Source organism: Canis aureus, chromosome 22 (genome assembly GCF_053574225.1).
Source record: "Canis aureus isolate CA01 chromosome 22, VMU_Caureus_v.1.0, whole genome shotgun sequence".
NCBI classification, from domain to species: domain Eukaryota; kingdom Metazoa; phylum Chordata; class Mammalia; order Carnivora; family Canidae; genus Canis; species Canis aureus.
In genome coordinates, this window is record NC_135632.1 from 30,623,356 (window position 1) to 31,776,788 (window position 1,153,433).

At 35.9% G+C, this 1,153,433-nt stretch overlaps 2 protein-coding genes, 1 long non-coding RNA gene, 1 other non-coding gene and 2 pseudogenes across 47 annotated transcripts; 2 read left to right on the forward strand and 4 right to left on the reverse strand.

Annotated features, from left to right (window-relative positions):
- Positions 1–4,084: 4,084 nt before the first annotated feature.
- On the reverse strand, positions 4,085–896,583 carry ZNF385D (zinc finger protein 385D). Of its 5 annotated transcripts, none has more exons than XM_077865367.1 (9): positions 896,435–896,583; positions 668,662–668,880; positions 220,072–220,214; positions 118,401–118,511; positions 82,461–82,623; positions 17,160–17,390; positions 10,133–10,311; positions 8,980–9,081; positions 4,085–7,137 (listed from the first exon to the last, which is right to left on the reverse strand). In XM_077865367.1, the coding sequence occupies exons 1-9, from the start codon at positions 896,538–896,540 to the stop codon at positions 6,904–6,906; spliced, it is 1,488 nt and encodes a 495-aa protein (XP_077721493.1). In that variant the 5' UTR covers positions 896,541–896,583; the 3' UTR covers positions 4,085–6,903. The 5 variants fall into 5 exon arrangements, with proteins under 5 accessions (XP_077721493.1, XP_077721494.1, XP_077721495.1 ...); XM_077865368.1 differs by lacking the exon at positions 896,435–896,583 and adding an exon at positions 735,718–735,762; XM_077865369.1 differs by lacking the exons at positions 668,662–668,880; positions 896,435–896,583 and adding an exon at positions 296,187–296,500.
- On the forward strand, positions 167,433–167,713 carry LOC144293587 (large ribosomal subunit protein eL38 pseudogene; annotated as a pseudogene).
- On the forward strand, positions 242,848–327,171 carry LOC144293979 (uncharacterized). 40 transcript variants are annotated; one of them, XR_013361341.1, is made up of 9 exons: positions 242,848–242,988; positions 250,129–250,564; positions 260,404–260,483; positions 270,685–270,763; positions 271,225–271,356; positions 289,735–289,828; positions 300,611–300,666; positions 320,946–321,122; positions 326,811–327,171. XR_013361341.1 is itself a non-coding variant. In XM_077865373.1 (7 exons), the coding sequence occupies exons 5-7, from the start codon at positions 271,352–271,354 to the stop codon at positions 296,444–296,446; spliced, it is 330 nt and encodes a 109-aa protein (XP_077721499.1). In that variant the 5' UTR covers positions 242,848–242,988; positions 250,129–250,564; positions 260,404–260,483; positions 270,685–270,763; positions 271,225–271,351; the 3' UTR covers positions 296,447–297,496. The 40 variants fall into 40 exon arrangements, 3 of the variants coding, with proteins under 3 accessions (XP_077721499.1, XP_077721500.1, XP_077721501.1); XR_013361340.1 differs by having other exon boundaries at positions 320,946–321,106; XR_013361348.1 differs by lacking the exons at positions 300,611–300,666; positions 320,946–321,122; positions 326,811–327,171 and adding exons at positions 290,194–290,439; positions 290,564–290,653; positions 296,216–297,496.
- Positions 647,921–648,029, reverse strand: LOC144294441 (U6 spliceosomal RNA). The gene has a single exon (XR_013361821.1). It is a non-coding gene; the product is annotated as a U6 spliceosomal RNA (small nuclear RNA).
- Positions 896,584–982,324: 85,741 nt separating the features above from the next.
- On the reverse strand, positions 982,325–998,641 carry LOC144294348 (uncharacterized). Its single transcript, XR_013361756.1, has 3 exons — positions 998,498–998,641; positions 985,244–985,302; positions 982,325–982,462 (listed from the first exon to the last, which is right to left on the reverse strand). It is a non-coding gene; the product is annotated as an uncharacterized LOC144294348 (long non-coding RNA).
- A 150,933-nt stretch (positions 998,642–1,149,574) lies between these two features.
- On the reverse strand, positions 1,149,575–1,149,666 carry LOC144294415 (U2 spliceosomal RNA; annotated as a pseudogene).
- Positions 1,149,667–1,153,433: the final 3,767 nt, after the last annotated feature.

The window sequence follows — 1,153,433 nt, forward strand, 5'->3', positions numbered from 1 at the left end:
AAATACTGCCTTCAATTTGTGGTCACTAAATGCATGTGTATTTGCTATTTTTAGAACTTGAGACTAAGGCTCAAATTGGCTGTCAGTAAATAGGCAGAGTCATCACTCAATTTGACAGAATCTGTTTAACATTCTCTTATTAAGAATAACTACTTAAAAATCACCAAACCTCCAGTTTCCAAGAGAGTTGAATATCTCATCATATATTAGCTAAGTAAATTTTTTCTTTGACCATTTTTAGGAGGCAATTTCAAAGTCATCATAAAATTCCAGTAAATGAAGTATTACTAGCAGGAATGATGGACTACAAGTAAGTAAGGAAACCTTAGGTGAACTGACATAAGATTTCACTGATAAAAGGAAAAAAAACTAAGACCAATAAATATCCCAGGAAAAACAATGTTCTTAGCATAGAATTCCATGTGTATTTAAGACTAGATGTCTCAAATAAAATCTATCAAGTTTTTTTTCGGGACAAAAATTGAGGATCTAACATAGCTGTAAATGACATTGGTTTGGCATCAGATCAATTTCACTTAAAATATGTAGGAATATGGACATCGTAAGTATAAGATGCATTTTAAAACAACTTTATTGAGATTTCTAGGAAGTAAGCTTAGTTTTTGGGACCAGTTTTGAGAGGCAAATGACTTATGTTTACTAAATTCAGGTGCTTTTTGTTTGTTTTGTTGTTGTGTGGGTTGTTTTGTTTTGTACTTACATTGTTGCTCCTATTTTTTTTTTCCAGAAGAGGGGTAATCAAAATACCAAGTAAACTGGCCCAGTTTCCTCACAGAAAATTTGTGTTGAAGCCAGAAAACATGCCCATTGTTCTGTGATGATCCATCTTATGCCTAGATCCTTCCACATAAAGATTTCCTCAATATCTAACACTTCCACACATTTTTTTTCCATAATCACTTTAAAAACCAGATGTTATCCCAGGAAATTCTTGACTATTTCATGAAAGTTAAACTTTTCAGAATCTCAAGACATTTATTTCTTTTGTGTATCTAATAATATCAACTCACAGTCATAATAGACACAAAGCATTTAGTAGAGGGTCTTTATCCAATATTAGCCTTGCCTCATCCTTGTGTCCTATGTTGAGATTATTCAATATTTTAAATTGAGTTGACAAGTATCCAATAAAACCCACATTGTTATTTTCAGTTAATAAAAAAAATTCTGGACTCTATTACCATGGCTTAAAGATGCCATAACAACATTTCACAATGGATTTGTATCTTGCTAGATTTAGATAATCAAATAGCCAAATGCCTTTACAAATTTTGTTTCCTGAAGAAAAATGTAATGTAGGCCCTCAATAAAGGATTCTCTCCTTGATAATATTCTTTAGTCCTGTTTTACCATGCCTTATACACCCGGATTTAAAGAAGATTTGATAAAGGTTCTACTTCTATATGGAAAGTCAGTAGCTTATATGAAATGTTACATTATTCAACTCAAACTGCTAGCATAATAATGTTAGTAGAGAGCATAACACCTCTATGTCAACCTCTCTAATGCCCTAAATTTATTGATTCCCAAATGTGAAATTATAGTCTCTCTTAAAATAAAATCAACTTGATCACTGGGGAAAAATATATTGCGATGGCTTTGAAAAAGGATGTATTCTCTATCACTTCATATATATATATATTATATATATATATTAACCTTAGATTTGGTCACTGTTTAAGTACTTATTTTTAGTTAGACTCTTTTGTTTACAAACTATTTTAGCCCTACTCTTTGGAAGAGTTGACTTCTCAGTCATCAAAAGAACATGACCCCATTCTCTATAGTCTTAGTAAACTTGACCGAACTCTAAGATACTCCACTTAGATCGTACATATTATTCATCAGGTTTGACCTGAAATGCATTTTGGCCATTTGTAAAATCAACCTGACCATTTATGAAGGATGGCTTTCTGTCATTGAAAACAGGAAAAAGATGATCATATTGAATAGTTCTTAGTCCTTTCACACCTGTGCAAGCCAGGGAATTCTTCAAACTCTGATGTTTTGTAACCTGCGTGGACTACTAAAAAGAGCAGTACACAGGAGGTTTATACAGTGCAGAGCTGGCCTTCCATCCCCATTCATAATTCTGGTAAGCTATAAACCATTCCAGAGAGTAACAACTTTGTAGGCCACCTCAGGATGATATATCAACATAGCCATCTTTCATTGGAAGCCCTGATACCACTCTCAGAACTCATAAGTAGACAAGGAAGACTTGCCAGATAAATGATCCCTTTCACTTTCTGGTAGTAGCTTCTGTCATTATTAAAGCATGGCATAGAAAGACCAGAAGAGATGCTCTAGAAATAAATCTATCTGTTTTAGTGAAAACCAATAAAAATATGTAAAATATTCGCTGTCAGGATACAGTTCAAATATTTTATTTTATTTATTTATTTTTTTTTTTTTGCTGTAACAATGAGAGCATCACGAATATCCTTTGACTGTGGAGGAAGCAGTCTTAATAAGGTGTCCATTAGCTAAAACACATGTAAACCCAGATTAGTGATGGAGACCCTTTCTGCTGAAGGGAGAAGGCACAAAAAAAGAATAAGGATGAGGAATTTAAATAGCTATTGCTCCCTCCACATTCACACTGCCAACTTTCTATTGCTTTTATTGCAGTTTATTCTGTTCAAAATATATCCTAGATTGAGAAAAGAGATGCAGTCCATCCTTTATGACTTTATTGAAAGTCCTGTGTGAATTAGCAACTCCTTTGATGATTGTTGAAGTCTACATTCTGATTGATTAGATGAGTGACCTGCAGCGTGGTATATTCAGGATAGAGAGGAATATAGAACACATTTCTGGATACACACAAATATTTGAGTAGCTATATGGTTCACTATAAGAAAGCAATTTTATTTTTGACAGGATGGGAGAAGTGGTCTTTTAATGCAGAAATGGTAAACCAGCTCAGCCATATTACCGAGGAAGAAATTGAGGACAAAGTATTAGTTGACCATTTAATTATTATCCTGCTGGTCCGGTCTGAGACAAAGTCTACAATAGACTTTGTTTTCCTTCAGTTCATTGTTTTCCCCACCACTTTATGTTGCTTTCCTGTATACAAATAGTTATTAATATAGTCATCCATGCTAATGTACAGAAAGGTAGTTCTCTACATTAATTAATATTTGAAGGAAGGAGACATCTAGACCACTTGAATCATTTAGCTTTATGATCTGATTTCAAGAAAGTTGAACATTACATGGGTATGGGGGTAGAGTATTAATTTAAAATTTAATTTTAAGTGAAATTTAATGCCATGTCTGCTATGCATTGGTCCTATGCCTTAGAAACTTACATAGGCACATCCACAATAAATTTGAATAATCCTATTTTTAAAAATTTTCTTCTTTGAATTGTTTTATGATTTCCTGCTCTTTTAATTTGTGAGTATAAACACTCTCTTGGTTAAATAGTTCTTTGGCAGTAAAATATGTAGCACCTTCAAAAAAACCCAAATTATAGCTCTGATGATAATGGCAGTGAATTATTGTACTAGATGAAGGGAAGCCTAATAGTACCTAAAGATTGCAATCATTATGGATGAGGCAGTGATGATATAAAATGCCAAAAGCCAATTGTGTTTGCTTATGTGAATAGAACACCACTCTTCAAAGATTGGGACCAGTGAGAGGAGCAATTTGTCATATGTAATCTTTTCTCAAAAGAGAAATACAGTACCTTCCCAAGACTGTTTCCCATTTGTCTGGACGATCTGGATGAGGTGCAGCAATGCTTTTTCCAGAGACATTTGGCTCTTGCAATGCATTTATATTTGTTTCAAATGAAATCAGAGATGCTTTCTCTATGACTTCCTTGCCATGGGTGTGATGCATGGGAAGGGATACATAACCATAAAGTCAGACCACCCTTGGGGATTTTCAGAGCACCAATGGTGACCAATCTGAATTATTGATCTTTATTCATGAAAAAAGTTTCCTAAGGGAAAGGATATAGTTTTATAGCAGTCTAAACTGTAATAGATGTTGATCTGGTGTTGATAAATATGTGGAGTGAAGGGAAGCAATTCACAGAAAACCCACTGTAAGTTCTAGAGTTAGGCTTCATCCTTTATTAGGTAGTGAGTAAAAGACAACTGATGATTACAACTCCAATTTAAGAGACCATTTAAACAAAAATGGTTCCATAGCGAAGTGAGGCAGAAGGGATTTAGGTATTTCTGAGTTTTCTCATATGGCTGATGGAGAAAATATGGCTGATTTGTTTGTTCCCAGCAAATCATTAAAGTTAGTAACACCTTGTGATCCAGGACTCTTTGCATCCCACAGGCCCTGACTTCTAGTGGACTGGCTAATTCACTTTGGTGAAAATGGGGAAGAACAGCAAAGCACATAGTAGTGAGATTGCATCAATTAACATTAAGTTCTCCAACAGAAAGAGGTTTTATCAGGTGTAAAGGTTGTTGGATAAGGATTCAGGTTAATTTATAGTGAAAGATCAACATATTGACAAAGCAGAAAAAAGCAACTAAAGTTCAAATCCGTTAGAAGCTGGTCACACAGGATACAGACAGAGCCCCAAACAACACACTCATGAGCATCTTTCCATCTGGTTAAACCAGCACAGTCTGTGTGTGAAAAAAGGAAACACTTACTAAGACCAGAGAGTAGAGGTATTGGTAAGTGTAAAATCACCAGATACTCTCAAAAAACAAATTTTAATACTAACCAACATGTTTAACCAGAGATGTATGGTTTAAAATTCTTTTTTCCAAAGACTAATGAAATACGTTTTTTTTTCTATCTGCCTACCCTCTTCCCTTTCCCATGATTTGTTTTTTCATTCGTTCATTTCTTCCTCCTTAATTTAACAAAAGATATATAAAGCCAATTGCTTTACAGATATGTTTATATGACAAATGTCTATAGCTAGATGGTGGAGATGAACTCCAAAGACCATGTTCAATGTTGAGCACCAAGCACGCTATGGGTGTTTCTTAAATATAAAATGACAAATGCTAAATACCTATCTCTCAAATGGTTTCATCTTGAATCTTTATACCTCTCAAAGGTTACTACAATTTAGATAAGAGCAGTTTCAGGAAGGCCATACCAAGCCCTTCCCTATAGATTTAAATAATCTTTACAAAACCTTTTCAAAAATATTTGTTTTTCTCTAAACTTAAATCATGTAGGGTTGATTTGTACATGTTTTATCATTGTTCTAAGTTTGAGTGTCCTTGTTCTTATTAATGCAACAGATTGGCTGCATTGAATCCCATCATAGTGACAGGTATAGGATAGCTTTCTATGGGAAAAAGCAAGTAGCCTTTATCACAAATTAAAGGCACAGCTATTTTTTATGCCATTTGTTACCAACTTAATGATAACATGTAACATGGGATGATTATATAATTATTTTATATAGATTTTCTTTTTATAAGTTATTCTCTTAATCTTTCTAACATATATACAATATACATGTATTTATATATACCCCTGATAAATCTTGTTTTAAAGGTAAAACATCAACTCCTTTCAGCCTTATGGTGACTATCAAAGGCTGCCAGTATTTCATAACTCCACTAGAGAAATGATGGTCAAGTGCATCTTACCAGAATTTTTTTCAACACTATATCCTTGGTCTGCAATCACCTCGGATTCATTTTTTCTTGTTTTACTAACATTTAAATATATATATTAATTGTTTATATCATGTCAGTAGGAGATCTAAAACACAAGAAAAAGCCCACAACAATAGCTAACATCTATCATCATGTTCAAAGCAGAAACCTTTGCCTAAGAGACAATCTTACTGGTATGATATAAAAGGGATATTGCAGAGATGCAATATTCTCTGTTTTTATTTCTTGGATATGTACTAACATGAAAAACTTTACTTTGCATTCTCATATTAGGTTATGATCATTCCTCATCCATGAAATAGAACAATTGTACTAATTTCTTTCTGAACACCCATGATGCATGGGTTTACTTATTTTCAGATATAGTTTCATTACAAAGACTTCCCTCTTTCCAGAAATACTGCTTCAGGGTGGGGAAACAGTACTTTGTAGGAAATTACCTTTAATGATATCTTCCCCTACCTCTATGCTCAGCCCTGCTCTCTTGTCCTCAACTTAAAGTCATATACTGTATAGGAGGGGAAGAACGTGGACCAGAAAGACCTCCACTAAACCCTCCGGTGTTTGCGTATTCTTTGACTGCTTACTGGCATGAAATAGTTGTTCATTCTACCTTTTGCAATTCTTTAAAACCTAGTGGCATAGATTGAGACACAGCACTATTGTTTTACAAGACATCTACTGTATCTACTTTTGTTGGGATAAATACCCAGTGATTGCTGTCATAGCAAGAGGACCAGCACGGGTACTACTATTCACAGTGTTGCTTTTGTTTTTTTGTTTTTGTTTTTTGATTTTTGTTTTGTTTTTTGTTTTTCTTTTTTTTTTTCATATTATCTTAATCTACAGAGTAAATTCTTATATATATACATTGGAACCAGTTAATGCCCTTACAATGTATAGTTGTTTCATAAAGCAGGAAAGACAATGCAGAGGGAAATAGGTGCCCAAAAGCACAGTCACAAAGGCTTCAGAAGTTCTAGATACCACTACAAGTCAATGCTGGAGATCACTTCTAAAACAATCAATGTTCAAGAGGAATGCTTTAATTTGGAGAAAATACCACCCCTCCCTTCCCGCCCCCAAAACCTCCCTCCATTTTTTTTTTTTTAAATAATCTTTTCAATTCACTATCAAAAGTCCTGGCTCTTCAGATAGACTTTAAACTATAAATAAACACTGCATAGTTCTCTTTTGTTTTGTTTTTTGTTTTTTGTTTTTTGAAAAATTATTGCAGTACAAGTACTCCCATTTGGAATTCAGTAAGGAGCAAACAGCACAGGAGTGTGGGCGGTCCGGATAGGTCCAGGAGCTGGCCTCAGGAGTGCTGGAGGGAGCGCGGAGGTTTGGAACAGTGTGGCCGCTGGAGCAGTTCGGAGACTGAAGGGGGAGTTCACGGCCACTGCAGCAGCGGCGGCTGCAGCTGCCAGTGGATTTGGTAGAATTCGCGGAGCCAATGGCTTTGAAGGTTCTTTTGAAAATACTAATTTTACCTGCAAGGGAGAGAAAAAAGAAAAGAGCAGTAGGACAGGAGTTTGGGCATCACACTTAGATTCCAAAATGATGGGCAGCTTTCAAAATGCAGCAGGAAACAACCACAAAGATAAAATCACATTTGTGAAGGGTCAGTAAGAATAATGGAAAGTGTAGAATAACTTTCCTTTGGAAGAGCTAGAACATCCCTTGAAGACGACCAACCTAGGATATTGAAAAGTCCTCTAGAAAAGTACTCGGCAACCTTACTTTATTTTTCTTCATAAATATACCTCCTGAGGAAAGTATTCATGTTGAGAAAAAAAAAAGTATGGAATTTTTACTCTACACACACATGTTAGCTGTCATGGAATAGATACTTTAAAAGAGAGATTTATTAATGCTGTCAGCTACTATTAGACTATCCAAGTGTGTAAACTGGGGAGCACAGCAAGGTGTGAGGTATTGATGAAGAGAAATAAAAATAACAAATTCCACTTCAGGGAAGAAACTTATCTCTCCCCAAATCTGACATGGTCTACTTCCTCTTTATGCAAATGGTAACAACATTCTCTCAACTCAAGCCAGTTCATTCCTTGGCTAGTAGCATTAGTAAGATGGCTGGTCTCACAGAAAGAATGTTCCCATTTATGGAAACAGTAACATAGTGAGACCTGAGGAGGATTTGGATGGTAAAACTAACACAATTTGACTTCCCTGTTTATTTAAGAACCATTCACTTGATTGTTGAAAGCTGCATCTATGCTGGTCAGAAATAGCACTCAAAGTTATGACTAGTGGTGCTGAAACATCAGCTCTGTGCAGAATTCACAGTCTTTCAATGCAGCTAAAATTGCTTCTGTTCAAGAGTAGAGTGACTTCATTTGCATAAAAATGGGTGATGCTACTAAATTAATTGGGTCAACTCCTACTGAGGTCTCATAATAGATGATTGCAGTTTTCCTTTAACTATATTTTCATGTGCCAGCAGCACACAATAGCACCAATTATTAATAAGATCTATTTTGAAGAAAACAGAATTCAAAATGCACAACTCAGCATATACTGTAGATCAGTTGTTCTTAACTTTTCATTGAGCCCTGGGTCTCCCTGATGAAACTGATGGTCAATACAATCAGGAAACAAATAAACAAACAATAAAAAACACCACAGGATCATAAATATTAGTTTGAGATTATCAGGAGGTATCACAGGTTTCTGCTAAATTCCTAAAAAAAAAAAAAAAAAAAAAAAAAAAATCCAGGTCAGGACATTAGTACTAATATGTTCACTAATCTAAAAGGTATATTTGGGGTAATGGGAAGAACGCATCTCCCAGGAAGAATTTCACCAGGCCTTCGACATGATTCTTGGCTGAATAATTAAATAAAATAAGCCACGCCTTTGAGGGTGTGCTATTCAAAACCCAAAACTGTTGGGGGTATCAACAAAACCAATGCTTGGTCCCTTGAAGATATTAAAAAGGACATGTGAGAGCTTATTTTTCACTGACCTTTCCTAAAATTATCCACTAACATCAAGACCAGATTTCATGACTACTTACCTGACTCAAGAGTTTGGCTTTCCTCTCTTCACCATGCTCTGTCATTAACCAGAGGCCAACTCCAAAGGATAAAGGTACTGGACTGTGGCTAAAAGTGGTAAACCACCCAAAAAACTCATGAAACTAAAATTCTATTGGTGGAGTAGGGGTTGGACTTTCCGATCAATTGTTTGTCATGACTTAGGTACTTTCCATTGATTTCATTTAGTAATTGACAAAAAAATAAAAAAAATAAAAGGTCAGTGGACTGTGGGACATTCAAGATCATTATGGTTTGGGAATCAACGATGACACTCACCCCCAGTGGATGTGCTGCCTTCTGTAGTTTGTTGTAAGGACTGTATTTAGGTTTCGGGGGCTTCCCAGCAGCTCTGTCTTTGTGCCTTCTACTGCTAATGTGCTATTAAAAGCAATTAAAAATGACATCTTTTAAAAAAAATCATCCCCAAACCCTCCCTCGTAAATACTGTTTTAACCTGAGGAAGAATATTAATTATTTCATACAAGTTGCAGAAAGATAAAAACAGAAGAGCATGCACTTTTGTCCTTGGATTCTGATGGCTTGAGGATATATATTTTTATGCTACCCATTTTAGTATATTTTTAACAAATAGAAGGCTCTTCTTTTTCTGAGCCTTTCTCTTTATCGCTGCACAGATCTCCTTTTTAAAAGTGTACAAAGGAAAAGAATGTCTAAAGGAATTTCATGTGCAAATAAACAAAGATGCCCAGGCAGGTATGAATATATTTCCATACTAATATTTATCCTCACATTTGTACAGCCAAATGTCAACCCCTTAAAGTCTAAAGATAAATAACTAAGGTGCATAAAATGAGTACAATATTGCACATATGCACATAAAATACAACACAATATGAGGGCTGGGCCTTCAATTGGCAACATATAACTGATCTCTTTGGAAGGCTATTCACAGTAAAAGTGAATGCAACAGGATTAGTCATCCCTTTAGCAGGTGGCTGCAGGATTTAGAAATACAGTACAACACCATGTAATAAAGTACATAAAATAAAAGAATAGAACAGTATAAAATTAGTTGTAATGTGTAAATAGTCTAAATAAGTAAAAATGGAACATTGCAATTTGACCTTTAACAAAAATCAACACTTTTGAGTGGGAGATCTGGTAGAGAAAAGATCTAATACCCCTTTTCCTCCCACTCTTCAGATATAAGAATAGTACAAATTCACTTTAGGCATTTTTTGAAAGGACTTAGAAAATCTTACATTTTAGTATTTCCTTGGAAACTAAAATATGCATAAATAAGGGCAGTGGAGAGAAGGTAAGTGGATAGATGGATGGGTGGATGGGTGGATAGATGGATGGATGGGAGAGGAAAACAGCAAAGAAAGGGAACAAAGGAAGGACACATATGTGCTCATAAGGATGTCCCCTATCTGTTGTTTTTATTTCTAGAATATGTGCTGTCTACCTGTTTAAGCTGTGTTTCCGAGTTGACGTGCACATCACAGATTTCACAGTGAAACGTTTTGTTTTGCAGACCTGTGTTTCCCTTATTAACTGGTCCTTTGCCTTTCACACCTGCCCTAGGAAAGGCTTTGATGGTCCCACTTCCATTCCGGGCTTCTAGCATGGTTTTGTGCTTAGTACCTGCCAGGAATATTTAGAAAAAAAGAAAGAAAAAAAATATTAGCTGGTTTATGCCTTTAGGAAATGGTACAATTAATAAAATGTGATGTCTAGTTGTAGAGCATTTCTTCCGGGGATTATTACTGAAATATGCTTCACTCAGAAGACAATGTGCTCTGACCACCTTCCATTACACTACTCATGTTTTTACAACGTCCCGTATAACAAACCGACACCATTAATATAGCACCTACACCCCAGAGTCCTAAGGTGAAATTAAATGGGTGTGACTTAGTTTTATTTCCTCTTGATGCTAATAAGACAGAAATGATAGAAGATGAGGAAGAGTGATTTAGTTGCTAAAGGTATAGTTGGAGGTGATGTGTAACAAATGTCTTCAGTTTAAACATGGTGTGTTTATAGAAGTGGCACTAATTAAATACTCACTTTCTAAATAGAATACAAACAAGCTTTCCTGGCTATGTGTTTTAGGTCCCAAAAGGAAGAGCAAGAGTATAAAGATCTTACTGGAAAAAAAAAAAAAAAAAAAAAAAAAAGCCCTATTAGGGTAGTAAAGCCCACACTGATTGGTTATGTCCTTTCAAATGTAAAAACAAATGACCAAAAAGATGAGGGGTGAAAGGTTAAGCAAATACACTATAAATAAAAGCTTCTTTTTGAATAAACCAATAACATCTTCTGACTATTCTTACACATAACCAGTGTAACTTAAGCTATTAACATTGTTTTCTATTTTTTAATTTTTTTCTAATTATTAGAGTTCATGAATGGGGGTTTCCTCTCAAAAAATGGCTCACAACTTTCTTTTTGTTGGTGTTGATAACTATTCTTTATTTTTCTCACTTAGCTACATGGTTTTGCTATGAAATTTTCTCTTGTTACCATTTATGCCCTTTTTGCCATTCTAGTTGTTTAAATCCTTTTTTAGTGGTTTCCCTTTCCTAATTGACTTTATTAAATTCTTATCAGTTCTGGAAGCATTAAAAATAAGGTTCTCAACTTCAGATTCCTGGACTGGCCTCCTAAGACTATTGACTATTAATGAGGAAAACAGGTTGAGGGGCGCACTAGGTCAGCACCAATCACCATCTCCTTAAATAAGAGGTGATGAGTACACAAAACAGGTTTACAGTCACGATTCTGTCTTTCAGAATGATTGCAACTTTACTGAATCCAATGTTAAAAAAAAGGAAATTCTTACAATGTAGATTCTCTTACTCCAAGAATATGAAGGTCATATTCTTATGTACAGCTCTGAAAATGTTCATATCCCAACATATTAAGGAAAGAGAAAAAGGTCAACATCTTGTCAGTAGACTGGAGGACTTGAAATACGGAACCACAGCACTGCTCGGAGGTGCTGGTGGGGAGACCTCCCTGCAGTAGGTCTTTTTTTTCTCGCAGCTTGCAAGCCCATCCCCCTTGTAAAACAGACATTCTTCGTACTCTGCAGGTGGTGTAAGTCAATGTAAGGCAAGACAATGTTCTAGGGAGTAAGATATATACATTTATACATACATATACATACACACACACACACACTTTGTGTCACTGTGTGTGTGTGTGTGTGTGTGTGTGTCTGGATGGTTATCCAACCTTCTTTATCTAAACAGGTGATTTTATCAAAATATTTCTTTTCCAAGCAGATTCTTCAATCAAACTGAAAAGCATTCCTGGGCCAGTTTGGCTTATCAATGCCTAGGAAGTAGTCAGTAGGAGAATGACTCTTACTCTGACTTTCTGTAGGGACGCTTGATCCACTCTGGTTAATACCTTTTGTAACTGGGAGTCTTACCATTATCCTAGAAGATGCTGAATAGGAGTGGCAGATAATCTTTGGGCCTTAATAATAATAAGGCCATGAACACTGACCCCAGGGGATTGACTTCTACTTCTATTGACTTGAAATGTGAAACAGATGTCTTAAGCAAGTCTTTACCCAGTTCTCTTCCTGAGCAGAGAAGCACAGATTAGACATGGGCTTCCTGAAGGCAACTCCTGGGTTTTGCTTATACTGTATTCTCAGTGCCTGACACAGTGTAGATACAGCTCAAGCATTAGATATTAATAAAAAGCAATGAACAAATTTGTGAAGAGCACCGTGAGCTCAGACTCTGGAATGGTGTGAATCAAAGTTTGCCTCCATGAGCTGTGTAGTTTACATTTCTTTGCGCCTCAGTGTTTTCAGCTGTGAAAAAGGAAATTACCTGCTCTACTGAAGTGTTGCATTAAATGCATTTATTGTTTTAAGGATTACTTTTGGCACTTCCATGTGCTCAATAAAATTTAGTCAATCCTCTTCTCCTTCTTAACAGTGTTGGTTTTGTTTAAGCAAAAATTTAGAAACCTCTAAGCACTTTAAAAGTTAGTAAAGTCTATCCTTTGAGAACTGCCTTTTCTGTATATTAAAACTTAGTGAAGAATAGAATAAATTCTGTCTAGAGATAGCTCAAATGAGCTTAGTGAAAATTATCAAATGTTGCCACTTCAAGTTATTGCCAGAAAAATTTGCCCAAATTAGTAATAAGCATTGACTATAAAACATTTCAAAGTTTTTTTTTAATAATATAGAGAAAATCATCAAAATCAGCTAAGCAAAGCATTACCTAGTAGAATGTTTGGGGGGGATTTCTTTGAAGAAAAAGATGAAACTTTTTTTTGTGTTGTGTCTGTAACATACGACTAAAAGGGGATTTCCAGATATTTTGAAAAGAGTGTGTCCTCATAATTTGTTTAAAACATTCTTAGACTGTTTTGTGAATCATTCTAGTAAGCTTAGGAGAATTCCTTCTCTTTTCAAATTCTAAAAATAAATGCAAAGCAGGAATGCCCATATTTAAATCCTGCATTCTAATGTTATGGAATATAAATCTATTAACTGCATCTTTAGTGAAAAAATAGAAAGAGAAAACAAATGAAATAACACAATTTAACCCCAAATAATGCCAGCAGCAACTGTGATCATACTAAGCATCATGCCATAGTAATTCATCTTTACAAAGTGCCATATGGCCATTTATCTCCATTAGAGAGAGAGAGAAAGAGACAGCGTGAGAAGTCCAAAGAGGACAATTGACTTGCCCAGGTTCACACAGAATTGTTATGTGTGGATCCGAGGTAAAAATGGTCTGATCACTTCTAGCTCATTCTATTGTAACATACAAGAGGCAGTAGTTGATGGAAGCTATAATAGTCTCAAAATCTGTTTCTGATCAAATTGGCCTTCAAACCTGGTTCCCTGACAAATAGCCCAATCTTAACAGTGGTTTCCTAATACCTAGCTCTGAAAGAAAGCAGAGAACTCTTTTAAAGTGATACTAGAGAGGTGGGTGGGGGTGTGTGTGTGAAGGCAGTGGAGCACTAAGGCAGTGATTGTGGTCTGCTGTGGGTGCAGGTAATACGGAGGTACATTAAAGAGAATTAGAAAATAATCACATGGACTCAAGAAGACAGTCTGCTTTCCACCAGCTCCATGAACTGGCAAGTCTTGATGATGTCCATGATAACGGACTGCTTCGTAGAAAACAATTTGTCTATATTCTAAACCATTAGTGTTTTTACTGTTGAGATTTAGAATATATTCAATTAGCCCATTGTCTTACTTATCCTCTACTAAACATCATATGCTCCATGGAAATTAATTTGTAGACCTCTGTGTTATACAGTGGGCCACAGACACACAGGAATTCAGCTACATGCTCCCGTTCCCTTAACAAGTCCGTTTGGAATTATTCAAGCTCACAAAGGCTGCAGTTTGTGCATTCAACCCCCATGAAAGTCCGTATTTTTGATGCAAACAGTAGATCATAAGTGAACAATGAGATGACAGCACTGTGATTGTAAAGATTAAAGGGCAGAATTTGAGTTAATTCATTTCTGTTATTCTATGTGACCACTGGAAGTGTCTGTTTAAAACTGTAAAACCATGTAGTGTCACAGTTTGGTTTGGTGAGCTCCAGCTGCCTACCTTGGTAACTGCCTCATGATGGCTCACTGCACTGGCTGCTTCCCTTCCCTGTTCCCTCTTCCCACTTCCTAACTTGTGCCCTTGGCCTCCCCTAAAAATTATTTGCTCTTAAATCCTTGTACAGAGTCTGCTTCTAATGGAACCCAAACTAAAACACACCACACTGATCCTACGATGAATTCTACAAGGACTACTTTTTTTGTGACAAGAGGGTGATCCTCTCTCCTTTACCCTCCCCTTCCCTGGGTTTCCCCATATGGGATCCTAAGGGAAAGATGAAGAAACCAGTGGACAAGGACCAGTTGTTTGAATATGGGAATGAACTGCATTCACCATCCACATTTAGAGAATGTCCCAGATACAACGAGCCTCCCACCACCACTTCAGTTACAAATCAGAGAGCTGAATCTGGAGATTGGAAATGGTGTGCAAAGGGTGTTAAAGATAATATATTCATGCATCCTCTCTTCTTCCTTTGTCACTTCCAGTTCTGGCTCAACTGGCTGGTACATATCTAGTGTGAGGCCTAAAACAAGCACCATAACTGGACCATGGAAAATGATCTCTGATCTAAGAAGGGAAATGAAGGGATCAAGAAATCTAAGCTGAGGGGGTAGGTATATAGTCCTCTGATGAGGCTGAAGGTTTGGAGGGGACATTCCTATAAAGTGATTCATGTAAGGCTACACCACATTTACAGCCAGATAACTCCCAGATAACAGCAGTTCTCAGCGCTGCCTGCACAATGCTTGTGAGGTCTATTGTTTTGCTTCATTTCTTTTCCCAAACACTATAGCTTCGAGGCCTGAATATATAATAAATTAGAATCCTTGGATATAGGAAATATATATATACATATATATATATATTTATATGAACATCTATATATTAAAGTGACACAGGTAAATAGTCTTTTAAAGCTTCGTGGGCATTTCCAACACACAAAGCAGAGATGAGGATTGTAGAATTAGAATATGAAAAATGTTGACCTGATGTGATATGATGAAATAACTGATTATTCTTTGCTTCTTAATCAGATGTTTCTGTTAGGAATTCAGGAAGGACATCCACATCCTTGATAAATTAACTCCAGTCTCAAAGGGTATGGTTTGTTTATTTGTCAGAGTTGATCCCCCACCAAAATGAATGTATTTCTCTGTTATGATGCAGAATGCTCAAGAATTCTTGAGAAATAAATGGACTTTCAATGATGATTTTGCTCTCTCAATTATCTGGCATCCTTGAATAATGTATTTACATGAGTAAAACATGAGGCACATCTGCATGGTATAGATTCTGACTTGGGGCCAGGTCTTTTTCTGTATTCCTCAGCCTCTGAACTCATGAACTCCCAGATGACAACTAATGTTGCATGCAGGGGGGAGGATATGTGCTGAAGGAACTGCTTTCCATCTGTAATTATTCCCTTAGAAAATCGAAGTCGATATTTGAACATGACTGTGCAGCATAGTGACTGGCCAATGACAGCCAACATAAAGCTGCGATATTAACCCAGGGTATGATTTACAAATGATTCTGTTTCTGTTGTGATTGCTGACAGGGTCCTGGCAATGAATCCAGCCTTTTAGAGAAAATCTAATCTAGGGCCAAAGGGCCGGCTAACATCTCAAGTAGGCTATGTATAATTATCTATGTCAATATATCTTTATATCGATATACAAATATAATCTAGATTTTATTGATAGATATGTAGATACAGACTCTTTGTATATGCTTGTCTAGATAGATAGGCATAGGTATGGATATATAATATCTATATAATGCCTTCCTATAGATAGAGAGCAGATGGATAAAATTGAAATATATTAGGGAAGCATTTCATCCTGGTTTATCAGTATTTTCTGTTTTGATTATGTTCAAATTTAGTGTTTAAGTTAAAGAGACCTACGGACGCCTGGGTGGCTCAGTGGCTGAGCATCTGCCTTTGGCTCAGGGTGTGATCCTGGGTCTGGAGATTGAGTCCCACATCAGGCTCCCTGCAGAGCCTGCTTCTCCCTCTGCCTATGTCTCTGCCTCTCTCTCTGTGTCTTTCATGAATATATAAATAAAATCCTAAAAAAAAAAAAGTTAGACCTAAGTTTAAATCTTAGGCTAATCTTAGTGGCTGAGTGAGGCTCAGCCACTTAGTTGATCATATGCCTTGTCTGAGCCTCAAATAGCAAGAATAGTATCTTTAGGTTGTCACAAAGAGTAAATAAAATATTACCTGTAGAGAACATACCTCAGTTGTTGCTCATAATAAGCACTTAAGTTTAATTGTCAGTGTGATAAAGATTTAGCTCAAAGTCATTTGCCATAAAAACCAAAATGGAGAGGTTTTAGTTAAAAGCACATGGAGTTATGAAGCAAATTTTGCAACTGCATTATTGACAAACTTTTTTTTTTTCCTTTGGTCCAAAAAGACCATTTTATTAAAACATGGGGAAGGGACCTAAGGGCAGAAAGAGCTGCTGTTATTGACCAAACTTTAGAAGTTTGAAGTTCTAAACTTCATTTAGAAGCAAATGCATGGGAGTTCATAGCAGTGTGAAAATCAAATAAATGCAAAGCTTATACTTTAGAATTATATTTCACTTTATCTCCTAATATCTAATAACACACGTGCACACACACATACACAGACACACATCCATAGACAAAAACACATACACATCGAGGCACAGGAGCCCTGGAAGTCCTCTCTTGAGCCCATGTAAATGACACTTTGCATGTCATTTATGTTTTTTAATTGTTAATGAATTCCATGTAATAATTGCCAGTTTTCCACCACCCCTTTGTCCCCTGCTGCAAAAGATCTAATCCATTTAGAGGAAGATAATTACAGAGCTGTTGAGACAAAAGAGAAATCACTGCATCTCACCACTGTTGTGCGCTTCCAGCTGCGAGGCGGAGTTGACAGCAACCTTGCATAACGAACAGTAAAGAAGCCGTTTTGCTTTTTCTTCCTCAGTCTCCGTGGAAGGACATGAGCTATTGCCAGTGGCTGTCGTGGGGCTTTTTTCCACTTTGGAGGTGATCTCAGTTGTCATAACACTGCTTTTGCGAATTTCCACAGTTGTCGTTGATATTGCTGGTGTCCCTGTGGTACTGTCTGCATTCAAAATAGCATAGGAAAAAAGGGAAAAACAGTGGTATTATCTTCCCCTATTTGGAATTGTATCACCAATATTACATTCTGCTAATAATGATAAGAGCAGCCAGCAATTGCTGTTTGTCGACTATGAGTCATTCATCTCATGAAGAAATTCACATAGATGGCCACTTGTAGTTGCCTATATTGATATAAAACATGTGGACAATTCTTAAAAATACACCCAAATATACTTACTTTTTTTTTCCTTCTGTGGGACAAATAAACATACCCACAGATTTCTCTTGTTAACATATGGCTTTAGTAGAATAGTCTTTACAATGTATTGTACTTTGTATACATATATTTCTACACAGACAACTTTTTAAAAATAAACACTTTTGTTTTTTTATTTTTCTTTATTACTTATCAATTTTCCTTCTATATTTTTTCTTTAATTAAAATATAAGTACTGATCCTTTTGTATTTGCTTGTGCAAAAAAGGGGGAAAAATGGAGCCCTGATGACATATTGGTTTGTTCAGATCAACAATTTAGAAAATTGTTGTTCTATTTACAAAGAGTAGTATATTCAATGCCAGGTACAAAAATTCTGGTCTGGCATATTTGTTAAGTGCATGTTTTGTGCCAGGCTGTGTTCAGAGAGTTTGTTACACAGTATTCAGACATCAATGGCCACTCCACAAGAAACTCACAGACTGGTCACACCATGTTAATGTCACATCATCATTTTAAAAGTCTGATGACCAAGTGTTGATATACTGGAACCCTACAACCCTTCTGGCTTCAAAGTCTGATTCTAAATCTGGAGAGGTCAACCTATAAAGCAAAAGTACTTTATCCTGACTTCACTTGGGTACACAGAGCTCCCATTCCGAATATGATAATTACGAATTACAATTAGGATGTTTGCCATATCCAATAACAAATTGCAAAGGGAGCTCTATGCTCCTATCCTTTCTACTTTTATATTACTGACTTCTGCCTCCCAGCTGGATGGTTCTTAACCTCCTATTCAAAAATATTCTCAGGCTGTCTTTCTAGCCACAGCTGCTCTTGCAACTTTTTCTCATTCCAGATGTTGCTGTGGTCACTAATGCCACACTAAGTTCATAATAAATGAATTAGGCAGTTGTTATAAGGAAGAGTGTTCTGCCTGCAATGCAGTGTTGTCTTCATAAGTGCTTACTTCTTGTTAGATCACACTCTCAAGAGTTGATTGCAGTTACAGGATGCCTTTTAACTTGGATAACTCCTTTGATCCAGATATAGAGGTGGGAGTTTAGGTGAGATTGGTTATGGCTTCTTTCCCAAATATGGCATCAGAAGCACTAGTCAATAAGAAGAGAAATGGACTCTTATTGAGGGCTGCTATATAAAACAATTCATCTGGATCTTATTTCCTTTGCTCAACACTTCATACATGTTTAATCACTTATTTAGCTGCTAACATCATCAAGCAAGCCTCCTCTAGTGTTTTGAAGAATTTCCTCCAACCATGTAAAAAAAGTCATACTGCTCATCAGGTTTTCATGGCTAAAGAAAAAGCAATAAAATTATTCTAACACCAAGTTTTGCCACCAGAATATATTTATTGCCTTGAACATTGACAAGTCCATGTGCTGAATAGTTTTTACTTATCTGCTGAGGTACCAATGTTAAAATATCAGGTAATAAATAGAAAATATTTCTGAGAATCTAGATACAGCATGAAATGCAATGACTACTTTAAAACGGTCTAGTGGCTATTCATTGCTTCCAACAAACCAGAAATGATTGAAAGCATATGAATATGTGCCTATGAATAAATAACAAATGTCCAGTTAATTTGCTAAGTCTTTTGTATACATAATGTCATTTAACCTTTACACAAACTTCTACAAATGAGGAAATTCCAGAAGTTAAGGAAATCTCCCAAGGTCACACAAACAGAATATGGTGAGTCAGGGCAAAGTGTTTTATAGATTAAAAAAATCAGGGATTTAATTAATTAATTAAAAAATCTTAAAGATTTTATTCATTTATTTGAGAGAGAGAGGAGAGCAAGCAAGCATGCACACACGAGCAGGGTAGAGATGCAGAGGGAGAGGGAGAAGCAGATTTCTTGCTGAGCAGGGAGCCAGATGATGCAAAACTCCATCTCAGGACCCTGGGATCATGACCTGAGCTGAAGACAGAGGATTAACTGACTGAGCCACCCAGGTACCCAAATTCAGGGATTTCAAAAATATACGTTGCAGATAATACTCTTGGTCATGATTGTTGACACATGGTAAGTTCAAAAAGGTGACAGACAGCAGTAGGATAATAAATACTCAGGCCAAAACTACTAAGTTGTTTTTGTGATCAGCATTATGAGGAGTGACAACCGTAAATATAGATATAGCTAAACTTAGTGTGGCTACCTGCTGGAGCCAGTGTGTGCTATTCTTGGCTATTTATTTCATTTAAATCCAAGTAAGGATATCCCTAGTAATATCCTACTTCTAACGACTTTTCCTCTGGATTGACAATGTTTATTCTATGTCTTGATCTGAAAACTGTGCCTAGCATAGATCATATTAATCCTAAACCAACTTCCATATTTATAGTGAAATTCATAAGAAGAGTATAGAACAAACAAAACCATGGATCTTCTAATCCCTGTGACAGCTACATTAGTATTTTTTCTAACCTCAGAGGATAACGTACATTTAGACCAAGGATGCCACAAGATTAGAAACGCCAGATTCTCTATGCCTATGGCTTAGTGAAGTATTAACTTCTCTTAAGGCAAGTCCTTTGCATGAGACAGGTTTAGTGGAATTAGTATCAAAATGCTTGACTTCTGGCACTTCTACTTTAATGCTTTAGACCTCATAGCTGAGCACAAATCTGTTATTTTCTCAATTTTGCAGTTAATTTGAAGGAAATACAAGCAGTCATATTTTTCATGTTAAATTCAGTATGTAAATCTTGTGTCCATAAGTAGGATTACTATTAATTTATAACAAGACATGGATTATTCATTTACTTTTCATTTGTCACTGGTGAAGGAACTTTTTCATGAAAAGTAAGGTAAATATATTTTATGATTATGTCATATTTAAAGAGAATCAACTTGTTATATATTTGCCTAGAAAATTACATTGAGAAAGGAGATTTTCCTTAATATGGTACATTAAATGACCAATTATACATAATTCTTATCCAGCCATAAAGATAGAATCTTAAATGCGTATTCATGATAATAGCATATACTTTTGATAAGACGTGAGATGAATTACCTCTGTATTTCCTCCCCCAAAACTCACAACCCCTGTCTGACCATGGGAAAAGCATTCAACAAACCTGAATTTAAGGGAATTTTATGAAATTCCTGACCAATAGTCCTCAAAACTGTGAAAGTCATCAAAACAAAGAAAGTCTGAGAAACTGTCAAATATAGACAAATCCAAGGAGACATGATATGATGATCATATATAATATGGTAGCCTGGTTGGGATTCTGGAGCAAAAAATAAGGGGGGGGGACATTAAGTAAAAACTTAGGAAATCTGAATGAAACATGGACTTTGGTTAATAGTAATATATCACTATTGGTTCATTGGTTTTGACAATTGTGCTATAATAATGTGAGATGTTAACAGTAAGGGAAACTGGATGCAGGGTATATAGGAACTTCTATAATATTCTTGCACCTTTTCTGTAAATCTAATATTATTCTAAAATGAAAAGTTCATTAAATTTAAGAAAAACAGAATTATAATCAGTCAACAAAGAGTGCATCGTTTCAGTTACTTTATAGAATCATAATCAAAAGAGATCTTAGTGGTTTCATAGTATAGCTTTCTTAGTTTTCAGATTAAAATTTTTTGGTAAATTTCTCAAGGTCACATATAGTGCTCTAGGGTAGAAACTGGGACTTGACATTGCATCTCCCAATTTTAAATTAAGTGCTATTATCCTGTGTTGCAATGACTCACATATTCACACTTCATTCCATCAACATTTATTAAGCAGCTATTTTGTGCTAAGTTCTATATATACTAAAGCACTGAGGATGAAAAGGCTAACAGTGGGACGCCTGGTGGCTCAGAGGTTAAGCATCTGCCTTCAGCTCAGGGTGTGATCCTGGAGTCCCGAGATCAAGTCCCACATCAGGCTCCCGCATGGAGCCAGCTTCTCCCTCTACCTATGTCTCTGCCTTTCTCTGTATGTCTCTCATGAATAAATAAACAAAATCTTTAAACAAAAAGAAAGGCTAATAAATATCCTTCATATCTCATGATGACTTGAAATGATAAAAGTCACATTTTTAATCAGTTTTGTGCACTGCTATATTCTTACACTTAAACTTGGCATGAAAAAGATACTCAAATATTTATTAAAAGAAAACAATGAATGAATGAAAAACAATTACAGCTAATGATTATTGAATCACTTTTAAAGAATTTACAGGTATGAATTCATTCAATTCTTATAAATGCCAAAGAGGGGCATACCATTTTTATCTGTATCTTGAGAAGAAATTGAAGTATGGAAAGATTTGGGAACTTGCCCAAAGCCAGAGCCGCCAGGTGGAGCACAAAGATTTGAACTCAATCCAGCTCAGAAGCACATGCTCTTCATTTATTTTTTACTGCTAAAATTTTGATTTTTTTTTTCATAAAAGAGCTGACTACATTCTCTTCAGCTAATTCATTATTTTTCCTCTTCAGCTAATTCAAGTTGGTTGTGATTTATTATGCACATTTGAGGATAGCATCTTCAAAATTTGACTTTAAAAGAAACTAAACATAGCCTGAGTTAGAGACAGCCATGTATGTCCAATCATCCATTTTATGCTGAAGAATTAAGTTACTTTTGGGAGGAGGGGAGGAAAAAAAGCAACAGCTCTCAAATAACTTTCTGTGCAAAATAGTAAAGCTAAACTACAGGTCTTATCTTTCTTTCATTTCTTTTTTTCTTTTCTCCTTCCTTTCTTTCTTCTTTTTCTTCCTCTCCATCTTCCTCCCTCCTTTCCTCCTTTCTCCCTCCTTCCCCCATACCCTCCCTTTCTCCTTTTCTTTCTTCTTTCTTTCCTTTATTTTCTTTCCCTCCTTTCTTTTCTTCCTTTCTTCCTTCCTTCCTCCCTCCCTCCTTCCCTATCTCTCTGTAGTAAACTACAGGTCTTATATTTCTTTCATCTCTCTTTTTCTTTCTTCCTTTCTACCTTTCCCTTCCCTTCCCTTCCCTTCCCTTCCCTTCCCTTCCCTTCCCTTCCCTCCCCTCCCCTCCCCTCCCCTCCCTTCCCTTCCATTCCCTTTCCTTCCCTGTCCTTCCTTCTCGCTCTTTTTTCAAAATATGGGAAACTGGAATGGTGATTCACTTTTCCTATGTTCCCCAAAGGTGAACTCAGATTTCTTTTTACTCTTCAACCAATGACCCTCTAAGAACAATATTTATATATATATATAAATATATAAAATAATGGGTGCTATTCAGTGGGAAGAAAAAGGTTTGAGATGGTTTGGGTTTGTATATCTGTGCAGTTTTTCTGCCATCATCCTGTAGCAAATATTCTTTATTGCAACTGTCACTATTTGGCTTTGGCATCAAAACAGATTGCTAATACTTAGTGGAATGGGGCTTTAATTGAGAACAAAAGAAAACTTGTCAGTATTCAGAGTGGCCCACTTGTGGCCCTCATCCTTGTAAAACAACACTCCAAATACTTTTTAAAAATCCATAAAGCATACAAGATTCCAAAAAATATCAATGACTTGAATTCCAGATAACACAATAAAGCAGCTAAGTTACATGGTTTGGGTAAGCAATTTATTCACCTAGACACAGACCTCATAATCCAAGTAGTACAACCAGAGCTGAGTTACTTAAGTTTCTTTCAGGTGATAGGAATTAATATGATGACCTAAAGATGCTCATCATGTTTTCCAGTAGATTAGAGATTCAGAATTATATACAATTTATGTCCTTCCTCCATGTGTGAATTTAAGTCTCACCCAGGCTTGCTAGCAAGTGAGCAGAACAGCTGCTTCCTCTTAAATATGCTGACATTCTGAAGTATAAAAAGGTGCCTCGTGACAAAAAAAAATCATCACAAGTTTTTAAAAATTATTACTAGTGGTTTCTTTCCTATGGATTTAATTTAATTTAATGAAAATTCATTGAGCACAGTACCACCCCATTAGACCCAGGTGGGAATGGCCTCTGCACTGGGGACTGTATTTTTGAAGGCTCCACATATCACAAGCTACTGAAACAAAAGTCTATTTTTTAAATCTGTTGATCTTGTAAAAAAGTTTTTAGAGAGTTTAATAACCAGTTGAGCAAGTGGGAATTATAGGAAAGGGAAGTGAGAGCTAGAATGGGTGCCTTAAGGGCCAGCATACAAAGTCAGTGCTCACAAGCTTATGTGTGTATGTATGTGTCTGTATCTGTGTGTGCATGTGTCTATGTGTGGTGGGTAGGTGGCTCAGTCAGTTAAGTATCAACCTCTTGATTTCAGCTCAGGTCATGATCTTAGGATTGTAAGATCAAGCCCCACACTGGGCTCCAGGGTGGGTGTGGAGCCTGCTTAAGATTATCTTTCTCTCTTTCCTTCTATTCTCTCTCGCACGCACACGCGCACACTCTCTGTCTCTGTTTCTGTGTGTGTGTGTGTGTCTCTCTCTCTTAAACAAATAAATAAGCAGGGGGTGGGTAGGAAAAAGGGGTGAGAGGAGACCACAGCCTGTATCTGGAAACCAGAGGAAGAGGTTTGTTCATACCTGGCTACATCAAGTCACCTAAACACACAAAGTCCCTGCCCCCACAAAATCTCTCCCTCCCGTCTGCTGGAATAGAGTAGGAAGGGCTTCAAAGTGCCTACAATCCCGAGTTTACAAAATTAAGGTGAGGAGAAAGGGTACCCCCAAGATTGGCTACCTGATTTGGGTGGGTCCAATCACCATCCAAAAGTCCTGGCTTAGGGAGTAGCTTCTGCCCTGCCCCTGTAGATCTGTGTTACCACTCAGTAGGGCTCAGGTCTGACTCAGGGGAATAGATCCCTCATCCTTCAGGTCACAAGGGCCATCCCTGCGATGCAGGCTGTGGGGCTGGTAGGTAAAGCTGGAGGTAGGTCTTGTCTGTATTTACCTCTATGACAGATGGTCTTCCTGGTCCTGGAACTTTTGGGGTGGGCCTGAATGAACCCTCATATGTCAGATCTTGTGCTACTCACTGGAGGTGAAGAAATAAGCATGATATAACTTTTACACTAAAGAGTGATTTGGCACTAATACGATGAAGGAAGACAACGATGGAGTTTCTCTCTTTGAGGAGGATGAACATAAGGAAGTGTCACTAGAAAGTATTAGAAAAATAAGTTGTACTTCTTTTAATTTTTTAATTTAATTTTTTTAAGTTGTACTTCAAACTTTGATTTCATCATGCCTCCAATGGTACAAGTGCCATGTAAAAAGTGGTTCCTTGCACTTTCTAAGTCATGTGACATATTCTGTTGTAAGGTAGTGACCTCAGTGAAACTCTTAATATCCAATGAAGCTCTTACTGATTGGGTGAATGATTCATTCTGCCTTACAATATTTGAACTAGATTTCCCATGTCTTGCACGTATTAGAAATTATAGAAAGGCAAGGGGTTTCAAAAACTTACAAAACAAAAATATCAAACTGCAACTTTTGAAATGCTTCTCAAAGCTGCCCAATCTATGATCTCTTAGAGGCAATTACATTAGGAGTAGATTCATACACTAATAGTATTATCTGTTGAACTCACTTAAGCTCACTTTGTGCCATATATATCATATGCAGATTAGAATATAAATTATTTTGATGAAACGTATTTGAGACAGAGCCTATTTTATTTTAAGCAGGTGATTCAACTTTTGGATTTGCCTCTTGGAGCCGGAATCAATAAGTTTCATTGGGAATGGCCAGTTTTTAGGAACATCTATGATTTGAGAAAGTAATGTTAGATTAACTTTCCTGGGATAGTTTTTTCAGAAATTTAAATTATTCCTATCACTGATTAGAATTTTGGAGTAAGAAGCTAGGTAATCAGGCTGCCAGGTTAGCATATAGTTGCAGAAGCCCTCAGAAGGAAGCCCTAATTAGGACCAGAGCAAAGAAGGATTGATTTAGGTGGGGCACCTATAAGTGCAGCTAATGAGGAGGAGGAAGGGCTGGGGGATGAAGCCAAGAGGAGGGATACCAGAGTCCCCTGAAGCTCAGGAGAAATTGTCCAGCAATTTTCTGGGGAAGGAGGCAGGATGGAACAGTTGGCCAACCAAAGCTGAAATCTACCTATATCTCCAAACCACATGTCTCCAAAATGTCCTTGACCTCTCTAGTTTGACCTGGGGTCTCACCAAGTAGAAAGAGGCATAAAGCTAGGTGATAGTCACACACACACACACACACACACACACACACCAAGGAAGGCAGAAGATGTAAATGAGTGAAGCAGGGCAATAGACAATGATAGTATTAGCAGCTGTAAACTGGAGAGCCCGGAACTCCATAGAAAAGGCATAGTCCATGATACCACTTCAGTCAGTTCCTGTCATTTGAGAAACACGTGTCCAGTTTTACCAGATGCTCTGATTATTATTTTGATAAAAGCCAAAAAGTTTAATGTAAAATTTCCAAAATTTAAGCATTACTGTGGGGGGGGGGGGTTGGGGGGGGTGGATGTGTATAAAAATCCTGTGTGGGCCCAAAACTTCTGTGTTCTATCTGAGCTGTGGGCTGCCTTACAAGTTCTCTTGGGACACACTGCCTGTACTTCCAGCTGCTGCTCATTTCTACAGTGGTTCAGATATGCTGATCATATGGTTTGACTTAGGTTCTCCCTCAGAAGACAAGGTCTCTACTTGAAGTAAAGATAAGCTGATTAGAGTTGGTCCTTTTTTTTTTCCTCTTTACCAGACAATCTGCCTCCATTCCTTTCCCTCGAGTTCACAAGAAGCGGTTCATTCCAGAGCAGAAACCCTGACATGTCTTTCAGCTATGTGTAAGGGCTCATAACTTAATATCTTAGTGATATTTTTGGTTGGTAATAGTCACCTTGGCAATCTCTATCAATGTCTTATCATGTTGGAGCCTTAGATTCTAAAAGTCAGGGAGATATATTATACTCCTATAGTATATATCCGTACCCCGTAACACAACTCTTTCTACAGCTTGCTGGATATTTTATAATTGACAAAGAGGATGCCATCAAGAAATTTGTCATTAGGCACTTGCCTTTCTTTCAGAAGTTGAGGTCATATCCCTATAAGGCACCAGATTAAAAACTGGCATAAAATAAAATAGCAAATCTCTGACCTGCTAACCTAAGTTTGCATCCTTAATCATTTTCATCTTATAATTCTTAAAACACTGCTTCTTTCACTCTATTTTCTCTATAGTCTTATGGCTCCCACAGTATCCAACAATGATGAAGCCAAGATGCTAGAAACCTTTGTGAATCAAAAATAATCCTCTTCCTGGAAGCTTAGTGGTTGCAAAAATGTGTATCAGAATCACCCGGAAGTTTTGATAAAAGCAGATTGTGGATTCCTGCCCTCATAGTTTATGCTTTACTTAGGTCTGGGTTGGGGCCTGAATATTTGCATTTCTAACAAGTACCCAGGTGTTGTTGCCGCTGGTCTGAGGCCAGCAAGCCAAGAACCACAATTGGCAGATCTGTCAATTAGGTTAGCTCAGCTTTAGAGCTATATTATCACTTAAATAGAAAGTCACTGATGTGAAAAAGGGAAATGAGGGATCAAGTGACCATTGTCCTGTTTTGTCTGTGATGAAGGGAGTTCCTGAAATGGGACTTCCAGTACCAGAACAAGGAAAAATCCTGGCAAGTCAGGACAAGTTGATCATCCCATAAGGGAATTCAGGATAAATTAGAAAACAACTCAAAATATATATTTTAGACACTACCTAAAGCAAGCAATGAACACTTCTATTGAAAGATACATATTTTTAGCTATTTGTGACAATAAATGAGGGAGGATGGAGACATATTCAGATCATTGAAACAGAGAAAAATAACTATAGGGCTTAATTATCCTTCCATTTAGCAGTTAAACCAGGGGTTCTTTTGTAAGAATATAGTCTTCTCTCCCTAACTCACAGTCTGTACATTTCCAAGGGGATTCATTTCCTATATCGCTCATAGGATGTGTGTTTCATCCCTTCCAAACACAGATTAATCTAAAGTAAATCAATTGAAAACTAAATTAATAAGGTGGTAGGACTGCTAGGACTTGGCAGAGTCAACGGAGTGGGTCTGGCCACTGTACTTACAATTGTAAGCACCAAAAGAAGGGTGAATTTTGTCAAAATTTGTGAAGTCAAAAAGAAAATCAGTTTATTCAAAGCCATTTTAAGTGACTTGGATGTCACTCAATTAGGAAGCTGCCTTTTTAAGCTTCTAAAGGAATAGGAAAGAAAAAAAAATCTTTCCAAATCTATGAAATCTAGTATCCCTGTTCCAAGACTTCCAAAGGGAAAAGTGTTGCATGCCACCGTAGCAGTGCCCATTTCATCAATGAGAAGGTCTGTATATTCAAAAACTCGATCTGAAATCTGGCAAAAAGTCAAGGCATAATTTTTCAAGCAACTGCCTTTGGTAGTCTGTTTAATGTATATGGCAATAGTCTTCCTTCTGGCCATGTGCTTTAGGTAAAAAGTAAGGATTTGCCTTGTGTCCTTCCATAATAGCTAACTATTAAATGTTATGACATGATAAATCATGAATCCTGAAAGCTTTTACTAATTGAAAGTGAACACAAAGTGAGAGAGATCATGCCTTCTGATTAGTGAATTTAGAATGTGTAGAGAATTGGGGACATGGAGACATTTCCACAAAGCCACTTAGCATACAAATCTTTGCTGTAGAATTCTGTTAGGTAGCTCATATAATAAAAAGGAAGTAATAATTGTCAGCTTTTCAGTTTGCAGGGTTTGTTGTTGTTGTTGTTGTTGTTGTTGTTGTTTGTTTTTTGTACCATAGACCTGTCCTAAAGATAAGAAAACAAGCTCTTGGGGATCCTTGGGTGGCTTAGTGGTTTAGTGCCTGCCTTTGGCCCAGGGCGCGATCCTGGGGTCCCGGGATCGAGTCCCACATCGGGCTCCTGGCATGGAGCCTGCTTCTCCCTCCTCCTGTGTCTCTGCCTCTTTCTCTCTCTCATAAATAAATAAATAAATAAATAAATAAATAAATAAATAAATAAATAAATCTTAAAAAAAAAGAAAAGAAAACAAGCTCTTACAATGTTTGGCATACTGATAAAATATTTAGCATGGATATAATTTAGGACTTTATCCCATCTGGGCTTGGGTGGTTTACTGTATGTGTGAGAGTTGCTTAGCAGTTTTCATTACAATGTTAGTGCTTCATGGATTAACTATGCAGACAATGTTTTAATCATCAGAAAGATAACATGATGTAACATGCCACACTCAAACATCTGGATTAAAGGATTTTTTTTTTTCAAATTTCAAGAGACCAGGAAACATATTTTTAGGAAGTAAGTTCTATTGGACAAATTATGGAATAAGCTTGGCAAAGATAAGAGACACAGAAAAAGAAGACTTAAAAATGTCAAGAAAATCTATAACATATATTTTAAATAACTTTTCAACAACTGCTGAGCATTCCATTTAAACTATGTTGTCTCAAGATGCAAAAACTCCAGTCATTTCACTCAAGATAGCAATTTATTATTATTTTCCCCTGTGCTGGAAGTGGAAGAAGAGAGAGGTCTTCATATAATATAATCACTTTTTGATAGAATTTCTCTCCTCAAGTAATTGTTTCCTTGTAATGTTAATATACAAGTTTTTAAGAGTGGGGAGGCACATAAAAATTAGGGGAAGTGTGCACATCAAAATAGAACTAAAGAAATGAGAATTTACTCCTTTACTGAAAGGTTGGCTGCTGAAAAATTAATAGAACTGCTTGGAAAAATAATAAAATTCTGGAGCTAATGCTTCTCTTCTCCAGCAAAGCCAACAGACTTTTTTCAGACATGGTAAGAATCCTATTTATCTACAGAAGCTACATAAACCAGATTTTCATGAAATTCCAGTTATAAAATTAACTCTCCTATTATTCTCATAAACTATCATACTGTTTCAGAAATTCTAAGCTAGAGCAGATTGTATCTTACACAAAAATTTACCATATCGTATATTCTTCTTTTTTGTTTTTCAGAATACCTTCATTGTAACTGCATTGCCATTTCACCAAAACATTAACTGAAACATTAAAAAAAAAAAAAAAAAAGCCAGTCTCTTTTTTGTCTAAATGATGCACAATAACTATTTTGATTTTCCTTAGGGCTTACTTAAGAGAGCAGTTATTTTTTTTTTTTTTTTTTTAAGAGACCAGTTATTTTGGCATTACTTAAATAGCTTCAAATTCAATTATTTATTTTGAGTACATACTTGGGGAAAAAAGACTTTTAGGTTAGCTCTATCTACAAAGATTTCATTCAATACTTTAAGATAAATATATCTTTAAAGAACTGTGTTAATAAAGGATATGCTGTCTGAGAATTAATTTCAAAGTAAATTCGTATTATCTCTGACAGTCAGTACTGTCATTCTGATCCTGTAGAATGCTAAATATTTTTATAGCTACAAAAGGATAGAAATCTATCCCCTGTGACCTGACCTCTGAAAGGATGATGGCATTTCTATTCCATTTCACTTTGTGAGATCTCATTTCATGAGTCAAATTAGAACAACAGATTAGAAACCATTTGATATAAATAAAAGTTCTGAAATTTCATCAATTTAGATAAAATAATTTTTAAACATTTTATTTGTGTATTTATATATTTATGTATTTATTTAGAGAGTGAGGAGGAAGAGAGACAATCCTAAGCAGACTCTGCTGAGTTCAGAGCCCAATGCCGGGCTTAATCCCATGACTCTGAGATCATCACTCGAGCCAAAATCAAGAGTCAGACTCTTAACTGACAGCCACCCAGGCGTCCCTAGATAAAGTAATTTTAAAATATAATTTTTAATCAAGGCTTAGAAAAGACTCATGATTTTATTTAGGATACATATGTGTATAGCTGATTTTAACAAGCGCTATTTCTATTGCTTTCACCAAACCCAACTGTGACAATTAAAATTTAAAGCCAGCACTTAGAGTCAACCACTTCGCTTTATAGATCACTTTTTGAAAATTAATTTTCTTGTGACAGAAGATTTTTTCTATGTATCCTGTTTTCTATAAATCTGTTTTAAATCAACATTAGTTTCTTTTATGGTTGTTTCTCTAGAAATGGGGAAAAAGCCTTACTGTGGCATGTGACTAGTTTTGTCCATGTCCTTACTGGCATGTTCATGTCTTTTTGCTCAGAGAGGAAGCCAGGCGATGATGCCAGCAATCCAGGGCTGGATGTGTGAAGTCAAAAGTCTGAGTGCACGGGGAGTGTGCAAGGCAGAGAGACCTCATCCAAGCCTGGCACTTGGAAGGCTGTTGCCAACCGGTCAAGATCACAGCCAGGTCCACTTCATAAGGCTGGAGAGAGAAGTCAGAGCCAGAAGGCAAGCTGGGTGAGAAGAAACAGCTCTCGGGGATCTAAGGACATGGCTTAAGACTATGGCAGGCAGACAAGGTGGTGACCTTGTGAGGTTATTTTTAGCATGGAGGCTTTTACCTCTTGGACAGCACTGTAGTGGTTTATTGAGGAAAGAGTATTCATGGCCACAATTGGCACCTCCTAGAAATGGGGAGAAGAGGCAAAGGCAGAGATGGTAGCTGTGTGTCTAAAGACCTCTGGCTTTGTGCCCCTGGATGACACTGTAGGATACTGGATGAATAGACAGGCAAGCACCAGGCTAGGGCTCAAGCTCCTCTCTTGCCTCCTATTTTGCTCAATTTACCTATTTCCTACATTCTCCAAAATAAAATAACTAAATAAAATAACACATGTACGTACATACATATTTCTCCCTTTGAGATTTCAATTTGCTCCCTTGAGCTGCTTCTCTGGAATTGAGGACATAGCTAGAAAAGAAAGTAAAAAACTTTCCAGGTTGGCTGGGAAAAAGAAAAGAAAAAGTGACCAAGGATTGGGCAGGTTAGCTAAGAGTTGAGTTGTATGATTTAAGAGTTCAGTGAAATCATTTTTTTCTCATCAGCTCATCTAGAGAACATTGAAGCTTAGGCCTAGCTTTGTAAAAATACAATGCTTTTTACCAAAATCAAAGCACAAAATGAATTTCCCTAGATAATTTAAATGTAACAATAATTGTAAGTATCTGGAAATTCTTGAAAAATGCTTAGAGATTTTTTTTAAATCACGTATTTTATTTTCACACAACTTTATTTTCATTCCATATGTGATATATTCATTTTTAGCATTGCTAAGCCACGATTTCAGTAATCATTTGCTTTTACTTAACACTTCAGAAAAATTCCACTCTACCTAACCTTCAAAGCACAATTCCAAAGCCAATAAAAATTTCTTCTTTGCCTGACTTATCAATCTGGGTTAATAAATGTTTCCTCAAACTAGAAGTTTAATTAACTTAAGTTGAATAGATGTGAATGAGATAGAAATTGTTTGCCTATTAGCTCCTTTTTTTCTTTCTTTTTTTTTTTTTTTTTTTTTGCAAGGTAAGAGGGAAAGGGAGAGAAAAGAAGTAAGAGAGGAGGGCAAGAGAGACCTGTGTCCTATTTGCCCTTCTAAGATACAGATATAGGTAGAATACTTTTGTGAGTTTCTTCTCTTAAAGGATATTTTTATCAGTCAGTCCAGATGGATCAATATGATGGACCATCCATAGGATTTGGATAAAACTATTCTCTTTCAATCTTTGAGGCTCACATCACCACAAAAGCACCATTTCTATTTAAGGCTATATTCTGTTACAATTTCTGAGATGCTAATGGAAAAGGTGCCACCAAATATGATGATTTATGACTTCTGATGTGAATATCACTGAAACGCAAATGAATGGTAAATGCCAAAGAAGTCTACAGCTGATTTTTGCAAGATATATGTTACACAATATACCCAAGATGATAGATAATGCATCATTCAAAATGAGGTAGACTGCTTCTTCAACTACTTTAAGGCCTCGTTATTTTTTTGCTATTTTAAACTTTGCATGATATAGAGTGGTTCTCTCTAGTAAGTCCAACAACCTAGGTGTCTAGTTTTATAGGTTCATATTCTAAATGCCATTATTGTCACAAAAATAGGCCATCAGGTATAACAATGCACTCACTCAAAGGTAAACTAAATAATTATGAAATTAAACAAATGTGTGATAAAGAACATTTAAAAGATGCAAGATAATAGTGATGCTCAACACTTGTTTTAGTGCTTTTTAGTTTTCAAATAACTTTTCTAGACACTTCTTTTTATCCTTTTTATCCTATCTCGTGTGAGATAGACACGAGAGTTCTTATTTTATTAAAGAGAAAACTGCCTTATTGATATAAAGGCACTTGTTAGAACCATGTAGATATTAATTAGGAAAGCCATTATCAGTGCCAAGAGTTTTTTTTAGGGCTTGTTGCCAACTGGTAGAAAATACTATCTTTGATTATCAAGAGTGAAGTATAAAAAATTGCATATTATCAATAGGACATTACAGAATCACAATAATATAGATGGCTAGAGAGATATATAGTTAAGACCATGTGTATGACTTGAACACATTATATATTTAATTTTCAACTAATTTCATTGCACTTAGAAGAGATATATGTATATATTAAACGTTTTCATATAGTAGTATTACTATGTTATTTAAATTTAATGAACCATGTCAGATTTTTAATACCTACTTATTATATTTACTAAGGTTTCTAGCTTTAGTTTTAGGAATTATAATCACTTAAAACATCAAAAAAACCCCAAAGATATGCTTTTAAAATAGGGGTTAGATCACATCACTCTTCTCCTCAAACTACCAGAATGTTCCCTATTTCATCTCAAGTAAAGACCAATGTGTCACTGAAAGCTTTCTCCTTATCTCAGATCAGGAACAAGACAAAGATACCCATTTTGCCATTGCTATTCAACATTGTCCTGAAAGCTTTAGACAGGACTAGTAAGCAAGAAAAATAAATAAAAGAGATCTAGGCTGGAAAGGCAAAAGTAAAACTATCTCAGTTCATGAATAACATGATCTTATATATAGAACACCCTAGGGATCCAAAAAAAAAAAAAAAAATAGAGCTAATAAATGAGTTCAGCAAATCTACAGAATACAAGATCAATGTGCGAAGAACAATTGTATTTCTATACACTAGCAATAAACTATCTGAAAATCAAATTAAGAAAACAATTTCATTTACCATAGAATGAAAAAGAATAAAATACTTAGAAATAAATGTAAACTGAAGAGTAAGGCTTGTATGCTGAAAACTACAAAGTATTGCTAAAGTAAAACTTAAAATATCTAAATAAATGAAAAGACATTCCTTATTCATGAATTGGAAAGCTTAATATTCTAAGATGGTAATACTCCTTAAAGTGATCTACAGTGTAAATTCAAAAGCTATCAAATTCCCAATGACCTTTTTTGCAGAAATGGATGAGCTAAACTTAAGTTCATATAGAAATGGAGGGATCCCAATATTCAACAATATTGGAAAAGAAAAATAAGTTGGAGTTCTCATACTTCTTGATTTCAAAACTTACTAAAAAGCTACATTAATGAATAAAGAATAAGGATACCAGACATATAGATAAATGGGATTAAATTGAGAGTCCAAAAATAAAACTATACATTCCATGGTCAACTGATTTTTGATAAGGGTGACAAGACTGTTCAATGGGGAGAGAATAGTCTCTTCAAGGGACATATGGATACATGCAAAAGAATGACTATGAACCCCTGGCTCATATCCTATACACTCAAAATGGGTCAACAACTTAAATGTGACAGGCAATAGTGTAAAACTCTAATATGGAAACACAGTTGTACATATGTGTGACTTTGGATTAGGCAGTGGTTTCTTAAAAATGATACTAGGAGCATGAAGACAGAAAGAAAAAATAAATTGGACTTTATCAAAATTTAAAACTCTTGCATGTCAAAGACACTATAAAAAAGTAATAAAGACAAACCACAGACTCAACAAGAAAAAGACAAACAAATTAAGAAGTGGACAGATGATTTAAGTAGACATTGCACCAGATACAATATAAAATTGGCCAAAAACACATGAAAAGATGTTTGTCATCATCAGCCACTAGAGAAATGCAGATCAAAATAAAATGAGATGCCATCTCCCACCTACTAGGATGGCTATCATAATGATGAGAAATTAAATTAAAAAAAAACAGAAAATAGCAAGTTTTATCAAGGATGAGGGAAAATTAGAATCCTCATACATTGCTGGTAAGAATTAAAAATGGTGCAGTGGCTGTGGAAAAGTTTGGTAGTTTCTCAAAAAGTTAAATATAGAGTTAACCTATGACTCAGAAGTTCTACTTCTAAATATACACCCAAGATAAAGGAAAATATATTTTTACACACCAACTTCTAAATGAATGCTCATAGTAGCATTTCACAATTGCCAATTAATGAAAATAACCCAAAGTTCATCAACTAATGAGTGGACATATATATGGTATGTCTGTACAATGTAACACTAGTTACCCAACTGAAGGAATGAAGTGCTAATACAGGTCACAATGTGGATGACTCTTGAAAACATTATGCTAATTAAAATAAGTCAGTCACACAACACCCCATATTTACCAGAATAGCCAAATCCATACAGACAAAAGTATTAGTGGTTGCCAGAGAATGGGGAAAAGGGGGAAATTTAGGAGGTATAGGGCTTCTTTTTGTAGGGATGGAAATTTTGAAATGAGTGTGATAGTTGCAAAACACTGTGAATATACTAAAACCCTCTAGAGTGTACACTTTAAAATGGTTAAAACAGTGAATTTTGTTATGTGAATCTTATAATTGTTTGTTTTTTTAAAGCCAATGTTCTTGTGATGGCCAGAGGCCTCTGTGCCTGGTTCTCCATCAGCTATCTGACTTTATCTTTTTCTACACTTCCCTCTTGTTCCCTCTTTAACAACCGTACTGTACTGGTCTTCTTGCAGCCTCTCACCTCAGAACCTTTGAGCTTGCTATTCTGTATATCCAGGATATCAGAAAATCACATTACCCCTTCCCTCCCCAACTTGAGGAGGTCTATATCACCTTCTTAGTGAGGCTTTATCATACTACTCTGGGTAAAAATGTATCCCTGCATCCAGGCTTGTGATTCCTCTTTCTCTTCCCTGCTTTTTCTCCACAAAGCTTATCACATTCATATATGCTAGGAAATACATAAAAGCCCGAGGGCTGTTCATTATTATTCTCTACCAGTGGAATATAAACTCTCCAAGAGCAGTGGTTTTTTAGTTTTTGTTCTATGCTGATCCTTAGCATCTAGAATTGTACCTGAAACATAATAGATTCCCAACAACTATTTCTTGAACGAATGAATGAACAACAAAAAAAACGCACCCCAAGAAATAAAATGTTTCTTGAAAGAGAAAGAATGAATTGTAGGAGGAGGCAGAGGAAGATCCAACACCAGTATGTGACTGCATTTCTGTGGAAGTCATTGTTTATCTCTTTAAAATGTCTGCTTTTGGGACACCTAGATGGCTCAGCAGTTGAGTGTCTGCCTTCGGCTCAGAGCGTGATCTTGGGTTCCTGGGATCAAGTTCTGCATCAGGCTCCCTGTGAAGAACCTGTTTCTCCCTCTGCCTGTATCTCTGCCTCTGTGTGTCTCTCATGAATAAATAAATAAAATATAAATAAATAAATAAATAAATAAATAAATAAATAAATAAATGTGTACTTTCTTTTGTTCACAGGCATCTTAATTAGGTGATTTTTAAAAAAGTGTTATTTTTTTAAACAAGGAATTTTGCTACATGATTTCTGAAATCTCTTCCAGCTCTAAAATAATGATACCTTGAAAAACAGGGTGTTTATTAAAACTTAGCTATATGATCCACAGATTTTCTAAAGAAGTGATTAATAAGTTAATTTGAGAATTAAACACAACTAATTCTTCACTATTCCTTCTGTTACCAAAGGCCAACAGCTAAATTAAATGGAGTTTAGGTACGAAATTATTTTCTGTATTTGGGAAGTTATGCCAGGAATTATATCAAGGCAATACTGTTATGCCTCCCCCTATCGACCCTCCAATTGGCTAGATCAGGAAGAAGGGGATGATATAGTCAAGAAAAGTGAGTTTCTGAGACTCTGGGGGAAAAAACGAGCAAACACCAACTTTTTAAGAGGCTGAAAAAGGGATGTCTGGGTGGCTCAGCGGTCTAGTGCCACCTTCAGCCGGGGGCGTGATCCTGGAGTCCCAGGGTTGAGTCCCACATGGGGCTCCCTGCATGGAGCCTGCTTCTTCCTCTGCCTGTGTCTCTGCTTCTCTCTCTCTCTCTCTCAATCTCTCTCTCTCTCTCTCTCTCTGTGTCTTTCATTAATAAATAAATAAAATCTTAAAAAAATTAAGAGGCTGAAAAAGAGATCTAGATAAAAGCCAGGCATTTAGGGAAAAAAAGACTAGGAAAATTTGAACTCTCAAGCCTCAAATAGCATAAAACCTAGGAAATGTGATACTGTTAAGGAACAGATTGAGGATCTCTCTTTAAAACTATAGATAAAAATATGAAAAAGTTCACTCCTACTAAATATTATGGTTCTTTGAATCTTACTCTAAACCTAAATGACTTTTATGTGTATTATTAGGACTAGTTAGTATACTTTGTTCATTTTATGTGCTTTTTGTTTTTACAGAAACACTATCATTAAATAAAAACACAAACTGATTTTTTTTCCAGGTAGTTAGTCCCATGAAGAGCCTACTTCCTAAGAGTATGAATCCAGGGAAATTTTATAAGTAACTTTCGACCTTGTAGCTAAGAATAAGTGATCTCAAACCTAGTAAGTTGGTGCAACCCTGCTGGAAAACATTTTAACACAGTTCCTCGAAACATTAAAAACAGAGTTACTATATGACCCAGCAACACCCATCATACCCAATTCTACACATATCCATGAGAAAAGAAAACTTATGTCTATACAGAAACCCGTACACAAATGTTCACTGCAACATTATTCATAATACCCCAAAATAGAAAAATCCACACATGTATCACTTGATAAAAGGGAAAATAAAATGTATATCCATACAATGGATAATTGCTCTTAAGAGGAATGAAGGGAGGCTTGGGTGGCTCAGCAGTTGAGCATCTGCCTTTGGCTCAGGTGCTCAGGTCATGATCTCAGGGTCCTAGGATCAAGTCCCACACTGGGCTCCCTGAGAGGAGCCTACTTCCCCTCTGCCTATGTCGCTGCCTATGTCTCTGTGTCTCTCACGAATAAATAAAATCTTTAAAAAATAAAGAGGAATGAAGTCTTGATGCATATGACATCATGAATGGACTTTGAAAATATTACATTAAGTAAAAACACCAAGTGTTCTGTAATTTTATTTTTATGAAATATCCAGCATATCTACAGAGACAGAAAACATATTCTGGAGGGTGGGAGGAAATGAAGGGTGACTACTAATGGGTATGGGCTTTCTCTGAGGAGCTCTAAAATTGATTGTGGTGGTGAGTGCACAACTCTGTGAATACACTAAAGACCACTGAACTGTACACTTTAAATGAGTGAATTGTATGGTATGTGAATGATATGTCAATAAGGCAGTTATTAAGAAAACACAATAAGCTGTGAAAATGCCTTTTAAATTCTAGCACCTTCATTTTCGGTTTTCCTATGAGGAAGCATGACCAAATACTGACTCCTACTACCTGGAGGATGAGAGGGGAGAGTGGGTTATGTCAACACTCATGTGGGTGCAGTGGTGAACTTCAGAAGTATCAGGAGGCAGTAGGGCTCCCCTGCTATCGAAGCCCCAAGGATGCTATATTGGGAGGCTGAGATTTATAAATGAATACATGCACATGGGATGGTAGTTATAAATAAAATTATCATGTGATTCAGTAATTACACTACTGGATATTTACCCAAAGAATACAAAAACAATAATTTGAAAAGATACACGCACCCGTGTTTATTGCAGCATTATTTACAATAGCTAATATATGGAAGCAACCCAAATATCCATCGATAGAGGAACTGATAAAGAAGATGTGTACACATACACACACACACACACACACACACAGGGAATATTACTCAGTCATAAAAAAGAATGAAATCTTGTTATTTGCAACAACATGGATGGATCTGGTGGGGAAATGTTAAGCGAGATATGTCAGGCAGAGAAAGACAAACAACATATAGTTTCACTCATATGTTTAAAAGTTTAAGAAATGAAACAAATGGATACAGGAAAAAAGAGACAAACCAAGAAACAGACCTTTAAATACAGAGAACAAACTGAAGGTTACTAGAGGAGTGGTAGGTGAGGAGATGGGTGAAATAGGAGAAGGGGATTAAGAGTACACCTATCATGATGAGGCACTGAGCAATGTAGAGAATTGCTGAATCACTATATTATACATCTGAAACTAATATAATGCTCTGTTAAAAACTAAAATTGAAAAAGAGAAAGAGAACATTCCACCATGCTAAAGGTATTTTATTTTTAAACAAAACAACCCATAAATACAAGTCAACTACCTCAACTTGCCCAGTGTACCATAATCTATTTTATTGCTTGATAAAATGGAATAAGTTGGGCATTCAGGAAAGATGGAATCTTTACGCCAAATTGCCACCTTCCTAAGATATTTTCAAGGATAACTACGATAATATTCTATTTTCCCCTTTGATGGTGACTGTAGAACTCAGCTCCCACATAAGATGGGACTCCATTCTCTAAGTCTGGGTAGACACGATTCTGTTCCATGTCCTGGGCTAACCCCTTACGACCTCCCATAGTGTTGCTTCATGCCCTAGGCTTCAATAAGCCTTTGCATACATCACTAATATTATTGGTTGTTGCTAAATCACCTGTCAAATTTTCTGAATTCTCAATTTACTCTGAATGTTAAGCTTGCTTCTTTGTGTTCATGTTTTTGTTGATGCTGTTTATGTAAGGATTCCCAAGAGACTCAGGCCTGATCTCGGTTTCATGCTCAGATGCTCTTTCTACAATACCTGTTTTTCTTTCCAGTGCTAGACAAAATAAAATTCAAATATAGTTTATTTTGCCCTAACTTGCATGAACAACTAATGTAGATTTGGAGTGGAGTGCTTTTGGTTTCTGTATTTGCCTGAAATCCGTATGTCACAGCCTAATGCTCTGTGTATCTATTTCATAGATATCAGATCATGTGAGTTGGTGTCTACTATTTATCATTTAACTTTGTTTATACCAGATTATATTCAGTATAAAGCTTTAACAGCATGCTTTGAAAATGAGTACTTCAATGGGGATAAAAGGGACAAACCAATCGATTCTTCTTTAAAATATTATATTTCATTCAGCTTAGAAATTACATCTTTGGATATAATTTTGTGATGAAACTATAACAAACAGGTCCTTTAATAAACACACAAGTGGTTATGTGTGTGGTCTTTGTGCTGTAAGAAATAGTATTTTATATTATTTTCTATTCACCACAATAAAGGAAAAATATAACAAAGTTACTTATCAGAGCAGTTGTAATCTCTAAATTTGATGATTTTCTAATTTGATGTAGAGTCGTGACGTAGAACTTTTTTTTAAAGATTTTATTTATTGATTCATGAGAGACACAGAGAGAGAGGCAGAGACATAAGCAGAGAGAGAAGCAGGCTCCATGCTGGGAGCCCAATGTGAGAGTCGATCCGGGGACTCCAGGTTCACACCCTGGGCCGGAGGCAGGTGCTCAACTGCTGAGCCACCCAGGCGTCCCAATGATGTAGAACTTTTTAAAGAAAAGAGCAATTAATTAGGACAACTGGATTTGTAATCTAGTTCCAGAAAAACGCAAGACTTATCTGTTATGAAAAAAATATTAAGTTGATTGCCTTAATAACATCTAAGCTTTGTTTAGCACTGTGCAATTTGCTAAATGCTTTTATATCCATCCATTCTTACAAAATTCTTTAAAATCAGAACAAAAGCTATTTTTGCTTCCTTTAAAATGTGACTATCGTTGATAAGACTGTACTGTATAATTCAAATTTGCTAAAGGAATAGAACTTTGAATATTCTCACCAGAGAGAGAAAGAGAGAGAGATATGTGAGGTTATGGATGTGTTATGTTAATGAACTAGATGGGGGGAATCATCTCACAATGAATACATGTATTAATTCATCACAATGTATACTTTAAATATCTTAAAATTCCTTATGTCAATTATACCTTAATAAAACTCAAATTTTAAAAAACCCACAAAAATAAAAGTTGGGAGACTTGAATTTACTCATCTAAAGACCCAAGCTCTGCCCGGCTGGACCATGACTATGGTGTACCTTTCCCATCACCTATGATATTGTAGGGAACTGAGTTAAGGAAAGGATACAAAGTGAAAACCGACTCTCTGTCTGTCACCTTTTAAAATCATTCTCAAGGTTTCATTTTCCCTTTTTTTGTCTTTGCATTCTAAATGCTATGTGAATTTTTTAAATTTAAAACTACTCTTTGGAATTAACTTCTAATTTTGAAGAGGACAGGGTAAGAGCAATTCTGGTACAGATGTTATAGATTCACATTTATATCATTATTCATGTTGGGCCAAATGTTAAATAATACCTTAATTGTTTTCAAATTTGCACAGCACTAATTAGACTTCCAGCCAGTTGAAATCACACATTATCGAGTTATAGCTGTACATTTCAATTGTTTGCTGTAAAGAGGTGTGTTGAATGCTCTTCTGAGAGCATGCTCTCCACATAACTACAGATGTCCAGGAACGCTGCTTGCTGGTATAAACTGGGACAAAAACACATCTGCAGCCATAGTCAAGTATTTTCAACCTCTGAGCACTTCATATCTGGCTTAGATCTCCCTGTGACTTTCTAGGTTTTAGTATAATAGGTAAGAATAGGGTACTTGCTATATAGTAGTTGCTAAATAAATAATTTCTGAATAAGCTAATGTTTTTGGTTCCTCCATTTTCATAACTGAAATTTGATGGTCCGACACATCATCTGCATGACCAATGGCAGCAGTAACAACAACAATCAACAACAAATCTCTTAATCTCGAAACTCCAAGAGTACCCCATAATGGCTTGGCAGTCGGCATTGTTACGTTCAAATCCAAACAAACTTTGTGGCTGTTAATTTAATCTCTACCTCTTCCCCAACCCCAACATAGGATGCAAGAATTCTCTAGTATTTAAGATTTCTCAGACTATGAGATACTAAGAATTTAGTTTTCTTTAGAAAAGTTGTGTAACGAGTATCTAGAGCACTTGTCATAGAACCAAATAGTAAACAGAGAGACGTTTACATCAGAGTTGATCCTGACACCTAGAATGCTTGCTTGCAAATAAGTAAGTCAAGGGAAGACATAGGTAAAGAGAGATAAGTATATAGGTAAGTAGATAAGTAGCTAAATATTATTTTAAGGGTAAAAGGGGTTAAAACACGTACATGTAATATTATGCTAGAAGTAAACAGTAATTTTTAGGAGTCTAAGGGTACAAATGATAATGAAGGCAAAGACAAAATAAATTAGGTAAAGAGGGTCAGATAGGTATATAGGTAGATAGATAAGTAGTTAAATATTATTTTAAGACATTAAAATATGTACATTAAATAAAATTAAAGACCTTAAAATATGTACATGTAACATTATGCTAGAAGTAAATAGCAATTTTTAGGAGTCTAAGAATACAAATGATAATGAAGGCAAAGACAAAATAAATTAAAATGGATTTTAAATACTATAAAGTTTGAATTATATATGGCAACATTATAATTATACATTATAAATAATTACATAACGTATATATAACTACACATAATCATATATAATAATAATAATTATATAATGCTTTACATGCAAAACTCAAAAACTAAGCAGGCAGCACCAAGTGAAACAATTTTTAAAATACTGTTTTATGGAAAAAAAACATACAGATGTGAAAGATTAAATAAGTACACTAAGCTACAATGATATGAAAGGTAATATGTATAATTGTATCAGTCTAGCTAACTAAAATTGTAAACATAGAAAAATCAAAGAGGAAAAATTACGAGAACAGAAAATATTCAATCACATATTATAAAACATTATATGTAATATGTTCCCATTTTTATAAAAAAATGTATCCCGCATATATTTTTTTAATTTTTAAAGATTTTATTTATTCATTCATGAGACACACAGAGATAGAGGCAGAGACAGGCAGAGGGAGAAGCAGGCTCTCCACAGGGAGCCCAATGTGGGAACCTGTTATGAAATCTGATCCCAGAGCCCCAGGATTATGACCTGAGCCAAAGGCAGATGCTTAAACCACTGAGCCACCAAGGTACCCCTGTATCCTGTATATTTTTAAAGGAAGTCTAGAAGGATATATAAGTGATCGACACAATCCTTTTTTTTTCTGTATTAAAACAAATATATGATTTATTGCTTTCACAATTAAAAAAATACTAATTACTTAAAACAATGAAGAGAGAGCATTGCGCAGTGGGCCAGCATGTGAGTCCCGCAAAGAGTCTGAGAAGCACACAGAGGAATCTGAGAGTCTTGAGGGCATGCTCAGAGCTGAATGCCATGGTGGAGTGAAGAACAGCTAAGCCCCTTCAGATCTGGCCTTGAAGATACAGTTCTCCGTAACAGCTGCCTAGCTTTTTCTCACTCGTAACTCCAGACTCGCTAGTTTTCTCCACAGATGCCTGCAGGTACGCTAAGATGCCCATTTCCGAGTGGTTACACTAGAGACCAAATATCTGGGAATCAGGAAAAACCTCTTCAGATCTGAGGTCTTTTTCATTTTTCAGGGACAGACCTTACTGGAAAAAAATTCAAAATTAGAGAGTTAAATGTTTACGTTTTAGAGATAACATTTTTCTTTCAAAATTGGTACTCTTATATAGTGTACTCTTGGGAGAGACACTTAGCATCAGTGTCTTCATATGCAACAGGAATGAGTGTATGTCTCATCTGTCTTATTTATAGGAAGTACTGCACACATCCAAATGAAACAATTGGAAGAAAGCAATGAACTGAAGTGAGTTCAGCTGAAGTAAATGTTACATACAATTCTGGCTTAGCAAGGAACAAAGGTTAAATAATCCTTAATCTCATCTAAATCTGTACCTTAATCAAATATTTCAGATGCCTGGGTGCTCAGGGTATGATCCTATAGTCCCAGGTTCGAGTCCCACATTGGGCTCCCCACAGGGAGCCTGCTTCTCCCCCCTGCCTATGTCTCTGCCTCTCTCTCTGTTTCTCTCATGAATAAATAAATAAAATCTTTAAAAAATAAAGCAAATATTTATAATATTTGCAGAGTATTTGCTTCAAACACATAAAGAAGACTTTGATAAAGTGATTGTAGAGATTTCAAAATGACTTCATAATTACTGACTGGAAGATTAATGTAGAATAATACATTAGTCACATGTACTTTTTTGTTAACTATGTAATCTTAAATTTTCAAATGGAAAACTAAAAAACTTTTTTTTAAATGAGTCTACTGATTTGAAGCAGATAAGTCTTAATGCTAATAAAATGCAATCTTATATTAAAAGCACACAAAAATATATTCCCATGCTGTCTCTCTTTCTGTGTCTCTCCTTATAGGCATACATATGCGTGCACACACACACACACACACACACACACCTACCCAGAGAACCTCAAACTCAAATGCTGATTGCTTTTTTTCCTCTCTGGAGAAACTGTATTAGCTTCAGAAACAACAGCAGTCAACTCTTCTCCAAATAGAATAGGCTCTAGAATTGCACTTTTAAAATCACAGCTGTTAGAAGCTGCAGTCCAAAGTTAATATATTTATGCCATGTTTTCAACTCATAATTTCCAAAATAAAATCCCCCTTTGAAAAAAAAAAAAAACAACACAGACACACATGCTCAATTATTTACAGCCACCAGAAAATAAAATACACACCCATGTGTGTGTAACCACTTAAACACTCACATACACAACTCATGAACACCATTTCTGCAGTAATTTCCAGATTAAGAAAAACAAATAACAGCAAATGTGTAGCATCTTAAAATGTTCATAGAAATATCACCCATGTGAAAATGAGCTGGTACCCCTGCTTACCAAACATTACTCGGCTACTCTCTGCTTTTTCAGTGGGGTACAGGCAGAGAGATCCAAGCAAATTTATGAGGCTGTCATGTGATCCCAGTGTCAGCCAAAGACTCTGCTACAAAGTAAGAAGCTATAAATTTCTTTCTCATTAAATACTCAGTCATCTTCACAGGAAGATTTTACATCCAAGTACTCTCTGCCCTGTGTTTTAACAGATTTCCATCCATCTCTCTTTATATGGGATATGTTCTGTTAAATATTTCTTTGCACACATATGTTTTTACTGTCTTCTTGACCACCTGGAAAACCTAAATTTTATTTCCATGTAAGCAACTACATTTATATCTAGAGTCTTTCCAATTTTTTTTGTGGCTTTAGATTATATTTTTATGCAACCCATTAAGTGTTTAATGAAAAACCCATTAATTTTTAAACATTGTTCTCTTCACTGGATATTTTTTATTTGGAACCATGATTATGATTATGGAAGTACTAGAAATTTGTCTACAAATATCGTATATATAATCTCTGTTAGTTTGAAGTACTTTCTCTTTTCTCAGTGGGGAAAATCATGTATTGAAATATTTCATGCAGAGCTTAGATCTAATGGGCCTCTCTTTTCTTATTCATGTTTTTGCAAAGCACCCCTGACCCCAAGAGGGCCACAGCCTCTCATCACCTGGCAAGGATAGATAACACAAGACAAAATATCTTAAAGTCCAGGAAAAGCCATACAAGAATGAATGAATCAGAAGCCAAAACTGTCAATTATCACCAGAGCTTAAGCTCGCATTCTTAAATAATTCCTCCAAGAATGTATTACAGTTATTTAGTTTTCTTGGCACTCTTGTCTCACATCTGTGAGAGTCTCCATGTGTCTTGTTTCTCTCCTGACTCTGCTTCTTCCTTGACTGAAAATAAGCCTTTCAGAGTCCACCTGTGAGAATTTCATAACATCCCTGTAATATGTTTCTTTATTACCCATTTAATATTTGTGATTAATCGCACAGTAGACCTACACTAGGCACTGGAGATAGGATCTAGCACATAACCAGACTCATGGCCTGCAGGCTGACCTACTCTCTCAGGCTATAGAATATTCATTCTCCATCATACTTCAGGCTACAGAGACTACTGTGAACACTACTATTCTTCTTTGCATCCATGTATGCCAGGCAACTCTACTAGGATTTGCAAGGGTCTTGGAAAATTCTTGTCTCCATCTACTTCCACAGTAAAGTTCAGAATATTCTGCTAATATTGTTCACCTACATCAATGAAATAGCTCTGTAAATGATGCCTGTATACCTTCTACTACACCACCTCAATCCATTCTAATATGCAAATCTGTTGCCAGTATTTACCTTATAACATGTTCCTTTGCTCAGCAATCCAATGACCTTCATATGACTTATAAGTCTCTAGGGATTTGGTTTGACTTTTTAGACTCTTCTTTCACCTTGCCCACTCCTCCATATATCCACTTTGCTCTAGTCACATTGAATTTCTTTCATTTCCTTGGAAATCATTCTTACTTATCTCAAGGCTTCAAACAGTATGTCATCTTTGGCTTCAATATTACAGTTCATCATCTAGTAAAGCCTATTTGTACTCAGCTAAGAAAGTTCTTTTTTCCAGAAAGTCTTTCAGGATCTTCTAAAATGGGTTGTCAATCTCTCTTGCATGCTGTTGTTAACAATTCAATCATGGCTCTCAATATCTGTATCTCAATTTCTTGTCCTACTAGTTGCATGCCTCACTAATCTGAAAGCTCCATAAGAAATGGTAACATCCATCTTGTTCTCCTTTAGGTCTTGTGAGTCCTGCTCAAGCATTTATTAGGTACAAAAATCTGTTATATTAATGCTAATGTTCCATCTCCTTTAATTCCATCTTTTCTCCCAATTACACATGCCCTCTTTCTCTCCACTTTAGGTCCTCATGAATTATTGGCCTTGATAAGCAAATATAGAAAAGCTCAGAGGACTGGAAACTTAGGATAATTTCTAGTACTGTCCTATAAAACAACTTGCCCAGGACATTGAACTGGAAAGGAACAGGTTCTATTTTTTTTTAATTTTTTTTTATTTATGATAGTCACACAGAGAGAAAGAGAGAGGCAGAGACACAGGCAGAGGGAGAAGCAGGCTCCATGCACCGGGAGCCCGACGTGGGATTCGATCCCGGGTCTCCAGGATTGCGCCCCAGGCCAAAGGCAGGCGCCAAACCGCTGCACCATCCAGGGATCCCAGGAGCAGGTTCTAGATCAGAAAGCAAATCTTCTAAATCCCTGGTCTATATTCTCTTGACTATGCAAAGCTGCTTACAGATTATCAAGGCTTTCTCATCAACTCCTTCCCACAGGGTTCTTTGCCACTGGCCCTACCACTTACACTCTTATCCATACCAAATGTTGCTGGGGGTTGGGGTAGGCAGCTTATTTGATTAATGGATCTTCATCAATGTACTCATCAATGACATATGAAAGCAGAATTAAGAAGGAAACAATGATATTCTGTGTCAAAACTTGAACACATTACACTTACTTTTCTATTGAATGCACTTGACAGCTTTTATAAAATACAAAAACCAAGAACAATTTTGTTTTTGTTGGTGCTGTAGTTATTTTTAGAGGCTTAGAGCCAAAACAGCATTCTAAGTATGTATAAGTTGAAAGACCTAGTCAAATAGTTTCTTCAAGACATTATTACTGATGCATAAAGACTTCATAGTATTTGGGGGTACAAAAGTTTTCCAAAATTGTTTGCGAGGTTGTGTTATTGTTGCTGTTGTTGCCAATCTTACTTATTTCCCATTGAAGCTGGCCTAGGGAATAGGGAGAAAGTGAGGATGCTAGCAACAAACAAGTGCACCAATCTCAGTTCAGTTCATTTCCACTGTGGCTGCTTAGTCCAGTTGTAGATGTCTGGTGTCAGTAACATCTTTTTGTGGGATCTCCCTGGTCATTCACAATATTCTGGTCCTAAACTCATATTCCTCTTCAATGGCCATTTGAGGAATAATTTATATGAGTGCCATATTCTTCAGAATCCAGAAATTCTACTTGTGAGAATATGCATAGTAGTTATATATGGGCATATTGGAAATGTTGTTCTGCCTCTCATGGCTGGTGTGAATTTGAACAAGTTAACATTTCTAAACTGCAGCTTCTACATCCACAGAATGGGGATATTAACTACAACAAGATATGTTATCACACCTACTTAGAAAGGCTAAAATTTAAAGGGCTGACAATTCCACATTAGCAAGGATATGGAGTAAACGAGACTTAGGTATTGCCTGTGAGATGTAAAATAGTATGATCTCTTTGAAAAAAAGTTTAACAATTTCTTATAAAGTCAAGCATTCCTATTCTAGAACACAGCAATCTACTAGGTATTTACCAAGAAAAATAAAAATATATCCACAGGGATATAAGTATACACAAATGTTCAGAGCAGCTCTGTACAAAAAAGCACCACTGAGAAGCAACCCAAATAGCCATGACAAGGTAAATGGAGAATTTGTGGTATATTCATAAAACGGGATACTATTCAGCAATAAAAAGAAAAAAAATAACTGGTACAAAACAATACATATGTACCTGAGAAACCCTATGTTGTGCAAAAAACACTAGGCACTAAAGAGTATACAGTATGATTTCATTTATATCATACTTTAGAAAAGGCAAAAGTAGTCTACCACAACAGAAAGCCGATCAGTGGTTGTGTCTGCGTAGGGAAGGCATTGACCAGATTGCAGTATATGAGTGAAATTTCTGGGGTGATGGTAAGGTCCTGTATCTTTCCCAGGGTGATGTTTTCACTGGTGAACAGATTCATCTGTAAAGTATGCCTCAATAAAATAGTAAAGGGACTGAAATCTGTTCACTCATACTGATTCCTATATTGTAAATGGAATATGGGAGGAGGCCACAGACATTTCTGCCATGAACTTGGAAAATAATCATAGTTGCACTGTGATTTAACAGAGGCAAATGCCACCCTGAGCTCCCCCTGCAACCTGCCAAAATTTGAGTTCACCTCCAGCTGACCCCGTGCTTCATGGAACACATCTTAGTACATATTGTTTTTGCTTTGAGGAGAAAATATAAGCACATTATAGTAGCCCTTTTTAAACAGCTTTTTTTTTTCCCAAAAGGAATTTAAGAAATGTAGGGAAAAATAAGTGGAATTTTTTGAACTATAACAATTAGTATACGTTGGGTATATACCAGATAAAAGATAGATTTTGGTTCACATTGAGGGAAAAGTGTTCTAGTTGTTTTTATTATAAATTATTCCACTGATGTTCAGGTTCTATTCTCTCTTTTTAAAAATAACTATATAGACTGATGGAAGTGCAATTACTTGAGAAAGATTTTTAAGTTTTCCTTATTTCAGTGTAACAAATAATTTGACATAGGCAATGCCACTTAAAGCTCAAGAAAAAATTATTAAAGTGGAACTCAAGGTATTAAATAACTGTACAAAGAAAACTTAAAGAGGGAGGGGGGAAGTCAGTAATTGTTTTGTGGTCTAGACATTTAATACTGGAGATCCAAAGCAATCTCTCATTTCTTGCAAAGTACTCCATAAAGCAGGTGCATTAAGACAAAAACGATGGGTAAGGACTAAGAATATAGCTCCTAATGGAATGTGTTGATTTTAAAGTTGGATAAAATGGAAGTCAGATCAACCAAGGATAACTGCTTTTCTCTCAGCACTTTGCTTGCTGTGGGTCTTGTTAGGCACTCAGAGCACTCCACCCCACCCCCCTACCCCCGCCTTGAAAATATAGGCTCATCACATTATCATAAGGGAACATACCATGTACTTCTCTGTTTTCTTGTTTTGCCTCATGCAGTGCTACATGAACGAACTCTTTAACAAATGTGTGCTGATACAACTAAAGAATTAAGAGCACATTATAAAAGGGTTTATATTAAAATGTGCTTGATACAGAGTAATTGTCTAGGTAACTTGAGGAAAGTAGGCAGCTGTTGAGCTCTAAAATTCTTGACCCAGTCACTAGTGTTATTGCAAAATGTGATGGAGCTGGATGTATTCTTCCTATATTATTCTCAAATTTCTATAAAGCTGTCAGAGTATAAAATGACTAAGGAAGGACATTGGAAATTTCTATATAAACCTTTTTAACATTTAAAAATATTGTTTCAACCTAACTGTGGGAAACGAACAAGGGGGTAGTGGAAAGAGAGGTGGGCGGGGAATTGGGGTGACTGGGTGATGGGCACTGAGGGGCGGCACTTGGGATGAGCACTGGGTGTTTGCAAAATGTTGGCAAATTGAACTCCAATAAAAAATTAAAAAAATAAAAATAAAAATATTGTTTCATATCAGAAATTTTAAAAAATATTTTATTTATTTATTTGACACAGAGAGAGAGAGAGAAAGAAGGGGGGAGCACAAGCACAGGGGGAGCGGCAGGCGGAGGGAGAGGGAGAAGCAATCACTCCACTGAGCAGGGAGCCCAATTTGGGGTTTGATATCAAGACTCTGGCTTCATGACCTGAGGTGAAGGCAGATGCTTAACTGACTGAGCCACCCAGGTGTCCCTCTTATCAGAAATTTCTACATAAACCTTTTTAACATTTAAAAAAATTGTTTCATAGAATTAGTATCAAAGGCATTATTCAGGGCAGCGCAGGTGGCCCAGTGGTTTAGCGCCGCCTTCAGCCCAGGGTGTGATCCTGGAGACCCAGAATCGAGTCCCCTGTCCGGTTCCCTGCATGGAGCCTGCTTCTCCCTCTGCCTGTGTCTCTGCCTCTCTCTCTGTGTCTCTCATGAATAAATAAATAAAACCTTAAAAAAAAAAAAAAAAACAACGAAGGCATTATTCAAAAATAAATTAGTGACATGAAAATATATAAAGGGAGAGCAAAACTAGTGTGATATGTGCTTAATATGATTTCTATCTTTAATTTTTCTGAGAAAGCAAAAACAAATGGTTTTCTGAACATCTGATTAGAGAATGTTGGTTATCATATCACAGACCCTGACTGAGCGAGACCTACAGTTTGATAACCACTCCCACAGAGAGAAGACATGTCTTCTGGGACTGACGATGAAGATGAATAATATAGGACACAGCTAAGTTCTAAGGAAAGGGCCTGGAGTTGACTACCTTTTCGTGGTGAAATTGTCTTTGCATTGCTGTTACCAACCATCAGCCACCAATGGCCTGAGTGTCCCTTTATGTTTGTGGTAGACACTTTGGGAAGGTTTGCAATTACATGCAACACACCACAGTCACCAGAATCTGCCAGTAGATTAAAGCAAGTAATGGGACTCCTAATTAAAATTCTATAGCTAACTTTTCATTAAAGACCATATAGATTAGTGATTCACAGAGAAAATTATTGAATTTCAGAGTTAGATGGTGGGCCTCATGTTATATTTCTGTAAATTTAATATGAAAAATAGGTGTCCAGAAAGTATGAATGCCTTGCCCAAGATAACACACAACTCTAATGTTGTAGCCAGGGTCAATTCCAAATTCTCTCTAGTCCTGAGTTAGGGCTTCTTCCATGGCACCATTTTCTCTCTGCCACCCTCATTCCCTCGTTCACTTAAACTCTGGTTTGTTTTCTTAGCATTACTTGGCAGGATCTATTTATACAAGGCCATTATTTTTATGAACCAAGCTCAAAGCCATAGTCTGCTGATATTGCAGAGGTTCTGCTAATACATAGCCCCTAAAGCAGCTCTGATACTGTCTCTAAAGAACCCAGAGCAAGTATGCAAACTCATTTCGCTGCAATAAAATGTCAGCCCCTCATATTTATGGTGGAAATATTTCTCTGTTAATTAATCTATTATATGAAATCTTCTAATAATCAAAAATTCCCAGAGGATGGAGTACAGAGAACACTTTTCATCCCTCAAGTTAAAACATCAAAATATTTTTATTATAATCAGTTTTGTCTTATTTGAAATCGCCTGCAGTATGTAGGGTAACATTTCCCTTAAGGCTCTTTAGTTTTGACACAATTGGAAAAATGATTTCTTTCTGAATATATTTATAAGGTCTTTCTGAAAGTCTTTGTGCATGAAAATCTCAGAGAGACAAAAGAAGTCAATTACTGTTGGTTATGTTTTCTCCCTCCCTGTTGGAGGGAAACATATTAATTATTTCTTCCCATTTCATTACATACATAGGTTCAGAGAACAAAATGCCAAGTTTGCTAAATTACTTTGCTTAATTTAGAGAGAAATTTTGTGTTTATGTGAGAACTGGCTTGTACTATTGTCATCTTGAAATATGTTCAAGACAGCATCACCTAAGTATTTAAACTTTAGCTCGTGTTACACGCTGATGAAGCCTCAAGGTTAAACTTTTTCCATAAGCTTTTAAAGTAATAATTCCTCATGTTTATAATAAAGCCATGTTGTTAAGGGTTGGAGTGTGACCAAAGGATTATTTAATTCTATTTTTAACATTTGTTGACATAAGGAACTGTGCTAGGCACTTTAGGGGGATACAAAGTTTAATTTAAAAGTATGACAAGAAGTCTCTACTCCTGGAGAACTTAAAAACTAAGAAAAGGAAGCAGATAAGAACTTCACCCAATGGCACTACAAGAGGATGTAAGAAGTCTACAACATAGGAGCAAACAGTATATTATGGAACACTAAAGGGCAAATGATGACTCCCATTTAGAAAAGGTGATCCTCAGCCACAAATGGCAATACCATGCAGCCAAGTGCTTAAATCTGACCCTATGTTTTCCTTCTTCTCTTACCTCTCACCTCTGATCCATCAACAAGCCTGCTTGTTTCAAAACAAAATGTACTTTTTAAATCCCTCCACCACTTCTCTCCCCAAGTCAACACCACTTTTGCCTAGACTGGTGGAGCCACCTTTATTCATTCTCCCTGCATCTATTCCTAATTTCTGACCCACTCTCAGTACTAAAAAATTGTAAACACTTTTGAAACGTGAATAAGATGACTCCTACCTAAAACTCTGAAATGGCTTCTCATTGCTCCTCACCTGCTACTGGGGCACCTGGCTGTCTCAGTTGGTACAGCACATGACTCTTGATCTTGGCAGGTTGTGAATTCAAGCCCCAGTGTAGGGTTTACTTAAAAAAAAAAAAAAAGTCCAATTGCTGCCATAGCTTACAAAACTAGCATGATTTGGATCCTATCTTCCTCTCTTCTTTGGTAGAGGACAGGGTAGCTCAGCTCAACATCCATGCCATAGGCCAGAGAGCTATAAACTCTAGGTCCTGGATTCACCCAATATGTTCTGACTAAGGTTTGGTTTCAACCATTTAGATTGCATAAAACTGGAAGATGGGATTAAGAAAACATTACTGTCTCTTCTTCCCTCCTTTTTTTGGCAAGTAGTATGATGGAAGGGTCTGTTTGTCCTGGGAAGTTTCCCCGTGTGGGTGGTTTCCTGATTGCAGTGTCTCCCTGATACTGGACCAATTATACAGGTTGTTTCTTTCCTAATGAATCTGTAATCCATTTTATGTTTCCTACTAAAACTAGCTAAGATGAATTCTAAATTCAGCTGTTCAATTTTGAATGATGTATTTATTTTCAGTTCTTCTAATATGCCAAACTTTTTCTTTCTTAAAAAGTCTTTGCACATACTTTCTTCCATGACTGCATTGGCCTTCTTTGGGGGTCTTTCTCATATCTCACTTCTTGATGTAAATGTAAACTCCTCAGAGATACTTTTCTTGGTTAATCAACCCAACTTAGATACTCCCCAGTTTTCTCCCATTAAACACTCTGGTTTTTTTTAAATATAACAGTAGTTAACATAGGCTATAATATATAAACACATATAAAATATCAGATATTTTGTAGCATATAATGTATCTATATAACCTTGTTTATCATGTTTAGCCACAAAGTTGTAAGTTCGGACACTTGCTCAACAATATATACCTGGTATATACCTCGTACCTTGGAGAGTGCATGGCACAAATATACTTAAAATAAATCTATGTTGCTTCTAGGAGTTCTCCAACTTTTCAACCAGCCCATTCTTCTTCCATTGCTTTTCGTTGACCATGGTGTAGCTAGGGAAACCAAGAGGGAGTATCTATTCAGAGTAGCAAAGGAAGTTCCCCAGACCACTGCATCAAGGAGAATCATAGCAAAACTGTCAGAGATGGTGAGGATCACAAGTGTGGGATTGTGTCACAGTGCTGTACTATCTCCCAGGTATCTGCAAGGTTTCTGGAATTTGAATAGGTACTAGAAAAAGAAATATTTGGCAAATGAACTGATCTCATTGCATCCTTACTTTTGAGAGTCATATGAGGTATGAGAGGTTAAATCACTCTCTCAAGGTCAACAGAAATTATCCTTTTCCTTCCTTACAACATTCTCTTACAGTTTAAGCTGTCATGTCTTGAAGATTTCTCACATTTTACTTTTGACATTTGAAATATATTTATTTTAAATTCTGAGAAAGAAAATTAAAGAACAATTTTGGGCACTGAACTTTAAAACATACAGAATATTTTCTAATCAAAGCCCTCTCATGTCTTGCTGATCTCAAAAGCCAAAATGATTTTGTACTGCTTGAAGCCCATATGTAAGTCTTTGCTAACAAAATCATGCATAAATGATATATTCCTCATATTCATTATATTCCTAATTACATATTTCCTTGAATAGTTTTATATTTTAATTATGACTGAGATATATTTGGTGTAATAGATAAGAACACTTCTTTCTAGCTGTTGATACAGAAAATATAAAATAAATCAAGAAAAAAACTTTTGTTTTAGAATTAAATCCTTGATGTGCTATTTCTTTTCATAAGGTATATGGGGTGATAAAATGCTACTGAGATAGAAATTTAAAAGAAAAAAATACCTAAAAAATTGGTTGGGGGAGGTTTTATTTCATTTATCATTATTAGTAGCTGAATTGATATTTATATTAGGTAATATAATTAGACTAAATATTTTATATTAATATATATGTTCTTTAATATGTCTGAAGGCATCTATGTCAAATCTGGAGCAGTCAACTTCAGTTTTGATGTTTAGTGAATACTGTCATTTATAAAATAAGATTATATGTTCATTTAAAATATCTAATGGTTCTTTTGTTCAACTTTGTCTTCAGAAAATTAGGGCTTTGATACTCATTTTTAAATCTTTCATAGCTACTAAAACAAAAGATTTTTTTTTCTTAAAATCCAGAGACTTTATGTAGACCGATTTCACTACAATTGAAAAGATCCAAGAGGAAAGACCCTCCTGGATCTAACATTCTAAAATTGTATAAAATTTCAAAACATCTTTGTTTTTCTTATGCACCAAAGAAATGCCTCCATTATGCTCAAAGCTACAGACATACACATTTCAAATGTCAGGCCCATTATTAACTCTTTCAGTACCCCTAGGAAACAATCAATGTGGACTTCCACTAGTGCAAATAAAATTTAAGACCAGAAAAAAAAAAAGATTACTTATTATAGGCACTTAAATTTTTAGTTTAAAAGTAGACTCTACTGGGACACTTGGGAAAATCTATTTCTTTTCTCTTGGTTTTTATGGCTTGATACAAAATCATTTCCAGTGTATTATGTATGGAAAAAACCTCATCTTTTAGATACAGCTCATGTGTATATGCATTTTGCGTGTGCAATAAATTATCAACACATAAGCATGTTGCTTTCTTAGCAATTGTTGGTCATATGGATTAAAAGATAAGAGTATAGTTAAATATTCCTGATTATTAGAACATAGCTCTGTAAATATTCCTCAACTCCAACTACAGTGTTAGACATTTAAATAATTGATATATTTTTGGGCAGAGAAGCTGCAAACTATGAGAGTGTGTGAGGCAGCTTTACTCTATTGAAACACAGAACTAAACCACTTCAGTCATGGTCTCAGGCTGTATTTAAACACTGCCTCCATAAAGGAAGGCCACCCTGTTTACAAAGCCTCTAAAACAGACCCGATACAGTAGTCAGAAAAGGGGACTGCTCAAAGTAATAATTGCCAATTTTACTATTTATCTAATAATTCTAAAATTAGACCATCCACTTTTCTCACACACAAATTGAAACTTTTAAAATGTCACTGAGCTCAATCTTCTTTTTACAGTAGATCAGATCACATATATTTGTTTGAATTATGCCTGTAAGATGCTCAGGGTACATTGTGTGTGCATCTGCACATGTGGGTTGAAAGAAGACTTATACCCTTCTACTTTGTATTTGCAGCATATAAAATATACCTGGTTTTAGGTGAGGATGGCTATCTTTCTCAGATTACAAAACTCGAATTTAGGTCAGAATTAAAATAGAACACTTCTCTTCTAGCAAAGAAAAAATTCCTTATCCAAAATCTATTTCTTATCTCCTTTCATCTTTTACTTTGGCTAGAACCTAATTCTCCCCCCAAAAAAACCAGTTTTAGGGGGTGCTCATTCTTTCCCTTGTATGGAAGAGATTCTGGGATGACTGTCTTCCTAGATGCAGTCTCATCCATATTCACAGCCTTCTCTCCGTTCCTATCTCTTGAAGAGCCCCCAATCATCCCTGTAACTAACTGCCCCACAATTCTAAGACCTTCTAGACCACAGTCTTTAAGGCACTGTTACCTCTTCCTTTACTCTGATAGACGGAATCCACCACACTTTAAAGGCCTTTTCAGCCCACTCCTTCCATTCCTGTCCTTTTAATGGCACTGTTCTGGGAAGTGATTGCATTATATTTGCAATTTAGCAAAAATCTCCCTACGTTCTTTCTTCTTCAAGTCACTGCCGGCACCCAGATAAGCTACCAACTGTCAGATTAATCTCCCTAATGTCAAACCCTGAGTCCCTAATGTACTGTGTTTGTCTTTTCTTGCTGGAGGTCCCATCCTCACTACCCAGCCCTGGCATTTTAACTCCCCATCAACCAGCATCATGTTCCTTCTTGCAACCCCATTTTTATTCATTCTCACTTCCATCAATCTCGCTTTTTTTCTAACATCCCAAAAATCTGTATCCAAGCTAATTTTTCTTTTAAATTTTATATCACTCTTGGAGCCCCCAGAATCTAAAACCAGAAACATGTATGGCAACCAATTTTCTGCCCTATAAATTACCAACCCTGTTCCTAAAAGACACAAATGGGTGACAGTGACTTTCTCTATTATCACAATGAAGTCAGAGGGGGCATCTTCCAGAACTGATAATTCTCCAGGGATGTGTATGAAAATGTTTTTTGTCCATTTCTTGCTCCATAATCCCTAACGGAATTACTTTCAGAAAGTAGTATTTGCAGCCTCTATGAAAGTAATATAAAATTTCATTTGACACCGTATCAATGAAAGAAGAAAATACATCTATGTTATTTATTTTTCTAGCCTAAACCGTAGCACAAACCTTAGCAGAGATTAGATATCCCAGAATATGTATTATATAGACAAATATTTACTGTGGGTGATAGCATCATTGCTCAAAATACCCAAAACATTTCTCCACAGTGCTCTTCCCCTAGAGAACTGTATATGCCTCACAATGCAAGGACTACCATGTGACTGACTTTGTTCCCCCACCAAAAACAAAAAAAACAAAAAAACAAAACAAAACAAAACAAAAAACGCCAACAAAAAACAAACCATGAGTAAAAGTGACCCATGCTATCGCTTAGCAGATAATTTAACAGATAATGTATGACTTACCATTTCTTTCTTTTTCCCTGTAGCATAAGACAAGCAATATCCAGAAATACCTACTCTATCAGACCATGTCCAGAAACAAAGGCTTATTCAGTAAAGTCATAGCAAAGAAAATCTTAGCTTTTATAAGTCATTGAGATTTGGGGGTAATCTCTTACTATAATATAACTTGGCCTAAGATGTCTCAATAAGACAGAAATCAAATATTTGAAGTAGGACTATTCTCTCCTAGAACTGGCTATTGTCTTGGAATGAAAGAATGGACAATTCTTTTAATTCAAGTTTGTGAATATATTTAATACAAAAACACTATCCCCAGCAATTCAGTAAACAGATGACTGAAGGGACAGAAAAAGAGATGAGACCTTATTTATTTCTCTTTACTTTTGTTCAAATTTGATAGCAGGAGAAATTTGAGGAAGAGGGGATTATGGGAGGTTTTTTGTTTTTGATTTTTTAACCTTTTAAACTATATACATCTTATAAAATGTGTAAAATGAGCTTGTGTTATGTGTAATTAATATATTAATAATAAGTATATGAGAGGATAAGGTGACAACAATAAATTTCATGTAAACTTTGGATAGAAATATATATATATATATATATATATATATATATATATTCTTTAAAGATTTTATTTATTTATTCAAGAGAGACAGAGACAGAGAGAGAGAGAGAGAGAGAGGCAGAGACACAGGCAGAGGGAGAAGCAGGCTCCATGCAGGGAGCCGGACGTGGGACTCTATCCAGGGTCTCAAGGATCACGCCCTAGGCTGAAGGCCGCGCTAAACTGCTGAGCCACCTGGGCTGCCCAGATAGAAATATTTTTGTGAACATATTAACTACTTAAGATCAAAACATGTCAAGTTAATGTTTTTATACCTAAATGGGTAGCCTATAAGTATCAGTATTATTCCCTCTATAGGAAACTTTAGAAGATTCTAGAGCTGTAAATTCATTTAGTTCAATATTCATGCAGGAAATGCCTATTTCTCTGTATAATTTCATCTATACCACTTGAGAAATTTATCTTTGCTTTATGTAACTTTTGTGGAAATTTTCCTTCTCAGACATGATCCATAATTTAGCATGTGTAATTAACACATGTAATGATGTGTTAATGATCTCTTATTTATACAGCATCTAGCTTCAATGAACACAAAGTACTCTATTTACTTAATTTATTCTCTAAACATATGCATCTGGAACTAACTTTGGACTTAAAATAAATTAACTTTACCAAAGAATAGATTTCTATAAAATAAGATTTATATTTAAGGGCAAGAATAAAAAATTAACACATGCAAATATTCTTCTGCATTACAAATTTATTTAAGGCTTTTGATTTAGACTTAAGAGTACTAGAAAAACATTTCCAAACTATCAGCATTAAGCAGGCTCCAGATGACTCTAGAACCTTGTGTTTTTATTAACATCATAAGAACTTAATTTGCAATGAAAGGCTACTTTGCAGTTGCAGCTAATTCTACATTTACCTGCCTCTATAATTTGCTTTACTTACAGCTGTCTCTTACATTAATATTCATTACAAAAGCTCCTTTCTAATATTACTTGATTTGACAGAAATGCATTAGCTATGACAAATGCTTCATAATGTACTCAGACAGTATTAATGCAAGTAGAATCTATGCTAATTATTGCTATTTAAACATACAGATTACTCCTTCTGGTCTTCTTTTTTAAAATGGAAATAAAATTTACAGTCCCCAGAAATTAGAAATATCTACTTTTTAGATATGATTTGGATTAATATCATTTCCTCATATTAAAAGAGCCATATGCAGAGATAATGGCATATAATAAACATAGTGGGGACTCATTTATTTAAAAAAAAGAGAGAGGAAAAAGGGATAAAGTCCTCACTTGTATTGAAAAAAGGGGGATCCAAGGAGGATGGGCCACTTGATATCATAGTTAAGATTAAGGCCATTTGTCACTTGATAACAATTCATCCTCCAGAAGTCCCTTTCTTTAACTGCTCCCTTGTCCTCACCACATTCATGCAGATCAGCAGCAACTTTCAATAAGGAAAGACCCAGGAGGTGAAGAAGGATTTCCTGTTCACTTTGATGATCATTAAAAAGCATAGCACATATGGCTTGATTCCCTAGTAAGTTATTTGACTGATGATATTTGCTATTTGGCTTGTTCAAATTTGTAAGCTTAGTCCATGAATTGGATCCTTTATGGCACTCAGTGAGAGCCTTGGAGTCCATATGGCAGATTATGAACCACTGCCCCAATCACACCTCCAAATGAAATGCCTCAGGCCAAGCTTATTCTATCTGTGGGATTGTTTTTGCACAACTATAGAGACTGAGAATTCATCACCTCCCAAGCTCACCCAGTCCACTTGCAGATAGCTTTACATTTTGGAGGCTTTCTCATCAAATTGGAACCCATCTTTCTGAAACTTTCATTGTCTGGTTAGCTCTGGACCAGTTAGCTCTGTCTCTGAGGCTTAGAACAGCACATGAATGTAGTAAGTGTTTGATATTCAGTTGTAGGATGAATGGATGCATTAACAACCCTCATTTTTTTTAAGAAGTCATAAACTTCATATTTTTTTCCAAATAAAGTATTTGGATGCTGTTCTCAACATTTTCATCAGGTTCAGAGTTCTAGTTACTTCAGGTACTTCTCTCCTGGTGTAGTTTGTAGAACTTTTACCTTCTGAGGGGATCTGTTCTAGCCTCAAGCAATTCCACAGACTTTCTTTGAAGTGAGAAGATAAGAACTAAGTGCAATGCACTAAGCACAGTTTAAGTAGAACCACTGGTTCTTTAAGTCTGGGATGCATTTGTTCTGAGGAGGATTGCAAAAACTCATGGTCTAGGACCATGAGTAGGTTCACTTCTACTAAGTGTGTGGTTCACTCAATCCTCTAAATCAGTGGCCACTGAATTGTTGGCCAACTCTGGTCTACATCTGTTTTATATATAAAGTTCTATGGGAATACAGGGACAGTCATTCTTTTATGTATTACGTATAGCTGCTTTCACTTTACAAGGCAAAAGTGAGTAGCTGTGACCAGGACTGTATGGCGTGCAAAGGTGAAAATGTTTCCATCTGGTCCTTTTCAGAAAAGTTTGCTGATCCTTGTCCAGCGTCAATTAAAGTTCATACCATCATAGGAGCATTTGGGTGGCTCAGTTGGTTGGGCATCCAATTCTTGATTTTGGCTCAGGTTATGATCTCAGGGTCATGAGATTGAGCCCCACATCAGGCTCCCCAAGGAGCATAGAGCCTGCTTAAGACTCTCTCTCTCTCTCTCTGCCTCTCTCCCTCGCCACCCCCTTCATGTGTACATTCTCTCTTTTTAAAAGATTTTATTTATTATTTATTTGAGAGAGAGAGAGATAACAAGCCGAGTGGAGGGGCAGAGGGAGAGGGAGAAGCAGACTCCTCACTGAGCAGGGAGCCCAATGCAGGGCTTGATCTCAGGACCCTGAGATCATGACCTGAGCCAAAGGCAGATGCTTAACCCACTGAACCATCCAAGCACCCCACTCCTTCTTTAAAAAAAAATAAGTTCTGGCCAACATAAGCAGTGCCACTAAAGACCATAAACACCAGGGAACCAAGGAAACTACTCCCTCCTATGCAAAACTAACTCTTTGTCTTATAATTCTTTCAAGTGTTTCCCTAACCTCTGTAATATTTAGAATTATCTGTGAATTTTTTTTTAAATGCTAATTCTTGGGTTTCAAACTAGGTCAAGTAACTCAGAAACTCAAGGGTGTGGCTTTGAGTCATTCCTGACATCGGCACCCCTGCCTTAGCCCTATTCTAACATCCTTCATTTATTTCTGGTTTTATTATTGATGTGGTTGTTTGAATTTGTTTAATTTTTACTTTAACATAACTTTAGACCGAAAGAGAAATTGCAAAAATAGTATTGAGATAATTCTCATGTAGTCTTCATTTAGATTCCCCCGATGAGAATATTTTATATAACATTAACAAAATTATCAAAACCAGAAAAAAGACTGCGGACAATACTATTAACTAAATTATAGATCTTATTCAGATTTTGCAGTTTTAACACACAATTTGTTTTAGTGTATTATTTCTTTGAAATTTATCACAGGTGTATATTTTTGTAATCACTACCACAATCAGGAAACAGACTGTTATATTACTCCAAAGAAACTTCCTCATGCTACCCCTTTGTGTTTACAGCCTCCCTGCAACTCCAAGTCCTAAAAACTGTGACTGAGTATGATTTGGAGAATGCTACATAAATGGAACAATAAAGTAGGGAATTTTTGAGATTGGTTTTGTTCATTCACCATGATGCTCTGAGGTCCACATAAGTTGTTGCATGCATCAATAGTTTATTCTTTTTTATTGTTGAGTAGCACTCCATAGTATCAGTGTACCATTGTTTGTTAATCTGTCTGCCCAGTAAAAGACATTTGGGTTGTTTCCAATATCTGGTAAGCATTAATAGATCTGCTATAGAGATTTGTACCCAGATTTCTATGTGAACACAAGTTTTCAGATCTGCTGGGTAAATACCCAGGAGTAAGACTGCTGGGTCATATGGTAAGTACAGTTTACTTTTACAGAAACTGCCAACTGGTTTGCTCAGTGGCTATACCAGTTTGCTTTCCCACCATCAATGTGTTCCAGTTGCTTTGCATCCTCATCAGTATCAGTATTGCCAGTATTTGTTACTTATTTTATTATAGTCATTTAGTAGGTGTGTAGTGCTGTCTTATGGCTTTAATTTGCATTTCCCTACTAACTAAAAAAAGTTGAATATATTTTTGTGTGCTTATTTATTATTTGTGCATTCTTTGGTGAAATATCTATTTAAGCTTTTTATCCATTTTCTAATTGGAAAGTCTGTCTTTTTTTTTTAAGATGTTATTTTTTTTGTTTGAGAGAGAGAGGGAGGGAGGGGGAGCCAGTGGTTTGTTTGTTTGGGAGAGAGAGAGAGAGAGAGAGAGAGAGAGATTGCACATGAGCAGGAGGGAAGGGCTGAGGGAGAGGGAGAAGCAGACTCCCCACTGAGCCTATTGTGGGACTCAGTCCCAGGACCCTGATATCATGGCCTGAGAGGATGGCTTAACTGACTGGGCCACCCAGGTGCCCCTGGAATGTCTATCTCCTTACTGCTGAATTTAACATTTTCTTTATATGTTCTGGATACAGAATCTGCCAGATTTGTGAACTGAAAATATTTTCTCCTAGACTAACATTTTTCTGTCATAGAACAAAAATTTTAAATTTCATGAAGCTCAGTTTATCAATTTTTTCTTGTATGGATCATGCATTTGCTGTCATTATCAGTCAAGGTCCAATCTAGAAAGATAAAGTACACAGTAATGTGCACATAGAAAGTTCACTATTAACTCTTAACAGGAGATAGCTTTATGACAATTGGCTAGTTAAAAGTAAAGAGATCTCTAAATAATGTAAGACTAACAGATATACAAAGCAGCTAACACCCCTGAGGCTGAGGTCATGTGCCTAAGGAAGAGCCCATCCCTCACGGAGCTGAGCTCCAAGACCTTGTTGGATAGGGTGTGGCCATGGTTCACTGAATAGGTTGCTATATGGCCTCCCTGTACTTGCTGGAAATCTGGCTTCTAAAATGCCAGGAAAAGCTATTCATGGTTAAGTATCAAACTGGAGATACAAAGCTACAAACCTGCCATTTGGGGAGTTGGGAGAAGTTGCTGGCCTATGTATTATGCTTCTGGTCACCATGCATGGCAGGAGCTGGGTATCTTTGGCAGAAACTGACCATACTGCCAGAGTCTGGCCAGTGAGTACCCGACCAGGAAGAAAAACTCCTTCCTCCTTCAGTGTCTCTCCAGTGCTCTTTACTGACAAAGCTTAACATAATGCCAGCTGGTAAAAAGAAGGATAGTTTAGAAGGGCCCACCCAGATCCATTTTCACAGTGAGGCTGGTAATAGGGCTCTGCCCCACAGTTTCACACTGCCTGCTGGAGAAGGGTACTGCCTCTGCTTGCATCAGTGTTGAACATGGATGGTAAGCAGGACTCTACCCTATAGTCTCTGAAGGGTCCAGTGAGGAGAAGAAGCTTCTTTGTTCTGTTCACCTATAGGAGATTGTGTATAGCCAGAAAGGGCCCATCCTATAGGGCTACCATCTTGCAATTTACAAGGGGACTGGAAAGAGAAGGAATTTCCCACTGAGTCATCTCTCAAGTCTGACCCCCAGGCTATCCTACTTCTGATAGTGGTTCCATGAATTCTGCCCAGAGTTTAGAGCTGTAATTAGCAACAAGATAGGATGTTATGTGCTTACTCCATCTTCTCTGGAACCAGAAACTCTCCAAAGTCTTTGTTTAAATTGATGTATTTCCTTAGATAGTATGTCAAAGCTTGTTCCATATGTAGGTATTTCTGAGCCATGGCATTGTCGTGATCAGCTGGCTCAGGAAAATTCTTTCAAAAAAATTCTTATCCTGATCTGCAAGGTTTTCTTATTCACTAAAGCTGGAGATGGACTATAACGTGGGCATTAAAGAGACACCCGGGTCATTATAAAGGGCAAGCTTTACTAAATGTTGAAACTGATGAAGAAAGAATTTGAATTGTTCTAAACTATCAGCTGGTAGAGACAAATGTACATTTGGCATCATCAATTCTCACCTTTGCAGCACATCAAAGGTCCAGGAATGCCTTGGTATTCTTTTGGCTATACCATCATTTCCGATTTTGCTGGCTATCAGCTTCCTCCATGGCATTTCCTTTTTTTAAAATTATTTTATAATTAAAAAAAAGATTATTTATTTGAGAGATAGTGTGTGTGACTGGGGGAAGGGGCAGAGGGAGAAGGAAAGAAACAAAATCTCAAGCCGACTCCATGTTGGGCATGGAACCCTATGCAGGGCTCAATCTCACAATCCTGAGATCATGACCTGAGACAAAAATCAAGAGTTGGGACATTTAACCCAAGGTGCCCTGGGGTTTCCTTTTGATAGATGCTGTCTTTCTAATCCTCTCCTCCTCCATTTTTTCTATTTGTGAGGATCACAGAGGAGTGAGACACACAGAGGAGTGAGAAAATTCCACTCCTGTCTCAAAATTACAGTACATGATAACAATAATGATTACAATAATAAAGGGTAATAGTAACCTTTCTACCATTTCAGAATATCTACTCTGTGCCAGGCATTATGATACCTGTCTTAACTGCATTTTTTATCATCTTCACTACAATTTATTATTTGACAGATGAAGAAAATAAATGGTAGAGATGAGAAAACTAGTCTGATTCCAAATTTCTGCTACTTTTCTCAAACCAACCCCTCACTTCTAACCCCCTACTGCCACATCTATATCATTTTTTTTTTTTTTTTACCTGTGTCTGCAGGTAATACATTGTAATTTCCATTTTGGTTTTATCAACTAAACAAGACTGAATGTTCCTTGATGGAAGTGAATTAGGTCTTAAAACAATGAACTGACACAGAATCCTGTTAGATGTTGAGTGGCTGCTGATTTTCATAGCTGCCAATTTAGAAGCTGTCTCTCTCTAGCAACTGACTTAGCAGAGAGATTAAAAGAATTTATCTAGAGAGTCACAAATCCAGCCAATGACTAGCTGAGTGGAAGGGATGCTCAGTGAATAATGAGGCTAATCTGATTGATAATCAAAATTTGACCATGCATGCATATGTGCACCCAACTTGAAAAGAGGTGTCACCGTATGCATTAATTTATAGCTACATATGAAGAAATTGAGCCAAGTGTCATAAATGCAAGTACAGACCTTTCAAATACACACATTTCACAGACTCATATATGACGATGATACTTGATAAAGGCTCACATCAGTCATGCCATAGCCTCCTATCTTGATTACAAAGTACACACTGTCCATTTCTCTGAACATGATGACATGTTATCAAAGGATGATCAATGTCTTCACAAACAGGTAGGGCTAAGAGTAGTGCCTGCAATATTTCTTAGTGGTTTTGCCACAACAAACATCTTGTCTGCATTTTCTGTTTCCTGCAGAATGAAAAGCAAAAAGCTTTAATTATCAGGAAAGTTCAAATGTAAAGAAATAAAAATCAGAGGATCTGGGCACTGGAATAGACATTACATCACATCTAGTATAGCCATAATCCAGAGCTGGAACTTGCTCCAAAATGTTCCTAACAACTAGTTATATGGCCTCTATCAGAATCCCTCCAGAGTCAGGAAAATATCTGAAATGCTTTCTTTGATAGAAAGTTCTTCTGTTGATTTGTTCATGTTCATGCATTCATTCATTCATTTGATAATCATCATGTTTTGTTTTGCTTGCGCCAAGACTATGCAGGGAACTAGAAAAATAGATATGAGCAAAACAGACATATTCTTGTTCTTAAGGAATGTCTATTCTACTGGAGGTGGCAGACAATAAGCAAAACTGCACAAGAATAAACTCTTTTTTATTTTGTTTTTTGAATAAACTCTTTGTAATAGCATAAACCTATATTTTCAAATGTAATCACACACACACCATACAATATACAACATATAACAATATTAATATAGCAATAAAATGGAGAAGACTTTATTTAACAAAGGGAATTAAATAATATGCTTACTGAAAATATAACATATAGCTGGATCACAACCTTGCATTGCAGAGGTAACATGCTTAGTGTTCAGGATCAGGCCTCTGGGGCTAGATTTCCTGGATTCCAATTCTGGTTCTATCATTACCAGCTGTGTGACTTGGGACAAATACTTAACCTCTCTGAACCTTAGTATCTTCATCACAAAATGAGAATAAGATCAGAATTAGTGTCCATCCATAACATGTAGACTGCATGACTCATAGTAAGTGCTAGAGATATATGTTATTGTTGTTGTCATAATAAATTATGCAATGAAAACATAATTTCCTTATTTTCTAAGGCCAAGTCAGTCTTCCTAAATAGACTCCCCCATGTTAAACTGTAAGGGGGTAGAATAATCTACTAGAACACTGAACTTACGTATTTATGTTATCATATAATATAAATGATTTTTTTTACAGGTTGAATAACCTCTGTTGGACTTCTTTTAAGTCTATCTTCCAGAATTAATATTTTATGTCTCTTTCTCTTCCTGTGCTTGATCTACCTCTACCTCTTCTCTTCCATTAATTTCAGGAGGATTATAATTGTTCATAAAATTTGTTCTAATTTTCCTGACAGTCAAGGCAAGAAGGGAAACACAAGTCATTATGGAAAAGCAAGAAGTATGCCAGTTCCAAAGAGAGCTAATAATAATTCAGCTTCTTTGGCACCTGCATATATCTGCATATCTAGAACAGAATCTTCCAGCATACTACCAAAGCCAAACTCCTAATCTTATTCTAGTACATCTGACTGTCTGTAGAGGAATTCAGATGTATCCTTCTGATTATCCTGATTCCCAACCTTCTGTTAATCCAATGTCACAAGTGCTGTAGAAACAGGACAGAAATGACATTAAGGAGATAGCAAGTAGAATAGGCCTGGACCCAATGGGCAGTTTGCTATTTAAGCAAAGACTTGGCCATTTTGTTAGACCAGGGTTTTTAGAACATGAATAAATCCAGTCAGCTTCAGTTCTCTGGAAGGAAAGTTTCAGCATTTATTTGTTTAATCTCTCCAAAGCAGTCCAAAAGCATTACCTGAAGGCAGAACTTAGAATTGGATTTCTGGTCCCAGGGGACACCACTGTTGCTGCTACCGTCGGCCTAAAGCCCTAGCATGTAATAAGCACATTTGCAGTTAGAGTCTATTAATAAATTGATGAAAGCTTACCAGTTAAAAGCTGAAGAATGCTATTTAATGCTCTCTTTTGCTTTTAATGGACTGAAACCTGTTAAAATGCTGCTAAATAATAAGACAAATTTTTCTTGCAGTTGATAGAGGGACAAGAACACACACATACACACACACACACACACACACACACACACACAATTGAGAAATTCATTTCCAAAGACTTGACACCAAAAGTACCCAGAATGGAGCAAAACCTAGAGTCTAGAGGGTCTGAGGAGCCCTACAGGCAGTCGGGAGATGAAACTCGAGATGTTTCACTCAGACCAAACTATGATTACATTATTAACTTTTCCTGGGGCTATTAAATCAGTGGAGCAAAAAACAGGCACATTTGGTCCACAGACAGAGAGAGCTGAGTATAGCAGAGAGAGGATTAAAATGGCACAACAGATGTCTCGGGGCTCTCATATCAAGGTGCATGCTCAGAAGGGCTCTTCCGGGGGCTCTAATAGGGGAAATGGCTTATTGAGCGCAAAAATTGAGAGAAGTTAGGGGATGAGCATTTAAAGACTTTGCTCATTCTTTCACTTCCCAGATGGGCTGTTTCATCTATTTTGGATTTGTGATGTCAAACCAACCCAGTGATGCACTCATTTTGGTGAGATTTTCTGCTTTTGTGATGGCTGTCACAATGAAACTTCAGTCAACACTTGGTTTTCCCTTGTCTCCTAAGAACATTCATTTGCCTGTCTCCCCCCATATCCTTGACCTGCAAGAGTTTCCAGACCTTCAGAAGATGATGAAGTTCTTGGTTGGTCAGAATGTAGCCATGATGTTAAGAACATTTCACTCTTATGGTTATGGAGACCACTTTCTGATTTCCTTCCCTGTTTGTATTTAGATTCACCACCTTCCTTGGAAAACTTGAGGCTATCCACTCATTTTTTTATATGTATATCTTAAAATTCTTTTCCTTCAATACATGGCTCCAGTGTTTTGGATCTCATTTTAAGTTTGATTTAGCTCCTCCTTGCGCCAGTCACCATGATCAATATGTCCTTCCTTTTATTGCCCCAATTTCTCTCTTGCTTTCCAAATTTTGTCCTGCCTTTTCTACTGCAGCTGTTTTAATAGAGAATAGAATGGAATGGAATGGAATGGAATGGAATGGAATGCCACTGTGAAAGATTTTATTCACAAAATTGGTTCTCATCTCACAGGACCATCTCACACTGTGACTTTGCCATTCTGCCATCATTGAGTGGAATCTAGGCTCTCTTCCTTGTGTCTGTCTCAACCAACAGAGTACGGATAGGAACAGGAAGGATATTGTCTCTGTAGATTGTAGGTCATAAAAGGAAATTAAGCTTAAGTCTGGCTGTCATTTTTTTTTTTTTTTCTGGCTGTCATTTTGGTACCTCAGTGCCACGCTGTGAATAGCCCAGGACATATGGAAAGGCCATCAGTAGGTGCTCAGACAGATAGCCTCAGCTGAGGTTCCAGCCAATAGGCAGCATCACGATCACCTGGGTAGCTCAGTCAGTTAAGCATTTGATTCTTGATTTTGGCTCAAGTCATGATCTCAGGGTCATGAGATCAAGCCCTGCATTGCTCAGCATGGAGCCTGCTTAAGATTCTCTCTCCCTACCCCTCTCACCACCCACCACTTATGCTCTCTCTCTCTCTCTCTGTCTCAAATAAATAAATAAATCTTCAAAAGCATCAATAGCCTGACAGGTGAGTCAGGAAAATCTTGAAGTCACTTCAGCACAAGGTCCCATTTGACTGAATCATACAGAAGAAAGCATCCCCTCCTGAGCAAAAATCATGCACTTAATCTCAGAATCACGAGAGATATTAATAATATAATACTACTACTAAGATGCTAATAATCATGAAAGATACTAAATAAATGATAATAAATGACTCTTTTTTTTTTCACTACCAAGTTTGGAGTGGTTGGTTTTGTATACACAGATAACTGGGAAAAAACCACCAAAAACAACATTAAATAGCTGAATATGTGGAGGCATCTACACCAGGGATTTGCAAAGTATGGTCAGTAGGCCAAATCCAGCCTGCTGCATGTTTTAAAATAAAGTTTTACTGGGACATAGCTTATTTATTTATATATGGTCAATGGCTGCACTCATGTGACAGTGTCATTGTTGAGCAGCTGTGACAGAGAGTGCATGGCCCACAAAGGCTAAAATATTAATATATGGCTCCATTATAGGAAAAGTTTGCTGAACCCTGGATCTAGACACATGAGTTTTCTTTCCTATTTTTTTAAGGTTTTATTTATTTATTCATGAGAGACACAGAGAGAGAGGTGGAAACATAGGCAGAGGGAGAAGCAGGCTCCCTGAAGGGAGCCAGACATGGGACTCGATCCCAGGACCCCAGGATCATGACCTGAGCCAAAGACAGATGCTTAACCGCTGAGCCACCCAGGTGCCCCTTTTTCCTATTTTTTAGAAAACTTCTGACATTAGATTTTTACCATTTTGCTGCTTAATATACTTACTTCCTATCTGGCTATGTAAAAATTTTATATTAATTTGCACACTAAAAGTAGAGCTACACATACACACTCATGTATTTAGGTAAAACCTTCATTAAACTCAAATGTAACACAGATATTCTAAATAGTCATAGGTGTAGTTTTCATAATGGTAATGTTGAATTGGTTATGAATTGAGGAACCCAAAAGTAAATATGCTCATTGACCAAATCAGGGAGTGTGACACATTATGCTAAAATGTCTCATTTTTCTTTCTGGAATAAGAAAACAGCTAATAATACTGGCAATCCCTGACTGCAGAAGTTTATATTGGGTGGATTTTGATGAAAATAGAACAAGGCTTTCTCAGGTTTTTTACTAAAGGTAAATATTCTTAAAAACCAACATCTAAACTTAAATTACCTGATGACAAAATATCCACAAGCTAAATGAGCCTGTTTTATGGATTTTAAATGTGTTCTATGTGAAAAAATTATTTTGTCAATCAAGGCCAACTTGGCATGCTTCCTTCTTTACTCTTGCATTATAAAAATTAAATTTTGCAGCATACAACTAAAAATAAACCTATCTTACCCTCCTCTGTTAATTGCAAGTTTAATGGAAGATGTTACCTTTACCCTTTTGTTTTTGTTTTGTTTTTTTTTTTCCTTTACCCTTTTGAATAAAAGAAATAATAGTGGACAGAAATACTCAGTGAATTTGACAATAGTGGCAAGTAAATTATTCTATCAATGTTCCAACCACAGCTATTAGATTAATGGTTTTTAACACAAAGGCACATAATCCGGTTGGAATCTTGAATTACTCTAACATAGAAAACTATTTTTCACTTATTGTTCGAAAAACCTTTCCAAAATCCATTCATCTTTTAGGGTAATGAGTACTCCCCTACCTCACCTTCCTAGGAAATAAAGGTTAACACATACTAGTACCTGGAAAAAACAAAGACAGATACTATATCACTAACATATTTTTCCATAATATTTGGCAAAGAGAGATTTATGAAATGTTTCTACTAATAGGGAGATAAGTGTAATTCTGTCCCATTTCTGATGCATATAGTTTTCTTCAAAGCAAATTATTTATTTTTTTTAAATTTTTATTTATTTATGATAGTCACACAGAGAGAGAGAGAGAGAGAGAGAGAGAGGCAGAGACACAGGCAGAGGGAGAAGCAGGCTCCATGCACCGGGAGCCCAACGTGGGATTGGATCCGGGGTCTCCAGGATCACGCCCTGGGCCAAAGGCGGGTGCCAAACCGCTGCACCACCCAGGGATCCCCAAAGCAAATTATTTAAATAGGGGTACCAATACCTTAGAAATAGCTCTTTCCATTTTTAATTTTTCTGTATGAGCATAAAATGTTATAATTTATATGATGGCATATTAAAAACTTAAAAGCTATTTAATAAAAACTACCCTGTTTTTCCTTTTAGAAAGTTGCCAACTTTATAGGGGAAAGTATTTATGACTTTGAATTCTAGATTACATTACTTTATTTTTAAACATCCCTATATGCTTATCTAAAATGTCTTCATAACATAGTAGGAACTTTGTATTTATAGGCCCTAAACTAATCCTTTCTGGGCTACTGGATTTTCAATACCAAAATTACTGCCTTAAATATCACCTTAGTTGCCTGAAAGAAATAAGGCACCTTTTCAAGTACAAATTCCTAGGAGATGATAAATGTCCTATAAGACTCAAATTTCTCACAATGTGAGTAATCTCATATCTTTATTTGATTGTTATATTCATTTGAAAAAAATTAACATTTGACTGCAAAATTCCCCATTTTTGTTTCTTTTGTAGTTTTTTCTTACAGAGAATCCTGTCATTGTATAGACAGCACCGAAAAATCACACAGAAAAACTAAGGTTGCAATGGTTTCACACACAATTCCTAAATTATCTACTCTATATTTTACATAGAGAGATAAAAGATGTTACTTTCTAATGCACATGAAACTTTTCTGTCTGGAAAAATAATAAAAATAACAGTATGGTTTTCATTAACAAAATGTAGACCAACAAAAGCTTTGGCCTTTAATCTTATTTTATCTTACCAGCTTCCATACAGGTGAAAATCACACACACACACACACACACACACACACACACACACACACAAAAAGATGTGAAGAGATTAAATGTAGGCAGACACACATATTAGAATACTTTAACAGGTCCAAGGACTGATATGCATTGGCAAAGATTTATAGCAGCACTCTTAGGGGTATTAAGAGTGTTTTGCAAAATAAGTGGAACTACCCTGGATGATCTACAGCCACAGTGATATCAATTAGCAACCAAATTTGGGGTTAGTGCTAACAAGGATTATGGGAGGATTTCGTATTTTGCTGCCTAAGAGAAGACAGGCAAAAAGAGTCAGAACTTGGGTTCGAGCCCTAGCTCTACTTCTTACAAATTTGTTGACCTCAGTGAAGTTGTTCAGTTTAGAACACGGTTTCTTTATCTGCAAATTAAGAATGTTTAATTCTGAGTTAGGTACTCCCCATAACCTTCATAAACCTCTCTAGCACAGATGCTCTAAACCACTTGGGAGAACCTTTTGTTCTGTCTCCTTCACTAACATGAGTCACTAGAGTATGGGAGTTATATCTAAAGACAGCAAATACTGAGTACTTGCTAAATGTTGGCTAAATAAAACATTTCATCAAAGGAGTCATTTTAGAGATTACATACTCTTGACATTAAGTTTAGCATAATGCCAATTAATAGTTATCCTCTTCTACCTCCCTCAGATGAAAGGGTCATTCCAACTGCTCTTGATTTTCATGCTACCTGCCATTATCTGCTATTTCCTCCTGAAAAATCATATATTACCCTGGATTATATTTTGGGCTTATTTCTTGCTTTTCCAACTGATTTGAAGACACCTTAAGGTAGAACTCTGATTCTGCAACTTAGCTTTCATTCCTGCCTTATTTTGCCTACTGCAAAAATACTTGTAGATGAATGCGTAAGTATGACTGAATGGATGGAAAAAGAACAAATAAACAACCTAGTCAGACTCTTAAATATCTGACCATTTCAGAGAGGGGTGGGGGAGTTTTCCTTTTAAACAAGCTTTTCTACTTTGGCAGCATGAAAGAAATGCATTTTTTTTTCTTGTTTTACTTAATTCCATTAGAGAGTTGGCAGGAAAACAGAAGGCAGGACAATAAATAAAATAAGGTCCAAATGGGTCAGTATCATTACTGCTACACATTCTGCATCTTGACTTTCACCTTGTAGTTTGGCCAGGCACCAACTATTAGTTCGAGAGTGATTGATCTGAACAATCACCTAAGTGTAAAATGTAAGGCTACCCCTAAACTGAGTCATAATAAAAGCAAAAGAAACTAAAGCACTGGCTATGTGCTGGCCAAGTGGCACAGATTCTATCCCATGTAGTTAAATATGCTCTCTGCCCTCAAATTTAACCTGATACCAATGTCAGAACTTGAACTTAGTACATAGTCAATCTGATTCTCCAGAGCTTTTTAAAATGTTCTCAACTCTCATTAGAAACTGGAGTAGCACAGTAATTTCAGGATGAATCTGACTACAATTATGATCATTAAAATAGTAACTTAATTTTTTTTTAAATCTACGATAGTCACACAGAGAGAGAGAGAGAGAGAGAGAGAGAGAGAGGCAGAGACACAGGCAGAGGGAGAAGCAGGCTCCATGCACCGGAAGCCCGACGTGGGATTTGATCCCGGGTCTCCAGGATAGCGCCCTGGGCTAAAGGCAGGCGCCCAACTGCTGCGCCACCCAGGGATCTCAGTAACTTAATTTTATACTGTCTTTAGGAAACGTTCAACCCGAGGGTTGCACATTCAAAATCTGAGTTACACTAGTTAATATATTTGATTTGTACTATAAAGTAGTTAAATGTGATAGATTTCAATTAGTAAAACTTATTGACTACATGCATTCAAGATGTTGCTAAATATTTTGAAGTGTTAGTTTTTACTGTTATAAGAATTCTTAGGATGATCTTCCCGAAAATAAAATTAATACAGCACTATTTATTTATATACTTATACTATTTATATACTTCTTCTTTTCTTTTCTTTTTAAGTAGGCTCTACCTTGGGTGTGGAATAGGAATCAATCAGGCAAAGTGTGAATGCATTGGTATGCATCTGTATGCATCCATGCACGTATGCGTTGGTAAAATAACATGTATATCCTCTGTGCATCTGTATGTGATGCACTGGATAGGGTGAGGTAGAAGAAAGGGTTTTTCTAAGCAAAAGAACATATACATCTTGCTTGCAACACACAAATGATTTTGTTGGGCTGGAATTAAGGACAGATATGGAGGACTGATAGAATGGAAAGCAAGAGCAAAATCAAAAACAAGTTCTGATGCTATGTTTAAGAGTTTGGATTTCATAGAACATAACAGTGTAATTCTTAATTTAAGTATCTGTTTCAGTTTGGGTTTTACTAAGAATTCAGTAGAAGCTTTATGTGTCCTGACTGGAAAAAAAAAATGTGCTGTTGACATGCTTTGTTTCATAGTTCCTGTCTATCACTATTAGATAGCAAACTCTTCACTTTTCCAATTTGGAGACAAAGTTCTCTAATGGTCCACATGTTCTTACCGGTCCTCATTTCACATTCTGTCATATTTGATCACTGTTCAACTTTTTTTGTTACAGTAGATATTCTAATTTTAAGAATTATTATCTTGCCATTGAAATAGTTTATCATTGTATAAGCATGTGTCTACTCAATTATTAAGAAGGACATAAAAATAGGGGAAAAAATCCCTCCATGAATTTAAAAAAAAGAAGAATACATACAAACACACACAGAGACACAGATGGTTCTAGAAGTGTGGCATCTGTAGGCAAAGCCACCGGGAGTTTTAATTTAATTTTTAAAATTCTTCCAGATGTCTGCTATTTCACAGACACCAGTTAGGTATTTAGTTTATCATTTATTTTAAGATTTGATATTTCTGGTAAAAAAAGACAATCACATATACAGCATGTGTACATATACACACCACATGCATGCATACACACATGTATGCATGCAAGTTAGCAACTGAGTTGCTTTAGGCTTTAACATAAAATTACCCACTAGCTTTTCAAGTTTCTTAATTCACTTCTTATCTTGCACACCATACACCTGCATCCAAACAAAGCTGTTATGACAGGTCCTTTAGAAAGTTTAGGTCTCTAACTGCTTCACTCATTCATTATGTTGAGGAAGACAACATGTTTTTGTCCAGAAGAGTAATTCATTGTGAAATTCTTCTGTGATACAAGAAGCAGTTTTATGTAATGGATCTAAGACAAAACCTTTACCAGCCGAATAGGACCAGCAAAATACCATTCATCTGGATTTTCCCATGCAGAAGAACAAGATAGAATATTTTGTGTTATTTCCATGTCCTCTCTAATATACAATTTGCCATCACTGATCCACATGCAAAGATCCTAGAACCACAATATTCAAATAAGTGTTAGATTTTTTTTTCTTCTGAATTTCCTTTCTCTTTTTCAACCTCTCTAGAGATCTGCTACCATCATACTCTGCTGGCACTTATCACACATCTTGAGAAGGGAACACTTGATAAAAGTCTCTATCCTTGACCAATCTGAAGCATGTCATGAGCCAGCGCTAAGAAAAGAAAAAGCAATTTAGGTATAAATGTTCTCACAATGGTACTTCAACTCCTGCCCCAAGAGGCATGCAATGGGGTCCTTTATCATAGTACTGATTGTCCCAGGGAGGTTTTGTTTGGAAGGATGGGTCAGAAAAGAAAGACCTCAGGAGCTAGCACGATTTCCACTAAGCCAAGAGGGGCATTTGTACATCACTGCATCAGATCTTTAAGTGCTGATAGAAATGTGTCCCTTTTCAAACAACTTTATATTTCTTCTTAAGCTTCAACAGAGCTATAGATTTCTAAGCCACAAAAATGTTTGTTTCTCTTCTTAAAGAAAATGTGCAATGCTGATTATGAAGACCTGGCATAGTGGGATATTTCAGGGTATGAAAGATAGAATCTTGCATATAAATAAATGTATGCTTAATAGATATATTTATATATAATATATACTATACTATATCATATATACAAATATATAACACAGTATCAAAGATACATAGCTTTCTGATATCAACCCCAACTTGTATTTCGTTATTATTTTCAACATTTGGGACGTTTGTTTGAAGACTGTGTCAAGAAAAACAAACCTTCCCCATCTTCCTTATGAAAAAAGTACAAAGCTAATTCCCACTTGTCCTTCATTAAAAACTGTGTATCTATTTTCTAAATGACATTAGAATTAGTGTTTCCTTACAAACTATTCATCTACCACTTCTATTTCCAGTTTACCATTCTCATAATTTGGCTTCTACCTAAATAGAAGGGGAGAAAATGTTTTTGCTTAGCTTTGCCTGGCACCGGGCCTATTGTAAACAGCTGGCTCTAGAGAGTGATTCTCAGGAAAGAACCCAGAAAGTAAAGAATCCACATTCTTTGACCTTACAACTGATTGATTTTCCCAAAGAGGTTTTGTTTCCTGATGTATTTGCTTTCAGTCATTGGCTATTGTTTTACATTGAATATCTTTTTTATCATTAGAAAAGTTTCTTTATAAGTGCCTGACTAAATACTGTGAATTCCAATAAAGACTTAGAGTCAATTAATAACCCAGAGCAAGTAAATACTCCTTTGTGTTTCTAGAACTTCTCAACAGTAGATTCAAAAACATTTCACTCTCAGCACCTCTGAGTCAGATGAATACAATATCCCTGGATTATAATTTTAAATTTAAAAAAAGAGAGGAAAAATGGATACAAAGAATAAATCATAAGGATGAATAGTGCAAATTTAAATAACATAGTGCCTTTATCTAATGAATATATTTGCAATTCACTGAGACTTGATAAAGAGAATTATGTACTAGAATCCAAAGAAATGTTTTGAGATCTTACCAATTAGATGACTAAGGTATATCTATATATTCACTATATAGGCTAATTAACTCCTGATTGATAGTCATTGAGAGCCTATTAGAAATGTCAAGTGTTCCTTACTTGTGCAACTAGAGACTCTCTAAACAAATAAACAAACAAACTTTAGGGGTTAGATTTGAAAACCTTTATGAAAATTCTAAAATTTGGTGAGCAATATCTCAGAATTCCTTAGATTAACAAGAATCATTGTTCTTCTATGGAACCATCTATACACAAATATAAAAGTCTAAAGCTTTGCTATGCTCCCTCATTCAAGAACAAAAACAAAACTGATTGCTTCAAGTTTTAAAACTTCTTATTATCTTCATATAAATAGTACTCTGCAAAAAAAAATAAACAGACTAATCAAGTATATACTCTCAATAGGAGGTAAAGAAATAAAAATTGTATTTTAAGAGTAATATGAAAGAGTGGTTAGGAATGGATTCCTATGGGATTTGAGATGCAGAGATAAGAGATAGGTAATATATTTTTAAGAGAGAAATTTAGAAAAATAGTAAGAGAGAGAGAAAAACAAGGAGAGAAATTTAGAAAAATAGTAAGAAATAAAGAGAGAAAAACAAGGTGTGCTTCTAGTGGAGAATGTTGCAGATGAGCAACAGAAGAGACGTATGGAAAGGTAGGTTGTAGTCAAACTACAGAGGGCCATAAGGCTCAGTATGAAGGTACATTAAAGGTTTCTGAATGGGTAGGTGCTATGATCTGCCCTGTATAGTATAAATGGTCAGGAGAATGAAGTATCCTTCATTCTCAAACAAGAATGGAGACAGCTGGACCTGCACAGAGGCTAGGGCAAGGCACAGACATATGAGGCCAGGATGAGCATAGTAACCAAGAAGGAATGAGTAAAGGATGTTCTCTGGGGATGGGAGGGGAGTGGATTCCAACAACTAAATAGACATGTGGACTGAGATAGAAGAGGCAGAGACACCTAGAAAGTTTCAACTCTGTGAACTGTAGGACCAAAAACAAAACTAGGAAAGGCAGGATGGGGACAAAGTTGGGGATGGTGGTCAAGGTTAGGCCTATTTTTTGTGTGTGAACCTGTAAAACAGAGGTGCTGACTAGCTACCCGAGTGAGTGACCAATAAATCATGGAAAGTCAGATCAGATATTAGGCTATAAGTGTGGAATGCTGAGACATGTAGGCACAAGTCATAGTTGAAGCCATGGAGGAATGCTGTGTTACTGCTCACCAATTTCTGCTTCCCCTCCCTAGAGGAGATTATTCTTCCCTGTCCATGATAATCAAGCTTGACCATGGGACTAGACAAAGTAAAGTGAGAAGAATATTATATGTCACTTCCATTAAGAAGCTTTGAGTGCCTATTGATTCACTATCTTCCCCCTACCCGTCACAATGCTATAGACTTGGTAATGCCCAGCTAGTGACTCCTCCATTACCTAGCCTGCAGTATGGAAAAAAAAAATCACAGCTAGTACATAGTGTGCCTGAGAAATAGTTAGTTGTAAAAGCTACTAGGATTTGGAGGTTGTTTATGACTGCATTATAAACTAGCCTAACTTAACTGATAGACCATGGGAGTGAATAATATTACCCAAAAAGGAAAACTAAAGAAACATCAGAGGATGACCAACCCTGGGACATAATTCTACTATTGTGAATTTATCATTTCACAGGAAAAAGAATGAGCTCCATCTGCTAAGTTACTTTGGGAATTCTTAATTTTTCTCATTACTTTTTCTGTATAAAAACTCACATTTAAAAAAGCTTACTAGATCAGATAAAATGATTCTGTCCATATTTGGAAATGTTTGCTCTTTGAATTAGTCTCTAATGATTAGCAACCATTCTTACATACCATCAATTTTGAGTGCTCAATATATTTTCAAAAATATTATTTTTGTCTGGAAATTTTTCTTTGAGTAAATTCACTAACCTCACACTCTTCATTAGATTGTAAGAAATAAAATTATGCTTTAATGTTAGGGAGTCTCATCCTACCTAGAGATAGGGGAACTAGGCTTTCTGTGAGCAGTTGGTGGTTGATCACAGAATATTATCTTTTGCTCATCATGTCAGCAGGCAGACTGACATAAACAATGACAAAAAAAAAATCCCAAAATTATAGTTGGTGAATAAGAGCTTACCCTGCAGGTCATGTAGACATATTTGTTATCCCAAGGCAACAATTAAAATCCATAATATATGATTTAGGAATTTAAGAGAAATTGTCTGTCAAAATTATTTTCATCTGCAGTGAAACTTTGATTATGACTATTCTATTTCTTGTATTTTAGAGAATCCCAGGAAAACCTCCAAATCAATGTTCTAATTCAAGTCCACACTGCTTCTTGTCCTTTTCACTATTGTCTACCCTTAAGGTTCTCATCTACCAAACCATTGTATACTTAGCTTTTTGAAAAGCAATTAGTTTTTTATATAGCTAGATTATTAAGAATGACTTTGTAAAATTAGTAAAATGTGATTTAATGCATCTATATCTTTTATGTATGGGTAAGTCCACAAATCACAAAACAACCTTGCATACGAGGCAGTAGCGTTAAAATGTTTATTGTTAAAAACTACATGATCTTTGATTCTAGAGTCTTATCTCTCTCTCCTTTTGTTTCCAAATATTTAACAATTCTAGGGAACTAGCTCAGAGACCCATCTTGTTTTCAGGGTTGTATTTCTTCCTAATCAATATGAAGAAAAAGACAGTAATAAAAAGGACAAGTAATAGTTTCTTAAAAACTCCAATTTGTCAGCATAAGTGCATATGATTATATCTCAGTACAAATGGGTAAGGAGGCTATGAAATGATAGGAGCTCTCTTGGGCTGCTTCTCATGGATAGTCTTGTGGAAATCCCAATTTAAGGATAGAATTCTGCTTAAAATACCTGGTGAGTGTGCTGAAATTGTTAGTCTTTCAACCTATATGACTTTTTTTTCTGGGCATATGTCCCCATGGATTAAGAAGACAACATACTTCTGATGCTCATAACTTTGTTCCTTTGGCTTCAGGATATTTTTGCTAACTTTACAGATTTTCCTATCCTTTCTATCCTTCTGGAATATTCTTAGCTTCAGCTTGAAAGGTATACTTCAACACCATTCCAACCATTAGGTAAGTGCCGGCATCTCCACTGGGAATCTGTTTATTTTATGTAGGTTCTCTCCTACTACTTAATCCAAAACTTGTTTCCATTTACTTCTGAAAAGATAAAGCCTTGATGACTTCCACCCTTTCCATTTCAGTCTCTTAGGTTGAGGGATGGAGGTATGTATTCATAACTCATTTAGTATTCTAGTTTCCTAGAACTGTTAAATACTTGGAGGCATGAGATCCCTGGGTGGCTCAGTGGTTTGGCACCTGCCTTCAGCCCACGGTGTGGTCCTGGAGTCCTGGGATCGAGTCCCACATCAGGCTCCATGCATGGAGCCTGCTTCTCCCTCTGCCTGTGTCTCTGCTTCTCTCTCTCTCTTCCTCTGTGTCTCTCACAAATAAATAAATAAAATCTTTAAAATAAATAAATAAATACTTGGAGGCAGAAAGAGAGAGGGATAAGATTCTAGAATCAATGATCATGTGTTTTTTTTTTTTTTTTTTTTTATGATAGTCACAGAGAGAGAGAGAGAGGCAGAGACACAGGCAGAGGGAGAAGCAGGCCCCATGCACCGGGAGCCGGATGTGGGATTCGATCCTGGGTCTCCAGGATCACGCCCTGGGCCAAAGGCAGGCGCCAAACCGCTGCGCCACCCAGGGATCCAGATCATGTGTTTTTTAACAATAAAAAATTTAAACCCTCCTGCTTCATATGCAAGATTGTTTTGTTATTCATGGACTTATTCATACATAAAAGATATAGATCCACTAAATCACATTTTACTAACTTTACAAAATCATTCTTAGTAGAAATAATCCAGAGACTACACACATGGGAGCCTTTCCTAACTGAAGTTAGCAGTTTTACTCACCATGTACAAATATGTTTTTAAATGATGAGAATCCTCAATTTCACATGGATTTTTTGCATTTTAAAGAGGAATCATGGTAATCCAAATATTCATTATTAATAAAAATAGCTAATAATAGAAAAGACTCGGGACAAGCAAAAAACTTTACATCAATCTCCATCTTTTTATATCAAACTAATTTCTTTGTTTTTCCTACCTACCTTTTTGCAAAATATATATATTTCTTTATGCCAAGTATGGCTTTAGGAATCCCAATCTGTTCCCTGATATCTAGGAGTAGAAATTACACTCACCTGCTTCATTACTGCTCATTCCCCTACAGCCTCCAATATAAGGCAGTGAATTTTCAGTTAATAGAGAACAGATTAATGCTTTCTTGATAAGATTTTACATCTGAATTAATAAGATGGCACAATCCAGCTCTTGCTCTGGAAACCAAAGAATTGAACATGACAAGCACTTTTTTTCAGTATGTTGTGACAAAAACTTGGATCAATCAGAGAACCAAGAGTGAGAGAAGATACTGCCATTCTACAGTCATTTTACTAAATACCTACACCATGCTAGACCAGATTCCAAGGTACACAGATGACAGGTGCACTCACCCTCAGAGAGTAGTACACAGAGTTCTCAGGGAGTGGGAAGCATAATGCATCGACCAATAATACTTAGGTAAAGGACAGGACGTGTGTCATGGGAGCTCGGAGTGAACATCATTATCCCTTACCAATTCATATGGGAGCAAGCATTTCCCCAGATCCTTTGAAGAGCATATATGTGTCTAATTGATGCCAGCATATGTAATAAAGTTGCTTTAATCTGTTCTTTTTGTTTACTCTAGCATTTTATATTTTCATCAGAAAATATAATTATGGCTAGAATTTCTCTTCTAGTTAAGATATTACTACTGGGGCAGCCCGGGTGGCTCAGTGTTTAGCGCCAACTTCAGCCCAGGGCCTGATCCTGGAGACCCGGGATCGAGTCCCACGACAGGCTCCGTGCATGGAGCCTGCTTCTACCTCTGCCTGTGTCTCTGCCTCTCTCTCTCTCTCTCTCTCTCTGTGTGTGTGTCTCTCATGAATAAATAAATAAAATTAAAAAAAAAAGATACTACTATTGATGATGATGATATAAGTACTTCCTGACTACTGTCATTTGCAGGGATTAGAGAACAACTGACATGTACTACCCATTGTGTCCCAGAAAGTGATTTATTAACGATACACCTGTGAATCACACAGGACCTCTTTTTATGTAAACACTGAGGACCAGTGGTCTTATATTTAAAACCGCCAGCTTGGGAACCCCACTGGCTTCCTCTGCTTCCTCTGCCATGAATGAACTGGTTGTTTGCAGGAGCTACCCCAAGAGGCCATTCAGAGGCCATTATTTCACTGTGAAGACTCTGTTAAAAAGAATAATTGGTATCAATAACACTTACCTGTGTATGCAGAGGGAAGGTTACCCAGCCATAACAATCCCAGAATCACACAGCCACTACTTAGAACAATGCGGTGTTTGGGATTTATGAGAATAAGTCCTGTCAGTAATAGTGCCCTTATCAGGGCCTTCTCGATTCATTTGGCATACGTTGCAGTGTACTCACAGTTAAATCAAATCTGCCATGTGGTTACAGGTTAAGGTGGTGCATATAAGATGTAAATGTTACACACTGAAAAGGTTTACTTCTCAAAAACATGGCTTCAAGTGCCTTTATGCTTTCGTGTTCCTCTAAAACAGCCACAGGACCATTTCAAACATAAAATCTGCAATATAACTAGTGATTATCTTAATTAATTGCTGAAGGGTATTGGTAAAATGAGGAGAAACAATTACCATTACACAAAAAGATGGATCAAGCATGAATCAATGCGGCAGGCACGTAAAGAAACAGACACGGGGCTAGACAAGGGAAGGGACCCCCAAACAACGATGATGACAACAACAACAAAGATCATCGCTTAACCTGTTTTGTCAGAGCTGGTATTGATGGTATTGGTAGTGATGGAGGTGAAGGTAGTCTTTGCGCTGTCCTTGGCAGTTACAGATTTCTGCTTATTTTTCATGGCTTCCAGTGCTTTGAGCTTCTTGGCATGTTTCGTGCCTTTGTAGTGGGCCGCAGCCTGGCTCTACAAAGGAGAACAAAATGAACCATGCAATCAGGCTCATTTCTAAACTGGCATTCTCTGTATTACTGCAAATACAGACTCCCTTTCAATAATAGGTACCATTCAAGTTAATTCTGGCAGTGGCCAAACAGTAGGGTTCTATTTAGAATGATGCTAGAAAGCAATGGAAATCAAGTTCTAAAACCTCTGGATGGAAGGAAGAAATACTCTATCATTTCCCTAAAGAGAAATGTAGCTGGACACTAACATGTCAACATTTTTCTTGGTGGAGTGGGAAAAATTAAGAATCTATACCCATATTGCTTTTATTCTTCCACAGAAGATGCTGGGCTCCCAAAGAGTAACGAGGGTCCCAGAAAACAGTAGCTCTCACCTTGGCTCAGGAAATATGTTTTCTTTCTTACAATGGGTCTTATTAACGTGATCCCCAACAGGTGTCTGTCTACAAGGAAAAGTTCACATATAACATGGGAAGTGGGCACCCTGGGGACTAAGATTGAAGTTTGGGAGTTCAAAAGCAAAGGCACTGCCTAAGTCCAGACGAAGTATGCAGAAGCTGGGCAATTTCCTGATTCTTCCTTTCTCCTTGCTTCCTAAACAGGTAGTCTGAGAAATTCAAGGGAGTGGCATTCCATAAACACGCAGGTCTTTCATGCCCTGGTCCCTTTCCAGGGGACTCCAGTGTGTTTTAACTACTTAATGGGGCCCATACACAATTCTTTTACTCATGACTGATGAGAATTCTTTAATAGTAATATACATTTTCCCAAGTTTATGTTTTCTTAACATGATTTTCTTGTTGTTGTAGTTGTTGTTACTGGAAAGACACATTAATTGAGATAGAAAATCATTTCAAAGAATTCTATGTTTATTAATGTTTATTAGGGGGAGAAAAAGAAGGCTGTGTGGCTTTGGGTAGGATGGGAGTGGGCAGGGAGATTCTTAGATCTGAAGGTTTCCCAGCTCAACACCCTTAAAAAGTCACCTCACAAAGAAGAAATCTCAGTGGAGGACTCTATTGGTTAGACTACCCATTACTTCCCATGACTTATTTAAACTCTGTGTTCCACTCCATGTTCTGGCTCCATTTTGCCAGAAAAAAATAATAACCACACTGTTCTCTTTGTCACAGTAACTGTGGTAGGTAGGGCTGCAGTATAATATATTTTTATAAATAGATAAGTAAATAATCCACACCTTCATTTGCATCATTCTGACAAGTATTCTCAAAGGTCTAGGTACCCTTATTGAAAGAACACTGGACAAGGAAATTATATTAGAAACAGTTTGAACAGAGAGGACACTCATGCATCAGTTACAAGTTTTCCAACAACACATAACATCAAAAGACATAGTGTGAGCCAAAATGTGAAACTAAGACTTGTTATAGTTAATTGAAGAACCAGTGATAGATTGGATTGGGTTGATTCTACATAAAGAATGCCACTTTGATGGACCGAGTTGCATTCCTTCTTTTTTTCCCTGCCTAGTTCTCCTTTTTTAATAAATCAAGTCCTTTGGCCATATTTTTGAGGGCAATATGCTATATTCAATTAAATCTACAATATAAACAGTCATCTTCTCTAGACAGTCACCTTCTCTAGACAGCTGGCTACATACTTTCCCTTAAAGTGAATTTCCTCTCTTCTGTCACATTCCTATCCTTGACATAGAAGTGAATGTTTTATATATAATACATATTAAAAGACAAAGTTTAGATTAACAGTGTTATCTCCACTTACATCTCCAAAATATACATTTTAAGGTTCCCAGCAAATCTGCATTCTCAGTAGTATTTCAAATCAGACAAGACTTTGTTTTAAGACACCAAAGGTCCAGGTGAATGTAACTATTTTGGATAGTAAGAAACTTACTAAAAAAAACCCCACAAAAAGTCCTGCAAATGAAGACAGTACTTACACCTCCCAAAAACATTCTCTGCACACGTACAACTAAGCCAATGCTTCCAACCAGTGAAATGGCTCAAGGAGTCATGAGAAGGGGGTGAAAGAATGAGCAATAGTTGGTGGGCTCCAACCCAAGGGAGACATCTGATCCATTAAAACAGGATAAAACATGCATACTCACTTGTTAATTGAATAGTAGTTCCAAAGCATCTTGATAATAATTATTTTAATTAAAAATTATCTGACTTTTACAAAAAGCTAACTAAGCCTTCTCCAAATTTGAAAAAAAAAAATGAAGATCCAAAGTGCTATGGAGAGATTAGGACATGTAAAATTTAGGGGAAATGATAAAGTATAGAGGAGTTGACAGTACTGGAGGTGACACCAACGTGATTATGATGGTGCAGGACATAATGTGTTGAGGAGAAGGTGGGCATACAAGTTGGAAACTGAATTGAAACAGATAACTCTTTCTGGGTATTTCACATTTTCTTTGTCATAGACCTTTATTTAATGCTTGTAGAATTTACTGGACTGCCCTTGGGTTATACTGGTATAAATTTTTCTAGTCTATGCATATTGACCCCATAATTTTTGATCCATCTTGACACAGGTGTGTTATATAAAAGTGTGTTCTTTGTGTAAAGGAAGTATATCCAGTGAGCTCTCTTTAGCCCTTTTGGCCATTTCTTGGACTGAATAAATTATTCAGACCCATCTAATATTTCTATAACTGTAGACAAAGCTACAGTCCTACTGGGAGATGTTTTAAAAGCAGCAGTGGCCAGAGATGTTTCTTTGGACCTCAGCTGCTTTTCCTTTGGACAGAGAGCTGCTGGATGCATCATTCCACCCCATATTCCTTCTGGGATGGTTTCCTATTATTAGCCAGTCTCTGGCTAATAATCAGAATCAAGCCACTCCCAGAAATCTGGGAACCATAAGACAGAAGCAAACCATTATTTTTCACAGGAACGATTTTAAGGTTCAATAAGTGTACTGCTTCGTGATGGCACATTTCAGCATTCTGTATTTTATTTTATTTTATTTTATTTTATTTTATTTTATTTTATTTTATTTTAGCATTCTGTATTTTAAAAACTGAAACAGAATCAGAGGATCATAGCATACACGGAAGTGAGCAGAACAATAGAAACTGGACTTTGACAACTTCCTTTTAGATAATGAGTGTAATATGAAGGTACTGTATAATAAACATCACTACTACTGACCTTGAAATAGCACATGACAGCATGAAATCTAACAAGTGTCATCCCAGAGGCAAGTGCTGACATTAAAGATATGCACACACATTTCTGTAGAATAGAATGATGCCACTTTAAATGTCATCACCACATCTAGTCATCAGTAGCCAGTCAGATTTTCTCATCTTCAAATTTTATCTTTAGTATTTCAAAATGGCTTCAAGTTTAAATGCAACTGAAATTCCAAAGTAGACAAAAATAATTGTTAAATGGCCAAAATTGGGAGAGGAATCTTATTCTTTGGAAACACACGCATTTATTTTACTTTTCTAAGAGGCTAATTGATAAATCACTTTTATCTTATGAAACTCCCTGAATAATTTTGTTAATATTAATATTTACCTATCATTTTATCTTGTTAGCACCAATACATTGTACATTTCTACTCTCTCTTTAATATAAGGTGTCATAATATGATTTTTAAAAACTAAGTTTATTGTTAGCACACACATCTAGTTCCTTTAACCAATTAATTTTCAAGAAGACATGGGACTTCAAAAAGAACACGGTAGTCTTTGTTAGGATGCAATATCATGTAATTTTGCCACATATGAAATTGTATTAAATTAAGTGAACATTATCATATTAAAAGGCAACACTAGAAAGAGAAAGAATAGTTATTAGAGAAGTTGTAATTCTTTTCGGGGAGTAGAGAGATAATACTTGAGCCAGGGGAATTATTTCTTCCTTCCTTCCTTCCTTCCTTCCTTCCTTCCTTCCTTCCTTCCTTCTTTCTTTCTTAGAAATTATCTGATATTTTTAATTTTAGCTTAGATTGTAGTTTTGGAAATAAAAAAGAAAACAAAATGGTAAAGCATGATATAGTATCCTAAATTCTACATTTACTTTAGATTTACATTTAAGGATTATTAAAAAATTACTTCAGGAAAAAGTTTAACATTTTGATTTATCTATGTATAGTTGTTTTTATGTTGTATATATTCACTTAAGTTTAATACTGAAGCACAATGCACAGGTTCAGCCCTATCGGTTAGGGCCAGTGTGAATTTTAAATTGGTCAGCAGTTTATTAAATATTTCAAATATCACTTTTGTATATGCAAATAGAAGATTTCTATTCTATCTTATTCTATCTTTATTATTGTTATTCTATCCTTATTGTATTTATTATCAACTCTCAGCTTCATTTAATATTGATATAAATAATTCGTTCTCAAAATATGGTTCCCAGACTAGTAGCAGCAGCAGCAGCTGGGATTTTGATAGAAATGCAAATTCTCAACCTCCATCCCAGATTACTGAACTAGAAATAATGGAGCTGGGGGATTTACCAATCCGGGTTTTATAACCTCTCCAGGTGCTTATAAAGCATACTAAAGTTTCAGAACCACTCATCTTAAATGTATTAGAGCATTTTCTTCCAAGCCCTTCTTTAATAAATAGCCAAAAATCTGGATTTTTCAAAAAAATATTTATTTATTTATTTATTTATTTATTTATTTATTTATTTATTTATTTTTACAGAGGGGAGGGGCAGAGGGAAAGAGTCTCAGGTAGACTCCCGAGCATGTAGGCCACACTGACAATCCTGACATCAGACCTGAGCTGAAGTCAAAAGTCAGTCACTTAACCAACTGAGCCACCCAGGCACCCCTCAAAGTCTAGATATTTTATGATTAACATTTAATCATTTGAAGATTTAACATTTACTAAATGTGAACAATGAGTATGCCTTGAGAAAAAAAAGTTTTTTCCTTAAGAACAAGTCATAACAAGAAATAAAAAATAGCTGATACATAGGTAGTTGAGGAACTTCCATCAAAGAGGGATGATACAGAAGAGCAAATCAATCTTAGTAATCTCCAAACAATTCTAAAACCCCACAGAAGTGCTTACCCAGTCCTTGTAATTTTTTCTTTCCAGTTTTTTCCTTTCCTTTCAAGCTAATTATTGTTGCAGCATGACCCTCTGACCCCATTATTTTACCTTTATATTGAATTCTTTGCTATGACTTTTTTTAAGGGGCATGGGGACATCCCCAGCCTTATGAAAAAATAAATAAAAGTCAAGCCCTGTGCACAACACTAAAATGTTACTATAACAAGAATCTAAGCCACTATTTTATATGCATCAAACTGACTTAGTGTTAGTTAGGTCTAGCTTCTTTTATTATGTAGTTAGGGCTCTTTCACTAAGTGAAACTTCTAGCCAGCAGATAAATAAAGACCACTCTGGTAAGCTTGAAGAGTGCCTTCTCTGCTAGTCCATTTAACAAAATATTTGAAGAAGAAACTTAAAGATAGAATATTCATTGTTTTACACTTGCCTTACTGCTGTGGATACACGTACCGTTCAAATTCTCTTACATAATGAGGAAAATTACATGCTACAGATATTTTCATCCCTTAATTACATGTCCCATAAAGAATATTTAATAATTTATTTTAACATGTGATTGTGTAGTTAACACGTAAGTAGATGACTGCATTATGATAAAAATGAAAATTCACTTGCACTGAGTCCCAAAGTGAAAAACGCGATTCAATTAAGCGTGTTCTCTGAGCTCAAGTGATTGATGCCTTACTTTAAATGTGTTCCTGTCTTCTGTACTTTTCAATTCAGAAATGAACAGTATGACACAGAAATAGAAAAAAAAATAGAAGAAAAGAGATAATGCCATAAGAGTGGAATGATTTTTATACGGCACCAATACCCACTGGAAGAAAGAAATTCTAAATAAACATAAAGAAAAAGAGGCATGTCCCAGTGTCTCAGATACATTAGGCAATTCTTTGATTTTATATGCAAAGAAAATATCTTGTCACTAAGTACTTAGGTAGTAGTGAAAAAAGTAATCTAGATGGACTCACTTATCTTTCCAAAACATCTCAGTGCATCTACAAACTTCATGATTTTTATGCATTAAGTATTTGACGTTTTCAAGTATTTAATGTGAGTGATAAAGTGCAGTACTTATTAGAGGGAGAGAAGCTAATTGAGAGGTTCTTCTTGGTTTGTACCGTGAAATGGGCATCTGTTTGTGTTGTATTTGGAATCCCAACAGCCACCTCATTGACCTCCTGTGTGGGGTCCCAACTGGGGGACACTGGCTAACAGTGGGCTCTGGTATGTACGTGTTATGTATGTATGTATGCAACATATATGATGTGATGAAGCCAAAAGGAACATCTGGCTTTGCCTAAGTTTGGTCAATACTGATGGCAGCTTTGTAAGCCCGATACTTCAAATGAGTTTTAACTAGTGATATAATTGCAAAATTTTTTTGTATGGAACTAAGAAAAATCAGAAAAAACACTTTGTCTAACTATTCAACCAGTGCTGAATATCCTTTCACAATGCCTATAGCTTACCACAACACTTTGCTCAGTTTGCGACTGTCGCACACCACTTAAAATGGGTATGTGTGTGTGGGGGGGGGGGCATAGAAATGCTGAATCTAATTATATATGAGGGTCAAGCTGTCATAGGTATTGGTATCAGTAACAGAGAAAAATGGCTTTCTTTCTTGCCTGACATGCACGCATCCTCTAAATAACCCCCAGCTTCCTCCTCCAAGCAACCTACCTGCCCCCTGGCACAACTCTACAGTCATGACCCTCACAGTTACCATGTCTGCTCTCTATAGAGAACAACTGCTTGGAGTGTAGATCACTGAGGCATAGCCCTCCCTTTTATTCTCTTAAGGAAAATAAGAAGAAATGATTTTCAAACCTTTGTATGACTTAAGGGAGAATAAGAAGAAATGATTTTCAAACCTCTGTCTGGAGAACCATTACTTGTTTGGCAGACATCCACTCATCACATGTCACCTCCTCCATGGGGTCCTGGGTATGCCTACATTTTAACACCTATGTCACTGTCATAAGAAGGGTTAAATGTCTGTTTCTTCTCATAGAGAATGAATCTCTCAACAGAGAGAGAAAGACCTGGTGTTACTCATCATTCTGTCCCTAGAACCTAGTATGGAGCTCTAAATAGGTGCCTATTAAATGCACGCTGAATTAATTTCACATTTTGATTTTAAAATGGAAATATGCATATGGTGTCTCAATGGATTTTGTATGTGAACAGGGTTCAACTTAATTCTCTGCCGTTCTTTGGCACTTTACCTTATCTGTTGAACACACTTTAGGGAATTTTTATGGCACTTAATGCTGGAAAAGCATCTGGCACAAACACAAACTATTATTTTTTCTCAGGAAGAAGCTTATCATCAACTGCAAATTGTGCTATTTACAGAAGCTTGCTTTGCATGGAATGTAGCAAAGGTGTAATATGGAGGTTGTTTCATTTTTTAAAAATTTTGATGAATAACAAACACTTTTTTTTTTAAATCTGGGAAATGTAATGAATTATTCCAGTGATGACTATGCAATTTAAGATTCATCTGAAAGACTAAATTCTTTTTTTTTTAAAGACTAAATTCTTATATAAGAATTTTCAATACTTGGAGAATGCTGTTTCTCTGTTAACACGGCTTTTAAAGTTTCAAAATGGAATATTTTATGCTCTAAAACAATACAGAGAAATTAATTATGACATTGTTAACCCACTTTGCTCCCTGAAAACACACATAATAATATATACATTGTATTTGCTGAAAAAGAACACCTTCCATTGAGGAAAAACTATTAAATCTCCCGTTTTTCCATAAACCAAGGAAGGGCTTCCCTCTATAATTTTGTAGCATTTCTAATCTCTAACTCATAAATTTGAGAATTGTTCTGATTGCAACTCTAATGAACTTTTCCCAAAGATGACCTCTAAGATATGCAGCTGTTATAAAATTCATTGGGTTCACAAAATAATTGTTTATATTTGAGATAGATACTTTGTCAGTGTTAAGCACTATTACAGCTTTCTGAAGTAGTTTGGGTATAGTGGGAAAAGGTGAAGAGTGAGATCACAAATAACCTCAAGAACCTAGACCTTTATAGGCATAATCAACCTGTAATCCAGCTGCTGTCCATTCATTCACAAAGGACTCACAGAGCTGTAGCCAGACATTATTGTAGTAATGGGAATAGAGCAGAGACAAGTCAGACTGATAAATTATATTTATACATCTTTATAAAAAATTCCAAAGGCAAAGTAAAAGAGATTTGAAAAAAAAAATACTTGTAAATCCTATTGCAAAGAGGTTAGATTCCACATTACATAAAGAGTATCTAGAAAATCAGGAGAAAAAAACACACCAATGATTAAAAAAATGGCAAAGTCTTCATGCCATTCAATGAGTTAAATTATCTAAAAGTACCTAAAGGTTTCTTGAGATGGAATGAGGGCTCAATAATGAGAATAAATGGCCATTTGTTTGGTCAAAATAAAAGAAAACTAGTGTTCAGATGTATAAATCAATTTGGTGCCTATGTCAGAACTCTGGAAATTAAAAAAAATTATAAATAAACTGTTATTTTGTGGAAACTGTGGGTTTAGGAAAAAGATGAAAATACTTTTATATAAGACAAGTTATGCCAATGGGACCCCACCTCAAGGTACTCCTTTGACCAAAGAAGTCTGAGGTAAGACAGTTTGCGGGCAAAACTCCGCAAAATCACCCAACTTCTCAAATAATGGTCTCTTAGACTGAGGAAAATATTTTGTGGGCTGAAATAAAGTGTTTGTTGCTGTTGTTTATGATTTCATATAGCAAAAGTTGAAGAAAGAAATGGGTTTGGCCCTGGATTAAGTTTTGGAGGAAGGGTAATGACTTTAAAAGACAGTTATCTGGGCATGCATAAATGCCTGATTTCTTGTTATGCCAAAATTTCTTCTCCTTGCATTAAAAAGTATTTATTTTTGCTGATTGACCAGGGGGTACATGAGTTGTATTAGCAACTGGAATCCCATGAGTTTAGTGCTTAGAGAAAGCTTCCACAAATGATGAGGTGTTAATAGCATAGCATCCCCCTTGAGCAATCAGTAATCCTTAGTGGAATTCTGGCCAGAGGGTTGTTTTTGTTTTTGTTTTTGTTTTGTCTTGAATGACGCACTTGGAAGAAAAGCTCACTGTGTCATGAATGTACTAAGGAGATCCTGCTGTCCCTTTGCACAGTGGATGTTTCTATGAGTGGATGTTCCATAGATTTATGGAATCTATGCCAGGTAGTGTGTTAAAGGCTTTATATGAACATTCTCACCCATTCCCTGCAAAGATCTGAGGGAATTACATACTTACCATGAACATTTTATAAATGAGGAGACTGAGATTCTGAAAGCTAGAGCCATTCAACCACATAGCAAGGCCAGTGCAAGGTGTATACCTATCTGTCTAACACCAAGACCACACATGTAGCTCCCATTGCCAGTCCAAAAGAGAGTGAAACATGGAAAAAAACCCTATTTCAAAACTTCATAGTGGTTCACCTTGCAAAGACATAAGTAAGGCTAAATAGTGCATAGATACAAAGCTTATGAATAAGAAATTACTCTTGAGTTTTGTGGCCATTAAGTCATATAATTTTACTAATAATCTGTCTTAGGCTCATGCTTTAAATACTACTATTAGCATCATTTGAAGGTCTACCTTGTTCAATTCTTTCCATTCTGGCTCCAATAAAGCAATGCTAATGTTCTAAACAAAGTATGGAAAACTATGTGATGTTTATCTATATCCCAAAATGTGAAGCCTTCAGGCATCAAAAAGTATCATTGGGCATAAGTCAGCTCTTGCATAGAAAGTCTTGTAGGCCTGGTTAAGATTATATTTTTTACTTTTTGTTCAAAAGAAAGGCTGCTTGACATTTTTTTTTTTTTTTGACATTTTACATTTTTGTGAGATCACTCCTGCAGGAGGCAAAGAACACTGGATGGGAGGAGGAGGGCCAGAGTGGGAAAGGAGCAGGGGGGTAGACTCTTATTCTTATCGCAGTGGCCCAAGGAAGAGATGGCCACAGTGAAGATTTCAATGATGAAAGCAAAAACAGACTTGCTTAATATATGAGTTAAAAATGTCAGAACTTGATGGATGAACTTTGAGAGGTGGTCTCATGGATTTCTGCTTCTTCAAACACATGGTTGGAGGTAACCTAGAATTGTTGATAGCGAAAGAAGTCCAAATGTTTGGGGAAGAGCATGAGTCAGGTTGGGATACATTGAGTTCAGGAGTCTTTAAAACATCTAAGTAAAGTTTGGGCTCTGCAATTAGCTATGTGGTTTGGAGCCGAGAGATGAAGTCTAGGCTGGAGCTAAACTGGGGAGTTATCAGAAACAGATGGTAAACGAAGCCACTGGGAAATGCCATTTGAAAGGCAAATAAAAGATTTTTTTCTGTTTAACCACTGAAACACAATCCTTAATCAGCTGCAACATTTGAATGGGTGAATGAAGACTGCAACTGGTACTGTACGGGAGAACATATTTCCAAATCCTTCATTGAGCTAAAGTACACTTCATCACTTAGCTTCAAAAAAAAAGTCTTTCCTTAAAGTGTTTAAAATCTTCAAGTTTCAGCCACAGAGTGAATCATTTCTTTTTTTAATCTTCACACCAACATGAGTTAACTAGAAATAAATGACACGCTTCTCTCTGCTATAGAGCATATCTTATCTCAGCATTTGGTCTTTAGAGGCTTGATTCATAAAGATAAAAATTGTATCACTAGAGCAGCAAAATAAGGATTGGTAAAATCCAACTACTGAAGGTTACAATGAGATGGATTCCAGATATGGCTGTAAGTTGTTCTCGCCGTTAAAATTCTAGTGGATGGAATTAGCCATTTACAGAAACCTTAATAAAGGGGAGGTCAAAAGCAACAAGGCAGGAGAGAATTACTAATCAAAGGCTGACTAAATGTAAAAGAGAACTGTGCTTAATGAATATTATTAACATGTCTGAAGTAAGACCATCGTAGTTGAATAGGTCTCATCCTGGCATCTGGAAAAAGGAAATTTAAAGATTAACTTCATCTAGATTTCTTTCTTTCCTCTTGATAAATGTGGGTGAAAAACAAAACCAAAGCAAAAACCTAACATTATCTGTCTCTATCATGACCAAAGGAGAAAGGGTTTGTTCTGTAAATCATGTTTTAAATTTGTATATGCATAACATTTAAAAGTCAGTTATTATAAAATTTAAGTACTTTCCGGCTTGTATACGTGAAGAAGTAAAAAGCCACAACTTCGTGAGATTACTAAATCTAAGATCCTTGTCTCCAGTTTTTTAAAATATATTAAAATGTTAATTTTCAATTTTTGAACGGATCTTTAATTTTAATGCTTTGGGGGATGCAGAGGACTGCTTTTGACATTGTTTTTCAATAGCATTTGTGATTAGTACTAAGAAAAGTCAAAAAGAGTGTCCTCTAAATAAGATGTTAAAACTTTGACTTTGTAAATATTAAGAAATTTTTAACCATTGGGTTTTCCATAATATTATCTGAATCCCCATATTATTTGAATTTACCAGGGTCAAAGCAAAATTAATAAGCATCTATATTTTCATGACAAGTTAGAATATTTGGATTCAATCTTAAATACAGGAGTTGTTTTAAGTGATGCTTGTTAATATCACTGCTTCCAATGCTTAAACCAGCAAGTGATTCCCCTCTTGGGCATACGTTAACAATTTACTTTTTGCAGACAAGTGCACAAATATGATTAGCTTTTGCAAATTGCTCTTTATTCTGTTACTAGTAAGTAATTTTTATATTATTACAGTGTAAACAGATGCTATTTTCCACTACATATTCAGCTGTAATGAGCTAATTTAATGTATTAAAACAACAAAAGAACTTCAAGAATGAGTCAGTGATTCAAGCTGCATGGAAACCAAGAGAAAAATCAAGCATGAAGTTTGCAAAATTGTTCCAAAATTCAGCTTTTGATAAGGAATTGTGAGGCCCCTGTTCTTTGAGGTTATTTGGCCAAGGATGTGTTTTCACCTTTGTGTAGTGTGTCCTGCAGTCTTCCAAGTGGAAGGGTTCCACAGGCTCCTCTGCTTGCAGGGCTCTTATTTCCTGAAATGCTCTCAGTGTCGTTCCTTAAGGTTGAAGATTACATTTACTTATGTGTGTGTCTGTTCATTTAAATATTTATGTATTCAACAAGTGTTTATGCTGTGGGGCATTCCAAATATAGACAGATATTGTAGGAAGTGGACCAAGAAAAGGTTTTAACCCTGAAGAATCTGGTAGATGGAAACCAAGAGCAATAACAGCTTCTGGAAGGGAATGGTTATCAGTACTGAATTTGTCATGCCAGATTAAAGGAAAGCATGGAGGGGTAACTGGGTGGTTCAGCCACTTAAACACGTGATTCTTGATTTTGGCTCAGATTGTGATCTCAGAGTCCTGAGATCGAGCCTGGCAGCAGACAGGGAGTCTGCTAGAGATTCTCTCCCTCTGCCTCTCTCCCTCCCTCTCCCCTCCTCCTGCTTATTTTCTCTCTTTCCCTCTCAAATAAATATTTTTTTTAAAGGAGAGCATGTAAGTGTCCACTGGATTTTATATATATTATTGGTAACTGTAACCAGGAAAGGGTAATTCAATGCTTAATCAATTGATTGGAATAATGGATTTTGGAAAGATCTGGATTACATGAAGGATCTGAATGCTTGGTCATGGAGTTGCCAATGTAGGTTGTCTCCAGATGCAAACTTTATCATCTGATGCTATCATTCTGAACTAAGCACTATTATCTTATTGAATTCTACTAATGCATGTTTCCAAATTATAAGTAGATATCTGGAAACAAACCTGCATTTTAATTCTACCATTCATAAAAGCACAAAGAGGAGTTAATATTTTCAATAACATCAATGAATTATTTTAAAATACTTTCACTTTTTTTTAAAACAAAGCCCTTGGAGTAGATAATCTTGAAAGTTTAAATAAAAAGAAAGAATAATGTAAAATAACATATAAACAAACCACCTAGTATAAACCCTTTCAGATTTTCAAGAATTATTTTTTCTATCAGTAGATATATAGTAGATGTTCAATATCTATTTGTTGCATTATAATTACATATCATTATATAAAAAGTGAGATCACATTCTTCACTGTTATATAAAATATTTAGTTATTATCATATCTTCAACATTTCTGTATTTGATCAAGACTGTTTCATTCACACCCTCATGATGATTGCCACTCTTAGGGAGAGGTGATGTAGCTTGTTGTTGTAAGCAGCAAGTTAGAACAGTGAAAGCAGACCTCCCCACCAGTCCCCTAAGTTTATTCATATACCCAACTTGAACCATTTCACCTGAAGTTTTCCCTATCTCTATAGAGCAATGGTACAAAATGCTATAATCAAGTTACTGAGTAAAATGATTTATTTGTTGCTTTGAAAGCAAATTTTTAGATAAAGTCTAAATAAGGAACTAATCTTAATTATTCATAGAGATATTAAATTTAGGCTTTCTTCTATAGATTAATATTTTAAATTGGCTACTCTCTGGTGTTCAATATCCTTCAATGTTTGCAGTGGCCATGACTTGTTACATCACCAAAATCATATGGAACAGAGATGCCTAACAACCAGAAATGCTCAATACAAAAATATTGGTAAAAGAGAAATGAACATCTATGTTCTCAAGTCTTTCCTATTTAAGTTCTATTTGTTACAGCTGCTTGGTATGAACAGAATCAAATTCTTTCCACAGATTTTCAGGTGAGGAACAAAGAACATAAAAGTGCCCTGATAATGATAGTAATAGCTACCAAATATTTGCCAATGAATATATTCTATGTACTACTGAATATTTTACATAAGGTTCACAGTTTCTCTCAAAATTAGATTATATTCATTTCACAGATGAGGAAACTGAACTTCATAATGTCTAAGTGACCTGCCCAAGCATGCCAGAGAGGAAACATCTGAAGACAGGTTTTCCTATCTCTAAAACTCATGATCCTTCTATGACAACAAGAAGAATTCAAATAGTTCTATCTTTAATGCAGATATTTAGGAAAGTGAAAAAATATCTAACCAGAGGGGAGAAAAGATTACAATTTTTAAAAAGTCTTTTCTGATAGAAAAGATTTCCTACTTTCTCCTATGGCCCTTTACCTTTGCCATAAAAACAAAACAATGTTTCTTGTAATATATTGGCTACTTTCTAGGGCATAATGTCAGGGACTCATAGAAGAAATTTATTTCTTCTTTCTTGGCAAACAGACAGACTACACTTCTCTTACACCTAAGTGGTTATGTGGCTGAGTGATAGACAATGAGTGTGAAGGTAAGTGACCTGCAATATGTCCTGCCTCAGTTTACTAAAACTTCCCAAGCATAGTTTTCCAGATTCTTTCCTCTTCTGCCTGTTGAATGCAAACAAGCATAGCCTTGGAAGCCACACACTAAAGATGTTGAAATCACAAGATGAAAGGGCCTGGATTTCTGAATCACCACTTGGAAGAGATGTGCCAGTGGATGGAGTACACATATTTTGGATATTACACAGGAAAAATTAAAATGTCTATTATTAGAGCTATTGTACATCTTTAAGATTTTATCTATCTATCTATCTATCTATCTATCTATCTATCTATCTATCATCTATCTATCTATCTATTTGAGAGAGAGCAAGAAAACACATAGGGGTAGGAGATGACTGTGAGGGAGAGAATCTCAAGTTGACTGTGCACTGAGCTCAAATGCAGGGCTCTATCTCACAACCCTGAGATCATGACCTGAGCTGAAATCAAGAGTTGGATGCTTAACTGAGACACTCAGGCACTCCTGGAGCTATTACATATCTTTTGATTGATTTACACAACAACCAGACTTACATTAAACTAACCAATGAATCTACTTTCTCATTTTGACTTAAATCTGGATAAACATAGGGGTCCCAGTCAAGGAAAAGAAGGGCCAATGTGTGAGCAGATGGACACATTTAAGTTTGCAAATTTATTTTTTTTAGCTAATCTTTGACTAAATGAAGACCAAAGGACTCTGAAAATCTGCATGTTACATGATTTTTAAAAGAAGCAAGAATATGATGTATCTTTCTTTGGGCCTCTTTGGGTATTTCTTTGGGTAGCCCAGAGTAAGTAAAGACCTAGAGGTGGTGTTAAACCACAGATGTGGACAGACCCAAATCACCCTTTCCATATATTTCCTAATCAATTCTTACTAAGTCAATATTTTTCTGGTAGGATCAGCATACCCAGGTTCCCCAAATGCTGCTCTACCTGAAACCATAGGTGGAACCATGATTGAGGGTTTTCTCAGTCTTTTCAGTGAAGCCAGGTGCTATGCTCTAACCACAGCGCAATGGAATTTCAGTTTTTGCCATCCTATTTGGCTTTGACAGAATAAATCAAAAGATCCTGCTCCTTCTTAAAGACTCCTACAAGTGATTGATGAAACTCCCCCAAATTTTAACATCATGCACTTCAAAAATAAGTATTACTTTTATTTCAGGAATCCTCCAAATCCACAGCTTTTCATGTATCTTCATTTTTCCTGGCTGTCCTTTCTCATCACACTCTTAGAAAGCTTAAAAAAGTAAAATAATTTACTCATGCCTTTAAAAAAAAAAAATCTTTTCAGCAGACACCAAGATAGTCTTGTGATTTTTTTTTTCAATCCTAACATGAATTTCATCTATAGACCGACCTCAAGTTCCTTCCGGAAACATCCATTCATTTTCACCATCTTCAAGTGATAAACATAAGAAACATTGCTTTGCAATAGGTGTGTAAATGTAAAAAAAACAAACAAACAAACAAAAAAAAAGTACATAAATCTTTGTATAAATGTTACTATAAAACCCAAAAGATCACAGTCCCAGGTCTATATGCTAAGCAGTCAGCATAAGCCTTACTTTAAGTAAAATGGAATGAAACTAAGTTTGGATTTCATGGTTCTGAATTTAAAATGTGGCTTTCCACTCATGGCCTATGTGACTTTAAGCAAGTTACTATTCTCCAAACTTCAGTGTCTTCATTTGCAAAATTATTATAGGAAAGGCTATTCTTTACTTTGTGAGGGTCAGATTGGAAAAGCAAACCTTCAGTGCCTTGAATAAAAACTAAATTTGAATGAAAAATTCTGGAATCTTTATCCTGGTTTTGATTAACTTACTTTTCATCACACTAGAACCCTTTTGTGGAAGGCAGAGCTTTTTCCAACTCTCAGATTTAACCGCTTTCGGAAATCTCAACTAACTGCTCCCATCAGCTCCAAGCTTATTCAAATGGAAGGAGAGAATATGAGTAGTTTTAGTAAGATAGAAAAAGAAAGACGTTAAGAACGTTTTTATAATAACTTAGAAAAGTTATACAAAAAAACACCCTCAGCATGAGCAAAAAAAATGTTAGTTTGCTGGGTATTTCATCCGAAGGAACTTGAGAAATCTAAGTACCCCCTCCAGAGCCGAGAGAATGCAAGATCTAAAAAGGTGCCCTTCCCCTAAAGGAAAGCTGATGATGGAGAGTCAGCTGGTGGAAATGCAGAGAACTGGTCAGTGTGTTAGACCAGGAGAAGGGTAAAATAGGAAACAAAGATGAGGAGATGAGGGGGGAAGGAATCCTCAATTTCTATCCAAGGGGACTAATGGATCGTTTTAGGGACTGATAGATGACTAGACAGGAGAGGTAAATTAATTTGTGAACATGCTTAGTCACCTAATATAGGATTTCCTTACTGGTAAGGGGCTAGCTCTTCCCAACCTCATATTGTGGCTATATTATGGCTATAGCACAGTTATGTTCTTTTTAAAAATTATTTATTTATTTATTCATTAGAGACACAGTGAGAGAAGCAGAAACATAGGCAGAGGGAGAAGCAGGCTCCCTCTGGGGAGCCTGATGTGGGACTCGATTCCAGGACCCAGGATCATGACCTGAGCCAAAGGCAGATGCTCAACCACTGAACCACCCAGGTGCCCCCAGAGCTATGTGCTTAAAACTTGTTGTAAAGAAGTCATTCTTACTTGCATGTAACATAGAATACAGAGGATCTGCTTGTTCCTGGAAGGAAGTAGAAAACGATCCCTAACTTTTTGGTCTTCCTCCTTACAGATGCCAGTTCATTCCCTTTCTTATACTTACTGGGAACTTTCTTTGGGACCCTTAAGGCTCAAGAGGAAGGGGTGAGATGTTCTTAGAGGTACCTTTTAGTTAAGATAGTATATGTTGCCTTCATGGTACATTTTAAAGAAATAGGGAGCAAGCTATATAGTGTTTTGGGAACATTCCTTTTTCTTTCTCATATTAATTCTTGTTAAAATTACTTGAAAAGACACATTCTAGGTTTATTTTTTTCTTTTACCTTCTGGTGGGACAATAAACAGTATTTTTTGTTGTTCGTATTTATTTTTTATTTATTTTATTCTTATATTTTATTTTTTAATGTTTCTTCTCATAACTGTATTTTTTATTTTAAGCTTTTATTTTAATTCCAGTTAGTTATCATATCGTGTCATGTTAGTTTCAGGTACACAAAATAGTGATTCAACACTCCCACACATCACCTGGTGCTCATCACAAATCTACTCTTTAGTCCCCATTGTCTATTTCACCCACTCCCCTTAAACTGCCTCCACTTTGGTAATGGTCAGTTGTTTGTTTTTAATTAGATGTCCTTTTGATGACCATCATACTTAGTTTCAACTCCTCTCTCTCATCATTTGCTCTATAATTCAGATCCATGTCAAATTTTCCCCAAGACCTTTGAAGAGAACAGGGTAGCTTTTTGTGGTAGCTCCAGGAAAGCACAGTATTTAATGAAATGTGTAGACTCTGTGTTCAGACAACCTGGTTCCAACCCTAGCCCCACTGCATGCTGGTACAGGGAATTTAAGCATCCTCCTTAAAGCTTAAGTTTCTCATTGGCAAAGTAAGAGTAACAATCCATGATTATCTGTTCATCATGAATCTACTAAATGTTGCTATAATCCACACTATGTACTAAACTCTGTGATTAATACTAAGGCTGTGTTGGTGGAGAAAAAAAGAGAGACAGAGACAGAGACAGAGACAGAGAGGTAGAGAAGAGGGAAAGAGGGAGACTCAGTCCCTGTCCTTGATGAGCTTGACATTATCATAAGGATTAAAGGAGTCAGTGAATTTAAAAACATTAAATGCTCAATACATGATAGTTATATCTATTATTACTCAGGACACTGTTATTATTATGACACATAGACCAATCGTGGTGCAGGTTATGAGGCTTTTAGGGGATTTCCAGATTTCTATTAAAAAAAAAACAGCAAAAAGAGCAATTTGCTTTCAGATGAAGTGTGCTTCTCCCACACTAGACTGCTGTTAGAACAACCAAAATGTATTTGCATGTGCTATGTAGGAATCACATTAAAATGCCAACATGTGACTATTTTTGACCTATAATATCAGCAATCTCACATGCCCGTTCTAATGTCAGCAGGGGGGAAAGGAGTTGTGTGAAAAGATGTATGTGGGAAGGAGAACACGGTGATGAATAGTACATGCTGCAAAAGTTTCACACTCTTCAACATCATATTTAACTAAATATAGATTTCTGATAATTAGATTTTAAAATATTCTCAAAAATGGAACATTTTGGCTTCCTTCTGGCTATAGCTCCAATATGAATTACCAAGCCTAATGGAAAATACTTTTAAAATGAAATCATCTGTTCCCCGTATCTGAAACAAGTGCAGGCAGTATTTGTACAGAAGTCTGTATCTGTCAATTGTACACAGTATAATATTCTGAGTATTCCAAATTGAAACATATGCAGCAACTTCCAGGGTCACGTTCTTCTTCACATTTCTGTTTATCCTTCACCAATTCATTCCAGCACATATTGAGTTTATTCAACAGTTACTGAATGCTTATGACAGCCAGAAATTATTTAAGTGCTGTTATTCAAGAACACATGTAAGGTGGTAAATCAAAGCATTTTACAAAGGAAAACAGCCTGTAAAATTCATTGTGTGGCACTCCAAAATATCACTAACTTCTGATTTTGGAGTTTGTGCAACTGCCTCACACAGGGTCCCGCAATTCAAGGGTTACAGATGTTGTGATTCAAACCCTAAGTCTGTATTCCGTGAAGATGGATATAATCACTGCCATCAACTGACGAGTTATGCATGAAACGATGGTGACAAACAAGGCCACAAGCCATCACAGGTCCCTGAAATTACTGATGTAGTACCAAACCTTCAGTGAGTGAAAGAACAGGTGGCCCTCGCCCTGTAGGCTGCAGCTCTAAATCTTTACAATGGACTGGGAAATAAGCACTTCACCATTTAACATGAGCAGAGGAAGTCACTTCATCATTGGTCTGTCGCATGAATTGCTGACATAAGAAACTTTTCCCTACTTAGAAAACCACAAGTACCAAGCGATTACTTATCAGTTAGAAAATGCTTGGTCCCCCCACCCCCACCCCGCCCCTACTCCCACTAACAGTCTCATATCTGAAATAAAGGCCAGTTCTCTTTGAGAAACATTTTGGTGCACTAAGTATTTGAACTCCAGTCATCTTCCCCTAATCCTGCAGCAGCAAACCTTTCACGCATCTGTCAATGGCATATAAATTTATTTATAACTATAGCTGTACATCTATTATCCATCCATCTGACGCAAAATGCCAACTGTCTGATACCTGAACAGCAGTTCACTGGATATCATTTTTGAAAAATGTTAGGACCAACCTGCATCTATTATACAAGATCTTGTGGTTTAGGATTAGAAAGTGAGAAAGAGAAAACCCAGAATCAACCTGTCAGTTACTGAGTCAAGCTATAAATTGCTCCTAGAATTAATTTCTACCATCTACCCATACTTTAAAAGAATAACTTAGTGACTATGCATGCTCAAAGCTTTATTGGAAGGAAGAATTAGACAAAGGAGAGAAAATACTGGCAGAGCCCAATTAACATTAAATTATTTAATTGATGAAGAAAGATAAAGGAGGAATTGGACATCAATTGATCCTTGTCACAGATATGTAGTTTATGATTTTTGGAAAGACACCGAGTATGAAAAACATGACCATTTCTTATGCCAATACTGAATATAAGAAGGAAAGAAAATTAACTCTAAATACCTACTGTGAATCTGCTGCTTTGCTTACAATACTGCCTTTAACGTCTCGCATGATGGTGTTACCCCCCTTCATTGCACAAGTGAGAATCTGAGATTTGTAGAAGTTAAACAAACTTGCTCAAAATCACACAGGGAATATGTGCTGAGACAGGATTAGCCTGATCCCAGTCCCTAAGTCTTTCCATTTCATGAATCTGGAGCAAACAGTAACCTGGAAAATAACTCCTTTCTCACCTGAACTTGCATTGTGTGGACTAGGTGCAAAGCTGAAATGATGGTCGTGGTGATTTATCAAGGGATCATCCAAAGATTTGAACAGATTGCCGCATCAACACTCTAGAATGTTTACTATAGCAGGCTTAATATAATCCTCCCTCCTCCGCCCCTCTCCAAACTCCAACAAAAGGTAGTTCAGCAATCTGACACAAAGAAACTGGAACTAAACTCAACCTTCCTCAACAGCAAATCACTCACATGCTGACCAGAGAAGGAGAGAGCGGGAGCAGTGCTTTTACCCCCACCACTCACTGGGATAAGCACAGCTGGGCTGAGGAGACCTCTTTTCCTAAATTCTGTTGCCAAGCTGAATTTTATGATCTTCACTGGCAGATGATCAAATACAAACTCTTAACATACAGCCAAGTTATCTTACAGCAGCTGTTGGAAGAACTAATTTAGAATGCAAATCTAGTCCTTAATCTATGGGAAAACTGTTGCAGTGATGGATGGTTTTTGAAGCAATAGTTCATGAAAGACACCCCTGTGCCTTCTAGTATTATGGAAGGAGAAATATTTAGCTGCCATTTGTGTTTATTTGTTTTCTTTTGAGCAATTGCCTCTATAGGGGGAATTAGAGCCCCATGGAGGAGGGTCCAGGTGTTTAAATCTGCCTCAACTCTCTTTTCCACATAAATAAAATTGAGATCAGAAGACACATGTGTACACTAAGTTTCAGATAATGTCTTCTTAGTATCTAGGACTTCTGGATTTTAGGCTAAGTCATCTAAAGAACAAGGCAATGGGGATGTTATAATTTGCCTGGAATTTTGTATCATATCAAGAGAGGAGGAAGGTCAGCACTAATCACTGCCTCTGCCTCTGAACAATTCTGTTAATCTAGGTACGAATTATTAAATAAAGTTGATAGTCTTTTTTTTTTCTTTTTGTTCATTTAACTGCCAGTGAACAGTGCCCCTCTAGAATACCTAAACACCTAAGAACTCACTGAATAATTCCACAGCTTTGATCCCCATCTTTTCAGTTGAACAAAATCTTAGAAAATATTGACTCCTGGTTATTAGGTAGTTTCTTAGAATTCTATTGAGTTACTGAAGGAACCTGGGCTTGTGCCGTATCTATGAAGATCTCATCTGTGGCAACTGTCAGAGTTAATGCAACAGAAAAATGTATGTCTATCTGTTCCTGTTTTGTTAGGTGTGGAGAACGATTATTGTGGAACTGTGAATCAATTCAAAGAATTATTAGAATAAGAATAAAGGGAAATTGTTCTAAAAGGTAAAAAATTAGAAAAGGAAAGATACATCCACTTTGGGTTTTTTAATGTTATTCTTTGAGCTTAGCTTTGTATACTGTGGAGAAAAGTTGGTAGTCTGAGTCTAAGTTATTTGACTTTGAATATTAAACTAGAAACTCTCTAACCCATAATGTACCTCTTTTTTAAAGATTTCTATTTATTTATTTATGAGGGACACAGCAAGAGAGGCAAAAGACATAGGCAGAGGGAGTGGCAGGCCCCCTGCGGGGAGCCTGATATAAGACTGGATCCCGGGATCTTGTGATTACAACCTGAGCCAAAGGCAGATGCTCAACCACTGAGCCACCCAGGTGCCCCCCATGATGTACCTCTAACTAGTCACTTTGACTTATGCTCACTGTTCTACATGAGCTAATATCCACAAAGGAAACAAAATGAAATTGTGCCACTCATATCTATTTGTAATCTTGCTTTTCCCTGACCACAGGTCATTGCTTGTCAACCCTTAGTTTTCTTAGATACATAGCTATCTATATTATTGATAAACATGAGTCTGTGGTAGAGAAGATAGGGTTTCAGTTGGGATTAGGAAAATACCACGAATTCTCTGCAATCACAACAGGGAGCTGGAGCTATTAAAGTTCAATATTCACTATATTCTCTAAGATTAGGTGCTGCCAGAGCCCTTGATCATCCTAAATCTTTCTGGGGATAAAACACTGACAACTCATCTGGAAATACAGTGCCCTTCTTTTTCATTTACTATTGCCCTCAATGGACATATGGATATTTTACATTATTGGGCATTCATCTTAATTGTTGATGTGGTACATGATAGAAGAGCCTAACGATGTGTTTGGTATTAAGATACCAAGAAAAGTCGGGATCCACTGTGAAGCCATCTAATGTACATGGACAGACCAAATATTTTGATATCAGGAAATGAATCAAGCTCACAGGAGGAAGACCATATTCATTCACTAAGGGTGAATTAGGGCAGAGGGAGTTTCTTCCATCTCTCCTAAGAATGTCTCCATTCCTTGTCATGGGGTGTGGGCTTTTCTGGTTTGAGTATGAAAGAAGAGGAAGACAAACTGGGGGAGGACTGGCATATTATAAACCTTGGGTGAAATGAAGCTTCAAGACATATTTATATCTGAGGTAAGCATCATGATATTCACTTAGCCATCAACTTACGCACTCAATAAATATTTATTAAGCACTATATGTCAGGCACTGCTCTAAGTACTTGATAAAACACTGAACCAACACAAAAATGATCTTTGCCCCAACAGGGCTTATTTTTTTTTAAAGATTTTATTTCTTTATTCATGAGAGACAGAGAGAGAGGCAGAGACACGGGCAGAGGGAGAAGCAGGCTCCATGCAGGAAACCCCATGTGGGACTCAATCCTGGGACTCCAGGATCATACCCTAGCCCGAAGGCAGACACTCAGAAACTGAGCTACCCAGGTGTCCCAAGAGCTTCTATTCTAATTAGTAGTGGACAATAAATATAATAAATAAGTAAACTGTGAAGTATATTAGGATATAATTAATTCTTAGGGGAAAAACCATTGGTAAGGAGTAGGAATGATGGGGGTTGAAATCCTAAACATAGTGGCTGCATCATAAGGTGGTAACATTTGAATAAAGTTTGAAAAAATAAATGTGGAAATCTGAGAAAATAGAATTCCAGGCAGAGAGAAAGAGAGAGAGAGAGAGTCCATGCAAGAATCTAGAAGTAGGAACAAGCCTGGTGTATTCAGGATATAGTAAGGACAGGTTTGGAATTAGTTTGAGGTAAACGAAGTACTTGCTTTAGGAGAAAAATTTAAGGGGATACTAAAAACTCCATGATCAAAATGAACAATATTTTCATGCAATATATTTTTTAAATTAAAATCAATACCAAAAACTCCATGGTGGACAACATAGCAAAATTTTACAGAAGATAGAATCTGACCCTGTACTTAAACAACCCTGCCTCTTTCACCTGGTTCCAGTAAAATTTACCTACAAAAGCAGGTGGCCAGCCTGTGGGCCACAGTTTGCCAATTTTATCTTTTTACTATTGCATTTAATATTTGTTCTGATTGCTCAGTTTTTCAGCAACCCTTAAATTTTGCACCTAAGTGCCTCACTTGCCTTACCTAGTCCCAGCTCTGCAAAAGAGGCCAGTGAAGCTGTAAAGGAGGAAGTGAGGGGGTCTCTATGGGAGGGAATGAGGTCACAAAGACCTCTGAAGGCCACATTATATAGGGCTGTATAACCATTCTAAGGATTTTTCCTTTTAACCTAAGTGAAACATACCACATTGGAGGTTTTTAAATGAGAAGAACATCTGGTCTGAACTTACATTTTTAAAATGTTGAGTAAAAGGAGTAGAAGCAGTGAGAATAATTAAGAGGATGTTTATAGTAATCTAAATGAGAGATAATGGATGGTGGTTTGGACCAGTGTGGTAGTGTGAAAGTGGTGGAGAGCAATCAGATTCTAGATATATTTCGGAGGTAGAACTTACATAATCTGCGTAGTATTGAATATAGGGTGTGAGAGAAGAAGAAAAGATAATTCCAATATTTTTACCAGATGAACCAGAAACATGGAGCTGCTATGATCTGAGAAATGCTATCTATGAAACAGGTTTAGGGAACGAGCCACGGCCTATAGTTTTGAACATTTTAGATCTGAGGTATCTACTAGCTGACCAACTGAAGATACTATATAAACCATTGATATTCAAATATGAAGTTGAAGAAGAGATTTTAGCTGAAGAAATAAATATGGATTCCATCTTGAAATCTATATTGTTAACTTATTCGCCTCCTCCACTCCCAGATACTGAAGTCATCTTCTGTAAACTAGAATTGAGGAACTTTATAGAGAATACATGTCTTCATGAGATAGAACTATGTTAGTGTCTACTCTTCAAGACTCTTCAGTAGTCTAGGAGTTTGTTTAAAAACAACAACAACAAAAATCCCCTTGGTTTCTGTACCTTTGGTGGAATCTCTGTTTTCCACTGAGGTTTTAATTCTCAGCATTTTTTTAAATGTAAAGATTGAAAATGTGTTTTAAATTAGAGGGGATTACATGGTAAAATTTTAGTAATTAGATCCCACCACAAATGTCTCACTTTCCAGAATCTGCATTAAATTTTCTGCCAACATGAGATGTGCTAAAGAACTACAATGTAACTAAATATCTCCACAGGGGAAACAATGGAAAAAAAAGAAAGAAACCTCTCCTCGAATTATTCAAAATAAAGATCTGTCATTTCATATCAGTCTCCAATAAACTGTAATAAATTTTCAGCCAATCTGCATGTTTTATGAATATACAAACATGGCCACTTACATGGGGCTGATTTTCAAAGTTCGGCATTAGGTTATACACTGTGGCTACTGTTTAAAAGTATAAAAATCATATGGCAGCCTAAGATGACAAGTTCCTTGTGGTAAACTATTTGACTAGCAGCATCTCTGGGCCTTAGCCCTTTTTCATTCAAAAATAGAAATATATTGCCATCATAGGAAATCCAGCCATAGAAGAAATTTCAGGCTTTTCTGATTTTTTTTAATATTTTTTTAAATTTTTATTTATTTATGATAGTCACAGAGAGAGAGAGAGAGAGAGAGAGAGAGAGAGGCACAGACACAGGCAGAGGGAGAAGCAGGGTCCATGCACCGGGAGCCCGATGTGGGATTTGATCCCAGGTCTCCAGGATCTCACCCTGGGCCAAAGGCAGGCGCCAAACCGCTGCGCCACCCAGGGATCCCCCAGGCTTTTCTGATTAATCCTTTCTAAGGGAAAGGCAGGAATTCCAAGCAAATACACACTATTTTATAATTTCATATTCCATTCAGTTTTCTTTATGCATTGCACTCTAAATGTTAAAATATCTTTTATGCTTTCCTGAATTGTTCTGGATTTATAAAGTAATAAAATATGACAAAATGCAACAAAGAGAGAAAGTATCAAAGGACATATTAAATGTTTATTTAATCATATATTTATTCTAAATACTTTATGAAGTCAATAAATATTTTATTACGATAATGTTCTATCATTGCTCTAGTACTGCTCTGAAAATGCTCCTGTTTTAAGAAATATGAGTTGGGTTAGAGAGATAAGAAATAGTTTTACTATTTATAATACATATTACAGACACAGCTAAGAGTAAATGCTGGGATCCCTGGATAGCTCGGTGGTTTAGCATCTGCCTTCGGCTTGGGGTGTGATCCTGAAGTCCCAATATCAAGTCCCACATCAGGCTCCCTGCATGGAGCCTGCTTCTCCCTCTGCCTGTGTCTCTGCCTGTCTCTCTCTCTCTCTCTTTCTCTCTCTCTGTGTCTCTCATGAATAAATAACATCTTTTAAAAAAATAAATAAGAATAATGCTGACTTTGGGTAATTGATTTTAAAACATTTACTTCTCAATGTCTTTTAAACCATGAAGATAGCTACTTAGTGTTACTTAAAATAAGATGAAAATTAAAGATAAATGTTCCCTAGCCCAAGCCGAAACATAAAACAAACAAAAAAAAAACGAACTTAGGAAACCATTAAAAATCAACAAAATTAGACTTGCAAACATTCTACTAAAACATATGCTAAACTGTTTTTTTACAGAAATACTGAATATTCATTGAATTATAATTCACATGATTTTAATTTCTACAATAACTGCATTAAGAATGGGAAAAAGTTGATAGGAAAATAGATCATAAGCCACCTTTTTGAATTAAGAAGGCAAAAGCACAATAATAATAACAATACAGTGCAAATTACCAGCCAAACCTTGAGGGCTATTTCAGGAGAATATTTCATATGAGAGAGAAGAGTTAAAGATAGACATGACAACTCAATGAGACCCAAATGTAAATGATAAAACCATCGACAAAAGCCTTGAAGGGAAACGCTTTCCCCATCGAGGGATGATTTCTACTGGCCTCCAGGTGTAATATCATGTGCACTGATGAGCTGATCAACAGAACAGAACTTCTACCCAGCTGTAATCAAGAGTGATTGATGGTTGGGACAAAAAAGTTGATTATCATGACAAGTTCGCTGATGCAGAGAAAATAAGCTCTGCTTGGGAAATGGATAAAAAACCTGTTAAGAGACTACCTTCTGAAACCTTATTTATAAAGGCGTCTATGAGAAGGTGTAAGTTGTACAGAGGGATCGGATATTCCGATAAACCTGATAAGAATAAATTTGCCATACCTGGACCTCAACAGATTTCCTATGTAAGGAATTTAAAGGCTCATTTAGGCCCAGTAAAAAGTAAACCACATACACTCAGTGTTACCTGTGCAATTCTTAAAAGTTATCTCTCTGCTTCTCAAAGTATTACTGAAAATCACACATGGACACAGAAAATTAAACTTTCATAGCACACCATGCCTCCATTTGCCCTCCTCAGCTCCCTCCTCACAAGGAATAAACTCTCCAAATGACTGCAACCTTTACCACTATCACATTCAATTAACATCAAAACATAGATTTGGACTGAGACAACAGATCCCAGAGGCAGTATTTTGCATTTAAAATGAGGTTTGGCAGGCTTGAAAAAGGTGAATCTGGGCCAGAATGTTTGGTGTACTACGGTGTTCTAAAACAGACCATACAGAGATCTAGAGAGTATGAAGGAATACATCCATTTTCTCAACTTCTGGTTCTAATGTCTTCGAAGAAATTCTAGCACCACAATCCAACGCAGTGTGCAATTTATAGCATGCCTGGTACAATTTCAATCTCCTTAAACTTGCAATAAAACCAAATAGCCACTCTTAAACTAGTCATCACAAGAAACTTTTAGTGTGAAGGAGGTAAATTGAATGGGTATGTTCATTTCATCTATAATCTTTGGCCATGTGAATCCTTGGAAAAGGTAAAATGACTCTAGTTAATTATACAGATATTAGGACTCAACAAAAGAGACAACACATAGCAAGAGCTAGGAAAGCCAGGATACAAAGGGACACAAAATCCAAAATGACAAAAGAATAGATACTAACATGAATTATCTTTTTCTTAAATTCCTTTGTTCCTCTGCCCAGGAACGAATTCTTCTACTGTCCTAGTTTTCAGGGCCATGGCAAAACTTATGGTTTATTAAATGCTGAATAAACTATATGACATATAACAAAAAGGGCAAGTGAAGGGCACCTGGGTAGCACTGTCAGTTAAGCATCCAACTCTTGGTTTAGGCTCAAATTGTGATCTCAGGTGTCCTGAGATCCAGACCTACCTCAGACTCTATGCTCAGGTGGAGAGTCTACTTCTCTCTCTGGCCCTCCCCACCCTCCCCCACCCCATTCTCACCACTGCATGTGCTTTTTTCTCTCTCTCTCCAATAAATAAATCGTATTTATTTTTTAAAAAGATTTTACTTATTTATTCATGAGAGACACAGAGAGAGAAGCAGAGACACAAGCAGAGGGAGAAGCAAGCTCCCTGCAGGGAGCCCGATGTGGGACTCAATCCCAAGACCCCGGGATCATAACCTGAGCTGAAGGCAGATGCTCAACCCCTGAGCCACCTAGGCATCCCCAAATAAATAAATCTTAAACACACATACACACACACACACACACACACACACACACAGACTTCTTGCTTCACCACATTCTACCTTCCTTTCATTGTGTCCTTCCATGCTTTGCCTACTCTTCTGGAAACTCTGTTTTCAATAGGTGTTGGATAAAACACACTCTCAGCACAGATTCTCTCCTCCCCTCTTCAACACTTAGTATGATCATATTGTCCTTTAAGTGGCTCTCAATTTTGAAAAGTATTTCTACACTCCAGCAGTTTGTACTTCTAGAAGTTTAGTAATGAGCATATCCACCTTGATTAACCTCTGTATTGTGTGTAGAACTCAAGTGACCAATTGTCTTAGCTGAAAACTGTCAGCTGATGCCAATGCAAACCTCAAAATAAATTTCTCTTAGGGCATGTCACCTGATATGACAAATAAAAGCCTATGCTGGGACTTAAGAGCTCTGTTTCAGCTGTTTCAACAGCTTAGTGACCTTGAATAAGTCAGCTGAGATGCTCACCTTTGGTTTTTCCATCTCTACAATCTCTAAAATGGAGAGAATGACTTCTTAGATATAACTAAGTCCTAAAACACAACAGTTCTCTGAGGTAGTCCATAGAAATAACAAATATCATTCTGATTTCCAGAAGTTATATAACACATCTGCTCATGATATCCTACATCAACTTCTCTTTCTAGAGAAGATGGTAAAATTTTCTATGTCTAAGAGAATCTGATAGAAAAGTGAATTTTATTATTATGTTTCTCTTTGTTTATAGAGGAAAAAAAGCACAGAGAAAGATAGACTCTTTTACAAAGAGTTCTCTTTTCTCAGTCCCTTACCCTTCATTCCATCCACAGATGAAACTCTGGACTATCAAAGCCTGATTCAGAGAGTCCCAAAATATCCCAATGTTGAAGTTTTATTTTTAAAAGCCTGCCAAAGAAGCACGATGCTTAAATAGGTTCCTGTGCTCTTGACTGGCTCATTTCCTCCTGAAATCTCGAACAGCCAGACTCAATATTTCTTGCCTAGTCCTTCTGTTCCAAGTTTTGTTTCTGAGAATTCCTGACGGAGCTGTAGGCTCCATTAAGGAAGTAGATGGGTGTGAGGCTGAGCGATGAAATGGGGCCCAAATGCACACTCAGAGCATGAGCCCTCCAAAAGGGATGTGCCAGGCACTTGCTTCAAATACATCCAAACCTATAGTCCCATCACCACATGCCTCAAAGCTCGCTCCTCACACAAGGGTGACATGACTGCAACTAAACCCCATCAGGCCCCAGACATGCCTCTTTGTACACAAGCTGAATGGCCCTGTCATAGAAATACTTTTGATGAAGAAAAAGCACTAAGTGGGAAGGCCAGAGTGCGCAGGCCAAAGCTCTAAATAGCTCTGTGAATCTTGAAGACGAACAGGAGACACTCTCTTATGAAAGAGATGTTTCAAAGCTGCCTAAAATTTAATTTCTAACTGGGTCCCTCAGAAAATCCTTTGGGACTTAGCAGCAGTGGCAACAGGCTTAGAGAGGTGGAGAGTTTCTAAGAAATCCAGCTCTGCCAGGGACAAGTTGACCCTGCAGTTTTTAAAAGGTAAAAGGTAAAGATTTATGAGGAGTGAGAACCTCAAATCAACACAGAAATACACTAAACACAGGCACTTTCAGCAGTGTAGATTCCTTTAAGCACTTTTCTGAAAGATAGATATTTTCCAGCTTCAATATTTCTGAAGAAGTAATTTAGCATTCAGAGAATAAAACAATGATAACCCCATTATTTGTTCCATAACATAAAAATGACCTTTCCATTTCATTTGCTATACGGTTTACAATCCAATTGCCTATGTGTTCTATTTTATAATCCTTAGAACATGGCTATAAGGAATGGCTATTCATTTTATTTTTAAAATTTTTTAAAAAATATTTTATTTATTTATTCCTTTGAGGGAGAAAAAGAGAGAGAGCAAGAGAGAGCACGCATGAGCTGGGGGGAGAGGCAGAAGGAGAGGGATAGGGAGAAGTAGGCTTCCTGCTGAGCAGGGAGCTGGACTAAGACTAGATTCAGGATTGATCTCAGGACTCCGGGTTCACGACCTGAGCTTAAGGCAGATTCTCAACCATCTGAGCCGCCCAGGTATCCTTGGCTTTTCATTTTAAATAAGGTGATTATGGAAACTGTAAATTCAACAAAGAGCCCCAAGACATATGGCCAATCAAAAAAATTGGCAGATCTAGACAAGAGGTTGTCTAAATCCTGATCCAGTGATTTTCCTACCATTACACTCAGCTTCCTTGGATGCTGTTTTCAGATTTGGGGTTAGGTGCACATCCCCATGAACAGATTTTTATTAACCCTTACTGTAGGATATGCAATAAAATATTGAAATCTGAATAAGGCAACTGTATCTATGAACTCTCCTGGGCATGTTTTGAGGCTGCAGATACTGTCAGAAAGAGGCAGGAAATGTTTAGAAAACTGCAACTGAGGCCTTCAAAAAGCAATTTATAATTCAGGATAAAATATGTGTGGGTTTTTTTTTTTAAAGCCTCAGTAGGGTAGTAGATGCAACAATTCCTTTTTATTTTATAAAATTTAAGCATTATTAAACAGGAAATTTGGAAAATAAAATTGGGAAGAAATAAGAATAGTTCTTAACTTCAGTACAACCACGATTAGTTTTTTTCTCTCCCTCTGAGTAGTATTTCCTTTTAATATCAACACACACAAATAATGCAGATTTAGTATTTAAAAGAAATGTCTTAGGTTGTGATGATACAAAAGTATAATTATTTAATTTGGTTATTTGGTAGGAAAAAATGTTCCTTTTAGCAACTTCAACACTATCTTGCTTCATTTGGTTACAGAGGTTAACCCAGAGATATAAATTAAATTCAAACATATTGCTTAATTTTACTACATTCATGGGTTCTAAATTGTAGAAAAACAATAATGATTTCTATTTTATAATACCATTGGGAAATATATCAGTTATATTGATGATAGTCCCAAGATCCCCTTTGGAGGGGCCTAAGGGCTTCAAGCAATGGACCTTCTAATGAGGTGGTTTTCCCTTCTGTTTTACAAAAGAGCACCTTGAGGTAATTGATGCTTGATAGTTCTGAGTCATAAAGGACATGTTGCTTCTATATTATCACTTGGTAATTTGCATTTTTACTTAAATGTTCACCATGTTTATGATAAGTTGTGTGACTGAATATGGATGATGCCATTTGAAAGTACTCACAAGCACTGGTGGGCAAGGCCTCACCCAAGTTGTAGATGACTTTCCACAGCAGCTGACACATTCAGGCCCCCTCTCTGGGAACTCACAGATCTCTAGCCACACCATTACTGTAGGATTGGCTGGAGCCTTTGATGGACTTTCCACTTTGCCTGGGCCAGACAGAGCAGTAATACTGGATAAGAGTAGACACTGAACCTGCATGACCAGTGACTGGCCAGGTAGCCTTGTATGTCTCCCACATTCTCTGTATCACAGTTTCCACATGAGAAATTAGCAAAAATTTTCTTCTGTCTCTAACATGAAATACTATTGTATGTTAATCATAGTGATTCTTTGATGCAACAACTTAATAATTTTTAGTTTGGGGCCTAAGATCTTACTTTCCACTCTATAAACAGTCATCAAGAAATCATTTGATATCTCAATAATCTTATATCCATGCTGATCTAGAAATAAGCTGTCTTTCAAAGGCACGCTTAACTTGCCCAAGCCAATGGTAATTTATACTTATTTCAAGATGCTGATAAAATAACTGGACAAATTATAAACTTTTGGTAATTAATTGGGAACTTTTTACATAACCCCTATCTGTGTTTCATGTAAATGTCAAGAAAAGTTTTTTAAGTTTTTTTTTTTTTTCAAAGAAAAAGACTGTATCAGGAGAAAGCAATCTCATTTAAATAAAAATATAGTATAATATGCATTTAAAAAGATTTCTGTGGGGCCCAAAATAGAAAATGTACTATAAATGAAACAGGTATCACATAACACCAAACTACACAGATTATAATATGAAGGGTTAAAAAATAAATAAAAGCATAGAGGGAAAGAAAATTGAATTTTCGTGATGCAAAGATGAAAAGAACTACAAGCTATTATTTTCATTGGAAGGGGAAGAAGCTTTGAAATGTAAAAAGGTTCATAAGGCAAAAATACTTTCCTATGTGATTGAGGATGCAACTAAGGATACACATGAATTACAGTGTTACTTTTCCAGAATAATTTTAGGTTTAAGAATGGAAATAGGCAGATAAATTCCAGATTTACCTGGAGGGAGTAGATGCAGTTGTATTGGGATTGTAAAACTTTTTCTTGGCATTAAAATGGTCAAATATGAGATATATCTATATGCATCTATCTAGAAAATATTTGTATTTTCTCTTAGTGTGAATATTATTTTATTATATGTGGATGAAGGGGTGATAAATCCAATTGATCTTGGCACTTACTATTAAATATTTTATAAAAATAGTATTCATGGACATGACCAGTCAATAGTAAACAAATCTCATATTTCCAGCACATTAGTTCCCCTTATTGACATGATAATACTACAGAGACTTTTAAGTCTCTAAAGGAGTTTCTGCTCCTGTACTCCAACTTCACGATAATTATATTTTATTTGTAACTCATGGTAAAATGTTGCTATGTGATTTATAAACTCAATAACATTGGGTTTTCCTATTTTCTTTAAACCACAATTTAAAAAATTAGGACTGCATAGTGAATTTACATTCAAGTTTCAAGATAAAAATGTAAAAGCAATGAATTCACATATGTCCAATTTATATAGAAAGGAATGAAGCTATACTGGGTAATTATCTGATAAATTCAATTCATCATAGAATTCAGTTCAAATCTAAGCCAAACATCCAAATGACTACCTGTGGTAGGGAGAAAAAATGATATTTAAGAATTAATCCCTGGAAACTATGAATATGTTACATTATATGACAAAGGGGGATTAAATTAGCAGATGGAGTTAGGTTGCTAATCACCTGATTTAAAAGTAGAGAAATTTTCCTGGATCATCCAGATGAATTCACTGTGATCATAAGGGTTGTGAAAAGTGGAAGAAGGAGGCAGACCAGTGAGGGTCAGAATCATTCAATGTGAGAAGGATTCAACTAGCCATTGCTTGCTCTAAATATGGAAGGGAGTCATGAACAAAAGGGAAGCCTCAAGAAGCTGGACAAGAAAGGCAAGGAACTGAATTCCCCCCCTGGAGCTGCCAGAAGGAACCTTACCCCGCCAACACTGTGATTTTAGTCAGTGATACCCATTTTTGACTTCTCACCTCCAGAACTATAAGATAATACATTTATGTTGTTTTAAACCATTAAGTTTACATGATTTATTACAGCAGCAATAGAAGATTAAGGCAGTAAGCATCTAGTGAATGGTCAAGCGTGCAGTTGCATACTTATGATCCAGACCAATTAGTCTAAATTCTCCAAATACCTCAGCTATTTTCCATGTGCCACATGCCAGACACACCTGAAAGTGAAATTGTAAGAATGAGAAGCAACGGTCCTTGATGAATACATATTGATTTCTATATCAACTTGAAACTTCATTAGCAATATAAATTGCTATTCTCTTCTGTCAAGGAAATAAAACAAGAATACATTTTATAAAATATGTAAATGCTCTTTATGTTAATATATACCGGGTAATAATTCTAAATACTTTAAACATGACTTTGATACCAATCTACAGAATTAGAAACATTAAAAAAAAAAGGAACAACTGTCTTGAAGTGGTGACCCATAGCAGGAGATAACCAACCAAGGATTTAGCCTGGATGTGGCAGATGGTTTTCTTAAATTTAGTGGGAGATTGGGTTCAATGAGCTTGAAGTCTCTTTTTGATTCCCAGTTTACAGGAAGTGAACTTAACACAGAGGAAAATATTGACAGTGAAATTGCTGGCAGGAGGAAATATTGAAATAGCCCCCATTATTTGTAAGAAGCTCTCAACATGGCTCCTGGGAGACTTTTGCATCATTATCTGATCAGTTCCAAAGTGAAATATCAATACCATTTAAGAAGGAATGAAATCAAGAAAAAATCACTTTAAATAACAATTACAGAACTATATGATTATTCACTAAATGTTTAGAAATGACCAAATTGCAACTATTGAGTTCAGAACTCAAATTTACATGTTGGAGGACCGCCCCTTTTTTACAACAGCTGGAAGAGATTATTATATGATATTTTTCAGTTGAAAAGATTTTTTGTTAATAAATTAAACTATGACAAATTTCTTAAAATTCAAATCAATTCAAAGCACTCAGTATTTAAAAACAAACAACAAAATAAAACAAAAAACCAAAAACCTCTCTTTCAATAAAATGCCACATGTTTAGTGTATTCTTTTTTTATATCAACAAATACCATTTAGAGTCTATGCAGGCAAGCTATTCTTTTTTTAAGCCAACAAAAGAAATGGTATACAACTATCTGATGACAATACTAGTAGGTAGGAGTTCATAAGACAGTAGCAATCCTTATGCAAAATAAGATGTTCTGATAGAAGAAAAAAAGATACTTTATTTCTGTCACATCTGCTTTCTCTGCATGATTATCTCACATGCTCTTCTCATTATCAGAGAACCTAAAGGACTTACTTGCCTAGAAAGATTAAATACTGAAAGGCCTAACATTCTCCAAAATCCAGATCATTTTGGTCATCTCCACACTACACATCACCTTGTAAAATAATGGCACCGTGCAGGAGCCACTTTGACAGGCTGGGGTCCTCTGTTTTCCTAAAGTATCAACAGGTATTCTATTCCTAGTCCTTCCAACATCCCTTCTCTTTTCTGTATCTCCCAGGACCAACTCCACACCAAGGAGGTTGGGGAAGGCAGGCAGTAATTTTCAAATTGGCCATGAGCAAATTAGCTTCATTGTGATGAAACCAGAGATTTTCTGATCCCTAGAAAAGGTATGGAAGATATGAATAGCTCTCTATGAATACTTTGCAAAGCACTGGTCAGGTCCATAAATGTCTCATTTCTGTCATGTTCTCCACTTAAGTTTTATTCATCAAGGGCTCCAGTGCTTTGAGGCCTTTAGGACTCCCTATTAAAATGCTAATACTTCTAGGATAATAACTTGAGAGCTCTAACACAAATATCATTAAGAACACAAAGGGCTGATCTGGAATTGGGGACCACCAAGGCAGATAAAAAAATTTACAAAGCAAGATGTTGGCCTTGAAATATAATTTGGGAATTATCTTATATCAAAGGTATAATTTATTAAAAGGCTATTTGACTATTCCCCAAAGGGAAAGTGTATTAGCTAAATTTAGTATTCCTAAAGACTAAAAACATACCTTTAAACTGCAAGGATAAAATATTGTTAATGTATGATGTTTCCAGAGTAAACCCCCCAAAATAATATAATAAACTCTGAATTTAAAGGACATAAGGAGTTAAAATGTTATCTTTGAATTTTGACATGCTCAGTTATTGGAGAAAAATGTTGAAGAAATCTCTTCTGCAAGATTAGAACAGCATAATACATTTTTTTCAGTGAATACTAAATGGTAAACTTACATCGGAATTAAATCTCAACTGGCAAATGTTGCATGATATGATTTGCTTTCTTCGATGAGGAAGAGGAACCCCGAATGTATGATTTATTACAGCTTTCTGAATCGGGTCCATCTGTAATGAGAAAGAAAATACAACAAATAGAAATAAAGCTTGTCAGTTCCATTGGAATGTTGCCTATTTCATTAAAGAGCCAATCTGTACAGCTTGAATCTACTGCTCACATTATAAAAAAACATTTTTATTCTAAGAAACAGCATTTCTACTTTCTTGGAAAATAGACAATAAGCTCAAAGCTCAGTATGATAAGAAAATGATAAATGTACCCATTAGAGTTTGCATGCTAACTGTTTTTCTCATTTACGATCAACAATTGTCTCGGTTTGATAATCCTAAAATATAATTAAAGGTTTATCAAAACTCAAATTATTCCAAATGCCAGCAATCTCAAACAGAAGTATGTATGCCATTGCCCCCAAATGGACTTGTAAATAGACTTGGTCAGATGAGCAGTTCTGAAAATAAATTATGCACCATAATCCAACATTAACCTTATGCTATGTTTGGTATCTCTTCTATGTTAAAATATAGTGTACAAATCCTACTTTCTAAGAATTCGAATGTATGGAGTTATCTATTCATTCAAAAACCATCTCTTGACCATTTAATGTAGACTGCTATCCTATGGACTTAGTATTTGAGGTTCAGAGAGTCTGGATCAGAGCAGTTATCTCTCTCCATCCCATATTCCCAGGATAGGTCAAGCGACACCAAAGACATAATGTCAGCAATCTGGCTCTGATAGGCTTTGTCCTACCATCCACATCAGTGGTTTTCAACTGTTGGAGTCAGATAAAAATTTTGATCTGCTTCTTAATATTAGTGCAACCCCTTTGCTTATCTGTGTCTCCTAAGGTGGTGATAGGGTTCAAAAGTGATAATTTGTGTAATTAGCACAGTCAGTGCTAAGCACATTAAACAATCAATAAATGTTGGCTATTATATTTTCTCTATCACAGCACATATGAGGATCAGAGTTAACTTGAGTCTCATACTCCCATAATCATTGTTGTCACACTACTAATTTCTTACATGGCCAAGAAACATTTAAAAATAAATCAAATGTTACACATATGGCTATGACTTCCACTGAATACCTGCAAACTAGAACTCTCAACTCTCATCAGATAGAAAGTTATTCTGAAAGTCCTCACAATGGGTTCAGATAGCTCAGAAATGATTTGACACATACAAAAAAGCTAAGAATGTATCTGTGAAATGATGTTCTAATAGTCAGTTTCTCTGATACACTGTTGTTCTTAATTATCCTAAGCAAGTCGTTGATAAATTCCACCTCATTTTGTGTATTTCAAATTATCAGAATGAGTTAACTCATAGGTTGTCTTCATAGGTGGGTAGGAGGAAGCTTTTGTCTAGATAGCCACACTTCTATTAGGCTGTCTAGGCACTCCTAATGTACAATAAAAATAATAGCACTCAGCATTTATTGTCTTCTATGTGCTAAGCACCAGGCTAGGTGGTTTAAATATTAAATAGTTATGATGATCAAGAAGAACTCACAGGTGTAATCATTTTTATCTTCCATCATTACTTTACATTTTTTTATTTGATGTTAATCCTTTTCCAGATTCTGGAGGAAACTCAGCTATCCCATGATTTTTCCAGTCATTTCCAGGTATTAATAAATTCTAGGATCCCCTTTCTCCTTACTAGTGAATTCTATCATCCTTTTTTTTTTTAGCCATATCATACTTTCTTTTTAACCAGTTTTATTTAGGTATAATTTACATATAATAAAATTTAGTAATGTTAGGTGTAGAATTTGATGGGATCTGGCAAGTACATACAGTAGTATTATTACACAGAACATTTCCATTACCTGGGAAAGTTTCCTCTTACCCCTCTCAACACCTGACTCCCACTCCTAAGTCTGAAATCACTAGTCTGCTTTCTGTCCCTTTCTTGAAGTTCATATAAAAGGAATCATATAGCATGTAGGGTTTTTTGTGTGCTGACAGCCTTCAGTCAGAATAATTCTTTTAAGATTCATCCATGCTGTTGCATGTTATCAATAGCTTATTCCTTTTTATTGCTGAGTAGTATTTCTTTGTATGGATATAACAATGTGTTTATCTACTTGTGAGCTGATGAACATGTGAATTGCTTCCAGTAAACTTTATCTTTTCAAGTCTGAACACACAATCTAAAGCTCATTCCTAAATTCAGTTCAGCATCTTAATCCAAACATTAAAAACTAATTTAAAATTCCACTCTCTTTCTTAGCTTAGAACTACTGTCAATGTATGAATAACAGTATGAAAAGTCACAGAGCATAGAATAGGGCTCTTTTCTCTCTCTACATATTTTTCTTTCATGTCCCTTACCCTTACCCCAGCTAATCTTCCAAACCTTCTTCAAAGCCATCTCACCCCACTTACTTAGAGCCCAAAATGGAAAATGTATTTTTCCATTTGCATCTTCCAAATGGAGGCTCTTGAGAAAGCCAACAGCCACACAAATGTGTGAATCTGGGCTACTTCAATAGCCTTCATTCTGCTTCCTAAGATCACTTTTATACTAGTTTAAACGTGCTATCACAATGCTTCTCCAACAATAATCACAGAGAACACTCGGTGATAATTTAATTTGCCTTTTAGCCAACAGCTAAAGAAAAATTAAAAGCAGAAAGAGGTCTCTGACTTAGAGGTAGTTGCTTCATCATATGCTACTGCATCTGTTCAGTGCATAAATGGGGCCCATTTCTATTTGGGGATAAGGTGAATTATGCCTCTAACCTATTTAGAAATACTGAAGACTTCTTATAATGATATTATAAAATAAAAATAAATTGCACAATTATATTAAAGATGCTCTCTGAAAGTGAACAGTACTGAATTTTTATCATATATTAGTGAGCAGCATATTATTTTGGTTTTTCAGTAATACTGGGAAAGCAGTGACCACATTCAATCCAAATTTGTGTAGGAGGTGTTTTGGAACTAGACACTTAATGCAAATGTGGCATATTCTCCAGATTTAATTCTTTTGTTTGAATTGAATGATGTTCTGATCACTGTGACTATAAAATCAAATTTCAAAATGCAAAGTAGTGTATTCTTCTTCAGAGACAATTTTATTTCCCAGTATACTTAAAAAAACCCACTTAAGTATATTTCGAAGATGGATTTCACAAATTATAGTTACACCAACAGAATTATCTTTATCATTTTAGAAATCTAATACAACAAATGAGTTATTTTGAGTATGAGTTTGAGTAAATGAGTTATTAATGAGTATAAATCATATTCACCTCTCTCATATATACATCTATAAGTAAAGCCATTTACAGCAAAGAATCATGAAAGGTTAAAATCTAAATAATAACCAGTTCTATTGTTAAATAGTTGATTAAATGATACCACATGGTATGTAACTAAAAGTAGCATGCATCTGTTATCAACCATAGGGATACACACACAGCCACTTAGATCATTTTGTCTAAATACACTATTATTTACCATTATAATCAAATATTTTGTTTAAAAAGAAAGTCGCATGTGTTGACTTTTCCTACAATAGGTGTGATCTGTCAAAACAATGACATCTTATTGTGTGTATACATAGTATCATTAGGAGTTTTTCCATAAAATCAGTCTCAAGAGATGCCAATGTGTCGAGGCAAGAAAAGGGGTTTTTAGGTCAAATAAACTGTAGGAAACCCTGATACTACAGCCTAGACATTCATAGTGCACAATAAAATATTAAATTTTCTGGGGTGACCTGCAGCAAAAACAAGTTTTTAATAGGTAATTTCTAAAATAATATAACCAAACATTTGTTTTCTTTGTTTTTAAATTTAACATCCTTGTTCAATGCATAGAGGGTTTTTTATTTTTTTAAGATTTTATTTATTTATTTGACAGAGAGAAAGAGAGCACAAGTAGGTAGAGTGGCAGGCAGAGGCAGAGAAAGAAGCAGGCCTTCTGCTAAGTAGAGAGCCCGATGCCGGGCTTGATCCCAGGACTCTGAGATCATGACCTGAGCTGAAGGCAGATATTAACTAACTGAGCCACCCGGGTGCCCCCAATGCATACAGTTTAGAAAATAATGATCCGGGAATATAATCAACATAAAGATATGAATGAAATGTAAAGCTTTCAGTAGTAAATAAAGACACTAAAAATGTAACACAAAGAAATCAGATCCATAAGAGCTTTGACACGTTTCACTTAACTCATGCAGCATGAAATTAAAAACTAAATTAAATGGTAAAATCTACATGATATTTTAATACATATTTATCTAATTTCTAAAGCGGGATATTCTAAATACATTATCCAGCCCCCAAACAAACAAAAAGTGAAGGATGATACACGAACCTATTGATATGCTTACCCGAACTCTAGTCTAAAATTCAATTTCAAACTCAGCCTATGGCCTTATTTAAAGCCAAATGAATATGTTTTTCTTCATTTCAGGCTTAAGGATCTTTGCATTTCTATCTCAGGTCTTGCTTTTTCCCTCACCTCCCCTCTGGGCATTCTGTTAAATTGATTTGTAAATGAGTATACGAGGGACAGCCAGAGCTGAGATTCCCTTCTCTAGGATGAACTGGTTTTTTTTTTTTTTTTTTTTTTTTTTTGAGGATGCGGGGTTAGTCCTGAGTTTACATTTCCTGCTCTAAGAGACTTCCTCTCTTTCTGTTCCTATTATTATTGTGGCTTTCAGTTTTAAAATCAAAGAACAAAACTGAAATGCCAGGAAGCTTAGAAGTTCAGAAATATAAAGGTTGTCTCCTCCAGCTGGTATTTCCATGTAACAATGGCCAGTAACAATAATTCTAAAGGTTACTCAGAGGAATTTGCTGTGTGGTTTTTTTTGTTTTGTTTTGTTGATAAGCATCATTTCCATCCTGACAACTTACTGAGAAACTCTCCTTGCCCCTTGCCTACTATCACACTACTACGAAGCAGCAGAGCCAGTTAAGAGGCACAACCACCGCTCTGCTCCCATCTCTCTCAGGTACCACCATCAAGCTTTGTGATGTCCATTGTCCTGGATATTTGTGACTCTGTAGTATTAGGTGACACTGGGTGGATTTACTACATCAACTATGAATTAGCAAAGTTTGAGTTTATATGACTTATATTCACACATTAGAAAACATTAATAAAAAAACCTAATTCTCCCAATCCTGCAACAAATTTATTCACTTGAAACATATGCAATGTTGACCTTTTTCTTTAACTTTCTAAAAGGCTGCATAAATTACATTTAAAGAGTGTATACATCTTAAGTATATCATTAGTTGACTTTTTTAACCTGTGATACTTTAGGGCACCTGGGTGGCTCAGTGCTCAGTGGTTGAGTGTCTGCCTTTGGCTCAGGCTGTCACGCCAGGACCCCCCACATTGGGCTCCCTGCAGGTAGCCTGCTTCTCCCTCTGCCTTGGCTTCTGCCTCTCTCTCTGTCTCTCATGAATATATAAATAAAATCTTAAAAAAAAAAAAAAAAAAACTTGTGGGATGCCTGGGTGGCTCAGCGGTTGAGCGTCTGCTTTTGGCTCAGGGCATGATCCTGGAATCCTGGGATCAAGTGCCACATTAGGCTCTCTGCATGGAGCCTGCTTCTCCCTCTGCCTGTGTCTCTGCCTTGTGCATACTTCCATGTTATCACCATCCCGATAAACATATAGAACATTTTCAGCAATTTAGATGGCTCCCGGAACAGAGCCACAAATTTGGGAGTCCCCAAGCCACCTGCACTTCTGACAAACTGGCTACAAATTTGGGGCTTACCATGACTCCTGCAGGTTTGATATCTTGCTAGAATGATTAACAGGATTCAAAAAAACACTGAATCTGTGGTTACAGTTTTATCATAAAGGCTACAAATCAGGACCAACCAAATGGAGAGTTCCAGAGGGTGAGATCTGTTAGAATCGTGAACATGGAGCTTCCATGTCCCTTCCCCAAGAAATTAGGATGCATGGCCCCTGCAACACCCTCACATCTAAGAAACTTGCCCAAATCTTGCTCTCTGGAATTTTTATTGGGGTCATTACATATGCATGACTGACTGAATCATTGGCAAAGTGAACGAATTCAAACTCTAGCCCCTTTCCCCTTCCTGAAGGTCCCAACTGATATCACCTGCCCAAAGCCTAATCCTCTAATCACATGGTCAGTCCTTCTGGTGACTGGCCTCCATCCTGAGTCATTGCACTTGCATAAACTCAGGTGTGATCCAACATGGGAATGATTCACAAAGCTACTCATCACTCAGGAAATTCCAAGATTCCAGAGACTACCTAAAATCTAACATCTGAGGACAAAGATAGCCAAATTCTTTATGCACATCTTTGTATTTTTCATTGCATATTTTTACATAGTTGCAAGCATAATATAGAATATTTTCTCTTTTTTCATTTAAAATACATCTTAAGAATATTTTCATTTAACATCAGCTTTCATCTTTACCAATTAAATGGTGGCATACTAATATTAAATAATTATACCACAATTTACTTAGTTCTCTGTTTTTGGATATTTAGGCTGTCCCAGTTTTAAATACCACTGCAAAGATCATCTGTATGGGTGCAACTTTTATTAAGAACTACAGCCTCTTAGAGCTGGAAAGAATCTGAGTGATCATATCTTGCTTTCTCATTCTATTGACAAGCCCACTGAAGACCAGAAATGTTTCAATCAGTAGTAGAAAATGGACAACAAACCAATTATCCATATCCCAGTTCCAGGTTCTTGCAGCTATAACATATGACAGCAAGTATAATCCTTCCTTTTTCTCCCCACATAGGAAATAACAAATGGTTAAGATGTATGTAGTCTACACTGTTGCTGCTCCTAGTTGCTGGCTGTTTTATTTTACTCTTTCTAAATTCTATCTTTACCTTTACATGGAGTGATAATCATGTTGGGTTATTATGACTAATAAACTATGTAAAGTGTATACAGAGCCCAGCACTGTGTCTGTCACATAGAAAGCACTCAATAAAAGTAAATGCTTCCTCTATTATTATTTTATAGCAATGATAGTAAATATCACAATTCCTTTCCAGAAGCAGAAAACCAAAAAAAGAGTAGAAAGATGCCTTAAAAGGTCCTTGTGATCCACGATCATCCAAGAAAAAATAAATTTAACTATAATAAACTTTATATTTGAAAAAATATGAATTTAATTATTTATTTTTAAATTCTTTTTAAAGAGAGAAAGAGAGAGCAGGTGGGGAGGAACAGGAGATGGAGAGAATCTTAAGCAGGCTCCATGTTGAGCGCAGAGCCAATGTGTGGCTCATTATCACAACCCTGAAGTCATGAGCTGAGCTGAAATCAAGAGACAGATGCTTAACCAATTGAGCCACTCAGGTGTCCCCAAAATAGCTAATTTTAAATAAGCACTTTGACACATGAGGCACTGTTAATAACGCCTACATGTCTCATTAGGTCTTCATAGTATCCCTACAAGGGAGACACTTTTGTTTTTTTCCTTTTAATAAACTTTATTTTTAAAAAATTTTATTTAAATTCAATTGATTAATATGTATTATTGGTTTCAGAGGCAGACGTTAGTGATTCATTAGTCTTCTATAATACCTAGTACTCATTACATCATGTGCCATCCTTAATGTCCATCCCCTGGATATCCCATCTCCTCTCCCCTCCAGGAACCCTCAATTTGTCTAGTTTCCTATGATTAAGAATCTCTTATGGTTTGTCTCCTTCTCTGATTTGTCTTGTATTTTTTCCTCTCTTCCTCTATGATCCTGTTTTGCAGCCTAAAGCAACAGAATACACATTCTTTTCAAGTGTACATAGAACATTCTCCAGAATAGATGACATACTGGGTCACAAATCAGGTTTCAGTGGGTATCAAAAGATTGGGATCATTTCCTGCCTATTTTCAGACCACAAAGCCTTGAAACTCAGGAACATGAGTTCAGTCACATGAGGAAATTTGGAACGAACTCAAATACATGGAGGGTAAAGAGCATCCTACTAAAGAATGAATGGGTCAATGAGGAAACTAAAGAAGAATTTTAAAAATTCAAGGAAACAAATGAAAATGAAAACACAACTGTTCAAAACCTTTGGGATGCAGCAAAGGTGGCCCTAAGAGGCAAGTATATAGCAATACAAGCCTTTCACAAAAACATGAAAGGTCTCAAATATACAACCTAACTTTACACCTAAAGGAGCTAGAGCCTAAAGAAATAAAATGTAAAACCAGCAGAAGAAGATAAATAATAAAGATCAGAGCAGAAATCAATGAAATAGAAACCAAAAGAACAATAGAATTGATCAACTAAACTGATAGTTGGTTCTTTGAAAGAATTAGTAAGATAAACTCCTGGCCAGACTTACCAAAAAGAAAAAAGACCCAAATAAATAAAATCATGAATGAAAGAGGAGAGATCACAACCACACCGAAGAAATACAAACGATTATAAGAACATAGCATGAGCAACTAATTTGACAATCTGAAAGAAATGATTGCATTCCTAGAGATGTATAAACTAATAAAACTGAAATAGGAAGAAACAGAAAATCTGAACAGACCCATAATCAGCAAGGAAATTGAAGCAGTCATCAAAAATCTCCCAACAAACCAGAGTCCAGGGCCGGATGCCTTCCCAGGGTAATTCTACCAGCGATTTAAAAAAGAATTAGTATCTATTCTTCTGAAGCTGTTTCAAAAAACAGAAATGGGAGGAAAACTTCCATACTCTTTCTATGAGACCACCATTATGTTGATCCCAAAACCAGACAAAGATCCCACCAAAAAGGAGAATTACAGACCAAAATCCCTGATGAACATGGGTGCAAAATTCTCACCAAGATACTAGACAATAGGATCCAACAGTACATTAAAAGGATTAGTCACCATGACCAGGTGGGATGTATTCCTGGGCTACAAGGTGGTTCAACTTCAGGAAATCAATCAATGTGATATACCACATTAATAAAAGAAAGGACAAGAACCATCTGATCCTCTCAGTAGATAAAATAGAAAAAGCATTTGACAAAGTACAGCATCCTTTCTTGATTAAAACTCTTCAGAGTAGAAATCTGGGGAACATACCAATCATATCATATCATATCATATCATATCATATCATATTAATAAGCCATATACGAAAATCCCACAGCAAGTAACATTCTCAATGGGGAAAAACTGAGAGCTTTTCCCCTAAGGTCAGGAACATGATAGAGATGTCCACTATCACTACTGCTGTTCAACATAGTACTACTGGAAGTCCTAGCCTCACCAATAAGATAACAAAAAGAAATAAAAGGCATCTGAATTGGCAAAGAAGTCAAACTCTCACTCTTTGCAAATGACATGATACTCTATGTGGAAAAACCAAATGACTCCACCCTCAAATTGTTAGAACTCATACAGGAATTCAGCAAAGTGGCAGGATATAAAATCAATGCACAGAAATCAGATGCATTTCTATACACTAATAATGAGACACAAGAAAGAGGATTTAAGGGGTCAGTCCCACTTACAGTTGCACCCAAAACCATAAGCTACCTAGGAATTAACCTAACTAAACTTTATTTTTTAAAATATTTTATTTATTTGACAGAGAGAGAGAGAAAGAGAGAGAGTGAGAGAGAGAGCATAAGCAGGAGGAGCAGGAGAGAGAGAAGCAGGCTCCCCGCTGGGCATGGAGCTTGATGCAGGGATACATCCCAGGACCCTGGCATCATGACCTGAGCCAAAGGCAGATGCGTAATGGGTTGAACCACCCAGACACCTCTAAATTTAACATTTTTATAGCAGTTAGAAGTTTGCAGCAAAACTGAGTCTAAGATACAACAGTAGATTTTTTTTTATTCCCATTTTACATATGAAATGTTTAGGTACAAAGACATGAAGCTAATTGGGTTAGGTTTTCACATTAGGCAGTTCTAGAGCTCTAGTTTGAATTCAGGTAGTCTAACACTGTCATTTTCACAGCTTAAAAACACTGCCATTTTTTTCTTTCATCAGCAAAAGAAAAAAATAAATATCTTCATACACATACATACACAAAAGGGGGCAGGGAGAAGACAATGTCTGCAACATCTAATCAAAGATTATGTACTCTGGCAACATAGAGGAGCTCTAGAAATCACTATGATTTCTACAAGATAACGTATCAAAGCCAAAATGTTCAAGGCATAGTAAAAGGCAATTTGTAGAAGAAAATATCTTAATGGTCAATAAAAAATAAAATGTATTGGCTATTCTGAAAGTAAAGCTTAAAATAACAAGGAGACAGTTGGCAAAAATTGACATTTTGTATTGACAAGGATTTGGGAAAAGTGCAGAAAAAATTTGGCATCACCTAGGAAAACTGAAAATGAACTGAACATAAGATCTATACACTTGGGATGCCTGGGTGGCTCGGCAGTTGAGAGTCTGCTTTCGGCTCAGGGCATGATCCCAGGGTCCAGGATCAAGTCCTGCATCAGGCTCCTTGCAGGGAACCTGCTTCTCCCTCTGCCTGTGTCTCTGCCATTCTCTCTCTCTGTGTGTCTCTCATGAATAAATAAATAAAATCTTAGGAAAAAAAAAAGATCTAAACATTCACCCTCTAGAGAAGCTTATTGCCAAGATAAACTCACAATGAAGTTCCCTGAAGTTTTGTTTTTATCAGTAAAAACTAAAACAACCTAAAGAGCCAATGGTAAATAGTCAAAGAGCTATAAAATGGAATACTACACAGAGGTTAAAAGGAATTAATAAAATATTTCTTTATTGGCAATAGATAAAATGCATCAGAATATCTATAATATGATATCAGATACTAAGAAAAAAATCACACATTCATAGTCAATAGATAAAGTAAGAAGGAATTATTAGGAGATCACCATGTTATACCTTCTAAAAAAGTAATGTGTCTGCAAAATGGCCATCAATTACAGCTATTGAACAAAAAGAGACAACCAGACAGCAGGTGTCTCTTGAAGAAGTACCAAACCACCTGTGAGGAAGTCATACTCGAAATAACAAACTTGCATCTGGTCAAGCCTCTAGATGTAATTACCCATTCTTAGGAAATACAGGACAAAACAAAGTGGTAAAAGTCTTTACATGGATAGAGAAAGGGGAATCCTTGTGCACTGTTGGTGAGAATGTAAATTAGTGCAGCTACTATGGAAAACAGTATGGAGGTTCCTCAAAAAAATAAAAAAATAGAAATACCATAGATTCAATAATCCCACTATTGGCTATTTATCTAAAGAAAATGAAAACAATAATTTGAAAAGATATATGCACCCCTATGTTTATTGTAGCATTATTTATAATAGCCAATGTATGGAAGCAACTTAAGTGTTTATCAATAGACAAATGGATAAGGAGGATGTGGTATGTATATGCATACAGACATACACACACACACACACACACACATATATGCATATACACACATAATGGAATATTACTTGGCCATTAAAAAAGCAATGAAATTTTGCCATTTGCAACAATACTAATGGACTTAGAGGGTGTTATGTTAAGAAAAGTAATCCAGACAGAAAAGACAAATACCATATGGTTTCACTTATATATGAAATCTAAAAAACAAAACAAATGCACAAACAAACAGAAACAGATTAATAAATACAGAGAACAAAGTGGTGGTTGCCAGAGGGAGGGAAGTGGGGCCAGGCAATTAATAAGTGAAGGGTATTAAGAGGTACACACTTCCAGTTATAAAATAAATAAGTCATGAGGATGAAAAGTACAGCATAGGGAAGACTATAATAATGCTATACGATGACAGATGGTGACCACACCTCTGGTGCTCAGTGTGGTATAATGCACATAATTGTTGAATCACTGTATTGTGCACCTGAAACTGATGTAATAATATGTGTCAACTATACTTCAATTAAAAACAAGTCTCCAGGGGATCTCTGGGTGGCTCAGTGGCATAGCCTGCCTTTGGCCCAGGGCACGATCCTGGAGCCCCCAGATCAAGTCCCACGTCGGGCTCCCTGCATGGAGCCTACCTCTCCCTCTGCCTGTGTCTCTGCCTCTCTCTCTCTATGTCTATCATAAATAAATAAAATATTAAAAACAAAACAAAACAAAACAAAAACAAGTCTCCACATTAATAAAATCAATAAATTCCAATAGGAATTTATGTCAGGCTTTTTAAAACAAATCAGTAGCTAGAATATAATAGGAATAAGATCTATAACTTTAAAGATACTTAAGAGACATAGCAGTCAATTCCAAACAATGGGTCTTACATGGATCTTGATTCTAACAAACTGTATAATAAATATTAGAAGATAGTCAGGGGGAAGTAAAATCGGGTACTTATAATAAGGAATTATTTTTTATTTTCAGTTGTGATAATTGTAGTGTAGCTATGTGTTTAAAAAGTCATTATCATTTAGAAATATTCAGTAAAATATATACTGAGGAAATGATATTATGGGTCTGATTTACTTCAAAATAATTGAGAATATTTGAGGGATGAGTGGGGATATTAATGAAACTTGGTCCTTAGTTGAAAACTACTGAAGGTAAATGCTGACTATGTGAATTTTCATTATATTATTCTATTTTTATACATGCTTGAAATACTCCATAAGACAAAATTAACAATAATCATAGCACACGCATGTATACAATCTGTAACTGATTTATGGATGCATACATACGTATTTAAGTGTGAACCACAGATGAAGGAAGGGAGCATACCAAACTCACAACAGTTGTCTTTTGGGGATCTCAGAATGTGACTGGGACAGTGGCTACAGAGCACTAGAGCTACATTCAGAACATTTCTTCTTAGTATGGAACTAGCAGCAAAAGCAACAAAATATTAACAGATGTAAAATTATAGGTGACTATAGGTTTTCTTATAATATTTATCATAATTTTTATTTCTTGTAAAAGATCAAAAAGTAAAATATCACCTGTGAATCCCTCAGTAGACCATACCCAAGTGAAAATAAGTTGAGGGATAATGTCTTTACCCTTCTTTCTTTGAAATTTGGGCCAGTAGGGAATTTAACAGGAATAGCAATCACCCAAGATCAAGACACAGTTCTGAGCGGGGTATATGAGGGTGCTGAATGCAGATACACATTAAGTCTCATAGTTTCTTTCTTTTTCAAATAGCAAAGGACAAACATGAGTTCATTTAACAAACTCATTCAACTAGAAGTACACTTATTCCCATCAATCTCATTAATCAGGTCATGCCCAAATCTGTTTATTTAAATCAAGTAAGAAATATAACACATAGGGGCAGCATGGGTAGCTCAGTGGTTTAGCGCTGCCTTTGGCCCAGGGTGTGATCCTGAAGACCTGGGATCAAGTCCCACGTTGGGCTCCCTGCATGGAGCCTGCTTCTCCCTCTGCCTGTGTCTCTGCCTCTCTCTCTCTCTCTATCTCTATCTCTCTGTGTCTCTCATGAATAAATAAATAAAATCTTTAAAAAAAGAAATATAACACATATAAAGTCACATAGGCACATTAAAGGCATAGCCATTTTTCAAAGCATCAACCTTTAATTCTTTCGTACATTCTACTTTTTCTGCCTTGAAAACTCTTTCCCCACTTGTTCTAGTTTATTTTCTCTTGGCTAACACCTACTCAATTTTCAGAACTCTAATTTTCAGGACACTTAGCTGGTACCTCCTTCGAATGGGCTAAGTTCTCCCACTTATCCAGCATAACACTCCATGGCACTATCAACGATATCCCTTGACTTGTTTGTCTCTCCCAACAGATAACAAGTCAAGGTAGGGCTGGGTCCCCTTGTTCTTTGTCTCAGCAATTAGTAGAATGGCTCCCATTATCATAGGCTTAACACATGCCTTTTGAGTTGGTAAACTGAATGATATTGAACCCAATATAAAAACACAATACCGGTCTTGGAATGGTACTAACAAAAGGAGTGAGAAAACATGGATTCACAAAGAAACTTTAGGCATAGGAGGTGAAGTGAGCTTATTAGAGACAAAGTTACATGAGAAATGACTCCGTGATACAATTATAGGATGTAGGATATAGACTCTGGGAGTAAAATCTAGAACTCTAAGCTACCAAGCAGAATTCACATATAACCTATCACCATCTAAGCAATAGGGTCATTGTTGATAGTTTCTTTCAACTACCCGATAGGTGTTAACTTGAGATCATTTTTCCACCAGGCATTCTCCTAGACAAAGGCTAACAGCCATACTGGCCCCTTGATCAGTTAAGGAGAAGATTATTTTGTTCAGAAAACCAGTCCTTGACCGTAAGTGAGCGAAGACATGTCCAAATGTCCGAGATTTCATTGTCAGTAGTTCTCTGCCATGGTTACTTTTCATAATGTTCTGTAAGTAGGCTAATACAATGAAATGTAGAAAGCTAAAAGTAAAGAATGGATTAGCTTGAGGGGATCTTAAGACATTATTTTTCTTAGAATCATTGATATGAACATGCAAATTGCATTTAACCAATGTATCATGGCCCTGTCATGGAATGCCCACAGATGGACATGCATTTTGAGATTTGGAAGGGCAAATATGAAGTTGTTACCAACACAATTAATTAGTCATGGAAGTCAGTTCTGGTTACAATGTTTGAAATTATCTCTTTGGTATTTTCACTGGGTAGGGCCTAAGTTTCACACATGTTTATATGCCCTGTGGTTCTCATTCCTTTCTCTGGAACTCTGAATATATTTAAAACCTATCGAAACTTCTCAGTTTATAAATGAGAAAAGCTATACCCTGAAGTGGGGGAAGGAGTCTGAGAATAAAAGGAAGGGAAGGTGATTTCATTCCATTCATAGGCTTCCTTTTTTTGCAACATGATTTTTTTTTTTTTCTAACCAAAAGAGTATTAAATTTCTTTGAAAAGAATGAATGTTGGGCAGCCCGGGTGGCTCAGTGGTTTAGCGCCGCCTTCAGCCCAGGGCTTGATCCTGGAGACCCAGCATCGAGTCCCATGTCTGGCTCCCTGCATGGAGCCTGCTTTTTTCTCTGCCTGTATCTCTGCCTCTCTCTCTCTCTCTCTCTCTCTCTCTCTGTCTCTCATGAATAAATAAGTAGAATCTTAAAAAAAAAAAAAAGAATGATTGTTGCCTGCTCATACTAATAATTCCCCATTGAGAAGATTCCAGTGTTTAATTTGGATGCTTTAGAAATTTTGTTATCAGCATTACAGGGACTTAATTTAACTCAAATGTTTTGATCAGACTTCCTGCTTCTGCAAAATCTCCTCCAAAGACAATGAATGCCTAGGGTGCTTGCTGGTGCAAGAAGTCAGGTTTCTCAATACTCTTCAGGATTGGGTCTGAATAAGATCTAAAATAATTAAACCCAGGGACTCCAGAGTTGGTATTCCATTTACATGGAATGCCCCAGAGAGCCTAGCACTATTGATTGAACAAGAAAATAAATTCTAGAAATCCATTCTATTACCAGCTGTACCAGAAGTCCACAAACACAACTGGTTCCTGCGGTCATTCAAATATGGGCCAGGTGTTGAAATCTGCTGTACTCTGAGATGAAAAGGCAGGGACAAACACATTGTTGTACATAAATTACAAATGGCTAAATTGAAGGATTTCTCTTATTCTGAAAGTATGTCCTTCCTACTTTTCTGTTGAACTCCTTGCTTTTACAAAATCATGGTGCAATCAGATGAATTTAGTTAGTTCATTAGGTAGTTCTGGCTTGAAAAAATCAAAATGAGGAAGTCCTATGTTAACTGGTCTTTTAATATTTTCTTTTTAATATTTTAACAGTGTATTAGTTTCCTAGGGTTTCTATAACAAAATACTACAAACTTGGTGGATTAAAACAACAGAAATTCATGATATCATGCTTCTGGGAGCTAGAATCGCAAATTGAGGTCTTGGCAAAGCCATTCTTCCTCTGAAGTCCGTAAGGAGACTTTCCTGCCTATTCCTGGCTTCTGTTTTTTTCCTAGCCATGTCTGGCAACCTTTGGCTTATAGATGCCAAGGATTGCTATAATCCTCCTCCTTCATGTTGCATTCTTCCTTTGTGAGCCTGTGTCCAAATTTCTCTTTTATAAAGATACCAATTATATTGGATTTTGGACCACTCTACTGAATTCGCTGTCACCTGATTATCTCTGCAAAGAGCCTATTTTCAAAGAAGGTCACATTGTGATGTACTGGGGGTGCAGGCTTCAACATATTTTTCTGAGAGGACGCAATTCAACCCATAACAAATGTATTGGGCAACGTGAAAATCTGGAAATCACTGTAAAATTTTACTAAAGCACGAATTCTAGGATTTCTCGGTTAAAGGAAAAATAAACAATTATAATCAGTTTCTTTGTCTCAGTGGCTAAAAGGGAAAATCTGAACAAACTGTGGATCACTGAGACCATTACTGCCTAACAGCTTATTAACTTGATCACTTTAATCCTCAAAGAGTTTTGCAATCCACAATGATCTGGGAAGAAGAAATAAACTTAAAGTTTTGAAAGATACATAGAGATGAGGAGAACGGAATTGAAAGAGGTAGTGTTGATCTTTACTACCCAGCCGGCAAATAATTTAGATGAGGCATTTTTGAAATGTTCAAGATTAAAGTAATGAAGTATACAGAAAGATTAAACAGTGGTACATTGGTAATGATCTAGGTAAGTAAATATCCTGATTTTAATTATTTGGTTAAATTACAAATGATATATATTTGTGGCTACATGTTTTGCATTGTATTTTTTTCTTGCTCCTTTGTTTACTTCTTTGCTTAAATACCATTGAATGCTTTGAGAAAGTACAATAATGTTTGGGCTCTTTTTATATAAATTCCATCTCTGTAGGTAATCTATGTGGTCTGTCCTAGTATGAAAGTACCAAGATATTACCCACGTTAAAATTGAACATGTGAGAATATCCTTGCTTGGTTTTGTTTTGTTAAAACATAAATATACATATATGTCTGTGCACATGTATGCTTGTAGGTGTGTATACACATGCATGCATATTATTTATGTATTAATTTATGTACCAGTATTTATCTACCAACTCCCTATGCGAAGTCTCTCACTGCTTGGAATTTCTCATGACTCCATTTCCTTTGTTCTGTTTTTGGCTGGACTTGATCATTTCTTGAAATATTCTACTTCTCCCTGCACTGAAGTATTCATCCACTAATTTACATACACTTCCTTCCCTCTTCTCCATGGGTTGCCTATGTACCTGTTTATCTTAGCCAGTAATATGGAATTCAAGCCACAAAGGGCATTTTGTATTGTCAAACACTGCTTTCCACAAACTAGCACAGACCTGTCTCTGGATTCATTTCTATTTCTCCTTGCCTCTGATATTTTGTTCCACTAATGCAGATCTATTGGCAATATCTTGCATAATCCAACTGTGGTTTATTATCTCCTCATCTTTTGTAAGGCACTTTTCCTTTATTACTTATTTCTTACATGTATAATTCCTGTCTGTTGCTCTAAATGTCATCTTTCTGAAGAGGATCTCTTTTGGTCTCTTACAATGAAGGGCTCCTCCCAGTACTCACAATACCCTATACACTCTAGCATCATATCACCGACTACCACTCAAATATTCTGCTTTTAGTTTTCCCCTCCTCAAATTGCAAAAGATGTAGTGTTATTAATCCTTGGAAAAAGGTGTCTAAGCATAGAAATGCTCAAAAAAGGTTTACTGTCAAAGTAATTAGATATGTAAAAGTAGCCATTCTAGTCAACTGTCAATCACTTTAAATAGAAAAAAGTGTCCCAAGGTATTATTCTTGACTAAAGTCACACTATTCAATTTTACAGAAAAATTGCATTGTTCTCTGAGGCTAATTGTGTTTGGAGCTTTGATGTAAATATTCAAAAATAAGCTGCATGTTTAGAATGTAAAAATAACAATATGCCTCTTAAAATGCTTGCCATATATTTAAGGTATCCAACACAGGGTCCTAATACAAGCCAAATTCATTCTATGTTTAAAAGGATCCATATGGTGGGTGGCTAAGTACTAATCAAAACCTCAGTAATAGAATCAACTTCCGGTGATTAAAATGTTATCTTCACATGTATCCCAGGAAACCAATGTCCTTTGTCCACTAACAAATAATTTTTAGTGAAATAATGTGGTATTATCCTCATTTTACAGAAATGGAAACTGAGGAATAGTCAGAATAAATGATCTACCACAGTAACCTTTATATTATCAGGCAGCTCCAAGATTGAAATCCAGTTTTATTAAATTTAGTGTTCTTCCTATAAATTGCATGGACTCTCAAACGTGTAATAGTGCAACAAACTTCTGGACTCAATTTAAAAACTGGATCTAAATTTGGGGTTCTTGGGCATTGGCAAAGGACAGGAACAAATACACATTAAAGAAAAAGGAACTGAGGAAGAAAATGACACCAGAACAAAGGCTATCATAAAGCATTTCTAACAACTGATTTACTTTTATTATAAGCTGCTTTTAATCCCCAAAGTGTTGCTAAAGCACTGATTCACTTCTTTTTAGATCTTGCTCTATGTCTGTTTTTCACTTACAATCTTTTTAAGGATTTAAATTAAAGAAACTAAGGTAAAGGTGAACTAGTTAGAAGTTTGAATCAGATATTATGAAGGCCAAGTGGTGAGCAGAATGTTCTCAATTGTAAAGATTAAGGAAGGATGAAAATGAGGCTATCTTGTACCCCCAGAAATCCTCAAGATCAAACCCACCTGAACCTAGAGTAAAGGTAATCAATCCTAAGGATTTCTCTTAACCATGAAGGTACTGCTACATTTTGTTTGTTTTAAATAATTTTGGGGTCTACCATTTGGAAACGTGTATAAACTTTGGAAAACCCCAAATACAGTGCTGTTGGACTATTGGTAGCTTTCTGGATAAACCACAGCAAAAATGTATAAACTAAAATACAAATTGTAACCACTTAAACCACGGGTTTGCAAATCTCAGATGGATTCCCAGGAGCAAGCAAGTGGAGAACCATGGATTTAAGAGGTTATTTGTTAGTTGGAACACTACCTAGTGTATTTTGTATTTCCCATGCACTTCCAGGTTTCTTCATAGGGACTCACAATATTTTGTGCTATATGATTCTTTTCTATTTTTGTTTATTTTGACCAAATACTACATACATGGCAACAAACCAAATAGTACAAAAGAGCTTCAGAGGAAAAGTAAGTTGACATCATAGCTTTAATAACACACTAACATATTCATATTTCTAGATATTCATAAAGATGAGAATTTAACATTTATACACTATCATACTTTTTTTTAAAAGATTGATTGATTTTAGAGAGGGAGAGGGAAAGAGCAGGAGGGACAGAGGGAAAAGGAGATAAGACTCCCCACTAAACAGGGAGCCCCAAAATGTGGGGTTTGATTCCAGGACCTTGAGAACATGACCTGAGCCAAAATCAAGAATCAAATACTTAACCAACTGAGCCACCCAGGAGCTCCTCATACTTTTAAATTTTTCTTTCCATATTCCTTTACAGAAACTTTCAAAGTCCTATTAATTTGAATATTCTATTATTTTATAATTATACATAATATGTCTCCATATTTACATTTGGTTTTGTTAACTTGAGTCAGGATCTCAAATTCCCTGCTTGAAGTTACTTGTTTTCTTACATCTTTTCTACAATTGCCAATTTCCAGATTCTCTCAACTATAGTTACCCTTTAAAATGCTCAAAATTATTTCTATCTGAAATATTTTGTTCTCTAACTATAGCTCATTCTTCTAGGCTTTGTCCAAAGGTAACTCTAAAATTTAAAAGCTAATAAACAAATATTATCATTTTTTTTGCTTTATCAATATTTTTTTTTTCCTGCTGATGAGGTAATGTCATAGGACTAGATTTCTTTTCTATGTTCCAAAGCTATAAATTTTGGCCTGTTCAAAAGAGTGGATTTTAAGAAACAAAACAAACTGGCAAAGGGGGGTGGAATGAGAGAAGCAAACCAAGAAACACATTCTTAACCATAGAGAAGAAACTAATAAATTCCAGAGGAAGGTGAGGGGGGGGGGGGGCATGGGGAAATGGGGGATGGGGATGACAGAGGGCACCTGGGATGAGTTCTAGGCATTAAATCCAAGGGTTGAATCACTATCTTGTACACCTGAAACTAATATTATGCTGTGTTAACAGGAATTCAAGTAAAACTTTAAAATAACAATTGTTAGTATTGATGACACTGGTGCACACAAGAGATAAAAAGAGTAAATTGAAAATCCAAATAAAGTGTATTTAGAACCACAAAAAAAAAAAAAGAGAGTATCTTAGCTTAGAGCAAAGCAGCCATCAATTGTTTGAAATTTTGTCCTATTTTCAACTAATACATATATAAGCCATACTTTTTCATTGTTTCTTCTATGCCTTTTTCTATAAATGTGTTTTTATCATAATTTAAAATGAATTTTCTTCTTTTCAGTCAGAACCCATGTTTTTAGCCCTACCGTCTCATGCTGATTTGTTCACTTATCATTATACCTTATACAAACCCTAATTCCAGACCTTCTTCAAGGTCTGACTTTATACATTTCTCCACTTTATTTTTCTGTGTGCATCCATCTGCTTCCAGAAATATTTAAACCTTCATCTTTTGAGGTTTGGGGGAGGCCCAAACACTTTAGTTCTTTTGCAGCTATGTCTCCTTTTTGTATTTCTTCAGATTTACTTCAAAAATCTTAGGAGAAAAGGAAATCTATTTTATGATCTTTATCCCATTTTTTAAAATTTTTTTTCCATTTTAAAATAAAGGTAGAAGTTATTTCTAAATGTGTTTTATTTTTATTTTTTAAAAATATTTTTATTTATTTACTCATGAGAGACACAGAGAGAGAGGCAGAGACATAGAGAGACAAGCAGGCTCCCTTTGGGGAGCCTGATGTGGGACTCAATCCCAGCCCCCTGGGATCATGATCTGAGCCAAAGGTAGATGCTTAACCATTGAGCGACCCAGGCACCCTAAATGTATTTTAAATAAAAAATCTGTAGAGAGGTAACCTTGACTCCTAAAAATGTACATTAGTCCAATATACCTGATATCTGCTATTAATAAATTATAGTTGTAGGTAAGGGATTACCATTGCTCATATTTGATTAGAAAAAACTACTCCATCTAAATAATTCTTCTAAACAACATTTTAACATCAAGAACATGATTTAAGATCATGTCACTTCCTCTGAAATCTTCTGGGAACTCTTTGTGAAAGTTGCTTTCCTCCACTTCTTAGAATAAATAATTCCTTCAATCATGAAAATAATACATGACAGCTAAAAACTACATTTTCCTCCTTCCTTGGTTACTGAATATACTTTGTATTTTAAGTGAATTTCTAAACCAAGTCTCCAGATCTTTCTTGATAACGATTTACATTAAAAAAAAAATCTTGGCTAAAGAAAAGCAAACATAAAAAAAATCACAATGAAGAAAATGTTCTAGTACTAAAGACTTCTGCTAATTACAATCTGGCTGCCTGAGTACCTCTGGGATGGCGATGTTAAGTCTTAAGAAAAGCACATCACAGATCAAGTGTCAGGCTGCTAAGCTGAATTTCAAGCAATTCCAAAGCATTAAACAGGAAAAGCTCATGCACTGTAAGACACAGTTTGGCAAGAGTTTCTGTAACCATTTGCACTTTTTGATATAAATCTACACATGAATAAAATAAAGATGACATAGGGCTCAAAAATGTGGTGAAGGTTAACAGCTGAACGTTGGAACATGGCGAGATGAAATTGGTTTAACAAGGTATCCTAGAATACAACTTCTGTGACAGGTAGACTTGGGTTTACATTCAGAAATGAGTTCCTCTGAATTTTTTTGACAAGAAAGGAATACTGGAAGGATTAAATGAGATAATATATGGGAAGTACTCAAAACATAGCCAGGCAGGTCATAGATCCATAGTGGTATTGTGGTTTTCAGACATCATCCTCTTCCAGATATTGAGCGCCAAATGAATGGAAGAAATAGTAATTTCTATGCTGTTTTTTTAAGGGCTTAAATATAGAATCATTAAAAAATATTCTGTACTGATGGTTGATTGAGAAACTGGTTAATACAATAATAAAGGGAAAGCAACAAATTGAAGACCAACTGGGAGAGTTGATCAGTTTGATTAGGTTTTAGGAAGAAACTAAACACATTGAGCAAACATAGAGGCTTTACAAGAGGGATGGTAGCTGACCAGTGCTGGTGAGACAGAGGGATGTCTGCAAATAGATCAAGGTGTTTTCTAGATATCTGCAGACTTTTTATGCAAGAAAGGATATGTAATTTCACCATTGGGGCAGGTACAATAATGTAAAACAAATGGTTTTGGTCTCCAGAAAGAAATCTTAGAATAATAAAAGTGAGAAAAACATATAAATGCACTGTAGTTCAAATTAGCAAGTACTGAAATAAAGATATGAGGAAAATGCCATGGGAACAGAAAAGAGGAGGCAGTTACTCAGTTTGGGGGTGTCCTGGAAGATGCCAAATGAATGACCATATTTGGGCTGAATGATTAAGTATTATTTAGATAGCAAAGGAGAAATGGCAATTAGAAACCACCCATGTGAAGGCATAGAAGACTGTGATATTGTCAATAAACATTTAAAATGTAGGTATAAATGGAGCACAGTGTGAGTAGGAGAGATGAAACTACAAGGTCAGTTGGGGCCTGTACATAATTGGGTGCTACACTGATGAATTTGGTCTTCAAATCATTTGATCAATGTTAAGCTGTAAGAAAACATGCAGCTCAAAAGTTTACGTAATGTTATTTGTATTTTTAGAAAAATAATTTAGACAAGAACTTGAAGGGAGAAAATCAATCTGAAGTCAGGAAGACAAATCAGGAGGCTGTTGCACTAATCCAGCAGAAAACACAGGTCATAAATCAGCCAGTAGCAATTGGAAGATTGAGGAAGAGATTGGGTAGATTTTTAAGAGATGGGCTTTAAGTCAGCATTATCTATTTGAAGTAAGTCCTAAGAATGACTGATTCTTCTCATTTGAGTAGGAGAATAGATAGTGACATTAACCATCACATGAATAAAGGAAGAAGGGCAAATTTCAGAAAGGTGTATCCGTAGGTGTACGTGTGGGTACAAAACTTAGAGTTCATTATTGGGAACATATTAAATTTTATGCGTTAACAGCAGGTTTTATTGAGATATGTCATAAATATGTAGGAAATTAGAAATAAGTCTCAGGAGTTTAAGTGTACTTAGTGTTGAAGTTACAAATTTAATAATTCTTGGTATAACTGAAGAGTGGGAGTGGATGATATACTATAGACTTTGGAGTGAGACTACATGAGATGGGACTACAAAGAGACTTCTGGGGGAGTGCTGGAAGAGAAATAGGGAAGAATGGAACAATAGTGTCTAAGGGGCAGGGGTCTAGAAGGAAGGAATTACCATACAGGCCCATTTCTGTGTCATTTTCGAAGACTTCACTAAGAGTAGATTCTGTTATCTCCTTTGGATGCCCACATTTCATGTCCAAAAGTTTACAGATCCTGTAATCTACACAGCAGGCACTGGGACTGAACTCTGTGATACAAACACAAGATTAAGTTCCTGGTCTTGATAAATGTGTCATCCAGGGTGGGGGTGTAAGGGCAGGCAGGGGAAACTAACATATATGGAGATAATTGCAACACAAGATAATATTATGATAATTGCTGTAAAACAGGGTCATAGAAACACAGGGGGGACACTAATGAATTTTGTCAGGGATGGGTCACAGAAGGCTTCATAGTGGAAGAAAAGTTGCAAGTTAAGAGCAAAGTATTTTTTCCTTTAAGCTTTCTCAGTTTTAATTAGGTTTTTCTTTTTAGATTCTCATCTCTTAGCTAAATGGAAACTTTCTGATGAATTAGAATTACTAGCTTCTTTCAAAATTTTACTTCATTCAAAAATCCATGTTACTTTATGATTTAATTATTAGAATGTATAGTGTCAATGTTTAGTTAAAGATAAGGACATCATAATTGAAGAATATATGGATAAGTTAACTGTGTCTGCAAGAATAAAAAGAATTTATCAAACTATGTATAACCTTATAGAGATAATTTTTAAAATATATTGAAAGACATTAAAGAAGAACCTAATAAATGAGAGATACATCATATTTATGGACAGAAAAATAATTAAAATATCTCTTTGTTCTCTCCAAATCAAACTATAGTCAATGCACTGTGAATCAAATAGCTGTGAGGTTTTTCATGGGACTTGACAGAATAATTCTAAAACTGACCTTGGTGAAGAAATTATCCAGAATAAACAAACTGTCCTTAAAGAATGAGCGCATGGAGAGGCATGTCCTATCATACAAAAACTTTATTATAAAGGCATAGATTAAGACAATGACATTCAGCCATGAAAAAGAAATAATAGGCCAATGAATAGGCTTGAAGTCCATGAAGAGATAAATTTTTAAAATATAATATGTTGATTTATCCACTCATTTAATATGTATTACTGAATGCTGATTATGTGCGAGGCATTTCTAGGTGCTGTAAACAAAACAGTAAACAAAATGGACAAAAATCTTTCTCTTCATTGTATTTATGTTATGGTGGGGAGATACACAATAAAATAACAATAGCATAAATTCAAACAGTCATAAGAGTGATGGAGAAAAAGCAGACAGGAGAGACAGAATAAGTTTGGGGGAAGTGTTGAACGTTCAATATAAATGAATGTGATCTCATTGAAAAGTGACTTTAGAGGAAAAGCCTAAAGAAGGTGAGGGAGGAAATCTTTCAATGAGAGGGCAAAGTCAGTGCAAAGATCCTGAAATGAGATGCTACCTGAACCAGATATGTCATTGTCATGTGCTGGAAAAACAATCAACAAATCAGTGAGTTGGGACATTTGTTTATCCTTATGGAAAAAATAAAAATTGAATTCATATCGCTTATAATACATAAAAACTAATTCCCAGTAGATTATAGACTTAAGTGTGAAAGACAAATCTTTACCTTTTTAGAAGACAAGGGAAAAAGAAAAAATAAAGAAGATGAGAATATTTCAATGGTAGAATTTTTTTTTTACTTAAGATAAAAAATGTTGAAACAATTTTGAAACTAAGAACATTTGTTCATTAAAAGTCACTTGTAAATACAGCAAAATGACAAGTCATAAATCTTATAAAGGATTAATATCCTTGACATATAAAGAACTTAAGCAATTCAATAAAAAAATTCCTAATCTAATAGAACATGGACATTTCACAGAAAGGAAAACTAAGTAGCCAATAAACATGTGAAGAATTGGTCAACCCTGTTAGTAGACAGGGTAATTTTTGAATACACAAAAGTACTTTTGGATTGTATTTTTCATCCAAAAAATTGACATAATTTTTTTAATATGTACAACAGCACCAATCTTTAATACAGACATGGAATGAAAAGAGCTCCTACGCACTCTTATGGAAGTAAAAACTTTTTGGTAACTTCTACTAAAGTTAAGATCCTAGTATTATAAGACCCAGCAATTCCATTCCTAGACAATAGGCTCTAGAGAAACTATGCAGCTGTGCATGGAGGCATGTACAAGAGTGTTTATAGGAACATTCCTTTTAACACCAAAAACAGAGCCAGCTATCCATCTGTAGTAGACTAGGCTTATATCTTATGGTCTACTCATACAATGGACAGACCATGCAATATGGTAAGAAATGAAGTACAGCTAAATGTGTCCACATGGATGAATCTCAGATGCATGATACTGAGTAGAAAATAAATGACAGAGGACATATACCTCCCTATATATTATTTAAGAATATATTTTTAAAGACTAAAACAATAAAAATGGGAATAATGAATAAAACATTTTATATATTGGTTACCTCTGATAGGGAAGTAAGCAGATATGATCAGTGGGAGAAAGAACAAATTACCTTAAAAGCTAATGTTCAATTTCTTAAGCTGCATAGGAGGTACATGGTGTTCATACTGTATTATGCTTCATAATTTACATATATGGCCACATATACTTGTAGACAGAAATATTTCATCTAAAAAAGTTGAGAGTTCATAAAAAGAGAGTTGATGAAAGTTTATGAAACATTATCAAATAATGCTTATAATGAGTATTCAAAAATGCATGATGAGAAAATGAATTACATTGTTTTATCGAGTGAATTTTTGGGACATCTGAGTGGTACAGTCAGTTAAGAGTCTCACTCTTGGTTTCAGCTCAGGTCGTAATCTCAGGGTACTGAAATCTAGTCCCACATCAGACTCTGGCTCAGCACAGAGTCTGCTTAAGATTCTCTCTCCCTCTACCTCTGTCTCCCTGTCTCTAAAGTAAAAATAACAAATCTTTATCAATTGAATTTTTATCCTGAGCATCCTGAAAAATGCCTCATACTACCAGGAATTTAAGATAATTAAAATTAACTAAATGGAGGTAGTGAGTATTTCTTCTGTTTCTCCTACTTTTTTCTCCATTTGGTGGTAAGTGGTGGGAGAGGAGCAGGAAATTGAAGAATTATAGTAGCAATGTTGCACTGGAGCACCCCTCACACACCCCCAAAAAAACACTATAATGGCTAGCTATATATCTCTACCTAATTAAGAAAAAAAAAACAAGCAAAAATATTCGAAAGCATCTGAGTTCTATTGTATTTTATAAAAAGTAAATTAAAAATTTAAAAATGTATACAGATCTTTAAAAAAATTTTTTTTTAATTTATTTGTTTGTTTAGAGAGTGCACTTGAGGGCAGGAGGGGCAGAGGGAGAGGGAAAGAGAGAATCCCAAGCAAGCCCCATGCCCAACATGGAGCCCCATTGAGGGCTGGATCTCACAATCCTGAAATCATGACCTCAGCCACAATCAAGAGTGACTCACCCAACCAACTGAGCCATCTAGGCACCCCTAAATATGTATACAGAATCTTAAAATCACAGGTTAGATGTGGCAACTCAGAAAAATACATATGGATAAATATTTCTTAAGTTTCTTCCTGTTCTTTTTAAATTCAATTGTAATAAACTAATAAATTCCACATTATAATTTCTTTCTTCATAAGCAACTCTTGCCTCTTCAATAAACAAAACTACCTTATGATGTTCTCTTTTAACTAACCAAAAGGAAATGAAGAGTCTATTTGTTCTTATATAGTTTAAAACCTCTTAGGGAGAGGGATAAATCACTGAATAGATATGGAAACAGAACAAGGTGAAAGAAATTTAATAATTTCCAAAATCATTGTTCACCCAGATTTACCTTTAATGAGTTGATTATATGATTAAACATTGTAGTAACCAATGTCTACTTTTAAAAGCCAACAATATTAAGTCCAATATGAACATAGATTAACTTACTAGGTATTCATAAATATTTATTATGCTGTCCTTACATAGAGAAGACACACATATGCAATTAATTTAGCATGTATTTGCCTTGTGTTAGGGTCATACCCTGAACCTTGATTTACTAGGAACTTCCTTGCCTCTGAAATCTCAAATGCATCATTCACTCTGTCCACAGGCTTTCCTCCCCACCCCCCCTTATTTCCTGTCTTTAATTTCCTTCAGAACACTAGCTCTTTTTAGTTGTAATTCTGACTCCAGTATCAAGCCTTCCATATCAATGATATTCATGCCTGTTTTTCCACTATGCTTCCATAACATTTTTTTTCTTAAAAACTCCCATCACAAATTAATCAAACATCTGAATTCCTAGCCCTTTTGGTTTTACCAGTTGTCGAGTCTGATATCTTTTCAAGTAACAACTCCTAACTCTTACTGGTGGTGAGATGTTAAGACAAGTTAATTAACTTCTTTAAGCCCGAGTATTTATAATTAAAATAATAACATGTGACATACAATTATGTTGTATGAGATCAGGTGAGATTATATTTGCAAAGGACTTTAGTATATTTTCTGGCACATAAGATATTCTCATAATTATCACTTGTGATTATTAGTAGTTTTCCCGACTTATCTGTGATAAATGAAACCCTCGTGTAGATTTCCTACTTGGTTTCCACACTCTTGCAACTTCTCTGTAAATTCTATTACAAGATATTTCTCTGCCTACCCCTTAAATGATACCATTCCCCAGTATTCTGTTTGTATTCTAACCTGATGAATTATTTATCTATTACGATTTAGTGTCCTTATACAAGGATACTATCTTAAAAATTGTAAACAAACATCAAGAGAAACAAGTCAATGATCGCCACAGATGGCAATATTATTGATGTGCCCTGTAGTTCTCTTGTCTCACTGTGTCCTCTATAATACGATTTATGTTTCCTTATAAAGCCTTCCTCTTTCATAACTTTGTCTTCATGGCAAAACACAATTAATTATTGAATTATGTGCAATTTTCTGCTCTTTGAAAAAGAAGCAAAAACTTAAAAAAGATGCATGTGCAGTAAAGCTTTGGTTTGCTCACATTCTTGTTCTCAAATCAGATCTTTTTAGATGTGAAAGGAATGGCAACTTCTATTTTAAGATTTCGAATCCCATCAACAGGTACCTTTCAAGAATAAAACCTATTCCTTTTTCTTCTAAGTAGAAAGCAGTTAGAATCTGTCAATCAAAGTGCAAAACTTCCACAAGGGAAAAGCATTCTAGAACATAAAGCCATTCATTGATCTAAATCAAATGAAAAGGTAGATCTCTTAGGCAGGCGCTTTTCTTAATGTGCTCTGTTCCCTACACTGGCTAAGGGAAAACAAAGGCTAGAATGTGGCCTGCACAGGAAGCTGCTGTCAGGGAAATGTACATCCTCACATGATCTTTGAGTCTCTTGGCACATAGCCCCCCACCAGGACAGTCAACAACCCCAGTCACAGAACACCTTCTCTCCTGCTGCTGCGAAGCATGTGTCTGGTCACTCCCAACTAGTCCCATTTGGATCTCTCAACCCAATGTTACTTTGCATCTTGCAACGGGGACTCTGGTTATATATCTTTAAAAAAGGGCTGAGGGAGCAATAGTGGGGATATAGTGACCAAGGGTCAGCTGACTTTTCTCCCCTGACTCCAATGCCCATGATACTAGCTATATTTCTGGCTTCCCCTCTCTTTGTCTCATTTCCCAGATAAATCTTTTGTCTTCCTCTCTTCATCCTTACACTAGACCCAGCCCTGGACCAAAATATCCAAACAATTTCTGATCTGTAAAGGACTCTTAGGCCATCTTTTATGGACAAAGTTCCGTATTTTCTCCATGAGTTTAACTGAAAAAGAGAAGGGTGGGGAAGGGGCACCTAAGTAAGGCAGAGCTTTTTCTCCCCTACCATTTCTTGCTTTTGGCGTTTAGTAGCAAATCTTTCTTTCTAAACATAATCTGCACCCCACTCCAAAAATACGTGCACGTGCACACAACGTACACACAATGTATTTTTAAAAATGTAAACAGAGCTTATTTTTGCTTCTGGATTCCTAGTTGTATATTACAAACTTTGTCTCAAATTACAGTGGGCAATAGGAAAGAAAATGTGATCTGAAACTACTTACAGTGAAAACAGAGAAGCCAAAAGATAAGCTAGTCCCAGAAAACTGCAGGACAAAAAAGGAAAAGAGAGGTTTTAAGAGGAGAAAACAAAAGTGCCAGGGCAGTGACCAGAGAACCAAGAGGATCTCTGATGGGTTTATCATACCACTGAAGATCTAATCCCACTGCAGCTCACTGTCCAAATCTGGCTTCCCAATTTGGAGCTTAACCTTAGGAGAGTTGACAGGAAATAGCTAAAGTAGTATAACTCCAACCAGGCAGAAAATGGATAATTTTTCACTAGAGTTGCTGTCCCAGAAGAACATTGGTAATGGAAGAAAAGATGCAACTCTAGCAGCTAGGGCTTTTGCATGATGCCCTGAGTGCATTCAGGCAATGCTCAAAAGCTGTTCTTTATCAATGAAGACCAAGGGGGTTTCTATGTAATACGTCATGCCAGAACTGCCAAGATCATTTAGTTATTTTGAAGTGTGCATTTGTCTTCTGTATTTCCTGTGACTGTAACACATCTTCATGAAGGTGTGGGATGACAAACAGGAATGGAGCTAGCTAACAGATGAAGTCTGTGCATCTTTGTTTTTGAACAGACCTGTCTTAGGTCTGGATTCCCAGAAGCAGACTCTGAGATAAAGATCACACTGTACAGTGATTTTTAATGACATGATTCTAGGAGAGACCAGGAAACTTATGGGGAAGCAGGACAGAGAGAGGCAGAAGAATATGGATGCTGTGATTTTAGGCCCTGCCCGTGGAGAATGGCTTTAGCCTGATTTTGTAGGGGTGTCTGGAGTAGGTTATGCCATTGTTTGTTCTGACTCGATGTGAGGAAGTTAGGCTTACATATTCCCATATCTGTCAATCATTGTTAAGGACTTTTCTCGGGCATCTTAAATTTCAGAGACTTCTGGTTCTCTGCCCAGGTTGGCAATGTGGTCTAGTAGCCCAACAGCAAAGTGTTGGAAGCAAAAGCATATCAAAGCTGGGAAGGGCACACAGATACAGCCAGGAGGATCAAGGTGATCTGGGTGGATAATGGATAATAGCCATTACAGGCACTTTAAGCCACCATGACATAGTGACTAGAAATTTTAAGTTTAGCGATCAGTCTGACATGAATAAAAATTGGAGAAAATTTAAACCAATCCTAAACTGAGGGATTCCCCCATCTTGCCTTATGCTCAACAAAGTATTTTTAAGCTACTCAACCTGTTTAATCCTACATTCATTTATAATGAAATTTTGATCCTCTAGCCATGACCCCTAGAAAGAAAACACAAAATAAACTCATGACCTAGGATACAGCCGCTTTGACAATTAGCTGTTGAGCCATAATGCTAATTACTTACATATTTTTAAAATATGTATAAATCAATACAGTACAAAATAAAACTGCTCATTTGCTACCACAGGTAAAACAGACAGTTAATTAAATGTTCTGACATTTCATAACCAATATTAAATAATAAGTAGTTGTGACACTCTCTAGTTCAGGCTTAAAAATATACATTTGTCTTAACAGAACTTAGACTAGAAGGAATCCTGAAAAGCATGCATATCACACAGCTCACCTACACCAGGGCTACTGTGAGTTCCAACAGATAGTCATATACTTGCACCACACCCAATATTTCTCCCCCGGACAAGAATCAGCACATTGTAAGCTTGGTTCTTCATTGTTCCAGGCTCTATAAATGCCTGTAGTGGTCGATCTTTGCAGACCTCTTAAGAATGAGACTTCTCACCTTTGTTCAGTGCTTTGTTTCATCTTCCAAGCCCTATTATTTGTGTACAGGTCTTCACTTTAGCACTCTTCAAGACAGGAACCCATGTACATATAAAAGAGGAAAATAGGGCACCTATGACATGACCAATATTGAATACCAGACCAACTCTAGAAATTGGAATGAACTAAGCCTCAGCTTCTAATATCTATAGTTTTCTCTTCTATCCCAGAACTCATTGATCAGTGTGGGCCACCTAATGATATTCACTCACTATAGAGAAACATATTATTCTCAGTTGAATCTCATTTTATCAACCAAGATGATTTTTGAGTAGCAGAAATAATGACAAAGTTCCCTAAGTGAAGTAAACTAAAGTTGTCTGCAGACACAAAGCTTCCAGGCCAAGAAAGACAAAGTAAGGAAGATAAGCATGAAAATCTTATAGTGATCTTTTATAAATACCAATGAACATGGAACATCAGCCCCTAATCCTTCATTCTATGGTGGTTTTCTACCAAAAACATGCACAAGACCTAACTGAAGATCAAGTCTCTTCTAAAACATTAATCTAGAGGCATTGACATCAATGCGATTTCACAATGCAAAGGCTTTTTTATTTTTCAAAGAACCAGCAATTTGACAGCCTTGACTGAAACATAATGGCCATTTAACTGCAAAAGTTCCCAGAAACTCTTTCAAAATCATCTTCTAATTAAAAGAAAAGATGATATAGGAAAGAAAATTATCCAAAATGGTTCTGAATTTCAGTTTTAGCAGCTGCAAGAAGAGGGTAACTTGAGTTTGAGAGTGATTTACTCCCAAATGCTTCAATAATTTTGTAGCAAAATTAAGAGGATAAATAAAATAAAGCAAACACCAGATAGTTACAAACCACACGATTCAGTATACAGAGCCACAAAGCCTTAGAAGGGTGGGAATTTAGTATTCTTTGGAGACTTCTGGTCTCATCTTCAAATAATCTATAAGCAGTTTGACGCAGTCAGAAGACAAATTTTTCATCAGTCAGGCATCTTCTGATTTTTTGAGGTGATACTCTGAGGGAATGGGAGCTAACATAATCAGAGGTGCATCTGTGAATAGTTTTCATTACTCTCTGTGCTTGTGAGGAACTGAGTATTTGCTGCCCTCATCTTTGCTTTTCCTTCATAGCTAAAAAATACAGAGGAAGTTAATGATATAGGGGAAAAGGGAGTATCACTTTATGATATAACCCCCACTTCCAGACCTGAAACAATGAATTTAGCCCTAAGAATGCATCCCTCTGCTAATGTAGTCTAAGAAATTGAAAGTTTTACTTTCATGATAGCTATGCTGTTTTCCCCCATGTTTTTGTGAGTGTCAAATACTGCTAGGTATCTTGATGCTGGCTAATATACCTAACAATTGGCATATTTGTAGATTTGAAAAAAAAAAAAGTATTGACTACTGACCTAAAAACAAGGCATTTTAATTAAACAGGGTTTGCTTTAAAAATAAAGCTATGTTTCAGTTCAAGGTTTAATCAACTAGTTATAATAGATAACCTAATTAATTAGTGGTTTCATTTTCTTTTCTAGTGGGAGCACTCATAGAGATTATTTTTAAGTATTGTTATCAAGTGACTCACAAAGTCCTGCAATTCACACCACACTGATATTTATTAAATGAAACAAGCAAGATTCCTGAAGCTGTATTTAGCTTATGTAAGCTAGAAACTATGTTATTAAAGAAGAGGAGGGAAGGATCTAAAGAAAAATGAGATATTAACTGTAGTTCCATAAAACTTAAAATATAGGGGCACTTGGGTGGTTAAATGTAGGACTCTTGATTTCCGCTAAGGTCATGACCTTAGGGTCATGAGATTGAGCCCCACGTCAGGCTCTGTGCTGGGCAGGGAGCCTGCTTAAAATTTTCCCTCTCCCTCTGCCCCTCCCCACCCTTTGCTCACACACACACACACACACACACACACACACACACTGCCTCTCAAAAAAAAAAAAAAACCTTAGAATATACACAGAGTAACAAACAATATACAAATAAAATGCTAAAGAAGTTCAGGGGGTAGAAAGGGAGAATGAGAGCAATTTCTAACAGGAGTAAATTAGGAAGATTTGGTGGAAAATAGCTTTAAAGCTTAAGTTTCATAGTTGAGTAGGACCATAAAAATGGATGGGAGTTGTGAGAGGCACATCAAGACAAGCCAACTACATATCAGAATGGAAGGAATAGAAAAGGCCCATATGGAGATAACAAAGCAATGGGTACTTGGTAACGTATGGGGTAGGGATAGGTGATAAAGCATTGGGTAGAGATGGGTGATAAACTTAAGAAGGCTGTTGCAAGATGAGCTCACCAAAGACCTGGAATGTGTTTTTGCATAGATGGGAAATGGTATCACAAACAGTCCTTGAAAATTTTAATCCAACATATGGAGAGCTGGTTGAACAGGAAAGAGAGGAGAAGACACAGAAACCTGAGATGTCTGAACGATGATCCAGGCAACATTTAATGAGAGGCGAAAGACAAAGGGTGAACTGTACAGATGCCTGAAACTGCCAAAGAGAAGAATGAAATGTATTTAGTGAGATATCTACTGATTCGCATACCACCTTAAGGAAAACCCACTTTATGGAACACCTATTACCAAATACATCTGTAATAATTCATAAGGGGCTGAAATATTCATAAAAGAAGATAACCATGAGGTCTTAGAGCAGTCTTGGAAATAAGTGATTTTTTTCACCCTTTTCAAACAATATCTATTGGATATATTTAGCTTAATATTTATACGGGTAAATTTATAAATATATATCTCATTAAGTTATTTTTCAAAGAATTCTAGATTTAAAAGAATTTTTTAAAGAAGTAAGAATAGGCAGCAGTAGAGAACCATGTACACACAGCTTTTAGCTTAATGGGAAAAAAATCCATAATAAAAATTTTAGAAAACATTGAAACATTTTAAGCTTGATCATTAGGAGGGGGAAATTTAGGAGAAAGAATTGGCAAGCACTATATAACATATTCCCAACTGGATCATTTATGTGTGAATAAACAATATAACTGGACCAAATACTATAATTGGATTTAATGACACTGAAGCAATGTCATTGCTCAAAACTGAAGAAAGTGAGATTTCTGTCCAATAGGCAAGAGACGAGAGTCTCAAATAATTCCTGTTGACTTGGATCCTGAACGAAAAAAAAATCTCAAGCACCAATTTATGCCTTTTATTAATTTATGAATAGATGAATTTATGTGTGTTAGTTTAAAGCACAAATTAGGTACTATGACTTAGGTAAACTACATAAATATTTTCGGACTTGAAAAAGGAATGCAAATTTCTACTATAAAAAACCCAGTGTCACCAGAGTTTATCCTGGCCTCTCAGTCAAATATAGATCTATTTCATTTCAAAACTATATATTATTTATTCAACTTCTTTAATAATTCCAGACAAGTTCACTATGTTCTCTAACATTCAGAAAAATCTTAAATAGGGATTATCTACATGGCTGACCTGAATGGAACAAGGCGTCCTTGAGTCTACCAGTCATGCCTAAAACTATTTCTAATGTCATATTTATAAAAATGGCTAAAGAGAACTCCACTAAAAAAGGTAGTGATTTCCAAATGAACTTCAACTATTTTTTAATGTGAATCTGGGGTCACATATAAACTTTTCTACAAAGGTCACTGAAAAGTTAGTGCTGGTTCTCATTGTAGGCTAGCTCCATTTTTTTACAGACAAATATCTCGACAGTTCACAACAAACAGAGGGCAAGCCATTTTATGGATTTGGTTGAAATACTGTTATTCCATTTGTAAGAAAGAGAAAGTTGAGAAAAGATTCTGGAAAGGATTTTTTAAGGGTTAATTATAGTGCTTGCAAATACAAAATACTGAATACACATTTATCGAGTGGGTGAGTTTGTGTGGTATCAAAAGACAAAAACATTAAACATGAGGAATCTGCATTTTATAGTTTTAAAATCAAAATTGTTCCTAATTTGCCTAAGTATGTCCTCCAGGGTTTGCATAGGAGACAATTTCTACCGGTGAACTAGAATGGTTACTACTTATTGAGAATCTCCCATGTGCTAAGCCTTTTGATGACTCTAATGCTGATCCACTATACAAATCTGAAGTTTTGTGTTATTATTCTGGTTTTAGAGATGAGGAAAATAATGCTCAGAGAAGTTATTTACTTAAAATCATAGGGTATGTAGAACAAATGTTTAAGGCTGACCAAAAAGTAGTTGAAAGAAAATAATAGTTTGAGGGATTTTTAAAATTTCTAACAGTAGAACATTTTTATTTTATTTTATTTTTTTAACATTTTTATTTTAATATGTACTCATGCCTTTTGCCATTTTTAAATTTTTCCAAATAAGATCTCCTAACCTGATTTTGATTTTTTTTTCTTCTAGATAGTAACAACTGTATTGATTAGTATCAGCTGCACAAAATCAACTGATACAAGTCATGCCATTATGATATGCCATTTTTAAAAAGAGCAAATTATTGGTTCTAATATGCCTTATTTTAATTTTTAATGCAAAATTTTAAAATATTAATGTCATAATAACCTAGATTATATTTACTCATAAAACACATAAAGACATCAATCATTTATTTTAGTGCTTCTGTAAAGAAAAAAATAAAGACATGGTAATCAATCAAAATTTTCTAATGAAACATTTGAATTTTTGTTATGTACAGGTCTGGACTAACATCATGAATTCCTATGTAGCATATTGCTAAATGATCAAGTTTTTAAGATATTAAAAGATAATAGGGATATTAAATTCTTAAGAAACTTGAATTTCTAAGGTGGTTGGCACAATTTCTACATTGAATATTTGAAGAAAGTCAAATAACAATGCATTATTTTATGGAATCACAAATATTCAAATGGAAGGTAAAACAACTCTATAATAAGATGGAAAGTAAACAAGTTTCTGCCCCTTTCTCCTTCAATGTGGGACCTGAAAAAAGGTCAATGAACACAAGAACCAGAATCAAAATCCCTACATGGAATGACAACATAAATATGGATGGAACAAAGTGAAAAAGGTGAAGTCTAGAGACTTCAAGTGAGAGGACAACAACAAAATCTCACTTCCATCTCAGAGTAATAGTGAGCTACAGGGACTTGGGCCACGAGGCACCTTGGGGGTGACACCTAGGGCTATAAAAGCAGGGGATGCTTTAGAAGGAGTGGTTAGACTCCCAGGTCCTGCCATTTTATATTTCATGCTCACTTTTGATCCATCATTGATTGTAGCAAGAGGTATATTCTTGGAAATGTTCGAACCCAGTAGCTATTTGGGGGGAGTGACTGACTAAATGGGAATTTAGTAAAGGTCAATAAAATAACTGGTAAAATTTCCCAGTCCCCTTCTTCCCTCCAAAATCTAGAACTGTGCTGACAATATGTTAGCCAGTAGCAAGATGTGGCTATTGAAATGAAGCAAAATAAAGACCTAGTTCCTCAACTGTACCTTCCAAGTGCACAATGCTACATGTGGCTAATCGTAACTATATTAGATAGGTTGGTGCAGGATATGTCCATCATCATAGAACAGAGAGACTGGACAGCATTAAAGAAATGAGCAATCTCAGGTTGCCTGGGTGGCTCAGGGGTTGAGCATCTGCCTTCAGCTCAGGACGTGATCCCAAGTCCCAGGATTGAGTCCTGCATCAGGCTCCCTGCATGGAGCCTGCTTCTCCCTCTGCCTGTGTCTCTGCCTCTGTGTGTGTGTGCCTTTCATGAATACATAAATAAAATCTTAAAAAAAGAAAAGAAATGAGCAACTTTTACAGGCCACCAGAGATTAAATGGTGCCTCTCAAAATACTGAAAGCCCCAGAATAAGACCTAGATTCAGTAATGTTTAGAGTCTTCTAATGAAAAATAGCTCTATCTTTTCACCCTACATTGCTGATCCTACCACCATTCATGCAGGACATCAAATATGCCTTTTCTAAAACTGATGATCAATCATAAAACATTCAAGAAAACCTTTCATATTGGAAGACAAAGACCTAAACAAAACGCATACGCAGGTACACGGACACGTACAATATGCAGAGGAAACAGGAATGGTGCAAGTAATAGAAAAAAAAATTTCCATGACAGATAACAGAATATATTCATGCATGAAATTAGAAGATGATGCTGTTAAAAACAAATATTCATATGCAAAAAAGCTCTGAGAGTTATAAATATGAAAGTACATATGCAAAATGTAATTGAAAAGTTTAAAGAAAAACTTCAGAAAATATCTTCACAATTAAATACAAAAACTAAACCAAAAGTATGAACAATAGATGAAAAGATATGAAAATTAAATATTCAACCTAGAGAACCCGTATCTAACTAGTGGAATCCAAGAAAAAAAGAAAATCCTCAGAAAATCTGCATAGAAAGTTATAGAAGTCTCGGGAACACTTACTATTTTTACTGCTGTTATTTTTTTTAAGATTATTTATTTATTCATGACAGACACAGAGAGAGAGAGAGGCAGAGACACAGGCAGAGGGAGAAGCAGCCTCACTGCAGGGAACCCCACGTGGGACTCGCTGGGATCTCCAGGATCATACCCTGGGCTAAAGGTGGCACCAAACTGCTGGGCCATCGGGGCTGCCCTTACTGTTGTTATTCTTTAGGAGCATTTTATCATTATTACTTTTACCATGTAGGCAAATAATCTAGATAAAAATTAAAATAATTAGGGCAGCCCGGGTGGCTCAGTGGTTTAGTGCCGTCTTCAGCCCAGGATGTGGTCCTGGAGTCCTAGGATCAAGTCCCACATCAGGCTACCTGCATGGAGCCTCTGCCTGTGTCTCTGCCTCTCTCTCTGTCTCTCATGAATAAATAAAAAATCTTTTTAAAAAATTAAAATAATCATTACTATATGAAAACCCCAAAACAATTTTCCAAAACAGAGTAGAATCCATATACATCACTGGATGGGTGATCAAATTATTTACAAAGTACATATCTGAGATTAATTCTTGAGGGTGAACCCAAAAGATTTTTCACTTTAGAAAGCACAAGATAGACTACAGGCCAAGACAGATCTGAATTCTTCCTGCTGACTCATTTGCATGAATGAAGTGAAACATTCGAAACCTCAAGAAAGATAAATAAAATAAAAATGAAATAAAATTAAAAACCCTCCAGCTAATGAGGCCATTTGTGCAATTTCATTAGCATGAATACTTCCAATTGATTAGCACAAAGTGTTACAAAGAAACCTCAAGAGTAAAAAATAACCCATAAGATTAGAGTCTGTTCTCCCAAGATGGGGAAAACCCCTGGGGAGGAGGCACTGGGGAGTTCAGAAAAGCATCTGGCCTCCTTTGGAAATGAACGTCTCTTAAAAAGCAGTGTCTTCTAGTACTTCCAAGCCTAGATTAGAGCAAATGCTTTACTTTTATAAGGTTGCTAAGTGTGAAATCAGTTAAGGTAAACAAAATTTGATGCTAATTATTTCTAGAACGTTACCATTATTTTATAAACAAAAGATCACGTCACTTTTGCTCACAAGCATCCACAGATGCCCTGTGCCCTATCAGGCCAGATAACTGCATTTCATTAGTGATCTGGAAGGCACATTTCACCCCTCAGATGGTTGTAGCTGCCCCGAAGCTTCAGGAAGCTTTAGAAAATCAGCTCATGCTGTGGTGGTGAAGTGATCCAACTAATGGTACCCAGGCACCCGACACATCTCCATTTGGATCACTTAGCACAATATTGTAATGATGCCTTCATCTGGCCTCTGTTCTCCATGATACTTTATTTTCAGAGAGAATTGGGAACCAGGCAGTCTTATTCATTGTTATTTATACACAGAGCTACTAATCAACTGCCTTGCATACCTTGGCAGGTGCACAAATATTGAAGGAAAGAGGGAAACCTGGGTGGCTCAGTGGCTAAGCATCTGCCTTTGGCTCAAGGCATGATCCCGGGGTCCTGGAATCGAGTCCCGTATTGGGCTCCTTTCAGGGAGCCTACTTCTCTCACTGCCTATGTTTCTGCCTCTCTCTCTGTATCTCTCATGAATAAATAAGTAAAAATAGTAAAAATCTTAAAAATATATATATTGAAGGCAAGTGTGAAGAAATAAACAGAACTCTTCATTTTAGAAATGAGAAAATGCACTTGAGACCCAAATACTAGCCCAAAACAGGTTAGTAGCAAAGACAAGAGCAAAATTTAGATCTCCTGCTTCCCACTTATTACTTTTGCTAAACTATTAAAACCACTCATTAGCCCACATTCAAGAGCCACCAAAAATGATTATAACCATCTCCTCCATTACTTCTCCTTCACTACCCTTACACCTCTGCACAAAAAGGTCTAGGTTTAGATAATGCCTGTTTACCTCCTCCTGCTTCTGTTGTTGATGCCTCTGTTGATACCAGGAATTCTCTGCCTCTATCCCAAAACTACTATCATTCAAGGTCCAGCTTAAATACTCTCACTTTCAATTACAAAACTAAGAAAGAAATTAGATAAAACAATGAATACTTTCTATATGTCAACCAATACAGTAGAAAAAAAGATCTATAAAAAATGGCCTCTCTTAAAGAAGCATACCATTTAATTTGGTGAGGAAAAGACTGATAATATCTAGAGTTGGTAATAGGTTGAGGAAAACCATTGTTATACACTTTTGGTAGGAATATAAATCAGTGCCACAGTTTTGTTTTATTTTGAGGGGAGAGGATTTGGCAATGTTTCGCCAAGCTAAAAGTACCTGTCCCCTCAAATCCAACAATCTTGCTTCTAGTAATTTCTCCTAAAGATACTCTCCTATGTGCATTCAAATTCTTATATACATTAATGACTATAGCACTTTTTGTAAGATTCCAAAACCAGTAAAACTAGTGTTCACTTATAGGATGTGGTAACAGAAATTGTATTGTTATCTATACAGAAAATATGTGTGAACAAGAATGTGCTAGTTCGCTACAAGCTAATACAGAAAAAACTCAAACATAAGACATGAAAATAGCCAAGTACAGGACAATGTCTAATACAATTCCATTTGTCTAAAAATACCTACACAAATATGCCTTTATACACATTAAAATTATCAAAGTACAGTTGAAAAAGTACAAGTAATGATCAAATGTCTTAAGGAAGCAAGATTGGAGGTGTGGGTGGGGATCAGTCTTTCATTTTTTATTCTTTGGTATTTGAATTTTTAACAACACAGTTATCCTATTCATAATTACATATTTTTTAAACATCTGTGGATATTTATGTAGTTGATAGGTTAGTGGTATGAATATGGGGGAAAGACTAAATAAGAAACTGATATTTTATACAGGCCTTGAAAGGTAGGTAGTGTTTCAGGAGGCAGAGGTGGTGGAAGGATTCTTTCTATACAGAGTGGACAGCATGTGGCAGGTATGCATGGCCATATGATTTGTTCTAGCCAGTGACACGTTAGTGGAAGTGGCAGATCTTATATCTAGGCTGAGGAAGAGAAAGCCCTTGCGTACTCTGACTCAATCATAGAAAGGAATTTATGTTGAGATGGTGACAAGAACAGATGCTCAGTTGTCATGTGAATCCTCAAGAATGAAAAAGAAACTTTCACTGCAAACCCATTGAGAGTCAGAGATGTTTGTTACTAGAGCCAAACTCAGCCTGACTAATGTAGGTGACCTTAGATGTGGAAATAACAATATCTATATCTATATCCATATCTATATCTATATCCACACATATATATACATACACACTCAGAAAGTGACCTGGATTAGAAAAGGAAATGAAATTGCCTGCCAAAATGAAGAGTTAACATTTGATTTGTTTGGACTTACTAAATTGCCAAAAGTTTTTTGGTTGCTTGGCTTTTTGGTTTTAAGCTGCATAGTGCCATGCTCAAAGTCTAGGAATATCAATAATTATTTGGGATAATTAGCCTGACAGTGTTATGCTAAGAAGGATATCTAGTTTTGGAAATGGAAGAGAGGTATTCAGCAACCAAGAGAGAAAAAAGACTAAGAGAAAAGTGGGAATATTTTGTGCTCTAGAATCCAAGGACAAAGGAAGGAGAACTGGGTGGATCACAATGTAAAATCCAAGGAGGTAATATAAGGTAAGGCCTGAGAATTAAGTGATTCTGGTGATTAACAGATAAACTTAGAGAAAGTAATTTAGTAGAGTAAGGTAGAAAGAAACTGGGTTGTAAAAGTTTGAACAGTGAGTAGGTGGTAAGAAAATGGGGTCACTTAGTATAGGAAACTCTCTAAAGAAATATGCAAAGAGGAGAGAAATGAGAACAGCTTGCAGGAATGTTTTTAAGTGAAAAAAAAAGTTATTTTTTCCTCCCTAAAATGTAGCTTTTTTTTTTTTTTTTTTTTTTGATAGAGAAAGTAATGAGATATTTGTGGCCATAGAGGAGTCAGGTTAGGAAGGTAGAAAGGGAATTAGAGGGTTGTAACCAATGGTCCACATGTGGTAGCAAAGGGTGAAGTCACTTGTACAGGTACAGAGAACAACCCTGAGCATCCTTCTGACTCCAGCAGGAAGCATGAGAAAGTGGGCGAAACCCATACAAGCTTCTGAAATGAAGACGGAGCTCACAGGAAATTAACCTTAGTCCTAACACTTCTCGGTAGAGGAAGCAAAAGGTATGCCCTTTCCATAAGAGTGTGGAGGCTGCAAGCAGTTTAGAAGTGAGATCACTGGACCAGACTGTGGGGGTTGAGGACATTTCATTTCCAGGAATAGACAGGGAGTTGGGAAGGAAGAAGTGTAAGGACATGTGAGCCCCACTGGGGGTTCAGATACAAAGAGAAAGAATTTGTATTGGACACAATAGAGACATCTGGTAAATGTCTCCAGTCCTATAGGCACAGCAGCCTGGGCACAGCAGCCTGGGCACAGAGAAAATAGAATTGGGGTCTCCTTGGGCTTAAACTGAAGAGAAGAGTAAGTCAAAGGAGTGAATGTCTATCACTGAAAATTCTAAATGATGGCAAACCTATGAATCCTAGCATCTACCAATGAATTTACAAAATGCCCAGCAACGGATGTGAGCCAGGGTAGGAAATTACAAGTGTGTCAATCACAGGTGTGACACAGATGAGGTGTCAACCCCTCACCTTTACCAGATCACATAAAGAAAACAGATTATTCTCTCTTCAGATGTCTTTCAACACTTGCCTGACTCACTCCCGTGGCACTGATAACGTCCCCATGCCTCAGTTTCTTCATCTCTAAAATGGAAATAATAGCAGTATCCATAGGGTTAATTTGAAGACTGTCATTTTTTTTTCTAATTGTTTTTTTTTTAAGATTTTATTTATTTATTCATGAGAGACACACACAGAGAGAGGGAGAGAGGCAGAGACACAGGCAGCAGGAGAAGCAGGCTCCATGCTGGGAGCCTGACACAGGACTTGATCCCGGGACTCCAGGATCATGCCCTGGGCTGAAGGCAGGCACTAAACCGCTGAGCCACCAGGGGATCCCCACTAATTGTTATTTTTAATCTCATTTAATCATTACTACTATCTGGTGAGTTAGGGACTAATTGCAAGGTTACAGATGAAGAAATTAAAAGATTCCTACCTCGATCTTTAATGATTTTATTAAAATATTTGAACATAAACACTTCAAAGTAAAGGCTCAACCTACTCAACATTATCCAACATTTGATAAGTCAAATGCAAAATGATTCATGTATACTACTATAGGAAAGCCTCATAATGCACACCACACCAGTTACTGTCTGTGGACCACCTCCATCCACTCTCTTTCTCTAACCTCCTCTGTTCCCTAGGGGTCTCACTCCATCACCTGGATTTCTTCCATCCTGGTCTCACTCCATCACCTTGATTCCTTCCTCCTGAATTCTGGTTGTGTTTGGTCCCTAGAGGCACCAACAGGAGAACTGAGGGATGGAGATGAGAGAGCCTAGTGTACCTTTCCCAGCTCTCGCCAAAGGTCCACACTACTCTGACAGAAACTGCTTCTTTTTACTGTCAGCCTCGGGGGGTCAGTCCCGAGTCCCTCTGCCCAGCCCAGGTCTCCCAGGGCTCCAGCATTGTTATTCCCTTTCCCTTCCCTTTTGGGCCCAGGAGTGGCCATGATTCCTCCTCTGGGGGCCACCACACAACTTAGTTCCTCTAGCATTGCCTTCACCTCCAAGCACAGTCCTTTTATGAATTCCATTAAACCCTTTTGAGTAGGTATTTTTCCTACCAGTATCCTGACTGACTCACGGAGGGTATAGGAAATACCATATATTTTATGTACAAAATGGAACATCAATAATAACTTTTAGTTTCAGGTGACTTTAGAATGCATTTGAAATAGATGAAAAAAGTGAGGGCTGGAGAAATAAATTGGATCCCAGCTGCAAAGCAAGTAAGAGTGAAAATGGAGAAGGGCTGGTCTCCTGACTCCCAGAACAGACAATTTATGCTCCATCCTATGGTCTCCCTCACAGGGGGACCTGAACTGGAAAACAAAAGGTTTTGATTAAAGGAAGCAGCTGCAAGACAGTGACTGCGGCTTCTATTAAATAAATTCCACCGTCAAACCTTTCCACCCCATTGAAAGAAGAGTCCTACCATCTCTCTCCATGGAGATAATTAGGATTTAACCTCCGTGTCAGAGGCAGAAAGCTGCTAGCTTTCAAAAAGAGATGTTACTTAAGGGTCAAAACTATTTTCTTCTGATCAATTCTGCTGCAAATGGATGAAGTTCTTTTACCTGCTTCTTGTTCTGGGATGTGTGAGGGGTTATCTTCTTCTCTCTCCCTCTCCTGTATACTTATAGCATATCGTGTATTATCAGGCAACATTGAGGAATGCAGTCTTTAATTAAAACAGTTCCTTATTTCAAATGCATTTACAGAACAGAGAATTTATTCACATTAATCAAAATTAACTTCCTAGCTTTTTGTTCTCCCAAAAATTATTCTTAAAATTGATTGTGTACCATTGATAGTAACTAACTTACACACACACACACAAACACACAGATATATATAACAAGTACATACAAACATACATGCATGAAGTCTTTAAAAATGAATACAAAATTAAGTTTATAATAAAGAATGAATAGCATTTATTTATTGTTTAGTAGGGGAAACTTTTGCATTAATGACTTTATGGAATTATCCAGTAATTTAAGGTAGCATTTTTATTGTTGTTTAATAGGTGACAAAATCGAAGCATATTTAAATTAATAAAAATCAGCCTAAACTGGCCACAGGTCAGTAAGTAGAAAACTGCAAATTTGAACCGAGGCTCTCCTATATAAGCAGTGTACACTCTTTCCATTTTCTGGTGGTTTATAATCAATACCATCATCACACTGATCCACAGAGAACAACTGTATTGATGAGCCCAAATGATGTCCTCTGCCAATCATTTCTTTCCAGTACCCACATCTCCTCAGAATACCTTTCTGCCCTCTAGTTCATAAAGGGATAGCACCCCTCTGGTCACATCTCATTCTTTCTTCTGGAAGTTTAGCTTTGGGTCCTGCAGATACTGGTTTAGGTTCCGTTAATGGTTAAATGGAAACATCCTGTGGGAGCATGAGCTGGAAGCCACGTGCATGTGGGACCAGAGCGAGCTAGTTACATATGCAAGTTTGAATAGTGTTGCATTACTTGCAACCAAGTGACCCATAATGCAAAACTATAATCTTTTCTAATAATTATGTATGTCTTTTAGGAATGTGGCTATGAACATGAATTCTGAGTGTGGCTGGTTATCAAACCACAAGCATTAGTGGAATGTCAGATAACTAAGAATGTAGAATTATCAGCTAGTGTAAAAGTATGGGCTCTGGATTCAGAATGCCTAGGTTCAAATCTCTGCATAAGTATAACACAAAACAAGTTATTTTTACCTACTCTGCTTCTGCTTCCTCTGCTATAGAATATGGCAAATAAAAGAATTTACCTGAAAAGGTTGTTATGAAATTTAGTAGTATATGGAGAGAAATAACCACAGTAGCTGACCCAAAGAGGAGCTAAAAAAAAAAAGTCAGTTGTTGTTTTTGGTGTTATTTTTACTCTGATCATCTCCACAGCTATTTTCCCCTGTCCTACTTCTAGATAAAGCTTCATTTTGGGGTTTCATGGAGAAGCATCAAAATTCTATACAAATAAAAGTAGTGCCAAATCCAGTTGTGCAATAAAACCAAGATCTGTCATAGCCATTAGTATTAACATTTATGGTTCTTCCTTTATCTTTAAATTTCCTGTAAGTTTCATTCATTATCATAAGCAGGTGTTGGGGTGATGAGATCTCACTGAAAAAGGCAGGAAAAATCTTTTTAAACATCTTGGCAATGGTTAAGTCAGACAACTATGGCATATAATCAGGTACCTAATATGAAAATAATTGTGCCATCTTTTACAAATGTAAATGATTGCCAACCATGTTCTTCAGAAGCTGTTTTCCCAGCTAAATAGAATTGTGCTGAATAATTTCATTTGATCTGTCCCACATCCCAAAGCTGGTGTTTTCAGAAGAAGGTTAGGGGAAGAGGAGAGCCCATACTCCACAATGAGTAAAACCGACTGGTCCACACAGGGATTTACCCACCACATTAGCCTCATTAACACACAGCTCTAGCCAATTGAGCTAAATAATTAGGGTCAGCTATAGATAGAATTACCATTAATTGTTTTCAGATTTCAATCTCTGGGCCTTTCATTCCAGAATCACTAATTAAAACAGGGAAGAAAAAAAAGTGCTCAGAAGTATGGAGTGAACTTATGCTTCATAATCATCTATTAGCAAGCCAAATGGCTCATTTATGGAGAATGCTATCCAAATCAGGTTTTCCAGTAGTAAATATTTAAATTCCAGGCACTTGAGAAAAATGTTGCTAAATCAATTCTAGACACCACTGTTTTGTCTAGTTAACATGTCTTCCCACCCTTCTTATGGGAATAGTTCGACCCAGCCTCTAGAAATAGAGAGTAGACTCACAAACTACTTTGAGCCCCTTGGAGTAGCTTGCCCCATGGTGGTCATACTCATTGGTCTGAAGTGTCAGAAAAGAAGCTATGAGAGGATGTGTTCTTCACACTCTGGTCTTAGAACTGTTAATATATAAGCTTGATTAGCTTGTAGCCATTTCTGAAGCCACACAAAGACAATGAAACCCTCATGTGGAAGAAACAGATGTGATTTATGGAAAGATGAGTAGAGAGGCCTATCTTGTTTGAATCCCTTCTTCCATCTGTCCCTACCTTTACTCTTACCATTCCCAATTATACAGGCTTATAAATTTCCTATATTTCTTAAACTAATCTAACTTGGGTTTCTGTCGTTTGCAATCAAAATGTCTTAATTAGCAAGCCACTACTTTTTTTTATTTTTTAAAAAGATTTTATGTATTTACTTGAGAGAAAGTGCACAAGATAGCAAGACAGAGCACGAGCTGGGGGAGAAGCAGAGGCAGAAGAGGAAGAAGAGGCAGAGGCAGACTGGGGGGAGAAGCAGAGGCAGAAGAGGAAGAGGGAGAAGCAGAGGCAGACTCCCCACTGAGCAGTGAGCCTGATGGGAGACTTAATCCCCAGACCCCAGGATCATGACCCAAGCTGAAGGCAGATGCTTAACTGAATGAGCCACACAGGTACCCCATGGTTACTTTCTTTAAATATTGTTGAGTCTTGCTTTATTTCAAAGACCCTAGAAATATAGGGGCAATTCAGAAGTAGTCATATCTACAAAAAAATATAAGAATAAATAAGTAAATAAATAAAATAATAAATAATAAATAAATTAAAATGCAAAAATTATGCATCTTTAAAATGCATAAATAATACATAAAATGCAAAAAAATGGGCAGCCCCGGTGGTGCAGCAGTTTAGCGCCGCCTGCAGCCCGGGGCGTGATCCTGGAGACCCGGGATCGAGTCCCGCGTCAGGCTCCCTGCATGGAGCCTGCTTCTCCCTCTGCCTGTGTCTCTGCCTCTCTCTCTCTGTCTCTATGAATAAATAAAATAAAATCTTAAAAAAAATGCAAAAAAAAATGCATAAACATAGAAATATGTCTTTAGAAAGGCCTCATAGGAAGCTTTTTGGAGATTGTATTGTAACAAAGGACAGGAATATATATATAAGAACACAAATGTCCCTACGCTACTGGATTAAAAAAATAAGGCATGACAATGCTGCTTTTGAGTTAATATGTCTGCCATAGATACAAGCATTTCACATTATTACCAGATTTAATTCCACAATAGTTCTATTAGGGTGAATTAGTTATCTACCAATATACAACAACTTTATTGCAAATTTAGGGGCTTAAACCAACATTCCCTCATCTGAAAATTTCTGTGGGCTAGGAGTTCAGACACAGTTTTGATACATCCTTTGCAAAACTGAGAGCAAGGGCTCAGCCTGGGATGCAGTCTCATCTGAGGCTTAGATTGGGAAGTACTGCTTCTTTACTTAACTTGGCTATTGCCTGCATTCAGTTCTTTGTGGGCTGTTGAACTGAACCTCATTTTCTTGCTAGCTGTTGGCCTGAGGCTGCCCCAAGTTCTTTGTTATGGGGACCTCTGTATAAGCAACTCACTAATATGACAACCTGCTTTTTCAAAGCTTACAGTAAGAGAGAAAATCTCCTTGTAAGACTTGTGTTTCAATCATACACAACATAATTATATACATATAATTGTGTTTGTCCACCATGTTTGTCATATTCCATGGTTAAAAGTACATCATAAGTCCCCCCACACTTAAGTAGCGGAATTACATAAGAGTGTGAAGGTGCAGCTCATGGGAACTACCCTAGGGTCTATCTGCCACAGATGTATATTTTATTATTATTTCCCATATTACAGATGAGGATATTGAAGCATTCTTCACAGAGAAGATAAGATACACAGCTATGCTTCAAATCCAGGCAGCCTGTTTCTACTATGTTACTCTATGGAAAAAGAAAAGCAAACTACATATGGCAAGATCAGTATCAGTCTCAGATCCAATGTTTACTAGCTGTGTGAGCTGGGACAATGTCTTAACCTCTCTGTTCTTCACATTTTGCCTTCTGTAAAGCAGAAATGATAAAGGCATTTCTATTGTGTTAAAAATATTACCCTATATTCCTATGATATAGAATGAAGACATTATCAACTAAATTGCTCTAAATTTTTTTCCCCAAATAAATCGTTCTGTATACTCTAAGTTGGCTGCAATTCTATGCACCTACATACATGGTCAAAGGCCAATAAATCATCCATTGCTTTCTGCAGTGTTATACCAAGTTCAGTTGTATTAGGCAGAGGGACATAAAGAGAGAAGTATCTGAGGATGACATGGTGCTTCACCATCACCAAGACATCATACTTGAGAACATTAACAGACAGCAAGATAGATGATTTCCCACAAATTCACTCATATTCTTTTGCTTGTTACGCTTTATAATACTTCCATAAAGGCTGGACTTAAATGTCTTAGGTAATGATGGATGGAAAAATGAAGGAAATGCACATCTTGTGAGCAGCTACTAAAAGTTACCATTGTCCTAGGCAGTTCATTGATGTTATTTCATTTAACCTTCAGGAAGTTCTGTGAAACAGTCACTTTTAACTCTTTTTTCAGATTAAAAAACTAAGGATCAGGGAGGTCATATAACTTATACAGTGTAGGATTTAAACCTAAGACTTATTCAAGTTGGACACATAGGAGAAATACATATATATATATAAAACATCATGGTGGTGAGTGTCTCTGCCGGTAAAGGGGAGCCTGGGGGGCAATCCGGGGTAATCCGCCAGGGGGTGCTGGCCGCGCACTGACCCCCGCGCCCCCCGTTGCCATGCCTCGCAAAATCTGAGGAAATCAAGGACTTCTTGCTGACCGCCCAGCGAAAGGACGCCAAATCCTTCAAGATCAAGAAGAATAAGGATAATGTGAAGTTTAAAGTTCGATGCAGCCGATATCTTTATACTTTGGTCATTACAGACAAAGAGAAGGCAGAGAAACTCAAGCAGTCTCTGCCCCCAGGTTTGGCAGTGAAGGAGCTAAAATGAACCTGGCCCACTGATTTGAACTGTATTAAAATTTTAAAAATTCTTAAAAAAAAAAACATCATGGTGGAATTATATATATATATATAAAACATCATCATGGGAATTCACTCATTTATTCAGTTATCAAATTACCAAGGAGTAATGAGCTCTTATATCAGTCACAGATACATAAAGGCAATGGAAAGTCAGATTAAATGTCACAGTATTTTGAAAGAGAAATGACTCAGTTGAGACCCAAAAACATCTCTCCTTATCTAACAGTACTGCTAACTCACCATGTGTCCAAGTCAACTGATTTAGATTCTATAGTCCAACCCTCAGTACCTAACAGTACTCTGTATTCATAAGAACAACTTTGAAGTGTCTTGAATTTAATAGTAAATGTAAAATATGTACAAGAAAGAACTGAATTAAAAAACTGGCTTCTAATCATTATATACCCACAAGTAAACTAATTTCAGAAATGATGATACAATTTTACAAACTTAGTAAAGATAAAGGCATCCTATTTAAAGAGACGTATTTTTCCCTAAATCTTTCTATTTTTTTAAAGATTTTATTTATTTATGAAAGACACAGAGAGAGAGGCAGAGATACAGGCAGAAGGAGAAGCAGGCCCCCCCACAGGATGCCCAATGTGGGATTCGATCCCCAGACTCCAGTATCACGCCGGGAGCCAAAGGCAGACACCCAACCACTGAGCCATCCAGGCATCCCTTCCCTAAATCTTTCATGTTTCATTTAAAAACATTATAGTTTTTAATAGAAACAATCTAGAAAAAATGCTGAGCTTCACACCTACTTCTTATAACACCACTGTGTATCTGTGAATACATGGAACTGAAATGGAACATTGTCTCCATGTCCCAGGCAGAGCCAGGTCGCAACTGATTTCAGGAGTTAAGCCAAAACAAACAAACAGATAATAACAGCATTAACAGCATAATAAACACTGTCATGGGTAGGCTTCCCTGCACTGAAAGGAGGGCCCTAGGGTGGGGTGGGAGGCTCTTGTCACCAGAGAGTTCATGTCAAGGCTTATTAGTGGCACAAATTCAAGGTTTTGTGGGGCCTACAGATGAAATTTATACAATTTTAGTATCTTAAGAAAAAGAATACATACTATCAAGTACAAAAAGTAGATTAGAAAAATAATATTTTTATAATAAGGAGATTTATAACAAACTTCAAACCTAAAAAGAGAAAATCTGACAGACAACACAAATATAAAATTCAGGAAAAAAAATTTATATATGTTTAATTCACCCACTTGATAACAGCCCTCTACATCTCACATACTCTTTGATGACTTCTTCAATGGCAGTGATTTTATACTATAGTTTTCAATGAAGACAATGAAAGAAGCAAAATCAGTCTTCTGGTTTGGTTGACTAAGTTTATAAGATAATAGTTTATAAGGTAAACTTTTGGGATTCTTGTCAAATTTGGGACACTTCTATTAAGTTTCTTTTATACTTGAGCTAGAAGATTTAGAGGTATATTCCATAGACCAGTTTCTGTCTCCATAGATTTCAAATCTCATCCCTCCTCTCTTAGACACATACCTTTAGTGCTAGTCTTTTTAGAATTGGTTCATATTGAGATCTAAACCCAGACCTTACATTTCTGTTGTTACTCTGTGCATTACTGATAATAGAAAAGAAAACCTCACATCACATGAAGTTTTGTCAAGACCCTTAGTGAACTTTCCAATGTAATTACATAGACTCTGTTCTTTATTCATTAAATGGTCCTTTAAACTCTTGAAACAATAAATAGGCAGATTTGCATTATCAGATAGGGACAGAGTGATAATATTGAGGTTGGAAGTTGTAGCCAAGCATATGAATGAATCCTAGAAAAGCTGCTGTGGGAGGGAATGAACACACAATTCATTTCCATGCATGCCACATCCATGTTTATTTGAGCAATCAATCTCTGCCCTTATAATTTGTTGGACATGGAAACCACCTCTGCTAGTTTGGAGAGGCAAACTGCTCTAACAATTAGACTCCAAATATAACAATAATTTAAGTACACAGAAGTTTAGGGGTTTTGTTTTATTGTTTTTGTTTTTGTTTTTTTTTAAGACATCTCTATACCTAATGTGGGGCTGGAACTCACGACTCCCAAGATCAAAAGTCACATGTCCTTCCAAATGAGCCAGCTAGGTGACCCTAGGGAAGGTTTATTTATAGTGCACAAGATAATGTAGAGAGCAGGTCTGAAGTGAGACTCTCACCACTCTGTTCACTCAGGAATCCTAGATGACAAAGGTTATACCAGCTTTAACAGGTGGTTTCCAAGGTCCCTGTATGAGTTTGTGCTAGGGCTGCAAAAAAAAAAAAAAATTCACAGAATAAGTGGCTTAAACAACAGAAATTTGATTTCTCACAGTTCTGGAGGCTACAAGTCCAAGATCAAAGTGTTGACAGGTTTGGGTTCTCCTGAGTCCTCTCTCCATGACTTTCAGGCAGCCACCTTCCTGCTGTGTCTTCACATGGCCTCTCCTCTGTATGTGTGCAGTGCCTGTGTGTCCTACTGTTCTCTTCTTGTAAAGACACTAGTCAAATTGGATTAGGGCCCACCCTAATGGCCTCCTGTTAACTTAATTATCCCTTTAAAGGTCTCTCTCCTAATACAGAGGTAGTGGGGGTCAGGGCTTCAACATACATTTTGAGGTGTGAGGGGCACAGTTCAATCCAAAACTGTCATCCTGGAGGTTTTTTTGATTCCAGTCACACAGAAGTGGAAAGGATTATGGAGAAAAATAACATTGGGTGTGTTCCTTCAGCTATGCCTGAAGTATAAAATTATCATTTGTAGTCCCCCCTTTAGGTAAACTTGGACATATGGCTGTGCTCACAAGGAGAACTGGGAAATTTAGTATCCCAGAGTATCCCCCTCCCAGCAAAAGCTCACACAATGGAAGTTTGGAACACCTTTTTGGTGGACAGGTAGGCATCCTTGCCACAGCTCCGTATTTAAACTTGTAGGCTCCTTATTCAAATGAAACACGGAGTTTCACATAACAAGAACTCAACAAATATAATTTTATTTCACTTTGTTTCTTGCTCTCATCTCCTAATATTATTAATCTTGCCCTCTAGCCAAGTCCTTGACCTTTTTTTTTCAACTTTAAAACACTACATTTTGTTTTTTGCAGTCCTATGTGAGTACGTATGTGTTGGAGAGAGATTTAAAGAAACCAATCAAAAAAAAAAAAAAAAAAAAAAGAAACCAATCAATTTGAAAAAACCTCATTATTCAGTGAAAGAGAGGAAAAGGCATAACAAGCTAACTCAAATGAGTCTTCAGGAATCTGAATAGTTTTATTTACGTAGGACAGGAAAAGATAACTTTCTGAAAGGCTAATCAGAATTAATGAATAGAAGAATTAAGGAATAGAATTAATGCATAGAAAACAGGAAAAGAAAAACTGTAATCAAGCATCAAGTTTGTTCTCTTTAAACAAGCTGAAATCTCTTAGAATTTTAAAAATGAAATCACCTTAAGACTACCCTTCTCCATAATAATAAAAAAAACCAAATGAATATAATAAAAGACTTAAAAAAGAAAAGGATATCTAATTGTAATCATATAATATGCACAATGTGATAAAAATAATGGCAAAATGAAGAAGTGAGAGCATATATTATCAGGTTATTTGAGAATTCATGGTGGCCACAATTCATGCTTTTTCCTTGCAAAGGAATCTGGGTAATAGAAACAGGGTAAGGAATGGCTTAATTCTTGTTTACTGTTGGGAACATACAGACATCTGACTCACTGATAGTGCTAAATTAGTTGCTTCTCCACTGATGCTAAAGATACCCTTCAGTACCTTCCATCAGAAAATCAATTTCCTTGCAGGAGAGTTTTTGAAGGAGGCTGGGGAACTTCTATTATGCTAAATAAGTAGTCACAGCAAAACACACTTTCATTCCTAAAATGACCTCTACCAAATAGGGCATATTTACTCTTGCAAGTCACAAATATTTCTCTAGCCTTTAAATCCAACTAGTTTTACCATTTAAAAAAAATTAAAAACAACTCACATTCTCCTGCTTATTTCTTATTGCTTGTTACACTCAGTAAGTGGTTTGTTCAAATGTCTACAAACAATGGTGACCTGCTTTGGAACAACTTGTGTGTGTGTGTGTGTGTGTGCGCGCGTGCAAGGCTTGCTCATTGCAGTCTCTGGTGTCGAAATGTGTAGGACAAAATGCTTTTTGTGCTATTTGTATGCTTTTGACAAATAAGACAGAAATTACTAATACAGGTCACTTGGAAGCTGGAACTTCAATGTGTCATGAAAAGAATATACACATTTTCATCACCTCTGAATCTGCAATACAGTTCTTTATTGCAGCAAATAGCCAAATTATTAATTCGTGTTCACTGATTGTTTTTTGAAGGCCTCAACAAAGTCAGAAGGAACCATTTGACTAAATTACTAGAACACATTGATTTTTGCCCCTACCGCATATTTTAAAAATAAAACCTGATATTTTCCTTCTTTGCAAAAGCATGAATTTCAGCAATCTCCTCTCTGTCCTTGAGACCTGTTCCATCAATAACAATTTCTACATTTATAAACCTTAATGAGTTGAGTAATAGAGAACTCTGGCTTCCCTAGCCACCAAGGATACCAAACTTTCATCTCCATTTAATAAGAGCAAAGTGTCTCAACTCTCATGTGCTCAGAACAATAAGCTAAGTTCTTCATGAGAGCATTCTGGTAAGCACTTGGGGGCATAGTAATGCTGGGTACAGAGAACCGGACGAGGGTCCTGAGAGCTGGGTTTGAATCTAGCTCCGTTATTCAATAGCTGTGTGTCCCTGAACAAGTCACAACTCTTAAGACCTCCTGTGTGCAGCTATTTGGACAAGATTTTTTTTCTTTTTCTATTATTTTTTCAGAATTTTAAATATTTTTTTATTTTTCATTGAAACACATTATAGATCAAGGTATGTGCGTAATCTATTATGTCTCTGTATCTATTATCTGAATGGACAAGATACTTGCTAAATAGTTCATGTTACACTGTTTTTGTGACCCAGATACCTCCCTGTGCTTTATATGTATTAGTTCACTTCTTCCTCAGAGCAACCCCAAGGGAGGGTACTCTGAGAATCTTTGCTGAACGGATGTAGAAAGCTAAGGTTTGGTGAGGTTAAGAATCTTGCCCACGGTCAAAACAGCAAGTGAGTATGAAGCAAATTCAAACCAGGAATAAATGCTCTTAGCCACCCTGTTATCCTGCTAAGGTCCTTCCAAGCACTAATGTGCTCTGATTTACATCAAACTCTCCTTCAAGGAACTTAGATCTAGTATTCTTGACAAATTTTTTGAAACAAGTAACATGCCATAAGGAAAGAACCTGGACCAGGAACCAGCCAACTGGCTTTCTCTCCCTCCTGCACTCTTAAGAAGTTGTGTGCAGCCAGGAAAGTCCCTTCCGGTTCTCCATTTGTGGATTTAAATTCTGAACTAACAAATGGCATGTCTCTTATTGTGAATAGAAGCTCAGATTCCCAGGACAATGATTTCTTGCCACCTCTATAGTGGCAAGAATTTCTTGAATGGTGGTCTCCCAAATGATACAGCCATATCTAATCCCTGGAATCCGATAACTTGTGAATATTATTTTATATAACAAGAGAATACATGTTGCCTTTTTCCTGGGGGCTGGGGAAGGGTGTTTTGTAATGTAAGGAAGTTAAGGATTCTGAGATAAGATTTCCCAGGTGGGCCCTAAATGCTATGTAACTAGTCACAGCAAAACACATCTTCATTCCTAAAAAGACCTCTGTAAAACGGCACAGTTAAGCTTGCAAACTACAGTATTTCTCTGTACATCTAACCAATTCTACCAAAAAACAGACTAGAAACAGCTTATGTAAGTGTACGCATAAAGCAGAGTCAAAGGGAGCTTTCACACATGATACATAGAAGAGATTGCAATGATGCATCTCTAAACCAGGAAGGTCAAGGATTGCCAGGAGCCTGCAGAAACCAGGAAGGGTCCTTCTCTAGAGCCTTCAGATGGAAAACAACCCTGCTAATATCTGATTTTATAAGTCCAGCCTCTAGAAACAGGAGAAAATAACTTTCTGCTGTTTTAAGACACCATTAAGTGGTAATTTGTTGTAGTAGCCCCCAGACCCCCATTCAGGGTGAAGTAGGTAAGCCAAAGAATGGTGTCTGAGTCATCTTTATATCCCAGTGACTGCATAGTAAGTGAGCAATAAATATAAAATCCCATCATACAAATCAATATACCTTAGGGGTTTTTGTTTGTTTTTTAAGTCTAAATTGAGAATCACTACCAAGGACAATAATCTTAAACAAGGAAAGCATCCATCAATAAAGGAACATAGGTCCACCCACTACACAATAATGCGGTTGAGGAAACTTGAAACTCAAAGCTGTCTTCTTCTGGACTTAACCTTTACGTGTGTGTGATTAAAGATGCAAATACATACAAGAACACACATATTCAGATCCATCCTGGCATGCCTGTAGGTTTCCTCTCGAAATTCATACTTTACTATCTAGGCAAAACAACAGTGATAAAACAAACCTGGGGATCCCTGGGTGGCTCAGCAGTTTGGCACCTGCCTTTGGCCCAGGGCGGGATCCCGGAGACCCGGGATCGAGTCCCACATCGGGCTCCCTGCATGGAGCCTGCATCTCCCTCTGCCTGTGTCTCTGCCTCTCTCTTACTCTGTGTGTGTGTGTGTGTCTCATGAATAAATAAATAAATAAAATCTTTAAAAAACAAAAACAAAAAAACAAACTTGATGATCACATTGTTCTCCTGCTTAATACCAGCAATGCTGTAAAAGCCAGACTCTACTCCATTAAGAATTCCCCGAAGCCTCTATTTCTCTAGGGAATGGCAGTAAGGTTGCAAAACCTGTGGCTGCTTTAATGTTCTCAGCCTAGATTTACTGAGGAAGTCATGATGAGGAGGAGCCCACAATATTCTGAATCTGATAGGGAGATTCTGGGAACCCATTAATAAGGAGAAGATAGGAACTCTAGCAATTACAACCCTAAATTGTTCCTATAACTCCCACCCAAGTCCCTCATCAGCCTTTGCACCACTGTGTTGTTGTACTTGAGAAAGAAGGGGGTGGGGGGCGATCACTTCACGTGGATGGACACCACAGCCTGCTCTGGGTACCAACCAGGCTTTGCTCTTCAATGCTTTTTAACAAAGATAAAGCAAAGGTATGTATCACCTGACTGACAGCCCATCAGAATCATCATTGTAAGTATTCTAGAGCCTACTAACCAAACATTGGAACGTATTTCAGGGTAAGGGAAAGTTATTTCAGAAAGCAATGATCAGTGCACCAGAAATCCAGTAATGAGGAAGTTTACATTTGTCAGAGATGTCTGGCTACTTTACATTTAAAACTGAGGCCACAAAGGAGCAAAGCCCTGAGTCCCTTACCTCTTATGTTCAAAACAGAGGAAAAACAGCAAAACTGGAGCTGATCATTATTCAAATGAACATTAAGAACTCATTAGAGAAGATTCTTCTTTTTGCCAATTTAAAAAAATCTTCTCTCCTCCCTTCCCTCCTTCCTCAGCTCTTCATTCCTTTTTTTTTTTTTTTTAAGATTTTATTTATTTATTCATGAGAGACACGGAGAGAGAGTCTTCATTCCCTTCTTAGTGGCTCTTTTTGGTGGTGAATAAACACATGATTGGGGTGAGATGTTTTCTATCTTCCTTAGCAGCAAACTTTATGTTAATAAAGTGCCACTTTATACTAACAAGCCGATAATTAGTCTCCTCCAAAGCAGCCCTTGCCTACAGCCTTGATTCAGGCTACCTCTCTGCCAGGGCCTCTTTCCTTTAGCACCTAGGCCTGTCCTTTCAGCTTCAGGAGGCACAGAACGACAAAGTGTTTCAGTCTCAGGCCACTGGTTTCCTCATCTGAATGCCCTCAGCCTATCGGTGTCTGTGTTTTGGTTTTGCCCAATATGCTGAATCAGAGTCACATGTGCAACAGCAAACTAGGGTGGCTATGACACGAAGCCTGCCTCTTTACATGTCATCCCTGAAATGTCACAGTAGGAGGCAGTTTTCCGTAAAGGGCTCAAGAGGCATAGCTGACTCCTTTAAGTCCAAAACTGGAAAGCTACATATGCAAACTATTAATGGTGTGAGACTAGTTTGCAAATCCTTGTAAGGGAACTCATCACAAACCAGACACAGTAGGTAAGCAAGGCAGTGTGACAGTGTGCATGGGTCCTGTGCACATGCCTGCACGCGCGCGCACACACACACAGTACCACAAATACATTATTTATTTTTTGAAGTACTAAGTACCTGGCATAGGTTAATGTTAAGCAATGGAAAGCAATTGTTCCCTTATAAAAACCTGGGCTACCTACCATGATGTTAATAAGGAGGCTGCAAAAGCACAACTTTGAGAGCTGGACTCTTTGCTGCAAACACTGGGTGGCTTTTTCCCTTGATAATTATGCATTTGCTGTCTAAGATTAATCAGGGAAGTTAATGATGCAAAAAATTACATTTATAATCCAGTCTGAATACAGCTGTACTGCAAGCTAAGTTCTAAGTCCTATTAAACTAAATGGAATTAATGGGCTGTCGCTGGCAATCTTTATATCTATCAGTTACTAATTAACATTCTTCTGTAAAAAATAGTTTGTGGTGGGGGAAAAAATAAAACATACCTTAGTAGCAGCTGGGGTAAAGCTTAAGTAGAGCCATTAAAGGCAGACCAAAGCAGTGGCTGCTGGGGATGACAATGCAGACAGCGTTCACGATACAGTGAGCATGAAACTACCAATTCACTGTGCCATCCGTTTCAAACAATCTGTGTGCCTGTGTGTGCATGCTCGAGCGTGCGGGCGACCACGTGTGTGCCTGTGTAAAGTTGTTTGTTTTATGCAGCGGCAAATGATCACCACAAAGGACAACCTTTCAGCAGGAAACGTGGACTTCAGCTAATAATGCAGGAACAGAGGCACACCAGCTGTAAAACGGGGAGTCAAATTAGCTACCGAGGACAAATGAATGTAGTGTGTTATCTTAAGAGATACTGGAGCACATTTGCTGCTCTCATCACAAAAAGCTCCCAGTTTGATTACTAATTTTATGTCTTCTGTTCTTGAATTAACTTGAAGTATCCTTTCCAATCCTTTACCACTACGGGGGTGTGTGTGTGTGTGTGTGTTTTGTTTGGTCCTTAGCACATAAGGGGAAATTGATTGCTCCTCTGGATTTTAATCCTTTAGCATTTTTGTGTTGCTTTTATTTTCTTAGCAGGGACATGTGCTTTGTTACTTTACAGTCAAGAAGAAACTCAATTTGCATTTAAATAAAGGCTTCAGTTTCCGGGTGCCTGGGTGGCTCAGTCCATCAAGAGTCTGCCTTCAGGGATGCCTGGGTGCTCAGCAGTTGGGCGCCTGCCTTTGGCTCAGGTCGTGATCCGGGGATCTGGGATCAAGTCCCACATCGGGCTCCCTGCAAGGCGCCTGCTTCTCTCTCTGCCTATGTCTCTGCCTCTCTCTCAGTCTGTGCCTCTCATGAATAAATAAATAAATCTTAAAAAAAAAAAAAAAAAGAGTCTGCCTTCATCTCAGGTCATGATCCCAGAATCCTGGGATTGATCCCCCACATCGAGCTCCCTGCTCAGCCGGGAGCCTGCTTCTCCCTCTCTGGGTCTCCCTGCTTATGCTCATGCACACTCTCTCTGTGCCAAATAAATAAATACAATCTTTTTTTTTTTTTTTTTAAGATTGTATTTATTTATTCATGAGAGACACACAGAGAGAGAGGGACTTGATCCCTGGTCTCCAGAATCACACCCTGGGCTGAAGGCAGCACTAAACTGGTGAGCCACCTGGGCTGCCCAATCCTTTTTTTTTTTAAAGGGTAGTTTCTTTTACAAAGGCACCAAGAGTTTCCACTTTTTTTTTTTTTTTTTTTTTACAAATTCACAATTTGAGACTCTGAGGTAATAAACTCTCCCTTAGGTCTTGTCACAGATAAAAGATAAATCTGTTTCAATAGGAAAAATGTGATTGAGGAGGAAGAAATTTAAAAAAAAGAACAAAACAATGCTTTAGAAAATAACGTTAAGAGAATTTGCCCTCAAATTTTCATATCACAAATCTGCCTTGACACAACAGTTAACACTTAGTCTGAGGAGATCATTTGTTTGTAAACTTTCTAGATGTGCAAAACTTGTTTTTTTTTTCAATCAGATTCATATTGAACCTCACAAATCAGAGGGAAGGCAAATTTTTAAAAAGTCAAGAGATAGAATAAACTGAGTCCTAAATATTCAGGGAAAAGATCAAAGGTGACATTGTAGCTTTGTCACTTACTAGGAAAAAAATTCTAGAATTTAGATTTCTCATCCATCAAGAGAGTAATAGGACATGATCTTCCTTCCTACTAAGGGGGTATTAAGATGTTAAAGGCTTCACGTGATTTTACAGATAGGAAAATGTTCATAAATATAAATCAATTATCTGTGTTGAATTTAGCTCATCTTTGTAGCTCTCAATAAAGAAGCATCTTCAGGCCATGTAGATCAGATTCTCCTAGTCGGGGCCAGGAGTCAAAACATCCCTCAGACCTGGGAAACGTCCTTAGACCAGCCCTGGGCTGGTCTGTCACCTCAGGCAGGGCCTGATGAGGGTGGACACTTTTTGCCAGGATGGAACTGCTCTTGTCACTCTTCCCGCAGGCCATCACTTCCCAGGCTGGTGGCCTTGTGTGGCTGGCAAGGGGGTGGCCCCTATGACAGAGATCACATTCTAGAAAGCCAGTGATTACCTCCTGAATTGTCTGAAACATACTGTAAGATATTCTACATTTAGGCTAGAAAATTTCAAACAGTAAACTTGAAGTGACCAAAAAGAATTATCCTTCGCACTTTCTGGCATACCCATGAAGATTTGCATTTTCTGTTCATCATTAAGGGAAAACATAGTAACAAGCTTTGAGAGGGTCACTGGGAGCCAATCTTCCCCTGGAGCACAAGGGATAAGGCAGCTCACCAGATGTAATAATATAACAACCCTTAAATTAATGGTGTTAGGGAAAATCAGAAGCAACAAGATCTAGTCTGCTTCAATATAAACCCACTTTCAAGAACTCTGGCACTGTAATAATGCTGCTCCCTCCTCCTTACACAGTGTGGAGAGACTAAGTCCACAAGGAATGGTGCATTGGACAATAACAGGAAGAGATGGTGTCTGGGCCCTGCAGAGAATCTTAAAGTGCACTGACTAGACAATAAATAAATACATCGGTAGCTCTTCTCTACCCATTATTTTAATTTTTCTTCAATAAGTCACTATGCCTCATATAGGCCCATGGATATTATAATACATTTTGTAACCAAATTGTTTTATAGACAGGAGCCCCACACCAAACAGTATTTGGTCAGGCTCTATACATGCTAGAGATAATTCTGTTGCACATCCTGTTTTGTTTTTTTCTTTATTTTATAGGAAGAAAAAGGAGATAGATATACATATAGTCTATATATCTATACAGTGAAATTAATTGTCTTCAATTCAGTCCCATCTATATAGCTCAAGAGGGCTTATTTTTAATTTCTCTTGGCCATAATTATTATTTTGCTTTTTAGTGTAAAGTAAATGGTGCATTTTGCTTAATATTCACTTTATTTGATGACAGCCATAATACTTGTATAGCCGAGGCTCATTTTAACTAAGACTTGCATCTTTAAACTAATTCCTATGTTCTTTCAAAATGATTTATATAGATGTTCCAAGCAAAATGTAATGGTAAAGGGAAAAACAATTTAAAAATTTTGCCCCCAAATGAAAAAGAAAATGTTTATTAGCCTTTTTTTTTTAAGATTTTATTTATTTATTCATGAGAGACAGAGAGAGAGAGAGAGAGAGAGAGAGATAGGCAGAGACACAGGCAGAGGGAAAAGCAGGCTCCATGCAGAGAGTCCGAGGTGGGACTCAATCCAGAGTCTCCAGGGTCAGGCCCTGGGCTGAAGGCAGCACTAAACTGCTGAACCACCTGGGCTGCCCAGCCTTTTCTAATTTGTCACTGAAACAAAGTGATGATAAAATAATATTCTCAACCAGAGGAGCTATCATTTTTTTTTTTTAGAATAGAGGCAGTAAACCTCATGTTTGAAAACAGGTTCAGGGGATACCTGGATGGCTCAGCGGTTTAGCGCCACCTTTGGCCCAGGGCATAGTCCTGGAGTCCGGGGATGGAGTCCCACATCAGGCTCCCTGCATGGAGCCTGCTTCTCCCTCTGCCTGTGTCTCTGGTTCTCTCTCTCTGTGTGTCTCTCATAAATAAATAAATAAAATCTTTAAAAAAAAAAAAAAAAAGAAAACAGAGGTACAGATTTTATACTGCCCTCATTCACATTAGAGCTCTGGTCTGTCCTGCCTGTGTGATCTGGCTCTCAGTTTCTTCAACTGTATATGAAGACAACACAGTTCCCACTCTACTAGGTTGCTGTAAGGATCCCAATAAATGATGTTGGTCAAGAAATTATGTAATAGTACCTAGAACCTAGAATGTGTTTAATAAAAACAACTTCCTATTATTTTATCATAGACCATAAAATAATGTTTGCTTCAGTTAGCACTTTTATTGCACAATAACAAATTTCAGGAAAAATGTAACTTCCACATGATCCTTAAATCATTACCGTATATTGTATAATTGCAAGTACCATAGCAGTTTTACCTCTTTAATAAGGCATGGCCTGATAAGGCTGATTTTAAACTACTTTTCCCCATCATGTATGTCCTATTTGAGCTTCAGGTTCTTTTTCTTGCAAAAGTAAAGCAATAAAGTGTTGACAAAAATTAATCTTGAATTATGCATGTCACTGAGTTTGAATATATTAAAATCATTAGGATATATTGAGAAAGGAAGGAATGGCCCTAAGGTATTTTATGGTGGCCTGTTTGTTTCAGAGATGTAAATGCACTAAATCTTCTACCTGAGATGGAATGAGAGTGAGAAAAAATGTTAAAAGTATTCAGTTCCACTTCTTATTCCTACTTCACATACAACCAATCAACATTATTTATTTTATGAAAACCAAAAGCACTATTTCAGAAGGTACCTCTATTCATAAGAGTTCTTTTTATAGACATTATAATCCAGTTTAAAACTTAGTTTCTCCTTTGGAGCTCCTTAGATTGCCCTCAAACCTTAGAATGGAGCCCAGTCTTCCCCTACACAGAGGATGACCCTGTGATATATCAGCTTTCCTGGGTGACCTGCAAAATTAGCACGATGTTAAAAACTGGCATTAACGGAAGTAATTCTTTTTTTTTTCCTTTTCAAAAAGTGCTGCAATAAAAATAACAACCCTATTTCCAGTTAGACAGATACATATAAAAAATGAAAAAGATACATTACCTGAATTGGAACGGATTTATTTTAAAATAACAGAAATCTGGGAAATAATCATACTTTGAGACCTTATAATGACTACTAGCAAGAATTAGATTGGTAGAAATCCAGGCAGCTGGGAAAATGCTGGCTTGAGAAATGCACAGAGAAACCTTTAGTCCCTACTCAGAACTCAGGAAGGAAATCATCACTCCCCAGCCTCAGAAGACCCAACTCAGGCATCATGCAGTTTTAATGCTGAGTATTCCAGGAAAACCTTGGGCCAACTGCAATTTGAATCCTGTAAGGTGGGGAAGAACATTTTATTTCAACTCAAGTCACACCGTAGTGTCCAGACTGTTTTCCTATTTCCTAGTGCAAGCCAAATTTGACTCTTTGAAAGAGCAAAGGTAAAAATTTCCTTCTCCTTAGAGTGACCTGCCAAGCCTACTCAATGCCACCCTCAAACAGGCTGTGAAAGAAAGATTACAGTTCTGTAACAATTAGACTTTGTAAGCATCTGTTCACTCATGAATATTTTCTTAATCTATTCTTAATTAATAATTAATTAATACTTCTTAATTAATCTACCTCTTGCCTATCACTATGTACTTTCTTTGAACTAGTTTTAAGGATAAATGTGTTAAAGTTATAATGTAACAAGATAGAACAGAATTGATTTTCAGAACATACTTAAAATCTTTTGATGCTGGACCTCAACTGTCAAATGAAATAGTAAAGATAAAATCTAATTAGCTTTATAAATAAGAAGCAAATAAAACATTTCCTAATGATTCCAAATTCAGGGCAAAGGACCTTCTAAGTCCTTCTAAGGTTCATATTCTCATGGATGCAGGCATTTTACATGTTTTTGCTCTTCCTATTGACAGTTAGAATATGAAATGATCCAAATTAGGAATAACCAGGAAGGGCAGCCTACCTGAGAATTCTCTAGGACACATTCAAATGAAAAGTTTCTAAGCCATGGTGAAGCCTTTGGGACTTCACTTCAAAATTGTTCACTGAATCTTTTTCTGAATCTAGTCCTCTTATTAATATTTAGCAACATTTTTCTCTTACCTTTGCTGGTAGCTCTAGAAACACACATATCCACTAAATTCGAACAACTCAAGAGAACAATGTTCCTTGACTACATAAGAGAGTCTTAACTTTGGCCTCAAATTTAGCTCTTGGAAAACAGGAAGTGTTAAGTACTCAGTCTTGTCCATTTTTAAAATTGAGTGATTGAGACACAAAAAAGTCATATGGTTTCTCTTCCTGTGCTGTCCAATACCATGGACACTGGTTAAATGTGGTTAAATGTGACTACTTAAAACTAATATTTCAGTTCCTCAATTTCACTAGCCCCATTTTCTATGTTCAACAGTCACACATGGTAAGTGGCTACCACACTGAATGGAAACAGAACACATCCATCATCACGGGAAGTTCTAATGGACACTAAGCACTTCCATGGTAGTCAAAGAAATCTGAGGTTGTCACTCAAGCCCTCTCTCCTTTCAGATTTCTTAGTTAGCATTTCATTTAAATCATACTATTGATTGGGTACTTTCTACATTTCATCTCCATTGAATTTTCAGGGCTGCCCTGTGAGACAGATGATACATTCTCATTTTATAGATGAGGTAACTGGAGTTGAGGAAAGTTAAACAAATTGCCCAAGGTCAAATCCCTAGCACTCAGTCCAGATCTGCCTACCTCAGGGCTCCTGCTTTATGCACAATGCTTTATGGGTTCTGGAGTTCGTACTTACTGGTCAAGATAATTCAGAGACACAAGACAAGGAGGCAAACCCACCCAAATGCCCTTCACATTGTGACAGGGTGAGAAAGTAGAAAAGAAATTGACATGGTCTAAGAGTCACCTCTGTGCCAGGAACTATGCCAGGTATGTCGTCTCAATCTTCACAAAAAGCTCATACAATGTATATAAATAACAGACAGGGAAAGTGATGGTCATTGAACCAAAGTAATAAGTTGGCTTATTTATTGAAGAGGATGAAACGTCCTCTCCTGAGGTCATATCTGCTTCTGATCTGTGGCATTTCCTTTCTCTCCTGTGGGATGTTCCTATCTGATTTGAGGTAGAGATCCCGCGTGGCTACAGCAGGATAAAGCAGAGAGAAGCTTTATGGCTATCACCACCTTGTGGCAACGTTGGCCACTGCACATACTCCCTTCCCCTGAAAAGAAGTGTAGGTAGGTAATGAGAATACCTCTCACCTCTGGTTGAGATGCCTGAAAGTGATGGGAAGTATCAAGATGGAACCTGAAAAGTGAGTCCAGATAGTAACCAATATAAGAAAACCTAAGTCAAATAGTATTTGAAGGCAGAACAGGAGAGACAACCAGGGAGAAAGAGAGATAAACAAGTACATTAGAATTTGTAAATAGGCAGTGATCTAAATGGATCTCAGAATCAGGGGTCAAGGGTTGGTGGGCTCTTTATATGCTTCAGCGCACATAGATGTGGCCATGATTGGCCTGTTTAAAAGATCTGGTATTGAGGGGCTCAAGAAGAAAGAAGCACATGTCAATTAGGGATTTGGTGCCTAGCAAATGGGTTGGGTTTTTTTGTTGTTCAATGAAATTAAAAAATGAAATGAAATAAAATAAAATAAAATAATTAGGACATTTTAGGGAATTTTTTTCTTTATCTTTTTCCATAAATAACTACAATTACAGAATTATCTTTCTTCCCCTCAAGATTATCTTTTGATTTTAAAATACTTATTTTAAATGAAATACCATCAATAGTATGTGCTAGGTTGTTCATTTTAATGCCCTTACTAACTTATCAAAATTAAATACTGGCAACCTTGTGTTGGTTCAAAAATATGTGTGTGTGTGTGTGTGTGTGTGTGTGTGTGTGTGTGTATGAGAACTATTCCTGGTTTGTGAAGGCCAAGTCTAGGAACCACTCTGCTATGGGACAATTAATGAGAAAGCTAAACTCAGACTCCATCTGTTTAGGTCCTCCACATGTTGCAGTTTATACTGAATCCTGAACCTTTTAAAGAATTATCTTTTAATCAGTGTGTCACATTTTATGAGGGAAGCTGAAAGTTTTAAGACAAAAGATGCTGTGAGAGTCAGGTGATAGTTCAAGTGTCTTTTTCTCACCATCCAACCCAATTCCAATTACTGAAATTATACTCACCTCCTTTGTTTGTTGGGGCTTCTAAGCTGTGCATATCACAAACAACAGAATAGATACAGAAGAAAATAAACATACAAAACAGTTAAATGCAGCTGCCTTAGGTGATACACAGTACTAAGGGGCAGACATGGTTTTCCCATGAAACAACTCATCAAAATGTGTGGTGCTGGAGTAAGCATATCTCTGAAGTATTTACTGTTCTGGAGCAGAAGGAAATTTTCTATAAAAGTATCATTATGTGGAAAGAGGTCTGCTGGTCATCTAACTGCTTTTGAATCATACAACAATACTGGTAGATTTTGATTTATACCACAAATAGAATCTGATCTAAAGAGCTTATTTTAAATTTTGCTGTGCAGACAACAAGCAGAGCAAACTAAACTGTCAAGTGTTTTCTTTGCAAATATATTCTAAAACAAGGAAGGGGTATATTAATAATTTGCTTGCAATTTGCAAAACAATTTGCATGACAGATTGTAATTTGCACAAAAAAATTTAAGCAATGACCTGAAAGACTTTACTCTTCCCATCAACTCTTTTGTTCCCCACTCACCCCTGACACTGTGGACAAAGGCTTGTTGCATAGATGCTTACTACTTTCTGGAAGTCTGAAAAGCACATAAGGGGGCAATACATTTAGAAAAACTGAGGCTGGGGCTGAGTAAAGGCTGTTGCAAAAAGTCTTCATTCTGACATCATGGGCTTTAAGAAACACGCCGTTGTCAGATAGGATCCAGCTGAACAACTGATCCACAATCAACAACTCTGCTGTTAGAAGGGACATTAACTGAGGAAGGCTGTGGTTTCAACAGAGGAAACATTAACTGGCAGTGGAGAAAAAGGAAGATTTATTCCCGAATCTGCCAGCAACTGGTCACTTTAGGCAAGTCATTTTTATTCATTTCTTAAAGGGTACTCTTGGAGAAAAAGGATCTGAGGTAGATTATGTGGACAACCTAGCTGAGACATAAAGGTCAATTAAGTAAGAAGACACAGGGACATTGCTTAACTTCTCCAAGCTTCCATTTACTGTCTTCTAAAAAAGGCAGATGAGTTTATAAGTGGTTGTGGAATTCTATTCTGTGGCTTCGTGGCTGGCTGTAGCATCAGAATAACCTGGGATCTTCTTCATTATACAGATTCTTGGGGATCTAAACTTTTTAGATTTAGAAGAAGTTCTAAATTTCTTCTAAAATTCTGTCTTAGTAAGTCTGAGGAGGAGCTGTAGAACTCGAATTGTTACAAGCAATGATTCAGACACACAATCAAAAGTGGGAGTAGTTTTAGTAATAATAATAATGATAATAATAAAAATAATAACAATAACAATAGTTAGCTTTCTAGGGCATTGACCATGTGCCAGAGGCCCTAATAAAATAACATACATATATATCTCTTCAAATATGACCTTTCTAATTCCTTGTTTTTATGTCTCCATATACCTTCCCACTCATATTTTGCCTGGCAAATATTTATTAAGGGCAAGATTATATTTTTTTGAGAAAGTCTCCCAGCCAGCCCATACATTACAATTAACAAACACTTAATAAGTGTTGGTTAAAATTCAGAGAATCAGCCTAACATCTCTTTTTCTTGTGATCCAGTCCAAGTCAACTCTGGGGAGAATGAGTCTGTTATACTGGGAAGTTGCCCTTTATCTGTAGACTTGCTAAAAGTTGTGGTCTGTCAAAGCTATTTGTTACAAGAAGGAGAACAAAAAAGGTACAGAGTTCTTTATCAGGTCTCTGCTTAAGACTATCTTAAGCTAGGAGTGGACATTGGGGGCCCCTCAGAAGAGCATCCAGCTAGTAGCTCCTCCCCACACAACACCCTATGAAAATCTACTTCTGATTTCCATCTGTTTTTCTCCAGGGCTATTCCTCTCGTATCAGGTAAAAAGGCTCATTCTTAAAAGGGAATAAAAACTCAGAACAATTCATATAGTCCAGGTTCTACTGTTCACTTTGAAAATAAAAAGATTATATACATGAAAAATGACCACCTGCCTGGGTAATGGGAACTGCTGCTAATGACTACTTAATCAAGCACCCACTTCTTTCTACACATGTGGAGTCGTTTCTTCCTCTTCCTTTTCCTCTTCTTCCCCTTTTTCTTCTTCTTCATCTTCCTCCCTCTCTCTCCTTCTTCTTTTCCCCACCATCAGCATTTTCTCAAAGGAAAGGTGGCCTCCTCCCACATGGGCTACTATTTTAAGCTTTATAAGCAATTGGTTTCCAGTATTTATCAGAAAGGAGAATCTAAGATGCAATATATTATATAAGCTTTTGAAACTCTAGTCAAGGATTAAACAGAAAGATGTAAAACTAGAACACATTCATACTGGAACCCACACTGTACCCTAGAATTGCTTTGATGGAATGTATTCTGACATCATTTCATTGCTCTTTGCCAAAGACGGTTGAGGAAACCCATCACAATATCTGCTGCAAGGATGTGATTAAATATTCATCACAATGATGGTGTTTTCTCAGGGAGGATTCTTGGAGAAAGTGTCCCTCTGTGTATTTTTCCTCAATGCTGCTGTTTATGAGCTGATAGGCAATCGAGATCTTCCTAATAAAGCAGAAAATTCTCTTTGTGAAAAAAAATCATTCTGTAAAACAGGTTTTATTATCATCATTACCAGTTGACAGATGAGGAAGTGAAGATTATAAAAAAAAACTTCCTCATAATTATTAAGCTAGTAAATAGTGGAAATAGGGGCATCTAGATGGCTCAGTTGGTTAAGCGTCCAACTCTTGGTTTCTGCTCAGGTCATGATCTAATCTCATGGGTCATATGATCTAGCTCCCCAACCAGATCTATGCTCAGTCTGCTTGAAGATTCTCTCACTCTGCCCCTCACCTCCACTGGAGCACAAACATGCACACACGCACATGCTCTCTCTCAAATAAATAAATAAATAAACAAACAAATAAATAAATAAATCTTTTAGAAAGATAGGTAGAGGGACTAGCATTCAAAGTCAACATTTTCCAAATTCACAACCATTATTCTCAAAAGTTACACTGCACTTCTAAAATACAACCCGTATCTCAGTATCACTAATACTTCATCTTTGTAAACCTCACTTTGCTTATCTATAAAATAGGGAGACATGACTAAACGAACTCCAAAGTACACTCCTGTTTGGATATTATGATAAATTTTTAATAATTGTTCTCATCAGGAATGTGAACTTCAAGTTTCTCTGCATCATCATCACGATCTTCCTCATAACCTCCATCACTATTACTTACTGAGCACATAGTATGTGTTCATCATTGTGTAGAGTTTTACTTCTCTCACATACCTTGTGAGCTAGGTACTACTCATTTCACTATTGTAAAGATGAGGTAAGAGATTAAAGAGGTAAAACAATTGACCAAGTCCACATAATTAGTAAGTGATGAAGATAATGTAAAACACCAAAGAGTCCATTGAGTTTCTTAGCTAGATACCAGGGAAGTCCTAAGACTTACACAAATAAATATTCTCAAGATATTTTAGATAGGGAGGGGAGGCTTCTTAATGCCCAAACTTGAGCATCAGATAAGCAAATGTTCTGGTAAGTATCTAGGTAAAGTTTTAAAGGATATATTCCCATCATGTTACTGGAAATTAAAGCATTTCCTTTAAGGCTTCAGAGGTGGATCCTTATTAATTTGGAACTTACATAAAATCCAAATTTATATAACTCTTATTGGTACTATGTATATGTCTATTTATGGATGTCCAATAGAGGTTTCTTTCATTTAACCAATATTTATTGAATTCCTAATATATGCCAGGCACTATTCTAGGTATCAGTGACAAATTATAAACAAAAAACAAAAATCCCCATTGTCACAGAGATTACAATCTAGTGGTAGGAGAGATAGTCCATTAAAAATGGGCAGAAATTTGGGATGCCTGGGTGGCTCAGCAGTTGAGCATCTGCCTTTGCCTCAGAACGTGATTTCAGAGTCCCGGGATGGAGTCCCATATTGGGCTTCCTGCATGGAGCCTGCTTCTACCTCTGCCTATGTCTCTGCCTCTCTCTCTCTCTCTCTCTCTCTCTGTCTCTCATGAATAAATAAAGTCTTTTAAAAAATGGGCAGAAACTATAATATTCCTACCCTTAGAGAACTTACTTCTAGTGGTGAAGAAAAAGATACTAAAAAAATATATAAATAATGTCAGATTTCAGTAAGTATTATATAGAAAGCCAATACTGGAAAGGAGGCAGGGCATACTGGTGAGGAAATGGTAGCTGATAAATTTTAATTAAAAGCGACCAATCTGAGACTGGCTTTCTTAATTTGTTCATTTGCTGAGTTTATAACATTAGTTTAAACCCTTGGGAAATATATTAAATTTTACTCACTTCTCATGCTGATTTTTGTCAATTCAAAACAATTCTGCATGAAATGCATTAAGTTAATTTCCAAAAGAATGTAGTTAAGGGGAAAAAAGGCAATATAATAGCATTTTGCTCTGGGAGATTGAACAATAATGTGCGATATGAATTGGACCACAGAGTGTATTCTTTAATGAAAGACACCAGAAAAAGGAGACATAACAAATCTATTTTCAGATTCAGTTGACATGGACTGTTGCTTCTCCCTAATTTGTAGTAGAACACACATCATCTCTGTTGGATTGGCTATGACAAAATTTGGGGAAACAAAATAGAAATCATCATTTTGTGTGAAAATTGGAATCAAGTTACATTGTAATCAGGCAATATGAAGTCCTGAGAAATTATTTTTCATGTATCTTAGTCAAATATCATAATGTGAATAAGTGAGACATTTGCATTATAACTATTTTATTTCTTTATTTGATGAATTAATTCATAGGCAAGTTATTCTTACATGTTTACTTCAATACACTTATTTTGAAGAATATGATGCTCTTAGAATGAATTATGTTTACTTACCTGAAATTAAAATACACTGAAAAAATCTAAAATTCAGTATATTCTTGAGATTTAAGAGAAAAATCAATTTTCTAGCTGTCATAAGCTGATATTTAAAGGCAGAGAAAGAAAAGGAGTATAAAATCACTCATTTTGATTCCTTATCTTTTGAGAGTGAAATTAAAATGAAATCATTAGAGGTGCAACAATTTTTATTTTACTGTATGATTTTATCTTTACTTTACTCTACTATTCATGATTATTCAATTTCCTTGAATAAGAGTTTGCTGTAACACTTGAATTATACAAAGTCACATGAGTTGTATGTCAAAATGACATATCTTTAAATTGGAGTACACATGCAAATGCAGAAAAATGAAACAAACTAGCAACAAAACAAGAAATGGAAGGCAACGGGGTGTGGAGGGACAGGAAAAAAATCAACTTTAATATATTTACCTGTATGCAGCTATTGTGCTGTATGACTATTTTCAGACTGTTCTTTTTTTTTATTTTTTTTTTTTCAGACTGTTCTAAATATTAGTCTGGATGTCCTGACCTCACTGAGGAAACTTTGAATCATATCTTAAGCTATTTTGATAATCAATAAATTCATTAAGATTCTGAGAGATGGAGCTTTTAGCATTGTGTTCTTTTAATGATTCCAGTAAACAGAAAATTTGTAATCAAGTATAAACATTATATAAAATTGCATATTTCTTCCAACTGTAGCCTTTCATTAATGTACACATTGCATTATTCATAACATATGGATAAACCTAATAAATATATGATCTTACACTTGCATACTTAGTGTTTTAACCAGTGATACTGGTGGCTGCACAAAGCAAATAAAAGGAAAAGATGGCTTTCTTTTTCATAATAAAAATAAACCATAAAATCAGCCATAAAGGAAATTCATGATCTTCTAGCTCTAAACAGCATTGTATTCTACATATCTCTGTCATTTTTAAATATTTAATATTTTTGTAATATTAAATTTGAGAGGTACTTACCAAAATTTAATTCTCATTTGCCAGTCAATAAAAAGCTGAATATATGATATACTTAGCTTAGGAGGACATCAAGGCTAAGTAACATCCTTCTAGTTTTTCCAACTACAAAATAACATTTTAAATCAACTGCATGTATATTATGTTATTGTGATGGCTTCCTAAGCATACAAATATCTATCTAATCAAATTACACGTAAATAAATCAACATTCTCAAACCTGTTATTTTCCTTCAGTATATTCTAGGACTTAAGGCTTACAAATTTTTGGATTGCAGTTTTTTTTTTTTTTTTATCTCATTTCACACAGAGAAGAAAACTGTCACTTAGGAGAAATGTGATTAAAATATGAGTCAAGAAAATCTATTCATACACACCAGGGAAACTTGTGTCATTAGCTTACAATTTCAATGGGAACAAATCATGGTTTTGTTATCTAGCTCTAACTGTGCTATCAAAGAGGCACTTCCCTAAAAGTCAAAGCAGATCTTTATGCCCATAGAAACTCACAGACACATACTCATACATACAAAATAAATCACATTCGTTATATCCCTATAGATTGTTTTCAATTTTGATAAAAAGTATTTATTTTATTCTCCTATTTGATTAATTTTGATCAAGCACAAATGAGGCATGATAGTTGCCTAAAAATAAAACAGAGAGCAAGCTAGGCTTGGTTCCTACTCTTGTAGAATCAAATGGATGCAGAAAATGTCCTTGTTTCCTACGGGGAAAAAATCATAAACAATTAGATGATATCTAAAATACTAAAATGTATCTAGTGTCCAACACATGCCTATATATTAACTATTTTAACCATCACAGCAATTTCACAAGTTATGTTTCATTAGTATCTCCTGTATGTAGATGAGGAAATTAAGGCACAAGGAATTTTGATGACTTCTCCCAAACTAGTGACTAGAGTAGCTGGGATGGGAATCTACCTTAGGTGGTCTTGCTCCAGGCTCCATGCTCTCAAACACTGCATGAACTTTGGTAACAGACCATGTGAGCACAGTGCCACCAATCCACATTTGACAAGTAACCTTGGATGCAGAGTTCAAAAATGTAATGTCTGCAAGTGGTCCAATTTTCTCTTCCCGTTTGCATGCTTTCCCTCTCCAACCTCTCTCTCCCAAAAATCTAGATTCTTGATGTTAGACGACTTTAATGGGTCACTCTCAGAGGAAATTGCTTTTATTGTTTTGTTGTTGTTGAAGGAGAAAATAGAATTTTAAGATACTCCTGGTTATCTCCACAATTTCAAAACCTCAACTACTGACTCTGGATCTAAGCTGGATCTAAAATTAAGTCCTACTGTATACATCCCTCTACTTTCCTATTCTTCTCTGTTATTGAACACACATCATCCACAGAAATTCCAAAGAATAACCACAGGAAATTAAAAGAAATATAACTGTAAAAAATAAAGTAATACTAGTCATTACGTTACAGTGTGCACGCATTAACAGAAAAGTTTTAGCTTGCACTTTTCCTAAACATATTAAATATAAACAAACTCAAACACACAGATAAAATCTAGGAAATTGCAAATAACTCACCAGAAAATTTAATATTTAAAATAAAATTGGAAGGAAAATTTCAGGAGTCTTTCGTTTCTACACTTCTGATCAAAGTGACTTCACAGCTTTGTTCCAGACTACCTTTTCTAGGATGTTTGTTTAGCAAACAGCCTTGTAAGTTAGATATAGTCTCTCCCTCTGGGCAAAGGACAAATTTGTTTCCTGACCAGTGAAATAAAGATAATGTTTTTCTCTGCAGCAAAGGTTATGCAGGTTTGCTAGGAGTCCCCGTTAAAAGCCTGTGGTTTTGCCAAGCTCAAGGTTCCTCAGCTGTGATACAAAGCCACTATATGTGCAGTGTCCATCTGCGCCTGGAATGGCATCATCACCCTGTAGACTTGGGAGGCAAAGCAAACCAATGTGAACATGAAGCTCAATGATTCTAGTAATGAAGTCATTTATCTCTGACCTAGGAGTCTTATGTCTTTTGCTAACACGTATAAATTTGTGGTAGACTTACTTAGCTTGCAAGTAGTGTATATATCTCAGATATTCTACTGTTCTTAACACAATTCAATTATGTGTTAATTGTTATGTGTTAACATTCCAATTGAATAGGAGGTACATTGGTTTTCCGTATAGAAAGCTATTTTAGTTATCCTTTATTTAAATCTTCATCTACCTGTTGTAATCTTCAGATTACAGACATGTGAAATCTGAAATGTGAAATAAGCTTGTACTTGAACTTGACAAGAAATGACCCGATGGCAATCATATATGAAATTTTTATCTAGAGAAACTTCCTCAATAGCTGAAGCATACATACATACTCCTTGGTATGAAACCACGAAGACATGGCAGGTCTGATAGACACTACAAAAGACAGTTTCTCAAATTCACCAGAAAAAGATAAAGGCACACACACTCCAATTTCAGAAAAAGTTAACCTCATATTCCCATCTAATCTAACTACCATTCTGAGGCTAGAATCTCAGAATTTCAATTGGCTGGAGAGCAATTTTTCAAATTATTTAAGAATAAGTAAAATAATTATTACATACAATATTTTTATAGTTAAGTCCTACAACAACAGAGAAATACACACACCACTGTGTATTACCTATATCTCTCCTCCACTTTGTTTTCCAAAGTACTTAGTACTGCCTACCATCCTTTATATAGTATTTATTTATTTATTTACTTATTTATTTATTTACTATCTGTCTTTCTCCACTAAAGTCAAGCAGTGTGATCACTAGAGCAATAACAGAATATGATACATAGTAGGTACCTAATAAATATTGAATGAATTAATAAATACATTAAATAAATATGCTAATTGATTTTTTACAAAATTAGGAAACTACTGAAAAGTGTTTTATATTCTGCTTTATAAATTAAAATATTATGAGCCTTTCCCTATGTCATTAAAATATTCTTTCAAGCCATTATTTTTAATGACTATATAAAATTCCATTTTACTCATCTACCATAACTTAAATATTTCCTAATCGGTAGACACTTGGCTTTTGTCCAGTGTTTTGATATTATAAATGATCCTCCTTATACTTCCATGAATATTAATCTTTGGCTATCCTACTGCTAAGTGTGTACTCTCATTTCAGTGAATGCCTATACATACAATTTTGATGAAAACCAATTGTGCTTTAGACCTGCCTTACTTTAAAAACTTTGGATAAAGTGTAATTATTTCCCTTTTGCAACAGCTAAGTAATTAAACATTTAAATTTAAATTGTTAACTCAAAATTATCTTGGATTTTAAAATTGGAGTTATTTTTCCCCTTGTTTAAAGTTTTAACTTACTTCCTTTTTGCAAACCTTTGAGAAAGAAAAGAAACTTGAAATCCACTCTGTACTGTGAGTTTTGCACGTTATACACTGATCCTCCCAATACATCTGATTCACACATTATGCTGGAATTAACATGGTCGAAAGTGGGTCTTCCAGTTGAAATACACAAACACACACACACACACACACACACATAAGACAAGCCCAGTAATTTATCATTGCAGTTTTGTCTCTTTTTTTCCACTTTCTGACTAAGCCATGGTAGTGATGGAGTGGGGAGTATGAAAGATTGTGCCACTTCACAGGAACCCACGTTCCTGAAATCCATCTCCACATAACAGGCCATCTTGGATTCACCACTTTTGAAATTCAGATCCTGTTTTCCAAACCTATTATATATTTTTGAGGCATAGTTTAATGGCTATTGAAAGTGCCTCTTATGATTGGGAGCTACCAAGTATATACTTGTAACAGTGATCCAGAATTTTTTGTGAATGTATTCTTTGGTATGTATGATGGCACATGTGAGAACATACAGTTTGGCCTTCTAGGAAACATAAAGAGTGGAATGGTGTGATAACTCTAACAGTTATATAAGATTTCAATGCTTGCTTACAAGCTTTGAGAAAAGCCCTTACAAGAAGTTAGGGCTTCTTCATGACAAAGGCCATCATTGGTTGGTCCCTTCTGTTTCCTTGGCCATAGGGTCAAAGTCACTCCAACACACTAAATTTAAGTGTTTCATACTAGTGCTAACTAAATTAATTGGTCTATAAACTGGCTGTATGAAGAGCTGAGAACCATGGAAGTGACACTTGATATGTCCTATTTTAATGCAAGAGAACTGGAATAGGACTCAGTCTAGACCAGGGATTGACAACATTTTCTCTAAAGAGCCAGATAGTAAATATTTCAGGATTTGAGGGCCATGGGGTCTCTGTCTCAACTATTCAACTGTGTAGCAGCATGTAAACACCCATAAACAATATGTAAACTAACGAGTATGTCTGTGTTTCAATAAAACTTTATTTACAAAAATAGGTGACCCCCTGGATTTGGCCTACAGGCTGTAGCCTGATGACTCTCAGCTTGTATTGGCTTCTATTCTGACGTGGTCACTAAGCACAGGTAAATCACCTAATTACTCTAACCCTTAAATTCACCGTCTATAGAAACATTTATAGAATTCTAGATCTTAGGGCAGCCCGGGTGGCTCACGGGTTTAGTGCTGCCATCAGCCCAGGGCCTGATCCTGGAGGCCCGGGATCGAGTCCCATGTCAGGCTCCCTTGCATGGAGCCTGCTACTCCCTCTGCCTGTATCTTTGCCTCTCTCTCTCTCTCTCTCTCTCTCTCATGAATAAATAAATAAAATCCTAAAAAAAAAGAATTCTAGATCTTAACAGGCTAAAGGATATTGGCATCTATGTCCACACAAAAAAGACAACCATACATTGACTTCTAAATGGTTCTGCTATAAATACACATACACATGTGGATTTGATAAGATGCCTTATTTGATATCTCTGCTTCAGTTGCTCCAGAGGTACTTCTTGAGTATCCAATCAGAAAAATGTGGTCTGAAACATGTATCTATTAATTTCTAGCTTTATGAACACAGGCAAATTAATTTCTGCCTTTATGTCTAATATTCTTTTCTAAAATTAGGATAATTAAACCACACAAAATTGTTCTAACTGCATATGTAACTGAGAAATTCAAGTTGAGGTAGCCCCAAGTCACTTAATCTTTCAGTCCACTCATTCATAAGCAAGCATCTCGATGCCCATCTCAAGGTGGTGGAATGTTCCAGATTATCAGCAATATCTCCAAAAGTTGTAAATAGAATTAGAGTCTTCATGTATGTGCCCTCACTATAACTAAGTCCTTGCTAGCTCCTACAATGAATATCCTTTTTCATTGGTCCAGTTTTTGCTCACACTGTAGATTATCCCTTATCTTCAATTTCCCTACACCTCTTGTGTTTAGTAGAGTGTCATAAATGATCAAGAGGTACCTAGAGTACAATTTAGCATGAGGAATGATGTAAAGGACCAGAGAAGTTGGAGTAGAAGAAGGAGGAGGAGGGGGAAGAGAAGGAAAAGAAGGAGAAAATGGAAGGTGGGAAGAGAGAAATCAAGAGGGAGCAAAAGGAAATTATTATTATTATTATTATTATTATTATTATTACTATTATTATTTCCTGTTACAAGAATTTCATGGGTTACATCCCTCTATTGTCTAGTCCTCCTGCCATATTCTCAGACTCCTCTTTCTTGTTAAACCATTATTTCATCTCTCTATTTTCTCTATTCTCACATATTTTCCACTTTCTCCAACCAAAAATTCTCTCACTTTACTATGCAGAACAAATAAGCTCTTCTTTGAAGCAGTCTTCTTAAAATCTCCTTATAAGTCAAGATGCATTTTGTGGTATTTTCATTCTACCCTCACTTAGTCAGCAGCACTCACTAGTTGAGAAAAAAGAGACCTCTGGGTATATGCTTAAAAGATTTTAGAGCAGAGACTTGAATAGATATTTGTACATCTATATTCATAGCAGCATTACTCACAATAATCAAAAGGTGGAAATCACCCAAATACCCATCAATAAGTGAATGGATACATAAAATGTGGTATGCACATACAATGGAATATTATTCAACCTTTAAAAATAAGGGATACATGCTACGACATGAATGAACCTTGAAGACATCCTAAATGAAATAAACCAGATATAAAAGGACAAACACTGTACACAGAGTATTCAAACCCTTAGAGACAGAATGAAGAAAAGTGGTTGCCAAGGGCTGGGAGAGGATAGAGGGAATGGCAAATTGTTATTTACGGAGTACAGAGTTTCAGATTTGCAAGATAAAAAAGTTCTGGAGGTGGATGGGGGTGATGGTTGCATCACAATGTGAATATATTTAATGCCACTGAACTATACACTTAGAAATGGCTAAAATGTTAAATTTTATATTATGCATATTTGACACAAAAAAAGACAAAGGAGAGAAAATCCATTTGATTTTTAAAGCCAATGTTTTTGAATTCTAAGATTTGGGCTTTTGAGTATAAGTTCTAAAGACCACAGCATATAAAGTTCCCCACTAGACAGATTGAGAAAAATGCAAGCTCATGTAAGAGTCATTTTTCTCATGCCAAAGGATAATAGCACTCTCTGGGCAACACAGTCAGAGACGTGAAGGAACCTGCAGAGACCCTATGGTTTAGAACTGGTTGTCCAATGCAGTAACCATAAGCCATGTATCACTCTTTAAGTATATATTTTTTAAAGATTTTATTTATTTATTCATGAGAGACACACAGAGAGAGAGAGAGAGAGAGAGAGAGAGAGAAAGGCAGAGACCCAGGCAGAGGGAGAGAAGCAGGCTCCATGCAGGCAGCCTGATGTGGGACTCGATCCCAGGACTCCAGGATCATGCCCTGGGCCAAAGGCAGGCACTAAACCACTGAACCACCCAGGGACCCCCACTCTTTAGGTATAAATAAATTAAAATTAAATACAATTAGGGACTCCTGGCCTGGGTGGCTTAGCAGTTGGGTGTCTGCCTTTGGCTCAGGGCGTGCTCCTAGAGTCTGGAGATCGAGTCTCACATGGGGCTCCCTGCATAGAGCCTGCTTCCTCTCTGCCTATGTCTCTGCCTCTCTCTGTGTGTGTGTCTCTCATGAATAAATAAATAAAAATCTTTTTTAAAAAATTAAATACAATCAAATACTCAGGTACTCAGTTGCATTAGCCACATTTCAGGTGCTCAACAGCCACACATGGCTAGTGGCTATTCAATTAGAGCAGATACATTTCCAACATCACCAAAAGTTTAGTTGGATGATACTGGTTTAGAATGAAAGGCTATAAAAGCAATCTGTATGGCTGAACAGTCAAGAATCACATGGAATAGACCACAGTACATCTCACCTCTTGCCAGCATGAACAGGAAGGATAAAGAACCAGATGTCTCCTGACCCTTGGGATTTTTAAAGCACCCAGAATATAAATATAATCCAGGAAAGTAAAAAGACTCTGGATTAACTAAAATGGTATTTTTACCACACACAGAATTAAAGATCAAAATAGATACTAAATTCAGATTAAAAAAAAAAAAAGTAAAGTTTCCTACACACATAGTCTTATGAATCAAGATTTGTACCACATCACACATAAATCACACTTTCCTGAGAAAAGATAGGCTACACTCTTGTGTGAAAGTAACTGCAGAACCTTTTCAGGATAAGGTTGTGTTCTTATCACCACCTCTATCAAATGTGCAACGTGGTGCCTAGTTTGGTTTACAGGCCTGGTTTATAGATAGCACTCAAAAATGGTAAGTTTTCTAATTACTACTCCCTAAACACATCGTATTGTGGACACATAAAATTATGTATCTGAGAAGCAAAACTTCCATATCTAAAAGAAAAAAAAAACTATCTTTGAGAAAAAGCAGCCAATAAGAGCTGAGAGAACGTGAAGTCCTCTAAGTCAGAAAATTTGGCATGTTTTGATGCAATGGCCCTGAGAAAGTTTTGTGCATTCCAAATGGTGGAATATACCAGGTTCTTGCACCCACTGGCAGTACCAGAACTGGCAACAGCTGTGCTGTCAAACTCACACTAATCAGTTAACAGTTGTCCAAATCAAATTGCAGCCAAGGTTGTTAGAGTCGTTGATAAAATAAACAGTTGTTGAGAGGGAGATGGTGCAAGCTGGTGAGATCTCGCTAACAGCTGGGGCTTGGGGTGTGAATGAAAAGGGACAGGAAGCAGGGGTCAGTTGAGAGCCTTGCAACCTACACAGTTGCAGACTCAGTAGAACTAACTTCTTAACCCTTTTGTCTCTGACCCTTCTAATACAGGGGGATCTTAACTACAGTTGAAATTGACAGGATGAAGGAATAACTGGACCTCAGGGGTAATACTCCTGATGTATAGCTTCTGTTTTGAAGGTAGGAGAAGGGCTTAGAAAGAAGTAATAAACCTCTAAATCTACTGGCAGGCCAAAATTGGGGGATTTGAGAAAAATAAATAAATTAGTTGGTACAAATTCTACAGAAGTGTGTATGACTTAAGAATTTCTGGAAAAGCACAAGTTCCCTGCAATCCCCACCTACTTCCAAGGCAGCCAGCCACCAGCCCTCCCTGTCAGCCAAGTTTCACACCATCAGCCCCTGCATGGAGGAAGGAAAGTCAGAAAGAAAGGCAACTGGACAAAGATAAAGCGACTTCATTCCAACTATCCCATTTTTTTTTCTCCCTCATCACTAAGTCACAGTGGCTGGGTTTTGTTTTAAATTTAGTTTTCTTAGGTCTATGCTCAGCATCAGGCACAGAGAAAAACTACATTAATAAAACTTTTAAAATGTCTCTTTCAGGGATGCCTGGGTGGCTCAGTGGTTGAGCATCTGTCTTTGACTCAGGGCATGATCCTGGGGTCCTGGGATTAAATCCCACATCAGGCTCCCTATGAAGACCCTGCTTCTCCCTCTGCCTATGTCTCTGCCTCTCTCTCTGTGTCTCTCACGAATAAATAAATAAAATCTTTTTTTTTTTTAATTTCTCTTTCACTGGTAAGGTTTTTTTAGTTTTTGCATTTGATTAGTTCATAATTTAAGGGTGAATCGCAAATTTGTCTTCTATCTGGAAGGGTAGTGGACTCCAGCAACTCAGTTTAAACGAGCATCTTATAAAGCTCAGAGAAATGCAGTCCCAGTTTACAGGGACTGAGAAAAGATCTAAAAGATCTAACAGGGCCAAAGAATTTTTTAAGAAGGAAAAAAAAATCAAGAAAAGTTTTAAAAATTATTTTTCTTTTCAAACATGGATGAAGAAGGGTGTATATATATAATATAATTATAAATTATATTATATATATTATATATATTAATTATATTTATTATATATAATTATATTATATATATTTTTATAATTATATAATTATAAATTATATATATATATGTATAATTTTGGGGTGTAGAAGTAAGCCACAGAAGTAAATGCAGACATGGATTTGGTTAGGAAAATGAGGAAGGAAGGTACATGCCATTCACTGAATGCCTACTTATCTGGGACTGTGCTTAACGGCATAAAGTTTTACTTTGGAAGTGTTGCTTACTACTGTGTTACACATTATCAACCTTATTTTCTAGATGAGGAATTAGTTGCCCAGGAAGGTGAAGTAAATGGACCCAGAGCCACACTTACTGAGTGGCAATGCTTAGATTTGAACCCAGATCTCTATCTTCAAAGGTAAGCTACAAATTTAAAAGAGGACTTATCAGCCACAGACTATTTTCAGTGGTAACTGAGATTAACCCATTCAGCCAATATTTTTTTAAAGACTTTATTTATTTATTCATGAGAGACCCAGAGACATAGGCAGAGGGAGAAGCAGGCTCCCTGCAGGGAGCCAGATGCGGGACTTGATCCCAGGACCCCGGGATCACACCTCGAGCCAAAGGCAGATGCTCAACCACTGAGCCATCCAGGTGCTCTTGTCTTTGTCTGAATCTATGGCTTGTTGAAATTAAGGCTAGACAGTATGGAGAGCCAGTCCAAAGTGATCTTGTAATATGTCATTTATATCATGCTACCAATGATATTTTTAATTGGCAATCAATTTCTTAGTGACATTTGCAGTTTTTCATTTCTAAGCAAGACAGAAATACTCAAAGAAAACAGCAGGTATAGACAGAGCTGAGATTTTCAATATTAAATTTACAGATACTCCAAATATCCAGAATAATTCTTATTACCCAAATTCTGATATGACTGTTAAGTAAATTATAGTCATTTTCTAAGTACTGATCTTTTAAAGGGATTCCCTAAATAACATGTAATAAAAACAACACAAAATCTCAATATGAGAGTCTCCTTATTGTCCTACTATAAATCATTTCAGCCCTACATTTCTTTGGCAAAATATCCTGAAATGACAGTGATGAATCAATTCTTCTTTTCTTTCTTCCCCTGTCCCTTCCCCTTTTGCTCTTTCTTTTTGTTTCCCTTTCTTACTTCCTTTCTTTTCTCTTTTTCTCCTTCCTTCCGTTTACTTACTACACAGATACAGTAAACCCATGCTTATTTTTCAAGGGTGCTTTCAGTTCTGAAGAACATCCATTAATACAGCTAATTATATAATGCCCATTAACACAGCTGAATTCCTAAAATAATGATTTTGTTCCATTTTCATTATCTATAAGTCTGTTTATTTTACCCACAGAATTAATTGTAGTTGGTAAAATATACTTCTCCCTCTATATTCCTGACCAGCTTAATCAAATAATTTCTTAAAGTACATCACTTTTCATTTTAAATACCGCTTTAAAAAACAGGTTAACAACTGCCTACATTTAACTGTAGATTTTATGTGCTATATAATATTATATGTCATCCACTACCAATTTTATAGGTTTAGCAGAATAAAATAATCATTGATCTTTTTCATATGAATGCTATTAAGAAAAATGATGTAAACTTTAACTGATTAAAATGTTACTTAAGATGCTTTATTAAAACTTATTTTAAAGCAATTTTTCTCATTAAGACTTGACAAAATTGGAGAGTACTTTATTTAATCTCCATTATGAGGATGTTTTGCATGCAAAGAAGAGCCTGTGGGACTGTGAGACCCAGAAAGACGCAGGCGGTCTAGAGTTGCTGGTACCTGTGGGCGATTATTTCTTACAGATATGCTGAGCAAATTGCTTCTTACACAAGTCAAGGTGGGAAGAAGAGCAGGGAATCACATCTTGTTCATCGTTTTAGTTTTCTATCAATATCAAAAACAAATTGAAATGGGAGTAACTCCCAATGAAAACCTGCGTGATTCTTACACATCTCTTATGATTGCTTAATTAAAATATCCCACAACAGGAATTCAACAAATTTAGAGGATGCTAGTAGGTGACAAAAGAACTGTCAAAGATCTGTCAGGAAACAGCAAAGGAGCAATCATCCTTGCCACTTTCCCAACTGCTCAAAGTCAGTACCATATTCTTAAGGTTAGGTGTATTTCAGAAAATAAGAAACAGGTGATATTTCATTTAATCCACAAATTATCCATGAGGCAGTGAGTAGTATTACTTCCATTTTACAGATGAGGTAACTTAACAGAGGTAAAGGAGGGAAACCAAGTAACTTCTTCCACTCTATATATTTAGTAAGTAGTGAATCCAGAATATAAACCTTAGACTCTGGATTCCAAAACTCATTGTCTGCAGCTCCATGGTCTTGCTCCTCAATATGTGATCCATGCCAGGCAGGATCAGCTTTCCCTATAAATATGTTAGAAGTGCATTTTCTGATCTAGTTGTATACAGATATTCAGGAACTGCTCTACACTATAACAATAATATGAATAATAACATAAATTACATTATATAATTCTTTATATATTTAAGGTATGTGCACATACACTACTCAAACATGGGCAAGACAAGGTGAGAGGGCAAGTAAGAATTTCTATTTTCAAAGTAGGCCCAACATGGGGCTTGAACTCATGATTCTGTGGTGAAGACCTCAGCTGAAATCAAGAGTCTGATGCTTAACCGACTTAGCCACACTGGCACCCCAAGAAGAAAGAGAGAGAGGCTATTTAGATGTTACCAGAGGACGTTCTTCTCGCAGTTTGTAAGAAAACACAAACACACTGGATCCTTGGAAGATTATGAGGGGATTATGGATTCATGGATTATGGATTCATGTCCCCAGAAACCACTTAGTACTATGACGTCATGGAAATCTGCTGAACTCACCTAGGAAGGGTTGTCCAACCACATCAGAAATGACACTAAATGTCCTTTCTGAGAATATATGAAAGAAACCCATTTCCATTTATATAAGAAGCAATCTTGGCAAAACAACTGTTCAGAACCAGAAAATATTTAGAATTCCAGTCTCTTTCATTGAATGCTTTAAATAACTCAAAGACCAAATTTAATTAATTTGTATTGAATGCAAAACTGGATATAGCTCTTTTATAATAAATGTGAGTTAGCTAAAAAACAATGATAGGACAGAATTTATTTTTTTTTCAATTCTTTGACTTTGTTCAAACAAGAGCCAGCTCATTAAAGGGAATCAATCTGTCAAATTAGTAGTATTGAATTTACTACTTAAATTATTTAAAATATGTTGATTTCTTATGCCTGCCTCTTCAGTTAAATTATGAGCTTTATTATTCATTTATTCAACAACATTCTACAAACATTTATGAATTGTCTGTTTCTTGCACATCTGAGAGTACCTGGTATGGTACAGATCTGTATTAGTCACATAATAAATGTTTATTGATTCAAGAATTAAAATAAAATTTATTCAGGTTCTCTGAATTAAGACTAAGTTCCGGGATGCCTGGGTGACTCAGAGGTTGAGCATCTGCCTTCAGCTCAGGGCGTAGTCCTGGGGTACCAGGATGGAGTCACACATCAGGCTCCCTGCATAGAGCCTGCTTCTCCCTCTCCCTGTGTCTCTGCCTCTCTTAATGTGTGTCTTTCATGAATAAATAAATATTTTTTTAAAAAAGGTAAAAAAAAAGACTAAGTTCCTTGAAGGAAAGACCTGAGTCTTGGTCACTGTTGTATCTACCATACTAGAAACCTGACAGTAATATTTACTGAATTAATGAATGAGAAGTTGCAGAGAAGTAGGAAGTTTTCATGCTCTTGAAGGGTACCATGAAACATGTTAATTCCAACAAGTAAATAATGCCCATTTTTATGGCAATAATGTGAATATTTAATATCTTAAAATATAAACTAATAGAACCCCTATGTCCCAAATACCTATCAGTTCAATTAAATAAAACTAGCTATTGTCAGTTTTCAATTTCTATTCATTTCCTACTAGCTCATATATGTTGTGGTTCAGTATTGCCTGCTAGCAATCAAGTTAATAAATACATTTATGTATTTTATTTCCCAAAGTTAGCTCCTATTTAATATTCACATTATCAAGAGCCAAAGTTTATGAGAACAAAGTTCACAATTATAAAACATGCATTAATGATTTTAGTAGCAGAATTCCTTAAGGCAGGTCTTTAAACATCAATGCGCCATAGAAAGACAATTTTAAAAAAGGGTACAGATAAAATACAGGTTTTTAGTATAACAAGTATTTTTTAGAGCATCTCACATCTGTAAGATTTTTGTTTGTGTCATTCTCAAAAAATAATAAAAAGAAGAAACTAATATCCTCAGGACATGGGGAGAAATCTAGAGCCATTTATTCCTCCACTTTAGTTACTCAAAAACAGAAGTTGCCCATGTCAGTTAAAAATAATGGCCACCAAAAAAAATAATAATAATAATGGCCACTGACCAGCCATGTAAAGAAAGAAAGCAGCTTCTATTGAAGAAGGCCAGTGTACTAAATATGGAATTAGATAGTAATTGCAGAACTAATTACCATATTTACAGTCAAACATTAAAGTTGGCAAGAAGATCCAAAGATGTGATGAGAAGTCAAGCATCCTGGAGTCCTAGTATTTCAAAAACTGAGAATGTGGGAAAAGTGTCCAAAATAAATGTGGAATATGAGGAACTACATATGTAATCAACATTCTCAAAAACCTGTGGAACTGTTTATTAAATATAAACAAATTTCATCTTTTGTCAATGTTAAATCTTTGGAATGATTTCAGGAGCCAATATTCAACTTGGAACATTTTTTCTTCACTCCTGTGGTGATTTTTTTTTTTTTTTCTGGATGTACTTTTAGGCAGATGTGGCTCCATCGAGAGTAATGCTAACACCCTTCTCTTTGCCAACTATTGTAAGGGTCTTCTTAACCAGTTAAAAACAGAACAGGCACCACAATGCGCAGATAGTAAAGTGGCTATGGGTGCCTCAGTGGCTCAGATGGTTGAGTAACCAACTTTTGATTTTGGTTCAGGAAATGATCTCCAGGTCTTAGGATGGATGGAGCCATGCATCAGGCTCAGGAAGTCTGGTTGCAATACTTTCTCTTTCTCTGCCCCACCCCCCAACTTGAACACTTGCTCACATTCTTTCTCTAAAATAAATAAATCTTTAAGAAAAACAGAAAAAAGAGAAAAAAAAAGAAGTGGCTACATTTATTTCTTTTAGTTTATTAGGTATGAAAATCTTCAAAACATAATTTTTAAAAATCCTTCAAACAGCTTATAGATATCTGCAAATGATACACTATTTAACATAACACATACCATGTATTATGCTTTCAAAAGAATTCTGAGAGCAACATAGGCTCTGCAGTTCTTCATGTTCACCTCTCACAGATTCTCAAAACTTTTCAATGAAGTTAGAAATTAACTAGTGTAACACAAGGCAGGGAGTCTGTCCTTCTCATTGTGGCCTGCCTCACTGATTGTTTCTGAGAAGAGTGCATTGCCTTTGAATATAATAAAAGACATCATGCAAACTTAAAATTAAGTAGTCGACTGGTTCAAAGTTTGTTGATGTTGATGTGGCTTGTTTTCCTTTTTAAGGAGTATGCTAATATTTATATTTTTATTTTTGACAAAAATATATTTTTCAGGCTTTTATTATTACCTTGACAAATTAAATATTTTTATAAAGTAAAAAATCTAAAGGCCTATAAAATATTATCTCATTTACATTTTAGCTCATTTTCTTTTCTTTTTCTTTTTTTAAAAGATTTTATTTGTTTATTCATGAGAGACACAGAGAGAGAGAGGCAGAGGGAGAAGCAGAGGGAGAAGCAGGCTCCATGCAGGGAGCCTGATATGGGACTCGATCCCAGGACTCCAGGATCACGCCCTGGGCTGAAGGCGGTGCTAAACCACTGAGCCATCCGGACTGCCTGAGCTCATGTTATTTTCATTCATCTAAAATTGAGTATATTCATCTAGTATACCACACAGTATATCTGTGATCACTTAATTCAACTGTGTGGAAGAAATGGTTCTATGGTTCTACTTGAGTTAGTAAGTATAGCAGTCTGGATTTTTTTGGAGGTAGTGATAGGGAGTGGTGCATGTAAGTTATTACTAAAACTATTTAGAATAATGGGTGTTTATATAGTAAATTGAATGTAATGACAAGTCCAGTTAACCAACTTTAAATTTAAATTGGCCTTTTTAACCTCATTCAGGGGTTTTATGATAGATACGTTATAGTGGGTTCAATGATCCTTACCTCTAAAATGAAAATCTTTCTAATACTCAGAACCCACTGGTTATCAAAAAACTACAGCCATTCCTTGAAAAATACAGACCTTTCAACAGGAAATTAAGTATCAACTTGACATTTTAAATTTGCTAGGTGGACCAGATGTAAGGAATTGTGAATAAAGTTGACCACTTCTGAGAAATAATCAAAAGGCAGTGTTTGAATGGTGATATTAATTTGCCCAAGACTCTAACTTCCCTCCCATACTATGAAACCCAATATAAGCTAGAGCATGACCTCAATCAAATTCCATTACAATTGATATTATTAACAAGAGTCCAAAATTTTCCTAATCTTTTCAACCTCCAACGAATATGGAAGTGTTTACATGGTAACATCTTTTTTTTTAAGTTTTTTTTAATTTTTTATTTATTTATGATAGTCACAGAGAGAGAGAGAGAGAGAGGCAGAGACACAGGCAGAGGGAGAAGCAGGCTCCATGCACCGGGAGCCCGACGTGGGATTCGATCCCGCGTCTCCAGGATCGCGCCCTGGGCCAAAGGCAGGCGCTAAACCGCTGCGCCACCCAGGGATCCCTACATGGTAACATCTTTAACAAGTACATTTGAATTGGATTTTAGGAGTAAGTTGTCAAGCTTGGTCAACAAACTTTCTGATTATGCAATCTCATTAAATAATAGAAGGTTACAAGAAGCAATGTGCTAACCTTTCTACTTGGGTATTACTCTAAATAGTTCTAGTAGAAGACTTTAAGCAAGCCTAAGCATAAGCATGATATAGAGATCTCAGAGTTGGGAACATGTTGATCAGAAAACAGAGACTTGTGTCTGGAGCTGGCACATCTAAGTATTAATATCAGCTGAGCCATGAACTAATCATATATTATAGGTAGTATAAGTTGCAAGTAAGTATTTTGCCAAAGACATTTGCAACTTACAAAATTTGAAAGGTTTTTTAATACATAAAGTGTACAGAATATGATAACCATGTACTGATCACCTAGAATGAATAAATATTAACAACTCTTTGTTACAGATATATATTTTTTCAACCACAAAACTTGAACATTATAGACACATTGAAGGCTCCTTTGTTCCCCTCACCAGTCCTACTGTCTCTTTCTCACTCCTTAGAACTCTCTGCAAATAACAATTTGATGTGCATTCTTCCGATCCACATTGTTATCCACATTGTTATATACCATAAATCAACCTTTCTTTCTCTCTCTCTTTGCCATGTGATTTAAAAATATGCACAGGCACATATATTCTATAGTTCTGTATACACCGTACAAGTTGTGTTTCCTCCCCATCCCACCTTTTACTTTTATGGTATTTCCATGTAAAAACAATTCTTTTATTTCAAACATCTCTTAAGATACATTTATTAAATAGATCTCAATGTTCATTTATTTTCATATTGATAATCATATTGCTTGTCATGCAGTTGTTTTGTTTGTTTCATTTGGCTAATAGAAACATTGCTGCAATCAACATCATTGAATTAAGCCTCTTGACACACATATGCAAGAGTTTTTCTATATACTTAGATTCAATGTTTTAAACCATTATCCCCAGTAAGAAGCATGTATACATGCAGAACTATAGATATCCATATACATATATGTATATATATTTTTTCCTTATTCAAAATTCTAAATGTTTTACTATGATTTTAGATAAGTAGAATTAAAAACAAACTAATTCTAAGCTCAAAACCATTCTAGTTTATCTCTCTGCCCTCATTACAAACTAGATCTCAAAATCAGAGTATGCCAACAGGACCTGATAAATAGTCTAAGACCTAATTAAGTTGAGTCTCAAAACTAAATGAATATTTTCTTTCCTTTTTTTTTTAATTAAAAAAATAAGTAAGGTTATCGGGGCAGGGGAGGGTAGTCTCCCACAGACACCATCATACACAGGCACTATTTGATTACATACATTCTGTATTATAAAAAAAAAAAGTGCTGATTACCTCTCTTTTATATACTTCCTATCACAAGTTCCTAGGAAAGCAGGGACTGTTGCTTTTCAATGTAGCAGGTGACAAAAGTCACAGAAGTACTAAAACAGTAGGTATGCACAGATGTTCTAAAGAGCTCAAGGATGTTTTGGTAAATCTGGTTGTTTTTTGGCTGTGATTTCCTTTGAAAAATTACTTGGGAACAATTTTTTCTTAATGTCCCCAACCTAATATACTACCAGACAATCAATTATACTAGTTTCTAGTTAAAAAAAAAAAAATCTAAATCCAAGCAATAAAGTTAGCTTCTTATCCTCATCTCTATTCACTTAAAATTCTTTTTATTTTTTTAAAGATTTTATTTATTTATTCATGAGATACAGAGAGAGAGAAAGAGAGAGAGAAGCAGGTTCCACACAGGGAGCATGATGTGGGATTCGATCCCGGGACTCCAGGATCAAGCCCTGGCCTGAAGGCAGGTGCAAAACCACTGAGCCATCCAGGGATCCCCTAAAATTCTTTTTTCTTTCTTTTTTTTTTAAATTTTAGTTCTTTAAAATCTCTCAGGAAGTTCCTTGAAGTAAATTTTCCATTTTAAAGTATTCAAGAAAGTAAGCTCAAGAATTAACTACTAACTTTACCCCTTTCATATTCACCTAAACTCCAGATAAAATGTGCCATAAGGGGTAAAGCTTCAGAGAAAGGCAAAATGCATATTATCTTACTTTTGACTCTAGTATAGTCCTGATTTATGAGTTTCAGAGAGAGCCATTTACCATTGCCATACCTCACCAGGATAAGGGAAATTGGATAGCACTAAAGGAATTTGGGTGAAATTGTATTTGTGGCTTTCTCAACTATACATCATTCAAATTATCTAAATAATGACTTCAAAGTCCCCACCACTTTCTATGTATAGATGAAACTCAAATCTTTACAAGAAGAGTAGAGCAGGCTTCTCAATTCTCTTGGCTTAAAGACCAGCTATCCCCCACATCAATCACAGTGCAAAGTGCTTATAAAATATAATAAAATATATTACTAGAAAAAACAAAGTGAAAAAAATTATACCAAATTTTAAGTCACAATTCTTCATTGGCTTCAACAAATGTAAAATTGCTCTAAGGTGCTAAAAAAGCTTCCAAATGCTGTTCACTCTCAATCTCTGTACATATCATGAACCTGTCAACAGTTTTTGGACCAGGATAGGTCTAAGAACCACACTTTGAGAAGTACTGAGTCATGAAACAGACTGTCTTGCTGGCAAAAAATTCTCATTCCTTTGACTAAGAGTAATGAGAAATAGCATTTGCATTGTTCTTTATATTTGTGTTGAAGGGGACATATGAAGAGACAACCTTCCTCAAAAGATTGAGAAGGTTATTTTCACACATGTACTGAGCTGTAAAAACGGATTTTTCCAACCAATTTTGACCACAGTATAGAATACACTGACTTTCAATGCTTAAGTGCAAAGGAAACACTTTGGGGAGATTATAAATAATGCTTATTACGATCCCAACACCAGAACCTCTGATTCAATAGACTTCCTTAATATCTACTATTTCTATATTACTATCAATTTTTAACACCTTTAGGCACTTGTATGAGGTCAACATGATTATTCTAGTTCCACAAATGAGAAAATCTGGATTTGAGAGTTTCACAATAGGGCAAGTACTAAACACAGAAATCAAACCGTTTAGATTCTAATTTTAGTATTTTTTCCTCTATGCATGCACATGGGTCTTGAGTCTTAAGAAGCCTAAATTGTTGCTGGAGTAGGAGTGGATTTTCTTTTTAAATTTATTGCCATTTAGAGTAAGTTATCCCTCTAACAATGACTGCCCATCTACAACATAAATGCTTGTGAGGGTGACATAATATACAGCCCCTAGTTATGATCTAGTATTCTTTTCCATACTTGTCCAGTCATGGCCAGAATATTATTCAAGAAATAGCTTACTATCTTGGAGTTAAGTCTTCTAAGGAATCACAGATTACCTAATTAATTAATTAATATAGAACCAAGGCTCCGATAGCTAATTAAAGAAACTACAACTGTTTTCAGACAAGAGATCAGTTAGCTTATTATAGACGGAATTGCAATGAACCTGGGTAACAACCTAAATCTACCCATGATTTGGTGATCAGTATTTGTGTGATTTGGGGCAAATTATTTTCTCTCTTACCTACAGGTTTCCTTACCTATGTTATTCAGGTAAAAGCTTAACACACAAGACTCTTATGAAATTAGATTTCTTAAAAGGTGAGTGTAAAATTGCCTTTCTTAAGAGCCCTTGTCACTCAGTTTGTGATCAATATACATGTATTTATTAAAAAGCAATATATTGTATGATATATTTTTCCTTTGTTTATAGGAGTTCCAGGTTGCCTGAACTAGCTCCAAAAGGAAAACTTCCCTATAGTGTAGGTGACCTATGATGTTGGGTCTCTCTCCCCCAGGGGTAGACTTATCTGCAATCATTGTGGATGGTGAATTAAAAAACTGGATTACAAGTTGTCAGAAACGCTAATATGGAGTCTGGTGGGTGGTAGATCACATGGCTCTAAACAGCTTTTCTTGCTAGGGCTGCCATAACAAAGTAGTGCAAACTAGGTGGTTTAAACAACAGAAATCTATTGCCTCACAGTTCTGGAGGCTAGAAGTCCAAAATCAAAGTGTCAACAAGGTTAGTTACTTCTTTAAGCAATAAGGGAAGGATCTATTCTGTCTGAAGACACCTGTCTTCTTGGCTTGTCAATGGTGTTTTCCATGTGTCTCTTCACATTATCTTCCCTCCATGTGTGTCTCTGTGCCCAAATTTCCCCTCATAAGAATACCAGTCATAATGGGTTAGGGCTCACTCTAATTATCTTGTCTTAACTAATTGTATCTATCTTCAAGACCTTATTTCCAAATAAGATCACATTCAAAGGCACTATGGGTTATGAATTTGGGGGGGACACAATTCAATCCATGATATTATGATTTAATGATTAGCATCCTCAAGAAACAGAAGACATAAATTTTAGTTTTTTCTCATGTCTGCCACTCACTAGCCAAAAAACTGAAAGTGTCTCAAATTTCCTAGGCTTATCCGTAAAAAAAAAAAAAAAAAAAAAAAAAAAAAAAAAAAAAAAGGGGGGGGGGGAGTTGGAGTAGAAACAAATTAACTCTAAAAAGTGTATTTCATTTCTAGAACGTCTATACCTAAGTGTGAAGTAAGGATCTCCAAAAGAATTACTGGATCCCATAAACCCTGAGCTTAGACAAGCTCTCATGGGAACCCCCTCTTTTCCCTATATCAGTTAGTAAGAAATTCAGACTAGAAAACAGATCAAGGGATCCCTGGGTGGCGCAGCGGTTTGGCGCCTGCCTTTGGCCCAGGGCGTGATCCTGGAGACCCGGGATCGAGTCCCACATCGGGCTCCCGGTGCATGGAGCCTGCTTATCCCTCTGCCTGTGTCTCTGCCTCTCTCTCTCTGTGTGACTATCATAAATAATAAATAAAAATAAAAATATATATAAAAAAAAGGAAACAGATCAAATGTTTTCTTTGCAAGACCAAAATTTCAGCTCATTATGATTAGATTAACTGATGAGGGGAAATAAGCGCATGTGTATTATGCCACAATCTTCAACAAGAAACATATTCATACATACATCTATGGAAAGACAGCTAGAAGAGTCATTGACCACCTTGATTGTCACTTAGGAGAACTGAGTGGCAAGGGAAGAACAGTAAGAGAAACTTTTTTGCTGTTCTTTTTACATTTTGAATCACAGGAAAATGTGTACCTGTTCAAAGAGTAAGCATGTATTAAAACAGAAAAGTATTTGTGTGCTGTGCATTTGTTTATTAGCCTTTTACTTTCTTCCTTTTTTTTCCCCTAAGATTTTATTTATTTATTCATGAGAGACATACAGAGAGAGAGAGAGAAAGGCAGAGACACAGGCAGAGGGAGAAGCAGGCTCCATGCAGGGAGCCCGACGTGGGACTCGATCCCGAGTCTCCAGGATCACGCCCTGGGCTGAAGGCGGCGCTAAACCGCTGCGCCACTGGGGCTGCCCAAGCCCTTTACTTTCAAAGGTAGATATTATATATTTAAGTCATTTTGTGTCTTGGAGTCTTTACAAGTAGGCTTGACTTTTACAGCTTTTGGCTTCACAGGAAGCTACAGGGTTCGGCAAACAAGCTTACGCATTTGTTTCAGTGTGAAAACATATAATGAAAGAAGACTTTATAAGCAGATGTTTCTTAAGAGGCTTTTGCTATACAAATATGACATACTTAATGCACAGAACTAGCTAGCAATCTGCTACCTCTGTCTTCAAAGGACAAGGAACTTAGCAATCAATATTATATTTACTGTGGCATTTTTAACCTGAAAAATTTCCACCCTCTCTACCAGTTGTGACTAAGAAAGACAGTCTTACTTTTTTCTACTCATAATTTCCAGCTGGCTGCCTACCTATTTTAGTGACAGCAGCAATCGTAAACATTTAGTAAGAGCAGTTACTAAGGTATAAACTGGATTTAAAATAAATAAATAAACTGGATTTAATTAATATCTCTTAAAAAAATGCAAGTGTGTTTAACTATTGTTTCTCTAACTCCTACACTAGCTGAGGGATGGGAAGCATCTCTAAAGCTGGAGCAGTTAACGAAATACAGAACCTCAGAGGAAAGCAAGAGTTAAGAATAGTTTTTGAAAGGAAAGGAGACACAGTGTGCTGATAAACACGGTAGTATTGTTATTTTTTAAAGATGGAGAAAATGAAGATCTTGAAGGGCATATATCTGAAGATAACAAGAAGTTGAATCTGACATTTCCTAATCAGGGTTCTGTATTTCTGTCATTCATCTATTATGATATTATAAATGCATATTTAGACCAAAGCTGTAGGATATATGGTATACACACTTAATGTTGTCCTTTTCGGGTCATAAAGTGCTTCACCAATATCTTAAGGTAAAAGTCCTTTTGGATTCACATGAAATAATTGATGCATATTATAAAATACTGATTTTGGAGGACATTCTATAAATAACCACTGTGATTTTAACATCACTGTTCTTTTATATAACCAATGTAAATAAATGCATAAGCCAACATAAAATTATGAATGTAAATGAAGGGGATGGTTTGATACTATGCTTGCTTAGGTTTCCTAATAATTGCTTAAATTAAAAACCTTGCTGAGATGAAAATAACCTAATGTATGAAAACAGTGGGTACTTAGATTAAGTTATTGAGGCATTTCCATCAATTATGTTTCTTATGGCACAACTATAATGGCTATTTCTCCTCTATTATCTATCATTTTCCCCCTGTTTATCTATCTATCTATCTATCTATCCATCCATCCCTGCACCCATCTGTCCTCTACTCATTCATTCTAGAATTGTGTGTTAAGTCTTTGCAATGTTCCAGGCTCTGTGCTATGGTTACTTTACCAAACAAGATAAATATGGAACTGATCTCAGTTCCTAAATTAAACCTTAACTTTTACCATATAGCTTTCCTTGGCCATCTCCAAGTAACCTCACCTTCCCTTGAATTTAGGAAGCATTTACTTTCAAAGGTCTTTATTTAAGCATTACAGAGTCCTTTATAGAATGAGTTAACTACTCCACCCCATTTTTTCAACAAATGAACCAAACTATATAGATAGGGTTCCTGTCTACCTGAAACTTACTGTCTAATGCAGTATTTTAACATCTAGATGTTTACTAGTAGCTGATAGAAGAGTGTTTTAAGAAGTGACTAATCTACTTATTTCAATATTACAGATTCAAGGACAATTCCTCCTCTTCCATCTGCCCCTCACTTCCTTTGCTTCCTCTTATTCCTTTTTCTCCCCTTCTCTTCTTTTTCCTCTTCCTCATTCTTCTTTTGTATTTCTATTGTCTGCCAAAGTGTCAGACATATAGTCAGTGCTTAGGAAATGTCTAATAAGCAAATCAATGCATGAGACATTAATTACTTCTTTCTCGGAGTCTCCATTAATTTGGGTTATTTTTATATAAGATGCCTTTGATAGAGCTATTATTTTTAAGAGGCCCATGTTTGAATATATAGTATTATTTAGTGGGACTCAAAATTTTTTAGAATGTATACATTATTGAATGAATGCATGAATAAAAAACTCAGTCATCTGTTTTTCTCACCAACAATTTTGAGACAGTGGCTCACATAAAAGCTTTAAAGTTCCATAGAAAATTTCTGCTTTTAACCAGTTTGGTAGTAGATGATAGTGTCAGATGCCTGGCACATAATAAGCATTTAATAAGTGGCAGCTACAGCCAAAGTCCCGCACAGTGTCACCCTACAAGCAAGGCTCATAGTATGCCTGGGATATAAAACACAACCACAGAAGAATCATGCTTGACATGCAGCTGTAGCTTCCAATACTTCAAACTTCTCTAACAGTTCACCACACAAACACCAGAAAGTTTCAGAATGAGAGAAATTTAGCCTAATAGTTTTACTGCTGATTCTGAAGGGACTGGCCTATGGTCAGTTCTCAATAAACTTCTGTTGAATGAATGAAGAAATATGCTCTAGTAGTATAAGAATTGTCCAGTATATTTACTCATTCTCCTGGCTTCCTCTCCCAATACCCATATATGTTCAAAATTTGAGGTCCAGAACCTGAACTACTAAATTAGAACCATTTTAACATGATTCCCCCAGTGATTCACAGGCACCATAATTAGAAATCATTTTAACATGATTCCCCTAGTGATTCACATGCACCATAAAGTATGAGAGGCACTGCTATAAATCACCTAAATTTCACCTTCCTGTCCCACTCCTCGGAACGGATAACACTTCTGAACTCAAACTAACACCACTCTTAAGTGTCTAGGGTAGCTGTTTTTTTTTTGTTTTTGTTTTTGTTTTTTTAGAAATAGGAAGAATTAGAGTAGAGTTGGATGATAAGGTATGATCTCTCTTTCTCAGTATCTCTTTCCCCCTCCATCCCCCTTGGCTCCCTCTCCCCAAATGAAGTCATATTATACAAAGGAGTAACACAGAGTCAACATTTCTGTATTAGTTTACTTTTTTTGAATGTAAAAGAATATAGGGCGCCTGGCTGCCTCAGTCGGAAGAATATATGACTCTTGATCTCACAGTCATAAGTTCAAGCCCCATGTTGGTGTAGAGATTATGAAAAATAAATAAACTTAAAAAAAGAATATTAGCCCAAGCTAGCTGAAAACAAAATAGTTATTCTCCTTTATATGCCCATTTTTCTGCCTTTGGCCCTCTATGTGACCTTTTTCTTTTTTATGCATCTTCTGGAAGAAAGAAGACCTCAATATTTACTGAGAATCTGGCACATGCAAGTACATTAGGTCAGTTTATTCATTTAATCTTTTTTCTAATATTTTACTTACTTATTCATAGGAGACACACAAAGAGAAGCAGAGATATATAGGCAGAGGGAGAAGGAGGCTCCCTGCAAGGAGTCTGATATGGGACTTGATCCCAGGACCCAGGCCGGGATCATTCCCTGAGCCAAAGGTAGATGCTCAACTATTGAGCCACCCAGGCATCCCTACTCATTTAATCTTTATGCCAACAGGAAACACAGCCATGGAAGCCAGGCATAAGATCAGGCTTACTGTTAGTCCCCATGAACACATTCCCCCAAAGTTGCATATTTTTAACAAAATTCTGAAGGTTCATTATTGTCATAACTACTGATCAGTATCTAATCTGAAGAAAATATGTTAAAGAAATGAAAACAAAGAGAAAGCGTGACCCAAGAAGAAAGTTGTCAAGAAGTATATAGGCATTTTTTAATGATCAGCTCCCATTCTAAACAACATCCTAAGTGACCAAGCCACTTCTCAGCTGCGATCTTCAGCATTTAAAAGCTATCCCTAGTGGATGTCTGGGCGGCTAAGTGGTTGAGCATCTGTCTTCAGCTCAGGGCATGGTCCCAGGTTGCTGGGATCGAGTCTGGCATTGGACTCCCTGCACTGAGCCTGCTTCTCCCTCTTCCTGTCTCACTATCTCTTTCTCTGTGTCTCTCATGAATAAATAAATAAAATAAAATCTTTGAAACAAATACATACATACATACATACATACATACAATCTCTTGGATCACAAACCTAAGAGAAATTTATTCATTCTCACTTTGTAGAACAGGACACTGAGGCTCCAAAGGATTTAGCCTCTTGTCCATGGTTGCAGATATGCTCAGGTTTTCTGATTATTCATAAACCTTTCCATTCTGCCATCATGTCAAGTCTGCTGGCAACTCAATACCGCCTTCCCTCTTCTGTGCTCTCCCTTACATCACAAGGACTGGAAGCCCTAGGGTTACATTCCCACAGGTCTCTGCCAGCAGTATTCAGGCATGGATCTCATAAAGAAAAGCATTTCATGGGATTTGGATGAAAGTAACTGGGATTACCGGGCATCTTGTATTTCTGCAACTTCCTGATTCCATGAAAGCAAGCAGAAAAATTGAGAGCCAACAATAGCCTTCTCTGACCTTTGTTGCCTGCCCAGCACCTCCAAAGGCTTTGTAAGCACCTAAATCCTTATATTAAGTCCCTTCCTGTTTGCATGCCTAGAATAGTTTCTATTTTTCTCACCAAAACCTCCGTAAGAAAACCATACAGCCTTCTCCTCTTGTCCCCAACCTGCCATTCTACCTTATGCATCTTTCTCTATCAAAACACCCATATTTACGTATATTTATTTGTTCAGTTTCTTTTTAAATTGAATTATTTCATGGCAGAAGTCACAATATAATTTTTATTATCACTATTCTTGCCACATAGTAGATGCTTAATAAACAGCAGTTGATTGAATGGACCAAGCTCATACTACTTTGTAATATTTCTTTCCTAATCATCTTCTAGGATTGGTTCCTTTCAAGAAATACTGATGCAGAATGGGATCACTGGGATCAGAATGAAACTGATCAATGAAACAATGAAGCACTGAAACTCCAAGGTCTTAAGAGACTGAGAGGCAGGGTAGGGTGTTCATGAGGAAATCAAGGAAAGCTTTCTCTTGTCTGAAAGCTACTGAAACATACAAGATACAACATCCCTAAGTCAAGAGAACAGTTTCTGTTGCTATTCTTTAAAAAATGACTTTGAGTACAGCAAGGGATCCTAATGGTTTTATTGATTGTTCTCTTTTATATCCATATCCAAGCTTAGATTCTACACCCGTTTTCCTTTTCCTTCTAACTATGCATATTTTTACAGATGTTTCATTATTCTACTTAACTTACACCCAAACCCAGTGGCTTATACTCTTGTAGAAGGATAATAATCAGGGATATCCATTTATGTCTTCATGATTTTATTTCATGTATTTTTTTCCTTCACCATTCTGCCTTACCCCACCCCCAATAGACAGATGATTCCATACAGATATCCTCAGTGGAGGAATGTAACAGGCAAGTCAGTCTGTGATTGTCATGAACTTGCTTCAAAAAGGTCAGGTGCAGGACGGTTATTTGGTGGCAGATGGTTCAACATTTTCTTGGCAAAGAGATAATAGTGGTTTGGCACATCTAGGCAGAAGGGACCACCAATAGCCTTGCAAAGTTTGTGTGTCTAAAGTCGGGAGCTAGGGACTTCAATAACCATGGTAACCAGGTGCTATCTACAAATACCTTTGTAGATAAATAACCTAGTGAACAGAGGGAGTTTCCCCCCAAGAGCTGGATAGATAGGCCTGTTAGATGCCACAACTTTAGCACACCCTGAAACAGAATTAGATTGCATTTCCCTTCATCATAAAATGGACCTTTGAATCAGAAATAAAATAAATTTACAGCAATAAAAAACTATGCTTCAGACACTCTGAATTTGTAGATTGAGATTCACACCTGCTACAAAATCAAGAAGTCAGACCATTATTTAGAGAAATGCTAACTCTCTCTGAGTCCAAACCCACCTGATCACGGGCTCTGCAACCATCCCCCCGCACCCCCCCATCCCCCACAGTATGAAACAAGGAACAGCTTAATCCTTGGTTGCTGTAGCTTGACTAGCACTGAAAGGGAATAACTTAATATGTATAGCAATGAGGGTCTCCTAATTTAAATAGAACAATAGAACTTATGTGCAAACATAAGTCAGAATTCATCACAGAGGAAAAAGAATCAAGTCAAGCTCTTGCTATCAGTCAATGAATGGATGGCCACATTCAGAAAAAGAATTTACAGGCTATGCATGAACATAATAGCTACCACTTAAATAGTGTTTGTTATTTCTTAAGTGCTGTTTTTATATTTATATTATTTAACACACATAAGTATTACCACATGCCTAAGAAGTAGGTTAATATTGGACCCATTTTACAGATGAAGATATTGAGATACTTAAGGGTCATGTCACTTACCCCAACTTTGAGATTTGAACATGGTCAGTCTAGTAATAGGGTCCAGCTTGACCATCACACAATGCTGCCTTTTTTCCACAAAAATTCAAATATTTGAATTAAATAATCTCCACAGGAAGAGATTATTAGGTCCACTCCTGTGATTTTAAAGAGGGGTAAATAGTAGCAAGGAGGGTGAAGAGACTTTCTGAGTGTCAGACAGCTTCGCATATCACTCATCTTTGTTTTTTATGACAATAATACTTGTTGTCAATCAAATTAATCTTTTTACCTTTAATGTTTCTCAAATGATAAATTGAAAGTATAAAACCCAGCTTTTTACAGCCTTCCAGGAATTTCACCTCAACTGCTCTAAAACTAACATGAGATCTAACCGACAGGATGCCAAGTGGTCTTGAAGGCCAGGTAACACACCTTGATGGATCATCCCTGGATATCTGGGAAGTAAGACCGTGCCAGGAAGCCACTTAACAGAGAAGCAGATAAAGGGAACCCACTGGACTTTAGTGTGGTCATTTTAAAATCAGAGAATTTTATACTGAGCAATTTTTTCTCTACTCTTACTGAAACGCCTAGGATTAGAAACCTTTACTTTGGAAATATGATCTTTATGCTCTTCCACTTATGCTCCATAAATTTCAAAACAAGATTCCCATGGAAAATCCCTCACCCCTAAAAGAGCAAAGTGATCATTCTGATTCTCCCTTGCTCTTAAGCGAGGACTAGCATATAACTGTATCATCTCATTGGCATTACCAATGTAGCCATGATGAAATATTATTAAAGAAAATAAGACCCACTTCTGTCTCCTGAAAGAGAATGATCTAACTGTGGGAAGATTTTTAAAAATCCAACATGGGAGCAAGATGTTGCAATAAGAAATGTGTATTATGTAGATCACTAGGCATTCAGTGACCTCCCAAATTAATCCTCTTTGCTTTGGTTGTGTTGACACATCCTGTCATTGATAAGCTCAGACTTCCATTATGGCAAACTGCTGAAATCTGAATCAGATGATATTAGGAAAAAAAGTCACTGGTTTCTAACCTTTTCAACCCTTATTTCTGTTTTCATCATAAGAATACCTTCACTGCTTGTACAAGAAGAGATGATGATGAATATGAGGAATCTGTCTACTTACAAAGACATGCTAAAAGTGAAAATAGAAGCAAAGAAGTAATTGAACCTATGTTGAGAAGGCCATTAACAAAGCCCAAAAAACAAAGTAATTTAAGAAAGACAATCTGAGCAACTGTGACAGGGTAAGAAGGGAAAATGAAACAAAACAAAACAAAGTAAAATGAACAAAAAAAGCCTCCTACTACCAGAATGCTGAGTTGCTTTAAGTTAAGGAGGAAATACGTGCTTTCCCAAAGGAATTAATCACTATTGTGATTATCCGGGTTCTCTTTATTAAATTAGAAAAGAAGCAACAAATTTGAAAATTAAAGTATTAGACCCAGACAGAAGAAACATGGTTAAGTTTTTCAACATCTACTTGAATTCTAATGTTCTCTTTAAAAAAAAAAAAAAAATCATTAAGTTTTAATTCAGATATATTCCAACAAAATACAGGAATCATTAGCATTACCCAGAAAGACACTAAATGAGAGACATGAACCCAAGACCAACCCAGTTGGATTAAATCTCTTTTCATTTTCTCTTGAAGGAGCCTGGCTCTAGGGACCTCACATTTCCAGACAACCAGCTACCTTGTAGCTTTCTGACAATACAAGGGTAGTGACCAACTCACCCCTGGCACACCAGGACTACTCTTATTTCTTTTGGGTCAACTTCCCTTTCTATTCTGCACCAGGGTTACAATCTTGTGGGCAAATGAATTTATTGTTCATAACAAGTCCCAAAGGCTCAGCTATACAAAAGGAACCCTATGACCTCAAATACTGTATTGAAACAACCCTGCAGCAGACTCTCCTCTGAGAACCAACAAAACATTTTACATGAGCATTAAATTTGAAAAGCTAAAATAATCCTTTCAAAAAAGAAAAACAATAACAACAAAGTACTCCTGGCACTTACCACTCTGGCATATGCAAATATGACCTTGGGACTTACCGCATTAAAGTTGGGGAAGAGGTTGACTGCTGCTGCAGTGTCCAGAGGAAAGGGAAGAAAGGGTTTGATATCCAGCGAAGGTTGCAGAGGAGGGGCTGGTGGACGGACCAGGGCTGGGAGAGCAGGGCTCTGGCATGTACCACCTAAACAGAGGAGAGCAAAGGGAACAATCAGGGACATTGTGCATGTTAAAAACCAAAACAAAAAACCATCAAGGTGTCCCTTGAGCCCAAAAGGCCAGTTTTATGGGTCACTGGAAAAAACAAGACATGGAGTATAGTGGCTTCAGCTAGGAGCTGGCCAATGAGCAGATCTGCCATTAGGCAGAGGGAGCTAGTTAAACTAGCTCCCTTTCCCTCCTCAGATTATAACTGTATGGTTGTTTAAGTAACAGTTACCATTTCATACACTGCATAGTCCCCAATCTATCCTTCCTTTCTGGCCTAAAGCTCTGGATTACATCAGCAACAAATCTTTCACTAAGATCCATTGATTCAAAAAGAAAACCCCTCCGTTGCACTCCCATCCCTCTTTGAAAACGAACTTCTACTCAGACTATGCATCAAGTCTAAGCGATTATTTTACAGAATTGCTCTTTTTTACCACATCCAAAACTCTGGCAGCAAGATGACACAAACTTGGCATGGAAAAGAAACTTAACCACAAAGACAGGCAGCCATACCTTACCGCCTTGGCAACTGAAAGATTAAAACAAGTGAACCCAGCTACAAGCCAAGCAATCCCTGAACTGTTCACCACCCCAGTAGCTTTGAGCATTCGATGACTACCTGCCTCTTTCCCAGTCATGAGTAGGTGGAATTTAGAAGGCCACCAATGAGCAAGCAGTGGGAATATTATGCCAACAAAAACACCCTTTGCATACTAGAAGGCAACCAGCTGTTTGCAACAGAGCACCCCCATCCCTCTCCCCCACTCCCCATTATAGGACTCCATTGCACTCAGAAGCTGGAAGGAAAGAAGCCCATCTCAGTGTTCAGTCTCCCATATTTTGGTAACATTCCAAAACATCAATTTGCTGTTAATTAAAGGCTGTTTGAATCCTAGGAAACCGTTAAAATATGCCAGCATTCTTCTAATCTGAGAGGCAAGCAACAGACTGTAAAAACCTGCTGGTGAAAATCCAAGAAGCATTAGGAAAACAAAATACAGTGGGATTTTTCCTTTCTCACGGAGAAGAACTCTAAGAGACAGAAGAGAGAAGAGAGGCTTATGTCTGTGCCACTCACTGGCCTGCCATTTTGTTTTCAAAACAAAGTAGAGTGAGACTCATAAAAATAACTTAAAAATCTCACAACTGGTTCTCTGGAAACTGGACACAACCATCATCCTGCCCTCAATCAGTTACCTGAAAACAAGGTAAACATTCTAAAAGTGATTTCCCAAAGGCAAATCTAACACTACTAGACCAATAGATCTACTAACAAGGTGACTTAATGCCTACAACAGAAGCCATCAGCACAAGATGTAATTAACCATACAAAAAAACCATTAACTCTCCTGTTTCTAGGTATAAAATCAGCTGGAGCCAAATTAACAAAACCAGTATTTTTCCCACTCTTTTTACTTTCCTTTTAAAATATTCCTTAACAACAGCAAAGGCCAATGGCAGCAAGTTTGAATCAGCAAACCATTATTTGGTTTAAATAATTAGACCAAATTTAATTATTACCAATTAAAATAAAAAGTAGTATAAGTCAGAAAATGAGGGCAGGTATTAAAATAAACATAGATAAAAACAAAACACAAATAACAAAAAAACACAAGTCTACATTCATCAGAGCACATAGTAAACTTATTTTATTGCCCACCTGTTAGTATACTGAGTGTGGGTGTCTAAATTTTCTTAGCGAGAGCATTCATAAAACTTTGATGATATGTCTTGAGTTTAGTATTACTAAAAATTTCTTTTGATAAAAAGTTAAAGAACCAAAATAAATTGTGGTCAGTATGTCTTTAGAAAACTCAAAGTAAAATATATCTGGGTGAAAATTAATGACAAGGTTTAAACATGTCCACAAATAATAGTGAGCTTTAATAAATAGTTTTATATTATTTTTATCTGTCACACATCATGCTTTCCAAAAGGTGTACTTATATAGCCTTTACCTTGGTTGAGCCTAAAATATCAGAAATTAGGTAAGGGTTAACATAATATGATGGGAGAAAAAAATAAGTTGGAAAACTCTTGAGTTGTTAATGTAGTTTCCATTGAAACATTCCATTCTTATAATTAAAAGAATACAATTTAACAGGAACATATTCTGTAATTATTTTAGTTATAAGTCCCCCTTAGGTTCAGGATGACCAAAAAGGTTAAAGAGATAGCTCAAACTTATTTATTTTATCCAGTACAATGAGAAGCACAAAGTTGATTGCTTGATAAAGTTAATTCCCACCTCTCTTCTTCCGAGATAAGTATTTCATTTACACTTATACGCACAGTTCAAGACCTTCTCTCCATGTTGCCACTGGGTTTTCCTTACTAGGGGATACAAAATATGAAAGAAGAGTCATAAAATTTGGGGAACCTAAGCAAAACTATTTGAGTCCATCTCTTCTTACCTGTTTGAAGAGATAAACCAAAAAAGATGGTTGAAAAGCAAAGCACATGTGACTACATACTTTTTCACTACTGGCTATGCAAATACAGGGGTAGTGGATGCTGTAGTGTGCTTCCAGAGCCCCCTTCCCCAGCTCCCAAGAGTGCTGATATCCCTGGTAGCTAATGACTCACACCTGAGATTCTCCACATAAATTGCCTTGGGCCAAAGGGTGCTGCCTCACCTAAGGTCAAATTCCTCCTGAATGCAAAGACTAATTAATACCAGAGTGTCACAGCTCCTCACTTTTGCTTCAAGGCAGGACAACTCTGAAGCTCTATTTTTGCTCTGGACCTCCCCTTAAGATCTAGGATAGACTGAGCCCTCTGTTGTAACTGCATCACAGTTCAATATTTCTCTTTGCCCAATCCCACATGGTCTCACTCATAGAAGATGTTCTCCAATAAAGTCTAAGTCTGCTTCCAGTACTTGAAAGCAGGGTGTAACTAACTATTCATGACTCTATGTGAAATGTTGAGTTGCTTTATTCTAAAATAGATATTTGCCACTATATCCGTAGCACTGATATTGAGGTACAAAATTGAAGCTACCTCTTACAAATTATCTGTAACTAACATTTCTATTTTTAAAATTTGGTTAAGTCCTGAAATATTTCCTTGCACTAGTCTGTACATGCTCAGCAGCAAGAATAATATTTGCAAAATCAAAATCAGGAAATAAAACATATTTCATTTGTAAAGCAGATTAAAGTATTCTCCTTGAGAAAACAGCTATTTCATTTATTCATTTTTTAATAGAAACTATGGCATTTAGGATATAAATATATGTTTATTATTTTCTTTATTATAAAATTACCTTACCAATAATAAACATCAAAACACATAATTAATTTGTAGGCATTTCTATATGTTAAAAAGAGTAGCCATGTTGCTATTGTTTTCCAACAGTGTCACTTCACTCATTGGAATGTTACACTTCTGTAAGTATTGGTATTCTTAATTTGAAGAAAGCATTTTGAAGCCTCCATGACAGGAGACTGGAAAAAAAAAAATGTAAGTTTATACTTTTTATGTTTGAAACCCTGCCTACATATGCCTAGTACCACCCCTTCATAGACTATGTGATTTTAACAGGCACAGGTTTAACAAATTAAATTTAACAAATTATTCTGATTTCAGAGCAGTTACAAATTTCTAATATACCATGAAAGTCAACAAATAAAAAAAATCATTTAGTACAGAATGTTAGACACTAAGATATTAAATAATTTAATAGAGTAAATAAGATACTCATTAAAGCTTACAAAATTTCTCTGTCCCTTTTTATGTTTATTTCTGCTAGTCTATATTTAGAATTTAGAATGGAACTATAGAGCAAATATTAAATATTACTTTGGTCTATTCACAAGACAGCTGTACATTCACAAAAGTACAGGAGTAACTTATTTGTTAATAGAGTATTTGCTAATAAAGATTATGTAACAGAATAAGATACATTCACTCTAAAAGTTTGCGTTTTGAAAATCAAATTAAAATATAAATTTGGAAATATTTGTTTTAATAATTCATACAGAAAAATAGGAATTCTAAGCCAGTGGTTGCCACTTGAGACTTACCTTATTAGAGATACTGTATCTACAGTGCCTCACAAAATGCCTGGCCAATTCACGCTCAATAAGTGAGGCATGTATTTTTTAATGAACTTAATAAATTGCAAAGGAGCTGTTAAAGTTCCTGAAGACACAAATTGGGGTTCTCTGAAAGTAGTCAATCAAGGCAATTTTAAAAGCATGTTCATATTGTTCACTTTATTTTAACTCCTGCAGAAAGAGAGTCTTCACAAAGAAGACGCTTTGTAAATCAATATGTTGAAATATTCCTCGAGGGTAGAACAGTGTTCTTTCTGTAATATGACACTTTTAACCTTGAACTTCTGCACTGGATCCATTCAGGGTTTATCAAACAGTCACAGATGTCCTGTCTGACAGCCTGCCGGCTTAACCTACTACTTAATCCTTCATTTCTCCGAATAACAAAACCAAAGTTGGAAATAATCAAGGGTTGCAGCTGTTTAATATTCAAAAGAGTGTATGCTTTAGAACTGAGAATCATATGTATATGTATATATATCAAATATATCATAGTTATATATACATGTATAAATATGTACATATAAATATAACATATATAATAATAATACAGTATATATATTAAAAATATTTGTTAAGTCTACATTTATAAAAAGCAGCAGAAATTCCCAATTTCCTGATTGGATAAATAATTTCTATGGTATCTCTTTCCTTAACCATTAGGTTTTTTTAAAATATTTTATTTATTTATTCATGATAGACATAGAGAGGCAGAAAGGAGGGAGAAACAGGCTCCATTCAGGAAGCCCGACGTGGGGCTCGATCCCGGGACTCCAGTATCACGCCGTGGGCTAAAGGCAGGCGTATAGGCTAGGTGTATAGGCGTATAGGCGTTTAGCCCAGGGCGTGGGCTAAAGGCAGGCGCCAAACCGCTGAGCCACCCAGGGAACCCCAACCGTTAGTTTTTTTTGTTTGTTTGTTGTTTGTGTTTTTTTTTTTTTTTTTTTTTTTTTTTTTTTATGATAGTCACACACACAGAGAGAGAGAGAGAGAGGCAGAGACATAGGCAGAGGGAGAAGCAGGCTCCATGCACCGGGAGCCCGACGTGGGATTCGATCCCGGGTCTCCAGAATCGCGCCCTGGGCCAAAGGCAGGCGCCAAACCGCTGCGCCACCCAGGGATCCCAACCGTTAGTTTTATACACACACACACACACACACACACACACACATATACACACATATAAATTCAACTATATATTTTTATTAAATATATACATATTTATTTATGTATTAAATATGTATATAATTATATACCTGCTTATCGATATGTATAATATATATGTTTCAATAGTGAGCTATAATTAAACTAGTAAACCACTAGAATATTCATACCTAAGAAGAAAATATCCAGAGCATTTTAAGTAGTATCAAGTCCTAAGTAGTTATTTGTGAAGCAACTACTTTGATACACATGAAACATTATTCACATCCATTTCTAACTATTTCAGTTAGAATTTGGTCTATGCGATAGCAGACATAAAAAATTTAGATCTGATACCACTCACACGTAGTAGAGAACAAATGATAAATTGGGGGCAGAGAGGTCAAACTTGATTTGACACAAAATACTGGCCATAGAGTGCTGTAGTCAGTGAGATCAACCAGCCAGGGTGGGTGGGAGTGAGTGTAGAGAATATAGCTAAATTTTATAAATCTACTGAGTAACTGCACGGATTAAGTCGGCTATCCCTAAATTCCTTTATTTTATTTTATTTTATTTTATTTTATTTTATTTTATTTTATTTTATTTATTTTATTTTATTTTATTTTATTTTATTTTTTAAAAAGATTTATTTATTTTTTAAAGATTTTATTTATTTATTAGAGACAGAGAGAGAGAGAGGCAGAGACACAGGCAGAGGGAGAAGCAGGCTCCATGCAGGGAGCCCAATGTAGGACTGGATCCCAGGTCTCCAGGATCAGGCCCTGGGCTGAAGGTGGCGCTAAACCACTGAGGAGCCACCTGGGCTGCCCCCTAAAATCCTTTAGGATGCACAACAAACTGATGGTTACCAGGGGGAAGTTGGGTGGGGGATGGGTGAAATAGGTGAAGGGGATTAAGGAGGGAACTTGTGATGAGCACTGGATTTAAGTACTGAATCAATAAATTGCACACTTGAAACGAAAGTACACTGTTTGTTAACAAACTGGACTTTAAAGAAAAACTTGAAAAATATACATAAAATTAAAAAATACTAAAATGTACAATTCTGCCATATATCTACAATAATAATTTACAAACTCAAAAGCCAAAGCTCTAGGAAGCAAAATATCTTACCTAAAATCACGCAGGTAAGAAATGGCATTTGTTGTGAATCCAAGTGACCTTAAGAATTTTCAAAGCACTGATGCAAATAGCTTTTAAATTAAAACAACCACAAAAACCAACCAAACACCAATAAAAGGAACACTCGACAAAGTCAGTTTTGCCATATATAGCAAGCAGCTCCTTTGCAGTCAGACATAATGTACTAAAATGAGAAATCTAGAAATTTTTATTACTGCTCAAAAAGAAAAAAAAACAAACACACATTCCTTGTAAAGGCTATGATAAAGGAATATTCAGTATTTATCACAGATATTTATCTACCGTGGGAACATCCTGGCACTGCCCTATATTTAAGCAAGAATCCAGAAAGACATGCATATTGTATCAAACATGTTTCAAAAGCCCTCAAGTTTGCATTCGTTGACATCTACTTGCCAAATCAGAAAAACAAATATGTGTTTGTTGTATTCCCTTGCATGACTGCCTCTCACATGCTCAAGGTTGATGGCTGGGTACTTCAACGTTGTGATGATTTTTCAACTTTCTGGCTAGAAACCTTATTTACCATATTTCCTTAAGCCCAAGGATCCAAACTCCAATTCAGTTCTGATCTTTGTTTAAATATTGCTCCCAACTGAATGATAAAACTAGAAACTTATTTTGAAATAAAAATCTGAATTTACTGTGACTTGGTCACCATTTTTCTTTTATTACTTTCATGTCCTCCCTGTTTCAGATTGTTGGCTTACCTACTAGGTTTTGGAAAGGTGACCCAGGGCTTTCTCCCTCTGCATGAGGGTCCTTATTGGCCTAAAGTGACTTGCCCTTGGTAGGTCAATTCTAACATGAAAGCAAGATCTAATCCACAAGGCAAGGGGCAGCACTAAGCCACACAGGAGGGTGGCTGCTGTCTCACATTCTGTTCCTGACCACAGAGAGGGATGAGGTGAGAATAGGAGTATGAGTCAGGGCAACTGGAGCATCACTGTAGAAACACTGATTCAGAAACATTAGCCTAAGTCAATGGTCAGGCCTCCATCTTGAACCATGAAAGAAAACACATGTGAGCAAGCCATGTTTTCCCCTATCCAAATTCTGTATTTTTTCATCTTAAGTCATGGTATTTTAGCATTTCAGTAAATCACCTCAAAACTCATTTTGGAAGGAACCTAAGAAGAGCTAGCTAACATTGTTTTCTCTGTCACTGTCAGTGAATGCCATAACCAAAACTAAAAAAAAAAAAAAAAAAAAAAAGCTATTATTTATTATCTAGAACTTGCCAATATTCTGAGTCAAGTCTTCACTAGAAGAGAAATAGAATCTCTCATTTATTTAACTGTCATGACAATTTCTGGTGCTGGGAAACACTGGAGAACATTCTGTTAGCACTGCCAGAGTAAGGTTTTACACTTTTACCTCTGTACTTCAGCATTCTCTGTCAAAGGGTACAAAACTCAGGATAAGTACCCCCTCACAAGAAGTCAAAAGATTTTGCCTGAAAAATTTCTCTCAACTCAGTACCAGTGATATAAAACATAAAAATGTACAATTTTCCTCCAGATGAATTTCCCAAGATTTAATTTCACAAAATAAATTACAAGTAGTAATAAAAATGCTCTAATACCAAGCTGTCCAACATGATAGTCATTAGCCATGTGTGGCTCCTTTAAATTAAAAATTAGTAAAATTAAAAATTCCATTTCCTCAGTCACACTAGCCACATATAAATGCTCAATAGCTACATGTGGCTAGAGGCTATCATGTTGTATGCAGCAGTTAAAAAACATTTCTATTATCACAGAAGGTTCTATTGGCCATTACAACTCCAGTGCAAAGCCACCATTTTTGAGTGTTAAGTAATTTACAGATAAGGTGCCTGATATAGTCTGTTTCAGAATGCATTGCTAATAAGAGAGAAAGTCTTACTTTCTCCTGGTTTCTTCTCCTCCTGAGATTAAGGAAGAGAGTCTTCCAAGAGCCAAATGAGGCCAATGTCAGAAGGCAGACACTATTGGAATCATATGAGAAAGGATTACTTGTCCACTGCTGGAGAAGACAATGGCCAATATGAATCTTCATCTGTGTCATCAATGATGATAATACTCAATGTGAAACCTAATTTAAAAAATGTGTAATGCTGAAATCAATATTAATGAATAATGAGTGCTTTGAATAAAAATGATACCACATTTCAAACCAAGGATGCAAGAAGGGCCAGTCCTAGGGCAAATGAATGTTTATTAATATCGGATACTCTCTGAGAGTGCTATCACCAAGCTTTTATTTCATGAAACAAAGTGTGTCACAATGCAGTCTCACTAATAGTCAAGTGTTTAAATCGAGCTAATGTAGGCAGTTAAACCTGCCTAACTACATCTGTCTCTTAGGGTAATTTTACTCATAATATCTAGGCTTTAGTCACCTTGCTCTAAAGAGAAAAAAAAAAACAAAAAACAAAATACCACACTGAAGTCTTGTTACTTGGCATTGTTTTTCCATGACCTGTGCCTTTGAACTGGGACTTACCTGCATGAACTTTGCTATGCCAACAGAGCATGCAGTTCCTCCATAGCCTGATAAATACCTTATCCCATTTTTTTCCCCACATGATATCACTGTGGCGCATTCTTTGCTTCATCTCCAAGCCCTTGCCAATCTGTGTAGGTACTAAATGTGATCCAAGGTATTAATGAAACACCTCCTGAGTTTAAATGGTTTAGTGTAATTCTCCCAGTATCCTTCAAATGAGCTAAATCAAATCAGAATTACACAACACCTTCATTATCTTAAGTAGTATTTTTATTATGTAAATGGAAGCTATTAGTTGACAAGAAGAGCAAGTCTAAGAGAAGAAGACAAGTTTTAGACCTGATGAGTCAGAGGTATAAATGGAAAAGTAGCCATTGGATAAGAGAGTCCACTGCTTAGAAGCCAGTTCTGGGCAGATTCCACTCTGAGCAAACATTGGAGAGTCATCAGAGAAGAAATCTAGACATGAGAAAGATTTCCTTGGAAAAATGTAGAAAAGGCCTGGGCCTCCGCCTGAGCATTGATGATCCTTAGCCCAGTGAGAAAGACCCAGAAGGACTGGAAAGAGCAAGATGACCCAGAAGGACTGGAAAGAGCAAGATGGGAGGAAGGAGAATGTGCCTGCCCTGAGGCAAACTAACCAGCAACTTCCTAGAGGAAGAGAACAGAAACAGGGGTTAACCTATCAGAGTATATTAGTGTGTATTGCTAAAAGGCGAGGAACACTTTATCACATATTTTTAGTCCAATTTAGTCCAATAATGAGTCCAATTAAGATTCCATTGTTGATTTTTTTTCTTTAAAAAGAACTAACTACATGGTCCAAATATAAAATGCTCTAATCTGTTTATAACATAATTTTATTAGCATTTTTTTTTCTCAACGTAAGTTTCTTAACCATGGATTTCATTTTGAGGTGTGAATTTACTCTATCTTTTAAACAACTCCCCTTTCTTCTCCATCAGCCTAAAAGCAATTACATTTCAACTTCTGCACAAAGGGAAGTGTGCTGAGAACTCTACGTAGTGTATCTCCTTTGTACTTTCATAGCCTTTTGAATTTAAAAAATAAAATTAAAAAAGGAATGATGAGGTTAAAGACAATTGCTCAAGGTCACACCATTAGTAAAGTGTAGAGCCAAAATTCGACACCAAACATTCTGCTTCCGGAGTCTAAGCCATTATAGCTACATTTTATTCAAATATTGCCATTTTGTTGACGATGTGTAATAAAGAACAACAAATTCTATAAACAAAAGGCTGATTTCAAGTAAACTTTGCCAAAGCAAATCAAATGAATATATACTGAGCGGGACTCATTTTTTAAGGCAATGGAATATTCAGGAAGCAATTTCAGTTTCTTGCTCCACTGGTGCTTATAATCCAGTGTATTGCATATTATGCATATATTGAATCTACCAGATACCATTACACAATAGACTGAATGTTCATGCCCTCCTCCCCAAATTAGTATGTTGAAATCCAGCCCCCACTGTGATGGCATTTGGAAGTGGGGCCTTTGGAAGCTGTTTAGGTCATGAGGGTTGGAGCCCTCAAGAACGGGATTAGTGCCTTTATAGAAGTGGCCCCAGAAAGATTCCCCGACTTCCACAAGTGTGGCTAAAGTCTATGAACCAGAAGCTAGGACTTACCAGATACCAAATCTTCCTGTGCCTTGATCTTGGATTTACCAACCTCCTGAACTGTGAGAAATGAATGTCTGTTAATTATAAGCCACCCAGTCTATGGTATTCTATTAGAGTAGCCCAAATTAACTAAGCAGATACATTCATCCAAAGAGACAATTTTTTCTGTTTGAATTCAGTTCTGTTTATTTCTGTTATTGATTTAGTTTTCCCTTTCAATGAATCTACACAGTTCAGAAGAGCAAAGTAGAAGTTAAACTTACATCCATCAATATTAATTCTCTTGAACTTAAAACTAATATGTGCTACAGCATTCACTTGATTGTGAATGTTTTCATTCAATGTTTCACTGTGATTTTTTTCCCCACATTTCAATTGAATCTTCTTTCATAATAGTCATGACACAAAATTCCTAGGAAATGCAACTGGAGTTAGCAGTGGGTAACATTTAGAAATAACCATGGAAGAGACTATGTCACTATCACCATCGCCAAATTAAAATAAAATATATCAAAAAGAGTGGCAATCACATTTTTGCCATCTTAAGGGGCCTACACTTAGCACATTCCATTTGTAGCGTCTATTAGCTTCTGAGGTGTAGGAAATGTAAGTTCTGTTTTCCAGTACTTTGGTGAACATTCTTACAAATCCTATAATAGCAAAAAAAAAAAAAAAAAAAAAAATTCAGATTTCAGTTTCCTCAAGAACATTCCCTGTGGAGCTGACATGTGCTCTGTTTAGTCTCGGCCTCAATGTGATTGTTTCTTCTGGCAGGTTTTGCTTAAAACAAACCTAACTTTATATTTTCTTTTAATTCTGAAACATTTGGTCCTTGGAAGTGTTGTAAAATCAGTTACTAATGGAATTGTAGTAATTATGGTGTTCTGAAAATGACTGGCTTTAAAATGGAAGAGAAATAAAATGTCTATAAGTGATTGCAAGTGAGAAGATACACAAGCCATATTTTATTTTTCTAAGAAGTCCTGTCATTGTGAGCACTTATTATATTTTAAGTTCTGTGCTAGATGGCTTTTTATATACATTATTTATGTAAACAACGAAAATATCCTTGTTCTTATCATACAGGTGAAGAAACAGAGGCTTAGTGAGATCCATTTACTGAAGATAAACTGCCTTGTTAAGTGGTAGAGCCAAGAAGAATTAGAAATCAGAGATATCTGATTCAAAGCCCATATTCTTTGATCATATTACACCCTTCTTCCTCTCAAATACCTAATAAATTGTGGGAATCACATGAAAGAGGTTTTTGTTTTTAAAAGGACACAAAGAGAGGCAGAAGAGACATAGGCAGAGGAGAAGCTGCCTGTGGGGAGCCCGATGCAGGACTTGATCCCAGAACCACAGGATCACCACCTGAGTCAAAGGTAGACACTCAACCACTGAGCCACCCCGGTGCCCACAAAGAGGTATTGATGGAAACAGAAACTGCCTTGGAGTAAGGATCTAAGTTTTCATATTCACATAGCTAGGAGAGAGCAGAGACAGGATTTACAAATCCAGGAGAGAAAAAAAACAGAATTTGCTTATAGCCTCAGGGAAGAGAAAGTCATCATATCAAGGTTATGGAGCCATTACCAAACATAACATATAAATGAAAAGGGACATCTATATTATGATAAAATAAAAGACCTCATAAAATAATACAGTTAAATATGAGGATTAAAGTGAAACTAAAATAAAAGGGGAGCAAATAATCAGTGGGAGCTGTCACTGCTGGGAGCCACATTGGTAGAGAGTGCTGGCAGTACAGGGTCAGTCTGAGAGAGGCAGTCTGCAGTGGCCCTGAGCTCAGAGAACACCAGGCACTGACCGAAAGTCCAAGACCAGAGACTAAGGTAAATAAGAGAACAGAAGTTTTTTGTTTTTTTTTTCTTTGCTTGCCATAATCACTTTCTTGCCCTCCTGTGAATTGCAACCTCAATTATATAGTTCTTTGCTTGCTGTGAGGTACATATACATCCTGATTTGTGCTACTAAAACCCATTGATCTGACTCAACTCAGACCAAACCAGACCTAACTGACTAATGTAGGGCATCACAGAAATGGTCTCTGATTTTTCTTTGACTACAAATTTCCTAAAAGCTCATTTTCTTATTAGGAGTATTAGAATTTGAGTATCCAGATATCACTGGCCTAAATAAATTTTGAAGAGAAATATTTAATTTAGCAATGAGGATAAAATGTCCCAGTAACTAAATTGCACTCTGCTGGTGTGTGTGGTGGACTATCTGCACCGAATTATTCAATTTCAAATAATAATAATAAACATTAAAATAATAATAATAACCACTCACAATTTTTGAGCTCTTTATATATACATAGGATTTTAATTTTCACAGCCTGAATAATTTAATTTTTGTAGTAGTGAAATGGAGGCTGTATGAAATTAAGTACTTTGTAGCAGCCAATTCAAAGTAGGAAGGCAACCACTAATTCGCTGGGCTCAGTATTCCTGCTCTTGGTAAAAATCCTATTCTATCCATTGTCCCCATAAGCCAAGGATACAAATCCCTATCACTACTTCCCTTTCTAGTACTCAGGACATAGTTACCAATCAATCATATATCTAGTTGACCTCAGAATCCTTCCAACACAACATACTAGTATCTAATCCAGTTGACCAAAGTTTGCTATCCCCAATATAATACTCAAAATGACCTAAACCTGATGACATCAGGACATCTTAGACTCAACTCTCAGAGTTAAAGACCATGTTAGAAGACACATAGAAATGCTTTATAAACATAAGAAGATGCAAAGTAGAATCATCCCCATGATTGGTGTTCTTATATCAAGCTATTTGGCCAACTGTTCTGCCTTCCGCAGGTTAGAATCTGGTTAGAGGAATAAGAGTGGCATGTGACTTTTTTGCCAAAGCTTGCCCAGGTTATGAGGACAACAGTAAGTCTCCTCAGTAAGTAGGAGACTTCCACTCCTCAGCTTTCTGCAACAGTGACTGTAGACATAGTATGTTTAGTGATACCCCCTCCGGACTCAGATGTGATTGAACGGCTTGAAAATATACAGCTTCCTCATAGCTATTCTTCCTCATTGATCTGTCTCTGAGAGTGGAAGCCTGTGGATTGACCTGATCAATGTAAACTGAGAAAGGTCTGTGGAAAACAAAAGAACTACTAACCCTAAAAGGAAACTGGAGAAGGGGTTCTGATCACAGACACAGAGCTGTAGTTAGTCCTTTTAAATTCATGGGTCTGTTTGCCTTAAATTGTAAAGATTATTTTGTGCTTTTGAAAGGACATTAATCCCAAAGGAAGAACAAAACAGAATGAGTCAAATTGCTTTGAGCAGGAATGCCTGCTGAGAGAGGAGAGAAATTCTGCAAGAAGCGTCTCTTGTGAAATTGGCACTGCATTTTCCTGAATGATTCTGATCTGTCCCGCATATCATTTTCAAAAGTCATTATGCCTTCCAAGCGCTAACTATCCGTCTCCCATGTTATCAATGTCATTATGACCTTTTCTTGCCTATTCATACCACTGAGTGGCTTCATCATATAAGTAAGATAAGGAAAATACTTGTTTAATATTTTCACATTTATGTCATTTGTTTAACTCCTCCCTGCCCTTCAAGGTTTAGCTGAAATGCCATTTCTCCTCCCCCCTGTCCATTTAACGCCAAAATCAATTTTCTCCTTTGCAAACTTCCACAGAATATTTTAAGTGGTGATGAGAACAGGCTTTGTCATCAGAAACCTGAATCCAAATTCCAACATTTTCATGTCCTAAGGCAATTAGCAGCTATGTAGTTTCTTCTCCTATAGATTAAGAAAATAACACCTAAATCACAGGATTTAAGGATTACATGGAGAAATATTTAACAGTGTAAACACTAGATTATAGTAACTCTTCTTACTGATATTTTCATGATTTTATTTAAATGATAGGAAATAGGGGGATCCCTGGGTGGCGCAGCGGTTTGGCGCCTGCCTTTGGCCCAGGGCGCGATCCTGGAGACCTGGGATCGAATCCCACATCGGGCTCCCAGTGCATGGAGCCTGCTTCTCCCTCTGCCTGTGTCTCTGCCTCTCTCTCTCTCTCTGTGTGACTATCATAAAAAAATAAATAAATAAATAAATAAATAAATAAATAAATAAATAAATAATAGGAAATAAACCGATACAATATTTTATGAAATTTTATTTCATTAAAGTTATTGTTTAAATAATTAATCATTATGTTGGGTCTTACTTTTTTGTTTGCTAGTACAATTATCTGGCTATGGCTTAAAAAGCTTTGGAAGGGAAGTGTTCATGTCTGTTTTACCTTAATTTTTTCCCATGATGCCTAATGAAGTGCTTCAAAGTTTATGGGCACTTAAGTGTTCTTGAGTGAATGAATAAGTGAATGGATAAATAAGACATTGTTTCTCTGAAAACTAATCCAAAGAGAGTAAATGGAAATGGTGAACTATATTTAATTTCATTAATCTCTGTGGTTCATTCCTACTAAGAACATGAACTATTAAATAATGTTTGTTTTCAATGGATGAGCATTGTGGTGGTAGGCACAGGAAACAAGATTAAAAAAAGAGACAGAAATAAATTAAAAAGGAAGGAAGGGAGGAAGGAAGGAACGGGAGAGGGTATACAAAACAGTAATCTGGGGAATGATCATCATCAAATCAGATATGCAAATGACCCACCTGACCTAAATAGAGCTATTACTGAAACAACCTGGAAACAACATGGAAACTACCCAGAAAGATGTCCTATATGGAAACATCCACTCTTCCAAGATCTCATGGTGATCCACAGAAGTATTTCTATCTTTTAAACTGGAAAGTAATTAAGCATATGACATTATCTGACAAAGTATTACATGAGACAGAGACCAGCTCTGTGTCTAAAATAGTCAACTCAGAATCTAGCATGGAAATATTTACTATTATTTTTGGTCAGTGGAAAAATGGACACATGCTGATTCACAGTCATCCCTTCTTAGCTTCATTTTCAATTATTTGCCTGCTCTGTCACCTCTTCTCTCTTACCACCCCTCACTATCCTATCCTCTCAGATTTACTTCTTGGCACGTTCATTCTCTCTCACAAACATTCATCAAATATTTATTGGTTGCCCACTGTTGTGAATGTACTGGGTAAGTTTTAATAAAAGTAAATATGATCCCAAGCCCTTTAAATAAAGATAAAATGAAAGCAATAGCAAGGGAATGAGCACATTCTTTTTTCCATCCCTATTCTCTTCAGCAACCCCTTTGGAATAATAGTTTTCTCTTATTTAATAAAATATTTCTCTGAACCATCAAGTAAACAAGTAAAATTTGTTAATATTAGCATTTATTAACAAAAGCAAACCAGCTTCTCACTGGACATTGGTTGGCCTTACTTTGGTCTTTGCTCCATATTTTCCTATAGTTTGAAGCCCACTTTTTTTTTTTTCCAGCAAAGAGCCATGTGTGATGTTTAATTAACAGTATCAAATATGACCGGCACTTTTTTTTTTTTTTAAACAAAATGTCATATGTTTGGTATTTATATGGACTGGAATCAAGGCCACTTAATTTTATGAGTAGCTTTCTTGTCCATTTGCTACATTTTCACCAACTATTCCAGGCAAACAGTTTTAGATGGCATATTGGCACTGGGGAAATCTTGATAATAATTGTTTATGGCAGTCTTGCTTGTAGCTGAAGAATTCAATTAGTCTAGCCAAAATTTTAGTTGGCTCTTTTTGTCAAATACCCCTAGCCAAATCATGAGTGCTATATAATTCCTTTCTTTTCTATTCTTTTTTTTTTTTTCTTTTCTATTCTTATACACAAACACACAATCTTCTATTTCTTATTCCCCACAGACAGCCATGTTGTATGCTCACTCTGTCTTTAATGGCCACTACCACAAAGCCAGTAGATGTTTTGGAGAGTCTGTATTTTCATTTTTAATGTTGTCTTCCATTTTCAATTGTCCTTGGCTACATTTTCATTTAGCTAGCCTAGGTAGGATCTCAACTGACTGATAAATTCCAACTATTGATACAAGCATAGTAGACCTGTTTGCAAAAACTCAGACTTACCCATCACAGTTCAGAGTATTATATACTGTTACAAAAATATCTTAAGTCCTTCCCTGATAACATAAGAACATGGTGAGTTAAATCTTCTTTGAAACATGTTTATTTTTATTTTTAAAAATTCGTATGTTCAGAGATCCTATGTGAATATGGTCTCTGAATAAAACCCTACATTTTTGACACATGGGATGTAAATTTGATTGATTGGAGCAAATTATATTATTCATTATGTTTCTGGAAAGGCAAAGGCAGTACAATTGGTAAACTAAAAGTGATTATTTCAGTAATGAGATATTTCAAATGAGCAGGCTTTAATCTGCTAAAGGAAATAGCAGGGCGTACCTCGAGAGGCAAGCTTAGGAAAACCAGCTGTCCCTCAAAGATATCCATAATACCAAAAGCACAAATGTATATCACAGATAAAGTAGGGTAGAAGAGACACCAAAAGGGACAGAAAAACAGCTCTGTGTATATTTGCAATCCATACAAAAAAAAACAAAAAACAAAAACATGTATTCTGGAAGAAACCAGACAAAGAATGATAAAAGAAATACAAAAAGTTGTAACAAAACAACCAAAAAAAATTTTGCATATATTTTTAGTGTCACAAATCAGAAGATACCAATATGAAGGATCATACTTAATATGACTAAAGGAAAGAGAAAATAGAGATTTCATTGATTTACTGATTCACAGAATGGGCAGAAATGAAAAAAAAAAAACAGGTAAATTATTGTTGGGCACCTAGAGTATATTGAACGCATTGGCTGGCCAACTAAACACATCACATGCCAGTGAAAAGCATCCAGTACACCATATGTCTGACATCAATGAGTCAGACTTCAGAACATAAGAATTAATCATATTAAGCCTGATTGTTGGACTGATTTTGGAGAGAGAAGGGTGTAAAGTAAGCATACAGGCCACATTTAGTGAAGTTCAAACAAAGGTAAGTTCGGAAGAAACACGATTACATAGAAGTCTTCACAAAATAAAAAGCTAAAATCTAGACTATTGGAAGGTTCATTTGTTTGTTGTTCTATTTCATTTTAATGTTGAAACCAGAAGGATTGGGTAAGTATGCTCATGGTTAATAGCTTATGAGAGAGGTACACACCCTGGCAAATATCCAAAATACAGAAAAGATATGATTCAAGGGAAGGCAGATAGAGAAAGAAAAGGAATTGGGAGAAGCTAGTTATTGGCAATGTTTGCCTGCAGGTAAGAGACTCAGTGTGACTTAACAGCCTTTGACTATTTGAAAAGTAATATAGGAAGGATGGTGAACAGATGTTCTCCATTTTCACTTAAGACAGAAAAAGCAGACAGAGGACTGAAAGTGCAGAGGAAGGATAAAAAAAAAGTTATTTTAGTTGCAACCATGTCTGGAGGAAATGGCACACTTTCAGTCCTTCCAATAGGAATGACTGTCAAGGGTTAAAACTTTATAGGAAAATGAGCTTCTAAATCTCCTCTGCAATGTTGTAGGATTCATCTGGGAAGACATAAAAAATCAGAACAAGTTTGAATAGGATGGGACTTAACCAATCAAATAATCTACTCCCTGAGTAGGGGTAGGCAAACATTTCTTTTTTTGGAAATTGCCAAATAATAAATATTTTAAGCTTTGTGAGCCATATGATCTGTACTGTAATTCCATCATTGTAGTGTGATGGCAGCCACAGACAAGACTTAAACCAACGGACATGACTACGATCTAATAAAATTTTATTTACTAAAACAGTCATCAAGCCAGATTTAGTTCTCTGGCACTAGCTGTAAGTTTCCTGGTCTAAAATGTTGATTCTCAAACTTTGTGAGCATCAGAAGTACCTGGAGGATTTGTTAAAACACAAATGCTTGAGGTCAACCTCTACTTAGAGGTTCTGAGTCCTGAGCAAGGCCTGCTAATTTGCATGTTTTACTAATTGACAGACAATGCTGATCTTTTGATCTAGGGACCATACACTAAGAACCCTGCAGCCAGAAAATGGAACTGACAAGCCAAGGTCCAGGCGAGGGTGTGTGTGTGCATGTGTGTGTGTGTGTGTGTGTGTGTGTGTGTGTTGAGCAAAATACTAAGATGGATTTTCTGCTTCCCAGTGTACACACTGTGCACAATCCCCAAGAATGTGAATTTGCTGGGTATTACTCCTGTGATTATGTTATTCTAAGTGACATGACCTCAAAATCCGGAGATTATCAGAGTGGGCCTAAGCTAATCATATGTGACCTTTAAAAGCAAAGAACATCCTCCTGCTGGTCAAAGAAGCACCAAAAGCATTCAATGGTGCTGTTGCTGGCTTGCAGATGAAGGCCACATGGTTAAGGAGCTCAGAACAGCTGCAGACTCACAGGAGCAAGGAAACAAAGACCTCAGTCCTACAACCATAGGAACTGAATTCTGCCAACAAGAATGAACTTAGAAACAGATTTTTATTTTTTCCCCAAAGTCTCCAACCAAAATCTTGATTTTAGCCTTATGATGCTCTGAGCAGAGAACACAGCCACACCAGTGCTCAACTCCTGACCAAAAGAACTGAGAACTAATAAAGGAGTATGATTTTAAGCCTCCAAATTCCTGGTAAACTTATTCCACAGTATTAGGAAATCAAACACTGTGTAAAGTGTATACCCCAACTTAGACCTAAACCTCCCACATTGAACCAGTTATAAATCTACCTCTAGACATCATTATCAACCCCAACAAAAACCAGACATGCTCTGCTCCACCCTTTGCCCCTTTTACACACATACTCCCCAAAGCACTGTGTTTGGGAAGCATCTCTCTTTGAATTAAAACATTCTCCAATTGTTCAGTCCTCTCTTCTGGTCAGGGGCTAAAAGAAACTTAGGTAATAAATAGCTTATTTTTTTGGCAAGCTTAGCCATGCTAAACTTAAAAACAGTTAATTGTTTTTTATCTTTTCAAAGAGATTTATATTCTTTAGCATCTAATTTGAGCCAATCCTGACTATTTTAATGACAAAACCCCTTTAAGAATTTTTGATAAACCCAAATTCATAAGAAGTTCAAAAATACCCTCAACAGTTAAGTATTATAAAAATCATATTAATTTAAAAACATTACATTTTCTGACATTTAAAAAGTCTCTGACATGGCATATCCATAGTTTGATTTTTCTAATGTTCTTATAAAGGTCATGTTTATGGTATAATAAGCACACATTTGCAAGGGTTATTAATCAGAGCAAAGCTAGGTTGCAAACAGATTTCCAAAGAATTTCCCATTTTTATTCTGAACATATTAGCTACTTAAGAATGTCATATTTTTCAAGAGCCTACTTGGAAAAAAAAACTAATGATTAATTTTGTTCAAAGGGATGTCTTCATTTTAAATGAAGCAGGAGTGTAGCTTAGGAAAATAAATGACAGGGATGTATTCTGCTAGTTCAGCAAACTTGTATGGCAATTTGGAAAATTCTAATTTTTAAGCTAATGCTTTAGAGCTGGTACATTGCTAGTTAGCAAGGAAACCGATAAGGTCTATGAGCTTCATAAAGAATCCAGTGGGTATTGACAATAGTTTTTTCTAATGTGTACGTGAAGGAAGGAACATATCCTATTAATGCTAAGAAATACTGCAAAATTCTGGTCCATATAGGTATTAAACTTTATTTTCTCAATCAATTACCTTCCCATTTTGTCTTAGCAAGAGAGATATTGGATTCCTTCTTGCCAAATGTAAGAAAAGAATAGATTTCTTTGGTTTTAATATTTAAGAAATGTCAAGAAGAGTGTCCCTGAGGATTTTTTGGCTACTAGCTATTTGGAAACATCACTTGCCTTGGGGACAAGAATTCAACCTACCCTTGAAATACAAGTACACTTTCAAAATATTTAAGTATAACAAAAGAGGGGATCCCTGTGTGGCTCTGTGGTTGAGTGCCTACCTTTGGCTCAAGGTGTGATCCTGGGGTCCTGGGATGGAGTCCCACGTCAGGCTCCCTGCATGGAGCCCACTTCTCCCTCTGCCTATGTCTCTGCCTCTCTCTCTCTCTCTCTATCTCTATCTCTATCTCTATCTCTATCTCTCTGTTTGTGTGTGTGTGTCTCCCATGAATAAATAAAATCTTTTAGAAAAAAGTGTAACAAAAGAAAAAAACACACACAACCTGGCTCAGCCTAATGGTTCATAAAAGAAAGCACAAATGGTAGAATTTTAAGCATTTGATTTTCAAATTTCTGTACCTCTCTTCAATCTTTCCATATGAGTTTCTCTAACCTTGTGTGTAACGAACTTTATAAACCAGACATGCTGGCACATGCAATTTCGCTCCAACAAGAGGAAGTATCGGTCCAAAGAGCTGTTTCACCTGGTGGGTGTTTAAACCAAACACTCCAGTTAGATTTCAAGGGCTCTAAAGAGCACAGCTTATAAAAAGACCAAGTACAAACCCATTAGAAATTGATGAAATTAGTAATTGGCATTGCCAAACTACTAATAGCATGGGATTTCTAGAGAACCTTTCTTGTATGGAACAACACATCTGCCTATCTTAATTTAGAAAATGAAGTGCTAGAAGTACAAATGATCGGCCACCCTGAGGTTTTGGCCAAGGGACCAGCAAAGCAATAAACCAACTGTGATAGCAAGATAGGTGAATTCCCTAGGCAATAATTCCTCAACTGAGACAATCAGAGCAGGGAGGATGGGTCAACAAGAAAAAGAGAAAGAACAATGGTGAAAACTAGCAGGCAAGACCTTTGGCTGTCACAGATGTCCAGCTTGGGTTTCCCACACGAATAAGTGATAAAGGCAAATTGAAACATTCTAACCTTTCATGTGACCCACATTAGAATAAAGATAAATAATATAGACAAACATAAACAATATAGACAAATAATTAAAGATGAAGAATATAGACACTGTATTTCCACAGAAAGACAAAGAAAATTTTAAAATGAACTTTTTTTAAAGCATCAAGCAATTTAGTAGTTGCAAATACAATAGCGTGAAGAAACGTGTATTCAATTTATAACAGTTCTCTTCATTATTGTAACATAACACAAACTAAATTATTATTGTGTTTGGATTTTAAGGTTGCTATTATTATTATTGGCAAGTACAGATTATACATTGGAATACAGAGATTTAAATATTATGCTTTGAAATCATGTATGGTCTCCAACCACATAATTAAAAAAATAACAATGAGAAGCTGTAAAGCATCAGTGTATAGAGTAACATTAACCAATTGCAATATAATGTGAGTCACAGACATGAGTCACATACATAATTTTACATTTCCTAGTAGCCACATGAAAAAAGTAAAATGGAACAGGTGAAATGAATACAATAATGTTTTATTTAATTCAATTCACATAGAAAAGCATTTCAACATATAAGCAATGTAAAAAAATGGGTTATTTTATACTCCTTTTCTGTACTAAGTTTTCATTTAAAAAAGTATAGATCTTATACATCTAGCATACCTCAATTCAGACTAGCCAATTAAAGTCTGCAACAGCCACCTGTGGCTACTGACTACTGTATTTGGCAGCACAGGGAGAGAAGTTACAAAATCAGACTTTAGAGTCAGAATATAAATTTAAAACTTATCTCCCCAGCTAACTGATGTGACCCATCTATTAGTAGAACTAATATTTCTTAACTTAATTTCCTTTCTCTGTAAAATGGAAAAAAAACAATAGTCCCTACCATTAAATGTTGTTCTGTTGATTAAATGAGATAATCCACACTTACGAAACATTTAATACTTTTTAGTTTTAATAGACTATTTTAATATGACATTGGAACTACTTATAGTCCTAAGATGTGAGAGCCGCAAAAATACATTTTGTCAATTAAAGTGGGGTTCTGCCTTTAATGATTTGGTCACCTCTATGGCAAACTAAAAATAGATATTAATAGATACTTTCCTGATCCTTCCATCATGAAGAGGAACCTATTCTCACCCTGTGAGTTATCACTGATCTTGTAATCTGATTTTCCAATGGAATATGCAGAAGGAATGCCATGTGCATTCTAGAATCTAGGTCTCATGAGGTTTCAGAGTCTTGCCATTGTCATCCAGTAAGGCCTCCTGGAGAGCAGTAGGAAAGGAAGCCAGTCTAGCCTAATGGAGGATGGGAGGCCATAAAAAGGAGAACCAGATTTCATAGCCGACAGCTAGCATCAACCTCCAGAAAGGTAAATGAGGTCGTCTTGGATCTTAGAGCCCCAGAGACTCTTGAGATAAATGTTGCTATAGGAATAAGCTAGACTAAATAAGCAGAAGTACCCAAATCCAACATACCAGGAGAAATACTGTACTTTTGCTGTTTTAAGTCAGTTAGTTTGGGAGTTAGTAGCAAGTGGTAAGTACAAAACTATTAACCCAAAACCTATTATGTTTTCTGAGTAAAGCAAAAAGTACTTCTAAATTCACAGGGAATAAACAAAAAAGGAAACACAATGGTTCATCAATGATAATCATGTACTGTATTGATCTGTGCCATTTGGGAAATAGCTGAATGGCTTCATGAAGCTTTATGTTCATTATAGAAAAGTTAGACAACATAAATAAGCAAAGAATAGAAAAAAATTTAAATCATTATAAACTCACTACCAAAAGTCACCTCTGTTACTTTTGGTGCCTCAACTATTTTGCTGCCTTTTATTTTTTTAAGATTTATTTATTTATATGTGTGGAGGGGAGGGGGCAGAGGGAGAGCGAGCTTCAAGCAGACTCTCCTGAGCTGGAGCCCGACCTGGAGCTTCACCTAATGACCCTAAGATTATGACCTGAGCCAAAAATTAAGGGTCGGCCACATAACTGACTAAACTGCCTAGATGCCCCAATTTTGCTCCTTTTTAAAATATATATATATATATATATATATATATATATATATAGGCAAACACATTAGTTTACAAAAACAGAATCATTTGAAACTGCCTTTATTCTTTTGAAAATAATTGGACTTTTTAGTAAATATATTACTAAAACATCATTTTAAATTTTGAAAAGTACTTTACTTTAGGGTATACCATAACTTATTTAACCAATGCCCCATCACTGGGCAATTATGATATGTCCAGCTTTTCCTATTATAAATATAGCTGACAGAATAATTTTACAATCATAAATAAGTTATTTCAAATGAAACAAAATAAGAAGGCAATCAATAAATGAAGGGAGGATAAGGCATACCATGAAACACATCATTATATCATTATTCATTAGTTATGTCTATATTATAAAACTAAAAAAAACAAGTCTTTATCACAGCTAGATATTAACATTCTTTTCAAGTCTCAGCAGCTTTAAATGTGTTTATCAATGCTTCTATTTCCAAAGTATATGGATAAACTGTTTAAGCCGTTTTTAAATAATAAACTTTTTAAAATCTATGAATTATGCTATAACTATTGTCATCTGATGAAATTTGAATATTCAATTAGTATTCTAATATTGTTAATAACTCCAGAAATAAAACATGAAAACCAAATGCCAAGCCATATAATTTTTAAAATGACAAAGAGAAATTTCTCAGTTCCCACACAACAGCTTTTTACCATACCATATGTTTAAAAGATCAATTAAGAGCACACCAGGATATCTGAAAACAGCATGTGTATACTATGAAATTATTATAATGTGCTTGTGTTCCCAACAACATACTTCAATACATATATAGAGAGATGCCCTTTGCAAAGAAGACTATTATCTAGTTAAATAAGCTAAGAAAAATAATCTCTGTGACAATGAAAGGGAAGTTGGAGATAACAAACCTTACACACTGCCATGGCTAAGGCTGTATAATGTCAACATCCAGGGATTTTTGTGATGTCCAAATATTTAGAATCATCTGGCCTTCCCTACTTTCTTTTCCTGAAGCACAAAGATACTACCACAATTAAAAACTGAACAACTGAATCTCAGAACAGTTATACCACGCTGAATGTGTTCTAATATAATACTATATAAAAAGAAGATGCCAGAAAGAGAATTTTGCAGTTTATCCAGTGATGTCCAGAGGAGAGCAACACTAAATTTAATTAACCACTAGTATTCAATCACTGGAGATGTGTGTTCTATTGTAGGGTTGCATAAACCCTCTGACCTTGCAATGTCTAAATGAACTGTCACTCAAAATGATCAACTTTCCTTTACTCCCATGTTCACCGAGCAACCTGCAGATTGCTTGGGCCTTTTCAGCCACCTGGAAAGGGTAGATTTGAAAAGTGGCTTTAAATATATAGTCACTGGAAATTCAGCATATTCAACTGTATATTAGTAATTAGACATTTAGGTTTAGATTTCACACGCCTTTTGTTCATACATGTCAGTCTTTGAGAACTGGCTTGCTTCTTGTAATAGCATCAGATTATGGGGAGGATAGTCAGGTAGTAGCCTGGGCATCAATCTAATCAGAAGCCCTAAAACATTGAGTCTCAAGATTTATCAGAATCATCAAGATGGCTTAAAACAACACAGATTTCTGCGTCCCAACACCTGAGAATTCGCATTTCTAAGAACTTCACAGGTGATGCTGACTATAATGACTTGAGGGTCTTACACTGAGAGTCACTGCCCTAAAATACCCTTGGATTACATTGGGAATGTTATGGCAGTTTACACTGGTTTCTAAACATGACTCTTCACAGACCTAGTGAAATGTAAGTGCTTTTGTGCCTACCAAAGTGGATAGTGCCCTTGAGTGATATCTCAGACCTAGCTCCTTAGGAAACAGAGCCTGAAGCAAGAACTAAGTATTAATGCTATATTGAGGAGGTATGTGGCCCAGGCAGTGAGAGTAAGGGAATGGGATACGAGGCAGGGAAGACTGGCAAGAAACACAAGGTGAGGGCACCTGGGTGGCTCAATGGTTGAGCATCTCCCTTTGACTTGGGTTATGATCCTAGGGTCCTGGGATCAGGTCTCACATAGGGCTCCCTACAGGAAGCCCGTTTCTCTCTCTACCTATGTCTCTGCCTCTCTGTGTGTCTCTCATGAATAAATGAATAAAATCTTAAAAAAAAAAGAAAGAAAGAAACACAAGGCAATGCATGGCCACTGCTTCAGAAGAAGCTGTGAAGGGACCCAGCCAACTCTGCTGGACCATATCTGACGTCTCCAGACGGACTGTGCAGAGAAACTGTATTGTGGAGCAGCCAATGAGAGAGAGGGGAAGGAGAGGAAATTTGGCTACCTTCCTTCTTCTTTTCTCCAAATTTTCCTAAGTGTGCCCCATAGGAAGCCAACCCCCTGCTCTTCCAGGTTGCATCATCTGACCTCTTTGGAACAATGACACATTCCACTTTTCAAGAGGTGTGGCATTTCATTGAAGTCTGGAAGTATCAGGAGAAGCCAGAGATCCAGAGCTTAACTCTATCTAAAGTAGCCAGTTAGCCACATCCCAAAAGGAAGGCTTGACCCTCCTAGACTAGCTACTGGACAACGCTAGATGGCTTTGAGAGTCTGTTCCTTGACATTGGTAGTGGGTGACATAGCGCAAGAAGCTGAAAGTCTAGAGAATGGAGGTACTGAGACTTTCCAGGAAAGCTCATAAAATCTGTCTAATCCCATCAGAAATTAAAAGTCTTACCTCATTTTCACCCACTTATTTCCAACAAATAGGGATAGCATTCTCCCCATCCAACTTTGAAATGACAGATCTTGTCATTTCATACCAATTCTGAGATCAACAAGCTCATGATTGCCTGAAAATGCTACACAGTATCAGCTAAAATTTTAAGACTGAATAATGCATGCCTTGGTGCTGCTAAGGAAAAGGAGATTATCTTCATTATTTTAAAAATCTAAATGTGAAAGTCTTTAATATATCTACCAAAAAGTTGGCTGGGTCAAAATTGCAAAAAAAAATTAAAATAAAAATAAAAACAAAAAGGAAAAAAAAAAGCATTGTTGTTATTCTAAGTGGAAAACATTTGCCAACAAGAAAGAGAACTAAATCTATTTTCAATGAGACTTTACATCCGTCCTAATGAGTGTGATCCACTAAACATTATGAGTGATGAAAAGACTGAGAATTGGGATCCCTGGGTGGTGCAGCGGTTTAGCGCCTGCTTTTGGCCCAGGGCGTGATCCTGGAGACCCGGGATCGAATCCCACATCAGGCTCCTGGTGCATGGAGCCTGCTTCTCCCTCTGCCTATGTCTCTGCCTCTCTCTCTCTCTCTCTCTCTGTGTGACTATCATAAATAAATAAAATTAAAAAAAAAAAAGACTGAGAATTAAATATACTAATTATAAAGTACATGTAAAAAAATCCTTTATGCTAGACACAAAATTTGTATGTAATTTTTATATATATAAAATTTTTATTTCTTTAGGAAAAATATCTTTTTTTAATATCACTAAATATATATTTTTTTAATTTTTGTTTTTACTTTAAGTAATCTCTATACCCAATGCGAGGCTAGAACCCACAACCCTGAGATCAAGAGTCTCAAGTTCTACTGACTGAGTCAGCCAGGCACTCCTCATAATTTTAATACAAAATAAATATATATGGATAAACATTTACGTCCATGTAACACAAATCCAAAGAATATTGATTTGAAAGGGCACTAAGCCACTAAACCACCTAGGATGCATATATAACTCAGTTTAGCCTTGTTTAGGGGTTCTTAAGTGTACCTGAGCTTATAGACCCTGCCACACCAGGGTTGGAAACTATGTGAAGCCCTCATTGGATGGTAAACTGGACAACCTAGCAGAAATCTCATGCTTATCCCTCACCGTGCTTATGTTCTTAACTCTACACTCTCCTGATGATCATCTTCAGACCCCCAGGTCATTTTCTGATGTTCTTTGAAAACTTCAGCATATGGGACAGAGTACTCCTTCTTCATCTTCTTTCGTGCACAACATCTATATTGAAAATCCACCCTACCCCCTAATGTTAGATAGACTTTTTTCTGTGCCCTACTCCAATGGTTCTCAGTGTGGTTTTCAAGCCAGGCAGCAGCAGCATCAAATAAGTACTTGTTAGAAATCCAGACTCACTGGCTCCACCCCAGACCTACTGCATCAGAAATTCTGGGTGTTAGACCAAGCAAAGCATGTTTTGAAGAACCTCGGGTACTTCTAATACACCTGAAGCTCGAAACCACCTACTTGCCTCAGCCTAAGCATTTACTCGATCAGTATCTGGAACCACTCTACCAAAATCTCAAACTCAGGCTGACCTCTGATCACAATCCACGTTTACTAGATGTTCCCTTTCTTACAACCTCTTGGCTTTGCTTCCAGGTTTCCTCTCAGTCTCTCAACCCCTCCTGCTTCTTTTCTTTCCTCTCCAGCCTGGGCCACATGGTCAACCAATTAAATTGTATTCTCATGAGTACTCTCAATTTCCTCAACTCTTTAACTCTTGACCACAGCTGTCTTGCCAATGCCATACCCTAAATCAATCCAACTGACTGTTCTCTCTGGGTTGTTTCTGTATTGCCAAGTACTGCTAGAGAAAATGACATAGCCATGCTCACTTGGCTCCACTACAAATTTATTATATTCAACCTTGGTTGGTTCCTCTATGCTACTTGGCAATTATTTTTATTCTTCCCCAGTCTCTTTCCTTTCCCACCCACAACAGCTGTTCCACAACTTTGTAACTCCCCAAGTCCCCAACCTCACCTTCAACCTTCACACTCCTTCACCCAGAGAAGAGTCACCAGGCAGGAGCTCCTTATACATTCTTACCCTCTAACTAAAAATGGACTTAAATATTTATGCCCATCCTTTCCTCCCTTCCTTCCTCTAAGCTGTCTTGACCTCCTTTCCTAGATCACCTTCACCCATCTCCCTTTTCTCCTATCCTATATTGGCCAAGATCCTGATGCCTACCTATTGAACATGCTGATTATCACTGCTGTGAAACTGTGTTATCTGTATGCACTGCCTATCTAAATTCTCACAACACTTAACTTTATCATGGTAAAATATATATTATATAAACACTCACTATTTTAACTATCTTTAAAAATATGGTTCAGTGGCATTGAGTGCATTCATACTGCTGTGCAACCATCTCCACTATCCATCTCCAGAACTTTTTTATGATCCCAAACTGAAACTCTGTACTTATTAAAGAGTAACTCCCCATTGCCCTCCTCTCCTCATCCATAGCAACCGTTGTTCTACTTTCTGTCTCTATTAATTCAACTATACTAGGTATCTCACAGAAGTAAAATCATATAATATTTGAACTTTTATGTCCAGCTTATTTCACTTAGCATAAAGTTTTCAAGGTTCATCCATATTGTAGCAAGTATCAGAATTTCATTCCTTCTGAAGACTGAATAATAATCCATTGTATATGTAGACCACACTTTGTTTATCCATTCATCCATCAATGAATATTTGGGTTATTCTTACAAAACTTTTGTATGGTTTCTAATTTTAACCTCATTTTTTGATAAAGATCCTGAAGTTTACAGAGATTAACTAAATTGTTCATATCACAGCTGTTAAGCAGGTGGAGACATCAGATCAAGAAATCTTTATATCTCTGGGTTTTCCCACTATATCCCACAGGCTCTATCTCATATACTTTGGAAATTCTTTGGAGATTGTACTAGATCAGTTTTCAACTTCAGTCAGGTAGGCTTTCTTCCTCACTACCCACTCCTTTCTAAAATCATATTCAATTCTACTCAATACTAAAAATAATTGTTTGACTTCCCGCTCTCAATGTTACTTCCCACATTCTCCCAAATTTGGCCATCAAAGGTCACCAGTGATGTTCTAAGTGTCTTTTCTTCCTCTTCTCCCACTCAAAGCTGGTCATTTTATGCCTCCTAATCCAGCACCAATGCATTTTTACAGACTTATCTGTCAATGACACCCTTTCTGCACTCTACACAGGACATCTGTCCCTCCTGAGGAGCACAGGGGGGCTCCATTCTTCTCCCTACATACTCCTTACAATGTCCTTTTCTTCCCACTCCCACTAACAAACTCTTTTTTAGACCCAGGTCATAAGTCCCTTTTCTGGAGTCTCCTAGGCCATCCCAACTTCTACCTGTGTCAGACAAAGTAATCATGTTTTTCTCTGGGCTACCATTATTAATGCTACTGGCCACCATAATACTAACATTCTCCAAATATCTGTCATTCTCCAAGATACTGTGAACATCTTGGAGGTAATTACTACTTTTAAATAGAGTAGAAAATTTACATATTTGAATATTTCTTGTGACCTCCTCATAACTTCTTAGCCATTTCTTCTCCAGCTATATTTCTGGCAACTAGCTTCATATAGCTTTAATCATTCAGCTCCTGGCTTCAGTGATAATATGTATCTGTTGCTTTCTTCCCCAGATCTTCTCTGGTTCTTCAGTGAGGGCGATGCCTAGGGAAGATTGAGTTCACAAAATGCACAGAGTTAAATTTCTGGGGGATTTATCCCATGTTGCCATCTATACCCAAAGGGAAATAGCACTGGTGGAGTGCTTCATTCTTCAGTCTCCTGCGTAGAAATTTCTGGTACTACCGTATACAGCAACTCAGAGAGCTGCAGAAGGATTGAGCCTAGTTGTCCAGAGCAGTGATCAGTGTGATAACACACCTTTTGTCTCATTCTTCCCAATCATCCATTCTGATTCTCTGTGAACTCCTCTCAAAACAAACTACTTGCAATGCAGTACTGTCAAGTTTGTGTCAAGCTCTGCTTTCTGAGAGAATCTCAAACGTACAATCAGAATACTAAATCTTGCACATGATGTGTCTTCACCATTTATAAGCTGTGTAATCTTGGGTAAGTTACTGGACTCTCCTGTGATTCAGTTTTCCTTATCCATAAACAGAATATAATAAGAAGAATTATACCCATAGGCTGAAAAAACATATTTCCTTTCTAAAGTATACCAGGTATTAGAAATACTAGAAGTAATTCTCTCCATATTGATATTTCAAAAGTTTTTAAAAGTATTTCCACAGATTTATGCAAACGAACAAAGACAATAAACAGTTTACAAATTTAAGAAAATAAGAAAAATGAGGTATCATCTGGTCAGAAAGGAGTAGGAATTATAGTTAAAATTACTGATACTATAAAACTTTAGGAAATCATTTAGTAGAGTCTTCTAAGGAGCACCTTCTGATATAATGAGGGCTCATGGGAGAAACCTGCTACTTGGATATGTACTCATAACACAGTGGAAGCAGCTCAGATTAGGAGGTGTCAATACTCAGTGTCTGCTTAATCTGCTACTGACTGGTCTTACAGCCAGATTTGGGCACTAGGGAAGGATTCTTAGATCTTGGAACATCTCATACTTGACAGAGGAAGACAATTTGGAAAAAAAAGAGAGAGAAAGAGAAAGAGAGAGAGAAAACAAAACACTGATGAGCTCATTCTCTGGAAGGTGTTGAGTGCTCATTTGTGTACATAGAGACAAAAGATGGAATCCTGAATATTTGAACATATGACAATGACGAGGATAACTTAGAAAGCTTTTTGTGATGGATTTCAGTTAAGCAACCTTGCTGTTTCACTTGCGATCCACTTCTTACTAACTGTAGGGTCAAGCCAGTTATTCAGTTTCACTGAGTCCAATTAAAACAAACAAAGAAAAAAGAAAAAAAAATTAAAGGAAAAGGAATGAAAAGTAAGGGAAAGAGAATAGGGAGAAAGGAAAGAAGAGAAGAAGGGAGGACGGGAAGAGGGGCAGAAAGATAAGCTTGGCTTTTGAAGTAAGGCCAACCTGGGCTTGGATTCTTGCTCCACCACAGAATTGATTTTGTGTTTAATAAATCATTTAACTTTTCTATAAAATGAGTATGTTATCTTAAAGATCAGATATGGGGTATGTAAAGTACCTGAAACATAGGATTTATGCATAAATGGACATCATATACGTCATTGTCCTCCTTCTCATCATTACAAATATTGGCAGTAAATCACCTCCAGAATGGAAAAGAGGAATACAAGAAGCAGAGAGTCAGGCATCCAAAAGGACAAAAGAAGAGCAATGTAATGGAGTTATTTTTCTTTTCTAAAGTAGCTTTCAGAAATTACTTTTCTTTTCCCTTTTAAATTAATCTTCAAATGCCTCTGGAGACAGGTGATTTTCAAGAGCTGTGCGAAAGTGAAGCTGATCCGTAGTAGAGCATAATACCTAAGGGAAACAGTCTGGTTTGCAAAATGTGTGTCATCAGCAAGATACCACCCATTGCAGCACTTTTTAGTTCAAAGGTTACAGCCACATGTGATTTTAAGCAAGCATCGCTGCAGGATATAGTATGTATTATAGCTTAAGTAGAAGTGACCAATAGCCCATCCAGCTAACACCAGGCTCCTTCCTCACATAATGCCAGATGCTTCAATGGAAAGCACAAAATGCATCAAATACCCCCACCATGCTCTACAATACCATAGAGAGAATTTATTCTTGACATCAACCAGTCATCAAGTTCTGCCCAGAAGCATGAGATGTTACAGCCATCTTCATAATTTTATCCTTGTAGTCAAACTACAAATCTATTAGAGATATGTTATGCACAGAGTCCATGAAGATATTTCATTGTCTTTCTTTTAAATGCCCTCCCTTTTCATTCTAATTGCTGCTACCTCTTGTTAGAGGAAAAAGATGTAGTGTAAATAAGAACAGCATTTTATTCTCCTGAAGTACTTTGTAATTATAGAGATAATTGCCATTATGTGTCTTCTCAACACTAGACCCTGTGCTAAGCAGCTTAGATATATGACTGCTTATCCTAATAGTGCTATTGGTATTATAGCCCCATTTTACAAATAAAGGAAGTGAGGCTCTCAGCAGGTAAATCATTTTGCTCAATTTCCTACAGTTAGTAATCGTCAGAGTTGGATGAGGACCCAGTTATGTCTGGCTCCAAAGCCATCCAAAGTGCACTTCCTTTGAAGTGCCTTCAGAGAGTAGAAAGAGGCAGAGGCCTGGTGAGTTAGGATGCTTATAATGTAAGGGGGGCCACGGGAAAGTTGGACATGGAGCTTGGATTCAGATCATTCAAATCGGAGCACTGACACTTAGCAGATATTTGACCTTGGGGAATTAATCTCTCTCCCCTCAGTTACTTTATCTACAGAATGGAGACAGTAAACTCTCCTGCCTAAGCATGTTTGAGATTAATCCCAGGTTCTTCTATACCTGGCACAAAGAAAACACACAGCAAACATTGGTTGTTATTATGGTATCCACTGTGTTGTGACAGCACATAATCATTATATACAGTCACGTAGAAATTAGTCCATATGAGTGAAAGCAAAACAGTAAATTCAGCTATAACCCAGAGCATTTAAACATCTCTCTCTCAAACCACTTAATCAATCAATAAATAGGCTTTCTGATCTAATCAGAATAAGTATGTCCATATATCATACCCACATCCATCAAACTTCAGCTCTCTAAACATTTGATCAATGTCTATCAAACCCATATAATGCATTTCCAGAGAATTGTCCAACAAAATAATGAGAACTTAGCTTCTATCAAACAATGCTTTATTGTGGGGAAAAATCTACTCCTGAGTCAACCTCCTCGTAAATCAGCAGAGCACACAATTACTGGGGCCTGAAGGGAGCAAGGGCTTTACCACTAAACCTATCCTCTTTGGCTGGCTAGGAAGGACCTGAAATTATTACCTTATAAATCATTTTGTGTCTTGTTAATATTTGTTTGTTTTAATAGTATTTGAAAAAAGGAAAATTATGAGAAAGACATGAAAAAAGTGACAGTTTATCATTCTCATCAATGTGTTTGTGTATTTTTTAAGTTCAGCAAAATAGCTTAGATTAAGTATGTGCTCTTGAAGAACAGACTGCCTGGATGGAAACCCATTAACTAACTGTGTGGTCTGGGGAGAGGTACTTCTGGTGCTGCCTCCTCCTCTTGCAAATGGGGGTAGTCAAAGCTGAACCTACTTCATAAGATTATTATTCATCCAACAAAGATTTGAGTGTTTGCTTCGAGTGAGAGACCATTCTACACATTATAAACACAACAATGAATAAAATAGATTAATTTCTCTGCCCTTCAAAAGTTTATAATCACAAGAAGAAAGACAATAAATCAGTACATAATATGTCAAAAAGTGGTAAGTTGAGCTCCATCTTAGGTTTGATAATAGTAAATTTTGTGATCTGTTTTGAATAACTCATTTGGTCTTGCTAAACCTAATAATAATAATAATAATAGTAATAATAAAGTAAAGTGGAGTAAAAGGCATATAGCTGCACTGATCAATATGGTAGCCATATGGCTGTCCCATGTCGCTGTTGAACACTTAAAATGTGGCTGGTCCAAAACTGAGACATGTTCTAAGCATAAATAAAGTGTATTTACCAGATGTGTCCTAAATGTATCAGTTTTGAAGACTTAAATATGAGAAAAAGAATATAAAATATCTCAGGAATGGTTTATATTGATTGTGTGCTGAGTATATATACTCAGATATATTAAGTTAAATTAAAAATATTATTTAAATTAATTTGTCCTTGTATCCTTTTGTTTTTTTACAATGTGACTGGTAGGGGCATCTGGGTGGCTCAGTGTTTAAGTGGTTGCCTTTAGCTCAGGTCATGATCCTGGAGACCCAGGATCAAGTCCCACATAAGCCTCCCCACAGGAAGCCTTCTTGTCCCTCTGCCTATGTCTCTGCCTCTCTCTTTGTCTTTCATGAATAAATAAAATATTTTTTAAAATTCTCCTGGATAGTTTTTTTTTTAATTTATATATCTGCATTTATACTGTACAATTAATTTTAAAAATTAGTTTTGAGTTCTCTTTGAGGAGGAAGAGTCAGGATAAACTGTCATTAGGGATTAAGGAAAAACAGCTGGACAGGACAGAAGACCTGAGTGCCCTTTGGATGTGACAGGTTTTGTGACCTTGTGACATGTAGTAACTCACTTGGCCTTTCTGAGCTTCATTAATTGGTGTGTAAAATGGAGGAGAAAGATAAATAAGAATATCTTCTCTGCTTCTGCAGAGAATTGTTGTGAGGCTTTGAAAGTTATTTAAGTTATAGAAAATAAAAAAAAATCACATTGGAATACTCAAGTGATATGCATGTATTAGTTTCATAATAGAAAAATAGAGGGGAGACATCCAAAACAGTTCTAGTTCATCTCTGTTACAACTGCCTTTCATGCTTTATGTTGAAAAGGATTTCCTTCAGATTAATATCTGTCTATATATGTATATACATACCTATCTTCCACAGTTTTATGTTGAAAGAATTTCCTTTATATCATTCTTTCTGTCTCACTGTCTCGGTCCGTCCATCTCTCTCTATATATAAATAAATAATTCTCTCTTTGCCCCACCCCTCCCCCACCCTGTGTGTACATTCAAGCTTTCTCCATCCTATCTTGAAAGGCTGGCCTGAATGGATTACAGCAATGGGCTCTTAGCCTTCCAGCTTCTGATGACTTTGTTCATTGGAGACAATAAACTATCTGAAAGCAGAATGAGTATAAATTTGAGGTTTTAGGGATCCCTGGGTGGCGCAGTGGTTTAGCGCCTGCCTTTGGCCCAGGGTGCGATCCTGGAGACCCGGGATCAAGTCCCACGTCGGGCTCCCGGTGCATGGAGCCTGCTTCTCCCTCTGCCTGTGTCTCTGCTTCTCTCTCTCTCTCTGTGACTATCATAAATAATAAATAAAAAATAAAAATAAAAAAAATTGAGGTTTTACTTCCTGATGGACTTTCATTGGTTGTCCATGGCCCTCTACCAAACCTCTCATGAGACAGCATTCTCCATGCCATTCAAAGATGACTACCCTTCTCCTTGTCCAAGGTGCTGCACGATCCTTATTGGTTTCCTTAAATCCTACCCAACCTCTGTAAATAGGCCCTTGATTAATCCTTCACAATTATACAACTTTAGTAGGCATCTGTTTCTTGCTAGGTCCTGTCATTGGTAAGTATGTGTAAAATAAACCATTTAAATAAGAAAGAAACTATTGCAAATTTATAAAAATAACTTAAACTGGAGGCACCTGGGTGGCTCAGTGGTTGAGCATCTGCCTTTGGCTCCGGTCATGAACCCGGGGTCCTGGGATGGAGTCCCACATGAGGCTCCCCACAGGGAGACTGTGTCTCCCTCTGCCTATGGCTCTGCCTCTCTGTGTGTGTCTCTCATGAATAAATAAAAATAGAATCTTTTTAAAAAATAGCTCATACTGTATATTCTCTCATAAAAACAACAACTAGGACACACATCCTATTCTGTTCAGATATCACTGTAGAGAGTTGTTTCTCATGTTGGTCCACAAGGCTAACCATTAGATGGTGAGTTAGCCAAATTTGTTACTTGGAGGTCCTCCTCTGGGCTTATACTGAGCTCAGCCACTTATACAGCAATAAGTGCTCCTTCATGGCCACCATCCACCACTTCCTTCCTTAAGCCATACACTGTAGCACTGGGAAGGTATACCTTCCAGATCAGTAAGCATGCCAAACTCCCTTCACACTCTCTGCCTCGCACACTGAGCCATTTGTAAGTGGTGCCCATATCTGCTCTATTTATGGTTATACCTGCTCAGGTCCTTTAGCAACTAGAAACACTGAAAAGAAATTGTGTGCCAAAATAAAAACAATTCTCAACCATAAAAGGGAAAATGCACAAATTTGGAAATTAGAACAGAGTTTCCCAGGGATTCTGATCCCCCACAAGTTTTCTGGGACCAAACTTTTCTTATTTTTGATGTAACACTGCATTACTGCTTCAGCTTTGTGGTTGGTTTGTCAACTCAGTCACCCATCAATGTTTCCCTCAGTACTTTTTCTACTCAGGTACAACTTCTTGCTAAAAGCCACCACTAAATCCTAGACTTTAGATGAAGTCCTACTTCATGTGTATGTGCTTGCATCAGAGTCCTGAGCACACCTTACTGTCATTGTTGGGTTCCCTGCATTCCCCCCTAAGTGCCATTCTTCATTCTCTATCACCCTTCCTTACTTTATTTTATAATCTTTATCAACATCTGATATTATTTGCTTCTGAATTCATTATCCTTTTCTTTCACTGAAGTATAAGTTCCATGAAATCATGTTCTGTTTATCACAGTATCCCCAATATCAGGAACAGTACATGACACATAATGGGCCCTTAATTAGTAACTGTTAATGATATATTAATGAATATACAAATAATCTTATGTTTTTTACACAGTACTAGATAAAGGAGATGTGTAATAAATGCTTGTTTGAATGCTGAGGAGCTTCACTCTAGTACCACACTACAGCAACAGGCTATTTCATATATTTCTAAGAAAAGGTTTAATTTGGCGTGGAGGTAGCCATGGTGAACTGGAGAGGGTCTGAACCATCTAGAAGGAGCAGCTTAGATTCGATGCTAGACATTTATTATCATTTGAGAATGTAAGCTTGATGCTGCCATATCTTGACATATTGCAAGAAAAGCCAAGGTTCTTGATTTTTCTATGTTAAAGTTTCTTCATTTTTAGAAGTGGTAATTAATTTAGAATGTTATAATTATGTGACCCAAATAAAATGTGTTCAAGTGTAATACACCCAGTAGCCTATCAGTTTGAGAACTCTACCCTACATCTTTGCCCTATGAAATGCATCCATAAAAAAACACAAACTAACAAATATCAGCACCCTGGACTACTGCAATGCTTTAAAAATATCAAAAGTTATTTCTTACTATAGATTAAGAAGGAACAGCAAAAGCTTGTATGTTTATATATAAAAATGTTCTCTTGTAGAAGTCACAAAGACTATCAGATAAAACTACTAATTAGCACTTAATCTGAAACTTAATTAAAGTGAATTCTACTGTGCTAAAAACTCAATGATCTCAAGGATCCTATGACCTTCAATTTACTTGTAATAAGGTTCTTCTTTCTAAGCAGGCATGGTAGGGCACTCACATTATAGGTGAGGAAATTAAGGATTAGAAGGATAAGAGACCTGCCTGAGGTCTTATGATGGAAGAGATGGAAAAAGAACCCACTCTGTGTTCCATTGGTTTCTACCACCTCCTAAATCCACCTGCTGCATCATGCCCCTGCTGTGGTTTGGACCCTTTTTAGTGATGAACTTTACTGTACCACTCATGTTTGGATTCGACTCTCTGGACTATTCTCTGCTTCCTGACCCAGAAGTACTCAATGGTCCAATTCCTGCCACTCCCACACCAAGCCCTGCTTGCCAAAGACTCAGCCTGGGACATGTGCCCAGATGAGCTCAGTCACCAGGGAGAAAACATAACTTGACCAGTGATGGCAGAGGTGGGGGTGGAAAGTGGAAATTTACCATCTCTGTCCACTGTGGAACATCTGATGCACTGCTTCGTCTCCTCTGAGGGTCTAACTCACTTCCACATGCTGATTGTCTTTAAAATAGTTACTCATTTATGACAGGACTAGCAATGACTCAAAATCACTGTACTTTCCTCACAGGACAAAACCAGAAGAGACTTCAACATGGCCATACAAACTTACATGACTACACACTGACCTATCACAAAGCTCTTGTCCTTATAATTTCTCCTTGTCATACAATCAGCTTTTCTTTTCCTAACACTTTGAGATATCATTGACATACCATACAATTCATCTGTTTAAAAACTATCAACTTCTGATAGCTTACCTGAAATATCTTACACTGGGGTCAATGAAAGATAACATATTTCTACAAAAGGGTGTATGTATCACATATCTCTACAAAAAGGTGTATCTTTCAGTAGAAACTACAGCAAGACCAGGGTTTAATTCTACATGAGTCACAGCTTATTTATAATGTGAAAGTACAAAAGAGAAGATTTTAGGATTTTTTTTTTTTTTGGTAGCCTATATTTGGTCCTGTGAGTAGTGGCAGAAATTAGGGTCCAGGGACATGTTTTCAAATTCATGTCTATATTAGCTTTATAGTCTTGTCATTAGAAGTAATCATAGACCAGTAGGGTTTGTTTCAGTTTCAAATCTTTTTAGATATCAAAGAGTCAACTATAATTAAGATAAATACTCCAAAACCTATTGTTTTGCATGCAAACATGCATTACGAAAGCAGCTAAGTAATAGCAGCTTAAACAAAGCAGCTAGTTTTGTTTAAGGTAACAAAGGGCCATACCCCCCCCCCCCCGATACTCCACTTCGGAGGACAGGTATTTAAACAAGTAGAAAGATTCATCTATATCCATGATACATAGATAGGTAATAGATAGATAGATAGATAATATAGATGCTAGTACCAGAGACAAAATCCGGTTTGGAAAGCTGACAGTTTATTTTTCTTCCTCCTCCTCAAAGTGGCCACCTCCGCCTGAATTCTTCTGTACATGTAGACATATCCACAGAGACAATTTGAAAAGCATGATGAAGTTTAAGTTCAGAGGCTTTCAGTAGCTTACCTTTAATAAAACCCAGATGTGATTCAAACTTGAGTAGGCCTTACTTGCCAAGAGTATTTGTTATTATTATTTAAAGAAAAATCGAGTGAGTTGATGATCTGAATCATACTGCCGAGGGAGAGAGATGCTTAGTTAAATAGTTATTATTCTTTTTTAATAACTCCTATTTAGATTGGCTTCATTATGTGACTTACAAATCACATCATCTTTATTAAAGGAACTTAAAATATTCAACATGAAATGAAATTCCAAATGCTTGATTTACTATAAATTGTGCACAGGTGTGGGATTGTTTATAGTCCTTTGGTTCAGTAGGAAGTCAAGCTTTCATTTATGTTTCACGGTGCAGTAAATACCATTTAACTCTGAAATGTTAGGATCATTAGTAGGAAACTATATATGAAACAACTGTCAATGCAGATCAAGCTTAAGACTCTGGGACCCTCATGGTATCTTCTTAAATAAGGACATTGCAAGTGCTTCTTTGTTAGAACCTTGAAAAGGAAGATCTCTACATATAGAAAATATTTAAACCCCTAAACGCTTTGGAGAGAAAAAAAAACTGCAGATTAGGGAAGTATATGCTAATATGGGCAAAACCTGAAATGGGCTCCCCTGGGATGGCGGTATTTGGAAAGGGCACAGCCAATCTGAGCACAGCTATAAATTGCTTCTGAAGGTGAGATCATCTGAGAATCTACTGGTCTCTTTAACTGTGTTTTAGTCGATGTTTCCAATTAGTAATATCTAGTCTCTAATCAGCCCTAGAGACTGGAAAAAAAACACAAATTGTGGAAGATGACAAATCAGTTCTTTTGAAATTTTAGAAGATGAGAAGTAAGTGAGTAAAATTATGTATGTGTGTCTGTGCTTAGTGACCTAAAGCCATTTATTTTGTGGTGATGTGGAGGATCTCTGGGCTGGGAACAGACAGCTGGGTTTTTATGCTGCTTCTGGTGCAACATGAATGTGGGACCTTGGAAAGCAACAACTGCCCTGTGACTCAGTTTCCTTATCTATCAAGGGGACAGCTGGAAAACATATCTGGACTCCCTCTTAGCCTTCAACCTCTACAAGTGACTTGCCTTCTAATATAAGGCAAAAATTCCTAAGTATCAGCTTAAAATGGCTGGTGATTACAGGTAAAAAAATAACAAAAAGTTACTTTGGGTTAATTTTATTTACCATTACTAATATGGACAGCAGCAGTAACTACAGAAGACGTTCTATGTTCTAGGTACTGAGCTGAGCTGGGTGCAAGCTCCTGCAATGCTTACAACAAGCCTGTGAGGAAGCTGTTATTTCCTCCAGAATGAGGTAAAAGAGCTTATCCAAAGTGGCACAGCTCATAAGTGGCAGAAATAGGATTCAAACTTAGGTAAACTCATGTTATTCTGACTCAATGCCACTGCTCATAATCACTATCACCTCCCCATATAATTTGGGATTCCTGAATATTCTAACAATCTCATAACTTCCTCCCATCTATGGACATTTAAGCTACCTTCATATTTAATCAATCTTCTTTAAGAAATTATTCATCCCAAATCCCAGAGTATGGAAATAAATCTGATATTTTTGTTTTACATTACTTGGAATTAAAAAGATGCTTTTATTCCTTCCTTTTCATTTTATTTTTTATGTTCCTTCATTGATTATGGGGGGTATTAAATGTTAAAAATAATTTTAATAGAGTATGGTTTGAGTCCTTTCAATTAAAATACCATCTATTTGGGGTCCCCGGATAGCTCAGTCAGTTAAGTGTCTGCCTTTGCCTCAGGGTATGACCCTGGGTTCCTAGGATCAGGCCCCAGGTCGGGTCCCTGCTCAAGGAGTGTGTGCTTCTCCCTCTCCCCCTGTCCCTCATCTTGTTTGTGCTCTCTCTCTCTCTTCTCTCAAATAAATAAATAAATGAAATCTTAAATAAAAGCACACGATATATTTGTCTTAGAATTTCAACTACTTTGTCTCAATAGCTTTCATTGGTTCTTTTTTTTTTCATACCCAACCTGTTTAATTGGGCCAATAATTAAAACATACAGAGTGTGTTAACACACACACAGAGCAACACTTTGATCATAATGTCCTTAGTCATAAAGCAAGTTTTCTTTGAAGATGAAGTTTGTTTCCAAAAGTTCTATGATAGAAGATGAAGTTTGTTTCCAAAAGTTCTATGATAGTCAGAATCCTGAGACCACATCATTAGACTGGCATTAAAGTTGTGATGAACTCTCATAGGTTTATTGAGCTTTCCTTTCATATTTCTTAAACTAAAATGTGCACAAACTACAAATATAATGTCTGTTAGTGACACATTACACATTTTACATTAGTTGTAGTGCACACCAAATGTCTATTTCCATTTCCTATTTCCTTCAGGATCTCATATACATTTGGTAATGATGAAGCACATCATTTCATTTGCTTTGGTAGAGCAAGCAGATATACAAAAGGGCAGGTACAGTCTGTTTTCTGTATTATATTCTCTCTTCAAATGTCCAATGCCTTTCTGATTTTAGAACCCAGAGTTATCTACACCTACTTGTCACTAATACCTCGGTTTTCAGAAAGGCCCATGAGGTTCTAGAAAGCCCGTCTAGCCCTCAGCTCACTTACCAACTCCTTATCAGGAGCAGAGCTTTCTCAGATGACCCCTCCATAAGCTTGCGGAAAAAAAAAAAAAAAACTACACCTTTCTTTAGCCTCTTTCTCTATTTCCAAACCATCAGTTTCTTCCTTTCCTGATTATTTTCTGTAGAAGTTACTCTTGCATGATGTTGGAACTAAAAATCTCTGGGTTTTATTGGCTATAAGAGACTACTATCATATATTAGACTTAACAAAAGGAAAGGATGAGAAGGACTACTGTACACAGTTTTTCCAATATTTGGTTTAAAAGTGAACATTTCCCCCAGTTTCTTATGCAGTTAAGTAAACACTGACTACATGACCCAGCTCTCTCACTCCTAGGTAGTTCCAGCTTCTTCTGAATGTATACAGTGGAGTTATTTGTAATCACCAAAAACTGGAAATAAGGAGGGGCACCTGAGTGGCTCAGTGGGTTAAGTGTCTGCCTTCAACTCAGGTCATGATCTCGCTGTCCTGGGATCGAGCTCCACATCGGGTTCCCTGCTCAGTGGGGAGTCTGCTTCTCCCTTTCCCTCTCTCCCTATCCAACCACTGCCACTTGTGCTCTCTCTCTTCTCTCCAATGAATAAAACATAAAAAAAAAAAAAAACTAGAAATAAGGAAACTGCCTTTCAACAAGTGACTGGTTTGACAAACTGTAACACACCCATACATTAAATATCATATGAATGAATGAACTAATCAATCAATCCATCAGAGCAAAGTATTGATACATAAAACAATAAAGTTGAGTCTCAAAGGCTTTAAGCTGAGTGAAAGGAGCCTCTCAAGAGACTATTATATACTTTATAGTTTAATTTACATGGTATTCTGGAAAAGGCAAAAACTGCAGGGACAGAAATCCATGAATTCTTTTTTAGACAGAAAGAATGGGGTTGGAAGTAGACATTTACTGCTTGTGGGAGACAGAGGGGAATTGGGGAGGAAATGGAATAGTCCTGTATTTTTATTGTGACAGTAGTTACAAGGCTGTACATATCTGCCAAACTTACAGAACTATAGACTAAAGGGATAAATTATATCTTAATAAAAATAAGTAGATAGGGATGCCTGGTGGTCAGTGGTTGAGCATCTGCCTTTGGCTCAGGTGTGATCCCAGGTCCTGGGATCAAATCACACTTCAGGCTCCCTCTGAGAAGCCTGCTTCTCCCCCTGTCTATGTCTCTGCCTCTCTGTGTCTCTCATGAATAAGCAAATAAAATCTTTAAAAAAAATAAAAATAAGTAGATAATAAACATTTTTCAAAGTAAATTAGGTCTCCCAGACCCAATGGCCAGTGAAACAGATGAAGGCTGACATGGGTCATAAAATACTGAAAGAGGACTACAAGGAGAAAATTCTGTCCTATGAATGACAGCCTTCTTCTCAGGGAAAAAGGCTGAGGAATGAGTGGCATGTTCTGTATCTCATGATTAAGCCTTATTTCTCCCTGGCCACAGTGCAATGGACCTGGAGTGAAAAGTCAATGCCAGGACAGCTTTTTGAAGTTATTGTAATGTAGACAAAGAAAAAAAAGAATGAAAGAAAAGAAAAGAAAAGAAAAGAAAAGAAAAGAAAAGAAAAGAAAAGAAAAGAAAAGAAAAGAAAAGAGAAAAGGAAAGGAAGAGAAGAGAAGAGAAGAGAAGAGAAGAGAAGAGAAGAGAAGAGAAGAGAAGAAGAGAGAGAAGAGAAGAGAAGAGAAGAGAAGAGAAGAGAAGAGAAGAGAAGAGAAGAGAAGAGGAGAGAAGAAGAGAGAAAAGAGAAGAGAAGAGAAGAGAAGAGAAGAGAAGAGAAGAGAAGAGAAGAGAAGAGAAGAGAGAAAGAAAAGAGAAAAGAGAAAAGAGAAAAAAGAGAAAAGAGAAAAGAAAAGAAAATTTGTCCAAGGTTTTTAGCTTGGGTTGTCAGAATTCCTTTGGAGAAATTAAACTAGAAAATGACAAAACTGGGTAGTGGACAGTGAACACATGGTGTGGGAGAAGCAATAGCTGAGTCAATTCATTGGAGAAGTGCTAGAATGAGGGCCCCACAAACTGCTGCTGAGAAGACATCTACATTCTCACCCCATCCCCAAAACCCATTCTGTTCTTCACAAGGTCCAACTTCATGGCTTTTTCTGGGTTTCTGTGATGTGTTCTAATCTCTTTTTACCTCCTGAATCTCTCTTTCTTTTTTAAATTATTTGAGACAGAGAATGAGTGAGTACGAGTGGGGGGAACAGACAGAGGGAGAGGGAGAAAATCCTCAAGCAGATTCCCCCACTGAGCTCAGAGCCTGATTCAGGGCTTGATCCCTGGACCCTGTGGTCATGACCTGAGCCAAAAATCCAGAGTTGGAAGCTTAACTGACTGCTCCACCCAGGTGCCACTATCTCCTGAATCTTTATCATATTCCTCCATCATCTGAGGATTGGATGGTTCAACTCCAGAATGCACACTGGTGGGCAATGCCTAATCTGCACTGCATTTTTACATCAGTGTTTTACAGTCTTCACATCATTTTCCCAATTTTGCTCTTCAATCCTTTTTACCTTCACTCAGGCATGTTTGTGACAGGATTTGTTAAATTATAGCTAGAGTAAAGAAGGGATCTGTGCTAATTCTGCAGATTCACAGTACTGGAATTGACATTTAAGGCCTTTGCATCATGGATGCTGGAATATCTTCACTATAATATTTCCTCCAAGGAGTTACTTAGTCTTTCCTTGGATACCAGTAGGGCAGAGGAACTCATCACTACAGGAGCTAGGCTGATTAATTCTTCCACAGCCCTGACGTTAAGAGATTCTTTATAAAACTCAGCCATACATCATGAGCTAATACATTCAAAATTTTTTGCAGATCTGAAACCCCTCTGAAATTCTCTTATTCCTTCCTCTACAATTGCCATGTGATCATTGCCCTTGGGCAACTTAAATTCTCAGGACCTTACATTCCCTATCCCTCCAAAGGTTTTCTATAAATAGACTATATAATCCTCTTCCTCTATAATTATTTCAGAATTTCTCATATTCCATTAGTGATAAGTTCGTAAATATAAAAGAAATGGTTAGGGATTTTGGAAAAAGCTCACCTCTAACCCATTTTTTTTTTAATTTTAACAAGAGTAATTAAAGGACAATTCTGTTATAAGTAATCCAGTCTGACAGCCCCAGAGCCTATACATCATTGCCATGCAGTCTGGAGCTATCACATGGAGAAGATGAACAGAAATACTCCTCAAAGAACACTCATTCATTCTGCCTTTTCAAATTTTAAAACACACCCAAGTAATTTGGATGTTTCTATTGAGCTTTACTGACATATACATTACCAAGTATATTAAAAGGAAAATAAACAGCAACATCCAAGGCCAATCCCCATCTCCTCTGAGAGCTGAGAGAGAAAGTTTTGAGACTCAGGGGGATGGAGAATACCACTATGCCTGGAACTCCACCTGGAAAACCCATTTCTGCCTTCCCCATATCACTGCTCAGGACAATGAACAAACAGAATTATAGACCAAGTAACTGTCTTGAAAACACACAATCACACGAATGTCATTTTGTAATAGGATGCCTGGATAGCTCAGAGGGTGAGCATCTGCCTTCAGCTCAGGCCATGATCCCACAGTCCAGGGATGGAGTCCCGCATCCGGCTCCCTGCAGGGAGCCTGCTTCTCCCTGGGCCTGTGTCTCTGCCTCTCTTTCTGTGTCTCTCATGAATAAATAAATAAAATCTTAAAAAAAAAAAAAAACCTTCCACAATTCCCTGTAACATGTTGTAATACCTAAACCTTTATTTGATGGAGCATTTGAGGTCTTTTTTAAAGGCTCCTCTGCCATTTCTGGACCCTTCTACCACCACAGCCCTTACTCTCTAGAACAATGGACAAGTAATGACTCCTCAAACTTGCTGTGTCCTTTTACATCTTTGTACCTCTGTTCACTATAGTCACTTTGCCCTAAAATATTCTTTCCTCTTGAGAACCACATGGATGGCCATAATCCTCCCCTCTCATCCTTGGATATGTCTGTTTCTAAGACATCGCTGCAGGAATGCAATGCCCATGTTATGGAGCAGGATCTCTGCCCCCTAAGGCCAGGTGTCCTCCATTCCTTATGCTCCAGTAAGCATCTCACCTGCCTGCTCCAGCATAGCCCATTGGCAAATTGATATGTGGAATATCATTCTTATCCCCATATTTCAATTTATAATGTTTCCACAACCTGTTACATCTTCCTATTTGCTTAGTTTAAACCATCATGAAATAATATTATTTTAAACAGAAAAGCACAAATATAAGTAAAAGATTTCTCAATAATTTGTACTCCCTGTGAAATCCTATTAAATTTCACCCTATAAGTATTGGTATCGGTGTGAAAATTTCATGCAGAAAGAAATAAGAATAGTTCATATGGGGATCCCTGGGTGGCTCAGCGGTTTGGTGCCTGCCTTCGGCCCAGGGTGTGACCCTGGAGACCCAGGATCGAGTCCCACGTCGGGCTCCCTGAATGGGGCCTGCTTCTCCCTCTGCCTGTGTCTCTGCTTCTCTCTCTCTCTGTGTTTCTCATGAATAAATAAAATATTTTAAAAAATAGTTCATATGGAGATTATTCAGGTTTGCAAATATATAAATTCTTGAAAACATGGATTTTATTGTTGTCTAAACACATAAGACCCGTTAGCTGCCTTTATCTACTCTGAGCAAATACAGTTTTCTTTACTCAATCAAGAGTAATTTATTTCTTGAATCCATCATATCCTTTCAGCCTTACTGGCAGTGAATTAATTCATTCTCTATTTACTTCTTAAAATAGCACAATGGACTCCTAACTGGCTTTGATGTTTTCAGTTTCAACCCACTACATATGTGTTTGTGTGCACGTGCACACACAATCTCTCTCTCTCTCTCTCTCTCTCTCTCACTCCTTCCTATTTTCAACTTAGCAGTGGCACCAGATTTTTAAAAATATGAGTATCACTTTCCAATGTAAAAATAATTTTCTTTCACTTCGCTACCATGAAACTACACTAACCTTGGGACCTCCAGTGGAGACAATCAACAGAGTACCCACACACTTAAATTACTCCTCTAATTCCACTGTCAGAAGCCAGGGACAAAGCTGCACACCTGTACTAATAATCCCTTCTCAAAGACCTGGAAGACTCCACCTGAAGGATATAAAGGAAGTCCCATTCTAAAAAAGAGATGTGTTCTTTAAACCTCCACTTTTTAAGCGGCAGCCCCCAAACTCTGCGCACCTGCAAACCAATTTTGTGACGTTTCCTTCCATAGTCTGGGTACTTCTCCCAAAATCCTCTCATGTGGTGGCTATTTTCTCCTCCATTTTCCTTGGACTTTGAGCGTGGAGTTGGGGGGATAGTTTGTCCTTGCCTTTCACCACCATCTCCAGGCATTTGCCCTCCCATTCCTAGCTTCAAATTTTATACATTCAGGGTATCACTGCCATTCATTATAATGATAATGTCAATCTCCTTACTGTTATCCCTACCAATCCAAGGGTGTTCCTCTTCTTTTCTTGATGGTTTCAACACTTGTTTCTCTACCACTACCTTTGTACACATTTTTGGTATACTTCGTAGTGAGTTCAACATACCCATAGCCAATACTTCCAGTTCACTGGAGTTCCTGCTGTTTCGCCTCTTCTCCTCCAACAATTTTATCTTCCACTCTACTAGAACTTATCATTCACAGTAACTACAATTTCACCACAAACTCAATTTTAAACATTCTGCCCTCCAAACACCACCTTCTTTATTTATGTCACTCCTATTATATCAACTCAAAGGATCCTTTATCCCATGAGTACCTCTAATCTAATTATCTTACCATCTTTTCAGTTCTTCAACTTGTTCATGCTTTTCTATCTTTACTCAGTTTAAATCTTTGGTTAATCATAATACTCTTGCATGCATCCTCAACTCCCTATCCCTTTCTTGCTTCTTTATCCCCTTGACTAAATGAAACCGTGCTTAAATTTAATTTTTGCCTACTCATGCCTGCACTCATGCAGCTGAATTGGGCAGGAGAAGAAATTAAATGCTCCATAATGACTACTCTCAATTTAAACTCATGATAGTTAACATCAAGTGGGCCCTTCGTGCTGCCCAGTAAACAAATACCTTCTCTGAGTCTGTTCATTCACTCTTCTCCTTTCCTAGACAACTGTTCTATTTTTTTCTCTTTTCTCCTATAATTTCTAATACTTCCTCAACTCACCTCTGTGCCAATGGTCTTGCTTCATATATCACTGAGAAAACGGAAGCAATAAAAAGATGAATACCATAAAAACGAATACCACAAAATCTCAGCTGTGCCTATATCCTCACCTCTCCTGCTGCTTATGAATGAACTGCATTCCAAGCTAGGGCCAATTCTTCCTCTTGATCTCTGCCCTGAAGTCTGAACACAAACATCACTTCTTCACTCCTTCCTCTCTCTTCTTTGTCATCAACTTTCCCTCCCTACTGTAGCAGTCCTATTCATCTTCAAACATGTTGTTATTTCTCCCATCTTAAAAAAAAGAAAGAAAAGGAAAAAGAAAAAAAAAATGTCCTAATCCCACATCCTTTTCCAGCTAACACTTAATTTCTGTCTTTCCTTTATACCAAAAGTCCATGACAGGGTTGTCTATAATTGCTGTCTCCAAAGTCCCTGTTGCCATTCTCTTAATCCCACTCCAACCAAGCCTTTGCTCACACTATGCCACAGAAACTTCTCTCACTGAGATCACTAAAGACAATTTTCAGTCCTTGTATTACGTAACCAATTGTACCCTTCTCTTTGGATTATAGGGTATTGGTTTTACTCCTATCACTCTGGCTCTTCCTTCATCTTCTCCTTTGTTGGTTTAACCTCATCTCCCATGGCCACTAAATGTTGAAACATCTCAGGGTCTGGTCCTTAGAACTTCCTAAATTTCTAACTTATTTGCACTAATTTCTTTTTTTTTTTTTTTAAACTACTCCACTCATTATTATTAGTGTTTCATTATTACTTTTTTTTTTTAATTTTTATTTATTTATGATAGTCACACAGAGAGAAAGAGAGGCAGAGACACAGGCAGAGGGAGAAGCAGGCTCCATGCACCGGGAGCCCGACGTGGGATTCGATCCCGGGTCTCCAGGATCGCGCCCTGGGCCAAAGGCAGGCGCCAAACCGCTGCGCCACCCAGGGATCCCCACTTATTTGCACTAATTTCTTTGGCAATCTTTTCCAGTGTGTTTTAAATACATGTGTACACTAATGACTCCTGGGCTTACATGTCTAGCCCAGAGCTTTCCCCAGACTTCAGATTCATTACATTCAACTTCCTACTCAGTATTTTCCACATGGATATCTAACAGGAACTTCAAGTCTTTCATGTCCAAAACCAAATTCCTACCTTTCACCCTTCAAACCTGCTCCTTTCAGCATTATCTCCATCTCAGGAAAGAGAAGCTCCATCCTTCCAGTTACTCAAGCCCAAAAACTGAATCATTTATAATTTTCTATACCCAATCCCTCAGCAAATCTTGTCAACTCTACCTTTAAAATAGACATTTCCTTGGGGTGCCCTGGTAGTATAGTCAGTTAAGCATCCAACTATTAGTTTGGGCTCAGTGGGAAGTCTGGTTAAGACTCTCTCTCCTCCCTCTACCCCCGCTTTCTAAAATAAATAAATAAGTCTTTAAAAAAGTAGACATTTCCCTGCTATTAGACACCTCTGCTGTTACTATCACTCTCTAGTGCACTCTCATGCCTCAACTGAAATACTCTTGTAGCTTCCTAATGGGTTACTTTGCTTCCACCCTTGTCCATGTCCAAGCTATTCCCAAAACAGTCAGAATGATACTATTTACGCCTATGTTGGATTACTTTTGTCCTCTTCTTAGAAACAGCTGCTATCTTCCCATCTTATTCAGAACAAAATCAAAGGTCTTAAAGTATCCCAAGGTCCCTACATAATCACTATATTATCTCTCTTTATGATTCCTACTACTACCACCTTCCACCACTAGAAGTACACCTCCTCCAATTCAGCACCATTCTCATGCAACCCCTCTTGTGCCACACTGGTCTTTTTTTTTTTTTTTTTTTTTTTATTTACGATAGTCACACAGAGAGAGAGAGAGAGAGAGAGAGAGAGAGAGAGAGGCAGAGACACAGGCAGAGGGAGGAGCAGGCTCCATGCACCGGGAGCCCGATGTGGGATTCGATCCCGGGTCTCCAGGATCGCGCCCTGGGCCAAAGGCAGGCGCTAAACCGCTGCGCCACCCAGGGATCCCTCCACACTGGTCTTCATTTCATTCCTCTCACATGTCATAGACTGTTCTCTCTCGGGCCTTTGATTTTTGCTCTTCCTCGTGCCTGGGCTGGTTTTTGCCCATATATCTGTCTGGCTTGATTTCTTAGTTTCCTAAGTATATTGCTCAAGATTCACCTTTTCATTGAAAACTTCCCTGATCCCCCAATATTTGTCTTCATCCTTCCTTCCTTTACTCTAGTACTTAAAATAGATTCCTTTATAGCATGGGAAATATTTCATTCATTTGTCTTGTTATATCTCTATATCCCCACTAGAATTCAAGTTACATTAGAGTAAGGAATTTCATTTATTTTCATTGTTGTTCCTTGTTCTGCAGCAAGTCCCTAAAAAGTTTCTGGCAAATCCATACTAAATATTAAGTGAATAACTGCTGTACTTCCAGCTATCAGTTGACTGAGAAAATACATGGCAAATCATTTTTATACATATTATTATGCCCTCAAATAGATTTGCCTTTTTTGATCATAATATCATTTAGTACATTCAAGGAAAGACAGAATGGATAAGCAGTGGAGAATGTTCTGGGCCCCTCTGGAATTTTCAAACTTACAGATAATATTTGTACGTTTGTGAGATTTTTAGATCCCTCGTCGTAACTTCCTGGATCCCTCTGCTGTCATGATCCAGAGATTGAAACCAACACTCCATTTTTTCTACCAAGGTAATCTTTCTAAAATTTGAAATTCTATCATTTCACTCCTCTGGTTAAAGTCCTTTAGGGATTGCCTATACTTATAGCAGTGCTTCACAAATTTTCACCTGCAACTGAATCATCTGAGGACTTCTTAAGACATAGACTATTGGGTCCCACCCCAGAGTTTCAAATCCAGTCGGTCTGAGGTGGGGACAGAGAATATGCATGTCAGGTTCACAGGAGAGTCCACTGCTACTTGTGCTGAGATCTCACTTTGCAAACCACTGAGCTAAAAAAATGAACACATTTGCTTTCCTCCCAGTCCCTCCTCCAGATGAACCTACATAATATACTTCATAAATAGGCAGTCTGGGGCCCTCTAGGCCAACCTGCTGGGAGTGTTCTGTCCAAGTTTTCTCCTAACCAATCCTTCCAGGGCTCCTATTCAGATAACTACACTCTGCAATTTGATCCCCCGGGGTTGATAGGAAGAATAGTTCTGATTTGGTCTCCTGAGAAAGCCTTCCAAGGGACATTCCTGACAGCCAAGTCAGAAGACTGAGTCCTGGGAACCACTGGTGTGTACATCAGTCAGCCAGCTATAGCCAGCAGCCAATGAGGTAAGATAACAATGAGAGCTAATGTTTATCTACATGCTTACTAAGTGCCTGGATATTTGCTAAGAACTTTCTATCTATTGCTTTATTAAATCCTTTCAAAAACCCTACAAGGCAGGTGCCATCATTATCTCGATTTTATAGATGAGAAAACTGAACCTCATCAAGATTAAGTATTGTGCTAATAATTAAATAGCTTGTTAGTAGCAAAGCCTGGACTTAAGCCCAGATATTCTAATTCCAGAAGCCAAAATTATAACTAGGTGCAACACTACCTTGTCCTAACTATGAAATCAGGAAATAGAAAAACTAACACAATTAAACAATTTACTTCCTAACATGATTTGGGAATGTTCAGCCAGAACTGAAAAATAACTGGATCAATTTTAAAATCAAATACCATTGCAGAAGTCAGTTGACTCCAAATCAATTTTTGCTCTTTGCTTACCTTTAGACTATATTTTCAGCAGAGAGTTTAAAAAACCTTTGAATTATTAAAATTTTAACTTCAAAAATGAATAAAGGAAAATTATTTAAAAAGGCTACCAACTGGTCTAATACAGTTACTTAAGATATGCCAATTTGCCTTGTAGTAGCTATTACCTTCCATTTGGAGTCATGTTTTTAATTATATTTCCATTTAAAATAGTGATAAAGCCCATTTCAACCTCAATATTCAAAGTGTGGTCTATGAACCAGCTGTATGGACCAAACCTGAGGGCTTATTAGAAACATAGACTTTCAGACCGTGCCCTAGACCTGGTGAATCAGACTTCATATTTTAACAAGATCTCAAGCGAATCTTATGCAGAAGTCACATTATGCACTTGTTGCTAAATTTTCAACCCAGGCATACCAGTAAAGAAGTGTCATGTAGTAAACATGCCCTGGTCCAAACATCAGGAGAATTTCCTCTCATAGCTAGCTCTATGACCCTGACTGGTTTCACTTCTCTTGGCCTATATTTCTTCATTTAAAATAAAGAAGGATGGACCTAGAATAGTAGTATTTCAAATGCAGTGGTTAGCTGTACACTGGGATCATCTCGGATCTTGAAAAAACACTGATGCCCAGTTCTCACCTATAGAGATCTAATTTAAACTGGTCAGAGGTGTGGCCCAAGAATTGGGATTTTTTTTTAAACTTACCCCAGTGCTTTAAATGTGTAGCCATGGTTGAGAACCACTGACTTAGAACACTTAGTGTGCTCCCTAGACCCAGAGCATCATCGTCACCTAGAGACTCAAACAAATTCTCGGGTCCTACCTCAGACATACCAAATCAGAAGCTCTGGAGGTGGGACCCAGAAACCTGTGTTTAACAAGCCCTCTGGGTGATTCTGCTGTGTGCTCCACTTTGAGAGCACTGAGCTGGAGAAATCATCAAGGCCCCTTCTTCTGTGTAGCTATAATTTTAGCACATATTTCTTATTGGATACGTTAACAATATGTTTACCTCATGAGTCCCATGATATTTAACTTTAAGACATTCTATTTTGGGGCTAGGAAGGAAGAAGAGATTCTCAGGAAGATTTTCAAATGGTGACAAAAAAAAAAAATCCTTGACAAGAACTATGCAATTATTTGTACCTTTTTTCTCTAAGATGAACTTCACAATTGAGAAGGCATATTTAATCTATGCCCATCGGATAAATGACACGCTTTGCTTAGAATTTCTTTTTAAAAAACATAACTCCTATCATCATGAGAAAGTTGTAGTAGAATTTTTTTCTGATGAGCAGAGTTTAAATATAAATATAACCTATGGTCTATATTCCTGGAAAGAGGCATACACACCTTTTCTCCATTGCTAAATGGCTGCTTAGAAGTCCCCTACAAGACCTCAGCTCGCATTGCCACTCACTGCCTGTTCCAAGACCTAGAACCAGTAAAGAATTTAAGATTTCCACCTTAAGGCAGAGAGTTGAAGCAGACTGGGTAAGATCTGAACATGTTTGGACATTTCATCCTGTGGGAAGAAAGAGCAACTAAAATCCTTTGGACAGGCTCTGTCTCTCAGTGGTCTGAAACATCCTTCCCATGGTTATAAAAAGAAATAATCCAGAGGAGAGAGTACCAAAAGTTGTCATATCCTAAAAAAGACTTCACAAAAACAGGAAAATGCCCATCTTTAAATATAAAGAAATAATTTTCTTGTGCCCTGAGTTTCTTTGAGGTTTTATAATGAAAATGAGGACAAGAAAATCCTATTTTGGAGAGTACCTAATTTATTTTAAAATACTTTTGATCCTTAAATCCCTTAGCAATGATAGTAATATTAATTCAGACTATTTTAAGTTATGCAAGTGAAATGTTACACTTTATGGAAAAGATGAGTTTATAAATACACAAAGCCTCTCAACTGGATTGTATAAAGATCAGCATGGAATCTGGAGCCCAGCCTGGCATTTTATGTCTGAACTGTAATACTGTCCCAACTTCCAGAGATATTTGCAAACAAATAACAGGGCAGCAGGGGTGGTGCCTGGTCCCCAAAGGGGACTAGTAATCTAAGTCAATGGCCACCCCCAGCAAACTCGCTGTCTCTAACAGACAAGCTATACAATAGTAGTTCACTTCCCTGTGGCTGCGCAAATTGGCAAGCAACTCTGGATAAAAACTTCTCCTTAGATACCAAAGTGTGTGCACAACAGATATTTTGTATGATATGCATACATAGCCCTCTTCCTCTTTCTCTCCCCCCCTCTCCCCTTTATCCTTGGAAAAACAATGCTTTCAACCATCTGGTGCTTCGACCCTATCTATTTGCTTTGCTTTTCCTTGTAAGTTTCTCTGCAGCAGAAGATGCAATGGTACCCGTCAAACAGGCCCACGGTTACCTGACAGAGCCTGAATTCTCAGGCTCCTGGGCCCCTTCGACTTGAGTAGGTTAGAATTTTGTCTTGCTCCCAGATAAGTCGGGGAAGGCCTAAAGGCCACTGTGGCCCCTGAGAGGCAGCTTTGATTGTCTTCATCCCACCCCTCCTGGGGGCCATTAGGATTCTGTGCCTCACACTTCAAACTCCTTCCATCTCCTGTCCCCTGATATGACCTCAATTTTCTCACCAACCTCTGTACTCAGGAGACCAGATCCTTTCCTCCGGCTTTTGAACCACCTCTGAAGCCTGCTGGCACTGAACAAAGATCTTAAAACCTTCAAGTGATCCAAGTGCCTACAAATCTATAGTATAGCTGGCTCCATTCACCAAATTTCTTGTCTTCCCCTCCACCACTTAACACTTGTGAGCTTGCTGCACCTTTTGGACAGTGGCTCTCTGACTTGCTGTCCCTGGCTACTTTCCCAGGCCCAGGCTACTTTTCCAGGCTCACCCTGCTGCCTACCCAGCTATCGCTACCTTCTGCTCCTGTCAAGCCTGCTCAGGTTAGGACCTGAGGTTAGTATCCCCCAATACTATTATATAAGATGAAAGGAAGAAAAGATCAGATACCCGCCCAGCCAGTATGGTGGCATTTTCTTTCCCAGGCTCTGTTTACAGGAGGAAAAAAATCCGGAGTTTTACTAAGTCACAGAAGCTCAATGCATGTGTGACATCATCACAAGGAACATATCCACTCAAAAAACAAAAAACATTCAGTTAAAAACTACTTTACTTATCTTTTTAAAACAAAAGTTTAGACTATCTAAAAATATAGTAATAAAACAAGCAATAAAAACTCTATAGCTTTCTGAGGACCTGGTTATAGGTCAGTTTGAACATTTAATTTACTGGAGTTTGAAGATTTAATTCCCATCACAACACAGTAAGATATATTTTTGCCAGCTTCACAGGTGAGAAAATTGAGCCTCAGTGGGGTCAGGGATCCTGATCATCCTAATCAGTGGCAGAGGAGGGATTCAATTCATTCAAATTTGGATTCAGATGTGACCTTCACATAGAGGTCCTTTCCCATAAGCCAGCCCACCACTCTAGTGCTCCAGATCTCTCTTGACCTACATTTGCTCCCCATAGCACTTAATTTGTCCTAACATTCTGTATACTTAATTTATTAGTTATGTCTGTTGTTTAATATCTGTCTCTTCCCAAGAAAATGGAAATTCTTCAAGGGAAAAGATCTTTGTTCTGTCTGCTGATTCCCCTCTAGTATCTAGAACAGTGCCTGGGACATGGCTGAACTGTGTGCATGTGGGGATTCTAATAATGAAATGGCTGAATGCCTTCACGGCCTACGTTCCTAACTACTTCTCCATACTGCCTCTGAGTGCAGAAATAGAAATCCTATTTCATTCCATGCCATGTCACACCCCCTGCTAACGATTCAGGAGGGGTAAGCAAGAGACTTTCTATCATTCTGGTCTCACTGATGGCAAAAATCAAAGGTATGAGTATTCAAGTACGCCTTACACCTTGAGGTATAAAAATTTATAAACAATAAGAATTTAAAAGCAAGAAAACCCTAAAAGCTGATTGCTCATTAAGGTATATTTATTTAAATATTGGTTTGTTAGGTGTTGGCTAAAAGGCCTTCATTCAACCTATTTTAAAGTTAAGAACTGGCAACACTTATAACCAGAGTGAAAATGGATTATCTTCCCACTTCACTATATTTGAAGATAAAGCTGTCATTTCCACAAGCAGTGGAAGACAGTGTGACTCAAGGACTTTGGCAATCTTGTCAAGTCTGAGGAACTCCGGTGGGAAGGAAGCTTCTCTCTCCCCACAAAGTACTTTAAAAATAAGATCTTGGGCTCCCCCAGTGCCTTACCCAGCTGAGTTTCTATAATCTCTCAGATTGCAGTCCAGAATTGTCTAGGTGGGAAATCCTGGCACAAAATGAAAACAAAGGAGGTTTGATAGGACAGCAACAGCCCAGAAAGCCAGGATAATGCAGAGGAAATGCCTTAATAACGCAAGAGATGACACCACTCAGGAAAGCTGCGAGGAACCACACCCATCATGACTGGGCTGAGGTATAAGAAATGGAGACCAAGATCTCCTTGTAACTAGAAGAGGATGGACTGTATATCCAATCTGGGTAAATCACCAGAGGATTTTTCACTCAACTTCCTCCTGAGCTGCCCTTCAGAATGCATGAGCTGCTTCTTCATGCTTCTTCCATTCTCTCTCCTTTCATTCAGTAATCATTTACCCTCTGCATCATTCCATGCTAAATGACAAACTGCTACTCTGTACACTAACAAGATCCTGGAATGCACACTATGCACATTTAGAACAACCCTATGAAGAAACTAAGATGGAACACTATGGGGTCTGACCAGGGTCACTCAGCTAATAGGCCCAAGAGGTAGGGCTTAAAACCAGGCAACCTGACAACATAACCTGGGACCTAAACCATTTCTCAACACTGTGCAAAAGATGACTCTACCTTTTTACAGATATATATTTGTTATCCTTAATTAATATATTTATTATCCTTGTTAATGCAGAGAAATGTAAGAGAACAACAAAAGTCATTCATATTCCAATGACAGATCACCCTTGATGAGAGGGGAAAAAAAGAAGAGCACACCACTTATTCCATATAGTTCCATATATTCCATAGTTACTGAGCATGTCTGATGGCCAGGCAATGTCCTTATGCTGGGTGTAAAGAAGTGAATAAAACAGACATGAATCCTTGGCCCAGTGGAGCATTCTATTCAAACAAAGTGACTTTAAAAAGCATAAATCCTGCCTAAATCTAAGAATTGCTAACAATTTCTTATGGGGTTTTTTTGGAAATGCACATGAATAATCAGTATAGCTGTTCAAGAACCTTCCTAAATTTTCACTTCCAAAGGGATCTCTTTTGGGATTTCTCTCTACCCTTCTGAGCCTTCTTTTACTGGTGTTAAATTCTAGATTTTTTTCCGTATCACAACATAAAGATGTACTCATTTTTTTCACAGCTGCACATTCCAACACTTTGAATGTACCATAATTTTGTTTAATGTCTCCCCTACTGATGTTCACTTTTGTTGTTTCTAGTTTGTGCTTTAAAAACCAACATTACATTTAACATCCTTACTCATATGTGTGAGTGACCTTTTGGGAATATAAAACATATTTCTAGTAAAAAAAAAACTCAGCACACAGAGTATGTGCTATAAAAATATGCATCACTTATGCAGGGTTTGCAAAAATTTACTTCCCTACACATATGATTGTGTGTAAGAATGGCTTTTCCCACACCCAATTCTTAAATATTCACCCAATTTTTAAATATTTATCAATCTGCTAAGCGAAAAACTATACATATATCCCATTATTTTCATGTATGTTTTATTAATTATGAGTGAAATTGAATGTAGTTTTATATTTTCACTGGCAATATATATTTCTTATAATATGTTTGCTCATATTCATTCTTGTTCTGGATTGTTTGTCTTTTCTTATTGATTCTTATACAGGCTCTTTGTTAATTTAAAAAAATAACCATTTATCTGACATTGGTGTTTAATTAAATTTTGTCATTTCTTAACTTAGTTTTTGAATAATTTTTCCCAAACACAAGTTATTAACTTTATGCAATTAGATCTACCATTTCTCCATTTTATAGTTTCGGACTTGTATCCTGATTACAAAATCCTTTTCCACTATAAGAGTATAAATTTATTCACTCAGGCTTCCTTCTATAAATTTATGGCTTCAGTTTCTATGTTTGAATCTTTGTTCAATCTATAATTTATTTGGGTAGAAGAAGTAGAATAGGAATCCACTTTATTTATTTGTCTAAATGTTCATCCAGTTGTACCCAAACCATTTATTTAATAGCTACTGTTTTCAACAATGAATTGAAATGTCATTTTCATCATAGCCTGAGTCCTCATATACATAAATATCGAGGTTTACTTCTAGATATTCTAATCTGGTTCTTATTATCTATTATTCAGGACCAAATAATTTAATTATTATGGTTTTGTGATATAATTTAGGGTAAGTTTCCTCTGTCAGACCACTCTTTCTTCATAATTTCCTGGAGTGCTCCCTTATGTTTCTTCTATCAGATAAGCTGTAATGTCAATTTTTTCTAGTCACTTTTAAATCCTGTTAGTATTTTAAGTGCAATTGCATTGCCTTTATAGGTTTATTTACAGAGAGTCAACAATCTTGTGGTATTAAATTTGGAGGTAGTTTTCGAAAATCCTGATTCTTGGGCTCTATCCCTGGAGATTCTGATTCAGTAAATCTAGAGAGGGGTATAGGAAACAGAAGTTTCAAGCACTCCAGGCTATTGTTAAGATAGGTTTTGTCAATAGGAGACATGGAAATTCAGAGAGGGTATTTACTCCTTTTGTAAAGAATGAGATGGTCTTCCTAGAGGAGGTGCATTTGTGGTGGAACTTCTTGAAAAATTCAAAAGATTATGTTTTTTTACATAAAATGTTTAAAGGATAGAAAAGAGTAAGAATGAAAAAGATGATGAATGCATAGAATTTTAAAGACAAAGAGGCAAAAACAAACTATGTATCAGGTGAGAAAGGCAATGCAAGATAGTTTCAAAAGGGTTAAGATGCAGGGAGTGGTACTACAGGGTTTAGGATAAGGGTAGTTGTGTACAAATGAAATGGCAGTTTAAATTAGGGCCAAAACCTGGACCATATTGACTGCCTGGATAAGCAGTTTGGAAGCTCTGTATTAGGAAATAAGAATCACTGGAGGCATTTAAGTATGTGTGTGTGTGTGTTGGGAGGTATCATGTCTGTAGCTATGCCTTGGGATAGCAAAATGTTGGCTGAAATGGAAGCGTGAAAGAATCAAGTCAGCAAATCCATTAAGGATGATTATGGCAGTTCGCACAAAAGATAAATGATGTGCTCTGCAGACAGTGAGGAATAGAATGAGGGACACTTGCTCATGTGTTTGGGACTCATGTGAGCTACAGTGATTTATTGCTCCAATGAGTGCTACCCTTTTATCCCCAAAGCTATTGTAGAATCCAGGAATTTGAGAGCTGAGAGGAATCTCTGAATTCATTTAGACCCTGAAGAATGCAGGGATCCACACGCATTCAAACCTAATGCACATAATGGCAGACTGGAGTCTTGAGTCCAGGAGACAGAAAAAAGGAGTAGAAAGCATGTGAGCCTGGATTCAACTCTGTACTCCCACACTTTCTATATCACATTGGGGAAGTAACTTATTGTCAGTTTCCTCGTCAATAAAATGAGAAGAATAATACTTATGTCCTAGATTTGTTTTGAAGGAAAAACATGAGACAATGAGCATCCCCCTTCCATCCCAAGGAGAAAAAAATGATACTGGAAAGCAGTCAAAAGATATCAAATCTAGGTAGCCCCACTACTCACTACTGACTGGGCTAATTAATTAAATCCATATCTTCCTTATTCTCACCTGTAAGTAAAGGATGTCAGACCTAAGATGAGATCCCAAGCCTGCATCCAGATATCAGATTCTCCTACTGCATATTACACAGGTTTGTATGATCACCAGGATGGGAGAGAACTCGAACACCTCAGTGAACAGAGGGAATATAAATTAGGACACCAGACAATGAATTCTGCACAGCACTCACAAATAGCACGTCATTAAATGTAGTGATTTACTGGTTTCTTTCACTTAATTTTTTTTTTTTTTTTGGCTTTGAGAGCACTGGGGACTGCTGGAAGGGGATCCAAAGAAACAGCAGGTAACAAAGGAGACCATCTCTCCAATAGAAGAAAGAAAAGAGGATTGATTTCCCCTCCCTCCTCAGGTCTTCTACCGCAGAATAGGATTCCTTTTTTTTTTTTTTTTTTAAGATTTTATTTATTTATTCATGAGAGACACAGAATGAGAGGCAGAGACACAGGCAGAGGGAGAAGCAGGCTCCATGCAGGGAGCCTGATGTAGGACTCAATCCCAGGTCTTCAGGATCACATCCTGGGCTGAAGACAGGTGCTAAACTGCTGAGCCACCCAGGGATCCCTCAGGGTAGAACTCTTATTATTGTCTATATTTTAGCAGGGATTGCTGTGATTGTCCTTAAGACTCTTCAATAGCAAGGATCAGGAAAATGAAAACCTCCACTTAACATAAATGTCTCCTCCTAGCAAGATTCCACAAAAGTGCACCAAGAGCAATGTGTTGGACAGAAAATACCAAAGGATGTTAACGTTTTGACACACCAGATGTCCAGTTAGATGGTCTTGGGTTTGAATACTGCGCCTGCCATTTTCAATCCATTTTTGAGACAAGAAACTTAACCTTAAACACACCTTTCCACTTTTTGTAGAGATGATCTCAAGATCATTAAAACAGTATCATTACCAAAAGAAACAAACAATGTCATTTCTTTAGGGAGTGAGCTAAACTTTGAAAGAACTCAAGAACTCAATAAATGGTAGCAACCATCATCACTATTTAGAGTCTCTGTGCTTTCTTGGGGTTTTTTTGTTTGATTTTGATTTTGGAGTTTTTATGTTTTTTGAGTTTTTCAAAGATTTTTAAAATGTAGGGGTGCCACTGGCTTAGTAGGTGAAGTGTCTGCCTTTGGCTCAAGTCATGATTTTGGAGTTTTTATGTTTTTTGAGTTTTTCAAAGATTTTTAAAATGTAGGGGTGCCACTGGCTTAGTAGGTGAAGTGTCTGCCTTTGGCTCAAGTCATGATTCCAGGGTTCTGGGATCCAGCCCTGCCTCTAGCTCCCTGCTCCGTGGGGAGCCTGACTCTCCCTCTCCCTTTCCATTCCCTCTGTTTATGCATGTGCTCTCTCTCGCTCTCTCTCTCAAATAAATAACACCTTATTAAAAAAAAGAAAGATATTTAAAATTTATCTGAGACAGAGAGAGAGAAAGAGAGCATGAGCCCAGGACCCTGGGATCATGACCTGAGCTGAAAGCAAACGCTTAACCAACTGAGCCACTCAGCTGCTCCAAGCTTTTGTTTTTAATAAGTGTGGCATTTTTACCATAGAAACATGCTATAGACTTTCCAGATTATTTCTAAGCTTATTGTGTTCTAAACAGAGAGGCTACAAAAGTCAAAGGAGAACACAGAGTTAGGAATAGAAGAAAAAAAACCTGAAATACAAAATTATACAAATGTGTCTTTACCTTTTAATGCCCAGTGACTCGAAAGAAAAGGAAATCTCCATACATATTTGGCCTAAGATCTGATACAGAGATCTCTCAAAGACCAACCTTCTAGTTTTGAGGAGTAGGGTACAATTTTATTTACTAGGTGCATCCCCATTCCTAAAGCATAAGGCATCTTTCCTTTTATGGCACCATTGCTTTTTTTTTTTTGGAAATTATAACTAGTATCCATAAGGAATTAGCACAGTGGAAGTGAAATGAAGACATAGATTGTGGAGGGGGAAGCAAGAGCAAAAAAAGTGGAAAGTCATTTCATTTTGTTTCAGTCTGAAAACTCACATTTGAGAAGTCTGCAAGGCAATGTTCACATAAACAGTTTACCATTTTGAAAGAAGTTATTCTACTCTTTAATGGTATGAATATATGTGGAAATCAACCAGGAAAAAATTTCCAAGGGGCTCTTCGGCAATACGTATAAGAATTTAATATGCCTTCCCCCATAAATTCCACTTTTAAGAATTTACCCTATAGATATGTGTGTTCATGCACACAAAGAATTATGTATGCACAATGATATTCATTGCTTTTATCAGTAAAAGAATGGAAAGAAGTTATCTCTTTTTTAAAAGGGCCAGTAAAATAAATCATGGTATGTTCCTACATTAGAATACTGTGTAGCTATAAAATAAAGAGAATGAGAAACATCAGCTATGCTAAATAAAGCAATATGCAAAACAGAGTTCATGGTATGTTTCAATTCCATGTAAAAACAAGAGAGTGGGTATACACCCTTCCATAGAATTTTTTTTTCTAGCTTTATTGAGATGTAATTGATAAATAACATTATATACGTTTAAGGTTTACAACATAATGATCTAATACATGTATAGGGGCACCGGGGTAGCTAGTCAGTTAAGCTTCTGCCTTTGGCTCAGGTCATGATCCCAAGGCCCTAGGACAGAGCCCCTCATTGGGCTCCCTGCTCAGTGGAAAGTCGGTTTCTCCCTCTTCCTCCACCAGCTGCTCCCCCTGCTTGTGCGCACTCTCTCTCTAATAAATAAATAAAATCTTTTTAAAAAGTAATAAATGTATATATTCAGAAATAACCACAATAAGTTTAGTTAGTATCACTTCAAATAGTTTCAATATTCTTTTCTTTTGATGAGAACTTTTACAATCTACTCTTTTAGCAACTCTCAAATATATGATACAGTATTAACTATGGTCCCCATACTGTACATTACATCCCCAGGACTTATTTATCTTATAACTGAAATATAACTGAAGATACAACTGAAATATCTTATATCTTTGTACCTCTTGACCACCTTCAACTATTTCTCCCACCCTCCCTTCCCTGACTTCCATAGAACATAGTCTCTCAAATGCAAGAAAGTGCACACAAATGAAGGAAGAAGATTTAGTTTTCACTATTTACCTTCTTATAATATTTGCTTTTAAAAATTGTACATGTAGAATGGGTGGCTTAGTGGTTGAGCATCTGCCTTTGGCTCAGATTGTGATGCTGGGGTCCTAGCATCGAGTCCCGCATCGGGTTCCCCACAAGGAGACTGCTTCTCCCTCTGCCTATGTTTCTGCCTCTCTGTGTCTCTCATGGATAAATAAATAAAATCTTAAAAAATAATATAAATAATAAAAATTGTACCTGTACTATTTTTTCAGAAAATAGCAATTTTTTTTAAGGGAATAGAGAGAGTTCATTGTCTCTTTGACTTTCCTGGTGCTCCATGGACCTAAAATAAGTTCAGATGATCATCTGCTAAGAACAGATCGCCCATGTACGGCACATTGCATGTTGTGCCCAGGAAGAAGTCAGGGAGAAAGGAAATCCACTGTTCCATTTGGAAGAGTGTGGTCCCTGTAACAGGCACAAACACACAGGGAAAGCCCATTGCACATCTCTTGGCACAGAGAAGCCAGCTGTCATTGTGATGACATTATTTGTAAGCCTTGATTTTGAAGCATTACGGAGATTGGTGCAACATGTTCTATGAGCAAGATTTCCTGTCTCCTGCCCTGGGGCAGTCTTTCTGGAAAGGAACTGGAACCTTTCCTGATCTCAGCCTCAGCCCCACCACCAGGTGGCTGTTGGCTTGCAAACTAAGAGGGGTTTTGCTTTTCTGTCGGTTTGCTTGTCTGTTTGCCTGCTTCAAATACCTGCTGCTCCATCTGAATAGGGAAAATATGCTCCAGGGCTTTGGTTTTCAGAGGCTAAGATTTACTCAAGGTCACACAGAACAGGATGGTGGTGGAGGCTGTGTTGGGGAGCCAGGCAGCTCCCGGTATGCCTCAGCTCTTCCACTTACTGTACTCTCCTTACTAAACCTGTCTGTAACTCCATTTCCTCATCTGTAAAATAGGCATACTTGTCATTCTTCCACCACAGGGATGTGATGAGGAAGAGTTGAGGGATATACTTAGAATAGTGATGGCAGGGACTAAGCATTTAAAAAACCTGAACTATTTTTAGGACCTACAGGGCTGTCTTGTGAGGTAGGGTGACTTGTCATTATCCAATTTACGAGCTGGATAATGGCTGAGGCCCAGGACAATTCACCCAAATTCATACCACTAAAGATACAGGGTTTAATTTTTAGTTTGAGTAGTGGTCCTAGCCAGATACATGCATTTACTTATCAGTTGGCCTCTATGTTCTTGTCTTCGAAACCCAGACTTTGATTCTGCATGCTTAATGCCCTTTCAGGATGGCATTTGGCTCTAACTACAGTAAGCAGAGATGGGACCAGAGACAAAATCTCCCAATTTGACCTCTTCAATGGATATAAGTGAAAGTAAGATTGTGCTGGGTCCTTTCTGCAAATGCACATCATGCTCGAGGAAAGCAAGAATAGCTTCTGCTCTGTTGTTCATTTGTTTTCTTGTCTAAAATGCTACTCAGCAGCAGTTCAGGCCCGCTAACCCCTACTGTGGAATAATTGGGTGCTTGTAGCAGTCCCACTCTCTCGTTATAATAGAAAAACAAAAGTGCACCTTGCTTCACCAATAATAGTCACATATTTGGCAGACTAAGTGCTCTGATAAGCTGATGGCATTTGACAGGAGGTGAGGAGACTGGCCTTCCTAGGTAAGGACTGGCAAAGCCAGCCTCATTCACTCAACACCAGCCAATTGAACGCAAGGAAGTAGAACCTTGGGTCTCTATTAGAATTTCACTTGCATGAAAGAGGGGTGCCCACAGCTTGGCACTGCGATCACCAAACACTGATGAATCCAGTGTCCACGGGCCAGACTCTGTGCTAAGAAGCATATGTTAACCCTCCTTCTTTCCTCTCTGTGGGCATTTTTAGAAGAAGCTGTGGTGTGGGGGCAGGCTTATCTGTGTGTGTGTGTGTGTGTGTGTGTGTGTGTGTGTGTGTGTGTGTTGTTTTAAGGATATCGATTGTTAACACAATGACAGGTCAGGAGATGGAAGGCACAGTCATTAGCTGCAGCTGCCCTCATAAGTTGTTACAGAGCTCAGAGAAACACTAATGGATAAACAAGGTCGACAGGAACATCAGGGTCCAGTTCAGAATGTCCCAGGGTGGGGAAGCCTTAGCTAGGCCTTTCTTTCCCTAAACGGCAAACAAAAAACATTCCTAATGATATTCAGGCTTGGCAAACTATACACTGAACCATGGAATGCCTCCACCCGGCTTGCCCATCAGGTGATTTACATGTTGCCCTGCCTGCACAGAGACGGTGTGATCATACAGATGATCTGTGAGTACTGACACTTGACATTTGGGTTACTTCTTCTTTTTAGTAGGGGAGTGCTGAGTCAGGTCTATGAATTCGGGGCAATAGGCACAGCCAGCATTTAGTAAGAATGAATGTGTGACAGCGTGCCTAGTGCTTTATATGCACCTAATTTAATACCTATAATTATTCTAGGCCAGATCATTTATCCTTCCCACTTCACAGACAGGGAGACTGAGGCTCCAAGGAATCAAGTTACTTGCTCAAGTTCTCCATGGGGAACTTAGTCTTGAGTGCTGAACCTAGAATTCAAGCTTTATCTGTTGGAACCAGGGTAACTGACTGATTCATCACTATTTGCATGAGACTCTCTCAGTGTTAGCACTGAAAACCCACATCCTGGGAACCAGGCAAAATAGGATGCTCGGTCACCTGACTCAGAACTCGCACCATCGGCCATTCAGTATCTTCTAGAATAGAAACAGGGAGGTGTAGGTGGGAGTCTCAGACCTGAAACCCCGTATCTGCAGAAAGCTGTAGCTTAGATAAATGACCTCCAAAGCCTTACTATTTAGAGTGTGCCCAGTGGACCAGCAGAGCTGATAGCACCTGGGAGCTTATTAGAAAGGAGGAATCCCAGGCGGCACCCATACGTTCTGAATCAAGAGCTGCAGTTTACTACGATCCTCAGGTGATATCTATGAATGTGAAATTTTGAGAAGTATGGTTCTAAAATCCTTTCCCAGAATCACACTACTGTGCTTCTGAATTGATTAGCAAAGCATGAACCTCTTTTGGGTGCCAGCTCTATAAAGAACCCCAAGTAGACGGGAGATGTCCCATCTCCTAGGGACTTCTGCTCTAGAAGCAACAGGACAGCACAAGAAGGTTGTAATCAGGACGGGACTTTACGCCATGGGCTGATTTCCCTAAGGGGAGTCAGCCTGTTGAGGGCGAAAGAACACAGGCTTTGAACTCAGGTCAACTTCTGCACTGGATTCCTGACCTGGGTGATCAGGGGGCAAGCTGGCAACTCCTTAGGGAGCAGGACATGCGCACTCGGTAAAGTGGTTAAAATTACCCATCTCAGTGGTTTTCAATTCTGGTGTCTTTCAGAATCAACTGACGCATTTTAAAAGAAAATGCAGATACCTGGGCTCCACCCCTAGAGAAGTAGATTGAATTGGATTGCAGTGGGGCCTTGACAACAGCATCTATTCAGAGTTTCTCTGGGGGATTCCTTTGTGCAGCCAAGATTTAGATCCACTGAGCTTCTCTTAAGGATGGTGGTGAAGTGCAATGAATTAGCTCATGCCGGGCACTTGGCACAAAGTAGGCACTCAGGCTGTTAAACCCCTTTTTTTTTTAATTTTTTTATTTATTTATGATAGTCACACAGAGAGAGAGAGAGAGAGAGAGAGAGAGGCAGAGACATAGGCAGAAGGAGAAGCAGGCTCCATGCACCGGGAGCCCGACGTGGGATTCGATCCCAGGTCTCCAGGATCGCGCCCGGGGCCAAAGGCAGGCGCCAAACCGCTGCGCCACCCAGGGATCCCCCTGTTAAACCCCTTTTTATGTCAGTGGAGCCACATCACCTGTCAGCGCCAGGACTGCTCTCCGCAAACAGGAGTTGCGAAACACTCAGGAAACCAAGAGGTCCATAAAGTCTATGCCTTGGGCTCCTCACTATAACTTTCTTATTAACTTATTAAGCATTTTAAAGCTAGGGAAAACCAAACCGCAGTGCTAAAAAAGAAGTAATTTACCAGAAGGTTAGTGTTTAGGATCTTAAACAGGTTTTTTTTTTAAAGGAAAAAAAAATTTTTAAACAAGCAGCCTTCTAAAGCACCTTTTAACTGATAACCTTAGGGTACGTCTCCTAAGAATCCTCAGAGCTCTCTAAGGTATATCCCACCATCCCTTGGAGCAGCTCATTGAAACACCTGGCGGTAATCATGTGCCTTCCACATCGTGCCCTGCAAGGGCAATGCTTCCGAGCAGTTACTGCGGCGTTGCTTCTAAACAAGGGCACCATAAGTTATGAACTGTCTCGGGGCTTTACAAGAAGGCTTTGAGATAGATGCTAATAACTCCATACAGGAAGGGCAGAATGTTTTGCCTTAATTTTTTTTTTTTAATAGCAGGGCCAGTTAGCCAAAGAAATCAGTCTTTAAAAGTCCAGCAACACATGGAAGGATAGGTAAAATCGATATCAAATCCCTCTTCCCTTCCCAAGCAACTATTAATAAACTCCCTCAGCTTTCAACGTGTCTATTCCCGTTAGAGTCTTGGACAAGAAGGAATATGGGGCACAGAATCTTTACAGAGGGTGTCCTGCCCAGCTCACTTTCTCTCCCTTGCCTTTGCTCCTGCAATTTCCCTTTGTTATAGAATAATAACAAAGACCAGATTAGATATGACTTCACAGGTACATCTGACCCCATCATGCAAGGGGCTATGTGAGGATGTACCCAAATGTTTCCTTTCTCAGTGCACTCAGAAATCTTCCTTTCTCTCTGTACTCAGAAATCTCTGCTGGAATGCTAAACTGCATAACTGAACATATATTTCCAAGTTGTTATTTTTTTCAAGCTCGCTCTTCTCTAATTCACTCGGTTTTTTACATCCTCATAACAAGGCCCATTCACATGGTGCTTTGCATATTGTGAAGCTTGCATGCAGCAACTCATTGAACCTCGCTGTCAAACAGACTCTTTAACCCACTGTAACAAATGAAAGAGTTGACACAGAGACAGATTTGCCAATTTATCCAACGTCACAGTACCAGAAAGTGACAAAGCATGTATGCGAACCCAGAAGATAGGTGAGGGGCTGCTAAGAGCTCTTCAACTCTGGTCCATTCCCTCTTACTTGCATCTCCCTCAAACAAACCTCTCGCTAATGATAATTGAGATGGTTTTGCAGAGACATGGTCTCATGTAAAGCACTACTCAGATCAGGTGTAAGATCTCCCTCCAGGTCCTCCGCCAGTTTGCCTAGAGGTCTAGTTCCTGAACGTCCCCTGGACTGCAAAGGTGGTGACACCTGCAGGATGCACTGCCCAGGCTGCCTTGTCAGCTGGCCTCTGGCTCTATTCCACCAATGAGAGGCAAAGACAGTGCACTGGAGGGTGGGCAAAAGGGAGAAACAAGGGAATTCCTGTCTCTCTCCATGCCTAAGGCTGAATCCTTCATCCTTCAACATCTCAGGGCTGCCTTCCAGCTCCCAGTAGGAGGCCATTGGGTGCTGGCCTGCAAGACCATGGTCTCTTGTCTTTCCATCTTACAACTACCAGTTTTTTGCTATTGCTAATCTCTGGGTTGCATCACCCAGATCCCATGTGGCTTCTCTGCAATTCTATCACCCATATAACAAATAATCTGCATTAAGCCCTTTGTGAATCAGTTAACATGGTTCCTGTTTTCTGATTTGACCTGTTTTCAGTTGATTAGCATGGTTCCTGTTTGCTGATTTTTTTTCAATTTTTATACATTTGTATATTAGGTTGGATATAGAGGGAGAAAGTAAGAAAGAATCAAATTTTACTGGCGGCTTACCATGTACTTCCTGGGGCTTGGCACTTTTATATGCCTTGTATATTTTAGTCCTCAAAATAGAACTGTGGGAAACATATTTTCATTATTCTCCTTTTACAAAAATCTGGATATCAAAAATGTGAGGTGACTTGCCCAATGATATAGAGCCAGTAAGTGGAACAGATAAATTCTAACATAGGCCATTTTTTCCCTCTTTATCAGTCATGGAGTAAAGAAAGACCAGGCTGGAACTCCATCTTGAACAAATACTGGAGAAGGTGTCACTGTAAATATCGAAGAGTTTGCAGCACAAATGACTTGGATTTTTTTCTTTTCATATGCATTGAGTTAAATAGTGACACAACAGGAAAATACAGCATATAATTAATACAAGCCTTAATATCTAACACTGCCTTGGAAAAACAGAGGCAGTATAGAAAGCTGGGTCCTGCCTGAGGCCGATTAGTATTCTAATCTAATATCCTACGTTTTAAAATTATTATTATTTGACATAAAAAACAAGGCAGAATCAATAAAAGTATGAATTATGTTCAGACCTCCATTATTATGATTCCGCCCAGTCAAAACTAAAATAGATCTTATTTCCCAATTATCTGTATTCATTTCTTTAGCTATCAGCTGGATTATTCCTTCTAGCATAACTGTTACAAATAATCTTCCATTCAAAAAAATACATATATTCCCTTATACTCTTCTGCCAAGTGTAAAGAGCAGTGAAGTAAGCCTCAGAATGACCAAATTGGAGTCTTGGCCTTAACATTTACTAGCTGTGTGACCTTGAGAATGCTGTTTCAGTCATCGGAGGCTCAAATTCCTCATCTCAAAATAGAAATAATTATATTTTATCTACCTCCTGCAATGGATCATTTTAAGGATTAAAAGAAGCATAACGTTGATGTATTTTGAAAGATACAAATTGCCATACAAGTGTAAGGGATCGTGTTTATCAAAGAACGTTTACATTCGTTATGGCGTTTTCATCCTCAGAGCAATCTGCCACAAGCACTTTCCCTCATCAGCAAAATGCATGAATATGAAAAAGGTAAGTGCGAAGAACGATTTTACAAAAGCCTTGCAAATAGTAGTCAAAATTATCTCCATTTTCTTCAGCTTTCAGGAACGACAGTTCCCAAAACTGGTGACCTTCGTGGGCACTTCTGGCTACTTGAACACAGTGGGCTTTCCTGCGCAGCCCAGCCTCATGGTAAGAGCATGTCAACATCTGGGGCAAACTCACAGAAGCCCAGTAAAGCTCAGCACTGAAGTTGTGATCAAGGAAATAGATAAAAAGTGCAGTTCTACCACCTTATAAACTGATCTTAGGGATTCTTCAGACATTTTTGTACACTGGCCTTAATATTGTATATATCTGTTCCTCTTTACACCACAGAGTCCTATGAAGAAAAATGTAAATGGAGACAGCAAAAAGATTGTAGAAATACATACACTTATTTTAAGATCTAATTTTGAAGGACTGACTAGTCTTTATCTTCAAAATTAAAAAAAAAAAAAGTCAGCTAAAATGTTTTCAGGAGCAAAGGAGAGTGTTTCTCTTGTCAACACACATAGGCCAGTTTTCACTGGGAATAACAGCCTTAAAGGATCTGCTGAGGAAGTGGACTCCAGCCCTCCCTCCCTAATTCTCCAACCCATTCAGCAGAGCACAATCAACACCTATTGGAAGTGCCTATATGCACCTGGCACTGAGCTAAACAGGGTCCTGAAGATACAGATTAAACAGCATTCATCCTGTAAAAGAACGCTCAGCCCACCCACCCCATCCACACCCCATGGGCAGCCCTCACCTCCCACCAGGTACAACAATGCTTTGGGGCGGACAGCATTTGCTCAGGGCACCAATCCTGACTGACACAGCTGTAGTGTCAGAAGGGATTCTGACCTTGGCCAGGTGACTTCTCTCTTTCCGCCTTACTTACAGCAATGTGATACTGCCAGGGTAGAAAAAGCGAGAAGACAGAAAAGTTGATAAGAAGATGTTCAGTGCATCCCAACCAGTGCTCCACTGGAGGTTCGCGTGCATTTCAGGTTTTGGAGTCAACAGGGTTTCCTGGAAGTACCTTAAATTTTCAAAGCTTTGTAAACCTGAAGCTCACATGCATTGAAGCCTGACCTCCAGCTGCTTCATAATGATTTTAACGCTGCAACAGAGCAAAGCGTCTTCCTATTTTCAACCCTAGCAATTTGGTTGAAGCATGATCTCAACCACTTTAAGCTTTGATATTTCTAGCCACCTCTTATGCCGTATTTTCTCTTAATGCCACCAATCATGTGTGAAATTCTGTGGCAAAACTAATCTTTGTGGGAAATGATATGTAATGGCTTTTCTAAAGAGAGTCAGAGAGAGAGAGAGGGGGCAGCAGCTATGACCTTTGTTGTTTTTTGACATGTTTTTCACAGTGTAATACAAATGGAAACATCTCTTTCTCAAGGTCAAAGTAGAGCTAGGTTTCCGCTTGTACCAGCATCACTCTTTCGTAAGCAGAAAAAGGCTTGAAAATTATCCTTATGACTTGATTTTTTAAAAACTAATGTATATAATGGTTGTTAAACTTGAAGCCAGCTGTTGCTAAAAAAAAAAAAAGTTTAAAATCCATCTTGTTACACCAATACTTAATGTTTTACCTTGTAAATGAGGTGAAAAGATTTAAGAATACATAAAAGATGTGCATGAGGAATGAAATTCTGATATTTACATCAAGAGGCACTACTTGATGATCCAGTATGAAACACACACATACACAAGCCAGCACATCTTGTCTTATCAGGGGAGGTTTCGGTCAAAAGCAGCTGTGACCTAATCTTCTGGAATGGAAGTCAGAAACCACTAATTTAAATTTTTCATTTGTTTTTTGGAACAATTATGCCACCCACAAAATGGTAACTTTGCAAATCGTCATTATCTCATGAATTTTGGAACGTATCCCTTAAATAAACCCATCTCATTTCCATATAATTACAGCAACTAATAAGATCCTTTAAAAATATTTTTTTTTTTGCTCAAAATTTAAGAGTGTAACAAGGATCTCATGCTCTTGGCATATTGATCAATTATGGGATTTGTTTCCTTAAAATAAGAGCTTCGTATGAATTTAGAAGAGAACCTGCTTTGAGAAAGGAATCCTTATGGTTTTCCACCTTCTATTAGATTGTGGGTTCCCGCATGTGATTCCTTCTGACAGGATTCACCTGTCACATTCTCCATCCCTGTTACGTAGTTAATTTATTGCATGTCATTGAGATTCATTTGTAATAAAACAGAATGGTAATGAGTTCAAGCTTTCAAAAGAGGAATGTGCGCTAACAAGTACCTTCCCAAGTGTCAGCCTCAGGAAGATAGAAATACCTCCAGAGCATTTAGAGAGACTCTAGTGGACCTAATTCCCCATAACAGATCACTCAGTACAAACTAATTAGGACGAGTTAAATGTTTCCACTGAAAACACACACAAAAAGAGGAATGTTTTTCTCTGCTGCCTGCTGTTTTCTGCTCATTTCCTTCTCCATAACCTTACTGCTTAACTGTTTTCCTAACAGACTGCTTTAGAGGTGAAACTGGATGGTCCAGCCACAACCAAAAGTGTAAATGCTGACGTGAGAATGTTCTCAACCTCCCAGGGGACAAACAAAAGTCCTTCTTATGACAACGTACAAACGTGTCTATTATAGGCAGGGGAATAGGTTTCTGGGCTAGAATTTTCCTACCAGATTTTTTTTCTCTAGCTGTTGTATGACAAGTTTCTTCTTATGATCGGCACACCGCTAATTATTTTTTTCTATTCTTCTCGGGCATTTTAAGGAAGACAGCTGATCCACAACGAACACTAAGCTCAACCTGACTGGCTCTCTCACACTTTCTGGGTTGTGTTCGCCCCTCTCGCCAGCTTTATTTAATACATTGTTAACAGTAGCATTTAGCGCAGGCTCTAGTACTTGTCTCTCAGTTCTGCTCATTTGTTTAAGGTGTATCATTTCCTTTTTCCAGATTATTCTCACGGAGCAAGCCCTGGCCTCTCATTGGGTGCAAACTCCCCAGAGTCTCCATCTGGTTGACTCAGGCCTGAAAACATCTTTCATTTCAGCCACATAGAATTTCTCAGGGCAATCAGCCTCCCATTTTCTCTCCTGATGGCAAAAGATTGAGACATGGCACCTCTCTGGCCAACCATGGACGATTTGTGAGGTTGACATGACCACTGGCAAGGACTCACCACTCCAGCAGTGGAGAAATGTGGTGGGCCAGATGGAAAGAGGGAGATGATTCAGACATACGGTGCTTAGAGCTGGAGAGAGTACATGGTTACAACCTTCTGCCAGGCTCTGACAAATAGCCGGGATGCACTCAAGCAAAGAACATGCCCTTCATACCAGCACACTCCTCTTAACCAAACTGTAACCCAGCAGCTCAGGTCTGTTGTACTGACAACCACCCACAGCCTCTCTTCCTTAATCTGAGGAGAAGCCTCCCAGCTGCCTTGCTTTTATTTCTGGATAAATTATTAATGGCTATTCATCCTTGCCACATGTAATTTTTAACTATGTAAGATATTTATGGGGGTGGGGAGGGAATTTTGCAAGTATTTATTCTTTTTCCTGGCTTTTACTGTAAATCCCAATCAGGTTGCTGACTGGGATTTTCCTCGCTTCTTTCTCCTATGTGAACCTTATTTTTAACTCCAAGTAATGAATGCAAGATCGATAGCGTAAGTAACAAAAGTATCCACGGTGACTGAACAGCAAACTCTTAAATCACTGCACAGTAAGTGCAAATGAACAATTATTGAAAACGCTGCACTAAAATTTCAATAGGAGATAAGAGTGAGGCTTAAGTCATTAAAAGGGTCCATTAGTCTTGTAAGTCTGAGCACACTCAAAACATGAGCTGTTCCAGAGAACTGGAAATATTACATATTCCACCCACTTGCACACGTGAAACTGACCCCAGCTGAGCAAGGACGGAGGAGCCAGTTGTCCAGTCCCCAAGGCGAGAGAGATATACAGGAAAGTCGGTAGGCTGAGCCAGCCTCCTCAGGCAATGATTCTTCAGTTATATTTGAAGGGGGGTTATTGAGCAACACTGACAAATTAGATTATTTGTAAGGGAAATAAATATCCTGCTTACATATCAGTTTACCTGCTCTTACAGCATCACCATGCTCCTCATCACTCCCTGCTGGAGATGCAAATAAAAGTCTTCTGACACCTCTATTCCATTCCCACAAATCACCAGAAAAGCCCAGGAATGCAGCCCCACTTTCTCTTTGTCCATGTTCCCTCTCAGTTCAAAAATGAAGAAGAAAGTAATGGGAAACCAAACTACGAAAAAGTATTGTTTTGAAAAACTACCTGAAATAGCTAAATTTTTGGATAGCTATAAATACACGCAAACACACAAATACACATGGGCACACACACACATATATGTAGTCTCAGGGATTTGCACACACTGGCATGCTATTGGATCTTGAAAATGCCTGGGTTGTTTTGCTCAATTTTTCTCACCCTAGCTCTTATACTGTGCATTTTATTAGAGACAGGTGGGCTCTCAGAGTTCTGAATGTCTAACAGCTTGAGCGAGGGGCTGCATAGCATAACCTGAAATAAACGGCATTCCTGAATACCCACGATTTCCTCCAAGAATAGAAAAACATATCTCATGCTGGAATTATGGTAAGACCGAACCATGTTCAGGACACAGAGGGCAACTTTAGCTTTGCCTTTAAAAGAGTATAGTTTCATCTGAAGTAGGACATCACATTTCAATTTGTACTATTAAAAACTTGCATTACACAGTGAAACTAATTGCCCCGTGAATCACCCTGCTTTACAAGACAGCTGGACTAGCCTACCGTTAACATGAGCTAGATCAGTAACATTTCTCCAATAGCCATACAATAATCCAGTACAGCGTGGATGGCCACTGACCAGGACTTTTAGACTATGCCACTACTCTGGCCAACTCTCCTTCCTCACCGCAATCACATAAGGAATTGCTGCCAAGAGGCTAAAAACTTAAACTAAAATTATAATCTACTTATTATCCCTCGATATCATTGCAGACACCGAAATTCTATTTTGCCCAAAAGACATATTCCTTTACAAGATTTTTCCATTTATCAAGAACATCTTCACGATAAACACTTGGTGTTTCATCAATTGCCAACAAACAAGCTTACCCACCTCCATCACTACCCCTGGAAAGAGGTGCCGTTTAACTCTGGATTCAGCTTAAATTTGGCTATGGATTAAATTTGATTAAATTTAAACCAAATTAAATTTGGTTTCTTCCCAAATCAATTTTAGCTATTTTCAAGACTTCTAATATAACACAAATTATAGGAAAATCAAAACTCCTGTCAATACAACCAAAGGCATTCAGCTTGTGCAACTTGTGCTCTTTCCATACTTTCACATATGTTTCAAAGTCTCAGGAAAACAAAACAAAGCAAACAGTACACACACAGATAAATGCCCAAGAAACTATTCCCCCAACACAAGTTTAGCTAAGCGCCTCTTTAATCTGAAAAATGCCTCTCGATCTCAGATTTAAAAGCAAACCAAGCAATCACCGGGTGCATTTGCATCTTGGAATCCTTCCTCAGCCCCTCTCCAGCTGTTCCCACAGACCTTTTAATATCAGATAGATGCCCTGGGAGGATGACGCTGGGGTGGAACTTACAGAAGGAAAGCATAACTTCAGGGAGGAGGGAAGGAGATTCGGTCCCAATCTCTGGCTGCTTCTTATTTAGTGAAGGGGTTGTGCCTTCTCTCCCAGCAGTAACTTGCAGCGTTCCAGTGTGAACACACAGCTCCCAGCCGGCTTACAGTGCTCCAGTGGTAGCCCTGATCTAAGCCTCAACATGTTTTCTGGAAATGCAGGCAGCTCAGCTGAGAATCTTAAGGGAGCCTTCCACCGTGGCACACAACTAAACTGCACAAATATTTAACAGCTTCGAGACCTCTAAAGGTTTAAAATAATATGCAATGTGTGCTAGGCTGTTCTAGCTAGAAGGAAAATGGGATGGTGTGGAGGAGCGTCCTCAGCTGCTCAACCACGGCACACCAAAGAACGTTCTCCCTTTTTGGCCCAGAATTAGGGAAAAACCAAAATGCCTAATGAAACATTGATACCGACTAAGCTTCCACAGCATCAATAGTATAGGAACTTAGTTTTGCATTCCACGGAGTTAGCCCCCGACTTCCCACGCCGCACCATTTCTCCTTCTTCACCTAGCTAAAAAAGCCAACTTCATGCAGACAAACCAAGGCAAAGTTTATCCACCACCACCACCACCCCCCCCCCCACACACACACCCGGTTCCTTTCTTTTCCAAGTTAAACTCATCCACGACTAATAAGCTGCCCCCAACTGTAGCACAAAGGAAGCTTTGAAGGCTGCACCAGCTTAGTCCTCCACTTGCTAACTGAAGGTAGGTTTCGTGGAATGTATTCTCGCGGCTTAAAGATTTTTTTTTTTTTAAGGGCTTGGTCTGCACGGGAGAGCTGGACAAGCCCAGAATTACATCATCAGAGTTCACACTCACCAAAATACATTATGTTTCTCATTAATCAGACCGCTGGAACCCCACCGCGGCGTCTTCAGCACCAGCTCGCACCCAGGGCTGGCACGCAGAGCAGAGCCGTTTCATGCTACATTCGGGGGAAACGTCCCCGGCGCGGAGAGCAGGAGCGCCGGGCGTGCGTCCTCCGGGAGGAGCGCCTCGCAGGCTGCCTTTCCCGGGCTACGAGCCCCGGCTGGAGCGTGCGCTCGGGCTGCCTGCTGCACTGCCCATCCTTACTGTAATCCGACTCCTCCTTGCGATGTCCTTGCCGCGCCTGTGACATCAGGGCTGAGAGTACTACAAACAGACCCCCCCACCCCACCCCACCCCACCCCTGGGTAGCGGCGGCTCCAGGAGGTGCTCCGATTGCCTGCCTGGACCAACCATGGCTCTCGGGAAGCTTGGACGAGCCCAGAGACCTGGGAGGGGGCGGAGTGCGGGGCGCCCGAGGCTCTCTTAAAGAGAGAAGGGTCTCCGGATGCACAGGGGAGCACACGGGGGAGAGTCACCACGGGGCGGGATGCATGTGGTTAAGGCGAGCTCTGCCATTAACGTGGAATTAGACACACTTTTATCCCGCCCCTCCCGTGAATGTCATCATCCTCGCCAAAATGTAGCCTACCCCCCCCCCCAAGTTGAAAAGGCAGTGGGGAAAGGAATGGTGCCCTGTGTCTGCGTTCTCTTTGCTGTGGGCTTGAGGGTTTGCTGTTTGTGATGTACATGCCTAAGAGCAGAAGAAGAAGAAAAAAAAAAAAAAACATTCAAGGGACCATTGCTAGGGTAATAGAGGTTTTCACTTAGAAATGAGCAGATCACAAGAAACCTAGTAGTTGGTGAAGAGTTATTTTTATTTCTTAAGTGTTTTTCTGAGCTACGTTGGTAGAGACATGTAAAGAAAACGAACGTGATAAAAGTCGCCCATCAAAAACACAACAAAAGTCACCCCCTCAGTTTCACAAGATCACATTGTGAAAGGTAGGTAGTTGAAAGGGCACTGAGGCTGAAATGGTCTTTGACCCCTAAAGAGGAAGGCAACCAAGATTGTGTCATAATTCAAGTCGGGTCACCAGTATAATATATAGACACACCCACGCACAAGCACACACAAACTCGCATTAAATTTGAGATGAACAGTCAAGAAAGGCAAAGCTTAGCAAAGCCTCTGGCTCCTCCAATAGTCTAATGAATTGCAGTCCTTATCTTACATAGAAAAGGATGTTAGAAAGAAATCCCTGAAAGCAGTTCTGATTAATACTTAAATGCTCAGCATGGAAAATAAACCCATAAAACAAGTTCAGTTTCCTAAGGACTCATCACTTTGGGATCCAACTTAACCACTGGACTATTGTAACTTAAAAATTTCCACAAAAAAAAATCTATAAAATTAAGAACTGAGGATAACAAAAGAACTGTAGCCTGTGGAAGGAAACAGTTGATATATTTTCAGTACAGGTTTTTATAAGCCATAGTAACAAATATTTCTACATTGTGATATTAAAATAATCAGTGGTCTTTCCTTGTACAATCCTGTCTCTATTGGTAGATTTAATGCATATTGGAACTAGTGGGCTGAAGCTCATAATAGCAGCTTGCTGTGCGATCTTGCAAAAAAGCTAAACCTCCCTATTTCCTCTCTGAAAAAAAGCACTATGACCAATATCCTCTCTTACAATGGATTATGAAGAATTTGGTGAATGTGAATGGGTAATCATTTAAATCAGAAACATTACAATGAGTCTTTGGATAAATCTAGTTTGGTTGTGTGTGTGTGTGTGTGTGTGTGTGTGTGTGTGTGGTTTTTTTAATACTCTTCATTGAAAGCAATTTGGAGAAAGAAAATTTAAATAGTAAAGAATACCTTTTTTACTCCTTTTTCAAAATTAGAAATAAAAAGAATGTTACAGGAAAATACTGAATAAAACACATAAGTGTTTTTCCTTTTGGACAGATGGAAATCATCCAAAAGTACAATTAATGGCCCTTCCCTCCGGCAAAAGAACCATCTGTGGTAGAGCTTATTCATGAAGCTCATCAGCTGTCCTGACCTCCTACATGGGCTAGGGGGCACTGTAGTTTAATGCTACAATTTTTGGTCCATTTGTGTTCCTGTAGTTTGAAGATGCAAGCATTAAGAGTTGAGTTTAAAACAGGAGGTTTAAGACACTAAAGGACTGTGTTAATAATTAATAACATCTTGCATTTGCATGGCATTTTGCAGTCACAAGGCACTTTCACTTATACCATCTTTCTTACTAACTGACATATAAAAAGGTGGATATTATCAATGTCCTGATGAACAGGGCACTGAACCTGAGGACAAATGAACCTGAGAGTCAGAGACATTAAGCAGTTTTCTCAATGGTGCAGTCCATATAGTTGCCTTATTACTTGTGTGTTGAATTTATGTTAGCATCCCCAGATTTCTTTATTCAAAGAAATAAATTATAGGGGTGCCTGAGTGGTTAAGTGTCCGACTCTTGATTTTGGCTCAGGTCATGATCTCAGGGTCTTAAGATCAAGCCCCCCTTGGGTTCCAGGCTTGGTGATTCCAGGCTTGCTTAAGATTCTCTCTCTCCTTCTCTCTCTGCCCTCCCCCTCTCCCTTCTCTCTCTCTCTCTTTTAAGAGAGGAAAGAAGAAAGAAAGAAAGAAAGAAAGAAAGAAAGAAAGAAAGAAAGAAAGAAAGAAAGAAAGAAAGAAAGAAAGAAAGAAAGAAAGAGAAAGAAAGAAGAAAGAAAGGAAAGAAAGAAAGAAAGAAAGAAAGAAAGAAAGAAAGAAAGAAAGAAAGAAATTAGAAATTTCCCATTTATACTGGCTCAGGTAAAGGTCTTTCCCGATCAAATTATGTTATGTGTTCTAGAAAGAAAAAAAAAAAAAAAGTATCTTCATGGGCACAGATACACAGGCAGAGAGTATTTGGTAATAGAACATTCCAACCTCTGCTGGGTCTATAGAGGATCATTCCTGAAAAAGCAGCATGTAGGTTCTGGAAGAGTATGGCATCCAAGAGCCAAGTAAGGGTTACATGTATGCATTGGAATCCTGGTCACCCAAAAAAAGGAAGGCATCTGCTTTATTTAAAGGTGTATGCCCCGCCCTTCTCCAATTAAGAGTTATCTGGAATATTAAGGGCTCAGATAGAAACAGTGCTTATCTCTGGATAGAAAACAAGTGATTTTTATTTTAATTGTATACTTTTTATTGTTTCCCCTAAAATTATCGGTATGCATTATATTTATAAAGGAAAAAATGCAAGTATTTTTATAGCATAGCTGATAGTGGCTACACACGGGGCTGTGGACATGCCAGCTGTGCCTGAGAGATGCTTCCATGTGTCATGTCCAGGAGAAGACCCAGCAGCTTTTAAGGAAGGACCTTGTTTACACCCCTGACCTTTATCTGTCTCTAAGCTGCTCTGAGAAACTGGGGGATCCTGAGGCAGAATCGGGTCACTGCTTGCCAAATAGAAATGTTATCTTTCATGATTAAAACAAAAGATGCCCTAAAACCAGTTACATATTTTGACTGAAAACATTATGGTAGGAGGAGAACTTTCTCTCTGCTCAAATACCCAGATAGCTGTCTGCCTCGATCCCTCATCTCCAAGTCTTGTTCAAAATTTTGTCAGCATAGTTTCCTTCCATAAGAGTTGTCATCATCTGACACACGACTATAGACATCTGTTTATTTTTATCTCTTCTCACTGGAATATAATCTCCATGAGGGCAGGGATTTTTGTTTGTTGTTCACTGCTGTATCCACCATTCCTTCAAGGGCATCTGGCACTTGTTCCTACTCAATAAATATTTGTGAATGACTGAGGGAACATACTGAATACAACCATATTGCGTGTAAAACATCATACTTTTCTATGTGCCTACAGTCAGTTCTTTGAGGTTGATGGTGTTTTATACAAAGTGTTTACACAAATTGAATTTGTCCATGCTTAGCAGCAGCTGTTCCAAAATTCTATGCAATACAGATGCCAGGTGGTACTGCAGGCCACAGTTTGTGAGCTTGCTTGTCCTTTCAAGTTCTCAGAGCTGAATGCGGCAGTAATTTAGCATTGAGTTAGCACAGCCTAGTTGTGTCTTCCATTGCTGTCCCCTGAGCCTTAGTTTAGTCCACTTTCATTTCTTACTATATTGCAGCAATAAAATTTTATCCAGTGTTTCTAATTCCAGCTTGCCCAGATCCCATCCAATCTCCATATTAGATCATTATTATCCTTTAATAATAAAATAACATTGTCAACTAGACTTCAATTTAAAAAAAAGAAATGAAGTCAAATAGGTCACATGGAGCCTAATTCAGTAGGACTTTGTAGGTCATATTATAATGGTTTTGACTTTTATTCTGACTTATATAGGAAGCCTTTGAAATGACATGATTTGATATATTTTAACAGGTTTACTATGACTGATGCATGGAAAATGGATAAAAGGAAGCAAGGGAAGATGCAAGGTAACCATTGAGGAAGACTGTGATAATCTAGAAAAGAAATGGTGGCTCAGATCAGGGTAGAAACAGTGGAAGTGGCAAAATGTGGTCAGAGTCTGTATATGTGTCAAAATAGGTCAAGAGAGTTTCCTGTGAGTTGAATAGGTGATACAGGATAATTAAAAAAAAAAAATAATTTGTAAAATCTTACTAAAGATTTGGGAACTGAGCAATTGAAAGGATGGGATTTCCACTCACTGATATGGAGAAGGCTGTGGAAGAAGATGCTTTGGGTGATGATTAGGAGGTGGTCAATGTGGGGCAGCTTAGTTTAATATCCATTTATATATCCAAGTGAAAATGTTTACAGAAGTTTGGTTATATAGGTCTGGAGTTCAATGGAGAAGTTTGGGCTTTATATTTAAAGTTGGAAGTCATTCAGATGCCTGGGTGGCTCAGTGGTTGAGCATCTGCCTTCAGCTTAGGATGTGATCCTGGAGTCCCGGGATCGAGTCACGCATTAGGGTCCCTGCATGGAGCCTGCTTCTCCCTCTGCCTAAGTCTCTGCTTCTCTCTCTCTCTCTCTCTCTCTCTCTGTCTCTCATGAATAAATAAATAAAAATTTAAAAGTTGGAATTCATCATTTTATAGATGGTAATTTAATTTATGAGGCCAGATGGTATCTTCAAAGGAGTATACTCCTTTGGAAAAGAGAAGAGGGTCGACACTAAGCCCTGGGACATTATAAGAGCAAGGGTCCAAAAACATGGGTACTTGGTGACTGAATATTTCTCGAAAGGATAACAATTTGTTGAATGAGTATTTGTTGACATATGAATGATATTTGATGGAAGGCTATTTATTTTAAGCCTGAGTTTGCCTTTGTCTGATATATCACCACCCACCATTAAAACAGTTTGATCTATATGAGAACAAATTCCTAGTTCAATTAGTCCATGTAGTCTTTACAAATTTTTTAGATTGCATAGACACTACTCATAAAGCATTTTTATTCCTAGATTCTCATTTGATGCTTCCATTAAAATTAATGCCCAGAGAACCTTAGTCTGGAAAATGAATTGCCTACAAGAAAAGAAGTAAGAAAAGAAGTGCTAATAGTGAGCTAAGAATAATAATAAAAAAAAACTATTAATACAGTAATATTCCAAAATTCTATCTGAATTTCTCTGTCTTTGGAGACATCCAATAAATCCCTTCTGTATATTGTCCTATCTATTCTGATGGTCAGTTAATAAGAACTCTTTTATAATATTTAGCAACTAGCTTTGGGAGCCCTCTTAGAATTCTTACCTTGGAGCTAGCTGTGGCCTAGGCATCTTTATTTATTCAATATATTGGGTATAGGGTTTTCAGGTGCCAAGTACTGTTAGACACTCAAGGCACATTGATGAAATTACAAAAATCTCTGTCTATAAAGAGCTTACATTCTAGGGGTTTCTGCCTATCAACTTCTCTACTACAATTTGGAACATCTTCTACCTTTCTCCATGCAGAGGGAAGGAGCTAAAACATTCTTCATCTCATCACATTTATTCATTGGTTTATTGCTTTTTCCCCCCAGTACAAAGGACATGAGGGAAAGGGCATGTCTATCATGTTGATGCTATATCTACTGTCTAAACAAGAGCAGGTATGCAAATATCTTAAAAGTCTTATACTTATGAGTAGAAGAGTATAGATGATGTTCTATCCTGATCTTACTGAGAATATAGTTATATTCTACCAGAAATGTCCTTTTGTATTCCCCTTTGTCTAAATACTTATATTCATAATCCAAAACTACTCAGATATATTTTGTTTCCTAGGAAGTCTTCCCTGAGCTTATGTCTGACTCATGTGTTCCCCTAATGAGCACTTACACATTCTTCATAGAACTCCATTAGAGTGCTTATCAAATTGGCTTTCAGTAACCTTTCCAATTGTCAATATCCTCCAAGTAAATGAAGGTTTCTTTTGGACCACATGAAAAGTGAAATATATGTTAATTCCTTGAATTTTTTAACATACTTCAGAACATAACAGAAATGTATGCCAAGGACATGACCTATTGAGTTAGTGACTAGGGTAAGCCATTAACATCAAACATTGTCCATGATTTAGGAAGCAGAAAACTTTGCTGTGGTAGGAGACAAGGATCAGAAAAGGAAGAGAAATCAAGACTGTAATCTTAAATTAGAGAAATCCCAAATGTCTGAGGAAAGGTCAGCTAAGAATGGAAGGACTGATCAGCTCTCATGCAAGAAAGAGATCAGAACTGTTGTGGGCAAGTCAGGAGGCCAATGTGGGAGGCAAGTACCAGAATCAAAAACAGAAGAGAGTTGCTTGTTTGTTTGTTTTAAGACTTACTTATTTATTTGAGAGGGAGAGGAGAGAGAGAGAGAGAGAGAGAGAGAGAGAACAGAAGCAGCAGAGAGAGGGAAAAAGAATCTCAAGCAGACTGCACTGAGCATACCTGGAACCCAATATGGAGCTCATCTCACAACCCCAAGATCAGGACCCAAGCTGAAATCAAGAGTCGGGCACTCAACCACCTTTGCCACCCAGGTACCCCAAGAACAGAAGAGAGTTTAAGCGGAGCGTGATTCAGGGGAAACTAGTCAACCCCCTTGCTGCTTTTATAGGTGGTTTTTATTAGTGCATTTGCCCTGACTGAGTAATAGTTCTCATTCCCCTTAAAACAGGAAGTATCACTAGCTTTCTTTCTGAAGGCTCTCAGACGACTAGAAGTTGTTTATATTTTTATCTAGTTTTCTTTTCTTTTTTTTATAAAGTTGCCTTGCATCTATGTAGATACCGTCTCTAAAAATCGATGGACACCACATCATAGGTTTAGAAGCCCCATACCACCTAGTTTAGAGGTGCCTAAAAGGAAGGTACCAAGTCATAATAACTATTATCATCATCACTGGCAAAAAAAAAAAAAAAAAAATTAAAAGTAGGGATCCTGAATAGCAAAGCTCTGAACTCTAATACGTAAGCTACCAGCCCACTCTGAAAAGCATTTGTTATCTTATTTAGGGAGATGAAGCACATATCCAAAAATACAAGTAAAAACAAAGGTAATATAAAGTAAATGACAAATGAACAATGTAGGACATGCATGTAAGGGTGTGGTAAGAGATAAAATTATGATGGTTTAGGTAAACCTAAAGATACAAAGAAGTGGAACCTGAACTTGTTCTTCAGTATCAGTTAAGATCGATGAAATGCAGAAAAAGTTGGTAAATGATATAAAACAAGGATGGAATGTGAATAATATATCTGAGAGAACAAGAACAAATTAGAGAATTAAAGAGCAAGTTTCTTAAAAGATTTCCATGCAAAGTAAATTTGGAGAGGAAAACACAGAAGCTGTATTGGATGTGATCTCACATTCCAGGTTAAAAAGTTTTAATTTTATTTGATAGATAATGTAGGAAATGTTTGCTGAATGAATACATGAATGAGCCTCAAAGTGTTTCCAAGGACAGAAATATAATAATATGCCTCCTACAAAGACATTTGACGACACAATAACATGAGTTAATATATCTTGTATAGCAGGTTGAAAGATCTTATACACTCCAGAGGTTTCCAATTTTTCTTAAAATAAAATTCATTTATGGTTCCTGGGCAGCAATTTGAGAATCAGCCCTCCCCCCATCCAGCCCCACAGCAAATGTGCTTGCAAACAAAATGGAAGAAGAAAACAGCATCATATTGAATTTCTTCTTTTACTTTTAAAAAAAAGATCCTTCAAGATAAATTGAGTACAGCTCTAGTAAATTTGGATGCTTTAGGTCATGGACATTCCATTTTTATATATACTGTGATAATAACTATATAGAGTGAGCAGAGAGACAGTGCAACTCTACCCCAATGTTGCAAGAATTCACAAAGTAATTGAAAGTGTTTCCAAGTGTGCATAATTCTGTGCCTCCAGTCAAATACAGTAGATGGAAATTTGTTTGGCTTCCTCTGTCAAAATGTCTAAAACACATAAAGGAAATGTGTAAACGGAAAACAAAATATTACAGATTCAACATTCTTTTAATTATATCTCAATTTCAATCTTGGCTTTGCTCAAACATAATAATAATCCTAAGGGCTCATCTCTGATCCTTTTGGTGGATAAATGACCGAATGTGATTTTTACCCTTGACTCAAAAGTGTCAGATCTGGAAATCTACAGTATTTGTCACCATGAATACCATTTAACTGCAGCAGTACCCAAAGGAACTCTGCACAGCCGCACGTGAATAGGGCTGGAGGAACTTAATTAATCTTGCTGTCACTTCCGTGATGCTTTTCATTAGTTTTGCTGCTATCTGATCAACTGGCCTTCTCTGTATTGGAAATGGCTACCCATAGCTTCTTGTGAAAGCATTTTCAAAAGGTAAACAAAGACCTTTGTGGTAGGGAGGTTTTATGCAGATGGACATTATTATTGCTACTCTAATATAGAGGTAACCCTCACATTTTATATTTAAGTTATAAAAACATAAGGAACATAAATACCTCTCCTGTCCCCACCAGGGAAATTGCTTTAAAAATTATGCACAGATTATGTATTTGACATAAAAGTTCATAATTTTCTTTATGTTGTTTTCATGAATACTGACGCTTAGTGCATTATCTGGAACTATACTAAATAGAGAATGTAATTCATAAGAAATCTAGACTTTTTCACTGATCCCTGGTAAGGAGATTAGGTGAAAGTTGGACTTAATGATGGAACAAAAGAACTGATAAATAAATGGTAGTATCATCTCTCTCTGTCATATTTTTGAAAGACTGGGTTTAATATACATATATTTTAAATACAATTTTATATAATGCATTATTTTTCAATGCTGACCATAGTTTAATTTGCTAAAAAAATAGAATGATTTTATAAAATGTTATCACAGTTTGACTATATGAAAGTCAATTCACATCTATAGGATAGCCATCAAGAACTAGAAAAGAAATTCACCAAGAGTCAACACATATGGCAGGATCTGATGAAGAAAAACAAGACTGTAATGTGTCCTCTGGAACACAGTCTCCAAAATAGTCCCCATCAATTCTTATTTCCTAGTAGTCACACTCTTGTGTAGTCCCTTCCCACCATGAATAGAGATGAACTATGTAACAAAAAGGATGTTGTTGAAATGACCAAGTATGGCATTCAAGATTAGATCATAAAAAGGCAAGGTGGGTTCTGTTTCTCTTTTTTAAATAACACACTCTAGGGTAAATGAGCTGCCATGCTGTGAGGACAGTCAAGAACCCTACGAAGAAGTATACATGGCAAGGAACTGAGATTTCCAGCCAATATCTAGCATCAACTTGGCATATATCTGAGTAAGCCACCTTGGAAGTAGATCCTTTAACTTAGGTCAAGTCTTCAGATGCCTGTAGCCATGACCAACATTTTAACTCATGAAAGACTCCAACACCCAACAGAGTTACTTCCAGATTCTGGACCCATAGCAACTGTGTGAAATGATAAATATTTATTGTTGTTTTAAGCTTATAAATTTGAGGTAATTTTCTTCTATGCATCAATAGATAACTAATGCATTATAGCCTTTGTTTATAGCTTAAAATTATGGAAATATGACATAGATCTCAGCTGTGATAGAGATAGACACTCCTTGAAGAGGTAGGTGTTCCTTTAAGTCTTGGCTTTTGTTTTTGTTTTGTTTTTTTAGAGGGAGAGAGAGAGAGCAAGCACAGGCACTCATGAACTGGGGTGGCGTTGGGGGACAGAAGGAGAGGGAAAGAGAGAATCTTAAGAAGACTCCATGCTCAGTGCAGAGCCTGACACTGGGCTTGATCTCATGACTCTGAGATCATAACCTGTGCCAAAATGAAGAGTTGGACGCTTAATTTACTGAGCCACCCAGGTGTTCAAGGTCATGGTTTCTTAATCCAAGTAATGGTGGTATCAGAATAAGTGAGGGTCACCAATATAAGATCCTTTAGGGAGAGGTGAGGGAAGTCACACAGCTGCATAGAGTGAGCTAGATATATGCTTACAGATAGCATTAGAGACTTTAGAGGATTGAAGAGTATCAACTAATAAGGGAGATTCTCTTACTTCACTTCTATTGACAGTATGCCATGAGGAAATGTTGCTAGATTCCTCAATTTTTTTCTACTTCTTACTTCTATGACTAAAACATTACACATTTGATAAAAATTTCATGTAACTTCAACTTGAAGCCATTGGTTAAAACTATGATTGAAACAACATTTCTCTCTCTCTCTTGCATTTTCCAGTATCTTCAGAATTTTATTCGAAGATCTCCATTGTTATATTCATCTGTTCCATCCTTTTTCCTATTACTATCTCTAGCCTTCTGTAACTCACAAACTTCTACCATCCAACTACCAGCACACATTCCTCTCTGCCTGACATAATGTTCTCTTCTTAACCTATCAGGCTCTTCCCCACACGTTCTTAGCCTGTTGAAATGCTGCTTGTCCTCGATAGTCCACTCACATGGCATCCCTCCCCTAGGAGGCTTTGCTTGATTACCAGTCACAATTAGCGATTACGCTTCTTATACCTCAAGAGTAATGCTCTTTATCTCTTGAGTCCTATTAGGTATGTCTTTCTAGGTATTAGGTATTTATAATGTGAAATCTCATTTGGCAAAATTAACATCTCATTAGTTTTTTTTTTTTTTTTTGGTCACTGAGCATTTTTACAATGTCTATCTGCAATATACCATCCAGATCTCCCTAAAATGAAAGACTATTGCTCCCTGTTAAGAGTGTGAAGATATATGTCTTTCAACTGTTGGCTCCTTTAGGTATTGCCTCGTCTGCTGAGAATTGCACTTCTAAGGTTTCACCCCTTTGTGGTGAACCTTATGCAATGATCAGTGCAGAAGTAGAAAGGCCTGGCCATCTTAGACCAACCTGGGACAACTTGGTCAAGTTGAGCCACTCAAGCTCTGAAGCATCCAAAGGTGTCTTGGGTCCTGCATCACAGCTCAACTTCTCGCTCTCCCCATTCCAATTCCTCTTCTCCTTTCCACATTGCTGACCTAATCTCTAGTAAACATCCTTCATGCTAACCTTCATCTCCGTCTATTTCCCAGAGAACCCATCCTGTGACACTGTCATTGAGTAGATACTCAGTAAATGCCTGGTGGTATAGATTTAAGTCCCAAGTCCCCATAAACAGACAAGACTAATTTCCCAAAGAAGAGAGTAGGGTCATTCCCCAAGAAGCCTTGAAGGTGTTGGATAATTTTGAAAGAAAGCCCACCTTTTACCCAGAAATTCATTGATTTTAGAATTAACGTGATAAAAAGAAAGCCCAGAATTTAAATGAATGCCCTGGTCCGTGTACTCTGTCTGAGTAATGGTGATGGCTCAGAGCTGTCAGGTCTGCCAGGAGATATTCAATCATGATGCTCTCTTCTTTCTCTTCAACAAAGGTAATCATTCAGCATTTTATCTTTTCTAGAAGGTGTCATTACTTTGAAAAGACAATAAAAGTCTCACAAAGTGTTTTTATAAAGTGGAAAATTTTCTCTTCATTTTCAAGAAAAAAAAAAAAACTTAAGGAGAAAAAGACCCTAGTTAATTTGAGCATGAAAAAATACATTAGCTTAGAGGAACTTTCATAATTTTGAAGTATAAAATCCTCTTAAACTGAGTAATTTATCATGTTCTTGAGAGCCTATAATATATAACACATATCTTTTACAATTATATTTTTTACATAAATAACCAGACCACTTTTTCTGGAGGAAAGCAAAAATTTGCCTTAGAAAAATCTACAATGTAGAGATATGTGTGGGGAGTCTACCCTAATGGAACTATCAACAGTAAAGCCTTCTTAACCTCTGGCTACATGTTACCAACAACAGAGTAAAGACATAAACCAAGTGGTTTATAATCTATTTTCAAGTTCAATGCTTAATCTAGAAGTCATTTAAGTATTTTCATTTATTCACTAATTTGACAAATATTCATTTACTGCTCATTTGTCAAGCACTATGCTTGGGACTAGGGATATAAGAATGATCAAGATAGATATTGTCCTTGGCATCATAGAACTTACAGTGTCCCAGAGAATAAAAATTTGTAATGGGAGGTGGATCAATGGTTGCAAGAATCTACTGAGATGGGCAGATGGGCAGAAAGGGAGAAGAAGGTAGGGAGTTGGGGAGGTTAGAGAAGGACTTTTGAGAATGAGACATCTAAGTTGAAGAGTGAAGAACATTTGGAATGAATCATATAAAAATAAAGCATAGTTAACAGCATGTGAAAAGGCCCAAAAGTAAAAGGTATGGAGACAAGAGCCTAAGAGAGATTCAATAAGAAGAAGTAGGGGAGAGTGGTAGAAAATGAGATAGCTTGGAAGCAACCATGAACCTGCAACAAAGATTTCAAAAAAATACAAAGGCTTTCATCAAGAAAGTGATGAACCATATGGTTATATATTTAAAAGCTACTAGAAGAGTTAAACACTAACTATTCTGTGGCAATATGGCAAAGCTCCCATATAATCATGTGACTTTGTGAAAAGTATATGCAGTAATGCTTATAAATCTCTAGTACAAGGTACAATTCTCCTTGCTCTGGTTTTCTGTCTATATGTCACCCAATGAAACATAGCAGGCAAGAAAAAGAGAAAAAGAAAAAGATGTCTTGCATGGCTGGGTTCGTCTAGTCAGGAATCACCAATTCAACCCGTTTCAGGGTAAATCACCTTTTTTTAGCTGTCATCGGAGCTGAGCATTGAATAAAAGAATGAAAACTGAATGGCTGATTGTTTGACTATTGACCTAGATTAGCCTTCAAATGATGGAGCCAGCATTGGCTAGATTGAATTCCGTGCCACACAAACACTGGCACTGAAATTTTACATATATATATATATATATATATATATATATATATATATATTTATTTATTTATTTATATATTGTATATATATATGATTCATGTAAGAAAATGGGGAAAATGACACTTCAAGGCATATGCCATAAGTTTTTATGTTCCAAGACATGGTATGATTTTACATTTCTGGCTCCCAGACCCAATTTTTTTTCAAATGTTCAATTCTCTCCTGCCTGTAAATTACCTAAATAACTTCAATCATATTAGGGGTAGCCCTGTTTTTTTGAAGAATACTGAAGAGTATTCTAAGATTACCATTACCTATAGTTGCCTCAAAGAAATAAAACCCTGAAGATTTGCAGTGGCCAGAAGCATCTTGTTTCTTTTCTAAAGTTTCAAAAATGAGTGTCTTTCTAATCACAATAATATTTTCACAAAATAAGCTAGTTATTGCATTTATTTCAGAAAAATAAAAGCAGCCATTTCCAACAGGTTATATATGTATAGCACCCACACACTGTAAATATGTAATGTGAGTATGTGAGATTTTACTTTCTTACTTTCCTAGAAATATAAGTCAGGAATCAATCTTGATGGGAAATATAGGGTACTCTGACATATTTCAGGGTATCTGCCAAGCCATCCTCCTCTCTGGGGAAATTCTTTTTTTCTTATGAAATATGCAGGATTTACTCACCCTTGGACATGACTGATTTGATTATGGTGGCCTCTGAATAGGATTTTCTGAGACCTATGACTTGTATGACCTAGCTTGAAAAGATGAACTGAGACAATTATGTTGATTCTCGAAAACATGAACTAAGAAATAGAGAAGGAACTTATCAATTGGTGATGGGTCCAGGAACTAGAAGGTCATATAGACTCAGATCATACAGATTCATGTGCAAGGTGAATAAGCACAAGAAGGTGGAAAAGGGGAAGAGACAGACACAGAGAAGAGTTCACATGCTGGATACTGGGTGGAGAGAGAGAGAGAGAGGCACATTCTTATAGTTCGGCTTTAATTGTTCTATGGCTTTCTTTTCCCATGCATCTTTTCAATAATCTCACCAACCCACCCACTCACACACCATCCCAGGCAACTTTAATAGGACTCCACTTCTCCAATAGTAATATCTCTTATTACACCCTCAGTTAATTAGAAGAGATTCAGTAGAGCTGACACCAGGAGACGTCATGTCATATTTAAGTATTTAAATATTGTATACTAGCTTTCAGACTACCTCTCCTAAACAAGTGAACACAAGATGGCAGCATTGTGAGGAAGGGAAAGATGGCAATCTAGGGAAAAAAGAGAATAGATTATGCTGGGGGGCATTCGGGACATTCAGGAAATGACCTAATAGTAGTTATGAGATTAATAATAATAGTTTATACAAGGAAAAAATAATTGCTTCTGGCTTTTCAAATCAAAGATGTATTCTCTTCCAACCTTTATTTTCCACTAATATTTTGTAAAGATGTACATGTAAACAATAAGAGTAAGGATTTTGACTCTTAGTGTTGGTATGTAGCCTGTATTCCTTGCATTTTGATATATTGAGTTCCTGGTAATCAAAACCTCTTTTATTAATAAAATTATGAAGAGCATTGATTTTTCTCAACCAGATAATTTTCTGTTATGGATGAGAGATGTGCCTATTGAAGTATTAGGACCTCAAATCATGCCTTTGGCCCATCTATTGAGGCAAGGTCAGCAAACTTTCTAGAGATATATTTGTGTTTTAATGAAGAGTAGGAGTGTAGCACATCATTGGCCATAAGTAACATGGACTCATTGGTTCCTTTTTTTTTTTTTTTTTCAATTTCTGGTAGTTCACAATGAATCTGCTATGAGATGCAAATCTCAGGGGAGATCTTGCAGGAGAACAGAGAAAATTTTATTAAATCACTATGGAACATCAGTTATTGGATGAAGGATGACAGAGAATTAAGTAGTAAAGACAAGAAGAGCAAGTTAGAATAGATGAAATTTAAGAGATAGTATATTAAATTGAGTAAAGGTAGAATGAAAGGATACAATGAGCTAGAAGGCAGGGTAAAGCAGTGAGATCCTTGAAGTCAAAAATACATAGTTAAAATTGTATTCACTAGAAATATAATTTGTACTTGAACCAATGTACTTGAAAGGATTTGTGGCTATGAGTAAGGAGGACAGCCAAATGAGTTCTATTAATATAAATCTTAACTAATCCAGTACTTGATTCAAGTTATGGGCTCAATGATCATATATAATGTAGCTATTATATACAAAATCTTTTCAAATCCAATCTTTTCTTTTTACTCATGGAAAGTAAAGAATGTGTGTACAAACACCTCACCGCCTCCCTCACCCACACACACCCTGGGTATTGTTTAAGCCTACACTGAAACAGAATTTGGTAGTAGTTATTGTCAGTCAAAAGCTTTACAGAAATTGCAATTCTTAGAGGAATTCTAGAATACTATTGGACAACTACCTTTAAACAAGACTAAAGCTACGCATGTTTCTTAGGTTTGTACAATTAATCTACAAAATCCAATGACTGATATGCCACTGTTCCCTAGCTAAGAACTTCTCCTTTTCCTAATATCATTTGTCTGAGGAATAGAAGTATTAGTTAGATAATCAGTCGTTCTTAGGGAATATACATAACTTCAGAGCAAAGGGCGATGGAAAAATATTATAGGTTTACCCAGGCCACAGGGAGATCCTCAGCAAAACTCCTATCTTATGTTCCTAATGTTTATGCCATTAAAATTTAGTGCCCAGCTCATATGGACAGCGCTGGACAGATATTGCCAAGATTGAGGCACTTATTTATTATTATTTAACATCAAAAGTCCTATGGAACTGCTTTATTCCCAAACCTGGTTTTATCATGTTCAATTGTAAAGATTTTGTATATCTTCATCAAGGTGCTGGTTAAAGGGTACATTGGTCAAACTAATCAAACTTTAAACCTAAGAATCGTGTTTTTATTAAGTGTTAATCACATTCCAAAAAAGAGAAACGGAAAAATAGATGGTTAAGGCATACACATGCAGGAAAGAATTAGATGGGATAAACAAAAGATTGAAAGTTGGAGTTAGCAATGAGATATAGTCAAAAATGTTTAAAAAATTAAAACGAACCTTAAATATCTAATAAGCTTGAACAAAGCCTGTTACAACACCAAGACCAATGGGTCCCTTGCACTTGCTGCTAAGGTATGATGTTATAGAAAGGATAGCATGGATTTGTAATAATACTCACCTAGGACTGAATCCAAGAATTGCCACTCAACAGCTATGTGACCCCATGAAAGTCACTTAACCTTTTGAGATTCTATTTCATCATCTGTAAATGGGATAATAATCCCTACTTTGCTTTGTGGTTTTGAATAGTTGGCTCATATAGGTGTTTAATAAATAGCTGCTATCATCATTATCATCCATCATCTTAATGTATTAATATTAATTTCTTTAAATTTAAAATATAGTTGTATTAATATTTAAAAAAATGCATGATTTTGTGCTTTTATGCCTGGCAGTTCCAGGCTTCTTTAGTCTTCTCTTACCTACAGTGGGTTTTTCCATTAAAAACGGGTCAAAAAGAAGTTATACCTTTAAAAAGAGAGGCCAATGGGACATTGTCATGGAAGCATGCAAGGGGACAGAGGACATGGAGTTTCAATTCCATGTTATTACAAAGCCAAGGGACTAGAATAAAGGAAATAATAATTCCCAAGAAGGATCTCATAGTGGGTATGAGACGGAGAGAAGTGGACTGATTTGAGAAATATTGAAGAGGTCTTGTTGACTAAACAGACAGATGTTGGTGGGTAGTGGTCAGTTGGAGAAGAAGTGGGTATGATTAAGAATAACCTAGGGTTTTGACCTTTTCAGTTCAGTGACTGTCCTTGATATAGGCATTTGAGGAACATTGAAGAAGCTCAGTTTAAGGAGCAACATTAACAGGTTTGGGTAAGATCTTTGTGTTACTTTGAAACAAGGAAATGGAAATGACATTAGGCAGTTAAAGAAAAGGTCTGAAACTGAGAAATAGATATAAGCCGACTTCTGTATGCTGTTAAATACTTAACAACTGTCTCTTTAGAGAAACAAAGCCCCGATTTGTAGCCTTTGCCAATATCTGTGGTTTTACATACTCCCACCAAAGCTCCAATTTCATGGTATAACACAACCAGCATAGCTTCAGAAGGGATGTGCACAGCTGGCTCCTACAAGTAAGCTCCATCACATAATGGGTGAGTCAAGAAGCAGGAAGTAATCGAAGGTGTAAGTATCCATGGAAAGTGGAGTAAATTTCTCTAAAGGAGGACAGCTTTTGTATCTCTTTTGCTTCCGTTTCACTTGTATTTCCTTTTTGTTAAGGATTTATATATTTATTCATGAGAGACACACAAAGAGAGGTAGAGACATAGGCAGAGGGAGAAGCAGGCTCCCCGAGGGGGGCCCTATATGGCACTCGATGCCAGGACCCCAGGATGATGACTTGAGCAGAAGGCAGATGCTCAACCACTGAGCCACCCAAGTGCCCCACTTATGTTCCTGTTTAATGAACTCTTTCATGCATGGTTGCTTAGTAGTTGCAGGAAGAATTGGCATCTGTTCCTTAAATCATGGTGGGGCTTTCATTGTTGGCACCTACAGCACCTGCAAGGTCACAAGGTCATCTGAAGGTGACAGTAAATGAAGAATAGCTTCTCCTTACTAAAAAAGGGGGAAGTGGGAATGACAAGAGCAAGGGAAACTGCTTTTATGGCTCTACTATCCCCAAAGTAGTCTAAATTCTCAATGAACCTATTTCTACATCTGATGTTAAACTCCTGGCTATCTCCTTCAGCAAAGGGAAAGCTGTATGTTATCTAATTTCCAAATTTAAATCTTCTTAATTTATCATGATCCTTTTGGTATTTGTTTATCTTTTCCTCATCCATATATATTATGTGCTCAGAAATCTTCATACTAAAATATTTGGAGTTTTCAATGACAAGGGAATAATGGATAATTTTTGACTGATATTACAGTTTTGGATTATCTAAGCTAAAAATAGTATACATCCCTCTCTAAAGTTCATTTTTTAGTGGCACTTTTCACTAATTATAAAATTATGACACGTTCTTGTTAAAGAATTTAGAAAATTCAGCAAAAAGAGAAGTATCCATAATCTCATATAAAAATATTATTAATAGTATTTATTTTCAGATAGTCAACTAGTATACAGTTTATATTCATGATGGCATGTTTTGCTTATATATTATGTATTTGATAGTATTTCTTTACATATTGAAACTATGTTTGGTATTATACTATCAACATATTCCTCATGTCACTAAAATCCTGCAAAATATAATCCTAATTGTTGAACAATGTCCTCTGAGTGTATCATATGTACTTAAATATTATTTTAATTTTGGACATTTCAATGGTTTCCAAGTTTTCACTATTATTAATGTAACGGCAATGGATATCCTCTTCCATTAGTTTTTGTGCTTATTACTCATTGCTTCCTTGGATAAAGTCCTAGAAATGCAATTACTGGGTTAAAGGATAAAATTGCTGCAAGGAATTTTGGTACATAGTGTTCAATTGTGCTATCAAATGATTGTACCAATTTACAACCACATCAGCACTATATGTGAGGATCAATTTTCCCTCCACTCTTGCCAGCATTGAATATTATCTTTAAAAACGGGAATACATATGTGTATGTTTGTATGTGTATATATGTGTGTGTATCCCATTTTATAAGCAATAACTAGTATTTCATTATTAGCTGCATTTATTTTTCTTTTATTAAGATAGCTTAATGTATTTTATAGGAAAAATGTGTGTGTGTGTGTGAATTTCTCTTCCTATCCCTTGCTCATTTTTGTATTGATGTTTAGCATTTTACTTTACCCAAGGAATTTGATGCAATTTACAGATAACTAAAATAATAAACTTTATTTGAGCTTCTAGAAATATAATTTCTAAATAGAGCATCAGCAGTTACCATAAACGGGAAAATAAAGCTAAACTATGAAAATGATGTTTACAATTCATAATTACACAAAGCACAAAAAAAACATTATCCCTTACAGTTATTAGAAACCCACAAGAAAGGCACATTTGATACCACTTTGGGTGTATACTGAAGGTGTTTTTTTCAGTCCGTGGATGGAGTTGAATTTTAGAGTGAAGGCAAGATTCAGAAGGGTTCCCAGTCCCTTTCCATCACTGCTGAACAGAGTTGCAGTGGAATCTTTACAAACAATTGCTGTGAGCTTTAGATACGATTTTCTAATTCCTCCTTGGCCCCAAACATGCTACTTGTTCAGTCTTTTCACCACATGGGATCATGTTGCCAATAATGTCTTTGGGATAAATTTGAATTCATCAGGCTTGAGTTTAATTACATTATGTAAACTAGAAAACGTCCCCAGTAGGCTTTGAGGGAATAGCTTCTGTATGCAATTGTGACATCCTGTTTTGTTTAAAATATTTGCATTTTGATAAATCCACTCTGACTCCAAACCCTTTTTTGATCTTGGTCAGGAACTCATTTTCATCACAGTGGCCTTTTTTTTCTTTAATAAATATTTGCAAAAATTTTGCATAAGTTCTTTCCTTCTGGTCCACATCTTTACCCTGGTTGGGGCAGGACAGTGAGAGGAGATAGACCAAAGAATCATTTCCATGAGGTATCCCAGCACCACAGAAGCTGAAAAACATTGATCAACATCTGAATAGAGAGTATTCTTAGTGCATAGGGAAGTAAGGCTTTCAGAGTAATCAAACAGGGAAGGAGGGATCATTTGAAACACTACATGGTCTCCATGCATGGACTTCACAAATCATGTCCATGAACTTGCTCATATGGATCCCCCATTGTAGATTGCATCATTGGCTCCAAATTTTCATCTGTCCCCATATCCATTCCATTTGCTGTGTAACTATGTAGTTCCTGCTTCTAATAGATATATTATATTTCAACTTCCTCCTTACACTGGACTTGGTTGTGTGACCAATTTTAATTAACAGACTGAGATATGCCATATTTGAACTTAGCTCTCTTATGCCTCTGGAATCACTATGAGAAGAACCTATCCTGGCAAGCCTGCTTGTCCAAGGAAAATGAGAGATATGTGGAACAGAAACAATCCACCTAAGCTTCAAACCTGCAACGAGAAACAGAGCTGCTCAGCAATCAGAGCCTGAAGTGAACCTATACAGCTGAGTCAAGACTAGATTAGCTAAACCCCAGCTGATACGCAGCATGTGTCAAAAAATAAAGATAATAATCAATTGCTGTTTTGAGTCAATGAGTCCCAGAATGCTTTGTTAAACAGCAATTACAAATTAATACATTACCTTTAGAAGTTGTAGCAACTTACAACTTGTACACTTGATGCAAAAATTAAAAAGTTTAAAAACTCCTTAGTTGGAAAGAAAGCCCAGCAGCACCTTTCATTTAGGAACAGTAATGTCCAACTTCTTTAGATTCTTGTTACAGCTCCTGAGATGTACCTTCCACTAGAAGCATTTCTATTTGTTGGCTTCTGAGGAAACATTACTCACTACAAATACACCTTTATTCCCCCCTCAAAACACCTAGTCATTGCTCTTCAAAGCTGCTCCCAAGTACTTCACTCTTTTCCTACATACAGAGATGCAAAGAGCCTGAGTGAAAGGTGGTGATGGTTGAGTTCAGAAATAAAGCAAGCCTTCCCATTTCCTATTCATCTCACAGGAATAATCTAAACATTGAAGCACTCTGTAGTCAATCAGGCAAGCTCTCACTGCCAGCTCTTGAAAGATGCAGAGAAACAATTCTGATTCAGGGCATGGCTCATGAAAAACAAAATCTACAATCACAGGGAAAAAAGTATATGTACACCTGCCTCAAATGAAGCTGAGAAATCACATCCCATATTTTATATCATTTCTTACTTCTCACAATAGAAGAGAGGATCATATTTACTTATTTTATAATTTAATTAAAAATACATCCAAAAAGCCAAATCCAAACTCTCCAATGGTTATGTTGTGACTCAGTTTTACCAAAATCAATAGGCCGCTTGCAGTTAAGTGTTTTATAAACAGGCAGCAAAAACAAGGAAAAATATCATGATGAAAAGACTATTTTAATAAGACAAAATCACTGTCTGGCACATAGTCTGGAACATTACTATATGTGGACCAGATCCTATTAATATCCGTGCTTTTCTAAGGACAACAAACCTAGCCTGTTTTGTTAGGCAGAACTACATCTTCCCCATGGAGAATCACGTTGAAAAAGAAGGTATTCTTTAGCAGCCCTTAGTAAGTGGTGATCTGGTGGCTGATGTGAACAGAAGCAAACCACTTTTAGCCTAGAGAAGAAAAAAACAAACGAGCCAGTCATGGCTGGAACAAGCCTAGGCTGGAACTGCCTAGGAATTAGCCACCTGCACGCATTCCCGTACCGGCACCAATGACAAAACTAAGAGCATCAGTGTCATTAAGTACTGCTGAGTTTTTCAGGACAGAAACATTCCAAATGCTTTATATTCTGTGCAACAAAACTGAGCAGATTCTGCAAGTCAAATCAATTTCTGTCTCAGTGATCATAAGTTTCAAACGTTTGTATTTGGAAACATGTCTAAATAGCCCCTCTGGAGAAATATATTTACTTTTCTCTGCTTTTTAAAAAAACATGTGGAAGAAACATTAAAAAGCTTTGATTATTGCCTTTTTATAAATTGTATGCCTGAAGAATATAGTTTACTATGAGTAAAATAAAAAAAGGCAATTGAAGTATCTATTGTAATTAGTGAATTTACACAATAACTATTCCTCTGAACATTAGAAACAAAAGTTATTTTCCTGACTTTAATTTCTACCTTGGAGAAAAAAAAGGGGGTAGGGAATTAACATTGACTACCTTCTGAAAGACACTCACTTTACATATGTAAGTTTATTTAATATAGTACAGTAAAAATTAATCCACGACCAAAGAATCAATAGAATGTGAAGCTCATACCCATTTAGAACTGCAAAGTCTCAGACATCTAGAAATGTTTGTAGTAGTTTCTGAGCGTAGCCTTAGATTTAACAGATTTTTACATTCTGTTGAATAGGATCTACTAACTTAATCATTCAAAATAACTCTTCAATTCTTCTTTTTTGTCCTCACTATATATTTCCTAGACTTAGTCCAAAAATTGAATTTACATTTTTTAAAAAGAGATTCAAAAGGCTCTAAATGTAATTTCCAAGCATTGTCTTAAGAGGCTGCCTTTTCACAAAGAAGAACAGAGAAAGATGGGTTTATCTATTTTGTTATGTGAAAGTGACTTTCAGGATTTAACTAGTGTATTCATGAAGAGCACACAGGCACACAGAAACACACACAGCCATCTATACAGGAAATAAACACTTCTGGAGAACCAACAATAGTAATAACCACAAACACATAACATTTACCATGTATGTGCCAGGCACTGTTATAAATACGTTACTTCTATTAACTATTTTAATCTTCCTAACCATCTTATGAGACAAGTTTCACACATTTCAAAGGAAAGTAACAGCTTAACAGAGAGCTCACTGCCAAAATGAATACTAGATGTAGGCCATACTATCTTTGCAACTTCTACCAGGGGAGTCATGTCACAGTTTAGAGTGTCTCCGACATTTCCCTCTCTTGCTCACCTACATTAGTTTCTAGACTCAGCCTATGTATCCTTCCATTTCAGTTGTCTTCTGATTATGGATATATATACATTTGCGTTCATTACTGATATTACTTACTTACTGGAAAACATGAATATGTTCTCTTTCTGAACTTGTATTTACTTTTTCTTTCCCTTAGAATAGTTAAGATAAGTTAGGAACCAATACTAGTTAACACATAAAAGTGCTGCTAAGGTACACACTGTATCTTTCAACTGAACTGAGTCAGCATTAGGGCCCCTAACAGCATACTAAGGAGTAACCCACAAGACCCCTACAGGGAGCTACCTCATTGTCCTCAAATTAACTCTTTTTCTTTAACTTTCACCTGAGGGAACATTTTTGGAATCTCTTCCATCAGGTGACCAATAATAGTATTCAAATATTAACAACACAACAATGACAAAACCAAAAAACTTTCTGTGAGGTCCATCTAGCATGATAGATGGTTGTTTATTTCCAAAGATGTCGTGGCCAGTACTTGAGACATGAGAATTTGAAGCAATTTGTTTCAGATCCACCATATTTGAGAAATTTTGAGGCAGTGGTTTTAATGTGTTCCCCCAACTAGGATGGAGAAGCTAGGAGATTGTAACAGTGAGGTAACCCAGAAGAGATAGGTAAGGTCCTATACCAATCCTTCAAAAAATGAAAAAAAAAAAAAAAAACAACAAACAGTTGTTGTACAAGATAAATATGAAGTCTAGGAATAGGGTAACTTTCTATGAAAGACAGAGAAAGATTAGAGAGGGAGACAAACCATGAGAGACTCCTAACTGTGGGAAACGAACAAGAGGTAGTGGAAGGGGAGGTGGGTGGGGGGATGGGGTAAATGGGTGACGGGCACTGAGGAGGGCACTTATGGGATGAGCACTGGGTGTTATACTATATGTTGGCTAATCGAACTTCAATAAAAACAAATGGGAAAAAAAGAAAGAGAAAGAAGACAGAAAATAGTGAACTTCAGGAAGAAAGAAAATTTAAAAAAATTGAACCTTTTAAGAGAAAACATTGTCAGAAGGAATGAGAGGTAGAAGTCTAAAGCTCCCTTGCCTATGTAGAATGGGCAGTCTCTCTACATCTAAAATGGAGACCATGCACAAAACATGCCAAAAATTTCTGAATTATTTCAACTCCCTTTAGACTTTATCTGGAAGCAAATAATATATGGTAAATATTAAATATATTGAAAACTGTTCCAAAGAGTGTCCAATTCTTGAGGGCCCATGAAATATGTAATATTTTGATAAAACAAATAATTCTTTATAGAAAACCTTTCGAATATCAGTTCATTTACGAGTCATTCGGGGCAAGTGTTCTGTGAGTCTAGTCTCTAATAATACCTCATATAAATTCAGGCCAGAGAATGACTAAAGATTCCTTGCTGTTCTTGACGACATAAGCCAGACACCTTGAGCAAACCCTTAAGTCTTATTATTATTATGACTCCTAAACTCATAATATCAAAGGTTATAAATATCTAAGCGGCATGGATTTTAAAGGCTCATCCCTTTACCAGCCAGAGAAAAGTTCTTACAAGTAGACCTCTAGCCCACAGGTCAAGATGAATCCAATAACTGACATCCCAGCAATGGCATTTGACCCAGAAAAAAGCTATTGCAATAAAGTGAAAGCTGAAAGACTAAATGGAGGTGGAACAACTAGCAACTTCCATCACTCCTCAAACTGATGAAAATTGCCTCTATCAATAAAATAGGCACTTCACTTTCATGGTTTTCTCTATCTCCATCCAGGGGGAAGATTCACCTGTACCATTTACCCCACACTTTCTGCTCCTTCTCTTCGATGATGAGGGACATTTCATGACTTGGATAAAAAACTGAAGCTCTTTCATCATCTGATGCATTGTTAGCATAATTCATTCAGAGAAGATGCTGCCCTGCTTTTCATGGAGGTCAATAGCTACTCCTGTAAGGAGTACATACTTGTCAGGATTCAGTATCCTGGGCGATGCTTAGTGATACCTACCACACACAGAGGGCAGAGTGTGGGGCACCTATCTTGATAAGACATCAACCAAAAATCTCCAAGATTGGAAAGGAGAGAAATGATCTGTTACTTGGAGGGAATTTAGGGATCAGAGATTTTAAATGTGTGTGTGTGTGTGTGTGTGTGTGTGTGTGTGTGTGTGGACAGTGAGGCTTAGAGAGATTGAGGTTTGTTCAAGGTCAAACTTTTGACTTTGACTCAAGGCAATGAGCCTCTAACTCAGACCTTTGTCATCTAGATTCTAACCATTTTCATTTTCATAAATATGGGTAGATGATCAACTTAATTTGTATTTTCTTTTCCTCTCTTTACTGTTAAGTCTCTCCAGATTTGCTATCTGTGTGACTACAAGCAGGATACTTAACCTCTCTGAAATTATTTCCTTATGAGTAAAAACATGTATCATAATCTACATGGTTAATAGAACTCGATTCTTCTCAGGATTGTTCAGAGAATTAAATTAGACAACACTTTAAGAAAACATGGTCTATTACTTATATAGTAACTATTTGATAAAAGTTGGTTTCCTACCATTACTCTTTGGATGAGGGTGATAAAATGCATGTTGTGGTGTATTTGAATGAAGGATGAGAGGGAAGGCGGAACAGGAACTCGATTTAAACTGATCATTTCATATCCTAGATAATTAAGCTACCCTTCTGAAAATTCCTTATGCGGTTATAATTGCATTCAGACTTAGAGAAACATCGCTTAGTTAGAACATCTGTGCCTCAACTGCATGTCCTCCTCAGCCTGAACCTCACCCTGCTGTGTTGCTTGATTCACATGATTAGTAACTGATCACTATTCTTTTTGATCTTTGGCTCAACATTTCAAGATTATCATACGAGGAGAATACCATATTCTTTTGATAAATTATATTTAGGAATGCTCATGTATTGTGATATTCTGGTTTTATATACATGAATACCTGAAGCAACCTGACAAATGAAGAACCTGGATAGGTAGCAAACAAACCACTGACTCAGACAATGTTGCCTGGTTATGGTTTCCTGTGATCAAGGTTTCCATTAAATTATATTCAAACTTAAGCTCTTCCAGAGTGTCAAACATTTCATGAGAACAGTGGAGAGAAAAGAACCTGAGAAGACAACTTCCCTGAAAATCTTCCAAGTAGGAGAAAGGAAAGAGCACCTTTTCCAAGGAAGACACTTAGATGTCGCTACATGTCACCATTTGGCAGAAAGCTTTTCAGACAGCACTGTGCGTAGACTGTCCATCTAAAGCATGAATCGAAAAAATCATCCTCAAATACCTCAGATGCTCTAACAGCACAGTTTGATGTGTAAGCCCTGAGCTTTTTGAAAGTCCAGCTGTTTCATTTCACTCTGGACCAGAAGTTTCTCTACCCTTGCTCCCGTAACGTCAGATTTCTCACCTGGCTTTTCTGAATGCAAAAGGGGCACCAGTAGAGGAAACACAAAGGAACCAGCTAAATGATGCTACTCACCAGAATCAGTAAAATAAAATAAAATAAAATAAAATAAAATAAAATAAAATAAAATAGCAGCACTGGAAAAAACTAGATGCTCTCTTCCCTTACTATTTATTTGAATAAGAAAATATTCAAAAGCTTACAATATAGCTGCAGAAAGTTAAGCTTTTCCTAAAATATCTTGATCGACACCCACTTCCTATGACAAGACTAAAAATATAGCATATAAGCAAGTCTTCCAGAAAGAAAGTTGTGGCATTGATTTTTTTCCTTCCTATTCCTCTTTCTCTATCAGACTTCATATACCACAGTGCGGCGTTATCAGCATTGCCAGACTAATTCAGCAGGCAGTCAGGTTCTCTCATACACGTGCTTATCAGTCTCCTGTAAGAACTTTGTCATTTAGTGCACCATGGATATTAGAACTGAGTTACTGGGAACAAATTCTGCCAAGAATAAAACTTTAAAAATCAGCCTACAGAGAAGAAGAATGTTATTATGGCTTCAAAATCCATATATTTAAAAGGAAATTATAAGCAGCCATAGGATGGGTATTCTTAAAAATGTAAATGTGTCTTCCTAGCCAACTCTCAGTGTGGGCTACTTATTTGCTTACTGAAAGATCTATTTTTTGGTGTTACATTTCAAAATACAGCATAATCACATTAGCCATTTTGTTGGCACCTGGAGTTTCTCAGGTGATGGCACCTGTATTCTACAAGGCATCAATGCGGCTATTTAATGCACAGATTTCATATAAATGGAAGCTATAAAGAAGTTTCAGATAGTCTACTTTTAAGTATTGTGTAAATGTACACACACATATGTATGTATAGAGACAGAGAAAGAAGCAGGGAATGGACAGGGTGGTGGAGAATGAGTTCTCCTCACCTCATGCACAAAATTTAAGAGGGCCCCAAACATCCCAGTAACCAAGATGGAAGGTATATGAACACTTAAAAAATCAAAATTAATGTAAAAAAAGCCATAATGAAGAAAATATTAAAATTTTAAATAAAGATATAAGCAAGTTCCCTCATTTCTCCACTTGCCTTAGGTCCCAATATGACTCTACATGGCACTGTTACTGATTATAATTTTTATTTAAAACTTTCATGTTTTATTCCTCATAGATTTTTTTTTTGCATTTTAATTCTGAAAAATAGTTTATTAAGATATTATTTATCTCAATTACTGAGGGTTTTTTCTTGGTCAATCCCTTAAATTCTGTGACTGAGTGTAGTGCCTCATTCACCTCCCTCTACTCTGCCCTGAAAAGGGTGCACATACTGGCTTAGTGCTATGGACATCAATCATGGCACCCGTGCTTGCCCTCTGCAAGCCCAGGAGAGTAGTTGTGGAAAATGAGGGTCAGAGTAATTTAATGACTTGTCCAAATCACCAAACTAGTTGAGAAGGCAGCTAGCATGTGAACCCTGGTGTGGGTCACACCTGAGCCCCACATTTTGCCAACTCTGTTACACAGTCTCTCCCTTTGATCAGGGTTATCACAACATAATAACAAATTCAATTCAACAAACACCTAGTAGGTACCTACCCATACTTTATGGCACTTTGATGGTGATTTAAAGACAAACATGACACATGTTTAGTTTCAGCGTAGTCATGGCCTGCTAAAGTGCACATAACCCTTTTTGACTATTAACTGTGACAATTGCCTTTTCCCCCCTGCCTGGCCTCCACTCACATGAATCAAAGTGAATAATACTTCATCTCCATGGAGGGCTTAGCCTTGATGTGAGGAAAGGATGAGGAAAATCACAAAGCAGGGAGCATGCAGTCTCGTCCAAGTGCCAGTACTTCAGGATATTTTTACACGTGACTTCATTTCACCTTCATAAAATCCTTGTGGATATCGATGCCTTTATTATTCTAGAATGTGAAGAGTTTTGCAAAGATTCATAATCTGTTCAACCTTACAAATATACGTCATAGAAATGGGACTTGAACTCCACTCTTTTCTGACTTTCCTTTTCCAGAATTCTTGATGGAGCACTTAATAAGCTGCCTCGAATGCTAAGCGTGGCCCTACTGACTGTGCTAGGAAGGACAGAGCACTGTGTTTCAAGCCTGGTGTGCCACTTAATGGCCTGGCCAGGAATGTTTTTGACAGTCGCAGTCTAAGAAAGCCAAGGACTGTTTGGGAGTACTGTACTTCTCTAGGGAAGTCAGGGTTATTTTTATTTATTTATTTTATTTATTTATTTTTATTTTTTTTTTTTTTACTTTTTTTGTCAGGGTTTTTTTAATCTTCATTGTTTGCTTTGGCATATTTCAGATTTTGAACATATACAATTCACAGCAAATGGGATATAGAGCCTCCAGCAAGAATTATTCAAAAGGCTTTAATCAGAAATTTTGTTCTCATTCCCACTGCCCTGAAACCACATATGCTGTCTTCACCAGTACATTATCTCTGAATCAATCTATGCAGGGCCATTGGTGAGAAAAACAACTTTCAAATACCTCCCATTGCGCAAAAACTATGATCTGAAACGGCACAGCATCAGTACTGACAGAATAATAAGGCCATTTATACTTTTCTATTTGGTAACTCGTAAAACCAAGTTACAGCTAAGTAATTTTTTTAGCATTAAGCTTTGCCATGTCTGTGGACATATGCTAATGAATGAAATGAAATTATTTTTTGTATAAATGAACCTTATCTTTTAAACCAGAAACAAATTCCCAAGCTAAATCTCCAAATATATTTTCCTAAGCCCATATGGAGTAGTTCATTATGCTATTTTAGGAATTATGCTACCAAAAATAAAAGAAGAAGAGAAGAAAAAGAAAAATTTACATTTATTTAAACCTAATAATAAAACATAGTGGATTGACATATGTGTTTATCTTCTTCTTGCCTGAAATCACATACACTTAAATGACTGCAAGGCATGAGAAAAGTATTAATCTATAAAGGCAAAGAAATAAAAGAGGAAACGACAATATATAAGTGATATCAACTCATTTTGGAAGATAGAAAGTGGAGGAAAAATGTATGCTCTAGCAAAGTAGTGGAAGGTGAAACTAAGTATCCAGAGAAGATATTGATGAGAGATCAGCTTGTTGCACTTCCAGAACCCTGGAAAGGCTCAGAAATTGAAGGAGTAAAGTACATCCACAGGTGTGGGTGCCCGTCAGACAGCATTCCTCCTCAACATTTGTCGAAGAAAGGAGACTTCAAAGACTCATTGAATAGGAGACACAAGGCAAAGGGAAGGGAGGTAGCGAGAAACTAAAATAAAAAGGGAAGTATTTAGTGAAAATGAAAAGTAAATGGGAATAGATACCACTTCCTTATCTCCCCCAACACTAATATCCAGCACACTGCCGACCACACACATTCTGTCCTGCAGGACATTAGAAGCTCCTTCATCAGAGAAACAGATCCCAGAAAAATGTCATTCAGATGCTGACATTTTGGAAGCTGCCAAGAAAAAGCCAGCCAGTCACCCTACAGGGAAGGTTACTGGCCCACAAACTCTGCCATCAACTTTTTAGCATCTCATTTTTAAATATGAATGAACAGAAAGATCATATATTTAGAGAAAGCCTCCACCATGAAAAGCAGAGACCAAGATAACTAAGGATAAAATTCAAAGAGAGACAATCCCAGTGGCAGAAGAGATATCTCTTTTTAAAAGAACAATACATAATAACCTCAGAGAAGTAGGAGTTAATATTGTACCCATAAAAAAGGAGGATTCCATAAAAAGGAGCAATCAGATAAGAAGAGCTCTAGGAAATTAAAATCATGATAGGAATAATCAAATATTCAACAGAAGCATTAGAAGGTAAAGTTAAGGATATCTTCCAAAGAGTAGAAATAAAAACACAATTAGCTGGAAGAGAGAGAGGAATGATAACAAAATTGGAGAACTGATCTATACAAGGTGATATTTACCTAATGAGAGATCCACAAATACAATTAAGGACAGCAAATTAGAAAAAAAAAATCGCCTACATGGAAGGACATGTGTCAAGATACATAAGGACTAAATAAAATGAGTTAAAAAGAAGAAATAAGATCTCATGAGATCATAGCATGTAAGCATGAGGCTAGAATAAAAATATTTTTGAGACACTAAGTTTTCCAATGAATAACCCTTCTCTACTCTTTCCACTATAGGAGCCACTTCTAAGGCGTAATCACACTAGAGGGAACACGGAATCCAGGAAACAGGAATCAGTGATGCAATGCACCTGCTAGAAGTTTGGAAATTTCCAGGGTGACGGCTGTTGGGATGTTTTGACCAAAAAGCCACAGAGGGGGCCTAGAGCACTGCTGGTCTAAATTAGGGCAGGAAGTCTGAGGGTATCAAGAAAAAGAAATAAAAGAAGAATGGATCAGATACAGTATCTGACAGACTATTCCATGTGTTATTGAAGGTATGGAAAAATAAGTATCCCTAATGCCTTGAGCAAGTGAAAAAATTAAAACAATGTTTAACTCCTAGAAAAACAAAAATAAACTGTACAATAAAGTAAAAATAATTATAGCGCATTACTTGGCTTCACCATGAACAGTATATACACAGGCATAATAAAGAAAACACAAAATACTGATTTAATTAAACCCATAATATACTTATCTTTAGAGTATGGGGAGGGTGTGTGTGCCACACACATTCCAATTTAGGAATTCAAGACATACTGTCTAAAATTATAAATCAACCAAGAGTAATAAACTATTGATATTAGTAGGGGGAAAAGTAAAATCTAGAAGAATTATGTAGAAGAATTGAAAGTGGTAGATTCTGGTGAGCAGGATGTGGGAATGGAGAGAATTACAGTAGACTGTTGGTCTTGTTTTGCTCAAAATCTTAAAGCACTGCTTGACTTTCATACTATAGGCATTTCTTCATTTGTTAGCTATATAAATTAATTTTTAAAATGCCTTTTAACTGCATTATTGCAAATAAATCTCCCTGAAAAATAAAGGTAGACATCATAGATTTACATGGTGAGAAAGAAACCTTATTTGCCTATCTTTAGAAAATTCTGGATTTGCATGCTTAAAAAAAAAAAGGCAAAACAGGTAATTTTTTTTTCAAAACAGGTAATTAAATTAAATACTAAACAAACAAAAATAAATTAAATACTAAACAAAGATCCAAAATGCTTAAAGTATTTAGCAGGATTATTGCATTTTCATGGCATTTATCACATACACTGTAACTGATTTTTGGACATAATTAATGAATATTTTATGACTTTCATGTATATGACTTCTTGGCTTCTTTTAATTTGTCAATGTTGTTAGATTATGGCATGAGGATAAGTTAAAGGGACTCAAATCTTCCACAGGAAATTGATTAGGTACAGTCATATCTTAAAATGCAACATTTTGAAGTTGTTACTAGGCTGTGATAGATCTATATGAAAAAGATCTCCAGTAAAGATTGAGTAAAAGTATTAAGATGTAGAGAAGAACATGTATTCTGATTCCTTTTGCATGCACATACACATACACACACAAATACACAAACAGATATACACACCCAGTATTTATGCCTGTGTATACACAGACTGATTTAAGGAGGACACATAATATACTGCTAACTCTATTGGCCTCTCAGGAAGAAATCACAGGGGAAGATTAATATTTCATTCAGAACTCCTTAATACTCTGATTTTTTAACCTTATTTATATATGGTTTATTTTCAGTAAGAATGTGGTTAATGAAGATAAATAAAATGCCAATTCTTACCATGCTACCATTAAAATAAACAATTTTGAAGAATAGAAAGATCAACCAAGTTACAACAGGGAAAAGGAATTATGATCATATATAAAACAAACACAGTTATCTCTTGGTTATAAGATTTGGAGTGATTATAGTTTCTTTTTTTGAAGTTTTTTGAGGTTTACAGATTTTCTACAGTATTTTTTACTTTAAAAATGAAAAAAATATTAAAAAGATAAAAACAAGAAAGAGGAGGAAATGCTATTCCTTTATCAATTCTCTAGAGCAAAGAAGATGTGTAGTCAGAATGTAGCTTTTCTGGAAAGGAAGAGCGAGCATCTGGGTATTACATTTGCAGATGGACTTCATACAAAGCATATGGTAGATTTTCTCAAGGAAAATTGTTGCTGTAGAGGCACGAGTTGCTATTTAAACCTTGGCAGACTAGGTCTTTTTTATGCTTGACTTTTCTCTCTCCAATATGTGAATTAGGCATCTGCTCAGATTTTCTTAAGGAGTTCCCCATTATCAAAATTAATTTTTTTCTTTTGTAAAGATTGTAAATTACAGAATGTGAACTTTGGATAGCTTCGATGGGTGAGGGTGTGGGGATCATTTTTTAACTTGTCCTTTAGGCCTACTTATTTTTTCTGTTTCCTAAGTTGCCAGATATGTTAAAACAAGGGTTAGGAAAACAAAACAAAACACTATAAGCTAATATGAAGATCCTCACAGAACCAGTGGCGCTTCAGCCAAGCAGGCATAGCACCATTGCAGAATAACAAGTAACTTCATTCTCAATTTACCACAGGTTACGTTTCTAAAAATCACAAGTACTTTTCCTGGAAAGTAAATGCCTTTATAAAGGTCAATGTGGAATTTATCAGCTTTATTGCATGTTTTCTGTCCTTCTCTGAGGCATGTAAAAGGAACAGAAGTGTGTTGGGTTTTTATTATTATTATTATTATTATTATTGTCTTTTCTGCAACATGACTAGGTCGAGCAATTGCTTTGCTTCCAGCTCAGCAAGTTGTTTTGATTTCATTTTTAACAATATACAAACATTCCTTCAGTGGCTCAAACTGAGAAACAGACATGAAGTGTGCAGTGGTATATGAGGTAGACAGGAGAGAATGGCAAACATTTACCCAAGAGAAACTGACAAACGTGGGAGGTATTGCAGAAGGATATTCTTACAGATCATTGGCCACTTAAATTTAAGGTTTTCAGCTGAAAGTTTTAAGAGAAACTCCCTTCCCCAAAGCAGAAATCTGGCTCCTTCAACTTCCCATCCTGCTTTGAGGACAAAAACCTGGAACTCTGCCAGTGCTTACAGTCCCTGCAAGGAATATTTTACAAAACATTAGCAACCCTAATGGTTGTCATTATTTAATAATTTCTAACATTATGCATCAGAATGAAAACTAAAGCAAAGTTGTGAAAGTTCATGTATTAATTTTTTAATTTAAATGACCTTCATCATTTTCATATTCTCTTTGTCCTTTTCTGCCAAAGATGTTTGACCATCAAAAGACAGGGACTCAAAATTCTAAGTTCTTTCAACTGTAAACTGTATTGTTTCAAGCAATTAGCTTCTCTAGGCCTTGTATTTTCATATCTGTAAAATGAAGTGATGTCTCTCCTGACTTTAATACTTGATGACTAAGATGTGATTTTTTCTGTCTCTAGAGCACTTTGCACCATCCATTAAAAGACATGGGGGTTTATAAAGTCATGGCAACCACTCGCTGCCTCTAGGTAAATGAATGTTCCTCTAGGGAAGGGGTTGGTATATTTAAGTCCTCCAGTCAAGTCTGGCCAGCCACTGTTATTGTAGATAACATATTATCGGAACACAGCCACACCTATGTGTTTGCTTATTATCTATGACTGCTTTCAGGCCACAATGAGTACGATTGAGGACTTGCACTAGACACCATCTGGCCTAAAATATTCACTAACTGGCCCTTCACAGAAATATTTTCTGGTCTAGAAAATCTCAGAACTGCTAAGGACATTCTGTGAGGTAGGGGACCTGAGAGGCGTACAGGTGTTCAGGTGAGGAATGCAGAACTATACATATAGCCAAAGATAGGGTCCCCAGCAGACTTCCCACTCCCTCCAGTTGGGCAAAACCAAATACCCAGGTTCCTTAAAAAGATTAAAAGACGAGGAATATGCAGCTATTTGACACCAAAAGCTTGTTTCCATCATTTTTTCTAAAAAATGCTCTAAATTTTCCTTGTTTTGTACATTTTAATTAATCTCTGACTTTTTGGTTGGTCACTGGCCTTTTTGAGAATAGGGCTAAAGTTATGGACCCTCCCCAGAAAAACGATCTTGCATAATTCAAACAAGATTTTATTTTCATTTTTCTTTCCTGGGTGGGGGTTGGTTCACATTAGCCTAAGACCTTACAACAGATAGCCACTGTAGTTTCTCAACAAGATAATTTGTACGATAGTCTCTCTATAAAGGTCAAGATTTCTATATAGGACTGAATACCAATGTGACCTAGCACAAAGAATACCCCATGAGAAGCCAGAACTAGTTGATGCATTGTCTCTGCTACTAACCAGACATGACAGGCCACTAAAGTGCTGCATGCTTTTCATTCCTGATTTATTAAACAGTGAAATTAATATATGTCCTGTCTACTCAACAGCCTGCAATAGGAATGAAATGAGGTAATGTGTAAGAGAGGATTTTGTAAACCATACAGCTCTTTCCATTGGAGCAGTAAGGAGTTTTGACAACCCATTTCACAGGAGGTACAGAAGAACCTTAGTTACTTTGTATTCAAAGTGTGATCCTCCAGCCCAAAGGGTAGATATTACCAGGAAGTTTGTTAGAAGTACAAATTCCTAGGTCCCTCTACAGACTTCTTTGAATTAATCAGAATCTACATTTTAAAAGATCACCAGGTGATTTGTGCACCTCCTAAAGCTTGAGGAACATGCCATAGAAAAATCTCTTCACATAGTATAAATCACTTCATAAGGCTCATCTTCTCCAGATAAGGAAACTGAGGCCTACAGAAATCACAGCACATGCTAAGGTTTTGCACAAGTCAAGTTGCAAGGTGATGGGAGGACAACAGATACTTGGTTTTAGAAATGTTTTCAAAATAACTTTGTGTCCACAGTGCTTACTGCCTAGTGAAAGACAGACATATCATTACATAAACACACGTGCTGTAGGAAGCTTCAAAACTCCTTGACTTAGGTTTCTGGAACCCAAAAAAGAGTTTACATCTATTATTATGAGGTCATGGAAACACTGTCAGGGCAAGTCGTGGATTTCTAGATCTTCTAACCTACAAAATATGGGAAATGTCATATCTATTCCTCTGTAACATCTCATTGGGATGAAATAAAACCAGTTCTGAAAATTATACAGACTGTATCGGCTACTCTCCCTACCACTGAGCAGTTAGTCTTAGAAAACAAGTTCAAGGACATACATGGAAGAAGTAGACAGAGAAACAAAGAATAACTGGGGATATTTTTAAAAGCACACACATACAACACAACAGAAACTACTGCTGATAATATAACCAAGAAAAACAATAGCAAGAGTATCTATGGGAAGTAATGTTTCCTTGGCCTACAGAGGAAGGTCCCCTCTCCACCTTCCCATTCTCTGCCACCAGGAGCAATTGGCCAGGTCAGGGATGCAGGAGTGTGGGGATGAGAAATAAATGAGAAGAAATGGAAAGTTTTGCTAAAACTGGGAGGAGAAGGGAGTGCAGTTTAGACCACTGGGAACTCCTGCTCTATTAAGGCCACTAGATATCCCTGAGGCTTCTCTCCTCTTGAGAGCTAGAGATGCCAGACTATACCACTCAGGGACAGAAAACAGAGTCCATTCAAGAGCTTTCAGCTAGCGCGTAAGGGAAAGACAACGTCTCAGTTATCTAGCTTAGACCACCTGTTCCCTGTTGAGGGAACAACAGGGATTCAGAGTGGAAGAACATACATACAGGGGTACAATTATACAGACCTTAGAAACTGGGTTAACGCATTTCCTTATCTTTTCTTTCTCCACCCCTGAGCATGGTGGATAAGAATGGAAGGGAAAAGAACCCAAATTTAATGATAACATTTAAAAAAAATGATACCTTTGAACCTGCTACTGCTGCTCATTCTGGAATGTCCTAGAAGGGCAGAGTTCGGCATCATAGAAGCCTGGATTTGAACCCAGTTCTTCCACTTACCATTACTGTGTCATCTTATCTATCATAATGAACCTTTCTGAATTTCCTCTGCAGTCAATGAATTATTGTCACATCTCACATAATGTTATGATAATTAAGTGAAATAACGACTATGAAGTTGTGACAAATCATGAGTGGCCATGACATATTCATTCCTTCTTCTTGTGTTTTTTACTAAGGCTCAGTTTGTTAGTTCATACTCTCTTGGTCAGCATCCATCCTGTGTTAATTATTGTATCCAACAATTTATTTATGATCCTAACTTAAGAGGAAGAAGTGTGAAAAAAAAAAAAAACCAAAGAATCTAATGCTTAAGTTTAAGTGTTCCAGCCCTGATTGTCCTCAGCTCACCCTTCAGGTTTCGTTATCTAACAACAGTATTAGCCTGCTCTAAGAGCACACAGTGTGAATGGAAAAGCCATCAAAGTCTTTCATGTAATTATGTACACAGTTGCTGTAGGCCCCAGGGGCCCCATTGGCCCTCTAATAACAGAGGAGCCTGGAAAGTCTGTGCCTCCCCAAATTACAGCAGTGGCAGGCTATGGACTCACCCCAGTAACAGATGGTTTTATTAGTGGCCACTGCCAGACACTTGGCTGAGGGTGGAGCACATGGCCATTAGCGTCTGTTCCACTTTGGTGGAGTGGTAGCTGTGTGCACAAGGAAAGCATGGTCTGAAAATAATTGACAGTGAGTGGGATAATCCTGTCTTGGTGTCACCCAGGGGGAAAAAAATAAGCTGAAAGAAATTAGGGGAAAATTTTTCTTTTGGATCCTGAAACAGGAAAGATAAACTGAAATAATTGTGTTATTTCCATGGAAGAGGAAGGTCAGGATGTCTCCTGTTGCGGGGGAAAGAAAGCTGGGAACAAGGTGTCTACAGGTGCTTGACAGTGAATATGTAAGAAAAAATTCTAACTCTGGCTATTTGGCAAACAAATTTAAAACAACAACAACACAGAAAACTTTCCCCATCTTCCACTTACTCAAATGATGAGCTTTCAAATATGGTGAAGAGACAACTATCAAGCAGCATGCAAGAGAAAGCCATTCTCCATCCTCAATGGTAAATAGAAAATACTCTTTTTCCCCAAAAGAATATAAATATTAATACTTAAGCCCTGGAATGCAAAAGGCAGGTAACTACAAAGACTAGCAAAAATATTTAAGACGTTTGAAAGGTCTAGGGGTCACATATAAATAGATTTAGGGCAGTAACAGCAGTAGCAAAGCCCAGGTGTCATGCAGTTCCTTTTCTTACTTGGCATCTGGATGTAAATACTGTGACCAGTTGTGGTTTGCTGTGTGTGTGTGTGTGTGTGTGTGTGTGTGTGTACGTTTTAATCAAGTTCTGGTAGATTTTCCTAGTCCTTTGGAGCTTTTTACACACAGAGTATATTAGAGAACTTCACTGCAGTGAAATCTCTCTATCCATCTTAGTTTTCTATTGCTGTGTGACAAATTACTGCAAACTAAGCAGCTTGAAACAACACAAATTCATTATCTCACAGTTACATGGACAGGCTCCAGGCACAGCCTAGCGGGTTCCTCTGCTCATGGCTTCACTGGGCTGAAATCAAGACATTGCCTGGGCCTGCTATCTGCTCTGAGGCTTAGGATTCTCTTCCAAGTCCACAGGTGGTTGCCAGAATTCATTTCCTTACGTCTGTAAAACTGAGGTCCTTATTTTCTTGCTGGTGTTAGATGAGGGACCACTCTCAGCTCTTCAGGCCATCCTCAGGTCATTAGCACACGGTTCCCTCCTCTTAAAATAGGGTAGTATACTTCTTCCAGGTGCATAGGAGAGGATCTGCTTCAGCAACTAGTCTTTTTGAATGACTCACCTAATTAGGTCAGGCCCACCCAGGGTGATCTCCTTTCTAACTCAAAATCAGCCAGTTAGACTTAAGTTCCATCTCTAAAATTCCTCACCTTTGCCACATAATGTAACCTAACGAAGGGTGTGGCATTTCATCATATTCAAAGGTTCTGCTACCACTTCAGGCGAGGGGATTGTACATAGTATGCCCAAGGAGGTAGGAATCTTGAGGGCTATTTTTGAATTCTGTGCGATACACCACTTTTTTTATTAAAGTAATATTTACAGAACATAAATCAACCATTTTAAAGTGTACAATTCAGTGGAACTCCATACATTCATAATGTTGTGCAATGATCACCTCTATCTAGTTCTAAAATATTGTTATCACGCCAAAGGGAAACTCCAATACCCATAAGTAGTCACTACCCAATACCTCTCCCTTTGGGCTCTGGAAACCACTAATTTGCTTTCTGTCTCTGTGGATTTAGTCATTCTGGATATTTTATATAAATGGAATCACACAGTATGTGAACTTTTGTGCCTGGCTTCTAACATTTGATGGACATTTGGGTTGTTTGCACTTTTTGGTGATTGGGAATAGTGCTACAGTGAACATTCCTGTACAAATACTTAAAACATCTATTATCAGTTCTTTTGAGTATATACCTAGGCATGGAATTTGTAGAGCATACAAATTAGTAAACTATTGTCCACAGTGGCTTCATCATTTTAGATTTCTCCCAGCAATATATGAATGTTCTAATTTCTCTACATACTCAGCATCACTTGGTATTTCAGGTGTTGTTGTTGTAATTATAGACATTCCAGTGGGTTTATTTTTTTAAAGTTTTTATTTTTTAAGATTTATTTATTTATTTGTTTATTTATTTATTTATTGAGAGAGAGAGAGGCAGAGACACAGGCATAGGGAGAAGCAGGCTCCATGCAGGGAGCCCGAAGTGGGACTGGATCCAGGGCCTCCAGGATCACACCCCGGGCTGCAGGCGGTGCTATACCGCTGCACCACGGGGGCTGCCCTCCAGTGGGTTTAAAGTGAAATCTCACTGTGATTCTGATCTGCATTTCCGTAACAACTAACAACGCTGGCATATTTTTGCGTGCTTTTGGCCATTTTTATGTCTCCTTTAGAAAAATATCTAAAAAATAAGTCCACTGGGCATTTTTCAATTGGGTTGTTTACCTTTTTGTTATTGAGTTGTGAGAGCTCCTTATATATCCAGGTTATTAGATCCTTATGAGCTATGTGATTTTCAGATAACTTTCTCCCATTCTGTAGGTAAATTTGCCACCTTCTTTTTTTTATATAAATTTATTTTTTATTGGTGTTCAATTTGCCAACATATAGAATAACACCCAGTGCTCATCCCATCAAGTGCCCCCGTCAGTGCCCATCAACCCGTCACTCCCACCCCCACCCACCTCCCCTTCCACCACCCCTAGTTCGTTTCCCAGAGTTAGGAGTCTCTCATGTTCTGTCTCCCTTTCTGATATTTCCCACTCATTTTTTCTCCTTTTCCCTTTATTGCCTTTCACTATTTTTTATATTCCCCAAATGAATGAGGCCATATAATGTTTGTCCTTCTCTGATGGACTTAGTTCACCCAGCATAATACCCTCCAGTTCCATCCACGTCAAAGCAAATGGTGGGTATTTGTCGTTTCTAATGAAACTTGCCACCTTCTTGATAGTGTCCTTTGATGCCAACATATTTTTAATTTTGAAAGAGAATTTTATACAAATCATCTATTTTTTTTTTATTCCTTGTTCCTTTGGGGCCTTATCTAAGAATTCATTTTCAAATTTCATGAAGATTTACACCTATGTTTTTTACTAAGAATTTAGCACTTATATTTACACCTTTGATTCATTCTGAGTTAGTTTTTCTATATAGTGTGAGATAGGATACAATTAATTATTTGCATGTAGATAACCAGTTATCCCAGAAATATTTGTTGAGGAGACTATTCTTTTCCCATAGAATGATACAGTACCTTTGTTGAAAATCAACACAGACTTATGATTTTATTTCAAGACCCTCAATTCTTTTTTTTTTAAGATTTTATTTATTTATTCATGAGGGACACACAGAGAGAGGCAGAGACACAGGCAGAGGGAGAAGCAGACTCTCCACAGGGACCCCAATGTGGACTCTGGGATCATGCCCTGAGCTGAAGGCAGACGCTCAACCACTGAGCCACCAAGGCATCCCTCAAGACCCTCAATTCTATTCCAATTGTCTATAAGTCTATCTATAGACAGTATCAAACTGTTTTGATTACTGTGGCTTGTAGTAAGTTTTGAAATTAGGAAGTGTTAGTCATCTAATTTTGTTTTACTTTTTCGAGACTCCTTTGGCTATTTGAGGTGCCCTGCAATCCCATATGAATTTTAGGATCAGCTTGTCCATTTATATAAAAATGTCCATTGAAATTTTAATAGGGATCACATTGAATCTGTAGATTGCTTTCAGTACTAATACCATCTTAAGAATATTAAGTATTCCAACAAATGAGTATGAGATTTCTCGCCATTTATTTAGGTGTTCTCAAACTTTTATCTGCAATGTTTTATAGTTTTCACTACAGAAGTTAAACACCACCTTGGTTAGATTTACTGATAAGTATATTTTTATGCTATTGTAAATAAAATTGTCTTTCTTAACTTCATTTTTCAAACTCTTCAATCATTACTAGTACATAGAAATACAATTGATTTTCGTACACTGATTTTGTATTCTACAACTTTGCTAAATTTGTTTATTAGCTCTAAAAGCTTTTTTGGGAGATTCTTTAGGACTCTAGAATTTTCTATAATAAGATCATGCTATCTGCAAATTGAGGTAGTTTTACTTCTTTATTTTTAATTCATAAGTCATTTATTTCTTTTTCTTGCCGAATTGCTGTCTAGCATCTCCAGTATTAGCATCTTTGTCTTATACTTGATCTTTCACCATTGTGTAAACTATTAGTTGTGAGTTTTTCAAAAATCCCCTTTACCACATTGAGAAAGTTGGCACCTACTCCTGGTTTGTGTGTTTTGTTTTGTTTTTAATCATGAAACAGTATTGGATTTTGTCAAACGATTTTTCTGCATCAATTGAGATAACCATGCATTTTATTTTTTTCTTTTCATTCTATTAATGTGATGTATTACATTGATTGATTTCATACGTTGAATTACCCTTGCATTCTTGGAATAAATCCCACTTGATCCTGGTGTATAATACTGTTAACGGGCTGCTGGATTCAGTTTGCTAGCATTTGCTTGAGGATTTTTGCATTGATATTAAAAATGATTATCAGCCTATAGCTTTCTTCTGATGTCTTTATCTGGGGGTAATGCTGGCCTCATAGAATGAGTTAGGAAGTGTTCCCCCCTCCTAGATTTTTTGATGAATTTTAGAAGGACTGGTGTTCATTCATTTTTAAATGTTTGATAAGATTCACCAGTGAAACCATATGGTTCCAGGCTTTTCTTTGTTCAGAAATTTATTATTATTATTATTATTATTATTATTATTATTATTAATTACCAATTCACTCTCTTTACCTTTTAATCTATTTTAAATATGAACTTCTGGCTAGCAAAGCTGGAACTTAACTGAGGCACTGCTTCCTTTCTCTGATCAGAACACTTGTATTGGGCAGCCCTGGTGGCGCAGCGGTTTAGCGCCGCCTGCAGCCCGGGGTGTGATCCTGGAGACCCAGGATCGAGTCCCACATCGGGCTTCCTGCATGGAGCCTGCTTCTCCCTCTGCCTGTGTCTCTGCCTCTCTCTCGCTCTCTCTGACTGAATAAATAAATAAATCTTAAAAAAAAAAAAGAACACTTGTATTGTGAAGCTACTGTGGCAAAGTGATCAAACAGAAGGGCAACGCTGGAGTGAGATGGCAGTGGATTGCCTATGCAACTGCTGTGGCTTGGAGGTGGAGAACAGGTCATTCACCATCAAAAAATTGGGAGCTATAGAAAATTGTTCTTATAATCTTAGAGATATTTAAACTTGGATAATTCAGAAAATGGATCACCTATAACGAATTATTGTCTGCTAGTGAACACTAACAGGAAAACAAAAAAATTAAGAAATAGTACCTCTCTCCATAAAGAGGAAAGCATATAATCTTTAACTTTTGTAAGAGACTGGATAGCTTTTTAAAAAGCTATTGCTCAAGTCACACACTGGGCAATCAGAGGCTACAGAAATGTCTAATCAATATGTTTCCTGAAAGACAAGGAAATTGCACATAAAAATCTAATTTATGGCTCATGAAAATGATACACATCAGCATCTATAGATTGTAGTTCCAATATTGTCCAGGAGTTTATAATTATAAAGGAGTTAGCATATGTTAACTATTGTTTCTCAGAAGAGTAGAGAACAAGAAAGGCTTTGAGCTTCAAGTATGAGGACGAAATTTCTTTGAAAAATCCAATTACTGTTCCCATAGGGAAATGGACTCACTTCTTTGGGAAGGATTTTCCATTATTGTGTCCCAAACAACTTGTTTTTCTTTGCCTAAGAACCCTGATTCAGAGAGCTCTGAGTCCCTTCAAAAGCACAGAATCAAAACGTTTCTGTAACAGATATCTTCAAATAAATAAAACACTTGTACCAGCACCTTACCATGCAGAAAAGGAATTTTATTTTCTGAGTTGATACATTTTGGTATATGAAGTGTAGCAGGTGTAACCTAAACTATCTGTGTATGGCTGACAGGCAAGGAAGTCTACACAGGCCAGTTGAATCAGGTGATGATTTTCCTGCTCTAGAGGAAGTAACATCCTCAGAACACTGTGCTGGCAGTTCCATCTTGGCATGTGTGTGAACCGGAACAAGTCACATCATCTCTGAGCCTTTGCTGCCACACCTCTCATATAAGGATACAAATGCTTACTTACCTGCCCACGCCAGCAGGTTACTCACATGAGTTTATGAAATGCTTTGAAAAACACCAGACTTAAACAAAGAAAAGTTTTCAAAGATTTATGTGCAAATGATTGGTTGGAAAGTGCTTCCAGGAGAAACAAGGAAGGGGGTCAGGGAAAGAGTACAAGGAAAGGGAGAAAAAGGGAAGAGTGTGAATTTAGGCAATCTTGATCCTGCAGGGATCTTCGGAGTGTTATTATGTCAGTTTGTCTTGACTCAAGGCAAGGTGGCTGGCTGCAAGTCATTCCTGAGGTCTCCCTTGTGGGATAAAAACCCCTTGCCACTCTAATTTTCTGTGTGTGTGTGTGTGTGTGTGTGTGTGTGTGTGTGTGTGTGAGCAAAGCAGCTCTAAGAGCCTAAAGAATCTAAAGTCCTCCAGAGAGGGTTACAGGTACAGGGGCACCCTAGAAGCAAATGTGAAGGTGGCGGAATGGTGCTTGAATGGTAAAAGTGATCTTCTAGGATTGGGTGGCCAGGGGTGTCCACTATAACCATTTTTCTTAACATTTAATTTTCTTCCCATATTTTCACCTGTTAACAGTGTTCAAAAAATTGTCTAGCCACAGGTTTTGTTCTGCCTAAGTATAGATATAGTTACTGATATTTAAAATCAAGATGCTTTGGGGGCACCTGGGTGGCTCAGTAGGTTGAGTGTCCAACTCTTGACTCAGTTCAGGTCATGATCTCAGGGGCCTGGGATCAAGACCCTGCGTGGGGCTTCCCTCTAAGTGGGGAGTCTGCTTATCTCCCCCTCCTATTGCTCTTCCCCCTGCTTATGCTTTTTCTCTCTCAAATAAATAAAAAAACAAAATTATAAAATCAAGATACTTTAATAACTGTGCAAATGAATTACAGTTCTAGAACTCAGCATAAAGCCTAAATATTTCATAATAAAATAGCCTTTTAAAATGTTTCAGTTTTCAGGTTAATTTTACAATAAGAAAATATATTTTTCTTTAAATCTACATAGAATAGATGTGAAAACAATTCAAGGCAAAGCTGTTTGTTCTGGTACATAAAAGATACATATACCATTCCTGTCACAATTCAAATAAAATATAACTTTCACAGACAGAACATAGAGAAACAAAAGCATTTTTCTCAGGCTTTGCCATTTTTTAGGCTTCCTAAAATTGGACAAATTCAAGTAGTTTTTAAATATCTCCATATGAGATAAAGTTTGTATGGAATCATTTATCCCAAGAGTCTTGGAAAGCAAACTGGTGGAAGGGGAAAATGCTTTAACAGGTCCCCATGGGAATAATTAATCATTGCTCATTTTGGGACCACGCTCAGCACCCGTGGCACTGTCATTTGAGGATGAGAAATTCAGTATTTTCAAATTCAGTAGGAGTATTGTCAGGTTTTGTAGAGTTCCATTGCATGTTTAGACAATGAAAGAGTCTTTGCTAGAAGAAACATCAAAAATCAAAGTTAAGGGATTTTATAAAGGTATAAATTATTTCAGCAGAGAAATCATCACAGTCATAGGGCAAATTAAAACTACTGCACATTTTTTACCCATGTTAAGCTATTTGCATACAATTTTGACTAAATTAAAATGTGTTTGACGTGGTAGTTTTAGTAAACAGAATAGTATTTTTCTATAACACATGCCTATTGTTCACAATACTTGTCCTCTATGAATTTTTAATTTCTTTTCTTACATGATAAAATGCAACGCTGTCTCGAATTGAAAAGGCTAAATAGGTCTCTATTTGTGAGCTCTAATTAAAATGAACACATGTGTTGATGGCAGTTACTAGTGAAGAGTAAAGTTTTTAAGAAATCAGATGAAAAATTAAGTAAATCTATCATCAATATCACCAAGGAAGTGCTTAAATTTCCCCAGGGAATGCAGAATGACTATGAATAAAAGATGATTCAAAAATAGAGGCAGTGGTATTTCTTTTCCATTTGTCAGGCCTTGCACAAAGTGGAGCCCCCCAGTGTGTGAAAATACTATGGGGACAATCAGATGACAAGAGTTTGAGTTCCACTGTCCACTTAAAGCTGTTCATCCCTAAACAATTTATTTGAACTTCACTTGTCTTCAGATTCTTCATAATTTACTTAAATTGTTTTTAATTTTATTTATATTATTTACTCATTTCTACAGATGAGGAAGCTGAATGTCAGAGCAATTAAATAATTTGTCCAAGATCATAAAAGATGAAGGTGGGTATATCTTGGTTCAACACTATTATATTTATTTTTTTAATTGTTTTTACTATTATATTTATATTGTTTGCACTATCTTACCCTATTTTCTTTTCTATTTTCATAGTGTTTTATGATTAGAAAGAATGTTGCTTGCAAAAGCAGTCTTAAGGATAAGCATTTTATAATTATCATTATTTCTTCTTGGAGAAATTAAAATTTAAACCACAACAAAACTTTCCAGAAGACTCTAAAATAGAGCCATGCCATCAACTATGATAGCCACTAGTCACATGTAGTTATCTAAATTAATTTAAAGTAAAAAATTTACAAAATCCGCAGTTAAAAGAATCATATTTTAAGTGCTTGATAGCCACATATGGCTCCTGGGAAGCACAAATAAGGAACATTTCATCATCACACAAATTTCTATGGGATAATGCTGACTAGAGGCTCAATCCAGGGACTTCCAAATTGCATTTTATAGTCACTAATGTTTTATGTTTTTTGTTTTGTTTTGTTTGTCTTACTCCTAGGCATGGTATTTGAGCTTACTTTTACAACCATATATAGCAGTGTTCATCTTTAAGTATTTTGGCAGGTATGTGATAACACAGAAATCATACTGTAAAATGACAAATAAGCCCAGAATTTTGGAAACAAACATTTTCTGTCATTAGAGAAGATGGTGCTAAAACTCCAGCTCCGGGCTATATGCAGCTTAGAGTCTTATAGACAAGAAAGTTAAGTGAAGTAACAGAAGACCATTCTAAGATTCAGAGATTTGTCCCTGACTATATGACATTGACTTGCAGCTCCCCTGGAGACCAATTTTGTCATTTATAATATGAATGAGCTCAGCAATCTTTAAACACCCCACCTCTGACATTAGGATTCCTTCTCCATCACAACTTACCTTAGAGTTGCCAGGAGTATAGTATTCCAGACAACACTATAATATTCTCCCACCTATCAAGTAGAGATGCTAATGACCAGTGAAATGGCCACAATGCAGACATGGTGAAAACATGGGCTACTCCTTGGAGCATGGGATCACACAGAAAATGAAACATTTCTCCCTGAGTAATTAGCATTTGGCTGAAATGCATGCTGTACATCATTTCTATTTACCTCCACTGATAAAATAATGGGAATCTGGAAGAGGTCACTTTGAATATGATTTGGAAACTATAAAAATACCGTATCTATAATAAGTAGTACTTTAATAAACAGTGTTGCATATACCCTTATTTCTCATTTGTTTGGCATAATTAATATATACGTAGCCAAACAGCAAGCATACTCATATGCCTATTACTCCAGTGGGGCCTGCCTCCCTCCCTTCCTCCCTCCCTTCCTTTCTTCTTTCCTTCCCTCTTTCCTCACTCTCTCCCTCCCTTCCCTTCTGTTATCTTTCTTCTTTTTGTTTGTTATACCAATCTAAACCCCTTTTGCATTCTCTGTAATGAAAATGTTATGACACAGGTGTAGTAACAATCATGTTGGTATGGATTCCAACACCATTTTATCAAGACTTGCTCACTCCTTTTCTAAAATGTTATCAGGATCACCAGCAATCTCCTCCAAGAATTCTATTTTTCAAGTGCTCTGTACCACTTGTTTTATTTTTAAAAATCTATTTCCTTTATTAAATAAAATACTATTTTATTCTAGTTAATCAGGACCAAAGGAAACTACATGGACTAGATAGAGTTTGTATTGTGGCTAAGTGAGGTCATAATAAAAGTATACATAAAGCTAGTGCTATTTTTATAGGGGAATAGAGCACAATGTCATTCTAGAATTTCTTCATCCAAGCCACACAATGATTAATTTTTTATAGATGTTGTTGTCAGCACAAGGAAACATATGTTACCTAGTAATGACACATAGCTTTCAATTCAACTCAATAAACTTTGTGTTTATATTTCCCTCTACTCATGGTTATCCAACTTTCCTGGTCAGAAAAGTTACTTGGCGTTCTTGTTAAAAATAACAACCCTGGAACCTTCCCCTTGACCTGAAATAAGAATCTCAAGGAGAGAAACCTTAGAATCTGTATGTTCAGTAAACATCAGCAGCAATTTTTACAATGAGAGCCAAATTAGGAAGCCATCGATGTGCCTCCAGATGGAAACTGCATCACCTATGTGTGTTTTTTCTGAAATCAATGCCAACCTCTCTCCTATTTTTCTGATGTGAATCTAGCCCATTTCGTAGTCCACACTACTGTGGAAAACTACAAGAAAGAAAGGGGAGGAATTGAAGGATTGCAAATAGCACTATTCAAAAAAAATATAATGCCAATTACACATGTAATTTGCAACTTTTCTAAAAGCTACACTTTAAAAAGTGAAAAAGCAGAAATTAATTTTGATAGCATATTTTATATAAGGATTCAGTGGTCACTATGTCTTGTGCAATTTAGAATATATTGGTTTATGATAATTGTATCATAACAGTAAACATTAACTCTAATTTGTCCTACTCATTTATCTTGTAAAAAACTGCAACAGGGTTGCCTGGGTGGCTCAGTTGGTAAAGTGTCTGACTGTTGATTTTGATTCATGAGATCAAACATGAAGTTAAGCCCTGAATGGGCCTCCACACTCGATGGAGAGTCTGCCTGAAGATTCTTTTCCTCTGCCCCTCACCTGACTCACAGACACACTATCCCTCCCTCTTTCTCTCTCAAATAAGTAAATAAATCTTTTTTTAAAAACTGCAACAGTTTTTACACATCTTAATGATGATTTATCTTGACTCTCAAAATAAAAAGTGAAGAGAAAATCAAGAACACAGGTTACACAAATAATAGGGCTTTGGAGTTTCCTGTAGATACAATTTCATTTTCATTATCCAAAAATAGTATTGAGTTAAGAAGTACAATAGAGAATATATTCTAATTCTTATTTGTAATTAGGAATTAATCCTTACCATGACAAAACATATACTTAATGTATATATTTAAATAATTAAGTTTAGTATTAGTGGAATGGAATCATGGAAAAATATTTGTTAGGATCTTTGAGTTTCTTTTTCTTTTATATTTTTAACAAAATAAGAGCCCTGTTTTTACTACTTCTGAAGCTTTACAGAGGACCAATCTCTATTTTTAATGACATCTCTAAACACACTGGTTTTTGAAATGGTCCCACTACTAAGGAAGGCTTGAAGAATGTCTCTAGGAGGCTCTGAGACTGAGATAATATACTAAATCCTTATATGTAACCTTTAAAAATAAAGCCCAGATAAATTTCCCATAGTAATTTTGTTAAAATAAAGTAAGAACACAGACCAAATGAAACATCAGTACAGGGGCCCCCAAATTAATCCATTTCCCTGATAGTATATGGGAAAAAATGTGCTCCTTGAGGTAGACAAAGTCAGAAACATTATAGGGTTGCAGTTACCTACACTCTTCCCCTAAATTCAAAATCTGCATTATTTTTAGGACCTACACTGAACTTACAGAAGAAAATTATTTCCTGGATGTTTGCCTTGTGCCAATAATTCAAATCTTAATTTTGTATTAGGTAACATCAGGTATGGCCAAATGTGTTTGAAAACAGAATAGCTTAGTATAGATTCTATTTTTATCATTTTTCCCTGATACTGTAATAAAATGTTCAAGAGATAGGAAGCCAAAAGCAGTATTAAGGAGTACTGGCAAAACAATAATTTGTAAATCAAAAGTTTCTATGCATAATGAATACTGGTAACAGTTTTCTTTGTAGTTGTCACTGCATATGTGTTAATATATACATGTGTTTCCTACTTTTTTTTATATGTATAAATATACACACATAAATATAAATTTTGTAATAAGAAAAACATAGTTACAAATTTCCTGAGGTCCTAATATAAAAGAAATTCAAATTTATCATACTGAAGATAGTGGCACATATTTTAGATAACTTTCCACTCTCTAGTTTTCTAGTTCTCTTTACAAATAGATTAAGTTGAGGTGTCAATATTTCTTAGCTTCCCTTGAAGTTAGGGTTATCCATGTGACACAGTCACAATCAAATTGAAGCAGAAGTTTCTGTTTGGGGCATTTGGTTAAATCCTTACAATAGGAAAGACCTAGTTAGTTTGTCAGTTTGTCCCTTTTATCACTAGCCTTCACAATTCCTCTTGTTGCCTGGACTGTGGTGTTGACATCTGGAGATAAATTAGCCCTTTCGTTTTCAAATCAAATAGCATGAAGATGGTGCCTTGCCATAAAGATAGGGAGCCAAGAAGTCAGAATAGTCTTGAGAACTGGCATCATGGGTCACTGTTTCCATCCCAGCCTCCTTTCACTTAAAGTTGATATTAATACACTCAGAAACTTCTGAAAATATAACGAAACTCTTGGGGAAAAAAAATTGAAGAACTCTTCTGAATATATTAGTAATATTATCACTCTTAAAAAGAAAAGGTAGCTTGGTGATAACAATTTTTTCTTCTGCATGACAATTGCCTCAAATAGTAAAAATGCTAAAATGATCCCCTGATTTCCTGAATCTTTTGTCATTGATATAATTGTATCTATGGACATTGGCATATGTCTTATTAATACATGACATGATGAAATTATGGGTAGAAAACAATGAATAGGAAGAAAGTTTTGAAATATTTTTCCATGGGGATTAAAGATATTAATAGGGTCATCTTGACTTTGCTAAGGTACTGAGCTAAGAAAACCAGAAAGCAGTTCACTTTGGCTCGAAATATCTCTAAATGCTGTCAGAAACTTCGTATGGTGTCCACAGACAGGAGCTGCATTGTGCTGATAAGAAATAGAAAGTAATTTCTTACATATAATATATAAACTCTTTAAATTGATTTTTAAATCTGTTCTTTCTAAATTGTCTATTCCATAGCTCATCCTGATATTTTCATTGCCTAGAAAGTCAATTGTGATGGCGATTGCATGCCAAGCATATAGTCCTGTCTTCCCTTGAATTATAAGAAAACATAAGATTGTCCATCTGCTTCAGATGCAAAAGTCTTATCAGATGTTGGATTCCACAAAGAAGATGAGAGATGTCATCAGTCATCAATTTTAATATGCATTTTCTGAAATAGGCTTTGCTACAACCTACCATGTTTCTTTCCAAAATAAACAATTCATGCTATAGATAATTCTTATAAGGGAAAATAGTTGTAGAAACCTAAGAGTTTTAGAATTAAAAAACAAGCAAATGAGTAAGGAAAATAAACACATTAAGAACATGTGAAAAAATATATAATTTATGAATATATTATCATATATAATATATAAAATGTTTTAGAATACATGCAAAAATTATATAATTTATGAAAACTTGAATGTGCCAATGGTGAAAGATAAGATAGTAATTTTATACATTTATTTTAATGTGACTGGATTAATATGTGTTAACTACATAATGTCATATATCATATGTAATCACTAGTACTAATCTTTTATTTTTTTAATTAAAAAAAACCATTTTATTTATTTACTCATAAGAGACAGAGAGAGGCCGAGACATAGACAGAAGGAGAAGCAGGCTCCCATGGATTAGGGAGGCCAATGAGGGACTCCATCCAGTAAGCATAGGATCATGCCCTGAGCCGAAGGCAGATGCCAAACCAATGAGCCACCCAGATGTCCCAGTACTAATCTTTTAAAAATAAATTGTATAGCATAATAAAATGACAGAAAACATGAAAACTGTGAGGATAAATATTTTTCAGATAGTTTAAACAATAAAGATAAAACCAAGAACTCATAGAGACTTTATTAAAAAGTTAGTTCTTAAATTTCAAAAGAAAAATGCTCATCTAATTACTATGCTTGCATGTAAAATAAAAGTGACACAGCATAAACAAACAAGTATTGGAATTCTTAAAATACATAGAGAAAGTTAATTTGAAGATGCTTGTAGGACTGAATTAAATACTACAAGCAAACTTTGTTAAAAAGTCACCACACAAAAACACACTCTCTTCACAAAAGGACCTGGGACATAAATCCCTTCTGAATATGCCTGCCTTCTCTAGGCAAACATCAGAACCCAAGACTCCACACCTGCTACTTTGTGGTGCCTTCTCGAAGACTGGTAAGTTGCCCATTGACCATCCCCACTCTATCATAAGTGAATGCAAGCGGAGATGGCATCTCCTCTGGACATGGCAGTTGCAGAGAGTATGACAAGAACTCTGTTGACTAGCTCTTTTCTTCACTAATGGTACCTCCATACCTGCCCTTCCCTTTTTTAGGTGCTGTGGTCATTGAGACTGTTGGGTGAAACATTTTTGACTATCCCTCTCCTGACCTAAGTGATGACAGCAAGGGTGCAAATCACCTCATTCTTCTACCTAATGTGGCAGGGAAGGACTAAGGAAAAAAATGAGCTAGATAAAGCAATGCTTTAAATCAGTGTGTGGTCCCAGGGCACCCCTTGGAGCAGCCCATAAAACTAACCATAATCAACATCACAAAAGCCTTGAGAACTGAACTATGGTATGGAACACTGCCCTAGTTTCAAATGGCCTCAGGATAACACCCAAGTGGGATAGACAAGAATAAATAGTAGTGCAAAGGCTTTCAAAACTAAACTATATATTTTTAAAAAGATTTTATTTATTTATTCATGAGAGACACAGAGAGAGGCAGAAACACAGGCAGAGGCAGGGCTCCATGCAAGAGCCTGATGCAGGACTCAATCCTGGAACTCTGGGATCAGGTCCTGAGCTGAAGGCAGATACTCAACTGCTGAGCCACCCAGGCATCCCCTAAATTGAGGTTTGAACCACAGCCCATGAAGGACAGCCAGGACATGCATGCATTCTAAACTGCAAGGGGTTAACTGCATATTATAACAGAAGAATTAAATAGGAACCAGAGTCTCATAAGATATCTCAGATATAATGCAAACATGCTCATCATATCTAGAATTAGGAAAACCTCAACTAGAATGAGAAAAGGTAATCAAAAGATATCAAATGCAAAGAAGACATATATGTTGGAATTATCTGATGAAGACTTAAAAACAGCTATCATAAAATGCTCCACCAAGTAATTACAAATATTCTTGGGGGTAGGGTGGGGAGGAAGGGAAAAATGAATGTCTCAGCAAAGAAAAAAATAGAAATTGAAAAACATTTCAGAAATAAATAAAAAACAACAGAGATGGTATATATCTAGGTAAACAGAATATGGCATGATATGGCATTCTTATTCTCCTGTGTTTGTAAAATTATGCTTGATAATTAAAAGCAAAAATTTTAAAACTGTCTGATATGATTTTCAATGAACATACAGGTGATATTTAAGATAATTATATTATAAAGGTGAGGGAGGATGAGGGACATAAAAAGTGTTAAGGTTTTTACATTCTCCTTGGAGTCATAAAATATTGAAACAAGATCATAAATTGTGATAACTTAGGAATATATGAAAACCCTAGAGGAACCACTAAAATCATGTTGCAGAGATGTATATCCAAAAACACTAAAAATAAATTAAAATCAAATACTAAAAAATGAACAAGTAGGCAGTGAAGGAGAGAAGAATAGAAAACACAGAGGGAATAAACAGAAAACCAATACATGACTTGAATAGAGCTATAACTAGAAAGGAAATTAAATTCATAGGAAAAAAAAAGTAAACAAACAAATACCTAGGCACAGATTATTTCAGTGGATCTCCAAAACATCTCAGAAAGAAATCGTGGCCATTTTACACAATCTCTTACAGAAAATATGAGAGAAGTACATAATTTAATGCATTTATGAGACCAGCATTATTCCGATACCAAAAGTGGACAGCAATAATACAAGAAAAAAAATTACAGACTTGTATTCCCTGTGAACATTGACAGAGAAGTAATCAAAATATTAGCAAATCAAATTTAACAATGTATGAAAAACAAAAACAAACAAACCCATGATCAAGTGGCATTTACTCCAGGAATGCAAGGCAGATTATTTAATAAATAATCAATCAATCTATAGATAGAAATCACATGATTATATAAATTGATGTGGAAAAAGCATTTACCAGACACATTATTAAAAGGAAAAAAAAGTTTATATATATGTGTATATACAGATACACACATACTCACACAGATACACACACAAACACAAATGTATATATCTATATTTTAAAATGAAGATGTAAACCAAAACTAAAGAAATTAATTACCTATTGGGAAGGTATAAAACAAGGTGAATAGAATAGAGATTATATCTGGAGTCTCTGAATATATCTTATTTAACAGTTTGGTTTTGGATCCATATAAATATTTTATATAACTATTAAACAAAATGAATCATAATACAAGTTATATATCAAGTTGGGGACTTAACTACACAGGTAAGAATTATTTTGAGTGGATTTAAACAAAGAAACATTCTTACTGAGTATATTCAAATAATAAAATAAATTTTAAAAATTATTTAAATGGTAATCATATTATTATATATATTAGTATGAAATAAGTAATTATGTCAAGATCTTTAGTGACCACATTTTCCATGTAGGAGAAAGGATATAGAAAAGGGACATAATTGCAAAAAAGCAAAAAAGTTATAAAAATAACCTGAAATCTTAAATTTGAATTGAAAATACCAGCAAATGTATTGTATTCTTTTTAACACAAATGCTATTTCTTAGCTTATATGCTGAAAAATCCTGGAAGCAATTACAAACACAGCAGCAATGAACACTCTAATTGCTGAGATTGTGGTCTTTAAATAATATTTCCTCTTAGAAGAACCAGGACTTCTTAGGAAAATTGCTGAATCTCAGGATTGGAAGAGGAAATATTCAAGATGAGACCAGATTATATTTTCATATTTGAAAGCAAAAAAAAACCTTATCAAAGACTATCATGATAATTTCAAATTGGTCAAGAATCAGAGGAATGGTCTCCTACTTCTCAAGAGGGTATACTTTTCACAACAATAATACATTAAACTATGAAAACTCAATAAAAACAACACATTATAAAAACAACACAAAATAAAATAGAATACAAACATAATTGGAGGTTGCTAATAAATGGCACCAATTAATTATTCTGAAAACTTGAAAAACAAGGAAAGTATTTATTCTGCCTTTAATTGATGAAGAATGGTACTTACTCATAAAATAATTCCAGCTAATTAATGCAGAAAATAGAACCAAAAAAATCACCATTTTGCAAATTCTAATAAAATTATGTACCCAGGCAATGGTCATCAATTGTTGCTAAATTATTTAGTAAAAGGCTAATTAATGGCAAATTATATAATTAATGAATGAGGATAAACAAAACTTGATCCACAGCTGAATTTTAATACAACAGAAAAAAAAAAAAGACAATAACATATTTTGTACCTTTAAGAGAATGCAATAGAAAGTACACAGAACCACCTCTAAGATATTCTTGGGAAAAAAAATCAATCTTGTACTTTTTCAAGTCTGAGGGTATAACAACTAGTTTATAGGAAACACAAAAAACAGAGAAACAATTTAAATGCCACCCAAGGTAAATAGTCAATCAAATTTAGAATATAAAAATTTTTATAAAAAATAATCTGGGGGGCACATGGGTGTCTTAGGTAGGGGTTGAGCATCTGCCTTTGGCTCAGGGCTTGATCTTGGGGTCCTGGGATTGAGTCCCACATTGGGCTCTCTGCAGGGAACCTGTTTTTCCCTCTGCCTGTATCTCTGCCTCTCTCTGTGGGTCTCATGAATGAAGAAATAAAATATTTAAAAATAATAATAATCTTTTTTTAAATAAAAATAAATAGAGAGGGGAAACTCTTATAGATTAAAAGATCCTTTAAAAGATACTTAAGAGATCTATATCAAATGATCGATTGTAAAAAATATATTAATGGGACAATTGGGTAAAATCTAAATATTACCTGACATGAGATGGTAGCAAGGAATTATTTTTTCATATTTAGGTGTGATTACCTAAGAAGAGTCATTATCTCTTAGAGATATATTTTGCAATTTGTCTAGATCAAAATGTAGCTAGAATTTGCTTGAAATAATAGAGAATTAGGAGTAAGGAAATGGAAGAAGGGTAATATCGAATAAGATAAATGACCTCTATCAGGCCATATGTTGATAACTGTGGGAGCTGGGTGATAAAATTCTCTTCTTTTCTGTATATATTAAATTTTTTTGTGTATTAATAGTAAAGGTAATTTCAAGTTGAAGAAAATACCAGAAACAAGGAGTAAAATTAAAGATGGAGTAATGAACAAAAAAACTGAGAACACAGGGATGAATTTAAACCAATATTATCATATTATCTGTTTTATTTTTCATGGTAAAAATAGACCAAAATAGAACTAAAGTTATGATAGAGAACTGCATATATGCTGTTGAGAAGTGGTTGACATCAAGTAGTTCTAAAGGGCTTATATTTTTCTGGAATGGAGTAGCTACTAAAAACATAAATAAAATAGAGAAAAAAGAACAAGAAAAAAGACAAAAAGAGAAGGAAAAACAGAAATATAAAAAAGAATAAATTAAAAGCATACAATAAGATGTTAGAAATGAATTCAAATATATTAATAATTACAATCAATGTAAACTACAATTAAAGGACGAAGATTGTCAGAAAAAAATTGGAACTAAAAATGTATATGGTCTTTATTTTTTTTAATTATTTATTTGAGAGAGTGGGCAAGAGAGAGAGTATGAGCAGGGGGAAGGGCAGAAGGAGAGGAAGAAGCAGATCCCTGCTGAGCAGGGAGCCTGACATGGGGCTTGATCCCAGGACCCTGGGACCAGGGCCTATGCAGACAACTGACTGAGCAACCCAGATGCCCTGGTTATGCTCTTTAAAAGAGACTCATACATAAGACAAATTAACACAAAAATTTGAAAGTTAAGCAATGGGTTAAGCCAAACACTAAACATAAAGAGAATCTGGGCAGAGAGGAGGAAGATGGCAGAGTAGCAGGATCCTGAGCTCACCTTGTCCCACAGCCACACTGAGGCAACAACTACATCTATAGCAACTAATTCTTTTTTTTTAAGATTTTATTTATTTGTTTACAAGACACACACACACACACACAGAGAGAGAGAGAGAGAGAGAGAGAGAGACAGGCAGAGAGAGAAACAGGCTCCATGCAGGGAGCCCGATGCTGGACTTGATCCGGGACTGAGGGATCATGCCGAGAGCCAAAGGCAGATGCTCAACCAGAGCCACCCAGACATCCCTATAGCAACTAATTATGAAAATGACTTGAAAACTGGCAGAACAGATCTTCCATAGCTAGTCATGGGGAGAAGGCCACATTAAAAAAGTAGAAGGAGCAGAGAGAACCAAACCCCTGGTGAGACTAATCACAAGCAGGGATATCACAAGCATAGTGAATCAAGAGTATCAAACCCCACAGTAGGTACCCTTTGGCACTGAGGATTTGCACTGGGAAGGTGAGACCCCATAACATCAGACTTTGAAAATCAGCAGGGCTTAACTCCAGGAGCTTCAAAAATGAGGAGGACTTGACTTCGTGACAGCCAGAGGGTGATAGAAAAGTCCCTGCCCTTAAAGAGCCAGCAAACCAAATAACTTGGCTTGAGACCCCCACAGATACAGCACTTTGCAAAATGCCTAAGGAATATGTAAAGGGGTTTTATTGACTAATCTTAGAACATGTACCAGAAGGCAGGGATCTGTAGGATATTTATCTGAAAACAAAAGTGCTGGTTAGTTCCATTTTTCTTGGTGCCCCTTATCCTGGATAGCCAGGGGCTTGACACAACCAGATCTAACACTCTTTATCTACCTTGCTGGCACTGTGTGCCCACACCTACGTTTCTCTACAGCCTTACCCAACCCAACCTGCCTGCCTCAGGAGGCATCCTTCCAAAGCAGCTGTGTCGCACTACACCTGGCAGGCAGCTCTAGCCAGGACCAGTCCCACATCAAAGTGACTCCTGCCCTGGGTATAGGAGCAAATAACCACACATACCAGCATGCCCACATTTCCTGTATCCAAGCCTTTTAGCTGGTTGTACAGGGAACAAGTTCTGTCATTGGGCAGCTGTGGCAGAGGGTAATTGCAGACAGCAAGGCTGAGTGCCAGCCCACCCTCCGGCAAATCCATGGCAGCTGCAGCAAGACCTCTCAATAGCATGTGGCACAAACCTTGCCCAATGTGTCTACAGGAGACAAAATGGGTCATTTCAGGAAGCTGGGCTGAAAGCCAGCCCCATATACCACCATGCCCACAGAAATTGTGGCTCAGTCACAATAGGAGGTTGCATGCAACCCCCCTGGAGGATACCCCTAGATCCCTTGATTCTGATAAAAAGGGGTGATTACGCTATATTGCACCACAGAACCTCTGCTACACATGGTTACTACTTTCAAGACCAGGAGATATAGTTGAGCTGCCTAATACACAGAAACAAGTACAGAGACTTTGACAAAAGTGAGGAGACAGATGAATATGTCCCAAATGAAAGAACAAGACAAAATCACATTTAAAAAAGCTAAATGAGGGCAGCCCAGGAGGCTCTGCGGTTTAGTGTCGCCTTTAGCCAGGGTGTAATCCTGGAGATCCGGGATCGAGTCTGACGTCAGGCTCCCTACATGGAGCCTGCTTTTCCCTCTGCCTGTGTTTCTGCCTCTCTCTGTCTCTGTGTCCTCATGAATAAATAAATAACATCTTTTTTTTTTTAAAAAAAGCTAAATGAAATGGACAATATGCCTAACAAAGCACTGAAAGACATAATGGTCATAAAGATAGTCACCAGACTTGAGAAAAGAGTAGATGAACTCAGTGAGAACTTAAACACAGAGACAGAAAAATAAATAAATAAATAAATAAATAAATAAATAAATAAATAAATATATATATATATATATATATATATATATAATACTGAGTGAGAGCTGAAGAATCCAATAACTGAAATAAAAAATACATTAGAGGGAATCAACAGCAAACTATAGGATACAGAGAATAGATCAGCAATCAAGTAAACAGGGCAATGGAAAGCAACCATGTTGATATCAAAAAGAAAAAAAAGAATAATAAAAATGAGGATAGGTTAAAGGACCTCTGCAATATCATCAAGTGTAATGACATTCACAATATATACTCCAGAAGGAAAAGAGAGAGAGAAGAGACAAAAAAACTTCTTTGAAGAAGAAATAGCTAAAAAGTTTCCTAATCCCAATATTTAGGACTAAGAATCACAAAGAGCCCCAGATAAGACAAATACAAGGAGGTCGACATCAAGACACATAATAATTAACATGGCAAAAATCAATAATAAAAAGAGGATCTTAAAAGCAACAAGAGAAAATAGTTACAGACAAGGGGAATCCAATATACTGATTTTTCAGCAGGAACTTTATAGGCTAGAATGGAGTGGCATGATATATTCAAAGTGCTGAAAGGAAATTAAAAAAAAAAAGTCTAAAACAAAGTGTACTATACCTGGCAAGATTATCATTCAGAATTGAGGGAGAGGTAGTGAATTTCCCAGACGAAGAAAAGTTAAAGGAGTTCACCACTAAATCTGCCTTTTGAGACATGTTAGAAGGGATTTTTTAAGTGGGAAGAAAATGCCAGAACTCGTAGTAATAAGAAAATTATAAAAGAATAAAAATTTACAGGTAAAAGTAAACATATAGCAAAGGTAGTAGATTAATCACTTAAAAAGCCAGTTTGGAAGTTAAAACAGAAAATTAGTAAAATTAGTTATACCTACAAAACTTAGTGAAAAGATACACAAAATAAAAAGATGTAAAATAGGACATCATGTATATAAAATGTGGAAGGGGGAGTAAACATTTAGTGCTTTTAGAATGTGCTTGAACTCAAGCAACCATCAACTTAATATAGACTATTGTATAGTATACAATGTTATATATGAATCTTTGGTAATCAAAAATCAAAACCTGCTAATAGATACACAAAAAATAAAGATAAAGGACTCCAAGTATAATCCTAAACCAAACCATGAAGCCACAGGGAAGATAGTAAGAGGAAAAGAAAAGGATCAGAGAAGAACTACAAAAACAACCAGAAAACAACAAAATGGCAATAAGTACATACCTATTGATTATTACTTTAATTGTAAATCGACTAAATGCTCCAATCACAAGACAAAGGGTGACAAAATGGATAAACAAACAAACATACAAAAAACAGCAAGACCCTATATGCTGACTATAAGACACTAACTTCACACTTAGAGACTGAAAGTGAAGGGAGGGAAAAACACACACCATGCAGATGGAAACAGTAAAGAGATCACTCCAAGAAGAGGATATGACAATTATAAATATCTATGCATTCAACACAGGAACACCTAAATGTTTAAAACCACAGACGCCTGGGTGGCTCAGAGGTTGGGCGCCTGCCTTTGGCTCCGTTCATGATCCCGGGATCTGAGATTGAGTTCCGCATCAGGCTCCCTGCGAGGAGCCTGCTTCTCCCTCTGCCTGTGTCTCTTTGCCTCTCTCTGCCTCTCTCTCTCAGTCTGTGTCTCTCATGAATAAAGAAATAAATCTTAAAAAAAAATAAATAAAACCAAACATTAATAGACATAAAGGGAGAAGTTAACAGTAATACAATAAAGTAGGGGCCTTTAATACAGCACTTAAATCAATGCGTGCATCATTCAGACATAAAATCAACAAGAAAACAATGGTTTTGAATGATACATCAAACAAGATGGATTTAATGGATATACACACATATATATACCATTCCATCCAAAAGATCTAATGTACATGAAACATTCTACAGGATTGATAAGTCTCTTGATAAGACTCCTCAAGAAAAAAAAAAGGAGAAAGATTCAAATAAATACAATCAGAAATGAAGGAAGAGAAAGAATCAATGCCACAAGAATACAAAGAAATACAAGAGGGATACTATGAAGAATTATATGCCAAAAATTGGACAACTTAGAAGAAATGATAAATTCCTAGGAACATACAATCTTCCAAAACTGAATCAGGAAGAAATAGAAAATTTGAATAGACCGACTCCTAGTAAAGAAATCAAATCAGTAATTTAAAACAATTCTCAGTAAGCAAAAGCCCAGGTGCAGATGACTTCAGAAGTAAACTGTACCAAACATTTCAAACAGAATTAATACTTATTATTTTTAAGCTATTTCAAAAAGGAAAAAGGAAAAGGAAACTTCTGAATTCATCCTATGAGGCCACTACAAAAACAAAAAAAGGAAACAATATTTAATTAACAATATTTAATTTCAGAGTTATATCCCTGATTAGCACAGATGGAAAAATCCTCAATAAAATATTAGTAAAGTAAATTCAACAATACATTATTAAAAGAATCAGCTATCATACTCAATTGTGAAAAGCTGAATTATTTTCCTCTAAAGAAAGAATGCCCATTCTTAATACTTTTAATCACCATAGGACTAACAGTCTTAGCTGCATTAATAAGACAAGAAAAAGGAAATAAAAGGCAACCAAATTGATAAGGAAGTAGAAAAACTATCACTATTTGCAGATAACATGATACTATATAAAGAAAATTCTAAAAGCTCTATCACAAAACTATTAGAACTGATAAGTGAATTCAGTAAAGTTGCAGGATACAAAATTAATATACAGAGATCTGTTGTGTTTCTGTACACTAGTAATGAGCAGAAAGAGATATTAAGAAAGAAATCCGGGATCCCTGGGTGGCGCAGCGGTTTAGCGCCTGCCTTTGGCCCGGGGCGTGATCCTGGAGACCCAGGATCGAATCCCACGTCGGGCTCCCGGTGCATGGAGCCTGCTTCTCCCTCTGCCTATGTCTCTGCTTCTCTCTCTCTCTGTGTGACTATCATAAATAAATAAAAATTAAAAAAAAAGAAGAAAGAAATCCAATTTATAATTGCACTCAAAAGAATAAAATGTCTAAGAGTAAATAATTTAAGCAAGGAGGTAAAAGACACATATTCTAAAAAAAAAAAGACATTAATAAAAGAAATTGAAGACCACAAAAATAAATGGGAAGATATACCATGCTCTATTGTAAGAATTAATTTTGTGAAAATATCCAGACATCCCAAAGCAATCTACAGATTTAATGCAATCCCTATCAAAATACCAAAAGCATTTCTCACAGAACTTGAGGAAATAATCCTAAAATTTGTAAGGAACCAAAAAAAAAAAAAAATCCCAAATAACCAAAGCAATCTTGAGAAAGAATGAAGCCACAGCATCATGATCCTAGATTTCAATATATACTATAAAGATATAGTAATCAAAATAGTATAGTGCTGGCACAAAAAAGACACATATATCAATGGAATAGAAAAGAGAGAACCAGAAGTAAATTCACACTTCTTTGGTCAAATAATCCATGGCAATGGGGAAAAGACAGTCTCTTTAATAAATGATGTTTGGAAAAATGGACAAACTACCCACAAAAGAATGAAACCATACACCTTTCTTATACCATACACAAAAATAAATGCAAAATAGATTAATGACAAATACGAGACCTAAAACCAGCAAACCTCTAAAAGAAAATATAAGCAGTATTTTTTGGACTTTGGCCTTAGTAACATATTTATGGATATGTCTTCTTGGGCAAGGGACTACACCAAAATAAAATGCTTTTGCAAAGCAAAGGAAACTATCAACAAAATGAAAAGGCAACCTACTGAATGGGGGAAGATATTTGTAAATGGTATATCTGACAAGGGATTAGCATCCAAAATATTTAAAGAACTTAATACAACTCAAAATGAGAAACAAACAAATAAGCACAGTCTGATTAAAAAATAGGCAGAGGACCTGAAGAGACATTTTTCCAAGGAAGAAATACACATGGTCAACAGACACATGAAAAGATGATATTAGCAGTATCACTAATCATTACGGTGATGCAAATCAAAACCATACTGATACCACCTCACACTAGTCAGGATGGTTAGTGTCAAAAAGACAAATTACAAGAGTTGGCCAGAATGTGGAGATAAGAGAACACTCATGTACTATTGGTGAGAATGTAAATTGGTGCCACCCTGTGAAAAAAAAGTATGGAAGTTCCTAAAAAAATAAAATAAAAATAGAAATACCATATGATTCAGTAATACCACTACTGGGTATTTACCCAAGGTAAATGAAAATACTAATTCAGAAAGATATATACACTCCTCTGTTTATTGCAGAGTTATTTACAATAGCCATAATACGGAGGCAACCCAAGTGTTCATCAATAGATGAATAGACAAAGAAGATGTGGTGTATGTGTGTGCAAAAAAAAAAAATATATATATATATATGCCATTTGGGACAAATGGATAGAACTAGTGGGTATAATGCTAAGTGAAACAAGTCAGACAAAGGAAGATAAATACCATATGATTTCACTTATATGAAATCTAAAAAAAAAATAAATGAACAGAATGAAAAAACAGATTTTCATACACAGAGAACAAAATAGTGGTGCCAAAAGAAAGGTAGGTGAAGGGATGGGTGAAATAGGGGAAGAGGATTAAGCTGTACAAAGTTCCAGTTACACAGAATGAGTCATGATGATGAAAAGGACAGCATAGGGAATATAGTTAATATTATTATAATAACATGTGGTGACAGATGTTAGTGACTACCTTTATGGTGTTGAGCTCTGAGTAATGTATAAAATGGTCAAATATATGTCATAAACCTAAAACTAATATAACATTATATGTCAATTGTATTTCAATAATAAATAGAAATAAAACATTTGAAAAAATATTTGCAGTTATATTAATATAAGAAATATTATGCTTTAAGAAAAAATTAATAGAGTAAAATTTTCTACATAATAATAAAGACTTAATTTCCCAGCAAGGAACAAATTATATAAAATATCATTACTTTAATATATGGAAGCAAATTTTCAAGCAATTAAAAGAAGAAATTACAATAATATTTGGCTATGTTATATAAATTTAATTTTTACAAGTATTAAGTTAGTAATATCAAAACCAGTAGGAAAATAGGATGTATAAACACATTTAATATGCTTTATCCCATCAATATAACACTTTCTTTCCAAATTGTGGCATATACATTATTTTAAAACACAGTGCAAATGAGCAGCATTAGGAACAACTCAGGAGAAAATTAAAAACCTCAATAAACTCACAATAATGAAGTAATTTGAATCAATATTTTAAAATATTTCAAGAGGTACAGATGGTTTCTTAAAGACGTTTTGCCAAATTTCAATGAAAAGAGAATTCCAATCTTACATAAAATTCTATTCTTAAATAAAATTTTACAGAAAAAACTTTCTAAGTGATTTTATGAGACAGGGATAGTAGAAGGCAGTTACATGACAATTTTACTTGTAAGCTTAGTTGAAAAAATAGTAAACAAGGGATGAATAAGCCAAATTTGGTAGGGTACTTCACAAATGTTGGAGAGGATGTGGAGAAAGGGGAACCCTCCTGCACTGTTGGTGGGAATTTGAACTGGTGCAGCCACTCTGGAAAACTGTGTGGAGGTTCCTCAAAGAGTTAAAAATAGACCTGCCCTACGACCCAGCAATTGCACTGCTGGGGATTTACCCCAAAGATACAGATGTAATGAAACGCGGTGACACCTGCACCCCAATGTTTCTAGCAGCAATGGCCACAATAGCCAAACTGTGGAAGGAGCCTCAGTGTCCATCAAAAGATGAATGGATAAAGAAGCTGTGGTCTATGTATACAATGGAATATTACTCAGCCATTAGAAACGACAAATACCCACCATTTGCTTCGACGTGAATGGAACTGGAGGGTATTATGCTGAGTGAACTAAGTCAATCGGAGAAGGACAAACATTATATGGTCTCATTCATTTGGGGAATATAAAAAATAGTGAAAGGGAATATAGGGAAAAGGAGAAAAAATGAGTGGGAAATATCAGAAAGGGAGACAGAACATGAGAGACTCCTAACTCTGGGAAACGAACTAGGGGTGGTGGAAGAGGAGGTGGGTGGAGGTGGGAGTGGGTGGGGGTTGATGGGCACTGACGGGGGCACTTGATGGGATGAGCACTGGGTGTTATTCTATATGTTGGCAAATTGAAACCAATAAAAAATAAATTTATAATAAATAAATAAATAAAATATGAAAACTATCACAAACAAGTTGGTTTTGTCTCAATAGTGCAAAGTCAATTCAAGTAAAAATTATATATGATTATAACATATTGGCAAATTATTAAGAATTTTGCAATTAAAAAAACCTTGATGATAGAAACAAACAAAAATTCCCTTCAATCTACTAAAAGTTGAAGAGAGCATTTTTTACCAATACAGGTTGCTTAGAATTTATACATATATATAGTTATATATATAGCTATATATATAGTTATATAATATTTAATTTATATATTATATAAATAACAAATATTATAACAAATGATAAATAGTTGTCTTATATATTAAATTATATAAATTTTAATTTATATATTATTTTATATATAGTTTATTTATATATACTATATATACATATATGTATATACCAAACATTATATTTAGAAATAAAATGTAAAATCTATTCACTTTAAAATTAAAAATAAGATCTTAAATACAGAGATTGGAGGGCTGGTTGCCAGAGGAGATGTGACTTGGGGAATGGGTAAAAAATAATAATAATAATAATCAGAAATAAGGATGATGATAGCCCAACAGGAAATTTAGCAGATTTGAATGAGCACCTCATAGAAGAAAAAAGAAACAAATTATCACCATGTTTATGAGAAGATGTCCAACTTCATTGTTAATAAAGAAAACATAAATTAAAATCACAAGGCAATGTCACTGCACACTTAGCAGGTTGTGAAAAATGAAGAAATTGACTAGACATAAACGTTGGTGAATCAAGAGGAACATTCATACTTGACTGGTGGGCATGCATATTTGTCCATTTTGCAAAAATAATTTTGCAAAACCAATTTGTCATTTCACTGAGAAATATTAAAAACGCATGTATCCTATAACCCAGTGATTCTACTCCTAGGTATATAACCTGCAGAAACTTGTGCAAAGGTACAACAGATGACCTGAACAAGAAAGTTGACCATGGCATTATTAAGAGAGCAACTCTGGAAAGAAGCTTCAGTAAAATGGCTTAGTGAAATGTGGTATACCTAGAGATTGGAGGACAGGAAAGAGAAGAAACTAAGGTGACACACATCAACATGGATAAATCTTGAAAACAGCACTTTAGTGAAAAAAAGCAAGTGACAAAAGAATATATGTGGAGTCTTACACTTATATAAAGATCAAAAAGCATAAAGCAGGCAAAGTTGCATAAAATATTGTTTAGAGATATGTGCATATGTTATAAAGCTGTAACAAAAGAAAATAAATGGATCACTCAAAATTCAGGATAGTAGCTACCTGGGAGGATAGCAAGAAGAGGAGTTTGTAATAAAAAAAAGTGACACAAGAGACTTCAAAGATATTGTAATTTTTCTACTTTTCAAGCTGCAGAGGGGATAGACAGGTGTCTTTATTGTCATATTCATACTGTACACGTGCATTATAAACATTGTTTGGCATTAAAGATGTTGCATAAACACCTTGAAAGACTTCATAAATAGAGAATAGGTAGAAATTTCTACGCCATAGTTTATGTGGTTGCTTATTCAGACCAAATATGATGTTATAAAAATGAGTAACATACCAATTTGGGCAACTTTAGGTTTAAATTGTTGTACCCCAATCTTCACTCTAATAACGTTTTGAGTGTTGGCAATTCCTGTTTTTGTCCTTAACATTGACTTACTGGACTTGCATTCATTACATGTCCTGCACCTAGGTGCCCTCTGCTATGCCCCCAAATGCACACTATGTGTATGTAGTATATAAACACATTTTGTTTTAATTCACTTCTCTTTTCATCAGACATTACAGGCTCTCTCTGGGGATGAAGTCAAGCGTTGCTATGTTCAGATGAATTTTCTGGCCCAAGGAGATAATTTTGCACACAGTCAATAGCAATATCCCAGAAGTGAGCCAGAAAACTCAACCAGTGAAACAAAATTCAATAGCAATATCAGAGCAGAAAACTCCTTAACCACAGAGGGTATGTTTTCTAAAGAACACACCAGTAAATGCAAATGGAGCACATAATATCTACATATGATCCAAGCTGATTGTGCCACAACATCAGATAAGGTTCTAAACATTAAAAAAAAAAAAAATCTGCCTTCATAACTCCCAAGAGGTCTCTACTGCTTAGGTTTACTGAAAGTCAATTTATGTTAATGGATTGCACAGAGCTGTATATCAAACCTGAGGTGGAGTTGTCACTTTATTGAGAAATCATTAAATTATTACACTATTTAATGATGCATGAAAAGAAAATGCAATTGTGAAGAAAAGCATTTTGGGTATAGATCATGCATTTTAGTAATGCAAAATGGTGCATTTCTGTCAGTTCCCCGAACACAGCATGGCCATCTGTGCAAACCTAAAACTGAAAGGCAGTGACAAAAGGTGACTAATTAAAACACGAGTTCTTTCAAAATTCATTATATCACAGAACAGTGCACCACCCGAGGCCTTAAGACTTCTGAGCAAAACAGGGAAGACTTGCCCCTCAAGTCCTTGAAATTAACACTGTATTCAGAACAAAGTATCTATCTAGCCTTTGAGAATTTTTATTAAAAGGACCAAATAGCAATGGTGCTTTTATAAAAACAGCTGTTGGGGTAAGTAAAAAAAAAAAGCAAGTGAAAAAGTCCATCCGTCCAAATGATGCCCTTGTCCACATACATGAGTACATTAATGTAAGAATATGCATATCTATGAAAATTGTTGGTATACAAAATCGATAAATAACATTTTCTCCTTTAAGCCTAAGGACACACACATGCACGTATGTGTACATACACATGTATACACACATACCTATACCTTCATATGCATATATGTTTGTATCCATGCTTCACTGGATCCTATATTCTTTTTTTTTTTTTAAGATTTTATTTATTTATTCATGAAAGAGAGAGAGAGAGAGAGGCAGAGACACAAGCAGGCTCCATGCAGGGAGCCCGATGTGGGACTTGATCCCAGGTCTCCAGGATCACGCCCTGGGCCGAAGGCAGGCGCTAAACCGCTGAGCCACCCAGGGATTCCCTGGATCCTATATTCTTATGTATCCTGATCTCTCTCTCTCTCTCTCTCACACATAACTATATACAGTCTTATATTGCATCTGTATAACTAATATGTATAGTTGTGTAGTTAGATGTATAGCCTAATTGTTCCTTTAAGAACTTGATACAGATTGGTGGCAAACCTAATAGAAACTGAAATGAGGGATCCCTGGGTGGCTCAGTGGTTTAGCGCCTGCCTTTGACCCAGGGTGTGATCCTGGAGACCCGGGTTCGAGTCCCACATCGGGCTCCCTGCATGGAGCCTGCTTCTCCCTCTGCCTGTGTCTCTGCCTCTCTCTCTCTCTTTCTCTCTCTCTGTGTCTCTCGTGAATAAATAAATAAAATCTTAAAAAAAAAAAAAAAAGAAACTGAAATGAGACAAATGATTGCCCTTGGTGTTTTCATCAGTGTATGAACTCCAGTATGTGAAAAATATTAGCTATGGATGAAAATGGAAAAGTTTAATATCTTAACAAATAAATTAGAGAATTTAAGGCAAAAACCAGAAATTGTTCTAAAATTTCTGGCAGAGAAGACTCAATGACTGTTTTTATACTCTAAGGAAATGGTGGAAGAGATATTGGTTTGCTCTTTTGCACCATAATGCTGATCTTAACTATAATATGATAATGAGCCATTTCAAACAGAATTACTTCCATTCAAGGATGCCTGGGTGGCTCAGCGGTTAAGCGTCTGCCTTCAGCCCATGGCATGATCCTGGGGTCCTGGAATCGAGTTCCACGTCCGGCTCCCTGCATAGAGCCTGCTTCTCCCTCTGCCTGTGTCTCTGCCTCTCTCTCTCTCTCTCTCTCTGTCTCTCATGAATAAATAAAATCTTTAAAAAAATTATTTCCATTCAAAATGCTCTCTATAAATCCTTTTTAGGAAATTAATATATCAGACTTTAAGATAGTATAGAGATCCCATGTCATTTAAATACTGATCCAATTGTCTATTTGAGATTTTTCAAGGTTCATAAGCATCAGTACCCCACGGGTCATTTATAAAGAAAAAACTTTCTTCTAGTATTTATATTTTTTCACTGTCAATATCTAATAAATGCACACACTAATGCAAACTAGAAAAAGCAGGCAATTTTCCTTCTAAATAATGTTCTAAAATGACAAGCATTCCTAACTGGAATGTCAGAAGGAAGTTAGGGTCCATGAAGTGCATCAAACTCATGCAGCATTTCCTTTGTCACCTATAGCATTTATTGCCAAAACTATTTTGCTGCTTGAGTGCATACTATTTTGTATTCTTCTCAAATTACTTCCAATGTTTGCAGTTTGTCTCAGCACATTAGCCAAACTGTTTTTGGTTTTAAGAAACAAAATTTGAAACTAAAATTGATGAAATATTTTATGTTGTTTGCAAATAACAAAAAGGGTACAGTTAGGTTGTTCCAGGTTTGTTTCAGTGGCTTATAAACCTGAAATACCTAGGCTCTTTATTTTTACTCTGCATTCCTCAATTCCTTACCATTATCTTGCCTCATGGTCACAAAATGGCTGCAGCAATTCAAACACCACATTTTCACAGTGCAACATTTAAGAGCAAGCCAGAAGGAGAGTGGGGAAAGGTAAAGATCATCTTGCTCATCTCTCTCTCTCTCTCTCTCTCTCTCTCTCAAATCATGCGGCCTAATTTTCCCCATAAACTCTGTAGCAGAATTTCCTTATGTTTATTTGATTTCAAGTAGGTCACAGGATCATTTCCAGGAGCAAATGAAGCTGGGAAAATCGATACCTGGCTTTTGTCATCTCTGTTATATAATGCTCACTCTATCAATAGGAAGATGGGAGAGGAGAATGCCTAATGGGTGGGAAACCACAATGGCTACTGTAATACTTCAACTTGACTGCGAGTTATCCAAAGATGTTTTCAGCAGAGCAGCCTGTTCAGTGCCAGTAGCTTAACATCAGCATGAGAATTTGCCTACATGGCACCGGTCAGAAGAAATATGGGGCACACAGACAGCCATATGTTATTGATGTCTAAATAGTAATGAGAGTTTAGGGGAGATTCAGTTAGCAGTTCACTTGGGAGTTATTCCCTTTCTTCAGAAAGTATATGTGATCAGGTAACTTCTGTCACTGTTCAGACAGACAAAGAAAGAAGCAAGGTTGGGGTTGTACACAAGAGCTACTTTGCAGAACATGAACTGTAACGAGGGTGGGGATACACTCCTTAAGTTCCAGAATTTTACAAATAGATTCACATGGTAATGAAACATCTGTTGATTATTAAACAACTTCATTAAGAAAGCTAGAGAATTCTCTGCAATTGCTATAAACAGAGAAGTGAGAGGATTTTTAGAGTGAGGAAATTGACAGAAAATTCCCCAGCAGACAGGGGTGTAGGTGGTCTCAGTTGGATCCCACTCCTGGGAAGACCTGAATAAAATAGCCATGAGTACTGGCTTCAAGGTCCAAGTGCATGAGTGCAGAACTTGGTCCAGATGCCTGCTCCACTGAACAACTTTGATCAATTCAACTCTCTGTGCCTCTGCTTCCATATCTCGAAGTGAGGATTCTAATAATACTCCCCTCATATAGTTATTTTTTTAAAGATTTTATTTATTTATTCGAAAGAGAGAGAGAGAGAGAGAAAGGCAGAGACACAGACAGAGGGAGAAGCAGGCTCCATGCAAGGAGCCTGATGCGGGACTCGATCCTGAGACTCCAGGATCATGTCCTGGGCCAATAGCAGGTGCTAAACCACTGAGCTACCCAGGGATCCCCCACCTCATATGGTTATTGTGAGGACACAATTATGTAGTACATGTGACATCCTTTAACATTGACACACTGTCAATATTCAAATCTTGTTAGCTTCTATCACCACCATTGATACTTTTAAGACACACTTGATTCAGTGATTGACAGTCCTTCATGAAGAGATTTGAAAGTAATTCCATAACCTCCCTGAATATTGTTTATTTTATATTAACTCATCTTTAAGTCAGCTGTTGTACAAACTATGTATACATCCATATGTGCACAAATATGTATACGAGTGTGTATAACTGGATCATTCTTAGCCTTTTATCATAGGCTTCAGAGTCCTGACTTTACAAGGACTCCTGAACAACTCCAAATATTTTTAAGAGATCAGCTAGCACTCATAAGCAAACAGCACCCCTTAGCCTGGTTTAAGTTTACTTGTGTCTCAAGGTGAAACCTGCTATACTAGATCAGTAAAATCATTTGTTGAACTAAATTCACATGCTAAGTAGTTTATATTTCAACCAGATTTTATATAGGAAAGAGAGCAGTAATCATACCAACAGCCTCCTTATATTAATATACTAGAGTGCCTCTATTTTGAAGAATTACAAATACTCTTGGAATGCTGAAGGATGACAAATTACAGAAAGAATATTTCTCCCAGGAGCTACAACTCTGTAAAAGAAGTCTTGAAATGTGCATGATATTTGGCTCTTCATTCAAATGCAATTTCTGATTCTTTTGAAGTTTGCCTTTCATTAGTTAAATATACAGTGCAGGAAGAAACACACTGAATTTGTAGCCGATGTTTCTCTCTCTATTCAGAGTATTGGTAAGAGGCTCGACATATTGAGGGCAATTAATCTTCAGCTTATTTACCTGGATAAATGCCATTATGAGTCAGCTGTCCTGGATATTAAGAAAAACTTGACTTACAGTTTATGCAGCTTCTTCTGATTACCTTTATTCTCTTTCCTATCCTGCACTTGTAACTAAGCCAACAGGAATATCATGTCGATACACTAATCAGAAATATAAACCATAAATGAACACTATGTGTTTTACGATGAAACAAATCTATGCATACCAGAGTTTGTTATAATTTCTAATACCCAGAGCCATATTTCCTAAAAAAAATATTCCCTTAAAATTCACATGTTCATCTGTGCGGAAAAAATTTGTTCATATTGTCACAGTATTCATCCTGCACATGCTACCTCCGAAGGTCAGTTCCAAGGAAACAGTCATGCCAGTGTGTTCATAGGCAGCTTCCAATAAGTGATGAAGTTAGCAAAGGGTCATATTTTAGACATTTTCAGAATGACATAATCAACATATATAATTACTGTGTTTTGTTGCCCACTAGAGAAATAAGCAAAATAGAGTGGTGGGAAATCTTATTGTTTTTTTTTTTTTTAAACAAATGGGGCTTCTAACTATAATCTTGCTAATACACAGTTTAAATCACTTTGGCATTCACATCTTCGCATAAGATAATTTTGGCATGTGGTTTACCATTGTTTGTTTTACTCTCCTCTATGTGTCAGGAAGATGTGGACAGGATGGATTCAGAAGGGAATGAGGCAACCTGTGAATTGGTATCCAGTTGTTGCCCTAACAAATTACCACAAATTTAGTGGCTTTCAGCAATACAAATTTATTATCTCATAGTTATGGAAGAAGTTTGAAATTAGTTTTACTAGACTAAACACGAGGTGCCATCAAGGCAGTTTCTTTTGGAGATGCTAAGAGAATATAATTTCCTGGCCTTTCCCAGCCTCTAGAGGCCACCTGCCTTCTTAACTCATTTACTCCTTCCTCTGTCATTAAAGCACATCACTCCAATCTTTGTTTCTCTTCTTACATCTCCTTTTACTTGCTTCAACCTTCTTACTTCCTTCTTATAAAAGTCCTTGTGATGACACTGGGTTCACTTGGATAATCCAGAAAAATATTCCCATCTCAAAGTCCTTAATCACATCTTCAAAGCCCCTTTTGCCATGTACGGAAGTATATTTACAGTTTCTGAGGATGAGGATGGTCACATCTGTGGGAGTTGGATGTTATTCTATTTGCCATACCAGGTATCTGCTCTCATGAAACTTATCTTCTAGAGGGAAGACAACAAATATGTAACCAACTCAATAAAGTGCATAATTTCAGGAATTAATTTTTATTATGAAAAAAATTAAATGGGCCACAGGAGAGTGAGTAATTAGATATAGAGGAAGTGGATATTTTATCTGAGGTGGTAAGAGAAAGTCTCTGAGATTTAAAACTTCAGATCTAAGTGATGAGAGAGAAGAGAAGAAATTTCTAGGTGGAAGGAATAGCAAGTGCAAAGGCCCAGCATCAGTAGCAACTTGGGTGTTAGGGCAAGACAAAGGTCATCGTAGTGGCTTAGAGTGTCAGTGGCAGGAGACTCCATTAGAAGAAGGCTGTGCCCTGACCAAGGTGGTCTTTGTAGATCATAGTAAAAAATTTGAATTGAATATGATCCAAAATTGAAGGCAAAGCAAAGAAGAATTATAATCAATGGGAAGACATGATGTAGTTTATCTTTTGAGACAATAACTTTGTTTCTTAAAAATGTGGACCATAGAGTGTCAAGCTGATGGCAGGGAGACATGTGGGGAGGAGGAGTTGCATAACTTAGCAGGTTGCAATGGTGTTTTGTATTAGGGTTTTAATGGGAGAGATGCTGAGAAGTTACTGGAATATATTTTAGAATAGCTCCAAAAATATTTGCATTTAAGACTCTGGTTACTCTAGCAAAAATGCAATCTTTATATCCACCAAGTTGAAAATGTCTATACTTACATAACAGGCATGAGTATTTGGGGATTGTTTTCTAGCTCGTTTGGTCTGGCAGTTGGTTTGACTGATATGTGTTCAACTGAGTTGATGAGCTGTTTGGCTGAATGGACTGGATTGACCTGTTATTTTAGCAGTCTTGATGGAGCTATATCCTGGGTTCTACACTTAAATTCTTTTATATAAAACTACTAGTAGTAATCTTAGTTGATATCCTCTTGGATACAATGCCTTTACATATAATTTGTAGTGACTGTTGTTTGATGTCAAATTAATTCTGTAGCCCAAACTATAGTAGGTTAGCTATTCTTACTCAGTGTTTGTTTGCTTTCTTTCTTCACTTCTCTGCCCTGGCTGTCTAGGATGAGGTGAATTATAGCCAACATCTTGCTTACAATATCTTTATTAGCAGAGTTGTGGGATGTGCCTGTCAAATTTTAAGTAGGTGTCCTATGTTTGTGATTTCTTTTCCTTAGCAAATATTTGTGTCTGGAAATTTTACTTGAGGTGTACAAAGAAACCTTGTATTCTTGGTGAAAAAAAAAAAAAGCAGGTCCATAACTGTCATTGCTTTGTAAAGACAGAAAGCCTGGAATAATCTGAAGGAAAATATTCATGTAACTGATCTAATTTATCCTCAAAGCTCATTTGGTGGACGCCATGTCATAAATTGGCTTTAAAAACTGCTGTATAAAATATTCTGTTAAAAAACTTAGTTTCAAGAGTAAAATTTTATAAAACTAAATGTGTCAGATTCTAGGACTTCAGAATTTATGTACAATAGTGAGACTAGAGATGGAATCTAAGCATGAAAGGAAATATTTTCTTGACATTTCTTTTCAAAACAAATCAACACTTGAGGTTGTTTTTAGAGGCACGATTCAATAACTGTGTAAAAACATTTTGCTTAAAAATTTCCTCTCCTTTGCTACCTGGAATGCCCTTTCTCTTATGTTCTGTCATTTCCTTCAAAACTTAACTGTTCCAGGACTCTTCCCCGATTAGCCTCACTTGTGATGGGGAGGAACAGAATCATACTTACCTCACAGGATGCTATGATAAAGAATATATATGCAAAGTCATGTGGCAGACCAAGTAGGCCCTCAAAAGTTTTATGTATTTTGTTTTATTTTTATATTCCTTCAGCCCTTTTATAGTTAACTGATTCACTGACATTTTGCTCTTGATGAATGAGTACTGGACTAGGGATAAGAACACCTCAGCTTTTGTTCCAAGTTAGTGGTAGTGTTTGAATTTAAATCCAAACTATTCTACATTCAGTTCAAAGGCCACCTATTTCACTTCCCTACTCATTTGTTCAATAAATATTTACTGAGCTTCAATCTGGTTCAAATCAACTCTATTCCACCCATGAACACGACCTTTGGGAAAAAGACAGTTGGGAAGCCTCATGACCATTGGAGAGGGACATTACTTTCCTCTTTTTGGAGTGTAAATGTTCACAGGACCCCCTCACAGGCTACAGTTCCAATACTGAGGTCAGAAATTGAATCTGATCATTCTGGATTTTTATGGGGGGTTTCATTCAGCACATACAATTTCAAGTATGTTATCTTAGCAATACATTTAATATTGCACAACTCTGTGCTCATGCCAAAATAACCTATAGTTTAAAAATATTTTTAAAAGTTTACACATACATGTTCATACTTAGACATCTTGTGAGAAATGGGGTTAGAAATGTGCTTTTAAAATATAAACATTTTGACGTTAGAACACATTATCCCTTTAACTAGCATAGATATAATTTTTCCAGATTGAGTTCTAAAAACATTAAAAATCAACTCAATCAGCTTTCTAAGCAGTGTTGCTAAATAATTTATCTTCTGCTTGTCTTTTCTTCTCTTTCAAACTCCTTAGATTTAATTTTTTCTTTTTATTAAATTTCATAATATTGAATATGTTAATATATCACATGTATTATTTGATTCTTTTCATGTTTACAATTATTTTTAAAAATCCAATAAAAATATGAAAAGTAATTACAGCATTTTTCTTTAATGTAACAAATCTTACAGCAAATCAACTCATCCCTATATTGTTGTCTGCCTTTTAGCATTTTACATGTGAGACTCATTCACATTCTGTCAGAGCTTTATGATAAATAATAAACATTGCTTTCAAGAAATAATCTGAAAACCACTGGTGCTCGCTCCCTACTTCTGAGGAGAAATAATAACCTTACATCTAATAGAGTGTCATATATTCTTATTGATTAGGAGAGCAAGTATCCTCTCATAATCTTAGAAATTTACAGTATAGGAAGTTGTTCTCCCTTTAGTAAGAGACTCTCTCCTAAGAAACTCCTAAAAACTTAGAAATTCTAACTGCCCCAGACAATACTCTGCATAATCGGTAACACACATTTGAAGCTTTGTATTATTCCTCTTCACCCTGCCGGGTCAGTCCAATGATAAAACGAGCTGATCAGTCAGGTGGTGTAATTCTCAGCATTGGGGTATTTGAATGGAAAGTGTCAATGTTTCACAAGTGTGATTATTTGTTATTGAGTGTGGATTTGAACTAGATAACATTTCAGGTCCTTCCCAACTTGAAATGATCTGACTTATGAATTCCTTTGCTTGCTCTCTTTTGTGTCTTCTTCTTTCTACCCAAAACAGGGAAAAGATTAATACAACAGATATTCAGTTATGGGGATGCCTGGATGGCTCATCTGACTTCGGCTCAGGGTATGATCCTGGGGTCCTGGGATCAAGTCTCACATCGGGCTCCCTGTGGAGAGCCTGCTTCTCCCTCTACCTATGTCTCTGTCTCTGTCTCTGTCTCTGTCTCTCTCTCTCTCTCTCATGAATAAATACAATCTTAGAAAAAATAAAAAAATAAGAAGATATTCATTTATGTTTTTGACTTCACTTAAGGACATCCTTGTGGTCAGACTTATTCACGAGAAATCTGAGTATCTTATATAAAACCAATCTCTTTTCCTCAGCTGTGCTCTTTACCCACAGCCTCTTTTCAATGGTAGGACACATTTTACCAGAACTGAGGTACTTTCCACCCTTGTATTCTGATGTATTTATTAATTAACACATTCTACAGATGCTTATTGAGCACATTCTATATCAGACATTGTGTTGTGTTGGATACTAGGAACACAGCAGAGATCAGGATAAACAGGAATCCTGTTATTACTGAGTTCTCAGATTTTTAGCATGGCATGTTTAGTGGACTAAAAGGTGGCCCCACAGATATGTCCATATCCTAGTTCCCGGAACCTGTGATTATTATCTTATGTGACAAAAGATGTGATTAAATTAAGGATCTTGAGAGGAGGAGTTTATCTTGTATTATCCAGGTGCGCTGTTATTCAATCACGTCTATCCTTATAATAGAGAAGAGGGGAGGTTCAACACTACACATAATAGAAAAAGATGATGTGAAGATTGAACAGAGAGGGATGTGGTCAGCCAAGGAATGCATTTGAATATGCCAGCCAGTAGTCATTTAAAAAATTGTATAAAAGAAAGTTATTTTAAAAGAGTTCTTCAATTGAAAATATAAGCAAGTATTTGGAATTACTTTTGTGGTGATAATGAGATACATACAAAATGTTTTACCTATCTGTGATCTTTGATACTCATAACAACAAAATAAAAAAGAAGACAATAAAGGAAAGGGGTAAAGGGGTTGCTTTATAATCTCAAAGTTTCATTGCATTTCACACACATATAGCTGGCTGAAGCAGATACTGATGTCTGGTTATCTGACAGCCATTTCTTTCCCCCTTTCTGAACTACCCTAGTTATGTTCAAACAGCCACACAGCCCATAAAACTCGGAGCTGACATCATTTTCTCATCTTGCGCTCCAAGTCCAATTACCAAAGTCTATCCTCTTTCTAAAGAAAGGATTGGCTCAGGAATGAACATATGCCACAATTTAGTGGATGAGACACAAAGTACTATTACTATTGAGGGTGCTTAGAAAGTTATATTTTGTTTATCTGGAAGAGAGTTTAGGAGAATTCTCCTCTACCCAATGTAAATAAGAAAGAATGCAATTGTTGCCATCCTATGACATTTTAGAAGAAAGATGGCAGAATGAAGAGTGGTTGATGATTCTACTGTTTATCTTTTGAATCAGCCAACATTGAGATTCACCCTACCTTAGCCTTCCCAGTTAAGCAAGCTAATAAAAATTCCCATTTTTTGAAAGGCAATTTTGAATTATACTTTGTCACTTGCACAAATCCTAAGTGATAGATTGGCCTAGCAAATAACTATAGCTCTAAATAAATCTACCTGATCACTAGCCCTAAATGAACACTTATTCTTTGCAATTTATTATTTAAATTTAAATTTAATAAAATCAGTGTCATATGTGAGAATTAACCAGAAAACAGGAGATGCTCAATAGCTAAGAAGGAAAGATAAAAGTAGTGAAGATAATATAGTTAGCATTTTTTTTTTGTTTTTTTAGGTTTGGGGTAAAGAAGCAAAAAAAAAAAAAATGTAGTTCTTAGTACTAAATAGATTCTGTGAGACTGTATAGCAAATGGCTTAAGATCCTTCCATTGTAAAATTCACTTAGAATAGGTTTTCCCTCCAGAAAGTTGTTAAAATAGCATATGTTGCCTCCAAAATTTTCCAGCTGGATAATGTTTCCTGCCGAACTACTCAGCCCTCCCAGGAATGTGGTAAACACAATGTGATTTGGAGGTTGAATCAAAGTCAGATTATTAAAAAAAAATAGTTAAACCAAATACATATGTTCACTAAGGTGAAAGGTAAGAGTAATAAATATTAGCATATGGTATAATAGGAAAAGCTAAAAAAACATGGGGAAAGAGTCATGCAGCCTAAAGGAGAAAAGGTTTTATATGTTATTTGGAAAGGTTCTTGGCAAACCAGAAATTATACTTGAAACTATATTATTACAGGAAAGTGGACTTGTTTTCCTTTTCTTCCATTTATAAGTTACAATGTGTCATTTCCAGAAAAAATAAGAAAATTCTTCTAGACCTAACAATTATTGTTTCTCTAACCAAATGTCTCTTTCAATTTGGTTTCCTGATGTTTTATTACATAATCCCTCAACAGTTGTAGAAGCAAGGTATATTAATGGATTCTGAATACAATTTATAAAAGAAATTATAGGCTGCTTTAGGAACACCTTTTTGAGTAAGAATGGAAAGAAGCCAAAATCTATGGATGCCAGGGAGCCTGTGAAGGTCAAGCGGGTAAGGAAAAATGTACCTGGTCTTTCTACTTCTATATTTACTTATCTATTGTCAATGACACTGTCAAAATAAGATCTTTTGGAGAAATTTGCTGATGATGGAAGCACATAGAGAGGAAAAAATTGTATTTTTAAGACTAATGCTGTTAGTCACTTGCTGTTCCAGCTCTTCAAAAAACTGCTTTGATTTATAAACAAACACATTACTTAAAAGAGGTACCAAAAGAGAAACATGGAGTTTTTAAGTGTATTTTTCAATTGTTATCACCTAACACTTCATTTGTGATCTGCTGCTCTCTTCCTCTCTCTCCCTTCCTCATTCTTTCTCTAAGTAAATTTAGGACTCAAAAACCTTTACACCTTTCCATATTAGACCAAAGAGCTGTGAGGACTGTGAAGGTCTCTGGAGGAAGTCAGCTGGGTGTGCTTATTTACGGAGTCACAAACACTGCCATGAGGTGTAACATATTACAGCAGCCTAAAAAGAAAATGCTGCATTCTAGACCTAGAGTTAACAAACTTCTTCTATAAAGACCTAGAGAGTAAACCTTTTAGATTTTACATACAGTTTCAATCACAACTGTTCAACTCTGCCATTATAGTGAAAAAGTAACCATAGACCACAACGTAAATGACAATATGTAAATGAAGGAGCATTTCTGTGTTCCTATAAGGCTTTGGCTTTATTTGTGGACACTGAAATTTGAATTTCATGTAATTTCCACATATCTTGAAATATTAGTATTCTTTTGATTTTTCTTTTGATTAGTATTTTTTTTAATTTAAAAAATGAAAAAAAAAAACAAACCCAACAACATTCTTCGCTCACAGGCATACAAACACATATGGTGGCAAATTTGGCTCCTGGGATAGCTGACCCTGCTTTAGATCTACCCCATTTTTGATATCTTAGAATGATATTATTCTGAACCAGGAGGTATGGTCCACCTTATGCTAGGCTTCTTCTTCTCCCCATTCCTTGAGCTAATCATGCCACTTTCTTATGTTGCAGGATGAGAAATCATTAAGAAGGGACATGTTACTTGTTAGAAGAGCATTTTGTGATGATTTCATGAAAGGGTTGTAAAAAAATTCAAACTATCTTTACAGTCCCATAAAGTATAAAAAGCCTTTCACATGTCATAAACACTGGAATATTAAAAAAAAAAAGTGAAAGTTTTTTTTTTTTTTTTCATGTTTCATTGTCAGATATCTTCCTACAGGCTTTCTTTCTGCCTCTAATTCAGAGAAATTCCTTCTAGCTGTTGAAAGCCTTTGTTTGGCTTCTCTCAGTTACCTACTGGTGTATAAAACACATTCCAAATCTAATGTCTTCAAACCACAGTAATTTATTATGTCTAGTGATATTGTGGCTTGGCTATGGAGCTCTATTCTTGACTGGGCTCACTCATGTAACTGTGTTCAGCTGGTGGGTAGATAGGGGTCTGGACTCATCTGGGACAGCTGGCACAGCTAGGCCTTTCTCTTTACATCCCAGCCTTCTTCATAGCATGTGAGCTCAGGGCAGCAATCTAAGTGAGCATAGGTAGAACCTGAAAAACCCCTTGAAGTCCAGGCTCAAGAATCTGCACTGCATTATTTTCTCCACGTTCTATTTTTCCAAGCAAGACAGGATCCTAGCCTAGGTCCAATAGAGAATTAATGAGTACCAAACAACCTACCATCAAATTGGTTTGTGTTGGCTCTTGTCATTTTGGTAATATGGAAAATTCAAGAAGATTGCCTGTGGAGACAGTGCAGGAGATGAACACAGTTCCAAGGATGAAAATGCTAGTGAGATCTTCAAACATGTCAGGACAGGCAGGTGGAGGACTTGGGAAAAAGAAAATCATGCATGGTAACGATTGTAGAGACAAAGTTCTGGGAATGTTTTGGTCATAGCCACAGTCAGAACTGTGGAAGAGCAAGAGCTCCTAGAAGGTATCATAGTCAACAGTAGGGATGAGTCAACAATAAAGTGGCCAGCCTTCCATGTTAGAGTGTTTTAGTTCAGATTTAAGACCTTCTTTATCCAGAATATCATGCTAGATCTTTACAGTACTGCAAAACACAATTTCAAATGTTGCTAAGGAAACAACTGGGGATCTGAGTGACAATAGTTAAAGTGATGAGAAAGAGAGGCACAGCCAGGTTATAATATTGCTGTAGGACAGCAACCTGACCCTATCCACTAAGACTTAATGCTCAAGTCAACTCCACCTGGAAACCTGATAATGGCATTGATAATAATCTGTTTCTTCAAATCTAAGATGTCATCTATTTTTTTAAAGATTTTATTTATTTATTCATGATAGACAGACAGAGAGAGAGAGAGAGAGAGAGACAGGCAGAGGGAGAAGCAGGCTCCATCCCGGGAGCCCGATGTGGGGATTCGATCCTGGGACCCCAGGATCATGTCACGGGCCAAAGGCAGACACTAAACTGCTGAGCCACCCAGGGATCCCCAGATGTCATCTATTTTAAATTGCATTCTGAGTTATATTCTGTCAGTAACTATAATTCAAATGTGCCACTAACTGTTAGGATGCATCTAGATGGAGGTGCCTGGTGGCTCAGTTGGTTAAGCATCCAACTCTTGATTTTGGCTCAGGTCATGAACTCAGGGTGGATCCCAGTGTGGAACCAGGTTGGGATTTTCCTCTCTCTCTCTCCTTCTGCCCCTCCTCCCACTCACTCCCTCTATAAAAAAACAAACAAATGAACAACAAAAGACATGTATCCTCATTGATTTCAGAGACAAACTGTAAGAAAACATGTTTTTTAGAGGTAACAACTGGCTAGTAATAATAACAAAAATAGCACGGAGTAATCAATAAGCATAGAAACACGCTAAGCATTTTTCATATTTTCCATCGATGCTTATAACAATCCATGAAGGACTTTCCATTATTGTAATTCCTATTACATGAACAAGGCAACTGAAGCTAAAGAGATTAAGTCACCTCTTCAAGGTCATGTAGCTAGTAAACACAAAGCTAAGATTTTATCCTTGGTCTAACACCAAAACCTGAACTTTTAATCACTAACCCTTATTGGCTTTTCCTATAGATTGGTCATAGACATGGGACAAGATATTGTTCAAATAACCCTAACAAAAACAAAAAGGTTAAAACAAATTAAGACTTCAAAGACCTGAAATTAAAGCAGAATGGAGAAAAGCTGCAGGCAAGTGGGATCATATTCACTTTTCCACATCAGAGGGCAGTGTAAGGAATTTGCTTACTAGGTAAAAGGCGAGTGCTTTCTATTTCAGACATCCCCATGTAGACATTTCATTTCTTCCTTTTGTATAACCCAAGCACTCAATCTTTAGCAAGCATAAGAATTACCATACATATATAATCCTAAAATTATGTATTTTATGGACAACTTTGAGAACTTTTAAGAAAATTTTTGTCTTTATACAATGTTGGCACACAAATGTATTCAGGATTTGAAAACACTTAAGCTAGATACTACTTTCCACATGAAAGCACCTAGAAGATGACATGTTTCAGCATTTGGTGATGTTCCATCTAATTCTAATATTATACCACTATTTATTTAACTTTTGGAATGTGGCTGAACTTATTTTTTCATCGATTCAATGTAGCTTGATAAGTCATCCCTTATATCTAGCAGTATATCTAAATACCATGCTGGGGATGCTGAGATAAAAATATTGTCCCTGACTTCAAAGAGTTTGTGGTCTACAAGAGAGCAAGATTTGAATACATGGCCATGACTGAGGTCAGGATAATTTGGCAGCACAAGGAATGAACATATATCCCACATGGGTTGGTCAATTTAGCTTTCCTGATAAGCTGAAGCTCCTGCTGCATTTAGAAATATGTAAGAATGAGGGGATCCTGGAGTCCCAGGATCGAGTCCCACATCGGGCTCCCTGCATGGAGCCTGCTTCTCCCTCTGCCTGTGTCTCTGCCTCTCTCTCTACGTGTCTATTGTGAGTGAATGAATACAATCTTAAAAAAAAAAAAAAAGAAACACGTAAGAATGAGACATTTAAGAAAATGTAAAAGTGGGACGAGATAGATGGTGCAAGAGAAGGGGAGCAAGCCAAAAGCAATGAGGCAAGAAAATTCAAGAGCAAAAATGACACCAACCATTCACATTACTCTGCAGCTTACATTTTCACTAAACTGCATATCATGAGCATCCCTACAGATCAGTGATAAGAGCTAATTCACTTTTTCTAAAAGCTACACAGTAATCTCTAGACTAGATGCAGATTATTCAACTATTCCTTTACTCTTGGACATTCAGATTATTTCTAGGATTTCACTACTACAAACAATCTTGTCATAAACGTTCATTTATGTATACTTGTAGGCTTACCTGTTTTGATTTCTCCTAAGATCATATCTGCATTTTGACATTATAGAGTCAAAGGATATTTCATTCAAAAAACCCAAAACATCAAAATACGGTATTGATTTATCTTCTCATTTAGCAGTGTAGGTACAAATCTTATTAAATTTTGCTGATTTAATGAGCACAATAAGAGATGTGAGCCACTGATGAGGTTGAAAATGTTTTCTTTTCTGTGATTAGCCTGTTTATATCCATTGAGCATTCCTGTTGTCTTTTTTTTATCCCCCAGCATTTCTAGGGTTCCTTTTGAATACTTAGGAGATTAGCTATTTTTCTTTTGAGTTACACACATTTCCTATTATTTGTCTTTTGACTTTTTTATAATGACTTTGTTGACATCATTTATGATGTATTTAATTATAACATTATTTTTAATTTCATAAATGCAAATAGATTCTTTGCTTTTATAAATTTTTCAGTTTCTTAGTATCCTCTAAAAAGTCTCCCCTACCTTGAACTTATTCTTTTATTATTTCTAAAATTTAAATTTCTTTTTCACCTTAGAACCATCATTTTAGGGTTGCTTTATCTTTCAGAAAAAAATATGATAAGAACTGGATATAAATAATAATCAAATATATATATCTTTTCTCAGTAGTGTAGGTCAGCTGGGATCCAAAAGAAAAACCACTCTGGAACAGTAGGAATGTCATTTGGAATACCTCTTATTTTGGATGGAAGTGCTAATAGGGAGTTGGGAGAAAAAGATAAGGTAGAAAGGTGAATGAATTTTGTCCTAAGATCTGATTTTTCTCAGCTCTGATTTCTATTGCTCAAGTGGATTTTCCTCTACATTATTTCCAGCAGTTCTGAATTGGATGTGACACCTTTTTTGAAAGGCCAGGCAGCCATAGGTAAGAATGAAAGATGGCTTAAAACTCAAGTTGGCTCACCAGAGGTTCTTTGAAACCATGGTGGATGCTCATGGTGATGCTTCTTTATGTTGATGCTGTAATTAGATCTTTGGAATAGTTGTTTACTTACTGACCCAAAAATGTGAATTTAAATCTAAAGAGTTTTTTTATAATTGTAAAACTGTTGAAAGTGAAATGAAAGTCTTTTCTTGCTAAATTCAGCCCCATAGTCAGTCCATCACCTCTCAAATGCCAAAATATAGTACTTTTCAGCTTTGGTTATTTCTACATTTGATCTGCTGTCAAACAGCAGTTAAGCTGATGCACAAGCATTATTTTGAAAAGACCATTTCTAAAGACAGAATTCAAAACAAGAACATTATAGTCTCCCCCATTAATGTCAAGTAAATAATACTCTGCCAGACATTGTTGGGGCACTTCTGAAAATCTATTCTCTTTCAAATTGTACTGCATTGTATTCTCCGAAGAATGTTTGGTCCTTGTTTGAAATTGTTTGGAGTAAAAGTTTTCAAGAATAGTTTTTTTTGGAAGCTGGGTTGGCTTTTCTTGGAAACTGGTTTGTTTTAGAGAGTAGTTTTCTGGATAAATGCTAGAATGAGAACAAGCTGAATAGGACCACCCTGTGTAGGGGGCTATCTTCAGTTAGAAGATAGTTTCAGAACAAGCTCTTCAGTGTGTGGAAGAGGGTTTCAGAATGAAGTAGAAACACCCAGAAAATCAATATTAATTCCTTTGTCACTTTAATTTTTCCTGTAGGTCTTAAAGTGGGCCTAGTAAAAAAGATCACCAGTATGGCGTTAGTGGCCCTGGCTATTTGGATTATCCCTGAGGCTATGTTTCAGCCCAGGAAAAATGCAAGCCTGATGTTACTTTTAGAAAAGTGGGCTCCAGGGATACAGAGTCATTTCTGTTTCTCATATTCTATAATCCAAGCAAGTGAAATGTAGTCTCAGTGATAACAACCAAAAACATTAATTAGTTAATTCAACTGAAATTTGTTGAGCCCTTAAAATATATGAGGCACTGCAGGAAATACAAAATAAATAAAACCAAGATAGTGGACATACATTAAAGTCAGGATATAGCAAACAGGAATAATTAAGGAATTACCAATTTTGAAAAGGAAAGAAACCCCAGAAGATTATATATTCTTAAGGAGAGAAAGTCAGGCAAAATGGACTTTTGAGAGGTAGGAACAATTCCAAGGTCCTGGGTGGAAATAGGACTTGTACCTCAAAGGTCAGAGGAGAAAATCTGTTCTAATTTTCTAGTGAGTAACAACTCTATTCAAAGCATCATGCTTCCCGCTGGTGGAACAAAGTTGAAACAGACATGAATTGTGTAGGAAGGAGCTCAGGGGGATAAGATACATTTTCAAATAAAGATGATATCTATCTATATCTATAATCTATATTTATTCCTATCTATAGATACCTGTATATATAGATCCTTGTTCTGGGAATTGTGTTGGAATTTAGAGAAATACTCGGCATAGAGGTAGGCCAGAGCCAATTGACTTGAAAACACATACATGTTATATTTCACTATAGTATCTAATTCTAATCTTAAAAGTATCATGAGAGGTAGACAAAATAGGCTAAGATTTATTGTTATCTCTGTTTTACAGGTAAGGAAACTCAGTTAAGAGAAGAGGGCTTTTGTTATTATTTTTTGTTGTAGTTGTGTTTCACTACTCAACAGTAGTTTTATGAGGTTGTTCTTGCTAAAGGAAATTCACCTTGTTGTGAGACCAGAGAATCAGTTGCTTTATTTCTGCCCACCAGCAGATTGGACATTATGCATTGTGCTCTTGGCATTCATGATTGACAATCTATATGCTGAAGCTGTATGAAACTCAGTTTCTTCATATGTTAAGTGGGAGGTAATAAAGCCTACTTACAAAAATCAAACAGGAAAGTCTTTTAAAAATGACTTTCAAAGGTGTCAAGGTAAGGTGTTAAGTTTTGCATGGTGAACATTCAGTCCAAATTCAGAGGCATGACATCGTTTTTAAAATTTATCCCAGTGAAAGATGCTTAAAATCTGAAATATTTAGGCCTATGAGGAATTTGTCACAATCAACAAAATTGCACTATCACCAAATTGTCCACATTCTACTGGGAGCTAGTATTTTCATTTAGCTTGAAAGGCAAAAAAGATCAATTTTATTGTAATTTTACAGAGCTGCCTTATTCCACTTCATAAACAGATAAGCATCAGTGTATAGTGTACTGTGACTATGCATAGATAATTTAAGAGATCCTGACGGATTTCAGAATTGGTTTTATAGATGTTGGTTTCATTTATAGTACTATTATACTTCTGGCACCTTAAAATATGTGCTGATGTAGTGTTAAACAATGAGCGGAGACAAAGGACAATGAAAAGATACAGAACTTGCTAATATCTAATACACAAGTCTTAATGTTACCTTGCAACTTCTTTCTTCCAGAGAACCAGCTAGAGTTAAAACGGTAGGAACTATTATTAATCATTTAATCTTTGGTCAGGTTCAATGAAAATGCCAGGTTATAGGTTGTAACAGAACACAGCTTCTTGAGATTAAAAATAAGGGACAAAAAGAATCTGGAGATTTAAATTTGCCTTAGGGCAATAGTTTTCTGCACAAAATAACTTTTGTATAATGTAATATAATAGGAATGATAATTTTGGCTGTGACATAAATTCATTCATAAAAGTAACCAAGTACAGGGTAGCTCCTGCAACTAGGGCTATTGTATTTTCTCCATCATCTCCTTTTTGAGATTTCTTTTCAGTTAGGAAATCTACCCTCTAAACTGATATGGAGATCTTTCTAAGTGAAAATAATTTTTTTCAGTGTTAAATTTAAAAAGGCGAACTGAACAAACCATGTCAGTTTCCATTAATCTAGAATACTTTTCAGCATTACAATCTTCCAGGAAGAACTTTTTTTTTTTTTAATAGAGTCCTGTAAGTGCTTTCTGGTGTACAAAGACACCCCCTGAAAAAAACCCTGAATAACCTCAGCCACATTTGCTATATTATAACATCAGGATGTTCAGTGAAAGGGCTTAAAAGACTTGATTATTAGACATGAGATTTTTGTGGTTAATGAGAACTCCTATGAATCAACATCTTTGACTTTTAAAGGAGAAAGCTTGACTGCAATTTCAATACCAATGTCAGGTTAGGAAAATACACCTGACTATAGGAAAATATTTGGAGATTCACACAAAAAGAGGTTACTAGAGCAAAAATAAGTTAATCTTACTGAAAAAGACCAGGAAGTAGCTTTGCACAATGCAGCAAGCACTCAAAACATGCTAGAACTGACACTACACTGGAGTTCTGATTGCTGATGAGCCTGCTAGTAACATACAGGAAAACTCCTCCAAAGTGAGAATGAACATGTAAGGCTATATATTAACTTGGGCCATGGGAGTCAGGGAAAGAACTGCACATTATTAGCCTTTGTTGTGGAAAGGCTTCCTACTGACATTTGTACAGCTGGGGAAACTGGCCAAGATGATATGGAAAACATATTTGAGAAGTGATTCTTAGTTCTGGAGTGCTCTAGATGCTCAAACTTATTAATATATCCTATAGTAATTCACATTTAATCACCTCTGCCCAACCCTAAAGGGTAATACCCAAATTATTCAAAAGTCTCTTAATGTTAGGCTAGGGTTTTATAGATTTAAAAAGCACTTTCCCATAAACCTGGATGGTGGCAAAATTACTGACTTATTAACTTGTATATGTTCTTTTGATTTTTTTCTCTTGTCTTTGAATTCTAGCAGGCAGTAAAAGTTTGTAATGTATTGCTTTAGGGCTTTTGCTATGGCTGAAAGGTGAAGCAGGTTTTTCCTCAAGGCATATGAAAAAACAGAATTTTTTTTTTAGAAAACTATGACACATTGCTGGAAGGGCAGAAAGCTGCAGAGTACTCTTGTGATGCAGGGGAGACTGAGAGAATAGAGAGTAACTGAGATTTCTCTGGGTCCTTGGGTCTGGCTCCTAGGCACTATCCATTGCCAACATACACCTTGAATTTGGAAAGTGAGAATGGGAAATGCGGAAAGGAGTGGCCTATTAATACACCTCAAGAAGCCTACACCAGGCACAGATCCATGCCCAAGACCACAGACAAGGGGGACTCAAAGGAATCTTGTAGGCTTGAGACAGAGGCTACAATGAAGGAAAGTATTATTGATGGCCGGTTATTTCTATACTTGATTTAAACAACGTGGGCTTATGACTTAACAAAGATTATGTGACCAGTCAAAGATAAAGCAAAAAACAAAACAAAACAAAAAAACAAAACAAAACAAAACAAAATAACAAAAAAAACCAAAACCAAAACCAAAACCAAAACCAAAACCAAACCAAACAACAACAACAAAAAAACCCAGAACTTCTCAAGCCCTGTCCAGATTCCTTCTGCTGCAGAGCTCCAACCTCAACTTTTTCAATTGAAGTTAATTCTAAATTCCAACCCCCCATCAGTTGCCAAAGATTTCACCTCTGGAAACCCAGCTGCTAAAGCTATTTTTCACCAACAGAAACATGGACCAATTTATATTTTTATGACTAACTTCCCAGAGACCCTGTATGAGTAAAAAAGCTGTATATGAAAATGGCTTTATAAGTTGTTTGGAAGCATCGCATTATCTATATTCAAAACAGTTGCTGCTGAGGAATAAAGCAGGGGGATTGAGAAAAAAATAAGAAAGGGTCTATGACTTATTATCAAAAATTCAAAAAACAAAACAAAATAATAAATGATAAGGCTGTATCAGCTGAGTAAAAGCTTATGTTTGTATGCTTTTGATAGGACAAGTAGCAAAAAATTTTAATAATCTGATTGTTTCATGAATTAGGATCTTTTTTAAGCTCTAATGTTTTAGATTACTAGAAAACAAGAAGAATTAAATAATCACATAGTGAATGTAGTTTATTGAATAAAATAATGCTTTTGCAGTTTTCCCCTTCATTTGGATATGTGTGTGTCAATTTTATTGAGATATGATTTACACTCAATAAATTTCACCAATTTTTTAAGTGTATAATGTTATGAGTTTTGATAAGTATGTGAAGGCTTACAAGGGCTGCTATAGTCATGATATAGAACACTTCTATTACCCACAGATAGTTTCCCTTTGTTCTTTTGTAACCAGCCTTCTCCTCTATGGCTGATCTTCAGCAGCAATGGATTATTTTTCTTTTATTTTCATATTAATTTATTTTGACAAGAATACTTTACATGGGATATATCCTCTTAACATATTTTTAGGTGTACAATACCATATTGTAAAATATATGCACAATGTTTTACAGCAGATCTCTTATTTATCTTGCATATCTGAAACTTCATGCCCATTGATTAGTGACTCTTGATTGCCCTACCCCTAGGCCTTGCTAACCACTATTGTATTCTCTCATTCCATATTTCACTTAACACAATGTCTTCAAGGTTCACCCACACTGTCACACATATCAGGATTTCCTTCTTTTATAAGGCTAAATAATATTCTATTGCATATATGTACCACATTTTCATTATCCATTCATCTGTCAAAGGGCATTCAGATTGTTTCCTTATCTTGGCTATTGTAAATAGTACTGCAATGAACATGGGAGTGGTAAACATCTTTCTGTGATTCTGACTTTCATTCTCTTAGATAAATACACATAATGGAATTTATGGAGCAGACAGTAGAAAATTAAAAAAGAAATAGGGGCACCTGTGTGGCTCAGTGATTGAGCATCTGCCCTTGGCTCAGGTCATGATCCTGGGGTCCTGGGATCGAATCCCACATCAGGCTCCCCAGAGGGAGCCTGCTTCTCCCTCTGTCTATGTCTCTGCCTTTCTCTGTGTCTGTCATGAATAAATAAATAAAATCTTAAAAAAAGAAAATAAAAAATAGAGATAAAGAAATACAGAATAGAAAAATCATATGATCACCTCAATAGGTGCAAAAAAGCATTTGATAAAATTCACCATCCTTTCATGATAAAAACTCTTAAAATTAGGAATAGAATTTTTTAAAAGATTTTATTTATTCATGAGAGACAGAGAGAGTAGGCAGAGACATAAGCAGAGGGAGAAGCAGGCTCCCCTAAGGGAACCCGGTCAGGACACAATCCCAGGACTCTAGGATCATGCCCTGAAACAAAGGTAGATGCTCTCAACCACTGAGCTACCCAGGTGTCATTAGGAATACAAATTACTCCAACATAATAAAGGCCATATGTGAAAAGTTCACAGCTAATAACATACTTGTGAAAAACTGAAAGCTTTTCCTCTATGATCAAGAATAATGCAAGGATGCTCACTGTTGCCACTTCTATTCAAAATAATATTGAAGGCCATAGCCAAAGCAATTAGGCAAGAAAAATAAATTCCAAATCAGAAATAAATACAATTGTTCTTGTTTACAAATGATATATTTCTATATAGAGAATACAAAAGATTATACACACACACACACACATCTACTAGAAATGATAAGTGAGTTCAGTAAAGTTGCAGGATATAAAGTCAGCACATAAAAATCATTTGTGTTCCATACACTAACAAAAAACTATCTGAAAAGATAATCAGGAAAACAATTACATTTACAATGACATAAAAAGAAGAAAATATTTAGAAATAAATCTTAATAAGTGAAATATTTATACATTGAATACTACAAAACATTAATGAACAGTTAAAGACACAAACAAATGGAAAGACATGTTGTACTCATGTACTGGAAGACTTAATATACTTAATATTGTTGAAATGTCCACACTCCCAAAGCTACCTAAAAATTCAATGGAATCTATCAAAACTTCAACAGTATTTTGTACAGGAATAGAAAAAAAAAATCCTAAAATTCTCAAGGAATCACAAAGGACCCTAAATAGTGAAAAATCATCTTGAGAAGAACAAATCTGGAGACCTTATATTTCCTGACTTCAAAACATATTATAAAGCTACAGTAATCTAAACATTATGGTACTGGCATTAAGACATACATGTAGACCAATGAAGCAGAATAGAGAGCCCAGAAATAAATCCATGCAAAAACAATCAACCGATATTAGAAAAGGGTACCAAGAATACACAATGGGGAAAAAATATCTTTCAACAAGTGTTGCTGGGAAAACTGGATATCTACATCCAAAAGAATGAAATTGGACTTTATTTTAATACCATATACAAGGGGCACCTAGGTGGCTCAGTTGGTTAGGCATCTGCCTTCTGCTCACTCAGGTATAACCCCAAAGTCCTGGGACGGAGGCCCACATTAAGCTTCCTGCTCAGTGGGAATCTGGTTCTCCTTCTTCTCCCTCTGCCTGCTGCTCCCCCTGCTTGTGCTCACTCTCTCTTAAACAAACAAACAAATAAAATCTTAAAAAAAATAACACCATACACAAAAATCAACTCGAAATAGATTAAAGACTGAAACATAAGATCTGAAACTGTAAAACCCTTAGAAAGACACATGAGGGAAAACCTTCATGGCACTAATCATGGCAAATATTTCAGTTATAATACAAACAGCATTAGCAACAAAAGCAAAAAACAAGCGATTTATTTTCTATCACTCTTATTTTGCCATTTATTTCTTCTAGAATTTCATTATAAATGGAGTAATACAGGATGTACTTCTTTATGTCCGACTTCTTTTCACTTAGCATAATACTTTTGATATTCATTCATATTATTGCAAATACCCATTGTTTATATCTTTTTATGACTGAGTAATATTGTAAGGATATATCATATTTGTTTATCCATTCATCAGTTAATGAATGGATAACAGTTTGGGTTGTTCCCAATTTGAGAATATGATGAATAAAGCTTCTATGAATATTCATATGCAAGTTTTTATGTAGATTTATGTGGTATATTGTAAGTGTAAGTTTAAATTCATAAGAAACTTAAAAAATTAAGTGATTGCACCATTTTACAATTCCAAAGGCAATGTATAAGTTCTGTTTGCTCCACATATTTGCTAATATTTTGTATTATTAGTTTTATTAATTTTAATTATTCTTGAGTGTGGGTACTTGTATCTGACTTTGATTTTAATTTGTGTATACCTAGTGATTAATACTGTTGAACATTCTGTATGTATGTATGTATTTGCTATCTATAAATTTGGCAAAGGGTCTGTTCAAATAGTTTGCTCGTTTTTTAACTGGGTTGTTTATCTTTCTATTATAGACTTGTATCCTTAGTGCCATACAGATTGAAAGAAGATGAGTAACTGTTTTTTTAATTATAAGATGGTATCACCTATACAAAAAATACTATATATTTTTTTAAAATAAGCAATTAGAACTAATAATAGTTTAGCAAAATGGTCAAGTTTTGCCAATATGTAAAAATTAATTTTATTTCCACATATGTGAATATGAACAAACATATTGCTAACAATACATGAAAGCCATCATTTACTAAGGTATAAAAACAAAAAAAAATTCAGTATAAAGTTAACAGAATATATACAAGTCCTACACATTGGAAGCTAATAAAGTTAAAAAGTTAATAAAATTTATAAAGAGATATATTTGTCCTGGATCTAAGATTCATATAATTCTTAAGGTGCCAGTTCTCTTCAAAATGACTTAGAGTCTAAAAAGTAACCCAAGTTAATATCCTGGCTGGATATTCTTTTAGACATGACAAGCTAAATATATATCTATATATAAATATATAGATATAAATATACATAAAAATATATATATAAAACAAGCTAATTCATCTATATGTATATATGTAAATGCAAAGTACCTAGAGTAGTCAAAATACTTGGGGAAAAGAAGAACAATATTATAGGACTCATACTTCATTATTTTAAGGATTATTATAAAGCTACAATAATAGATGCTGTGGTACCGCATAAAAACAGACATATGTTTGACTGGACTATTATAGAAAATCCAAAAATACCTGACAGATATAGGGTCAATTGACTTTTGTCACAGGTACCAAGGCAATTCTACAGGCAAAGCATAATCATTTGAACTAATGGTTCTGGAATAACTATCTAATAATATGTAAAACAATAAAAAATTGGAAGAATGAAACTCAATCTTACAGTACATCATACACAGGTACTAAGTCACAATGAATTGTGGACTTAAACATAAGAGATAAAATAATAAACATTCTGGAATATATATATGAATATATATATGAAAATATTATTGAAGGCAATACTTTTAAAGTAGTGTATAGAGAGCACAAACTGTAGAAAAATTTAATACACTGGACATCATCAAAGTTAAAAGTTTGTCTCTTCAAAAGGAACTGTTAAAAACTTTTAAAAAGCAAATAACTTTTTGAAAACATTGGTGTATATATATATGTGTGTGTGTGTGTATATATATATATGTAGCAAAGAGAATGAAGTGAAGGAACTTGGAGAAATGTGGTGAAATCCTAATTAAGGCTGAATTTTATTTTTAGAATTGTGAGACAGTTTGATTCATCTTCTAGTCCTATGGAACGAACAATTTTCCCCTCACCTCTCCCTTCTACTTTTCCCCATAAACTTGTGCAAACCTATTAGAATCCTGCTAAAAGCATGACAAATTTCTCAGGCACTGTGTTTAGATTCTAGGTGGAAAGTCCCTGCCACATGTGAAGTAGAAGTTTTAGGCTAGAAGTCCGTACACGTGAAGTAGAAGTTTTAGGCTAGAAGTCCGTTTGATTACACCTTACAAGGACTTCCATGATCTCATTCTCCAATATAACATGAGATTTGGACAGATTATTTATAGCCATGAATGGTTGTGATCCAGAACAATACTGTTAGATGACAGGCAAAATAAATTGACAATTGCTGTTTTCTTTTTTGTCTATTTTTCTCCATGACCTGATCTCATATAACAGTAAATTTGAAAATAATTAATACTTAAAATATGAAAGGGCCTTTCAAATAGTTTTCCAAGCATCATTTAAAATGTTTTCTATTCTTTTATGAGTTCTAGACATTGCCTATGGAATTTAAAGAGAAAAAAGATTTTCAAGCATTGAAGTCAGCATAAAGTAGATTTCTTTTAGACTTATCAATAAGGATTAGCACTTAAAGCACCAATAGGATGTTGCTATCTTATTTTAAGGATCTGTTCCCACACTGGATACACAAAGTTATGTATTTTAATCAAGTAACAAAGTGGCTAGAATAAAAAATGTTCCAAACTCATATACACTCAGTCACTAAATGAGTCATAAATGACTGAAACCTTGAAAACTGACTGATTAGCTTAGAAATTTGAAAGATCTCTTTATCATTATATAGCTTCTCTTTTTTTTCCATCAGAAAACAGTACATAACTAATAATACTACCTTTACTAAACTTTTGATCATTTTCTCTGGTCCAAAATAGACTCTAAAAACACCAACAGACATCACTTATTCTTGGGAATAGATAATTAGAGATCACATTCTTCTATTTTTGAATATAGCCACATTGCAGGGACATAAATATTATCTCTTATGAAAACTTTCATTGCTTAAACTCATTTCATATTCCTGTCTTACAGCTTTATTAACAGTATAAAATACTTCTCTATGATTATTCTCATCATGTCTGTATTTTATAACATATTAAACCCTACATGATATCATTGGTTGACTATATTATTTGAACTTAGAAAGTATATGTATGCACATATCTGTTACACTTCTATTTTTTATTCAAGGTATTTTATTCTTTTTACATATTATGAGTCCTGAAACACAAATGTCAATGTAATTTCTTTTCAGAATACATAAATCTACCTAATACATCTTACATATTCTGTATAATAATGCCATATCCTACACAGTAAGAAAGTGAAGTCTAACATAATACCAAAGCATGAGCTGATACTTGAGCATTATCTAATATTTTCATGAATTATACATTTAAGTACTTGTTATATAAGATATTATTTTATGTCTTTTTTTAACACAGGAATAAAAAAATTAATTATTCAACAAGCCTTTCTTCAGCACTGGCTTTTTTTTTTTCTTACTAACAGTATAAAATATACAGCACAAATCCTAAAATGGGGCATTAAAATAATTAAAAAATACATTTCCTAATATTTTCTTTCATTTTTCCCCAATTAAAATTGTTATTTTCCAAACTATATGCCAAACCTATTCATTTTTCCACTTTCACTCCAAGCACTACCCTAGATGCCATCATTCAGTAGTCCAAACTACTCTCATATATTTTAATATGTATGTCTTCTAAAGTTCTTGCTTAAATATTTCTTCCTAGATTCAAGAAACCTATGTTTGTTCTCTTTGCATATTAAATGGAACTCTAAAATTATTTGTTATGAGTTTACAAACAGAACCAAATACAAATTGTAGTGGTGAAAAATACAATGTCTAAAATAAAATTGTCACTGGAGGAACCTAACTGGTTAGGAACTACAGAAAAAGAGATTTGTGGACTTGATGAATGGGCCCTATGAACTATTTGAATGGAAGAAAAGAGAGGCAAAAAAAGATAAAACAATGAAGAAATGCTCGGGAATATGTGGTACAATATCAAGAGGTCCAGCATACATGTAATCAGAGTCTCAGAAGGAAGGGAAGAAAAAATAATTTAGGGAAATAGTAGCCAAAAAATGTTTCAAATTTTATAAAAAAACAAAAGATAAAAAAAGAAGGTCCAAGGAACTGCAGAAAAATAGGTAAGTTAAATAAACAACCAAGATGCATTATAAGAAAATTACTGAAAACAATTTTTAAAAATGTAAAACTATAGAAAACATACATTAAATACAAGGAAACAAAGATGATAATGCCACTGGATTCTCATCAGATTAAATCCAAGTCAGGTGACAATGAAATGACAGTTAAAGTAACTGAAGGGCAATAAACTGTAAACCTAAAATTCTACTACCAGAAAAACATATTTAAACTAAAATTTAAACAAATCTCAGAAAAATAGAAAGAGAGAGTTTGACCCCAGCAGAGCTGCTGTAAGAGAAATAAATGTTAAAGGATGTATCTTAGGCTGGAGGACAATAATATCAAATGGAAAGGAACCTAAAAAAATGAAGAACATAATAAATTATATACATGTAAGAAAATGTAACTATTACTAAATTTCTTTAAAGGCAATTATAGAAATAAAATATCTGAAAAAAGGATAATGGACAAAATTTAAAATGTACTATTATTAAGTTTTTTCATTACATATGAAATGGTATAAAATTATTTGAGGGTATACTTTAACAAGTTAAAGATGAAAATTGTCAACACTGGAGATCCCTTGGTGGCTTAGCGGTTTGTTGTCTGCCTTCGGCCCCAGGCGTGATCCTGGAGTCCCCTGATTGAGTCCCATGTCAGGCTCCCTTAGTGGAACCTGCTTATCCCTCTGCCTGTGTCTCTACCTCTCTCTCTCTCTCTCTCTCTCTCTCTGTGTCTCTCATGAATACATAAAATTATTAAAAAAAAAAAAAGAAAATTGTCAACACTAGAGTAAAATCCACAAAATTAAACAAAGAAGTATAGCCTATAAACTAATAAAGAGATAAAGTCAAATATTAACACATACTCAATCCAAAAATACAAAATAAAAATAGAAAAAAAGAGGGACACCTGGGTGAATCAGTTGGTTGAGCCTATGACCTCTGTTCAGGTCATAGTCTCAGGATCCTAAGATAAAGTCTTGTGTTAGGCTCCTCACTCGACAGGGAGTCTGCTTGTCCCTCTCCCTTATCACCCCCCCCCCTCCATTCTTGCTCTCTCTCTCTCAAATAAATAAATAAAATACTTTTCAAAAATAGGAAAAAGGAAACAAAGAATGGATGAGACAAAAATAAAATCAATAGCAAAATGATATGTGTAAACTTAGGTACATCTATCATTGTATTAAATATAAACTGCCTAAATATACCAAATGAAAGAAAAATACTATAAGAATAGATTTTTAAAAAAAAATACTTTATTTATTTATTTGACAAAGAGAGAGAGAGAGAGAGAGCACAGGCAGGGGGAGCACAGGCAGAGGGAAAGGAAGAAGCAGGCTCCCTGCTAAGTGTGGAGCCCGACCAATGTGGGGCTCTATCCTAGGATCCCAGGATCATGACCTGAGCCAAAGTCAGACATTTAACCACCTGAGCCACCCAGGTGCTCCAAGAATAGATTTTTAAAGACTAAGAAGCAATTTTAAGTCTTCAAGAAATTCACTTTAAATGTAAAGACTGAGTAAGAGTAAAGGCATCTGATGGAAAAAGTCAGATCATGCAAATAGTAAATCTAAGAACACTGGAGTGACTATATGATTATCAGACAAATTATTTCCAACAAGTAATATTACCTGAGATAAAGGTGGATATTCATTATGATAAACATTATATATAAGATTAGAATAACATAAATTACTTATGTTAAATTACTGAAATACTATCAACAAATGTAGGATATATGCTCATCTCAAGTACTTAGGAAATATTTACTAACACTGACAATATTCTGGGTCATAAAACAAGGCTCAAAATTTTAAATCAGTGGTTAAAACACTACTTCTGCTCAACATTATATCAAAGTCCCACACAATGTGAAAGAAAAGAGAAAAAGCAATAGAATAAAAGTTAAACTAATTAAATTATACATAGATAAATAGGTAATAAATAGATAATAAAAGGACACAGATTGGAAAGGAAGAAGTAAAGCTATCTTTTTTGTAGATGACATGATCATGTACCAAAAAAGTTTCATGAATTTACAGAGCTACTAGAAATAGGTAGTTTTGCAATATTACAGAGTACATGATCAAAAAAGTAATTATATTTCTGCATATGATCAATGATCATGTTATATTTTAAAAATATCATTTTGAGGCATTAAAAACTTAAAAACACACAGAGATAACTTTAACAAAGATATGAATATGAATACCTATATGTTGAAAAGAACAAAATGTTCCTCTGAAAAAACTAAAGAAACCAAAATAGGGAGATATACTATGTTCATGGATTAGAATACTCAATATTATTTAAATGGAAATTTCAATACCACCAGATTCAAAATACATGCATACTTTCTTAGAGAAACTGACAATCTAATTCTAAAACTTTTGTGGAAATTCAAATAACATAGATTAACAAGAAAAATTTTGAAAAATCAGAACTAACTCAAAAGACTTATACATGCTGTAAAGCTGCATTAAGGAAATGCAGTATTTCGATGAAAACTATAGACATACAAGTTAACATGATTTATATACAGCCCCAAATTAAACCTATACATAAATAGTTAATTAAATTTCAAAATACCAATATTATTTAAAGGGAAAATATATGGAAAATAATGAGTTGTGATGCCTACATTGTACCACAGAAAAAATTAAACTCAAATGCACCAAAAAAAAAAAAAAAACCCCACAAAATTTCTGGAAGAATACATGGAAGAAATCTTTATGTCCGTGGGATAGGCAAAGATTTCTTAGGTCACAAAAGATTAATCTAAAAGGAAAAAAATGATAAATTGGAATTTATTTAAGTTAAAACTTTTGCATTTTAAAAATTTCTTCTTCAGAAAATGAAAAACAAGCCAGAATGAAAGAAAATATTTCTAATACATATACCTAAAAGGAACTTTTATCTAAAATTTATTTTTTAGAAACCTACAGCTCAATAACAAAAGGAAAAATGCTCCCTTTTTAAAAATGGCAAAAGATTTTAACATGTGCTTCATAAAAGAAAATATATAAATGACCACATGAAATTCTCAGCATTATTAGTCATCATGGTAGCAAGACACCAGCAGCCTTCTGCTAGACTGGCTAAAATTAAAACTTCCCAAAATAGCAATATTAGTGAGAATGCAGAGCAACCAGAGGGTAACACTCTGCTGGTGAAAGTATAACATATATAACCACTTCAGTTTGGCAATTTCTTGTAAAATTAAATATACATTTAACATATGATTTAGTAATTCCACTCCTAAGTGTTTACACAAGAGAAATCAAAACATATTTCATGTAAATGTTCATGGAACCTTTATTTAAAATGCTGAAAACTAGAAATCTTTCAAGTTTCCTTAAAGTGCTAATGACTAAACAAATTGTGGCACAGACTCTTAAAGGAATACTAAACAGCATAAAGAGCAAAGAAGAAAATCTCTTGTAATAATAAGACTCCATGTTGTGATAGTATTAATCAAAGCTGATTAAAAGAATGTAAAATAAGCTTTACAAAATATTAATAATGATACAATCTTCAAGATTAATTATGTTTCCTTTTATGTGTATTTACAGGTATAAGCACTGAGCATTATATTAATTTGAATAAGTAGATGGGCAATGGATGTTTTGTCATGGTAATATTATTGAATTATTGGCTCTGCATCCAGCCATCACATCGTGATCTACCAAAAAAGTATTTTCAACAATCTTAGTAAAATGACAAATACGAAATCTTACCTGATATGTTATAGAAATTTTCCTAGTAACTAGTTATTCACTTTTTTAGTACCCACACCAATAGTTCTAATTGTCCCTTTGTTTGGTATCCGAGCACATTTTACCATGGCAATATACCATAACAGATTCTAAATGGGTAAGAGCTGCGCCCTTGTTTAGTAAATTATGAAAAATTATGGGAATTATGAGAAAATAGAATGATCAAAGAGTGTTTTCAGGAAGGCTAGTTTTATTTTTTTTTAATTTTTATTTTATTTTATTTATGATAGGCACACAGTGAGAGAGAGAGAGAGGCAGAGACAGGCAGAGGGAGAAGCAGGCTCCATGTACTGGGAGCCCAACATGGGATTTGATCCCGGGTCTCCAGGATGGCACCCTGGGCCAAAGGCAGGCGCTAAACTGCTGCACCACCCAGGATCCCAGGAAGGCCAGTTTTAGAAACGAATATATATGGGGGTACCTGGGTGGTTCAGACAGTTCAATGCCCAACTCTTGATTTAGGCTCAGATCATGATCTCAGGGTTATGAGATCAGTCTCTGCTCTCAGTGGGGAGTCTGCTTGAGAATCTCTCTCTCCCTCTCCTTCTGCTGCTTCCCCTGCACTCTCACTCAAATAAATAAATACTTCTTTAAAAAAAGAAAAGAATACATATGGAAGTTGAGGAGTTGTAAATTGATTCTGTTAAAACAATCATGCCACAGAGTACCCTGTACGATGACTATTACTAGGAGAGGCATCCCTAGGTCTGAAGAGCTCCACTCAACAGCTCTCCATTCTTACCTCTTGCTTCCTGCAGTCCATTCTCTTAACAGCAGCAAACTAAGTGATCAATATTTTTAGCAAAAATTGGATTTAAAAAAATTGTCTCACTGCTATTCAGTCAAAACTCTCCTATTTGTGTCCACTGCAATTGTAATAAAATACAAACTCGTCAAATCAGAGGCCAGATTCTTCTCTCATTTTGCACTTTTCTCCTTTTCCATATCTGTGTTCTGGTTATATACATCTTTCTGTTTCTCAGATATAACAAGTTTACATCTACCTTGGTCTTTGTCCTCTGGTTACTCAACCTAAAGCAGACACCCCTTGTTTTATTGCTCTGTTTCACCTTCCCAACATTTATCACTGTCACTATTGCTCTTATCCTTCTTCTAATATGCTTTATGACAGAAAAATCAAAACCTTTTGTCTTTTTTTCCCTCTCCATTACCTAAAACTGTACCTGATAGGTCCTCAAAATATTTTTCCAATAGTGAAATAAATGCTAAATAGTTTTTATAAAGATTATTTTTTAAAAAGACATTTTGGTGTTGTTAAGCAACAAAAAAAATGTTCTATTTTCTGATGTAAATTTATTGTTTCCTAAAGCTAAAGGAGTCACATGGTATGTCTCTAAGGAATCTTTGCAAGACAATCTAGAGAAGGTAGAAATTTCAACAAGTTCAATTAATTGCATAGTAGTTTCCCTCAGGGCATTTCTAACACCCTTCTTAGGTCTTATTCATAAAAGAGCTTCCTTAAGTGACTGTAATAGACAGCATTCCTTTGAAAACTGTCACCTCTACACCTGTGGCTTTATTGATTTCTACATTGTTTTTACTTTTGAGGTAGCAAAGTCAAAAACAAAATGAAGATCATGCTAAATGTTTGATTGTAAATAGGGAATTATTTTCTCCAAAGAATTGCTGTGATTCTGAATAGGATAAGATTAGGCAGTAATTATCGTCCTAAGCTGAGCAGTAGGTTCTAATATCTCTACAGTAGTGTTTAGGACACAATGATGCTGCAATTAATAAGAATTGACCAGGAATAAAATAATGGACAAGATGGGAAGTTGTAAATTGAGAAACTATTTTAAGGGATAAGGGTCATTATGAAATAATTGAACCTTAATAGAAAAGGGAATAGAGCAGGGGTTAGGATATTGAAATATAAGGCAATCTAAAGAAAAATGTATCCAAAGAGAAAATGTACCCCCTCAAACTCCTGATACAGTCATCATGAAATATAATAGAATAATCCCACAAAGAAAATAAGTTATATATCCATGTTCAAATATATTGTGGGAGACCAAAATTCAGTTTTAGTTTCTTCCACTTGTTCCTTTCACATACTAATGCAAAATCCATTTATACCTATTACTAAGATTTCCTTCTCCAGTGGTAAAAGCCAATTAAAATTCTGATACATTTTAAAAATCAGACCTCCAAGGAAATTGAAAGTGGTTTGTGATAAAACTAAGCAAACAATAAAAAGATACATCCAGAGCAATGTTTTTTTTAAACAGCAAATATATGTTAAAATTAAGTGTGACTAAATTTACTTACATAAGAGAATAAAATCTTTCTTACTGTTGGTATGAAATACCAAGTTATTTTTAGTAAAAGATCTAGAAATATATATCTGACTTTTTAAATTTTTTTCTATTTGATGGTTTAAAAAATGTTTTGATGGAAAAAACGTAGTTGTCTTTATTAGCTCAGAAATAATGTTTGGTAAGTCAATCTCTTTGCTTATCTATAGCATCATGATGATTAAGGTCATTATAATTAGTAATGAAAATGCTGAAGTTTTTAAGTTTTATTTATTTATTTATTTTTATTGGTGATCAATTTACCAACATACAAAATAACCCCCAGTGCCCGTCACCCAATCACTCCCACCCCCTGCCCTCCTCCCCTTCTATCACCCCTAGTTCGTTTCCCAGAGTTAGCAGTCTTTACGTTCTGTCTCCCTTTCTGATATTTCCCACACATTTCTTCTCCCTTCCCTTCTATTCCCTTTCACTATTATTTATATTCCCCAAATGAATGAGAACATATAATGTTTGTCCTTCTCCGACTGACTTACTTCACTCAGCATAATACCCTCCAGTTCCATCCACGTTGAAGCAAATGGTGGGTATTTGTCATTTCTAATAGCTGAGTAATATTCCATTGTATACATAAACCACATCTTCTTTATCCACTCATCTTTCGATGGACACCAAGGCTCCTTCCACAGTTTGGCTATTGTGGACATTGCTGCTATAAACATCGGGGTGCAGGTGTCCCGGCGTTTCATTGCATCTGTATCTTTGGGGTAAATCCCCAGCAGTGCAATTGCTGGGTCGTAGGGCAGGTCTATTTTTAACTCTTTGAGGAACCTCCACACAGTTTTCCAGAGTGGCTGCACCAGTTCACATTCCCACCAACAGTGTAAGAGGGTTCCCTTTTCTCCGCATCCTCTCCAACATTTGTTGTTTCCTGCCTTGTTAATTTTCCCCATTCTCACTGGTGTGAGGTGGTATCTCATTGTGGTTTTGATTTGTATTTCCCTGATGGCAACTGATGCAGAGCATTTTCTCATGTGCATGTTGGCATGTTCTCATGTCTTTCTCTGTGAGATTTCTCTTCATGTCTTTTGCCCATCTCATGATTGGATTGTTTGTTTCTTTGGTGTTGAGTTTAATAAGTTCTTTATAGATCTTGGAAACTAGCCCTTTAACTGATATGTCATTTGCAAATATCTTCTCCCATTCTGTAGGTTGTCTTTGAGTTTTGTTGACTGTATCCTTTGCTGTGCAAAAGCTTCTTATCTTGATGAAGTCCCAATAGTTCATTTTTGCTTTTGTTTCTTCTGCCTTCGTGGATGTATCTTGCAAGAAGTTACTGTGGCCAAGTTCAAAAAGGGTGTTGCCTGTGTTCTCCTCTAGGATTTTGATGGAATCTTGTCTCACATTTAGATCTTTCATCCATTTTGAGTTTATCTTTGTGTATGGTGCAAGAGAGTGGTCTAGTTTCATTCTTCTGCATGTGGATGTCCAATGTTCCCAGCACCATTTATTGAAGAGACTGTCATTCTTCCAATGGATAGTCTTTCCTCCTTTATCGAATATTAGTTGACCATAAAGTTCAGGGTCCACTTCTGGGTTCTCTATTCTGTTCCATTGATCTATGTGTCTGTTTTTGTGCCAGTACCACACTGTCTTGATGACCACAGCTTTGTAGTACAACCTGAAATCTGGCATTGTGATGCCCCCAGATATGGTTTTCTTTTTTAATATTCCCCTGGCTATTCAGGGTCTTTTCTGATTCCACACAAATCTTAAAATAATTTGTTCTAACTCGCTGAAGAAAGTCCATGGCATTTTGATAGGGATTGCATTAAACGTGTATATTTCCCTGGGTAACATTGACATTTTCACAATATTAATCCTGCCAATCCATGAGCATGGAATATTTTTCCATCTCTTTGTGTCTTCCTCAATTTCTTTCAGAAGTGTTCTATAGTTTTTAGGGTAGAGATCCTTTACCTCTTTGGTGAGGTTTATTCCTAGGTATCTTATGCTTTTGGGTGCAATTGTAAATGGGATTGACTCCTTAATTTCTCTTTCTTCAGTCTCATTGTTAGTGTATAGAAATGCCACTGATTTCTGGGCATTGATTTTGTATCCTGCCACGCTACCGAATTGCTGTATGAGTTCTAGCAATCTTGGGGTGGAGACTTTTGGGTTTTCTATGTAGAGTATCATGTCATCGGCGAAGAGGGAGAGTTTGACTTCTTCTTTGCCAATTTGAATGCCTTTAATGTCTTTTTGTTGTCTGATTGCTGAGGCTAGGACTTCCAGTACTATGTTGAATAGCAGTGGTGAGAGTGGACAACCCTGTCTTGTTCCTGATCTTAGGGGAAAGGCTCCCAGTGCTTCCCCATTGAGAATGATATTTGCTGTGGGCTTTTCGTAGATGGCTTTTAAGATGTTGAGGAATGTTCCCTCTATCCCTACACGCTGAAGAGTTTTGATCAGAAATGGATGCTGTATTTTGTCAAATGCTTTCTCTGCATCTAATGAGAGGATCATATGGTTCTTGGTTTTTCTCTTGCTGATATGATGAATCACATTGATTGTTTTACGGGTGTTGAACCAGCCTTGTGTCCCGGGGATAAATCCTACTTGGTCATGGTGAATAATTTTCTTAATGTATTGTTGGATCCTATTGGCCAGTATCTTGTTGAGAATTTTTGCATCCATGTTCATCAGGGATATTGGTCTGTAATTCTCCTTTTTGGTGGGGTTTTTGTCTGGTTTTGGAATTAAGGTGATGGTGGCCTCATAGAACGAATTTGGAAGTACTCCATCTCTTTCTATCTTTCCAAACAGCTTTAGGAGAATAGGTATGGTTTCTTCTTTAAACGTTTGATAAAATTCCCCTGGGAAGCCATCTGGTCCTGGACTCTTGTGTCTTGGGAGGTTTTTGATGACTGCTTCAATTTCCTCCCTGGTTATTGGCCCGTTAAGGTTTTCTATTTCTTCCTGTTCCAGTTTTGGTAGTTGTGGCTTTCCAGGAATGCGTCCATTTCTTCTAGATTGCCTAATTTATTGGGGTATAGCTGTTCATAATATGTTTTTAAAATCGTTTGTAAAAAAATAAAATAAAATAAAATAAAATAAAATAAAATAAAATAAAATAAAATCGTTTGTATTTCCTTGGTGTTGGTAGTTATCTCCTTTCTCATTCATGATTTTATTAATTTGAGTCTTCTCTCTCTTCTTTTTAATAAGTCTGGCTAATGGTTTATCTATCTTATTAATTCTTTCAAAGAACCAACTCCTGGTTCTGTTGATCTGTTCCACAGTTCTTCTGGTCTCGATTTCGTTGAGTTCTGTTCGAATCTTTATTAACTCTCTTCTTCTCCTGGGTGTAGGATCTATTTGCTGTTTTTTTCTCTAGCTCCTTTAGGTGTAAGGTTAGCTTTTGTATTTGAGTTCTTTCCAGTTTTTGGATGGCTCCTTGTATTGCGATGTATTTCCCCCTCAGGACTGCTTTTGCTGCATCCCAAAGATTTTGAACGGTTGTATCTTCATTCTCATTAGTTTCCATGAATCTTTTTAATTCTTCCTTAATTTCCTGGTTGACCCTTTCATCTTTTAGCAGGATGGTCCTTAACCTCCACGTGTTTGAGGTCCTTCCAAACTTCTTGTTGTGAATTAGTTCTAATTTCAAGGCATTATGGTCTGAGAATATGCAGGGGATGATCCCAATCTTTTAGTATCGGTTCAGACCCGATTTGTGACCCAGTATGTGGTCTATTTTGGAGAAAGTTCCATGTGCACTTGAGAAGAATGTGTATTCAGTTGAGTTTGGATGTAAAGTTCTGTAGATATCTGTGAAATCCATCTGGTCAAGTGTATCATTTAAAGCTCTCGTTTCTTTGGAGATGTTGTGCTTAGAAGACCTATTGAGTATAGAAAGAGCTAGATTGAAGTCACCAAGTGTAAGTGTATTATTATCTAAGTATTTCTTCACTTTGGTTAATAATTGATTTATATATTTGGCAGCTCCCACATTCGGGGCATATATATTGAGGATTGTTAAGTCCTCTTGTTGAATAGATCCTTTAAGCATGATATAGTGTCCCTCTTCATCTCTCACTACAGCCTTCGGGGTAAATTTTAGTTTATCTGATATAAGGATGGCTACCCTGCTTTCTTTTGAGGACCATTCGAATGGTAAATGGTTCTCCAACCTTTTATTTTCAGGCTGTAGGTGTCCTTCTGTCTAAAATGAGTCTCTTGTAGACAGCAAATAGATGGGTCCTGCTTTTTTATCCAGTCTGAAACCCTGCGCCTTTTGATGGGGTCATTAAGCCCGTTCACATTCAGAATTACTATTGAGAGATATGAATTTAGTGTCATCATGATATCTATTCAGTCCTTGTTTTTGTGGATTGCTCCACTGAACTTCTTCTTAAAGGGGAATTTTAAGATTCCCCCTTAAAATTTCTTGCAGAGCTGGTTTGGAGGTCACATATTCTTTCAGTTGCTGCCTGTCTTGGAAGCTCTTTATCTCTCCTTCCATTTTGAATGAGAGCCTTGCTGGATAAAGTATCCTTGTTTGCATGTTCTTCTCATTTAGGACCCTGAATATATCCTGCCAGCCCTTTCTGGCCTGCCAGGTCTCTGTGGAGAGGTCTGCTGTTACCCTAATACTCCTCCCCATAAAAGTCAGGGATTTCTTGTCTCTTGCTGCTTTAAGGATCTTCTCTTTATCTTTGGAATTTGCAAGCTTCACTATTAAATGTCGAGGTGTTGAACAGTTTTTATTGATTTTAGGGGGGGGAATCTCTCTATTTCCTGGATCTGAATGCCTGTTTCCCTTCCCAGATTAGGAAAGTTTTCAGCTAGAATTTGTTCAAATACATATTCTGGCCCTCTGTCCCTTTCAGCGCCCTCGGGAACACCAATTAAACGTAAGTTTTTCTTCCTCAGGCGGTCGTTCATTTCCCTTAATCTATCTTCATGGTCTTTTAATTGTTTGTCTCTTTTTTCCTCAGTTTCCCTCTTTGCTATCAACTTGTCTTCTATGTCACTCTCTCGTTCTTCCACCTCGTTAACCCTCGTCGTTAGGACTTCTAGTTTGGATTGCATCTCATTCAATTGATTTTTAATTTCTGCCTGATTAGCTCTAAATTCTGCAGTCATGAAGTCTCTTGAGTCCTTTATGCTTTTTTCTAGAGCCACCAGTAGCTGTATAATAGTGCTTCTGAATTGGCTTTCTGACATTGAATTGTAATCCAGATTTTGTAACTCTGTGGGAGAGAGGACTGTTTCTGATTCTTTCTTTTGAGGTGAGGTTTTCCTTCTAGTCATTTTGCTCAATGCAGAGTGGCCAAAAGCAAGTTGTATTGGGAAAAGGAGAAAAAGAGAGGAGAGAAAGAAGGAAAGAAAAGAGAAAAAGGGGAAAAAAAGGAAGAAAAAAACGAAAAAAAAAAAAAGAAGAAAAAGAGAAAGAAAAAGAAAGGAAAAAAAGGGGTTGGGGGAAGGAAACAAATCAAAAAGCAAAGCAAAACAAAACAAAACAGAACAACAAAAAAAAAAAAAAAGAAAGAAAGAAAAAGAAAAGAAAAGAAAAAAAGAACCACGGGGGAGTATCTTCTGATTCTGTGTACTTTAAGTCCCTTGGCTTCCCCTGGAACTTGTCAGTCTAGCTGGTCTTCTGGGGGAGGAGGGGCCTGCTGTGCTGATTTTCAGGTGTTAGCAGTTGGGGGAGCTGCTCTGCCCCCGCCTGGTGCAGGGCTCAGTGGGGGTTGTTTACCCCGTTAGGCCGCAGGAGGAACAGCCCCAGTGGCGGGGCCAGCTCTGCAGCCCTGGAGTCAGCCCCCGCAGGAACTCCGGAGCTCTCCGTCTGCAGGGCCTGGAGGCTCCGGGGCGGGGCCGCTGATCTGCTCAGCTGGGGCAGGAGCGTCCTCGCTGTCCTGGGCCCTCCCGGCCTCTGCCTGTCCCGGGGGAGGCCGGATCCTGGGCTGTGTCCGGCGCCCTGTGCTCCGGAGCCTGTGCTGTTGGATTCGCGCTCCCGCCCCGCAGCCCCCTCCCCGGAGCAGCCCCCGAGCCCCTCCGAGCTGCTCCTGGAACCGCGCAGCCCCCTCTGCACGGAGCCTCTTCCTCCGCCCGAGCCCCGCGAGCTGCTCCCACCGCGCAGCCCCCTCCGCGGAGCCGCCCCCGAGCCCCCTGAGCTGCTCCCGCCCCGCAACCCCCTCCGCGGAGCCGCCCCCCCCCCCCCTCCGAGTTGCTCCGGGTCCCGCCGCGCGCTGCAGCCCTTAGGGAGCTCGGCGCACTCTCCCGGGGCGCAGGTGCCTGTTAGTGTCCGAGGGAGCCCGAGGGCATCCCCGCCCTCCTGGGTCCTGCTCCAGCTCCCCGCGAGCCCCTTTCCCCCCGGAAGGTCGGTGCAGCTCCTGCTCCTCCGGGACGGGGCTCTCCTGTCCTGGGGACACTCGCCCCGGCCTCAGCCCGGCTCCTCGCGGGGCCCCTCCCCCTTGGAGGCCTTTGTTCCTTTATTTCTTTTTCCCCGTCTTCCTACCTTGATAGATGCGTGAACTCTTCTCACTGTAGCATTCCAGCTGGTCTCTCTTTAAATCTCAGGCCGAATTCATAGATTTTCAGGATAATTTGAAGGTTTTCTAGGTAATTTGGTGGAGACAGGAGATTTGGAGACCCTACTCTTCCGCCATCTTGCCCCTCCCCCTTTTTAAGTTTTAGAATTTAATTTTTCAAAATTTGCATTCCTGTTCTTTTTAAGTTCTGAAATGTCACTTTATCAGATTATGAATGCCCAAGTAGGAAGTTGTGAAAAACAATGGTGGAGAAACTTAGCTTACACTTGGAAGAGTAGATTTTGGGCCTTGATTGTATTGCTTGTTAACCATATAATGTGATATGCTATTCATAACTACTAGTATTAATTTTCTATTTATAAAAAGAGAAAGTATTAATATAGTGATTAACTGAAAATATGGCTGTAAAGTCATTCATTAAAATATCAAGTACAAGACAAAAGGAAGCATATATACTGTATGATTCCATTTATATGAAGTTCAAGAAAGGGAAAATAAATGTACAGTGACAGAAATCAGAACAATGATTATGGGAGATTTGGCTATTGAATAGAAAGTAACTCGAGGGAATATTCTAGGGGGATAAAATACGCTATACTTTTATCTAGGTTATAAGATTACATACAATATAAAAAGTCATAAATATGTGCACTTAAGATTTATGCATCTTGTAGCAAATTAAACCTCAATAAAATAAACTGAAGGAAGATATTACTATGATACTTATCCATGTTCTTTAGCATTGTCACAAGGACAGTCATGACTGGCTCCTTATCTACTTTTCTATTTTATTCTCAAGTCTGACTATTCCATTCTCCAGTTTCAATCAATTTTTGAACCAATCATTACTTCCTGGTCACAACATTTGCCATTTAACAGTTAAAAAGAAATTGTAAAAGGCCCATGTCTTTGTTTACTTACATTCTATTTCAACCATGCCAAACAAACTACAAGTCCTCTCTCGTAACAGAGCCTATATACTACTTATTCCAAAAATCTTCCCAGAAATATCCCACATAGATAATCAGATAATCCTCCATTTCAGGGCTAGCTAGCTTCATGGACACACAACCATAGAAATAGTACTGGGCCCCATTATTATAGAGGCTATACACTTAGTTAATGCTATGCTATAGCCACCTTGAAATTCTTAATTTTTCAACAAAGGAATGTGCATTTTCATGTTGCTCTGGGTACTGAAATTATGTACTAGGTCCTTCTTTTCTGACCCTTTGCTGTACCTGTACCAGCATCTTTTTTGTTGGGATTTGTTATTTACTTCTTTAGCTCTTTAACTTACCAAGAATCCCTTTAATCAGGACTATGAGTTTTCCATTTCTATTTCAAGAATCTAGAATACCTCGTAGTACTGAATAGGTAGTGCATGAATATTAATTGATTGATAGAATAACTAACTGACCCATTAACTGGGTGAATTAATTAATAGAACAAATTAATTAATGTTATTGAGTAAGAGATTGATATGGCAAGTTAAGAAATGATAAAGGAGTTGAGTAGTAAACAGAAAATTGTATTTGCTCATTAATCATATATGTAAACTCATTCAACAAACATTAAATTAAGTACCTACAGTTTGCCAGAAGACTTGATTGGCTGGCAATCATATCCATCATTTCCCTTCCTTGACAGACTGACTTGACTGTCCTCCTTCCCATATGCCTGGGCTAAAGCAACAAAAACCATACCTCTGTGCAGCACATCTGCCCCTAATGTCCATGGCAGGAACTGAAAGTAAAGTTGGGCAGAACCAGTGAGTTTTAGGCAGGCTGCCATATTGTTTTCAAGCCTACTTTTTAATTTTTTTAAACTTTAACTCATGTCTTTTTTTTTTTTTAAGACTTATTTATTTATTTATGATAGACATAGAGAGAGAGAGGCAGAGACACAGGAGGAGGGAGAAGCAGGCTCCATGCCGGGAGCCTGATGCGGAACTCGATCCCGGGACTCCAGGATCGCGTCCTGGGCCAAAGGCAGGCGCCAAACCGCTGAGCCACCCAGGGATCCCCTCATCTTATGTCCTTATAAAAGCATTCCTTGACAACTCACTTGGCAATTTATTCCTTGTCAATGAAATGAGAAATGGAGGTCAAGAGAAAATCATTAGGGAAGTTATATTGGATACATTGCAATACCCATTTTGTTTTGGAGGCATGCTCTCTAAAGGTAACTATTGGAGACACCATGATTCAAAACCCACTACAGCTCTCAATGAGTTTATCTCAGTGGTTTCTAGGTCTCTTAATAAATTGGCCATGCTGTTATCAATAGTTATATCTCCAAACCCATTCCTATACCCAACCCAGAAAGTAACTTACAATATTGTTATTTTCTCTAAGAATTTGCTTGCAATCTAGTCCTAACATATTGTCTGAAAATAATTTGTCTCTTCCCTTAAGAATTTTTTAGCTGATGAAAAATCGTACTTTTTGGCATCCCAAACTGCCCTGCTCTAGCAGAGATTGTGTCTGCACCACCTAGGGAATTAATCATGGTGTGGGGTGTGACAAGATGCACACTCTCCACAGACTGCCAGGGAGTTGCATTTCTTTATGAAGATAAGGTACTATAGGCTTCCTATCATTTGCCCTCTGTAGAACTAAGGACTTCCTTGTCATTTCTAGTGTTTTAATCCTGTGAGCCTGGATTTCATTTCTTTCCTATTTTCACAGGAAATTAGAATCACTGCATTAATCACAGCCTTTTGAAAGCACAGTTTTTAGTTTTCTTTCTTCTCATATATATCAGAAAAAGTTGTCCAAATGAGATGTACGCTAATATAGACCCAGAGCACTTCTACTTGCAGAATTGCTATTTAGTTTTTCTCAAAGACTTTTTCTTAACCATTTGCACTGAAAGATACAGAATGAAAACTTGTTTTCAAAGTAAACTTAAGATGGGCATTAAGGAGGGCAAGTGATATAGTGAGCACTGGGTGTTATACTATATGTTGGCAATTTGAATTAAAATTAAAAAAGAGAATACAGAGAAAAAAGTAAACTTAAAGTAATAGCTATGAAACTTCTGTTGAATGTAAATATTGCTTTAAAGATTATGAGCTCAGTGAAATGGCATTTGAAGCTTTATAGTAATAATTTGTGCCAATAATTCTAGTATATCACGATGTTAATTCATCTTGCTGATGAATTTACATCTTGCTGAAAGTATTGAGAAGAGGTAGCTGTTAATACTATAACACCAGACACAAGACGGGATAAAATTTATCTATCATATATAGTCACACACATATACATAGAATATACTATGTGAGTACAATATATGTATGTGTGTGTGTGTGTGTATACAGAAATTATATTGCTGTAATTTCTAAGGGAAATTATTCACATGAGGTATTTTATTTATAGTACTGGTTGACATCAAACTTTCATTTTCGTTCAATGATCATTTCTTCATGGCTCTTTTTTGTGGGTGTGTTTCAATAACTGAAGTTCAGACATCAGATTATCCAGGATTATTTCCATAGATCCACCTACTTCTCTATATCCATTCATTTCCCTTGTACTCTCTTCTAGTTCCTTAGCTTTAAGTGACATTCCCACATTTCTATCTTTTTTCTGAATCCCTTCTGTGAAATTTAAACTCAATTACTAATGGGGCATCTACATTAAGATAACAACAAACACTTCATATACAACATATACAATGTGATGAAACAACATATACAATGTGAAACTCCTGATCTTCCTTTCAAAGTCTTCTCTAATTGCCATCTATCTCATCCTTTCAACAGCTCAGGTCAGAAGTCCTGGAGTTCTGTTTTGTTTTTCTAATTTCTGTTTTTCATACACCACATAGAATCTATAAGTTAATCTGTTGGCTCTACATTTTAAATTAAATGAGAATCTGACCACAACTCATCCCTTTCTCCATTGCCACCCAGTCCAAGCCACCATCATTTTTGCCTGGATATTGCAGTGTCTTCCTCACTAGGTAGTCCATTTCTCTTCTTGCCCCTATACCTCTAACAAAGCACATGAGGAACAACCAGCTCATAGGTGCAGGTGCTCAATAAAAAGTTCCTTTGAGCAAATGTAATGCAATGTCCTTAAAATATGGTTTCAAAGGTAATTGATAACTGAGATTTCTGAGATATCTTAAAAAAAAAAAGAAGTCACAGATATGATAAAATAAGACTCAAGGGAGACAATTCTAAGTGGAGTTAAGGTAAACAGCCTTCACAGGTTCTACCATGACTTCATCTAAGAAATGTACTATTTATAGCAGAAATAAAATTTCCATGCCCTGGCTCAAGACCTTCCCTCACTACTATATTTAAAACCATAATAATTTGATCTCAGCCATCACTAGCTTTTCTTATCCACTTGATCTTCTTTTATATCACTTCATAGTACTGTCAACATGTATTTAATTAGTCACTTTTATATTTTGTATTGTGGTCTTTTCCTATTAGACTATAATGGCATGATAGTAGGGTTTTTGTTTTGTTTTTGTTTTTTTGTTTTGATATTTTGTTCACATTGTATCCCCAAGTCTAGTACAGTGACTCACATATATTAAGTTGTATTATTCAGGTCCCATAAGAAAATAGAATTCTACTCAAGTAGTGAGTTGTTGGTTTTTTTTAAGGTAGAAAGTACATAAGGAGATGTGTAAAAAAAAAAACTGATAAGGGATTTGCAGCCCAAAATTAGCAACTGTGGTAAAGTCCTTATAATCCTGACACCCTAAGAAGAAGTAGGGAGGCTAAAGAGGTATGAGAGCTCAGTGAGAGCTGAAGTCATGATGAGGAGTTGGCTGCCAGAAGTTGTAGTCCTGTATGGAAAGGGAATGGCCCCAGTTATACAGCCTGAAACATCAAGGGAGCAGAGGATATATGCCCTAACCTCTGTTGTCTAGTGTGTTTGAATCTCCTGGTGACACTGTCCATTGGCCAAACCCAGTGGAAGTTTGGAATCAATGGAACCCAGCAATTCAAACCAGGGGTGAGTCTCTCAGGACACAGAGCCAGGCAGAGAGGGATGGAGATGGATTTGAGGGATAATCAGAAAATAACCAATAGGCATTTAATAAATAGTCATGGAGCAAATCAAAGGCTTAAAATATGGTTTCAGAGGAAACTCAGATTTTGAATCCAAATGACTGTTTACCTCAGAAACTTTTAAGAATGCTAGGACCATAAAATCACAATAAAACTCAGAAGATGTAATTCTGAGAGGGGTAAGGTAAGGAGGTCTAACGGAAGCCGTGGAGGAAAGGCTATTTACACAATCAATCCTTTGGTTCAATTAAATGTTCACATGGATGGGTAGATATACAGGTCCAAAATTTCATAGTTCTGTGGATGTTCTACCTGTAACTCCTCCATTTAGCTAGGTGGCTTTCATGGATTGCTTCATTAATTCAACTTTCCATGCTGCAGCTCTATGCTCCTCACTTTGCTTGCAGGTAAGGCTTATTTAATGGCTTCACTGTAACCACCCATCAGGTAACAGGGCCAATCTGTAAATGCCATGCAGTTCCTGTTTTTCTTAATTGTATACTCCATTTGTGGTGAGCTCTGCTTTATGTCAAGCAATCTAGGAACAGATTTGGCATCAGGAAGTCAGAATAGCATACATCACAGCCATCACCCCCTACATATAATGAAGAGAAAAGTTAAAACTCAACTTTCATATTTGACGTTTGAGGAATGGATTCTTTCATGTAGCAATGCCACCTGGAACTTGAATTTATTATTTCTGTAAATAGTAAGGAAATACAGGTAAGAGATGAAAGCCTCAAAGCAACTACTGAGCCTTTCTGCTCTGAGATCCCAGAAGCTCAAAGAACTTCCCTTGGTAAAACTACACTTTATACTCTGTCTGCAGATTTACTTCTGGTTCAGGAAGAAAGGAGCCAAACCAGCATGTGGAAAGCCCAGAAGTTGGAGAAAGTCAGGGTCATCAGTGTGTGGATATCATACCTCTTAAGTAGTTGAGTTTGGAAAGAAAGAAATAGAAGTTGGAAAACAATAAAGGGAGAAATATAGTTGCCCATTTTTATGGTCATGTAGCTGAAAAGGACATTCTACTGGTCCTCCCTTTGCTCTCATCAAATGCCCACAAAATAGGGCATTCAGGGAAAAAAAAAAAAAGCAACAAAACAGTATGTCTCATGCCATGTCAAGGTGTAGGCCCATCAATTCAGCAGCCTACTGAGCTCTCCTTCCTGCAAAGAGCCTGCCACTGAAACATTATTGTGGGCTTTGACTCAGGAAACTCTAAAGGCATTTTTCCCCATAGCTATGAGGTGCTGACCTCACTGCTGGAATTGGAAGATAAGAAAAATGTTTTAATCCGTATGTTAATTATTGAAATTAGAACTGCAAACAAATATTTTGGGAAACTTCAAGTTGCTTCCAAACGTGGCACTTTCCATTTTAAGCCCAAAGTGTAATTGTGTATTCAAAGGCTCAGATCTTCCCTAAGATTCATGCATTATGTATGCCGTACTTCCCTGGGACATGGAGGATGTCACGCTCCGCATCCTGCTGAAATGGGGAAATAATTTCAGACAGAGTTTGACTTGAAAAAGTATCAAAACTTAAAAAAGAAAAGAAAAGAAAAAACTCGGAAATCGCTTTTTCAGATTCAGAAACTTTACTAATACAGTGGTCTTTTTGGGTAAAAATACATGAAATTAAGATGAATGTAAAAATAGCACATTAATAACTACAGAAGTATACTCTTTTGTGTAAAAAAAAAAAGTATTTCCAAAAGAGATTGTAATTGACCAAGTTTCAGCATGCTTTTTCTGTAAATGACCAGATACTAAATACTTTAGGCTTTGTGGTGACATGATCCCTATTTTAAATACCTAACTCCGTCCTGTGTGCACAAACAGCTGTATGTAAATAAATGGGCAGAACTGTATTCCAATTAACCTGTATTTCCAAGGACAAGTGGTCAAAGAGATTTCACCTGCAGGCTATAGTCTGACAACCCCTGATGTAGAATATACTTTTACAGAATAATTACTATTTTTATGAGGCAAGTTAAATATTTAAAAGCGTTACTGCCTACTTTTGTAAGTTGATTATTCCTCTTTTAATTTCCTGGATCTCTTTCATCAGCTGGACAGGTACAGATTTCCCCATATCAACATCAATTAAAGAGGGAGACATTTACATTGCCAATATCAAAGTGCTCCTGGGAATAGATAAGCATCCTGTCTGTATTAGGTTTAACATTTCCATCATCAGGTTTAATAAAATCTTAACAGTTTTCAAAGCCGGGCTCACAAACATTTTCTCTAACTTCTGCCTCAAAATCATCTATTAATTTCAGCCATTGGTACTGAAGGCAGTTCCACTGCAATGGCTTTCTGCTGCTCCAGGGAAGGCCAGGCTAAGGGAATTTGAACATCTGTCTGTAGCAAACCCACGTGGAGTTCCATTTGGAGATTGCTGTCAAATCAAATGAAAAGGGGCAGAATGTAATAACATCCGTTTAGATTCACTGACTAATTCTCATTTAGTAGTTCTGATTTCTTTTAGTCTCTGGGCACATCTGCCAGTGCTTATCTTTATGGCTGATCTATGGTAAAGCTTTGATTAAGATACATCCATATTTTGCGATGCTTACAATATACAGCCTGGGGCAAAGGGCAGAATTTAAACTCCACCAATTCAAGGTCAAACTAAAGTGTTTGAGTCCAGTCAGCCAAGCCAGTGAGGTTGGTCAACTCACAGCCTCATGCTTCATCTTCAGTGCATCTGGGAAATCCAAGGAAACAGACTGCTTTCAAAACAAGCTCTATTTTTTGTCATGTCATAGTACAGGTGTTTCAATGGTATTGATACAGTCTGTCATCATAAACTGGAAAATTCTGAATAATTGCAATTATTCCAAGTTCAGAAGTAAGTGAAATTTTTCATTTAGGGGCATCAGTTGCTGCTCATGAAAATGCATTCGTCTAATTGCTTTCACTCGTATCACTTAATGTGCTGTACTCTGATGACATTTCTAATACGACCTTGAAAACAGGTAAATTCTCTTGTGTGCAGAGTGGAAATTTAGATAAATGCAATTAATTAAAATGAGTATGGGGAGAATTTGACCAATATATAATTGATTTGAAACAGCTTAACACAAAAATCACTGATCAGCCAGAATTATTTTGCAAACTGTAGCTGGGAAAGCCAAATGGCATATGGTGAAAGAATCTTTCTACTAGCCATAGGTGGATGTGGCTTCAGCAGAACAGGAGAATGTGGTGAATACTGTGGTTGTCTCCCCAAGAGTCAGTCTTTCCTTCTCTTATTTAATGAAATGTATAAACTTGTGGGTAATATATATTCTGTATAACCCAATCAAGGTAATCCCATCTCTTTGCTACAGTAGTTGGTTGAGATAACCTGTTCTATGCCAATCAGCACATAGCATTCCCCTGATACTTTGCATATATAACCTGGGCAAGCGAGACAGGAAGAAAAGTCCTAGCAGCTTTATGAAAAAGAAGTTACTCGCACATCAGGAAAGCCATGCCATGCCTTGAAGACATCACAATCATAAAGATAGACCATCTGGTCATATGATCTAAATAACCCCTCAATAGGTTTAAAGTATATTTTTAAATCATAAAGTACTTCAAATGTATAGGGAATTAAATATTGAAACAGATACCCAAGGATCTCATGTATATTAGGAAATATCAACACTTTTCTATATTGATATCAAATTCTTTTTTTAAAGAAACTTTTTAAAATGATGCAGAATATCTTTCACATTTCTGTACTTAAGTACTTGGAGGTAGAAATAGTGCTACCACGTAAGCATTATTGATAAATTAATTCTGTGTACAAAGGCAGGATATCTCTACTGTTTAGCAAGTTCAGGTTAAAAGCCTAAGACAAATGTGGTAAGTACAAGAGGTTTGCTACTGAACATGATCAAAGTGATATGAATCAGCATGGAATGTGAATCAATCTGAGATTCTTACATCACACTAGGATTACAGGAATAAAAAATGAACAACAGAAACAGAACAAAATATTTCCCTTTATCATTCCTGACTGAAGATATGCCAATATTTTTATTAAGAGACCAGAGGTAAACTTCATTGCCACATTATAGTGCACATTTGAATGAATTCTCTCCATGTCCTCATTGTGCTATGTGTATGGGATTCCAGCATGAGAGCTTATACTAAAGCGAGGTAATTAAATTAGAAGAAGCCAAAAGCCTTTGGAGACCATCATCCTGCAGCCCAGATGAAGCTGTCCAGGCAGGCAGCTGTCCCTTCTTACGAAAATCCTTTTTCTCTTTGCGTGGTCCTGTTACATCTGCCACTACAGATCTGTGAGTGCTGTGCCAACAGTTATGACCTAAGACACATCTAACTTCAAGTCAAACTGAACTATTAGCTCAATTACATGGTCTCCATTGTTTCCAGGATTTCTGGAGCTTAATGAAGGTAGACTAATGCTGCCCTACATCCCACCCCACTTAGTTGCGTTTGAAAAATCCACTTTCTCTCATTTTGTGTACAAATATGTGAAAATATATGCAAATAATCTTCTTGCAAAAGGATATATATATTTGAAGCTATACATGTAAATATTCATAGACTCCACTGTCCTCAAAATCCCAGAGGCCAGTAGCATAAAATCATGTTGGGAAACCATGTTAGAGCTCATCTATAAGTAAAATAACTTACTGATACTGAATTTGTAGTATCTTTAAAATGTAGAAACTATATACTGATAGTTTAATTTCTTTTCATTCTGTATTTCATTTGCCCCATTTATTTCAATTTTGCCAAGCTAAATGTTCAAGTATTAACATTCTTTTAAAAATAATGCCAGTGTTTGATTATATTTTGTAATATATCTTCTCTTTTCTAGGCCTTTGTAGTACTCATTATTTGTTGAAAGCATGGATGGATGAATAAATTAATAAGTGTCAAATATTCATACTAAATATTTGTCTTCACTCTTTGAGCAACCTTCTTGGTTATGAGAAATAAACAGTATTCACATTTAATACACATAGGATGGTCACCAAATCATACGTTTTAAGTCTGTTTCTGAGGGCAAATCAGTATTTAACCAAATGTATTTAACTCAAGAGTTGGAGAAATTTAGTAGTGGAGTCAAGATAAGAAGCTATGGAGGGTCTACTGAATACTGGAAAAGTTATTCACCGAGGCTTTAGCTCAGAAAAGGACAAGGACTTGCAAAGACATACAGTCAATATATGTCAGTATGATTGATGCAGAAAGGTCAGAATTTTAAAGACTAGACTCATGTTGCCAACAGAGAAAGAAATTAGGAGCTATTAGTGTATCTGTGTAGACACAAGAAAGTGTCAGTCAAATCCAGACATCTATAGAACATGAACACAGTAAGTTCAGTGTTTCTCAAATGTCGATATGCATATGAATAGCCTGGAGAGCTCGTTCAAAATGGAAATTCTGATTCACTGTGTCTGGGAGAGGGTCTACATCTCCAACCAACTTCTAAATGATGCCCATGTTGCTGGTTCATTGACATACATTTCTTAGCAAAAAAAAAAAAAAAAAACAGAATAAAGAAGATCCAGGTAACAACTGTGCCTCAGTAATATATATGCTGTGTCTATAATTTCCTTATGTGTATACACACACATATGCACACACAGCATTCATCCCAGTTTAGTTCTCAGCTAGTCCTTCATTGCCGTTTTGAAAACCTGAGCTCAACAACCAAGATAGTTTAAAGAAAATATACATGATATTTGATCCTTATCATGAGGTCTGATTGGTTGGCCAGGTATGCATCCGTTTTATGTCAATCTTATTTATGATAAAAAGGAAATGCATTAGATGAAGAGTCTTAGGAAAGTTAGAAATTCTCTGATCATCAGTTACAGCATCTGTAATTTGGGCTATTTACCTTGCTTCTGAGTGCTTGCTCCTCTAATTCTGGCTGAGTAACTGGAAAGGTTGATTAATCCTTATGAACCTCAGTTTCACTATGTTTAAATTATGGATACAATAGAACTTGTGAAGATCAAAAAGGTGAACATATTTAAAGTGCTTAGTACAGTCTTTGGTACATCATGAATGCTCATTAAGTACTAGTGTTATAAAAACTAGTAAAGTAAGCCAATACTATTATCCATTTTCTGAAGGACTATTCAGGTTTACTATTATTGCTATGACTCTAAAATTAGTCTTCTGGCTCTGGGTGTGCCTGCAGATAACTATAAAGCTTTCCATTCCATTATGTATTCCTTTCTGTCACCTTGTTTAATTCTATTCATTGTATCTTCTTACTAAGAAGCTTAGTATTCAAGCCTAAAAATGTCCTTGTAAAATATCATTCTTTATTATGCCAATAACTCAGAAATGTAGGTCAAGTAAATATAAGTGGTGTGTGAAATGAAGCCTTCAGAGTTAATAGTGCTACTGACCAAATAGTCAAACATTGTTAGTGTGATTATAACAGCCTGGAGGAGCCATCCTACCTTCAGAACAATGCTTCCCTTATCTTTTGCAACAAATACTTTGGGAGTTTGAGGACAGTATTTTTTATTTTCATTAGAGCCCATCACTTGTCATATCACTTTCATTTGGTGTAATACAGTTGTTTCTTCAAGTTATTATTTATAAGATTAGCCTGTGAAAGAACACTACAAGTAATTAGAGTGCTTGCTACACATTGTGGGCTTCCAGAGTCTGTAAGAAACACCATGAATCTGCTTTACAAACTTATAAATAGATGGAATCAATACACGGTGAAACCTCAAAAAGTAATTTCATACTAGTTTAGAATTTGTTATTTATTGGACATAGATCGGACGGAATCTGCTTTTGTATTATTTATGGAAGGAAAAAAATCCCTTCACTCAACAGTATAATGAGGTCATTTACCTTTTTAAAAGAATATATTATCATGAACGTATTTTTTTTAAAAGATTTTATCTATTCATGAGAGACACAGAGAGAGAGAGACAGAGACATAGGCAGAGAAAGAAGCAGGCTCCCCTGTGGGAGCCAGATGTGGGGCTTGATCCTAGGACCCCGGGATCATGACCTGTGCCAAAGGCAGAGGCTCAACCACTGCCCGCCCCATCATTAAAGCATTTCAAATGGGTGTAAGGGGATACAGCGTACTAATTACACACAACATTGCTTTCAGTTCATTAAAGCAGACTCATCAGATCTTTTCTGACAATATTGTTAATGTATATTCTTGAATATTACGAAACAAACGTTTAAAAACCATACAGAATGTCTTTACTGAGAACTTGCTAAGGTAGGGTGGATAGCTGAACATTATTGGGTAACTGTTATATTAGGTTGTGTAACTTGAGCAATTTACTTCATGGGAGGATCCTGAGTTTTCACTTACACAGACTGAACTTTCCCATTAAAATTGCCTTGCTTTAAACCAAGGTATTTGGGGCAGCCCCGGTGGCGCAGCGGTTTAGCGCCGCCTGCAGCCCAGAGTGTGATCCTGGAGACCCAGGTCGAGTCCTGTGTCAGGCTCCCTGCATGGAGCCTGCTTCTCCCTCTGCCTGGGTCTATGCATCTCTCTCTCTCTCTCTCTCTCTCTCTCTCTGTGTGTGTGTGTGTGTGTGTGTCATGAATAAATAAAGTCTTTAAAAAAAAGAATTATTTAAAAAAAATAAACCAAGGTATTTGAAACTCATATACTGCATTATTGAACTAGTCACTTCATTCAAATGTGTACACTTTCCTACCTCAATACAACTAAGAGATTTTTTAGTGCAAATATAAATATTTCTTTTGCAGCTTAGAGCTATAATCCATTCTGTTTGGGTAACCAGATGCTGTGATAGTGCAAAGAACACTCACAAGATTTATATCATTGGGCTTCAAGTGACTGAATACTAGCTAAGAAAATAATACTAGATTATACCATCATTTCAAATTGTAAGGGCAATATACTGTCATATTTCAATCTAGATCTATTTTTTAAAGATTTTATTTATTAATTAATGAGAGACACCGAGAGAGAGGCAAAGACACAGACAGAGGGAGAAACAGGCTTCCCATGGGGAGCCAGATGCAGGACTCGATCCTGGTACCCTGGAATCATGCCTTGAGCCGAAAGCAGACGCTCAACCATTGAGCCACTCAGATATCCCTCTAGATCCATTTATAATATATATATATATATATATATTAGTATAACATATACTAATATATATCCGTGTATAATACATATATATGTATATATACACATACGATAATTTTAAATATAGTAGCAAAATATAAAAAATAGTTTTATCTTGATTTTATAAATCTAAAATTAAAAACAACAACAACAAAAACCTCTGCCCAGGTTTCATGTCTGCACCACTATATACCCAAGGCAGCTATTCTCAAACATGAGTTGCATCAGACTTAAGTGGAGGGATGATGAGGGATATGAGGAATATGAGGGATGATCCCTGGCCTCACCTAACCACAGACTTGAAGTGAGGCCAGGGGTTCTACATCAGTGATTCACAAACACTGTTTCCTATTATAATACACTCAGGAGCTTTTAAAAATTCTGGGACCCAGGCTGTACCCCATACCAATTAAATCAGGAAGTCTGGGGGTGGGACTCAGGCTAGTGGGACCTGGACTAGATGTTCAGGTGATTCCAATGTGGTTCCAAAGTTGAGACCAGTCTGCCTGCTTGAGAACTCTGTGTTAGGAGTCTGTATTCCAAAGGGGACTCTATTGCTTCCTTCCTATGAGATTAGACTAATCATGAAAATCAATCTCTCTCTCTCCTTTCCTTTCTCTCTCTGTCAAGACTACATCTTGATCACATATTTGTATTTATTCTTTACATTTAAATCTCTTGTTTTTAGGTATTTATAAATGTTTTAGTGGAAACATATTTCACTCTTTTTATAAATAAAATATGCTGTTTTATTAGCTTATTTTAATACCCTTTAATGTCTCACTTAATGCCAACAGGAAACATATTTTAATAGGAAAAAACCTAACAGACTTTTTAGACTTTTTAGTCAGTTTTGAGACTTTAGACCAGAGCTGTCCAATAGAATTTTCTGAGTTGATGGAAAGATCTATAAGTGTTCTGTTTAATACAGTAGCCACTAGCTACATTGTGTGACTTTCGGGCACATAAAATGCAGCTTAGTGCACCTTAAGAAACAGAACTTTAAATTTTGTTTAACGTTAATTAATTTAAATTTAGATAGCCATTAGTGGCTAGTGGCCATCCTATTGGACAGTACAGAATTAAGCAATAAACTTAATTAATAAACTTAATTTACCACAAAACTGGCCTGCAACAAGTAGTAGTAATTATTTTCTAAACTTCTAATAATAAATTATATGTATATATATATATACACATATATATGTAATATGTGCTAATTCTTAAAGATTTACTAAATTCTACCTCTGTGCTAAGGAATGACATACATTATTACATTTGACTCTTTTGACAAGCAGTTGGTTAAAGTTTTCTGTAGAGCCAGAGTATTTTAAGCCTTTAAGCTATGTGATATCTAATGCACATTCCCAACTCTGCTACTATAGTGAAAGCATATACAGACAATTCATATAGAAATGGGGGTGGCTGTGTGCCAATAAAACTTTATTTATAAAATAGGCAGCAGAAAAGATTTGGCCTATGGAGCATAATTTTTAGACCCCATTCCTGAGAATCCTATAAATTTACAGATGCAGAGATAATAGAAGAAAGTGAATGCATAGACAGTCTAGGCAAGTATCTTATTTCTACTATGAGCAAATGCTTCAACATTCACCTCTCTATTGCTTTGGGACCAGAAGAGGTAACTTCTTGACATGAATTATCCATAATAAGGAAGTCCTTCCTCTACCTTTTTTCCTAGTCATCTGGTCAAAGATAAATGTCTTTTTACTGTTATTAGGTCCACTTTTATAATGTGCTTGTAAGCTGAGACTTTATGGTGCAATTCTTGGTTTCAACTACTGGATAGAAAGCAGAGTTATTACACAGCAGTTGAACACTTTTATGACTGTATATAGATTATTAAATACAGCTATAAGAAGCTGATCTGCTATACATGCTTATTATTTTGCCTAACAGTAATTAAATGCTTATTATATTCAAGGGAAAATGCTGGGTATTATTGTGGAAGACAAGAAAATACAGCATGATTCTTTCCAGGGAACTTACAGTTCAAGTAAGGAAGTCACTGTAATACAAATTGACTTAAGAGAGGTAGAGGCTAAATATTCAGCAGTCCGGAGGAGCTAGAGATCACTTTTCACTAGAATTCAAATCAATTCAATTAGTGTTCATCTATTAAATGTCTACTATGCCTGGAATTTTGTTAGGCTACTGGCAGATAACAACAACAAAAAGAGAAAAATATTAAGTTTTCTCTTCCTTGGGTTTAAAATATTATTAGAAAAGCATGAATACATTCTTCAAACAACTGGAAGAAATTCAAAGGGGGCTAGTTCTATAAGTCATATGACATAGCTAATCGAAATCAAGAGTAAAGAAGACTACTACAAAATCTAATTAGGCTCTGAAGACTCACATCCTATGGAAGGACCAATGCATAGGGCCAAAAAGTTTGTGTTTACACAAGAAGCAATGTCAAAGTGTAGTGTCATGTAATATTCTACTTGACCAAAACAAACAAACAAACAATTTTAGAATAAAGTGGTATAACATCACCCAGCAATCAATAGGGTCAAACCTTTAAGTTTTAATATTTTATAATCTAAAACATATTACTGTCACAACATGTACAGTCAACATATAAATCTTAGAACTCTTACGATAGAACTGTATAGTGCATAGGGTGAAGATTTTTGTGTTAACTGTGAAGAGATGAAAGATGGTTAAGTCTTCAGAAAGTAATTACTGCTGGGACAAAAGCCAGTTTGGTATATATATGCTCTAAAGCTCATGGGATCCAATACAGCAGAAACAAACCATTAACAGGATTGGAACAGAAATAAAAATTAGAATCCCTTGATAAACACAATAATTTTTATTTGCATTAAAAAATGGTCTTCAGTATATTTTTGTTATTTCAACATATTAACAATATACTTACTCCTTACTCCTCCACCACCCCTCATTTTTCTCCTTCATACCATTCCTTTTAAATGCACCATATTGCCATTTTGAGAGAATGGTTGGCCACTCTATTAGAAATTTTTTGTCATTTAAGTTAATTGTAAATACACTACCATTGATCCAAAATGCAGATTTAAAAGTATCATGGCGAGAAAAAGCACAATATTTCACATATGTAAATCAAATGGAAAGTGAAAACTATTTTCCTAGCATCTAAATAGGTCAGTAAAAGGTAGTATACCTGAATATAGTATTCTCAATTATAGTAATACTTTCTTTAACTGCATTCTTGTTTCATTGTAAACATGTTATCCATCTGTTACATGGATGCCTGAGGCACATTGTGCCTTCCCGAATAAGACCCTATTTTCAGAGGTGAAATTTTAGGCTTTCTCATAGTCTACAGATTGCCTAAAACTTGAAGCATTAAAATGCCACAACATCAGGTGGCAAGAATTATGGAGAAAAAAATTCATTTGATCTCTATTTCAGTTGGAGTTTTTTTTTTTTTTAATTTAAAGTGCCTGTTTTTCCTCCTATCAAAGTTGTACACTGCATAACAATGCTTTGAGGGATCCAGAAAAAAAAAAAACATTATACAAACTCATTAGCACACAGATTAAGCCAACAGAAAGAGATTACTTTATCGTTTCATTTAAAGACTATCATTCTAGTGCTAATGGATTGGTATATTTTCACAGGGTAGAGGTGCAATGTCAAATACTATGATATTCAAATAAGACTTGAAACCCTCTTCAGAGGGACAATGCACATATTCTATTACTAGCTTCCCGAACACATAGTCATTAAGACATGCTTGTTCTTATTATTATAGTTATTTTTACTAACTATAATGCCCATAGAAATTGTCACAAACCTTGCAATAAAAAGTTTCTTCAACATGTGACATCCCCACCTCCCCTAAAGGCATCTTTCCTAAAGGAGGGATATGTATTATATTCAGAGAGCAACCCTGATACTGCTAACTTTGAAGGTTGGCAAAATCCACCAAGTGTATTAAATACATTGAATAAGCAACATCAGTTTATATTGTAAGGGATCAGTAATAATAATTGATAAGCTAAATATAGGCTTACAAAATATTAAATGTTTTAAGTGATGCAATTTAGATGCACTCTTGGTGAAAAAACTGAATATTATTCTTAGCTTTTAATGCTATATAAGGAGAAAAATAAATATATTATGCATTGTACTAATTTGTTAATGCCACCTATTTTGAGCACAGATTAGGTTCTTCTACCATAAAACAGAACATTAAGCCTATAGTCAATCAAAGATATTATTTAAATAAATATCTTGTCAGAGCAGTAATAAAACTAGTCAATAAAGTGGATGTGAATATCTTCAAAAGAAAGTTGCAACTTAGCATTAGGGCAAATATTTCTCTAATTTAGATGAAAACTGGTAAACTTGAAATTGGTAAAAGAAGGTTGATAAGGTAAAGATGATAAAACAAAAAAAAAGATGTTGAACTTCTATACTATTGTGGAATTAAACAAAAATCTCCCAAATGTGCAGTATAATACACATACCTAATTTTACATTTGAATATCTAATACAAAAATATTAACTGAATAAATTACACTTGCAAACTGAAAGAACATTTCAGTGATATAGATAGCTAAATATTTTGGAAATATTTGCTCTCAAGAAATAAGCATTCCTCCTGACTCAAATCACAATTTTCAGCATACATGGCTGGATATTTTGATCCCTTTTTATCAGCTACAAATTAAAATGTCCATGCATTCTACACAAATATACAGAGGATATACAGAGATTGAGCAATTCCTCCCTGCCATGTCTTTAGTTAGATGTTAGCCTAAAGTAAAGGATAAGCCCTAGTTCTGGTTTCATCATGGTAACAGTAAAACTGGATTCTAAATACGGATGCCGGGCAGCCCGGGTGGCTCAGCGGTTTAGCACCACCTTCAGCCCAGGGCGTGATTCTGGAGACTTGGGATTCAGTCCCACGTCAGGCTTCCTGTATGGAGCCTGCTTCTCCCTCTGTCTGTATCTCTGCCTCTCTCTCTGTGTCTCTCATGAATAAATGAATAAAATCTTTAAAAAAGAAAAATATGGATGCCTTTATATCTAGTATGCAAATAAATTTGCCATTAAATAAAGAAATTTGTATTACTAGTATGACTAAATACTACAGCATGTTCCTGTTTGTGATTCATGTAAAAAGTAGCAATATTATAAATATTATTTCTGACTTTATAACTTGCAATTTGGGGTTCATATTTACAATCAATAATATATTTTTCTGTATTATCTTATTTTGTAGGGCATCATCTGCCACATGAACCTCTTGTTCAAATATACTATTACCGGTCTCAAACTTCAATTCAGTGTACATCAGAAACACTTGACACACTGCAAAAAACAGACCACCCCTAAAGATTCTGATTCAGTACTTCTGATGTAGAAGCCTTAGTCTGCATTTCTAACAAGTTCACAGGTATTGCTGCTTCTGTTGTTCCACTCTGAGCAACAGAACCGGGGATATCTATCTGGAAGTCTGTCTATTTCTTTAACGATATAGAGTATATTCATGTGGAAGACTCTCAGGGGCTCCCCAAATAAGTTTCATTTACAAATAGAGCCTATATTTAATTTCAGGCTATTTCAAATTACTTTTCTGAATCTGATAAAATTCTTTTTATTGTCATAAGATATGATAAAAAAAAACAACAGAAAACATTAATAAACTAAAAACCCTTTTCCATAACGTGTTTAATGACTTGGTCAATATACAATATTGAGGAATTTTAAAAAGAAATGTGGTTGCTTAACCATTATTGATGAATGGGTAAACATACTCAAAAGCTATACATCAAGAATTACAATTCAGTTATATGTAGAAAAATAGAATTTAAAAGATTGACTTCTTGTGTCAGCTCCAACATGTGAAAAGCTTGAAAATCATCATTCACGACCTCACAACAAGAAAAAAATCTGAGCAACCTGAAATTCAATCACTTTTCTTTGACCTACTTCAGAATTGAGGCTACAGGGCAAACCACCACTGCCAAATCTGGGGAGGCAGAGACTATCTGAAGTCAGCTTACCTGAAGAAGTTCCTGAAGCCAGTAACTGATAGGAATATTTTAATGGAAATTTGATGAATTACTGGAGGCTGAATATAGGCCAGTTAGAGAATTAGAATCCCAGAGACTGAGTTTTAGAAGAGAGTCCCTACACTCTTATGGGTTTTACCTCCAAGAATCCCATCAGGTTTCCAAGAATGAAGATTGGAGAAAAACCTACTCCTGTGTTGGGCAGATGGAGGTGAAAAATAAAAATTTTGAGTTACTCCTGAGGCATTCACTATAAAAAAGTCCTGCCATTCAAATTACTATATCTGGGATCCCTGGGTGGCGCAGCGGTTTAGCGCCTGCCTTTGGCCCAGGGCGCGATCCTGGAGACCTGGGATCGAATCCCACATCGGGCTCCTGGTGCATGGAACCTGCTTCTCCCTCTGCCTGTGTCTCTGCCTCTCTCTCTCTCACTGTGTGCCTATCATAAATAAATAAATAAATAAATAAATAAATAAATAAATAAATATTACTATATCTGAGCTTTATCTAGTTCAAAAAAGTCACAATAAAACAAGTCTAGGCCAAAATATATAACAAGCTGATATAAATCAACAACTCCAAAATGAATAATCTAATTAAAAATGTGTAGAACACATAAACAAACATTTATCCAAAGAAGACATACAGATGGCTAATGACACATGAAAAGATACTCAACATCACTGATCATCAGAGAAATGTAAATCAAAACTACAATGAGGTGTCACCTCACACCTGCCAGAATGGCTAAAATCAAAATTACAAACCACAAGTGTTAGAAAGGATGTGGAGGAAAAGGAAATCTCTTGCACTGCTGGTGGGAATGCAAACTGGTAATGCCACTGTAGAAAAGACCATGGAAGTTCCTCAAAAAGTTAAGAATAGAATAACCCTATGATCTAATAATTGCCCTACTGAGAATTTGCCCCAAAAATACAAAAATACCAATTCAAAAGGATACATGTACCCCTTTCTTATTGAATTGGCTACAATAGCCAAATTATAGAAGCAGCCAAAATATTCATTAGTGAAATAATGAATAAAAAATAATTGGTATATATGGCATATATATAAAATGGAAAATCATTCAGCCACTAAAAAGAAAAAAAAAATTGCCACTTGCAACAACCTGGGTGGAACTAAAGAGTATAATGCTAAGTGAAATACATGACAAATACCACATGATTTCAGGGATACATGGAATTTAAGAAACAAAATAAACGAGCAAAGAAAAAGAAAGGGAGAGACAAACCAGGAAATAGATTCTTAATTATAGAGAACAAACTGATGGTTACTGGAGGGGAGGTGGGTGGGAGGATGGGTTAAATATGTGATGGGGATTAAAGAGTAGACTTGTCATGATGAACACAGAGTAATTTATGGAATTGTTGAATTATTATATTGTATATCTGGAACTAATATAACATTGTATGTTAACTATACCTGAATTAAAATTAAAAAACTTAATTAAAAAATATGTAAAACAACTCTAGGCCACTCCAGCTTTTTGGCTCCACTAATGGAAAGAGAAAGAAAAGGCTAAGAAATTCTTTTGAAGGTTACAGTCCAGGAACTCAGGCCAATTAAAAAACAGATTTAATCATAAGATTAAAAAATGTGTTTCCTTTCCCACACCATACCACCAATCAACAGAACCTCAGGGATAGCAAGACTATAACTGAGAGAAATGCACATTCTATTCAAGAAGAACTTCTTAGGGAAACACAAAAATATACAGAGAAGAAAAAAATGAAATCACAGGAACTAGATTCTGAAGCCTACAGCTATGATAAATATTAATCTCAGCCAAGCTTCCAGACAAATGAATTAAAAAACCTTACATTAAATGCCTAGTTACCTCAGTTCTTACAACCTGAAGTATTATGTGAGCTTTCAACAATAACAACCAGAAATCACAAAGCATATTACAAGACTTGAGGAAAAGTTTGAGGAGACAAGGTGTCAGAACCAGATTCATATATGATACATATTTTGGAATTGTCATATATGGAATTTAAGTAGTCATGATTAATATGTTGAGTTATAAATGAAAAAGTAAATAGCATGCATGCAAGAACAGATACATAATGTAATCAGAGATATGAAAACTCTAAGATAGAATAAAAATATTGCTATAAATAAAGAATAATAACAGAAAGAGGAATACTTTTATAGGGAGTGTCAGTAGACTGAGATTTAATAATGTCCCAGTAGAAACTTCCTAACTACAACTACAAAAAAAAAAAATCATGAAAAAATAAAGTATCCAAGAACTATGAAACAATTATAAAAGATGTAATATTATATATATTTATATGTAATATGTAATTACTTATTTATATAATTTGAATAGCAGTAAAAGAAAGAGAGAAGAACATAATTAAAATTAATAGCTAGACAGTTTCCAGAATTAATGAAAGACAGCAAAATATAGATCCAGGAGGCTCGGAAACCAGTACGGGATATTTATATAAAAAGAAAATGTTCACACCTAGGCACATCATGTCAAACAGCAGACAAGACAAAAAGAGAATATTGAAAAAGCCAGTTGAAAGAAAAACACCTTGCCTGTACAGGAAGAGATAAGAATTACATCAGAATAGTTATTATAAACTACACAAGAAAGAAGAGTGTGAAATAAAATTTCTAAAGTGCTGGAAAAAACCCACCAACATAGGATACTGTAACAGAGAAATTATCCTTCAAAAAGTATGGAGAAACAAACAAAAAATAAGGGAAATTTTGCCAGTAGATATTCCATGTGAGAAATGTTATGTGCTTCAGAAAGAAAATAACTTAGGTCAGACACTCAGATCTACATAAAGCAAAGAAGAGTGCTAGAGAAAATAAAATAAAATAAAATATTTTGTTTTTCTTATTCTTAATTACTCTATCAGTTAAAAATTTGTTCAAAATAATAATAGTAACAATCTAATCGGTCATTTTGGCTGAGGGTAACTGAAATGAATGGCTAAAGTGTTTTAAGAGTTGGGAGGAAGAATGTGAGAAAATTCTGTTACAAGTTACTTATACTCCTGTGAAATGGCGTAGTGTTACTTAAATCTGAACTTGGGGCAGTTGTGAATGTATATGTATATTGCATCAAGAAATTTTAAAAATAATTATAATTGATATGCAAGAAAGGATATCATATAAGTTCATATGGAATACTCAATTAAAATGAGAGAAGGCAGAAAAATGGCAGAAGACATAAAATTAAAAAAGAAGAATGATAATGAATAAAAAACACAAATATGGTAGATATTAATCCAACTACATAAAAAACTGTATCAATAGTCACTTTGAATATAAATAAATGGCCTAGTACACAAAATAAAAGATAAAGGCTGTCAGTGGATTAAAAAAAAACTATATAGTGTACATTGAAAGCACTTTAAATATAAAAACACATGTAGATTAAAAGTAAAGAGAAGCAGAAAGACATATGAAACATTTCACATTTCAAAGTCAAATGAAAGCTGAAGAAGCTATATTAATTTTAGACAAACAGATTCAGTACAAGGAAAATTATCAGGGATAAAGAGAAGCACATCATGATAAAGAGGTCAATCCTTCAAGAAGAAACAGCAATTCTTAATGTTTATGTGACTAACAATAGAGCATCAAAATACATAGACAAAAACTGATAGAATTTCAAGGAGAAATAGAAATATCCACTACCACAGTTGGAGATTTTAACACTCCTCTAACAGTAATGGACAGATCCAACAGGCAGAAAATCAGTAAATATAAAGAATAGCACCATCAATCAACAGAATTTGACTGATATTTAGATGATAATCCATCCTAAAACAATAAAATACACATTATTCTGAAGCTTACATGGTATATTCTCTAAGAGAGACCACATTTTGGGCAAAAAAACCACAACTTACTAAACTTAAAGGAATAGAGATCACACAATGTCTGCTTTCAGGTAAAAATAGAATTAAACCAGAAATCAGTAACAGAAAGATAGCTGATAAATAATAAATATTTGAAGATTAAGTCATATATTTCTAAGTAACACATGAGTCAAAGAATAAGAAGTCCTAAGAGAAAAAAAATGAAATAAATACGAAATAAATTGACCAAATTTATTAGATATGGCAAAAGTAGTATTTTGAGGGAAATTTATAGCATTGAATGCATATATTAAAGAAACCAAAAAAATCCTGAGTTTAATAATCTAAGCTTCCACCTTGAAAAACTAGGAAGAACAATGTGATTCCCTAAAATATACAGGAGAAAAGAAATAACAATAATAAATCAGGCAAATTGAAAACATGAAATTAATAGAGAAAATCAACAAATCAAAACTTAGTTCTTTGAAAACGTAAATAAAATTGATTAACCTCTAGCCAGACTACTAAGAAAAAGATAGAAGACTCAGATTACCATTATCAGAAACAAAAGAGGCTTGTAACTATTGATATCCTAGACATTAAAATTATAATAAAAGGGTATGGTAAAAAACTCTGTGGCCACAAATTTGACAATTTAGATGAAATGGACCAATTTACTGAAAAACACAAATGACCAAAACTCCCACAAAGAGATATAGATCAGTTAAACAGGCCTATATAAATTAACAAAATTGAATAAATAATAAACTTTCCAAAAATAAAGAACCACACTTTTCTCCCCTGGTGAAATTTACCAAACATTTAAGGAAAAAATGCTACTAATTCTCTATAATTTCTTCGGGAAACTAGAAACAGAGGGAACACAGCCTAACTCATTCTATGAGATCTGCATTACCCTAATACCAAACTAGATAAAGACATTATAAGAAAGGAAAAATAAAGATTAATATTTATTATAAACTTAGATGTAAAAATTCTCAAAATAAAATATTTATTCTGGGTATACAAAGCTGGTTTGATATTCAAAATCAATGAATGTAATCTATTGCTACAATAGTCTATAGAAAAAATTATCATATGATCAAGATGCATAAAAGCATTTGAAAAAATCCAATACCTATTCATAAAAACTCTAACACATTAGAAATAGAGAGGGACTTCTGTATCTTGATAAAGAACATCTACAAAAACTCTACAGTTAGCATCAGACTGGTGGTGAGAAACAATGGTGAGCTTAATGGGGATCTTTTCCAATAAGATCAGGAATAAGGCAAGTATATCTCCTTTCATCTCTCCCATTCAATTGATGAATTCTGGGAGGCCTAGCTAAAGCAATGAGACAAGAACAGGAAGTAAAAGGTATACAAATCAGAAAGGAAGGAAAAAAAACCTGTCTCTGTAGATGTCATGATTGTACATGTACAAAATCCCAAAGCATTGATGAAACCAAACCAAACCGGACAGAACAACAACAAAATTAGAGCTAATTAGCAACTGTAATAAGGTTACAGGATACAAGGGTCCCATGACAAAAGTAATTTGATTTCTTATATGCCAGTAATAAGCAACTGGAGTTTTAAATTAAAAATGTAATACTATTTATGTTACCCATAATAGTAATAGCAAAGAAACACATAAGCATAAAACTAACAATATATTTATGAGATTTATAAGAGGATGACTATAATCTCTGATAAAAGAAATCAAAGAATATTTGCATAAAGGGAAATCTATTCCATGTTCAGGGATAAGAAGGCTCAATACTGTTAAGACATCAATTCTTCCCATTTGATCTATAAATATAACACAATCTCAATTAAAATCCCAGCAACATATTTTGTAGATATCATCAAACTGATTTTAAAGATTACATGGAAGGAAAATGACCCAGAATTGCAAACAGGATGCTGAAGAAGAACAAAGTTGAAGGACTGCCACCTCTGAATCCAAGATTTGTTATGAAGCCTAGGGTATCAAAGCAGCATAGTATTGATGAAAGAATAAATACATAGATAAATGAAACACAATAGAGTCCAGAAATAGACCTACGCAAAGGTAGTTAACTGATCTTTGATAGAAGGGCAAAGGCAACTCAGTGGAAAGTGGGTAGTCTTTTCAACAAATGGTGCTGGAACAACTAGACATCTGACATGCCAAAAAAAAAAAAAAAAAAAGGAAGACAGACACTGACTGTGAAAGGTATAAAACTTTCACAAAAGTTATGTCAAAATGGATTATAGACTTAAAGGTAACATTCAAAACTATAAGACCAGAAGCTAACAGAGGATGAAAATGTAGGTGACTAGATTTGGAGATTAAATTTTAGGTACTAAAAGCATGATTACGAAAGAAAAAAGAAATATTACATATTAAAATAAAAAATGTTTACTGTTGGAAAGACATCATTAAGAGAAAAGACAAACCACAAACTGGGAGAAGATATTTGCAAAAACATCTATTTGCTAAAGGGTTTGTATCCAAAATATACAAAAAAAGTTTAAAAATTAAATAATAAGATAACAAACAACCCAATTAAAATGGACAAAAGATTTGAACACCAACTCAGAAAGAAAATATACCAGTGTTAAATAAACACATGAATAGTATTAAAAATCATATGTTATTAGGTAATTACAAATTAAAAACACAATAATACACCTATTAGCATGTCTAAAACCAAAAATTTGATAATACCAAAGGTGATGAGTATGTGGAGCAACAAGAATGCTCATTCATTACTGGTGGAAATATAAAATAGTACAGTCACTTTGGAAGACATTTTAGTTGTTTCTTACAAAGCTAAATATAGCATTTACCATATGGTTTAGCCGTCAAATCCTTATGTATTTATCCAGTTGAGTTGAAAACTTATGTCCATACAAACACTTGCCCAGAAATCTTTACAGTAGATATATTAGTAACTGCAAAGTCTGTAAGTAATCAAGTTGCCCCTCAATAGTTGAATTTATAAATTATAATACCTACAAAATGGAATATTATTCAGCACATAAAATAAATGAGCTTTTATGCCATGAAAAGAGATGGAGGAAACTTAAATAAGTGAAGGAAGCTAGTCTGAAAAGACTACCTATTGTACGATTCCAATTTTGCAATCTCTTAAAAAGGCAAAACTACAGAGACACTGAAATAAAAAGTGGTTATGAGGGATTCATGGGAAACTGAGGACAGATGGATTTCAGATTCATTCAATGAAGCCAGCATTACCCTGATATCAAACTAGATAAAGACTCCACTTAAAAAAGAGAACTACAGGCCAATATCCCTGATGAACACAGATGCAAAAATGATAATTTAATATGATAAATGGGATTTTTTACTGTTGCAAGGGTTGTTCAATATTTACAAATCAATCAATATGATATAAAATATTAATTTAAAAAAAAGATAAGAACCATATGATCATTTCAGTAGAGACAAAAAAAGCATTTGAAAAAGCAAGCAGGGCAGCCCAGGTGGCTCAGCAATTTAGCACCGCCTTCAGCCCAAGGCGTGATACTGGAGACCCGGGATCAAGTCCCACTTCAGGCTCCCTGCATGGAGCCTGCTTCTTCTTCTGCCTGTGTCTCTGCCTCTCTATCTGTCTGTGTCTCTCATGAATAAATAAATAAAATCTTTTTTAAAAAAAGAAAAAGCAGTTTTATTCATGATAAAAACTCTCAACAAAGTAGGTTTAGAGGAAACATACCTAAACATAATTAAGGTTGTATATGAAAAACCCATAGCTAATATAATCCTTAATGGGGAAAAACTGAGATCTTTTCCTTGAAGGTCAGGAACAAGATAGGGATGTCAATCTCATCACTGTTATTTAACCTAGTATGGGAAGTTCTAGCCATGGCAATTAGGAAAAAAGGAGAAATAAAAGGCACACACACCAGGAAGGAAGAAGTGAAACTGTCATTATTTGCAGATGACATGACATTCTATATATAAAACCTAAAAAACTCCACCAAAAATTACTAGAACTTATAAATGAATTCAGTAAAATCTCAGGATACAAATTCAATGTACAGAAATCTGTTCCATTTCTATACACTAATAATGAAAGAGTAGAAAGAAAAATTAAGGAATCAAACCCATTTACAGTTGCACCAAAAGAATGAGATAACTCAGAGTAAACCTAACTAAGGATATGAAAGATCTCTATTCTGAAAACTATAAAACACTAATGAAAGAAATTGAAGATGCTAGAAAGAAATGTAAAGACAATCCATGCTCATGAATCGGAAGAGCAAATATTGTTAACATGTCTATACTACCCAAAGCAATCGATGCATTTAATGAAATCCCTATCAAAATATCAACCGCATTTTTCACAGAACTAGAACAATCCTAAAATTTGTATGGAAGCATAAAAGACCCTGAATATCTAAAGCAGCCTTCAAAAAGAAAAGCAAATCTGGAGTCATCACAATTCCAGACTTTAAGTTACATTATAAAGCTGTGGTTATCAAAACAGTATGGACAAAAACAGACACCCAGATCAACAGAATAGAATAGAAAACCCACAAATGAACCCACAACTACATGATCAACTAATCTTCAACAAAGCAGCAAAGAGTATCCAATGGGGGAAAAAAAAAAAACAGTCTCCTCAACAAATGGTGTTGGGAAAATTGGACAGCTACATGCAAAAGAATGAGACTGGACCACTTTCTTATACTTTATACAATAATGAACTCAAAAAGGCTTAAGAACCTAAATGTGAGATCTGCAACCATAAAAATCCTAAAAAAAGAAGAGAGCAACCTCTTTGACATTGGCCAGAGAAACTTCTTTCTAGGTATGTCTCTGGAGGCAAGGGAAATAAAAGAAAAACAAACAAACAAACAAAAAAAAAAAAAACAAAAACAAAAAACAAACAAAAAAAAACCCCAAACAAACAAAAAACTATTGGGACTTCATCAAAACAAAATGCTTCTGCACAACAAAGGGAAAAATCAACAAAACTAAAAGGCAACCTACAGAATGGGAGAAGATATTTGCAAACGACTTATGCAATAAAGGGTTAGTATCCAAAATACATAAAGAACTTATAAAGCGGGCAGCCCCGGCGGCGCAGCGGTTTAGCGCCGCCTGCAGCCCAGGGCGTGATCCTGGAGACCCAGCATCGAGTCCCACGTCAGGCTTCCTGCATGGAGTCGGCTTCTCCCTCTGCCTGTGTCTCTGCCTCTCTCTCTCTCTCTCTGTCTTGAATAAATGAAATAAAATCTTAAAAAAAAAAGAACTTATAAAGCTCAATACCCAAACACCAAATAATCCAATTAATAATTGCAGAAGACACAAATAGACATTTCTCCAAAGAAGATATACAGAGGGCCAAGAGACATGTGAAAATATGCTTAATATCACTGATCATCAGGAAAATACAAGTTAAAACTACAATGAGATATCATCTCACACCTGTCAGAATGGCTAAAATCAACAAAACAAAAATGACAGGTGCTCATGAGGATGTGGAGAAAGGAGAACCCTCTTGCACTGTTGGTGAGAATGCAAAGTGGTGCAGCCACTGTGGAAAACAGTATGGAGGTTCCTCAAGGTTAAAAATAGATCTACCCTAGTTCCAGCAATTGCACTACTAGTATTCACTCAAAGAATACAAAAATACTAATTCAAAGGGATATATGTACCCTGATATTTATAGGAGCATTGTCTACCATAGCCAAATATGGAAACAGCCCAAAAGTCCATTGACTGATTAACAGGTAAGGAAGATGTAGTATATCTCTACTGATATTACTGGAATAATATCAGTGTTGAATATTACTCATCCATAAAAATATAATGGAATATTGCCATTTGCAAGGACATGGATGAAGCTAGAGAGTATTATGCTAAACAAAATAAGTCAGTCAGAGAAAGATAAATACCATATGATTCCATTCATATGGGAATTTAAGAAATAAAACAAATGAGCAAGGAGAAAGAGAGAGAGAGAGAGAGAGAGAAATCGAAATGCACAATCTTAACTATAGAGAACAAATTGATGGTTACCAAAGGGGAGATTGGGGGTGGGGGTGGGGGCATGGATAACACAGGTGATGGGGATCTAGGAGTGCACTTGTTTTGATGAGCACCAGGTGATGTATGGAAGTGTTCAATCACTATATGGTAGACCTGAAACTGTATGTTAACTGAGAGGATTTAACTAAGAGGATGTTAAATAAAAACCTAAAAAAATAAATACATAAAGGATAAAAAAGTAAACACGAGATTTTTAAAGTGATGAAACTATTTTGTATGATACAGTAATGTTGGATACATGATATGCATTTGTCAACACCCATAAAACTATGGAGCACAGATTGAACCATAATGCAAACTATGGACATCAGTTTATAGCCGGGTATCAATTTTGGTTCATTAAATATAACCAAGTATTATACTGAAACAATATGTTAATAATGGAGGAAATTATGTTTTTATATGTGTAGAGGGACAGATATATGGGAATTCCCTGTATTGTCTGCTCAATAGTTTATAAATCCAAAACCTCTAGAAAGTATAGCCTATTAGATTTTAACATTTCTATTAAGTATATCAATTTAAAATTTAAAATGCCTGCTAATATCCTAATGAAAAATCTTATTTAAAAATATATATATACATGCCATAAACATATCTGTATACCATGAATACATATACACCATTTTCCCCCCCGGTAAGCTGGATGTTAGTATTTGCCAGCACACTATTGCTTAGAGTAGTCCTTATGTCTGCTCTTTATTTTTCATCCTTGAGGGCAACAGCTTTGCTATAATCATTGCTCTATCTTTGTAGTGTTAAGCAGTACCTGGCTTGTACTAGGTACTAGGTAAATACTTATTAAACTAATCAATGTTTGAAGAAATAAGTGACTATCAAAATTAGCAGTCTAGCAAATGGTTATATTTTTTATTGGATTTATATATCTTTGTAAGAGATTTAATATGGTTAAAATAGTAATTTCAACCAAATAATTATTTTAAACTGAATTTAGAAACAGACCTTGAAATTACTGTCATTTTTGATTAATGGCAATTTTTACGTATTTTCTGTATAACATTAATTTAACAATATATTAAAATGTTTTTAGATCATCCTATTTAATGTCCACAACTGAAGATGTTTATGCATATTACTATTAGAAAGATTATTTATAAATTTTAAATACATCAAAAAAAATTTAAAATACATCAATATACATAACAAAAACAATATAGAAATTTACTGAGATGATGCATGATTAAATATGCTTTTAAGACAACTGCCTTTCACAATAGAGCCTTGACATTTTTCAGTGCAACCGATGTTGCATTTTCCCATAGGACATGCTATACTAGGTTGTAAATTCTTTGAGGGCAAGAATCATCTTTCATTATATGTATATCTCTAATACCAAACACAACTGGAACCTCATATGTTTTTTGAAAGAACAAAACTCTATTGAACTGAAAATACTGAAGGCATTCTAGATAACCAAAAATATACTGGTCTCATACAATAGAAACACATACTTAGAGCAGGAGTTTAAGTTATAGCACTTAATCTAGAAGTCTTCAAATTATATAGTTTTACATACCACCCTTTAATACTTGAAATGGTTGGCATGCCTCTGCCAAGCCTTAATATTCAGAATAGGAAACCATGATGAAGTAGTTGCTTTTCAGTGGGTGGCAAAGTGGTCTCAAAGAAATAGAATTACTGAGATTGCAAATCAAGCTATGAAGGGAAAGGACCATCACAAAACATAGCTGTCTATCTTCAGCAAATTTCAAAGCCAGTACCATACTGTCTTGATAACATATTTTCTCTAAAGATGTAGTTAGATGCATATAATTTGGAGTATTGAGAGTATACAGCTGATAATGTCAGTCTCAATAACAAGTGTGCCCACAAAACAGTGTGAACTTTTAATTACAGTTGAATGGCTACTGTGTGTGTGTGCATCCAAGATAGAATGACACAATTGTTACCACTATTTTCTATCATACTTTATCACACAATCTATCTAATGCCTTCTTTTAAAGTTTATCTACATTTGTATCAAATAGACTTTGATAACTTAAAATATATTTTGGAATGAAAAAGGATATGTTAGTATATGTGCTGCCGAAGCGAGCACGAAAAAGGATATGTTATAGGTAGACACCTATATGATAGGAAGATAATATAGTATAGATATGTAGACACATCGGGCAGCCCCAGTGGCTCAGCAGTTTAGCACCACCTTCAGCATGGGGTGTGATCCTGGAGACCCAGGATCGAGTCCCACATCAGGCTCCCTGCGTGGAGCCTGCTTCTCCCTCTGCCTGTGTCTCTGCCTCTCTCTCTCTCTCTCTGTCATGAATAAATAAATAAAATCTTAAAAAAAAATCTTAATAATCTGATTTAAAAAAAAGATATGTAGACACATAGATATGTGTGTGTTCACACAATACACAGTATGCTATTAAGTATGTTACGTATCTTGTGCATGTTACACTCAATATCACAGTGAACCCATGAGGTATGTTTTTAAAGTTAGTTCATAGTTTTTCAACGTTTTACTAAGCGTAATACTAATCTCCTAAAGTTGAAATGATTCTCCAAAGGCACATAGCCAGCAAGTGGCACAGCCATGATATAGTCTGGACTTGATACCTGTTCTCACATATAATACACTCGATGGCTCCTTATATTTCTACTTAATACTATATTTTCTAGTTGCATAATTTCCCATTCCTTTCTCTTCCTCATCTCCCCAACAGATGATAGCTTCCATCAGTTCCTCACTATATTTCTCACATTCATTTATTTTGGATCCCACTTTAGTCACTAGTTTGGACTTTTTTTAAACCTCATACATTGAATAGTAAGCTGTATTCCTACTTCCATGCATCCCTCCTCAAGTTGACAAATGTAGCATCTATAAATACTTCTGTAAGCCATCACTTACCTGCTAAACCCGTGTCCTTCAAGATCTCACTCTCATCTCTTATTTTCTGAAGATATCTAATCTGTTTGCTGATAATACAAGCTTTGATGCTGCTGTGTGATTCTCATCTCACCTATGCTCACATTTCCTTAGAAATGTAGCATATTTTCAATTACCTCTCAACCAGCTAAAATCAGTCCAGCCTTTGATACCCAACTTTGATACCAATGCTGAATAGCAGCAGTGAGGTCATTGTTACTGTCGTTATCGTCATCATCATCATCATCACCTTGTTCTATTTTGCAGACACTAAGCACATTGTTACTCAAAGACTAAAGCTTGGGAGACCTTACCAGTTAGCAAACCGGTTCTTACCACTCCACAGTAAGTTAAGGACTAAAATGGAAAGAAAGCATTCAGAAATCTTGATACAATTTAATCGCTATAACATTGAAATATGGAGATTGAAAAGTATCAATTCTCAATAGATTTAAAATTAAAAACCAAGAAAAAAAGCTGGCCTTTCATCATAGTTGGTTTGAGAAATATTGCTCTATGGTTCTTTTAAATAAACATTTTCACATGTAATATAGCACTCAAATAATGCTGAATATCAAGAATACTGTACTTGTCTTACAAATGTAAAAAAATAAATAAATAAAAAGAAGAGCCTTAAGAACAGGGCTAGGAAGTGGATGTGATTTACCAAAACCCATATCTTATTAGTGGTAGAAACTTTTTATTCCAATTCTGGTGATCCTCCTCTCTGTCCTTCTACTTACATAGTAAGAGGAACAACACAATCAGTGATTTTTCCTCTTCTGCCTGGCCAAAAGGGAGTAGACAAAATAATTTGTTTAGGATCACAAAAGAGCCACTGGCTGCCCAAATAATTAAAAAAAAAAAATTTAGTAGGCTCCACAATGTGAAGCCCAGTGTAGGGTTTAAACTCATGACCCCGAAATCAAGACCTAAGCTTAGTCAGATGCTTAACTGACTGAGCCATCCAGGCACCCCAAGTTTTACTTATCAATACAAATTAACCAAACATTTGTCTTCAAGAAAATGAGAGGGTAAAATATATTATTTATTATTTCTACTGAGAATTCACTTACTCCTTCATTCATTCATTTATCTTTTCAAACAGCTAAATTTGGCTACATTTAATGAACACTTACTATATCCCAGGAATTGTGCTCAGGGTTGGATATACATGAAGAACAAAAATGTTTTCTACAATGAGTCATAAGGAAAAAATAATATGGGGGTTTGGATCAATTTTCTTATACTTTATGTAATTTGTTAGTAATTTGTTAGTATCATTTGGAATCACTGGAAACTCAATTTCCTGTTTTATAACACCAAAGCTCTGAAAGAATTTCATCTGATGTGGAAATAAAATTCTGCACAGCTTCATCCTGCTGCAAGCTACTAAGCATTAGCTTCTGTCTAAATGTTCTTTCTTTCTCTAATTGCTTTCTTTAGGATCGCTAATCTTCCAAAGAATCATTGTTTACTTTATGCCTTTGCCCATTAACCAGAGAAGCATTTCTTTCCACCCTATCCCCACTCCAAGGAAGGATTAAGAGCAACTGTTAACACAATAATTAAAGCTCAGTTTAATTTCTATGATCCATTTGCATTTGCAGTAAAGCACCATGACTGTGGGTTCCTGGAGAGTTTTAAGTGCCTTGGGATCAAGTTCCTCCTCCTGCCCTGAGTGATCTGTACACCAAGAAGGCAAACCTTATCATGTGGAACACAAAACCACTCAGATTTGATAAACAAGGTCATTTTGGATACTCTGTTTGCATAGGAATAAGAATTCTAATAACTACTCTATTTTCACTCTCTATAAAGTTGAGAATCAACCTAGCCAACACTGTTGGCTATTGCAGCCTGGAGTCTCAAAAGCACAGTGGCCCAGAATTTTGATCCACTAAGGAAATCAATTCAAGAGCAGATGCCCTCAATATATGACCCATTCTCAGAGCCTGTGATTCTAGGTAGCACACAAATTCCCAGAAACGTGTTAGATTAGAAGGATGACAGTGGTGTCAAACAGACTTTGGTAGTTATTTAAAGTTAATTAATTTAACCTGACCTTTCCCTAAAACTATAAAGCACAATAGACTACTAGTGATAATTGATTCTGGAGAGCCTCTGAAATGGTTCAAGGAAAACACAGCTGTGCTGTGTAACAGTTCTTGTTTGCTCTGGATTATAAACTATTTTTAGTACTTAGTTAATAAAGCTGATTTTCTTAAGGGGCCTGTAGTGGAATACATGAGCTGCCGTGTCAGATGCTGTTGGAATTGGGATTTGCAATGGATGAACCTAAGAAAATTAACTCCGCCAATACTGTCTGATTTTTAGAGCTGAGGCATTGGTGTATTTGCTTGTAGAGATACCTAATGAAAGTAGTTAGACCCTATTTCATGGTTTCCCAAAATAAATCCACTTTTGAAGTCACAGAGAACTTGATAAAGTCTATCTCCCTTTATTTTATGCATTGATATTTTATTATAAGAGTAGTAAATGAAGATTTCTGAATATAATGATAACATATACAAATATTTTGTCTTACTTATGACACTTATGACATCTTATGACACTCATCTTTTCCCATTTTGACATCTTGGTGATGTACCATAATAGTGAATCTTAGAATGGATGAGTAAAATATGGCAACTAAGTTAATCTAAGCAACTTTCAGAAGAGGAAACTGAAGCATGGAGAGATCTTAAGCAACTTATACATGACATATCTAGTAAATAATGGAGCAGTGGTTTAAATGTAAGCAATCTAGTTCCAGATTCAAATCCTTAATTACTGTGAAATGTTGTTTTAAGGATCCATTTAGATAAGACGGAAGCACCATTTGAACAAGACCTTCTTAAAAGGAGCCACCATTATCAGTTTCATTTTTGTCCCCAGTATGAAGAAGAAATTAATATATAAAAAAATAGAAAATATATAGTATTCTCTATATGTTTACAGAAGAGTATATCATACTGTGCCAATCTTTATATTTTGTTTTCATCATTCATTGATTTTTGCATGTAGTCCTTTTTACTTTTTAACTTCCTTTTTAAATGCTACCTAATATTCTATTACATTATTGAACATGTAAGTGATTTTCATATTTACATTATTATAGACAGCCCTGTAATAACACATGTTTAAATGTTCTCATTTAAACAAATTATTCTCTAAGTAGATATTAGGAGTTGGAATTTCTGGGTCATGGATATGTTTCTATTACTTTTTTTAGAAGATTTAAATATTTTAGCTATAATATACCAAGCCTCTTATATGCACTTTGTTCCTAAGATCAGCAAATTATTTATAACTATATATTACAGCAATTATCTCTCTAATTAATTTGAAGTGCTTTTCTGCATCATGAAGAAAATCCTTTATAATACCATTTTTATTTAGGATCATATACACTCTAAAGATATTTTGTAGGGACGCCTGAATGGCTCAGTGGTTAAGCGTCTGCCTTTGGCTCAGGACTTGATCCTGGGGTCCTGGAATGTAGTCCTGGATCAGGCTCCCCAGAGGGAGCCTGCTTCTCCCTCTGCCTGTGTCTCTGCCTCTCTCTCCCTCTGTATCTCTCATGAATAAATAAATAAAATTGAAGGAGCCCAGTGCAGTACTCAATCCCGGATGCTGGGATCATGCCCTGGGCCAAAGGCAGATGCTCAATGGCTGAGCCACTGAGGCATCCCAATAAATAAAGTCTTTAAAAATATATTTTGTATAAAGAACTTTGTACGTTTGAAGAGCACAGCAATTGGACAATACTTGCTACCAAGAGTTGTTCTGTGATATACTTCCAGAAAAAAAAGTTGCCCTTGTTATTTTTCATCATTCAAATGCCTCTCAAATTTTAAAAACACATCAGGACTGTAACATTTTGTCTGTCACAGTGTTAATGTGGATCAAATGATATGATAATTTACCCCTATTGGACCAAAAAAAAATGTATAGGAGAAAAAAGTCCTGTGTTTGTTATATTCCTTCATCAGCACAATGAGTTTAGTCTTCTTGACTCCAAAGTGTTTGTCTTCATAAATTATTTCTTCCAAACTGCAGCAATGTCTAAATGACAGAACTTCTGCTAAGGTGAGTACACATGGGACCCATTTATTACCATCTTTGGGATGAGAATGCTGGTTCTCAGCTACCTTTACAGATGCTTCTTGTCTATGTTCTCAATATAGTTGTTTTGCATTAAAAATAGCTATGTCATCATAACATCTAGTATGAATAGCAGGACTGTAATCTTGAAATGGTGTAGGCTTTTAAGTATCAGCTGATCTGCTGTACACCAACCTTTCTTCAAAGGCAAGAAGCTATTAAAGATGAATTTATTAACTTAAGTATCAAGTCCTTCACACAGTCTAAACACACTTTTCTCACAACTGCTGTAACACATAGCAGCACTTCAATTAAAAAATAAATATTCACGTGTGGTTTAGGAATAACTAAACACAATAAAAATAGCTGTCTCTGAGCCACTGGGTGCTATGTTTAAAAGGCACCAGAAAGCCCTCATTCAGAAAGTTGCTTACAAACTTCAGTGTCAGAGGATGAATAAATATAGAAGACTTTACTTCATGATGTTATCCCTTTAGTCTTATGATGGAGAGTAGACATTCCTCCTTCCTTCCTTCCTTCTTAATGCTTTCACCTTACAAGGAAGGAAAGTAAAAGGAGAGCAAACCCTTTTTTCATGTTCCCTTAAATTGTTAAGTCAGTCCACCAAATTAGTTCTTGGTCATGATTTGGTTCTGCAGGGCAGTAATAAAGCTAATAAATGAAGTAATCTTCTAAAATGTAAAAATGCTATTGATATGCAAATCACATGCAAATCAAGCTATGGAAAGTGATTCAAATTGCATTATGGCCTCTCATCCAGCCTTCTCTAAAGGCTTCAGAAGTACAAAAATGACCATACCAGAGAGATTTTGTTACTTAAAATATGGTCTGGATCAGCAGCAGCAGCCTCACCTGTGAGCTTAGACCTACAGGCACTCTAGCCCCACTGGAGAACTTGTAAATTAAAATGTGCACTTTAACAAGATCCCTTGATTCTCAAACATTAAGGTTTGAGGAAGATTGCCTTCTATAACAGTAATAATTTTGTTTTTAATTGTCATTAGACCAACTGCAAGCAGCACTTGCAACATAGTGTTTTGCTTAGCTAATTCTGGGCCTTTTTTTTTTTTTTTTCAGAAAGAAAACAGATAGTTAGAAACTTCCCCAGATTTTCCACTTTGCCTTCAAAAAAGGGTTCAAGAGACTTTAGATAAAGGTAAAATGTGATTAGGAACATATGGCTTATAGGAGGATAGAGTACAACTTAATACTTCTCACTAACAAAATCCTCATTAAAATATTATTCTGAAAATAAATATTTTTTATGATATTTGGAGGTAACTAATTTATGCTGTCTCCCACCACATTAAAGACATGTCATAAGAAAACACATACATCATCCATGAATTAACCTGTATGTAGATAAGATTATCTCACCATTTTGTCTAGATTTATGACAACGCCTTTGTAGTTTGTCTTCTCATCAAGAACCCTATTCGTTATTGTATAATCAATCATTGTTCTACAAGAATTAGTTCATGGGGGGAAAAGTCAAATTGATTTTAAAGCTAGAAGCATGTATCATTTAAAATAATTTATCTTTAAAAATAAACTAAGAAACCTTTTTCCTCCCATAACAAGAAAAATAAAAATATATATTTCTTTCTAACCAGATTATCTAGCTAAAAGTGACCATGTCACCTATTTATTCTAGGTCTTTGTTTTCCCATCTGTAAAATGAGGAAGTTTTACTTGATTATGAGGTTTTATGATTTACATTCATATAAAAAAATGTATGATTTTGTGAATTTACTATTTCTTCTCAGCCATGCAATTTCATGATATGAATAAATACGCACCGTTTGGCAGACTTTCCCAAGATTCCCAAAGCTTAAAATGGCACAAGTTTAAAATTAACTAGAGATGATGAGAAATGGGTTTTAGTGATGCACGATGCTTTCTATACAGCAAAATAAAGCATATTGACCAAAAAGATGGTCATTCCATTTTTATTATATTTCATCAAATTGTTGTACATATAAGGGTAGAATTTATATGCATGGAAAACATGACTGTTTATTAAAGCAATGCATTTCTATCACTGCCTTTGAGGTTCCTTCAGCAGCTAATGTAGGCTGAACTACAGGTAAGAACAACCAGTCTCAGATTGAGACATGTTACACCATCTCATCTATTTCTCTATCCACAGCAGGAAATCATAGCTACTAAGTCAAATTTCTGGTCTTTCAAAGGGAATCAATTTGTGCACTATTTTATGGCATCCTTACTGCATGTTAATAAAGGAATGCAAAGACTTCTAGTGTTGATGTGTAACACAAGACAAAGAATCATGATGTGGGTGGTCTGCAGAGTGGAAAGGAAAACTGAGGGTTTATTATTACCTAATTGCTTGTTCCCATTTGGCAAGAAAAAATTAGGATTGCTAAATTCCACAGCTGGTAAAACCATTCCCATGAATTCTATTCAATACTATTTTGGCAAAATATAATTTGCCCATGCAAAACTGACCCTGTTACTTGTATTATGCACAGGTACTCTACAAGTTATGAACACAGTGTTCTAAAAAGGTCCTTTTCAAGTTGGTTGTTTGGAACCTGAGATTTCCTTTCCCATTGAGGTAGCATTTGAAATAATAATTATTTTCTCTACTCAAATCAGAAAATTCTTTTAATTCTGAAATGTTGCTAAACTGAAATTATCAGGTGTTTGGTACAGAGTGTGTCTTGAAAATCACAATGAGATACCACCTCACACCAGCGAGAATGGGGCAAATTAACAAGGCAGGAAACAACAAATGTTGGAGAGGATGCAGAGAAAAGGGAACCCTCTTACACTGTTGGTGGGAATGTGAACTGGTGCAGCCACTCTGGAAAACTGTGTGGAGGTTCCTCAAAGAGTTAAAAATAGACCTGCCCTACGACCCAGCAATTGCACTGTTGGGGATTTACCCCAAAGATACAAATGCAATGAAACGCCGGGACACCTGCACCCCGATGTTTATAGCAGCAATGGCCACGATAGCCAAACTGTGGAAGGAGCCTCGGTGTCCAACGAAAGATGAATGGATAAAGAAGATGTGGTTTATGTATACAATGGAATATTACTCAGCTATTAGAAATGACAAATACCCACCATTTGCTTCAACGTGGATGGAACTGGAGGGTATTATGCTGAGTGAAGTAAGTCAGTCGGAGAAGGACAAACATTATATGGTCTCATTCATTTGGGGAATATAAATAATAGTGAAAGGGAATATAAGGGAAGGGAGAAGAAATGTGTGGGAAATATCAGAAAGGGAGACAGAACGTAAAGACTGCTAACTCTGGGAAATGAACTAGGAGTGGTAGAAGGAGAGGAGGGCGGGGGGTGGGAGTGAATGGGTGACGGGCACTGGGGGTTATTCTGTATGTTAGTAAATTGAACACCAATAAAAAATAAATTAAAAAAAAAAAAGAATATCAGCAGACAATTCTGAAAGCAGTTTTGCCTAAGTAAAACATTCCTTCATTGTCATTGCTATCTGAGTGTTCCTTCTAATGTCTTCATCTTTTTTTTTAAGATTATTTATGTTTTCATGGGAGACATGGAAAGAGAGACACAGAGACATAGGCAAAGGGGGATGCAGGCTCTCCACAGGGAGCCCAATGTGGAACTCGGACTGCATCCTGGATTCCAGGATCACTGGGCCGAAGGCAAGCATTCAACCACTGAACCACCCAGGTGTCCCCTAATGCCTTCATCTTGTACCTATGTTTCTACCCAATAGTTATCCCCTCAAATAGTTTCAGGGCCTTGACCCAGATTTTTAAGCTGGTTCTTGACCATAGCTAGTGGTGTGTTGGAGCCAACTTGTATTGGTTCACAAGAGCTGATTTTTAAATTATCAGGAATTTTGCAAGCCAGTTTTCAACAGAACCAATATTAAATATTAGATTATATACACTTATAATGAAATGATATTAAAAACAAAAGTAATAAATACAGCTCATCAGTTCTAATTTCTTATGGATTTTACTATTATCTATCCTCTTGAGGTTACTTATGGATATTGCATCTGTCTATTGGAAATACTATACAATATTATGTTACTCCATATCTCTGTCCGGCTGCAGATTCAGGGAAATTATGCTAGTAGGTTAAAATCAGCCATGACTGAGTACCTACACCAAGGACATCAGCAAACACAACAAAGCAAGGCTTGCTTACTTGATTGTTGATATCTAGACCAGGGGGACAGGAAAGTATGACTTTTAAACCAGGTACCCATTTTGGTTAATAAAGTTTAATGAAATACAGCCATGTTCATTTACATATGTTAGGGCTGCTTTTGAACTATAATGGCAGAACTTAATGTTTGCAATTCAGAGACTACATGGCCCACAAAGCCTAAAACAGTTATTATATGATCATTTAGTCAAAAAGCTTACCAACTCCTGCTCTGGATTTAAGAAAAATGAAAAAAAAAAGTTAATTTAAATTAACTTAAAAGTATGTCAGGTGTGTCCCTGTTACATTGAGAATAGCACAGAAATTGAGGACATTTTTTCCAGGATTGTAAAACTAATATTCAATTCAGGAAAGAAGTCAAATAAAGCCCCAAAGTACATCACTGTTCTTCCACTTTTGTCTTATTTATTAATATAAGCTAAAATAGCTACTATTTCATGTCAAATTATGTATGTTCACAATAATATGAGTGACTTCTTTGTTGAATTGAATAATAATTAAACATTTATTTTTAGTCTGATTTTGTGATATAAAACTGATAGTGGATTTCACAAGTTACATATCAGATTTTATAAAAATATGTTTATTAGAAAAAGACCAGATTGGGAAATAACTCCATTTGTCAATCCTTGGTTAAATTACAACCACACGCTAGCTACCAATATAATAGTTTGTCAAAAACCAAGAAAGCATGTGAGAATCAATCTACTATAAAAAATTTACAATAATTTTGCTTGTTTTATTATTTTTAAAATTCTGTGCTATGCAACTTTTATATCTGTAACATTTATAATAAACTTATGTATATTGTATTTATAAGAGTTCTTTAAGAAAAAAAAATCCAAAAGGATAGATGATTGATACCTAGATCATACATATAGATATCAGAATGAAGACAGAGAGAGAAGGACAGAGAGAAAAAGGGAGAGAGACTTATTTTAAGGAATTGGCTCACATGATTGTGGAGGCCTGGTAAATCCAAAATCCACAGAGTAGGCCAGGAATCTGAAGATCCATGGAGGAGTCCAAAGAAAGCCAGCTGGTAGAATTTCTCTTTGCTAAGGGGAGGTCAGTCTTTGTTTTTCTTAGGCTTCCAAATAATTGGATGAGGCCCACCTATCTACATTATGGAGGTAATCTATTTTACTTATTGGTCCACTGATTTAAATGTTATTCTCATCCAAAAATCACTTTCATATAAACATCCAGAATAATGATCAACTATCTGGATGCCTTGGCCCAGATAACATGACATATACAATTAACTATCATAGACAATGAGACACAGAAAAAAATGCTCAACATCACTGTCAGAGAAATGCAAATCAGAACTACAGTGAGATATCACCATAAACCTGTCAGAATGGTCAAAATAAAAAAGATAATAAATAACAAATGTTGGAGAGGATGTGGAGAAAAAGGAATGTGGGAATGTAAATTGGGGGAGCCACTGTGGAAAACAATATAGGGGGTCTTCAAAAAATTAAAAATAGAAATACCATATAATCCAGTAATTCTATTATTGGGTATCCACCCTCCCTCACCCCCTCAAAAAAAACCCACTAATTTAAAAAGATATATGCACTCATGTATTCATTTCATCATTATTTACAATAGTCAAGACATGGAAGCAACCCAAGCATTGATAGATAAATGGTTAGAAAAGAAGCAACATACACACACACACACACACACACACATGCACACTCGGAGTGGAATATTACTTAGCCATAAAAATGAGATCTTGACATTTGTGAAAACATGGATGAACCTTGAGAGTACTATGCTAAAGGAATAAGACAAAGAAAGGCAAATACTATGATTTCACTTATATGTGGAATCTAAAATAACAAAACCAAAAAACCCCAAACAATAATGAATGAACAAAGCACAGAAATATGGAGAACAAACTGATGGTTATTAGAGGGGGGTGGGTGGAGAATAGGCAAAATGAGTGAAGGGCAGTAGGAGACACAAGCTTCCAGTTATAGAATGAGTATGTCATGGGAATAAAAGAGAGAGCATAGGGAATACAGTCAATGATCCTGTAATAGTGACGTATCCTGACAGAGTAGCTAAACTTGTGAACAGAGCATAATGTATAATCTTGTGGAATCACCACATTATACCCCTAAAACCAATGTAACATGTGTCAACTATACTTCAATAAAAAATTATCCATTACATACATTTATACATGCTTTTTTTTTTTTTTTCTTGGAGTGCCATTTAAACATTGACAGCACACATGGACCCTGGATCACTCCTAACTGAATATCCTTTAGTGGTCTGCCTATCTAACAAATGGCATTTAGTTTTGTACTTCAAAGTTACAGCAGGAGGATGGATGAAACTCCTTCTTCCTATGAGTCATGGCATAGATGAGGTCACACTCAATTTACTGCACAATGACTGTGGACATACTAGCTGGATCTGGGTGTGACTGATGCATGAAGTGGAGAGGAGGAGGAAGAACCTTGATTCAGAACTGAGCAACCTTTTGAAGTGAGCTTTGTCTGCATTTGGCATCCATTCACCCTCCTCTCACAGAGAGCAACCCTTCTGTCATCGATGTCCTTGTGACTAGCTCTGGCATTCATCCTATCTGAAGAAACAGGGCCTCAGGTGAATGCGGGATAAAGGGCTCAGAAAAGCCATATCAATTGTTACAATTACGAGCCTATGCAGGCCTAGTCTCGTTAAATCTTAGTATGCTTTCTTGTCCATATCAAATTGGAGTGTGTCTATACAAAGATACAGAGGCATGAACAGCTGATAGTTATTTATGGAATGTTCTCTGGTTTACATTTAGCAAAGACCATGATAAGTTGATGAGATTTGAGTTTAAATGCATGATTAGCATTGGCCTCGCATAAACAAACCTAACAATGTGCTGTGTGTTATTTAATAGTTGTTCCTACCAAATGGCATTAACTTCACCTTCAGCTGTGGTCATGAAGGGGTCCACAGTGTCCCTGTGAGTCCCCTTCCAGCATATTCTTTCATTATATGTGTGGGTCACCTGGCTAGAATATCTGGAACCTCATTAAATGCCACTTTTTTAAAAGTTTTTTTTAAAGATTTTATTTTATTTATTTATGAGAGACACAGAGAGAGAAAGAGGCAGAGACACAGGCAGAGGGAGAAGCAGGCTCTATGCAAAGAGCCAGACGCGGGACTCAATCCCGCGTCTTCAGGATCATGCCCTGGGCCAAAGGTGGTGCTAAACCGGGGCTGCCCAGATGCCAGACTTTTAAGAGACTTGCAAATCTTCCTTTCCCTTCCTCTCCTCTTCAAGGATATCCCTCTGGAAGCAGCATTTATTGATTCTTTCTTAGGGATGTCTAAGTTTCTCCATTATGCCTCTATTGATGGAAAGAAATGTTCCCTGATGTCTGGGAGTGCTAACATAAAAATTTACCTTTGGGAAACTTTTATGAGGATGAAATTTGAACCTGAGTTTTTTGCAATGTGTAGATTCTCAATTCCAGAGTGACAATTTACTTCAAATATCAAAATGCCATGAAAGATGTTTGATTTTTGTGGATTTGGTTTTAAATAACAGGGTTTGTTTCTGAGTGTGAACCTTAGGTGTCTACTACCAATAGTTAATTCTAACATTTTGGCAATCATTCAAGGAAACACACCTATGCAGCTTAATGGCATAGTTTGTAAAAAAAAAAAAAAAAATGAAGATCAAATATTTGTGGATGGAGAATTTAAAAGAGCAAAAACAACAGCAACACTAAACTTTACATTTTTATGTAAGTCTAGCAAATGTTGTGAAAATAAGCAAACAAAGAAGTTTGTTTTAGTTTTTAAAAAACATTTATAACAATTATATATACATCAGCTGCTGCATTTCAGGAAGCAAAACTTAATAGACATAGCATTTGCTCTTTTGCAAGCTGCTTAGGGACAAAGTAGTGTGATAAAAGCAAAAATAAAATAAGTAGTATGAATATCAATCATTCAGCAAAGGAAACAGAGAAATTATGTTTAAAATCATCTAAGAAAGTGGCTAAGACTTGGCTTAGGCTCTGGTGATTTGTAAATAAAGAATGTATAGAAAAGATACTTCTAAGATGCCTACCACCATTTTCTGTAACACTGGGAAGAACATAAGGAACTGAAGAAAAAAAGCATGATTAATAAATTGGCAAAATGATTTTAAATGTTGCTTTTAAGAAATTGTAACAAAATGTTTCCAAATGGATGACATATTTCAACTGAAAGTATGTTAATATATTATAAAATAACTCTAGTATTTTGTGAATAAAATCATACGACAATGAATAAAGTTACTTTTAAAATAAAGTGATTAAATGATTAAGAATTTATTTCTCTTTCATTTTCGCTTTTATTCAGACTCAGTAATTGCTCCCCCTCTTTTTTGAGAGGTAATATACTGAAGGTTTTTAATTCCAGGTAATTCCTCCACCTTTGTTAGATTGCAAAAATTTTGTATCAAGAATAATAGTTCAAAATTGTAGAGCTGCAAATATATTCATTGATAGTTAAGTAAGTATCTGGAATTTAGGAAAGTGAACTAGTGTGGACCTTTAGATTTGGAAGTGATTAGAGAAAAATAAAATTTTTATACGGGTTAAACAGCAAAGAGAGAAAGAAAGAAAGGGTGCCAAAAAGGAACCCCAGAGATTACTAGCATTTAATGAAGGAAAAAGGAAGAGGAGCTTTTGGAAGGTGATGGCGGAAATAAGAGAGAGCAGCATATCAAAGCACATGGGAGGAAGAGTTGTAAGAAGGAAGGAGAGGTTCAAAGAGGTTCATGGGAATAAAGAGTGGTCAGAACTGAGAACTGAACATTGTTGGAGTAATCAAGAGTTTATTAATGAATTTCTTTATTGGTCAGAACTGAGAATTGAACATTGTTGGAGTAATCAAGAGTTTATTAATGAATTTATTCCAGGACAGTTTTTAGTGTTGATGTGTAAAAAGAAGACAGAACTGTGAATTGTGTAGTAGTGGAAGAAAATGGAAACAGTCTAGCTGCGTTTTTCACAAAGGTTGGCTGGAAAGGAAAAAGAAATAAGATGCAGGGGCAGGTAGACAGGTAGAGGATGAATAGAAGTGATAATAGAATGTTAAAATGACCTGTTTTTCATTTTTTAAAAAGATTTCATTTTTAAAAAGATTTATTCATGAGAGACACAGAGAGAGAGGCAGAGGGAAAAGCAGGCTCCCCATAGGGAGCCTGATGTGGGACTTGATTCTGTGACCCCAGGATCATGCCCTGAGCCAAAGACTCAACCACTGAGCTACCCAGGTGTCCCTTGTTTTTCATTTCATTTAAGACCTCAAACTGTTAGCAAAATAAGACATGGTTAGTTTTTCCAATGTGGGATTCCAGTTCACCTAAATTGGAGGTACCAAAGAGATAGCAGAGGGCCAGATCTGTGGCTCTTATCTGAACACTCACCTCCAGCCAATTACTTGTAAGCAGGATTTGCAGGATGACATAAAAAAATACTACCTTACTTTTTCCCTCCCATGTCAATAAAAGAGGTGGGAGACCTAGAGTTTCTCAGGAAACTAGAGATGATTTCTTTGAAGAGAGTAAGTAGTGTGAGTCCTCTAGACATCTGGTAAGAGGCACAGTATAGAGACTTCTCAGAGACTGTGATAAGAAGACTTTAGGGGACACAGTGGGCAAGCATCTGACAATGAGAATAGCCAAGAGAGAAGCAACTAGCTGAGGCTGCTTGTGGTACCAGCACAGAATGTGTAAAATACTGATAGCCTATATTTTTTTTTAAAGAGAGAAAGAGGGGGAAAGGCAGAGAGAGAGAGAGAGAGAGCAAGCAGGGTGAAGGAAGGGCAAAGGGATAGAGAGAATTTTAAGCAGGCTCCATGCCTGATATGGGGCTTGATCTCACAACCTCAAGTCATGACTCAGAATCAAGAGTTGGACACTTAACCAACTGAGCCACCCAGGCACTGCCTGACAGACCTTCTCATATCAGGTGAAAGATGTATGTTTCCCATGGATTAGACAGGACACACATGACAAACAGATCAGGCCTAATATGGCTATAGTGGCTGCCTAAAAGGCCCATCTAGGAGGACAAGGAGACTGTCGATACAAGACAATGGAGGTGAAGTGCCAGATAACCTGGCCTGAATCAGAAACCTAACCAATCATATTGTGGACAATTAATGGAGCAGAACCTTCCCTAGTGCCCTTGTAAAAAAATAGAAGGTGGCTTTTAATGTCTGTCAGGCAAAATCAAATAGGATTTGGTTGCCTCTTACCTTTCCTCAGGAAATACTGAGAAGAAAAATCCTTGGGGGAGAAAGAAAGAGGCTCCAGGTAGAAACATACAGAAAAGCAAGTGGGTATGCAGGAAGAGAATGATGTGTTTTTCCACTCAGGTCACCCTGTGTATTTGTTTTCTAGAACTACTATAACAAAATTCAGCAAACTGAGGGACTTAAACAATAGAAGTTTATCATCTCCAGTTCTGCAGGCTGGAAGCCCGAGATCAAGGTGCCAGAGGGCTGTGATACCTCTGAAGGCTCTAGGGAAAGATCTGTTCCAGGCTCTCTCTTAGCTTTTCTGGTAGTACTTTGGCTCCTGGTAGAATAATTCATCACATGGCATCTTTGTGTGTATGTTTCTGTCTCTGTATTTAAATTTCACCATTTTTAATAAAGACAAGAGTCATATTGAATTAGGTACACCCTAATGATCTCATTTTAACTTGATTACTTCTTTTAAAACTTCATCCCCAGAACTCCAACATATTTTAGGGGCAGGAGATGGGGGACACATTCAGCCCATAATACCTGAAAAATCCTAATTTTTGAATATGTAGATTACATAGAAGAATAATTGATGCACAGCAGAAGGGAGAGAATTTAAAATTGATAGATTATGACTTCTGGGGAAGATGGTGGAACAGGAGGACCATAAACTCACCTCATCCCATAGATAAAACTAGACAGCATTCATCTCAGTGCAAAAAATATGACACCATATACCTAAAACAGAGAGGGGGAGAGAAGTAGAGAACGGGTTCAAACTTAAGCAGTCATCAACTTCATACAGACTGCTATCTGCAAAAGATGTTATATACAAACCTAATGGGAACCACAAATCAAAAACGAGTAATAGATCTGCAAAGAATAAAGAGAATGGAATTCAAGATTATTACTAAAGAACATCAGCAAACCATGAAAGAGAGAAAGAGAAGAAAGGATCAGAGAAAAACTTCAAAAACAACCACAAAAGAAGTAACAAAATGACAATAAATACATATCAATAATCACTTTGAATCTGAATGGAATAAATGCTCTAATCAAAAGACATAAGGTGTGAGAATGGATTAAACAAACAAACAAACAAACAAACCATCTATATGTCTACAAGATACTCATTTCAGACCTTAAGACATCTGCAGATTGAAAGTGAGGGGATGGAAAAACATTTATTGTGCAAATGGATGTCAAAAGAAAGCTGGGATAATAATGTTCATATTGAACAAAATAGACTTTAAAACAAAAACTGTAATGAGACAAAAAAGAACACAATGTAATAATAAAGGGTGGACAATCCAACAAGAGGACATAACAATTGGAAATATTTATGTACCCAACATGAGGGAGCACCCAAATACATAAAACAGTTAAAAACAAAGAAACTAAGCAATAGTAATAGAATAATCATAGGGGACTTTAACACCCCACTCACATCAATGGACAGATAATCCAAACAGAAAATCAACAAGGAAATAGTGGCTTTGAATGACATACTGAACCAGATAGATTTAGCACATATATTCAGACCAGCCCATCCTAGAACAGCAATTTACAAATTATTTTCAAGTGCACAAAGAACATTTTCCAAATAGATCTTGTATTAGGCTACAAAACAAATCTCAACAAATTCAAAAAGATCAAAGTCATACCATTCATCTTTTCTGATCACAACACTGTGAAACTAGAAATCAACCATGAAAAGAAATCTAGAAATATCACAAATATATGGTGGTTAAATAATATAACTCTCTAGACAGATACATCAAACAGAGAGAGAGAGAGAGAGAGAACTCAAATCAACAAAATCACAAGTGAAAGAGGAGCAATACCAATACCAAAGAAATACAAACAATTGTGAAAGAATATTATAAAACATTACGTCAACAAATTGGATAACCTAGAAGAAATGGATAAATTCCTCGAAATGTGTAACTTACCAAAGCTGAAGAAGAAATAGAAAATTTGGACAAACCAAATATGAACAATGAAATTGAATCAGTAATCAAAAACTCCCAACAAAGATCCAGCACCAGACAGCTTCAGAGGTGAATTCTATCACATATTTAAAGTGATAACACCTATGATTTTCAAATTGTTTCAAAAAATAGAAGTGGAAGGGAAAACTTCCAAATTCATTCTATGAGGCCAGCATTACCCTAATACTGAAACCAGATAAAGACACCACTAAGAAAGAAAACTACAGGCCATTATCTCTGAGAACATAGATGCAAAGATCCTCAACAAAATTAAGTAAACCAAACCCAACAATATATTAAAAAAATCATTCACCATGATTTATTCTTGGGTTACCAGAGTGGTTCAATATTTACAAATCATCAATATTACAAATATGTGATATTACAATATTACAAATTATGATTACAATATTACAAATCATGTGATACATGACATCAATCCAGAGAAAGGATAAAAACCATACGATTATTTCAGTAGACACAGAAGAAGCATGTAACAAAGTGTAACGTTCATTTATGATAAAAACCCTCAACAAATCAGGTTTAAAGGGAACTTACTTCAACATAATAAAAGCCATATATGAAAAACCCACAGCTAATAGCATACTTAATGGAGAAAAACTAAGAGCATTTTCTTCCCTAAGCAGGAATAAGACAAGGATGTTCACTCTCACCACTTTAATTCAACATAGTACTAAAATTCCTAGCTTACAGCAATTAGATAACTAAAAGAAGAGGCATCCAAATTGGTGAGGAAGCAGTAAAAATTTACTATTTGCAGATGATATTATATTCTATATAGAAAATCTGAAAACTTCCATCAAAAAACTACTAGAACTGACAAATGAATTCAGAAGTCACAGGATACAAAAATCAATGTACAGAAATCTTTTTAATTTCTATATACTAATAATGAAGCAACAGGAAAGAAAATTAAGAAACAATCCAATATAAAATTGCACCAAAAATAATAAAATGACTAGAAATAAATCTAACCAAAAAGTTGAAAGATCTGTATTCTGAAAACTATAAAAGGCTGATAAAAGACATTGAAGACAACACAAGAAATGGAAAGAAGAATAAATATTGTTAATTTATATACATTACCCAGTGTAATCTACATATTTAATGCAATCCCTATCAAAATACCAACAGCATTTTTCACAGAACTAGAATAAATGATCCTAAAATTTGTATAAAATCACTAAATAGCCCGAATAGCCAAAGCAATCCTGAAAAAGAAAAACAAAACTGGAGGTATCACGATTCCAGACTTCAAATTATATTACAAAGTTGTAGAAATAAAATAGTATGGTACTGGCACAAAAATAGACACATACATCAATAGGACACAATAGAAAACCCAGAAATGAATCCATAGCTATAGGGTCAACTCATCTTCAACAAAGCAGGAAAGAATATCCAATGGGGGGAAAAACAGTCTTTTCAACAAACGGTGTTGGGAAAACTGGACAACTACATGCAAAAGAATGAGACTGTACCACTTTCTTATATCATACACAATAATAAAAGTACCTCTGACATTGGCCATAGCAACTTCTAGAAACATCTCTGGAGGCAAGAACAAAACAAAATTAAACTATTGGGACTTCAAAACAAAATGCTTCTGCATGGTGAAGGAAACAATTACCAAATTTATTTATTTATTTATTTATTTATTTATTTATTTATTTTTATTATTTTTTACAATTGTCAAATTTAAAAGGAAACCTACTGAATGGGGAAGATATTTGCAAATGATATATATGATAAAGGGCTAGTATCTAGAATACATAAAGAGTTTATACAACTCAATACCCAAAAAAGAAATAATCAAATTTAAAAATTAGCAGAAGATAGGAACAGACATTTCTCCAAAAAAAGATATACAGATGGCTAGCAGACACATGAAAAGTTACTCAATATCACTAATCATTGTAGAAATGCAAATCAAAACTACAATGAGATGTCACCTTACATCTTCCAGAATGGCTAAAATTAAAAACACAGGAAATCACAAGTGTTGGCAAGGTCGTGGAGAAAAAGGAACCCTCTTGCACTATTGGTGGCAATGCAAACTGGTTCAGCAACTGTAGACAAGAGTATGGAGTTTCCTCACAAAGTTAAAAATAGAACCACCCTATCTATGATCCAGTAATTGTACTACTGGGTATCTGCCCCCCAAAATACAAAAACACTAATTCAAAAGAATATGTATACTCCTATGTTTATTTTATTGGCTACAATAGCCAAATTATGGAAGCAGCCAAAGTATTCATTGATGAAAGAATGAATAAAAAATAAGAGGTATATATATATATATATATATATATATATATATATATATATAGTGTAATATTATTCAGCCATTAGAAAGAAAGAATTTTTGCCACTTACAACAACTTGTATGGAACTAAGAGTATAATGCTAAGTGAAATAAGTCAGAGAAAAACAAAAACCATATGATTTTATGTGGAATTTAAGAAACAAAACAAATGAGCAAAGGGAGAAAAGAAAAGAGAAAGACAAACCAAGAAACAGACTCTTAACTGTAGAGGACAAACTGATAGTTATTGGTTGGGAGGTGGATGGGAGGATAGATTAAGTATGTGATGAGGATTAAAGAGTACACTTATCACTATGAGCACTGGGTGATGTGTGGAATTGTTGAGTTACTATATTATACACCCGAAACTAATATAACACTGTATGTTAACTATACCGGAATGAAAAATTTTTTTAAATGAATAAAAAGTAAAGTTAATATATCAGCCTCTAAACAGAAAGAAAACAAAAAAACTCCCTTAAACTAGAAAGTAGTAGGGGAAGAACAAATGGTGGTAGATTCACGTGAGTCATAAGAAAAGCTGTAGGGGCACAGATAGGTATAAGAAAATATAGCTTGCTATAAGGTGAGAGAATTAGAGTGGGTCCAAGCACTCAAGGGAAACAGCATGACAGCTTCTGATGGAAGGAGAAATAAGAAAGATCAGAGTAAAGATGGACTCACTTTGACATTGGCCTCTGAGAGGTCAAAAGAGAAGAGAAACCATGAAGCTGTTGTGGCCTCAAAACACATTGGTTGTGTGTCTTTGTTTCTGGGACTGTTTTGTTTTTGTTTTGTCTTCAGAAGCACAGATGTGTTTGAGAGTGAGAATTGAAAGCAAATTTTTGAAGCGGGATGGCAGAACCGCAGACCTACTTGGAAATGGATAGATACAGGTTCTAATTTTGTCTCTGACATTCATTGTAGCACAAGTTGATAAACTTTCTAGAAAGTTGTTTCTATTGTTTGTCAAATGGTTAAGATAATATTTTCTTTGTAGAGTTTTTATGAAAAATAAATAAAATGATAGAGGAAAGTATCTAATACACTGCTTGGCAAACAGTAGGTACTCAATAGTATATTTGTATTATTGTTCTGTTTTTAGTTTTAAGATTATCATCATCATCATCATTATCATTTTTCAACTTTGTAGGTTTGGTGGTTGCTTGGGATAAAAGGATGTGGAGGAGTTGGTTATGTTTCTATTAGTTGTTTTGGTGCTGTGTAAAAACTTATCAAACTTTAGCTGCTTAAAAGAACACTTGTTTATTATCTCAATGTTTCCATGGTTTAGAAGTCAGTCATGCTTAGGTGGGTCTTACACTCAGATTCTCACAAGACAGTAATCAGGATGTTAGCAAGGCTGCATTCTTATTGGAGGCTCAACTAGGGAAGAATGCACTTCCAAGCTCAATCAGGTTGTTGGCAGTATTCATTTTTTTGCAGTTGTATAACTTGGGGCCCTGCCTTATTACTGACTATCAGTTGCAGGTTATATCAGATTCTACTGGTATCCCACAGTTCCTAGAGACTACCCAAAGTTTCTAGAGCTGATGCAGAATTCCTGGAGACCATCTAGAGTTTCTAGAGACCATCCCGAGTTCCTGGAGATCACCCACAGTTCCTAGAGACCAGCTCAACTTTCTAGAGACTACTCAGAGTTCCTTGGCACGTGGGCTTCTCCCACATGGCCATTTACTTCATCAAGTCCATAAGGATATTCTCTAGCTCTATTCTGCTAAGGTAGAATCTTTTTTTTTTTTTTTTTTTAACATAACAGTTACAGGAATGCTATCTCATTCCCTCAGTCACATGCTATGGTTAGGAGCAAGTCACAGATCCTTCTCACACTCCAGTGGAAGGGCTTAAACAAAGATGAAGGCACCAGCAGGTAGGAATAGTTGGGGGTCACCTTGGGGTCTGTCTGCCATATCTGCATCAGAAGTCCTCCATTAGTAACCAATTCACAATATTTATTGACTAGATTCTCTTATTCTTCTAGAATTATTAATAAAAATCTCCACTTAGGCTACTTGTCATGTTGGCTCTATTCTTCAAAGTGGGTAGAAAAAACATATGATTTAGATGATATTTACTGCAACCTTCTATTAAATATAAAATCAAAAATAATCAAACATAAAATAGTCCATAAGGTATGTTTATAAGTCAAACAAAAAAGTTCTTTCCCTTAAAAGAATAAAAATTAGGCATCAGTGCAGCCAATATGCAGATAATGTAAAAGATTAACCAAACATTAGTGTTCTCTTATTTAATCCTATCATCTTGAGGAAGTTCTTCAACATTGTTCATAAGCAACAATGAATATTAAATAGAAATTTCTGTGATTAGAAATATCTAAAGGTAATCCATTCACTAGCATTAAAATGCATGGTGTTGTAACTTTCCTGCACAGAAGGCACAAAGAGCAGAGAACTGGAGATATAGGTGGGGGAAGGAAAGAAATTTATTTTTATATCTTGAAGTGCAGCTTCCAAGAAAAGGTAGGATTGTCCAAATCTCTCTTCTTCCCCAACTATCCCAAGTAAAAGAACTCCATGTAAAATAACTTTCTAACTCCTTGCTCTATAGATTTTTTTTGAAAGTCTTTTATCATGATGACCAGACAGTATACTATGTGGTTGTTTATCATCTTTTTCCTAACTAGAAGATAAATAGTGGAAGCATAGGTTTTGTCAGTTTTGCATGTGTGTTTCTAGAGTTTCATAGATGGTCTAGGGGCACCTGGGTGGCTCAGTCAGTTAAGTGTCAGATGCTTGATTTCAGCTCAAGTCATGATCTGAGGTCCTGAGATCAAAAATTGCATCAGGCTTTGTGCTGGGTGTGGAACCTGTTTAAGATTCTCTCTCCCTCTCCTCCTCCCCCATCCCCATGCACGTGCTCTCTCTCTCTCTCTCTCTCTCTCTCTCTCTCTCTCTCCCTCTCTTAAAAAACAAAAACAAAAACAAAGAGAATCTAGCACACAGGAAAAAAAAACTGTTCATTAAGAAATGAATGTATGACTTCATAGCAGCAGCAAATATCTAGCTAATGTTTTACCCAAGGGGTTGAGTCAGTTCGAAATGAAGTTGAGAGGCCTTGAAATTTCTTAATTATCTGAGACACAAATTAAAGAGTTTGCATTATATCATCATTATTACTATATGACATATACCTAAAATTCTGAAGGCACAGTAAGTTTCTATTATTTTTAAATCTATACTAATTCACTAAATTCAGTAATCCATAGAAGGATTATCTATCATTGATGTGATTTACAAAAGTTCCACTCTGTTTGCTTAATAGTCTCTTGAAATAGAAATCCAAGCTTATCACAAAATATTAAATTAAAAGAATATTATCAACAGCAAAAAAAGATGTTGGTCTCTATATGTGCATGTAAAATAACCATTTTAATTCAACTGTAGCTTATATGATTTCTATTCATTTCAAGGGCAACTGAAATTTACTTTAAAAATTAAGTTCCAATAACCTACTTCATGGGGTAGGAGGCATTCTGAATTAGAATGTTACTGAAAGCAGAGAAATTAAAATACCTCAAATAAAACTTTATCTTAATAAATGAAATGGATTAACTTAAATTTTTAGAGAGTGAGGGATGCCTGAATTTTTCAGATCCCATAGATTACAGCCTTGAAAATCTACAATGTCAGGTATATGCTGGTTCAGCACAGAAACCTCAAGGGAAAAACAATAGTAAATGACTGCCTTAGGTTTGCTCAAATAAATTCCTCAAGAAATCTCTAAGGATGTCATAATCCAGAAAAATCATTCTTAAAATGCACTCTTATCTTTAATAGTACTTCTCCAAATAGACTTGTTTGTATTTTGCTCTCATTGATTTAAGATAGTTATTATCCTTACTGATTTAATTTGGTAAAACTCTTATTAATGTAAGCATGACTTCTCTCAAAATACACTTGAAAAAAATACCAAGATTAAGATTTATTGGTTTCCTTCCACAACAAGTCTTATTTATATTCAAAGTACCTAAACATTGGTCTCTAATGGATTTTTAATTTAATTTAATTTAAAAGACACTGACTCTATCAACTTTCCCACTCCTTTTACCTCAACTGATCTAAGACCCTCTGAAGTTAATCCAGAAACTATTTATTCCCACAGCAAGATAAAGTCCAGAAGTGGGGTGAAGATCACTGTTTTTTCTTAGAACAGGTTGTGACCAATTAGTGAACTGTAAAATTATTGTTTTATGTCTCAAAAAATGAAATAGAATCAAAAAGCACGCAAAATATCAATATAAATGACAGGTTGTGAAGATAAGTATTTTTTGAAAATGTTTTTATTGTGGGTATCTGCACTTGGTCACATGTAAAATGTTTAGAGCAGATTCCAATCAGAAAAGTTTGAAAAACACAGTAGAGAAAAGAATGAACTTTAGAGTCAAACATACCTAGCCCAGATGCTGGTTATAACACTCCCTGTGTGACACAAAGTAGGTAACCTCTCACAACCTCATATTTCTCATCTAAAATGGTGATGACAGGGGTGCGTGGGTGGCTCAGTGGTTGAGTGTCTGCCTTTGGCTTAGGTCATGATCCTAGGGTCCTGGGTTGGAATCCTGCATCAGGCTCCCTCTGCCTATGTCTCTACCTCTCTCTGCGTTTCTCATGAATACATAAATAAAATCTTTAAAAAAATAAAATAAACAAAATGGTGATGATAATTCCAGGTGGAGAAGTGAAAGAATATTAGTAGACTAGAATCAATTTGAACATAACTGGACTGACTGACATCAGATCTCATCCACATCTACTTTTGTCACAAATATACCAGATTCCAAATGTGAGTGACATACTTACAGAAGTTAGGAAGACCTGGCATAAAATTTGAAATATCAGTAAAAATACCAACAAACAAACAAAAAGTGTCTTGCATATTGCAATCAGCCAACTGACTCTTAATCAATACCCAAGTCATCAACCTGTTTTATTGTGCTGCACTGTGGTCTGGGAGCTAGCACAAGAGATATGCAAAAATGAGTCATGATCTCCATGAATAATATTTTAAAAGGCTCAACCATAAATAACTTAGCATTTATATGAAATATAAAACTCATTAAATGTTTTAATGTGTCCTCAAATAATTTAGCTCATAGAATGTTTTTCCACTGAAGTCCCTCAAATTACTTATCTCCAGAAGTTATCTCTGAAATTTTAACTGTGCCAAGAGAGAGCATCAGTCCAAAGGTTGAAAGTTGCTTCATAGAGAAATTTGAAATTGAGAGCCAATTAGAATTCTCTTGTTGTTAGAATTCCCTTGTCTAGCTGCTTCAGAGTTTAGAAAATTTCTAGAAACATTCCAAACTTTATGAAAGCCACTGTTATGCATTGTAGTACCTCAGTTAGGCAGTCATCAGTTTCTATTCTGTGCAGACTTACAACAGCATCACTTGAGATGGAATTTGTTTTTTTCATTTTATCATCCAAAAGGAAAATTATTTTAATTATATGGGCTTCAGATCAATCTAAAGATAATCACTGCCTTAGATGATTCGCAAAAGTAACTTTTTAATACGTTTAAAAATTTTGCCAGGACTTAGTAAGTTCCAAGAGATCAAATGATAGAATCTTTGTATGTGTGTCTCTAGGCAATTACATATGTGTTTCACATTTCTTAAAACCTCTCAAATTTTTGAACTTGCATAATCATTTATATCAAACAATATTTTAAAATTGCCTCAATCTAGAAAATTTCTGATTTATTTCACTTTCAACAATATAATAAGAAAGCCAACATCTTTATCTCTATAATAATTAATTAAAATGAAAGAAATTCAGGCCATTGCATTAAAAAAATAATTCCAAATATCAATAATACTATCTTAAGATTAGTATGTTACAATTGGTCTAGTCATCTAATATTACTGGTAGGAAAACATGCTTCTTAAAAAACAAGTTTAGAGATTATGTTGTCACAAATGTAAAGAAAAAAATGTTGAACCAATGTGTCAAGCTAAAAACACTGCTAAGTTTTGGATTTCCTATTTGTTTCCCATTTGCTCTCTTCCTTATCTCCTATAACATAACTTGACTTTCAGATCAAAACAAACTTGGACTTTTATCTGATCTCCTTCCAGCTTATAGAGTGGTTTAGTTAGTACTTTAGAACTGTAAAACTCACCGTATTTTAAATTTAAAGATCTACTTGATAATTATCTTTAATTAACAAAGTCTGCAAGTGGTAATGATTCTCTAAATTCATGGTATATGGGCTCCCTCCAGTGGCTAATTTAGAATCCACAAATCTCTTAAAATGGCTACTTTCTACTACTAAGTTTATTTAAGCAATGATCAGTCATGGTTTAAAAATCTTTGAGCTTAAGTTTTACAAGGAAGAATAATATCAGGTGAGCATTTAGCCATAAGCCATTCAACTATTTATTCATTTAGCAAGAAATAGTAGAGCTTAAAATATGTGCCAGGCACCATGCCAATCTCTGGAGATTCAAGATATGAAACAACTTATTTCTAGGACCTCAGTTTGAAGAGACAACACAGATGTTTATAAACAATGACAAGCATCACCCATCAAAAACACAGTGAGGTGAGTACAATAATGGTGGCATGCACAAAGAGGAATAGAGACTTCATAGAGCAAGTGAATAATCCTAAGCAGGTAGACAAGAAATCATAAAATAAGAATATGTGGTTCAAAAGAAGAGACATTCCAAGAGAAGAGAACAGCATGTTTAAATGCTTAGATTCATAAAATAGTTGAACATATATGGAAAATGAAGTATTTCTGTTTGATTAGAGCTCAAGTGGGTAACTAGAAGGAGCTAATGGTGTTATGGAGGACACAAGATTCCTACCTTCCTATCTGTGTATGAGCCACTAAAATGTTTTTTAAAAGGGAGTGACATGGATAGATTTCCATGTGGGAAAATTGTGGTGGTGTAAAGCCCAGATTAGAGCAGTGATTGAAGCCATTTTTACCCTTATTTTTAGGATAAAAATAAGTGATAAGAAGGAAGTGAATGTCAGAGACTGCAAAAATGGAAATAAGTACATAGAGTCAAGAGATGTTAAGATCTTAGGTGCAGGACAGAGAAAGAAAAATGTGTCTATCATGCTCTTGGAAGTCAGGTTTACATTAAATTCAAACTAGTATTAATTTGTAAAATTTTTAAAATTTACAATAACATCATTGGAAATGTACTAAATGTCATCAGTGACAATTATGTTTAATGAATAGAATAGTTGTGTGAATAATATTAAAAGTAAATTTGGGACATGGGTAAGGGATTCCTCTCTTTAACATTGGGAATCAGTGATGTTACTGAGATATCTCTGCTCCTATGTCATTAAAATAAATTTTGTGGGGCGCCTGGGTGGCTCAGTTGGTTAAGTGTCTGCCTTCAACCCAGGTCATGATCCCAGGATCCTGGGATTGAGCCCCACATTGGGTTCCCTGCCAACTAGGGCCTGCTCCTCCCTCTCCCTTTGCCTGCCACTCCCATTGCCTGTACTCTCTCTATAATAAATAAATAAATCTTAAGGAAATAAAATAAATTTTGTGACACCATGTGTCTATTGGAAAGAATATTAATGGAGACTATAAAAAGAGAAGGTTGGGAAGTCTGAAATTCCAGCATCTGAACAGTTTACTCCACTAATATATTAAATTTGAGTGAGCAATAGATGACATTTAAGAAGTACTGATGCTTTTGATATATGTCATTAATATCTGTGCCCAAACTTCATAATTTGATAGTTTCCAACACTGTAGATACCAATTCCCAAAGTAGAATGAAAAAAAAGTCTACTTTTCCCAGTCTCCCCTAATACTAAAACATATACATGCGTGATAGATAGAGGCAACTATTTTCTGCAATTAAGAATTTTGGCCAGTACACAAGCTTCTAGTAGAAGTCATTGAAGGCAGCAGCTCCTTAAGGAAACAAAACATTGGGATTGGTTTTCTGATAGCTATGTTTATGGGCAGTGAAGATGGAACACTGGTAAATCCATGAAAAGTAGTAATAAAACAGTTACTGCAGTTATCATCCAAGGACATCTGAGCCTACTGAAAGCAAGACTTTGGCTGATTAGGTAGAGGCCTCAATAGACTTGCCACTTTGGGCTTTCCTGCTTTAGAGGTTTTTAAATACCTAAATAAGAATGCTTAGATCAGTGACTACAGCAGTAGTTCTCTTGAGACTGCCACATGGCTATTTCAGACTGCTTGTGCCATTGAAAATAGGCAAAAGGGAATTAATACATTGCCTGGGTGATTGATCTTGACTAGCAAGTGAAAATAGAGTACTTTACAACATTTAGGAAAAAAGAATATATATTGAACCCAGGAGACCCACTGTGATTCTTTTGTGTACGTGTAGCCTCATGATTAGTTGTAGAAATCAAGACTGGAGCAGCTATTTTCTTCCTTCCTGACTGTGGCACATGTTTATTTACTATGCAAGTTATTTCCCCTTTCTCCTACCTTCCTTCTCCTTACTCTTTTCTGTAGGGCTTGCTGGTTATGGCTAACTTTATAACTTACTTCCTAGATTTCAGAATATTAAGATGGGATTGTGGCTGAGCAAGAGGAGAAAGGAACATGGAGTTATGTGTGCATAACTTCACTGAGATGTATTTGTGTGACCATCATGTTAATTTAACTAGGTCTGAGAGTCCAACATTATCACTATGTGTGCAGGAAAGGAGCAAGCTACATCCTAATTCATACACAATATTGATTTATTTGTTGTTGTTGTTGTTACTGTTAGTTTTAAATAAGCTATACTATCTAGATTCTATCTTTATAGCAACCAAAACTAATTCCTCACTTTTCACTCTCCAAAGGGGTCTTTTTATAAACGGAGGTGACTAAATAAATTATAAGCACTGAGGTTGTACTTTTGTTCATTCAAATGTTAGACCATGAAGCATTTAAATCAAAATGTACAACTTTCCATTCTTCTAGCATTTAAGTATTATTTTTGAGGCCAATTATTTTAAAACAAAAAAAGGAACAATGCACACTAAAGAGATAAAATTACATTTCAGTGATGTTCAATATCACAAAAAACTTTCATTATCACTGAACAGCAAAGACACCTGGGCATATATTCACTGACAAAACCCCTCTGAGATCTAGCATAATGGCAGTACTCTACACTAAAATAGCTCATTGTAATGGAATTTTCCTAATATAGACATCTGAATGTGATTTCTGGAGAGTTTCATTTTCATTGCCATTGGAAGACAAACTTCATACATAAACACATAAGAAAATGTTGTTCACGCATAAACTCCTTTCAGATTATCTTTACTGTATACTTCAGTATTGCTTCATATTATTTATATTTGTAGTTTGCTGCAGTTTAGTTATTTGAAAGGCACCAATATGTATATTAACTCCCCATTTACCAGAATTTATAAATGTAAAATATCTAGTCATAATGCATGTATCAGATAGGATGTTTTATCTCCAAGTAACATAAACCAATTTAAGATTACAAAAACAATAGATTATTTTCTCAAATAATAGGAGGCCTGATGGTAACTGTTATCTGAACCAATTGATGTAGTAGGTCATTTATGACAAGTTTTCTCTGATCTTATAGGTGTTCCCCTAATGGTGCAAGCTCTGCCACAGCTCAAGCAATGGATACACAAAAGTAATGTTTAAAGAGAAGGAAGAAAGAAGGTTTCCTCCTGGACATCTCCAATTTTAGTGGGCAGAAAAATATTTCAGAAGACCTCTCAAAAGGCTTCCTCTCATGTCTCATTGACCAGAACTAGGTTGTATGCTTTGAATTACATCACAGATAATTAGGAATGGGGTGATGATGCTCAGATTAGTGCAAATATGATTCATCTCCCAGGACAGTCATTCCCATTAGGAGAAGGGGGATTTGCTCCCCAGGTGACATTTTGCACTGCCTGATGATGTTTCTGATTGCCACAATTTAGGGACAGTGATGTTACTAGAATCTGGTAAGTATAGGGCAGCACTGCTGTTATGCATCCTAAAATAATAAACATTACCTGGCTTAAAGTATCAATAGTGCCAAGGTTGAGAAAGCCTGTCCTAAGATTTTGCTTGCTTTCTCTGGTTAGAATGCCTTTTGATAAGTGAACAAAATCAAGGTTCTTTTGGCAAGAACCTAAAGGGGAAAAGACTATGAGATCAGTGGTTCTCAACCTTTAGAAAATATCAGAGAGAGAAAAAAAAAAAAAGAAAGAAAGAAAGAAAGAAAGAAAGAAAGAAAGAAAGAAAGAAAGAAAACATCAGAGGGCTTGCCAGGAGGGCTTATTAAACAAAGATTGCTGGACCCCATTTCCAGATGTTGTGATTCAGTATTTCTGGGGTGAGGACTCAAAATGTGCATTTCTAAAAAGTTTTCAGGAGATGCTTATGCAAACACCACATATTTGAGAACCATTGTATTCAACCACACTCCAGGAGATTGTGAATAAGCATTTATCAGATTGTGACCTTGGACTACTAATGTAACCTCTGTGGGCTTCTATATTCTCACTGGTAAAACCAGCAATATAAGAAACATAAATGGCTTTATATTTTGGTGAGCTTTGACTACTCTGTGACCAAATGTCCCATTGAAACAACATGTCTTGCTCCCTATGGTATTCATATCACATCACAGAAAATCAGAGAAGTTGTTTAAGATGTAGTAAAATTTGAACCATCTTAAAAACCAAACAGATCAGTTGAATTTCTTCTAAGTAGAAGACCAAAACAGCTAGCCTCTATGTCAGGTGGTACAGTTTACGTTAAAGTTACAGTTTAAATGAAATGTTTGAACATCGGTAAGGCAAACACATAATAATCTCAATCCTTTCGTGAAAAACAGCATTTGAAAAACTGCAGTAAGATCCTGAAGAGGCTATCTACAAAACAAGAAATATGAATTGTTGGGGGGGCAACTGGGTGGGTGGTTCAGTGGTTGAGCATTTGCCTTTGGCTCAGGTCCTGATCCTGGGATCTTGGGATGGAGTCCTGCATCGGGCTCCCAGTGGGGAGCCTGCTTCTCCCTCTGCCTGTGTCTCTGCCTCTCTCTCTGTGTCTCTTATGAATGGGTAAATAAAATCTTAAAAACAAAAGAAATACGAATTGTTAATGAGAAAATGTTCAATTTAACCAACAAAGACACACCACTTAAAATAACCAGGACATGCTTCCTCTGTTTGGACAAAGATCAAGGAAAACACTGAATGGGGGTGATCAGAGAAAAACAACTAGAGCCACAGTGGACACTATTTAGCAAATTTTGCTATAGAAGGATGACAGAATCAAATAGGAAAGAAATATCAAATTATGGAAAAGTCAAACAGGTAATATAGTGGCATTTTACTAGATCTGTGCAAGATTAATAGCCAGCTTCCAAACAAGAGAATAGCATTATGGCTACTTCGTAATGATGATGTTGATGAGGATGAGTATGATATGCCTTTGCTTATTAACATACTAAAACAAGGAAGAGATATTAGAAAAAATATTCATTTAAGTAAATCAGGGAGGTGGGCAATATTTATACTTTGTAAGTGCTCCTGTGGTATGGAGGAAAAATAACAAGACAACTGATGGGAAAACAGTAAGAATGGATGAGTCACACAAGATGAACCACAATAAGGAATTAAGCCAAGAAGGTAAATTGAAAAAAATAAAAATAGTGGTATTAGGGTGGCATCACTGTAGTTGACATATTTATGTACACATTTACACACATAAAGAGAAAAATAATTCATTTGTTCATTAGGTAGGCCTGGTAAAAGGTCTGACTGACTTTGCCTTGCGATTAGGATAAAGGCTGGTGATTACTAAACTCTCCATTCCTGGTGCTTTTTTTAGACATCATCGAATTTAATGCACATAATAGCCCTCTCAGGAAACCAGTATTATCTCCATTTCACAGATGAAGACACTGAAGTTCAGGATGATGAAGTGACCACACTAGTTCTGGCTGGCATCGAAGTCTGTTCTCTTTCTACTATAATTCTGGTGTTGCCCTTGGATGGTGATGATAAACATCATAGCATTAATGACTAACATTTATTGAGTAGCAAGTGCTGTGCTAGGCAAATTGCCTGTGTTATCCCATTTAATTCTCAATATAATCCTGTTATCTATTCCCATTTGCAGATGATAAAATTAAGAGGATATGTTCAAGGTCATAGAATTCTTAAAGCTAGGTCCGCATGATTCCAAAGCCTACACATAAATGTCTTTCTTGTATTTTCTTCTTTAATGTAACATTTTTCTTCTTTTTTAATAAGAGGAAAGAAAGGGGAGAAAAAAGTCCAAAGGGAGATACAAACTTTCCACTGATGGTTCTCTAATCAGTTTGAAAGAGGCATTCATTGTTTTATTAGGGATTAAGGATGATGAGAAGACCCTATCTGTCTTGATTTAAATCTTAATTTCTACCTTTACTTCCCAATCCTAAATTCTGGTGTAAAATGTAATTTTCATCATCAAATTTGATGGGTTTAAATCCTATTGGTTTTAAATCCTAAAGTTTGGAAGAATATGGAAAGTGGAAATTAAAATGGATTTAGAAGCTGCCTGTTTCTCTCCAAAAGTACTCTCACCAGCAATATATGCATCAGGTAATTTTGTACTAACAGTGCATATAGGATACCAGTGGCTGGCATGCATTACATGCATATACACTTTTAAAATGTTGTTAAGCCTTACAATAATCCTCTAAGGTACATCATTCTCTCCAGTTCACAGATAAAGGAAATGATGGTTAGGTGACAGGATGGCTGAGAATGGTTAAATGAGCTGTTGACTGGTAGAAATGGGATTTTGTTCCCTAACTATTTAGCTCCAAAGCATGTGTGCTCATCCAGGGGGCTAAAACAGAAAAATAGGTAGCTTTGTAAAGAGCTGTGAGAGTAAGAAGTACCAGGACACAAGTTGGTACAGTAAGACCCAGAGTGACAGGCTATTTTAAGAGTAAAAAGGAAGGTAGGGAGACTCAGATAATGGGTGAAGAACCTCAGAAAAAAAAAAAAAAAGGACGACAAAAAAAGTCTATAGCCTGGTATTAAAAATGCATGTATAGTTTGTTTGCTTGCCAGTGTCAGCTTCCAGAATATCAGGGATGTTCAGTCTCTCCCTCCACTGGTGATAGGTTGTTATTCTTTGCTTTGTATCATCTGAAACACAGCGCTCAACTTCAAGCTGAGTCTAGTAATGAAGAGTGCCCAATTGAAATCCCATTTTGGACCTACATAATTAGATAGAAGTTGCTTTTCTCCGCGTCAAAATATTTGTAGAAGATTATTATCTATCTGCATTTAAACTTTATTCTATTCCATTTAATTTTAAGATTAGTGCAAAACATTCTTGAATACACCGTTTTTATAGAGGCCTCAATGACTCAGAGAGGTCTTAAACTATTGATCAGTCAACACGTAATAGCTTAATATCTGATGGGAATAGATCAGGTTATCTGACTTTATGTTCTGTTCCTTCCTCTTTTTATAGGATAAGGTTGTCTTCAATGAAAAAAAATGAAAAATAAAAAGAAAGGAAGCAGGAATTAATGGAGTTTGGGAGTAGCACTTAATGAAGCTTTTCCTTTTTTAAAAAAATTATTTATTCATGAGAGACATACAGAGAGAGGCAGAGACATAGGCAGAGGAGAAGCAGACTCCTCACGGGGAGCCTTGGGCAAGACTTGATCCCAGGACCCTGGAATCACGACTTGAGCCAAAGGCAGATGTCCAACCACTGAGCCATCCAGGTGCCCCCATGAAGATTTTCCAATAACCAATAGAATGACATCAGTGAAAGTTATTTTTCTTGATTTATTATTTGTGTTTATTTTAATATTTTGATTCCATTTTCTAGGAAGCAAGTCAAATGTGTCTCAAAGAAAATGGAATTTTTAAAAGATTTGTGGCACAACTGTTTCATAGGAATAACTAGCTGCTTTATTTTTGTATAAATAAAATGGTCTTTGTCCTTTAATACATCAATATAAGCCTGTTACTTCAGTCTTTGTGATCACCACCCAAACTTCATCATCAGCCCAAAGGAAGGGTAACTTAGTTTCTGTCATGGTGATTTTAAGTAAACATTTGCAGTGCTAGCTCTGCAACCCCACACCTATAAAATGATTGCACCTGTCACCCACGACATGAGGTCTTGAGACCAGATAAACCAAACCACCCAGTCATCTTTCTAAAAAGGGATGACCAGTTTTAATAACTAGTAATATGCATAAGCTTTTTAGCTCAGGGCAGAAACTGATCATTAAAAGGATTTGGGAAGGCATTTCCTCTTATTTCAAACACAGTATCACAGAATTAGATGTGTATGTGAGAAGGCTTACTTCAAAAAAAGAACTATTGCCAAGAGCAAAATACAATATTTGATGCAATGATTCAGTCATTTAAAATAGTACCCAAGCTCTATTGTGTCACATTCACACCTGTGCTCTATTTTAAAAAGATCCTCCGAGTCTGCAAGGCTGGATTAACAGCACCATCTGAGACAGGCAAAAGGCCAAGTGTCTAAGCAAGCATTCTATGAAAATCAAAATTGATGTCTGTCGCAGAACTTTATAGGTTGATGGAATCGTTCTGTATTTTGATTGTGATGGTAGTTACACCGGTGTAAACATTTGTCAAAATTCATTGACCCATACATTTAAGATGGGTGCTTTTCATTGTATGGAAATTATACCTCAATAAAGTTGATTTAAAAAAATGACAGCTGTCCATGCTGACCATGAACACATGCCTCTCTGGCAAAAGCAATAGAAACCGTGAAGTCATTTATGGGTGCACACTAATAAAGATTAAATATAGCATTTAAGACTGTTGCAGTCATGAGCAAAAGAACTTCCTTGTGAAAAACTGGAGATGACAATTAAAGATCTATTGGGAACCTCATCTTACTAAGACAAAACTAGTCATTCACTATGAGACTCTCAAATTTGCTTCTTTCTTTCAAACTAATCATAGAATGTGTCAGAATTCTCAGATTTCTAAAGGTTTGTACCCTCATGTATGCACATAACTCATCATTAAACCTAGTAAAGCTCAAGCTTGTATGTATATTAACTATGAAGAACACATCTTATTCCTGTTTCAAAAAAATAAAAGCATACTTCTCTGGGATTATTGAAAATATATCTAAGAAATATAATCAGGAAGGCTAATTTCCTAAATATGTAACATTGTAGATACTGAGAGGCAACACATATCCTAGAAACCACTTTTGATTGTGTCACCTTGACAAAACCATATCTTTCTGGATCTATGTCTATTTTTGCTACTGTAAAATGAACAGGCTAGACCAGACAAAGCTCTATGACATAGAACTGTGTAAATCACACTGGATTAGAAGCTCTATTTTTACTAACCAGAAAATCTCTCTTTTTGTCACTTTTCTATTGTTATACTAGATTTGGAGAAAGGATGGTGCTGATGAGGAAATAAGGAAATTTTTTAGTTTACTCAATGAGATACTCTAAATATACCTATTTAAAAGACTGGATTTGATACGAGAAATGTTCTAGAACTTAAAGTTGTCAGGAAAATATTAGAAAGAAAAAGAATATTATTGGCAAGGAAAAAATAAAAAAGAAATTAAGCTATGATTCATCTCACTAATATTTAATGAGAAAGATCTATAATAGATTAAAATATTTTTCATTTGAAGTAATTGAATAATCTTTGACTTTGGTGGAAATAATCATATGTTTTAGAAATTATGACATTATAGAATCTTGGATTTATAAGGGCACTAAAATGGTCATCAATACCCTCTTAGAGTCCAATGGTAGCCTGTATTTTAACATAAAATACAAAAACAACTAAACCTGTCTTTATTATTTTACTTTTGTACAGGAAAAGGCACAAAAACAATTTCACACAGCTGTCACTTTGCATGTTTAAGCCAAGCTGTGATTAATATTTTAGAGATTAATATTCAGAGATAGCAGCAGGGGCTTTCTCTTATCACATAAGGCTAAATTCTATCCAAGGGTGTATTTATTCATAAACTTTAACTTGTTAGCACCAGGCAATCTTTCTCAATTTCAAACCAGGGCACACTTTTCAACCTAAGAACTGCTGATAGTATAATGGATTTGCCCAAGGAAAACTAAACCCTTCAGTTCAGAGAATAAAAAAATATAGCAAAGAAAACAAATGATAGAAGTCTAGAGCCTCAAAAAGATTATCTAACGCTTGGACATAATGTGCAAAGGTGGTAGCCCATCATTTCAGTGTCATTCAGGAGCAATAGTCATTTAAGTTTTAAGAATACACTCGGTTTAAGGCTGAACTATTGTTAACAATTGATTACCAATTCCAAACCTAGTCAAGTTAATTGTTTACTTCTTTAATTATTTTTGTCTGATAGAGGAGTAAAATTCTTTTCTAAAAACATCCAAATTTATTGCCTTTTGAATACTTACCAATTTTTTTCAATAGAACTCAGTCATCTTACCCTAATATTTATTTATTAATGGGTTCATAGACAATTTTTCAAATGCTCTTTGGATTGGTAAGGACAACTTTCTTTTTGTCTGATTAACAAGTTAAATGGAAGAAAAGATTCCACGTATTCACTTTATATTTGCCTGACAATCATGATTTTGCTTTTTGAAAATTATATTTTAACAAGAGATCAAGATGCTAAATGAAAACTGTTAATTGCTGTTTTCTTTCTTTTTTTCTTTTAAGAAAATGTTAAAAGGGCTGAGCCATGTAACTGGAAGTTTTATGAATCATGGACACTTGGGAGAAAAATCTACAAAGAAATATCTTAAAAGTGGTGCAAGCCCTATATAAAGGATGCAGTTCCTTCTATTCGGAAAGAACTGCATTACCACATGCTTAGCTCCTATTCGTCTCTTAAAATTCAGCCAGATTTCTTTTGCAAGGTTATTAATATTTCCCTAAAAACAGTTATTTCCTTCACATCATTTGACTCATCCATTTTTTTTATTTTTTTTTTTATTTATGATAGAGAGAGAGAGAGAGAGAGAGGCAGAGACACAGGCAGAGGGAGAAGCAGGCTCCATGCACCGGGAGCCTGACGTGGGATTCGATCCCGGGTCTCCAGGATCACGCCCTGGGCCAAAGGCAGGCGCTAAACCGCTGCGCCACCCAGGGATCCCTGACTCATCCATTTTTAAAGTAGCTATCTTGTATTATAATTGATATGTTTAAATGTCATTACTGAGTCCTCAGCTTCATGTTCACTCCACATCCTGAATAAAGGATCACCTCAGGGACCACCTGGCCTTCACCTCCCACCTGTGACCTGAAGAACACAGACTGTAGAATTTTCACCATGGATCCAGTTCCTACCTCTGCTTCCTTCCCTTACCTATGATTTTGTATTTGACCTTGTCTTCACCCAATATGCTCTCTTTGATGTCTCTGGGCTCCTTTCCCATACCCATGGACCAGGGCCACTCTATCCTTATGCCTAGCCATAGCTTCCAAACCACAGTTTTGGCCAGGGACTCAGGCTATTTAAAAGTTATTCCCAGGTATTTGGCTTCTGGATGCTATCATTGTTCTCACATCCTGGGTCCTTGTCTATCTAATACACTAGTCTGTCCCTCAGCTGCCACTGGTATGAACAGCTGAGAGAATGTGTGTGATCAAAGAGGACACACCCAGGTTCCTGCATTTCCAGTCTTCAGTCTTCAGCCTTTATGCCCTTCAAAACCCATTGGCAGGTTACCTTGAGCTTTGTACTGATTCTGGCATTCTTCCCTGCCCCATTCCCCACTGCTTGAGAGCTAATAATGTGATCATGCTTTTTAGAGTACAGCCACACATACTGCATGTACCCAGGATCCATGCTGATATCAATCTCTAGTGCTGCTAATGTGGCCCTTCATACTAGACCATTTGAAAATACATTTTCCACTTGCTCATCAAGAATGTTTATCAGAACTCATACTTCCTCCATCGGCAACTCAATGGTCTCTTAAGCTTAGTTTTTTTTCCATTAGATATATAATAAAGCTCATTTTAGTAGCATTTAAATATATACAAAATATATATGTTTAAATAGTAAATATTTAAATGTTTATATAACACATTACATAAATATATTTGAAGTATATGTTAGAATACATAAATTCAAATATATAAGTACATATATAAAATATTTATACAATACAATTATATTTATATTTAATTTACATTTACATATTAGATATTTAAATATTTAACTATATAAATGTATATTTAAAACAGGATAAAAAGTAGCAATGATGAATTTTGCCATTTAGAGATAAACAATACTAATATTGTGGTATATAACAATACTTTCACCTCTATAATAAATATTAATTCTTATTATGAAAATGGCATTTATTACACCTTAAAATCTTTTTTTTCTTATAAGAAAAAAATTGACATTTCTATGTCATATGTATACTTTTAAATAGTCTAGCTACATTTCATTGTATAGATGACCAATGTTTATGTGAATAATTCCTCTGGTTGGAATTCAGCTAGTGTCCATTTTTTTCACTGTTATAAACAGCATTGCAGTGGACATTTTGATCATAAATGTACATTAGTCAGGTTAGGAAAATTCCTACCCATGGAATCAGTTCAGAGGGATACATACTCTGGGACCTTCTGATACACATGACTCTTCACAAAGTTTTTCCAGTTATTCTTCTGGAAGTACATTCTCACACTCTCACCAACACGCAGTACTGTCAATGCTTTATAAGGTTTGACCAATGAAATATAAGAAAGGGCTATTATCCTCAATAACAGAAAACATTGCTGCAAATTGTACACATCACTGTGGCCTAGAGCTTAAGCTCTGTGATGGGAATACCAATAGGACCCAATAGGATGAGGGAGGCCAACGGGGGTGTGGTCAATGAACTTGCCTGGTAGAAGCAACAGGCCCGGAAAGATCTTTACTCATGAAAGGATAAGCAAACAGTGGAAATGAAAACCACAAGGGGTTTGTGAAAGGGTGAAACATTTAAGGAACCAAGACCAGTATATATAAGATGAAGAGGAAAAAGTATGTTTAAAACATCACTGGTAGAAAGCAGGGGGAAAGTTGTTTACTTTCTTAATATGTTTTATAAAAACAAGGACTCTCAGACACAGGAATAAGGATGAAACCAAGACACAGGGGGATGAATTAAAAATTAGAAGGGTGAATTAAGAATTATAAGGAAAAGAAAAACGAAATTGTAGGAGGCAAAGCTGCATTTGACATAGGAAAGAGCCTGAATGATACTGAGAAACAGAGGTCTTTTCTACTAAGAATGGTGTTATACTATATATCATTCGTTTATTCTAAGAAACAATTTTGGATACCTACTGTGCATTGCAACATTTGGTGATAAATGCTGAGGATCCCAGTTTGTAAAGAATTCACCAGCAGAGGGGAAGACCAATTGGAAACATTATAGAGGCTGAGTTCTCAAACGGAGGCTGGGCACAGTGCTGCAGGAGCAGAATGAAGGATTAACTACCCACAGGCGTGAGGAAGGTCTTCACAAAGGTTATAACCTGTAAATCAGGATTTGTAGAATTTAGCAGATTTGGCCAGACTGTGGACCATCAGGAGGAATGCCAGGAAAAGGAAAGAGCACCGGCAAAATTCTCAAATCCATGTTCATCTCGACTCAATAGCCCTTAGTATACTGGTTATTAACAGTGTGAGGGATCGGTTTAGCCCTTAAAAAGTCTTTGCCTGAGAAACTTGCAAATTATGGGTATGTACATCCACGTGTCAATGTTATGACAATTGCAGCTGTTCAAAAAGTTTGTGTGACTACAGAATGGGAGAATTATTTATAGCCATGGGCTAGCTCTATTTAGCATGGTGTAAAGCCACAAGTTTTTTTTTAGCTTATGTGAAAAGGTTACAGAAACCTTAAATTAGTATTTTTAAAAATATGGTAAAACAAAGCAGAATACAGTTTCCAATATTTAAATTGCTTTTTCTCTAAAGGTCTCAGTGGCTAAACAAAGAGTTAATCGTTCGCTGATAGCTCAAGTGTTGAAAACACAGATGTTCCATTTCTTTAAATAACTTTTCTTCCTACAGAATGGCCATGTCCTATGAGATGTAAGTTTGTCGGAATATAATATGGACTGCATATGGAAGCAATCATATTCTATTTTGGAACCACTTGACAAAACTCTGTCACTGCATAAAACACAACCACCCCCCTCATTTTTTTTTTATTTATGCAGCATGTATTTAGTTTAACAACACAAAATAACTCTGATATTCTGAGAATTTGGCGACATTGCATTTTCCATTATGTCAGGTGGAAATGAAAAGCAACCAAACATCACTGATAATAACATTAGAAAATCTTGTCCTCTTGGCTTATGTGCAGATGGGAATCATTATTGGTAATAAAATCTTTGTAACAATCATTTTATCTCTAAATATAGCAAACATTGAGCTCCACAGTCAAATTTGGAAAGAGAGAAGTCTAATAGATGGACAAATTCTATTTTACCCTTAGAATCTCCAGTTTAAAGCTCTGAGTGAAATGCACCAAAGTCATTATCCCATTTCTCATGGGATAACTAGCTATGGGTTAGACATATTTAACACACATGCCCAAACACAAATATACACAAATTAGCACTTGTCTTTCTTTTTCCTAAACTATTATTGTCCTACTTCATTCCACTAGTGCGATTACTCTGCCACCTAATAGCTATGTGACTCTAGGGCTTCATTCAGCCATTTAGTTCATTGTTGTTGGAAATGATAACATTCGCTAGGCATTATATCTGTTCCATGTGTTTATTATGTAGATTCCATATGTTCCATGAAGTTTCCAGATCTCTAAAATAGGGGAGAGACAGTGGCTTACAAAAAGCTTCTAAAATGATAATCTTGAAATTTCTCAGCTCAATGAACAACCTTTTAAAATGTCAAAATGTGGAGGGATTTTGCACTTATTTTAAGCTCTTTTAAATATTGTCTCTTTTGCTTGCTTCTAAAACGCAAGTGGAAAAAAATGGAATTTACTACTTTTAGGAAATTATTAAAATTTTCACTTAAAAATAACTGCTCCAGTACAATGAGTTAAAGTCTTTGAAAAGTCCAACCAGCAATCCAGAAACAGAAACTCATAATCGTTGCATCTCATGTATAATAATATTCATGTGAGAATGAACAGATATGACTGATAGGTCAAAATACGAATGTGAAAATACAGAATGTGATGTAGGCCAGGGAGGGGGAGGAGAGAAAGTTTTTTATGGAGGAAGCAAGAGAAAATGTAAAGAACACTGCATAAATTCCCTGAAAATAAAATGATGGCATTTGAGGAACAAAATAAATGACTCATAATTTCAAAATATAGAGTCAATTGGCTTTTAAATTAAATTTAGTTGTAGAATTTCATCATATTTGATGACTAAGTTTTTACACACATTTTTTGAAGTAAAAAAGAAACACAATGCTCTTTGATTCATATTTGAAAAACAATATGGTGTTTTCTAAAATTCCTGAGAATGAAATGTGTATTTTTTTAAAGATTTTATTTATTTATTCATGAGAGACAGAGACACAGAGAGAGAAAAAGAGAGAGAGGCAGAGACACAGGTAGAGGGAGAAGCAGGCTCCATGCAGGGAGCCCAACGTGGGACTCAATCCCAGGTCTCCAGGATCACACCCTGGGCCAAAAACAGCGCTAAACCACTGAGCCACCTACCTGGGCTATCCTGAAATGTGTATTTGTTTGCATGTGTGCTATGTGCTAGAGAGAATGCTGATGAGGAGAAAGAAGATCTGTGTGTTTTCAAAATCATGTAATTTAGCAATCTCATATATAATATTAGAACTTCTAAAACTCAAAATAAATTTGTAAATGCTAATGACTCCTAAAATTGCAAATATTTGGGGTAGTTAAAAATGTAGAATTGTTATTTCTAAACAAACTAAAAAGGATTTTATAATATCTCATTGGCTTTCATTTTTATATTTAATTCATGTTGTAAGAAATATTAGTAAAGCTTATTGTTAAGACTCTAAGTGAAAGAAAATATAAAGTGTTTTGTAGATCACTGATTTCATAGTGACCATATGCCCACCGTGACAAGGCCATGCTCTGAGGAGGCTGGTGACCTGAATTCATGTTGTTGCTTTGCCATCTATGAGCTATGTGACTCTAGGCAAGTTATATAATTTCTTAAGGTTTGTATTTGTAATATGGCCGTATTCCTAATATTCAATTCATAAAGTTATTTGAGAATCACAAGATCTAAGATGACACTCAAACTCATTCAACATGACAAATTTGAAACACTCAACATACGCTAACATTCTTATTGAAAAATAAGAGCTACATTACAGAAGCTGTATATTTTTTTTCTGTCATTTTAACTGAGTTTTATTTTTGCAGCTTTGTGATATAACTGACATACAGTATAGTGTAAGTTAAGTAGGGTATATGAAATAATGATTTGATACAAGCATATACTATGAAATGATAACAAAAGGGTGAGTTTACACATCCATCACATCACATAATTACTTTGTGTGTGTGGTAAGAACATTTTAGATCTATTTTCAGTATTGTACAATTTGTGTTGCTATTAAGGGCTATTAAATAATTTCCCTATTTAATTATCTGCCAACAAATTATTTTATTAAAATTGAAGAAATATGAAGGATTTACATGTCTACGTAGGTATTTATCATACCTGGAAATCATTTGAAGGTTTAGAGGGAATTATATTTTATAAGATGGATTTCTAAAAACTTACATGATTACTTTAGTTTCTCAGTAGTCATAAAAGATAGTAAAATGGACATTAATCAGTATGTCAAACTAAAAATGAACTTCAGAGGATTTAGAACATTGAAAATGAAATTAGGGATCCCTGGGTGGCGCAGGGGTTTGGCGCCTGCCTTTGGCCCAGGGCGCAATCCTGGAGACCCGGGATCGAATCCCACATCGGGCTTCCGGTGCATGGAGCCTGCTTCTCCCTCTGCCTGTGTCTCTGCCTCTCTCTCTTTCTCTCTCTGTGACTATCATAAATAAATAAACATTTAAAAAAAATGAAATTAGTGAGAACTGAAACTAAAATAAGGTTCTATTTCATTGTTAAACAATACTCAGACTAAACAAAATTAACCTACTTTTTTGCACTAAGAAATATTTGTTTTTGGAATCTAAGACTGTGAACCAACTAAAAAGCTTATTTGCCAAGGCTAATGGGTTGCTTTTTTTTTTTAAAGATTTTATTTATTTATTCATGAGAGACACAGAGAGAGAGAGAGAGGCAGAGACACAGGCAAAGGGAGAAGCAGGCTCCATGCAGGGAGCCCGATGTGGGACTCGATCCCAGGACTCCAGGATCACCGCCTGGGCCGAAGGCAGGCACTAAACCGCTGAGCCACCCAGGGATCCCCTGAGTTGCTTATTAAGACTCACTTCGAGATTGCTTGCTATTCACACCAATTCAAAAACAATTATGTCATAAATTCTGCTATCTCAACCATTTCTCTACCTTGTAAAACCTGTCTTAAAATTATCCAGTCCAGTCCCTAACACTGGTTAAAGACCCTGCCCTAATTTCCTATTCTGAGACATTATTAACTTTAAGTAGTGTACTCCTTTGCTGCTGTAGGTTTAATAAATTTAGCTTTACTTCATAAACAGATGTTTTTACTGGACGATTCTTTTTATTGACAGTCATTTTTATGATATCTCTTATAGTATCTAGAGAGGTAAGATATGAATATCTTTTACCGTCTTCATGATAAATGGTAAAGTGTTTTTCTTTCTGGTGTAGATAAAACTGAACATGTGTTGAGGAAACTAAACAAACTGTCATGCTTTGATCTAGGGTTGTGTGCCATTCAAAGCTATCCAGTGGATTGTTCTCTATTTCGTGCAAGTTAGATACAGATATCTAACTGTGCATCAGTAGGAATTGGCAATCATTACAACTTCCACCACCCTTCTGGAACTTAAATAAGGAGAAAATCCAAGTATTAAATTATATTCCACAATATTCAGATAATGCATTTACTGCACTTGGGCCTCTACAGAAATGCTGTTAATAAGATGAATAAGCATTCCTATTCTATTATTTGCCATTTTACTCTTGAACACTTCTCTGAAATAGCTTTTGGCTCCCTACCAAGAATATAAAGAAAAATCTTAAACTATTTTGGCTTCCACATCTAAGAACTTGAAATAATGCTCAACCTTACTGGGGTTTGGGAAGAGTGGAAACAGAATTGCAATGATGATAAGAAAAGAGTAAATTGTTCACTTTCTGGATTGGGTTCTCACTTTTGTGAACCAGTGGATAATGACTCTGGATAAGGGTTCTGGGAAAGTACTGTGAAAGAATGATTGAACCAAATTGAATCTTCTGGCTAGAGAGGCAATGTTCCTTCAAATGTGAGTAATGTGCTACCTTCTCACCAGGAGAATGAATCCTGATGACCACCTGAGGTAGGTGCATGGGGAAAGGAATATGGGAGAGAGGAGAGTGAGCATGCATGCAGTGTTGCAATGTGTCCTGGTTATAACTGTCACACCTAAACCTACAGAATAAGTCTTATACTGTATCTTCCTCCTAAAAACTATTTCCTCAGGTTATGTATCTTTTGTAGGAAATAATGATTAACAGAAAAATTCAGCACATTCCACTTCCCAAACCTGATGTTAGAAGACTACCTACATGAATTTCTGAGTTTTGTATTGCTAATTCACAGAAAAGCATTTGACAAATGAGTATTATATCCCAGGGACTATTACCATCCTTAAAGTGATGGTTTTTAATATTCCAATAGAAAAGATGGATATCTACAAACAGGTACTCATATGAACTTGTTTATTTTGTTTATCTTTGGAAAGCTTCTACATCAGAAGCCTTGTCTTCATTAAACTAAACTTTATTAAATCAAAGGACTTGTTCTCTTCCTTCTGTTCTTACAGAGGTTATTATGTTTCTGTCAATTTGGAATAAAATTATCAAATGTCTGGCCTTTTAAAGGGAGATTAAAACTCTTACTTGGTGAGGATTAGTAATTCTACCTCCTTTACCACTCACTATACTCCAAAGGCCATCCTCCCAGCCTTTGATCACAATGCTAATTCATCATAAACTCATACCTCATAATGATCCCATCTGTTTAGATTTCCTCATCAGTAGTTGTTAAAATTAGGCAAAGATTTGTCGGTTGGTTATTTTTATTCACAGCCACATTAATGCAAGCCCTAAAGTAATCAGCTTGTATTATGTGGCCTTTCATGCAGGGTGCACAGATTTGCAGCTTGTTTGGTTTATCCAGGCTCATGCTTGTGAGGCAGCTGTTAGGCATTTAGTTAATAAAATCCTCTTCCTCCAGGGAACTGTGCTTTGTCCATTCACAGGGAGATACATGTAGCCTATACATGTAGCCTACAGTTAACACTGGAAGAATTTTAAATCACTCTTCCTTCTTCCCTTCTGTCCTTTCCTTTCCTTTCCTCTCTCTGTCTTCTTCTTCTTCTTTTTTTTTTTTTTAATGAAGTCATCTCCAGAATTTTAGTGGATAGTTTCTCTAAAACTAGCCCACTAATTCAAGCATGACAAAACCTGTCCACTATGTTTCTTAATTTTCTTGAAGAGAGTAGGTTAACACTTCCTATTATATTTTTGAGATAAATCATATTGACTTCAAGTGTTAGTAAGTAAATGATCTTCGAATGTACTTAAACTATTCAGTCTCTAGCCCATCTTCTGTTCAGTACTTCTATTTGACTTTTTTTTTTTTTTTTGGTTTTAGAGGGGTGTCTTATCTGTCTTTTTCAAATATTGAAGAAATGAAAATATGAGATTAAACCTTTTCTCATTTGATTGTGTCCTGCCAAAAGATCGTATCAATGAAAACTCATTCAAATATCTCATTAAAATTCAGTCCCTAGATGAACAAACTTAATTGGCATGAATTCAAGATACATAATTATTTAAATTATGAATATTTCTAGAAACAGAAGATTATGATGAAAAGCATCTATTTATGTTGCATCATTTCATTGTATTGGAAGTTACAATAAAAATATACATTGCACTGCTGCTAAAAAGTGGAATATAAAATTATGAACATATAGCATTTTTAAAACAAAAATGGCTTTATTTAAAATATCTTAAATGTCCCTTGTTTCAGTTGTATTGAAAAATTGAAATTCTGAAAGATAAAGTCTTAATCTTATTTGGAGTTCAGATAAAATCTAACAATAACTATGTGAAAAATTACCCTGATGTTTAACACAGATAACTTTGGACATTAAAAGACATATATATCTAATGGCGAAAAAAATTCCCAGTTCAATAAAAAGTAGTATGTGCGTACAGACCACCAATATGGGGAGAAGTTAAGAGACCTGGTTAGTGTAAGTCACCACAATCATATTCAATAGAAAGCCAGCATGTGATAATTATTTTAAGAATTAATAAAAATACAACAAAAAAGATTTGTATGTTATTTAACACTCTGCATACTTCCCTGTCATTCCATTTATATGGCATATTTTTTCCTACTACCCAGAGACCGTGGGTGCTATGCCTTGACAGTGCTGTGGTTATCTGGGAATAAGATAAATACTTTCAGAATCTCAGAGAAAGGGTTTATAGTTCATTAAAATTCAACACACTACAGAACTGCTGACACTACTTTCCATTTCCCAAAAGGCACCTTGGGTGGAGGTTATTTTTCCTTTTTAAAGATTGGTATTATTATTGCAGGTATTTGCTAGTTCAAGACAATGCAAATAGAGTTGTAAGCACAAACATCTAACAGCATTGTGTAACTTTAGAAAAGCTCTCATGCTTCTTTTTAATGTAGGTGTATCTCTTTAATTTTCAGCTTTTAATGTTCTTGTTTTAACTAGTATTTTTCTGTTATCAGGTGAAATGAATGAGTTTCTCTCTAAATGCTGTCTGTATTGATGATATATATTAGTGGTTACAGTAAAGCAACTAGTTCATTTAAGAAATGTGAAAATATTCTCCCACTCCCCACTAAAAAGGAAAAATGAAAATAAGAGAAACAAAAGTAGCATATATCCCCATACACAAATAACAAAGGGGTCAGTTGAACAGTTTTAAGAAGGTAGAACATCAGATGTAAGTTGGAAGTCAAGGGCTTATATAGAAAGTCAGCAGAAGGCAAAGATACTATTCACACCTCATACTTTTAATGGGACTCAGAGCAAACAGAGGGCTAGTTAGAAAATGTTTGTCCCTAGTGTATGAATTTCAACATGCACATTAAGAGGTTACTCAGAAATGAGGTTTTCTTGCTGAGACTACCATGGAAATGGTGCTCATTACTCTGGCCAATGGCAACTTAAAAGCTCAACTGGTTCCATTAAATTCTAGCTTAAAACTAAAAAAGATTACCAATAACAACCAGGTATATACTAGATTTTGTTTCAATAGATAGATTTTAAACTTCTCATTTTAATATCAGAAATGATTTCTCTTTCTAATTGGCCATGAATATTGAAGGTATGTTACACCACATCAAGGCTTAATATCTATCAAAAGGTAAAACTCTGTAGGCTCTGTTCTACTTCCTGAAGGTAACAGAACTGGATATTTATAACAAAGTAGTACAGAAAGCTAAAATATTTGGAAAGTAATGTAGTTTTTCCGGATAAGTATTATCAACTTAAGTAACAAATACTGTGTACACTTTTTTTGTATTTGAATCTTATTTTTTATTTTTTTGTTAGTTCCTCAAGTAGATTTTCCAGATTATTATTTTTCTGCTGGGTTGATTCTATACTTGGCTGCTTCTGATGCACATTTAAAAAAATATTTCATTTATTTATCTGAGAGAGAGGGAAAGAGCGAGCAGACATGTATGAGCAGAGGAGAGGAGGAGGGAAAAGGGACAAGCATATTCTGTGCTGAGCTTGGAGCCCAACATGGGGTTTGATCCCAGGACGTTAAGATCATGACTTGACCTAAAACCAAGAGTCAGGTGCTTAACCAACTGAGCCACTCAGACACTCCTGATGCATATTTTAAATTGTGCATTTACATTTAAAGTATGATCTTTATACAAATAGCATTATAATACTTAGAGAATAAGCATAAAGAACAAAAATTACATATATTCCTATACCCAAAGTAACTATTTTAACCACTAATAGTATGCTTGTATATGGTTAGCCATATATATTCTTTGGCATAAATTTTCCAGTATAGCATTTATACTGCTTTGTAACTTTATTTTTAATTTGAGTACTCTACTGTTAGTCAGTCTTTTCAAATATAGTTAAACATTCTCTACAAAACCAATTTCAATTAATTCATACTAAAATACTGGAAAGGTCTAATTACAATTTATCTACCCAGTCTCTTATTCCTTGATATTTGGGTATTGGGAGAAGCCATTATTATGATTGTTGTTACTGTTCTGGTTCTTTTATTTGAGAATGCAGCAAGCACAATCAGTGACTTTTTCAGTGGGGTTTGTAATTCTAAAATTGCCTTCTTTGAATTTCAGAAAATTGTAAGCGGTTTCCTTGAATAATATTGTTATTCCTCAAACTGGAGAATGTATGTGAAACATTTATAATTGTCCTTTTGACACTAATGTCTCCTTTTGACACTAATGTCCATAGTTATAGTGATAAGCATATCTGATAAGAAAAGTGAAATCACAACATATGGGGATTACATGGTCTATGGTTTAAGAAAAACTATTCTTTTCTTTTGACATTTTCTCTATCTTCCTCCTTATTCCAATATCATTCTATAATTTTGAAGTTAAATTGCCAGTTTGATATGACTCTTGACGGGGAGATTTTGTGATATTAATCAATGTCTTTGTCTTCAGGTTCAGCCTTTGTTATTTATTAGCTCCAAGGTTATTTCAAATGCTTGCCCTAGATCCTAACATCTAAGAGGAAATATTCAAATCCTTCCTACTCCTATTAAATAAAGACAGCCTTAATTTGAAATCTCTTCCTTGCTATCAGATGGTTTCATAATACATTAAATAGTATCAAGAACATGGTCTTCTCTAATAACATTTGTTTGAATAGTTGTCCCTCATATCTTGTCTTTGATAGTTTTATTGTAAAATTGCCAAGGGATTTAGAGGATGTTGGAGAATAATGTCAGCATTCAGTCTCCATTCATTTATTATTCAGCATTACTATAGCCAACCATTTATTAGGAACCAAGGCTGGCACTAGGAGTTCAAAGATGTAATATACATTATCGCCTAGCATCAAAGAGGTTGACCTTATAGCTGCATACACAGACAATAATAACTATAATGCATTTCAAAAAGTACAAACTTAGTGTCTGGAGGTGACCATCCGGTAGGTCCTCTTCTATTTACTGGTCACGTAATGTGGGACAAATTAGTTCCACCTAAACCAGTGGTAAAATATGTAAAATGGAAATTATGGCTGTACATAACCTATGGATTTGATGAGAGGGTTAAATGGCATATGTATATCAAGAGTTCAGCATAAACTCAGGCGCATAGTAAACACCAAGTGTAAATTACATTCATTACTAACATTGCCACCACTTTTGAAAAAATGAAATTACAGCCTTGTGGGTTACTGGACCCTAAGGGGCTTGTACCATCAGAAAGTTCATGACATGGTCATCTGTGAATAATTAAAAATAGGAAACAAGCTGCTACTTAACAAAATAGGTATGGTTATATAAATTATAGTGAACCTAAATCAGCAGTTGGAAAGTTTCTCTGTAAATGGCAAGATAATGAGTATTTTAGTCTTTGAGAATCAGTTTATGATAGGAACTTCTCTACTCTGCCATTGTAGTGGGAAAACAGTCATAGACAATGCATAAACAAATTAATGTGGCTGTGTTCCAATAAAACTTTATCTATAGGAACTCAATTTTAAACTTCAAATAATTTTCAGGTCATAAAATATTATATTATTATTATTATTTTGATATTTCAACTCTTTTAAAGTATTAGAGTCATTTATTTTGCTTGTGGGCTGTGCAAAACAAAAACAGATTAAGACTACAGACCATAGTCTGTCAACCTCTATTCTATATAGTAATGTATAGCAATTAAAAATACCATATTGATTTAGAAGATTACTAAATAGTATACCAAAGTGTCGCTGCTTAATAGTCTCTCATATAGAGAAAAGCCTGAGAAAAATGCACCAAAAAGTCAAAAATAGCTCGTTATCATTTTTATAGATTATATTATGTTACAATGGTTTTATTATTTGTTCTTTCTAAATTTTCTAGGCCGAGCATGAAGTAACTGGAAAATTAGAAAATTCTGCTTTTATCTAATAATATCTACTCAAAGTTGTTATTTGGTAAGTAGCCCACTGTGTTTTCAGTATATGCTCGTTCAACATAAAATTCAAATATTCAAAATGAAAATACAACCTATACCCCAAACAATTTCATTTCTCTTACAGTTACTTTTTAAATTTTAATCTATATAATGTAAAAAAAATTATTGGTCAAAGATAAGTTTGGAAACTTAACATATGAATCTTGTTAACTTTTTAAATGTCCTTTCCTTTATAGTCTCACTTTGTGTACATGCCCAGAGTAAGAAAGATGTTATTGCCACTTGCTTGTGACAGAGGGAGTGGATGCTGGTAAGTGTGAGACTAGAGAAAATATGAGAGAGCAGGCTTTTAGGTAATCATAAAATCTGTGAAGGAGTCATTTTGGTTATCTTATTATCAAATCCCCAAAAGAGACAAAGAAACTCCTCAGAAATAGAAATCATTAAAAATAAAGTATTATACTTCCTAAGAACCATAACCAACTTCAGGCTCATTCATTCATAAATATTTATCAAAATTCAACTATGAGCTAGACATGAATATAGTCATTTAAGATAATATTGAGGTATCATTAGATTTAATGGGGAAACATTACCCTTATTTATTTTTTTAAAGATTTTGTTTATTTATTCATAGAGACACACAGAGAGAGAGGGAGTGAGAGGCAGAGACACAGGCAGAGGGAGAAGCAGGCCTCATACAGGAAGCCCGACGTGGGACTCGATCCGATGTCTCCAGAATCACACCCCAGGCCGCAGGCGGCGCCAAACCGCTGAGCCACTGGGGCTGTCTGAAACATTACCTTAAAATCAAGAATGAGACAAATATTCCCCACCACCACTACTTGTAGTCAACATGGACATCCCAGCTATGTGCAATAACAATAGTGACACTAATAACTTTAAAAGCCTAAAGGTGGGATCCCTGGGTGGCGCAGCGGTTTGGCGCCTGCCTTTGGCCCAGGGCACGATCCTGGAGATCCAGGATCGAATCCCACGTCAGGCTCCCGGTGCATGGAGCCTGCTTCTCCCTCTGCCTGTGTCTCTTCCTCTCACTCTCTCTCTGTGACTATCATAAATAAATAAAAATTTAAAAAAAAATAAAAATAAAAAAAGTAAAAGCCTAAAGGTTTGCAAAAGAAAAAAAACTGCAAATATTATTGCCTGTCAATGTACTCCAGAATACCATAAGAATAAATGATTAAAAATAATAGAAATATTCATCTGTGTAGCTAGATTTATGGTCAATACAAAAATAAATTATATTCCTATATATATATTCCTATATATATAATATATAATTCCTATATTCCTATATATTCCTATATATAGGAATAATATAATATATTCCTATATTCCTATAAATTATATTCCTATATAACAATACAAAAATAAATTATATTCCTATATATTCCTATATTCCTATATAAGCAAGATAGCACCACATGGCAACTTAAATACAAGGTGCTATAAAAAAGCTGTAGCAAAAACCGCATAGGATCTTTTTAGAGAAAACAATACTGAAAGGCATCCACAAGGACCCAAATAAACGAAGGCAATCTATGTCCTAATTAATATTTCCTTCAAAATTAAAATATACATTTAATGGAATTCTGATCTAAAACTCAAAATGTATATTACAGTATTTAAGAAAATGATGGTAAAATTGTATGGAAGAGAAAAGGACAAAGAGTAACTCAGGCAATTTTGATGATGAACAAAATGTAAAGACTTGCCCTATCAGATAACAAGAGTTATTTTTAAAGTTACAGTAATTTAGAGTATGTGGTATTGGTATTAATATAAGATAGATTAATAGTTGTGGAACAGAATGGAAAGCCCAGAAATACACTTAGGTTGATGAGTGCTAAAAATAAAGAACTATTCAATAATTCATCTAGGGAAACATTGTTAGCCCTCTATATAACACAATACACAAATACAAGGTCTCTCTATGTTCTTATATATATTTTCCATGGTAAAAAAGTAAAAGAAATTAGGTTTCATTTCTTAACAGATAGTCCTTAGTGTGCATTTTGGCCCATCAGGAAGAATGTACTATTATCAAAAGTCAGTCTGATTGCATTGTTTATTATTCAATCCTAAAATTATGGGTACTCTGTGATTCCAGATGCCTTAAATGTTTGATGGCATGGCATTCTTTTAATAAGGATCACTTGAAGTCCTCAGCTAAACTATATAAAACACAGAAGTAAGATTCACTGAGGATGCTATAATGATCCCTCATATCTTTTTAAATGTCATGGTATCAGCCCAAAGTCCTTAGGTCCTATGATTCCTAGTTTTGGTAAAATACTGGTTACCTAAAAACCAAGGACAACTACCAGCACCTTACCTAATATAGTGCTGGAAATGATCAGACAATGATTGTTGAGAGGATTATTATTCTCTTGGAGATTATGAGATACTCTACAGAGCCATATTTGGACCAGAATTTTACCTAACTTTAGGGGCATTAAGCTTACCATATCACAAATAAAATAACCCTAAGAATCTGCTTGCCTTCCTAGAATGAATATTTTATATCTTGCTACCACCGTGGGCTACATGAATATAGGCATCTGCTAATATCTACTGAAGTGTGTATTTAATTTGATCATATGTAAATCACATCTCAAAAAAAGTTCTTGAGAATTAAATAAAGTGGTATGGTGGGGGATGGGGGGCTTGGTGACAGAAGTTTGGGAACTATTTTTCCATACCCATATTCTTTCCCAGAGAATGCACAATGGACATGAATATTAGGGCTTGAAAACTGCTACAGGAATACTTGAGATTAGCTTTGTCACTACAGACTGCGTGAAGCTGGCATAAAGAGAGTCAAAGGACAGAACTGAGATCAGAAATTAATCCTTATATTTAGAGTCAAATGATTTTTGGTAGTGATGCCAAGGCAATTCAGACCGGTAAAGAATAACCTTTTTCAACAAATTGTGTTAGGAAAATCAGATATCCACATGCAAAACATAATTTCCAACCAATGCCTCCTACCATTGCACACATACCAAAAACACAAAAATTATCATAGGCCTAAATGTTAGAGGTAAACCATAAAATACATGGAAAAAATATAGAAGAAAATCTTTAGAACTTTTGGTTAGGAAAAGATATTTCAGATATGATACCAGAATCACAATCCATTACAATATTATAATTTTGATTTTGTCAAAAATTTTTTAAAAATTGTGCTTTAAAAAAACAAATTAAGACAATGAAAAGCCAAGCCACAGAAGGGGATAAAATATACACAAATCATATTTGGTAAAGGATTTGTGTCTAGAATATATAGGGAACTTTTACAACTCAATTATAAAAGACAACCCAATTTTTAAAAATGGATAAGTGATCTGAATATCAAAAGATATAAACTCCTAATTAATAAGTACATGAAGAATACTCAACATAAGTAGTAATTATGGAAAATGAATTAAAACTACAATGAGATATGATTTTTCAGTCAATAGAACAGCTATAATCAAAATGACAGACAGTAACAAGTGTTGCGGAAATTGTAGAGACACAAGAACCTTCATACACAGCTAGTGGGAATGTAAAATGATATAGTCACTTTAGAAAATAATTTGGCAGCCTAAAAAGTTAAAGATAAACTTATTAGATGACCCAGAAATTCCATTCCTAGGTATCTAGCTAATAGAAATGAAAAACATTATGTCCACACAAAGATGTGTATGCAAATATGTATTATAGTATTATTTATAATAACCAAAAGTTGAAATGATCCAACATTTCCATCAATTGGTGAATAGGTGAATACAATATTTTTTGTTTTATCCATACAATGGAATATTATTCAGCAATAATAGACATGCTACAACATGGATGAACCCCCAAATTACTATACTATTGAAACATGCCAGCTGCATAGGCACACACATCGTATAATGTCATTTTTGTGAAAATCTATGGAGAAAGAACACAAACTAGTGGTTACCCTGGGCTGGGAATGAGGGCAAGGCTTGACAGCAACAGACATGGGAAATATTTTTAGGATGATGAAAATGTTCAAACTATATTGTGGGGATGTTTGCACAATTCTATAAATCTGCTAAACATCACTGGATTGTATACTTAAATGAGTGAATTTTATGGTATGTGAATTATACTTCAACAAGGCTGCTAAAAACATGTGAGTTGATCAAGGCAAATAAAAGCTAAAAAAGCCATTTGTGATATAGGAAAAAATAGTTTGAACAGTAAATACCATAATTAGCTGCCTTGGTTAATTTTCCTACATCTATGCCTCTGGAAAAAAATGTGAAAATGAAATTAGTGAAAGCAAGTTTTCGGTACATGATACAGCACTCTGGCTTGAAACAGAGACATTTTTTTTTTTTTTTTTTTTTTACATTTAAGCGATGGGCAGCATCTCCTTCAGGCTATCTGCTATAAGTATTATATCTCTCTACCCAGCTCTTGATTAAATATTGAATAGCAGTGAGTTTGACGTTATAATCCTTGACAAGTATCTAGAGAGCAGTTATTCTGTGTGGCTGATTAGGTGGGGAGCCATAAGCTTTAACAGTCAATTGAGCTGGAGTCAGGATTACTCTCTTCTTGAGAAAGTTAAGTAGCTTGAAAATACACATGCTGGAACAGAAAGCCACTCCACCTTATTTCTTGACTTTTTGCTTTCTCAAATAGGTGAGCAACTTCTAAAAAGGTAGCCACATCTAAGTCATATCTGCACTAGAAAATGTCACAGTGTAAAGCAGCATATAAAACAATTATACAACCATGCCTGTTCCTTTTCAATGCCATGGTGAGGATGTTATTTATTATCTATGATAATAATAATTGCATATGGATTGTTACCTGAGCTTATCTCAAAGTAGTTACTGAAACTGTCAATAGAGACAGAAGGTCACGGGGCTACAGCAGATACACAGCTTTTTTCCAAACCAGATTTTCCTTAAGGAAACATCGACATTCTGAACCCAAGGGAAATGGAGGGAAACTTGCTGGATTTGGTAGCTGCGAACTGATTCCTGTGTACCATTTCCCCATGTGCTACTGGCGTGGCTTTGCAATGTTGATACTTGCCTGGACTTGGGGACTTATATATTTAAAGACCAATAAAATATGATTGGAACAATTCCTCATTTCTGAAGAATATTTTCTGTTGTTTTTTTCCCTCCTTCCTTCCATATCTTAATCTCCTCTGGATCTGTGACCTAAAGTAAAGTACTGAAAAGGATCATCACAGCTTCTTTTCTCTATTTCCAAAAGGAACTTATGTGACTTTCTCCAGATTTTGCTATTTAACATGCATGGCTTAATTCATAGTACATTTGAAATCATGTAACTGTGAGTTGGTTTATAACTATATAATGAGATTAATGATAGTAATCAAAGAAGATGTTATTAATACACAGAATTTTTACTCCTTTACAAAAAAACAATGCTTCATAGCTATAATTTTAGTATCTCAGGATCAAAACTGCTTTATCTATTTTGTATTACTGGGCCTAATCTACTGGTATTTAGCACTGAGACAGAAAACAAAAATGTAACACATATTTTTTATTTGGGATAAGGAGGAGAACCTTTATTAATTTCTGTACACCATGACAAATATTGATGAATGAGTCCTATCTTAATATGACTCTACCATTGAATCTTCATATAGATTAAATCTTGAACAAGTCAAAATAATTCCAAATAAATTTAAAGAGTCCCACAAATATCAAAATCTGAACAACTTTCATATGTTATGGTCTCTTATAGCATTAAAGCACTTAGCTTCTGTTTCCCCAAGTCTAAACCAAGGTAATCTTCATTCCATTTAGATCATAGGATTGCCAGGAATTTTGAATGAGGTAACGTATATGAGGTTCTTAGCAAAGTTGACTAGTGCATAGTTGGGTTTCGGTTAATTAGTTACTATTATTTACACAGTAATTCATTGCTAATAAAACTAATTTGGGCAGAAAAAGTATTGGAAAATGAAAATTTTGAAAACTGGTCTTCAGTACGAAAGAAGTCTGAGTATGTTTTCCAGAAAAGAAAAAAAAAAAAGACAATATTCAACATATCCTCTATTTCTCCTTAACTCTAAGAAGCAAGTTTTACTGGTTTTGTTGGATCGTATTTTGGAAATCAACTGAAAACATCTATTGTTGATTATATTTCTCTTTTTGGATGAGAATATATTTAGAGGGAAAGTCTATAAAACCTGGAACACTAGGAGCTTTATTTGGTTGAAATGTGCTCTATGATCTATATATTTCCTCCAAATAAAAAGAGAAATTACTGTTAATAGATTATCTGAGTTCCAAGGAAATTTATGTTGCTCCTTTTTAAATTACTACCACTTATCATCAATTATTTATTCTGAGATTTGTCATAAATTATCTTTTAAATATCCAACAGCAGGTAAAGATCTTGGCTTTTTACCAGATGATTCCTTCTTCCAATTAAATATAGAAAAAGTACATGTAGCTTTAACTTCTAAGGCAAACTCTTTATTGACTACATCATAAAGACACTTAAATATATTAATGATCAAAAATTGGAGACAGATTGAGAACACAGCATGAGGGAATCCCAGTGATACAATAAAGGAATTCAGATTTTGGGATCAACTGGGATTCCTCCAGTTAAGGGATGATTAAACAACTTTAGCCTCGAGGAGGGCTGCTTTGGCTGGCAGTTTGTACTAACAGATGAACTTGTTTTGCAAGCAAATGAGTAAACAAATCTGTTAAATATAGTTAATTTGTTTTTTAACACATCAATCCACCATTTTCTTAACTACTGAATAATTCTGACCTCTACCTAAACATAGAAGACTGACTGTACATATATATTAGCTATAGCTTAAATGATATGAATAAGAGTTGAGCAAAAATTGTTTTTACTACACTGTCTTGTGGTGCTGGGCACACCGTTTTAATTGTATTGTCATTATTAAGAATGCTTCTTAAAAGAACACCACCATTAATTTACCTGATTTATTTACAAAGTATCCTTTTTTAGATATTTTTCCACTTAAAAGTGCAATTAATTATCTAGTAACAAATTGTACAGCAGAAGACAGTGAAGGAGTATGTATCTTCTGATCATGAAAAGAATACACTGTTGACATTAGTAATTAACGAGTTAATTTTTAGTGCAATTTTTAGTGCTATGCATGCCTTATAAGTCTGCAGAAGAACATCATGTCAGGGATGCCTGAGTGGCTTGGGATGCCTGGGTAGCTCAGTGGTTGAGCGTCTGCCTTGGGCTCAGGACATGATCCCAGGTCAGGGATCGCATCACACATCAGGCTCCTTGCTAGAAGGCTACTTCTCCCTCTGCCTTTGTCTCTGCCTCTCTCTTTCTGTTTGTGTTTCTCATGAATAATTAATTAAAAATATTTAAATTTTTTTAAAAAGAACATCATATCAAAAAAAACCCCACTGATCACTTATTTTATATAACAAACACTTATATAGCACTTACTAACCAACAATAATTGCTCTAAGTGCTTTATTAACTCATTTACTCCTCAAAATAACCATAGGATTAGTTGTTATCCCCATACGATGAGGAAACCAAGACATGGACATGAAGTCAAGTAATTCAACAAAGTAGATACAAATTTTATAAATAATTTGAATAAGTTGATGAGAAAGGCAGAAAAAGATAAAGAGGTCTAAGATAATTCCAGAGCTTCAAGCATGGATAACTAAAAGAATGTTGTTTCACTCACATCACCAGGTGAGAAAAATATTCACCAAAAAAAGAAATGCAGGTAAGGTGGCAAAGAATTAGCAGAGAGAAAATGAACGTAATTTTTGAGCAACTTGCAAAACGGCTGTATACTTTTTTAAATTGCAGTATTAACATACAGTGTTATATTAATTTCAGGTACACAATCTAATGATTCAACTTTTCTATACATTACTCAGTGACTATCACAGTAAGTGTATTCTTAATCCCCTTTATTTCACCCAATTCCTCTTCCACCTATCCTCTGGCAATCATCAATTTATTCTCTGTATTTAAGAATCTGTTTTTCTTTCTTTTTTTGTGTGTGATTTGTCTCTTTTTTCTTTGTTCATTTGTTTTGTTTATTAAATTCCACATATAAATGAAATCATATGGTATTCATCTATCTCTGATTCACATATACATACTCATCACTTCTACTTTATACATTCATCTCTTGACAGACTCTTGGATTGCTTCCATACCTTGGTTATTGTAAATAATGCAGCAATAAACATAGGAGTACATTAATCTTTTTGATTTAGTGTTTCATATCCTTTAAGTACTCCCACCCAAGAGTGGAATTACAAAATCACCTAGTAATTCTGTTTTCAATTTTTTGAGGAACCGCCATACTTTTTTCCACAGTAGTTGCACCAATTTGCATTTCTACCAACAGCGTACTAGGGTTTCTTTTTCTCAATATCTTTACCAACGCTTGTTACTTCTTATCTTTTTGAGTCCAGCCATTCTGCCAGGTGTATGGTGACGTCTCATTGTGCTTCTTCTGATCCGCATTTCACTTACTGTTAGTGATGGATATATTTTCATGTGTATGTTGGCCATCTGTATATCTTCTTTGGAAAAATATCTATTTGGGTCCTCTGTCCATTGCCTAATCAAACTATTTGTTTTTTTTTTTTTTTTCATGGTGAGTTGTATAAGTTCTTTATATACTTTGGATATTAACCCTAATTGGATATGTCATTTACAAACATTTTCTCTCATTCAGTAGGTTGCTTTATTGTTTTGTTGATAGTTTCTTTAACTGTGCAAAAGCTTTTTATTTTGGTGTAATCTTAATAGTTTATTTTTGCTTTTGTTTTCCTTGACTTCAAAGACATATCTGAAAAAATGTTTCTTCAGTCAATGTCAAAGAAATTACTGTCTATGTTTTCTTCTAGGAGTTTTGTGGTTTCAGGTCTCATATTTAGATCTTTAATCTATTTTTCATTTATTTTTGTGTATGGTGTTAGAAGGTGATCCAGTCCCATTCTTTTCAATGTAGCTGTCCCATTCTGACAGCACCATTTATTGAAGAGACTGTCTTTCCATTTGTCATAGATTAATTCACTATATAAGTCCAGGTTTATTTCTGGGCTCTCTATCCCATTCCATTGTTCTATGTGTTTATTTGTTTATTTGTTTATTTATTTATTTAGTGCCAGTACCATAGCATTTTGATTACTGTAGCTTTTTAGTATATCTTGAAATCTAGTATATCAGCTTTGCTCTTCCTCAAGATTGCTGTGGCTAAAAGGGTCTTATGTGGTTCCATACACATTCGAGGATTCTTCTAGTTATGTAAAAAATAAAGTTGGTATTTTGATAGGGACTACATAAAAAGGCTTATTTTGATAATTATTTAGCATAATGAGGCTAAAAATGCTCAAGCTTTGTAAAATCTCGATTGAGTTTTTTTTTTTTTTTTTTTTTTTGATATGTCAGCACTGGTATATATAGAGAAACTTTTTTACCAATACCAAATTCCCTCACTATAACTAGCCCTATTCTGTGAGGTAATCAGTCTAAACTGGTATATCATGTTACTTTCTCATGGAGTCTATTCTTTCCTTTATAGTATTTATCATAATTTGTAATCACATTCTCATTTACATGTTTACTGGTTAAGTATCTGTTTCCTCTACTAGATAGTTGTTTATGAAGTCATGTACTTTATCTCATTTTACAGCAATGTATATCCAGTTATTATCATAGTTTATGGCACAAGATGAGTAAATGATCCAGATTTCTTCTCCTCACTAAAAACTAAGATCTTTTTAATCTTAAAGATTAAAACCTGAGGTAATATTTGGGAGTTGCTATTCATTTTACTGTGTTAAAATATGGAATAAAAGTCTATAAACTTGGGCAGCCCAGGTGGCTCAGTGTTTTAGCACCGCCTTCCGCCCCAGGGCCTGATCCTGGGGACCTGGGATCAAGTCCCATGTCTAGCTCCCTGCATGGAGCCTGCTTCTCCCTCTGCCTGTGTCTCTGCCTTTCTCTCTCTCTTTCTGTCTCTCATGAAAAAATAAATAAAATCTTAAAAAAAAAGTCTACAAACTTTCTGGGCTTCTTATTAGAAATAAAAGATTAGGAATAGTAGCAACCTAAGTAATCAGTGAATTTGCCAGATTTAAACATTCCTGTTCCAAGTGGTTAAAGTCTATTAACATTTCACCTTTTCAGGTTCTTGGATGTAAAATATTTAAGAATATAGAAGGCTGTAATAAATATTGCCAAAAGCAGAAAGAAAAACCCTAGTTTAGATCAGGGAGATTTTTTTTTTTTTTTTTTTTTTTTTTTTTTTAGATCAGGGAGATTTATGTGAAAACTAACAGAAGTTAGCCTCACAGCTGGAGTGCTACCAGAAAGAAAAAGTACTTCTTGAGATGGAAAAAAAATGTGTGTTCATAAAAGTTCAAATACTTCAATCAAAGAAGAGTACAGCATACACTAATTTTTTTCACAGATGAAAGACCCAAATAAAGTAAGCTTTAAAAAAATCAAAGTACAATAAAGGTCTGTGATCCAGAACATCTTCAATCACAGCCTCTTATTCTGCTCTGTCATCTAATTTCACCATTCTCCACTCCAGTGCCTTTGACCTTCGGAGAACAATAATGCCAATGGCTTTTACAGTTATTTGCCCCATTGTGCCACTGTAATTGAGTTCACCTAAGGACCTATTCGACATTGTATTAATAATTGTTTATGCTAGAGGTATTTTAGTCACACTATAACAAGGGTTTGTAAAATCTAATCAAGAAACTTAAAAAGACGTTTTGTGTTATTGATGATGAAGCATCCTCAACTATATTGAATTTCTCACTATTGTTTGAATTTTAAAAATTACTCACCTTTACATTTATGTTTAAAAATAAAAACACAAAGGACATTCATACTTTATTATCCTCTTTTGTCTTGAAATTAAGGGAAAAACTCTCCCTATGGAACTGGTCCTACAGTTTGATATTAATGAGGAAACAATTAGTGTTTTCCTTCTGATGATGAATGAAATTTTAACTGTTTTATAGAGTCTCCAAGTTCTTATCATCTTAAAATTCTCTGAATATATACTCAATGTAAACTATGTATACAGCATAGTTTCTATAAAATAAGCATATTTTCCAATCATTAAGGTCTCTAGCCAAACACCAAAAGGTAGAAAATATATTCTTTAAAAAAAAAAATCTGTCTTTTCCTTGCAACAAATGACCACACTCTTCCATATGCCACAAATGCAATTTCCAGAAATATTAACAGAGTGCCAAATATCTATGTAAAAAAGAAGGCCTATGTTTTCTTTTCTTACTTGCTTCAACTCATACTCAACACAGCAAAATCTCAGTGCATGGAGTAGTATGGACAGTTTCAGTTTTTAATTTAATTTGATTTATCTACTCAACTAAATATTTTAAAATGTACTCATTAAGTTGAAAATTTTACCATAACACCTAAATAGGCTTTGACTTTACAACCTGGCAATGGCTTTCTCCTAATCAAGCTAAGATCTGAATAATCACCAAGAAAGTTTTTGTGTCCTGACACTGGTGAGCCTGGCAGATGAGAATGCCTATGGGTGATCTGTCTAATATCATAGCATACCAACCAGTCCAAGCCTAAATATAACTCCCGTGAAGGTGGGAGTGGAGAAAGACAGTAGGCTAAATGCTTCTTGTCAGTTATTGCTTGCCCCTTTCCTGTATATGAATCATCCTTTGTCAGGTAACCATTCACCATATACTGCTCCAGATGATAAACATGAGACATTTTTATCCACTCTCTACTATTTCACAATAAACTATTATTTACATTTTATTTCTACAGTTTGGCTATGTTCTTTCTCACCAACTGTGTGAGATATCTACCATGTGGGTCATACTTATTGCTCATCATCCACTAGTGACTCTTACTAAATTCATTTATTCCTCTCTATATGCACTTTGCCCTAAAACTAATTTCCATCCCAACACCCCAATTTGACATGTCTATATTTCTACCTTTACTCAGTACAAAGTTCATCATCCTTCAAACTGAAAAGCTAGTTGACTTCTCCTATTTCTTATCCAAGTTCAGTCCATCTCAATTATTCCTACTCTAATTTTTGTCATTATGTTGAAATTTAGCACATAATTTTTTTAATTGTTTCAAACCCACTGGATCACCATCTAAACTGAACTGTGAGGTCTCCCAGGTCATGATCCATATTTTGTACTTCCTCCAGTTTGGTTATTAGCAGTGCTGGACATCATATTGAAGGGACAGGCTTGTCACTGAACTGATTTTTCATGCTGTCAGCTGAACAGAAGATAAAAATCCACTCACAATAGACAAGGACATGAAGAGTAACTTGTGCTGTCATTGCCAGGATAAGAAGAGAGCACATGAGAAAATGCTCCAAATCACTTGCCATCAGGGAAATACAAATCAAAACCACAATGAGATACCACCTCCCACCAGTGAGAATGGCAAAAATTAACAAGATAGAAAGCAACAAATGGAGAGGATGTAGAGAAAGGGGAACCCTCTTGCACTCTTGGTGGGCATGTGAACTGGTACAGCCACTCTGGAAAACTGTGTGGAGGTTCCTCAAAGAGTTAAAAATAAAGCTACCCTACGACCCACCAATTGCACTACTGGGGATTTACCCCAAAGATACAGATGCAATCAAACGGCAGTACAGCTGCACCCCAATGTCTATAGCAGCAATGTCCACAATAGCCAAACTGTGGAATGAGCCTTGGTGTCCATTGAAAGATGAATGGATAAGGAAGATGTGGTCTATATATACAATGGAATATTACTCAGCCATTTGAAATGACGAATACCCACCATTTCCTTCAACGTGGATGGAACTGGAGGGTATTATGCTGAGTGAAGTAAGTCAATCAGAGAAGGACAATCATTATACGGTTTCACTCATACAGAGAATATAAAAAATAGTGAAAGAGATTATAGGGTAAAGGAGAGAAAGTGAGTGGGAAAAATTAGAGAGGGCGACAAAACATGAGAGACTCCTCCTAACTCTGGGAAACGAACAAGGGGTAGTGGAAGGGAGGTGGGTGGGAGGATAGGGTGACTGGGTGATGGGCACTGAGGAGGACACTTGCCAGGATGAGCAGTGGGTGCTATACTATATGTTGGCAAATTGAACTCCAATAAAAAAAAATGTATACAAGAAGAAGAAAATAAAAGAAGGAAGAGGAGGAGGAGGAGGAGGAGGAGGAGAAGGAGGAGAAAGAGGAGGAGGAGGAGGGGGAGGAGGAGTGAAATCCCCATGTGCCTACTGAAATATCTATGAAATAAGAATGACAAGAATCACAGTTACAACAAAGATTAGTATTTGCTGGGCTCCTACTTTGTTCCAGGCTCTAAACCGGGGGTTTAATAGACACATCATTTCATTTGGTCAGGATAACAACACTATTCAGCAGGTATTTCTACTTCCATTTTTTCAGTTGAGGAAAAAGACCCTTAGCATGAGTAAGGAATTCCTAACAACTATTTTGCCAGTATGAAAAGAACTTGAATATAAATTTATTTTGGTTTGACTTTAAAGCTTTACCACAGAATTGTAGGAAGAGTTTTAGGCCTTCTAAAAACTACGTATTTGTCCATTAAAATATGAATCACCCACCAAAATCACCTGTAAGTAACTCATTAGTTATACATTATTAGAAAATAATATTCAACCAAGCCTTCTTGAGTACCTAGATATTGTAAAGTATACAAGGAATTAAAATACGTAACCCTTGAGACTCCTGGGTGGCTCAGTGATTGAGCATCTGCCTGTGGCTCAGGGCATGATCCAGGGTCCCAGGATTGAGTCCTGCATCGGACTCCCTGCATGGAGCCTGCTTCTGTCTCTGTCTGTGACTCTGCCTCTCTCTCTGTGTCTCTCATAAATAAATAAATAAAATCCTTAAAAATAAAATAAAATGTTTAAAACCTTTAAAGATAATAAAATAAAATACATAATCCTTAAAATCTAGAATATTTATATGAATAACAAGAAATCAAGAGTTACATATAAATGTAATAAAATAAAAAATATTCTAAAGCAATATCTGATGTGTCTAATAACTGATGCCATGAATTTTTATGGGGGTAATTTTCTTTTCTAAAAAAGTTCTTAGTTAAATTCCAGTTAATTAACACAGTGAATACTAGTTTCAGGTGTACAATATAGTGATTCAATTCTTCCATCCAACACCCAGTGCTCATCATAAGTCTACTCCTTAAGCCCATCACTTATTTAACCCATCCCTCCACCCATCTTCCCTTTGGTAACCATTAGTTTGTTCTCTAGAGTTTAGAGTTTTTCTTGTTTTGCCTCTCTCTCTTTTCATCATTTTTCATTTGTTTTATTTCTTAAATTCCACATATGACTGAAATCAAATGGTATTTGTCTTTCTCTGATTGACTTATTTCACTTACCATAATCCTCTGTAACTCCAATTCACATCATTGCAAATGTCAAGATTTCATTCTTTTTTATGGCTCAGTTTTATTCCCGTGTGTGTGTGTGTGTGTGTGTGTGTACCACATCTTCCTTATCCATTTATCAGTCAATGGACATTTAGGTTATTTCCATAATTTGTAGATAATGCTGCTATAAACATCAGAGCACATGTATCCCTTTGAATTAGTATTTTTTGTATTCTTTGGGTAAATCCCTAGTGGTGTATTTACTGGATCACAGGACAGTTCTATTTCAACATTTGAGGAACCTTCATACGGTTTTCCATAGTGGCTGCACCAGTTTGCATCCACATCAAAAATGCAAGATGGTTTCCATTTCTCCACATCTTGCTATCACCTCTTGATTCTTTTGTTGTTGACTTAAGCTCTTGCCAGGCGTGAGGTGATATCTCATTATATAGTTTTGATTTGCATTTCCCTGATGATAAATGATGTTGATCATCTGTTGTGATCTGTTGGCCATCTGCGTGTCTTCTTGCTATTCATGATTTTTATGTGTCTGTTGGCCATGTGCATGTCTTCTTGCTATTCATGATTTTTGCCCATTTTGTATTGGATTATCCATTTTTGGCTGTTGGGTTTTATATATTTATATGGGGGTAATTTTCATTGCAGGCTGAAGGCTTATAGAACTAGGTAGGCTAGGAGAAAGACCTTGGAAAATGAATGGAAAGGATTTCTATCAAAGAAGGGAAGACCTCAGAGTTGGGGGTGGGATTAAGTGCAGTTCTTGGTTCAGATGACACTGAAAAAACAACTTGACAAAAGGAAAGAGTGAGACATGATGGATGGAAGGCTGGAAAGTGGTTTCAAGGGGAAAAAAAGAGAAAAAGAAAGCTGTCTCAAAGAAAGAGAAATTAAAGTCCTTCTGAACTAATGTGGTAATAAAAGTTGGAACTAAAAGAATTTTCTCTGTGCATGTTTCACTTCTTTTGGATTCTTTACTTTTCTTCCCTGGGCACTTTCTTTTGGAGGTATTTGAAAATGTGTTTTGTTTATATTCTTTTATAAGTTTCTAGCTAATCATGAACTGTGACATTGTTTACCATCACATTCACTCCATTTCTCTATCTTTCACCCCCTTCCTTATAAAGAAACTTCCTTGAAAAAAACATTTTTCAACATGTGAAATAAAATTTTTTGCAAGTACAATATATCATCAGACAATGTGAAGCAGCAAAAATATATTCACAGGCTTTGAAACAGATAGAGCTAGATTTGATTCAATCTCAGCCATTCAGTGGCAAGTAACTTACACAGTGTGTCTCAATTATTAATTTATAAAATGGCAAGAATGGTAACTACTTGACAAGATTGATGTGAAAATTAGAAATTATACGTGCAAAGCACCACTCTTACAACATTGTAAATATAATATTAGCTCTGGGTATTATCAATTTTTTAAACATTCACCTCAAAAGTTTACATTTTATGCCAGAAATACTTTATTATTGCTGTATAGCAATAAAGAAAAACAAAACAAAACACTCTGCATGCTATCAAGTATCTTACATGTGAGTTAGGAGATAAAAAAAGCAGATAAAACATAAATTTTACCTATAAATTTTAAATTTTACCTATAATTTTAAATAATAAATTTACCTATAATAAATAAATTTTACCTATAATTAAATGCTGAGAAGAAAAATAATACAGGCTAAGAAGATACGAGTGGGGTTAGGGGTGTGGACAATCCAAGATAAGGTGGTCAAGGAATTCCTAATATATAGATTTTTTCTTAACACAGAAGATATCATATGCAAAAACATGTTATACAAAATATTTGTCAACAAATAATGATTCAGAAATAGTCTTGAATACTGTAAAAATATTAACTTTATTAGAATTTATTTCAGAAAGATACATCACAGTGGATTCATCCAAGTATTTTTGGATAATTAGTATTTTATAAATGGCTAAAAGATAAATTATATTAAATTTAAAGTATTTGAAAGCCATGACTAGTAAAGATTAATGAAAAACAGAAATAGTCCTTGAAAGTGTGATTTCAGCTAGTGATACCTTTCAGATATCTACTGTATATTTTTTCAAGAACAAACTATCAAATAAGATGCATACTTGAAATAAAAAAGATTTTATTGGTTTATTTGAGAGAGCAGGGGGAGGGGCAGAAAGAGGACAATCTCAAGCAGACTCCCGCTGAGCACAGAGCCTAATGTGGGGCTCAATCACACAACCCTGAGATCAGGACCTGAGCCAAAATCAAGAGCGCAGACTTAACCAAATGAGCCACCCAGGTGCCTCAAATACTTTCTTTATTATACAGTGGTTAGAAGAAAAACTTAAGGAAACAAGATATCTGGGTTCCCAAGCTCTGATTTTTCTTTGTTGTGCGGTCTGCCTTATTTAACTTTATGTTTTGTTATTTTTTTGATGATGCCAGTTTTGTAGAAATTTCATTTTTATGAAAAGACAAACACCCTCTCTGGTAAATTATGTAATCTCTTTGGAAATAAAGTCATAGTATATGTATATACTAAGCTGAATCACATTTCAGCTGTAATGCAGTTTTCTACTTAGCTAAAAAAAGTGAAGAAAATAATGATCTATAAAATATAGTAATTAGGCTGGATGTTTCCTATGATCTTTTCTGACTCTTTAATTTCCTTTTTAGAACATGGTCCACCTTGTTCCACAACTAATTTGAGGCAACTACAAGGTTAAGATCTACAACTACAAAGAAAAATAAATTTTATAAAATGTTTGGTCTTGCTCTTTCACAGACTTAAGTTCTTTTACAATGTGACATAACTAGATACCATCAGGTTATATATAATTATCCTTTTGATTTTGGATAATTCTCCTTTGCCAAACTTCATCTTTTTTAAAATAAAGTACATACAGCACACAAATATGTTAGTAAATGTATGCATTATAGCTATGGACATGACAAAACAATAATACTATAAGTCAGTATGTTAATATCATTTCAAGGAACCAATAGAGTATTAACAATTTTATACCATTTTTTAAAAAAATCTTCTGATATACTAGTAAGTTCTCATTTTAAGAGAAATCATACCTACTTGGTATTCAAGTAGCTTGTATTTGAAATAAAATGACAACTTTGTGAGCATTCTGAGAATAAGGGAATAATAATTGTTTTGAGTTCCTTTTCTAAAACTGAACACTAGTAAAGGGTTCTTTAAGATTATGCTCCACATTAAAATTTCTAGGGAGTCATCCTTCTGTCCTATAAAATATGATACAAACAGAATGCAAGGACTCATCCTCTAGGAATACATTGTTTAGAGACTTACTAACTTTGGATAAGACACATGACCATGAGGACACAAGAAAATCTAAGCACTGTAGAAGCAACCACATAATTTGTTCCTTGATTTATTACATCTTTGGCAGGCAACGCTCTAAGCTTCCATGCATATATGGGCAATTGGGGCATCCGTGATGAAGTGCTGTTGACAGAAGTATGGCCCGTGGTAACATGATTGCTATAATAAGGAACCATGGTAAGTCAGACAGCTGTATCAATGGTTATTCTCTGCTTTGATATTTCAAAATGTCAACGCACCATCACAAACTGTCAGGGGAAAAAATGTAAAGATGTGGGGAGAGGAAAGAACACTTCTATCTACAGTTCTTTAATCAAGTCATTGTTTGAGATGTCCCTAATCACAGGTACATAATACATGCAGTTCTGTTACTTTTCTGAAAAATGAGGATTTCACTAAAAGCTGAATGTCAAGTTCATCAGTCTTATTTTAAAATCATCATTTATTTTGCCTTATGAGATGTTACAATTTAACCCTGCTAGGTCCATAAAGGAATCTTCTTGATAATACATGAGAATTTATAATTATAATACCATTCCAATACGCACTTATATTTCTAATAAAAAATTAGATCAGAGAAACCAGGAAAAATCTTAACATCATGCTGAATTTAGCTATTTTATACCTGAAGACATAAAAATAAGAGTCAATTAATTTAGCACACCAATTTCACTTTTGTTTCTATCTTATAGGGTAAAAAGTACCTTAAAGAAATAACTAACTTCTCCTTATCTGACTCATTCTGTTTTTCTAGTTTCTTTTTCTATGCTTCAATTTATAAAATATTGAACTTTAAAGTATTAATGACTTCTGCAGTAATAACTTCAAGTAAACAATATATCTTCTGACGATTTATAATATATTCAGTATATTTCATCAATTCTTGAATTCAGAAATTAGCCCACATAATAAAATACAAATTATAAAAGAAAAATTATGCAACATATAACCAACAAATTATATAGGATCTAGCAATTAAAACCACTTTATAGGGGAAGTATCTTGCTTTTACATGTATATAATATATATAATGCATTCATAGATTTGTGTAATGTGCTGTACCAAATATAAATGTGGGTATTTTTTTCTCAGCCAGAGTTGGAAATTTTACTAACCAGTTACACTTTCACTGGCAAAGAAGGAACGAAGAATGCTACATGAACAGTAATTTAGTTCTGGAGGTTTAATGGAATGGCCAAATCAAACCAGAAAATACTGATACATTTTGTTGCATATGGAAATACAAAGAAATCATTAAATATTGTTAAATTCTATGACAAGAACTATGATTGTGCTGAAAATTCAATCAGGTTTTTTTTGTCAGTCCAATAATGATAATTTTAACATGTTCTTACCAAAAAACCAGTGAACCATGGAATTGCATTCAACAAACAGAAGGCTGTCTATGATTTGGAAAACACAAAGTATATTTACTATTTATGTTTTCAACTTTGTTGTACTTAAGTAAAAGGACAGTTTTTTTTAAATGCTATAAAAATTCGTATATATAGCACTCTACTTTTTTTTATAGTCTTTCACATTAACTTACCCAACAGCATTGCACTTGCTGCTAATGAAAAGAGAGCAGGCTGTACAAATCTTCTTAAGTCTCCTGTGGCAAGAAAACTATTAAAGAAATGAATAGAAGGAAGTTTCTGGAGATTTTCTCTTGCCTTTTTGTTTTACCAAAGGCTGTTAGGATCACACTGAGAACTGTCAAAGCTGAATAAACCACTGGCAATTGGGTTTATACCCTTTGGGCAGTCAGGCTTTCATAGGGAATGATTCGACTTTGTCCAAGCACCAATATATTAGAAACAATGTGAAAACTCCCAGAGATTGGAGCCTGGCTTATAACTGTAGACAAAGAGGCACTTTGCTGCTGGTAGTTTGCAAGGGAAGGCTTGTCAGAGAGAGTTAATTTGAGCAGCCTGAAATTACATCAGCTCCGGACATCTAAGTACTATTAATCTGCAAGTTTGCACGTTGTATTTTCAAAGCCATTCAGCTGTAGGGTAGGAAAACAACTGGGTTTAAAGAATCATTAAGAAATGTGGATTTTTTTTACTCTCATCTTTAACAAGAAAATGTTCAGTACATTTATGAGGTGAGGTTGGGAGGGATGGCTTCCAAATTCTCTCAGAAATTATTTGGAAGTCAAATTCAGATTATTTAAATATAGATATATATGCAAGGTACTTGTTAAGGTCAAGACTTTCACCTTCATTTCACAAATGTGTATAGATAAGTATTTCATGTGAGTAACAGAAATCTCATTTATATATAAAATGTTACAAATGTACTATTAATATGAATAATTTGAAATTCTTTTTTATTTTCATTTTACACATAGGTAGACTCTTAGAAAAATATACTTTGAAGAATTTTCAAATACTGCACACATAAATTCACTGACTATATAATATACATATATTTACAGAAAGAAAGAAAGAGAGAGAGAGAGACAAGGGATTGTTTTTATGTCATGAAGGCCCTGGCTGGGATGAGAAAATGGTATCTGACTTACTAGAGTTTAGAATATATTTCTATACCCTAATATTGTCTGTACCTAAAAATTTTTATAACCTATATGATAATGCATACACAATGCATATTTATGGTGAGATTCATGTTAGTTGTATGTTTTCTGCAAGGAAAAGTCAAAATTTTAAGCCTAGTTCTCTGTCCTCTTTAGTGTTTGAACTTTGTCAACTCATTTAAAAACTGAATTCCAACTTCAATAAAACAGAAAAAAAATAACTAGAAGACTGGCAATATTAAATTATTTTGCTCATGGCAAGGAATGAGACATGAAGTAGGTAGAACAAATGTTGGTTTTCCTGGACTCAGAATTTTACATGATAGTGAAAATTTACTTTCAAAAACATATTTTGTGCTTATATTGAATGTGTGTTTGCTCAATGATCTCATGCCTAATTGATATACCATCTTAATCATACCCTTAACTAGACTACTCATGTTAAAACTATGTCGTTGAGAATTGCTGAGCTTTGTGAAAATACCTTAGAAGTAAAGATACTTAAATATGTGCACTGAGATATCAAGTTTATGACCTGGCACGGTGTTTATTCCAGAAACATAAGTAACTATGCTTCATTTCCTCTTTAAGGAATTCACTTTAATAAGAATAAATATCACATTTTGCATTATGCTGCTCAATTTTAAGAGCTCTCTAAAAATTAAGAAATCAGTTCACAGTAATATGAATTTAAGCTGAATCCAGTAATCATCTCTTAATTTTACTTAATGGAGTGTGTATATTCATATGGCAAATTAGCTGATTTAGCTGACCCCTGCTCAGTTCATGGATCAGTTCACCAAATATATTCATGTATTTCTCCAAAGTCATACACCGGTGAACCACAAAATTAGGACCTCTTCTTTTGTGGGGACACTGGTTTCTTGATTTTCTTACTTCTCTCTTTTAACTTAACCATTTCTATCCTTTCTTTAAAATGAAAAAAATAGCGGGAATAATGGCCTAAGAAGCAGTGTAGAAAAACTCTTAACTCAGCTCCTTCTGTGAACACACAAGTCTATACTCAGATATAGAGCCATTCTTCCAGAAGAACTGAGGGCTGATAGAAGAGCTTCTGTACAACAAAATGATTGAGGAGCCAAGTAGAGAAACATAGAAGAGAGAGAGAGACATAGTAATAATGATGAGAACCCAATCCTCTACACAACAATCTACATTAGAGATGGATATCACTCAGGGCCTGCACACAGACTCGCCTGTCCTGGAGCACAGCAAGAAAACAGCAGTTCAAGGAGCAGCTAGATCTATAAATTAATAAGGAAATCCATTTACTAGTCCTAGGGCAAATAACAAACATGTGGGTAACCACTGGAGCTTAGTTGGAGGTTGGAGGCCCTGATAAATGCTATTTTTATATCTCCCTACCCCTTCCACCTTGATAGTGTGTCAGAAGAAGGGTCCATGTAGCCAGGAGGCTATAACCAGCCTGCTATGACCACCTCAGTGTGCCTTGGGTCCTGGCCTACATCAGCTCCATCTGTCCCCCTAAAGTAGCTCTGGCATGGTATATCCTGAGACCATACCTGTACCTATCCTAGTTCTGGCCATCCTACCAAAATGGTCCCAGTATGGCACACTCCTGGACCCCACTGGCCTACACTTGACCTAGCCATCCTACTGAGGTGGCCCTGCAGTGGTTGGCCCTAGAATGCTCTTGGTCCATGTCTGCTCCAACTCCTACCAGCCATCTTGCCAAGATAACTCTGGTATGGTACATCCTGGTCTGTACCCACTTGAGCCCCAGCTGTCCCACCAATGAGACCCTGGCACAACACACCCTAGGACTTTCCTGGCTTAAGCCAAATCCAGCCATTCTACCAAGGCAGCCTTAGTGCATCATGCCTAAGACTTGCTGGCCTGAGCCCATTATATCTCCAGCCATCCTACCAGGGAAGTCACTGAATCACACTCCCAGGGATTCCCTAACCCAAATCCACTTCAGCTCCAGCTGGCCGCCAAAGCTAGGAATATGCAGTCTACATGGGGGATGCTCCTATACAAGTCCACTCTTGAGAGAGAGAGAGAGAGAGAGAACTGTTCCATCTAATTCATAGAAACAAATACAGAAAATCAAACAAAATGAGAATACAAAGAAATATGTTCCAAGCAAAAGAACAAAAAATAACCCCAGAAAGAAAACTAATGAAATAGAGATAAGTAATTTATCTGATAAATAATTCAAACTAATGGCCATAAAGATACTCAGTGAATTCTGGAGAAGAATGAAGGAACATTGTAAGAACGATCAACAAATAATTAGAAACTATAAGGAAGAACAAATCAGAGCTGAAAAAAATAAAGTGAAAAATAAAAATACAAAACAGGGATAAAAAGCAGATGAAGTGATATAGTGAGAACATATCAGCAACCTGGAAGATAGGATAATAAAAAAAACCACCCAATAAGAACAGCAAAAATAAATAAACAAACAAATAAATTGAAAGGATAGTTTAAAGGATTTCTGGGACAACATCAAGTGTACTGACATTCACAATATAAGATTCCAGGAGAATTAAAAAAATAAAAAAAAGGACAGAAAACTTATTTGAAGAAATAATGTCTGAAAATTTCTCTTATCTCTGAAAGAAAACAGACATCCAAGTCCATGAAACAAAGAGAGTTCCCAATCAAGATGAATCCAAAGAGATTCACACCAAGACATATTATAATTAAAATGGTAAAATTTAAAGAGAGAATCTTAAAGGCAGCAAGAGAAAAACAAATAGTCACATATAAGGGAAACATTAAATTATCATTAAATTTTTCAGCAGAGACTTTGGAGGCCAGAAGAGAGAAGCAGGATATTTTTTAAATGCTGAAAGGGAGAATTTACAACCAAGAGTATTCTGGATGGGAAAGTTACTATTCAAAATTACCAGGGGGATGACCAGTTTTTCAGACAAGCAAAAAATAAAGGAATTGATCTCTAGTAAATGGGCCTTGCAAGAAATGTATAAAGGGTCTTTTTTTTAAGCAGAAAAGCAAAGGTCATAACTAGACATAAGAAAATATATTTTAAAAAATTTCATTGGTAAAGTCAAATATATTAAATATATTAAAGGCAATAGATCAGCCACTGGAAAAGCTAATATAAAGCTTGAGAGACAAAAATAGTAAAATCAACCATAACCATAATAAATAGTGTAGGGATACACAAAATAAAAAGATAAAATATCATGTCAGAAACATAAATAGTTGCAGAAAGGGAACACAAATATAGTGCTTTTAGAATACATTTCAACTTAAGTGACTATCATCTTAAAATAGACTGATATATGTATACACACACACACACACACACACACAGACACACACACCTGTACCTCATGGTAACTATAAACCATAAACTATAATAGATACATAAAAAAATAAAGAAAAAGGAACCCAAACACAATATTAAAGCAAATCATCAAGCCATGAAACAAGGGACCAGAGAGGAAGAAAGGAACAGAGAAGAAAAACATAAACAACTAGAAAAAGTTGAACAAAATGGCCATAAGTAATTATTATCTATCAATAATTACTTTAAATGTCAATAGACTGAATGTTCCAATCAAAAGACAGGATAGGTTAATGGATAAAAAGTATGATTCATCTATATGTTGTCTATAAGAAACTCACTTCAAATCTAAAGACACACAGGCCCAAGGAAAGGGATAGAAAAAGATGTCCCATGAAAATGAAAACAAAAAGAAAGCTGGACTAGCAATAGTCTATCAAACAAAACACATTCGATTTTTTCTTATTTTATTTAAATTCAAGTTATTTAACATGTAGTATATTATGAATATGGGGGTATAATTTAGGGATTCATCAGTTGCACATAACATACAGAGCTCATTACATCAATTGCCTCTTCAATGCCCATCACCCAATTACCCTATCCCCTTACATATCTTCCCGCCAGCAACCCTCAGTTTGTTCTGCATAGTTAAATGTCTTTTATGGTTTCTCTTCCTCTCTATTTTTATCCTACTTTGTTTTTCCTTCCCTTCCCATAAATCATCTGTTTTAGTTCTTAAATTCCACATACAAGTGAAGTCAGGTGTTACTTGTGTTTCTCTGACTCACTTATTTCACTTAGCATAATATACTCTAGTTCCAGCCACATCATTGCAAATGGCAAGATTTCACTATTTTTGATGGCTAAGTAATATTCCATTGTATATATATATATACACCACATTTTCATTGTTCATTCATCCATCAGTGGACATCTTTCCATAGTTTGGGCTCTTTCCATAGTTTGGATATTGTCAGCATTGCTGCTATAGACATTGGGGTGCATGTGGCCCTTCAAATCACTATTTTTGTATCTTTTGGATAAATACTTAATAGTATAATTGCTGGGTCATAGGGTAGTTCTATTTTTAACTTTTTGAGGAAACTCCATACTGTTTTCCAGAGTGGCTGGACCAGTTAGCATGCCCACCAACAGAGTAAGACTGTTCATCTTTCTCCACATCCTCACCAACATCTTTTGTTTCCTGAGTTGTTAATCAGGAAACAAAATAGGCTTTAAAAGAAAGACATAAGGAAAGACAAAGAAGGGTGCTATATAATAATAAAGAGATCAATATCCAGCAAGAAGATATAACATCCATAAATATTTGTGCACTCAACATAGGAGTAACTAAATATATAAAGCAAATAGTAATACATGTAAAGAGATAAATTGACAGTAATAAATAAGAATAGTAGTGGACCTTACTACTCACATTAATGAATAGGTTATCTAGACAGAAAATCAATAAGGAAACATTGGCCTTAAATTGCACATTAGACCAGATGGACTTAAGAGATATTACAGAACATCTCATCCAAAAACTTTAGAATATGCATTCTTTTCAAGTGCACATAGAACATTCTCGAGGATAGACAAATATGTTAGATCATAAAACAAGTCTCAATAAATTCAAGACAACTGAAATCATATAAATATTTTCTGACTATAATGGCATGAAATTAGAAATCAATTATAGAAAATTATAGAAAAAAACTGGAAAAAACACAAACACTTAGAATAAACAAGTTACTAAGCAATCAATTGGTCAAGAAAGAAATAAAAAACAAAGTCAAGAAATACCTTAATACAAATTATAATAGAAACACTACTTTTAAAAATCTATAGGATGCAGCAAAAGCAGTTTTAAGTGGGAAGATCTTAGCAGTACAGGCCTCTCTCAGGAAAAAAGAAAAATCCAAACAATTTATACACCTAAAGGAACTAAAAAAGGCAGAATAAAGCTCAAAGTAGCAGAAGAGAGGAAATAATAAAGATCAGAGTGCAAATAAATGAAATAAAAACTAAAAAACAAAACATTGATGAAGCCAAATGCTATTTCTTTGAAAAGATAAACAACATTAACAAATCTCTAGCCAGATTCATCAAGAAAAAGCGTGCCCAATTAAAAAAAAAAAAGAGAAATGAAAGAAAAGTTGTAAGTGATACCATAGAAATACAAAGGATTGTAGGAGACTACTACAAACAATTATATGTCAACAGACTGGAAAACATAGAAGAAATGGAGAAATTCCTAGAAACACACAATCTTCCAAGACTGAATCATAAAGAAATAGAAAATCTGAAAAGACTGATTATGAGTAATGAATTAGAATCAGTAAACTCCAAATAAACAAAAGTCTAGGACCAGAATTCTATAAAATATGTGAAGAAGACTTAGTATCTTTCCCTCTCAAATTATTAAAAAAAAAGTTTTCAAACCCCATTTTATGAGGCCAATGTTACCTTGATAAAAAACAAAACAAAACAAAGATACCACAAAAAAGAATACTACAGGCAAATATCACCAATAAGCGTATATGCTAAAATCCTCAACAAAATATTAGCAAGCAGGATTCATTTACACATTAAAAGTATCATACACCATGATCAAGTGGAATTTATTTTAGGTATGCAAGAATGGCTAAATATTTTCAAATTAATGTGATGCACCACAAAAGGAGAGATAAAAACGATATGATCATCTCAACAGATGTAGAAGAAGTATTTGAAAAATTCAACATCCACTTATGAAAAAAAATTTTAACAAAGTGAGTGTAGAGGGAATGCACCTCAACATAATGACCCTATAAAACAAACCAACAGCTAACATCAGAATCAATAGTGAAAAGACAAAATCTTTTCCTTTAAGATCAGAAACAAAACAAGGATTTCCATCTTACTTTTATTCAAAGACGTCCTAGATGCATCAAGAAAAAGAAATAAAAGTTATTCAAATTTGAAAGGAAGAACTAAAACTGTCACTACTTGCAGATGACATGACACTATATAGAGAAACCCTAAAGACAAAAAAAAAAAAAGCCTATTAGACCTAATAAATGAATTCAATAAGGTTTTTGGATTCAAAATTAACATACAGAAATTGGTTGCATTTCTATACACTACTAATGAGCTGTCTGAAGAGAAATTGAAAAGACAATCCCATTTATAATTGTATCAAAAAGAATGAAATACCTAGTAATAAATTTAACCAGGGAGATACAAGATCTATACACTGACAACTATAAAGTACTGATTAAAGAAATTGAAGATGATACAAATAAATGAAAATATATCAGGCATATGCATTGGAAAAATTAATATTGTTAAAATGCTCAAACCACCCAAAACAATCTACAGTTTCAATGCAATTTCTATTAAAATACCAATAGCATTTTTCACTGAAGTACAGCAAAAAATCCTAAAATTTGTACGAAACTACAAATGACCCTGGATAGGCAAAGCTATCTTGAGAAAGAAGAACAAAGCTGGAGGTATTATGCTTCCTGATTTCAAAGTATATTTCAAATCTCTAGTAATCAAAACAGTATGGTACTAGGGATAAAAATAAACCCATAGGTAAATGGAATACAGTAGAGAGCTGAGATAAAAATCCATGTTACATGGTCAGTTAATCTATGACAAAGGAAGCATGAATAGACAATGGGAGATAAATACCTTCGATAAATAGCATTGGGAAAACTGGACAGCCACATGCAAAAGAATGAAGCTAGATCACTATATTTTATCATATACAAAATAAATTTTTTGTATATTTTTTATTGGAGTTAGATTTACCAACATATAGCATAACACCCAGTGCTCATCCGGTCAAGTGCCCCCCCTCAGTGCCCATCACCCAGTCACCCAACACCCTGCCCACCTCCCTTTTCACCACCCTTTGTTCGTTTCCCAGAGTTAGGAGTCTCTCAAGTTCTGTTACCCTCACTGATATTTCCCACTCATTTTCTCTCCTTTCCCCTTTCACTATTTTTTATATTTCCCAAATGAATGAAACCATATAATGTTTGTCCTTCTCTGATTGACTTACTTTACTCAGAATAATACCCTCCAGTTCTATCCATGTTGAAGCAAATGGTGGGTATAACAAAATAAATAAACATAGATTAAAGATTTGAATATAGGTCCTGAAACCATAAAACTCCAAAAAGAAAACATAGGCAATAATCACTTTGACATTGGTCTTAGCAATATTTTTTGGACTAATATCCTCAGGCAAGGGCAACAAAAGCTAAAATAAAGAAATGAGATTATATCAGACTAGAAAGATTTTGCACAGTGAAGGAAGCCATCAACAAAACAAAAGGGCAATTTACTAAATAGGAGAAGATATTTCAAACTACAAAAAATATGAAAGGTATTTGCAAATCTGCTATGGGGTTAATATTCAAAATATATGAAGAAGTTATACATCTTTCTTTTGTTTTTTTGAAAAAAAAAACAATTCAATTAAAAAACTCAGTAGAGGACTTCAATAGACATGTTTCCAAAGAAGAAATAAAAATGGCTAAGAGGCACATGAAAAGATACTTAAGATCATTAATCAACAGGAAAATGCAAATCAAAACCAAAAGAGGTAATACCTCACACCTGTTAAAATGGCTAGTATCAGAAAGACAAAAAAATAACAAGTGTTGGCAAGGATTTGCAGATGAGGGAATACTCATGCACTGTTGCTGGAAATGTCAACTGATGCAACCGGTATGGAAACAGTATGGAGATTCCTCAAAAAATTAGAAGTAGAATTACTACATGATCCTATAATTCCATTTCTGAATATTTTTCCAAGGAAAATGAAAACAATTAAAAGAAATCTATGCACCCCTACATTCAATGCAACATTATTTATAAAAAGCAAGATATGGAAACAACCTAAATGTCCATTGACAGATGAATGGATAGATTAATGGTATACACAGACACAATGGAATATTACTCAGTTATTAAAAAAGGAAATCTTGTCATTTGTGATAACATATATAGACATAGCATATATTATGCTGGTGAAATAAGTTAGAAAAAGGCAAATACTATATGATCTAATTTATATGTGCAATCTAACAACAAAACCAAAACAAAACAGAGAGACATTCATATGTACAGGAAACAAATTGTTGGTTATCAGAGCAGGGAGGGCTTGAAGGGGGATGAAATAGGTGAAGGAGGTTAGGAGGTACAAATTTTTAATTAAAAAACAAGTAAGTCAAGAAACAAAAGAGATGAACACAGGGGGGAAAAGAAAGGCAAACTAGAAAGCAGACTCTTAACTATAAAGAATAAACTGAGGGTTACTGGAGGGGTGGTGGGTAGAGGAATGGGTTAATGGGTGATGGGTATTAAGGGAGGGCACATGTGATACAGCACTGGGTGTTGTATATAAGTGACAATTCGCTAAGTTCTACACCTGAAACTAACATTATGCTGACTGTTAATTAACTAGAATTTAAATAAAAACATAAAAAGATGCTGAACATCATTGATCATCAGGGAAATGCAAATCAAAACTATAATGAGGTATCACTCCACAAATGTCAGAATATCAAAAGTCAACAACACAAGAAACAACAGGTGTTAGTGAGGATGTGGAAAAAAGGGGAACCTTCTTGCTCTGTTGGTGGGAATGCAAACTCGTACCCCCATTGTAGAAAACAGCAAGGAGCTTCCTCAAAAAACACTACCATATGATCCAGTAATTGCACTAATAGGGATTTACCCAAAGGATAGAAAAATACCAATTCAAATGGATATATGCACCCCATGGTTTATAGCAGCATTATCTACAAGTCTCAGGGGCATTTGGGAGAAGCCAGTGGGTTAGGCGGGCGGCTCTGGAAGGAGGTGGCTGTGCCCTGTTCCCTTTGGGAGAGGGGATCCCCAGGAGTGTGGGTCCAGCAGCACAGGGCCCTGGATCCCAGGGTGCCCAAGCAGACCAAGCCAGTGATCCTGTGTTCCCCCTGGGACAGGTGGAGGCAGGAGAGCACAGGTCAGTGAGGACTCTCCTGCTGCTGGGCATCCCTGAGCTGTGCAGATCAGATCCCCCGTCCCCGGGAGCACCTAGGCCAGTGTGGACTGGGACCTGCGGTAGTTACTGCAGGAGCCGACTCCAGGGCTGGAGAGCTGGCCACCGCCAGTTTGTCATTCCACCTTGTGTCACCCTGTGCCTGGGAGGGGTGGGGCCGCCAGGGAACAGGGGCCTCAAGGGGTAAACAGCTCACCTGAGCCTGGCACCCGGCAGGGGGCGGGGCAGCTCCCCCAAGGGCACACACCTGAGAATCAGCACAGCTCTGCAAGAAATATGAAAGGGGACCATGTAAAAGAAAGAGGAAGTCCAAATAAACAATCCACAAAAACAGGGACTGAATAAGTACTACAATGACACTAAATTCATATCTTTCAATAGTTACTCTGAAAGTGAATGGTCTAAATGATCCCATCAAAAGACACAGGGTATTAGACTGGATATAAAAAAGTAAGACTCATCTATTGGCTGTCTACAAGAGACTCATTTTAGACCTAAAGACACCTATAGCCTGAAAATGATAAGGTGGAAAACCATTTACCATTCAAATGATCCTTAAAAGGAAGCTGGGGTAGCAATCCTCATATCAGATAAACTGAAGTTTACCCCAAAGCCTGTAGTAAGAGATGAAGCAGAACACTATATCATACTTAAAGGGTCTATCCAACAGGAAGACCTAACAATCATGAATATTTATGCCCCTAATGTGGGAGCTGCCAAGTATATCAATCAATTAATAACCAAAGTAAAGAGATACTTAGGTAATAATACACTAATAGTAGCAGACTTCAACATGGCACTTTCAGCAAATGACAGATATTCTAAGCACAACATCACCAAAGAAACAAGTACCTTAAATAGATTTCACAGAACTTTCCATCCAAATGCGATTGAATACACATTCTTCTCAAGTGCACATGGAACTTCTCCAGAATAGAGTACATACTGGGACACAAATCAGGTCTCAACAGATACCAAACATTGAGATTGTCCCCTGCATATTTTCAGACCACAGTGCTTTGAAACTAGAACTCGATCACAAGAAGAGATTTAGAAGAAACCCAAACACAAGGAGGTTAAAGAGCATCCTACTAAAAGATGAATGGATCAACCAGGAAATTAGAGAAGAATTAAAGATCCATGGAAACTAATGAAAATGAAGATACAACTGGTCAAAATCTTTGGGATACAATACAAGTGGTCCTAAGAGGGAAATACATTGCAATACAAGCCTCCCTCAAAAAATAGAAAAGAAAAATCAAATACTCAAGCTAACCTCACACCTAAAGGAACTAGAGAAAGAACAGGAAGTAAAACCTACACCAAGCAGAAGGGAGATAATAAAATTTGAGCAGAACTCAATGAAATAGAGACTAGAAGAACTCTAGAACAGAGATACAAAACCAGGAGTTGGTTCTTTGAAAGAATTAATTAGATAGATAAACCCCTAGCCATCCTTATTAAAAAGGAAAAAGACTCAAATTAATAAAATGACAAATGAAAAAGGAAAGATCACAACCAATAGGAAGGAAATACAAGAGATATTAAAAACACATTATGAGCAGCTATATGCCAGCAAATTAGGGAATCTGGAAAAAATGGATGCTTTTCTGGAAAACCACAAATTATCAAAACTGGAACAGGAAGAAATAGAAAATCTGAACAGACAAGGAAATTGAAGCAGTCATCAAAAACTTCCCAAAACACAAAAGTCCAGGGCCAGATGGCTTCCCAGGGGAATTCTATCATATGTTTAAAGAAGAAAGGATATCTATTCTATGAAAGCTGTTTTGAAGGCTAGAAAGGGAAGGAATACTTCCAAACTCATTTTATGAGGCCAGCATCACCTTAATTCCAAAACCAAAGTCCCCACCAAAAAGGAGAATTATAGACCCATATCCCTGATGAATATGAATGCAAAAATTCTCAACAAGATACTAGCCAATAGGATCCAACAGTAAATTAAGAGGATTATTCACCACAGCCAAGTGGGATTTATCCCCAGGATGCAAGGGTGGTCCTTAAAACAATAAGAGAAAAAAATGAGAACTATATGATCCTCTCAATAGATGCAGAGAAAGCATTTGAGAAATACAGCATCCCTTCCTTTTTTTTTTTTATTTTTTTTTTTAGCATCCCTTCCTGATCAAAACTCTTCAAAGTGTAGGGAAAGGGGGAACATCCTTCAATATCTTGAAAGCCATTTATGAAAAGCCCACAGTGAATATCATTCTCAATGGGGAAAAACTGAGAGCCCTTCCCCTAAGACCAGGAACATGACAGGGATGTCACTATTTCCACTGTTATTCAACATAGTACTAGAAGTCTTAGTCTCAGCAATCAGACAACAAAAAGAAATAAAAGGCACTCAAATTGGCAAAGAAGAAGTCAAACTCTCCCTCTTCACATATGACATGATTCTGTATATAGAAAACCCAAAGACTCCACCCCAAGATTGCTAGAACTCATACAGCAATTCAGCAATGTGGCAGGATACAAAATCAATGCCCAGAAATCAGTGGCATTTCTATACACTAACAATGAGACTGAAGAAAGAGAAATTAAGGAATCAATCCTGTTTACAATTTCACCCAAAACCATAAGGTACCTAGGAATAAACCTAACCAAAGAGGTAAAGGATCGATACCCTAAAAACTATAGAACACTTCTGAAAGAAATTGAGGAAGACACAAGCGGTGGAAAAACATTCTATGCTCATGGATTGGAATAATAAGTATTGTGAAAATGTCTATGCTACCTAGGGCAATTTATACATTCAATGCAATCCCTATCAACATACCATGGACTTTCTTCAGAGAGTTGGAACAAATAATCTTAGGATTTGTATGGAATCAGAAAAGACCCTGAATAGCCAGGGGAATACTGAAAAAGAAAACTAATACCGGGGGCATCACAATGCTGGATTTCAAGCTGTACTACAAAGCTGTGATCATCAAGACAGTATGGTACTGGCACAAAAACAGACACATAGATCAATGGAACAGAAGAGAGAACCCAGAAATGGGCCCTCAACTCTATGGTCAACTAATATTCGACAAAGCAGGAAAGAATCCACTGGAAAAAAGGACAGTCTCTTCAGTAAATGGTGTTGTGAAAATTGGACAGTCACATGCAGAAGAATGAAACTGGTCCAATCTCTTACACCATACACAAAGATAAACTCAAAATGGTTCAAAGATCTAAATGTTAGACAAGAATCCACCGAAATCCTGGAGGAGAACCCAGGAGAAAACCTTTTTGAACTTGGCCACAGTAACTTCTTGCAAGATACATCTATGAAGGCAAAGGAAACAAAAGCAAAAATGGATTATTGGGACTTAATCAGGATAAAATGCTTCGCACAGCAAAAGAACAGTCAACAAAACTAAAGACAACCTACAGAATGGGAGAAAATGTTTGCATATCAGAAAAAGAGCTAGTATCCAAGATCTATAAAGAACTTATTAAACTCAACAGCAAAGAAACAATCCAATCATGAAATGGGCAAAAGACATGAACAGAAATTTCACAGAGGAAGACATAGACATGGCCAACAAGCATATGAGAAAATGCTCCACATCACTTGCCATCAGGGAAATACAAATCAAAACCACAAGAAGATACCACCTCACATCAGTGAGAATGGTGAAAATTAGTAAGACAGGAAACAACAAATGTTGGAGAGGATGTGGAGAAAGGGGGACCCTCTTGCACTGTTGGTAGGAATGTAAACTGGTGCAGCCACTGTGGAAAACTGTGTGGAGGTTCCTCAAAGAGTTAAAAATAAAGCTACCCTACAACCCAGCAATTGCACTACTGGGGGTTTAGCCCAAAAATACAGATGCAGTGAAATGGCAGGACACCTGCACCCCAATGTTTATAGCAGCAATGTCCACAATAGCCAAACTGTGGAAGGAGCCTTGGTGTCCATCCAAAGATGAATGGATAAAGAAGATGTGGTCTATGTATACAATGGAATATTACTCCGCCATTAGAAAGGACCTATATCCACCATTCGCTTCGATGTGTGTGGAACTGGAGGGTATTATGCTGAGTTAAGTAAGTCAACTGGAGGACAATCATCATATGGTTTCACTCATACTGGGAATATAAGAAATAGTGAAAGGGATTATAAGGGAAAGGAGGGTAACCAAGAGGGAAAATTAGAGAGGGTGACAAAACACGAGAGACTCCTATCTCTGGGAGAGGAACAAAAGGTTATGGAAGGGGAGGTGGGTGGGGGGTTGGGGTAACTGGATGACATGCACTGAGGAGGGCATATGATGGGATGGGCCCTGGGTGTTAACAGTTGGGAGATCGAACTTCAGTAAAAACAAATGGGGGGAAAAAAGAAAGAGATGACAAAGAGAAACCAATCAATGCCATCTGTATTAAAGTTGGCTTATAAGCAGAATGACAGGGACTGTGTTCTCCCCTCTGCTATAGTCCCCATGAAGGCAAAGACCATAGCAATTTTGTTCACTTTTGTATATCCAGCAGCTAACACAGTGCCTGGGACACCATAAGATATCTAATAAACAGTTGTAGGATATGCAAATAAATAAATTAATGAGTGCTGAAAAAAAAACTGTGATGGCTAATATAAAGTAATTATTAAGGAGTGGTATAAAAGTTTTGTTATATGATACCATGATAAAATGTACCTGATTCATATTAATTTGTATGATGATTTCAAAGAAGTTCTAAAAGCAGGCACATCCATTTGCATTCCCACAGATAAAGTAACCTCAAAGAAAAGAAGTTTAGATATCTAGGGTAGAATGACTAGATATATGAAAAATGTTGATTATCTATAAGCTCATATCTAAGACTTCCTAAAAGGCTTCCCATGGTACCTTAAACACATTCTCTTCCTCTGCCCTCATTGAACACATTCAGCAAGTACAAAATCAAGATTACAGGAGGCCGACTTTATTTTCTAACATCATATACTTTGTCGGGTTACAAACTACCACAATTATCAAATCCGAATACACTACAATACTATCTCCTCTGCTGTCCGAATTTTACTCAAGTGTCTCCTTACACCACTGTCTCTATCTAATGAAATGTACTAAAACATTGTAAAGGTCATGTGGGAAACGAACATTTCAAGCAATAGCACTTACAAACTAGAGGCTCAGAATATACTGTTTTTTCCTCTCAGAAGTCACATCAAGCTCAATGGATAACTATTTAGACTTCAAGTGGCAGTAAAACATCTGGAAAAAAGTGGAATTACTGGCTCTCTGAATTTCATTGTGATTCTTCCTATCATTATCCTCTGACTCATCTTTCATGATTATCTCCACTATGACATACTTGAAATCTCCTGAATAAATATAACTTCAATAAGATTAAGTAGTTATTTCCAAGTAAACCTTTTATCAAAAGTTTCACCAAATGGTTAAAATGCAATATATGAAATAGCTTCAGTTATTAGGAAATATTTTCAAATAACATAGCTACCAGGAAAATGACATTAACTAATAGTTTGGTTTGACATAAACCCTGTACTTTCTAAACATTGAAGGGATACAGAGTATTTTTTTCACTTTCATTTGATTTCAGTACATAATAAGCCCATCCATTCTTTTTTTTTTTTAATGTTCATGAAACTAACATGAAATGAGGGATGAAAGGGCTATTTATTTAGGCTTACACAAAGATATTACTGCACTATTTGGATATTAAAATAGACAAAAATGGTTTCTAATTAGAGTAGTACCCACACACATGTGCATACACACACACATACACACACACACACACACACACACACACACTAAATGTACATGTTTTCTACAACAAAACACTGCCAGGGTCTTGTTTTAAAATGAGACCCTTTCCAATCTGTTTTGTTGAGCCACATTTATAATATTATCAACAAACATGAGCTGACTGAAAACATGAAACAAGGACAGAAAGACACAAGAACACAAGGACACATTTTTACCGGGTGATGTTTCACCTATTGCAGATGGGATTTATCTCAATAAAGTAATCTATCCATCTTTCTCTCTCTCTCTCTCTCTCTCTCTCTCTCTCAGCCTCAAGTAACCACATAGAGTTCAATTTTCTCAAAATTGTAGTTTTTGGCAATTTCTCATTATGGGGATTTTCTGTTATCTAATAGAATCCCAGGGATCTAAAGAGCAATTAGAATCTTCTCAACCCAGAGGTTTCCAAACTTCTCATTTTGTGTCTCAGTGATTTTTACTTGGTACTCTTGGGCTAAAAGAAATGTGTGAGTCCTATTTGTTAAGCAGGCATGTCCAAACAATAAATATTTGTGTCTTAAAAAATAAGTTGCCGAATGACTAAATGATATATATTAATGAAAATAAATTATTTTTATTTTATTCTTTAATTACCACACAATTTAATAATGAGATGTCCAGACCCGTTAAATCTGATATAATCTTTCAAGCTTTAGAGTACGATTGAACACATTCACTGTCGTTTTCTGTTCCTCACTGATTTTGTGCTATACTTGGTTTTTATCACAGCAACCACCAAAAACTAAGCTTTACAAAAATATGATGTTGCAAAAAGTAATATATATGATCTAAGGCTGAAACTGTAAATGAATATCCTCAATAAAGTGGTTTGTACCTTGTCTGACAGGCTGTGTTGTCTTTGAAAAATTTAAAATATGTGGTGATTTACCTGGTGTTTACTGACCTTAAATAATTGTTCCTTATCATGAAAATTCAAGGTATTTTATTCAACAGAGGCTTTTGTGTTGTACTACAAGTGGAGTGTCATGGAATGCTATGACAAGTTCTTGCTTCAAACAAAGGAAAAGAGCAAGATGAAATCCTTCCTTCTCCCCATTACACAAAATTGTTAGCATAATAATACAAATTTGGATGCAACACAATCAGTGACTGGATTCTTACCCTTTTTCTTGGCTGTTTTCTCAGAATGGCTAGGGAGGATTACAGATGGGATTTAGGGGATGGCAGGTAAAGTTCCTATTTTCTTGTGAGGCGTGGGATAGACCTTGAAGATGAGAACAAGGCTGGATGAAAAATCCAGGTTACTCCACCATGAGAAATGGGGAGAGGGAAGGTGGGTCCTGTCATCTCCAATATTCTCCCATGCTTATCTTCCAAAATCTGGCCAATGAATATGAGCTAAGTAGGTTATTCTTTAAGGCTTTGATGCTGTCCAGGAAACCCTCTGGTAGCCACTGGATCCCGAATCATCTCTATCAGTATTTAAGCAAGCCAGGGCAAAGGAACACCACCAGTTGGTGCCAAACCAAGCAAGAACTTGGACTGATCTAAATTTTGCATCATTCTGGCTATTTTGTTAACTCTCATTTTACATAATTTAATATTTTGGATCCTCTCATTGAATTATGGTGCCAGGGAGTTTCCCTATATCATGATTAGATATCTACTTCAAGTTAGTTCTTTACCAACAAAAGAGTTATACAGATAATTAATTTTCCATAAATCAGAAAAGAAAACATCTTTAAGGGTTTCTCACAAGTAATAAGAACCTGAGTTTATTTATCCACATTCTTAACCATAAGTCAGCCATATCCTTGTCTCCAGCTCCATTATGGCACCAAATATGAGGCATCCAAACTACCAACAATAGGTCAGGCTTTGGAGAACTCAGAAAGCCTGATAGAACTTTCCAGTCATGCTGGAAGACAGGTCTTCAACAGGAGTAGGAAACATACCTTACTACTCTAAAATATATTTGAATCTGTTTGGGGTAGTTTTAAAAAATATCATTGATTTTTCAATGTTTACTTTATAACCGATCATTTTATTGAATTTGTAATACTCTTCAGTAGTGCTTTGGATATAATTGTCAAATTTGTGTTCTTATTATGTAATATCTATACCTCTTACTTTCCTCTCTTTCCTAACTGAAGTGACTAGAATTTTCAGAATAACTTTAAATGATATTACTGATGGTGAGCAAATTTAGACTATTCCTCACTATAATGAAAATCCTTCTAGTATTGTATTACTACATATATTGCTGGCAACATTTTCCAATTTAAAAATTATGCAATACATATTGATATATTTAATATATCCTTTTCATTTAGCGCCATATACACAATTTTTTGTCAGCATGCCTCCATCTAAAACATGCCTAATATTTCTCAAAAGTACATTCCACAACATAAAAAAAGTGCAATACAAGAGGAAACAAATTCTTTCAATAGTGCTCTGACGTCTTCATTAAGACAATAACAACAACAGTAATTTAAGACAAGTGGCATTCCTCAACATCTCTCTACGTATTTATTACTGCTTATTTTTCTAATTGCAAATATTTGAATTTATGGCCTCATACGGACTATGACAAACTCAAACTTGAACCACTGATACTTATTTGAATAGACTTGTTAAAAAGAATTAAAAAAAATTAGTTCTAGTGTTTGTAGTAACACGAAGTATTAGACAATTTAAGTTTAATATTTTTCTTTAAACTGTTGAAATACAAGCAAATAACAAACAGGCCGAAACACAGATGTCAGGGCTTTGATACCCTACCAGATGGTGGGCAGACTACAAGGCAGAGATGAGATTCAATTCATTTAATTTTGCTACTTGTCAGCTGTGCTGATAATATGAAGGGTGGCAGAAACTGTTAAAAGGAGGTGATGAAGTATGCCATTTATTTAAATGACAGAATCCTTTATTAGTGCATATTTATCATAGATAAATTGAAGAGAATGGTGGGAATAGTTTATAGTCATAGTTAAATAGTTAGCAGATTGCTAGGGCATAAGAAAAATATTAGAGCAGCTCTTAGAAGATCAATGGGTCTGAAAAATTTGGCTCTTCTAACAGTCATTGCTGCACATATACAGAAACATTTAGGACCCATGTGGAATATTTTTCTTTGACCATTTTTTTCCTCCTATCTGTCCCCCACTATTTCAAACCACATGCTGGCTTCAGACATCCTTCGGTTCAGGTATTGTCAAGAAACATTTTGTTCAATCTTCTTTCAAACCATAGGTGAGAAGTAAGGATATAAACCAAGATGGAATAATATTTCTAAAAGACGTTTGTCAAAACACTGAGTTAATACTGTGATGATTCAGCTTAACTTGCTAACTTACTAAAGGTGAATTTTTCTTCCCGGATCTGAAAGGAAACTGATTTGACATAGTATCCATTACCTTAAATATGTCATAAAATTATGAAACATTATAAAACTAGATTTTACAAAGCCATTGCTTGTGGGGTACATATAAATAGCTAGAGATACAAGATAAAAGCTGATTTAATTGATTTAAATTCCTAAAAATGAATTGAGGTGGGGGGAAAGCTTTCATATTTTTTTTTATAAAGTTGTTCCAAACTTTACCCTAAGAATTGGTTCTGCCCAATCCTATCATTTAATGTTTTGTTTTGTTTTTTTACAAATGTGATATTCTTGCTCATTTTGAAATTGTGTTATAGTCACAAAAAAGGTTATAGGAAACTTTGAAAATGATAAAGTTTGAGTAGGGGAGGGGAGAAAAAATTACTCTTTATAGAGATCTAATTGTAAACATTTAAAAAGGAGACAACTAAGAAGTTACCCTGGGAAAACTAAATATTTTCCATTATAGTTAACTTTTCAATAATTGCGAGGGAGTTTCTGGCCAACAAAGCAACATATTCAAAGCAAATGATATTTATCCATTCATCTTTCGATGGACACCGAGGCTCCTTCCAGAGTGTGGCTATTGTGGCCATTGCTGCTATAAACATTGAGGTGCGGGTGGCCCGGCGTTTCATTGCATCTGTATCTTTGGGGTAAATCCCCAGCAGTGCAATTGCTGGGTCGTAGGGCAGATCTATTTTATGTATACAATGGAATATTACTCAGCCATTAGAAATGACAAATATCCACCATTTGCTTTGACGTGGATGGAACTGGAGGGTATTATGCTGAGTGAACTAACTCAGTCGGAGAAGGACAAACATTATATGGTCTCATTCATTTGGGGAATATAAAAATAGTGAAAGGGAATTAAGGGGAAAGGAGAAAAAATGAGTGGGAAATATCAGAAAGGGAGACAGAACATGAGAGACTCCTAACACTGGGAAACAAACTAGGGGTGGTGGAAGGGGAGGAGGGTGGGGGGTGGGGGTGAATGAGTGAACGGCATTGAGGGGGGCACTTGATGGGATGAGCACTGGGTGTTATTCTGTATGTTGGTAAATTGGAACACCAATAAAAAATGAATTTATAAAAATTTTAAAAAATAAAATAAATAAAATAAAATATAATAAAATAAAAAGTAGCATTACTCTAACACATTTACAACACAGGAAAGTGACAGCTGGACAAATAAGATGTTTACAATTTCCTATTTCAGGAAGTTGTTTAATACTTATAAAAGTTATCTTGATATACATCTCAGTCCACAAAACTATGTGTTTGAATATATGATCTCAATTTAGAAAGCTACATGTAAATAAATGTTCCCTTACATCCTGTGAGATTTGATAAAGCACACTTGTACTTTTGCAATCAAAATAGAATTAAGTGTATTTGACTTTTACTTTGATATTTTCTCATTAAAAAATACTTTATGTAAAAAAAAAAAAAAAAAAAAAACAAATGATATGTCAGAGAAACCTGTCCACAGCGATGAAACCTTCTGCTTTCTGATATGCCTGTGCAATGATAAAGACTGATTCATGATTCTGGTAATTTGAGGAAGTGTTATGCTAAGCACAGTCTCTCAAAATAATCATGAAATGAGCCTGCTTTCAGAAAAAGGGATGCACAGCTGCAGAGGCCAATTTCAGACTTTCAGTGAAAGCAAACCTTAAGTGGAAATAAACCTATAGTACTTTATCCTGTGTAAAACAGGTGATCCAATTTAACCTTTACTTGAGGTGTATTATCTCTGAATATTCCATATTGTTAGCCTTGGTACTCTAATTATTTCTTGCATTAAGGTTGCCCTTACCTGGAAGGTGACCTAATGCAATCATTGTTGCCAACTATACTCTTTCCTTAAAATTCTGTTTTGCAACTTTGTTCTGCTAGTGACTGTGATAAGTTTATGGCTTCCTGGTTCCAAAGACACAGCTCCTGTCCCATTACTAAGTTTCATGAATCTTCTTGCCTTAAGAACAATAGTGTCCTTGTGAGTTATAATAACTCTCATTCATGTCCACAAAAGAAGGGCCTTCTTCTAGAAGGAAGAGATTTCTGCTGAAATCCTACTCAATGGTCTTAAAAGTAAAACTATGCTCTTTTCTATCTCCATATGGTCACATGGCACAAAGCTACCCAGAGGATACAAATAAGATATTGCTGTAATGGTGCTCAGCTTGGCTTGTAGGGTTATGTGCTCAGCCCTTTTTCTCTGAACATAACCACTTGACCACCCCTGTTTTTCATGCCTCTTCTCCTTACCTAGATTCTCCTCCCCCCCAGTTAAAGAGCTGATAATACATTTTACTCGGCCTGTCCAATATTTTGTTTGATTTTTTCCCATTCAATTCTCCATTCTGTAGCCCATAGGACCACCTCTATTACTCTATTGGGAAATGAAATGTCTCATTAATAGACTAGTTCCATTCACTGTACTTATTGACCATCAATTTGGGGATAAAGGTAGTATTCAATCCTGGATGAAACAGTTCTGTCTAAATAAGCCCCCCGATTCTCAAGATCACCCTTGGTATGCCCAAGTTCTGCTCCACGTGAGTGCTACTCCACATACTTAAACACATACAAGTGCACATACGTGCGTGTGCACACACACTCACACACATAAGGAGAAGGAGGTCATGGGAACACAGTAGCTATGGAGATATCCTCTTTTAATAAAACTGTTACAACTCATTGGAATGTACATGTGCAGGCTTATGTCTCTTCTCCCTGAAAATCTTTGTCCTCTTACTGGTTTTTAAAATTAATATAACTAAGCCTTATAGATTATGTTCTATTTCTACCTAAGAATATTGGCTCATGCAAGATCATTTTGTTAGCTGATCATAATAAGAAGACCTATATTTTGTAGGTAGGGACACTAGATTGTGGCAGTATAGGTAAGGAATATGAGATTTGCTATCAGACCAAAGTTTAAAACTGTACTGCATTCCAGTTGCTGGACTTTGTACAAGTTTCATATCTCAAAACCTCAGTAGGTTTTGAGTAAGTTCCATCTCAACAATGGGAATAATACTTCTCCATAGGCTTTGCTGTAGGAACAAATGAGATGATATTTATATAGTGACACCTTGCTGAGTACATGTTACATAATTAATAAATAGTAGCTCTTATTTTATTGCTATTATCATTATTGTTGCTGACAAGAAGCTGTATATTTAATAAAAAAAATAAAACAACCGCTCTTAGTCAATGAATATGAACATTTTCACTGTAATATAATCCCAGGGTAGAAGTAAATTATGTTGCCAAATTATATAACAACTATAAAATCTATTTTCCCAAATCATTGTAGAAAGTTTCACAATTGAAAAAGAAATCCAAATAAACATTATGCCAGAATGGCTTGGGGTTTAGCAATCAGAAAATCTGTGAAATATAAGGCATGAATGTTTGTGTGTTTATAATATTATTTTTTCTCTTACTAAAACTATATGCCAGTATTTTTTTCATTACAAATAATCCAAGGGAAAAACATGGAAGATAAATAAAATAATGTATTATATTTTTTATAAGGGGAAAAATGTAGAAACCATAATGTCTTCCTTTAAAGCCCTGAGATTTTTATGATATAACATTACAAGATAACTCCTATTGGGATTGCAGCATAAGATATAGGCTTCTAGTATTTGTTGTTTTATTCCATGTAGTTAATAAAGTTACTTTTATCGTGATTTTGCAACAAATGGTTTAGTTAGATAAATGACTTTGCTCAAATAGTATCTCAAATAACCTATGATATCTAGGTCAGTTATATTGTTTTAACAATTTGTGCTTTTCATCAATCAAAACATTTTTTTAAAGATTTATTTATTTATTTATTCATGAGAGACACAGAGAGAGAGATTGGCAGAGACACAGGCAGAAGGAGAGGCAGGCTCCATGCAGGGAGCCCGACGCGGGACTCGATCCCGGGTCTCCAGGATCACACCCTGGGCCGAAGGCAGATGCTAAACTGCTGAGCCACCTGGGAATCCCCAATCAAAATCTTTTTAAATTTAACAAATCAGAATGAAACTTAGTGCTCCCAAAAGGTAAAAGAAAACCTCCATATTTCACTTAAAATTGTTTTTTCTTGGAGTTCAATTTGCCAACATTTAGCGTAATACCCAGTGCTCATCCCGCCAGGTGCCCCCCTCAGTGCCCATCACCCAGTCACTCCACCCCCCCCCCCCGCCCACCACCCTTTCCACCACCCCTTGTTCATTTCCCAGAGTTAGGTGTCTCTCATGTTTCAAATAGGACAAAATTTATAGTCAAAAATAAACAAGCATGCTAAATGCAGTTAGAGAAAAGCATTGCTCTTTCTAGGCTTTTTTTTTTTAATCTGACAGAACTAAATGATAACAGAAAATAATTCACAAAGTTATAAAATATCATAGTGTTTCTGATGAAAGACTCAAAATTTTAATGTCTCTCCTTCCCATCTAGCTGAGAATGCAATTAACGAGGGCATTAATTTCATCTTGATATTTTCAGAGCACTGGAAACAGCTATCTGAGGTTCTTACCCTGATCCCAGTCACAGGACTTGTAGTACTTGGAACCTATCAATGTGATGCAAGGGATTCTCTCACCCACCAGGGCTGGCCCTGCAGTGGGCACAGGGAAAAATTTGGGCCAATGTGGCTGCCTAGTACAGGGTGGGGGTGGGTGGGGGGAATCCTGGAAGGCAGATCATCTAACTGCCTCTCCCAACCCAGAAAAATTAGATAATCTGACCCAAAAAGAGGAAATGACTTACATAGGGTGGGCAAAAAGCTCTACAAAGGGTAGAAGACTTCTCTGTTTTATTTATCTGGGGTTTACAGAATCTAGAAGTTTACTTGGCATATACAAAGTCTTGGTAACTAGATATTAAATGAACGGATGAATAGGAATTTACTTAAGGAATAATTTTTCTGTCATCGATTTGGCCAATTTAATATCACACTTGAAGAACATTAGACTGCACAAAATTTGGTCAATATCTTTTTTCTTCTCTCTTTGGTTTACAACAGGTATTTTGTCAAAAATCCTAAAAAACGGAGCCCTAGCTTAATTATAACTACTAAGTAACTGTAGAATTGATTAAAATGCAATGAAACAAATTATGGCAAAGCAGGAAAAACTTCCTTGGAATAAAATGCAATGGTGAATTAAATGATTTTTTTTGCATTTTAATTTTAATATCTTTTATTTGTATAGAACCATAAGATTTCTAAAGTAGGCCATATAAATTATACTTTTACATTGTTATATTTCATTTTATAAATAACTGATCCCCTAATATTTTGGAAGTGAACCAATTGCAGCTTCCAGACAATGTATAATAATTAGAAAAAAATAGAAATACTTAGAGAAAAATTAGAAAATAATAATTTAAAAAACATGCACATTACTCCTCCCCCCTAAAAAAAGCCAACCCCCAGTTCAGTGTGGTATGGAAATTCAAAGCATTTGTAACAAAGATAGTAACTTCTCCTTACACTAAAATATAAGCTAAATACAAATGAAAATAGTGGACAAAAGGAGTGATTCAGATTACAGTTTCAAAGTCCAGAAAGATCATATTTCCATGGTAAATTGACTTGAATAAGGAGAGGTATGGAAAAGCCACCTTTAAAATTATTGCTGAATAATGAAAGTAATAAAAATTGAGGTTTTTATTTTTATTATTATTTATTTTTATTATTCTATTATGCTATCTTTTAGCATCCAGACATGTTCATATATTCATAGAATAAGGGATTATCACCTATATACATCTGTGTTTTAATTTATTTATTTACCCAACCATCCATTTGTTCATCTGTCCATCCATCCATTCATCCATCCATCCAACCATCCATCTCCTGACTTGTCCATCCCATTCATCCAAGCTTTTGTTCATTACCTACTAAATGCAAAGCCTTGTGGATTTAGTGATGTAAACTGGTATCATCTTTCTTTAATTCTAGTGAGATAGACAAATTTTCAGTAGCTAATTAACCAATTAAATATTTGATTAAACTTCTGTTAAATACCATAATGTAAAAACGTCAAGAGCTATGACTGTCTATAGAAGGGGTTTCTGACTTTATTTAGGGATCAGAAAAAGCTTCCTTGGAGACATCAGTTCTGAAGGATACATACACATGCATTATTTAATGGGAGACCATGGTGGACTGGATGCAGAGCAATTTTGAAAGAAGGAGGGACATTTGTAGGATTCTGAAAAGGACCATAGAACCTATGAATAATTGAAAGAATAATATGACTAAAAGGAAGAGAGGTCACCCCAAAGGGAGATGAGTTGGGAGATCATATAGGATCTTTTGGGCCAGCTGAAAGAGCTGGGCCTCAATCCTAAAGGCAATAGGAAGACACGGAAGAGTGCAAAGTAGGGTAAGATATGGTCATATGAGTATCTTTCAGAGATCCTTCTCATTGAATGTGGAGAACAGATTATGGATAATTAAAAAAATAGGCAGAAAATGTTTGACATTTTCTTATTTTTCATTTCTCATTGCTGCAAAGAGATAATCATGGATTTGATTAGAATCCTAATGGTAGACAAAATGAGAAATAAATAATGAGTAGGAATTTCAGAAGTAAGCAACATATGGATCAGAAAGAAGTTTGTTCTGGATATCAATTACTTAGAGAAAACTGGGTTCTTTACTTCTTTTATAGGAATTCAAAACTTGGAAGTACTAATTTCTTTCGGAGACAATCCAGCAATTTGACTCCCAGAAGAGATATCTGATACAATATTCATACTGGCTGCAGGCCACTTTTGTTAGCTAGTCAGGTGTCAAGACCTCTGTGAAAATATACTTTTTTGTACCTGATGATAATTTTCCTTTTTGTGTTGTAACTTCTTTGCCCATTGTATGGTATCATAGTTTTGTAGTTTTGAAGTGATGTTTCCTGATGAAGCACTATTCATATATACTTGGAAAATGTTTCATTGAACAAAATTAAATTGATTTTGATTTTGATTTTGCAACACATCTTTGAGTCAATACTATTAGTCTAATGGGTGAGGAGTATACAGTAATGACACATTTCCTTAATCATCTGAACATGGACACTTCTTTCAAGATCATCTTTTACAACTAGTACTTTATGAATTATTCTGTGGGCAACTCTTCATTAAACAGCAGCAGTATCTTGCTCCAAGCAATATCTTTTATTCAATAGTCCTAACCTGGCTAAAAAACCAAAATGTCCATGTGGTCCTTTCCCAAAAGATTCCATAGAATTCATGTGGAAATACTTTAAAATGTCCATATGCTTTACAAAATGTTAAATCTTGAGTAAATTGGGGTGTGCCACTTATAACTCGTTGCAGTGACCATTTGGAAGAAGTTTATCATCTGTTTGGCCGGTTATCTTTGTGGTGGCATTGACTCTGTGTATGGTGTGGTATGTCTGGACATAGGGTGAAAGCAGTATTCAGGAGGAGGGTTAGCCGTATTAATCTAGTTTTTCAGATTATAATCAATGATCCAGCCATGGTAGTATATGGAAAAGTAGTCAAGGATAAGAAGGAGAAGTTCCTACTGCTGCTGCTTCTCATTTCTTCCTCCCTGTATCCAAATTATTATCCTTATGACCTAAGATTCTGAACACAGGTATCCCTTATATAAAACTTTCTGGCCTGAATTTACATTCTGAAAATCTAAAGCAGCCAAAGCAACGAACTGTACTTGTAAAACCATTTTGTTTTATAATTTGCTGTCCCTGGTGGTCAGGTTATTTCTCTACATCTGCCTTTAAGGTATAATACAATGAATACATAAAAGATGATACATAACATCTGTCTTTATAACAGCTTTGTGTATTTCTTCCCTTGGAAATTAAAGATATATGCATACCCAAGATTCCAGAAATGCTCACTAAAAGCAACAAAGTATAAATAAAAATGATGGTGCCGACAATAATATTGATACTCAACAAATAACCCATATTCAATGAACTGCAGTCTGTGTTATGTGCGGTGCTAGAAATATAATAAAGGATATATAAATCCTAGTTATCATCTTCATGACTGTTTAAATCTTCTAATTGCTTTGTATGATAATCCAAAACTTGTAAGTCCATTTGACTTATAAATCAATTTATAATCTTAAGTAAAGAATGAAAGAAATATCATTAGCCAGGAAAGAAAAAAAATCAAGATTGGTTAAGTTTAAACTGTTTTAAACACAAAATATCATTTCCTCTATCTTTCAGTATCTCCTTCATCTACTAAAACCTGCAGTTGGCATCATTATATGTCTGACAAAGTGAAAACATTTTCACAAATGAAAAAAAATATCCCTAGGGCTCTTTGTAAACACTTGCTTTAGAGAATTCTTAAGTACTTGCTCCACAGTTGGTCTTCCAAAAAAAGAAAAAGAGAAGAATCTCCAGTTTCAAAGATTTTGAAGCAACAGAATATTCTGCTTTATGTTCAAAGGTAATTTCTATTCTTACAGACTATATTTGGAGACTAGCAATATGAGACCATGAAACATCTTTAGAAGGTAGTGAACTGAGGAAAATGCATGTGTTCACGTACTGAGCAGATAAAATAATGTTAGAGCTTAGGTTTATTTTACTTTATCCAGCTACACTTATCCCTTAATAGTTTTCCAGCATAATGAATTCCAAAGTTGGCACTAGAATTGGGAAGTACTATGCCCAGAAGATGAAAAATATCTGTACTCTCAGAGTGAGCAGAGTTTGAAGTGAAAACATTTTTGATAAGAGAAACATGTCTTCTCATCACAACACTGCAACTTAATAACTAGGGTAACTTTTGTGATTAGTAGATTTGGATCCTAAGTTTCCCTACCTGCAAAATAGATTTAAGTATAATTAATTTCAAAGTTGTAGCCAGTAAATGAAATAATATGCATAAAATTTATACCACATATAAGCACTCATGTATTCAAAAATCTGTTATTGAGAACCTAACATGTGCCAGGTCACAGTCCTAATGATGAGGAAACACAACTGTATAAAACGGACACATTTCCTAGACCTATTCTATCAGGGCATACAGAAGGCAACCAAGAAAACAAATAAATTTCAAATATATAATGTCAGAAATACAGATTGAGAAATATTATTTGGAATAGTTGTCTTGTACTCTTCACAGATACCAAGAAAAGAAAGATTAAAAGTCCTTAGAACTGTTTCACAATAGAATCCTAAAGAACAAGAAAATTACATGCAGTATATGATCCAGGACTGGACAGAACACAGAGAAGAAATGGTTACAGAGGACATAATTGACTAATCCAAATATAAACTGCAGATTTGGTAATATTAGAACAATGTTAAATTTCCTGATTTTAATAACTATTCTATGGTAAGAAGATATCCTTGCTCTTAGGTAAGACACACTAAAGTTTACAGGGGTAATGGAGCAAAATGTTTCCAATAATCCTCAAAAGACTCAAAAATATGAAAGGAAAAAGGGAGGGAGAATCCAAAGGGGAGACATAACAATAAAGCAATTGGGCAAAATGCAAATAATAGTGAATCTGGATAAAATCTATATATGACAGTTTATTGTACTATTCTTGAAAGTTTTCTGTCAGTTTGAAATTATATTAAAAAATATAAAGGCACATTGATTTGAGAAAGGTAGAGAGTAATTCAACAAGTACCTTTCTCTTTTTTAACCTTGTTTTGAAACCTGCCTTTCTAGAGTGTATTTTGCTAATCTTATTTAGGATTCAGCAGTAGAAATTGAAAAGTTACACTTTGTAGGTCCTCCCTATTGAGTAGTATGGTTCTACCCCAATGGATTTGATGAATTCAATAATTTTATAGTATAGGACTTTAGGCAGAATTGTATTACTGACTTGAATGAGTTGAAAAACAACCCTGAACACCTGGCACAACTTCTAAAGCTGGTGTTTTATTTGGAAAACAAACTCAATGTGTAGCAAACACAAACAGCATATTGACATTTCAAAGCTAAGGAATTGACCTCACCTTCATTTCTCCTAGCAAGTGAGAGAAATAAAAAACTTTAGGTTAGTAAAGACACATCTGTGGCTTTTAATTTAGTTACTGTAGCATTACTTGGACTCTGTCAAATTTACAATGTGAAGCACAGGCTTTATAATCAAAACTGTTCATCATATTCATTTCCTGATTGTTCTAATTAATAGTGTCACATATAAATCTATTGGACTCAACTAGCAGGTTTACTTCTGATTTTTTAGAATAAGAGTGCATGCACATGCATGTGAATATTTGAATTGTAGAGCAGAAAATCATGTATATAAATATAAAAAATACATATACATAGATAAACATGTTTATAGTATGTGAAAAATAAGGTTCAATGATTTTGAAAACTACTATACTTTTGTTTTAAAAAGAAAATATGTACCTTTGACTTGTAAAATGCAGGCATCTGTAAAAATATAAAATCTAGAGGTCCTGTAATGGTCATTATTTTAAGTTCTTAGCTTTTTTATTACTGGTCTCTTTTGACCTGTTTCAGTATTGGGAAAGGAAATAATATCTCATCTATTTTACCCAAATTCCTTAAAATTACATGATGTGAAGATGATTCACTTCTCCCAAATTTACTGTCTTAAATGTTTTATCTAATTACCATGTGAGTATTTATTCTAAAAATATAGCATAAAAATTCAAGCCCGAAATTTCCACTTCCAATTATGTTGAGATTTCTCATAGCAGATTAATAATCCTGCTAAGAATAAAAAATATCATAATGAAATTTTAAGCAGTGGATTTGAAAGCATGAGAGAGCTGCTGAAGTAGCCAGTTTTGAAGGGCCAGATCTTGGAGGGAAGGAAATTTTATTGAGGTAAGCCAGATTTTGTGCATAATGGCTTTTTCTTTGGGACATTTATTGATTCTTGGCATATACCAAGATGTGACTAAGCTGGGTAGGGAAGCTTCTATACATCCTAAAATACAAAAGAGCTTTCAGTAACCTCACATGTTTGGGAAACAAGAATTGTAGTTCTGATACAACAAGGCATCTAGGACTTGATTGACCAAGATTCCACTGATGAATAAGGTTGATAGATGTGAGACTGGCCTCAATACATGTTGTCTCACTGAGTCAGTATCTGATTAAGCCACACAGGAAAAGATATAATGAAGTCAAGCAGAAATTGTGTGGAAAGCAACCAAATACTATAAAGAGTGTGTGGTGTTCTCAGCATTCCCATAGTGCTCAGTATATCAAATTTGAAGACCTCCAAAAAGAAGTGGTAATAGTAAATACTCCAGGCTCTAATTAGGATCCCTGGAGGGACATAGCATGGGGGTTAACCAGAGATAGACTGAACCATGCTAAGAGTGCAAACTAGGATCAAGTTAGTTCAAGGTCTGACTGGACTTAAGTGTTATGTCTCTTTTTGGCCTGTCAGAAGATAGGGTAAATAAATCATTGCTAAAGTTGTCCACACACAAGATTGACAGTGAAACTAAAAGTTTTTTGGATGTTAAGAAATAAGACCAGTGGGAAAAACAGGCAATACAAAGTGACACAAATAATACAGTCATGAAATTTTTTTTTTCAGTCATGAAATTTTAAAATAATTGTGATTAATATCTTTAAGCAAATAGATGACCATGTAGAGAATTTTCACAGAAAATAAGAATCAAATGGAAAAATTTTAATTGAAAATACTATAACTGACATCACAGCATGATAGATGGGGCACAGCTAAAGAAAGATGAATGAACCAGAAGATAGATCAATACCCAACATCTAAACTATAACACAGAGGGCAAAATAAATGGAAAGTACAGAGAGGAGCACATGAAACATATAATAGATGAGCTCCAAAACATGTATGACGTTTTCCATTTCTGTATTACTTATAATGCCAAACTTCCCATCAACAGAATGAATAACTACATGTTGGTATGTTCATGTAATAGAAAACTATCTAGAGTTGAGAAATTAACCACTGTTACCACAAAAACATTGAATCATTCAAACATAATAATATATAAATGAAGCCATATATAAGAGTACATGCTCCATAATTCTATTTACATAGAATTCAAAAGGAGGTAAAAATCAATTTATTATTGTTGTCAGAGAGGGTTTAACTACTGGGGCTGCTGAGGATGATTAGTATTCTACTTTTTGAGCCATGGTGGTTATGCAAATGTGTTTGCTTTGTGAAAATTCATTGAATCATACACTTACGGTTTGTGTGATTTTGTATATGTATGTCAAGCTTCAATTAAAAAATATTCTAAACAATTGCAGCCTAAGTATATTAAAGTTAAATTAAAATTAAATTTCTGAGGGATAAGATGAATCACTTGCATTCTCCCACAACTAAGAAAGTATCTTTGGACATTGATTGCCTTTGACTTTCAAGGAATGCAAAGAATTAATCAAGAGAAGGGGCATCAAAAAAATGAAAAAAAAAAAAAAAAGTAATAGGAGGTGGAGTGGAGGATGTGTGTACATCTGTATGACCACTCAGTAGCTTTGTATATCCTTAAAGAAATGAGCAGAATGGACCCTGCTTGAGACCAAGTAAACTTGCAGCAAATTCTTTCTCCTCTAGCAGTCCCACAGACCTAGGGATAGTTGATGTAGCCAAAGGTATGAATCAGAAATACTAGATATTAACAATGACAATAATATAGAATTTACACACAAATAATAAAGAGTTAATAGTAGTCCACTTATTTTTTTTAAGATTTTATTTATTTATTCATGAGAGACACAGAGTGAGAGAGAAAGAGAGAGGCAGAGACACAGGCAGAGGGAGAAGCAGGCTCCACGCAGGGGCCGGACGTGGGACTCGATCCCAGGACTCCAGGATCAGGCCCTGGACTGAAGGCGGCGCTAAACCGCTGAGCCACCCGGGCTGCCCAGTCCACTTATTTTGATGAGCACTGAGTAATGGAATTGTGAATCACAATATTGTGCACCTGAAACTAATACAACACTATATACCAACTACACTGGAATTAATTTTTTTTAAAAAAGTATTTCCAATCTTCTTTCCAGATAAATGATTTTTTTCTCTGTATTTTTTTTTTGTTATTTGTTTATTTGCTTTTCACCATTTCTATATATAAAAAATGTCCCAAACTTATTTGGAGCTTCTTTTGCTCTTTTATACCCTTTTGATTAGGAATTCTTGATTCTAGATGCTAAGTTCCTTCACTGCACTTTCTTACTTAGTTATGTACCTCCATTTCCTAATCAAGATTTATCAAAGAATAAGTACTAAACATTTGTGTGGTCTCTATTACTAGAATAATCTTAACTCAGGATTTAAATTAGGGCTAGTGTTATAGTATTTTAGCCATGGTACATATTTTGCTTTTTTTTTTTTTTTTTCCTGGAAAGAGAAGAAAATAATCCAGGAACTATGCCATTATTGACAAATATGTATTAGGATGTATTTGTCCTGTTATAATTTAAAATCTTGCTAAATTTTCTGTGAGATTAGAAGCCTTGCCTGTGATCTGGCACATATGTTTATAATCAGCTTTTACATTTGTCTCCAGACCAAGTGGGTGTTAGTAAAAATTTCCATACACCTTTTTATCCGATTACTGTTTTGTGAGTACAAGGCATTCCCACTAATTATGTCTCTAGATGGCTCCCCGCAAATGTAATCAGGAAGAAAATCACAAATTGGCAAATTAACACTTTAAAAAGTCTTCCTGGGGAGTGAGGCTAGATGGCATGTGAAATCTACCTTAACAAGTTCAGTATTACTGCAAATGTTTCCTACACAACTGACTTCAATTCTATTAAAAAAAAAAAAAAACTGAGAGGAATTTAAAATATATGAAAAAACAAAACATATTTGCTTCATGTTAATATCAAAATCATAACTTTAGGTTTTAAAAGCTTATTTGCTTTGGATACAGCTTCCAAGAACGCAGGTTCCCCAGCTCCAGTAGTTTGACAATGGACATGATGAGATAGAGAACAGTGGAAAATAGTTGTGACTGTCTCTAATACATGCCAATCTTCTTTTCCAATTTCCACTTTGACTAAATGATACCTGGTTGATGATTCATTTGCTTGAAAATTTTTCCAGGCTAGGTTCAAACATTACAAAAAAGGGTGTACAATAAGTATTTTGTTACTGTTCTATACAACTGCACCAAACAGAAGAGAGAGAAAAAAATTCTATGCCATCCTACTATGTACATTTAATTCCATACATCACAATGAATCATAATCATATAATATTTTTACTATTAAATAAAACCTTAGAGGCAATCTTACCATAGAGGTAAGGAACACTGAGGTCTAGAGATTGAGCTTCTTACCTAGCACTTGATAGTTAATTGGTAACTAAGCTGTACCACAATTTAACTACTCTGACCAACAATATGGAGGTTTTCTGATAATAAACTTCTAGGGTAGCTCTTTCCAAAATGTGTGATTTTGAGGTTTAAAATAAACAGGGAAGTAATAAAACATTTGCCCCAGTCCAGTAAAACCTTTACTTTCTAACATGGAAAGTTCAATAATAATTGTTTCTTAGGCCCCTGAAACGACTGCTATATTTAGATGCTCCACCTCAGCAGATATGCAGAGTAAAGAAAGAAAGAAGAATAAAATCTGCAGGAAGATTCAAGATGAAGAGGAGGTAAGTAGTCAGAGAAAGAGAGCACCAGGGTGGAAAAATACATATCAAAGCTTAAACAAAGGAACTTATATTAAAAATACTGGATGAGTATCAATCATATATGTTTATATGTTGAGTAACTACTGCTGTTATGATGGTTCCAAAATATGTTCATAAATTCTTTGATGCCTCTCTCTTCAAAGGGCAGGATGTAATTCCTCTCTTCTTGATTTTGGCTAAATTAAGGGATTCACTTCTAATGAAGAAAATATGGTAAAAATGATGGTGCCTGCTTTCCAAGGCTAGTCCCAAAGGTCATTGTGACTCTCTTTCTCTTGGATCTCTCATTAGGTTCAGCCAGCTGCCATATTGTGGGTACAGTAAAGCAGCCTTATAGAGAGGCCACAATAGCAAAAGACTAAGCCTTCTGCCAACAACTGATACTAACTTGCTAGCATGTAAGTCACCTTGGAAATGGATCCACCATCCCTAGTCAAGCCTTCAGATAACTGCAGCCCTGGCCAATATTTTGACTGTAATCTCATAAGAGATCTTGAACTAAAACCAGGCAACTAAGCCCCTTTTTAGCTCCTGACTCATAGGAACTGTGACATAATAAATCTTTATGGTTTTAAACCATTATATTTGGGAGTAATTTGTTACAATGCAATAGATAACTAATAATGTCACATTGAAGGAAAAGTAGAGTCACAGAACTCATAAAACACCATTATTGGAGTGAGCCATATAAAATCACTCTTTGTGTAGGTCGCAGATCAGCCATTCCATATGACTTAACCTACTGGACAGGAGCTCTACCAACTTGTTTCATTCCTGATTTGGACTGGACTTCAGTCTCTCAGGACACATTTGTTCAATGTGTTTGTCATTTTCTAAATTATAATCACATGGCAAAATAGTCAGGACTTTCTGACAATGTTCTGATGCAAGAACTGGAAACCAATTATTTGTGGATTACCTCTTAGTATAGACATGTAAAATATAATTATTAGCAAATGATGATAATTCTCTCTTGCAAAAGGTATTTTGGGTTTTAGACTTGGAACAAATATTTGAATAAATGATAAAATATGCTTCAAATATCTTACACGATCCTAAGTACCAAAAGTCATTTTCTTCTGATCCTTAGAAACACTGGTTGTCCTTAGGGCAACATGTTTTCTTTGCATTAAAACACACACACACACACACACACACACACACACACACACACAATCACACAATCTGTAACTATGTAATTGCCTTTGAGTGCTCTCCTCATTTTAATCCCATTAAGATGCCTCAGTTGACCCAGGTAAAACAAAATTAGCCTTTCATAACTTACTATCTTTTTGGCCCAACTTTTATCATTTGCTCATTTCTATTGACAATATATCAAGCTGTTGAATGAGAATTTATTTCTACTTCTAGTTGCCTTAGAGCTTTCACATGTGTGCTTGATTTAATGCAAAGCTTTATGTGTAACCTTTCCAGTACCAGATCACAATTTCTCACTTATTTTTTAATTTTCATTTAATTGAAGACAAATCTTAAATGAGAAGTTATAAAAATTGGTATAGGTTAGTCTGACTCTATTTGCAAAATTCTGCTATTATTTTAAAAAGCTTTTTAAGATTATTTTCCTTAAGAGTTTGTAGGGATGTGTCATATATGAATAACTGTCATGGGTACTTATTTTCTTTGAAAAATAGAAGTCCTGAGCTAAAATTCCATGATTGCTAATGAAATTACTCTGTCATCTTAGAGATTTATTGATAGTGGAACACACATAATTCTTCTCATGATTATATATACAAAGGTTTGGTCAACACCAGTGACTAATTGGAAGCAACAAGGAAATCTTCACAAATTTAAAATAGAAATCATAGTCCATTTTGTATATTATCAGAGCATGAACTTACCTAACTTCCTAGTAAGAGCTGATAATATTAAGTCTGCCTTTTTCTGGATAATAAGGTTAGAATTGATCTTTATTTTCATTTCTGTTCATTTATATTCCTTAGCATTAATTTTAAGAATTAATGTATATTTCCACTCTATTATATAAATAGGCAATTATTAGTAATCATATTAATACTTAATATGTAATTTATGTACTTTACTATAAATTACATCTTAGTGCAAAGACAGTAACTCTGGCACACTGATACTAGAAGTAATATATAAAGTTACTAATTTATTCAACTGTAGGTACAGAAATCTTATTGAGTCTCTTATTTTATTTTTGCAGAGCTCGGCCTATCTCTACACCCTCTAACAGAGAAAGATTATGAGCTGAAACACTGATTGCTACCCACATGGGGAAATTCTGAGCTTCTTAAACCATTAGCAAACAATGTGTACAGCTTGGACTTCCTTTGAAAACAGAATGCTACATTAAAGGACAACAAATCTTCTGGCAATAACTCAAATTTAACAGGTTGCTGCAGCAAATCTATCTTTCTAAACAACCAATGTGTGATCCCACAATAGTATCAACAGTACACGGTACTGAGAATTAGAATGCTTATATTAAATCTGCTAATTTGCAGTGGATTTTATGGAGGTATAATTTTCCATTTAAACTGTAAACTTCCCTGTACAAAAACACTTGAATAATTATGAAAATGTAAGTAAATCCTTTGCAAAAAGTAATTACGGTGAGGGAGACTTTCTTTTGCCTTCAGTGTTTTATGAGTGTATTTGGTTCCATAAGCAAACTAATTAAAATGTTGCAAGACACACTGAAATGCTGGCATTTTAGATGGAAAGCAGTTGTACTCCTGGCAAAGACTGTTTCATGTTTCTAAAGAATTTTGAAATTGTAGTTATAATAAACTATTCAGTCAAGCAAACTGAAAACAAGAGCCAAAATCATGCTCTCAGCTTTGAGATCTATAGCCACATGCCACCACAAAGCCATGAATTTTCTAAGTGTAAAGTGGGACAAAAAACACATTTGCTTTGTTAGAAAACATTTGGAAAAGCAAGGACAAAACACTGTAGCATTTATACAGTTAAAATAAGAAGAAAATAGTTTGGAAGTCATTATTGTGTTAAGTTGATTATTTCCATGATTTAAAAATGATTAGCCAAGTGACTGGCAAATAATGTTTCCACCACAAACAGGAATGCTTTAGCATAACAGCTAATAAAATAAAGAAATGTATTATGGTACAGCCCCAAAGGTAGATACTTTATCTGAGAATGCCAGATGTAAAAGGCAGCTGCAGAATGGTTATCAGGAGTACTGTGTGCAACAGACTGCATTTGGAATTTGAAATTTCCATCTTCTTCACTTTGGCCAGTCATGCTTTGGATGAGATTTATTGTTTTGCTACTTTGTACCAATCACAGTGGTTGGAAGAGGAGTTTCAGTACTAAGAAGTCTAGTATTGTGTCTGTCTGCATGGACTTACAGTGCAGTCCCTCAAAAATGTAGTTTGGCATGTTAGTGAGTTATGGATTCTAGGGCCAGGCCACTTGGGCTTAAATCCCATTGTCTACCAATTATCTCTGTGTTATTGGACAGATAAACTAATCTGTCCATTATCCTCATTTGTGGAGTAAGAATTGTAACAATCCTACCTCATGTAGTTGCTATGAAAATTAAATGAGTTAGTCTATGTATAAATGCAAAATTCCTGGCAGTCAGTATTATATAGGTTATTTGCTATTATCTTATGTCCACTCCAACTCAGCAGTGCCTTAAATATTACCTACTAGATAACATAATAGCTAATTTTACAGAAGGTAGATATCCAATAATAGTCAAAGATCAGAAAAAGACTAGAAGACATAACTCTGGGCATCTGAAGTCTTTACTATTTGCTCTGCATGCAAAATATAAGGACACAGTAGGGCTATTACCCAAACAAGCTCATGTTAAATATAATAGAAGGCATACAATAACTTCAGAGAGCAGCAAGAGGCAGTAGAAAAACCATTTTCATGACATAGAAGCAAAACAGCAATTTAAAATTATATCATCATCATCCATCACAGCTATCATTATTCAGTCCGTCCCTGTTCTGGATGCTAGGCACTAAATAAATTCTTTAAATGTTTTTCCAATGAACCCTGAAAGCAACTTTGTAGAACAACCACTGTTTGTTTTACCCATCTTACAGGTGAAGAGGCTGAGGCTAAGATAACGTCATTAAGTTTCCCCAGGCTATACAAAATAGTGATGAAGATATGACAAGAACTCAGGTCTCTTTGAGGCAAAAGTGTATATTATTATACTCTACTGCAATCCTTATGATATTATGAACATTTTGCCACATCATTAAATATTCTATACAAACATGTTCTCTGATGGTTGCAAAGTGTACATCTGCACTATTATTTATTTACCCCTTTCTGTCTTGTCAAATATTTAGGTTGTTTCTAGTCCCTTAGATATTGTATATTACTTGAAGACAAACGTTCATCTATAAATTTAGTATATATTTGATTAGTTTCTTAGTATAGATTTCAAAAAGTACAGTCTCCAGGCTAAAGGATGTAAACCCTTAATATAAATTGTCAAATTGCCTCACCAGCAATCTGATAGCAATTTTCTCTCCCTTTCATAATTTTAGTGCTTGTTCATTTCACTGCATCCTTGCCAATCCTGAATATTAGCAATGTATCTTTTCTAAAAGTTTCTTACCAATGCGTCAGATTTCTAAGTCTCCTATTGTTTTAATTTGTATTTTTATTTACACTGGGTGCTTGGAGAGAAAAGTATCATTTATTGAAAACAAAACATGTGGACAATACTTTAACATTCACTCATATCTGTCTTTACTCCTCATTCTTCTTGCATTCAATCCTTGCTTTTCCCCTCACAGAATTTTCTAAAACTCTAAGTCCCAATTTATTGTCACAATGTTTGGGAAGTTTTCCCAACTTCTCAATACAAAGTTTGTTACCTTCTCTGATCCATGCACATGCCTTTTGTTATCATTTATTCCATTATGATTTACTTTTCTCTTATCTCTTCTAGATTATAAGCTACTGAAGAACACATGATCTTATGACTTATTAGTTCCCCAAGACCTAACAGATAGTAAATATTTCTTTTTTTTAAGATTATTTATTTATTTATTTATTTATTCATAGAGACACAGAGAGAGACAGAGAGGCAGAGACACAGGCAGAGGGAGAAGCAGGCTCCATGCAGAGAGCCCAACGCGGGACTCGATCCAGGGTCTCCAGGATCATGCCCTGGGCTGCAGGTGGCGCTAAACCGCTGCGCCACCCGGGCTGCCAGATAGTAAAAATTTCTTAAGCAAATTTAATTAGCACTTACCAGAAAAACACGATGACTCTGGATTTCAATCAAATTTTCATTGTTTCCTTAAATTATGGATTTATTGATCATTAATCAATAATGTATTTGATTACATGCTATAGGGCAGTATATAAACTGAATAAAGTCATGTAGTGGAATTATGTTGTTCTAAAAGAATTTGTACTATGAAAAAGCAAAAATCAACATTGTTGATTGTTTGGAGTGGAGGACTTAGATTATTAGCAATGTCTGCTCTCTATCTTGTACTTACTATGTACACTTACTGTATGCCAGACTTTGCAGGACACTATGTGTATGTATATATATGTATATATGTGTATTATGTATATGTATATGTATATGTACATATACAGCAACATATATAATTTCATTTAATTCTTAAACAGTCATGTGACTTAGCTGCTTTAATTTTCATTTAATAAATAAGAATACTGTGTTAGATATATTAGTTAACAAATTCATAGTCAAAAACTAATGATAGAGTTATATTAGAATATTAGTCAGAGTGACTCCATAGATAGTGCTTCTGCCTTCCAATAATATAATGAAGTTAAAGAATTTAATGAGAATACTGATATAAAAAAAAAAGAGAATACTGATATAAATTAAAGAATTTAATGAGAATACTGACAGAAAACAGGAGGTCCAAGGATGTTGGTAATGTCCAATTGTTTCTCTTGATTTGGAAGAACCATACTCATAAAGTATCAAAATCAAACTAGCAATGTTAATTATTCTCATTCCATATGTTTAGATTGTATTAAGACGTGTTCACGTTAAGTTCAGATATTGCAGGAAGAAGAAAAACAACTTTATCTTGTTTTCGGTCTTTTCAGATGGATGCAACAATAGTTAAGATATCAAGTAAACTTCACATAAATTATTTGTCAGTGAAACTCTCAGAAAATATCTTTGTTCTGTAGCATTTTAATGCAGTGTAATGCTCTTGGATTTTTATTGATAAAAACAACAACAAAACCACAAGGGAAATGCTATAACTCATTGAGCTTGATTGATGTGTACAACTGGATTTCTTCATCGCTAAAATAAAACCCACAATGAGATAGGACTTATGACATATGGCTAGGCCTTTTAAAAACTAAACCTAGGGAACCCAGGTAACTGAGTCTATATCATTCTTTTTCAAGGGGCACATGTTACAAAATAAATTCTTTGTCAAGGGGTACATATCGCAAAAGAAATTCTTTTTCAAGGAGTACACATTGCAAAAGAAAGTTTCTGCTGTGATATAATTGTATAAATTAATGAAAAAACTCTTCAGAGTGTACAAGTGAATGGTCAAGCAATGGAGCCCTTTGGCAGTCTGTTTAAACCTATGCATGTATAATGATGTTTTTAAACCTAAAATAAAATATTAAAGCACAAATAATCACAAAGCAAACCAATTACATTAAAATGATGTTATCAAATGACTTTAAAAATGTGATATGGTCATATGTGTTCTTTCTTGTTAACACATTAACAGATTTGTTGGCAGGTCTAATGATGACTGTTATTTCAAGGTGGTCATAAACATAAATAAGTCAGGTTAACTGCAACAACAGATTTCTATTATGTCCATTGGTGACAAAGTTATAGGAGTTGCCAATAGTAAGATGGTTTGTCATCCACATTCATAATTGAAAGAATTTCCTCTAGAGCAAATATAACTAAATATATCTAAAAATAAAGATGTGATTTTTTATATATCTAATCACACACATGCACACTGTCCTGTCCTCCAAACAAGAGCAACAACAACTAGTTTTTTAAAGTTCAGAATTTCTATATTAGTGCTCACTTTGGCAGCACATATACTAAAATTGATATATATATGTGATTAGTACAGCCCCCATGCAATGATGATACATAAATTCTTGAAGCATTACATATTAAAAAAGAATTTCTATACTAATGTTTTTACTTTAATATACAATTTACTATTTCCTAGAAACTTAAACAAAATTCTGATCCCCTGAAAGAGAAAAGCTGAGAAATTAATTATGAAATAAAAATTCATTATCACAAGGAAAAACCATTTTATTTCTATTTTTTGTATCTATATAATGGATATTAATTAAACTCAATGTGGTAATCATTTCACAATATATGTAAGTTAAGTCATTTTACCCTATACCTTAAACATAAAGCACTCTGTATGTTGATTATATTTCAATAAAACTGAAAGATAATAAATGAGTGCACAGACATGCTTTTACTTAAGGAAACTAAATGGACAAGTATGGAAATGAAATAGTTATCTAGATCAGTCACATTTCATTGATCTTAGTGATTAGAAGTCCAAAGATGTTAGTAATATTTTGCTGTCTTAAATTTTACAACATGTTGTCAAGAATATCATTATCTTCCTTTATTTTTTATTTTGCCTGCCAGACTAACATGTTTCTCTCTCTCCTTACCCACTCCTTTTTAGATTATTTCTTTGGCAGGAATAGTAACACTTAAATAAAATCTTTAGATTAACATTAATCACAGTTTAAAAGAAATGATATTCCTCTGATGGTCTTATTAAGAGATGAACTTTAAGTAACATTGGCTTAATCTCTCAGGAAATGGAAATTTAGATTTGTGATTTGGCAGCAAACTCTGTTGCTATTCATGCACAGTGATGCAACAGTTAATGTCTTGGTTAATTACTGAAACAGGCAATGAATTCATCATTTTTTAAACAGAAATATGAATGAATCTGCAAATCTTCCTTACTCTTATGTAGAATAGATATACTTATAACTAAGGTTAAGAAAGGCAGGAAACAACAAATGTTGGAGAGGATGCGGAGAAAAGGGAACCCTCTTACACTGTTGGTGGGACTGTGAACTGGTGCAGCCACTCTGGAAAACTGTGTGGAGGTTCCTCAAAGAGTTAAAAATAGACCTGCCCTACGACCCAGCAATTGCACTGTTGGGGATTTACCCCAAAGATACAAATGCAATGAAACGCCGGGACACCTGCACCCCGATGTTTCTAGCAGCAATGGCCACGATAGCCAAACTGTGGAAGGAGCCTCGGTGTCCAACAAAAGATGAATGGATAAAGAAGATGTGGTTTATGTATACAATGGAATATTACTCAGCTATTAGAAATGACAAATACCCACCATTTGCTTCAACGTGGATGGAACTGGAGGGTATTATGCTGAGTGAAGTAAGTCAGTCGGAGAAGGACAAACATTATATGTTCTCATTCATTTGGGGAATATAAATAATAGTGAAAGGGAAAATAAGGGAAGGGAGAAGAAATGTGTGGGAAATATCAGAAAGGGAGACAGAACGTAAAGACTGCTAACTCTGGGAAACGAACTAGGGGTGGTAGAAGGGGAGGAGGGCGGGGGGTGGGAGTGAATGGGTGACAGGCACTGGGTGTTATTCTGTATGTTAGTAAATTGAACACCAATAAAAAAAAAAAAAAGATGATATTTAAATTCTTAAGGAGTTTTTCTCTCCTTGGCAAATAAAATTATATCTTCTAAGATAAAAGAAATACTTTTGAATGAGAAGTGTCTTTTTAAAAAGTTTACTTAAGATAAATTGTGAACAAACTGATGGAAGTGTAAAGCTACACTAATAAAAGTTAAAAATGTCCTTGAGAACTAATGTGTGTCAGTGAGTGCCCACTCATTAATTGCTTAAGCTTTGAACATGATAGATTGTCATATAATGTGAGTTTAAGCAACTACAACTCAATATTCAACATTCTCACCCATGCTCCCTCCCCTGCCCCCTACTCACTTAGGGAATGGTCCTCTGAGTCTCCCTCTGAAAATGTTAACATAATTAGGGAAGAACCCATTAAACAATTTTTAGAGCATTAAGTGTGAAATTTCAAAATGCCACTGTTTTACTGAAAATTCCCATTCCTTTGTTCCAACAGGCACTTCTAGGAATGGGAGTGAGCATTAGAGTAGTTAAAATCAGAAACAGAATTATATGAAAGGCCATTACATTGAGATCTATCTCTATCTCTAATGGCTGACTATTCATAGGCATTTGAAGTCCTAAAAGCTTTTTTCCATCCTTGAATGTGCCTTTTTGAGCTTTGACTGTAAAGGGAAAGAATAGCACTTTTATGTATTGAATACAGTCTAAGAAACACAGCTTCTGGCTCTAATTCTACATGATGCTTTGGGTTTGGATCCTTCTTTACTCATCAGTACACTTTTTTTAAAAAGAAGAGCCAAAAAGAAAACATTTAGATAAATTTACATCGGGCTTAACATTTTAGAAGAGGAGGGAAAGAAAACTAATTGGTGCATCTGTAGAAAGACAAAATATCATCCTTGTTGATATGTATTATAAAAAAAGTCAATTGCAAATGGTTTGGGGGTTTTTAGCCACAAGATAATCTGCATTATGCTCCTTTATGTTTTTTAATAAAATGCTTGTAAAGTTAGAAATGTTTACAACACAATATTTCAAATTTAGAAGCTTAGGAAAATACAGGTATTTTCAGAGGTGACCTTTTATGTTGACATAAAAACACCTTTGGATAATTATCTCTTTTGACCATAGTAACAAATGGAGAATAGGGGTAGACATGAGAGAAAGGAAGCTGAATCACAGGTAGAAAATGAGAAACCAAGTAGCAATAAGATTAAAAAAAATAATTATAGAATAGAGAGACAAGTGAGAAGAAAGGGAAAGAAACATGAATAGAAGAGACATCAAGAAAGAACATCTTTAATTTTTGTAAACACAGCAAATTAGATTGTGAAAATTTTTTGTAAAAACAACAAAAAAAGAATAAGTATTTAAAAAGCATCCATTGAAATCAAAGTGTGATAAGTAGAAATCATGCAAAGCTGGTGTAGAGATGGTAGATACAGGGGACTGGGTTTTCATAGCTCTGCCAAGAAAACATCAAACCGTGGGTCTTATAAAGTGTGAAGTTGCTCATGGTGTAGCTTGACAAAGAGTTAGACTCAACTTTAGTTTTTTTTTTAAATCCTCATTTATTAATGTTTTTAAAAGGTAGGTTGTTTATGAGGTTTAAGACAAACTATTTGAAAAGGTATGCACAGAGAAGTTTTCAATCTCATCCATGCTGGCTTCACCCACTTCTATTAATAACCATTATACTCAGTTTTTTATTCAACTTCATTTTTTTAAAAGATTTTATTTATTTATTCATTAGAGACACAGAGAAAGAGAGAGAGAGAGAGGCAGAGACACAGGCAGAGGGAGAACCAGACTCCATGCAGGGAGCCGGATATGGGACTCAGGGTCACGCCTGGGCCAAAGGGAGGTGCTAAACTGCTGAGCCACCCAGGGATCCCCTCTATTCATCTTTCTGTGTTTCTTTATGCAAGATAAGAAATACCTTACCACATCCTGACTCTTTTTTCACTCCACAATATATTCTGGAAATTATTCCATAGGAGTTCCTAGAGACCATCTTCATTCTTTTTAACATCTAAATAATAATCTTTTGTGTTGGTCTACCATTGTGTAGTCAAATTAGGCTTTTATGGGTATTTATTTAGTTTGTTTCCAAAATTTTGCTATCACAAATAACATCACCTGTGTATAAGTTGTCTGGTATATATGAAGGTTCATCCACTGTGTATATAGCGATAAATAGCATTCACAGCAGACTCAATGGGAAATGCATCTATAGTTTTCATAAATGTTACAAATTCTTCCCCATATGGGTTGTGTACACCTATCAACAGTGTATGAGAATATTTCTTCACAGTTTCATCAATAGAGTGTACTTCCTGGCTTTTGAATTCTTGCCAATATGTGGGAAATAATAGTTCAGTGTACTTTTAGTTTACATTTTTAAATTTATGAGTAAAAGTTAATAACCATCATTTGCATAAGGGCCATTTATATATGTTTAATTTGAACTTTCCATGTATTTTCTTGACTTTTGTATTGGGTTATCAATAACTTTATATATAAATTGCAAAGTGATATATTGTATATATATTTTATACATAATACATAAAATTTTTCCTAGTTTATCATTTATTTTATTTTTGTTTATGGAGTTTTAAAATAATTTTATATGGTTAAATTTACCAATTTTCTTTTTTATATATAAATTTTGAGTTTTGTTTAGGATTTCCCACATTCTGATTTTAAAGCGACTTTACAATCTTTTAAATAGAATCTTTTAATATTCTACTCCTTGTATAGTTTATCACTCTACATGCATTTGGACTTTATTCTGGTGTTCAGTGAGAAGTAAGGTCCAATTTTATTTTTTTAATGTCATCTAGCTGGCCTATTATTATTTATCTTTAAAAAATATTTATTTTGATGATGCTTGAAACTGAGACTCCGCATAAAAATTTAGACCTTCAAATTGCTATACTTTCAAAATAAGGTAGACTAGACAGTCACTTGGAAACATAGTGAGATGACAAAGAAACTTACTTTTATCAGCCTATGTTTTGAGAAAAGTACTTTCTAGAATATAAGGCAAGCTCAACAGCCATGATCACCTTCATACAGGCTTGATTTTTTGTATTGTAGGTTACAATACAATCATGTTGAAAAGTAAAAACAAAACACAAGAGAAAGTGTGTGGAAATTTTCACACATACTTTGAGTAAATCAGAAAATGCTTATAATTAATCAATTATAAAACTACTGTAACAAGGCAAGCAGTAATTAACTAAATCAGTGTGTATAATTAAATTGTACATTTAAGCTCATATTAGAAAATAAAAAAAAGTGTGAAGATGAATAAGTCATGCTTAACAGGAAGAGACGGAAAGAGCCTCGGTGTCCATCAAAGGATGAATGAATGGATAAAGAAGATGTGGTATATGTATATAATGGAATATTACTCAGCCATTAGAAATGACAAATATGGGCAGCCCCAGTGGCACAGCGGTTTACGCCGCGTGCAGCCCAGGGCGTGATCCTGGAGTCCTGGGATCGAGTCCCACGACGGGCTCCCTGCATGGAGCCTGCTTCTCCATCTGCCTGTGTCTCTGCCTCTCTCTCTCTCTCTCTCTCTCCCCCTCTCTCTCTGCATCTCTATGAATAAATAAATAAAATCTTAAAAAAAGACTTATATATATTAAAAAAAAAAAAAAAAGAAATGACAAGTACCCACCACTTGCTTCGATGTGGATGGAACTGGAGGGTATTATGCTGAGTGAAATAAGTCAATTGGAGAAGGACAAACGTTATATGGTCTCATTCATTTGGGGAATATAATAATTAATGAAAGGGAATAAAGGGGAAAGGAGAGAAAATGAGTGAAAATATCAGTGAGGGTAACAAAACATGAGAGATACCTAACTCTAGGAAATGAACAAGGGGTAGTGGAAAAGGAGGTGGGCGGGGGGTTGGGGTGACTGGGTGATGGGCACTGAGGGGGGCACTTGGCGGGATGAGCACTGGGTGTTATGCTATATGTTGGCAAATTGAACTCCAATAAAAAAAAAAAACAGGAAGACAGAATTAAAATCATATAATAAAGCAAAATAAATTGGGGTAAAAGGACATTAGATAACAAAAAAAGAGATAACATAAAGAAAACAAAATATTACAAAGTTGTATAAGTCCTACCATGTACTGACAACAGGAGGGTAACTTGGCAAACTACTTTGGAGAACATTTTATCTAGTTCATTTAAATCACAATATGCCCTAAAACAAGCAATCCCCAGTAATCTTATCCTATCCTTGTGTGAGCAATCCACTAAAATGTTTGTAAAAATATTGATTCAAGTAACATTTGGAATAGGGAAAAATTGTAAATAATATCCACATCCATCAACAAGAGAATAAATAAACTGTATATCCAAATGACAGAGCATTATACAGTATAAAATACTCCTGAAAAAATAAATTCAATGAGAAGTTAATTTACAGATGGTTATGTCAAATATCACATTTTTATGTTTAAAATATGCAAGTTACTAAAATATGGAATTTTTTAAGATTTAATTTTTAAGTATTCTCTATATCCAACAGGGTGCCCTAACCTATAACCCCAAGATCGAGTTGCATGTGACTAAGCCAGCCAGGTGCCCCCAAATACAGAATTTTAAAATTCCACAATGTGGATAGTAGTCAATTCTGGTTAAAGAAGAAACAAGAAAATTTTAAAGTGGTATTCAGGGTTCATCGACTGCATTGCCATGTTTTATTTCTAAGTTTGGTTATCAGTATACAGATTTCTATTATATTGACTCTATCGTTTTTTAAATAACATATTACCAAAGCATTACAAACCAAGCAAAAGTAGAAGAAAAATGAAAAAGGAACAAGATAGAAGTAGTAATAACAATAGGAATAGAACCAGTAGACTGGAGGATAAAAGGGCATAAAGGAAAAAGAAGAAAACAAATTATCATAGTTCCTTCTCAACTGTTATGAAAGTCCTACAATTAGGCTCATCATTCACCTGACTATATTTGCCTTTAGTAACTTACTGCAGGGAAGATACAATAACAAAACAACAAACAAAGAAAGCCTGTGAGAGATTTCAAGAATAGATTGTAATTAATAAAATATAAAGAAAATATGTTATTTATTTTAGAAAGCAGTTTGCATGAAAAAACAGATGAGCCCAGAAGGCATAATAATAAAGGAGGAAAGATCAGGAGCCATTTTAGCAGTTGTTGCCATAAATATCTTATTAGTCCATGTCACAAGAATCAGAATATTCAGGAAATTAACTTTAGGGCAGAGCAAATTCACAAGAGTTCTACACACATAATTCATCAACAGCATCCTTTCTGCCTTGGCAAAGAAAGAAATACTACCTCCAAAAATAATTATTTTTCCCCAATACCAGTTCATCTTTAAGCCAGCCCTTGAATTTGTTGAGGGGGCAAACAAAAGGGATCTCCATTGAGTTTGTTCTGTGTAGGCTCAAACCTGCATCCTGCCCAGTGTGCAGACTGGGAGACCAGTATGGTGTGCTTCAATAACTACATTTCAAGCTAGAAATTCAGAATTGAAGATTCTCTAAGTCTAGCTGCACACAAGGTCCCATGGACCCAATACTGCAAAAAAATTTTAGGGCCAAATTTCACCTCACAGACAGAAGAAAATCAGCTGTATTTATTCCCAGGTGTATCACTATCTCTTTATAAGACATTGTATGAATAATTATTTTGATAGATGTTGTTTAGGTTGTTTATATTTTGAACTGGAAAAATGATAATAGGAGAGCTATTTCAATAAATTTTGTCTGATTTTTTTTCTTTTCCCCCTTTTTCCTGCCTACTCTCCAAACCCCAGTGACTATATCATTTATTCAGAGCTAAATGTACATGACAGAATCCTGGAAAGAATATTTCAACAGATCATAATTGAAAATATTTCATTATTAATATAACTCACTGAAGACACGATACGTGAATTTATACAAGTTTTGTTAATGAATCATCCCTAAATTGTTCCCAGAAGGATAATAAATAATTACTTAGAGTTTGATGTATTTTTGCATGTAACTATAGTAAATTATGAGTAAATTTCACTGTGTTTATGGTTTCTAAAATAAGTATATATAAGCAGATAAGTCCCCAGTAAGAAAGTTTCTTATGGAAATAAATACAAACTATGGCTAGATAGTTACTTTTTAAAAATATTTCATTTATTTATTTTATTTGGGTAGAAGAGGGGAGGCAGGACAGGAAGAGAGAAAATTTCAAGCAGATTCAGGCCTGAGTACAGATCTAGACAGGGGCTCGATCTCACAACCCTGAGTTCACGACCTGAGCCAAAACCAAGAGTCAAAGGCTCAACCAAATGTGCTACCCAGTCACCACTGACTTGATGGTTATTTTAAAGTACCTAAAAATACTGAAAAATGGTATACTTATTCTTAGAGAAAAAAGTCATGTCTATATATCATTAGAGCATTATCATCTGCTTTCAAATACATCTATCATTAAGGTAGAAGCAAACTGCCCAAGAACAAACTCAATACTGGGTTACTGTCTATTGACTTCATTTCTGCACATTGATAAGCTTAGCAGATTCAGCTTACAACAGGAAAGGAACAACTCTTGCTATAATGGCACTTAATGGAAACACAGAAAAAAGATATACATGACAATAGAGTTTGATATTCCTTAAGAACTTTTAAATTTTGATGCATAAAATAAAGCTATGGATGATCAGAGGAACATTCTGGAATCTAGGTAATAGTAAATCGGGAAATGGGTTGTATTAATAAGTATGTTTGTAAATATCTAATGATTTAATACTATAATCTGTAATTTATAAAACGATCATTTAATATTTACAACAACCCCTTGAAGAAGGTAAGAAATTATTATTATACCATTTTTAAGAAGAGAAATACTGAACACATAGTAACATGGTAATTTATCTAAGAAGACACTTTTGGTAAAGTTGTTGAGCCAAAATTCTAAGTCTAATGACAATTATGCTGCTAAAATACACTTGTGTCTAGCGGCACAAATTAAACATCTTTTAAAAAGGAACTGTGTAGGTAGCAGGTTTCTCCTTCCACCCTCTCTCCCCGCCTTTCTCCTTTCCTTTCTTCCAAATATTTTGGCTCAATACACACATAAAATAATCAGTACATGTGCATAATATTATCAAACAGGGAGTTATATTAACTTTCTGTGCCAAGAATTCCTAATTGTGGAGGCTGATAGAAGAAGGACTTGAGAGCTCACCACTCTTCTAGAATCATTAGCACAATTTGGTTTTCATGCTTCTGGGGATAAATGCCTTGTTTTCAGTACTAGACTTTGAAAGGTTAAATGACATATCTCCTCCTTGACATTTTAAGAATTATTATCCTAAAGTCTTTATATTCACAAGCTTGAAATGCATACCACTTTCTGAACTTTACCAAAATATTGACTCCATTAACAATAATCAAATATTTGGTCAATCCTAAAGGGATAACACACTAAATATATTCCATAAACGTGTTTTAATACTAAAAACTAAAGTTCTGTATTTGCATTACCAGTTGTAAAACACTGCTCATAAAATTCTCCTTATCTTCCCTTTCTCTGTCCTTCCCTTGTTCCAATATTCCCTCTCCCTCTCCCTGTCTCTTCCAGAAAACACATGTGCTCCAGAAAGTGATAGAGAGATTATGATCCTTAAAGTGTAGTCTAATTAGTAAGAGATCAGATCACATCCAAACAGTTAAAATAATTAGTATAAGATAATAATATTATTGTGACTGCAGCTTGGTGTACATTGGAGCTGGTTTCACTTGTCTTCTCACTTGCAAGAAAGGACAATGACTTATTCAAGTCTTTAGATATATTCAGAGTCCTCCAATGGTGACCACCCCACTGTGTTGCAGTGCAGGGTTAAGAATACTTTCCATGAACTGCTTAACAGAGAATTGTTAGGAACTAGGAATTAGCTTCCGTCTAAATTTAAACAATGCCAATAGATTATATTTATTAAAAATGTGTATGTCCAAAGTAAGAGTTTCTCAATCAAGAGTGATTGTAGGCTCTGGTCAAAGATAGATGACTAATAGCAGTGTTTCACTTTTATACTTCCCCAAATCCCATTAGAATGATAGAAGAAATGTAAAATTGAAATTGAATCCATATTAGTTCTGTAAAGTAGAAGAAGACTATTAAAAGAACAAAATTTGAGGAATATATGGAAGATTTAACGTAGATGAGCTCAAACAGAAGGTAAAACCCAAAAAGCTAATAAATAAACAAACCACACAGGTTAGAAAGAGGGTCACTGCCTAAGATCTATAAAAATGCTTAAATATTGAAAAAACCTATTGGCTTCAAAATATAAAATTTAAAAACTCAGATGAAAAGCACACTTGCTTAAATGTCCACAGAACTTAAAACTCTAATAATTGTCTCATTAGACACAGTACATATAAACATTTTATTTATATTCTTTACTGAAGTTAGATATTTTCACTTTGCAAGAATCCCCAATGATGATTACTGAGAAAACAGAGCCAATTGTATTAAGTTAGTTACTTTGGGCCAAAAAATTTTTAATTAATATATTTTTTGTATTACAAAATATATTTCTTTTTTTTGATTATTTATCTATTTGAGAGGGAGAGAGAGAGAGAGAGAGAGAGAGAGAGAGAGATCACAAGTGGGGAGAGGTGCAGAGAGAGAGAATCTTCAGACTCCCTGCTGAAAGTGAAGCTCTGTGGGGGCTATATCCCAATACCCATGAGATCATGACCTGAGCCTAAACCAAGAGGGGATGCTCAACCAACTATGCCACCCGCATGCCCCTCAAAATATTTTCATTTGTTGTTGATGTAGGAATATGTTAATGGGTTTGATATTTGGGTTATTGCCTCTCAAAAATAACTGAAAATAGGTGTATTTTCTAAGTAGAACTTTGAGATAGCTCCAAATAACTCAGGTAGCAGTGTCGGAAGGAAAATCAATCCAAAGAGTAATAGGTAGGAAATTTTATTAAGGAGCTGGTTAGCTTTGGAGTTTGAGCCAGAATAAGGCTTTAAGTACGTTCTGCTAAATAAAGTGGACAATCCCCAAGAAGACAAAAAGTTGGTGAGAAAGCTGGAGGATAAAGCTGGGTGGAGCCTCAGGGACTATGTGTTTCCACAGTCCTAGGAAAACAAGCCAACTGAACTGCAGGTTTTCAGCAACATCATCTAACAAATCATACAGATTTTTAAGAGTACTGAGTGAAGGCTCTCTATTAATTTTTGGTCAACCAAGAACCTCATTTACATATAAATGTATATGTGAGCATATATATGTATATATAGAAATGTGTATATATATAAACAAACTGTCCAAATCACAAAACATTTGAGGAAAATCATTGGCCCTTAAGTCTGTAAAAGCAAGGAGTAAACCCAAGAAGTAGAGCGAACCAGAAAAGAGAAGAAATAATCGAAAAATAAATGTGTAATCTGTACCTTCAAAGAATTTCAAGATACTATCACATAACTAAAAATAGAAAGGCCTGTTATTTTAAAAACAAAACCAAGAACCCAAAGTTCTTTGAAATTAAAAGCATAGCTAGTGAAATGTTTAAAGGTGAGTGGGAAAAGAGAAAGAAAATAAGAAGAAAAGCAGTCAACTGAAGTAGAGAATTGTCCAAAGACAAAAGATCAAATCAGTATAAAAGCAAGGAAAGAGATTCTTCCAGAACATAGAATACAGAGGCATTAATATATCCTCAAGCCCCACAGTCCTAGACAGTGAAATCACCAAAGATAAAAACAACAATCCTATAAAATGCCAGGAAGAAGAAAACTGGTATCTATGAAGAAATATGAACCAAACTCATTTATATCAAGAAATAAGTAATGCTAACAAAACAAACAAAAATACAAAAGTGTAGTACTATGTAAAACCTGCTAAGAAAATTTTGAACCTCAAGTGGTCACCCACCCTCCAAAATATTCAAAATAGAGGTCTTTTATACATACAACTGTACTCAGAAGACTTATCACGCATGGAACTTTAAAAAATATGATAATACATGTGTGCAAACTGGAAAATGGATTGAAGGGAAAATGAAGACATGGTATACAAAATAATAATGAACAAATAAAATTGCTGAGAATAGTAATTAATTTGATGTATTTCTTAATAATTGCACTTCTGTGTAAATATTCACAAAACATAAAGCATAATGCAATAAAAATAGAAATTAATAAATAGTTGACAAAAGTAACTCTTTAGAAACAGACTTATTTTTCTTTTTTAAAGAAGAATTTTTCTTTTTAAAAACCTAAAAGTAAAGGCTAAAAATTAATCTGAAAACTGTTTAAAGTAGTTCTTACAAAGGTTTGAGAAGTGGATTAGAGGCAGAATAAGAGAATTCCCATTCTTTACATACATCTTTATTGTTTGAATTATTTATAATGAGCATGTATCATTCCTTTTTAAAAAATTTAAATATAGCTGTGGCCACAAGATGGGTCTATTTGCTATTTACCTAAGCAAATAATTTACAGAGTAAGATACTATAGAATTGCTTCCTTGCCAATTACAGGATTCAATTTAAAGCAAATAGGTTTAGTGTCAAGCATTAAAGATGTCTGTGGATCCATTTTATAGCACCACTTTATCAATTTATTATACTGTGAATTAGCATATAAACATTGATAATAACTAATAGATTGCAAACACATTTGTTGCATTCTTTTTATTTCCCTATGCTCCATAATGCATCATAAAAGGATACAAACCCTTTCATGTCATTATCCACCAAAGCAACTTGAAAGAAAATACCTAGGCTTAACACAACCTTATATTCTTTAAAGATTTTTATTTATTTGAGAGAAAGAGAGAGAGAAAGAAAGAGAGAGAGCAAGCACTGTGTGGGGAGAGGGGTAGAGGAAGGGGGAGAGAAATCCTCAGACTCCCCAGTAAGCAGGAAACCCAATGCAGGGCTCAATCCCAGGACCCTGAAATAAGGACCTGAGTGGCAGTCAAGAGTCTGATGCTAAACCAAATTAGTAACCCAGGTCCCAAGCACCCCAGCTTATCACAAGATTATCTCCCTTTCCTCTCCCTAGCAATAATGCTGAGGAATTTGGTCTCCACCCTCTTTGTCAGCCTGGCTGCTCACTGGAATTCATTTCCAATCCTTTGGTTTATCAACTTTGTACTTGGTGACTCACAGTTCCATTCCTGTCCATTGATCCAGTCAGGCACCCTTGTACTTAATCTCTTTGCCCAGAAATTTGAGGTGTGAATAATCATCTATGAATGAACACAAACATCACACTTCTTGCTTATTTCCAGCAATAAGTGTATTATTACAGAAAGCATTTGGCTCTTAGTTCTTGGTCCTCTTCTTCTTATTGTTGCCCCAGTATGTTCTTTCAGCATTACCTCTGGTAATTGATCTCCATCTCCAGGCTTCTGTATCATGACTGCCTTAAATGCATTCTTACGCTTTGATGTTTGAATTACCATGCCAAGGTTCTAGGGAAACAATCCAAGACTCCATTCTTTTGGATGACACTTGAATAATGTGCCCACACCCCTGTCAAAAAGACATCTTTTTCCATTGGAACAGGGAACAATGGACATTGTAGGATCATATGATTGTCAACCTTTTGGAGCAAATAAAAAATGGAAAGTCTCTCATATTGTTAAAAGGAACTTCATAAAAGTCATGGGTGAATCAACATAAATTTTAAGATAGACTTATTTATATTTTTAGCACTTTCTACTTTCTGTTATGGAATCTCATATACTTATATTTTATAAGATAGTTCTTTTGTTTCTTTTACACCAGTATTTCTGGGGCACCTGGATGGCTCAGCCTTTGGCTCAGGGCGTGATTCCGGGGTCCTGGGATCGAATTCCACTTCCAGCTCCCTGCAGGGAACCTGTTTCTCCCTCTGCCTATGTCTCTGCCTCTCTCTGTGTCTCTCACGAATAAATAAATAAAATATTTTTTTTAAAAAAGACCAGTGGGGGATCCCTGGGTGGCGCAGCAGTTTAGCGCCTGCTGGGATTGAATCCCACGTCGGGCTCCTGGTGCATGGAGCCTGCTTCTCCCTCTGCCTATGTCTCTGCCTCTCTCTCTCTCTGTGAGACTATCATAAATAAATAAAAATTAAAAAAATAAAATTAAAAAAATTTTAAAAAAATAAAAAAGACCAGTGTTTATCAATCAAGAGTAATTTTTCCCCCAGGTACATGGCAAAGTCTGGAAATATTTGGGGGTATCACAACTGGGAGATACCACTGGCATTTAATGGATAGAAGTTAGGGATGCCTCCAACCACTCTGCAGTGCTTGGACTGTCCCCCATAGCAAAGAATTGCCCAGTCCAAAATGTCAGTAGTGCTAGGCTAAAAAATCTTGATCTAGAATCTATATTCAATTGTTAGTTCCAAGATGGCAGGAAAATTGTGTTCTTCCACACTATGCTAAACAAAAAATTCTAATTCTTTTTTCTTTACTGTCATTTCACGGCCTATATGAGGTTAGGCATGGCCATCTGAATCTCTTTAGTAAATTAAATACAAGGGAGATTGAGACCATTTAAGAACTGGCATGCCATTCTTCATCTTCATATTTTTCCTTTCATATAGATCAAAAGTCTGTCTTCCAATAATTATAGAGGCTTTATCTGCCCAAATCAGGCTGAGGGGAGTAGCTCTGGAGAGTTGCCTGAACTTGTAATAAATTTTAATAAGTTTAAAAGAGTAGTTTGTATTAAACCACTGAAGTTTGGCTGTTTTCTGCAGCACAATTTAGCTCATCTCCCTGACATTAATCTTTACATTACAAGCTCCTGACCTGCCTTCAAGGCTAGAAAACCGAAGGCATTTCATAAACATTCATTGAATTCATGAATCAATATGTATATATGCATCTATATGTACATGTACACATACAGAGATATATAAAACTCTGGCTTAGTTGAAAATGGCTTAATTAGAACAATAGTTACCCAACTTGTAAGGTGAAAAGCTACTAAACATTTTATTTTAAAAAAGATTTTATTTATTTATTCATGAGAGAGACAGAGAGAGGCAGAGACATAGGCAGAGGGAGAAGCGGACTCCTCATGGGGAGCCTGATGCGGGGTTTTATCCAAGGACCCCTGGATCAGGACCTGAGCCAAAGGCAGACACTCAATCACTGAGCCATCTGGGAACCCCTGAAAAAGCTACTAAACATTTTAAATGCTCTTAGAAAATATTTCAAACATTATAAAGTACAAAAACTACTAGGAGAAACATCAGTGTAGCTGCCATTTACATTAAATAGACGTTAACATTTTGTTATATATATTATTAGTATTATTAAGGTATAGCACTGCAGATAAAACTGAAGCTCATTTTTCTTTTGTCAATTTTTGCTTTAAATATTTTTAGGCTGTGCACATCTGTTTGGGATTACATGAAGACATACCGAATTACTCTTTTTTTCCAGAATAAAATACCTCTCTTCATTCTGGGTAACCCTTTATTTAAGTCCATTTCGTCTTATGTTAGTATTGCTATACAAGTATTCCTTTGGTTAGTAGAACTGTAGCATATCTCTTCCCAGCTCTGCTTTCAACTTTTTCTTTGCTAGTCTTTTAGCTGCATCTCTTGCTAAAAAAAAAAATCAATGTTCTATTATTTTTGTTTATAATTTTATAGATAACTTATCACTAGAAAATTAATATATTTATAATTTACTCTGATTTAAATTTATACATATATTTTACCATTTCTTCTTTCCTGATTCCCCATTTTCTAATAATTTGTTAGGTTTAGAGATTTTAATTTATTCATGCCCTCATTCATTTGCAATAAATACATTTACTATCTTTTAATGCTTTTAGTAATTACATTTAATTGTTAAGTTGTAAACTTGGCAATAAAGTCTAAAGTTAATATATTTCTCTTCTCATTTTCATTATGTTTTCTACTATTTTAGCATGTCTTGTTCTTAATACTCTGCCAAAATTAATATGTTCTTCTCATTATTTAACCATCTATATTTATTTTGATTTCTTAATATGTTTGCCTAAGTATGTGAACTAGATTTCTACTTGCATCTAACTTGTTTCTTAAAAATTCAATTAATTTCTTACTGAGCTAGAGATTTGGCACTTATTTCAATATAGTTCTCTGAGTGGATAACTCAGATTTTATCTTGTCTTCATTGCACATAGCATTAAATAATATTTAACTGGGTATAGAATTTTTACAATATTTATAGCTCATTAGTATTCTGAAGATCATATTTCATTAACTTCTAGCTGATAATAATTCAACTGTTAGCCAAATTTATTTGTATTTGTAGGTAAACTGTCTTTTTTTTCCTTTAAAATATTCTCTTCACTTTAATTCTATTTTTTTCTGATGATTTGCAATATCAAGTACTCAAAACTATGTGTAATTATTGTTTGTATAGGATTCTTGCTTTTTAAACATTGTTTTCTTTTTCCTTTATTATCTCTACTTCATTCTATTTCACTCTGAATATCCTATCAACTTAGATTAGTCTTATTCTAAACTCAATTTCCCTTAGCTTTCCTTTTATAGTTGTCTTCTTTTTGTAACTTTGTAACTTTTTTTTGGTTATTTTCTGTGTACCTCCCAACACATTAACAATTCTGTGTTCAAAATTGTGAAATCTGCCTATTCATTTCCTTATTGAATTTTAATTATTTCTACTATATTTTTCATTTGTAGTCATATTTGATTAGTTTCTAATTTTCTTATTCTTTTCATTTCATCTTATATACTCTAGTTCTTCTCTATTACTTTAATAAGTTTAGAAATTACTTACAGTTTCTTTAAGAATATTCTCTTTTGTCCAGGTTTCAAGTGTGAATCCTCCTACTACTTACATTTGTTTTCTCTCTTCCATTGTGGGCTACTCATATTTTTTGTCATGGGCTTATTCTTGGTTTAGACTGCCTTGTACTATAGAATCATGTATGCACTGACTGTGGAAGCGTCCCTACAAAGGTATTTGACCTTTACTTTTGCAGTGTGGTCAGCTGTTTGACAGAATTTGATGGAGCTTAAAACTTATTTTTTGAGATGATATTCATAAGGCAAAGGCCATATAAATGTGGACTCTATACCTGTAGAACACAGGTTTGGAAGCGCAATTTCTACTTCCCTTCCCTTCTCTACCTAGGCACACTTACAACACTGATAGATATAGCTTCTTCGCCACATCTCAGTTTCATGAGTAGAGTTCTTTAAATCTCATATTTTAAAGGGGCTGTCCAAACAGGGTCCTGGCTTTGTATAGGAATTTCTTTTCTAGTCTTTCCTCTCCTATACATAGTTGAGTAATAAACCAAGGCCCTAGGGCACAGGATCTAAAGTCCCTTGGAACAAGGCATTCTTACCTTGTTTCTGGAATAAGAGAATCTCTTTGAGCTCAAGTGCGTATTCTTTTAAAATTAATGTTATATCTCCATATATTTTTATTTTTATGAGGAGAGATGGGAAATTCATTTTAATTCATTCAGACTGGTTCAGTCAGTATATCAATTATGTCAAGGACACCTTTAATATCAAAAAATATATCTAACCCTTTTCACATACTAATAGCTAAAATTCTAGCACATATAAATTCAATAAAGATACTAAATTAAGTTGTGTTTTATTGGTAACAACTATATACATGAAAAATGTGAATATGAATATAAAGAACATGACTATTCAACCTAATTCTAAAGGAAATATTTTTCTTTATGTATTTATCTCTATATTCATTACAATAACCGCGAGGTTTTTTAGGTGAACTAGAAGTGGACTCTAAGTTTATGCTCAGATATATGTCTTCTATGTGGGAAAAGCTACATAACACCAAGTTCCCATACATAATTTGTGGGAACTTGTAAAGAATAAATATGTGGGACCTTTTTCCATAAATTATTAAATATTTAAAGGTAATAATAGCAAAGCATTAAGCTGAGTATAAGGTCTCTGAGCATGGAGTCCTTTGTGACTGCACAAGTCACAGACCCACAAAGCAGGCTTTGCTTCTATATATATACTTTTTCTAAGATTAAGTAAACTTAATTCATGTGTTAATATGCTTTTATTCATTTTCTATGCCCCAAATGCTATGATAGAAAATAAGTAAAAGAAGATAACATTTTGTAATTAAATTACTGCATATTTTATAGCTTTTACTAAAATTATCAACTCTGCTAATTTTAAAATCAAAATTCATAGAATTCCAAAAATGCAACACAAATCTTTAATTTGTATTCTCTCAGAGGAATCTTTCATTGTGGGATATTTAGGAAATTCTGGATTCTATGTAGCAAGTCTATGATTTGTCATGCAATACATGATGGAAAATTCTTTGAGTAGTGTGGAGTTACAGAGCTGTGACTTCAAGTTAAGAATATAACAGGAGTGACAGCCAGCATAATGTCTGCTAAAAGGAGACCCAGGTGCAGGGGTAATGCTGGATGCACAGATTTCAAGGATGCTGGTAGATTTTTCTCCCCCCCCCCCTTTTTTTCTAAAGTTGAACCACATGGGGAACCCAAGATGAAGATAGCTTCTGTGCTCCAGCAGTTTCATCAGCAACAACAGCTGGAACCTAAATATAGATAAGGCTCTAAACACAGCAGTTAGTATGATTAAGACTCTCAACATGGGAAGAAACCAGAGTTATGCTAAATGTGGATGCTCCAAACTTCAAAGCTTTAGGAGGAGTCAGAGCCAGTGAAAATAAATGTCAAAAACTCATAACACGAATAAGTCCCCAGGTATTATAAGGTTAGAAACAAAGAAAAGTGACCTCAAAATAGAAACAATCAATGTTATTCCCAGAATCCCGCATCTTAGGTTCTGAGTCAAGCCAACTTGAGTTTTGACTCCTGGCTCCCCACTAAATAGGTCTATGAATTTGATCAAGTTTCTTTGATTCTCTCAGCTTCAGTTTTCTTACATACTTATGTGAGGATTAAGGGAGGTGAATTTCCCAGTTCAATGCCAAGTCCATAACAAGAGCTCCAAATGAGTTAAAGCAGAATGATCCTTTTGGAAATCTCCAACCAACTGGAGGTGCCTAATATAATTTTAAGAATGGCTTTGGAATGAAGATATTTTGACTCTTTTCAAGCATTCCTCCAACTCAGTGTTTCCCACACTTGTCTGCATATTGAAATCCCATGGGAGCTTCAGAAATTACGGATACCTCTGTTCTTCTCCCTGAGATTGTGACTTAATAAGTCTAGGGTGTGAACTGGAGTTGGAATATTACCAAAAAAAAAAAAAAAATCCACAGCTGGTTCTAATGCACAGACAACCTAGTGACTCTGCTCTAACTTATTATATGAAGTGATGAAACTCATGAAAACTCAATTAGCTTGTTTCCCTACTTATGACATGCAGAGGCAGAGAGGAGTATAAGATCTTACGTTTGGTTAGTACCAGATTTGGAAGCCAGAACTAACTGTATGTGAATAAGATATTAGTCACTGGCTAGCTCTGCAATTAAAGCAACTTAATTTTTCTGTACTTTAGTTTTCTTTATAAATAAGGCACCTAAAACTATATGTCTCAGAAGGTTATTATAAAAACTAAATGAGATAACCCTAAAAAGTTCATAAAGTACAGTGACTAGCACATGGTTAAACTTCTAAAGAATGTTAACTGCTATTATTATTATTATCATAGTTTTTAACTCACAAGCACTTCACAAAGTGTTGAATTGCCAAATGCACACTCCCATTTCTGTATTGGTTTACTGACTTCCACATCTATTTCATAAAAAAGACCCTCCCTAAACTCCGACTTCCTCAAACTTTATAGAAGTTGCTCTATAAACTTTCTACTCTTGCCATTGCAAAACTTCAGAAAAAACTATTATCAGCAAGAAATAACCCACCACTCAATGATTATAGTTCAGCTCTTTGTACCTAAAACAAATATACCTTAAAGGAAATTAATTTTTAAAAATGACACACCAGAAAATTCTTAAGATTCACAAATAAACACAGACACTCCAAGAGCATACCTTAGATCTTATCAGAAATCTACAGTTCTAGAAAGGAATATTTGTCCTAAGTAAACTCAACAGACTCTACATCATGTAGTATATTATTTTTGTAAGGAGGAAAAAGGAATAGAAAACAAAAATTGGCAAAAAAAATCAAGAAAAACATTAACAAATTTTAAAACCTATTGTTTAGAATTAACAACTACTCTTTCAAATAACATGCAAAATAATTATCTGAAAAGTTAATAGTTTTTAAGAGATAGTCCAGTATGGCTTGATTATTTATTCATTTAACCAGGAAGGCAGTGAGGACTCATACTGTGAGAATCAGGAAAGAGTCTAAGGACCGAAGATAAAAATGAGGATTCTGTAGGAGGCAAATACAGATAAAATAAAAGTACACAGTTCTCTATACCTCAAAAATAACATGGATTTTAGTCTGCTCTTTACAAATATTCCCCTTTACATTGTAGCCTTCTTAAATTTTTATCTTCCCTATCATACGTTGTCCAAGCATAATATCATGAACCTTTCAATTAATATGGTTCAACTGAAATGCTGATGGTTAAGGGAGTAGCAGAAATAAACTAAAGGATCAATTAAAAGTAGACCAGGAGGCAGCAGTGTAGCAAATGAGTCTGGTTTGGAATGACCCCAACTCATGTATATTTAGTACCACCAATCAATCTATGTAGAGACCATATACTTTAGACTCAAGACCAGGACTGAGGGAACATACTTATATTGTTATCATCATGCACAGATCACTTTTATATTACCATTTGAAAAACCAGAAGAATAGAACACTAAAAAGGATCATGCTGAGAAACTAAATCTGATTTCTTCTTTCAAATTAAAGTTTTATATCAAAGCCCATCATCACTGAGAATAAAATGGAGTCATTTTGACAATGTTTCTTCCCTTTGCACTTTAAGATAAATTACAAAGCTGATTGGGGGTGAGGACAGATGAAGAAAAGTTGATCAAACAAAAAGACATCCTAAATATGATTTGAAGGAAAAGAAATGCATGTATATCAAATATATTATTTAGTGATTTCAGGAGAAATTACTTTATCATGGAATTGAACATACTTCAAGTTGAGTCATGCAAATTTCACATTGCTAAAAGGTACAGTTTATTACAGACAAAGGTCCAAAGTAAGAACTTCAAAGAGTGTGCTCTAGCTGGTATAATGCTATAGAATTGGGGCAATGATATGTCCATAAGGGACAGTATATGGGAGGTTTGAGCACTGTTTAGAATTGATAGCAGAGGTGACTTTCTTAGTTCTAGATGCTTATATTTAACAGAGATCTTGAGATCTGCCCATTTAACATACCAATAGATACTAACAAATTAAGTAAAATCAGTGGATGAGGATAAACTACAGTGGTCAGGAAAAAAAGAAACAATATTAATATTAATGCTTATCAAATACTTATTATATGCTATAGACTAATTTAAGTGCTTTAGATGCATTAATTTTAATCTTTACCATATCTTCTAAAAGGTAGAGATTTTATTATTGCCCCAGTTATGAAGCTGAGATTTTATTATTGCCCCAGTTACTAAGACACAGAGAGGTGAAATAACTTGCCAAAGATCCAATAGTTGGCAAATTTTAGAGCTAAATTTTGAGCCACACCATCTAATTCTGAAGTTCTTGCTCTTAGTTATCACATACTGTACACAAAGGGGAAAAGATTGAACTGACAGAGACTGAGTTCTTATCCAAACAATTAAAGTTGCATGGTGCAAAGTCCAAGAGTAGAGGATGAACACTGTGATAGGTTGATGATAGAAGTTGACAGAACCAGGAATATCTAGGGAGAAAAGGGAATGGAACATTTTTTAAAAGACTTGGGTTTCACTGAATTCATGAACAGACTGCAGGAGGAGATGTTATGTGTTGTGCAGAGTGTGACTCCACCAGAAGAATGTGTCCTGAGAGGAAAGGGCAAACTTAAATCACCCTCTGGGCTATCATCATAAAAATCAAGGTGATAATAACAAGAAAAAAGTAAAACACTTGCTAAGCAACTCGAGATCAAAAGTAATTAAAAACATAATATGCAATTTTCCAGGAAAATTTTTTTGAATGGTCTGATTGTTCAAGTTACACTAGATTATCTTTTTTACTTCAGCACTAAGCACCATGATGAAAACTGTTCCAAATTAAAATCCATAGTAATCAGTAGTATGTAGGGTCATCAATCATCCTAGTTCACCTAGAACTCTCCTTGTTTTAACATTGACAATCATGCATCCCAAGAACCCCTCTCTCTCTAAGCAACCTGGTATGGTTTTTCCCAGGACAATGCCAATTTTAAAACTGAATGTCCTTCTCCCAAAATACCTGTCAGTTCTGGGCAAACCAGATGGTTGGTCATCATATCAGGATAATACACTATATTAAAGTCTCATCATAATGATCATGAATTGGATCTCAAAAGGGGGATTTACATGATTAAAAATGACTGACAGGGATCCCTGAGTGGCGCAGCGGTTTGGCGCCTGCCTTTGGCCCAGGACACGATCCTGGAGACCCCGGATCGAATCCCACATCGGGCTTCCGGTGCATGGAGCCTGCTTCTCCCTCTGCCTGTGTCTCTGCCTCTCTCTCTCTCTCTCTCTCTCTGTGTATGACTATCATAAATAAATAAATAAATAAATAATAAATAAATATTAAAAATGACTGACAGAAAGTCATGTCAAAAGAAAAATAAGTCAACTTGACTACAAAGACTATAAAAATATGTAACATAGATTTAAAATATGTAACAAAAATAGAGGGCGGGGGTGGGGGTGAATGGATGATGGGCACTGAGGGGGGCACTTGACGGGATGAGCACTGGGTGTTATTCTGTATGTTGGCAAATTGAACACCACTAAAAAATAAATTTATTATTAAAAAAAGAAAACATTAATATATTAAAGAAAAAAAATAAAATATGTAACAAAAATAAATGGATGTTGAAACTATCAAATGATATAAGTGATATCATGGGATGTAATTCACACCAGTTTTCCTACTGATGTGTTATTTTCAAGAATGTTGTGCATATCACAAATATTTTAATTCAGGAATAACTCAATAAATGTTAAAAAAATAAGTAACATTAAGTGTGGTTAAAGCAATACTCAGGAAAGAAAATACTGTATATTTTAAAGCAGTCTTTGATACTCTAGGCAAAATAAATTTATAGGATAATGGAATAAAAATATCAAATATCAGCCCAGAGATGTGTTGGATTTATCCTTTACTAAAACAGTATTTCAAGATTTGGATGTCAAATATTTTTAAACATACTTTCAATAGGAAAATTTACAAAATGGTACCACTTAATCATTTTACATTGTTTTAGGATATCCAAAGATATGCATGTAAAATAAGCACTGTAGATTTATATATTGCTGTCTATGCAAGAAAATCACTGAACATTGAGTAGTCTACTGTTAGTCTACACCTGGGTATCAATGAACTATAGTGCTCATAAAATACTCTGAATGAAGTGTGTTAAATCACTTATATCATCAAGTTTGATCTCCACTAAACAGCAATCAGGTTCAAAACGACTGGTGGAGTAAGAAGAAATACTAGAACAGACAAAACTTCCCAACCTTGTTCTCATGGGTCCAAATAATGCTATTTAAATTGTGAGACACAAAGCTAGACAGCTTTGTTCTCAGTGTTCATCTAACAACTTTCTTTTCTAAAGATGTTTTGAATGTTAATATGCTGCACTATATCAAACAATACCCTTTCAGCTAAAAAGAAAAACATTTTACTCAACATTTAACCCAGAGCATTACAGAGCATGTACAAACATATTGTTTCTTGAAAACAACATTTTAAAATTGGTTTCAAAACTATTTTTTTTTTTGTTTTGAAATACTGGGACCCAGCCATGAGTATACACCAAAGTAATTGTCTTTGATAAGTTCCTCTAACAGTAAGAATGTGGCAGAAACAGAGGAGGGAGAGGACAAGTGGCACCCAAAATCCCACCTATTTAAGGAGACACCTATCAAACAAGAAATAAACCATGGCTATTTCCAAGAGGAACTTCTGGAAGAAACAAAGAGTTGTGTTTCATTTTAAGATGCAGAATGTAGATAACAAAAGCATGAACACCCTGCAGAAAAGTAGTGAGAATTCTGCATCCAGAAATGGTATGGAATCTGTTAAAAGCTCCAGAAAGACATGTAGTTTGCAGGTGGTGTGCTGATGACTAATTAGGGATATAATGAAAGTACAGTCCAGATAAAAAGGCATAAGTAAGAGAAAAAGAAAAACAGAAATGGAAAGCAAAGAGTAAAAGCAAAATGTATTTGTTTTTTCTAGACCTTGATACCTAGGGTTAAAATGATATATTGCTGGGTGCCTACCCTGAAGACAAGGACATTCTAGCAAGAGTCTCACCTCCATGATGAGCATTTAAAACAACATGCATGAAATTCAATAAAGTTCAGGAGTTAGAGAAAAAGGATTCAGATAAACAACAGGAGCTAAATCAATTGAGGACCACAGGTAAAAAAGAGCAGATCAGTGGGGAAGAAGGTACTCAATTGTTCTCAGGAGGAAACAACAGGGGAGGAGACAGATAATAATCATTTTTTCCTACAATAGAGCACAGTTATTTAACCAAATAGCTATATTTTAAAGCATGCTGGTAACTATGCTAGCACAGACATCACCAAGTTTCAGTCCAATGAGAGTAAAAATTGGAATACATCTTTACATGAAATGATCCAATAGGAAAAGAAAGAGTAACATTAACTGACAAGAATATTGACCCATAGAAAAGTTCACAAGCCAAAGGGAGAATGGGATAGTGGAGAATACCTGAATGGGAAAGAAAGAAGGAAAAAGCAGTAGTGATATGAAAATTAGGATACATGGCATGATATCTAGATTTACTGGACACTAACCAAAAGCAAAGTTCTAGACTAGAGTGTGTAGGGGATGGCAAAATTAATAGTGCATGAGAAGGAGGAAGTTTTCTTGATTAAAATTACAAAACAGTCAAGAAAGACAAAATGTTTTAGTGATGGGCTCCCTCAAATTACCTGTGGAGATTTTATAAATTACTGGCTAAATTCGGGATCCCTGGAATCAAATGGCCTCACTTAGAATACCTGGCTGTCTCACTTACTGTCTGCATGCCCTTGCATTTCTTACCTAATTTCTCTTGGCCTCAGTTTTTTCATCAATAAAACAGGGATAATAGTAACACCTTTTTTACAATTTTGTTGAAGACAATTAAATAAGATAATGTATGTGGAACAGTTAGAATGGAACCTAGAGCAGAATTAACATTGACAAATGTTGGTAGTGTTATTGTTATCATTATTGTAACCTACAGATGGAAGTAAATTTTATTCCACACAACTGGAGTTCTAAACATACTGTTCATTTATTTTTCTGACAGCTTAATCAATCAAAAGTTGGGAAAAACTAGCATTATTTGAGGCTTCAATTCTAATTCTCTGGAATATAACCAAAAGAGAAAAAGTCAATATACTGGTATAGACAACTTCAGATTTTGAAAATGAATGATAATCATCAAGATTTTATGCACACTAAAAAGAGAAATAAATACTCAAATCTCCATATTTAAGTACATTTTTAAAAAGATTTATTTATTCATGAGAGACACAGAGAGAGGCAGAGACATAGGCAGAGGGAGAAGCAGACTTCCCACAGGGAGCCTGATATGGGACTCGATCCCAGGACCCTGGGATCATGACCTGAGCCAAAGGCAGACACTCAACCACTGAGCCACCAGGTGCCCCTAAAGACATTTTTAAAATGTACACTGCAGTGATGGATATGGTCATTTTTTGACTCATCGTATCAAAGATATTTATAATAGATATAATAACATATGATCCTATGGATAAAAACTCTAAAGTATAATTGTATGATTTTATCTTTCTATTCAACAATGCCTTAACTTTTATGTGGTGGTCTAGGGAGGTTATGATCTCTAATAATGAAATAATAGCAAAGTAATTGTAAGGATACCTATGCAAAACATGTAAATGAGCCAGAAGTAGGAGAATACAGCAAAGCTATTGCAAAAAAGTTACTAAAACCCACAAAGGATGTCAATATAACTAATATAAATAATAAATGGAGGTTTCTAAAAAATATTAATAACTATAGAAACATTTTATTTGGCTGTGACCCAAACAAAATAAAGAATAAGGTAGGCTCATTGTTAGGGGCAAATAGCATGCTATTTCTAAAAATATTATCTTCCTTTCTCAGGACTAGAAGCATTACATCCCAGCTTTAACATCTCCAGTGACTTCAGTGAGATCACCTCACACCTTTCAGAATGGCTAAAATCAACAACATAAGAAAAAGAGGTGTTGGTGAGGATGTAGAGAGAAGAGAACCCTCCTGCACTGTTGGTGGGTACATAAACTGGTGCAGCCACTCTGGAAAATAATACGAAGGTTCCTGAAAAATAGAACTACCCTATGATCCAGCCATTGCAACACCAGTGATTTACCCAAAGAATTCAAAAAGACTAATTCAAAGGGAAACATGCACCCCAATGTTTATAGCGGCTTTATTTACAATAGTCAATTTATGGAAACAGTCCAAGTATCCATCCATTGACAAATGGATAAACAAAATGTGGCCTATGGAATGGAATATTACTCAGACATCAAAAAGAATGAAATCTTGCCATGTGCAATGACAAGGATGGAGTTAGAGAGTATTATGCTAAGCAAAATAAGTCAGTCAGAAAAAGACAAATACCACATAATTTCACTCATATGTGGAATTAAGGAAAAAAAAATGAGACAAAGGGGAAAAAAGAGAGAGGCAAAACAAGAAACAGATTTTTAACTATAGAGAACAAACTGATGGTCACCTGAGCGGAGAGATGGAGGGATGGGTGAAACAGGTGATGAGAATTAAGGTGCAAACTTGTGATGAGCACCAAGTGTTGTATGGAAGTGTTGAATACCTATATTGTATTTGAAACTAATATTACAGTGTATGTTAACCAACTGGAATTTAAACAAAAACTTTTAAAAAATAAATATGGGCAAAAGACATGAACAGAAATCTCACGGAGGAAGACACAGACATGGCCACCAAGCACATGAGAAAATGCTCTGCATCACTTGCCATCAGGGAAATACAAATCAAAACCACAATGAGATACCACCTCACACCAGTGAGAATGGGGAAAATTAACAAGGCAGGAAACCACAAATGTTGGAGAGGATGCGGAGAAAAGGGAACCCTCCTGCACTGTTGGTGGGAATGTGAACTGGTGCAGCCACTCTGGAAAATTGTGTGGAGGTTCCTCAAAGAGTTAAAAATAGACCTGCCCTACGACCCAGTAATTGCACTGCTGGGGATTTACCCCAAAGATACAGATGCAATGAAACGCGGTGACACCTGCACCCCGATGTTTCTAGCAGCAATGGCCACAATATCCAAACTGTGGAAGGAGCCTCGGTGTCCATCGAAAGATGAATGGATAAAGAAGATGTGGTTTATGTAAACAATGGAATATTCCTCAGCCATTAGAAACGACAAATACCCACCATTTGCTTCGACATGGATGGAACTAGAAGGTATTATGCTGAGTGAAATAAGTCAATCGGAGAAGGACAAACATTATATGGTCTCATTCATTTGGGGAATATAAAAATAGTGAAAGGGAATAAAGGGGAAAGGAGAAAAAATGAGTGGGAAATATCAGAAAGGGAGACAGAATATGCAAGACTACTAACTCTGGGAAACGAACTAGGGGTGGTAGAAGGGGAGGAGGGCGGGGGGTGGGGGTGACTGGGTGGCAGGCACTGAGGTGGGCACTTGACAGGATGAGCACTGGGTGTTATTCTGTATGTTGGCAAATTGAAACCATTAAAAAATAAATTTATTATTAAAAATAAATAAATAAATAAATAAATAATAAATAAATAAATAAATAAATAAATAAATAAATAAATAATAAAAATTTTAAAAGTATCTACAAAATAACAACAAAATCTCCAATGGCTTCTAAATGAGTACATGCTAAGTTCTGAATGTCTTAGTATAGAGTCCAATGTATCTTATCTACCTGTGTCCAGCTTACCATTCTAGTCAAATTTTCTACCATTTTCCTTTAGTCCAAAGTATATGCTAAAGCCCAGTCCCATAAGACTAGAGGGATTCAAGCCCCCATATAAAAGTATAGGCAGTAAGCTATTTAAGACCTACAAAATGACAATTTCATGTAGCTCAATTTAACAGACAACATAAAAAAGGACAACCCACAGCTTCATGTTAGATTTTATGAAAATCTAGAAACATTATACCTTAGGATTGTTAGCGAACATGAATAGTTAACTAAATGATTTTAAAAATTACTTTTAATAGACTGTATTCTTTTAGGAGTTGAGCTTTTGCTGGATGTACTCCATGTGCTTCCGCACCACTCTCCATACTTTTCCACTTTTTCTTTTAAAGCTTTTATTTATTTATTTATGAGAGACACAGAGAGAGAGGCAGGCAGAGACATAGGCAGAGGGAGAAGCAGGCTCCATGCAGGAAGCCCGATGTGGGACTCAATCCTGGGTCTCCAGGATCATGCCCTGGGCCAAAGGCAGATGCTCAACTGCTGAGCCACCCAGGCATCCCACTTTTCTACTCTTTTCTGTGATCAAGAGACTAATCTACATTTGCTATTACATCAGCTGGCTTCTTTGCATTCCAGCTTTTAATTGGATTTAGTGGGGGATTCCTGCCAGGAGATGGGACTTTCAGAGGAATAGAAGGCTGTGTATTTGGTCTCCTGCTCTCTTATGGGGTTGCCGGAGTCTGGCTATGCATCTCCACTGATGGTCACTACTATTCTCAAGATTTAGTGTCTAGTTGACTCTCCACTTCTGAGCTCCTGCAAGAGCCCCCCTCCTCTCCCTGCTTAGTCTGTGGTGGTATTCACTCCACCATTATCATCATCTTTCCCCGACATGCTGCTCACAGCCTTGTAAATGGACTCTTTATTAAACCCTTTGTAAGTTATCCTAATTTGAATGTGTCATCTGTCTGCTGAAATCCTAATTTATACAGAGATAAATTCCTTACAAGCATTATTCACATCTAATTCTTGCAACCCTGGGAGGAGGGTTTGATTATTATCTCCAGTTTATAGATAAGGTAACTGAAGCTCACAGGGACTAACTAACTTGACCAAGTTTCTATAGTGCTTTGTGGACCTTGTGTTGGAGTTTTAGCAATCTGATTCCAGAGACTCTAGGTTTGATGGGTGATAGGAATTTGCTAACCTGATTTCATAAAATGGGGAAAAATAAAATCCAGATCACACAAACCTATGAAGAAATACCACTGATCACAATTTTTAAGGGTAGATTACTATATGCATAGATTGTTTCCTATGCTATGTTTTTTGAGAATGTAAAGAATTATGGAAATGAGGTCTTAATTAGTCCTTACGAGATTTGCCATTTGAGTTTCTAGATTTTTGTCAACAACTTAAGGAAACACAGAGAAGACAGACTTACTAAATTTAGGAATGATGCTAAGTTGGGACAGAAGACTAACAGAATTTTAAAAATGTTAATGAGCTGGAAAAACTAGAGAGGGCAAATGAAATAAAATTGCATGGCAATAAATAGTTCATTATGCTACTTTTGTATTAGTTACCTGTCTTGCTTGCTAGAGACAGAAATCCAACTCATACAGGATTAAGCAAAAAAGAGTATTTATCAACTCAGTTGACTAAAGATTAATGGATGATAGATAAAAATGAATGGAGGGGTTCAAAACATGTCATCAGATGAATTTAATCCTTCTGTAAATTTCTTTTCTGCAAATATCTTCTTCCATTCAGTAGGTTGTCTTTTGTTTTATTGATGTTTTCCTTCACTGTGCATGAGCTTTTTCGTTTGATGTAATCCACCTTGAGGTTTTTGGATGATATGAAACTCAGTATGAACCAACAAGATAATGTGGATACTAAAAAATAGAGACTCAATTGATCAATGTACATTGTTCACAGCAATAAAGCAATATTTATATTCAGCTGCACTTATTGGATTACACCTGGAATATCATTTTAGGTGATAAACACCACATTTTATGAAAGATATTGAAGAATTGAGACTTAAGAATGGATCTGGAAACCATAATCTTTGATGAATGGTTGAAGAAACAAGGATGTTCAAATTAGAGGATGAACATATCAGTGAGGTTATAATATCTGTCTTCCAATATTAAAGAACTTGCATGTGGAACCAAAGTAGATTCATACAAAGTAAATCTTGGAGACAGAATTAAGACCAGGAAATATTAACTTTTATCTGTATTCCAATGCTTTATAGAAGTTAGAAGTATGTTTAAGTAAAAGAAATGTGTAAGTCAATAGCTCCTTCCCCCTTCCACCTTTGTTGGTGGTAAGCAGAGGTTAAGTAACCACCTCTCATATGTGCTACCAAAGGAATTATCAAATAGGTTAAAACACAACTAGAATTGGTCTTAGGTACTTCCAGCTCAGGCATGTAAGGAATCACACTGATAGGACCCAAACTCATCTCAATGTCTAAGATTTATGGGACTTGAGCAACTCACTTACCCTCTACAAATCTCATTACTCGATCTATAAAATGAGGAACATTGCCTATCACTTTCAGAACTTCTGTGTTAAGTTGTTAATACCCACAGAGCATTTAGATTGGTATATAGCCATGTGTTCAATATTAGCCATTATTACAATATTGTTGATTATGGATACCTAACTTTCTTTGCTATAGAATTGATTTGCTATACATAATTGTGTAGAGGTTTTTTAAAAATATTTATTTATTTATTTATTTATTTATTTATTTATTTATTTAGTTGTTTAATTATGAGACAGAGCATGGAGGGGAGAGACATAGGGAGAGAGATCTTCGAGCAGACTTTATACTGAGCATGGAGCTCAACTTGGGGCTCAATCTAATGACCCTGAGATCATGACCTGAGCTAAAATCAAGAGTCAGGATGCTTAACTGACTGGTCCGCACAGGCTTCCCAAGCTTTTTTTAAAGATGTTCTCCGTGTTACTAAGTATATAATTAATTAAGGGTCTTAAATTATTGTTCTATAGCAAAAGATACTATAGGGAATTTAATTCTTTTGCAACAAACTATTTCCTTTAGCTCATAATCATTCAAGTCCATTTCTTCAGCAATGCTATGAAACCCTGGTAATGTATTTCTCTGCTGGAAAAGCCCATTTAAGAGCCATAGTTTGTTCTCCAACACTTTACTCCTCTAAATAATCAAAAGTCTAAATCTTCTCACTATAAAAATCATTGACCAGGAGTCAATAAATATATCCTCAGAAGTTACTGTGAAGACCCAAGTTAAATAAGAACATCTAGATCCTTCATATAGCTTCATAATAAACATAAGAGAACATAAGAAAAACAAACTCCCTTGTCTGAGGCCTAACTTGTTTGATTATCTTTGGAAAATTGAAGATTTCTGTCAAAAGCAAACTATTCAACTACTTTTTTAAAAATTCTATATTATATTAGAGGTGTGAGCTCTGCAGTCACCAAATCAATGCTCCAGTTTGAAATCATAATTCTTACAATTATGATGAGTTGTGGTTCTTCAATTTCTTGGACTCTATTGACAAGGCTATAGTTTGCAACTGTAAAGTATTTTCAAAAGTTCCAAAGCTGAGCAAGGCTCCAAACTGAGAAAGTCCACTGTGGCTGACTTTGCCATACATTTATCTCCTTGACATTTTTGCCACTCAGAAAACAGAAGCCACTGTCAACTCAGTTTTAAAGAAACTGCAAAAAGCTTTTTAGGGCTATGTATCTAAATTATATGTAGGAGAAGGGAGTATATGGGAAATCTCTGTAACTTCCTCTTAATTTTGCTGTGAACCAAAAATTGGCCAAAAAATAGTCCTTAAACATTAAAAATCAAAAGACAATGATTCAGCTGAATGTGAGGAATGACAGTAAGAAAGGAAATTGACTAGTCCTTTTGATGACAGAAAGACATAATGAATGTAGAAAGTCCTTGTACTGGTTTACTATAAATGAGATTGGAAGTATGGTTCAGAATGGGGAGCGTGTATGCAAAGAAGGATTCTTTTTGCTTAGTGGGATTTAATATAGAACAAACAAACACACACACACACACACACACACACACACACACACACACAGAAAGTTCCCAGGAGAAAAAGATAATTAACGGAGAAAGGTTTCTGAAAAATGAGAAGAAAGGTACAATCCAGAACACAAAACAGAATTTAGTCTTCCATAGTATTTGGAACTCCTCCATTACCAGCTGGTTTAAGCTCCTACCTCTCTTTCAATTTTGACACAATTTCTAATTGCTGCCAGCTTATTTAGGGATTCAGAGATAGGAGTTATTCATGTACAACTTTTCATTCTACTACCATACCACAGTATGGGAACTTCTTTACAGGTTTCATTATGATTTCTAATGCTGCGGTAAGGTGATATTTAAAAACAATTTTTATGTATAAAATACTGTAATCATTTTTGAAGATTATTCAGAATATCTTACTTCTACAGTTTTTCCTTCACCAGTTTGGTTTTCAGAACTTTCCTTCAAACCAATAAAATATGGAGACATGGGGACATGACCAACTTCTCTCTATGTGGCTACTTAGGACAACAGCTGCTCCCAAGAAATGAGACTCAAATCTCTTTGCCATTAATCAGAGATAAAATTATAACTGAGATCTAAACAAATTTCTCTATCTCTAAGCCCCAGGTGAAGAGCTAGGGACTGTTCATATCAAATGCCTCCAGGGAAGAAAAATAATGAGGGAAGCAATCTGAATGACTGAACATTACTGAACAAGCACTTGTTAGTATAATAATTGTCAGCCTTGGCAGATTCAACTGGGAGGAAAATTGATGATAGTGGCTCAGCACAACTGTTCCAACCAAAATGACAGCGGAGTGGGCAGCAGGGGATCAGCTAAGTGGAATAAACAAATGGCCACTAAGAGGAAAAAGTCAAAGGAAAATAGTCACTTAGGGTTTCAATTCAAAGCACCAATACACTTTTTTGTGGACCAAATAAACTTTTCAAAAACTGCTCACTTTGCTGCAATTTCATTAACCATGTTTTCAAGCCTATTTTTCCTATCTCTTTCACTATTCCAGAATACTCAATAGAAATGTTCTTTAAAAAAGACAATGCCTTGACAGCCAATTACAGTCTATGTTCACATAGAAAAGACATGGTAAATTGACTAAAATTCCTTTTAAGTTAGTTCATTGTCATTTAATCAAACTGGACAATCCACTAGCCATTTTCCCCCAGATTTGCTATCTGTAATGTCTAGAGAACTACCACCAGTAATGTCCTTCTCTTCCATTGACATTTTCTGCTTTGTTTTCTTCTGCCATTTTCATTTATTTAAGTGATTACAAATACCTTGAGACTGATTCAGTGAGTTACTTTTAATACTTATGAGACTCATTGGCTGTTTACTAATTCATTCAAGACAAATTACGCTCTAGCTACAGTGGGTAGAATTGAATGCCATCTTATCCTCAGCTCAGTATTTTATTTGGAGCATATTGCTAAAGAGTCAAGGCAAGTACTTTCCTAATTAGAATTGTATTGGGAGAAGTAATTTATTTTATGGAATAATCTTAAGGCTTTTCCAGTTAGAAAAAAAGGAAAAGTTGAAACTAGAAACATTTTAAAATAGATTATACTCCATAAGAACAATCAAACTAACTGGGATATACCTGCCCATATTAGATTAAATCTACATTTAATAAACAAAAAACAATTACTAAAATTGACATTAATTTTCAGTTAACCAACTCTGAAGACTTTGGAGGATAAATTATACTGGTAACTGGAATGTAAATTAACAGTTCACCTGATTTCTGTGTACCAATAGTGAAGGCTTCTGACTTTTGACTAATTCATTATATACATTTAAGGCTCATAATTTTTCCATGTAAATTAAGCAATTTTTAATGAGTTAATTTTGTTTGGTATCTCTCTGTAACTCAAGCTATTTCCTCTTAACATCATTTTCAGAGATATTCATTAGCCAAGAGTGCAACTGAACTCACAGGAGATTTACTTTAATGACTATGAAACCTCCTAGTAGCTCTGATTTGAAGAAAAGGAAAAGGACACTGGTGTGACACATTGCTTGGGGGACAGCTAAGTAGCCAAGTAGCTTGCTGACCTGACTTAGGAACTAACTTATCAGAGGTTATGTCTTCACAATGGTACTATGTAATTATTGGAGGTGACCTTCCTTGTGGTCAGCACTGAGCATTACTAAACAGCAACAACAACAAAAAGCTTTCTCACTTAAATGACAGGTGTGTGTGTCCAAAAGAAAAGGGGAAGATGGGGAGGAAGAAAGGAAGAAGGAGAAAAATAACAGAGAATGTATATGAGTGTGAGGGTGGGGATGTGAGAACCAGCGGATTTGGGTTAATTACTTTCTTAACATCAACATCAACCTTACTGTTGGCTCTGGGAAGATTTTCTTCTGTGAAATAATGCACAGAAGAAGTAAGACAGGGGTGGCTGACCTACCTTTCTATTTTAATATTTTAAAATGTCCTTTGTCATAGGATGCGTGGGAGTGAAGGTCAGGAATCATTTGCCAGGGACTTCTTTAGGTACATTCATTTTATGGAAGAGTATGTGCAGTGTTGAAAATCCAGAAATGTATTCCTTTAAACTCTTAGCTTATTGCACTATCTTTGGGTCCTCCAATGTATATGTGGATTCTGTTTTGAAGAACATAAGTCAGGTCCAGAGTACAGGATTTATGTCAATTTTGTTTACTGCCATATTCCTGGGCCTAAGCATCAGGAACATGTGCTCAATAAATATTTATTGAAAAATTATTTTAAAAATAAAAATTATTGATACTGACTACATTCAAATTGAATTTCAACCAACTATAAATAAATACTTTTAATTTTCTATAATTAAAGATAGTAACATTAATGAAAGTAATAGGGTGAACAAGTCTTTTTCTAAAGGGGAAATTAAGCCATTACTTGGTCAATAAGTTTTAATTTTGTGAATTGTATTTCCTCTTTGGAAAGAGAAAATATATATTAATATACTAAATGCTCTAGAAAATTCTGGGGAATTTTCTTTTTGAACTTTATTCATATTTCCAAAACTTATTTAAACAATCAATCCACCTTAATTCTCATTAAAAACACGTTAATATGTATGGAAACTACCAATCTTCAAACATGAAGAAATAAGGTTTGGATTATTCAAAATATGTTAGATACATAACATAGTAGATTATTATTAGCCTAGCACTTCTCAATTAGAAAATAAGGGAAAATCTAATAAGAAAAGCCATACATGAGAGTTTTTACAAAAACAGTGATTATTAATTAAAGAATAGAGTTTGAATTCCAGTTCTAATTGCTTTATTACTCAATCACAAGATGAAGAATTGATTCTTATAGTAAAGTATAAACTATGCTATCAAAAGAAACTGTAAACTGATAATAAAGTTAATTTCATACCAAACTAATGACATTTTTACTAAATAACTTCTCTATAAATATGTAATGAATTGGGGATCCCTGGGTGGTTCAGCGGTTTGGCGCCTGCCTTTGGCCCAGGGCGCGATCCTGGAGTCCCGGGATAGAGTCCCACGTCGGGCTCCCGTTATGGAGCCTGCTTCTCCCTCCTGTGTCTCTGCCTCTCTCTCTCTGTCTATGATAAATAAATAAATAAATCTTTAAAATATATATATAATGAATTGATAATCATGGATATTTAAAAGTTTTATTGATTTCCTCATTCTCTGAGAGCAGTATTAATGTAGCTATACCTTGGGTAATAGGAAAAATGTTAACTTAATCACTTGATGGTTGTAAAGAACTATTTTCCCAAACTAACTTTGTTTTCTGAAATTTCTTCAAGGGAATAAACAAACTCTGAAAGCATTTCAGCAGTGAACATACAGTAAAAAGACAAGTCATTTGTTTATCAACTGTAGTGTTAAATAAAAACAGAAATATTAACTTAAATACATGCAGAAGAGGAACTCATTTAGGGTTCTGTAGTTAGTAAGTCTTAGACTAAAAGAAGAACCTGTTTAGCTATTCTCTTGCCTTCATCCTCATACTGTGAGAAATATGCTGGGAGAAGCACTAATAGAGAATGAGGACCTTTAAAAGGGTCCTCCAGCTAGACAGATACCTGCAGAGGGAAAAAATAGTCAAATCTACACAGAACTCAGATGCCCATAGAAAGTGTTTGTGAGAGCTTGTCTCTCTACTTGACTATAAAGACTGGTGCCTGACTCTCCAGAAAATTTTGAAGGTGGGAGGCAGCTGGATCATTCTGCAATGGCAGAGTGAAGAGTAGGGGAGACAAGAGTTTATGGCCTGCACTCTCATGTTAGTATGACAGGGACTAGTGAGTTTTCCCCATGCTAGGTCGGTGTACAGTATCATCCAGCTGTAAGCCAACTTGATCAACTTCAACCCAAAAGGGCTGCTTATTTGGGCATGGTAAAAAGGAAAGAAAAAAGAAAGAAAGAGAAAAAAAAGAAAAGAAAAGAAAAGAAAAGAAAAGAAAAGAAAGAAAAGAAGAAAAGAAAAGAGAAAAGAAAAGAAAAGAAAAAAGAAAAGAAAAAAAAGAAAAGAAAAGAAAAAGAAAAGAAAAGAAGGAAGGAAGGAAGGAAGGAAGGAAGGAAGGAAGGAAGGAAAGGAGGGAAAGAAAAAGAAAGAAGAAAGAAAGAAAGAAAAAGAAAGAAAGAAAGAAAGAAAGAAAGAAAGAAAGAAAGAAAGAAAGAAATCTATTTATGGAGGAATGGAATGGGTATGAATATAAGTAAGCGGGAAGTTGGCACATGCATTGCTAAAATTAGGTGTATACATGAAGACCAGAAATTTCCAGGGATGTGGAGAGCTGGGAAGGGAGGCATTCCCAAAAGACATACAATACACTGCATAAAAGAACCAGAATATAAATGTCTATCGTTACTGAAGGTCACCAATACCCATACATTGTACCAGGCATAAAAGATGATATTCTCTTTTTCTTTTAATCTTTACTCCCCTGTATTGATTCTGGAAAAATCAGAAAGGAAAGGAGAGGGAAAGGACAGCACAGCTCCATCTAAAATTGTCCAAAGGAGATGGAGTGGGGGAATCTTTGAACAATACCTGAGGATCACGTTTGAAATTGGATCACCTAAGGGTTGTTTATTCACAAAAGTGGGAAACATAAAAAAGGCAGTTGTGATATTTAAAACTGATAAGAGAGCTAGTGTATTTTCCAGAGATGTCTTCAGGGAGCCAGGAAAGGAAAGCCAACAGAACAATGCTCGAAGGATCCATGGAAGAAAAAATAAAGTCATATTATGGTCAGCCCATTCAATAAACTGGTTTAGAGTTCAAACCAATTTGAGGCAGAGAAAAAAAAAGAGATTTCTTATGAAACAATCCATATAGCTTTGAAATATCAAAGATGAAGGAAAGGAAAAACAGTGATGTAGCGTTCTTGTTACTATGTAAGCAAGGAAGCAGGTAGTAAAAAGATGCCGGGTGAGATTGTTGCCTGTATGTACACCAGGAGGCGCCATCAGACCAGGGCAGCTCTCCTAAGCCCTAAGTAGGCCACCAGACAAAAAGGGAATTCAGTGCCTGAATGACAGCTAAGATGGTATAAATATTGTGCACTTAGCTATTTACATTTATTTGATGTTCCCTAGCTGGTTGGTCATGACCTGAGATGCATCTTTTTCTAGAAAGAGAAGAAGCCACATGAAAAAGAAATTGCAAATATATTTCTTTGGAAACATAATCCAGGATGCTAAATAAGTTTCACCTCCACTGGATGCTTCATCAAAATCAATGATGCTTATAATCAGAAGTGCCCTATTCCTATTAGTTTCCCTACTTTCTAACATCCATAAATTCAACAATGGATTATGAAAGTCTAGATCACACTCAGGCACCTAATGTGACTATAAAGAAACATTCTTTTCCTCAGTGGAATTACTCTTTTAATGTTCTTGCTTTCCAATTTACATCAGTTAGAAGCTGTTAAAGTAATGGCATAAGCATTAGAAAAATAAAGGGAATATGAAAAGGAAGATTGCTCATCTCTGTGTTTTATTCATCACATTGCCTGTTCAGTTTATATCGCTGGCTTCAGATTTATCCAGTTTCTTTTATTTTATGACTGGAGACATTAAGGGCAACCTGTCAGCTCTGTAAAATAACATTTGTAGTACTCTGAATCTTCTTGGTATAATCTTTAATAACTGTCTTACATTCAAGTTGACAGCGAGCAAGTAATAAAATACCTAATACCATTTTATCGGTCACATAATACAACAGTTTATTTTAGTTCAACAGGGCAATAACAGGTAACAGATAATGAAGTCACTATAGATTTGTATAATATAGTTTCTGAGTTAGCAACAGCTTCAGAAAAGCCACTGAAATCTTCTGAGCTATAACAAAACAGAAGTGCGTGTCCCATTTTCTCTCTTTCTAATGATTCATAACACTAAAGTTACCCTCATAGATGATGCACTTCGATTTTCAAAACTTGATGTCTATTATTATGGAAACAAATATACTTTTTTTGATGGGAAAGAATGGCTTTCTTTTACAACTTCAAATTACATAAGCAAAAGAAGCAACTATTTAGGAATAAAAAATATCTAGTACTTCTCTGTCCAAAACAGTAACCACTGGCTACCTATGGCGATCGAAATTGAAATTAATTGAAATTAAATGTAAAATTCAGTAATATTAACAAGATCGTACTATTTTATTATGGGTTATCTCCCTTATAGCTATTTTCGCTAGTTTAAATTTAGTTGCTTTAGAGACTTTTTAGATAGTTGTATTAATTCTAGGTATTGTGGTGCTAATTCTCCTCTTTGTTATACCTAAGTAACCCTTCCTTTTCATAGGAATACTATGAAGCATATTCTGGTTACTATTTTAGTTACAGCTCAACACTTTTAGCAACATCACAATTCCTGTCTCCTCCTGGACATTAAAATTCAAGATGCCATTCTTAGGGTCTATATCCACATGTAGTAATAGAGCTGAAAATTTCCTCCCTCCCCTCCTTTCTCCTCCCCTCCCTTTGCCTCCCCTCCTTCCTCTTTTCCTTTTCTCTCCTTCCCTTCCTTCCCTCCTTCTTTCCTTTTTCTTTCCTTCCTCCTCTCTCTCTCTCTCACCCTGCTTCTCTCCCTCCCTCTTCCCCATACCCTTTGAACTCTACTACTTTTTATTATATTCCTCTGAGGATCTATGCTAGCAGCTGGATGTACCTGGGTTCCTACAAGTTCAACATCATTCACACGTACCCTATTCTGTTAGTGATTTTAATTTGGATCTTCTTTTCCCCATTGTCTCCCACATTTGTGCAAGGTCTAATTCCCAAAATAAACTCTTTATTTTGCAAAATTCTAGTTGAACTCTGATTGAACTTTTATATAAAGGATAACTGAATTTCTGCAGCCCATATGTGAGGAAGAACACTATAGAAGTGTTGGCAAAATGCACAACCTTGAAAAAATGCTTCTACCTACAAGTAACAGAGAATCTGGTAATAGTAGCTGAGATCACAGGGGCATTTAAAAATAACAATAAATATGAAAGAAGGTATCTCAGAATTGGATAAGGAGCTTCAAGATGTTATTACATACCCAGACTCTATCTTTACCCTCCGTCACCCTCAGCTTTAATCTTTTGTTTTTATGCTCAATGTTTCATTATACCAAGATAACTGCTGTGTCCCCAGAAGTTACATCTGTGTTCAACCAGTAAGAAGGTAAAAAGTGCTAGATTAGCTACAAACGGCCCTTGTGTTAGAAAATTCAATATTTTAACAAATACCCTCCTCCACCCCCTCATTTCATCTCACTGGTCGGTACTGAGTCAAATAAGAGTCTAATAAGATCACAAGAAAAATAAGATCACAGGGATTGGCTTAGGCTAATATGGATAATTTCTTGGAACTGGCAGAAGGGTCTCCCCACAGCAAAGGCTGTCTCTGAACTAGGCTGCAAATCAAGGTTCTAACAGTAGGAAAGTAATTTCTGAGGGGGAAACAATAAATGCTTGAGCAAGTGACAACAGTGTGAGCCTTGGAGTTGGGAAAAGATGAACAAGATGTATTCAGGATATGGCAAGACCCCAAAGGGGCTGGGATGTATAGTACATAAGTGAGAAAAAGGTAAAATAAACAATAAAAATGGCATGCTGAAAATTTTGGAATTGATTTTTTAGATAATTAAAATTACAAGAAGAGTTTGAAACAAAGGAATGGGACAAACTTATCAGTGGTTTATAATGGTATCTGGTAAAATGTTTTGTTCTTTAAGGAGAATTAAATTAGGGCAGCCCGGGTGGCTCAGCAGTTTAGCACCGCCTTCAGCCCAGGGCGTGATCCTGGAGACCAGGGATCGAGTCCCATGTCGGGCTCCCTGCATGGAGCCTGCTTCTCCCTCTGCCTGTCTCTGCCTCTCTCTATATCTCTGTGTCTCTCATGAATGAATAAATAAAATCTTAAAAAACAAAAAGGAGAAATAAATTATCTCTACCACAATAGGGTTCTCTTCCTACAATTTTCCCCAAGGAGGAGGAGGGAAGAAGAAATTCCAGGATTTTAGCACCCTTTCTACGTGCGGCAGTAGGGGATATACAACAGTGGGAAATAAATTGGGCCTCCTTTCCATGGCTCATGAAACAGCCAGGCCTAAGCCAGCAACCCAGGGAACCCCAATTAAAGGCAGGCAACTTCCTTTGTCCTCCCATATTCCTTGATAATATTCTGCTTCTAATATCTGGTGTAAGATGAATTTTACATCTAATTTACATCTAATACATCTAAGCTCTCTGTTACACTTAGAGAAAAGAACAAGAAAGACCAAATGAGCTTTATGCTGTCTACCATTGTTATTGCTTGTTTTCTGTTTTATTTCCACTCACAAACTGGCTGAGCTGTGTACTGCATCCTCACATTGATAATGGTACTTCTCTAGAATTGGAAATTCATTGACTTCCTTCATCATTTAACAATTTTTCACAAATGTTTCACTTTAAACTTTAAAGATAAGTGAGCTTATTTTTTAAAACAATTATTATCTATTCACACATCCTTGAAAAAAATCAGTGGTTTCATCCATTTAAAGCATCAGTGAGGTCCTGGATTAAGAGGTCCACTAATTTATAAATGGCACCACTTGAAATTAATTTTTTAAAAAGACAAGCAATATACAGTTGACCCTTGAACAACACAGGTTTAAACAGTTTGGGTCAGCTTAAGTACAGATTTTCTCAATAAATACACAGTACTGTAAATGTATTTTTTCTTCCCTATAATTTTCTTACTAACATTTCCTTTTCTCTAACCTATTTTATTGTAAGAATACAGTGTATAATACATATAACATACAAAATGTGTGTTAATCAACTGTTTTTTAAATCAATAAGGCTCTCGTTAACAGTAAAGTTTTTGAGGAGTCAAAAGTTAAATGTGGATTTTCAACTATGTGGGGTGAGGGTCAGTGCCCCTAGCTCCCACATTGTTCAAGGATCAACTGTGCTGCAAAGAAAGAGATATCTTTGAAGTAACTGCTTTCCAGATAAATTGTTCCTAAATTTTGAGACCTTATATTTAACAGGTCATTGGCTACTACACACACTGTTAATTGTTTCTATTAAGACTTGTAAGATAAAACTGTGTACTTTGTTCATTACTTCAAAAATGAAATGGATTTCTCTAAGGTTTTTTTCCCATTCCTGGACACATTATGATGAGAAACCATAAAAGAGTGAACCTATTTTCAAACAGGCACACAGATATTCTAGTCATGGGGAGACCTACACTCACTCAAGGGTAAAGGGCATGAGAAAATACTGAATAAAGATGCTGGAGAAATAAACAAAACCCCCAAATAAAATTGGAATATTTACAATTTTAAAATTTTGTTAAGGGTCAAAAGAATCTAGAAAAATGGTAGGGCCAAAGCAAACCTCTGCATTTCCAGGTTTACGGGTAAGTTATGAAATTAAAAAAGGTACAAAAATCAATGAAAAAGGTCAGCTTCAATGTTATTTGCAACAACTTATAATTTCAATAAGATTCAATCCAGTCACTTTTATTAAGTGATCTTCTCATGTGTCTTCAGAAAGCATTTACTACACTGAAACTTAAGAAATAATTTTATAAATAGTGTGTTAACTTACATTAAGAAAAAAAATAAACGCAGCACTTTTTAAAATCTGCCAAAATTTAAAACTTCTACTTGTTCATTTACCAAATCTGTAAATAGAATATGAAATGTGTATCGACTGAACACATTGAAATAGAAGGGCAACATGATATTCATGAAGTAGCTCAATTGTGGACACTGAATGGAATGGTCCTGTGCTGGCTTTACACGAGGTTGAAGAACACATGTCTACACTGCAAATTACCTTCCTTTCTCACCCACTATAAGACCTAAAATTATAGTATTTGACAGATCCATTATATTCCAAAGTTTTAATCCCATTCTTCAGTATCTCTTGGTCATCTTAAACTTACATTCAATGTAAGAATTTCAACAAATATTCATGGCAGATGGCAACCTATCTAAACAATGGGCAGCCTAATATTCCTCTCAAAGTATGAAACAGTAGGTTAAATACAAACCTGAGATAGATTTTATTCACCTTCACACTAGAAGTCACTGGGTGATTGAAGAGAAATTGCTGGTATTTGCCTCCTAATAGTACCTTTTTTTTTTTTTTTTTTTAATTAAACCCATTACAAAGCTACTATCGTTGGTCCTCCCTCCTCTCTTCTGGAATCACCTCTGAAGTTCACCTTATTCATTCTTGTATATTTCTCTCATTTTCCAGACAGTGAACATTAGCTTAATATTCAATATACTTAGAAAATATCCATGATTATTTATGAGTTAGCTCGTATTCTCTTGGGTTGGCAGATGAGGAAGCTGAAGTACAGAATACATCTTCTATTCAAAGACCCAAAGAAGGTCCATACAAGCTCTAAACCTTTCTCTTTCTGGTTGGGCAGTTAAATACCTAACACAGGGATGCCTGGGTGCCTCAGTGGTTGAGTGTCTGCCTTTGGCTCAGGTCATGATCCCAGGATCCCGGGATCAAGTCCCACATCGGGCTCCCTACAGGGAGCCTGCTTCTCCCTCTGCCTGTGTCTCTGCCTCTCTCTCTTTCTCTCTCTCTCATGAATAAATGAATAAAATCTTTAAGAAAATAAGTAAACAAATAAATGCCTAACACACTTGCTCAGGCTGTTTTCACTCTGCCATTTATAGGTGGGGCAGTCAACAATGGCCTCATCATAGACTCCTTTGAAGTAAGTCAAAGACTGTTTATAATACAATGGCCTTGCAAGGCCTTCCTTTAGTAACTGATACTGTTTATCAAGAGATCTGTAGGAAGCTATAAAATTCAGAAAAAAATATGTTGTAAAATTCTTTTCTTGAGTAGAATAATTTATTCCTGTAACACTCATGGTTAAACTGTGGTATTGTTATTTTCATTTCCTCATCTTAGTGACAATGATGAATGTGAGTACTGAGGCAATTGAATCATGGGATTATAAATGAGACTCTTATTCCACATTAGTGTTATAGATAGTAACTGAAGCTACCCTATGGTAAGAAAGTCTGAGAAAGGGTAGAACATTTTAATTGGACATGGAAATTCCTTAACTGACATGGACAAAAGCCATGTTCATCAGACTACTATGACTATGCTTAAGCATTTTATACTTCCTGGAAGTTACTTCTGTTTCTTCTAGCAGAATCAAGCATTCTCTCAGGAACACAATTGAGGATCACTAGAACTCAAGAGGATCCCCTACTTGCTGAAGAGCTGGTACCTAAAAGAAGTATTATACTTATTAATTTTTTTTCTATGGATTTGGTTAGAGTTAGAAAATTTTAAAACAAATGACTTCCCAAACTGTGATATATTATTACACAAAGTAAGCAAAATTGAAAAGAAGTAAAGGAATGGAGGTTAGATCTGAAGGGAGGGAGGGAGCAGGGGGAAGAATGGAGAACAAGGAAAGAGTGGATGAAGCGGGAAGAGAAGAGGGAGGAAAAGTCACAAGAAAATTTATAAGGAGAAACTAAAGAGGAAATACTAGAGGTGAGAAAAAGTAGACTGGAAGTGAGGAACTAAGGAAAGTAAGAAGAAAATAAAACATCTAGATTTGATTCCTAATGGCCTGGAATACACATTTTTCCCTGAGGCTGAGCTGCTTGATCCTAAAGTGAGGTTCACTGGAAGACTTGAGCCAAGTTAAGAGCCCCTGCTCTCAGTAAGAGAGGAGAGAGGCTGTGAAGAACTTGCCTCTTAGTTTCCAGGCACATTCTTTCTTTTCAATAGTTCAAATTTAGCTCCAAGCACCTCAAATCACCCTTGAACTAGAAAGCTCTGTAGTCATAAAAAAGCAGCTTCCCTCAGGGCAAAGAAAAACAGACTCTGCCAGGCTGGAAGCACACTCTACACCTGCTGGAAACAAAGCTAGGTTCTCTTCAAAAGCCAGACCTTCAATCATCTTGAAGTCCCAAATTGTGAATTAAAATCATAATCTGGAGACAAGTCCAATAATATTTCCCTTTTCAGATCCCTGTTTTTCATTTTCTAAATTACATTAAGATTAGTTTTGCATAAAGAGATTGGCAGTGAGAGAAGACAAAATGAGCATAATTTCTGCTGACAGAGAAAGGTTGAGAAGGGTATAATGCGTGACTACCCCACTGCTAATGCTTTATTTCTTAGGGTCAAAGTAGTTTAAATTTCTAGAAACCCTATCTTTACTGAAATTCAATAATCGATTTATTTTTAAAAACTATAAAAAGCCACACTCAACAACCTTTCTTGGGGAGAAAAACATTGGCAAGATATCAAAAAACCTGAGTCTTAGTCCCATTCCTGGCATCAATTACAGGACTAGGCAAATAATTCTGGCTCTTTCTTTTTCTTCACCTGTAAAAGGAGAATAATATTAGTTTCTCCGTCTTACAAGTTTGTAGTGGGAATTAAAGGAATGGGGAGGTTGGACACAAGAGATTAAGAACTGTTTGGTGAATTGAAGAACACATTTGGAAGTTCCCTGCATAGGTAAAAGCACACTATTTTTAGTATCATAAAAAAGTGCAGAAAGAGGTTAACTGCCAAAACTAGACACTTCTTCAAGGCAATATGCACATTTGTAGCAAGCAACAATTTTTTTTGTTTTCTCTTTTATAAAGCAACCTTTAACAAACAAGATTGTTTTATACAATTCATGAATGGTTTTGTATCCTTTAAAAGTGTTATTTATCCTTGTTTATTGAAAGGAACATTATTAAAAATCTATTACTTTAATTTTGTTCTGCTTGTACTGAAGTGTTTGATTCAATGTTCCTTGCACATTTCCAGAGATACTCAATTTTCATTCCTAAGTATTCTGGTACCCTAAGTAATTCTTGGTAGACACCAAGATAATTTTTTCTGTTGCTGTGTACCTAGAAGATGAAGATATCTAGAGTGAAGTTCCCAAAGGGTTTTACAGAAACAAGTGTCAACAGCTGCTTGATTTGCTTGCCTGTGCCAGCTCGTTTGCTCTGAAAAGAAAAGACAAAGACAAGCTGATCCCACAATGATCAGCTGGAGTGAAGGCATTGATTATGTCAATGCAAGAATAATTAGATACGTAGTTACCATAAACAGCCTTTGGAGTGTTTCAATAGCTATAATTCCATTCATTGCTATCATCTAGCTCTTGGCAAAGAAGCCAATCCTCAATTTTTTTTTTTTTGGATGTATCTAAGCAAAAAGCATCTAGCCCATTGCCTAATTCTAGAAGATTACTAATCAATGGCATCTGAACAAGAATCTTCTATTGATCACTTCTGTTTGCTATGTGAGAAAATCATATAAGCAGGTTTTTTCCCTCCTTTTAAATTTCGGATTCAGACTTCAAGAGAGGAATTTCTGGCAATCCTACTATACTTCCACAGTTTGCTTAATATCCACAATAAAAGAAAATAACTTCCTCTTTCGTCACACTTTTATGTTCCCATTCCCCACTTAGTTCACATATACTTCATTGAGTTCACAGAGCAATCTTAACATTTGTTATTGTCACTTTCCCTCCCATGATAATGAGAGACGTAAGCTTCTGTATGTCCAGGGTGTATATACTTCCACTTGAACTCTGGACTCCTTTCCTTTCACACCTTCATGTGAGGCATAATCCTTCTGTTAGTTCAGTGATTCTCAAAATGTGGTCCTCAGATCAGCAACATCCGCATCACTTAGAACCTGAATCAGAAACTCTGGCGGGTGATACAGATGTCCTCTAAAGTCTGAGAAACCATGGAGTTAGTGGCCCTCAACACTAGCTACATATTTGAATCTTGTGAGAAACTTTTAAAAATACCAATTCTAGGGCTCCACTCCCAGAGATTCCGATTAGCTAGTTTGGGATTGACCCAACGACTGATGTGTTTTAAATCTTCCTAGGTGATTCTAACATGACACCGGAGTTGAAACCACTGGTGCTGGTAGTCTTTTTTTCTTCTATACTGTCAATTTCATTTCTACCACTAAATGACTCCCATCAACATATATGCACACCCTGATCACTTAAGTTTAAAACATTTCCCTTTGAGATTTCCTCAAGATTCCCCTCCCCTATGTGTTTGAAACCATATAGAATCACCCACTCAATACACTGCAATGTAAATTCTGAACACTGTATTGAAAGTGCTCTTAAAAAAGCTGCCAATGAACTCCATGTTGCCAAATCCAAATGCTGCTCTTCTGCTCTCATCATCCCCCTCTTACTTTTCCTAACCAGTCTTTCTTGGATTTCATAACACTCCATGCCCTTGGATTTCCTTCTCCAAAATAGCCACTCTTTAGTAAGAATGTCCTTCTCTAAAACTGAGAAGCTTGGAGATCCTCAGGACTTAATCCTGGGTTATTTTTTCTTTCTTTCATACTCTTCCCAAATAAGTTTTGATTCATTCCCTTGAATATCACTTAAGTAAATCATTCAGATCTATCTTAGAGTTTTGTCAGAGCTTTATATTCAAATACCTATTTTCCATTTTCTCTTGCATGTCTCAACAGACATCTCCCTCTTCCCATACTATATAGTTCAGTTTCAGTATCTGCTTTTTGTGAAGATTGTATGAATTTTTTTTCTGTTGCTTCATTATAGTACACTGCACTGATAATTATAAATTCCCTTGTATCATATTCCATTCCCATTCAGAATTTTGCTTATGTTCTGCTCTTTCCTCGCCTATTTCTACTACCCTCAAAAGAGCTTCTTTGGTATTAGAAGTGGAATAATTTTATTTCATTTTTAAAAATATTTTATTTATTTATTCATGAGAGACACAGAGAAAGGCAGAGACATAGGCAGAGGGAGAAGCAGGCTCCCTGTGGGGAGCCTGATTTGGGACTTGATCCCAGGACCCTGGGATCACAACCTGAGCCAAATGCAGATGGTCAACCACTGAACCACCCAGGTACCTAGAAGTGGAAGAATTTTTAAAAACAATCCTAGATTCAGCAGAGAAGAGAAAAAAACTGTGCAATATTGGTAATCAACTGACTACATCATCTATGCTGAATGTAGTTTTGTCCAATTCAACCATGTCTGAAATAGGCAAGGTTCCTTCTCAGTAGACTACTACAGAAGTTGGTTGTCTTTCACCTACCCAAGCCCATCGAGGGTATGGTCCCATACCTAAACAGAAATCAGATTTCCTATTTAACCCTTTCCTCAATGCAAAGAATCAGATGAACATTTTATATTTTCTGGCACACATTTGCTATTGTTCTGGTTAACATTGAATGATCCTTTCATGCAGTAATTCTTTTCCACAAATGTTTCAAAGTACAAACAGCCACCTACAACCTAATTCCTGCTTTAGAAGCTATTTATAACAACAAAAGTAACGGGGGGGGGGGGGTAATCTCAATTAAATGTGTTAGTGATAGGTTCCTATTTATTCATTTTCCAAGTAAGACACCATTTTTCTCAGAAAATGCTCACTAACTCCACTTCTGACCTGAATCCTGAATATGGAACATCTTCAGAACATCAGAAGCTGACAAATGGAAAGTCTGTGATAAAAGAGAAAAATAAGGTTGGACTAAAATAATCATGCATTTTTATTAAGTTTCAAAACTGAAGACTATCTACCTTAAATACCTCTAAGATTTAGAAACCATTTTAGTTTCTCTGGATGACTTTCCATGAATGCTGGAATCATGGGAGAATTTTGGAGGCTCATTATCTGAAAAGTCCAGATGGATATATAATGTCCAAAATGTTTAGCAAACTCCTTTTTAAAAAAGTCATACCATAGACCTCTTTCAAAAAATATATATTTTTTTTATATTGTAGAAAGACTTTCCACTTGGTGTATTTTTAAGAAAATATTAACAAATCAAAAGCCTGAATGATTGTATACATTTGCAATATGACCATGAGTGGTGATCATAACAGAATGATGTTGGCCAGGCTTAAAAACTGAGAACATGATCCAACATCAGTGATACCATCAAGTGCATAGCTGTACTTTTTATTTGTTTATTAATTTTATTCCTGTTAAAAGATGACTGGACAAGAATTTGGTATTAATATTTTGTCTCCTGGTTCATAGATTAGAGAATTTGGCAGTATTTTTATAAAGAAAATTAGAGAAGTCACAGTGTTTAACAAGGCAAGAATTCAGCAACAAAAGCCATAAGGCCTAGTCACCTTGTTGACATTATCTTCAAAACAGAAATCTCTAATACTGACAAGGGATGGCAATCAGTGTCTTTTCAAGCTACTTCTCAGGCATGGCTGTATGGAACCTGTATCATAAATAGTGGCAGGTTGTAGAAGTAAATGTCATAAATTCAAAGAAGGATTTAAGAAGTAACTTTTCTGTACAGAATACACATAGTATTATTTAAAAATAATAGGACAGATAGACCAGATGAGTACCATAAAACTGAATATATAGAGTTACATACCTTAAAAATCGAAAACAATCTTGTTTCTAAAAATGTGTACTTTGTCCAAAATTCTGAATAATTACACCATATTCCTTTATTTCAAGTGTCCCCTTTAAAATTCTTTATGCTTACTTTAATTTTAATAGCTAACATTCTTGTCTTTAGAATAATCAGAACTTAGATAGAAGATAGAAAGGAATCACAATTAGTCAAGATGTGATTGGGTAAATACAAATAAAAAGAATGGCCATGGTTCCTGGGAGTTACATGTTACCCAGTTTAGCCAATCTTAAACTTGAATGCCACACCATACACATAGCTGCAGTATTTACCATTAAAATTAAAGAGCTGATAAACGAAAAAATATTTATAACAAACCAAAAATTGGATCAGCCTTTGGACCTGATTTTATAAACAAGCCTTCAGAGTAAAAGGTGTTAATGCAAAAACATCATGTCACAACTAATAATTATATGATTAAAACATTTTAATAAAAACTACCAAGTACAAGCGACTAACAATGATATTTAATGAAGAAACACTCTTTTGAAAGTCTTTCATATATTTTCAAATGTGAGAGTTCAATAAGAGCTTGGAAACTGGAATGGGAAGAGATTTCTGAAGTGAATTAATGGTAATTACCAATTAGTAGACACAAGCACAACATAACAAGTGTTCCCTCACAGTTCTTCAAGGCAGTAAGAGCTTTTCATTACTTGAAAGTAACTGTATCCTATTATAATAAGGAGATGTTGCCCTAAGGAAGATAATTCCAGTTTCATTGATAGCATAGGGTATCAAAAATTAGATTACTGTATGCCTTTATTGGTATCATTATTTCTTTGGAGAATGTTTTTTGCCTCTGATTTTCAAAATTATAGCAAATAGTACTTCTGTTGAGAAAATAAAGACATAGGAATGATGGGTTTTATAAAAACACGTGTGTGAAATGCATAAGATTAATTCTGATTTTTGTATATGTTTAAAAATAGGCCCCTAAAAATTTATGTATACATATTCCATCTAAAAGTATCAGAGCAATCATTTTAAATATATGCTCAGGGGAAGAATATCAAAGATGATATGCTTATCTGGCAGACAGCCTACTCATAGCTATGTTAATGAAGACACAAAATGTTCGGGAATCATTTCATAAGATGTTTTTGCCATTATACTTTGTCATGTAATTACTTAGGAAGTTATATAATGTTTCTTGTCTACCTCTTTACACTAATGCATCCTGAAAACTCATTCTGTTTTATCACACAAATTAGAGTGTTATTGACATCGTAAGCCCTAAAAACTCCAAAGCTGTGGTGATTTTGTGTCAATGAACCTGGGAGACTTTAATGCATAGACAATTGACGCAGTTATCTATGTAGCTGACACATTTGCCTTAAACTCACATGTTGAAAACACTCATTCTGCTTTTGTCTTTCTGGAAGCCAATGTCCATGACCAAAAAATGCAAAGAATCTGCTTTTGTCCTGAATCTTGGTAGAAACTCACAAATTTTAAAGAAAACTAAAATACATAATGTAATTTGAAGTTATAACAGTTATTTACCACTCAGGATATTTATCACAGTTGTTCTGTTTATATATATGTCTATAAGTATACCTAGAATAGCTATAGGTTGTATATACAACTATATCAATAAGTATATATAATACATGTATGTAATCTATATATATGATTATATATACATATAAAATATTATACATATAAGTATCTCCAACTAAATTATAAGTCCCTGATGCTCAACAAACGTATTTTTTTAAAAAATTTTTAAAAGATTTTACTTATTTATTTGACACAGAAAGAGAGAGTGAGCACAAGCAGGAAGAACAGCAGGGAGAAGCAGGCTCCCTGCCCAGCAAGGAGCCTAAAGTGGGGCTTCATCTCAGGACCCCGAGATCATGACCCCAGCCAAAGGCAGATGCCTAACCACCTGAGCCACCCAGGCTCCCCTCAACAAACATATCTTATATCTCTTTATGTCTAATACATTACTGAATAAAATGTAGTAGATGCTCAAGGATGCTTTTTAAATACCTGGGGTTAACTTAGGGTAGTTTATTTATTGTCACAAAATTCTTCCTAATCTTCTCCTAGACTCCATCCATCTGTGGGTCCTAATTTAAACTAAGAGTACTGTGCTATAGAACTGGTTTGGGAACATGAGATTAAATGCTTGTCCACCCCTTTAAAGTTCTGTTTCTTTGAGCAAGCTACTTAACTTCCATCTTCTACAAAGTATTGAATTAATATCCAAATTATCTAATTCATAGGTTTATATGTACAAACATTATTTTAAAACTTTGAAATAATACAAAAGTTAAGAAATTGTTACAATAATGGCTGAGGCAGGGATGCGCTAGTCTTCCCCAAAGCAGTTTCCTCTTCCTCCTGAGCACACAGTGAGCCCTGGCTCTCCTAGGAGATTGGAGTCCTAGAAGATTAAGTATTTCATTCACCTCTTGGCCAGAAATACTCACATGAAGCCAGGGCAAAATCTTGCAGCTATCTGTTTTCATAACTAAAAATTTATTGGAACATAAACATGACCACTCATGCATATATTAGCCATGCCTGCTTTCAAGCTAAAACAGCAGAGCTGAGTAGTTTTGACAGACACTCTATCGCCAAAACCCCCTAACATTAATGACTATCTGACCCTTTACAAAAGATGGTGCTAACCCCTATTTCATCAAAAAACAAACCACTATTCTATAGATCCACTGAAATTGTTAGATTTGCTCATTACATACATATAATATTACTATAGCTAACACAAAGATACTATATTCTCCTAAAATTACTGTCTGTTTTTCCCCCTAATAGTGTCAGAGGTAATTACTTGTTTTAGGGTCGCTTTTTTGTTTCCTTTTATACTTTTAATCTAACAACCAAAATAAATGGTTTGGAACTACACTGTTAGAAATTTTCTGATTAGAAGATATTAATCAGCAGAGTAGTGATTGTGAGATATTCTTTGAACACTGATTATTTGAACATCATAAATTATTCCTGAAAATCACATCTTCTATTTCAAGTAAGAGAGTAAAATTAAGCAATATACTATTTTCCCTCTTACTGTGGTCATAAAAACTGCTGTCTGCCATATCCATCTCCTCTCAGTCTTTTTTTTTTTTTTTTTTTTTTTTTTTGCTAAACACATGGGTGTCCAGAAGGAAAAAAAAAAAAAAAGATTAACCATTCTTCCTTGCTAATAGCTATGTTATGTAACTAAGTTCTGGCCAAAGGGAGTAAGTGAAAATGAAGTATATAAATTCCGGAAATAAAAGGAAGACGTGGTCTTCTTTGCTTCTGTCTTCTCTGCTGAAATATGAAATGGTGGCTGAAGCAAGGGAGTTATTCCTGGACCTTGAGGTAGAAATTCATTATTGAGGATGAGCTTTAGCAAGAGAGAAAAAGCCTAAGTCCCAGAAGATTTTTGAGCCATTATATTACCCTAAGACTGCCTACTTTTATATAAGATAGAAATAAACATCAACTTTTAAAATGATTTTTTATTTTGACCCTTGTCATTTGAGGTCAATTGTAATCCTATTTGATAGAATAGGTATGTGAGTCTAAAATTAGTGATTTATTCTTAATGAGAACAGGGAAATAGAACAGTGAGAAAAATCTAAAAACAACAAAACCCAAACAGTAGCATATAGGGGAGATTATTCAAAAGTCTATTTAAGAGGGATATATATTTTTTAAGATTTTATTTATTTATTCATGAGAGACACAGAGTGGGGGGGGGGAGAGAGAGAGAGAGAGAGAGACAGAGAGAGGAGAGAGAGGCAGAGACACAGGCAGAGGGAGAAGCAGGCTCCATGCAGGGAGCCCGATGTGGGACTGGATCCTAGGTCTCCAGGATCATGCCCTGGGCTGAAGGCGGCGCTAAATCACTGAGCCACCCAGGGATTCCCAAGAGGGATATCTTTGAACTAAATTAATGACTCTTATCTCTCCTATTTCTTTTTATCAACGTTCCTGCTAGTCTGCTAGTAGCGCTTATTTGATTGGGAAAGACAGGATTGTTACAGCAGGAATGCAAAGAGAAAGAATGTCAATAATCAGCTTCTAACACCCAAAATAAGATCCTGTAGATAGTATTAAAGCAGGGCTTTGTCTAGAACAAGAGGATTTTACCAATTTAAATGTAATATATCAGAACCATGCACAGAAGGGAGGGCAAAAATCACAGATTTCCTCCCATGAAATTAGAGACAACTTTTCTTCTCATGACATATGTTAGTCCACAAGGCATGTAAACGTTGGCACAAAATATATATGCTGTGAAAAGAAAACCCAGAAACTGCCTCTCCTGGTCCTAGACTCTGTGAGAATATAAAATATGGGATAATATATGAGAGACTCTGAATCATTTCTTTCCCATCTTGCTCTTAATAGGTGACACAATTAGAAACATTTCACTAAATGTGAAGGGACCTGGCAACACTAAATCTGGTAAACCCCTCCCTCTCTTTGTTTCAGCATTGGGCAATTTCAGGTCCATCTCTTTAGCATGGCACCATCCAACATGGCATAAGAGCAAAGATGTATGCGGATGAATCTAAAGCCAGTTTTCCATCATCTGCAGTTGTGTGAAAGCCTTGAAAATGTTCTTCGGTCTGAGTATGGATACCAATGATGAGAGAGATCTCTAGTGGACTGGCACAAGGTAGAGGCAGAGCAGTGACCAGAACCTTAAGTAGAGGTTTTATCTGGGATCACGGGCATCACTGTTGAAAACCAATGCTCCACAAAGAAACCCAAAGAAACAAAACAACAACAACTACAACAAAGCCAATGTTTTCAGAACAAAAAACAAAACAAAACAAAAAACCCAGATGAAATGTTAGCAATAAAAGGAGAAAAACAGACAACATTGCATGCAGCAAGATCAAATGAGAACTCAAAAAACAGTGACCAGTGAAAAGTGATTCATTCTTCCCTCCTGCAGCTAAATTGCCTTGTCCACATAACCAGATACCATCAGGAAGAGAGGAGATCAAAGAGAATGAGAATTATATTTAAAAGGACTCAGTTTGGGACACCTGGGTGTCTCAGTAGTTGAGCATCTGCCCTTGGCTCAGCGCATGATCCTGGGGTCCTGGTATAGAGTCTCACCTCAGGCTCCCCGCAGGGAGCCTGCTTCTTCCTCTGCCTTGTGTCTCTCATCAATAAGTACAACTTTAAAAATATTTAAAATTAAATTAAATAAAAGGACTCAGCTTAAAGAACTTTCTAAAATTATTTCATTAAATATTGAAAAACACAAAATTTATATTGTATTATTTTCCCCCTTAATTAGTGGGTAGGGATCATAAGGAGATTAGAATAGCTAAATAAACCAATAATGATGTATATTTTCTTTATACACCTAAGTGCTGTGTGAGTTAACCAGCTAGGTCAATATATGTACAATGCTCAAAGAGAAGGTAAGGAAGGTAAAACTGAATGCAAAGTCATCAGAGAGGGAGAAAAACCATGACAGGCTCTTAACTATAGGAAACAAAGTGAGGGTTGATGGAACGGAGGTGTGTCGGGGGGGTAACTTGGTGATGGGCCGTAAGGAGGGTATGTAGTATGATGAGCAATAGGTGTTATACACAACTGATATATCATTGCATACTACATCTGGGGGATAAAAAGAAGGCATGTAACACATCATTTTTTAAAATTGTACTGAAGAGCTTTAAAAGAGAATGTTTTCTTAAAGGAGTAAAATAATTGATGTGTATATCTGTTATTTTTTCTGAGATGTGTAAAGACTAAAACAGCTGTAACAACATGAAGCATTAGAATGAGGCTAAATAAATTATTAGAAACTTCTTTCAGATAATTTCAGAGAAAAATCTATCAATTTATTCCAAGTTCAAATTATTTATGGTTTCCCTTTATTTTTATAAACATCTTTTTAAAATGTTATGTTGGGTGATCTACCAATGCATTGAATAGACTCAATTTTCCTCAAATATTCTCTCTTCAGTTTCTATTATTGTTATTGCCAATGTTGTTTTATTGATCCTACATGGCTCCAATATCAGAATATAGATTTTTTTTACCCATTTATCATCAGAAAAATGGCTCACTCTCCTATATTCTCCACATTATATTTAAACTTTTATTCATACTTGCTAGATATAATATCTGCAAATACACAAGTATACTTAATTTTATTGCATTTTGCTTTATTGCACTTTGTTACATTTTTTACAAATTGAAGGTTCAAGATTTCTGTGCAGGAAGTCACTGTAGATGTAGTGGAAACAAGAGGAAAACTATAATTAGAAATGGAGCCTGAAGATGTGACTGAAATGCTGCCATCTCATGATAAATCTTGAATGGATGAGGACTTGCTTCTTATGGATGAGCAAAGAAAGTGATTTCTTGAGAAGGAAACTGCCCCTGGTGAAGATGCTGTGAAGATTATTTAAATGACAACAAAGAATTTAAAATACTTCATACACTTAGTTGACAAAGCAGTGGCAAGGTTTGTGAGGAATGACTCTGATTTAGAAAAAAATTACTGCTGTAGTTAAAATGCTATTAAACAGCATCACATGCTACAGAGAAAGACTGTTCATGAAAGGAAGAGTCAAGGATGTGGCTAACTGCATTGTTGCCTTACTTCAAGAAATTGCCACAGCTGTCCACCCTTCAGCAACCAACACCTTCATCAGTCAGCAGCCATCAACATCGAGGCAAGATCCTCCCCCAGAAAAAAGATTACAATTCACTGAAAGTTCAGATGATAGCTACCATTTTTTAGCAATAAAGTATTTTCTAAAATAATATACATAATATAATTTAAAATTATGATTTTATATGATATATATATAAAACTACTATATATAGTACTAATATATATATAAACTATAAACTATAGTTGTATATGTATATATAGTTTTAGACGTAATGCTGTGACACCCTTAATAGACTACAATATAGTATAAGTATGATTTTTACATGTACCGGGAAAGCGAAAATCCATTTGACTCACTTTTATTGTGATATTTGCTTCATTGTAGGGCTCTGGAACTGAACCTACAGGATCTCCAAGGTATGCCTGTAGTCCTAACCTGACAGCAGTCTGTGATAGCCATTAATTTTTATCTTTCTAGTCTAAATCCACCCTTCATTGCCTATCTGGTAATAATGTTGATGGACCCTATAAATATTCCTCATTTGTCAGCTGGCATGATGTTAAGCTTTGTCAGCAGAGGGTGCTAACGGGACACTGGAAGAAGAAAATGTTTCTTTTCCTGCTTCTGGGGAGCTCTAGAGACAGACTCCCGCAGTACAAGCAAGTTTCTGCTATCTCTGGCTACTACAGCGTGCATGGCTTCTGTAGGTGTGCTTCTGGCAGCTCTGGGTGATTAGCAGAAACAGTAGTTCCCTGGTGGCAGCTTCCCATGGCATTCTCCCCGGTGGAATCATGATACCAGTGAACTTTTCGCTATAACGGGAGGCAGAGAAGCACCTTCTCCAATAAGGTTTAATCTCAGCTCTGGGAAAGGGGATCTTTCAGTTCCTAATGATTCCTTGGTTATAGTATCTCAGCCAAAGGGGCAAACATTACTAGCATGTCTTCCATTACTTCAATCTCTGTTGTAATCAATAACTCCTCATATTAAACTTCTCTTATTCAAGTTACTGTGGAGTTTTGCCCTGGGAGTGGTCCCAAGCAATAGAACTGCAAACATGGGATTCAGGAAGTGGTCTGATGATGGTCTTAGGCTTGAGTACAGTGGTGAGATTTTTGCTAATGGCAAATGGGATTCTAGGAATCTATGGCATGCAATAAAATCATAATTAATCAAACTATCACTTGTGGTGGATTGTGATAAAGAGACAACTAAAGGAAGTGTCTTAAGAGCCCAACTGGCTGCTGCACTTGACTGCTATGACAGTAATGATGACTACAAGGATTATGGTGTAGGATAGATTTTTCTGAGGGCACTTAAACACCTATTGAGAAAAAAGGACAAGCATTAAGTGTAAGTCATAGTCTGAGGACCAGACAACTACCATGAGAATGATGAAAGAATATTTTATTTATTGTAGCAACAAGGCTGATATTACTGAAAATCAAACACAATATTTAGTTATATGAGTTGCTAAATAATAGCAACAGTTGCAAATCCACAATTCATTGCTTTCTCTATGATAATGGATCTGGACCTTGTGAACATTTCTCTTTTGCTAATTGGCACAATGTTAAGCTTTGTCAGTAGAGTGTACTATAGGAAACCAGAAAAGGAACGGGTTTCTCTTCTGGGTCCTGATATATTTCTTGAGGCAGTTTCCTGAAACATGCCTAATTTCTGCAATGTCTGGCTCTAGCCACACCCATAGATTTGCGGGGCCAGCTCCAGGCATTGAGGTAGGGCTTCCTGTGGAGTCCTCTCAGGTCGCACATGGCAGAGTACCATTGGCATGACATCACCTTGTGGATGGCTTCCACTGGCATCCCCATGAGCAGCTCAACAGGCTCAGAAAACTGTGGTCCAGTCATGGCCAAACCCTCTCCAGTGAAGTTGAGATCTTAATATATGTATGTGGCAGCTTCTTCCAGATCTTGTCCTGTTGATTGTACACTATTTAAGACCTAGAATTAGTGGCCCTATTCCTGTATTTGTTATTACTATATTATTTATAGATCTGTTTATTCATTGCCAGCCAGTCCACTGTTACAGCTAATAATGCTTGATGTTCAGAATTCTGTATGGGTTCCTCTTCTCCTGAATCCTAACTGATAGACCTCTTAAAAGTTCAATATTTTAGTCGAAGAAAAAGAAAGCACTAAACTAAGGTCTTATTTAATCACAGTGTCCCAGGAACAATTAATTTCTAGTTTTCTATCATTTACAACTCATCTATTCCTAAAATTATCTAATATGGATTAGATGTAATGAAATATTTTGAACATTACAAAAGTAAAATAAAAACTAGTAAATCTGTTAAAACTCAGCAGTAAAAAATAGCCTGTATGAGAAGAATGTGCAAAATTATATTTTGCCCTATTTATTTATGGAAAGACTGAATAGATGCAGTTTAATGAAAACAAAATCTTGGAAAGGTCTGTTAAAATTAAGAGCAAATAGGGCAGCCCAGATGGCTCAGTCCAGGGCCTGATCCTGGGATCTTGGGATCCAGTCCCACATCAGGCTCCCTCCATGGAGCCTGCTCGTCCCTCTGCCTCTTTCTCTGCCTCTCTCTCTCTGTCTCTCAAGAATAAATAAATAAAATCTTAAAAAAATTAAGAGCAAATATTTTATATATGTAATTCTAATGGAAAGATTAAACAAACATATCAAATGGGATATAACTAAAATATAATTTTAGCTATGTCTAGCCAATATTCTTTTAAACTTCAAGGGAAGCCCATTTTTCTCTTAATGTAGGATGAAATTGTAGAATCCAGTAGGTCCCCTGGGTAATAGGCTGATTTCTTTTATTTTTATTTTTATTTTTTTATTTCTTTTAAAATGAAAAAAGAATCACTCATTAATTATAAACACAATATCAGTTAAGAATTCTCCAATAATTCAAGCTTCACTTACCATACTTTAAGTGAATGGAAAGAGGGCCCTCCATTCCATTTAGCAAAACATGAGAGTCATATTATTATTCCAGTTACTCTTCCAAAACCTGTTCTCACAAAATCTTCATCTTTTTTTTTTTTAATTTTCTGTTTTTGGTCATTCTTGTTAATTTTTTTTCTTTTGCTTGGTTTAGGATTATCACATTAAAGGTGCAAGGGTAATAAAGCTACCTACAGTGTGGTAACTTCATATTTTGGTCTCACATCTCATTTTCGTAAATGTATCTTCTGTTGCATCCTGGTGCCTTGGTTGAAATTTCAAATTTAATATCATATATACACATGAACACACATATAATTATGCCATTTATATTTACTATTTTATTTAATAAAATATATTGTTCTGATACTATGAGATATTTGAAAAATTTCAAGTTATTTTAAGTTTCATAGCAAATGATGTTTTCATAATGGGAGAGAAAATTAGGGAGGATTTCTCAATTATGTTTTTTTCTTCTGAAAAAAAAAATCACTTTCAGTCTTGACACATTTGTTGCTTTTATCAACTGCCTAACTTGCCAGGCTCTCAAAGCCTCTCCAGGCAATAATGCTAAAACTGAACTTAAAACATGAGGTTGGATAATGTTTCATCAAATTATATATTAATAATTCCTTTGTAAAATATATATATTCTAAATTCAAAACCATTTTGACTTTTACATGCTTCTTTTCTATCTTTCTTCCTCTATAAATGGACATTTAGAACAGATGGACAATGCATTTTAACTTCACGTAGCAATTATAAAGCTTATTGTTGTCCTTTTAACATGAATTATACCAAGTTCATGCTTGCTCATGAAAGAGAGAAGAATAAAGAAAATGTATATTTTTTAAATAAAGATATTTAAGTACTCCATGTTTTTGTTTTTTTTGTGGGCTTCTTTTGTTCTCAATTAGATTGAGGTTCATGGTTAATTAAATAAAATGTATTCTTCAGGGAGAAAAAAGATTAAAAGTAAAAATATACTCTATAAGGAACCTCATCTTATTTATTAATAGTTAACTATACAATAAATTCTAAGAATATAAGGAACATTGTAAAATTCTGTTAGTTATGAGCATCCTTATTCTTAGACCAAAAAAAAATGGAAAAAACCCCAACCCTGATTATAAAATTTTAAAGAAATTTGTTATAGGCATTTTTCAGTAGAACCCAGACATTAGAAACTTACGGAGAAAATCTGCAGGGACATAAAAGTATGAATTAAAGTACATAATACTACTCTTTGGTCTTTGATTGCAGCCTGGATAAAAAAGCATGAAATCAAAGCACTTCATTAGCTGATTATTTCTCCAAATATCATTAAATCTGATACTGAGTACAGGTTATATTTTCAAAGATTTAAAACCAAAGGAAAAATCAGGAAAGAAATAGTAAACACCTTTAATTTTAGCAATCTATAGCTTATTTTTATATATTTGATCTTAAGATTTGTCTTCACTTGTTACTATAATTAAAAATATGTTAATACAACTGAATATAATTAGTGCATTATATGTTTTAAGTCATCCATTCATTCACTCATGTATCCATTCATCTATGATTTTTCAAGGGCCCAATTCCATTTAGGGGTCAGGAGTCAAGAGATGATCTTAGAATCCTGGAACTCAAAGTGGTTACATTTTATTACGAAAATTCTTTGCATTAAAATAAAAAGAAACAATAAAGGGTTTCAAATGAAATGTCTAATTACTTGCAAATTCATAGATAAAGAATGGGACTGATTCTGTTAGGAAGCGAAGGAGAAAGGATAGCTACCAATGAGGTTACTTTTGAGCTAAGTCTTAAAGAACAAGTAGGATTCCAGTAGATAATGAAGAAATAATAGAAGAAATGTTTGAAGTCCTGAATGTGTCATATTTAGAATACAAACAAGAGCATATGTAGAGTTATGTAGGATATGAAACTGGAAAAATAGGGAAGATATGGCATCAAAAGGCATGGGTAATTTGCCAAGGATTTTGGACTTTTTTTTTTTTTTAAAGATTGTATTTATTTATCCATGAAAGACACAAAGAGAGAGGCAGAGACACAGGCAGAGGGAGAAACAGGCTCCTCACAGGGAGCCCCATGTGGAAGTCCATCCCAGATCCCGGGATCACGCCCTGAGCCAAAGGCAGACACTGGTGTCCCAGAGTTTAGACTTTAATTTTTAATCTGAAATATTAAGGATCATTTTAATGATTTCTCTCTACCAGAAAAGAGGCAATGTACAATATAATTAGTAAATGTACAACACATATTACAGTAACACATCTACTATCATTGCCACAACAACTCTACATAAAAGGTAAAATTTTTGTTTAGTTTTTACATTTCAGGCATGAAACATAAGCATTTTTTGTTTACTTGTTTCAGGGTTAACTCAGGGTTTGGGAGCTTTGCTAGTTATGGCCATGTTAATGCATAAGTTCATATCCTGTGTCTGTCTGAGTCACGCCTGTTAACATTTTATTGCCCATAGCATGTCATGTGGTTGAGTTCAGTGTCTAGGGGCAGACAGTTTCTCCATCTCTAAAGTAGGAGGTCAGTGTAAAGTATGGACACTGGGAGAAGTGACTCATTGGAGCCATGTGCTATAATCCATCACATGTAATAAAAAGTATAAAAAAAAAAAACTCTCCAGGAAGCTAAATCATTAAATCATGCCTAAAAATTAAATAGTATGACTGATTGTACTATTTGTACAAATGAAACATACTTCTTTTCAGAAGAACAAAGCACTTACCATCTAAAATTCCCAAAGTATAGTCTGGTAATACATATAAATCAACCTAGACATTAATCCACATATAGATATAAATTAAGGGGTATACAATTGTTAGATGCATAAATAGCTATATATAATTTAATAAAAATGTAATTTGAATAGAATATGTTAAATTTATTTTAGTTGATTTTTCCAAAAGTAAAGGAAATCAAAGTGAAATAATATAACTGTTGAGCTTCACATAAATATTTTTTCCACAAAAGATATTATCAAAAAGTTCATTTGTGAGTAAAAACATTCAGAAAAGTATTAATAGGTTGTAAAGCTTTGTGATTTTAACAATAAATTTTATTCTCATCCATTATATAAATTGAGAACCCATTATGAACAAAAAATGAGAAAGTTACTGAGCATTCAACTATGTCCTCCTTCCTACCTATTTCCCTAATTCCCATTTTTATTACTCACATTATTCATCTTATTTCTATTTCTTCAAGGTTAGTAACATTCAGATTATGTTCTATAATTCCCATAGCTGTTTAGGCTGAGTTCTATATTATAGGGCTTCTAAGAAAATTTTTAATAAGGTATAATATATATATATATATATATATATATATATATATATATATATATACAGAATACTAATATTACACTTTTTAAGTATTTATATACTAGGAAAATTCATACAACCATACCCACATCAAGAAATAGAGTATTACTATCACTATACATACCTACAAACCCATTTGTTTCCTTCCATTTACTAGCCATACCTATCTCAAGAAAACAAGTACATTGATTTCTAAATTGATAAATGCTTTCAGTTTTTAGTAAAGGAATAGACTGGATTTTATTTTCAATTTTTTTAAATAATAGGCTTATTGCTATTGAATTCCCTAAGTCCACATCTTAAAATGTGTATATTTTATCTGTTTTTACACATGAAGTCATTGCTCTAATGTCCTCTGTCATTAACCATTCTATTGATCATTTTCCTTCTGAGATGAACTATCACATTCATCTATTAGTTATATTTCTCAAAAAAATCTGAGTTTTTGAATACTTGAGAATGCATGCATCTGACCTTTATACTTGAATGGTAACTTGGGCTAGGCATTTTGTTCCTAAGCTTCACTTTTTTTTTCACTCAGAAATGTGTAAGCATTTTAATTGTCTTCTGTCTTTAAATCTTGCTCAACAGAAATATAAACATATATTAGATGAGTCCTCCAAGTAAAAGGGTCCTGAAGAGAATCTTAGTGGGAATCTAAAATCCATAAGGAGGCATGGACATGAAGAAAATTGGTTAGGACACAAAGAAATGCAAGCAAAATATTACTGGAAGCTGGAAGGAATTGATGGAAAGTTTGACAAAACTATCATCCACAGTAACATACAAAGTAGGAAATATTCCTGATGAACTCAAATCCAGATAAGCTGCTTTCTGGCCAGAATATTGAAAGATATTCTACTTGGCTTCTTTTCACTGTGATAAAATGTGAATTGGAAGAACTAGGATTTGCTTATGTTACCACTCATCCCCCAGGAAATAAAGGAACTTCAATTTAATACAGATATCCGTAGCAAATCAGAACTTTGATAGAATACCTTAGAGTTACTATAGCCTTGGCAGAAAGAACAATAACATTCCTTGCCCCCAGTAACAGAGAGAGTGGAGTTGCCTTTCTTTATAAACTCAAGTAAGCTGGGAAAGGAGCATGCCAATGTTGACCAATAGCCATTGAAAACCAGAGGACTATTCCCATAATGTCCTAAACTTCTAGCTACACCAAGGCTAGGGTGATATTCAGGGTGTATATGTGTGGGTGATGGTAACCTTTGGAGGGGAATGATCGCAAAACACAACTGAAATAGAATTCCTCCTAGCTAGACAGAAGGTAGAGTTCCCAGCATATTGAATATGTTATAAGCAACAAAATACTATATTATTTGTAACCTTGCATGAAGGACAAATATGTTTATCCACTACAACTTCCAGAAAATACTAGTATGAGAGAAAGTGACCATTTGACTCAATTATTCTGGGAGGAGTAAGACCAAGTCAAATACTTCAAGGGAAGTGCAAGAACTGTAAATACATGGATTGTCATATAAGGTACAGAGAGTGGCTTTTCAAATACTTTACCAACTCAGGGATTAAGAGAAGAAATCATCTGAAACAGGGGAAGATTTTGTTCCAATTCACTAAAAGAAACCATGCTGAATGTATGAGGGTAATTGGACTTGATTTAAGTGTTGAGTGTTTAATCACCTTCTAGAAGTCCCTCTGAGATTGGTCATCTTGCCAACACCAAATACAGGGTTTCAAGACTTCTGTTTTTAATCAGATAGTCCTCATTTGAACTTGTCATGTAGTCATGGGTACAAATGACATGAAGAGTCTAATCACAAGAGGGGAAATGTCAAATGTTGAGTAAGCACACAACAAATTGCCCACTTTCTTTAGTTATCAAAAAAATACATGCTAAATAAAGACTATATTTTTTGACTACCAAATAAGCAAGATAAAAATAAAAAGATCACATGCAATGTTAGTGACAGAGTGGAACAAGAGGAGGATACTGATAATTCAGTTAGGAAAAAAAACTCCCGGAAGAAAATTTGGCATTATTTACCAAAAGTTTTAACACTTGCATACTATTTGAGCCAACAGTTTCCATTTGAATCTTCACATTAAAGGCGTAATTAGAGTGATGCACACGTTACTCGTGGATGTTGATCATAGTACTATTTGTAATAGAAGATGATAGAAAGAAAAGGAAAAAAATCTGCTTGTTTAAAGTCAGGGAACAGTCTAAATAAAATACGGTATTCCTGAACAGTATAATACTAACCAAATAAAAATATTGCATCAGGTGTATCAGGTGACGTGGGAAAATGTTTATGTTAATTTTTAAGTGAAAGAGCAAACAACAAGAGTATGCACAGTGTTATGCCATTGTTGTCATGGCATGTGTGTACATAAAAATAAAGACTTTTGTATGAACATCCTCTGTGCAAGTGGAGTAAATGACTTGAGGAAAGTGCTGAAGGTTTGCAGTAGACAAGTTGTCCATTAGAAAGGAAGCAGAACAGATGAATGATGAATGAATAAAATAAATAAATGAGTATTAATAATGTAAAGAATTCCTTGGGGTGCCTGAGTGGCTTAGTTGGTTAAGTATCTGATGCTTGGTTTCAGCTTGGGTCCTGATCTCAGGATTGTGAGATCAAGCCACACATCATGCATGACCAGCATGGAGCTTGCTTAAGATTCACTCTCTCCTTTTCCCTCTGCCCCTCCCTGCTCTGTTCTAACAGACAAATCAAATCCTTAAAAGAAAATTTTTGATGTATGTAAAAATATGAGTTGCAATTAATGATCAGAACATTGTAGTGATAGCAGTCAACCAGAATAAGCAATACTGTTTTTGCTTGTCTTAGAGTCTTGATATAGAGAAACTGGGAATAGAGATGACTGAATTATCCAGAGTGATGGAATTTATAGGAAATGTGTGAGTAGATGACAAATAATTTAAGCGATAAACCCAATTAAGTACAAATGGAAATAATCCCTCATGTGTGCACACAAAATAAATGCTAAGGTAGTCATCCTGGGCTTTATGGAGACACTGGACTTGCAGGGGGCCTTGAAGCATAGAGGGATACCAACAGGTGAATGAAGTGTAAGGAAACCCAACACCAGCAAAGGTGGCCTGACTGAAGTCTGTGGAAATGTCAGAAGCCCAGTAATTATACTGACAATAAGTGGAAATAAGAACTACATACCATAAGTATATATATTAAATACTAAGAATAAAATGTTAGAGTCTAGATGTAGAATTCTTAAAATGGTAGGTAAAAGAACAGAGGTTTTGGTAAATGCCCCCTATCAAAAATTTCTAATATTAAACATCAGTTTTTAAGATATTTGCAGAAATGGTAAGACTTTGAGGGTCGTGCTAGAGATTTTAGGAATAAAATGTGAAATAGGGGATGCCTGGATGGCTCAGCAGTTGAGCATCTGCCTTAGGCTCAGGGCCTGATTCCAGGATCTGGGATCAAGTCCCACATCGGGCTCCTGCAAGGAGCCTGCTTCTCCTTCCTTTGCTTATGTCTCTTCCTCTTTCTGTGTCTTTCTTGAATAAATAAATAAAATATTTTAAAAAAGGAATAATGCGAAATAGCAAATGTGAAATTGGGCAACACTTTATTAAGTACAAATACTCAGGTTTAAAATGCAATACATGAGGATGCCTGGGTGGCTCAGAGGTTGAGCGTCTTGCCTTTGGGTCAGGGTGTGATCCTGGAGTCCTAGGATTGAGTCCTGCATTGGGCTCCCCGCAGGGAGCCTGTTTTCCTGTGCCTATGTCTCTGCCTCTCTCTCTGTATCTTCATGATTAAATAAATAAAAATCTTTATAAAAATAAAATAAAGTGCAATACATGGGGCCCAATATAAATGGCTATCCAAAAGCTTTTAGGGATGCCTGGGTGACTCAGTCAGTTAAGTGTCCAACTTTTGATTTTGGCTCAGGTCATGGTCTCAGGGTTGTGAGATCAAGCTCCATGTTGGGCTCTACACTGTATAATTTGCTTAAGCTTCTCTCTCCCTTTCCCTCTACCCCTCCCTGCTGTGTGAATTCTCTCTCTCTCTCTCTCTCTAACAAACAAAAACCCCACAAAACAAAACCAAAACCAAAAGAGCTTTTAATACTATGGTTTCTAAGGTACGTTAGTTTGAAGAAATTAGAGAAAATGAGATACTGTTGAATTGTAATGCTCATAAATGATAAGGTTCAATTTGGGATACAGTTTTTTTATATAAAAATAAATAATCTGTCTTTTCTAGTAGTATTCAAAATGCATTTGGAAGTTAAAAAGCACCAAAATTCACCATTAAATAATGAATAAAATAAAATAAAAAATAAAAAATAAAAAATAAATAAATAAAGAATAAAAATGCTTAACTTCTAGCAAAGGTCAAAACAATAAGATAGATAGATCTATATGATCTATATATACAGATCTATCTATCTAGACTTCCTTTGAGTGTATATATATGACACTGGTAAAAAAAAAAAACAACGAAGGAATGTCAGTTCACTGAGCAGATACCATGTGCCAATCTGTGAGCCAAGTGTCCTCAAAGAGGTGAAATAACATCTCTGTTGTCATACTTTTAATAAACATATAGAGTTTAAACATTAATCCAAATAACAAAAATAGCATATTATTACTTCCACACTGAACTATTTCCCTGTAAGTTCTATTTATACTGTGCTAAGACCAGCAACACAAGAATAGAAAGACATTTAATTTCACCAACTACAGCTTCTTAAGAAAATAGGTATATATAAGTTTTACAAAGTATCAGTTCAGCTACAAAACGACATTGTTTTTGCCAGAACTTCTGGCAAAAATAATACCAAGTCAGCAGTGTTCTTGACCCCATAAATTGTAACCCCAAAAGAAGATGAAATCAATGATCAAAAAATGTACACTTCTTAGAAATGTTCGAATGAATCCAAGGACAGATTTTAAATCATCTGGTGACTACAGACTTCATTTTACAAATGAGGAAGCTAAAACCCATTGAAGCAAAATGATTCACTCAAAATAACAGAATGAGGTAGTAGACAAATTGGGTTTATAAAAAGATGAAGTTCCGTGGGATCTAGTATCCTGCTACCTTTCCATCATACCGCATCAGGGACTTTTTCTAATAGAATAAGAATTAAGGGCAGCCCGGGTAGCTCAGTGGTTTAGCGCCACCTTCAGCCCAGGGCTAATCCTGGAGACCTGGATCAAGTCCCACATTGGGCTCCCTGCATGGAGCCTTCTTCTCCCTCTGCTTGTGTCTCTGTCTGTGTCTCTGTCTCTCTGTGTCTCTCATTAATAAATATATAAAATCTTATCTTGATGAAGTCCCAATGGTTCATTTTTGCTTTTGTTGCTCTTGCCTTCATGAATGTATCTTACAAGAAGTTACTGTGGCCGAGTTCAAAAAGGGTGTTGCCTGTGTTCTCTAGGATTTTGATGGAATCTTGTCTCACATTTGATTTTTCATCCATTTTGAGTTTATCTTTGTGTATGGTGCAAGAGAGTGGTCTAGTTTCATTCTTCTGCATGTGGATGTCCAATTTTCCTAGCACCATTTATTGAAGAGACTGTCTTTTTTCCAGTGGATAGTCTTTCCTCCTTTGTTAAATATCAGTTGACCATAAAGTTGAGGGTCCACTTCTGGATTCTCTATTCTGTTCCACTGATCTATGTGTCTGTTTTTGTGCCAGTACCACACTGTCTTGATGACCACAGCTTTGTAGTACAACCTGAAATCTGGCATTGTGATGCCGCCAGCTATGGTTTTCTTTTTTAATATTCACCTGGCTATTCGGGGGTCTTTTCTGATTCCACACAAATCTTAAAATAGCAAAAGAAACAGTCAACAAAACTAAAAGACAACCTACAGAATGGGAGAAGATATTTGCAAATGATGTATCAGATAAAGGGCTAGTTTCCAAGATCTATAAAGAACTTATTAAACTCAACAGCAGGGAAACAAACAATCCAATCAGGAAATGGGCAAAAGACATGAACAGAAATCTCACAGAGGAAGACATAGACATGGCCAACAAGCACATGAGAAAATGCTCCACATCACTGGCCATAAGGGAAATACAAATCAAAACCACAATGAGACACCACCTCACACCAGTGAGAATGAGGAAAATTAACAAGGCAGGAAACAACAAATGTTGGAGAGGATGCGGAGAAAGGGGAACCCTCTTATACTGTTGGAGAGAATGTGAACTGGTGCAGCCACTTTGGAAAACTGTGTGGAGGTTTCTCAAAGAGTTAAAAATGATCTGCCCTATGACCCAGCAATTGCACTGCTGGGATTTACCCCAAAGATACAGATGCAATGAAATGCTGGGACACCTGCACCCCAATGTTTATAGCAGCAATGTCCATAATAGCCAAACTGTGGAAGAAGCCTTGGTGTCCATTGAAAGATGAATGGATAAAGAAGGTGTGGTTTATGTACACAATGGAATATTACTCAGCCATTAGAAATGACAAATACCCACCATTTGCTTTGACGTGGGTGGAACTGGAGGGTATTATGCGGAGTTAACTAACTCAGTCGGAGAAGGACAAACATTATATGGTCTCATTCATTTGGGGAAGATAAATAATAGTGAAAGGGAATAAAGGGGAAAGGAGAAAAATTGAGTGGGAAATATCAGAAAGGGAGACAGAACATGAGAGACTCCTAACTCTGGGAAATGGACTAGGGGTGGTGGAAAGGGTGGTAGGCGGGGGATGGGGTGACTGGGTGATGGGCACTGAGGGGGGCATTTGATGGGATGAGCATTGGGTGTTATTCTATATGTTGGCAAATTGAACACCAATAAAAAATAAATTTATAAAAAATAAATAAAGTCTTTAAAAAAAACAAAAAACAAAAAGAATAAAAATTAAACATTACATCAATGGAAAAGTGTGGTCCTGATATTAAAGAAAAGAACCAACCATATAAGTTCTCCTTTAAAACTCAAAATGCCCCAGGATTGATAGTCAAGAGAGTTGAATTGTCTGTATTTTTCCCCAGAGGAAATATCTTTTATCCATGTGTCATTAAGGGCTAGCAGTACTCCTAACATTAGCCAATATTTATTGAAGCACTTGGTATTTGCCAGAAACTATGGCAAACTATGTAGAGTGCATGATTTCATTACATCCTTCTAGTTATCATATATAATATATAGTATGCTGATTTTATTTTTATTTCTATTTGAAATGTGAAGAAACAAAAATAGAAGAAATGAGTCCAAGGTTGATCAGATACTAAAAGCTGGGATCTGAGTCCCTGCATTTTGAGCCAGGAGTCCCTGTACTTTATGGTTCTGCTAAACCAATTCCCTATCTCCCACCTTACTAAAAACATCAGTGTACAGTATTTTTACTCAAAATGTAGTTTAAGACCACAGGAGGCTGGCTATTGAGTACTGAGAACTCCCTAGGAAAGTTAGCAATGCCTTTGGAGTCATTGGGCAAACAAGGTACAGGCAGAGATGAGAAATATATACATTGACTCAGGAAAACTGGAAAAGAGAGAAAAGGAAAAGAAGAAACACTTTAATTCATCCTTAAACTGTGAGGATATTTTGACTGATCTCTAAGTCTTCACTAGCTATGAGATCAAAGAAAAATCATGTGCCTTTCTATATTTCCTCACAGCACTTTGACATATTTCTGTGGTTGTGATAGGACTTAACACTTGCACTGGAGCCATTTGTCAATATATGTATTTGTCTCTCCTGATAAACTCTTGAGTTTCTTGAGGACAAGGGCATATCTAAATTATCATCTCACCAGTGCCTCCCATTTTACTGGAACAGTAAATGTTCAATAAATGTTTAGAAAAGAGTGAGATTGAAATTACAGTGCTACAAAGCAAATATTTGCCCCACATTCTACCCAACACACCCAGTCTACTCAGGAGTGCCCTATAGGCAATATTGGTGATTTGGTAATTTTAATAAACTTGTCTTCTCAGTCTCTTTGTTTCTCAAGTTGAGTCTAAGGACATGATCTCAGGGTGTCAAGAAATCTCTTCAGTAATTTATTCTAAAGTGGCTTATTTGCATTTTGATGATCTAAAAAATTAAAACTGAACTTCAGTGCTCATATTTGGGTTGGTGCTTATGGTCATTTTGATACCATGTGAAGATCAAGCAATATCACTGGTGAAATAAAAATCTTACGATTTTTACAATCAGAACAGAAAAATTAAGTCCTCATATGGCTCAAGTTAGAATGGCAAATTATGCCTCTGTACAGTCATAAGAGGTAATTTCACACCGAAAGGGATAATCCCTTGTTGAGAAAACACTAAAGTTCATCCTGATAAATTAATATGATTAACTTGTATGGCTTTAAAGTCTCCTTTGAAATCAACAGGTAAATCAGTTACTTATTGTATAAAAGCTAGCAGTATTAGGAATGTATTCTTTATTTATGATTAATATATACCATATATTATTTATAATATATAGGGCATATGTACATATACATTATATACAAAAATCGTATTAGAAAAATAATGTGCCTACCTTAGGGAGGGAAAGGGGTCTGTGAGAGCTTTCCATTTTTTCCCTTAAAAGGTGTCCATATATTTTCAAGCTGGAAACAAACTGGTCTAGCTCTTATGGAAAATGCATTTCTGCCAATGCAATTGCCATCACTTCTATGATGGATTCCAGCAGATGCATCTGCAGAAACCTTCTCTTCTCCTACATATGGCATCCTCTGTAGAGTGCCATCACTCCCAGCTTTCCTGTGTACTAAAATTCACTGAGTGTGCCTCCTGCTATCAAAGACTGTTTGAAAAAAGATGATGTTTTATTACTTGTTCACTATAATCTACTTTGTTGATTCTTGTCATCGCCCTGCTTTAGAGGAAGAATAATGACGTTCTTCTGCAGGTAGCATTATGATGCTTGGACTCATTTTTTTTTAACACAGTGATTTCTCCTTTTTCACTGACTGTAAATGTTTCATTCAATACTTTACAACCCCCTGGGTTTGGCAGACAGTTCCTGGTGGGGATCTGTACTTGTTGGTGTTGTTTCCGTTTCTTCATTGTTTAGAATTATGAAATTCTATTCCATTCTACATAAAAACTACAACATAAGACATGGCATAAAAATGACCCCAAAGCTGTTAGTCTCTTCCCACCCGCACTAGGAAGAAAAATTGTTCCAATCAAAAGCGGTAGAAAATAAAGCATTGTTATGAGAGATAAATTGCACCATCTAGCAAGTATGAATCATATTCTGTGCCACTAGGCATACTGCCTGAAAGTATATTGTCTGGGGGAAAAAAAGGAAGAAAAAAGAGTCTATGAACTTGAGTGAATTAACTAACGAAAGGCGATTTTCTCTAGGGCATCCAGTGGCTGCCGGTAGAACTGAAAGGAGTACTGAAGAATGGTCAATGTTTTACTCAAGTCTGTTGCTACTTGCCACGATATCTTTACACTGACCCAGTATTATGAGAGAATCAAAGGGGTTCAGAAGATTAAAGTGCTGACATATTTGAAATTGAACTCTGTTTCAACAATAAAAAGAAATCCTTTCACAAAGAGATTTGGAAACTAGAATATGTATTCACTTTCACAGTCTATTCTTAAATACTGCTTCCCCCCTTCCTTCCTTCATTTACGTTGAAGGGCTGTAGGTGAAAGGCAGAAAATTTATGGTCTTCTGAATATCAGAATCATGAAATGGTATCATTAGAATCAAGCTTGTCTATATGTAAATACAATGGCCCAAAAGTGCATTTTAACATATCTATGATAATTAAACTCAGTGATTATTACATAATCTTTTTTTCTTCAGAGGCTAGTTTATCAGTTATTTCAGTTCTAAAACTGTGAACTTTCTTTTTTTTTTAAATTTTATTTATTTATGATAGTCACACACAGAGAGAGACAGAGAGGCAGAGACACAGGCAGAGGGAGAAACAGGCTCCATGCACTGGGAGCCCGACGTGGGATTCGATCCCAGGTCTCCAGGATCGCACCCTGGGCCAAAGGCAGGTGCTAAACCACTGCGCCACTCAGGGATCCCCTAAAACTGTGAACTTTCTAACTGAACAGTATCCATCTGTTATAATGTGTTACTTTAAGTATTCATAAGTAATATTTTTGCATTACTTTAATTAATCATAAATAATTTTTAGTAAAAAAAAGTATCACTATCACATGTTATAGTCATACCTTACAGGATATAACCACCTCTGGAATTCTCTGGAAATTAGAGAACTTCGGATGTCAGTCTGAGAAATTCTAATTCAGTTGGACTAAAGTGCAGTCCAGGTATTTGTAGTTACACAAAGTTCCTTGGGCTGTTTTCCCTAGCTACCTGAATGAAAGCCACTGGTATAAACATCAGGTTATAAGGAAGTGGTCATCAAAAATAATCAAGTTTTCTAAATAACAAACCTAAGCATTTAACACATCAGTTATTCCACACAAAACGTTTGTGAGGTGGGGACAATTATCATTCCCATTTGACAGATGACAAAACTGAGATATGGTCATTCTATTAGTGACCTTAATCCTGCGTCCAGGTGCGAGAACAAAAAAAAACTGTATTTTTTTAAAGGTTTCTATTTATATATTTAAGAGCAAGAGAGAGAGAGAGAGCATAGAGGGAGGGGCAGAAGGAGAGAATCTTCAAGTAGACTTCACAATGAGTGTGGATCAATCCCAGGACCCATGGGTTCATGACCTGAGCCAAAACCAACGGTCAGAGACTTAACTGACTGAGCCACCCAAGCATCCCCAAAAATTCTTTTACAGAATCTGAATGCACAGTATATTGGAACCCTCTACTTTAAATTTCCATGAGTATTTAGAAGGTGTTTACTATCCTTTCTTCCAATGTCACTTTAGTTTCTGAGTGCTTGCTCTGTAACCCTGTTAGCTTGAGTTTCTCACCAGTTTCTGCTTACTTGGTTCAATACCAGTTCCTGTAAACCCATCTCTGAAGCTGAGCCCAGTTCCCTGGAGGTTTAACCACTGGTCTGGTACTGGTTGGTCCTAACCCTTGCAACTGCAACTATCTTCTGGTGCCTTCAAATTACCTTGTTTGAACCACCTTGATCTATAATAACTCACTCACTTACCTGATGCTGAGAAGCCTGACCAGTTGGGTTCAAGATCATTTAGATTCTGTGTCACAATGATCCCTTATATGGGTAGTTTGGACATTCGTTCATCACAGAATAGGTCAGTACTTTCTCTGCTCCCCCCAGCCCTGGCTGGTTGCTGCTCTCTCTCTGCATAAGCTCCCTGAGAGGAACTCCCAGCAGGCCTCATATATACAGCCATCTTATCTAATTATGCAAAAAATGTACAATTACAGTTTTTAAAAGGCAGTTCCCCTTTTGACTGAAAATTATGTTAAATTTTCCAGATTCTGAGAGTAGAGGTTGTAAAATGAACTAATAAGTAGAAGAAGCATGAGAAGAAAGCAGAGGTTTTACATGGAAATGAATTTTAGAAACTAACAGTTTTCTAAAAATCCATAATTTTTAAAAAATAAAATGGGGTCAGTTAATTGTTATAGATTTTATATGTAAATTGGAACCTAACATGAAGTAACTACTTTAAGGACTATATATTTTACAACTTTATTTAAATTAGAAAAATGATATATAGCTATTACAAAAAATATACATTAAAAATACTGTCTATCAATAGCTAATTACATATGGTTGATATAATTCCTTCTCTTCTGTGCATGTGCTATATGATGCCAACTAAGTGAATGTATGTTATATATGTATAACATACATATTTCACATATGTATATACATATGTAGTATAATGTTAATAATATTGCTCTATGTAAATATTTATATACATAATGAATGATATTTGTGTTTGTATATATACACAAACTTGATACAATAGAGGATTCTTTCTTGTTACCTTGCTCTATATTCAGTAGCAATTTCCCTTTCATTTTAATCCATATCTTCGGTCAGAACAGCTGTCAAATGTGTGTTTTTTTCCCAAGAGGTGAATTTCAACAGTAGCTATAAGTATAATGGAGGTTCTTTTGCATGGTTTGTCAAGGCATAAAATTCCTTAAGAGGGAAGGAGCATGAGTGTGAAATGAAGCTATAGCTTGACAGGGACAGAGATAGGAAAATTTGAATGACTGGATACATTTTTGATCCCAATCACCATGAAATGATTGCCAAATTAGTGTGTTCTGCATGACCTGAGGCTTCTGTAGTTGAGCAAACTAGAGTTCAAATTCAAGCTCTGCAACTCATTATTGGAGTGGCTTAGGAAAGTTAGTTACCCTCTTGAGCTTAGTTCTCTCATCTGTGAAATGGATATAATTTATAATTACTTCAAAAAGTTATTATAAATTCTAAATAAGATTAATATGAAAAGCATTAAGTGATGACCCTTGCACAGGATGGAGCCTTGCACACATGGTAACTATAACTTGTCTCCATCCTTAATACCACTGCTTCATTGGTGTATACCCACTGGGGGAGGAAACTATACTTGACTTGCTGCTTGGAGCTAGAGATAACCAAAATCAACTCTTCCTGATGGCAAGTCATTTTAGAAGGAGACCCAAGCCCACACATTCATTTATTCACTCATTCATTCATTTAGTCATCTACACCCATTCACTCACTAATGATTTACCGGTCTCCTAGTATGTGCCACTCATTACAAAACTATAAATATATAAGAGTAAATATAATGCTGTCCTGTATATAGATATGTAATATAAGCCCCTAACAAATCATAGCTACAATTACAGAAGTATGTATACAGTAAAGCTTGAGTTTTTTGAGGAATCCATTATGGCCTCTTCCTGGATAGTAGAGAGAAAGCATTTTAGAGAAAGTGATTTTGAACAAATTTTGTAAGTGAATAGCTCTTCTCCAGATAGACAGGGCTAGAGGTAAATTAATAGGGTTTTTCCCAGTGAAAGAAGTGAAGGCAAAGGGAATATGAAATAACAGCAAGATAAATACAGGTACAGTAAGGGGCTTGAGGTACTGATGAGATCAGAGCAGGCGATGATATAGCTGTCAAGAAAGGCTGGATTTGTCTGAGAGTCTTGTATGTGAGGACAAGGAATCTGAAATGGATTCTATAGATGATTTTGAAAAGCAGTGTGAAGACGCCTAATCCATGGTGTATGGTTTCATCAGGTTGTTTGGGAAAAGCTCCTCGGGTATCATGTTTAAAGGCAGATGAAAATGGTATAAATTCAGAGAGTATGACTAACACTTTATAAGAAAGAATGCAGCCTGAAATGGTTGAATATTCAAACTAAAGCAGTGATATACTGGGGCTCCACGGTGGTTTTTGTAATTCCAGGAGACTGGTTTATACATTCTGCATGTGAAAAGGAGACTGTAAACAGCTCTATTTACTCAGGAATAATTTAAGAAAAGATGAGGAATATCTACAAGGTAGAAATCTGTCCTGACTGTGAACTTGGTACACCTAAATTTACTAAATATGTATGAGAGCTTCAATTTAGTAAGCTCAAGCAGAAGCAAGCAGAGTGATAATCGGGCTAAGGACTGATGACTTGGACACTGCAGAAGAGGGCCTCCCACTGCCTAGGTTGTCAAACTCCTGGAGAATGCATGTGATGATGCAATCACCAAGTGTCATTATGTTCAGGACTGTGAAAAAGCCACGTTGAAGTGATTTAAAATTCTTGGGTTAGGCACTACTTCATGCTTTTCCTAATTTACAATGTTGGCATTTTGTTCAACCACTGCTGAATCCCTTTATATTTCCTTTCAGTGACTCAGTGAATTGAACAAATGGTTTTGTTATTAGACTTATATTGTGCTGGTAGGTGGTAAGCTTAAATCCATAAAAAGTAGAAGGAATCAGATCAAGCTTTCATTTATTTCTCTTTTATTTCTTCTGACAGTTTTCCAAATGCTTTTGCTTAAGACTTTCATGAAAATATGAATAGTGAAATGTGGAGTTAACTTACTGTTCTATTGGTTTTAGAGACACAGGCTAGGTTTCCAGGACAGAATATACACTACTGCCCAATGAAAAGTGCCAAAAGATGCTATATTCAGTTCTAATGCTGCTTTGCCTAATTCCATCAAAAGCACCTCAGTCATTAAAGAGTAGAAAAGTTGGCTGTAGTAACACAGCTAAATTAGTCAAACATTTACCCTAATCTCAAAGGTTTGCAACCAAATTCATTTGACTAAAATACTGATAAAGAGAAGTCAAGATGCTGCAACTAAGAGCTAATAAATACACTGTAAATTAACATGTAAATGCAACCAAAGTAGCAGTTTCCTGAATTCAGAAATAGTTAAGACTACTGTTTAATAGGATATTATTCATTACTCCTATATCCAATTAGTTGATAGCTACAAAATTAAGTTTCTTTTTTGAATAAATTATAAATAGAATAATTTCTAAAGTTTATGCTCTGAGAAATTAAAATAACTAATGGATAACTACAAGAAATCTTCCAGTAATTAACAATTTTAGATCATTTTCCTCTAGCCATCAGGAAAATGAACAAATTATGCACAAAAATATTATAGAGCATAGAACTTTTATAGGACATAAAAAGGATAAGAGTGGGCAATAATTTTACTAATAACACTAGGGATTCTTTCTCATTGATAAGCAAAATTATCATTATTAATGTAATCAATTGTAATGAAATGTTATCAATTTATATAAATAATTTATTAATGTGATTATTTATACCAATTATATAAGTATTAGGACTTAGCATGATCACTTTCAGATTTAACCTTTTTTTATAAATGAGGGTTGGATATATACAGATGTAATTTGAAACAATGAACCTAGGTGACTTAGGGAGAAAACTATGCACAGAGGATGGAGAGACACAAGTCCCATTCTCTAAGAAGGGTAAAAGCTTTGAAGTGGTAAGAAATGGATTATTAAAAAATACAGATCCATTTGTGGTTAAGCCTCTGTGTCCCTCAGGAACTGAGTTGTCACTTTTCCCAATGAGGAAAAATCACAGAAGCAACTGTCTACCAAGTTGATGTTCTTTTAGTGAATTCAGATATGAACAAATGATAGTGTGATTTACTACATACATGTGTAGGGAAAGTGAACATGCCCAGAAAATATGGCATTTTATCCTGTTCTTCAGCTAGCTATGTGGCCTGGGTCAACTGCATTAATCTCTCTTTGTATCATGTGTGAAAATAATGAAGTAGATTAAGCCCAGAATGACAAATCATTTTCACATCAAGTGCCAATAATGGTAGGTTGGAAAAAGCTGCTTGGTGCTCTATGTTGAAATAGATTGTGAGCTTGTGTCACAGCTCAGCAAGTAAGAATGGAGTGAGGGGTGAGGACTTGGCAGGTCAAGTGCTGCTTATTTGCTACTCATGAATTGGTTTATCCCTGGGTAATTTCTGGTTCTAAATCTCTATGACTCTATAATTTAACATCAAGATAATAGATAATGCTGAAACATGCATGGCAAGCAGGCAATCATTTGACAAGCTTTAGGAAAGGTCCCAATATTTAAAAATGTCACCGTCAACTGCATTGCCTTATACAGTGTTTAAATTTCTATATTTGTTCATCTTTTTTGGTTAGGGCAATAAAGGCAGCTATTATCAGTTTAAACTATCACTAATCATTTATACCTTCGTTCAAATTAGTTGATCAATAAAGCTAACTTATGAGGATAGTAGGGCTTGAAAAAAATGAAGTCTGTAATAAATATGTCAGTATAAGTAAAAAGGAAACAGGTCTTATGTATGTGGCAATATAGTCAGTAAGGGTTGTGTATACTGAAATATGTAGTGAGCTATCCAGGAACCAGAAGATCATGGGACTTGCCTTATTGTCAGTAATGAAATGTGTTCAGAAGTCAGGGTTATAGGAAATGAGAAATTGATTAAATAATACCTAGATACAAAAGAAAGCTCATTGGCTAGAGTGTTACTTGGGGATGATTCTGCTCAAGGAAGTTAAAAAAAAAATTGAGTCTTCTTTGAGAATCACTATATCAATAGAGATCATTTCTACTACTCACGTTAAAGCACATGGTTCTACTTTGCTAATCTAGATCAAAAAACTAAATGGAAATACTGGAATCCATTTATCAGATCTAGAATTACCAGTCCCGCTATGGCAATGGTTAATGGTTTTCATTAATCCTTAAAATAATCAAATTGAGAAAAGCAATATATCAGATTATATAAATGTTATATATTTAATGACAGAAATAAGAAAACATAAATCATATTCTTTAGGAACATTTAAAATTAAATGTTTATAGTAATTAGAGGAAAATATAAAACTATCAAATTTCAAATCAGTGCTAGAGGCTAAGTGAAAATAATTGTTTCTGTCTATGTATACTTATTTCTCTTTATAAAACATTAGAGATAAGGATTTATATAAGGTAAATATTTAAATTGTTAGAAATATAAATAGTAATTCATATATAAATTTGCATATATAAAATATGAGAAGTGATATGTGATTAACAAGTGTACATGCATCTACATGTAGGTGGATATACATTTTACACATATATGCATATAGGTATGTAGTTTTAAGAAAGTATAGTCAGTTTTCTCTATATTAGAAGTGACAAATTAAACTACTCACTTTGTCAATTTCAAACTTTCTAAAAATTTTCAAAAGAGATAAGCTGAGAAAGTTTTTAAAAATGTGCTCTTGGGGATCCCTGGGTGGCTCAGTGGTTTAGCGCCTGCCTTTGGCCCAGGGCGTGATCCTGGAGTCCTGGGATCAAGTCCCGCATCAGGCTCCCTGCATGGAGCCTGCTTCTCCCTCTGCTGTGTCTCTGCCTCTCTCTCTCTCTTTCTCTGTGTGTGTGTGTGTGTCTCTCATGAATAAATAAATAAAATCTTTAAAAAAAATTTGCTCTTAATAGAATGTTCTAATTGATTACTGATGTCTGCAATAGGCATAGCAGTACAATGTTGATACTCATTTCATTCATGTGATATTCCTATTCTAATATCTAATAACATATTCCTAATGTTGGGATAATCCTGACTGAAAAACCATTTTTAATCTTCTAAATTATATTTTAATGATCAGACCCAAGATAAGTGAAAATGACTAGTTAAGAAAAGGCCAAACTATGGGGGTTGGGGGGGTAAAACAAAACAAAACTCTTTAAATATCTAAAGAAATGCAAACTTCAATAATAACCATTAAAATAATTATAGAAGATGGTTAAGTAATTTATAAAAATCACAAAAACTGGGCAGCCTGAGTGGCTTAGTTGGTTAAGCATCTGCCTTTGGCTTAGGTCAAGATCCCAGGATCCTTGGATTGAGCCCCACATAGAGCCCCACATGGGGTTCTCTGCTCAGCAGGGAGTCTACTTCTCCCTTGCTCTTCCCCCTTGCTCATGCTCTCTCTCTCTCTCTCTGTATCTCTATCTCAAATAAATAAAATATTTTTATAAAATCACAAAAGATGTAGATTTTCTAGAATCAGGTTCTAGAACTCTACTATGGTTATTATGATACAGTACTTGAGAGATTAAGAAATAGTCTATAAATTGTTATATAATGAGTTTCTCAAGAAATATAAGCTATTATTTTTATAACACTAGGAATGATAAAACAAATTGTTTGATTTTATTTTGTTCTTGAACTTCAAGACTATTCAGCAGCTATGGTGATCAAGAATTTAATGTTCAAGATTATTTTAAAGTATATCAGGGTATGTATTGCTTATTTTACACTAAAATCTTATTTTTTAAATTTTTACTCACAGTGAACTTATAACAATTGGATTTTTTTCATATAAAACTGTTGTGATATTTTTAACTTTTTGAGGAACCTCCATACTGTTTTCCACAATGGCTGCACCAGTTTCTATTCCCACCAATGGTAAAAGAGGCCTTCCCTTTTCACCACATTCTAGCCAACATCTATTGTTTCCTATGTTCTTGATTTTAGCCATTCTGATAGCTCATTGTATTTTTGATTTACATTTCCCTGATGATGAGTGATGTTGAACATCTTTGCATGGGTGTGTTGGCCATCTGTATGTCTTCTTTGGAAAAATATCTATTTATGTCTTCTGACCATTTTTATTAGATTATTCATTTTTGGGGTATTGAGTTTTATAAGTTCTTTATATATTGTGCATACTAATCCTTGATTGGCTACCTTGTGATCCAGCAATTGCACTACTAGGTATTGACCCAAAGAATACAAAAATATTCATTCAAAGGGATACATGCACCCTGATGTTACTGCAGTATTATTTTTAAAAGCCCAATTATAAAAGCAGCCCAAATATCGATTGATTGATGAATGGAAAAAAAGAGATGGCATATATACACAATGGTATATTTTTCCACTATAAAAAGGAATGAAATCTTGGGGCATCTGGGTGGCTTAGTCAGTTAAGTGTCTGCCTTTGGCTCAGGCTCAGATTGAGTCTCATGTGGGGCTCTCTGCTCAGTGGGGAGGCTGTTTCTTCCTCTTCCTCTCCCCCTGCTCATATTCTCTCTCTCTTTCTCTCTCTCTCAAATAAAATCTTTAGAAGAATTTTTCAAAAGAATGAAATCATGCCATTTGTAAAGAAACGAATGGAACCAGAGAGCATTATGCTAAGTGAAATGAGTCACTCAGAGAAAAACAAATACCCTATGGTTTCTCTTCATATGGAATTTAAGAAATAAAACAAACAGCGAAGAGAAAAAAGAGAGAGAGAGAGAGACAAACCAAGAAACAGATTCTTAACTATAGAGAACAAAATGAGGGTTACCAGAAGGGAGGTGGGTGGAGGAAAAAACTATTGTGATAGGACTGTCTGAATATACTAATTGAAACATGGTACTGTTTTCCATGATCTAAAGATGATGGAGCCTCTGATTATAAACTACAAAAGGTACCGTATAATGAGAAAATGTTCAGAAATATCACCATTTAAACAGCACAGAGGCAACTTTTTTCCTTCAAGTATATTTGATTTCTCTTCTTACCATAGCAATTACAATGGATTTATTATGCTTATAGTTTAATGTGACAGTATCTTGACAGATTGTCCTTTCCCACTGAATTAAACTCAAAGTGTAATATCAGTTCTCAATAAATATCTGTGCAAAATATCTAACCTGGTCTTTCTACATATGAAGGACAATTCTTATTTCTCCCCCTCAGTTACTGTGACAAAGAACATTTTAACTAGCTATTAAATTTTCATATGTTCACATTATATGAAGCAAGAAGATAACTTTGAGGAAATAGAGAGAAGGTGTTTAGATTGGTGCCTTAGCTAATCAGATACTATCTAGCTAAAGTTTTCTTTTGAAAAGGAACATTTGATAAACTAAATAAAGGCATTACTTACCCATTTCTACCCACTCATCCATATGCTTATCCATCCATCATTCAACAAATATGTATAGTGACCCTGATATATACAATAATTCACTTTGTGTTTCCCCAGAAGTCATCCTGAGATAAAGGCTTGAGTGCAAGTAGTTTATTTAGGAGATGATTCTAGGAAACATTAGGAGATTGGGGAAGAAAAATAGGATATGAGAGGAAGCCAACAGAAGGTACATTAATGAACATATCACCATTGTGAGCAAACTGGGCTTAATCCCACTACCTGCCATTGGAAGATAGTGCATAGAACATACCTGAGAGTTTTCCTAGCCAACAGTAAGAAAATTGAGGTATTTTCCAACCAAGTCCTACTAGTTGTTGATTGAAGGTTTATCCTGGGGGTGTTGATTCTCTGGAATTCCTAGACTGTCTAAGGTGTATTCTTCCATGGCCAAAGAAATCCATCAAACAAACCATTGTAGTGACTGGCAGCAAGAAGTCATCAGTAAAAGGTGAAAACCTAACAGAGTTGTTCAGGGCAGTGATAATTTTTGCAACAACCAGAGAGAATACTAGACCTTGCAGAGATAAAAAAGAAACATGGACCCTGCCTGCATAGAGTTTCCAGCAGAATTGATAAACCTTAGAAATAAGTGATTTTAATACAATGAGAAAATGAGCAAAAAAAAAAAAAAAATGAAGTTTATGCACAAAACAGAAAAGGAGCACGGGTGCCCTAGACTTCCTAAAAAATAATTCTGATACCAGAGTCCAAATTATTTTGTATCATATGGTTTCTGTCTCTCTTTTTTAATTGTATTGCAAATGGAAAGAGAATAGTCACTCTCAACATATTTCAAAGGATGAGACAATATTGTGCAGCTTTAGTCATATGACCTCTGAAACATTAGGGTCATTTGAGTAATTATCAGAAAAGACCTCTAGGGGTAGCATTACAACTTCATGTTTCTTTTTCTTTTTCAAAACAAAACGATCTTTGCAAAGCATGATCTTGATAGTACTGTACCTATTTTAAAAGCTGTAGACATGACCACTTCCATATTAAAAATGGAAGGTTAACAATGGCCTATTTGGAGCCCAAGGGGGATAAGGATTATAGGCACTGAGCACTGTCAGCATTTACACATGAATATGATTTCAGCCATGCAAGGTAAAATTACATTCCTTATGAAACCAGTGAATTTTTATGACCAATAGATACTGAGAGTGAGAGAGCTGAGGAATCAGTCTCTCAAATCTCAAAGTTTCCTTTGCATTACCTCCTAAATCTATTAACACAGGCTTCTTGTACATCTATATTTACTATTCAATATCAAATAATACTTTTGGTTGAGGTCATAATTACTACAACTCACAGAGGGAAGTCTTTAGCAGTTAACACATAATGCCATCCTTTTCTATAAATTAGAAAGTTTGCTCCTCAGCAACCACTCAGATTTACTTTGCTCATTTGTCCACATGGATGAATGCACTTTATAACTAGTCCAGTAAGAAATTTAAGGCCTTTTGAATAATACACGCCATTAAATTTAATAGATGTGGATGAAGAAAACAGAAAAAAAAGACATGTATATAAGAGAGAAGATATTTACAAATGTGGAAAGCTAAATAACCCCAAATTTGCCAGAAATAAAGTAAAATTTGAAACATAAGCTTTCTAACAACTAGGGCAAAAAACAAGGCCATAACAGGTGATTCAAAGTGATTATCAGATAAAGCCAAATAAATTGGCAACATAATCTAAAGCATGATGGTGCTAAAATGTGAAACACATTTCTTCCGTGGGGCCTAGCAATATAGTGATAGTGCCCTTAAAAATATATTTTCTATAAATACAGCAATAAGGTCTTATGAGGCTATTTCTAGTAGCCTCTTCATAGAAACTATATAAAATGCTAAAGCTAATAATAACATCAATTGAGTTGTTACTATGTACCATAATTGTTAGGTCATTTGCCCATCATAACCATCCTTTGTAATAGGTAAAATCATTACCCTCTTTCAACAGATAGGGAAGTGTCTTAGGATCGTTACATACATTGTCCAAGATGAATAATCTGTCAGTGGTATAAACAGGATTTCAAATTGATGACTCTAAAATCTGGCTCTAAGAACCTAGGTCTTATGAATTCCTGCTGGCTAGGCTCAGTGTCATGATATCTCAGCACTGAGAAACAGAAAAAGTCCAGCAATGTAGAGCTTATGGAATTATCTTAAATCATTACAAGTGATATCATGAAATTTGTACCCTAAGATTAAATAGGAACTCACTAAACCACTCATAAGCCATCCTTTGAGCAATACAACTTTGAATGTTCCTTCTTAAGATAAGCAGGTTGCTGAATGGGCTCCTTGTAACTAAGTTAATTTGCTATGTGGGAATGTTAGCTATGAGCCAACTTCATTATGGGGGATGGTTATACAAATATCGATTTTGAAATTAAGAAAATGCTTATCTCTCTGGATTTAGAAGGAAGAGATTAGGCACAGACATTTTGTTCAACCAAAAGTGATATTAAACAATTAATTAACAGGTTAAATAGGAGAGGTATCTGAATTCACAGAGATTTATCACGTTGGATTTTATTTTTTACCAAAACTTGATATTTTCTCAACTAATATAACAGGCTCAATCTAATATTTTAAGTATTTAATTTTAAATAACCTTAATGGTCATAAACCTCTAATTGATCAGCATTGTTATTAATATTACCATTGACTATTATTAATGAATATAAAGTATGTATATGAGAGAATGAATATCTGTTATTGCCAAAACAGGAAGAAATTAAGAAAAAATATTCACTTTTCAAAATTGCAGCTGTTAGCTGGCAAAGATAGCATTCTCTTTAATCGAATACGATGATAATAGTCACTCTGAGGTCAAGAGTTTTTTTAAAAAGAATTTACTGAGGCACAATTTCTTAGCATCTGAACCAGGTACTCTACTGCCCTCTCATGGATATTATATAAGCAGCATGAAGGATAAATACATCAGCTTAAGAAGCATCAACAAAATGAAATTTGTTTAAATGAAGCCTGTGGTGAGTAATAGTATCAGCATAAAATTTAAAGAACAGCATTGTTTTCTTCCTGAAAACTATTAGACCCTGACACTTTCAATAATTTTTAAGTAAAATAAATGCAATATATTTTACTTATGGTATTAAGAATTTCAGCATTACTAATGTCCCTTTTACTTCTAAAATCCCATGATTCTAAAGTATGCTATTATTTCCCTGAGTTTGGTAATTTCAAATAACTGGCAGAGAGCAAATGACTTCAAGTTGTTAATCCCTCCAAATGATTAAGTGTTTTGCCATTGATAAATTCCTTCATGAAGCAAGGGTTAAGTAATCTTAGGAAATTGCAATATAAGTAAAAATACAAGCATAGTGCTCAGAGTAAGAGGTTGTGCTTATGAGGATGGAGGGAGGGAATGAAAGGAAGATTGCTTTGTACAGTTGTACAGGTCGTAGACTATACATCCCCAAAGGGTGTCATATATATAAGTATGTTTAAATGGTAGCACACATTTAAATTATACCAGTGGGAATTCTAGTACTATGAATTAAGAAATTAAACTTATTTTTGCAATGAAATCACTGGGACAAAAAAATTCATTGGGACTTGTGTGGAAGTGAGCCTATACCCTGTAAAGACAAGCAGAGAGCAGATAGATATAGTATCTCTAAAGTATAATGTCTTTGGCTTGATTTAGCACATCCTCAGCTAACAGGAACAATTCCAGGTTTAGAGTTTCATAGGCCTTACAAACATGATATAAACAGTATCTTAACAGTGTTTCTTGGTTCATTTCAGAGATATGAGCATTCCATGTATGATTTCTAGTATAATGTTTTTATTTAAAAGTTCTTAGAAACAGAAATCTTACAACATTATCAACCAAAATAAAAATGCTTATAGTTGTTTAACATGTAATATAATCCAAGATACAGGAAACTGTAACCTATTTGTATTGTTTCTTCAGTAATTATCTAATTCTAAAAAGTCAGAACTTTAATTATCTTGTACACCAAAGAATTAGGTCCAGATTAACTGTTCTAGGGAAGCTACAGAGCCCACCAATGGGATGTCAGTACGGGGCTGCCAAGAATGCCACCTGTCAGATGAACTTTGCCATTGGCTCTGCCTTCAGAAGGGATTTACGTGGAACTTAATATATGATAAATACCTAGTGAGCTACTCAACATGGATTAAGGATATAAGTCAACATCTTCATTGCTGTAAAATTAAGTCAAAAGAAATATTGAACAAACATAAAAGAAGGCATTGATCTATGTCAAATTTTAACAAATGTACTCTAAAATCTTATTTTTTTTTATTTTTTTATTTTTTTTAATTTTATTTATTTATGATAGGCACACAGTGAGAGAGAGAGAGAGAGGCAGAGACACAGGCAGATGGAGAAGCAGGCTCCATGCACCGGGAGCCTGACATGGGATTCGATCCTGGGTCTCCAGGATCGCGCCCTGGGCCACAGGCAGGCGCTAAACCGCTGCGCCACCCAGGGATCCCTAAAATCTTATTTTTTTAGCATATGAACTGGAACTCATTCTAGAGTAATTTACTTCCATTTTAATCTGAAAATATGTTTCATTTAGAAATTATTATTATTATTTTAAGTAGACTCCATGCTGGGTGTGGAGCTCAACATGGTGCTCAAACTCACAACTGTGAGATCAAGACCTGAGCCAAGATCAAGAGTTGGATGCTCAAGCCATTGAGCCACCCAGGAACTCCTCACTTAGAAATTATTTTGAGGGAGGAGAATGCTTATGTATGTGCATGCTCAAATGATTTTTTATTAATAATTTTATCACTTTTATTGGTCTTTGTTTCTTTAAATGGTTTGGCTTCCATAGTATGCCCTTTAACTACTACATTTTTAGAGTTGTTGCTCACTTTGAGCCACTATCTCTCCAGTAGCTTCTGATCATTTGCCCTGCTTCCAGGCACTTCTGATAGCCCCTTCAACCAGAAACAGGCCTCTCAGGGAGTGGTGGATTAGAAAATAGGCTCTTATCATTAATCCAATGGATTTGCTGTCACACAATTATTTAGGATCTCTTTGATATGCTGTTTTGGGATGTGTCAGGTGAGCCCCTATTGGTGGATATTTATTCATCATCTACTACATACCAGGCACTGGTGCCAATTAAAAAAAAAAAAAAAGTAAAGGGATTTTGTATACTTGAGAAAGCTTGAGTCTGTTAGGGCTGCCATAATAAATTACCACAGACTGTGTGGCTTAAACAAAAGAAATATATTTCTCATAGTTCTGGAGGCTGGAAGCCCAAGATCAAAGTATCAGAGGTTTAGTTTCTCTTGCCACAGCTCTCTTTGGCTTAGAGATGACCGCCTTTTTGCCATGTCCTCACATGGCCTTTTCTGTGTTTGCCACATCTCTGGTATTCCTTCCTCTTCTTACAAATGCATCAATCATGTTAGATTAGTGCCCTATCCCTAATGACCTTATTTAACCTTAATTAACTCTTTGAAAGACCTATCTCAAATACAGTCACACTGAGGCAGGGTGGGAGTAGGGCTTCAACATATGAATTTGGTGGAGGGCACAGCATAGCACATAAATGTTCCAGCTTTAAATTAAGGCCACCCTTGGGCAGCCCTAGTGGCTCAGCAGTTTAGCACCACCTTCAGCCCAGGATGTGGTCCTGGAGACCCGAGATCAAGTCCCACGTCAGGTTCCCTGCATGGAGCCTGCTTCTGCCTCTGCCTGTGTCTCAGCCTGCCTCTCTCTCTCTCTCTCTCTCTCTCTCTCTCTGTCATGAATAAATAAATAAAATCTTTAAAAAAAATAAAGGCCACCCGTTTGAATTCCATCTCTACTTTTTACTAGCTGCGTGATATTACACAAATCTTTTAAGAGAAAACTAAGCTGCTATAACATCTTCATCTATATTTTTAAAATAGTAACATAATCTAGTTCATATACTACTGTTAATCTCACTTAATAGGCATAACAATAAAAAAGGCATAATAATCCTATGAGGTAGTTCTTTAAAAAAAAAAAGTTTAAAATTTCTTCCTTATTCACTTGTTATATTCCTAAGACATTACATTTGACTTGAAACAAACAGGTTCTTAAAAAATATTTGTTATAAAAATGCATGAAATATTAGAAGCAGTGACTTTTAAAGGTAGAAGGGAGTTTTGAGACTATCTATTTTTATACCTGCAAACTAAAATGAATCACCAAACTTATGCTTTCTTTCTGACCAGGCCATATTCAGTATCTGGAAGCCCACTAGAAAATAACACATAGAAATGCAAGGTTGCTTTAAATCAAAGTCATTTTCAGAGTGGCTCAGTGGTTGAGCATCTATCTACCTTAGGGTCAGGGGCTCCGGTCATGATCCCAGGGTCTGGGATGAGTCCTGCATCTGAGTCCTTGAGAGGAGCCTGCTTCATTCTCTGCCTATGCCTCTGCCTCTCTCTGTGTGTCTCTCATGGATAAATAAATAAAATCTTAAAAAAATAAATAAATCAAAATCATTTTCATTTAAAGAGACCCTGATGAAGCCACTGGTTGTTGCCCACTGTGATATATCTGTTTCTTTAACACAGCATGTTTTCATTTTATCAACTTCTTCATTAACATCAAACTTAGTCTAAGCACAGGAAATTCAACCTCTTTCTTTCACCTGCTCCTGAACGCTCACTGCCTCAGTGATCTGTAAATAATTGACCAGGCAAGCACTGAAGCACAAAGGCAAATAGATCAATACTCTTCCTGCTAGCGCTTACAGCATGGAGAGAAATCCTGCTTCCCTTCATTTCCTACCACAGAGGACCTCATACATGAATCAATTCACAGTCTGTAGCCCCCAGATTTAATTCAGCATGCATAATCAGCAACAATTGCTGAAGTCTTTGATTAAACTTTTAAATTGCCTCCTAATATGATGCAAATGGAAAAAGGTATTGATTGAAGAATCTTAAAATGGTAACCTGTTCAAATGAGAAAGGAAAAATGCTCTGAGTTGGTGAGCTTGTGTGACAGGATGAACAGTGTGAACAATGCATTAAGGATTTCCAATGCACAGATGCAAAACAAGCAGTAAAAATATGTACTAGTTGTCATGCTTATAAACTTAAAAAAACTTAGACAAAGTTGTTGAATGGTGTGGCCTTTACTCATAATGAAAAATGAGGTAGAAAACCTGCAGAAATATAAATCCCTAAAGACTTAAAAATGATTTGATTTTTACCCTAGGAAATTCTTTGTTTTTCTTACAATAGTGGATTCTGGATTTTAGAGTAACTTGGTTGTACAAGTCATTTCCCAGTAGTATTCTCTCAAATAAATATATAACAATTTTATCAAGTGGATTCTCTTCCTGTATGAATAATTTTTCCATTCAATACAAATGACACTCTTCACACTATAAATATTATTGAGCATACAATATATGACAAGGTCCTTTCTAGGTATTAGAAAAACAGCTAAACAAAACTGACAAAACTTTGCCTTCATGGGGTTTGGTTTCAAGTAGGGAAGAGAGAAAAATAAATAAAATTTTAAAAGCACAATATATGGTTGATTGAATGACGATAATTCCCATAGAGAAGGAGAAAAGCAAGTGTATGTGTATACACACACAAACATACATGTATATGGGTCACGATTCGGATATAGAAAGATTCAAAAAAGGCCTATTGAAATGATGACATATCAGTAAAGAGCTAAATTGGTACGAAAATGAGTCATGCAGTTTTCTAAATAAAAGTGCTTCAAACAGAGACAACAGAAAATGCAAAAGCTCTGGGGTGAAATCAAGCTTAGTTTGAATCAGAGAAAGAGCTAGAAGGCTGGTATGACTGGCATGGATAAGGAAAGGGGATAGGAATAAGAAATGAAGACGGATAATGGGATAAGATGGGAATAGATGGGGTGAAATAAGATGGAATAGGATACAGAATAGGGTATAACAGAAAGTGAGGAAATCTGAAAAGGGAAAATAAAGAGCTCAGTTTTATACCAACCACATTTGAGAAATGCATTTACTTATTACATATTTACACAGGTCTCAAGTAGCAAATGATTACATGGGTCTCATAAGGCCATATGACTTCGCCAGGGAAGAGATATAGGCAAGGAATACAATTTGGGAATCATCAATGTTTAGAGAGCACTAGAACTATGATATTGGATGTAATCACCAAGAAAATAAATCAGAATAAATAAGACTTCCAGAGACTAAGCCCTGGAACACCCCAACATTTAGAGGTCAAAGAGCTAAGGAACCAGCAAACTGAGAAGGTATGGTAAGGAAGAAAGAGAAAAACCAGTATGTTAGAGGCCTAGTGAAGACAGCCTTTCAATAAGAAGAGAGTGATCTCTTTCTAATAAGTCACTTAAGATGATGACATATACTTGATTTGGGGACTTATCAGCATGAAATCATTGGTGACCTAGAAAAGAACAGTTTGAGTAAACAGGTGAAGGAAGCAATGCCTCTTTGGAGTAGGTTTGTGAAGAAACTGGAGATACCTATTATAAATAAGTCTGTTAAGAAGTTTTCTATGAAGGGAAAGAGATAAGTGGGGTTGAGGGAAAATAAAGCAAAGAGTATTTTTAAGATGAAAGAATTAATAGGATGTTTGAATAGTGATGGGAAATACCCAGCGGAGAATGAAAAATGAATGTGTCAGGAAAGAATTGGGAGAACTGCTGCAGGACTGAGTGGACTAGAAAAGCAGACAGGATCTTGGCCATTGCCAGAGAATGGGTGATTATCCAGAGTGAAGAGTGAAGGCACACTGTGTAGGGACATAGATGCAGGGAGGTAAGAAGATGCCACAGGGGGAGCTCATGGAAGCTCTTTGCTAAACGTTTTTATTTCCATAGTGAAATAGGAAGCAAATTCATCAGCCAAGAATAAAAATGGGGAGGGGCACATGAGTGGCTCAGTGGTTGAGCATCTGCCTTTGGCTTAGGTTGTGATCCTGGGGTCCTGGGATGGAGTCCTGCATCAGGCTCCCCACAGGAAACCTGCTTCTCCCTCTGCCTATGTCTCTGCCTCTCTCTCTCTCTTTCTTGATAATTAATTAATTAATTAATTAATTAATTAAAAAATAATATAGAGGGGGAGAAGTCTATGAAGGCTTGAGAAGTAAGGGAAAGGATGAAAAGAGTCATCTAGTGGATTAGGAGAAAAATAACCAGGGAAGTATAGTGCAATTACCTAGCACATTGAAAGCCCACTGCAAGTCAGCGATCATGAAAACAAGTCAGCATGAGTGTGTGTGTGTGTGTGTGTGTGTGTGTGTTCACCTGAATGGGTGCAGACCTGATGTGAAAAAAGAGTTCCATGATTTAACCAGAGTTGATATTTTGTCTACGAAATAAGAAAGGAAGAAAGAAGTTTAGGGTACATGTAAGAGAGTGATTATAATGGTAAAATGTGTAACATAAGCTAGGTGAGGAGAGAACAAAGAAGATAAAGTTTCAGTGAATAGATGATGAGACCAATATAATGGATTGCTTAATCCATATTTATTTCAACATGTACCTGAGTATATTGTATAACCAGTGTTCCATTATATATACTTTGTTTAATCACATCCTATAGATGAACTGTAGTAGAAGCATTGGTGAATAGTAATAATAATTAATGACCTTTAATTTATTAATATTGTAGGAACTTAATGCTTAATGATTTGATTCCTAAGAAATACTAATACTTTAGAAACTTAATAATTTACCCATGTCATTGATAGTAACTTATCAAAAAGGCACTAAAAGTATATTTATAATAAATTAGTAATGATTTCTTTCTATTCTGAAATTCCAAAAAATGTACCTGTGTAAAATGTTAAAGATATTTCAACACTTAAGGAAGAGATTAACCGGTCCAAATTATTCACTGAAAACTCTGTTAACTTATAATAGATTCAAACTATATAAATATTGTGAAGTTGCCTTAAATTGTTCCTTTTTAAAATGAAAGTATCAGATGAGAAAATCTCTATGGCCCTTCCAGAAACTAAAATTCTAGATCTCTATGAAATCTCTTAAATGTCTTATTAGCTGGAAGTGTAGTTAATTTACTTCTTTTAATAAAACAGATATATTTTAAAAATATATAATATTTTAATATAATTGTCTTTAACTCCTCAAATATTCCCTTTCTATCCTCTCCTGGCAGAGGTAAGAAAGGATTTGGATTCTTAAACATAGTATTTTTTGATTTTGGAAAATACTTCATATCTTTGAAATCCTTTTTTCTTCATCCCCACAAATAAAGTTTGCTTAACACCCTACTCAATAGCACGAAGACTCTAAGGTTTAAAAAGCAATTCAGCCAGACTATGGAACAGAATACTGAACATGAACTCTCTATATGCGGTGTGGGTGGGGAGAGGAGGAGGGAGATGGAGAGGAGGCGAGAAAAAATGGCTAGAGAACCAGACAATGAAAAAACTGCTCTTTTATTTTACACTATACTAGAACGGTACAATGGCCATATTAAATAAATAAAAATGGTTAAGAAATTTGATGCAGATCACATTTCTGATTTGATGCAAGACAAATAAAAACACATTTTATGTATTCTTCCTGCTAAGTACAACTATAAACCCTGGACAAAATACATAACCAACCATCAGATGACTGAAAGAGAAAAAAAAGTAGACTGGAAAGAGACCACAAAAGTCAAGAAATGATCCTTCTAACCCTCCACACCATACATTAACAAAGTAGAGACAGCATCCTCCTCTTCTCCTTAGACATCACAGTTACAGAGGAGGGGAGAAGTCTGGTGGGTCATCCACAATATGAACTAAGTAAATGACAGCAAAGAGTAGTATGTCTCCCCCTCCTATCTATAGAGTGAAGTGAGAATTGTGAAAGATATAATTGCTGATGAAAAGAATTGTTTAAGCTGTGTATGAACTTCTGAGAAGATTCATGAGTAGCTAATATAAGAATATAAAGAGAATGTGCAGAAACCTATAGGAAGGCAGGAAAGAGGAAAGACGGAAAAATCAGAAAAAAACAAATATAAAGATAGACAAAGAAAAAAATAGTAAAAGCATAGGAAATGAAGTTACATATAAGCACTGATCAAAGAAAGCTGGAGGGCTTTATTAATATTAGACAAATAATTCAGAACAAGTCAAATCACCAGGAAAATATGACCATGCTAAACGTATATGTATCCAACAATAGAGCTTCAAAATATAGGAAGCAAAAATGATGGAAGTGAAAGCATAAATGTTGTTAAGGGCTTCAAAACCTTTCTTTGGTAATCGTTAAAACCATACGAAAATGAGCAAGTGTAGAAAAGATCTAAATACCACCATTAACCTGCAAATCTAACCGAAAGTTACAGAAAACTCCAGTGAACAGCAGCAGAATACACATTCTCTTCAAATGCACATGGAAAATTCATCAGAAAGCACACATATTCATTCATGAAACCAACCCCAACAAATTGAGAACAACTAAAACACCATACAAAGTATATTCCCTATTCATAAGGGAATCATTAAAAATCTAAACAGAATGAATACAGGAAAGTCTCCCAACTCCTTCTGAATCTCATACTACAAATCTTACCCAGTACAATAAAGCAAGAAAAACAAACAAAAGGGATATAAAATCAAAAAGTAGAAATAGAACTTGCCTATTTGCAGATGACCTAATTACCTATATAGAAATGTTTAAGGTATATTCAAGAAAACTGCTATAACTAATAAGAATGCAAGGTCATCACACAGACACACATTACAAACAAGGAACAATTGAAAGCAGAAATTTTACATGCAATTCATAACAATTACAAAAATTACCATATCATATGGTATGAATCTAACAAAACATATCCAGAATTTGTGTGCTAAAACTACAAAGATCTAAATAAATTAAGAGACATACCATATTTGTGCAATGGAGGACACAACATAGAAAAGTTGTCAAATCTCTCCAAATTGATCTATAGATTTAATCCATTCTATCAAAATCCCAGCAAGATTTTTGCAGATATAGATAATCTATCTATCTATCTATCTATCTATCTATCTATCTATCTAATCTATCTATCTAATCTATCTATCTATCTATCTATCTATCTATCTATCTATCTATCATCTATCATCACTTAAAGGAAAAGGAACAAAAGCTTTAATCATTAAAATAATTTCAAAAAAGAATAAAATTTGAGTCACTGCATTACACAATAGTAAGACTTACTATAGAGCTATAGTAATTTGGACACTGGAATTGGCGAAGAGTTTGCACACAGATCAATTGAACAAAATAGAGTCCAGAAGTAGACCAATAAAATATATCAATCAATATTTGGTAAAGGTGCAAAAACAATCAAAAAGAGTGATTAGCTTCTCAACAAATAGTTTTGCAACAGTTGGGCATCCATGGGCAAAAGAATAATGACAGTAACAATAACTTGACCTAAATCCAACACTTTATACAAAAATTAACTGAAAATGGATCAAAACTATTAATCAAAATATAGTACTACAAAATTAATAGAAGAAAAAAATAAGAGAAAATCCTTGTGACCTAGGGTTAGTGAAGAGTTTTTAGACATGGCACGAAAAGCACAATCCATAAAAAAAGAAAAAAAATCAATAACCTAGACTCATCAGAATTAAAGACTTTTTCTCAGTGAAACACATTATTAAGATAATGAAAAGGTAAATCACAAATTGTGAGAAAGTATTGCCAAATGACATATCCAACAAAGGATCTGTTTTCAGAATATATAAACTCGTAAAGTCAATAAAGGAAAAGAGCTAATTAATAAATGAGTAAACAGGCATTTGACTAAATAGAATATATGGAGAACGAGTAGACAAAAAGATGTTGAATATTGTTTGTTACTTGGTAAATGCCGATGAAAGCATGATGAAAGACTTCTATACTATTAGAATGGACAAAATAAAAAAAAATACTAACAAATTAAATCAAGTGTTGATGAGGATGTGGACACACCATGTTTCTCACATGTTGCTAGCTAGAATGTATAATGGTATAGCCACTCTGGAAATCAGTATGTCAATTAAAGATATATTACCATACAACTCAGCATTTGCACTCTTTGTTTCTTTATCCTATAGAAATAAAAACTATGTCCATACAACAATCTATACATAGATCTTCACAGCAACATTATTTGAAATTGCTGAATATCTTTCAACTACTAAATGAATAAACTGCTGTACAATAGAAATCTACTCAACAATAAAAAGAAATGAGTTATTGAAACACAACTTAGATGGATCTCACACGTAGTAAAAAAAAAGACATTTGAAAAGGTTATATATACTGTATTATGCCATTTATAACATTCTTAAAATGACAAAATATAGCAATGAAGAATAGAACAGTGGTTGGAGAAAAGGCATTTGGGATTAGAGTTACAGGTAGGTTGGGAATTTCTTTATAGGGCTAGAATAATTTTGTAATCAGCTTGTGGTGCCAGTTATATGAATCTAGCCATGCAATAAACTTTCACAGAACTATAAAAGGCAAAATTTTAAAAATACATGTAAAAATGGATTCAATCCAAATAAATCTAGTTTAACCATATTGCAGTAATGCCAATTTCCCAGCTTAGTAAAGTATTCTGGTTGTAGATGTTATCATTGGGGAAAGCTGGTAAAAAGGTGCATAAAAACTGTACTATTTTTGCAACACCTTATAAGTCTTGAATTATTTAAAAACAAAAAATTAAAATGCATATAGGAAAATAAAATCTGGTTGATAAATGTGTAGAAACTCTGATCTAATATGCAACTATAGGATGTTGCTCTTTCTAAAATTATTTTCTTGAAGACCAAGAGCAAGAGAAGGGTGTGCTAGGTTTTGTTAGCTACATTTTTATCAGAGGACAAATGAGACAATGTCCCATTTCTTTAAACATTTACATTTTGAGGTTTACAGGAAATAAAGTAGACTAGTTTGATTTATATTAAATAAGGCATACTAAAGCTTGTATAATTGCTGAATGTAAACACAAATTGTACAAGACCACCAGGATTCAAGTTCTGAGCAATGTAGAATAAATAAATACTCAGTGATTAAAAGATGTGCTCTAATGCATCTGTAAGCCAAATATTTAAAGAGCAATGTATTTCATCATTTAAAACTACAAGAGATGCTTATTGGACTTCCAAAGAAATTAAAAAACACTTTACAAGAAAATTAAAAACTTCCTTGACTGCTTTACATACAAATGTAGAGTCACCAGTTCTTCTTAGGGTAGTATAGTTAATGGTCCCAAAGCAGTATTTCATTATTTTTAGAAACCCACTGGCAGGATCCCTGGGTGGCGCAGCGGTTTGGCGCCTGCCTTTGGCCCAGGGCGCGATCCTGGAGACCCGGGATCAAATCCCACGTCGGGCTCCCGGTGCATGGAGCCTGCTTCTCCCTCTGCCTGTGTCTCTGCCTCTCTCTCTCTCTCTCTCTCTCTCTCTCTGTGTGTGACTATCATAAATAAATAAAAATTAAAAAAAAAAAAAAGAAAAGAAACCCACTGGCAAAACTAGTTCTCAAAAAATTTATTTTCTTTCTTTTGAAATCATCTAATGGAACAAAAAGACACCAAAACAGAATAACAATACTTAGATAGATGATAGATAGATAGATAGATAGATAGATAGATAGATAGATAGATGATAGATTTTTTAAGTATCTGAATTAGTTCCCCCACCCACTTCATTCTAAATCTTGATTTGTTTATATCTTGGGAAAAAACAAAGCAGGAATACTACATACTTGTTTCAATTTGTTGAACTTTCTAAGATTAAGGAGACAAATTTCCAATTATTTGTACCAATGTAGGGAAACACTGTCATGTAAAGTACAAATTACTTAAAATTCAGCCTGGTGAATCATAGACTTCCAGGGCCTCTCTGAGAAAAGTAGCAATAGTTTACTGGTCTGCTATTCACCTTTTGGAGAGAAGAATCAGATTAAGCACTGAAGACACTACCCCTGGGGGAACAGGAAGAGGGCAGCACATCAAGGAAAGAAAAGCAACCTGTGTTAAGCAACCATTTTGCCCCAACACTTACGTGCTATCTCAGTGAGATTACAGTGGCCCAAGTTGTCATCCACTTCTCAGCTTTACTGTTAAGGAATTGAAGGCATAGAAATAGTGAATGCCTTGGGGTGCCTGAGTGGTGCAGTCAGTTAAGCCTTCAACTCTTGGTTTTGCTCAGTTGCCATTTTAGGATTATGAGATCCAGCCCTACACCCAGCTCTGCATTCAGCACAGAGTCTGCTTAGGATTCTCTCTCTCTCTCTCCCTCTGTCCCTCCACTTTTCTCTCTCTCTCTCTCTCTCAAATAAATAAATAAATCTTAAAAAAAAAAAAGAAAGAAACAGTTAATACCTTGACCAAGGACAGACAATTAGCCAAGCCAATTTCAGATCTCTATCCTCAAAGCTAGTACTCCTTGACTTGTGGAATATTATTGCCTCATAACATGTACAGATCAAAAGACATCGAGTGACTGCATTTCAACATTTATCCACAGAACTCATGGCTAAATGACAGTCAATTTTACAGATAGCTAAAAAGCATCATCAGGTTGACAGCTTATTTGGGGTAACTGAAACATGAGAACACTATAATTCCCAGGCACAAAAAGACTTCGGTCTTAAAGGAAATTTGGAAAACACCCAGGCCTATTCTTTCTGGTAAAATGTTTAGCCCACAGTAATATTGTGGGTTGGTTGGTGGTTTTTGGTTTTTGTGGTTTTTTTTGTTTGTTTGTTTGGTTTTAATACAATGTTTTTTCAATATGATGTTTACTAAGTTTTTTAGTAATTGTTTTAACTAAAACTATGTTTATTTGGCTTAGCATTTTTTTAACTAAACAAAACTGTTTGGGTTTTTTATTTACTAGTTTTAAGTTTATATGTTTCATGAATTTTATTCTTTGGATTTCATTTCAAATTTAACTGTTGGTGTTCCTTTGTTTTTCTCTCCATAGCCATTTTCCTTACAGTCTAAAAAATGCCAGATTTAAATTGGTGATGGAAAACCAAATCAAACCATTAAATGTAATATTTAGGTTGAAATTATAAACAAAATGCATCTATAAATTAATTTAATTCTCTGTGTGTATACATGCCCACTTATAGGCAGATTTTTAAATAAATACAGTACAGTCCTGTAAATGTATTTTCTCTTCTCTAGGATTTTCTTAATGACATTTTATTTTTTCTAGCTTACTTTATTGTGACACAGTATATAATACATATACCATACAAAATATGTTAACTATGTTACAGTAAGTCTTCATGTAATAGTAGTCTATTAGTGGTCAAATTTTGAGGGGAGTCAAAATTTACATGTGATTTTTTTTAAAGACTTTATTTATTCATAAGAGACACACACAGAGAGGCAGAAACACAGGCAGAGAGAGAAGCAGGCTCCTTGCTGGGAGCCCGATGGGGGACGGACGAGATCCCCAGACCCGGGATCACACTCTAGCGGAAGGCAGACACTCAACCACAGAGGCACCCAAGCGTCCCTATATGTGAATTTTTAACTGTGCACGGGGTTCATCTTCCAAACCCACATGTTGTTCAAGGGACAACTGTACATATAAACATTTATTTAAATTCTTATATATTACATTTGCTTGATTCTGTAGCTATTCTTTCCATCTTCTCTACTCTGGTCTCCAACCTGAGAAACTTAACTGTGCAGACCATCTCAGTAGGCGTCCTTACTTCCTGGCAGCCGTAAGCCAATGGAGAGCCCCAACAGCTGGGAGCAGGAGAGAGAAATGAGGTTGGTGCAGTCATGGGCATGGTAGTGTTTTATTTCCCAGTTCTCTCCCTGGGGGGTCATCTGGGTCTAACTGTGTTAACAGGCACAGGTCTCAGAACAGCCTCCCCCACAGGATTTTCACTCCCCTGGGTTCCTAAAATATCTCTGTCCTCACTGTCATGAATGGTGGTAGTGATCCCTTACTATTAAATGTTTTCTCACTATTATCAGATTTCCCTTCTCACTGTCTGCCAGTTTGAGCATGTCACTTGCTTCCTCTGGGGTTATGAATGATGACAGTGATAATGAAATTTATATGGAGAGGGAGAAATTCATTTAATATAGCATGTGTTTTATGCATTAAGTTTAAAACAATAAAAACAAACACAAGGAGAGTGAAAGACCTTCCCATACCCCAAACTTCTATGATCCCCAGAAAGAGCAACTATTAACTACTACTTATGTATGCAGTAGATCTATTTCTATCTATTTGCATACACATACTGGCAGATAATTTGTTCTCATGGTATGCTTAGATCATATAATGCATATTCAACTGTCACTTGTCTTTAAATATTTGCCTAATGATATTTAGATTTATTAAACTTTTATATTGTTACCAACAATGATGCAATAAATATCTATATATATGATTGATAAGTTACTTTCTAAAAAACTTATTCAACATCATGCTGTTCTTCATTAAACAATTTTATTTAAACTCACAATTATATATGAGTGTGTGTATATATGCATATGAAATCTGAATTATTACTAGAGAATTTTCTTTTAATATTAACAACTATGACATACCTTTTAAAATGAGTGAATATTACATTTTATTCTTTACATATATATGCTTTCCTTATTCCTCACAACCACCTTGGAATAAAGCTATCATTTTGTGATCTAATGTTGAAACCACAGAGGCTAAGAAATTAAAAAGCCCAAACCCTCAGAGCTTGCAAATAGAACTTTATATGAATGTAAGGACCTCTGTATTTAAACCCCTCCTCTTTGAACTACACCATGGTTTCTCTCCCCACTAGGCAAGATTCTTCACTTACAAAAGAAACTCAATGTCTAGTAGGGAAGTTGATCAGAATATTTTTCCTGAAATATAATTTTGGGCTTTTCTTCTGGCTATGTCTTCCTACTTCATGTATCATCTCCAGATTTATATCTACAGCAAGGGAGATACAGTAGGACAAAAAGAACAAATAAATGCTATTTATGGGTTTTAAGTTTCAAACACTAGCCTTGATCAGGTGGGGATAAGGAGTCAGGAAAGAAGAACTCAGATATAAAGAGCACATTGATAAGAATACAGATTCAGTCATTCTGTATTTGGACCAGGTATTAATAATGATCCAGAGTAATAGTCTAAAAGTATAATTTAGAGGCTAGTGTTTCCCCAACAAGGAGTACTGTGTGTTAGTCGCTGACCATACTGGCCACTAGGTCCAAATCAATAGGAAAGCTGGAGGGAGATAGACCTCCAGGTAGTTGAACATGAGAGAGAAGATAACATTTTCCCCAATAAAGAAGTAAAATCAACCCAGCTGGGATAAACAACAGAGAGATTTGCTATGGATGTTAGAGTAAAAGAAATGTAGTGCTAGAAAACCGTGCCTGGAGAGTTTGGCTACTCAGCGAAGGGAGAATGGAGCAGTGACCTGCAAGACAGACGACCATGAAATGCACACATGACAGAAACAAAGCAAACTGTGCAGTGCAATGAGCACAGTGAATAGAAGTGCTTATGAAGCTCTGTGAGCATCCAAGGAAAGCATTAATTAGCCTGAGGGAGAATCATCTGGTCTACTAAAAAAAGGAGGAAGGATTCAATTTTATTTATAGGATTTGATCTAACATCTCTAAAATGTTTCATTTAAGTAGAATAAACAGTAATATTTGAGAAATAGCTCCAGTTAGAATTATTTTATTAATTAAGCATGCTAAAAGTGTAAGCAGTCCACAGGAGTTTTCCATTAATATTATTAACTATTATAAACCAAAGGGCTATAACAATTAGTTAGACAAAATACATTTTTTGTATGTCTTTCCCTGTTGTCTTAAAGCTTTAGACTGAAACAAATCACACTGAGAACCTAAAATAATATCTACCTTGTCCCCATTCTATATTATACCGACATTACATTATAATGTGCTTTTTTATGATGTAGATTTTTATTGTCTCTCTGTACTTGCCTAGTTATAAACTTCATGAAGGCAAAGATCTTTGCCTGACAAATAAAAGGTTTTCTATAACATTTGTTGAATGAACGAATAGCAGGTGACATAAAATATTTTATGTTCACACTTAGATCATGTTGATTCTGGTTTTCTGGTTTTCCTGAGACTTTAAACCTAAAAATGTGTACAACTTTGAAAAAAATCTTCACAGAATTTAGATGAATAAAACACTAGACTGCAAAGCAAATCAAAATGACACATTTTAATGATAATGTTATAAAATAAAGAGGATCTGTAAGCCAGTATATTTAGAATTTTTTATAAATTGTGAAGCGAGCACATTGTGTGAAGTTTTTTACTATTCTGGGTTTTTGCTTATTTTCAAGAGACTATTTTGTCTTTCATTGTTTAAAGGAGACAAAACAATAAAATAGTAGAGAGGGCTTTTCAAACAAGACAGTTTTGATAACCAGAAGCTACATGCTAGTTGCTAGTGAATCTGTATTTCATTCATGGTTAGTGAATTAAAATTACAGTAGTAATTATTCCTATTGCTATTTTGTAAATGCTTATAATTAGAAAGAGACCGAGCAATGTAGAACAAATACAACAATGTAGCCATAGTGTTAGTATCAGAGTTCAAAGAACTTTAAAAATAAACAGTAGTTATTCCTGCCTCCCCAAATTTACCTCCTTCCCTGCTGGTGAGAGAATCTCAATTTTTCTTGCAAAACCACCAGCCCCTACTCTATCCCTGTGCTGGATTGATTTCAGCTCCCAGAATGGGCATGTGACCCACAGATGGCTAGTTTATCAGAGCAGGACATATGATTCCTGGCCATGGGGACTGACCCTAACCCAGTCAGTTTGGTGAAAGTTATCCTGAAGCTTTTATTGTAATAACTAGGAAAGGGATATTTTCTTTTTTGCTGAACTTAATGTTGGGAAAATGGAAGCCTTGACCTGCTGGTAAGGATGATGTTATCAATACAGAGGAAAGCTCCCCAGAAAATGAAGATTGGGAAATGGACTGTTTATGATAATACTGTATGTTTTCTCTCTGTCAGGTCTCATTCTAGGAACCTCATGTCTATTAACACACCATTCAAAGAAAGATGACATTATTATACACACTACATAACTAAGGAAACTGTCAATGTGTGCAGTATCATAGCTAGTAAACAGTGGAACCAGGACATACAACAGAGGCTGTGCTCTTAAATCCAGTTGTGCATAAAACCACACATACCCCATTCTCTGACCTCCATCTATGACTTTTCTTTTTCTTTTTTTTTTAAGATTTTATTTATTTATTCATGAGAGACACAAAGAGAGAGAGGCAGAGACATAGGCAGAAAAAGCAGGCTCCATGCAGGGAGCCCGATGTAGGACTTCATCTGGGGACTCCAGAATCATGCCCTGAGCTGAAGGCAGGTGCTAAACCTAACTGCTGAGCCACCCAGGCATCCCTATCTACTTTTCATTAAATGAGTCAATACACTCCCCTTTTAAGTCAGATTTTTTTTTGACATTTGCCATTAAAATTCTGAATAATAATAGCACTGTAATTAATGAGAACAGGAACAAGTATGCTGAGATAACATAGGTCTACTATATAACTTGGCCCACTAAACAAAAAAATTAACATAGGATAGATCATGTCTGTGTAATATTAGCTATTATTTACACTATAGCAAACTAGTTAGTTGAGTACTATTTTTTTAAGGTTTTATTTATTTACTTATTTAGAGAGAGGGAGTATGAGCAGGGGGAGGGGCAGAAGAAGAGAGAAAAAGTATATGTTAAGCAGATTACACTGAACATGGAGCCCAACGTGTAGCTTGATCGTATGACTCTGAGATCATGACTAGAGCCAAAATCAAGAATTGGTCACTTAACTGATTGAGTCACCAAGGCACCCTTAATAGTCAAGTACTTGGATAAGAGTCTTGGATGGAATTTTTGAAGAGGTCAGAACATGACAGATCCCAATATTCATATTATTCCTTGTGGGGGTAATAATGTGAAATTGAAAACTAAGCCTACCTATTAGTAGGGCTCTCCATTATGATAAAAAAAGAAGTATCCTCTTAAGTACTAAATATTAAAATCTATACTTACAAAAGGACCACAGGCAATATACTGTTTCCATATTCAAAAAATTAATTTTCTTAGCAAAAGTTCAAATTATTTTAAAATTCAAACAATCAGCCCAAATCCTGCCTACAAAGTATATAAAACTGACATTATAACTGGATAGAGTTTTTAGTTGTTGTTTTCTTATAAAAAAAAATATATATATATATATATATATATATATATATATATATATATATATATATGGAACACTTCATGGATTTGGGTGTAATCCCTCTATGCAGGGGCCGTGCTAATATTATCTGTATCATTCCAATTTTAGTACATGTGCTGCCAAAGCAAACACTGTTATTTGATGTTTTAAGAGGCATGTTTAAAATCTATTATAGGCCAGGAATGAAATCTTGCCATTTGCAACAACATGGATAGAGGTAGAAGTATAATGCTAAATGAGTCAGTCACAGAAAGACAAATACATATGATTTCATTCATATGTGAGATGTAAGAAACACAATAAAGAAAGAGAACAAACTGGTGGTTACCAGAGGGGAATTGTGTGGGGGATGGGTGAAATAGATCAAAGAGATTAATGGGTGAAATAGGTGAAAAAGATTCTATACATCACTCACTTAATGAGCAGTGAGTAATGTATAGAATCTTGAATCATTATATTGTACATCTGAAACTAATATGACACTGGATGCTTAACTATATTGGAATTAAAATTTTTAAAAATTCTCTTACAGGCCAAAGTACCCTTTTTGAGTTTGTAGAGATTACGAGATTTTTCTCACAAAAGTTTTTGGCAAAAAAGATTTTATTCTTTTGATCCATGCAAGAGCTTAGCTAGTGCTTATTACCCTTTAAATTTCTGTAATTACTCATAAGAGCTTTAAAATTGCAGTTTTTCAGGTACCTCCTTTCAGGGAATATTTCCTCCACAGTGAGTCAGGGTTGACTTTAGATCCCACTCACCATATCCCTAGCCCTGCATCTGCCATAGAATTCAGTAATAAATGAGGCTTTTTCCTATAATACCTAGGAAAAAGGGACTCTCTTTAAAAAAAAAATTATTTATGAGAGCCAAAGAGAAATAGAGAGGCAGAGACATAGGCAGAGGGAGAAGCAGGATCCAAGCAGGGAGCCCGATGCAGGACTCAACCCTAGAACTCCAGGATCATGCCCTGAACCAAAGGCAGACACTTAACAACCACTGAGCCGCCCAGGCAAAAGGGACTCTCTTTTATTGGACTTAGAATTGAGAATATGGAAGCCTGGGGCTATTGGCAATGGTGGCTTCAACAAAGAAGAAGGTTGACCGGAGAGGCAAGAATTTAAAAACCAAGTTTCTGAGGCTGACATTGAGTAAATATTGCATTTCTGTGATAATTGTTTTATGACTATTTATTATAAAAAATAGCTTGAATATAGCTTATTCTTATTATTCAATACCACTTTAGACTAAGGGCTTCATGAATAGAATTCTAATTGTATAAGATTTGTATAACAACCTTAATATAAAACCATATAATTCAAGGAAACTCAACTGAATTAGAAATTGTGCTTTATAAATTTGTCTTCAGTCATGCACGATGGAGCTATCAAATCCAATTAAGTAAAAATTTACCAGACCTATAAGAGCAGAATCCAGAAACAGTGAAAAGTCTTTCATTAAGTGGATTCTACGTAAATAAGAGGTGCTATTTCTGGTCATACTACACTTTTAAACACTGAACTGTTTTGGTTAAAGAACAGAACCATTTACTCAACACCACTCAGCTTTCTGTATTAAAGTGTAGACATATCTTCTATTATTTCTTGGAAAACCTTCAAAACTGCAGAAGAAAAGGGATGACCACAATTAAACATATTTTTTTAAAAATTATCCTTGGTGATATGAGTCAACAATTAAAACTATGCTTAGCTTCAAAAACAAACTAAAAAGAGGAGCTGTTTTTGAAAATAAAATGTGTACGGTTTACTAAGTGAAGCTGAAGGATGGGCCCTTCCAGATGGCTTTGTAAGATCTACATGGTGGTAGTTATACATGGCTTATCTGACACATCTGTCTGACCTTTATTTAGTCTAGCAGTACCATTTGTCTCAATTTGAAATTATGTAATCAATGACCATAAAACTTTAGGAATTTATGGTTACTTTCCAAACTCTCTTTTCTAAGAACTATTAAATTGTTTCCTAAAGAAAGATAAACAAAAGATACAATTCAAGGGAATAGATCACATGAAACCCAAAGAGTCCCAACTTGCTACTCACCTTCTATTCTTTGGCTTTCTTAGGAATACACAAACTTCTGCTTCATATTGCTTTGGGGGTTTCAAAGAATTGTGAAGTAGAAGTAAAAGGTGTCATATAACAGATCGTTACTACTCAAAGTGTGGTACCAGGACTAGTAGCAATAGCACTACCTGTGAGCTGGTTAGAAATATTGAATCTCAGGCCCTGCCCTGGACCTGTCTGAATCAGAATCTGCATTTGCAATCCACAGTTGATTTGTAAGCAGGTCACAATAGGCGGAGGTTTCTGAATTATGTTTATAAGGACACTAACTCCTAAATGTCTTTGCCTATATACTTTTCCAATCTTGACTTTTCTGTCAGCTGATTACAGATATAACAAGGACTAACCATAATTATAGCTAATGCTTATTTTATTGCATGCTTGCACTAAATAAATTACATAAATTACTTTATTTTATCCTAAAACTATTGCTTATGAGATGTATTTATGACACAGGGAAGTGATTCTCACACTTGAGCCTGCATTCAGAAGCACCTGAAGGGCTCCTTTAAGAAACAGTTTGCTCAGCCTACACACCAGAGTTTCTGATTCAATAAATTTGAATATGCTTCCAAGATCTGGGTTTCACCAAGTACTCAGCTGATGCTGATTGGGACCACTAATGCAGAAACCCCAAATATTAGGATCTGTCCATTCAACTACCTGAGTCCACATCTCAGATGCAGGCTATTTGTCAAAAAAATTTACCTAGTCTGAGGGGTTCTCTCTGGGCCCCCTTTCTTCTCACAGTTGTCACTGCTCATTCTGCCTCTTTTCTTTTTTTTTCTTTTTCTTTTTTTTTCTTTCTTTTTTTTTTATTGGGGTTCAATTTACCAACATACAGAATAACCCCCAGTGCCCATCACCCAATCACTCCCACCCCCCACCCTCCTCCGCTTCTACCACCCCTAGTTCGTTTCCCAGAGTTAGCAGTCTTTACGTTCTGTCTCCCTTTCTGGTATTTCCCACACATTTCTTCTCCCTTCCCTTCTATTCCCTTTCACTATTATTTATATTCCCCAAATGAATGAGAACATATAATGTTTGTCCTTCTCTGACTGACTTACTTCACTCAGCATAATACCCTCCAGTTCCATCCACGTTGAAGCAAATGGTGGGTATTTGTCATTTCTAATAGCTGAGTAATATTCCATTGTATACATAAACCACATCTTCTTTATCCATTCATCTTTCGTTGGACACCGAGGCTCCTTCCACAGTTTGGCTATCGTGGCCATTGCTGCTAGAAACATCGGGGTGCAGGTGTCCCGGCGTTTCATTGCATCTGTATTTTTGGGGTAAATCCCCAACAGTGCAATTGCTGGGTAGTAGGGCAGGTCTATTTTTAACTGTTTGAGGAACCTCCACACAGTTTACAGAGTGGCTGCACCAGTTCACATTCCCACCAACAGTGTAAGAGGGTTCCCTTTTCTCCGCATCCTCTCCAACATTTGTTGTTTCCTGCCTTGTTAATTTTCCCCATTCTCACTGGTGTGAGGTGGTATCTCATTGTGGTTTTGATTTGTATTTCCCTGATGGCAAGTGATGCAGAGCATTTTCTCATATGCATGTTGGCCATGGTTCAACACCCGTAAAACAATCAATGTGATTCATCATATCAGCAAGAGAAAAACCAAGAACCATATGATCCTCTCATTAGATGCAGAGAAAGCATTTGACAAAATACAGCATCCATTCCTGATCAAAACTCTTCAGAGTGTAGGGATAGAGGGAACATTCCTCAACATCTTAAAAGCCATCTACGAAAAGCCCACAGCAAATATCATTCTCAATGGGGAAGCACTGGGAGCCTTTCCCCTAAGATCAGGAACAAGACAGGGATGTCCACTCTCACCACTGCTATTCAACATAGTACTGGAAGTCCTAGCCTCAGCAATCAGACAACAAAAAGACATTAAAGGCATTCAAATTGGCAAAGAAGAAGTCAAACTCTCCCTCTTCGCCGATGACATGATACTGTACATAGAAAACCCAAAAGTCTCCACCCCAAGATTGCTAGAACTCATACAGCAATTCGGTAGCGTGGCAGGATTCAAAATCAATGCCCAGAAATCAGTGGCATTTCTATACACTAACAATGAGACTGAAGAAAGAGAAATTAAGGAGTCAACCCATTTACAATTGCACCCAAAAGCATAAGATACCTAGGAATAAACCTAACCAAAGATGTAAAGGATCTATACCCTCAAAACTATAGAACATTTCTGAAAGAAATGGAGGAAGACACAAAGAGATGGAAAAATATTCCATGCTCATGGATTGGCAGAATTAATATTGTGAAAATGTCAATGTTACCCAGGGCAATATACACGTTTAATGCAATCCCTATCAAAATACCATGGACTTTCTTCAGAGAGTTAGAACAAATTATTTATTTATTTTTTTTTAGAACAAATTATTTTAAGATTTGTGTGGAATCAGAAAAGACCCCGAATAGCCAGGGGAATTTTAAAAAAGAAAACCATATCTGGGGGCATCACAATGCCAGATTTCAGGTTGTACTACAAAGCTGTGGTCATCAAGACAGTGTAGTACTGGCACAAAAACAGACACATAGATCAATGGAACAGAATAGAGAACCCAGAAGTGGACCCTCAACTTTATGGTCAACTAATATTCGATAAAGGAGGAAAGACTATCCATTGGAAGAAAGACAGTCTCTTCAATAAATGGTGCTGGGAAAATTGGACATCCACATGCAGAAGAATGAAACTAGACCACTCTCTTTCACCATACACAAACATAAACTCAAAATGGATGAAAGATCTAAATGTGAGACAAGATTCCATCAAAATCCTAGAGAAGAACACAGGCAACACCCTTTTTGAACTCGGCCACAGTAACTTCTTGCAAGATACATCCACGAAGGCAAAAGAAACAAAAGCAAAAATGAACTATTGGGACTTCATCAAGATAAGAAGCTTTTGCACAGCAAAAGACACAGTCAACAAAACTAAAAGACAACCTACAGAATGCGAGAAGATATTTGCAAATGACGCATCAGATAAAGGGCTGGTTTCCAAGATCCATAAAGAACTTATTAAACTCAACAGCAAAGAAACAAACAATCCAATCATGGAATGGGCAAAAGACATGATGAGAAGTCTCACAGAGGAAGACATAGACATGGCTAACATGCCTCTTTTCTTAAGCTACCAAAAGACAATTACTTTTTCCCTTCCCTCCTCCTTCTGACTGTCCTTAAGTCTCCAATGTTTTGGCTTTGATGTTATCAGTGCTAATTAGTGCAGAGTGATGGGTAATTTTTGTGTGTAAGAAACAGTCCAGAAATTTCACCAAATCTCAGAGTTTATTCCCTTGACTCTTACTTCAGATTTTAATATGGAATTAAGTTCCTATCAGATTCTCGGGGCCTTTATGTTCAAATAACTCAGAGGCGCTTCAAAGAAATAACTAGTTTAAATTCACATCTTTGTAAGAAAAAGAGATTGTTGAAATACTTCCATTTACATTACTTCATTTGCTTCTGTCAAGAATTAAACATGCAAGGTAAATAAAATAAAATAATGCCACAAAAAATTAGGAGGAACTAAAAAGAAAGTAGCAACTGAAAGATAAGTTTTAGTTCAGGGAGATCGTCTATTCAGAATAACCATATTTCCATTTTTTAAAAAAGATTTTATTTATTTATTCATGAAAGACACACACACACACACACAGAGAGAGAGAGAGAGAGAGAGAGAGAGGCAGAGACACAGGCAGAGGAAGAAGCAGGCTCCACGCAGGGAGCCCGATGTGGGACTTGATCCCGGGTCTCCAGGATCACAACCTAGGCCGAAAGCAGCACTAAACCACTAGGCCACGTGGGCTGCCCCTATATTTCCATTTTTATACATGTTCAAACAGGGCCTTATGTACATCTCAAAACTATGCAGTAATTGTTATATGTGTGGGTATTCTATATACCCATAGTTTTATTGTTTTATTTATATAAACATTTCTCAGTTGGAAAGAGTTGTGTTCACATCAGATTTTACCTAAAGAAATCATGTGTTAGGGATCCCTGGGTGGCGCAGCAGTTTGGCGCCTGCCTTTGGCCCAGGGCGCGATCCTGGAGACTCGGGATCGAATCCCACGTCGGGCTCCCGGTGCATGGAGCCTGCTTCTCCCTCTGCCTGTGTCTCTGCCTCTTTCTCTCTCTCTCTTTCTCTCTGTGTGACTATCATAAATAAATAAAAATTTAAAAAAAAAGAAAGAAATCATGTGTTAGATACTTGGAATAGCATCCCTAGAAACATAAAAATGAGTAAAAAGGTTGTTTCAGATAAATAATTAGTAGTGAAAATTCATGCTTACTTTTCTTCTCCCCTATGTTCTGAACAGGAATTATTTACACAAGGCATACCCATTGCACTGAGTATTAAGTAAGAGATAAATATTTTTAATTTCTTCCTTCAGGCCACTAACACAATTAGTTTGCTAACACATTCAACTACAGAAGGATAGAGACAGTGGTTAAAACATGACTTAACAAGCCTGCTGTGAATCCACATATTAGTTTTTGAAATATTTTTACATTTGAAAAGGAGAATCCAGAACAAAATTTAAGTAAATATAACTACTAGAGGTTTTAACTTAATCTCAGCTGTACTCATGTAAAAACGCAGACCGTATAAAGCATGTGTGGGGTTAGTCCCTCAGGAGATGATGTGACTGAACAGTGAGCCTCTTGGGAAAGCTTATCTCACAGGAGACTAAAAATCAATCATTTGAGGAGCACTGAAGGGAAAGAGGGATTCTCGATTTACATCTATTAATATTAGACATAACTAATGTAATTCAGTTATAGTTATTTTTAACACTTTTGTCCTTTAACTTTTATACTAAATTTAAAAATGATTATCCACCACTGTTAGGGTAAATTCTCCTTATCATTTCTTGTAAGGCAGGTCTAGCGGTGATGAACTCCCTTAGTTTCTATTTATCTTTATCTTCCCTTCCCTTTGGAAAGATAAGTTTTCCAGGTATAGCAGCTTGGTTAGCAGGGTATACATCCCACACCCTTCTGGCCTTCAAGGATTCTGCTGAAATATCCGCTAATAATCTTATGGGCCTTCCTTGTATACAAGTGACTTTTCTCTTGCTGCTTTCAAAATTCTCTCTTTAACTTCTGACAATTAGACTATAGTGTGTCTCCATGTGGTTCTCTTTGGATCCATCTACCATACAATCTAAGAATCCTATTTCTGAGTACATAACCAAAGGAAATGAAATTAGTATCTCAAAGAGATATTTACACTCCTGTGTTCATTGCAGCATTATTCATGATAGCCAAGATACGGAAACTACCTGTGTCTACAGACAGAAGAATGAATAAAGAAAATGTGGTGTCTGTGTATGTGTTCGGATATATATAATATGTATATATAATATATGTATTATATATATTATATATATATATTATATGCGTGGTTATAAATATAGAATGGATTTTTTTTCAGCCTTAAAAAACAAGGGAATCCTGCTATTTGAGATAACATGGATGAACCTAGAGGACACTATGTTAAGTGAAATAAGCCAGACACAAATAAAGTTGGCCCTTGAACAACATAAGGGTTAGGGGCATGAACCCATTGTGCAGTCAAAAATCTATGTATAACTTTTGACTTTCCCAAAATTTAACAACTAATAGGCTACTGTTGGCTGGAAGCCTTACTGATAACATAAGCATTTGATTAACACATGCTTTATATATTTCTTATAACAATGCTCTTACAATAAAATATGCTAGAGAAAGGGAAATGTTATTAAGAAAATCATAAGGAAGAGACAATACATTTATAGTACTGTAATGTAAAAAATCCACATATAAGTAGACCTGCACAGTTCAAAATCATGTTGTTCAAGGGTCAACGATACTGATCTCGGGAGGCAAAGTTAAAATGCCAGAGGAGCAGGGGTACTCTAGGCTTGCCTCATCCTCTGAACATAGCTACATAAACATCAAATCATTTTTAACACCCAAGAAATCAATCTGAGAACTGCAGAGAGCAAAAATGTACAACTAGAGGTAGAAAAATACCATATGGGAGATGTAGCAGAGTTACAAATTAATATCTAAATGTGATAATCACAGTAGCTCTCGCTGTGTGTTGATTCAAATGTTCCTGTTTGTATTATCCAGTCACTTTCAGTTTTAATATTGTCTTTCAGCTTAATCTGTTTTCTCTGTTCCTGTCCAAGAAGGTTTTTTTGTTGGAGCAAGTCTTCTGAGAACAATTCAGAGTAGAGGTCATCTCTGGCCTCATGATTATGGTCTTTGAGAATATGCTGGTTGATATTGACTGGGATGAGTTGGTTGGGTATCCATCTCAGGGTACTCTACCATATACGCTGCTGAAGTCTTGGGCCAAAACTCATTTCATTTATATCTGGAAGAGGAACAAGAATATCTTCCTGGCTAATCCAACCTTATATAGATTCATGTTAGGGATCCCTGGGTGGCGCAGCGGTTTAGCGCCTGCCTTTGGCCCAGGGCGTGATCCTGGAGACCCAGGATCGAATCCCACATCGGGCTCCTGGTGCATGGAGCCTGCTTCTCCCTCTGCCTATGTCTCTGCCTCTCTCTCTGTGTGACTATCATAAATAAATAAAAATTAAAAAAAAAAGATTCATGTTAATGCTACAAACTACTCTGAGGCTCTGCTACAACATCAAACCAAAACTCAGTCTAGGATGTGGGCATTCCTTGCCTCTCACCATGCCAGACCCCATAGCAACTCAGCTATGTATGATTTCACCATGTGGAGATATAGGGAAATATTTGAGTCTCTCTTCCTATCAGAAGAGAACTAAGAAAAGTTCTACTGTGCAACTCAAGCCCTCTTTTTTCTCATCTTTTTACTTGGTACAAACTCACCAAAGTAGAACTATTCTGGAATAAGTTCTAAATGAAATATGAGCCAAGTTTCTTTAAGCCTTGATGTTTCTATAAATACCTCTAATATATTTTCCCTCTTTGAGACTTCTTACCTCATTTCCAGTTTCCCCATATACCTTACCTATTCCCCTTTTTAATTTTAATACCTCCCTGAATCACATACAACAAACAAATATCTGGTATTGTTCATAATAATAAGTAACAGAAATATTTTAGGTCACTTTATTCTGCCTTAAATTTTAAAATCCTTCAACTGTTTGATTACTAAGGCCCTATTTCCAAAGGAAACAAAAAGCATTTCTCTTCCAAGGATGTTAAAAGAAATATGTTGTTTATTTGTTTGTTGAGTATGTTGTTTGGTTTATACAATTTTATGAACCTCAGAGAAATTATGTTATAGCATATGATATTTGTGGTGGGCTTTCATATTAAGCTAATAAAGGCAATCATTAAATAGCATATCGAAGACAAGATATTTGTAAGCATCATGAAATAACTCAATCAACCTTATTATGTGATGACAATGACAATATTATTGATAGTTTGGTAAAGAAATCATTTAAGGGTCAGATATATTGAATGTAGGGATCTCCACTTTGATTTTTTTTTAATTTCCACCTCAGAAATACAATATAATTAAAATAGACTCTGATGTTTATAATAGTGAGAATACTATTCTATATAAAGCATTATTATCTCTCTCTATAAAGCATTATTAAAATGCTTCTGGGACTATGGAGATCCCTGGGTGGCTCAGCGGTTTAGCGCTTGCCTTCGGCCCAGGGTGTGATCCTGGAGGCTCAGGATCGAGTCCCAGGATTGAGTCCCACATCGGGCTCCCTGCATGGAGCCTGCTTCTTCTCTCTCTGTCTGTGTCTCTGCTTCTCTCTCTCACTCTGTGTCTCTCATGAATAAATAAATAAAATCTTTAAAAAAAATGCTTCTGGGACTAAAGAAATTTCTTAACGAAATTCTATTTAAGAAGGAAAATATTTTATGGAAGTAGGAAAAAAAACCCTGATAGCAGGAATTTCAAACACTGTAACACTTTTATTAGTCATGTTAGCAAACAAGGTCCTTGAATAGTTTGAGTAAGTAAAATGTGTCTGATAAGACTATAACAAATTAATATTTATTGAGTACCTGTATAAGATGTGTTAAGTTGTTCTGACATTATTCTAATTTATTATCTCAAAATTTGACCTCTTGACTAAAAGATTTAAATAATGAAAACACCACTACTACTATTCATAAAATTGTGATTTTTCAGCATTTAAAAAATGAATTTTCAGATTAGAAACTAAGTATAATTCTAGCCCTCTAATTGTCTTGGGAAAAAATGATGGTAGCAGAGGTTCCTCCATGTTTGTTGAAATAAAATAAAAATACTATGGTTTGTTATTGACATTTTTAAATTTGAGTTTCTTTTACATTTAACAACAGATGAATTAGACATAAGGAAAGGCAACAGTATTCAAAAAGAGCATTCACTTAGCCCAGAGTAAAAATCAATTTATAAAGTAAGCCTTGAATTTTAGACATGAGAGAATGAGAAAAAAATCTAAGACCTCTTATCTCAGCAAATCTCTCATGAACAAGAATATCCTGAGATAGGGACTTTAGCACATATGTGGCTGATTAAGGTAAAAGGTAAAAAAAAGACAAAACAGAGTACTTTTCATCAACAAATACTGATAATTATACAATAGGTATTTTTCAGGTAAAAATGTAAATGTATTTCTAGGAGAAAAAATTACCACCATATGAAGACAACATTCTCAACAAGTGAAAATATAACAAGAAAAAGGAAAAACATACAAAATATTGTTGAAAGAAGTAGTTTGGGATAAAGTATATACACTTGGACTTTTTTTCATGATTAAGTTGTAAAATTTCATTGTGAGAATGCCAAACAAAAGAGCAAGACCAGATGCAAACTGTGGTGTACATAACCCTCCTGCCCCTGCACAGATGGATTATCTGTTCCTCAAATTACCTACAATGATCAGGACCCACTCACAACCACCAGAGCTAGATTTAATGGGAAATAGCCATTTGGTTTCATGACTTGTAGATCTATAAGAGGCCCTGAAACATTGCTGAAAATATAACAAGAAAACACTTTGATTAGTCTCTTGGGTTTGCAATTCATCTTTTCCCAACACATGTTAAAATAAAAACAGATGGTCATTAAAATGTCTCTATAGCAGAGCTTTTGCTGTTGAAGTATGCAAATTAAGCCATGACCATCTCATTGCTCTTCCTTCCTCTTCCTTCCCCTCTTACTGATTTTCTATTTCTTCTAACTAAATGTTCCTGGAGAATCCCAATTAAAGGAGCTTGGAATGTATGCCCAGGGAATTTGAATTTTTAAAGAAAACACTCAGGGTGATTCTGAATCACATGTTCTAAAGACCAACAGAAAAACACTGTCTTTACCTTTCAAACACCAGCTTAGCTTTTCCCACTTAATTGAAATAATTCCTCAAAGATATCTGCCATTTTACAATTTTCAGATCTCCAATATAAGGTTACCTTTCTCAATCTCTCTGAAAAAAAACCTTTAGAACCCACTGGTTAACCATATTCTTTTTCTGAAACTCTTTCCTCCTTTGACATCTGAATCCTGAAGCAATCCTAGTTGTTCTCCAGGCTTAAGAGGTGATTCAACATCATGAATATAAGCATAGGCTCTGGAGCCAGCTTGCCAGGATTCAGAGTCTGAATTCACCTCTCCCGAGCTAAGAAGCCTTGGGCAAATCACCTTCTCTGTCACAGCTTACTGATCTACATAATGGACACAAATAAACTATAGTAACTCACAAAAATATGATTTAATATATGTATAATTACATACCTAGCACAAAGTAAATTCACAACAAATGTTATTCATTATTTATATTTCTAACACCCTCATTATCTTCTTAGGGTACCCTTTCACTTCCTCCTACAGGACAAGAATTAAATTTTAATACTGCTTTATTTCTTTTGGCTATTTTATAACTCCCTCAGTTATAGTTCTTTTATCAGTGAGATGAAATTCCATTTAGTAGCACAAACTGAATAAGTACCTAGGTCTTTGTTACCCCTCCAGTCAGCTTTTCCTCTGTTCAGTCTTAACATTTAACCACACTAATTTAACAGTCACACAGCATACAACAGAGTTCTAACCTAGAACCTTGCTAATTCTTCATTCAAGCTGTATTCACTATTTTATTCCTCCTGCTATTTATATATATTGCACCAATTTTCTTTGTTAAAAGATTATATTCTTCTTTGGAATTGGGAAATATGAATTATTTATCAGAATTACTATTGCATACACACATTTGTTTAATATATGTTAATGAAGTTAAATATTCTTAGTTTGATTGTTTTTATTCCTCTCTTTTTGAAACCACACTTATTGTACCCGTAAGTCATTGATTAGTTCATACAATTCTCTATACTTCTATACTTTTATTTAGCCACCGAAATAAAATCTTAACAGAAAATCATGTTTTTCATCATATATTCTCTCTGAAGTAAAACCTTGAATTGAAATTTATATTCATTTCTCTCCTCTAAAGATTGGCAAATCTTAAGTTAGTAGTAAATATGTCTTGCCCACATTTCTGATTTCAACACTGTACCTGATATAAGTAGTTGGAAATGGACGTGCATATATAATATGCCCTTGTCTTTCTACCTGTATGCCTCGTGTCAGCCTCAATCTGTTTAGTCTTAACACCCATTTTAGTTCCCCAAGAAGAAACTAAATGCATACAAAATGTCAAGAAACAGAATTCTTTACTGAAGATTCCACAGGTGAGAAGCAAGAGAGAATTACAGCACACTTTACAAAGTTAACAAATTAAAATTTCAGAAGTCTGTCCCTTCTACCCTCTTATCCCTGACCCCAAGACAACATTCACTTTCTGATCTGTCTGGCTCCTAGTCTCCAAACTCATTTGCTCTTCACTTATCTACAATTACGTTGGGCATGTCAGTTATATCCCATCTCTAACTGTAAACCTACATAACTAAAGTCATCACAATGTTCATCTAAGAGTGAGCCCCACTTTTAATGCTATTTCAGATTAATCTTAAAGGTATTCTGAAGTTTGGATGGAAATCAAAATTTTAGAGCACTTTTTCCCTACCCCTGTGGGTTTCTGTATTTGTATTTAGCTTCAGGGTTTTACCTCATTTTCATCACATTTTTGTTATATATTCCGGAAATTCCTATTTTATTCTTCTCCACTGTGCCATGCTGCTATGGATTTATTTACTTTTGTTCTTAAATTTCTTGTGTCACATCATTGCAATTTTGAAAATAAAAAGAGGAAATAGATGTATCTAGGTTGCTATTTTTGAAAATTAGTTTCTTGCCTCTTATTTGAATACTTAAAATTAATATTTTGGAAGTCTATTTAATGAATTAAAGTGCCAACTTAAAAATACACACATACACATACACACAAGCTCATACTACTGTTTTGTGTTTCTGATAAATACAAAATGATGAAGCATGCCATGCCTGAGGTGAAGCTGTAGAAACTTCCCAAAGCCAATTTAAATATGGTTGGCCTCCACATGTAAACTAACCTGTTTAGGAAAGGGGAATTTATATAAAAGCATCACATTTCCATTACCTACTAGCTCTGTTACCATGAGCAAATTATTTTTAGGGGAAATATAAATAAAATAGGAAAATTAAAAAATATGTACTTTCAAACATAGAAAAGTGAAAGTGGTTATTTTTCTAAGACTAGAGAATACAAATACTAGAACTGGAAGATATTGCTGTGGAAGGAGTTAGTGACTGAAAGGGCAAAGGAAACAAGAGAAAGTTCAACCTGTGCTAGACAGATTTGGAGTTCAGATGAACAAATGAATTTTTCTGCACCCCCAGTTTATGCTACCACCGGTAGAAGCTCCCAATTCTTCAAATATCCCCAAAGAAACACACAAATATACATACAGAAAATTACAAATAGAAAACTCTTTAAATTCTATTCTCAGGGTGCTTGGGTGGCTCAGTCATTTAAACATCTGCCTCTGGCTCAGGTCATGATTCCAGGGTCCTGGGATGGAGTCTCACATCCAGCTCCCTGATCAGCAGGGACTCAGCTTCCTCCACTCCCTCTGCCCCTCCTTCCTACTCATGCTATCTCTCTCAAATAAATTAATAAAATCTTAAAAAAAAATTCTTTTCTCAAACTAAATGGCATGTACTTAATTCATTCTTTTTTTTCTTAATGTTTCTTTTAGGTGAAAAATATCTCACCTAAGTTTGCATGAATAACAACAGTCCTGAAGAGCTAAACTATATTTCTTTTAGGGCACAGTTGCCCACTGACGTGGTATCCAGATGCGGGTCATGCTGGATTATCAGCCTCATTATAAAACATCACTATTATTCCAGTAAAGAGGATTTTTCTTAGAGATACAGACTGGATAAAAAAAATCTCTAGGTTGATAAAAATGCTGCTTGTTCAATGAAATTAATGTGGAGTCCAGTTGAAGCGAGTAGCTAGCAGCTAGAATTCCATCTGTTTGAATGATCAATGTGTTTTCCTTTTATGGAGAAAAAAAAAGTTGATAACCAAAGCCAAAAACCATCTGAAAATCTGAACATGATAAAACTAACATTTGTCATTTTCTCCCATATTTTTATCTTTCAGTAATAAAAAGGAAACTTAGATCACTCAAGAACAAAATGTCTTATTACATAATGTTGGACAATTTAATATCAGCATTTTTTCATTGTTTCCCCTAGACTGAACCTTCTAAAGGATATGGTCAAGAAGAGAGAAGCTTCAGAAAAGCAATATTCCTTATTGCCATATCACATTTTGTCTTATATGGATAAAATATTATTAAGAAAGTTATCATTATTTAATAAAATAATCCCAAAAGGCATCACTACTAATCCTTAAATGTCCTAGTAAATTCTTACTAGTCTGTGTACAAATAGTCCTTGGAAATCAAAAGATGAAATGAATTTTTATATAAAGGAGGAATTATAAAATCAAGACCTGAAATAACAGAAAAATTTATGAAGCTATTTTGAATTTTTATTAACTATTAATGTTGCAAGAGAAGGCACCTCTTATAAATTGAAAATCTACTGATACTTTAAACCTTGTCTGGGACAATCAATAGAGAGGAAAGAGAATAGATCAGTGAGAGCTCGAAAGTAAAATTTTATTTAGCTCTTCTGTTAAATAAAAGAAAATTTAATGCTAAGAGGATAGATAAGGGCGGCAATATTCTAGATTTATGTGCTACAAAACAATGAGCACCGAAAGACTCTAGAATACTATTAGATAAAACTGAATTATTTGATAGCAGTTTCAACCCAATAAAAATAGAAAACCAGGCTTAATAAAATAACTCAAATATGACAAAGGTATTCTGAATAAAATAAAGTTGTCATAATAGGTCAAGTTGTTACTCAATCCTTTAACGAGCTTTTAACAACAGCTTAACCATGGTGAGTAAGCACATGAACTGAATTAAATTTGTTGGTCATAGAAAGTTTTACCCTTGTTACATGTATTCCAAAATGCTCTTAAGAATCAATCAAAGGAGCATCTTTATGCTAATCTTCAAATTTCAGTTTTTAGATAAAAGTATACTTTTAGTATACTTATATATTCTTAGTATGCTTCATTTTATTAATTTTTTTTTATTATTAATTTTTTTAAAAAAGATTTTTATTTATTTACTCATGAGAGACACAGAGAGAAGGCAGAGACATAGACAGGCAGAGGGAGAAGCAGGCTTCTCTCAGGGAGCCTGATGTGGGGACTCAACCCTGGAATTCCAGGATCACGTCCTGAGCTGAAGGCAGACACTCAATCGCTCAACTGCTGAGCTACCCAGGCATCCCAGTATGCTTCATTTTAATACTCAACTTTATACTCCCTGAAAATCTTATAAAAAATCCTACATACAGGGATCCCTGGGTGGCGCAGCGGTTTGGCGCCTGCCTTTGGCCCAGGGCGCGATCCTGGAGACCCGGGATCGAATCCCACGTCGGGCTCCTGGTGCATGGAGCCTGCTTCTCCCTCTGCCTGTGTCTCTGCCTCTCTCTCTCTCTCTCTGTGACTATCATAAATAAATAAAAATTTAAAAAAAATCCTACATACACAATAAAAGCCTTATTTTTTTCACTGTAGAATATATCACATAATTAGAAATAAAATGCCAAATGTGAGCAAAATCTGAACATTTATCCATAATCTCAATTCCATTATTAATTTATTTAGAATAATTTTAAAGCATGCATTAATAAAAAGGTGGTACTATGCAAACACTATTATATTATCATACATGTAATACTGTACATTCAGTTTTACTTACTCATATTTATTTTCATACCTGGTAGAACCGTGACAATTTAGAAGAAATTACATTTGCAGAACCCTTGTGATTTTTTATTTTAGTTTTGAACATTTATGAACAGCCCAAATGAGATAATATTATTTTATATCATCATAAAAATAATGGTTCTCTGCAGAACTTAACTTCTAATTAAAAACAAAATGAAAGATGTTATCCAAAGAGAAAAATTAGTAAGCCATGCAGTTTGTACTGAAATTTCTTTAGTTTATAGTTTTCATGAGAGGGTGAGGCATGGAATTTCTGGAATATGATAAAGCTACACATTTAAGCTTTTTTTTTTTTACTACAGAATACCCTTTTGCTATTTCTGTATCTTCTCACCTTAAAAAATGTGCAACAAAAAGAAATGTATTTCTGGAGTAACAGTGAATGTATAGTGATAGATTATAAAATGACTTATTTATTTTATTTTATTTATTTATATGACTATTCTCCACAAAATATTTTCAGCAGTTGGTAAAGAGAATTTATGGAAACATTAGATATTTTGTAATAATGTATATTGTTTAAAAAATAACATAACTCAACAACATAAGAATACATCCAAATACGTGACATAATTTTGTGACACTAGAGTTTAAGTTTACCAGGGGGATTTGTATGTTGCTGATAATGGAGACATAGGAAACTTTATGCATTGAGTTATTTGGCAAATGTCTTAGTCCCTTTGATTCTTGGCTACCTTGTTTATAAAATAGAATAATATGTGCTTTGCAAAGCTGTTGACTGGGGTTTCATAGATGATATATATATAAGACACCCAGACTAATAAATACTAGCTCACTTTTTGTTCTCTTTGTATTTTTTATGACAAAACTTATATTCAGGCAACAAATAGACAATATAGATGGGGGAAAGTATTAAATTTTGTTGCTTTTGCACAATGAAGCATATTACACATATCACTTTAAGATACAACAAGCACCGGTGGTATCTTAGGTAGATTTCCAGGAAGTAGACTCCGATGATTTTGTGGGCGAGTGGTGAATGAGGGTTCTATACCTCTGAGGCATGAGGAAAGCAGGACTGGGTAAGGGGTGAGGCAAGGATATGATAGTACTGCCACAGTACCATCAGCAAACCTGAAGCTGGAATAGCTTTTTAGAGCTGTATACCGACTTTTGAGGCAAGGAGCTGGGGCTTCTGCAGGCTGCCCTCAAGAAAGGAACAAGATCAAGAGAGGAGAGGTAGCTCCCTTTGGCTGAGGGCATGCTTAGGGAAGAACCCAGCAGGCAGCATTTCTAACTAGCAGGAGGGACTTTGGAGACTCAGGATAGCATGCACCCAAGTGTGCAGCACATGTTCCATATAACAACTTCTCCAAAGAGTGCAGCACTATCAGAAATGTAAAAGTCTTACCTGGGGGAACAGTGGCCTATTAATTAGTACACCTAATGCATTTTTTCACTATGATCTTCAGATGACCACTTTCTCTATTAAGTGAGATGACATGAGAAATGCAATATTTTGCTTAAAAATGCAGAAACCAAATTTTAGATGATTGTCTACTCTTGTTTACTCTTGTCTTCTGTAGTATTTGTTAGGATATGACTTTAGGCATATAATTATAATGATGCTCTACGTTCAGTAAAGTCAGAAATGATAGTATGTTTTTCTCCATTTAGACAATCTCAAATGAATAATAATTAGTTCCATGTCTACTATTTAATTTGCATCCTTAAAAATAAATCAATTAAGCACAAGGTTGAGTGAATTCAGGTAAACATCTCTATTGTCATATTCCTTTTTGGCACTACTATATTAAATTATTCCCCATTTGAAATCTAGATTGAAGAGAAGATTTTCTAAGATGGAAGCAGTTCACAGCAGTCCATTCTGCAAGTGTGTACATTCCAGAAGAAAAATAAAACAATTTCTATTTCTCCAAATAAAAATGATAATATTCTCAATTAAGAATTTTTTTTGGATCCTTTATTATTAGAAATTCCATTTTTAGCTTGGTTTCTGTGTAGTAAAGGAATCACAAGTAATAGGTATATAAGGCTTGGAATGGGGCTTCTTTCTAATTCTGAAAAAGTCTGAAAAAGTACACTTTGAGAGTGGGGAATGGAGGAATATGTATAAGAAATAATATCTCCATATTAATGTGAGGAACTAAGTCAGTTGTGAAGTTGATTGCCTGTAGTAACATCCACCTGTACAAAAAGGTGAGGCTTTCCTCGGAAGTATCATTCCAGGCCAAACTAATATGATCTAAACCAAGTGTTCTTATTAATTCCTGGTTGTTTTTAATGACTCTTACTAGAAAGAGCCTTGGAAAAAAATATGAATAGAAAAATGTAGCAATAAATTTTGTTAAGCACCATATTGATCAATGCATTGTTGGAAATATGATAGGATTTTTTTTTTATCTTTCCTAAAATGATTTCTCTCTTTGAATAAAGAAAGGCAAGTTTCTGCAGAATATTCATTCTGAGGAGGCAGCAGACTTCAGAAGTGCAGGTATATAAATGAATAAGACCTGAGTTCGATTGCTAGTTTGACCATTTAATAGTTGTGTGACCTTCATCACACTATTTAATCAATGTTACCCTCAATTTCCACATTTATAAGAAAAATATGATAGCAACATCTCTGTGGTTGTAATGAAAAATTAAACAAGAAAATGCACATAAAAATTTTATCACAATACTACCCTATAATAAATGCACTGATAAAATTATTTTAAAATACCAATTTGAGGGAAATCATTCCTAGTATTAGGATTTGAAAACCTTTGACCATTCTAAATTTTGTTTGGGATTGGCTCTGATTTGAGTTTCTAAGCTAGGCATGACTTTTGTCTTGGTTTCCTTGTATGATATCATTTATTACTCCTCCCAAAAGAGGTTTGTAAATGTAAAGGTAGGTAAAGTAAAACACCAGACTTGTCACCATTACCTCCAATAATACAGACTTGAAGAAAAACAATTTGAAATTTAATCATACTGTGCTTAAGAAGATTTTACCCAAATAATAAAAAAAAAGATTTTACCCAAATGTCAAACATAAGGTGAAGTAGTTCAAAATAGAGGCTGTGAAATATATATTTTAAACATGACTTAAGAAATACATTTTTGTCTTACTAGTTCATTTTATGCCTGTAGAATTTAGTAGTTCTCAATTATTTTCTGATGACTACTTTTAAAAAATATTTTATTTATTTGTTCATGAGAGATGCACAGAGGGAGGCAGAGACATAGGCAGAGGGAGAAGCAGGCTCCTGGAGGGGAGCCTGACATGGGACTCAATCTCGGCACTCTAGGACCATGCCCTGAGCTGAACACAGAGCTCAACCACCCAGCTACTCAGGCACTCCCTGATGACTATTTTTGTTTTTTACGTGTCTTTTGACCACCAACATCCAAGACTAACAATTAGTCATACCACAGAAACATAAATACGGAGTCCTTTCCAGTAGACTACTTTATTTAGCTTAGCCATATAAAAACACAAGGCAAGGTAGAAATAATTTCCATTTTAAAAATGTAGAGTTTTTCTTCTCATTATTTGGTAGCCTTGAAACAAACTACAAATTTATGTTAAAAAAAAAACTTCATGATGCCAAACATTAGCATAGATGAATATTTGGTCTCATTATTAAAGCCTTAAAATTTAGACAAATGTATATTATTAACCAAACATGAAGCATCCAACCAGAATACAGTATTGTAACATTTTGTTTGCTATTGTTTCCTATTTTCCTAGCCTTTCAAAGGAATTCACTCTTCTCCCGCCTCAACTCCTCATGTTTTTTCTAAAACAGTTCCATTGTTTCCAAAAGTATTTTGTGCTATTTTTAAAATCTGTTTACTCTAAAACTCAGCATACACTTTCAAAAAGTATTCTAAAATGATTAAGCAAACCATGAATTTTCAGTAGCAAATTTAAACAATCGGTAAGTACTGACATCATACTTTATTGTTAAAACATGTAGTTCATAAGATATGTATTTTTCTCAATTGAACGGCAATCTTACTTACCTATTGAAGCCCCTATTATGCAAAAACAAAAACTCTAAATATCATTTTGTATAATATTTAAAAGGATGCCCATTTGCAAAATCTACATTAAAGGCAAACATCAAGGAACTCTAATGTCAACTTTTTCAAATTATAGCAAATATCTTGGAGGGTCACGATCACAATGCTAATACAATTAAGTGTATACAACAAACAAAATTTCCCGTTTTCATCCAAAATGCTGTGAGGGATTATTTAATTTGATATGCTGATAAGCTTTTATGTAGTGTTCTGTCTGGGTTTTAAAAATAAATTAGTCCATTCTTTTATATTTACATCTGCAGGTACACAAATAACTTAAGTTGATGATGTAAAATTGAGAACACATTTTTAGAAAAACTTACCATTGTCATTTTTCAGCATCCCATTGCTCAGTTGTTTTAATCTCTTTTGATGTGATTTGCCATTGTAGTGGATTTGTGCTTGAGCAGCTGAATTCAGCTGAATGTTACAAACGTTGCACAAAGTGAAATTGGTATGTTTCTTTTCTCTTTCTGGTTTGTCTTCAAAGTCATCAGGTAAAAATTCAGCCTCACTCTCTCCATCATGTGCACATGTGAAATCTAGGGGTACAAAGGAATCTATGAACAGGCTGATCAAGACTTCTGGATTCTTTCATAGGACTGAATTGGGTAGCAAATAAGCACTGTTCTAGATAATAAAAATTCAAAATTTCCACTTCTTCCCTTTTTAGCACGTTGCTTTCATACTCTTTGAAAGTATATCACTTCCTTAATGGAATACAAATGAGAAATATTTCATTTTGTTTTTTTCTGTGTCAAATGTCTGACAAAGGTCTAGCATGCATTGTCTCATTCAATCATTATGACAGTAGAATAGACACTATAGATTTTCCTGTCTCATATCTGAAGAAACTAAGGTTTAGAGTAGTTAAAAAACTTACCTAGGGTCACACAGCAAATAAATGGTATAGTTAGGATAAGCATTCCATTTTATTAATCTCCAAATACCAAATTCATCATCTTGTTTTCTAGCATGTATTTTTTTTTAATTTTTTTTTAAATTTTTATTTATTTGTGATAGTCACAGAGAGAGAGAGAGAGAGAATGAGGCAGAGACACAGGCAGAGGGAGAAGCAAACTCCATGCACCGGGAGCCCGACGTGGGATTCAATCCCGGGTCTCCAGGATCGCGCCCTGGGCCAAAGGCAGGCGCCAAACCGCTACGCCACCCAGGGATCCCTCTAGCATGTATTAATGTAGATATTATCCTTTTGATTCAACTAAATAACTTTCTCTTGTTTTTATATTCCTTGCCAATTAAGTAAGGTCACTTACATCCTACAGATACAAAAATGCTGAAATTGTTTCAGTACCTAAAATTTCATATTTTATACCTGGAGCACAAAAGAGATTCTGAATACCCAAGATACCTTTGTAAGTAAGGTGCAAAAAGTGTAACTTATCTATGGATTACATTGGAATATATTATTTTTGGATAAATATATGCTTTGTATACTCAAATCCAAGAGAAAAGGGCCACTAACAGTTCCAGTACCACTGGCTTTACCATAGTAATAAAGTAACTACTGCAATACAAATTTAGCTATTCATTTACAAATTACTTAAAACAATGGCTCATTTCAAAATTCTGTGTTTTCACTACATAGGACTCAGCCTAACTCTTATGGTCCAGATTTGATTTCTCCATTCCAGTTTTACAGGTTCCTCAAGGATTTATTGCATTGTCATTGAAAATATTGGCAAGAAAGCAACAATTATTTTAGCATGAATTTATTAACTGCCTACTGTGTGACAGGCAACTCCCTAGGTGCTGGAGATAAACTGATAAGCAAGATGAGGATGATCCTTACCATTATTCAACTTACTGATAATGATAAGACAGTTATTACAAGATAGGCTTTGGCATCAGGTGAATGAGGTAACAAATGCCAAAATAATTTTAATAATAAAAATTTACCTAATAAATCAGGTCAAATACCTAATACTTGAATCTCTTAAAAAATATTGAAGTATCTAATTTCCAAAAGGAATAAAAGATTATAAGTATATAAATCATGCTTTGGGGAAGACCAATTTATTTAAAATATATTAACTTCCCCTTTAGAAGGAAGCTTCATCTTTCTTACTCAAGTAGACCCTATAACAAAATATTAAACATATAATTTAAGTGGTCACATTGAAGAGAAAATAGATTTTTTGAACTGATTACATAATTTTAGTTATAGCAAAATATATACTAAATATATTAGCTTTTCTTATTTTATATATATATAAAAAAGTAATTTTAGTATCTACTCCAGATTCTATTCAGAATATTTCAAAACTCTTTTCTAGAGTTTATTTATATTTTTAAAGTCTTTTATCTCAACTAACTTTAAGTAATGAAAAAGATTAAGTAAAAGATGGTACATTTAATCATTGTGATATTGTATAGCCAATAAAATAGATTGGAAAAATTTATAACACGGGAAATTCTTTCTATATAATTAAAAAAACCTGTAAGATGTAAATTTACAAATGTTTACAACTATGTAAAACACAAACAAGACTTCGAAAAAATGATAATAGTTGATTCCGAATGGTGAGATTAAAGTTGGCTTTTTTTCTATATCTTTTCCTCATTTTCAAAATTTTACCTGGTGATCACTTACTACACTTACTATTTTAAAAATCAATATATTTGAAAGAAATAAGCCATAAAAGAGAATATGTATCCTACTGAATGAATGGTAGCTTTGTCAGAACTAGGCCAAACTATACAGACAGTCCCAGAGCATGAGCCCTTGTGACACATCATTTTTAATAAATATATGCGTTTGTTTGGAAGGAAACATTTTCTTTCTTGATTCACATTTCCACCTTGACCTATAAAATAAGAATGTCTGCCAACAATTTAGTAGGGGAAAATACTGGAGACGAAATTTTCTATCACGGCTATGAGATTTATTTGCTTACAGATAAGGGGTTCCCTGATCACTAAAGAAAGTGAAGACTAGGTCACCAGAGTCAACAATTAATTTTGCACTAGGAGAAGGAGAGGCAAGGAAATAACTCTTAAAGGAAAGAGAAAGTAAGATATATTAACTATGGCATGAACATTAGGAAAAAAGGAAATCTCGGTCTTGGTGACGGAGGTGCAACATTGCAAAGCTTTTATAGAATATGCAAGAAAACAGCAATGTTTCAAATGGCATTCTCTAAAGTAGGAGGCAGTATATACACAGGTAATTTTGACTCCTAATATGGTAAAAGTTATCATTTAAATTCTGGAGGGGAAATTTTGCTCATTTGACTTTCACTAGGAGAAAATTCAGTGGTCCTACATAGGCTTTAGGTAACTAGCTTGGAACCCAAACTATTTTATAGATACATTCTTTTTTTTTTTTTTTTTTCCACCTAACCTCTGTTCCTCAGAACTACTGAAGACACAATGAAAGTCTGTGGCTTTACACAATAATGTGGATCTAGACTTCATGGTGTAATACGTTCAAGGATTAGAGTTATCATAGGGATGATTATTGTAGGAATTAGGTATCTGCTTGTGGGTGTTTTAAATTTTGTAGACAAAAAGTTTAAATTAATCCTATGATTCATAGAAATAAAAGGTACTGTACATAAGAGAACTCATCTTTAACAAGCTATATTAAACCATATATCTGAGCATAATTTGAGAAATAAAAGTGGACAAAATATTTTCCCTGGGAAGCAACAGGGTTCTTGAAGTTCATTTATAGTACATTGTTTTGACCCACTTGAGAAACTTTTGAGGTAGAAGCTGAAATATCACCTCTTGAACCAGCCTTTTAGTGTAAGACTGCCCCGAAAATTGCTTATCTTTTCTTCCCCATACCACGTTCAGGGTAACAGCCCATAAACCTAATGAACCCAAAGTTTGGTGTAACTCAACTTGTTAATAATCAAAAGTTGGGTAATAGACATAAAAGCCAACTGGACCTTCTAATGACCAATGCTGGAACAACCAACTAAATACCATATTATTGGTATAGTCCAAAGTATAAAATACTTTATATTTTAAATATAAAATATCAATGAATACATACTGATATTTTAAAAAGTAAATGCAGAAGAAGATGCAAACCCCCAAAAAGAAGTGATCCAAATAACTTAAATAAATACCCTTCTTCAGGAGGGAAGAGACATAACTCCCTACCCCTTAAGAACAGGATCTGCTTAGTGACTTGCTTCCAAATGATAAAGTATGGAAAGAGGAGAAAAAGTAACTCTATCATGGGGAAACTTGACAAACACTATCTCAGCTATGTAATCAAGGCTAACAACATTGATAAGTCATGTTGACAGCATGTAAACCTTGATAAGATGTGTTGAGAATGGTTTTTCACCTCTATGTGTTTTCCTCACAAAAACACATAATCCACAATAGCCAAACTGTGGAAGGAGCCTCGGTGTCCATCAAAAGATGAGTGGATAAAGAAGATGTGGTTTATGTATACAATGGAATATTACTCAGCTATTAGAAATGACAAATACCCACCATTTGCTTCAACGTGGATGGAACTGGAGGGTATTATGCTGAGTGAAGTAAGTCAGTCGGAGAAGGACAAACATTATATGTTCTCATTCATTTGGGGAATATAAATAATAGTGAAAGGGAATATAAGGGAAGGGAGAAGAAATGTGTGGGAAATATCAGAAAGGGAGACAGAACGTAAAGACTGCTAACTCTGGGAAACGAACTAGGGGTGGTGGAAGGGGAGGAGGGCTGGGGGTGGGAGTGATTGGGTGACGGGCACTGGGGGTTATTCTGTATGTTGGTAAATTGAACACCAACAAAAAATAAATTAAAAAAAAAACACATAATCCAAGTCAAAGCATGAGAAATACATGAGACAAAAACAAAATGAAGAACATGCTACAAAATACCTGATTGTTACTCCTGAAAACTGTCAAGGTCATCAAAAACAAAGTTTGAGAAATTATCACAGCCCAGAGAAGCCAAAGGAAACATTAAAAGTAAATGAAAGATAGTATCTAGGATAGGGTTCAGAAACTCAGAACACTAGGTAAAAAATAATAATAAAATCCACAGTTTCATTAATATTAATATATTATTACAAGTCCATTAGTTTTGATAAATGGACCATATTAACCTATCAACAATAGAAGAAACTGGTTGTATGAGGTATATGGGAATTGTACTAACTTGGCAACTTTGCTACACATCTAGAGCTCTTCTAAAGGGGAGTTAGAAAGGTCAGGGTCCATTCTCTCTTCTTGATCCATCAAGCCAGAATTTCTCTGGAACTTCTGTACACTGAGAAAGAACTAAGAAAGAAGCTTCTCTTCTTTTCTTTATCCCTTACTCATTTATCCCCAAGCAGGAAAAACAAATTGTGTGATTGGAAGGGTGAGGGAAAGGATCACTGCCACATGTGTGGCCCACACACATGGTGAAATTTCAGGAGAAATTTGGTATTACAAATTCTTTTAAAATTACATTTTCTGAGGGGACTGGATGGCTCAGTTGGAAGAGCATGTGACTTAATCTTAGGGTCATGAATTTGAGATGCATGTTGGTTGTAGAGATTACTTAAATAAAAATAAAACTTTAAAAAATTACATTTTTTTATCTTCCCGGTTGTCATATGTTAACTTAAAATGGAAAGGCTCACATTCCTGAATGGAAGCCCAGAATTTTCCAGCTGCCCTGCATATGACTGGGGAGGTAAGTGCAATTCAGACAGGAAAGGGTGGGAAATCCAATATAGATCATGGTTCCAAGCCATTTTTTAAAAAATTTAATTTGCCTATTAAAAACTAACCAACCAAAATTTAACACACCTTAACTGAGGCCTTTAGTCTGTCTATAAGTTCCAATCAGGATGAAGGATAAGCTATTCACATACACACAGCTTATCCAACCAATCTCCATATAATTAAGCATTCAGAAACTCCATTTTTGGTTAGAATTTCAACCCTACCAAAGCAATCAACAACCATTAATATAAAATTAGAAGCATTTACAGTAGCGTATATCATTTGACAAACCAAATTTGATTGAGTGGAAAACTTTCTCTATAGATAATTTCAGTGTTTTATTTCAAAGTTAACAAGCCAGGTTCCATTGTTTTGACCCTGGTTGCCTTTATCTCTTGTTCTTGGATCTGCTACCTTATCAAAATGATAAGGCTTTAAGATCTCCAGGTATCTTAAGGGTCTACAATAATATGAAGTGACAGTAGATAACATCTGCCAACAGGCAGTTTAGAGCACAATAAACCATACTCTAAAAAGACTTTTATATATGACCTATAAAATCATACAATAGTAAATGGCATAAATAAACTATTATTGCTTTTTCAGTGGCTTCTCCTGCCATAATATTTTTAAAAATGAAATAGATAGGGACTTATAAATACAGAACACATTTAGTACAGACCTGCTTCCATACATAGTCGCATAACTAAATAGCAAACACTAAAAATACCTTTAGAGACCTTGGTATGACCATGTATGTAGCAGTCATTTGTCATTTAGATTAAAATGAACATTTGATTATAGATATGAAAGATGAATTGTTCAGGTGGATAACAGCTAGGAATACTAAAAATATATAACTCATAAATTCAATTGATAAGCAGCTTTAATTCCTTGACTTTTGATAATACTTATACAAGGACAAGAGGTGATAAATTTTGCCTATTTCTTTCAAAGTCAATTTCTTTGAGAAAATAAAAGCAAACATCTAAATACTGTCCAAATGTAAAACAACTTTTGTTCTAAAAAATTATCTTTCTGAAAAGAGATATCTACTGATATTAAATGCTTTTATTATTTATTTATTTGTTTATTTATGATTTTGTTTATTTATTCATGAGAGAGACAGGGAGAGAGAGAGAGAAGCAGAGACACAGGCATGAAGCAGGCTCCATGCAGGAAGCCCAATGTGGGACTGGATCCCTGGACTCCAGAATCACGCCCTGGGCCAAAGGCAGAATCTCAACCGATGAGCCACCCAAGCATTCCTAAATTCCTTTTAGAGTCTATTATGTCACAAATAGCTTTCTCTATTGCTTTATTATGAAAAAAAGTACTTTTGGGGGAAGACATGAAATTCTAGGCCATTTCACTGAAGAGAAATTTTACTTCGTACAATCTGTACAAATCCTAATAGAGTTTGTAATTTGCTCTTGTATGACTTTACTTGCCTGACTCAATAAAAAAGATGATAAAACAATGCAACAAAGAATTAATCATTATTTGTGAGAATATAATCTCATAACTACAACTGTAAGATGTCATTCTGAGGAAATCTCTCAAAGGTCAAATAAAAAATCAGAGAAAAGTATAAACATCTTGAAAAAGTATTCACAGAACAAAATACTTAGAAAAATGGTACTATACTACTATTACATGATTGGATACTGGTTATTTGGAATAAAATTTCCAGAGACAATATTATAAATGGATTTTAAAAGCACTCATTTAATTTGAAATAACTTTAAAAAAATAAAACAGCTATTAGGTATCCTAAAGGTGATTTTAATGATGACAAAATTGTTGTCCAAAGTTTCAATGAAGTTGCTTCTTGAAATGAGGACCACCAACGAAGTATAACAAGCAAATATTTTATTTTTTTGAAGATTTATTTAGGGCACCTGGGTGGCTCAGTTGTTAAGCATCTGCCTTTGGCTCAGGTCATGATCCTGGGGTCCTGGGATCAAGTCCCTCTGCCTATGTCTCTGCCTCTCTGTGTCTCTCATGAATAAATAAATAAAATATTTTAAAAATAAAAAAAGATTATTTATTTCAAGAGAGAGAAAGAAAGAGCATGAATGGAGGGAGGAGAAGAAGGAGAGAAACTTCAAGCAGACTCTCTGCTGATTGAGGCGCCGAATACTGTGGGATCCATCATGAGTCATGAGATCATGACTTGAGCTGAAACTGAGTTAGACACTTAACTGAGCCATCAAGATGCCCCAACAAGCAAATATTTTAAAATCTAATCATCATTTTTGAAATTTATAGAAGAAAGTTAGCTATTCTTTTCTCATCTTAGTAGAAAAAAATGAGCAATTGAGTTTTATTTGATATTTCCTTAAATTAGGATTTCTGCAAGAAATCAAGTGAGCGCTCTCAGTAGACAATTTTCCTCTATTTTCAAGACTAATTCATTTTTTTAAAGATTTCATTTATTTATTCATGAGAGACACAGAGAGAGAGGCAGAGACATAGAGGGAGAAGCAGGCTTCTCGCAGGGAGCCTAATGTGGGACTCAATCCCTGGACCTGGGATCATGCCCTGAGCCAAAGGCAGACACTCAACCACTGAGCCACCCAGGTATCCCCAAGACTAATTTAAAAAACATCATATTTTACTCTAATGGTCCAATATTAAACATAAATATTATATGCATCATATATTAATTATATTTATAGCATTTTACCTTTGAGAAAATTATAGATCACATTCTTATACACTTCATTTTTAAAACTATAAATAGTCCATAATTACGTAATTACCTTAAAATACCAACATAAGAACAATTTTGCATTGATCTCATTCCCCACTAGAGTGCAGTATGAATTTAAATTTAAAACTACAGTATCTGGAGATTCCCATAACACTAGGCATAAAAATAGCATTATTGTAACTTTATAAATATATAACACACACATATTCATATACACAGTATTCAGCTTTAGTGGCATGCATATATGTAGTACATCTAATTAATTCCACATAAATTCACCAAAATTTAGCTATGAAAGACATTAAAAATAAATTGGAGAAACATCATAGAAAATCAGACAATCTAAATCAATCTAATCATCATGTTACTATAAGTTCCCTATTAATGAGCAGCAACTGTTTTATATAGCTTTTTGACTTAAATATCACGGTGGAATTTTAAAAATGAGGACATTTTAATTAGTACTATCTTACTTTTATGATAGGAAAATGATATTATAGAAGATTACATGAGACAAGTCAAGGTTAATGGATTATTACTTCAATTACAGTTTTTATTACATCATGGCATTAAACCAAATTTGTCAGTCTCAATAAGATTATGGTTTTCACAAGGTGAAGAAAGGCTTACTATATATTCAAGGATTCACATACAAAAATTAAACTGGGAATGTCAGGATAAAATACAGAATGAAACTTTTATATATATTCTTTCCCCATTCTTAGGCACTGGGCTTTAAAAATTGTAAACTCATAATCAGAATTTCTAGTTTGAGTTCTCAGATAAAGAAAATCCTACCTTACTCTTCAAGGGACTCATCATGAAATCATAGCTGGAAAATCTTTGAGACCAAGCAAGAGCTCATAGTTTAACTGCAAAACTAAAACCAAAGGCAAGTCTTGTCTTTTTAATAAAAGGCATTCTAAAAAAATAAAAAAATAAAAAAAAAAATAAAAGGCATTCTATTAAAACCAATATTCAGTAGATGCATTTTAAATTTCTTTTTTTTTAAGATTTTATTTATTTATTCATGAGAGACATAGAGAGAGAGGCAGAGACATAAGCAGAGGGAAAAGCAGGCTCCCTATGGGGAGCCTGATGTGGGACTAGATTCCAGTCGCTGGGATCAGGCCCTGAGCCAAGGCAAACGCTCAACCACTGAGTCACCCAGGCATCCCTGCATCTTAAATTTCAATGTAATTAATGTCATCCCTTAATGTTTCAAAGTCCTATGAAAAACACTTCATAACTACTTTTTATTATATTTTTAAAATGGAGATTTTCCCATATTCTAGCCTTTTAAAATTATTATTATTATTATTATTACTATTATTATTATTTTATTTCAAGAATCTCTTTTGAAGTCAGTCATGATGTCAGGGCCTCCTTGGCAAAATCTGACCCCCCGGATTTATGCCATCCGGTATCCTCACCATGCTATCAGAGTGTTGAGGCCGGATTATGAGCCATGCTCCTGAGTTCTCAGGCTATATTTTTTATGATGTTATTTTAAATATTAACCCTGTTCCCTAGAGAATGCACCAAATAGCTTTGTGCTTTTATCTGTATCCTACTTTGCATGGAAAGCAGCTTACATAAAATTGAAGAGTGGTTTGTCCCAGAAAAACTTTTGAAGACCCAAATTAGAGATTGTTTTGGCTTAAATCTGGTGAAAAGTTCTGTGACGGAAGGAACCAGAAACTCAGAAGATCAGTAAAGTGATTTGACAAATATATTTAAAGCACCTCCTCTGTGTGCAGCACCCTTTTAGGCACTTGGGATATTAGCACTCCCAAAAAGCAAATATCCTAGTCCTCTGTGAAGACTTGAGAAGAGGGTGAAAATGTTCATTATACTGACTTTAGGATAACCTGATGATGTTACATGCCAAGAAAGAGTAAAACTGTGGTATTTATTGCAATTAAGATTTAAGTTTGCAAATTCAGCAGTTGGATGCTTGAGTTGTTCATTTATTTCAAGAAATAGCTTTGCCTTTGTCTTATTCATAATACTTAAAGTCCTAGGATTTTTTTTCTTTTTTTTCAGAGACTTTATCTTCTTAATATGGATTTTCATATTTGTGTGATTTCGGCTATTGTCTACATCTAGTTTTTTCATAAATCAGACTTTCTCATGATATTCTGCATGCAGTTTTATGAATGACATAATTACCTTTAGTTCAATGTTTCCTTTTATACACCCCTGCCCTAGTATTAGAGGATTAGAGAAGATATTACTGTTATTTCAGACAATCTTCAGACTGCATAAGAATATTGTTTCATATCACAAGAAAGTCCCCTGAAATAATTCGTACATGCCAACTGTGGCAGACATGCTCTAAGATAGTCCCTGTGGTGTCTACCTCATAGTCGGTCAGACCTATGCAGACTCCCCTGGAGTATAGGAAGAACCTGTAACATGTTTCTATCAATAGAATATGGTAGAGGTGATGGGATGTATGTAATTATGTAAATATGATTATGTTACATGAGATGAGATTGTAATGCCCATCAATTGAAGAGACTTTCTTACCCTTAATAGCTGTGGAAAAGCAAGTTGCTGAGTATAAGCTTCCCTATGGAGAGGTCCACTTGGCAAGGAGCTCAGGGTAGACTCTGACCAACAACCATGGAGAAACTGAGGCCATCATAACCAGCTGAATGCTACCAACAAAATGAGTGAGAAAGTGGTTTCTTCCCTAGTCAAGCCTTAGATGACACCAGAGCCCTGGCTGATAAGTTGATAACCAAGTCCTAGAAACTTAAAGGAATCAAAAGATCTGCCACCACTTCCTTTCATCGGCTTTCTTAGTCAGTATTTCATATAGCCATCTGTTCTCTCAGATGATACGTTTTGTTTAGAGATGTTTTGCTTCAAAACTCATAAGCCTACACAAAGCAATTGGTATGCCACTGAGTAATTTGACTCTGAGTAAGAGTACTTTAACTAGCCAATCAGAGACATTTTATGTTTAGCTTTTCTCTTTTTGCTCATCAGCTGCAACCTGACAGAAGACAGGGTCTCTTTCCACATTTGTAAAATGAAAGAGGTGAGCAAATAACTTGTTCCCTTCTAATGAGTGCCAAACCAGAGAAACCAGCTAAACAATGTCTGGATTATTGATGCTCAGAAGCTGTGAGATAATAAACCTGTGCTATCTTAAACCATTTAGTTCACTATGATCATGTTATGCAACATTAGATAACTAATATATCAACTAACTCTTCTATATTCTATCAGTGAAATTAGGAATTAACCCAAACTTCCAAGGAAATATATTTGTTTGTTAAGAAAAAGTTCCTTGACAACTTACCACCACAGCTTTCTCAAAAAGGTTTAAGTCATTTCTTCCTTAAATACGTCCATTTAACAAACATATCTCCGCTGTCTCTGAACTCTACACATACAAAACATATTCAAGTAAAACAAATAGAAAAATAATTTTAGATTTAGATTAGATTAGATTAGATCTCCATGAAGATCTAAATCACCTGACTTATAACCATGGCAGACACTGCTAATTAATTATGACACTCTGCGCTTCTGAGCCTGAATTTGGTTTTGCACACTCAACATCTCAATGTAGGAATCTAGAAATTGATCAGATTTGCCATATAAAATGAAACTATTTGCTATAAAAACACAATGACTAACATATCACTGTCAAATTTGACTTAGAGGGCAGCCCTGGTGGCGCAGCGGTTTAGCGCCGCCTGCAGCCCAGGGCGTGATCCTGGAGACCCTGGATGGAGTCCCAGGTCAGGCTCTCTGTATGATGCCTGCTTCTCCCTCTGCCTGTGTCTCTGCCTCTCTCTCTCTGTCTCTATGAATAAATAAATAAAATCTTAAAAAAAAAAAAAAAAAAAACTAAGAAAAAAAAAAAAAAAGAAAGACAGGTCACAATCAGGCCAGATAGCTTAAAAAAAAAAACAAAAACAAATTTGACTTAGAAATTGATTCAGAAATAAGACAAAATTAAAAAATTTAAAAATTTAAAAAAAGACAAAACTAAATAGTACTCATTTTATACTATGGTACCATTTAGCATATTTTTTCCATTACAAGAACGATAAGCTTGAAGATTATTAAGTAAGTTTGTAGAACTCAATAATTGTACTCGTAAAAATAATGTTTTAAATGACTTTGTCAAATTATAGCAGTTATTATAAATAAAATGTTTTGCAGGGTGGTAAATTTAAGACAGAACATAACTATACACATAAAGAGAGAGATTTTTGTGTGTAGGTTTCAGTAAAGATTTAATCATACTCATGTTCCTCAAATGCATTATATTCAGATTTGAACTCCAAATAGAGACATGATAGATGTGAATATAGGTCTAAAAAGAGATGTAAAAGACCATTAAATGTTAGACAGTGGATTCATAAATTTAAATTATAACAAATTAGGTTTCTTAGACCTAAAAAAAAAAAAAGATTAAAAAGAACCTTAATAACAGTCTTAAAATATATAAAGGAATATTATGAAATTGAAAGCAGTTATCATTTCTCTTAATGAAAGAATAATACTACATGACTTTAAACTACAGCATGAATAATTTAGGCTACATACAGTACTATCAATAAGAAAGAAAGTTCTTTAGCTGGGTGTTTTTCTTTTCTTTTCTTTTCTTTCTTTTTTTTTTTTTTAACAGACTCTCATTCATCTAGGGTAGTTAAAATTAAATCGTTTTAAAGATAAAAAGATGTATTCTGCTTTTTTCAAATGTTCTGATCTCCAGAGAATGAAAAATTTCACTAACAAAGTTTCTTTATGAAATGAAAAGTTTCTTATAAAAGTATATTTAGGGATGCCTGGGTGGCTCAGTGGTTGAGCGTCTGTCTTTGGCTCAGGTCATGATCCCTGGGTCCTGGGATTGAGTCCTGCCATCAGGCTCCCCATAGGAAGCCTGCTTCTCCCTCTTCCTATGTCTCTGCCTCCCTCTCTGTCTCCATGATTAAATAAAAACTCTGTTTAAAAAATTAGTCTAAAAGTATATTTATATTCCACCATTAACATATATTTTTCATTAAAAACATTTTAGTAGGCAGGACACCCGAATCGCTAAATCAGTTAAGCATCTGCCTTCCTCCTAGGTCATAATCCCAGGGTCCTGGGATCAAGCCCTGAGTCTGGCTCCCTGCTCAGCAGGGGATCTGCTTCTCCCTCTCCCTCTGACCCTCCCTTGACTCTCGCATGCACACACTCTCTGTCTCTCTCTCTCTTATATATATGTGTATACATATATATATATATATAATATACATAATAAAAATATAAATAAAATATTTAAAATTTTAGTAGTCAAATAAATTATAATTACAATTTATAATTTATATTTATAAATTATAATTCTCGCTTTGAATGTGCTTTTGAATTGAAATGGAATTTAACAAAATATTGGCTCTTAGAGCAATTAGTGATTTTTTTTCACTTTCTTTGTAGCTTGAGTTTTTCCTTTAATTCAATTTTCAATATTATACATATTTCATGTTTTTGTTATTTTACTTTTATAATACAGAAAAAGTTAAAAAAAGAAAGTTCCAATTTTTATTTAGGTTAAGATTTATTTAAGAGATATGGGGTATAAAACCACAAGTTTCACTTTGTCAATACCTGGATTTTACCTAAATATTAATTCTAATTGATGAACCAAAGATCATTTTAATGAGTTCTGAACATGAATTTACAGTATAAAGATCAAGACTTATCAAAGTATACTTATTCTAACATATTTCAGGTGTGTAGTCTCCAGAAAAATCCTTCACCCCTCTGGGTCTGTTTCCACATTTGTAAAATGAAAGAGGTGAGCAAATAATTTGTTTCCTTCTAATGCTACAAAATGTAGCTCAGTTTGAGAAAGTGATATTTTAGACTCATGTTTCCATTATTGATCTCACATTATTGATTGCAACATTGTGTTTTGCCTTTAGAATAAATTTTTAAATCTGGCACTTATATGGACTTTAAGAGTTGATAAATGATTTTCACATAGATTTTCTCAATTAATTTTCCTCTAATTGTGCCAGATCTCAAATCTTCAGCAATGTATGTTGTATATTAATTGATGACTACTAATTTTAATTGATTAATTGATAAGACAACTGCTTTTGCTCCTACACAGCAAAGAAAACCATCAACAAAACAAAAAGGCAGCCCACTGAATGGGGAAGATATGTGCAGATGACACATCCAATAAGTGGTTACTATTCGAATAAAATAAGGAACTCCCGTAATTTAACAACAAAAAAACAACCTAATTAAAACATTGGCCACAGGATCTGAATAGACATTTTTCCCAAAAACATACAGATGGTGAAAAGACACATGAAAAGATATTCAACATCACTAATCATCAGGAAAATGTAAATCAAAACCACAATGAGATATCACCTCATAACTGTTAGAATAGCTAAAATCAGGAAGAAAAGAAACACCTTTTGGTGAGAATGTGGAGAAAAAGGAACCCTCATGCACTGTTGATAGGAATGTATCAGTACAGCCACTCCAGAAAACAGTATGGAGTTTCCTCAAAAAATTTTAAAAAAGAAGTACCATATGACCCAATAATCCCACCATTGGGTATTTACCTGGAAAAAAGAAAATATTAACTAAAAAAGATATATGCACCACTATGTTTATTGCAGCATTGTTTATAATAGCCCAAACATGGAAGCAACCTAGGCATTTATAATAGATGAATGAAGGAAAATGGAATATATATATATATTCCATTATATATATATAATGGAACATTACACAGCCATAAAGGAGAAGATTATGCCATTTGCGACAACATGGATGGATCTACTATGTAATATGGTAAGTGAAATAAGTCTGATTGACAAAACCTAATACCATTTGATTTCACTTATATGTGAAATCTAAAAAAAAAAACAAAAACAAAAACAAAAAAACAAAAAACCACAAATGAATAAACAAACAAAAAGCAGAATCAGACCTATAAATACAAAGAACAAGAACAAATGGGTGGTTGCTGGAGTTAGGGAATGAATGCATCCTGGAAATAAAAGGTGTGCATAAGGAATATAGTCAATGATATTTTAATAGCATTGTACTGTGACAGACGGTAGCTACACTTGGAGTGAGCATAGCATAATGTATAACATTGTAAAGTCACTATGTTGTACACCTATAACTAATATAACATTGTGTTAACTATACTCAAATAATTTTTTTAAATTTCAAAACAAAAGACGGTTGCTCTTGATTGATAAATCTCAGAATTAAACTACTCAAGCAAAATCTTGATAGCCCAAGAGTCAAGAATGGGTAAGTACATGAGATTGCCAAGAAGTCTCTTAACACTCAAGGTTTTATAGATTTGTCATGCCATATACTTCTAATTTTTAAACTTATGGTAGTGCTATGTGGCTATTAAATAGGAGAAACAAGTCCTTGTTTTAATCCTATATTTTGAGTTATATTTAAAATAAAATGTTTTAAATAAAGATGGTTTTCCTTTCAGATGCTGTAATCAGCAGATATGTTGCTACATACATTGAATATTATTTACTATCAACCTCAGTTCATTATAACTATAATTTACCAAACAGGAAAGTGATCTGTTTATCTGATCCAAAGTGCCAGTGATGAAAATGGAAAAGGCTGTGGAAACTTCAAAATTGTAAATTTGGAGGAATGAAGGTACAATGGACTAGGAAAGAAATAGAAGAACATTTTAGCCAAATGAAACCCCATAATAGATAAATGTTATAGTTCTCAGTCTCATACTCATTTCTAACTCAATGATGCTTATCAGTAAAACAACTATTATTGCAACCTTAGTGCAAGCTAGACTACAATTCTGTACAAAAAGCATGCATGGTGACATTTTTTTCCTCAAAACAATTCACAAATATATAAATATGTTGCAAACCATTCAGCATTCATGTCCCCCACCTTTTTTTTTTTTTTTTTAAGGACTCCTATCCCACCTGGAAAAACACCCTTGTAAGGGAGATGTTGGTTATGTAGTGTCTGAAATCTGTCCAGGAAAAAAAAAATTTGTCACTGACTGTTTTCTCGATCTAATGATGTGTTAACCTAAGAACTCTTTTAAGTTAACTCTCTAATCAAAGACAGGACAACAGCGGCAAGTTGGCATGTTAGAATATATTTGTACTAAACTCCTGCTAGCTTATTTTAATGCAACTCTTAATAATAATACTTTGCTAAACTGTAAATAGGCCTAAATTGAGACATTCCTGGACAAAAGGTCACACTTCTAGCTATTTTAAAATTCAACTTAGTTTTATATTCCAATGGCTTAATTAAGCAAGTTTACTCAATACACGTTGCAGTTAAAAAGTGAGACTTCTTCAGGAACTTGAAAATAAGAAAAGTATGAAATCGATACATTATGGGTCAGAAAAGAGTTGCAAAGTCACCTCGGAAAAAATGCTCCCAGGCCAGCATAAATTCAGAGAAAACTTAAAATAACTTGAACAAACACATCCAGATTTATGAAGAAATACTGACTTCAAGAATTGTCAACCAGGAAAGCATGTGAAAGAGTCAGAGAGGCAAGGGTCACATGGACCTAGTAATGCATTGTTCAGTGGTGACCATGCCTGTAGAAAAGAACTGGCTTTTGGTATGATCATATCTGTGGTGAGAGCTATTGCAGGTTTCAATGTCCTTTAACTCTACCCATCCTAATTATGTGACTAACAAGCAACCTTTTCACTTTGATCTGACTTTCCTTAGATGTATCCAAGGGAGATGTGTATAAGGGCAAAATGAGCTGATCATAGGAACCAGATATGTTTTCGATCACATGGAGTCAATTCCTTCTGAAATCCCGATGTCTTATTTCATTTCACACTCATGCTGGATGGACTACATCTCAGTGTTGAAAAAACAGCCTTGTTTAAAACAAGTGTTCAGAATAATTGGCACCAATATCATATTTGAAATGTGCTCAAAATTAATTCGTATTTTACAACACTAATGAAAATGTCAGGGCTTCTTAAGTGTTTCAAAAAACTAATAATTTAGAAACACTTTTTTTCTAGGGCTATACACTGATGAAACACTTTATAAACATTAGTGCATTTAATTCTTAAAACACTGCCAATGAAGGTTATATTCCATAATTAATCCAAATTTATAGATGAGAAAACTGAGGCACAGCCAATAAGTAGCAGAGCTGGATTTTGAATTCAGGCTCTAGAGCCAGTGCCTAATGATATCTTCAATCTAGATTGAAAAAATAAAGAGAATGTACAATCTCTCACATATGAAAAGGCAAATTCTTAACAAAGTATATGACTGTTCTTCACTGAAATTTCTTCATTTCTTGGTTCAGTACCTTTTTCTAGCATCAACTTTTAATTGGCATCTTGTAGTCTGAATATACTGTAGTCATTTATTTAATTGAGATCTATGAAAATAAGATAGCTAAGTACTAATCAACCACATATGTTTTTTAATTAACTGGTAATATATACTTATTTCTCATGCTCAGGCTAACTAATGGGGCACTTTGAATGGCTTAAAAGTTTTTGAGACCATAATTAATTTACAAAAATCAACTCTTAAAATGTGAAATCAACTTTGAAAAGAGTAACTTTTTCTTTCTCTGTTTGTCTCTCTATACATACACACACATAAACATACTTTTTAAATACTACATAAATGTTTAATTCATTTTGTAAGAAAATGGAGTAAGTACTGAAATGAGAAGGAAACACTTTTCCTCTCATGAGGAATATTTAGATATTTACATATTCTAAATAACATTTAATTTCACAGACCTGTGCCAAACTTCCTTTTAAAGGAGAAAGAACCAGGACACCTTATTGGCTCAGCGGTTTAAATATCTGCCTTTGGCTCAGGGTATGATCCTGGAGTTCCAGGATCAAGTCCTACATTGGGCTCCCTGCATGGAGTCTGCTTCTCTTTCTGCCTCTGTCTCTGTCTCTGTCTCTGTCTGTCTGTCTCTCTCTGTCTCTCATGAATAAATAAGTAAAATCTTTTAAAAATAAATAAATAAAAGGAAAAGAACCACCTAAGCAGAATTTTGAATCAGAAGCCGGGAAACCCAAAAAGGGAGAGAGAGAGAGGAAGGGAGGGAATTGTGATAATACTGGATAATTGCATATGAGTTTGTAGAGCTGAATAAATTGGTTCACATTATCTAAAGAAAGATGGTGCAGTAATACCAATTTTTATCCTCCTCACCACCAGAACCTCACATTTTTAGATTTCTCTTCCATGTTTCTCTTCAGGATAGGACAATAAGACAAATTTAAATAATTCAAAATTGTTCTGCAGGAATCTACAAAAGCAGCAGTTAACAGACAGGTACCTAAGAAGACGATTCTATATTGCCTTGTGTCCCGTTGAAAGTGTCCCATTGTTCATTAACCAAACACTACCTTCCAAATGATATTAGGATATCCCAGAAAGTGAGCTCTACTTACAGAGCAATGTATATGCTAACTATCACATGCCATCTGTTATTCTTTACTAATTCTAACACACTTTTGCCCCTATGTGCTTGCAGTGTTTGGAAAATGAACACTTACCCATTATATTCAACAATAAAAATGGCCCAGTGGGTGTAATGAAGCAATAAAAACAGTATTCTTGGCAAGTGTTGCCATCACAGTTTGAGATTTTATATTGTTGCTGAGGAGTAATTTCTAAAACAATTACTTGTGGGCAAATATATTAATAATATTCAAATACAGTCAAAGTTGAGAAGCAAATCTATAAAACAGGAAATTTCAAGTTCAGACTGGCATTCTTTCCATGTTTTGGCATATCCCCTGGGCTCAGATTCCACAGCATGTATTAATTTTATTCTGGCTTGTGCCTTGTGTGATGATAGTTGCTTTTATGAAGTATAGCAATTAGGTTTTTTGAGGAAAGATCTATATAAATTTATTTTGTTTAATTCTTATATTGGTAACCTTGCTTTCATTTCAAATTAGTGAAAAGTTCTTTTTGAAATGACTAGAGGTAATTTCTCCAAACATATGTGGTAAGGATTTTGTTGTAGTCACTGAGCATAATGTCTAGCAGGTACAAGTTCATAAAGCAATTGTTGCCGAGTTTTAAATGGTCAAAGTTATATAAATAATAACCTAAAATGTGGAACAAGCTTGCAAGAACTATCTGGGGTAACTTGATATTGAGGTAAAATTAAATATTTATATGTATAAAACTGATCTCTCTGAATTACCTTAAGCTTCTCTGGCATTCTTTCATGAAATTGCAATCCTTGAAACATATCCATCCATTACAAATAATAAATAATTAGACATAGATACAGGAATTTCTTCTCTATATATAGATAGCATTCCATTTTTGTAACTTTGGGTATAATTTACTCATGTTAAAATAATAAGAACATGACCTATTATTTTACAATGACTATTTACATAGGATGGTCTATGACATTCTAAAATCTACAAAAAAATGTTTTAAAATAGCTAAAATTTACATTCAAACAAGGATTTTTCTTTCAGTTACATGACTTGTTATTTATCTACAAGAAACATGCCAGTTTGGGGGCACTTGAGTGATTGACTCAGTTAAGTTCTGAATCCTTTTTGGTTTTTTTAATTTTATTTTATTTTTGTCTTGATTTTATTATTTTTTAATAATTAATTTATTTTTTATTGGTGTTCAATTTGCCAACATACAGAATAACACCCAGTGCTCATTCCGTCAAGTGCTCCCCTCAGTGCCCGTCACCCATTTACCCCAACCCCCTGCCCTCCTCCCCTTCTACCACCCCTAGTTCGTTTCCCAGAGTTAGGAGTCTTCATGTTCTGTCTCCCTTTCTGATATTTCCTACCCATTTCTTCTCCCTTCCTTTCTATTCCCTTTCACTATTATTTATATTCCCCAAATGAATGAGACCATATAATGTTTGTCCTTTTCCGATTGACTTATTTCACTCAGCATAATACCCTCCAGTTCCATCCACATTGAAGCAAATGGTGGGTATTTGTCATTTCTAATGACTGAGTAATATTCCATTGTATACATAAACCACATCTTCTTTATCCATTCATCTTTCGATGGACACCGAGGCTCCTTCCACAGTTTGGCTATTGTGGACATTGCTGCTATAAACATCGGGGTGCAGGTGTCCCGGCGTTTCATTGCATCTGTATCTTTGGGGTAAATCCCCAGCAGTGCAATTGCTGGGTCGTAGGGCAGGTCTATTTTTAACTCTTTGAGGAACCTCCACACAGTTTCCCAGAGTGGCTGCACCAGTTCACATTCCCACCAACAGTGCAAGAGGGTTCCCCTTTCTCCGCATCCTCTCCAACATTTGTGGTTTCCTGCCTTGTTAATTTTCCCCATTTTCACTGGTGTGAGGTAGTATCTCATTGTGGTTTTGATTTGTATTTCCCTGATGGCAAGTGATGCAGAGCATTTTATCATGTGCTTGTTGGCCATGTCTATGTCTTCCTCTGTGAGATTTCTGTTCATGTCTTTGCCCGTTTCATGATTGGATGGTTTGTTTCTTTGGTGTTGAGTTTAAGAAGTTCTTTATAGATCTTGGAAACTAGCCCTTTATCTGATATGTCATTTGCAAATATCTTCTCCCATTCTGTAGGTTGTCTTTGAGTTTTGTTGACTGTATCCTTTGCTGTGCAAAAGCTTCTTATCTTGATGAAGTCCCAATAGTTCATTTTTGCTTTTGTTTCTTTTGCCTTCGTGGATGTATCTTGCAAGAAGTTCCTGTGGCCGAGTTCAAAAAGGGTGTTGCCTGTGTTCTCCTCTAGGATTTTGATGGAATCTTGTCTCACATTTAGATCTTTCATCCATTTTGAGTTTATGTTTGTGTATGGTGAAAGAGAGTGGTCTAGTTTCATTCTTCTGCATGTGGATGTCCAATTTTCCCAGCACCATTTATTGAAGAGACTGTCTGATTTTAGTTGAGGTCATGATCTCAGAGCCTTGGATCCAGCCTCATGTAGGGCTCTGCACTCAGTGGGGAGTTGGCTTGTGATTTGCTCTGTCTCCCTGTGCCCCTCCCCCTGCTCTCTCTCTCTAAAAATAAATAAATCTTAAAAAAAGAAATATGCCCAATTTTAGTGAAATTGGATATAATTATTTTAATTACTAACACAGTGAATTAAGTTAAGCAAAGCATTCTATGTTCTTTATTAACACAGGCAGCATATAAAAGAAATCGTTTTCTTCACTGTTAATAGGGTTAAATAATTATTAGTTAAGTTAAATATATTTTTAAATAGTTTATTATACTGACTTTTTAGGACTATTTTGCTTACTGTGATCACTTATGGTGTCTCCAGAGTATACCTTTTTTTTTTTTTGCTAATGAAATGAATGAAAAGTAATAACAAATGGAATTTTTTACTTTGTTTGCATGTAGGACACCTCTGTATGTTTTTATTAGAATTTCCTTTGCGAAATTTTTATTGCTATACCTTATCCATATGTAACTGATAATTTAGGAGCCTTAATTAAAGATTTTATTTATTTGTTCATGAGAGACAACAGAGGGAGGCACAGAGACACAGGTAGAGGGAGAGGAAGTTTCCCTGCAAAGAGCCTATGGGGGACTCAGTCCCAGGACCCAGGGATCATGCCCTGAGCTAAAGGCAGATGCTCAACCACTGAGCCACCCAGGTGTCCCTAGGAAGCTTAATGAAAAAAAAAAAAAAAAAAAGTAGTTTTAAAATCTCTTATTCACTGACTATAAATTATTAGGTTTAGCTATTTTAATTTTAATTTTGTACGAGCTATTTTTTACAAAGTTAAAGTTTTGTTTTATTGTAGTCATATATGTAGGTGCATTTTTGTAATTCCTTCCAGATTTTAGATATTAGGCAACTATATTTTACCCTAAGTATTTTTTTGATTTATAATTTAATTTCATTTGAAATGTATTTCTGGTGTATAGTACAGAGTTAAGACTTAAACTAATAAACTTTTCCCCCAAATAACTAGCCAGTTATCCTAAAAAGATTTATTGAAACAATCTTATTTTTCTATTTATATTTTTAGTTTTTGATCCATTGATATTTTTTAGTTTTTATTTAGCATTCAGTAAAACTGAATTTCATTTGTGTAAAATTTCATTAACTTTAACGTCAATGTAAATTTGGGTAACCATTAGTATAATCAGCATATAAAACACTCTCACACTCCAAAAGAACTCTCTTGTGTTACTCCTTTATAGTCACACTCATTACTCCTAGCAGCTATTGATTTGTTCTTTGTCACTACTTTTTGTCTTTTCAAGAATGTAATATTAAAGGAATAAAAAGGTGTATACCCTTTTGAGACTGGCTTCTTAACTCAAGATAATTCTTTTGAGAGTCTTCTAAGTTGTTGCATGTGTCAATAATTTGTTCCTTTTTTATTGTTGGGAAGCAGTCCACTGTATGATTGTACCACAATTTGCTTACCTATTCACCTATTGAAGAATATTTGGGTTTTCCCAAGTTTTGGTTGATTATAAATAGAGCTTCAAGAAATATTCATGTACAGGTTTTTGTGCACCCATATATTTTCATTTCTCTAAAGTAAATACTCAGAACCAGTATCAAAGCAAGTGTAGGAAATTACAAACTGTTTTCTAAAGAAACTGTACCATTTTGAATTTCCATCAGCAATTTATGAGAGTTCCAATTGCTCTAAATCTTCACCAGCCTTAGTATTATCAGTATTTTTTTATTTTAGCCATTCTAATAGATAATTATTGAGATCAAATCATTATTTTAATTTCTACTTTCCTAATGGCCAATGATGTTGAATATCTTTTCATGTGTTTGCCATCCATATATCCTCTTTGATGAAGTAACTGTTCAAGTCTATGGTCTGGAGTTTCAAGAATACATGTATATAATGTAAAAGATGTCATCTCTATTTATAGCCTAATAAAAATATTAAACTTAATTTAACTAGACATAATCCATTGGTCAAAAATCCTATAGATTTGAGGTCAACTCTAAGTGGAAGACTGGATAGGTGGAGTAGTGAATTATGTAAGAAGGATGTCAAATAATTGACAACTTAGACATAAATCAATATATTTTGTTTCTAACATGAAAATAAAATAAGTCCACTATAGTAATGGATGGGGGCTGGGGTCAGCACCCAGGACAAGCTGTGTTAACTTTGAACAACCATTCGGTTGTAATTATCAAAACTCACAAAATTTGCATCTCTCTTAAATCTACTTGACAATAGTTTCATAACCTGAATATTTTTTAATCATATTCACAACAGAGTTATATAAAAGAAATTTAGACGTAAAAATATGCACACATATACTATATATTTACATATTTTGGAAACAAGTCTTTTGTTGGGAGGTCTAGCTTCAAGGGCATTTAACCTGTGCAGTTCCATGACACCTCACATTCAGGAGGACGCCACTTTTGGAGTTTAATGTTCTGTGGTCATTGTTATGACTTTCTTAATTAGGTCTTTGAATTTGTGTTTTGTAAGTAAACTCCACTAGGGAAATGAAGCATAAGTCAAGGAGGTAGGACCTTAGGCCTTTACTTAGATGCCACCATGTGCCTCCCGAGGATGAGTCCTTGGCTGTCCACTCCCCAGTGTGTGGTGCCCAGGCCCTGCCTTCACCTCCCTGAACCCACAATGCATCTTCCATCACCCTCTACCAAGAGTAGCAATTTTGTGTTGGCAGGGAAGGGATGTATTTTTCCCTAACTCTTTTTTTTTTTTTTTTTCGGTATTTTTCCCTAACTCTTGAAGGAGGTTATGGTCAGGGTTGGGCACATGTACCCTGATTTACCTGGAGTTAAGGAATATTGGTGGTCATCCCACTCTGACTCCTAGTGCCATAACAAATTCACTGATCCCTCAACCAAATGCCCAGGCAATGTTACAATCTGTTAGGTATTGCCCTCTGTCATGGGCTGGGGTGGTGGCCTTGTGAAAAGTGGAGACTGCCTTCCCTACCCTGAGCTAGGTTATAGTATGTAGGTTCTTAAGGGAGCAAGAGATTTTAACAAATAAAACCACTATGACAGCAGGGCAGGGATAAATAGGGAGAGCACAGAAGATTCTCACCCCATTTTAATGCTCATTCACCTTACACTGCAGCCATATAAAAGATACATACAAGCAAAGGATTTCCCTCCAGTTAGGCTCCTGACACCTCCCTGTGTTGGAGCAGCAGCTTCCTGATCAGCTCCAACATCAGTGCCTACCTCCTCTTCCCTCCACATAGGCAGCTTCTTTTTAATTGGTTCTGAGGGTATTTAGTGGGAGCATAGTTTCCTCTCAGTCATCTTAGAAATGTTAATGAACAGTCAAAACAAGATATGTGAATATAGGCCACCCTTGGTAAATAAGAATATCAACTTAATAATATGCTATGCTCCTGAAGGAATGTTTAAAAATAGCCTGTGTTTGACATGCTAAACCAGGACAACAGTTACTAAAGAGAGAACATTTTTTTAACCACAAGGAGATGAGTTTACCCCACTTAACATCCATAGGTAAGAGAATTAGAAGTGTCACTTGCCAGAAATCTGGAAAAGAAGATTCCTCTCTGCCATCCCCTTCAAATTCATATGCATGAAAACTGCTCTATTATTTTTATATATGACAACAAAGGCACAATCTATGAAAGAAATAATTGATAAATGGGACTTCATTAAATTTAAAAACTCCTGCTTTATGAAAGACCATGTCAGGAAATTGAAAAGACAAGCCACAGACTAGATGAAAATATTTGCAAGAGATAATTATGAGAAATAACTGTTATCTGAAAGATACAAAAACATAAAATCCTTCTCTAAATAAGCCCAAGGATTTATTCTGATAATTATCAGTAATCCCACTGTTTACATGCAATCCTCCAATTATTCCTTAAATAAATAAAAGTAATAAAAGAGCCAATATATGTATAAATTTATGTATATCCACACACATGTATATGTATACATGTACTATAGGTGTATGTATACATATGTGTGGGCATGTACAAAGAACTCTTAAAACTCAACAGTAAGAACCTAAACAATCTTTTAAAAATGGGCCAAAGGCCTTGAAGGACATCTCACCAAAGAAGATACAAATATGACAAATAAGCATATGAAAGGAAGCTCCACATTACATATCATAAGGAAAATGCAAGTTAAAACAACAACGAAACCTCACTAGAATGGCCAGAATCCAAAACACTGACACCACTAAATGCTGGTAAGGATGTGGAGCCACAGGGACTCTCATTCATTGTTGATGGGAATGCACACTGGTATAGCCACTTTGGAAGAAAGTTTGGGAGTTTTTCACAAAATTAAATATACTCTTGCCATTTGATCTAGCAGTCATCTACACAAAGGAGTTGAAAACCTAAATTTTTGTCCACCCAAAAATCTGCACGTGGATATTTATAGCAGCTCTATTCATAATTGCCCAAACATGAACACAACCAAGATATCTTTCAGCAGATAAATGGATAAATAAACAAACTGGTACATCCAGAAAATAGAATATTACTCAGTGCTAAAAAGAAATGAGCTATCAAACCATGAAAATACATGGAGGCAACTTTTAATGCATATCACTAACTGAAAGAACCCAATATTAGAAAGCTACATACTATATGGTTCCAACTATATGACATTCTGGAAAGAGGCGAAATTATGGAGACAGGACAAGTATCAGTAGTCACCAGGAGTTGGAGGGGGTAGTGAAGGGATGATTAGATGGAGAAGAGGCCTTTGGGAGCACTGAAAATACTCCATATAATCCTATAATGAGGGATACATGTCATTATACATTTGTTTAAACCCTAAGAGTGAACCCTAAGGTAAACTAAGGACTTTGGTGATCATGATGTGTCATTGCAAGTCCACTGATTGCAGCCCACTGCACCAGCCTGGAAGGGATTGCTTAATAGTGGAGATGATGCATGTGTGGGAACAGGGAGTATATGGGAAATCTCTGTACCTTCATTTCAGTTTTGCTATGAACTTAAATTTGCCCTAAAAAATTAAGTCTTGGGACACCTGGTGGCTCAGTGGTTGAGTGTCTGCCTCCAGCTGAGGGCATGATCCCAGGATAGAGTCAGCTCCCCAAGGGAGCCTTCATCTCCTTTGCCTGTCTCGGCTTCTCTCTCTGTGTCTCTCAGGAGTAAATAAATAAAATCTTAAAAAAAATAAAAAATAAAGTCTTTTAGAAAAATACTATGAAGATTGAGAGAGAAACCATGGAAGACAGAGGCAAGTTTTTAGCACACCTAAAGACATTTTTCTCCTGATTTTTGAAAAAGGGACCTGTGTTTTCATTTTACACAGGACCCACATAGCAAATGCAGCCAGAACTGTTTATTGATATGTGCTTTGCAAATATTTTCTCAGTCTGTGGTATATATTTTCATTCTCTTAACACAGTCTTTCACAGAGCAAAGACTTTAGGTTTTGATGAAGTGGGATTTATCAATTTCTTCTTTAATGGACTCTGCTTCTGGTAACATGTTTCAAAACATTTATCTTGACCTAATTCATAGAGATGTTGTATAATTTCTACTAAAAGTTCTACAGTTTTACATTTTACATTTAGAGATCTCTGATCCAAATATTCCGAGTAATTTAATGTTTTTAATCTATATTATTTTTTAAAGATTTTATTTGACAGAAAGAGCTGGGGGAGGGGCAAAGGTAGAGGGACAAACAGACTCTGCACAGAGCCCTACATGAGATCATTACCTGAGCCGAAACCAAAAGTTGGATGCTCCACATACTGAGTCACCCAGGTGCTCCAAATCTATATTATCTCTACTTGAGACTCTCTTTCCTCTCCTTCCAGGACTATACTTCCACCATTAAAACTTTTCTCAGTGAACTATATATCTCCATCTTCTTTATCCTGCATTTTTCTAATTTTGTTTTGTACCAGTGCTCCATTTCAGATGTTTCTATTGAGTTGGATGAAATTAAAAAAAAACAAAAACAAAATCTCTCTTCAAGCTTTAACCAAATGTTTTGTCAATCCATCAATTGAGCTCATAAAGATTATATATTTCTGTTCTAAAATTTGAGTTTTACTTGGTTTTATAGATCCTAGTCCTTTGGTGAAACTTCACATCATTTATTTTTGTCCACATACTACCTTCAGTTATATTTTATCCCTCAATATCTGAATAATCTCTAGTCTATGGCTCTACCTTTCCTCTTGGTTTTTGGTAGTTTTTCTTGATATACTTGAAAAATTTTATTGAATGGTAGAAAATGCATATAAAAATACATAGGGGCATTTTTTTTTTTTTACATAGGGGCATTTTTGCCCTATATGTTTCCCTCAGAGATTACTTCTCTTCCAGCGTTAGAATTGAGGCAGATTCTTGACTAAGTCAGAAAATGACATGAGAGTCCAGACTTTTGGCCCTTACTTATAGGGTATAAGTCTTTAGGAGTCTCAGGTGAAAGTGGGGGGATCTACCCAAAGTTTCTCTCCAGACCAGAGTTTCTCTCCAGAATTCCCATGTTTATGTCCCAGCTTTGTGGCCAGAAGCACCCCTTAGAATTTCAGCCTCTGCCCCCTTCATTCTGTTCAGTCTCTGGGACTCATGACTCCCCACAGTTCAGGATTAGACACAAGCCTTGATGAACAAAGGCTGCTTAAAATATATGTCTCACTTGTTTTTGGTTTCCTTTTCTCCACAAACTTGCCTCCAGAAGTCTTGCCTTTCTTTATTGTGTTCAGATTTCAAACAGCCTTCTGTTGTGACTTTATGTTGCTTTCATGGTATGCTTAAAGGGAAGACTAGCTTGATACTAACTCCTCTGTCATAGAAAAAGATATCTACTTTTATATTTTACCCAATATATTTATGTGTTGCTATTCAATAAGTATATATTCATGGAGTACTTACATACAATGTGTAAAGGAAAGTAAAATGTTTTAATAATCCAGATTAAAAGGCTGGGGAGAAGACACAGAAATTGTGTACAGAATCATAAAGATATGAGAATACTTAAGCAAAGATACAGAAAATAACCAGAATGAACAAAGAACTCCTAATATCTGGATTTGACAAGTTCACCTGGTAAATTTAAAAGGTAAGATTAAGTTTAAAGATAAGGAAGAGACTTAACTGATTTCACATTTAGAAGCAAGAGGACAACAGTTCTTTCAATTTAGTGTTGAGGCAATCACTGATATTTGCAGCAAAGACATATTAAGCTTGATTTGTGAAAGGACATTCAGTGAGAGATAGTTTTAGGATAATTAATGTATCTGGTACTAAGCATATTGTGAAAGAGAGTTCTAAGTCTTTTATACATAGGAGATAATTGATGAGTCCTTGTTTGTGTAAATAAGCCTTCAGAGAAGAGATACGGAAAATGAGAGGAGTTAGGTTTTGTTGTATTATTGAATTGCAAGTGTTTGTAAAGCAAGGGAATAAAAAAAAAAGTCTATCTCAACAAAAGCATTGCTTTGGCTTGGCATGCTTAAAATTTCCTTTTAGACTTATTATATTGTTTATTATACTGTTTTTCTCTCTTGTATTTCATGCTAACACAAAAGTTAAACAAATGGCCACATACTTGTATTACTATTGTTAAAATATACACATAGCAGATAGACCTTGCAATAAAGCACACATTTAATACAAAAGTAAACAATTCAACAAATAACCTTTCCTCAGTCTTAATTTATGAAAATGTACACCACCACTAACTTCCTTTTCTCAAGTTAGATTTTACCATTTCTTTGAAATAGAAAATAGTGGTTTCCAAATTTACCACATAGTCCTTATGCTACATATGGAGGGAAAAATAGAGTAGAAACTTCCTTGTTGCTGTACATTTTAATAAATCTATCTTCTTTAACATCCGCAAAAAAATGAATTTATACCATCTACTGCTCTTCAACGTATGTCATGATTATTGATCAGGACATGTGTCACTCCTCATTGACTAGATTTCACACGTCTTGCTTTTTCCTCTCCAACTTCTGAAGATCCTAGAATTCCTTAATTCTGAGATTTGAAAAAAGTATAACAAAACTAACTACACAAAATAATCACAGTCTCACAATCCCATCTCCAATTCTTTTTATTATTTTATGGTCTAGAGTGTTTTCCCTTCGCTTTTCTGTCCCTTTGTTTCACCAAGTTGTAATAGTCTGCCCAATGTAGATTACATTTTACATCTCAGATCAGAGAAATATGTGGAAGGAAATGCACAAGTTATAAATAACATGATTTGAATATTTTATTCAGTGCATACTTAAATAGGCAGCATCATTAACAACAATGATTGACAATAGGCGGAATGCAAGAGCTATCCAAAAAGGGAGTGTTTGTCCCTGAAAAATAATAAGATGCTAAGATGCTATGCCATGGTAATATTCAAAGTTTAAAGTTTCACTTGGCAGGTTCTGTATAGTCAAGGAATTAGACTTGCTGACTTCAGATTTGGCATTATTATAAAAGTGCATAATGTATACCGAAGAAGGGAAAGAAGAAGGGAACAAACACATGCACATTCTGACAACTGGAGAGGAGCTATACTCATCTGCAAAGACATGTCTTACTGTTTCCTTATTGTTCAGATGGGAATACTAAGCCAAAAATTGTGAGTAAATTTCCTAAAATAAAAAACCTTTTTTTAAAGCCAGGGTTTTGACTTAAATGAGATATGGCTAACTGTAAGGCCAAAAATTATAGAGAATTAATATATAACCAAAGATATACATATATTTCATATATAGGCAGGATTTATGGATTATACTTTAAATAGGAAAAAGGATAAAATGAGGAGTTTTATGGAAATTCAAATTAAAAACGAAAGCTATTAACATTATGGATATTTATTAGATACTAGAAACTCTTTTAAGACTTTACCTGCCCTGATGCATTTAATCATCAAAGAAACCTTACAGAGTACAAAATAGTATTTTTCTGATTTTGTAGGTAAACACTGTATAGAAAGAGGTCACAGAAAGCCCACCCAGATCATACAATTAGAAGTTGTTACAGTGGGAACTGGAACCTCCAGAATCCATGCCCTAATATGCCACACAGCCTTAAGCATTTACATTGACAACTTTGATTAGGAAGCTAAGGAAAAGAGGTAAACTCATTTTTAATGAATTTTTAATCAGCTTTAGTCATGGCAATTGATAGTCAACTAAGAGATGTTTAAAATGTTTTGCTTTCTCATTTTTAATTCTTGAAATTTAAATAATATCTAAACACTATTTTTCTACTCTTCTAGCCATAGAAGTTTTTTTTTTTTTTAAATTTTTATTTATTTATGATAGTCACACACACAGAGAGAGAGAGAGAGAGAGAGAGGCAGAGACACAGGCAGAGGGAGAAGCAGACTCCATGCACCGGAAGCCCGACGTGGGATTCGATCCCGGGTCTCCAGGATTGCGCCCTGGGCCAAAGGCAGGCGCCAAACCACTGCGCCACCCAGGGATCCCTACTCTTCTAGCCATAGAAGTTTTTATTCATATATGAAAAAGGTAAAAGTAGAAGCAGTCACCCTGATAAAAGAAATATAAAATCATTTTAATTTGATAATTTTGATGACATAGAATCATTTTTGCAGTTTTCCTTTGAACTTCAGTATAAAGAAAATTACTCTGTCACTACACAGAAAAAAGAACAACAAAAAAAAGTGGGTTTGATAAATTGAGATAGTAAATGAGCCTCACAGAAGTGCCTGTGTGGCTCAGTCTGTTAGGTGTTTGACTCTTGGTTTCAGCTCAGGTCACAATCTCAGGGTTGTGAGATTGTGGTTGGGTTCTATGCCCTTTGTCCCACATGGGGGCTTTCAGCTCCCACTTAGGGCTCTGTGCTCAGCATAGAGTCAGTTTGAGATTTTCTCTCTCTCCTCTCCTGGCCCTTACCCACCTCCTCACATTCTCTCTCACTTAAAATAAATAAATAAATAAATGAGTTGTTCTCTTAGTGGCTTTTATACAAAAAGTCTTCCCAACTTAAGACCAGCAATCTAGGAATCTACAAACTGCAGACTGATTATTTACCTTCTCCCCAAGGTTTATTTTTTAAAATCTGTACAATAATAGTTAACGACAGACACTTTACTGCTGTCAGGTAAGGATTAACTCAATTAAAATACAGCATTAAGAAAACTGAAGAACCTACCAATAAACTCTATTGAAACCATTTTTCCTGGATTCTGCTACTGTTCCTGACAAAGATCTTTGGAAAAAGTTGGTAGCACATCTTCTGGGGGGAAGAGGTCAGATTGAGCCATGTCTCCTTCATATCAGAAGCAAGTTGAAAGGACTTTTCAAAGAAACAGAAGCATAATCTCCTGGTGCCACCCAGGAAAGCGTGTCTGGGTTAGGTAAGAAACAACAAAGGCTTTAGGTCCTTGAAACTGCTTATTGTGCATGATAGCTTTCTGATAGGTGTTACCAGCCACCAGATGAGTAATGGTCAGCAGTTTCTAAAATTTACAAGCTGGCAAAACCAAGGAGAACACAGAGCTGAATCACAGTCCTTACGGCTGAAAAAGCTCCTAGAGAATCATGTGATGGCCTTGTAAAGAGATACTGGAGAATCTTCATTGCCAGTTTTGTAATGTTTGTTGCCAGTGTATAGTTCCACTTGCAGATTCCAAGGTGATCCCACTTTATGAGACTGTAAATGTTAAGTGTCTCAGTCTTTGACATGGCCACCCGGAGTCATTGACAATGGTATTATAGTGGAGAAGTACAGGACATAAAAGCATCCTGCTTCTCAGATCCATTCAGTCAGCACATAATATTTACTCAAGACACAATGTGAATAAAACATTGTGCTATATATATCTTGGAATAGTTACAAGAAGAAGAACAGATATGACACATTCCCTTGAAAAGTTTACAGTTACAAAACAGAATTTTCTCATAGACATGTCACAAATGCTCACATTTGTGTTTAGTCTTATAAATACAAATTAAATAAACTGTTAAAATAAACTTACTGGTGGAAGCTAATTAAAGAGACTGGCAAGCACAATAGGTACTGATTCAACTGTAGAGTATACCAACACTCTAAAGGCATTCATATTTAGTAAAATTATTGTGTATACTTCATTATTAATGCTTTTAAATTCCTCTTTTCTACATCTGGTTTATGTTATTTATTTAGCATATTTTCATAATAAAGTTGGTTTGAGGAGGAAAAATATAAACATAAACTATAAGCAAACCACGTTTTTTTTTCCTGTGCACAAGCAATTCTTTTCCCCCCAAGATTATTCATGAGAAGTGTTCCTGAAATAATTTTATTCCTTTACATTTATTTTTGAATACTCTAGCAAAACATCAAATTACTGCTATCCTACCACCATGATTAATTGATTGATTATTCTTTTAATTTTTTTAGAGGGAGAGGTAAAGAGAGAATCTCAAGCAGGCTCTATCCTCAGTGTGTGGAGCCCAATGTGGGGCTCGATCCCAGAACTCTGAGATTATGACCTTACCCAAGATCAAGAGTCAGACACATAAGTGACTGAGCCAGCCAAACACACCCCTTGCCTTTTTTTTTTTTTTTCGAGAGACAGTGAGAAAGAGAGAGACTATGACCATGATGTCTGTGACTTTCACTTGTGATTTAATCTTTAATAGAACAATCATTTCTTCTTTGTCTTTCACTTAACTAAGGAACAGTACAGACCCACACATAAAAGTTAGCTAAAGGTTGATGTGGAGTTATAAGGCAATTATATACTCAGCCTTACCACTGAGAGTGTATAAGCATAAATATTCACCTTGGAAAACTGTTTGCCATAGTAATGGGACATAGGTAATTTCTGATCTAAATTTCTAGATACCTAAAAAACCCCTTTATCCATAATTATATTCACTTTATTCAATTTAAGTATCATATTCTGGATCACATTTCCCTAAGTATCAAGATGTTTTGAAAGATAAAAATCTATAGAAAACTAAAAAGCTAGTTTCAAACTACTTGTATCAACTAAGACCTGGGAAAAGATCCTGCAGAAGTCAAGGGAAGAAGTCACTGAGTGGTAACTGCTGGCTGTGCTTAATACTCATTTATAGACCCGCATTAATAATCAGTAAGATGTAGCTCCACATGTTAAATACATGTCATTCTTTTACAATGATTAATATCTTAAGTAGCTATTGTAATAGGGACAATTCTTTTTCTATTTCAGAAAGTACTAAAAAAATAATGAAATTTGTGTAACAGTCCTGTACTTATATCTCTGAAAAAACAGAGGCATCTGCAAGTGAACTGGGAATTAATAAAGTCTAATTATACCTAATGTTAATGAGCATAAGGGCTTAGTTAAAATGTATTTACTGATCACTCAAAGAACTCATAAACCTGAAAAAGAAGAATATGTGTGTGTTCTAAAATGCCATAACAAATCAGAGATTATTTAGGTTAAGAAAAAATATTCTTGATCTTGAGAAGCCTACAATCCATTGGAATGAAATGGATATGGGTAAATATAAAATCAATATAAAAAATGTGTCTGGCATATTTTTATTATGCATATTTTTTAGACGTTAACTCTTGTCAATACAGGAAAGCTTACTAAGAGATCATTCATTTCCCCCCTCCTCTTTTCCCCCTCCCAAACTATCTTCCTCTGCCCAGTTCATACTGTATGCTCTAGCCCTGAGGAACAAGAACTTCTTCCCTCAAACTCTGGATCTATGCACTTGAAACCAGACCAATATGTTCTGTAGGGGCCAAGGGCAGGGTGCCCCAGGATGGGCCACTTTGGCATGAACATTATTTTGAATTAAAAGTAATCAAAACCCAGCAGATGCAGGAACAGCTCTCTTCCTGGTCCTCAAGAGCCTAAATTTACATTGGAAAGGAGAGCCTGTACCAGGAAGAGAGCTATTAATAGAGACTCCACCTTTTCTAAGAAACTTAGTGCAAAATACAGCAACCTTTATTTTTCAAAACAAATCATTTCACCTTCCTGCTAATGGCCTTCCTTCCCTCCCTCCCCTCAGACCTACCCTACTCCTTAGCTCATATAAGCTTCATCTTGCCTCATTCTCTCTGGAATCTGTCTGTGTAGATTCCCTGTACATATGCTATTAAATTTTATTTTCTCTTGTTAATCTGTCTCATGTCGATTTGATCCTAAGTCCACCTAGAAGCACTCTGAAGGGCAGAGGAGGATTTTCCTCCCCAATAACCCAAAGGCAATGCTCTGAATTTCAAATTTACTAAATATCAATTTCACCAAATAATCAATCAAGTAAAATTATAAAACTCACTATGTATCCATAAACATAATATATTCATATTGCTATGTATTGATTGTATTAGTTTTAAAAGGATGATATTCCTTAAAATAAGTTTTGGTAACAGGCAAATTTGACAAATTGATGTGTTGGTGAATTGGCTTTTTGATAAATTGTGCTTTTTTAAAATCAGTTTTAATCAAATGCACTTACATCCTGATTTCTATACATCTTTTAATAGGTGGTTTATGTCTCATTGCTTTCCCAGCAAATTGTTTGAGTCCTCCAAAACTCACATAGGTGCCCTGTGTGCACCCAGCAGAAGAACTGATTTCAGTAGAAAGTGTTTACAGAGCTGTCATTCCTAGCAGATTATAACCTTAAAAGAAACAACTGTATCTTACTCATTGTTAAAACTCGAGCACATACCAGATGTTCAATATTCTTCAATGTTCAAATGACTGGAAAACCAAATAAATGTATTTTTTTTAAATATTTGTTTGAGACAGAGAGAGAACATGAGCAGGGAGGAAGGGCAGACAGAGAGGGAGAAGCAGGATCCTTGCTGAGCCAGGAGCCTGATGTGGGGCTCAATCCCAGGACCCTAGGAACATGACCTGTGCCAAAGGCAGATGCTTAATTGATTGAGCCACCCAGGTGCCCCAAATAAATGTCTTGAATATGTTAATCTCAGTAGCTACTCTTCTCACCCTAGTCTCCCAACTCTTCAGATAAAGTGGTTTCCTGGATTTTCTGGCAGTGAATTATGTAACTTCACCCCAGACATTGCAGTTCATTCATGTCACAGGTGGGCAGCTGGCTCAAAAAGGACAATCTGATTCTCTAAGTTTTTTCAAAAACTTCTCTAATGTTAGCATTTGGAATCTAGATTCAGAGAAGAGACACAGAGTTTCACTTGGGTGGTTGAACTAGGAGGAGCTACAGAGTAGAAGGGACAACTGTGTATGTTCTTCCTGTATTTGATACCAAGAAATCAAATCTATGTAGAGAGAGGAGAATGCTGCTCCGAGGCAGAAAGTAGCAGGAGGAAAGATAAGAAGGAATGATGGGAAAACAGAGGGTAATGGAAAATAGTGGTGCAGAGAGTGGGAGTGGGCAAGAAGTGTTTCAGTGGTTCCTGAGTGTCATGTATTTTTGGGGGAACACTCTTACAGCGACAGGATTGAATTTCTTGTACTAGAGTCTACAAGATCACTCTATATACTTCCAGCAAATTCCTTCATCTCCTGTTTCCTTTCTAAAGCTAGTTTGACTGTTTTTAATTCAACAAAACGACTCCTGGCTCTGGCAACACATACCTAAGCGATGTTTCATTCATAATTCTTACCCAATTTTCTCTACCCTGAAAATACTCTCTTAGATATGAGGTGATTATTGCTGCACAAATGGTAATTCCCTAAGATGCTGTGGCAATAGAAAGTGTTTTAGTAGCAATGCGATATCTAGCTTTCTCCTTCAAAAACGTGTATTTTTCAATCACAAATACAAAAAAAGACCTGACAGTCTCTTGTTCAGTTATTCCCAGTGGACTGCAAAACATAAACGGAAGAAGATGACAAGAGATGGGTAGAAGACAGTGGACCGTCAAACACAGCACCATCCCACCTGCTCACCACAGCTCAGTCTTTGCTCTAACCATGTATCTATCAATCCCTGTTCCACACAAGGACAAAAACAACAACAAAACTATTTTTCTATCTTTTCATGCCATCTTGCTACATTTCTATATGCATGTCTTCCTGTAATGATTTTGAAATCAAGGAGATGGAAGAAAAAAAGAAACTGATAAGCCCAGATCAAGTGGCTCTGATCCACCTGTTATAAGGTAATAAACTGTTGACCTTTTGGAAACACATTAGTGATGTTTCACTTAAGAGAGTCTCTTTTCTTGGAACTAATAAGCCTTTAAAATGTCAGGTTTTATTCCTGCATCATTAAACAAATCAGCCTTAATATGCTTCTCTTTCAAGTGACTATTTTAAATAAGTCAAAAAGGCCATTTCTAATGTCAATATAAAATGACTTAGGTGAGAAAACGTGAAGGCAAATGAGAGCACATCTTACAGTTAAGTAAGGTATAATGCTGGTTTTCTTTTTACGAAAGTAAGTAAGTAAGTAAGAAGTAAGAAAAATGCTGTTTTTTCTTTTCTTTTATGATTAGAAAAGTAAAATTAGGGCAAAGCTACAGGTATAGCTATAGTTAGTATACAACTATCTAAACTTAAAGCATTCACTAGTTCTCTTATTTATAGCCTTTCTGAGAAGAAATCACTACGTAATACTTAATTATAAGATACTGGGCTAAGAAGCACACCCAAATTAATTATATTAACTAAAGTGAAAAAACAAAATGTGTTAATTTGGAACCAATGAAAGACTGTTTACACATAATGATTAGAGTGCATTTATTTGGAGGTAGTAAGATGCTAACAAATCGTTTTAGCTTCTGATGAATAAAACATAGGTTAATTTGTGGAGGTTTATAAATCACATTCTTTTCAGAAGTTCCTTTCAGTTGGAAAGGACATATCTCAAGGAATAGATATAATTACAGGAAACAAGTCAGATAAAATTATAATAATGTCACAGTCCGGCTTGGTAATCTGGGACAGGAGTTGAAAAATATTTTCCAGGAGTTCCTGGGTAACTCAGTTGGTTAAGAGTCTGACTCTTGGTTGTGGCTCAGATCATGATCTCAGGGTCATGAGAGGGAGTTCACTGGGCATCAAGCCTGCTTTAGATTCTCTCTCTCTGTCTTTCTCTGCCAGAGTCTCCTGTGCACTGCTCCCCTCCACACTGACTCTCTGAAAGAAAGAAAGAAAGAAAGAAAGAAAGAAAGAAAGAAAGAAAGAAGAAAAATATTTTCCATAAAAGGCTAGATACTAAGTATTTTAGGTTCTGTGGGCCACATACACTTTGTTTCATATTCTTTTCTCCCTTGTTTCTATTGGTTTGTTGTATTTATAAGCTCTAAAAAAATGTTAAAAACCACTCTTAGTGCATTAACAGTACAAAAACAAGCCACACTGGGATGCCTGGGTGGTTCAGCGGTTGAGCATCTATCTGCCTTCAGCCCAGGGCATTATCCTGGAGACCCAGGATCAAGTCCCACATCGGGCTTCCTGCATGGAGCCTGCTTCTCCCTCTGCCTATGTCTCTGCCTCTCTCTCAGTGTCTCTCATGAGTAAATAAATAAAATCTTTAAAACAAAACAAAACAAAAAACAAAAACGAGCCACAGACCATATTTACTCCAGAGGATATACTTTGTTACTCTAAAGCAAATGGTGCTTGAGTTCTCACGTAACCAGATATAATTTTCCTCTGGAAGTAGAATACTTCCTATGTGTAATCTCACATTCATATTGGCTCCTAATTTTAAAAATATATTAATTTATGGTTTATCACCAACAAAACACTGAATAAGCACTATAGATATTGTGGTAATTCAGCATTAGATATAATATTCAAAATTAGTATGACAAATTTATTTTACTATACCCACTGAACTATAACACAAAGTAGAGAGTGATGAATGTCAGAAGAAAGACTCAGGTGATTGATGTGGTACACATATATAACTCCAAAAAGTTTCAGGGGACAAATTTTCTGTGGAGCAGCTTCTGGTACTTTTAAGAAACACAGTCTCACCAGCACACCAGAGATAAGTCACAGAAAGATTAACATTAAATAAAATCATAGGAGACTTAATGTTAAATGTTTATATCTTTGTGGCATGTGGATTTTCCTATTTTCAGGCAGATTTACATGAGAAACCAATTTATGAAGAAAAGGTTCTTTGTTTATTATGGACTTAGAGTAACTAGTTTGTTGAGTCAGATTTTTCAATTATTAAGAACTAATCAATCAAACATGAGTAAAAACTGCAGTCTGTGAGTCAGAGCAAATTACTCTTAGTGCTAAGGAGTTGCTGACAGTTCTGCTCCTACGATGTTGGGATCTTTTATGTTCCAAGCAAAATATATCCCTTCTAACAGATGAGTTTACTCCCTTTATCCCCTCTGACTCATCCCCTCTAGTCCTTAAAGCTTAGATAATTTCTTCTAAAACAGATTAGATATTTAAGTAGAATCTGAATTTAAATAGAATCGCTCATTCTTATTGTCAGAATAATCTTTTCCTATATTAAAGAACATATTTTATTTACCAAATTTCATAATTTGATAAAAATTTTAATAAAAATTATTTATAGTTTCAGAAATATAAACATCCATTCCATTAATAATATACGCTGGAGACTTTTATGGCTTGTTTACAACACTGCCTTCATGGGTAACTTGCTATGGAAATCCAAAAGGAGGAAACCTCCTTTCATTTTAAATCATGGAAGGTATAGAGGACATTTCTTGGTGGCAGTGATACTGGAGTGAAGTCTTTAAAGATAAGCAACATTGTTCATGGGGACTAAGATTGAAGAAGTAGGGAATAGAAGAAATTTTAAGCATCATCCAGATATGAAAACATAAAGTAAGCAAACAATATCTCACTTTTGTTTACACCAAGTTCATAAAAGGGATGTGTGGGTAGTATGAATCGGAAAAGTAGATTGGAAAGTATTATGGAAAAAATTGGCTGTCATGTAGTAAGCACTGCTTGTAGATCACCAACCCATTTCTCCTTTCTTTAAAGCAACAGATGGATGACACTCCTCAGTCACCCCTGCAGTTAGATGTGGCCATGTGACTAATATGTAGTCAGCTCTAGGCCTGGTCCATAAAAACCTCTTATGTCTGATTCTTCAATTCCCTTTTGCTTTCTATGGTCATTTGGAAGTCATATCCTGAAGATGGGTGAGCTACAAAGTCACTACTAGGAAGAAAAGTACCTGCATGGAACAGATTCTCTCTTAGAGCCCTCAGAAGAACCCTGATCACACCCTGATCTTAGACTTCCAGCCTCTAGAAACATGAAATTATAAATTTCTGTTTTTAACCACCCAGGTTGTGGTACTTTGTCACTCCAGTCCTAGCCAACAAATGCAACCTCCAATGTCTTCACACTATGGTGTCACTCAGCAAACATTTATTTTACTTCTACTCTCTCCAAAGGAGATACTGTGTAAGGTGTTGTAAGAAAAACAAGTGGGTCATAGAGTCCCTGCTCACAGAGCTTATCATCTCAAAGGGCAGAGGAAAGATACACACCTAAATCTTTTTTTGAGGAACTTTCATTAAAAATTCAAAAACTCTAATAACTCCTGGCCATGTTCTGAGAATCAGCACAATGAAGTGCACCCTAGATCAAATGACCACATTTCAAGCTCTGGAGCAACAAACTCTGACTTCTGGAAGGTAAACTCTCATTTCTGAGCTTCATGTTCCTCACCTACAATGATGAAGAGGCTGATGTCACCATTTCAGTAAGTCAGGAAAATCAGATGAGAGTGCTATAAACTCTAGAAAATACCCTGTACACTTTAGGCATTATTATTCTAGACTCTCACTAGCATTTTTACTACAATATATTTGTTTTCTGAAGTGTTGGTTCTAGTAGATTTGTTTAAAAACACGGTGGAAACACTATGGTCATAGCTGCTATATTTTTATAAACTATTTTATATTTTAAAGTTTTTAAAAAATATTTTATTTATTTATTCATGAGAGATATAGAGATAGAGGCAGAGACATAAGCAGAAGGAGAAGCAGGCTCCCTGTAGAGAGCCTGATGAGGGACTCGATCCCAGGACCCTGAGATCATGATCTGAGCCAAAGGCCAAGGCTCAACCACTGAGCTGCCCAGGTGCCCCTTAAAGTTTTTAATTCCAAATTTAATTTTAAATTTTTAGTTGATATACAGTGTTATGTTAGTTTCAGGTATACAATGCAGTGATTCCACACTTCTATACAACACCCGGTGCTCATCATAATTGCACTTCTTAATCTCCATCACCTATGTAATCCATTACCCACCCCCTCTGCTCTGACAACCAACAGTTTGTTCTCTGTAGTTAAGAGTCTATATTTCTTGGTTTGTCTCTCTCATTTTTCTCCCTTTGCCTGTTTGGTTTCTTAAATTCCACATAGGAGTGGAATCATATGGCATTTGTCTTTCTCTGACTGCCTTATTTTGCTTATTAGCTTAATACTCTATCCATGTTGTTACAAATGGCAAGATCTCATCCTTTTTAATGGCTGAATAATATTCTATCATGTACATATACCACATCTTCCTTATTCATTCATCAATTGACAGACACTTGGGCTACTTCCATTTTTTGATTATTGTAAATAACGCCACTATAAATATAGGGGTGCATGTATCCCTTTGAAATAGTGTTCTTGTATTCTTTGGGTAAATACCCAGTAATGTCAATCTAATTTTAAATTTAATATATGTTAGAAACACTTTTTGGACCTTTATTTCTTAAGAGTACTTAATAGGACTGATTATGTCACGGTCATAGGTTTTATTTAATTATTTAATAATTGTAATTAGACTTGAATGATTGGTCTTTTCTGCTCTGTGAATACTAGAGCTGACAGTTTTAGTATATGTTCTGCCGAAGAGAGCACTAGAGCTGACAGTTTTAAATCCTAAGAAAATATAACAAAGGAACTCCTATGTATGGTAAAATTTGTAAAGCTATCCATTCACATGTTGGCTATAGGTGAACTCTGGTATGCAGCATAATGGGGTATGAAATCAGACGGCCCTGGTCTTGACCTGGCCATATTCTAGTCATGTGGCTTTGAGAAAATTCTGAAAATGCTCTAGATAGTTAAACCCAGGGCCCAGCATTGCTGTGATGATGCAGTAAGGTAATGGTGTCTAAACTGGACCTAATGCGCAGTAAATTCTCAACCAAGTATGGAAATATTCAAATAGTAAAAAATCCTCACTCAAAAGAGGTGAAATTTAAAATATTTAACAACTAGGGCAGGCAGGGTTTTTTCTTTGTATATTAGACATGCTGGATGAATTAAATAGCTTAACTGTGACCCTCAGGGCTATAAAAATGAAATTCTTAGAGGAGTACGAAACTTTTCTCACACATGTGCATGCCCAAAATGAGGACTGATTTTCATTTCAAGCTCACTGTGGGTGCAGTTGTAACTCCTAGGAACTTTAACAGAAGGGTGACCCTTCCTTGGACTATTTACATAGCAGTTAAGACAATTAGCAGTGACCCAAAGCAGCTGGTAAGTGATATTGGTATTGGTTTAACTGCATCTGTAAAGCAGCAGCTAGGAAAGCTCTACCTCCAGAGTCTAAAAAAGATGACAGTAGCAAGCAGGTCACAAGGAATTTCAGATAAACTTACATAAGTTAAGTTTTTCCCATTTTATCCAGACATAAAATTTTATCCAATGAAAAACAGTTTTAATTGACTACTTCTAGCTAGATAGTGTACTAGGCATTGAGGTAAAGCGGTAAATAAAATGGACGTGGTCACTGTCCTAAAAGCACTGAAGATGCTATAGTTTACCACATAAACATTAGCCAAGCTATTTGAAAATGCTCTCTGTTACCCAGAGACCTGTTTGTTCCTTTCTCTTTGTACATTCTTTTTGCTGTGGAATGCTTAACAATTTTCCACAGCAACCCATAAATGATGGTCATTGGCTTCAGAGAGACACAATTTTAACATGTTAAAGTACAGGAAGGTAATATATAGGAATAGAGTCATATTAGTGCTGCTTTGGTGCTATGAAACCAGCCATTCCATAATTCTTTAACTTCTGAAGAAAACAAGCATAAGATAAACATTAAAAAAGGGATAATTAGCTTGCCTTTTCTAGATGACCTGGAGTTTTGTCATATGAGAATATATGTTTGAAATATGATTACTAGTCCAAAATTTCTACTAACCAACTAACAAATATTTATAGAGTCTTGACTCTAAATTCAAACATAAAAAAAAATAATCAGTTATGTGAAAGTTAATGTCTGCTTTTACTTACACCATAAAATCGTGACTTAATTCAAGGAGTAATAAAATCTCATTATAGATATAAGTAAAGAAGTATGTGTCTGTCTCTCTGTGTACATCATATGTATTTGTAATACACCGTAATGTGTATATACATAAATATATATTCATTCAGTTATTATATTCATATATAATTATTTGTAGAAGTTTTCAGAGAAGGAAGAAAATGGAGCGGGAATAAAGGAGTGTAAAGAGCTCCATAAAGAAGAGAAAAAAGTTGACATTTTAAAATATTTTTTCTTTAAAATTAGTACAATTTGTAAAAGTAAGAAAATAAAAATTGTATAAGGAAGAAAATTTACATAGCTTGCTTTATGTTCAATCACTCATGTATAGATACACACCATGTAGGCAATGTTACATCAGTTTCAACATAATTCAGGTTCAGCTGGTACTTACTGTGGCTATGTTTTTGACTGTGATATTTTTTTCTGGTTAATATAACCTGGAAGTAACTATGAAAATGCTATTCTTTGATAATTTCTAATAAATTTGGTATAAATTTTTTTTTTGGTATAAATTTTTTACGAAGGTACATCAGGAACTAGTGTGCTCACAAAAAACTTCCTTTTTCAATGTTCTCCTAGCAATGTCTCAGATATTTTTAGTCTTTGTTTATATTTCTACTTCAGAGTTCCCCCTTCTATGTTTTCATGTGTACTCTAGTCAGGAAAATGTAAAGAAGCTAAGCAGTAGAAATCTAGAAATGGGAAAATTACATTACATTCTGTCCTACCCACATATGAGTCAAAAATTAATCATATTGCGCTGACAACATTCATTTAACAACCTATTTTCCAGGTAATGCCCCAAAAGGTCATGCTTGAATTTTATAGAGTTATTTTACCTTTTAAGAGACAAAGTGGTATCATTTTAATAAATTATATATTATTAAATAGCACAACAAATCCATAATCTCTATCAGAAGCCTTGAGGACTAGATATGTTTTGATAGATTATTTTAGACTTTATAAAGATAATGAGGAGCTGATATCATGTATTATATAATAATCTCAGCTTTTTCTAGGACAATGGCTCATAATTAAATACATTTTTCAAGTTTCTATTTAAATTCCATTTAGTTAACATACAGTATAATATTGGTATTTAAATTCCGTTTAGTTAACATACAGAATATTGGTTTCAGGTGTATGATATAGTGATTCAGCACATCCATTCAACACCTGGTGTTCATCACAAGTGCACTCCTTAATCCCCATCACTTATTTAACCCATATTTCCACCCACCTCCCTTCTGGTAGCCATCAGTTTGTTCTTTATAGTTATGAGTCTGTTTCTTGTTTTGCTTCTCTCTTTCATTCCCCTTGCTCATTTGTTTTGTTTCTTAAATTCTGCATAGGAGTGAAATCATATGGTATTTTTTCTTCCTCTGATTGACTTACTTTGCTCAGCATAATATTCTCTAGCTCCATTCACGTCCATGCAAATGGCAAGATTTCATTCCTTTCATGTCCGAATAATATTCCATTATATACATATACTGTATCTTTATTCATTTATCAGTCAATGGACACTTAGGCTGTTTCCATAATTTGGCTATTGTAGATAATGCTGCTATAAATATTTCTGCAGCAGATGTATGAATATTTATAGTAAGTAGAATAAAGTTTTTAAAATAATCGTATCAATCCAAAAAAATGGTATGCCACTAAATTTTGGCTAAAAAAAAAAGAGAGGTAAAAAGTTTTCTGATCAGGAACATGTAGATTTTGGAATTGTAGATAAATGATTATGGACCTGTACTCTACAGTCCTTTTTTAAAGTTAGAAACCCGAGAGTGATTTTTTTTTAATACTCTCTTCCTCTTTTTCTACTGTATTTAACATGTGTTAGTTCCATTTCCTAGTTATTTTTTTAATTTATTCTGTACTGTTCCTGCCTTATTTAGACTTTTGTCCCTCTCACCTGAACAGTTATGATTTCTTAATAGTTATTTCTGCCTCTAACCAATTTTAATCAGAATTTCATAGCAATAATTGCAAAAGTGACCATGTAAAAGTAAACCGGAAGTAATGTCTTTCAATTTAAAGCCAATGATGGAACCCATCCTCCATAAATAGAAGTCCTTGGTCATCTGAATCTCTCTTCTATATTCTTTGATTTTTTTTTAATACACATACTATTCCCAAGTCATAATAATCTTAAACCATTCCATATACACCATTTTTTCATACTTTTGGGTGTTCACATATGTGGTTCTCTATGTATGAAATTTTATTTTACCTCTCAATCACATAAACTCAGACTCATTTAATATTATATTCCTGAAGCCCTTAACTATCCCAATCCTCCACATACCATCCCTACCAGTATCACTTCACTATTTTCTACTATACTATAATAGCTATTTGAGGGCTTATATTTTTTCACAGAACTTAATATTTAATATTTTCCCATCACCAGAAAAACAGATTATATATATTTCATATGGATATAATCAGGAAAATGCATTATTTTTCAATTTTCCTTAGAAAAGCACTGATTCTTACATAGACAAAGTAACGTCTAAAATGGAAAATAATAGTCTTTCATTTACAGATATGGTAGCTTAATTTCTTCCAGAACACTGCAGCAATAGCATATAACTAGAACCCAAATATTCTAGTTAGAATGTTCTGTAGTTAGAAGTGTTATGGGCATATGTATAAGCATATATACATGCACATGCAAAAATACACATGCATACCTACCTCCCATATATGCATATATAACCATCCATATATGTATAGTTATATATAAATAAAAATTTCTGTATATGAATTTGATATATGGAATATTAGAATAAACTATTTTCTTTTTTTATCTTTTTTAGAAGCAAAAAAATTATGATGAACCTCTTGTATTCATTGCCAAGCTTCAACATTTACCAATTCACAGTCAATATTATTACATCTATACCCCTATGCAGTTCCTTACTCAACCTCATTTATTTTGAAGCAAATCCTAGACATCAGCACATTTCATTCATAAATATGGCATTCTGTATTAAGCATTGTTTTAGAATGTTAAGACTAAAAATCTTCACTGATGTTCAAATTCACAGAGGCAATTTTGAAAAATTATGGTTTAATTTCATTTTGCCTTACTTTATAGTGATTTATAATCACTTTAGGGCTTATGAGAAAATAGATTTCTTTGTAGCTGTGTGGTTTTTATCTTTTTTAATAAAAAAGACAACTCATTTGTTCTTTTTAACTTAATACAGACATCTTAATGGCATATAGGGTGCATGGCTGACAGTAACTAAATTACAGAGTATATATACATAAAGCTGGAACAAAGATTTTTAAAAATCTGAATTTAATTTAAATATAAATTACATCATTTTTGTGTGATTGATGCAATTTAAGCTTTGTCTTCTTTACTTATCAAAGCCTTTATGATATCCATAAAAGACATATCTCCATGACCCAGTAGCCAAAGTGAATGCTCTCAATAAATACACAGAGAAGCCATTGGTTTTCTAGGCTCTTTTTCAAAACTGTATATGCAGAAGATTTCATTAACCACCCTCAACTCTGGTAACCATAGTCCTTCATCACATAGTCTTCACCAGCCAGCCCCAAATTAAACAAAAGAAAAAAGTCTGGGGTGACAGCCTAGTAAGTAAACAAAATTTGTGTCCACTTATTAGAGTCATCATAAAAATACAGCAAGTTCTGAGATCAAATATATTCAAATTAAGAGTTCTCAAGGGTAAAGTTCATTTCTTCATATGTATCCATAAGGACAATGACAGCAAGGAGTGGGACAGTCAACTTCAGTTTGAACTAGCTTTAGTAAAGCTGGAATTGAACTGGGCTTGCATAATGGGCAAAATAATGGACTAGCTATTTCTACTTGGGCAAACCACTTACTGCTCTGAGCCTCAACCTCTTCATCTATTAAACAGAAATAGTAGCAACCCACTTTTCACAGTTTGTAAGATCCAATGAAAGAATGGATGCAAAAGTGGTTTGGGAAATTATAAAGCTCTAAGTAAAATGTAAGTTTATATCTATTATTAGGCAACTTATTCAGCAATTTAGAATGCTCTGTATCACTACCAAAATAAGAACCACAAAAGACTTTTTAAAATGATAATGAACATCTTGAGAGTATTAAAGTTTTTTTTATTTTTGCTGATAGTGCTCATCTAAACATTCATGTTGATTTTATATAAACCAGTTAATATATTTGTCCTTTTTCTGTGGTTTGTTTTAATCATTTAGTAATTATCCCTAAAGTCTTCCCTAATGCAATCATCCTTTTTCCAAACTCAGTTTAGTTAGATATGGTATTATTTCCATTTTAAAAGTTATTAAGAAGTAAGTTTTATCACTCTATAATTTCCAATACAATATCATTTAATGTTTTGAATATAAAAAATATGATATTAAGTTCAGTTCTTTGGTGTCTCATTACCCCTCCTCCAAATCTCATAACCAAATATTTAGGCTTTAATTATAAATGCCCTCAGTTCATTTAAATCAAGGTGGGCCAATGAGAATCAGGTATGACAACTAATCAGAATTTCAATATGTTGTACTTATTTTTTTCTTCATGTTTTTTAGATCTGGATGGTTTGTTACAGAAGTGGTTAGTCATTTTCATAGGTATAGTAAATACCTTCCAGTAAAATAAGCTACTATGAGCTATTGTGTATAGTGTTTAAAAAAGTAAGCTCTGAAATGAAACAAATCTTTATTTCTGCACAGTGTATGCGATCAACCCACAGGTAGGTGAAGCTTGGGATACTTCCAACTCAACTATTGGGCACTGCTCTTGTTGCAGGGCATGGCAGGCAAATCCACTCTCAGAGCCACCAGTACGCCTCTGTTCATTACAGTTTGGCATATATATTCATGAGGAAATCTGGTCCCTGAACATACTGTATTCCTATTTTTTTTTAATTTTATTTATTCATAAGAGGCCCAGAGAGAGAGAGAGACAGAGACACAGGCAGAGGGAGAAGCAGGCTCCCCACGGAGAGTCCGATGTGGGACTGGATTCCAGGACCCCCAGATCACGACCTGAGTCAAAGGCAAACACTCAACCACTGAGCCACCCAGGTGCTCCTGTTCCTAGTAGAACTCATTGTCAAGAAAAAAGTATGACATTTCTAATTCCATTAACAATGGTGTATATTTATAATTATAGCTAAAATTATATTCTAAAAGCCTTCTGTCATACTTTCACATATTTAAATTTCTGATTTCATATAGTAATCATTTCCTCCCTTTATCTTTTAGATTCAAAATAGCTCTGATTGAATAACATATACTAGTAAGAAAAGATGACACATATACACCATAGTATGTAGTAGACATTGACAGTGCTCAATCCAGAACTTGTCACCCTTATTACTGCACCGTGCATGAGTCTGATGCCCAACTATCAGCATGTGTATTTCTTTCTGGAGTATTTGGATTCAACACCCCCCAAATACTACTTCACCTCAAATCCTTGTCACAGATCTAACTCAGAAGGAACCCAGACTAAGATATAGTAAGCAAATTTTCACAATCATCTGAAATGTAGAAAGAATCTGCCAGACTTAAATAAATGTAATCTTGTTAATATTTATCAAATGATCTTTGCCTGCAATACTAACACCTTCAAGTGTGTTTAGCTAAAATGACTTCTGCACATATACCACTTTTCAGTAGTTTCTACTGTACCTGAAAGAACATGAGAAGGAGTCTTTAAACCACTCCCTCTATTTTAACCCAACTCTGATTCCCACTGAAATTAAACCCTGCTGACTACTTCCATATGCATAGTTTTTGTACCTTCACTGTAGTCTCCAACATGAAAAGAAACTGTAAGTGGAATAGAATCTTATCTCTCCGAAAGTAAACGGAAGTGAAAAAAGGTTATTTAAGTATTGCTCATTTTATATTGATGTTCCCTTTTCCAAGTTTGATCCTATATCAAAGGAGAAAACTCCTTCTATTCCTTTTTTAACAATATTCACTTTTACCACAGCTGGACACAAAAATTTTAAGCAGGCTCTCAGCAGTGGTAAAGGTGCTTAGAAGCACAGAGCCCTGCATGACAGCCAACAAAATCTTGGAATCATAAACAGAAAATAGGAAGGACTGTCATTTGAGAAAGCTACACAGCACAAGGGAAGAGAGTTCAGCAGAAATTAGATGAGGACACTTGAATATCAAGATTATTGTTTTATAGAACCATCAAAAGTTATCTTCTAAAGCTCAACTCTTTTGTTCTCCCATCTATAGGTGAGAAAACACTTTTAAATTGTGAAAACAGTAACCTTGGCAACCTATGTGTAATAATTACTTTGTTTATTTAGGAATTTGTAATTAAAGTTACCAAGCAGAACATGAATTTCATTTGTTTATGATGTGCTTTATTATGACTTTCTTTCCTTAGGCAAGCTTTCAACAGTTGCCTCTTTCAAAGTCTAGGTCATCCATTTACAGCATCTTCTCCACCTCCTTGTCAGTCAGGTTTTTATTTTTATCACATTTTTTTTACCCTCTTCACTTATCTTATTTTTCTCTCTACTTCATCTGTCATTTTATTATATGGTATTAGTTAGCATCTGTGTTTTCTCCTAATAGTTCAATGCGGACAACTCCAAAGACCTCAATCTTCACTCCATTCAATCTTTCCACATGTTTAGTCATATCTTTGAGATTATCCTTCCTTGACATATTTCTGCTTGCAAAGGTCAAGATGGAGAGGTATAGGCTAGATCTATGCTACTGATAGTATGATTCAAGCATATTAGCATATTGTGGTAGCTTGCTAGAAATGTACATTCTCAGGTGGAGCTCAGACCTACTGAATCAGAACTTGCATTTAATTAAGACTTCACATTATTCATATGTAGCTTGACAAGTCTTAATACACATATTAAGCTTAAATCTTGACAAGTCTTAATATACATATTATAGACGGTAATAAGTGGAATTTATGGCTGTTTTAAATTTTTATACTAGGGGATTTCATTACTGGATCAGGGTCAATCCTAGAGCAGAAACTACAAAGACTTCGTAGAAAAGAAAAAGAAGCACACCACCATAGGGCATTCTGGGGCTCCAAATTAAAGAAAAGAAAGTGGATAGAATGCAAAGCAACATAGAATTTTTCTGAGGAAGTACATGTGATTATAATTACTTAGTTCAAAGGGTCTTCAGAGAATTCTAGTCTTAATCACCAAAAGGACCTTATATTAAAGAGAGGACACAATGGTCCCTAATGTATGGATCATGAGATTTACCCAAGGCCAAATGGATTAGATTTTTTCACATTCATAACCATCTTTCTCTCACTCCATTTCCCCTTTTATTCTCATCCATCAACTTCCTGGACTTATCTTTGCCCTTACTCTAGATTCCAGAGTTAGTGGGGTTTTAAAAATTTATTTATTATGTATACCTGACATACAATGTTATATTGTCAAGTGTATATCACATTGGATTCAATAACTCTATATATTACTCAAAGCTCACCACAATAAGTGTAATCACCACCTGTTACTATACAATGTAATTACAATACTATTGACTATATTCCTTATGCTGTATTTTTCATCTCCATACTATATTTATTTTATAACTCCAAGTTTGTACCTCTTAAACCCCAGTGAGTATCTGACCTACCCACCTCCATTCTGGTAATCACCAGTTTGTTCTCTTTAAGAGTCTGTTTATTGTTTTGTGAGTTTGTTCATTTGCTTTGTTTTTTTCTTAGATTCTACACATAAGTGATATCATATGTTATTTGCCTTTCTCCGTTTGACTTATTTCACTTAGCATAATACCTTCCCTCTAGGTCCATTCATGTTGTTACAAATGACAATTTCTCATTCTTTTTTTATGGCTCAGTAATACCCCATTGTTATGTATAACACATTTTCTTTATCCATTCATCTACCGATGGATATTTGGGTTGCTTCCATATCTTGAGTAAAGGAAAACTTCATGCACTGTTGGTGGAAATTTGAGTTGGTGCAATCACTTGGAAAATGATATAGAGGTTCCTCAAAATATTAAAAATAGAAATATCATATGACACAGTAATTCCACTATTGGGTATTCCCCCCCTCCCAAATGAAAACATTGATTTGAAAAGATATATGCACATTTATGTTTACTGCAGCATTATTTACAATAACCAGAGTTAGTGTTTTAAATTATACTTCTTCACACAATGAAATCCTTCACTTTCTCAGCTTCAGATCCTTCTTATTGTGCAATACTCAATGCTCTCTTTCTTCTTTTCAACTGTTGTTAGAGTAAGTAAAAAATATGCTGAGTATATGAGAAGTCATCAGCTGATTCCATGTGCCATGTTAATAAAATAGATTCCTTATTCCTCAAATTTTCAACTCCAACTCCATATTTCTAATTCTCAGAGGATGGTTTCACTTTCTTACAAGGAAAATCTAGGCTATTTGATGTAAATTTTCACCACTATCTTCTCGCCACCATAATTCCTGATATATTCTTTATATTTTAAAATTTTCATTTTACTTTTTAATTTTTTCTTTTTAGTTTACCATATCTCCTTCACTGTGCTTAAAGAAACATTTTCTACCTGTTCTTTGTTTTGTTTATTTATTTTAATTCTAAGGCTAACTTCCCCACTTATACTTTCATTTCATGGCCTTTTTCCTTTTATGACCTACAGTTCTCTTGGATTATTTTAAATAAATTATTTCCTTTTTAGTATTCTCTATTTGGTTTCCCTGTTGAGTTCTTTTATCTGTTTAAAAATACTCAGATTTTCGCTATTTGAAAAAAAAGTATGATATTTCTTTATATTTCTCTTTTATGGTCTATACTTTATATCACTAATAAAACTGCTCAAAAACATATTTTACATACCTACCAATAAAAGAGAACAAATTGCTGACACATACAACAACATGAAAGAATATCAAAATCATGCTGAGTGCAAAAGGCCAGACACAAAAAATTATGCACTATATGACTGCATTTATGAGAAATTCTAGAAAGGACAAATCTAATCTGTAGTGAAGGAAAGCAGATCAGTGATTGCCTGGGGCAGTAAGTTAGGGCGTGAATTGAGAAGGGTCATAAAAGGACTTTGTATAATAATAAAAATATTCTATATCTTGATTGTAGTGGTATGTATAAATTCATCAAAACTCATTGAAATGCATACTTAAAACTGATGCATATTACTGCATGTCATTTATACTTCAATAAAGCTGATTTTAAAATACTCCCCACTTATTATGTATATGACCTCGAAAATAGATTACTAACCCCCAAGATATCTGGCCTTTGCTCACACTACTTCAATGAAATTACTCTAGTGTCACAAATGTAGTCCCAATGTCTACCGTCTTGAAACTTTCTCTTTTTTCAATTTCCAGGGAGAAAGAGATTATCCTCCTACTTATTTAAAGATCCCTTCCATATCTCTTCCCCTAAATCGTACTCTTCTACTTTTATTCTGACATTTGGAAGCAATTTAATGGTTATATTAAAATCCAAATACCAAACCAGTCTAAGAATAGAGGAAGATGGGGTGCATGGGTGGCTCAGTCAGTTAAGCACCTGTCTTTGGCTCAGCTCATGATCTAGGGTCCTGAAATGGAGTCCCGTGTCAGGCTCTCTGCTGAGCAGGGAGTCAGCTTCTCCCTCTCCCTCTGTGCTCTCCCTCTTTCTGTCTCAAATAAATAAATGATTAAAAAAAAAAAAAAAAGAATAGGGAAAGATAATGGAGTAGGAAGATCCTGAGCTCACCTTCGCCCATGGACACACTGAGGCAACTACATGTAATGAAACTCATTCTGAATATGGCCTGCAGATTGGCACAACAGATCTTCCACAGCTAAAGACATAAAGACAAGGCCACACTAAGAAGAGTAGGAAGGACTGAGATGTTTTTGGGAAGCAAATTCCCAACCCACAAGGTTGGATAAATATAACCACAAATGAAATAGTCATAGAGGAACAATGGAATTAGCCCGATACTTAGAACCCTTGGCCCTGAGAACCTGCATCAAGTAAAGGAGCCCCCATAATACCTTAGAAATGGCAAACAACTCTAGAAGAGCCAGGGGACTATAGCAAACTGAGTCTCTGTTTTTAAGAGGCCAGCAGGCTATGTCACTCACCTGACCCAACACAGAAACCGCAGTTTAAAAAAAAAAGCACCTGAGTTATATATGAAGGAGATCTATTACAAATTTTCAGATATATACTAGAGAAGAAGGGAGCTTCCTCCAGAACAGAAGTGCTAACAGGCACCTTTATCTTGCCTTTCATCAAGCTAGCTGGACAAAAACTTTCAGGAGGCAGTTATAATGCCTTCCATCTACCTTGTTAATATCGCTTGCCTTGCCCCAGCATTTCCTTGCAGAAAGAGCCCACAGAGACTGAAGCCTTGGAGGCACCCCTCAAAAGTGGCTCCTATCCTTCTTCGCCCAGTGAGCATACTCTGAGCATCCTCAGAGTAATTGCTTTACTGCCACACCTGATAGCCAGTCAGTCAGGACTGGTGGCCCTCCAGAGTGACTCTTGCTCTGGGGAAGTAGGTGCTAGCCCCACCACTAGCATGCCTGCAATATCTACCACAAGGCTTCTTAGTCAGCTGTACCGGTAGCTAGCCCCACCTACAAGTACACATGCAGCAGCCATAGCCAGTCCTCCCAGACGCTGCATGGAAGCAGGCCCTGCCTACCAGTGCCCCTGCAATGGTCATGGCCAGCCATTGCTGACAGGCTGAGGGCCAGTCACACCCACCCAGATGCTGGTAGTCACAACCCAGTCCAACAAGAGGGCACATGCAGCCCACATAAGGGACACCCTTGGAGCATCTGGTTTTGATGACCAAAGGGGGCTATACTATAGCTTCACAGAACTTCTGCTCTACAAGACCACCACTTGCAAGATCAGGAGTCATAGTGGATCTAAGAACTAGGAGAAAGACAAATTAAGAAAACAATCCCATCAACAACTGCATCAAAAATAATAAAATATTGGGGAGGGCGGGGCCAGATGGCAGAGGAATAGGGTCCCCAAGTCACCTGTCCCCACCAACTTACCTAGAGAACTTTCAAATCATCCTGAAAACCTAAGAATTCAACTTGAGACTTAAAGAGAGAATAGCTGGAAGCTATAAAGAGAAGAGTTTGTGCTTCTAACACGGTAGGAAGGTGAAAGAAAAAAAAAAAAAAGATTCCATTGGGGGAGGGGCCCCGCGAGGAGCCCGCTAAGGCCGCTGGTAAAAGCCTCCCGGTTCAAGAAAGCCCAGCCCTGGATTCTTCTGGAGGGAGAGACGCTAAGCAAGGAAACCAGGCTGAACCGCAGGAGGGCAGCGGGGCCTCCAGGATCCCGGGGTCACTGGCAGAGGAGGGCCCCAGGGAGAGCGCCCCACACACCCGGGGATCTCGGTAAAGGGCTGGAGCGCCCGGCGGGGCCTCGGGAGAAGCCGGTGGGTCAGGCGGGGGCTCCGGGCAGAGGGGGCTGCGCCCTGATGCCTTCGGGAGCCCGGCCCCGGGGGGCGCGATTCCAGCGGCGCAGGCCCCGGATCCCAGGGCGCCCGGGGACACAGCCCAGGATCCTGCGGTCCCCTCGGGAGGGTCGGAGGCAGGGAGGGCACAGGACAGCGAGGACGGTCCTGCCACAGGGCGCCCCCGAGCCGTGCAGGTCAGCGCCCCCCGCCCCGGGAGCATCTAGGCCAGTGCCCACTGGGAGCTGTGGCAGTTACTGCGGGAGCCGACTCCAGGGCTGGAGAGCTGGCCGCCGCCAGTGGGGTTGTTCCTCCTGGTGTCACCCTGTGCCTGGGACGGAGTGGGGCTGCCAGGGAACAGGGGCCTCACCAGGTAAACAGCTCACCGGAGCCCAGCACCTGGCAGGGCAGCTCCCCCAGGTGCACACACTTGAGAATCAACACAGCAGCCCCTCCCCCAGAAGGCCAGCTGGAAGGACAGGGGAGAGAAAGTTCTTGACCGAGCAGCGCTAGAAAGCTCCAGGGGAAGTTGAAGGATTTACAGTAATATAGAACCAGAGGGTACCTTTCCTTGTTTTTTGTTTGTTTTGTTTTTTCTTTTCTTTTTCCTTTTTTCTTCCTTTTTCCAGTACAACTCGTTTTTAGCCACTCTCCACTGAGCAAAATGACTAGAAAGAAGAAATCACCACAAAAGAAAGAATCAGAAACAGTACTATCTGCCACAGAGTTACAGAATTTGGATTACAATTTGATGTCAGAAAGCCAATTCAGAAGCACAATTATAAGGCTACTGATGGCTCTGGAAAAAAAAGCATAAAGGACTCTAGAGACTTCATAACTGCAGAATTTAGATCTAATCAGGCCAAAATTAAAAATCAATTAAATGAGATGCAATCCAAACTGGAGGTCTTAACGATGAGGGTTAATGAGGTAGAAGAAAGAGTGAGTGACATAGAGACAAGTTGATGGCAAGGAAGGGAGCTGAGAAAAAAAGAGAAAAACAATGAAAAGACTATGAGGAAATGTTAAGGGAAATAAATGATAGCCTCAGAGGGAAAAAAAATCTACATTTAATTGGGGTTCCAGAGGGCACCGAAAAGGACAGAGGACCAGAAAGCATATTTGAACAAATCATAGCTGAGAACTTCCCTAACCTGGGTAGGGAAACAGGCATCCAGATCCAGGAGATAGAGAGATTCCCCCCCCCCCCAAATCAATAAAAACCGTTCAACACCTAGACATTTAATAGTGAAACTTGCAAATTCCAAAGATAAAGATAAAATCCTTAAAGCAGCAAGAGACCAGAGATCCCTAACTTCTATGGGTAGGAGTATTAGGGTAACAGCAGACCTCTCCACAGAGACCTGGCAGGCCAGAAAGGGCTGGCAGGATATATTCAGGGTCCTAAATGAGAAGAACATGCAGCCAAGAATACTCTATCCAGCAAGGCTCTCATTCAGAATAGAAGGAGAGATAAAGAGCTTCCAAGACAGGCAGAAACTGAAAGAATATGTGACCACCAAACCAGCTCTGCAAGAAATATTAAGGGGGGCTCTGTAAAAGAAAGAGGAAGCCCAAAGAAATAATTCATAAAAACAGGGACCGAGTAGATATTATGATGACACTACATTCATATCTTTCAATAGTAACTCTGAACGTGAATGGGCTTAATGATCCAATCAAAAGACGCAGGGTTTCAGACTGGATAAAAAAGCAAGACCCATTTACTTGCTGTCTGTAGGAGACTCATTTTAGACCTAAGGACACCTCCAGCCTGAAAATGAAAGGGTGGAGAACCATTTACCATTCAAATGGTCCTCAAAAGAAAGCAGGGGTAGCAATCCTCATATCAGATAAATTCAAGTTTATCCCAAAGACGGTAGTAAGAGATGAAGAGGAACACTATAACATACTTATTGGGTTTATCCAACAAGAGGACTTAACAATAATGAATACTCATGCCCTAATGTGGGAGCTGCCAAGTATATCAATCAATTAATAACAAAAGTAAAGACATACTTAGATAATAATACACTTATACTGGGGTACTTCAACACGGCACTTTCTGCAAACGACATATATTCTAAGCACATCTCCAAAGAATCAAGAGTTTTTTTTTTAAATATTTTATTTATTTATTCATGAGAGACAGAGAGAGAGAGAGAGCTAGAGACACAGGCAGAGGGAGAAGCAGGTTCCATGCAGGTAGTCTGACGTGGGATTTGATCCTTTGTCTCCAGGATCATGCCCTGGGCTGAAGGTGGCGCCAAACCACTGAGCCATCGGGGCTTCCCCGAATCAAGAGCTTTAAATGGTACACTGGACCAAATGGATTACACAGATATTTAAAGAACTTTACATCCAAACGCAGCTGAATACACAATCTTCTCAAGTGCACATGGAACTTTCTCCAGAATAGACCACATACTGGTCACAAATCAGGTCTTAACGGATACAAAAAGACTGGGATTGTCCCTTGCATACTTTCAAACCATAATGCTTTGAAACTTGAACTCAATCACAAGAAGAAATTTGGAAGAAATTCAAACACGTGGAGGTTAAGGATCATCCTGCTAAAAGATGAAAGGGTCAACCAGGAAATTAGAGAAGAATTAAAAAGATTCATGGAAACTAATGAGAATGAAGATACAACTGTTTAAAATCTTTGGGATACAGCAAAAGAAGTCCTGAGAGGGAAATAAATTGCAATACAACCATCCCTCAAAAAATTGGAAAAAACTCAAATACACAAACTAACCTTACACCTAAAGGAAATGGAGAAAAGAACAGCAAGTAAAACCTACACCTAACAGAAGAAGAGAGTTAATAAAGATTCGAGCAGAACTCAATGAAATAGAGACCAGAAAAACCGTGGAACAGATCAGCAAAACCAGGAGTTGGTTCTTTGAAAGAATTAGTAAGATAGATAAACGATTAGCCAGCCTTATTAAAAACAAAAGAGAAAAGACTAATGAATAAGATCATAAATGAAAAAGAAGAGATCACCACCAATAGATCACCACCAATACCAAGGAAATACAAACAATTTTAAAAACATATTATGAACAGGTATATGCCAACAAATTAGGCAATCTAGAAGAAATGGATGCATTTCTGGAAAACCACAAACTACCAAAACTGGAACAGGAAGAAATAGAAAACCTGAACAGGCCAATAACCAGAGAGGAAATTGAAGCAGTCATCTAAAACCTCCCAAGAAAAAAAACAAAAAAAAACAAAAAAAAACAAAACCTCCCAAGACACAAAAGTCCAGGGTCAGATGGCTTCCCAGAAGAATTCTTCCCAGAATTCCCAGAAGAATTCTTCCCAGAATTCCCAGGGGAATTCTTTCAAACTTTTAAAGAAGAAACAATACCTATTCTACTAAAACTGTTCCAAAAGATAGAAAGGTATGGAATACTTCCAAACTCATTTTAGGAGGCCAGCATCACCTTAATTCCAAAACCAGACAAAGACCCCCCAAAAAGGAGAATTAAAGACCAATAACCCTGATGAACACGGATGCAAAAATTCTCAACAAGATACTAGCCAATAGGATCCAACAGTATATTAAAATTATTCACCATGACCAAGTGGGATTTATCCCTGGGATGCAAGGCCTGTTCAACATTTGTAAAGCAACCAATGTGATAGATCACATCAGCAAGAGAAAAAACAAGAACCATATGATCCTCTCAATAGATGCAGAGAAAGCATTTGACAAAATACAGCATCCATTCCTGATCAAAACTCTTCAGAGTGTAGGGATAGAGGAAACATTCCTTAGCATCTTAAAAGCCATATGAAAAGCCCACGGCAAATATCATTCTCAATGGGGAAACACTGGGAGCCTTTCCTCTAAGATCAGGAACAAGACAGGGATGTCCACTCTCACCACTGCTATTCAACATAGTATTAGAAGTCCTAGCCTCAGCAATCAGGCAACAAAAAGAAATAAAAGGCATTCAAATTGGCAAGGGGAAGTCAAACTCTCCCTTTTGGCAGATGACAAGATACTACACATAGAAAACCCAAAAGGCTCCACCCCAAGATTGCTAGAACTCATACAGCAATTTGGCAGTGTGGCAGGATACAAAATCACTGCCCAGAAATCAGTGGCATTTCTATATACTAACAATGAGACTGAAGAAAGAGAAATTAAGGAGTCAATCCCATTTACAATTGCACCCAAAAGCATAAGATACCTAGGAATAAACCTAACCAAAGAGGTAAAGGATCTATATCCTAAAAACTACAGAACACTTCTGAAAGAAATTGAGGAAGACACAGAGATGGAAAAGTATTCCATGCTCATGGATTGGAAGAATTAATATTGTGAAAATGTCAATGCTACCCAGGGCAATTTACACATTTAATGCAAAACCTATCAAAATACCATGGACTTTCTTCAGAGAGTTGGAACAAATCATTTTAAGATTTGTGAGAAATCAGAAAAGACCCTGAATAGTCAGGGGAATATTGAAAAAGAAAAACCAGAGCCAGGGGCATCACAATGCCAGATTTCAGGTTGTACTACAAAGCTGTGGTCATCAAGACAGTGTGGTACTGGCACAAAAACAGACACATAGTGAGTCAATTTTTGGTAAAAAGAACTCCCAATAGGTTGATTAAGGACAGTCTCTAGGTATATATGAGATGGTATATGTGTACATGTATGAATCTTTATGCATCTAACTTAAAAATAAATTGTTTTTATAAGAACCCAGAATTATACCTTCAGTCAGACCCAAATCTATGCCTTTCACATATTTTAATATCCATGTCTTGTCTTCTCAAAAGGAGTGGATACTTTGATTTTAAAGGTGTTTGTTCATTTTTAACTGCAACAAAAATTCAAATGTGAAAAATAAACCTGGAAAAAACTAAATGTGAATTTATTTAATCTTGAAGGAAAGGAAATTAAGGCCAATTAATAGGAAGGAAAGGAAAAAAGATAATATTCATTTTAAAATGGCAAAACATTCAAAGATGGATATAACCAAAATCTTAGAATTTTCAGCATGGTCAAAATACCTCAAACAATGCAAAAGTTATAACTAGAGATGAGATATGCAACTGTTATGCTAAACAGAAAATTTTCTTAATAAAGATAGTTTTCTTAAAGATAGTTAGTCAAAAGAAAAGTGGCCAAATGAGGCATGCAGGCAATTCCTTAAAAAAAGGGAGGGGGGAATAGCAAAATTCAGAGTTAAAAATTGGAAATCAAAGCATTTTATGGTTATATACTTATCAAAAATTAATATGCTTAACAGCATCCAGTGCTAACAAGGGCAAGAGGAAATAGAATTTCACACATAATCTTGTGGAGGACAAATTAGTACAATCTCATTGAAAAGTAATATGAAAATATTCATTAAAGTAAGTGCCTAGTTTAATGCCTAGCAAACAAGAAGTGGAAAATACACATTGGTGAATTAAAATTCAAAACTGCAAAAGTTTTTTGATCCAATAATTCCACTTCCATAAATTTGCTATGGACAGATGTTTACCAAATTGACAAGATGTAACATCAGAAATCATTGCAATACTAATTGTAATAGCAAGGAATCTGGAAAAACTTGAAGGAGTACATGGTATATCTAGAATAATATACAGCCAGCACAAAGAATAATACAAAATTTTAAATGCAAATAAAGCAAGCCAAGTCATAAGAAATCATTTAGGCAATTATATCTTTTGGAAAGCAACATTTTCTGATATATGTGTGTATATGTAAATATATATATTGTTGTATATGTGCATGTTTAAATATGTATACACATATATTTTGCTTATATATAAAAGCATCTCAAATTATTGATAACTATTACACTAGAAAGTTGACCAGTAGAGAGAGGAGATTTTTAATTTTAATGGTAATCATACGAGGCTTTATTACTATTATCATATCTATTATTACATTCAAAATTTGCCAGGTCATCTGCTATAGTGGCTTTTAAAAAAATAGATGCAAATTCTTTGATGTTTTTTCTGTTAAGAGGTGGGTGTCCTTTTTCTTTCCCTTGAATCTGAGTGCTATTATGACTGCTTTGATTGGTAAATTATGGTGGAAGCTACTCTACATAACGTTTGAGGCTAGATCATACAAGGCCATGCAACTTATGTCTGATTCATTGAAGATCTTGACGTGGGGAAAGCCAGACCTCATGTATGAAGTTTATAAGTTTATCTTGACACCACCATGCTTGAAGGGCCATATGTGAATACTCTAGATAACAGTTAACTGCCAGCTGTGTGATTGAGCCATGTTTGGATGTTCTGCTAGGCAAAGCCTTCAGATCAGGACCAACTTTATGGGCATTTTATTTGTGCAATCACCTAGGGCCCCCTACTAAAAGAACTCTACCCTTGGCATAGCGCTTTTCTGTCACCATCATAGAATTCAGTGGTTTTATCTATGAACTTATGTTTTGTGTGTGCATTCCACTAGAACAATGGAGTATGTGAGTGAGCACAGGAGACAGAGTTATGAGCACCTGCTATCCCTTGCCATTCTACTTGTATACAGCATTCATGATTCCCCAACAGCACAGGATAGTTGGACCAAAGCATGGGAATTCAATGACTCAAGGTGAATAAAGATAAGTAAGTTATATGTACAACTGAGTAAGCATGGGGATTAACATGACCAAAATGCCATACTTGTCCTTTTTTTTTTTTTTTTTTTTTTTCATTTGAATTTTAGGTTGTTAGTATATAGCGCAATATTGGTTTCTGGAGTAGAATTCAGCGATTAATCACTATCATACAGCACCCGGTGCTCATCATAATAAATGCCCTCTTTCATATCCGTCGTGTAGATAGCCCATTGCCCACCCACCCACCCCTCTCCATCAATTCTCAGTTTGTTTTCTATCATTAGGAGTTTCTCATGTCTTGTTTCTCTCTCTTCATTTTTTCTTTTCCCCCTTCCCATATATTCATGTTTTCTTTCTTAAATTCCACATATGAGTGAGATCATATGGTACCTGTCCTTCTCTGACTTATTTCATTGAGCATAATACATTCTAGCTCCATCCATGTCATTGCAGATGGCAAGATTTCATTCTTTTTGATGACTAATATCTAGTGTGTGTGTGTGTGTAACCACTTTTTTCCATTTATCAGCTCATGGTCATTTGGGCTCTCTCCATAGTTGGGCTATTGTTGATAATGCTGCTATAAACATCATTGGATTGCATGTGTTCCTTTGAATCTGTATTTTTTTAATCCTTTGGGTAAATACCTAGTAGTACTAGGATTATAGAGTAGCTATATTTTTAACATTTTGAAGACTCTCCGTCTGTACTATTCTCCAGAATGGCTGCACCAGTTTGCATTTCCAACCAATAGTGCAAGAATCTCTGAATCTTCAATACCTTTTGTTTCTTGTGTTGTTAATTTTAGCCATCCTGACAGTGTGAGATGATATCTCATTGTGGCTTAGATTTTGTATTTCCCTGATGATGAGTGATATTGAGCATCTTTTCATGTATCTGTTACCCATCTGGGTGTCTTTTTGGAAAAGTGTCTGTACATGTCTTCTGCCCATTTCTTTTTGTTTGTTTGTTTTGTTTTGAGGGCCTATTTTTGCCAAAAAGAATGACTAAATACATATTGTTCTGCAGCATGCATTTTGTTCTCCACTCCAAAATACATCCTGGGGAACTTCCCAGGTTTGTACAACAGTATTCCATAACTGGATATTCCATAGTTAATCCAGCCATTCCCCAAACTGAAGGGGAATTAGGTGTCTCCAATATGTCAATATTCCAGACAACCTGAAAAACCATCTCTGTATCCAGTTTAACATTTACAGGGACTTCTGCCACTAGTAGTTGTGATTTTAAACACAGTCTTTAACCTGTGTCTCAGCAACTTGGTCGAGAAGATTCTACTACCACCCAATCTTACAGGATCACGGTGAGGATTAAACCCATTGATGTATGTATGGCCAGCTCCTTTTAACAGTCAGCAGCGTTATTTTCTTTGTTTAGGTCCGATCCTTTGGTCTTGGCTCTTAGGAGACTGGATTCTAGCTGCCATACGCGCTGAGCGTGATCTTCCAAGTCAGAGTTAAGTCTGAGGCTGGTGGGAGTGTCTGCCTCTGACATCCTTTTTTCTCCCGCTTTAAGGTGTGATTTTATGACAGTTTTGGCTTCTTTTTCCAATGGTTAACTGGGGTGAGCTCCACAAGCATCCTCCAACATCCTACTCTTGGTCCACAAGCCGTTCCCTTTACTGGGATATCCAAACTGGCCCCTCGCCTCCACGGCCGGTCCGAGCCCTCCGCCTCGCGCTCCCCAGCCCCGCAGTTGCCTCCCAGCATCTCCCACCTGGAGGGCTGGCCACTGCCAAAGCAGCCTGGCAGCCCAGGGTTGTCTAAATCCCAATGCGTGCAGTTCGCTACGGGATCCGGAGGTCTTCTACCCATCTCTTAACTGGGTTATTTGTTCTTTGGGTGTTGAGTTTGATAAGTTATTTACAGATTTTGGATACTAACTCATATCTGATATGTCACTTGCAATCTTCCTTCATTCCATAGGCTGCCTTTTAGTTTTGTTGATTGTGTCCTTTGCTGTACAAAAGCTTTTTTTTATCTTGATGAAGTCCCAAAAGTTCATTTTGCTTTTGTTTCCCTTGCCATATCTAGTAAGAAGTGGTTAAAGCTGAAGTCAAAGAGGTTTCTCCCTGTGTTCTCTGTAGGATTTTGATGGGTTCCTGTCTCCCATTAAGGTCTGACATCCATTTTGAAATTATTCTTGTGTAGGTGTAAGAAAGTGGTCCAGTTTCACTCTTCTGTATGTTGCTGTCCAGTTTTCCAGACACCATTTGTTGAAGAGACTTTTTTTCCATTGGATATTCTTCCCTGCTTTTTGACCATTAATAGTTGAGGGTCCATTTCTGGGTTCTCCATTCTGTTTCATTGACCTATATGTCTGTTTTTGTGCCAGTACCACACTGTCTTGATGACAACAGCTTTGTAATACAGCTTGAAATCTGGAACTGGAATGCTTGCAGTTTTGTTTTTCTTTTTCAAGATTGCTTTGGCTATTCTGGGTCTTTTGTGGTTCCATACAAATTTTAGGATTTGCTTTGAATTCAGAAACACTACCAAACAAAGAAAACTATCATATCCTTTCTTATTCATGGTACTTCCCTCCATTTGCCAACCACTTACCACAAAAACAATGACAAAAGAAAGGGGAAACTAAGGCAACACAAAGTTCCTTTTCCTTTCAGAACTTATTCAGTAAGGCAAAAGTAGACAATATTAGTAGAATGTATGTTTTACAAGAAGTGAAATAACAACAATTTTGTTGCTTTTGTGCAGTGTTTCATTTTTCTGGTAAGACTGAAATATATGTACACATATAAACCATGGAATAGGAATTATTTAATTTCAGTGATGTTACATGTGAGTTAAATGTTCTTATATTTGTATTTATAACTTGTATAGCATAAAGATGAATGGTACAATTCATGCTAATAAAACATTTTAATTTTTCTTTACTTAGAAAAGCATTAAACAGCAAATAACATATATTGTGACAATTTGAAAGAGACTGTAAGAAAGGGGGGCTTTATTTTTATTACCTTTAACAGCACGTTTTCTACTTTTTATATAAAGGGCCCCACCATTTCATTTTACTTTAGGCTCCACAAATTATGTAGTTCAACTTGATACAGATTACTATATCCCCAACAAATATCTGACTACAACAAATATCTGACTACAAGACTGTAAAAGAATGGCCCAACCAAACTATTCCCCAATATCTAACCCAAAACTTGTGAGGAAAATAAAAGATATTGCAATAAACTATTAAGTATATATTGTTATACAATAGTAGTAAATGGAACACCTGCCTTCCCAGGAGGATTCATTGTTCCTTCTTCTGTGCTTATCCAAGCACACAGTTTCATTTAAAATTAATCATATTTATAACTTTTTTGTAATGTTTCACTACCTCATTATTTTAAAAAATTTCTTTAAACAGTTGTTGAATAGATTAACATAAATTATTATAACTTTGTTCGGAAAACTAGAGAAAAGCCACAAAAGTTAACTCTTAGAACTTCAGGGTTGGTACAATTAATAATGATATTAGAATGACAGCAAAATTTTACATTCTTCTCAATACATTTATATCTTTCTCAATTTTTAAAAACGATAATATTATTTGGGTTTTCACAATATTACAAATCTATATTTTATTTAGGGCATTTAACTTCAAATAATAAACCACTTGGACCCTTAAAGATGGCAACAGCTATTAACTAGTTACTTCCAACATCTTTAAGATATTTAAGAGGTATATATGACATTTGCAATAGCATGGGTGAACCTAGAAGACATTATGTTATATGAAATAAATCAGATAGAGAAAGACAAATATCATGTGATTTAACTTATATGTGGAATCTAAAAAACAAAACAAAACAGAAACCGACTCATAAATACAGAGAATTTATGGTTACAAATTGCAGGGAGAGGATGGGCAAAATGAGAAAAAGAAAGCTGGAGGTACAGACTTTCAATTAGAGAATAAGTCAAGGATGTAGGTCCAGCACAGGGAATATAAGTCAATAATATTGTAATAGAGTTGTATGATGACGGATGGCAGCTACACTGGTAGTGAGTATAGCATAATGTACAGATCTGTTGTTTTGTTGTACACCTGAAACTAATACAACATTGTTTATCAAGTACATTTCAACTTAAAAAAATAGGAAAAAAAAAAGAACGTACTACATTAAAAAGAAAATGAACAAATGAAAGAAAAGGGAAACAGACTCATAGACGCGGGAAAAAAAATATTGTCTACCAGACAGAAGATTTAGGGGGGGATGAAATATGTCAAGGGGATTAGGTGGAATGAACTTCCAGTTTTAAAATACGTGAATCACGGGAATGTAATATATAGCATGTATGGGGAATATAGTCATGTTGTAAGATATAAAAATACCGAACTGCTATGATATACACCTGAAACCTATAGGATATTGTATGTCAATTATGCCTTAATTTGAAAAGAAACATATAAATAACATGAAAAAAGAAGTATATTTAGTTATACCATTTGAATAATTTTACTTCCCTATTTTTATTATCTCTTCTTACCAAAGCTTCATGGTTTACTACATTCAATTTTACAAACATTTCACAAGCCTTTTGTTGTTGTTGTTTGATTTAAAAAAAAAAACGTTACCAGCATTTCGTTCCCTACATTTAGAGGGAAAAATACAATAAAGCAAAAAATCATTAATATTTACTTATAGTAAAGACAAAAAAGCAGAATATATCAAAAAGTGAAAATAGTCAAGAGTAAAATTCAATCCCCTCACTGTGTATTTTTTCCTTCCACATTCATACATAACTAGACTATTTTAAGAATAATTAAAGTTTTGTTTACTAGACAATTTTATTCTTATCAAAATTGTAGACTGTGTGTGTGTGTGTGTGTGTGTGTAAACACAGACACCAATAAGAGGCATAAAGGAAACTGATACAAGAAAAAAAAAAAAAAAACGAAAATACTGAGCATGACCAATGGTGTCTGGTAAACGTACACAGTGTTCAGGGTTTGGCAAACTTCCTGATTTTCAAAATGCCACCTAACTTGTCCAGTTTCAGGCTTCCCAAGCTCAAAAGATGAAACATTTACTGGCTTTTAATTTCTTCAGTCAACACTAGTACTTTAGATAGGAATTTTAATGGCAATTTAAATCAGATTTCATCATTTCTTTAACTCTCTTAAATTACACTCTTTAATCTAGCAAGAATTTCAACAGATTAAAATTTTTTCTATAATCTTCTTCATCATGAAGATGAGTTTGAGAGTTGGCATAATAGTGGAATTCATGCATGTGGGTCTATGATTTTTTTAAAGAAAATATTACAATGCCAATTGCCTTTCTACTCTAAGCAACCAGAAATTCTCCATAATCCTCATCCTAAAAATAAGAATTCTTTTTCACTCTATCTTAAAGGCAAAAGTTCTGGCAAAACTTTAAAGAAATAACCTTTAATATTCTCCCAATTCAAAAACTGGTATACATATTAGCAGAAACATAGCAAAATATAGATATTTAAAATATTTTACAATCCAGTAATCTAGAATAATAATTTTCAAATTTTGTTATATTTCCTTTAGTCACTCTCTAGTTTTCCTTCCTCTCTTCTTCCCTCCCTCCCTCCTTTTCTCCTTTCTTCCTTCTCTCCCTTATCCTTCTGAATTTCTATTTCATTTCCAAGGATCCTTACTGCACCACATTGAAACAATAAGTACTAGATTATCTGTCTCTAGACTATGAATCTGTACAGGAAGGATTCTATCAACAACCAGCACATATGCCATCTCCTTCCAGAAGCCTTCTTTGACTACTCCTCCCCTAACATTTCCTGCACAGAACTAATCATTTGTCTGTAGTACCTCCATATAAAGTGCATGCCTCTATTGTTGCTTATCAAAGTGTAATTAGTTTGTATCCACATCCATTGTTTCTATTAGATTATATAAATACCTTCCACAACCCCATACATACTTTAGGCCATTTGTGAATGTCTGCCCAATTAAGTAAATTTATGCATTTGTGAGTCCTGAATACCCAATGAGGTGCTCATGAGAAGCAGATATTCAGTATATATTGTATTCTAAGAAACCCAAATCTCCTAAAGGCTCTGAGACATTACCCTCTTTCCTCAAAATAAGTACCAAATGATATTCTTAGGAAATCACCCACAACACTGAAAATGAAAGAAAGCTGAATATCCTAGGGAAGTTGTTAGGGCTTTGGTCTTCATAAATGAAACTGTGTTCTAGAGGGCAATGTTCCCACACACTCATCCTCCCTAATTCCTCATCTTATTTCTCATAATTCATCCTCTTGTCAATTCTATCTTGTCTTTGATATTGGCCTATTTTATGTAGGCTTTCTATTCACCTTTACCTGGATTTCTGTATTGTCTGGATGATTAGGTACTGGTCCATCCCAGACTGTTTCCCAATCATGGCCAAGATTTATTTTTGTGTTCTAATTAGACACTTTTTTTAAAAAAGATTTTATTTCTCCATTTGACATAGAGAGAGTCAGAGAAAGAAAGCACAAGCCGGGGGAGCAGCTGACAGGGAAAGGAAGTCTGGGCAGGAAGTCTGATTCAGTGCTCAATTCCAGAACCCTGGGATCATGACCTGAGCCAAAGGAAGACACTTAAGCGACTGAGCCACCCAGGCACCCCTCCAGTTAGACAGACATTTGAGTTTTGTCTACTTCAGGTTTTGAGTTGATTATTTCTAAGTCTATAGTCCTTTAGCCTTAAATGGACTCACCCAGCTTCTTGGCTTGAGAAAGGATGCTACCTTCCACATCCATTGTTTTTCTAGAAAGGAAGGGAAGAATGCTTTCATACTGTTTTAATTTGGTTGAGGCTGAAATGAAGAATATTTAAGAAAACTTTTTTTTCCCTACACAGTGGTTAATACATGTTCTATAAGCATTGTGCATAACTTGCAATCCCAAACACAATGTACTCTTACATTAATAACTCTTACATATTCTGAATATACTACTTCTTTTGTATTTTATCACAGTGATATTTATATAGAAGAACTTACTTAAACAAGAGAAACAGATGTTTTAAATACATCCTAAGAAGTAGAATATCGAGGACACCTGGGTGGCTCAGTGGTTGAGTGTCTGCCTTTGGCTCAGGGCATAATCCCAGGGTCCTGGGATCCAGTCCCACATCAGGCATTTTATAGGAAAACTAACTGAAAAATAATCATAGACTTAAGTGTGATATGTAAAAATATAGAACTATGAGAAGGAAAGAGAACATCATTGTGATGAGTGTTTTTATAAGACATCAAAAGCATGTCTCATGAGAAGAAAAATTGATGAACTGGACTTTGGCAATATTAAGCACATTTTGTAACAATTCTATGAAAGTATTAAGAGAAAGGAAAAGCAAGCTACAAACCAGAAAAAAAATATTTGCATATTATATCCAGGTAAAGGACTTGTATCCAAAAAAAAAAAAAAAAGGACTTGTATCCAGAATATATAATTAACGCTTAAAACTCAACAATAAGAAAACAGACAACTCCAATTAAAGAAAATATGCAAATGATCTAACAGACACTTCACCAAAGATGATAAATTAATGACAAATAAGCATAAGAAAAGTTGCTCATTATCATCAGTTATTAGGAAAATGCAAATTAAAACCACAACGAGATACAACTGCATACCTCTTAGAGTGGTTAAAAACAAACAACCAAAAACTGACATTATGAAATGCTGGTGACATACCACAACAACAGGACCTCTCATTCATTTCTGATTAAGAATACAAAATGGACAACCACTTCCAAAAACAAAGATAAACATACATTTACCATATGACCTAGCAATCCTACTCCTATTTATTCATGTAACAACATGGATAAATCTTAAATGAATTTTACTAGGTGAAAGAAGCCTGATGACCCAAAAAGGTGCTGCATGCAATCATTTATATGGCATTTTAAAAAGGCAAAATTATAGTGAAAACACATCTATATAGTAGTTGCCCACAGTTGGGAGAGTATTGTTGACAACAAAATGGCCAAAAAAGGAATTATCAGGATGATGGATGCTGATAATGAACAGTTCTGTATGCTGTTGTAGTGGTGAATACAGGCTTACATATTTGTCAAACTCCATAGAATTATACACCACAAAGAATGAACATATGCATTTATTTTTACTAAAATATAGTTGATTTATAATGTTATATTCATTTCAGGTGTTAGTGCAGTTACTATCTCTCACCAGACAAAGTTATTACAATATTATTGACTATTCCCTATGCTGTACTTTTCATCACCATGACTTGATTATTTTATAACTGGGAAGTCTTAACCCTTTCTCCTATTTCTCCCATCCCCAAACTTTTTTCCTTCTGGCAACTACCAGTTTGTTGTCTGTATTTATGAGTCTATTTCTGATCAATAGATGGCAGGGGATCCCAGGACAGGATGCAGATGTTACAAATGAATCTAACTGTATTGCAAATGTTCCATCTAACCTCACTGAAGAGGAAGAAAGGGATCTGCTAGAAGTAATTCTGGGAAGTGATATTTTGACTGAATAACACTAACCATAAAATGAATTATACATAAATATTATATCGGTTAGTAATTCTGACACTACTTTTAATGTAGTTTATGGCTGAACAAATAAGTATATATAAATTGTAGCTAAGGTGAGACATGTTTTACACTATCAGAGAAAGAAGGTATTAAGTAAGGAAAAGGGGAAGACTAGAAACTCTGTGGTGCTAAATTAGACTCAGATCTATAAACACAAAATCAGGTTAGTTTAATGGATGAATAGTGATGTTATATATGTATGTTGCTTCAGTATACATAAATACATTTTCTAGGCCAGGAAATTGAGCTCAGTCCACTGAGCAGGATGAAAAGTAATGACACTACAAGCACACCCAGCACCCAGATCTTGGTTTCCAAGTGTTTTCCAATGAAAGGTTCTGGGACTCTGGCTTAGTGAGACTGGGCTGCTAGATATAACACAGTACCATAGACCAGATGGCTTATAAGTAACAGATTTTTTTTTTTTCCTCACAGTTCTGAAGACTAAAAATCTGAAATCAGGGTGCCAACATGGTCAGATTCTGGTGAGAGCCTCTTTCTGGTTGGAGACTGACAACTTTTCAATACATCCTCATGTGGCAGAAAGACAGCAAGCCAGGTCTCTGGCCTCCTTCTATCAGGGCATTAATTTCATTCATGAGGATTCCACTCTTGTGACCGAATTACTTCCCAACAGTTCCACCTCCAAATACCATTATAACATTGGGGATTAGATTTCAACATTTGAATTTTGGAGGAACACAAACATTCAATCTATAGCAGATCCTTTAGAGAAATCACTGATTCCAGGCCTGAGACAGGGCAAAGATAGGATATCATAAGGCATCTTATAGTGTCAGAAAATAAGGGAAAGCTTAAAGGAATGAAAAAGGATAGAGATATATCAAAAAGGGACAGAGAACAACTTGAAAATTTTCTCAATCACCAAAACTGGAATAATCTAAACAAACTAATAATGATAGCATTGCCTATAATCCAAAGAATAAAGTGTATATCCAACTGTGCAGATTTATCTTAGTAAATGATTGAATTAATGAATAAATGCAGAAGGAATAGCTTTTCCTTAAAGAAGAATTCCAAATAATAAATGTAAAACAAATGGGAAAATTGAAAATCACCATTGGAACAATGAAGAAATAATTTCTGTGGGGAAAATTTACAAATTAATTATAAAAGCAATGGGTAAAACTCTAAAGAGAAACAGAATATTTGTTTATTCTTTAAATGATCTCCCCTAAGGGGTGCCTATGGCCCTCAGTCAGTTAAGCATCAGGCTCCCGATTTCAGCTCAGGTCATGATCTCAGGTTGTGAGACTGAGCCCTGTGTGGGGCTCTGCTCTCACTGGGGAGTTTGCTTCTGCCTCTCCCCCAACTTGGTCTCTCTCTCATGTGTGCTCTCTCACTCTAAAGTAAACAAATCTTTAAAAAAAATTATGTCCCCAAAATATTATTAATTACTGTGGTGTCTTTAGCATATGTTCATAAATTTTTTGATAGATTTCCTTTCAGAAGCTAGAGGTTAATTATACTGTCCTGGATCATGAGCTGGACTTAGTGATTCACTTCTAAAGAACAGACAATTGGGATGGGGTAGTGCGGGAGTGGGGAGAGTAACTACAGTAGAGAATCTGGCAAACACATTATCCAAATCATAAAGATTAACATCATAATAAGGCATATTGATATTGTGTCAGCCCTGATAGAGAGTGATGAAAATGCCATTTGGCCTCTGTGGTATTCTCCTCCAAATTAATAACCCTAGGGTAATTATGAGAAAACATCAAGCTCAAAACAAGGAACAGTCTATAAAATACCTGACTGGTACTCTTGAAAAATGCCAAGGTCATAACAACAAGGAAAGAGGAACTGTTGTAGATTGGAAGAGATTACAGAGATAACACAATGAAATATAACATAGTATTTGCTACTAGATCTTGGAAAACAAATAGGACATTACTGGAAAAATTAATACAATCTGAATAAAGTATAATCTAGTTAAGAATAGTATACCAAAATGTATCATGGTTGTATAGCATGGTCACATATGAGAAGTTGGGTAAAAGGACATGGGAACTTTCTGTTCCTACTGCACATCTCTTCTAAAAACCTAAAATTATTTCAAATACTTTTTTAAAAATTCAGGATTTATACTAGAAGCATTGTCTGCTAACAACAAGTGTCAGGGAATCATTTCGTGTTGCTGATTTCAAGTTTAGTTATACATTGTGTAAATGTATTTAAAAATATAGTTCATAAAGTGACTGATCATGCAAACCAGGGCAAGTAATCAGTAATTTTGAGTAGTCAAGCAGCCTAAGCAATGGTCTAGTTCCACCATTAAGGGAGAAAAATGTCTCTCCTCAGCTTAGAAAATAAAAATGAGTTGCTTCTTCATCCAAAAGAATAAATAATGACTAATTAGCAAAAGAAGAAAAAACTGGCAGCAAAAGAAAATCTTTGGAAATCAAAGATTATGCATTATGTCCAAAAACATAAGAAAAGTGTTAAAGTTTATACAAACCAATTTGTGGTAATGAAGCCAAATCACAGGTTTGGAGGAAAAAAGGACTATTGGTATTTAGAACAGAGTCCAATTAGAATATGAACAAGAGAAAATTTACACTGGGACTAAGCAAATGAGTGAAAAATACCCCCAGATTATACCTAAATGTGATTATACCTATATGATTATATGTTATTTAAAAAGCTCTATTCGCAAATACAGGACAGCTTTAAAACAACACCTATAAATTAACAAACTCAGGAGTACTAGTGAAACACAAAGAACACTAAGAACAAAGAGCAATGACACAACAGAAGGTTACTTTCTCGATTTTGTGTTTTGTCTAACTGCTCCTAAGAGCAAATTCAAAGCTAAGAAATGAACATAAACACTCCTTTCCCCTCTCACTACCATAGCATTGAATTAGAATTGTGAATTTATGAGATAGAAAATTCAAGTTCAATTATTTACTAAAAACAAGTAAGTAATGAGAAATATACTTTAAGATGCTGAGATCTTGGCTAAATTAAGGATGCAAGTCAACATTAGCAATTTGTTGGTAATCCTCCAGGGAAGATGTTGGTCCACATTCCTAGTGCTCCCTGAGGCAAAATCAGTATTTGTGTCTCTTTTTGTGTAGTTTGTGTCTTTTTTTGTGTAGTTTCCTCAGGGATACAAGATTATTTAGGGAATATATATGTAGGCAAAGTATCATAAACTTGCCACTAAAAATAAAGGGAAGAAATGTATATTATCATTTTCATTAACTAGTTGTTCTTCTCCTTAAAGCTAGAATTAAGATTTTAAGAACTATTTTCTTCCATTAAGTAGCTATATTTGCATACATGGAATCAATATGTAAAGGGAAAAAAGTCGTTTTACCAGCAATCCTATATTACATACTGGTTGCAACAAGAGCAAAGCATTAAAATGATCACTACTAACAGAAGGACAACTAATACTTTTGGGTAACTGTTGTGTACAAAGCATAGTTTAGGTACTTTGTAAATAGTATTTAACCTTCAAAGTAACCTAGAAAAAAAGCTGCTGTTATGTATGCATAATACATAAGATAAGGAAACGAACTAAAGTTTAGAAACATCAAGGTCCCTTTTGACCTCTTATTTCTCTACTAACCTATTAAATAAATAACTTCACTTATTTCTCTATTAACCTAAATAAATAACTCCACCTAATTAAAATAAATAAATGCAGGAGACAATCCAGAATATCAAAAATAAGGGCTATTATAACTTATCTAAACAATGCAAATTTTGCTATGTTTTCCTTGGAATTGATTGGCATTTTTGCTTAATCAGAACAAATAAATTATTACAGGCAATTATGTAAGGCATTGAACTAGAAAATGTGGGAAATGCAAAGAAAAGTAAAATTTACTGTCTAACCCCAAGAATCTTAAGATCCTTGGGGGGAAAAGTGTAAACTGAGAAGAATAAATATTAATATATTTTTTAAACAATTCTCTTTTTGAGAGAGAGAGAATGTTTCTGTGTAAGCAGCATGAGGAAGGACAAAGGAGAAGGAGAGAGAGATTCATAAGCAGGCTTCAAGCCCAGTGCAGGCCTGATGCAGTGCTCCATCTCACAACCCTGAAATCATGACCTGAGCCAAAATCAAGAATAAGTTGCTCAACTGACTGAGCCATCTGGGCATCCTTATTTTCAAAACAACTTTTAAGACCATAATATGATGGACCTCCCGTGAAGAGATTATTTCATGGCTAATTATTAAATAAATGGCCTGTGGAGTAGAGAAGAGGATAAGGGAATAAAGCATCTGCTAGGTCACTCTTTCAGGACAGGGTTGTTTCAATTAACCAGCTTGCCAAGCCTCTCCCACATATATAGTTATTGAAGTGTGCTGGGTGGTGGCTTTCTCAGTTCCCTACTACCTCTGGTTGTCCCAGCTCCGCACTGGACTGCCCAAACTAACTAGAACAGTGTTACTCAATGTATTCCACAGATGAGTCTGGACATTGTTGGCTATAAGCCCATAATGAAATAAACCTAGACACTCTAATACTTAAAAAACCTCTATAGTAATTTGAATAATATTTCAGTTGTTGATTCTTACAAGATATGTGGGCTTGATTTTTTGAATATCCTTTTTCATCTAGTATTTTTTCTAGTAATTCATTTTTATTATGTTTTACAAAACATCAGTTTGTAATTGATTGGAAATGAAAACTTTACACACACCACACACACACACACAACTGGTATTTCACTACAGATGATTTGAGAATCATTATATTAGATTCTTGGCCACTGGAACAGATATTTTGCTCAAAGAACAAGATGGTAAGAAAAATCTCAAGGTAAAAATTGGCCTCATGCCCTCCAGTGGTCACTAGGTAACAAGCCAGCTGCTTAAGAAAGAGAACCCACGTAGGATGACAGTGACATAAAACTTGAGGGGGGCTTCTGATTGCTCTCTAGTCCACATCACCTCTCTTTTCCCCTTCCCCAGCCCACAGAATATAAACCAGTGTGAGAAAAGGATAACTCATGTTTCAAATGTACACACATTTCTTTTTTAAATCCAAGTCACCAGCATTTATACTTACATGTAAGAATATACTTACATGATTTAAATTCTGTGGCTCTATCTACAATGACTGTCATCTGGAAAAGTATTTGGACACTTAACATCTAACTCTCTAAGCAAGATGTGCAAGAAGGGGATGTTTGGGGTAAAAGTGAAGGAAAGAAATAGAACTGATAAGAAAGACATCAGTTTTGCTAAATAATACTTTCAAATACTCCACCATAGACAAAACAGTAATTTCTGTGGAAGTTCAGCAAATTATTCCAGGTTGAGTTATCTAGAAAGATTTTATGCAAGAAACCAACTAGGAGACAGAGTAAAAAAAAAAAAATTAAAGAAATTTTATAACTATATAAGAGAAAGAACATTCTACAAGGTGGACAAAATGCCTGGGAAACTAGGAAAATATACAATCTATATTACATCACTGTACAAAATAAATTCAGTAACATTACACACTATGTTCAATACATTGTCCCTCATTAGCAATGTGCATAGTTTCCTACTGTGCCACAGAAAGCTTCAGTGAAGTAGTGTATTTCTATCAGTCCTTGCATGTGCATCTGTAATTTGTATCTCTTCAGTAAATAAATGTAGGCCTAAAGCATTACTATGTAGAAGTAATCTGAAAACTTTCCTCAAATCAGATAAGTCAGCAGCCCACTCCACATGGCCACATCATCCAATCCAGCTCTGGAAATTATCGATGATACTGGAATGATACTCATTACTGGAAATATTAGGTAGTTTGTAAACCTTTTGAATCACTCAAAACAGCCTTTCCTTCTTGAGACCATCAAAGACAGACATTAAGTGGTCGCTTACCATGGTGAGATATGTAGACATTGCCTATATATACAGACCTTGTGGCCATGCTATAGATTAGTGAATTGGCATGATCTGAATTACTGAGGCCAAATATTTTGAAAAGAGGTACAGGGAGATACCAAGGGTTAGATTTGAAAGGTTTGATATTAGAATTTAAAAAAGCAATCTCTTCCTGACTTCAAAGCTAAAAATATACACTTATATAGCAAAAGGGAACCATTGAAGATTTCTGAGCAAGAGAATAAGAAAAAGTGTATTGAAAGGTAGGTTGAGTTAGAGAACAGGAAAAGAAATGAGCTTACTACTCTGACAACAGAAATGCCACAAATCATTGTCCCAATCATTTTGGGCAATGGAAATGAAAATCAAAAGGTTTCAGGGACGCCTGGGTGGCTCAGTTGTTGAGCGTCTGTCTTTGGCTCAGGTCATGATCCCGGACTCTGGGGATCGAGTCCCACATTAGGCTCCCTCCATGGAGTCTGCTTCTCCCTCTACCTGTCTCTGCCTCTCTCTTTCTGTCTCTCGTGAATAAATAAATAAAACCTTTAAAGAAAGAAAAAGAAAGTCAAAAGTTTTCAGAGTATGTGAAAGGCAAGAAAAGGCTAACCAGTGAAGCTGGCTGCATTGTTTGAAATGGGAGAGGGCAAAGCAGCTGGTAAGTTTTAAGCCTGGCAAAACAATGACAGTGTTACCAGGAATGTACAACTGGGGTGAAGAACTGGGTTTGAGTTTAAGAGGAGATGTTTAGAACTTTTATCTTGGAGCTCAGCACTCCATCAAATGGAGCATTCAATCGACAACTGAAAGTATGAAACTTAAGCTTAGAAGATGGCAAGAGTTGTGTCTGAAATATAGCCGTTATATATTTCTCATAATAATGACAAGAAATTTGTAACTCATGACAACAGTCAATCTTTCATTGAGTAAATCTCTTTATTGACTTACCACTCCTCCACCAGGACAAAGAAAGTTATTGAAAAATCTCTTGAGACATATTTTTTTTATTTTTCCATGAAGCCAACAAACCCCTACAAAATCTACAGTTCAAAAAAGTGTTAATACTCTGAGCAAGAACCTTCCTAAGTGAAAAAATAAATTAACTGTTATTAAATTTTTGCTCTAGGGTTTATAATACCTGTGGTTTGCACAATGTGTTGCTTTGTTATAACTGCCTTAGACTTGTGAAGTGATTTATCTTAAAATTGTGTTAGTCTTCGGAGAGTTTCAAGAGACATTCCTTACTCAGCTTTGAAGCAAAGTGATACCAGACAACTGGAAGTGAAAACAGTTGAACATATCAGAAGCAGAAAAGTATAATAAATATTATGTATATTCTTATTATCAATCCAAGAACTAGATCTTTTCTTTTTCTTTTGCTTTTAACAAATACTCCAATCAAAGTGAAACCCTTAACTACTTTGAATCAGGATCATAAAATCTAAAATGAGAGCCTCAGAATGATTAATATTTAATGTCCCTTTCAGGCACATCAGCTCCCAAAGTACAATTGATAAGTTTGAAATAGGATAGGCTTCAAAGTGTGTTTAATACCCCTTAAATACAAATGACTTCACAGTCTATAACTCTATGCTGAATTTACTATTTCATGGGATCTTCCAAAATACAAGCATTTCATGCCCTGCGGGCATATTTAAAAGTAATAGCAAAGATTAAAAACATTCTAGTATAGCTATTATTTTTTTAGGTAATTTTAGGGTGATAGATTTTTTTAGCACATACACTGTACAACTTGGACTACCATGTGCCCAGATGAATAACTATCAGCTTGTTAAATCATCCATGGTCTCAATACCATCTATGATTTCCAAAATTTATGCTTGAGGAACTTGGCATATCCCAGATCCAAAGCAGGCTACCTTAATTCTTCTTAAATTGTCTGCACTTGCATCAAAACTGCTGGAAATGACTTGCAAGTGAATAGAAGAAATTCTATTTTTTGGTTCTAACTCAATGCAAGCTAGAAACACTGTTACAGACTAAATGTTTGTGCCTCCCCCCCTCTCCCCCCCCCCCCCCCCCGCAAGATTGCTATGTTGAAATCCTAACCCTCAGGGTGATGATACTAGGCGGTGAGGATTTTGGAAAATGATTAGGTCATGAGGGTGGGGCTCCCATTAATGGGATTCAAGAGACAAAAGGGTTTTCTCTCACTCTGTTCCCACATGTAGGATACAAGAAGTTGACTATCTGCAAACTAGGAAGCAGACTGCACCAGACACTAGATCTGCCACATCTTAATCTTGGACTACCCAGCCTCCAGAACTGTGAGAAATAAATATATGTTGTGCAAACCACTCAGTCTACAGTATTCTATTATGGCCTCCTGAACTAAAACTTATTGTATATTGCCTTCAAGGAAACTAAGGTTTCAGAGTTTGAGGAGAAAGTCTAAATAATAAATAGATTGATTTTAGTAACTTTATTTTTAACTTCGTTTTCAAGTTATTCTTGATATATATATTTTTAATAAAGAGGTATCACAGTAAATAGATGGGATTTATATATTGATTTGTTTTTTTTCACCACCATTTTGGCCTCAACATTTCTACTACATGACATGTGTCCTGAGATTGGTAGAGCTATGATTTCTGCGTTCCAAGGAAAGTATACTGTTGGCTTCACAGCAGCAAATTCTATATAAACCAGTGTGTTACCAAATATTTAGAAGCCGTGCAATGTGACTCAGCTATTTGATTTTCCAAAACCAGGATAAGTAACAACAAAAAATTTGAGAGTACATTTCCTCTTCTATTTCCTTTTCTTTTTTTTTTTAAGATTTATTTATTTATTCATGAAAGATACAGAGAGAGAGACAGAGACACAGGCAGAGGGAGAAGCAGAGGCTCCCCACAGGGAGCCTGATGCAGGACTGGATCCCTGATCCCAGGATCATGCCCTGAGCCAAAGGCAGCCCTTCAACAGGTTCAACTGCTGAGCCACTCAGGGGTCCCTCCTCTTCTATTTTCATTAATCAGCATTTTAAAACCACCTGGTGAAAGCATTTTAATTTTAAAATTGCAAGTTCATTTTAGCTTTAACAGCTTGCAACGATAGAGGAGAGATAGGTGCTACACGGCAACTACGAAGGGTTTAGTGAAAACTGCAGAGAAGAAAATGCTTTAGCAGAGTTCATTTTCTCTTTTTTAATTTTTTTTTCAATTGGTGTGGAAAATATTTAGTTCTACCTGCCTTATCAGGAGGATGACAAATTTTCTGAGTTTGCCACAAATTGGAAGGAAATATGATTGAAGGTGACATGAAGAACTACTCTAATCAAGTAATAATCACTCTGAATCATTTCCAGGAAAATCTGCAAAGTAGTTTGGATTTAAGTGTCATGGCTCAATCTGAGCTCCTTTTGAAGGAGAAATCTCCATCCCAAACAAGCTCAGTGATAGTGACAGTGCCATGAAACCAGCCTGCCACTTTTATTTTCTGGCACACAACATTTGGCCAGGGGTTTGGATAGCATAACAGACACTATGATCATATTCACAAAACCATGGATAATGAGAATGTTTTAAATGTAAAGTTTCATTCAAGCATTTGATTACAATTATTTTAATGGGTCACACAAGAAGAAATATCTCTTTTCAAATCTAACTCTCCATCTTTTTCTTCAATATCTTAGTTGGATCTATGCCTTTCCAGGGCCATTAGCAAAATTCTTTTTTAGTCCTTGATTTTCATATAGGACTAAACACACCTTTTTGCTGACCGCTGTCTATTCTTAAGCATTTTACCTGCCATAGCTAAAATGGTTTACCTTGTGTGTTGTGAACACTTTCCTCACTACCAGAAGACATTAAATGACTACTCGTAGATAGTCCTCAAAAACCACATAGACACATTTGCTAAAGGAAACTCAAATGACAAGAACCATACTCTGAACCACACTGATGAACTCCAAAGATACATTTTTCTCTCACTTCAAACCTAGAAATACTTCGTTATAAAACTAACTGAAATGCTCTAGAGGGTAGTTAACTTTATGATATAAATTTGAGGTTAGTCTCTCAATTGCCTGACATGCACACTAAATCATTCAACAAAAAGAAAGCTTTCAGTAGCTTTCATTTTCATAATGTATGATCAAAGAAGGGAAAAGATTATTGCATTTTTTAATCCTATGATGAAGATAAGAAGGAAGAAAATCCTTTCAGAAATGACTTTGTGAGATACTCTACCAATTCTCTCATTTTGTTTTAAACACTCCTATTCTCAAGCTTTTTTTCCTCCCCACTTTTTTTGATAAACCATGACCGTGCTTCCTTCAAAATTCTGTGAATCTAATTCTTAGGGTTAACTGATTTTTTTTCAGAACTGACAGTCTCTGTCTATGTATATTTGTAGCATACATCTTTGCACACTTTTGTCAATCATATGCATATACACAACACTCACACTATTCAATTAATATACACATCAAGTTCAGTTTATTCATATGCACAATACACAATTTCATTTATATACTCACAAAGTTTTATTTATATTACAGAGTTTCATTTGTCCTTTCTGTAGATTCTTTTTTTTAAAGATTTCATTTATTTACTCATGAAAGACACAGAGAGGCAGACTTAGGCAGAGGGAGAGGGGGGTTCCCCATGGGGAGCCCAATGCAGGACTATCCCAGGACCCCTGATCATGACCTGAGCAAAAGGCAGATGCTCAATCACTGAGCTATCCTGGTGTCCCTCTGTTAGATTTCGAATTGCTGAGTATCTCATTCAAATTTCTTGGGCCACAAAAATGCAGTTCTATTTCCCATTTTCTTTGTCCTTTAGAGTGCTGATTATTTGACATATTAGGTTGCTGATTAGTAGAAAGAAAATTTTTTTGCTAATTATAAAACTAGAAACATTTTTTCCTTAAATTAAGTCTAAAATTTTAAGTGAAAGTTAGGAGAAAGTGTGCATGTCTAGCATGGGAATATATTAAGCTTTAAAATCATATTTTTAAATCACATGAATAATTGTTGATGATGACTAATTTAAGCTCCATGTAACTTACACTAACAATCATGTCAATGAAAATAGGAGAGCTTAAAAAATGCATATGTTGATGAAAATTTTTCAGAAATGTTTTGGAAACCAGTGTTATTTTTTAAAATCACACAGGTTAGGCTTACTTGATATATTTCCCAATATTTAACAGATTGCTATTTATATACCAAAATTTTCACAATTTTCTAATATGACAGTTTGCAAGGCAGACTTCCCACAGATTCCAGAGTATCTGTAAAAAAAAATAGGAATTTTACCGTGTACTCTATAAAAATAAGCTCATAAAAAGCATGAATTTTAAGTCTACAAAAAAGTGACAAAATCATTTCATAGTCCTCTGTCCAGCTGATGCAATGATCATTACTATATTAACTTGCTCTCTGAAGATTGTTTTCTGAAATCAGGCAAACCTCAACGTATAGCATCCCAACGTAATCAAGGTTATTCTACTCAAGCATTACCCGTGGTAGTTAGTGGGAGAAAAATCCAACAATTGCCAATTATGTCTGCAAGGGACATAATGGCAACATGGACCATACAGCTGTATGGAAAGATAAGCTAAGTTTTATTCAAGTTTGATGAAACTGAACTTCCATTCCTTAATTCAACAAATATTTATTGAGCTCTTAATATGTGCTTTGAGAATATAGGGAAGAAGATAAACATAGTCCTTAACCTTTCATGAAGTGTTTGAAGGGGACACAAAACATTTTTAAAAAATCACACAATTATATGTATAAAATTAAGATTACAGTTATGAAAAGCAATATAAACAGTGACTCTTTAAACTGGCATTTCTCTTTAGGAGGCACAGGCTTTTGGATTTGAATTCTGGTGTTGTCATTTACTTGCTCTGTGAACCTGGGCACATTTTCCAACCTTCTTTAGTTTCTTCTTCCTGAACGCTATGGCAGGAACTAATTCCTACTTGTGGACATTTTAGGGGGGACTGCAAAGTGCAATCTTGAAAAAGTCTTCTCCATGCCTCCCATGAAAACTGAAGAGTGGAGCTGGTGGCATCACAATGCTCTTTACAAGTTAGTTACTCCCTCCTTTGTTATGGCTGAGGTTTCAGGCATCTGAAGGTGAAGTGCTGCTCTAAGTAATGGTGACCTGGATACTACTTAGGAAAGCCTTTAACTCCAAGGAGAGTACGGTGGAGAAAATTGCAATATATATTTTACAATTTAAAATGGTATTTGGGGCAGGGAGAGGGAATGAAAACAATAAAATTATGAGTAGTTATGTATCCTCACTTGAAGCTTAGCAGTGACCACTGGGACCCGTGTAGCAGTTAGAAGTAGAAGTGATACTCTACTCCTTAGGTGAGGTCAGTAAGGTTATACTGCTATACCTGTCTCTCTTAGATGCTTCCTCTTAGAAGGCATGTGCCAGGCTGAGAGAAGCCCAAGTCACTGGGAGAGTTCGTCTGTAAATTCTCTAGACGCTCCAACCTAGCCACCATTCACATGAGTAGAGAAGTCATTTAAAAGTAGATGCTCCAGAAACATTTTAGTTCCATGTAATCCCACTTGTTTATTTTTGCTTTTGTTGACTATGCTTTTAGTTTCATATCTCCCCAAAAATCATTGCTAGCATTTTGATAGTTTCAGGTCTCATTTAACTCTAATCTAATTCAAGTTAGTTTTTGTGTGTTATATAAAATAAGGGTCCAATTTCATTCTTTTACATGTGGATATGCAGTCTTCCCAGCAACATTTATTGAAGAGACTGTCATCATCCCATTGTGGATTCTTTTAACTTTTTTTTGGGGGGGGGGGTACAGTTGGTACACAATGTTACATTAGTGTCAGGTATACAACACAGTGATTCAACAACTCTGTATGTTTTGCTGTGCTCACCACAAGTGTAGCTACCATCTCTCATCATACAGCACAACCACAGCATCAGTGATTATACTCCCTGTGCTGTGCCTTTCATCCCCATGACTTATTTATTCCATAACTGGAAGCCTGTATCTCCCATTCCCCATCACCCATTTTGCCCACCTCCCCACCTCTTCTTCCCTCTGGCAACCATCAGTTTGTTCTCTGTGTATCTAAGTCCGATTCAGTTTTTTATTTGTTTATTCACTGTTTTTTTAGATTCCACATATGAGTAAAATGATAAAACATGTGTCTTTCTTAGTCTGACTTATTTCACTTAGCATAATATTCACTCTGTCCACCAGCATTTTCACGAATGGCAAAGGATGCGGTCAGCAGGCTGATTTCTTATGCTGGGAATTTCTAAGGATGGAGATTGCTATACTAGAGATAAATCCATAGATAAGTGAAAAGCAACAGCAATAGTTTTTGACAAACCCTTTCAAAGCTCTGAGAAATGTGCAAATGTGCATTATTTGAAATTACGCTGATGCTCAATTTCTAAATGGCAGAAGCTAAAATAGCATACCTCTATTTATACCTAAGTCCACTAGAGTCCACCTGAAACAAGAGAGGGATGTACATGCCATGTCAGCTTTTCCCTTCTGCAAAGAGGCCTCTCTATCACATAGTCTATAAGGATATTGATCACCCCTTCTAAGCTAACTGGGCATCACATTTTCTCTCTGGGGGATATTATACAAATTATCCAGAGCAAGTACATGGAATGGTAAGCAACTTCTGCTGAAAAACAAATCTCAATGTTCATATCACACAGTTAAATTTCCAAGTGTTTACAAATATTCACTTCCAAATTTGTAATTTTGGAAAGAATAAGTCAAGGATATAATAAACTTATTTTCCGCAAATTGTATTTATATACAGCAAAACACAGTTATACAGTCATATGATACAATGAAAAAAATGAAAATATATTCATAAAATAATTTCTTGTATTTCCTGAGTGGGTTGTATCAAGGTTTTATTTTCAATTACAGAAGGCTTTTAATTTTTTTAATTCTTATTTTTAAAAGGGTACTAAAACAGATTTATCAATTTAGATTTTAATATACATGAAGTATACTGATAACTTTTTGCAGGCATGTGTATTACTAATTACCTACCTCTCTAGGCTACCCCACAAATAATTAAATCAATGTTATTTATTCAGATTAGAATGACTTTTATTTTAATTGATCCTTTAGTATGGGAATATTGCCCCCACTATTCTGCATATTCAACTTAATAATATGTAATCAAAATGTACTTGCTGTACAGAACCAGTTATATAATATTGGCACTCAGTACAAAATGAAAATGTGGGTCCTTGATTCAAAAGTTAAGACTTTCAAGATGTCGAGAGAAGAGGATTAAACAAAGTATAGGGTGAGCCCTTCAAAGTATAGGGTCCTTGTCACTGCTCCATACACAGATAAAGCCAGCCCTGGCCACAAAGTATTTAAAGAATATTGCAAAAACAGAGCAGTTACTAAGTGAGCAAAAGGTAAAATGTTCTGTCACTGGAGAGTTAAGTGTCAATTTGTGGGTACCTACTCGTTTTAAAATTTAATCATTCTTGCCAAGAAAACCTTAATTTGTGGAATCCAAAAACCCCTCAAGAACTTTACTAATTACATCTTGAAAATCTACCGAAAACTTCAGTAAAATGGGTTTCCATACCCATTTACCCATCTAAAGATCCTTAGTGTGTAAGTCTTGGGATCAGAGCAAAGGCCAAGTAATCACTTTTGCTTCAGCAAAATGAGAATATAAAGCCCAAAGATTTGTTCAATTACTGAGCCACTTGAAATTTCAATATTAATTCAGAATAAGAAAATTTCTACACCAAATTACAAAAACTTCACTGATAGCCATTTGTGAAAATAATCAAGACCACAATTAATGAGCCCTGAAAATCTGATATTTTGAAGTACATAAGTAAAACTAACTATTCCTTCTTAACTATCATCTTTACACAAATGTCAACTAGAATCATTCTTCACTGAACAATTTAAGAAAAGGATCTCTTAAATTCTATAAGAAAAATAAGCACAGCAGCATATTTCCATAACATTTATCTTTTACAAAAATAAACATATATTACCACCTGTTATATAAAATTTAGTACCATATATTGCAAGGCTTGATTGGTGCAACCCCTTCCTCAGCATTAGTCTATCTGGGAATTTTCTGAAGGGGTCTCCATAACTTAAAAGTTTTTCTGCCTTTACCGTAGACCAAGTTTCTCAACTTTAGCAATATTGATGATTTGGACCAGATAACATTTTGTTTTAGAGAGCTGTCTTGGGCTTTATTTGGGGACAGGAACTCTGCCTTCCACCCACTAGCTGTCAGTAGCATCCTTATTCTCAGTTGTATGAACCAAAAAAATGTGTCCAGACATTGTCAAATGCCCTCTGCAGGGCAAAATCACCACACATTTCCATTGAGAACTACTATAGTAGGCCTAACAATGAAGTGAACAGAACAAGAGTTCATAGTTTGTGCCTGGTGTCCTATGGATACTATTTTTAGTTCCATGTCTGTCACTCGGATGTTGTATAGACTGGGGAAATTCACACCTCTTTAAAGTTCAATTTCCTCTTTTGTAAAATCGTGTAAAATTTATGAGCTTACGAGGATTATGTCATAGGACTGCAGTCAAGATTGAATGGATAACTTGTGTAAAGTGCTTAGCTTAGTACCTGGCACATGTTAACCATTCAATAGATGTTATTTAGAAACCACTATTGAAATGCAATCTAATTCAAATCAATAAAATGAAAATAATGAATTCAGAGAAGAAAGAGACTGATATATTTCCAAAACTAAAAACTTTTTGTTTTCCTCCATTTGGATATGAATTTTAGACTGTGATATTATATTACTGGCTTCAGAATTTCAAAATACTAAAAAAAAACAAAAACAAAAAACAAAAAAAAAAAGAATTTCAAAATACTGAGTTAGGAAGGTTTAAATAATTGTATGCTTTCTTAGCACGTATTTTAGTCTATTCTTGTAAAGGTAAATTGAAGGGGAGAATACTGGTAATTAGATTTCATACCAATATGCTGAACTTTCCTCCATTGGAAATTTATTTGATATTCATTTCTTTAATCAGAAAAGAGTAAGGGGTCACTGTGCTGTGGGGAAATAAACGCAACAGAAAGAAGCTTAAGATGCAGCTTATTCCTCTATCAATCTAAGTTGAGGTGGATGGATGTGTTTAAGTATATCATTATATCATGAAGTAATATGATAAAAGTATAAACAGAATCCATGGGAGCAAAGATGAAAAAATTATTGTTATTAAAAGTGTTATTTATTGCAGCATGATTTCTATATAATAACCAAGTTGTGGGAACAACCCAAGTATCCGTCGAGAGATGAATGGATAAAGAAGATATGATATAGACACACACACACACACACACACACACACACACACACTGAAATATTTCTCAACCATAAAAAATAATGAAATCAACTTTCTAAGATGGTAGAGGAGTAGGAGACCTTAGTTTTGTCTGGTCCCAGGAATTCAGCTAGACAGCTATCAAATCATTCTGAACATCTGTGAATTCAACCAGAGAACTAAGAAAAGAATTGCTGCAAGTCTACAAATAAAAAAGCAACCACCTTCTGCAAAGTAGGAGGTACTAAGAAGTGAATCAAAGGTGATATAAGCCAGCTACCAGCAAGTGATATAACAGTAGAGTGCAAAATCAAAACTTTCAGAAGTCAGCTCCAATGAGGGGCAACCCTGCCTGAAAGGTGTTCAGATAGTAAAGAGGGGTGAAAATCTAGGTAGGGATAATGTGATCTCAGGATTCCAGGGGTCACAGAAAGGACAAGAGAGCCTGAGTGCAGCAGAGTTCCCAGGTATTGGAGTGGGGAAGCCAGCTGTAGTCAGTGAGCCCAGGAGTGGGCTTTTGGCTTGTTGTGGCCATAAACTGCAAACTGGCATAGTCAGCAGGACTTCTCTCTGAGCACGGGCCCAACAAGCAGCAGAACTCTGAAGACACCCTTGCCTCCCAAGGGAGAAGCAGTGCGCAGCGAGCCACAGGAATTTGCAGGGTTTGGAGACCTGAAGCAGGGTTGCATGCCTGAGAGGGAAATGCTCAGTCACAAGCTGAGTGAGTACAGAATGGGTTGGAGACCAGGAGACAGGAATGATTGACTGCTTTTCAATGAGGGCACACTGAGAAGTGGGAGTTGTAAGCTTTGGGCTCCAGGGCTAGAGATCAGGAGGCCATCATTTTCACTCTCATCCTCTAAAGCACTATGGAAAGCCCTCAGGTAAAAAAAATCACATAGAAAAATCCAGAGCCCTTCACTTTAGCCTGGCCACCTGGCAAGGGTGGTGCAATTCCACCCAGGGCAAGAACACCTGAGAATCAGCAAAAAAGGTCCCTCCCCCAGATGATCAGCAAAAACATCCAGCTAAGATTAAGTTTCTCAATCACACAGAACTGCAAAACTCCAGTCCTAGAGAAAATAGTATATAGAATTCATGCGTTTTTTTTCTCACGATTCTTTAGCCTTTCAGTTTTAATTTTTTTCTCTTTCCTTTTCAGCCAATTTCTTATTTTATCAACCTTTTTAAGTCTTTTTAAATTTTCATCTTTATAGTTTCATTCTATCATAGTATTTAATTTTATTTCTATACATATATAAGTTTTTCTTTTTTTTACAATTTTGGGATCCAGTTTTCTAACTAAGAAACCAAAATAAATACCGAAAAGCAAATAAAGCCCAAACTCAGCAGGAAAAGAGAAGTAATAAGAATTAGAGCAGAAATCAATGAAATAGAAACCAAACGAACAATGCAAAAACAATGAAACTAGGAGATGGTTCTTTGAAAGAATAAATCAGATCAATAAACCCCTAGGACAAATGTATCAAAAAGAGAAAGGACTCAAATAATTAAAATCATGGGACACCTGGGTGGCTCAGCAGTTGAGTGTCTGCCTCCAGCCCAGGATGTGCTCTTGGATGGAGTCCCAGGATCGAGTCCCACATTGGGCTCCCAGCATGGAGCCTGTTTCTCTCTCTGCCTATGTTTCTGCCTCTCTCTCTCTGTATCTCTCATGAATAAATAAATAAAATCTTTAAAAAATAATAATAATTAAAATAATGAATTAAAGAGGACAGATCACAACCAACACTGAAGAAATACAAAGAATTGTAATAACATACTATGAGTGACTATATGCCAACAAATTCAGCAATTTAGAAGAAATAGATGCATTCCTAGAAACATAAACTACCACAACTGAAACAGGAAGAAATAGAAAACCTTAACAGATCCATAACCAGCAAGCAAATTGAAGCAGTAATCAAAAATCTCCTAAGAAACAAGAGTTCAGGGCCAGATGACTTCCCAGGGGAATTCTACCAAACATTTAAAGAATAATTAATACCTATTCTTCTGAAGCTGTTTCAAAAAATAGAAATGGAAGGAAAACTTCCAAACTGATAAGACCAGCATTACCATGGTCCCAAAACCAAATAAGGATCCCACCAAAAAGGAGAATTGCAGACCAATATCCCTGATGAACATAGATGCAAAAATTCTCAAAAGACTACCCAGTAGGATCCAACAGTACATTAAGAAAATTATTCACTACAATCAAGTGAGCTTTATCCCTGGGCTGCAAGGGTGGTTCAACACCTGCAAATCAATCAATGTGATACACTACATTAGTAAAAGAAAGGACAAGAACCATATGATCCTCTTAATAGATGCAGAAAAAGCACCTGACAAAGTACAGCAAATTCTCTTTAAAACTCTTCACAGTATAGGGATAGAGGGAACATACCTCAACATCGTAAAAGCCATATACAAAAAGCCTACATCAAATATCATTCTCAATGGGCAAAAGACTGAGAGCTTTTCCCCTAAAGTCAGGAGCATGACAGGGATATCCACTCTCACCACTGTTATTCATCATAGTACTAGAAGTCCTAACCTCAGTAATCAGACAATAAAAAGAAATAAAAAGTATCTGAATCAGCAAAGAAGAAGTCAAACTCTCTTTCTCCACAGATGACATGATATTCTATGTGGAAAACCCAAACGACTCCACCCCAAAATTGAGAGAACTCACACAGGAGTTCAGCAAAGTGGCAAGGTATAAAATCAATTCACAGAAATCAGTTGGATTTCTACACACTGACAAGGAGACAGAAGAAAAAGAAATTAAGGAATTCATCCCATTTACAATTGTACCAAAATACATAAGAGATCTAGAAATAAACCTATCCAAATAGGTAAAGGATCTATACTCTGAAAATAGGAAAAGGATCTATACTCTGAAAAACTGAAAACTAGAACACTCATAAAAGAAAATGAAGAAGGCACAAAGAAATAGAAAACATTCCATGTTCATGGATTGGGAGAACAAATATTGTTAAAATGTCTATGCTACCTAGATCAATCTATACATTCAATGCAATCCATATCAAAATACCATCTACTTTTTTCACAGAGTTGGAACAAATAATCCTAAAATTTGTATGGAACCAGAGAAGACTCTGAATACCAAAGGAATGTTGAAAAGGAAAACCAGAGCTGGTAGTATCAAAATTTTGGACTTCAAGCTGTATTACAAAGCTGTAATCATCAAGTTGGTATGGTACAGGCACAAAAACAGACACATAGATCAAAGGAATGGAATAATAATAAAAAAATAAAAAAATAAAAAAAACAAAGGAATGGAATAGAGAACCCAGAAATGGAACCTCAACTCTACGGTCACCTAATCTTCAACAAAGTAGGAATGAATATCCAATGGAAAAGACGGTCTCTTCAACAAATGTTGGGAAAATTGGACAGCCACATGCAGAGGAATGAAACTGGACCATTTTCTTTCACTGTACAAGAGAACAGATTCAAAATGGATGAAAGACCAAATGTGAGATAGTAATCCACCAAAATCCGAGAGGAGAACACAAACGACAACCTCTGTGACCCCGGCTGCAGCAACCTCTTATTAGACAAGTCTCCAAAGGAAAGAGAAACAAAGGCAAAATTGAACTATTGAGACTTTGTTAGGATAAAAAGCTTTTGCACAGCAAAGGAAACAGTTGACAAAACCAAAAAATAACTGACAGAATGTGAGAAGATATTTGCAAATATCTTATCAGTGAGAGGGCTAGTATCTGAAATTTATAAACAACTTATCAAACTCAACACCCAAAGAACAAATAATCCAATCAAGAAATGGGCAGAAGACATGAACAGACATTTCTCCAAAGGAGACCTACAAATTGCTCAACAGATGCAATAAATGTTCAAATGCAAAAAATGCAAAAAAAAAAAAATGTTCAACATCACTCAGCATCAGGGAAACACATATCAAAACCACAATGAGATACGACCTCACACCAGTTAGGACAGCTAAAATGAACCAGTCAGGAAATGACAGATGTTGGCAAGGATGCAGAGAAAGGGGAACCCTCTTACATCGTTGGTGGGAATGCAAGTTGGTGCAGCCACTCGGGAAAACAGTATGCAGATTCCTCATAAAGTTGAAAATAGAGCTACCCTACAATCCAGAAATTGCACTACTAGGGGTATACCCCAAAGATACAAATGTAGTGATCTGAAGAGGCACCTGCACCCCTATGTTTATGACATCAATGTCCACAATAGCGAAACCATGGAAAGAGCCCATATGTGCATTGATAGATGAATGAATAAAGATGTGGTGTGTGTGTGTGTGTGTGTGTGTGTATATATATATATATATATTATACACGCACTGTGACCTTGGGGGGAGATCAGAAGGTGGACGACAGCCCTGCAACTCCCTGCGATCTGGCTGGCTTGGATCTCGTTTTTAACCCCTTTCTGCCCCGCCTGCCCTATAGATATGGCCTGTGTGCTGCTCCCCCGGCCCCAGTGCACCGTCTGCCCTGTGAACTGCCCCCACCGGGCCCCTCTTACCCCACGCGTGTCTGCTCCCCTCGTTCTGTAGCGTTTGTACATAATAAAACAATGAAGTGGAGACAGCCCCAGGCTCACATGGAATCCGGGAAAGGGGACTCAAGCATACAGATTAAAAAAAAAAAAAATACACACACACACACACACACACACACACACAATGGAATACTACTTAGCCAACAAAAAATTGAAATCTTGCCATTTGCAAAAACATGGATGGAACTAGAGGGTACATAAGAGACTTTGTTTCATAGGAAACAAACAGAGGGTTGCTGGAGGAGAGAGAGGTAGGGGGATAACTGGATGATGGACATTCAGAACAGCACATGATGTAATGAACACTGGGTATTCTATAAGACTGATGAAAAAAAAAAAGACTGATGAAACACTGAACTCTAAAACTAACAATGCACTATATGTTAATTATTTGAATTTAAATTTTAAAAAAGAATGAAATCTTGCAACAACACAGATATATCTAAGGAGGTATAATGCTAAATGAAATAAACAGTCAGAGAAAGACAATACCCTATGATTTCACTCATATGCAGAATTTAAGAAACAAAACAAATAAAAAAAAAAAAGACAAACAAACCAAACTGTTAGCTACAGGAAACAAACTGATGATTACCAGAGGTGGTATGTTTGGGAGGATGGGTGAAACAGGATATGGGGATTAAGAGTACACTTATCATGATGAGCCCTGAGTAATATATAGAATTGTTGAATCACTGTATTGCACCTAATATAACACTGTATGTTAATTATATTGGAATTAAAAAAGATTGGAGTGTCTACAACAAATATAATAATTGTAAGAGTTTTCCTTTTAATAATGGTAAGGATGAAACATAAAAATCTGCTTAAAGGTAAAACATCATATTACCATAATATGGGGAGATTACCAATGACAAGATCTCAATTTTCTTATATTAAATTTTATAGTTTAATACTATTTAATTTGAAATCTCAAATGAGGTTACTTTAGGATTTTTATCAATCATTCCAAGTTTGATCTGGATGAATAATTAGACAATAACAATCTAGAAATATTATATAAGCAAACATATTAGAAAATATAAGTACCAAAACAGTGTAGCTCTGGCACAAGAATGACTGAACAGATTGTTAGACCAAGAGAGAAAATCCAGAAACAAGCATAAATATGATAAGAAAAGCATTTCAAATCAGTGGGAAAATAAAACATTATCCATTTGTGCTGGTTTAACTATCAGGAAATTAAAGTAAAATTAGATTTCCCCTCATCCAACATACTAAACTTTAAAAAAATCCTTTTCTAAGCATAAAAAAGGTAGACATTTTGGGATTTATGACTACCTAAAAGCTAATTTTTTTCTGTATGTTAAAGAAAACAACATAAACAAATTTAAATGCACATAATTAACTGGGGAAATATTTACAATATGTATAATCTAAAAGCATCAATGATCTTAATTTATACATCCCTTATGGTCACTTAAAGAGAGGGCACAAGAGTCTCCAGAAACAAATAGAAGAAAAGATATGCTAAACAATTTATAAAAGAAGTAATAAACATGTTAAAATTTTCAAATCTTACTAGGAACTGTAATTAGGCAAATTAAAGAAGTAATGGATAATGTGCTTATTAAACTGGCAAATGTATATTACACATATTTAATTTTATTTCCCAGCATAAACAATGTACCCTCCACTGACAACAGCCTTCTGAAGTACTTGACAATCTCTATCAAGAGTATTAGGTCTGTGAGTTTTCTTTGACCCAGCAAGCCTCTTCTGTGCTTATATTAAGGTTATTTATTTTTCTACTTCCTCATACCTTTTATTATAAAACATGTATCACTTTCTAAATACACAAGTAAACATTATATAAACAAAATACTAATAAGTAAAAACAATTTTTGTAGACACCAATGCCATGAGGCAAATCAATGCTGACACTGATTCTACAGTTATGTAAGATTTTCTCTCACAAATGGGATATTATCGGACTGTTTTTAAAACCTCTATTTTCTCTTCCCTTTATATAATGTGGGCATCAATAAATAGACATGTATAGTGTTGTTTTACTTTAGGATATATTTCATATTATGGAGATGAAATAATTTATCTAAATACTTCATTTGACTTAGCGTTTGTAGTATTTCTTTTTTTTTCTATTCTTAGTAAGGCTACATAAATATTATTGAATGTATATCTCTTTATAAACTTTCATTTGTTTAAGAAAAAATTCTCAGCAAAATAATTTTGTCAAAGGTTTTTGGATGAATATTGCTAATTAGTTGCCAAAATGTGATATCACTTTATGCTACTACATACCTATCTTCAGCCTTTAAGAATACCATAACATCACACTTTAAAAAAAGCCACTATTCTGATAAGAACACTTGGTATTTCCTTATCCATTTAATGTTCATTCCCTTGAGAAGTCAAAGATTTTACATGCATGTTGACTACTAGTTGGTATTTATTCTCTTGAGGGTTTCAATTTCATATCCTTAACTTGGTGTTTTTTTGGGACGCACATTCACCTTATTGATCCACAGGAATACTTCCATTATTAATAAAAGTCTTCCCAGTATATCACAACTAGTTTTTATGCTTTATCATTTACATTTGAACTTTGTTAATGGGGAATATTGGTTACTGCTATATGTAATGATTAATAATCACAAAATTAGAATTTATTGATATTTATTTTCTTTTGAGTTTCTGCCCATGGGGTCAGATTTCAGATAATTATTCCCTAATTGGAGTATGTATTTCTACGTTTTCTTTGATTTAGAACCTATGTGGGTATAAGTCATAAGGTAGCAATATGGTATATATAATATATATAATTTATATAATTTATAATATAGTTTCCCTCTTTCTACAAATAAAATGGTGATACTGTACTGCGCATCACACAACCTATGCTGTCATTATTGTTTGTAGTGTGGCAGTTGTCTTGATAAGTGATTAGCCTAATGTCTTTTAAGACCATATTTCTATAAGCAAAATTTCCAGTTGCCATCTTTATATTTGTATTCATTCCACCAATATTTAATGACTATTTTCTGTGCATCAATTTCTATCACTAATCTTGGACTTACGTGATCAATCAAAAACAGTGCCATCTTCATGGGGTTTACATTTCCTTAGTGAAAACAGACTTAACACAAGTAAATGTCAATGGCACATTTTGTGATCCTAAAGAGTTAAAGAATAGGTTCATAAGGATAAAGAACATTAATCAGGTTAAAAAAGACTTCTTTGGAAAAAAAGCTATCCATGCCCTGATACCTCATAAATGAACAAGTGTTTTCCAGTCAGAAGGAAGAATAAAATTCCTGGGGAAGCAGAAACAGTAATGTACTTCAAGACCACACAGAAGACTCATGAGATTAAAATGCCATGACCTCAGTAGGCTTCCTCCCAGTTTTCAAAGGCAATTTCCAGATGACAATCAATAGACTTCTTAGCACCACCAGGGGAAAACTTGAGTCTATATTTTCAATCTCTTTTAACAAACTTCTTAGCTCAGCTTCTATCTGTGCTCATGTCTTCTGTCCTTTAATAGAATCTTTCAATTCTACACTCAATATATGAACATCTTCCATTTCTTTAGATTTTTCAAATTAAAGAAAAGCACCACCAGACATCATCACTCTCAGAAATTCTACAAAGCCATCAACACCTTTCAGGCATCACAGCTGACCTCTCCACATTTTGTCCAATTGCCCAATGTGTCTTAAACTTTCTTGTTCCTTAACTGGAATTGTATTGTCATTTCCTCTTCTAACTCTCTGGTTAGTCCTTCTGTGTCTCTTCTACTCTATGACCTTCTATTATGCTCTTGTTTTCGATGTACATTTTTCCTAGGATTTCAGATGCAGTTCTCACCTATGTACAGTCTATGTATTTTAAGAGACTTGTATATGTTAGAGATGAAGAAAGATAAAGAATATTTCCACTCTGACCAAAATCTGAGCAAAGGATGTGAAAATGGAGTCCTGTCAATCTCCCTTCAAAATTCTTTTTAAATCTATTGCACTCTTTTCACTAATACTACTACTTTCTCAGTTCAGACTGTCTCTGCACTCTGTACAACTGCAGCCATTTACCTCTCCATGCTTCTTTTCTGTAGTGCTAACTTCAAATTTCTCACTCAGTCACTCCTTTCTTTAAACTCTTCTATGACTCAACAGGTACTTGTAAGGATAAAGTCAAACTCTTCCCTAATCTGTTCTTACTTTGTTTCTCAACTCTATTTCTTATCCAAGCCTCACTTAGTAACTGATGCTTCATTAATACAGAGGAACCTGTAAATCAATGTGTAAAGATACTGGTTCATAATTCTAAGATCTCTACAAATGTTATTTCTCTTACTAAAATATCCACACTATATATTTTCCTCTCAAATTTCTATTCACCTTTCTAGATGGTGCTAAGATCCAGCATCTTCGGTGAGCCATTCCAAATATCCCTCCAATCCCCCAAAGAATAAATCATTTGTTCTTTGTGCTGTATCTGAATTTTGTACACAACCTATATATTGAATTAATCACTATGTACATGCATGCTTATAATCACATATCTATGTAAACTGGTCTTCTCTTCTAGACAGTGAATCCTATAAAGAAAGAAACATGTATCTCCTAATAAAGTAAATGAGTGCAGAATACAACTGTTGTTACATTGACTCTAATTCTTACCAGGTTTGTATCAGAGACCTAATTTGAAATGCTAAAGAAATATAAAATTCACAGTGATCATCTCAAGATCACATCCTTTAATACCTAGTTAATTTCTACTAATATTTGCAAAAGAAAAATCAGGTCAGCAAATGCTACAAAATATTTTATATTATATTTAATCTTTTTAAATTAGTTTATGTTATATAGCACTACTTAAGGGTAATATAGTCATCTTCATGAAGAAGAGGTGTTAAAGACAGACTCAGTGCTAAATGTTTCCTGTAGAATTATAATAGGATATCAAATAAACTGATGAGTTTACAATCCAGGGTAGGGAAAAGGTTTACTCTTTATAACTAAAGCAGCTTATTTTTAGTCTGTCTAGGAAAAACCTTGCCAAAGAGAGTTAATTAGAATAATTTGTTTTGCAGGCCTTGCGGTCTACTACTGTGAACAAGCTATAAATGTTAGAGGTAACATTCGCTTTAAAAGGGAGGGGGCATCCAAAAAAAAGAAAAGAAACTGCTGATGCAGCCACATTTATGCAACATTAAATTAGGAAGAATAAGAGGAAAAAGAATACTGCACAGTTTTCTCAAATTAGTATTTGTGAATATTTAAATAGAGTTTGGTTCAAAAGTAAGTTGTGAAACAAATATTTTTCTTGCTATTTTGGAAGAGACCCACAATATACTCTGTATAGTATTATGAAAAATGTTTTGCTTTTACAACTAAATTTGTTCTTTTAAATGAAAGACAAAAACAAAAACAACAGGTTTCTCTGGGCAGAACTCAAAATAGTCCCCCACCAAAAAGGTATCTAAGACCAGACATAAACTACTTTGACCGACTATAGAAGTTCTCCAACATTTTGATTTCAAGACTCTTGAGGTGCCTGTCTGGCTCAGTCAGTGAAGTATGTAACTCTTGATTGTCATGAGTTTGATCACCACATTGGGTATAAAGATTACTTAAAAATAAAATCTTTTTAAAAAAGTATTGAGGGGCAGCCCGGGTGTCTCAGTGGTTTAGCGCTGCCTTCAGCCCAGGGCCTGATCCTGGAAGCCAGGGATTGAGTCCCACATCGGACTCCGTGCATACAGCCTGCCTTCTCCCTCTGCCTGTGCCTCTGCCTCTCTCTCTGTGTGTCTCTCATGAATAAATAAATAAAATATTTTTTTAAAAAAGTATTGAAAATCCCAAAGAGGTTTTATTTATATGAATTATGGCTACTGTTACTTTCCATATCAGAAATAAAAATGTAGAGAAATAGTTTGTTTATCCATTCATTTAAAAATAATAATTATAATACCATTGCATGTTAAAAAATATAACATGTTATATGAAAAATATCTATATTTACCAAAACAAAAATAAATTAGGGAGAAGAGTGGCATTGTTTTATAATTATGCCAGTCTCTTTATTTTGGTTCTCAATCTGTTAAAATGTATTGCTCTGCTTTAAGTATACAAAAAAAAGCCCATCTCCTAAATGCATATACTTGGACAAGTAAAGAGGCTTTAAAGTCTTTTTCCAAAGAATGGTGGATATTCTTCTTTGATACTACAATAGAACTCAATATGCAATAGTTTGTAAAGCTTAGTTGCTATATGGTTTCTGAAATATTATCAATAAAGTATTATAAATAGTCTATCTTACACTTTGGTAAATCTCTCATGAATGGTTATATAACATCATGCATAGATCATTTAGAAACTATTGGCTTACTGAGTTATATTGATCTTCTAAATTTTGGTGCATTTCACTGTATAATATGTGTATGTGTGTGTATTTAAATATCATTTGTTAAAATTACAACTGAACTCATCAGAAAAGTCATTAAGAATCAGGAAACTCATGGTAGTAGATTCAAGTTTTCCAAAATTCTAATTTTCCCTTGAAAGCTTGAATTTTATCATTTGCAGAAAACACTGAGAGTTAGTTTCCTTGAAATGATAAGTTCACTTCATTCTGACAATTACTGACGTATGAATAATCATAGTTTGCCAGTTGTTCTTTCAAGTACAATTGACACTCCATGATAAAAGCTGCTAGGTTAGCCTGTAATTCAAACAATCACACAGACTTTTCCCAGAGATAACTGTCATATTTCAGTATGTAGCAGAAACATCTTATGTGTACCTCCTGTTTTTATCACTAGAATATTAAAAAGATGAGTATAGTCATTATTTAAGTTTTAATACAAGAAATGTTTTACTGCTCATGGCGGAATTTCTTAAATAAAACTAAAGGATTTTTAGGGCAGTAAAAATACTCTGTATGACACCATAATGATGGATACACGTCCTTTATTATATATTTTTCCCAAAACAATAGCATATATAACATCATGAGTAAATAATAATGTAAACTATGCACTTTGGGTAATTATGATGTGTCAGTGTAGGTTCACCAATTATCACAAAAAACCACTCTGTTGAGTGGAAGGGGAAGGGGAAGTCGATATATATGTGGGGGCAGGAGGTATATGGAAAATCTCTGAACTTTCCCCTCAATTTTACTGGGAACCCAACACTACTCTAAAAATTAAAGTCTTAATAATATATTTTTTAAATGCACATAATGTGAAGAAGCCAATGAGCACTAATACAGTTACTGCCACTGCCTTGATTTGTGTAAAGTGCCAGCATTTTTACTACTGTTCCCTTTGTTCACCACCAGTAGAATCATCAACACAGTAAAAAAAAGGCAAATAACAATCATAATTTTATTGTGTAATTTTTTTTCCTTCTCACAGTCTCTGAATGAGAATTATCAACTTCGTACTTCTCTATTTGAGAACCTTAAAATCCACATAAGAGAGAGAAAGGCTGTTGTGGCATAAAAGGATGATAAAGGAAACAGAGAAATTCAATGTGTGAAAGAGATAAGCAACTAGTATGTACAATTAATCATGTAAAGACACAATTAATCAGGTTATTTTCAATGTGCTCCACTCTAAGTAGTAAGTTATTCAAATACATTTCATTCAGGCTTTCTGTGCTAATACAGACTTTCATGGAAAATTAAATTATATTCTAATTAAAAGGTGTGATTATTGTATCCAATAAATGAAAAATTCTTTAGGATTGATTTTGATAGGTTGTAAATCATTTTGTAATCCCTTGTAGGAAGAATAAAATGAGCATAAATTTGAAAGCTAGATATTTTAGGATTCCTATTTAATACTGAACAAAGTTTCATTAGCAAAATGGTTATAAATCTGCCTGCTGTCAAAAAGGAAACATTTTTACTTAACATAATAAATATCTTCTCATTTTATCCTATATAAAAATGCTAATTCAACTATAAATTTTTAGTTATGGTTTTAATTTTAAAAACTGAATGTGACATACCTACTATCTATCAAATTCAAAATTATAGCCAGATTTTTAATTCCAAAGAAATGTTTTTATCAATTTTTCTGTGGAAATAATTTTAGTGAAGCAATATGTTTAATAAATCTAGTTATTATGCTATTATTTAAAAATTACATTAAAACATTTATTATGGAATCCTTCACAAATTTAAAAATTAAAATGGCATTTTAATATGATTTCAATGAGGGTAATTATTTGATTAATATGTATAAGAAATAAACTGCAATTAATTTAGAAACAATCGTGTTTTTCCCAGAAATATCTATTTATCTATCTCTATTTCTATCTCCCTACCTTCCTACCTCTATAACCCTTCAGTCCCTGCGCTTCCACACCCCTCTAACAATAAAGAGGTAAGAACAGACCATGGACATATTTAAGTAGTTGGAGAGAGAGAGAACTGGCCAGAGTCTGTCACGTAACAGTTAAAGACTAGGTAGAAAATGGCGCAGTATAACATTAAGAAAACAATTCAAGCTTATAACACAAAGTGGTATGCAAATACGCTGAGTGAATTTTGGTTTGATAAGAGGTAGTTGAATTAGCTTGGTAAGGTCCGTGCAGTAAACATTCAAAATAGTTTCAGAGGAACAGATGAAGATGTATGAAGTACTCCAGGATCTAATATTGCTTAAAAATTATAATAATAACTGAATCATGGTGTATGCTGGATTTGCCCCTCCAGAGACTTTCACCCTTCTTCACTCTTTTCCATGCCTGGGAGCCTGACTTTTATGATATGCCCCAATGGAGACTGAGGGTGGGGGAAATTGAGATTGAAATCTTCAATTGCCCCTGCTATGTTGCTTCAAGTTTATTGTGTTCATCTACCAAAGGTTATAGTTTACATCTTTTGGCATCTTCCAACAGGATTCTCTTTAAGTTTCTGAAACACATCCCTTCAGTTTCCTATCAAGTCTAAGAGAAGATCCTTCTAGCCCTATGTTGTGTTCCATTCCCTGCTGATTTATCTCAACCTTGCTCTTTTTATTTTTCTTAAAGATTTTATTTATTTATTCATGAGAGACACACAGAGAGAGAGGCAGAGACACAGGCAGGGGGAGAAGCAGGCTCCATGCAGGGAGCCCCATGTGGGACTCAATCCCGGGTCTCCGGGATCCAGCCCTGGGCTGAAGGTGGTGGTGCTAAACCGCTGAGCCACCGGGGCTGTCCAACCTTGCTCTTTTTATTTTATTTTATTATTTTATTTTATTTTATTTTAGATTTTATTTTATTTTATTTTATTTAAAAGCATTGCAAAATTCATTTTATTTCCCTAGTAACTTTTTTTTAATAATAAATTTATTTTTATTGGTGTTCAATTTACCAACATACAGAATAACACTCAGTGTTCATCCCAGTCAAGTGCTCTCCTCAGTGCCCGTCACCCATTCACCCCCACCCTCCGCCCTCCTCCCCTTCCACCATCCCTAGTTCATTTCCCAGAGTTAGGAGTCTTTATGTTCTGTCTCCCTTTCTGATATTTCCCACACATTTCTTCTCCCTTCCCAACCTTGCTCTTTTTATTAAACTCTCTACTCAATTACCCTGAGTGTGCCCCATATATGAACTCTAAAGAATAGATTGATCCATTATTTTATTTTTTAAAATTCCAGTAGATTATCATATAAAGTATTTAAAAATAATATTCTGAATTATTCAATTACCTAATGTAGAAAGATCCTGAACTCAACTCCTCCCACAGAGGAGTCTACAGTTACAAATGAAACAGTTTTCTCAGAACCTAAAGGCTATTCATGTGACAGCTACATGTTAGACAAAAAGAAAACAACATCACAGGAGGTAGAAGCTTGGATACATTATCACCATACACCTCACCTCAAATTCAATGACCCACAACCTAGAGGGAACTCAAAACCTGAACTTTCCTCTGGGGAATGAAGGAATCGAACCCAACATGAGGCATCCAATTATTAAGATATAACTTGAGATAGGAGCCCACAAAACTTCTAATTTTGAAAACCAATGAGACCCACATACCAAGGCTCACAAGATTCTACAGATCTGAGAAACTGTTCTTAAAGGGCTCATGCATTTAGCACCATGTGTTATATGGAAGTGTTGAATCACTATATTGTACACCTGAAACTAATAAAACATTGTGTGTTAACTAATTAGAATTAAAATAAAAACTTTAAGAAAAGTGTTTCATCTCACCTACCTCTCCCCCAAAAATGGTCTCACACACTTAAACTCTCTCACCCCAGGGCCCATTCCAGAGAGAGGTGATCACACCCAAATTTAAAGGGAGTAAGTTCTCCTGCTTACATTAAAGCACCAGTCTGAAGGACAGGTATGTAATTTAACACACACTTCTAAGAGATTGCTAGAACACTCTCCAGGGACAAACACTGGTGCGTGCCATGCTTTTCATGCTTTTATACTCCAGAACACCAGGGTCACCTGGAAGGGAGCTTTTGCATGAGTCTGGTGCCCTAATTTTTACAGCTGCAACCTGGGATATGTCTCTTGATGACCTGTATTTAGTGGCCAGTGGGCTTAATCTTGCATCCTACAGGACTATATATATTTGCACACTTTTATTTTTTTATATTTGTATGCTTTTAAAAGCTATTGCTGGAGGCTCTGGCTTCCAGTCAGTGGGAATCTATTGGAGGAGCTGAGATTCTCTCTGTTAGATACAGACAAGTGTTGACTGTCCTCAACTACTTGGAGTCATTAAAAACAGAATAGGATGCTTGGGCTAAGCACAATGGTTTGAGAGACAAGCAAGAGTGTAGGAAGGTTTGAATGACATGGTTTACCTCCTACACAAAGCCACTACTTCAAGACTTGAGAGAGTGGTTTCATCTACTGTAGAGAAACTAGCACAGGGCATCAGGTAAAATGAAGAAGCAAGGGGATTTGTTTCCAATGAAAGAAAAAAATAAAACTTCAGGGAAAAAGACTTTAATAAAATGAAGTAATTTACCTGATAATAGTTCAAAATAATGGTCATAAAAGTGCTCACCAAACTGGGGAGAAGAATGGAGGAACAAAATGAGAACTTCAACAAAGAGATGGAACATATAAGAAAATGCCAAATATAAGTCACAGAACTAAAGAATACAACAACTGAACTGAAAAATACACTAGAGGGATTCAAAAACAGACTAGATGAAGCAGGATCTAGGATCATTCAACTTAAAGACAGGAGTAGAACTCACCCAATTAGAGCAAGAACAAGAAAAAAAATGAAAAACAAAAAAGTAAGGGTAGTTTAAGAAACTATGGACAATATCCAAAAGAATAAACATTTTCATCATAGAGCTTTGCATCAGAAGGGGTAGAAATTTCATTTGAAGAAATAATAACTGAAAACATCCCTAATCTAGAAAAAGAAGACCCAAGAAGCAAAGAGTGTTCCAAATAAGAGGAATCTGAAGAGATCTACACCAAGACACATTATAATTAGAATGTCAAAAGTTAAAGACAAGAAGACAATCTTAAAAGCATCAATAGAAAAGCAACTTGTTACATAAAGAGAAACCACCATAAGACTAATGAGTTTTTCAGCATAAATATGCAGGCCAGACTGGAATGGTAAGATACAGAAAAGTGCTGAATGAAAAACATTTCCAACGAAAAATATTCCAGGAGCAAAGTAATCATTCAAAAGTGAAGAAAAGATGAATCTTCCAGAAAAGCTAGAACTAAAGGATTTCCTCACCACCAAATTGGCCTTACAGGAAAGAAAAGGTGCTAATTAGTTATTAGAATACATATGAAATAATATACTTGACAACAAAGATAAATATATAGTAAATGTAGTGGATAAATCACAAAGTTAGCATAAAGGTTTAAAGACAAAAGTAGTAAAATATGATTACAATAATTAATGAAGGGATACACACGACAAAAGATGTAAATGTGACATAAAAAAAACATGGCAGGGGAGAAATAATGTTGAGTTTTATGATAGGGTGAAACTCAAGATTTTATCAACCTAAAATAGACTGCTATAGAGATGTTATATGTAAGACACATGGTAATTGCGAAGCAAAATCTATAGTAAATACATAAAAGAAAAAGAGAAAGCACACCACTAAAGAAAACCATCACCACTTAAAAAGAATGCAAGAGAAGAAAGGAACAGAGGTACTACAAAAACAGCAAGAAAATATTAACAAAATGATAAAAAGCACATACCCATCAATAATTACTTTAAATCAAATGCTCCACACAAAAGATATAAAGTGGCTGAATGAATATAAGACTTATCGATGTGCTGCCTACAAGAGACTCATTTTAAATACAAATACATACACAGGGGAAAAGAAGAAAAATATTTCATGCAAGTGGAAACTACTTTTATTAATACTATTAATACTACAGACACTAACTATGAAGGGGACATGTATAAAAACCTTCTAACAGATCCTTGGAGTTAACACACACTGATTAATAGGTTTAAAAAAAAAAAAAAGAAGAAGACAACCAGGACCCAAAAATGGTCTTTGGAGGAAGTTGATCAGATTTTGTTATATAAATCCAATCATTCAAGTATTTTTCCATAAATTCATCCTTCATTTTAATAATAATAGAGATACAGAACTAAATATTTAAGCTTCTTAGAAACATGTATTTTCAGTTTGGACTTACACTTACTTTTTATTTGCTGCAAAGTGTAAAAAAATGCTTTCTGTTTTTGAGTTTGAACATAAAAACATCAGAAAATCACTGGCAGCTTTAATTAATGGTACTCCTTCACAGTTTAAATTTAGAGTCTGAATTTTTTTGTGCAAATCCTGGCTTACTCAAGATTTTTGAGCTTTTCATTTAAAAGAGGGGAGAAAGTCTGCACCAACTACCTATGTACACTTTTGTGTTGAGGTGACAAAAAAATCCCAGGTAATCCAAGTACAAGTAATTATACTTAGCATCCACAAAAACTGCCATTTCAGATTTAAAATACACAAAATGGAGCTCTTAATCACCTCCAGCCTGCTCCTCTCCCAGTCTTAGCCATTTCAGAAAATGGAAGCAATAGCCACCATGCCTACAGATCAGCCTTGTTCTTTTCTTTTTTTTTTCTTACATACATCCAACATCCAAACCCTCAGCAGGTATAGCCAAGCCTTCCTTCAAAAGACATCTCTTACCACAATGGCATCTCACCACCTCCAGTATCATCAGCCCAGTTCTAGCTTCCATCTTCTCTCACTTATCCTCTTGCAGCAAACTCCTAATGGTTCTCCTTGATTCCGTTCCTGCCTTCCTTACTACTGTCAATTCTGCCCAGAGCAGTCAGAATGTCTCTTCCTGATTAAAAATCCGATTCCATGACCGCTCAGCTCAATCTTTCCAGTGACTTTTCATCATACCCCAGGACCGTCACTCCAATCCAGTTATTCTTCCTTCAGTTCTGACCACGTAAGGCATTTTGTTAGTTCTCAATCACAACAAACTTGTTTCTACTCAGGAACTTTCTGCTTTCTGCTCCTTTCTTTATGCAATGACTTTGTCCAAGATCTTCACGAAACTCTCAACTTCCCTTCCTTTCTGTCTCTGGTCAAAAGTTGTCTTCAGAAAGACTTTGACTATTCTCTCTAGAATAATGTTCTACTTCCTTGCTCTTTTTCCTTTAATTCATTGTGTGCTTCATGAATTTGCATTATATCGTTTATTTTTTATATTTTCCTTCTACAAAAATGTGAGCTCTATAAGGGCAAAGGTTTTATCTGCATTTATTACAGTGGTATTTCCAATGCCTTGAATAGCTTCTGACACCATGTAGGTGCTCAATAAATATTTATTGAATAAGTAGAAGAATGAATAAATGGTTAAGTGAAATATACCTTGGTTACTTGAAAGCATATTTAGCTCTCAATTGGGAAAATTTTGACCCCAGAGGATATTTAGCAATGTTTAAACAGGTTTTTGTTTTTGCAACGGGGAGAGAGATTCCAAACCTCCTACAATGCACAGGGCTATACCCAGAGCAAAAAATTATCTGCTATAAAATGTCAATAGTGTTGAGGATGAGAAACTCTGAACAGAAAGGTTAAAAAATATAAATATGTGTAGCATATTTCATAATCATCAGCAAGTTGAGTATAAAAATATGGAACCCAGAAGGGTAAGAAATAGAGTAAGGAAAATAGAACAAAAGAGAGACTCGAAGAGGAAGAAGACTGGAGGAATCTGACTGATCAAAATCCAAGTCACCTTTAAGATAACTCTGGGCTAAGTCCTGACAGAAATGCAAGAAGTGTGTGATAAGATGAAGCTAATAGTAGAGCAAAAGTGTTTCTCAATTAATCCAGAACAGAAGTGAACCAATAGCTACTATACAGGAAACAGTGTGCTTTTCCTTGGACAAAGGATTGGCAAATAGGAAGTTGGCAGAGTCCCAGGCAAAACGGATGGGTAGCAGGGAAGGGCACCAATCCCATTGGGAAAGGTAAATGCTTACTAGGACACAAGACAATGGGTCAGTGACAGAAGTGTATCCATATGGTAAGGACAGGGATCATCTGACCACAGTGAGAGATAACATGGTGGGGGAGAAGATTCTGTCTGTTCACAGGAAGAGCTTCTGGGATACTCTTCTTCCTACAGTTTAAGTTAGGCTTTCTATGTGATTTCTTCATTATAATTACCACCACCAGATGTGTAACATGTCCCAAAAATGTTTGTTTGATTAATATGGGTCTCCCCACTATAAAATCTCCTGGAGAAAGAACTCTACCTGCATACAGTGTTTTGATACACAGGGTCTGCTTGCTGAATGACTTAATGAATAAAGGTCTATATAGCAATGAGTTGCATTATAATAAAAAAAAGTCTCATGATCAAAACTGGATTTCCTTGTTATCTATTCCAAACTCCTCAGATAATAGACAATGTTTTTCTTTCCAGGTATACTTTATTAAACATCTCCTATGTGCCATGATTGCAACTAGATGCTTGGGATATAATTATGAGCAAAATAGACCCAGCCTCAATTCATAGAGTTGACAAATTAGTAAAGAAGTAAGCATTAAAAAATGCAATTGCAAATCATGGTCGGCATCATGGAAAGATAAAAACTTCAGCCAAAGATAGAGAATTACAGGGTGATGTACTCAGATAATATGATTAGCAAAGACCTCTGTGGAGGTATGTTTAAGCTAAAAATATTTTATGATTTTTGAAAAAGCCAGTGCTAAAATCATTTTTAAATGAACAAAAACACTTAAGCTTTCATCACAAAATTACAAAATCTTTTTGCAAAGCATATTATTGGCAAAGGAGGTTAAATGAACTCTTTTGTATCTAAATAATAAACATTTGTAGAGTAGAAACATTTAAAACTCTCCAGGCCTTTTAAGGTCTCCACATACTAGAGGAACAAAGTTGATTACTTAGAGAGGAAAGCAAATCGAACTCAATTGACCTTGTCACCATCAACCTAACACACACTATCAAATCAATTTTTGTCACGAAAGGATTATGACACAGGCCTTTGAGTCAGCAGTCTAAACTCACTGAGTGATAGCATTATGAACATGAAAGGAAGCAGCAATCAAAAGGACTGGCTTGAATATCAACATTCTTCATCCTCTTTCAGAAGGGATAGTTAGGACAGGTAAGCAGTATGCAATGGAAATTTTTTATTCTGATTGCAAAAGTAGTATTTCTACAATTTGATATATATTTATATTTCATGTCCCAAAGCAGCACTCTTCTTGGCCACCGCTTTCAACTTTATCATTATTTGATAAGGCTGCTCAAATATTATCAGAGAGTCTGTTCCTAAGTATGTGATGGTGCACAGATACACAAGTAGAGTCAGGTTCTCTTTTCTGGGAAAAGCAATGTCATCCATCATTATCATTCCATTCACAAAACTAAGCAAAACAAACAAATTTTCCTACCAAGGATATGAAATGACAATAGAGTGCTCAAAGCTTTGACACAATATTCTAAATATCCACAGCTTACATGCATTATTTAAAGCAAAATACAAATAAACTAGGCTACTCTGTTCTGAATTTTAATTAGTAGAACATTACGAAGTCCATTCACTTATTTAAATAAGTAAATAAACCAATCTAAGTCATGGCTTCTTTTCAGATAAAAATCCCAAAAAGACAGTTGAACTTGTATAACATGTCCATGGGAAAAAGCATTTGAGAAGCAGCTATGTATAAATTAATTAAACAATTAAGCTTCAAAGGATAAATAACAAAGAGTCTAAGCCACTCGAAGTAAAATATATGTGTATGGAAATCCATACATTATTTCTTTGTCATAACCTAAATAGTCAATCTCTTTCTAATTCTAACAAAACTGTTTTTTATTATATTTTACCAAAGAACAGGATTTTAAAAACTGCATATTTAGCCACTTTTAAGAAACAGAAAGAATAATTTGCACATGTCAAATTATAACTCTTATGTTGAAAAGATTTGAATTTTCTGCTTTCAAAAGATATAGTTTCAGTGAAAATAAGATGAAGAATGATCACTATTTCTCAATAAGAAATGTGTTCACAACCTCAGATGAACAGTAACAGAAAGATTAAGAAAAAAATCCTTTTAACTTTATTAAAACATTGTTATTTTTATTTTAATTACACTTTCTTTTACTTTGTCATGTAAAAGATTTTGTGCAAATGATTGCCTTCCCTAAATGCACTCCCAAATTAGAACTATGCATATACAATCAAATACTCTATTTTGATTTTATCTATTAAATTATTAAAAACAAATTAAGCTCTAAGTAATTAAAGCAGTAAAAATTACTCAAAGCATACTCTTCATATTTTATGTGAAACAAAACAAAAGGCAATTATAAGCACTGATGGAACAAGATAAAGACTACATTACCACTTAAAGTGAAAAAATAAAAATAAATCTGATTTAATTTTTTTACAAAAGTCTTGGCATTCCAATAACTGAAATAAGACAGATATTCTTTCTCCTCTTTTCTAATGACAGTGTAAATATGCACTATACAAGAAATTATTTTTATTACAATTTTATTTATTTGAGGGAGAGAGAACACATGCACGTGAGCAAGGTGGCAGACAGAGAGAGAGACAGAGGGACAAACAGACACCCCTCTAAGTGCAGAGTCCAAAGCAGGGGTCATTTCCACAACCCTTAGATCATGACCTGAGCCGGAAACAAAAGTACACCGCTTAACTGACTGAACCACCCGGGCATCCCTACATGAGAAATTATTACATAAAGTCATTCTGCAGTTTCAGATGGTGCTAAATAATTGCTAAGAAAAAAAAAAGCATTATTGAAGTTGGAGACATGAAATAACAATAAAAGGAAATGGCAAGCATATTCCCAACATCAGGGTCACTGAGGCCATCCACAGAGGCACTCAGGAAGGGCATAAACCAGCCATTTCTTTGAAAGAAAGAATAACCCTTTAATTCTTACTGAGATTATTTGAAAATTATATACCTGAAATAAATATAGTTTCTTTATTTTCTTCCATTAAGATTCACTGTAAATATTATATTCAGTGTAGAAAGCATTACTGTTCAAATTGTTTTATGTAATATGTAAGGTATGAATTGCTTTTATACTATGCTTGAACAGGAGCTGGCAAATTTTATTCTGAAGAGCCAGATAATAAATATGTTAGGCTTTTCAAGCAGAAGGTTACTGCCACAATAATGCACCCCATGTCACTTTAACACAAAAGCAGTCATAGGCAAAATGCAAATAAAAGGGCATGGCTATATTCCAATAAAATTTTATTTACAAAAATAAATTTGGCATGGGCCATAAGTTGTGGACCTCTGGCACAGGAGAGAATGGGAACATAAAATGAGGGAGATATTACTTTCATCTATCAAAAAGGTACTGAGAGGCGTTTTATGTTATTGGTAACAATATGCTTCAAAGTGAACCTAATGAGGTGAAGACTCTGGAGCCAGATCACCTCCATGTGAATCCAAGCTCTTCCACTTGCCAGCTTTGTGGCCTATGCCAGTTACTTCTGTCTTTTCTCCTTCCTCATCTGGAAAATTTGGGGTGCAGGAGAATATGGTTGCTGTGAGGGTTAAGTGAGTTACGGTAGATAACCCACTCAGAAGCATGTGAGGTAAGTCCTAAGCACTAAGTAGCAGTATCTATTATTATAAGGTTCATTTCTACACAATATAGCCTGTCCAGAAGAAAGGGCCTGTTCATATTTTCCAGCATTTCTTTGCGATTAGAAAATAAATAAACAAACAAGTGTGCATGCACTGCCACTATATGAGAAATCTATATGCATCAAATCATCCTAAGTTCCCAAGGGCCATGACTGAGGCTTATTTATCCTGTATCCCCAGAACTAAACTTCTGTCTAACACAGAGTTGGGAAATGTGCAATGAATGAGGGAAGAAGAACCTGAATGAATCTATGAACAGAAGAACAAACAGAGACATCTCTGTTAGCAAAGGATTACAGAGGCCCTTGAGAGTTAACTAGAAGCAAGCGGCATGATTACACAGTGAGGTGCTAACATCAGATACTTCTTAGAAATTAGAGCACTTAAGGGTGTCTTGAGAACAAGGACAAATCTGTATCTTGTACGGAATTTAATGTCAGGGCTAGGATACAGCCAAGGAAGTTCAGACTCCATCTGATGACTTCAGAATGACTTTCTGGAGGGCATGGAAAGTCAGGAACACTTTTGAGTAATGGGGAGGGAGCCCTGGCCATTAGAGACATAAAACGTATTTCAAGAAAAGACATAGATTGCAAGGTGAACTGGAATTAAATGATAACATGAGGAAAAGGATTTTTCCAGCTTCTTCAAAGTCTCCAAAGAGAAATAGAGTTGAACTTTTTTTTGTAGGTGTAGACTGTCAGTATGACCTCCAAACACAATGCCATGAATCATCTTTTCACATTCTTTAATCTTGTTTCTTGTTTAAATATCAGTGCTAACCCCGAACACCAATAAACCTTAAGTGGCAATCCTGGCTTGCTCTCACTTGCATCACTTTCTTAAATATCTGGCAATGAGATATTTTATCCTATACTGACAAGACAACCCAAACTTCCATCATTTTTTTTTTTGTGTGTGTGTGTGTGGTATACAGGGGCACTTCTCAGACTAGAACAGGCATGTAGCATCCAGGCATCTGGTCAAGTGTAGATTCTAGTTACAAGTGTAGTCTAAGAACTGTCTCTAACAAGCTGCCAATCTGTGAGCTCCTCAACTTTGAGGAGCAAAGTTACAGAGAAGTAGTTCTTCTTTAGTTCTTCTTTTGTGCCTAACGTTCTGTTCTTTTCCCTGGAAAAGGGTCTTCTCTTGCTCACAGTTCAAATGGAATATTAGTGGCCACTTACTCCTTCTACTTTCTCTTCGTGAACTAATCTCCAGTGTTCTTCAAATGACTAAATGATTTTGTACAGTTAGGGATTTTAGGACAGTATCTTAGAGTTTTAAAAAGTTGAAGCTATCCAACAAGGCTTTCAAATACAGATTTTCATTCTCATTTTGATATTGAGAAGCCTATCTGTTTCACTCCTCTTCAGCTAAAATCTACAACACATTTTTTTCTCAAATTTTCTTTCTTTTAACTCACTTGAAAATGTTTATGTAATACTTATATTTGGGCATACTTATATTTAAATTAAAAAGCTATGCCTATCTCTCATTTTAAATCATATTATTAGACAGAATGAGTGACAATATAAATATCTGTCCAGGTATAATAAATTTTAAATGTTCCACTGTTACAGTAAGGAAGCATGTAGAAAATATAAAGCTATACAACATGAAACCCTTGGTTATTACTGCATTATTTATGGTAATAACCTATATTATTTGTGGTATTTTTTCACTATAAAGTAGTCCAATAATCCCTTGGATAAGGTTTGAATCTTACCCAGAATTTAATTACTTTAAATGTATGCACCTTTAATGACTATATTGAATCCCTTATATAATTTTTCCATTTTCTTTCTCTAGCCTGAAATGCTCTGTAAAATTCTGAAGTCAAGAACCTATATCACACACACACACATCTTATTGTATTAACCTTGGGCCATTTCTCTGTTAATTTCCAAGTGTGACCCTTGTTGGTTCTGCCTCTTTTTTTTTTTTTTTTTAATTTTTATTTATTTATGATAGTCACAGAGAGAGAGAGAGAGAGGCAGAGACACAGGCAGAGGGAGAAGCAGGCTCCATGCACCGGGAGCCCGACGTGGGATTTGATCCCGGGTCTCCAGGATCACGCCCTGGGCCAAAGGCAGGCGCCAAACCGCTGTGCCACCCAGGGATCCCTGGTTCTGCCTCTTGACAGTTTCCTCAGTGTTATCTATGTATCACTCTTAGAATTTCTTTACCCAAGTATCTCCCTGAAATGCCCCATCCCTGCAAACTTTTTCCAGAACATTCTCTCCCCTGAACCAGAGATCCTGCCATCTATTCATGTATTCAATCATCTGTTCATTCATTTCTTCATATCCACTGTTATGAAATTTTCAAAATGGGGGCACCTGGGTGGCTCAGTCAGTTAAGCATCTGCCTTTAGCTCAGCTCAGGTCCTGGGATCAAGCCCAGCATGGGACTCCCTGCTCAGCAGAGAGCGGGCTTCTCCCTCTCCCTCTGCTGCCCCTGATGTTTGTGCTCTCTCTGTGTCAAATAAATAAACAAAATCTTCTTAAAATTTAAAAAATAAATGTTCAAGACACATGTGGTAATACACTGGGCACTGTATTTTAGGTCATGATACTCAGGAGACAGCAGTAACAGCATTCCTGTATTGGAAGGAAAGCAGGAAGAGGAGGAAAGAGAAAGAAAAGAGGTCTAAGAAATAAAGACATCTATTGGGGAAGATGAATTTGGGTTCATTTTCCACACAATCTCTATACAGACATTTCTTTTTATTCTAAATTTTTTTTCTTTTGCAAATATTTTTCCTTCAAACTTTCAAAGATTTTCTCAAATAATTTGAAGATAAAGACAAGAAAACTGAACCTGATTGCACAGAGGAAAAAAAAATATCGTTGGGATAAAAAATAGATGTCTAAACATGGCTTACAAACCCACACTTCATTTGACTCCGCCCTATGTTTCCAAATTCACCCCAACTTTCTCCATGCCCTTTCTCCATGCCCCAGTCATGCTCCAGATTTGTGTTTCCTGAGACGTAGCAACTTTATTCTCACCTCAAAATTTTGTACTCGCTCATTAAGCTTAAAGCACTTTTCCTCCAGAGCTTCTAGTCTGCCTTCTTCTCATCATTTAAAGTGTTCTTAAATATTTTGATTTCAAAGAGGCCTCCCTAACTTCCCCATCTCCATGTATCAAACCACCAGTCAGGCTCAATCATTTTACCCTACTTTAAATCTTCTTAGCACTTTCCAATAGCTGGAATTATCTTATTTTTCATCTTATAATTTAATTTACTAGCTTTCTGTTTCCCTGGGGATATCCTCTCCTTGAGAGTTGGATATCTGTCTTAAAGTTTAATTCTATATCCCTAATACCTAGGGCCATACCCAGAACACACTCAAATAAATATATACTGATTGACCATAACTTAATAATTATATCCCCTCTAATGCTGGCCTGCAGAAGCATATTCTCTGGGTGCAAAGGGAACAGTTCCTTATGATTTCTTACTGACGGAAGCAACCTTATAAAACCTGTGATTGGGAGCAGCCTGGGTGGCTCAGTGGTTTAATGCTACCTTTGGCCCAGGGCATGATCCTGGAGACCCGGGGTTGAATCCCACATCGGGCTCCCTGCATGGAGTCTGCTTCTTCCTCTGCCTATGTCTCTACCTCTCTGTCTCTCTGTTTCTCATAAATAAAATCTTTAAAAAAAAAAAAAAAACTGTGATTGGGTTTAGGTAAGGGTATTCCGAAGACATGATCTATCACTGTGTCATTACCATGACTCTATACTCACAAAAATTTTTTTCTATTTCTTTTTGAGATAATTATCAAAAATTTATTGTATTGAGGACCTAATATATTTCTTTGTTAAAGACCATGTGTAAATACTTGCAGGGGCATCTGGGTAGCTCAGTAAGTTAAGCATCTGCCTTTGGCTTGGGTCATGATCTCAGGGTCCTGAGATTAAGTCCCACATAGGCCTCCCTGTTCAGTGGAGGGCCTGCTTCTTTCTCTTCCTCTGCCACTTCCCCTGCTTGTGCTCTCTCCCTCTCTCTCTCTCTCCCTTTATCAAATAAATAAATAAATAAATAAACCTTTAAAAATAATAATTGCATTCCTTGACTGGCCCTGTAACCAGTAAACTCAACTATAGTATCTTAGATATGTCTTAAATATCTGTGTCTTTTCTAACATTTATTACATACAATGTGCCAAAGTATATTCTAAGTGTTCATATAGTTTTCCACTTAATCTTTTACTTGTGGGTTACCTCCATGGCAAACTTCCAAGAACTCTGAGGGAAAATAAATGACCAAATTAATGGCAACTATTTTCACTTACATAACTATTGCTGACTTATTGATATATGGCATACAGTTATGCTATGACTAGGGTCATTATTTAACTCACAAATGAAAAGTCAGAGAGAGAGATAGGATAAAAAAAGAAAGCAGGTAAAATAAGAAAATTTTCCTGAAGTAACAAAGATGTTTTTAAGGTCTAAAAGGAAAATAAGAATTTACATTAAAAAAGATATGACCATGAAAATGTTATTAATTATCAGTATCCTATAGGCAAATTTGTGATTGGTCTTATTCACAATTGTGTGTGTACATGTGTTATTCTATAAACATTAGTTAAATAAATAAATCAATAGAAGGCGTTAATTTTTGTAGAAGATTATAGCGTATCATTTTACCCTAGAGTAGTGGTTCTCAATCAGGGGTGATTTTAAATATTCTCAAATGAGACATGTGGCAATGCCTGGGGACATTTCTGGTTGCCACAAATGAGAGGGTGTTACTAGCATCTAATATGTAAAAGCCAGAGAAGCTGCTAAATATCCCATAATGCACAGAACAACCTCTCACAACAAAAAATTATCTGGCCCCAAATGCCAAAAATATTGACACTGAGAATATATGCCCTAGAGAGAGAAGTGATCAATGATAATTTTCAAAAAACTATAAAATTATGATAGAGATAAAAAATACAAGTCCTAAAGAATTTATTTCAATCAGGAGAAAACCAAGCAGATATCGTAAGTGTTTAAAAAGAGATTCCAAAAAGCAGACACGTTCATCAATCAAGAAGATGAAATTAATGTGCAGATGGAGGTAAAACTATCATTTCTACAGGATGGGGAGGGAATTTAGTTTAATCTCTATTGGGCCAATAGAAATTATCTACAATATACAGAACTGTATATTGTATATATACCCCCCCCCCCCCGCTGAAGCAGAATCAGGTAAGACAGGTGGGTATGCTATGGACAAAGGATAGTGTTTCATTGAAGTTCACTTTTATTTTTTTCCCTACAGAAAGGAGAGAGAGAAACATTGGTCACTATCAAATGGTGCCATTGACCAAGTACATCCTACTGGCCTTATAGTAATATTTACTAAGAGAATTAATTTAGTCAGACTATGAATAATACTTTATTTACTTAATATTTCAAATTTATTCTAACTGAAAAATCTCCTCAAATTGATCTAGAAGATGCACATCTAAAAATTACTTTTTTAAATTTTCTCTACCTCCATCTCAACAAAATATAAATTCCATCAGAATAAAGAACATCTGAGAAAGAAACAAAGACATCTGATACTGTATTACCTTTGTCTGTCCTAACCCTAAAACCAGAATCAAATGTTTTGTCTTTTTAAATGGACCTTATGTAAGAAGATATCATTTTTATTATAACATAACCATAAGGACAGTATAATATCTCATAATAATCTATATGGAGGACAAATTAATGATTCATAGAAAACCATAAGCCTGGAAAAAATGATTGAGACAATAAGTTTAACAGAGACTATTTAGAATGTCCAGTATAGGCCTCTAAGGAAACCTGGATAATTCAACTTCATATAAATCACTATGATTTTTAATGGCTCACCATCTTAACTTCATTTATGTGTGAACTGTTTCACCAAGGTTGGTCAAGAGTGCATTGCAATCAAGATGTTAAATTCCTCTGGCTTTCTAGCAGTCTGAATGTTTGAATGTGAAAATAGCAGTCAGTGATATCAATATGTTCATTTTACTGTTTGAAAAAAAATAAGTGAAACATGTATAAAGGAAACACTGCACTGAATATAATCTTTTCTATGTAATCCTCTAGTAGAAATGAAATGTTCAACTAGGATTCAAATAAAGTTAATCATTTTTCGGAAAGTCTTGCCTCCTATTGTCTTTAGTTAAAATGTGAAATCTTTTTTTTTTAGTAAATTTATTTTTTATTGGTGTTCAATTTACCAACATACAGAATAATACCCAGTGCTCATCCCGTCAAGTGCCCCCTCAGTGCCTGTCACCCATTCACTCCCACCCCCCGCCCTCCTCCCCTTCCACCACCCCTAGTTCGTTTCCCAGAGTTAGGAGTCTTTATGTTTTGTCTCCCTTTCTGATATTTCCCACACATTTCTTCTCCCTTCCCTTATATTCCCTTTCACTATTACTTATATTCCCCAAATGAATGAGAACATATCATGTTTGTCCTTCTCCGATTGACTTACTTCACTCAGCATAATGTTGAAATCTTTAAGACTATTAAGATCAACATAATAAATTACATCTGAATTTGGGTAAAGAAACAGGATGAGTATACAGCGTGAATCAATCAATTAGAAGATAAGATAAACCCAGTGGATAGCTGTCATGCATACTGAACGGTTCTTTTGTTGATTCCATGAACCCATGGTCATCACTAATTTAAAAATTAGAATTAAATACAGCACATTTGTCAGCTAGGTTCTATTATTACTCTTGTTGTCATTTCTTAATACTTGAGAAGAGTATGTCTCACAAACACCCAACAGTAACACATAGTAAAGATAAATGCTTCTGCTATACTAGTGAGCACATACTTCCAGTGAGGAACATTTTACATTGTATTCTATTTCATTAAATGATTACTGTGGCATTAATCAGAAGGAAAGCTGATTAGCAAATTAAAAATTTGATTAGCTCTTTGCAGAATAAAAAAAAGAGAGAGAGATTAATCAAAGGCTGTCAGTAGGGCATAACTAGTCCTTTACTTCAACTACCACCTGCACACTGGAAGCAGGGAGATAATGGCTGTTAACATATAAAAATTTGAGAGCCCTTTGATTGCCGTGAAACCTTTTTTATTCTTCTCTAATCAAGGTAATTACAGAGTACAATGGTTATTTGAGCCTTATATTGTATTTATCAAGGTAAAATTGAGGTGTTTTTAAGACACAGTTCACTTATGCTGTGGTAAAAATACATCAGTATGTCTCTACGAATCTTGGGATTGTAGCCTTTGCTTTCCATTTCCAAAAGGTAAAAGTTAGATTAATGTTCTTATATAAGACAATAGTTTAATTTCACCTTTGATAGCATGAGTGTTTGGAATTGGGAAAATGTAATAAAAATATTTTTATCAACTTTAAAAATGACAGAAAACCCACAGCCTTACATCAGGTGATATCAGAAGACCTCTGGCAAAATTCCAGTGTGAGCACTTTCAAATATTTAGCATACTCATTTTCTTTAAAGAATTATAAGAAATGGGGACACCTGGGTGGCTCAGTGATTGAGCATCTGCCTTTGGCTCAGGGTGTGATCCGGGGTCCAGGATCAAGTCCCTCATCTGGCTCCCTGCAGGGAACCTGCATCTTCCTCTGCCTGTATCTCTGCATCTCTCTGTGTGTTTCTCATGAATAAATAAATAAAATCTTTTAAAAAAAGAATTATGAGAAATGAAATGGTGACAGTTATGATGGGCACTGGCATAAAAAAAGAAAATTGCTTCTTTATTAGAATGCTTCTTTATTATGAATTCAATTTTGTTTGTAGTGTACATTTCAATACTTCTGGGATATCAGTAGGGGAAGCACTTGGATCCAATCATTTGCATGGGAGTTCAGAATTTTAATTAGAAAGATTCATCCTTCACTAAGTGCGTACTTTAACTGCCACTAGATATTAATTTACAATACTTACTACTATTATTTGTATACTCAGTAAATGCTTCAACAATGCTTTACTTGGCATAGTAATCTCACAAAGCAATACAAGTTTAACAAACACAGGCCTGGACCTAGACCTGTATTTGAGATGCAGTTCTACAAACCTTTCAGCCATATAAGTTCATGTAAGGCATTTGAAGATGCTAAGACAAATTTTATATTTGTAAATTGATCATGTAATGCATTCTTAGCTTATATTACAATGCTACTTTATGGATTAAATGCAGAGATGAATTTGGGATATGTGGGGGAAAATCACAGCAAAGATAGGTGATATTCCTAATTATTACCATGTGTATCACTATTGGTGACAGAAAAGACAACAGAACATTTGCATCTCCCTTTTTTGTTTTGTACTGGCTTTTGATACATATGGATAGCACTCTCATGGAAGCTAAAAATTATTGGTGAAGATGTCAAGGGCAATAAATATAGAATGGAACCAAATAATAGAGTAAAATTTTAGCCTCCTTTTCTGTTCTAAAGTTATTGTACCTAAAAATAGGTTGCATGAGTAAAATTATCAAAAAGACCAGTTATTTCAACCAAATGGGGTCACACTTAATATTTTATTTTAAAAGGCTGGTAATGAAAAATAGAAACTCTAAGCACTATTTAAATATAACATCACATTTCATTGCATTGCATTTATTTGTGCTTATTTTTCTATCCTCCAAAGTATGAGACAGATAAAAATTCTAATTCTAAACAACAGTTTTAATTCTTTCCATACCAAAACTGCCTTGGAATTTTCCCAGAAGTAAAAAGTACAGAACATGTCTCATTTGTCTTTATATACCATATGGCTTACAAGAGTGGCAAGAAGATACACACACAGACCTGAGAGAAGGAGAGTTTGTAAAGGCCACAAGATTAGCATTGGTGAGAGTAAATACAGAGCTTTTGATTCAAGGAACCAGAGGAGAAAAATAAATGGATATAAAGAGAAAGACTGAGAGTAGACGAAGTAAGTAGCTTTAAGAGGCTGAGCCTAGAAGAATTCCTTGATGCAATGCCAAGACTTGAGCTGAAGTCTGGAAAATTGTAGTTAAAGGCAACAGGCCCATTCAGATTGGTCCTAGGTAGCTCATGAAAAATAAAATCACCAAAATCAAGGAAGCAGCAGGAAGAAAGGAGTGCCAAAGGCCAAAATAATCACATACTGATTAAGGATTCACTACATAATGGCAATGAAAATAATGCAGCAAATATTTATCGTGTATCTACAAGATGCCAGAAGTACAATAGTAAAGAAAACAGAATTCTCAGTGTCATGAAGCTTATAATTACCTGGAGGTATGAACGTATTAATAAAGTTGACACAGGCATTACTTATGAGGATATGTGAAGGAATCAACAAGCTCTGACAAAATAACAGGGAGGCAAATTTTAGATTTACAGCTCAGGTTAGTTTTTTCTAAAGAAATGGCTTTTCATCTGAACCTTAAGAATGGTTAAGCATTAGATTTTGGAAGACTGAGAATGTTCAAGACATGAAGGAGTTTCCTGATATGGATAAAGACTTAATATGCTCAAAGAACAGTATAGAAAATGAGGAGTAGTACCTCTAAAATACATTTCATATCTTGATCTAGACCTCTTCCATGAAGCCTTCCTGATTTCTCCCAGCTATGACTGACCTTCTTTGTGCCTCCTGACCTGTCTGCATTACTGTACTTACTAGATTTTGTGATCATTACCTACTTACATTTTCTGCACTGCATAACTGATCTACTTAGAAAGCATAGAGCATGTCTCATTTGTGTTTATATACCACGTTCCCTGCAATGATATCAAAAAGATAAACACTCAGTATATTATTATTGGATAGAAAAACAAAGCAGTTATAAATGTAGTCATTAAGTACTCAAAGTCACAGAAAATAAAACTTCCCATTTTGTACTGCCCCAAGTGTATCATTGTTGTGATCATGTGAATGTATTTCTAATCTGAAGCCAGCAATGTCTTATCTACTATAAGAAATTAGAGTTTTAGGTGGCTAATTTACTGAACAATCTTAATCCATAGATAAACCTCATGAAAGAGTTTATTTTTTCCCCAATTCTTTTTCCCCCCATAATCTGTTTCTGTTTATTGTTTTCTGTACCTTAAAATTAACTTGGGAAAATCCAATAACTTTCTAATAATTCAACTATTGAACAACGCAATTCAAAATTTGATCTCATGTCTAATTTAGTTGTCCAATTTTCTCCTTCAGTCCGGCATCAACCCCTTCCCTAAAGTCAAAGGCTAGAGAAGGCAAATCTGTGCTCTTCATTTCCCTCCTGCTACCTCTGTTTCTCCTCTAGTACTTTCAGTGATGAGATTTAGATAAGGGTCAGAGAAAATGGCATTTTTTCTTTTACTTAAAAGATTTAATTGTAGGAAATGATAGTCTCTTCAATAAATGGTGCTGGGAAAACTGGTCATGTGCAAAACAATGAAAGTGTACATTTTACACCATACACAAAAATTAATTCAAAATGGATTAAAGAATTGGATATAAGGCCAGAAACCATAAAATTCCTAGAAGAAAACACAGGCAGAAAGCTTCTTGGTATTGCTCTTGGCAATAGTGTTTTGGATCTGACTCCGAAGGCAATGGTAACAAAAAGCAAAAATAAATACATAAGACCACATCAAACTACAAAGCTTCTGCACAGTGAAGGAAAACCTTCAACAAACAAAAGGCAACCTACTGAATGGGAGAAAATATTTGCAAATCATATATCTGGTAAGGGGTTAATATTCACAATACATAAAAAACCCATACAACTTAGTAACAAAATACAATTCTATTTTAAAATGGGCAGAGGATCTGAATAGACATTTTTCCAGAGAAGACATACAGATGACCAACAGCCATGTGAAAATGTTTAACATCACTAATTATCAGAGAAATACAAATCAAAATCACAATGAGATATCATCTCACTCTTGACAGAATGGCTTATATAAAAAAGACAAGAAATAACAATATTGGCAAGGGTGTGGAGGAAAGGGAACCCTTGTACACTGGTTGTGGAAATATAGATAGGTACAGCCACTATGGAAAACTGTATGGAGGTTCCTCAAAAAAAGTAAAAATAGAACTACCAGGTAGTCCATCAATTCCACTACTGAGTATTTATCCAAGGAAAACAAAAACTACTTCAAAAAGATATATGCATCCCTATGTTTATTGCAACATTATACACAATTGCTAAGATGTGGCAGTAACTTAAGTATCTACTGGTAGATAAGTAGATAATAAAGAAAATGTGGTAGATATATGCACTAGAATACTACCCAGCCCTAAAAAAAAGAATGAAATCTTGCCATGTGTGACAACATGAGTGAACCCTGATGATATTATGCTAAGTGAAATAAGCCAGACAGAGAAAGACAAGTACCCTGTGATGTCACTTATATGGAATCTAAAAAACAAAACCAATGAACAAAATAAAATTCAGATGTAGAGAACAAATTGGTGGTTGCTAGGCGGGTGGGGTGGTGGGGTCTAAGGGGACAAACTTCCAATCATGAAATAAATAAGTCATGGAGATGCGTCATATATAACATGGTGACTGTAGTCAACAATATTGCACTGCATACCATGTAACTTTATGTGGTGATGGGGAAACTAGACACTGTGGTAAACAAGTCATAGTTTATACAAATACTGAGTCATTATGTTCTACACTTAAAAATAATAGAATGTTATGTCAATTATGCCTGAATTTTTTTTAAAAAAAGCTAAAATTGTAGTCTTCTCTTGGTCAACAACTGTCTCCTTTAGACAGGAATCCAAATGCTGAATCTCTGATGGGGTCTTGGTTAATAAGCTTTGCATGGGAAATGACATTGATATGGCTGTTTCCCAATCCTCCCTCCAGTTTCCTCCTGCACTGGCATCCTCCATGTCTCCTACACATGGTGCCTTTGCCTGATAGGGACTCTGGGAGAGGTTTTTGGAAACATGGACCTAGACTTTCTACTTCCTGTGGTGTCCACTTGATACAGAGGAATGCTGGGCAAGATAGTAGAAATGTAGTGCTATCTCCAACCACTCTGAGTTTCTCTTTAATGCCTTCTTTTCTTTTTAAATGGGAACAGAGCACCAACCTGCAAGTCTGATGTTTAAGCAGATGTCTAATTAAGAATAGTGTTCTAGTCTTCTTTCCTTACCTTAATTTAAATCCCTGTCAGTGAGAGGTACTAGAACTTTTAATGAGTAAAGCATCTGGATACAGGAAATATGGATAGAGTTGAAGCCAGAGTCTGATGGCTGTGTGTAACTTTGAGCAAGGTGTTTTCTGTATTCCTATTTCCTTATTTGTAAATTTGAGATAATAGCAGCTCCTACATCAGAAGGTAGCTGTGAGAAGCAGAAGACTTCATGATAACTGTGATGTGTTTAGTCTACTTCCTGGCACACATCAAATACTCAGTAAATAAAAAAAAATACTCAGTAAATACTAGTTACTATTATATTTCCCTTGGGACCTGAATTCAGTGGAGGGTATTACCTTCTATCTTTTAACAAATATGGAAGAGAGCAATTCCCTTAACAGGAATAATGCATTCCTAATGTCTTCTCTCCCTCAGATTCATCTTGTTCTTTAAGAAAAGGGTAGGGAGTGAGTGATGTTTAATAGTTCTATAACTGGGTCTGTGACTCCTTAATGAGGCCATTCATGACATGTCTGGTGGCTTTATTATATGTGGATACTTGGCTATAATTCCTAGACAACAGAAAATTAACATTCAATATCATTTTATACTAACATGAAGCAAGATACTATAAGAGTGCCATTCTATATCCACCAATCAAAAGGAATCTTCTTTAAAAATATAAGTGTAGGGGCATCTGAGTGGCTCAGTGGTTGAACATCTGCCTTCGGCTCAGGGCATTATCCTGGAGTTCCGGGATCAAGTCCCACGTTGGGCTCCCCACAGGGAGCCTGTTTCTCCCTCTGCCTTTGTCTCTGCCTCTCTCTCTCTGTGTCTCTCAAGAATAAATTAATAAATCTTATAAAAATAAAAATAAATATATAAGTTTAATCAGTAAATATAACTATTAAATACCTCAAATCTTTTCCATATAATACATCAATTCTAAATTCTGTGGGGCAGACTGCAAAGAATAAATAATGCTTCTAAAGCCATTAGCCGCTATGACCAATTTTAATTTCAAAGATACAGCTAAAATTGAAAAACCTCTTTATTACATGTGAAATAAAAGCAAATATGAACTAACCACATAGTGTATCCAAATACAGTTACTTCCAGCTTCAGCATTCTAAATTCTTTGAATCAGTCATTCTTATGGAAAGAAATAAGAGAATTCAATCATAATGTAAGAATGTCAGGGGAAAGGAGAAGATTCTGGATCTGGAATGCTTAAAAAAGAAAATCCTTTCTGAGACAGACTATTTTGACAGGCCAAAATCATTTTAGATAAGAGAATATTTTATCACATTAAAAGGGCAGACAAGAAAAATGGCACAGCAAAGTGAATATGGAAGGAACAAGATGCAAAGGAAAATAAGCAAAGAGGAGAAAAAATTACAGAATATATCTTAGGTTTACTGAACAATGTATTAGATGTTGCTGAATAATCCATTAGAAATGGCCATGCACAAACTCAAAAGATAGAAAAAGGAATTTTTCAATAGCGATTATAAGCAGTGTTTCTGTGACAAACCAACTGAATTACCAATTTGCTTATAAAAAAAGATTAGTATCCTTAGAGAAGGTATCTTCAAATAGACTATGTTGTAAGTGCTTCTGATTAAGCCACAGTGTTTTTGGTGATAAGAGGCTCATCCATCCCTCAGCCTCCAGAACATTCCTACCTTCAACTTTTCATGTCCAACTCTTAAATAGAGACACCTGTCACAAATAGGAAATGCTTATTTTATATTTAGTTGCTTTAAAAATATTGGACACATTGGTAAGTAAAGGGTTTGGTTTTATTTATTCCATTTTTCCTTTAGTGAGGAATTGAGGATAAAGTAAATTTTATATCAAGAAACAGAAAGAGGGATGCCTGGGTGGCTCAGCAATTCAGCATCTCCCTTCAGCCCAGTGCGTGATCCCGGAGTCCTGGGATCAAGTCCCACATCAGGCTCCCTGCATGGGGCCTGCTTCTCCTTTTGCCTGTGTCTCTGCCTCTCTCTCTGTGTCTCTCATGAATAAATAAATAAAATCTTTAAAAAAAAGAAAGAAAGAAACAGAAAGAAGCTACACATAAACTCAGGTGGGTTGTTACCTAGAAATCATCTAGATCTTAATACCTCCCTAGAGCTTTTCTTTTTAAATCCATTTCCTTTGTAAATAGAGGAGGTAAGGACACACTCACTCAAAGGTTTGAAATAAACCAGTGGTGTAAGGGTAGCACTTACTCTTATCTCTCTTGATTCAATGTATTGATTTTTTTTATAAGGTGTAGGACACTTTCAGCTTTATTACTTACCAACATAAATAAAATCTGGGAAACATATTTTGGGTTTAAGATCAGCTAATTGACATGTTTCTAATTCTTCTTCTACAATGTGTGAAGCACTAATACCTGTACAATTATACACAGCATAATGAACAAAATCAAAATCATGTTTAGGGACATGGAACATGTTTAGGGATTTGCGTGGGCGGCTCAGTGGTTGAGCATCTGCCTTCAGCTCAGGGTATGATCCTGGAGTCCCACATCGGGCTCCCTGCAAAGAGCCTGCTTCTCCCTCTGCCTGTGTCTCTACCTCTCTCTCTCTCTTTCTCTGTGTCTTTCATGAATAAATAAAATCTTTAAAAAATGATGTTTAAAAAATACTCCTAGAAAGAAGAGTCCTGAATTCTTGAATTTTCTGGAAATGATCATTTTGTGTCAGTCATCTCAGTCAACACCATTTTAAAATATAATGGTAGATTCTCATGCCCAAAAAGAATATGTTGACTATAAATGAAGTTTTGTGGTTGATATTGTTGTTCTGATGATTCAAAGTATTTAAACTCCCTCAGTATCATAAAAGTAAACATCAGGGCTCATTGTAAGTATGGATTTTCTTTCCTTTTCTGACAGCACAATCCATTCAATGATCCACAGAAAAGATTCAAACATACTTATGATTTTCAGACAATACACAATTTGTATTACATCAGCAAAGCATGCAATTATTTTTAAAAATGGTAATTCTCTCTAGTTGAAAAAAAGACTCGAGTATTTGTTGCTTCCATTTAGGTAACTTTGAATAAAATCCTTTAAGGGACAGCAAAAACATTAGTTTACAATTTTCCCACAGAATGTCATACACTCCTTTGGCCATGAGATTACATTCCACAACTCTCCAACTACCTTATGTATGGTGGCTTCCTAATTTTGGAACTATTTCTTAAGACCTATGAAAGCAATTTTAGGAACTTATAGATTCTTAGCCAAGTAAACAAAACAGGAATCATAGTCAGACAGGTGTGAAAGACCAGAATCAAAACAGCTGACCAGATGCTCAGGAAAGAAAGTGGGTCTTATTAGTTAAGAAATAAAGTTGCTACCAGGTGCAAGGGGGATATGTGGCACTACGTCTATTTCCAGTACTACAGCCAAAGTAAGAAGAACTGGTAAGAAATAGAGACAAGAACAGGCTACAAGAGAACCACAGAATTTTGGAGTCAGCAGAACCCTTAGTTACCTTCACTGAATAATGTTCAACGGCCATAACACATGATACTATTACGTGATCTGCACATATGTTCTACATCCCTCTATTCACCTCAGGCAGGTACTAGTAGGCTTTCTAGAAGTCTCAGGTCAGCCCTACAATCCCATCATGATATCCCTAAAGTGACAAATGCCTACAACAGCTTTGAGAAGAGATTTCAAACCTGTGTTAAACAAAAAAGAAGCAAAGTTAAAGCTTCATAACGAAGAAAATTCTAGGAGATGTTCTTAAATGAAAAGAGTAACACACAGAGCACCAAGTAAAAATGCTGCATATAATATGTGTGCTATTTTGCAGTCAAATGCTCTACCCCTGAGCTATACCCCCATGTGTGCTATTTTGAAATCAACTTCCATTCCCTATACAATATGTTCTGGCCATTTCATATTTTGAAACCTTCAGGAGGAGTTTTTAATGGTTATATAGTATTCCATCACAGGGATTTGCCATGATTCTTCCACTAATCATGCACACTAATTGTGTGCCCTTGTAATTGTGTTCTTAGCATAAATTCCTAAAAGAGAAATATCAAAGTCAACACACATTTCCCATTTGCCTTCCACAAATGTCTCAATAGCAAAAAAAACTGTATGAAAACCATTTCCTTACATCTTTCCCAAAATGTTGCTTGCATGTGTGTTCATACGTACCCAAGTCTAAGTTACCATGCTCACTAACACTTCAGTTTGCATTTCTCCATTACTATAGTCTAAATATTTTTTACATATGTCAATGCTGACTCTATTTGCCTTTCACAAATCATACACTAACTATACTTGCCTACTTTTCTCAGTGAGTGTTTGGACTTTTTGTGATTTATAAGATGCCTTTACATGTTGAGAGTTACTGATTTTTGTCACATATTTTGCAAAATTTTTGTCATTTTTTACTTTGACTATATAACTCGAAATAGGGCTCCAACTCTGTCTTCCTAATATCAATTTTCTAATTATTCATGTTCCATTTTCTAAAAATCGTATGTGTTCATTTCAATACCTTTTCTATCATATTCTAAAGTCTAATCATTTCCAGGTTTTTTTTCTATTCATCTGAACAGTTCTAAATTGACAATTCTTTTCTTTTTTTCCTTTTCTTCCTTCCTTCTGCCTTTTATTTCTCTTGTTCCTTCTCTCCTTTTGTTTCTTCTTCCTTCTGCCTTTTATTTCTCTTGTTCCTTCTCTCCTTTTGTTTCTTCCTTCTTCCCTTCTTCCCTCTTTTCTGTTCCTTCTCTGTCTTTTGTGCACCTCTTTCTCCCATCTTTATCTTCTTCCTCCTCCTTTTATTTGATCTCTGATGTTTCTGTAAAAAACTGGCTAGTGAGTGACTCTAAATGTTTTTCTTAATGCTCCTGTTGATGTTCCAGCTTTGGGCAGAGCATGTCGAATTTTGTTACTGTACCAACCACAATTGACAGTTTCCCCAAACTGAAGACCTGATGTTAATCCCCACTGAATAGGTAGGGAAGAAGGAGAATTTCAGCTTCCCTGTACATCATCTATAATTGAGTACCCTACTGAACTTTATTTACAACAAATTTTAGTTGATTAAGTACATTTGCAAATAGTGATAGTTTTATATTATTCATTACAATAGTTAAAATTATTATACCTCTTTACTGCCTTTTTGCATTACCAATAATTTTTTGAATTGTTTTACATATAGTGAAGTTTGTGAAAATGGGGATCTTTGCTTTTTTTCTTTATTAGAAATCCTTTCTGTTGAATTATGTGGTACTTTATAACAGATTTCATAATACTGAAACACTTTTGCATTCTAAGGATTAGGCTACTCATTTGTGTGCATTCTTTCATGATGTAAAAATTCAATTTTAATATTTTATTTACAATTTCAATTTTCATATGTTAAATTAAGTAATTTCATTTTCCTCCATTATATTTCTCAGATTTCATATCTTAACAACACTGGACTCATAAGATCAATTGATAATTGGTTAGTCGTCATACAAGATAATCATACTTTGTGCTCTGTTATCTCCCTGAAAAAAGAGGTTTCTCCCCTAATTTTCTTCTTTTTTCTTGAGAGCTGGGTGTATTCTTAATATTGGTTTTCTGCTATAAACTGAATTGTATGTCCAACCAAAATTCATATGCTGATATCCCAACCCCCAATGTGATGGTATTAGGAGGTCAACTTGTGGAGAGGTAATTAGGTCATGAGGATGGAGCCCTCCTAAATGGGATTAGTGCACTCATATAAAGAAACTCAGAAAGCCCCCTCACCCCTTTAGCCTTGTGAAGTGACAGAAAGAAGATATCGATCTATGAATCAGGAGGTAGGCTTCACCAGACACTGAATCTGACACTGTCTTGGTCGTGGACTTCTCAGACTCCGGAACTATGAAAAATATATACTTGTTAAGCCACCTAATCTACGGTATGTGTCAGAATAGCCCAAATGATTTAGACAGTTTCTAATTAATTCTGCAGCATCTAATATACTTTCTATTACCTCTACTATTTTTTAATTACATCATATACTGAGTTACAATATGCTTTTGAAAGTTGTTGTCATTTTTCCAGGAAGGGAATACAGAAAGTTTTTCCTTGGAGCCCTAACATATATGTAGATTTTTTTCACATTTTGCTTTTAACATATAAAATGCTGTATATGTGGATCATTATATTTTCATCTCATATTTCTTTAAATACTTTTCCAAGGTAGTCTGGAATTAAGTATAGTACAAAAGTTCAAGACTTTGTGTCTATTTATAGATGAACAGACTACATACTTTAATTTGGATTTTTGTTAGTTCTCTCATTCTTATGGAGGATGGCACTTTATTGTCTAGCACTAGAACAATTACAAAGAAGTACATGAGAAACTCCATAGACTTTTATTAGAAAGTAACATGTCCATAGGAGTGTCAAAACGAAAAACTTAGATTTATCTATAGTTTTACATAGCCAACTTAAAAATCTAAAGGCTTCAAGAGATAAGGAAAAGGGTAAGATGTAACAGTGGCATGGAGCTTTATTTCAATAATAAATTATTTTTTTCTACATTTGATTGTTACAGATTATGAAGGATATGCTACAGTCCCATTCTTTTCCTGGTATTTATTGCTGTTGACTCCCTTCTCTACTTCCATTACTCCCTAGGATCAAAATTCTATAGTAACAATGAAATCAAGAGATGATTTTAAGTAGAGCCACTGAATTTTTCAAGGCTAAAATAACAAAAAGACAACATGAAATTCAGGGTGAGAGAGCAGGATGTGGATACTGATGCTAACAGTTATCAACTGTATGTTGATGGGTGAGCTATATTACATCTCTTAGACTCTACTTTCTCTATTTAAAAAATGCAAAATTACAGTTTGTTGTAATAAAGCAAAATAAATAAGATATCAGGACTTGGTGGGAATTCAATGCCTTTGGCCCTTATTACAAAGTCACTAAGCAGTAAATCTTTAATCTGCTAACACTATTAGATATCCTTTAGCTTAAAAGAAGTATTCAACAAATTAATCCAAAGGAGTAGGAAAATTATATACCTGATTTCAATTATAGGACCATAGAAATAACTATCTATCTTTGTCTATCTATTTATATGTATACTCACATACATCTTTCACTATAGAATAATTGATTTCAAAATGTTTGCTTATGGCCCATTAATTTCTATTATTAGTATGAAAACTCCAGTGTTCCTATTAATGGAAAAGTCATTCTGCTGGTAATAACAGTAACATGTGTTTGGAATTACATATCATAGTTAACAATAAATTCTTTCTTTACACTTGAATAATAAACTAAAAAATCTTAAACTAAACTTGGCAGTCTTTTAGAGGCTGGATAAATTTTAGTAAAGTAGTATTTAAAATACCCCCAATATGTTTGGGTGTAATGCTTGCACAAAATCAAGGTGATCTTCTAGGAAAAATGTTTCAATTTTGATACAAACACATGGACTATAGAGTAGGCTACACAGTGTTAGCATGCTAGGAAGAGAAACTGATGCGTCTAACTTACATGCATCCAAAGGCTGTTATCTGGCTCCAGGACTCATAAGGTAAATACATCAAGGAAAATAAATAAGTCTCTGAAAAGACTTAAAACTGGACACAGGTTTATCTGTATGACTCAAATCGCCAAAAAGTCACAGTAAGAACACACAGAAAGCATTTCAACCTTCATGAAATTTTTGTCATGAGTGAGATGACCCAGGACTGAACTGGGTAAAGGAGATGGACCTGAACATTCAGTTGTTAGAAAAAGATGAACATACAAGAAAATGTGCCACCTTTTCTTTTTTTTTTATTACTTTGTCTACAAATCATACAATTTGACCTCTAATATCTCAAGCTCTTACTTAACAATTTTTCATCTAACAATTTCCACCACTCTCTCAGCAACTACTGAAAACCATAACCTTTGGAAGATGTGATCAGAGAAAGCAACACCCCTGGTTTCTGATCCCTCCCAATTGGGTTTCTGATTAAGAGTTACAAAGGCTAATCTTTGAAGGAGGCTGACATTTTGAAAATGGAAAAAGAAACAAGACAAAGTGCATAAGAATATTCAAGGCAAAGGAGAAGAAAAGAAATAGCAAAGTTCCACAGTAACCAATGTCAGGCCCAACTGCAACATATGCAGGCCTGGAGCAAGAGTACAAAAGGAGGTCCACCCACCATATATCTAAATATCTAAACATTTAAAGGTTATGAATCAAGCCAATGCTGTATGTGTCAGCTTTCTGTCTTGAGGTCACTAACTTCAAGTAATTTCTGTTTCATTATATATTGCTACAAACCACTCCAAAACTTAGAGGTCTCAAACCATGGTGTTCTTGTTTGTTCAGGATTCTGCAATGTGGGCAGCACTAAGTGCAGACAGCTTGTCATTGTTCCATGAGACATGAACTGGGGTAGTGTGAATGGCTAGGAACTGCGGAAATGACTCCCACTAGTGTCACCTGCTTAAATCCTAGGTTCTTGCTGCTGGCTCATGCCTCAGTGGCTGTGTCAGTTGGATCCTCCAGCAAGAAGATACGGAGATAGAGTTGGGATTGCCAGAAGTTTCCTGGGGGGATAAGTGGGGCGATGTCATGAAAGTTAAAAGAGGGAGAAGGCCTAATGGGCTGAGAATGCCGTTAGGGCATGATGCAGATTTGGTGCTTATAAAATGGAAGAAGGCAGAAAACAATCCAGCAGGGAGAGCCTTGGACTTCAGTGCAGGTAACAAAGTCTTATCAATTCATCATGGGGCTCCACAACAGAGACTGTCATGCTGGGCAGTGGCCAGAACCTGGTGTGCCCACGTTACATGGTCATAGGCTGGGGGCTGACTGAGAAAGCACAGCTCCAGCTTGAACACGGAGGTAGAGGCTGAAGGAGCATCAGCTGGCAGCTCTCAGCCAACTGCACTCTTTGCTGAATAGAATGTTCCTTCTTAAAGGATGGGCACCTCCATGGATGCCACAAGAAACCACATGTGATTTCTCCACATGGGTAACTTAAGTTTCCTCCCACAGGAAAATGTCTCAGGCATATTGTATGGCTTCTCCTGAGGGCCACTTCTGCTATACTCTATTGGTAAAAGAAAGCCAAAGGGATAGTCCATATTTAAGGGGAGGAGATTATACAAGAATGTAAATACCAGGAAACCTTGTTCAGTGAGAGTCTCCAAAGTGACCATCTACACTGAAGCACTGACAGACCCATCCTCACATTCACAGGTCCTGAGGCACCCATACTAATTGGAGCCCTCATTTCCTAATTACTTTAGCCACTAATTATATTTCTGTTATATATCAAACTAGTAAACTACTTAGTAAGATGAATTATATTCTCCTGACAAATACAGTCTCCTAAGGACCTGAAAGACGGGGCCCAAATTCAGAACTCTCGTATTTCTCAGATCTTTGCACTAGAATGTGGCGGCATAGTGAGACTAATTGGTTCCTAGTGCTCAGCTCCAAGACAGGAACCAGCCACCATTATTCCCAACCCCAGGCCACCTAGTAGGTAGGGCCTCTCACACATATGTCTAGACACCTCAGATAACTTATCCCAAGCCCATTCACATCCTCCACCCTTCCCTTTATCTGAAAAAAAGACTTTTGTCCAGATCTTTGGCCCAGTCTGCCACTGGGAAGATGGCCTGGGGTAGAGGCTCATACAGATCCTGGAGGAATCCAGGATTCTGACTACCCAGAGCAAAGTCTAAAGGGACAGACATGGATTATAAAAGAGCAAGCTCCTTGATCTGCAAACTTCTTACCTCACAGAGGTAGGAGCTACTGCCAGAGCAGGGCTCCGCAAAAGGAAAAGCCCAGAGTAGAAATCTTCTTAATCCGGACAGTACTGAGTGATGAGCTTTAAGTGTCAAGAGTGACCCCGAGTGGGTTCATGTTCCTGTCTCCTTTTCACAGTCCTCTCTGACACAGCATAACTAGGTAAACACATGTGGGGAATGTACAATTGAACATTTTCTTAAATAATATAAATAAGTTCTAAATGTATTGACAAATATATATATATATAAAAGTATAAATGGTAAAATGAATAGCCATGAATATCTGTATTGATCTAGAAGCACACAATACAGGATATTTCAAAAGCACGTTTAACAAGCAGTGTATATTTTAGTCTAATATTTATAGATAGTGAAACCAAAAAATAATCTGCACATCTATAAATATGTTTCCATAGCTTTGAGAAGAGTAGTGACTTGGCTTTGTCAAGAGCAGTGACAATTACCAGCCTATTAACACAGATAACTTTTGGGATCAGTAGATGGTACAGAATAGGATTGAAAACGGAATTTCTGAGCTGCTTCTCACATGTGTATCATTTGATTTATTAAAAACAGGCGGATAATTCTCCATGTTTAAAAAAATTAAGTCAAATAATTTAAAGTGAAGAAAAATGGAAGCAATTAAAGGTAGAATTTTTTTAAAAGGTTGTTAAGAATTTCAAAAGACACACAGTAGTCAAAGAGAATAAAAACGCAGGAAAGGTCATCAGATTTGATGACTTAAAGGTCATTTTGCAGTGTGCCATTTAAAAAGAGTAGTGAGGTGTAAAGTTGACAGAGGTTTAAAAAAAGCAAGTGGAGAGGGAGGAAAAAGCAGCATCTGTGACCATCTCTTTTCTCATCGCATGTCACATCAGTGCATTTCAAGCTGATTGTAAATAGTGTTAGTAGGCAGGCCTAAAATTAAAATATAAATATAAAACAAAAGACTGATCAGATTATCATTTCCAGGATTCAGTTTTCATTGTGTCAAAACAATAAGTGGCTCTGAGAAACAGTAAATATGTTTCTCAACTTTATTTAAAAGTTTCCTGAGCATACGTGAGCATGGGCTTAACTTTCGTTTTATTTTTCTACCAAACCCATGCAATTATAACCACAGTATATTAGATAGTTCTAAAAATAGAATTGCAACATTCTTTTGATTCCACTTAATTTCAGGAAAACATGATTTGGCAGAGGGGACACTATCAGAGCCAAGGTCCTTTTATGATTAAAACATATTATGGAGCAGTTTCCACCATAATTCAAATTTTATGAGCTTGTGTCAAGAGAAGAATATGCTTCTATCAATAATGAACTAGCATCTCTTCTCAAATTGCTTTCAGGGTTCACTGGATCTGTGGAAATTAAAGAGGCTGATGGTGACTTTCATAACCAATAAAATGACTAAGATCTATACAAGTTTGTGGTAGAAATTACTATCTGTTCTTTTAAGAGTATAATTTATATGATGATTACAATTCAGAATGTAGCTACTATAACTGACACCCAAAAATCCAAATTGAAGAAGTCCACTCTCAGAATAACTCTTTAGGTCATTACTTTAGGATAGGCCCTGAATAGCTCAAATGCTGAGAATATTCCCTACTTGAAGAAGGATTATGCTACAGACGGAGAACAGAAGAATATACCTGAGTAACAAGAAACAAACCATAATTTGAAAAAAAATAAAAGTAAAAAATTCTATAAGAATACCAATTAAAACAAGAACTTCTTGGGATCCCTGTGTGGAGCGGCAGTTTAGTGCCTGCCTTTGGCCCAGGGCGTGATCCTGGAGACCTGGGATTGAATCCCACGTCGGGCTCCCGGTGCATGGAGCCTGCTTCTTCCTCTGCCTGTGTCTCTGCCTCTCTCTCTCTCTGTGTGACTATCATAAATAAATAAAAATTAAAAAAAAAAAAAAACAAGAACTTCTTGTTTTTTCAAGAAAAAAGTTCAGGCATACAAAAAAGAAAAAAGTCTCTGTACTTAACAAATTTAGGAAGTGAAATATAGAAGAAGAAAAAAAGCTAAATCCTCTACTCTGACTCATTGCTCATTCTTGCACCTGGAAGATACCATTATTATGAATTTAGGGTTTATCATTTCAAGTTACTGCATATGAATTTGGCATTACGTACAGATATGTATTATTTTGCAACATACACCATTGTTTCACTTATTTTAAAACTTACATAACAGGTATTCTCTGCATGTATTCTCTGAAATTTGCCTTTTTTCTCTTTATTGGGTTTTTGAGATTGTTATCTGTGCAGAAGCATGTGGGTTTTTATTTGGTTTACTAGGGTATGTAATATTATTGAGAGTTTATACTTTTTTATTCACTCTCCTATTCATTACACTTATGTTGCTTCCATGTTTATACTTTGCAAACAACAGTGACATGAACATTTTTACTTCTGTCTCAAAGTATATAGCAGTTTTTCTAAACTGTGCAGTTGGATTGAATGTAGATTTTCAATTTTACTATCTCTTAACAAATTTATCCCCAAAATTGCTGTATCAATTTTCACTATCATCAACTCTCTGGGAGAGATTCTATTATTTCATGTCCCTAACAACACTTAATATTGCCACAGTTTTACAATTTTTTTTTAGATTTAATTATTTATTCATGAGAGACACAGAGAGAGAGAGACAGAGAGAGAGACAGAGAGAGGCAAAGACCTAGGCAGAGGGAGAAGCAAGCTCTCTATAAGAAGCCCAATCCTGGGGCAGCCCGGGTGGCTCAGCAGTTTAGCGCCACCTTTGGTCCAGGGCATGATCCTGGAGACCTGGGATGGAGTCCCATGTCGGGCTCCCCGCGTGGAGCCTGCTTCTGCCTCTCTGTCTCTCTTTGCCTCTCTCTGTGCCTCTCATGAATAAATAACATCTTAAAAAAAAAAAAAAAAAAAACTGATCTCAGACCCTGGGATCATGCCCTGAGCCAAAGGCTCAACCACTGAACCACCCAGGTGTCCCCACAGTTGACAATTTTTGATTCTGCTTTCTGTAAGCTTTATATTATGATTTTAATTTGTATTTCTACCAATCAATAGTAAAACTAAATATATATAATGGCATTTATTTCTCTATATATTCAGAATAAAATTTTCAACTCAGAACATGTTTGGTGGGTTTTTAATTGAATTACAATGAATTTCTACATTAATTTGGAGAGAATTAAAATCCTTACAATTTTAAACACTATATCCTTGTAAATAGCTCTTTGCTTATTTATATATTTTCTAATATCTTTCCAAATAGTTTTTTTTCAGAAAGGCCTCGAGTTTTTTAATTAAATTTCTTAGTTACCTGATATCTTTTTTATTTCAAATGGAATAATATACATTTTTGTCTTATTTCTCTAAGAAACAAGTAAAATGTCAGACAGCTATGACAGAGTTTTCATTATGAAATTAGAAGAGTTTTAATTATGAAAAGGTGTAAAATTTTAATTCTCTAATTTCCAAATTTGAAAGGTGATAGTTAATCTTTTTTGTTAATGTTGCTAAATTAATTATATTCTGATAAGAGAACATAACATGATCAGTGCAAATTAACTCTTTGTTCTATCCCCTGCCAAATTCTCTCCTATGTGTATATAACTGATTAAAAGCCAAATTTCTAACCATAGAACATACAGGATCTGCCTGTATGACCAGGACAGCTGTTAGCTTTACAGTGCTTTCACTTATCTTGACTCATTCCTTTTCAGCTTATGAGGATTCTCTTTAATTTATCAGCTAGTCTATACATCTGAAGTGATTTTTATTTTTAAAAGATTTTATTTATTTATTCATGAGAGAGACAGAGGGAGAAGCAGGCTCCATGCAAGGAGCCCAATGTGGGACTCGATCCCGGGACTCCAGGATCACGCCCTGGGCCGAAGGCAGACACTCCATCGTTGAGCCACCCAGGTGTCCCTTAAAGTGATTTTTTTTTTTTTCCTTGAAGTGATTTTTTAAAGCAGAGTTCATGCACTATGTTTAGCTTTTCTGTCCCAGGACAGTTTACAGATTACCTACTAAATCATATTTCTATAATTAAAGTCAAACCTTGATTTTGTCTTTTTATGTTGTAAGTTGATGGTTTTAATGTAGAAAACCATAAAACCTCAATAATTTTGTTTCCTCCTTTCCAGTTTGCCACCTATTTCTATTTCTTTTCTCCATAGATCTTCCAGTATAATTTTCAATAAAAATGCTAAGAGGAGGCCTTTCTTGTCTTCTTCTCAAAGTCCCTATTAATACATTTTCCTATTATGTATGACTTTTTATCAGAAATGTGTTTTGAATATAACATTATACTTTGTGATTTAAGATACAATATTTAAAAAATCAAATTCCTTTTTGTTAATGATTTATATACTGTTGAATTCAAATCATTTGCATTTTATTTAACATTCTTGAATACATATATTTAAGCTGACATTGATGTGCAGCTTTCTTTTTTGTTTGTTTTCTGTTATTAATTTCAATGCTGTGTGGACGTTGTAAACTGTATTGGATACTTTTCTCTTTATATGACAGAAATTTTGAAACAACCTTTAAATCCATCTGAGGCTGGGGCCCTCATGGAGATAATTCTTTGATAAATGTTTAGTATCCTTCATGGTTAGTGATATAATCACACCTAATGATTTCTCCTAGAACCAATTTTGATCATTTATCTTTCCTTGAACAATGATTACCATAATGAGATTTCCAACTATAACTATTATTCTCTTTTCAAAAATTTTTCATAATTACGGCTAAAATATTTTTCTTATTGCTATTTTGAATATCTCCTATTCTCTCTCTCTTTACATGCATAAGCATGTAAAAAGTATTTTTCATTTATAAGCAGCCAGGCATTTTATTTATCATTGCTAACTCTTTGTTTCCCTGTATTTCAATTAATATCTGCCTCAATAGTCATCCAGTTTAAGTTCTCTCCATTTTAGTAAAGTCATTAGTTCATTTACTTATTTATTTTATAATAAGAACATTGAGTCCTTAGTACAGTACTATTTTTCTTTTTTTACAATGTTAATTTTGCTTGTTATTGTATTCAAAAAGACTTCTGTTTCACTTTTGCATTTTAATCTCCAAATATTTTCCTATCTCATCTAGCTCTTAATCTCAGCTTTCATCTTAGGCAGGTTTATCTTTTTTATCACTTTATTCTTTATAATGTCTTTATTCATGAATTGCAGTTTATTAGATTTTATTGAAAATACAATTCAGATGCTTTCTAAATGTATACATAATTATTTTCTCCCAAATTATGTTATTATTTATCTGCTCCTAGATACTCTTATGCTTTTTGTTGTTTCAAGTCATTTATCATAGGTTCTAAAGATTTTTTTTTCTTTATTTTATTTAATTTATTTTTTTTTTAATTTTATTTATTTATGATAGTCACATAGAGAGAGAGAGAGAGAGGCAGAGACACAGGCAGAGGGAGAAGCAGGCTCCATGCACCGGGAGCCCGATGTGGGATTCGATCCTGGGTCTCCAGGATCGCGCCCTGGGCCAAAGGCAGGCGCCAAACCGCTGCGCCACCCAGGGATCCCTTTTTTTTTCTTTAAATTCATTCACCCTTGCATGAATATGGTAGGTAAAATTTCTTGGTTTACCAAATATATGAGGTTTTAATGTAGTAACAACCAACCTTAAAATATTAGTGGCTTAAAACAACATGAGCTGACTTCTTGGTTATATGACATATGCAAATTACAGTCAGCACTGGGCTTTCTTCATGTCACCATTCTGCTAACCTCAGAGTGATGAAGTCTCCATCTTGTTGACTGTCACCAGTTGTCAGAGGACCGGTGGTCAAGCTTAGTAATACATTTATGTCATAAAGATTGAAATAAAGACTTTTTTAAGATTAAAATAAAGATTTGTAGCTGTTAGCTATTTCTTTTACTAAGTTGAGGTCAAATCTGTCCACTCTCCATCCAATATTTTTAAAAGTCTACAGCTGTTCCCTGGTAAAAGTAGGGCAAGGAAACGACGACAAAGTTCCCCACTACTCATTCATATTTTCTCCTTCTTAATTCAGGTTATTCTTACTTAGTGATAAGGATGAGAATGGAGATGGAGGTCTTCATAAGTTACCCTGGGCTTCTTCATTAAGGAAATTTAAAAAAACATTTTTTTAAAGAAATTTTAGATTCACAGCAAAATTGAGCAGAAGGTACAGGGATTTCCTATATGCCCTCTGCTTCCACACAGGCACGGCCTCCCTCATTATCAACATTCTCCACCAAGTGGTTTATTTGTGATAATCAATGAACATCTACTGACACATCATAATTACTCAAGTCAACAGTTTACCTTAGGGTTCACTCTTGATGTTGTACATTCTAGGGTTTAGACAAATGTATGATGATATATATCATACAGATTTTTTTCACTGACCAGAAAATCCTGTGTTATGCCTGCCTATTCATCCCTCCATGCCCCACTCCAAACTCTGTTCTTTCTACTGTCGCCAGTCTTGCCTTTTTTCAGACTGTCATATAGTTGGAAATACACACAGTGCAGCCTTTAGAGACTGGCTTCTTTCACTTTAGTAATATGCATTTAAAGGTTCTCCCTGTCATTTCATGGCTTAATAGCTCATTTCTTTTTAATGCTGAACAATATTCCATTATCTGGATGTACTACAGATTATTTATTTACCCATTCACTTACTAAAGGATATTTTGGTTGCTTCCAAGGTTTGGCAATCATGAATAAATCTGCTATAAACATCCTTGTGCAAATTTTTGTGAGGAAATGAGTTTTCAGATCCTTTGAGTAGATACTGAGGAGTACAGGTGCTGGATCAAATCATATGAGAATGTGTAGTTCTATAAGAAACTGCCTAACTATCTTGCAAAGTGACTGTACCATTTAACATTCCCACCAACAATGAATCAGTGTCCTTGTTGTTCCACAGGCTTGTTAGTATTCAATGTTAGTGTTCAGGATTCTGTCCATTCTAAAAAGTGTATCATTGTTTTAATTTGCATTTCCCTGGTGACATATTATGTGGAGCTTCTTTTCATATGCTTATCTGCCATCTATATATCTTCTTTGGGAAGATGTCTGTTAAGGTCTTTGGTCCATTTTAATTGAATTATTTGTGTTTTTATTGTTGAGTTTTAAGAGTTCTTTGTATGTTTTGGTTAACGGTCCTTGATCAGATATGTTTTTGCAAATATATTCTCTCAGTCTGTGCCTTGTCTTCTCATTCTTTTGGCAGTCTTTTGCAGAATGAAAATTTTCAATTTTATTTTATTTTTTTGAAAATTTTCAATTTTAAAGAAGTACAGCTTAACAATTATTTCTTTCATAGAATGTGCCTTTGGTGTTACATTTACCATAAGCAATTCTCATGTTTATAAATTTGATAAGGGTGGCACAGATAAATCTTTTTCAGTTTTGGGGCAAGTGACACTTCTAAATCTCTGATCTATGGATATCAAGTGGGGTAAAATTTTCTCCTTGTGGTTAAAAAACAATGTTCTCTTTCTTCTGTACCTGTTGTTCTTGTTTAGCACATGGAGCACACTCTATTTGTAAAAGTCCCTCCAGGAGAATGGCATATTATTAAGTTGTTACTCTTTTTACCAAGGTTGGTCTATATTCACATCTTTTCTTTTGTCTGTTCATTAATATTTCTAAGAAAATGGAGAGGAAACTACACTTCCATTAAAACACTACCTTCAGAACCAAGTAAGAAGCAGACTGTCCATACGGATGGAGAAAGACAAGGGCCTGATATTGGGGCAGATCAGGAAGCTGCTGCTCTAGCATGGTGAGGTGTCAGCAGCTTAACTGAAGAGAAATCCTTTGCATGTACGTATCTTTTATATAGCTGCAATGTAAGTTGAATGAGTCTGAAATAATTCAGACAGAGATAAGGGATTTATCCCTTAACTTGTGGTTGTGGGTATGAGGGAAGAATGGAATTCAGCATTCTAGACTAGGCCTACTAAATTTTTAGAAATAGAGAGGCAGAGATGTACACATAAAGATAATGAGCTAAATAACAGACATTATATTTTAGAAGAACTGGCCATCATCAAGGCATCTTCACTTTGATAAGGGAAAATGCTACTCTAAAAATGACTACAAAGCTCTTTGAAGTGTTTACAGAGGTTCTATATAAGTGAGCATTAGAGTTCCAGGGGGCTAAGAACCATATCTCATTGATGGCTCCATGGAAGAGATTGACTTTGATAGCCTTATAAAGGAAATGAACCTCTTTTATTCCTCTAGATTTTAGGGTTTATACTTTGGGATAGATCCAAGGCTTCTGAGCATGGGAGTTGAACCCTGGAGCATGGAACAGAGAAGTAAATAAAAATCACAGTAACTACCTGAGAAAAGTCCTTCTAGGTGGGAAGTATGTTTTAAGAAAAGTCAGTTTAACTCAAATGAGCAGAAGAAAGAAAAGAAAGAAGATAATTCTGTTAATGACAGAGGTCATAATGCAAAAAGCCTTCAGTGCCACAATAAAGACATTAAATTTAATAAAGTAGGTAATAGTTTTTGATCAAAGAATTAAAGTTTGGGAGCAAAACTGGAATACAGATATAGATTTTGGCCACCTTCATGACTGCAATGGTTAAAAGCCATCCATCAGTAGATTAAAATTGAAGGTATGGGAAAGATATGATTATTTGGAAAATTTACAAATATTATGTATGTGTGTGTTGTCTGTATGTATCTGTGTGCATGTGCCAACCACACAGATGTAACATATGTGGTATTTTGGGGAAACTGTGACAAATGCATTGGGGTAGACTCTTTACCTTCTTGTGGAATACGGTGTGTGTGTGTGTGTGTGTGTGTGTGTGTGTGTGTTGACCAAGAGGTATGACGTAAGGTATCTGTTTCTTTCTTTAAAGCATGTTATCAACATGTCCAGAATTTATTCTCTATGCTTATTAAAAAAAAATTGTTTTCTTAAGATAATTTAAACTAGACAAGTTTTAGGGCAAGTACATAAGATGTATATGCAAAAAAAGTAAAGTGCTTATTTGCAGGGAAGGTTAATAACATCAAACTCAGAATATGTTGCTAAGGGGAAAATCATAAAACCAAAGTATTTTAAAGTCAAATAAAATTTAAATTATCTTTAATTTTTAACTAGTTGAATCATATTTTTTTCAATGTATAATCAAATTCTGTGCTATATTTTAGGCCTCTTGAAAGTTCCATTTACTTTTAGTTAAGAAGAATAGAGCAAGAAGTACCACAATTTAAAGCACTGAAATAGTAATTAAAGAGCTCTGGTGATCTTAAGTTACTGCAACTTCAAAAAGATTGCAAATTATTTAAAACACAAAAAATATCTACATTTACATGTCAAAAAACATCAAAATAATAATTATTTTACCACTTTCTTACACTATACACAAAAATAAATTCAAAATGGATTAAAGACTTAAAAGTGAGACATGAAACCATACAAATCCTGGAAGACAACACAGGCAGTAACCTCTCTGACATTGGCCAAAGCAACTTATTAGATATGTTGCCTGAGGCAATGAAAACAAAAGCAAAAATAAATTATTTGGATTTCTTTAAAATAAAAAACTTCTGCACAGTGAAGGAAACAATAAGACTAAAAGACAACTTATTAATGGGAGAAGATATTTGCAAAGGACATACCTGAAGACATGGACAGACATTTTCCAAAGACATACAGATGACTAAGAGACACATGAAGAGACATTCAACATCACTCATCATCAGGGAAATACAAATCAAAACAACAATGGGATGCCAGGACACCTGGGTGGCTCAGCAGTTTAGCATCTGCCTTCAGCTCTGGGCTGATCCCAGGTCCAGGGATCAAGTCCCACATCCAGCTCCCTACAAGCAGCCTGCTTCACCCTCTGCCTAGGTCTCTGCCTCTCTCTGTGTGTCTCTCATGAATAAATAAATAAAATATTTAAAAGCAAAACAAAGCAAAAACAAGAGGATGTCAGTTCACAACTGTCAGAAGAGCTAAAATCAACAACACAGGGAACAGGTGTTGGTGAGGATGTGGAGAATAGGGAACCCTCCTGCACTGCTGGTGGAAATACAACGTGGTGCAGCCAATATGGAAAATAGTATGGAGGTTGCTCAAAAAGTTAAAAATAGAACTACCCTATGATCCAGTGACTGATTGCACTACTAGGTATTTACCCAAAGAACACAAAAACACTAATTCAAAGGGACACATGCACCCCAAGGTTTACAGCAGCATTATCTACAATAGCAAAATTATGGAAACAGTTGATGGAAATTCTGGGCTGTTTCCATAATTTGGCTATTATGTGTATACACACATACACACACACACACACACACAGACAGACACAACAGAATATTATTCAGCCATAAGAAAGGAATGAAGTCCTGCCACTTGCAACAATGTGGATAGAGCTAGAGAGTATTATGCTAATTGGAGTAAATCAGAGAAAGACAAATATCATATTAGTTCACTCATATGTGGAATTTAAGAAATAAAACAAATGATCATAAGGGGGGAAAAAGAGGCAAAACAAGAAATAGACCATTAACTATAAAAAATAAATTGATGGTTACCAGAGGGGAGATTGGTGGAAAGATAGGAGAAGTAAGTAATGGCGATTAAGGAGCACACTTACTGTGATGAGCATCTGGGTGTTATATGGAAGTGTTTAATCACTAAATCCTATACCTGAAATTAATATTACATTGTAAATTAACTGGAATTTAAATAAAACCTTACAGAAGAAAAATATATAATTATTATTTTAGAAAAGATTTACTGCAAATTGAATTTTATTTTATTCTTTTAATTGAAGTTCAATTTGCCAACATATAGTATAACACCCAGTGTTCATCACATCAAGTGCCCTCCTCAAGGCCTGTCACCCAGTCGCCCCAACCCCTCACCCACCTCCCCTTCCACTACCCTTTATTCATTTCCCAGAGTTACAAGTGTCTCATGTTTTGACACCTTCTCTAATTTTTTCCCACTCATTTTCCCTTCTTTCCTTTATAATCCCTTTCACTATTTCTTATGTTCCCTGTATGAGTGAAAAATATGATGATTACCTTCTCCAACTGACTTATTTCACTCAGCATAATACGTTCTAGTTCCATCCATGTCGAAGCGAATGGTGGATATTAGTCCTAATGGCTGAGTAATATCTGATAATTGTATATATATACATGCCACATCTTCTTTACCCATTCATCTGTCGAAGGACATCACAGCTTCTTCCACAGTTTGGTTATCGTGGACATTGCTGCTATAAACATTGGGGTGCAGGTGTCCCGGAGTTTCACTACATCTGGGTCTTTCAGGTAAATACCCAGTAGTGCAATTGCTGGGTCGTAGGGTAGTTCTGTTTTTAACTCTTTGAGGAACCTTCACACTGTTTTCCAGTGTAGCTGCACCAGTTCACATTCCCACCAACAGTGAAAGATGATTCCCCCTTCTCCACATGCTTTCCAACATTTATTTCCTGTCTTGTTATTTTCACCATTCTCACTGGCATGAAGTGGTATCTCATAGTGGTTTTGATTTGTATTTCCCTGATGGCAAGTGATACAGAGAATTTTCTCACGTGCTTGTTGGCCATGTGTATGTCTTCTTTGGTGAAATTTCTGTTCATGTCTTCTGCCCATTTCATGATTGGATTGTTTGTTTGCTGTTGCGTTTAATAAGTTCTTTATAGATCTTGGATACTAGCTCTTTATCTGATATGTCATTTGCAAACATCTTCTCCCATTCTGTAGGTTGTCTTTTAGTTTTGTTGACAGTTTCTTTTGCTGTGTGGAAGTGTTTTATCCTAATTAAGTCCCAATAGTTCATTTTTGCTTTAGTTTCCTTTGCCTTCATAGATGTATCTTGCAAGAAGTTACTATGGCCAAGATCAAAAAGGTTGTTGCCTGTGTTCTTCTCTAGGATTTTGATGGATTCTTGTCTCACATTTAGACCTTTCATCCATTTTGAGTTTATCTTTGTGTCTGGTGTAAGAGAATGGTCTTCTCTTCTATGCCTGGCTGTCCAATTTTCCCAGCACCATTTATTGAGACTGTCCTTTTTCCAGTGGATAGTCTTTCCTGCTTTGTCAAATATTAGTTGATCATGGAGTTGAGGGTCCATTTCTGGGTTCTCTATTCTGTTCCACTGATCTATATGTCTGTTTTTGTGTCAGTACCACACTATCTTGATGATTACCACTTTGTAGTACAGCTTGAAATCTGGCATTGTGATGCCCCCGGCATTGGTTTTCTTTTTCAATATTCCCCTGGCTATTCGGGGTCTTTTCTGGTTCCATACAAATCTTAAGATTATTTGTTCCAACTCTCTGAAGAAAGTCCATGGTATGTTGATAGGGATTGCATTAAATGTGTAAATTGCCCTGGGTACCATAGACATTTTCACAATATTTATTCTTCCAATCCATGAGCATGGAATATTTTTCAATCTCTTTGGGTCTTCCTCAATTACTTTCAAAAGTGTTCTGTAGTTTTTAGGGTATAGATCCTTTACCTCTTTGGTTTTGTTTTTTCCTAGGTATCTTATGGTTTGGGGTGTAATTATAAATGGGATTGGCTCCTTAATTTCTCTTTCTTCAGTCTCATTGTTAGTGTATAGAAATGCCACTGATACAAAATTAGTATCCTGACACATTGCTGAATTGCTGTATGAATTCTAGTAATCTTGGAGTGGAGTCTTTTGGGTTTTCTATATAGTATCATTTCATCTGTGAAGAGGTAGAGTTTGACTTGTTCTTTGCCAATTTGAATGCTGTTTACTTCTTTTTGTTGTCTGACTGAGGAGGCTAGGACTTCCAGTACTATGTTGAATAACAATGGTGAGAGTAGACATCCCTGTCGTTTCCCTGATCTTAGAGGAAAGGCTCTGTTTTTCTACATTGATAATGATATTATCAATGGTTTTTCATAGATGGCTATTAAGATGCTGAGGAATGTTCCCTCTATCCCTACACTCTGAAGAGTTTTGATCAGGAATGGATGCTATATTTTGTCAAATGCTTCTTCTGCATCTATTGAGAGGATCATATGGTTCTTGTTTTTTCTCTTATTGATGTGATCTATCACATTGGTGTTTTATAAGTGTTGAACCAGCCTTGCATCCCGGGGATAAATCCTACTTGGTCATGGTGAATAATCTTCTTAATATACTGTTGGATCCTATTGGCTAGTATCTTGTAGAGAATTTTTGCATTCATGTTCATCAGGGATATTGGTCTATAATTCTCCTTTTTTGTGGGGTCTTTGTCTGGTTTTGGAATCAAGGTAATGCTGGCCTCATAAAATGAGTTTGGAAGTATTCCTTTCCTTTCTATCCTTCAAAACAGCTTTAGTAGAATATGTATTATTTCTTCATTAAATGTTTGATAGAATCCTCCTGGGAAGCCATCTGGCCCTGGACTTTTGTGTCTTGGGAAGTTTCTGATGACTGCTCAGTTTCCTCCCTGGTTATTGGCCTGCTCAGGTTTTCTATTTCTTCCTGTTCCAGTTTTGGTAATTTGTGGTTTTCCAGAAAAGCATCCATTTCTTCCAGATTGCCTAATTTGTTGGCATATACCTGTTCATAATATGTTTTTTAAATCGTTTGTATTTCCTTGGTATTAGTTGTGATCTTTCCTCTTTCATTCGTCATTTTATTAATTTGAGTCTTTTTTCTTTTTAATAAGGCTGGCTAGGGGTTATCTATCTTATTAATTCTTTCAAAGAACCAACTCCTGGTTTTGTTGATCTATTCTACAGTTCTTCTGGTCTCTATTTCATTAAGTTCTGCTCGGATCTTTATTATTTCCCTTTCTCTGCTTAGTGTAGATTTTATTTGTTGTTCTTTCTCCAGTTCCTTTAGGTGTGAGGTTAGCTTTCATATTTGAGTTTTTTTCAATTTTTTGAGGGAGGCTTGTACTGAGATGTATTTTCCTCTCAGGACTGCTTTGGCTGTATCCGAAAGATTTTGAACAGTCATATCTTCATTTTCTTTTTTTTAAGAGATTTTATTTATTTATGAGAGAGAGAGAGAGAGAGAGGCAGAGACACAGGCAGAGGGAGAAGCAGGCTCCATGAAGGGAGCCTGATGTGGGACTTAATCCCCGGACTCCAGGATCACGCTCTGGGCCAAAGGCAGGCACTAAACTGCTGAGCCACCCAGGGATCCCCATATCTTCATTTTAATTAGTTTCCATGAATCTTTTTAATTTCTCTAATCTCTTGGTTGACCCATTCATCTTTTAGTTGGATGCTCTTTAATCTTCGTGTGTTTGAATTTCTTCCAAATTTCTTCTTGTGATTGAGTTCTAGTTTCAAAGCATTGTAGTCTGAAAATATGTAGGGGACAATACCAATCTTTTGGTATCAGTTGAGACTTGATTTGTAACACAGTATGTGGTCTATTCTGGAGAAAGTTCCTATGTGCACTTGAGAAGATTGTGTATTCAGTTGCGTTTGGATGTAAAGTTCTGTAAATATCTGTGAAATCCATCTGGTCCAGTGTATCATTTAAGGCCATTGCTTCATTGATGATGTTCTGCTTAGAAGATATGTAATTTGCAGAAACTACCATGTTTAAGTCTCCCAGTATTAGTGTTTTATTATCTAAGTATGTCTTTACTTTGGTTATTAATTGATTGATATACTTGGCAGCTCCCACATTAGGGGCATAAATATTCATCATTTTTAATTCTTCTTGTTGGATGGATCCTTTAAGTATGATATAGTGTTCCTCTTCATCTCATACCACAGTCTTTGGGATAAACTTGAATTTATCTGATATGAGGATTGCTACCCCAGCTTTCTTTTGAGAACCATTAGAATGGTAAATGGTTCTCCACCCTTTCATTTTCAGGCTAGAGGTGTCCTTAGGTCTAAAATGAGTCTCTTGTAGACAGCAAATGGATGGGTCTTGGTTTTTTTATCCAGTCTGAAACCCTGCGTCTTTTGATGAGATCATTTAGCCCATTCACATTCAAAATAACTATTGAAAGATATGAATTTAGTATCATAATACCTATTCAGTCCCTGCTTATCTTGGAAGCTCTTTATCTCTCTGAATGAGAGCCTTGCTGGATGGAGTATTCTTGGCTGCGTGTTCTTCTCATTTAGGACCCTGAATATATCCTGCCAGCCCTTTCTGGCCTGCCAGGTCTCTGTGGAGAGGTCTGCTGTTAACCTAATATTTATCCCCATATAAGTTAAGACTCTCTTGTCTCATTTTCCTCTTTATCTTTGGAATTTGCAAGTTTCACTATTAAATGTTGAGGTGTTGAGCGGTTTTTGCTTATTTTTGTGGGGGACCTATATCTTGGATCTGAATGCCTTTTTCCCTCCCCAAATTAGGGAAGTTCTCATCTATGATTTGTTCAAATATACTTTGTGGTCCTCTCTCCCTCTTGGCCTCTTCTGGAACCCCAATTTTATGTAAATTCTTCCTTCTCAGGCTATCATTTATTTCCCTAAGGCTTTCCTCATGGTCTCGTAATTGTTTTTCTCTTTTTTCCTCAGCTTCCTTCCTTACCATCAATTTGTCTTCTGTCAATCACTCTTTCTTCCACCTCATTAACCATAGCAGTTAGGACATCCAGTTTGGATTGCATCTCATATGATTGATTTTTTATTTCAGCCTGATTAGATCTCAATATTGCAGTAACGAAGTCTCTAGAGTTCTTTATGCTTTTTTCCAGAGCCACCAGTAGCTTTATAATTGTGCTTCTGAATTAGCTTTCTGACATCGAATTGAAATCCATATTCTGTAAGTCTGTGGCTGAGAGTACTGTTTCCAGTTCTTTCTATTGTGGTGAATTTTTCCTTCTAGTCATTTTGTTTGTACGGAGTAGCTGTATGAGTGGGTTGAGTCAAAAATATCAACCATGACCTAAGTAAAATCCACTCTACATGATTTAATAGGTCAGAGTCCAGAAAATTAAAAAGAAGATCAGATAATAAAACAAAAGGACCACTATAGTGAAAAACAAATTTTAAAACAAAGTAGTAAAAAGTAAAAGGCCAAAAACCCCAAAGAAGAAGAAAAAAGAAAAAGAAATAAATAAAAGTGGAAAAAGAGAAAAAAGAAAAAAGGGGGGGGGGGGCGCTGGGGGATGGTGGTGGTGAAGAAGTGGTAGTGGAGAGAGAATGTAGTCTACCTGAGGAGTCCTAGAAGGTTATCTTCTTGGTTCTGAATGTATTTTGTTCTGTATGTTAGAAGATGCTCAATCTCAAATTTATGTAAACCAGCAATAGTTATAGAAAGCCCCATATTGACCACCAAAACATAAACAAGATAAAATTGGGGGAAGAATGGCAATGAAGAATATAATCTCATGGAATGAACCAGCACAGTATTACACTTGGTTCTGGGTGTATGTTGATCATGTTTTAGAAGGTATTAACTTCTGCCATTGTAGAACAAAACGAGGCAGAGAAAACAAAAACACAAAACAAAAACCCACATCTTGTATATCTCCCCAAATTAATCTGAATACGTTGATGGGAATCCAGAAGTGAAAAATATATCTAAGACATATAACTGTAGAAATATGAAAGTCAAAAAGGAAAAAACTTAAAAATGAAGAGCTGGTAAAATATTATAGTTAAGGTGGGAAAAGAGAAAAATATTGGAAATTTTTAGTCTGATATAAAATTGAATTGTAATGGACAAAGGAAAAAAGAGGGGGAACCTTATAATTCTCTATACTATTTTCCCACAATTTTTCCCCTCCATTCTGGAGCTTTCCAGTGCTACTCAGTCAAGAGTTTGCTCTCCCCTGTCATTCCAGCTGGTCTTCTGGAGGAGGGGCCTGCTGTGCTGATTTTCAGGTGTGTGCACTTGGGGGAGCTGCTCAGTCCCCTGCCTGGTGCAGGGGTCAGTGAAGGTTGTTTAACCTGTTTATCCGTTGAGGCCACTGTTCCCTGGCGGCCCCGTCCCTCCCAGGCACAGGGTGACGCCAGGAGGAACGACACCACTGGCCTCGGCCAGCTCTCCAGCCCTGGATTCAGCTCCCAGTCCACACTGGCCTAGGTGCTCCCGCAGGTGCGCTGATCTGCACAGCTTAGGGGAGCCCAGCCACAGGAGAGTCCTTGCTGTCTGTCCTGTGCTCTCCCTGCTTCTGCCTGTCCTACGGCGAGTGCAGGATTGTGGGCTGTGTCCCCTCAATGCCCTGGGATCCGGGGCCCTGTGGCGCTGGATCTGCGCTCCGGGGCCGCCTCTCCTACAGGGAACCAGGCACAGCCACCTCCACCTGGAGCCCTGGGCCTAACCCACTGGCTTCTCCCAAAATCCCCCGAGGGCTACAGCTCCAGCCCTGCACCAAGATCCGACCATTTGGGGGGGGGGGGAGGAGCAAGATGGCGGAAGAGTAGGGTCCCCAAATCTCCTGTCTCCACCAAATTACCTAGAAAACCTTCCAATCATCCTGAAAATCTATGAATTCGGCCTGAGAATTAAAGAGAGACCGGCTGGAATGCTACAGTGAGAAGAGTTCGCGCTTCTACCAAGGTAGGAAGACGGGGAAAAAGAAGTAAAGAAACAAAGGCCTCCAAGGGGGAGGGGCCCCCGAGGAGTGGGGCTAAGGCCGGGGCGAGTGTCCCCAGGACAGGAGAGCCCCGTCCCGGAGGAGCAGGAGCTGCACCGACCTTCCCGGGCCGAAAGGGGCTCGCAGGGAGGTGGAGCAGGACCCAGGAGGGCGGGGATGCCCTCGGGCTCCCGGGGACACTAACAGACACCTGCGCCCCGGGAGAGTGCGCCGAGCTCCCTAAGGGCTGCAGCGCGCATGGCGGGACCCGGCGGGACCGGAGCAGCTCGGAGGGGCTCGGGGGCGGCTCCGCGGAGGGGGCTGCGCGGCCCCGGGAGCAGCTCGGAGGGGCTCGGGCAGAGGAAGAGGCTCCGTGCGGAGGGTCTGTGCGGCTCCAGGAGCAGCTCGGAGGGGCTCGGGCGGCGGCTCCGCGGAGGGGGCTGCGCGGCCCCGGGAGCAGCTCGGAGGGGCTCGGGCAGAGGAAGAGGCTCCGTGCGGAGGGTCTGTGCGGCTCCAGGAGCAGCTCGGAGGGGCTCGGGCGGCGGCTCCGCGGACGGGGTTGCACGGCCCAGGAGCGCGAATCCACCAGCGCAAGCTCCGGAGCACAGGGCGCCGGGACACAGCCCAGGATCCCGCCTCCCCCGGGACAGGCAGAGGCCGGGAGGGCCCAGGACAGCGAGGACGCTCCTGCCCCAGCTGAGCAGAGCAGCGGCCCCGCCCCGGAGCCTCCAGACCCTGCAGACGGAGTTCCTGCCGGAGCTGAAATAGGTTTCCAGAGCTGCCCCGCCACTGGGGCTGTTCCTCCTGCGGCCTCACGGGGTAAACAACCCCCACCGAGCCCTGCACCAGGCAGGGGCACAGCAGCTCCCCCAAGTGCTAACACCTGAAAATCAGCACAACAGGCCCCTCCCCCAGAACACCAGCTAGAAGGACAACTTCCAGGAGAAGCCAAGGGACTTAAAGTACACAGAATCAGAAGATACTCCCCGGTGGTTCTTTGTTTTGTTTTGTTTTGTTTTGCTTTTTGATTTGTTTCCTTCCCCCACCCCCTTTTTTTTTCTCCTTTCTTTTTTTTTTTTTCGTTTTTTTTCTTCCCTTTTTTTTCTCTTTCTCTTTTCTTTCCTTCTTTCTCTCCTCTCTTTTTCTCTTTTTCCCAATACAACTTGCTTTTGGCCACTCTGCACTGAGCAAAATGACTAGAAGGAAAACATCACCTCAAAAGAAAGAATCAGAAACAGTCCTCTCTCCCACAGAGTTACAAAATCTGGATTACAATTCAATGTCAGAAAGCCAATTCAGAAGCACTATTATACAGCTACTGGTGGCTCTAGAAAAAAGTATAAAGGACTCAAGAGACTTCATGACTGCAGAATTTAGAGCTAATCAGGCAGAAATTAAAAATCAATTGAATGAGATGCAATCCAAACTAGAAGTCCTAACGACGAGGGTTAACGAGGTGGAAGAACGAGTGAGTGACATAGAAGACAAGTTGATTGCAAAGAGGGAAACTGAGGAAAAAAGAGACAAACAATTAAAAGACCATGAGGATAGATTAAGGGAAATAAACGACAGCCTGAGGAAGAAAAACCTACATTTAATTGGGGTTCCCGAGGGCGCCGAAAGGGACAGAGGGCCAGATTATGTATTTGAACAAATTCTAGCTGAAAACTTTACTAATCTGGGAAGGGAAACAGGCATTCAGATCCAGGAAATAGAGAGATCCCCCCCTAAAATCAATAAAAACCGTTCAACACCTCGACACTTAATAGTGAAGCTTGCAAATTCCAAAGATAAAGAGAAGATCCTTAAAGCAGCAAGAGACAAGAAATCCCTGACTTTTATGGGGAGGAGTATTAGGGTAACAGCAGACCTCTCCACAGAGACCTGGCAGGCCAGAAAGGGCTGGCAGGATATATTCAGGGTCCTAAATGAGAAGAACATGCAACCAAGAATACTTTATCCAGCAAGGCTCTCATTCAAAATGGAAGGAGAGATAAAGAGCTTCCAAGACAGGCAGCAACTAAAAGAATATGTGACCTCCAAACCAGCTCTGCAAGAAATTTTAAGGGGGCCTCTTAAAATTCCCCTTTAAGAAGAAGTTCAGTGGAACAATCCACAAAAACAAGGACTGAATAGATATCATGATGACACTAAACTCATATCTCTCAATAGTAACTCTGAATGTGAACGGGCTTAATGACCCCATCAAAAGGCACAGGGTTTCAGACTGGATAAAAAAGCAGGACCCATCTATTTGCTGTCTACAAGAGACTCATTTTAGACAGAAGGACACCTACAGCCTGAAAATAAAAGGTTGGAGAACCATTTACCATTCGAATGGTCCTCAAAAGAAAGCAGGGGTAGCCATCCTTATATCAGATAAACTAAAATTTACCCCAAAGACTGTAGTGAGAGATGAAGAGGGACACTATATCATACTTAAAGGATCTATTCAACAAGAGGACTTAACAATCCTCAATATATATGCCCCGAATGTGGGAGCTGCCAAATATATCAATTATTAACCAAAGTGAAGAAATACTTAGATAATAATACACTTATACTTGGTGACTTCAATCTAGCTCTTTCTATACTCGATAGGTCTTCTAAGCACAACATCTCCAAAGAAACGAGAGCTTTAAATGATACACTGGACCAGATGGATTTCACAGATATCTACAGAACTTTACATCCAAACTCAACTGAATACACATTCTTCTCAAGCGCACATGGAACTTTCTCCAGAATAGACCACATATTGGGTCACAAATCGGGTCTGAACCGATACCAAAAGATTGGGATTGTCCCCTGCATATTCTCGGACCATAATGCCTTGAAATTAGAACTAAATCACAACAAGAAGTTTGGAAGGACCTCAAACACGTGGAGGTTAAGGACCATCCTGCTAAAAGATAAAAGGGTCAACCAGGAAATTAAGGAAGAATTAAAAAGATTCATGGAAACTAATGAGAATGAAGATACAACCGTTCAAAATCTTTGGGATGCAGCAAAAGCAGTCCTAAGGGGGAAATACATCGCAATACAAGCATCCATTCAAAAACTGGAAAGAACTCAAATACAAAAGCTAACCTTACACATAAAGGAGCTAGAGAAAAAACAGCAAATAGATCCTACACCCAAGAGAAGAAGGGAGTTAATAAAGATTCGAGCAGAACTCAACGAAATCGAGACCAGAAGAACTGTGGAACAGATCAACAGAACCAGGAGTTGGTTCTTTGAAAGAATTAATAAGATAGATAAACCATTAGCCAGCCTTATTAAAAAGAAGAGAGAGAAGACTCAAATTAATAAAATCATGAATGAGAAAGGAGAGATCACTACCAACACCAAAGAAATACAAACGATTTTAAAAACATATTATGAACAGCTATACGCCAATAAATTAGGCAATCTAGAAGAAATGGACGCATTCCTGGAAAGCCACAAACTACCAAAACTGGAACAGGAAGAAATAGAAAACCTCAACAGGCCAATAACCAGGGAGGAAATTGAAGCAGTCATCAAAAACCTCCCAAGACACAAGAGTCCAGGGCCAGATGGCTTCCCAGGGGAATTTTATCAAACGTTTAAAGAAGAAATCATACCTATTCTCCTAAAGCTGTTTGGAAAGATAGAAAGAGATGGAGTACTTCCAAATTCGTTCTATGAGGCCAGCATCACCTTAATTCCAAAACCAGAGAAAGACCCCACCAAAAAGGAGAATTACAGACCAATATCCCTGATGAACATGGATGCAAAAATTCTCAACAAGATACTGGCCAATAGGATCCAACAGTACATTAAGAAAATTATTCACCATGACCAAGTAGGATTTATCCCTGGGACACAAGGCTGGTTCAACACCCGTAAAACAATCAATGTGATTCATCATATCAGCAAGAGAAAAACCAAGAACCATATGATCCTCTCATTGGATGCAGAGAAAGCATTTGACAAAATACAGCATCCATTCCTGATCAAAACTCTTCAGAGTGTAGGGATAGAGGGAACATTCCTCGACATCTTAAAAGCCATCTACGAAAAGCCCACAGCAAATATCATTCTCAATGGGGAAGCACTGGGAGCCTTTCCCCTAAGATCAGGAACAAGACAGGGATGTCCACTCTCACCACTGCTATTCAACATAGTACTGGAAGTCCTAGCCTCAGCAATCAGACAACAAAAAGACATTAAAGGCATTCAAATTGGCAAAGAAGAAGTCAAACTCTCCCTCTTCGCCGATGACATGATACTCTACATAGAAAACCCAAAAGTCTCCACCCCAAGATTGCTAGAACTCATACAGCAATTCGGTAGCGTGGCAGGATACAAAATCAATGCCCAGAAGTCAGTGGCATTTCTATACACTAACAATGAGACTGAAGAAAGAGAAATTAAGGAGTCAATCCCATTTACAATTGCACCCAAAAGCATAAGATACCTAGGAATAAACCTCACCAAAGATGTAAAGGATCTATACCCTCAAAACTATAGAACACTTCTGAAAGAAATTGAGGAAGACACAAAGAGATGGAAAAATATTCCATGCTCATGGATTGGCAGAATTAATATTGTGAAAATGTCAATGTTACCCAGGGCAATATACACGTTTAATGCAATCCCTATCAAAATACCATGGACTTTCTTCAGAGAGTTAGAACAAATTATTTTAAGATTTGTGTGGAATCAGAAAAGACCCCGAATAGCCAGGGGAATTTTAAAAAAGAAAACCATATCTGGGGGCATCACAATGCCAGATTTCAGGTTGTACTACAAAGCTGTGGTCATCAAGACAGTGTGGTACTGGCACAAAAACAGACACATAGATCAATGGAACAGAATAGAGAATCCAGAAGTGGACCCTGAACTTTATGGGCAACTAATATTCGATAAAGGAGGAAAGACTATCCATTGGAAGAAAGACAGTCTCTTCAATAAATGGTGCTGGGAAAATTGGACATCCACATGCAGAAGAATGAAACTAGACCACTCTCTTTCACCATACACAAAGATAAACTCAAAATGGATGAAAGATCTAAATGTGAGACAAGATTCCATCAAAATCCTAGAGAAGAACACAGGCAACACCCTTTTTGAACTCGGCCATAGTAACTTCTTACAAGATACATCCACGAAGGCAAAAGAAACAAAAGCAAAAATGAACTATTGGGACTTCATCAAGATAAGAAGCTTTTGCACAGCAAAGGATACAGTCAACAAAACTCAAAGACAACCTACAGAATGGGAGAAGATATTTGCAAATGACATATCAGATAAAGGGCTAGTTTCCAAGATCTATAAAGAACTTCTTAAACTCAACACCAAAGAAACAAACAATCCAATCATGAAATGGGCAAAAGACATGAACAGAAATCTCACAGAGGAAGACATAGACATGGCCAACATGCACATGATAAAATGCTCTGCATCACTTGCCATCAGGGAAATACAAATCAAAACCACAATGAGATACCACCTCACACCAGTGAGAATGGGGAAAATTAACAAGGCAGGAAACAACAAATGTTGGAGAGTATGTGGAGAAAAGGGAACCCTCATACACTGTTGGTGGGAATGTGAACTGGTGCAGCCACTCTGGAAAACTGTGTGGAGGTTCCTCAAAGAGTTAAAAATAGACCTGCCCTACGACCCAGCAATTGCACTGCTGGGGATTTACCCCAAAGATACAGATGCAGTGAAACGCCGGGACACCTGCACCCCGATGTTTATAGCAGCAATGGCCACGATAGCCAAACTGTGGAAGGAGCCTCGGTGTCCAACGAAAGATGAATGGATAAAGAAGATGTGGTTTATGTATACAATGGAATATTACTCAGCTATTAGAAATGACAAATACCCACCATTTGCTTCAACGTGGATGGAACTGGAGGGTATTATGCTGAGTGAAGTAAGCCAGTCAGAGAAGGACAAACATTATATGTTCTCATTCATTTGGGGAATATAAATAATAGTGAAAGGGAATATAAGGGAAAGGGGAAGAAATGTGTGAGAAATATCAGAAAGGGAGACAGAACGTAAAGACTGCTAACTCTGGGAAACGAACTAGGGGTGTTGGAAGGGGAGGAGGCGGGGGGTGGGAGTAAATGTGTGACGGGCACTGGGGGTTATTCTGTATGTTAGTAAATTGAACACCAATAAAAAAAAATAAATAAATAAATAAATAAATAAATAAATAAATAAATAAAAAGAAAAAAAAACAAAAAAAAAGAAAATAAGTCGTGGGATGTGACACAGTGACTATAGTAATACTGTACTGCATATATTTAAAAGTTGTTAAGAGAATAGATCTTAAAAGTTCTGATCACAAAAAGAAAATGTATAACTTGTATGGCAATAGATATTAACTACGCCTATTGTGGTCATTTCTCATATATACATATACATATATAGTCAGTGTTTCTGAATCATTATGTTATACACCTGGAACTAACAGTGCTATATATCAATACTTGAATTAAAAAAAAAAAAAAGATCCGACCATTTGCAGTGCACCTTCCCCCAGGCGCCCCTCCTCTTCTAGTGACTTCGGGAATCTGGAGGCTTCACTGCACCTCCTGGGATTTTGCCGGATTTCCTTGCAAAGCACTTTTCCATCTGGGAAATATCTGGTGCAGATTTTTAAAGTTCCTACTTCTCCAGGGCTGGGCTTTCCTCTCCCAGAGGCTCTCGCTGTTCCCTTTTAGCAGGGATACTCGCGATGCCCTTCCACCACTTTATTCTTTTTCATTTATTTTTTTTTCCACCTTCCTACCTTGTTAGAAGCGAAAACTTTTCTCTCTGTAACATTCCAGTTGTTCTCTCTTTAAATCTCAGGTCGAATTCGTAGGCGTTCAGGATGTTTTGAAAGTTATCTAGGTAAGTTTGTGGGGCCAGGTGAGCTGAGGACCGACCCCTATTCCTTCTACATCTTGCCCCTCTCCCCTCCTGCAAATTGAATTTTAGTCTTTTATTCAGATTATAACTCAGCTCTCTGAATGGAATTTCACAATTCAAAAACAAAACAAAACCCACACACTTTTTTCTTTCCTTCATATGGATTCCATACTTTTAAAAAAATTGTGTATTTGAGAAAGAGAGACAGAGATACTGAGGGAGAGCATAAGCAGGGAGGAGAGGGAGAAGCAGACTCCCCATTGAGCAGGGAGCACAATGCAGGGCTCAATCCCAGGACCCTGGGATCATGACCTGAGCCGAAGGCAGATGCTTACCTGACTGAACCAACCAGGTGCCTCCGAATTCCATACTTTCTTTATATAAACTTAAAAGCATTAATAGCACAGTTTACCATCCTTGCTAAGTAAATTAAAGAAAATCACAGTCTTAAAACAAAAAACAGTAGGAACACTACAATTTGCACACACACACCTTTTTAAAGAAAGGTGGCATCATTATCTTAAGTTTTATTACATGATTTCCAAGGAAACTTAGAGATGTAAAAGGTAGAAGTTCTCTGACAATGGATCACTCACTGGCATTTTCAGACAGGCAGAGAGATGGGTGAGGCTTCCTGAGAGAGGCAGTGTGGGGAAAAAGAACTGAGATTAGAGTTTATGAATATTAGAATTTATTGACAGGGGAACCCATGCCAGACTTGGATTACTCTGGAAAAAAAAAAAAAAGTAGTGACATATAGAGTCGATGTTGGAGAATCAAAATGTGGAGATTTTAACAAGGACTTACAAAAATATTACCATGAAGAATATGAACTTGAGGCCAATCCATCTTTCATGTAAGTTTCCAATTTTCTCTCAGCAACACAGAAAACAAATACAGCCAAAATCCTTCTGCAAATTGCAAATTAATAAATTTCAAAAGTTTGCTTAATAATTTAGGGAATTTTTTTTCTAACTGCAAATTGATTAATCCCTGCATTGCTTCTGCAATAAAATGGGAGGCTATACAGATAATTTTTCCATTTTCTGTACTTGTATTAAAATACTGCCAGAAAGGAAATAATAACCCAGAAAATCACACTGTGCAGCTCTAAGGGTGCCAAGATATTCCACTAATGGATCTGAAACAAAAAAGGAAAAGCAGTCCTTGTGTTAATCTCCAGGCTAGTCACCATTTTGAATAAGTACACTAAAATGTGAAAAGTAAAAAGGTATTTGTCCTTTCTTAAGAAAGTAGTACCATCTGAAATTCTCCTCCACAGTTGCTTTTACTTTAAATAAAAATGAGTTTTTGCCTGTAACTATTTACTTATCTCTGCCCTGTACATTTAAAACTTTAATTATTCATATGGTAATCCTTCCTATAATAAAGCATTCAAAGGTTGGGGAGAAGCAAGTATAAATAAAACACTTCTTGGATTTAAGAGGGCATGACCTTGTCCCAGTTTTTCACTTTTAAAGGTGAAAATAAGGACATTGAACTATTTTTGTCTAGGCTATATATAAAGAGAGTATTTATATAAGGGCAAAAATATAAGGGCAAAAATATATACTATTCAAGAGTTGAAATATTTAAGTAAAGTTTAAACATAAAAGACAAGTTTCCAGATAAGTCATGGCCAGGACAAGAATAAACTAAAGTGCATCCAGATAGCTTTCTTATATTTTAAAATAATTAAAACATCAATGGTCAGAGTTGAAAATTATGCTGATCAAATTCACTTCTGAATTATGTCCTGTTTTTGGTAAGCTGAAAAGGTTAATCATTCTTTGGAAAGAGTATTATTCCTTCTTTCTCTGTCATCATCTAATCTATTTTAGCTTTTCAAAATTCACTCTTTTCATACTTCAGCTTTACATCCTTCTTACTACACATCTTGGTACCTTATGATTCTGAACCAGTTTTGATATCCCAGAGAATAAGGTAACAATGACCATCAGGGTGGAATTTTACATCCCCAGAAGGACACATTACAAGACCCAAAATAAGCTGCAGAAAACCTGGCAGTCCCCAATGAATTCACAGAGGCTTCATGCTCTATTAGACTGAACAAGCAAGTTTCTCCCTTGAGAAGTTAGAGTTACTTTGCCCTGGGATAGGAGTTGATGCAAGCAGTAAAGACCCCAACGAATAAACACATCTGCTCCTCTGGAGTTTACACTATATTAAGCACAGTATCATATTTGTTTTCACAATATTAGATTGTGATCATTGACCATTCTGGTGACAGTATGAACAAAAGCAAGTAGTTTAACTTCTCTGAGCTTCATCTTACTTTGCTTAAAACAGAAAAATTATTCTTCCCAGATGGCTGTGAGAACATAAGCTATTACATTGAAGTCCTTATCATAGAGCCTCCTGTATAATGTGTAACTTTTACACAGTAACATCATTAACACTATTACTACATAACTAAAATATTGAAAGCTTATATTTTGTAGTATAATATAATGTTTTTGATTTATTATTAAACTTCAAAAATTTAAGCGATTTCCATGTTTTCACTGTTATAAATACTACTGCAATTAACTCCATAGCTGCATCACTGATTAGTTGCTTGTGGAAAATTCCTGGAAAGAGAATTAGTGACCCCCAAAAAAATAAAAATGAACTTCTTCAAATATTTTAATACTTATTGTCAAATGGCTTATTTGAAAATAAAAATGAATTTAGACTTCCATGAGTCATTTATCTTTGTCATCTTACCATAAAGAAGATTTTCTATAATGCTTACAAACTTTGCAAGTGAAAATTAGTATGTTGTTCACATGTTTAGCCCTTTTGGTATTGTCGAAGTCCAACAGTCCTCTCATAGGCTTACTTCTCATTTTAGTATTAATGCGTAATGTGGTTCATCCACTTTTAATTAATGTTTTTTCATTGATTTGTAAGTACAATTTATATAAGAAGAGCTTTTGTTCTGTCCGTAATATTATTTAAACACAATTGTTCCCACTTTTAATTTTATATATGAAGATTTTCATGTTGAAGAGTTGTTATATTTTATGAAGTCAAAACTATCAGTCTTTTCTATTACATAAAATGATTTTATGCTTAGAAAGATTTACTATATCCAGATGTAAAAGATTACATAAATATTAATACTTTTAGTTTCATATTAAAAACTTTAATTCATTGTGAGTAAAATTATACATCATGAAAAACAGAAAGATAATTTGATTTTATGTAAACACGATATTTTTTCTCTTCTTGACATAGGATGTTTAAAAACCGTATTAGGTTGCTTTAGGTGTTTATATTTCTAATACTCTATCACTTTAATAATGAAGGTATCTTTATAATGTGTTTTCATGTCTAGGAGGGCACATTTTCCCTTTCTTATCTTCAAAAGTAATATCAGGTATATTTATCTGCTTATTATTTCAGCTAAATTTTGTTTTAAATCCAAACCTAGGCAAAGGCCAAGAAAAACAGATGGAAAAAAATCAGGAAAAAATTCTAAATATATAGAAGTAAACTCTATAGAATTTTATACAAACTGGGCATATCTAAACTTATATTTATTCCAATTAAAAAAAAGGAGTGGATTTTTTTAAAGTTCTCCCTGCACACAGAAAATTATAACTTTATGAAATGGCAGATATGTTAACTAACCTTTTCATGGTAATCATTTTGCAATATATACATACATAAAAGTACTGTGTTGTATACCTTGAACTTATACAATTTCATATGTTAATTATATTTAAAGCTGGAAAAAAATCCTGGTTGAAGACATGATGAAAGAAGAAAAGAAGACAATATTGGTGCTTTGCTGTCTCATAATATGATACAATTTGGCATTTTTTAAGCCTCAGAAAATCAAATGATTCTACAATAAAATACGCCAATTTTTACTATTATCATCCCCATCAAGCTATGAAATCAATATTCCCAGCAGTACTGCCATATACCTACAATTTTGTCAAGTGGCATACTTGCCTTTAGACTGATGAAGGATGCTAGTTCTGACATAAATTAGCTCTGATTTATGCATTATGCAATAAGACATCACTTGGGGCATTGGAGTCCTATAATTATCCTTTCTTCAATTCCAGCTAGCATTTTGGACCGTAGTGAAATCCTCACACTATCCACTTACACTCCACTGACTCTATGTGGCAAAAATGCCTAGGTTTGTAGGGACTCAGTTAATTCATTATTTATGAAATTATGGTTCTCTTCCCTTTGGGTTAAGTTTTACTTCTTTGACTTGTGTAGATACTGTTCTAATAATCAATTTTCCTCTTCTCTTCAGAAGCACTGAAGAAAAATTAAGTATGCACAGTAATCTACAAGTAAAAATGCAATTAAATCAATTTTATTAGGGAGTTCTTATGTTGAAAGCACTCTACTAGAACCTGGAGATTAAAAAATTAAATAAGACAATGTTCATAAAAACTCTAAGGTCATATAATCTCATTAGAATATAGCCACATCAATTTTTTAAAAAAATATAACACAAAAATACTAAATTACAGATAAATTTCTGTTATAGTTTGAAGAAAATCCATTGAGGACTATGGTATAGGTATCATTTTTAATGTCTTAAAAAGAGGAGTTTACAATACAAACAACATAATGGATAAGAAAAAAAAACAATGTAAAAATATGTAAATGTAGTGGTAGACACGAATAGACATTTCTCCAAAGAAGACATACAGATGGTCAACAGACTGACGAAAAGACACTCAACATCACTCATCATCAGAAAAATGCAAATGAAAACTACAATGTGATATCACCTTATACCTATCCGAATGGCTAAAAACAACAACACAAGAAACAAGTGTTGGCCAGGATGTGCAGACGGGAACACTCCCGCACTGCTGGTGGGAATGCAAAGTGGTGCAGCCAATGTGGAAAATGTATGGAGGGTCCTCAAAAAGTTAAAAATAGAACTACCCTATGACCTAGTGATTATACTACTGGATATTTACCAAAAAGTATAAAAACACTAATTCAAAAGGATACATGCACCCCTATGTTTATAGCAGCATTATTTACTTAATAGACAAATTATGGAAACAGTGTTCATGGATAGATTAATAAAGCAGTGTGCGTGTGTATATATATATATATATATATTAGCAATTATGCTAAGTGAAATAAGTCAGTCAGAAAGAAACAAATACCATATGATTTCACTCATATGTGGAATTTAAGAAACAAAACAAATGAGCAAGAGAAAGGAGAAAGAGAGAGAGGAGGAAAACCAAGAAACAGACTCCCAACTATAGAGAACAAACTGATGGTTACAGAGGGGAGGTGCGTGGGAGATGGATGAAATAGGTGATGGGGATTAAGAAATGCACTTGCTGTGGTGAGTACTGAGTGATGTATGGAAGTGTTGAATCACTATATTGTACACCTGAAACTAATATAACACTGTTTACTATACTGTAATTTAAAAAATTTAATAGACGTATAAATGTTTAATTTACAATAAAATTGAAAGAGAAGATGAATAGCAGGTTAGTATGTATAAATATGAGGCAGAGTCAGAATATTCTTAAGGACTATTACCTTGGAAATTGATTTAAAAAAAAGTAAAAATAAAAACAACTCAAAATGACTTAAGCCGAAATAGGCATTTGCCTACATAGTTAAGTCCAGCAATAATTCTCACTTCAGAAATCACGGGATTCAGAGGTACAAAGGATGCCATCAGGATCCAACTCTCTTATATTCATCCCTGAGTGTGCTTCCTCATTTTGGCTCTAGTCTCAGACATTCTATTATTTTGTAATATTAAAGGATTGCAGAAGATCGAACCTGTATTTTCTTCAGATGCTGCTCCCACAGGAGATGATTACTTCTCTTTCAAACACTCTAGTTAGTGTTTCTCAAGATTTTTAAATTATCTCTCCCCATAGAGACATTTAACACATTTTTTCCCTAATTGCCATACCTCATCCCCCAGTCCTCATCCTCAGAAAATTAAGAAATAAGATTTTGTCAGGTAGTGTTGAACAGTAGGGTTCAGCTCCAGAAGGCCACAAACCATTGTAAAAGTTAAGATTTTTTCATCTGTCCCACAAGAACCAATTTTCATTTCCTTGGGAAGATTCCCCATTGAGAATAATGTTCCTCCCAAAGTCTGAGTGGCTCTAACTGTGTTCTTATCTCTAAATCAATCATCAGGGCCATTTGCTCTTGGCCAGGCCTGAATCATGTGCTCTCCTACAGGTGAGGATAGAGTCAGCTCCAGGTAAACAAAACAATTGTTGGAAGGACTGTGCAACAAAGAGAATTTGACAGTACTATGATCAAGAGGAACATGAACTGATATAAAGGATGGGTTAAAAAAATAAAGGTTCATCATATCCAGGCTTTGAAGAAAGGCCTGTTCATGCAAAGCTATCAAGGCAAAGACTGAATTGAATAATGGGATGACTCAAGGCAAACAATCAAGGTTATTGTGATAGGTAATATTCACAAAGAGAGATAGTGAAATCAGGGCTACAGGCCAGAGACCAAAGGGGGGGAAAAAAAAAAAGGAGAAAAAGGAAACTGAACCTCACTAACACAGAATCAGTAGGATTTGGTGACCAACTGATTATGGAAGATAAAAGGAAAGTAGAAGCCACACCCCTTAGCCAAATGAGTGGGTGGCAATGCCTTTGATGAAGGGAAGTCAAGCTGAGTAAATGAACGTTTCAGAGACATAATGACTTGTTTATGAATATTGTGATTGCCCTTAAAGATGATCATAAGGCAGGTGGAAATTCAGGTCTGGTAACTGAGAGAGACTTCAAAGTTAATGTTCATAATAGGGACACACTGACTTTTTAGATGCTATTTGAAACCTTGGAAGACAATGAGATACCCAGAAGAGAGATTATTACATAACAGAATTTTAGGGAACACTATCTGGGGAGAGAAAAAGAAAAATACTAAGGAAAGACAAGTGAGGGCAGTGGTGTCAGTAGAACACAATATCAGAGAGGGATGGGGGAAAAGAAATTAAAAGTGGAAGTTGTCTCACTGACAACAATGTCAAGCACCATTGTAGTTTGCATTAAGACAGGATTTTAAATGAAGTGGGCTATGTCAATACGTGAGGCACATTGTGACTAAGCAGGAAACTAAGAATGAAACATTTAAGAAACCAAAAGTAGATTCTTTTTTCCCCAATAAGTTTGATAAAAGGAAGAAAGTAATAATATAGGAACTAGATGCTTAAGAGTATTTGTTTTGAAGTCGCATAGGCTTAGATTTGAGTCCCATTCTTGACGTTGATCTACATTCTCTAAGACTCAGCTTGCTCATCTATAAATGGGACTATTAACAGTATTTGCCACACAAGATCATCTTCATGATAAAATAATTAATATGAAATATTTCATAGTGTCAGTACATTAGGAGTACTCATAAAATGTTCAGCTATTATTTTTTTAACCGCAGGGAAGAATTCTGAGAAAATAATGATACTGAACATGCAAAGGAGGACAACTTACCTAACATAGTGAAAATGGAAGCAGACAGATTCACTGAGAGCCCCAGTGGGAAGGAGGCCCTAAGGATGAAATAACATTTTTTATCAAAGAGGCCAGATCGAGAAAGTGGATGAAGATGCAGGGAAAAATTGACGTGGGAAGGAAAATCACGAAGAGTGCAAACATCAGATAACCTTGATAAATCAATAAAGAATCAGACAAGTGCATCTCCTGAGTGAAGAGAGTCAGGTCAGAGGTTTGAGGTAAATAGGAAATTATGGAGCTAGAGATATAAAGAATAAAGAGGAGAGAAATTAAAGTTGAGTATAAGTGTTTCTGATGGAGAGAGGAGCCAAGATGAATTAGCACTAAGTGAATTGGTGGTCAAATAAACTGGCTCACTGCCTGGCATTTTTCAGCAATATTCTGGAAGCAGCAAGCAGAGAAACAGACATTAAGTAGTAGGAAGTATCCAAGATTGAGGATTAGCAACATAAGGCTACAAGGAAAAGATCCCAGGAATTCTCCAATTTTTGAGAGAAAGGAATTACAGCCTACTGGACTGAACATTCCTGAAATAATCAAGTACAATATATGAAATGAAGATGTATTGTAGAAAAAAAAATGATTAAGGAGCTAGAGGCCATGGTGAGAAGATAAATATCATTAGAAATAAGGAAAATGGTAGCTTTAGTCAGAGAAGAAATATTCAGAGGTTAAGTTCTCTATAATGCATTTTTTAAAAGAGAGAATACTGTGCTTTTTAAAAGCATAACTATTATCCTTATAAATGACCAAAGAATTTACCTTAAATGCCTGCAGTGCAGCCTTTTAGAAATTGTTCCATTCCAGAAAATATGCCAAAAATTAGCATAAAGCAAAAGCTAAATTTATAACTATCATGCAGCTGCCTAATATAAACACCATAGAGAACACTAGATGGCAAATAGTTTTTTAAGGGCATATGGAGGAAAGAGGACCAAAACTATATTTTTACCTAATCTTTATTACATGTAAAGATCTTTACAAAGCTTTGTAAAATATCATCTGGAACATTAATTATCATTAGTTACATAAATATTATTTAATTCAAAGAGCTCTTTTGAATAGATATTCATGTCTATTAAAGTCACAATAAATAACACAGAATAAGCAATATTAAAGGAATATTTTACAAAAGGGATTCACTAGAAATTCCAAAATTTCATTAAATTATTTTTTTTCAAGTAGCATTTACACATTACTTTAAAAACAAGAGGACTACTGACTGATAACCTTTGGGTAAAGTGTTAAATGACCATACTGGACATTAGGAATGATGTTCCTCAAATACTAGGATCAAAAAATATATTAATAAAATGCATACAGAGACTCATAGTAGCACTTCTCCTCATAGATCTCTTTAGGAATACAATAGAAGATTTTGGGGGAAGATGGTAGAGTAGAAGGGTTCTAGGCTCACCTCATCCCATGGATACCAAGAAAAAACCTTCATCAGTATAAATAATCCAGAGAATAACCTGAAAACTGGCAAAACAAACTCTCCACAACTAAATGTAGAGAAAAGGCCACATTGAAGAGGGTAGGAAGGGGTGGAGATGCAGTCAGGAGCCAAAATGACCCAAGGAACTGAACTGTAGGACTGTTCACAGTAGGGAGGAGGGACCTCCCTACTGTGGGTCCCCTATGCCTGCAGTGCCTTGTGTGGGGTCTACTCCTCACACCATGAGGACAGAGGAGGGAGAGGAGTAGACCCCACACAAGGCACTGCAGGCATAGGGGACCCACAATGGGAAGATGAATCCCTATAACATTTGGCTTTGAAAACCAGAGGAACCTAACTTCAAGAGTTCATACAATCAACAAGTCTCAATACCCAGAACCCTAAAAATCATCAGCTAGTCCCTAGGAAAGCTAGAGGGTGATAGGAAATTGAGCCCCCACTGTTAAAGAGACAGTACAACAAACAGCCCTGCTGAGATAAGGCATAGATGCAACAGTTTGAAGATGGAAGATTTGTTAACTAATCTCAGAACATATGCTGGAGGGGCAGGGTTGACTGGGAAGTTTCTCCATGAACAAAAGAACTGGAGGGTTCTATTTCTCTCTTCTCTCCCAGCCTAGATACACTGACACCTGCAGGGACCATCACAGCCCAAGCACTCTCCACCTAGCTTGCTAACAGTGACTCCATCTCTGCACTCTGTAGACCATGCCCCTCCATCCTGGCCCACAGGAGTTTTCTAGGGTGACCTCAGGTCACCTACGACAGTGGACTTGCATGGATCTTGCTGGAGTCAAGTGCCTGGCCGCCATTATCTCGGAGGATAATAACTCCTTTATACACACACACACACACACACACACACACACACACACACACACCCTTGGCAGGTGTGCATTCTAAGCAGCTCCAACAGGGGCCATTACCAGTCCAAAAGTGATTTGTGTACCAGGGGTAAGGAAGATAACCATGCACACTGGCTTGTGGCCCCAGAAGTAGGCTGGAGGCAGATAGCTGGTCTATTGGCCCCATTCACCAACAAAAGCCTCTGGGAATAACACAGAAGAGTACCCTGTAGATAGATACAACCACAGTTCTCCAAGTGCCTGGGTTGACCTAACTCAAGCCCAAGGCAGCCCTAGATCGGCCCACTAACAACACAGGGACCAAACCCTGATCATAATAGGCAAAGAGAGCCATTGCAGATGACTAGACTTAAGGCAAATGTGACTCAGCTACAACAGTAGGGCAAAGGAATACACACTGGAGATGCCCCTGAAGAACCAGAACCTGGTGAACAGGGGATCCTGCACTGCCAGGCACTACAGGACCTCTTCTTCAAGATTAGGAAATGTAACTTACTTTCCTTACACAAAACAGACAGTAAGTTAGACAAAGTGAAGAACAAAGAAGTATGTCCTAAATGAAAGAGCAGGACAAAATCACAAGAGAGCTAAACAAAACAGAAATAAGTAAAATGCTTAATAGAGAATTTAAAGAATGTTCATAAGGACAATCACTAGACTTGAGAAAAGAGTAGAAGACCTCAGTGAGACTCTCAAAAAGAGAGAGAAAACATAAAAAAAAAAAAAAAAAAACAATCAGTGGCTCCTGGCAGTTCAGTTGGCTAAGCATCTGCCTTCAGCTCAGGTCATGATCCTGGAGTCCCAAGATCGAGCCCCATATCAGGCTCCCTGCTCATCAGGGAGTCTGCTTCTCCCTCTGCCCCCCACTCTGCTTGTGCTCTCTCTTGCTCTTTCTCTGTCAAATAAGTAAATAAAATCTTAAAAAAAGAACCAATCATATATAAAGGACCAATAAATTAAACTAAAAATACACTAGAAGGAATGAATAGTAGACTAGAAGCAGCAGAGTAGATCAGTGACCTGGAGGACAGAGTAATGCAAAGCAAGCAAACTGAATGAGAGAGGAAAATATAATTAAAAAATGAAAATAGATTAAGGTAATTCAGTAATGCTATCAAGAATAATAACTTTCAGATTATAGGGATCCCAGAAAAAAAAAAGGAGAGAGAAGGGGACAGGAAATTTTTTTGAAGATATAGTAGCTTAAAACTTCCCAAATCTGGAGAAGAAACAGAATTCACATCCAGGAGACAAAGAGAACCTCCAGTAAAATCATCCTAAGGAGGTCCAAATAGACATAAACTAAAATGGCAAAAAAGTGGCAATAAAGAGAGAATTCTTTTATTAAGATTTTATTTATTTATTTTAGAGAGAGTGTGTGAGCAGGGGGAGAAGCAGCAGAAGAGAGAGAAAATCTCAAGCTGATTCCACTCTGAGCATGGAGCCTGACACAGGGCTCAATCTTACAAACCTGAGATAATGACCTGAGCCAAAATCAAGAGTCAGACATAAGTTACTGAGCCACCCAGGTGCCCCAATAAAGAGAAAAATTTAAAAGCAGCAAGAGAAAATAAAATAGTTACACACAGGAAAACCCCATAAAGCTATCATTGATTTAACAACAGAAACTCTGTAAGCCAGAGAGAATGGCATGATATATTCAAAGTGCTGAACAAGAACAAAAAAAATGTGCAGCCAAGAATACTCTACCCAGCAAGGCTATCATTTGGAATAGGAGATACAGAGTTTACCTGACAAACAAAAGTTAAAGGAATTAACACCACCAAGCCAGCCTTACTAGAAATATTAAAGAAGATTCTTTAAGTGGAAAGGAAAGATAAGCAGGAATAAGAAAAGTAAGAAGTGCAAAAGCAAGGGTACCTTGGTGGCTCAGTCAGTTAAGCATCTGACTCTCACTTTTGGCTCAGGTCATGATCTTGGAGTTATAGGATCGAGCCCCTCACTGGGCTCTGCCTTGGGTATGGAGCCTGCTTAGGATTCTCTCTCTCCCTCTCCTTCTGCCCCTCCTTTCTCTATCCCTCTCTAAACACACACACACACACACACACACACACACACACACACACAAACAAACAAAACAGTCAAGAGTCAAGGCTTTCACAAAATGAAAGGATGTAAGTATGATATCATATACCTAAAATATGGGAGAGAGGAGTAAAGAATGGGTTCAAACTTATGCAACTGCCAACTTAATATAGATTGCTATATGCACAAATTATTATATATAAGCCTAGTAGTAACCACAAATAAAAAACTAGTAATAGACATGCAAAAAAAAAAGAAAGGAATTTAACTATATTACTAAAGAAAGCCATCAAACCACAATAGAAGAAAGGAGAAGAACTACAAAAACAATGATAAAGCAATTAACAAAATGGCGATAAATATATACCTATCAATACTCACTGAATATAAATAGACTGAAGGCTCCAATCAAAAGACACACAGTGATGGAATGGATAAAAAAGCAAGATCCATCAATATACTGCTTACAAGAGACCCATTTCAGACTGAAAAACATACAGATATTCAAAGTAAAAGGACAGAAAAGCATTTAGCATGCAAATGGAAGTGAAAACATAGTGGAAGTAGCAATACTTATAGACAAAATAGACTTTAAAACAAAGACTGTAACAAGAGACCCAGAACACTGTAAAATCAAAAAGAGAACAATTCAACAATAAGATAAAACAATTGTAAATATTTAAGCACCCAGCATGGCAGCATCCAAATACATAAAGCAGCTAATAACAAACATAAAGGGAATAATAATAATAACAATAATAGTAGAGAATTGTAATGCCCCACTTATATCTATGGGTAGATCATGCAAACAGAAAATCAACAAATAAATAGAAACTTTGAATGACACACTGTACTAGATGGAACTAATAGATATACTTGAAACATTCTATCCTAAAATAGCAGAATACACATTCTTTTCAGGTGCGCATGGATCATTCTCCAGAACAGATCACATGTTAGATTACAAAGAAAGTCTCAACAAATTAAAAAAGATCAAATTATACCATGCATCTTTTCTGACCAAAATGCTATGAAACTAGAAATCAACCGCAAGAAAAAAATCTGGAAAGAGCACAAGTAGGTGGAGGTTAAATATCATGCTGCTAACGAATGATCAACCAAGAAATCAAAGAGGAAATCAAAAAATATATGAAAACAAATGAAAATGAAAACACAATGTTCCAAAATCTTTGGGGTGCATCAAAAGTAGTTCTAAGAGGAAAGTTGATAGCAACACAGGCCTACCTCAAGAAGTAGGAAAAATCTCAAATAAACAACCTAAAGAAGCTGGAATAAGAAGAACAAACAAAACCCAGAACCTATAGAAGGAAGGAAATAATAAAGATTGGAGCAGAAATCACTGTAAAAGAAACTAAAAAACAAAACAAAACAAACAAAAAAAAAAAAAACAGAACAATAGGACAGATTATTGAAACCAGGAAAAAATCAACAAAAATTATAAACCTTTAGCCAGATATATCAAAAAGAGAGAGAGAGGACTCAAACAAAATCAGAAAGAAGAAAAATAAAAACTGACATCACAAAAACACAAAGGAATATAAAAGAATATTATAAAAATCATATGCCAACAAATGGGATAATCTAGAAAAAAATTGATATATTTCTAGAAACATATAACATCCCAAAACTGATTTTGGAAGTAATAGAAAATTTGGAAAGACATTACCAGCACTGAAATTTAATCAGTAATCAAAAAGTGCCCAATGAAAAAAAAAGTCCAGGATCAGACAGCTTCAGAGGTGAATTCTACCAAAAATTTAAAGAAGAGTTAATAGTTAATATGTATACTTCTTAAACTATTCCAAAAAAACAGGAGAGGAAGAAAAACTTCCAAATTCATTCTGTAAGGCCAGTGTTACCCTGATAGCAAAACCAGATGAAGAGGCCACTAAGAAAGAGAACTACAGGCCATTATCACAGATGAACATAGACACAAAATTCCTCAATAAGGTAGTAGCAAACCAAATCCAACTAATACATTAAAAAAATCATTTGCCATGATCAAGTGGGATTTATTTCTGGGATGCAAGAGTGTTTAAATATTCACGAATCAATCAGTGTGATACAACACATCAACAAGAGAAATGATAAAAATCATATGAGCATTTCAATGGATGCAGAAAAAGCATTTGACAAACTACAATACTCATTCCTTATTTTTAAAAAACCTTCAACAAAGAAGCTTCAGATGGAATATACTTCAACATAATAAAGGCTAGATATAAAAAACCCACAGCTAACATTATACTCACTGGTGGAAAACCGAAAGCTTTTCCCCTAAGATCAGGAATGAGGCAAGGATGTTCATTCTCACCACTTTTATTCAATATTGTACTAGAATTCTAAAACTTTCCTTATGTGCAGATGACGTGATACATATAGAACATACTAAAGATTCCACTAAAAACCTACTTAAATGGATTCAGTAAGGTTTGGTATCCAAAATCAATATACAGAAATCCACTGCATTTCTATACACTAGTAGTAAGTAGCAGAAAGATAAATCAATAAAATAGTTCCATTTACGCTGCACCAAAAAAAAAAAAAAAAAAAAAAACCTAGAAATAAACTTAACCACAGAGGTGAAATACCTGTACTTTGAAAACTATAAAACATTGTTGACAGAAATTAAAGATGACACAAATAAATGGAAAAATACTCTCTGCTCATGGATTGAGAAAACAATGTTAAAATGTCTATACTACATATTGAATGCAATCCCTATCAAAATACTATTGGTAGTTTTTACAGAACTAGATCAAATAACCCTACAATTTATGTGCAACAACCAAAGACCCTGAATTGCCAAAACAAGCTTGAGAAAGAAAAAACTGGAGGTATCATAATCCCAGCTATCAAGATATACTACAGAATTGTAGCAATTGAAACAGTATAGTACTGGCACAAAGACAGACACGAACATCAATGGAACAGAAAAGAGTCCTGAAATACACTCATGATTATATGATCAATTAATCTATAACAAAAGAGGCAAGAATCTGCAATGGGAAAAAGACTCTCTTCAACAAATGATGTTGGGAAAAATGGACAGCAACATGCAAAAGAATTAAACTGGCCTACTTTCTTATACCATAAATAAAAATAAACTTAAAGATCTAAACATGAGACCTAAAACCACGAAAGTCCTAGAGAAGAGCACAGGCAGTAATTTCTCTGACGTCAGCTCTAACTACTTTTATCTATTATGTCTTCTGAGGCAGGGAAACAAAAAGAAAAATAAACTATTGGGACTACATCAAAATAAAAAGCTGCTGCACTGCACAGGAAATTATCAATAAAACCATGAGACAACCTACTGAATGGCAGAAGATATGCAAATGACATACCATACAAATTACATTAAGAACTTATAGGGATCCCTGGGTGGCGCAGTGGTTTGGCGCCTGCCTTTGGCCCAGAGCGCGATCCTGGAGACCCGGGATCGAATCCCACGTCGGGCTCCTGGTGCATGGAGCCTGCTTCTCCCTCTGCCTGTGTCTCTGCCTCTCTCTCTCTCTGTGACTATCATAAATAAATAAAAATTTTTAAAAAATGTTAAAAATAAAAAAAAGAACTTATATAACTCAACATATCAAAATTAAATAATCTAACTAAAAATGGGCAGAAGCCATGAAAAGACATTTCTTCATACAATACATACAGATGGCCAACAGACACACGAAAAGATGTTCAACATCACTTGTCATTAGGGAAATGCAAATCAAAAACACCAGTAAGATATCACTTCATACCTGTCAGAATGGCTAAAATCAAAAACAAAAGAAACAAATGTTGGTAGGATGTAGAGAAAAACAAACTCTCCTATGCTACTGATGAGAATGTTAACTCGTGCAGCCACCATGGAAAACAGTAGGGAAGCTCCTCAAAAAATTAGAAATAGAATTACCATATGATCCAGTAATTCCACTATTAGGTATTTACCTAAAGAAAACAAAAACACTAATTTGAAAAGATATATGCTCCCCTATGTTCACTGTACCATTATTTACAATAGCCAAATTATGGAAGCAGCCCATGTGTCCATCGATAGATGAATGGATATAGAAGATGTGTGTATCACATATTACTCAGCCACAATAAATAATGAGATCTTGCCATTTGCAACAATAGGGATGGATATATGGATGTACAGGGTATAATGCTATATGAAATCAGTCACAGAAAGAAAAATACCATATGATTCCATTCATATGTGCAATTTAAGAAACAAAACAATCATAGAGAACATAAAAAGAGAGGCAAATCAAGAAACAGACTGTTAACTAAAGAGAACAAACCGATGGTTACCAGAGGGGAAGTAGATGGGGAAATGGGTGAAAACGGTAGAGATTAAGAGTACACCTATCATGATGGAGCACTGAGTAATGTATAGAATTGCTGAATCATTGAATTGTATGCCTAAAACTAAAATAACACTGTTAGTTAATTATACTGGAATTATTTTTTAAAAGAATATGACAAAAGCCATAAATCTTCTCCACGTAGAAGAAGCAAAATGTAATTAAGAATAAATGCAAGTTTTTGCTTACAATGTTAGGGCATTCTCAGATTTCCCTATGGTTTTTGGGTCTAGATTGTAAATCCCTGAATACTACCTCACAATGTTCTCCTGTGAAAAGCTATGCTACCAAAAAGTAATTAGATGATGTCTTATGAAAATATCAGCAAAATTATCCAATACAAAAAGATAAGGGCAGATTAAGGATCAAAAGGTCACAAGTAGAAAACTGATATCACAGACAACTCTGATTAACTTGGATATGAAGGAGTTGGTCTTGAAATTTTCTCAATTTCTGACAGAATTTTTTAAGTGATTGAATTTTAGTTATACTTTTTCCTTTGAGAGCAGCTGTTACTATTCCATAGATTTTAACCTGAAAATCTTTCTGTTTATTATTTTGAGATATTTTATAATCAGAACTACCTTGGATACAGGCAAAAAGGACCCCTGCCTGGGCATTTTTTGGAAGAGTCTCCATCTCACAAAAACGCATGCACACAAACATTTTTTGAAAGAGTACATGTGTGCCTCATGTGAGATCTGATGGTCTGTGCATCCTCAGCATCCATTCTTTTGACTTACTACTGATAAGGTCCCAGGGAAAACACTTCTGCACATTTCCTAACCAGTGTGCTAAAAATAAAGGTAACTCTTTCTTAATGTCATTAAGGTTGTTCTTCAGCTAGTATCAGAGATGAATACTGCTTTAAAACTCAAAGAGGATTTGAATGGGATTAATACTCCAGTAAAGGGAAAGACAAATTGTCCCAAATCCTTCCTTTCAGTTGTTATGAATACGATAAATTCCTGCCTCAAGATTCATTTCCCTGGTATTCTTGGAATTCTAGAACACACTAGAATGGGAAATTTTATTTTTATTAAAATATTTAATAGAATGAAATTAAATTTTAAAAACTGATTTTAAGATGTTGGCTTCTTAAAAAAAATATCATTAATTTGTCCCTTAATCTTAATAGATAACTTCAGATAGTTTCAAGGGAAAATAATTTTAATGATGCTATGTAAATTAATTCTTCAGTTTTTAATATTTTTCACTTATTTCAATTTGTGATGAAAATATATTTAAATTTTGTACACTTTGAATATAACTTTTTAATTGCTTAGATTTGTCTGTTACTATAATAAAAATTGGTTATCATAATAAAATTAAGCATTTTGTTGAAACTAAAGTCAATTTGTGGAAAAACATAAATTATGCTATTTGCTTTGGTACATAAGCTCGTGATTTTCATAACTGTTTCACAAATTATACTTTTCTCATTATGATAGCTTACATCACATTTCATCCTGTTTGGATTTCTTAAGTCTAATTTTACCTTATCTGACACTAACACTGCTGGTCTTCTTTCTTTTTTTTTTTTCCCTCTGACTTTCTGGTATATTCTTTACCACCACTTTGTTACCCATTTTTCATTATTTCATTTTAAGTGTGTTGAATGCAAATAACATATATTCTTTTTTTTAACCCTTTCTATTAAAGTCCCTAAACTTTAATGCAGGAATTCAGTCTATTTATATTTAATATGATTGATACTGTATTTTATTCCTTTCAAGTAGCTTTATTACTTATTTAAATGTTGTTTCTTCATTTTTTTCCTTTTTGACTTGCTGATGTTAATGACACTATTCTTTTTACTATTTCCCTTGCTAAATAGAAAGATCTGCTGTGCTTTTCTATTCTTTTAATGGTCTTCATTCTATTCTACTAGCTATACTCTTATTGAGTATCTTGATAATACTACAATTAAGTTTTAGGACTACTATATCCCCTTTCTATAAAAACTGTTTATCTCACTGTTACTCCTCACTTTCCCCTGCCTGTCATTCCTCTCACATCCCCTATAAATGGATTTATTTATTTATTTATTTATTTATTTATTTATTTATTTATTTGAGAGAGTGAGAGAGAGAGAGAGAGAATGAGCTGGACAGAGGAAGAGGGAGAAGCAGACTCCTGTTGAGTAGGGAGCCTGATGCAGGGCTCAATCCCAGGACCCTAGAATCATGACCTGGGCCAAAGGGCTTAACCGCTGAGCCACTCAGGCACCCCTAAACTGAGATCTTTAGAAAACTTTCTTCCTTCTCCATCTCATAGCTTTTCCCCAGATACTTTATCCCCTTTAGGTCTGAGCTATTACTAATCTTGGTTAGCATATATATTTTCTAGAGTCCTTCACTTACATATTGTATATTTCCAGGCAATATATCTTCACTCACACTTACATATTGTATATTTCCAGGCAATATATCTTTACTGAATATCATATATACCATTTCTCAGCACTATTTACTTCCTTATCTTTCCCTAAACTGTGCTACCTGTTTGTTATTTGTGGTCTTTTCTTAAATGCTTTGCTCAGACTGTCTGAGGACAGGACATAGGACCACTTCTTTGAATTACTTACATCCTGAATTATTTTTCCTTTCATCTCAACAGTGGAAGGATATCTTGACTTGGTACAGCAATACGACATTGTAGTAATTTTCTCTCTGAAGTCTAGACAAGACCACACTCTGCTCTATCTCCCAGTACTATAAAAGAGAAGTACAGTGAGTGTGACTTTTTTTTTAGGAAACTTGACTGGATTTTCATAAGGTTTCCCTTTAACCTTAGACATTAAGACTTTTACCAGCCCATCCCAGACATTTTTCATCAACCCTGCTCTTTCAGTCTACCCAATCTGCCATTTTTCCAGTTCAGGGATATTTTAATCTATCATTTAATTTTTGTCCTTCCTTCATCTGTTTTCTCCCCCCTCTCCCAGTGGAATACCATTATATACATGTAATATCCATTGGACATATTCTCCACATTTCTTGTATTTTCTCACATAGCATCCATCCTTATGCTTTGCCTTTCCATTTGCCCAGCCATTTGATGATTATTTTTTCTCCTTCAAGCCTTCTGAAGTAATAAGGTCAGAAATAAATTCTTTTAAGTTCAAGACAGGCATTCTTCATATAAGTACTTTTTTATTATTTTTTTTTTTTTTAATTCATGATAGGCACACAGTGAGAGAGAGAGAGGCAGAGACACAGGCAGAGGGAGAAGCAGGCTCCATGCACCGGGAGCCCGACGTGGGATCCGATCCCGGGTCTCCAGGATCGCGCCCTGGGCCAAAGGCAGGCGCCAAACCGCTGCGCCACCCAGGGATCCCACTTTTTTATTATTTTTAATCAAGTTACCATCTATCTCTGCCAGCAGTCTTGGGTAAGGGTTCTCTTTGCTCTGCTCTTCTTTCTCATTGCTAGGGCATCTTAAATTGACTTCTATTGTTCTGTTTCCTTTCACCTGGACCCATAACACTGTTAAGTGACCATAGTCCCAGTGATGGTTGAAAGGATGCAGTCTCTACCCTCATAGCCAGAAAATTTGTAAACAGCCTCTGCAAAAGAATCTTCTTGGTTCCTGGCCTTCCTGTACTCTCAGGGGCAAGAAGGACGTCCAAGTTCTTTGTGGCTTACAGGGAAATCTGGCACAAACATTTGGGGTTATCATCAATCATCCCCATGCTCAGGACCCACAGCTTTTCCTGGGGTCAAGGTCTTCTGAGGATATATCCCTTCCTGGGCCTTGTCCTAGTTTTACTATGGGGATATGCCTAGCTCATAACTGAGAAGACATTTCCCATTATCTCTGATGGTCATAAGGCACCCTAGGGATCCTGATAATAATGAGACTAGGGAATGGAGTGAAAAGTGGGTGAAGTGCTGATTCACAAGATTCCCTGACCTTGTCTGACTGCTGATCACCAGTTGATGCCTGTGACTTATAATGCTTACATATTTAGTTATAACAACCATCTAGACTTGAAATCTCAAGAGTAAAAAATTGGGAGGCAGAAGGGAGAAACTGGGGCAGCCCCGGTGGCGCAGCGGTTTAGCGCAGCCTGAAGCCTGGGGTGTGATCCTGGAGACCTGGGATCGAGTCCCACATCGGGCTCCCTGCATGGAGCCTGCTTCTCCCTCTGCCTCTGTCTCTGCCTCTCTCTCTCTCTCTCTCTCTCTCTGTGTCTCTCATGAATAAATAAATAAAATTAAAAAAAAAAAAAGGAAGGGAGAAACTGTGCAATTTACCTAAAGATGGCTAAATTTCTTATTTCTATTCAAGGGAGTACTAAATATTGTTTCATTCTTAAAGATGATTAAAAATCAATTTTTAAAAAGCAAAGTTAACACAAAAATTCTACAAAATCTCATCTAGGATATAGACAGAAAATCATTTGTAAAATAATAAATTGAATCTATTTGCTAATAAAAAATAATAGCAGATAACCTTTATTATGTACTTATGAGTCAGTTAATGTGTTAAGTGATGAATATGAATCATCCCCCCAACTGTTTAGAACTATTAAGATATTTCAATAAGGTGTCCATTTGTGAAATAAACAGAATTTAATGACTCTCCTATATCCCAAAAATAGGATTTATAATATGATGGAAGTCCATTCATAGTAGTAACACACCCATAAAAAAACCAGAAATTATAGAAATGTGTACAACTGAGATGAAAAAATATACGCATTTGCTGACTTATATAAAGAAATAAAATGGAAAAGTATTTCATGATTCTATAGTAGTTTCGGTATCTTAAAACTTTCAGTTCTCCCCAAATTATCTGTATGTTCAGTACAACCCCAGCCAAAATTTCAATGGCATTTTTTAATGCAGTTTGACAAGCTAATTCTAAAGTGCAACTGGAAAAGGAAATATAAAATAGAGCAAGAACATTTTGGAAAAAGATCTTTTATTGCCCTCTTCATACCTTGACCTCCACTCACAAATGTGACTTTCAATCCTGCCTCCTCTTTGACTTACTGTCACTATTATCTATGCTGGGTATGAGACTGACAAAGTGGTCTTTTTAGAGACAATAAAACTGAGATAATGGACAGGCAAAGCGTCTGAGCTTGAATCAGAGCTCTATCATTACCAGCTGTGTGACCTTAAACAAATCACTTACCCTCTCTGTGCATCAGTTTCTTCTTCAGTAAAATGGAGATGAGAATTAGGAGTACCTACTTCCTAGGTTTGTTATAAAGATTAAATAAGTGAAATGTAAAGTTCTTAGTACAGTGCATGTCACAGAGTGTTGTATAAGTTATGATTATTACTGTAACAAATTCTGAAGGAAAGGAAGTCCAGGTGTTTTGGTTTTGAATTTTGTTAGAAACCTGTTCCAGGAATTTTTAAAATTTTGGATGAAAAATAAACTAATTTGAAACTCCAATTTCAGCACTTTTAAATCTGGCTAGGGGTGCTGAGGGTATTGAATACCTTTGTTCTTAGTTTAGTGGGGAGAGATGACCAGTGGGACAAGCTCTTGAATTGATCATTCTGTTACACAACAATAAAGTAAACACACACCAAAAAAAAAAAAAAAAAATGTCCCTAAATGACAAGTTCTGGAATACTGTGCAATCAACTTTGTTACTGATATATTTAATGCAACTGATTACACTGGGCCATCTTGCTCTCTCAACACTTATCTTAGTATCATGAGGGAACAAAATAAATCAAATTTTTCTCTAAAGGCCCAAAAGTTCTTGAGAATGTTCTCAGGAGGTGGCACAGAGGACACACAAGGGAAAATTTCCTAATAATCATTACCTATCTCTTTCTCCCAAAACACAATACTTCATAGGGATTCAATAATTTCCCCTTTTCATGAAAAGTCTAGGTCTACTGTCTCCCTTCCCCTTGGGTGATCTCTAGTTCCCAATTGAAAAGGTAGGTCATTTCTCCTTCCTGCTCTCCATTCTGCTTTTCCCTCCAGTTAGTTCCTAAAGTATGTGCTTTGTGCTTCTCTGAATATGGACTTGAGTCTTATCTCCACTCATTGCCTGACAAGGGGCAAGGCCATGAATACTTACACTTTATTATGCTCTCCTTTATATAATAGTGTGTATACACTGTAGTCAAAGTTCCTGTCTATGTTGATTAGGCTGACTTTGTAGTAGTCTTGAGTCTCAGACGAAGAAAATACCATTTTCCCCAAGTCACAGAGAAATATGGGGACCCAGAATACTGGCTAGAGAAGAGGGAGTAATGTCAAACTCCTGTAGCTAGGGGGTGTGAAGGAGTGTCTGGGTCACAGCACAAGGTGACTCCAAGGGCTTATAGATAACCAGCCAAGAACTCATGCAGAGGGTTCTGGCCATGCATTTCAACTCCTGCTTATCTCTGAGACATGTGCTGCATTGGTTCAACTCTTTTCTGCTCCATGCACAGCATGAGGAAAGTTTTATCAGTCTGTTCTGCTCTATGCTTTAAGACTAAAGGGAGAGGTCTGAACCCACACACAGGACAAGTTCGAACAGGCAAAGTAGAGGCAAGGTAACAAGGCAAGAAGAAATCAGTCAACAATGGAGCATTCAGCATCATGTGGATGGGTCAAAAAGTAGGACAACTAATACCCAGATGGACTGGTGTTTTTTTACAAAAAGCATTTAAAATTTTTTGGTGAATAAATGTACCTTTGTAAATGTATTTTTCAAAAGTTTTCAGCTAGGGGCAGCTGGTGGCTCAGTCAGTTGAGCATCCGACTCCCGATTTTGGTTCAGGTCATGATCTCAGGGTCCTGGGATTGAGTGCTACATTGGGCTCTGTGCTCAGTGGGGAGTCTGCTTCAGGATTCTCTCTCCTTCCTCTGCTCCTCCTTCCACTCGTGCATGTATGCTCTTTCTCTCAAATAAATAAATCTTAAAAAATAATTCCCTCTTTCCCTCTCCCTCTGCCCCTCACTCAGCTCTCTTTCTCTCTAAAAAAAAAAAAATTTTTTTTCAGTTTAATAAATTTTCACAAATTAAACACATTTGTCTTAGGAGCACCCAGTTCAAAAATAGGAACATTCTTAGCACCTCAGAAATGTCCCTTCTGCTGTCTTCCAATCACTACCTGCCCTATGCAAAGGGTGAATGGAATCTGATTGTATGTAATTTTCTGTATTTGGCACTGTCCACTCAGTATTTTGCTTGTGGGTTTTTTCCTGGTTTGCATGTAATTGCTTTACAGCATCAATAAAACATTCTTTAGTAATACTCAGAAATACTTGAGAAAAGGGAACCAATAAAGTATTACTATACTTGCTGTGCTAAAGTAGAAAAATGGAGGAACTTATAGCCCTTGAATGTTTAAGAGAAAAAGTATTCTTTTATTAAATATTCTTCCTGGAAAATGGGTCTGTATTAACCTTGTTTTTTTGAAAAAAGATTTTATGTATTTATTCATGAGAGACAGAGAAAGAGGCAGAAACATAGGCAGAGGGAGAAGAGGGCTCCCTACAGGGAGCCTGATTCAGGACTCAACTCCAGACCCCAGGATCACGCCCCTGAGCCAAAGGCAGACGCTCAACTGCTGAGCCACCCAGGTGTCCCCTGCATTAACCCTGTTACATGAATTAATCTCATTCTGTCCTTGAAATGACCCTGTAAGTTATGATGATGATGATGATGATGATGATGATATCATCAATACCCACTCTAGAAACTGGAAAACTAAGGCTTAGAAAAACCAAGTCAATTGCCCAAAGTCACTCTAATTGTGAGTAGCAGTTCTCACTAAAAGATACTCTTCTTGTAACAAACTGTATTATAATCTGAAACATAATATAAATTATCACCAAAAGTTAAACTTGAGGACTGACTGATCTCAGAGGTGTATCTAGGGTGCCTTGGTTAATAAATATCACAGAACCTCCCTTAGTCAAGGTTTTTGCTTATTGTAAAACCGACCACATATCATATTACGTTAAAAAACAGTAAAATTCTAATGTATTACATATATGTTATGTGAACTTTTATCCTGATTTTGCCTAAGAAAATAAGCAAGCTTATGAGACCACAACACATGAAAAATATTATTTATTCACACCTGTGTCTACATTTATCATAAGGCTGAAAGCAAGTTGATAAAAGCAGCTGGGGTGCCAGAAAATAGGAAATTACCTCCTGTTTAAATTCCTTGAGCCATTTACAAGGTTCCAGGTCTTTTGCTATGGGTCATTAACATACTCGCTACAGGGGAGAGAGGGACAGTAGATGGAAGTAAAATCCAAATGACTTATTTTTGAAACCTATTTTAAGAAGTTCTTGCAAAAAAAAAAAAAAAAGAATGAGAAAAATATAGAAATTATTGGCTAAAATGAGGTTTGGAGATTATCCAAGGGTTTCTTTTTATCACTCAACCATCCTTACTAATTTGCAAGTATAATTGAGAATGGGCCACAAAAGTCAATTTGAAACTGGCTGTCAGGAGCATTAAACCTTACAAGTTGAATAATGTAAGAACTACGTTATGCCCAAAGAGGGGCAGGGAGGATGGGGGGTGCGGAATGTGTCTTTCAGAGGACAATTACTATAAAATGAGAAATCTAATTTCCTAAGTTAAATTGTAAGTAAGAAAAATATAAAAAAAATGTGAAAGCTTGCCTTTCCATTTCTTTTAACTTCCATGGGCACACGTTAGCTAACCAATCCTAGGATGGTGATATTAAATTTTGTGGAGATATCAACTCTTCCAATGTGATGAAAGTTACTGACCTATCACACTGACAAAATACATAAAACTACATTTTGTCTATCATTTCAGAGATTCCAAAGATTTCCTGAAGGTTCACATGAATCTCAAACTAGATCCATCTACTCAGTTAAGAATTTCTTTGCCAGACTATGATCTCCACAGAGCCGTAGTATTGTGTTTTCTTATTTTGCTCGCCTGGTGGCAGACTGCATACTGCCTGGCAGATGAAAAGACCCTGACATGTATTTAAACTGAGCTCCAGGCCAGGGAACTATACAGTTCAGTGATTTATCACCTTCGCCCCTATGCTTTGTAAATGTTGACCTTGTACAGAAAAGAAGATTGCTATTTCTTAAAGCATTTCTCTTCATATTGTTTCCATTTCAACATTTTGAGGTATATGAAATAAAGAATCTGATCATTTTAATATGAAAACATATATCATCTGGAAGAAAACTGTGAAATGATAAGTAACATTTATTGAATTCCTACTATGTGGTAAGCACTCTTCTAAACATTTATTTTCTCTTCCTTTTTATTTTTGTTTTATATTATCTAAATATTTTACAAATGCTTTCTACTTAGATTATATTTCTTTTTATCTGATGATTTCTGATTTTAATCAGTAGTTAATCAACTTATATATGATGTGATTACTGATCCATTTGGACTTTAAAAAAAAAATTCCATTTCTTCCTTCCTATCCAATTCCCCCTCCTGTTCTCTACCCTCCCTCCCCCCTTCCCTCTGCCCCCCACTCACTTTTTCTCCTTCGCTTCACATTCCTGTTGGCAATTCAGGAATTTTTCAATTTTGGAAACTATGCATTATATTTCTATTTTTTTAGGATTACTGTTAATTTCATAATTCATATTCTTGACAATGAATATTTCTATTTTTCTAGTGTTAGCATCCTCTAACTTGACATTGAACATTTGTCTGATCCATTTCATTACTTTACCTGCTATGAAACAAACAAAAAGAAGTTACTAAAATAGAGTTAAAATCACTAATATTTTCTCACTTTATAGGCTTGGTTGCATCCCATGCCTCCCGTTGGTCCACTATCCTTGCTGATACACATTCCTCCACAACTCTTAGTGAAGACCCATGGATGGTAAACTACATGTTGTTATTTGAAAATGTATTTTCCCCTTTCCTTTTTTCCTTATACTTGTATATCTATTTTGGCACAATGCTTTTAGATTGTCCGCTATTGGGCAGCCTGGGTGGCTCAGCGGTTTAGCGCTGCCTTCAGCCCAGGGCCTGATCCTGGGGAACCAGTTTGGAGTCCCACATCAGGCTCCCTGCATAGAGCCTGCTTCTCCCTCTCCCTGTGTCTCTGCTTCTCTGTGTGTGTGTGTGTCTCTCATGAATAAATAAATAAAATCTTAAAAAAAAAAAAGATTGTCAGCTATTTTTGTTCATCAATTTAAGAATGTTATTCTATTGTCTGTGACCTCCAGAGGAGTCTATTATTGACCCAACCGTTTTTTTATAGGTAACCCATTGGTGCAAACTACAAATTTTAAAATTGTTCTTATTATACAACTTCATTATAAACTTTGAGTATGTCTTTATTTATCCTTAACATAGCCTAATGTACCATATGACTGTAATTATCTTTCTTCAATTGTATAAAAATTTAACCATTATCTGTTCAAATATTTTTTCTCCACTATTTCCTCTATACTGTTTCCTGGAACTCTTGCATAAGAGTAAATACTATACAGACCACCATTCCCCACCAGTAATGTAATGTAAGCCACATATATAACTTAAAATTTTATGTAGCCACATTAAAATAAAAACATATGACATTAATTTTAATATTTGTTATTTAGCTCAGAAGATCCAAAATATTACCATATATCAATATAAACCAATATAAAATGATTAAAGATCAATATAAAAATTATTAGAGGGATGCCTGGGTGGCTCAATGGTTGAGCGTCTGCCTTCAGCTCAGGTCATGATCCTGGGTTCCTGGGATTGAGTCTCACATTGGGCTCCCTGCAAGGAGCCTGGTTCCCCCTCTGCCTGTGTTTCTGCCTCTCTCTCTCTCTCTCTCTCTCTCTCTCTCTCGGTCTCTCATGAATAAATAAATAAAATCTTTAAAATAAAATAAAAAATATTAGAGATATCTCACACTCGTCTTTTAAATTAAGTCCCTATAATCTGATGTGTATTTTACATTTATAGCACATAACAATTCAGACTAGCCACATGTTAATTGCTTACTTGTCCCTTATACTTAATAGCTACCATATAAGATCAGCATAAGTTATAATCCCTCAAACTATTCTCTGTATTTCTTAACTGCTTTTATTTTATTTTTTTAAAAACTTTATTTATTTATTCATGAGAGACACACACACACACAGAGAGAGAGAGAGAGAGAGGCAGAGACACAGGCAGAGACACAGGCAGAGACACAGGCAGAGAGAGAAATAGGCTACATGCAGGTAGCCCGATGCAGGACTCAATCCCGGGATTCCCCGATCATGCCCTGAGCTGAAGGCAGATGCCCAAGCACTGAGCCATCCAGGCCTCCCTTAACTGCTCTTTTATATCTTTGTCTCCCTGTCAATCTGGGTGGCAAACTGACTGATTCACCTTTAAACTGAGTTTAATCTTGTATTTATCCAAACTGTTGAGTTTTATGTCAGTGACTGTATGTTTTACTTCTAAAATTTCTAATTGGTTCACTTTCCAAGAACTATTCTCTTATCATTTATCTGCTTTTATCTCATATTTTTAATTTTCAAGGGAAATTAAGCCTATACGTATCCATTCAAGCATTCAAAATGTTTACTTAAAATCTTTGTCAGACTGTTCCATAACATCACTTTTATCTGGAGTGAATTTAGGTACTAATTGTTGAGATTTGGGTTTTTTTTTCCTTTTTTCTTTTTTTTTTGTTTTTGTTTTAATCTTTATTTTCTTAAAGTTAAAATTATTCAAATGATTTAGAATTTAGATTTGAGGATCATTTAAGTAGGAGTTTATTTTTATTAATGCCTTCACTCTTATTCTCTCCCTTTAGAATATTTTTTGAGTTTGTCTCCATACCTGGGATTCTTAGTTGAAATTCAAGTCTTATAATATATATAAGAAGAGATATAATATATATAATATTATTCAATAATAATATATATAATATATATTATCCCTGAACACAGACAAATCATGAACATTGGTATAATATATTATATAAATTCTATATATAATATATATTCTATATATATTCTCTCTATATATAGAATATAGAATATATTCTATTATATAGAATTATAATAGAATATATTATAGAATATAATTATAGAATATAATATATTCTATTCTATAGAATATATTCTATTCTATAGAATAGAGAGAATATATATATAGAGAATATATATAGAGAGAGAGAATATATATATAGAGAGAATATATATAGAGAGAATATATATAGAATATATAGAATATATATATATAATATAATTCAAGCAGAGCTCCTCCTCTGCTACCTGGTAATTAACTACATCAGTTGATAAAATCTGTTTCTCATCAGTCACTTCTCTTCCCACTTTCCCTCTCATTTTGGTTCTCCTAGCTAGGCTATGAGCTTTTCACTATAAAATGCTCTCCTTTGCAAGTAGGGATTTGTGTCTATGTAAATGTGTACTTGACACTAGAATAACGCCAGACACATTGTATGGGCATGCATATTTGTTAAATGAAAAATAGAGAATAAAATTTGTATCAGGTATAGACAACCAAATTATATTGCCTTCTGTATTTGCTAGGAATTACTTGAGAAGCACTACTGATCTACCTAATTTTTCCAAAATTCTGCTAAGAAAGAAACATTATTAGTGATATGACAAAATCTGATCACAATCAGATTTAAAACTTACATGATTAAAAAAAAAAAAAAAAAAAAAAAAAAAAAAAAAAAAAAACTTACATGATTATGTTTTAAAAGAGAATAAGAAATATATGAAATGCAATAAATAGGTGGGATAAATGTGTAATTGGATCTCAGTAAGAAAGTCATGATAGACGGACACCTGAGTGGCTCAGTTGGCTGAGCATCTGACTTTTGATTTCAGCTCTTGGTCCTGCAATCAAGCCCTGTGTCAGGCTCCATGGTCAGCAGGGAGTCGGCCTGAAGATTCTCTGGTCCTTTTCTTCTGCTCCTCCCCCTACTCTCACTCTCTCTCTCTATAAAATAAATAAATAAATCTTATAAGAAAAAAAAAAGAAACTTGTGATAGAGCAGAGGCAACATTTGAAAAAATATTGACTAAGAATTTTCCAAAATGTATAAACTACATTAAGCCATAGATTCAGGTCGTACTGTAAATACTAAGAAATACAAAGAAAAGCCCTCATGGATGCACATTGTAATAAAACTGGTAAAAAGCAAATATGAACAATGAATGGAATAAGTTTATTGCTTTCATAGAGTATTATATTTTATATTGGATATAAAATATGATTATAATATCTGAGAAAGAAAAAAGCAGCCCCTATAATCCAGGAGCAAAAGAGCTTCCGTGTTATCATGAGTTGGCCTGGCCTTCACAGATAGGTCTTGTTCTCCTGTGGGACGTAAAGAATTTAACAGAACATCAACATCAGAAAAGGCTACTTTAGGATCATGATGGTTCCAGATAAAAAATATGATCATTCTGCAATCCCTGAATAGACAAATCATGAACATTGTCAAACCACAAAAATGACTGAACATTCCATTATCTAGGCTAATGTGAGTCATTGTTGCTTCTTCACCAATAACATTAATCTCAATAGTCTTCCCTTTTCCTAGATAGGTTTATTAACATAATCACATTAGCCCCGTTTCCTAACAACACCCAATCCAAAGCAAAGCCTCAGTTCCATAAACTCTTCTCCAAATCACCTAACCAAAACCTAAATCCTATAGTCTTTTCCAATACACTGTTATACTCCTAACACTATCTTATGTAACAGTCCCCATGTAACATATTCTTCCTCACCAAAATGGGCAATAAATCCAACTTGCTCAAACCATAAGGTGTGTTCTTACTGGTCATTACTGGAGGGCACTGACATATATAAGCATATGTGTAGAAGTAAAACCAAAGGAAATTAATCAAAAGGTCTGTCACAATTATTTCTGAAGATTTTTCTTCTACTTTTATCTTCCAGATTTCTGTTAAACACATATTTTCTTGCAAATTAAAGCAAGGCTTGGGCAGCCCTGGTGGCCCAGCAGTTTAGCGCCACCTTCAGCCCAGCGCATGATCCTGGAGACCCCGGGTTCAAGTTCCACATCAGGCTGCCGGCATGGAGCCTGCTTCTCCCTCTGCCTGTATCTCTGCGCCTCTCTCTCTGTCACAAATAAATAAAAAAAATCTTAAAAAAAAAAAAAAACAAGACTTAAAATTGTTAATTTGTGAATCTTTATTAAATAACATTGCATAAATGTGCATAGCATCTCTTTTCACATATTTTTGCTTAACATGCAGTCATCTTTGCATTGTCTGCAAAAATGAAAATGCTAAGTCTCTGGGTGGTGAGTGTTTGGATGATTTATAGTTTTACCTTTGGTTTTTCTGAATTTTCTAAAATGTACATGTGCTCAGAATTCCAAGTCCACTAAAACAAATCAATTATATCTTAAAAATGATCTAGCACTGATGTTATAGACTAAATATATTGAATTACTATAGAGATTTAATTAAGAAATATGAATGTTTATAACTAAACACTACCTACAAAAAAACTGAGACAATATATTTGTCTCCTCATTGGTTAAGCCTTATCAGGTAAAATTGTTGACTTGAGGTGAAAAGATATAGTAAGGAATAAAGTAAAATCCAGAAATTTTCAACATATAAACAAAGATAGAGTTCACTGTAATATATTATGGAACTTCAAGTGAAATGTTTAAAGTTGTCCTCCTAGTGTTATAATTGTAAAGGAGTATTAAAAGTTGCATAATACCAAAACCCAATTTTGGTTTTATTTGCTGGAACTCAAAAATCATCCAACTGTATCAGAAATAGTTTTATGAAATGGACTTATTCAGCAGTAACTCAAAATTAGTGTGCCTTCTGATTTTTTTTTGTCTTAATTACACACAAGCTATTTATATACTCCATGTGACTTTTTGAAGAAATCCAAGTTGTTATTTTCAAAAGTTAGGCTGGTGACCTATGGATGAAGTATTTTTATCTTGTCACATATGATGGCTATTTTCCAGAGCATATTATCAAGTATTTCACTACACATCAAATATACATATTTACAACTGGTAAAATTAAATAATTTCAAAAACTAAACTAGACCAAATTTGTTTTTGTATTAGACCTATTTTAAAAAGCAAGTATTTTGGGCAGCCCCAGTGGTGCAGCGGTTTAGCACCGCCTGCAGTCCCGGGATCCTGGAGACCAGGGATTGAGTCCCACATCAGGCTCCCTGCATGGAGCCTGCTTCTCCCTCTGCCTGTGTCTCTGCCTCTCTCTCTCGCTCTGTATCTCTCATGAGTAAATAAAATAAAATCTTTAAATATAAAAGAATTTAATTATAGCATTCCTAAAAACAGCCACATTTTACACCAAACTTTAACACAATATGGAAGAGTAATCTTGAAACACACTAAGCTTTAATATGTTAGGACCAGAGTGCTCAGGGAAATGCCACCTGTGCCTAAAATGGTTTATTACAGATATAATGGTAATGAGTGACAACCTCAAAACCATTGTGCAAAGGGCTTTATTTTTTCCTAAGAAAAAAAACCCTAATGTTAATGGGGAAGGGATATATTATGCACCATTAATGCACACATCTTGCAGCTTTTTTTTTTACCTACAATTTGAGTCTTAAAAGCCCATTCATTTATTTGCTGCTGAAGAGTAGAAATTCATTAAGAATTATACATTTTGTAACACTTCGTAAATCATTCTAATTATGCTCTATGAATCATTCAACATTTGGAAATAAAGCTTAACTTTTTCCATGACATTTTTTTCCAAATGTGTACACTCACAGTAAGAATGGATAGTTTCACATTTTATCATAACTAATACAGTTTAGATTCTCACTTGGTATTACAACCTACCCAAAATGACCAATTAATTCAATGGTTACAGAAATGTGGACAGACTTGACATGATTTTAGAAATGCTTGTTAAAATGTTGGTGAGGATGCGGAGAAAGGGGAACCCTCTTAGACTGCTGGTAGGAATGCAAGCTGGTACAGCCACTCTGGAAAATAGTACGGATGTTCCTCAAAAAGTTAAAAATAAAGTTACCCAAAGGCCTAGCAATTGCATCACTAGGTATTTACCCAAAGGATACACAGTGATCTAGAAGGGCACCTGCACCCCAATGTTTATAGCAGCAATTGTCCACAATAGTCAAATTATAGAGTCCAGATGTTCAACAGATGAATAAATAAAGATGTGGTATACACACACACACACACACAATGGAATATTAGTCATTGAAATCTTGCCATTTGCAAAAATGTGGATAGAACTAGAGGGTATTGTGCTATGCCGAAATAAGTCAATTAGAGAAAGACAATTATCATGATTTCACTCATATGTAGAATTTAAGAAACAAGACAGAGGATCATAGGAGAAGGGAGGAAAAAATAAAATAAGATGAAATCAGAAAGGGAGACAAACCATAAGAGACTCTTAACTATAGGAAACAAACTGGTAGTTGCTGGTGAGGGGAGGTGGGAGAGACGGGGTAACTGGGTGATGGACATTAAGGAGGGCATATGATGTGATGAGCACTGGGTGTTATACACAACTGATGAACCACTGAACTTTAACTCTGAAACTAATAATATACTATGTGTTAATTGAATTTAAATAAAATTTTTTATTTTTTTTTAAGATTTTATTTATTTATTCATGAGAGACACACAGAGAGAGAGAGGCGGGGGAGGAGCAGGCTTCATATAGGGAGCCTGATGTGGGACTCGATCCTGGGACTCCAGGATCATGCCCTGAGCTGAAGGCAGACGCTCAACCGCTGAGCCACCCAGGCATGCCCAAATAAAAATTTTTTTTAAATTTATTTTTTATTGGTGTTCAATTTACTAACATACAGAATAACCCCCAGTGCCCGTCACCCATTCACTCCCACCCCCCGCCCTCCTCCCCTTCTACCACCCCTAGTTCGTTTCCCAGAGTTAGCAGTCTTTTTTTTAAAAAGAAAAATATACCAAGATAGATCCCAGAAAAAAAAAATAATACATGCTTGTTGATTTTAGGATGAGACTAACACTGATGGAAATAAATAGCAGAAATAATTAAAAACTTAAATTTAAACTTAAAAAACGTGGGGACACCTGTGTGGCTCCGTTGTCAAGCATCTGCCTTCAGCTCAGGGCATAATCCCAGGGTCCACGATTCAGTCCTGCATCGGGGTCCTTGTGGGGAGCCTGCTTCTCCCTCTGCCTAGGCCCCTGCCTCTCTCTGTCTCTCATGAATAAATAAAATCTTAAAAAAAAAAAACTTAAAATGTGATTAAAGTTATCTATTGGGAAAATTCTATTTTCTGAGAAAAAGTTTGGTGAATATATGATTTCTCTATAAATTTCTGGTTTAGTAATTCAAATAGAGACAAACATATGAGAGAAAATATCTTAGTTTTGATAACATAGAATTCCATGTATAATCTAATAATCCACAATCTGTATACATGCAGAGTTCATGTTTGCTGTATGAAGGAAGTGTGAAAAGTATGATGTTTACAAAGGATAAACAGAAATTACAGAAATCTCAATATAGAGTGAATAGAAATGGATGCTGACTCAGGAATAAGTTTAATATACAAGGATGTAGTTTCTTGTACACTCTCTCTACTTTGAGAACTGCTTTCTGTGAATGGAATATAACAAGAGTTTTAGAACTAAAATTCACTATAACCCAATACAAAAAGAATGTAAAGACAAAGGTAATGTGCAACAAAACAATGTTTATTGAGCTTTTTTAAAAAAGAAAACATTGTCAATGTTTAGATATGTGTGTAGATCTAGACATATCTATATACCTTATAAATATGTACACACACATACATGCATGCACATTATATTTGCATGTGTTTTAAAGTATGTGCTCCTGGGGGAATCCCTGGGTGGCTCAGCAGTTTAGCTCCTGCCTTTGGCCCAGGGTGTGATCCTGGAGTCCCAGGATCGAGTTCTGCATCGGGCTCCCTGCATGGAGCCTGCTTCTCCCTCTGCCTGTGTCTCTGCCTCTCTCTCTCTCTCTCTCTCTCTGTGTCTCTCATGAATAAATATGTTAAAATCTTGAAAGAAAGAAAGAAGGAAAGAAAGAGTTCCTAGGGCACCTGGGTGACTCAGTTGGTTAAGTACTGGCTCTTGGTTTGGACTCATGTCATGATCTGAGGTTTATGGGATCAAGCCCCACATAGGGCTCAGCGTGGAATCTGCTTCTCTCTTTCTCTCTCTCTCCCTGCTTTTGCTCTCTAAAATAAATAAATATTAAAAAATAGTAAACATAAAAAGTATGTGCTCCTGCAACATTGCCTTATTTAGAAACTGGCCTTCCCTTTTTAGTTTTGTTTTGCCATCATTTATAAAGTTTAGTAGTTTTTACTGAAGCCCAATAACTACCATAAAAGCACAATACAGGAAACTGAAGTTACTCAAGTATGTAGTTAGGAAATTTAGAAATTATTCATGAATATATTAGTATAGCTCATTATTTTCCATCATCTCATTGTCTTACTTTCTTAGTAAACAGTGAGTAGTCTTTTTAATTCAACTAATATTTATTAAACACATACTATCTGCCATATACCATGTTAGGTGCTGAATACCTAATGATTAATAAACCATATATCTACCCCCAAGAAGTTATTAGAGATGAAAGATATGGAATAAAGTACATATGCACTATTTAAACTTGAGCTGAAAACCCCGTTTTCAGTAAATGCTAGGTATTTAATATATCACTTTTCTACTAGCCCCTTCCATTTACTGTTCAGATATAAACAAAAACTTCCTTGTCAAAACAACCAATCTGATGATCCATGCTACTCTTCCATAATCCTCTTTAGTGGTCCAAATTTCTGAAATTAATGCTTCCTTACTCAATTTGCTTGCTGCTTAGACATCTATACACTAGTTTCTGGCGTCAGCATATTGAAACATCACTAAAATGTCACCAGTCACCTTGAAGTATCAAGTCTAGTGATAGTTTCTGTAGCTTTTGATACTGTTCAACGTTCACTCCCGCCCAGCCCTTTCTCCTGAATGTCTGGCTCCCTGAGTTATTTGGTTTCTCTACCCAGCTTTCTGAGCTCTTCTCTATACTATTTCTTGTTCTTTCTCCAGTGTCCTACTTTCTGTGAACATCTCTCAAAATTGAGTTATTAGCTATGTACTAATACTCATTCACTCTCTGTTTCATAAAATAGCCATTTTCAAGAATTCAATAAAAAATTTCATTTAAAAAAAAGAAAGCTATATTAAATATCTATGAATGGAGACAGAACTCTATATCTTTGGGGAGATATTTAGAATTTTGCTTATCTCCAAATTCTTCTGAAGGATAGATTTTAAAGATTATTAGCTTGTGTGTTAAGTTGCTACCTTGAAAACAAATATTTTTAAAATTGGAATGAATGTCAATTTACACCCATCCAAATTTTATTTTTTATCCAAAAAAAAAAAAAAAAAAAACCCAACATGAAAAGGGCAAAAGATACAGATACAAGGGCATAATAGGACGTAGTTTTCTCAGTGTCTCTCTAGATCCATACAAATATGCTACCAAATGAGAAATCAATTGTACCCACATGGAATAAGGAACCCACCAGGATAAAGGAATCCAGAGTCACACTCTTTTATACCTTTAATCTAGGGGAGGAGCCACTGTCTGCCTTAATTTCTGCCTACTATTACATAAGGGAACTCATTGCTGTGCAACTATAACGTATTTCTCTTTCATAATCTGTTTCTTCCCATGTTACCAAGTCAATGGCAGGTCCAGGCCATGACCTGTCATGCAGGATAACTCCAACAGCATGACGGTGACAACTGACATCTTTCAAAACAGAGTATCAAAGTATGGGGGTTAGAGACCTAGGATAAAAGTGAAGGAAATAATGTATTTTTATTCTACTTCTAGCAGTATCAATGATTTTAAAAATCTTCAGCATTCTTTACACTTGTTTGCTCCTCCCCTACAAATATGAGGAAATTAAATCTCGTGATTACTGATTTCTCTTCAAATTCCAACATGATATAATATTTCTATCTTTACCAGAATTCACAAACTAAAGCCTATGTGGCCTGCCACTTGCTTTTGTAAATACACATTTTGGAACATAATCACAACCCACGTATGGCATGCAGCCTATGGTCTCTTTTGTTGCAGGGAGAGAGCTGAGTAGTTGCAATAAAGACCATACAGCTCAGAAACCACAAAATATTTGCTATCTGGCCTTTTCCAGAAAAAAATAGTTTGCTGACAAACAAATCTACAAATTCTCCTCTGATTTCTCCAGAAGTCAATCCCATATCTTTGACTAATTTTTGTGCTAAGACGTACACCTGGGTGGTTCAGCGGTTGAGCATCTGCCTTCAGCTCAGGGAGTGATCCTGGAGTCCCAGGATGGAGTCCCACATTGGGCTCCCTGCATGGAGCCTGCTTATCTCTCTGCCTATGTCTCTGCCCCTCTCTCTCTCTCTCTCCCTCTCTCTCTCTCTCTCTGTGTATGTGTGTCTCATGAATAAATAAATTTTTAAAAAATTGTTTAAAAAATAAAATTGAAATCACTAGACTGAATGGTTTAAAAAAATTGTTGTACTAAGCAAGATTTGGATGTGCCACCAAACCCAAAATACATATTCATTATCTGAAGAGCAAAGTGGCTTTCCATTCTTTCTCTATTCTTTTTAGGAAGAAGTCCCAGGGAAATCAATATTATACAGAGTTGCAATCTTATCTTTTAAAGACTATAAACCATGGTGGTTATGAGTACCAAATTCATAACTGCCAATGGAATCAAACTAAGTTATACTCTTGGCTCTTCCACTTATTATTCACTATCTCCTAATGTATGAAATACACTATAGTCCTTAAAATATTATTTTGTGTAAAGTACACGTCTCAATTTCAGACACATAAGTATTCCACAAATTTGAGCTATTACTATTAATTATGGTAGTATCTCCAGCCCCCAGAATAGTGCCAAGTACATAGTAAACACTTCACAAACCTATGCTGAATTAATGAATGAGTTAAAACGTTCAACGAATTACCACCAATAATTTAATTTCGCCAGTTACTCAGGTTAAAATCTCAGTCCTACCATTGGTTTTAACATGTCCTGTAAAACCCACAATCAAATTCTGCTGCTTATTTACTGGAACTTTATGACTCTGAGTCTCTAAACTTTTCTCCCTGAATCTAGAATTGTTTCCCTTTCCTTCTACTTGAGTAAGTCCTTTAGAAACTTAAGATTTTTTTTCCTGAATCCTTAGGGTTTTCATATAAAAGACTGTGCCACTGGCAAACAGAGATAATTTCACTTCTTCTTTTATGATTTGAGTACCTGTTATTTCTTTTTCTAGGATGAAGGGGAAATGGGAAGATATTGGTCAAGGGGTACAAAGTTTCAATTATACAAGATGAATAGTTCTAGAGATGGAATCAAATGTTCAGTAATGTGAATACAATATATACTTAATTTATATTGTATATACTTAATATTTGCTAGGATTTTTACCATACAAAAAATAAAGAAAATATGTGAAGTAATGATTATGTCAATTAGCTTGACTTGTGGGGATCATTTTACAATAGATATCAAAACATCAACTCTTACACCTTAAGTATACACAACTTTTGTCAATTATTTCTCAGTAAAGACAAAGAAAAAAGTACCTTTAAAACTATTCACTAAACAGAAAAAACAACCCAGAGATTATTATAGTATATCTACTATCTCATTTTAGGGAATTTGTCACTATGGGAACCAAAAATGTCCAGATACACCCTCTCTTTATTCTCTGGATCTAGAGTTAAACATACGCCTTCAGCTTAGCCAATTAGAAGCTCCTGCCCAGGGCTTTGACACTGAAGAAACAGACAGAACAACTAGGCACCTAATTACTATAGACTACCCTGCTGGGAACAGCAAAACATGTCCAGTGGCAACAGTATCTGTGTCAGTACCAATGAAGCACCCTATTGATTGTACTCATTACTTGACCTTGACGGTGGCCATGTTCTCTGCTACCCTTGGCTTCTGCCTATTTCTTTCAGCTCATTCCCTAGTAATCTTATGGATTCTGTGAGCTATCCAAAATCCTCCTAATAAATTCCCATCCAGTTTAAGTTATGCATGCATCTATGAACCCTTAAAATCTATCTGGAATATTTTACTATTTTTTTTTCCTTTCAGCAGAAAGCAATGTTACATTCAGTGCCCCTAGTATCATTCATTTTCACACTTGAATTTTTATCAAGATCACCTGATGGACTTCTTTAACACACAGATTGCTGGGTCCCACCCCTATGGTTTCTGATACAGAATGATCCTGATTTTGCAAGGGGTCTGAGAATCTGCATTTTAACAAGTTCATGGTGGTGGTGGTGGTAGTGCTGCTGCTGCTGCTCCTGGGACCACACTTTTGGAACCACAATTCAAATAATTACTATTCCTGATGCTCCCTTTAAATGGTCTTCTCAGTAAAAAGCATTTTCTTTCCTATTTTTTTTTTAACTTTCTTAAGTGTTTTCAGATTTTGATAGGGTATTGAACAATTAAGATCTTGATGTGTTAGTCTTGAAGCACTGGTACTTCACAATCTGGTTCAGATATCTATTTGCTGATTTAGTCCATTTATATTCTTGTTTCTAGCAACACCGGCCCACTACTTTCAGAGCTGTGCTTCCTATGCTTTACTGTGCACAACTCACCTAGGAATCCTGCTGAAATGAAGATTCTGATTCAGCAGATCCAGAGTGGGGCCTCAGATTCTGCACTTTTAATAAACTCACAGGTATGCTGATGTTGCTGGTCTGTGGACCACACTTTGAGTAGCAGCGCTTCAGAGCATATATAACCTCTATGTAACCTTTTACAACATACATTTTTTCCTTAAAGCTAAACAACGAAGAAGACTGTTTCTACTATTTTCTTCTTATCCACTTCTCGCTCAATTTTTAAGATCCAACTTGACTCTCCTTCCTCATGATACCTTCCTGAAAGACAGATTTCTCTTTTGAGGGACTTTATTGCATATGATATATACTCTTCCTGTGAAGATGAGCAACAAACTCTTCTATTTTGTCTGTGAGTTTTGCTGGATGTTTATACGTGTGTGTGTGTGTGTGTGTGTGTGTGTGTGTGTTAAATTACATGACAAGGAAACCTCACAGTCCAGCAGAAAGGAACTGGGCTTTGAAGTCAGAACAGGATTGGAATTTATCTCCACTCATTGCTAACTACAGTATCACTAATTCCTCTAAACTCAGTCTCATGTTTAAAAAGCAAGAATAGGGGCACCTGGGTGGCTCAGTTGGTTAAGCATCTTCCTTCGGCTCAGGTCATGATCCCAAGATCCTGGAACTGAGCCCCACCTCAGTCTTTCTACTCAGCCGGGAGCCTGCTTCTCCCTCTCCCTCTGCCTGCTGCTCCCTCTGCTTGTGCGCGCACTCTCTCTCTCTCTCTCTCAAATCAATAAATATTTAAAAATAGAAAAATTAAAAACAAGAATAATACTATCTATCTTTTGGCCTTTCTTTGATTAGAATTAAATAAAGCTAATGAAGATGACACCTAACACAGTCCTGGCGCAAAACAAATGATGAATAAATGATGGTTATGTTTCTTTTCTTGCCTTTTTATGGTCTACCCATGAATTCACCAACTAAGCAATTGGTCTAAAGTATTTGAGTGCAGGAGCATGACCTAGGGAGATTTTGAAAAATGCAGTTGCCCTGTCCTACCCCAGTGAGATGCTCTGGTATCATAATTTCTACTTTTTCATGACTCCTATGTCATTCAGTCCTGGTGCTTTAAGGATCTTACTGTGAGGAGCATTAGCTCTAAGTTTCTACAAGTATTTTAATTGTTTATGATGACCATGGATCCTAGTACAAGATTTCCCACACATTGGTACTTAAAAGATACAGGCTATGCGATGTAGTATTAGCTATAATAACAACAATAATAGTAAAAAGTGCAAACCATATTAATAATGATTAAAGGTATTTTTATTATGAACTACTTTTATGATAGTTCTCTATTAACCCAGTTATTTTACTGTCCGGGTAATTCCATGACTAGATCATGATAGATTTAGACAGAAAGTTCCCAAAGTTCTTCAGTTTGTCTTACAATAATAAATTTCTTTGTTTGGGCTTTGTTTGGGCTTCAAAAATATATGTACCTACTTGTATAATAATTAAAAGCTATGCAATTACTCACCTCACCACACATGAAGTAAATGTCTTATTTTACAATAACAAGGCTTCAAATTCTTTTGTTAAATGAATATTTTTGGATTATCTTTTTTGGCAATAAGTGGCTACAATGTCCTGCATACTATTTTAAGCAATGAAAATACACATGACAGATTCATCCCTATTGTCATGGGATTTTCATTCCAGTGGAAAGACAGACAGTAACCAAGTAAATAAAGGGATGCTTAATATAAGTTATGTACAGAAGAAATAAAACATTTCTGTACAGGATAGAAACAGTGTTGTGGGCTCTGTGTTGTACCACCCTGGTATTCCCACAAGACTTGATCCTTCAGCTTCCAGAAATACTACTGGCTGTCATACCTGTCCTGTTATTCAGTCAGGTGAAGAGAGCACCCTGGCCCAAAGTCACATCCCCTTTTCAGGACAGCCTGTAGCCAATGGTTGGTCAATGTGAGGATATAAAGTCTGGCCTCTTGCACCAACTTGGGACATCCCTAAGGAGCCATCCTAGACACAGAGCTCACAGTTTGGCTGAATCCTTTTTGTAACTGCATCTTAATCTGGCTCTTCCCTTGTCTCAGTCCTTCTTTCTTCCCTTCCCTCACACAGTAAACTCTTTGCACACTAATCTCCTTCCAGAGTTGGCTTCCCATGGATCCCAACTACAATGTATTAGAAACATAAATTGAATGTCTGCTGGACTCCCTTGGCATCCTCTTGCATACCAGAATTTATCTCCTGTTTCCATTAGCTTTTATGCTTATAGAATGATTTAATTTATAAGCCAGACTCTGTAATAAGTAAAAATACTTATTGCCTTCTTCAAAAATATTTGTGTAAAATATAAATAATGACATCCATTAGAAGAAAAGAGAATCTAGATTATTTGAGGCACTATACTTGGAAATCTCCATTCTAAAATGTTTTAATAACAATCATAGAATAGTTAATTTACAGAGCATTTGCTATGATTCAAATAAGTGAAGTGCCTCTAAATTCATTATCTTATTTTATCCTAAGAAAAACTTCATGATTTACAAATCACTATTATCCCATTATAGTAAAAGGAAAACTGAAGTTTATCAGGTATAAATAAATGTGTCCGAAAAACCAAATCCAGTCAGTGATAAAATTTTAATTTAAACCCATACAGTGGACACTTGACCCTTGGCCACCATTTAGAGTTGCCTTTTGTACCACTGAGAACTATTCTAAGGGTTAGGTGACATTTTATATATTTATTTTAAAAACCCCGTTCTCTTCCCCTATTCCAAAAGAAACCCAGTACATTTTTTGTTCTTTTAAATATATTTTTTAAATTTATTGATGAGAGACAAAGACAGAGAGACAGACAGACAGAGAGAGACAGGCAGAGACATAGGCAGAGGGAGAAGCAGGCTCCCACAAAGAGCCCAATGCTGGATTCAATTCCAGGACCCCAGAATCATGACCTAAGCTAAGGCAGATGCTCCACTGCTGAGCCACCCAGGTGTCCCAGAAACCCAGTACATTTTATACTAAGACAACAAGGTAGTTCTTAAAAGTGTAAATTTCAAATACAACCTGACACTTCTTCCTACTTTAAAAAGAAAAAGGAAATTCTTCTTTTTTACTCCAGAATGCCACACTCCACTATAATACTCTCTTTTATTCTGTTCTACTTTTTATCAGTCACATGTTGTTAATACACTAATGAGACAATACAAAAACCAAATATTCACATGAAGCATTGACAATTTGAAACTTTAAATCCCACCTAATATAAATATATTGAAACAAGAAGTAAACTTCAAGTATTAAGACTTCACAAAAAGGAAAGTGACACAAAAGAGAGAGGCACTGTATATTGTGTACTATGTAGTGTATTTTATTATCCTTCCCAAAATCTACTTCATCTTGAGCTACTGACCAAAATCATGTGGTTTGGTCCACAATGTATTTATTCATATTTTAATCATTTATATTTGAGTAATGCATTTAATTAAATTTACCATAGATATTCTTTTTAAAAATAGGTTAAAAAAAACTACAATTTACAGGAAAATATATCATGAGTACATTGGAACAGTTATTTTAGGTCAAACCACTGCAAGGAAGAAAGATTTATCTCCTTGAGTTTTGATCTATGCAGTTCTGAAGTCAAAAAGACTCTCCTAGAATCACAATAGTAAACTGTACTTCATCCATAGCCCCCAAAAAAGAAAAAGGAAAGTTGATGCTAAGTAAATTTGAGGGAAAGATATCTTTTATTTTATTTTATTTATTTATTCATGAGACACACACACACACAGAGAAAGAGAGAGAGAGAGAGAGAGAGAGAGGCAGAGACACAGGCAGAGGGAGAAGCAGGCTCCATGCAGGGAGCCTGACGTGGGACTAGATCCCAGGGTCCCCAGGATCACATGCTGGGCCGAAGGTGGTGCTAAACTGCTGATCCACCCGGGCTGCCCAAGAGAAAGATATCTAACATGAGAAAAATGCAGTTTCAAACAATGAGACATAGCAGCAGTGAGGGTGATTCACTGCTCAACAAAATCAAAATCTGAGTTGGAAGTTAAATGAGAACAGACTTTTCTGTTTGGTAGTAACACTACAAAGGTTAAACCAAATTGTTACTAAGTTTAAAAAATTATTCTAAACCAGCAAATTTTATGTGCCATAATACTATAGATTTCACAAAGGGATGTCATAAACTCTCACAAAATCTTAGAAACCAAAATTTCTAAAACTGCATTCATATTGGAATATATAGTCTCAAACTTAAATTTTGCACATAAATAAAAGAAATTCTAATTTTTTTTATTTTTACAAACTCACCCACCACTCAAATAACTGGGTAAAATGGAATGTACAAATCTGGAGCTTACCTTCAACATGATAGCTGTGTCTTATTTTATTTAAAACAAGAAAAAACTTCAAAGAAAATTGTGCATCCCTATTTTTGCCATTCTGTGACAATTGCAGCATGTATGAAATCTAAACAAAGTCTACACTTAGAACATTAATAATATATGTTCTTTACTCTAGTGAATGTCTTTCATGGAGCCTAAATTTACAGGAGAAAAGAAGCAACTATTTTAATCGACTTTTTAAAAAAAATTTAAGCCTATTGTTAGACATTGCTATGGGTTTATCCCCCTAAAATTCACAGATTAAAGCCTTCACCCTCACTGCCTCACAATGTGATTATAAGAAGAGAAAGAATTTTTTTAAGATGTGATTACGTTAAAATGAGGTCATTAGGGTGGGCCCTAATCTGTGATTCCTGGTGTCCTTATATGAAGAGAAAATTAGAACACAGAGGTTGAAGACTATGTATGTGAAGACCCAGGAAAAGGCAGATATCTACAAACCCGGGGAAGAAGCCTCAAAGAAACCAACCCTACCAAGACCTTACTCTCAGAGTTTTGGTTAGCGGAACTATGAGAAAATAAATTTCTGTTGTTTAAGCCACCTGGTTTATATATAGTACTTTGCTATGGCAGTCCTTAAAAAAAAAAAAAAAAAAACTAATATGGAAATGTAGACAAAATTAGTTATCAAATAATATAATTACATAAACTTGTTTACTTTAGTAGTTATCTGAGAGGAAATAATTCCAACCAGTGCAAATGCTAATTGCTACACTCAAGAATCAAGTAATTAATCTTCCCATCTTATTTATGGAATTAATCTCCTTTTAGGTTGATATCTGCTTAAAATTTAGAAGCCTGTGACTCCTTCACCAGATTATAGATTTTGCAGGAGGAAAAAAAAAAAAAAAACAGTATTTAATAGTCTTAGCAGGCAGAGTACCTAGGATGGAGTTTAACAACATTAAATGCTTCAAGAGTGGAATGAGTCCATGAAGTACAGATGGTCTCCAACTTATGATGGACCCACTTATGATCTTTTGACTTTACCATGCTGCAAAAGCAATATGCATTCAACAGAAACCGCACCTTGAATTTTGAATGTTGATCCTTCCCCAGGCTAGCAATATGTGGTAAAGTCCTCTGCTGTGCTGCTGGCCAGTGGCAGCAATAGCTCTCAGGCAGCCACACTATCACCAGGACAAACAACTAATATACTTGCAAACATTCTCTTTCACTGTCTGTACAGTATTCAACAAATTACATAGGTATTCAATACTTTGTTATGAAATAGGCTTTGTGTGAGATGATTTTGTCCAACTGTAGGCTAACATAAGTGCTCTGAGATTCCATAGATTAGGTTTATTAAATGCATTTTTGATTTAGAATATTTTCATATTACAATGGGTTTATCAGGATGTAACCTCACTGTAAGTCAAGGAAGATCTGTATGAATGAACAAATGCTCATTTGGCTGAATAACAGCAGCAGAACATCAAGTTAACCTGAGGTAATTAGATATGAATTACCCATTCACTGTATCCTCTGTTACAATGTGAACAATGGATGGAACTGGAACCCCTGTGTGGAAACACTGTGATTTAGTGGAAAGACTGTTCAGTGTGGAGCTACAAGTTATGAGCTCCAATAGCAGTGCCAAACTTTGGGCAAATCATTTCACTCCCTGTCTATTCTTCAGGTAGTACACTGGTGATATCTGCCTTTCTTAACTCACATGCTAGTACTAAGGGTGAGAAATAAACAAAAGAATGCAAATGCATCTATTTTTAAAAACATCTTTTATGAGGTTTGACATTTCTGGGATCAAACCCAATGCTTTACTGTGTCTGATATCCTCATTTTTAATTTTTTTTATTTTTTTCACATTTTTAAAAATAGAAGCCACTTATGATCAAGGATTGATGAAAGATAAAAAATGCATTGGACCATAAATTAAAAGGGCACCTGAGTTCTTATATAGTTTCCAATATAGCATTTATAGTCTGGGTCTCACCACACTTATTGTGAGAACAAAATGAAAAAGATGCTCCAAAGTTTATTGAGAACTATTAACTTCTATAAACTTCTAGACACTGCTATTATTTTTATTTTAGTGTTCTGAATTATAGAGTAGGACATTAACCAATTAATAATGTAAGATACAACCACAGGATATAAGCATAAGATTACTAAATGAGAATTTAGAAATATAATAATGCAACTGTAAAATGTGAAATAAAATTTGAATATAAGTAAAAGTGAACTCACTTAAGTTGAGCTCATTTGCTCAGGATATAACTACATAATATTCAGTAGGACTTACTAAAACTTTTTCCTATGCTATGAATGAATTCACAATACTTCAGTTCTGGATGTCCAATACACTTATACCACTTATCCATGCCTCTAGGCCAAGCTGATTTCATGCATTTATTTTTTCCTTATTCATGGTTTAGACTAGAAAAAAAAAACATGTACAACCATTCTAACATCTTATATCAATTGTTATTTATGATTGCGTCTGCATTTTACATTATTATAGTGTCTTCTCAGTTGAAATTTATTATTATTTTTTCTAAAAAGGACAAGAAAGACATGTGTAGTTGGGAAATGTCTCAGCAAAAATTTCACTGTGCCTAACTCTTTAGATTGGCATTACCCATCTGTTTACATACTCATCCTGGAACTCAAGTGTGGATGACATCTTAATGGAATGTTGAATATGAAAATTATTCTCCATAATTAATCAAAGTCTATTAATAAAGAGCATTTAGAACACTGAGCATTTATTTTTTTTAATTTTTTATTTATTTATGATAGTCACACACAGAGAGAGAGAGAGGCAGAGACACAGGCAGAGGGAGAAGCAGGCTCCATGCACCAGGAGCCCGACGTGGGATTCGATCCCGGGTCTCCAGGATCACGCCCTGGGCCAAAGGCAGGCGCTAAACCGCTGCGCCACCCAGGGATCCCAACACTGAGCATTTAAACCATTAGCTCAAAGCAAATCTATTTGTGTAAGCTATTGATTTGAGGCTTAACAGACCTTGGCAAAACCTTAATTAATATTTCTGGAAGACACACTGTGTACAAACACTATTTCTCTATTTAGCCATTATATTCATAGAACTTATAATTCAGTGGAAAAGATAACCATATACTGAAGTAACAATACTCCAAGAAATAATATCTCTTATATGTAAGAGACACATTTGGAGTTTTTCCATAATTATAGCTTCTTTTATGGAATGGATCCATTTCTTCAAAGAGTACCCATATTAAATGCATAAATATTTAAATGTACATGTGTATAAATCTAAGTACTTTCCATTGTGTTTTGCTATGTGGGAGATGTATTCTGTAGTTTTAAAAAAAAGCTGTAATTCATCACAACACTTTAAAGATACTGTTAATAATAACCACTGTTTAAGGAGTGGCAGGTGCACTCTATACCCTGAGTGCATCTAATATCATTCTGAGAGATCTAAATTATTTTTCATATTTAATCGATGAAAAAATTCTCAGTGAGGCTGCACAAGATCACATAACTAGGGCATGTTAGACCAGGTTGAATAGATCTGCTTCTCTCTGACTACGCACATATTCTTACCCATAATGCTATACTGACATCAGCAAAAAGTAATTAGTATTTCTTACAATTTCATATGTATCTACAATTATCTCAAAATAAAAAGTTTAATTTAAAAAAGTAATTAGACTGATAAAATAACAAACTAGGTTATAAAACAGAAATGCAAAGTAGTCAGAATTGTTTGTTTGACAACAAAAATAGCAATTTTAATTTAGCTAAACAAATATACTGCATTCTAAAGTCTATGAGATTCTATCAAAATCCTCCCCTGAAAAACACAGCAATATAATGTTCGCTATGGTTTGTCCTTAGACGACTCTTTTTTAGAACTTTCTAGAACAATCTATATTCCAGGAATGAGTAGTCTGCTCATGGAGATAATCAGACACAAGAGATATGATTACTAAAAATTAACAAGCATAATTGCTAAAACACCTGGGCAGACTGGCTAAACATTTTTTCAAGTGTCATTTCAAAAATCTGAATCAGATTTTTACACAGCAAGCTGCAATATAAGTAGTATGTTTGCCATAACTAAGTTACTTCAAATACAAATACATCCAAGAACTCTAATCAGAATAAGCTGAAAATCCAATGCAAACAAGCCAATAGTGAAAAATGGTAGTGGTTTAAGGCTAAATAAATACCCATCAGCACAAAGCACATTTAACATTAACTCATATCTTCAACATTGACTCCAAGTAATGATACAATTATGGGATTCACAGAATTCATAGTCCAAAGATCTAAATTGCTTCCCTCTCTACCAAAAAAGGAGGGAGAGTGTAATTTAAAAATCAGGTTAAGTATGAGTGGCAGATTTAAACTACTTTTCCTTCCAAATATGGAAGGAAAATGGTGCCAATTTGAAGAGAAAGAAAAGAATTACTTGTTTCTTTTCAATGACCCTTAAGGAGGGCTTTCTTTTATATATATTTTGTATCATTACCTCATATTATTCATGTAGCCAACATAAAAGGAATATGTCAACGTTTCCTTATCTGAGCCAGCCACAGACATTTCCAGAGGCAAGAAAGATGTGACTGCATAGCACAATGGGTACCACAGACTTTCTTTCTTGTTACAAGCCTGAGAAGTCTATAGTAACTTTAAAATTAAAGGGAGTTTACAATCTTTACTTTTCTTAGCATATACAAAATAAAAACTAAAAAGGAAAAAAAGAAGTTATCAGTTCTGCTTAAAAATCTATGATGAGTTCCTTCCATTCTTCATCTAATAAGATAATGACAAGGTTCAGTTATGCACAGGATCAAAGTTCAAAGTATTGCAAAGTGTTTGTGATAGTTTTTATCCATTGAGGTTAGCAGAGCCCCATTTTCACAATTACACGAGACCCTGTTCCTGTATGTGACATGGTGTGACTGAGGCTTGCATTTTCTGAGGTGAGAAGTGTAATTCACAGCCCAGATGGAGAGTTGTCTTAAGATTCTTGGATTCTAAATTAAAAAAATTTCTTTGGATCGTTGATTCCTGCAACATAATTATTTCCTAACACATTTTTAGAGGAGTGGCTTCATCTTGGCCTGAAGAGGACCTAGCCACCAAGTCTACGTAATTTCCTGTCACTAAATATCTATGTACAAAAATCTCAGGTCTTAATACATAATGTCAAGTTGTAATAGAGTCTGAGTTACTCATTCATTCCACAAATATTCACTCAATAAAAATTTGGGGCATACACAGCTTTTTAAAAACTGCTACCAAATATTCTCTGTTAAAGTCTTCTTTTCCTTTAGGAAACAGTCTCCTCTAACAAGATTTTAGTCTAATTCTGTAACCTAGGAGTTTGTTTGAGTCACTAAGAGTCAGTCATAACCATTTTAAGACTTCAGACTCGGATTGGGTTAATTGCTCTCCTTCTCCCCTCCTTCCTCTAAGCTCTGGAGTTCTGCAGGGACAGGAGGCCTCAGCTGATGTCATAACTTCTTCTTTTCCAGAAAGTTTCCTATGCTGCTGGAGATGGGGTAGGAAGGAAGAGGAGGAAGAAGAGATCTTTTTCTTGTGCTAGCCCATGGAGATTCGTCAGTCTTCTCCTTATGATTGTTTCTTCCTTACCTGAACAACCTCACAAGCCAACAGTGAGCTTAGACACTCCTTCCTGCTTATCCCCTCTATGTGGACAGCATCCAAAAGGGCTACACTTGTTATGTGCCACACTTCTGCCCCCTCACACGATTTTCTGGTGTGGGTGATCTGGTCAAACCTGAACCCATCAGCCCTGCCAAAGCCTCTTGCTGCTAGAGTCTCCTCATCCAGTGGATGGCCCTCTACCCATGGAAATTCATTTATCTCCACCATGCTAAGAGTGGAAACACAGGCTGCACCCACAGCATTCCTTCTAGGACTTCCACCATGTCTCCTGGACCATATCCATGCCCCAGCAGCATCATGTTCGTCAAGGTCAACAGCTCAGTAACTTGCATATAAGAATCAATTACTCCGGGACGCCTGGGTGGCTCAGTGGTTCAGCATCTGCCTTCGGCTCAGGGCATGACCCTGGAGTCCAGGGATCGAGTCCCACTTCTGTCTCCTTGCTTGAAGCCTGCTTCTCCTCCCTCTGCCTATGTCCCTGCCTCTCTCTGCCTTCCTCTGTGTCTCTCATGAATAAATAAATTGTTTAAAAAGTCTTTAAAAAATATACAATTACTCCTCCTTGATTTATCCTTGTAGTCTCTGTGGTAGCCCCCCACCAGGTGCGGGAAAGAGGCCCAATTAGAATTCTCGACACCCTGATGCAACCTCTTACTATGTGCCAGAACCTGGTGTTAGAATGAACAAGAGGATGTAGCCGTGAGCCACACTGCAGCCCACTAGCAGCACCAGTCCCCTTCCTTGGTGCGGTCATCCACAAACCACTGCAAGATTTTAGTTTCTGGCTCACAGTCACTCTTTCCAAAACTACTCCTGTCATACGTCATGGTGATTTCATGCATGTAGATACCCTTCCAAAGCCTTGTTCTCTCAATTCTTTAACTTACTGCAGTAATCCTACCTCTGTCCTACCCCAGCCACATACTCTTTTTTCTGTACTCTAGTGTTAACTGCAAATAACATGAAACCCCTCCTAAATCTAATCTGACATCCCACTGACTACCAGCTCCTATCTTTCCTGCTCCCATGTCACACTCTACCAGAAGTGACATGATTTTTTATCCCTTCCTACCACATTTCAATGTTCCTCTTTGCTCTGCTCTGCTCTCATTTTCTATCTTATTCACCTAAATACCATGGAAAATCATTCTAATCACAAACACACATGAACTCTCAACTTCTTTACCTTTCTCTTGCTTTACCTCCTTTCTTAAATCTAATGCTCTACACCTCCTTCTCACCAGCAACCTTTCTGCTAAATGCGGATGGAGTTATGCTGATTATAGGGCTTTTATACTGCCTGGGTTTGAAAGTCAGATTCTTGCCATCTACACCCCTGTATCCTGAGTAATTAGGACAACCTATTTAAATTCTCCATGCCTCAGATCCTTTATGGAAGATGGGGAAAGTATCATCCTATATTTCAAATATATACCAAAAGAATTAAATGAGTTAGTACATGTTAATCAGTTCCTGGCACTTAGTAAGTCTTGATAAATGCTGGCTGCTGTTGCTATTATTAAAAATATTTTTCTGTCCTTTAAAACACAAACTTGATCCAAGAGACAGAGGCCGATCCCTTATGAAAATTTAATTATTTCTGAAATATAGCAGAAATGTTGATATGAAAGAAATGAACAATTTGTTTATATATTAAAATCTTAAATCATGATTTAGATGCCATGATTTTCATAGATTAACAATATCTATCAAGCATGTTTTCCTCAAAATAAAGCTTCCTAACTGTTTTTAACATAAATTTCATTTTAAAAATATAGATGAGACTTTAAAAAGTAAGAACACCTATAATCAATGACTCCCTACTAGAAATAATCACCAATAACATGTTGGAATATAATAGTTTTCTATACTTGTGCTAATATGATGCTCTGGTTATTTAAGTTAAACAAACTTAAAAATTAATTTCCTCAGTCACACTAATAACATGTCAAGTGCTCAGTAACCACAAGGGACTAGTGGCTACAATATTGGACAAAACAGATATAGAACATTACCCTCAATCAAGAAAGTTCTACTGGACAACACCGACTATAACCTTTATTATACACATATAATGATAAAAATGAACAGAAATTTAAATCTACATTTGATTGTGATTCTTTTTATTCATTCACAATATAGTAGGTGTAATTCACTCTCAATAGATATGTTCTGGTTACCTCATGTAACCCATTATGTTGCTAAGATGCATTTTGAGGTCCTTTATATAGTCTTCATTGTCTTGCAAGGAATTTGCAACTATGAATTTATCATTAAGTCTTTACATATAGTATAATATTTTCATTAAGCACATTTTTAAAGATTTTATTTTTTTATTCATGAGAGACACACAGAGAGAGGCAGAGACATAGGCAGAGGGAGGAGCAGGCTCCCACATCAGGAAGCCTGATTTGGGACTAGATCCCAGGACCCCGGGATCAGGCCCTGAGCCAAAGGTAGACACTTAACCACTGAACCACCCAGGCGCCCATTCATTAAATACATTTTAGAAAAAAACTCATGTTTATTTGTTGTATCAAATGATATATACATTTTTAAAGCATTGAATATGTGCTATAAATTATTTTGCAAAGACTCAGATGTATTTTACATCACACATATCCTTTCTAACAGAAGTTACTTGTTATGTATTCCAGTAAAGTGACAGTAAGATCCAGGAAAATGATGACATGGGATATACGAAATAGAAGAAAATAAGAAAATACAAAAATGAAATAAAATCTCATAGTGGCAGCTGTCTAAGAGGTCCAGAGCACAATGGAAACCAAGAAGCCAGTGAATTCATGAAACCTAAAGATCCTTAAATGGATTCCAAGAAATTAGAAGAAGCTGGACAACATTAGCAAGATGACAAATAAAAAGATCCTCCAGGAAGGAAGGACAGAAGGAAGGAAAGGAGGGAGGGAGGGAAGGAGAGGGGGAGGGGGAGGGAGGGAGAAGGGGAGGGAGGGAGGGGAGGAAGCTTCCAGGAAAAAATTTTTTCTAAACTCACAAGAATATCATAACCAAATATAAAGCAAACTAAAATGTATTATGACCTTGAATCATCCATAGACTATAAGAAAAGAATATTCATTTGTGTAACTCAAGGAACAAATAAAGGATTTTTAGCATACACAGAATACAGCTGTATCACAAATGTAATGGTGGAGCCTGTAGCCTAGGAATATATATTTCCAAATCATGATGTACAGAAGCTATGAAACATGAAAAGCTGTATTACAATAAATAGACAATTCAGTAAATACTTTGTCTTATCCTTTTAGTATTTTTTTCTTTTCTGCATATAGGTTGAAAATAGTTCCAATTCCTTTCTAAAGAACAAACATGTATAAAACATATTTGGGATAATAAAAACTCTTATTTCATATATGGATATATGCCTGTGTGAACACATGTGCATGTGTTAAGCAGCTTGAGATTTAATTACTTTGAGTTCCAATGACTAGACGGAGGTGGAAACCAAGAGACCAAACCGTGCAATTAGTATTTAACCAAAGCATCTGTCTATACATCATAAATATCCTATTTGGCATTATTATTAAGCATTTGTAAAATGGTCCACACACAAAAAAACAGCATATCCCATAGGAGGTATATTTTGATGCATACGGAGAGCTAAATTTTACATACACTGCTGTTTTGAGTGTTACTTATATGGGATTTTTCAGTGTCACCTTTATTTCTTAAGGAAAGTGTTTTACATGGGGTAAATATTTGGTGGTGGGGCAGCAGATAAAGAGAGGAGGACTAAGAGAACTAAGAGGAAAGAAGCAAAAAGCTGGCAAACGTCATGGTATTCTTCCTCATGGCCACAGAAACTCCTGTCTCAATCAGATGTTAGCAGGCTGTCAGTGCTGAAATTCTGTGTCCCAACTGATTTTTCTTAAACCAAAACTTTCAAGGAAATGTAAAGATAGTTTTCAAGTATCAAAATTAGATTACATAGATTAATAGAACAGAGACAGTTATGGCTTAATTCTGTAGGGATGAAGACAGAGCAATAATGTAACGTATATGAGCACAAATCAAAGATAAGGCCATTCGAAAGCTTTGCTACATTCAATGTTATCCACAGTTAAACATATTATTGGATGTATTACAAAGTGAAGTCTTGGGTGAGATATTATAAGAAAGTAAAAGGTGATATAAAATATCAAGAACAAGAGGTAAGGGTGGTAACAAAATGAGAGTCTACCATTAAGTGAGCAAAACATTTACCATCCAGACAATGCCCTCTCTTCAGTATGTATAGGAAATGAGATAGCAAGTTATAATAGGTCCTATATTATTGTGAGCACATTAATTATATGAAAAGTGCAGGAATAAGCATTTGCACATAAAAGAAAATTCCATCATTGAGATTATCAAGAAGTTCACACACATAATTACACAGTACTTTTTCCAGCCTTAACACAATGAAGCTTTCAGATAGGAAGAAAAATAGACCAAAGCATATCATTATCCCCAAATCTCTAAGTGAACTTGAAATGTTTACAAGTTTCAAGAAGTTTGTAGAGAGGAAATATAAACTTCAGAGTAGCCCTGAAAGGCAATAACAAGAACATTAAAAAATGCATATAGTTGGTTGTGAATTGATTTTCTCAAAGACCCTCCACCTCTTTTCAGTTAGAGGCAAGACAATTAAATTCCATTACTAACTGCTTAGCAATTACTGTCATTTTTTAAAGAAATCTTATTTTTAACATGCCGAGTTTAAGGTGACATTGGGACACACTGCTTGAAGTCTAGGAGAAGCCTGCAAGAGGAGTGTTCTATTTCCATAGTACTTTACGTTTCATGTAGCAGTGCATCAGTCAGGATATGCTAAGTTACACTGCATTAACAAAGTCCTAAAATCTTAGAGACTTAAGGAAACAAAGACTTACTTTTTGCTCAACAACATGTTCATCTCAGGTCAGCAGGGCCTTCACTGCAAATTATCCTCACTCAGGGTCATGAGCTATCAAAGCCCCCACCATCTGAAACACTGTCAGTCTCTGTGACGGAGGATAGGAACCTAACATAACACACACCAGTGTTTAAAGACATCTGCCAAAAAGTGACAAATGACCTTAAATCACATTTTCTTGGCCAAAGCAAATGACATGTTATAACCTGACCTCAGGGCAGTGGAGTATTACAATCCTTCGAAGTGACTGATTGGTAAACAGATCTAATCACTACAAGCACTATATGCTCCATTTTTAATTATTTCCTCCTATCCCAGTTAAGTTTCTGGAAATAAAATGTTGAATCTTATCCATATTTCCAGGTTTTGTGTCTTAGGTTCTAGTGGGTACTTAGTATTTGTGGAATGAATAACAAGGACAGTCAGTGGAGTCAAATATTTCAGCATGTTCCGGACTAAGTAATATTGAAAAGAGACCTTTGGATTTGACATAAAGTTCATGTGTAACCCTTGAAAAGTGTCTCAGAAGTATGACAAATTGAGGTGAAGAAATGAAAGAAAAGCATGGAGACTGCCCTTTCCAGAAGTTTGACAATGATTCCAAGGAGAGATTTAGGGCAGCAGCTTGAAGGAAGTTATTCTATATAGAAAGGAGAGTACAGCAGATCTGGAGGGAGAGTAGATGGAAAGACAGAATGAAGTTTTAAGAGATAGGATGAGTAATTGAAAAAATGTTTAAGAGGTACTAGGAGGAAGTGGGATCATAAAATAAGTGGGCATTGGGACAGCAATCCTTTTGAGATAAAGATGTGAATCAAAATGGCTATAAATAAAGCTGTGACTAGTAATGAAAGAAGAAAATTTGAAGGCATGCCTGTCTAATGATCTCTATTTCATCCGAGAAGCAGAAACCAGATAAGACTCTGAATTTAATAGTAGGCACTGGATCAAGAATCTTAAGTGCAGGACAAAATTCAGAACGGTCTTTATAAGAAGGCAGCTACTGACCATTAGAAGAATGAGTGGCATTGAGAATGGATGTCCACTTGGAACTGAAATTTTAAATGGCAAAAGCAAATACTCATCTCCAAAGTTATAAGACCATCTATATGATTTAATGACCCAACATCATAATTCTACAAACCATCTGGTTACATAATCCAGGCTTAGAACCAGGAAATGGAAGCAGATGACCCCTTTCTGATATCTAGCAACAAGTGTGATGTTTTGAGTTCTTGTACAAAAACAGAAAGAAAGAGAGAGAGAAAGGAAAGAAATAAGAAAAAGGAAAGGAAAGGAAAGGAAACTATGTTTGTCCATTTTGACCCAATTACTGGGAATAAAATAAAAATGTAATTGTGGAACGTTTCTCTTAGTGTGGCCATTTTAAATCTGCCATCATTAGGTAATGCTAGGAGAAGCCTGGAATTGATTCAAGTAACTTAAAATATATATAGAAATATTATTATGCAAGTTTCAAGAGATTTTTCTGTCTTGCAGAATCCAATACCTCCTTAAAAATGAGCTGGTATTAGCATTTTACAAGAAGGAAAAATAGACAGTTTTTGCATTTTGTTCAAAAATAAACCAAAAACTTGAGTATTTGCAGATGCTCTGCTACTTTGGGCACATTCATTAAATTTAATAGTCATAGTTAATAGTGAGATCTGAAAAAGAAATATAATGATACTAACTATAAGATCTTTTTTAGGTTCTCATGATTATTTATATAAGATGATAAGGCAATCGCTGTCATTGTTAGTCAAGATTGGTATCTGCTATTTACTGTACATAAATAGTTAAACTCTGAGAAAACAGTGTTGCTTGAAAGAACACTGTTGAAAGAAAAAGTCAAGTCAAGAAGAAGTGAAGCTGAATTTAAGGGCAAACTGATGAACTCAGCTTGAGATGACAATGGGAAAACCAGTAGAAAGGACAAGAAATGATGCCCTATAGAGACAGTAAATTTCTCACTGACATGAAAACTAGTTATGAATCATGTATAAACAAATGAATGTATAATATTTCTATTCCTTGGCTATATGATTTTTTATGTGGGTTGTCAAAGAGAATGAGACATATGTAGTAAAGGCAGCATAATGATCAATGAAGAGGTATTTTTGACATAGAGTTAAGTTCTCAAACTTGTTTGTGGGATCACTTTCTTACCTGAACATAAAGCAAAAGAAGAGCTACAAACAGCATGACATGTGAGGTTGGGATTATCATGATTATTAAAATCACAGCCACCTGACTAGCTTTAACAAATATCCTCTCTGGGGACATTTCCAATGTTATCTTGGATAATATTCACAGTTAAACTCTTACAACTTGTTTCATTTTCTGAAAAATTTCAGGAACTAATAAAGTAAGAGCTAAATAAACCTTTACTAGACTATTGGAAGAGGATGATTTCTTTCTTTGAAACATATGCCTGGTAATTTTATTCTTTTAAAGCAAACCACTCTTACAACTTTCCATAAAAGTATGCCAAGCCATCCTCAAATTAACCTTTCAATGACTTCCAAACTACTTTAGTCTGTGGACACATATTATAATCCCATACACATACAGCCATATTCATGGAATTAGCACCATGATTCTAGTTCCAAACACAATAAGTATTGTGCAGTGGTTGGCAGTATCCTAAATGACATACTTCACTGTATTCTCTATACACATTATGACAACCAAATTTCAAAAATTTATTACCATCATTTTTGCTAGACTCTACTCACGCTTCAGTAAGAGCCAACTTCCAAGATCCAATGATGTTTATTTTAACAACAATGCAATCACATGCAGTCTTAAAAATTCTTTCAAAATGAACAAACACCAACGTCCTTGTATGCCCGGTTCACTGTAGGGGGCATGAGAAGCACATTGTGTTGACATATGTTGTCTCACTGTGTGTCCCTCTGTTCACCTCATGCTTTAAGTGTTAGAAACAAAGAAATAACACTCTGACTTTAATGTTTTGACTCTCCTTGAGTACGAATTCATGAAATAGAAATGAATAACTGTGTATTCCTATGAGACTCTGATAATCAGAGTGATCACTCAGTTGGCACATTTCTGTTTCCATCAGGTTATAAAAATTGAAAGCCTTCTAATATTATTTGATTATGCTTGCCTCTAGAGATCACTAGCTATTATTACCTTAAACCTTTTATTATTATGAAATACACAATGTCAGTTATTAAAATATTGCACTTGATTTATAAGGATAAAAAAAACGACTGCAGTCTTTTGCTGTTCAAAACAAAACTCGTTGACATTACATCACACACACATTTGGGAAAGTAGTTAAGTTGCCAGGTTTCAAATTATCAAAGGGATGGAGTAAAAACAAATTCATTGAATAACACAGAATTTCCAAACTCAGCTAATGGGTAAGATGATTCATTGTTCTGATGTGGCAAGACAAAATGGAAAGCCAGCGACTGGGAAAGCACAGAAATGCAGAGACTGGAAACTTTCGAACTCGGGCATGGAAAGCAAGCAATTTGCTGTAATCAGAATGTAATAGGCAGCATTAATTTATAGGAAGATGCCTTTTGGAGTACCAAATTAGCTTAATCAATTTAGAAACTTATTAATGGTCCTGACAATTTCCTTAAGGACCACATCAAGGTATATAACATAACTGTTAAAGTCACTTTAGCATTTGCATAAAATTAGTTTATCTTCACATCAAATCTGAGTATGGTTATAAAACCTATCTTGGAATACATTTCAGAGCAATTTTCAAATTAAAGTTTCATTAGTACTCCCTTAATACTGTCATTTATTGATTGTTCTCATCTCCATTCCAGTCATATACTATCATTGTCCCCAGTAATTCATTAGAATATATGATAGACTTAACAGAAGCTATCTCCCTTTGTATGTGAAAAGAAAAGGAAACTATTCAGCATAGCACAGAAAACATCAGGCTTTGAGTCAGACATGGTGAGTTCATGATCCAACTTTGCTACCTCCAACTTATTTGGTCTTGCAAAATCACTTGACCTTTTGTTTCCCTATCTTAAAAAAATGTAAATGTAGCTAATGGTAACACCTACCCACCCCCTCCCCAATTTGTGGGAAGAAACAAATGAGAAAATACAGATTTCATTTCTGTATTCTGTGAAACACTATTTCAATGTAAGATTTTAGTATGTGCTTTAATAGAAAAAGAAGTCTTGCTCTAAACGGACATAAAAATGTAAACTCACCATTGTAATGGCAACATTTTATACCCTGAATAGTATTTATTTTTTCTCAAACTTTCTCATGCATGCTAAAACATTCTAATTAGGGAAATTTTTACTTTGTTAAAGGCAATCTCTTAAGAAAGAAATTCTTTCTTTGAACTTCCTTAGAATTCTGAATGGTTCTTCTTCAAGTTTTGAATTTTTAAGAAATCATGTTCTAATTTGTGAACTAAGAAGAGAAAATATTTTTTAAGTTTTGTTATCTCTTCAGGTTTACTTGTTCTGGTCTTTTATTTAGTCAAAGAAGTATGCATTGGTATCAAACATAATTTATGATTAATAAATAATTAAGAGTTATGCCACTAATTAATAAGGAATTTTTACAAATACAAAGTGCTCAGCAAAATCCATAGGAAGAGAAAAATGTAATTTGAAAGCAATTTCCTAAAGTCAAACTCTTCTTTATGAGGTGCTAAAAAATTTCTTTATGAGGTGCTAAAGCCATTAATTAACCAGTAACTAAGCTGTATCTACTCTGGAGAGAGCAAATGACACAATATATCAAAATTTGATATATTATTTTGCTGTTTTTGAGGCCATTTTCAGCATGTTTTTAGAATCTGATCATTATTTAGCTTAATTTTATACAAATTCTGTGTCTACCACTGAGTGAAATTCAATTATTTACTCATTCAACAATGTTTTAGGATACCTACTTTGTTCACGGCACTGTCAAGCATTGGAAGAGTTAGAAAGATTAATACAACATGGTCCCCATTATAATGGAATTATTCTCTATGGGATTTCAGCTATCATTACCTGGATTATTGATGCTTGGGAAGTCCTGTGAAGAACTGTGAAGAATTATCAAGAGAAATCCAAATTAGTTCACTGTATCCTACTTATTAATTCTTTAGGCAAATACGAATTTGCCCACTGCTCATACCTTCTCATTCCTGGAAGGTATCCATTTTTCTCAAGTTCTCTTTCTCAAAGAGTCAAGGTGACGCCATTTTTTAACTCATCAAAAAGAGTATTAGCACCAGGAATCTGTCCGTGTAAGTGGGCTCAAGCTCACTACCATGGAACTATGGCTAAGAGTCATTAAAGGGAGCAAAATTTATAAAGTATTGTCTAAAGGATACATAGCTTTCCCAGTCCTCTAGAAACTGAAATGTTTAAAGTTAAGCCAAATCAGAAAGCACCCAGTAACTAAACTGTTCTGCACTTTGTAGGAAAGACACCTGTGAAAGTCTCTGCCACATTAACAACACAGACATTGTTCACTACACGATTCAGTTCCCTTTTCATAAAGATTCACGGGAAAAATTCCCTCCAGTCTTGGTCCCAGAAATGGTGTTTTCTCTTGAACACAATTCTGATGGTATCTGGGTATATGGATCTGATTACTGCTTAAAAACTTAGGGCCAGGGGATCCCTGGGTGGCGCAGCGGTTTAGCGCCTGCCTTTGGCCCAGGGCGCGATCCTGGAGACCCGGGATCGAATCCCACGTCGGGCTCCCGGTGCGTGGAGCCTGCTTCTCCCTCTGCCTGTGTCTCTGCCTCTCTCCTCTCTCTCTCTCTGTGTGCCTATCATAAATAAATAAAAATTAAAAAAAAAAAAAAAAACCTTAGGGCCAAATTTATGAACCAAGTCCTCCAAATGATAAACCCTTAGAACAGGTTGGAGCATTTCTTTACTTACCTCTTCTACTCCTAAGGAAATTTCTCTTTGTCATGCGCTTCTGAACGACAAATTGATTTTTAACTTTCTTAAGTGTAATTCAAATACAGAGAAGTACATACATCATATGTACAGCTTGATAAATTTTTACAAGTGAATAAGTCCATGTAATCAACACTCACATCAGGAAACATTTTCAGCACCTTTCCCCCTTCCTCCCTGACAACTGTGATGTATTCATAAGTTAGCTTTTCTTGGTTTTGAACTCTGTGTGAATGGAATAAGGCTTTTTGGACTCTCTGGACTTTGTTGGTCAATATCACATTTGTAAGATTAATCTCATTTTAGCCTGCAACTATAGTTTATTCTTTCTCATTGTAGTTCCTTATTTTGTAAACTTAATTTAGCAATATTTTACATTGTTTTTAAAACACCTCAAACTAAATACCAGAAAGGTAAATAAGAGACATTGTTTTCTTAAATAGGACACCAGAGGTCCAGGAAACAACAAGAACAAAAAGAACAAATTGGACTTTGAAAATTTTTTTAATTTGCACATCAAAAAACACTATGAATAGAATAAAAAAAAAACCCATAGAATGAGAAAAACTTGAAAATCATATACCAAACAAGAGATTAACCAGAATATAAAGAGAACATTTTTTTAAGCAATGATTTATTTATTTGGGAGTGAGAGAACAGAAGGACAGGCACAGGGAGAGAGACTCTCAGACTCTACACTGAGCACAGCGCCCGATGCAGGGCTTACTCTCAAGACCCTGAGATCACAATCTGAGCCAAAATCAAGAATTGGATAGTTAACCAAGTGCATAACCCAGGCACCCCTACATAGAGAACTTTTAAAACTCAACAACAAAACAAGCAACCTAACTCAAAAATGGGCAAAGGACTTAAATACACATTTTTTCAAAGAAGATATACAAATGGTCAATATACAAACCACACAAAAAGATTTCAAAACACTAATTACTAGGGAAATGCAAGTCAAAATATACCATTTCAACCAAAAGAAAGTACCTCATACCCACTAAAATGGCTACCACTTAAACGAAAGGAAAGAAAGGAAAGAAAGGAAAGAAAGGAAAGGAAAGGAAAGAAAAGGAAAGGAAAGGGAAAGGGAAGGAAAGGAAAGGAAAGGGAAGGAAAGGAAAGGAAAGGAAAGGAAAGGAAAGGAAAGGAAAGGAAAGGAAAGGAAAGGAAAGGAAAGGAAGAAAGAAAGAAAAGGAAAGAAAGAAAGAAAGAGTAAGAAAGAAGAAAAATGAGTTTTGGCAAGAATCAGAGAAACTGAACGCCTTATGCACTAGGAATGAAAAATGGCACAGTCACTAAGGAAAACATGGCAGTTCCTCAAAAAGTTAAAAATAGAATTACTATATGATCCAGGAATTCCACTTCTGAGTATATTCCTAATGTATAGAAAGCAGCCTGGAAGAGATGTTTGTAGATCCATATTCATAGCAGGTAAAATATGGAAACAACTCAAGTGCCCACTGATATATAATACATATATAATAAGAAAATGGGAATTTTATATATATAAAAGGTGTGTGAGTGTATATATATATATATATATATATATATATATATATATATATACATAATAGGAAAGACATATTCTAATACAAGCTACTACATGAATGAACTTTGAGGACATTATGCTAAGTGAAATAAGCCAGTCACACAAAGACAAATACAATATGATTCGACTTATAGGCGGTACTTACAGTGGTCAAAATCTTACAGGCAGAAAGTAGAATGATGGTTGCCAGGGAATGGGAGGAAGGAGAATGTGGAGCTATTGTTTAAAGTGGATAGTTTTAGTTTTGTAAGAAGAAAAGAGTTTTGGATATGTGTGGTGGTGATAGTCACACAACTATATGAGTGTTCTTAATGCCACTGAAGTGTACACTTAAAAGTGGTTAAGATGGTAACTTTCATGTTTTATGTATTTTATTACAATTAATTTTCTTTAAAAAGCTAAAGAATTAAAATAGTGTCAATTCACTAAGGCCAGAAAATCAACTAATACTCTTTTTTTAAAATGTAAAATATATTAATTCCAAAGGAAAACCTCTTGTCAGCTAAACCCAAGTCAAATTAAGCATAATATCTTATTAGTTGATATTTCTAGTTAACTATGTGGTTGACAAAATTCTGTTTATATTGCTAAAAATGTATTATTTATTTTGTTAAATTTGTTCCTGATTTTTATTTTGTTGCTTATAAAGTACAACCAGAAGGAATAGTTCAAAAGTTGTCCCATCTAGCTATGTGCATATATGTTTCTTAGCTTAGTCCTTTATCTCTAAAGTGATTTTAATAGTAATTCTTTGCTCCTAAAATTTGAGGTTAAACACAAAGGGCCAAAAGTACTAGTTAAAAGATAGTAGCTGTCTAGCTATCTTTTAAATACACTAAATGCTCCAGGAGTCCAGGGCCTTGCTTTTGCCATCAACACAGACATCCTAAGCACCAGTACTCTACAAGCACATAGTAACCACTCATCAAATATTTACTGACTGCATTATGTTAAAGTGAACAGAAAATAATTAATTGCTCTGAAGTCTTTGATCCAAATAACCGGTCAAAATTTGAACATAAGACAATTTGCTTTAAAAACATGAAATTTCTGATCCTTTCTATATTTTTCATAACTTATTTATGTTGGTTCTGCCATCTTTTCATACAACTACCACAGTATAAGAATATGAGGATGATGATTATAGTAGGCAAAATAATGTGCACCCAACCCCGCCATCCCCACTCCAGCCCCTCAGATCCCAACCCCTAGAACCCGTAATGTCATCTTATTTGGAAAAAGAATGTAGATATGATTACACTAAGGATCTTAAAGTAAGAAATTATTCTGGATTATCAGGACAGGCCCTAACTGCAGTCATGAATGTCCTTAAGACGCTGGCAAGGAGTTAGAGCAGGACCCCAGGAGGGGCGGGATGCCCTCAGACTCCCAGGGACACTAACAGAGCACATGCGCCCCGGAGGGAGCTCGCCACACCTCACGGCCGAGCTCCCTAAAGGGCTGCAGTGCTAGCACGGCTGGACCCAGGAGCAGCTTGGCAGTGGCTGAGACAGAGGCTCCGCATGGAGGGGGCTGCACGGCCCCAGGAGCAGCTCAGACCGGCTCCGGTGGAGGCTCCGCGGGAGAGAGCTGCCTGGCCGGGAGCATGATTCCAACAGCGCAGGCCCCGGAGCACAGGGCTCCGAGGACACAGCCCAAGATCCGGCACTCCCCCAAGGACAGGCAGAAGCCAGGACTGCACAGGACAGCAAGGACATTCCTGCCCCCTGGCGGCCCCAAGCTGAGCAGATCAGCGGCCCCGCCCCCGGAGCATCCAGGCCCCTGCAGACTGAGAGCTCCGTAGTTACTGCGGGAGCTGACTCCAGGGCTGGAGAGCTGGCCGCCGCCACCGGCGTTGTTCCTCCTGGGGCCTCACGGGGTAAACAACCCCCACTGAGCTTCACAGTAGCCTCACAGGATAAACAACCCCCACTGAGCCTCACAGTGGCCTCAACGGATAAACAGGTTAAACAACCTTCACTGACCCCTGCACCAGGCAGGGGACTGAGCAGCTACCCCAAGTGCACACACCTGAGAATCAGCACAGCAGGCCCCTATCCCAGAAGACCAGCTAGAGGGACAGGGGAAAACAAATTATTGACCAAACAGCACTGGAAAGTTCCAGGGGAAGTCGAGGGATTTATAGTATACAGAATCAGAGGATACTCCCCCTTGTTTTTTGTTTTTTGATTTCTATTTGCTTCCCCCCAGCTTTTTTTTTTTCTCTTCTTTTTTTTCCTTCTTTTTCTTTTTCATTTTCTTTTCTTCTTTCTCTTCTCTCTTTTTCTCCTTTTCCCAATACAACTTGTTTTCGGCCACTCTGCACTGAGCAAAATGACTAGAAGGAAAAACTCACCTCAAAAGAAAGAATCAGAAACAGTCCTCTCTCCCACAGTACAAAATTTGGATTACAATTCAATGTCGGAAAGCCAATTCAGAAGCACTATTATACAGCTACTGGTGGCTCTAGAAAAAAGCATAAAAGGACTCAAGAGACTTCATGACTGCAGAATTTAGAGCTAATCAGGCAGAGATTAAAAATCAATTAAATGAGATGCAATCCAAACTAGACGTCCTAACGATGAGGGTTAACAAGGTAGAAGAATGAATGAGTGACATAGAAGACAAGTTGACGGCAAAGAGGGAAACTGAGGAAAAAAGAGACAATTAAAAGATCATGAGGATAGATTAAGGGAATTAATGACAGCTTCAGAAAGAAAAATCTACATTTAATTGGGGTTCCTGAGGGCGCCAAAAGGGACAGAGGTCCAGAATATGTATTTGAACAAATCATAGCTGAAAACTTTCCCAATCTTGGGAGGGAAACAGGCATTCAGATCCAGGAAATAGAGAGATCCCCCCCCCCCCTTAAATCAATAAAAACCGCTCAACAGCTCGACATTTAATAGTGAAGCTTGCAAATTCCAAAGATAAAGAGAAGATCCTTAAAGCAGCAAGAGACAAGAAATCTCTAACTTTTATGGGGAGGAGTATTAGGGTAACAGCAGACCTCTCCACAGAGACCTGGCAGGCCAGAAAGGGCTGGCAGGATATATTCAGGGTCCTAAATGAGAAGAACATGCAGCCAAGAATACTTTATCCAGCAAGGCTCTCATTCAGAATGGAAGGAGAGATAAAGAGCTTCCAAGACAGGCAGGAACTGAAAGAATATGTGACCTCCAAACCAGCTCTGCAAGAAATATTAAGGGGGACTCTTAAAATTCCTCTTTAAGAGGAAGTCCAATGGAACAACCCACAAAAACAGGGAGTGAATAGGTATCATGATGACACTAAACTCATATCCTTCAATAGTAACTCTGAATGTGAACGGGCTTAATGACCCCATCAAAAGGCGCAGGGTTTCAGACTGGATAAAAAAGCAGGACCCATCTGTTTGTTGTCTACAAGAGACTCATTTTAGACATAAGGACACCTACAGCCTGAAAATAAAAGGTTGGAGAACCATGTACCATTCAAATGGTCCTCAAAAGAAAGCAGGGGTAGCCATTCTTATATCAGATAAAATAAAGTTTACACCAAAGACTAGTGAGATGAAGAGGGACACTATATCATACTTAAAGGATCTATCCAACAAGAGGACTTAACAATCATCAATATATATGCCCCGAATGTGGGAGCTGCCAAATATATCAATTAATAACCAAAGTGAAGACATACTTAGATAATAATACACTTACACTTGGTGACTTCAATGTAGCGCTTTCTACAATAGATAGGTCCCTAAGCACATCCCCAAAGAAACAAGAGCTTTAAATGATACAGTGGACCAGATGGATTTCACAGATATCTACAGAACTTTACATCCAAACGCAACTGAATACACATTCTTCTCAAGTGCACATGGAACTTTCTCCAGAATAGACCACATACTGGGTCACAAATCAGGTCTTAACCAATACCAAAAGATTGGGATCGTCCCCTGCATATTCTCAGACCATTATGCTTTGAAATTAGAACTAAATCACAAGAAGAAGTTTGGAAGGATTTCAAACACGTGGAGGTTAAGGACCATCCTGCTAAAAGATGAAAGGGTCAACCGGGAAATTAAGGAAGAATTAAAAAGATTCATGGAAACTAACGAGAATGAAGATACAACCATTCAAAATCTTTGGGATACAGCAAAAGCAGTCCTGAGGGGGAAATACATCGCAATACAAGCAGCCTTCCAAAAACTGCAAAGAACTCAAATACAAAAGCTAACCTTACACCTAGCTAGAGAAAAAACAGCAAATAGATCCTACACCCAGCAGAAGAACAGAGTTAATAAAGATTCAAGCAGAACTCAGTGAAATAGAGCCCAGAAGAACTGTGGAACAGATCAACAGAACCAGGAGTTGGTTCTTTGAAAGAATTAATAAGATAGATAAACCATTAGCCAGCCTTATTAAAAAGAAGAGAGAGAAGACTCAAATTAATAAAATCATGAATGAGAAAGGAGAGATCACTACTAACACCAAGGAAATACAAACGATTTTAAAAACATATTATGAACAGCTATACGCCAATAAATTAGGCAATCTAGAAGAAATGGACGCATTCCTGGAAAGCCACAAACTACCAAAACTGGAACTGAAAGAAATAGAAAACCTGAACAGGCCAATAACCAGGGAGGAAATTGAAGCAGTCATCAAAAACCTCCCAAGATACAAAAGTCCAGGGCCAGATGGCTTCCCTGGGGAATTCTATCAAACGTTTAAAGAAGCTCTGGAGACAGGCCTGAGAGAGTGCAAAATATTCCATGCTCATGGATTGGAAGAATTAATACTGTGAAAATGTCAATGCTACCCAGGGCAATTTACACATTTAATGCAATCCCTATCAAAATACCATGGACTTTCTTCAGAGAGTTGGAACAAATTATCTTAAGATTTGTGTGGAATCAGAAAAGACCCCCGAATAGCCAGGGGAATATTAAAAAAGAAAACCATAGCTGGGGGCATCACAATGCCAGATTTCAGGTTGTACTACAAAGCTGTGGTCATCAAGACAGTATGATACTGGCACAAAAACAGACACATAGATCAATGGAACAGAATAGAGAATCCAGAAGTGGACCCTCAACTTTATGGTCAACTAATATTTGACAAAGGAGGAAAGACTATCCACTGGAAAAAAGACAGTCTCTTCAATAAATGGTGGTGGGAAAATTGGACATCCACAGGATGAAGCTAGACCACTCTCTTGCACCATACACAAAGATAAACTCAAAATGGATGAAAGACCTAAATGTGAGACAAGATTCCATCAAAATCCTAGAGGAGAACACACGCAACACCCTTTTTGAACTTGGCCACAGTAACTTCTTGCAAGATACATCCATGAAGGCAAAAGAAACAAAAGCAAAAATGAACTATTGGGACTTCATCAAGGTAAGAAGCTTTTGCACAGCAAAAGATACAGTCAACAAAACTAAAAGACAACCTACAGAATGGGAGAAGATATTTGTAAATGACATATAAGATAAAGGGCTAGTATCCAAGATCTATAAAGAACTTATTAAACTCAACAGCAAAGAAACAAATAATCCAATCATGAAATGGGCAAAAGACGTGAAAAGGAAAGACACAGGCATGGCCAACAAACACATGAGAAAATGCTCCACATCACTTGCCATCAGGGAAATACAAATCAAAACCACAATGAGATACCACCTCACACCAGTGAAAATGGGGAAAATTAACAAGGCAGGAAACAACAAATGTTGGAGAGGATGCGGAGAAAGGGGAACCCTCCTGCACTGTTGGTGGGAATGTGAACTGGTGCAGCCACTCTGGAAAACTGTGTGGAGGTTCCTCAAAGAGGAAAAAATAGACCTGCCCTACGACCCAGCAATTGCACTGCTGGGGATTTACCCCAAAGATACAGATGTAATAAAATGCCGGGACACCTGCACCCCGATGTTTATAGCAGCAATGTCCACAATAGCCAAACTGTGGAAGGAGCCTTGGTGTCCATCGAAAGATGAATGGATAAAGAAGATGTGGTTTATGTATACAATGGAATATTACTCAGCCATTAGAAACGACAAATACCCACCATTTGCTTCAAAGTGGATGGAACTGGAGGGTATTATGCTGAGTGAACTAAGTCAATCGGAGAAGGACAAACATTATATGGTCTCATTCATTTGGGGAATATAAAAAATAGTGAAAGGGAATAAAGGGGAAAGGAGAAAAAATGAGTGGGAAATATCAGAAAGGGAGACAGAACATGAGAGACTCCTAACTCTGGGAAACGAACTAGGGGTGGTGGAAGGGGAGGTGGGCAGGAGGGGATGGGGTGACTTGGTGACGGGCACTGAGAGGGGCACTTGATGGGATGAGCACTGGGTGTTATTCTATATGTTGGCAAATTGAACACCAATAAAAAATAAATTTATAAAAAAAATGTCCTTATGAGAGAAAAGCAGAGGAAAATTAGATTCACAGAGGAGAAGGTAATGGACAGACAAATGCAGAGATCAGAGTGGTGTGACCACAAACCAAGGAATGCCAATAGCCACCAGAAGCTGCAAGAGGCAGGGTACAGATTCTCCCCTAGAGCCTCCTGACTATGCACAGCCTTGCTGATTCCTCGATTTCAGCCTCGTGATACTGGTGCCAGATTTCTGACCTCCAGAATTATGAGAGAATACATTTCTGTTGTTTTAAGCCACCAAGTTTGTGGCAATCTGGCAGAAAACTAATACATGACAGTGATTAAAAATAGCTAATATCGGGGATCCCTGGGTGGCGCAGCGGTTTGGTGCCTGCCTTTGGCTCAGGGCGCGATCCTGGGGACCCGGGATCGAATCCCACGTCGGGCTCCCGGTGCATGGAGCCTGCTTCTCTCTCTGCCTGTGTCTCTGCCTCTCTCTCTCTCTCTCTGTGTGTGTGTGTGACTATCATAAATAAATAAAAAAAAACTTTAAAAAAAAAATAAAAATAAAAATAGCTAATATCTATGGCATATTCACTTTGTACTAGACACTATTTGAAGCACGTCTTAAGTGTCCAATAAACCTACAAGATAAGTAACATAGCATCACCATTTTATAGACAAGGCAAAGAAACATACAGTAAGTTGACTAAACTCTCATAGTTTATAAGTAACAGAGCAAGGATTCGAACATAGGCATTCTAGTTCTTGAGTTCACATTCTTAAATGCTACATCATGTTAAATGACTATTTTGTCTCGATAACTTTAATGTCAAATTGTACTATGAATGTTAAATTTCTAACTACCTGAGAATTCAATCTAGTACCTGAAACCTTTATTCTTTAAATTCTAGGTGATCTGGATAGATTTGGTACTCAGAGACCAACTCATAAAAGTTGTTCTCCACAAAAAAGTTTTAAAATCTAGATTTTTCAGGATGCCTTCTGGAGTTTCAAGTGTATTCCTCTGTAAATACTACATTATTTTTTTATTTCCGTTCAGTTGAGGGTAGATGAAAGATTGTTAAAGGAGAAAGAAATCTCTAAGAATTTTTAAATAATTATAAAAACAACAGTGATTAACTCTTTAGATACAAAAAAAAAAGGACACATTACAAGATTATAAAAAAAAAAAACTAAACAGAGAACATCTGACCCCGTATTATGAGAAACCCTTAGTTAAATCCTAAAATGGACCTCCCTAACACTGCACTGTATTAGTATTTGTTCTTCTCATGGAGATATATAGGTCTAAGGGTTTATCAAGATATACCAAGATTAGTCCTGTTTGCTGAAAGATGGGCTACATAACTACATGCATGCAAGGTAAGAACTCTCCTTTACTGCAAACCTCTTACTTAAAAGACCAGTTTAGGAATGCTGCATATTTTGCCTGCTTTGGTACATGTAATTCCAGATCAGGAGAATTGCCCCTTTGAGTTTCAAATAATGCAAAAAAAGAATCATGGTTGGATGACACTATAGACAAAGTAATAAAATCATTAAATGGTCTAGAGCTCCCTATTGCATTCTAGAACGCTGTTCTAGCATTCTCTACCAAGTTCATCAGTAAGTTAAGGAATAAGATACTCTTGAATCCCATCTTTAATCTGGGCAAAACACTAAAAGTGGTACAGAATATCTGGATATGATTAAAATCACATTTAAAATGGGACAAAAACTTCATAAAGAAATTTAATTCATCTCTACCTCTCAATATCCTGAAAGTTCTCTGTCATCAAACTTTATTTTTAGTTAATGCTGGATCAATCCAGAAAGGGGAGTTATTGCTATTTTTTAAGCAGGCCCTAGAATATATAATACATTTTTAATATACTGGAATTTTTTATATGATCTCAATTATGTTATTCATTTGTTCAAAAAATTAATTACACTAATGAATTTCAGGCACATAACCCCATTTGAGCCAAATCAAGGTTTCCTAAGAGGCTACTGAAGTGCTTGCTTGATGTTCAACCCACAGCCATATTTTACTCAGACTCTCTCTTTAGAATACTTGTCAAAAAGCTAAGGAATCTTACCTACCTTGTGTTCTAAGCTCTTGAAAGATTCAAAATTTAAAATTGTTCCCCAATATGAGTTTCTTCAGTTTGTGATATCAATGTGACTCAAATGCTTATCGAGTTTAAATCATTTTCCAGAGATCTGGTTGTTCAAATCACCAAATAATATCAAATAAACTAGTAGTCCTATTGTGCAAAGATGAAACTTGAAAACAGAACAGATGTTCATGTGATTATAAGGGTAACCCATTTATAAGACATTCTTTATAAAGTATTTTGCAATTCAACAATTCATATTCATAATTAGCTTCAATACTTCATTACTACGGTTAAATATGTTAAGGATTATAGCAACCTCAGTATCTACTTCTAAAAAGTAAAACCTCGGGATCCCTGGGTGGCGAAGCGGTTTAGCGCCTGCCTTTGGCCTGGGGCGCGATCCTGGAGACCTAGGATCGGATCCCACGTCAGGCTCCCTGCATGGAGCCTGCGTCTCCCTCTGCCTGTGTCTCTGCCTCTCTCTCTCTCTCTCTCTCTGTGTGTGTGACTATCATGAATAAATAAATAAAATCTTTAAAAAATAAAATAAAATAAAATAAAATAAAAAGTAAAACCTCTAGGCAAGTTATTACTACACTATTTTTATATTCCTCCTAAAACCCACATGTACTCAGAAATGTAGTGTTTACGGTAGACAAAATACTATTTTTTTAGGCTTCAAATATATCAAGAGAAAAGACGCAAATATATATTTGATGCAATGCTAAGTTACTACTAGAAAATACAATTTAACCCTAAAACAAAAGAAATCATAGGAGTAACCACTAGTTTACTAGAGAAATGTAGTTTTATTAAAAAACAATTAGATACAACGCAAGTGCAATGAAACATAGTAAAATAGCTTAACTTCTCAAAGATTCTCTACTTTCCAAAGCAGTTTTCACATCTGGGGTATGAATATCATTAGAATCCCAATGGATTTATATGCTTTCATCTGATAATTCCATTCATGTGCAGGCAAACCAGATCTATGACTTAACATACATCACTATTCCCCAGATAAGCATAATTACAGCTTGTGAAGAAATATGACACATGCATCTTATTTGTTGTTCTTGCTCTTAGTTTTAAAACCTCAAAATCTTTAGATAAGTACTAACATAAATTATCTGAAGAACTCATCACTAATGAATTTATAAAGTTGGAGATTACAAGAAAATAGTGGAAGATGTGTACCCAACTACCTGATACACTTTGCAGGAAGAAATGCAACATCTTAATTAAACTTCAGATAAAATAAGCCCTAAATTGGATGTGAATCTTTTAGCTGAAGTTGTTATGGTAGATGAGACACTATGTTTTTTTGAATTGCAAACATTTTTCATTACTGAACTTTTGATGCACCTAGTAAATAGCAAATCACAGCAGGGGGTGTAATTGTTTTGAAAATACTGTTGAAAATAGAAAGGAAATGTTCAAACAAGCTGCTAGTATCTCCTAATAGAAATTCAACATCTTGTTAGGATCTGAGCATTAATTATAAACTGGCTGAAATAGAAGAGTGTCCAGATAGACCTCAGGATAACTCTAGAGAGTCATACAAACGTGATGTCAGCACCAGGTATGCTGGATGCTATAAATCACACATTGTTAAGAGAGAGGCTATACTACACTATTGATTTACAATAAAGGGGCTCAAAGAAGGAACACTGTCAAGAGGAACACCAAGACCTCAGCATTTAGCTCTCTCTAGAGTTGGCAGACCAAATTACATAAATGCCGCACAATTTTCATTTGATTTGAAGTCTGAGTTCAACATCTCTGTTATATTAAACATTTTAAATAGCTGTGAATGAATCAATCTATGATGTGGTCATTGCCATACCAATTTTTTCATCGAGTTTAGGACTCAGATAATAGTCCCACGTTTCAAATAAGATTCAACAAGATTGTGTAGGGGCTAAAGAAACCGATTTTGGAGTCCTGCAATCCTCAGTTCTACAACATTAACTCGATTTTTTCCAAATTTTACATCTCTAAGGTTTCTTTTTCCTTATCTACACAATGGAGATGTACAGATGTTGCCTTTTTGGGGTTGTTAGGTATTTACAGGAGCTGTAAAGCCCTTAATACACTGCTTGGTGTGCACTGATTAGGGAAAAAAAAATGTTAGATGTCATTATTACTACTGTTCTTGTTGCTGTCAAATAACCTCAAAGGTCCTTTAGCCACTTTGTCCCGGAGCAAAAATAGTCCAGACACCCTATATTTTGGCTTAGGTTCCTTTCTCCTAACAGAGAGCTTCCAGCATTTCATTTACTGAAATCTAAGATAATACATGGCCCATTCCCCCAGTCTATGTTTTAGCTTCCTGGATAGGGTGCGCAAGTTAATTTCTGAGGAACATCTGGAAGGAAATGTGGAGAAATTGCAGCAAACCCCAGACACGCTGTGCTGCATCAATCTACATAATTTGAAATGACCCATATTTGCCTTTCATGCTTACAGACCAGAGGATAGTGACTAAACTACTGGTACCAGCAAGTAAGGGTGATATGAAAACCCAGAGAGAGAGAAAGAGAGAGAGAGAAACTTTTCTAGTTGGTTTCAGAGAACATGGTGAACCAGAATTGACTGGACATGAAAATCACTTTAAACAGACAACTAGCAAACAGCCTCAAGAGAAAAGAGAGAAATTCCCCCCATGACATCCCCCAGAAAGCACCAAACGAATGTCCTACAAGAGCACCAGCTCGAGGGTCCTTCCTTAGTGTAACTACAGAACATAGTCTCTGAAGTCAGTTCAAGGTTCCAGAATTTGGGGGTGCTCACACACCCAGGAACATCACACCCCTTGCTACTTTAGCTGCAGCTCAGGCTAAAGCCGACATAAACATCATCTCCAGCAATACGTGAGATGCAGACAAGCCTGAACTGTAAGGGGGACAGATGGGGAATAGAGCGTTTCACAAGGCGCGGCACCGTAGTGGGCACGGCAGGTTTCCTCTGACCCCAATGTGTACAGGCAATAAAACTTCTCCCCAAACGCAGGAAGTCACAAGGTACCCCGAACTGTGCCGTCTCTTCGAACTCAGCCTCCTGGACCAGGAGGGCAATCAGATCCAGGGGCACGGATTTACCCTTAACCTCCCAACTCCAACCTACGTGTTAAAATTATTCCCCTGGAGGAAGCCATCCTATCCCACAGCAGCTCCCCACGTTGCTTGCAAATCCTGTGCATCCTGAAGATCTTCAAAAGAAACCAAGAAGGAAAGGTGGGAAGATAAAGGCAAAGAAGAAGGGAGAAAATAAGAAGAAAAGACCATCACGAAGCTGGCCCGCTGTGCCTTCTTATCCCAACAACTTCGCCAGGTTTCCCGAGGAGGGAGCGCGCCCCCAACACACCCACTAGGAGACAGGCCCATCCTGGGGGCCCAGCCCGCGACTCCAGCCTGAGCCGGGCTCACCCGGTCGCCCCCCCACCCTCCCCCCGGTCCCCGTGGGCGCCTGGTGGGGGGCCGGAGACCCTGGAGCTCTGCGCCCTACACTTCGGCCCCTGCACCCAGCTCACGTCGCTGCTGGGCGCGGAGCAGGAGAGGCACCGGGGCAGCCCCAGGGCAGGGCGCACGGGGCCGGGGGCGTCCCGGCGTGGACCTTGCAGATGCCCCTTGCGTGCGCCTCGCCGCTCGCGGGGACGCCAGCCCAGCCCCACGTCCAGCAGCCCAGCCAACTCCGCCACCCGAGCCCAGACGCCTCTCTTGCGCTCAACTTACCGTGGCTGGGCTGAGCTTTCGTGGGCCCCAGCAGCTTCTCTCTCCTTCCTCCCGCCGAGCCCTTCATCCTCCTGCCCGCAGCCGCCCGGCGCCCCGGCCCCGGCATCGGGAGGAGCGGCCGCCCGGGCTGGCCGGCCCCGGGGGCGCGCAGCTGCCCGCCTGCAGCTCCGGCCCTGCTGCTCTCCGCGCGGCGTGGGCGGCGGCGGCCGCGGGGAGCAGTCCCTGAGGCGAGCGCCACGCGGGCTGCCCCCAGGCGCGGGCTGGCGCGGGGGTGGCTGCCGGCGCGCCTCTGCCTCTGCCTCTGCCTCCGCCTCGCCCCGCGGCGCTCCGCACGCGTCCGAGCCCCAGCCCGAGCCCGAGCCTGCGCCCCAGCCCGAGCCCCAGCCCGAGCCCGAGCCCCAGCCCCAGCCCCAGCCCCAGCCCCAGCCCCAGCCCCAGCCCGAGCCGCAGGTGCAGCCGGTGGAGAGGTGCGAGCGGGCGCGGAGGGAGGGCCCGGCCCGGGGTGCCGGGGAAAGACCGAGACTGCGGAGAGACGAAGCAGCCCAGAGGCGAGCAACTAGCTTTAATGGGGTGAGCGGATCCTGGGTGTTTAGGGGCAAACGTGAGGAAGAGAAATGCACCCAGAAACTAGAGGGATTGGAAATGAGCTCGTTGAGCTGCTCCAGGAGGCTCAGAAAAGGGGCTTTCCTTTTCGGCTTAGGTCTTTTATCCTCCCTCCCCGGTTGCGTTGTTCTACCTGAAAACAGCTCCACCCCCCACCCTCACTCCTACCCCACTCCGCCTTTTTTTTTTTTTTTTTTTTTTTAAACAGTGAGCCTCCAACCTGGGTGCAGATACAAAGTGATAGGGTGAAGACACTGAAAATACACTGGAAAGTCCCTCCTCCACAAAACCCCAGTTCTCACCTCTCTTGAGGGACCCAAGCCCTACTGGGATTTTTTCTTCCTTGACCAAATGCTTCTGTCCTTCCTCCTCCTGTTTCTCCCTCCCTGCCTCTCTCTCTCTCTCTCTCTCTCTACCCTTACCCCTAACCTCCCCCCGCCCCCAACTATAGTACCCTGGGGATGAAAACACACCCTCTGTTGTCCTTTCTTAGGAGGTAGGGGGGTGTTTCTCAAACTTTGCTGTGCACACTAATCGTCTAGGGACTCTGGTGAAAAGTTCAGATTCTCTTCAAATAAATAGGTCTGGAGTAGGGCCTGAGATTCCCTCCAGGTCTAATGGTGTGGCAGAGGCAGCAGATCCAAGGACCACATTTTGAGTTGCAAAACACAAACAGTATAAACTTGCTTTCTGATATCAGCTGAGCCACTATTTGTAAGAGGATCTGAAATAACAAGTTACCGAGACACTGTCTTTCATGGGGTTTCAGCATGCTGTGAAGGCCAAATAACATAAAGATGAACGGAGTGCAAAGTATAAAGTGTGCCACATATACAATGCTGTCATTATTGCCATTAGTCACTGCTGTTGAGAAAATTATTAGGAATACTAACGTTGAAGAAAATGTATAAAGATAATGGTAATTTGCTATATGTTCTTAAGATAAGCTCTCAAAAATAATCAGCAGTGACCACTGCACAAACACATTTAGAAAGAAAATCCTAAGTAACACCCAAGTGTAGTCTATTCATCCTCTGAGCCAGTTGTTGACTTTAGCAGATATGCAGCACTGGTCAAGTATGTACTATCAAGAAGTTAAATCACTTCTCAAGCTAATAAAAAACAAACAAACAAACAAACAAGAAGAGTAAATGCCTAGAAGAAATAAAAAGAGAACTACTTAGCATGACTATGTTAGCTTGGTTTGATCCTCTCTCTCCACATGTTTTTGTCTGGATTTAAATACTCATCCTATCATTTCAGTTCAGCAAGTGTTAGTAAGTCTTTGCCATGATGAAGGCCTTTCTTGGGGTGAATAGAATATGACACAGTTCCTGCTTTGAAAGAACAATTTGACATATACCAATAAACATCATATTAGGCAGTCTGCGGTACCGCAAGAGAATACCAAACACATTAGCAGTTTAAAAGGCAGCAAGGTCTGAAGAGACTTCAGAGAAGAAAAGTCATTCTAGACAAACCTTTAAATGTGATATGATTCCATCAGGCAGAAGTAAACATTTAAGGTGAAAGTGTAAGAGCAGCAAAGTATGGGGAGTAGTGGACCCCTTGATCCAAACATACACTGCATGGAAGAAGGTGGAAGCAACAGCCTGAAAGGTTAGCAGGTGCTATGACTGCTACCCTTGGCAGTTCGTACTTCACTTTAGAAGGGTTGAGCAAGGAACCACCATAATAAAAAATACAGCAAGAAGATTTGATTTAAAAAAAGATAATGGAATGAACTAATAAGCAGAAAATAGAGTTGTAGAAAACACTTAGGAGGCAGTGGAAGCCACAGGTAAGAGATCATAAAGATACAAACAATGATACCAGTTGTGGGAAATGAAACATAAAGATCTTTAAAAGGAGACATAATTAACAGCATTACATAGCAATTGTGTGGAGGAGAGAGATTTATTCAAGAGATCTCTAAGGTTTTGTGCCTGCAGTACTAGAAATAGTACCATTAAGAACTGACAAGTCAAAAACGAAACTTACAGTTGGTTATATTTTTATGTTTATTGGGGAAAGGCTATCAGATAATCAATTCTCTTTGGATACTTTTAGTCAGAGGTTTGGGGGAGATGTTCAGGTATGGATGATTACATAGTTAGGAATAGAAGCCTTGCTTTGAGGAAATAAATTCTGGGTTAGAGCTTGTGTTCACTTTCATTTTTTAGAGCTCTGGGCATATAGAGAGAGCTAAATTTTTGGAGACTGTAAAGTTAGTGAAGTTGAATAGAGAAAGAAACATAAAGTGTTTAGGACAGAAGCTTAGAACTATGTCGCTTCCTGTTACTCAGAATCAGCATCCATGAAATATGGATAACAGTACTCTCTGCATAAGGCAGTTTTAAGGACTGAGATAATGTACTGTTTTCTCACTTTTGCACTAACCTGACACATAGTAGCCTCTAAAAATGTTCACTGAATGAATTAATAATTTTATAGAATAGGAAACACCAAATCACAACGAAAAAGATGGGAAGAGATGGCTAAGTGGGCTCTGTTATTTCAGTGTTGTGAAAACCAAGTTAGGGAAAAGTTTTGTTACAGAGATAGAACGGACAACAGATAACAAATGGGACAGAGGTATTAAAGGAGAAACATTAAAGCCATTGAGGGAGGTTGTAGATTTATTTTGGAGAAGGGTTTGTTTTGGAGGAGGATTTAACAAAAAGTTAATTGATTACTTTCAAGAGTATTGTTGCACCAAAAAGTATCACTATTACGAGTGGCAAAGGAATTAAAGAAGAATTTTAGATTATTCTTTAAAGAACTATGACAATCAACTGAAGACAAAAGACAGAGATTGAAGGTAGAGAGGGCTGATAGCAGGATTGAGTAAGGTTGTTCCTCTTTAGAAAATGGAAAGTCCAAACATACTTTTTTGATGAAATTAAAGGGCCAAATATGTGGGAAAGAAGTTCCAGGTGAGAGAAGGGGAGAATTGATTGAGCAATATCTGAAAAGAAAAAACAGAACTAGTGAACCAGGAGTTAGGTAATCAATCTTAACAGAGAAAAGGGTCACCCGTTCCTTAGAAGAAACGACACAGGAATAGAAACAAGAAGATGTACTGAGATTCTAAAGTGGAATGGCAGGATATAAGAAAGGCTTACATTATCTTGTCCCTGGATCTCTAGGAAAACAGCAATGGGAATTCTACTGAAGAAATAGCACTGTGAGCCTGAAAAAAAGTAGAGGATATCTGGAACAAGTTTTGACAGGGATAACACAGTGAACCCACAAGAGATGGGAAGAAAGATCACCAAGTGATCCTACCATATGGGAAGCTACCTCAGGGGTAAGATATATACATTTATTATAATGAAGTTAACCAGCATTTTTGTTGTTTGCCTAGTGAAATTCAAAGACAAACGTACAGAAACAAAGTATGCAGCATGGCTTACCCAAGTTTAGTAATCAACAAAGTAGAAATTATATGAGATCAAGCAATGAGGAGTTTCATGGAATAGAACTTGGGAGGATGGACTCTCAAAGTCTTTCAGACTTGAGGTCAGTTTGCCATGCTGCCATCTAGAATGTGTGAGACCTTGCACAATTCACCTAATATTTCGGATTCTTAGTTTCCTCAACTGTAAAACAGGGATAAGACTATTTTCCTTCCAGTTTTAGGCCTTCATAATAAAATAATATTGGCAAAGCAGTGATTCTCAAACTAGAGCATTCAGGAGAATCACCTGGGGGGCTTGTCAAAATACAAATTGCTAAGTCTCACCCCTAGAGTGTGCGTTACTAGATCTTAGAGGAGTCTCAGAAATTTGAGTTTCTAACAAGTTTGCCAGGGATACTGATGCTTCTGGCCTAGAGACTGCTCTTTGTAAACCCTGTTGTAAAGCATTTAATATTATGTTTGATACATAATAAGTACTAAATACTCAGTAGCTGGTATTTAGGGTTGGTACCCACCTCAGGTATGATAGCTGAATATAGAGTTCAAGATTAAAAGGCTATAAATTAAACACAAAGGTGAATAATGGACAAGGATTATAGGGAAAGTCTGATCAAGTTCACCAAAATAAAGATGGTATTTAGTGTAGGAAATATTCAAGATCAAAATCTGGACATCAATTTATGCTTAGCCCAACACTTTCTAAAATGATTGTTATAATAAAATGCCAATACCATAACAATGAAATCAGATCATGGAAAGAGGAAACTGGGTCAAGGAAGGACAGCAAAGAGTAGGTCAACACCAATACTGTGAATGAACGAAGAGCCAGGTTCTCAGCCTTAGAAGCCACTGAGAAGCAGGAGTCATTAATGTGACACAACTGTCACTGAGATGAAGATTTGTAAATCTCAGTCTCTCGTGCTATAAAAATTGCTCCTGCTCCCAAAATTGAGGGAAAAATCTCATCCCTGGAATATTAAGTATTTTGGAATTCATGTGGCTTTTAAGAGGAAGCTTTACTACAAATCAAGACACAGTATTACAACGCAAAAATAAAAAGCACATGTGGGAGGAGTTCAGACAATATGCTCTAGATATTTAGCCTTGTAGTGATTCAGCTTTAGCCACTTATAGGCCTCCCTGTACTGAGTGCCTGCAGTGGGATGGTCTTCACCTAGTAAAATCACTTCCAAGATGAGAAAACATATTCAGAGAGGTAAAGCAACTTCTCTGAGATGATACCTAATAAAGTTCAATCTCTCTGATTAGAAAGCACATTTAATTTCCACTTTAAAATGTTGTCTCTGAAACAGCAAAATAGAGTTAATAAATGCTGTCAGTCCCCATGCTTTTTGTCTTAAGTTGGGTTCTTCAGGAAACAGACTCTGGAGACAGGGAAATTTCTGTGCAGGAAGTTTACTAGGGAGAGCCCTTGAGGTCAAAGCCTATGAGAAAGAAAAGGAAGAACTGAGTAAAAAAAGGGAAGTTGAATTCCAATGCAGTCTCAACAAAGGCCTCCACCGATTCCACAAGAGCTCTGGGCTGAATGGAACCTTCAGAGTTATCCTGAACTGAGGACAGAGAAGCAGGTCTTTGTACTGTCACATCCATCTGTCATTCCTCATAATCAGAATTTTGTTCACAGAGAAGCCTATAGAACAAACCTGCCCAAGTATTTGAGTATTTCTTTATTACTGCTTTATAGCAACCCAAAGAAATCTATCTCGAATGCAGCAATTATTTTAATAAATATTATTTGCAAGGTACTGTGATGGGTACTCTGGGTGAGTAAAGCATGAAGGCTTTGAAATTATTTTGAGGGCCAACAAGTGAACTAGTATGTCAAGAACATAGGTCAAAGGTTAGGGACACTGCTAATGATTTTTGATGTCTAGTTCATTATTATAACTTTATTTAGCAGAAAATAGTGAAATTTTTTAGCAAATTAGAAATATGAAGTGCTGCTTTATGAAAATTAACCTGTGTACAACTAAAAGAAATTGGAAGCAAAATTGTCTCTAGTTCCTGCCTAATACTAACCTATCTTTCTAGACACTGTTGTAAGGCAGTAGTTCTCAAAGTGTTGTCCCTGGCCCAGCAGTATCACCATCACCTGGGGACTTACTAGAAATGCACATTCTTGGGATCCACCCTGACCTACTGAACCAGAAATTCTGTAGGTCCCAGTAGCCCTTGTTTTAATAAGCCCCCCAGGTATAGTTTCAGATGTACACTCAAATTTGAGAATCACTGCTATAGTGTTTCTGTGACACAGTTTTCTCCTGGAGCAAATATCTTTCGGGAATATCTTGAAGCAATTCTCCTCCCTACTCTCAAGAGTGTGACTGCTGTCTACTAACATCTTTCCAAGCTGTCTCTGACCAAATGACTCAGCACTGCAGGAGGAGAAAACTTTTCCTTCCTTCCCTTTTAGGTTCTTCGGCTAGTTTAATAATTAAATTGACACAAGGTAGGTTAACCGAAGAAAAAAACAAATTTTGTTTTTGTATGTGCTCATAGAAATATAAAACTCAAAAGAACTGACCAAAGCAGGCAGCTTTGAAACCTTTTAGATTAAGAAACAATTTGTGAAGAATCTGGAAGACAAAGCAGCTTGAGTGTGGTGTAGCAAATTAATGAAGCAACAAGGCTTCCTTACAGAGCTTCAGGGCCCTGGCTTCATATGTGGTAGTAAGAATGCCTTCTACTCTCCAGGTGCAGGGAGAACACCCTTCACATGGAGTAATTACTTCCTAATTTTAGGCAGACAGAGGAGAGTTAGAGTGTTCCTCCTACACTGGCTGTTTCTTAAGTAACTTTAATTCAAAATCATCAATACACCAAAGTGGCATATCTTGGGGTAGCCTGCCCTGAGCCCCATCAACACTGAATTATGCTATGCTGATATATGGATCAGATTATTTCTAATTTTTTTCAGAAAACCTTTAATGCCAATTTCCTTCCATTTGTTGTATGTGTGGCCTCAGCACCAATGTGTCTATTCTACTGGAAGAGATAAACAAAAATACTCAGTAAAAACCTCACAGGGTTTCAGAAAAGGGCCAGTGATTAAAATATTTTCTGATAAAAAATTGCTTTAAAGTTCTTCCCCATTACTAGTGAAATTCTGCAAGTGCTAATGAAAAAAAAAACATATAAAACTACAGCAAAATCTTGGCTTAAAATAATTAAAGATTGGATATTGAAGAGGAGACTACGGTCAACAGAAAATAGATCTAAGTACATGTTAACTATGGAAGATCAATGTAATGGCCAAATACAGAACATATTTGTGATTGGGGATCCTAGATCTTTTTCAATCAATGAATGAGAAGTTAAAAGAAAAAGAATAAACTGACAAAGGAGTGAATTTACATTAGAGGAGGCCATCAAGAGGATGTGACCACTGATTGACCTGAGAGCTAGATTCAGTCAATCAGAGGCTCCTCATCCTCTCCTTGTCCCTGAAATGTATGTTCTACACACCACTCCCACAGTGGGAGCCATTTTCAAGGACACAGCCTTGAGACAGTGATATGTTATTGAAACCAATTGAATGGGAGGCATGACCTGAACTACATACATAGAGGAACTTCATGGAGTGGTATGTATGTAATAAACTCACAACATTTTGCAGAAAGAGAAAAATCACATAAAAGCATGATGTGCTAAATATGTAATCCATTCATGCTTCAAAACACTTTTATTTTTCCACCCAAACACAAATCTATTCCATAACTAATGTATTGATTGCTATATAGTTGTATAAATTAGCAGAGAGTGATGTTTCTCTCAAATATATATGCATAAATTATGTATATTTCAGCTTGTTCATATCTCAGGGAGATATATGGAAATTTGTACTCTTGGTTTTTTGAAAGCATTGCTATCCTGAATGTTTACAAGAATGAACATGGTCACTCATAAATCCCCATCACCTCAAACTCTGTGTGTCTTCTTCAGCAATATCTCCTCCCACTGACTTCTCTTTTGCTTATAGTGCAGTGGTATCTCATTCTTGTCAGACTTGGAATCTCAAAACCATTTTTAATCACTTTCTATCTTCTACCCTAACCTCTAGGCTATCAGAAACCCCCTATTTCTGAAAGCTCTGAGTGGTGAAGGCTACTTTTTAGTGTGCTTCCAAATACTGTTCCTACCACTTACAGTAAACTTTTACCGGGATTCAGCCAATTTTGTTGTACTTAATTATAGTTGTATATTTTACTTAAATATTACATAAAATAATGAAATATGAAGGTGAAAAAAGACATGTTGCCTCTAAGAAAATTAAATTCAGTGCTTTGCATATGCTCCCCAAATGCCAGTGCCATACTGTTTTGAGGACGATAGCCTTATACCATAATTTGAAATCATTAAGTTTGATGCCTCCTGCTTTGTCTTTCTTTCTCAGGACTTCTTTGACTACTCAGGATCTTATATGCTTCTGTATAAATTTTAGGAGTGTGTTTTCCACTTCTGTAAAAAAAAAAAAAAATGCCATTGAAATTTTGACAGGAATTACATTAAATCTATAAATGTTTTTTTTTTTTTTTTGGAAGAATTGGCACTTTTATAGTAATAATGCTTCCAATCCATGAACATAAGTACCTTTCCATACAGGCCTTCAATTTCTTTTATCAATGTCTTATACTTTTTAGAGTAGAGATCTTCTTCCTCCATAGTTAAATTAATTCTTTGTATGCTATTTTAAATGGGATCGATTGATTTCTTTCTCAAAAAAATTCATTATTCATGTATAGGAATGCCACTGACTTTTGTATGTTAATTTTGTGTCCTGCAACTTGATTAGATCTAATACTTTTTTGGTTGAGTTTTTAGGATTTTCCATATAAAAAATCATGTAATTTGCTAATAGAGACACTTCTATTTCTTTCTAATTCTGATGCTTTTTTTTTTTTCTTGCCTAACACTCCAGCTGGAACTTCTAGTACTATGTTGATTAGGAGTGGTGAGGGTGGACATCCAGTCTTGTTCCTAATGTTAGAGGAAAAGCCTTCAATCTTTTGAAGTACTGAGTATGATGTCAGCTGTGGACTTGCCATATATGGCCTTTATATGTTGATATATATATTCTTTCTATGCCTAATTTAAGAGTTTTTTTTTTAATCAGGAATGGATTCTGCATTTTATCAAATGCTTCTTTGTATCTATTGAGATGGCCATGAGGAAAAAAATGTAAATCATATATCCGATAAGAGGTTATATCCAAAATACATAAGGAACTCATATAATTCAACAGGAAATCTTTTTAATGGGCAAAGAACCTTAACAGATATTTCTCCAAAGAAGATTTACAAAAGCTCATCAAGTATGTGAAAAGATGCTCAACATCACTCATCATTAGGGAAATGCAAATTAAAACCACCATGAGATATCACCTCATATTTGTTAGAATGGTCATCATCAAAAATACAAGATATAACAAATGCTGGCATGGATGTAGAGAAACAGGAACTCTTGTGTACCATTGGTGGGACTATCAACTGGTATAGCCACTAATGAAGAATAATATGGAAAGTCCTCAAAAGATTTAAACTACCATATGATCCAGCAGTTCCACTTTTGGGGATATATCCAAAGGAAATGAAAACCCTAACTCAAAAAGATATCTGCACTCCTCTGTTCATATCATCATTATTTATAATAGCCAAGATATGAAAACAACATAAGTCTTCATAGATGGGTGAATGGATAAAGAAGTTGTGATAGATTACACAGATATAGATGATAGATAAATAGACAGATAGAGAATATTAATATCCATACTGGAATACTATTCATCCACAAAAACAAGGAAATCCATTTGTGACAACATAGATGGATCCTGAAGGCACTATGCTAAGTGAAGCAAGTCAGAGTAAAGAGAAGTACTATATGATCTCACTTGTATGTGGAATCTTAAATGTTTTTTAAACCCAAACTCAAGAAAAAGAGATCAGACCTGTGGTTACCAGAGGTAGGGATGGGGGTTGGGGAGCAGGAATTGGAGAAAGGTAGTCAAAAGTTACAAACTCCAGTTATAAGTATTAGGGCATAATGTACAACATGATGACTGTAATACTGCTACATGTGATATGTAGCAAAGTTGTTATGAGAGAAAATCCTAAGAGTTCTCATCAGAGAGAGGATTTTCTTTATTTTCTTTTTATTTTATTTATATGAGAAGGTGGATGTTAGCTGAACCTACTCTAAATGAAACTATCATGCTATGCAGTTTAAATGTATACAATGATGTATGTCAATTATTTCTCAATAAAACTGGAGAATTAAAAAAAAAGATGAGTTGCTCAAAAAAAAAAAAAAAAAAAAAACAACTAACCAAAAAACAGATCTGCTTTTGAATTAAGTAGGAGACATTTGTAAAAGATTGGAAAAATCATAACAATCTCGAAGGACTGTTCACATGGCATATCTTAATGAATGTGTTTAATATCTCACTGCAAGTTAAAGAAACAAACTAGGATTTGTGGTATTTTAATTAAGATGTTTCAGCTGGAAATAACAAATTCTACTTGAAAGGCAAAATAATAATGGGCTTATTATTCCAGCTAGCCAGAGTCCTGAGGTAGATATGACAACTTAATCAAATCATCCTTTTCCCACCTTTCTATCCAGCCATTTATACTTTATTGGCAGACTTCCTTCATTGAATCAAAGTGGTTGCAGCAGTTCATGGCATCCCACTCTCATAAATCAATAGCCAAAGGCTGAAAGGGAACCTGGGAGTTCTTGTGCATTTGCTCCTTTAAGAGCAAAGACATCTTTCAAAGAAGCTCTTCAGGTTTCTTTTCTATCTCATTGGCCAGGACTCAGTTAAATACCCAACATCATTTGCTGATAAGGTGGGAAATCACCTGATTCATTTGGGAAATGGGAAGACACCAGGGGAAAAAAAATTTAAAAATCTCTTGGCAGCACGGGAAAGGAGAGTAGCTGGACAGGAAACCCACAGAATGTGCACCAGGTAAAATATGCATCAAGTTACAAAAGATAGATGACAATGAACACTTACACTGAAAGGAATATCTCTGCCCTACATAAAAAAATGGTGAATATGCATTTATATGTACTAAGTAAAAAAAAAAAAATGCTTGAGTTATGTATGCCCTTTTAACTGATCTGAACATAGCAGATAACGTTTTCTAATACACTTGCTGTACTTAAATTATTAGTGTAGGCAAGACAGAGTCTCACATATGTAGAGCATAGGTATTAATGAAAGTGGTGATTTTACATATTTGCTACAATAGGAATTCAATTAGTACTTATTGATTTACTATTGATGGGAAATGTTATATATGACTCAGAAGATGCTTGCCTCAATGTGGAAAATCATATGTAGTGCTGAACAAATTTCTGATCTACTTTAGATGTTAAAGATTTTTTTGCCTTTTAGATGATTATTCCTACTAATAATTCTGAAACCTAATAGTGGCAGGAAAGTACTGTATGTTTACCAAATGATCTCCTTTATCTCCTGGGAACAGGGAAAAACTTACTTTTCCCAAGCCCCTGGCATCCAAAGGCTTATGATTACTTTTGACCGGGAAAATATCAACAGAAAACACTGGCCTCAAGTCTGGGCCCCAAAATCTTCTGGGGGTTTTGTGCAAATGCCTGTTCACTCCTTCTCTCTCCCTCCTTGTTATCTGTAGATTTGAAGCAGAGGAACAATGGAAGAGTCTAATGTCCAAGGGTCTGAAAGTGTCACCATGTGCCAAATATCTTGTCAGAATGTTCTCTTTTATTCTTCAGTTCATAAGATGCTGTGGTCATTAAAGCAGTTGGCACCTACATACTTACAGAATTTAAAAAAATAAAAGGAGTGCCAATAGCTACAATTGTGAAGTACAGGCTACTGGATTCTAGCATGTCTTTCCACTCATTTTTCTGAAAATTTGCCTTCTCTCCAACTTTTAATGTCTTACTTTGTGTATTTCACTTCAAACACCTAGAAACATTTATGTTGCTATGCTGAGAAAAGAATCCATCTGATATTTGCAACCATTCTAAATTGTAAAGAACTTAATTTGGTTGCACTTTTCCATGTGCATTTGCATTTTAAAAGGCCTACAGAAAGACCACAATGCTTGCACCTAGAGAATGAATCACTAATGGTTGAATTTCAATAATCAGAAAAAGAAAAAATATTACTATGCAAATTATACCATATAGGAAATAGCCTACTTCAATTAGAATTCTAGCCCTGAACAGAAATTAAGTTCACATTTTGATAAATTTCCTAAAATAACTAAGAAAAGGCAGTTGTTCTATTTACATCTCTTTCTCTACACGGTTCTTGATCCACACTTATTTATAGTATACTAACTAAAATTCTTTAAAACTGGAAAGGTTTTATTGTATTTATTGTTATATCTCATGAATTTTAAAATGTCTAAAATAGAGAAAGATAATTAAGGAAAGATTGCATACAATTTAATTGTGCAAATGAACAATATTCACTAACTGCGTAATGAACTCAGAATTGCTTTACTTATATTCAGAAATGTTTATATCAATGTTAATTTTCTGCAGTTTAGATTGTAAGCAATTCCAGGACAAGAACATATACTTTATACGTGTGGTGTGCCATCATGTGTAAGTTCCTATTATGGTTAATTCGTACCCTTTGGAATATGTGGCAAATTTTACCTATGTAGTGACATTCATATGCCACAATTAAGATGTTGTTGGAGAAGAAAATAATCCCTCTACCCTTAGACTAGATAGAAGAATTAAATTGATATGAGATTAATTAACAGGAGAAAATAAAATTTAATTACATACATACCAGAAACCCACACAGACATGAGATTTCAAAGAGAGGCAAAATCAGATATATATATCATCCTGAACTAAGGAGAAGGAGGTAGGGGTCTGGTACTTCAAAAGGAAGGAAAGCTATTCACAGAAAAATGAAAAAGACTAGATGTTCTAGTCTAGTGAATACATGTTCACTAGGCCTTCCAGAAACAATGGGACAAAGAGAGAAATTTTAACAGACTTTGCTAAGTTCCTCCTTGTCTACCACACCAAGTTCACATTATGCTGTAGTTATCTGTGGTGATCATTTTCTTCCCAGAACAGGTGCCTCTACAGTCTTTCAGCAATTTAATGGGGAGATCAAAGTTTCTTCCTGAGTCTTTTGGGCCTTGATTGTTTTCAGCTTGAAATAACCTGTATGCCAAAGCAGCACATCAAGGGTGACTTGCTCTTGGCCTTCACAATGTACAAAAACAAATACAAAAGTAGCTCATCTGAGTCTTAATCTTCAACAACTTCCTAGTGAGACCTGTCCCTGCTGATGGAATGAAGGGGAAGGCAGAAAAGAAGAGGATGGAAGAATTAAATTTAAAATAAAATTTAATTCAATCTCTTCCAGTTTCAAATAATATTGTTTGAGTAAATATTCCATCAACTCAAAGTTTGAATTTCCTTTAGGGCTGCTTCTGTTCTCCAAACGTCTTCCTGCTCCATATTTCTTTGGAAATGGTGTCTGGCTCCAGAGGAATGTTGTGATATTTTCATGGGACTGTGGGAAATGAGTAAAGGTTTCTGATTCCCTCTGCTCTGAAGTTCAGGAAAAATGTCCCCCTTCTTCTGGATGGAGGCAGTCTCATGGCAGGGTGCATGGCTGGGATTTCAGTCTCAACTTGTCACCTAAGCTGGCATCTTCATGAAAATTTGTCATGGTATATAGCAATACTAAATGTTTCTCATCAGTTGAAAAATTACTTGTAAAAAGAAGTTCCCAGAGATCATTTTCAAATACTCAGTTGTCAGGCTGCTTAAGAGGCAATTTATGACTCCAAAGTATTAGAAAACAGTAAAGCTAATTTTATTTTCATATTGTCCTGAAAAGGGAGGAGATGGACATGGTCAATATTAATTATAAGCATTTATCTGATATGTTATGCATTGTTGACTTAGAAATTAAAATTCCTATATCTGATTTTTCTAATTTTAATTTTGGCTTTCTTTTGATTCACTGCCAGAGATGGTCAACAAGTCACGGGCTCTTTAGCTTGCTGACTTTTGCCTTCAAGGCACTATCTCAAGGCTGCAATATAGCTGCTGTAGCTCCAATAATCATTTTCTCACTTCAGACAGGAAGAAAGGAGATAAAAGAAGACAATGCCAGTTGAGAAGATCATTTTTGCTAGGAAACTAAAGACTTTCCCAAAAAGTCTCCAGCTGAATTCTCTTTACATCTCATTGGCCAGAATAGTCTTATAGCTCCCTTTGCTGCTTTTCAAACTTAACTTTGAAGACGGGTAGGGGAAAAGGGATTTCAGATTGGCTACCTAATTAGCTAGCCAATACCATCCTCAAATAAATGGAAAATTATAACATAAACCCAACAATTTAGAAGCTTTATTATAGAAATGAGAAAACATATGGAAAGTGAGATATCTGTCTTTAAATTTAAAAGGCTGCCACGTGGAAGAAATCTCAAATGTTACATGAAGCTCCGTGAAGCAGAAACAATAGGTGGAAGTCAGACATCACAGTTGCTGGCTCAACAAGCAAGAATTTTCTAATGATTAGAACTGTTTGAAAGGAAATAGGATGCTTATAAAGTAGTGAGTACCCTATTACTCAAAATTGGGTATTTCTCAAAAATATATTGGAGAAAATTCCTGCAATTGATCTCTTCCAAGTGCAAGATTGTATGTTCAAATTGGCTACAATTAAAGTACATAATGGATAATAATTACTTGATGTATGTATACTCTGTCTTTGACACTGTATTAAGTGCTTTACATGCGTTATCTCATTTTCTGCCACAAAAACCCCATGAGACAAGCACTATCATTACTCCCATGTGAAGATACTAAGATATGAGTATTATACTTTGCTCAAGGTCAATGAATCTCAGGTATGAGCCCAAGTAGTTAGATTTCTATTCTAACAGCAATCTCCTGGATTTAAAGTAATCCCACAATTTTCAAAATTTAAGAAAAATACAAATTCTTTGGTTAGCTGTAAGTGCAGATTTGTACTTCATTCACTTCTAGCTACCTAGAGTAATAAAGCCAAGTTTGAATACTCCATTCTGACATGCCAACTTTCCCATCTTCATTTTCATAGCTCCATTCGGATCACTGTTCTTCCAGGACCCAGTTCAAACAATTACATCATCTGTCCTGGTGGGTTAATTCGACCTCTCCTTAACATTTTTCTCTTGGAAAACTGTTCCATGGGAATGACTGTCCCTCACTGTTTCTGTGTACCTACTTTGAAGTAAAAAGCCTGCATGCTGAAATCATTTTTAGAGAAGAATGCATCTTTCTTCCCAACTTCTGGACTAACCTGGGAATAGGTTGACTATCTATTCTCTCTCCCAGTTTTCAATTGCCCAAAATGGTTGAAACAAGGTAGATATTGACTGAAAAAATTATTAAATGAAGGAATGAATTCATAGATATTAATCAACAGAGCTTTATGAACCCATATACAGCCTCACCTATATAAATCTTCTAATCATTTTTTCTTAACTGTGCACTATCCTAGAAATAATAGAAGACCATTCCACACACATTGGTAAAAATAAAACTATTTGTTTTCTTACAATAGGGCTAATTGTGCACTATCACTGGAGAATGATTCTACACCAAGAACTACCATACTGAGACCATGTAAGCAAAACAGATAATGTAAAGATGCATACCTAAAAATTGAGGCCAGCCTGAATGCTGAACCCAATCTTCCAAAAGTATGTGCAAGAACATTAGAGGAACTCCATGTTTGGAAACGAAGAACTAAGCACAGGTTTACTAATGTCTAAATAAAGGCTAAAGGTCAAAATGAAGAAATGGCAAACAGATCCCTAAGTTTAATAAGAGATCAGCAAGAATAAAAGACTGGCAGTCTCAAAATATAAAAGAGTTCAACCAAATGCTTCATGACAAGATAGAATGGCAACAGCAACCCAGCCACCTCTCTTGAATTTAACAGTATTTGATACTAATGATGTCCCTCTTCTAACACTGTTACTGTTGGCATCCCCATTAGGCCCATATATTTCACTATTAAATTTGAATATTCCTGAAAATAAATGTGCTGAAAGAGAAATATATTCTTGCATGAGGAAGCTTATCATCATGATTTACAGCAACGATTTAGATGTCAAACTCATGTCCTTAAAATAGGTACGGTAAAAATTATGGATACTGTTATTTAGAAATGAATTCAGAAAAATATAGTTGTTGGATCATTCTGCTTTTTGGCCTCAGACAGAAACAGAAAATGAACTGAATTTGTAGGTTATTTCTGCAAGATCACAATAAAATGCATGTGAAAACTAAATTTACCAACTGATGATGTGGTGTAAAAGTCAATGTTTAAATGCCAACCAAAATCAAGTTCCCTAGACTTTTAAGCCAGAATCATGTGTTCTCTATTTTCTGCGTGCAATGCCAACAAAGTAGGTGAAGCACTTCAAGGACACCCAAAATCCTGAAAATGTTCAGATTGACAGCTGAAAAATTATGGCAAATCCATCATTTTGATGTACAGCAATCAGAAATAAGGTATTTCACATAGAATTAAAAACTGCTATCAGTTATGCAAAAAAAGACAGGCTATAACTAGGAATTTCAAGCACAGAAACAACAATGTATGTGCATAAAAGTGGAAAGGTCTGCAGATGAACCCATCTCTACAGTGACATCCTCGACCTTAGAATTTTAAAGCAGAAGTGAACTTCCAATACAACCTCAACTTTCAGGAATTAAAATGAAACTAGTTAACCAAAGAAGCCAGGTGCATTATTTAAGGTTAGCCATCTGATTGATGACAAAGCTAGAATGAGATACAGTCCAAGTTGCCTATGTTTCTGCTACATGTTAGGGAGATGTTTTTTCCCACCAGTCACAGAATGGGGATGGGAGGCAGATAGGAGAAAGGTGAATTAATTTCCCGTCAGCACCATCATTCTAAACCACAAACATACACTAGGGCTTTACTAGCAGAAAGAGGAACATAAAAAAGTAAAAGGTATAATACCTCTCCTCAGGAAGCTAATATTTTAATTAGGGAATTAATGATTCCATGGAGGAGAAATATTGCTTTCTTCTAGATTAGAACACTACAGTCTTTGACAATATAGAACACCCTAAGGGAGTGGCAGAGGGAGAGAGAGACAGGGAGAAGAGAGGGAGAGGGAGAAGCAGGCTTCCCACTGAGCAGGAAGCCCCTGCAGGGCTCCATCCCAGGACTCTGGGATCATGACCTGAGCCGAAGGCAGACACTTAAGCAACTGTGCCACCCAGGTGCCCCAGAAACAGAAGTTTCTTATGAAGTTCTTCCTATGTCCCTTCCCAGAAGTTTTGAGTGTAACTTTTTGACATAGTTATATATAGATATATAACTATAGTATATAGTTAGGTTTTATATATTTCAGACTTTATGTTAACATTTATATACATATGATCAGTATATTTGCCCGATTTTATATTTTCAATATTCAACCATGTTTGCAGGTATCCCATAACTCATTTATTTCCCTGTTGTATATAATTATGTTGTGTGAATATGACACAATGTATTGAACAGGCCTTTAAGTAGCCCCTGATTATTTCATTGTTTTACTTCTTTTAATTTTACTTTTACAAACAATAGTCACTATTTTATAGTTACGGTGTTGCACATATACAGGAATATCTTTTGGGAGTGTGCAAGGTAACACCACAATGTTTTCCTAAATGGTTATACCCATATACTCCCAGAATCAGTGAATTAGCATTCTTATTTCTCAGTATCCTTTGGGTCTTTGCAGCATCTGAGTTTTTAAATTTTGCCTATCTGGTTAGTGTGAATTGTATCACGGTGTGCTTTTATTATTTTTTTATTTTTATTTTTTAAGATTTTATTTGTTATTTTTGCATGAGAAACAGAGAGAGAGAGAGAGGCAGAGACACAGGCCGAGGGAGAAGCAGGCTCCATACAGGGAACCTGACATGGGACTCGATCCCGGGTCTCCAGGATCAGGCCCTGGGCTGAAGGCGGTGCTAAACCGCTGAGCCACCCAGGCTGTGCATACGGTATGCTTTTAATTTGCATTTCCCAGTTTACTGATATTGAGCATCTTTTTATATGCTTATTAGCCATTCAGGCTTTCTCATCTGTGAAATGCAAGTTCATGCCTTTTGCCCATTTTTCTGTTTGGTTGTTTTTCATTTTTTTATTGATTTGTAACAATGTTATTCTCAAAATTAATGATTCATCAACTATATGTGCTGTAAATATCTTCTTCCAGATTATAACTTGCATTTACAGTTTTCTACATTGTCTTCTGATAAATGGAATGTTGAATTTTAATATATTTATCATCTTTTCACTTATGGTTAGTGATTTTTGCGTCTTGTTTATGAAATCATTCCCAACAATGAAGTCATGAAAAAAGTGATCCATTCCTTCAGATCCTAATTTAATTCTACTCCTTATTAAGCCCTGCCAAATGCAGTAGCCCTCCAAATAACCTCTGTGACTTCACCAATCCCTGTTCCTAAATCTCTATTCCAAATTTGTAGCCATCTGCACATCTCACATGGTATAACCCTATGGTGGAACCCTTCCTACCTTGGTGGTCCTAGGTCTTTTGTCCTGTCAGATTCATGCCTTCCCTTCCCTCCTTGATCTGTATGCTAGTGAATGAGAGTTGACTCCTTAGGAGAATTCCCCCAGGCTTCTGCTGTTTGTCCACCAGGAAACACTAGCTAGAGAGTGGAGGACTCTTTTTCCCCCCTAACCACTTGTCCTAATGACTTGGCAGGTCTGGCAATAGCTGCATTCCCTGACAAGTCAGGCTCACATGGATCTGGCTTCCACCAGTAATCTAGGTCCTGGGATCCAGCAACATCACTGCCTTCCTTTGTTCCTCCAACCTAGGGGACTCATGGCTTCCTGCTATGTTAAGTATCTCGATCACCTCAATATCCCTTGTTAGGCTTTCTTACTTCTCCATTACCACTGGAGACTGAGTTCCTCCTGATAGAAATACCTGAAATGTATTGTTTTCTGAGTTTACACATTAAGTGATGCTGTCCTATAATTCAAATTTTAATCTTCTCATATTTTTATAAGACACTTCAGAATTCAGCTCTGTTTTCCTTCTCCAGCTTTATCCCCTGCTTCTTCTGCCCGTAAAGTTTGTGACAGAGGGGCACCTGGGTGGCTCAGATGGTTAAGCATCCAACTCTTGATTTTAGTGCAAGTCATGATCTCAGGGTTGTGAGATCGAACCCCAAGTCAGATTCACACTGGCTGTGAAGTTTAAGATTCTCTCTCTCCTTCTCCCTTTGTCCCTCCCCTCCTATTCTCTCTCTCTAAAAAAACCCAAATTAATTAAAAACATAAGTTTGTGATATAGAAAAGCCAAACCTCATTTGTTTGTTTGTTTGTTTGTTTACAAATAATCTCCTTTGGCTTCTCCGCCTGAAAGATGCCTCAACCACCATCACCCCACCTTTTCTTAGAAAAACTATTTATTCTTCAAAACTCTGCTCACTCCATTGTAAATCCATCTCTACACTCCAATCAAACAGAATTAATCAATTCCTCTTCTGAAAGAACACATCAGTACTGCTGTTCTGAGCTATACAGGGAGGAGGGGGATTTACAGCCTAACAGTTGAGCACACTGATGCTTGATCCAGGTTTTTCTGGTTCAAATCCCAGCTCTTCTGCTAAGAGCTATACAGCCTTGGGCAAGTTACTTGACCTTCCTGAACTTCAGCTTCCTGTTTAGAAAATGCTGGAAATAATAGTACCTACCTCATGAATAGTTGTTGGCATTTAACAGGCTAATACATTTAAGCATTCAAAAAATGGCTACCTATTTGTACATTATCTCATATTTTTGGTTTAAATGCCTCTGAACATTTTTTAGTGTATCCATGAGCTCTTTGAGGATAGGGATCACAGGCATTTGTTGTTCTTGCTCATTTGCTTAACAGCCCTTTAACTTAGTGCTTTGCCTTGTACTTCATGAATGTTCTACAAATATTTGTTAAATAGTGCAAGTCTGTTCCAACCCTTGGGCAGAGTAGGGCAGGGGAGGCTAGAGGGCAGGAACATTCTCCTCTTGCCTCACCTCCCGCTTGTCAGGATCCTTACAGATAGTTTACCTTTCTATTCTTACACATCCAATCTCTTAGTTCTCAAATACATTTAAATAGTAAAAAAAAAAAAAAAAAAAAAAATCAAACAATATATCCATTTACCTTTCAGGAGTAATGTACAAGCAGGAGATTTGCGACATCTCTGAAATCTTCACTCTCCTAAAGATACAGAGGAAACCATTTACAAAATACATGCTAGTCTCAGAAACTAAGGGAGGATTTTTCCTTTTAAATGTTATCAACAGGGAGTGAGAAAGTCAGCAGGAGCTCATATCCCTGGTGATGCACCCGGTGCAAAGGGGAGAACCAAGCTGAGGCTTTTAAGACAAGAAAGTGATTCATTGGGCAGAGGTTATATAACAAAGGTTACCTCAAGAGCAAGGTACTTCAAGAGCAGGCCAGATGACCAGTCTCTAGAAGTCATTACTCAGAACTAGATCTGCTGAATAGGAAAACTCTCAGCACAATAACCCAGATTGTATAAATACTTTTTAAGTCCCTCTTAAAATTGAGCATACTAATAACCAGAAATTCTTAGATCCACAAAGTTAAGGATGACCTCTCCTATTAATAAAAAATGTATAGTCTTAAAATAGTTCGAATATAATTCCTAAAGAATTTGAGGCAACAATTACATCTAATAGATATATTTTTTATTGGCAAGACACCAAAGGCATTTTAGACTTAACAACATAGGGAAAGAAATTATCTGAATTAGAGTTAACATATTCAAGTTTTGCTAGTTCTAAAAATGCCCAACAGGAGTCTCAGCTCTTTAGTTACCCTGTGGAGTACTGGGGCAGCTTCTTTCTTCCAACATTTTGTATGTCAAGTACAGCAAGTGCCAAAACAAATCATTAAGTTATCTTGCTATGAGCAAAAAAATCCTAGTGTTGTACTACTATAAATCTTGCTAAAAGTTAGGAGATTAAATATGAAAAGAACTCATATTCCTTCACTTAAAGTTTTTGCATAGTATATACTTATAGAATTGACGTTGATAAAATTCACTGCAATTAAAAAGAAGAAAATGAAACAGCCACACCAGCATAGGACTTATATCAATATTACTGACCAGCGAGTTTCCCAGCACCAGTAAACTTCTATGGAAAATTAATTTCATGCTTGTCTGCTCTGGTAAAACCCCTTACTGAGTTGTTATAAAAAGAGAAAATTGAGATCAGCTGTGGGAATACCAAAAAGAGTTGATGCAGCTAAAAAGAATTGTCATGTTTACATATTTTATTGCTTTAAGGCCCAGAGCCACCTAGAAGCTTCAGTAAGGTTGCTTGTCTGCTGACATCAGAGCTCAAAAGTATTGACCACATTGGTTCTCACAAAAATTCTGGGAAGATGCATGTACACCCAGAGTAAATGATAATAACAGTGATAATAATAAAAGATTAATCCATTTAAAGAATAGGTAGATAAAATTTTTATGTGAGAAACTAGCCAATCATTGGCAGATCTGCAGAATTTACTGTACAGACTCATACCTCTATTCTCTGATATTTCTGTTTGTTATAATTTGTTTCAAAAGACTAATTCCAGGGTACATTCATTTAGATTAGGAAGCTGCACAACTATTCAAAATCTGTAGGAAAAATTCTTAGCAGAAATTAAACACACTATTTTGTTTATCTTAGGAAGCAATTTGTTTCAAGGTGAAATTTCAAAATATTCACCTTCCAAATGGTTTCACATTTTTTGTTATCACGCATTTGAAAACAGCTTGGGCATGACATACCACACCTTCTGCTCTTCTAAATAAGACTGAGGAACAGATGGCTACTGACCTTTATCTCCAATCAAATTCTGCCTGCCTGCATACTATCTTATTTGTAAAATTAATCTTCTTACCTTCCAATATTTTTCAGATTGAAACGGTTGATTCAAGAGCCTATCGCTAATCAACATAATTATTAAAGGCTTGACATGCATACATATTCTTCCATGAATTCCTGTTTAGGAAATAAACTTTTTGGTGTTTTTAAGCATCAGAAAATCCCAGCTGGAGATACAAAACACTAGGTGTATTTGCAAAACTGGTGTGTCCACCCAAAAATGCTCTGGTACATTTATTTACCAAAGAGGCAAATCATTCAAATATCAATGTAGAAAAAACAATTTTCAGTGGTGCAGGTCAGAGAAAAACTTACCACCAGGAAAAAAAAAGAGTATTATCTTATTCTAAAATACTTAAACATTAACCAGAAAAGAAAGGCACTCCATACATGAAAACCCTTTGTGATTTATAATATTTCTTTAGCAATTAAGCATATATTTTATAAAGATGAAATTGATGTGCTTCAGAGGCAATATTTCTAAGAACTTGGAAGTTTATAACTGTATGCCCATGGACACACACAGACCTAAGGCAGAGTTAAAACAATGATAACTATATGCTTACTCAATAGGTTACAAATTCTTTAACACATGTTTTCTCATTTCATGTTCACATGTTAAGCGGTAGATGTTATAAATATTCTGGTAGGTAGTAATTTATAAAACAAATACATATTTTGAAAATTTGCAATAATCAGGCACCTAGCTGGCTCAATCATTAAGTGTCTGACTCCTGATTTGGCTCAGGTCATGATCTCAGGGTTCTGAGACAGAGCCCCACACTGGGCTCCCTGCTCAGTGTGGAGTCGGCTTGACGTTCTCTTTCTCCTCCTACCACTCCCCCAGCTCATGCTCACTCTTTATAAGATAGTCTTTAAAAGATTTTTCAGTAATAACCTATATATTTCAGAAGGCAATTTTTTTACAACTGAATATCTTAAATTATCCATACTTTTACTTTGTGTTTGAAGATTCAAGTGTCATGTGGCATATGCAGAAGAAATACAAAATGATAGTATACTATTAGAAGAAAACTACTACCCAAGAATTGTATGGTTGTTTCAAGAATTGTATGGTTGTTTAATAAATTTTGTCAAATAAGTTTTGGGGTCAGAAAATTATTTTCCCCAAATTAACAGTGACTATTGTTATATAAGTGGCCACTGGGAAAGGATTTAAGTTTTTGCTCTCTTTTTATTAAAAAGAAAAGAAAGCATAAATCAGGCTAAAAGACAACTCCTTGAAAATAAAGTCACCATTTTGTTACCTATAAAATCTTTTTGCACACTTTTTTTTATGCTATTATCATTACCCTGATATTTTCTAAATGAAAAGAAAGTAAACTTTCATGGTGAATATTACTGCAGAAATTTAATCTCTTGCCAGTGTACCTGCAGACTCAAGTCAGTATGACAATTTACAAATAACACGAAGTGTTACTCATTATATGGAAGTCTGTTGGAAATTTTCATTTGATCCCAAAAGTAATTAAAATAATGTAGATGATAAGGTCAAAGTCCAGAATTCTATCTGCATGAGTATTTATGAGAATTGACTACAAATATTCAAATAGTCTTTGAAGAAAGAAATTATAATTGTTCACCTATCTTGGCTTATTAATAGCTTCAAGCAAAACTCAACAATTCAAGCAGCAATTATATATATATATATATATATATATATATATATATATATGATGAGACTAGTATCTCCCTAAAGTATCACTGAGAAATTAGTATTAGGTCACCTTAAAATGAATATTAATATTAATATTAATATTAATATTAATATTAGTATTAAGTTAAGAATATTAATATTTTTATGGGTAACTTTTGTTTAATTGCATTTTTAAAAATCTAACAAAAAGGAATGAGTCTTAAGAAAGGACTCAATACATTTATTTAATATATGTTTAATGCCCTATAATGGAAAAAGCATGTAAATAATATACTCTAAATACTTTTTTCAATTTTAAGTTTTGTTAATTTAAGTAATCCCTACACCCGATGTGGGGCTCGATTTCACAACCCCAAGAGCAAGAGAGCATGCTCTTCTGACTGAACCAGCCTGGCACCTGCCTAAATATTTATTTTTATTTCAAAACTTTGTAAATGTAATTTATACTAAGCTATTTTAAAAGGGTATATTTTATAAATAATAATGAATATTACACTCATTTGTTGATAACCAAGGATTTTAAATGAAAGACATTATTGAGGGTGTATAAAGACCCTCAGAAGTCTTTAAAAACAGACGTAAAATTAATAAATTTTAGCCCTAGAGGTTGGAGACTTCTCAAGTTTCTCCCAAAATATATCTGAAGGTGTGACATGTACTCCAGCATATCTGAGGAACTAATCAGAAGGAGCCAAGGTGTTAATTCCAATTTCTTCTAAGTCACATGTTTTACTTTAAAATGTGATAATACATTTATCTCACTATTATTTTTCAGATAATGTGTCTTTTCCCAAACCTTTGAGTAAAACTATGTTCCAGAAGTTATGTATATGTTCATACCATGGATTTGTTTAAACCCTTATAGTCACAGGACTCTAAAGCCCTGGCATATGAGTATCCCTGTTTGGTCCAATCTCCATCTAGACCCATGAAGTTAAGCTAAAGTTGACTAAGGCCAAGAGCCACACAATGGTAATGCTCCAATGAGGACTCTATTTGTTTAATCCCAGTCTATTTCTTTCTCTTTTTTTACACATTTTGCCTCAACAGGTCAGTATTTGTGGCTATAATTCACAAACTATGATTTCTACTTCCAGCTTTACATGGAAACTTGTTTGTAACACAGCTTGATATTACATAAATCCAGGTATTATGTTAGTTAAAAGCCAATTCCATCAACATCCTCCCCATAAAGTACAAGATTATCAACAAAAAAACGTATGTAGAGAAATCATATGTATCCTAAACAGTAGTTTAGATCTTTGAAACCTCTGGAATGGTTTAAATCTAAGAAAGTAAATAGTGCGACAAGAAGAGAGAACATACAATAACTGGAAGGGGGAAATCTTTAATAATGAAAATACAAACCAATATATACTGAAAATATACTGAATTCCAGACATTTTGATATACACTTTAAACAGATTAATTTCCTTGGTTCACACTATAACCCTAAAGGACATTATTATTAACCTCATTTTTGCAAATGAGGAGAGTTGAGACTTTGAGGATGTAAAATAAAATATGTACAAGTAATTAGAAAGTGGTAGATACAGGATTTAAATTCAAGTCATCTGACTACAGAGAGCATACTCTTAATCATTATTTTCTAATCCTTGCAAAACAAAAACATTGCTAAAATGTGAAGACTATCCCATTATATATGACTGATTAGCTCACCAACTAAGGATTATTAGAAGTTCAGAAGCATTGTCACTGCCCATCACAAGGTGTTCAACATGGAAACTCAAATACTTGGGGGAGAGAAAAATTTAAATTAAAAAAAAAAAAAAGAAATGCAGACATAGGATAAGAGAAGTTAGAGAGGGAGATTGAAGCAGTGGTAGGACTTGAAGTAGCAAAGACGGTGGGTAAAAAGAAAGCCACGAGTCTCAGAGAGACTGAGCATGGAGGGGAGATTAGAAGCAGCATTAGATCCTTCAGCAAGAAAAATCATGAATGAAAACTCAGAAAAAGATACCTATTTCTGCAGTAAAGTAAACCATGGTGGGCAGAATTGGGAGAGACTTGTAAATTGCTGGGAGGTAGGAAGAGGAGAGGGAGAAAGCAGAGAGCGTAACATTTACCTCCATTCAGTTAAAATCCAAGTCAGTAGGTATGATGCTCCTTAGCAACAAGAGCAATAGAAATGCTCAGAACTATGGTTCCAGAGCCTGCAAAGTGGAAGCTGTGAGTTTTATCTTGCCAGAAGGCACATCAGGAAAAGTATAGCAAACTGGTCCACACAAAATGCACAAGTGCATGATTTTTACATGAATTATTTTAATAACTTTATAATTAGGACTCTCCCATAAAAATTACAGTTTTTTCTTCATTTAAACTTGGCAACCCTGGGCCCCTGAGACAGAGTGAGACTTTTTAGTTTACTAGAGGAACATTATTCCTATGTCAATGCCAATGCCAGGGCGATCTTTTAAAATGCACAATTTTTGTCACCTTGAACCTGAAGTAGTTCAGAATCCCAACTCTAGCAAGTCTGTTATGGCCTGGCCCTTCAGACTTCTCTAGTGTAACCTCTGTCTATGTTTCCATATGCACCTCCACCAAAAGAAATTACAGACCTTTGAAAGCAGAACAGCTCTTGCTGCCCACTCACCCTTGCAACAGATGCCCCTTCTGTCTTGAGCACCTTTGCTCTACCCTCCTTCATATCCTTCAAGGTCAGGAAACATTTCCCTGAGGATTCCTTCCATTACCCTAGTTTTGTACTTTTCTATATCATGACACACATCTTATCTACAGTTATCACCTGCCTGGCAATTTTACAGACACCATACAAAGTCTTTTCTCCAGCCAAAATTGCTCATTTTTGTACTATGTATGTTCTAAATCCTTATTTTTAACTTCCATGTTCATATTCCAATTTGTCCACTTGAATGTTCCTCAGCCATGCACAGGCCTGAGCTCCTTATGTCAAGTGTCACCCTATTTTAATAAATATCCCAAATGCTCAAGTGAAAAACCTGGGGTTGATTGTTGACGCCATTCATGGTGACCAGGAAAAAAAAACTCACGGATCACCAACTAGGGCTACAAGTGGTGTACTTTGAAATTCTATTCGCACATTTACACTAAGCCCATGATTCCCAAAAGTCAGTGATGAACAGGAATATCATGGTAGAACCATTCCTGGAGACAAGTGAATCTTCAGATGGTCAACGTTAGCTTGAGGATTCCCCAGTAACTTTGTAGGAATTCTGTTAGATTGTATGGCAATCTATAACACTTGCACCTAACTTTCACCCTTTCTCTTTCACTTAGGATTAGACTTGCATCGTGATCTGAGAGCTCTCCAGCCTTGTCTAGCTCACTGTCTTCTCTTACAAAGATCCTCCCTTCAACAATTTTTTTTTATGTTCAATTCTGTTCTTGTTGCTGCTTCTTGGAGTATTTGGACTAATACACTATCTCATCCTTCTTATGCAACTCTAGTTGTTCCTTTTTACTAACTATATTCCAAGGCCACCAGCAGCTCTTTTTTTTACATTTCTGTTTTTATTTTATTAAGGACAATCATTTGTTGTCATGGTTAATAGGGGTAACGTTAGGGGAAGGAATAGATTCTACAATGCTGTTAGAGCCAGAGAAGCACACTCTTTTGATAAAAGCATGAACAACCTGTGTTAATTTGGTTAGCAATATTATCCCTACCTATAGCAAGTGAGAAAGCATTCTACTAAAACTAAAGGGAAGTGGAGCTGATATGAAGCCTTCTCAAGCACTATAGTAGAACCACTTTAAGTAGTGTTTCAAGGCCTTTGATCCAACCTAAGTGCACATGAGTTGCTTAGAAGATTATCTTTTATTAGAGCAGAACCTTCAGATGTCTGTCCATCATATTGGCATCAGAATATATTTGCCATCCATCCTTTACTTGGAAACAAGATATTTGATAAGCTTCTGGAATTCCAGATAATCTTTTCACTAACATCATCTGCTATGAGTAAGTTTGAAATGCCACAGGGAAACCCATAGGTTTAGGTGCTTACAGCAAAGAAACAAACTGTCAGGAACTGGTACTGGGACTCATCATTGTATCCTCCCTCCCTCAGTGTCCTCATCAATCAAACTTGGAGCCCTTTGGGATTTAAGGGCAATTCAAAAAGGAGAGGCCAGGTGACTTACAGACACTTGATCCATTTCTCAACAATACATTATTTATCAACAATATGAACCCAAACACAACCCTGGTCCAAGGCTGAATAAAAGAAGACACTAAAGATTTTACAAGCTCTGCTTATGCAAAATATTCTTCAGCCCCTCCCAATTTCTTCTTTCTGACCTTATCACCACATATATAATAACGAGGGAAGAAGTGATGGGTTGGATATTTATCTTACTCAGGGGCCTTTTATTGTCCTTTAATTTCCATAATTTACACCACCAAAGAGTCATAGCCAGAATCCTCATAACCTTAGTCAATAAATCCAAAGTCCTAAGTTACACGGATGCTATTATATATACCTGATGGGGGAGGCATAGCTTCTTCACCTTCCCCAAATCGTATCCTTGCTCATCGCATGCCAAACTAAGTAGTATCTAAAGGGAAATTGTGTGTGGGGAAAATAACCTTTATAATCATTATGTTTAATTTTTATTAAAAGTCTAAATACAACTTTTTACCTTAAATCCCTTAAGCTCAATTTTTAAACCTTGCTATTTTATTTATAAATCTAGTGATTGGGCAGCCCCGGTGGCGCAGTGGTTTAGCACCGCCTGCAGCCCAGGGCGTGATCCTGGAGACTCAGGATCGAGTCCCACGTCGGGCTCCCTGCATTGAGCCCGCTTCTCCCTCTGCCTGTGTCTCTGCCTCTCTCTCTCTCTGAATGAATAAATAAAAATAAATAAATAAATAAATAAATAAATAAATAAATAAATAAATAAATAAGTATTTTTTAAAAATTAAAAAAAATAAATCTAGTGATTTAAGAATTAAAATTAAAAATACTCTTTCACTTTTTTAGCCCGCTTCTCCCTCTGCCTGTGTCTCTGCCTCTCTCTCTCTGAATGAATAAATAAATCTTTAAAAAAAATTAAAAACATAAATCTAGTGATTTAAGAATTAAAATTAAAAATACTCTTTCACTTTTTTCTTGATTAGCTTATGAATCTGACAGTTTTATGTTCTCTAAACATTATCATATTTAATTGATTCAATTCCATTAAATAATTTAAATATTAATCATAATTTTCCTAAGCAATTAAAACACCTACAACTTAAATCATGCTTTTCCAAGAGATTAAAAACACCTTAGGAAGCAGAAAAGAAATCTACATAAATTATGAAATGTTTACGAAAATTGTTAATGTAATTATAATCGAGTTGAATTACTTTGGCTCATTTATTCATGTCTATCCTTACTTATATACTTTCACAGGGACTGTACAGTCATTTAATACTTACCAAGAGTGGAATTAACCACATCAATTTCAACCAACTCTTAGCAGTAGAAAATTTAAGACTAGGAAACAATTATAAATTTGGGCTATAAATTGGAGAGCTGTAATTGGGACACAGAAATCTGGACACTTTCCAGGATAATTTGAGTAGAACTGGCACATAAGGACTGTACCCTTACAATTGGTTTTCTCAAGTCCCTATTTTTTTCCTCCAAACTGCACATCATATATCCCCTGGATATTCTAAGGTTTTCATCTTACATAATTATTATTGTGCCTTTGATGATAATTTTAACAACTTTATCCTTTAACCTCTATCTCAACTTAATGTTACTTATTTTGACTTTCTAAGGCTTTTGTACTCCAAATCTGAGTTAAAAAACAATTTACAGCTGGTAGTAGCCACACTTAGTTTGCCTATCAGCCACTCTTTATTTACATCACCCTTTTTCCTAACAGAATCTGATTTTCTTCAGGAATTCATTCCAGATAATTAGAGGAATCTGCCCCCATCCTTAATTCAAATATGCTTCCTAATGAATCTAAGTCAATCAGAGCAAAAGCAGACACCTGGGGGCTCTTGTTCACCACCTAGAAGCAAGCATGGAGCTAAAGTTATCTAGAGCAGACTGAGAAGGAATGACTGAGAGGTTCTCCTCTTCCTACTTTACTGCTGGGAGCCATCTTATGATCACTTAGAATATGAGATAACCAGCCTTGGCAGGGAAGCCAACACTGTTCATGACCAAATGACAAGGAAAGTACAGGGGTCCTGGCATCATGGGTACTGGAGAGTAACCTACTTCTAGATGGTCTTTTATGTGAGATAGTATTTTTTAAATAATTGGGTGCAACAGGAAGTTCAAAAATTTTGCAGATTTCAGCTTTAGATGTTTAACAAAATTTGAATGTAGTATGCACACAGTTCAAGTTGTTTGATATAAATCCTTTTCATGATCATTTACTGGAAATTCATGGCTGCCTTCCTTTTTAAAAATCTCATATTTGCCTATTTTGAATATTATAGGGACTTATAGCTTTGAGAAATTATTTGTTTTATGATGCTCAAAATTGAACAACTTCACCTGTGGAAGCCACTTTAACTGACTCCATCATTTTAATAACATCTGGTAACTACAAGAAGGTCTGGATCATCCTAAATTCCCTATCACAAGAAACTCTGGTTTCTTTTGGGTAAGAGACAGTAAGAGAAACTATAATCTGAGTGAAAATAGGTTGTACCATATGCTTAATGGCAGTTTTTTTTTTTAAGATTAACCTCTTTAGACCCATTTAATAACATAACTAGAAAATATTTTTAATATTTTAATATTGGTATTTCTGGTATAACTCTGAAAAAACTAAATTCTTTAAAAAAACTTAATACCAAAATAAAAATATTTACAACATACTTACCTAGGATTTTAAAAATTTCTCACCCAAATTGTTCATAGAGTCCTCATCTTTTGAAACCCTACCTGTTCCATGAGACACCAGCATATAGTCAGTTTAGTAATATATTCTAAAGTAATTATTGGCAGTCAAAAGTAAAACTAGAAAGTTCATTTTGTAGGAAAGGGCCTGTTAGCTTTAGAAAATATTAAAGAATGAGGGAGAGGGTATATTTGAGCTTTCTGGCTTAGTTCATTCTAAGTTTTCCACTTGTGTTTGAATATAAAGATCTCCTTATGATTAATATTAGGAATCTGTACCCATAATTCTTATCTTAACTTGCTAATATTTAATCATACCATATGTATAAACCCTGAAATTTAAGAGACCCATAAGTGGTATACTGCAGGCTCCTCTTGCATGTGGAATTTACAATGCAGCAGTTGCATGATGCAACCTGACTGAAATATATACAACATTTATAATGTTCCATAAAAAGCACAAGGAAGTAAGGCTATGTCTTTGTATGCCAGACAAATTTTAAAAGTAGCTTATACTACACTCATGCAATAACAAACTTGCAAACAGATCATCTAAAATGTGCCTTATATTTGAAGAAAGGAAAGTGAAGATTGGAATACTGGAAATGTGCCCTCTGTAGTATCTAGTGGATACACCAGCACCATACCTTCCTTATGGTTTCTAAAAGACAATATATATATATATATATATATACACACACACACACACACACAAACACAGCACAAGGAAAGAATAATTTCAGACACTAAGCCTTTCAAACTTCATTCAAAATTCTTAGAAGGCAACAGTTTTACACCACATTGTATGATTACATGTCAAACAAGGAAATTTCATGAATTCTGAAAGTATAAGATTGTAGAATTCTTAAGACCAAATATATAATGGAGATACTGTTCCATGCTGTGTTTAACACGACTTCATATTTTCTCAAAGAGGGCCTTTACCGAAGTGACTGAACACACTATGCATTCTCAAATGTGTCTATGATCAAAATGATGCTATAGCTGGGTGTTTTCAAGTGAATATGAGGTAGAACTTTTTCACAGGGAAAATTTCACCTAATAGAGCAAGGGGGAGTACAAATGGATAGGGGAAAAAATAGTTCACGTCAGGAAAAAAAATCAGAGTACAAAGCATTTTACCATTAAAACAACTCAACTGAGGAAACTGTCAATAGATTTCTTAAATTACTCTCAGAAGAATTGGCAACTTCAGTTAAACAAGGAATCCAACACAATTCCAGTTGGATCCAGCCTTTGCACTAATTACTTGAACTCTAATGGCATATGTGATGCTTAAAGAAATAAAACTAGGGACTACTTTGAGCCTCTAATCCAAGGAGGCACCCTTGAATCAGTTATAATGGAAATTCAGTAGCACGTGTCCAAAGAACTTTCTCCACCTTGAATACAGTTTCCTTTAATGCTTTGTAAGGTGGGCTTTATGAATGCAACAAAAGCATAATGTCCTTGAGCAGTACAAATCATTTAACAGTCCTTAGAACTCATCATATCTGGGTTCAGATCCTTATTCTGCTAATGCTTATTAGCTGTATGGATTTGATAAGAGAAGTCTCAGGACCTCATTTTCTATGTCTAAGGAAGCATGATAATAGGGCTTGTAGCATGGTCAGGGGAAATAAAAGACACACTATGCAGAAGCAAATCACAGAGTATCTGAAGAATTAAGGCTATTTATAAGACCAATATAAGTTATCTGTCGAAAAATGATAGAAAAAAATTGCATGTTTTTCAAGGGAACACTTATTATATTGCCTTAGCCACACTCTGTGGAGCACATCTAGAAATTGTCAAATAAAATTATTCTCAGGTTATACTTGATTTGGACATTGAAGAGAATAGCAAGAAGTAGCATATAGGAGTGCACTTGGCATAACTGATGAAGTCATCTAAAATAATAGGCAAAAATTCATCATGAGTTTTCTGAGTACTGAAAGCAAATAATAAGATGTTCTGAGATTCTCCTTAATATCTGTATCAGTTTACTGCGGCATAACAACCCCAAACTTAGTGGCTTAAAACAATATTATCTCAGTTTCTGTGGGTCAGAAATCCTGGTATGGTTATTTTAGATCTCTAAAACACTATTTAAAATACACATGAAGGGTATGGCAAAACTCAAGCCTAATAAAGGTCAATATCATTATATATCCTTTTACAAAGTTGAGGAGCTTAAGGGAGAGTGAGGCTTTGCACTTGGTCTCAGCTAACATTGGATACAGGACACTAGGAGAATTAAGTATTATGGACCATGGGACCTGCCACCCTGGCTGCTGTCCTAACACGTACTGCTTTATGCTCTGGAGAGTAGACACACCCCAAGGCCAGTAAGATGGGGAGACTGCCTCACTGTCCTTGGTAATTCCTACCTACAAAGCAACATTTCAGGTAAGGCAAAAGTTGCCTGGGCAGCTTGCATACTTAGGCTTACAAAAGTTTACAAGAGCTAAAAGGGAAAAACTTTTACAAAACAACCTCACTTAAGAATGCTGTGTTGGGATCCCTGGGTGGCGCAGCGGTTTGGCGCCTGCCTTTGTTTGGCCCAGGGCGCGATCCTGGGGACGCGGGATCGAATCCCACGTCGGGCTCCTGGTGCCTGGAGCCTGCTTCTCCCTCTGCCTATGTCTCTGCCTCTCTCTCTTTCTCTCTCTGTGACTATCATAAATAAATAAAAATTAAAAAAAAGAATGCTGTGTTTTTCTTCCTTACTCCTTGGGATATGCATATTATCCCCAGATTTTATTGTAGAAGCATTTTGTGCAACTTATGTTACCCATACACATCCTCCTTTAGTGGAAGAAAACAAAAATTAGACTAAAATATTTCACTAAGGAATTCATAGTTAATACAGTTTAGACTTATATTTTTTGGTAATTTTGGTATTTAGAAAATGGATAGATGTCCAGAGTCACATAAATTATTCAAGGTTGTCATGTGCAAGTAAGCTTGCTTTGTGGTAATAGTGCAGATCAAAGAATGCAATCTTTTTTAGAAAGTCACCCCTTAAAAGCTTTCCTTAACAAGCTTCAGCTCACCTTGATTTTTACTTTATTTCCCTACACCTTCACCATTGTTAGCTGACTTTGTCTCATCTCTTTCTTTTTAAAAAACTTAAGCCTTTTCCTCAAGGGAGTGTCTTTTTTGTTATATGTAATCTCTATCTTTTTTTGTGCCCCATTACTGCCTAATACAGTCCTCAGCACCTATAGAGCACTGCATTCATTTTGCTGACTAATTGACTGTAAGAGTTTGAAACTACTGTACCAGATTTTCTCATCCATAAATTTCTGAGTTGACCAATTCATAAGCTGCATCAAGTTGAATAGAACACCAGAACCTCATCCAGAAAATTACTGTTCAAATTTATGTAGCTTCCAAAATGCCCAATTAACTCTCAAGATGTAATTTATTCCCTGGAATAATCCATTTTATTAAATTTATGTTCCTTCAAATTAAAAGATTATTTTAAAATAAAGGATGTTGCATACTCAATAATATCTCTTTGTTCTCCAGATAAAATACCCTAAATGTGATTGTAATTAGCCTAATTTTTTCCTACAGTGTTTTCTAGTTTTTAAAATACTTCCACACTTGCTCTACATACAAGTTCTGTAAGCCAACAAGATCCAGCACTTCCTACTTGATCTGAAAGTGCAAAATATGGTGACTTGGAGGGATTCTTCTAAGGTCATATCACTAATCAGAGGCAACCCTGGCACCTCTTCCAAAACTCTTTCCAATTTCCCACTGTGCTTTTTCCATCAATATTTTCTTTTATTTTACATACTCCACATGAGCATGTATACCCATACGTAGCTTAGTTATAGGCTAATAGAATGCTATTATTTTAAAACTCTCCCTTTATGGCAAGACCCCCCTCCCCACTGCACATATTTCTTCTATGGCAGCAGTAACTTTCCCAAGGTAAATATGCATTTAATGATGCCCAGGTGAACAGGGTGATGGAGAGAGAGGAACTCTTCTGCCAGTTTTAAGGACACTCTTCATTACCTCTTTTCTCCACTCCATTACATACACCTTAGGGCTTGAGAAAACAAATCAGCACAGCTCACCATCAGCCAGCAGGTCTGTAACCGAGTGAAAGGGGGGGAGGGATCCTTGTCCTCCAGAACTGTCAGGGTGAAAGTTGGCAGACAAGGGTGGTGAAGCAAAGCTCTGCCTCTTTCGCAGGCTCATATTCTCTTTGTGTTCACAATGACCATAAAGGGAAATGAACAAAGACCATTCAGCAGACCTTATTTTGTATTTGCCTCTTGCAATTCTTCACACCAATACTTCCCAATAAAATGAAAAATAAGTGTCAGAACAAATGTGACAAGTACGTTCTGAGGACACAGGGGTAGGGACCGTCAAGCAGCTGTCTTGCCTAACAACTGGAGTTCTGACATCACTGAATCAGATTCCTTTTGTATTTAAAATTCTCAATTAAAAAAAAAAAGAAAGAAGAATACTTCAATATATTTAAAAACAAATAACAAAAACAAAAAAGACGTCCAGTGAATTCATTAGAACTTTCCTGTCTTAGAAACAAATGAAGAGGGCAGCCCAGGTGGCTCAGAAGTTTAGCACCTGCCTTCAGCCCAGGGCGTGATCCTGGAGACCCAGGATCGAGTCCCACATCAGGCTCCCTGCATGGAGCCTGCTTCTCCCTCTGCCTGTGTCCCTGTCTGTCTCTCTTTCTCTCGCTCTCTCTCTCTCTCTCCCTCCCTCCCTTCCTCTCTCTCTCTCTCTCTCTCTCTCTCCCCACCCCGTGTCCCTCATGTATAAATAAATAAAATCTTTAAAAAAGAAACAAGTGAAGGAACTAATTAAACAGTATGGCAAAGAAACCCAATTAGGAGGTTTATGTTTGTGATAAAAAGTTAATAAGGGCCCCAGGGCAGCCCGGGTGGCTCAGAGGTTTAGCACCACCTTCCGCCCAGGGTGTGATCCTGGAGACCTGGAATGGAGTCCCATGTGGGGCTCCCTGCATGGAGCCTGCTTCTCCCTCTGTCTGTGTCTCTGCCTCTCTCTCTCTCTGTGTCTCTCATGAATAAATAAATAAAATCATTTAAAAAATTTAAAAGATAATAATAATAAGGGCTCCAAAATATAAAGCTGCATTCTTTTGCATGATTTTTGAACAGTTTCCATTAGGAAAACTTATTTTAGACATGATTTGACTGAGTGAGTCACTTGACCTCCCTGGATCCCAGTTTCTTCTTTCCTGGGCACTTCAGTGAATTTCCATCAGAATTAAGTGAGTCAAGGTATGTGAAAGCATTTTATAAATGTACTTGGCTTACCATTCACTCTACTGCATCTTCAAGACAAGAGTGCAAATGTATTGCATAGAGTCATATGATCCAGGCCCATCATATTCTTAATAGAATATTTATGTTATGACAATGCATTTGTGGTTTTTGTGGTTTAAGGTTTTTGATATAACTTGCATTTTTATGAAAAGTTGTTTAAGGGTAGAACATTTTGGCTCAGTCAAATGTGAGGGTCAGACAAACCATTATCCTCCCCCACCATGTAGATGACAACAGCCGTCAGAGGTCTATGGATACATTAGGCAGACAGGGTTCTGTCACCAGCTCAGAAATATTTAAACCCTCATCAATACGCCATGATTTATGTGGGGCCCACAAGTCCTGTGGGAAAGATCTTGAACTTTGTCCACAATTTAGATTCAGACCTACACAAACAGATTGATTGGGGCTTTGGGAGTTTTAATTACCACAGGCAGCCACTGAGAGGAGCAAAGAGGCCCTGAAAAGGAAAAATCCCTGTGGGTGAAATAGAAATCTGACAGAAGGGAGTAGAATAAGTTGGGTTTCTGAGGGGAGTGATTCTAAGTACAGTGCAAGGGTTTATGTCATGAGGCCTTAGACCAGCTTCTCCTACCAAATGCCTATGCACCCGGGGGGAATAGAAACCATGTTAGAGGTATGCCTGGGTGGCTCAAGGGTTGAGCGTCTGCCTTTGGGTTCAGGGTGTGATCAAGTCTCGCATAACATTTCCTGCAGAGAACCTGCTTTTCCCTCTGCCTATGTCTCTGTCTGTCTCTCTGTATCTCTCGTGAATAAATAAATAAATATCTTAAAAAAAAAAAAAAAGAAACAAACAAACCATGGTACAAATGAAACGCTGTATCCCAGGAGTACAAATAGCAGTGATAGGGGACCACCCTCTTTTGGAACTTGACACAAGAAAAGGAAAGATTTTGTATTATTTGTTTTTCTTGCTGGCTAGAAAAAGGGGTAAGCACCTGTGTTTCATGGACAGATTCTCTCCTGAGAGGCTCTTACATGACAGTTCAAGTTTATGTAGACAACTCAGGTAAGGCCTGTAAGAGCACAAAATCCAGTGAGTGCCCTCTCACAAAACCCACATATTTATGCCCTATTCCTAGACGTATCTGTCATCCGACTAGCCTGATAGAGGAAAAGAAGTTTCTAAATTTGGTGTCAAGACAGTCCTCCACCCCTACCCAATATCATCTTGCATATGATACCTACATACCAGTGTAACAAGTTAAATGTAAATAAGGAGACAAGGTCCAGCATTCAGGAATTAGTATGGAAGTCAGCAGGCTTCAGGCAACACCTTATGAATCTTTTACAATGAATTTTGGAATACATTTTAAATGAAACCCACTATGTAACTCATCCAACTGGTTTCCTGCTTGGTTTTATGAACACAGTGGTGGAAGGGCAGATACCTTTAAAAAAAAAAGCAGTCTCTCTGCTAAGAGACTGAGCTCTCCAGGTGGACCAGAGGTGACCCACAGCTTTGGGAAAACAAGAGGTAGCAATAAACACTACATAGTAGCAAAGGGAAGTTAAGACTCCAAATTTTCCAAGGTCACCCCCGGGGTCAAAGGGACACCAACAATCCTGTGGGTGAAGAACTAGAGATTAAGGAGCTGACTGGCAGTGGGATAAACAGTAATCCACAGTTAGCATAACAATCAGTGATACATTAAAGCTTCAAAAGGACCTGCAATGGCCCAAATTTAGCAGAGACCAAGACCTGAGAGAGAGAACAAAGCCATTTTTGTCTAAATTCCTTGTAGGGTCTATTAATCCTGTAGAAATAATATCCTAGCCTGAGAGGTCCAATATGGTAGCCACATATTAGCATATTATGCTAATAAATTAGCATAAATTTAAACATATTTAAATTTAAATCTAAATTGTTTAAAAGTTCAATTCCTCAGTCACACTAACCACATATCAAGTGCTCAATAATCACATGTGGCTAGCGGCTACCATATGGAATGGTATAGATTTAGAACAGTCCCATCCTCACAAAAAAACTCTACTGGCAAGCACTGATCTGGAAGTGACTACCTTATTTATGATCAAGAAACTACTACATAGAGGGGACTTGAGTTAAACATGTAAGAATTTTAAGTGATACTAAGATTTGACTGTGTGCTAGATAATTGTTGAAAGAAGAGAAAGGATTAAGAATACCAGAATGTCTATTATTCAAACAAATGGGAATAGGAAGTGTGAGGTACTGAAATATTACTGAGAAGGTGACCCTTAAAGTACAAACCCAGAGTACCAACTAGATCTGTAATGATACCCAACTGCTCTAGTAATAATGATGATGACAGAGTAAAATGGCATTTGTTCACAGAGAGTTGTATTTCCATAGCTAGACTTAGATACTATTATACTTGGGTGTTTTTAAGAAATTGCTTGTAAAAAAAATAAAATAAAATAAAATAAAAAGAAATTGCTTGTAAATTTTTATATTATGTATGAATACATAGTGCAATCACCATTACATTTTGGAATGGAAAAAAATAAAACAATTCCAAAACAGACTTTAAAAGCATCTTGGCAACAGCTTTCAGTTCTTCTCTCTCTACTTCTTAAATATAATGCATGAAAAATAAACATGTATTAATAATGCTGGTAAGACAAACCAAGAATTCACTTACCTTCAGTCTCAGTAGCTATTTTTACAGGTATGAAATGTTACTAACATTCAGATTAGATAAATATTGTCAAGTGTTCTATGTTAATAAACAATGTCTTGTTTTAACTTTACACAAGGAAAATATTGTTAAACCTTAAAATCGTTTCATGGAAGTGTAGCCATTGGCTTTATTACATATCAAAAGGCATTTTAGGAAAAATTCATTTCAAGCAACAGAAATCAATTCAAATAAATAATATTCAAGCAAACCTTTAGATGTGTTCCTAATAGTGATGTCCAGTCTAATCAAAACATGGATGTGTAAGCTAAAAAAGAGATATTTATCCATTTTTCTTTCCTTTGGAATAACCACATCCAACATTTCTACACAAAAGCAGTGACTATTGAAGCTTTATGGTATTAATAATTTCTATGGCTCATCTAGACTAGAAGGACGTCTCATTTAGGTATACAGAAATGGAGTTCACACTCTAACCCAAGGACAGATAAATAATTAAAACTAGATTCAAAGTGTGGAACTATACTTTTTATCAGTTCCCCCATATTCACCCCAGTGAATTCAATAAATTTACTTATGTAATACAAATCCTGTGTATGCATGATCTAATCTAAGATGTACAACAAAGCATTCATTATTCATAAATGCATTTGGTTAAAATGACGCTAATGAAGTAAAATAAAGAAGTCTCCTATGTAGAAATTAGATTTACATAAAAGACTATCTGTCCTATAAATGTAAAGTAAATCTCTTGTCCTGGCTTGCCTTCTCCTATATACAAAGCATTGATTGCAGTGTCACAGAGATAAATTAATGCATCCACTTTATTTTAAAAATATTAATTAAGTATCCATTATTTACTATGGCAAAAAAAACAAAAAAAAAACACAAAAAACAAAACCATCATTCAAGAGACAAGCGCCAGGGGCCAATGACATTGGCAATTTTAAATAGGGTGGCGAAGACAAGTCTCCTTTGGAAGGTAGACGTTTCAGCAAAGATTCAGATATCATAGGTGAATGTGGTAGCAATGAAAATATTTTGGGGAGAGAGTATCCCAGGAAGAAGGAAAAGCCAGTGCAAAGTTCACAATGATTGCTTGCCAGATATGTTAAAGTAGAACAAGGAAATCAGTGTGGCTGGTGCCAAATGAATGTGGGAAAGAGATTTTGGAAACAACCAGAGTGGTAACAACATAAAAGATTACATAAAGCCTTATAGGTCATCAAAAGTAACTTCTGCTTTTACTTAGACTGAAATGGAAAGTTGATGAAGGTTTAAAAAGAGAGGAATGTTACTGGACGTGACTTTAAAAGAATCACTCTGAAAAAAATAAAATAAAATAAAAGAATCACTCTGGCTTCCTGGCAGAAAATAGACTAAACAGGGGACAGGGGACAAAGCAGGGAGCCCAGCTAGTATGCTATTGGCATAATCCATGGAAAGATGATGATGATGTCTGGGCAAGATATGGTAATTACTAGATGTGATAAAAAGTGATTAGATTATCCATCTACTTGGAAGAAAGAATTAACAGAATTTTCTGATGTCCAGCATTAACAATGTCTCACTGTAAGTTAATAAACTCTTGGGGAAAAACAATATATATACATATATGTATATATGTATTATAGATATACTGATATCACATCCTGATCATAACATTTAGAAGAGACTTCTCTATTCTTCTCCAGCAAATTGTCAATAAATACATCATGCAGGAGGAAGGACGAAGCTTTAAACGAATCAAGTAAACTCTTCAAAAGGATGAAGAGGGATCCCTGGGTGGCGCAGCGGTTTGGCGCCTGCCTTTGGCCCAGGGCGCGATCCTGGAGACCCGGGATCGAATCCCACATCGGGCTCCCGGTGCATGGAGCCTGCTTCTCCCTCTGCCTGTGTCTCTGCCTCTCTCTCTCTCTCTCTCTGACTATCATAAATAAATAAAAATTTAAAACAAAACAAAACAAAAAAAAACACAAAAGGATGAAGATTTTTGTGACCAAAGCTACTTTTCAAGAATTCATGTGGTCATGAGGAAATGACCTATATTGCTAGCTGTAGTTGGCCCTTGGGTATTACAGTAGTAAATGAAAATATATCACAGCTTTTGTTTTCTACATTTAATAGTATTAATAGTCATGATCTCAATTTTTTAATTGAAGTGCTCCTACTCCCAAGGATACAATAGATTCCTAATTGATCCATTTTTCAGGTTATGCACTTGTGCTCTCTTTGATATTATCTTTTAATAGCTAAAACTGTTTTACATCTCCCCCTTGAGAATATCTGAATCTTGCCTCTCATTAAAAGTCTTTGGTAGTCTTCCTGGGATCTTGATCTTGCGGAATAAAATAAAAACCTCTAAAGGTTTCATCATTTGATGAAATAAGGGAGAGATGTTTTTAGATATTTACTATCTTTAGATATAAGATTATATATATCTTTAGATATAAGATTTGTAATGTTTATTTTAAAATCTCAAAGATAAACCCATTTTTAAATTCAATAGCATCCCCCTAAAATTCATACTTTTCCCTTAATCACAATTCTTTCATAAGAAAATTGATAGGGAAACTACATCCATTAAAAAAGCAATGAAAATAAAAAAATAAAAAAAACAATGAAGATATATTTTAAGAGTACAGCTAACATGTGGTATGTAGTGTAAAATGTGGCATAAAATTTTGATATATAGAAGAGAAAATGTAATTTAAACCTGTGCAAACAACTTTCTTTGCCCAGATAAGGTATGAACTCAAAAGTTTAAACACAAGAATAAAATCTTTTGAGATTTAAATTACTGATAGGAAGCAATGAAACTTAAAAATGAAAATTAGGTTAATCTTTCAACATAATTGGAAGGCTTTCCTATTTTGAAAGCAAAATAGGAAAAAAAATAACTATTTTTATTTCTCTAAAAATAGTTTAATGAGACAATAGAAAGCCAGATGACAAAATGTATAGGACATGGTCTTGCTCCCTAAGAATGCATATGCATGTGTTCAGTGGGAGGGGACAAATTGTTAAAACAAGAATAATCAGGCAAGTGCCATAGCTGGAAATTTTCTACAAAGGAATACAGGTATAAAAGTTTTTGGTGTCTTTTTTAAGTCCACAGTGCTGTTTGTTATTAGCTCATTGAAAAGAACAAAACCTGAAGAGAGTAGATCAGAGCGCTATAAATTCTTGTTCATTATGTCATTAATAACTAAAGGTTGGATACTTAGAATGGGACCATCTCAGGTATCCAAAGATTAACAATCTAGTACGTGTTTCCCCAGAGGCATAGGACTTCCAGAAAAATCAAGGCTACTCGAAAGATAGAATGAATAGAACTGAGAGGAGAAGCCAGTCATCCTTACATATATTTGGTCTATATAACATTCTTCATTATATATTCTGAAGGACTATTTATTCAAATGCAATGTATCTGATGATTTACACAGGAGAAACAAAGGGGGTTGAACTACCATTCCAACGCCACAGACTACAAAAGAAAATTTTTCCCTTTTCTAATACCTTTGGTGATACCAGTGAACTATGCCATTTGCAATCTCAGGTGGGTTTGGGTATAATCCAGTCTAATAATGATTTAAGAGGGAGAGTACATATTTTCAAGGTTAATAAACTAACCCATTATAATCCTGACTCACATAATGTGAGAAGCCCTCATGTTTCTTAATCAATCCTGCACAGTCTATTTTGTAGACTACTTCCACTTCTATAAAAGGTCTGAAATAAAGAATCTAAACATAAGCTTCTACTTCCAACTAAGATAACTCAGAAGTAGATTTATGCTCTCATCTGAAACCGACCTTCCCCCCACAAAAGATAAAAGATTTGAAACAGTGATTTTCAAGACAATGGATGTCAGGCATTGAATGATGGTGATTCTTGGGAAATAAGAAACAATATGAGTCCTATAATTGCCCCAGCTTGAGAGAGTTCCAAGGGTATAGCAAGGAGAGAAGGAACCAGGCAGAACTTGGTGATCTCAATGAATCAAGGACACGGAAATAACAGTCTGGAGAAACCAAGACAATTTGGAGTTCTAGAGGGAAGAGAATTGCACAGAAAAAGAACTCTAGAGAACTGCAAAGGGTCTTGATTATTTAGCTGAATACTAATCAACAAAAGTACATGAGGAAATTACTTAAGACCTGGAAAAGAATCATTTGAAAGGAATAAATGGAACAGTGCCTGGCACTCACATGGAATAGAAACAGTGCCTGCTTCTGCTCCCAACAGGCAGGTTGGAAAAATTCATCATGTGTAGGTAGCATGTTCAGGAAAGTCTTCCATCAACAGTGGGAAATACCTCATTCTAGTTGAGCATTAATTCAAATACATTTAACAAATCATAAAGCAAACCAGAAAGGATAAGACTGTTTCCAAGTCATTTATCTTAGCCTAGAAAAAAAGCATAAGGGTATTAATAAGAATATAAACATATCCACTCCACAGTCAACTAATCTTCAAAAATCATATCAACTCTATGGTCAACTAATCTTCAACAAAGTAGAAAAGAATATCCAATGGAAAAAAGACAGTCTGTTCAACAAATGGTGTTGGGAAAATTGGGCAGCCACATGCAGAGAAATGAAACTGGACCATTTCCTCACACATACACAAAAGTAAACTCAAAATGTATGAAAGACCTAAGTGTGAGATGGGAATCCATCAAAATCCTAGAAGAGAACATGGCAACTTTTGTGACCTCGGCCACAGTAACTTCTTATTAGACACATCTCCAAAGGCAAGGGAAGCAAAGGCAAAAATGAACTATTGGGACTTTATTGGGATAAAAAGCTTTTGCACAGCAAAGGAAATAGTCAACAAAAACAAAATACAATTGACAGAATAAGATAAGATATTTGCAAATGACATATCAGATAAAGGGCTAATATCCAAAGTCTATAAAGAATTTATCAAACTCAACATCCAAACAACAAATAATCCAGCAAAAATGGGCAAAAGACATGAACAGATATTTCTCCAAAGAAGACACACAAATGAGCCAACTGACACATGAAAAAAGTGCTCAACATCACTTGGCATCAGGGAAATACAAATCAAAGCCACAATGAGATACCATCTCACACTGGTCAGAATGACTAAAATGAACAAGTCAGGAAATTGAAGATGCAGAGAAAAGGGAACCCTCTTACACAGTTGGTGGGAATGCAAGCTGCTACAGAAAACAGTATGGAGGCTCCACGAAAAGTTGAAAACAGAGCTACCCTACAACCCAGCAATTGCACTACTGAATATTGACCCCAAACATACAAATGTAGTGATCTGAAGAGGCACGTGCACCCCAATGTTTATAGCAGCAATGTTCACAATAGCCAAACCATGGAAAGAACCCAGATGTCCACTGAGAGATGAATGGGTAAAGATGTGGTATATATGGAATTCTACTCAGCCATCAAAAAAATGAAATCTTGGCATTTGCAAAAACGTGGATGGAACTAGAGGGTATTTTGCTAAACTGAAATAATCAGAGAAAGACAATGATCATATGATCTCACTCATATGTGGAATTTAAGGAAACAGAGATCACAGGGGAAGAGAGGAAAATATTGTTTTATCAGAGAGGAAGATAAACCATAAGAGACTCTTAATCATAGGAAACAAACCCAGAGTTGCTGGAGGGGAGGAAGGTGGGGGGATGGGGTAACTGTGTGATGGACATTCAGAATGGCACATGAGATGTAATGAACACTGGGTATTACACAAGCTAGATGAATCACTGAAACCAATAATACAGTATATGTTAATTAATTGAATTTAAATAAAACTTTAAAAGAGGAAAAAAACAAAAATAACTAAATGCAACAAGTTAAAATTCATAATATCTGCCATCTAATCAAAGACTACTAGGCAGGCAAAGAAGCTGAGACACATGACCCACTGTGAGGGAAGTAAATAAAAATGACTCAGTATTGTCACAAGTGTTATAATTGACAGATGAGATTTAAATATTATAATTGTACTCCTTATGTTCTAAGCATTAAATAAAGAAATGGAAGATATTTTTAAGAAACAAATAGAGCTTCTTGGAGGCACAGACTGCAATATTTGATATAAAACATATATTGGGTGGAATTAACAGCAGGTTAAACATTCCTAAAGAGAACAATAGGAAACTTGGAAACATAGTAATAAAGCTATCTAAACTGAACTGAGAAAAAAAAGAGAAAATTAAAAAAAAAACACGCATGACTTCAACAGAGTGGGGGATAACTTTAAGCAGACTAATTTATATGTAATTGGGAATTCTCAAAGGAGACAAGAACAGAAAAAATATCTGAGGGACTAATGGCTGAAAATTTTCCAAAATTGGTAAATATATATATATAAATGTGAATTTCTAAGGGGTTTGACCAATTCCAAGCAAAAGAAACATAAAAGCTCTTCATAATCATATTGCTCAAGACCAGTGAAAAAGAGAAAAACTTACAAGCAGCTGGAATAAAACAATGTTATGTACATAGGAGAGACAAAGATGTTACACATTTGTCATCAGAAACAACACAAGCAAGAGAAAAGCAATGAAGCAATTTTAAACTACTAAGTACTAAGTAAGAAAAGAGCCTAAAACATCATGCTAACACTAGTCAAGAGAAAGCTGCTGTGGCTGTTCATAAAAGACAAAGCTGATTTGTTGCAAAGTCTGTTATTAGGGATATCAGAAGGTCAATTCATCAAAAGGTCATGGCATTCCTGAATATTTATGTTTTAATAACAGAACTTCAAAACACATGAAACAAAAATGAACTGCAAAAATAGACAAATCTACAGTTATAGTCAGACATTTCAATCTCATCACTCAATAACTGATAGAAAAAGTAGGAAAAAAATCAGCAATATATACTTGAGCAACATTATCAAGCAACTTAATCTGACTCTAAATAAACTTTCTACCCAACAGCAAAATACATATTTTTTCTGATAAATATGTAACATTTGCCAGCACATTCTGATTCATAATGTCAATTTTACTAAGTCTTAAAAGAGTCAAGCCAAAGGCATGTTCTTTGACTAAAGTGTAACAAATTAGATATCAATAACAAAAAGATGATGGGAAAATATCAAATATTTGGAAATTAAAAAACACATTTAAATAACTAATAGGTAAGAAAGGTATTCAAAAAGCAAATTGGAAAACTCTGAAGTGAACAAAAATAAAATACAATATGTCACAATTTGTGGAATGCCACTAAAGCTGTAGAGGAAACCATAAAGCAATAAACCCATATATCCAGAAAGAAAAAAAGAGCTCAGGTGAGTGACCTTATTTTATACCTTAAGGTAGTATAAAAAATAAGAGCAAATGATACTCAAAATGAACAAAAGAAAGAAAATAATGAAGATAAAAGTAGAAATCAGTGAACTAAAAAATTAAAAAAAATAATAACAGAGAAATCAATGAAATTTAAAGCTGGTTCTTTCGGATTGGTAACATTGATAAACCACCAGACATACTAACTAGAGGGACAGGGGGATGCAAATTACCAATATCAGAAATGAGAAAGGTGACAGCTCTCAGATTCTAAAGACATTATTAGAAGGGTAATAAGTAAGTATTTGTAACAACTCCATGCTTACCAATTTGACAATTTAGATGAAATGGACACATCCTTTGGAAGACATAGTTATCACTACTCTCAAGGAGAAACAGATAACTAAATAGTCCTCTATCTACTAAAGAAATTCATATTGTACTCTATTGTATTTAAAGACTTTATTTATTTGAGAGTGAGAGAGCAGAGGGACAAAGGGGGAAGTGAAAGGAACAAGCAGACTCCCAACTCAGCACAGGATCAACCCAGGGCTTAATCTCAGGACCCCGAGATCATGACCTGAGCCAAAATCAAGTCCCATGCTCAACTGACTGAATCACCAGGCCACTCCCAAACTATAATTTAGAAGCCTTCCCAAACACAGAACTCCAGATTAATATGCCTTTATTTAATATGGAAATATTACCAAGTCTATACAATTTTTTTCCAGAAAATTGTAGATTTTCTGGTACATTTCCTAATACATTTTATAAGATCAGCATTACCCTGATATCTGATATCAAAATGAAAGACATTGCAAATAAGATGATAGACCAAAATCCCTCCTGAATATTGACATAAAAATCTTTTAAAAATTTTAGCAATTTGAATGTAACACTCTACAAAATATAACATAACCAAGTGCTGTTTATCTTGAGAATTTATATTAAGTTTCTAACATATAGAAATCAATGAATGTAATTTACCATATTAACAAGATGAAAAAAATCCAAACAAAACATATAATCATCTCTACAAGCTCACAAAAATAAAACACTTGACACATCTCAAATTCTTTCCTGAAAAATAAAAACAAAACTCAGCAAACTAGGAAAGGAGAGAACTGCCTTAATCTGAAAAATGGTTCTACAAAATCCTATGGTTTCCCCCTAATATTAGGCACAAGAAAAAATTTCTACTCTATTTCCATCCAACATTGCACTAGAGGTTCCAGCAAGTGCAGTCACACAAAAAATAAAAATAAGGAGAGTAAATTAAAAGGAGGAAAAAAAGAGAATAGGCCTCCAGATAAGGGGGAAAAAAGATATAAAGCAGACTTTCTTCATAGAAACATGATAATCTACATAGAAAACATAATGGAATCAACCAAAGATCAGTTATATTTTTATATACTATAACAAATAATAAGAAATTCTAATTAGAAAGTATTATTTATAAAGGCCTCAAAAATATTATGGATAAATATTATAAATAAATATTATAAGTCTATGTACTGAAAACTAAAACATTACTGAAAGAATTTAAAGAAGATCTAAATAAGAGTTATACCTTGTTCGTGGGTTAGTAGATCAGTATTGAATCTATAGATTCAATGTAATCCCAATCAAAATTGAAGCAGACTTTTCAAATATAAAACCTAAAGGTATGTGTGGGAACTCAGGAATCTTTAACGTATAAACTCTGGTTCCATGTAGTATATATTTTTCAGACACTGAGTAGAGATGGAGGAGGGTTATGTTTCTGGTTCCTTTTACTCAAAATAACAAATCTCGAGGACTTAAAAATGTTTTTTTTTTCTTGCACAGAACACAGTTTATCTTAGTCAAGAGTAAGAGAACCAAGGTACAATATATGTGTGTTTTACAGAAATGTATACACACACATAGCAAGAATAGGTAAAAATAGAATATGCCCCCAGAATAAACTTCCTGGTGAAAAAAAGTACTTCCCAAGAACATCATCTATAAGGTAAATTGTATGGATAACAATCCTGTTATTCAGTTAAGAATCTGTGCACCTATGATCCAGATCCTCAACAAACTCCACTTATCACCATCTTTGAAGCAGTTCTTCACAAATCTTCCATGTAATCTACTTACAAAAATCATTATGGAGGAATGAGAAAGATATCAAAGATTTCACAGGGTACCATAGAAAAGAGTTTACCAAAATGGAGCAAATCCCATACAAAATTCACTTTAGGAGTTATCAGATAAGGCAGGTATCCAAAGTTTCTTCATCACAAACCCTGCCACCTGAGATACTCATTCTCTGCCATTTTAGTGTCCCATGTTTCACCTTGGTTCCACACTCCCACACTTAACCTACCATATTCATATTGTTGTCTAGCAAAACAAATGCCCTCTAATTAATGGAGTATCTCCTCTTTCTTAAAAGATAAGCTATCACTGAGTGAGTTTGCTCTTTCAGAGTTTCACTTCCTACCTCAAATAAGCTAAAGTACTTCTTTTAACCATAAGCAAGTGCCTCCTTCAAAGAATTCTGCATATGTCATTCTATGCAATATAAATAATCCATGTGCTATTTATGTAAATACCCACTGACAAAGACATGCGAGCTTCAATGAGGCATACAGATATAGACAGCTAAATAGATGCCCAGCTATACACCGGAGGGGGTGCAGCACAGAGGTATTGATTCTGTTAGATTCACTCAGAAAGCCTAAATCAGGGAACACCTATGCATACTTTAGATGAACTTTGTAAATGGTAGGATCTTGACCATCTAACTCATAGAAATATCCTAGTTTCATTCTTAGTCCCTTTTGCTCACATCCTGGGCATTACAAGATTACTTATTTATTTCTCCACACAGCACATATACCCTATGGGAGAGCTATGCCCCAGGCTGTGTGTTTCTTAGACCTTGATTAGAGTAACTCACAACATGGACGAAACCCCTGATTCTCAGTTCCAGTTACAAAAGAAGAGAGGAGTTTGGTGATCTCTAAATCAAAAAACTCATACATTTCAATTTTTTAAATATTTCCTCAATTTCTATGTATTTTCCTCAAAATGGAACTAAGTACATATTGATTTTATTTAAATAGTAATTAAATAACTAAGATACTTGACTACTTTCCTTTTCCAAATACAACGAAGAAATAATCCCAAGGGGAAAAAAAAGAGCTTTTATCCAAACTTTGAGTGCATTTGGCATATGTAAGAGCATTAGCCTAGAAAATCATGCTTCTAATCTGAAGCAAACTGTTCCTTATCTGATTTTAACATATAGTCAGTGAAGCTAGTTTTTTATATAGAGAAAAAAAATATTAGAAGTAGAAAAAAGTCTTAACTCTGAATTTACCTCTAATTTTAAAGGATGTGAAACGACAATTAAATGCCCCTGAAAGACATATTATTCTCCCTATATTTATATCATGCTTCTAGTCTTCAAAAGATGATAAAATATGTTTAATAGCACCATTATATTGTTTCAGAAATAATTCATTAAAGTGAATTTTAGCAAGTCAAGATATTACAATAATAGTAGGAGCTCTTCAGGTAAAACCTTTATAATAACATTTATAGGAAGACGATCACTGCTTTCTAAAATAGCCATTTGGATAATAATATTCTATAATTTGATTGCATCTTTTATTCTGATATTTTGATCTTTTATATGCAGTGTTTTTCAATATGTGATAAAAAATATATTCACTTAAAAATAATTATATTTCATACATATATAGTTTGGAAATGTAGCTAATTTGGCCAAACTTGAACTCTTCAATTCAGTAGTCCTGATATCAAAATCTGCCTTGTATTTATCCAAGCTATTCACTCAATTATTTATGGACAAAATCCACACAAGCATTAACTTAGCAAATTGATATTGTTAATCTCAGTCACTGGGGGGGAAAACAATATCATTACTGTCAAATTACTGACAGCATGGTGTCTGGTCAAATTAAGTAAGTTTGCTGTTTCATAATAAATCAAGTTAATGGCATGCTATGCAAATGTAACTGTTAAAATTAATCTTTCAATGGTATAAAATCATCTCTTGAAATGACATACCTTAATGACCAAAAAGTATTCATTGGTTTTTACCTAAAATCATGATCTGAGCAAGTTAAAACAGATTATGAATTGTATTACTTAACATTTATACACACACACACATATATATCTGGGTTTAATTAAAATATTTTTTCATAATATGTCAATATATCAATAGTGTGTATATGTGTATAATTACAAGACAAGGGGAAGCAAAAAAGAACATATAACCAAATTCACATCCTCATGTGCATCAATTTGCTTATTGAGTGCTTACCATAGATCAGGAACTTCAAGAGAAGCTAGGGATTTAAAAATAAATGAACATAACAGATACTGTTTCTGCAAGTACAAAATAAAGTCTTTTAGACAATATAGAGATTGGGGAGAATGTTTAGAAAGAGAAAATGTCTTCTCCAGTTTGACCAGCGAGGTGAGTGTAAAAGTGCTGAAGCACTAAAGAGGAAGATGATGGAGAAATTCCTGAAGACAATGATGATGAAGCTGAATCCTTAGGATGAATAGTGTGTAAAGCAGGAAAAGAGTGTCTGGGTAGGACTGGATATGTGATAGGACTTGGGTGACCTTGTCCCAGGCAGGGTGAAGAGTTTGTGCAAAGGTTCCATGATAAACCATCATTGATTTCAAGATTTTTAGTATGGGGGCACCTGGATGGCTCAGTCATGAAAGCCTCTGACTCTTGATTTCAGCTCAAAATGTGATCTCAGGGTTATGAGATCGAACCCTGCATTGGGCTCACATGCAGGGTGTGGAGCCTGCTTAACATTCTCTCTCTCCCTCTGTCCCTCTCTCAATCTAATTAAAAAAAAAAAAAAAGTATGGAAAGGGCCTTGAGTACAATGAAGACATAGCAGGGAAAAGAAATAAAGCAAGGACTAAGTTTTTATATCCTATTATTATTTTCTACTACTATTTCTCTTACCAATAATTCTCACATTGCTATTAATCTTCAACCTACAGCTGAATGGATCCATGGGGTGGGATCCATCCCAAGTCCTCCAGACAGTCTCTTCATCTTTGGCTGCGTGAAGATCAATGGTTTCTTTGAGAAAGTTTGCATGATCAAAATTGTTTGTTGCCTTTATACTTGAATGCCCATTGGCTAATTATAAACTCTAGAATACGTCATGTTTCATTTCCCTAAAGATTTTTAAGACATTTTATCACTATCTTCTTGTGTGGAAAATTTGAGGGCCAGACATATTTGTGTTGTCTGAAATGGTTGGTTGTCTTATCAAATTTTCTACCAAATATCAGGGGAAACTCCTATCGTGCTGGCAGACACTAAATTTATTGATAATATATTTTAAACAAAAGAGTATGAAAAAAGATTAAGGTTTCTAAGAAACAATCTTCAGTCAGAAGAATTTGGCAAAGTTCCACTATCCAGAAACCATAATTTTATGAGACACTACTCAATGTCTCTGTTGCAGTGATGCAAATTTACAAACAACATAAAGTGAAGAGAAAATATATTTCTTCACATTTCCTGAACTAATTTATCTTCTTCTGAACTCTTTATTTACTATTAGGGAAATATAAAGCTTCCAATTAATGATGTTTCTAATTAAATACTGTCCTTGTACCTTACAATTTTCCTTTCAGGAAAATGCTGTCAATTTCCAAAGGTTCACCCACTGTATTTTCCCTTCCTTAACAGCACCTGTAAGTACAGCGGTAGGTTATTACATATTTCTGGAGCATGAATATGCTCTTAGATCCTATCATTTTTCATGCAGGTCTTTTGAAGTATCTCCTGTCTCCCTCCACAGGTGAACTTTGCCTTTCTCTCTTGGCCTCTGTTTCCTTAAACCCCAACACCACTGGTTGAAGTCTGGGGACTATAGATCAACAGGCAGAGAATTTACATATATAGGAAAATATATGAAAGGTAAAGAAACTAATCAGAAGTATGTTGTAACAGTCCAGGAAAGCATGGGAGATATTCTTTACTAAGGGAAGTGGTAGTAGGAATCCAGACACAGAAATTACAAATATTGTTTTACTTAACAATAAATGATAATAGGTTCAGAGAGACTTAATAAATTGTGCAAAATCTCAGAGTTGATACATTGATTTACCTGTTAATGAACATGTGCATAAATGAGTTTCTCTACTCGTCAATCCATGGATCAATGAAAGAACAAAAGACATGTGTGCCTGGGAACTCAGTAGAGAAGACCATTAGCATACGTGTGGTACCTGATTCTTGAAGCCCTGGTAGGCGATACCGTCCAGCAAATATTCGCAGAAAGAGCTAAGAACAAATTTTAAAAGGCTAATGTGAAAGGGCATGGGGAATGCTATTAGGATACTCAAATTCAAGCTATTTATATTATCATTTCTAAGCTTTTATTCTAAAGAAATTCTATGAGTGGAGCTTAACTTCAGTTTGTTTACTCATTAATGAGCTACAGGTCAAGATGAGCCTATATTCCCAGTCCTGTGAGAGAATTCAGTCGAATCCTACCATTTTAACCAGTCAGATTGCTTTGACTGTCCAGAGCCAGGTAGTTCTCAAGTGAAGCCTGGGTCTGAATTTTCCTGTCATTTAGTATTCTATTTGTTGGGTTTTAAAACTCTAAACAGTCTTACTGGATGTTTTGGTTTGTTTACTCAGTTTAATGATTTGGCTATTCTCTCCTACTTGTATGTTCAAATTTAATCTGAATTCCACTGCCACGCTTTGATTAAAAGATAATGACTTTAGGACCATGAGAAATTTAAAATGAATCAGGTGTTAACATCCTACAAACTATTTCAACTTTGATACTAAACATGAATGACTCTCAAAGAAAATAACAATTTTAAAAAATCCTTCTTATCTCACATTAAGCCTCTTTGAAGTCAAATTCTCTCTTATCCTAGCTTTTTATACCTATTGAAATCAAGATTTAGAAGGATGTTTGTTTTTATAAATTTCCTCCACTTAGCACTGTCCTAACAAAGTAGTAATCTGTATGTGTGGCTGGCCTATCTCTGTGCATGGCTTTTACATAACTCCCTAACATTGACGTTAAACGGAAGCACTCCTTTTCATAAAAATAATTTGTAACAAAAATTAAAAATACAAAGGAGAATTAACACAACAACGAGACACCACTACATGCTTAAAGGACGGTCAAAATCCAGAACAATAATAGCACCAAATACTGGTGACAACATGGAGCAATAGGAACTCTCATTCATCACTGTTGAAAATTTAAAACAGTACAGCCACTTTGGAAAACAGTTTGATGGTTTCTTAGAAAACTAAACATATTTGTACCATATGATCCAGTAATCATACTCGATATTCACCCTAAAAAGTTGAAAACCTACATCTGCACAAAAACCTGCCCATTTATAGCAGCTTTATTCATAATTTCCAAACTTGTAAAGCAACCAAGATGTCTTCAATAGATGAATGTACAAACAAATTGTGGAATTCATACATTGGAATGTTAATCAGCACTAAAAAGAAATAAGATATCAAACCACAAGGAGACATGGAGGAAAATTAAATTACATATTGCTAAGTGAAATAAATCAATCTGAAAAGGCTATGGACTGTAAGATATGACGTTCTGGAAAAGACAAAATTACAGATGGCAAACCTGTGGTTTCAGTTTAGGAGGAGGAAGGGAAGGAGGGATAAGCAGGTGGACCACGTGGGATTTTTATGGCAGTGAAACCATTCTGTATAATATGATAATGATGGACCCATTTCTGTACACACTTTGTAAAACTCATAGAGGGGCACCTGGATGGCTCAGTCAGTAAGTGTCTGCCTTTGGCTCAGGTCATGATCTCAGGGTCTTAGGATCTAGCCCTGTGTCAAGGTCCCTGCTCAGTGGGGAGTCTCTCCCTCTCCTGCTGCCCTTCCCCCTCACTCATGTGCTTTCTCTCTCCCCCAGATAAATAAAATCTTTAAAAAAAACAAACAAACCTTATAGAATGTACCCAAAAAGAGTGAGACCAAATATCAACTATGGACTTTAGTTAATGATAATATATCAAATTTGGTTCATAAATTATAACAAATGCATCCACTACACTAATGCAAAATGCTAATAAGGGAAAATGGAAGAGGGTGACAGGCAACGTGGGAATTCTACTCTCCATTTATTTTTCTGTGAACTTAATACTTCTCTAAAACATAACATCTATTAATTTAAAAAATACATAGAGAAGACCCCATTTCCCATATAATTCCATCCACTAAGTATATCAGTGTTATTATTTTCTTTCAGTAAAGTTTAAAATAAAGATTTCTTTCTCACTCATTTCTTGACAATAGGTAGTTAAGATATGAAAAGAGGGGCAGCCCTGGTAGCTCAGTGGTTTAGCTCCGCCTTCAGCCCAGGGCCTGATCTTGGAGACCTGGGATCAAGTCCCATGTCGGGCTCCCTGCATGGAGCCTGCTTCTCCCTCTGCCTGTATCTCTGCCTCTCTCTCTCTCTGTGTCTCTCATGAGTAAATAAATAAAATCTTTAAAAAAAAAAGATATGAAAAGAGTATATTGCAATGATTACTCACTAGCGAGATGTGTAACTTCTGTCATTTCTAGGCACTGGGACAGACCGTCCTATAAGACATAGCATAAAGAGTGTCCATGTCCATATGTCCATGGCTATCCACTGCTAAGAAAGTAAGGTAGCAGAACTTTTATGGGGAAAAAAATTTGTCCAACATAATAAAAACATTCCTGATCCAAATTCTCATCTCAGATGAATAGTACTACTCTTAAAAAAAAAACCCATGGTCCTGTAATAGATGTTTTGAGATACAAACATTCATGCCCTAAATATAAAATGAGTAGCAGACACTTTTGTTTAAGCTAAGAGGAAGGAAGGAAAGCCATTTTCTTTATCTTGCATGTTGCATAAATAAATTTTACACAACACTGATGATAATAAACACTAATTGTGTCATATTTTGTCTTCTCTTTTGACATTAAGTCCCACGAATTTTTTATTATATTTAGCAATGGTATGAGATGTCTGTCACACTGGGTGTTTATCTAGCACTTGCTGATGTTTGCAAACATTTTATACTGGAGGCTTTTGTTGATTAATCAAATACACATTGAATCATAGAGCAGAGAAATATATTAGGCTTACTGTTAGAATAATTAAAAGTAGGTTAGTCAAAGACATCATACAAGTTTTTCTTAGATACTGCTGATCCAAAGAGATCTCGACAATCCCAGAATAGGTTCAATTATTATCCAAAAATAGATGGGAAAATATATTTTTCTTTCTTATTCATGGGGCTACTATATCCAACCCAGAAAGGTAGAAAACAGTTTCTAAATGTTATTTTTGTGAAATATAATTTATTACAAATAATATATAAAATCCAAAACATATGCAAATTACATGTACTATATATTTAAGTTTGATTTCTCTGTCATAGCCAAGTTTCTCTAAATAAATAAAATAATATAATTAATGAGTATTTCCTATATTCTAAGGGTTTCTTATGTACTACCTTGTTTAATCTTCACAAATACCTTATGAGATAGGTATGATTACTTGCTCTGCTTTATAGATGAGGAAACTGATTAACAGGAAGTTAAGTGAAATTTTCAAGGTCATGTCAAGTGACTTGAGAACCAGGATTCAAAACTGGGCAATTGGACTCCAATATTGGTACTCATACCCATACATTATACTTACCTAAAATCTAAAACAAACAATTTGCAGGCATTCAGAGAACACCACTAAAAGACAGCAAAGTGATTTACAGCAAACTTTGCATAGCAATAGAAGAAATCTTATATTCCCATCAGGTAAAACATGATTTTTTTATCTACTTAAATTTTATGTTTTAAAGTTTTAATTTAAATTCCAGTTAGTTATCATACAGTGTAATATTAATTTCAGGTGTACAATACAGTGACTCAACACTTGCATTAAACACCCAGTGCTCATCACAATAAGTGCCCTCCTTAATCTCCTTCACCTATTTAACCCAATCCCCTCACCACCTTCTTTCTGGTAACCATCAGTTTATTTTCTATAGTTATGAGTCTGTTTCTTGATTTGCCCCTATTTCTTTCTCTCTCATTTCCCCTTTGCTTGTTTGTTTTGTTTCTTAAATTCCACATGAGTAAAATCATATGGTATTTATCTTTCTCTGACTTATTTTGCTTATATAATACTCTCTAGCTCCATCTCTGTCATTGCAAATAGCAAGATTTCATTTTTTATAGTTGAATAATATCCCATTTTGTGGGTATATATATATACCACATAATATTAAAGGGGACTCCGAGTTTAAAGGAGAGACCAAACGTGACAAGGACAAGAAAGGATCCAAGAAAAATCTCCAGAAAAAAATGACAAAACAAGTAATAAAATGGCAATAAGTATGTATCTATCAATAATTATATTTATGCAATTTTAAATTCAGAAGTTTCTAGAATCACTGATTCAAATACTTTGCTAATATGAAAAATATGCTTTTAACCAAGTGTTCCCACGTTGACTTCTACTAATGTAATAGAAATCTCAAGGAGAATATCCCTAAGGTCTTTTGAGATAAAACCCAGATCTCTATTTTCCTTTTTTTGAAGCTAAGTCAATGAAGTTTTCTAAAAAAGGAAACTATAAGAAAAGGAATACTGCTTGTAATTATATCAAATGCTGGTTATCCATTATTATTATTGTTGTTCTTATAAAACCATTATTTGAGCATTTATCATCTAGAGAGATACAGAAAAGAATATATAGAGATGAAGAGATATAGTTACAAGTAGACAGAGATATAGATAATAAGAAACACATAAGTGATAAACAATAGATTTAATAAACAGTTGGATACTCTAAACAACTCTGCGAGGAGGGTTTATCATTTCCACTTTACAGATGAGGAAGCACAGAAAAATAACTAACCTCCTTTGATATTTTTATTGCTAGCAAAGAAATAAAAAGAGGAACAGGCAACAGGTATAATAAAAGACCTAGCTCTTTGCCTCTCTCTTTAAGGTGCTATAGAGAATGATAAAAGTGAACGTGGGCACTCATAGATGCTAATGATGAATCTTTGGGTGTAGGTACACTGAGAATATAAATCAGAACACAGTCAGGCTGGGGATTTGCCTGTGAGAGGAAGCTGAAATAGGTACGCTAGCTTTGGGATAGAGGTGAAGGAACTAACTAGCAGGTGTTAGTGTTTTTCCTTTTCTTTGACACATATAAAAAGACCCCGAGATAAGTCTAAAAGTAAAGAGAGGGATTGAGAATTTAGCTTCAGCATTTGAAATGATTAAAGAAAAGGGGAAGAAAACTGAAGGCCAACAAGGAATAGTAGAATGAAAAGGTACTAACCCCCATGGCCACCTAGTGGAAGGAGAGAATGCCTTTTCATGGCAGAAAATTGACACACATGGTAGAGAGTGACTTTAAAATATTGGTTCTCAACTTGGGATGATTTTGTCCCCATCCCCACCCCCATCAAGAACATTTGAATATGTCTGGAGACATTTTGGGGGGTTGAGAATCAGGGAGGAATACTACTGGTATTTGTGCATAGATGGCAAAATGCTGCTCAACATCCTACAATGCACTGGACAGCCCTTCAAAATAAAGAATTTTCCAGCCCGTAATGTCAATGGTGTCACTGTTGAGGTGTTGTGGACTCTTATGTTAGGGAGTCTGTTACCAGTTTCTTTGCTTAACTAGCTACAGCACTCTCAGAAGGAAGTTTGGGAACTGATGGAAGAAATTAAATGGTATCTGTCCTCTCCCCAGTCTCTCAGATAAGTTTCTAGTTCCTGCATAGAAACTATTTGGGTCTAGAAGCTGAAACAGTGTTATTCTTAGGAGCAATGTGAGCCTGTGAGCCATAGAACTGCTATTTGAAGTTCTAGGAACAAAATGCAACCAAAGATTAGGGAAAGGGTTTTTTCTCCCCCTTCTACTTGGATTCTGACATGGATCTAGCATTTTGAGAATGTTTTTGGCCTATGCATTAGTAGTTTAAACATGGTAATTATCAACATACACAATCCCACAAATGACTTTGTGAAGAGGACAACTTCAGAAGGTAGCTGCGGCTGCAGATGGAAAGCAATGTGGGTGGGCAATACACAGTGATGATCACTGGTAGATGAGTGTATGCACATGTCATTAAACCCTAATCCTCTACCCTGTGACTGCCAGAAATACTTGAGGGGTGAGGGGTGGGGGCAGTGAGCAGTGGAGGTAGCTAGAGGACTTGTATAAACAGACAGGAACAAAAATGGAATTTGAGTTTTCCAAGTTTTGGGGGCCACATTACCAGCACGCACTAGTAAAGAGTTGAAAACCCTTGTATTACACAAGACATGCAAAAGTGAAACATTGATATGTTGGGAATTTCTCATGTAGGATTTCCTTCAAACATCAAGACTAATGATAGATAAGGATATATATGAACAAAATACTTGTTCACTTAGAATATCAGCTAATAAGTATAGAAGGAAATAAAGAGTAAGAAAATACTTTGCAAACATCGCAGTAAAAATTTAGCTTAGAATTTTCAATGGATTCTTAAACTAATGAATAAATTTGGAAAAAAAAACAGAATTTTTACATAGTCTCAAATTACATTCTCCAATAGTTAACAATTACAAAGAGGAAAAAAAAAAAAACAACCCACCTTGTAATGGAGAAATCCAGCAGATAACATCTTTACTAAATGATCAAAATTCAAACTTCCTTCACCCCATTAATGAGAGAACACAATATAATCTGCTTCCTGAAACAACAATGAGCTAATAAGGATACACCACCACTTCTGTGCCATTTCTGCCAAAAATATCTAAGCTGAAAGGAAGCATTGGAAAATAGCAAATGAAGTCAAATGTTAGGACCTTCTACAAAAGACTGGCAATTTCAGAATTCCTCTGAATTGATGACAAGCTATTTCAAGAATACTGGGGCTAAAAGACTTACCTTAGAGCTGTGCTTACATTTTTGTGGGTAGTTGTGTTGGAAGTGGGCTGAGAGACATTATAGAAAAGCTAATTCTCCCCCACCCTCACCCCCAATCATATCTTAATCTATAATTTTCTCTTTTAATTTCCATTTTGTAAATCTTTAATTGAGATATAGTCGACATATAATATTAGTTTCAGGTACTATAATGATTTGATAATTATATACATTTACAAAATGCTTACCATAATAAGTGTAGTTACCATCTGTCACTATACAAAGTTACTACAATCTTACTGACTGTATTCCCTATACTCTACTTTTTAACCTCATGATTTATTTATTTATAACTGGAAGTTTGTACCTTTTAAAGGAGGTTCCAAGTGCTAAAAGCATTCATTCTGAAATTAAGAAGAATAAACTGAAAAATACCTAATCGTCTCCCAGGATGGAGCTTTGGTTATCATTACTAAAATCTCTTTATAGCTAGAGATTTGATGGAAACTTCCTAACATTATTTCAGTGATATGAGGCCAAATTCAGTGCCCTTTTAAAATTCATAGTCTACTATTTAATAATCATCTTTCAAAACCTGACCCACTGAGTATTATATTTCTTTAGCTCATAAAGGATAACAGTTCTACAACTGCCATCTTTTCAAAAACTCCTTGGTACAAATTTAACATTATTAAAAAAATAATTTTCAAAATGTCCTTAGTAGTTTTTTCTTATGCTAATAAGTAAATTATTAAGTGAAGTCAACAGCTAGTATGGAGTAGTTTACTGTTTTATTATTTTCATGGAAATGATTATTGTTGGTTCAAAAATTTTAATCTTGACCACAGAGATATTCAAACTTTTCTATTGTTAATTTGTTTGACCATCATTGTATTGATAGCAGAAGATAAAAGAAATGGGATAATATTCCTTTAAGTTTTATTTGGAAGAACTCTTACCTTTAAACCTCAATAAATAGAGAAATGTAATTTTACATGCGCACACACACACACATTATACTAAGTGACAACTAAACTCTAGAGAGTATAGTCTGGGAATTTAAACTCTGGAAATGGTGAGTGAAATTGTAAGTATCATAAAATAATCTGACCTTTTTGGTAGGCGTAAAAATGCAAAGATATGTCTATTAGTCAAAGTTCTTATTTGCCAATAAAAAAAAAAAATCTCTGGTGGCCTTAAGCAAAAAAAGGAATTGACTAGTTGGGAATTGGTTGACTCACAGAATCAGGAAACAACTGACTATGAGATTCAAAGTAGGCAGCAAATCCTTCAGTTAAAGACCATAGATTGAATATGTGTATATGCATATATGCATTTAACTATAATCTCACTTGAAACATTTCTAAAATTACAGGAAAGTACCTATACACACAACGAAAGCCTATAAATCCTAAGAAAATGATGGGAATAAATAATAGCAATCATATTTGGGAAGCCTAAATTCAGTTGGATAAGCTGGTAACAAACTTCCTCTCAATAGATGCAGAAAAAAACATTTGACAAAACAGAGCATTCTTTCTTGATTAAAAACCCTTCACCTTGCAGGAAATAGAGGGGAAATAATTCAAGATCATAAAAGCTGTACATGAACAACCACAATGAATATCATTTTCAGTGGGGGAAAACTGAGAGCTTTTCCCCTAAGATCAGGAACACAACAGGGATGTCCATGCTCAATCCTATTGTACAACATAGTGCTAGAAGTCCTAGCCTCTACAGTAAGACAACAAAAATAAATAAAATACATCCAAACTGGAAAAGAAGTCAAACTTTCACTCTCTACAAGCAACATGATATTCTATGTAGAAAAACTAAAAGACCACCAAAAAATTGCAAGAACTGATACAGGAATTTAGCAGAGCAGCATATAAAATCAATGCACAAAAGTCAGTTTCATTTCTAAACCCTAACAATGAAACAGCAGAAAGAGAAATCAAGGGATTGATGCCATTTACAATTGTACCAAAAACAGTAATATACCTAGGAACAAACCTAACCAAAGAGGTAAAAGATCTGTACTCTGAAAACTGTAGAACACTCATGAAAGAAATTGAAGAAGACACAAAGAAATGGAAAAACATTCCAAGCTCAGGGACTGGAAGAACAAATATTGTTAAAATGTCTAGTTACCCAAAGCAATCTACACATTCAATGCAATTCCTATTAAAATACAATCAGCATTTTTTATAGAGCTGGAACAATCTTAAAATTTGTATGGAACCACAAAAGACCCCAAACCAAAGGAATGTTGAAAAAGAATACCAAAGCTAGAGGCATCGCAATTCCAGAATTTGAGCTGTATTTCACCTTTAAGACAGTATGGCACAAAAACAGACACATATCAATGGAACAGAATACAGAGCCCAGAAATGGACCCTCAACTCTATGATCAACTAATCTTCGACAAAACAGGAAAGACTATCCAATGGAAAAAAGAGTCTTTTCAAAAAATGGTATTGGGAAAATTGGACAGCCACATGAAAAAGAATGAAACTGGATCACTTTCTTTTATCATACACAAAAATAAACTCAAAATGGATGAAAGACTTAAATGTGAAACAGGAATCCATCAAAATCCCCTAGAGGAAAACACAGGCAGCAACCTCTGTGACCTGGGTCGAAGCAACTTCTTGCTAGACACATCTACAAAGGCAAAGTAAACAAAAGCAAAAATGAACTATTGGGACTTCATCAAGATAAACTTTTGCACAACAAAGGGAACAATCAATGAAACTAAAAGGTAACCTATAGAATGGGAGAAGTATTTGCAAATGACATATCAGATAAAAAGCTAATAACAAAAATGTATAATGTATCAAACTCAACACCCCCCAAAACAACAAAGAATCCAGTTAAGTGGGTAAAAGACATGAACAGACATTTCTCAAAAAAAAAACAAAACAAAACAAAAAAAAAAACACACGCAAATAGCTAAGAGACACACGAATAAATGTTCAACATCACTCAGCAACAGAGAAATACAAATCAAGACCACAATGAGATACCACTTTACACTGGTTAGAATGGCTAGAGCTAACAATAGAGAAAACAACAGATGTTGGTGAGGATGCAGGCAAAGGGGAACCCTCTTACACTGTTGGTGGGAATGCAAACTGGTACAGCCACTCTGGAAAATAGTATGGGTGTTTCTCAAAAAGTCAAAAGTAGAACTACCCTACAACACAGCCATTTACTATTAGGCATTTACCCGAAGGATACAAAAATAGTGATTTGAAGAGGCCCATGCATCCCAATGTTTATAACTTTGATGTCTACAAAACCAAACTATGGAAAGAGCCCAGGTGTCCATTGACAGATGAATGGATAAATAAAGTGTGTGTGTGTGTGTGTGTGTGTGCGTGTAAATAACAGAATATTACTCAGCCATCAAAAAGAATGAAACCTTGTCACTTGCAATGATGTGGTTAGAACTAGAGTGTATGATGCTAAGTGAAATAAGTCAGAAAAAGACAAACACCATATGATTTCACTCATATGTGGAATTTAAGCAATGAAACATTTGAACACGGGAAGGAAGGAAAAATAAAGTAAGATTAAAACAGAGACAAATATAACTGATTCTTAACTATAGGAAACAAACTGAGGGTCGTTGGAGGGGAGGAAGGGGGATAAAGTAACAGGGTAAGGGGTGATGGGCATTAAGGAAGGCACTTGATGTAATGAGGACTGGGTGTTATATACAACCGATGAATCACTAAGTTCTACCCCTAAAACTAATAATACACTATATGTTAACTAAATTGAATTTTAATGAAAAAAAAATTGGGGGGCAGCCCTGGTGGCCCAGCAGTTTAGCCCCACCTTCGGCCCAGGGCGTGATCCTGGAGACCCAGGATCGAGTCGGGCTCCCTGCATGGAGCCTGCTTCTCCCTCTGCTTGTGGCTCTGCCTCTCTCTATGTGTGTCTCTCATGAATAAATATAAATCTTTAAAAGATTTTTTTTAAATATCCCAAAGATTTTTCATCATGGATAACATATGATAACATATCTACTCATAAATATAGACAGGCAGGTTGATTACACATTTGAGAAAAATTTGAACATAAAAGGCAGGCACAAAGAAGAGAGAGAAAGAGAGAGATAAAGAAACAAAGATGAGCAACATAGGTAAAATAAAGACTTTACAGAGAGAAAAAAAACTTCAAATAAAAATAGTATTAATTTAAAACTGAACAGAAATTTGTGTATTTGAAATTTTACTTGAAATTTGAAATTTGAAAAACATTCAACTAAAGAATTAGAAGATATTTTTGAGTTATATCCAGACTATAGGAAAAAAGTCAGAGATGAAAAATGGAGAAAAGATAAAATATTTCTGTATATTTCTACAGAAGTATATCAGGAGACCCAAAACCAAGAGTCAGATGCTCAACCAACTAAGCCATCCAGGTCCCCTAGCACAAATATTTTTAATAACTATGTTTCTTAAACAAAACAAGTTTATTGAGAATAATACTATTTTACATTTAAAAAACTCTCTTCCATGTCTGACTTCATTAAAGACAGCTGGATTCTCTTGGCTTCTGCAGCAGTCTGCTGCAATTTCACATCATGTGAACTCTAGAAAATTCCACTGTATGCTCATGATAAAAGCAGTGGGAAATAGGCAAATAACATGCTAATGCTAGTGTTATTATGAAATTAGTTTTGGTATTGTGAATCCTGTGATAGGGTTTTAGAGACCCACAGAGATTCTTGAACAATGCTCTGAGAACTCTCCTCTAGACCATTCCTATTTTTTATATTCTCATTCCTCAATTAAATTCCAGGCAAGAGCATTTGTTTGGCTGACCTCTAGATGCCAGAGATCAAGAAAAGTAGGCATCTCACCTTTTTGTTTTTCAGGTAGAAATGGGAGGTAGAATTCTGCTTCCTATCATAATTTATGTAACTGTAGTTTTGCCATACACAAGAAAAGACTTCAGATGCTGGTCAGTCAAAAAAAAAAATCATTGCAATATTGAGTTTTACCAGAATTCATCTGCCAGCCATGTCTGGCATTGTAAGGTTACATACAGAACTATTACTCATCTAACAGGGCACACTAGGTAAAAAGAAATCATGGCTGGTGAGGATCATTACATTACAATGATTCTTAATGTGGCAAAGAATTGGAGATATTCAAAACTAGGCCACTAAAACACCACCCATTATTCTCAGAATAACTGGTGGACAAATACATTTGCCATAAATTCTAATGTGAATATAAGACAATAGATGCTTCATTGAAGGGGAAAAGTTTTTTTACCCAAATATGAAGACTGAAGTTGTATTTTCTCATTCTCATCAGGATAAGAAATTCATTGATCACAACCTATCTACTTCATTACCTGTTTACAATTTTTCTTCTTTGAGAATGATCTAGAGACATATTTCTTTTTTAAGATTTTATTTATTTATTCATGAGAAACACAGAGAAAGAGGTGGAGACATAGGCAGAAGGAGAAGCAGGCTCCCTGTGGGGAGCCTGATGCAGGACTCGATTCCACGACCCTGGGATTATGACATAAGCCAAAGGCAGGTGCTTGACCACTGAGCCATCCACACAGGTTCCCCCTAGAGACATATTTCATATGCATTTGTAGCACAGCTTATATTTTCAATGAGTTTAGAGCCTACTTTTAAAATGGTACACATTATACCGGATGTTTTTTGTATGTGAACTAGTTTTTCAAACAACTATTTCTTTTCTGACATGTCAGAGTTTGGTTAATACTGTTTATGCACTTCACTGTGTGGTAGTTAGAAGCTATCCTCAGATGCTATTGACAAAGTGCCTGAGATTTAATAGCATCTTAAATACTGGTGGTGCTATTTTAATGGAGTTATTGTTATAATTCTGAGCATCAGGTGAGTCAGGAAGAAACTTGGTCACAGAGCCACAGGATCAAGCAATTTTCCTTCAGGTATGTGGAGGTCACCCTAAAGAAGAATGCAAACTAGTAGAAAGCTTAATTTATGAGCTCTGTAAGTACAAAGCTATGGAAGTAATGGACTTAAAAATTGGACTCCTTTATACATTGTTTCATCAGCTAGCAACACTGTGCAAAAGAGCAGAAGGAAAAGACAAGACTATCTTTGGGAGAAAATAATGTGACATGTCACTGTATGACTACCTAATGATGAGATTCATATTTCACATGTAATGCCAAAAAAGAGGAAATGTGGGTGTTGAGCTACCTATTCTCTTTGGTATTTGTGCAGATATTAAATAGTAAACAGTATGCCATCTCTCAATTCAAAAACAAATTAGATAAAGAAAGCTCAACACAATGTTAGAAATTATAATATGCTGTATAATATGATGATAAAATATTGTTCTTCAGTGAAGATCATGTTTTGTCCACTTCATTTCTTGGATAATCACCCCATTTTAATAACTGAAAGACCTGAGGGGTCAGATTCTATGTCCTACAGGTGAATTAATTTTCCTTAGGCATTATAATTCTCTTACGTCAGTGTTAGTGTCTTAATAAAGAATATATTCCAGTCATAACTTTGCTGTATGATCACAACAAGCCACTGAGGACCCAATATGGCACTGCTTTGCCTTCTCTGCAATTCCAGTGTCAGGTGATCTCCCAAAGCATTGGATTCAGTTCACAATATCTACCTGTGAAACTTACCTGCCAAAATTCTAGAAGTCTACAAAGATTCATATTCAGAAGATAAAATCTATAACAGATCATCAAGACAGAAATTTTAAAAAACAGAAAATTCCACAGAAGGGAATAAATGACAAGTAATGGTAAAAATCAGCTTGAACCAATTATGTCTACTTATAGAATTTCTTTTGTTCTGTGAACTAAGTTAGGAGCAGCTATATTCAGGAGTGATATGGGATGCACAAAAATATAATTCACATTTTCAAACAAATAGTTCAGGATAACAGGAGGAAAACAGAGGAGCATAAGGCAAGTCAGATCTCTGAAGAATATAGGATTATGTTGAAAGGCTAACTTCTAGAAACAGCTATAGAGCATAAGGAATGATCTTTGCAAAACACTACTATTTTCACCCATTTAACAGAATATCAGGTGGTGACTCTTAAGAGAGAACATGTGATGATAAAATGGAAGGGAAGGCAAGGATCTTCACTATACTAGGAGCTGCATATCTTTACTTTGGCTTTCATATGAAATCATAGCTCTGCAAGGTGAGGTCCATGTCCACATGTTCCTGACCACATGAATCCATGACACAAAGGTTTCAATAAATATGTTCTGGAACTAAAAAACTATCTTAAATGAGTCTTATGCACACATTTTTAATCTGCAACATAATTGCCCTTTCAAAGGCTATTTGTTTCTGGGAAGCCATAGAGAACAGAAACATTAATTTCTAGAAAAGTCATTAAATATAAACAAACAGTAACAGTTATTATCAAATAAAATTTACAGGTACAGGAGATATTTAATTTGAAATGTCAATTCATATAACAGGATTCACACGATGAAATCCTGCAGCTCATAAATTTGTTTTCAGTTTATAGGTTGGGCTCTGGAAGGCTCTGAAATTAGGTAGCTTGCAATTCATGCCAAGGACTGTCAGTGCAATCCAACAAAATAGGAACCACCCAAGTCTTAAGTCTCAAATATTCTAATACATGAATTCTTAATTACACTTTCCCTTTTGAAGTAAGACTCCACCAATAACAGTCATTTGGTGTTCACTTAAATAGATATTGGAGGGGCATCTGGATGACTCAGTGGTTGAGCGTCTACCTTTGGTTCATGTTGTGATCCTGGGGTCCTGCATCAGGCTCCCCACAAAGAGCCTGCTTTTCCCTCTGCCTATGTCTCTGCCTCTTTCTCTGTGTCTCTCATGAATAAATTAAAATTAAAAAAATATATATTGGAAAGCAGATAACGCAGGTATACCTGGGCACTTCTGAGTAGCCTGCTGTGCTTCTCCATTCTAACCTTAACCCAACACTGATTTTGCCTGGCTTAACTAGAGTACACTTTTTACTCACCCTAATCTTCTCATTTTGCCATTTGGGACTTGACTATGTCCTTCAAGGTCCCAAACAGCAAAGAATGGAAAACCCTCCACCAATGTTCCACTGCAGCCTTCTCTCCTGCACTCCAGGCCAAATTAGAACTTATCATGGGAAAAGATCCTTTTGCCTATCTGAGCTTTCTGTTCCTCCTTCTTAGGAGCCACAAAGTTAAAATAAGTAACTGGGAGCAAACATGCTGACCTATCTGACTCCATGATAACTGTCCCCCAAAAAGAAAACTCTTAGAATTGCTTTACTGATTCATTTTGGAGCACAGGTTTATTTGATTTATCCACATTCTACAAGGTAAACTGAAGCTAACACTCCTGTGTTAGATTCTAGCATTTAATTTTAAAAAATACAGCGTAAAAGAACATAGTAAGGGTCTACAGTATTTATTTTTCTAAAACATGGATATGAAGAAGCTTCCCCCACTGAATCACATATTTCTTCTAGAAATCAGAATAGAACTTCACTATCAACCTTGCCCTCAAGTGCCATTTGAAGCAACTCTCCTACTAGACAAGGTCTTAGATCCTCAGCCCCAATTCAGATACAATCCTTATCACTCTGTCACTTTTGATGCATCTAATGCTGTAAACAGTTCCTACCTACAGGAGTACATTAGGACATTAGGATTACTTACTGTCTGAATTGCCTCTAGCTAGGTGTATGGACCATGCTTGTTACAAAAAAAAATTTTTTTTAATTAATTTCAGGATAGCTCTTTCACTAAAGGGAGAAAAGTCTAAAATATTTTAGAACTCTAAAATATTCATAAGTACTGAAATATGCTCTGCTAAAATGAGAGAGAATTATAGCCCAGATAGATTTAATGTGAAACTACTTTTAAAGGTCAGTTGTCTCCGGTTTCACCTTGATTAGTCACATGATTTAATCAAAGTAGAGGGACCATGCAATGGGACACTTATAATTAATAGACCAAACATGTTCATCATTTTATGACAGCTAAATATTTTACAGCTTAACCCAGAAATCTTGAGCACAGATTACTCCAAACTATTACGTTTTGGTCTAAAAAAGTCTTACAGAATAACCACAAAGAAGAGTACCTCAAACTTTTCCACTCCTGAATTAATAACCATTTACCATTAGTTTGTGGGGGTGATTCCCATAGATAAATAACTGCACAGCTTCTGTTTGGTTGATCTTATCATATTAGCAAGCCTGTAGTAACAAACAGAAATAAGAATTAACTTTATAAAAAGGAAAGCAACAAAAATTCTACAACAAAAACTCAGGCCTATTAAAGAAGATTTTCCTTTTATTTTTTTATTTTTTTATTTTTTTATTTTCTACCCTGACTTTGAATAGGCCTTGGGTTTGTTAGCCTGGCAAAAATGAACATGTCAGCTTTCATTGCAAATCACTGCCCAGCTAAAATGGGATTTTGAAAAGATGTGCCACCTGCTTCATTAATAATAACATCAAATTCTTTTTTTCCTGGTTTGCTTTATAGACATATCCTTCTCAGTTCCACAAATCATTTCTTTATGTGACTGTGGATCTAAAAAAAAAAAAAAAAAAAAGACTGAAGAAGACTGAATTTTTTTCTGTCACCATGAATCACATAAATGTAAGATATAGCAAAATCTTTCTGCCTTAAATACCAGGAAATCTCTTTCAAAAATCTGCTTCCAAGAAAGCAAAAGAGAAAAAGAAAAGGAAGCAAGCAAACAAGGAAGAAAGGAAGGAGGGAAGAAAAGTGGGAGAGAGGAAGAGAGGAAGACCCTCTATATGAATAAATCTAAACTTATAAAAGAAGTATTGGAAGCACGTATACCAAAAGACTTGATTTGCAAGGAAAACAAGTTGTTAATGTGAGCTGTTAATTTACAAGCACTTTTATTACTGATAATGCATGATTCAGAAATCAGAATAATATTAAAGCATAAAGATTTATGATTTTGCAATATGCCATGATGGGAAGTTGGTGCACTGTGGTACTTGCAAGGCACAGATGGGATGAACTTTAGTGTAACCCCAATAACAATTAGTTTATCTTATGATATGTGAGTTATCTATGGTTATTATGGATTGCCTTTTTTTTTCTCCATCAGCATATGTCTGCTGTTTACATGGACCGATTAATATACGGCATTTGTATTCACAGGCACAGTCATCAGACTGTCACTTCTCCCGCTAGGTAAACATATACGGTTTGAGGCAATTGTTCTTTATAATTTCCATACCAACCTCTGATTGATGGAATGCCAGAGCCATAAAATGTTTTAGTAAAACAGAAACGTGGCCCAGGTGTTTGTGATTTTTTATGATTTTGACTTTCAAGGTCAAAGCACTACCTTTGTAGTCATGCTTCATCACAGCTTAAGGGAAAAGTGGTGAAGTCCAATGGAAAATACCAGTCTGTCTTCTCAACTCATGAACCACAGAGCAACAGCCTCAGACCCCCTGCTAGACTAACAAAATCTCAGGCTGAGTCCCAGACCTGCCATATCAGAATCAATACGTTAGCAATTTCCAGGGATTCAGGATATATTTTAATGTTTAAAAAGTTGACTAGAAAGATTGCCCCCTAGTGTGCAGTATATTCCAGCAGTTCAAAGCCCTACAGGTGGACTTTAAGAATAGCCCCTCCCAACCTGAATCTTAGTTAAATGGTTTTAACTATTTCATTTGTACTGATGGATTAAATCTCTCATACACAATCCAATACAAAATGACTTTCTTGTGTGTGTGATTCTTAGAACTAGTCTGTCAGTTCATTATCCAGCCTGATTTTGATTTTGAAATTCTTTGACTTAATTTATAAAAATAACACTTTCACATTCAGAATATCTCATGAGCCAGCATATGTGGAAATAAAAACACTAATTAGGTGTGCCTTAAAGTAACTTAAAGGTATTATTATTTAATTATGTGTGCATTTAAATGAGGAGTTTACAATTTTTTCCTGTAAAGGGCCAGATGGTAAATATTTTAGGCTTTATGGGCCAAGCCAACAAGCAATATAACTTCATTTGTATCTAAATTTTGTATTCCTGCCATCAAAGTATAGAAGTCATTCTTAGGTCTTGGCCATACAGAAAAAGGTAGTGGTCAGGATTTGGCTTATAGGCTGTGGTTTGCAGATCCATTAGTTAAGTCAGCTATCTAAAATGTTGAGAATGGGTATCTTATAGCTAAGAGATACCATTCTGGAACAGGATCCAGGATCCATTCCTGTACTTCTTCTGTAAATACAGCAAGTCTAGTTGTCTTCGTGGCCCTAAGTCCTACTGAGGCTTTGGTTTGGTGAGGCCAAAACGCAATGTGACATATTTCCGATTCTGAAGAGAAAGGATAAGACAGATTTAGTTATCATGTATTATTGCATTAGAAATGTGTACCACTTTGATACTCAAAGGAAGTAAGGTTCACTAAACAAAAGAAAATGCTTCCTCTAGAACAGAGAGTAAACTTACTGGATTCTCTGCAATATGAAGTAACAAGGATGATTTTTTTAAAACACCACTTTAAATAATGGATAGAATAAAAGTGTCAAAGATCAGTGATTGAAATTTTGTTCAGTATTATAGCTAAGAAATTCATAATTTTGCATTTTCTTTTCTCCTAGGAAATGTTCTGCAACTTTACTAAAGAGACATCTTAAACAGGTTATGTTCAAGGTTCAAAGCGAGTGCTTTGCAACCACCCTTTATTATTTTTTAAAAGTTATTTGTGTGTGCATGCACTTTTAACAATGCTGCTGTTTTATTACTACCAGCAGGATTATCTTTCATGGGGTGGTGGGGTGCTGGGCCCAGGCTGCGTTTGCAGTGAGGAGTAGAGGATGATTGGAAGGCTAGAAGGAAAGGAGATGGATGGTCTGGAGGCCAGGCCCAAGAGCCCCTCAGATTTACTTCCAGAAATGGACAGATATCATGAAGGAGTCCTGGTAAGCTATGGCCATGCCACCAATAAGATTAAGAAATTCTTAGAAACTCATCTCTCCATCAGAGTTAAGGTCCAGTTTCTTTATCATATAGTCAAGGACACTGGGATCCTTCTGGTTCTTTGTGAAGGCAACCAGTTGTGTATCATGAAGGTTAAGAACTTGCTCTTAAAGAGTTGGTAGCTGTTAACTTTCTATCCAGCATACTTCTGGAAGACAGCAGAGACTCGATGCACCAGTCAGTCTCTGCATGGCTGAACATTTTTGCCAAGATGGGTCCCAACGGAGTAGGACACAGAATCTGTGACCTGAGACTGGCAATGTAATCTCTGTCCTTTAACTTTAGGTATTAGTTTTAGGGGCTACTGAAACTCACTTCCCCACCCATACCCCTGGCAAATATCGTTAATCCATTGCAGCAGCACAAACCCCTGAGTCAAAGTGCTCTCAGACTACAAATCAATTGATAAGCGATCAAGAGGAAGCCTATGGCCATCCTTACCTGTAGATATACTTTACCAAGCATGGAGCTTAGTACTGAAAGTAAAGACAATATGGTGGGCATTAGGAATGTGAATCAACTCTCCTGTCCTTTGTGTCAGTGATTTAAGATGAGTATAGGAGGAAACTACTATAATACCACAGATAATAATCCAGCTAAGAATGACCCAGCTTCCTCAGAAAATCCTGCCTTACGCTCCTGGGGTCCAGTGGTGTCCAGATGTCAGTACATGCTACTTCTAGCTTGTATTGCCTAATATCTGCTGAGAAGCAGTAAGTAGAGCCTATTCTAAAAGTACAGCATTATGTACAAAAACCTAATTTTTGCAAAGACTTTAGGTTCTATTAAGGTGTTCATTGCTTAAATAATCTTGGGAAAATTCCATTAGCAGATTTCTTGGCACTTAGTCTAAAAATTATTAATACCAAGATATATAACTTTGATATAAAGGAACAGGGCTCTCTTTTCCTACATATCTGAACTTACAAGCCTATTAATGGAATCTTTAGGTTTCATAGTGGAAGGAGATACAGAGAGGATGAATAAAAAAGGTTTAGGTTCTATTAAAATAAACCAACCTTCAAGTTTTTCAGGGGAGGTGGCAAGAAAAATGTCTGTGTTGGCTGTCATTTCAGTGAGGATAACATATTTTTTTCTTTCTGCTAGTCAAGATACTTTTTATTTGTTTAAGTCAATTTCTATGCATCTGATGTGAACATACAAAGTTGTACAGGAAACACACTAAAGTGCATTTTGCCTTTGCCTCAGAATTCCAGAGTCAGCTATTCTTCCCCTGGCCCAAATTATCTTCCCAACTCTGTCTTGTTGATAGTTGATTCCTAGATGTTCACCCAGTTTTGACTCTGTGCTTAGGTAGCTACTTCATTTCTAGCTGCTTGAATATTGTGATCTGGCTTTGGACTGTCTATTCTGTCTTCAACTGACATCCTTCAGAAAATTATTTTTAATGTTCTCAACAGCTCAAGTACCAATGTCCCAAAACCTATGCAAAAAAAGTAACCACCTGGACCTCATTGCTAATCCCTTAACCAGACAGATGAGAAATGAAGGACATGAAGTACTAGAGGCTTTTGACTGAGTCCCTGAGTTCAGCGTCACCTCCATGAATCTCGGAAGGCTTCCAACACTTTCACTTCCAACACAAATGGAAAGGTTTCAGATTTCACTTTTTACTAGTAGAGCTAGGTAATTTCTACACTCAAGTGGATGGTGTCTTTCACAACTCCATTGCCATCTTTGGTTCTAAAACTTAAACAAGAATTATGGCCAATCTCTGGTTTCTTTGCAGATCTGCACTGAAACCCAGGTGTGAAGTCACAATACCTTGCCTGAACTCACTCAACAAAGGAAGTTCACCAACAAAATCCAGCTACCAGCAATGAGCACCAAGAAGGGGACTCTGCCATTAATGGGAAGTAAAGGCAGAGGAAATTATGTGTCAACAGATCCCTATGGCTCAAAGACAGATTCGGGATGATGGAAGCAAAGGAAAAACTCCTCAAATTGCCTTTCAGCTTTCTCTAAAAAAAGATAATGTTATTCAAAATCCAAGTTATATAAAAGAAAACAAACTGAACAGCTGTTCCTTCTCATTGCATAAAGATATCATTGTCAGTTATCTCAACCCCTAGCAGCAGGTAACACATACATTTCTAATACAATTTTGATCACCCTCAGATTTTGAAGATTATTTACTTTGGGCAGAATCCTCATACTTTTTGTACTTTTGTCTCCATTTTGAAACTAAAAATTTCATGACTACTTGGAAATTCAGTTATGCCTTCTAGGCAGTATTGTCCCAAGTAAGGTTATTAATATATTAAGCTTGACAAATACTTATCAAGCTCTTACTATGTGCCAGGTATTATTCTAGATATATGGTATTTGCAATGAATAAAACAAATATCTCTGCCTGCATGAAGCTTAAATTCAAGTCAGAGGGAGGAAGAATGGAGATAGTAGAAAAAAAACTATAACCAGGAGAAATAATAAATTAATAACAAATGCAGGATGTTATAAGACAATCCAGACCAGAGTCAGGGTAAGAAGAGTACAAACGGTGGAGAAAAAGGCTTACAATGTTGGAAATTGTAGGAACCCATCGTTCCTCTGAACTCATTGTACCTTGCAGCTCTTATTTCTACCTACCTTACATTCCCCCCGCCCCCAAAATCCTTATTAAGTCAGTTAAGCAAAGTAGCTAAGCACCTGAATTTGTAGTCAAACCTATAATCAAATCCTTGGCCCACTATTTATTAGCTGTGAACTAATAAACTTGCCAACTAATTTTGGCAAGTTACTTAGCACGTCTAAACTGTAGCTTCTGTTAATCAGTTATGGGTTTTAAGAGAAGTAAAGGAAATTTTTAAAATTTGACCTAACATAATGCCTAGATATAATAAAAACTAAATACATGGTGTATAGTATTGCCTTCTGCATACAAAGTATTCTGCACTTTTAATATTTGTCCACCTGCCACTTCTTTCCTCCTCTCATAGATCCACAGAGTTCCTGAGAACAGGTCTGTATCCACTTCACCTAGCAATAGAAACCTGAGTTCATAAAAGAAGACACACATTCTAGCTCAAAATCTGGGTTTCAGATTTCTTAATCAGTAAAATGAAAACTTTATAATAAATATTTAACAAACTGATAAAACAAATTAAGGTATTAAAATTCTGTTATGTAAGATCCTTAAGAAATGTTTCCTGAATTGAGTCAGTAAAGACTCAATGACTACAATGGATTTGACTGGAGAGTATTTTCCTGATAAACAGCTAGAATTTGTTGAGTGTAGAGAAAAGAGGATTAGACATCGATAGTCTTCTCATCTTCTCTAGGATGACAGTGATTCTTTAAAGAAGTCTCTACGATAAGTCTTTGAAAGTGGCTCTTTTGCTACAGGGTATGGATATAAGTTGCCCTGTAATTTTCAGTAAAAGAGAAAGGAATAAGATGAATGCCCTTGCCAAAGTTCCTTTTCCCTAAACCCAAGGTTAGGCTCCAGGATGCTATGAGGTGCTAATTCCCCCTTGGGATTTTCAGAGAGAAAAGTGTTTGTATAAATATCAGTCTTTGCTCATATAATATTTCAAAATAATATGGGATTTTATGGGTAACAGTGCTTCCTGTATGACTCTCTCTCCCCCTTTCCCTGGTAAACTAACTCTTTCTCTGCCTCCCAGATGGTACCTCTTGACTGTGTGTGTCTGAAAGCTACTTCCAGATAGACCTCCACAGTTCTTACCACTGCAACTGCTATTACTGGCTCACTGCTGCTGGCAAGTCAGAAAATAAAGATATGTTATAGAAGTTAATAATAGTCTGTCACTGTCCTAGTCGAGTAACAGCTGTGTAACATATCCAATAATGGACTAAAAGAGTACAAGCAGCTTTGTTGTCATGTAATTGAAAGGAAACAACATAGACAGGGCCAGAAATACATATCCAACCAGAAAAAATTCACAGGAAAAAATCACTATAGAACATGTAATTTAAAAATTGTTTTTTTTCCAGAGTGAGGCTGTAGTTTTGATTCTATTTGGGGGGAATACCAAAGTTTCCAATTAATATGTATCATTATGTATGGCTAATATTTTTAGCTGATGACCCAACTGTATATCTTGGTTTAATTCTTTGTTTTTATCATGCTTCCTAAGAGGACTCTTCATACATTTTCTGGTTTACCTTCTTTCCAGACATATGGAGGGATTGCATTTTCTTGACCCCTTTGAAGTTAGGCATGGCCATGGGACATGTTTGGTCAATGAAATATAAGCGAAAGTAATACATGTTACTTGTGAGAAGTTGTAGAAGCAAGCACAGGATTTTCTTGTTCCCTTTACCCCCTAGAGTAATCATGAAGACATATGTGAGACAAATTCTGTCATCCTTGGTTCCTGCATATTAACAATGAACGAGCTCTATCAATAGACATAATAAGCTTGAGAAATAAGCTGTATTTAGTATTTGACCACTGAGATTTTGGGGTTGTGATCACAGCATGAGGTAATGAATACTGATTGATATAGAGGCTTAATCATTACTTTTTAAATGATTAATTTCAAAGCATTTAATGTGCATTTGATGACAGTCTGGGCACCAAGTGTTTTAAAGTTGAAAGTCTCCAGTAAAAGATTAGGATAGCAGAGATCAAAGCACATTTCCAGAGTTTTCAGCTCTGGATAGTTTTGAAGCATACATAACACGTGATGAGATAAAAACCTATTTCTGTAAATGGGGAGGAATAAAGAGCATTCCCTCATCTGATAGTGGTTTTTTTAGTTAAGGACACATGTCTTAACCATATCAATTCTGTTAAATTGAGTTTAAAATCTTTGGTGAAGGACAAGAACTAATCAGAATTAATTAGTAAAGCCCCTTTGTTGAGGCTGTTTAATGGGAAGAGACAATACTGAGTGTGTGTTTGGTTCCAGGTTCCTCAGGTAGAGACATGACTGGCAATGATGTATAAAATGAAAGAAACACAGCTCGTTGAAGTGTACACAAGGACGGGTAAATTTGTAGTTGATTAGACATCAATTGGATCTTTAAGAAAAGGCAAGAAAGCAAAGGAAAGGGCAGGAATAAAGAAAAAAAGATTTAAAAAATAATTCAATTGTAATAATACCAGCTTAAAAAAACACACATTACCTCTTCTCATATGAATAGATGGAATAAAATTTCTATTATGAGTTTAAAGAGAGGAAGTAATTATCTCAGACATAAGCAAGATTAATAGAACTTAGGCATAAATAAGTTACCACTGCAACTGCTATTACTGGCTCACTGCTGTAATACTAGTTATCAAAAGAACATAAATACTAGTTATCAAAAGAACATCTTCCTTGAGGAAGTTTGCAATTTTGTACTTACTTTTATGTAAATATTTGTTATATGAATTACACAACTCTTATAAAACCTTATGTCTTTTCATTATATCTAATTTCAACTCTCAACTTCACATTATAGAATAATTCCTTAAAAGTGCTTTTTTTAAAGATATATAAATTTGCACATTGATTTGTAGTTCAGAAGTCTATCTGCCATATTTAAAAAAAAAAAAAACTTCTAATTGTCTGCATGGCTAAATAGAATTTAAAATGAACCCCCCAAAATATCAGGTACCTTTGTCCAAAATAGTATGTGCTAGAAGTTGTCAGCTATTCATAGGAAAATAGTTTAAAATTATAGATTTTATATTAAATAATAATACCACCAAGCTTTAATGGGCCCAAATTATTTGCTAAAATTTTTGTGCTATGAAGGATCTTAGAATTCAATTAGCACAAACTTCCATACATTTGACTTGATGATCTAGACTTAGGATATGCATCACACATAATTTCTTCCACTAATGAAATAATAAGTATGCATTACACCTGGTAGAAGTCTTTTAATGAAGTGTGTGACTTCCTGACATGCTTTGAGTGTGTGCTTTACAAATATGGAAGAACACATTGTAAACTCCTCTAGCAGTCTTTAGTCAAAAGGAGGTAATCAAAATTTTAAAGGCTTATCTGGTACAGCATACTGTTATAAAATTAATAGTGACAGCCCTAATGAAATCTTTTAATGTAACGATTAAAAAGATCCTATGAAATAAAGTACACATATCATCTAAAAATGCATTCTTAGCCCTGGAGAAATGAAGGTTAGACAAATGATCTGAGTTCTTCAAACTTCTTGTCAGTTATAATAGCTCACATCTGTGTAGGCATTTTAACTTTTACTAGGCACTTTCATAACTTCCACCTATTTGTATCCTTACACCATCTCTGTCAATTAGTCATGGAGGGAATAACCATTCCCATTTGTCATTGTGGAAACTGCTTCCAAAAGAAAATATTAAGGGACTTACTCAAGGCTGAGAAAATCAGTGGAGGACAAGTCCTGGAAACCCTATTATGTAACTTCAAACCCAGACCTCTTCTATACAAACAAACCAACACCAGTGAGTAATAATATCTCCTGCTGGAGATAATCATTCTCATAAAGAAAATTGTATTCTGTTCTGAGAACTAGCACTTAAATAAAGAGGAAACTTGAAGATGGTTTACAGACAAATAATAAAAATGATTCATATTTGAGAAATATGCATGAAGAAGAGAATACCTTGAAACTGATTTATTGGGAAATTTTAGTTTTGTGTGCAAAAGACTAAGCAAGGACTTACTATCATTCACAAACAACATAGAGCATTTTCTGCTTAAAATTTAAGACAGAATGGCAAATATATAACATCAGAAGATAAGGTCATGTTGGGTTGCTAAGAATATCCTAGGATGAGAATTACCAGATGCCAGGTGGTACTACCAGGTGGTTTATGCCAATCTGTTCTTGAAAGACTATCAAAGCTGGGTAGAGAGTGCTGCCAATTTGGGTGTAAGAGACTTCAAAGTCAAAAGAATGAATTTGGTAATTCTCTACCCTTTGATGGTTCACCTCCATCATCTCTAAAAGACTTGAGTCTAAATGGAATGGAGCCTATCTTGAGTTACACTGAGGTTTGGTCACTCTACTATGCATACAGTCATTCATTCAGAATTTCCAGAAGTCTCAGAACTAACCAAAACCAACAGGGAAAAAAAACCAGCAGGAACATGTACAATTTGCACAGATTCATATCCATGCATGTGTACATAAGATAAGCAAGAGAAAAGTTGATAGTACTGAACCAGTTCTCTAAATTTGCAATTGATCTGGGAGCATAGTATGCAGCCGTGTACATGTTTATAGCATTCACATAAGTTTCAAATGCTTTTAAGTATAGTGACCAATAATTCCAAAGGGTGTATTTTGTATGAAGGAAATTTTAAAAAGATGGTGACAATTTATTCTGAAAACAAAATACAAAAAAAGCAAAAACAACTCATACAATTTTCTAACTAAATATTATCATCTTGACTAATTGCCAAAAAGCAGCCAGTAAATTCAGGCATCATTGTATACAACCCATATAATATATATAATGATAGATTATGTGAGTAACAATTTGAAGATCGCAATAGATATGTTGAAAATGACCAATATATTCTTTGGAATAACTACTGTAAGGCAGTGTATCATACAAGTGATTATATAAAATAACCTTAAAATAGCTTTGAAATCAATTTCTAGTTCTTTACTATAGAACTTGTGCACCCCCTTAACTATATGCCCCCAAAAAATAAATTTGGCTGTAAGATATTTCTGTATGCTGTAACTAAGATCTTAACTTCTGACAATTTACTCAGTCCCAAGGAAAGGTACAAATGTTGTTTAACAGATTGACTTGGTAAGCCCAGCAATGACTATGACGTGGCTCTCTATTCTCTAACTTGAGCATTCTTCATATTCTCTATCTATAGCAAGGGCATATTAAACCAAGTTAGAAAAAAAATAAATCAAGTTAGAAAATGTTCTACAAAGTACTTTTCCCCCACTCAAATATGCTATCAATTCTAAGATTCAGCAGCACCAGCTTAGTCAATAGTCGATTTGGTTTTGGTTTTTTGTTTGGGGGATGGGCACTGTCACAGTAAATATGGACATAGTGTCAGGTTCATCCTAGTATCAGAACTGCTTAAAAGTATCCTAGGTATTTCAAGAATTAAAGAACCACAGTAGTTCCTGCTCAGAATTGAGTGAAAATAAATCATTCACTCTGTTATACCCCATTGTTTCTTATATTAGATGCAAACCTCTATCCCAATACAGGAGCTCAGTAAATGGCTGATACCCCATTGTATATTCAATATTGTAATCACTGCACAGGGCTAAGTAGAGACCATGCAGCATTTTTGTAATAACTGAATGGAAATCTACTTTTCCTATTATTTCTATTCCTAGAGCCTCTTCTCTTATTTCCTCACATGTCTCTTTCACTTAAAGATCAAGCTTTGGCCAATAAAGGTTTGTCAGGAGGCAGGCAGAGGCAAAAATATATTGTCATTTTATCAGTAATGATGCAGACAACTTATTGTACTGTGATGATACTTACCTGAGAAAAATATGAGGATTAAATAAGAGTGCATGAGCATCTAACATTGACCTAGACATTTCATAAACCGTACGTTGTATAACTATTAGTTTTCCTCACATTCTACAGCTCCTCCAAAATCTCCTATAGAAAGTTCTTATATTTCCCTGGAGAGCCTATGATTTGTTCAAGAAATCTGTATAACAAATGCCCCCAAAGAGCTGGTCTGGCAATGGCAGAGCCCTCCGTGGAAAGCAAGGGAGAAGAAGAAAGTAATGGAGCAATGCCAGAATCTTCTTTCATAGATGGGTGAAGGAAAGAATAAGTACACCCAAGCACTTGTACACCATGTCTGTTCTATCCCTGGGAGGGCTGGTCTTCTGTAAGCCATGCAGACTGTGATGATAAACCCAGTAACTATTCCTCAGAGCTCAGACTCTAGGCTGTGATAATTGCTAAGTATGATGAGTCCACAGGATGCAATATAATTTAGTCCATGTTTGTGTGTGATGGTGGAAAAGATTGGCATTGGTGGTCAAGGAAAGCTGTTCTGAGCAAGATTTATGCTGGGATTTGAGAGAGACTTAATTGGATGGCAGGGTGCAAACTATCCCAGACAGAGGAGACACCATGTATGACCATAAGTTTCAAATGACCTTCAAAGAACTGAGTGCCAGTGTAGATGTTCACAAATGTTTATCTACTGAGAAATGAACTACTTTTGTAGGCAAGAAATCTGTTACTCATACAGGGATGCCTTGGCTATTAGTACCCCTTTTAAGTAACTGTCTTTGAGTCTGATTTTCAGGCTTCTTAAGCTTCTCTCTCCCTGTTGCACTTTTGCTCCATTTATACTGGCCTTGGGCTCTGTTCTCTAGCAGCACCTGTGACAACCCTTGTAACAATCATAGCAATTCAAGTAGGCTACTAGCATGGCCAAATGGTCCATACCAAATGCATGATAGATATAACATAAAATCTGTGGAGTCAACCAGGCCTACATTCAATCCAGGTTCTACAAGGGGGTGGAGAACGAATTAGAAGAGCAAAGAAAGTACAGGAGTTGGGATGTGGGAAGATGAAACAAAAGTGGCAAAATATTTATATTTACTGAAACTCTGAGTGAGGGGACACCAGGTTCTTAATATTACTCTACTTTTGTGTGTTTGAATATTTCCAAAATAAAAAAAGATTTTTAGAAATTTACCTTCCATCACTTGTAAGTAGTTTAATCCTAGGTAAGTTCTTTAAGTATTCTGAATCCCAATTCTTTGATTTAATAAATAAGAGAAATGTTTACCTCACAAAGTTGATGTAAAGATTAAATGAAACAATAGAAGAAAAGGACTGGGGACAAAGTCTGTATGAGGAGGGAGCTCTTAACAGACATTAGTGCCCTTCAAGTTTACCAGGTAAGGATCCAGCATCAAGGCCAAAATTTGAGCCCTTTATCCCTGGCCTTGGGTCCTAGAATGTTTCTAATCTTAATGAGCACATGAAACACCCAAAGACCTTGTTAAAATACAGAAGTACAGATTCTAATTCAGTTAATCTTGGAGAGTCCCAAGATACTGCATTTCTAATAAGCATCTAAGTAATGCTAAAGCCGCTAGACCACAGATCATACTCTGTGAAGCAAACCCTGACTTCTGCTTTATTTCTGTGACTAAGTTTCCAATTGTATCCTCTTCCAATTATTGGATTTATCATACTCTCCTGTTCTGAGTCGCTGGCTAGGTAATTTCCCCAGAATTCTAATCCATCCAAGACTGAGGTCCCAGATACATGCTAACAATTACTCTCAGAGTCTGCAAACTTGTTCCTAAATTTAGGAATAAAAGTTACTGGACAGCCTGGGTGGCTCAGCGGTTTAGCACCGCCTTCAGCCCAGGGTGTGATCCTGGAGTCCCGGGATCAGGTCCCAGGTCGGGCTCCCTGCATGGAGCCTGCTTCTCCCTCTGCCTGTGTCTCTGCCTCTCTCTCTGTGTGTGTCCCTCTTGAATAAATAAAGTCTAAACAAAAAAAGGAATAGAGGTTACTCTCAACAAGGCCACAGACTCTGATTTCTTCTGTGGATCCCTGAATCTACTGTTGCTATGTTGCCTCAATTGCTTCATTATCCTTACATGTACCCCTCTTCCTTAGACTAAAGTGGGCACCAAATATTTCCCTGGAAATGTTTCCTTACCACCACCATTTTCTGGCAGCTAATGCTTTCACACCTGTCTGTGGCAAGAGAAACCATTTCAATATTGGTAGAGGAGAAAGATGCTTAAACCCATCATAGGTATGCCATCAGTAATGTGTTTATTCACAAGCAGATGCTTTAATCGAAAGCAGTTTTCAATATGTGAACATGAAACTTACATAAACTAGTTTATGCAGAAATCCAGAACAAGGCTTAGAATTATTTTTTCTAATCCATCCATTATAACCACCCTTGTAACTTTCAGACGAGCTGCATGTATAAATTCTGAAAACTTGCTTAGGAAAGAAACCCATCAGCTCTGTTACTTGTAAGTAGATTATAAGATTACATTCTAGCAAGGTTAATGGAAAGTGTCATCTGCTCTATATACATATTTTCCATCCCCCCAGGAACAATCACAAAAGCTATTAAAAATCATGACAAAAATCAAACATTGAGAATAATGCACTCATGTTTAAACATGACTCTTCTAACTGACAGGAGTAACCTTGACAAGCTGCCACCCATCAATGCTTTCTAAACTGATAGGGGTATTCCACATCTTTCCTGCAACATTAAAAGACAGTTTTCAAAATTATCAATTCACAGTGAGCTTGAAAGGAAGTTTCTCATCCTAATAAAACAGTACCTCTTAAGGTTCATGGAAACTCAATGTTCATGAATAGTTAAAAGTGCTTTGCATATAACTCACACCTGCTCTTGAGACTTAGTTCTGTGCATATTTTTCCTCTTTTAAGCTTTCTTTTAACTGTTAGAGTTTATTTCTTACATTTTTTTCTTGCTTTATTTTCCTTTCAGCACCCTAGGGCATATAACATATCACATGATGTAGGCTATAAGTTTATGGCAACTGCTTTCTGAAAAGTAAATTCTATATTCAAGTAGTAATGATGAATATTCACTGGGTTTAGCTCTCCTGCATTCATTTCCTCATATTCATGGAAGAAAGAAATTTTCACTTACACTCTAAGAAAAGGCTGCCTCTGATCCCATTTATGGAGATAACTTTTGGGGCCTAGCTACTATTGACTCTACTCCTAGCTGAATTCTGATTAGGCTTGACTTGGCCACAGAGACTGATCCAGAACCAGTGAGAAAAGAGACTTCTACTGAGCTACAAAGAGAAAGGTAAGTGCTCTTTCCAGATCTTGACCATGAGAGAATATAAGCTAAAACTATTCCAGCCATCTTCCCATCAGACAGGAATTGCAAATCAGAAATTTTGACCAAAGCAGACAAAGTATAAGTGAGAGGTAGAGAGGAAGCTTGAGAGTTGCTCCTAGCTCCTAGTCTGAGGCAAGCCCTATGGCTGATTCTTTAATTACCTGGATCAATAAATCCCATTTTTGCTTAAGCCAGCTTAAGTTGGGTTTTCTGCCACATATAGTCAAGAGGAATACTAATTAACACAGTTTGTTAAGTGAAGCTGGAATGAAGAGATTGAGAATATACAAAAATACAATTCTTCCTGTAATGTACAAAACCTAGGCAAAACCCTCAATTACCAGTGTGTAGAGAACATGGAAAAATAATATAATTAAATGTGAATTTTTTCTTTTTCACAATTTTACCTCTACGAGCCAAAGGTCTTTTCAATTATTTAAAAGGCAAGCTAATTGTTTTGGTATCATTCAGACATATACACGTTAGTTATGAAAACAGTGTGTGGAAGTCACATCAACAGACTATATAGGCACATTTTTTGGAGAGAAATTACAACTTTAAAGATTTTATCCATAATCAAAAGAGAGTTGGTCTAGTGTCAACTTTTTTAATACTAGCTCTCTCACAATTATTCTTTTTTTACTTTGTAATAACATATCATATCTGATAGCCAGTAAGCTTTCATCAAGATGTTTTATATTATATTGTTTGACACTTTTTTGAGAGAGAGAGTGGGGGTGTGAGCAGAGGGAAAGGAAGAGAAAGTTCCAGACAGGCACACATAGCATGGAGCCTGATGGGGGCTTGATCTCACAATCCTGAGATCATGATTTGAGCCAAAATTAAGAGTCAGATGCTTAACCAACTAGGTACCCAGGCACCCTGTTTGAGATTTTTAAAAAATAAGCAATGGACATTATATACACTCCACATCAATAGTCCTGTTCACCCCATTCTACTCAAGTTCTACTTCCCAAATTCTAGAATTGTAGACAATGATATTCAGCATATTTTAGCAAAATATGCATATAAACTGAATGTTAGATGGGAAATAACTTACCTTATGGGATAAGGCCACTACTTACTATAAATAATATGTCATATTATTTCAGGTCTGTAATATAGATTCAAAGAAATATTCAAGGTGATGGAGTTATATTTAGTACTGGCATAATTCTGCTATGGTGTATCATCATGAATTTGGAACTAAACTACAAAGCCATTACTTGGTTAAAGATAACATCATAATTTCAGGTGGATATTAGCCAGGTGGTCACATCCTTAGCAAGAAAGGAAAAGCTCAGCCTTTGGTCTGACAGCTAAGAATCTGGCCATACCCATTTACTATTGTATGACTTTGACCAAGTTAATTCTCTAAGACTTTATCTCCTCGTGATAATAATAGGAAAATCACAATTACTAACTCCAGAGTTACTGCTATGATTATATAAGATAGGTAATGTAAGAAGCATAGATCAGTGCCTGAATATGGGACTCCCCTCTCTGGACCAGCACATAGGCCTCTCTCCACTGCTTTTGGCAGTTCATGGCTCTCAGCTGAGCCACTTTCTGGGACCTGGCCTCAGAGAGCTGTCTCTTCCCATGGATATCCTACCTCCAATGCTTGGTCAATTACATCTATGCTATCATTTCACGACAATTCTGAAAAGCCAGGTCCTGAGCTACCTATGGAGTAGCAGAGAGGGACTATATAGTCCAACTTCTTTCTGGTCTAATCCTGCTTTCCTCATTCTCTTACAGGTGTTGATCACAATACCATTTCCCAACCTACTTCATGCACACTCATCTTCATCTTAGAGTCCACTTCACGGGAAAGCTAACCTAAGACACTGTTACCCAGGGAAGGCTTGATCAACATTAGCTTTGATGATGCCTATGTTGTGAAGCTGAAGGGGGTATAGATACATGAAGCTGATTGTTTTGTTTTGATAAATTTGATCTTGCATGAACATGCATGGAGACTGTTTCCTTAAATTATATTCCCTAATAGTGTAGGACAAGTTCCATGTTAAAAGTAGAACTGCTGACAATTATGACTGGCTACTCTTCACTAACAATCAGCTTAATTAGTAGATTGTATCTAAATTGACACTTCCATTTTCAACTGAGTGACTGTGTAGCTATTTCTATTTTGGAGCTTTTATCACACTAGATAAGTGTTGATCCAAATTTTTAAAAAGTAAATTCCCATAAACAACAGCTTCCTCTAAAGGCCCCCTACACTATAATATTCTATGATTCTGTAATTTTGATGATGGCAATATCTGAATAATACATTTTCTGGGAAACAAAGTAATTTAAAGACCAAAATTGTCCTTGAAAACAATACTTTATAAATTATGAAAAGCAGTGGTAAGTATGAATCAAATAATTCAAGTGGCAACATGAAAATGGAAATTGAAGAGTAAGGTTTCCTGTGGGGGCAGGTAGGGAGGGGATACAATCCCAGGTTTTATCCTAATGGAACCATAGGAGCAATGATGCAAAGTATGGCCTAGCTTTGGATGTTGGAATAATCATGACAGATTAGTGCAGGACAAGATACTACAGATCATTAGGTCAAATCTTCTCTCTTCATTGATAAATGAACTGAGGGCCACTAGAACTAAATTACTTTCTCATGACCATACAACTAGTGAGAGACTGGGCCCATTCTCAAAACCAGTTCTTCTCAATTCACCTTGACTCCAGGCACCTGTTCTTTCTCTCAGACCCTTGGCCAATCTGAGAAAATTCCTTCCCCATCTTTCTCTTCATTCCCATAAATTATTTCATGTTCTCTGCCTGAATCATACAGGTCTTCTTTTCTCTAACATTTCTTTATAAAATTTCCATCTGAGAAATTCTCCAAGATATATCTTTTGCCTTTCATATCTGAAATAACTTAAGCTATTATTAAATAACATAGGATACCATAATACACATATGCATGTGCTCTTAATAAATCCATTTTCTATGTGATTTTTGCTAATGGTAACAATATTACAAATGTAGTGAGGTTAAAATAACCTCCATTTACAGATTACTACAGTCTTGGAACAAAGACTAGAGGAAAATATTTGCCTTGTTCACAACACACTGTTTTAACGTAAATGTAGGTCCTCACTAGTCGCAATCAACATGATAGCAGGCTTTGGATATGCTTTCCTTAAGCATTTTCAAAGTTCTGATAAGTAACACTCTAAACTTTGGATTAAAATGGTCTCAAAAACCCTTAGTAGACACTATTAAAATGTACCAAGAAAACGAATTTAGAAGAGACTGAATATTAGTTTCTTTAATAATTATTTTCAGGGCATGCTGATAAAAATGATCTTGAATGGTTTTGTGGATGAGGCTTTCAAGTCAGAAACAGGATCATCGTAACAAACTGAAATTAAGTTAAATGTTCCTGAGTAGTGTGTTTCCAAAGGAACTGAAAAATAAGACACATTTTAAGTTAATCTATAAAACCTCTAAACATATATTATTTATCTACACTGAAGATGTCCTGTGAGGCACAAACATAATTTAGTCTAGTGTTTTTGTGAAGGCAGATGTTTCTTAATGGGCTGACACTAAGCACAATCATTACATGTGCAGCAAATTACACATAATACATATACTACCCCAGTCTGATCCTTCTGAATTACTCATAAACTAGCTCTTTTGAGTGTTTCATATGCTTCTATCTTTATTTTGTAATTAAAAAACACATGCATGCTACAAATGAGAAGTACATTTCATATTTTCAAATATTCTGGGAGGGACCACTCGTTATCGTTTTCTAATCATTTCATTCCAAAATGTTTTCCAATTTTCCTACCTTGAGAAGGATAAAAGGTGGAGAGGATGAGAATCTATCCTATGTTTAATTATTTTTTTATTTTTTAAATTTATTAAGCTTTTCATTCCAGTAGAGTTGACATACAGTGTTATATTAGTTTCATGTGTACAACATAGTGATTCAACAATTCTATACATTACTCACTGCTCATTGTGGTAAGTGTACTCTTAATCTCTTTCACCTATTTCACCCATCCCCCGACACACCTCTCTGGTAACTGTAAATTTATTCTCTAGAGTTAAGAGTCTGTTTCTTGGTTTGTCTTTTTTCCTCTCCTTGTTTGTTTCTTAAATTCCACATATAAGTGAAATCATATGGTATTTATCTTCCTCTGATTGACTTAATATGCTTAGCTTATACTCTTTAGCTCTATCCATGCTATTGTAAATGATGAGATTTCATTCTTCTTATGGCTGAATAATATTCTCTATATGTGTATACCACATCTTCTTTATCTATTCATCTACTGGTGGATACTGGGGTTGCTTCTATAATTTGCCCATTGTAAATAGTGCTGGAATAAGCATAGAGGTGTCTGTATCACTTTGAATTAGTATTTTTGTATTTGGAGGGCAAATACCCAGAAGTGCAATTACTGGATCATAGGGTAGTTTTATTTTTAACTTTCTGAGAAAACTCCATGCTGTTTTCCACATTGGCTGCACCAGTTTGCATTTCACCAATAATATACAAGGGTTCCTTTTTATCCATACCCTTGCCAACACTTGTTGTTTCTTGTTCATGTTTAGTTCTTCACATTCACTCATATACTGCCCAGAATATGTTCTCTTTTCTGATTTAGAAGGTTCCCTACTATATACCATTTCTAAAAACATATGAAGAAATAAACCCTTATGGCCAATATTTTTAAAACCATGCACGTTGGTATATTCCTGTGGCTAGGTAACTAGCAGAACATGTGTACTATGTGCTAAGCCTCAATCAATAAGGAATAAAAAAAAATCATCATTGGTCAAATGATTTATATCTATGGTGGGGAAAAGTGGTTAAAATTTTTAAAAATCAATCAGGTTCAATCTTTTGACTTATTCAGTTAATTCTGTCAAAAAAGTCAAGAATTTACCCCATCAACAGAATTAATAGTCACCTGGGTAAACTACTTAGTATGTATGCTTTAAAATCCTAGCATTTGTTATCCTAAATTTTATGACTGCCACTTATCAGGTTCTAGCTTAGCCCTGTAAATTTATAATCTTATGAAAATCTCCACAGCAGTGTTACAAGGTATGTGGTGCCATTCTCATTTCACAAAAGAGTAAACTGAGACTTAGAAAGAGAAGCTTGGCCAGTGACAGATGAGGAGCAAAAGCTGAGCTATAGCTGAAGCCCTTGGCTATGGGGCACCAAAGCTTTTGCAAATTTTTTCCTGCTATGTTGCATTTCTTTATATGTCATGCGCAAGGATTACAACAAGAATATAAAAGTACATACCACAACAAATCTGCCTTTCCCCCCAACCCAGTACCTCCCTCACAGTTGTTCCCAGCCCCAACAGCAGGTAAAGATGGAACAATTGGAGGCCAAGTTGACTGCGTGTGCGTGCACACACACGTGTAACATGCATATACTTAATCTCTAGGGATATATTCACCATAATTCAAAACATTGCACAGCACAAAAGAGGATGGGGGGCACTGAGCTTTCCAGTGTAAATTTTCCTAAAAGCTTAGTCAAAGCCTTAGCCATCTCTTCCTAAGCCCAAGCCACACTTCCTTGGGCAACACTGTACCCCAAGCTACTCAAGTACTATACTCTGAAGCAGGACACTGTTCCTTTACCTCTTTGAAAAATATACAAGCACTTTAAGAATTTCCCAGGAACTTGCAGAATCCTGGGAAACTATGACAGATATGCCGTGAAACAAAACCCAAGGATGCCCCAAAACCCCAAGCAAGGTAAAAAGGAAAAAGGTAAGCAAAATTAACAGAGATGGAGAAGGCATCCTGATTCTGTTATTATACTTCATACTTATGCTGGTCATTGCTGAAAGAGCAAATGGCTTGCTGACAGTTTTCTATTTGAATACCAGTGTCAGTGCTGTAGAATGACTAGCGCCTACGTGTCAGTTGTGCAAATCACAGGCTGTGTTTTTTGTTGATGAACTTAGGTATCTTTGTGTGTGAGGGTTCCCACAATCCGTTGCTAAAATGAATCTCTATACTCTGATTAACGATTTTGCCATTCCTCTTTACTACTGAATCCAATAACAAGGACAGCAAAACAGGAATCAAAAATATGCTGCTCATTTGCCCCTACATGCAGAAGCAAATACTCAGTGGTGGAAACATGCTTTGCTCAAAGTTTACTCATTGAAAGAGAGGCTGGATATGTAAAACTCAGATTAATTACCCCCAAATGACTGGTGAGGTTGAATAAAATATACATTCATTAGCATTCAACAGTGTTGCCTAGAAGAGAAAGGAGAAAGAAAAATTAAAGTTAGATGAGAACAAGTATATTTTCAGTATCTCAGTTGAGTTTTTCAAAGAGAAATTCTTCCTCTACTCCAAGCCAAATTCTGTTGATAAGTTACGTATGAAAATGCAGACTTGAGTGACAGATTCTTTGGGTTTGAATTCTAGCTTTACCAGCTGCATAACTTAAATTACTTAATATCTCTGTGTCTCAATTTCTTCATCTGTAAAATAAAGGTAGTGACACTGTCCAGGGTTGTATTGATCAAGAAATGACTTTAAACTCATAGGATTGTTTTGATAAGGAAATGGCTTAAAACTCATATACAGTATGTAACAGTGCCTAAAACAGAACTATTTGTAAATTAGTGCAGCCCTGATTTAAAGAACCATCCTATCACATGGGAAGGAGGGTTCACAGACCTTATTTCTCAATAATTTCAGATACATTTAGTTGTGTTTTCATTTCCAGGCCATTTTGTATTTATCTTTTTACTGTGAAAGGTTTTTATTGTTACTGCTGTTCTTTTGAGAGCTGGAAAACATCCCTTTGGATCACATAAAATACCATAGTGGAAGTATTTTGAAAAGCATTAAGTTATATAAGAGTACGAAAAAAGACTAGTAACAAAGGAGGGAAAGTGCTCATGTCTTTTTAGCAAATAATTACTTTTACTAAGATGACAAAAAAGATTATACCACCTGTTTGTCTAACCAAAAGATAGTTTCTAAGCCACCGCTGGGTTATCTCTAAACAAACCATTTCTGGAAAAATATATGCTATCTACCTTAATAAAAGATTAAAAAAATTCTGGTTATCTTCATTCCCCATTTTCCAATGAATAACTCATGATTTCAAAAAATCAATTTAATTTAAATGCTGCATTCTCTTGCTAAGGCTGATAACACAACTGACGATGTGTGGGTGTGTGCTTGGGAGAGTTGTCTGGAGCCTATTTTGCATTCTTTGAACAATCTGTTCATTTAGTTGACAATAGCTAAAGATACTAGATAAGAGACAAGGAGAGACGTGAGAACTGTAACATAACACAAAGAATGGAAGGTAATTATTAATTATGACTAATGACTACATGTAGCCAGTGCATCATTTTAGTGCCCAAATATGAGTGTTCATTTATCATTATCAGAGACCACTTCCTATTATTTGCATATTAAGCCCACATAGTTGACATAAGCCTTTAGCCCATATCTTCATCTGTTTGGGCTACTATAACTACCACAGACTGGGTAACTTATCAATAACAGAAATTTATTTCTCACAGTTCTTCGCAGAGGCTGGAAAGTTCAATGTCAAGGCACCAGGAGATTCATTGTCTGGTGAGGGCCTCCTCTTGGTTCATAGATGGCTATCTTTCTGCTGTGTCCTTACATGGTGAAGGGATAAAGTGTCTCTTTCTCCAGGTCACTAACCCCATTCGTGAGTGTACTACCCACATGACCTAATACCTCCCAAAATCATCACACTGAGCATGAAATCAAAGGGGACACATCCAGTCAATAGAAGCCTGCAAAATTAAAAAATCAAATAGTGCAACAAAAAGTAAGAAGTTCTCTGGGCTTTAAGGTTCCTGAGATGAATGAGTACCATGAGTACCATGTCTTTGAATGGGTAATTCTGTACGAACTGTACCTGCACCAAGTGAAGCTGTCCTGTATTGAAATAAATCTCACTGAAAAGCTCTGCCCAGCTGGCATCATAACACACAATGAAGAGCAAAGTACAGAGTCAGCAATATTTTCAATTTAAAATGCTGGGACATATCCAAGTGAATACTATAAGTCTGAGATATTCTTGTGATTACTTACATTCTAGGCCTTATTTGCTAGGCAATTATTTTATATATATATAATCTCCCTTCTTTCCATAAAAAGAAAAAAATATATATATACATATGTATATAATCTCCCTTCTTTTCATACTCCTCCTACTTTCCCCCAACATACATCCCTGTTGGGAGCCAAGAAAATCTATTGTAGATATTTTTCTGTTGCTACTAATAGACCAACAGACAATTAGACCTATGCAGAAAGAATTTAACAACCTATACAACATACTAATTGCAATGGGATTTTATCTGTATTACCCTTCAAAGATGGGATCTTATACTTTTAAATTTATGACAGTGTTATTTTGTACACTCGACAGTTTCAGTTGTGCCAAGCAATAATTCAGAGCTTCAGAATACTGACGTAATTAACACTTGAAAATGTTATAATTCCTGCAGAGGTATAATTGCAGCCCTCACCTTTGTAAGCCCTGTATGTAGGAGATTATGGGCAGTGGCCTCTGCACTCATTCTCGTTTCCTTTATTAAAGTCATTTTCCTTTCCTATCAGTATTGCTGGCAGACATCCTATTTAAAGTCATACAAGAGTCTTCCTGGTAAGGCAGCTTTTTGTAAGATGGTTTATAGGGATAGGATGGAAGGAGAAAAGGATGTTAAAATTCTTGCTTTCATTTCCTACAAATTTGCATATGTCTCTGAGTTTTAGTTTCTTTATCAAGCAAAATATCACCAGTTACAATGGTCTACTAGATTGGCTATGGAGAGAGCTATAGGAAATCAAATATATAGCCATAAGATTTACTACAAGCATAAGAGATGGTTCTTTTCCTACCTCTCCCCCATTCTTTTTTTTTTTTTTTTTTTTTCAGAAATACAGGGGCATTATCACAAGACTTGGCTGAAAATAACAAGGGTAACTGAATGAATACTTGGTGGGATTATTAAATAAGGCACCAAGAGTGGATGATTCCATTCAGGAAAGACAATGGGCACGGAAAAATACAGGAGATACAGGGTTCTTCATGTTGTTCAAATCCATTCTTTTCCTTTTTCATTTTTGTTACTTCATCTTTTAATGAATAAATTTGATGTGTAACATTGCATAAGTTTAAGGAATACAGGATGTTACCTTGATATGTTTATATATTATGATTGCCAATGTAGTGATACTTATCATATATGTAGTGATATTTAAAATATTATCTATGTTCATTATGTTGTGTTTTAAATCTCTGTGGCTTATTCATTACTTGTCACAAGCTTGTACCATTAGATAAAATTCAAGCTTGCCAAAGCTATTTCCCACTCCAAATCAGGGAGGAGTAGTATAGATGTTCTCAGGATTAGGGAGGATGAAAAGACTGAGAAGCCATACAAATAGTAGGATTTTTCCTAAAGGTGTTTAGCAACTAGAGCAGGCATTTTAAAAATGTGTGTTAAAGATGGAATCATCTTAAATTCTACAAGTACACATCTACACAGTAGTTGGAAAGGTAAAAATGCAGTTGTTGAAAACTCTGTGTTTAACACTAGACTTTTCAGAGACTGAAAATTCTCTGGTACTGACAAGAAACATCTTGATACATACTTATTACACTGGATATACAGAAAGCTTCTATAGCCTTCAATTCTTACTGAGTATTTACTATAAAGTCCAAAGTTGATGAGAGAGAGAAATAGTAGATAATATAAAGTCTAGTTGACTGATGGAAATGACAAACTAATTGGATAAGCAAGCAGCACCTCTTACAGAATGGTGTCTTACCAAAAGCACCATCTACTTCTGCTACGAGTTATATATCCTATGTGGAAAGTCGTTTCTTGACAAAACAATGCATAGATTGCAATGAGAATTTACCTGCACCACTATTCAAAGACAGGACCTTATGCCCTTAAATTTATGGCAAGGTTGTATCTATACTCTACAACTCCAATTGTGCTAAGAAGCATCAAAAGGTAGACATTCTGGGTTGTATATACAAGGCTGGTCACACCTTGATTACCCAGAGCTCCCATCTGGCTATCATACAGAGCCATGCTACAAAACTCTACCAAATAGTCCATGTTTGTAGCTATCTAGCCCAGGTGGCAAATGAAATCTATGCCTCAAAAGTAGGAAGTTATAACCAATTGTGCTAATGGCTCCCACTACTAAAATTTAGCAAAGGAGTACCATGACATTCTTTAATCATAATAGGTCATGATTTATAAGGGTTACAAGTTTATTCCTTCTGAGGTATTTATAGTAAGTCTGATTTTTCACATCTCTTTTATCCATTTGCTAATTTAAATAATTTTTTACTTGAAAAGATCACATTATTATTTTGCTTTCTTAGGTACAATCAACCCTCTTTTATCCATTTATTTTATAACTTTAAGTATAGGAATCCTTGGGTGGCTCAGCGGTTTAGCACCTGCCTTCAGCCCAGGGCGTGATCCTGAAGTCCCAGGATCAAGTCCCATGTCAGGCTCCCTGCATAGAGCCTGCTTCCCCCTCTGCCTGTGTCTCTGCCCACCCCACCCCCCCGTGTGTCTCTCATGAATGAATAAATAAAATCTTTTTAAAAATTAAAAAAATAACTTTAAGTATACACCGAACACATACCTATATATTCAGTGTGTCATGGCAGGACAAATAAAATATTCCAATGATATGAGGCACCTGAGTGGCTCAGTGGTTGAGCATCTGCCTTTAGCTCAGGTCATGATCCTGGAGTCCTGGGATTGAGTCCCACATCAGGCTCCCTGTGGGGAGCCTGCTTCTCCTTCTGCCTATGTCTCTGCCTCTCTTTCTGTGTCTCTCATGAATAAATAAATAAAACCTTTTAAAAATATATTCCAATGATCTACTTAGAGCAAGAAGTTTTTCTAATCATATTTTTCCTGAACACTTGCTTTCCTCTGACAATCTGATTTCCTTTTAAATTATATGTGATGGCTTCTTTCCCTTGATTCCTCAACGTGTATCTCATTTTTGATCCACTCGCTGGCCTTCCTATGGTTTTTTTCAACTCAATATATCCAACAGAGGCATTTTATTATCAGGCAAAAATAATATTTCTCCACCTCTATTTGCTTGGTACTTCCAGCTTAACTGACAGGATACCTGATAGAAATGAACCTCAGAAGAAGAATTAGGGAATCCAAAAACCTCATCAGAATACATATACTCTTGAAATTAGATTAAGAGGAAAACAATAAAACCTACTGGGTCTTGGTAACAATATAGCCAACAACTTGGGTATCTTCCAAGAATCTTTTTGAAAATTTTCATTTAAAAACTCTCCTTATGGACAGAATGTAGAAGGAAGAGGGATTCTTCATTTTTATCTTTAAATCACATATAATTTTCAAAGCACCTTTTCCATCCAGTGCAACATGGAACACCTGTGATTCTAAGCCTGGCTGCTCAAATATTGAGACGGCTTTAAAGCAAAACATGGGGGTCTGAGGACTTATTTTTATTATTTTAGAGACTTAATATATATTGCTAATTTTTCCAAGCTGAGAATAGGCAGACTAACTAAAAGTGTCACCAGCTATCGTACTTTAACGTAAGATCATTGTTCACTTTTCCTCACGGTATTAGAAACTCTCACTTCTATTTTATGTGTCCACAAATTTAACATAAAGAGGGAAAAAAGTGAATTACTATTTTATTAACTTTTTTGTTCCATAGGTACCATTTCTCAACATATCATGCCCATAATACACACAAGAATTATGTATTTATTCATAAAAACATAATTCAATGCTTCTTTATTGATAGAAAATGTGGAATATTATGAATCCCTGAGAGTCTGGTCATTTAACCTTTCTTTGAAATTTCTTTAATTATATACATTTAAAATATGTTCCAGAAGTCTCTTGCTTTGCTCCCCAGACATACCGTATATAGACTTCACTCAAAATCATAAGATAATGTATTAATAACTCCTTTTTATATCCCTTATGTGAACACTCTAGAGTTCAATACTTTCCAACAGTAACTACCCATCAATAAAAACAAATTTACTTCTTAAAAATTCCAAGAAAAAAAGAGCAGTAATAGTATATGAATCAATATGCTGCTACTTTACCATATTCTATTATACTCTGACTCAGCTACTTCTTTGCCTCCTATCTGTATTAATAATCTATTCAGTTTATTTATTTATTTATTTATTTATTTATTTATTTATTTATTTATTTATTTATTTTTCATGATAATCACACAGAGAGAGAGAGAGAGAGAGAGAGAGAGAGAGGCAGAGAAACAGGCAGAGGGAGAAGCAGGCTCCATGCAGGGAGCCCGATGTGGGATTCGATCCCGGGTCTCCAGGATCACGCCCTGGGCCAAAAGCAGGCGCCAAACCACTGCGCCCCACCCAGGGATCCCTAATCTATTCAGTTTAAACCACAACACATACTCTTGAATTTTATTTATTGTCCCTAATCAGTTCGTTGGCAGAAATATATTTTCATTTCTGTCCTTTCTCCCAACTACTTCATCATAAACTGTAGATATTTTGCCCATCAGTGTCATGATCATCTTTTTCTAATCTATACTTAATACTCAAATTTTTTCTCTCTAGGACTGATAGTATTTCTTCATTCTTAAATGAAATTGTACAATAAGTAACTTCCTATTTGTATGTCCCGAGTTTCCTCAAATTTACCCTCAGAAGTTTTAATTTCTTAATTTTTATGGCAATTTTCTGACCATGGCTATACATTGCCCTTGTGGAATATATATACACAGCAGCAGCTGACAAAGCAGGATTCTGCAAAGTGTGAAGAATTCTAAAATTAAGAGAATGACACTACCAAAGCACCTTGCTCCCACTGAAATGTCTGAAACACAGCTATGAAGGAAGGAAGGAAGGAAGGAAGGAAGGAAGGAAGGAAGGAAGGAAGAAGGAAGGCAGACCAATCAAGAAAGAAATCCACCTCTAACGTCAGAACTTATTGATGTCAAGAGAAAGCTTTTCTTTCGGAGGGATCGGGAAAAGGGCAAAAGATTAATCCCAGAAGCTGGAAGTAGCCAGAGTGTAACTGTAACCACATCAAAAATGCTATAATATTATGATAGTTCTCAAGTGGTTTTTAAAATGATAAAGCAAGATTCGAGATATGAATATGTAAACAAAACAAAATATCAAATATATGAAGATCTTAAGTCCTAAATGCTTAGTGAGGGTTGTGAAACCTATCAGTCAACTACTCAGAAGGTAGAGAGGGAGATCTGGCACATAGTTGGAGCTTACAATCTTAGAACCAACACATTCAGGGATGAGTTAGCAGATGCTACATGCTGCACAGATCCTGAAAATTGGACTCTCAGGAACTAAGGGAAAATCGGTAAGCATCACCTTAAAAATCTATACAAAGGAAGAGAGAAGAGTGCCAGAAAGATAGGTTAGATAATATGTAACTACTTGCAATCATCTGAATAGGCAGCTCTGATCATTTTAACAGTAGGAACTAGTTGGTAAACCTCAAGATGACTGGCCAAGAAGAAGTAGGATGATTCAAGTGTTTGCAACACCTTTTGCACCCAGGCCATTACTGGCACACAACCATCAGACTCACAAAGTATCCTGTAGGCAAACAAGCCTTTGTGGCACCACCAAAGTACACACTTTGGAAAGAGCTCTGGGCTACCAAACCAGGAGTCCTCACACCAGATACCCACTTCCTCCCATATACTAAAATCTTTTATCTCTTCACTGGTTTAATGCTCAGATCAGGTCTCATCCACCTCAAAATAAAACTGAAATCCTTGTCTGAATTCTTGTGTTTTTCATTCCTGCCCTGGTGCTTTTTCCTTTCAGTGTTAAATTTTTCAACAATTCATCTAAGTCCAGCTTCATTTTAACACTGACACACAGTCTTCCTGGCTCCAATCAACAGCACTAAAACAGCTTTAAATCATGGAGCTTACTTCAATTTCTCTCTCATTTGACCATGGTTATTCAGCACCTTAAAATTTATTAAGTCCTACTTTATTCTTTTTCCAAATATAACTTTCTGACTCAAGCTGTTCTCATCAGGAAACCCCTATTTCTTCGCTTTATACTATACTTATGGAAACAGTCTTCTTTGATTCCCGGGCTCTGGTTTCTGATCTATTCCAGTTCATTATTCACACATGGCTGCCAAAATAATTTTCGCCAACATTTTCCATTTCATACCTTTAATCAAATATTACAGAGGTGATTTCTCTGGTTAAACCCAGCAAATTGAATACATGTGTTTATCTCCATTATTTCCTGAAACCCCATTAAAATGACAGTAGAGACATTTCAAAAAATGTAGCCAGCAAGGACCATGAAAACAGGAGGAAAAAAAAAGCAGAGATGTCCATTAGGGTGGGAACATTGGGCAGCAGAGAGAGGAGTGACATCTAACTTAGCAGAGCACTGAAGATAAAGTATTGAGGGTTGTGGGAGACAGATGCCACCCAAACCTTAGAGTCTCCCTGACTACTAAGAGGAAAAAGCAGGGATGGGTGATTGACTGAGTTGAAATAAGAGGACTATCTTAGTCTGTTCGACAGCTATAACAAAAATACCATAGACTCGGGGGCTTGAATAATATTTATTTCTCATGGTTCTGGAGGCTGCAAGTCAAATCAGGTATTGGTAGTATCCAGTGAGAGTCTACTTCCTAGTTCATGCTAGGCCATCTTCTCCCTGTGTCTTCACATGATGGAAAGGGCAAGACAGCTCTCTGGGGATCTTTCGGAAAGGTGCTAATCTGATTCATGTAGGCTACACTATCATGACCTAACCACCTCCCAAAGGCCTCACCTCCTAATACCATCACATTAGGAGTTAGAACTTCAACATATCAATTTGTGTGAGGCACAGCACAAAAATAAAGTCGCTACCAATGACTTATTAAAAACTGACAGAAGGAATTCCCCTAGGTCACTTCTCCTCTTCCAACTAAGCCAACTGACAAGGTGAAAAGATGATAAGAAGTTAAAAAAAACAAAAAAAACAAAAAAAAAAACAGAAAAGACCCATTATAGAAAATTCACTTTAAAAATAAATATGTGCCATTGCAGTTTTAAATTTTTTTTAATTTTTTTTATTTATTTATGATAGTCACAGAGAGAGAGAGAGAGGCAGAGACACAGGCAGAGGGAGAAGCAGGCTCCATGCACCGGGAGCCTGATGTGGGATTTGATCCCAGGTCTCCAGGATCGCGCCCTGGGCCAAAGGCAGGCGCCAAACCGCTGCGCCACCCAGGGATCCCCATTGCAGTTTTAAATATATTACAATCCATTAGAGCAGAACAGAATCTTTATTATTATCTACTCCAACACTTCTGTATAAGGATGAAGAAGTTTAGGCCTATCTATGGAAGTGTCTTGCTCAAATACACTGTCAAATCATTGACAAAACTGATATTTGATATGGGCCTCAAAACTCTCAACCCAGTGCCCTGAAATGGCTTTGCAACTACAAACTTCAAGATTGTCACACATGAGGAAAAAATGAACAAATGATAATGTCATCCTGGTGTTAAAAAGGAGAGCAGCAGAGGGCAAGAATGAATGAATGTGTATCCTGTAGCAGCTGTAGGAGATGAGATTTTTAAATGACAGGCTGCATGTCCTTAGATAGTTCTAGAGTTTAGGATAGTATTTCATCAACTTACTTTGGCAAGAAAGGATATCAATTCTCTTTGATGAGATTTAATATGTGAGAAAATCATTCGTCTTATCTCCGGAGCTGAAATAACTTCTAGCACTGATGCTTGCCATCTCCCTACCACAATCTCCACTGTTCTTCCCTCACCCACCTGGCCCCACTAGTTCTCAGGTGAAGCAAATTTCCTACTGTAAAATAACTCTGAATTATGAGTCCTTCTCTTGTGATTTTGTTAGTATGAATCAACGCACTAGAGACTAATTATGTCTTGGTGTATTCATGGAATTGAATGACTTATTGTGTAAAGCTAAGTAACAGACAGATGAACCTACCAAAAACATACCAAGTATGCTCTGAAATAGTGAGAAAGTTCCCTTCATCTCTCAATACCTACTGCATCAGCCCTAAAGTTTTTCAGCAGCTCCAGATGCCCATTTCCCAAAAAGACCCCTCTGAACAGACCCACTCATTTCCTGCCTTAATCTTGCTTATACTACTGTTCCTTTAACTTTGCTAAAGTTATTCTACAATTCTCTTCAGGTTAAGTTCAAATTCCTTTTTTCAAGTAGCAGTGTCTGCTCATTCTAATTATTTATAGAACTTCCCTCCAGAGTTGGAAGCCTGGTGTCTAAATCCCAGCTTTGCCCTTTACCTATTTGGACCAATCATTTCATCAATTATCTGAGCTCAGTTTCCTCATCTATAAAACTAGAACAATTTTATATACTCAGAGTACATTTTCAAATTAATGAAATAATGAAACTGAAGTAAGGCACATTACTAATAAATATTTGCTCCTATAGCTGGGAATATAATATGTCAAAATAGAATGGTGAAAATTGCATAGAAATTGGAATTAGAAGACTAAGTTCTAGAACAGACATTATTTACTGTGTAAAGTATTCAAGATAAGTAATTCAACTTCTCTGAACTCTATTAATATCATTTGAAAATTCATTCACTTAACAAATATTTATTGGGAGGCTTTTCTAACCCAGATAGTAATGCTAGAGTCTTGAAGACAGTAATAAACAAAACAAAAAAGGATCACTATCCTCATGGGATAGGAATGACCATAAAACTAACATCACAGCATTACTGTGAAGAATGAGATGCTTCAAGGCAAAAGTACTTTCCAAACAGAGTTGAGTCATTGCCTACACTCATAAAAGCATAAGATGGAGTGAATAGTACATAAGATTTCATCAAACAATGTCATTCTGGCAGTGAAGAAACAGAGACTCAGCTGTGACATCTATATTCACACAGCCATTGAGTTGACACCAAAATCTGAATCTCCTATCTAGCATAGTATCTTTTCCCTACCACAACAGTGCCTCCATACATTGAGGTACCAAGTGCACAGGGTGGGTAAGCAAAAATTACAAGAGGGAGCACTGTGGAGATTTAAAGATGATAAAGCCAACTGGAATCAATATGCTTTATGGACTCAAACATATTTTACAACAATTCATAGCACCATTGTTTCCAATAATCAAAACGTGGAAACAACCCAAATGTCCATCAACAGAGAAATGATAAACAAAAGGTGGCATATACATACAATGGAACATTATTTAGCCTTAAAAAGGAATGAAATTATGATACATGCTACAACATGGATAAAACTTGAAGACAATATGCTAAGTGAAATAGGCCAGACATGAAAGCATAAATACTGCATGATTACACTTATATGAGGCACCTGGAGTATTCAAATTCACAGAGACAGCAGAATGGTGATTGCAAGGAGCTGGAGGAAGGAGGAATGGAAAGTTATTGCTTAATGGGTACAGAGCTTCAGTTTGAGGATGAAAAAGTTCTAATGATGAATAATGGTGATACTGCACAGCACTGTAAGTGTACTTAATCCCCTGAACTATACATTTAAATGGTTAAAATGGAGGGCACCTGGGTGGCTCAGTGGTTGAGCATCTGCCTTTGGCTCAGGTTGTGATCCCGGGGTCCTGGGATCAAGTCCCATATCATGCTCCCTGCAGGGAGCCTGCTTCTACCTCTGCCTAGGTCTCTGCCTCTGTGTCTTTTATAAATATATAAATAAAATCTTTTAAAAAATGGTTAAGACAGTAAATTTTATGTAATGTACATTTTGCTCCAATGAAAGAATGGGAAAAAAATTGCTGTTTTTTATTATCATTGTACTGCGGCAATTTTGAACAATATCAGCAAAATACTCTATCCTCCCCAAATGTCTTTAAGTTCTAAAAAAAAAAATGCTACAGGTACTGATGAGATTTAACTAGACAGATAGATAATAGATATATGTATATAAGCATATATACTTACATAATATTTCCTATGTAACAATAACACACATACATATTTATGTGTGTATGCTTAAAATTAGTAACATTTTATTATCTTCCAATAAGCCTTATAGTCTACATGGAATTTGGAGAAATCTCAGTTATATTGTCCGGCCTCAACATATGTGGACTCAGCTACCTGTGAGCATTTTAAGAGTAACTTCATAGCAGTTAGGAATATGTGAACACATTTCAGGCACAGTCCGTGCCTCCACTTCCTGTGGTAGTAATATGACTGCATTTAAACATTAGATCTGAAATTACCAATCACATAGCGGTTGTGAAGATGAAGAAATGGAACTTGGGTTAGTTCGATTCTATCATTCCATATGACTACTTGGATTTTTACTTTTGTTTAGATTTTAGAAGAATAAAGTAGAATGTCAACTGCATTCTGTAATATTTTTGTTTGGTAATTGCAAGCGTCAGTTACATGTATTTATTTGTTTCACTTCATCATTATTACTGCATATGACACTGAAATATATGGTGTGTGTGGGGGGGAGCTGTTGAAAATGGTTTGCTCCATATATCAAATATGTTAGATACAGCAAGGCCTTAATAAATGTCTAATGAATGCAATGAATGAATGAATGAATAATAAACTCAAAATGCAAATAACAATGTCAAAAACATATCTAATCCTCATTTGAAATAAATAAATCATGTACTTTTGGAGGAAATTACTTTAAAATATTCAGAAAGATTCTATCAAATGACAAGATCTTTGGGGCTGTAGGAATAGATGCCACATACAGAAACACCACAGGGAAGTAACAGTTGAATGATTTTTTTTCTTTCCCATAGTCAGGTAATATATGTTCTGAAGTATCAGGTTTGTTTATGAATTTTCCTGCAAGACTCCATACCAAGGTGCCAGTATCATCCTGCTGGCAGCATTGATGTTTTAATACCAATTCCATTTTCCATCTTAGAGAAAACAATAAAGTTATCTTTCCTGGAAAGACTTGGATCAATTCTTTCCCTTCAAAATTACAGGAAAATTGGACTACCATGGATAGATCAAATAGACTTCAAATCTCATGCTACACAAACTCCTCATACATACACTCCAGAACAATTTGTAATCAGTTAAAACAATCCGTAAAGTGAATGACTGTCTTTCATTTCATCCTCTTAAACCACACAGTATATAAACTCTAATTGTTTTTTCTTCTTTTCTGAGACTACTCAAAGGCTATTCAGAGGTGGAGCTGAGCTGCATACAGATCACATAACTGGTTTATTTAGTTCTCTTTAATAACCAGTTATTTACTTACAGGAACAAGCTCAGACCAGATAACATCTCTCAGGGGATCAAAAGAAACACTATGAATTGCACACAATAACCTCCATGCTATCACTCCACCAGGAGCCGCATCTCCTTCATTCATAAAACAGTATGGATACTTACCTTACGCTGCTGGAGAGGAAATGGGCAGCCACAAACCCCCAGCGTTGCTGAGTCTGGTATCGATTGGAAGAACAATATGTTAGGCAGTGTTTGTTTTTGGCCTGGGAGAGAATTTCTTCAATTTGTAACCCACTGTGTCCCAAACACTGAATTATGGAATGGTTTGTTTTGTTTGGATCTGTTTTATTCTCCAAGAAACACAAATGACATTTTTTAAAATGTAAAATTAAATGTACTCACAGTTCCTATGGTGCAATTTAAATATGTTTTCAGTATTTCCTCCAGAAATTCACATAGAGTGTAAAATGATTTGCACAGCTTGAGTTTCTTTTTTTATTGACATAGAATTAACTCTGCTGACTTGATAAAACAAAACTAAATTAAGCCAGAATTACATTAATTTTGTCTTAAAAAAAAATAGCTGCTTCAGTTAAGATAGCCTTAGTGGAAATATCCATTTTATGCTTTACTTAACTCTGTGGAGTTTCTCTCTCATTTAAGTCTAAGTATTAAACTGCTTCATTTGGATTTTTTGTTTACTTACTAGTTTGGCAAAGCAGCAGTGTGGCTGATACTTTGTTTTCTTTTAATGAATTCCAAACCTTTCAAAATGTGAAGATCATTTGGACTGACTAGGCCACACATAAAAAGCTTGTAATAGAAGTGAAATTCTAATAAATTCCATTTCCCCTTGAATGTAAACTATTCTCATAAATATAAAATCAATAATACAGATAAATAATCCAACTCTCCCATCTCTTTTCCTTAACAAGAGTAACTTCTGTCAGAACCTACCTTAGAATCTTGCTCCATCATTAAATCTCATAACGTATCAGATTTTTCTCACCATTCTAAGAGAACATTTCAAGAAAAAAAAAACATGACATCCATCCAGCTGTCCCCTGACCTCCACATCAGATACCCATCGCCACAGTGTTGCATTAACCATCACCAACAAAACATCAGAGGCATAGACAACTATGTATTGCTCATGCATGTGAGGTGGTTGGCTGGGGTTGTGGGCTGCTGATGGTGGCTGGGCACGCTCACATACTTTGGGATTATACAGCTGTCAGCTCATCTATGCTGCCCTCAGTTGGGAAAAGAGGGTAACTCACCCCTCTTCTATCATAGCCCTGTGTATTAGTTTTCTATAGTTGTCTCTGCAATTACCGCAAATTTAGCATCTTAAAACAATTCAATTTATAATCCCATGAGTCTATAGTTCAGAAGTCTGGGTTGTCTTAGCTGTTTTTCAGGGGGCTTTGTTTTTGTTTGTTTGTTTGTTTTGAGTGACAGAGCAAGCAAGAACAGAGGACAGGGAGATGTAGGAGAGAGAATCTTAAGCAGGCTCCATCCTCAACAGAGCCTGACGTGGGGCTTGATCTGAGAACACTGAAATCATGGCCCGAGCTGAGATCAAGAGTCAGATGCTTAACTGATTGAGCCACCCAGGCACCTCTTAGCTGGGTTTTCTGTTCCGGATTTTACAACACTGAATTAAGCTGTCAGCTAGCTAGGCTCTCAGTGTGAGGCTCCGGGAAGAATCCACTTCAAAGCTCATTCAGGTTATTAGCTCAATCTATTTCTTTAAAACTATAGAACTGCAGTCCCATCTCCTTGCTGGCTGTAGCTCCCAGAGGTTTTTCTCTGGTCCTAACATGAGACCCCCTAAGTATCAGAGCCAATTGCAGGACATTGAACCCTTCCATGCTTGGAATCTCTTATTTCCCCTTCTGCTGTGTCAATATTTTGCCTCTTCTTCCCATCTTCTGACCCCTAAGAAAGTTCTTTGCCATTATATTACATTGATCCTCCCCTCAAAATCTAGGTAATCTTGCTATTTTAACCTGATTACATAGGCAAAATCTTTTGCCATGCATCCTAACACATCTACAGGTTCTGGAGATTAGGATGTGGATATCTTTGAGGATTATTCTACCTACTACACCTAAAAGCACTTTCTTGCAATGACAGAGGAGACATGATAAGCCCATTTAAAATATTTTTTAACAACAAAATGGCCAAATCCAGTTACACTGTAAAGCCCAGTGTCAGAGTAGGAGGGTAACACACAGTTATATGACAAAGGATGTGGATGCAAGGAAGGTGAAGAATTGAGGTCACAGCCTCCTAAAGACAAAAGAAATATTTATTAAGAGTAGTGACACTGTTAGGCATGTTAACCATCTACAACATCTAACCATGTGGTAGACAAGAGTAAGCATCTTCACAAAAGAAGTGGTCTGCAAGGCAGAGTCACATATATAATTACTATCAGCCTCAATATATCATGAATAACTACTAGTAAAAAATATTGTTCCTAATATTTGACATACATCAGACATTCAAAATAAAAATAGTATTATGACTAACACTCTATCCCAGGAACTTTATGTGCTAAACAGCAAACGTGTTAATCAAGAACAATTTTATGAAGTAGGTATATCTCCTGTACATATACATTCCACAGATGACAAAACTGAGGCAAGATGAGATTATGAAATTTTCGTATACAACTAGGACATGATAGAACCAGGATTCAGAACTAGAAAGTAAGTAAATATTTGATAAAAAGGAAGATCTGAGATAGATCTTAAAACCCCTTTCAAGTATAGGATGACTTTGTGTGAATTTCACACACAAAAAAACCCTGCAATGAAAATTTGAGATTAAAAAAAATTTAATTGCAAAAAAAAAAGCTTAATTTCAAAAACAGAGTTCACCATTTATAAGTACAATAAAACAGGGTCACTATAAATTCAGATTAGCGATAGGTATATTAACAAAATTACAACTTTTCCAGAAAGTCATAGGCAAATGAGTGACTTGTTTCACCAGGAATATTTAATTGGTTTGAAATAAGGAAAGGAATCCTTTTCTAAATGTTGAAGCAAAAACTATGAGACCTGTTACTGTTTAAAGAAATCTGACAACTGATATTTCATTCTGAAGCCCTTAGGATTCTAGAATATCCCAGTGATGGCTGAATCTTCTCTATCATAGAAACAAAACCAAAACTTAAAATTCTTACAACACTTACCCTAAAGGTTACAATCATTGGTTAACAGCCATGCTGATGGGTAACATCCATCAAGGATGGATTCAATTGATCATCAATCATTTGTTGAATGAATTCTGTGAGCAAACTCCTGCCTAATACTGTGAAGTTATAAAGTATATCATTGCCCTTAAGACCACTACAATACATTAGGCTCCAAATACACGAGAGGATGCAGGGCATTTTCTCAATAAATAGGTTAGTTGGATAAGACATATACACAAAAGTGACTAACGATACCAGAGCATCAGTGCAAGATGTGTGGAGGTAACTCTAGCTAAAGGGCTAAATGATCAAGAACACTATCACACAGAAGCTGAAATGTGAGTGCAGATGTAAAGTAGGGCTGGAAAGGAAACAATGTCTCTGTGAGGGTCCATTTAATGACAGGCTTTGGCATTTTATACTGAAAATAATGCATATCAAGACCTATGTTGGGACACCTGCGTGACTCAGTAGTTGAGCATCTGCCTTCCATTCAGGGCTTGATCCCAGGGTCTGGGATCCAGTCCGGTATAGGGCTCCCCATGGGGAGCCTGCTTCTCCCTCTGCCTATGTCTCTGCCTCTCTCTGTGTCTCTCATGAATAAATAAAATCTTAAAAAAAAAAAAAGACCTGTGCATTTGTTCTTTATTCTTCCTTTATTCACATGAAACACACTTACTCTCAGGTATCAGATATCTTGAGGATATAATGAAAAATGACTCAGCCCTCATAGAAAGTTTATTTTAGGGATCCCTGGGTGGCGCAGCGGTTTGGCGCCTGCCTTTGGCCCAGGGCGTGATCCTGGAGACCCGGGATCGAGTCCCACGTCGGGCTCCCGGTGCATGGAGCCTGCTTCTCCCTCTCCCTGTGTCTCTGCCTCTCTCTCTCTCTCTGTGTGTGACTATCATAAATAATAAATAAAAATAAAAAAAAAAAGAAAGTTTATTTTAGTGCAAGGACAGACACATCAAATAATTACAGATGGTACTAAGTGCTGTGTAGGAAATTAATAGGATTCAGGAATAGAGAATAACTGGGCTGGCAGGATTTTAAATGATGTGGTTATCCAGGCCCAAATGAGAGGGTCAGATAAGCTGAAATCTAAAACATGGGAAAGAGTTGGCCATGGGAAGAGCCAAGGTAAAAGTCCTCTCCAAGCAAGAGAACAGAAACTGCAAAGGTCTAGAAAAGGAGAGAACCAGGAGTAGTTTAATATCTCAAGATGAATATGGCCAAAGCACAAGGAAAGAAAAAGAGAAGGATCACCAATGACACTGCAGAAGGGGAGAGGAGGCCAATCAGGTCCTTTGCCCATTAAAAGAAATATGGATTTCTAAGCAAAGAATTATCAAGATTTTATTTATATTTTAAGATCTCTCAGTGCTATGTAAGGAATGGATTTGCATACAGCAGGAATGCTATTTGGAGGCCAGGCAGCAGGCTTTGTGCTAATGAAATCACCATGATCCTCACCAAGATGATGGTAGTTGCCATAGGGAGAAATGGACAGATTTGAAATATATTTTAGTGATAGAATCAGTAATATTGGTCAGTGAATCAGATGCGTGGGAAGTGGGAAATATAATGATCAGATTTTTTTCCTTGGACAGAGGTGAATGGCGATACTAAAGAATGATAGTATTAAAGAATCATGTAAGCAAAGCTGGACTGGAGGAACAGAGCTGTGTGTGTATGGGGGGATTTAGTTTTTCTGATTATACAGTGATACATATTATAAATAATAATGTATATGATTATGTTATGTTATATCTCAGTACAGAAGAGAAGGTATTGAATTTGCAAAACTGTAGCTCAGAGAAATCCATATGAGATCTAAACTTGGAGGTTATCCAATATAGATATCATTTGAACCTTGGAACTGGATGAAATCACCCTGGTTGAGAGTACAAAGAAGGAAAGGAAAAGGCAAAGTTCCAAAACCCATACAATACCAATATTTAAAGATGAGGTAGAGAAGGTGAGGCCAGAGAAGGAGACTGAAGATGAAAACAGAACAATGTTATGTCATGAAAATCAAGAAGGTAAATTTCTTTAGAAAGGATAAGATTGATGGAAACATCCTGATAAAGGACTGAGTTAGATTTATAAAGATATGTGCTCACTAATTTTGACATTGAGATTCTGGGTGACCTAGAAAAGGACAGTTTCTGTGGAGTGGTAGGGACTGAGATCAGGTTAAAAGCTATGTCGGAGGTGAAGACAGTGTGGACAACATGTTGGAGTAGTTTCATCATAGATGGGGACAGGAAAATGGGCAGTGATTATAGGAAAATGGGGAGCCAAGTTTCTTTAAGTGTGTTACACTAGGGTAGTGGTTCTCAGAATTTATACCTTACATAAGAATTAATTGATGGGCTAATTAAAAAAACAATCAGGAGCCCAGAGTTTTTTTTTTTTTATTGGAGTTCAATTTGCCGACATATAGCATAATACCCAGTGCTCATCCCATCAAGTGCACCCCTCAGTGCCCATCACCCAGTCACCCCACTCCCCCGCCCACCTTCCTTTCCACCACCCCTTGTTCATTTCCCAGTTAGGAGTCTCTCATGTTCTGTCACCCTCACTGATATTTCCCACTCATTTTCTCTCCTTTCCCCTTCATTCCCTTTCACTATTTTTTATATTCCCTAAATGAATGAGACCATATGTTTGTCCTTCTCCTATTGACTTATTTCACTCAGCATAAAACCCTCCAGTTCCAACTATCGAAGCAAATGGTGGGTATTCATCATTTCTAATGGCTGAGTAATATTCCATTATATATATATATAGATATAGACCACATCTTCTTTATCCATTCGTCTTTCGATGGACACCGAGGCTCCTTCCACAGTTTGGCTATCGTGGCCATTGCTGCTATAAACGTCGGGGTGCAGGTGTCCCGGCGTTTCATTGCATCTGTATCTTTGGGGTAAATCCCCAACAGTGCAATTGCTGGGTCGTAGGGCAGGTCTATTTTTAACTCTTTGAGGAACCTCCACACAGTTTTCCAGAGTGGCTGCACCAGCTCACATTCCCACCAACAGTGCAAGAGGGTCCCCTTTCTCCGCATCCTCTCCAACATGTGTTGTTCCCTGCCTTGTTAATTTTCACCATTTCCACTGGTGTGAGGTGGTATCTCATTGTGGTTTTGATTTGTATTTCCCTGATGGCAAGTGATGCAGAGCATTTTCTCATGTGCTTGGGGGCCCAGAGTTTCTAATTCAGTAGGTTTTGGTGGAACATGAGAATTCCCATTTCTAACAAGTTCCCAGGTGCTGCTGCTGATGATGATCCAGGAACCACACTTAAGAACCACTGCCCCAGAGTATGTGTTTGTGCTACAGAAAATGTGCCTGTATAAAGAAAGACATTGGTGACAAAAGGCGGGAAGAACTTTAGGAGTCAAGTTTTTGAAAATATGTGAGGGCCTGGGATCCAAAGAACAAATGCTTTTGGTTATAGTAGGGACATTTCTTCTATGGAAAAGGAAGAAAGAAGAAGTTGGTGCCACCTCATCGTTTGCCCTTGCTCTCCACATTGAGGGTCCCTTAGCACCTCTCTGTAGGCTCCCTCTGCTCCCAGGTCTAAGTCCAATCTGCAGCAGTCAGATGGGGTTTAAAAGCCTGATCTGGTTCATCCCACCGGGGTCACAGTGCAACACTGGTCAGTTGCTCTTACTGCTAGCACTTATTCGACCTCCTGCCTCCTGCCCTCCTCCTTGCCTTGCCCCAGCTTTAGCACCTGTACATCTGCCATGTTCCTTTAAACTAAGACTATATTTTTACTCAGTGGAACCCTGTGGATATTGAGAAATTACTCTGGGGGTTGCTACTCTATAACAAGAAGCGGTGCAGGCCATGGTTACTTCAATTAGAGATGCTCTGCTGTCTTCTAGCTTATATATTAAGGCTCTGGATATTTCCTTTGAAACAACAGCAAAAAATTTAAAAAACTAGTGCCTTGTAGATGACTATGTGTCACTAAGTTTCAGCTGTCTTCTAAAACATGAATTCTTACCTTCTTAACCTGTCATAACTTTGCTCCAACACTGATACCTTCCCTTCCACATTGATCAGTGACTGGAGTCTCCTCCTAGATCCCAGTTTTCTATTTGGCACTCTGCTTCCTGCTGCTATTCCTAGCCAATGCTCTTACATTCTTAGGCCTATGGTCTGTCTAACTGGAAAGAGACCCCTATCTCTTTTGGTTGAGCCTTTTCAATTCCAACTGCTTATCTGGGTGAATGCCACATTCTGTCTACAATTACTCTCTTGGGTCACATATAGTTTAAGCTTATTCCTGGACTTTTCTTCCCAGTGTTTTCTCAGCTACAGTGGATGAAGTTGGTTTAGGATTCAACTTCTGCACTTGGTCCCAACCACATTTAACCCTCAGTGCCATGCCACATTAGGAGACGGACTAGTAGGAAAGAATGGGTGATTTGGGACAGAGATTGAAGAAACCTCTTTGGTTTAGGGAAGTTTATTTTGTGATTAGGGCAAGATGAACAGGATTAGGATATGGTAAAGAAGATGTCTATGGATGACGCTGCTTTAAGTGAGAGGTTAAAAAAGCCTCACCAGCCAAGTGACAGGAAAGAAAAGGAAGAATTAGAGAATGCAGAGCCCTGTAGGAAACATTACTTTCTGGAACACAGGATGGTTGTACTTAACTGCCCTTTGAAGATAAATATATGTTAAGTGTAGGATTTACTTCAACTAAAGAAATGTGGGTAAAAAGGGATTTTGTAACTTCCTGGTAACAAACATTCAGAGTTTGTGGGAGTTTTCCATGTCCTCTCTGCCCTCATCAACCTGGAGGCATATATTATTTACAGGAACCATAGAAGCAAAACAGCCTAAAATACTGATCTCCAGGAGAATTGCCTGGAGAGCAACTCAGACTCCCAATGAACACTGTGTTATGGCAAACCTCTTTCTGGAGAAAATAAGAGGGGGGAAGAGAGGATTCTGTAGCATAACCTAGCCTAGCCTGTATAATGCAAATTTTATAAAAAATTATTTTACTTCTTGCTTTTTTATTATGTAGAAATTTAAGTCTAATACAAAAATCTAGTGTTAATACAAAAAATGTTGAAAATGGATTAACATTGTTATATAATAATTTTAAAGCAAAATTTTAAATCCCAAACTTTGAAGTTATACTCAATATAATTATTTTATGCATAAATAAAATAACCATACTAATAATTTCTTGGAAATAAAAATCACTTTACTTTTATTTTTTTTTTTCAAATGTAATCATGTGTGTCGACTATACTCAAAGTATGACCTGAAGTATAAATACCACCCTCTCCACCACCAGTCTCTCCTTTGGTCAAGCATTGCCTATTTCTTTTCATAAAACTGAGTACATATTTTTGTGATGTTTTTGCAATTCCCTAGATAACAAAAGCCTTTTTAAATACTGGATGTTAAAATAAATAAATAAATAAATAAATAAATAAATAAATAAATACTGGATGTTTTAATATCACGTAGTATGAGTTTCCCTATTTTTCTTCATATATCTCTCATTTCTGATATAAGGTAGTCTTTAAACATTTCCAGGATCAGACCTACTAAAAAGAGAGAAAAGCTTATTTTCATGCTTCCTTTTCTTTTTCCAGTTTCTTCAAACTATAGTTCAAAGTTTGGCCTGGCAATTTTATAACAGATTTTGTCTTTCCCTTGGGCAATTAGTGACCTGAGATCTTTTGAGCTTGAAAGAAGCCAAAGGTTTGGATCCTTTTCTGGGGCTAATTGTCTTTCTAGTTAAATCTGGCAGCAAACTCTTTATTAAAATAATTATGTGGGAAGAACACATTATGGCTAGACAATAAAATAACCAAGTGGACATTCAAATCCATATCTATCCTCTTCAAAGCACTTGACCATGTCCTTCCTTGAAAACTATCTATTTCTTTCTAGGTAATGGCCAAATAGCTTTCTGCTTCAGTATTTTATGTGGCCGGCTATTTCAAGCACTAAAAAATGCTTGGCATTGTACATTAGAATTATTTCTAAAAAATATCAACATATTGGCAAGTGACAAAATATTCAAAATAATCATGCAATATATCTGCAGTAGTAAGTAAAATGGTGGAATAAAATTGGGAAAACTCAACAATTTATTTTGATAAAAAATGCCAATGTTTTTAAATAAATTGCTAATGTTTTAAATCATATTCTAAGACTCACTAAAAATGTAGGAGATAAAATTGCCTGGCTTATAGCTAGAGAATTACTTATAAAAAGAAACTGAAAAAATTGCATTCTATATGCACATAGACTCAGACTTAATTTAACAACATTCATTTATGACATTTATAACATTAATTCATTTTTTTATGTAACACTCATTCTTGATGTAATATAAAAATATCACAGGTTATATTTGACCTCTTTGTGGCTAAGCTGGCTGTGAAGGTCTGATAAGATTCTGAAGTTCCCTATTGTTCAAACAATCCTTCATTATTCCCATAAGGATTATAATCTGTAAGGAGTAATTATCATATTTATGTAGTCAAACCTTATGTACATATACTATCATCTTGGAGGGCACAAAAGCTGCTCTCAAAGGCAGGAACCCATGAGGGTTGCATTCATTTGGTAGGCTTTCCAAATAAAAAGAGCTCCATAGACTTATACACTCCATGAGAAATTGGTATGTTGAAATATATACATGAACTTCAGCTTGAGTTGGTTCTGAATTAGTCAAGATAATGACAGGGTCACCAAAATGGCCAGCAGTTAATTCCATGAAGAAAAAAAACATCTGAAATATGTTGAATAATGGCCATGCCCTTGATGTTCAATTTGTGGTCCCTGAACATCAGGATCAACATCATCTGGGAGCTTATGAGAAATTCAGAATCTCAGATCCTACCCTAGACCTCTGGAATCAGACTCTGACTTTTATTAAGATCCCCACATGATTGGTGACACACTAAAATTTGAGCAGCATTTAGTTGTACAACATTAGCCATTAGGATTAAGTCCTAAAAGGAGTCATGCTGAGGCCAGCATTACCCAGATACCAAAACCAGATAAAGACTCCACTAAAGGGCACCTGGGTGGCTCAGTGATTATCTGCCTTTGGCTCAGGTTATAATCCGGGAGCCTTGGGATAGAGTCCCATATCAGGCTCCCCACAGAGAGCCTGCTTCTCCCTCTACCTATGTCTCTGCCTCTGTGTATCTCTCATGAATAAATAAGTAAAATCTTAAAAAAAAAAAAAAAACTCCACTAAAAAAGAGAACTTAAGTCAATAACCCTGATGAATATGGACCAAGAGTATGTCAGCAAAGTGTCTATAAGCAAGGTTTTCAGCAATATCTTTTCAAGGATAATATTTTATAACCATTTATTAGTTCAGCTAACAAGCAAATTCTGAGAATTCATTTCCCAGATATTGATCTAGGCCCCAAGGACACTAGGATGAACAAGATCCAATTCCTACATTCAAATTGCTCACTCATTTGGAGACCTATCCTATGATCCACAAACCTTAAAGTATTTACTAGATAGGTCTTACAGAAAGCATTTCCTGACACATGAATGTGAAACTTAGGGAAGATGTCAGACCCAGGAATCATCAGGGTACAGATATCTATATAAAGCCATGAGATAAGGTCATACAAGGAAGAAGGGGAGGTCTGGATCAGAGCTTTGAAAATGAAACAAAGCAAAAACAAAACAAAACAAAAGTGGTGCTCAATGCAGTGGTTAAGAGCAAGGGATTTTATGTTGGAGATGCTAACAATTGACACATCTTAGCCACTGGGTAAACTTGAGCTAGTTACATCAGCTTTATGAAACTCCACTTTCTCATGTGTATATTAAGATTAAAGTGCCCATCTTCCTTCCATGGAGTATGTGAGCAGTAAGAAGGCTAATTTACACAGTCTCTGGCTTTTATTGACAGATTACAGGGGATATTGTTGGAAACACAGACAACTAGGACATAAGCACAACTCTGCTACCAACTCTGTGAGCTCTGGCAAGGCCTTTCTTCTCTAGGTGCCTCCCTATCTACATCATGGGAAGAAGAACGATACTTGCCAGTTTTTGTGAAGATGGAATTAATTCATGAAAAGCATTTAGAACAGTATCCAGTGAGTAAGAAGAGCCATGTAAGGGTTAGAACCGTTAGTTAACAAGAGCTGTTATTATCTGCTCAAGGAACCACATTTCTATCTGTGAAGGCTTCTGCAATAAAGAAACATATAGGAGAAAAACCCACGAGGGAAATCAAATTGAGCTAACTAAGCAAGTTCTTCGCTTGAAGCAGAAACAAATGGGTGCTGGAAAGAGAAGGAAACTTTAATCAGACTCAAAGAGGAAGAGCAAATCAAGCAGAATTCAATAAGCAAAGTTCTGCCAGGATAAGCTGAGTCTCAGAGAGATCATGCTTTAGAGGGCACTGAACAAAAGAAATTGAGTTTTGGGCATTGAGCCACAGCTTGAGTGATTCAGCACAGAAGTAGGCCCTGGTGTCAGAGGTTTGCATTACTAGGGTGAAAGGTTTTACTTTAAAAAGTCATCTCTATCCATTATCTATAGATTATACTTGGTTTAATTCTAAACTAATAAATGATGGACATTCACTCCATACTTTCCCCTCTAACTTCTCTGAGTAATTGCTCTAAGTGAACTGCCTTTTCTATAAATACTTATCATTCAGGGAGTCTGCTGTTTTCTCTTTGGCTTACCAGCCTTTTTGGGGGTCAGTGGATCTACTGCAGTCACTCAAATGGAAAATGTGAAAAACACCTGAAGATTAATGGATTAGGAAATTTTGAGCACAAACTCAATTTGGCATTGCACATAGATCAACTTACAGAATAGCATAAAAGAAAATAAGAACCTTGCTCCTACTCACATTTCAAAAAGGTCTCATTGAGCCAAGGATTATGAAAATGCAAAGTTTTTGTTTTATATTTTATTTTGTTTTTCTTGTTTGGGGAATTTGGGGAGATTGTTTGGTTTCGCCTATGTGCATATTTTTCTCCCAAGGTGTTATTTCAACAATTCTATTCCTGTTCTCTTCTTCACTACCTGGAAAACTCCCACTCACCCTTCAATATCCAGGTCAAATGTCACCTATCGGATTATGCTTTTCACTCTCCCAAAACTGAAATAGTTGTATTCTTTACTAGGCTGCCATCAGAATCCAAACTTTCTCTATTACTACATATAGTGCCATGTTGTGATTGTTTACCTGGAAGTTCTTACTACTATATCATAATTTCCTTCAGATCACTAAGAATGTCTTGTTTTATCTTCAGTGCCCATCAGGATACTAATGTGGCCTCCCAAACCTATAATTGTGGATCAAGAGACTGTTCTTCCTTTCAGATGGAATTCACCCAGGGCCACAGGGAGAGGACAGTATTCATCAGGTTAAAAAAAAAATGGCTTTGATATCAGAATCCAGACTATAATAGAGCCTTCAGCAGCATACTGGCTCACTGCTCCTGCAAAAGCACCATTTTCTCTTAAAAATATCTCAAGTCAGGCAGCCCAGGTGGCTCAGCGGTTTAGGGCCGCCTTCAGCCCAGGGTGTGATCCTGGAGTCCTGGGATTGAGTCCCATGTTGGGCTCCCTGCATGGAGCCTGCTTCTCCCTCTGCCTATGTCTCTGCCTCTCTCTCTCTCTCTGTGTCTCTCATGGATAAATAAATAAAATATTTAAAAAAAAATCTCAAGTCTCTTCTATCCAACCATGAATGTATGGTTCCAAGGTGCAGGAAAATTTTGTCTCTGTTTCTCTCGGTGTCAACCTATCCATGGTCTCTAACCTGGTTTACTAACTCTCCTTCTCTTTCCAATCATTTCTACACTCAGTACATGTTTGTAGAATGAAAAAATAATCAAAAGAACTTAAGAAGGCTTAAGGCTCATGCCATCCTAAGTATATGTAGTTAGAAGACTATCTCTGAATTCTATTCCTGATATATTCTTTGCAGTTAGAGGACAAAGGAAGCGAAAGGACAGAGGAAAGAGTAGGGTAATACTTAAAACACACTAGTCTAAAAAACATTAAGTTTCTGAAACACGACAGTAAGCATCTCTATTCTGAAATCAGCATCCTTATTCCCTCATGAAGACAAAACCCAGAACAGCTATTGCTTTTTGCCTTGCTCTACCTTCAGAATTAGAGCTGTCTTATGTATCTCTCCATACAATAAGGTTAGAGGCCAAAAAACGAAAGGATGTGGGTAGAATCTACCATCTAATATTCTCAGAGTCTAAAACAACAACAACAACAACACTAAACCCCTCAACTCAGAAATGGTGTCTGCTACATTCCATAGCTCTTGAAGGAATATGTTTTCTTTTCCCCCTCATAGGTCTGGATATATATTGGATCCTTTAAACAATTTTTTTAAAATACTGACTTAAATAGCTTTTCAACAAAGTCCAAACTCTTTAGTCTTCTCTTTTTTTCATGGTGTCAGTGATGAGAATGAGCAATTTTTGACTCAATTTATAGAATGTTTTTTAGCATAAGTAACTTTGTGCACATAAACCATTCATTTGAGAGAATTGGCAGTTTTTATAAACAAACAAAAAAAAAGTTAACCAATCTCTGGATCACATTGCACCAAATAACTCTGAATGGGCTGAACATTTTACTTGTAATGTTTAACACAATGCTTAATTTTCCAACTAGTTGTCTTGCTGCCATGACATACAGCCATTTTCAAGATAAACTTTCTAGACAAGGATTTGAGTATATTTAGTTCTGTTTATAAGACAGACTTTTAAGAAGTCAAATTATTGGATATGAGAAACATGATGGTTTTTGGCATTACTTGAGCACTGGGAAATACCATCCTAGATATAAAGCTATTTATATAACACGAGAATTCCAGTGTGTCAAAATCTGGGGTGGCAGAAAGTGTGAGTAGATGGTCCTACCACCAGATGGCTCCACGCACAGATTTCCACCCCATTCTCTACTGAGAGGCCCTATGGCACAACAAAGAAATTTGGTGGCTATCCCAACTTTAGTTTAACTACACAAAGCTCTGGTGTTCAAAAATAGCTGGACATCTCTGACAAATTGGGGAATCTGACTTGCTGGAAACCAACATTTATGAGGGACCGAGGTGGTTTCTAGATAAAAACTCATTATGGGGAAGAAAGAACAGGACACGGTAAGTTGGATGGACCCCAGGAGTCTGGCCTTATTCCTCAGCAAAGAGAAGAAATTCTCATGAGATCATCATTTCTGGTGAAGACCTTTGCCCCCTAATAACCCAACATATACCTATCTGAATGCATGCTGAAAAAAGGCAAGAGGGAGGAAGTAGGCAAAAGTTATAAGAAGTTATCCACTTAAAATTCCATAAAACACTGGGACAGAAACAAATCTGCCTTGGTATTCCCTTTAAAGAGTAAACCACTAGAAAATTAGAAGAGGACACCTCCCCTCACTAACCACAACACATGATATGTTCCATGCAATCTTTCTGAGCTCCCATGACAGCACAGGCAGCACCTGAAAAGACAGAGAACCTGAGAGACAACAGCAGCATGGTCAAGAAGACTATAATTTCCCAGGACAATTTCTTGTGTCATTGTCTGCACTGGGACCCTTCAGATATAGTGACTGTAGATAGAAGAGTAAGTACTTTATGAACTAGGTTTCTAGTACTGGTTTTGTAGATATTTTATTAATTATGCAACTTCTCTATTAATATTTATTGGACTTTTTTCTCTTCTCCAAAATCTTACAAACATTCCTATAAGTGAAATTTATCATTTTTAAGCTATATTTACTTATTTTTATCTCAGGTGAAGAAAAAGGTTCTTGGGGTGAAGAAATTCATCTCTCAATGGAAGTTACAAGTTTCTATGTATTATAACATTCTAATTACTATCAATTATCTAGAATAAGCAGATCAATAGAGACAGATGTGAGGGGCTAGGGACGAAATGGGGAGTGACTGCTAATAGGAATAAGGTTCCTTTTGTGGGATTTGAAAATGCTCTAATTTTAGATTATGATGGTTGCACAATTTTTTAAGTACACTAAAAAAAAAACACTGAATTGTACACTAAGTGAGTTTTATGGTAGGTAAATTGTATATCAATGAAACTTAAAAAAATACACTCTTCTCAGCAAATGAATTAAACTCCAAATTAAAAATGTTTCAATATTGCCAGAATTATATTTTGTTTTTAGCAAAAATCACATTTCTTGAAAAAATTAAAAATGCATAGTGTCAATGGGAAAAAATATTTGAAATACTAAAACATAGTGCCAAATCTAATTTCGGAAATGCATGTATTTAACCAAACATTTCCTTTTTATAGTTCATATAAATTACATGATGATTTATAGTGTATAATGAAAAATACATACAGTATTTCTTCAGTGTAAAATGTTCTTATCATACACAATTATGATTTAGAATTTTAGAAAATTAGAACTACCCTAATCCAGTAATACTTGGCTCATGTGGCATATATTTACATTTAAATTAATACTAAATATAATTTTATTTTTTTAAAGCCACATTTATTCAGCATCATGATCAGACTATTACATTTAACAATCAACAACATGGGTGCAAAAAAAAAAAATCTACATTAAAACCCTTTGTTGGAATGCTTTACACTTTCCACAGAACAGAAACTAAAATAACCGGTTATACAATTAGTCACAAATACAGTCCTCGAGTTTTTACCCATACACACGAGTATTGTCTAAAACATGTCTTCTTTGTAGCAGCTAGGCCCTGCCACCGCTGTGCTTGGCTGAGTTCACAAATCTGTTGTAACCTGCAGCTTCCCTGCCACTTCTCTGGCTCTCCTCTCCTGCTAACCTTTGTTTCCTGGCAGTAATTAAAACCTTCTGCCACTGCCATAGCTGCTGCTGCTGGAACCACCATAGCCACCTTGGTTTCGTGGTTTGGCAAAGTATTAGCCTCCACCACCATAGGAGCCAGAGCTTCTGCCTCCAAAATTTCCTCCTTTCATGGGTCCAAAATTTGAGGATTGATTGTTGTAATTGCCAAAATTGTTATAGCTTCCATCACTTCCAAAGTTGCTTCCATCATTACCAAATCCGTTATAGCCATCCCCACTGCCACCCCCACTGCCACCGTATCCACCACCACCTTGACTGCCACCAAAGCGACCTCGACCACTGAAGTTCCCTCCATGACCAAAGTTGTCATTCCCATCAAAACCACCTCCACGACCACCACCAAAGTTTCCAGAACCACTTCAGCCTCTTTGGCTGGATGAAGCACTAGCCATCTCTTGCTTCGATAGGGCTGGCTTTCCTTACTTCACAGTTGTGGCCATTCACAGTATGGTATTTTTTTTAATTTTTTTTCAATTTTTATTTATTTATGATAGTCACACACACACACACACACAGAGAGGCAGAGACACAGGCAGAGGGAGAAGCAGGCTCCATGCACCGGGAGCCCGACGTGGGATTCGATCCCGGATCTCCAGGATCGCACCCTGGGCCAAAGGCAGGCGCCAAACCGCTGTGCCACCCAGGGATCCCCACAGTATGGTATTTTTGAATGACAATCTCGTCTACAGAGTCATGGTCATCAAATGTCACAAAAGCAAAACCTCTTTTTTTGCCACTGCCTCAGTCAGTCATGATCTCAATCACCTCAATTTTCCCATACTGTTCAAAATAGTCTCTTAGATGATGTTCTTCAGTGTCTTCTTTAATGCCACCAACAAAAATCTTTTTCACCATTAAGTGGGCACCAGGTCTTTGAGAATCTTCCGGTGAGAGAGCCCTCTTTGGTTGCACAACTCTTCCATACTCTTCCATGTGTGGCCTTGCATTCATGGCTGCATCCACCTCCTCCATGATGGCCTACCTGACTAACCCAAAGCCTCTGGAGCGCTTGGTGTTTGGGTCTCTCATTACCACACAGTCCATAAGCGTTCCCCATTGTTCAAAATGGCTCCTCAGACTCTCATAGGTTGTTTCAAAGCTCAAACCTCCGATGAAGAGCTTCCACAGCTGCTCAGGCTCTTTGGGAGACTCTGACTTAGGCATGATGGCAGTGGGAGGGGAGACTTTAACGATGCTTACGCAGAGGCATCCAGGGGCAGAAGGCCTAAATATAATTTTAAAATTCAGTTCCTCAATTCAATTAGCCAATTTATCAATTGCTCAACAGCCATAGGTGGCCAGTGGCTATGATATTAGACAGTAGAGATAACAGAGCATTTCCATCATCACAGAAAGTTCTACTGGACAGCATTATTCTAAAAATTCATTTTCAGTCTTGGAGTACATAGGATAATTCTACTTTTGGACTCATTCTTCATTTTTAAATATTTTAAATATTTTAGTTATTTAGTAATATTTTAGTTATTACTTAGATTTATACTACTACTTCTAAAAATCTCATCTGAATGCAGAAAAATATTGCAGGTGATGACTATTATAATCATCTGTTAAAGAGACTGTTTACTTCTAAACCTGGTATTTTTCAGAATTGATGTGCTTCAGATAACTGCAGGTCTTGCCTAGTAACCCTGACAGCCTCCTGGTCTCTGAGATAATTGCTAGCCATTGCAGTGAAATAATTTCCACTCTACTTCAAAATGCTTAAGGGAATCTATCCCTTCCAGTGGTTTGGAAAGTAAAACCAAGGGAAATCATTAGGGAGGAAAATAAAAACACATTAGAGACTGAAGAGAAAAAAACATGGTAACAATGAAATCATCACTGATTCCAACTGTAGTTGGAATCTATGTAGGGCATCTATGGAATTGGGGCCCATGGTGTATTCTTCAAAAAGCGAAGGACAGTCTGTTGACTTCCGTTGAATACCAGAGAGACTTTCCAAAATAATCAGTGAATTCCATCACACCTGTAAAATGCTTTGATCAATAGAGCAAAGTAGCAAAATTTGGGTTTATTCATTCTTCTGACTTTTCTAATTGTTAATTGTTCCTGACCTGTTATTCCCAAGAGATTGTCCTTTGACAGACACAATGTATCATGCACATAGCAGAAACCTTATCTCCCAGTCAAGATTAGTTGAAAGGAATCTCTACCAGGTCTGACCTGCCTTTCATGACTCAAAATGTTGTGACTATAGCTAGGTTTTGTTTTATGACGTTATCTTTCTTTTTAAGCCATAAATACAAAAAAGAGTTCACTATGTTATGAATGCTCCTTCCTCATCAATGAGTTAATATTTCAAAGCACTTAGAACAATGATTAGCTCATAGTGAGACTCTATGTAAGTTAAATTAATAGATGATAGATAGATAGATAGATGATAGATATTATTCACTTTGCCTTGTGAATGACTGTAAGCTGTGGAATACAATTATCCTATCCCAATCATCTATTTTTCCAGCAGTCCCTTTTGGTCTTGCCTCAATGGGGCAGGATGAAGGGTAATGAATTTTCTTGTAGAGATCAAGATGGATACATTTTGCAGCAGTCCTTTCTCTCCACTCCAACCTCACAGGGCTAACATATCATCTTATGATTGAACAACTAATATGAACTAGATCTCTCTGGTGTTTATATACTTAGGAAAAATTAGGATCATTATTATGAATAAGGTTACTAGATTAATCTACCCCATCATCAACTGATGATCAGATATGACTATTGAGCTGACAATATTTGTCTCCTGGCAAAGATTCTTAGGAAAATACAAACTCAAGATATTATCACTAAGGCTGCAAAAATAACCTCAAATGAAAACTTCCTACAATAAGCTATTTAAATCCAATTAGACTAAACATTACCAGCTACATCAGGGCATTAATAATGAATCACTTCACAGATAACACGAAGCTTTGAAGTCCCTAAAGCCAATTGCCAGAATTCATTTAGACATTCCATCTTTGCCAGAAAGGAACAGCAGCATTTCAGATCATTTTGAACTTCTTTTAAAAAGTATTATTTCCTCCAAAGAATGTTATAAACTAAAACATTATTTATAATATTTAATTGATAAATTCTATTATATTCCAGTGATTTATCATGATTGTACACATTGAGTCAGAAGTTTCTTTGTATGTATTTAATTCTTGATTATTTCATTTAAAGTACCTACAAACTCAATCTAGCAAGAAGAAAAAAGTAAGTTGAGATTGTAAGCCCATAGATAATTCTCTTTGTATCTCACTTATAAAAACTTTTTCTGGTTACAGTCCTTTAAGTAGGTTTTTGTATGTTTACCAGAGAGGGCTTCCAAATTATGCTTTCATTTAAAGCAGATGATATATTTTGAAGCAGCACATTAAGATCTTTGCATTGACTCACAACTTGGCTTAAAATTAAAATTTAAATGTGTTTATTATAGCCATAAAATAATGTGGTATTAATAAACCAGTTTATCTGTGTCAAGCTTCTGTCAAGCTAAGCACAAAGAATATAATCAGTATTTCTAAAGACTTCTAAAATTCAACTGAATTGGTAAATAGGGAAAATAAGTGAAAGGTAAAAAATGACTTGGAATATTATTTGTTCCTACAGTTAGGTTTGGAAAGAAGTGAGGTGAGTTTTCCCAAGTCCATATAAGTAAGTCTTGGAGTAACTCTGATCATGCTTTTATGTGCTAAGGGATGAAAGGGAAATAAAAACCCACTCTAAGTTCAGTAGACAGGAGGGGAAGAGGTAACTTCAGAAACAGAAATGGGGCAGCAACCCTGGCAAGTAGACTGGAGATTCACTCAAGAGTCACTCATTAAGCAACCTCCTCAGAGAAAGCACTGCTCCCTCTGGATTGATTAAATTCACTTTCTGTTTCAGAGGTTACAGTGCATCTCTTTAAAATGGAGCAGAGATCCAAGCTTTGCTGCAGAGTTGGGCCTGTTTTACAAAGAAAATTAAAATACCCAGTTTAACAGTGAATACTCTACACTAACATCCAAGCAAGCAAATACTCATGAGTACTAGGTAAATAATCGCATTATAAGGATGACGTTCCCTTTACATTCTATGCATTCATTGTATTTCTAAAGATCCTCAAACACTGGATTAAGGAACACCATCATATATAATTACATGAAAAAGTTTATGCTTTGTTAAGTGAAAAAAACAGATTAAAAAACTATTTACATACAGTCCTATATTTTATAATTAGCTATTTATGTTCCTTTAAAAAAATCATCGTATAAGAAAAGGCTGGTTGACTCTGACATCTTACTTGTTTAAAAAAAAAAAAAAAAGGCTGGTTGATTATTTAAGAATATGGATAATTATCTTTTTATATAATAAATATATAAGCCCTTTATGATTTTAAGAAAAAGCAAGAAGCGTTACTTTCCTGTGGCCGTCCAGTTCTTAGCTTATTGATTAACAGCTTTCTGGGAGAAGGGGCAGGAGGGAAGATGTTGGACTCTTCTTTAGCTCAGAAAATAATGTATTTCCCAGAAGGTCCTGAGCATGAACATTCCACAAAGACTATCATTTTATGGGGGGAAAAGACGTAGATATTGACATACAAATATACATACTCAAAAAATAATATGATGGCAATTTTTAACAGGGTGAGAGAGGCAGTGGACACAACTGGAAAATGGAAGATTAAACTCTTAAATTAACTCAATGAATTAATAAATTGATTACTGACACTGGAAAACTCTATCTGTATATTAAGGCTCAATCCTTTCAAGAGAATGATTGTTTATCAATGGTTTTGCTTTACTTTATTATTTATAAGTTAAGAATTATTTTAGAAATGGAGAAAAGTGCAAGGAATAGATACACATACTTACCTATCAGACACACACAGTTGACAAATGTTATTATCAACCATATTGTGAAATAATCTTTTATTGAAGTATAGCATACCAGAAGAATGCTAATCAAAAACATATAGCTAAATGACATCCCATGAAATGAATATGCCCATGTAACCATCACAAACCTCAAGAAATTAACCACCATAATTACCCAGAAGCACTCCTTGGGTGTACCTTCACTCACTATTCCTTATTCCTTCACCATGGCAACCACTATCCTGACCTTTGATATCATAGAAGGTTTCCAACTAATTTTTAAATTTTATATGAGCAGAATCACACATTGTTGGATCTGGATTTATTTTCCTCAAAATTATATCTATCTATCTATCTATCTATCTATCTATCTATCTATCTATCGAGAGGTATTTGTGCATGGTGTTTGAAGTCAATATCCTTTTCTTCATTTGGAAGTTATATTGATCTTATAGTAAATGCTGTTCAAAAGTGCCATTTTTCCATAAATAAATTGTCCATGATTGTGAAAATCTGCTTCTGTATTTTCAAATTCCTGCTATTGTTGTTTTTATATTTGTGCTGATATGATGCTCATAATTACTACAATTTTGTAGTTAGACTTAGAAAAAAAGAATCTGCCAACTTTGTTCTTTCCCTTTATCTGGGCCCTTTGAATTTCCCAAAAAAGTTAGGATCAAGTTTGTTAATTTCCATAAAAAAACTTGAATTTTTACTATTGTTGCATTTTATCTTTAGACATTTAGGGAGAAGAATTGATATCTTTACAACATATACTTGAGTGTTTCAAATAATAAAGTATATTCCTCAGTTTACTTGCCTGCTTTATTTTTTCTCGATTATGTTCTTAGTTTATATATAAGGTTCTTAAACATGTTTTGTTAGACATTTTAGATATTTGATGTTTTACTACTACTTTAGATTATATTTTTAAAACTTAATTTTCCAGTTACTTGTTGACAATACATAGAAGTTGTACTGATTTTTCAGTTTTTCTACTATATCCAGAAACCTTACTTAATTCACTTAATCATAATATTTTATCTATAGATTCTTTTGGACTCCCTAGGTACGCAATTATGTTTTCTACAAATAACATTATCATTTCTTCCACTCTAGTTCTTGCAAGTTTTGCTTATTTTTAATGGAAAATTATAATTAATAGGATCTCTATTATAACATTCAATACAAAGAATTGTATCAAAGATCGTCTTACTCCAAAAAGCAGGGCAGAAAAGTTTAAAATTTTACTATTAAGTATGATAATTGCTCTAAAATTTTAGAGATGTCATTTATTAGATTAAGAATGTATCCTTCTGGTCCTAAGATTTTTATTGAATAATCAATGCTGCTGAATTTTATCAAATACTTTTCCTACATTTATTGAAATTACAATTTGTCTTCTTTTTCTGTAAAAGTGAATTACATCTATTCATTTTCAAATTTACACCGTATGCGTAGTATAAACCAAATAGATCATAATATATTAGCTTTTTTATGTAATGCTATATTTTTATTCCTAATATTTTTGTTTAGGATTTTTCATCTATGTGAAAAACCATAATGACCATCTTTCATTCTCTGGAAGAGTTGAGGTAATTCTCCCTTAAGTGTGTGGAAAAAACTCACAAGTGAAGCAATCTAAGTCTAGATTTTTCTTTGTAGGAGGGTCTTTAAAAATAATTTTTAATTGCTATAGGACAATTCAGATTTCCTGTATTCTTATGTTAGTTTTAGTAAGTTGTGTTTTTCTAAAAATTTGTCCAAAACTTATCAGTGTATTTGTATAATATCATTTATTTGCACCTTCTTCTTTGATCAGTCTTGACCAGTTTTTCAAATTATTTCTCTTTTCCAAAAAGGTGAATTTGGGTTTTGTGGATTTTATTCTGTTCTCTATTTCATTAATTTCTAATTATCCCTTTTTTCTTTCTTTTTTGGATTTTAATTTATTCTCTTGCTAATTATTTGAGCTGGATCTTAGAACATTAGCATTCAGCAGGTATTTCTAATATACCCATTAATGGTTTATAGGTCACGTGATTTCATATATTACTATTTATTTCAAAACATGTTCTAATTTCCATTTTGTCTTCTTCTTTGATCTATGGGTTATCTAGAAATGGTTATTTGGACATTTTCCAGTGTCATTTTGGTTTTGATTTTTAGCTCATTTTCACAATTATCAAAGAATATAGCTTGCATGCTATAATTTTTTTTTTTAGAAACTCATTACGACTTGCTCTCTGCTAAACCCACAGAAAATGCTTATAAGTGTTCAAATATGTACTTGAATGTGCATTCTACAGCTGTTGGGTGTAGTGTCATAGTATATCAATTGCTGGTTGTATTATCCAAATGGTATATATATATATCCTTCTCAATATCTGTATGTGCTTATTTTATTGACTACTGAGAGATGTGCATTAAAATTGGAACTATTTTATTATGTTCCTTTGCATATTGAAGCTACATTATTACATCTATGCGTAAAAGATTCACTATACTTTCCCAGGGATAGAGACATTACGAAATGCTTCCATGTCTGGAATATCTGTCTATTCTTTTGGTGACCACCCAAACACAAATATATGCTCTTTCTAAGATCTATACTTTAAGAATGTAGAAAAGTAAAAAGATAGAAAAAGTTACTCTGCCAACACTAACACCCCAGACTTTGGTTTGCAAATTATTTTTTTATGTTATTATATTATTTTTTTATTATTATAGATTTATTTATTTGACAGAGAATGAGAGAGAGAGAAAGAAAGAGCACAAGCAGATGTAGTGGCAGGGAACAGAAGCAGGCTCCCTGCTGAGCAGAGAGCCTGCCGTGCTGCTCAATCCCAGGACCCTGGGATCCTGACCTAAACCAAAGGCAGACGCTTTACTGACTGAGCCTCCCAGGTGCCCCACCACTACCTTCCTATATTCCTTGTTTAAAGTGTGGTTCATACATATAGCATAAAAATGAATTGGGCTTCTTGATGTTCTTCTATTTTTGTTCTCTACTTTTTAAATCCAATTTGTTATAGCCACTGTGTCTTAATTGAAAAGTTTAACCAATTAATATTTATGGCAATGATTTCATTATTTGGACCACCTTCTCTCTCTCCCTTCACTCCTTCCTGATAATTTGCTCCTCATACACATGTTATAATTTTGTTCAATAGCTTCTCTATGTCAGCACAAAGCCCTTCATAATATTTAATCTTCCCTACTGTTAAAAGCAGAATACTATCATTACTCATATGGTTGACATTTAAGTTCTTTCTAAAATACTGATCTAGGGATCCCTGGGTGGCGCAGAGGTTTGGTGCCTGCCTTTGGCCCAGGGCGTGATCCTGGAGACCCGGGATCGAATCCCACATCGGGCTCCCGGTGCATGGAGCCTGCTTCTCCCTCTGCCTGTGTCTCTGCGCCTCTCTCTCTCTCTGTGACTATCATAAATAAATAAAAATTAAAAAAAATAAAATAAAATAAAATACTGATCTATTCATAATTTGGAATGTACATCGTTTTGTGTTTCCTGGTGGTCTATATTAGGTTTCCCTGAATTATAGCCAGGAGAATAATAACTGAGGATGTAAACATTCAATTATATTTGATATTATCAAATTGATTTCTGAGGTGGTTAAATATAACCAACTGATATTACAACCCATAATATCACAATATGGTTGATATTTCTCTACTTCTCCAACATTTGGTATGGGAATCTTTCTCAACTTTGTCAGTTTGAAATGTTGTTAATTATCTGATTTTGGATTTGACTTGCATACATTTGTTTCTTAGTGATCTTAAGCTTCCTGTGTTCATGGGAGTAGCAAGATTCCTTTTAGGTGAGTTGCCTGTTGGTGGCTTTTGTTTTCCACATTCATGTGTCACTTACTTTATATATACTTGATTCTCATTCTATGTATTTTTTCACTTTAATTATTTTGTGTCCTTTATAGAAGTTTGGGTTTTTTTATTTTTAAAAATTTTATTTCCTCAAATTTTTAAGTCATTTCCTTTGTTGTTGGTACGTTTTAAACCTTTGAAAGCATCCTTCTATTCTTTAGTATTTTTCATACATTGACAGTTCTAGCATTCAGGTTAAATGTAAAGATTCCCAACCAGTAACATTTTCCTCTTATTCTCCACAAAGAGTATCTGCAAATGGTTTTTCACAATATTTCTTTGGTCTACTACAAGGATTTCCAAGCAAATATAATACAAAAAGGATAGCAATGAAACTTAATGGAGTTTAGGACTACAAAATTAATTCATACTGCATATAAGTAAAAGTGCAACCTAAGTAGAAAAACAGAGTTTTCCTCCACTGAACATCTGTAACTTACTCCCAATAGCTCTAATTCATTTATGGGAAAATCTGCCAGAGAAGAAAAGGAGATGAATAGTTACCACAGCTTCTTCTTGTTCTCAATCATCCTAACACCTCAAAAGCTGAACCCACAGACAGATGGTTGATGCCATGGAGATACCTGAGAAGTCATTCTGAATCAGTGAATGATTGGCAACTTAACCTATGGAAAAGCCATCTTTGAAATGCTTTGGCAACAAAATAGTTTTTATTTTAAGATTACATGCAAATTTCCATGTACCCTGCTACCTGCTACTCCTATGATTGGAACAAATATCTCCACATTTTAGCAGCAGATATGTCTGAAGGCATGTACGTGTGCATGTATGTGTGTACCAAGACATTGATTTCAATTGTCTGAATATCCAAAGTAGATGACTAAATGATGGATCAATATCATGTATCAATTTGCCAAACAAATAGGATAATGGAGTGTCTTTTTTTCCAAGTCTCTTGCTTTTCTAGAAGGTAAATGCACTTACTTTCTACTGAAGCATAATTCCTAAATGTCCTCTACCTTCTGCCCTTCCATTACCTAATACAAGATTTATGTAAAATTTAGCATAAGGGATCAAAAGCATACTAAAACTCTGGGATGGTGAAAATGATTCAGAGCCTAATAATAGAGACAGTGGTTTCACAACATTGGGAATGCACTAATGCCACTAAATTGTGCACTTTAAAATGGCTCATTTTATCTTACAAGAATTTCATCTCAATTTTAAAAAGAAAAAAACACTAAGACAAGAGGTGCCCTAGAGTTAAACTATTCTAATTATGACTGCAATTCTCCACTTCCAACTAAATATTGAGAGGTAGGTCACAATATTTTGTAATCAGTAGTGGTCAAAGTAAAACATTCATGAAGACTGATGTTTACATAAATCAGTACTGATTCAAGGTTAGTATTGGAATATTACCACTCTCACATGTTTATACTTTAATATGCTTCCTGAACTGGTAGAGTAAGGGTAAGAGTAATGATACCACCTACAACCTACAATTGCACATAATCTGCGGTCTGTCTTATTCATCGATTTTAGGGACAGAACTTGTATAGGCACACCTTATAGTAGCTTGTTTGCAAATTATCATTGTGAATTTTAGCTGTGATTTTATATTTCTGATTTTCATTTTATCCATGGATAAAAAGCTAGTAAGGAAAAAGGCAGAAATAGATGAAAGCAAGGTGATTAGTGCATGTATATACACATTGCTTTTCAGGAAGAATGCTGCTAGGTTATCTCTGTAAATACAAAATGATTTTATATATCAAGTTAAAAGGCAAATTAATGATGCATGTGATATTATTACTATTATTCATATTGTGTTAAAATCTAAATTCAAAAGATCTATAAATTCAATATATTTAAATTTTAACTATGAAAATTAATTTTTCAAAAAAAGAAAATTATTTTTTCTTATTGTTTTATAGGCATGTATCTTTATTAATGTTATCTGTGAAAAACATCAAAGTTTATCAAAAGAAACTAAAATTCAGTAATTCATTTTAAATTATCATAGCCATATTTATTTTTTCATGTAAATTTCTATACTAAAACCCTGAAATAAGTAATTTTATGACCCATATGCTTATTTTATAGAATGTATTTTATAAGTTCCAGGCCAAAAGGGGAAAATCTCTATACGGATAGGCCTTATTTCCTACAAATTTTGATGTGGTTTTATTAAAATGTACACATGTCCATTAGAGTCTATGTGTGGTTTTATAATGAAAGAAAGGCTTAGAAAAGCAGATTTAACACCATTACCCAAAAGGGACCAAGAAATCATAAAGTCTGTTCTCATTAATTCAGCAAATATTCTTTGGCCAATTATTTTGTGTCCTTCTTTTAAGGCCATGTCATGTGCATGTTCCAATAAAACTGCTCTTCCATTTGCCTTTCATGACTCTCACATCCCTCTTGGCCCTGAGATTCCTGGTCACTTTTGATTGTATAGCAAGGCAAGCTTCATTGCCTATCCTGCTCCCTCCCACCTACTCCCTACTGCCTGTCTTTTTTCTTCCTGAGTCAAAATTTTATTCATTGTCCTCAGTATAAGCTTGTTCCTAAGAAGAAGCTGGGCCTTAAGCCAAGCTCCAAGGGATAAGTCTTGACTGGTCTAAACCAATAATGATGGTCTCAACCTTGAAAAATGAGAAAATCCTACCATTTGTGACAATATGAGTGATTCTGGAAGACTTGATGCTAAGTGAAATAAGTCAGTCACAGATGGACAAATACTGCATGATTCCACCTATATGAAATATATATAGCACTCAGACTTATAGAAGCAGATAATGAAGTAGTAGTTTCTAGAGGATAGGGAAAGGAAAAAATGGGAAGTTATTGTACAGTGGTTATAAAGCTACAGTTATATGAGATGAATAATTTCCAGTGATCTGTACAACATAGGGCCTATAGTTAATGGTGGTATGCACTTAAAAATTTAAGAAGGCATATCTCATGTTAAGTGATCTAACCACAAACACACAAAATACAAATGGAGGTGATGAATATATTTATTACCCTGATCATGGTGATGATATGAGTGTATGCATTTGTCCAAACTCATCAAAATGTACACATTAAATATCTATAATGTTTGTATATCAATGGTATCTTGATAAGCTGTAAAATCAAAGAGCCTTAAAAATGGCATACCCTTTAACCCAGTAATCCTAAATCTGAGAACCTAGCCTAAAAAAATAATTTAGAATACATAAAACCCTTATACACTCATGAAGACATGCACACACAGAAACACATACATACACACAAAGAGATTAAAGTACAGTGTGTTTGTTAGGGGTCAGCACCTGTGGAAGAAAGTGGAAAGAAAGTGGGAAGAAGCAAGATTAGGGCAAGGGAGATGTAAACTGTGATGAAGCCCAACAAACTTAGGCAACTGCAAGAAGAGCTCTAGACCAATATTACCCATAGATGTTCTCCTGCTTTAGGCTGAAATGGCTGTTTCTTTACACCCCCACTTTACTCAGCTATCTGAAGAATGAGGCAGCTCTCTTTAGTGAGGCATACGTTTCTGAAGGAGTGGACAGCTGAGGGCTGACAATTGACCTCACTCCTCACAGTGAGACCTTTCTTGAAGTAGGACCTAGGGAGCATACCTCCCTATCTACCACAAGGCAAGCCAGTCCAGTGAGGATTTCATATGGAATAATGGCAAATGTCTGGGTCCTCATTGATGCCATTGATTATCGATCTACTAAGTCAGCCAAACCTGTAAAGTTCCTGCCTCAAGGCTTACTGTTGTATGAGATCATAAAGGGCCACATTTTGTTAACATTTTCATTACTTGCTCAATACACTGAAATTTACATCAAGGTTCTTGACTTTTACAGAATTTGACAGAAACTTCTTCAGCTGTATCCTGAAATCTTTCTTCAGGCATAATTCTGTGACTAACTCTTCAGCTCAACTTGCTGTTACTAAAACATGCTGCCTGCTTTCATAGCTTCCTTCTTAGGAGAAGAGCTCAAATCCCATGTAAGGCTCTATGCATGTGCTGGGGAACATCAGAATAAAGCAGCAAATTCCCACTAGAAGGAGCTCCCGGGGCACATAATAAATAGCAGTGGTGAGAGTTATCAGTACCTCTTAAATTAAGACAGTGTACCCCAAGTTCCTACATTGAATTTAATTTTACTCACCAGATAATCTGTTTCTTACTAAGAATATAAAAAGTCTAGCCTCTCCGTTGACCAGTATTACAAATTCCAGACAGTCCAGTATCTCACTAAGCCTCGATTTCCTCATTCATAAAATGAGATGTTCAGGCTAGATCGTCTTTATGACCTCTTCTAACTTTAAAATCCTGTAATTTTATCCACTATGTGTTCATTTCTGCTTATGACATTCTGTTTCTTGAAGTGCATTTTCAGTACCAGCCACCAAATAATAGCCTTCCAGACACTTTCTGCTTAAACCACCCCTCTCACCAGATGTCACCCCGAGGGCCTCTGAACACCTCAGTGGAGCAATAGACGCAAGGGAAGCTGTCAGACAGCTCCCTTCTGAGCTGTCTTCTGCGAAAATGCCTAATCATATCTGCTATGTGCAAGCAGTCATCCAGCCCCAGGCATGAAACAGAGGCTAGCAATAAAGCATTCCCCAGTGATGTCTATGTTCCGCAGGCTGTGAGCAATAGGAACTTCTTATTACAAGATCTTTTGGGAACCAACTGAAGGAGACTCCTATGTATTTTTCTTAAAGGAAGACATGGGTCTTTACAACCAATTAGCCTTGGTCTAGAAAATGAAAGTGTATTTGTATTGGCTTAATATTGTTAAAAAATTGATTACTTTCAAGAAAAATACTTATTTTCAACACATAAAGACCCCCCCCAAAAGTGCAATTGGTCAGTAAATCTTCAGTTTTGTCAATAGGCAATCCACAAAAGAAGATATCTGGATGACAAGTATATGAAAAGATATTCAACTTGATGAGTGTTCAGGGATATATATATATACTAAATACAGAATATATATTATATATTATACATTAAATAAGAAGCCACCACAAAACTTTTAAAAAGGATAAAAGTGCGAGAACAATGTAAGTTTTGGTGGGATGTAGGGCACTACAACTTGCATATACTATACTGCTGGTGAGAATAGAAGCTGGAACTATCACTTTGGAAAACAATTTGGCAGTTTCTATCAATTTTAAGTGTATGTTTCCTTTATGACCTAGTAATTCCAATTCTATGTATATAATCAAAGGAAATGAGAGTCTATGTCCTCAAAAATACTTATACAAGAATGATAGATTTTTTTCATAACAGTCAAGAACTGGAAACACTCCAAATATCTATTAAGAGAAGTACTAACTTATGGCTGAATGTCAAAAACATACTGAGCAAAAGAAGCTAGACCCAAACACCTACTCTATGATCCTCTTGATAGGATATTCAAGAACAGACAAAATTAATCTGTAGTTATAAAAGTCAGAATAATGATTATCTCTGAGCACAGTAGAGGACACTGACTGCAAAGAGGCAAGAGGGATCTTTCCAGGGTACTGAAAATGTTCTATATTTTGATCTGGGTAGTGTTGACACAGGTACATTTATATGGAAGTATTTACTAAGCTATATACTTGAGACTTGTGCAATTTATTCTATATAAATTATACTTCAATTTAAAAGAATTTAAAAGAAGTATAATGGCTCTCTCAATATGGTAAGAAGAGGCCAAATATATCTACTACAGATATACTGCTTTTTTTTTTTTTGAAGCGATATTTCCAAGCAAGTTGCACCCTATTAGTTCCACCTTACATAAAAGGACATTCACAATCCAGACTGACTGGAATTTAACGGAGAAGTCAAAGACAGTAACATCTATATACACAGCTTCCATGTATCAAAGGTTTTCTGTATGTCATACACTGTGTATGTCATGGTTTCTCATTCCCAAACCATCCTGCAAGGCAGAGATCACTAATTACATTTTCCAGTTGAGAAAACTAATGCTCACAGCAGTTAAGTAACTTTCCAATTTAACACAACTACCAATGGTAGACCTGGGAGTCAAATGAAGTTTTGTTTGGATACAAATCCCTTATTTTTTTTAATGCATCCTGCCCTTTAAATGGAAAAAGTGCTAGAGGCCACATAACCCACTGGCTGTGGTGGGGAGGGCAGTGTTAGCTATACATACTCCCTCTTTTGCTATATTTTGAAGGTGGCTTCCCTGGCCTTAGATATGGCCAGAATGGGTCATAGTGTAAGCACCTGAGGTGTGAGAGAAAGCTCCCTTGCATGAAGTGAGAAGAAATTAATGAATCACCCTGGCTCCCGCTGGCAAAGCATGTTCTTCGCACCTGTTCAGGGAAAAAATGAGCAACAAAACAACCTCCCTATCTCCCTCCCAACAAACACATACACACACGTGCACACACACACACACACACACACACACACCCAGGCACACACAAACACAAAGCTTAAAATTTTTGTGAATATGCTCCTTAGTGACTTCTCAAAATATGCATTTTTTAATTTTAAAAACATGATGATACCATTTTAACTTCAACCCTCATTTTTTTCTCCACTCCAGGATGTCAAGCATTCAGGTCAAAGAACTTTCATATCTATAATTGTTGCAAACCAAATAGTTCCTTGGGGATGGATAGCTGTGATTAAATCTGGCAACTGTTATGAGCCATATAAGGACACTGAAATTAATTCTATTATGCTACAAATCTCTGCCATTCTATTCTTTGTGCCTTTGCAACAACTTTTTTTAAAAGATATTAAAAATATATTGGATCTTGGTGTAATTATAAACACAGAGAAAAATAATGAGAGTAAAACAAACCAAGCACCCCCTGTCATTTGAACATACCACTGCTACTTAAAAGTATGTGTTGGAAAATGCATAATAAAAGGTTTGAATTTTTAAAGTAAGGTTTTTAATCTTTGGGTTATTATCTGATGTTTAGCAAAACCCAGTGGTAATAAGGAGCCTAAATTGAGTGCTAACAACTTCTTGTGGCTTAAAAAGTACAGCAGCAATAACAAATACACGAAAGAATATCAAAAGCCATATGCAAACAACTGAACAATCATTATACTTAGATCACTGCAATTCTTATGAATTAAGATTGTGAATATGTGCCCAACATATCTAAAGGAAAATTATTAAATACTCTCATCAGACAAGTTCATGCAAATCAGTAATATATAAGTTCTAGTCATTTCTTGGAAATACCATGTAATTAAATTCTGTAGATTTATTTTTTAAAAAAATATATTAGCTGCTCCAAAAAATAGCTCAAGAGTTCTGTCATTTACCAGTTCTGTGACCTTGGACAAATCTCTCAGTTTATTAAAGACTCAGTTTTCTTACCTATCTAGCAAAGGTGATTGTGAGGATGAAAGAAAGTAAATACATGCCAAGATAAATACAAAGGAATGTAACAGCTATGGGCTGCCAAGAATGCTTTGTTTCACCATGAGCTGAAGATGTCATTTGGAGCACAAAATATTGAAACCAGCTCCCTGGTGGGTGGCCTGGGGCACCTCTTCACCTGAGGCAGAAAACAGCAAAACATTTCTTTTTCGGACTATATTCTTCATCTACCACTCTGTACTCTGTCTTTGAACTCTCAGACATTGACCACTTTAGGAAAACAAGAAAAACAACTAATCACCTACCCTTAAAAACAAGTCAGGAGATTCAAATAATTATAAGTCTGTCTTTCACACTGTAAACTTCCACTTGTTTAGTTTAATCACGTTTATACCATTATTATAAATGGACATTATTTATAGCTGACTAGAATCTAACCAGGCAAACCCCAGGTTCCCAAAATCCAACCAAAGTCTCTTCTTTCACAAATCCTAGAACAATCTAGCATGCCCAGTATGCCTAGAAAAGACACAAGGTGTACCCTGGTTGATAACACAGTATTTTACTATAATCTTGTGTTTTTCTTCCTCTTCGGCAGTTATTGTCCAACATGTATCCTGCCTGTGGGCCACTGTTGCCTTTTGTCGTCTTTCAATGATCATTTCGGTCCCTGTTATGTGATCAGTGCATTTGGTTACATGAGAACATCTGTATCTGAACACAAATGCACTACCTTTCACAGATAATAGGCATCGACACACACAAAGACAAAAAGACATTTAAAAAGTCAGCTGTATTGAGTTGGCCTAGCTCCTGCAACTTACAGGAACATAGTGTCTGCTAGCAAGAACAGTGAAAATTGCAGCCATTTATTCTCAGGCTATTTGGCACTTTTGATCACCTCACAGATCAACGGCTATGCAAGCACAGACCAAACCCTGTCACAGACTGAGCTGGAACCCAAACCGGCAGCTCTCCCCTCCCCTTGAACAGATACATGGGTTAGACTTGCAAAACCCAGGCTGTAGGAACACAGGTTAAGGCAACTGTGAAGCTCAGAGTACTTTCCAAATGTTATTATCTAATTAGCTTAATCAAAAGAACATCAACTTGAATAAATTTAGGAAAGTCTTCTTTTCTATCTACCATAGGTATCCCTGCTACTCTCAACCATGGTTATTTCCTGCCCACAGATGAGAAGAGCTTGGCTCTAACATCTCTAAGGATTGGTTTACATTTTTATCAATTCTCATGAATGGTTTACATTTTTATCAATTCTCATGAATTTTTATCAATTCTCATGACGGCCCAAGAATGTATATCATGTAACTAGGCTTCATGGTTTGAGTCACTGGCGAATAACTAAGCAATATATGCTTAGCTGCTTTTTTTTCCTTTTAAAGATCTTATTTATTCATAGAGACCCAGAGAGAGAGAGAGAGAGGCAGAGACACAGGCAGAGGGAGAAGCAGGTACCATGCAGAGAGCCTGACATGGGACTCGATCCAGAGTCTCTAGGATCACACCCTGGGCTGCCTGGCCACAGGGGCTGCCCTGCTTAGCTGCTTTTACCTGAGAAACTCTTGGTAACCTGATCCTTCTCCTGGGGGGCTTATTGCCTGGACAGAGGCAAATAGATGTGCTGGGGTCAAGAGAACTACATAGAGCCTTCATATGGATCAAGGATTTTCTGGTATCATTTCACTCAACAGTGGAAGTCAAATTCCATAGTCTACATAGGTCACCTTATTAGTTTCATTCTGCTGCTGTAACAAGTTACCATATATTTAGTGACTTAAAGTAATACAAACATATAATCTCTTAGAGTTTTGAAAGCCAGAGTCCAAAATCAGTCTCAGTGGGCTAAAATCAAAGTGTCAGCTCAGCTGCATTTCTCTGGAGGGTCTAGAGAAAAACGATTCTTGACATTTACCAGCTTTTAGAGGCTACCCTTCATTCCTTAGCTCTGAGTTCTGCATCACATTGCCTTTTCTCCCTCTGCTACTACCCTCACAGCATCATTTCTCTTTGTCCCTGATCCTCCTGCCTCCCTTTGGTAAGGAAGCTTGCCATTGCATTGGCAATTCATGCTCACAAATAAAATTATTCATTTGATCATTCACTCACTTGTTCACCAAGTATTGGCTGAGAACTTAGTAAAGTACTGTGTGTGGTGCTGGTTATAAAATGATAATCACGTTCTTCTCTACCTTCAAGAGGCTCAAAGACCAGTGTCCAAAAGAAAACCACAGGCCCAAAATGGAGTCTTATTCCAAGCCATATCCTCAAATCAGGCTTTAATATTTAAACTAGTTGCAGTTTGGATCTCCCCCAGAAAGGATTAGGGAGGAAATTTCTGCTCAGTATCAGTGAGGTAACCTGTCACATGGACCCTCTCCAGCCTCTAAAGAAGGATGAGGAAATCTGCATAAAAAGACGACTTGCTCTTCTCCTAAGGAAAACTGAATTTCCTGAAACAATCCTTTTTTTTCCCCTTTGCTAGTTAATTCCTTGTCCCACTCTCCTTCCTATAAAAAACCTTCCATGTTGTACAACTCTTCAGAGCTCCCCTCTATATTTGCTAGATGTGATGCTACCCATTTCTTGAATTGCTGAATAAAACCAATTAGATCTTCAAATTCACTTAGCTTTGAATTTTGTTTTCTAATACCAGTAACAATTATGTGGCCAATTAAGTATGACAGGAGAATTAAGAAAACAGCAGCATAAGCAATGTTTCGTGAGCACCAATTCGGACCAAAAACTTTAGGAATGACATTTGAGACACTGGAAGTGGGAGTAGGGTTTCAATGAAATGAGCAAGTCAGAGGAAGGAGATTTAGGTCAACAAACAAGGCACAGTGGGCTCAGTGAAAGAAGGAGCAGTCAAGTACAGTCTAACTCTAGGTGCTGGGATAGGTGGCAAGGATACAAGCAAACTATCAATTACCAATGATGTGGTAGGTAATATGAGATGGTCAGGGACTCCAAATTGTACACAATTATAATTAGAATTTATTCTGTAGATAAAAGTCTTTTCTGGGTCCTGCTTTAAGTGAGCAAATGACATCAACAAACCAGAGTTTTAGGAAATTGGGACATTGCTAAATGATAAACTGGAGAAGAAACTGTAGACAATGAGGTGAACAGAGAAGCTACTGAAACCATTCAAACTCTTGAAATACTTGGCAGGAAAGATAGTAAGGCATGTGCTGAGAAGTAACCTAGCTATAAATGTTTAAGTTTCACCATTAGATGTGCAGTCATAGCCCCAGGCAAGCTAACAACTTGCTGTTCCAGCAATAAGCATCTTTGTTAGTCATATAAAGGAAGAAATAGCCCTCTCTAGAAATCTAAAATATACCTTCAGAGGTGAGACAAGGTGAAGATGCACAATTTAAACACCCTGATATAAAATCAAGTAAAACAATAAAAGAGAAAATGAGCAAATAGGATAGAGGTGAATGTGTAAGGAACTGATAAGGATGTTTTTAGTGGCTAAGGTATTAAATTAACCAGAAAAAAAAAGAAAATTGAGCTTTTGTAAGGAAAAAAAATCACTTGGTGCACAGTTTTGTTTATAAAAAAAGAAAGGTATAAAATATAACTTATAGCAGATTGAAGAATACAGAGAACATAGGCTTTTACATGAAATTTCAGGGATGTCCAGTTTGTAAGTATAAAAAGTACAGACTAACAAATTATCGATTTTCTTATGAAGACAGTTAAACTTCTAATAAATAAAGCTATTTTCTAGAGAGAAAATTAATATGTAGATGGAGGAACTCTAGGGCAAAAACAATGCTTAAAAAATCTAATAATCATAGAAATGCATTCACACATACATATTCTATCTGTATATTCAACACATTGACAGAGCACCTATTTTATTCTAAATACTATTCTGGGGTGGAGATGCAGTGGTGAATAAAACTGATACAAATTTCTGCCCTCATGAAATAGTCATTCTCATCTCTTTTATAATCAATCCATTCCTAAAAAAATAATAATAATCCATTCCTTACAGTTCTAACATACAAAGACAATCTCCCCCTACTTAAATCCCACTGCCCTCAGTGGTGTCTGAGCATGAATCTCCTATAGCACTCTACATAGCCCAACATCACCCAGCCCTCTCCAACTTCATTTTATTCCACTCACTTCCTTGCTTCCAACAATTCCACAACTCTGGTTGCCTTTATGTTTCTCAAATGCTTCAAGCTTATTCCTATTTTAGAGCTTTTCCCCTTGTTCTTTCATCTGCCTGGCAAGACTTCTCCAGATTTTGACATGATGGCTGCTAGGACCTGCAGACTCAGGTCAGGTGCTTTCTCCCTGTTGACATTTCGGGACTACACTAATTCAGAGTTCTTAAAAGTATTTTATTAGCTAATATCCTCTGAGGTCCAGGAGGGCTGGGACCATAATTAACACAGTCAACAGTGTATATGACCAATGCCTATAAGTAGGCATTCGAAAAATCTGCTTGTTAGATGACTGTATGTGTGTGTGTGGGTTTAGTGGGAACAGGTCACTAGACTTGCAATTCAGCTGGTTGCATGGCTGAGAGCCTCAAGAAAGCTAAGTTCTTTCTATCAATTCATGTTGCTTATGTGATGGCCATGTTGATAGGTTCTGGTTCTCAAACAAGTGCTGTTTGTTGTCAGGGTGGCAGTGGTGTTTTTGGTGATGTTGGTGATGACTAAATGAGTTTTACTGCACCACAGCCTAAGGAAACAAGTCCCTCCCCAGACCAACAACCTCAGGAACAACCTCCAACTAAAAGTTCAGAAAAGGTAAAAAAATAAGTTACATTCTCACCTGGATTTCAGTTGTGACTTACAAGATACCTGTGTTTCACCTTCCATCTTCTCAAAGTATAGTCTTAGTCATTTTGCTACAGTGAAATATGTAGGGCTATACATATGCCTATGCATATGTGCATTCATTCATTCATGAAGATTTTCAGTGAGACTCCACATTGTATTGACACTCAAACTTTCTACAAATCTCCAAAGCCACAAAAATGTCAAGGCTGACTCTAAAATCTTTAGACATGCTGTTTTGCCTCCAATTCAGTAGCAATGAGGGTTAAGGTAATGTTTATGTGACCTTTTAGCCCTGACAATATTTAAAGTACAAATGCTGAGAATCATGCATCCAGGGACGATGAAGCACAATCTGAACCTGGGAAAAACACTTCAGCACCTTTGATCATCCTGTTGATTGCAGAGTGGTGAACTCATGTGCATTGACTTTTCAATCAACCATTTTTTTGGTCTCAGTCAGCTCAGAAAGGCAACCTCAGCTAAATAAATGTTACTGCCAAGTGACCTGGAGTGCGAGGAGTTGCTCATAAAAGAACAAGAAGAAGAAAAAAATTAAACTGCCTCTCAGCCTTTATGTTTATGATAGAAAGGAGAGCTTCAGATGTTTGAGAATGATTATAACTTGCATATACTAATGGGAGCAGAAAATCAAAATACATGAGAGTTCCAAGTATCATTCACTTTCTGTTTTTTTTTTTTTAAAAGGACATCAGAAACAAATGGAAATAGTTTGCTTCTATAGAGGCAGTGAAAAGACAACAGTCCTGTTATAGATATAACCATCTCCCCCTCTTCCCTCCCCAAAAAGGGTTGAAACATGAAAGGGGGGGCCTTCCTGCCCAAGCTGAACTTTCCCCTACAGTGGGAAAATTAGCCCACAGTTCCTAAGGGTAGACAGCAGAAGAATTTTAGGTTGTAAGTCAAGCTGGCTGTGTGTGACCGTGGGTAAGTCACTTTATGGCTGAGCCTCTGGGTTCCCTCTATGACATGAGAAAATTGGACATGAGCTCTATGATTTCTATCAATTCCAATATTCTAGTAATTGAGTTTTCTAATGTTAGTTTTACAATAATATTTTTATTTTCTCCTTTCAATGAGAGTAAGACATGAATCACATATGTTAAAATTGAAAAAGACCAAATAGAGCTATACCTTTCTCTCTATTCCTAATTTTCCTAATATGTTTTCAATCTACTTCCATATAATTCAGAGTATTTCATCCCAATTATGCACCCTCCAAACTTGCTACTATACTATATTTACTTTCTAATGAGTGTGTATTTTTTTAAGAAAATATGCTGTGGGGGAATTGAGGGCAAAAACCAAGAAACATCACCCTTTCCCTTAAGAATCTGAGATTACATTTTGTTATGTGTGCAGTTTTTTTTTTTTTTTTTTTTTTTTTAAGCCAAGGATCTATGTTAGGACAGCTTGATTTGTGACTGTTATAATCTTTTTTTTTTTTAATTTAAAATTGCAGTTACTAACCATACTTCACATTTACCATTACTGAAAGATTGCCCCTTAGTACATATTCCATACTGGGACATAGAAAGCTCATCCACAGCCATGTATACACAGTGAAGACAATTATTTCATAATTTACTTTTATTTTCATGGATTTTCTTCAATTTTTGAATTTCTTTTGTACTTGACTGTACTTACAAGTACAATGCATGGCCCTTAAAAATAAAAATTTAAAACAAGTCAATGAAATCTTTTATCTGTAAAATTAATGCCTGGTTATTTGAGTCAACATAAATCAAGAATAAAAAAGAAACCCACCTCTCAGTGAGATTAAATTGTTCCATTCCACAGTAGTCACCTCCTTCAAAGAAAAAAAAATTGAAGCCAGTAAAGAGTGCCAGGCCAAGACAATCAGTAATAAGAAAGCTGTTGTGGGATCCCTGGGTGGCGCAGCGGTTTAGCGCCTGCCTTTGGCCCAGGGCGCGATCCTGGAGACCCGGGATCGAATCCCACATCGGGCTCCCGGTGCATGGAGCCTGCTTCTCCCTCTGCCTGTGTCTCTGCCTCTCTCTCTCTGTGTGACTATCATAAATAAATTAAAAAAAAAAAAAGAAAGCTGTTGTGGTGATTCATAGAATGAGAAACCTTTACTCTATTTTTCTAGAATCAGATGATGTGAATTAACATGCCTCTAAACAAGACTATTCAAACAGGGTTGGTGACCCTGACACCACCAAGTTTTCAGCTGAAGAGAATTGGTGAGTTAAGCATCACAGCTCAGAATTTTATCATAAAGGAATTTGGAAGAAACTCTGCCCTGAACTGGGTCAGGATTTTAAAGACTTTGCATTTCATATTAGCAAGTATCAGCACAACTGTGACAAACATTCCATGTATCTTGGAACAAAAATTTCGTTCAAAGTTTGAATAGTTGGATTCAAAAAGCTTAGTATTGAAATTGTTACTGAAATAGAAAAGCATGAAATTGTTAGTGAAATAAAAGAACTAGGTTTGAAAACTAATCCTAAGGTAAAACATGCTAGTGTTTTCCTATTTATAAGTGCATGTAAAATTTAAAAAAAAATGTCTATGTTCAAGAGAATAGCTTTTCCTTTGTCTCCAACACAATTCCTATTTTATTTCACTCATAGAACCTTTATTCTCTGACATTATCTCATTTGTTTATGTCCTTCCACTGCATAATATTTATCTTTCCCCAATAGAAGCTCCATCAATGTATATCTTAATCACCTATGTAACCACAATAAACACTAAACAAATAAATTGATGAATAAGTCTATGAGGTGAAATTTGAATGCAGTAGTTTCTCAGCATAACAAACAATGCTTGTCCACTGTAAAGAAAGTAGGAAAAGAAAGTGATCTCTAATAAAACCTTTCTAGTATTTTAAGAGGCTTCAAATGACTTGGGCAAACAACAGTACCAGAATAATAAATGTAATGTGCCTTATAATTTAAATATGTGGAAGCATATAATTCATACATTCCTTAAAATATTATTTTATGATCAATTAATATGTTTATATGGTGTGACATGGGTTTTTAGAACTCAAGTACAGTGTATGTCACATTGTGTCTATCAGAAATACGGATTGAAAAAAAAGGGATCCCTGGGTGGCGCAGCGGTTTGGCGCCTGCCTTTGGCCCAGGGCGCGATTCTGGAGACCCCGGCTCAAATCCCACGTCGGGCTCCCGGTGCATCGAGCCTGCTTCTCCCTCTGCCTGTGTCTCTGCCTCTCTCTCTCTCTCTCTGTGACTATCCTAAATAAATAAATAAAATATTAAAAAAATATATTTAAAAAAAAAGAAAAAAAAGAAATAAGGATTGAGTATATAACTGCTATCATTAAAACTATTAAGTGGCACTTATGTTTTGTTAGAGATTTCCTATATACAATTTTTTCCTGCTTTTCAGTTAATGTGATAATATTCATAAGTTACACATTTTCATAATCATCACTGTAATGTACACACAAATTATGTCAGGTAATAACACATGTAAAAATAGATAAATTGGACTATATCAAAGTTTAAAACTTGTATGCATTAAAGGACATAATCAAGAGAGTGAAAAGGCAACCTACAAAATGGGAGAAAATATCCGCAAATCATATACCTGATAAATATTTGCAAAAAATATATCAAATTTGTATATACAAATCATATATCTGTAAATCACTAAACAAGAACACCCACAACAACAAAAATAATTTAAAAATGGGCAAATGACTTAATCCAAATGGGCAGAGATTAATCCAAAGATGATATATAAGGAATAGGAATGTGAAATGCTCAACATCACTAATCATGAGGGAAATGCAAATTAAAATCAAAATAAAGTAATATGTCTCTCAAAGTAGAATGGCTACGTAAAAAAATATAAAAAGGAAATAGTGTTGGTGAGAATGTAGAGACACTGGAATCCTTATGCACTGTTGGTAGGAATGTAAAATGGTACAGCTATTATGGCAAACAATGTAACAGTTTCTTTAAAAACTAAAAATGGAATTAGACAATTCCAGCAACTCCACTTCTGAGTATATACCCAAAATAATTAAAAGCAGTTTTGAAAGATTTTTGTGTGCCCATGTTTATATCAGCATTATTCACAAAAGCCAAAAAGTAGAAGTAACTTAAGTATCCATTAATGGATGACTGGATCAAAAAACTGTAGTAAACACATGCAATAGAATACTATTTAAACTTAAAAAGGAAAAAAATCTGACACATGCCACAAAGTGGATAAACCTTGAGGACAGACATTATGTTAAGTGAAATAAGTCAGTCATTAAAAGAGAGAGAGAAAGAGAGAGAAATACACCAAATATGGTATGATTCCACTTATGTAAGGTACCTAGAGTAGTCAAATTCATGGAGATAGAAAGTAGAATGGTGGTTAGCAGGAAATAGGAAGTTGTTGTTTAGTAGTTACAGTTTTAGTTTTGCCAAAAGACAAGAGTTCTGGAGACTGAGTAAGCAAGAATGTGAGTGTACTGAACATTATTCGACGGTACACTTAAAAATGGTTAAGGTGGCCAATATTGTCATGTATATTTTACAATTAAACATTTTTTAAAAACTTTTGCCAAGTATGTATACCAATGTTTATCCATTACCTTTTATTAAACTTGCAGTCTTAGACCATGTCTAATATTTACCTACTAAAAATGATGCTGCAGCAAAAATTTAATGTATTAAGTGTTCTATGTTTTGTATTTGCTTTAACTTTAGACTAGATCCTTAAAAGCTAAATTAGTAGATCAGAGATTGATGTGTTTAAAGTTCTTTACTTGTAATAATTTACTTTATATTAAATTAATATCTAGGAAATTTGCCAGGACTTACTGGTTATAGGTTGTTTCACAATATTAGATAAACATACTTCTAATAATTTTCTAATACAATTTTGAATTTTAAAATCTGCAATCAACTCTTTATTTATAACATTTTTATGTGATCCTAGTACAGGTATTCAATAGGTTAAGACCATTTATAAAGACTCTTGAAATGAGATCCACTCAGAATTCATGGTCAGAAAGATATCTGCTCCTTTTTCAATATTGCTACCAGGCAGTGTCAGCTTCATCTACCCCCATATTTCTCCTCTGCTCTAGATGCTAAGAAACTGGGGCCTATTTTGGTGCAATGTTCTTCAACCAGAGTTTTGTTACAGTATTTCCCTGCTTTTTCTCTTTTATTTGAGAAGATAGGGATGGGAACTCTAGACCATGAACTGTGTAGGGAATTTTATATACACTATTTCATACAACCTGCTTGACAGCTATGTAGTGCAGTTGTCCAGATTCTGTTTCTACCAATAAAATTGATGCACAGAGTTTGAGTAACTTGACTTTTATTATATAGCTATTCTTGGCCTTATTATATTCAAGTTTTCATTATGAATTGCTGTAAACCTTTTTGGAAATAAAGAAGATACATAAATAAAGTAAACCAGCAAATTCAACATCAAAATGTCATTTTATATAGTACTGAGCACTAAAATACTGGTAGAATGTTAGAGCCAGATGGAAATCAATCATTCCATGATTGATTTCCTTCAGCTCCACCCTTAGATAAGCAAGGCTCAGAGAAGTAACCTAAATGACCCAAGGCGTATGTCTGTCTCCTCTACTTCAAAGTAGATGAAATCACCTTCTGTGGTTCATTTGTACTCCCTATGTAAGGATCTCACTGCATGTTAGTCTTAGGATCCCAAAATCCCAAGGAAATAATGAAAGAGAGCTTTAAACAATTAATAAAATCAATTTGTAATAGAGTGCAATGCAACTACAAATAAGCATTCAAACTTTATATGTAAAAGTCATTCTTACTAATCTTTAATACAGTTTACTTCAAATTATCCACTATTGTAAGATCTCTATTCTACAGGCTTATTGTTTTCTTCAAGTCCTTGAGAATCAAGAATTTAAATTGATACCTGTTCCATTCAATCTACTTCGAGAATTTACCCTAAGGAAATCAACAGAAAATGTATGAAATAAATAGGTACAAAAATGTCAACAGTATTTTTTTATATTTAATTGCAATATGTTTTAAGGAAAAGGAGTTATGTGACATGTCCAACAATAAGATCATTTAAATAATGATACATCAGGGCAGCCCGGGTGGCTCAGCAGTTTAGCGCCGCCTTTGGCCCAGAGTGTGATCCTGAAGACCAGGGATCGAGTCCCACATCAGGCTCTCTGAATGGAGCTTGCTTCTCCCTCTGCCTTGTGTCTCTGTCTCTGTCTCTCTGTCTCTCTGTCTCTCTGTCTCTCTCTCTCTCTCTGTCATAAATAAATAAATAAATAAATAAAATCTTTAAAAATAAATAAGTAAATAATGATACATCATAAAAAGGAATTCTGAAAAGCAATTAAAAACTATGATGCTGCTCTATATCACTGACAAAAAGATAATTTCATTATCTAAACATATTGTTATATGCTTTTAGGATTAGCAAAACACCTGAAGGATGTTCCAAAATGCACTTAAAGTTTTCTCTATATGACAAAACTGTGAATGGATTATACTTATTTTTTTTAACTTTCTTCTTTTAAAAACAGATAAGAGAAATATAGAAGGAAAAAATACTGTTTTATAATCATTAAAGGATAACTATTTTTATCAAGAAAAAAAAACCAGTAACAAGTATTTGTCCAAAATTAACTTACAAACAGCATCAAATCATAATTAACTTTGCTTGAAAATTCCCACCAGTAATCACAGATTTTTATAAACATTTACAAAGCACAAATAAAATATTCAATAAAGTCCATCAAAAAATTAAAAGTTTTTATATCTTATGATCCAATGAGACTTACTTCATATTTCTATTTGATCTTGCTCTGTCTTTGTGACCTATGATAAGAAGAATAAAACTCCCCACTCCAAGATGCCCATATTTTAATCCTGAGAATCTGTAAATATGCTGTTACATGGCTAAGAAGAATCAAAGGTACAGACAAACTAAGGTTGCTAATCAGTGGACCTTAATACAGTGAGATTATCCTGGATTATTCAAGTGGGCCCAATGTATTCACAAGGGCCTTTTAAGTGTGAAAGAGGGAAGCAGAGGTCAGAGTTAGAGTAATAAGCTGGAGAAAAGCTAAACCAGCCATAGCTGGCTTTAAACATGGAAACAGAACAATGAGCCAAAGAATACAGTCTCTAGAAGGTGGAAAAGGCAAGGAAACAGATTTTCTTCTAGGGCCTCTAAAAAGAATTCAGCCCCACCAAAACCTTGATGTTAGCTTAGTGAGACCCACTTCAGATTTCCAATCTCTAGCACTGTAAAATATTAAATAAATTGGGACGCCTGGGTGGCTCAGCGGTCGGGTGCCTGCCTTCTGCTCAGGTTGTGATCCTGGGATCCAGGATCGAGCCCTGCATCGGGCTCCCTGCATGGAGCCTGTTTCTCCCTCTGCCTAGGTCTCTGCCTCTCTCTGTTTCTCTCATGAATAAATAAATCTTTTAAAAAAAGATATTAAGTAAATTTTCATTGTTTTAAGCTACAAAATTGGTGGTAATTTGTAGTAATAGGAAACTAACATGGGCTTTAATATTTTCATGTGATTTTAAATTTAAATGTAAAGACTCTTTCTCCTTTAATACTAATAAATTATTGTCAAACATATGAAACATACCCTTACATCAGGGAGCTAGCCTTTATCTTATTACCTATCATTTTACCTGGAAATCTAGAAATTTAGATACACTTATACTTTTGATTTGTTTCTTTACCATTCATTCATCAATTTTTAGTTTATCTTAAAAGTTTCCATTTGTTCCCAGGATTCTGATCTCTTACACAATGAATTCAACAAGGACATTTCTCTAACCTCCTCACTACTCCTTGTATCATCCTGGGCTCTTATTGTACTAAACCTGACCAGAGACTTAGTTCCTGACCCCAGATTTTCACACAAAACATAAGGGCATTAGAGGGGTTAGTTTGCATCTTCCACAGCAACCACAAGGGAGTGCACTATCCACAGTAGTTCTCGGTCTGAAAAAATGCAGAGAGAAACAACTGGAGCTTTGATTCTTAAAGTTCCTGCTGGAACCATGGTCTTCGACACAACCCACTCACACAGGTCCACCATGCTGGGTGGTCTTCCATGTACCATCCCAACCTCAGCCACAGCCTACTGCCAAATTCTTGGTCAGTTAAGTAATCATGGAAGACATAAATCCAGAGCCTGCGACAATATATACCTCCCTTCTCTCAATCTCCTCCTGAGCTTCTCTTCCTTCAGATCTTATATATCCATGTATCAGGTTACTGTCCCTTCCTGAAAATTGACTTCCTGGTCACTTCCTAGTAGTAGGCATTCTAAACTCTTCCAAGATTCTCTACCACCCAGAATCCCCTGTCTCCTGTCAGATTCTAAATTTCTGGCCCCTCTCCATAGAGCAAAGAAAAACAAATGGACAAATAAAAGCAAAATGTAAATCTCCAGAGTGCATCCCATTATATAAAACAACTAGAATATTTATGTTGTTTTAAACAATTCATATGTCTCCACTTACCTGATTTGTACTATCAAAGTAGCTGTGTAATTTGTTACCATTTTCTTTCTATAGAAACTGTTATTTCATCCTTCTGCAAGGTATATGAGGCTAAAGAAATTTCACAAATAATGTTTCATGTCTTTACTCACCCTGTTCATGAAGGAAAGGGTGCTTAATAGTCAAGCCTTTAAATGGGTTCTTTTCTCTTTCCTACTTTGTCCTTGGAAACCCACAACTTTAAGTATATATTTTTTAAAACTGTCAAGCTTAATTTTCAAAAAAGTAAGAGCCATTCTACAAATGTAGAATATATATGTCAAAGATTTATTTATTTCACAAGTGAGAGAACCAGCAGGATGGTTCAAACAGCATTTGAGAAACAGAATCATATAGCCTCTCAGAGAAAATCTGCTGAAGTAGTTTTGCTAAGTTCAAAAAAGGACAGGTTAATGTTCTGCAGGATAATAAAACTTTAACCACTATGGTTATCCATTCATTTGCATCTGTACTAGAAATCTTTTGCTTCTCTAGGAAACAAAAATATGCCAGTTAACATGTAACTTCACAGTTTTGCCCAGCCATAATTAATGGTAAAACAAAGCTACATTATCCTAGAAAATTAAATAGCCCTTGGGCAGGTTTGTTAATATTCAGATATGACGTTGAGAACATATGCCATCCTCCTTTTGTATTATTTCCAGGTTTGGTGATTTTTTTCTTCTCACAATAGGTGGGAAGTCTTCTTGTACCCACATCACTCTTTCCCAATGAATGCTTTAAGCTTCTACATCTTTAGTCTGCCCTTCTATTAATGGTGAATTCATTCACCTAATCATTTTTTATCATCTTCCACTACCCAGGTCATGTTCTAGATACATCAAAATAAGTTTACACTTCCCAAAATTCCTTAATGGTAATAGTCTCGTTTTCTTTAGTATTTAAGGAGAAATAGGGCAATTCAGTAAGAATTAATTTCAAAAAAATTATTTCTCAGTAACTAGATTTCATGTAAATATAAAATGAACATAAATTTACTTTTTACTTACTTAATCTTTGCAATAGCCTTACAAAACAGATTTTATTACAGATACAGGATATAAAAACATAATTTCCTTGTCACAAGTAAGTAGAAAGCCTGTGAAGCCTGTGTGCTTTCCACTAGGCTTCATTGCTTTAAGCTATAATTTCTCTAAGCATGAGGATTAAAGTCTTCCATATAAAATTTAGGTTTATCTTGTTTATAGATTAAATGCCAATCTGATTTTTTAAAAAAAATACTGGAGATAGTTCAAAATCATTTTCTAAATAAAACTTTATAACTGACAGTTCTTTAAAAATATAATTAAGGTGGTGTCCCTCCTTAAATAATTGGTAACACTGCTCTTTCCTGACATCCATTAAATCTGTATTTTTCTGTGAGATTTATGATCTAATAAAGCATCCTTTTTATCATATTTTAATTATTGTCAATTCTGAGTTAATTAACCTATCCAGGTGCCTCTCCTGAGGTTTGAATGTCTCAAAGGCCCTGGAAAGAGTTTTTCTCATATATACATACATATAATATAAATATTATATATTTTAATATAAATTCATATTTTATAATAAAACTATTACATTTTATGATCTATATTTTTATAAAGTATATTTTTATGATATAAAATATATTTTATAATATACAGTATAGTATATATCTTATAATATAAAAGGTATTGTTTTTATAATATCAAATATATATATTTATTTATGGAGAAAGAGCTGTTTTCTCAGATAAAATAGGCTACTAAACAGAGAACTAGATTTCTCCAAACTCGGAGGATGATCTCAAAGTTTATATGCATCAATCCCTATCAAAATACCATGGACTTTCTTCAGGGAGTTAGAAAAAATTATTTTAAGATTTGTGTGGAATTAGAAAAGACCCCGAATAGCCAGGGGAATATTAAAAAAGAAAACCATAGCTGGGGGCATCACAATGCCAGATTTCAGGTTGTACTACAAAGCTGTGGTCATCAAGACGGTGTGGTGCTGGCACAAAAACAGACACATAGATCAATGGAACAGAATAGAGAACCCAGAAGTGGACCCTCAACTTTATGGTCAACTAATATTCGATAAAGGAGGAAAGACTATCCATTGGAAGAAAGACAGTCTCTTCAATAAATGGTGCTGGGAAAATTGGACATCCACATGCAGAAGAATGAAACTAGACCACTCTCTTGCACCATACACAAAGATAAACTCAAAATGGATGAAAGATCTAAATGTGAGACAAGATTCCATCAAAATCCTAGAGGAGAACACAGGCAACACCCTTTTTGAACTCAGCCAGAGTAACTTCTTGCAAGATACATCCACGAAGGCAAAAGAAACAAAAGCAAAAATGAACCATTGGGACTTCATCAAGATAAGAAGCTTTTGCACAGCAAAGGATACAGTCAACAAAACTCAAAGACAACCTACAGAATGGGAGAAGATATTTGCAAATGACATATCAGATAAAGGGCTAGTTTCCAAGATCTATAAAGAACTTATTCAACTCAACACCAAAGAAACAAACCATCCAATCATGAGATGGGCAAAAGACATGAACAGAAATCTCACAGAGGAAGACATAGACATGGCCAACACGCACATGAGAAAATGCTCTGCATCACTTGCCATCAGGGAAATACAAATCAAAACCACAATGAGATACCACCTCACACCAGTGAGATGGGGAAAATTAACAAGGCAGGAAACCACAAATGTTGGAGAGGATGCAGAGAAAAGGGAACCCTCTTACACTGTTGGTGGGAATGTGAACTGGTGCAGCCACTCTGGAAAACTGTATGGAGGTTCCTCAAAGAGTTAAAAATAGACCTGCCCTACAACCCAGCAATTGCACTCCTGGGGATTTACCCCAAAGATACAGATGCAATGAAACGCCGGGACACCTGCACCCCGATGTTTATAGCAACAATGTCCACAATAGCCAAACTGTGGAAGGAGACTCAGTGTCCATCGAAAAATGGATGGATAAATAAGATGTGGTTTATGTACACAATGGAATATTACTCAGCCATTAGAAAAGACAAATACCCACCATTTGCTTCAACGTGGATGGAACTGGAGGGTATTATGCTGAGTGAAATGAGTCAATCAGAGAAGGACAAACATTATATGGCCTCATTCATTTGGGGAATATAAATAATAGTGAAAGGGAATATAAGGGAAGGGAGAAGAAATGGGTAGGAAAGGGAGACAGAACATGAAGACTCCTAACTCTGGGAAACTAGGGGTTGTGAAAGGGGAGGAGGGCGGGGGGTGGGGATGAATGGGTGACGGGCACTGAGGGGGGCACTTGACAGGATGAACACTGGCTTTATGCTGTATGTTGGCAAATTGAACACCAATAAAAAATAAATTTATTATTAAAAAAATAAAAAAGTTTATATGCATCAAATGACAATATATTAGAATATATAAATTAACAATATTATGGAATGTGAACTCAGCATGAGAAGGTTGAGGCTTACTTACAATTCTGAGCCAGGAACTTACTTAATCCCTTTTGACCTTATTTATGTCAGCTGAGGTTGTTGTGAGTAATAAGCTAGATAATGCATGGGAAAGTGCTTAGCAAAATTTGAACAGCACTACAAATGCCAGATGTTCTTACCCTAGGACACACATTCCAACACATTGAAACTTTGGGTCTTTAAACTTCTCTCTAATGCAGATTAAATGCTCTTCCCTGTGCCTGGGAATCCATCCCCACACACCTTCTATTCTAAGAGAATACTGGAGACTTCTGCCACCAGCACTTCCTCTGAAAACATTCCCCTATTCCCAGTTCTGGCTTAGTTGCCATTATGTCCTCTCTTTCCATCAGAATATTTATCTCTGCTTTACTTAGGTGCCCATCCCAATATTAAAATTAAATTTTTTAAGAGAAGAGATCACATTTACCTTATATTCCCACCACTTAAGTCAGCTCATGTTATATGATAGAAACTGAATAAATATTTGTGGAATGAATTTTAATCTTCCAAATGGTGTATTTCCATCTCATTATATCTAGACAATGTGTATTGAGGACTAAATACTTCATAAGTAGTATGTAAGGGATTTAAACCATATGATCCACACTCAAGAGAGTATTAAGATTTATAAAGACAGTTAATAATACTGAAAGCATTTTTATAAATAAGCAGAGGATGTATGATACAGAAAAGTAGTACTGCATGTGGATAAAAAAGGAAGTGCTTTATAGGAAATAGGAAAGTTTGAGGCTTTCTTTCCTAAAAGTTCTAAATCATCAGCATTCAAAACTATAAATCTAAGCAGAGCATTCCTAACATCACACAGAGGCTACCCCTGGCAACATGACAACCGTGGGGTGGAGAACACAAAAAAATTTTTATGGATGTGGTGAGGGAGAAGGTTTCATTTACAGTCACTATTTGGCATTATTTCCATAAAGTCTTTGTTCCTGAGCTTAAAGAGATTCATTCTCAGCACATAGTCTGTTTGTCAGGTCATTATTTTTACATGAGTAAATCCTCTAGTATATTCTTTGTGCTAACTGCTTTTCAGTTCTGAACATCCTTCCCACGAAGGCCCTTGATTCACTAGAACTCCCTATTCACCTTGATGCCACTGAATTGCTTCGAAACATATTATTCTCTCTGTGGCAAGTGCTAGAAGAAAACTCATCTTGTATTTGATTCAGATCTACCCTTCATTATTTTGGCAATAGGTCTGACTAAATGTGTCATTATAGCTTTAAATTAATTTTAAAATCTGAAAGATAAAAAGTAGCTTTAAAGTCATTCCTTCCTCCAAGGCTTTGAGGAAAACAATCACGTTAGTAAAATGTTTTGTGTTGACATATATTCACACATACAACTGTCAAAGTGTACATGTGAATTTTTGTGAATATATATGCACATATTTAAATATTTGTGCATTTAAAACTATACACAAACTCACACATCCCCTACACACAATATGCTTTCTACCCATCTGTGTGGATCAGCCATCAATGAGATGCTGATGCCCTGGGATCCTGTTTTATAATACCATTGCACAAATATACACATCAAACTGAAAGCATCATCCTCAGAGAATGAATTATATTGCCAAAGTAAAGCATAAAAATGCAATGTTATAATATTTCTATCAAATATAACTAAAGGAAAAAAAAATGTTTATCTGCTAAGCACAGGTTTACTCTACAAAAATATGGAACATCCCGATTGTAGATTATCAATGTGGGCCCAAGAGTCTCATAACATATTTGTTTCATTTTTTAAAGATTTTATCCATTTATTATAAGAGACACAGAGAGAGGGGCACAGACACAGGCAGAGAGATAAGCAGGCTCCCCACAAAGAGCCCAACGTGGGACTCAATCCCAGAACTTCGGCATCACGCACCAAGCTGAAGGCAGACACTCAATTGCTGAGCCACCCAGTCATCCCAATTTTTCCATTTTTCTTCACTTCTACCTAAAGAACATCTGGAACTGTGTAAGGAGGAGGAAACTTGTTAGATCTTTCTTTAAAACATTCTATCTCTGACTGGACTAGTTTGTTACTTTTAAAGCCAGATTTAGGACTTAAAAAGTCACTGGTGCTAAGAATATGGATTTGCAGAAACCTGCTAGTGCATTAGAGGAATCTATGGGAATCAGTATTTTGAACAAATGTCCTAGGTCATCATTTCTCAAATTTTTTTTAAGGTTTTATTTATTAGAGAGAGAGAAAAAAAAAAAAAAACATAAGCAGGGGGAGGGGCAGTTGGAGAGGGAGAAGCAGGCTACCCTCTGAGCGGGGAGCCCAAGGAGAGACTGATCCCAGCACTGTGGGATCATGACCTGAGCTGAAGGCAGACACTCACTGACTGAGCCACCCAGGCGCCCCATCTCAAAGTTTAATATACAGGGATCCCTGGGTGGCGCAGCGGTTTAGCGCCTGCCTTTGGCCCAGGGCGCGATCCTGGAGACCCGGGATCGAATCCCACGTCGGGCTCCCGGTGCATGGAGCCTGCTTCTCCCTCTGCCTCTCTCTCTCTCTCTGTGACTATCATAAATAAATAAATAAAAATTTAAAAAAATTTAAAAAAAAGTTTAATATACAAATTAATCACTTGGAGGAACTTGTTAGTTGTAAATTCTGATTCCATAGATCTGAGGTCATATCTGGAAATCTTCATGTCCAGTAAGTTCTCAGGGGGTACCAAGATACTAGTAAAAGGACCACACTTTGAGCAGCAAGGCCCTAGCAGATTGTTACCATAAGGTAAAATTGGGAAGTAAATGTCTAGTTTTTTGTTCCCAAAGCATCAAATATTAGCTTGCTTAAAAACTTTGGAGTCAAAGTATAAGCACTGGTATTAAAAAAAAAAAAAAAAAAAAAAAAAAAAGGGATCCCTGGGTGGCGCAGTGGTTTGGCGCCTGCCTTTGGCCCGGGGCGCGATCCTGGAGACCCAGGATCGAATCCCACGTCGGGCTCCCGGTTCATGGAGCCTGCTTCTCCCTCTGCCTGTGTCTCTGCCTCTCTCTCTCTCTCTGTGACTATCATAAATAAATAAAAATAAAAAAAAGACTTGGGAGAAAGGATAGTCTTGAGCTATTGTGTTAATGCTCCATACACCTTAGCAGTTATAGAATTAAGATCTCATTATCATTTTTCAACCTGATAGCATTCTCTATAAGTTAACTTCTACAGTGTAAGTAGCCTTATAATTTTTCTCTGGTTGATTGTTAGGTCTTGTGATTTTATTTTTGTTTAGAGAGGGAGGGGAGGGAAAGGCAGAAGGAGAGGGAGAATGACATTCTCAAGAAGGCTCCACATCTAGCATAGAGCTGGATGCGGGACTCAATCTCATAACCCTGAGATCATGACCTAAGCCAAAATCAATAGTCAGACACTTAACCAACTGAGCCATCCAGATGCCCTTGGGTTTTCTTATTCTTTTTGTTGAATTGTCAAAGGCACCTTTATTTTTGCATTGTGGAAATCTCTAGACTGGATGGTATTGGGAGTCACAGCAATGAACAGAGTATACTCCTGACCCTTCAAAGCATATGCGGTCTGATTGCACAATGTTGTTGTTATGGGAATTCAGAAGAAAGAAAAATTATTTCTGATTAAAGTATCAGGGCAGGACACAACATTTGAACCCAGGTCTGTCAGGCACATCTTTACCACATGAGATAAGGTCCTGGGGTGCAACTGTCAAAGCCACAGGACCCATACTTTGTCCCCAAGCAATCAGGGTGCTGGCAAAGGTTTTATGTAAGCCTGGCAGTCAAAGGCTAGAGTGAGTTTAGAAAATAAACCCTGAGTTTCTCCTGGAATCTAATCAGAGACTCCTTTAGAGCTCTGAGAGAATCACTATTGTATGAATTTAATTTCAGGATGTTCACTTAACATTCATTTCTCTGCTGTGTGATCTTTATCTGTTGACATCATCCCTCCAAGAAGTGTAATTTTTAATATGTATTCTGTAATCCAAAATCTTTTGAAAGATAGTCCTCTTTTTAGCAGATTGATGTGATATACACTGTCATGTACTATGTGGGGATTGCAGTCACTTTATATTATCCTATTAAATTGTGGCATTATTTATAATTCTAAAACAAAAGCGATGAGATAAGTTTATTTCTAGCAAAATTCAAAATATGCAAGATAAACAAATCTAATTTGTGTGAACCATTTGGACTTATAATCTTACTTTCACAAGAAGCCTTGAAAATAGGTTATCAATTCAAAAGAAGCTATTCTAGTAAGAACAAATTAGGAAACAATTTACCAGTTCTATGGCTTGGAGAAATAAAAGTTACTGTTTTCTATATTATATACCTAAATCTGCATAATTCTAAATATGAACTATTAATACTTCTATGATCTATAGAACTATGTATTTTTGCACATGAAGCAACATATTTATGGAAGATACATGCAATATTTTTATTGCAGAAAGGCAAGATGTCATTAACAACTCAGCAAAATAATATTTTTTGGTAATGGTTATTTATGTCTCATCTGAATATAAAGATAAAACAGAAGGCATACATTTTTCAAAACAATGCCCCTATTACCTTCCCAAATTAATCTTTAGAGTGTTCCAAACCATAAGCATATAATAATGTTTGATCTTTAACAGGGTTAATTATGGGATTTTTTCAATAGCCATGTGTTAATCAAGCAAAGTCACCTGTCAAAAAGAATAGTTTGAAGACTAATTCTATTGCATTCATACTGTGATGGATAAACCTTCATATTGATGGTTTGTATAAAAAAAAAGTCATTCACACTTTGGCTTTGGAAACGATTCCTGGGACAACCCATCATTGTGATGGACACTTACTTTACATGGCTTTAACATCTTTTGAAAAATGATGGAAAGAGCTTCTGTCAATGCTGAGGAGCATGAAAGGGAGCAAACCCAGGCTCAGAACATAGTGATTGAGGTACTCAATTATTTCATTCATTTCCATTTGATACTCAAGAAACATCCGTTGATGAACAACCTCATACAGACTTGATACTGAAAAAAATCCCTCCAGCAACTGAACATAAGCCAAGTTCTCATTCTGTTGCATGGATATTGTTGACCCGGTCATCTCTTCCAAATGCACAAGGAAGCCTAATGAAGTATAAACCCCTCTAGCTCCCTGTGAACAATGATCGGACTTTGAGGTATCACATCTACCATTCACTAATGAAGATAGCCCTAGACTACTCTATGTGGGGGAGGAATTATATAAAGACACAAAAGCCAAAGCATTACCTTTTTAAATCATCTTTGTAAAAAGAATCTCAAGGAAGAGTGTGGAAAAAATAAATAACTCACACAGAAAAGATAATCCTAACTATGGGTACTTCTAACATATGTGCCTAAACTTGGAATGAATTATTTTTTCTTCAAAAATTATCACTTGGCAAAGGAATTATCTTTATTAGAATTTAATATCTTTATTAGAATTATCTTGGATTGGAATACTGGGGTTTGACCTCCCTGTGCTGTCAGGATCTCTCATCTACTCTTAGAAGCAACCAAAACCTGATAAAAATAAACCTGAAACAGAATACTTTAGGGTATGAAGGAATGATGAAGTTATGTGAAGTCTTGAAGTCTCCTGAATGTAAACTGAAAGTTCGGGGGGTGTGCAAAGAAGCATTTGATGAGGAAGCTCAGAAGCTGCTGGAAGCTGTGCGAATTAGCAATCTACACCTCGTCATTAAGCACGATTATAATGATGATGATGAAGATGGTTCCTGGTGGCGGTGTCCCTGATTTGAAGAACCTGATGTTTTTTTTTAAAAGTAAAATGATGAGTCTTTATGAGTTGTAATAATACTTGAGGAAGCTTTCTCATTTATTTTTAAAGAACAAAACTATTTGGGGAAGGTACTTTCCCATAAAATAGCCCCAATCAATGGTAGTTTTATTTTTTTTACTTTTTTTTTTAAGATTTTATTTATTTATTCACACACACACACACACACACAGAGAGAAGCAGAGACACAGGCAGAGGGAGAAGCAGGCTCCATGCAGGGAGACTCAATCCCCGGTCTCCAGGATCACACTCTGGGCTGAAGGCGACGCAAACCGCTGAGCCACCTGGGCTGCCCTCAACGGTAGTTTTAATGTTAGTAGTGGTCATCTGACAGAAACAGTAAAACACATTTTAAAAATTTAGCATCAATTTAGTAATTATTCATAGGGATATGACATCACTATTGCATGATTGAATCTAATGAAGACCCCTTTCAACAACTACTTTAAAAGCATTATAGTAAGTGCTTACTTTGTAGAAACCATGTATACTTAACCACAGGAAAAAATATAAAACAATACTACTGTTATACACATGGCTTACTGGAGCATAGTATCATTATATAAATTTTGGTAAAAGTAAAAACTACATTCTTACTTTTGTAAAACTGCTAAATGAGTCATGCTTTTAAGAATTACTTTAAAATTTTCATACAAAAGTCTGAACAAAATTGTTTTCGAAATGTGAGATTGGAAAAAGATAATATTCAGAATTTGTGTTATAATGTATATACTATTAAATATGCATATGTGACCAAGTGAATTAAACATTATATTAATATAATGATTCCATCTCTATCACTCAAAGTTTATATTTAGATAAGATAGATGCATGTTTTATTTACTGTTGTATATCATGCACAAGACAGTGTTTGACACATGCTGGCATTTCAGTATTTTTTGAATACAGTTGCCTTAAAACTCTCCTTCAATCTCTTACTGGAAAAAAAAAGTAAATTTCCTTATGCTCAGGGTATCATTACATTCAAAAATATATAGTAGCATCATATTGAGTTTGAGGTGTGGGCTTATGAGAGAACAAAAAGGAAAATAGATTTCTTTTATTTTTTTGTGATAGTCACACACACACACACACAGAGAGAGAGAGAGAGAGTGAGAGAGAGGCAGAGAGAGAAGCAGGCTCCATGCACTGGGAGCCCGACGTGGGATTCGATCCTGGATCTCCAGGATCACGCCCCGGGCCAAAGGCAGGCGCCAAACCGCTGCGCCACCCAGGGATCCCCAGAAAATAGCTTTATACTGATTAAGATAGGTTTATCTTGTTATCAATAACGATTATTTCTTAATCTCTCTTCAAAATGCTAGTACCATTATCAAAATACTTAATCTTGTTACTATGAAATATTGTATGAGTTAAACCAATTAAAACTATAGGGTAGGACATATGTATTTTATAGGAAAATATTCCAGAAGCAGGTAACATGAGATCTTCAAAGTTTATTCTTTCCTTTCTCTGCTATTTTAACAGCACAATGGACTTTTTCTACCTATATGAAAGCACTGGCTTAGAAATAAATGTGTTATGGCCTAGGCCTATCTGCTTGATCAAGTTGGACAGATTGCCTGCTGACCAGTAAAATTAATGAAGTGAACTGACTCTTGGGACAACTTTGGGAAAGAAGAAAATGTTCTGAGCTACAGTTTTCTCAACAGTAATAAAAAAAAGGAATTGAAGTACTTTATAAAGACCATTTTAGCTCCAAAATTTCCATACTTCTAAGGTACTTGCCAGCATTCCGGTGAAGTAAAATGAGATTCTTTTTATAATTGGCTAGTTCTGTCTTGAACCTTCAACATCTACCTACCTTTATCCATTACCATGATCAAGGATCGATGAGTAATTTTCACTAAAATCCAATCATTATATAGGCACCTTTACAAAATGCCTGTGGCTTTCCTTCACATTGCACAAGCTATAAAAGGCCCTCACTGCTTCAAGTTGCTTATGCATTCAGATATCCTTCAGCATCAGTAACTGTCAGGAAAAAAAAAACAAAAAGAGCAAGGCTGGATTTCCATGCAGTCACTGAAATGATTGTTTTTCATTTTGACTGCTTCTAAGATGCATCTTGCCATAAACTCTTATATAATGAGTACTTAATTTTACCCCCAAGGAAAGTTCTGTACATCATGGTGGAATCCAAAAGGCACAGTCCTTAGCAGTATGTTCAAGGACTACAATTTCTCTTTTCTTTCCTGGTTCTCTTTCTTTTTTAGAAGGTCAGTAACATTAGTTACATGTAGAGGAATAACAGGCACAACATTGTATGGAGTAACATGCTAGGTATTTTAGAGTAAGAATTCTTGAACTGGATTGGAAAATTAAATTAACTCTAGGATCTCTACCAACCCTAAAATTTCATCATATGTTGCCAAATAATTGAACACTAATACAGCAATACACAAAGCTGTTTTTTCACATTTTAATCCTTTGGGCTGTGTTTTTTGTTTTTTTTTTTTTTTTTTTTTTTTTTTTTTTTTTTTTTTTTTTTTTTTTTTTTTTTTATGATAGTCACAGAGAGAGAGAGAGAGAGAGAGAGGCAGAGACACAGGCAGAGGGAGAAGCAGGCTCCATGCCGCGAGCCCGACATGGGATTCGATCCCAGGTCTCCAGGATCAGGCCCTGGGCCAAAGGCAGGCGCCAAACCGCTGCGCCACCCAGGGATCCCCTGGGCTGTGTTTTTATACAAGGAATGCTTCCTCATACCTTCCCCTCCTTAGTAACTTTTAAGACTCAGAGCAGGCATCCCTTCCAAACACACACCAGTCCAGATAGGTGACCCCTCCTCTCTGCTGTCATGGCAACGTGTACAAACACATACTGTAGCACTTTTCATTTTCTCTCTAACCATAGATTATAGTTTTTCTTATAAACCTTTGTATAGTCACAGCCTAGTTGATTGCCCAGTAAATTTATGTTGCCTGGAACTATAGAATTCTTAACATTTAGTACAAAATGTAGTCAGAATCCCTCATTTCACACTTCAAATCTATATTGGACTCCAGTCTGAATGGCTTCAGCTTTCTAATACCTATAGAATCTACCTTTAAAAAAAAAAATCACCCAGGGATCAGGAAGTATAACCCAACACAGTATGCCTGAAGGTCTTTTTTTTTTTTTTTTTTTTTTTGGAGGAAAATAAAGCCATTTTCTATTTGTACCATTTCAAATTCAAAGTCTATTCAATAATTGTTGTTCCATTACTTGTAGTAATACCTATTTCTAGGTCTATCTTCTTTAACATTCTTAAACACAAAGTGTTTTTGGTTTGTACCCTTATAACCTAACAAGAGACCAAGTTAAGTGTCCATCCAGGTTTTTTTTTTTTATTCTATCTAAATATCTCATGAAATAGGAGTGTTAATAAATTTCCCCCTCCTGTATTCTTAGCTTTTTAAAGAAAGAGGACTCATTCATTTATTTAGTTATTATTTGTCTATTATATGCCAGCAAGTACACTAGACACTCAAATTCAATTATAAACTCAGAAAATGTAATCATTGGCCCCATAGATCCAATAGTCTATTAGGAAATACACAAAGTACCTGGCACCTATGACATAGTGGGAAGATATAAACAGGGTATATAGGAGCACCTAGGAGGAACACTTAATATGCACTGTAGTGTTAAGTTTAGTGGAGAACGAATTAATCCTAAAATATTAATTATCAGGTCATTCAGAGAAAAAGTTTGCCAACCCTTGAGATTGATTGTTAGTTAGGATAAAGGTCCAATGTGGTGTCACCCACATATCTGGCAATTCATCTACCTATATATTAGGAGGTCCCCCTTTCTTCTTCATGGCCTCTTATCACTCAGAAGCTAGATGAGGCTTCCTCAGAACACGGTATATGTTCAGTATGATAGCAGAAATTGCAAGAAGCTTCAAAACTCATACAGCATCATTTTTTATCACTTCTGTTAGTCAAAGTATGACCCAAAACCAACCCAGATTCAAGAAGTTGGACAAATGAACTATTATTAGTGGGGAAAGTGGAAATACTGTGTCTACACACCTTTGCACTGCTATACTATGCTGTTAATGCTGTTTCAGTAGCATCCCAGAAATTTTGAGATGCCAGGTTTTATTTTCATTGTCTGCCACATTCAAGAGTAAAGTGCCTGTATCTTGATAGAGGTATAATTACATGAGCATATAATTTGTCAAAATTTATCAAACTGTACATATAAGCTGTGTGCATTTGAAGTAATTAAATTATATCCTCAATAAATTTGTATTTTTCAAAAGAGAGTGGAAGAAAATGGGACTAGAAAACTAAGAAGTAACTAGATAGATCAGTCATGCTTCACCAGAGAAACAGAATAAAAGTATATATAAATGCACGTGTGTGTGTTTATATATATGTAATACATACACATTACATGATTTACATTTATTATAAACACACAGACTTTTTAAAAGAAACTGGTCCACCCAATTGTGGAGGCTAGTAAGATTGAAATCTATAAGGCATTCTGGCAGTCAGGAAACATGCAGGAATTTATGCTGTTGGCTTGAGGTAAAATTGCTCCTTCTCAGAGAAATCTGTTTTTGAACTGAAAGCCTTCAACTGATTACATAAGGCTCACTCATATTATTAAAGGTAATCTTCTTTAAAGTGAAATTATAGATGCTAACCACATCTACAAAATACCTTCCCAGCAATATCTAGATTAGATCAGAACAGCCCAGCCAAGCTGATATATCTCATGCCATGTGCCTGCAATATATACATATTGATATATTGATATTTCTATTTCTTAGAAAGCCAAAATGTATCTTGTTACCCCTACTAACAAAATCCAGTTTTAAATTATCCATTTAAAAATAATTCTTATCCATTTATAATTTTGTGAAGTATAGCTAACTTTTAACAAAGAAATATTAAAAATATCTTTCATTTTCTATCAGTTTATATCCTGAATCATCACAGAGATCTTGAAAAAAGTCCAATTTATATTTCTGTGGGCAATTATTCAATGAAAACATCTGCTGCAACAACTAGACAAATACTAAGGTTATAGAAGACTTAACACACACCCCAACCAACTTGACTTAATGCTATGCATATAACCCTACTCCACCAACAAAAGAATACATATCACAAACTATTTTGAAGTACACATTGAATATTCTCTAGAGTAGACCATGGGTAGGCCATAAAACAAATCACATATTTTTAAGAGGATTTAAATTGCACAAAGAATATTCTCTGACTATAATGAAATAAAATTGTGAGGAACAAAAATTTGGGAAATGCTTGATTTAGAAATTCTTTAAAAGTTGTAAATTACTAATGGATCAAAGAAGAAATCACAAGGAAATTTTTAAAATATCAAACTAAATATAAAAACAACTGAAAAGAAACATTTCAGAATTTACGCGATACAGTTGAGTGTTTAAGGGAAACTTTATATCTTTAATCACTTATATCAGAATGGAAGCTCTATAGTCATTAACCTAGACTAAACCTCAGAAGCTAAAAAAGAAAAAAAAAAATCAAAGCCAAGATAAGCAAAAGGCACTAAATATCAGAACAGAAATCACTAAGATAAAGAACAGAAAACAAAGCAAATCAATGACACCAAAATTAAGTTCTTTGAAAAGCAAAATAACACTTTACCTTAACTGATCGAGAAAGAGAGAACATAAATTACCAAAATTGGGAATAATAAAAGAATCTATCACTACGGAACACAGAGAATTAAAAGGATTATAAGGGAACAATCTGAAAAGCTTTATACCAATACACTGGACAATTGAAATGAAATAGAGAAATTTCTAGAAAAACAAAAATAACTAAAACTGACCCAAGAAGAAATAGAATATCTGAATTCACCTATATACTAAAGAAATTGGTAGTGAAAAATCTTCTCCATAGACAAAAATCAAAGCTCAGATGACTTTACTAATGAATTCTATCAAACATTTAAGTATGTATATGTGTATGTACAAACACACATACACACACACCCCAATTTAAAGCAAACTTGGAGAAATAGAGGAGTGAAGATTTCCCAAAATTATTAAGCTAAGATTATGCTGATATCAAAACCTGACTTCACAAGAAAGGAGAGAAATGGTGACAACATAATGTCATTTGGTGACTTCCTGGGGAAGGATAATGGATCTTTTAACATTAGTTAGTAATTCTGTTCTCCTAAAGAGATGAGAATAACTTTCACTTGGTTATATTAATAGATAAAATAGAACTGATTTTTGAGGGTTTGTTCTATACTAAGCACTGTACTAAGGATTGGGAAATCAGAGGCAAGTGATAGTCCTTATCTTTAATTGCTCATTATCTTCTAAAAGAGAACAGAAATGTAAACAAGCAGTTATTCTTACATTCAAATGCTCTATAATAATGATGTTGAATGCAAGTATACAAAGGAAAAATTTCAATCTCAATATCATTAAGGATTACCTCAAACAACAAATGCTTAAACAGCCTTGAAAAATCTTAGAGGACACTCATTTTTTTTTATGGTCAGGAATTTGGACTTTAGCGGGAAGGTATTTCCGAAAGCGCGGGAAAATCACTTGGGCTACTACATAAAGAAGAGACTTCTAGGGACACCTGGGTGGCTCAGTGGTTGAGTGTCTGTCTTTGGCTCAGGGCTTGATCCCGGAGTCCCGGGATTGAGTCCCACATCAGGCTTCCTGCATGGAGCCTGCCTCTCCCTCTGCCTATGTCTCTGCCTCTCTCTGTCTCATGAATAAATAAATAAAGTCTTAAAAAAAATGCAACTTCTAAGTGGTTTATGGGAATATGAGAGAATCCTTAAATCTCACTTTGGACTCTGCTCAGTCACCTCCTCTACCCAACTGCTCTCTTCTTGGTTGTCCTTAACTTCTTCCCCTCTTGGGCTCTGCAAGCACCATCACAGTTGCAGTAACCTTGATTAGGTGTCTACATCTTCCACCATCTTTGAATTGAGTTCTACCAAATAGATTGACTAAACAATGCACCCAAAGTCCATTGCCTCTATACCATTCAGTCTTAAACTGGACCTTGATCCTCTTGGCAAATGTACCTTGACTCCTTGGCCTGCTAGCCAAACCTACTAACTTCATTTCTCCTTCCTTTAAAGGCCTACAATCTTCTTTCCAGATTTGTTTTCAGTAGGTATCTTCCTAGGTTACTAGTAATATTACTCCTCTAGTAATTTTACTTAAGTAAACAAAAGAGTTAAAAAATACTTTATAGGGCTAATGAAGTGGAAAATACTTCACAATAAAATATAACAATTACCAGGAAATGTTATCTATGTTGGTGGGAAGGGCAGAGCAAGACGTTGTGGTTGTATCAGATTGGAAGTATTCCTGCATCCAAGAAAAACCACTATTGTTCAATACACAGAGACAGATTTCAGGGACACAAGAATTCAGAACAAAGAGAGAGCAAGCCATGATAAAACCCTCAGAGACAGGAGACCTCAGAGGAAAAGAGAGAAGCCATTACAAAAGCAAACTTGCTCAAGTTCCAGAACGAATTGAAGTTTACAGTAGATATTAATCAGAAGAGAAAGCAATGCACACACAGTTGATGATGCTGGTGTTATCAACATAAACTTTGAACATGACCAACAAAGAACTGAAAGGTCTCTAGGCAGGATGAAGAAGGCAACCATTCAAACACAGGCATTCTGGGACTTGGAACAGATGAGACTTAGAAAAGACTCATTGAATGACTAACAACCAGGAGAAAAATAGGAGCAGGGCAGAGATTTCTCTAATGTTTTCACCAGTTCTTTCTTGAAAATGTACTGAAGATTTAACTTCTGAACCATACTATATGTTGGAAAAATATATCATATATAATTTATAATCATGCTTACTTGAACTGCTAGAAGAAATTTATATCTTATACTTTGCACATAAAAGTTTACTCAAAGTCCTCTTATCGTCTCTAGAAGGGTTTTTTATTGTATATTTTTTATTGGAGTTCAATTTGCCAACATATAGCATAAAACCCAGTGCTCATCCCATCAAGTGCTCCCCTCAATGCCTGTCACCCAGTCACCTCAACCCCCTCCCACCTCCCCCCACTACTCCTTGCCTTGTTCATTTCCCAGAGTTAGGAGTCTCTCATGTTCTGTCATCCTCACTGATATTTCCCACTCATTGTCTCTCCTTTATCTTCATTCCCTTTCACTATTTTTTATATTCCCCAAATGAAGGAGACCATATAATGTTTGCCCTCTCAGATTCACTTATTTCACTCAGCATAATACCCTCCAGTTCCAACTATATCGAAGCAAATAGTGGGTATTCATCATTTCTAATGGCTGAGCAATATTCCATTGTATACATAAACCACATCTTCTTTATCCATTCATCTTTCAATGGACACCGAGGCTCCTTCCACAGTTTGGCTATTGTGGACATTGCTGCTTTAAACATTGGGGTGCAGGTGTCCTGCCATTTCACTGCATCTGTATCTTTGAGGTAAATCCCCAGCAGTGCAATTGCTGAGTCGTAGGGTAGTTCTATATTTAACTCTTTGAGGAACCTCCACACAGTTCTCCAGAGTGGCTGCACCAGTTCACATTCCCAACAGTGCAAAAGGGTTCTCTTTCTCCACATCCTCTCCAACATTTGTTGTTTCCTGTCTTGTTAATTTTCACCATTCTCACTGGTGTGAGGTGGTATCTCATTGTGGTTTTGAAGTGTAGTTCCCTGATGGCAACTGATGAGGAGCATTTTCTCATGTGCTTGTTGGCCTTGTCTATGTCTTCCTCTGTGAGATTTCTGTTCATGTCTTTTGCCCGTTTCATGATTGGATTGTTTGTTTCTATGCTGTTGAGTTGAATAAATTCTTTATAGATCTTGGATACTAGCCCTTTATCTGACATGTCATTTGCAAATATCTTCTCTCATTCTGTAGGTTGGCTTTTAGTTTTGTTGACTGCATCTTTCGCTGTGCAGAAGATTTTTATCTTAAGTCCCAATAGTTCATTTTTGCTTTTGTTTCCCTTGCCTTCATAGATGTATCTTGTAAGAAGTTGCTGGGGCCACGTTCAAAAAGGGTGTTGCCTGTGTTCTCCTCTAGGATTTTAATGGATTCTTGTCTCACATTTAGACCTTTCATCCATTTTGAGTTTATCTTTGTGTATGGTGTAAGAGAATGGTCTAGTTTCATTCTTCTGCATGTGGCTGTCCAATTTTCCCAGCACCATTTATTGAAGAGACTGTCCTTTTTCCAGTGGATAGTCTTTCCTGCTTTGTTGAATATTAGTTGACCACAGAGTTGAGGGTCCATTTCTGGGTTCTCTATTCTGTTCCATTGATCTATGTGTCTGTTTTTGTGCCAGTACCACACTGTCTTGATGATCACAGCTTTGTAGTACAACCTAAAATTTGGCATTGTGATGCCCCCGGCATTGGTTTTCTTTTTCAATATTCCCCTGGATATTTGTGTCTTATCTGATTTCACACAAATCTTAAGATGATTTGTTCCAACTGTCTGAAGAAAATCCATGGTATTTTGATAGTGATTGCATTGAATGTGTAAATTGCCCTGGGTAGCATTGACATTTTCACAATATTAATTCTTCCAATCCATGAGCATGGAATACTTTTCCATCTCTGTGTCTTCCTCAATTTCTTTCAGAAGTGTTCTGTAGTTTTTAGGATATAGATCCTTTACCTCTTTGGTTAGGTTTATTCCTAGGTATCTTATGCTTTTGGGTGCAATTATAAATGGGATTGATTCCTTAATTTCTCTTTCTTCAGTCTCATTGTTACTGTATAGACATGCCAATGATTTCTGAGCATTGATTTTATATCCTGCCACATTGGCAAATTGCTGTATGAGTTCTAGCAATCTTGGAGTGGAGTCTTTTGGGTTTTCTAAGTACAGTATCATATCATCTGCGAGTAGGGAGAGTTTGCTTCTTTTTTGCCAATGTGAATGCCTTTAATTTCTTTTTGTTGCCTGATTGCTGAGGCTAGGGCTTGGAGTACTATGTTGAATAGCAGTGGTGAGAGTGGGCATCCCTGTATCATTCCTGATCTTAGGGGAAAGGCTCCCAACGTTTCCCCATCAAGAATGATATTTACTGTAGGCTTTTCGTAGATGGCTTTAAAGATGCTGAGGAATGTTCCCTCTATCCCTACACTTTGAAGAGTTTTGATCAGAAATGGATACTGTATTTTGTCAAATGCTTTCTCTGCATCTATTGAGAGGATCATATGGTTCTTGTTTTTTCTCTTGTTGATATGATCTATCATGTTGATTGTTTTACGAGTGTTGAACCAGCCTTGCATCCCAGGGATAAATCCCACTTGGTCATGGTGAATAATCTTCTTAATGTACTGTTGGATCCTATTGGCTAGTATCTTGTTGAGAATTTTTGCATCTGTGTTCATCAGGGATATTGGTCTATCTATAATTCTACTTTTTGGTGGGGTCTTTGTCTGGTTTTGGAATTAAGGTGATGCTGGCCTCATAAAACGAGTTTTGAAGTGTTCCTTCCCTTTCTATCTTTCAGAACAGCTTTAGTAGAATAGGTATTGTTTCTTCTTTAAATGTTTGATAGAATTCCCCTAGGAAGTCATTTGGCCCTGGACTTTTGTGTCTTGGGAGGTTTTTGATGACTGCTTCAATTTCCTTCCTGGTTATTGGCCTGTTCAGGTTTTTTATTTCTTCCTGTTCCAGTTTTGGTAATTTGTGGTTTTCCAGAAAAGCATCCATTTCTTCCAGATTGCCTAATTTCTTGGCATACACCTGTTCATAATATGTTTTTAAAATCGTTTGTATTTCCTTGGTATTGGTTGTGATCTCTCCATTTTCATTCGTGATTTTATTAGAGTCTTTTTTCTTTTGTTTTTAATAAGGCTGGCTAATGGTTTATCCATCTTATTCTTTCAAAGAACCAACTACTGGTTTTGTTGATCTGTTCCACACGTCTTCTGGTCTCTATTTCACTGAGTTTTGCTCAAATATTTATTAACTCTCTTCTGCTGGGTGTAGGTTTTATTTGCTGTTCTTTCACCAGTTCCTTTAGGTGAAAGCTTAGCTTGTGTATTTGAGTTTTTTCCAATTTTTTGAGGGATGCTTGTATTGCGATGTATTTCCCTCTCAGGACTGCTTTTGCTGTATCCCAAAGATTTCAAATGGTTGTGTCTTCATTCTCATTAGTTTCCATGAATCTTTTTAATTCTCCTCTAATTTCCTGGTTGGCCCTTTCATCTTTTAGCAGGATGGTCTTTAACCTCCACGTGTTTGAATTTCTTCCAAATTTCTTGTTGTGATTGAGTTCAAGTTTCAAAGCATTATGGTCTGAAAATATGCAGAGGACAATCCCAATCTTTTGGTATCTGTTGAGACCTGATTTGTGACCAGTGTGTGGTCTATCCTGGAGAAAGTTCCATGGGTACTTAAGAATGTGTATTCAGTTGCATCTGGATGTAAAGTTCTGTAAATATCTGTGTAATCCATCTGGTTCAGTGCATCATTTAAAGCTCTTGCTTCTTTGGAGATGTTGTGCTTAGAATACATGTCATTGGCAGAAAGCACTATGTTGAAGTCTCCCAGTATAAGTGTATTATTATCTAAGTATGTCTTTACTTTTGTTATTAATTGATATACTTGGCAGCTCCCACATTAGGGGCATAAATATTCATGATTGTTAGGTCCTCTTGTTGGATAGATCCTTTAAGTATGGTATAGTGTCCCTCTTCATCTCTTACTACAGTCTTTGGGATAAACTTGAATTTATCTGATATGAGGATTGCTACCCCTGCTTTCTTTTGAGGACCATTTGAATGGTAAATGGTTCTCCACCCTTTCATTTTCAGGCTGGAGGTGTCCTTACGTCTAAAATGAGTCTCCTATAGACAGCATAGATGGGTCTTGCTTTTTTATCCAGTCTGAAACCCTGCATCTTTTGATGGGATAATTAAGCCCATTCACGTTCAGAGATACTATTGAAAGATATGAATGTAGTGTCATCATAATACCTAATCAGACTCCGTTTTTGTGGATTATTTCTTTGGGCTTCCTCTTTCTTTTACAGAGTCCCCCTTAATATTTCTTGCAGAGCTGGTTTGGTGGTCACATATTCTTTCAGTTTCTGCCTGTCTTGGAAGCTCTTTATCTCTCCTTCTATTCTGAATGAGAGTCTTGCTGGATAGAGTATTCTTGGCTGCATGTTCTTCTCATTTAGGACGCTGAATATATCCTGCCAGCCCTTTCTGGCTTGCCAGGTCTCTCTGGAGAGGTCTGCTGTTAATCAAATATTTCTCCCCATATAAGTTAGGGATCTCTGGTCTCTTGCTGCTTTAAGGATTTTATCTTTATCTTTGGAATTTGCAAGTTTCACTATTAAATATCGAGGTGTTGAACAGTGTTTATTGATTTTATGGGGGGGGGCGGAGAATCTATTTCCTGGATCTGAATGCCTGTTTCCCTCCCCAAGTTAGGGAAGTTCTCAGCTATGATTTGTTTGAATATGCTTTCTGATCCTCTGTCCCTTTCGGCGCCCTCTAGAACCCCAATTAAACATAGATTTTTTTTTTCTTCTGAGGCTGTCATTTATTGCCCTTAACCTTTCCTCATGGTCTTTTAATTGTTTTTGTCTTTTTTCCTCAGCTTCCTTCCTTGCCATCAACTTGTCTTCTATGTCACTCACTCTTTCTTTTACACCTCATTAACCCTTGTCGTTAAGACCTCCAGTTTGGATTGCATCTCATTTAATTGATTTTTAATTTTAGTCTGATTAGATCTAAATTCTGTAGTCAAGAAGTCTCTTGAACCCTTTATGCTTTTTTTCCAGACCCATCAGTAGCTTTATAATTGTGCTTCTGAATTGGCTGACTCGAATTATAATCCAAATTCTGTAACTCTGTGGCAGAGAGTACTGTTTCTGATTCTTTTGTGGCGAGTTCTTCTTTCTAGTCATTTTGCTCAGTGCAGAGTGGCTAAAAACGAGTTTTACTTGTTAGAAGTGCAAACTCTTCTCTCTATAGCATTCCAGCTGTTCTCTCTTTAAATCTCAGTTCGAATTCATAGGTTTTGAGGATGATTTGAAAGTTATCTAGGTAAGTTGGTGGGGACAGGTGACTTGGGGACCCTACTCCTCTACCATCTTGCCCCACCCCTAGAAAGTCTTGATTTAGGATATTAGTGGTATATTTCAGAACTTTATTAACTTAAAAGCAGTAAGACTCTGATCATATGAGATAGGAAGCTGGATAAATAGTCCCTAATACACAATGCTGCTTTACAGAGGTTCAACTTTGATGTGGTCTCACACCATACACTCAACCTCATTTTGCCTTAAATTCATCTCCATTGCAAGCACGAAACCAAGTTCACTGAGTTCACACAAAGACTCATCATATCTATACAAGCCATTAACCCCCTGGGGATGTGTTACCTGGTCTTTCTGGGAAGCAAGAAACTGAGTACCTAGCCCAGTAGAATCTGGATATGGCAGTGGCTTTCTTGTGGGCTCAGTGGAAGATCATTCATAGTTCACATCCCTGGGAAAGCTGAGCTAGATAGAGGTATTCAAGAAATGGGTCTCAAATTTAATCACTCAAAGTTACCTAGAGCACTTGTCAAAACAAGTTACTGGGCCCCACTTCAGAGTTTTTTATTTCACAGTTCTAGTATGGGGCATGAAATTTTCCATTTGTTACAAGCTTTCAGGTGATGCTGACACTGCTTATCCAGATACCACACATAAAAGAATCGTTGTGTTAGTAGATGACAGCAGCCTAGCCCCAGGGGTTAGGTAGGACTGAATAAATGCGGGGAGATACATTAAACTGGTCCAGTAAAAACATGTTTCATTCATCATGTACATCCTCCAGTTGATTTCCCTTAGACTAGGGTATACAAAGGCATGCAATACAGTGTTATCTGGATAGTTAATGAGACTATCCATTCATCAGCCACACATTTACTGAGTGCCCACTGTATAGCAGGTGCTGAGCTAGGCACCAGGCATTCAGAAATGAAACATGATTCTTGCTCTTGTAAAAAGAATTCTATTTTGAGATGTTTAAAACAATGATTCTTCCATCTCCATAAATTATGTTGCCTCTAAAAAAAAATTATGTTGCCTCTGGCTTCTCATTTAATAGCCTTTCATTTCTGAGGGAAGTCAGATGCTGCCTAGAATAAAGAAATCATCGCTCAACTTTAAACTTAAAAATATATAAATTTTCTTGAATCCATAGCATGATAAAAGTCTTGAATGTCCAGGATCTGTTTAGAGACAAAATACCTTGTAAATTCCAAAGCCTGACTTTTACTTATCAAGAGCAGAGCTTGGAAATCTGAGCATAGCAATTTATTCTATAGGAGAAAGAGAACTTGATGGAGTCACAGCTGTAGTCACAGAAGGAAAAATACAAATATCTCTGGCCTTGGAAAGAAAAACACAATTTTAGAAATAAATTTTGAAGAGAATAACAGCCAGGGTAAGATTGTTGTTTCTTGGAACAAAGTGTTCTAATGCCCTGAACATAAGCCCAAGGGGCAATAGACACCTGATGATAAAAACTTCAGGGTGGGTATAGATCCTTTACATCTTTGGTTAGGTTTATTCCTAGGTATCTTATGCTTTTGGGTGCAATTGTAAATGGGATTGACTCCTTAATTTCTCTTTCTTCAGTCTCATTGTTAGTGTATAGAAATGCCACTGATTTCTGGGCATTGATTTTGTATCCTGCCATGCTACTGAATTGCTGTATGAGTTCTAGCAATCTTGGGGTGGAGACTTTTGGGTTTTCTATGTAGAGTATCATGTCATCGGTGAAGAGGGAGAGTTTGACTTCTTCTTTGCCAATTTGAATGCCTTTAATGTCTTTTTGTTGTCTGATTGCTGAGGCTAGGACTTCCAGTACTACGTTGAATAGCAGTGGTGAGAGTGGACATCCCTGTCTTGTTCCTGATCTTAGGGGAAAGGCTCCCAGTGCTTCCCCATTGAGAATGATATTTGCTGTGGGCTTTTCGTAGATGGCTTTAAAGATGTTGAGGAATGTTCCCTCTATCCCTACACTCTGAAGAGTTTTGATCAGAAATGGATGCTGTATTTTGTCAAATGCTTTCTCTGCATCTAATGAGAGGATCATATGGTTCTTGGTTTTTCTTTTGCTGATATGATGAATCACATTGATTGTTTTACAGGTGTTGAACCAGCCTCGCATCCCGGGGAAAAATCCTACTTGGTCATGGTGAATAATTTTCTTAATGTATTGTTGGATCCTATTGGCCAGTATCTTGTTGAGAATTTTTGCATCCATGTTCATCCTCAAAACTATAGAACACTTCTGAAAGAAATTGAGGAAGACACAAAGAGATGGAAAAATATTCCATGCTCATGATTGGAAGAATTAATATTGTGAAAATGTCAATGTTACCCAGGGCAATATACACGTTTAATGCAATCCCTATCAAAATGCCATGGACTTTCTTCAGAGAGTTAGAACAAATTATTTTAAGATTTGTGTGGAATCAGAAAAGACCCCGAATAGCCAGGGGAATTTTAAAAAAGAAAACCATATCTGGGGGCATCACAATGCCAGACTTCAGGTTGTACTACAAAGCTGTGGTCATCAAGACAGTGTGGTACTGGCACAAAAACAGACACATAGATCAATGGAACAGAAGAGAGAACCCAGAAGTGGACCCTCAACTTTATGGTCAACTAATATTCGATAAAGGAGGAAAGACTATCCATTGGAAGAAAGACAGTCTCTTCAATAAATGGTGCTGGGAAAATTGGACATCCACATGCAGAAGAATGAAACTAGACCACTCTCTTGCACCATACACAAAGATAAACTCAAAATGGATGAAAGATCTAAATGTGAGACAAGATTCCATCAAAATCCTAGAGGAGAACACAGGCAACACCCTTTTTGAACTCGGCCACAGGAACTTCTTGCAAGATACATCCACGAAGGCAAAAGAAACAAAAGCAAAAATGAACTATTGGGACTTCATCAAGATAAGAAGCTTTTGCACAGCAAAGGATACAGTCAGCAAAACTCAAAGACAACCTACAGAATGGGAGAAGATATTTGCAAATGACCTATCAGATAAAGGGCTAGTTTCCAAGATCTATAAAGAACTTATTAAACTCAACACCAAAGAAACAAACCATCCAATCATGAAATGGGCAAAAGACATGAACAGAAATCTCACAGAAGAAGACATAGACATGGCCAACATGCATATGAGAAAATGCTCTGCATCACTTGCCATCAGGGAAATACAAATCAAAACCACAATGAGACACCACCTCACACCAGTGAGAATGGGGCAAATTAACAAGGCAGGAAACCACAAATGTTGGAGAGGATGCGGAGAAAAGGGAACCCTCTTACACTGTTGGTGGGAATGTGAACTGGTGCAGCCACTCTGGAAAACTGTGGAGGTTCCTCAAAGAGTTAAAAATAGACCTGCCCTACGACCGAGCAATTGCACTCCTGGGGATTTACCCCAAAGATACAGATGCAATGAAACGCAGGGACACCTGTACCCCAACGTTTATAGCAGCAATGGCCAAAATAGCCAAACTGTGGAAGGAACCTCGGTGTCCATCAAAAGATGAGTGGATAAAGAAGATGTGGTTTATGTATACAATGGAATATTACTCAGCTATTAGAAATGACAAATACCCACCATTTGCTTCAACGTGGATGGAACTGGAGGGTATTATGCTGAGTGAAATAAGTCAATCGGAGAAGGACAAACATTATATGTTCTCATTCATTTGGGGAATATAAATAATAGTGAAAGGGAATAGAAGGGAAGGGAAAAGAAATGTGTCGGAAATATCAGAAAGGGAGACAGAACGTAAAGACTGCTAACTCTGGGAAACGAACTAGGGGTGGTAGAAGGGGAGGAGGGCGGGGGGTGGGAGTGAATGGGTGACGGGCACTGGGGGTTATTCTGTATGTTGGTAAATTGAACACCAATAAAAATAAATTAAAAAAAAACAAAAAAAACAAGAAAAAAAAACAACAAAAAACAAACAAACAAACAAAAAACTTCAGGGTGATAGAAATTCAAAAGCAAAAATCCCACATAACTCCAAGAAGAATCTAACAGTTACATTGGTGTTCTCCTTGCTCTTCATCACGTCTAACACATTGCACCAATGGTATGATGCTGTCCATGGAGTAAAGTGGTTTAGATTATAGCCTAGCAATACTGTTTCCCTCTTGCCCTATGCTTGCTCAATGCATGCTAAAAATTTGGTAGTCCCCATTATTCCATGAAACATATAAGAGGGTAGGTGAAAATTTAAAAATCATGTACCTACTGAAAGTATCACAGTAGTACAGGGCAAGGGGTTCCTACAGTCCAGGCTGAGGACTGGACAGCTTAATACCAGGAGGGAGGCAAAGCATCTGAGTCAAAAGTCAGCCCCTTGAGGAGACTGAGGCTAGGAGCAAAGCAGCAGAGGGAGATTCTCAGTTTCACCATGACTACTGCTGGGGAAATTTAAGCCATGTGTTAATTCAGCCACAAACCTGTCACCTGAAGACATAGCAAGGACAGACAGCAACACCCAATGACAGCTTAAACAAACTATATCTCATCCAAAGGCCATATACAATATCAATACAGGGACCTATGGGTCCTACAACTAATTGTGTGAGGTTAGGTAAAATTTCTCCTATACTCTGATGGCCTAAAAAGGAAAGGGGAGAGAGGAAAAAGTATTGAAAGACTGAGATGTTACTTAAAAAAAAAAAAAAAAAAAAGGAAAGAAAAGAAAAGTTTACCAAATGGAAACTCCTAAGCTGGAAGAAGCAGTTTATCCAAAAGATACCATTATAAATAGGAAAACATTCATTTACCTCTAACAAACAAACTGAAAATGTATTACTGTTTTTGCTATGGTGGTTTTTGCTGCTTTATTTCCTACTTACAAGCAGGGATGGGGATTCCAGAAAAAAAAAAAAAAAGAATAGTTACAGAATATTTAAACACTCAGATCTATTTGATTAGGAAAAAGGTGGGAGTGATTTCCTGAGTTACTGTGAAATAAATTGCAAACCCATAACAGTCAGAAATTTCTAATATCTTCTGTTTATCTCTATACACAGAGTTACAATTTAAAAAATCACTCATTTATAAGTTAAGTTGGGGGAACTCAGGCTTCAGGTGAAACTGAGACCTCTAGGTAAAACTGAGCAAGGACATGGGACACTCAAAGCTGAGAACCAAAAAATAAAACTAAACAAGAAAAAAACCCTCCCCAGTATGGGGGGGGGGAGGGCTTTAGAAAAAAGAGCTAAATAGATGTGTTAGATGATGATGATGATGATGATGATGATGATGATACAGGAATGCAAAGCAATAGAAGGCAATACAACAATAACATGAAACATGATTATCTGCTATGGGAATGCTATGATGTCCTGCTCTATAGTAGGTATTCATTAAATATATTTTAAATAAATCACTAATAGGAAGTATAATGTGGAATTGCTACCTCAATTCTGGAATGTGAACATGGGCTTTTTAGAGACTACATGTAAGTTTGTGAATAATTTTATAGGGAGATAATAGAAGCTATTAGCCATTTGAGCCACCCTCCCTTATCCACATCCATTTTTGGTAAAAGTGGGAGATACTACTGATGATGGAAGGTAGGCTCCCACAATCACTCCTTTTTGGGTTATATTTTTCCTAATTTAGTGCTGAACCTTGACTAGGAATCTAGTACATCCTGGTAATGCATTCAGATTTCAACTCTGCATTCCTGGAGCAGTCACTGGAACAGAGCATCTGTCTGTCTCTCTCTGGTGCAGCTGGAGCAGTAAGAAGAATTGGACCTCTTGCTTCCTTCTCTGGGGATGCATCAAAGCCACTGGATTATGACTACTCTCACCATGAAGAACATCCTCCTACTTTCAGCACTAGGTACTGCCATGTAAATAACTGAAAGAGAGGGCTATCCCTAGGCCCCCAAGCAGGCAAGTGAATTTCCCATGTCAATCACTGGATGATGAAGGATAGCTTTAAGAATCTTCAAGGTGAGCAGAAATTACTTCCTTAGAGGCTTTCTGTTGCTCTTACTGGCCCAAGGAGTTTCAAGAGAAATAAAAAGATAGAAAACACAGTTGGGGGTGAGGTTTTCCTGCTCAACTTTCCTATGTCTCTCCTCTCAATTGTTTCAAGGAACCCAACTGAAAAAATAACAGGGTTAGTAATTCCATTGGGTAATCCTATCAGGAGAAAGTCTACTAGACTACCGACTCAACTGGGCCCCAGAACTCACACAGAGTACTTCACCTCAGATTTGAATTAACAGCTTGTTAATTCCCAAATTTTATATTCCACATGTATGCTATGCCTCCTTCTACAACATATGTGAAAGTTCACAAATATTCAAGTTAGCAGCAACCATACTAGTCATGTATGAAAAGAATGTGTGCACTTTTAAATACTTCACATCTTTTGGCCAGGAAAAGATAAAAAAGTAAGTCTTAGGTAAATGATTCTAGGGTAATAAAAGTTTGTAGTTAAAGGGACTGATTTTGTTGGAGGTCCTGGGAGGAAGAGAGTTCGGAATGTCTGATAACATTGAAGAATTGAGTACCCTGCCCAGTCCAGTCTTTCAAGTAGAATTGACTGGTGTTAAGGAGGCAATTAGAGCTTTGCCTCTGATAAGCAGCTGAGAAAAGGCTAAAGCCAATGATAAGCAGCCAGAAGCTACAAAAAGCTGCCAAGGACAATGTTGTAGTCAGGGAGAGGTCAGTGTTTATACAGGCACCTATGAAGAGTTCAGTAAGGCGAAAAGGTAAGCAGACCAGAATCCAGCAGTCCAGGTTCTATTTCAGCCTCCGACACCCATTCCTAAGGTGACTCATCTGAGACAGTATTTCTTCCTCAATTTCCACACCTGCAAAATGAAGAAACTGAAATCACACAGCCTTTGAGGCCTCATCAAGGTTCATCATACTCAGAACCCATAGAACCTGAGTGGTAAATGAACCATCTTTAATCTTTAGTACATTGTCACTTAGTTTACAGTACCTTGAGTATGATTAGAGATTTAATTAAAAGCACCATTTTTGACTAGAATTATATTTTGGTAAAAACAAATGCATTGTTGATTTTTTTCTAGTCTCAGTTATTGAAAGCTCAAAACAAATAAGAGCTGCTAATTCCTTGTCTCCACCATCTGGGTTTTTTGGAACAATGCCAATTTTATGTATTATGGTGAATTGCCCAGTCCAACCAGGATTTGAAATTTCTAGCATTTTGTCATCCAAATGGTATCTCCTTGACTATCATTTATTATTCAAGGTGGCACATTACTGTCAGAGATCTTTTTTTGTTTGTTTGTTTGTTTTTTTGTTTTGTTTTGTTTTGTTTTTGTCAGAGATCTTTTAAGCTGTCCTGGAAAATGTGTCCATGGTACCTGTACTGATACACAGATTCTGTCCATAGGGTCAATAATAATCAACAGTCATGGTAGCAATAATTTATTCCCATTATAATGTGAAAAACATAGCACCAGGATTATTTCTATTTACTGTTAAATAAAATATGTGACCAGAATGTCCCTATAAACCCTTTATGGGCCCTAGGCAGTATACTTTAATATTTTATTCCTAAGTATGTGGAATCAATTATGGTGCCCTGTTAACTTGTAGGACCCCAGCCCTCCTCCTTACTCCATAGTTTAGGTTTTCATAGGAAGGCACACAACTTACAGGTAAGCTCAGCCATGAACTGTTTCACCAGTGCTCTTGCCATCCATCCTTTCCAAAGTCTGCAGTAATGTGCTCACTACTGTTGCTGGTACCATCACTGATCCTCGCACTGCTGCAGCTCCACCCAAGTGAGGCAAGTGGCAGCGCTGAGTTGGTGATACCTCACAGTGTTCATATTTTCTCCTATTGCAGATAGAGCTGCATCATTGTCTTTGAATTTTCATTGCCCCCTTCTACAGGGGAAAGGTTAATGCCCCTTCTTCTGGCCTCTTCTTAGATGGTACCCCACAGCAGACCTGAGTGGCTCTCCAGCAATCCAGAGCCTTTCAATTTCTCACACAGCCTTGTAGTCACTTTCCAGGACTACGGTAACAAATTACCATAAACTGCATGGCTTACCACAAAAAAGTTTTTCCCTCACAGTTGTGGAGGTCAGAAGTCCAGGATCAAAGAAATATCAGGGCCATGTTCCCTCCCAAACCTCAGGGTAGAGTCCTTCCTGTCACTTCCAGCTGCTGGAAACTGCAGGGAATCTTTGGCTTATGGCTATCTCACTCCAATCTTCACCTTCATCTTCTGTATGAACTGTGTAACACAACAATATTTGCTATTATCCATTAGGATAATCCAGGATGATCTCATCTCAATTACATCTGCAAAGACTGTTTCTCCAAATGAAGTCAAATTCAGTTTTCAGAACACGATGGACATATATGGAGTGGGAAGGGAGAGGGGGAAAAAGGACCATCATTCAATGACTATGATCCTCTAGAAGTGTGAGAGGGTTTCCCATAGGAGCTTAGATTTGTCTTGATACTTTGTCTTAGTGTATGCATCTCTCTTTCTCACAGAGCAGGCAGTCATGTGGACCATACAGCAGGTCCACTTAGAACCTCTGCTCCTTCTTGCTCTGTAGATCCTGAAGTTCAGTGTAAGCTCCCATACCAAATTTCCTCCTTACCCAATGGTTATGCTTTGCTATAGAGTTGTATCTCCCTGCAAAAGGATTACTACCTCTCTTCTAACGTCTGTTAGGAAAACTTTTATTTGACTGAACTGTAAAGGAAGTTACATTTCAAGTTTTTTCACATAAAGCTTCCAGACCCTAGAAACCCAGAAATTATAGGTATATGTTAATATATATATTACATATGTGTAAATATATATGTGTATGTACACATACAGCATTCCTACCACACCTCACACTGGCTTCTCCAAGCCTGTGCTCTAGCACATTCATGATATCCAGTTACCTGTACAATTCATACATTTTAGAAACTCAACAGGAATCAGACAAGAATCATGCTGACTTTCTTTAGAGGTCAAATAATAAGATGCCAAATCTCAATCTCTGGCTCTCAAGATACGGAACTATGATAACTGACATAAGGTATATAAGCAGAAGTGTTTTTTTGTTTTGTTTTGTTTTGTTTTGTTTTTTTTAGAGATTGGTTGCCAATAATAATTTTATCTTACTGGTTTTCATAATTTCTTTTGAGATCAGGATGGGAAAAATGTAGTTCCTGTTCTAATCTCTGATGCCCTTCAACCCAATCAACAACTTCATCCTTCTCTTCCTGTTTTCACTCATATATTAAGAGGGAAGCTTGGGCTTGCATCAAACAATGATCAAAAACCAATAAATGGAAAAAAAACAATAAATGGGACTGCAGTACTGGTTGGTATAGCCTTGGTTCAGAGGAGTTTGTACACACCTGGGAGGAGGGTTAAGTAGGGTTTGATATTGTCATATTGTCACCTGTCATGCAATTTTAGGACTTGAGTATAGTTGATTTTTACTTAGGATACTCAGAACTATGGAAGCAAAGGGTCAGCCTAGGGTCTGACAGAAATAGACCTTCTGACATGGGCTCCAACTAGTAGAATTGATGTGCATTTAGAACACTCCCTCATTTCAGCAGTGGAAGCTTGAAATGGAGATCCTGCAGATGCAGTAACCCTGGCCTTGGCTTAAACAGGTTTAATCCACCTCCCTTTGTTTAATATACCTAATGCTATATGGGAGCTGGCTCACAATAGCTCATAAATTTTCAGGAAAATTGTGAACCAGTTAAATAGACTATATTAAAATAAATTTATATCAGTTCGCAATTAAACAAATTATATTAAAACAAAGGTAATAAATACTCAAAACTCATTATTCCTAATGATTTTATTAGAGCTCACTAATTCAGCAGTGTTAAGATAGCATCTCTAAAGACCCAGAATTTATTTGCTCTGTCTACTACGGGCTTCACATCACCTGACACAGAGACAGAAACCAATCCCCACATTTCTCAAAGAAGATTTTAGAAATTCATGAACAAATAGATCTGCAACAGACATACTGAATTCATCTGTAATTTTCTCCTTCAAAGTACTGTTGGAATTTCCTCTCTTCATATCCAATTTTACAATATTTTTATTTATATTTAGAAAGACAAAGCATTTCCTCTCTCCTCATATCCAAATTTACAATCTTTTTTTATATTTAGAAAGACAAAGAGGGCAAAGAACCAAGGGGATGTGGAAAAAAAAAATGGAGAACAGAAAATCTTGCCTCTATGAGTGACAAATCCTATTCACTTCATGCTTCTTCAGCCCTTCTTAAAAGCTGCATTTTCACCCTGTTAAGCAAACAGCACCTCTTCTAATTTTCATTTGGCAAGAAAAAATTTAGAAGTCTTACTCCTAAATCAGGTTGTCATTTTAAATATTTCTAATGCAATCCACTGCCACCAGAGGAAAGTCAACCTACCTCTCTGGATCCAGTTACCCTTTTAAGAGTGGTCTACTTACATTAAACCATTGCAGGATGGAATACTCCACTAACTGAGATCCTTAATAGGTAGCCAATAGAAGTACTTAGCATCTACTTAGCATATTTATTATTGTACTTATGTTGTTATCAAGCTAAACGGTATGAGATCTTAAATGTCTATTAGAATAGATGCCATTGGTGCCAATCCAAACCCCTTACCCAGATCTTCATGATTATGTTTGGGGTATTCACTTCCCTCCACTTGGCCATGTGTCCTTATCTTCTGTTCAGAGGCAAATCTTTATTTATCCAAATCTAGTATGGTAATCCCATTCCCCTTCCTAGTGATTAGTTAAGAGCTAGGTATATATGATGCATTTGTAGCCAATACTGATCTGCTAGAGACATTGAGGAAGGTTTTCCCCCATGAATTAAAAAAAAAAACAAAAGCAAAAACAAAAAACACACCAGAAACGATGGTTCCTCTCTCTTTTCACCAGGCATTCTTACTTCTTGAGGTACGTTGTACTGAAGCAGCTATTGTGCAACCATGACAGGAGGTGGGACCATGATGTTGATAAATTGACAGTCTTTGAATTGCTTAATTCTGCAGCACCGAAGCTGCCCTATCCCAGGATTTTTTACTTAAACATCTTTATCGTTCATGTCAGTTCTCAATGTACTATCACCACACTATAAACATAAGCATCACCTGGAAGCTTTTTAAAAATATGGAATTGTAGGCACTACTTCCAACTTACTGAATCAGATCCCGGGGGGAAGCAGCCCAGTTATCTTTTAACAAGCCCTCTAAAATGATTCTGACTTATGCTCCAGTTTGAGAACTGGTTTAACCTATTTAATAATACCTGGTCATATGGTTTACGTTTTGATGGACAATAACGAACTAGATGGTTTTCACTAGAAATTATCATCATATACTTATCTGGTGAACTATAGGAACAAGTCCCCAGTATCAGCTAATGTTTGGGGACTGTGAGCAAATCATTTGACATCTTTTTGTTTCAGCTGTATTTATTACAAAATGAGGTGATGGTACCTCACAGTATATGTAGGGCAGCTGTTAGCACTTCATGCTAGAGATAATATATATACCAATTACCTCACTTGATGTTTTTATTACTTCTCTCTTGGCTGGACACTAAAACATTCTATTACATCTACTATGATTACCTAAATAACCAATTTTAATGGGAGGGGGTCATAATTCCTAAATATTCTGCCCTCTTTTATATAAGGAAGGTGAAGTGAAAAGCTGATATGCATTTTCTAAGAAATTTTGAGGCAAAAGACTGGTGAAAATGTAGGATGCCCCCCTAATTAAAAAGCTAAGCTTGGGGCAGCCCCCGTGGTGCAGCGGTTTAGCGCCGCCTGCAGCCCAGGGCATGATCCTGGAGACCCTGGATCGAGTCCCACGTCAGGCTCTCTGTATGATGCCTGCTTCTCCCTCTGCCTGTGTCTCTGCCTCTCTCTCTCTCTCTCTCTCTCTCTCAATAAATAAATAAAATCTTTAAAAAAAAAAAAGCTAAGCTTTAAAAGATAGACTTTGGGGGGTCTGGGGGACTCAGTTAAGGGTTCGAGTCTTGGTTCCTGCTCAGATCATGATCTCACGGGTCCCTCATTGGGCTCAGGCTCTGGTTCCACAGGAGAGTCTCCGGTTTACCAGAGAGTCTGCTCGAAGATTTTCTCCCTCTGCACTTCTGGCAACTTGTGCTCTCTTTCTCTATCTAAAAATAAATAAGTCTTTAGGGGAAAAAAAAAGATAGGCTTTCAGAATACAAGAGATATGTGAAATTATAGAATGCAGCATTATACTCGGCCACACAGAGTATATTTAGATAACATGGGACTCCTTCCCTTTGGTTTTAAACAAGCCAAACACCCTGAAAAGAATATTAGTAAGGTTGGTATGTGCGTGACAAAAAACAAAGTAACACTGATATAACTTGAATACTAATTGAGCTTATTTCCCTTTGATGATTTTCAATTAGAGTCAGCTGTATACTGAACCAATAACCAAAAATTTAATTACCAAAAATAAGGACCCAGAATGAAGTAATCAATAAATGAAGAAGTACATGTAGATTCAACACCTACAGATTGGTTATTTGAGGTCCACCAGGATGAAGGTGCCAAGAAGCTTACAACGGGGCTGTGCTCAGCTCCAACAAAACACAACTTTTGTTGTAGCCATTTTTTATCCTATTTATACTTATATAATTATGACATTGCTCTCTCATAGGCCTCTTACATTACAAGATCTATATTTTTTCTTCCAGATTGTCTCTCCTACCCAACATGATTTCTAAGTTTAGCTTAATAATCCACTTATCTTCACTGGGTGGGGGAAGGAGTCGTCAGTGTAGGGTTTATCAACACTGGCTCTGGAGCTAGGCTGCCCGGGTTCCCCACCTCATAGAATAATACAAGTTATATGTTTAAAATGCTTAGGACATTAGCTGGCACAAAGTAAGTGCTCAGCTAATGTTAATCCTTAACATTATTTGGGAGTGGTTTCAATCTCTCTCTCCCTAGAGGGGCTTTTTCAAATTAAAATCAATTTGAAACTAAAATCTATTCCTCAGGAATTCTAAGAAGCACCCATAAAGGACATGGCTACCCCTTATCCCACTGTCAACTCTCTGTCTGTCTGTCTCTCTCTCTCTCTCTCTCTCTCTCACACACACACACACACACACACACACCTCCTCACCTCCTTGTGAGTCATTATTAGACTGAGCCACTATTACTGTTCAGAGTATTTCCTGTCACAGAAGAGATTATGAATCAGGTTTTAAGCTTCTTCAAGATGTCATTTTGCTTTATTTACTTTTATCCTCAGCATTTAGAGTATTCAATAAATAAAAATTTACAGTGTGAGTGAAACAGTCTGTTTAGCTACTAGCCCAATTTGGCCTTTGAACTATTCCAGGGGTTTTTGTTTTGGAACAGAAATGCCTTCATAGATTTTTTGCCTTTTGTAGTTCTTCTTTAGGACCTATTTGTAAAAATAGCATTACCAAGGCAAGTGGTGTCATCTTTATGATTCTTATCTCATATTGCCAAGTTGCCATCTATAACCATTGAGTCCATTTATAGCACCTCTAGTAATATACAAGTTTGCCTGTTTCCTATATCAAGAGTGGAATGATTTTGATCATTATAGTAATTTAAAAGATACACTCTGGTGATGATTATCAATTTTGTTAGTATAATTTCTAACTTCTAGGACAACTGAGATAGATTTTCTGCCTTCAGAATTGGTTAGGCACATTCAAGGCATTTTGTTGGTAGACTTAGTTGATTTATAGCCATTTGAAACATGAATTCCTTCCATTGCTAATCCGCCTAGACATTTATCAAGGATGTCCATATATCCACATAAAATATAAGAACAATGAATTGCAACGATATACATTAATTACACTGAAGTGGGAGCATGAGATGGAAGTAGATGTTTGCTTCCAAAGGCTGACATAACTATCACAAGCTAGCTGATAAAAGCAATTTATTTTCACACAGTTCTGGATATGAAAAATCTAGAAATCAAGGTGTCAGCAGGACCATACTGTTTTTCCAGCACACTAAAATACACTATTAACCACAGTTGTACTCTAATCTTTACCTGTGTTTTAGTTGACATTTAAGCCTTTTGGTTTAAACCTGAAGGTTCAATTTGTTAGCTCATTTATCATCTTTCCTTCTTACTAGATGAAAAGCAATTCTACTAAATGCCCACAGATACCACTGGGAGAGTCAACTCTATGCATCTTCAACTCCACTGTCAGATTGTGCCAAGGATATCTAAATGGATGCCACAACCAATCACTGTATCGAAACCAGTACTTCAGATATAAGCCCAGCTTTGAAACTGCTGCTTCTCAGAGACTATGGATTCTTGCTGGAAAATAGTCAAAGTTAGTGTCAGTGATCCCAATCAAGTTGGGCACATTTCAGAACTTTCATTTATCAAAGTTAATGCTGAGAAATAATTTGCATTCATTTATTTAAAGGGCATTAGCATATATTCAAGTTAATAGGATAAAAACAATAAACAAGAGAGGTAAGACTTTCAAAATGGCATACCAAGGAGCTCAGATCCTCTCCAGCAAAACAAAAATTTAACTGGTAAAATTTATTTATTTTTTACATCATTTGAAGTCTCTGGAAATTGTCCTAAGAATATATCAAATGGAGAGGCACCTGGATGGCTCAGTTGGTTGAGCATCCGACTCCTGGTTTCAGCTCACGTCATGTTCCTATAAGTCATGGGATCAAGCCCCAGGTCAGTCTCCATGGCCAGCAGGAAGTCTGCTTAAAGATTCCCTCCCTCTGCTTCTCTCCCCACATGTGCACACACTCTCTAAAATCTTTTTAAAAAATAAGTTTTTAAAAAAGAATACATCAAATGGAGAAACACTGATTTATGACAATCTACTATATACCATGAGAAGAATAATGAGAGTCTGTAGCATGTAAGCCAAGACTCCCTTGCTTATATGCCCTCCCAATCCAGCTCTATGTTCCAAACTTCCCCCTCTGCCAGCATTGTAAGCCAAGCAGGTACAAGCAAGAGAATGGTGGATTTTTTCAGCCAGGTTACTAAACACAAACCAGTAACCAAGCAAACCTATGACCAGGCAAACGAAATAGTAACTCCTGAGGGAATAAGTATCAAGAATTTCTACAGTATCTAAAATGTCCAGTTTTCAACCAAAAATTATGAAACCTAAATTAACAGAAATGTGTAACCCATATGCAGGAGGAAAAAAAAAAAACAGGCAGTAAGAACTGCCTTTAAAGAGATCTAGATGGTGAGTTTAGCGGCTAAAGACTTCAAAGCAGGCATTAAAAAGATGTTTAACAAACTAAATGAAATCATGCTTTAAATAAAGTTATAGCAAGATCCCTTCAAAATAGAGAAGATCAATAAAAAGTTATTTAAAAGAACCAAATGGAAGAGGTGGAAAAGTACAGAATCAAAATTAAAAATCCACTGAAAGGGCTCCACAGTGCATGTAAGTTGGCAGAAGAAGGAATCAGCAAACTTGTGGATCAATATAGATTATATGATCTGAAGAACAAAGAGTATAAAGAAAAAAGAACAGCTCAAAGAAATAGGAGAGATCATGCATATAAGCCATGTGTATAATGGTGGGAGAAGGGATGCCTGGGTGGCTCAGTGGTTGAGTAGACGTCTGCCTTTGGCTCAGGGTGTGGTCCCAGGGTCTTGGGATTGAATCCTGCATCAGGCTCCACACAGGGAGCCTGCTTCTCACTCTGCCTGTGTCTCTGCCTCTTTATCTATGTCCCTTGTGAATAAATAAATAAAATCTTTTAAAAAATGGTGAGAGAAAGGGGGGAAACTTATTCCAAGGAATAATGCCTGGACTCTTCCAAAATAGGATTTAAAAAACCTAATCAGTATTTACTGAGCTACCATTAGATGTATAAACTCTCTAGGGCTCCTTAGAGATCACCCACCCACACACAATTATTTCAAGCCTGCTAACCCTTGCCTCTTTGACTCCTCCAGCATCTGCTCTCCTGAACTTACCTCTTCTATCTCACCAAGACCAAGTGCTAGCCCTCTGCTCAAAACTAGCTGTTGCCTCTGTGCCCTACCACTTCGGGTTTCATGTCACTAATTCCCTTCTCTTCCTGAACCTATGTTGACCTGACATTCTGCCAACATCAGTTTTTCCTTTATCCTCTACTTCCTAGACTGCTGAAGTCAATTCCTTGCCCCTCAGTGACACCCCATCCCACCTCTGAATCTCAGCCTCAGTCAGAGCTAGGAAGAGTTCACATAGCAAGAACTAAAGGCAGGAAGGCAGGAACACCTGAAAAGTATGTGACTTCTGCTCACTTCAGAGATGGTAATATTGAAGTTTAAGGAAATTAAGTAATTGCAAAGGGTCACATTGCCAGTAAATGTTAGGGCAAGTAAGATGATCTGTACCTTTCTGTACAGACCATCTTAGGTCATGACTAAATTGTATTTTTTTCTGTGTTTCTGAGTTAGAGGATCTAATAGTTTTCTGTTTCTACTAGAACAAATAATCCACATTAACACAGCACAAATTTATTGTCCTGCAGGCCTGTAAATCAGAAATGTGCTGCAGGTCTCACTGGGCTAAATCAAGGTGTCCATAGGGAAGAATTCCTTCTGGACATTCTAGATAATCAATTGTCTCCTGACTTTTCAGCTTCTAGAGGCTACATTGTGTTCTTTGGCTTACAAAACTGTTTCATCTCCAAACCCACAATAACTGGTCAAGTCTTTTCCACATCTCACCCCTGACATCAGCTCTTCTGACTCCTACTTTTAAAAATCCCATTTGATTACACTTAAGGTGGATGGATAATACCAGCTACCATTAAGGCCAGCCAATTAGCAACCTTAACTCCAGCTCCAACCTAATTCCTCTTCAACATGTAAGATAACATATTCAAAAGTTCCAGGGATTAGTATATAGACCTCTTAGGGGCCATTATCCTGCCTACCATAGAGTAAGCATAGCTGTCATTATAATGGTGTGGCAATCCCATTCCCCTCCACCACCCTATTTCTCCATCTTCTATTCAACACCTACTTCTACACCACCATCCTCTATTATAAGGTTCTACCTTTTGACACATTTCAGGTTTTATTTCATGTTCTGATCCTTTCCTATCATCTCTTGTAACACAATCCACATGCTGTTTTCCCTCATTCACCTGGATTTCCACACATGCTTGTCTCAATGAATAGGCTAAGTTGAACTAAAATGTATGTAGTGGATAATAGCTGAAAGTTATTACTCCTGCCAATGTTTTAATAGTTTCCCCACCCTGTACCTTAATGCAAAAGAAAAGCCAACCAACTTGATTATAGGCCCTTTCAGGGGTTCTCTGGACATAACTCTAGGAGCTCGGGTTTGAATGCAAAGTAAGTTTTATTTAAATCTGTCAAAGTGCTCAGGGGTTGTGCCAGTTTAGGTTTTCTGTTCTTGTTCCAAGTGACAGAAATGGGTAAGGTAGTTTTTTGTTTCACTTTGTTTTGCTGTGGCCAAGCAAAAGGAAAAATTTATTTATAGAATACAATAGCTATGAATCAGGATTGGAAATAAAGCAAAAATAAGGGGAAAAGAAACTACTGAAGGATCTTGTTAGGACAGTTTTATTAGAAAGAAAAAACTTCAAAATATCAGGGTATTAGTCTCTGGAGGTGTTATTCTCCTCCAGGGACTAAAAGTAAAGCAGTCTAAGTCACAAGCTGGTTAAGCTTAGCTTCATGTCCACCCTCAGGTCTATTATGGCAGTGAAAGCAGAGATCTGGTGAGGAGGAAACTAAGCACTACTAGGCATCCCTTAACAGTCATTTGTGAGAAAGCAGAAATGGAAAGGTGTATCAGTCTGGGTTAATCCAGAAAAGAAGAACCAATAGGAAATCTATATTAGATCAAAGAATTGATTTACAAGGTTAAGGGTGCTAGCTAGGTAAGTCCAAACTCCTCAGGCTATCAGGAAGGGTGGGATTAAATTCTCAGGCACAGTCTGAAGCAGCTACTCAGAAGCAGAATTTCTTCTTCTCAAGGGAAGCCTCAACTCTGTTGTTAAGGTCTTTCAACTGATTGAACTAGACCCACCCAGATTATTGAAGGTAATCTCCTTAAAGTCAACGGAGTATGGATTTTGATAACATCTATAAAATATATTCACAGCAACACCTAGGTTAATGTTTCATTAAATAGCTGGGGACAATAGGGTAGACAAGTTGACACAGCAAAAGACTAACACACCACAGTACCAAAACAGAGTATCTTTATTTAGACCAGTAAATATAACCCACCATGTGGGAGGGAGAATTTACCTGAAGACAATGATAGGAGGATATAAAGGGTAAAGGGACACCTGGGCAGCTTAGTTGGTTGAGGGTCTGACTCTTCATTTCCAGTTCGGTCATGATTTTAGGATTGTGAGATTGTGTCCCACATAGAGTTTCACTACTCAGTACAGTCTGCTTGAGTTCTCTTTCCGTCTCCCTCTGCCCCTCCCTTACCCTCATGCTCACTCACGTGCTCTCTAAAATAAATAAATCTTAAAGAAAAAAAAAAAGTTAATGGATTCTTTGCAGCCCCAAAACAAATGCTCATTACAGAGGCTAGAGGGGAGGTTGCAAAAACTGAGTAGATAGCTCATGGTGGCAAGGGGATTGAGGGGTAGGGGGAGCAGTTCTTCTGCCAATCTGGATCTTCCTATCGAATCTTCTGTCATGTGGCCATCCTATGAGCTACTGTATCTATGACATCCATAGTCTTGTCATTTTTAATTTCTATAATACAGAACAATTGTCAGGTGGTAATTTAGTATTATCAGGTACATGGTGAGTTTAGTTGTAAAAATTTTGTTGACGGTATAAATGCCTGTGGAAACCCTTAAATTACAACATATTAGAAGTTTCTGTTTCAGCCTAAAGTCAAATGCTAACTTGAGTTGGAGTATCATCAGGGTATATCAATCTTTCTGTTTATAGCATATCCACAGGGACTGAAAAATTCACCACATTCAAGAACTACTCCATGTTATCAGCACAAAACAAGTATGTGATAAAGAGATGATAAACTTCAAGTCTTCAAGAAGTAGTTTTGTCAAATAATAAATCCGGTTGACATCTAAATTCTTCAGGATTTCTGAAAATGCGGAGGATAAAGTTGAACTGGAGCTTCACCTTTGTCTGTTTCATCACCTGAACCTGAAGGTTTTTGCCTTCTCTATCATTCCTTTTGCAAGTTTGGATAAACTCTTCCTTTCTTGGTTGCCTATCATCTTTCCCACTTTCATCCCTATATAAACACCATTTCTGCTGCTTCTTCAAAAGCTTATCTCTTCTCCACAGCTGTCTGTTCAAAGTTGAGAGCCTGACACTGATTTAAACAGCTTGAATTGCTCTGAAATAAATTCCTCAGGGCAGAGACCAATTTCTTATGCATTGTCAATAGCTGAATACAGCACTGGTGCTTATAAACACAGTATGAATATAAATAACAAAAAGCCCCAAAATAGGGAAGCAATTTCTATATATTACACAATTAAAATCTGATGCTCTGGATTGAATTTTGAGCACACACACAGAAAAAAATAACTTATAAGGTAGATGTTCTCATTTACCATGTGGGAGACAAATTCATAAATGGAAAATTGTCAACCCTTTCAGTATTAATGCCCAGGAGAACAATTCTTATTCTACTTTGCCTAGACTCTGTGGTAGAGAGTATTACTTGTTCACAATAATTCCTTCCTGCCACCCCTCACCCCCCACCCTACCCACTGTAGGTAGAATCAACTTTCCAGCTTTATTGACTTTGGGCTTACGCATGTGGTTTGACTTGTCTCATGGAATTTAAGCAGACATGGCATAAACAGAAGTTTTAGATGTTCTTGCACGTTCTCCTTTTTTTTTGGCCTCTAGAACTCCTAAATGTTATCCTAAGTTCAGAATGGAACTGTATCATCATTCCAGAATGAGAACACAAGTGGAAAATACCCGGACCCACCCACAGCATGAAGCTTAGTACAGCTGACTCCAAATAATCTCAGCCAACACCAGATAAGTCACAGCTAGACTCACAGATATGAGAAAAGGAAATAAATACTATTATAAACCTCAGATTAAGGGATGGCTCTTTATATAGTGCAATCTGAGCAACAGCCAAGTAATGTACTTGAAATCCTCAAATAATTTCAATTAGAAGAAATTGAAAATTAGGAAATATTAAGTCTAAAGAAGAGTCTGCTCTTAGTTATGTTTTCTTGGGATCTCCCAGGCCAGTATCATGCCAAAAATGATATCTCAGAAAATTTCAAACCACTCTGTATAAGTCTATAATTATTTTTTAAGCATTTTTGCAGTAACACATCTTGAATACATACCCAACTAGTGCATGGTCTACCCACAGATACGAAGGAATACTCCTGGAGGAGCCACAATTATTCACTGTGGTAGCTTGTTTCCAAAATAAGCTCACAATGGATCATGCCTCCCAGTGCACTTAATTAGTCCCTTTTCACATTGAATATGAGCCTGTCTGTAATACCAAAAGGATGTAGCACATGTGACGCTAATTTCTCAAGCTGTGATATAAAAAGTCTTCCCGCTCTTCTTTGGTATATTGGAATACTTTTTTTTTTGTTGAAATCCTGAGTTGCTATGTAAGTTGTCTATCTTGCCAGAGAAACCAGATGGAAAAGACCAGAAATTACATGGGGAAGGAGACCAAATTGATACCAAAGTCCTGCAGCTGTCCCTCTCGAGCCACCAGACAATTGTGACCCCAAACAAAAGATGCTTTCTTGGACTATCCAAAACCAACCCTAAGCTATCAGTTATAAATGACTGAATAACATCAGGTGATACCATGCCCAGCCAAGCCCTGACTGAGTTCTGGCACAAAGTCATAAATATAAAATTATTTGTTTTAAACCTGTAGGTTCGTATAGTTACACATCAATACATAACTATAGCATTCACTTACATGATTTACTGAAGTGACATAACTGGTTATAACAATGATCAATATTTACTAAATGTTATTATATGGATGCTATGTACCATGCATCATTATTTAATTTCTTCCACACATTAAATGGAGTACCTATGAAATCTTAACATTACTGCTGTTTGGTGAGAAAGTTTAGATATGGTGGTATTAATTAAATTGCCCAAAGTCACAGGGCATCTGAGTGGCTCAGATAGTTAATCTTCAGACTTTTGATTTTGGCTCCTGTCCTGATCTTAGGGTTGTGAGATCGAGCCCCGCCCCCGCCTTAGGCTCCGCACTCAGCGCAATTCTCCTTGGGCAAATTTATTTTCCTTTTCCCTTCCTCTCTGTTCTTCCACCGCCCCCCGCCCCACTTCCTGTTTTCTCTAAAATAAATAAATAAAAGCTTAAAAATATTTTTTTTATATGCCCAAAGTCAGATGAATGTTAAAGTATAGAAGCAAGGTCTTATCTAGGAAATATCACAAGTCCTAATTTCTAAACTACACTAATTGAAAAGTGGGGGTGGGGGGGGAGTTGGGAACAGGGCTCTGGTTTCCTGGGCAGTGCTTATTTCACTTGGCCTGTCCACAGCAACCAGGCAACCAGTTTATAAGACATTCGATAAATTTTACCATGTTAGCATTTTGCAAAGAAAAAGGCAGGAAATTAAATTACACGTATTAAAGACCGGTTCAGACCAGTTGAAAAACTGACAGTCTTTAAGGTGTTAGAAGAGTGGCTGAAGGTTGAAAGAATTTACCCAAAATAAAACACTGTTGCCAGCTGACTAAATAACAGTGTGTACAATGAAGACAGCTACTACTCGCCAATTCAAAAAAAAAAAAAAATCAGAATTAAGCAGAAATACAAAACCAACTACTTTTCCTTTCTACTTGTGTACTTTTAACTTGTTATCAGGGCCTGATTAAGCTAGGTATCAAATTTCATTACAAAGTTGACAAAGGTTTTCATAAGGGTATTGCCTCACATATAATCACCTTTATGACCAACAAGTGGGCAAAAGTTATTCTGGTCATTTATAAACAGTGTGAATCTAAGAAGAGTACAAGGAATCTAAAATTTCTAAGTAATATGGAAATGATGGATTTTCTTCTATTGGCTGTGGCTGATATCAGGAGGTCTTATTGTCATTAGCAAGTGGCTTTGTATGGTAAACTCCTTAACTTGAGGTCCATCCCACTATTGCCACAGAGCAGCCTCAAACCAGTAGAATAGCCACTGTTTGAAATTCATTCTAGAATACAGCAATCAAAAGCATGGTTAAGAATTTTTTCAGTTATGTCAAATCAAACTGAGGGTCAATCTACAGAATAAGTTCTATATTCATCAAAAACATCATGGTTGGGGCACCTGAGTGGCTCAGTGGTTGAGGGTCTGCCTTCGGCTCAGGGCTTGATCCTGGGGTCCTGGGATTGAGTTTCGCATCAGGCTCCTCCCAGAGAGCCTGCTTCTACCTCTACCTATATCTCTGCCTCTCTCTCTGTGTCTCTCATGGATAAGTAAATAAAATCTTAAAAAACAAAAATAAAAACAAAACATCAGGGTTATAAAAGCCAAAAACTTTTTAATTAGAATTGCCCCAAAAGTTAAAGGCTTACCCAGATTAAAATAAAGAGAAAGAACAACTAAATTCAATAGGATATCCTGAGATGGATCCTGGACTAGGAAAAACAAAGTACAAAACAACAAAAAAACAAAAAACAAACAAACAAAAAAAACAAAGTACTACTCTCTTTTCATTTAACTTTAGCGGGACAATTGGTAAAATTTGAATTTTCTAATATTGTAGATAATATTGCATTTATTGTAATTTCCTGATCTTAGTTGTGATTTTTTTTTTTTTTATTTATGATAGTCACACAGAGAGAAATAGAGAGGCAGAGACACAGGCAGAGGGAGAAGCAGGCTCCATGCACTGGGAGCCCGACATGGGATTCGATCCCGGGTCTCCAGGATCGCACCCTGGGCCAAAGGCAGGCACTAAACCGCTAAACCGCTGCACCACCCAGGGATCCCTTGGTTGTGATTTTGATTGTACTGTGATGGTTTCTAGTAGATACAAACTGAAGTATTTAGGGGTAAAAAGATATCTTGTCTGCTACTTTCTCTTAAATGGTTCAGGAAAATCAGACCTTTATTTAATCCATCTGGAACTTATTTTTGTATATAATGTAAGATTAGAATCTAGTATTATTTTTTTCCATATACATAGGACATAGGGTCAGCACAGTTTAATAATTTATCCTTTCCCACTAAATTATTACCTTTGTCATACATATATTCTTACATATGACTAAGATCTATTTCTAGAATCTCTTTTGTTTCATGCATTTACTTTTCATTCCTATGCCAATTTCATAATGATGAGACTTGACAATGTATTTTAGTATCTTGGAATTCAAGGTCCATCTCACTTTCTGTGTATCTTTTCACATATATAAAATACATGTTTATAAATGTATACAAATACATATGTATATCCTTATATATATGCACATGTATATCCATATACATGTAGCATATATGTATATGCATATGTACACTTATGTATACATATTTGCTTATATACTTATCTATATGCATGTTTGTGTGTTTATGTATGTGCATACTCTGTAAATATATATGGCATACATACAAAATAATGTGTATGACTGTACTTGGGCATTTCCCCAAAACAACTTTGTTGTAATTCTAAGTGCAAATGCATTGAATTTATGTGTTCATTTGAGAGAATTACAATTCATATTCTATTTTTATCATCCAAGAAAACATTTTGCCATTTAACTCTTGACTTATATCCTCACATTAGTTTTTATGATTTTCTTCATGGAAATCCTTTGTGTTTCTTTGTAGGATTTGTCATCATAAAGAGTATCCCAAGACTATTTCTAGATGCTACTTGCTAGGATAGAGAAAATGGGCTTATTGCCACCTTACCAATTTTATTTATTTGTTCTAGTTGTGTTATACTCTTTGGTTTTCTAAAAACACAATCAAATCTTAGTAAAGGATATAATGTTATATCGATCAAAATCTTAGCAAATCATAATCTTTTCTTTTTCAGTGTTTTTATCAAATCATTTCTTGTCTTGCTTCATTTTCTTAAACCTCTAATATTGAATTAAAAGTTTCCCTATCTACGCCTGACTTTATTTTAATGTTCTGTTTAATTGTTTTAACATTTAGGATAATATTTGCTATTCATTTTTGGTAAATAGATTCTCATTACATTTGGTTTCCTTCTAATACTCTTGCAATTAATTTTAATAGAAATGGCTGCTGGATATTAAATATTTGTTCAGCAGTTTTGGTATAATTATGTATTCAATAGGATTATGATGGTAACTTTCCTAAAATCAGAAGCCACTCTTTTCCTATATTAGCACTGCCTGGCGATAATACTTGAAACTCTCATCTATAATTAGATTCTATGCAGATATTTTTTTCAGAAGATCCATCTTTATATTTGTGAGTACAGGTTTAAGTTTTTTTCCTTAAACTTGTTTCCTTATCAGGTTTCACTACGAATATGATGCTATCTTCATGAATAAAATGGGAATTTCTGGTTTATACTAGGGGATTACCTTAAATAAAATTGGAACAAGCTATTTTTAAAGATTAGATGCAACTTATCTTTGAAATCAAAACTAGTGATTTTTTCCAATGCTTCATCTCATACTTTCTCTCACCTTTCATCAACTATTTAGTTCTCTACTTTTTCTTGGGACCATTTGGTAATTTATAATTTTCTAGGAAGGGATGTTATTGTCTACTTTATCAAAATTGCCACTGAAAACTTTGTAGTCAGCTCTTAAGATTTTTCCAATTGCTCTCTGAATCCTTATTCCTTTCTGGTTCATGTTTTTCTATTTTTGCTTTCTCAATTTTTCCTGTAAACTTATGATTGGTTTAACTAGTTTGTTGCTTCAAAATTTAGCAATGAGACTCACTTATCCTTCCCTGTATTGTGGGTTTTCCCCCATACTTTCATTTTTTCCTTTATTGATTAATTCCCTTTGCCTTCTGATCTTTTTCTTATCTTTTAAAATTGATAGTAAGTTAAATTTCTTTAATTTTCATCTCTCTTCAACATTAAAAACATTCAAGGCGACACTTTTGTTCTGAGTACAACTTTGGCTGTGTCATGTTTCCAGTAATCATTGCTTTCTATACACTATGCATTTTTGATTCCCAGTTTTATCCAACTTTTGTTTAGAAAGGCACGCTGTAGTTGTTACACATTTAATATCTGGGGATAACCTTCATGTCATTTATTCCCAATTTTTAATATATTTTTGCTTTCTAATATTTGTTGTGTTTTGATCAGAAAATATAAAATAGTTTTACAGAAAATGTAAAATATATACTTCATAGAAAGATTTCTTTGGGCCAAGTACATGATCAATTCTTTTTTAAGATCTTATTTACTCATAGGAGATGGGGGGCGGGAGCAGAGACACAGGCAGAGGGAGAAGCAGGCTCCATGCAGAGAGCTCGATGTAGGACTTGATCCCAGGACTCCAGGATCACGCCCCAGGCCGAAGGCAGGTGCCAAACCCCTGAGCCACCCAGGAATCCCCACATGATCAATTTTTATAAATATTTTATGAATATGTAGAAGACAATGAATTCTTTTGAAAGATACAATTAAAAGGAGATCTTTTACATTTATCTATTATATTTTTTGTGTGTAAGATATATGCAATTCAAAAAAGATATTGAATTAACCCATTATATTTATATTCTTATCAATTTTTTCTCCTATAAAATTTTGCTTTATCTGTATTAAAGCTATTCACTTGTTCATATGTCACTTCCTGACTGGTTTAGGACTTTCCTAAACTGTGCCTTTAATTATTGCCCCTCATGACTTTTTTAGTGCTTTTAACCTTAAATTCTACATTGCCTAATACTCCTTTTGCTTTTTATGCTTTCATTTTTCTTTTCTTCCTATTTTCTTCCAATTGCTATTTTTAAATCTTGTGTTTTTCTTATAAATAGTAGTTAACTGTATTTTTAAATCAGTTTGACACTTACCCAGAAAATTCACCTTTCATATTTAATGAAGTCACTGTCATAAAATGAAAATAAAGGAGTAAAATTCTATTTATTGTTTTCTGTTGTTTCTGCTATTTGCTCTTTTCCTATGTTCATTTGAAAATTTTACTAATGGATTTTTCCAATTCCTTAATGATTAGCTTATCTTTTCTCTATTACCAGAAACCTATTCTTCTACATTTATTTTAAATAAAAATAACCATTTCCCTCCAATAAAATGCTCTATCATTTTCTACTTTTCTGTAAAATTACCCATTTAGCATAGGTCCATTTCCCTCCCTGATTATCCCCATCAAAATTGAGGAAGAATTTGGACCATTTTGCATTACTTGTCTTTTCCTCCCACTTCAAACTCTAGTGTTTACTAAGAATTAATCATTTTTCCATTGTCGTGTGTCACTTTCATTTAGTATCTTTATCACACAATGCTAAATATCATGTATTATTGTCTATCATCCAGTTAAACATACAAACAAGTACACATTCTCAGATTCATTGTTCACAATTTTCACTTCATTTCATACTTCCCTGGCTTAAAGTTCTCTTTTCTCTTTCACTTATCCACTTAGAATCTCTTCTAGACCATTTTGTTTTTCTTAGGGATATAGCCTTGAGTATTTTTTTAAATCTTAATTGAACTGTTGACCTTCCAGGTGAATTATGATTTCAGGGGGAAGAAATTTACAGATTGAAATTCTATACTCTCGGTATCTAGGAACCATACTACTGTTTTCTAGGTTCCAATATTGCAGATTAGAACTAGGGAAAATAATTCAGAATATTACTCCATGCATAACTTGATCTTTCCAATAGGAAGTTCGTCAGAATTCTTTATCCTTCAAGCTCAGGCATTCTCCAGGTTTACTGATGTATCTTTTTCTCATCAGTATTCCCTTGACTTCAATATGCTCTTTCATTGTGGACTCCTATCTTTCAGAGAAATCTTCTTAAATTATATGTGCATTTAGAGGTCCAGGTTCAGTCATCCATGTCTCTGATTTTTTTTCATCCTAATTTCTCTTTATGTTTTTGTTCTGTGCCTTAAGATATTTATCCCTATTTTTCCTAGATCACAAATTCAGTCTCAACTCTGACCTTCCTCTCTTTCAATTAAACCAAGAACTTGGGCACAGAAGTTGTTTTTAACTCCACAAAACTTATATTACCTTGAATACTTTAAGTTTTTCAAGGTGGCATTTGTCTCCTCTAGTCTCTTTCACTGGATGTGAATTGGTTTGATCTGACTAATCTTCGTTTTTATAGATTCTGGCACCTTTAATTTTATTTTTCCATGGAGTCTAAGGTTGGATTCCTGCAGTACCCTAAGCCCTGTAAACAGACAGCTAAGTGTTCTCAGAAACTCAAGGAATAGAAGGGGCATGACAAGGAACTCTTTACCTGGTACCTGGCCTATATGCACTCTCTCAGCTTCAGGAGCAGAGGACTCCATCCACCCAATAGGTTCTTTTCTGGCCTCCTGAGCACCAGAAAACAGCCATACACACACTGCTATTGCTGACCTCCTACCAGGGGTGTATATGTGTATATATTTATGTGTACATGTGAGGTCTATGGTTCTCCCAAGACTTCACACATCTGATCCTCATTATAATTCCCTCTGATGCTGGTCTTCAAGATCTCATCCCGTGAAAGCAAAGAAACTCCCTATTCCTCAGACCTACTACAACTCCCACAGGATTAAAATGTCATTTGCAGCCCCAGTGGTCACTGGGCTTACCTAAGAAAGACAGATTGGAAATAGGATTTTAAGAAAAGGAGCAGTCATCTTCCAAGAACACCCCTTTTATTTTCCCATTTCATCTTGTTTGATCCTTACCAAAAACACTAGAAGGTAGAGGTTCAAATCCAGAAATTAAGGCACAATGCTATTTCTCCTTTTATTTTTATTTTTTGCTATTTCTCCTTTTTAAAAAAAAAAAAAAACAATAGCAGTGGTAAACAGAGATAAAAACAAAACTTAGTTAGGCTCTTCTTAGGTGTGCATACTTACATTTCAACCTAAATATACTCCAGTTTCATGGCCTACAACCGGCCATTATATCCTTGCATTTTTTTTGAGAACACAATCTCCAAAGGAAGGAAAAATCCGAGGTGTAAGTGAAGAATAGAACAGCTCCCAGTGTTTGGAACTGTGGATTCAGTACCATTATGTTATGCTCTTCTGGAAGGACTGTACCAACTGATTACAGGTAACTTTCCTTGGCATTTTGCACCCAGCAAAGCTGCTAATACATATACAGGCACATCGACTACTCTGGGTAGAGGAGAGTAAAGATAGGTACTGATAAAGATTCTTTCCTCTGGATGTTGAAGGGGGATGTAGATCCTTTCCCAAACTCTAAACACCATCTAATGAACCTTCAATCAACGCAATGTACAGAAAAACATGTGTTGGTTTTCTCTTCATTTATTTTTCACTTAGGGTCTGCGTGTTAAAATCTGAACATAAAAGTAACTCATGTATGCACTGCTATCAAGTAATTAACAGAAACTGCTTCCTCCACACAATAAAACCTCAGCCACTTTAGCTGTGCTCTATGTTTCTCCGCTCTATGTTTGAACAAGTATGGGAACTACACTAGACAGCCCCTTCTTTTTGAGATATACCTTTTACTGGTGACTTGAATGGTATAATAATTCTCGGTGAGGTTGCAAGTTTCTTTTACCCTCCTCTTTTCCTGAACTCGAGCTCAGAGTTATCACCCTGGAGAATTGACATTTCACGCCCAAGATTATAACTTGCATGCCGGCAACAGCTTAAAAGGGAATGCCTCTTAGCAATTTATATTCTAAAATGTCCTCCCCTTTCTTCTCACAGGAAACCTCCTTTACCACAGTTCTGCAGAAAACACAACACTTTCAGGTTTATAAGCAGACTACTACAAGTCGCTGCCTTCACCAAGTAGCCCCCTCCACTCACTTTATAACTTACAGTCTCATCAGAAAAGAAAACCTAAAATGAACTGCAACCTCAGACAGTCTAACAACAGACCCAGAGTGCAAAAGCGTTCACTCTCTTTTTAGGGAGTTCTCTAAGGCAAGCAATCATCCATCATCTTCTTGTACTTTTTCCTCTTTCATTTTTAAGAAATAGATACAGTTGCAGATTTGGCTCAAGGTCCAAATTTTCCTGTTTCCATTTCAATTCTCTATAGTTTCTTATAATTGTTGTCTACCTGCTGAGTGGTCAGGCATGCAGAAAGTTCAACATAGTATCTGACATATAGTAGGTGTTCAATCAATGGTGGGTTTTTAGAGTAGAAGGCTGTAATCCCAATGTCTCCCTAAAGTATGTATGTATGTATGTATGTATCTTTGAAGGGAGTAAAAAATGGAGGGAGAAGTTTAATGAAAAGGAGACTGCAGTTCATGAAAATGTGTAGTTCTACAGTGCTGCAGATTTTTCCCAGGATTCTTTGTACCATCACTCATGATCACTTTAATAGATAGAGTCAGGATAAATGCCTTTGGGATATATAAAAAATAACTTGTCTATTTTCTGTATAGACAACTTGTTTCTGCCAGATCGAATTGGTGTATAAGTATGTGACATCAAGAGCTATCAAGGTACATCTTCCTTCTGAGACAGTCATAACATGAAGTATGCCTTCCTGAGCTAGGCCTGGGATCACAACCCACCTTCTACAATCCAAACAGAAATCCTCTTACAGACATTCTTTCACTTCCAACAGCAACTCTCTTCCCTTGTCTCCATTAAAGACCAAGAAGAGGTGGAAAATGCTGAGGACAGTAAGAATGTTCCTCTAGCACTTAAGAGTTCTTTCTCTAACATGAATTTGAGGCCTGGCACATAGAACTCACAACAATAACTCAGTAGGTGAATGGATGGATAGATGGATGAACTGATGGATGTATGGGTGATCTGGAAGTATTTAATATCATTTGAGATAGCAAAGGTAACTTTCAGGGCTGCTTCCATTGTGGCCATACTGGCTTGGATTGCCCTGTATTTTTATTAGGGTCTTAAGGACCCACATAACCTTTTTTTAAATTGTTTATTCAAACTCAACTTAATTAACATATAGTGTATTATTAGTTTCAGGGGTACAATTTAGTGATTCATCAGTTGTATATAGCACCCAGTGCTCAATTACATTAAGTGTTCTTCTTAATGCCTATTACCCAGGTACCCCATATCCCCCATGCACCTCCCCTCCAGCAATCCTCAGTTTGTTTCCTATAGTTAAGGGTCTCTTATGGTTTGTCATCCTCTGTTTTTGTCTTATTTTTCCTTCCCTTCTCCTATGTTCATCTGTTCTGTTTCTTAAATTCCATAAACAAATAACCTAACTAATTTTATCTTCAGTGAAAACAGACTCAATTATAGAATATCATATACTCTGAACACTACAAAAACCAACAGTGCAGGGAAGTATGATACTAATAATAAGGATATCACTATTACTACTACTACTACTACTAATAATAATTATACAATGGGCAACTAAAACTTACTGCAAACTTAATATGGAACATTCACTTTCTAACTCTTTTGCTTAGGAAAACACTTATTTAATACTTTCTTATTCCCTTTTCTTATGATTGGGGAAGTAGAAGTCCCAAGACAAAGAACTTGCCCAAAATACCCAGCAATAAAGTATGGAATGTGAACCCAAATCAGTCTGACAATAGAGCCCACATTCATATTCACATATAGTCACTTAGTACTCATCACAATTTTTCTGTCCACAATTTCTTGGTGTTCTGACAGCCTTCACTAAATATAAGCAATACAACTTGTATTTGCTAGTAATATCTAACTTAAATTTTTCTCTTGCTTCTACTGGTAATTAGGTCTAGGCTGAGACCCAGCTTCTGAGCCTGGATATGCCCCTGTGTGAAACAACAAAAATTGCTGCATAATCTCCAAAGCTCCCTTTTGCTTTTCACACCTAGGATTCCATGTCATCAAGGATCAATGTGGTAAGTCTACATTGATGAATCATGATGTTTAACAGAATTTTGACCATAAACAAGGAGAAATATGAAAAATAAAAAGTTTTCTTTCTTAGGAAATGGGAACCCTATATACAATGTATTGTACATATACTTCCTAGATTTTAACTATCTTTGCTGTGATTTATGAGGCAGAAAGCTATAACCTACAAGAATGTAACACTCATAGTGAAGTTCAATGTGGTATTCACACTATTACAATCAGGTGCCACTTTGTCACATACTATGATCAAAGAGGGAAGATTTCCAGGCAGAATTACTAAAAGCTCACAGAGACTGAAAATCACAATCAGATCAACCTTAATAATAGTTAAAAATCTTTAGAGACTATGCTTATTCATTTTAAAGGAGCCACTATGCTCCATCATTTATTTTTCACTAAGAACTATTGACAAAATTTAAAGAAAAAGGATGAGAGGAGTGATAAACAGGAGGAGGAAGGAAGGGGAAGAGGAAGAAAGAAAAGGAAGAGGGGGGATAAAGAGGATAAATCAAATAGAGAAAAAGGAAGACAAAAAGAGGGGAGAGGAAGGCAAAGAAAGAAGAGGGGATGGTGTAGAAGGAGAAGGAAGAGGGGAAGAAGTAGAGAAGGAGGAAAAACTTTGGTCATGAATATAAAATTCCTATTTAGAGCTATCTTCAGCTCCAGGTATTCTGCATGTAGATTAGTCCTAGATCTAAGATAAAATCATCTGCTGCTGTACCACCTTTTTTACATATGTCACCATGCCAATTGAGAGAGCTATACTATTTTTTTTAAACATTTGAGAGAGAGAGAAAGAGCGTTCATGAGTAGGGGGAGGTGTGGGGGGAGATAATCTTAAGCAGACTCCCCCACGAGTGCAGAGACGGATGTGGGGTTTGATACCACACCCCATGAGATCATGACCTGAGCCAAGATCAAGAGTCAGATGCTTAACCGACTGAGCCACCCAGGTGCCCCTGAGAGAGCTATACTATTTAACACCCAGAGAAAAGAGGGCAAAAATTTATATTAAAAAATACATACAAAAAAATACTTACATAAACATATTTAATGCATACTTGACAAGAAAAAGATTTCCAGAACTATATTTCAAGCTGTCATCACTATGAAATTATCCATCATCTGTGGGGTAATGGAAAAAGGCAGAGATTGTCAAAATTCCCCATTTCAGGTCTTTTCTTCAGATGTCAGCTTTGTAACCTAGAGCTTCCCTGTGACTGTAAATTAAGACATGTGTCAGTAGCACCCATAACAAATGTGAAATATCTGTTTTTGAGATGTCTCTTCCTATTTCAAGAAAAGAATGTAGAAGTCCTTTCTCTGTGTGTCTCACTGCTCCAATAACACATGAGAAGAATCCCTTGTGGAAAAGAAATAGCAACAATATCATTATTTATTTAGGAATAAGCACATTCATTTTCTTTTATGGGACTGATGCCACCAGGGGTTAGCCAAAATGGGTAAGAGTTCGTTCTGAGAGCAAGAGACAGAAAGCACAGCAAGAGGTCAATTTGGGACCTTAAATATTTAAAGGTATATGGATTGAGAACACAAGGTGTTTTCAACCCTAAATACATGTCTCCAGGAAGCAAGTATATCCAAGCACACTCTTCTGCTTGTCTTTCCCTGATGAGCCTTTTTTTTTTTTTTTAATCTGATCAGCTAAGTACATTCATGTATTTGTTCATTCAGCAGCCATGATTTGGGAATTTGCAATGCAGATCAGAGCCAGAGGCATGATAAATCAAACCCAGATCTTCTCCTAAAGAATTCACATTCAAATTAAGGATGGCACTTAGCTAACCACATACTTAGAATAATAAGAGTGCTTATAATATATCAGGCAAGTAGGTACTGTTATTTTCCCCATAGTAAAGATGAGAAAATGGATATTAAGTAATTGTTCGAGTTTGTATAATCTAATAAAAACCCAGCATATAAACTTTAACTTTTAATCCCTATATTAACTACTCCGCTGCAATACATCACTGTAAATTATTTGTATGGTCAGAAAAACCAGCAAGCATTATGTGAGTTTAGGTATAATTTTGGAGCTGGGAGGATCAGAAAAGATTTCATGGAGAAATAGCAGCTAGCCAGGTCTGATTCTTTGATGAAAGGGTTCTAAGGGAGCATTCCAGGGGAGAGTAATTCTATCTGCCTATTTAATCTAGAAATAGTCTGCTGGTACAGAAATTCTTACCATCTCCTCCTCAGGGATGTATAAGAACCATCTATACTTTGCATGTTCTCTTAGAAATTGGGGACCCATGGCTAACCATATGCTCTCCTCTCCTGACAACATCCTTGCATGGGAATTGCATCTCATATTGAGTCACTGCTGTGGTAGGAATGTTCAGGGGTACTAGGCCCGAGAAGAGGAACACCTTGCTATCACAGTGATATGCAGAATGGACCACAGCAGGGAGGTATGTGAGGCTGAGGACACCATAGCAGAGAGACAGGCCAAGGACAGTGACAGGAGACCTCCCAGCTATGAAATGCCTAGTAGCAGTGCTAAGTACATAGTAAGATACTTTGTCACCTCATCATCAGGTGTTTTCTTCATAGCATGGGAGCAAATGCAGATTCTTATATAGTAGGTAACTTTATGAGGCTCACACAGAGAATGAAAGGATTTGAATCAAGATTGGTGTGACACCAACAACCAAGGATTATACTTCACCCATTCCAGGGCCTCCATCAGGTCTTAGAAGGAGAAGGGAAAAAGCAAACACGTTGACTGTTAAGAGTGTGTCCATCTTACTTAATGAATGTCTTGGTATAATTATTTTATCAAATTTCCTACCCGTTCCATCTTTAGATCAGATATAGAATAAAAATTAAAATAAAGGCCAAAGATAGAATAAGCAATAATGACCTAAAGGAGATAAGAACATTGTCATGTATTCAGTGTGAGAAATGCTTAATAGAAAAGGCTGAGGCTAACCTAAGAAAACCTTGTACCTTTCTGGACTTCATCCTTTATGAACAGTCCAATCAGGAAAGCATTGTGAGTGCAATGGAATAAGAAGTTTAGTACAGGTGTTAGAACTTAGACAAGTGTTACAGGCTCTGGAGAAGGAAAATTCCAAAGGAGGAAGAAAATCACTCACCAGCCATGGTACAGATGAACAAGTTTCTGTTTTCAGAGAAACCTGGAATCCTGGAATGAGTGAGGCTGCTTCTATTTAAAGAGTTTTCCATGAGTACACAGTCAAGTTTCTCATAGTGGGTCAGGGTGGGACAAAAAGCTGGTCATTAAAAAAAGCTGGATACTCAGCAAGTTGAATTGGAACCTACCTGCACTTCTCTCAATCTCTAACCACCGAAGCCCTGCAGAGCTTGATGGATGCTGATTTTGGCCTCCCCAAAATCTCATGCCAACTCTAGCCTAACACCATCCTGGGATAGTTTTGTGAGAAATGTATTTCTCACTAAAGCCAAACTGACAAAAGAAAAGAGGTCAGCAAAGTATGGCTCATAGGCTAAATCCAGCCCACTTTTGTTTCTGTAAATAATATTTACTGGAACACAGTCATGCTCCCTCATTCATGCATTGTCTTTGGTTTCTTTTGATCTACAGTTGTAGAGTTGAGTATCTGCAATGAAACGGTAAGGCCCACAAAGCCTAAAATACACTTTTTGGCCCTTAAAGAGTAACTCTGTTGACCCAGCAAAAAACAATTCCAGAAGAAGAACCCTCATCATACTCAACATTTATTCAGTGACATACTTTCCTGCTAACTAGTAAACTGAGAACTCCTCATGGGCACGGATTGTATCTGTCTTGTTCCCACTGAAAACCCAGCTCTGAAAACCCAGTCCAGAACTTGGATGATGGGACACTAAATAAGGGTTCCTTGGGCAGCAAGTCAATTGAGCCCTCCATTTGTGACTTAGGGGTCTGACATGAGGTGTTAGAAACCTGAAAGGGTTTGCCTTAGGGCAGGAATGCTTTAAGTCTAGGCAAGTGGACAATATGGGGGAGCTCTGCCTGGAAATATGGGCCCCACTAGTGGGCAGGGCTCAGGAATGGGACTCTAGCCCTTTACTGAGGGCAACAGGTGGTGGCAAAAATCGGACTCCAATAATAGAATGATCCAGATACAACAATTCCTATGGCAGAAATCCTAGCTAAGAGGAGAAAGGCAGATGTAACAGGAGACCTGGTCCAGATCAGGGCCCAGCACGCAGCACAGTACGCAGCAGTAGCACAGCTTTGCAATCACTTAGTGTGGAACCACAGCTGTACTCGCTACTACCTATGTGAACTTTGGTAATTGTATTACCTCTCTGGGCCTATTTTCTTTCTAAAAAACTAAAATATTACTTCTCTCTTAGGGCCGTTTTGAAAATAACAGGAGATAATGCTTCTTATATAATCAGAGTAAGTTAAAACAGAATCTTAATAAATGGTCATTCACTAACTTTTTCATTTACTTAAATAGTTATTGAGCACCACTGTGTACCCAGGCACTTGACTGAGTGCTGGGAATACAAATTACATTGAGTCCTTGCTCTCATGTAGGTTTTTTTCTAATGGGAAGAAACCCAAAGTAAGTACACAAACAAGTGAACATTGGGTATTTTGGAAAATTATAAGTGCCCCAGAGGAAAAAGGAACCAGGTTAAAGATCTAGGGAGTACATCTGTGCAAGAGTGAGTATGAGCATGGAAGAGGTGGTTCTTTTATCGAAGGTAGGTGGGAAAAGGTCTCAGTGTTAAATGATACTTGATAGGAGACCCAAAGTCAGCGTGCAAATACCTAGAGATGAAGTATTCTCAGCAGAGAAACTAGCATATGCAAATAACAGGAGGCCAACTTGTTTGGCGAGTTCAATAAACAGCTCTATATTTTAAAACGTTGGCAGTAGGCCTTAGCTTTGAAATAGACATACTTTATCTATTTGCCTAAAGTTAGAATTATGCCTTGATTTGGGAGAGAGGGTGAGGGCATGTTGGTCAAATGATTACAAGCTTGGTAAGATGGCAATGCCAATATGCTGAAAAATAGAATTTGCCTGGAATTTTTTTTTCTTTTAAACAAATATTTTAAAAATCATGTACTTTATTATTTTTTTTTTTTAGTTGGGAGCTTTAATACCCCACTCTTTTTTTTAATAAGAAATTTATTTTTTATTGGTGTTCAATTTACCAACATACAGAATAACACCCAGTGCTCATCCCGTCAAGTGCCCCCCTCAGTGCCCATCACCCATTCACCCCCACCCCCTGCCCTCCTCCCCTTCCATCACCCCTAGTTTGTTTCCCAGAGTTAGGAGTCTTTATGTTCTGTCTCCCTTTCTGATATTTCCCACACATTTCTTCTCCCTTCCCTTATATTCCTTTTCACTATTATTTATATTCCCCAAATGAATGAGAACATACAATGTTTGTCCTTCTCCAATTGACTTACTTCACTCAGCATAATACCCTCCAGTTCCATCCACATTGAAGCAAATGGTGGGTATTTGTTGTTTCTAATGGCTGAGTAATATTCCATTGTATACATAAACCACATCTTTATCCATTCATCTTTCGATGGACACCGAGGCTCCTTCCACAGTTTGGCTATTGTGGACATTGCTGCTAGAAACATCGGGGTGCAGGTGTCCCAGCGTTTCATTGCATCTGAATCTTTGGGGTAAATCCCCAACAGTGCAATTGCTGGGTCGTAGGGCAGGTCTATTTTTAACTCTTTAAGGAACCTCCACACAGTTTTCCAGAGTGGCTGCACCAGTTCACATTCCCACCAACAGTGCAAGAGGGTTCCCCTTTCTCCGCATCCTCTCCAACATTTGTGGTTTCCCGCCTTGTTAATTTCCCCCATTCTCACTGGTGTGAGGTGGTATCTCATTGTGGTTTTGATTTGTATTTCCCTAATTTGCCTGGAATTTCTAAAATAAGTTGTTTATTTACCTGAAATACCAGCTCTAGCTAACTTTATCATTCTTTTTAAAAAGTAATTTATTGAGTGCTTACAATATATCAAGCAATTTCCAGTTGCAAAGACAGGAGAAAGTTGTTCTAAGCTTCCTGAAGACAGTAAGCCATAGACCCATGAATTTCCAAGTGAGAAAATGCACATTTTCCATTAAAATAAAAATATCCCTTTTCCTACAGTGCCTAAGGACTAGTATATACAAATTAGTCTCATCTGTATTTATTCCGTGGTAAGGAAAACCTCTAACATTTTTTTTCCAACTTGGCCCCAGAATATTGCCACTTGACTATTACACTAATGTTTCTAGAGTCTTCTGAGATAAGCAAAAATTCATCCTGGGAGTGGGATAGCAGTTTATGGCCTCCTTTACTTTAATGAACCATTAAATTCTATCACTTGCAGTCAAAACTGCACTACAAAAACTGTCTAGCAATGCTCTTTAGCCCTATCCTATCCTTAGGGAACTCTAGAAGAAAAAATTCTAGAATCTTTTGCTATACCAGCATGAGGTGGTCAAAGATATTTTCAATAGCTCTGACCTGCCCTTGCGAAGCACAATGGACTACAAATGGTCTTTGGTCTCTTTGGAAATTCCAAAGGAAAAAAAAAAACGCAACACCCTTGAAATAGTACAATATAACTTTTAAACTATTTGTCATTGCCATTTCTAACACTCTCAAGCTGTATTTGATGTATTCAATAAACACAGGGCATCTAAAATAAACTTGGCTCTAATTTTAAGTGCTTTAAAACATTAGTTTACTCCTTACAGCAACCCTGTGGTATAAGAATTATACATTCATTTCACAGATGAGGAAATTAAGGAAAAGGAAGGCTAAGTACTCGTTGAAGCTCATTGGCCTAGAAGAATCTGAACTGGAATTTGAACTCGAGTAGCCGGACTCTTAAGATTCTCTAATGTCAATCACTTGGTCACTATTCTTTGTATTTAGTTTTTTTATTCCAGTTGTTGAAGTTTGAGAGGGCAATACCTAGAGGCAAAATTCCAAGGAGAAGAGGAAGAAAGGATGTTAAAATAAGCATTATTTTTTCTAGTTGTAAAAAAATCATTTATTCATGGCAGAAGTTTCCAATTACAGAAAAACAAGTCACTATCCTAAATAATTGCTATCAACATTTGGTTTTGTAATCATTCTTTTTCCTACATATCTGAAACAAATAGAGGTTTTAGAGAGATGGGATCACACTACCTTTGACCATTTTATAATGTATCTCAGACATTTACACCATCACTGAACAATCTTTTAAATATTTCCAGTGGCCGCACAGCTTCAGTTTGTAAAGATATACCATGATTTATTCAATTGTTAAATATTTACAGTTGTATAATTTATTTTTTGCAATTATCCATACCATCTCAATAAACTGTTGATCCCATCTCTGCTTATTTCTTCAAAATATGTTTCTAGGAGTGAAATTAAAGGATACACAAATTTTTAAGGTCTTTTATGAACTCCTTAAAACTGCCCTCCAGAAAGACTATAGCAATTGAGAAGATAATTATTTTCTCCTGCCACAAGCTTCTTTAGATGACGTCACATCCAATCTAAGATACATCCCAAAACAGATAGCTCTAGGAAATATACCTCTACAGAATCCTCTTTTCTTACAGATCTCCTCTCTAGAGTTAGTCAAACTATTTATCATTCTACGGTAGCAAACTGCAAAAACAAATAGAACATAGCAGGAGATGGAGGAAAAACACACATAAGGCTCAGTTCTACACGGCAGCCCTGATGCCTCAGTGGTTTAGCGCCGCCTTCAGTCCAGGGTGTGATCCCGGAGATCCAGGATCGAGTCCCACGTCTGGCTCCCTGCATGGAGCCTGCTTCTCCCTCTGCCTGTGTCTCTGCCTCTCTCATTCTCTGTGTCTCTCATGAATAAATAAATACAATCTTTTAAAAAAAGGCTCAGTTCTACATATTTAGGGCTTATGGTTTAGAAAAAGAACTGATTCTGATTAGCCATCTCCACTTTATGAAAAAAAATTTACATTCATTAATTTGGGGTTCTCAACTAAAATTTCGAAAGGATCTGAGCAAATAAAGCAAACCAGCAATGCTGACTAGTGGTAAAGAAAAAGGAAAACAAAGAGAAAACACACCAGTAAGAAGAACTTTTTGCCTTTGTCTTAATCTTTCTAAAAGGGTAGAACCTGCTTAGTAACAGCTGGTTATGGTCATGTACCAGCCCAGCTCTAGAATGACAAATTCTTAAAGGAATGTGTAGAATCTGGGATTTTGTGTGTGTGTGTGTGTGTGTGTGTGTGTGTGCGTGCACCATCTTCCAATTTAAAATATTTACAATTGATTCAATTTTGAAAAATATACTAGGTAGAGAGCATATTGTTTCCAATTTAACTTTTTAGAGTTTATTCTATTTTGCCATATATCCTTAGCTTTATACCAGAATCTTCAACATAGCCAGGGAAATGCTATAGAAAAACAGCTTTTGTAACCAGCACTCTGCCTATAGAGCAACTGGTACAGGTACTTGAGAGGCACAACCACAGGTCTTCCTCCCGGGTGCTGATTATTAAGATGAAATGAGCTATAAAGAGGCAAACTAGACCAAGACAGAAGAGAAATTGACTTACAAGAAATCAGTCACCACCTACAGTTTTATGAATGACTGATACTTTGAACCTATCTAGTTAGAGCTGAAACTTCCTCGGAAGATGATCCATATTATCTATGACATGCTGCTGCTGGCTTATCCGTGACAGTCACTGGAAACAGCCTCACCATGATCTATTTTAATAGGTCTCTTGACCTATTTTTATATTCCAGCACTGCAAAGTTAAACTGCTAACTTACAGAGCCTGGGCATGTTATTTTCTAATAAAATATATTTAAGTATCTTTCTATCCCAGTTTCCTTTTTATAGGATAGTTTCCATCGTACAGAGATACCAATTGATCTACACCAAGTTGAGAAATAAAAGAAGTCTTTAATGCATTGTCGCCCAGAGGTGATCCTTAGCTTCTGTCAACCTGGAAATCACTTACATTCACAGCACATGCATGTTCTCTGATCTTAGCTTTTCCCTCCTTTTGTGGGAATAGTATTATGTTGGTTATAAATACAAACACTGAACAAAGCTTCTGATATTAGTGCTCAGGAAAAAGTGAGCACATCTACTTCAATTGTTTGCCATAGGAACTCTTTCCTCAGTCCCCTTCCAAATTATCATTCACTCCACTTGCATCTCCACTACAAGAATATCCTTCAGATACTGAGCTATCTTGCTTTTAAAATATGAAGAGTAGTAGAATTTTAACTGTCCTAGTTACTACTCCACCTCACTCATTTATGTAGGCTTGCCTAAAAATCTCACAATCTTGATTGAGGCAAGAGTAAAATGGATCTGATGTAACACAAAATTAGTTGATCAAAATGGAAAAGCTATTGAAATCAAATTTTCTGGTATTGGTTACTTTACACAAAATGATTTGATGCATTGAAAAAGGCTAAGGTTTATATATTCTTTAGTCTTTGCTAACAAAATTCAAGTAAATGAAAAATTCAAGCCTTCCTTGAGGTTTTAACCATTCTTTACTTTGCAGAGGCTCAAATGGTTGATAACGTGTCTCAGTCCAGTTCAAGGTCAGTAGGAAAGTCATAAGTGATGGCAACAGGTAAAAAGGACTCTTTCAGCAAAACTGTAGCACAACAACGGAGCCATTAGAATCATCCTGAAATTGCAAAACATCCACATGGTCCTCAAGTGAATTTCCAAAGCAAAGGGTACATTTAAAAAAGGTTTCACCAATTGCAAGCAGCAATAAAACCTCTAATGATTAAACTACAGTTTCCTTGTATCCAAAAAGGCTGGAGAAGCAACACTATTAAGATATAACCTCTACTTCTTCTTCCACTAGCAGTAACACTGATGAAAAATCATCAACAATAAAATAAGCAACTGTCAGAGTGAGGAAGAAACCAAGTTACTTGTTTTAAGGCCATTCCAGGGCAGCCCCGGTGGCGCAGCGGTTTGGCGCCGCCTGCAGCCCAGGATGTGATCCTGGAGACCTGGGATCAAGTCCCACATCAGGCTCCCTGCATGGACCCTGCTTCTCCCTCTGCCTCTGTGTGTGTGTGTCTATGAATAAATAAATAAAATGTAAAAAAAAAAAAAATTAAGGCCATTCAAGGTTCTGACCAACCATGTGGTCATTAGTCCCATGAGATATACCAGAGCCCACAGAAACGAAAGTCACCGAGTGGGTATACATTGTTCTTAGACTCCCATTTACAAATGACCGATTTCACTGACTTCTGTCTGGCTCCCCTTCCACGTTCATTTCATCCTGAAGAAACGAGATTCTCCACTTCTACCACCTTAGCCCAAACTACCCTTACCTCCTACCCAGACTCGGGCAATTGTCTACCTGGGTTTCTTGCTTCAGTCTTCTTTCTTTAGACAAGCCAGAAAGAGCCTTTTTTAATTGAGGTGAAATTCACACAACCTAGAGTTAACAACTCTGTATAAATGTACACAGTTTAGTGACTTTTAGTACATTCATATGCTGTACAGCCATCAACTCCAATAAAACATTTTTCTTAGCCCAAAAGAAAACTCTGTACTCGTTGATGGTCACTCTGCTTTTCTCCGCTTCCCCCCAAGCACCAGACCACAACTAACCTGCTTTCAGGCTCTATGGATTTACTATTCTGGTTATTTCATATCCATCATAAAATAGGTTACCTTTTGTACCTGGTTTCTTTCATTTAGAAGTTTTCAAGATTCACACATGTATGTATCAGAGTTTCATGTGGCTAAATAATATTCTATTATATGTATATACCACATTTTGTTTATCCACTTCTCAGCTGATGGACATTTGGGTTGTTTCTGCAGTTGGCAATTATGAATAGCTCTGTTCCAAATGTGTACAAGAGTTTTGTTTGATTTTTTGCTTTAAATTTTGGGTGGGGGTAGGGTATACATGTAGGAGTAAAATTTCTGAGTCTTAGGATTTAAACTTTGAGAAACTACTAAACTTTTCTATAGTGGCTGCATCATTTTACATTTCCACCAACAATCTAACCTACCAAGGAGCCTACGATTTTTGTATGATCTACAAAGAAGTCTATAATTTCACCACATCCTTACCACCATGTGTTATTATTCATTTTGTTTAATTTTAGTCAGGAAGATCTTTTTATAACTGTAGCTGAGATGATAGAACCACTCGCCCCCCACTTCCACTGGTTCCCTCATTTAGAATAACATTCAGAATCTTTACCATGCACCTAAGGACCCAACTGGCTGGGCACATGACTCCCTCTCTCATCTCATCTCCTGGCACTTTATTTATGTCATATTAGCTACATTACCCTTCTTGAAAATCCTCAAAAGTGCCAACCTTGCTCTCACAGTAGGGCTTTTCACTTGCTGTTGATCTGGAATGCACTTTTTGAAAAATCTCTTCATTTAACTTCCTTATCCAAGCTTCAGCTCACATAGGAGGTCTCCTAAAACGTTGCCCTGAACAAACATCTACAGTAGTACAAACCCACATACTTTAGCATGAATTCCCTAGGAAATAAGATTTAAGTGTCAAATACAAAAACTTGTCAAGCTCAGGGTGGGGGAGGTTGAAATTTAAAGAAAGAAGAGTGAGCATAAAAGAGAAATGAGATCATAAGTAAGAGACAGCATATGCCAGGGGAGTGCATTATTCCACGGCCACAGTTTCTCAAATAAAACAAAACCAAAAATACAAAACAAAACAACAGCTGGTTACTTGTTCTCACATTCTCCAGAAGGGCTATATGAAGTTACAGAGTCTCCAAATAGTCTGTCACTGGAAGGAGAGATAGTGTGCGCAATTTATATCTGAGCTCCTTTCAATCTTCTGTGATTATTTTAAGTCTACCTCCTAAGGTTGTGGAGTATTTTAATTGTGGTAAAATACACATAAAAGTTACCATCTTGGCCATTTTTAAATGCACAGTTTCATGATAACTACATTCACATTATGCAACCAATCTCCAGAACACTATCTTCTTGCAAAACTGAAACTCTATACCCTATAGGCAACAAATCTCCATTTCTCCCTCCCCCATCTCCTGGCAAGCACCACTCGACTTGTCTCTAGGAATTTGACTTCTGCAGGTGCTTCAGATAAATACATACATGGTACTTCTCTTCCTGTGAGTAGCTGATTTCACACGGCGTAAAGTCCTCAGGTTCAACCAGATTTTAGCATGTGACAGAATTGTCTTCCTTGTTAAAGTGGAGTAATATTCCATTGTATGTATATAACACATTTTGATTATCTATTCATCTGTCAATGGACCCTTGGGTTTTTCTGCCTCTTTGCTATGGTGAATACTGCTTCTATGCACATGTGTGTACAAATTCCTCTTCAAGACTCTCAATTCTTTTGGATGTACCACAGAAACTGAATAGTTGAATCATATGTTACTTTTATTTAACTAACTGCCATACTATTTTCCACAATGACCACACCATTTGCATTCCCAATCATGCACAAGGTTTCCAGTTTTCTCCATATCCTAGCTGGCAATTACCTTCTGTTTTTCTTTTACTTTTTTCAAAATAACCATTCTAACGGATGTAAGGCCCTTTAAGGTTTTAACTTCTTCATATTTCCAGGTTGTATACACTGGCTCTTCCAGGGAGTCTAAGTCCACAAACCATAGACTTCAAGCATCCATTCCAGGTAGGGAACAGATATGGGCCTCTCCCTTCTGGTTAGCACTATGGATGGGGCCTCCTTGCACCGTGGTCATGGCTGAAGTAGCTTTAGGACCACAGAAATTGTATAACCAACAGCTAGGTCCAATCCATCCAAAGAAGTCAACAACGAGGGTGAAGATACAGGTAGGTAAGGCCAGACAAATCCAAGGTTCTGCACAAATGGTCTAATATTATCTATCTAAACCTGCTTTATTTCTTTCAATATATTTGCTATTATCTAAAACTACATGTTTGAACATATTTCCTTTGGTTTACCTTCTCTAAAATATGTAGATTTCATGAAGGCAGGGAATTTATCTTGCTCACCCCTCTATTCCCAATGCATACAAAAGTTCCTGACACACACTAGGAGGAGAGAGAACTATTTTTAGAATAAAAAAAATAACTTATCTAGGTCCTTTTGCCTAAAATTCAAATTCACCTAAGCTTTTTTTTTTTTTTCTATGAGTTAGGTCTCATGTTTGGATGTAAGACTTTCACTTCCAATTAGCATATAAAAAACCATAAGACACCATCCCTCTTATCCTAACAATAAGAACAAACCTGAAAAGCTACAAAAATCATAGTTTCAAAGAACTGAGGATGCTTGGAATGCCTGGGTGGCTCAGTGGTTAAGCGCCTGCCTTCAGCCCAGGGCGTGACCCTGGAGTCCTGGGATCGAGTTCCACATCAGTCTCCTTGCATGGAGCTTGCCTATGTCTCTCTCTCTCTCTCTCTCTCTCTCTGTGTGTGTCTCATGAATAAATAAATAAAATCTTAAAAAAAAAAAAAAGAACTAAGAATGCAAAGAAAATTCAATTTAAGGATGTGAAAAATCCCTTATGAAGGAAGAAGACAGCCACAATTGCTTTTATCCCTAGAGCAGCAGTGGGAGAAGGAATTCACAAGAGGACTAAGAAGAGACCAATGGGACTTTTAATGGCTGTGCATGGACCAGTATGACCGACTAGCATGCTCAAAGTCTTGCAACAGAGCAAATCTCTTCAGCTGCTTGTCTTGGCTTTTCACTAAGTACACAGGGGTAGTATGCCAAAATCCAGGGCAGAATTTCTGAGATCTCCCTCAGTTTATAAGGCCATCCTCAAATGCAAAACAGAAGGCCTGTTGAAGGCTTAGCATGGCAGAAGAGCCAAGACAAATCTTTGAGCACAACAGGATTTCGTAAGAGTCAGGCAACAGCAGCAAAAGGCTGAGGTTGAGGCAAGAGAGCTAAAAGACTTTTTATCCAAAGCACTGTGCACCCTTCTGAAGGCATGGGGCAGAGCATCAGGACAAAGAGATTTTCTAAGGTTTTTTTCTAACAAAAGTTGGAGGCTGGACAGAAAAGCAAAAGGAATGAACCAGTTCCCAAGAAAACTACTAGGCTAGCTATAAAGCAGAAGGGAATCTTTAAGTTTCCACAGGTGCTCAGGTCCCATAAACTGCCAAAGAAACAGTCCTGATTCTAGCCTCAGAACTGAGAGTAATGGAGAGTTGAACCTAACCAAAACTTCAAAGTCCAAACTCAAATCATCTATATATTAGATTAACTCAGCATGTCAGATACCTGACAAAGAAGAGGTATGCCCTTTTATGGTGGTAATATTTAATTTTCCACTGTACTTTCACAAGATAGACAGCATACAAAAAATTATGAGACATGGAAAGAAGATAGTTTCCGGTCTTGGCTGTGGACTACACTATCAATAAAAGCAGACTCAAAATTGGTCCAAGATAAATTTGTTGAAAGAGATGGTGGAAAAGATGATCAATGTGCATGAATACATGTAGAGTTTCAACTGGAAGAATTATAAAAAGTAGGAAATGAGGAAATATGCCATCACAAATAATTAATTCTATGGACATATTCACAGGCTAGACACAACAGAAAAAGTGATCAGTGAACTTGGGACTTCCACACTTGCTCTTCTTTATGTCCAGAATGTTCCTCTCCTCTATACCACCTGACTCATTCACACTCTTCAGTTCTTGTCTCAAATGTCATTTCAACACTGAGACATAGTCCTCAAACCTACTTTATTTTTCTCTGTAACATTTGTTATCTAGTTATGCATACAGACATGAAAACAAGCACCTAGGTGTATACCTTCTGATATAGAATTACTTTAAATTTGTCTGATTTTCCCTGTCAGAAGGTAAACTTCTGAAATAAAGGACTTTGTGTTGTGCCTTACTTTATCCCTAGAACCTAAATTCTCTATTGAGAATATAGTGGTGGTTCAATAGGTATTTGTGAATTAGTGAATATATGAAGGAAGCCAGAGAGCTTCTCTAATTGGCACCTACTGTAATAAGGTGTTTACAGTACAATTACTTGAAGGGTGAAAAGAAACAAAGTTGTACTCCAACAGGTTGCAATGGTCAAACTTTGAAAATCATTAAGAACATTTTTATATAGAAGCTCAATGAGCAATTGTGTGTTACAAAAGGATAACTCTGACAGCTGAGTAAAAAGGAATGGGCAGGGATGGAACAGGGAGAAGTGCCAATTAAGAAGCTACTACCTGGGATTCCCTGGGTGGCGCAGCGGTTTGGCGCCTGCCTTTGGCCCAGGGCGCGATCCTGGAGACCCGGGATCAAATCCCACATCGGGCTCCCGGTGCATGGAGCCTGCTTCTCCCTCTGCCTGTGTCTCTGCCTCTCTCTCTCTCTGTGACTATCATAAATAAATAAATTAAAAAAAAAAGAAGTTACTACGTATATATCAAAGGAAACCATCAGTTGAAAAATGCAACCTATAAGAGATAGTATTTGTGAATCCTAAGGGGTTAATATCTGAAATATATAAATAATTCCTGCACTTAATAGCAACAAAATCCAAACAATCTAACTTAAAAATTGGCAAAGGCTGGCTCCAGGGTGGCTTAGTCAGTTGAGTGTACCTTCTGCTCAGGTCATGACCTCAGGGTCCTGGCATCAAATCCCGCATCGGGCTCCCTGCTCAGTGGTGAGCCTGCTTCTTCCTCTCCCTCTGCTCCTACCCTGCCCCCTGGTCATATTCTCTCGTTCTCTCTCTCAAATAAATAAAAACCTTTAAAAAAAATTGGCAAAGGCCCTGAACACACATTTTTCCTAAAATGATATATACATGGTCAACAGGCATGTGAAAAGATACTCAACATCACTATCCAGGGAAATGCAAATCAAAACCACAATGAGGTGTCACTTCACCTGTCAGAATGGCTATTATCTGAAAGTCAAGAAATAAGTGTTGACACGGATGTGGAGAAAAAGGAACCCTCATGCGTTGTTGGTGAGAATATAAACTATTACAGTCACTATGGAAAACATTAAGGAGACACCTCAAAAAATTACCATATTATCCAGCAATTCTACTTCTGAGTGTTTATCTGAAGGGAAAGAAAACAGTAATTCAAGAAGGCACAGCACCTCCTTGTTCATTGCAGCATTATTTTCAATAGCCAGGATATGTAAACAATCTGTCGATCGATAGATGGATAAAGAAGATGGATAGACGGATAAAGAAGATATACACACAATAGAGTCAGAAAAAAAATGTAAATACTGCTTTTGGACAACATGATGGATCTTAAAGGCATTATGCTAAGTAAAATAAGTGAGACAGAGAAAGATAGTTACCACATGAACATACTTATATGATTTCACCTTTCAGGAACAAGAACAAAAACAAAGCAAAAAACCCAAAGCCACAGATTCATAGAACATATTGGTGGTTGCCAGAGTAAGGGGTGGAGGGATGAGTGAACAGGTAAAGATGATCAAAGGGTATAAACTTCCAGTTATAAAATAAGCAATGGGGATATAATGTACAGCATGGTGACTATAGTCAATAATACTGTATAACATATTTGAAGATAGCTGAAAGAGTAATCTTAAATGTTATCATAAGAAATTGTCAATTATGTGAGGTGATAGAGGTTAACAAAACTTACTGTGGTAATGATTTCACAATGTATACACATTCCAAATCAGTATATTGTATACCTGAAACCAATCTAATGTCATATGTTAAGGTATTTTAAAATGAACTTTGACCTTCCCTCAAATATATGCAAGAGTTAACAAGAAATAGATTGTAAACCTAAATGTATGGAGTAAAATATAAGACATCGGGGGGGGGGGGGGGAGGTGGACAGCAGCCAAATAGGAGTTAAGCAAATATTTCTTAGAATACACAAAGCAAGAAACAGAAAAGTGAAATCCAATTTATCAACATTTAAAAACTCTGCCTTTCATAGATACTGTAAAAGAATGGAAAGGCAAGTCATAGTAAACATAAACTTAGAAAACAGAAAAAGGTTATTGCTAAAACCAAGACACAAGTTGATGGCAGCCTGGACCCACACTGAAGCATAAAATGAAATAAAGCACTGGCTTTTAAAGGTATATTGGATCAAGAACCATCAGGTTTCTGTGATAATCCCATGAGATAGTTGGGTAAAGTCAAACAAGCATTATAAGACAACTTTGAGATTCATAGTTTTGGCAACAATGAGAATTGGAAGGACATCACAATGATAAAGAGATCAGATGAAAGGTCTAAAAGGTAGTTGAAAATATGAAAAACATGAAAATGAACTCAAGGCTAAAAATAATAATTTAGAAATCCTTCCATTCTGTATAGTATTTAATCTGTGTGAAGGGGATAGAATCCTTAGCATTTACCATCTGTGCCTCTCCTTGGCCTCTTAGCATGTCCCACATGCATGTTAGTTTTCCACAGATAAAGTTCTTGAAATAAAACTTTCATTTCCTTGACACTAGAAGTTGGGTCTTAAACTTTGTATATTCTTCTCTATCCCAAAAATTTCCTTGACAATAGTAGGATTCAACAAATGTGGTAATTCATTGGTTATTTATATCTTACAGCCTAAAGTAATTCTATGCTCCAGATTCTGAATAATATTTTTACATAGCTAGAAGGGAAATTGATCTTACAATTGATATGAGCAGTCAGTGTGGATTTAAGTTTTTCCAGTAATGATTGTTATGTTTTTCTGATACATCTAGTGTATGCTCATCTCAAAGTGGGAAAACTCACATACACAGGACTGGAACTTGAGAGATTAGCATTTGAACTCAAGATTCTCTTAAGCCACTTACATGGTTTAAAACAACAACCAAGCGGCACCTGGGTGGCTCAGGTCATGATCCCAGGGTCCTGGATATCAAGCTTGGCATCAGGCTCCCTGCCCAGTGAGGAGCCTGCTTCACACTCTCCTCCCCACTCGTGCTCTCTCTTGCTATCTCTGTCTCTCAAATAAATAAAATCTAAATAAGTAAATAAAACCTAGATATCAGCACATCTTTTCTCATGTAAAAGAAACCCACATATCCTTCATATCATATTTAAACAGAATAAAATGAGTCTTGACATATTAAAAGATAATATTTCAGATCATAATTTTGTAATTCACATACAACTTACTGTTTTAAGTTACCTGCTCAGCCATTTTTCTTGAAAACAGGATTCTTAATGATTTCACCTTTCAAAAAAAGGCTATGGTTATTAGTATGTGGAAAACCCAAGATCAAAATCCTAGTTTTTTAAAAAGATAGTTTCCTTAGATTAGAACTGCATAAATTTGAATGACCATTTTAGTCCCCAGTAGCTTGCTCCTCCAATATTTAATATAAAATTATGTAAACTATTTTGCAAAATTCCATACTCTTTTTAAATCATGTATCTCCTAAGTTCTAGAACATAAGCAATTGTAAAATGTATTATTAATATTATGGAAATAATTTTTGAAAGAACAAAAAAAATCATTAAATACACTATGAATTTAAAATATGTAAAAAAAAAAAAAATGAGTGCAACTTTGCAACTTAGAATAACCTCATGAAAAGTATTATTTGGAGACCAGAAAGGCTGTGTTCTCTATTCAGATAGAAGCCTTAATAAACATAGCAAGTTGAACAAACATATCCCACAGGTGTGTGCTCATAGGAGTTAGTCTACCCTCTCTTTAAACCTGCTGAAGGAATCATTCGCCCCTGTTTGCTCCTAGAGAAGGTAAGAGCATAGGCCACTTTGAGTCCCAAGCATTATTTTAATCCTACATCTAAAAATGTCTAACCACTTACCATAATCGTAATGTCTCCCTGAGCTAGCCCTTCTAGAGGTAGATTTCCTGCAGAAAAATACCTTAGTCACTGTTCCTGAAACCATGAGGATACAAGCAGTGGGAAAGGAAAGAGAAATAGCAAAGTTCTTACTCAATTGGCCACATTTCACATTCTGAGCCTGGCAGATGTTCAAAGTTAATTCCTTTGCTCTTAAGTGATTTTGTGCCTTCTTCAGAGATTTCCCAAATCAGAACATTTTGTTTTTCTTTCCCAAGATCCAAAAGATCAATTTTCCCTACTGCTCCCACTTAGCCCATTGATTTTTAACCATGCACCACACACACTCTCTTTACAGAGTCCATAGAACTTCTAAGAGACCTTTTTGGCTGGATTTCAAACCCTTCTGGGCTGGTTCTCCCATGTGGCCATTCTCTAATCCACAGGTAAAATTCATTCACCCTTTACCCAGACAAATTCTGGAAGCACATACCAATCCAAACCCAAGCACAGCAACTCCTCTGGCAAAGCAGCTAGTTATCAGTCTCTAGGTCTCTGTGCCTGTAACTCAGAAACATCCTGTCACAATCTCTACAGTCCTGATGAAGTACCTTCCACTATCATGCTCCCAAACCCCTAAGGTCGAGGCCAAGAATCACTGCACACCTTACACCTAAGAAACTCTTTTTGCCAAATCCTAAAGATCTCCACCAAATCAATTCTTTTATCACCCTTTTCAAGTGAACTTACCTGACAGCTGAAACGGTCTCTTCATTTCTCTCCTTCGTAAATTTGCATCTTGATTTTCTAACTCACATTAGAAATTTTATGTTATACTCTCATTTCTCTGCTGAAACTTCCAGTTGCAGAAAAATGAACGTGAACATATTACCCTAGTATTGTTCTTAAATATTTCAGTAGGGCAATTTGTTTTCTTAGGCCTTTGGTTAATAAGCAACAGAAACTTAGTGTTTCCTTGACATTCTGCTGCTGCAAGGGGAAAGAGTCCCTGAAGAAAGTAGATGTATACAGCTTATAAATCAATATAACTTATGATTTCAACATAAGAGAAGAGCTTGGAAGATTGTACAGTCTTGGTCTCTGAGTTATTTCTCATTTAGAATGTTAACACTAAAGCACATAACTTTTTCATTCAGACTTTAAGCCAAAAGCAAGTTTGGAAGGAAGTTTATTTCTTCTGTTGTATTTAGTTTTAGAAAAGACAATGGAGTCAATGACAAATCTTTTAGGAATATGTAGAACAGTTGATCACTAACCCTTCTATGTATATTAAATATGAAAATTAAAGAGCTGATAAAAATACAGAAACATTACCAATATTTGCCTCAGTACTTCACCCATACAATAGTTCTAAGAATAAGCAAATGTTTAGCTGATACAGAATTTACATACTTTTAGGTTTATCAGGATAGATTAGATCATGGTGAAATGACAACCCCAAAATCTGACTTAAAACTGAAGAGTATTTGCTTATATACCCATTGGATCCAACAGGGGGACCCTGATCACAGTAACAACTCAGATAATTCAGACTTCTATAAACAAGCACCATTTCTAATGTTGTTGAGTGCTGTGCTAAAGGGAAAGCACTCTGGGGAGACTTATATCAGTAATTAAATCTTCACCCAGAAGTGATACATTATTTTCTTTCATGATTTATTGTGCAGATAAAGTAACAGGATGCCATCAACCACAAAGAAACCTGGAAATGCAAACCTACTATGTGTCTAAAAATATTCACTAAAAACATTAAAGATAACCATAGCTTGATAGACAGGCTCAATCTACATGGCAAGCAAGATGGCACCTGGCTATCCATGCCTACATTCTACCAGCTTAATATAAGAAAAAGACTTGGTTTCCTAATAAGTCTGCCCCCCAAAAAGAGGCTTCACAAGATAACCAAAGATTTGTCAAGTGTCTCACCAGAGTGTACATATTACCTTATATAGCCAGTTTAAAAAGAAAACATATTACATATACTTAGACTCTCACTATTGACTTTAGTATGTTACTTGGATATACAGAAAAATCTTAATATAAACTAATTATAGCCATTGCTCTTGTTCAACAATAAAATCAAGTTAAAACTCAAGAAGTTACTAAGCCAATAAAAACAATTAGGCAGTAATTTAACATAACTGATGATATTTTTGCTGAAACTAATCCAGGAGTCACAACCTATGCTACTAACTGCTATGGCATGTGCAAAAATGAGTTCTTCATTCCTCACTACTTTGTGCTTTGCTATAATTCAATTTTCACAATTGTCTTACCTAATCTAAGAGAGATGCCTCTCTTAGGTACCTGCTAGTACCTAAAGGACTGGAACAACCTGTCAGAAAGACATTTGGCCTCTACTTGGTATTTACTGTTAAGTCTGATTTTGCCTTTTACTTATTAGAACCTGAAAACCAAAGCAGTGCTACTTGGTTGAACAGCCAAAATTTCAAGCATTGAAATTTTTATGCAATATCCTCTTTTAAAGTAGACATTCTCAGGTTCTCAAAGAAAAAAAATCTTATATTTAACTTTATTGTATTTGAAATAAAAATATTATTTCCAGAGAATTGTGAAAACATGTTATGCTAACTCCCAGACCTCAATATGAGAAACCCTAGATTTCCATATTACCAATCATGTATTCCTATGTGTGGGTCATTCCAATAGCACTGCTTTTTTCTTCTTGTATGGCTAGGCAAGTCAAGAGAGAATATTTTCACTAGGAGAAGGTCACTTTGAAGTAGGCTGACCAACTTGTCCCAGTTTGTCTAGGCCTCTCCCACTTTTTAACACCTAATGTCCTGTGTCCTGGGAACTTCTTCAGTACAGAACAAACCAGGATAGTTAGTCAATCTGCTGTGGAGCATGGAGCATTTGATGGGTTAAAGCAGGCTCATGTCTCCCACGAAGGGAGACAGGGATTATGTGGGCCTGGATATCACTAACCACCTCCTCCTTACTCAAGAAAGTCTCCAGACTTCCCTGTCTCCTGGAACCAAGAAGAATTCAGCTCTCCCCTGGCAAGAAAGCAAAGTTTGGAGATAATATTGGAGAACTCCATATACTACCAATAGTTCCTCCAACCACTTTTGGGAGAAGGTCACCTGATCTGCTTCTAACTGTAACCCTTGGATCTCCAGGTTTTCTTAATTTAGGCTGGATCTCCAGGTTTTCTCCTTTCAGCCTAAGGCAGAGAGATAGTCTAGTACCTTATAGCTCCCTGGGGGTTGTTTTCAGGCTTTACACATTACCAGTAGAGAAACTACAGATCTTTTATGAATATAAATGCAAAAATCCTTAGCAAAATATCATAAATCTAGCAACATATCAAGAAAATTATTATACATCATGACCACATAGGATTTATCCCAGGAATGCAAAATAGGCTCAATATCCAAAAATCAGCTCATGTAATAGATCATGTTAATAGAAGATTCTAAGGAATCTGCTAAAACAAACAAAAACCTATTAGAATAAGGGAGTTCAAGTTTTCAGTATTGTATGACCAACATATTATGGGAGACTTGGGTGGCTCAGTAGTTGAGTGCCTGCTTTGGCTCAGGTCGTGATCCTGGGGCTCTGGGATCGAGTCCCGTATTGGTCTCCCCAGAGGGAGCCTGCTTCTCCCTCGGCCTTTGTCTCTGCCTCTCTTTCTGTGCCTCTCATGAATAAATAAAATCTTAAAACAAAAATCAACATATTAAAATCCACTGTTTTTCTAGAGTAACAAGTAAACAAATAGAAATATTTTTTAAATTCCACTTAAATAGTCTCAAGAACACAAAAGAAAAATTTAACAAAAAAATACAAAGCTCACACTCTGAAAACTACAAAACACTTCCGGAAAAAATTAGAAAAGACCTCAACAAAGGGGAAGACATCAGAAAACAATATTGTTGGATGGGTTGGCCTACAGATTCAACACAATCCTTCTTGATACTCCAGCTGATTTCACTGTATATATTGCTAAGCTGATTCCAAAACTAAATGAAAATACATGGGACACAGCACAGTATAAACAACCTTGGGGGGAAAAAAGTTTTCAACCTATTTAACCCCATTGCATTTTCCAGTTTTTCTTAAAATACTTCAAATCCAGAGCAAACATAATTTTATAAGCTTAAGTAGTTCAGCAAAACCCCAAGTGGGAAAACTCAAAGAAAACCCTATCCAAACATTTCATAACAAAACTGCTAAAAACCAAAACTACCAGAAAATGGAGAAAATAACACATTACATAAAAAGGAATAATTCAGGTAACTGAAGACTTCTCAACAAAACCATAAACGGAAACCAGGGAACAGTTGTGTTCCTTTATGTTCCTTTTCTACTCCTGCTATAACAAATTACCATAAATTTAGTAGCTTTAAAAAACATACATTTCTTACCTTAGAGTTTTGTAGTTAGAAGTCTAATGTGGGTCTCATGAGACTAAAATGAAAGCATCTGTAAGGCTGCATTCTTTTCTGGAGGCTCAAGGACAGAATCAAGTTCCTTACCTCTCCCAGCTTCTAGAGACTGCCCATGTTCTTTGTTTTCGTGACACCTTTCCACCATTTTCAAACACAACATCTCCCTGACCATCATCCAGTTATTCCTCCCTCTGACAATAGCTGAAAAGGTTCTCTGCTTTTAAAGGATTAAATGAAGCCTTGCTCCACCCCACCCTAATAACTCAGGATTTTTCTCTCCATCTCAAAGTCCTTCACTTAATTATAATTAAGTTGCAAGGTTCTAAATAAGGTAAGCTATCCCCAGGTTCCAGGTATTAGAACATGAACATCTTTGAAGGTCTATTTTTCTGTCTCTCACAACATGGAACACCAGTATATACATACATTTTTGAGATTTTATTTGTTTTTAGAGAGAGAGAGAGGAAGTGGGGGGAGGAGTGCCAGAGGGAGAGAGAGAATCTCAAGTAGATTCTGCACTTTCTGCACTGAGCTCAGAGCCTAACACAGGACTCAATCTCACCCCCCTGAGATGTTACAACCTGAGCCAAAATCAAGAATTGGATGCTTAACTGACAGCCACCCAGGCACATTTGAACAACAGTTTTGGAAGGAAAGAACTGTTAACCCAGAATCCTATATCCAGCAAAAAACAGCATTCAGAAATTAAAAAAAATAAAAGCAATACAAATTAAAAGAAAAAAATAAAATTGTCTCTATTTATGGATGACATGCTTGTGTACATAGAAAAATCCCCAAAAAGCTACAAAAAAGCTATATAACTGAATTTTCACAGTATAAAAAATCAATTTACAAATAACAATCACGTATCATCAATGAACAATTTGAAAAAGAAATTTTTAAAAATATAATTTACAACTATCAAAAATGAGATACACAGTTGCAAGTTTAAACATGTGTGAGATCTATATGCTGAAAACTATAAAACACTGATGAAAAAATCGAAGACCTACATTAAAGAAGATTGTTCCATATTCATACATTGGAAGACTCAATATTGTTAAAATACCAGTTATCCCTGTATTGATCTACAGACTTAATGATTTGCCAGCCAAAACCTCAGCAAGATTTTCTGTAGGTACTTAAAGCTGATTCTACAATTAACATATAAAAGCAAAAGAATTCGAATCCAAAACCATTTTGAAAATGAAAAATGGATTATACAACTTGATTCCATGGTTTACTGTAGAGCTACAGAACTCAAAACGGTATTGTATTGGTGAAAGGATAGATGCACAGATAAATAAGTGGGACTAACTAGAGAAACTAGAAATCAACTCACACAAATACAATTGATTTTTTTCAATGGCGGAAAGTCAATTCAGCAGCTAAAGAACAATCTTTTCAACAAACAATGCTGGAATAACTGGATATCTACAGGTCTTTAAGTAAAAATTAACTCAAATGAATCCTAGATCTAAATGTGAAACATAAAACTGTAAACCTTTAGAAAAAAAATAAAAAACAAAAAGATCTTCATGTCATTGGGTTAGGAAAGTGTTCTTAAATACAAACTTAAAGCACAATCTATAAAGGGAAAATTAATAAATTAGATTTTTTTCAAGATTAAAAACTTTGATCTGTGAGAGACACTGTTTAAAGAATTAAGAGGCAAGCTACAGCCTGGGAGAGACTAGCTGCAAACCTGACAAAAGCGACTGTTTTCATCTCTGCTTTATTCCCAGGAACTAGCACAGTATCTGGCTTAACAATCAATAAAAATGTGTTGAATGAATAAGTGAAAGATTTAGCCAATATTTATTGTCTTACAGACTCGTAAGCCTGTGGTTCACAGATGGTAGAGGTTTTCATACGTGAGGCCAAAAGCAAGTTAAAATATTCTTTTCCAGTGAAAAACTGGCATGGGGATCCCTGGGTGGCGCAGTGGTTTAGCACCTGCCTTTGGCCCAGGGCACGATCCTGGAGACCCGGGATTGAATCCCACGTTGGGCTCCCGGTGCATGGAGCCTGCTTCTCCCTCTGCCTATGTCTCTGCCTCTCTCTCTCTGTGTGTGACTATCATAAATAAATAAAAATTAAAAAAAAAAAAAAGCTTTAAAAAAAAAGAAAAAAGAGGGATCCCTGGGTGGCGCAGCGGTTTGGCGCCTGCCTTTGGCCCAGGGCGCCATCCTGGAGACCTGGGATTGAATCCCACATCGGGCTCCCGGTGCATGGAGCCTGCTTCTCCCTCTGCCTGTGTCTCTGCCTCTCTCTCTCTCTCTCTGTGACTATCATAAATAAATAAAAACTAAAAAAAAAAAAAAAAAGAAAAAGAAAAAAGAAAAAAGAAAAACTGGCATGGTGTAATTGGAATTGGTTCTCCAATTTCTTGGTCTCAGAGTTGCCTTGTTCTTAAAAATTGTTGAAGCACTAGATAGATAAATGGATAAAGAAGAGGTGGTATATGTATACAGTGGCATATTATTCAGCCATCAAAAAGATTAAAATCTTGCCATCTGCAATGACATGGTTGATAGAGAGTACAATGCTAAGCAAAATAAGTCAGAGAAAGACAAATACCATATTATTTCACTCATACATGGAATTTAGGAAACAAAATGAGCAATGGGGGAAAAAGAGAGAGAGGCAAACCAAGAAACGGACCCGTAACTGTAGAGAACCCACTGATGGTTACCAGAAGGAAGGTGGGTGGAGAAATGATGGGCGACATAGGTGAAGAGGATTTAAGGAGTGCACTTATCTTGATGGAAAAAAATTTAAAGAACAGGCAAAAGTAAACAACTGTGAAGAAAATTATTGAAGAATTCAACTTTTATGTACATTATACCTATACCTAGTATAATTAGAAATTATACTTGATTTTATCAGTTGTTTATTTTTTCATTATTAAACATTTACAATTATATGAATATTTAAATAATTAAATAGTTGTTTATTTTTAAACAATGGTAAATGATTCCTTTACTTCTGACTTAATAGAAAACGAATAGATTCTCTGCTTCTGTACTAACCCTGTTGTATCAACTCCATTGCACACACATGAATGAATGAGAATGGAAAGACAACATCTTAGAAATCCCATGAAAATAGTTTTGACTTACAGAACCCTTGAAAGAGTCTCTGCACCATGTTTTGAAAATCACTGGATAATCAAAGAAATGCTTTATCTAGAAAAAATATTTATAACTAAAATACCATTTTGTCTATTAATGAAGCACTTATTTATACCCACATGGTAATTTGACATGAAAACACCATTTGAAGCTAAACTTAAAGAAAAGTCAACCTCAGGCTCAAAGAGAGGCCACATCTTTCCAACTTCACTTATATTTTCCTAGTCCTCTAGAGAACTCCTTGCTTTATTAATTTGGTTCTTTACCTTTTTCCATAAGAATGAAAAGCAAAGTGTCAACTTCTCTTTAAAAGTGACTGAGACTCCCAACAATTTTCCACTGCGAGGGAAAAAAATTACAGGATGAGTTCACAGACCAGTCTACAGATTAGTATCACCTTGAAAGCTGTTAAAGCTACGTTGGTCCCCGGACAGCCCAATTAAGACAGAAGGGGTGCAGTGAGGGCACCCCTTCTGTCTTAATTGGGCTGTGTTTAAAGCTTCCCAGGACATTCTAATTAGCAGCCAGCACTGAGAATCGCTGCCTTAGTGACTCAAAGGCCCCAACCTCTGAGTTTATTTCGTCCCTTCCTAATGCATCTACTTTCTCAAAAAGAGTCCCAGAAAGGAATAAAAACTTTGAACAATAGCATCTCTCTCTGCCTTCAAGTATTATGGCAAAATACGCATTTTACTTAAGACTTTTCATCCTGGTACCTTGGTCTTGCTTATATTGTTTAAAATTGGTGGTTTCTCTTTCCTATATCCTTGGATTTTGGGGAGGGCCCATTCCACATGCATGCAAACTGCAGGAGCACAGAAGCACTCTGAGGGGCCCTGTATTTGGTTTATGTCTTTGCTATTGCCCTCTTGCAATGATTAAGAATTGTTTAATAAGTATCTCTGCATTTTCATTTTCAGTGAATCCCATAAATTAGAGAGCTGGTCCTGATTTCAGGCTAAATCAGGAACTATAAAAATTTGTTTTTTTTTTTTTTTTTAAATCTTTTTTTTTTTTTTTTTTAATTTTTATTCATGATAGGCACACAGTGAGAGAGAGAGAGGCAGAGACACAGGCAGAGGGAGAAGCAGGCTCCATGCACCGGGAGCCTGATGTGGGATTCGATCCCGGATCTCCAGGATCGCGCCCTGGGCCAAAGGCAGGCGCCAAACCGCTGCGCCACCCAGGGATCCCTGGAACTATAAAAATTTGAAGGAGAACAAGCTGACACTATTTTGACAAGAGAGCCATAGAATAGGCCAGCTATACAAGAAGAGATCCAGCTATAAGAAAAATAAGTCCTGGAGGTATAATGTGTAGCATGGGGACTATAGTTAACAATACTTTTTGTAAATTTGGAAGTTGCTAAGAGAGTTGATCTTGAAAGTCCCATCACAAAAGAAAATTGTAACTATATGTGTTTGTTGATGGAGGTTAACTAGATTTATTGTGGTGATTATTTTACAATATATACGAAGATTGAATCATTATGTAGTATACCTGAAACTAATGTCACGTATCAATTATATCTTAATTTTTAAAAAAATTTTATTTATTTATGATAGTCACAGAGAGAGAGAGAGAAAGAGAGAGAGGCAGAGACATAGGCAGAGGGAGAAGCAGGCTCCATGCACCGGGAGCCCGACGTGGGATTCGATCCCGGGTCTCCAGGATTGCACCCTGGGCCAAAGGCAGGTGCTAAACCGCTGCGCCACCCAGGAATCCCCTTAATTTTTTTAAGAGTATAATAAGACAAGAAAGAAAAGGCAACTTACTGAATGGGAGAATATATTTGGAAGAAAAAAAAAAGAAGAGATTCACAATGACTCCCTATATTCTTAATCCCTAGCTCTCCCTCTCCTTCTAAAAGCCCCACGCCACAATTCATAATTTCTTCTCCACTTCAAACTCTTATTCATGGCCTAGGTTCTTTTTACTGACAAGGGCTATAAAGGGACCATATCGGTGCAGTTCTTAACTAAAAGCAGATGACCAGGCAAGCTAGGATAATTTGAGAAGGGCTAAGAACATGTGTAGAGGCTGTAGGAAAACCAGAGGTACTAGTGAACTAATCCAGAGTAAAGGCAATGACCTACAGGCTTAGAAGGGATCATGCAGAGGAGGCTATTTGGCATACAACATTGAACTTTAGTCAAAGAAGCCAGTCGGAGGCAACTTGAGCCACAAAATTTATTTTTTTTTAAAGATTTTATTTATTTATTCATGAGAGAGACACAGAGACACAGGCAGAGGGAGAAGCAGGCTCCATGCAGGGAGCCTGACGTGGGACTCGATCCAGGGTCTCCAGGATCATGCCCTGGGCTGCAGGCAGTGCTAAACCTCTGCGCCACCGGGCTGCCCTGAGCCACAAAATTTAAAAGCTTATATCTCATTCTTCTCCCTCCTGCTGATCGGCAGCCTTGGTCAAACCCAACCAGAAGGTGAAGGACACAAAGGGCCATGAAGTTAAGCCTTATGATTTAGTTGCCTGGAGCAGAAAAAGATTAGAAAGTGGGTCTTGAGGAGACAGTGAAATTACATATCAAACTCAACCCCTCTTCCCTCTCAGCATCCTTCTGGCCTTCTGTCCAGGTGAAATGTGTCCCCAGCACAGGGAATGTCTGAAGTCCTACTGGACTCCGCTGTAAAATAGAGTGATGTCAACTCAAGTCACATTCCCACCCCAAAACTTATATGCTAGTCAAAATGGGGGTTCTTCAAAGAAAGGAAAAGGAAAAAGTGAAAAAAAATAGCAACTAAGTAGCATAAATCATAGTTGCTTGAGTTGTTCTTTCTGTACCTGGTTCGTTTATAATTAACTTCCTTCTACTCCACAAACTTTATTCCTGTGGGAAGTGAGTCAGCAGTCTTGTCTTTATTAGGCTATCATATTTTTCTATTAGCCAGGACTATTGTGAAAGGAAATATCAAAAGTCCATCCAGCAAATTCCCTGGATCCCAGATATTGTCTTCTTTGCCCCCACCATAGAAGAGCAATCCAATTTCTCTCTGATAATTGGGATCTATTTCCCCTGCTAAAATGATGACACTATTCTCCACCAATGGTTCGGTGGCAAGAAAAAAAAAAAAAAAAAAAAAAGCCTGGTATTATATACAGAGGAGCAGTTCTAGCTCCTGATTCATGGGAACTATAACTGTGTTACCTGGTGAGAACCCTCCTTGCTTGAACACTAGGACCCCCAAATTCACTGGCCCCAGGGGCCCAGCAAAGAACAAACAAAAATGCTTATAGTGGACAAATAAGTGTAATTTAATAAAGGGTGCTACTTCCACCTCCACCCATTGGACTTGACCCATGCATTTTGACTACCGAGTAGAAATCATGACAATATATGTGTGCATGTGTGCATGTATATTAGTGTGTTTAAGCATCTGTCTATATATGTGTGTTCCAATTCTCTTGTTTTACCCAGGTGAGGAATCTTAATAAAAGGATCTTGTAAGGATTTTTAAAATATTGTATTTTCTGATGCATATGTGTGTGTTAGACAAATGAAGTACCCAAACTCATTAATGTGGGACCCAGGAAATTTAACAAAAATCCCCTACCCCTGGACAAGCAGAGCAGGACTGACTCCATTTTATGCTGCATGACCTGCTTACTGCTTAGGGAGCTGCCCCACCAGGGCACACCCTAATTGGAAATCGGCTCAGTGATAGGCCAGTTCAAATGGATACTTTAGGGTAAAATGTAATTCAACCGGCCACCTGTGTGTGGACCGACATGACTGTGCAACTTTCTACTATCCCGTTGGCCACTGGTCCCTATAAAGCTGCTACGCCTCTTAGTGTCCGGGTCCAAGTCCCTGCTCCGCTGTGTCGGGTATACTTGGACCCAAGCTTGAGCTTGTAAATAAACCCTCGTGTGTTTGCATCGGTGTCGGCTCCTCGGTGGTTTCTCGTATTGGCAATCTCGGGCACAACAATTAAGCCTATCTAAGATTAAGGGATTCACTTAAAGATATTTAAAGTTGTATTAGCCCACAAATTTTTGTGTCCAAAACACTGCACAATCAACAATGGACTTTATAACATCTATTTTATAAAGAAAAAATGAGTAAGTTGAGCAAGGAAAATAAAAATACAAGAGAATGCACAGACTCCATTAAATGATTATAAGTTTATTAGAATTTTTAAAAGATTTATTCATTTATTCGTGAGACATGGTGGGGGGGCACAGAGACAAGCAAAGGGAGAAGCAGGCTCCATGCAGGGAGCCCGACGTGGGACTCGATCCCGGGTCTCCAGGATCACGTCCTGGGCTGAAGGTGGTGCTAAACCACTGAGCCACCCAGGCTGCCCAGTTTATTAGAATTTCAAATAGAGGAAATTCATCAAGTTACTAAGATAATAAAATTGCTGAAGTATCTTGACATGTGTGTCCACAGAAGCCCACAACTTACTCCTTTCTTTCAACATTGACTATTTGGTTACTTAGAAGAGTTAACAGTGATTAATTAAGGGGGAGGATGGAAGAGGAGTCAGCTCACCTGGCCCCACCAATTCACCTATATAATTTTCAAACCCTCCTGAAAACCTATGAATTCAACTTGATATTTAAAGAGAGAACAGCTTGAACGCTACAGAGAGAAGGGTTTTCGCTTCTAACAAGGTAGGAAGGTAGAGAAAAATAAAAATAAAAAAAGAATCAAGTGGGGGAGGGGCCCCTACGAGGAGGCGACGAGAGCCTCGGGACAGGAGAGCCCCCGGGAGAAGCAGGAACTTTGAGAATCCGCACCGGATCCTTCCGGAGGGAGAGGCGCTCAGCAGGGAACCCGGGCAGAGCCGCAGGAGGGCAGCGGAGCCTCCAGGATCCCAGGGTCACTGGCAGAGGAGGGCCCCGGGGGGAGCGCCCCACACACCCGGGGATCTCGGTAAAGGGCTGGAGCACCCGGCGGGGCCTCGGGAGAAGCCGGTGGGTCAGGCGGGGGCTCCGGGCAGAGGGGGCTGCACCCTGATGCCTTCGGGAGCCCGGCCCCGGGGGGTGCAATTCCAGCGGCGCAGGCCACGGATCCCAGGGCGCCGGGGGACACAGCCCAGGATCCTGTGGTCCCCAAAATGGGCGGAGGCACGGAGGGCACAGGACAGCGAGGTCGGTCTTGCCACAGGGCGCCCCCGAGCCGTCCAGGTCAGCGCCCCCCACCCCGGGAGCATCTAGGCCAGTGCCCACTGGGAGCTGCGGTAGTTACTGCGGGAGCCAACTCCAGGGCTGGAGAGCTGGCCGCCGCCAGTGGGGTTGTTCCTCCTGGTGTCACCCTGTGCCTGGGACGGAGTGGGGCTGCCAGGGAACAGGGGCCTCACCAGGTAAACAGCTCACCTGAGTCCGGCACCTGGTGGGGTGGGGGCAGCTCCCCCAGGTGCACACACCTGAGAATCAGCACAGCAGCCCCTACCCCAGAAGGCCAGCTGGAAGGACAGGGGAGGGCATGTGCTTGACCGAGCAGCACTGGAAAGCTCCAGGGGAAGTCGAGGGATTTACAGTATATAGAACCAGAGGATACCTCTCCTATTTTTTTTCTTCCTTTTTCCAGTACAACTCCTTTTTATATCAGACTATAAATTTCCGATTTTTTTCTCTTTTCCCACCTTAACTACTATATTTTACTAGCTCTTCATTTTTAAGTTTCTTCCTTTTTGACTTTCATATTTCTACAATTATAGGTCTTAAATATATTTTCCACTTCTAGATTCCCTTCAACATACTCAATTTAATTTTGGGAGATATACAAGATACTTTTTTTGTTTTGTTTTGTGTTTTTTGTTTTCTCTGCCTCATTTTGTTCTACAATGGCAGAAGGTAATACCTTCTAAAACACTACCAGAATGCACCCAGAACCAAGTGGGATATCATGCTGGTTCATTCCGTGAGATTCCTCATTCCATTCTGCGCCCTCTCTTTTATCTCACTTATGTTTCAGTGGTCAATGTTGGGGCTTTCTACAAGTATTTTGGTTTATATAAATTTGGGACTGAGCATCTTCTAACATACAGAACTTAAAATATTCAGAAACCAGAGGATTACCCCTAGAACCCCTCAGATAGACTACACTCTCCCTCTACTACAACTTCACCACCATCTCCCAGTCCCCCCCCCCTTTTTTTCCTTTTTCTTTTTTTTTTTCTCTTTTTGGGGATTCTTGGCCTTTTATTTTTTTATTACGTTGTTTGGAAATTTGTTTTCCACTTTAGTGGTCCTTTTGTTTTATTTAATTCTCATCTTTGTCTTCAATTTCCGGTCTCTGACCTCAACAGAATCATCTAGGGTGAAATTTACTCAGGTCGTGGTTGATATTCTTGACTCAGCCCACTCATACAGCCACTCAGCACCGAGCAAAATAACTAGAAAGAAAAACTCACCACAAAAGAAAGAATCAGAAACAGTACTTACTGTAAGAGTTACAGAATTTGGATTACAATTCGATGTCAGAAAGCCAATTCAGAAACACAATTATAAAGCTACTGGTGGGTCTGGAAAAAAGCATAAAGGATTCAAGAGACTTCATGACTGCAGAATTTAGATCTAATCAGGCCTAAATTAAAAATCAATTAATTGAGATGCAATCCAAACTGGAGGTCCTAACAAAGAGGGTTAATGAGGTAGAAGTCTGAGTGACATAGAAGACAAGTTGATGGCTAGGGAGAAAGCTGAGGAAAAAGAAAAACAAGAGACCATGAGGAAAGGTTAAGGGAAATAAATGATAGCCTCAGAAGGAAAACTCTATGTATAATTGGGGTTCCAGAGAGTGCTGAAAAGGACAGAGAAAAAGAAAGCATATTTGAACAAATCATAGCTGAGAACTTCCCTAACTTGGGGAGGGAAACAAACATTCAGATCCAGGATAGAGAGATCCCCCCCTAAATTCAACAAAAACCATTCAACACCTCAACATTTAATAGTGAAACTTGCAAATTCCAAAGATAAAGATAAAATCCTTAAAGCAGCAAGAGACCAGAGATCCCTAACTTATATGGGGAGAAATATTTGATTAACAGCAGACCTCTCCAGAGAGACCTGGCAGGCCAGAAAGGGCTGGCAGGATATATTCAGGGTCCTAAATGAGAAGAACATGCAGCCAAGAATACTTTATGCAGCAAGGCTCTCATTCAGAATAGAAGGAGATAAAGAGCTTCCAAGATAGGCAGAAACTGAAAGAATATGTGACCTCCAAACCAGCTCTGCAAGAAATATTAAGGGGGACCCTGTGAAAGAAAGAGGGGCCCAAAGAAATAATCCACAAACACAGGGACTGAATAGGTATTACGATCACAATACATGTATTTCAATAGTTACTCTAAACATGAATGGGCTAAATGATCCCATCAAAAGACGCAGAGAGTCAAACTTGATAAAAAAGCAAGACCCATTTATTTGCTGTCTACAAGAGACTCATTTTAGACCTAAGGACACCTCCAGCCTGAAAATGAAAGGGTGGAGAACGATTTATCATTCAAATGGTCCTCAAAAGAGTGCTGGGGTAGCAATCCTCATATCAAATAAAGTTTATCCCAAAGACTGTAGTAAGAGAGGAAGAGGGATACTATATCATACTTAATGGGTCTATCCAACAAGAGGACCTAACAATTATGAATATTTATGCCCCTAATGTAGGAGCTGCCAATTATATCAATCAATTAATAACCAAAGTAAAGATATACTTAGATGATAATACACTAACTGTAGGAGACTTCAACACGGCACTTTCTGCAATTGACAGATATTCTAAACACATCCCAAAGAAACAAGAGCTTTAAATGATACACTGGAGCAGATGGATTTCACAGATATATACAGAACTTTCCATGCAAAGGCAACTGAATACACATTCTTCTCAAGTGCACATGTTACTTTCTCCAGAATATACCAGATACTGGGTCACAAATCGGGTCTCAACAGATAGCAAGATTGGGATTGTGCCCTGCATATTTTCAGGCCACAATGCTTTCAAACTAGAACTCAATCACAAGAAGAAATTTGGAAGAAACTCAAACACATGGAGGTTAAAGAGCATCCTCCTAAAAGATGAATGGATCACCCAGGATATTAGAGAAGAATTAAAAAGACTCATGGAAACTAATGAAAATGAAGATACAACTGTTCAAAATCTTTGGGATATGGCAAAAGCAGTCCTAAAAGGAAAATACATCGCAATACAAGAATCCCTCAAAAAACTGGAAGAAACTCAAATGCACAAGCTAACCTTGCACCTAAAGGAACTGGATAAAGAACAGCAAATAAAACCTACACCAAGCAAGAGAAGAGAATTGATAAAGATTCAAGCAGAACTCAATGAAATAGAGACCAGAAGAACTATAGAACATCAACAAATGAGTTGGTCTCTGAAAGAATTAATAAGATAGATATACCCCCTAGTCAGCCTTATGAAAAAGAAAAAAGACTCAAATTAATAATATCATGAATGAAAAAGGAGAGATCACCACCAATACCAAGGAAATACAAACGATTTTAAAAACGTGTTATGAGCAGCTATATGCCAATAAATTAGGCAATCTAGAAGAAATGGATGCATTTCTGGAAAACCACAAGTTACCCAAACTGGAATAGGAAGAAATAGAAAACCTGAACAGGCCAATAACCACGGAGGAAATTGAAGCAGTCATCAAAAACCTCCCAAGACACAAAAGTCCAGGGCCAGATGGCTTCCCAGGAGAATTGTATCAAACGTTTAAAGAAAAAATAATACCTATTCTACTAAAGCTGTTTTGAAGGATAGAAAGGGAAGGAATACTTTCAAACTCGTTATGAGGCCAGCATTACTTTGATTCCAAAACCAGACAAAGACCCCACCAAAAAGGAGAATTATAGACCAATATCCCTGATGAACAGAGATGCAAAAATTCTCAACAAGATACTAGCCAATAGGATCCAATAGTACATTAAGGAGATTATTCACCATGACCAAGTAGGATTTATCCCTGGGATGCAAGGTGGGTTCAGTATGGGGAAACACTGAGAGCCTTTCCCCTAAAATCAGGAATACAACAGGAATGTCCACTCTCACCATTGCTATGCAACGTAGTACTGGAAGTCCTAGCCTCAGCAATCAGGCAACAAAAAGAAATAAAAGGCATTCAAATTGGCGAAGAAGAAGTCAAACTCTCCCTCTTCACAGATGATATGATACTGTACATAGAAAACCCAAGACTCCACCCCAAGATTGCTAGAACTCATACAGCAATTTGGCAGTGTGACAGGATACAAAATCAATGCCCAGAAATCAGTGGCATTTCTATACACTAACAATGAGACTGAAGAGAAATTAAGGAGTCAATCCCATTTACAATTGCACCGAAAAGCATAAGATACCTAGGAAGAAACTTAACCAAAGAGATAAAGGATCTATCTCCTAAAAACTACCGAACACCTCTGAAAGAAATTGAGGAAGACACAAAGAGATGGAAAAATATTCCATGCTCATGGATTGAAAGAATTAATATTGTGAAAATGTCTATGCTACCCAGGGCAATTTACACATTCAGTCCAATCCCTATCAAAATACAGTGGACTTTCTTCAGAGAGTTGGAACAGATCATCTTAAGATTTTTGTGGAATCAGAAAAGACCCGAATATCCAGGGGAATATTGAAAGAGAAAACCAGAGCCGGGGGCATCACAATGCCTGATTTAAAAGTGTACTACAAAGCTGTGGTCATCAAGACAGTGTGGTACTGGCACAAAAACAGACACATAGATCAATGGAACAGAATAGAGAACCCAGAAATGGGCCCTCAATTCTATGGTCAACTAATATTTGACAAAGCAGGAAAGACTATCCACTGGATAAAGGACAGTCTCTTCAATAAATGGTGCTGGGAAAATTGGACAGCCACATGCAGAAGAATGAAACTAGACCATTCTCTTAAACCATACACAAAGATAAACTCAAAATGGGTGAAAGATCTAAATGTGAGACAAGAATCCATAAAATCCTAGAGGAGAACACAGGCAACACCCTTTTTGAACTTGGCCACAGTAACTTCTTGCAAGATACATCTATGAAGGCAAGGGAAACAAAAGCAAAAATGAATTATTGGGACTTAATCAAGATAAAAAGCTTCTGCACAGCCAAAGAAACAGTCAACAAAACTAAAAGACAACCTACAGAATGGGAGAAGATATTTGCAAATGAGATATCAGATAAAGGGCTACTATCCAAGATCTATAAAGAACTTATTCAACTCAACAGCAAAGAAACAAACAATCCAATCACGAAACAGGCAGAAGACATGAACAGAAATCTCACAGAGGAAGACATAGACATGGCCAACAAGCACATGAGAAAATGCTCCACATCACTTGCCATCAGGGAAATACACATCAAAACCACAATGAGGTATCACCTCACATCAGTGAGAATGGTGCAAATTAACAAGGCAGTAAACAACACATGCTGGAGAGGATGTGGAGAAAGGGAACTCTCTTGCACTATTGGTGGGAATATGAACTGGTGCAGCCACTCTGAAAAACTGTGTGGAGGTTCCTCAAAGTTAAAAATAGAGCTACGCTATGACCCAGCAATTGCCCTGCTGGAGATTTACCCCAAAGACACAGATGTAGTGAAACGCCATGCACCTGCACCCCGATGTTTATAGCAGCAATGTCCACAATAGCCAAACTGTGGAAGGAGCCTCGGTGTCCATCGAAAGATAAATGGATAAAGAAGATGTGGTTTATGTATACAATGGAATATTACTCAGCCATTAGAAACGACAAATATCCACCATTTGCTTTAACGTGGATGGAACTGGAGGATATTATGCTGAGTGAAGTAAGTCAATCGGAGAAGGACAAACGTATGTTTTCATTCATTTAGGGAATATAAAAGATGGTGAAAGGGTTTGGAGGAGAAAGGAGAAAAAATGAGTGGGAAATATCAGTGAGGGTGACAGAACATGAGAGACACCTAACTCTGGGAAACGAAGGAGGAGTAGTGCAGAGGGAGGTGGGCGGGGGGTTGGGTGACTGAGTGACGGGCATTGAGGAGGGCACTTGACGGGATGAGTACTGGGTGTTATGCTATATGTTGGCAAATTGAACTTCAATAAAAAAATATACAAAAAGCAATGATTAAAATATACTTATGCCTCTTTTCCACTTTCTTACTAAATTTTGATAAATCTGCTCTCTTTATGGCCTTTAGCCTTACTTTGTATATCAGCCTGGTCAGTATATTTTAATGAAAATGTCTGATTTTAAAAAAGAACATTAAGAACTCTGTTAAATGTTAGATTCTGAATAGTATCTCTTATGTTAGGCAAATCAACAGAAATATGTTTGGCTTCAAATTATAATATTATTTCTATTTGACCAATGCAATGTCAGAAATAGGGGTACAAGTATCCAAGGTGGTTTACACATTAATATATTCATTTAACCAATATTTTATAACACCTAATATGCAACATCCACTGTGTTGCTATTAAGTGCACTGCAGGGAGCAATGAGGATGAGAGGGTTAATAAATAAAATACTCTTAGCCCTCAAGGGGCATGTAATCCAATATGAAGGACTTAACACATACATGTTAAATGATTAATTACAAGTATGGGATAGTAATAATTTCAAAGGAAGAGTGTGCTGTAAGAGTTCAAAGCAGGGGGTTCACTTGTGGGCTTAAGGAAACCCACTTTTGGGGAGAAGTTTCCCTCTGAGAACAAACAGCCCCTGGCAGCTGAAAAATGGGCCATGAGTGAAGAGATTGATGAGGCAGAAATAGTGATTTAAAAGGAGTTTGCTTTAAATTACTAGTTAAATCTAGAAGAATATAAAGTCATCCGTGGAAAGAAAAGAAAAATAAAAGAGGCCTATGCCTTAACTTTGTCATACAGGCATTTGCACATTGGGGTGCTGGGAGGGTCACTTAGGATTAAATGATTAAAAAGGATTAAATGATTAAGTGAAGGGCACTAAAAAAAGAAAGGTTTAAAGATAATGAAGATAGTATCTATCATGAAAGTAAAAGTTTCAGTGAGAGTTTCAATTGTTCAGCCCCAATTTAGTGCCTTTAGCAGAAAGCAACACCCCCAGTGTGCAGTAGGGGCTAGCCCTGAAAGCACAGCTTTACTCATGAAAAACACCCTGGATTCTCTAGACTCCTTTTCACATTGCTGTTTATCTCACTGATTGCACTGATTATTTCCAGGCCTCTGGCTCCTTTTCCCTTTTAGCCCTATATCCAGGTCAGTGTCTTTGAGCATTTCAGCATCTGTAGACCATTCATTTGGCATTTGATGCACACATAAGCAACCAATTTTATATTATTTTTAAATCCTTTCCAAAATGATAAAGCGATATTGTAAACTAGTATTACTACTATTAATAGTTTAATAGTGATGAAAAGTAAAGTTTTCTTTCAGCAAATTTTCCACAGCAACTATACATGATGCAATGCTGAATAGCTTGGTGCGAAGATCTGATTTTCTCTTCACACAGTTTCAACTTACTTTTTTTTATTCTTTATTTCTGTTAAATATAAAACTTCAAATTTACATATATCATCATCAGTGGAAGCAATGGCCCAAACAGGAGCCTAAAAATTATGGAGACATGTCTTCCTGATATACTACTTTAAGAGCACCATCAGATGCTAAAAGAATAAGTATACTCCAACCAAAAAAGGAAAAAAATGCCTATTTCTATTTGTGAAATAATGGAGACTTGTGTCGTAGTTTGTGTTTTGATTGCACTCAGCTTTAAAGGTTTTTTTACAGTTATATTCTATAGCAAGCTTTAGATATGGCTTATAAAATGACCAATATGTCATTGTTTTGTTTCTTCAGTAATAAGTAAAAATCATAAATTATAAAAGAACATCAACTCTGGACAATCACGCCATTTTTGGTTGTGGTATCACAATACAGTATTCATTTCAAATTCTGGTATTTCATCAGTTCTTCCACACAATGACATTAAAGAACACTAACATGGTTTTACTGGCATTACCATTATTATGAAATTTTTAGAAAAATCATCTCTCATTGTAAAACTTTATGTGTGCTCCAAGCTGAAATATCTATATAATATACTCACATTGGATGCAAAATGAACTTATTAAAAAATGTCCTTTTCCATCAAGGCTGACACGAGATTAGAATAACTATTTTCATTGCCAGCCATTCTGGATAAGCAAACTGGTCTATCGATGGACATCATCATAGCTGCCTTCATATATGTAGTAATGCCCATCCTTCTCTGCACACAGCCAGCGCTCCTTATCTACCTACTACTCCCAAAACAAATTTCTTATTTACAGCCTAGCTTAAACACACACACACACACACACACACACACATTAACTTCTGGCAGCACAGGGTTTCACTGAAAAACAGAACAAAAAGGCATCAATGTGCATCTGAAGCTGATCTGTACTGTCCACAGCTGTGGTTTCAGCTCTCTGTAAATATCTATTAATACATACATAGGAGTAACTATATCTTCATGCTGACTGCATTCTATATTATGTAATAGTTCATAGTATAATTTTTTAAGATTTTTATTTATTTAGTTATCTATAAGAGACAGAGAGAGAGAGAGAGGCAGAGACACAGGCAGAGGGAGAAGCAGGCTCCATGCAGGGAGCCTGTCGTGGGACTCGATCCCGGGTCTCCAGGATCACACCCTGGGCTGAAGGCAGAGCTAAATCGCTGAGCCACCCAGGCTGCCTTCATAGTGTAACATGAAGAGGAATTTTTCCAATGCCTCTTCTACTTTACTTCCAGTCTGGTTTTATTATCTCCAAATTGATGTACCTGATGCTATGAGGAGTGCCACTTTGATTATACTACTATAGTTTTATAGGTTATCCATATCAAATGACTAAATTCATTAATTTTGTACTAAAAAGTATTTTGCCCTTGTTTGGGAAAAAGATAATTGTTTTAACAAAGACATTTTAACAAAGACATTTAAAGATAAGGGCTTCATTTACAAGTGCTGTTAAATAGTCTGATACATGAGTTTGTGTCACTGACTGACAAATTCTCATACAAAAAGAAAAAAAAAGAAAATTGTTACCAGCCCAATAAAATATACTGTATATGTAGTTTCATTATCACATTTCCTATTTCCTATTTATACCTCATATTTTGGGAAATAAATTCATCCTCAGCAACTTTTATTTGCCCATCCAGTACTTGGCTAGATCCACTTTACTGTTTTCATCCCATAATTTTCCTATCTTTCCTTAATCCTTGTCTTTGGTTCCTAACCCTAGACTTGGGTCTTCCTAATCTAACCCCAACTTCTCTGACTCTTAAGTTCAGCACACTCTCCCTTTTTTTATTTTTTTTATTGGAGTTCAATTTGCCAACATATAGCATATCACCCAGTGCTCATCCCATCAAGTGCCCCACTCAGTGCCTGTCACCCAGTCACCCCATCCCCGCCCCTGCCTACCTCCCTTTCCACTACCCCTTGTTTGTTTCCCAAAGTTAGGAGTCTCTCATGTTCTGTCACCCTCACTGATATTTCCCACTCATTTTCTCTCCTTTCCCCTTTATTCCCTTACACTATTTTTATATTCCCCAAATGAATGAGACCATATGATGTTTGTCCTTCTCCGATTGACTTCACTCAGCATAGTACCCTCCAGTTCCATCCACGTCGAAGCAAATGGTGGGTATTTGTCGTTTCTAATGGTTGAGTAATATTCCATTGTATATGTAGACCACATTTTCTTTATCCAGTTATATTTTGATGGACACCGAGGCTCCTTCCACAGTTTGGCTATTGTAGACATCGCTGCTATAAACAGTGGGGTGCAGGTGTCCCAGCGTTTCACTACATCTGTATTTTTAGGGTAAATCCCCAGCAGTGCAATTGCTGGGTCATAGGGCAGATCTATTTTTAACTCTTTGAGGAACCTCCACACAGTTTTCCAGAGTGGCTGTACCAGTTCACATTCTCACCAACAGTGCAAGAGGGTCCCCTTTCTCCACATCCTCTCCAACATGTGTTGTTTCCTGCCTTGTTAATTTGCACCATTTCCACTGATGTGAGGTGGTATCTCCTTGTGGATTTGATTTGTATTTCTCTGATGGCAAGGAATGCGGAGCATTTTCTCATGTGCTTGTTGGCCATGTCTTTGTCTTCCTCTGTGAAATTTCTGTTCATGTCTTTTGCCCATTTCATGATTGGATTGTTTGTTTCTTTGCTGTTGAGTTGAATAAGTTCTTTATAGATCTTGGATAGTAGCCCTTTATCTGATATGTCATTTGCAAATATCTTCTCCCATTCTGTAGGTTGTCTTTTAGTTTTGTTGACTGTTTCTTTGGCTGTGCAGAAGCTTTTTATCTTGATTAAGTCCCAATAATTCATTTTTGCTTTTGTTTCCCTTGCCTTCAAAGATGTATCTTGCAAGAAGTTGCTGGGGCCACGTTCAAAAAGGGTGTTGCCTGTGTTCTCCTCTAGGATTTTAATGGATTCTTGTCTCACGTTTAGACCTTTCACCCATTTTGAGTTTATCTTTGTGTATGGTGTAAGAGAATGGTCTAGTTTCATTCTTCTGCATGTGGCTGTCCAATTTTCCCAGCACCATTTATTGAAGAGACTGTCCTTTTTCCAGTGGATAGTCTTTCCTGCTTTGTCAAATATTAGTTGACCACAGAATTGAGGGCCCATTTCTGGGTTCTCTATTCTGTTCCATTGATCTATGTGTCTGTTTTTGTGCCAGTACCACACTGTCTTGATGATCACAGCTTTGTAGTACAACCTGAAATCTGGCATTGTGATGCCTCCGGCTCTGGTTTTCTTTTTTTAATATTCCCCTGGCTATTCGGCGTCTTTTCTGATTCCACAAAAATCTTAAGATTTGTTCCAACTCTCTGAAGAAAGTCCACGGTATTTTGATAGGGATTGCACTGAATGTGTACATTGCTCTGGGTAGCATCGACATTTTCATAATATTAATTCTTCCAATCCACGAGTATGGAATATTTTGCACTCTCTCAGTCCTGTCTCCAGAACTTCACAGAGAAAGTGAGAAGTGTTGCACCATAGGGGGAGATATTACAACCCATTAGCCTGTGAGCTCCTCCTACTAAGGAAAGAAGATCAAGTAGATTCTTTTAGAGTTTTGGTTCATCTATATTCACAGCTTTGCTATGCTAACTTAAAGAGGTCCTTTTACATATTAAGTCTAAGCTGGATGTAATGGCAGCATTTCAATTAGCAAGGTAACTACTACTTGCTACATCTTTAGGACACCTTTATACATATGTTAGTCTATTTGAATTGTGTCAGTGCAAAGCCCTTTCTCTATGCTAATAATCCATCTATGTCCAATTTCTTTTCCACCCTTCATAGTTTGTGCGATTTTTAAAAGTGTAATAACCACTCATCATGAAAAAACTTACAAAATGCATAATGTTTTTTTTTAAAATGAAGTGAATTCCTATTCTCTTTAAAAAAAGGTGAATTGTATAGTTTCTTGTGTCATTCTTCATATTGATACATGTATGTTGTATCTGAAAAAAATTCACAAATATTAACATTCACTATACTTTCTTTTCTTTTCTCTGGACATTTCTCTTGTTTTATAGGAGGAAGTTGATATATTCCCTCTTAAAGCCAACATCTTTTCCCTAGAAGTTGAACTTAATTTATTTAAAGACCCAAGGGCAGAATAATCAATAGAAGGTTCAATTGAAAAAGTTGTCAAGAACATGAGTCAGACAATATTTCTATATTGGTCTACTTAATCATCTGTTTTGATTGAGTAGACCAATTAGTTGGTTGAAGAATTAATCAATTCACTGAATTAAATTATTTTAGCACATGAATGGACCAGGCAAGAAACTCAAATGAGTGAAGTGACTCACTCAAATGAATGAAGTAAGTGTAGAGGAAAAGGGGAAAGCTGCAAATTAGAGAAGGAAGGTTTCATACAAAGGAGACAGCCACCATACTAGTTTTCCTGTGAAATGGGAGACTAACTTTGCCATAAATTTAGATTTATCACAAGCTGGAAATCTGACTTCTAAGAAAAATCCCCAAACTTTTAAAAGTTGTCTATAGGTTTATAATTCCTAAAACCATGACACTCTTTATTAAATAAATGACTCATGGTTAGATAGGCTTTTCAGGACACCTGTTTTTGACCTCTTTTTTAGAATCAGATGGATATAATAAAAGGAACAGTCATAAGTATCTTTGCCAATGTGTGTGTATATTCATAGAAGTAGGTAATCCTTCCACTAACTAGTCTTAGTCAGAATTGAGAGCGTGTTCCCAATAAAACTAAATCTGGTTCTTACCACACTATCAATTAACCTCCTAAAACCCCTTCATGTTTAAGAGAGTTCATAGAGTGTATGATGTTACCAAAATTTCTGATTGCAGTCTCTTTTTTAAGTTTCAGAGATAGAATTTAGTCATTTAGCAGTTGAATAAAACACCCAGTTTGCTCATTACAACAAGTGCTCTCCTTCATGTTCATCACCCAATTATCCCTTCTCTCTACCCACTTCCCCCCCAGCAACATTCATTTTGTTTCCTAGAGTTCAGCATGTCTTATGGTTTGCTTCCCTCTCAATTTTAATCTTAATTTATTTTTCCTTCCCTTCTTGTATGTTCATCTGTTTTGCTCCTTAAATACCACATATGAGTGAAACCATATGGTATTTGTCTTTCTCTCACTGACTTATTTTGCTTAGCATAATACCTCTGTTTCCATCCACGTTGTTGCAATGGAAAGATCTCATTCTTTTTGATGGCTGAGTAATATTCTATTACATAAATATACCACATCTTCTTTATACATTCATCTATCGATGGAAATCTGGACTCTTTCCATAGTTTGGCTACTGTGGGCATTGTTGCTATAAATATTAGAGTGAAGATGTCCCTTCAAATCACTATGTTTGTATCCTTTGGTTAAATACCTAGTAGTGCAATTGCTGGATCATAGGGTAGCTCTATTTTCAACTTTTTGAGGAACGTCCGTACTTTTTTCCAGAGTGGTTTCACCAGTTTGCATTCCTACCGGCAGTGGGAAAAGGTTTCCCTTTCTTCATATCCTCCCCAACACCTGTTGTTTCCTGTCTTGTTAATTTTAGCCATTCTGATTGGTATGAGGTGGTATCTCATTGTGGTTTTGATTTGTATTTCCCTGATGCCCAGTGATGTCCAGCATTTTTTCATGTGTCTGTTGGCTATCTGTATGTCTTCTTTGGAGAAATGTCTGTTCATGTCTTCTGCCCATTGCTTGACTGGATTTTTTGGTTTTGGGGTGTTGAGTTTGATAAGTTCCTTATAGATGTTGGATACTAGCCCTTTATTTGATAAGACATTAGCAAATATCTTCTCCCATCCAGTAGGTTGCCTTTTAGTTTCATTGAATGTTTCCTTTGCTGTGCAGAAGTTTTTTATATTGATGAAATCCCAATAGTTCATTTTTGTTTTTGTTTCTCTTGCCTTTGGAGATGTGTCTAGCAAGAAGTTTCTGCAGCCAAGATCACAAAGATCACTGCCTGTGTTCTCCTTTAGTATTCTGATGAGTTCCTATTTCACATTTAGATCTTTCATCCATTTTGAGTTTATTTTGTGTATAATGTAAGAAAGTGGTCCAGTTTCATTATTTTGCAAGTAGCTATCCAATTTTCCTAATACCAATTGTTGAAGAGACTATCTTTTTTCCATTAGATATTCTTTCTGCTTTGTCAAAGATTAGTTGACCATAGAGTTGAGGATTCATTTCTGGGTTCTCTATTCTGTTCCATTGATCTATGTGTCTATTTTTGTGCTGGTACCATACTGTCTTGATGACTGTAGCTTTGTAATATAGCTTGAAGTATGGAATTGTGATGCCTCCAGCTTTGGTTTTCTATTTCAACATTCGGGTCTGTTCGGGGTCTTTTGTGGTTCCATACAAATTTTAAGATTGTATGTTCCAGATTTATGAAAAATGCTGATGGTATTTTGATAGGGATTGCATTGAATGTGTAGATTGCATTGGGTAGCATAGATATTTTAACAATATTTATTCTCCTAATCCTTGAGCATGGAATATTTTTCCATTTCTTTGTGTCTTCTTCAATTTCTTTCATAAGTGTTCAATCTTTTAACACCTAGCTGTATCTATTGTGCCTTTCTCTTTTATTCTTCTCTTTATCAAATGGCTATCAGGTGATCCATGATGGAGGCACCACAGCAGCTCAGAGCTTCTTCCCATTCATTCTAATTTGATAAACCAAGGTAAGCGTAGAATTCTACATTTTTAATAAATAGCCTGCATGATTCTAAAAGAAATGGGTCTTTGAAATTTTGATAAGCATAAATGTCTATTCCGTTAATTTCCAGTCCTCTGTCTTATTTATGTCACCTAGAACTCTATATGCTCCTTATAAATGAGGACTGTTTTTTTTCCTTAATTCAGAAAAACTCTCATCTATAAGTCTATGTCTTGGCTACATGTCTTCACTGCTGTGAACTAGAGCCTTGCTTCCTACCCTCAGCAATATGGCTTAGGCTCTACCTGCATTGGAAACTTCCTGACCCAAACTATCTGACTGAATTGCCCCTTTCCTCTATTCAACAGAGACATTTCTGAATGCCTGTTTGCAGATTTCTGAGATGAACTATCTTCTGGAGCTTCTTCCTATCAACTACTTCTGGGTCCTATCCCAATTCCTGCTCTGTTCATTTGGGTCCACCCAATCTCTGGGGCCAACCTTCCCAGGCATGACCTTTAATAATGATAACAATTTTAAAAAATCTTCCATCCAACCTATAGAAGCTCTGGAGCCCAGAAATGCAACTGATCCTAGGAATCAGGAGAATTAATAATCAGAGAAAGACTCTGGAAATGAAAGTCATGAGGTTACACTTAACTGTGACACATATAAAAAGGTTACTCTCACTCAATCTCATTCATTCTACAGATATATATTGAATACTTTCTATAAATGAGATGCTACACTAGGCATAAGGATAGAGTAATGATCAAAATGGACGAGGTTCCCTATCCTCAAGAAGTCTGCATTCCAATGAGGGAAACAGATAATAAACAATTAAATGAAAAGTACCTGGTTGGCTCAGTAGGTTAGCCTTGTACTCTTGGTTTCAGCTCAGGTCATGATCTCAAGGCCATGAGACAGCCCTGTATCAGGCTCTGTGCTTCACCCAGAGTCTGCTTGAGAGTCTTTCCCTCTACCCCTCCCCCTGCCTATGTGTGTGCATACATGCTTTCTCTCTTTCTCAAATAAGTAAATAAACAAAATCTTCCCCCAAGATAAACAATTAAATGAATGAACATTTAATGTGATAGTGATATGAAGAAAAGAAGGTATAAGGAGTGGCAAGGGGAAGAGTGGGAATATGGGAAGAGTTGAATTTGACATAGGATGTCAGAGAAGGCTCAGTGGTGAGAGGACATATGCACAATCCCTTGAGGGATATGAGGGACCAAACCACATAGACATAGGTGGAAAGTGTTTCCAGGCAGAGGAAAGAGGAAGTACAAAGGTCCTGAAGAAAGCATGCGTTTGGTGACTGAGGAACAACAATGGAGGCCAATGTGATCAGAGTGTAGTAAGTAAAGGAGAAACTAGATTGAGGGGCAGCAAGAGCCAGATCATACAAAACCCCATCAGCAATTTAAAGGATTTAGGATTTTATTCTGAGTGAGATAGAGAATCATTGGAAGGCTTTCAGCCAGAGGTTGACATAATATAACATATTTGAGCAGGATTACCCAGGCAGAAGTATAGGATATAAGACTGAATGTGAGCAAATACAGAAACAGAGAATCTAATTAGAAGGATACAGCAAAAATCCAGGGCAGAGATGAAGGTAACTTGAGCCAGAGTGGTAGCAGTGGTGATGGTGAAATTGGTAGAACTCTGAGTATATTTTCAAGGTAGAGTCAGCTAGATTTGCCAATGAATTTAATGTGGGATATGAGAAAAAGAGAAAAGTCAAAATGACTCCAAATGTTGGCTTATGTATTTGGCAGGCTGACGTTGCCACTTTAGTATTTGAGAAGTCTGGAGGAAAAGTAGAATTGAGTGGAAAAAACCATTCAGTTTGGATATATTAAATTTGAGACTATTAGACAGATGGAAATGTTCATGAGCAATTGAGTTTTGAATCTACTTAGATTCAAGCTAACTATATAGATTGGATGCTATCATCATATCAATCATAGGACAAAAAAGATTAGATGAGATTACCTGATGTTGATTGAAAAGAAAAACAGTTCAAAGAATGAGCCCTTAATTCAACATTAAGAAGAGGAGGAAGTGGAAAGGGGAACGAAAAGAAAGAGTAGCAAAACAGAGTGAGAATAAGCAAACAGTGAGATAAAAGGAAAACTATGAGAGAGTTGGTGACCAGAACCAAATCATGTTGCAAGGAAATAATCAATTAGATCAAATGGTGTTAAGAAGTCAAATAAGGGATGCCAGGGTAGCTAAGCAGTTGAGCATCTGCTTTCAGCTCAGGGTGTGATCCTGGAGCTCCAGGATCAAGTCCCACATCAGGCTCCCTGTAGGGAGCCTGCTTCTCCCTCTGCCTGTGTCTGTGCCTCTGTGTTTCTCACGAATAAATAAATAAAATCTTTAAAAAAAGGAGTCAAATAAGATAACATATTTAAGAGGCTGAAAAACAAACACAAATGGGTCCTTAGATTTATCAATTTCCCAGTCATTAGCGATTTTGATAAGACCTGTTTAGGAAAAGGTTACAGACTAAAACCTTTTTGGCCTGTATTCAAAAGAAAATAGAAAATTTGGGCAACACTTTAAGAACTGATTTCCACCTTTTTGTAATTACAGTTTTGTTACCTACAACCACCTTGAAATTTTTCTGCATTCACTAAGTGTTGCAAAGCTCTGAGAAATGGTGTTTTATGGCATCATATTAATCATGGAGGTTACACACACACACACACACACACATACACACACACTCCTTACTTTTATATAACTTAACTGGGTGAAACACAGAGCTTCAGAATAACTATGGCCATTAATGCCATGAATATTGTGTATCTTTTAAGGACTTGAATTAAATTTAGTACCGCCTGTGACTACATTAGCTGCAGGAGAGAGGGCAGTCTATAACTACCACTTACTTTAATGAAATTAACTATAATCTGATTTTTTGCTAAAAGTAGCAGGAAATTGCTCTATAATCCAAATGTATCTTAGGTAACAGTAGGAGAAAATTACTACATGATGTTCACCTTGGTAACTTGAAGCCAATGAAAGCTTATTATCCTCATAAAGCGTATAGACTTAGTATAGTGGGAGAAGCAATGATATACTGACATATAGCTATTTTTCTTGTTAAATCTTCAAATGTCAAATTTCACTTATCAACTCTTAAAGTGCCATGGAGAGTAAAATAGGGATACCTGCAGATATAAAATGTGTTCTTTCATTAAGAACACGGAAGAAGTCATTACGGTTTCCAATTAAATAACCATATTCTTTGTGGCTGACAGAAAAGAACAGTGGGCTTCTTGTGTTCTCCCTGAGAGTATGAGTCCCTTCAAAGAGTCATTAGCTTAGTGGAGAAAGTCATCCATTAAATCCCTAAGAAGAGAAAGTATTATAAAAATTGATGATTTCTATCATGAGCACCTTTCTCTCTTTCTCCTGATTGCTCTATAAAACTGAACTTAAGATAAAGTCTTGTTTTAAAAAAGAAGATAAAGTCTTTGATCCTACAGATATTTAAGACCCACTTCTCTATTGCCCCACTCCCAAAAAGATGTATAGAAGGAAATGGTTTTAAGGGGACTTCAGATGTATTTGCTAAATATCAAATCTTTCTCAAGGTAGAAAAGTACTAATTGTACACCATGTGCAGCATTAGTTACTCTGTGTTTGCAATTTCTTTATATTCCTCCCCAAGTTTTATCAGTTAAATGATAGACCCTATTCTAAAATCTTATTTGAAAATAAAGAGGCTAAAAAACAAACAAACAAAAAAAGAAAACAAAGAGGCTGAAGATCAGAGGGATTAAATGAAAACCCAGTAACATATAGCTACTATGACAGAAGAGTGGGATTTTTTAATATATAGATAAGGAAACTTATGTGGATACATCCATGGGTGTAGAAAAAGATTTTTTTAATTAAGCTAATCATAGTACTATGGAATTTTATATCATCATGGACCAAAGAAGACATATTTTCTCTAATTTGAGAGGCATAATTTGCCTTAAGCAAAGAGACATTACCAAAATATTAAATCATTGTACTGTTAAACCATGACCATATTTTCTTACTCTAATTTAGGTAAGTAAAGGTCTAGGATTAGGAATGGAGGAAGAAATAACAAAAACCACTCTACAAAATGAAAATAAATTTATCAAGGCAGCATTCTTTTTTTCATTAGTACACCTGAAGATGACAGTCACAACCCTATCCCTCCCCAGACAGTTGATTCTTGAGCATTTCATCCATGCGTGTGCTGCACATTCTTACACTTGACTCAGTATCCTGCATCCTCCTACCTTCCCAGCTCTCCACTCTGCCCTTTGCAACACCACCCATATGTTTAACCTCTTCTCTGATCCTCAACTGAAACTTAGGTGTCTTCTGACTGTATGACTTCTTCTACAGCTCTCATAAATAGTGAATCATCATTCTGTGTACTGCACGCACTTCAGTGTTCAGAAGGGGCATTAATATTCTCCTCCCTCTCAAGTGGTGCTCCACACCTTTACTCACACTCTTGTTGAAAATTCTGTCCCTCTGAGATTCATTCATCTCAATATCATCATTCATTCATTCACGTCTTAACTCAATCAGCAAATACAGAGTACCTGTTTTACGCCAAGATATGTTTAAGGACATCATGTGACTTGATCACCTACTTACCCTTCTATCTGCAGTTACTACACACTTTTGGCTCATTGTGCATCATTCATAGAGGATTTTGACATCTGTTACAGTCCTACTCTACACCTCATATTTGCTTACAGGACAAGGGTTCTTGGTAAGTTAACTGGTAAAAGAAGGCAAGTGAACTGCCTTCTTCTAAATTCCTTTCAACTGGACTTCTCAGTAGACTAATTGCATTTCATTAGAATGAGTCCTTTTATATATAGTGTCCTCAGCAGGATTATTAAAGATTACTTATGGTTAATAAATCTAAAATCAATGTCTCATGAAGCACAGCTATCTGGAAAATGTCAAATAACTTGTATAAATATCAGCATTATAAAATAATTAACATTATATCATATTTACTTCTTTGCTGTGTGATGTAATAACTCTTCAAACCTCACTTGGTTACCTTCATCTATTATTCTGAACCAGAGAGCACATGGAAGAAAGTGCCAGTGTAAGTATGAAGGCTGCCACAAACTCCTCTCTTATTTGTTTGCCTCTTGATTGCCTGTATTCTTGAAATATTTGAAAAGAAGGACACTAGTATTATATCTGATACATATAAATCTAAATTTGGCAATTGAATCTTGGTGTCAGCTAAGGCTTCCTCCCCATGATTCCACAACAGCAATAACAAAAGTCCTCCTTGAATTTATTAGTTACCACCTTGTTGCTAAATCCAACAGACATCTGCAATCATCTTATTTGGCCTTTTTAGTTTTGTTCAGCAATGATGACCGCTCCTTTCTATCTAAAACATACTCTTCCCTTGACCTCCTTGCCACCAAATGGGAAAGGTTGAATTATTGCCTCCATTACATTACCCTAAATGCACAGGACAATGCCCCACAACAAAGACTATCTACCCCAAAATGTTGATAGTGCCAACATAGAGTTAGCCTGTTCTACGTAATCACATCTGAATTCTAGGCTCTTTGCCATTTGCACCAGATTTCCATCTCTAGCCCTCATGTGAGTTTCTGACACATATGAAACATATATCAAATTTGACTTTTACTATTTGACTGCTTCAATGGTACTTCAACCTCAGATGATCCAAACTCAAACTTATGATTTTTCCTCCAGACTTGGTTCTCTCAGTTGATATTTTATCTTACCAAATGTTACTTATCCAGAAACTCAGGAGTCATCCCTAATATCTTTCTTTCCATCAATCTATGTAGTCTACCACCATGAGATAATGACTTGATTTTCTGAATATATCTTTGGTTCATTCATGTCTTGTCATCTACACTAATAGTATCTTCTCTCTTCCAAAATTTCATGTATCTCTCCACTGGAATGCTATCATCCACTTTGCCAACTAACGATCAACTGATTCCTTTCCAAATTATTGATCATTTTCTTTGTAAAACACAAATATAAACATAACACTTCTTGCTTCGAAACAAAGAGAAAGAACATTTAGTTCTTAAAGACTAAAATCTCTAATGTGAACTGTAAGTAAAATGTTCTTAAAATACATGGCCAAAACCAGGATACTTTTAAGAGGTGTGTGTGTGTGTGTGTGTGTGTGTGTGCACATGTGCATGTGCATGTTCATGCTTGTGTTTGTGTGTGTTTGACTGGGGAAAGGAGCTATTAAAAACTATTCCAGGCCAAATATAAATAGTATTCCTTCAGGCCAATTGAATACCTTGTCAATTAGACCTTCACTACTCTGGCCCCCACCTGGATCTTAACACTCATCTCAGGTTATCTTTCCCTCTCTTTTATCTTACTAGACAACTAGTACTTTGTGTCACACTGCCTTCTACCACATTGGGTTTGCATGCTTTTCACTCTGTATACAAAGTTCTCACCCACACTCCTTCAAAACTAGTAAATCCCCCTCATTCTTCAGTTATCATATGAATTATTTTCTCAGAAACATTTGCACTTGATGCTTCGAAAAAAAATAAGCCTCCCATTTATACACTCTCACACTTATCACGTATACTTCTTTCAAAGCACAAATACATCCCTAATTGTGGATTTTATTTTGTCATTTGGATTTTATTTGTTTGTATTGTTTGTTAGAAATACTTGGACTATTAAGTTCATGAGGTATACCCTACCGTGTCTCACAGACACTTGATGATGAAGTAGTTGCATTAATTCATTAACTAACTTGGCCAAAGTCATATAATATGTTACTACACTTGATCTTAGCCAAAAGGCCGAGAAGCGATATATAATATGTTAAAAGAAACCATGTCTTACATTTTGGGAGATCTGTACAATATATTATAATATATTGCTGTTTCTTACATTTACACAGATATAATAGACTCTTCAGTAGAATACGTATTGTCCTTTGAGCACATACATCTGGGAGGTAGTATTCCAGTAAGCCCTAACTTTTGTGTACAAAAGTATAAGATATACTCCATTAATAGAATATAAGCACCTATTCTTAAGAAAAGACCTACAGCCAGAAGGTAGTTTAGATTATTTCTTAAGATTTCTAATACTAATAAAGAGAAGAATCCCACCTTTATAAAATCAAAACATTTCTAAAGAAAACAAGATCATGATAAAATTCAACAGAATTTTTAATTATCATCAAAATATTGAAGAAACTTGCCTGTAACCTACAAACACATAGGCTTTCATCTTAATGAAATCATTTACAATTTGTTTTTTAAAGTTTCTGATATTTCTGTGGGCTTCACACATCAATTAACTAAACTAAGCCTTCTTTACTTAATATCCATTCAAATACCACACACATATTTCTCTTCTGTAATACTGCAATTATTTTGGCATTCACCATGGCTCTAATGGAGAAAGAACTTCCACAGGGGAATTTCTCCTTTGTCTTTAATAATGAGAAACAGATTGTTGATCAAGTAACATAATTAAAGCTTTTATTAGGGAAGCCTAATACAGGTTTGTTTTTCTTCCAAGACCTAAGAATTAGATTCAATTAAAAAACATACCACTTTCACAGTTCTTCCAGCTAGTTTCTCATTCTCGTATTACTGATGTTTGGAAATACCAAGTTGAGACATTTGCTGTTTCTAAAAATATGTATAAATTTCTTGATATTTTTTAATGTAGAAAATCCATTCAAGGGATCCCTGGGTGGCGCAGCGGTTCGGCGCCTGCCTTTGGCCCAGGGCGCGATCCTGGAGACCCGGGATCGAATCCCACGTCGGGCTCCCGGTGCATGGAGCCTGCTTCTCCCTCTGCCTATGTCTCTGCCTCTCTCTCTCTCTCTGTGACTATCATAAATAAATAAAAAAATTTTAAAAAATCTTTAAAAAAAAAAAAAGAAAATCCATTCAATTTTATCTTCACTAAGTCCATTTCCAAGTAGAAAGTGTGATAGTCTGCAGTTATATGTCTAAATAATTGTGTTCCAGTCACTAAACATCAGTAGGTGGCCTGTTTAGTATCAGCTGTGCATTGTACAGCTGTCCAAAACTTCGAGGTACTGACTTAAAATGCAAAGGAAATAGCAGTGAAAGCAGATATTGACAGAGAGTACCAAGAGCCTTCCCATTCCATACTGTCCACGCAACTAGCATTTATTTCTCGCAAGCATTTTTGTTCATCTTTCAAAATGCCGAAAGTGTGCCTTTTAATTTAGAGTAATTTAATTTAATTTCTAACATTTGAACACAAATGGCTTTAAAAATAAAAAGGAACAAAGTAATTACATTTAATTTCATGGTTTTAGATTTCTAAAAGCCATCATATTCTCTTGTGTAATTGAAGACTTCCATTAAGGCAGCAAGAAAAAAAAAATCTGTGAAACTTTTACCCTTCTTTTTTTTTTTTTTTTTTAAGATTTTTTATTTATTTATTCATGATAGTCACACAGAGAGAGACAGAGAGGCAGAGACACAGGCAGAGGGAGGAGCAGGCTCCATGCAGGGAGCCCGATGTGGGACTCGATCCCGGGTCTCCAGGATCGCGCCCCGGGCCAAAGGCAGGCGCCAAACCGCTGCGCCACCCAGGGATCCCACTTTTACCCTTCTTTTAGAACAAAAACAAAAAATTTATGGTGCCATTTCATTGAGTATTTACTAGGAAGAAAGTCTGTGATGATATGCTGCCTAGAAATGTAGAAATCATACAAAATAGAAGACGAACTTAATTCTGCTGAAGGAATGCCTCATAATTTCTTCCTTAATAACATTTGAAGTTGAAAAAAATTTCAGAAACAGGAATAGTCTGTTTTTGGATGACACCTGACATTCATGAAATATAGTACTAGATTCTTTATCTAAAAGAATAAGCCTGAGGCAGACACTCAACCACTGAGCCACCCAGGCGTCCTCCTTTTTTTTTTTTAAGACTTTACTTATTTACTTAAAAGGGACACCTGGGTGGCTCAGTGGTTGAGGGCCTGCCTTTGGCTCAGGTTATGATCCCAGAGTCCCAGGATGGAGTCCCATATCAGGCTCCCTGCGTGGAGCCTGCTTCTCCCTCTGCCTATGTCTCTGTGTCTCTCTGTGTCTCTCATGAATAAATAAATAAAATCTTTAAATAAAAAAAAAAAACTTTAAAAATAAAAGAATAAGCCTGGAAGTAGATTAATAGTTCATTGATTAGATACCTTAAAAGAGTATCTAATAACTTTGTTTCTTCCATTCCATTCCCATAGGAAAGCCCAAGCACACTTTAAAAGTCAATACGGCTTTCAGTAGTAACTTATTTATTAGTAGTAACAAGGCAGGCCCCCTACTCAATCTGGAATATACTTTCCTCTAAGGACTCTATTTTAACTTTGGAAATATTCCTGATAATTTTTCAAGGCTTAACTGAAATTTATAACCTCCAGAAAGTCTTCTTCCATTCTTCCAATTGGAATTAATCACCATTTTCTAAATTCATATAGTAATTTTATACCTTACATATATTTTCATAAAATTATAAATATATTATTTATATACACATATCTAAATAAAGGGTAAATGTACATTTTCTTTTGTTTTATGGATATATTTGATCTTGAACTAACTTTCTAGGTGGGTTCCTTAGAAACCTGATAAAGATAGATCAGATTGTCACCAGTTAATATTGGTTATGGCAGAAATGGCTCCCTATTGATATAATATTTTATTACTTGTAAGATTTTTTTAAAAAAGTATAAATACTTGGTGAGAAGCAATGGCTTTGGACTTCCTTGAGGCAAGTGATTCCACTGGACATATCCTTTGCACAATGGGATGCCTAGTATTTTTGACAACCACAGTGTATTGTTTTTCAAATATTTGCCTCTTCTAAATAACAGGTTGTTTTTTTTTTACTAAAAATCTTGAAACAATAAGCAATAATATTTGTGTTTACTCCTCACTTTGAAAAGAATAATTTAAATGTCCTAAATTTAAATTTTACTGGTCAAATGAGTAAAATATTTCATTTATGAACTAAAATTTGCATTTGCCAATACAAATATTATTCCTTATAGTTCCTACTCTGAATCTCCTAAATTCTAAACTCAGATAAAAACTCCAAGTTACCACGTAAAATGACATAATTGAAGTAACTTAAGTACTGCTTCTTCATCCTTATAATCTCTGTGCTATCATTGTTTATTTTCAATCTGTTGTTTAAACACAGGAGGTGTACTATCACAGAATTTGGAGCTTCAGCTGTACACAAAGCAAGCTTGAATGGTTTCAAATCATTGTGACCTTACTCTTGAAATAAACACACAGAGTTGAATCTATGTGTGTCAGAAACTGATGTGGAACTAGGAGTCTCTCAAATTCATTTCCATAAAGAAGATAAAGTTTACTAAGATGTAAGTGGTAAAAATACATTAATTTGAAGCTAATCTATATTCTTAACAAACTTCCACTTCTACCCAAGATAAAGTAACAGGCACTGAATTTACTTTCCCATCTAAAAGAATTTTTTAAAAACATACCAAATAAAATATACACACAATACTTTCCAGACACAGGACATTAAGCAACAGAGGATACTGATATCCAGAGATGAG

Bases quoted from the DNA above. Each gene is read 5' to 3' on its own strand.
- LOC144293979 (XM_077865373.1), top strand. The intron at 289,829-296,215 runs GTAAGAGCATGT...CTCATTAATCAG, and splicing joins CTGCGCAGCCCAGCCTCATG to ACCGCTGGAACCCCACCGCG.
- ZNF385D (XM_077865367.1), bottom strand. From the start codon at position 896,540: ATGCCGGGGCCGGGGCGCCGGGCGGCTGCGGGCAGGAGGATGAAGGGC. The intron at 17,391-82,460 runs GTTAAGCGATGA...TTTTGAATGCAG, and splicing joins TACCAGCTCTGACAAAACAG to ACAGTACCACAGGGACACCA. The intron at 10,312-17,159 runs GTGAGATGCAGT...TATTCCTGGCAG, and splicing joins GCTGGAAGCGCACAACAGTG to GTACTAAGCACAAAACCATG.